General features: G+C 43.2%; 11 protein-coding genes across 46 annotated transcripts; 5 read left to right on the forward strand and 6 right to left on the reverse strand.

Moving 5' to 3' along the window:
• The first annotated feature begins 19,598 nt into the window (after nucleotides 1-19,598).
• On the forward strand, nucleotides 19,599-25,489 carry VMA21 (vacuolar ATPase assembly factor VMA21). The gene is given in 5 exon segments (XM_080365812.1): nucleotides 19,599-19,902; nucleotides 19,905-19,931; nucleotides 19,934-20,006; nucleotides 21,910-22,019; nucleotides 23,520-25,489. Coding segments are annotated over 5 exon segments (492 nt in total). The 5' UTR covers nucleotides 19,599-19,763; the 3' UTR covers nucleotides 23,663-25,489.
• Nucleotides 25,490-39,771: 14,282 nt separating this feature from the next.
• Nucleotides 39,772-153,320, forward strand: PASD1 (PAS domain containing repressor 1; the record flags this gene model as incomplete). Of its 12 annotated transcripts, XM_080365704.1 has the most annotated exons (24): nucleotides 96,382-97,014; nucleotides 120,743-120,834; nucleotides 120,952-120,998; nucleotides 122,321-122,377; nucleotides 122,681-122,776; nucleotides 123,785-123,939; nucleotides 124,723-124,814; nucleotides 126,623-126,712; nucleotides 127,777-127,897; nucleotides 129,102-129,215; nucleotides 129,878-129,996; nucleotides 130,790-130,872; nucleotides 134,633-134,739; nucleotides 137,457-137,604; nucleotides 139,693-139,774; nucleotides 141,668-141,791; nucleotides 142,512-142,621; nucleotides 143,114-143,200; nucleotides 144,116-144,274; nucleotides 144,812-145,015; nucleotides 145,872-146,074; nucleotides 146,865-146,957; nucleotides 147,438-147,645; nucleotides 148,873-153,320. In XM_080365704.1, exons 6-24 carry the CDS (start codon nucleotides 123,855-123,857, stop codon nucleotides 149,041-149,043), a joined length of 2,400 nt encoding a protein of 799 aa, XP_080221830.1. In that variant the 5' UTR covers nucleotides 96,382-97,014; nucleotides 120,743-120,834; nucleotides 120,952-120,998; nucleotides 122,321-122,377; nucleotides 122,681-122,776; nucleotides 123,785-123,854. The 12 variants fall into 12 exon arrangements, 11 of the variants coding, with proteins under 11 accessions (XP_080221824.1, XP_080221827.1, XP_080221825.1 ...); XM_080365701.1 differs by lacking the exons at nucleotides 96,382-97,014; nucleotides 122,681-122,776 and adding an exon at nucleotides 61,770-96,368; XR_013923835.1 differs by lacking the exons at nucleotides 120,952-120,998; nucleotides 122,681-122,776 and having other exon boundaries at nucleotides 148,873-149,138; nucleotides 151,406-153,320.
• On the reverse strand, nucleotides 153,047-200,212 carry TBC1D8B (TBC1 domain family member 8B). 4 transcript variants are annotated; one of them, XM_080365662.1, is made up of 21 exons: nucleotides 194,805-200,208; nucleotides 184,354-184,464; nucleotides 182,011-182,129; nucleotides 181,149-181,374; nucleotides 180,021-180,261; nucleotides 178,379-178,586; nucleotides 176,034-176,201; nucleotides 174,556-174,705; nucleotides 171,584-171,734; nucleotides 169,625-169,839; nucleotides 169,054-169,171; nucleotides 168,064-168,349; nucleotides 166,290-166,419; nucleotides 162,934-163,032; nucleotides 161,659-161,727; nucleotides 161,206-161,446; nucleotides 160,250-160,315; nucleotides 159,888-159,971; nucleotides 158,962-159,018; nucleotides 158,528-158,628; nucleotides 153,047-158,196 (listed from the first exon to the last, which is right to left on the reverse strand). In XM_080365662.1, exons 1-21 carry the CDS (start codon nucleotides 194,932-194,934, stop codon nucleotides 157,786-157,788), a joined length of 3,381 nt encoding a protein of 1,126 aa, XP_080221788.1. In that variant the 5' UTR covers nucleotides 194,935-200,208; the 3' UTR covers nucleotides 153,047-157,785. The 4 variants fall into 4 exon arrangements, 2 of the variants coding, with proteins under 2 accessions (XP_080221788.1, XP_080221789.1); XM_080365663.1 differs by having other exon boundaries at nucleotides 158,528-158,625; nucleotides 194,805-200,207; XR_013923831.1 differs by lacking the exons at nucleotides 153,047-158,196; nucleotides 158,528-158,628; nucleotides 158,962-159,018; ... (1 more) ...; nucleotides 160,250-160,315; nucleotides 161,206-161,446 and having other exon boundaries at nucleotides 161,705-161,727; nucleotides 166,274-166,419; nucleotides 194,805-200,212.
• Nucleotides 200,213-200,592: 380 nt separating this feature from the next.
• Nucleotides 200,593-242,644, reverse strand: RNF128 (ring finger protein 128). Of its 2 annotated transcripts, none has more exons than XM_080365785.1 (7): nucleotides 241,238-242,644; nucleotides 214,030-214,280; nucleotides 207,829-207,900; nucleotides 207,166-207,248; nucleotides 204,522-204,618; nucleotides 203,499-203,652; nucleotides 200,593-202,020 (listed from the first exon to the last, which is right to left on the reverse strand). In XM_080365785.1, exons 1-7 carry the CDS (start codon nucleotides 241,623-241,625, stop codon nucleotides 201,899-201,901), a joined length of 1,167 nt encoding a protein of 388 aa, XP_080221911.1. In that variant the 5' UTR covers nucleotides 241,626-242,644; the 3' UTR covers nucleotides 200,593-201,898. The 2 variants fall into 2 exon arrangements, with proteins under 2 accessions (XP_080221911.1, XP_080221910.1); XM_080365784.1 differs by lacking the exon at nucleotides 241,238-242,644 and adding an exon at nucleotides 227,529-235,459.
• Nucleotides 242,645-242,779: 135 nt separating this feature from the next.
• RADX (RPA1 related single stranded DNA binding protein, X-linked) lies at nucleotides 242,780-271,460 on the reverse strand. The gene is made up of 15 exons (XM_080365687.1): nucleotides 270,624-271,460; nucleotides 269,681-269,823; nucleotides 267,192-267,384; nucleotides 263,834-263,942; nucleotides 263,594-263,685; nucleotides 263,378-263,500; nucleotides 262,118-262,225; nucleotides 260,401-260,568; nucleotides 259,703-259,863; nucleotides 259,017-259,228; nucleotides 257,785-257,853; nucleotides 252,582-252,661; nucleotides 248,198-248,491; nucleotides 246,744-246,926; nucleotides 242,780-245,858 (listed from the first exon to the last, which is right to left on the reverse strand). The coding sequence occupies exons 1-15, from the start codon at nucleotides 271,363-271,365 to the stop codon at nucleotides 245,713-245,715; spliced, it is 2,823 nt and encodes a 940-aa protein (XP_080221813.1). The 5' UTR covers nucleotides 271,366-271,460; the 3' UTR covers nucleotides 242,780-245,712.
• A 3,350-nt stretch (nucleotides 271,461-274,810) lies between these two features.
• NRK (Nik related kinase) lies at nucleotides 274,811-383,022 on the reverse strand. Of its 6 annotated transcripts, none has more exons than XM_080365655.1 (31): nucleotides 382,788-383,022; nucleotides 377,763-377,828; nucleotides 348,054-348,110; nucleotides 340,363-340,488; nucleotides 339,468-339,578; nucleotides 337,427-337,517; nucleotides 335,177-335,307; nucleotides 332,271-332,325; nucleotides 329,925-330,003; nucleotides 329,093-329,268; nucleotides 327,228-327,300; nucleotides 326,620-326,815; nucleotides 325,622-325,786; nucleotides 324,806-324,964; nucleotides 321,262-321,414; nucleotides 312,559-312,690; nucleotides 311,583-311,650; nucleotides 309,889-310,007; nucleotides 306,937-307,034; nucleotides 305,684-305,802; nucleotides 301,876-301,969; nucleotides 299,221-299,394; nucleotides 298,262-298,391; nucleotides 297,713-297,871; nucleotides 295,950-296,093; nucleotides 294,623-294,757; nucleotides 292,436-292,536; nucleotides 291,782-291,931; nucleotides 288,302-288,461; nucleotides 279,314-279,453; nucleotides 274,811-278,614 (listed from the first exon to the last, which is right to left on the reverse strand). In XM_080365655.1, the coding sequence occupies exons 1-31, from the start codon at nucleotides 382,842-382,844 to the stop codon at nucleotides 278,531-278,533; spliced, it is 3,702 nt and encodes a 1,233-aa protein (XP_080221781.1). In that variant the 5' UTR covers nucleotides 382,845-383,022; the 3' UTR covers nucleotides 274,811-278,530. The 6 variants fall into 6 exon arrangements, with proteins under 6 accessions (XP_080221781.1, XP_080221780.1, XP_080221779.1 ...); XM_080365654.1 differs by lacking the exon at nucleotides 382,788-383,022 and adding an exon at nucleotides 378,293-378,388; XM_080365653.1 differs by lacking the exons at nucleotides 377,763-377,828; nucleotides 382,788-383,022 and adding exons at nucleotides 370,430-370,572; nucleotides 371,327-371,432 and having other exon boundaries at nucleotides 327,228-327,297.
• Nucleotides 383,023-383,239: 217 nt separating this feature from the next.
• IL1RAPL2 (interleukin 1 receptor accessory protein like 2) lies at nucleotides 383,240-878,839 on the reverse strand. 9 transcript variants are annotated; one of them, XM_080365714.1, is made up of 19 exons: nucleotides 878,811-878,839; nucleotides 872,140-877,780; nucleotides 871,352-871,421; nucleotides 834,769-834,887; nucleotides 827,811-833,764; nucleotides 827,519-827,591; nucleotides 825,948-825,986; nucleotides 812,662-825,256; nucleotides 802,643-802,988; nucleotides 783,099-783,199; nucleotides 597,017-597,290; nucleotides 582,019-582,205; nucleotides 575,968-576,121; nucleotides 514,620-514,694; nucleotides 432,094-432,223; nucleotides 425,677-425,822; nucleotides 420,676-420,819; nucleotides 416,103-416,273; nucleotides 383,240-406,715 (listed from the first exon to the last, which is right to left on the reverse strand). In XM_080365714.1, the coding sequence occupies exons 10-19, from the start codon at nucleotides 783,178-783,180 to the stop codon at nucleotides 406,018-406,020; spliced, it is 2,061 nt and encodes a 686-aa protein (XP_080221840.1). In that variant the 5' UTR covers nucleotides 783,181-783,199; nucleotides 802,643-802,988; nucleotides 812,662-825,256; nucleotides 825,948-825,986; nucleotides 827,519-827,591; nucleotides 827,811-833,764; nucleotides 834,769-834,887; nucleotides 871,352-871,421; nucleotides 872,140-877,780; nucleotides 878,811-878,839; the 3' UTR covers nucleotides 383,240-406,017. The 9 variants fall into 9 exon arrangements, with proteins under 9 accessions (XP_080221840.1, XP_080221841.1, XP_080221842.1 ...); XM_080365715.1 differs by lacking the exons at nucleotides 802,643-802,988; nucleotides 812,662-825,256; nucleotides 825,948-825,986; ... (4 more) ...; nucleotides 872,140-877,780; nucleotides 878,811-878,839 and adding an exon at nucleotides 795,131-795,544; XM_080365716.1 differs by lacking the exons at nucleotides 802,643-802,988; nucleotides 812,662-825,256; nucleotides 825,948-825,986; ... (4 more) ...; nucleotides 872,140-877,780; nucleotides 878,811-878,839 and adding an exon at nucleotides 794,321-795,544.
• A 1,845-nt stretch (nucleotides 878,840-880,684) lies between these two features.
• ESX1 (ESX homeobox 1) lies at nucleotides 880,685-890,481 on the forward strand. Of its 2 annotated transcripts, XM_080365800.1 has the most exons (5): nucleotides 880,685-881,294; nucleotides 881,379-881,607; nucleotides 881,684-881,729; nucleotides 887,478-887,764; nucleotides 889,063-890,481. In XM_080365800.1, exons 1-5 carry the CDS (start codon nucleotides 881,195-881,197, stop codon nucleotides 889,286-889,288), a joined length of 888 nt encoding a protein of 295 aa, XP_080221926.1. In that variant the 5' UTR covers nucleotides 880,685-881,194; the 3' UTR covers nucleotides 889,289-890,481. The 2 variants fall into 2 exon arrangements, with proteins under 2 accessions (XP_080221926.1, XP_080221927.1); XM_080365801.1 differs by lacking the exon at nucleotides 887,478-887,764.
• Nucleotides 890,482-913,750: 23,269 nt separating this feature from the next.
• On the reverse strand, nucleotides 913,751-925,055 carry FAM199X (family with sequence similarity 199, X-linked). Its single transcript, XM_080365802.1, has 6 exons — nucleotides 924,737-925,055; nucleotides 921,667-921,886; nucleotides 919,809-919,958; nucleotides 919,310-919,471; nucleotides 917,965-918,225; nucleotides 913,751-917,046 (listed from the first exon to the last, which is right to left on the reverse strand). Exons 1-6 carry the CDS (start codon nucleotides 924,922-924,924, stop codon nucleotides 916,876-916,878), a joined length of 1,152 nt encoding a protein of 383 aa, XP_080221928.1. The 5' UTR covers nucleotides 924,925-925,055; the 3' UTR covers nucleotides 913,751-916,875.
• A 51-nt stretch (nucleotides 925,056-925,106) lies between these two features.
• COMMD5 (COMM domain containing 5) lies at nucleotides 925,107-941,582 on the forward strand. 2 transcript variants are annotated; one of them, XM_080365805.1, is made up of 7 exons: nucleotides 925,109-925,329; nucleotides 928,461-928,621; nucleotides 929,734-929,762; nucleotides 933,647-933,697; nucleotides 936,498-936,593; nucleotides 938,524-938,599; nucleotides 941,074-941,582. In XM_080365805.1, the coding sequence occupies exons 1-7, from the start codon at nucleotides 925,164-925,166 to the stop codon at nucleotides 941,173-941,175; spliced, it is 681 nt and encodes a 226-aa protein (XP_080221931.1). In that variant the 5' UTR covers nucleotides 925,109-925,163; the 3' UTR covers nucleotides 941,176-941,582. The 2 variants fall into 2 exon arrangements, with proteins under 2 accessions (XP_080221932.1, XP_080221931.1); XM_080365806.1 differs by lacking the exon at nucleotides 933,647-933,697 and having other exon boundaries at nucleotides 925,107-925,329.
• A 6,186-nt stretch (nucleotides 941,583-947,768) lies between these two features.
• Nucleotides 947,769-981,335, forward strand: LONRF3 (LON peptidase N-terminal domain and ring finger 3). Of its 6 annotated transcripts, none has more exons than XR_013923837.1 (14): nucleotides 947,769-948,534; nucleotides 949,278-949,396; nucleotides 949,998-950,120; nucleotides 952,287-952,442; nucleotides 953,829-954,069; nucleotides 954,756-954,846; nucleotides 957,661-957,775; nucleotides 958,197-958,318; nucleotides 958,924-959,082; nucleotides 960,115-960,277; nucleotides 961,102-961,251; nucleotides 961,983-963,249; nucleotides 967,794-967,900; nucleotides 968,097-981,335. XR_013923837.1 is itself a non-coding variant. In XM_080365710.1 (13 exons), exons 1-12 carry the CDS (start codon nucleotides 947,904-947,906, stop codon nucleotides 962,139-962,141), a joined length of 2,229 nt encoding a protein of 742 aa, XP_080221836.1. In that variant the 5' UTR covers nucleotides 947,769-947,903; the 3' UTR covers nucleotides 962,142-962,143; nucleotides 967,794-981,335. The 6 variants fall into 6 exon arrangements, 3 of the variants coding, with proteins under 3 accessions (XP_080221836.1, XP_080221835.1, XP_080221837.1); XR_013923838.1 differs by having other exon boundaries at nucleotides 961,983-962,143; XR_013923836.1 differs by having other exon boundaries at nucleotides 967,794-981,335.
• The last annotated feature ends 2,816 nt before the right edge of the window (nucleotides 981,336-984,151 follow it).

Raw genomic sequence — 984,151 nt, forward strand, 5'->3', positions numbered from 1 at the left:
TCAGGAACGTGGTGTGGGTGTGTGGGCAAAGAGGGAGGGAGTCACCCCGGAGCAAACCAGGATCAGGCTATCCGCACCTTGGTAAAGGTGAAGGTCTAGGTCACAATGGTGGTCACAGGCTCATGAAAGAGCTCATCTGAGGTGGGTGGTACCCTTGCTGTTAACTGCAACCTTAATCTTTCGGGTTTAGCTCTTTGCAACTGTTGTTGCATAGCTGCTTTAAAATACTTTTTCAAAATATTCTTCCTAAAGCTTGCCAAGCAGCAGCGCTGGCTGCGGGCTTGCATTTCTCCAGCACCTGTGGGACTGTCACTGCTCCGGGTGCATGGCCCGGGACCAGGCTGCTGTGGGGAGCTGAGCTGGGCAGGCAGCGGCACTGCCTTCCCTGGGCACAGCTGGGGCTGGAGGAGATGCTCTGAATCCCAGGCAGAAGTCTGGGGGTCTCGGCTGTTTTCAGCTCTCAGGTGGGACCCTGAGGGGCTTTGTGGGGTTTAATCCCTTAAACTCACAGGGCTCATGCTTGCTGCAGGGAGTTGCCCGCAGTGCTGCGGGCTCAGGCAGGGTGAGGGGGTGGCAAGGAGATCAGAGGCATTACCGGGCATTCCTGAAAATAGTCCCTTATGAAATAGCCTCCCTCCATGCATACAAGTCCCTACTCAGAGGGAAGCAGTGGTAGGAAGATGGGATTACTCACTCCCGCCCTACAAGCAGGTGAAGAGCTGGCAGTACCCAAGGGCAGAAGTGTTGCTGCTCCGTGCCTGCTGCCAGCCCATGGTGAGGCAGGCTGCCGAGCCCCCCTTCTCTGCAGCAGCGTTGCAACAAGTCTTTAAGGCACGTCTGACGTGCCGCTTTAATGCTCCAGCAGAGTTCCTCAACATCACACTTGATGGGGAGATGACTGAATGTATTACAGCATATCAAAGGGTTGACTGCCCGTCCAGGCAACACTCGCAAATCTTTCCAACTAACGGAATTGTTTCAAGACAGCTATAATTAGGTGTAATAACTGCAGTCATAATTGAATCTCCTCATAATGGGGATATCTGCCGCTTAATTCGGTATTAAAATGATCTACTTCAATATTGAACCAACACTTCAGAAATATCCATGAAAAAAATACATTGTAAAACCATCAGATTTGTGCAGGTCTTGGGTGAAAACTATTGAAAACATGAGAGAAAAGAGCCCAGACTGAAGCCTTGTACTTCAAAATAACACAAGGTAAGAAATAATGTATCATCAGTTTATTCAGTATCGCTTGCAACCTGCTATTATATGTCAGAGAAAAGAGAACATATGATTCCTACAGAAGGTTTCTTGGATGGCAAAGATTCCTAGATACTGCTTAATTATCACGTGCCAATAGCTCAGCATTTGTGGAAGGTGTCATCTAATTAAACCAGAATTTTTAAGTACCAGACAGCATGAAGACCAGTAATAAGAGAGCAAGATCCGTCTGTATTACAGATGGGATGTGCAACTCTAATAGTATGGCTTTAGGCAATATTTAATTGAGTAGTTAAATTATCTTTTCCAGACGGGAAAATAAATTACTGCTCATCTCTCCAATTTATTTTAGCTTCTCCACATTCTGTTTCCTGAGGGAGTGGTGAGGGAGTGTGGGACATCCCCAAATATGCCCAGGATGATTTATTCTCCCCATGCACCATAACTCTTCCGTCAAGGAGAATGGCTTATAGGCATGTGGAAGTTGGTGTGTACGTAACAGCAGCTGTATGCTCCTCTTTCTTTTAAGGGATGTGCTGCTAATTGCTGTGGTGGGATCATAGAGATCCAGTTATACACTTACATGTGTGTGTTTTTATATATATTTTTAAAAAGCATACACGCCAGAGAAAGAATTGCTAGTTGCACATGCTGTAGTCAAATCCAGAGAGCATGTCCTGCCGGGGCTGTGCAGTTGGCCCAAGGAAGTTTTCCAAGCTCTGAGACAACCTCAAAAATCTTCCGTTTGACTCACATCATTTTGTAGCATAGGATTATGGGGGGAAATTGTGTCAAAGTCCAGACTGTCATTCCTCAGGTTGCCCAAACTCAGCCAAATCAGAACACAGAAATGCATGATGCTCTGCATGGTGCATGGGAGCAGAACTGAAAATATTGGGAAATTACTGTTAATTAATTATCAGATCCCCACAATAACAGATTTCCAGGCTGGATGAACTTTCCCCGCAGTCAATTGTCTGCATGCCAGGATAGCCCTGTGAGGGCTGTATGAGCTTTCGTGCTTTACACTGACTACAGGAGCACAGTGGGTATTGGATCTGGCATGAAATCTGCTGCCACAAAGTCACTCCTCGGAAAGTCTTGAGCAGATCCGAGTCAGCTGCTTGGGCTGGGACCAGCCTGCTGCTTTGTGGCGTGTGGCTGTGATGGTTTTGACTGAGTTCTCCAAGCCTGAAAACGGATTTCTCACTTTTTGCAGAACCACAGCCCAAATCCCCCATGACTTCTGAATATTTGTGGACGTAGTAACAGGGCCATGTGTAAGGCAGAGTGCTGGACTCAGTCTGCCCATTTCCAACCAAAGTCACAACTTGCTTTCCAGCTGGCTAGTTCCCAGTCACGGGTCTTGGCTGTGGGCTGGATGAGATAATCATGTTCTCCTTGTGTGGCCTGAAATTCCACCAAAATTCTGGTGGGAAGAGGAAGGAGAAGTAGCTTTTACAGCTCCTTGGGAAGAGAGGCTCTGTATCAGTGCAGGATGATCTTGTTGTTATTGGAGTATTATTACATCTGAGAGTGACTTAAGGGACTAGAGAAAATGGCTTTTAAAATTACAGGTGGTCTACTTTTCCCCTTGGTAAAGGGTTTTTTTCTAACAAAGTTAATAAAAGATTGCTTTAATGAATATGGATGCTTTTGTTGTATCGCCTGGGAACTCCATGGGCTGTAGAAGAAGATGTCTTCAGGGGGAAATGCTAACTAGAAAAGCAGACGGTGCTAAGCTGACATAACTGAAATGTTTCTCTCCAGACACGCTAAGCAGAGAGTGCTTCCAGGCTGCAGGAATGCAGTGTGGTTGGCAGGAGCCTGGAAGACTCCTGTGCTTGATCTCAGTTTTCACCTGCGCTGATCCCTTTAGTGACCACAGATATGCGCTCGGTGACAGCTGAGCTGCTTCCCGTTTGCCCAGAGGTGCTTAACAGTGAGCAGAGATGGGTCTACGGGAAGGGGCAAGGAAAATCTGCTTATCCACAGAAAGGTTGGGACCCTGGGTTTGATAAAAGTCCCAGTGGACACTTTAATGCTGCAAATCTGCTCCACAGGCAGGAGCATCCCCACCTCTTCCCTCCCACTCTGGCAACCTGCTCTTCTGCCTTTGATCTTGACCTTGCTTTCTCTTAACCAAACAGATTTCAACAGCTCTGCAGTCCCTCCCGTGAGGAGGAGGTTTGCTTCGCTTTGCTCGGTTCCTCTTTTCACTGCCCTGCAGGTATCTGATAGAGATGGAGCAGACTGCACCTTGCGCATGTGCGAGGCAGGGACCTGGCCACCAGCCATGGCCAGCGCTCTGCCCTGGGACCTCTGCGTAGGAAGGGGTAAGAAAACAGCCTCTCAAACAGTGGGTTCCAGGCCAGTGGCCTCATCATCCTTTCAGAGTCCAGCTGTAAAGGCATGGCTCCTTGGGAAAGAATGGGTTCATCTGCCAGGGGGAATTTCCCTCTGCCAGCACCAATATGTGCAGAGCTGGAATTTAGCCCTTCCACCTGCACCAGAAAGGATGTATGTTCACATAATGGCAATTTCATTTTTAAATTGAGTGAGCATAGATGCTCTCTAAGCTGCCTGGAACATGAATCCAATACACACATTTTCTGAAACAGGAGTTACTAGCCAACTCCTTTTCAATAAGCCTCTCTCTCTTAGACCAGTCAAAGTTTAAACCTTACGAGCAGCCACCCCCGAGGCACTGCTCTGTGGCAGGATCAATGCTTTAAGGGGTTGCTGCACAGTGAGGATGCAAGGCTGCTTCTGCACCCAGGACTACACATCAGCAGTAAATTTAATCTCCAGATATATTTTATTGCATCTCCTTGCACGTCCATAAATGATGTTCCATATTGGCATTGCAGAAACACTAAATACTCACTATTTCTACATTTTTGTTAATTAAAATGTATTTAAAGCCTGAGTACAGATCAACACGGGATTCTAGTGATTTGTTGCTCGCAGTGGTGAGCACTCATTGCCTTTCAGTTCTTGTGCATGCTCCCTGGTTGCAACAGAAGACTTATTTTACTTTCTGGCTTTGAATGTAATGGCTAAAATGCTTTTTTTTTTTTTTTTTTTTTTTTAAAGCCTTGACTTCAAAGCTGATTTTCTCTGCCTTTCAGATCCTTCCTTTAGGATGGAGTACCCTGCCGTTGACTCTGCAATAAACTGCTCATTAGAAAGACATCCTGACAGTAATGGATAGACACAGATCTGTTTCTGCTCCTGTACTTTCTGCTCAGGCTGCTCCAAAGGCTGATGGATTTGGGAGAAGCTTAGCTCCAATTTCATTTTTTTAGTGTGAACCAAAGTCTGCTGGAAAGGTACAATTTACTCTCCTCCATCAGCCACAGAATAGATGAAAAATGGATGAGGATATGATTAAGCAGGTGTGGGAGAGCTCTTCCCTATGGAAACCTTGGGGACCAAAGTGGGCTGCAAGAGTGAAAAAAGAGGTAACAGATGACATTGGTCCCTCTGTACGCAAGCCCTGCAGAATGGCATAAGATGCTAATGGTCCCCTGGGATACCTGGCTCCCCTGAGCAAGTCCCAAAAGCCCTGTGAAGTGCGAGTTCCTGGGGTCTGCCACAGGTCTGTCACCTGTGCAATGCAGCATGCTGTTGTGGAGGCGACTTATTTTAGAAATCCAGTTTAGGGGCTCTACTGGAGGTACTGGCTCATAGAAGTCGAGCTGAGTAGGTGGCTGTTGCTGCCAACACAGCTGTGCCTCTGCACTGGAGCTGTGCTGAAGAGCTCTGAGTCACCCAACAGAGAAGTACCACACAGGCTCTAGCCTCTCACCTCTTGTGTACAAGACCATGAGACAAGCAGCCATGTGTGCACTTTCTGTTTCATTGTGGATTTTTTGAACTAAAACCAAGCGGAACTGGAGGTGCTGACTGTGCAGGGCTCAGGCGGCGAGGGACACACAGGTTGGCTGTGCCAGCAGGCTTCACCTGCAGCTTGGGTCCTCTGATCCTCTCCTCCCTGATGCTCCAGGACTTGCTGGTGTGGATGGTGAGACCACTGGTACGTTTTCATGGGTGGTACTTTTTACTTTTCAGGTAACATTCTTTCAGGGTTCATCTTTTACAAGCTCTTATGCTCAGTGATAGTTTTTGTAAAGAGTTTGTGCTATACCTGCCCACAGCAGGGCAGGCAGGGTCTGGGCACTTGCTGTTCTCTGCCCTTTCAAAGAGATGTTGACGTGGCACGATGGGATGCTGTGGGAAGAAATGGGAGCTTTCTCAAACTGCCCGCTGAGCTCTGCAGTGATTCATACCCTTTCAAAGGCTATTTTAACGCAGGAGCACTGAATTTGCACTTACACTGCTTCTGGCATCTCAGCTATCTCAATATTGAGAAATAGCACTCACACTCCTGCTGTAGGGTGATGACTCTTCCAGGGTCACCATGATGCCTGCGTCTCAACATCTCCTAGTATGAAAAGTGTATCTATCTGCCTACAAGGGAAACTAGTTGTTATTTGTGATCCAGACAGGGTTCAGCTCCTTGGGCTGCTCAAGGAGAAGATGCATGAAAGTTGCGGACCTTTATGCTAGTGCTCACGGCCACCCTGGGGCTCCCTGGAGGGCATGGCCAGGCCTCCTGGGCTCCACCAACCTTCAGTCACTCTGCAGGAGCTGTAGCTGAGCTGTGCTTGGAGGGATCAGAGCACTGCATACCAACCCGGCCAGGTACTGGCCCAGGTATGGGGCATTTGCAGCCCTCCCAAGGCGGCAATGCCAAAAAGGAAACTGCCTGGAGCAGCTGGCTGAGGCTTCTGCGACACCACCTCCATCTCCCTGGAGTCGGGCTGCTCACAGCTGCGCTGACCCCACTGCTGCAGTGACTTGTTCCACGTGCAGCATCACCAGTTGTCTCTGAGAACCTGAATCTGCCACAAGTTGTTGCCTGATACCCAAATTAATCACGCAGTCCTGGGTTTGCTGTTTGCCGCCCAGCCACCTGATCCACCCCCCTCCCGTCGGCTGGGGGTCTGACCCAGCTCTGAGCTCACTGTTCTCTCTGTCTTGGCTGAATGCCTAGAGTTTCCCGAGGGGATACAGGGCTGAGCCATCGCCAAACCAGAAAAAGCAGCGTGCCTTTTTAGCAGATCCACACCCAGAGCATCGCTGCTCTGTGTCTGCTCTTCAGTGTCTCCAGTTTAGTTCTTACACCGTTAACTTTAGCTCTTCTTGTCATCGTGCTGTCTCACACCCCATTGAGAACGAGCGTGCTGCTGAAGTTCACACCCCTCCCCTTGCAGTGTGGCACTTCAAAGAAGTCCATGTAGTAACACAAGTGATTTTTATGAAGTTGTAGGACTGTATTTCATTCTCTGAAGGAACACTTACTTCACATGAAGGCTTTGACATTTTTATAGAAATGGCTATAACTGTGTTATTTCACATGAGGAAGAATTTATTAAGCCTAGATCTGGATCTCCTTTTTATATTATGCAAATGACTAATAACAAGCCTTCTTCATTACCAGCTCAGAGCTCAGGCCAGGGCTATTAAACCCTGCTTCCCTTCGGTCTGTGTCTATCGGAGTGCCACATTAGGCTGCAACCTAATCAGAATTCATAAAACCAGCCCAGGCTCATACTGGGATACGAGGCTGCAAAATTAAAACCTGAGTTGCAGAACACGATGTTTCTTTGGCTATTGTGAGAGGAGCAAGCCGAGGTATTTTGGGGCACGGTGTGTTGAATGAGGCATGACGCCACCTTGATTACTTGTGATTATGAAAAATTTCACCACAACCATACAGTGAGGGGGAAAAAAAGTACAGGTTCATTGATCTCACTGCTCTGGTCAGATTACACATCGGGCAAAAACATCCTGCTTTTTGTGTTTTTCAGGAGTGGTTTCCACTGCGTGCCATCCAGCCATGCAATCTTCTCCTTGAACGCTGCTACTCCTTGCTCTGCTCTCTGCTCTTGCCCTGGAGGTGGCTACAGAGGAGGGCTGGGGTGCCTGTGACGTTCGGCAGAGCTGCGTGGGACATGCCTGGGAGGAGCTCACTGCACCTCCAGTGATGTTGAGACCTTCACACTTGTAAGACTTGTGCTTGGTTCCCTGAAAAATCTTTCAGTTTTGTTTGGGGGTTCCGTGATATGCTAGAAGTTTAAAAGCAAATAGGACCTTCCCTATTGGCACATGAAGCCAACGGAGCAGCAATGTGCCTAAGAGAGTAGTCATCCCAGGCTCGTCTGTTGCTGGATATTTGGGGGCAGTCCTCTGCAAGGCAGATGTGAATTTGAACTTTTATGATGTATCCCAGAAAAAAAGCCTGTTTCTCCTCAATCTGGGATGACCACCCAACCACTGCAACTGGATAAATGTGCTAGGGAGAATACTTGCTTCTCTGGCTTCCGCATGCTCTGAAAATACCAGCTGAATCAAGCCCTGTAGGTGAGAAAACTAGAGGAAGGACCTTATTTGTGGATGTGGATGGGATTTTGTGGGGGATAAGCATTTCTGTGGATGGATCCAGCCCAACTGATCTGAAGTGGCATGTGCTAAGTGAAAAAATACATATCTGAGGGAGTTCCAGGACATAATTTAATGGAAGAAAGGGAGAAGAAAAAGGCATTCCGGCGAGTTTCATTTTCTTTGCAGGGGAAAGCTACCAACACTCTTCCCAGAGCAATTCCAGGAACTGTAATTATGCTTGTGTGTATCAAAGGAGAAGTGTGTTTACACCTGACCTAGTCTCTGGGTAGATGAGATGTTCTGTCTTGGGAAATTGTCACCTTCAGGCTGGTTGCTCTCACATAACTGTTGCAGAGCACAAATTTCCCCCGTGGTGTGGTTGTAGCAATCTGCCAATATTCACCCAAGGCAACAGTGGCCTTTTCTGCTTCCATGGCCTTCAGGGCAGGCTCTGGCTTGACAAATAGTGCTAATATTAATGGCACAGATTCCTCAGAGCTCGGTCTGTGATTTCCATTACATAGCATTAACTTAAAAAAAAAAAAAGAGAGAGAGAGAGAAAAATACTAGTATCCCAGCAAAACGCAGCGCTAATTTAGATAGATGGTAATTACCTGCACTAAAATTGAGATTGGACGGGAGCATCAGTAGCTCCTGCTCTTCCTGAGCTCCTGTGGAGCCTTTTGCTAGCACCCCTGGGCACGGCCCAGCTCTGCTGCCATGCCATGTGCCTGCGGTGCTGGTGCAAGGACAGCCGCGTGCTGCCATGTGCCACATGCCCATGGTGCTGGTGCGAGGACAGCCGCGTGCTGCCTTGGGGCTCTGCTTGCCGCTGGGTCCCCGCGGCACCGCTGTGGTTTGAGCCTGCATGCGGTGGCCTGGCGAGCAAAGAGGGTAAGGAGTGTAAAATGGGACAGTCTGTCAATGAGAAGTGGACAGTGGATTTTAAAATATTAGGCAATGAAGCACATTTTTCCCCCTTTAGCAGCCAGAAGGAAACGTCCATGGTTAGGGCTCAGTGACGTTTCCGTCTCTACTGAAATAACTTGGGAAAAGCACAGCCTGCTCCTACCCGGGGCCCAGAGCCGCCGCTGTAGGGAAGCGCAGTTAAACCCCCCGCCCCCTGCCCCGACAGGGCACCGGGGCTCTCGCCGCACCCCAGCCTGGCGGGGGGGCTCGGGGGGCAGGGGCACCCCGCAGGCTGCCTGCCCGCGGGTGGGGGGCGCGCGCCTGTAGGGGTGCACCCGTGCGTGCCTGTGGGGGTGCGCGTGCCCGCGCCCCTGTGTGCGCGCCCCTGTGTGCGCGCCCCTGTGTGCGCGCCCCTGTGTGCGCGCCCCTGTGTGCGCGCCGTGGGCGGCGGGTGCCGATTGCCGGCCGCGCAGCACCACCTAGGGGCCGCAGCCTTCCCGGGGCGCCCTGAGCCCCCCGCCCGGCCCGGCTCCGTGGCACCGGCCGGGCTCTGCCCTGGGGCTGCTGCCGGCGGGGAGCTGCCGTGGCTGCGGGGGCGCAACTGTGCCGCCCCCCGGGCCGCCTCCTGCCCGCTTCGGTGGCGCGGGGGGGCGAAGGGCGCCGTCACCTGAGGTCCCGCAGCCCTGGCACCAGCCGGGAGCCGTGTGCCGGCCCGGAGCCGTGTGCCGGCCCGGAGCGCTGTGCCGGCCCGGAGCGCTGTGCCGGCCCGGAGCGCTGTGCCGGCCGGGAGCCGTGTGCCGGCCCGGAGCGCTGTGCCGGCCGGGAGCCGTGTGCCGGCCCGGCGTGGGTGGCGCTTCCACTTGCGGTGCACCGTGCACGGGCGGCCGCGGGAAGAGCCCCCCGGCACTGAACGCGTTGCCCCAGGCTCTTTGCAGCATCCCCCCCTCTTTTCGCCAGGTCTCTCCTCGGCCGCCCGAGCTAAGCTAAGCCTCGCTTGGTGCTCCTTACCCCGGCGCCGTGCTTGTCGAGTCGCCGGGCCCCCATGGGCTGGGGAGCTGGTGGCACAGCCCCCCGGGGGTACCTCCAGCAGGGACGGGGTCCCGCCGCCGGGCACTGGCGGCACCACCGCGCCTTTAAGGTGAAGCTTTGCGGTCTTGCGTGGCCGCTGCTTCCGCAGGTAGCGGCGAGCGACGGTTAGCGTGGGGCTCTGAGACGCTGACGCATAGCACGGCAAGTTTCTGCTGTGATTTTCTTCGTTGAACTACTTCGGAAGGACTTTGCTGGGGAACAGGGCTGAGGACCTTGCTCTTCAGCTCCTCACAAGGCTTTGTGTTGCTCACTTTGGGGGGGGAGGAGAACAGGTGAGTGACGTGGGCTTTGGGGAGGAGTGGGACATTGCAGGCTTTTCAGGTGGCCTGAAGGAAAAAAAAATAAAAATCCCCCATGGCATTATGCATTTACCTTTCTAGAAGAAGTGAACCCTAAAAGTGGGCAGTATCTGAGTGCCTAATGTAGGGAAGGGGCTGGGGAAGTCAAACCGCCAGCCAAGTCCCTCTGCTTCAGGCTTGCTGGGGAGGTATCTGGTCAAGCACCAACTGCCTTCGAGTAAGGGGAAAACCAGCCCCAGGGCAGGTAAGCTAGCAGGGTATCTGCTGGCCATGGCTTACACCTATCCAGGAGCAGAGCAGCAGCAGCAAGAGTCTGTGCACACAAAGAGAAGACTCAGAGTTAAGTGTTTGCTAGTTTACATCCCTAGGGAAAGACCGTAGTTTTACCATAGCAGTGAAAGGAACACCCTAATCCTTATTTGAGTTTTCCTGATAACCACAGTTATATCACACTTACCCTTTTTTCAATATATCAGATTAATTTGGAATTCATATTCCATATCCTTCCTGGACAGACACGTATTTGTGCTTCAAGTGTAGGAATCAACCATCCTCATAGATATTGGACTACACAGTTTTGCAGTAGCTGCTGCTGAGTGACATGGGCTGTGTTCACCTTTCTCCAGGAGCAAAGTGAGCATCTGCGCTTTGGAAAAAGCAAAGTGTTTTGCTGGAGAGCCCCAGGACAGGAGCAAGGACATGCTGTTGATTCACTTTGCAACATCTCCTGGTGAATTGCTCCTCCTTGTGCCTAGCAGAAATGCTGGGCAGAGAGAGAAGCCTGACTTGCATCTCTCCATCCTTCTTGGTGGAGAAAATGTGAACCGTGGTACTCAGCAAGTTAAATAAATACATTTGTGGTCTCCTTTCAGCAGTGTTCATTTACCTGAAATCCAAACGGAGGCTCTGGCTGGATTCAAATATCTTTTGGATAAGTATTGGATCCAAATAAATAACTCCTGTCGGTGCAGCTGACCTTGGAGATTTTTATCAGCTAATTAAGATGCCCCACTAAAGGACAGAACTGGAACCACAGTCTCAGTTAAAATTTAGCTACTCTATTAATTGAGTTGCAGAAGTCTGGCTTACATCCTAAGCTGTGGCATCCTATACAGCTATAAGAATAATGCCATTCTTTTTACTGTAGAATGCAAATATCATCACTGTCATACTGATGGATGGCTTAGCATGTAACAGGAAGGGGGGAAAGCTGGTAATTTTGTAAAATTTTATAAATTTTGTGGTGGGGTTGTCCCAGCATGCTGGATCTCTGCAATGTTTTCCAGGACAGAGGATGAGCAGAGACCATTTTTTGTGTCAGTTGCAATGAAAATAAAATAGAGATTCTCAGAAGCGGGGAGAAGGGAAAGCAGTTTTTATGTAATTTACATTGTGAAGCTCATCAGAAATCCTTCATTTTTAGGAGTGTTTCAACAAAGAGATGACAGATTTTAAGATCCTCCCACACAATGCAGTCATATAGTGGCATCGCTAATTGTTGTGATATAGTACTATTTACTCCCAAGCACTGTTTTTCTTATCTCTGGCTTAAAGTACGCGCGTGTGTGTGTATGTGTTTGTAGCTATCAATCTATCTGTCTAGACCCAATCTTTCTGCTTAACTTGAGAGTCCTACTGCTCACCTGAAGCCAGCCTGTGCCACACCTCCGAGGGGAATGCTGAGTGGCAACTGCAGGGCTACAGCTCAGCTGAAGGTGCTCTTTTCCTTTGGGAGCGGGTGCTTCCACTGCAAAGCTATGACAGATGCAGTTCTGAGGTGTCTAGAAGCTGACACATGTATTTCTGACTTCTTTTTTCTGGGGCATGAAGACAGTGTTAATTCTTTCTTCTCCATGGTGATCCACAGAAACACTGTCCCCCAGTGCACCTATTTTATCTATTTTATCTATCTTTTCCCAGTTTGTCTTTCTACACAGCGCAGATACAGCTGGCTTGTAGATCTCGCCCGGTAATACTCTTTGTTTGAACTCTGGTGACTACTTCAGGGGGGCACTTTTGAGTATAGCAGCTGTTCTTTCCACCTTATTTTCTCACTTTTGTACCTGCTGACAAATATGCAAAGCCCCTAACTTCTTGTCACATTTTCACAATGATCTTCAATGGCAGCAACAAAAAGTAGGGGCAAACAGCAATTAAATACATGCATTTCTCCCAGTTGCTTTATTTTGACTTAGCTATCAACACAGTAGTTGTAGGTAAAAAATCCTCAGAAGATTACCTCTTATTAAAGGGGGTGTGAGGAGGGAATCTGTTTCAGGCACATAACCACGGCATGAGAAATGTGAGTTTAAGTCCCTCCTTTGCCACCATCTGAACAAGCTTCTATGACTTGGACAGGTTCTTTTGTGTCAGATATGGGAATGGGGGTCCTAGAAGTATTTAGCTGAATCTGTTGGGGACTGACTGCTCCACTAAGACCTTAAAGGTCTTAGTTGCCAGTTGCCCACAGTGCCTGGACAAAGATTTCCCCAGATTTATAAAAAGATGGCAAGAGGTCTGCCAGGACATAGTTGCAGCCAGATACATTTGATTTCTAATTAATTTTGAGACCTAACCAGAATGAGAGCTATATTTCATAAATTGAATTATTTTCAGAACAGAAAATTTGTATTCTTGTCCTTGAATGGGCTTTGGAAGTACTTTTAGCCCTGTACCATCCTTCCAGGGAGTTAATGTTAGTAGTAGGCGATGTAATTATATTATTACAGGTCTGCCAAGAACAGCAGCCTTTGAGAGAGATGTTCACAGATCTGAGGAAGGGACATTTACAGTCAGTTTGCACTCATGCATATGAATAATGGTAACAATTATATTTCTCATTCTCAGCCATTTCTGAAGGACTGCAGTCATAGCACTGAGGAGCAATTTTTTGTTTGCCATGTCGCATTTATAACCGTCAGTCTTTCCAGGTATCCTTTTCAAGAATGTGGGGCTTTGGGTTTTTTTGTTTTGTTTCCAACTCTGCAAGATGAAGGTAAAAAGTGGTCCAATTCTTCGCTGAAGTAATGGTACAAGATCCGAAGGCCCATGCTGAAGCAGCTGGGGAGTCATGAATCTCCCATCGGGAGGTGTATCATGGGGGACAGAATGCAAACAGCATCCGCCTGTTGTTGCCTGCCCCTACGTGTTGGGTAAGAAGGCTGTAATGTAACAACTTGGCCAAACTGGCTGCCAGGCTGTCAAAATGCTTTCCACAACTGAAGGAAAGCCAGGTGGGTATGGCCATAATCCAGCCCCACGGCAAAGGACTCTTTCCCTCTTATTCTCCACTAATAATATTAGTCTCAATGCCAAAGGGGAATACTTCGCACCAGGCCCTTCTGAAGAACTTACTGGAGACCCAAGTTTCTTCCTGCTGCTTCTGCACTGACCTATAAGCAAGGCATGGCTGTAATCCTGCTGCTGAAGGAAGAGGGCTGTCATCCTACAGCTAGTAGGTATAAAGTATTGCAGTTTCTATGGCATAAACCAACATCTTTTTTATGAGCAGACATTATCCAAGCTGTAAAACCCACGCCTGTTTCTGTACTCTATAAAATGTGTCTCTAGACCTGTCCAGGAAACAACTGCTTTTCCAGTTTATTTGTAGGTGTGGAGCTGAGGGCCACATTTAATGCCTGCCACACAACCCCCTGCGATTCAGAACGGTGGATTTCTTTTCCCCTGCTGTTCCCAGTGCACTGCAGCCCTGGCCGCATCCTGCCCTGCCTAGAGGGGAGTATGCCAGCCTCAAAACCTGCTTTGCTGATACAAGCTATTGCCTGGTTGTATTTGTTTAAGCCACCGTCTTGCCTACAGTGGTGCTTGTGAACACAGCAAGAGAACGTGGTTATTTCTATGACACCTGCCAGGACCCGGTGCTGCCTGGCTGTCCCTGCTCGGTGCCTGCAGGGCACTGGCTGCGGCAGGACAGCCCCTGGCTGCCCCATGCCAGGGGCAAGCTGGCAACGACCTACCGGGGATGATGGCAGGTAGAGTTCATGCCTCTGATGAATGGGTTAGTGCTTCTGTGTTTGGATAGGAAGGTAGAAACATCTCCAGTTTTTATAGCTTTTCCTGGGCACTTAGAGCAGCCAATTATTCTGCCTTCGCTGAATATAAATTTCTTGGAAAATTTCTAGTATTAATTAGAAAAATAATCAAAATAATCTCCTCTTTGTCACAAAATCCTTTTGGCAAAGGTGGAAAGTGGTTTCTGGTCTGTCTCAGATAAAAAATACTGTGAAATTTTATCTAATAATCTAGTGTGAAATGAGATAGATGTGATTTTTTTTTTTTTTTGCATGTGTGATCAAGTTACAGTCAAGGAACAGATTTGCATCAAATGAAAAGGTAGAAGTCCTCTAAATGTAATTGTATTTCTACTGCTGTATTCTGTTCTAGTGGCAAATAAATTACGTAATTATTCCACTTCCCTCCCCACCCATCCCAATTTTCCTGCCCCACAAAGAGAGTTACACTTACAAAAAAAGCACGTAGAGGTTTATTTGGTGCTGGAACATAGTAAGAGAAAAAGGGAATGTTACACAACTCTAAGCTGTTGACATCAAAACCAGGGTATTCTGTCTAAAATATTGAATAATCACCGTGCTGCTCTGTTCCAGAAAGTTTTGAGGTCTGGAATTATCATGGTGAATTCTTTCCTAGGAGTCTTTCTGTGCTCAGTCTTTTGATACAGGAGTAAACGTAACTTTGGTTGTTAGGAAGAATTGTGATTTGTTGTTCCAGTGTTCCCAGTAACTAATAATCTGTACTTTCTTTATTTTCTCAGGTACCTTAGGAATGTCCGACAGAGACAGCTATTTTTACGCTGCCATAGTTGCGGTAGTTACTGTCCATGTGGTACTTGCTCTCTTTGTCTACGTAGCGTGGAATGAGGGTTCTCGACAGTGGAGGGAAGGCAAACAGGACTAGAACGGAGATCGTCGTCTTCTGATGCCTACAGACTGTAAACCAAATTTTTTTGAGCTGAAGGAAAAACATTCTTCCAAATGTGTAATACGCCTGTATTGGGTGCATTTGGTTTGCGTAGCAAGGTTTTGGTAGCGGGGAGGGTGCAGGGGTGGCTCTGTGAGAAGATGCCAGAACCTTCCCCCATGTCCGATAGAGCCCATGCTAGTCTACTCCAAGGCGGACCTGCTGCTGGCCAACACTGGGCCCATCGGAAATATCACCTCTATAACTCTCCTTCTTCATAAAAACCTGTTGTATTTTCCAAAGCTAACTATAATGCAAACGGTAGTGATAAGGGGCTAGGTCATCTGTGCATTTGTGCTAACATACGCTATTTTTTGGAGAAATACCCCTTCAAAACCTGCAGAACAAATCCACATCATCTACTCTATAGTCAGCACTGTTTGTCTGGGCAGAAATATACAATGTCACATACTGATTTAATTGCATGTAACATGTAAGACTGATTATATTTGCCTCTACAGAAAATGGGGATTTCTCTTTCCTTCAGTATTTAGTCTCACCTGTAACCGTAAGTATTGGTTAACTTATATCAGGTGTGGGAATGAAGCCTTTTCACACTCTATTAATGTAGGTTGCCCCAGGTATTTCACCACACATGGGAAAGGCAGCTAGTTCCATCAGCAGCCCTACATTTTCTTTGCAAAACAACAGCAATAATAACGGATCGTGGAAATCAGATTGTGAGATTTCTAAGCTTCGTTAGCTAATGGGGTGTCTTAGCTCTTTGCTCTAACTTATCCTGGAATGTGCAATAACAGCAACAGGATTGTAACAGGGAATATGCCCCTATAATGCCTATATTAATAGTTTATTTGCTAACGCAAGCATTAATGTTATTCTGGTTCTGTTTCCACAGAAGCTGGTGGCCAGCTATGCAACATGCTCTATCCTTTGTATTGAAATGTTGGACTTTTGGCTGGAGTTAGAGAATCCATTCATTTCACCTTCTGTGAAACATCTCTCTTTCTGGAGTGTAAAGGTTCACAAAACAGATAAATAGAGAATATTTATAGTATTGCTGGAGCCAAGAACATCAAGAAACTGAAAGAGGAAAGGTTTGATAGGAAGAGCTAACATCTTTAGTTAGATCATCACTGGAAAAAAAACAGAAAGTGTTCCAGCAGAGATGTCCTTATTATTCAGCAAAAGACATTGAGGGCCCCAAGAATTTTCTTTGCTCAAGCTCCATCAGATGGTGTAATGAAAGACATTGCTGCTCCCTGCAAATGCTAGCTCTCATACAGGATTTGTCTCTCCACACTGTGAATCCAGTCACAGATGTTATTCATCCTTCCTCCAACCATGGCAAACCATGACTTGAAATTAAGCCCCGTCTTGCAGCTGCTCTTTCTTCTACACCATCACCTCGGGAGCTAAGCTCTAGCCACATAAAAACATTTACTAATTCCAAGCAAGTGGTTAAGAGCTTGAAAGCTGATGGTGCACAGCACTGCTTGTTTGTTGCTGGGAAATCTCATTTCAAAAGTCAGACCCTTGGGGTCACTGGGCACTTCTGCAAGATCAGGCCTTGTATAATCTGAGCCGTTCCTGGCTCAGAACCACGGTCCCTTCCCTGCTCTAGCTCCTTTTCTGATCATCTCTTTCATATCTTTCTTTTTGATACATTACCATGGAAACAAACCTTGAAAAAAATAATATTCACAAGCAGATGGTTTTGTTTTTAAATATTATATGTTCCGTCTTCACCTTTCCAGCTCTGCACATGTTGGGGGGATTCTTTCTCTCCATCTGCCACTAGATGGTATTGCTTCAGCAGGCACCTGCCCGGCTGCTCTGCACCCTCACTGACATGCAGACCCCCAGAAAAGCCGGGGCCTTGCAGAGCACCCCGTCCACACAGGCTCTGTTGTCAGTCTGAATCTCAAAATGTGCTCACCACACCAAATGAGCCCAAATGAACAGAGTTCAGCAGTTACACGCAGGTTGTATTTTCATGTTGCTTTTAATCTCTTACAGGCAGGCTGCAAGGCAATTACAAGGACCAGCTAAAGGGGCTGCAGCACAAATGAAGGTGAGGAGGAAAAGAAAATGCTCCAAGCACTTGGTGGTGTGTGTGTGGCCAGAGTTACCAGACTAGAAGGCTTTCTTTCTGCATTTGCTGGGCAAACAGGGATCCCCTCACCAGCAGGCAGTCCTCTCCATAGTGCTCACTGCTGGGAGCTGGGACAGCGTCCCAAGAAAGGAATTGCTCTGTGCAGGCTTTGGTTTTTATATTCTTCAAGCATCCCCTGTTGACTGTTGTTGATTGAAGTCAGCGTCTTAGAATAGCAGATCTTTGGTCTCAGCTAATTTGGTGGCTTCTTGTGCTCGTAGCACAGTTTCTGCTTAAGGGGATTTTTTTTATTTTTTCTGTAATCCAGAAAGTATAACAGGTATGTGGCCTGCCTTAAATTTCAGAACACTTGACATATAAAACCTGAAGCAAACAGACAAGACTTTGTGTGCTCCAGATCTTATAAAACAACTCACAGGAAAATGCGAATAAAAAGCATTTTTTTCTCACAGCTGCAAATTTTTTCTAATAGCTTCGTATTTCCCCTACGTGCTCGTGAAAGAAAAGCAGTTAAACATGCAGGAAATCATTCAGCAAAATTGTTACTAGTCTAGCAGATGAAAGCATCAGTGTGATGAGATATGAAATAATTTTATATTAAAAATTAATAATTTGGGCTGTTAAGCCTTGAGTGATTTGCAACTTTCCAATGACTGATATGCACCTTTATGGTAAGCTTATATGATGTGAGACTTATTCCACTTTTATGTTTCCTTGATTTGTGGTTTCGTTATTAAACTGTCTTATGTCATTGCTTTTCCTACTGGGGAAACAAACAGGAAAGTCAGTCCAGAAGTGCAAAGAACATAATGTATCTGGTGATTAAATGTTCACCTCACCTACATTCATATTTTTCAGTCATCTGATTTATATCTTAACTACATGCTGATTTTTGTGCCAAATTATTTTTGTTCGTTGAGTAATCCGTAAATAAACAAAACCTGCTCACATATTTGGGTTGGATTTTGTGAGTGTCTAGCTGGAGTTTAATTAGATGTTTTTAACAGTTTGAAGTTTTAAGCTCATGCTACACAGCAAACCCTCCTGCCATCCCCATCCAACTGGTACGGGCTACAAGGCACCCGCCTGGTCCACACCAGCTCCCTTCTGCCCCTCTCGTGTAAATTGCCTTTCTTGCTGGCTCAGGCAGCAGTGGAATCAAATGAGAGGAGGGCTGTCCTGTTTTTAAAAAGCCTGAGATCAGTTGGTTTATAGTGAAAACGTGACCACGAGAGCCAGACCTTCCTCTGTAAGCACTGAACAGCCTGAACTGTGCTGCATCTTAACAAACAGGAGGGAGCTGCCAGCTGATCTATGTTCATTGCCAGAAAAAAAAAAAAAATGTTTCTAAGAAAATTCACGTTCTTTCTCGCATATACTGGAGAAAACATAATAAAAGGCCTCACTGTTTGCAATCAGTGGAGAAAATCAGCGCTGCAGAGTTGCTCCTTCCCTCCCACCTCTACACATCGTAGCCGCTGATGCAGGGTGGTGTCCATTGCCTCTAGCCCCGTTGAGGGAAATTCACTCTGAGTAAGCTCTGAGAGGCAAGCTCACAGCAGGAATTACAAAGAACAAAGTGCTTATTTCCTGAGCTTTCTACTCGCAAGGAAAACAACCCTCCCTTATATTTCTTCTCTTCCAAGGTCATAGGTACCAGGACGCTACGCTGGCCCATGACAGAAAGAAGAGGCCGCCGTGCCATGCCATGTGCTACGTGGCACTGCAACACGGGGCAGGGCAGAGCCGCGGTGCTGGGCTGCAGGAATGCTGGATGTCCCCACGCTGCAGGAAAACACGGGAGTCCTGCGTGGAGTTAGTGACTCACACGTTTAGCATGTGGCAGGGCTGAGGGGTAGGATAGCAACATGGTTTTACCATAAAAGGGTGAAATACATTATTTCTGTGGTATATGAGATTCAATGAAATGGCAATGTTCACTTAAATGGCTTCCAGAGTTCTTGTTTGGAAGCTTGCAATGCTTTGTGCTCCTGCTAGAGCTGTTCGTTGAGTATAAACAATTAATTCCCCTGCAAACGTGATTGCATAGCACACAGATTGTAACTCTCTGGTCTTCTGTTGAAAAGCCGGGTTCAGGTCCGTCCCTTGGTGAGTATTTAAGCGGAGTACAGTAGCTTCAACAGGGATATGAATTAATAGCTTAAATGGAGTGCTGTCTTGGAAATGCTTTCTGCTCAGCCAGGCAACCGGAGAGTGAAATCTGCCTCTAAGTCCTTAGTCTCTCATTTGCAGCACCTATTAGTTATGGTGGGGACTGTTCCTCTCAGATTTTGACCAGAAATTTCACCTTTGGCTGGAGAAGGAATTTTTATTAACATTAGTGCCTGGACAGCAGGAAACAAACCTCCCTCCTAACAGCACAACACAGAGAAACTTTGCAGCCTCCATCTAGAGAATGCTTTAGCTCATGCCTGTGTTTTTTTCATTTATAGTGCTTTCTACTGGTGAGTTCATCAAAACGCCTCAATAACTTTTTTTTTTTTCTTTTTTTCTCTGAGACCACGGCCATTTGCTGGAAAGCCTTGACCTTCATCCAACACATCCAAGCCGTTTCACCACGCACAGCCACTTCCCACCTCCCTCGAGGGAAGCCCCCCTAAGCGGCACAGACTGTGCTGCTGTCCCAAGCGCACGGCGAGCGTGCACAGGATCGTTTCCCTGCCCAGAGACAAGGCCGTCCCGGCACAACGGACGCCATGCGCGCAGCCCAGGCCGGCGGGCCATGCCCTCCCCCCGCTCCCTGCCCGCCCTCAGGCCTGCCCGCCGGCGCCCCGCGGTTGCCATGGCGACGGCGCCGCCGCGCTCTGCGCACGCGCCCGCCTGGGCGGACTTCCGGCAGCCGGGCGCTTCCGTGGAGCGGGGCGCGGAGGAGCAGCGGCGGCGATGGAGCGGTACGGCGAGGCGCCGCTGAGCGCGGTTCCTGTGGCAGACTTCAGGCAGTAAGGCTCGGGCAGGGGCTGGCCCTGGCGGCGGGAGGGACAGGCACCCTTTGGGGTGGCAGGGCCCGCCGGCGGGGGGGACGGGCGCTCTGCGGGGTCGCAGGGCCTGGCGGCAGGCCGCAGCCTGTGCGGGGGAAGGGGTGTCTGCTACGCCGCGGCGGGGGGGGCGGGCTGCTCCCGGTACCGCCGGCCCGGGGGGGGGCGGGCTGCAGCCCTCGGGGAAGGGTGCTTGCCGGTCCCGCAGCGTTGGTGAGACGGGGAGCGGCAGCTGGGGCCAGGAGGAGCCAGAGCGGGTGGGGTGGGCCCCGGCAAACGGGTGGGGTGGGCCCCCGGGTTTGCTGGGGCCGTGCTGTATATCCCGGGGCCGCCAAAACCCTAGCGCGGAGCCTGGCCTGCAGTTAAAAGCTGCGTGGTAAGGCTGGGGTTATACTGGAACGTTTGGTTTCGCTGTGTAGGGAAGTGATGAAAACATGTCAGTGTAAGAAAAATATTTGGCAACAGTGGAGTTTTTTACTTTGGTAATAAGCTGTAGGTCATCTTGTGCTTCTCTGGGTAGGTGTTAAGTAGAGAATAGTTTCTAATTTCCATAGGGGAAGTTTGAATGGAGTTATGCTTTCCACCTTGACGGACCTTGAGGCAAACTGGAATAAAGGAAAAGATTCCAAATGGCTTTTTTAAGCTGCTTAACATGCTACCTATATGTATGGCAGTACATGATCAGCAAAAAGTGCTGTTAGCTTTTGTATAAAAGCTGTGCATGACTGCAGTGTCACTGTCTTTTGATGATTGTCAGGATGAGGTTATTCCCGCTCTCCCCCTTATTTTTCCAAAGAAGCATCAACGATAAAATGTGATTTCAAGTAATATGCTATGGCACAAGGATGTTTTAATAAAAACTTTTTGGAACTACTTATATGAAAATTGCTGTGGACGTGTCTGGGAGTTTTAAGAGTTACATATCCCTGACTTGAATTGTTTTTTTTATGCAGATTTATGTTTCAAAGCCTTCAGGACACATGCCATTGTGTCTGGTAGCCTGTGAAAGTCAGAAGGGTATTACTTGGCTTACATGTTTACTTCAGCATAAAATAATGTAGGCAGCCAAGAAGAGTGAGTGAAAACTGGTGGAAACGCACACAAAAACAAGCTGTTTGTGGTGTTTTGTAGATACAAAACCTGTTCTAGGAGATCAAGTTCAAGGAGACCTCACCCAAGTACATAATCCTTCCTTATGATTCTCTTGCTCAAGGTCTTCTAGGTTTAGGACTGTGAAGGCAAAAAAAGTTACTAGTGTTTTGGTGTATTGGCTCCATGTTCTTATTATTGCTACAGTTACTCCAACTTTCTTTGTGGAAACAGAAATTATGTTAAATACAGGAACAATACCTAATAAAAAGGAACTTAACTTCAAATAGTAAGCTGTTAACTCATTCTGTGTACTTCCCTTTGTATCCTGGCCTGTAGGATTGGTCATTTTCCTAGACTTGCAGTTATTTTTTCCAAGGGAACTTGGCAAGTTTTAGTGCAGAATACTGTCATATGACAAGTGCATGTGTATCTAATATTAGATATTTAATAATTATGTAATAATACACGGACAAACATATTAATGTAAAGCCCCTATGTTGCTCAATCTTTGCAAAGTTCTAAGAGGGAAAAATGTAAGGACTATTTTTAATCTTGTTTATGAGCTTTGACTGGCAGAATCATTAAATTGTTTTGAGTACTCTGATTTTTCTGTTGTAGCCAACAAATGCATACTCCAAGTCTTTATTGCTTCCAAATGATATTTGTACTCAATTCTTGAAAAGTAATTGGCTTCTGTTTGGGATGAATTTTTATCCTGTTTCAGGTATATATATTGTGACATTCTTCTGTGTGTAATTTTTCTTATTTATTTCAGAAATGAGGGTTCATTAACATCAACTTTAAGAACACTTCTATTCTTCACAGCTCTAATGATTACATTACCTGTTGGGCTATATTTTTCATCAAAGGCTTATATATTTGAAGGTAATTCTGTTTCTGCCAATTAGCGTTGCCATTACAAAAAAGAGGAAAAGCGCAATCCTCTAATAGCATCTTTGTTCTCCTTCCTGTTTTGAATATTTGTTTCCTTATGCAGACTAAAGGCCTTCTAATGTCTAATTAGAACAGAAAATTATATAAATGGTTGCTGCATCCTTCCCAGCATTGTGGTCTACAATCTAATACTTTGTTATACAGTGGTGTGTAGTTCACAGATGCGTGGTTCCCCATACCTAAAGGGTATCTAACACCATCCTGCAGCAGTCTTTTATCAGAATCATCAGGGATATGTTTTCTGCAGGTGTTGAAAATTACTTGTGGATCCAAGACAGACTAGTGTTTACTGGATTGGGGGTTTTTTTTGCTTTTAAAAACATACCTGCATTTGTAAGTGTAAGTCAGTTGAATCATGTACCCAGTTTCAGATACTGAATGTGGTTGCTTGTAGAACTTTCTATTAATTTTTAAAATGAGAGAGAGACTTTAGCTGTTTGTTTGGAGCAGTTCTATCAAACTGCTACCAACCAGCCACGTTCTAGCCTTGATACTAGAAGGCTTTAATAACTTACTTTTCTCCTGTGGTATTAGCATCTCCTTCAAAAGCAGGAAGGAGGAAGGAACAAAGGAGCTGCTTTAAGGAGCAGTTCGTGAATATGCAATTGAGTTGTTCCAAGACAATTCTCCTTTGGTGTGAACTGCTGTATGTAGTTCTGAAGGCTGAAACTGAAACTTGTTAAGTAACTTTGAAGATCCTTTTTAGCATGCTTGGGTTTTTTCTTCTTCCTGAGGCATAGCAAGCTGAGCTTTAACTTTGCTATGTCAGTTAATGGCAAGATCTGTCAGCACTGATAGGACTGGGTCTCTGTTTGGAGGGTGTTGGTTTTTTTGGTGTGGTGTGATGCGTGGTTTTTTTGTTTGGTTAGTTTTGAGGGGGTTTTAAAATGAATTAAGAGAATTGATATTTTGGAATTTCATCTTATGTTATTTGAAAGCTTATTTCATGTGAGATGCATTCATGTATCTTAACTAGTGAGGAATTACTGTTTTACAGTCTAAATATAGAAGGTAGATGTCCTCTAATTGTATTTCTACTGCTGTATTCTGTTCAAGTGGCAAGCAAATGAAATAATTATTCTCCCCTGCCCATCTTCCTGCCCCATAAAGAGAGTTACACTTACAAAAAAAGCACGTAGAGGTTTATTTGGTGCTGGAACATAGTAAGAGAAAAAGGGAATGTTACACAACTCTAAGCTGTTGACATCAAAACCAGGGTATTCTGTCTAAAATATTGAATAATCACCGTGCTGCTCTGTTCCAGAAAGTTTTGAGGTCTGGAATTATCATGGTGAATTCTTTCCTAGGAGTCTTTCTGTGCTCAGTCTTTTGATACAGGAGTAAACGTAACTTTGGTTGTTAGGAAGAATTGTGATTTGTTGTTCCAGTGTTCCCAGTAACTAATAATCTGTACTTTCTTTATTTTCTCAGGTACCTTAGGAATGTCCGACAGAGACAGCTATTTTTACGCTGCCATAGTTGCGGTAGTTACTGTCCATGTGGTACTTGCTCTCTTTGTCTACGTAGCGTGGAATGAGGGTTCTCGACAGTGGAGGGAAGGCAAACAGGACTAGAACGGAGATCGTCGTCTTCTGATGCCTACAGACTGTAAACCAAATTTTTTTGAGCTGAAGGAAAAACATTCTTCCAAATGTGTAATACGCCTGTACAAAAAAAAGGCTGATGCCTCAACTCTAGTTAGAATAAGACTTGTACTCATCTTGAATGTGTGCCTGTGTTTTCTCTAGTGCTGATGGAAGTTGTTCTTTAGGCAGCCTCTACTAAGTCGAGCTGGGGAGGTCTTCACCTGCAATTAGAATAAAATAATTACCTATTTTTTAATAAATCCTGTAGCTATTTTTGCCGTTCCTAGTATTTTTCTGACTTGCTCTGAAAATAATACTGGCCCAAAGCAAGCATTACATTTTCAAGTAATAGAATTGCTAGTTAATCATACGGTGTGTGATCTGCCTTGGGTCACCTGGGGTCAGCTGCCCTGGCTGTGCCCCCTCCCCACTAATTGTGCCTCCCCAGCCCACTCGATGGGGGGGAGTGGAGTGAGGAGCAGAAAAGGCCTTGGCTCTGTGCCAGGCCTGCTCAGCAATAACAGAAACATCTCTGCATGTATAAGCACTGTTTTCAGCACAAATCCAAACCATAGCCCCATACAAGCTACTACGAAGAAAATGAACTTTATCCCATCCAAAACCAGCACAGTGGGACAGGCATAATAATGTATTTCTGAGTTTAGGAGTAATTGCAAAACCAGAATTGGTTAAAACTCAGGTGATGTCTTTCTGATGTGAAATACAGAAGTTTGGGTGTGTTTTTTTTAATTTTCCAATCTAATTCTTTATTGCAGTGTAAAAATGCAATCTTTCATTTCGTTTTGGGAGGACTATCGTATTGCTGCATTGCTTATCCTTCCAGTCTTCTGCAGTTGATCTTGGTGATGCGAAGGAAATGGCATAGCACATTTTTTTACAAGCCTTTACGTTTATGTCTCCATGATAATTGCTGAAGGATGTAGTTGTGTTTCCTGTGTTAAAGTCGTATCAGTAACAGCTATAAGCCACCCTAATGGCTAGTAGAGGAACAAGCAAGAGAAAACAAGCTGTAGTTGTCTGCAGATGTTGTCCTTTATGAAGCAGAACACAAGAGTGATCATATGGCTTCTTGTTTTTCTTCATAAATACTAACTTGTACACTGTGAAATGATACAGTATGTTGATTGTTTTCTTTTTCCCTTGGTTGTGTGTGGCAACTTTCTGTAGTCAAACCACAGTGAGTTTTGTGCTGTAGGATAACAGGAATTTCATTTCACTGTTTTGCTGTTGTTAGCAAACTTTTTATTCTGTAGATAAAACCTGTTTTCCCAAGGTTTCAGCAATGCATAGAACTTTCCTAATGCTGATGATTGCTGTTAAGCTGTTGTGCTTGAGGTCGTTCTGTTAACTTGAGTTTTCCTGTTTGTTGTACGAGTTGAGCCTTTTTTTTGGAAATGTTTTGCTTAATATAGGGCTTGGAATGGTTTTGCTACTACGTTGGTTCATGGTAATACTTATGCTTAAATAAGACAAAAATCAGTTTTCCATGCCCAGTGGCTGAATAATGTGTTCCCAGGTCTCATTCCTTTTGCCTTCACCCCAGTTCCAGGTGTGCGCAAACACATACCGTGTCACACTGATGCAAATCCCTTTTTATGTTTTGTTTCTGAAATGACAGCTTTCCTCATCTGGAAGCCCCTAGTCAGGTTTCTGCCTGCAAACTGGAGGATGGTCTCATAGTACTTGAAATACAACTTTAGTTTATATACTTTGGCATATTGGCTTGCTGTTCTCCAGTATATGAACTGTACATTGTAGAACTGCGTTTTAATAAAGAACTACCCTGCAATACAATTCCGTAAACAAGCAAGTGTGCTGAACAGTTTTTGAATAATGTCTTTAATACTGCTCACGTATAGTACACTTAGAACAAATAGATCAGCTGTAGCGCTGTTCAGTAGCTTTTTTTTTTCTCCATTTATAGTGGAGCATGAATGGGAACATAGCTGTTGTGCTTTACTAGAGTGTCTTTTGCTATATGTGTTTTGTTTCGTGTATCAGAATCCCTAGATACTAAGTAGATTTCCTAGGAACAACAGGAAAATAACTGCTTAATATAATTGTTTAGTTGCCAAAATCTGAAAAGTTTGACCTGTGCTCCAAGTATCGATACTATAATATCCCAGCAACTGGAGTTAACAAGCTGAGCATTAATCCATCCATTGGAAGGTCATCTTTGATGGTAATGCTTTGATCTGCAACATCCTCCTTGAGGAAAGAGGCACTGTGTGAGTATCTGCATAGTAACAGCCATGTGCTGAGGTTTATGTTGCCTGTGCTTGGGACTTGAAACAACCGCTGAGGTAAATGGTGCAATGAAAACAGTCAAGCAGGGTATTACACCATGACTGGGGAGTTCGGAGAACAGATACTGCAGCCCTATGATGTAGGAGGTACCGGGAGTAGATACCCTACTGGGACTCCTGTTGTGCCTTACCACTGCTGGGATTTATTGTATTTCAAGAGCTTTGTTGTGGTCTCTGTAAGTTGAGTGTTTCCTTTCATGTATCTAGTGTTCCTGTTAATGTCAAAGTTAATTTTCATGGCAGTTTTTAATTGTTTAATGATCGCTGTAAGTCCTCTAGAGTTTAATGCTGTACTGCACTGGGTTTGCATGGAAGGCTTTGGTGGCGGGGTGCTGCGGGGTGGCTCTGTTGGAAGATGCCAGAACCATCCCCCATGTCTGATAGAGCCGATGCCAATCAGCTCCAAGATGGACCAGCTGCTGGCCAATGCCCTCTGGGATAACATATTTAAGAAGGTGGAAAAAATGCTGCTCAACAGCATCAGTGAGAGAAATGAGAATGTGTGAGAGACTCCATGGACACCAAGGTCAGTGAAGGATGGGGAGGAGATGCTCCAGGCACCGGGGCAGAGATTCCCTGGCAGCCTGTGGTGAAGCCCTTGGTGAGGCAGGCTGTGCCCCCAGCCCGTGGAGGTTAACGGTGGAGCACTCTGGTCCCTGCCAGTGGTGGGCTCTCACGCTAGAGCTGAAGCTCTGCACCCTGTGGAAGGGACCCATGTTGGAGAAGTTCATGGAGAGCTGTCTCCTGTGGGAGGGACCCCAAACTGGAGCAGGGGAAGACTGCTGAGGAGGAAGAAGCAGCAGGGACAAGGTGTGATGAACTGATGCAGCCCCCATTCCCCGTTCCCCTGCACCACTGGGTGGAGGAGGTAGGGAACTCAGGAGGGAAGTTTGAGCCTGGGAAGAAGGGAGGGGTGGGGAAAAGCGTTTTAAGATATGGGTTTATTTCTCATTACCCTACTCGGATTTGATTGGTAATAAACTAATTGCCCCAAGTCAAGTCTGTTTTGTCCATGATGGTAATTGGTGAGTGATGTCTCCCTGCCCTTACCTCAATCCATGAGCTTTTTGTTATGTTCTCTCCCCTGTCCAGCTGAGGAAGGGATTGATAGAGTGGCTTTGGTGGGCATGTGGCATCCAGCCAGGGTCAACCCACTACATGTAAAAATACAGAAACTGATAAAAGTTGTGGGAAAGATCAATATTGTTGCTTTGGTTTATATTTTCTATAAAATGATGGTGTGACATTTTTAATGGTGTAGTACCTTGAAGTGGTACTGTACCTTTGTTCATTTTATTACTAGGAATGGATTTGAGATGACTGTTGTTAAAAAGACAAAGTTGGGAAAGCATTGTCTGCATAAGCCATTCAGTACTTCAAAATTGCCTCTCAGCGGTGTCATGTGTTTGTGTAGGTTGATAATTGGGCAGTTTAACTAAAGAAAGCGATTGTATCTAGCTGTGACCAAATACCTTGAGACTGAGATTGTAGCAGAGATTTTCTGGAATGTTTTCTGAGACTATAGTGAAGGCAGTGGGGGCAATTGAGGAAGCGGAGAATCAAACTAATTTTGAGAAGTCACCACTGATGGATTTATTTTTTTCCTGTATTTCTTACCATCTTTTTGTAAATGCCTGCAGAACATTGTGGTGGGTACCCAGCCTGTGGAAGTATGCAGGTAATCGGCTTTGGTTTGTGGATAGGGATGCCCGGTTTAATGCATATATTAACTGCTAGCACAGTGCAGGAGGTCCCCAGAGAAAATGGTGGTGTTGGTGATCAGGTTGTTAGCAGGAATTTTGTCATACTCCTAACACTGATTAATGTACATGAACTTTAAACAGTCGTTACAGTATATTTGAAATAGAACGTTACCTACATGTGTTTTGCTATGCAAGAGGGGACCTGGTAATAACTCTCATTTAACATTAAAATACAAACAACACCCCCCCCCCCCAAATCCAAACCAGCCAAACCCCCACAAAACCCCCGACCTCCTGCATGATTTTCACAGTGGTGGTTATTGGACACTGTCAAACTAGTACAAGTTAAAGGATCTAGTTTTGCCACACTGCTAACGCAGCATGACAAACTAGAGGGCAGGCTTTTCTGCTCGATTCCCGTGATGGGAGAGGGGAAGTTGCGTTGACTGAAAAATTATGTTCTCACTTAATGCATTGGTGAACAGTAAAATGTTTGATTTGATTTCAGTTTTGACAGTTTTTAGACTGCTGGGCAGTTATTGTGGTTAAATAAATTGTGCTTAGGCTTCTGATAGCCCACGTAATGGGACAGGGCGTGCTCAAAGCCTGCGGGCAGGGGTACTGGTGGTGATAGTTCAGATGAGTAAGAGATGGGACGGGGAGGGCCCATAAAATAGTGAACTAAGCCACACATGTATTGTTAAAAAATAATACGGGTATGACTGAAACGCGGGTAGGCTGCAGCCCATGGGACAAGAGGAGGAAGGAGCCCGCTGACGCAACGGAGTGACTCGGGGAGGTGGGGTGGAGAACGGGGTAGGGTGAAGACTGGAATGTGCTGGCACAGCTTTGTTTGTGACTGAGGCACTATGTTTTTGTTCGTGAGTGTTTATTCCACTGTTCTCCAGGGGATTATGCGGAGCCATTGATCTGAAATATTAAATGTAAATCATACAAGATAGCAAGCCGATTCCATTTTTAACTTCCAGTTGAAGTCGTTCATAGGTTGACAGCTTTGCAGCATGTGATCTGGGGCGCATTTATTCAGTTTTGACTTGTACAAACTAGCGTTGTTCCTGGCTCAGAGTCATTTCTTAGGGCAAGGTCAAGCCCTTGGAGTGTAAATATTTCTTTAAAAATACCAACAAGCAACGGCCACTCTGATGTTTCATGCTCTAATCCACTGTCAGTTTAAGGGAATTACACAAGCTTCAAGTTCAGAGGAAACAGTGCTTGCTGTTCCCCTGCCGGGGAGGGTCTCCTGTGCTGGAGTGGGGTGTTCGGGGCCCCCACAGCCATTCTCTTATCTGAAGACACGCTAACGTCTGAATTTCTGAGGTGGTAGAATACAGCTTGTTAGGAGGACTGAATCACGATGTTGTATAACAATGCTGAGGTATAATTTAAGTCAAGAGATGGAGGTAAACTCTCGGGGCTTGAGTTCCATTTGAACCTAAAATGGTAAGAAAGATGATGTGGGAAGTGATTGGGGATTTCTGTAGAAAGCAGCTTTTGTAGGTGCTGGTCTCCCCGTTTGCATTCTGAAACCAAGAGGCAGAGCCAGCGGTGGTTGTGTTTCCAAAGGCAGGGATACTGGGAAGCTTTGTAGTGAAGGATGACCAGGGAGAAGAGCTTGGGAAGTTGAACAGTTAACGTGGCGACTGTCCAGCTGAATGCTTGGGGCTGAGTTCTCCTGGTGCTGGTTTTGCTGTCACGTTTCACCACCCCCTTTGTCCTGCCGGCTCTGCATGGCATGTCCTTGCCAAGGTGATTCCAGGTGGGTGCTCAGTGTTTGTAGGAGGGATCGGGTGCTTACTGCAACTGTGCTTTTACAGTAGTGCAGACTATTTGTAGGGCTGGAAAAAGCCTGTTAATGCTTATAGTTGGCACATGACGCAGCATGGTTTGTTTTGGTGTAAATGGCCCAGGGCATAGGCATAGGGGGTGTGTTATTAATTAAAACTGTTTTTAATTGAAGGATGATTGATGAGTGAGAGTAACAGTAGTCAGAGAACAAAAGCTGCTGTGGGTGCTGGCCCGTGCTGTGGGCACCACTGAGGACCTGTTTAATACATTTGCATTTTTCATCCTCAAGATCCATGGTGTCTCTTAACTGGCTTGACTCATTAGTACAGCTCTGCTGATGTTGGAGATGAGCTGGAAGGACCAAAGTTTATCTCCATAGCTGGAATGGTTCATACAGCTTATTTCAGAGGAATGAGTCTGTGTAGGTAGTTTTGTGTCTGATGGAGAAGATAGAAGAACCCACTTTGCTCTCAAACCTTACCGCAGTTTGAGCCCTTTCCTAGAAAAATTCCTATAGAATTAGCAAACGTTGGATGATTCTGAACTTGAAGCGTTACGATAGAGCAGTTTGCTTTAGAATCTGGTGTAGTCTTCAATACAGCATTTTTTTTCCTCCCAGTGTGACATATGCCCTCGCCAAAAAATCCAAACCAAAGGCGATTCTGATGATTTGGGTGTTCGAACTGTTTTGATGGCTGGTTGTGTTAGGTGCGTCTAGCTGTGTTTCGATGCACAGTGGCTGTAGCTCATCATCTGCAAGTTTAGCCCAGCGTCCCTGAGACTTGTTGGGTGGATGTGAAATTCTGTGCCCTGTGTTTAATAGGAGGGTCCTCTGCCTTAATGCTTAGTGGCTCCAACAGGGTTATTAGAAAAAAATCTTGTATAGTAGCTGCTTCATAGCTCCCGCTTTTACTAAGTGGAAACTGGATCTTTACTTGGGTTTTGTATTTGAAATAAAATTATAATGGCACCTCTCTTCATGGTAATGAGTAATCTGTTACATTAAGCCGGTTCCTTTATTTCTGGCTGGCGTTTATTTCTAACCCATTATACTTTTGCAAGCAACAGCAAGTTCCTCACTCTTCTTGGCACTTCTCCCTCTTTACCTCTCCTAGGTGTTTGTCAAGTGCTTTTGTTGGGACCAAATATTTTCTATAGTGTGACATCTGTTGTGATCCCTAATTAAGATTACATTGAGCTTTGTGGGAAGAGATGATGGTTTTATACCACTTGGTGGGGATTGTGCTTTCCTGTCCATGAATTTTCAGGTTGTTAGTGCTATCAGCTCTGATATTTGAGGCATAAAAACAGTAAAGCTAAGGAAAAAACTTTCCGATATTATAAACAGTTCTTAATCAAATAGCTATTTGCCAAGGGCTTCAGGAGGACTAATTAACACTAAAATAATAGTACATTTCTGTGTTGTCATATTCAAAACAATCCCACTCTGTGCTCAAATGGAGTTTTATTTTAGTATATTACAACACTTAAGAACATTTAAGTACACTAAGTAGCATTGTCAGTATGATCCAGGCTGCGTTCACTTTTCCAGCTCTGAAAGAAAACTCCATTAAGCCTTTTAGTAAGGAAATGTTAGAGAGCACCTGGGAATGTGATGCAGCTCTTAAGCCTGCCCATGCCAAAAAGCCACGCTTGCTTTGTATCAAGCTTATGCAAGGGATTAATTTGGAAGCACAGCTGAGTGGCTTGTAAACTTTCTCCCTCAGATCAGCTATGCTGTAGCTGCATGGTCCACATTGCAATTCGATGGGATAAACAACTTTTGTGTGCTTTTTATGGACTTTGCTGAAAGAATGAACAGGTAATTCTGCACAGCACCAGAACTAATTTGCAACAATTTTATTCGGGTAAAGATGGAGCAATGCAGTAACGTGGCTGATTACGTAAGCACAAGGTCAGTTGATCATATCTGTATGTGAACTCTTTGACCAGTAAAACAGTCACAGTAATTTATTTTTTCTTGTCTCCTTGAATTCTGCCAAAGTTTTCTCTCCGTTCAAACTCAGCAGTTTGCTCAGCCTCAAAGATTACTGTACAGATTGAGTGACCGGTGAGATGAGCTGCTGTTTTTGTGGAAGCCAGTGTGCTCCAGACTCCTGTGACGAACTTGTGAAGCTTTGCATCATAAGGCAAGACCCCTTGCCTGTGATGCTGGCTTCTGCAGAATTAACAAGAGCTGGTCCCAAATCCAATAACAATATGAAATGCAGAAAATGAGGTATTGGAGGTAAATGTGTCAGGGGTACTGTGATATGGATGGATACAAAGAGTTACCCATCAGTAGCAGGATGCTGACTGACTTTTTCTCATGTGCGTTCCTAGTACTGGGAAATCAGTATAAAGCCATCATCCTGCTTTGTGCTATTCAAAGACTGTTAAGAGTAAATGATGATTTCTTTTTTCATCAGTCTGTTTACTTAATATTTCCCCACAAAAAAATTGCACATAAACTAGGCTTTTGAGACTGTACCAATGTAAGCTACTTATTCTTTAGCCACAAAAAGGAGCTTTTGGATAGAACTCCGGTGTTGGTGTTGATGGCTTTTCCTCCTCCAGAATACCCTGCATACTCCTTTTGTGCAAAAAAAAAAAAAGGGGGGGGGGGGGGGGCGTTTAATATCACAGAATACTATGTGTGGCAGCATGCACAGGTTCATTGTGTTGCAGTGGAGTATTTAACCTTCCTACAGATTGTACCACTTAAGTATCCAGATACCACCCTCTGTAGTGCTTGCCTTTTGGTGTTCTGTCTGCTCGTCACTGCAGCAATACCCAAAGCACAAGGTAGGATCCTGGGGCACTAGATCCTTACGAACGCACGGCGAGAGTCGATCGCTGTCCTGAAGTCGTCACCGTATATAACTAGATAGGTCTGGCTAAACGGGTGTTTGGAAACAAACTCAGCAAATGTGTCCAAGTGGAAGTGGAGAGGTATGTGTGGTTAGTACGTGGTAACTCCTGGGGTCACTGGGCCTGGCCTCTGAGCTATGACTCCATAAAAGAAAAAATAACACATCTTTACTGTATGTAGGTACACTCAGAGAGCCAAAGGGATCTGCTTTGCGTGCTATGGCAGATCACAGGTTTAGAAACGGAGGGTGGGGGAGAGGACTGGAACTTGAATCTTTTGACCCACTGCTGTCAGCAGTATCAGCCATTCACCACCATCCATCCAGAGTGTTTTTTTAGGCATTGTTTCTGGTGAGACCTTGAATCGGTGGATACCTGGAATGTCAAGCTATGCAAAATTAGCTAATGTTCTCTTCAAAGTCTGTGCAGCTCACACTAGTGCGTGCTTTCCTTCTTTGTCAGTTCTTATGAGTGCTCCATCAAATCCCTGTTCTGGCAGATCTTTGCCATTGTTGAGCTGGCTTTAGACTTCTCAGGGCTTCTTTCGGGCATCTTTTCTCTGCCTGCTCCTTCTACCTCCTTCTAAAATCTTAAGTAAAAATGATGTTAAAAGGCTAGTCGACACTTGCACACCACTGGAGGATGATGCTGCGTGTGAACTGTGTGATTCCATTATCTTTTCAATAGCGTTAGTGCTGTGGTTTTGTCCTGCTTCACACTTTAAGAGCACATCCCTTCATCTGCCTACAAGATTGAGCAGGGAATGAGTTCAGTGGTCAGGGTGCAGCATATGCATGTAGTGCTGTTTGGGGGAAGAGCTGGCATGAGACTGGAAGAATATGGTGGCAAGTAAATGATAAAGGAGTTAAACCAGTATACAGACCCTAATTTTTCATGTATGCTTTAGGGTATGTGCGTATCTTAGTCTTGGCTTGAAGCAGTGTATTGTTGTCTGAAGTACATTCAAGCACAATTAATCTGCATTTGTCTCCCTTTCCCAAAACGTTGTGCCATTTGAAATGTTTTATTTTTCTATATTTAAAGAATATTATTTCATAATCCCAAAAGCTATTTTTCTTTTTTTTAGAACAATCGGTTGAAGAGTTTTTATTAATCTTTTTATTATTTAAGCACTTCTATCTGCAATACACAATAGAGGCAAATGAATTTATTTTTTTGAGACAAGCTTGCTTTTTATCCTACAGAAATGATGACTCATGAGATTCATCCAACCCTCATCTGTATTCCTCCCCCAGCTAATAAGTTAAATGTGAGTTTTGTGTTTGTAAAAAGGCAGCCTATGCTTACCTCACCAGGGAGCTTGTTTGAACATCGAGTTCACAAGAGGAAAATTCCATGCCACAGTAAAACTGCATCTCTGGGCATTAAGGAGCTTTGCAAAGTTTGCTCCCTAAGTGAAGAAAACAGCATTAGATTTAATTCATTGCTCACGTTTATAATGATCTTAGACTGGCGTGCTTGTAACTCTGCACAGTGATAGCAGAAGGCTTGTGGCTCTGACACATGAAGGGACAGCAGAAGGCAGAGACCTGTAATATTTTCTCTTTGGGCCTGTTAATCCCACAGATGGGGAGTATTGCAGTGTAAAAGATGCGACACTGGTCTAGCATAAAAACACCCTCTATTTTCATCCTGACTTAAACAGTCCTGCAAATGGTTGTGCTGGTGTAACTGAGAAGGGAGCGTGGAGGATGGAGATGGGTGGAGGTCCTGGAAGCTGGTGTTGCTGCTGAAGCCCGGTGCTGTGAGAAGGCACCCTCAGTTGGAGCTGCCCCCCACCTTAATGCAGCCAGGCTTGGTTAATGCTAAAATGGGATATGACCTGGCAGCTCTGCAGGGGGAACGCACCATGAGTTTTAGCTGAGAGGAAAGAAGAGCCTGATCAGTACAATTTGCAGCATAAAAAGTAGCCAATTTCTCTGTGAAGCTGTGGATTTTCATGGGGCTTCTTTAACTGAGCAAAGATCTTCTGAGCATCTTGGCTGGCAGATCCTGGTTTAAAGCCTCCCTTGGGGGATGCCTGTTAGGGGTACACAGGAATAAGAGTCTTTCTTGGTGGCTCCCAGCCTACATCTGGCAAAAGTGTTTCACACATAGGATCTGGCTTCTCTGACTCTGCTCTTTCCTCACAAGGTTCTTATAAACCAGGTGACGTGACTGGGGGCTATATGGAGGCCTCTGTCAGCTGGGGTTAGGGAGAGAGCGGGAGGAACCAGTTGCAGTACAAATCGGTTACTTTGGAGAGCTGGCCTTGAAAATTGGCTGACAAGGGGATGTTGGAGTTGTCCATTTAACCTCAAACTCTTGGGCAAAGAGATACTTGACTTCTGTTACATAGCTGAGCCTGATGCTGATTATGTTCCCTTATAAAGATTTCATCCTTTTGTCATGTAAATGCTTGTGTGACCCAGAACAGAGTGGAGCTCCAGAATTGGTTTTGCGTAGATGCTGGTCAGTGTCTGGCTGTAGACATGAAGCTGAAACAGTGACATAGGTGTGAATTCTCAGTCTGGACAGTTGTTTTGCCCTGTCTTTCCTTCTGTTAATTATTTGGCAGCTTCACAAAAGCAAGCCCCTTTTTCCCCAAGTACACCTTTGTGGTGAAATCTGGAGAGGTAAAGCAAAAGAAGCAGCTTTGCAGAAAGAAATCCACACTCTGAACATCATTTTTTTTTTTTTTTTCCTGTTTGGTCAGTGCACCCTTAATACTGCCTTGCAGATGTTGGGGTGGCTGGTACTTAACTAAGAAAACACTGATTTTTCTAGAAACAATAAAAACTCCATGCATAACTATCTCCTCCCTTCACCATTTCCTAGGGCAGGAGGGGACTGGCTCTAATTACAGAGCCTGCAAAATACTCTCCATCAGCCAAAGCTACAAGCCTCTCTCTGTACGACTCCGGCTAAGGCCAGACAGATTCCTCTTAAAAGGGTTTTGGAGATTTTGCAGCACTGGTATTTTTCTGGAACTCTCCGCAGCAAGTATGCAGCTGTGAGTGGAATTTTTGTCAGATGAACTTGCAGAAGTGCAAGTGATGGGCTGGGTCACGTATAGCAAAGGGTTAACTTTTATATCCCACAGGATGCGAAACAGAACATAGATCTGCAGGAATAAAGGATGAAGGCAGCCTAGAGCATCAACTTGACTTTTTGCAATGGAGAAAAACACTTTGGGCAGGTGTGGCTTGTGGGAGGAAGAAGAGATTCCACCATGGCAGAAATGGGAAGGTGAACTCTGTGTTGAAGTTCAAAGACTGAAGGCTCTGAAGGGTAATTCATGCTCGTGCCTGTAGGCACCTCTGAAGGGTAATTCAAACTTCGTTAGGATTTTGGCTGCAAGTAAAGTGAACACCAGAAGCTTCGGTGAGACAGTTCTGCTGGAAAGTACGTTGGGCAGCTCTATGAACAGGCAAGAAGTGTCTTCATAGTTTGACAGGTAATATTTAGTTTCTCCCACCCCTTCTCAAGACCACTGCAAGTGGAAAAATATTGTGATTGACTACAGGCTGGTGGGCCAAGAGACATTTTTAACTTTCTCTGACAGTGGCTTTCAGCTGGCTTTGAGCATGGTTTCATGGACACTTCAGCACTAGAACTGGCCGAAGTGCAAGTCAGGTGCAGTTCTTTTGGGTGGATTCCCCTTAGCTCAGTATCAACAGCTTTCCATAATTTGAATTTCACGAGTGATCCGTTGGTTTGATGTAATTCTGTGCATGGACTAAATGTAATATAGCATTCCAAACTCAAAAGTGCAAGGTAAACACATTCCCAATGCAAAAAGCAATCTCTGACTTCCAAACCCTCCTTTATGCTAAAAGTAATTTAAAAGTATAATGTAACAAAGATAGTATCTGCATGCCAAAGAATATCTTATTTTACAGAAAAGTAACTTATGAAATGCGTATTTTGAAGTTTGGTGTTCATACAACATAGTATTAGTTTCCTCATTCATTTGTGTATGTCTGCTTATTAAGCAAGATCTTCCCAAAGCGTCAAGGGCTGTTTAAATGCTTTAGGGGATGAACATATTTATTACTGGTTGATAATCCTTGTAACATTAAAATACAAATGGATTAGAGTATAGTCTGATGGGAAGCATGAAAGTGGTTACTAAACTGCAGGAATAAATGTGCTAGAACCCTAAATAGTATAATAATCCTCTAAGGGGGAATTGCGCCCTCGTTCATTTATAATGGTATTGTGATTGGCTTTGTTTTAGTCCAGCTTGGAGTCAGTGCCTCCACAAAAATCTCATGCCTTCCAAAATGACATCAAATATGAAAGGAGAAAAACAGTCTTGACAAAACCAGGTCACTACATCAGCAAGAGCAGAGTGGGCTGAGCAGCTCTGCTTCCTAAATCAAAGCCTTGCTGCAGGAGCATTGCTGCACTCCCCGTAGTGCCTCACAAGTGCCGTCCTCAGCAGTGAGGGACCAAAAGGTGTCACGGTAGCAGATAAAGGGCTGAAGGCTTTGGCCAGAGTCCTGGTGCCTCTCTTCTCAGAGCACTGCTGTCCTGGGGTGAGGGTGTGGAGATTCTCCTGGCATCCCTTTGGGCAAAATGGCCCGGTCCCAATTATGCTTTGTAGCCAGCCCCTGCACAAGGTAGGAATGAGGAGGCATTGTGAGTCCTTTGTGCCTGGATCAAGCAAAAATCCCAGCAAGGGAAGTGAGATGTTCTGCCAGCTCTGTGCTTCCAGAAAAGCAAGGGTCCTTTTGTAGTCTTGGCCAGGAGCTCCCAGGCTGGAAGACACTGAGGATCTTCTAAGGCATACATGTCTCTGATTTCTGTGAACCATGAGTAAAATGTACGGGCCTGGAGCCCATCTCGGTGTGCCTACAGAGCAAGGAGCTGTCAAGGAGCCATCGTCTCCCTCTCCTGCCACGCGTCCTGTGCGTCCCTGGAAGAGCTGCCCATCAAGGGACAGAGACGATATGAGTACACGCGCAGAGGCCCACGCAGGCTGCTGTGGGATTGCCATGTGGGCAAAGTAACTCCTTCGTGCCCAGGTCTGCTGTCTGTAACGGCGGGCTGGGAGCCAGAGGGCATTCGTGAACAGCACTCTGCTCCTGGATCCCATGCGACAGCATCCTCCAGCCACTTTTGTAAAGGGCCAGTTAGTGTATGTAGCCAAAGGTGCACAAGGTAATTATGCAGCTGGCAGGGCCAAGTAATTAATACCTAGTTGTACTGTACTGTACATACTGCCTCTTTTACATGTGTTTTGTGCAGAGTGGAAGTGCTGAGGTGTGCTAATTTTGCAAGTTTGCTCTCGTCTGGTGAAGAGGGTGGAAAAAAAAAAAAACCTCCAGGAAGAAGGAAAATGAGTTTCCTGTCTTTTGGGGTGTTAATTAAATAACCCGTAGCGGCAGCAATGGCAAAGTGCCAGGGCTTCTCCTGGGACGTGCTTACTGAGGCAGAGATTTGCAGAGGAGAGGGAACCTGGATGCAGGAGGCTCATACAGGTGTCTGTGTTCAAGAGCAGCGTCTGTTCTTGCCAGCAAGCCTCGCTCTGTGTGTTGTTTATGTACTTCATGAAGAAGGGACCTTTACCTGTATCTTTGACCATATGGGTGCAAGGCCAGAGTTTCGGTGTTAGCGCGTGAACAGCAGTGACAGCACATTGTCTCTTGCAGGTTTCACTAAAGCCATCCAAGAAGGCACCTAGCAGATGCTAAATGGAAGACACATGGCACAAGCTTTGCTCTTTCCATAGGACACCTCAGGCAAGATTTACTGAAAGCAAAGACCTAGTCTCAGGCTGGAAATGTCACGCGGCCCAATCTGTCTCCCAACGCAGCCGCTACGGAGTGCTGCAAGCTGGAGTCCTGGCTCCTCCGGCTGCACCTTGTCGGCAGAGGCACCCCGGTTCCCAGCAGAAGGAGCTCACAGGGGGTGGGGGAGCCGCTCAGGGCAGCTGCCACTCCCCACAGCATCCTCCTGAAGCCCTGCAAGCCCTGCAGGGGCATGGAGAGGAGGAATCACCTGGGGTCTGGGTCCCAGGGGGGTTGTGCCTGTACAAAGGGAATGCTGAGCCCTGGCCCTGCGGGTCATCCAGAGGGGCATGTTCAGGGAGGGATGGAGAAACTTACTGTAATAATACTAAGATAGACCTACTTTAGGTTCAAGTGAGTTAATACCTCAAAATAAATTATGTCTATCAGCTTGGGCTTTTCTGGGTAGGATTTTGAGCAGAACGAGCTAATAATGATTCTGGTGCACTGGGATTTTAAATGGCATTCTTGCTTCTTGGTGTAAACAGAAGGTGATAGCACAGTGTGTGGGAGGTCTTTAATCTTGTACTCTAGATTTACATTTTGTAGGATTATAATTTTTTTTTTAAGCTTTTTGTTTCATCTTGAGCACTGGCAGAGGCAAGCAACTAACTAAAGGTACATGCAGAGCATTTTAATGTGGCTTTTTTCCTAAAATCACCTGAGCAGCCAAGCCCCCTCTGATCACAGCCCCACCCTCCCATCTGCATTTCATAAGGGTATTATCACTGTAATTAATAGGAGTTGTGTAACAGTACCTAATTAAACTCTGATCATATAGTGTAAATTTAACTTGATTATCATTAGCCTCGGTGAACTCTGCAAGAGATTAATCCTGGTGATTCACTCAACGCAGAAAGCAACAGCGCCAGTTCTGCAGAGGACCCAAATATTAGTGTACAGAAATGCTCTGTGCTCCGGGGTAACCCTGCGAGGTGGTGCTGGGTACCGGCGGTCACACCAGTGTTGGTGAGGGGGTTGCAGCTGGAGGCTCCCCATTTCCAAACTGGTTAAAAGCCACTGGGATGCCAGCAGGCTCCTGCAGCGCAGATCTTAATATCACTGAATAAGGAGTCTGTGAGAGGATTATGGCTTATGTAAGAGTTTTATGTCTACAGCCCCTTTGCGTTTGTGGGCTGTGTACCTTGTCCACCAATGATCCGTGGACACCAGGACCTCCTGAATTGAGTACAAGCCATGTTTTGTTTCAGATGAGATTTCAAATACAGGACCTGGTCCCTGTCCTACAAAAGCTGGTGGGGCTTTGTCTGTGGGAACAGAGCAAAGGCATTAATGTTATTTATTTTGATTTCTGCAGATTAAAATGCTGCGTGCTTTGCTTCTGCCTGGTGTGCTAGCATTTTTCTTTGCTAAAATACTAAGTAAGCCTTTGGTAAAATAGTCTTTTTTTCTGTATGTAGTCCAAAAGTACAGGGCATGGGGTTTGTCCTGTCTTTCACTGAGGACATCTGTTTGTTTGCCGCTAATAATAGTTTAATCAATGGGGCTGATTCCTGCATATTCTCCATCTGATGGTAGCTCAGAAGACCCAGATGACGGCAGAAAAAGGTCTGTAGTGTGTCACTTTTTTTTTTTTTTTTTCTTAATTAAAAGCAAAGAGAAAGTTTTACTCTTGTTTGCATGAATGGTCACATCAAACAGTACAGGAAAATCTAGGCCAAGCTGCTTTCAGCAGGCTAAGGAACATTATACCGTTGCACCGTGTCCTTTCAGACTAGCAATGCCTCTTAATAAACGTCAGGCACCTTTTGAACTTTCTTTGATACTGTTAGCTTTGCTTTTCTCCAGCACCCCAGAGCCCACCTTGCCCCCCCCTCGCTTGCCACGGCGTGGCTGTTAGGAGATGTGTCCGTGCGGGATGGGAAGGAGAGGGATGCGTGTGGGGAAGCGCGGCTGGTGCATCCTCGCTGCCTGCAGAAACGGTGCCGGTTATATAACGTCCTCGCTGGGTAACGAGGTAAAACTCCGTCAACTCTTCTGCAGGAGGTTTCAGAGGGTTTGGGGCTGCTGGCTGGCTCAAGGGTAAGTCAGGGATGTGTGTCTCGGGTGTGTGTGTGGTGTGGCGGGGTGCACACACGTGTTAATGTGTGCGGTGCTGACAAGGGGCTCCAAAATTATAGGCTGAGGTGTGGGTGCAGGCGATGGTACCTCCAGCGAGCGCGGCCGCTCTGCATGGTTAGCATGTTGCCTGAAACGGATTATTTTAGGATATTGCCACTTTGTGAAACAGCTCTGTAACTTGTTTGTACTGTTTTTCTAGTTTCCTCTAATGCATCCAAAACACTATTAAGTATATGCTGTGCTTAAGCCATCGTGGCTTATTCCCTTAATAGCGGTAATACCACTTTTTGAGAGAAGGCTGTGCTGAGGCAGTGAAATGCTTTATATCTAACAATCACGAAATGTGGACACTATTCAGAACGTAACTTGCTGGGGTTTGCTGTTGTTCTTTGCACTTGCGGAGTTGTGCCTGTTTGCAGCTCAGCTGGTGTGTTTGCTCATCTGAGTGCAGATGTTCATGCTGACTGGTGAGTGCATGCTGGATAGCCGCGTCCGTGAGCACCGGACATCCGTGTCTGTTTTGATTTAAGACTGGAGCTATAGATCCGGACGTGCTTGCCACTGTCACAGCAGAGCTACTTCTATGTGTAACACTCTCGTGGAGTGACTGTCAAATGTGCATCTCGGAGCAGAAAGCAATCTCGGTTTGCAGCAAGATGAACAACAGACAGGATGCCAAGCTTTTTGGGATTGTGTTACGGGGGGTTTTGCTTGCTCTGTGAGTGCTGTATATGCTTAAAGTAAGTGGGAGTTACTGGGGAAACAGAAGGGCTGCAGAGGGGGGCTGTGCATCCGCAGCCCAGTTAGCTGTAAGCTCAGAAGATTCAAACAGCAAGAAACAAAGCCCAAATGAACCTAAATAAGTAAGAGGATCCGAATTATTACAAACGGAAATGTTTGTTCCTGAACAGTCAGGTGCCCAAATGCAAAGCAGCCTCAGGCTGTTGGACTGGCATTGTGAGGGTGAGCGTTGTCCTAAAATGAACTGTGCAACAGAAAAATCGCTTGGTATTAGCTACAAGCTCACATTCCCCTGGGCCCATGAATCTCTTGTGCTCAATTTTTAGATTCTTCTTTCTGTTATTCTCTAAAAGGTACTTGATGCCACAATTGCTGTCACTTTGGCTTTTGCATTTGTTCCTGGCAATACTCGACAGGAATAGGAAGCTGCTGGGGCCGCCATCCTACTTCATCTTCATTCTCCTGTCACCGCACTTGGGTCTGGTGGCCCCATAGATGCGGCTGGTCCCCAGCTGGTTATGTGGCCCTTGCATGAGGAGATGTGTGTAAGCAGAGGGGACTGACCCCGAGGGCAGTGTCTCACTCCAGACTCATGTGAGCTGCATGAGGGCTGGTTGCCAAACATTTTGTGTGCTGGGTTTGGGTTGTGGGCAGTCTGATGTGTGGTGGCCACTGCTTTTGCACGTTACCATCACCAGCATGTTGCTGGCTTGTTGCAGAAGTTTTGTGGGGAGCAGATCCCCAGTGTTTCAGACCCCCACCCCAGGCGCCCCAGGAAGGGTGCAACAGGGCTGGTTGAGGCTGGTGGCGGTGGTGTCCAGGACTTGGACCTCAGGAAGGGAAAGAAACTAGTGAAACGCCACCTTGGTGGCAAGCATGGCATATAGGCCACCTCCCCTGGTGCAAGGATGGTTCTCCATGCTGCAGGAACTCCTCATTGCTTCAGGAAAGATCATCAGTTGCCTGCTATAAGTGGGTGCAACTAATAAAAGACATTATCTGTGAAGACTGAAGGCAGGTTGAGGCAGGAGCTGTTTCTTACCACAAGCTACGTGGTACAGTGAAGACCACTTTACTATTAGCCTACAAACATGACCCTGTCTGGGGTCTGCACTCACTCTAGGTTATGCCCTGGGGAGGACAGCGGGTGGGTGGTAATTACAGTACCAGATGGCAAGGTGTAATTCATGGTTTTATTGCTCTGAACATGCTCCTGAGATCACAGCTGTGCGTTTCTGCAGTGCTCCAAGTAACAGGGGAGAAGGGCAAGGAGGAAGCATGGACATGGAACAATGGGTCTGTCAAAACCTGGCTTGGAGCTCCCTTCTGGATCCCCCTGGGCTCAATCCTTGGGCCAGAAACGGATCATACATTTGAAAATATGATTAGTATTTAGGTCTCTGTCTTGCTGGCCAGTTCCCAGCTGATGCCAGCCAGAGGCAAACAGAAGTCAGTTTGACCTGCAGGTTGTCTGGTGTCCAAGTGCAAGAGGTCCGGTGGAGCAGGTCTGTATCCCAGGAAGAGCTGCCTGTGGCCAGAACTGGACAAAATGGAAGGAGCAGTTGAGATGACCAGAGCCCTGAGCAGGCACGCAGTGCTGCCTGGTGAGAGCTTACAGCATGGCGCTGAACCGCAAGGTCGCTGGCACTGTTGCTTTTTTCCCCTTCAGGCAGCAACTGAGCCTGATTTGGATGGGTTTTGTTGGCTTGATTAGATTTGTAATTTTAATTTTTTTTAATCCAGACCCAAACCAAAACATGGTCTGGTTCTGGCCCAGGGGAGTGGTTCAGCTGAAAACTGGTGTCTGTTTGACCTGTCCCCCAGCAGGACTTCCAAGACCAGGAGTGTAGTGCCATACTGCACTCTCCTGTCTATCCTCTCCCTCCCTCATCTGTGCTGCATCACTCCATCGTTCATGCCAGATGCAGGAATTGGAAGCAGTGGACAATATTAAAACTCCACATGGTACTGTGCGCTGGCCAGGGGAAAGGAGACACTTGGACATAGTCTCTGTTTCATCCACTTTAGTTTTCTCCATGTGAGCTCATTTCAGCTGGTTGGAAGCTAATGAGCCAGTTTGGTCCTGGGGTTAAAACTGACCCAGAACAGTTTCAGCCTGCCAGGCTCCCTACTTCTGGGGTAGGATGCCAGTGATTAGAAGCAGCACAGGACTGGCCAGGAAACAGACTGCTAAATGCACATCATCAGTCATAACAATCATTATAATAATTGGAAATGATGGGCAGCCTTGGTAGGAACTTAAACATAGATGCCAAGAGTTAACCACGTCTCAAAGACTATGCTCAGCTGTCTCTTTGAGGTAATTTCTATCTTGCTGGGCAGGAAGATGTGAAAAAACCCCTCTGCTTTCCCTTTCCAGGAGGGAAAGACAAGTTAGTCCTGCATGCATCAGCAATGCAACAGTTCCCCCAGAACTGCAAAGACAGCAGTGGCGTGAGACCTTCTGCCACTGCAAGCCCCCGAGCGCTGGGTGCATATTTGAGCACAGGCAGAAGGCCATAAGTGACCATAGGTATAGAAGTATCACATGGCTGCCTAGCTCTTCCTATGGGATTGCTGTGGTGGTGGTGGCTTTGTAACTTCGGCAGCCCTATAGCAGGGCCTGCAGGGTCCCGGTTGCCGCCTGCAGATGGTGAGCCTTGCCCTATATACCGAGCAGATTTCTCTCTGTGCGCATGCCTGTGTTTAATTGCCATTATGAAATGGTAATAAAAAATTTAAAATAACATTACAATGTGGTGTGGAGCAGGGATTTGCAAGCCAGCTGCAAGTCTGTTGGTGAAGATAAACTGTTCAGAGTTTATCTGAACTCTGCTGTTGGAGGGTTGGTCCGCTCTGTTAACTGCTCTCTGAGCAGGCTGGCATTGCTTGTGGTGTTTGTCACTGACTTGCCTGGGTCTGACTGTTTCAGCCCCTCTCGTGAGTCTTTCCTATGGTGGAAATTTAGCTTGGTTAAAACTCCTACCAGCCAGATGCCTCAGCAAAAGCCATGCTAGGCATGCTTTTGCCCAGGGAGCAACTTCCTTCTTGAAAAACAGTTATTTTGGTGCAGATGAGGGCTATTAGGACTGCTTTGACTTCCTGACTGGTATGCATTCTGAGAAAGTCCCCGTGGAGATAATTTAATGCCACTGAACCCCTCTCTCCCTGATGCAGCTGCAAGAGCAGCACTGCCTCTAAGACAGCAGAGACATGGTGCTGTGTTACATTGCAGGGCTGAATGCTGAGCATCTTTGCACTGTTAGTTGACAGCCATCCTACCAAAGGTACCTGCAGGTAGGATTTTGCTTCCTTTAAACGCCAGGCGGAGAGATGCCCAATGGAGCAACTGCAACATTTGCCTTCCTGTGCCCCAGGGAGTAAACCAGCCCAGCAAGCCTGCAGCAGGAAACCAGCACAGCCCTGTGGTGGTGCTGATGTTTGCTGGCAGCTGCTTCAGCCCTTAACCCACGGTCCCCACCAGTTCTGAGTCCTTAGGCTGAGCAGTTGGGCCTTTAATTTCTGTTGGGGTGGCTGTAACAGAAGCTGCCTGCAAAATTCAGCTGCAGTCAGAGCACTTGGTAGATCTCCCGTGCACGGGGACCACCTCTGCTCAGCCGTGGTGCTGAGGTCAGATGCCTGCTCTTGTGCCACTGTAGGAGCCCGGTTCTCCTCGAAACCTCTGACAAAGCTGATCTGAAGCTGGCAGGCAAATCAAAAGGTGACCAAGAAGAGGGGGTAGGGCACAAGACTGCTCAAGCGTTTCTGCTTAAGAAACTGAATAGAACAGTTTGAGAGCTTTACCAGCAACTCTAAAGTGTAGATGTGTTCCCAGACACTTACAAAGTTTTAAATTGAACGTTTGAAGCAATTGCTGCATTAGAAACGTCATGTTCGGTGCTCTGATGCCTCTCATACGTGCTGGAGACAACTGTCTACTGTATATTTGAACATCAGGCCTCATCCTGCTAGTTTCTGCTTGAGAGTCTCCTTCAGTTCATTTGTTGATGGTTGTGCTGGGGGCAGGGATGTCTTAACAGAACAAAAAGCAAAGTGGGAATAAAGAGATCTATGTGTGCAATCATCAGATGGCAAGAGCATGTGGTCACTTCTGGAATTAGTTGTACCAGAACTTGGAGTGAGCAGTTGTATTTCTCTTACCAGCATTCAGTTTTAATATTTATCATATTCAGAATTCATATTTATCATATAAAGCTTGACACAACTCTTGATGGTCATGAGAAAGCAACAGTGTCTGGGGTGTCTTGGTTTTTGGTTTTTTTTTGTGATATCACCACCTGCCTGTAGTTGTTTCAGCAACTGCTGTGGAGGAAAGTTCCTGGACTTGTGTTTATATTACCATGTCTCTAGAATAAATCACAGCACTACCTAGCATCCAGATTAACAGAATGTGAAAATGCACCTGGTGAACACACAAATAACCCTAAAATCTTGCAGTGTTAACCCAATGCTAAGGTTATAAATAACCATAAAGACCTAGGTGAAGGCGTCAGTGATAGAAGTAGGGGGAAGGGACGGGTACTGACCATGCAGAGAAGAGGTTTTCATATGATGAGAGGTACCTGGATGTTTCCTGTTGAAACCTTGATACTTGTTGAAACACTGTGCTCTTCATGCCACCCTCTTAAATCTCCTTGCCTGCTCATTGAATTTGAGAGCTGTAAATGTTTGCACGTTTGTTGCTGCAAGGATAGGCGAAGAAAAGTCCTTGAGAAGTTTTTGGGCCACACAGTGCAGAAGCATGTCACATCACGGAGAGAATGATTTGGAGAATCTGAGTGGAGCGGGCTGGTGAGCAGGTTCATGTTGCCACCTGTCTGCCCTGGCATGGTTTTGGCCTTTAAATGGCACAAACATTTTCTGTTCTTTTTCCCCTTTTGTTAATGCCTTGGGACAGGGCTCTGTGTCGTGGTCTGTTGGGACCAGCAAGAGCTGGTGAGGAGCAGCTAGGTGGCAGGGCTGGAGCTCTGTGGGGCTGGGCTGGAGCCTGTGCTGGGGCAGGGACCATGGGATCCCCACGCAGCTGTGCCCCAGATGTGTGGTCCAGGGATGGGACCAGCGCTTGCCAACCCCTGCTCCCACCCATGCTCCCCGTTTTGCTTTTGGGATGGCAAACCCCTCTCGCCTGCAGGCCAGGAGGAGGTCGTCTTCCAGCAGACTGCTGTGCATGTGCCTGGGGTACAGCAACAGGATATTTGGAGCAGAGAGCCCAAATGGCACGTGGAGTGTTGGGAAGGGTCTCCTGGCTCCATAGGAGACACCTCAACAACTGAGCCACCTCACCCACCCCCAGGCCTCCCTTGTCACATTGCAAAGTGCTGCCTCGGGGTAGCTGCTAAAGCCACGAGCACCCATCTCACCAAGGTAGAGCCATTTGATGCACTTTGCAGTAAAATGACTCTCTGGTGCTTAAAAATCTTCCAGGGTATTAAAATGGGCTTAAACCCTACTGTGTTTCTTGCTTTAGCTTGGGGGTGGCTCAGACCTGGGTTTGACTGGCAGCTCAGCCACTGCTTGCGGTTGAAGTTCTTTGAGCTGGGATGATGAGTCCTTGTCTTCCCCAGCCCCTGTTCGCCCCACAGCCTTGGGGCAGGCTGAGTTCAGCTCCAAGCTGCAGCTGGTGGAGCTCCCAGCCCGTAAACCTCAGTGGTGGGGTCAGAGCCAGGTTGATCAGAATTAGCCCAGCTTCAGAAGATAAAGGCTTTTGGTTTAGAGGGAGAATGGGAGTGGACAAGAATGGTTTCCAACATGCTAATGAAAACCCTAAAGTAAATAACTAAGCATTTTTCCACATCAGTGTAGCCCTTGGAAAGTTTCCCAAGGATGGCTTTAAAGACCTCATTGTAAAATAGTGGGATGTTTTTTCCCCACGGGTGTATGTTAAATCATTTCATTTTCTCCACTTGAAATTATTACAAAATTATCTAGTTTTGGGATTACTGTGAAGACCTTTGGGAAATTCTTCTCCTGGGCAGCATTGTGAGACATGCTATGGCTGCACAGGTCTGCAGTTTTGTATAGCAGGTGAATCTTGCCTGCCTGGCTGTAAAGGGGAAACCATAGATTTGACCGAGGTTATGTTTAAAACTTTTGTCATCAGCAGTGAAACTGGCTCTGTTCTTTAAATCAAACTTTTAAAAAAGTGAGGCTTTAGTACAAATGGTGTTGTTTGCTACAATCTGATTGACTCAGCCATTTTTTTTTCTAGTGGAAGTACTTTGTTGCAGGAATTAACAGATATGTAGTTACTACCAAGCTGGTTTTAACATTGATACACAAACGGGTAGGTGGGAAGCAGAGGTCCCCCCCCCGTGTGCATCTTCTGTCTACCTGGAAGAGCAGTCAGGCTCTTACCTGCTGATGCAGAGCGCCTTGGGGAAGGTGCTGAGCCCTTTTGGCCAGGAAAGGCGTGCTGATGCTATCTAATACCTTGGGAGCTTGAACCTAAGACAGTCCAATAAATTGCAATGTTTTCATTGACTCCAAGAGCCTTTTGATTAGATTTCCGTTCCCTCCATAGACTTGAGGACCAGTGTAATAAAGGTAAGCACAGATACCTCGCTATCCCAGTCCCTCTGACATGCCAGTCCCTTGACCCTATTTGCTGTTCCGACCTCATCTGGGCTAGAATTTGATTTTGAGTCTCCATACGTGGGTGGACTGGGCAGCCCCCTGCTCGAAATATTGCTTCAGCTGTGTGGAAAATATTGTGCCAGGCTGCATGTTATTAATAAGCTGATTTTGTAAGGAGATGGAGCACCACGTCTGAGCTCTTGTGGCAGGGCCAGCTAATGATACTGGACAGCGAGCAACTGTCACTTTTGCTAAATCTGTCATATTGCAAGTAAGCTGCTTACAGCATGCGGTTGAGGTGGGCAGAATGACAGTCTAATCTACCTTAGGGCTCTACCCAAAGTCAAATTTGGAGTCTGCTTTTCTCAAGAATACAGTTGTCCCTTGGAAACTCTTGTCTGAGGTACAAAGCAAGCTGAGGAGCAGAACAGTCACCATCTTCACTGAATAAATTCCATCTGTGTGTCTGTGCAAGGGCTTGTAGACCCGCATTCCCTGAGTGATGGTAAAATAGGACTTCTGAGGAACAGAAATGATGAGGAGTTTCTCAGAAAGCATATCCTTGTACATAGCTTAGCAATACAGCCCAGATTTGCAAGCGACCTGACGAGCTGGAACAGAGCCTTACGTAGACAAGGGGAATGCTGTGAGATGCGTTCAGCAGTACAAGACTCTCGGTAAAGCTTTGTGGCAAGTGGCACACAAAGAGGCTCTCTGCAATCTTTTTCTGTTCCCTGTGTAGCAAGATGGCAATCCCTAACCTAGAGACCCCGCTGGGAGTGCAGCCCCTGTGCTCTGTGGCAGCTGTATGATGGGTTTGGGGAGGGAGGGAGGTTGTGGGCACCCGCTTCTGCTGATGCCTTCCTGCACTGCCTCCTGCTGCCGTTCAGCTCTTGGTCCTTCTTCCCTGTTGCTACGTTGGACATGACTGTCCCTTTATGCTTCCATGGCAGGAAAACAGTGGATTTCTCCCAGGTTTCTCCCTCTCTTTTTATGGGTGAGGTTTCACCCGTGCATCACGAGACACAGCACGTCTTTCAGAACTGATTCCCCATTTTGACCCTCATTTGGCCAAAGTGTATAGCAGACTCTTGAATTTGTGCGGATAAATAATCCTGTTGATGGAGGTGCTGCTTAATAATAAACCAAGTCTGTTGCTGAATCAGCTCCTTGATCTTTGGCAACCTTTGTGTTACAGAAGTGTTCATAGATGTAAACATTAGATCGTAGATACAGTTTCTTCAGATGATGCTGCAGCATGTGGGGCACAATGCTGAGCTTTATGAGACAATAAAACTTGGTGCTGAACACTGTGAGTAGTTTCCTATTCGTAGGTCTTTATAGCTGCTCTTAAAAACTGTTCTTCAGTGCCATTTAATAGTGTTTAAGAATATCTTTAGTCCCCTTAAATTGTCCTGTCATCAGTGCAGTGCTCCACATGTAGCGGGTGCTTGCTGATACTAGTGTCTTTCCTGTGGTTGCAAGAGAAGCTCCACATGAGGCTGGAGTGCTGTGTTAAGTGGGGACAGTAGATCCAGTAGATCGTGCGTAGAGTTTGAAGGATGTCGATTACAATACGCATTTTGAAATGATGGGGCTGTACAAAATAAGCCTGGAAGTAGCTTCAGGAGCCTTCAGTTCTGTTGTCACCCACAAGTAGATCCACAACAGTCAAAGGTAGAGACATGACTACGTGACTTCTAGAGTTAAAGCTTAAGAAAACAAGACAGGAAAGTGGTTTTAAATGCTGTCAGGAAGAGGAGATGGGTGATAGTGTAAATGCCTTACTAAAATAATTTAGTGGCAAGGCTGTAGGTTCGGTGGGAAATTCCTGGCTGTCAGCCCACTGATGCCAACAGCAGTCAGGTGCTCTGAGATACAGAGCTGAGGTCCCATTTCCTGCAGGCACCGGGGAGTGCGTGAGACTCCTTGGTGGCCATCATAGATGATGGGTTGTGTGACCGAGGATATCAATTTGCAAGGAGCTAGTTCAAGACCAAAGAAGACAGTTCTGTCTTCTGCTTCCTGCCATCTTTGCTGCATCAGCACGGTAGTGGGAAAGTAGTTGAAGGCTGTTCTTTTTAAATCTTTTCTTCCAGAATTAGCTTCCAACCATGCAAGCATGATTTTCCACGCAAGGAAGGCTGGGAGTGGCGGGAGTGCTTTTTCAATGGCAAGATTTACTTCAGCTGATCATGAAACTGCTCCCTGAGGGCTGGTTGTAAAAGTCAAGAGCATTTTAATGTACGGAATGTTTATGTCCTTTCTTGAGGTGTTACAATGAGGATAAAGCACTAGCACTTGGGAAATGGGGTCACAGAGTGGAGACCTGGGGAAGTACATGCCTGGCTCCTCTGGTGTTTGCCTTGGGATGTGTTTTGGTTATCTCTCATCTGCATTTCAAACAGTTTGTTGTGCCTTACTGGAGAGCACATTGGTAGCTTTAACCAGCTGTAATATTGAGGCTGTTGAAAAGCAGAGCTCTGTTACCGTCACAGCACACTAATTTTTATCGTCAGGAGGAAATATTTGTTTAAATTTGCTCTTAGCTCCCAAAAGGTGAAGACATTTCTAATTGGAATGGTACCTAGGAGTGTATGTAACTTTTTTAAGGTAGAAAAATGTTTACTGGTAGGCTTACATATTTGTGTGTTTTCTGCCATCTTCAGCAATTGGGTTGGTGTTTTCTTGGATGGCTTCAGCAGTTATTTAGGAGGTGATGGACAGTCTAGGGTTTTGAATACTCTTTTGATGACTCTTTAGTATGAGGCTGGGCATGCTGCATTGCCACTGGAGAGATCCAGTGAGGCATCTATGCCTAAAACGCACTCCTCAAATTAGCCCACCTACCAGAAAGGAGATCCACCTACTGAGGGCTTGAAGGAGTTGCTGAGGAACCCACAAACAGTGCTGGAGAGCACCCCAAAAAAGTGATTCCTCAAAGCATTTTAGGCCATGCACATTCAAGACTGGTACTTGCTTACCGTGATGGTTAAACTTTCATTGTCTAATTGATTTAGAGGCTACATCTTGTGTTCAAAGCTAGGCATCAGAGATGTGGTCTGTAAAATCCCTTCATGGTCTACTCTTAGAGAAGATTGGCACCTGTCTTCTGCCCTAGTCCTACGACCCATATTCCCAGAAGGTCAATGGCAAGCAATACTCTAAGTTAAAAGTACTTGGTGGGAAAGTTAGGAGAACAAATTCTCCAAAGCAATGTAAGACAGAGCTGTCTTAGGCAGAAAGGTTTTCTCTTCCTTAATATTGTGGATTTTTAAGTGTTGTGTGCAAATTGTGACCAGCTCTAGAAAGTACTTTAAAAACCTGCAGAATTAGGCAGGCTGAATTCTTTCCCATGGATTTCCCCCCCCCCCCCCCCCCCCCCCCCAAAGCATACAGTAGAATTCCCCAAGAGGTGTCATTCTTTTTTGTGTCTGTGTGTCCTGGTTTTGGCTGGGGCAGAGTTAATTTTCTTCCTAGTAACTGATGCAGTGCTGTGTTTTGGATTTAGAATGAGAATAATCTTCTAAACACATTGAAGTTTTTAGTTGTTGCCAAGTAATGTTTAAACTAAGTCAAGGGCTTTTTAGTTTCTCAAGCCCTGCCAGCGAGAGGGCTGGAGGGGCACAAGAAATTGGGAGGGGACACAGCCAGGACAGCTGACCCGGAGTAGCCAAAGGGATATTCCATACCATTTGACGTCATGTTCAGTATGTAGGCTGGGGGGAGCTGGCTGGGAGCCGCCGATCGCTGCTGGGGGACTGGCTGGGCATCAGACAGCGGGTTGTGAACAATTAATTGTGTTGCGCATCACCTGGGGGTTTTGTCTGGGTTTTTTTTCCCCCTTGAGTTTTATTTCTTTTTGTTATCTCCCTTTCCAATACAATTATTGCTAGTATATAGTATTATATTTTACTTTATTTCAATTTCAATCAACTGTTCTTATCTCAACCCGCAGGTTTTACCTTTTTTTTTTTTTATTATTATTATTATTTTGATTCTCCTCCCTATCCCATTGGGGGAGGGGGGTGTGAGCAGCTGTGTGATACTTCAGTTCCCAGCTGGGGTTAAACCACAACACTGTGCCAGCGGATCAGCCATCAGTGCAGAATTCTTCCTATGAAACCAAACAAAACAAAGTTTTAAAGTTGTTTTCTCAAATTCTTACTATGTAGGTATTAGAAAATTTTTACTAAATACTTCTGTTTTACTGAGGTCTTTAAATGAACCATATCCAAAAGTTTTCCTTGCAGGTGAGATTCAACTTCCCAGTAATCTGGGACTCTGCTACAATCCAGAATAAATTAAAAAAAAAATAAAAATAACAAAAAGTGCAGATATTAAAGAACATTAGTAAATTAAATTACTGGTGTTGGAAAGCTGGCATTACATCCCTAAAAAACAGCTCTTCTCACAGGAAGGTGTCATAATTTAAAATCATGAAATCATAGAATCATTTAGGTTGGAAAAGACCTTTAAGATCATTGAGTCCAACCATTAACCCAGCACTGCCAAGCCCACCGCTAAACCATGTCCCCAAGCACCACATCTGCACATCTTTTAAATACCTCCATGGACGGTGACTCCACCACCTCCCTGGGCAGCCTGTTCCAACACTTGACCGCCCTTCCAGTGAAGATTTTTTTTCTAATCTCTAACCTAAACCTCCCCTGGTGCAGCTTGAAGCCATTTCCTCTTGTCCTGTTGCTTGTTATCTGGGAGAAGGGACCGACCCCCCCCCCCCCCCCGCCTACAGCCCCTGTCAGGGAGCTGTGGGGAGCCATCAGGTGCCCCCTGAGCCTCCTTTTCTCCAGGCTGAGCCCCCCAGCCCCCCCCCCCGTGAGCCTTGTGCCCCTGCCCCAGCCCCTGCCCGGCTCTGGACACGCTCCAGCCCCTCAGGGTCTGCCTGGGGCTGAGGGGCCCAAACCTGCCCCCAGGGCTCGAGGGGCGGCCGCAGCAGGGCCCAGCACAGGGGGACGGGCACTGCCCTGGCCCTGCTGGCCACACTGTTCCTGACACCAGCCAGGCTGCTGCTGGCCCCCGTGGCCACCTGGGCACAGGGCTGGCTCCTGGGGACACCCCGTGTGCCCCCGCCAGCGGGATGTCACCCCATCCCCCACCACGCTCTGCCCGGCCGCCCAGCCAGCTCTTAGCCCAGCGCAGAGCACACCCGCCCCGGCCACGGGCAGCCGGTGTCTCCAGGAGATGCTGTGGGAGATGGTGCCAAAGGCACATAAACCAAAAGACACCCTAGGGATCATCTTGGGCAGGAGTGAGCCTCCTTAGACCTACGTGGTTTGTGTAGGTCCGTTTGTTTCAGATACTGAACGTTTCTTGGAAACTGGGCCCTTTCCAGTTCCCTCAGTTTGGGTGTCCTCAGTAGCTTTTCAGAACTTTAATGCTCTTTGTCTCCAGTGAATCTGGCCATGGGTCCTTAGTCTGGGTGCTGTGCACAGTGTGTTCTGAAAATCCAGCTGGTCGCTGATTGCTTGCCCTGCCCTGCCCCGGACCAGGCGTTTGTTGGAGGAATTTAGCTTGAAATAACATTTCCACTGTCTAGATCTTTATCATCATTAGAAAAGAACTTACTCTGAAGGGGCCACTGATTGCATGTGAGCTGCTGCTGGCTCTCACAAGCAGGGCTGTGTTTACACAAGCCAGGATTTGTTCCTGAAAAGTGGGAAGGTAGGTAGTCTGCTCCCACTGTCCTTCTGCAGCCTGGCTTCATCTGGCTCGCTTAACTGTAAGTTCTCATGGGGCTCTACCAGAAGGCGTTCCTGCAGCAGTTTTGATGGTCTAACATCCTCCGGCTACCCATAAATGCATGCTAAACTCTTAGTTCTGGTTTGGGGTGGGTTGGTTTGGTTGTTTTGGGAGGCAAGTCTGGGGTGGGTTTGATCTTCTTGAGCTGGATGCTGTGGTGAAAGCTTCTTTGTAAAGATGCTAAATAGGAAGTCGAGCCATGTTAGAAATAACGTGGGCAACATTTACAGTCTTGCCCCCCGCTGAAAGAAAACTATTGAAACACAAAAGCTGTGAAAAGCTAGACTGAATTTTCAGTTTGCACAGCAGCACTGTGTTGAGTAGGCATGATCCTAAGCACGATCTCAAGCTTCACTACAGCATTTGCTGAATAAGGGCCTAAATTAATACCATTAAGTAATAGTTGGTGCAGGAATGGGTTTCAGGTATGTAGGAAATTCAGGGCTGTATTTTTCAAACACACAAGCCCATTGCATTGCAATGCCAAAATGAAAAATTCATTTTGTATTCACCAGCACTGAAATTTGGTGGGTTGCAATGGATTTGCATTGCAAACAGCTCAGTAACAATACGCTGTGTGATGGTGCTGTTGAAACAAAAGACAGCATTGGTGTTTGGAAACAGTTCTTATATGGGAGGAAAAAAAGGCTGTTAAGACATTCTTTTGTGAAATAGCTCCAGACAAAGCACTGAGCACAGGCAGTGTGTAGGAGAAGAAAAAAGTGCATTAAGGCTTCTCTATCTGTTGCATGAGTCATCAAAACTTATGTAAATATGCCTTCTTATAAGCTGTATTTATCTTATTCATATAGAGGAATCAATAGTAATGCTTCTGTCTTTCCTGAGCAGCAGTGATGTAGGTAGGGAGTATTTTGACAAGCAGCATTACATGTGTCCATTATCCCTGTGGGTCACAGAAGACGAGACCAACTAAAAGCAATTCTCCATGCTTGTTGCTTGGAAACTTAAACAAGATCCCCGACCCTCTAATCCGGGGTGGTAATGCTATCTAATCTGTTTTTGAAAGACAGGTATGAAGGTCTGAGTAACATGTCGGTTTAAAATAATCTTCCATATTTTTCCACTTGTGTGTATCCCTGCATGTGCTTCAGCAGGGAGTTGACGTGAAGGTTAAGAGGCTTTGTTGGCATAGTTGCAATTTTCTTGAAATTTGTCAGAAATGAGTTGTAGCTGGCCAGTGAGAACTGGCAAGAGTCAAAATATGGCGTGACGCCAAGAAAAAGGATCTCACACCATGTAGGTTCAAAGTCAGAAAAGTGCTGTGACAGCCTGCCGGCATGATTCACGTATTTTGGGAATGCTTATGCTTCATACCTTGTTCCCAAGTAGAAGAAGCTGTGCTTTCCGACATCTTTCAGCCTTGTGCAATCAGTCCACCTGCTTTAAAGATATAAAAAAAAGAAATACTAATAACGAGAAGGGTACTAACAGACTGAAATTTCACAGGGTTTTAAGGATGAACCTCTGTCTGCTGAAGTCAGAGGCAGCTCTGCCGTTAACAAGGGTATTTAGTCACTGTGTATTCTGAGTGCAATTGCCTTAATAGACTAGAGTTATCTACAAGGGCATTTTGTAAATGTCAAACAAGGTTCAGCTGGGGTTCCTTGCGTGGGGAGTAACCAGGTTTTGGAGAAGAGAAAATATATCTTAAGAAATCTATCTGTACATGGACTACTTTGGAAATTCACCTAAAGGTAAATGAGTAGAAGACCTAATGTTTCTAGTGACTGGGTTGTGAGAGCTACATTAGTCTTTAAAAGGGCTGGCTTCTCTGAAGAAAAAGAGACTTTTTAATATAATTTACGTTGAGCTTTGGGGATGGTTTTGGGTTTGGGCCATCCTTTCAACCACTGACATACCCTCATGCTACAAACTTTCAGCCACCCAGGGAAGAACCTGGTCACTGATGTTGTACCAAGATCCTTTGGTGCCACAGAGCTACCAGTGGCCACCGCAATGGTGAGCCTGGCATCAGGTCTGTGAGGTTTATCCTGGCTGTCTCCTTTCTGATGTGTTTGCCTGATGTTTGAACTCTGTATAGTTGACTCAGGGGATCTTGGATTTTCAGCTCTGGAGCCCAGGCAAGCAGAAAGGAGGCTCCTGGCTCCAGTGCCCTGACCGGCTTGTCCTTTGGCCAGGACAGCACAAGTTATTTTCTTCTAAGCAAATATTTACTAAGTACATGGGAGAGAGTTCACATACAATTTGTTGGCGTTACGTCAATACAGATTTATTCTGTTGTGTGTTTTAGAAGTTTAATTAACATGAGCTTTCCAATATGTGCTGGCAAGTAAATAGCAGGCGCATCTTTATTTACTTGGCGGAAGAGTAACACTTCTTTAGAAAATATGAAAGCTTTTGCTAGTGCATGCAACTCTATTCACCCATACACTGCAGGCCATTCCACAGTGCACACACTTCTTAAATCCCCTGTAAGCCCAAATATCAGGCTTAGGGGAGGCTTAAGTGCTATACAAATCTTGTGGTGAGCCTTTGCACAGGGGTGAGTTTTATTCTACCATCTGAACACTGTGCAAACACGCAGGCAGACCCAAGACCAAAGGAGATGATCGACTCCATCAGTTTGGCTGTTGTGCAGAGCCGTTTATGGAAAACATCAGATGCACAGGCTGACTCTGCTTTGTGGATTTTATCATGTTAGCGATCAAAAATACCCAACATGAACAGAATACCCACAACTGAACAGTTTTCATTTTGAAATTCATTCTTCTTGGCTGAGAACTTGGCTGTCCACTGAATTATAAATTTCAGCCAGCAGCATTTTATAATAGGAGTCCTGATATAACCTTTAGCAAAGAAACACAGATGGCAACCATGTGAGAAGGCTACTGTGCTTTTGATGCCATTTGCATTGTAAACACCCCTGTAAAAAAGTGTTGTATCTTATCAATGATACATCATCCTCTGATGTCTCTTCTGTAAAGTCTGGTTCTGGGGCCTTACAGATTATTTAAACATGAGGCTTCCATTGCAGAGTCCAAGGTTCAGGCTGATCAGTGGTGAAAAGTCACTGCCAGTGGTGGGAGCTCTAGTCAGAGATAAGAAATCAAGCCTTACTGGAGCTGTCAGACCTGTGAATACTTTCACACATTTAACTTTTAACCATCTGAACAAGTCCTCATTAGCTTCCCAGGAGGTGCCTGCACGCGCAGGGCCAACTACAGGTGTATGTGTCTTCAGGGCTTGGGCTCAGGTGGAAAAAGGGCAAGAGCCCTGCTTTGGGAGAGGTCCTTCCAATGTGATCACATCCTGGCTCACAGGCAAGGTCTGTCCTCCCTAGGCTGCATTCCCCCATCTACTGCAGACATTCTCATGCTTCCTCTGGTCCTTTTGGTGTAGCATCTCATGTCTGGGATAACTATGTCGTTGTGCTTCCTGTTTTCCAAGAAAAGCTTTCATCATTTCATAAGTCGCTAAATTATGCATATCCACTAACTTCATTATTAACACGGCATTTACAACAGGCTTAACCACAAGGAATAGGTTTCTTGTTAGTGATTAGCCCTGTTGGGCTGAACCAGACAAAACTGTCAAACTTCTCTTACTTTCCTCGGTACTTCTCCTGTTTGCACGTAACTGACCTTTCCCCCTCCTTCATCCCTATTCCCGTTCCTGTTTTGTTCTTCAAATACCATTTAAGCGATGTTTAATGTGAGTTAAATGCTATAGAAATGCTACTGATTGCTGCTCTGTTCAGATCAACTCTGTTATTCTAAGGCATCAGATTGCTAAATGGGTCTTCTAACACCCTGATACAATGAGTATTTTCCCAGGTTGTCATTACAGAGGCGTAGAGTGGAAGTATATTTTTTCCAAGGTTATGCAAGAATAGGCATAATATTTCTTAATTGTCCTTCATATCCCCATACATGTTTACTGCTCTGCTACTGTGAATAGGTTATTACTGGCTTGTTTGTTTGTAGTCATCACCCGCACTTCGATATAGAAATTGCAGTGGCTGATGTTTTTTCTCTGGACCTCTTTATAACTCTACTTCCATCTGTCTCCTGATTTTTCTCTGCCTATTGGAATTTCATGCATTCTGAGGGGCTGGTAGCCCAGATGTTTTCATGACAATGGTGTCTTTATCATCAAGATTTCATAATAAGGCAATTATTTTTTTTACAATACAGTCATTCCAAGATTTTTGTGTAATAAGCAGTTCGATATTATAATCTGCTAGAAATGCATTTTTGTGCAAGTATGGATTAGAATAGATTTTAATTTTACAGTTTTAGAGATCTAAATTAGACATTGTAGTAAAGAAAAATGACTTTTTATGTGTATTAAAACACTTACTTTTGTGTTGCACTTATGCCAGCTAGAGTGAAATACTTTCATATGTTTTTAATCTTAGGTTAAGTTAAAACTGCTGGTAAAAGAGATGGTGGAAAAATGGTTGGTGATGATGCAAGAAAATGTAGCTAGAATTTTTAAGAGATTGCAGTGCCCTGTCCCTTCCTGCTTTGCAATAAGGAAGTCCCAAGTGTCAACAGAAATAAAATCTTGAGTTTGAGGCAGCTGGAAGGTGGAATAACTTCAAGACATTTTGTTCTGATTAGTTCAACCACTTCTTTTTGCATGTAGCTGGGAAGTTCGACCAAAGTAACTTAATTTCCATCTCTTCCTATTTGGGGTGTGTGTGTTTGATTCAGCTGAGAGATGCAATGGAAACAATCGCCTGCAAAAATGGGCGTATTCCAGTAAGAAATCATTTCTCATCGTTTCCTTAAAGAGCTTCCTCTGTAATTTCTCTCACTTTGCCTTATTACTATAATTTGTTTTCCCTGATGTTCAGTAGAATACCAATCTTTTCAAATGTTAAGCCTGAATTTAGTCGTTCAGTTTATCTTTTGCTTTTTAATGGCTAGTATTAAACACTGATTTCTAAGGATGTTCACAGAAGCAGATGCTGTTTCAAACACCAGATGAGTACGGTTTTCTGTTTCTGTGCTTCTTTCATTTCTAGCAGAAAACTGCTTGAAAATTTTACTCCTAGTCCATCTCCACTTGTGGTTTGCTGAGAAAACTCCTGGAGGCTTTAGGCAAACAAAATACTCTGAAGGTGTAGGCAGTGTTTTGCTGAACCGGGGCCCCATTAAGTGCTATCTGGTCCTACGATGCCAGGGCTGTGCTGAGACACCACGGCACTTGGGGAAATCTCACAACTATGATTATCTTTTTGCTGGGCTTTTGGGTAGTTTTCCACTCATGCCTTCTGCCATACTGTGCAAGGGCTGCTGGATATCTCTCCGCTAGCTCAAGTGAAACGTAGGCTATCAGAACACCCAGCAAGGCTCCTTGCTCCCTTCTGCTTTAGCATTGATCCGTCGATCCAGCTCTCCTCCTTTGCTTTGTCAGGAGAGTAGCAGTAGTATAATCAGTGGGGTTTTTGGCCCTGGAAGTGCCAGGGATATGACATGAAAATAGATGATGCACCAGGCTGTGAGACAGATACTGACGTTGCAGCTGGTGTCTGTTGTTGCCTGAGCCATTTGGGGACAGCAGGTGATAAGCACCTACTGTCTCTGGATGGTTAGTGCCACAGGTTACCGCTTTTCTGGTCTGTTGTCTACCGACACCGTATCCAGGTGCATTTCAACCAGTGGTGCTACTTTTGTCATTTAAAAAATTATGAGAAACTATAAATAAGATGCAGGAGAAGATTCCCAGTACCCCAGGAGCTGCCCTGGAGAAAAGGGATACTGCAAATCCTTGGGAAGATATCTTCTCCTGCCATATTTAGCAGTTCTCCGAGGCCCTTCATTCACCTGAAAAGAGGTGGCAAAGGGTACGAGCACAGGATCAGCTTGGCCTGCTTCTAGATTGAAGGGAATTCTGAGATGGGGGAGAAATCTGGGGGACGAAAGAGGAAGGCAGATGCCCTGCCAAGCTGGTGGGTGTTGGTAGCTGTTGCTCTGCTGAAGGGAGAACAGGCACGGAGAGCTATTGCCAAGAGAGCAGATTTTGCTGGTCACAGAGGTCCTCACGTCTTCCCTGCCTTTAAAGACTGGGCTATGTGGTCTCTGAAGACCACATCAGCTCAGGACGAGGGAGCTGGAGTGAAAATAGCTAAAGCAGCACTACAGAGGTAAAGCAAGTTTCCTTCGTGAAGCGTTCCCTTGGACAATTTCTTTACCTATGGCCTTGATGCTGATGGTGGCACTGGTGCCGTAGATGACATTTGAGGTTTCTCTGTGTGTCACCATGATGGGCTCCCAGGTCCAGACTCTGCCGCGTGGTGCACGCGTGTTCAGGTGGTGGCTTTCAGTGACTCGAGGTTAGAAACCACTCTCTGTATTCCTGTCTAACCTAAAATGATTTTTGCGGCCAGAATGAAGTAAATGATGACCACATCTCATCTAACTCTTCCCAGCCAGACCCACTATTTGCCTGTAAGAAGTTAAGTAAGAAGTGACGTCGCAGTCTGAGCTAGGGGTGGCTTTCATGTTAGGTGGTGTTCAAAAAGTAGGTTACTGGGTCAGGAACAGCAAGTTCTGACTGTTTGCCAGCTTGGCCTTTTTTTTTTTTCCCCCACAATGTTTATACTGCTGTGACCTGCCATGCTAAAATGAGTCTAAAATGAATGCAAGCCGTGCTTTTAAAATGGCAAGATGTGTTTGATTGAATTTGTCCTTCTGTACTTGCATCGGATTATCAGTTTGCAGGGTGCTTGCTTTATGGTGGCTTCCTTTTTTGAAATTAAAAGTAAAGCTAATTGGAATACAGTTGCTAGGAAAAAGACTGTCCTTTTTAGATGATTAGCTTGAAGGCAAAAAACTTTCTAAACTCACTGGAGAGTGCAGAGGCGTGGGGTCGCTCAGAATCCGGTACTAGGAGAATTTGCTGTCAGATCCAGGGCTGTGTTAGAGAAGATCCCTTGGGACATCTGCAAAATTTGAATCTAGCTCAGAACAGTGAATTCTGGAATAAAGGAGTTTTGATTCAGGCTCCAATCTGTTTGAAGTGCCCCCCAGCTGCTTGCGCTGCTTTCTGCAAAACTGGTTCCTCCCCGCACCGGCGCTCTGTCCTTTTAAGCCTCCACAAAGCCGGAGCTCACGACCGTGCTGCCAAGCATGCAGACACGGGGCAGCTGCCGGCAGGATCGGATCCCTGAAGAAGAGGAAAGTGCCAGGCTGAGGGTGGGAAGCTTGACAGCCAACACAAGGAATGCGATTGCAGCCGCCTTCCCAGCGAGAGCACGGGGGCAGGAGGATTACGGTTGGACTTGATGATCTTAAAAGGTCTTTTCCAACCTAAATGCTTCTATGATTCTACGTTTCTGTGATTGCGGAGGTGAAGCTGACTCACCTGCATGTGGGTTTGTTCCTGCCCCAAGCACTGGAGCTTGTGGTCCCTCATGTGCTGGGTGATGGCAGGCTGGGAGCAGAGCGCTCGTCCCGGTGCTGCTGTGGGCTCCATCACCCCACGAGGGGAGCATGAAGGCAGCAGCGGCGGCTGCTCCATCCACAGGGCTGGCACGAGCTCTTCCTGGGCCTGATGGCTCCAGAGGTCACATCTAGCTGCCATTAACACCAGCAGCTCACAACTGAGCTGCCTAAGCCTTGCAGTTGGGCGTATAATGTTATATCCAAAGGGAAATCCCTTTGGTGTTGGGGCCAAGCTTTCCTCTTGGCCAGTGCCTTTGTGCCCAGATTTCTACAGCCTGATCCTGCAGCTCTTCTCCCGCTAGTTAAGTGCAAAGAGTGGGGTACGCAAGGGATGGGTGGCCTGGCTTCAAATGTTTGAATAATCTCACCAACAAAAATATTACTCGAAGCAAAGCCTTAGAATATGTTCAGTGGCTGGCTGCCAAAGCTGACTTAAGAGGAAACTATGTGGGCCATTCAGCCAAGTGATTCATCGAGTTTTCAGCGCTTCCGAAAACTCATCTAAAAGAAATTAAGCAGGAGAAAAAAAAAAAAAAAAAAAAAAAAGGCAGGATTTGAAGAGAGATATCACCTTGCAAAATCTCTCTTTAAATCACAGAAAGCGTTTTGCTGCCAGACCAGATGTAGCAGGACAGAGAAAGAACAGCATCGCTTCGTGCTCCTCGCCAAGCTAAAATGGCATCTAATCACAGTGCCTCAGCAGCGCACCCAGAAAATGGTTTGTGCCACCTGCAAAGGCCACCCTCAGCACTCGGGATTTCACATGCCTCTTCATGTTTCTTGCCCACAACTTGAAAATATCTGACTTTCTGCAACTGGAGGAAAAACATGTTCAATCAAGGGCAGTGGATAATGCAGCTAATAAACCCACAAGTCTCCATATTTCCAAGTAGGGACCAGCTTGTTTTCTTACTGTTTAATGACACGCAAGTCAAACTGCAGCATCTCTTAGTCTCTCATAAATAACACATCTTCTATCAACCTCGCAAAGCTGCAAAGGTTCCCCACTGGCGACTGCTCAGCAGGGCCCTGGTTATCACTGCTGACTTACAGTTCCCTCTCTGCTGGCAATCAGTTCAGTGACTATCAGAGAATATATGTTAAGCCTCACCCTGAAGACCCCAGTCCTGTCAGGAGCTGAGTGTTTGGTGTGGGAAACAGCGTTACAAGTGGCAGCAAGGAGGTGAACAGCTCACCCCCTGCATGACCTCTTCTTTCTCAGAGGGTTAGATCAGATGTGGCTCCATTGCCTTCAGAGGAGCTATGCTGATGTATGCTGGTGCAGAATCTGTCAGGCGTCTACCTAGGAGCAAAAACTCTAAAGCTTTAAGGAAGAAGGTGCATTTAAAATGCAAAATATCCAGCTTTAGTTCTTGCCGGCCTCATTTCGTAGGGGATTGTGTTGATGCTAACTTGACCTGGAAGCTGAAGAGAAAACTCATGTCTTTCTCTTGGGCACCAAGCCATGGGTGAGTTTGCAGTCATTGTGCAGCCTGGTTCTGACTTCCCCCTTCCTGCTGCAGGGCGAGCGAAGGAAGTGATGGTCTGTTGGTTAGAGCGCGCTGCCACATCACACGTGCTCACTTCTGCTTCTGTCCCTAAACCACTTTGTTGTGTGATCTTATGCAAAGCCTGTAGCTGTGCTTGGCCTTGATTTCTCTCTCTGCAAAATGATGATGACAGCGCAAAGTGCTTACACCCAGACCTGTTTTGGGTGGAAAGTGACATAAAAGAGCAGAAATCTGTGTCTGCTTTTCATCCCTGCTGCACAAATAGCTCTCCAGCTCAGCTTTGGTCACTTCAACAGCTGTAGCATGAAAGTAAAAAATATCAAAGCCTGATAGAAGGGTTCTGCTTTGGAATGTGCAAACCATTATTATGGCGAAGGAATGCCCTAATAATACTCTGCTTCCAGTCAGAGAAGATATATCTACTCTCTAAATTGGAGATACGTGGATTTGATGGATTGACGGTGATGGTGGATAAGGAATTGGTGGGATAGTTGCACCTAAAGGGTTGTAGTCAACAGCTTATGTCTAAGCTGAGACCAGTGATGAGAGGCATTCCTCAGGGGCTGGGACTGGGACTGGTGCTGTTTAACATCTTTGTCTGTGACAGTGGGATTGAGTCCCCCCTCAGCAAGTTTGCTGATGACACCAAGCTGTGTGGTGTGGTCAACACGCTGGAGGGAAGGGATGCCATCCAGAGGGACCTTGGTAGGCTTGAGACGTGGATCCATGCAAACCTCGTGAAGCTCAACAAAGCCAAGGGCAAGGTCCTGCACATGGTTAGGGCAATCTCAAGCACAAATATAGGATGGGTGGAGAATGGAATGAGAGCAGCCCTGAGAAGGAGGACTTGGGGTGTTAGTGGATGAGAAGCTCAACATGACCTGGCAATGTGCACTTTCAGCCCAGAAAGCCAACCGAATCCTGGGCTGCATCAGAAGAAGCATGATCAGCAGGCTGAGGGAGGTGGTTTTCCCCCTCTGCTCTGCCATCATGAGACCCCACCTGCAGTGCTGCGTTCAGCTCTGGGGTCCCCAACATAAGAAGGACATGGGCCTGTTGAAGGGAGTCCAGGGGAGGCCATGAAGATGGTCAGAGGCTGGAGCATCTCTGCTGTGAAGACAGGCTGAGAGAGCTGGGGTGGTTCAGCCTGGAGAAGAGAAGGCTCCAGGGAGACCTTAGAGCAGCCTGCCAGTACATAAAGGGGGTGGCAAGAGAGCTGGGGAGGGGCTGTTTACAAGGGCCTGTAGCGATAGGACAAGGGGCAATGGCTTTAAAGCTGAAATGGGGTAGATGAGCTATGAGGAAGAAATTCTTCACTGTAAGAGTGGTGGGTGACTGGCACGGGTTGCCCAGAGCATCTGTGGGTGCCCCATCCCTGGCAGTGTCCAAGGCCAGGCTGGATGGGGCTTTGGGCAACCTGGGCTGGGGGGAGGGGTCCCTGCCCATGGCAGGGGGCTGGAACTAGGTTATCTTCAAGGTCCCTTCCAACACAAACCATTCTATCATTCATTGATACTCCCTGTGTATGGGATTCTGACCTATGAATCTTTAGTTACACTTAATAAGATATAACAGTTGCTCAGGGGACTGATAATAGGATATAGAGTCCTTTAGCTCTGTGTCACACATCCACATCTGAAATCCAGACCAGGCTGTTAGCAATTAGAACATCTTACCATCTGATGTCTGTCCAGTGGCCTGTGCAAAAAGAGTCTCAGCTCAGCAGCCAGAGCATAAATTTCTGGGGGTTCAGGTGATTGTTCTTTTTTTCCCCCTCTCATCTTTTTCCTCCTGAGGGAGTAAGTGTCTTTTGCAATCCCATTCCTGCCTTCAGTAGCACCATGGCCCACTGTTTGTAGGCAGGCTAGTGGCCAGGCAGACATGGGACCGTGGCGTTTTCTTTTCCTAAAGATGTTTTTTTCCAAATCAAAGCTGAAGTGTGTTAGAGCAAGGCCCTTGGGAAAGCAGCCAGCACTGGCTCTAACCATTCTGAGTTTGTTTTGGGACTAAATACATAGTTTTTTTCTCTTGGCTTCTTAATACAGCAAGTGTGTAGGAATATAAAAATAGCTTATAAAGAATGATGCATGGGTTTCCTCTCTTTCTGTCTCTCACGTGAAAAATATCCTAAATATTTATTTTTCAAGAATTATTTGAAGAACAGGAGAGGACAAAGAAAACCTTTACTTGCTGCTGTAAATTTCACTCAAACATGTTTGTATTCCATTAATTATGGTATGGCTTTATATTTATACATATAACTTTCCCATTCATTTATACCTGGTAAGACCTTTTTTTTTTTTTTTTTTTTTTTTTTTCTGTCTGAAAACACCTGAGTGTGAAAGGCTCCATAGTTACCATCCACTCTGACAAGGGCTCTGTGAGAGGAGGTATTTCTTTTTCTGTCATTGAAACAAGGCCAAGTAGTGTTCACACACAGATGTTTGTGTTTGAGAGAGTTTTATAGCAGTGAAGACCATTGTTATGGTTATCAGTGGCTGGTCAAGCACAGAATTCAAATTCTCTGCGAGCTGAACCTGGGTCTGTGACTTGCAGCTGTGGTTTGAGTGATCCCCCTCTGAGCTGATGGGAACTGGAGTTCTCAGGGGCAGGGCAGCCCCATCTTGGTAGTCCTGTGCCACCAAGTGATTCTGGCTGATTCCTCTGCCAGCTACCTCCACCCCACTGGGAACATCAGGGAGGATTCATGGCTGCCCTTCCTTGTAGGACTGGGAGCCTGGCACTGACCTCCCCAGATCGTGGCCACCTGAGAGCCAGCCTCCTGCTGTGGTCCTCCCTCAGCTCCAGAGGAAGGTTCCACCTCCCGCGTCTCCAGGTTCTTGTGAAACATCACGGGGTTTGGCGGAAAATGCAAAGAGGGGAAGGAGGGGATGCGACTGAATCCCAATCACCTGGAACATGTGAGCAAAACCTGCCTCTTTCAAGAAGCTCTTGAGCAGTGTCTTCCCCAGTGGAGTCCCCAGTGCTGGACATTGTTCCTCCTTCCTCAGTTTTGAAAGGTGCACCTACTCACGCTCATAGGTCCTAAGGAAAATTTGCCAAATGGCATGCTGGAACAACAGGGCTGGGAATCTTCTGCTTCCCTTTTCTTGATATCTTTGGGAGCTTTGAATTCTTTTATCCAAGTTTACATCCTCTCTCAGATGACTAACAGCATATCCATCAGCACAGTCTTTATCTGGTGAGAAGGAAGTGCGAAGCAGAATCAGCAAGCAAGACCACTGACTGATGTGTATCACTGTTGGTCTGCCCATGGTGGTTCACCCCAGCTGAAAACATGGCACAGCTGTCCCTAAAGCACTCCAGTAAGCTCCACAATTATTTAAATGTTACTTTCTGTCACCCCAGGGTCTAAAATTTTAGCCTAGAACCTCTGGCCTCATGAAAGCCAGGCTGGATGTGAGCTGGAGATTCCTGGGTGTGTATAATATGCTGCAATGTTCCAAAAAATGGGCAAGTTTTCCATCTGTGTTTTGAAGGAGGACCCCTGTGATAACAAGGGAGGGCAATAAATAATACAGTCTCCCTACATTTGTAAAGGGCAGTTTCTAACAAAGTCTTTTGGGTCATCTCTTTATGTAAGCACTATCCTGCTGTACCTACCCTGAGCTCCTGGATTCAGAGAGAAAGATTAGCTCAGCACAGCACAGTGACTGCTGGAGCTACATGGGCTGTTCTCACGTGAACAACCCTGACCTACCTCAGACACCCAGGAGGAATCATGGAGTCCCTCGGGAACTTTTGCCAAAATCAAGCCTGGGTCCAGCCTTGCTTAGTAGCTCAATGGTGGCCACACCAAATCTGTGCTGCTTCTATGCCAAGCACCTTAATTTTCCCCACGCTGCGTCTCCTCACCGGTCCTGTTCCACCTCTGCCATCTGCTCCCCTGGGCTCTGCACCTGAAGTAATTAAACTCTTTCAAGAAACCAAGCTGAGCCTGATCCAAAGATCCCAGACAGACACCAGCTCTGTTGCCTCCATCGCCATGGGATGGCTAATCCCAAACTCGGACCAACTGCCTGCAGGTACCTGAGACAATGCTGCTGAGCTTCTGGAGACAGTGGTGGTGCTGGTGGTCCTCGCTGCTCAGAGTCCAGAGGTGTCAGTGGTCCCACTGTGTCCACTTCCTCGGTGGTGTTGGATGAGAGAGTGAGCTAACGCCTGGAATAGCTGTCTGTGGCATGGGAGGTGGTTTGCAGAGTTTGCATCGGAATATAATGAATATATCTGCAGGGAGAATTCCTCGCTGAATATTTTTGTTTCAGATTTTGGAATGTGCCAAAGGAGAAGAGATTGAGAATCCCCACTTTGAATGAACTGGAGAATTGAACTTTTTACCTTTCTGGGTTCGCTACCCATCCATCCCTACAGACACTTCCAGAGTCTGCCTTTGTGTTTTTCTATTTTTTTATGTTTAATAGTCTGAACTGGTGATGGGCGGAGATGCCATTAAGGCAAACACTGGTACTGTATGTAGAAGGATAGCAAGCATCCTCTTGGATGCCGTTAAGAAAATGTTCAGCTCATTTTAAAGGTGAAAGGGGACTGTGACACAGGTCAAATCATCAGATCCTCACCAGCTCTCTGCAGCTCCCCAGATGACTGGCGATACTACTCTGGATGCATTAAGCGGACAAAGCCAGGCTTGAACATTAGCTGCATTCCCTTAATTGCACCAAAATATGTATATTTTTTTTTCATTCTTATGAATAGGAAGTGATCAAGGCAAGTGAATTCTAGAGGAGGCTTTTTTGTCCATCTCAGGGAGTGATTAACTGTTTAAATACTAGACTTGTAGAAAAGTCTTGAGAGCCCACAGCAGGCTATCTCTGTGCTTGTTGCTTACGGCTATTTAATTGTTCCCCGTGAAGCACTAAGTTAAGAAGGTTAGCTGGAAACTGGGCAAATCAGCCATCCGCAGGGAATGTTTGAGTGCAGCTGGAGCATTTAGTCACCTCGACCACAGATTTGCCAAAGCCTGTAGTGACGGAGCGGTGAACCCCACACTTTCTGCAGACAAGCGAGTGCAGCAAGCCCTGAGCAGCCTCTTTTCTAGACTGCGCAGTGATGAAAACTGGTTTTACTTATATTTCATCTGAAACTACAGAAATCTTTCTTTTTTCTGCTCCTGCCTCTCACCCCTTTCCATTTTGTGTTACCTGATAAGGAGGTTTGAAATGGGGTTGGCGTTGCAGGGGAGACAGTGTGGCTGGGGTGCTTTTGGAGCCACAACCAAGCTGACGTGCAGCAGCTCAGGGCTGCTGGAGCCGTGCTCTTCCTGGGCTGGGGGGCTCTGACCACTTATGGGATTTGTTGGCTGAGAAAGGGCAGTTAATTCTGGCTCTGTGGCTGAATCCCAACAGGAATAATTGCGCGGTGCCTACCTGAAGTGCCCCCTGCGATTTCAATGGGCAAGCTGTTCTCCCACACCTCCTGTCCTAGGCTGGTGGGCTGTGCCCTCCTCCTGCTATTTCGCTGCTGCCTTTCACCCTAGACTTGGCTGTGCTTCGCCCGGCGATGTGTGGCTGGCTGTCCATCCGGATTTTTCCTTGCGCTCTTGGTCTCTCTCAGCTGAAAGGCTCTGTTTCAGTCTTATAAGAAATTATTTCATTCCGCTGTCCTTTGTGGATTGGGGTTTTCCATAGGCAGGGCACTTGCCGCTGCTGCTCTGACACAAGCAGCCAGGGGTTGCTTAAATACCCACATCTCTCTAAAAATAGAAATTGATGGCTCCAAAGTACTTAGGCACATTTTCATTAGTGTATACAGTGAGCTTCCTCCCAGCTATCCCAGTCTATTAATAAACAGCTCCAAAGCCTTTGGTTTGCCTAAGCATTTAGGAAAATTCACTTTTTCCAGACAGGGGCTGTTGGTATTTCTGTACTCTGAGATCAGAGCTGCAATTCCGCTCGCACGCTCGGTGATGGAGAGGGGATGTGTGGCTCACACACCCATTTATTTCTTTCCTGTAGCCTGTTCTTCCCCAAGGAGCACAAAAGCATGGAGTGGGCCATGTCTTTTACTTACCCTTTTACTAAGAACTGACCGCAGAGAGTGGGACAGGGAAGAATCAGAAAATTTGGATAGACATTAAAGTGGAGGAAATGGCAGGGAGAGAGAAAAATATCAGAGAGAAGAAAGCACAGAAAGAAGGTGTTATTTTGTTGTGAAGGGGTTAGATGAGAGTAAGCTTTCAGATGCTTTTTAAATAAGGCATTCTGGAAAATATGGATCCTGATCAATTACGAAACCCTCAGGGATTTTTGAGGTCAGAGCTCCCTTGGGAAAGGGGACAAACAAGACTGAGCAGCGGTGCTGTTTGCAAATGTTTTTGCTATTTTTCAGTGAGTAGCGCAACCAAAACACTTCATGGAGTTTTGGTTTAGCTTTCAAGTAAAAATGTTATTTTGCCATTTCTGTGCATACCCCATGAAAAACCAGAGACAGGTGCTCTGAGGCTGGATAACAAGGATGATTAGTACAAACATCCATGTGTAGGTGATGCAGAGAGGCTGGATCCGCAGCAGGTGTGACTTGCACAGACCCATCAGCTCCGCACTGGCGAGGGGCTGTCCTGGTCATCCTTCTGCCAGGGGTGTGGGTGTGTGGAGGTGCTACCTGTGGGTCTTTCATCCCTTTTACCTTTCTGTGAGGCTCAGGCCCTGAGCAGGGGACCTTTTTCCTCTCCCTGTTCTTGTCCTGACACTTCCCTCTGCATCCTTCACGACGTTTGCAGTAACGCAGCCCTGAGGTGTTTGCAGCCTGCGAGGTGCAGCTCTTCTGTGCAGAACAACCCTCCCTTCCTCTCTGCCCCCCCTTAGTGCTCTGCTGGCAGCTGGAAAGGTTTGGTTGACACACGGGTTGACTCCTGATGAATGTGGAAAAGCCACCCTATCCGTTTGCCTCAAGTTGCAATCCAGCCCCTGCTCTGGCTTTGCAGTCCTGCTGCTTATTTGCATTTATCTTTATACAGTTCTTTCCATTTCCACACATTAATCTTTCTTTGTTAAGACGCTACCCCACGCTGAACAGACAGGAGGCACAGATGGCTTGATGCAGGGGTTTTTTTTGTTTTTGTTTTTGTTTTTGTTTTTTTTACTCTAATTTCTACAGTTCATTGAACAGCAGCAATGGTTAGGTTACATAAAACTTAAATATTATTTATTTTCAATGGAAATCGCACTTGCTTAGCCTAACCCTCCACTAATCGCCTTGCGCTCAAGAACATTTCAACTTTATTTTCTAGTGTAGCATTTGGTTGTGCTGAGGAAGGGCAGCGCTCCTTCCCTGCTATGGAAATACTCTCAGGCTGGCTGGAAAAGGGAAGATTATTTGGTTCCCCTGGGGATAATTTTAGGAGATCCCTTGGGAGTCCTGTCTCCTGCCTGTATGCCACCAGAGATCAGCTTCAGTGCCTGCTACAGAGTCTGTGTTTCAGACCTTTAATGTCCAGTCAATGGAGATACTTTGGGTACCTATGTACTATAAACGAACACTTAAATTAGTGTATGGAGTATGTGCTTTGAGTGTATCCCTTCTCTTTGCTGCTGAGCGGGGAAGTAAGAGGGTGCAGTCCTGGGTTGTGATGATCCTCTGGCTCGGGACAACAGATGCCCAGGGCAGCACCGTGCTCTGGACCGGGGCCAGTGCCCGGTTAGGGCCCCTTAGCAGGCTTCCCGGGCCATCCCTGGAAGGTGACTGTGCACAAGAGGCGGGGACGACCTGGCTGCTTTTACCTGCCTGCTGAGGGATGGACTGTCTCCTCCATTTCAATCCCGAACCTTGGCTCAGCCACATGCTGCTCGCCAGCTGGGGCAGCATGTGTTAGAGGTGGACCCGGTATTTTGAATGCTGCTAGGGCTCAGTGTGAAAAGTTACAGAATAGAGTAAAAATTTCTTTACGTGCTTCACGGCTTCCCCGGTTGCAGGTTCCTCCCTGTGCTTGGTGGGCTCAGGCGCTGTGTCGGTGACGTTGTTCTTGCGTGGGGCGTGTGCTTGGGACTGCTTTGCACAGTGCTCCTCCTGTAGTACCCACCTACTCCCCGCTCACGGAGCTGCCAGGAGTAATTGGGATGGCTCCATTATATCCTAAAAAGCTGGTTAGAGGCCTGATTTATAAAATACAGATCTGTCACACTGACAATGTAGATTTTTAATGTGCTCAAGCTTTAAAATCGTGTGTTTTGACTTTTTCCAAGGTTTCCTTTTTGGCAGCTCAATTGCAGTGCTCCCTACTGGGACTTATTTAAGGGGAAGAAAGGACATAATGTACTTACAAGTGTAAATGACGTATGTTTATTCCCCTGAAGTGAATAAGTGGCAAACTCAGAGGGTGAATAAGATAAGCTCATCAACTAGGTACTCTTAACTTTCTTTCCAGCAATTAAGATGAAGTTTGTACCTCCCTGTCAGTTCTGCCATATAATAATACCGGGTAGTCATGTAGATTTCATACTAATAGCAGAGAATGAAGGCACTTATCCCAGCTCTGAAATACAGAGACAATTAAAATGGGATTGAAAGTATTTAATATCAATTGTTATATTTTCTATTTGTATTCAAAAATGGCCAGCTTCATTATATGGGGCAAATTCAAAATAGTTCTGCTGAAGTCACGAAGCCCAAATTTACACCCGCACAAAGACAAAAATCTATCTCTCTCCACAGTGTTCTCGGAAAGCTGACTCAAGTTTCTTGTTTCTAGATGAGTTTGCTTACATTATTTCAGAAGAAAATTTTCACACATACAGAGAAATAAAAAAGAGAGAAGGGGAGTTCCTCTTTCCTACCCCACGGCCCCAGGAGGCTGGGCAAGATGGGGGCCCAGAGCTGGACACAACCCACAGTATACGGGATGGGTCGGGATGCAGAGAGATGCAAGGACTGGACCCTGGCATGGTCCGAGATCATGATGCAGGTCCCAGTGCAGGACTGATCAGTCCAGCCATGCCGCTCATCCGTTCATCCGAGCCAGCACAACGTGCTGCCCACTGCTGCCATCTCCAGCTCTGCAAAGAGCTTTCATGGGAAACTGGCTGCATTTTATCCCTGGCCTGGTCCTCTGGCCACCGCAGGGCTGCTCAGGCTCGGTCCCTTCTTCCATTCACCCTGGAGCTCATCTCAGCTGTGGTGGCACAGTCTCTCTGTCAGCTTGAACTCTGCTTGTACTCTTTCCCTTCTGAGCTTAGAGATCCGTGTTTTGGCACATCCTCTTGAACAGCTTCATCCAAGTGTGAAGGGAGGCACAGCGCTGATCCGCAGTGCTGCGGTGCTGAGGGATTCCCGGCAGCAGATGTGCCCCTGCAGGTTCCCACACAGCTGGGTTTGCAGCAAGTTTCAACTCACCCTTTTGTTTAGCATGAGGGTCTGTCTGCAGCTCGGGGGTGCTGGCTGCGTGTAATCTAGTCTTGCCTGGGACACAGTGAACTTCTGTCCTTCTCATCTGGTTTGTAACTGGTGACTGAGGTCTATACTTCTTCTGGCTAGTTTGCAGGAGATTGTTTTTTCACATAGCAACCAGCTTATGGGTCCTCTTGTTCAGTTTTGATTTCAGTGCTGAAGGTTTCACACCAGTCGCTGGTTACAAGAATGACAGTCATCATGCTCAGGGCCAGATTTTCCCTTCTGCCCTGCCACAAACACAGGAAATCCAGCACTAGGTCACGAAGAAGGGGTGACACTGACTCCACAAAGTGCCGCCACCTCCCATTCCCTGACCTGCACCAGCCCTTCTGTGCAAGAGCAGGATAGGCGTTACTGGGTGGAGGGGCCATCAGAAGGGACCAGAGCCATCAGGCATAGAGGGACCTTCCTCTGAACCTCCCAGCATGAGATGTAACCCTGAGCCCAGCCGTGATAACTGCAGTCCTTACAGCTCTCCTGCTGCTGGAAGAGGACAGCGTTATGGTTATAACTGCAAGGTTCCTAGGGCTGGGCTGGGAGCTGATGCTGGCAGAGTTCGGGTGTCCCTCCAAAGGCTACTCTCAGGGCTGGCTGCCCACTGTGAGCATGATGCTGCTCATCTAGCCCTCAGCTGGATTAACTATCAAAAATAATAACTCATAAAGGCTTCTGCAGCCTTGTTAGGCATAGTCCCAAGGGTGCTGGTGGTGGCACAGTGATGCTCGAGAATGGCTTCAGCTCCCTTTTATGGCTCCATGGGAGCTTTGGGTTGGGTTTTACCATCAGCAGCTGAGAAAGAGCTGCTGTATCTGGTTTTGCACTCCTTCTGTCTTCATGGTTGCAGCTAATAGCTACTCCTGTCCCTGTATAGCTCACTGAGAATTTGGTTAACAGATGACATATTTTGCTGCCAGGTCATCAGAGGGAAAGGAAAATGAAGAGGTTCTTGTTTGTTGTCTCTATGGCAGTGAAGATAACATCTGGGCCATGCTAAAGCCCACGCACTGCTTACTCCTTTTACCTACCTCCTTTGAGACCTGCCTTTACTCAGAAAACACAGCCCAGGGGAGGGGGAGAAGACATGAATTGTCCTTCTGCCTGTTCAAGCCCAGGCAAGAGGCTTATGCTCCAGTGAGGGATACTCAGGTGGTACGAAGGTGCTGCTTCCAGCAGTCTGCACGCAAACTTCTGAAAGTTACTAGGCTTAAAAGTCCATGAACAAAAATTCAGTTCTATCCTCACTTTGTTATTTATCTTCATAATTTATCATAGAATCATTTAGGTTGGAAAAGACCTTTGAGATCATCAAGTCCAACCGTTAATGTTAGGTAAACAGAGAATTGTGGTTAGAAACATACCTTAAACACGAAAAATCAAAAGAAATAAATGTAACCCAAGAAGGAAAGACCACAGCACAGCTGGGGCTGAATCTTGCCATCTTTTCCTTTCCCAGTCACATTTCTAAGTCCCTGCAAAAATATTGGGTTATTCATTAGTCTGATTGCTTCTCCTTTTCTGGGAAGGCGATGCAGGAAAGTAAAACGTTCCTTCCTTTTCCGAATTATAGAAGTAAAAATGCTGTCTTTGTGCAAGCTGACTAGTAAAGTTTTGCAAGGCTGCTACTGCAAATACTGCTTGGAAAGAGACTCCAAGCCTTGGCTGTATTTAAGTTCATTACAATTTGAATGCACAGCAGAACAGGCGCGATACATGTTTCAAAATAAAATGCACTATCAAAGAACAATCTGCTGCCCGTGGTAGAGGGGCTGTGAAGATAACGAAGCAAACCGCTCGCAATTGTTCTTTTGCAGCAAGTGCTGGTACTTTAAGCTACTCACAAGCCTGTTAAATAACTGGACATCTTTTAAGCTCAGGCACCCTGGAGTATAGGAGCGAATAATTCTCAGGGGGGATTTAACACAGTTATGTAAAATAATCTGAAGCCATTCTGGTTGCTCCAGAAAGATTATAATTAAACGGGGCTGTTTTTTTAATGTCTGTTATCATCAGTTGATTTTCCTCTGTAACAAAACAAAACAAAAGTCTTGTTCTCACTTGTTTGAGAAGCAGTTTCTGTTCCTCTCCCGAAGAGGAAGGGGGTTTGGACATGCTGCCAAATGCGCTGCTGTGAGTCTGGATATTTATGACACAGAATATCTTTTGAATAGTCATTTTTAACATCTGATTAATCTTCCATTCTGTTTGAGTGGAGAAGCACCATCATGCTGGGCTGGGTACAAAGGGCGCTCAGCACTCACTAACCAGCACTCACCCTCTGCAAAGGCTTTCAAGCAAAATCCCTTGTGTCGGTTTTCAGCCTTGCCAGTTGGGAGGTTGGCTTATAGCTGGGGGACCAGATTTTTCGCCATAGGAGCCTGTGACAAGTAGATTTTATAGCAACCCTCTGGCATCCTAATGCATCTCTAGGATGCACACAGAGTGCATCCCGTGCACCCTGCAAGCACTGCATCCCTATGCTGGCAATCACAGCACTGCCCGGTGGGAAGCGGGGTGAGGGTGGGACCTCTGGACCGGGCTGAACCTTCTGTACTTTATTACTTTCTGGTTCAACCCATTTCTCTTCTCTCCCCCCTACCACGCATCTTCTGCTCCCTTGTTCACCCCTGCCTTCCACATGACAAGTATTCTTATATCCTGAATAAAATAGTTTTCATATTACTCTGGCTCTGTCATGCGTTAGAGACAATCCACCGCCCTGCTGGCTGGCTGTGGTGGGAGTTTGGCTATCTGTGCCATTGCATTAGTGGCCACCTGTGCTACACACGCAGAGCTGAGAAGGAAACCCTCAGCCCCTGTTTGATAAGCCCCTACCAAAGGCAGATAAGCCGCCGTGTTGCTGACAGTCTCCCTCAGCCGCATGGTTAACCCACGGCGGCAGGAGCGGAGGCAGCGTTGTGGAACAGATTAACTGGTACCCAGGTTTTTATGAAGAGGGTGATATTTAGCAGGCCTGAATATCAGCGGTGCTGCCGTTTTTTTTATTCCGCTATAACTAAAGCAGAGCTTCTTGCAGATGGCTGTGTTTAGGGTCATTTGGATGCCCTGCGATATGTTCACATATTTTCCGCTGCTGAATGAAAAGGAGAAAATGAGTATGACACTTGTTGTAGGTGTCTGCCTTGCTTGTGGGTGGTCTAGATTTCTGCATAGCTGCTTCTCTGTTATATGAGGCTTTCAGGTTTCGCTATTGATTAGAGTGGTCGCTTTTCTAATTAAAAGAATTCTCAAGTCTAACTATTGACTTGGGCAGTAAATGTGCTGGGTTATTAAAGGTAAGAGGCTTTAGTCAGAAAATATGTTACCCTCTCTTGCAAAAGAGGTCAGTGTAACTTGAGTAAAAGTGTCCTAAAAATCAGAAAACAGGGAAAGGAAATCAGAAAGTAGGAGCCAGGCAAATGCTGCTTATGTAATTGTGGCAGAGCAAGTAGGACAGAGCACAGACCGGGCAGTCGTGCTCAGCTGTTGTGTGCCCACTTCTCAGGGCAAGGTACGACCGCGCGTGTGGTTCGTGTTCCTTCTGCACGGGGGGCTGATTTCACTCAGCAGAGGCTATATGGTTAAAAAGAGAGCAAAGGGACTTGCCTGTCATGAAATGACAGCGGTGGTGAAGTCTCTCCTGCTGGGATGAACTTTCACAGGGCTTCAGCGTACAGCTGCTGGTGAGGTAGGTTGGGGGTGGGGGTGGGGGGTGGGGGTCGAAGGTACACTTCAACCCTTTCTTTAAAATGTTCCTTCTCGGCTCTTGACACACATCCCCAAAATATGACAGCAGCGCAACCATTTCTGTTACTGAAAACAGAATTGGCTGCAATGAGGTTGAAGTCACCTGGTGGCCACCCATGACTTGCCTAACAAGCTGCTTGTCCATGATGGGAGATGGGCCCTTCCATGCAAACTTCATTGGAGAGTCAGAGCTGGAGTCTTTGAGGGGGCCTCTCTCCCTCCACTGTTTCTACGAGCAAGCCTACACAATTAGCTGGGAGTAAGCACTGAGCTCTTAAACGACTGAAGTCGGGTGAGATGGATCCTACCCTGGGGAACCTGAATTCCTTAAGGAAGTGCATAATTATTCTTGCTGGATGTTGTCCACACCTCTGGGCATAGGTCTTTTAGGTGGTTCTCCAAGTGTAGTGGTAGTTACAGGATTTGCAACATTTTATTGGTATACTTACATCCCATCCATCACCTGGGGGCATGAAATTCCTGCTTACAAGTGTCAGTAGACAGGTGCGCTGTTGGGCAAGCAAGTGAATGTGCACCAGCTGTGGGGGTACCAGCAGCCAGCCTTGGCACCCGTGGTGTAAGGCAGAGCTCCGCTTGGTCTCGGGGCACGTGGGGGCACTGGACCCCTTGGATCCTGAACAAGCACAGGATAGAAAAGTGGTCAGGACCTGCTGGAGCGTCGGGTGTAGGAGGGTGCAGGAGGCAGTGGGTGGATCCAGAGAGCGATGGGGGAAACACAGGATGACCAGATGTTTAGCCAAGGTGGCTCCAAAGGGCCAGGCTAAGCTCTGTGGTGCAGCCTGCTTCTGAAATGCACTCTTTCACCGTGAGCATCAGGATAACTAACAGCAAGATTTTAACAAGCGTGCACACTTAGAGACCCATATGTGGAAGTAGCAAATGTGTCTTTTGACCTACTCTCTTCACATCATTAACTGGTCTCCGCCCGCCCCGCCCCCCCCCCCCCCCCCTTCTCCACCTTGAGTGTTTCAGTTTTCCTGTGCTTTTAGAGAGCTTTCCCTTACATCAGATGACTTTTTCCACTTCCTTGTATAAATTCTACCCTTGTCTCCAGTCCTGAAGTATTTATAGCTCAATGGCACACATAACCATTGGGCATACAGTAATTTCTCTTTGAATACTTTCCATATCTCTCCTGTGTGCTTTTCCACCCACACGTGTTCCATTGCCTTATCCCAAAGGATGTCTTTATTCCTCTTTTATACTTTTGGTTTCTCTATTGTTTTTTTCATGCCTTTCTTCTTGATGGGTTGGGTGTTTTTGCACATCACACAGCTTGAAAAAAAATCCCCTTCAGACTCTTTCATTGAACCAAATCCTATTCATCTGATATGCATGCAGAGTGAAATTCAATCCTGAGTAAAAGAGCAACCTACCTGCTGCAGGGAACCTATTTTTGAAGAATTTGGGGGGACAAAGGCCTCAGACTGGCCTCCACAGAGGAACTGACTTCACCCTCAAAAGAGTCCCACTGGCCACAGCACAGTCGTGACCTCTAGGGTTGTAATTGTATCTAGATACCTTTGTTGTTGGCATTTTCTTTCCTATGGTATTTTTGCGCCGAAGCAGAAAACCAAAATTCTGTTTTTTTCAAAGATTAACATAGTTTTTCTGATGAAAAAGTAAAAGCAATGGCAATTAAAATTGTGCAGTTATTTTCTTCCTGTTTTTATTTAGCCCTGTAAGGTAATACAAAGGGAATAGCTACCTGTGGCAAGCAGATAGGTGTCATTTCAGTACGGACGAACGTGGAGTCATGCTTCAAAGGACAAAGATGGGAAGGTAGGCTCACAGGGTTGAAATCAATGACTCTGAACAAGACAAGTCACAGTTAAACAGCCATGGTGCTGTAGTTAGAAGGAATGCAATCAGGGATATTAAGTTATATTTATGCTGTTATTTGATGCTCATGGCAAAGCTGATGCAAGCCTTCCTTTAATTGAAGAAGGGTAGTGAAAAGCTGCAGAGGACCAGGAGTGACAGAGGGACTGGAAAAGTTGTATGTTGGTGGAGGACTCCAAGTCTTCCACCAGGGTGGCTTAGCAAAGAAAGGGTTTAGGGCTGACTTAACTGCAGCCTAGAAGGAGCTCCTATTCCCAAGAAGGAGCACTTATTAGTAGGGAGTTCTGTTTAGCAGGTAAAGGCATAGTGACAGTCGATGGCTGGAAGATGAAGTTAGAATTCCCACACCAATTAAATTTGCACAGATCACTGTCATTCATCAAGGATCAGAACAGATCCTCCTTGTAGGGCTGTTCCAAGCCCAGACAAGCTGACTTTCTAAAATGCCGGTGGCTAGCTCGAAGGGGTGGCTAGCTCAGAGGTGCTCCCAGCCATGGACACTGGCAGCACCACCTTGGGTGCAAAGGCAGCATAGAGTGGCCAGGGGTCGCGTGCCGTGCTAATGGGTGGCGTGTCACAGTCTTTGTGTGCTTGAGCAGTAGTTTAGGCATGAGTTAATCCAGACACCATATGCACTGCATTAATGCCCAGAACCCTGATGAGATGGCCAAGATCAATTTAGGGTATAGGAGCAATATCAGACTTTGTAAATGCTGCAAAGAAATATAGCACTGTTTGGCCTAATTTTTCAAAGATAAAGAGAGTGAGGAATGAGTTGAAATTTGCTTAGCATTTCTGAAAATCAAGCCATAATAATTAACCCCTGCATGCCTATGTGCTTAATTATTTTTTCCACTTCATTTAGGAGAGGAAAAGAGAAGCTTCAGGCTTCTCACAACTCTGCAGCAAGTTTGTGACATGATCAGAACTCAGAAGATTCTGAATAATCTCCCCATCACTCCTTCTTCCCCCTTTCTAATTAACTCAGCTTTTACTAACACCAGTGCAAACTATGATATAACATAGGCCATACAAGCTACAGGAACAAACCCCAAAAATACACCCGACTGCATTCCTGTTCAGAGCTGCGATAAACTAGCCAGACGCACATCCTGCCTTTAATTATACTGAAGAGGTCTTGGTGACTTGGTGTCCTACATCAGTGTTAGGAAGCTTGGGCATTGAATTGCTATAAATCAAGAGCTTTGCTGCTCTCACAACAAGCCCAGTGGGAGCCTGACTTTCTCAAAGAGCTTAATTAAAGAGCGCTTATTGTCAGCTCACCCCTGTAGCCCATTAGAGCTCCGCAGAGATTTCTGTTCTCCAACATCATTGTGAAAAGTGGGACAGCCCTTGCTTCTTAGGAAGCTCTGTGTTCATAATCACTTCCTCACATGTCAATACGGTCCTGGTGATCTTATAGTCATGTTGCAATTAGTTGGTGATAGGTGTGAACAGGGCATATCTGAATAACTGTTTATGGAGATCCTATTGGCTAGGCAGTTATTCAACAGCCATTATTTTCCTCGTAGCGAGTACTTTCTCCGGTTATATATCAGTGTGTTTGGAAAAGCAAGGTTAGTGTGTGTCATTTCCCAAAAACCCACCTATTTTCTTTCCTCAGAAGCGTGTACATCCCTGCCCTCTGATGAATGCACCCCCCTGTGGTTTACGGAGGGTGAGAGGAACCCAGGTTCCCATGTCACGGAGGCCCTTCAAAGCATTATCTCCCTTTTTGCTTGAAACCCATGTCACGGTAGAGTTGCACTGCGGTGTAGTTGAATGAATTACTCAGACCATAACTTCTGCCGGCTGGTAGAACCAGCTTAACTTTTTTGTGTGCATGGGGCTGGTGCGCTTGGGCCCCATCAGTCCCATCCATCTTAAACGGGGGATTGGTATGTGCCTTAATATTGATAAACAGCAGCCATCGGGCTGCACAGTTAGAGCAAGGGGTGGGGAGAGGGCAGGAGTGTTTTAGACCTGTACCTCTGCTCTCCATCTGTGCTGTTATCACGTACAGACGTGGAGCGGAGGGAGTGGTGGTGTCACTGGGGTTCGACTTGCACCGCCCGTGGTGCAAGGCCAGCCGCAGCACAGCGCCAAGGCTTGTCCCAGCCCTCCCTGAGCCATGCAGAAGCTATCGTGCACAGCCATCGCCCACGCGTGCCCCTGCGTGCTGAGAGGGAGGTTTTCCAGTTTGATTCAGAATGGACACTTCTTCCCATTGCACAGGCACGAATGACCACCTCCCTTTGTGCTGGGCTGAGGTGGTGCTGCAGCGGGGCACGTTCCGCTGCTCTGCCGGGGGTTGCACAACCTCTGGCCCTGCTGGCTAACCCACATCTCAAGGGAGTGAGAGGACTCATTCATTCAGGCTTGTCCATTACTAAGTATTATTTCCCAAGGCATTTACGGAGCTGTCCTACCTCCAAATTCCAACCTGGATAAGTCAGAGGTGTTTGGAGGCTTTGAAATAAATTTTGGACAGCAAAGATGAGAGGAAATCTCATGGCCCTAGAAGTTGTCCTTATTTTGCATGTTCTTTTTACACATTTCTTCTCCTTCATGATTTCAGCCATGAATCTAGTATTAATTTTAATTAAACTCTGGCTAACTAAATGGGCCAGGAAGATTAAGGAGTAAAGTGTAGGCTGTGATCCTGTCAGGGTCTTTTCCAGTGCAAAACTGGCTGTAACAGCTGTCTGGTAGACAAGAAGTTCTCTGCAGGAACACCACAAGGAAGGGACCCCTCTGACGTGTTCTTCACTGGTACAGCAGTGTTTATGAACTTCCTGTGGGTAGTTGTGTCCTTCCCTGTATGGTAAGCAATCCATGGATCGCTTTATCCATATGCATCATCATTGTCTTCCTGGTGTCCACTTCCCTACCCAGGAAGTGTTTGCAGGATCCTCACAGAGGAGAGGAATTTATCCAAGAGATGAAGTGGTCCTGGAACGGAAGTTCTGCCTGTCAGCAAGTTATATATTGCAAGATGTAAACCTGGTAGCCACTTGCTCATGGCTCATGTGGTGATTTGTCAGGAGTCCCCCACCTTGAAGTTTCGCTGTGATGGGTTTTGTGCAGGTACAGATCTGTCCAAACACAAATTCTTTGACTGCCTTTTGGTATAGGTGAAGAAACACTGCAAACCCCACTATGCCCACAGCTGGTCACTGGATGAAACCTCTCACCTGGCTGCAGCCCTGAGCAGCGGGCAGGCCAGAGGGAGCAGAGCGGCTGCTGAGCACACTGTGCGCTGCCCGCGCACCCTGCCTTACGTGCCTGCAAAATCAGGTGGCTTTCTGATGGGAGGCAAACCGGTTGCTTCCCTGCCACTCTGCATACAGTAGCTGCTGTGCCACAGTCCGCGATAGCCTTCCACAGAGTGTTTGGGAACCGGCTGTGGGGATGGAGCAAGGGAAGTGTCAGCCCTGGCCAGGGATGCCTGCCTGCCGCAGTGCCTGAACAGGGCAGCTCAGGGGAGCAGGGTTTCCCCACTCAGGGTAATCATTTTCCCCAGTGAAACCTGGAGAGCAGGTTTGACTCATCAGGCACATGGAGATGGAGGTCCTCAATGAGCTGGCAAAGGGAAAGAAACTGGGGCTCCAGTCCTCTTGGCATGAAAGTGGTCTGGTTTTGCAGGGGAGGTGGTTTTGCAGAGGAGCTGTGCTCCCGGTTTTGGAGAAGGGATGTTAAGTAGCAGAAGTTCCCGAGCTGGCTCTGGTGGAGTATCCCCTAGGACCGTGCCCAGTGACTGAGGGGAGCAGCTTTCAAGCAACACATGTAATGAGCAATGAAAATAAAATTACCAGTTCATTCTGGGCATAATGGTATATTTAGAGAAACAGCCAGCCAAACCAAACCAGCCCATTTTATCAGGCCATGCATCACCCTATTCCTCTGTTACTGAAGGAAAGGATGTTCCCCTCATCCAGCTGAGGTTTTAAATGTTCAGTGATGCTTCTTCTCGGCCAGTTCCTACAGTTCTGGTTTGCCATAGCGCTGCCTGCTCCACTGTGTATTTGGGCTGTTAAGGCCCAAGGAATGGAGCTGAGACCCCATGCAGGGTAACACACACAAATTGTTGCCATGGGGATCCAGTATCATTTTTCTTTCTGTGTCTTTATCTAAAACTGCATTTTTTTGGTAACAAAAATGAATTTAACAAGAAAACTAGAAGCTCTACCAAACGGGTGTGGAACAGAGCGAAGCATGTGGGGAAAGTGAAGAGCAAAGGCACACTCATAGTTGCTGCGAGGCTGACCCAAACAAGTACAGATCAAAAAACTATTCCAGCAGCTCAACTTTTCTTATTCAGTGACTATGTTCTGAATGCAAAGGTAGCCTTCTCTTGTTTGCTGTAACAGCTGTGGTAGTGGAGGCTGCATCTTTCTTTACTTTTGAACCTTTACTGCAAGTGGATGGCTGTGTTCCATAGATGCTGAAATCCAGAGGTGATGTAGGCTGGTGCCGTGTGCTTGGTTGCCCTCCTAACCGATATATTTAGTGAATGTTATTGTTGAGTGTGTTAGTCATACGTATGGCTGTGCCACATCTGGAGTTATTATCAATAGAAGAAAAGCCTACTTGTGCTGCTGGGTTATATAAAATGGAAAGAGCTTGAAACACGAAGGGCAATAGCACTGCCATTATCTTTTTAGCTTTATGCTTGTGTGAAGTAGAGATTTAAGATTGCACTTACATCAAAGGGCTGCAGGTATGAATTGAGGATACTGGGTTGAACTTCAGACTAAAGAACATTCAAGTTACTGAATTTCTACCTGAAAAGCAACTAATAAAATAAATGAATGAAACTATGCATTGACTGCAAAGTCTGAACTGTTAACAACCCCCAGACATTTAGCTCCATTTTCTAAGTGTGTTAATAATGGAAGGCTAAATGCAGTGGGGCCTTTTTCTTTTTAACTAAACTTAACCTGGTTTTAATCCATCTGCAACTAGCTTATGGCAGCAATAATAGCAATATAATAATAATAAGAAGAATAACATCTTTCATAAGTGTCATAGGCCTGCTAGATTTTACCACAATTCATCCTAGAAGCCGCTCTCTGTTCTGCATCTATGGGAGAAGAGATCATGTAATTTCTAATAATTCTAGGTGAGAGACAGAAGTTATTTCCATTGAACATCAAGAGAAGAATTGTATTGAGGACAATGAGAACTCTTAGAAACAGTAGCTCCTATCTTCACAGTGCTTAGCAGTGTTAGTGAGGGCTTCCCCATACAAGAATAGCTAAATAGCTATTATAATATAAATGTTAATGGAGTGTTGAATTTTGAGTACTTTTGCAATGAAAGACCTGTGTTCAGTGTTATAGTTACATTGTGGAGGTATTTTCTACATACCAACTTCAGGATTGGGTCTATTAGTTTTATTCTGGAATGGAGTGGATCAAATAACTAGAAAATGTGTGCTCTGTTCTGAATATATGATATTTACTTTGCTTTAGTGTCCTCTGTAATTTGTTCACCCAATGCATTTAGGTGTCTCAACTCACCCTTTTAGAGAAGGATAATGATAGGCTGCTCAAGGCTGCCGATGTTATACTCTCAGTCTAGTCCGATTGTGTCCCAAATTGAAGGATATTGATTAATTTTGACAGTGCTTGAAATACGTTCCTGCAATTAGCAATGAACTGCATACCTGGCAAACTCATGGTGCTGTAGCAACATCTAGAAGTCTATTCTTTAAGGATAAAGAGCGAGAACAGTACTCCACTTGGCAGGGTGGTAACAACAGGTAATAGCAGCGTGGTACGTGGGAAACGATGTTTCACATGCTCACGTAGTTCCCTCAAATGGAACAATCAAGCCCTCTGAAGCTGTATGTATCACCTTTCACTGCAAATTGGCAGATTTCCACCTGATAAACTGACAGAACAAGTTTCAGACTCCTGGGCTTTACCTGGAAAGTAGATTTTCACCAGAAAGACTGAAAACTCAAAGCTCTGCTCCATTTACTGGCTGTCAAATTCAAAATGAAGATCTAAGAGCCTGAGTATACTAAATGCCATGGTACTCCTTCCTCTCAGCGCATACCCAAAGCTACCCCTTCATCCCTGATTCCACAGCTTATCTATAATAGTAAGTAGGATAAATTTCTCTTCCTTATTTACTAAAAAAATGCTGGCAAAAAACCCTGTATTTTGCACGATCACTTCTCAGCCCCAAACACTTCTAGGCTAAATATATTCTTCTAATTTATGTGCTTTGGGCATCTGTTTTCATGCTGCATTCTCTCTGCAAGCGGCGCAGAGGATGCCTTTCTTTGCCATCCCCGTGTGCTGCGTGGGTAGATCTGAGAAAAGAATTCTGCCTGAAGATTTCTGTTGTCTTTTTGTTCAGTTGAAGGCGATGGTTCTAATTTCTCCCATTTGTAAATTGCACACAAAATGCAGTCATACGCCTGGCTGGAAATCTCAGTTATACCTTCCAAGCTATTCTAAAAATACAGCTCAGGTCCTGCAGTCCCAAAAAATTAAACCCAATGCTCCAACATGCAAGGTAGCCTAAAAGAGTGTGCTGCTTTGTCGTATGCAGTTATCATCCCTGCACTTGTTACAGAAGGGAATAGATATTCACAAAGGCTTAGTTCCCTTTAAAATTTTGCCCATTATGTGTTTTATGAGGACACAGGAGCAAAGGTCTCTTCTATTACCATTCTGAGAGGATTTTCAGAAAATACGAGGAAATTCTTTCCCTGCCAGACTTTGTGAAGAAGGGGACACCTTCCCAATTCCTCTGGGAAGCGTAAGCAATACCAGTTTTGGAATGAAAAAAATACCACCTGGTTGTTTAGCTTTATTTTTACAAGTGTCAGACTTACGCAAAGTTTAATGTCTCACCTTTACTAGTCAACAGTTTGTATTATTCCAAAAAGCTCTCCAAGGCAACTCTCCTCAGTCTTAGAGGTCATGCTCAAATTAGCCATCACCAGGAGGCAGTGAGCCGCACCTAAGCAGTTTCGCTCCGTCAAAAATTCGGTATTTGTTTCTAGCATTGCGTCTGGGCTCTTGTCTATTAGATCAATCAAAATATTCATTTGCTTACAGTCATCTGAATGAGGAAAGGTCCCAATACAGAGCCATTAAGTCCCTTTGTAGTTGTGAGCAGCAGAAAGGCTGCATAAAGGAGAAAACTACTCTTCCAAGGATGACAAATAAACACTATCTTGGATGCCTCAGCTCTGCCAGTCAGCCTCAGGATGAAGTCTGTCCTGTGGATATCCACATTTCCAGCACCCTGTACACAGGATTAAAATGCTGTTGCCTCTTATTTTCATTTATTGTGCAGTCCCTCAATGCTGGCAGCCTTTGTGAACAGGGGAAGCTGTGCATTCAGGCTGCTGCTTCCACCTGGTCAAAGGAAAGCTTGCATCATTCCTCGTACAGATGTAGTTATGAGGGTGGTGTGGACATTTGAAGCCCACTCTCAAGATGACTTTGTATAGGAAAACCCCATGTTCAAATGAGTGGGCTCCACCTTCTGATCCAGAAAACCAGCCCCCAATAAGCAAGACCAGTCTTGGTTCTTCTTATAATTGGCAGGGCAGAAGCTGGTCCACTGAGGTCCCTGAGTCCAAAAATCTGAGCAATAAAAATCAAACTATCCTCACAGAGAACAGAAGTTGTCCCGGCTCCCTCTCTTCCCCAGCCTGTCAGCACAACTTTAGACTTATCTGGGTTGGGTCACAGCCAGCTTGCCCTCGTTCAAGCAAGACAGTAGGTAAGCCGATCAACCGCTCCAGCCAGCTCCAGAAGCTGAGACCTGAAATAGAAACGTGCAGCTGAATGTTGGCCATGCATGGGAAGATCTGCAGTGTCCTCATGGAGGGAGAAGTGGGACATGTTCCTCAAGAGATCATTTCATCACTCTCTGGCCCCAGTGTGTTTTGATCAGTGACAGCAAAAGTGCCTGAAGTCCATGTGGACAGTGCGACTTGCCTTGGCAAGCAGGAAATTACTAAGTCAATCAGTTCAGTCCCTCAGGCTGTAGGTCCTTTTAGAGGACACCTGTTGAAAAGTTGAGGCTTGCCCATCCCCACCACAGGTTGTGACTCTAACCTTGTGTACTGAAGCCTGAAGATTAAAAAGAAAAAAAAAAAAAAAAAAAAAAGGAAAGAAAGAAAAAAGCCATGGTCTCACAGTCACTAGTCTGTGATGAAAGCTGCTTTTCAAACAAAAGGACTGATCTGACTCCTGTGAAATTAAGAGCTGCTCTCCCTGCTCTCAAGGGCTGTGATGACACGCTGAGATGTGTGATGAGTCGGGCAGGAGCCTCATGAGACCAGGTGCTGTGTTATCCCCCCAGGAGGGCAGGAGCTGCAGGGCTGCTGGGACCAGGAGCTCTGGCTCCAGCACAGGCACCAGCGGTGGGGCTGGGCACACTGGGGCAGGCAGCTGGGAGCTTGTGCTTAAATGGCTGGGCAAAACTCCTTGCTCTCTCCTAACACCACGGGCATGTTTTTAACCCCTCTTCTCCTTTAGTCCCACCACTATCCCTGGAGGCACCTGGGCTCACAGCACCATCCACCAGATGTGTTGAGGAATGCTGGGGCTCACCTGAGAGCACCCAGAACTAGCAGGGTGGTGTGCCACTGACAGCTGTGCTTGCTGGGGGTTTACAAAAGGCACACACAACAGGAACGGCGTCTTCCTTTCTCATCTTTAATAGGGAGCAAAGGTAACCTGGCCCCTAGAATGAAATCCTGATTTTCAGTGAAAAAATTCATTGGGGGCTTCTTATCGCTTTAAGTATTTCAACCTGCCTGCAGTTTTTTTGTTCTAGTTCTCATACCTCAGATGTTCCCAAGAGGCTTGTTCGATCTGATAAGGCTTTGTTCACAAGAAGCTACATACTTATTTACTGAAAGGAAGACAGCCAGAAGGGTTTCTGAGCAGATACAAACATGTGAACAGTTAAGCAGAGACTATTAAGACAGCTTGTGTAACAGCACGATGGATGGACAGGTAGAATTTAGTCAACTGCCTGCCTGGGGAGTTGGGCTGGAGAGCACTTCACCCCGGCACTCTCTGAGATATGGAAATCACACAGGCTGCTCCTGCCAGAGTTTATGGGTCCCCCGAAATTACTTTTCCTTTCATCTTTCCTCTTCACCGTAAAACTGACCTGTCCAGGGAACGTAAGTCTTTGTCCTTTCTAAGAGAGCACGCAGAGATGGTGGGCAGTCGGTATGTAAAAGTGCTCAGCATGGAGATGGAAAAAACCCAACCCTTCGATCTGAACTAAGGCCTGAAGTCACTGTAAACTCTTTGCAAAATTTACCACCCAAGAAGCATGAAGGGTTAAAGCCACCAGTTGGGCAAAATTCGTTCTTGGCTATCAAGGCCACTATACACTATACACTATACAAATGAGATATCTATGTGATTTATATTTGTCTGTTACTCAGCTGAGGCATGGATGGTGTTTCATAAGATGCTGTTAAAGGATGTGTTGGCTCCTTGCAGTACATATTGTACTCTACATCTGAAGAAACAATGTAAAATAAAAAAAAAAAAAAAGGAAAGAAAAAATTTGGAAAGTAAACTATTGCCTCTATATGCAATGGAAAATAATTTAATTATGAAATGAAACTGCCATACAGCACTGCCAAGAGGGCAAACAAATGAGAAGTTAACCAAAAGAAGAAAATTGTCAGTCTTTCAGTACATAGCCATTTTGTTCTGAACAGCAGCAATTATGGAAATGTGCAGAAGACTGTTTCACTGATGATAAATCCGCAATATGTCAAGCAATGTTTGAAGATTCATATTTAATTACTGTGACTACACAAATTAAACAGTGGAAAAAAGTTGTCAATGCTGTTTTTTAAAGTTGGGAAATAGATCCAATGCCAAAAGCAACATGGTTAACGTCGGTGACTAAAAGAGAGACTTTCCCTCTAGGCTAAACCTTGTGATAAAGGAGAGATGTCACTTATGCACCTTGGAACATGTCTGGCAAGGTTAAGAGGTAAACAGCCAGAATGATTATCGTCTGGGTTGGTAATGGTTTTCTCAGCCACATATTTACTCTGAGCACATTCTTTGTGTTCCAGGTTACTCATAACTCTTGATCACAATTTATTGGGTTTGGGGTTTTTTTTCCTGCTCCAGAAATTGTTTTAAGGCAAATAACTTGGAAAACTCCATGTTCCGCTAATGGTCAAGGCAGGACAGGGCTTCCGTGAGTTCATCTTACCAAAGGAGTGCCAGCCAGCCCCCTGGCTCGGCAGAGTTGGTTGGCACCGCTCGCAGCCCATGCCTGCCCGGGAGCACTGGGTCTCTGCCCCAGCGAGCAGCACGTGGTTCGGCAGCGGGCAGCCTGTCTGCCAAAGCGACGTGTGGGCTTGCAGCGGGTTTGGAGCTGCGGGTTGACCAGGGTGAACAAAACAAGGACAAAGCGTGCTTTATTTCAATGTGCGCAACTCGGATCAGCAGCAGCATGCGTAACCCCTCCTTGCGAATGGGGAAGGATGTTTCCAGAAACATCTTCTGGAACAAAATGTTACAGGGCGTGTAATTCTTTCCCAGCAGCGCGCTGGCTGACACAGGGAGTGCCCTCCATCCCCGAGCCTGCCCACAGCATCCAGCAGTCGGGAGCCTGCAGTCACCCGGGTACACCACAAACCAGGGAGCAAGGGAGAGCGCTCTGGGGTGCTGCTCCTGTATTATCAGAGGTGCGGATGCCCAGAGCTCACTGAAGTTTTCCCCAGCAGCCAGTCTGCCCTGATGGTGCAGATTTTGGCTGCAGAGTTCATCGGATCATCCCACCCTGTTGCCATGGAAGCCATGATCCTGTTACCCTAACGCGCTGGCCCAAGCGACGTGGGTGCAAATGCCAGTCCTTATTCTGCCGTGCTGTGGGGCCCTGTGAAATTTTTTGCCTAAATTGCTCATCTGTAAAAAAAGCAGAGTTTTTTGGGGTTTTTTTTGTAAGGATTATCTTTGCAAAGTACTTTTAGATGTAATACTGAAAGGGCTATGTAAGAACCAAGTAATAACTAATATTAGACACCAGGCCATATTCTGCTGAAAAATGCAGAAGAATTAATCACTCTGCCTGAAAACCCACACAGAATTGCTCTCAAGGACACAGGATTTTTTAGGATGTATGCATGGGAGCAGTTCCTTAAGAAGATGCTCTTTGTGAAGTGGATTGTGCACCATGCTCTGCTGCAGTTGTCATGGCGAGTATTCGTATTCCCCATAGCAACAGAACCAGTAAATAACTGCATAAAAAAACTGCATTAACTGACCAGGGCACAAGTTCATTCTCTCACCAGCATCCTTAACTCGAGCACCCTTCTGTAGATGAAACACTCCACTGAAAAGCAAGCTTTTCCTTCCGTTTGTGATGTTTCCTCTTCATAGTTTCGTTATGATTCACCCACTAGTTGCTACGCGAGTGACACTATCTGCACCGCGAACATACTACTGCATGGTGTCTGAATTAGCTGAAGGAGATGATGATGATGATGCAGCAAAGCCGCAGTGAGTGCTGGTTTTGTAGCGCTTTGTGCAAGTGCTGTCTAATGCAGGTCAACCCAAGTTCTGCAAGTGAAAGCACTGAAGCTCTACAGGAAACAATGTGCTTTGGTTTTTTTTTTATTTTTGGAGTCTCTCTGTCTTGTTTTTCCTTAGTTGAAGTGACTTGTTATTCTGCAAACTAGCACCACCACCAGTGTTAAGGGCAGGTGGCAGATGTATTAAATGGATAAGGAGGGGATGGAAACTGGGGGGAATTAGGAGATGTCACCATAATAGCAACAATGCTCCAAAGCAGGACAGTCTTTCGCTTTAATGAAAAGAAATTTCTTGTGAGCTAGCATTTTCCTAAACAGTGGTTTGTGGTGCTCTGAGAAGCCCTGGGCTCTGCTCTGCAGAACCATGTTGTTTGTGTACCTTGCTGAAGGCAAAATTGGGTACGAAGGTAGATGACATCTGTGAGAAACACTGCAACTTGACAGAAGTTGGTTAGTGCAAAGCAACTAGGAACCATTTTTCTGAAAAAAAACAAAAACAAAAAAAAACTAAAAAAATAATAACCCCACAAACAAACCAAAACCCCAAAACAAAACCCCAAACAAAGAAAAACAAACAAAAAAAAAACCAGCCCAAACCAAAAACCTCCTTGGGTTCATCTGGCTGCTCGCAAATGTACTGGGAAAGTGCTGCTTGGCTTGCAACAGAAGGTGGATGCTCCCCTGGGGTAAGAAGGCAGAGGGGGTTTCGTGATGTGGAGTGGACCAGCCAAGAAAAGAGACAAACTGTTCAAAGGAAAAAAATCCAATCAATTTCCCACAGATCTTGCTTCTGCAAAATGCGTCCTGAGTTTCATGGCAAGTGCATTCACCAGACAGCTCCTCTCTCCGGTCCCAGCCCCTCGTTCAAAGCCCTGACCAAAGCTGATCTTGGTATTTCTGTTTAGATGAGGAAATTCCAACTGTCTTTCATACTCGTTTTCTGCAGACACGCAGAAATATGATCAGTCGCTTATAGCTGCATAATAGAAACCAATTTCACCAGGTCAGTCGGGGTTTGTTTCCACTTATTAGGACTGGCTTTTTGCAACACTGCTTTTAGACTACATCTGTCACGTAATACTGGTTTCTAGCATCACAGTCAATTCATTGATGGTGTTCAGCACCTCCCCTGTGCCCAGAAAAACCATGTGCATTTCTGTAAGTAGAGAGAGTGCAGTAACATCCCACACATTTCTGAATATTTTTCCACACATTTCAGTATCATTTAGTGGTACTTCGATTATCAGAGTGATAGTCTTGCAGACTTGCATTTTAACTTGCTTTTGTTTAGGTATGAGCAGAGCATCTGCAACACATGACGCTTTCAGTCCATCCTGCTCCCAGGGTAAAATCTCAGTTGAATACCAGGCCCCTTGTTTTACGCATTCATGAATTTATTTAGAAGGTTTCTGTGTTTTCAAAAAAGACAGAAGAAAAACAGTGGAAGTTACCCACAAACCCTATTGACTTCGGTGCACTTGGGACCAAGGACACACATTTTCCTTCCTGTGTATCCTAAAAGACCATTCAGGGAGGTGTTTGGAGATCTGTGCCCTGGGGATTGTGCTCTGGGCTCCTGTCCTTTTTAGTGTCTGCCTTGTGCTAACAGCTGTCCCTTGATACAATCTCAGGCTGCTCATTTTTTTCTAAAGAACCACCAGCAGAGCTTGTGCTGAAGAAGCCACCGCTTGACATTTATAATCTGACTGACTGTCAAACTACACCTGGTGTAGTTCCTCGGGGGTTGAGTACATGCAACTGTTGCGGTGAGTGAGTTTGCATGGTATCAGATAAATACACAGACATAGATGTATTGCTTTTCCAGCCTTTGCTAATCAAGTTGGCGAGACTGCCAACCCCGCAGTCTTCTAAATGTAAACGCCCCCGTCTGCTTTCTACTGCATCCTTCCGTGGTCTTCAGTGGTCTTGATATTGATGTCTTGTACAAGCTGCAGAGCTGGGGAAGGACTGCTCTGGTCACTGTGCCCTGAAGAGGAAGATTTTACTTTCCTTACAAAGTAAAATCAGGCAACAGGTTCCCTCAGCACCCCGTTGCCCGCGGGTTTGCAGAGGAAGGGCTCCCCACCAGCAAGGCTGCGTGGAGGGCGAGCGGGGCCATGGAACTGCGGTGCTGGGGCCTTCAGGTCACAGCCAGCCTAATGCCACTCTCCGTCCCAGTTACCCAGTTTCCAAAGGAGATTAGGATGTAGTTGGGAGCCCTCTGGCTGCAGACCAGTCCTGGCAGAGCAAGGGAGGGGAATGGCAGTAGCTGGGAGGCAGCCAGGATGGTGCCTACAGGTGGAGGCAGCTCCTGTCCCAGGTGCCAGCACAGCCTGCTGCACCCTCCCAGCTCGTGTCCTTTGTCACCCTGTGCAGTTCGGGCGTCTGGTCAGGCCCTGGGCTATAGTAGGAAGACCAGGTGACAAGGACAGCTTTCTCTCTACCATGGTTGGCCAGGAGCACGTTGCTTCTTGTCTTGCGGTCAGACATTGTGGCTCTAACTCACGACGTTGAAAACTCCATCAGGTGACAATGTTAGTGTTGCTGCAGCTCTGGGAAAAAGCCAGAGAGGAGAAGTAGAAGCTTTTCAGTGCAAGGAATAGCTGACCCGCAGAATTCCGAACGGCCACGTGTGGGATCAAGTAACTAAGAATGGGCAAATACCAGGGAGAAGCTTTGAAGCGTTACTGCCTTGTATGAATGAAGCTCAGCATCAGCAGAAGTATTAATAGGAAACATCCATGTTTATGAAGGTGGCTATAATGTGCTAATTAGTAACAACTGTGATTTATTAGGAAGGATGCACTTGCAGATGATGGACAGTCATTTTGCACTGACTTGCCTGTTCTTCTGTGCTTCATCCACGGGTGACACTACAGCTGTTGCCATTGTCCGGTGGTGCTCCTTCTGCCCATTTATCCTCTGACTGCTGAATTCAGGGGGATCTGGGCCTTTAGCATAATTATTATTAAGTTTCTGTTTTATATCTCTGTTCATAAAGCCCCTCAGTAGCTGATTATACTAACCAGAGGTGATTATTGCCTGTGCCCACTTAACCCATATTTAAATGCAGCAGCCTGAATTTGTCTTCAGCACAGACTCCAGAAGATAGGAATCCAGCATCAAAGAAAATTAATTCATAGGTACATTATCCTGTGGGATCAAGCTAAAATGTGGTCAAAGAGCCTTAGACTCAGTGTATGCTCTCATGGAAGGATACAGGCAGAAGAAGGTACCCATGTTCTTGTTTGTGCAAGTTTTTTTTCCCCTACTTCTTTGAGTCAGGCAGAATAACAGATCACAAGAATACTTACCAAAGAATATTTTACTGCAGTTAAGAGAGAACACTTTTTCCTTTATAAAAATAATAATTATTGTGGAACTTATGATCAGCCACATTAAAAGTATTCTTTTACTCCTTTTTCCTGGCCAGATCTCTGACTTGGGCACCTCTCAGCTTTTCAAATCAATGCGTTTATCAGGCCATGCTATTACTCCAGCAAAAGGAAATAACAGGGCCTTAGATGCACACAAAATTTGGATACCAATCTTGCCTCTACAAGAGCAGTCTTAAATAATTTTCTACAAAATAAGGTGCTGGATGATGGAAATGAAAATATTCCAGTTGGTTCTCAAAAGCTTAGGTGGAATTTTGTCATAAATGGTGATTAATTCATTTATATTTCTAATACTTTTAAGCAGTTGCATAAAGATTCAATGTGGTGCTCAAAGATGCTGGGTAGGAAGCAAGTAGCTCCTTCCAGCCCACAGGGATGAAGATTTTATGCTAAGGGGGAAATTCTGTTCACACTGGAGTAAATGTGGGTTTTGCTCTGCCTTTAATGGAGTTTCCGTTCCTTTTTCTGAACTTAAATGAGAATGGGATTTTACCCATCTTCTCACATGGTTGTAGTGCAAACCTGAATTTTATTTCTGAGTCTTTTTAAAGGGGGAAAACAAAGCTGAAACTATATAATCCCAGAGAACAGATGCATCTGCACAGGGAGAAGGACTCTAATAACTGTGGGGTGTTGCTTGAAGCAGAGATGTGAGCTCCAAGCAAACAGTCCCGGCAGCACAGCAGCGATGCCAGCAGTGCTCGGCGGTGCCGGGGAAGCTGTGGGAAGCCTGCCTGCCGTTCTCTTACAGGTGGCAGTTGTATCTGGCCAAAGCGCACTTCCTTCTTCCCAGCGCAAGCGTAGCGAGTGTTTGGGATGAGGGAAGGTCATAATACCTCAGAAAGAAAACGCTCTGCTATTTCCAGGAGTTTTCAGGGAAACTTTGGAATTCACAAACATAAGAATGGATAAGGAGTTGCAGGGACAGAGCTTTGCATAGGCGGACTCTTGGGCAGTAAATTTTTATGTTGCAAGTAAATGTGACTAAAACATTCCAGCAACTTCAACTACATTCTTTAGGTTAAATCCAATAATTATTTATTCATCTCTCAACTTTGATTTTGTTAAATAAGCAATACCATCATTCAGAGGCAAGAATTTAATCCACAGAAAATTCTGTCCTTGGAGAAGATCAAAGTGAGTCCTGTGGTGTTAAGCACACACCTACAGCACTTGATCCTGAAAAAAAATTAAACGCGTGTTTCAATCAGCCTATCCCTTCTTACTGGTTCCCATGCATTAACCTAAGCCTCTGCCTGAGCATTCTCAGCGCCAGGATCAAGGACCTGTGGGGATCTCCACACTGGGAGAGCAGAGGTCTGAAAATGCAGCAAGGGAACGGCTGGGAACACCAGCAGGCTGTGATGGCAAGGCCTGCGCGGTCCTCTGCATCTACCGATGCTGCAGGAAAAGACTGAAAGTCTCTTAGGTGATATAAATACGCAAGATAAGTACGTACGCTAGAACACAGAAGTGAAATGGCCCTGTTTATCAGGCACAATTAAAATGAACCAAGGATGACTAATAAAGAGGCAGTTTAAAATCTTTACTGACACAGTGTCAAGGCAACAGTGTTGTGCAATAGCACCGACACAATGAACGTCGTGTCCCTGCCCTGGGCAGCGCTGAGAACGGGGCTGGCGCCAGCCTTGTCCACACACTCTCATGGCAGGTGCTGGGTGGGCTCCACCGCTTAAACCCTCTGCTCGCTGCCGCGTCCCACAGCCACAGCGAAACCCACGCAGGGCCAGCCTCTTCGGATCAAAGCAAAGGTATTTTTTCTACTTTGTTGGTGCTAGTCTTCCCTTTCCTTTTGGTTTGTGTTATTCCAAGACTCACGGTTAGTGCTGGGTGAAAAGCGAGAACGTCGTGTTGAATTTCTGGGCACGCTCTGGAGTGAGACGAGGCTGAGGTGCCTGGTCCTGTACTGGGGCTGGTTCTCGGCTCAGCGCTGTGCAATGCAAACACTTCCTGGCGCACACACACACACACACACATGCAGATATGTATTTATATTCTTTGCTGTTCTTACTCTCTGGCCAAAACCAGTTCTCTTTTGGTTTTATTGCTGCTGGCATGTCTTTGCAACACAGCGTTGTTAAAAACTAATAATATAAGCAAATCTGAGGTTATGCCAACCATTGCAGAGTACAGCCAAAGCTGCCTAGTGCTGCAGCTCGCTGAGAAATGTGTGAGTTTTGTCGTGTCAGAAGTGCTCATTTCCCCGTTCTTTTTTAACTTTTGAAAGGATCTTAGTGGAGTGTGTGTTCTCTAAATGAGGTAATTAAAGTCATCGACATGAAAACTTTAAGCATTGCTATGGGAGGAGTGGCCCCTGCATTTGCCCAGCCTGCTGTCTCTACCTGCCAGTGGCTGCAGGGGAGTTAGTTGAAACACTTCAAATAAAACACGGTTTCTGGTTAGAAAATGATGTTATTGCAATTAACATGTAAAGTGGTATTTCTGAGTGTTTTGCGTTATTAGAAGAGAGTGTTGATGCTGTTTGCTGTGCCTGCTGGGCTTGCAGGATGGGGGGTGGCCATGGAAGCGTCCCAGGTGCAGACCTGGTTGGGCAGTTCCAGCACAGCTCAGGGCAATGACTGTGGCACTTGATGCCACGGGGGAAACCTGCCTCAGCCCCTCTGGGGTCACATCCTGCCTGTGCTGCCCACAGCATCTGTCCATGGGTGCGTAAACTTAAGTGCTTCAGCTGCAGAGTGTGGTCTCTGTGCTCCTGAGCTAACTCCCCAAATGTGCATCTGCGTGCCCATGTATGTGGGCGAGGGCATCCTCTCTGTGACCGTCACTCGGGTGACAGGGCTGCATTGCAGCCTGCAGAGACACACCTTAACTCAAGTGAAAAAGGAGAGAAAGGTGGCATTCAATACTTATTTGTACCTTGCCTGAAAGAGGGCAGGAAGGACTTTCCCCACGTGAACAAGGGAAGGGTTGCTATGTGATGAGGCTGAGTGCCTCAAAAATCCACTGAGTGGGAAAATGAGATTTGCCACTTGTGGCAGTCAGCACAGCCACACTATTTGCTCTGCCTCTGATAAGAAAGAAAATGAAAATACTAACTCCATGCGAAGGTGCCCTTTCTCTTGTCTTCATCAATAACAGCCAATGTTCCTCAGGGTTATTGCTGTAACAATGTCACTTCCCATTCCTTAGTGACATCAGGTTTATATTAAAAACCTCATAGTGAAGCTTTTTGTCCGCTGTCCCCTTTTTGGTTCTCTTTTTGTCCCCCATGCTTCAGGACAGTGGCACATGCAGGGGACTGGGCCATGCAGGCAGGCTGCCTGCCTGCCCCTTTCTCCAGCACAGCAAAGGCTGGGAGAGGAACAGGAATTTTGGCTGAGCAAGAAAAGCCAGGGGTCAGGTATGCCAGCTGTGGGAAGGGGCTACTGGGCAGCCACGCACTCCCGGGAGGAGCGGAGCTCCCAGCATCGCACAGGTTGAGGAGCAGTTTTCCAAGAGGAGTTGAAGGGGTGGGGGGAGGGAAACACAAACCCCTGCAAAATACCCACCAAAAAAAGCCCTAACTTGTTGGTAAGAGCGAGCGCACTCGGTTTGGGAAGGGGATGACATCATGCAGCTGCTGGCAGGACCCACGCGGTGCCCCCAGCCCCGCGGTCCCCCAGGTCCCCCCCCAGCTGTGGCACCAGCCAGTGCCCCCCACCCCCCCGGTCCCCAACCCTGCCGGGGGCACCTTGAGCAGAGAAACAGGAGGCTGCAGGCCTGTCTTGATGCCGCCACAGCTCTTGGTGTCTTCCAGAGACAAGAGGAGAGTAAATCAAAGCCCCAGCACTGAGCATCAACTGATGGCACGGGGGGACAAGTGGTCCCTCACCCGCAGTGGGGCACGGCTGGTGTCGCAGGAAGGAGCAACCCACCGGCCCTGGGGAGAAGGGAAAGTAATGACAGTAGAGAAAGGGATGATGAAAATTAAAAAAAAAAAAAAAAGAAGTCGTATGAGGAAGGAAGCAGCAAATGTTAAATCAGTGACTCATGGTATGGGATGACTCAAAGCGCAGCTCGTGTCGGGCATGGAATTGGTGCCGAGCGCCTGGCGGGGAGAGCAGCAAGGTGGTGGGAGCGGGCAGGGGCAGCCCGGGCGAGGGGGCAGCGGGCGGGCCGGGGCCGGTCCCAGTCCCAGTCCCGCCGGGCGGCCCGGCCCCAGCCCCGCTGCCCCGCGCAGGCTGCCCGGCACAGCCCAGGGTGGGGTGGGGACGGCGGGTCCCGGCGGGTCCCGGCGGCCGGGGCGGCCCCGCGGGCCGCTGCCCGTGACCTACTTCCCACCGGCTCCTCCCGGCGGAGGGTACCGCCGCTCCCCGTGCCCCTGCCCGGGCTGCGGGCGCCGCGCCCGCCTTCTGCGCGCCGTCCGCGTCCGCGCGGCGTACGCGGGAGGGGGCCGATGCGGGCGGGTCGGCGGCGGCCGCGGCTGCCGGTGGCGGCGGGGAGGGGGGAGGAGCGCGCCTGTGCAGTGCCGGGAGGCCGGGCTCAGCCCGCCGCCGCGTTACACAACCGGCCGCCGCAGCAGGCGAGTTTCACAAGTCCCGCCGCTCGCCCGCCCGCAGCCAGCGCTCGCCGCCGGGCCTGCCCGCGCTCATGCCATGTCCGCGCCGGGCAGCGGGACCCTGCGGCGGGCGGTGACCCCGGTCGGCGGGGGGACACGGCGCCGGGGCTGGGCATGGCACTGAGAGGGGCTCCGGGACGCGCATCCTGCCGGACGGTACGTACGCCCCTGCGGCGGGCGGCGGGGTGCGGGAGGGGGTCCCCGCTCCCACCGGCGGGGCGGGCAGCGCTGACCCGGGGGGACGATGCAGGGCCGGGTGCGCGGTACCCGCCGCTCCGCCCTGCCCTCGTCCAGCACCGCCGGGACGGTCCCGGTTAAGTTTTGGAGAGGAAAATGTACAGCCGCAACGGAAGGCGTCAGACTTTGCCCCCCCCCAAAAAAAAAAAACAAACAAAAAAACCAAACCAAAACCCCCAAAACAACCAACCAACCCCCAAACCCACCCATGTAGCGACGGGACGGGCAGGGGACCGCGGCGCGGGCTGCTCGCCGGGGCTGGCGCGGGGAGGGGGGGTCCCCAGCTCCCGGGCGGGGATGCCGGAGCGCGGCCGCATCCCCACGGCCGGGCACCGGCAGCCCCCCGTTACCCGCCGGCTCGGGAACAGCCCCGGGACTGCATACAGCTGAGAGCCGCGGGGTGCTCGCGGAGGCGGGAGGCGGGGGGGGAACTTAATTCTGGGAGGCTGAAATGGGCCTGACGGCAGTTTTCTCCTTCTACCCTGAAGTTCTGTCTTTCTGGGAATGCGTTTGTCAGAAAACACGGTGGGGACAAACCTCCAAGCAGAGCCTTGCACCTAAAGATAGCATCAAACATCCAGGTTGAAAAGTTACTCCTCCCACCGGGGTTATCGTATCTTTTGATTTTATGGACTGCTTACATCATAAGTGGCTAATTGTGAAGGCTTTGCAAGTCCCTCATAGGTTTCAGCTGTGGATTTGTGAATGGTAACTCCCAGCCTTGGTCCTTAATGGCAGAAATTGCAAACAGATTGCTCTGGGTGGCTCGTGCTGGAAGCCCAGGTCAGAGCTGAGCCCTGCATGATTCATAACTGAGGTGTCATGTGCGCTTTAGGGAGCACTTGCCCTTTGTAAAATGCCACGGTCCCCAAAGGCAGGAGGCTGCTGAGCCATCTGCGGAGCAGGTCCCTCCTAAGTGGATTTAGGAAAAGCCCCTTTTTGGGGAGACAGCTGGCACCCAGGTGCTAGCTAGCACTGATCCCTGAGTGGAGTTGTTCTCTTCAGCAGGGGAGTAGCCCTGGAGATGATGTGCCTGAAATCAAAGCTGTTGAAATGTCCCACGCTTTACCCACCTGCGAGGGTGCAGCACCACCCAGTCGGGCAGGGCTATTTATTAGCCCGAGTTTATTTTGTTGTGTGCAGTGAAAGCAGCGTGCTGATTTAATTAAGGGGACGAGACGTTCTGGTGTATAGATGGGAAAAGGAGTCGCTTCATTTTTAGGCAGGGTGAAGGTGCTCCCCTGTCCTTGTTTTGCTGGATCGCTGCTTGCTAATCCCTAGCTCTGGAAATGGAACTTGCCTTGCAGAGGCAGCTAGATCTTAATGTTTTCGGTAACGCAGGCTTTCCAGTCCTCATAGGTCCTACGAATGTTGCTCGAAGCAGCAGATGATTTCAGGAGCGTGCGGTGTGAACCCCTGGTGCTGAACGTACTGCAACGTCTGCTCTGTTGGTTGATAATTTGTGTAATTTTTATAAGCTTCCTGGGCTGCCGTGCCTCACCGTAGTTCTCCAGTCAGAAAAATATATTTGGATTTTTGGTTTTCTAGAAACTGTATTGAAAAAAAAAAAAAGATCGTTTTCCTGTAATGTGCTAATCAGAGTAAACCAGTGTGTCAGCGATGCTTTGCGGAGGAACAGAGCACCCTGTGCACTGATGCACCGTAATGAGCACTCAGGGCTCTGTGGCTGACGAAGTTCTGACAAACGCAGCAAGCACTAATGAGGAGCGGAGGCTCAGGAGCTAAGCCAGAGGTGGACGTTTGTGCGGTAGGGAGGCATTCGTATCTCTTGGGCTAAGCGTGTTTACTACTGAATCTTTAGAATTTTTCTGGAAGATGTAACAGGAAAAATGCAAATGGCTTTTGGAGTGGTTGCTTACTGCTCATTTATTCAGCTCCTTCAGAGCTTAGAGATACATGATCTAGAGGAAAATGTAGAATTGGTTTGAAATTTTTTTGATAAACTGCAAACTTCAGTGAAATTTGGCAGTGAATGGTTCCTGGTTTTCAGCCACCCAGAGTGTGTATTAAATTATTTTACCAGTTTAAGACACACATCAAGTACTCAAAATTAGTTCAGAGTTAAAGGTTAAATTTAGCAAACGAGTAGTTCATAATTAAAGTCTCATGGTGTTGGAAGCAGCGATGCATTTCAGAGATACTGATGTCAAATCCAACTCCTGATCGTTAGTGGTATCAAAAAATTAGTAGGATGGCTTTACAGTTTGGAGCTAGGGCTTATCTGTGCACAGAAGTGTTATTGTTTTGTACTAAATTACACAACCTCCCAAGATTCACATGTAAGGATACAAAGGTTTTAATGCCAACATAGCTCATTCCTTCAGGACTGGGGGAATAAGCTGTGTGCCTATACCAGAACAACTGAACCTAGGCTTGTACTGGAACAGTTATGGATTCTAGTGCAATAATATGGCTTTAACCAAAATAATAAGATCTATAAAAAACCAAAATAGTATGGACCAATCTTTGCTGGTGTTATTAAAATGATACGCTCTGTTATCACTTCAGTTCCAAATCTCTGTTAAGGAGGTCAGGCAGGTACAAAAGCTGTATTTATTTGGTTTGCCCTGGATGATGCCCTTCTGTCAGGCCAAACTTTGCTCACCTAAGGCCACGCTCTGCTCGACGTGCTGCATGTTGTCCCGCTCCAGCGGTGACCCTGTGCCCGCAGGCACAGCCGCAGCCAGCGGGCTCGTGGGCCTCCGCTCTGCCATGCCTCCCTGTTCCGCTGCCCACACTGAGACTGTTTCTCTTTTTTCCTTCTTTCTCTGCTCCTTTTGGTGCACACAGGACTGTGTAGCACAGTGTGACTTCTCGCCCTGTGGCCTGTGTGCTGAACGAGCAGTGCCCCTGTGCAGAAGCCCTGCAAAAGCCCCTTTCTTCTTGCTCCAGTCCCACCGGAGCCCAGGTTTAGGTGAGGTTGGGGGGTGGCGCGGCATCAGCAGGCGCTCTGCACGCAGCTGGGCTTGCTGGCTGCACATCTGCTCGGCCGCAGAAGCACCACGTTCAGTCAAACCACAGAGGTGTGTGCAATGAATGAGAGACTTTGACCTACTTCATATTCCATTATTGGCTTTGGCCTTGTCTACATGGGGAGATTACACCAATTTAGTTTAAGTCTGTTTTTAAAGTGATTTGATTAACCTGATGTGACCTTATGTAAGGACGTTCTTATTTTGGTTCGAATGAGCTTATTTGGGTTCAACCAAAACCTGCACTTAGTCAATTTACACAGAACTGAAATTAGCCATGCCTACACTGAAAGGAGAACTCATGTCCCTAAATAATGACACAACTTTCTCATGAAAGCAGAACCTTCTGTAGAATCTGGAACAGAGTGTAATTACTAACAAATCTGCAGAAGACTGAAAGCTATTCATAGTGAAGTTTGGTTTTTTTTTTGTAAAAAAAAAAAAAAACAACCCACACCAAAAAACAAAGACAAGCAAAACTTAAATAGTGAGACAAATGAAGAAGTACCAGTAATCCAAGTCCTGGAATACTGAACGCGGTTGCACAAGGCTTGCACGGCTCACAACAAGGCTCTCCCATGGCACTGCAGCTACAGAAGAGGGGAAGCATTTGTGTCCTGTACGTAGAGTCCTTAGACAGTGAAAAAATAAAAAAAGGTGATGCAGGGAGCTATAGGCCTGCTGGTTTGAATGCATAGCGCACAGTGTCTCATGGCCTATCTTGTAGGAAAGAATAATTAGACATGGAAATAATGAGGAAGCAGGCTAAATTACAACAAGATTTTATCAAAGATGGATTGTGCTAGACTAATCTAACATCTTTTTTTGTGTAACAGGTTATTTAGGTGGGGTAAGGCAGGAATGTAGTTTATCTGAAGCCAAGCATTTGATACCGTGCCCCACAGGACATTGCTGCTTCATAGGAAGATGGTGGTTCAATATGAGAACTGAAAGGTGGAAAAGAAGCTGGCTGAGGAAAAGGTGCGACAGTTGCATGCAAATTAAGTTGTCTGAATGGAGAGAGGCATTCAAAGAAAGTCATCAGGATGGAGAGAGATTAGTGCTGTTGCTCCCATGGGACCTGGCTTGCGCCTGTTGAAGGGAGCCGCTTTGACCTGTGGGTTCGGTCTGGGGGTGTGCCCAGGAGCTGTGCGGGATGACACCACCTCGGGAGGTATTGTCAATATGCAGGAGGATCAGATTATCATATGAAAGGAATTTAGATGACTTTGTTGATCAGAGTGATAGAAATAAAATGACATTTAATAATGCTGATTGCAAAGTCATGCGAAGTTTTAAGCGTGGAGACCAGTAACAAGAATTTCCAGTGTGAAACAGGAGCTCGTCAGCTGTCCGTGACAGAAGGGAGAGATGAGGATGCACTGGCTGGTCAGGAGATACAAGTGAGCAAGCAGTGAGCTATGACGTCCTTAGATATCAGAGGAAGAGAATATGAGGGATTCAGGGAAGTGTGATTTTATCATTGTACAAATCACCACGCAGAGTATCGGTACAAGAGCTTTCCGTTGCTCGTGGAGTAGCCCATTGGGATTTTGCATACCTCTAGACAGCCCAGTGAAGACAATGCTAAATTACAACAGCAGGCAGGCTAGAGATGTGGTTACACAAATGGACCGTCTGTTGTACCAAGCGAGGTTAAAAAGTGTAATTTGTTTCGCTCTGGCCAGTTGAACAAATGAAGGAACAGGTTACAGTAGGTCTTTTTATACATAGTTGGGACTAAATAGGAAGAAGGCAGAACAACTAAGTCAAAAGATAGCATCTGCACAAGATCAAATTGGCTAAGTTGGTCATGAATAAATTTGGCTGGGAAATTAGAAGAAAGCTTCTAGCTACCTAAGGACTGAAGTTGTGTAATAGTCTTTCAATTAGGGTAGTTTTGAGATAGATCTTGATAATCTTATGAAAGAGATTATACAATTAAATTAGGGAGTTCCTGGAGATAGGAAATTAAGTTTGCAGAGTTACTCCTTTGGTCTTCAGTATAGTCTTATTTTTAATGTAAAGTTGAAAGGAGAATGGACTTGGTTTTGTTTGCACTATTAACTGCATGCATCAAGGCTTCTGCTGTTTTCTTGGCAGCCAAGGCAAGAATGAATGTTCCCTGTTGCTGCAGATTTGTATCTCTTTCCCCCCCATTTTGTCTTCCTCTCAAGCACTAGATGTTGAAAGTGTGCAGAGCAAAGTCTCCTTGCAGCATTAGACGGGCACAATTGCCTGTGGTTTTTTCTGGCATGCTCCCTGGTTTAACCTGTTCATAAGATTTGGGGCCAGAGAGGCATTTTTCCTTCAGGTTGTGTTGCCAGTAACCATATTGTACTTTATGGTGTATTTTCTGGGATCTGTTGCTAGCATTGTTTAATGTGCTTTGTGTGGATACAAGGACAGGCAGTACAGGCAGTGATCTTCACCTGCCCTTTTCTGTGTCACAACACAGTTTAGTCTTTTCTGCTTCTCATGTGTATCGTTAAGTTTGTTGTATGGTATGAAGATGTGTTCTGTGGCTCCTGGTGCATCTCGGCAGGTTGAAGGGGTGTTAGGAAACAGCCATTAATAGTGTTGTTTTCTGAGACTGGAGTGTTTCCCTTTCTACCTGATATTCCTAAAACAAGTTGAAAAGCTGGACATAAAGTCAGCTCTGCTCTGTTGCTGATCAGAGTAAAATTCCGTAAAACGTGAGGGATAACCTCTAGAAGAAAGAATTGCTTGCTGATCATTAGTGATGGATTAGTAATTTTAAAAACACAATTTTGGTGTAGGAAAGTTGAATGTATCTTGTGCATCTTATTACAAGAAAGAGAGAAGGAAAAAAAATGCAGAAAGCAAGCAGGCAGGCAAGAAGGAAAACAGCTTGACTTAGCCTGAAGCAGAGATCACCTACCTGCTAAGCTGCCTGTAAAGAGAAATTGAAATATGGAAAAATGACAGTGCAGATGAGGATAATACTGAGATGGCAGAAGAGGAAGTGTGTTAACCAAACTCCACGGAGCTGTTGAAGTGCGTTGAATCATCCGACTGTGCCTTGCATTCTTAAGCAAACACAATTGTACAATTGATTAATTTGTCGACACTTCTTTAGTGCATAACACTATGGTAACCAAGAGACTTGCTAAACATTGTCACAGAGAACGCTGAAATATATCTTCTCTTTGGAAGGAGGGAGGGAGATGGAGCAAGACGTTGGAGCTCTAACTTTGGAGGACTGATACACAGACACAAACACACACGAGCGCACCCGTGAGCAGTTGGGAATGGCCTCCTGTTGGTGGTAGATGACACAGGATGGTTTGCTGGCCATGTTCATGTACTGGATGTGAGGTGATGCTGGCTAACAACTGCCTTGAACACCAGTGCCACGTGACCTTTGCGGAGCAGACAGACAACTGTGGCACCCTCCCACTGGGTCACTAACACCCAGGGGTCCCGAGCAGGCAGGGAGAGCAAAGGGCTTGGTCTTCCCTGCACCACTGCTCCCATGGCCTGGAGGGCTGTGCCACCCCGCACGTCACCCTCCGTCAGCTGCTGGGACCTCGGTCCTGCTGGGCTGCTTCTCCAGGACCTGTTACATGGAACAGAAGTGTGTGGAGTCCTGCACCGAGTGCCCTGGGCTTGGCTGGTGGCGGTGCTGCAGGGGCAGCTGCCAGCCGCCCTGCTCTGCGCCCTGGCCCCCCACGATTAGTGTTCCCTCTCACCTCTGTGTTGTCTGTAAGTCAGTGTGAGGTGCTTTGCTGGGTGCCAGCTACAGGCAGATGGATTAATTGGCTGATGGATAAACGCAAAGATATTTGTCGGTGTGTTTATTCTTGTTTACAAACTGCCCAATCTTAGGCAAGATTTTCGAGTATGTAGCAATGGCAGGAATCATATCCATTAAAATGCTAATCACCTCTCTTGCTTCATCTGTTCAGCCCACAAACACATGCATACGCACTTGCTTAAAAGAAATTACTAAGGTTTGTTTGTTCTCTCCTGGGCTCAGCCTACTTCTAATCTTGTTTTAACTCACAGCGCAGTGTGGTGCACTGCTTCACGACAATGAAGTTTTGACCATAAGCAACATACAAAGTAAGCCATTATTTGTAGAAATAAACGAACAATAGATGAGGTGATAATAGCTCCCGTTGCCATTAATTATTTTGCATAGATATGGCAGCATCATAGGAAGATTTTCAAGCAAATGCAGAGGCCTTGCCTGAAGGGGTTGAGACAAACCCCTGGCCCTGATGAAGGCAAAGGTTGAACTTCCATCAGCTTCTGTGCAGTGAGGACCTCTCCCAGAGTATCTGAAGAGAAAAATAAGTTTCCCTGGGAGTCAGCCCTTGGGTTTAGGCTGTTTAAGGCTCTGCTGCGCAAACTGCAAGTAACTTTATGTACAGAGGAGGATGCTGAGCATTTGGTCCACTGTTGGCTTGTCCCAGCAAACGCAGCAATTAGAGAGGCTGTAATAGCTGGGGAAGGTCACACCCCTAGCTGAGGAAGTTTGACCATAAACCTGTTTGTCCTGTCTCTGAGTGCAATGTACACTGGCACGGTTTACAGTAAATTAAAAATGTTCACTCTGGTCAAGCTGTTTCCAATGCAATTTTATTAAGTGGTGTATTAAGCGTGTGTGTTAGTGAGTCGTGTGCGGCAAAAAGGCGGAACTTCGGTTGGCTCCGCTACCGATGTATATTTTAAAGATGAGTATCAACAGTTTGCTTTTTCTCTCAAATAGAATAATTGGAATGGTTTCATTTTGGGGCAAGCTTTTAATGGAAGGGGCACAGTGGGAAGTATTAATAACATAAACTCTTTCTGCTAATCTTAACACCTACATTTCCTATTTAATCTTGCTTATTGAAAGAGCCCTGTCATTAGTGGAGACAATGTGTCAACTCAGAAAAAATGAGTTTATTTTCTTGCCGTGAGCTCTGGGGTTGGCCTCCCGTATGGCAGCAGTGATGTGGAGCTGTGTAATTGCAGAGGGAGTATATGTTGGTCCCTGGGTGCCAGTCCTGGGACAGACAATTCTCATTGCTCATTCTGCTGGAGCGTGGACTTCTATGCAGCTAAATCACTTTCTTATCTGGGGCATCTTCACATCTCTCGGGACTTGGCTCTTCAGCTGCAAGACCTCCTGGTATCTATGTCTCACCGGGCCCAGAGCAGAAGTCGGTTATTCGGGCAATTATTGCACAGCTCAGGAACTCTTGCTGAAAATATTGTTGTATGGGAAAATTGTCTTCAACTCTATTTTGCTGCTTTCTGGAAATAATTCAGAGTTTGGAAGGAGAGGTCCCCAAATAACATTGTTAAAATAGGAGAGTGTATATGATTCTGCAGTAGTGCTAGTATACTGTCTGGAAAGGGCAATGATCCATTGCTTCAAATGGGAGAAGAATAAAGGCAATGGACTAAAATTGCCACTAAACTATCTGGGAAGAAATGAGGGTGAAACACAACTTTGTCTTATCCAGGGCATGTGTTTCAAATCTGGAGCTGAATTCCTTATTTTCTTAAAAAGGTGACTAGTAGAGCTGTCAAGATCTGGAGTGTTAGGCTGATTAGTTTGTTGTTAGTAGGCTGTTGTGAATAGAGCAGAATCTCTGTTTCCACTTGAGATATGGAAAAAAGACTAAAACAAGGAAGAACAACTTCTGTGTTTTGATTATTTTTAATTTTTTTTGAGGAAAACATATGAATATTAATAAGTGATCCAGCTGGAATAGCATCTTTCTTAAAAACTGCCCTTAGAGATAGTGTATTATATTAACATGAATTTGATTGCACAGTAAGTAAAATTTTATAAATATAAATCATCATCTTATTTCAAAAGCTGCAGTGCCAAGGAAACTATTCTGGGATTTTCTAATATAGTCCAGTTTGAATTGTTTGAATAAGAAGAGATATCAGTGAATAAATCAGATAATGAGCTGCTTTACATAGGAGGCATAATGCCTATTTATGATGTATCGAAGTCCTAAGAGTGATGAATTGTCAATTTAATCTTCTTTGGATTGTATTTGAAATCTACTTTTATGAGGTATTCCTGACTGTTCCAGAGATTACTGTTCAGACACTTATATAGACTTCATTTATATTTGATTTGTGGCTCTAAAAGGTCCTCTGCAGGCAAATGTTCATTTCCTTCAGTTGTTTTTATTTGGTTCCTTGACCTTGTAGTAAAAATTTTAGTGATTATAGGTTTTGCCAAAAGTTTTCTTCTGACCTAGCTGCCCGTGTCAGAACTTGGGAAGCGCAGGTACTTCAGTGGACGCACCTTACCAGGAGGAGCAGCAGTACAGATCATCTCTTCTGTCATCAGCATCTTTGACACAACATTGCAGATCTTTGCAGTTGGCCTGAGAGGGATGAAGATCTCTCCCTTGCTCTATGCAGAAATGAAGGGTATGAAGTTTGGAGCCATTGCTTCTTTTCCTGCTTTTTTCTAAGTTCTTTGATAAGTTTCCTGTGGAAAAGAGGATTGCTGGATGAATTAAATCAGATTAAGTGAACGTTAGAATTCTCTCTCTGTTTCTAGCGGTGCATTGGCGTTGACTGTGCATAAAGCAACTATTTTTTCTGCAAAAATGTGGAATTTATTTTTGTGTCTTTCCTGACACAATCGTCATGCTTTATTAGGGAATCATCTCAGTCAGCTTTACTAGCAGCTGATTTTCCTTCCAGCCTTGCAACACTTGCAGCAGTTTCAATCAAAGAGCCCTGATGGGGAAATGTTGCTGAAGGTTGACATGCAATGTCGGAGTCTGGCGGAGCAGGAATGCTGCTCTGCATAGAGAAAGCAAACATCTGTGAGATATTAAAAACTTCTGACAGGGACAGGAAGATAATTCTCCAGATAATTCTGCGTCATGCTTTGCTCTACCTTCTGTCTCCTGCCAGGCTTCCTAAGTCCTAGGTCATAAGGTTAGAGAAAATTGTGAGTTGGTTGTGTCATCCTTCACCTGTAGATACAGAACTTCCCAGTTGCAGTCCATCGCCACCAGACCCAGCTAGCCTGTCATCACCCTCCTATTAAGGATGGCTGTTTCTAACGCATTAACATTCATGTCAGGTCTAGATATGGATCAGCACAGGCTTAAATCATTGTCAGGAACAGATGTGAGATACCTAATCAGTTATTTCCTAAGGAAAATGAGTTTGATTGCATGAATAGTTGTAAATATTTCATTCAGCAATTCAGCTACTACAGCAATGGTAAACAAGCTTCTAAGGCTGAAGAGAAGCATTTTGTAGTACTGTATTTGATTTCTTATTCATTTAAACTTTAATGTAGAAAAAAACCAGCTTAGGTACATCAGATTACTTTTTGTGACAGCACTGATTCATAACCAGGGGCTCACTTTGAAAAGAGCCAAACATGCTTAACCCTAATAAACACGACCAGCTCCATCCTGGTTCGCAACGTGCAGCATTTTCCGCAGGATGAGCACGAAGCTGCAGGTTTTGCCACTGGGACAGGATCATGGCACAGGAATTAATTTTGGCCTCAGCAGGAAGATGACAACCTGAGCACCAAAACGTCTGTCCTCTGCCTCGGTTTTGCACCTACCCACCCGACGCCAAGCCCGGGTGGTGAGTGTGGTCCTTGGCTGGGAGCTGAGCCAGGACTAGGTGCTCCGTATCCCCGTCGTGCACTTGCCATGAGATAACTGCTGGCTCTTGGAAACGTTGGCTGTGCATAAGCAATAATTAGAGGAATGGCTTTCCTTTCTTGTATGTTTTGCGCTTCTCACTGGTTGAGAACAAAACTAAGCTAAATTGGAATAAACTTTAACGTTTAATCAGGATGGGTGTAATACTAATTTCAGGGATGTAGGAATTTTACTGCTCATCTTTTGCAGAAAGGCTGATGAGAGGACGAAAAGGAAGGGGGAAGTTAGCTTTTCTCTCTGCCTAATTGAATGTTTTCCCTGCTTGAGTTTTGGCTTAACTATTGTATGGTTTGCTTGTGATTTTTAGGAGGCATGCACAAAAGCCGTCCATGAAAGGAGGAGGTTGGGAGTGCAGATGGTATTTGCCTCTTGAACACAGTGTGAAATTCTGAGGAAACTGGGACTGCCAGCTAAAGGTCATGGGCATTTTTAACTTCTGCTGCTGGCTTCATACTACTGCGTAGATGTTTGTCAGGGATCTTGCTGGCCTTGGTGGTATTACATAGTCAGATTATCACAGAAACAAGCTCCCTTTGTACCCGTTCGTTTTTTATGCATGTACATTACAGTATGGTTCTTTCCATCGACTGGTTTTAATGTGTATTTTCTTGGTCAGCCTAATTTTGTTGTGTTAAATACAGTATGGACATTGTTGGTATATACGTTTATGGTTTAAGGTGCTTTGGTCAGGAAAGCCCCAGGTAATAAATTCGTGTTTATTCTAATTCTGGAAAGCACAAATCCCACTGTTTTCACCCAAGAGTTACATAGATGGCTCAGAAAAGAAGCATGTGTCATTGGACCTGGCTAAATGAAGGGCCAAGCTCTTCAGTGCTCTTTTGAGTCTGTCCCAGGTGAGCTGCGGTCTCACACTGCAGCCCTTTCAGCTGCTCTGGTCTCTTACTTGAAAACCAGGGCCCGCAGATATCTATAGGTGCAGCCTGCTGGCCTCAGCCACACAGGCAGCACTGCTCAGAGGATGGCAGTAGCCATTGCTGCTGCTGTTAACTTAGTCAAGGAGAGTTATCCTTTGAGAGAGATGGGCCCGTGTATTTAATTTACTGGTGTGTTGGAGTCTTGCTTTTGACTCACACTGGGAGGATTCTTAGTACCGGGCCACTGCAGATAGGAAATAAACCATATTTTAAAATGTTCTGCATGCTTGCGCAAGTGTAATCCGCAGACAGCATTTAGGTGTCCAGAAAAAAAAAAAGTCCTTAATTTCAGGGTTACCCATCCTGTGGGACATGACCAGTTCTGTGTCCTGCGTCCTTCCTCTGCTGTCAGCGAGAAATCCCTGCCGGTCCGCGCTGCAGTGGGTGACGAGGGACCGTGTGTTCTGCACCACTGGGCAGAGGGGCTAAAGAGACCACAGCCTCTTTGAGGGCATGGTAGCAGAAGTGTTGCTGTTTGATCCTTTCCCCCAAGCTTCTGTGTTTACTCAAATCTTTTCTTTGCATGAGTGTTATCTGGGAGGGACACATCTTTTCCGGTCTTAAATAGTTAAAAAAGAAAAGAAAAACCAACCTCAAAGAGAATCCCCAAAGCAAGTGGACATTCAGTTGTGCTGAGTCACATTCTGTTATTGTGGCTGATTATCCAGCCAGCCATGCAAATAAACTGCAAGGGGAAAAAAAGTATGTGTGTGAATATCTCACCTACGACAGAATGAGGCCTTGGGTCTTTGTGCATAATATGTGTAACAATAACAACCTAGCATGAAAGTGTTACAGTGACTGACACATTTGCAGTCTAAAAAAGATAAGAAAGTAATAAGAGCGAGAGAGATCTGTGGATGTTTATCTTCTCTTTTCTTCTTTCTGAAGGAAAGTTTTGCTTTCTCATTATATTTCTGGTGCATATCAGCGGCACCATGCAGGATGATGAATATGATTGCAGTTAATTGTTTAAATATTCTTTTATTCCTGAAGCTTTCAAAACAAATAACCGTCTTTTGAGGAGCTGGTTGAGAACTGATGTGGGCAAGATAGTCTAAAAGAGAATATTGAATGTGAAGTTAAAAGTGCCTCAGAGAAGACGGAGAGAAGTAGCAGGGGGTGTGTTTTAAAGAAAGAAAGAAAAACCGGTTTTATTGTTAACAATACCAGTAACAGAAGTGGCAGCAGTTCTTCTTGAAAAAAAATTGTAAGCTTCAGTAGTTCAAATCCATCCTTGGTGTAACAGTGATGGAATTACACGTGGGTCAACATCTTTTCTGGTGTCTAAGTCTTGTAGTGTTACTTCATGCAAATACTATGTTGCTTGACTTTGTCCAAAATGCATTTGCTGACTATATTTATCATCTGTCTTCTCCATAGTAAACAAGAAGAGACATCTGTGGAGAAGGTCTGGTAGCCACAGAAAATATTTTGCATCATGGCGTCTAACTCATTATGGGCTATTCTCAGCTCAAAGAGCTGTTCTTTAGGACAGCTGAAACACAAATGTGTATTTGGTGTTTGGGACCCTTTGCAACTGTAATATGTACTTGTAGCGCAGGAAGTAAAACACTGGGTGGAAAAGTGCCACTTCAAGACAACTGCGAGTGATTTTGGAAATTCTGAGTAATGAGATGAGTTTTCTCAAAGTAATGTCGAAGTCTAGCCCTTAGTCACACACTTGAAACAAGTGGGCTCAGACCTTATGAAAGGTGTTTACTTATTCAGCTTTAAGGCACAGGCCAAGAAATAACTTGATCGGATTAGCCAAGTTTGAATAGGAACAGCAGCAAATAGAATCAAATGAGTGTGAACAATGCTGCTGGGCTCTCTATTAGAAAAATATCTGCCAGCTGCCGTTGTAGAGTATAATCCTGCAAGATGCTGACGCCTCCGGTTCTCGTTGCCTGAGGGAGCTGGACCAGGGCACTTCAGGCGTGCAGCTCCCATTACTTACCTTAGTCAAACAATGGTTTTTCTCTGAAATCCTTTTCCCTGTTATATAAAGGCTGGTTCTTTTCTACCTCCTCTTCCTTGAAAGGCTCTTGACGCTTACAGGGACTGAGTGCGTGGCTGGTTATTCTCAGCTGCAAGATTACAGAGATGGCAGCGGTAAGGTCAGTGGGGCATGAACACAGCTCAGCTGGAGAGCAGATGTGAGCAGATCGTTTAAGGAAAGCAGCTGAAATTCTCGGAGCCAAATGGGGATAAGACAAATTTTGAAATGTAAGGGCTTTGTTTAAATTCCTTTTGACTTATGCGCACATTATACCTGGAATGCTTCGGAATTAAACACACCGAGAGGGTAAAGTTGTTTCTCATGCTTCAACTTGGGCGCATGAAGCCAAAGATGTAAAATGAGGTCAGTTAGCTCAGCTGCAGTGAATCCTTTGATATTCGTTTAATGGATAAGTAGATAAAACTCTAAGTAAGCTTGCATGGGAGACTTTGAATTTTAACTACTAAAGCTCTTTATAATTTTCTCACAGGTCCTTTTATGTAGATGGGACATGAGGAAGCAATTCCTTACCAAGAGGGTGGTCAAACACTGAACAGGCTTCCTAGAGTGGTGGTCGATGCCCCAAGCCTGTCAGCATTTTGGACAATGTCCTTAATAACATGCTTTAACTTTTGGTCTGCCCTGAGGACAAGGTGATTGTCGTAGGTCCGTTCCAACTGAAATATTCTATTCTGTGGGGCAGTTGAACTGTTCGGACAGCTAGCGCTGTTCCACTTCTGCTGCAATACTGCTGCAGGTCTCCTCAACCTGTTTTCTCGTTTCTTCTGTCTCTGAACCTGAGGTGAGAGGTGGGCTGGCTCCAGGAAATTCATCGTTTGGGTAGTCTTTGGGTTTGAGTTTTGGGCTGAAGTCAAGAAGTTGAACTCTGGTGCTGAATTCTCCTCTGGTATAGGGAGGCTTTCAGTCTGGTTCAGACCTATCTCTAATCCCTTTGTCGTAGTATTTCCTTTTTTCGAATAGCTTCCTTATGTATTGAGTTCCAGAAATTCCAGGCTGGTGATACACATGGGAAACAGATTGCAACAGAGAGCAGATTAAATTACTCAGGTTTAGGATTACTGTGGCAGAACATTTTTTTTCTTGGTGTTGTTTGAAAAGGGAGAAGAATCTTCCTTTTTTTTTTATTTATAAGAAGTTTGAGATCAAATGACTCTGAGCTGCCCTTTCGTTGGTCAGTCAGTGATCACTTGAAGAAAAAGTAACAAACTGGTTTTTTTTCTCCCCTCCTTCGTTTGAAAATCAGTTCCTACCAGTGCTGCGTATTTAAAGAAGTTCTAAGACTATAGTCTTACATGCTTCAGGAAGCTTATTTTAGGAGGGAAGACTTGACTGAATGCCAATAGACAGAGCTAATCATCAGGACATCTGGATTCACTTCTTAACTCTGCTGCGTGACCTTGGGTCAATGATTTAGGTCGAGCATTTCCAAAATACGCGTTATTTGTAGGTGCTTATGCTGGGTTTCAGTGTTACTGGAAATTAGGCTGTAACTGCATTTACTGTTTCAAATTCAGCTTCCCAAAACTGGGACACTGGTAAAAAGAGACAGAAGTAAAATGTGTGCCCCTGTTTCCTCACTTGTACTACAAGGATGGATGACTGTTCATGGAGCGTGCTGAGGCTTCCCGATGTAAAAGCATTAGAGGAGAGAAAGGGTGGCAGCAAGCTGCTTGCAAAGCATCAAAAAAGGAGACATTGTTCAGCAGGAATCAAAGGATGCTGAACAAGGTCCAGACTTCCAAGACTTCCCACTTTAGCAGCCAAAGGGCTCCCCAGACCGTGCAGAGGACCAAGCGAATCTGAGGAAGCACAGAAGCGACAGAGCCAAGGCTGGCCGGCTGTCTGTAAGTGTCCAGCCCATCCAGCTGCTTTCCCGTGTGCTTCCCAGGAGGCACAGAGGAGCAGCTGAATTGCTGTTTCTTGGAGGGGGGATCCAGGGATGTAGCGCTGAGTGTGGACGGGGCAGCGCAGCTGCAGCAAGTCGTGTGCTTCCAGGAGGCTCCGATTTGTGTCACATACGGTCAGTCTGTGCCTGCTGGAAAGGGGCAGACCTACCGTGCAGGTGTGGATCAACTATGCTAAACATATGGTCATGCGGTGGGAGAGTCCTGACAGTGTCGGGCTCCTTCTTCATTAAAGGACTAGGGAGTTGGAAGACTCTCCTTGCTTTCATGGGTGATGAGAATGTGCATCACTGTCACGGGGGCATCCTGACTCCAAGATTGACTGTGGTCGCTATCGGACTTTGAAGTGAGCTGACACACATCTGTAGGGCAGTGGCCAGGGGAGTACTGTATATAGACAGAAGATGTTCAAGTTTGAGAGAAAATCCTCCAGCTCACAAATCGCTCCCACCATCTGCTGATCCTGCCATCTGTGAGCAGAGGGACTTTGAAGCCGAGTCATGCACAGCGTTCTTCTCCTCACTGGAGCAGAGCACTTTGGAAGCATGGTCCTGGAGCCACCCAGGACCCACTGCTGACCGCGCTGAAAGCCCCTGCTTTCATAGTGCCAGGCAAGCAGCCCTTGAGCTTTGCATATATTTTTGCATTATGAGTTCAACCTCGAGCAGAAGCAAACATGAATCACAAGTGCTCATCTCCTCATCTGTGCCATCCTCAGGCATCTGAAATGCATTTAATATGAGACTGAGAAGAAGAAACAAAGCAAAAAAAGTGTTGTTCGAGGAGAAAAAGAGAAGAGCTAAGGACATGAACTTACTATTGCCTCTTTCAATGAACTGGTAGTTGCTGGGGGTGTTCTCTTGCTGAGAAAACTAGAGGAGAAGGTAGTTTAATTAGCTAGCTGATTTTCTTTGTTGTCAAGTGATTACATTTATTCTGTACACAGGGAAAGCACAAGGCTTAAAAGTAGGTAGTTTAATGGCACGTAGACTTTACGTAGCTGTCTGCTTGGGATGAGTTTCACCCATAGAAGAGAAGAGGAATTACAAGAGTATTTCAGGGTAACACATCCAAAAAGACAGCTTTGACATGTTTGTCCTAGTATCTGCATAGTTGCCAAAACAAAACCCGAAGCCGAAAAAGGACCCAGTGACCTCACTTAATGCCATAAATTCAGCTGATGCACGCCGTGTCCTCTCGGTGGGAGTAACGCACAGCACCTCCCAGGGAGAAGCTCCAGCTGGTGATCCCCGAGAAGAGAGCACGGGGCGTCAGGGTGCCCCGCACCCACGTTGTAGGCAGTTCTGCAGCAGGTGCAGAAGCTGACGCTGTCAAGTTAGCAGGGAGTGTTGGTTTCTTTTAAAAAAATGTTCCCAGCTGGTTTGCTCTGATCATGTTGGAACTGTGCTGAATGAAACCCTGAAATTAGCCAGCGTTTCAGCAGTGGGTTTATGATCAGATGCTGCCTGTGTTGTTGAAGCTGCAGATGCAATAGCTTTGGGAGGTTTTTTTAGCTTGTTAAGCCACCCTTTTCATTGCTGAAATTTATTGGGTTAACCTTCCCACACACACCCCATCCTTTGTGATTTGCCAGAGAAGAGAATATGGTAGAAAGTGGCCTGAGGCATGAAGAGAGGGAGCTCTGCTCACCTTCCCTTTGCATGCACCCAGCGGGAATGGTTACTTAATTTCCAACCTCAGGAGGTGAGCAGTGCAGGAGTCATCCTGAATGTCACGATGGCTTTCCTTGGTAGAAATTGCTCTTGTGTATTTTTTTTTTTTTTTTTTTTTTTGCAAATGGCTCTGAAGTAAAACGTGTTTATTTATATGTGTGTTTATACGCTCACCCCCACACACATGCATTTGCACCATCAGGATCAGCCATAAGCAGAAGCAGAGCTTTAAAGAGCACTCATATTTGCTGGAAATTGTGGAGAACGTTCTGTTCAAAAGGCTGCTGACTGTTAGATTTCAATATTGCTGCCTTCTCTTTAGCTGTATGTGCCTTTCCTGGAAATAGTCCCATGAAAACACACATCTTGGTTTCTGCTGAAGGATTAACTGTGGACAACTGCCTTTGCTCTCATCCTACACGTGGGAAAACTGTTATTATTTGAGGATGATTTGGTTCTGTGTCTGCCTGAATCAGGTGCGTTAAAGAATTGTTTGTAGGTTAAATATCATCACTTCATACTACAAAACACATTTACCTTTCCTGCAGTAACTTAATGGCTACAAATGAATACAGGTATTTATCCAAGACTGCAGAGGAAGTATTATTTGCATATGTGTTTTTATCCTACCCTGCTTGTGCCAGTAGAAGTACAGTTTGGTACCGCTTAGGGCTGTGAATCAGCAGTTCTGCCTTTTGCCATGTTTTGAGAGTTTTAAGGGGCTATTGGACAAATTGATAGAATTAATTAAATGCATGCCCTTATTGATACAGAAACCCTACAGCCATTTTAAATAATACTCTACAATGTTGTATCTTTACCCTGCAAGGTTCTGTAATTTGCTGGAACAGAACAAACTTGGCCGTCTATTTTCTCCAGGATCTGACAAAAATCCTAGAGAACAAAATGTTCCAGTAATCATCATTTCTTTTCAAGTATCTGTTAGTTTTTAATTCTTTCCCCCTTTCTTTTGTCAGAAAACAGCATATCCTGGTTTAAAGAAAAAATAATAACCAAGCCAAAACCCAAAAAAACCCAACACACCACTATTGTTCCTCTCAGTATCTTTCATTTCATTTCTGTGCTGAATCACAGTGTTCTGTTACAGCCTTTTTTATGGTGTAATTGTTTTGTATAATCCATTTTCTTTGGGCACCTCTTAGCTTCTGTCTGAAGCTGTTACCGCTATAATGAATGTAGTCATAAATCTGTCACAGGTAACAAGCTAAATTTAGAGCTCAATAAACCAGGGAAGAGTACGCTGTAGATAAGTGGGCACATTGAGATGCAATAGTTACAGTAGTGGCACAAACAGTCCGCTTCGGGCAGATTAACAAAAGAGGACACAGAATATTTGGTTCCTTCAGCGATTCACCACTGTTACTCCTGTTCCAGTGAACAAAGATGTGTGAAGATACAGGTACAGTCATGGCGTGTCACCCTGCCTTGACACCCCAGAGTGAAGGTGTGTGTTAGCTGCAGGGATGAGTGTGCTGTGCTGGACCGTTTCCCTTGGCCACCCTGCAGCAGAGACGTAGGGTGAGGGATCTGTAGAAGATGGAGCTGCACAGCTCTACCACTGAACTGGGGGGAATCCCAGTTCCTCTGAAGAAGCGAAGGGTCTGGAACTGGAATTAGGAGCTGTCAAGCAGGACAAGACCCGGTGCCTCTGGACCTGGACCGAGGTGGTATGGAAGCTGACCATGTTGAAGACCCCCATCTGATCCCCACCAGCGTGATCCCTAAGGCAGTGTGTCCCAAACCAGAATTTGGCAGTCGTGCATGCCCCAGGCCTGGGCAAGCCAAGAGTTCCCACAATTAAGTGGCTGATAGATTGTCAGTACTGTGATCATTTTTTTTTCTCTCTTTCGAGAAGAGGAAAGTGAAGAACATGGAGAAGAAAAAAGCAACAGGAAGATGAAGGCAGATGATAGAAGAAACAAGATGGAGAGAAACCACATTCAAGAAAGATCCAGTTCTCTGAATTGCAAACCAATGGATGTTAAGTAAGGGGGGATAAGCGAAAGAAGAGCAGGAGAGAGTGAAGGACAACAGAAGGCAAGACATGGCAAGGAAAGGAGAGGGTAAAACACAAGCAGAAAAAAAATTAAGCAAGTAGGTCAAGTAACGCAGAGATGCAACTCCTTTGCCACATCTGTTTTAGTCTTTGCATTGCCATGTCGTGCTTTCTCGCTGAGCTGTGAGGCGGCAGCGGCGAGGCAGTGCCCTGTGGGGTACCCGGGCAGAGGTAATGCTGTAGCCGTACAGAGCAGCTGCTGTTGTTATTGCCCGCTCGCTGTAGCCCAGAAATGTTTGTCCCGAAGGTGGGTAAGTTTGCCATCGAGCCTGCTCAGTATGAGAGAAGGAGCTTTGCAGCAGAGGGCGGTGGGAGCCGCTGCTGTGGCTCTGCTCCATGCTTGGCGTGGCTGTGCGGGTGGCCGTGCAGCGGGCAGCACAGGACAGGTGGCAGGGCTTCGGTGCTCTGGCACGTGAACGGAGGTGCCGAGCACTTCTGTGCTAAACAGCCGTAACGATGCAGTGGCACTGGTTGGTTTTCCAAATGTCATTTGCATTAGCATCTTGTAATTGAATCAGTAGCGCTTTACTGAAGAGGTTAAATTCTGCCTTTTAAAAATTAAATCATCTGTTTAGCTGTCAGCCACAGTCATGCCCTCCTGTTTCCTCGAGAAGAATGAAACATTGGCATATTGGTATATAAGTCGCATGGCTGGAGGATGCATTAGCTCTCTTATTTATGACTGCGTTGTGCCACAAAGTGCTTGTAATTGGGGGCTCTCTGATGAATGCATTGCATATAAAATCTGTGGAATTATTAGCACAGCACATTTCCATAATTAAAATATTTCCTACAGTATAGTTTCGAAGACTCTCTAACTGCTGTATGTTACTCAAATGCAAAATCTTATGGAAATTTAAATATGAGCACAACAAAGTTTTGATGCATAGATAATATTTTTAGTTAGACCAGTTGATATGTTTAGGAAAAGCAATCAAATTAGATGGGTTCAGGGACCCTTTTTAGGTGACTGATGAAAGCTTTGTTTGTTGCTGATCACAAAGAAATGTGCAGCGCTACCTTCAAAGAGTGATCTTTGCCTTGCCATCAGTGACATAACCAAATAATTAAAATTAAAGCTATAATGATGCATTCATAGGAACTGTTGATTTCAGGGGATAACCTTTACTAATGTGATGTTCCATTAAGAGTTGTCCAAAGGTAATGTTAATATTTTGATGACTTGCAGCAAAATTGTGAAAAGTTTGCACAGTTTTAGATAGCTCCTGAGGTCAGACAGTTCTGCAAAACAAAGAATTTTTAAAAAATGCCCTCTCCCATTCTTTCTTCAGTAAAAAATGTGCCAGAATATTGCAGATGACATGGAATAGTGCTTTAACTATTAGCTGTGTGTCTGAGAAGTCCATTTGTCTTGTTAAGGCTGTCATACTACATTACCCTTTCTGTAAACCTAGGAACAACTTCAAATACTGTGATATTTGAAAAGCCTAAAATAAAATTTGCCCTTGAAATGCTGTGTTTTTTGAGACTCCCTGTACAAGGGAAGAAAAAATCTTTCCCTTTACAGAGGGCATTAAGCAATGATGGATGTGCATTTCTTTGTGAGAAAGCTGATACTGCCTGCTGTAGGTGGGCTGAAAAACAAAGCTAGCAGCACTGACAAGTGTCCTCTCTCTTTAACTGCCCATAGAGTTTAGGATTCCTTCTCTCCAAGTGTTGCAGGAGAGGATTTTCAGGAGGCAATAAATAAATTTTGATCCCCCTGGTTAATACAGTTAAGGTCAAAGAGGTTCTATCTGGAGCTATTTAAAATACTCTTAACATGCAGACATACTGCTGTCAGTAGTGCTAAGTGCCTTATCTTGCTGAGGAGTGTATACAACCCTTATGAAACTATTCTTAAGTATTCTGGTTACTATCTTTAGCTCTGGCTCATAACAAGACAAAAAGCACTTAGCTAAATGTAGTCCTGAAGTGCTTAATCCAGTTAAGAATATTTTGTCCTTAGGTGTCTTCTACTAAGACTTCTTGTAGCTCGCCGTACTGCTGCATCATGCAAAAAGCCTTATCTGTGTATTTGGGCCTGTGAATTCTTTTATGGCCGTTTATTCTGTTAGAGCCTCGAAGTCTGGTGTAGGCTGAGGACATCTCTCACGTTCTTTAGGGGTGTCCTCTTGGGACAGACCGGGGAAGCCTCATTCCTCTGCCCCTGGCAGCTTACATCAGCCGTACTGCTGCGGAATGGGATACCTGCTGCTAGAGACGGGAGAATCCGGGCTTCGTTTCCCAATTTAGACTTGGTGAGCATTAGCTGGGCTGCTGTCTCTAGCCGTGACCCAACAGCTTCTCTCAACCTATGGCCGTTCAGGCTGGCTGGGAGGGCAACCACATGGACAAGGCAGAAAACCTGTCAGGCTTCCTGGAAGTTTCCAGTTGTTAAACAACCTGTGGGCAAGGCGCTGTGAAGGTTTCTGCATAAGGCTTTGCGCTCAAAGCTGAGGGAAAATCCTTCTGTTTGTTTTTGGGTGGGTTTTTTTTTTGTTTGCATACTTAAGCCTGTGTACAAAAAATGGTTCCTGAAAAATTGTGATAAATCTGTTTGTGTATTCACATGCATTCTTTATATTTGAACCCATCACTTAAAAAAAAATAATCTTTATACCAACTCCGAAATTTTATATCTCTTTGTATCAATCTCCAAAATGATTACAAGTTAGCAAAACTTCTGTATGGGTCATTCTTCTAGGGGAAAAACAACTGTATGATTTTGATAAAACAGCACTGACTGTTGAGCAGCAGTGACCAAGATAAGCACCTCGGTTCTGTGATAGCTCAATAGGGTAACAAATAAGATCACATGCTCCTTTTGAACCAGGATAATAGCTTGTAACTTGACTAGCGTATGATGACTGTGAGAACAGAAGCATAGCAGGTCCACCGTGTTTAAACTTGCTGCGCACGTGTTGTTTTCAGTTGCAGCTTTGCTGAGGGTATCGGGGGTTGTGTGAGATTTTCCCTCAAAGTTCATGTTCCAAACTGAAAATGATCCCTTCATCCCAACTGCACTTTTTAACTGGTTCACTTACCACTGAAACACAGGAGGTGTTTTAGATGTTCCTCTTGTACTTCTGTGGCAGGAGGTCTTGCAGGTAGCGTCTCTATTACTGTTCATGATGACTGTATCACACTTTCTTTGAGCCGATTTTTTTTGAGCAAGTGGACTGACATAATTTCATTTAGCTGCAATGAGCAGGAACTTGGCCCGTTGTCTCGTGTTGCTCACATAAACCTCCCCTGCAGAGCACTCGCACTGTATCAGTGGCTGGGATCTGTGTTGCTCGTGGTGCTTAGCAGCAGCCCCTACCCTGTCCCAGCTACCCTTTCCAACACGCATGCCTGATGGGGGTCTCTTGCAGTGGTTCTTCAGCCACCTTCTTGTGTTTCCTTCCCTTAGAGGTGTTTTCATGAGCTGGAGAAATGAACTCTTGCCAGTCCTTTAGATGGCAAAACTGTGGGGCTGTGTTTGCTCGTTCACCAAGGTTACAAATGTGGAACCCCTGGTAGTGGCCACGAGCTTTTTGCAGTCTCTTGAGCTAATGTTGGAACTCGTGGTAACAGGAGAAACAGCCATGAACCTGGGCTCAAGGCGGGAAGGTGACTTCAAGGGCATTAAAAGCTTGGTAGATTTGGAAGCCCAGCACTTGGCTATTGTTGAAGATATTACTGTCAGTCATGCACAGTCCGGTTGCATCAGGGTCCTTCCTGAGAGTGAGACTCGTCTGAAGCCAAGCGAGTTTCAACAGCGATGGTTTCAGGGAGATTAGCACGGTGGTGTAGGTGTAGTCAGGAGTTCAGGGTGTTCGTTAGTCACCATTTCAGCCGCACACAGAAAGGAGAGGTGTGTGTCCCGTCAGTAGCAAAGCTGAATGGGAGGCTTGAAATCCATCCACAGGTGGGTGGTTGTGGCTTGCGCTGGCTCTAGCTGATCGTGTTCATCTCAAAGGAGGTTTTTGGTTGCAAGATGGGATAGGTGAAGTATGGGTCATACTCACTGGTTTTCATAGCACGCATGCCAGGTAAACTGTCATACTTCGGAAGGACTCTGGAATGGCCCCAAGGTAGGAGGGCCATTCCTCCAGCCGGCTGGGCCACAAGGCTTTTTGGACACGAGTGGTCAAGGTGGCTTCCCAGCTGCTTCTGTGGCTGCAGGTGGTGCCGACGGAGCCAAGAGCCCTGGAACGTGGTTCGGCTCCTGTTCCTAGAGGCTTTGCTGAGCTTTCACCAGTTATACTTAAGCATATTTCTACTTTACGGTGGTAGACTTTTTCAGCTTGAAGTGATTGCTGCTCTCTAGGCTAAGTCTTGCCTGCAACTGTGTCTTAACTGGATTTGCTTTTCCTTCCAGGATTAATTTTTCTCTGTCTATATTTACATGGTAATAAGAAGTGCTAATCCCACTCCGTCAGTCTGGACTGATGAATCTGAGGAATAGAACAGGTAATTTCTAATTTGGCTTGTAGCTTTCAGTGACTCAAGCAGTGAGAACCACTCCCCCCCCCATGAGGTGCATTCATATTTTGGGACAAAAGAAATCATACAGTTTCTTCTACTCAGGTCATCTGCAGAGAGGGAGACCCTTGTCCCGGAGCAGGAAAGGAAGGGTAAATTTTTGTAGCTTTTACCATGAGCAGCATCTTTGACGTCCTCTTGGTTGTGGGTGGTTTTATTTTGTGTTATTTTTACAGCCACCAAGTTGAGCTTGGAGTAGTCTCAAAGCAGGGAAAAACATTTGGATATACCCCCTGAAAAATGCCGCTTGGGTGCAGGGTGGGGTGGAAGGGCTTTGCCAGTGAAAGTGCTCGCTAGAGGTGGAGGCAGGTTGGTGCTGATGCTGGGGACGGGTGCAGTTACCTCTTTGTTCCTGAGTGGGATGCAACCCAGCAGAGCTGACCCAAGTGAGGCGGTGTGGAATGATGGTAGCTGGCTTGCCTGCATCTGCCTGGCTCCCTGTCCCTCGGGCTTAGCCCTCTGAGTCACAGAAGGCAAGTCACCAGTGAAGGAGTTACCCTTGTGCTGAGGTTTCCATCATTTCAGAGCCTGAGTGTACCGTGTCCTTACTGGGAGTTGTTGCCAACAGCTCTCCTTACCTGTGCTGCAGGAACAGTTGAGGTAAAGACAGCAGCCCACGATGACTGTTCTGTTGCAGGAAGGTGTAGAATTCCAGGAACCTCGGTCACATTCCCCTTTTTTTTTTTCCCTGGTTACTGCCAGGTGAGGGAGTTTTAACTTGAAGTCTCTTGGGTATGACCCCCCATGGCAGGACGCAGCTCGGATGATGTGAGCCCACCAGTGCAGGCAGCAGTCATTGGCTGCAGGATGCTTTGGATAAACCTGTCTGTCGTATCATCTCTTAGATGTCCTGATAGCACCCTGCTGTTGCCTAATACTAATCCTTTGGGGGATTAGCACAGTTTCCTTCTTCCTTCTATGCCCTTCCACTGGGAAAGAAATCTCAGATGCTTTTCAAGCATTGCAATACTTGAAATCAACCAGCAGCCTATTTAATTGCCCAAAACAGAACCAGGTGCAGTGCTGCCTGGTACAGGCATCTGAGTCAAATCGGCCCTCACATGTGCAGGGGAGATGCTGATTCCTGTGCAGAGTTCAGTGCTTCAGCAGGGTTCCCCAGGCTGTGGCAGAGTGGAGTGCAGAGGCAGGTTGAGGGGCTGCTGGATCTTAGCTCTTCCCCTCTGAAGCCGCACCTATTGTAGCTCTGTGTTTGGGTCTACAGCAATGGTTTCACTTCTCAAGCCTCAGCAGCTGATGGAACAAGCGAAATACTATGTAACAAGAGTGGAGTTTGGAAAAGGGAAGGTTGAAACATCCAGGAAATCAGAAAGTACAGACCAGTTAGCTCCATTCTGACATCCTCAAGGAAATCAGGGAATATGTCTCAGTAAGTACTCCTCTCTTTTCCTTCCAGAGCCCTGTGTCGTGTAAACGAACTGATGGATGAAGATGAGAAGGACAGGGCAAAGAGGTATGAAGGGATGCACAGAGCACTGAGAGTCAAAGCGTTCCTGGGGGAGAATTGTAAATGCTGTGCTGTCCAGTGCTTGAAAAAGTATTTGGGACTACTGCTGTCTGAGGCAAAACCCCCCGTGCAATTTACAGGCTGTGTATAGTGGACCACAGACAGTGTAATTAAGCCACCATTTTCAAGCTTCTTGTAGTGTGTTTGACCACCCCTACGATGGGTTAATCAGCTGAGTGGTCCTTAAATGACTTTGTTGTGCCGTCAGAATCTTATGTTATCCCATGGCTATTTATTATCTTGATGCAGGACTCCCGACCTGTGATTTTATTGGCATCATGCAGTGCTGCCCACCTCTGGTAGAGTTCCCCATGAAACTTAGAGAGCAGTCCTGCTTTAGCACAGGTATGGGTTAGTCTCCCTTCAGAGAAGCGTTTGGCTCAGTTGTAATGAGTCATCGTACAGGAGTGCCAAACCAGAGATGGCTGTGAACGTAGATGCTGGATCTGAGAACCTCCAAATGCCAACCTGGATATGAATGGAAATGCTTTCTGCGTACCGCGCTCGGTCTAGATCACCGGAAGCATGTATCATCATGAATATGCTTGTAAAGAAAATTAATTACTGCTGAAAGAGGTTGTATGAAAATAGGGTTATCTCAGATATGAGCATTGGAAAGAACAATTTGGAAGAACCTGAATGGATTTGCTTTCTCCTTTATTATTTTTAATTGAGGGGAAAACCCTAATAAAACATTCTTAAATTGTATTAATGCAAGCTGGAAACTAACCTGTGGTTTCTGCAGTCAGACTCTTTAACATTGCCGGTTTCATAGATCATGGCAGAAGATTTTCAAAACAGATACAAGAGCATGTGCTTGACTTTATTCTGCAGTCAAGTTGTCTCTACACAGTATTGTCTCTTGATAAGCTCCTTTTGCAAGTACAAATCAGGGAATAAGGAATCTTTTGCATTTTGACCTTTATGTGTGTGTGGTGTGTGTGCACTAACTGCAAAACAAAACTACATAAAAATGAGGTGGGCAAAACATGAGCATGTAGATGCCAGGACTTCTTTTACTGGAGAAATTTTGCCCAGAACACCTTTGCCCTGTTGTCACTGCTTTTGAAACAAAGGGAACTGGCACTGAAATGTACATAAGGATATGGTCTTGCTCAAATGAGCGTAAATTGTGTTTGTTGCCCCCAGGTGTTCCTTGCTGACGGTGAGCTCAGTTCTGCTGCAAGGCTCTGAGCACCAGCAAGGCACTCACACCCAAGCCTGTTCTAAAGGAATGAGTAGTCCCAGCAGAGTTTAGATTTGTACCTTTAAAGTGTTTTGCTGGGGCAGGACCATGTACCTCTCCCTGGGTCCGTTGTTTTACTTAGTGGCATTTATGTTTCTGTCACCCAGGGCATCACGCAACAAATCTGAAAAGAAAAGGAGAGACCAGTTCAATGTTCTCATTAAAGAGCTTTGCACGATGCTGCAGGGCCACGGTCACCCTCTCAAGATGGACAAGTCCACAATACTGCAGAGGACCATTGACTTCTTACAGAAACAGAAAGGTACTGGAGGATGCTGGGCTGCCCCTGTTGAAGGCCCTGGCTCTGCCATCTGCCCAGCAGCCGGGTTCCACTCAGAAGATTAAAATTGTTTTTCCCAAGCATCTAAGACCTCCAGAGAGGACTTGAGCCGAAGTGAGGGGCAGAATAAGGCACAGCAGTTGGCCTTGGGAAACGAGCTGGGTTTGAATACAGTGCTGACCACTTAAACGCAGATAGGCTTGAAAAGGTGCAGCGCTACGTGCTTTTTAATGTAGTGGCTTCACTCCATGTCCCTCGCTGGCCTCCCCATCCCCTGGCATGTTTACATGCTCTCAGACAGAGCCTGATGGAGGAGATCTGAGGAACGGTACGCATCGGGAAAGCCAGGGGAGAGGGGGCTCTGTGCCCTGTTCCCAGGTCTCCAGGGGTAGAAGGTGGCTGGTGCAGCCTGTCCGGCTGCCTGGGCACTACCGTGAGCCTTCCTGAAACAGCTCCAGGGGTGCAGACACCCTCTGCTCACAGTGATGCTCAGCTACTCTGAAATTAGCCCACTGACCTTAATTTTTGGAGGATTTCTTCAGACCACACAAAATGCCTCTTCTTCCTTTTCTTGATTTCTAATGCATTTGTGTTGTGATGGGATAGAAAATGACTGTTGCATACAAGAAGGCTTTGTGTGGAGAATGATCTGAGGATGATTCCTCTGAAAGCCTCTTAAAAGAAATCTAGTGTTACTTGAAAATGAAAAAAAAAAATATTCAACTAGCATGAGTCATGTTGCTTTTTTGATGTTTTCTCTTTAAGAAATCACAGCACAGACAGAAGCCTGTGAGATTAGACAAGACTGGAAGCCTTCATTTCTTAGCAACGAGGAGTTCACCCAGTTGATGTTAGAGGTAAGAAGAAATTAAAGCTGCATAGATTAGTGAGAAGTAATCAGTTCATTGGAGTAGTTCAGAGATATAGTTCCTTTTCACCTGTCGGTCCCAATGTTAATGATTTCTACTTTGCTGGCACATGTAATACAAACCTGACAGAGACCAGTGTTGTGCTAAATGCTTTGCCGACCCTGAATTAAAAACATGGTTGCTTCCCTTTAAAGATAAACAGCTTTTCATTTAGGAATGAAGACCATTTTGGCCCAGATTTGGCTTGGTGAGAGAGGAAAAAGAGAATTGTCCTCAGAAGAGCCACTAGAGCTAGCAGGTTCAGCAAAAACTTGAAAGGACCTGAAAAAAAGCAGAGCAGCTCTCTGCCTCCCACATCCCCCAGCCAGGCAGCGTTTACTTTGCTGCGGCTCAGTCTGCAGTGCTGCACGTGTGATGGGAACGCTGTATCTTTTGCTTGGATCTTTAAGTGCATCCAGGAGAGCAGCTCTGATACTGCCACCTCTAAAATGCTTAGCTGATCAAGAAGCACCCCACGAGCCTACAGTTTTCCTTTCTTATGGACGTGGCTTTGGGTTTGTGCTGCACGCTGCTCTGACGAGGACATCTCCTGCCCTGCGTGGGCAGCCGTTGCTCTTTGCCCCACCAAAATAAGGGTGTATGCTGGGCTGAGCTGGGAGGTGCTGCAGTGTCTTAGTTATTCCTTTTCATCAGGATGTCGTGACTCACCTCCCTGGAAAAGTACGTTCATTTTTTCTGGGAATTTCTCTCACCAAACAAGCTAGTTTGTTCCAGCTGAACCAAAACAAATTCCCCCCTTAAAAGAGTGAGGGGGGGAGGGAGAGAGAGCCCTTTAATAACTGTTGGCTTGCTGGACTATGTTGGGCTGTTGGCCAGCTTACTTAAAATCAGTGGTTTTTTTCCAGAGAGGGCTTTTTTTCAGCAAAGTATGACGGTGAGGTGGGGGAGATGGGCAATGCTGCATTGTTGGCTCTCTCCAGAGCTGCAGAGCAGCCTAACCGTGCCGTTAGAAGAGCTGGCTTTATGCATGGTGCTGTCTAGAGATTAAACCTCCCAGATCTTGGTAAGTGTTAGAGAAGAATAGGGACAGACACTGGGTCAGTGGAACGAGATGTGAAGAACAGGGAGAACACCTGAAGAGGAAAGCACATGCTGTGACTTAAAAGGGACAGAGAACTTTGACTCCGGGACAGAAACCGTTGTGAAAAAGAAAGGGGAAACAAAACAGGCTTTAAAATTGTCACAAAACAGGCTTTAAAATTTTTGTGTCAGTAGCCTAACAAATGAGAGCTTTAAGCAGAATAAATAAGGCTTTAAATCTTGTCTGTATTGTCCATAAATTTCTAAAAATACAGCATTGTATATTTTTTCTGTCTCTGCCTATCCATCCATCCACAGTGCTGGGTTTGCCATGATGATATCTAACATCTCCTTACACACCGAATTGGTTAACTATTGTGTAATTCAGAACACATAATGAAGTGACTGAAGTCAGTAGGATTGTGTGGGTGTAGAAATTCTTACCACCACTGTCTTGCTTCATGTTAAATAAACACTCACTGGGTGAAAAATACAAGTCAATTCAATATTAATGAGCAAATAATATAAGAAGAATGTTGAATTAGACAGTATGTGTAATTTTTATTTTTCCACACTGAAGTATCATTTCCATAATTGATATATGTTAGTTTTAGGCAGTTAGAAGAATCACAAAGAATAAACTGGCCATTTATATTTTAAGTTGGTCCCTTGCATAATTTTTTTTTTCTTTTTTTTTGCCTGCCTTTCATCGTTAGGCACTAGATGGCTTTCTCATTGCTCTTACCACTGATGGGATTATTATTTATGTATCTGACAGTGTTTCATCTCTGCTCGGACACTTACCGGTAAGTTCTGACAGCGCAATGTGTTGAAGAATTGTTCCCCTGCCTTAACGCAGGGCTGGGCGTTGGGTTTGACCAGCCAAAGAGGCAACTGACTGTGGGTGGGGGATAAACCAACAAACTGTTAGGGAGTTTCTTAAGCTCTGTCGGGGTCTGTGAGTTAGCTAAAAAATAAACCCTATGCAAAATCACTGTACTCGTAGCTCATCACTTGGCTGCACATCGGAAGGATGGCCTGGGTGGTATCTATCCCACTAGGTATATGGAAAGTCTCATGCTTGTGAAATCTGTGCACGCTGAAGCTCTTCTCAGATAATTTAAAGATTATTTCAGGGCTGAATCTATGCTTTTCTAATGACATTGAGTGTTTCTATTTTGAGCTTACGGTCTTCAGTAACAAGTATGTGGCCTCAGAGTTAGCTGTTGGGTGCAGAAATTTCTGCTAGCCCTTCAAAAGCATTTTTTGTTTTTATCTGGTGCCAAGCCTGAGGCACCAGTGATGCTTTATGAGGGCAAATTTCAGCATGCGGTTAACCTGGCTGAATATGCTGGTGTGCAAAGAAACAAATACATGCTGACATTTTGGTAGAACCTCTTCAGTCAGGATGTGTGGGTTGATCAGCACTGAAACGCTTGCAGGTTGAGCTGATTTTGCCAGATGTTCAGTCTAGAAGACAAATGGAGGATGTGAGGAGGAGCCCTCGCACTTCTGTGTTGTGCTTCTGAAGGGATGTTTCAAATTTTCGCTTTGATGTGATACTTCTCATCACGTTGTATTCCTGTGGTACCAGTTTCTTCTCCAGCTTGCATCTGGCTGAACTGAAGGGCAGCCTCTGGGACCCATTCAGCCTTTTGCAAATAGATAGGAACCCCAAGGTAAAATAACCCAAGGGTTATATTCTGCCCTAGATCCTATATTCTGATCCTAGATCTGCAGATTAACTGGGCTTCCTTGTCTTAAGCATCCGTGCTAGACCGGCAGCGTCTGTGCTCTGTTGTGTGATGAAAAAGCGTGTGGTTGTGTCAGGCTGTAATGCTGAACATGACAAAGCATTCTTTTGTATCAGTCAGATTTGGTGGACCAAAATATATTAAACTTTCTGCCTGAGCGGGAGCAGAGCGAGGTGTACAAGCTCCTTTCTCCGCATGTGCTCATGACAGATCCTGTTGCAGCTGATTTTCTAAACGGTAAGCTCTGCTCTTGTCTTGTTGGTCAGGGAAATTTGCCAAAGGCAAACAGCTCCCAGGGGAGCGTGCACAGGGCTCTCCAGCTATTTAATTCTCCTGCCTGCCACTTTGGTTTTGCCGCAGTTAATATTTTGGGGTTTTCATGCAGCACATTAGATGATGTTCCTACATGCTTCCAGTACTTGGTCTTTGATTTGGATGGTCTTTGCTTTACTGTCCGCTTTGCACCCTGGGACCCTGAAGTTGCCCTCATTAGGTGTTTTTGCCAGGGCAGGATGCTGAACTGAGCCTGTGGAAGGAGTGAGGGGCTTGGGGGAAGGAAAAAGGGTAGGAGAAATCCTGAAGGGTTTGGCAGAGTCTTTGTTCCTTAGGAAGCTTGCATGTCTCAGGAGACCTGTGAAACCCTACATGTAATTTAATCAACAGCCTTCCTATCTGAACAGTCCAGCTGGATCTCTACTGCCGGCTGCCACCCCACCCCCAAAATGTCCCTTTCCCCAAGAAAAGATCTCCAGCACCGGAGTGGGAAGCAGCGTCTTCCCAATGCTCACGTTTCACCAAGCCTGTGTTAGGACCCTCCTTTCCCGGTGGATCCGCCGTGGCCGAGTGCTAGCCTCCCCTCTCTCCTGCCCCACAAGTGTCAATGGGAACCGGGCAGCCCTCGTGCTGGTGCTCTGCCCTGGGGCTGGTTTCCCTCCGGCTGAAGACCACATGGTCTAACACGGAGTTCAGACCTCAGGCAGAAAACCAAATAAGAGCTTGGCGCTGTGCCCTCTGCCGTTAATGAAGAAGCTTAGGGGGGGACTTCAGAGGCCTTTGGATCTGAGTCCTAACGAGTAGTGCCAGCACAGAGTGCTTGCAGCATCACCTAGCAGCTTCGCATGGAACCCTGCATGCATGGAGTCGGGGGAAAATACTGCAGACCGATACTGCCAGGGCTTCACGCCCCGTGCAGTGGGGTAGCTGCAAAGCCGTGGGAGAAAGGATAAGAATGCATTTCCTTAAGCAGAACCAGCTGATCGTTGCTCCTAGCAGTTCTATGTTTACTTTTGGGTATCAAGGGCATCGCAGCAGGGTGTGCTCCGACACCCCAGCAGCAGGGTTGGTTGGTATAAGCACCTAGAGAGACTCAATAGATGGAGTGTGCTGAAGTGCAGATGTGCAGTAACACTGTGTATGTCTCCCTTTCTTTCTCTCGTTTCAGCGGAAAAACAAATAGAGTTTTGCTGCCATTTAGCAAGAGGCAGCTTAGATCCAAATGAACCCCTGATGTATGAATATGTGAAATTTGTAGTGGATTTTAAATATTTTACTCATGGTAAGTTACTGCCCCAGCCTACCTTTACCTCTCTGCCTCTCTCCTTTAAATCGTGTGTTGATCTGGAGCCTCCTAAAGGCCTGGTTTCAGCCGAAAGTGCCCTGTAACCAGCAGGGATGGAATGAGCTGTGGATAAGTTGGAGATATTTTCCATATAGAAGTGGTGGGGAGGCTTCGGGTCAGAAGAGTGCACTCTTCTGTGTGCTGTGATTAAAGAAGCGGTAACAGATTGATCCTACCTCTATTTGACCCCTGCCAATTGTAAAGCAGCCTACTTAGTCAAATAACCAGTAAAATATGCTATTCTGCTTCACGCATGGCAATCCAATGGCACTTTTTAAAGGACAAATTGTTTGAGAAACCTGTAAAATCTTGAATCTTGCAAATGTTGAGCTGGAGGAGGGCTGACAAGGAGACTGTAGCTGCAAAGTGTGAGCTGTCTTACGAAGCTTCCCTGCAAGCCAGGGGTAGCTGGTTACAGCTGTTTAACTCGGACCCTAAAGGGTCATGCTTTGAATAACATCAGCGTGTATCAGCGTGGCATCACCTTGTGGGTAGGAGGAGTTTGTTGCTTGGGTTTCATCAGCCGTCGTACCTGTCTTAACATGAAAAGAAAACTCTCCTTCCTCTTCTTCTTAAATAAACTGTCTGGTTGTGTCTAGTGCCTACACCCTCCTGTAATGGCTTTGAGTCAGCTATTGCACGAGCTTTCAGGTCAGCCACGGAAGAGCAGATTTGCCTCGTAGCCACTGTTCGTCTCGTCACACCACAGTTCTTAAAGGTGAGAGCTCTGCCACTGCCTCCTCCCTGTTGCGCGGGGGTCGGCCAGTGCACAGTGGTGGAGCTGCCGCCAGTACCGTGCGCCACGGGCTGGGCTGGTGCAAGGGGATTCAGCAGCGCCGGGGGTTGGTGAAGGAGAGAGGCCGCTGCTGCATTTGGGGAGTGGGAGATGACACGCATTTTGGAAGGACAAGATGTAAAGTGGGAGTTGCTTTTGAGAGGAGGTGGTCGTGTGATGGGGTGCCCAAGCTAAACTGCTTGGAAAGTTGCAGCCTTTAAAGAAATACATCCCACCACACCTTTATGTAAGACCACCCACATCTTGAAACCCCATGTTTCGTGGACGTGTTGTGCTGGTCTGTAGGCACCCTGTGGCACGGCGCAGTAACGGGGATAACGGCCACAGGTGCCCCTTGCTGAAGAGAGCATTAGCCAGCTCAGTTTGGGGCTGGAGCTGGGACTGTCATCCGTCCTCAGATAGCAACATCTGCAAAAAGGTGGGGAACTTTGCCTACAGACTGCGAGATGAGGCGCTCGGACTGTTAATCCTAGCTCTGAAATTCAGTCCAGTCTAAATTATTTAGCCACTTTTCATCAGTTTATGCATCTATAAAACAGGGCTTATACGTTCCTTAGAGGAAAATAAGTCAAGTACTTTAAAATTAATTTTTTTTAAAAAATACATATTGTGCTAGGGTTCATTATAACAAGAAGGTGCATCCTTGGTCCTCAATCAAGGGTTCCTTTTGTCATTTCACAGAATAAAACGTCTCAATGTGCCAACTGTTTTGCAGGAGCTCTGCAATGTTGAAGAGCCATGCGAAGAATTTACATCGAGGCATAGTTTGGAATGGAAGTTTTTATTCTTGGACCACAGGTGAGAAATTTGGGTTTAGTCACTGAAGAATAAACAAAATGTCATTTAAAAATTGAAAACTTTGTGTAGCTATTGCCTAAGATCCCAAGCACAATAGCTCTAATTAAATGCAAGTAAGTAACAGTGCTCTGAACTTACTTACTAGGCATCCTTTAATGCCTCTTTTCCATGTTTTAGACAAGTAAGAAACCATATAAAATGGTGGGAAAATGTGTAGAAAAGTGTCTTAACTCCACCAATCTATTAAGACATTGAAACTGAGAAGTGTGGGTCCTGTTCTCTGTATTAGTTTAGCTCCTCTGTTTTCCAGCCACAGCTTCTAGGAATCCTTCTAAATCTTTTGCCATTTCAATAAACTTTTGATTTTCACCTTGAGAAATTATGGAATTTATAAAACCGAAAGAAAAGCAGTGGATTAGATTATTTAATTGCAGATTTGTTTTTGACAATGCCATATGATGGGCTGAGATTCAGCTTGGTAAATGAAACAAACTGGAACCACTTTATTTATTAAGCTGATTAATATAGGATTCATTTTCTTCAAAAGAAGCTGGAGGTTTTTGTTCACTCTTTGACTTCTCTGTATTTGACATGTATGCATAAGCACATTGCAAAATCCTACCCTTTCAATTATTCCTCCCTTTGCGAGCTGTGCAAAGGTAGTCATTATTGGAAACAGAAGACTAATAAATAAGGCTGTAGGGGAAAAAAATATCTGGGAGGAAAAGACCAATATAGCATCTGCACATTTCGAGCAAGAAAGAGAGAGTGCAAATATAAATTAGTAATAACTTGCATTTATATAGTAAACAAGATGTGTACGTCACACATCCTACCTTGAGGCATGGAGGAGCTGACCCTGAGACAGCCCTGCGGCTAATGCTGTGTGGATTGGGACTTACTGTTCATGTGGTCGAGATCTTGCTGGAGTGACTTTGTTAGCAATAACGCACATTTTCAGAATCTGGTGATTAATTTTAAGATTCGTAAAAGAACCCTAAGCCCTTGCATCGCTGTCTGATAAAGTGAGCTGGTTTTCCAAAGGGCTGTGTCCCAGCAGCTCCTGTGAATAAGGTGAGCGGGAGCTGCTTTGAAATCTATCAAAGAGTCTTTTGATGAATCTGGGTTATGACTCAGAGAGGAATCTCTCTGTGCTGGGTATTTGCAGCCACTTCAGTCCCACTGATGTCCCCGTGGAGGAAACTATTGTTACTGAGAGTAAATGTAGCTGGTGCAGATGCTGAGGCAGAGTTTGTGACAGCCCAGATGCAAGCAGTGAGCCCAGACTCGAGAATGAGGATCGTGTGGGTCATCTCGTTTAATCGCCGGTTCAGACCTCTCTCCGGTGCAGTCTGCAGGACGCTGCAAAATGTTGTCGGGTGTTTTGCTGTTTCTTGCTTACTTGTGTGGGCTGACGCTGCCTGATGCTGAGGTGTGCCAGCAGCGGGGGCAGAGGGTGCCCAGCACCAGCTGGAATCAGGACCTTTGCTAGCATGACCACAACGTAAATTAGAGTCGGGACAGATAATGCAGACAGCACCCCATAGGTCTGGATAAACATTAGAAAACCAGGAAAAATCTGTATTCTGAGTCTACATGTAAATATGTGTAGAGGAAGAAAAACCTGTCAACTTCGATAACTATCTATTTCTCTACTGCGCTGTGGTCCTCTCCCTATTTTTCCATTTCATTTATTGAAAGACGGCACTTGAAAGGCTGAAGACTGTGCGTTCCCGTTTGCACAGCGAGCCTCAAGGCTGGCGCTTGCGGAACCATTTAGAAGTGCCCGGTGTGCCAGAGCAAGGCAGCTCCTTGTCAAATGACAGATGAGGAGCATTTTGCAGTTGCTTTCTCATTTAAAGAATTCTGGCAAAAGTCAGGAAAGCATAATGCTTTCCTCATCAGTTTAAATGCTTATCTGATGTGCATCTGAAAGACATTATTGTCTTGAATATAAGCATGTCATTAAAGATAGGAGAGACACTGGCACGTTCAGCCAAAGAGACGGCAAGGAAGGATACTTTAATAAATACACGTATTATCATCAATAAGAGAAATCTGGGTCAGATGAGGAAAAAGAACACAGTGCTCTGAAAAGTTATTTGACTGAATAAAGCTATATTGTGGTGGAGCCCACTGTGTACTAAGGGCACTGTGTGAGAGCGTGGAGGGGTGGCTCTTGCAGCCAGCCCTTGTGCCAGGGTTCGGGAGCTCCTGCTCAGACCTTGATCCTCCGGGGCTGCTGCTGGGCGGATCCCTGGCTGTCCTTCCTTTTCCCCCTTTTCCCATTTGGTGCCAGACTGCCTGCAGTCGTGGGGCAGAGGGCGGTTATACACTCGTCTGGGCTCTCCTTAGCTGAAAAATCTATGCCCATCACATCTCTCAAGAGTATAAATGTGGAGCTGGGTCGCTCAACCAAGACAGGAGAACTTCCCACGTCAATATCCAGAAGACCCAAGACCGATCCATCCGAACGAGATGTATTTACACTTAAGTAATTTTTTGCTTATATTCTTGGCCACTTTATGGCATTCACCTTCCTTAATTAAATATTTTTTTGCTCATATTCTTGGCCGCTGTATGGCATTCACCTTCCTTAAGAGGGTCACTCGACACACAGAACGAAGGGCACTCCTGGTAGGCAGTGACGCCTTCAGCCTGCCCCGGCTTTGAATCATTAACCGTGTCACTCACACACTGAGGGCTTATTCCCGAGGAACACACGGAACCTGGCAGGTGAGCCTCATGCTATCAGCACATCCAGTAGCCAAAACAAATAGGTGGAGCCAGACTAGCACAGGTCCTGCCTCGCCAAGTGAGTGCCCTGCTTGAATTCCTGCAAGCAGGAGTGTACTTGAGTGCCAGGGGACAGAAGGTGGCATGTCGGTACAGGGAGCACAGGAAAAAATAGTGGGGTCTGCCTCATGTTTTAGTGCTGTTTCATGATCATAAGCTGTTAGGCTTCAGTGAAGGCTGTGCAGAAGCTCAGTGTTGTTAGGACACCTACCTAAAAAAAAAATAATAATCTCATATTTTGCCTAGAAAATGGATAATCTGGAATTGACAGCAGAATAGTGATGTAAGTCATTGCAATGTGCCTATCTAAATACTTCAGCAATTCCTTCTCTACCTACCATAGAAATAACAGCCCTTAAAATCAGCCCCATGCCTATTCTTATCTTTACTACCAGCATAGAAACATATTTTTTTTTGTTATCATTTCCCAAGCTTTTCCATGGGAACAATTACTTTTTCTTGTACCCAGGCTGGTCCTGACACACATTGCAGCTTCCCACTTACTCTTTCTTCTACAGTTACTACCCAGATGACATTTACATCCAACCTACTGGATAATTTTACTCGAGCTCTGAGTTATTATGCACATTAACAGCCATAGCGTTTCTCAAGCTGTGTGTCTCACAAGCATGCTTAATGAATTGAGTCACTTGCGTACGTACATGCCTTTCTCTACACCCACATAATGAATAGGCTATGAAACAGTAAACACACACCTTTTCATTTTCTCATTTTTTACCTCTCCCTTGCTGGTTTGGTTTTTTTGGTGGTGGTTTGTGTTTTTTTTTTTTTTTTCTTTTGCGGGTGTATGAAAATACGTCACTGCTTGTATGAAGATCTGCTCCTGATTTTCCTGCCAAGTGAATGTATGAGCTGGTTTTGTTTGCTAGTATCGCAGCGTATCTGCCAGGATGTCAGAGCATCAGGTTTTGTGCTCACTCCCTGCCCTTTGCTTCCCTTCTAGGGCTCCGCCTATTATAGGATATTTACCCTTTGAGGTTCTGGGAACGTCAGGGTATGATTACTACCACGCAGATGACCTGGAGCTTCTTGCTAGGTGCCATGAACACTGTAAGTTGCTCTCCTTCTGCAGCGTGCCTGTCCTTGATCTCATTTGTCACTTGTGCAAAACCTTTTACTGTTGTCGCAGAAGGTACCTTTATCTGGGGCACGAGGGAATTCTCTCTTCCCATGACAAACTGCTCTAGCTGGCGCTTACCTGGGAGGTTGAATCCCTGCAGAATTCACTCAGACCAGTAACTGTTTGTGCAGGTTTTCCAAATCGGCAGATACCCTGTCTGAGCCCAGGTTGGCTGAGAATGAAATGAGATGAATAGGTGGGAAGTCAGAACTTTCCACCCTCTGCTCCCGGTTCCTGAGGGCAGCCCCAAACCCTGGCAGTTTTGTTGACTGTCACAGTTCATGGGGTCTTGCTGTTCCCCTGGGCTCCAGAGCCAGCTCACCAAAACGCCTTCTGAAAGCACCATTTGGATCGCCTGCCCGTGCAATTAGATGTTGTGAACCTCACTTACTACTAGTAAAACACTTCTGGAGATTCAGACCCTTGTTTTTTTAAATGCAAAAGTACTGAATACAGATTCTCTGTGGGTGAAGATGGCTCATTTTTGGCCAAACTGAAAGTAAAATAGAAAAGTCCAGCTCAGGCTGAGGTGTGAACACCAGAGAACGTCCATGAAGTTCATCTTTGTGCAAGGTGAAATACTGTGACCTGGAGGAGCCCAGGAGGACCCAGGTCAGAAGGAGCACCTAGCGTGAGTGCTGCAGCCTGCTGCTGAAGAACCGTGTCCTGCTGAAGGCTGGAGCTGATGTGAGGAACAGCAAAAGGTGGCAGCAGACGTGGTCTACTAGTGATTGGTGTGGTGTTCCTACCAGATGAGCATGTGAGATGCTTTATCCCTGAGACAGTGTTTTTCTGTTCTATTACATGCACTTAAGACTGAGATACTGAGCCAGAACTGGGTCTGTCCTCCAGCTGGGTTGCATTGCCAAGCACTGGAATGAAAACTACGCACTTTGTAAAATGCATCTAGGTAATCAGATACTTGGCCAAGAAATACTACTTACAGGTTTCCTGTTGGGCAAAAACTTTGTCTCTCTGCTCTCTCTGTTTGAGAGTGTTTTGTCAAAAGGAGATAAGGACACCCCAGAGAGTGGAGGAAGGGGGATTCTCTGAGAAGCAGAGACATCAAGAAGCCCCCCAGCCCGCCAGGACGCTGGAGCCAGACAAGCTGCTTCATCTCTGAGTCGCGAACCACCCCCATCTCTACCACATACCCTCTACCCCTTACATACACAGGATGTTAAGGGACCTAGCAGTGAACGGAGAAAATACCGCCTTCACCTCTGAATGTCGAGTTTCCGCACCCCACCTCCCTGCTTTTCTGCCCTGTGAAGGCAAAGCCCCGGTACGAAAGAGGCAGCGGGGGAGCGAGCTGCCCGGCGGAGCACACGGAGCAAGCTGGGCAAGGGGTTAGGCGCCAGCTGTGTCAAGTGCAGCAAGCATGTAGACAGGAATATTAAAGGAATATTTTGATTGCTGTCAAGTACAGTACTTTTGGTGCTATGTTTTGCTTAAAAAACCATTCAGACAGAAGCAAGCTCCTTAACCAGACAACGTCTTTTTGGTAATATGTGTGTTTGACGTAAATGCTGACTGTATTGAGAGTGGGGGCAGATCATTCAGCAGAGAATCTATTTAGTGGTTTATGTTCTACCTCTCTGCTGGCCATGGATCTCCTCTTCCATGTTAAAAGAGTACTTTGCACAACACACTTGAAGGAAAGGATCTTTCAATCTTACCATGCAGGGAGACAAAATAAGGTGCTGACAAAGTGACTTACAGAACTTGTTTCAGGAAATCTCTGCCAGGACTAGTAGCCGAGTGATCCCCAGCACGGTGTGTTAGCCAGAAGACCTTTGCCAGGTGCTTCTTCTAAAGCTCATCACTGTTAATGAGATCACTAAAGAATTTAGTCCTGATCTTTAACAAAGTAGAGGTGTAGAGGTGTGCAGGTGAGTGAAAATACTTGGGTTAATGTGGCTTGATAAGTTCCTGTTCATCAGGTTGACCACTCTGGGCAGGCATCTTGCCTACTGTGAAGTGAGATGGGTTTGCTTAAACCACACTTGTGTTTTACTTTGCATTAATTATGGGTATTTTAAGTTTTGTACTCCCAGCAGTCTAGGAACAATTAATGTGGTTATTTAATGTAGTTGCCCTCATTATTTTCCAGTTGTATTACACCACTTGAGATTTTTCTGGACAAACCCTGATAATACATACCAGGTCTGGTGTATTTAGGTCATCTCTCAGAAGAAAAGTCTCAGTTAAACTGCTAAAACTCCACTATCTTATTGTTTTGCGCCATTGTAAGGATCCCTGACTGCAAGCCCCCAGTCTTTGAAGTGCATTCTCATGTACTTGTGAAAGGCCAATCCTTTGTTTAATTAATGTTCTTTATGCTTATTTCAGAAAAGGCCCCGAATAAGTTATGAGAATATAGTTAGTTATATAGTTGTGCCAATTATTAGTGGTAAGAATGATCGGAAAAGAGCCAAGTGCGCTCTTGAGAATCAGTAGCAGATAAGAACCCAAGAAAAGCTCAGTACAGGGTTGTCTGTCATCTGCCGTGTTTGTAAAGCCACAAGATCCATGTTAGCGCAGTACCAGACTGCAAGGGGGGGGGTGGGACCAAGTGTTTTTTCTGATCACCTTTGCACCGTGACATTTCTGTTTGCTGTAAACTGCCGTCCTTTTCGTTTAACAGTGATGCAGTTTGGAAAAGGAAAGTCCTGTTACTATCGGTTCCTGACCAAAGGCCAGCAGTGGATATGGCTGCAGACACACTACTACATCACCTACCACCAGTGGAACTCCAAACCAGAGTTCATCGTTTGCACTCACCTGGTAGTTAGGTAGGAGCAAGCACCAAACCCTTCACAATGTATGTCCTGTGTGCTCATCCATTATTTTTTCTAGTTCTGTTTTGTGTTAGCCAAATATTTGCTGTGCATATAGCACACTGAAATGGTACATAATTCTATTAATTCTATAAAACTACTATAACAGGGAACATGTGTTTTCATTACTGGGGTTTTTTTTGTTTGTTTGTTTGTTTGTTTTTTTGCAACCAGGCCAAAAGCCTGGAAGCCACTGTTGCCCAAGTGTATCAGTGTGTTACATTCAATCCCCTTTTATCCCTAGCGATGACATGGCCATAGGAAGAGCTAAAGCTGCTAAGAATCAGGTGGCTTTCTGGGCGCGAATGGGATCCCACATCTCCTAAAAAGATTTTTTGATCAGGGCTTTAAGTATTTATGACTTAAAGTTAGCTGCTGTCCTGCTAGCCTTATTCCTCACCTGAAATCCAGCCCAGGATCCCCCCCTAGTGGGAAGCTGCCCGTGCTGGAAGGTGGCGCACATGTGGGATGCTCTGTGATGTGCACCTTCTGGAGGGGAATCTGCTTGATTACCACTGTCATCTCAAAAAAGATTGTGTTAAGAGTGAGAATGTATTTACTGAGGGGCTTGAAAAAATAGTGATGTACTGGCTTGCTCTATTAACTCGAGTAAACACTTGCTCATTGCATCTTCCCTTACTGTCCGGAGCCAATTTGTGAATTTTTTTCTGGTCTCCTTCTTCTTGTCAAACATCTGGAAGAACAAACACTAGGAAACTGGGAGTCTTCTCTATATTCTGAAATGCAGGCTGAGGATACCTTACACCACTAAACAGGTGTAAGTGATTAGAGCTGTGCATGCTGATAGAAATTACGTGTCAAATGTTATCGTAAGCAAATGTCAAGCAGAGGGATTGCTTCTGACTTGTGTTGCTTCTGCTGCCCTTCAGGGAATTCAGCTTCATTTTAAGGTCTGAATTTATTGTGCATGAACTTGTTCCTTCTTTCTGCTTCCAGTGCCCCTTAAACCTAGTGATACAGTGCTAAATAGATTTTGAAATTCAATTCTGTCTCGTATAGTTAAGGTTTAGAATAGATTATTGAAACACACAAGTTGAAACATGATTTCAGGAAAATTCATTGCCTGCAATCGTGTGAGTTCGGTTCAGCAACTTCTCTTGCCTTCCACAAAGGTTAGGGCCCCTTAACATTTCATCACCTTAAATTCTGGCACCTTTCAGTGCCCATGATCCACAAGCACTCAGAGAGTCTTTAAAACATCCTCTCCAGTTTATCCCAATGGTGAATCAGGTGGCATTGTTTACTGTAAATACTCTATTCTGTAAAAGAAAAAGTAGTAAGGAAAACGAATACACACTTTTAGAGGCACATTCTGGTTTGTGTTCAGGGCTTCCACTGGAGTGAGGGATGTTAACCCTGATGTGGCATGCTGTACGGCACCCTGTGTACCCTTGGAAAAAGGCAACCTGGCCTCCTCCTCCCCAGGCTGCTGGCTTAGGTCTCACTGAGCTACCGTACAACATGCAAAAAAATGATTCTTGATCATCAGCAGGTTAGAAAATGAATGTACATTTGCTACGGCATTTTACCTGCACAGAAGCTGTAGGATCATTTCTGATGCCTCATTGTGGAAAATGGGAATCTCCTTTAGTAGGAAAATTGTACAGAGGACAAAGACACCCATTTTGTCATCACTAACCAAGCGCACTTTGCTTTCAGATTAGTTTTGCCTGAAGGCATCCAGGGCCAAAAGTTGCAAAGGTGTGTCTACTTTTGAGCTGGGAATGATTGGTGCAATTAATCATATGAGCTCTGCAGTCCTGGGTGCAGTGGGATGGGGACGCTGCCCTGTGGTTTCTAATCTGTGGATATGCAGCCGTGCGGTTATTCACTGATTGCAAGGCTGGATGATGATGCTCCTCTAAGCACCGTGTATTTGAAGGAGCGTGTGTGTTGTGCAAAGCTTGTGACTCAACGTGAAAACTCTATAGAGACCTGTACGATAGGGTGGCTGCCATACAGTAAAACATATCCAGACTGAAAAACTAGATTCTCATTTATTTATTTATTTATTTTTGTTAGTTATGCGGAAGTTCGAGCTGAAAGGAGGCGAGATCTTGGCCTCGAAGAGTCATCAATTGAACTGGCATCCTCTTCTCTAAAGGTACTGTGCCCCTTCACAGTTGAATGAGCAGGTGTTTAAACCAAACTGATTATTTGCTTACCAATCTTAGGAAAATATCTGTTCTTTCTTCTCCTTCTCCTCTACTCCCATGTCTTTCCAAGCCTTCAGGTGGGTTATGACTTAGGCAGACCCTGAGAAGTTTTCCACTGCATGGCTCTAAACTGCCTGTCTTGGTTCAGGCATCAAACTGCAAACCCAGCAGCTGCATTGCCACTGTTCTGCTGTTCATTACCTTTCTGAGACCATTACACAAACCATAGGTTAAACCACCTCAGTTCAAAAGAAGCAAAGCAGAGCTGGAGCTGGAGACTAGATTGCTGTGCTGCCACCGTTGGTAAGGCGCCGAGGACCTGAGTGCAGGGCAGGACCACAGGGCACCCATTTTGTTAATGCCAGCTCATCACTGATGCTCAGATGAAGATTGGAAGTGAAGGGCGAACAGTTATTCTAGATTTCAGCTCTCTTCACACCATTGGGCAGGATCGCGTCAAGTGTAGGGTCGTGACCAGAGCAATACCTTCCGTGGCTTGAATCAGCCATCTGCCCAATTAACAAGGTCGTTTTAATTACTTTTAAGTTCTTCTCTCAGTAGTTTACAAACGAGACCAGTAATCAAAGTAATTTCAACTGGATTGTTGTGTAATTATCATTCCATTAGCCTCACTGCTCTTCAGACGTTATTTTATAGAAGCTGTTTACGGGGTGTATAAGGGGAAGCTGTCCCAGAGACCCAGAGACCTTTTGCACTTAAGCGAGGACCGTCTTTCAGACAGCTGCTTCTCTGCCACCATAGCACACTTCTGCATCTTTTCCCCCTTTCCACAGGATAGCCGAGATATTTTTCCGCAGAACTTTAAGCTGCAGCTGTTGGTGTCAGACAGCTGGAGGAGAAGCAGAGCGATCACTCCCATTGCGTGATCTTCTGGAGGGGAGTGGGAAGCTGGGGAGCTCCCTGGGAGGCAGGGGATGGGTGGTGGCATGGCCATTGTGCTCACCCACGTCCCGCAGGTGAAACAGTCTCCTACTGTCCAACAGTTATGGGCTCTTTGCCACAAACCACCTGCCAGGTGGCATCTGTCGTTCTGGTGTGACAGCTCCAAAGCTGTTAATATTGGCTGGCGTAGCTGTTCCCCCCTGCTGCTGGGTTCCTGCCCAGGACAGCCTGCTGGGAGCCACTGCTCCCCAGGGAGCAGCGAGGGGGGTTGCAGCTCTCAGCATCACCTGGTACCTGTCCCCTTTGGGAGCTGTTTGCTGTAGGTTGATGATGTCCCTGAGCCACTGCTCCATGTCCCTTCCCAGCCATCTCTCTCCATCCTTACAATGAATTAAACCATTCCCCAGGCAGCCCCTCCCACCACCTTCATTCATTACCTCTGCCACCGCTCCCCAGTGTGCCACAGCCAACAAAACGTGGCATCCCTGAAGGAATCAGGCAGAAGGAAGCTAATTATAAAAGTGTATTTCCATTTGCACGTGGCTCTGCAGGCAGGACAGCAGGAGGGTGGCATGCCAGAGCGTGGGGCACGGGCAGCAATCCCCACAGCATCCACCCGATGCACGGCACGTCCCCTCCACTGCCACTTGCTGCCATCAGACGGGTCCTGGGACAGGAACGTGTGGCCGTGCCCCAGAGCCTGGGGTGTGATCCTGAGGGTCCTGTCTGCAGAGGGATACCTGCAGGCTGTGGGGCGAACACTGAGGGGCAGACCGAATACTGCACCGGGGCTGGGTGGTGCTGTGCGGCAGTGCGGGCCCTCTGCACACCCCGCCTGTTGTTTTTCTCTGCAAACAAGCAGGCAGGGAGGTGGAGGTCCCCTCCGGTGCCATCCTCTCCTGCTGACAGTCTCACCCCTTGTGCTTCGGTCCCTGCAGAGCCACAGCAGCTACCTGGACGTGGGGCAGTGCGGCAGCAGCCAGGACGCCAGCCGGGAGGGGGTCTCGCTGTCATCCCACAGCTCCCGGCGCTCCTCACACACCGCCCTCTCCGATTCCACGTGTAGGTGCCAGCCCAGCTGGGGGCAAGGAGTGGGCTGGAGGGGCTCCAAAATACTGGGGTTCAGCTGGGAGTGACTGAGCCAGGGTGGGAGGGGGGTGCTCAGCACCAGGAGCCATGCGCTGTGTCGTAACAAGTTACGGTAGGACAGCAGAGCTGCAGTCATGTGCTGCCTCCTCCACAGCCATTCCAAGAGCATCTTTCCCCCAGTTTGCCACCAGCTGGGGGTTGTGGGTTTTTGCTGGGGCTCAGGGGACAGGAGGTGACTTGCTAAGCTGAAGCGATTTGATTGAGTCCCCAGTCTCACTTAGAAAACTTTTATTATGGGGTAGTTCGGTTCCTGATGATAATCCCTGCTGAAGAAGGCTGCCTGCCTTGCTTCCTCCCAGCTCCCACCAGTGCCCCCCAGCCCTGCCCTGGGGGCAGCAGCAAGGTGACCACAGTCTGGGTGCGGGGCTGTGAGTAGCGGCCAAGTTGGGGGCTATTCCTGAAATATTTGCCAGGGGGAGAGTGGGAGAGCTCATCTGGAGACACCCTTGGAGGGAAGGTGTGTGCATCAGAAGGGGACCCCACGAGTTGGGGAGGGAGCGGGAGGGACCACGGAGGGGCAGTTTGGGGACCCAGTCTGGCAGCGCTGGGGTCGCTGCTCATCATGGAGTTCGGGCTTAGCTGGGATGTGGAGGCACAGGTCTGCCGTGTCACAGCAAACTGTCTCTTTTCCAGCCACGTCATCCATGCGGCACACGGACACCAGCACTCCCACCCGGCCGTCGGTGCCAGCGGGGCAGGCGGAGAAGGCAGCCCTGCGGCTGGCATCAGCTGGCAGCGCCCAGGTCAGTCGGTGCTCCTGGCGAGCAAAAGCCTTTCTGATGCCGTAAAGAAACGAGCTTGAGAAACCTTGATCTTGCCCTCGGAGGGGCTGGATCCCCCCGTGAAGCGTGCTGGGCCCGAGCACGGGAATTCCCGGGGCTGTGGGGAACGTGGCCGGCCGAGCCGGTGCGGAGCTGCTGGAGGCTCCTCCGCCGCCTCCTCTCGGGGTGCGGGTTGCTGCTCTGGGCCAGGCGCCTTCTCACACCACAAGCCCGGTTTTCTTGGGGTTTGTACACACAAGGTGGCCTTTATCCAAAAATGAACACTGACACCGAGGATTTGCAATTAGCAGGGGGCACACAGGAGCTCAGATTCTCCCTTCAGACACATCCTCACATCTCCACGTGGAGTTGTCTGGTTCCCTGCATTGTTCCTCACCAGCAGGAGCTGGTATCACACCAGCTCTGCCCTAGAGGTGCTATGGACCTACAGTAAGGCAAAGTTTTCATTTCTAGGCCATAGCAACTCCTCAAGCCCCTGGTGAACACCTTCCTCAGCACCCCGTGGCTCAGCCGGCAGTCCCCTCTCAGCACGCTGTGATGGTACGTGATTTATTTTTGTTAAACACGCTGGTACGGCCAGTCAGCTGGGGCAGGCTCGGTGGCTCCGGTCCACAGCTCTTACCTGCTGGCTGGTCCCAGCGCGGGGACAAGGTGTCAGTGCCCTTTCTCTTGCTGTTACTGAGATTTACCTGCAACCAAGTTATTGCAGCCACTTCAGCGAGGAGATGGAGCGGGTAGGACACCCATGAAAATAGCTTAGAAGAAGGTTTACGTTTGTCAAAACCATCGAGGGGTGCTGAGGGCTCATCTCTGAATTTCTAGCGACAAACTGCAGGCTGAAGAATTTTTTTGCCCTGATGGAGGAAGGGCTGAGTTGGGCCAGAAACAGATAAAAAGAACCACAATAAAAATGTGGGAGTCATAAACCATATGAAGCCCATCCTCGCAGAGCTTTGAGGTCAGTGTAGTGAACATTGGGACTGTAATCTAGGGATTGAAGGGAGCCAGCGCAGGTGTGAAGAAGGATGGATCCCAGAGTGGGTTTACAACCTAAGTTGGGCCTGCAATTTGGCAAATATAATTAGCAGCACAACTGAAAAGCCCAGCCTGGAGGTGTGGCCACGGTTTGCATGCAGTGTCTGCCACAAAACGCCAGCGGTCCCGAATTAGCAGGGTGCCACACTGAAGGGACAGGGCAGTCCTGTGCACAGACCCTGCGTCTGCAGAGATGGAACAGACCGAGACCTGGAGGGAGGCACCGAACATGAATTGCTTGTGCTACTGCTCTGGAAGTACAGTGGTACTTCGGTTAAATATGCCATTGCTGCTTTTTGTCAGCATCGTATTTTCTATGGCAAAAGCTGAAAAGCAGTCATTTTTCTGAAGCCAGCATCTCAGTGAATGTAAGTATCAGGACTGGTCCAACCCCGTGATCTTGTTCTCTGTTCTCCACAGCCAGTGTACCATTTCCCTACTCAGCTGGGGATGATGCATCAGCTGAAAGAGCAGCTGGAGGAGAGGACTCGCATACTGCAAGCTGACATCAAGACGCAGCAGGAGGAGCTCCATGTCATCAAGGAGCAGCTCCAGCTAGTGCAGGACTCCAACCTGCAGGTACCCGCTGCCCCCAGGGAACCCACAAACCATTTGCTTTTCCTTTGAGCATGCAGATAGGCGACAAAAATTGTCAGCGGCAAAAAAAAATGAGCTCTGGATAAATTGGTAGTTTGGTCTCAGGTGTGGGAGTAGTGAGTCCCAAGAGGTGAGTGGCATCAGCATCTGCTTAATATTGAATCAGTAATTTTCATTATTTAGAAAAAAACAATCCCAAGGTAATCCAGATTTCCCCCCTGCACAAAAAGCTTGGTGGTTCAATGGGTGGTTAGTGCCGCTGGATCCCCAGTGCCATTCCTGCAAAATGCAACAGGCGTGATGGAGCTGGAACAGTTGTGGCTCTGAATAAATGTTTGGGTGCAAGCTAACGTTTGCTTTTCTACAAGTCATGGTTCATTTTGCCCCAGGATTTAGAGATGTTGCTGCTGTAGCATTCTGTATGTTGATAGAGACAGCCTGGGAGCTAAAGACAGTACCTCTCAGGCAGTACAGCCACCTTACAAGCTGCGACAACTCTTGTGTCTCTTTTAATAAAAGATGCTGATGCAGCAGCCGATCCCCATCGTCTTCAACAACGTGCAGCACCCGAGCCCCCGGAGGCCGCCACCACCTGGGACACCCAGGCAGACCACAGCCAAGAAGTCGCAGCAGCAAGGCCCGGTGGGGACCAAGCACTACTGCGGCACCCGCCTGCAGTCACCGCACCAGTTCCTCAGGGACCCCTGCAGCACGGCTGCCCAGGTCACCGACTGCTTTGTCGTCTTCATTGTCCCCTTTCCCGGCTTTTAAATACTTGTCTGCCATGTCCCCCCTCCCCGTGGTCCTGCACATCTCCTCGGTGCTGGTTTTACTCCATAGCTGGCATTATGAAATTAGTGTCAAGAGTCAGTTGCAAATGATGTCATTCAACTGCAAAAAATAAAAGCCAGGTAGCCTAAAGCATTAAGCCTTGGCACCGCTGGAGCCGTCCTGGTGTCTGGAGGGCACCTGAGTGGGAGGTTTGGGCTCTCATTTGGTTCTGTTTGCGACTGCAATAGGATGCTTATTCGTAGCAAGTGAGACTTGTGACTTGGTAACGTGGGGAAGTAGGCATAATTTGAAAAGATTAATTTTCTTCTCACTTGGAAGTCTTGGAAGGCAGCTTTGAAAAACAGGTTTGTCATCACTAGACCTAAATGAGCTCTATAGATGGTCACATCTCCCTGGGAAAGAATCAAGGTGTCCAAAATCAAAAAAGACTGAAACTACTGCTTTAAAGGACAGATGAGATGCTTTCCTTGGGGACTTTGGATTTGGACTCCTCCTCCCCTCTTAATCTGGTCTCTTCTCCCGCAAGGCTTGCATGCCCTTACCCTTGTACTCTGCTTTTTCACGAGACCATCTGCTCCTACCACTGGGCATCCCAGCACTGCCGTGCAGGGGCAATAAATGCCGAGGGGTTGGTTGTCCTGAACAGATACACTGTTCCTACTGCTGTGTTCAGGGAGAACATCTTACTGCTCCTTCTCCTTTTCCCATCTGTATACTGGAAAGCAGTCATTTTAGCTTTCTGTTAGGGAGGTTTAAAAACTTACATGGGTCTCTGTCTTCGTTTCAGGTGCAGCAGCAGCAGCAGCACCTAATGAGAGGAAACCAAGCCCAGCAAACCTGTCTGCCGGGGCAGACGAGCATTTCGGTGCCCCTCTACAACAACCCCATGGTGTTTTCACAAACGCATCCCATTGCAGTGGCTGCACAGACGTCAACTGAGGGCAGTGAGCGGCAGCCGCCGTCTGACTACAGCCAGGACAGGAGCCTCAGGTACCGACACAGCCCTGCTGGGACCCTCCTGATGCTGGTGACAGAAAACAGCAGTGCCTGGGCAGCAGGGAGAGCTCGGGCTCAGGGGGGCAGTTTCTGGGTGCCACAGCAGGGGCATGGGGATGTCCCACCCTGCAGAGAGCTGGGTTAGTGGTGAGCCCAGTGTGCGTGCAAGCAGGGTGCTGCGTGCGCTGTGCCATACCCTCAGGGGCCTGAAATCCTTTTCTCTCTGTATTTCCACAAATTGTCCATGTAGCTCAGTAACCTTTGGACATCTGCTGCTGTCAGAGGGAGTGAACAGGAAAAACTAGCAGGGACAGCCTTTCCCAAAGCTGTGTCTGCTTGCTCTGATGCTCCAGAGTGTCTTTTCTCCAGCCAGGACAGGTGCCATGGCAAAGCCATTTTGCTTTTACGCAGTGCTGGAAACACTGTATAAAACACACACAACTGTCCCAAACTATTCAACCACCTTTCAGGGTGGTATCTGCAGGCTCTGCCTACAGGATCCAGCTGTTTCAAAATGTCGTGTAGGGAAACAGGATAAACCCCCTAGAGGTCTCTCCATCTATAAAACATATTTCTTACATGAAAGACTTAACAACTTTCAGCTCATCTCTGTGAGTGCATTAGACAAGGTGATAATAAGCATCCTATCTCATTAGCTTTTTTTCAAGGTGACGGTTTGCATGGTTTCAGGGAATATTGTCAGGGATTTGTTTTCTAGAGACTGACAGTCAGGAGAATGAATCTTTCCCTTCCCTGACCATCCTCTGTTGCAATTCCACTGCAGGATGCTGTTGGATCAGTCTATCCAAGCCATGATGCCTGCCACCAACAGCAGCGGCCAGCCCGTGCAGAGCAGTGCCGGCAGGCAGCAAGGAAAGTGAGTCTTTGCTGGCTCTTGTTTTCATGCAGTGTTTTAGCAGGGCACTTTATGGCACTGAAAACTACTTTGAAAAACTTGTGTGTTATCATGCAAACACACACAGTCTCAGTCTTAAAAGAAACAAAAGCTCAGCTGGTTAGGAGAAAAAGTAATGAGAATATATTTTAATTACAAAGAACTTTATGGTAACTAAAATGCTTTGGGAAAATATTTTTTAACCATTTTCTGGCTTTTGCAATGCCTAAAATGCCTAATTGGTCATGCAGGAGATGTACAGCTTTAAAACCCTTAATTTTCTGCAGTTCTAGTCCATGCTCGATGGGGAGGGGGAGATCTGGGGCCAGCTTTTGCCAGGTTCTGCGTAGTTTGACAAACCTTGGGCCAGTCTGGTTTCTGCAGCACCTGGGCTCCGCAGGACCCTCTCCGGTGGGGGGTCTGGGTTTGGGTTCTCATGCTTTATTTTCCTCCTCATGGCAGATTCGTTGCAGAGCAGCAGAACTTACCTCCCCCAATACAGATGCAACCGGTTACCTGTAGCACCGTCCGACCTCCAGCCCCATCACCCGTTTTCTCCCCGTCTCTGATGATCCCACACACCAGCTTCACATCCCACCAGGCAAACACACCGGTTCATCTCCACCAGTGGCCACAGCAACAGGTTCAGCAGCACCGTCTCTACCTTCAGGTAATGGAACTGCAAAGGGTTTATGAGGGTGCACAGGGGTGGCTTTGGGGCTGGGCTGGTTTCTTTGAAGAAATGGGGCTCACCCGGCTCATCAAACCTGGTCAGTGTACTTGCACGTCTTCCATCCCCGTTGTGTCAGCACGTACCCAAGTGCTCAGCCTTTCCAGGCTGGTGCTGCACCCCAATCAAGGCCATATCTCCCAAGAAACTCAATTATCAGTGTCCCAAAGAAATATCCAATTGTTACACAGCTGGTCATCCAGAGGAGCTCTGGTGGGAAGGTTGCTGTCGGTGTGATCCATGGCAAGGGAGAAGCTCTTTTGAAAACATCCTCCCTGCTGTTATGCCTGAGCATAGCAAGGGGTTTTATCAGCTGCTGTCACTGCTTGCTTTTAATAAATAGCTGTTTCACACCACCACTCTCGGGGAGAGGTGATTTTGGTTTTTCAAAGCACCACTTCATCGGTGCATGCCAAACCAGTGAGGCTGCCAAGGAGCAAGTTGTTGAAACTAATGATTAGTAACATGCTCTGCAAGACTTGCCTGGTTGGCAGAGGTGAGTTACAGTCCTTCAGGCAAAGATGGTGGAAAAGAAAGCAGGAGGAGTAGGTACAGCTGAAAGCAGCCATGCAGCAGGACTGGATTTAGAGTGAGAAACGAATCGTCATTGTCCACAAGCTGCTTGTTATCCCTGCTTCGGGTTCGTGTGCTCACAGGCTGCACGGAGGTCCTGAGGACTAGCAATATGGACAGCAGAGTGATGGATTGCTCCAGGACAACAGAAAACCAGGCTTTTGGTGCCACAACGCCTTTAGTGGGAGTGAACCAGCAAGTCCAGGTCTTTGGGGTACCGGGCACAGGTGGTACATGGACAAGGTCACTTTACAGCCTCTTCATTGCTTGGCTGAAGAGCCTCCCTGTGGAAGATGGACGGTGCATGTCCTGCAGGTTCTGCCTCACATCCAAGTAGCTTTTGGAGGTCTTAATTCCTGCTGGGCTCCCTGTGGGGCTGATAGGATGGATGGGTCCTGCTTCCCCTCCGTACTGCCCAGGCACTGTTGGTCGTGCTGATAGCACCAGCATCCCAAACTGCTTGTCCACAGCTCGTACCCTCGATGGGTAGATGTTACCTTCAGGATGTGGCGCGAGCCTCAGCACCCTGCAGCAAGAGAGGGAGCGGGTGGGCGACAGGGCAGCTCTGACCTCTGGATTCGTGTCTCCCAACAGATGCAAGGTCCTGAGCTGGTGCCTGGGGGTCCGACGCAGCGCATTTTCCAGCCCCCCCCCACGCCGCAGCAGAACCCCCTGAGCTACTTCCTCCACCCGCAGCAGCAGAGCCGCCACGCACAGGGCCAGGCCTGCAACCTGCCGGACATGCCCGAGATGCAGCTGCCCTGAGCGCCAGGGCCGGGAGCAGGGACCACCGTGGCTGCAGCCGCCCGGCACCCGGGCACAGGCACAGGGGAGGACGCCGCCATCGGAGCATGGCACGGGTGAGGTCAGGCCCTGCGGGGAAGATGGTGGCTGGAGGGACAGTCCCCACGGGGGACGGGCGGCTCCGGGGGCACCTCATCGGTTGGGATTTCCATGCAGCTGGTCCGTGATGCTGCTGCGGCAGCCGTAGGTGCCCAGCACTGCGGTACAACGGGAAGGCGATGGCTTTCTGGCTGCAGGGAGGTTAGTTACCAGGTCGCCACGAAAGTTGCTTTGCAAAGGAGAAAAACCTTTTCCATTCAGGACTTCAATGCTGAAAGTCACTGTGAATTGAAGCCCAGCATTTGGAGCACATACACAGACTGTACCGGTCCGCAGGATGCCATTGGGTTACCATGTACATAACTCGTTTCGCTGTAGTAGGTCCATTGTGGAGTATTTTTTTTCCTTTTTTCTATACCTCAGTCCCGCAATTTTTTTTGTTTTCCAGGAGATTGGATAATGCTGCTAATTTACGTAACACCACTTTTGCCTGAATTTCTTACTGTTGTTATACCAGCTTACATCACAGCTAGTAAGATATTTGTCATGTTTTATTTTGGTTAACAAGTGCAGCTAAATTTATATGGTTTTTACTCCCTGTAGCCAAATATTTTTTGGGTTACAGTCAAAGAATCTTTACTTGTTCTTTTTTTTTGGTTGTTTTGTTTCAAGTGATGTAGTTGTATACATTTCTATACATGAAAACAAACAAATAAGCATAGAACAGCTTGATGGCAAACTTTGTGGTTTTGCTAGGTAATGTTTCAATTTGATGAACCTGAAACAGATGATCACAAGGACACAAGCCCGTAGAGTCAGCAATAAATTGTATTTTTGTAAATTGTCACTTTTTAACTATAAGTTTATATTTATGAATTGAAAAAAAGTTTATTCCTCAGTGGGTGTATAGTTACGTGTCCCTACTGTTATTGTCTTTCCAAAGGAAAAATGAAAATGTATGTTTTTGAGGCGTTAATAGCTGAGTACTAACTCTGGGTGCTGTTAGAGCCCGAATGTAGGAGAAGGGTCAGGCCATTACTGTAAGCTTTGCAAGAAAATGGTTAAGACCAGGTGCGTCTAGCTGCAAAGCTCTGTCTGGCAGTCAGAGCAAGGGTTAGGGACGGGTTAGTTCATAACCTCTGTCGAATCAAGCAAAGCATGGTGGGTTTCTTTTGCCTTTTTTTTATTTGGCATTTGTTTGCTTTTTTTCTTGTGCAAGCCACTTGCTTGGCTCTTTGCACCACTGCAGCAGCTGGACACTGGTGCTTGCTGATAGGATGAGCATCCCCAAGCAGCCCTGTGTTTCAAGAAAAGGGGGGAAGTGGGAGAGTTAGCGTGAAAAGAACAAATAGGAATAGCTAATGGTGCATGTATCTATAGCTAGAGATACCCAGTATCTACAGCTAGCTTGCTTCCCCCATCAGGCACACACATTTCCTGCGCTGCAGCACTGGGAGGATTTTGTTAACTTTGGGGCCAGGCATGAGCACTTGGGCTCAGTAGCAGGGGGAGCAGAAAACCAGACTGTTTCAGCCTGACTGAAGCATGTTGGGGCAGCCCGAGTTTCCCGGAGAGCTGGGGAATGAAACCGGGAGCACAATGGAGCTGCCCCGTCTGGGTTCCGGCTGCAGCCTTCCTACCTGGCAGGGCACAGCGTGCCTCGCCACCTGCCCTCCCCCACCTGCCCCCCCGGTACAAGGGGGCTGCTTCCCACCCGCCAGGTTTTTCCTGGGGAAGGGGATGGGGTTTTGATGTGCCCCATCGCCGAGGGGCTGGTGGGAGGACAGGCTCCTGGCGCAGGGGGCAGCTGCAGCAGCCGGGAGCTTTTGTGGGGCTGGGGCAAGGCAGGGGGCTGCTTCGGGGTTTTGGCTTCCCCCGGGGCTCCGGCTTGGCAAAAGCATGTGGGGGGGGGGGGTGGGGGTGGCTTTGGCTGAGGGGGTTGTGCACGCAGCTCCCAGGGCTGCAGAGCTGCGTTTTGGGGAGCCACAGCCAAGAGGCGCCTGGCCACCCTTAGCCCTGGGGTTACAGCGCTGGGGCTAGTGCCCTGCGAGCCGTCCCTGGCTGGGACCCAGCACATGCAGCCCCTGGGCAATGGGGGGGTGAGCAGCTGCTCTTGGGCACAGCCTGCCCTGCCCCCCACCCACCCCCCCTTTTTCAACTTCCTACGAGTAACTGTGGCTACAGCAGAGCCATGGGCCGGGGCCACCTCGCTGCTGGTAGGGGGACGTGGGGCACCTGCCGCTGTGGTGCAATCTGGAGCTGAAATAACAGCCTCAGCCCTTAGAGCCCGTGTCCTGGGGAGAGCAGGGGGTCGATCCTGCCCCACCTGGTTTGTGCTGCAGCATCACGTGCGGGGCCACAGCATGGAGCCTTTGAGGTAGGAAAAAATTGTTTTATTTTATTTTTTTTAAAGCACTATTACTTTTAGGGCCTCCCCTTCCCCATCCCATCCCAGTAGGGCTGCTCAAGAGGTTGGGACCGGAGGGGTTGCTCTTTTGGGGTTTTTTGGGGGGAGCGGGGGTTCCCCCTGGCTTGGCACGTAATGTCAGGTGGGGAGGCAAAGGCTCCACGGCTGTACGCAGTTCACGGCCCAGTGTGGCTGGCAGGAGGGAAAGGCCATGCATTTCCCTGCCTTGAACCCCACATCACCCCCGATGCACCGTGGCTGTTCCGCAGTGTCCTGTCGGCATCCGTGAGCCCGGACACGGCCGGTGTCCACCAAATGTGTCTCAGAGGTCAGTTGATCATGTTGGTGGTCAGGGGCTGGGGGGGTGGGGTGTCTTTTTTTTTAACAGGGCTCGGTAGGGAGGTAGCCAGGGCAGAGTAGTTTTCTGGCGTTGCTGTGACTTTGAAAGCAAATCCAAGAGAAGGGGGTTGGGAAGGGGGCTGGGGGGAGGTGTGGGGGGGAGCGCGAGTGTGTCAGATGGGGCTGTGCCATGGGCCCGGCCCTTCTGCTGGCAGCACTGGGGTGCACGGACAGGGAGGACTGGGGGCTGTGGGGGGGTGGCAGCATCACCCCTGCTCACAGCCGCTCGGCGGGGAGCACAGGAGGTTTGCAAGGATGTTTACATGTTAGATTGGCCTTGCTAAAACAAGAGACCTAAAACGCACTTTATCACTTACCCCTCCTCTATTCCCAGTGTCTGCCCCAGCCGCTCGGCACCTGCTGGTGGGCAGTGGGTGGCTGCATGCCTCACGGGTAGAGCCATGTTTTCCAGACGTGCTCCGAAGGACAAAATCCCACAGTCCCTTTTTGGGGCTTGCTCGGTCCCTGCTCGGTCCCTCCTGGCTGCGGGGAGGCTGAGTCAGGCCCGTGGGATTTTTGCCTTACGCTGTCACTCACTCTCAAAAAAGTGTATGAATAAATAAATCTCTTTATTCAGGTTGATTTGTATTTGTTTACCTCGGTGTTAGCTACGACCTGTGTTTTTGGGACCCATTTGGAATTGAGGGTTGCTGGTGCGTTCAGTTCACACGCAGCCGGGTGCTCACAAGTGTGACTTGTTGGTGACAAGCAGAGGGCAGGAACACGACTGATGCCACCTGCGTCAGGGTTGGGCTCCAGTGTCGGTGTCGACCTATTAGTCTTTCATGTTCTGAGGCTTTCTAGTACACAAGCACCTATATACTAGGTCCCTCTATATATAGGTATACAGATATATGTATTTTTAATATACATATATCATGTATGTACGTGTATATCTATATATAAATATATATATAGGCCACACAATTCCAGACCTCTGAAAACACAGGCAGCTTTAATTAATAAAAGTCTTGCACTTTTAGCATATTTGTACATATAAGCTAAAGCCTGGTGGGTATAATCAGGCTGGTTTGACAAACAGTGAAAAGTTACTGTATATATTGTATATAGTACATGTAAAAAAAAAAAAAAGAAAAAAAAGAGAAAAAAATCTTAGAATTGAGTATAAATCTTGGTTTATTTTATATGATGTCAAATATAGATACATTTATAAATGTTACTATTCTTAAAAGTATTTTGTAATGGGAAAAAGGAAGTGTCTTATGAAGATGAGCAGTAAAGATTTTATTCTTGTCTTGAATCTATGTACCTGCACAGCTCCATTGAATGGGAGCCCATGCATTTTGACAAGCTTTAAACAGATTGTACATAGTATTTAAAAAAAAAAAGAAAAGGAAAAAAAGAAATAAAATAATGCTTGTAAGACCTCTTACTCACTATGTGCTGTTGTTATTGCTGGGTGGTATCAGTCCATTTGGATTAGAATCTGCTCCTTGTTCTCCAAGAGGCACAAAAGCAGCAGCCAGATGCTGACTAAACGTGGTTTAACATGACCAGTGCTCTTGAAGGAACTTCTGTAACAGTCCCTCATGAGAAATAATAGTACCTCAAACACAGAGATATTTTTGTTTTCCTAAAGTAAAACAATTTTTTATTTAACATCCCATTTGTCTTACAGTACTTCTGCATACAATACATTGTATAAAGGCCAACCTGCCAACACAAACGTGTTGCCTTCTTGGTAAAGTGACAAAGCTATAGCAACAAAGACAAAATAACCTATTTTTCTGGAAACAAGTTGGAATGTTTCTTTTTGTTTTAGCCCAGATAACAATTGCAATCGCAACCAAGAACCTTGTATGGTACAACTGAATTAGAAACTTCTAATAAAATCAAACACGGCTACTTCCTAGTCACTATGGTAGCAAACTCTTCTAAAAATACATTATCTAGCCATTAGAGTGATGAACAAGTGGCTTGTTTTAGCAATGGATGGAAACACAGAGTGCTTTTTCGGAATCACATTGCAGCGACCATCTCCACACCCCACAAAATGCTGCCGGTTGAATGACAAGCAGTTCTCCCCCGTGGTGGAAAGGGCTCGTGTTATTATTACTATTAGTTGAGCTACTCCCTCTCCTCATGTGTTCAAGCCCTCAACTCAGCACACCAAGAGGTCAAGCAGCCAGCTTCTCATGGTGGTCAGGGCTGCCACTGTTCACCCAGAGTGGAGGCAGCGGCCTTTGCATTTGACAAAAGGCATTTTATGTGCATAGCAACAATAATAATGGCCGAGCCGCTAGAAAGGACTGTGCAGTATATGCTAACAGCCACGGGGAAGGTTTCAGGGTAAATAACCACGGCACAGCTGCCAAGTCACACTGGTGACACTGCAGCAGGTAGTGCAATTTTAAAACTGTATAAACAGTATCACTAGTTTTAGCAATCTATATCCTACCTACAACTGTCTATTTTGTACTGAATGATGCACATTCGTTTCTTTCCTATGACTGAATCAAAAAAAAAAAAAAAAAAAAAGACAAGTAACTTTATGGAAACTTACAGAAAAAAACCCCAAACACAGAGACATGAAATGACACATCAGTACTCACTGAACCACCCTGCTACATTTGTGAATGAACTGTTCAAAGTTCAAAAACACTTCTAAAAACTTCCACATTACAATTTGAATGGAAAGTACCCCCCCTGCCCCTTGGGAAACAGCTGAGTAATTCTGGGTTAGACATTCTGCAACTGCCAGATTCCTTACTAGCACGTCTGCTTAATTCCCAGCTACATGCGGCAGCTGATCTGCAACAGGAGCGTGCACACCCACAATCTCCCAATGCAATGCCGTGTGAATCTTGCAGCACCAAGAACTGCAGATGGCCCAAAAGCTGTATCACATGGGCATCTCTGTCCCTGCCTGTGCGGGGCTGTAAAGTCAAGGCATCACCCTTTGGGACTGAAGAGAAGACAAGAGCTTCTATTGCTCTCGCTCCCCAGTCCCAAGTAAGCCTGTGCGTATCGGCCAGCCTGTCTCCGCAGCAGGAATGGGAAGGCAAGGAGCTAGACACAACTCCAGTGTTACTCTGTCACCAGCAAAGCACAACTGTCCCTCAGTGTTGTGGCAGACTGTGGAAGCAGCCCAGCAAACACCCCTCTGGTTCACTTTCCTTGGCAGTAGCCGGCATTTGCTACACCCAGACCTCCCCCAAGGACGAGCCCCTGATCCCCAGGCTCCAAAAGGAAGAACCTGCCAGTCAGGGCAGTTGCCTGAGTGCTGCCATCCTTCTGGAACCGACCTTGCTCCACCCTCTGTCCTGCTGAGGCTGGATGCCTGGCCACTCTGACTAGTCTCGCTGGATCAACCTGCAGGTGTATTACAGGAATGATTTAATGACATTACCCTTTCTGGGAAAAAAAATATTTAAAAAAATGGAACAGAAAAAGCCATGCAGTTAATAAAAGTTAGTGTTCCCCTACAGATCCTAACTTCTCCCCTTAAATCTATTTTTTTAAAATATATATACACACACACACAAACATATGCTGGTAATCTCTCTTTATACATAGATATGATAGCTGACAAGAGCTCCTACATACTCGGTAATGGCTCTACAGTCTCTTGGACTGACAATAATATAAAATATTTTAGAAAGGTGCTCAGTTTTGCATAAGCGAATCAAGAAATGTCACAAGGATGCTGTATTTTGCAGGTTCCCGCAGTAGTCTTCTGTATTTAGATCTTAACGTCTTGGCTCTAAACCAAAATATGTCGTTGAGTTTTAAGACTTTCATATCTCTGTGCTACCTTGCTTAGCAAATAATTTCAAGAAATAGTCAAAGCTATGAACTAAAAATATCTGTCAAAAACCTACAAAAGCTTTTTCAATGGGCAGCTGCATCTATTTTATGGGGTTCTATTAATTTCAACACTATTTGCAGAAGAATTAGTCATTGAGCAAACCTAATCTGAGTACAACCTAGACTAGAACAACAGTATCATCTGCTTTGTATTTCTAAAACATTAGGAAAACAGTGAGTAAATACGTTTTGTAAGTAACACAGTGTTGCCCTACTTTGCCTCAGAAACATATTCATATGAATCGATAAATTAGGTTTTATATTTTACACATAAAAATACAAATCAGTATTATATTTATCAAGTGTAATTACTTTGTGAAGGCTTCTGAAAAAAAAGCTTCCTCATTTCTCACACATATGATATAGTTTTGGAGTTACTGTTCATTCAATAAAGCTTTATTTTACATTAATACCTGAGAGTATGGGGAAGAACAGAAGAAATAATTCATACATTCATTGCTCCTGATCAAAACTATATTCTTTAAAAGCTGCATGGGAACTTTAACACCAACTGCAATGATGGTATTTCACCAAGGGCTTGTAACACAAGTCAGAATTTTGTTTTATTCTTCATTCATATCAGTATTGCAAGAAAAGCCTCAGTGAATGATACCACTCCCATTCTGCTTCTTTACAAAAAATATGCACAGTATAAAAATAATGCTGCTCTGCAGAGAAAGATTGTCATACAGGCTTTAGAAACAGCCATTTTTAAGCTAACAGACTGTCTCAGTTTGCTTTGTTGTTTTTGTTGTTAAAATACAGGCTTTACCCCTCTTTCTCTAAACCCATTCTAGCACCAGCTACAGAAGGTTCAAGGTCAACATCAGCATTAATGCTGGCAAAGCTTGTCCCCACAGGATCTTTACTATATAATCTTTTTTACCTATTAAAATTCCAGAAGATTTTCTTGTTGCTATTAATCCTGGCAGATAGAAAATATTACAGCAACAATAATCGAGAGAGCTACAGAGAAGAAAGATAATTACTAGGTTGAGGTATGGACTCAGGTAGGCAAAGGAGCAACGCCAGTCTATCCCTAGCAGTTCAATAGGCACCATTCACCTAACTATGAAGCAGTTAAAGTTGGTCTGTGCTTCAGCTTCCCAAATGCAAGAAAAACTATACATTTCATCAACATACTCCTAAGAAGCTAATGATGGCTCCTCTTGCAAGATGAATAACAAGCACAGTGCGGTCAGACGGATTTAGCCATTGCTTTCCCGGGATTTCAACAATCTATACTAGCTTTTGCATCCATGTGCAGCCTGGATGACCCAAAAAGCTTCCAACCTTTTCATCTGTATTGCAGGAGGATTGGTATGAAAATGGGAAAAAGAATTCATACACGAGCTGAGCTAGCAAAGCAGAAAAACAGTTGCTTGTTGCAAAACCTGAGAGGTGGGCTCAGAGAATGCAGCCTGCAAACTACTGACAAGGGGCTGGAATTTGCAAAAGTCCAGGACCATCGGCAGCATCAAAGCAGAGAAACTGAGAGCAGGGCAACCTTCTTCTCTAACCTCACGCTCTCCTGCCTAACATAGCCTCTATTCTTAGTCTTCACCCTGCTCTGATCCCAGTCCACACGCAGGTTTGGAAATAACTAATTAAACTAACCTGGAAGACAACCTCTAAACTGTGGATACTGCTTTTAAATTAAAATGGCTGGGAGTCACTCCTTTCATCACAGTAATAGAAATGAACCCGGAGAGCACACACTGTAACAGCTGTCATTCAGATAGGTTTGCAATAGGTCACATCCAGTATTTCCAAGCAACGTTGCATATTTTACTAACATGATAAAGAAAGTTTATTATTTAGTCCTTTTTTTGGAGTGAAACTTAGGAACAATGCAGGAAAGTGATTGTGCTTAAAACTAATTTTATTTACATTACGCATGAGTAATCTGATATTTAAAGCTAACTCTTCAAACTCCATTCCCTATGTAAACACCAGACTCAATTTCCGTAGTAACAACCTTCATTTGTAAGTGCTTTATGTGGTTCACTCAGAGTCAAAGGCAAAGAAAACTACACTCTGGTTCTTGCTTTAAGTTGTAAATTTTTAGCACTCTCTATTCTAACTTTTATATCATGAGGTTTCTCAAAAAATCTCACAAAGGCTGGCTCATTTAATAAGGATGCCAGAATCTGTTCAAAGGCAAAAGACCATTCATGGTTCTCTCTCAAACTCTGTGCTCCACTGCCTCCAGCCTGCTCAGAGCTGCTTCCCTCCTGCCCTTTTCTGGGGATTTCAGCAGGCACCTCCATAACAGCAACTGGACTTCTGACTGGTGATGTGGGGCTCTGCAGTCTTCTCCCAACTTCTTCCATTTTCAGCAGGAGGCTGGTAACCACCGCTATAGCCCGATACAACAGTTCCTCCTCAGGATCCCCGTGGAACAGATTGTACAGAGTTTTTGAGAACTGGATGAACTGAGACTACAGAGAGAGATACAGAGGAGACTATTCAGAGAACAGCAACGCAACCGCCCTGTTTCACTGCCCACTGTGATCTCAACCCAGTGCCTGCTGCTGCCAGGCACCTGGTACAGCAACTGCTCTGACAACGACATTGGCGTGAACCAGCCCTGATAAACCAAAGTGTGTCTGCAAGTCCCACCCTTTGTAAACTTAGAGCAGTATAAAAACCCCCGCAGTCTAACAATTAATGTGAAGGCCTGAAATTTAAGGGATCCTACAAATTAAGTCCTACTAATAGGACTTAAAGGATAAACAGCACTCAAAAATAGACTTAAGACTCACAGTTTACCTGATTCATTCTTGGCAAATCCTTAATGTTTTCTTCTTTCTTAAGAAGTTCATCTTGCCATTGCTTCAGATATGCCTGAATATCAACCTTCCCCTTCCCTACTTGACCAAAAAAAAAAAAAAAAAGTAGTAAACAAACAAGAACTAAGAGCTTCCCATGAGGGATGATGAGCAGAACTGCCATCCTCTATGTCATTCCTTCTCACCAGAGTGGTGAGGCCAAGGACTAAACACAATCAGAGTTTACATTACCCTCTCACCCGCCAGGACTATACTTATAAAAGCAGATATAATGTTAGCACTACGCTAGAGATGACGTTACCAGAGATGATGTTACTCAGTATACTTTGTCACCACATGCTTTCCACGTACTTTCTTAGCTCTACTCTCCCAAAAGTCAGACAGTTACCAAATGTGTCTCCAGGATTCTTTTACCTTTTTCAGGGCTGCTCTTCAAAGAATCACTTTCAAGACTATCCCCAACAGATGGAACTACAGTTTAGGCAGAGAAAAAGAAGAAAGTTTTTTATTTGAGAAAGGAGAGCCAATGGTTCATTTCCTTTTATCAAAAATTCCTTCCTTAAGGAGCAAGACCCTCAATGACCCCATGTTCTCAACACAGATCAGGCCAAGAAGAAACCACATGGTAAGATTTGTATATTTTCCATAAAAATAGAAGCCACCATGAGGCTGGAAATTACAAAAGAAACTGCCATCAGTTGTATCAAGCAAATAATCATAATGTACATGCCCCGTGTCTTGAACAGGACCCATGTATTACAGATAAGGTACCTTTTGGATAGATTTAAAACCAAAAAGGATCTGTCTTCCAAAGAAGTAAAATCACACAGCTTTCCAAACAGAGTATTTTACCAACTCCATAAACTTACACACCACAAAAGTTTTTTCACCTTACTTGGTTTAAAATGGAAGCAAAGGATTTTGAAATGCTTGCTTATGTGCCTAAAAATAATAATGAATTTTGATGTTTTATTTCTCGAGGTAGGAAATATCATCTCTTTGTGCCTTGAATACAAATGTGAAATGGCCATCCCTTCAACAACCACTGCAACAGGATGCCTACAATGCTGAAAAATGCTGACCGAATACACTTGTAATACACAAATACACATGTAAATACCCACAGCCTTTGAATTCAATCATCAGACTAGCTATCCACAAATTCTGCACTACTTTATGAAAATGTGACTATCTACAGAAGATTTTCACAGAGGACTCATGTTAACAGTGACATGATTACTGGATTTACTAGTTTTCAGAAGAGATTCCCCCATTTTTCACCACGAGATAACAGATTCCTTCTAATATTCTTCAGGCAAGGCTCACACTCTGAAGCTTACCACTGAGTTGGCTGAAGTGGATCAGTTCTTCTTTGGAAAGATCATCACCTTTAGAAGGGCTTAGAGATTCTACCTCAGTAAAAGCTGCAATAAATAAACAAATAAAGTGGGTTTGGGGCTTCCAAGCATTACCAAAGCTGCACTAAAAAGCAAAAGCTTTGCACAGACAAATAGGCCCTATGAAGAGAAATGGTGTTAGAGCAGATTAAGTCCTTCCCAAACAAGACATCACTGTGAAAGAAACAAACATCTGTATTACAGCTGTTGGACTGTACTGTAGCCAGGACCGGTGACAACACAAAGAAAAGTAAAGCTAAGAAGCCAGGAACAGCCCTCCCCAGATGCCACCACCTCTCGCTTACCTGGAGGGATGTGCAACTTAAAAAGCAGCTTGAGTTTGTCAGTGAAACTTCCATTATACATGGTATCTGTCAGAGGAAAGAGGCAAGACAGTCTGTTCAACTGGACCAAACTTGAAAACACCCTCTTACCCTAAACAAATACAACCCCGGTAGGCTGGAACTGGACATGTGTCCTACCTTACATGGAGTATAATTAGAGATGAAGCTTAAGGAAGGCAGTATCACCTGCAGCTGAGCCTGGGGTTTGCCTACACTGAGGAAAGAACACTAATAATGTCTACGACTTACTAAAATGACACCACAGAAGCAAAGAAATACAGCATTAATGTCTTCTCAGCATTTTCACTTAAATTTTTGTCTCCTGAACAATCCCGTGTTGAAAACAACAGGAAAGGAACAGAGCAGTAAGTCAAGAAAACTTTCAGTTCCCCAGAAATAATAAGGCATCGGTCATCTTGCACGATCTGTGTATGAGATGGCTTAGTATGAGGAAGTGTTTATCATCGACCAAACAGGCTGGGCAATGAGATCATACCATTTCGTAATTTGCTGCGTTTTGATGCTAAAGCCATATTTAAATTTCATCTCAAACAGATTATTCTCCAGGGGATTAATGTCTCAGAAAAGTTACTAGTTTGTAAAGCTTCGTGTTAGCTATTTAGGTGAATTATAGAGGCTTTAAGTTACGGAACTGTGCTCTCATTTTCTTGTCCGCATTTCACCATGGAATAGCTCATACTAAGCTCAAGCTTATAAATACACTTTCAGCATTTGGCTTCCATTTAAATAGTCTTTGCTATTCATTTCACATGTTAAAAAATAGACTATTTGACCTTAAGTTAAGAGGCTAGTCTCTTTAGGCTCTTTATATAGTGTCTGGAAGGTGATGCACCCCAGGACTACTCCCAGATGGAGTTCCCTTCTGAATGTGCTACATATAGGTGTTGTTCTCCTACCAAGAACACAGGCAAATTGTTTGAAGTTTATAAGGCAATCGGAGCTCTCATCCATCAGTCTGAATGTCCACAATGCAAGTGAGTCTTTGTTTGCACAGTGTGACCAGGGGCTCAAGAGATGACAGAGAACCCTGAATTGCTGGCAATCAATCCGATACTGCTCAAGATACGGCAGACTGGCATCATGATGTTGTAAGACGGGACTATTTACATTCCAGTAACAGGAAAGAAAGTGTTCCTTCTGCAAAAGAAAGATAAAATGTTAAGATTTTTCTGAAACAACAACTGTCTCTGGGTGAAAGATGTGGAAAGGTAACTATGTGATTTGATTTAAAGCTGACATGTAAAACATATGTTGAATCCAGCTTTTACTTCTATTTGTTAAAACTGTTTCACACCCATAACACAGTCTACCATTAAGATGGACGTACGGTGAGAAAAACGGCACATTACCTTGAATAATTCATAAAGCTCTTCAAGATCACTGGGACTGAATTTTACGTCCTGGGACACAACACGTAGCTGAAACAAAATTAAGAGAAAATTAATTAATGAGTCTTCTTGTTTTGGAATAAGCCTGTAGAATAAAGTTATAGGAGACTTAACCTTTTAATAATAATAAATAGACATATTTATTATAAATAAATAAATAAATAAAATAATAATAAATTCCAGGTTTTGGCACGTTACAATTAGGGGTAAGAATACAACTTCTTTTAAAAGCAATCAGAAGATTATAGAGTAAAAGAAATAATCTCTCCCCAAAAACGGGAGCTTAAAGTCAGTCACATTAGTTGCATACATGGAGTCTACACTATGAAACCCAGGAGATAACCCCCAACTATTTATAAAGATATAACACATAGTTTCCTTTATAATGGGCAAATGCATGTTCAGCTCACAACAGTGAAGCTGAATCCTCACTTTTTAATTAAAAAAAATAAATTGTTCACAGCTTTTTAAAACAAAGTTAGCTACAAGACCAGGTTCTGTCTTCACAATACATTTTTTTTGTAAAATGAAATACAACAGTTACCATCTTAGCACAACCAACAGCATTTAGTAGTATCAGTTGCTACAAGCTACATTTACTACAGAAAGAAGCACTGGTTGTTAAATAGCCTAGTATTATCATCAGTTACTGGGAAGGAGCCACTGAAGAAAATAGACAAACAAAAGGAACTGCTTCGCAACCTCTACCTTCATTCAGAGTCTGAACGTAAAGGACGAAATTGACTGCTAAAGAGCTCCCACACCGTGCATGCACCACCAGACACCCACGCACACCACAGACCTTGCTGAATGCAGTACAATAATCTCTTCACTGATTGCCTCCCAGAGTAAAAATGCAGGTGATTAATTGTTTTACTGTAGCACTGTGGACATTTTACAGTGCTCTATGCCTCTAAGAGAAACGCATTAACAATTTAACAGCAGCAGACAGAAATATAGGTCAGCCTGTTCCAATCAATGCAGTGTCAGAGATAAGCCAGCCCTCAGAAGCTGTCTGCGATGGTGTTCCTTCTAACGAGACCAGAAGGTCATGCTGTGATTCACAGCCTGTAAACGTCACAGGGCAAACCTCAGTTAATAGACACCCTGCAGACAAGAGGGATTTCATTGTATAAAATTATGTATTTGGCCCTGGAAAATGTAGCTCTTCTGAGAATTTTCCAAAAGGGAACACATTTTATCAGAGAAAGGATTTAGCTCTTCCAAGTCACTCACCACATTGTGTTTGGTCGTAGCTTCCAATGTCTGGATCACGTAAAGCCTGTTCCTGCTGCGCATGCTCTCAACATCCTCATATCGAATATCACCGTATCTCTAAGAAGAAAGGCATCTTTCCATGAAATCAACTGGTGCTAGACACATCAAAGCAGATATTTTTGTCTTTCTTGCATCTAAGTACATACAGGTATGGACACAAAGGAAGATCCCAGAAACTCTGAGCAAAAAAATCATTTATATTAGAAGCACTAACATTCTCCCTAAACAGTGCAACTTTTAAAAAGGGTGATGGAGAAAGAAGGAACTGAAGGAGTTCACAGTGCGGGAAGAGATTTTACTGCATATTGGCTCTATATCCAACTCTGCTATCACATGGTAAATACTACTGCCAGGTAGCAAAGTCTAAGATGTGTATGTCGTCACTCTAGTGAACTTCAGAAATTAGCTGAAGTAATTTCTGAACCATTCTTAGCTATCTGAGCATTAGAGTAGAATAAATACATTTACCTTTAAAGAAAGGTGGGATAGTAGGCAAAAACTAGAAACAAACTCCTAGAGAAATCATGGAACAAATTATTAAACAACTAAAATCTAAATAGAGACAGGTAAGATAAATCAAAACAGGCTGACATTCTTTATCAGGATCATGTTAAATCAATTCCATTTCCTCCTATGAGGAAATTCAGTCTAGTGCGTAGAACTGAAACAGCGGATAGGATACATCTTTACTTCTGTAAGGTTTTTGACACTCTTCAGCAACACATGTAACCAGAAAGACACGGCCTAACCACGACCACCGTGCACTACATGTACAACTGGTTCTAACAGCAAACTTGGAGAACAAAGGAAGTTCAGAAGTTTTTCCCACAGCGTGTTTTGTTCCCATTTTCAGCAATGCACTTTAAACAAGATATAAAAAAACTGCAACACAGTCATGAAGCACAGAAGGTTTGAGGAAAGGTTAGAGGAACTGGTTGTGTTGAATCTAGAAAAAGAAAAGACTGGATTTGAAAGGGTCAATGATAAAGAACAACCACCTAAGGACAACAAGGAATTGCAGAGAAAACTGCAATTGACTATCCTCAATAGCACTTTATGAGCACCCAAGAGGAACTATACTGGAGACAAGGATGTTTTCTGACAAGGGCAGAGAAATCCTGCAACGGGCTCAAGTTTTTGCAGATTCTCTTTTGTTGAAGGGTTTTAACAACATTAGACATTTTTCAAGGCTGATCCGGGTGTATGCTGAACAGGGAGCGGAACTGGATGACCTGTGGATTTCTCTTCTAGAACTGTATTTCTGTGTTCCTGTGAAGACCTCTACCAGCACACTTCTGACTTGGAACAAAGACGAAGCAGAGAGAAACTACATCTCTGAATCATAACTCATTCACTGGTCTGGCTTCTAGGCACTGATATTGTGCAATGGCCTCAGTAAGAATATAAATAAGATGTATAATCTAACTCTGAATTAGTGTGATGTGATAAAATGTTACACGTTCTTCCATTCACTAGTTAAATATGGCATCTTCACATCTGATTAGACTGCCAAAGCATAAGTCTTGCATTTGTGCCTGAGTCATAAAGGCATGAAACTGAACATAATTTTAAAATTCAACTCCATATTTTTTCACTTAATCTCATCTCAATCTTGTGAACACCTTTGCAAAGCAACAGTACCACAAAGAACATCTCTGTTCACTTATTCATAATTTGTAAATAGATCTATCTGCAGGATGACAACTCTCCATTGCAGCAATCTTTTAATTTCAAAATTTGTTTTATTTCCACAGTGATATGAAAATAAACCCTTCACCGGATCAGAACTGTGTTGAAATCAACTGTCTGGTCAAAACGGGAAGCAGGAAACTGTCTCTCACTTTGTATCAGCAGTTCCCAAACAAGGAGTTGTGACACTGACCAGCATCAAAGACACTCAGTTTCAACTGAAGATAAAAATTTGCAACCAAAAAAGGGGCTATGAGGGGATTAGAAGTGGGAGAATCGGATTCAAGGATCTGCCCAAATCAATGTTCAAAAGCTGTACCAGATCAGAGGCTACTGTTTTGGTCTAGCCACCTGTCAGCAAAGGCAGGAGAGTTTCTTTTGCTTTGTCTTCCAGCAGTGATTCCATCCCTGTGAAAACTTCAGCTTCTATTTCAGAATGCAATATAGAGCACTTCATTATTTACCATCCCTGTCCTTTACCCTACAAGTATTCACCCTCACTATGAGATCTCACCATGACAAGAAAGACTCATAATAATTTGCAACTCTTCTTACAAGAATCTTAAGTCTTTTATGAATACAATTCTTCAGTAACATTCTTCTGAAACAATACTGACAGCAGAAGCACAGACTTTTTATAAGATTAGCCCAATGCTGTAAAGATACTTCAAGAGAACTTGAATTTCTGATTCTTGTCTTTGTTAACCCCACTAAAGGCAAAGTACCCTCTTCTCAGTAAAAATAAAAAGAGACAGTTCCTAGAATTATACAAATTACAGTTAGTTAATCTTTTCCAAGTAAAGACCAGGACATTTTTCCAAAACAGATTTATTGTGGATCTTTCACTAGAATCATATGAGTCAGAATCAGAAAAGAAAAAAAAAAGTATCATATAGATAAAAGAAACCAGTTGATAGCAAAATCAAAATGTGAACAAATCTCTTCTCTCAGCTTGCCTTTCACTTCAGGTCTGCTGAGCAGAAACTTGTCTATAAGTGGGTTAATACTACTCATGCCTCATGAAAATCTGGGGACAAAAGGAGAAGGAGAAGCTAGACTTACTCCCTCCCCAATGCCGAGCTGCAAGGCTAGACACTACAGAAATCAAACTTGCAAACTGAAAGAAAGTGCTAGAAAATCACAACTGGTCTTCCTTACCGAACACATCTCTCAACAGTTATTTAACCCATACAACAAACTACTCAAGTATACACTTTCCTGCACTGGTTGTTATGGCAAATGTTACCACTGTCTGCAGCGTGCAGTAATCGGTCTCATATTAGTAAATGCAAGAGCTGTTTCTGCTGTACGTTGTCATTTCGTTGACATGACATACCAATAAAGTGAATGAGGGATGGCCACACGTGACCTGTGATGAACCTAGGGAACTCCACTCAGGACAGCCTAGCAAGCACATTCCAGGCAGTTAAAGAAACAAAACAACGAACAAGCCTACCCCATAACCTATAAGTTTTCAGTTCTCAACAACCTACAGAACCCCATTTCTACCAACCTACACAGGTTTTCTACTCTAGTTTGTACAACACAGCAGCACTATTTTTAAGGTAGCCCATGCAATGTGAACACTGCATGGGATGCGAAAACATACCCCCAAGAACACGTACTTCATTTGACTCTCGGATCAAATCAGTAATGTCCACTTTTGGATGGTCACTCTTTGTATTGCTGAGGTTGGAGCCCTGCTGCACAGCTGGAGGCAAAGGGCTGTCTTTGTTAGTGACACTGTCAAAAAATCTGCACAAAGCAAACACACAAGAAATCAGCAGGAACCAGTTTATCACAACAAAACAGTAACATCAGCATCTACTGAAGAAAAAGTGCACGGAGAACGGGAAACAGCAAAGAATATTAGCATGAGTAGCACAAAAATGCTGTAATAGCAACAAAGGCATACAAATGTGGGAACTGCCTACCCTGAGAAGGTTGTAGAGCTTCTAACCTTTGGAGATTTTAAGACCCAGCTAGAAAATAACATGGCTGGTGTGATCTAGTGCTAGCAGTAATCCTCTTTTAAGTGGGAAATTAGAGGCTTGCCAAAGTCCCTTCCACTCAGCATTCCCCTTGTTCTCTAATCCATCTAGCAAGGTTGTACTGCATAACTGGGAGAAAGGAAGAGTGGCTTGTCCTGAACTGTGACCAAGGCAATCGTAATTCCCCAGGATGCATAAGCCACGACACGTCTGATCTGGACCTATTCATCATACCTACACAGCCCGCCAAAACAGATTCATTACAGAGGCTGGCCATTTCGTTTGCCAACATTAAGGAACACCTATCTACGGACCCAAAGCTTCCTTTTTCTTGAGGAGAGGCAAACTACTGTAATCATTTTTTAAATATACTGGCATGCTGAAGGCTGGATTAACTGCGCAACAGATTAATTGTGTTACAGCCAGACAAAATGTTGAAAGCATCAAAATCCTGGATGTCAAGTGGAAACTTGTTCGGTTCAAGTGAAAGTGTAAATTTCACCATACTTCTAGATTTTAAATTTTAATACACTGAAACTGGGTGAATGTGCTTACTGTTAGGGTTTTTTTTAAGTTTTAAATATTTAAATGAGTACAGCTAGGTTTTATAGTAAATACCAGACTGCATGGTCTCTTATAGTAAAAAATACATTTTCCTCATTAATTCTGTAGCTCCTACCCTATTCAAACATGCAACATTTAAAAGCCTCACTAAAAGGAAATTCTTATTATCAGTTCTTAGCAGTCATAACTTGGTGACTACTATAGCACATTCATTCTGCTGTTTTAATACTCTATGGTACACAATCACAGCAGCAACAACAGAATTTAGGTAGGTAGTAAAGAAAAAAACATGCCAGCTTTGCTTGCAACACATCAGTTTAAAATGTACTTTATGTTGCATATTTGAAGTTATTCTTCAAATACTAATACAGAACAAACATCTGGTTGTGACTGTCCTCATTGCATTTTTTTGTCTTATTTCATTAGCAGCAGAGGAGCCACTATAGCCTAAAATACAACTACTAAGCTGTAGAACGTCTTGTCAGTAAGTTGATGCCTGAACTGTTTGGAACAGTTTTAGTATGCTCTAAATTACCTTCTCATTAAGGAAAGCCGCCTTCTATAAGTGATATAAATTCCAGGCAAACCCACATTGCTTTTACTTTAAAATACACAAAATGGCAATGGTTTTAAAAGAACTTTCATGGCAGATGGGATTTTCAAAGGATCCAGGCATACTTTCCAGCCACCCCTTTCAGAATTTCAGCCGGAGATGAACACTTAATTCCTCTAAACCCTTTGGAAGTCCTGGCCAGATGTCTTCTCAGCTGCCCCAGAATGACTTATCTATTTGCAATTATAGCAGCTGCCACGCAGCCCATATGAATAACAGTTACAGTGATACCTGTTGAGAACAGTGACCGCTTCTGCATCATCCTTACAAGTCAGCAACTTCTCCATGTTGTATTCCAGCACTGCGAGACCGAGCTGCAAGATTGCCTTTATTCCATCATAGAAGAAACAGTCCACCACATTGACTGCACTTTCAATAGGCAGCACACTGATAAAAAGGGTAAGGAACCAGGAGAGAGAGACCGAGGAGAAAAAAGTCATGTCCATCATGTGGTCTGTCAACTGAGGCAGATGAACCCTGATGAGCTCCTCAAACACTGCCTGATCTACCAAGGCACCTGCAGGGAAAGGATAACAAAACCACCACCCAAATCTTAATACAGAGAAGCATACTTTTCTCAGAGCACTGGCCAGAAATCAAGCCCCTGTCCTAACGCAGCTTCGTTGGAAAAGCAAACACAGGCCCAGCTGTATGGAATCATTGGCTTCGTCCCCTACGCTGGAAGCTACGCACTGTATGCATGGGCCCAGAGCCTTGCTGCATACTGTAAAGTGTGTTAGCACTTTTGTGTGCGGGTGGCTACTTCCAAGGATTCTCCTGACAGCTTATATACCCTCCCTGCAGTTAGAGAGAAACTTCACAGCCGACTTCCTTCTAGCATATATACCTGCGAGTACTGAGTATGAGATCAAAGACTAAGTCTGGACCTGGAGTAACTTCTTCCTTTAAGCTGACTTAAGTGTCAAATAAATAGCATGAGTTGCAGTTATAATTCCAAAAGAACAGTATAAAAAGTCTAAATTACTTCTTTCTGAGTAGTTATGCCTAGAGTAATGACAATATCTGAAAATCATATCCAATCCTGTTTAAGGAGTTGTCTTGGGACAGTCTCTGTAACTTCCATTTTCTACTTCACAGTATTGAACCAAATGCAACAGTTTCTCCCCATTGTTCAGCCTTCAGCTCACTCCTTACATTTGTTCTTAATGAATGATCATTTACATTCAGTTCTAGATAGATGAAAAGACAGACTGATGTTACCAATGATTCGACGATTGAAATAATCAGGTAGCATCCTTTCACACACAGCAACCAAAAGCCAGAATGCTTCCTCCTCTTTGGCATACAGCAGAAGTACTGATGTCAAAATATTCATTGCCTGTAACATTTAAACATGAAAGGAAGTATTTACAAGGAAAGATGCTGAAAACACAACTGTTGTCATTTGTTAAAATTTGTGTTTCTGAAAGCATTTCACAGCATATTTTTAGAATGCTAGGATAACCTACAGCCATATCCAGTGTAAGACTTTTACCTCTGTATTATTAAACACAAAGCATAGTATTTAAATGATATAAAAATATTTCTAAGTGCTAAAAGCCTAGTAAGAATGCAAAGGCACATATGAAGTAGAAATTACAGCATTTACCAATAAATTCAAGTACAATGTAAATACTCATGTTACACAGTGGGATGAAATAAGCAAAGTAAGTGAACCACTGAGCAAGAAACCCTTCCATATTTATGTGACTGTTTTTATGAGGTGCCACTATACTGCCATCATGAGCTAATACTGAGACAACCAACATTAAGAGTCTCAAAACTGCTGTACCTGACAATACCCTATTTGCGGATTCCTGTATGCATAAGCTGTAAGAACTCTCCTGAGTGCAGAAATTCCTGTGTCACTTTGAAAAGCAGGATGCTCAGGTAAGGAGCGACGTAAATCTCGTTCAATTTCATCAGTAGCTAAAGTGCAAGTTCCTAAGGACTTTTCCACCAGCTCAGTGTAATAACCAGGGTTGGAGGCCATATCATTCACAGCACCTGCCAATACATTGCATTGCACAGTATTAGGGGACAACAGTAAAGTATCCACATGATTGTCTGCAATTTGTATAAACATTTTTGGTGACTACTGAGGTACCTCACGAATATGCAGGTATTACTGCAGTAATGTATAAGAGTAATTCTACTGTAGAAATTAATGGAATTACTCTGAAACAAAAACAGCAAAGTGAAATAAAATAAGGCTTGGAGGAAATCTAAGTCACATGCCATGATAAAGTTGATTTTCACTTTTTTGTTTCATTGCGGGGCAGGGGGAAGCTTCCTTTCACCTACAATTTTGCCCAAGATTTCTGGCAAACACAATACCCTTCCATTTGTAGAGCTGAAAATGGATTAGAAAAACTAGGCAAAGGACTGACATTTACCTAATTAACTCTATAATTTTAATGTCAACACCTTCCAATTCAGAGATACTGGTCTGGTAACAGAAGCATAAATGCCTATGTAAACACTCAAAGAACACTAACAAAGGTAAATCCTTCACGTGTCCTCAAAAGGTACGACCATACAGTAGCTGAATGAAGAGTATAAAATGCATTTGTTATGATAAACAGATCCTCTGGAACAGCAGAAAGCTCTGCCCAGGGGAACACAGTTGAGTACAGCTAGCAGAGTACTGGGTGGCTCCTCAAAATCTGCAGCTCATTTTCTAAATCTAACACAGGCTTCCTGTACGACCCTGACCAAGTCAACGGCCGCTGCTTTTCTGAAGTGTTTCAGAGAATGGGACTAGAAAGTGCACAGCAGTGTTGCAAAGCAGTATCTTCGTTCCCAGGGCCTCCATTTCCCCAAGTTAAGTGCTCTGACACAGCAGTGTTCTAAAGGAGAAAGCCACAAACACACACTCAGAGCTTTGGCAAGAGATTCCATATGTGTAAGAAAGTTCACAATACCTGCACATCTCACCTTCTCTGGGGCCAAATTCTCTGCCAGGAAAATGTTATTTTTTTGTGTCTCTGGTAACATTAGCCTGTCAGACAGCTTAAATCAAAACTACTGAAACACAGTCCCACAACCATGCTTTTCTTTTTAGCAAGTGAAGAGGCTTTGCTGAAACTGACTGTCCCCTGGAACGGCATGTATTATAGAATCATAGAATCATTTAGGTTGGAAAAGACCTTTGAAATCATCAAGGCCAACTGTTTACCCAGGACTGCCAAGTCCATCATTAAATCATCTTACTAAGCACTGCACCTACACATTTTTTAAAAACCTCCCTAGGTGATTCCACCACCTCCCTAGGCAGCCTGGAAGGAATTTTTCCTCATATTGAATCTAACCCTCCCCTGGCATAACTTGAGACCATTTCCTCTCGTCCTGTCACTAGTTATCTGAGAGAAGAGACCTACCCCCACCTGCCTTCAACCTCCTTTCAGGTAGTTGTAGAGAGCTGTAAGATCCCCCCTGATCCTCTTCTGCAAACTAAACAACCACAGTTCCCTCAGCCACTCCTCCTAAGACTTGTTCTCTAGACCCTTCACCATTCTTATCATTATTTTTCAATTGAGTCTGTTGTAAAAGAAGCAGAAGCAGATTTGTTTGAATCAATGCAAAACAAAATAAGACAAAATTATTCTGTTCCTCATTTTGAAGTGTCTTTCTTCAGAAAGATTTGGATAAATTGCCAGAGCATTTTTTGTCACACTACATTCAGTTAGTAACTAGAACATCCATACAGTAGAGTCTACAAAATGATTCAATTATACTTGCTATGCAATACCTGAGAAGAGTAGCCAGAGCTCTCCTCTTAACGCCTCTGGGATCCCTCTTACAACTAGGTCTCGAGTCTTCTTTGTTCGAAACATACTGACACCATGTCCACGTTCAACAAAGAGGATGTGCCAGGACTGTTCTTTCATTTTTTCCTTCAACTACGAAAAGCAGAAGGCAACAAGCACTAAGTACACTGGAAGATTTTCCTCGGGTTTCAGAGAACAGAATCAAATTTTGCTCTCAGTTAGATTCATATGAATTAGAAACGACAGCACCGGCCTCCATATTGATACATGAAATGAAAGCTGATGCAAATCAGAGCAAAATCTAACCTGTGCATGGTAAAAGTTTGGCACACAATGCAATCTCCTACGTGACCTACTATTCTTTAAAGTATATTATTACAAGAATGTCTATACCAGAACAGATAAAAGGTAAATCTAATCTAGTATCCCATATAACAGATGCCAATAGGAATTGCCACAGGACAGTAAGGTCATGCCAACACCTACAAAAGCCTCCTCCATCCTCCAGTAAATAGAAGCACAGGCACCTCTTCAGTAGAGGCAATCTCTCTGAATTTAACAACACAGCAGATTTTTCCCTGCAAGTTGCTTTTTGAACTCAGACAAACCTGCCACCATCTAACTTCACCCGAAGTCCCCTTGTTGCTGTATTAAGAGAGCAAATCACTCCCTTTCACCTTTTTCAAGCCACTCCTAAATTCAGCTTTTTCTTTACTTCCCACTTAAGAATAATTCCACCCTGTAACCAGTAATAACTGTATACAAGCTGGCTTTTCATTTTAAATGAAGTCATCACCACCTATTCGTTATGTTTTACAGTTCACTATCCTGCTAAACTTATTTTAAAAAAAACAATCAATAGGTAGATAGCCCTACTTGTTACCTCTAGGTATAAGCATTTGCAGCTTTGGCACCACATCAACAAAAATTACATAATTATCAAGGGACCACAAAGTATTTGGGATTTAAAGGGAGTGGATAAACAGCGATAAAGCAGTAAAACAGCTAACCAGTACAACTTGCAACTGTGCAGACAAATTCTGCCACTACAGTTCTCCTGAGGCATTCCAAAAATGCATTGCCAAGATAATGGATAAAAAAACTGAACAACCGATATAATTTCTATGGCAAAAAATTAGAGGTACATTAAAATTTCCTTTTTCAGCTATTTCCATGTAAATATATACATGTTTGTATTAGACATACATACAAACAAATTTGTTTACTGTAACTTGGGACAATTTTTAAATATCCCGATTTTTGTTGCTGCTTTGTGATAAACAGCTTTTTATTGCTAAAGGATAAATAAAAGATAAATCAATAGGAGAAGGAATAAAGATTAAATTGAGTGAAAGCATCAGAAAAGACAACTAGGAGAAGAAGGGTGAAGAGAGGGTTCAGATTGCTTATGTGTGGTGGCAGGTTTCTCTATACTAATTTGACAGCTCTAACAAACTATGAGAAAAAGTATTTGGCCACGATGGTGCAATGAAGTCAAGGAAGTGATTATTTGCAAAGTCAATGCACTGTCACAGACACCTGCTTAATTACTCTGATAAATTAACATACTTCAATTTCAACATATCTATGAACTGTTATTTGCTAACAGCAATAAAAATGTACTAACTCTGTTACAGATGAAACACTACCCCACAGCAACTGAACAGGCCAAACAGTTGCTTCCTTTTTTTGATTCATCACGCTTTGTTGCATTTTATTTAGTTGACAGATTTGGAACAGAATGGCTACAAATGGTGCTCAGTGTCGTTATTCTCCCACAGTTTCTCAATTCCTCAGTTTATTTACATGAGTTTCAAATAACACTAGAAGAGAATCAATAATCAGAAAAATCTGCAGGAGAATGAAGTCTAGAGTTAAGAAGGGTAACTAATAGCTGAAAACACTTATGCCCATATAGATTTTACATTTAATCAGATACAACATTTTTACAAACTAGCAATTTCTGTCAATGTAGACAGTAACAGCATATGCATATTAACCTCAGTAGGACTAGCCACGTAAGCAAAACCTGCTTCACAAAATGAAAAATGGCAAAAATGCCTTATTCAGACAAAATTGAAGCTACAGACATTTTACCTGCACAGCAGATACTAAATAACTATTGATTATGCACCTAAACCACAATTCTCTGAAGCAAAGGAACTGATGATCAGGTGCTCCAGCTCATGGGAGGCTCCAGTGCTGAGACAGGCTGAACATTGCCATTACATTTTTTGTGCATGCAGCAGTAAGATTTAACATTGTTAGAGCAATTAAAGGTGCTGAAAAGAAAAGTAGATTTTGTCCACTTTTGTTCAACATACTATAAAAGGCAGAACTTAAAAATCTGGATTCCCTTTTCTCCTGCTCAAAGGTGTTTATTTTCTGGTATTTCTAGTATCAAAGCTTCCATGTCTTAATTTACCCAAATCTGCTGAAAGACTATTTTAAAATAAAACCTTTCTGTCTTCTTGCACACACTACAGAGAAGCAAAAATAGGATGTTCTACTGCAAAAGCAATTAAAGAAAACATTCTCTAGAGCATAACTTTCTTAGAAGTGCAAAAGAATGAAGCAACGAAGAAATTATGTCAATTTCTTTGTAACATCCTCTTTGCTCCCAAAGAGTTTGTAGTGACTTTGTATCTTGACAATTCAGACAGATAGGAAACATGTTCACTATCATAAAACAGCCAACTCTTCCCTGACGGGTGGCAGAGCAGGAGGAATTAGTTCCATGAAGATAAAGCATACCATTATTGAACAAGATGAGCAGAAAATTGAATGGAGCCATGAAGAAGCACCCTGTGGACCCCAAATACAAAAAATGCAGATGAAAGAAGATTGGCAAAGCCCCAGAGGAAATCAGCAACTGTGCTGGAATACATTTCGAATATACTTTAGTCCTTTCCAGTTAAGATTCCAAAAACTGTCGGGCCATTTTATCCCTTACCATTTTAGAGTCTAGATTCTCAGCATCCTGAGGATGGTAGACAGTCATTAGGGCTTCTGTACCAACAGTTTTGCTATTATCTTTCTGACCCATCTTTGACGGACCCGCGTCAAAATCCTTTGGACTGTCGGAGGCAGAACTAGCTGCAACCTTGAAAAAAAATTTAACAGTGGTAGTTATCCTTCAAGAAGCAGCACTGATACCAGAAACCATTCTGCTTCTAGACTTGTTTATTATATTAAGTTACAGGTACAAGATACAGAATTCCAGAATAAATGAAAAACAATCCCTGCTCCGCACTGCTGGGCTTTCAGGGTGCTGCGCTGGAAAAAGAAATCATTGTTTACAGCTGAAAACTTAATTAAGAAAGGACAGATACTCATAATGAGACCTGTAATAGATAGAGAGGCCTGGCCATCCATTCCCACTGAAGTCAAAAGAAAAACATTCATTTAAATGGAGCCATATACTGAGCTATGCAGAAATGCTGAGAGCATTTAAAAACCAGCATTGCAACCTGGATTGTTTCTCAAAACCTGATGGATAACAAAGTAAAAGAACCCAAAACAGAATGCTTTCAGAGTAGCACTATTGTTTAACACATTCTCTTTCATATGGGCACGAAGTTAATTCATTTTTCTATGCCTTAAAGCCAGAGGTACATGACTTAGGATGGTATGTCAAAATAATAGAGATATAACCCAAAATAAGGTACTGTAAAAGGGAATGCCCCGGAGCAGCAGACCTTACCACTCAGGTCTCCCAGGGCAGTACTGTACCCTTACCAGCTGAGCATTTCTGCTGATATCAAACCATCTTGCTTTTGTTACTCATTTTTGCCTTTTAACCCTTAAGAATCAAAATCTGAAGATAGAGATTTTGCTGATACACTGATTATTTTCTACCAAAAGGCATGTATTTGTTATTCTCCACTCTTACATTTGTCACTTTAGAGGCTACTCCAGTTGATTCTATTTAATTTCTTCTCAGGGGAAAATCTTCAAGGAAGAGAGACAGCAACTAGAAGTCATGCTTGTTAGGGATGCATGTTTTGTCATTGCTTTCTTGTTTCTCATGCATGAAACTACACACACAGTTGCCTTCACATCTAGAAACATCCTTACAATCATTCCATCACCTTCCTGAGTCAAATAGTCAGCTGGCAAAAACTGACACAGCTACAAGTAATTTTACATTAGACTGTGGTGTACTTTTTTTTTAATGTGAAGGGTCTGAAGGCAACAGATGGGAACATGATTTTTCAAAGAGGAAAAAAAAAAAGAAAAGATTTAGACAACTTGAAATCTAGAGGTACAGCATACATTGTTATCCATCTTGTCTAGATTCAGGCTTAAATATAAAGGTATTGCATTACACAGCAAAACACTGACAACAATATGTAAATTTATCTCGGTAAAACTACATAACCTTATTCCTAGGAACAGGCACTAAGATCTTGGAACTAGCAGGGCAGTTACCTCTGTATTTATCATGTGGTGTGGACTTGAAGTTGCACTGCATTTCATTCTGAGCTTTGCCACAAGCTGTTCAAAATCTCTAACCTCTGTGAAACGAAAAGCTGTTTTTCCTTTGGTACTAATGCTGACTCCTCTGTTGGCTGGATCTGCCTTATCCACTCCTGTGACCTACAGAAGCAAGGATACATAAATTAGGCAAGAATTTTTACCATCTTCTTTCTAAAAGAGAAAACCTGTTAAAAATACATGTGTACATGAAACAGGAGTATGAAGCACCACACAAGCAGAATTAGTGACACAAGTAACAAACGCTACTTTAAAGCTCAGTGCTATGGAGCTATTTTAGGGCAAGGTACTAAGTACTGTGCAATAGATTTTTGACAGAGTACCAAAAATCTTTGAAAAGTTTTTTGCAGCTGCGAATGCTGAGTTTATTTGAAAGTCTTGCCTCCTTCTACCTGCTGAAGCTATTACTTTTTCTTCTTATCATCCAAAAGCAGACAAAACATGACTTTTTCAAGTAATCAAATGAAACAAATTTCATAAGAATGAATTTCCACTGAGAATACCCTTTCAAAGACAGCTATCATAACACATGACAGCTGGAGATGATTTTAATTGCCATGATGGAACAGTTACAGATTAGAGCAGTTAATACACTTTAATAATGCAAGTACAAGTGAGACGATCATGAATAGCTAGTCTGACTGCCATTGCTGATGCTTTTACATTGTTATAGGTAAAGAATGAAAGACCACTGAAATAAAGTAACTCTGAGGTACTGTAGAACAAACAGTGAGGGCCTGACAACCCACAAGAATAAATTTAGAGTCAGCTCCTTTTTAACACAGCCTCTTTTTGTTTTTCATAGCTTATGGAAGTCTCCATTGTTTGCAAGACTATTTACAGACGATCAAATAAATTGCTTTAGGTTAATGCTGTAGTTGGAGGAGGTGATTGTCCCCCTCTACTCAGCTCTCGTGAGTGAGACTCCCCCTGCAGTGCTGCATTCAGCTCTGGGGCCCCAGGGTAAGAAGGACATGGGCCTGTTGGAGGGAGTCCAGAGCAGCGCCATGAAGATGATCCGAGGCTGGAGCATCTCTGCTGTGAAGACAGGCTGGGAGAGCTGGGGTGGTTCAGCCTGGAGAAGAGAAGGCTCCAGGGAGACCTTAGAGCAGCCTGCCAGTACATAAAGGGGGTGGCAAGAGAGCTGGGGAGGGGCTGTTTACAAGGGCCTGCAGTGATAGCACAAGGGGCAATGGCTTTAAAGCTGAAAGTGGGTAGATTTAGATGAGCCATGAGGAAGAAATTCTTCACTGGGGGGCAGTGAGTGACTGGCACAAGTTGCCCAGAGCATCTGTGGGTGCCCCATCCCTGGGCAGTGTCCAAGGCCAGGCTGGATGGGGCTTTGGGCAACCTGGGCTAGTGGGAGGTGTCCCTGCCCATGGCAGGGGGCTGGAAGTGGATGATCTTTAACATCCCTTCCAACTGAAACCATTCTAGGATTCTATGTTCTGGGTGGGAAACACAAAGTGTATTGCTGAAATTAGCTCAGCTTACCCTGCTAGATCAGGTGTCTTACATCAGGCAGTACATACACAGAGTATGTAGAGCAATTACAGATCAATTACAGAACCTGGTCCATTTTTAGGCTATTGTAAAATACATCTGGGTGCTGATGAAAAGCTTTTAGCGCTGGAAGACTGAAACATGGCAATGTCCCAGATCACACGAAGTCAAGAGAGGGACAGAGAAGTGGGTTTTTTTCCCCAGAAGTTATTCCATAGTCTAGCTATAGTACTCTATAGAAATATGAATGCTGTGTCCTTTGCGATACGGTCCTTATTCCATCTGTTGATACTACTTGTCCCAGTGTTCAACAACTGTTTGACATATATTCCTATAGACTTTTGAAGAGACAGCACTGCTCAACTGCTGCAAAAAGAATCACACTAGTGTGCTAAGAAAGAAACACAGCAGAGCAATTACTAATCTTCAAGATCCTCCACCCTCTCCAATTCTTTATTTCCTATCTTAAGAATCTCATTAGCTCAACTTTATGAATTAAGCATAAGCTTTTCCATTTAAAAAAAAAACAGTACTAAAAAATTTGGGTTCTGTGCTTAGCTACAGAAATGAGAGTAAACAGAAAAGGGAAAGAGGGCACGAGGAACAAAGCTGAAACATGAAAGCAATTCTTTAAACCTACAAACAGAATTCCTACATGCAGTATTCAAGGTAGCAGGAAATGTATGCAGACTATAATGAAAATTTGTTTAAACTGGTGTTCAACTACACAAGTTCAAAACTTCTGGTATAACTAGCTGATTTGTAGTTTGCATTACCTCTCTTAACGGAATGATTACACTGCACAGGCTGCCATCCTGGCTAGCAAAGCAGATGTAGTTTTCTGAAATGCACATTTTCCCATGGGTGTTGTAATGACTGAAAGGAACCCATAAGAAGCACTCGTGAACTTCCTTCAAGGTCTCTTCTTTGGGTAGCCTGAAGAATGCACTAAACTGTTCACTGTGGGCACGGCTCTCTAGGCCTCTAGATTAAAAACAGAACAAAAAAAAGGGTAGGAGAGAGAAAAGAAAAATTAAATAAATTTCAAATGTCTTTAAAAACACAAAAGTTAAAAATACCTTGGGAAAAGACAGTAAAACATCATGCCCTCCCATAACCCATGAGGTGGATCTGGAGGGTTCAAATTTTGCTTGAAGATGCAAGAAAGGGCAGGACCACACCTATCTATATAAACCAAAAATAATCAAATACTTCACTAAATAGGAATAGATTCAAGCGTGTTCTTGCACAGTAAAGCACTTTGCTGAATCCAAGCCTACAGATAGCGCAGAAAATCATACTGATAGCCTAATCTGCTGGTTCCCCACCCATTAGAATAGTCCACTTAAACCTAAACCAAGTTTTGGATTGACAAAGGATTAATTAGCTACAAATGGAGCACATGTTGTAAACATCTGCCATGGGCTAATTCTTCATAGATAACTGCAGCCAGAAACAATATTTTGGCTGTAGAGCAGCATCCCTCTCCAGCATTGCTACCAAACTAAGGTATAATTTACCAAGGAAATACAACCTAAAAAAGTTTTATTATCAGTGTACTATAAAACTAAATAGTTTTTTTTTCTTCTTAAATCATAGCTGCATAGAGTTTTAAGTAGGAATCATTATTAGAAAAATGCTTTATCAAAATTTCTGATTTGCAGATAGGTAGCTTTTCCCAACAAAGATTTAGTCCCTTTATGTGAATTTAAATTGCCTAACAACAGACTTGCTTTTCCTGGTTACTTTTCATAGTAAATAGCTGTGGTCAACAGATGAAAACCTAAGCATCTGAGTGATAATTTGGACAATTCTCTGAGGAAAAGGTAACATTTGCTTCAACAGAAACCAGAAAATTACAACAAGGAATAATCACACACCATCTTTGAGAAGGAAGGACCCTAAAACAACAGGTTACTTGCACACATATCTTTCCCACTGCCTAAAATACTGTCATAAATAAGAAAAGCCATGCACCCATCTGCAACTCATTGATTTTATTACTCATCTCCGCCGGCAGAAAAGCCATGCAGTTATTATTTACACGTTTATTAAATTATTTATTCTCCACCTTAGCCTTCCTCATCAGGTATCTACAGAGATGCTGCAGCTCTGTTTTTAAATTTCTAATTCTAAATTATGCTAGAACACCTTTTAAAAATTCAAACTACTATAAAACCTCTAGTTGAAGACCAACTCTGAAGGTCTGATCACTTCCTGCCTTCATATAGACTTTTGATACTGCAAAGTAACAATAAATTACAATGCCTTACATTGCTTTGATTCCAAATTTTAATAAGACACTTGTTTAAGAGAACACCAGCTCTGCTAACATATCTCCTTAAGACAAGGATTCTCTGCCCCTTTGCCTAAAAAAGTACTGGGCCCAGAGCAGACAGGCTCTAAGTAATCTCTTACCTCTTGGTGATCTGCAGGGGGTCACGAAGGACTAGATCATTTTCAAATGTCTCCTTGTCAAAAAGTCTCCTAACAGCATAGTTTGCCAGCTGCTCCATGAGAAGGAACGTCTCACTAATATGCAAAAACATGGAAAAATAATGGTCTTCCCCACGGGAGCACACATGAATGCTCTCTGTCAGAATCACATTGGAAGTCTTCTCAAGTTTTGATATTTCATCCCAGGAGATAATAAGTTTTACTGAAAATACAAATACAAATACATGTGAGTAACTTCTCATTAGCTGCTACCCTTATACTAAAAAAAAAGTATTAGTCAACAGCACTAATAAAATATAATTAAGCAATATAGTTAAATGATAACACACTTGGAAAGGGCTACAAACTCACAAGCACAAAAAACACTGTTCACAATCCCTATAAAATAATTCCATTAGAAAGAATTTTACAGAAAGAAAAACATTAAAGACACACCATGTATGAAAATAGAAGATTACATCACCTTTTCTTTGCTGTTATGTTAAACTGCAAATGGCAAACAAGCACTATATATAAGCCACCCCACTTTAACACTTTACAAATAGGACTACTTAAAGTAAATCAATCATGTATTGGCATTTAGAGGAACTGTGCCAGTTAGCTATGACATTTCCCGATACAAGTGAAAATTACCTTAGAAAGGATCCTGTATTTTATTAGAGGCATTTGTTTAGGAATTTCAAATTAATGTTACACAGGAAAAAAAAAAAAAGATATGTGCAGTTACCATCAGTGCATAGTGCAGCCATGTGAAATATTAAGTCTGTGTGTGAAGAAATAACTAGTCCTCACAGACTGAATTAATATACAGCATGAACTAAAGATGACTATTTTAGTCAGTCAACTGCAACAGGTCTGCCTTCTCTGTGAAGCTTATCTAAAGGAAGAAAACCAGTGGACGTTGTATAGTAAGTTACACAGATGTATTCATTTCCATAAAGTATTTTGTGTTTGCAGTTTTTTCTGTTCTGTGTAGACACCTGCTCACATGACAAAACAGCTCCCTTAGGACACAGGAAAAATTCTTCCAGATCTGAACATAAACAGCAAAATGTGAAGGGACCAGGCTCAGTATTGAGGCTCACTTACCTTCTGCTCCCAGCAAAAATGAGTAAAAGCTAAGGAAGTTGGTACTAAGATAAAGCCATCCTTGACAGGGCACTCTGCCCTTCCAGTAACTGCATGAGTAATAGGTAACCAACTTCTCCTGCTCTGGTAATCCAAAACACTTTTCAAACTTCATAAGACCTTCACGGAACTTCTCAGGATCATCTTCTTTTGTAAAAGAACCTTTTCCCTCTTCAGCAATCAAACCCTAAACGAAAACAAACAGTGACTTATATATGCACCCATGTGGGTGGGTGTCATACATGCACCTGCATACATACAGTGTAGCATTCTCCTAACAGGATAGTAAATTTCAGAACAGGAAGAATAGTCTGAGGATCAAAACATAGGTCATAAATCAAACGTGCTCATCCACCACGGACTCATCCACCAAGTTTCCCACACAACTTAAGCAAGACACACACTTCCAGGTCTCCTCTTCTGAAATAGATATTTTCCTCTGTTAATCACAAGAATTCCTGGGCTAAAGATGTCACATACATAAAGTGAAGTGTTGTACCTTCACAAAAATACACCATATGCTTCCCAGGCATTATTAAAATTATTGTGTAATAATTTATCAACAGTTTTAGACCACTATCTTAAAGGCATCTGGTCTATCATGTACCAAGGAGAGTTTATGACAAACAACCTCATTTAACTGTGGGGCAGATAACTTTAATACGCTCCACTGTTCTGTTTAACAGCCACATACTACTCAATCTGAAGTACGTAGTGTTACAATGCTGTCCTTTGATATTCTAAAAAGGACATATTATTCATGTACATTTAGAGGAAAAAAATACTTAGCCTTTCCTAATTATGCCACGTGCTTGTTACTTACCCTTATCTTTCCCTGGACAAAGCTCGTAATATCTTCATTTGAATCAAATACTGATAAAGTCTTCATAACATTGTGTTCTAACCAGTCCCAGTGTTCCGTTATTTCTTCTCTGCTGGATCCTGATTGAAAGAGAAAGTTACTATTACTTAAAATTAGAACAGACTTTAATCATTTCACTAAAAATATTAATCAAGAGAATACTTAACGAATTCCCAATTCACAGAGTAATTTGGATGCCCATGTCCAAATCACAAGTCTCTCAAATCTTTTGTCCAACTCTTGCACACACTAAAAATGTATTTGATGTACATTAAAAATATGCACTGATGTGTTTTTATCTTTCAAGTCCTTTACACAGTTATATTTCTAGCCTTCACATCCAGAAGCACCTTAGCTTTGTCAACATTGTGTGGCTCAGCGCTGAAGCCTGACTTGGACTGACAGTTCCTTCAGCTCAGCAGTACCTCCCCAACATGGATGGCAAAGCATTGCTAGAACACTCCCAGTCTAATAGTCTAGAAGGTGGGAAATGCAAGATCAAATTCATGAGCGTAAGAAGAAAACAAAATCTGGGTCTCTGATATCTCAGCTTTGATACTGGCCCACAACAGTTTCCAGAGTAGAACTCCAAGCCTTAGACCTACTGTGCAAAATCCCTTCCAAGGTGTATAAGGATGTAAAGCACACATCATGGAACAGGAAGGTAGCAGAGATTTCTCTTTGGATACTTGAAACAACTATTTATGTGGCTTACAATCAATTATTACTTACTTGGCTGAGCGCAAGTCACTGTTTTATCTCATTCTCTATCAAGTCACATTTTAACTGTATTTCTAACCATGCTAAAGCTTAGGCAACCACCGTTCAGGAAACAATGTCATCCTACCTACAAGTTTTGCTTATGCTGTAAGTCCAAACTGTGCACTGTTTGCATGCAGCTGCAGGCTTCTCCAAGAGGACAGCGGCACATATGGAAAACACATACCAGAACTAACTCCAGATGCAGGAAAAAAGGCTCACTGCTTCACACAAGCTGAACGATCCTTGAAACAATGTTTGGCACTGCTAGAATTAGTATTTTTTTCTTCTAGACCCTCTGGGACTCAAACACGCTGGAATAAAGGACTGTTTTTTTCCTTTCATTACATATGTGCAAGAGGAGGAGTAACTCAAAAAGAAACCCGTTATCAGTAACCATAAGGAATGTAGAACCACAGAGCCAAAATAAAATTCAGTATTCCAAAAATATTACATTTTCAAACACCTTAGAGAGAAGCCAACCTTGTTACTTTATTACTTTACACCGCTTTTTAATCTAGGTTTCAGAGAGCTCCCACCTATACATGGTGAACATCATTGCAACTTTATAGCAAAGAAAAAACTATCTCAGGTGAATTTTAGAGAAATACATTTAGATTACTAGTTTACTTTAAATACAAAGGAACACTTTTACCCACTGCCTACTTCTACAATTAGAGAATTGTGGTAGGCCAACTTCAAAATGCTTATGATAATTCATCTTGTTCTTGTCACATACTCAATTACAAATTATGCAAGTGATAAGATGTAGTAAGCACAGACGATACTGGTGAAACAACAGTAGAGATCCAGCAAATTCAATATTGAGTCAGGTCTTTAAAGACAGGCGGCTCCCCACCAGATGGTGGGAGACAGGGATAAGGAAAGAGGGAAAAAAATTACATAGGTTTGAATAAAGGGATTCTAGAATATAAATTAATTGGCATCCTCCACTGGAATGCTCACAAATAAAAGCAGCCAGTGTAGTCACATAGGATCAATACCCCTAAGCAAGAACACACCTTTAACAATTTCTTTTTTCTCTATTTACTTTGTAAAGACTAATTAAACAACTTTCAGTAAACCCTACAGAATTAGTAAAAGTTGCCTTGGGAATTAACAGAAACTGTTCTAAATAAGGTTAAACAATTAAGCCTGCACTACACAGGGTGGATTTGCAACACCACCTTAAAAATCATACAAAGAGTAATTAAAACAGCGATTAAATTTCAAATTGATTATTTTTCTCAGACTACACATGTAGACCAATTATTTGAGTCACAGAGTGAATCAGAGGCACAGATATGACACGGTAAAGATGAAACTTTTAAATAAATATTTAAATTATTCAGAAGCACTGCTGCAGATCCTTTGTATATAATAGCAGAACCAAAACATTGTCTCTTCCATTTCTTCACTTCACAGAAAGAACAATCCATTTTCTACCACAAACTACAACTACATTATGTAGCCTTTTGTTGTAAAGTATACATATGCAGCACAGAATTTATACAACTCAGTTAGCTTCTAAGTCATAGTACATACCGCATGCAATGGACCAGTAGACTTGGGAGTCTGGTGTCTGATGCAGGATGCGAAATGGGGCAACCTTCGATGTAGAATCCAACACTGCATCTAATGTTCCCACAAGAAGACCTGTTGTATTCAAGAAAAGGTATACAGCATGGTGAAACTAAGGTTTTGAAATGTACGCTCCTGATTCTTTTCTTAGTGAATAGGAATGCTACCCAAGTAAGGACTAATGAACTCTGAGAAAATTAAAAAGTACAAATGAGTAAAGCAAAAAGTACTCCCAGAGGAACCTCTTTGGATATTTTGATCCAGTAAAAGCCATTCTAAACGCAAAATGCGGATTAAGAAGGTTTTTTGCGATAACACCCTTGGAAGCGATAGTCATGTAGTATGGCAAACCAGAGGACAACCAACATAACGTGGTAGTTCCCAGCTTTCACAAGCAGTAATTGAACTACCTTTTAATTAGTTATTTACTTTTGTTCTATTTTCCAGTCACAGGGAACAGCTCCTAGGAGACCAATTCCATTATGTCCAATTTTTATGAAAATCCCACCATTTTTACATGGGAACGCTATGTCATACTTTCTGTACATACAAAAGTTTTGCTGCTTATACCACACTGTAGCTAGAAAATGCCTGCCATTCTTCATAAACAGTCTATCAGATGACTTCTACAGTAAGTGTGGAACACTAATATTTCATCCTACCATCACATGCGTAAGTATATTACATAAAGTGCATTATTCCCATATAGCTTATACACCCAAGATACAATGTGCATGTCCCTCCCTGCCACTAAATATTGAATTAGCTCCTATGAGAGTTCAGATCAAAATATACTAATTTCATTAATGAGACATACTTCATCTCTCCATAACTGGGAGCAAAAAGTTTCCTGAGAAAATGAGTATGCATTTTACCTTGGCTGCCAAAATCATTCTTTCTGCACAATACTAAAAATATTAACCCAGATATCTTAAAAGTTCCTTTCAACTCTGAGAATCAAGGAATTTTAAAAGAAGAAAAATCCATATAGAAAAAATGCAAGCTTTTGGATCCTGATGCACTTTTCTTCTTGTTACAACAGAAACAAAAATACAAGCAACAGTATTTTATGCTTCCTTCCTTTACTCCCCATGCTTGCCATCCTCATAGCACGGTCACATAAATTGAAAGTTCAACTAAAACAAAGCTACCAAAGCAATCACAAAGAGCTTTTATTATTCGACAGAAGAACTGCAAAATAAGAGACAAGTCTACCCATAAAAATATGAGAGATGTAATTACCCAAAGAGATGCTGTAAAGTATGTTCCAGAAACCTGCTGAGACCACGGATGCAGGATATTCCAAAAAAAATGCTATTAAGGTAAAGAGCTTGTATACAAAGTTAATATACCCCTTATAGCACCTCTAAGTACCCTTCCATCTTTAATGGAAAATGATATTTTGATTCAGGCTTTTAACACTCCACAGAATCATTAGATTTAGGTCAATTCAAATGCGTCCCTCAAAAGTTATTTCAGAATTTTTAGGTTGGCTTCTGGTATTTTTTGTTCCACTTTCTTTCCATTAACCCCCCTCTCAAACTCTGAAAAATAACAATTGTGAGGAATACAAGAAAGCAAAGTAAGACAAAATTGAGAAGTCTAGACAGTCATCCTCAGAACATGGTTTTCCTAAGGATACACTTTCAGCATAGAGCCTGTGTGACAACCTTACTGTGGCTATTCAAGCTTCAGAATGCTTTTGCCTCTCTTCAAGAAAATGGAAGTGAGTAATAACGAAAAACACACAAAAAAAAACCCAAACCCAAAGACCAATACATTTCATCAATCAGAATTACCATCTTGTCTTGTCTGCAATTCACAGATTCTAAGTTACTGTTGGAAAGCAGAATATTTTTTTTAGTTTCTAACTTAAGTCAGACATTGAACAGGTAACATTTATGTCTGTTTAAAGAGCTTTGGCTTAATGAATGAGTCATAACACTGAGCTGATCTCAAAGTTGACTTTGCTTCAGCAAATGATGAATTATTTCATTCACAATTCTCCTAATGTAATTTCTGTTATGATATACAGTACAAGGACATTAGTCCCCATTTATAAGGTCAATGGAACTGCTCAGCTTGAGAGAATGATGACAACAGTGAGTGCACTCCTCAAAATGCCCTAACGGTTTCTGTCTGCTTGGAAGGTCATTAGATTTTAGACACAACGAACTATATCAGGTTAGTATCAGCCACTTCAACAGTCCCACTAGTCAATACTGCTTTGTCCACGAATGTGATATAGACTACAGGTTTGCACTTAAGCCAATACATACTCGACACATCATGACGAACCAATTGCAGGGCTATGGCCACTGGCACAACTGCAAGGAATCAGCAGTCTCACATTCTTACCCTAGTCCTGAAAGTGCTCTATGAGCCACACACTTTTTTGAATACAGTACTACCAGTCAGGGTTTCCGTAACTATAAGTTGTTGGGTGCTTCTCAGCAGACACTCCCTTCTGTTGTTGTTCCCAACGGGAAATCAAGACCCACGTTCATGCAGGCAAGTAAGAGCACTGCTGAGCGTTTTGCTGGCACTCTGCTAACTCCATTCACACAAGCCTGCTGAAGAATGACTCACTTCCAGGCTTGCAGAGATTTAAAATGCACCTGTATTATGCACCCGTATTATTAACTGTAAAATAAAGGAGTAAAACAAAAGTATCAGTAACTGCTCAGCCCAGACAGGAGCATTATATCTCCATAAGGGAGGCAAGGGGGAAAGAACAGCTCATGCCATACTTGCCAACCCCTCGCTGACGAAATGCAGAACATGTTGCTCCCCAACAACAACTTTTAGGGACGTCCTACAGAATGTCATCTACCCTCATCTCTGCTCAAAGCTAGACCCCACAGTTTCTACTGGGGATTCCACCTAAATCATCCATCCTCTTGCCTCATTCAGGGAACGACTTCAGCTGTCAATATGGAAGATGGTGCACATTTTCAGGGAGAAAGAGCTCTGCTTTTAGAGAGCATTTTAAGTTTCATAGCTGCTTGAGTAAAACTACCGAGAAATATCCTAGATACTTAAATAAATAGGGTGAAATACCCTAGAAAATAAAATAAAGGGAAGGAATCCAGTACGCAGCACAGCTTTGAAATAAGAATGTATTCTTCCCAAAAGTCTCTAAAACACTTGGTTAGCAAAATATGAACGTTATCTAGAGAGACATGCACCAAAACGTATCAGCAATGAATTCTGCTCTCTGTTGTATCAATTTACAGCAATAAAGCCGACATGTTACATGAAAATATCTTCCCAGCATTTTGCCATTTGGGGGCAATACCACTTTGTTCTTCTATATTTATTTCACCAAATACATCAAGAGAGTACTAATATTTGCCTTTTTCATTACTTTTTTGGTCCTTTTCAATCCACAATCTCAAAGTTGGGTGGTGGTTTTTTTTCTGGAATAGCTGTTGATTACTATGTCAATGTTTTCTGATGCTGAGAATCTTATTTTAAATGTCATACCCAGCAATCTGACTAGTTCTTACCCTTTGTGGAACTAGTGTAATGCAAACAGAATAATCTAAATTCCATTTTACCAATGAAGAATCAGAAGCAAAGAAAACATGCCATTGTGGTTTCTTTTTAAAGAGCGCTATTGTTCTGAAGCAAACTTAGCACAAGCCTGTTCTCTAACAGTACCTTTGAGATCAATAATTAATTATATTAAAACTGGATGAGACAACCTCCTGATTTGCTACATTAGAAGTGTTAAGGGATATAAAATATTTACAAGACTGGAAAAGTTCCTTACAAACAGAAATATTGTATTAGCACAACACTGGTCAGCCCCACTACACTAAGTATTTTGGAAAGGAGACACTTTGATGTACAATTGAGTTCTCAGTTTATACACATCATATAAAGGAGCTGTTTGAAAATACTGTAAAAGGTTTCCCTGAGTGGCAACAACTGCAGAAAGTGGTATTCTGCAGCTACAGTCAGCTTCATTTCATCAATAACTGCTCAGTTCTACAATCTGAAGAATTCAAAGGCTAATCCGAGCAGAAACAAAGGGGAAAAAATACTGTAAAACAAGTTTGTCAGAGCTGTGGTGGGTTGACCTTGGCTGCGTATCGGTTGCCCACCAAGCTGCCCTATCAGTCCCCCCCTCATCTGGATAGAGGGAGAAAAAAATGTGATGAAAGGGTCATGGATTGAGATAAGAACAGAGAGAGATCATTCACCGATTACTGTAACGGGCAAAACAGAAGACTTGAGGAAATTAATTTAACATATTGCCAATCAAATCTGAGTAGAATAATGAGAAATAAAACCAAATCTTAAAACACCATCCCCCCACCCTTCCCTTCTTCCTGGGCTCAACTTTGCCCCTGATTTTCTCTACTTCCTCTCCCCGGAGCGGCGCAGGGGGAAAGGGAACAGGCATTGTGGCCAGTTCATCACACGTTGGGCTCCTTCCACCTCACTCTCTTCCTCTGCTCCAGCGTGGGGTCCCTCCCATGGGAGACTGTCCTCCACAAACTTCTCCAACACAAGTCCTTCCCGTGGGCTGCAGTTCCTCATGAGCTGCTCCATCGTGGGTTCCTTCCACAGGGTGCAGCCCTTCAGGCACAGACTGCCCCAGCCCAGGACCCCCACAGGGTCCCCAGCCCTGCCAGCAAACCTGCCCGGGCTCTTCTCCCCACCGGGCCACAGGTCCTGCCAGCAGCCTGCTCCAGAGTGGGCAGCCCATGGCTCCTGTGGGCACCCCCTGCCCGGGCTGCAGGGTGGGGGGAGCCTGCTCCACCATGGATCTCCATGGGCTGGGGGCACAGCCTGCCCCGCCGGGGGCTGAACCACGGGCTGCCAGGGAATCTCTGCTCTGGCACCTGGAGCCCTCCCGGCCCCCACCTGCCCTGGCCTGGGGGGCTGCAGCCCTGCAGCTCTCACACAGCCCCCCTCCCCTCTCACAGCTGCTGTCACACAGCAGCCTTTTCCCCCTTCTTAAATATGTCATCCCAGCAGCGCTACCCTGTTGCTGATGGGCTCGGCCTTGGCCAGTGGCAGGTCCCCTCTTGGAAGCTTTATTGGACATAGGGGAAGGTTTAGCAGCTTCTCACAGAAGCCAGCCCTGCATCCCCCCACTACCAAATCCTTGCCAGGCAAACCCACTACCATCGCATCTTTCATTTTGATCAGATAGCTTATCATAATCCAGGAGCTAGCACCATTTACAGGCACTCTCCTAAGCTTTCAGTGTACAGTTCTTAGATACACAAAGAGACTCCACCAAATCCTATGGAGGACACCTCACAGCAAGAAAGCCTACAGCATCCGTAAGAGAGGTCTTTAATAGCTATGTCCTGACAACTAGAATTTCTAGGTTTGAAACACTATAAATGTGAAAAATAAAAGCAATGAACCTCAAATCAATTTTTTTAGTTTTTTTTTTCTTTTTACTATAAAGTCAACCTGTTAATAAATTGTGAATTAAAAAGAAAAACAAATATTGAAGGCAATGTAATACCTACATACAACTGCAAGGAATAAAATCAATACGAATAGCACGTAAAATATACAGATTTACTACAAAACTGAAATCCACTGCATTACTAAACAAGGACAAATTCAAATATCCTAACTACAATTTAAATGGACTGTATTTTTCAGCAAAACCTTTTAAAAAAAAATATTCAGATGATGCAGGTCCACTGAAACCAAAACTACCAGAGTAACATAGCAGAAGCTATGTAAGTTCCACAAAGGTTTCTCTGGTGCAGGATACAGTATCAGAGGAGAAACACACATCCAGAGTGAACTGTTGCCAAATTACAGTGCAGGAGACCCAAACTGTAAATCCTTACTACAATAGATATTTATTTACAGAGACAGGACAAAGCTTCATTTTGTAACAGAAAGTAGTTTTACAGAGCATTTTGGTTCAGTTTAAAAAAAAATAAATAAGGCTAGCCCCAGTTTTTACTAGATAAACTAAGATACAAATACATACCATATAAAACATGAAAAGCCACCATCTCTGTGTATTTCACGTAAAACACATGAATGCCAACTTGTGCATAAGACCCTTTTTTCTACTACTTCAAATTAAGCACAGAACTCTTGTTTGCTTAATTTTATTTCCCAGATTAACTTAACCCATGACTAAAAAGCCTCAGCTAAAATACTGAGCATGGGCTGAGATGCAAATGTTCTCAGTCAATTGAGATGTAAAACAGGTTAGTTTAAGCCTTCAGTGAAAATACTGTAACTCTGTTAAGACAACAGTAACTCATTAAACTAAGGTGCGTATCCAAGCTCTTGTGTGCCAATCCATCTGGCTTATCTGTGGCAATAAAGATATCCTTGAAAGAAGGGAAAAACAGAAGCAAAACTCTGAAAAAAGGTTAAGTATTAGTCTCCTTGGTACAGCCAAAAGTATCATAAATGTCACAGCTCTTTCTTGTCTTTGCTTCTGTGCAACTAAAAAGTTGTGTAACACAAACTGGGAAGCATGTGCTGGTCATTTTCCCACCTGTCATCCCTAAGTGTAAGTATGCTTCTTAACAGAGTAGTGTTATTTGTCTCACAAATATACACACTGCAAAATAATCTTTGCTACAGCTCCTGAAACAAACACGCAGCAGAGATCATTTCAGATCTTTATTAACCAGCAAGTTTTCATTTTGATTTCTATCACAGATGCGGACCCGCAGCAAGCAAACCACACCAAAAGCTGTGTGCTAAAGCACCAGTATATATAAATGATCTCTGCCATTTATTCTGCTAATGTACATTTAGTGATGTCACAGCACAGACCTTTTAAATTTTGAAAAGCAAACATCTTCTTTGCTGCATACTAGGTCCAGCTACAGTGCAAGTCTCCTCTTCTGTCCTGCAGTTCTTACCAAAACAAATTTCTTGAAGTTTGTACAAAGATTACCGAAAGTCCTTTTTTAATTCGTGAACACACAAGGTCCTTGCCATTGACATCCATGATTCGATAATACTTCAAAACTATTCCTTTTGACAGATACTAGATAAGGAACATTTCCCAAGAGCACACATACAAGCTGAGCTCTGTCTCCCCTTCCTCCAAGCTCCTATGCCTGCGAGCTAGCTAGCGATGATACAGACAAGCTACATCTTTTAAAAAGCAGGAATACCAGCAGAGGCCTTCTACAGATTCAGGATGGTAATAACTGCCGGAGGAAATCCAGGACTTGGAGAGCCAGGGTTTTTCCCTACCCTTCCAAGCACGGCACACAGAACAAGCAGGGAAGATTAGTTCTAATCATGTATTTCATTGATAAGTTTTTCTCCTCTCACAGTTGTGTTCTACTTAAATTTCTCAAACAGAAAGAGGCAAACTGAAACAATGGAAGCAGAAAACAATTCATTTGTTCACATTTTAGTGAAAGATTGGTATTTTATAACACCAAATACTCATTCATATAACTACTCCTGGAATACCCATCTCCTAATTAAGGTCCTGCCTGAACTATAACCAAAGCAACATCTTTGTGACCAACACGCTTAACCTCATTAGACCTTGGTTACAGTACGTACATTCACAACACAGGTTTTGTGTCATCATAACTGCACTTCAGCACATGGGCCATTTTGCCTAAATATATTCTTATCAACACACTCCAGAAAACCTGGGTAGCTCTCCCACAGTGGCTCTGCAGAAGACAGAACAACCAGAGGAGATGGTCACACAGCTACACTGCCAGACATACAGCAACATACTCTGGAACAGTCTGCTGCATGCTGAATTATCAGATGTAGAACCAGTCAAACGGGTTACACCATCTGTATCCTCAGGTGAGGTCTAAGAAAGTAAAGAGAATGAAACGTAAAGTTAAGCAGGCACACACCTGCAGGAAGAGAGCCAAGGCTAAGCAAAACCAGCACAAGATTATTTTTATCCACATTAGCCAGCTCAGAACTCTGGTGTGTGTCGACACAAGCTGTAAGAGCTAACTGTTATCTACAGATTACAAACCGGTACTGCTGTAACAGTCAGTCCAGAAGGGTCATACAAACAAACCCAGCTGCAGGCTTCTTTCAAAACCTAGGACAGTACCACAGTTCCCAGCCTTCCTTCACATAAGTGTCTCTGCTGTCATCTGTCATTTTCTCCTTGACCTGTACCTTCTCCAGCTATTGGCTGCTTCCTCAAAATTCACATCTCCCCTTATGAAAGTCTGTCTTACCAGTGTACTCCTGTATTCTTGGGAATCCTTTGCTAATGCCACCTCAGCCAGTCCTCATTACTGCTATTCAAACCCTGCAGCACTGTTCATCATTCTTCCCATTCCAGTCCTGAGGCATTGCCCCTCTCTTCCCTCACAATTTGGTATCGCACTGCTGCCTGCTTCTTTCACTCATAGCTCCACAGTCTCTCAATGCTACCAGTCACCTCTACCCTTGTCTCCCCTGCTGAAAAATGCCATTCAGAACAAGAATTTACTTGGCACATTTGCGATGATCTCATAATAGCGGTTCATTGCTTTCTAAAGTAAGTGCTAATTTTCTTGAGTGACACACAGAAATATGAAATTAAAATCAGGCAGAGCAAATTACGCTAGATTATACCTAGGAGGCTCGAATATTTTCAGACCTGCAAACAAAAATGTAGCTGCATTTTTTCCAAATTTCTTGTTAACGTTTCTTAGTCACTATTTGAATTCAGTAACATCTCACTCTTTTAGTTTCTGTCCAGTGAAAAATATTACTTGCACAGATGAAATCTGTATGCATCTCACATTATGAGAAAAGTTACAGAAATAAAACATGCAATGCTGCATTAATAAAAAAACCCACAACAAAACGTAACCCAGGAACTATCCCACCAAAGTGTTTTTCCACGCTGTCAAATGCCATCAAGGACAGAAGATGAGTGGTAGAAGCCTCTCCTCCACCAAAATCCAAAGGGCACCAGGAAGCTCCAGGCATCTGTCCAGCTATAAGCCTACGTTTTTAAATGAACACCTAATTCTAGTTCTCGTTGTTTCACTTCAGATGGTTATTAAATTAATTTTATCACACAGAAAGTCAATCTTCATACCAACTCAGCCTCCCTGGCTTTCAAAGATACTAGGGCAGAGAATGGCCCATCTAGCCTGGTGACCGCAAGACTTCCAAGGTTGCAAAATATCACCTGTGGTTCTAAGGCAAAGCCTAACATTATCTATCTATCTATAGTACCATGATATGCCTAGACGAGAATCTGGGATTTTGTGATGCTTTCATTTTACACTTTCCTTGCGCCCTGCAAGTGGTTCAAATGCCAATGAAGACTGCCCCACCTCCAGCTGGGAGGGGTATTTCTACATCCTGAAATTCACCAGTCAAAAGCTTGGACCTTGTGTTTTTGTCTGGCAGAACGAATAAATGTTTCAACCAGGCAATTATGCTTCATGCTTTATATAGCTTGCTTTATGATGACACAACTAGAGAGAGCCTAGAAAATCCAGAGGGATGCAACTCACGCATAATACCCAAGAGCCATATCCCACCCAAGAACAACTTTACTCTGCTTTAGCATTTCTCCTTGACAGGGTCAATGACGGGTGTCACCAGGCTTACGAAGAAGTCAATTCTAGTCTGAACAGCTACCACAACAGAGGTCTCAGTGGTAGCTGGGGTCCCTGCAATGCGTAACGATACAGACAAGAATTAAAAATAGAAACTCTGCTCTGTACCTTGAAATTCTCATGAAATGAAGTTTATTATATAGCATCAGTTTCCTGACCCACCCATCCATCAAAACATATGCTTGGTTTTAAAATAAGTGATCAGAAATGTCTGAGCAGGAGGTCATTTCAAGCAGCCTCAGATGCATGTGGGAAAAGGAGGGATTTGGAAACCAGCACCCTACCAAAGCAAGACCGATCCGTCATTTCTTCTGACGTGTCCTCTTCCAACAAGCTGCAAACCCAGCCGGGCCAGGCTGCCCACCGGAGCCAAGGGCTGTTGAGCCAGCAGCGAGTGTTGGGCTCCGCTGAGCCCAGCTCCATGGGCCGCCCCGCAGGGAGGCAGCTGGCCCACAGCGGGCGGCTGCCCCAGCCCTGCCAGCAGGCACTGCCCCGCCGGGCTCTCCCTGCCACCACGGGCACCAGCGGGCCCCATCCCACACGCAGCGTGCCAGAAACTTCACCAAACCGTCCTTCTTCCCGCTGGGATGGCTTCTGAAACGCCTCTGACGTGCCAGGGGAAAGGAGGCGGGGGGAGGGAGAGACCCCCACGAAGGTCGAGGGCTCCAAACCTCGGCCGAGCCTCCCCTCCTCCCTGCCCCTCTGGAGCCGGAGGTCCCAGGCCCGGCAAACGGCCCCCCGCCCCCTCCAGCCCGCCCGCCGGCCCCTGGCCCCGCCAGCCCCCGAGGGCCCGCGCCTGAGGCGGCGCCGAGCCGGGGGGAGCCCTTGCCGCGGCCCCCGGGGGGGCAGTACCTGCCAGCCCGCCTCCGCCCTCCTCGCCGTAGCCCCGCCGCCTCTGCAGCACGAAGTACTGGTTGGAGCGCTCCTGCACCCACAGCTTGAGGGCATTTTTCAGCAGCACCTCCTCGGGCTTCAGCCACATCGCGGCGGTCCCTCACTCCCCGCTGCCGCCGCCCATGCCCGCCGCGCCGCCCGGCCTCCCTCTCCCACGCACGCAGCCCCGCTGCCAAGCGCCGCCGCCGGGGAGCTGGGGGGCGCCCGTGCCCCGAGGCATGCTGGGAAATGTAGTCCTCGCGGCGGGTGGGCCGCGCAGCGCCGCTGCCTCCGCACTACAGCTCCCGTCGGGCCTTGCGCGGCCGCCCGCCTCCCGCGCTCTGGGCCGCTGCCTGCCGGGCCGTCAGGGGCGGGTGGCGGGAGGACGGGGGAGCTGGGCATGCAGCCCACCCGAGGCTCGTCCCGGCCCGGGAGTTGCGGCTCCTTCTGCCCCACATGCTCGGAGAGAGGCTCCTCCTTCCACTCCCCGCACACAGCACCTCCCCTGCCCCCGGCCGGGGGCTGTGCGGCCCGACATCGCCCCTCTCAGGCCGGGCCGCAGCAGGCCCGCAGCTCCCCAGCGGGCCCCCGGCCTGTCCCTGCAAGGCGGAGGGAAGGACCTGCTGTTGAGCGGGTGCCATGCGTTTGTCTTTTCTCCCAATGAGAGACGTCCTATTTTCAATTTTGGCTAGATGTCACTCCATTTTCAGCCCAGAAGACAAGACATACGTCAGCAGAGACTTTGTTTGGCTTTTACGTTTGTTTTCCTGTCAGCACTAAGCCTTATGCTGCAGCGGGAGACTCGGGCAAAGAAAAAACACACAGGAAAAACCGGCCATGCAAGGAAGGGAGCCATGACCTCCACCAAGAACAGCAGCCCTGTCACAGCGCCCGTGTGTGCCCCCTCCCTGGTCACAGGCCAGGCTGGAAGCGGAGGAGCAGCCCCATCAGCTGCAGAAGCAGCCATATGGCCCATGTTGCCTATTTACATTTCATGTTATAAAAAGACAATCTGCTTCATTGCTTCTATCACCCAACACGATCCACTGCTAATTTGGAGCAGAGTAGATGTTTTGGTTGCCTTAACAGCAGCTTGACGCACAGTCTCAGTATTTTCATGATCTGTCTGCAACACCTTTGGCATTTGTCCTCAATGACTAGCTCTTCAGATTATTTGCAGACTGACTTTACCAGTTTTCTGCACTGGAATCAATCAATCTATACCGTTAAGGAACAAGCCTGCAGCTTTCATACTCATAGGGGCTGCACTTGAGCCCCCTGTCTTGCAGTTTCATCTTCAATCTCTTCACTGTATCCCAAAGAGCTCCAGATCTCTCCATGAGGCCTTATACTTGATAGCACTGTGCTTCCTAAATGGTATCTTTTGGTTCTGACCAAAAACACAAACAAAAACTCCAGGAGTGCAATCCCCACTGCCTTCTCCACTCCAGGTCACTGGCACTGGGGACTTGTCTGGGTTACTGTCTTTTACCACCTCTGTGCATGATTCGCTCCTGGTTCTGACACAGGCTGTCATTCGGTGTAAATGGAGTGAGTAGGATATTCCGATTTCCCAGGAACTTCTCTGCAGTTGGCTGTCCTGTCAGATCTTTCCCTTAGTGCTTGCTTTCCAGCGTAACGGACCTTCCTAAGATTCTAAAAAGTAATGTTTATTGATTGAATATCATACGAACAATTCATCACAGTTAAACTGTTAAACAGTTGTTTAAATTCAGCCTCTGCCTTGAGCTTTTTCTAAAAAAAAAAATATAATTATGCACGTCATACACTATAGGTGGCAAACTTGGCACTTTTGCTTTATCCTGTCTCCTTTTCATCCCTTTCAACAGTCCCAGATGTACTTCACTACCAAAAATGCTTCTGCCAGCACTGCTGTATTTGTGAGCACAGGCACAGAGAGATTTTGCCAAGCACTTACAGAAAAATGTTTGGCAATGCCCGTCCAGTTCCAGCTGCATAAGGAGCCACCTACCCAAAAGCACCAGTGTGAAAGCAGAACCAAGTGTGTAGTCACATTTAACTCACTGGAAGGCTTCAAACCTGGGTGAATTGCACCAGTATGAGACCTTTTTTCTCTTTTCTTCCAATCAATTATTGCACCGCAACAAGAGAAGCTGTAGTATTAAAAGGTTTTACCTTTGGGACCGAATAGATTTAACTAATACTACTATTCTTTTTAGCTGTTTTTATAACAGAGTAGGAAGCAATACATTTCTGGTGCTTTACCTTTACTAAAAAGGAACAACGAATTAAAAGTCATTACCCAGCATGTGGTAACTAACACAGATAAAACACCAATGAGTCAAGGCAAACAACTAGATGTAGTAGCACATCGCTCTTCATGAGGCAGTTTTTTCAGTCCCCCCACCTGAAGTGACTGAGAGTAACAAACATTAGTGGGTTCCTGGAGATCTACCAGCTGAACTGGTAGAGTGATTCCTGCATGGATACTGCTCTTCTAAGAGCACTCCCAGAAAGTGTTTACCATTTCATTTTCCCCAATTAGCCAAGCCCTTGGATATAGGAAATACCTATTAAGGATCTAATACAGATCTAATTCTGATGCTAATTGTGAGCTTGGCTTCTGGCATCTCACGTATGCTGGGCATGTTAGGACATAAGTGGCTTTCTTATGTAAGATTCAAACCTTGTTAATTGGATAAAAAATTAACAGTAAAATGCTACTGCTTGGAAAACATCTGGTTTGTTTTCCTCTCCCTTGATTCAAGGTCTTGAATGCCTGTCTTTTTTCCAATTCTTCAGGCACTGGAATGCAAAGAGAGTCCCTCTATTGGCTTGGAGGAATTTATTTTAGGCACTTGAGTTATTTCTTAATCAGTACACAATCATCCTACAGTCTAATCAATGCATTCTACAGCAACAGAGATCCATTTAGCACTGCAGAACTTTTCTTTTACTCTATTAAAGACCTCCTAGAAATGGTAAATTACTTCCCTCAAATAACCACAGCCAAGATTACATAAATAAATAGCTATATATGTAAATTTTGGCTTCACTCTGTATAACCAATAGTTGAACAACCAGTGCAGAGAATTACATAGTTGTTAATTCAGTGGGTGAACACTGCAGTTTGGTTTCAAGTTTCCCTCAGAACCAAAATTAAATTGCCAAAGCCAGTAGACTTTCTTTCACCTATTCCAAAATGCCAACCGTTACACCCCTGCGGGAGTGGAACTCTGCTCAAATGTGCACACAAAGACATCGATCTAAAGCTGGGTGAAAAGGCAGGGCTACCTACTGAGCTGGTGTATGTTAAACAGGGAATGAAACTACATTAAATCACACAGCCAAGGCAGATGTGTATATTTATTCTGTCCAACTGTTAGGTCATTAGAGAAGTGCAGATCTTTCCGTCTAAAGACTGAGATGGACTAAGTCTTTCCATTTTATGGGAAGAGTCCAACTGCCCTTGTGACTCAAGCTGCTTTTGTATGTTTGCAGCCCCTCATCACAAGTCCTGATTTTCCCTTAAGCAAAAATCTCGCCTATAACTACATTTATGTAGGTACACCTGAAAGTTTCCCTCAGTATGAGAAAATTGTGTTATTTTGGTTTGAGATGTAAAGTAAAATCCCACTGCCGTAAAGCCTGGTTTACAAAAAAGCACAGTAATCTAGCACCAGGTGACAAGGCTTCTTCTCCTGCAGGGATAAAAAAAAATCTTTCCCAGCCCCCCTTTGAGGGTATGCAAACATTTGAGTGAAGTGCCTAGATCAGAGCTTTCCTGGGGGAGATAAATGACAGCAGTGAGTAAACACTTGGAGATGATGCTGGAGGCTGTTCTGCTTTTTCTTCAGGGGTAGGATAATTGACATGGCTGTGTGACTCAATGGGAATATTAACAGAGTCGAGAAGCAGATATTTTAGCAACCGTTACCACTCGTGGGCCCATAATTTCCAGCATCTTATATGCAAATGTTAGCATGTGTTATGGCAAACCCCAAAACTATTTCATAATACAGTAAGCCTGCATTTCAGGAACAACTCTATCCCCAGGCACATTCCTATTTGCCTTTTGCTTAGAGAAAGGAGTATCACACCATAGTGCACATATATGTATACATACCACAGAGCTATTCAAGCCCATAGCATCGCCAAAAAAGAGAAAAATCTGCCGAACAGTGCTCTAAGCAGGGTCAGCTAAAGACAGCTGCTATCCATGGAAGCTTGAAAATACAAAGCAAGAGTAGAACTTCGAAATTTCTTTAAAGCAGGTAGAACTGCATGAATGTTCTCAAAGGGGAAAACCTCTGCAGAGTTCAGTTACGTAAAACAGTGGGTTTTTTCAGACCCAAGTTGAGCATCATAGACTGCATGCATGAAATCTGCACTTTAATTTGTAAACAAGACCCCTTGCCTAGCTAATATTTACAAGTAAATCTGCATAGACAAGAACATGGCAGACTCACAGGTTAAGCTGCAAAACCAGAGAAGCATTACAATCTTCTGCCTAGCAGTATCTCAAATACTGTTCAGGTACAAACATTTATCCCTTTAGCAGTACTTAATATTTGATACAAGAATTCTAAAAATATTCCTGAAAATTAGTGTAAGTGCCTGAGCTTCAAGCAAGTTCACATCTTGACAAAACACATACACATCATCTGATCCTACAGTAGTACAAGTTCACTGACATGAACTACTGCATCCCCCAGTACATTCCTTGAGAAAATGCTGTGCACCCACCTTACCCTTAAAAAAATGAGTACTGGAAAAAAAAAAACTGTTTATTGCTCTTAAAAGACAGTAAATAGAAAGGCTTGAATTCTGTAAACAAAGCAAGCCAAATGTATAGATTGGAAGAAAAATAAAAGCCAAAGTGCCTTTCAATGTATTCAATTGTTCTGAATCCCACCCACACCCCCCTTTTTCTTTTAAGGTTAAATCTTGTTGCTATTGAACACAGGACTGGCAGATGATTTCATGAAGTATCATCATGAAATTCTACTACATTACAGCTTACACACCACAATAAATTTAAAAAACCTTTTTGAAACGAAAATGAAGTTTGGTGTTCAGGGGTTACATATTTACTGCCCAGCTGTTCCTTTCTCTGCTCTGCACTTCAGATGTAGAACAGAAAGGCAATCACAGCCAAAATACAGCTTTGGAGTGAAGTCCGATTATACCCTGCCTTACAGTTTGAGCCCATAACCAACCTGTGCTTCCTACACTAGAGCAAGAACTGAGCTAAAAAGAAGCACAAGACTAACTACTACCAAACTGGCCAGGGGAGTGACAGGTTTTTTACTACATCTAATAGTATAGTAAAGAACAAAGGGTGTGTAATTGTTTTTAAAATGCTTTTTCTTACACAGCAGGCATAAACTTTTGAGTAAAGGAGGGATGCTGAGCAACCTGACAGGGGAAGAGTGAGATGCTATCCATCTGATCAGAAATGTTCATGTGAGACTGCCTTGCGCTCAACTTCCCCAAAACAACTGTTCAGAGGTATACCAAGCAACTCGCTGAACACACCCTAAGCTGCTTGGGCTTTCTTTCATATGGAGTACAGCTACCAGCCTTAAGCCTCTCAGCAAAATTTCAGTCTATATAACAGTAACACCCTGCACATAATTAGCACCCCTTATTCCAATTAGTTTGGGCAAGCGCTGCTGCTTTTTGGCCTCCCAAAACTGAATGAGTTTTGGGGTTGTGGGACAGGGCAAATTCAGCATCTGTTACTATGTAAGAGTTGGGCATCAACATTTAATGTCAGTCAGGGTCATAAAAATATAGTTTTATTTAAATTTTCATATTCAAATTCAATACAAATCACGAAATATTTACAACAATTTTTATTATACTATAGCTAAAAAAAAAAAATGCATTGTTTTTCCCCTCCAGATTCAATAGTACTTTATTGCAGGCTTTAAGACAAAGTTCTGCTCACATTAGAAACAAACCATAGATAGAGATAAAAAAAATAAAGTGCATCTGTAAGATGTCCTTAGTTACCTTCGCCGGGCAAGGACCTACAGTTACTGTTGAGGCACCCAGTGTTCCTCCTCGACGCCAGTTCAACTCCCCACAGACGGCAGACAGCTTCTCCAATCATCTGTTAGGTTTACCAGACATCTCCTCTCCCTGCAGCTTTAGCACACAGGCGAGACAATGCACAGCAACAGTTCAGCATTTTTCAGAGGCTGGATCAGTTTCTCATCAAAACACAGCAGATCCTTTGCAGAGAATCTTATCTTTTCATCTGTAGTTCAGTCTTCCTGAAGTCGTCCCAGGCTCTCACAAAGCCGGGACTCTGGCATACTGCTGGTACTAGAATGGTTTTAACTCCAAAAATCATGGAGGATCTTTCAAGATTGTCTAATATTAAACATGTTTGAAAAGTTCCTGCAATTGTTCCCTTTCCCTTTACAGTATTGTGCAAGTTGGATTTGGCCTGTCAGCTTACAGCTCTCTTTTCCCTTTAGGAATGTGTGGTTGGCAGGTTGGAGTTGAGAGGTAGAGAATCAGTCTGTTTACTAGAGGACCAAAGACACTATGGGCAAAATCCAGTTTGACAGGCATTAGTTTGTACTTTCTCCTATCAAATTAGTGCACCAAAATATTAAATACAGTGTTGCTTAAAACTAAGCCGTGTCTGGTAAATAAGTATGAGACCAGATCAAAATCAATTTGTTTACAATGAAAATTCACTTGAATTAAAACAATAAACAACAAAAAAACCCCAAGTCAAAACAATCCCCAGTAGAGACAGCTATGACAAAGAATCTTCTCCTTATTCTAATGACTCAAACACTGATGAGAAGCTTTGCTGAAGATGGAGCTTTTGGTTTAGTGTTAAAATTTGATGTTTTCCTTTATATTCAAGACTGCTTTATCTGAAGAGTGCTAAAAATAAATTGCACATGGGAGACAGTTTTACAAATGGCAAACCATAGAGTTATGATTTGAACAAGTCTATTTAATCTACTTAATCCTAGCATTGCCAAGGCAATATTTTTTAATACAGTCCTACGATATTTGGTATACACGTGACAGCAGTAGGCAGCTCCTTCCATCCATGTTGCTGGCTATGTGCTTAGGACTCGAGAAACATGCGTTTCATCTGCCTCAAAACTCAGGTTGTCAGCATGTGGAAAGACATTCACAGCAGGGGCCTGAGATTCGTTGTTTACAAGGCACACGTCGTCATCTGTCCAGAATAAAACCAAGAAAAGAAGTGTCACAGGCAAGCTTCACTACCTGAAAGCAAGCCATGCTCACTTTATTTCCAGAAACCCACTGCAGCAGTCTTTTCCCAGCACTTTTCCTACAGAGTAGGAAATCCAAGGCCACACTCTAACTACCACTCTTCTGCTGCCCCCTCATTGGTTTGTGAGCCCATTCTTGACACTACCTGTCATTTCTAGAGGTATCTGCTAAGCTCTGGAGTTCACTTCTCACTAGCGCAGAGCAAGCCTAGGCTGTGTGCTCAAGTGGCAGAAGGCCATGCGAGGCTATGAAATCCAACTACAAGTTCTGCAATACTCACGTAACTTTAGGGCTGCTGAAGACAGGCATCAGGAGCAACCTCTAGAGACTAGGCTCACGCTAAACTGTGGGACACAGGCTGACTCCGAGAGGAAGGCCTTCTCCTTACAGCCTAATCTTGTTAGGCTGATGTTAGTGTGTCCTTGCCACTTGAAGTGAGAATATCACATGGGCCTGAGCCATATAATCAATCCAACATCACTTTAGTTGTACATAGGGATGCAATTTCAACTTCTGATGTTTAGCTTATAGGAAGTGCCCTCTGTTCTACTGGGGCATTACGTACCTAAATGGGGCACTCACATACACACGGCACTTGCTGGAGCAACACATCCCACAGGATGCAGGCAGCAAATCCCATGCTTTCCTATCAGCTAGGCTTCCCGCAGGAAATCGAAGCAGACACAGCCAGAGCATCCCTTTTGCCTCCAAAAGCTTCCCTACCTACTCCTCTTCCCAAGGTCATTCCACAATCCAGGGGATAGTTACTTTTGCTTGTTTACCTGGAACCTTTCCATTTTTAAAAGTTAACAGCAACACTAAGTATGTGTTGGCAAAATTGAGGATTAAAGAGACATTTTCAATTAGTTTGCTGTTATTCAAAAAGATAAGGTATTTGGAAAAGCTGATAGTCTTTTCCAATTAAAATTCTCTGAAAGTGTTCAAGGATGACTCAGCCTTGGCATAATCTGAAATTCAGCTGAAGTATTTGTCATCTCTATTTTGCATCATCTAAGCTACAGCAGGACTGACTCCACATGAGTTTTGTGTAAATAATTAACTACTGAAAGCAGACAAATCTAGTGGCAAAGCAGCACCCACCCATCCAAATGAAATCTCCGAAGAGATGATGAGATGAGGGACATCTTCAGAAAAATCTTTTTGGCCTTTAAGTAGTAAACTTCTGACTTTCAACTACTCTTTTCATAGACTGTTTTTTAATTCACATTTAGGTTGTGTTTAATTTAAAAACAAAGACCAAGTGTCAAAGCCAAGTTTTGCAACAGAAGGCAAAATTAATATTACCTTGTTTTTCAGGGTATTCAAGCACTGTGACATGTTATTAAGGCAACCCTCCCAAATCACAGCATAAGCAGAGTGCAATGCAACCTAGCAAGATAGATGAAACAGTAGACTCACTTTCTGATGGTGCACGTTCCTCTGGAACAGTTGCATTTACTTCTTGTACAACTGTTCCACTATGATTACCCTCTGCATTAACTTCAGGGACATCTGTTGTCCTGTTAAATACTGTGGCCTGCACAGGCTCAATCCCTTCTTCTTCTAAAACCACCTTTATGGGAGAGGGAAAAAAAAAAAAAAAAAAAAAAAAAAGAAAATGGTTAAGTTACAACTTTGTAGGAAGCTGCATATTTCCAGGAGACCAATGCCTGCAACGACCACAGTCTAGTGAGCTTTTACCCAGAAAGAAATAAATTTAAAATTGAAAAAAGAGCTCTGCTGTTAACCTCCAGCCTCATATGTGAAAATTAATTACTGCTTAATTAAGTGGGAAGCAGAGATGCAGCTTCTGCATTCTTCAACCAGCTCTTCTCTTTCACTGCCCAGTACCAGGAAGAGATTCTTCCTTCCACTCAGCGCAGGTCTCCCTCCCACAGGCAAACTCTGGCATACATTTTAGCTGGTCCAGGCAGCGTCAGGCATTGGCAACGGCATCTTCCCCTGGCACTGGCCACAATAAGCAGTTGAGAACACATGAGAAATTCCTTATGTTTCCTAGGAAGTCACGCGGCTCCAGGAAAGCCATACATGCTAACACATTCACTTTTCAAGGACTCTGGGTACTTTAGCAGCTGAACAGAGGTTGGTTTCAGGGGCAGTGTGGAGTTGGCAGTCTACCTGAAGCTTTGAGAAACACCCTTAGCTGCAAACACAAGTTAAAGAGCAATTCTTCACTCATGCATGACAATCGTTTTTTTGGCTGACATTCTGCCCAAGGCTTAAGAGGATACCAACTCAGACCAGGCCAGCTGCAGGCTTCACTAAAGGGGACACAGCAATGAGTCCTGTGGCATCTTGCCACTGACATGGCAACACCTGTGCTTATCACCTATGCTCAGAGGCAGCACGAAATAGCTCAGTATGTGCTTTTACTACACTAGCTTAATACTGATCTGCCACTAAGACAGACTACTGGTTTACCTCAATATCCAGAACTTTGAGTATGTCACATATGCACATTGGGCATGTCCTGTGTTCCAGAAGCCAGGGGTCAATACAGTCCTTGTGGAAGAGGTGGCTAGTGAAAGAAAGTAGCCAACAAGTTAGGTTTCACACCAGGAAATGATGTGGCAGTTATGAAAGCCCATTTATAAACGCTGAGAATTTATTCATTCTAGAATGGATTACCTTATTTTGCCACAAGTTTCAGCTGAAAGCTATGGATAGTTGATCTCTCAACCTGCAGCTGGTTCATGCTTATTATGCTAGAATTCAGCATTATCATCTTTCCTACATCAGTCTTAAGCTTTTTTTTTAAAAAAAATATCTGTGTATAATACGTTCCCAGCTGATAACTAATACAAATATTAGTATCTCAACCTTAGCTTTAAGGTTAACTTCTGTCATGCAGATCCAGATGACTAAACACTTGTTTCTGTTAAAACTGCATAGAAAAATAACCTCAGAGTTATGTCCTCAAGATAAACTATACCCACACACATTTACTTTATCTATACAGCCACTGTGTATCCAAGCGGGTATTCTGCAGGCTGCATACTCAAAAAAGCAAATATAGTTCAGCCATTACAGATGCAAATTTGCACTTCTATCAAGACACTCAATTTCACAATGGGTCTGAATTAGGCCACAGATTTAGGAGGATGACTTCAAATCCTGTAATCTGCCTGTTCCTTCAGTCTGAATAGAAATAGCAAGGCAGACAGGCACAGCTCAATATTAATCAGAACTCTATTATGAAGCAAGTGCAGAGATCAACTTCCAGTGCTCAGTACCCTACGCCCCAGTATGATACCAGGATTCTCCAATTCAGCCCACATAACCAGCGCCTCCTTCCAGCTGCACCAACATTAACATCTAGAGTACAACTTGAAATTTCCTTGATGCGTGACTGTTTTACTTGTTTTTTACTTGGACTTAATACTGGTCTTACGTACCTTTGCTACTATAAATGCCTTCAGTTTGACTATCTGGGCAAGAATGCTTTCTGCAAATACACATGCCCCAGGTACTCAGATACGATGTGACTCACAGAAGCATTCAATTGCTTGTTTCTTTCATGGATACAGTCAAATGCTTTCAACAAGTTGGGTCTCAGTGTTGACGTCAACAACATCAAGTACATTCCTACAGTAAATATCAGTTAAGAACTCATGTGAGAGAGAATTTAATATGGTTTATACTGGCAGAGATCACCACTGATGAAGATTATCAAGTAAACACAGTTGGCTTAAGCTAGTGCCGCTTACAGCTACATTTGGGCCAAAAAGGAATGAAACATCACAAATGTATGTAAAAGCAGTCTCAGAGCAAAGCATAATGCAGTAAATTTGTGTATAAAGAACATATTCAAAAGAAATTACTCCCCTCTTAATTCAATAATTGCACATTCATGTCAAGATTAGCAGGGTTTATAGGAAAATAATGAGAAGTCAGGTCTCCTACAAGCCAAAAGTATCCAAAGCCTGTCTAAATGCTTCTGGTACTCATGGGACTTACTTCACTGCTGAACAGGGCTACCCATGAGCATAAACCTGACAAGACAGCTGAATAATTATTAACATGGGCCTGAAAAGCTTATTCAGTTTGGGGTTTTCCTAAACGATTAAGCATTAGATCAAGGAAGTTTGTTGATAACACCTTAACAGGCCAATGTTGTGATATCAGACCTGCTTAGAAGTCCTACTGCTTGGGAGCAGAGAAAGCTTTTGGAAAACTGGAACCTGGTACAAAGGTAACCCCAGCTCAGATCTGAGTGTTTGACAAATAACACTGCTCAGCACACAACAGCACCTAAAGATTTTTTCTGTTTTGGGACTTTTATCTTTCTACATCAAAATTTTTCAAAGTGCTTTTTTATAAGCCTCCCCAAGGGTTACAAAACCTCTTCCCATACAAAACTCGTGCAGTTCACATCGCAACCCTCTGGTTTTAGCAGCTTTGCCAGAGCAGTTCCATTCCACAAGTACAGGGGGAAATGCCACAGAACAAGTTTCCTTAAGCCCTGAAGAGGCTTCATTGCTCATTTTAGGAGCAATCAAATGGAAGTCTTAGTGCTACAATACCAGGCTTCCACAGAAGCACAGCAATGAGATGCGATAGTAAAGAACTCTAGAAAAATAAACTGCTATCTACCGCTATTTTGGTCTAATTCAGGTGAGGCATACAACAAAAGAAACTGTAACAGTTCGCATGGTTTAGGAAGTTTAGCAGGTGCACAACCCTCTTGGTAACCAGTAGACTAAATGACAAGAAATGGATGGGTTGTTTTCCCATGCAATTTAGAGGTAACATTCTTACACACCAGCAAAGGAAGAAATCTTTAAAAAGCCGTGGCATCCCCTGGAGTGGCACTGTGGTCTGCCAAATTACACTTGTCAATCCACTCACAGGGCCAGTTACGAACACAGGCCATCGGGGCACACGACAAGTGTGTATTTACCCAGTTCCTGTTGTTCACAACGCTGTTTGACAGAGATTCAAGAATTCTGGCTGTGCAACCCCTTGATTAAAGTTTGATCAGGTTTGTTAATGTAGCAGAAGGAACAACCAGTAAGAGGCACGCTTCCAAATTTTAGATTAAGGGGCAGTCTGGAAGACAACTTACTTGCAAATCAGAACACGCACTACTTCTTTTGGCTTGTACGGGTCAAGGCACACAGCACAGTTTCCTCCATCAGGACCAGTCTCCTAAAGCAGTGCAATGAATTTAGAGTGTTAACAGTCTTTGAAAGCTTCGTTTGAACTACAGTCAGAGGGGGTCTAGCTAAAGTAATCTATGGTACCTCCCCTATACACTTATATAAACACATTGTGTGGATTACTCATAGTCAAGATCACTCTGACAGAAGCAGTGAATATTTAACTCCATGGTTGACAAATCCAGCTGCAAACCATCATTGGATTATTTGAGGCACTCCTATAGAGGTTTAAAAACTGCTACCTCCAGCTTTAGTTTCAAAAATAGCAGCCAGGGAAGCTGATTAGATATACTAGTTTACCTTTAAGCATCCCTGCTGACAAATTGGGACCTCTCACCTCAGCAAGACTACAATCAAGCAGCTAAAAAAATAAATCTGATTGATAAGAATGTGCAAATTAAAAGTCTTGCACCCTGGGAAAGGACCTGCTTTGAAAGAGGAACCATCTTTGCAACAGACAGTTAGGGGCCCAGAGACGCTTCAGCATCCTGCTCCAGTGCTAAGGACCACTCTGAGTTCTGTGCAAAGGCTGTGCCATAGCACTCGGGGGATTGTAGGATCAGCCATACCTCATCCCCTTCCTTCACGGTGCGCAGCTGTAACCGGCTAATGGCCATCTTAGCCCTGGCCTTTAGTTGTCGCTGTAACAGAAAGCAGTCCTGGTTAAACAGTCATTTCACTCAAGTGGTGGTTACTAATACTTACCATGGTGCCTAGCGCAAACAGGCACCGGTTTTATAACCCAGATGTTATCAAAACAAGCCAAGTAAGCATGACCGTGCTATTTAGAGACAACAGGAGACAAGAGTTTCCGGACACACTGATGTGGTTATTGACTCTGGATGACACACCAAGTCATTTGCATATGCTTTGTTTTTACCTAATCTTTCCACAAAGCACAGGAATTTCAACGGTTTCTTCATTGAAAAGATGTAAGATAATGCCTTGATCAGATTAGAGCTAACTGAAACAAACAGAAGCCTTCAAATTGACTTGATACGGAAGACCTAATACTGAATTCAGCAATCAATAACTTTTAACTACTCACTTTATGAAACTGACTGCCACAAACTCACATCCTGATGAAAGGTGAGATTCTTTACTAATCAGCTCAGCTACCACCAACACACCCTGAACTGGTCCTCTGCCTGCTCTGTAAAGCACTGGGGGCAAACAGCTCAGGAGCCTCCTAGCACTAACTGACACTGTCAAGTGGAACAATGCAGTTTTATCTCAATATGGGTTCAAAGTAACATGCGGGGGGTGGGGTGGAGAGCTTAGAGCTATTTCTCCTCCTCCCTGTGACACAAAGTGTGAAACAAATCAAATGACTAGCCCGAGGTGGATTACAGGGCAGCTTTAAGGAAAGCACAGGAGGAAGCATTCCCGTTCATGCAATAATTTGCTCAGGATAGCAGGGCAAAGATGAACAGACAGCAGAAGCCCAGCTCGCCTGGCAACTGTTGCTGTCCAGCTGTCACTGCAAAGCATTTAATTAGCACAGGAGCCAACATCTCTGCTTAAAGGTCACAGGTTGGTGCTGTTCCACCAGCAGGAATAATAGGACTGTTCTCTCCTTCCCTGGTGCACTTACTGCCTCAGGACCGAGGCATATCAGGCAGCTCTGGCAGTGCCATCCCAACATGGCACTTACCTTAGTGACACACTGACTCAAGTTTTGCAGCTAACCAAAAAATCCCTTCCTCAGTTCAGCTGCTCAGTGCAGGAGCCCCACACTGTTTGCTTTCCAGCATTACTTCCCCTTAGGCATCTTAGTTCCATTACAAGAATCTTTTCTGGGATGAAGGTGCAGTGCTGGTAGCACAAGTGGGTGGAAGGCTATTGCTAACGCCTACCAATGCTCACAGAGTTTCTTAATTCAAGTCTGCCTAAGATTCCCTGTGCTGAAGCAATTAATGGCAAACAAGTTCATTTTTATGGTCTGCTGGGACCCTGTCAAACAGTTTTGGTAGAAAATGACCTTTTTGTATACCGGAATTGTTTTGGGGTACTAAGATACATCACTGTACCTGCTTTTAGGACTTTAATAGTTGATAGCTATCAACAGTTATGAAGGAAGAGATACATATAATCCAAAGGTGAAGGATGCAAACAAGTTTTCAGGTATATTTTTTAGGAACAAGAATTAGTCAAGTGATCTTTGAAGCTTGCAAAGTTCTGCTCAAGACATCAATGTATGTTTCTGTATGTCACTTAAGGTTAACTTCAGAATGTCGTTCCCCTTGTCAATGTTTCAGACTGAAGCCACAGAGAAGCAGCTACAACGCTGACCTCAGCAAACACTGAGGCCCCTAAAAGTTTCAGCAGCAAACATGGTAACATCAAGAGAGCATGAATGCAGCTGTGTTAGTACTTCTCATACGCAGTCAGAACTGTCTGTCACCGCTAGTTGTTATTAACTGAAAACTAAACCTTCTAGGAATGCAGTCCCTCATAGAGTATCTAGTCTACACGCCTAATGTCAGGCCAAGCATATTAGACAGGACCCAACTGGCTGTGTTGTTAATAATTTACTGAAACAATATTTTAAGTTTTGCCTGAGCACAAGTTTAATTGCTGTTCATGAAATGCACCTATGGCAAAGTCACCTTTAACATTGATTGTGATAAGTACAGCAGAACACCCCTCTGGGGAGATGGAGAAAGGTTGCAAGAGGAAGCTTTTTACGGAATAGCCAACACCAGGAGATCCAGGATACTCGAGCTTGGAATGTCAAAGCGTTTTATGAAGCCAAGTTTTTCAAGCAAATGTTAAATGTTAATGGTATTAGAAGTTTAAAAGCCCCAACCCAGCAAGTTCAGGCAGGAAAAAAAGAAAAAGAATTACAAAATAGGTCATGTCCTGGCTTTTCTCCAGGCTCTAGCATGTTGAAGTAGAGAAGTACCTAACTGGGAAAGTTACTTAGCTGTTGCTTAGTCCTCACTCTTCTGTAGTCCAACGCTGCCAATTTTGTGTCCAACCCTTTCTGCATAAGGCTGCCTTTCTGGTACCCTGCAAGCACAGCCACGGTGATATAGACCAGCAAGCCCCAAGGAGGTGAGGAACTCCTGCTTTTCTCCTGTAAGCTAAGGAATTCCTTCCACACAGGTAGCTACTGCCACAAAAAAAGTTTTGAATTGCGGAAAGTTGAGCAACTCACCTCCTCCAAAGCCATTAATTAGGTCATTTCTCAGCTGCAACATCTAATCTTTATGAAATCAATGAAAGTCAAGACTTGAGCTTAAATTAGAAACCAGGCCACAGATAACATCACTGGCCATTCTGCATTATTAAGAAAGGTTAATATATTGAGGAACTGAATTTGCCAGTACTCTGCTGACTAGAAACGTAGCAAGTCACCTACCGCACTTGCCTTGTTTTCCCACCTTCTTGCTCACAGACCATATGATGCAGTAAGAGATTGCAGATGTGGGGACTTGAATTTCAAGTCCAGAAGAAAATCAGCATTCAGATAAGAACTAGCAGGTTGTAAACAATTTAGCTGGCCAGCTCATGAGGAAAAAGCTACTCTATTTTAACTCATAGTTAGGACGGATGTACTACTAAATTTTTGGTTTTGCTTGGACCACAAGACAACATGACTGACTTCTCAACAGTCAGCCAACCTTTTAAAGAAACCCTTTGTGCAGTTCTACGTTACTGGCTTGCATGCAATTCCTGCTCAAGCGGAGCAAGAGACAGCTGCTGCTTTCAAGAAAAGTTTGGAGAGGAGAACATGTTTAAAACCTGGGTTATGTGTGATCAAGCCATCCAGAAGCAAGAAGTCATACCAAGAAGTACAGAAACTGTACTGGCAAACAGTAAAGTTTAAAGGTACTCAACAGCCTGACTGTCTATAAAACAAGAGTTTGCTTCAGAAAGCACTGAAGTCAGAAGATTTTTCTCAAGGCAAAAGAAAAGGAAAAACATATTGCCAATATGGTAATACTTGGAGGCCATCCAATTCAAGCAGGGGTTACTACTAGTCCCACACATGAATGAAACACTTATCTAGCCAGGCTCTCGTTTTCAAGAAGCCTTTGCAAAAGAGACAACACATCTAGAAAATGGTCACAAGCAAATGGGACTCCAGCTTCACCGGCCTTTTCAGCCCAGGGCAAGAACTCTCCTGGGGCTGTGGCTCAATCCACAAGGACAAGCCAAATATTCAGAAACCTGAACATACAAGAGACAGGCTGCAGAGCACCATCATATAACAATTAGCTCATCACAGCACTCTGCAGAGCAATTCAAAAGTGTACGTTTTGGTTCAAGTGGTAGACTGACACTTTCAAAGATCCCTCACACAATAGCAATATAATTCCACAAGGAAGGTCAAAAAAGCAGACAGATACTTTAAAGAGTAGTAACACTGTGTAAAGGGATGCAGTGAGAACAGCAGTTCACTTCCAAAAGAGGAAAAAATTGTGATATTGTGATACTTAACTACTGACTGTTTCCTAAAGACACCTCCCAAAAGTATGTAAAACCCTTCAACACCTGTGCCATAAGGGAGGCAGAACACACTCCATTACTCCACCAAATAACAGACTAAACTCCAGGTAACCTGAGCTTCCAAAGGGCTGAATGCTGACAGAAAAGCCGCACACACACACACACACACCGGCAAACTGGGAAGTTGTACAGCTAATATTCAGTATTTCATGGTGCCAAAGCAGCTAAACATGTCAAACTTTGGATACGCACTGAAAATGCAATCAGCTGGCTAACAGGGAACACAATAGCATCACCTTTTAGTAGTTCACCTTCATTAACAAGAACTTTCTGTTATTCTTTGCTTATCTAATCTTTGTGAAGTCAGTTTTTAGATGCCACGGTACAAAAACAATTGAACATGTTCTGGATCATCTTGAGTTTCACTTTTACAAAATAGTACATTTTTACCCCCTGATAGCAGAGAAGCTTTCTTCTATTCTTTTACTTTATGAAGCACTTTATAAGGCCCCTTAATTTCAGTTCGGCTGAAGTCACGTGGAACTGGCATGTCATTTATCAATGTTATTTTTCAATCTACAGCGAATTCCTTGTGCATACAGAGCCTGAGACAGAAATAGTTTGTGAAGGGGCTAGCCAAGCAGACTGGATTTTCCCAGTACCATCTACCACCAAGGCATTAATAACATTTGTAAGTTGTTGAAAGCTCAATAGCTCCGAATAGAGCTGGACTTCCACAGCTGCTCTGTTAAATATCTTCAAAGGAGGAAAAATTTTCATGTGATTTGATGAAGTGTCTTTTGCAGACCTGCTTCTAGGACACCCAGGTTTTCCTGCCTAGGTTTGTTCAGCATTAAACAGAGTTCTCGGAGCAAATGGCAGGGAACGAAGAGAGAATTCATCAGCAGGAGACAGTGTGCACCTCTGTCCATAGATGTGAGCAAGAGGACAGCATCAAGTTACAGAGCTCCGTGCCATCCCTCATGAAAGGTGCTGCAGAGACAACTCCCTGTGACATCCAGTGCTGGCAATGCTGCATCTCACAGGCAGATGACAATTCCCAATACTGCTCTTCCAACTAGTCCCTACTGTATCCTCACATCGCTTCCAGGTATGGCATAACACCAGAATACGCAAACAGGCTAAACCAAAGCACTCAGTGAAGGCATAGTCCAGAAGCTGAGGCAGACGCAGTTTAAATGAAGCACAGGTACAGTTCATCTTACCATCAGATGTCTTGCCTCAGTAAGGATGTAGCCAGCTGACCATTATCAACAAGATTAAGCTTAGACAGGATTTCAGAACACAAATTCAGCTGAGTTAGGTTCTGTGGTTACCGGGAGAACCCAGCCAGAACTCTGGTTAATAAATGAAACCAGCATCGAACTCCGGGAATACTGCTGTCATTCACCCTTGCTAGTCTCTCTGCCTGCAAAGAACAGTGATGGATCTGCATGTTAACATTTTGAAGAGGTCAGTCCTAAAGTGTTGCAGAAGCCTGAAACTGGCCTGAATTTCAACACCTGTGTCCAATTTCCAGCTTCATCAGCTTATTGCAGCAATATCTTGCTCAAGGGACCTGAGACCCCTGGGACAGCAGAGATCAGCAGGGCAGGTCTTCTGCAAGGGCAGAGAAGTCTTTCACCTCCTTAACTACCTAACCCCTGAAGAAGAAATAATTTTACATACTCTGAGCCCAGCTTAAGCTAGATGCTAGTGCTATTGATGTCTGTAGACGAGTTACCTGGAAACTTAACTCATTAGCAACTCCCAGCTTGGGGTTTAAAAAGAACACAATTTAACAGTGCTTTTTTCAACTCCTACTTGAGGCTATCATTGTAATTCTCAGAAAGCAGCTTTCAACAGGCAATAGCTTCCCAATTTGTGGTCTACAGAAAAGCAACTGAAGTACTGCACCATTTTGCAGACACATTGGCAGTCGCTCTCACATTGCAGCTAGCACACAGGCAGTGCCATGTGGGAAGTGCGAGGGTCAGCTAAAAGCAGTTCAGCTCTCTCACCGCCTCCAATACAGGAGCATTGTGGCTGCAGTGTAGTTCAGGAAGTGAAATTTGTAGCAGACAGTTAGCTAAACATGATCAGTTGCCTTCTCCAGACAGTTTACTTTTTGCTTTTCTTTGGAAAGTTTTAAGATGTTCAAAGATAACCTCTCTTAGCTTTTAAAGAACAAGCTCCACCCTGTGGAATGAATACATTCAGTAATTTTGGTGCTCAACCAGTGTTTTGCCCTCAAAATCCATAGCATGGAGGCTCAGGGGTATAAAAAAAACCAGTAATGGCACACACAAACTCACCTGAGTCCTGGACTGGGCCCTCGCAATCCTGAATCTCCGAGCAGAACGTAAAATAAAGTAGCCTATGGCTGCTGCTGCTGTGACAATGAAAAATGACACCGAGATGAAGAAGATGGCGTACTGGTTCATCCAAGGACCATGCTTCTTCCCCACTTGAATAACCATAGTCACTTTCATGCCACTCTCAATCAGATGTAAGATCTCCATGCCTTTCAGGTTGCCAATCATAATTGCAACGATGCTTTTAGCACCTGCAAAGGAGAAGGGTAATCCATGCTCAGTTCCCAGGTGTTATATAAAAGTCATTGTCTTAGATGTTCTCCATAACACTCCTCACTCCCATACAGGACACACATTGCCATTATTTTAGACTCAGCATTTTAGCAATTTACATTTTAACATGCCTTTGAACTACATGAAGATCAAAATAAACCCTATACAGAGCAAGGTCACTAGGGACTGCAGCATCTCCAGGAGCTCAGGGATGCCAGGTACACAGCTGGTGCTTTAGCCATCCTTCCTGTAATGGATCTACTCCCTTCCCTGCTCCACTGCTACTTAACACCTCTTTTCTATATTTGACAGGACTGTTACGTACTTCTCCAGACACTGAGCAGCCAAAGCCACAGATCAGCCTTTGCTTCTGTATCTTCAGAAGCAATTGAGAAATGTCCGAGTGTTGACTGTTGTTGTGGGCTTCTAATGCAAATTCAGAGGGAGGCAAATATGGAAATGTGCTTGGCTTTTAAACAGCTGGTGGCAGATTGCAAACTCCAACCGGATTTTAATGACGGATTTCAGTCACTCAGTTGAACACTATGACAAGCCAGAGGAACCAAGAGGTTTATGGTAGGAAGAAATTTCAAGCAACTCTGGTCACCAAGCACAGACCAGAACAAAGCTGCTTTCATTCCGTGACAAGCAAGTGCTTGAAGAGACTTGATGCTATTTGCAGGAACTTCAGACAGTCCCAATGCAACAGAGAGGCTCTTAAGAGAAACAAAAGCCGAAAAACAAACGGGAGAAAGGGTCCTGCCTTATTCCCATTCACTTCTGCGTGTCTCACTAATCAAGTATAGCTTGTAGTTATGAGCAATACAAGGCATAGCGCAGGCATTCCTGTCAATGAAGTGTCACCATCAGCCTACAAACCCACTTCAGCTACTAAACCATGAGTTGCAAACAAGTTTTACCCTTAAAGAAGAAAATCTTCCATTTAAGTTTCAGGCTAATCGGTTCACCAGGATGACATGAGGTGGCATGTTTAAGTCTTCCTAACATTTCCCCCCCTTCCCCCCCAAGATTTCTCTCGCAATCTCAGCTCTGCTTTCAGCACATGCAAGGGGTCAGCCGGTAGCTTTGACACTGGAGCAACAAGTGCAGAAGTGGGAGCGATCACCTCCATCCCCATCTACACTACTCCCAGCCCCACCCTGGGGCGAACCCCCACTGACATATATCAGCATTCCATCTTCAATATTTTGTAACGCAAGCTCTTCGGACCAGCAGTTAATTTCTAAAGGCAGTTACAAGCGAGCTAACCTGACAGCACATGAAGTTAACCGAATACCTTGTGCCCACAACAGGGAAAGGAATCCAGAAACTGCACCTAGTTACTGGCCATCAGTAGCACAGAAGTTTAGTCACTTCAGAAGCTCCTTTTGGACAGGGACTAGACAACGCTCTGGCACTATCACCCAGGACTTGTCACGGGGACATCACCCTTACCTGGCAGAAAACCAGACCTCCTTCACTTGCTCAGAGGAGTTAAGAGCTAAGATAAAAGCCCAGAATCCATGTTTAGGACTACTGCTGTGCTTCTAGAATGAAACCAGCTAGGACCACCCCCACCACCACTTCCTGAGCTGCTAGACGGGTCCCATCACAACAGGCACTGAGACACATTACTGTGGCCATGAAACCACCAATGTAGACAGCGGCTCCTGACAGCGCTTGAGCATCTTAATGGAAACAAGCTATTTCGGGGGACATCTGCTGAGGTGTCTCAAGCATAGCAGCTGCCCTAAACGGCCAGCTCCCCCCCCCCACCCCCCCACCCCCCCCAAACTCCAGCAAAGCAAAAGGAAAGTCAATTAGTTGTGCATGGCAAAAACCTCACAGAAGCCCAAGTTCCTCACCTGGGCATCAGCTTCTGTGATTCAGGTAAAGCTTTCTGTGACAGTTTTTAAGGGACATTAGAAGGTGAGCTTAACCTGCTGCCTGTTTAGCTAGTAATGGGCTCATTGCTAAACAGAAGTAAGATCTGTTTAGTTAAACATTTCCCAGCTTCTCTCCTTTCCCATCTCCGATGAAATCGGAGAGGGAAAGTTATTCAAATCTATAGACAAATACAATCTGCCTCTGTAGATGTGGGGTTTTGCATCATCAGGCAGCACACTGGTCAAAATCTGAAGGACGCTGTTTTGCAGATACGTGCTGGCACAGATGAAGTGCAAGAACTTAAATGGTTTGTTGGGGCAGGGGAAATGCTGGGACACAAGTACATTTGGCACACAAAGAGAGTGCATGGCTGGGATCAGTTTTACCTTCCTGTATCAGGTTTACTTACACGCAGCGTGGAGTTGCATCTATTTATACCAAGATAAATACCTATATTAAACTCTGCACTGCACAGACATCAGTTGTTCTCCCATCACGCTTCTGCTCCCCATAACCAGGAAGTTACAGATTTAGCAATTCAGGAGAGAAAAATGCAAGGTGCCAGGGGTGCACAGAATGGGGAGCATTAACTTTTGCACCGTGAACACCTGCTTTTTCATATTCATTAAGGGGATTATTGTAATCCAGTGCTACACATAAATCTATTCTGAACCAAGCAAGTTGTAGGTCCTGGAGAACAGTCACCCCACAATATTTAGCAGACTGCAATGAAACCTAATCAGTGCCTCAACAGCAGTCAAGTTTTAACTAAAAATCACAAGCTGTTCATGCATCAAAGCACACTGAGACAAGGATTAGATTTTGGGGCCAACCAGATCCCCTGCTTCAAAACAAGCTATGGCAAAACATCGTTTACCTGATTCAGATTAGGTATACACAATGTACAGGATAACCAGAACTTAAGCTATTTGAGCCATTGCATACAATTAAGTCCCAGAAAAGCAGGTCCCTATGTGCCACTGCTAAGTATGGTGGGACTCCATGGCACACCTCAAGGCAACATCTGCACTGGAGACCCATGCTAGAGCACAGTGTTGATGCCTCCATGATCTCCATATCTTGCACAGCTACCACCATAAAACCTCTCCCCACAGAAGCAGCTCAGAAGAACTGTAGGTGTGTGTTCAGGATGAACAAAGCTGCAAGCAGATTCCCAGAGGAAGTGAGATTTTCAGACTTACCTAATTTTTTTTTCTTCCTTCCCCAAGCAGCGAAGGAATGAGAAGTCCTAGCACCTCAGAGGAACCATCTCCTTCCCAGGCATATTACAAGTACAATTACAACTTCTAGAAAGAGTACAAGCAGGTTTCTCTGGGCGTTACACTGTTTTTGTTTTATTTAATGAAAAGGGAACTGCTTTTCCCTAGATCTTATTAATATCCAGTAACGAGCATTCTTTTCTCACTTCTCTGTTGGGACCTGATGAAGTTGTCCACCCTTTCAGTTAGTTATGGTAGAGCTTCCAGGTGGTCTGGAGTTCACAATGTCAAGGAGATTCAGAGATTAAGGAATGCACCAGGTTTTGCAGTGATTAGAGGCTACATGACTGAAGGCTTTCTGCCCAGCCCCCAAAACTCACTACTGTTAAAACCTTTCTGTAATACAGAAAGAAAAAAAAACAAAACTAAAAACTAAAAACCAACTTCAGAAGGGAGCTGCACTAGAACTCCAGGTGGAATCAATACAGCAGACTAAGACTTAAAAGCCCAGGGACTGCAGCCCCAGCATGCAGACTTGAAGGAATGTTCTGCCCACAAGAGACTCTGCAGTGGTGACATGGAGCTCGCTTGTGGGCTTGGCTTGAAGTCCGTGCCACTGGGGAGCTCGGGAAGGCCCCATCGGCCCCCCAGAGCACAGCGGCTAGCTGTACGTGTAAACCCAACCGGCAGATTCCCTCCCCTGGGATGACAGTTGAGTGCTACCTTAACCATAATTAAAACCTATCCCTGGTGCCCCATATCTCCAGCCTTGCAGGCAGTGCCCGAACGCATCAGAACAAGTTACAGGGCACTGCCTGAGCTTCATCCATCCCTTCGGAGACAGCTTTGGTAAGCAAATCCTCCCCCAAGGAGCACAGGGTGCTGCTATAGCACTGTGTTTGCCAGGGTAAAATCCTGCCTCCTGGACGGTCCAGGGCAGGCTCCTACAAGTTGAAACCACTCCAGGCACAGCAGCCAGCTCTGGAGGAGGCAACGGTCCCTTCCCTGCACGCTGCTCCTCCTCAGAGCTCCAGGCAGTTTGTAAGTAAACTTTGCTCTTGCGCTTTCAAATCTTTGCCTTTCCTTCCAGATGTTAGAAAACAGAAGACTTTGCCCCGTGTTAATCTTAATGTGGTGTTTGCACTGTGCATTTAATAAAACTTAAGCACAACCTGGAAAAGGGAGGAAAGAGAGCACGCCTCCAGGAATTTCAAACTCTTCCGTGTAGCGAAACCCCTTCAAGTGATGAAGGCCATATTTGAATTGCCCAGCTAATTAACTGCCAGAAATCAAGTTTAGTTTTGAGTTTTCAGTATTTGAATGTAAGGAATCTTTATTGTAATACCACATTTCTTACTCACCACTTGAGCTTCGTAACAAAGACGACCGAACGGGCTCAGACTGCTCACCACAACGCCAGCTTTATGATTGTGCGCTACTTTTTGTTGTGGCCCATTTTAAGGTCCAATATACTAGTACCTAACAGAAAACATCACGTGCCTCCAAAACTTAAGCAAATAAATTCAGTTATGAAACTTGCCATCTCTGCACACTTTCCCTTCCTCTACTAGTGACTTTGATACCCCACCCAACACCACAGAGAACATTAATTCAATCTAAGAGAAATATTTAATATTTTCTCTGTGCAATACTCTGAGGTGACACTGACAAACACTGTATGTTCTTCCAACTCTTGTGAGGCCCTGGCAAAGCCTTTTGCAGTGAATAATTAACTTCCAGCTGTTTGACAGCTTTGCATGTCATGGAAGGCAACTCCAGAACTCCAGCTCCAAGTCAGCTCCTCTAGCCTCATTTAAAATTGGTTTCTCAGCTCCTTCAGGCATTGGAACCATTTGGCATTGTTTAAGCTTGCATTAAACCAACCAGATTAAGCTTCAGTCACATCACGAATGACTTTCATTTCAGTTTAAAGGCCTCTTTAACCTGGGGTAAATTCTGTAGATCTTTGTTTTCTCAGATAGCAAAAGCCAACCCCTTCCAACGTCTCCCTCACCATTTACCACGAACAGGCTGCAAAACAGTGTGATGGAACCCTTTCCCCTTTGGGAGCGGACCTAGCTACAATATCGTGTGATGAAAACATTTGAGGAAGGCAATAGTTTCATAGGTATTTTTAGGAAAGACTATAAAGCACAGGTAAGTAGGCAAGCTATTTCAGAGCAAGGGAAAAGCTAGCGTGCCTCACACAAGCTCCAACATTTCAGATGCTGCAGTTTCAGGCACCCCCCTTTCTCAAAGCACAGTTTCACAACTTCTTTAAGCAGCATGAAATTTAGCGCCCAGCGTCTTCCCAGTATTATTTCGCTTTGTCCAGAGAGCGCCTTGTGCAACCAACGCATCTGCTGTGGCACAGCCGTGGCTTCCCCACCCCCACCCTGGGGACCAGCCCAGCTCACCCCACGGCGTGCCTAAGGCTTCACACCGGGATACCCGCCAACAGTCCTCTGTCTCGGCGGTAGCAGCAATCCGTTTCAACAGTATTTTAACCTCATATCCAACCAACACTAGATTTTTCCTTAGGACTCAAGTGGCTTTTTAGTATTGAAGAGAAATAGTTTCACAGAAGTCACTGGAAGGGGAAGGGAACAGCACAGCAATCCTGTCTGAAAGTTAAACATTATCTTTCCTGGCGTACAAGGGGTTTTCTGACAGGCTAGCCTTGGATAGCTGATTGAAGCTGTTTAATGTTGCAGTGGCAGAGCCAGTCCAGATAACCAAAGAATTTTTTATTTTTTAAAAAGACCACATTTTTTGTTTGTTTGTTTGTTTCGCAGAGGAATTACAGAGCAGTTCAACAGAAAACCAATGAACTGTTTTCTCTGAATGCTTTAAGATGACTGAGAAATGAAGGATGCCATTATGAACAGATTAAGGGGTGCAGACATTCTGCTACAGCTGAGTAAGATCTGCCAGAGAACTACTACAGGATGAAGGATTTTATTTTTAAAGACCTCACATGATCTAGCGGAGAAGTATTCAGAGAAGGCAGTCACACAAGAACTGTTCAAAGTACCACAGCAATAACCCATCACCACCCCCTTTCCACAGCTACAGGAAGTCCCAGTTGACCACCACAAGCTCAGAAAAAGCAAAACTGAAGAAATTACTTCTGAGTTTGATTGCTCCACGTACAAAAAGAAGAGCAAAAAGTACACTTCAGAGTTTGAATTCTCAGGGCAAGGACAGGCTCTCAACCACAGCAGAATCGCTGTCCGATGACTCTTTGAGGAGCTGAAATACAAACCCTCACCTTGGTCACACGGTGGCTGGATCTTTGCTTTTATCTCCGTAACATGGTGTTTGCAGCACAGAAGATGAGCACTAACTGTGCCTTCAGCCTTAGTCAAAGGGGCTAGTAGTATTTCCCTGGCACGCCTCCAACCCCCAACATCAGCAAAAAGACGTTAGGAGATCAAGCCATCTCCTGTACCTTAGCATGAATGACACTGTCAGTTGACTCTCCAACAATTTCCTACCAGATTAGCACACCTGCCTCTTCAGGCACTTAAGAAGAATATTTGATATACCATCTTCCAGGTTTAAAAATAAAACTAAGACATAAGAACTTTAATATTGCTGATCTCACTGTATTGAAATAGTAAGAAACAGGGGATTTCTGGGGGTTATCAAACAGGCTGGTCCAAGTTTGCTGTTAGCTGTTCCAGCAGAAGGGAAAATAAACTCACAGCGTACACAGACCGGGGCAGTATTACGGACGTGATGTAATTCATCCAAGATGAAAGGCCAGCGCCACACACAAAAGCCATTGTGTCTCGACACCATGGAACACCACGGGCACGAGGGCTATACCCAGCCTCAGAGAAGTACTATGAAACCAGCCGCCTCCACGCTGGCTCTGCTCTCATCCATAGCACAGCGTTGAGAAAAAAAATTAATGACTGCTCTTATCCACATGCACAAGACCAAGTCTTATCAGGAATGCAAATCTGACAGAGCAGCACCTATCCCAGCACTCATCCTCCACTGAAGACACTGTCAGAGGAAACATCATCCTCAGGCCTTTATTGCCATATGATAAGCTCTCCCCTTTGCAAGAGGGGAGCATGACTGAACCCCTAGTTCCAGGAGCCATTTAAGCCTGGATAAGCTGACATGCAGGTAGGCTTGTCCCTCCCCCTTCTCCGGCTCTGCATGCTCTCCACCCCAAACATTCCCTGGCACCAAGATAAAAGAATTGCTCCTTTCCAAGCTACTGTGCAGTTATTTAAAGCAACAGCCCCTTATGACCCCATCTTTTTGATTGAACTGTCTTCTTGCTCACACTGTCACCTAAGCTTAATGAAATCTGCTTTCAGCTTGCTTTACTTGGCAGCTGGCACTCTGCCTGATCTCTTCCTCCTCAACATACAAGCCTTTCAAAATACAGAGGTAAACATTCAACAGCAAGACACTTGAAAAAGTTGCAAAAATTGGCAGGACTACTCAGGAGTAGGAAGCAATAGCCAGAGCTTTATAAAGAAAATTAAAAAAAAAAAAAAAAAAAAAGGCAGAGGAGGAGCATTAGAGAGAAATTTAAAGATGAGAGCGAGCCTTGGAAGACCCTCAGCACTGTGAGGACAGATGAGAGGCCAGAAGATAAAGCCACTGCCAAGTGGTGGTCGTGTTTTGCAAAAGGAATGCCTTTTTTGGAGAATTCATGCCCACAGCAATCTGCCTGGAAAAAGACACCACCATACACTCCTCACCAACACCGCATTTAGTAATGGGGCTACTCTGCTTGGGAGCTACCACCCCTGTTTGCCTTGGGACACTCTTCGGTGAGGTCAGCCTCCAGATGGCTCACCCAACAGTTACTGTGGACAAGGAAGATTTGCACTTGAAGAAGTGCAGAGAAACTTTTACCAAGTAGGCTAGGTGTCTAAAGGACCACATCAAGACCAAATGTAGTTTTACATGACGTTTCCATGGGTCTTCAAGGGATAACTGAGGTGGAAACCAACCTGCACTCTAATTTAAATGGATTCAATTGGCAAATAGTAACTTCTAACACTAACAGTTGCCAACCTTCCCCCTTACACACACCTTGCCTTTAAGATTTACGTAAATGCTGCCAGGCCCTAAATCTTAGAACATTTAGAACACGAAATCATCCTTTAATACAGCAGCCAAGACTGTATGCTTAAAGGCACGGAGATGAATGAGATCTGTTGGACAGCCTTCTTCACATGCTGTTTGGTCAGCGGCACTTAGGAGAGTCAAGGATCATCTTTCAATCTAGCAAACAGCACCTAAAACCCTCTGGGGAAACAGAGATCAACGCTCCTTAATGAAAACTCTTTGGTGCATTCACTCAACAGCTTTCAGCAGTTTTGATTTAGTAAAGACATTGCTCACCCTCTTCAACTGAGATCGAGCTCACGGCTCATACCCCTTCCTCTCAACATACTGGTAGCAGCTAAGTGCTCGCTGGAAACAAGTAAAGTTGGGAAAGCTAATGATAAAATGACCTAAATCAGCATGGTGTAAGCCAGAAGGCATCTGTCTGCAGAAAGATGCCAGGTCACATTCGATACAGTGGGGAACAGCGCTGAGCCCGAGCGCTGTTTGCTCCCTGGCACATCCAAGACTGGAGGCCAACGAGCACCGTTGTTGTTTTAGGACCATAGGTCCTCCACAACGGAGCCTCTCCTGCCACGGCTGTCACCTCGGATTGTAATTCACCCTTTTGCAATTCAGCAGCCCAGTAAACCCAAAGAGCAAGGGCACTTTGCAGACATGTTCCAGGCTATCTAAGGGTTGGTGCCTACCCTGCAGTCTTCCGTGGCACAAAGGTACCTAAATTAGACCAAGAAGAGCAAGGGCAGGGATCAGAGGCTGTCAGTAGCAGTGATCAGTCTGTCCTGCTTGCTCACAGACCCCTGTGCTGTGAGCAACTCCCCCACACCCCCACCATACCCTGCAGGTGGGAGATCAGGGTCATCAGCCAGACTCTGCATACCACCCTGCTACCTGCCACTACAGCTGTGACATTAACTCACCCTAAACCGGGCAGCCAGGAGAACTGGACTGAGCACGTAAGGACAAAGTTGCAGCACATGCACATCAAATTAGCTATTCTCAGGTGCAAAGAGCTACAAACTCCAGGCACTACAGACTGCAAATACGACCCAGGCACCGTGGATCCATTCAAGTTCTTTCTCAATAAGGAGCTGCTGGTAGGAAGGGCTAAATACTCTGCCGAGGGTCACCTGGCCACGGCCAGGGAACACGGGAAAGCAAGTGTCATTCATTAGAACCTGCATCCTCATTCCTCATCTCGGAGGTGCTCAGCACAAGCCTTCACTCGCTGCAAAGGAGAGGTGCACTATTTGTTTACACATGTACAAAGCGTCAGCACAGCCTGCCTTGAGATCACTGTTCTGCCTCAGCCTTTAGCAGGAAGAGTTTTACAGGTCACTTCAGCCTTTTGATATCATGGCAAAGTTTTCGCTTGATTCTAAAGACCGTGCCTCGCACAAAGTTGGAGCAGAGCAGAATTATACACTTCTGCCATTCACTATTTCCCCTAAGCATATGGAGATTAGCCTTCACCTCAGTGAAATTCCGGCAGAACAAGTCAAGTGGCAGCACTACATATTTAACCTTTCCTTCCCCTTTCGCCCATTGATGCAAGTTTACACTTGAACCAGATCTTGTCAGCCTGAGACATGCTGTTACTGTTTCAGGCCAGAATTATTTAGCTGTGTTGCCCCAGAATAAGCCCTCTGCAGATCAGGTGGTGTGCTTCTCAAGGCTAGAGTTACACCACAAGAGAGAAACCGAAGGAAATTATCACCACAGCTTTCTGACCTGCCAAGAATTTAGCAGCTGCAGGAAAATAACACCAAAGAACACTTTCCACAGTTACCTCCATACCCTGACACCAAAGCCACCTAACAGCCTGGTTCTATCTTAAGTTCACCTTTAAAACAAACCAATTCTTGCCATGTACTTTTCCCCCACATGCTGCTGTTTTTCTCCAATCAAACGTGGTTTTTTTTTTCAGAAGGTCAATATAGATTACAGAGAGGTGCAATTATAAGCACACAGAACTGTACTTTGAAACCCTGCTCAGCCTGCCACAGAGCGGTACATCTTCTTAAAGTGAGCACAATTCAAACTCAAGTTTGCTAATTGATATGGTTTTGCGCTTATAAAAGTACAAAGTAAATATGACTTTGGACTCCATTAAATCCTTGACATTCTGTGTGTTAGGGAGGATTAGGCAGGAGTTGATCACATCTGATTTGGCTATTTGCATTCTGTTGTTTTTATTGCCAGGGTGGGGGGGTTGTTTTGGTTTGTGTTTTTTTGCTGTTGGTTTTTTTTTTGTTTGTGTTTGTTTGTTTTTAAAGTTGACACACCACAAAGTTTCCACACAGAGCACTGATACAAGCAATAAAGAATTCATCAGACTAAACACGATGATTATAAGCAAAGAAATCTCTGGAAGCAGGATGACCAGCACCAACATTGCTGACAAGTACAGGCACATTCAAGCTTCTAAAGAAGAAAGTTGCTTCAAAAGCCAAGCTTGACAGCCCCGGAAAAGGCACACTCTGTACTTTTAGATAAACTTCTGTTGCCACCAAAGTTCTGCAATGAAAAGCCACATTGTGCCACGCATTTTATCAAAGCCCACCCATGGGGACTTTCCTTCTCTGGCAGGCAGATGACAGGTCCTGTGCCCCGCCGCAGAGAGGAGAGCCCTTGGCATGGCTGCAGCGCAGGCAGGAGATGCTACCCTAGGCAGCCCGGACACTTCACTCCTCCTCACCCCCTGCAACGCCACCTCCCGCTGCCTCCCACTTCCTCAACTTAAGGAAGTGCTTGGCCTTGTTTAGTTTCACTTGATGGCATATGGTGGCCCTGTTAAAGCAGAAATGAAGCCAATTAGGAAACCCAGGTCATGAAGTCACCACTAGCACAGCTACAGCCATTACAGCAACGGCCGGAGTTCTAGTTGCACAAAACTCATTCTTTAATGAGCAGGGCTACCTTCACCGCTGCCTCCAGAAGAGTTAGAGCATCCAGTGCCACCACTGAAGGCCAGAAGAGGAGACCCACCCCAAAGCACAGTTCAGTGAAGGGCAGTCTGACCAGCTCTTACCTCTGAAGTTTCAGCTCAGCCTACAGCACTACACCTCACCAGCACTGTACAAGGAATATCCCGCGCTTGGCAAAATGAATGAGGCTGATTACTTGCAGCTTGCTTCCTCCTGGCCATGCTGTGTTAACGTTTGTCAGGTTTGACTGGAGAGCATTGGCTCCCAGCAGGGGCAGGGGTGGCTCAAGCACAGTGTGTCACCGAAGACCCCACAAGCAGAAGGAAGAGCATCACTGTGGGAAGTGTTGAGAACAGGGACTTGCAGACAACTGTGAAAACATAAAAAGATAACTCAAGTCCAGAGGGGAAGAAAAGGGAGGGGGTGGCACAGGAGAAGTAGTGAGGGACTAAAACAAGGACAAGGAATAAAAACAGCAGCAGCAACAAGCTTAGCCCAGTAATTGTGCTAGGATGTGGCAAGGAGTCATCGTGCAGATGAAATAAGTAGTTTGACAGAAGCTGTCTTCTTCAAGAAGTCCCTGTCCTATTTATCTGCAATTCAGCTGAGAAGTTTCAAAGTGCCCTCAAGCCCGTAACCCATCATGCAGGATAATCAGGCCAGCTACAGCCACTCTGACAAATCCCTCAGCAGAAAGCTTAAGGACAGCATGGGAAAGGAGGAAGCTCCTCTTGGAGCAGACCCTGCAGACAGCAGATGGCTTATTTTGAGGCAGCTCCCAGCAAGATTAAGATGCTGTAGGTCTCCCAGTGTTCAGGCCAGGAGCACACATACCTTCCCCCCAAGGAAGAGGTTCAGCAGTGACCTGCCCAGGTCAGCCAGTGCCAAAGGAGCTCTGCAGAGAGCTGTGGGATTAGGTAGGCACACAGCAAACGGGGCTCAGGGCAGGGATGCTACCGGCAACTCAGCAGAAGGAACTCACCCAGCAATAGCCAGATCTCAATGCCGGTTGTCAGCAGATGATTTAATTAAGTAAGAAAGCTCTGCCTCAGAAAGGCTAGAACCCATCCAGATTGTATGTTCTAAATTCTTAAAGTGGCGTACAGACAGTCATACAGGTCATTAAGATTGCACACAACAAAGCTCCAGAGGCAGCTACTGCTTCCTTGTCTGACCAGAACACTTACCTCCACCGCTACCAGACAGAAACCCTCTCCACCCCTTCTACGAGGGGTGCTGCAAGGATATAATTATTTTTCAAGCCAGTCAAAGCTTTAAGACTCACTCTGTGTTTTCACTATTTCTCTCCAGAAGACGCGGCTCCCCAAAGCAGCGTCACTTAGCAGAACACCAAGAGACCCCTGAGGTGTGCGCGCATCCAGCCGGCAGCTGAGGGCTGGATGGAGCCAGCGCATCCCTGCCCCACCACGGGCAGGGCACCTGCTCCTGCCCTGGCCAGGAGGCAGTTACACGGCTTCCAGCCCAGGGCACTTTCTCAGGAAACACTAGGCTGAAAGAGAGCCAAATCTCATTCTTCCTTTGCAAGACAGGCAGTTCGGGAAGAAAAAACAACAAACCCAAACCAACAGCGCTGGCAAGGAGGAGGCGTTCTACAGCGAGAGGAGGGAGGCTACGCACGAGGATCATTCTCTGCCTGCTCCTGAGCTGGTTAGTGTGCAGCACGCAGGGAAAACCGGTGCCCGAGTGTGGAAGCCCTGCCTATCCCAACCTACTCCGCAGGCTTTGAAAACCGCAGCATCCATCAACTCCGGGCAGCTACCTGGTCGCAGGGAACCCGGAGCGGACGGCAGGCACTGCTCCCCCCGCACACCTGCGGCGGCCCCAGCCAGCAGACATCGTTACTCATTAATCAAGGGAAAATTCAGCAACAGCAGCGCCCAGAACGGCACCGGGTGCTCGGGGCGGACACCGCTGGCGCAGCAGGGGCAGAAAGGAACCCCAGCCCCTTGCTGGACATCCCAGGCGGGTGGGCTGAGCCAGCCGGGGGGGCTGAGCCAGCCGGGGGGGCTGCCCCCGGGGTGCCCCCTTCTCGCGGGGCAGCCCCCCCCCCCCGCGGGCCGCCGGGACTCACCGTGGTGGGACATGGGCAGCACCTCGTTGCCGGTGCCGCGGTAGTTGTAGATGACGGCGGCGGCGGCGCCGCGGTTGGTGGCCAGGCGGATCTTATCGGCGAAGGAGCAGCCGCCGCCGCGCTGGATGAGGGCGAGCCAGCCCGGGGCGTCCCCGCCGCCCGCCGGGGCGCCGCTGAAGTTGGTGCTGGCGCTGCAGGCGTTGAAGGAGTCGCGGTCGTCGGGCAGCACCAGCACCCCCGCGGCCGCCTGCAGCGGCGAGTCCTGCCCGTACAGGCCGCTCTCGCTCGCCTCCCAGCCGCTCCGGTTGCGGTCCGCGCCGTCCTCCCACGACACGTTCAGCCAAGCGCTCCAGGCCGCCGCCGCCGCCCCGCGGGGCCCGGGGGAGGCGCAGAGCAGCGCGGCCACCGCCAGCAGCGCGGACCCCGACGGCATCACGGCCCAGCCCGGCCCGGCCGCGCCGCCGCCTAAAACCGCCGCGGCCCCGCCGCCGCCGCCGCTCACGGGGGAGGAGCGGGGCCTCCCCCCCCCGCGGCACGCCCCCGCCCCGCCCGGAGCCCCGCCGGCCGTCCCCGGCCCCGCCGCACCCCCGCCGCCCGAGCGGGGACCGGTGCCCGCGGCGGCAGCCACGGGCGCCCCGACGGCGCGGGGACCCCGGGGGGGGGGGGGTCCCCTGGCCGGAGCGCCCCGCAGGGCAGTGGGTCACCACCCCAGGTTGCTTCCCAGGGGGGATGCGGTGGGTCGCCCAGCCGGGTCACCTCTCAGAAGTGACGGTTCCTCCTGCCGTCACCTCTCAGGGGTGACGGGGACCCCCCCGGATCGCTCCCAGCCAGGGTGGATCACCCCCCACACCCCCATCACCTGCTGGCACAGTAGGTGACCCCCCTCCGGGCTGCCTCCCCCGCAGCCCACCCCAGTGCCCGCTGCAGCCGGGGGTCCCAGTAGCCGGCAGGGACCCCCTAAGAAGCCGCCCACCTGGGGGGGCCACCGCACCCCCACCCCGCGGCAGCCGTTCGCACCGGTGCTGCCTGCGGGAGGCTCAGCACCGCACAGCATCGGTCCTGCCTGGAATTACTGTGCAGAGCAGGAGGTGAGCTGTGTGAACTCACCAGCCATCGTCCTCCCTCGGACATACACTATAAACCTGCCCTTTCAATGCCTTCGTCTACTTAGGTGTTAGCTGCATTCGCATAGTTAATTATTTTTTAAATATATTTTTAATTCACAATGAGAAGCCACGTTCCTTCAGGGCTCTGCAATTCTATTTGGGGCAGCCGCTCTGCCTTCAAAAGTCCCTCGCTCCGGCACGTGCGCATTTTTGCTCAGCTGTCCCACACCAGGCAGCGCGCTCTGAGTGCTCGCGGAACTGCTGCAAACACGAGCAGGACATGCTGTCAGAGCCTTGCCAGGGAACTTGAGGCAGGAAAGGACGATACCAGGAGACACAAGACCATTTCGAGCTCCTCCACAGAGCCACTCTGCTGAAGGAGAGGCCCTGCTCCTACCAGCCGCTCTGCAGGAATTGCCCCCGGCACGCGGAGCCACCAAACACATCCCCAGACGGCCACGTGTCACCGCGCACAGGCTGGGTCCCTGGACGGGAGCCCATCATTTAGAAGGTTATTTCTCTGCAGTGATTATATGGCACATGATCAGCTGCTGCCTATGCAATCACCAAGAAAATTAGCGTAAAGACAGAATTAAACCCTTTCTGGCATGAGTCGGCACCGCTTAGTTGTTAACGCAGGCTTTTGGCTGATGCTGAATCTGGGGGGCTGATAACCGGTAACTTGGCGTCGAGCCATGGCACATGTTTTCCTTCACTTGCACCTGTGCTAAAGACAGGACGGGGAGAGTGACACGGTCAAACCCAGCTTGGGTTTGAACAACTACCTGGGGGCAGGGGCTTGGGAACCCACCTGCTCCATGGGCGTCCACCCCTGCCAGCGCGGCACCTACAGGTGTTTGTAGCTCAGTAGCACAGGGAGAGCAGAGGTTGGTTTTGCTGCCCAAGTAGCAGCGTGCAGAGCAGGTAGCGAAGAGCAGGTGAAGCAATTTGCTGCAGATCAATATTGCTAAACACACAAAGCTTACTAACCCTTTTGTCCTAACCTAAACAAACCTCTCATTTTCTCATTCCACATTTAAGCAGGCAACTTACCTCAACGAGTAACATCTCTAGCTGTAGTAAGTATATCTGTAAGCAACCAGAGAGACTTGGTTTTGAAACCTGTTCCATGTAGGTGCAGGGAACAACTTAACACTCTGAAAATACAACTAAGCCTTGCACAATTGGCAGCAGCCAAACCACTCAGCTTCAAGCGGCTCCCAAGCTCTAGGGATGCTTAGCTGTGGTGTTTTCACCAAGGCAAAATTGCACCAAAACCTGGAACCTCCTTGGGATACAAAACTTCCTGTAGTGCAGGGGATTTTGAGTATGAGGCTTTGCCGCAGTCTCTTACACATCCATACGTTACGGTTTCTGACATGATTTTAACAAAGCGACAGCGCGGGTGCAGGCGTTGCAGCCACGCGGGGCAAGGGCGTTCCTGCGGCAGCCGGCTGGCCGGGCAGCAGAGCCGCGGGGCACGGCGGCACTCTGTGCCGGGGCACAGCAGCTCCCAGCTCCAGCCTGCCTCTGGGCAGCAGCCACTGACTTCACAGCTCTTCGGCAACTGTCGGGCAACGTGCATGCTGCCCAGGCTGCTGCCGGGTGGCAAAATGTCCACGGCGCATTTGGTAATCTCACCAAAATGAACACAGAGCCCGAACTTGAGCTTCTCACCACGTGGCACAGACAGTGATACCAAGAAACAGAATTGTTCTAAATGGAATCGCGGACGTTGTGCTGTCCTGGCATCATTTTGGTAACAAGTTTCTGACTCCTTGCTCGGGCAATGTTTCCACGTGCTTGAAAACAACCGAGTAAGCCAACGGCAGGCACAAACAGAGGGCTTGTTTGCCATGGCTGAGGAATTCCTCAGGCTAGCAAAGCTAAGGAAGCCGAGTGTTTGTGTTGGGGCAAAAAAGCAGATGCCTGTGCTGACGGGTGCTCAGTCCTCCCGAGTAAACCCTGGAAATCAGCAGCCTTGCCTGGCTTGGCAGGGAAGCCGCTTGCAAGAGGCCAGTGGTCCCTGCGCATCCCGGCACGGTTAGCGGCTCCTCTGGGCCAGCGTAACTGAAAGGAGCCGGGTGAGGTGGCTGGGACAGTGTCCGAGCACAGGGGGATGTCCCAGCAGAGTTAAAACTGTATTAAAAAACAGCATGCCAGATATACCTATTTTAAGCTGCATATCTCACCCTGAGAACTTTCCGGCTTCTGGTTCATTAAATCTTCCAGAATGATAGTTAATAAACAGACTGGCAGCCTCACTGAAGTGTATCCCTCGCTCCTGTTTGAAAAATACGGTCTGTCTGGTGGCTTTCAGCTCAGTTAGCTGTGATTCACGACAGAAAAGGTGCATATTGAGCAGCAACCGCCGCTAGTCACTGTGACCGGGAATCCTGGAGGGACCAGGCAAGAAGAAAGCTGATAGGGTTTTTTTGCTGGTTGGGTTGTTTTTTTATTTTCTTCCTTTACATAAAAAGCTGAGATTTTATGGTTTGAAGAAAGCACATTTTGTTTTGGAGAAAGAGGCCAGATATTGTAGGGGCTGTGACATGGAGTACAACATATTAACAAGTAGTCCAACTTCCTTCTGCCACATTTGTTTGCGAGAGCTTGCAAAAAGTTTCTGAAATTAAAAGCACTGTTGCCCACAATGACTACAGATGTGAGAATGACAAGGTACACAGCATTAATGGGCTCCCACAAAATCAGAAGCAGAATTACATCTGAAATAGGTAGAGCATGAAGGCATTTCTGGTGCAGATCTAACTTTTTTAACCTTAAATAAGATTTTTATTGTTTAAAGACTTATGCTATATAATTTTGCTTTTCATTTTTTCCCTATGGCTACTGGTGGAGGCACTGAGAAGTTCAGAAAGTAGGGCATAACTTTGAGATGAACAAAGAGAAATCCTGGGAATGCTGTCACTGCCTTCCACAGGGATGGACCCTACCATTATCTGGAGCTTTATCTTATTTGAGTAAATAATTAAACATATTTTTTCAAGATTAAAAAAAAAAGCCTATGCTAAAATTGCTTTTTAATGTCAAGCCAGATCACTCGGGGCATCTTGCCGATGAGACATCTGTATTTTCATGTCCTTCAAAACTGCATTTGTTTCTTATTCAAGTACCCACACTGGATCTCTGTCTTTGGAGGGAAGCTCCCAAGGACACAAGAAATCTCTGTCAGGGCAAAGCATTACAGGAGCTGACACTGAACCCTCCAAGCACTGCCTATGGATCTGAACTGTGCCTCTGGGTCTTTTCCACTGAACAATGAAGTGGAAAGGAGAAGCACTTGCAAAAATGGAAAAAGCAATCAAAAGGAGCACCCTAAAATGAAACCCAGGACTGAACATCATGGAACTAATAAATCCATGAACAAAAATTACCCTGAATCACAAGTTAAAGACAATAAATATTGCATTTCCTTACCCAAAACTAGCTCATGTCCATGACCAGCTTGGGCTGGTGACTTGGGCTGGTGACTTGCTCTACCAGTAGGCAATGGCATGGGCTAAAGTTTTTAAGTTAGCTGAAAAAAAAAAAAAAAATTAAAGTATGAGAGTGGAGGTTGCGGGTCTTTGCCGTTTTACAAAGAAGACTGGCTCAGGCCAGAGCAGCTGTAGAGGCTGGAAACCTCCCCACCTCCCTCCTGCGGGGCTTTAGGAGCTTCCAGGAGAATCTGAGGTGATCTTTGTGACGAGATGGGGAAGACACACAGAGGTTGCCAGTTCCAGCTAAGTTTCACCATGAATCTGGGAGCTTGTTTGGCCCTAACACAACTTGGAAACTCCAGCCTGCAACTCCCTGTTCACTGGATGCTGGAAAAAAAAGTGCGTCAGATGGCCCTGTGCGCTGGCACCAAACACTTTCCCTTGGCTAGGCAGATGTGTGCAAGAGTCCCCGGTGCCAGGGAAGCAAACGTTGTTTCTCCGTATTTCTGGCACAGTGGGACCAATTGTTGTGGCAGTGCTATGTGTGTGTGCCCTCTACTACCCCAGAGAATATGGGCAAAACACTGTCAGCAGAGGCAGAAGGTATGAAAGGGATGGGTGCTCATACCCTGATCAAAGTTCATACGCAGTCTTCCTCCCATCAAAGACACTTGCAATTTCATGAAATTACGTTTTCTATCTTTTATTTCAAAGGAAGCTGGTTTATAAACAGAAATAAGCAATATCTAGAAGATGCAAGCAAATTAAAGCGAAGATAAAAGCGTTCCACACAGATGACTACATGGAGCCTTGAGCAAACAAAGCATCTGTGATCCCTCTGAAAAACTAAACCAACAACAAAAAACAACAACCAAGAAAGGCCAGAATTTGTCAGATAGCATGTAGTTTTGGTTTCACATGGAACTGAAACATGATGCTGCTGAGGCCTGTTGATTCAGTGGTTGTCCTGATTCAGTGGCAGCAGAGTTTCCAAGCAGGGGACTGAATCAGTGGTTCCCCTCCCCTGCAGCATGTTGGGCAATCTCCATCCAGCCTGGGGACCGAGATTTTCCATGTAATGCAGTTGGCTGATTGAGGAGCATCAGATGACTGGCAGTCTGAACACAACCTCAAGAGCAGAACTCATTGACACTTGGCTCTTTTGAGGAAGAAACTAGTCCAAGTCAAAACGTTTGCCCTTTCGGGGTTTGTTTGTACAGATGCACAAACTACGGGGCCACCGATCACAGCCGCTTGCAGAAACCAGCTGCACATCCCCGAGGAACTCTCTCATCCCAGGTACATACGTACCTAATTTTAAGTTCTGACTTTACCTCCATCAAATCTGCACAGGCCTCTGTGAAAAGCCCTCGCTGCATCCAACAAGGAAAGCCTGGCAGTGACTCCAGCTGGTCCTGAAAACCTTGTTTACAGCACAACGAGCCGAGGGCAGGAACGCTCTGAATAGGGGCTCTTAAAATCATAGAACGCTAAAAGCCCAGCTTTTACAGCATAATTAGGATGTAAGCTGTGACAAACTTCAGTGACCCCAGTAACGTCGGTGGGAACCTTGCCAATGGTCTCAACAGGCCAAAGACTCGCCAGGCTCTCTCGTTCCTTCCTCCCACCCCAAGAGCTGCTGACAAGCTGCAAGAGGCACCTGCCGCCCCGGCACAGCCAGCCCCGAGGAAGGTCCCGGGAGGGGGAAACAGGCATTCGAGCAAAGTGTTCACACGGAAAAAACAGGAAGGAGAAAGTCCTCTCCAGGAAGGTGCTTGGCCCCAGCTGGTGGCCAGGGGAGTTAGGGGATCGCCCGAGCTCCCCGAGGGCCACCCAGCCCCAGCAGCCGTCTCGGCTCACGGCCAGGAGCGGCTGGTGCAGGCTCCTTTCTGAGAGGGCCGTGGAAATGTCTAAACCAAAGATCAGCTCTAGACAAAATTATTTTAGGCCGTAACTTTTTTCTGAGCCTTATGTTTGGCACGTGACTTCGAAGCATGACAGGCCTGAGCTGCAAAGCCGAGAACTAGAGGCGGCGCTGCTGCCGCCCGAGAGGACAGAGACCTCGCACGCTGGCTTAGGCTCAGCAAGACCTTCCAGCGTGTGCTTCTTGCAACTCCCTGAGGTGGAAGAAACTCTAAACCACGGATGGTTTTTTGCTTGGCCCCTTTTGCATCTTTGCTCGATGGATGCAAAGATGCTCATGGCCACAGCTTGGGAGAACAGCAGGGAAAGGGCAGCCCGCAGCCCGCAAGCTCTTTTCCAAGCGTGAAGCAGACCGTGTTCATAGCAAATACTGATACATATATATACATATATGATTTATGTACAAATCAGTTTTGTATTTTGGATTTTTTTCATCAACATTTTCACTCTTCAAGGGGATGCACACAGTAATGCAGAACTTTGACACAGGTGATCCTTTTATAGCTCCACCAACATCTAGAAAACCGAATCGAAAGCAGCAGTAGATTTTAACTAGAAATAGTGAGTACTACATGTAAATTGATGGCCCGTGTTAAAGTATCTTCTAACTCACTCCTAAAATAACTACTTTACAATATTTAGGATGAATTTCTAAGTGAGATAGTAATTAATGCGTTATAAAACAGGTGAAGTACCTTATTGCGCACTTGCTGACCCAACACTTCCACGTGCAAATGGCACAGTCTAGAGTCCACTGAAATCAAAGGAAGCCCTTCCGCTGATTTTGTAAGGTTTAAGATACCACTTTTTTTTTCCTGTAAAGACCCTGTATAAATACTTAGTTAGAAAGGCACCTGGACTAGGAGGTAAGTAGACAGGACAGTAAATGGAAATAAATATTTTAAAAGAAACAAAAGGCTGATGCCGAAAGAGCCTTGGTGAAATTTGGGTCCAAAACGTATATTCTGAGAACCCCTGATCATTTGCTGCTTAGATCACCTCCCAGATCTGAAGCTGGCTCATTTTTGGTTTGGTTTTCAAAGTACGCAGTCACATAGTTTTCCTTTCTGTCCTCACCCTGCCTCCTTCCCCATCTCCTCCCTGCAGATAACTTTCCTGTTTGCCTACACTGACTACCAATTTCAGACAAACTGAGCTGAAAGCTTGGAAAATTCAAAGAGTTTCCCACAAGTTTTTACACATCAGTAGCTGGCGAGAGGACAGAAACCCCCACCAATTCCTGCCAGTCCCTCAGGAGATGCCGAAACCTGAGGTTCAGCAACCACGTGCTGTCTTTGGCCTGCCAGGTCCCAACTGCCTCTGCCTTGGGAGAGTCCCACCTGAGAGTGGGACTTACTGGTTTGAGGAACAAGGAAGCAAAAGGACTCGAGCCGGTGGTGATAACAGAAATGAAATCATAGGGATGGGAGGGGGGAAAAAAAAAAAAAAAAAAAAAAAAAAAAAGAGGAAAACATTCCCCACATGGAGTCAGAGGGGGTATAGGGACATAGAGGACAGGTGTGAGGACAGAACAACACACAAAACAAAACAGACAGCTCACCACACAACTAACTTCAAGCACCTGCTGTCCTGCTTCTACACCTGCACTGCTCTGGGTAGGGCCAGCCACTGGCTCTGCTCTCCTGCAGTGCCATGAGTGCAAAACGTGCATTGCATGTGCCTGAGGCTCAGGGTTCCTCTTCAAGGAAGCAAGAAAATCGGTTTGAATCCTCTCAGGTTATAAAAGGAATCAAACCCAGCTCTTCCCTGGTGCCAGTCAGTGCACTGACTTCCTGGAGAAAAGGGTCCCCACCACAGCTGCTGTGCATCACTGGGAGGGACTGTCCCAAAACACAGCAAGAGGCGATGCATGAAATGGTTAAATCCAGCTGGGCTCCAAGCTCTGAGCCTTGGCCTGAGCCACACCCTGAACCACAGGAGCCTTCCAGGAGATCAGAATTTAAGCTCAATCTGTCTCGAGCATTTTCCTCAGCTATTTACACCCAGTGCCTTGCTCGGGCAGTTATGCTCAGGCAGGTCACGGTTTGCCTGTTGGCTTTCATCGATCCTTCCAAGGTGTTCCACAGCAGTGCCGGTGGGAAGAGGCACCAGGAGCTGAACCCCACCAGTGCACTCTGCAATGCCCCAAGGACTCCTTGCACCCATACCTGCAGGTGACCATCAGGCTTCCACCAGCACATTCTTTTTTCTCTTCAGTTTTTGGGTTGCAATAACTAACACAACTTCAACTGCAACGGCATGACTGGCAAGAGAGTTTACACTGATAAGGGACTGAGGAAAGCAGTGCATGTTCTATAAGATATTACACACTTGTAACTAGAAGCCAGACTGATTGATTAGATGTAATTTTTTCTTTTGTTCTTTGTTTCCAGCAGGCTGAGCAGAGGATGCCACCTTTCTTTCTTTAGAGGAAATGGGTTAGCCAGTAGACTGTTGTCTTTTTTCTAGTTCTGGTAGTTAAAAGTTTTGCAAAGCCTCTCCTGAGCCTTGCTGAGGAAGCTCATGAGAGCACCACGCTGTGGTCCCGGGATAAACCTCCTGCTGGTTTTCCACAGAAGCAGAATCTGGGCTCCCCGTATATGTTCGCCACCAAGTTTATGGATGAACAAGTGGGTCACAGTATGTAGTCACTTCCAATAAACCCAGTGCTCATCACATTGCTTGCCTTGGAAGCTAAAGAAATAGTACTAAATGCCAGCGTGGTGAGGTCCTGTGCTTTGCTAGTTTCATGTTCTGGGGGCTCTGGAAGACCCCAGACTTGAATGCAGCTCTGGCAGTCTGCGCTCTGTGGAGGTGAGCACAGCCTGCAAGGATTTTTATGGCTGGAAGGAAAAGGCTGTCTGCTCTGGAGACTGGGCAGTCCAAGCCAGCTCTGAGCAGGGCAGCTGGATGCCCAGGGCCATGTCAGACTGGGGCTTGAGTATCTCGGAGGATGGAGGCTGCACGACCTCTCTGGGCAGCCTGCCACACTGCTCAACCACCCCCACAGTGATGTTTTTTCTTACATAATTTCTTGTTTGTGCCTATTTCTTCCACTGGGCACCACTGAGAGATGTCTGACTCCTTCCCTGGCCCCATCAGGAATTTGTACACATGGATGAGAACACCTCAAGCCTTCTCCAGAGGGTCCCACCCTCTCTTCGCAGTGACGGCTCCCACTGGCGAAGGGCTGAGCGCTTCGCCCTTCCTGCCGCTTCCCTCCCTCACCCGCACCTCTCGCTGCACCAAGGACCTGAAGCCACTTCAGACAATTTGCCAAGAAATGGAGGAATTCAGTCTACGCTACGAGAACATTCCCTTCACACAGGCATCTGGACTGCCGTTAGCAGAGTCACTTCACAAGGAATACATGAAAAGGGAAGTTCATGGTATTTGCTTTGCACGAACATCCTTGGAAGCTCATTTATTTTCACAGGCAGGTCCCACAGGCTGTTCAAAGCTCAGCTTTTTCTACAGTAAACAGAGGAGATGGCGCAAAATGTGTCGTAAAACAGAAATGACGGAAGATCAAATGAGCAATGACATTTTAGAGAGTTAAGATGGGGAATCTGAGTAAAGTTATACCAGCTTTCCTTACTTTAACCCTTAGCTTTAATCTTATACCAGCTTTCAAACCAAAAGATAAAACCAAACTCCCTTGTGATGCACGGAGGCAATTTAGCTCACAAGGTTACAACAGGTATCGCACCAACAGCGAATAAGATCCTATCTCAAAAATACTTCTGAGACAACAAAAGTTAGGCTTTGAGGCGACAGAATATCCTGGAAACAAGCTGGAAGGAAACACAGATCCACAATATTTTTTTTTTTTTTTCAATTATTGTCAGGATTGCCAGTTATTTTTTACTGTACAGACAAGATGAGATAACCTGCTTGCTCCTGTTGTACAACAGTTGTGCCAGGGCACGCAACACAGTCCTGGAGGCTTTAATCGGTAAGAGTCTTCTTTCACTGGGCCTTAGAGAAAACCTTTCAGAACACACCTAATATTTTAGCTTAGCTGCTGTATTTGACTAGTATCCAAATGGCAGCAATAATGCTGGTCTTATTTATTTTTTTTTAATACTATCTCCTGTCTCCTATTTTGTCTTTTAAACAAACAGGAAAATAGGAAAAAAAAAACCCATAGTGACAAGAGGACAGAGCCCTCCACCGGCCCATGCCAGCACTGATCACAAAGCATGAGCCCAAACCAGCTGCTTCGTGACTTTGCAGAACAGCATTATTCTGCTACCATCTGTGGTCTGGTATTAAAGAAGCCCCAGAATACCTTGTTGAAATTTGGCCATGTTTCAAAAACTTGGTAATTCCTGGAATTTCCATTTAAGTTTCAAGGAGCAGTACTGTAAAAATATTGTTACGGATGCATATTCCATTTCCTTTCCAGAGAAAACCAGCTAAGTGCTGGAACTACTAAAAAGAGACATTTTTCTTCTAGCAAAAGCTTAGTCTCTGTACCATTGGATCAATCTAACTTTATACAAATAAGACAAAAAACCCTACAGAAAATCTTTCAGATCAAAGCGGAGCATTTCCCCACCGGTTATTTGTGTCATCAGAGAGGAATAGGAAAGTTACCAACATCTTGCCCTCTAAAATTTTCCATAGTAAAAGCTATTAATGTATCAGTTTTATCTTATGTAAGTACCCAGTAACAGGTAAAACTGATGACAGGTAAAGGGAAACGGGGTGGAGGATGAGGAAGTCACCAGGAGGGAAGATTTTTCTCTTTGTTCCTTCCCAGCAACTTTAAGTTACCGTTTCTGAGCAAAGTACCTGGACTTTGCTCAGAACAAACTGTTCCACTGCCGTAAGGCTGCGTGGATGTGAACGCAATGTATATTGTAATACGTAATATTGTACTGTTATAACAAAAAATAAGGTTGGCTAGAAAGCTCTACTGATTTTATGTTGAAGTCAGCCAGAAGGGAGGAGGATAGCAGGAAACTGTGGCCAAAGCCCCAGGGCCTCACAAGTAACCAAGGTGATGGGATTCCTACAGCCCTGCACAGCCGCAGGGGACAGAAGGTGTTGGAATTGATAACCCCAGAGGCTGCTCCTTGTTTAATCGGGAGCTCGCAGACGGCTGGCAGCAGCAGGGCAGATTTTTCTCCCGCTGCTGTGCCAACAAGGACACTTCATCTCCCAGGGTCCCCTCCCGAAATGGCAGAGAGGATTAATTGCCAAGTCTCCTTAGACTTCTGGGTGATGCCACTGTCACAGCTTCCAGCCAAATCTGGGATTTCCTTCCCCAGCCCTGTGAACTCTAAAAAAACATAGCTCACCTCCAAGCACCCTTTTGCTTTAAACGCTGTGCTGCAACGACCACCCCTCTCCCAGGCTTCTTCTGTTTTACCTAGAGAACTTATGGCTCCACGCTCTGCACTGAGGGAAAGAGAGAGAAAATGCTTCTATACTGATCAGATGAAGAGCTCATCTCACCGAAGTATTCTGCCCTCGCTGTGTTTAACACATGTGAGTACTGCACTGATTTATAAACCCTCTTTGCCACCAAATAAATAGTCATATCCACCTTAGTCCTATAGAAAGACTGTAGGGAATAGTCTTATAAAATTCACAATTTGTCTTTGAGAAAACTAAATTACATTCAGAAAGGTGGGACTTCGTGTCTTATGAAATACACTCTCAGGTGATATATCTGTTGTTTTCAAGGTTTAAAAAAATCTTTTTAGTTTTAGAAAAGAAAATAATCTGAAAAAATTAGGGTCTGCTTTCAGAGCTCATCCTAAGTAAGTACCTTATTTCTGAAGTCTAGTCTAACCATCGCGTTTGTGACACCACCGTCACCCAGCATGTCTAAATAATGTTCCATCCCACCCAGTGAGTGCCGGGGTAACAGCCCCCCCTGCTCCCTAGAAATGCAGCTGGCACCGATTTTGCAGCCATATAAAGCCACTATGATTCTTTCTTCATCCATCCAGGGTTCGAATGAGCTGGCACGCTCCAAAACCAAATTAAAAAAGCAAGTTAATCTGAATCTTGACATGCTGCTCAATAAGTCTAAATTGCTCCAGAGGTAGAACGAAGGCTTTGGTTTGTAGGCTGCACATTTCCAGTAAAACATTTAAGCTGCATTTGCAAACTCTAGCTCTACTATGACATCAGTTGAGTCAAACCTGGCTGCATAGAACAAGCCACTGCACTTTCAGTGCCATACAACGCTTTTATTGCGCAATACCATGTTCAGGATTTTTTTTTTTTTTAACTGAGCCTCACTCAATGGTTAGATTTGTAAAGCATCTGTGATGCCCCTACAGGTGCATAATGGAGACTCTGAGCCAGCCAGCTCAACAGCTGGTGTCTGCTGGCTCCTCTGAACTGCCCGGGCATGGGCTCCACAGCCAGAAACTTCCTGAAGTGTCAACCCCGACCAGCACGGGATGTGAGCCATAAAATGCTGGCTCATCTCCAGATTAAAAATTGCTCGGTTTGCTCACAAAATCAGACAAGCAAGACCTAAGCCAAAGGATTCCTAGAGCGGTTCCACCAAAGTATATTTCAAGGGAATAGCTATATATATGACTGCTTTGTACTAAAACGCTTATTAGACAGGTTGACCTAGGAGAACACACCAATAAAAGCCAAGCAATACAGTATCACAGTTAGTTTCTCAGTTCTTCCCTAACAACAGATCCATAGCTATTAGGGCCTGAACCGGCAATTACAATGATTTTGTCCAACTTTTCATCAAGAAATTGGGGAATCCCAGAAGAGGCTGAGATCAGCTGCTATTCAGAAAGGATTGGAACAATAGGAAAAAGAAAAAAAAAAGAAAAAAAGGCAAGATCCAGCTTGCAATCTGCAAAGCATATACCTATGCGGCAGACACTTGTGGGTTCTTTTGTGTCCTCTAACCCTGAAAATTGAACAAGTGCCTTCAAAGCAGACACTATGGGTTCCTCTGCATCACCATCTAAAATAAATCACGTGCTGCACAAGTAAAATTGCTACTAATCTCAGAGGCTCACCAGTTTGGCTACACTGTTCCAAACTCAGAATGTAACAGCATAGTACTTCTTACTAAGCACCAAAGTCAAGACTCAAATTACAGGTGACGTTTTTTTCCCCTCATCGAATTTCTTGACTAAAGCAACGATCATCCACAAACACAACTGCTCCCTCATAGCCTGGCCGTGCTGTCCTAGACTAAAATTCAGAGGAATAACAAGGTTTCAGCACCTCATGGTGTGATACTCACCAAGATGCGGCATCAGGGTGGCTCCTTTGTCCAGTGCACCATAGATCACAGCAGCCGCCGCACCCCTCCTGGCTGCAATGTTGATTTTTTCAGCAGCTTTGCAGTTGCCTTTTTCAATCAGTGCTATCCATGGTGCTTCTGTGATGGTGAACTGGGTATCTTCATCACAGGCTTGAAGATTAGCAGATTTAGGAATGCCCACAAGCCCCCGAACACTAGTTCGAGGAGAATGTAATCCATACAGGCCACATACGCAGTGCTCTGAAACAGATCTGTTGCTAGTGTTGTTGAAATACAGTAAACTTATAGAGGCATGCACAGAAAATGCCTCTGCAGTCTTGAATGGAATACTAAGAGCCACCATGAGGCAGAAAAAAAATGAAGTCATATGCTTGCTCTTATTAGCACAAAATGTAGATGCCTACAGATATTTTCAGCTGGTGCTGATCGCTGTCAGCTAAAAGCCTACCAAGGAGTCTGAAATTTCAGTTCCAACAGCAACACCTGACACCACGCTGGTAAGCCCTCGAAGTGTCAGTGAGCAGTGAGCATACCTGGAGACGGGGCTGGAACCTGGAACGCAACACAATTGACATGCCTAGCAACGCAGCCTGGACAACCTGCAACTAACCTGCATCCGTAACTTTCTGTCCTTTCTCGCACAGCACCATTCTCCCTCTCCATCTCTCCCATTACTGCACAAATTCTAGCTCTGACTAGCACCCTGCTCCTGTTTCAACTTCAATGTCACTTCAGAGGACCAGGTCATCTTTCATTCGGTGTTGTAAGCTCAGAGTTCTTCCTTCACAACGCCATCTGTGAAGCAAATAGCCTTGTTTAAAAAGTCAAAAGTGGCAGGAGGGAAATACTAAAAAAAAAATTTACCCATCTTACGGACTAAGATAACCAAGTAATTTCCCACATTTCTCCTTTTGGATTCTTTCGGTCATCTACTCTGTCAGGTCCAGCTTGTTCTGGTGTTTATAATGAAATGTTTTAATATTGACTTATAACCAATGCAAGAGATGTAGACTCACCTAAACTGATCACAGAAGCAAACTACCTCTTTCAGCCCATTTTCACCCTTGAGCTCACTTTCAAGATTTACATTGAGATGTTTGAATTATTATCACACAGATCTCCATTTCTGGATGTAGGCTCTACAGAGTCTTTCTCTGAATTCAGTCAGTGTTGTATCCCATAGCAATTACTAGTATCAACTCTTGTTTTCTTTCATTAGAACAGGAAAAGGAAAATCTTACTAATGTCAGAACTCTGTAGTTCATAATGAAAATAAAGGGAAAATTACGAAGCTCTCAAGATTTTTATCCCGTTTTCTTGCAAAAGTCATGCTGCACACAGTGTCGAAAGCCAGAAGAAGCTGCAATCGGTGGCATATATTTTGATGGAAGCTTGACCTAGTTCTTCTGTAAAGATTCTTTAGAAGAGTAAACATTAAACATGACTGGGGAGAAGATTCATGGAAAAAGGAAACAGCTTTCAGAAGTGAAAAGAAAATGAGAAGAAATAATGCAAGATATGTACACATATTAATTTATTTATTTATATTCTCCAGTTTTCAGTGTTACACTAGTTCTACATCACACCAATTAAAACCTGATCTTACCTCTAAGATCTATGACTTAGCAGGTTTTATACACTCAAAAGTACCATTAGTTACATACAGTTTACTTTCCTCCGATTTTATTTGAAATTAATGCTGGAGACTAAGAAACATGCAAATGTAAGATTTTAGAGTACAGTTCTTTGGCTGGATATGAATTCTACAGCTAGGAAATATGCTCGGATAGTATTTTTCCCTCAGCAGTGGCAATAAACAGCAGCAAGAAAGATGATTCCTACGACATTTTGCAGGAGTAAAGATGCTGTATCTTGGCTTAATATGGCAAAATTAAGATGTTTTTACAGATTCAGGATTAAAAATACTTTGGTCTTAGACCTATGTCAATAAACACCAAGTTAAATAAAACAGCAAGTAGGTTCTTTCGCTACAGTGCTGGTTTGGCAGGGATGAGGGAGACGGGCAGAGTGGAGGAACCATATATTAACACTGCAACACTTCAGAACTTAAGTTGGCATATTAAGTTCACTGTAACTTATGGGGATGGGGTAAGTGCCTCTACAGAATGACCCTGAGTATTGAAATTCCAAGTCTACTGCAGGCATTAAATATTTTCTAGCTGCGCACATCTATGTTACAGCCTGTACTTCTAACATCAGGACTTCATTCTGCAAGAGTATCTCTTTCCCAGCTTCTACCATGAAAAATTTCAAACAACACTTCTGTAAAGCATGTATTATACACATTCCACACCTTTCTGAAATTTCTTTTAGAGTTAGGAAGCCCTAACACATAGAATAAAATTATTAATGCTACATGTTTAAAGTGTAGTAAGCAGTGCAATGCAACAAACAGCCTTTGCTGCTTCTGTTGCATGGGATGGATGGAGTGGCTAGAACAACTGAATACAGTGGCTCTGTGCTCTGTGCCAGTTTTAGCCACAACAGTCCTTTTGAACAAAGATAACAACTTTAAAAATTACTTCTAGAAATATTGGTTTCATTAAAATTAGACTTCGACCTGAAGTATATCTAAATAAAAAATACTGGCTGACACAGTCAGCAGGGCTCAGTTTGGTACACGAAGTGCTGGTGCTATTCCCTCTCACCCTAGAGCAATGGCCTCTAATCTTCACATACCCATAAGCAACAGAATTACACAAGTAACATAATGCAAGCAACGCTGTACTCTTCTTGGGTCGGTACGTTTTCATTTTGCCTTCTGTGTCAACGTACTCTGACAGGCATGGGTTGACAAACATTGCTCTAGAATTAATACTATATGACTCGTACAAAATATAAACACACAATACAGTCACATTTGATACTTAGTTCCTGTGCAATTTAAGTTAAATTTTTCTCATTAATACATTTTTAAACTGTAAACCACTAGAGACTGAAAAACTTTATATATATTTTTCTTTAGAATATCAAGGCTTTTACTTTTTATCTGGTTACCTATGAACTTGTACTATAATAATGACAATTACATTTCTCCTTCAATTACCATTAACTGAAGTTAATGTAGTCCACTGTCCCCCAGGCAGATGAGTGAGCTACTAGTTGAAATAGATACTCCTCGATTACCAACGGGCAGCTAAAATGTGCCTAGAAGTTTTGCACAAAAGAATGAATCTGTTCCTATAAATTAACTGTGTGCTTTGGTCAATAAAGTACAATTTAATTGGCAAGCTTCCATAATGCAATCATTTCTTCTCAAAGGACTGAATTGAGGCCAGCATTTCACATGGACAAGTTGTCAAATAGCAGTGTGTTTTAGCTCCTGTTTGAGAATAATTTCCTAAGGATCCATCTGTACACATGTTTTGAGGCTTTTGGCACGGGAGGAAAAAGTGGGGTTTGGTTCTGAACACAGCAGGGGCCAGCCACGATTTAGTATACAGGCAACAAGTTGACAGAACTTTACAGTCTCTTGCTCTTGTGGAAGTAGCAGCTCCTCACAGCTGCTGAGCTCCTTCATGTGCTCAGAAACAGCTATTGCTAAAGAGGATTTCGGTGATTAACAGGAAAAAACACTAACGATGTGACAAACTGTTTCCTGCCATGCTAAGCACTCCTTAAAGACATACTTCTCTTGCAAAGCTAGAATCAAGTTCCACTAAAAAAGCTTCTTTTTAAAAAATAGATATGTTTTAAAAGATTAATAAATAAGATATGCTTAAAGCCTTGGGGTGCTACACTTGCTACCCAACACTGTATATTCAAAAGCAAATATACAGAACCACAGCAGTCGGCCTTGCTCAGGTAAAAAGAACTGAAGGTAGCTTCTTGGATCACTGAGTCCAGTCACCAGTATTAAGGCACCATGGAATTTAACTCCTTTTACAGACACAGCACAGCTTCAAGCCTGAGAAGCAGTTAGGCTGCCCCTAGTACCCCCCACTAAGAGATCACTACAGAACATAACAGATCTAATTCTCAAAATTATTTAAGTTTCCAGCCTAAATTTATAGCACAGACAATTAATCTTTTTGCAAACACTGCCTTTAATATTGGGAAAGCCTGCCTCTTCTCTCAGTTCTCACCCTGATAAATATATTTCCTGTGTTTGTATGTACACAGATGGAGAAAGAGAGATGACAATCACACTCCTTGGTATCCTATGAGAAAGTAAATTCACTGTATTGCCTATTCATTGTTCTTGAACATAAGTGACCAAGACTTGTGTAATATCCTTCAAGACTACCAAAACACGAAGGTAACAATCATCCTTCTCAGTTATACGGATGACCAATACAGTGGCTAAGAATCATAATTTTATGTTTGTGTCTGCTAGTTCTAGAAAAGTGCAATGTGTAGAGGGTGTAGTCAAGTTACAGCAGTTTTATTTCCCTCCTTCTGAAGTATATAAATTTGAAAAATAAGTTATTACATTACACTGGATCCATCACATCAGGTTCCACTGTCTCGTAGATTTTGCTCAGAAAGACTTCCACTTTATCATCACCCAAGTGACAGATGTCCAAGATGCAGATAACATGCTTGCTGTCTAGATCCATTGCTGCTTTTACAGTTTCATCTAGAATTTAAGAGAAGGTGTTTTAGTGTACATACAGGAAAAAATAAACTGAATTGACACTGTTTTCAATGCAGTAATGTGTATATGATCAACCTTCTTTCAGTTAAGAACCTCATTCTATTAAATGCTGGCCTACTGCGATTTTTTTTTTTTGGTAGACTTTTATTAGTAAATTCAATCACCAGAAATGACAGCATCAGAAATTAGATATGGAAAAGCTGAAATATGCATTACTTAACCATTAGTGATTCCCTGATTTGACAGCGTTATTCAAGGAGAAGTAAAGACGTATTTAGATAAAGTCAGGTCTTTCTATATAAACATGCAGGAAAACACAATGCTTATATAGCACTTTAAAGTATGATGCATGTTAATAATGTTCACCATACTAGTTGTGAGGTGCTAGTAATTAGAAGTGTAATCTGAAGGAAAATAATTCAATAGCAGGGAAATACTTCAGTTTATGGGCACTGTAGGTTGCATTACAGCAGCTGTTCAAAGTGACCGATACCAGTGAGCGGACCGACTGGCAGGAATGGCACTCCATTACAAAGCAGATCAAGCCAAACATTCACACACTCAGCCACACAAACCAACTTCAATGTCAGCATAATTTTGCATCAACAAATAACTACAAATACCAGCTAGGTCACTTAGTATTTTAATATCTAAACCACAAACTCCTATCTTCAGAGTATGAGAACAGCTTCAGTAAAAACTGCCGTGAAAATTCAATATTTCATCTGTTCACCAAAGATGGTCACAGAATTCAACTATCTTCCACTGAAAAGGTTAACAACAGCGACTTCTATAGAGTATAAACTCTTGCATTGAAAGATAACACAAGAAACTATAATGAGTAATGTCAGTGAAAGGCAGTCTCACTTGAAAGTGGAAACATGTCATGAAGTCTTCCGCTGCTAGTGGACTTCTGCTGACATGCAGAGATGCCGCTCATACATGACAATAATGTATCATTTTGAAAGTCTTCCAGTTGAAATAAGTGGGGATCTTCAGTACAAAGCAGTGGAAGAAATGCAACATCTACAGCTACATCGTGGTTTATACCTGTTAAAAAAAAAAAAAAAAGTATGTTTAAGTTAACAGAAAACTTCATTGTCAGCCCGTCAGCAACTTCATGCACCATTTCTTCTTTTTTTTTTTAAAGCCAAACTATTGCAGGCTGAACGCCAATTTTTATTTACTTGTTCTTTGTCCATTAGTTAATAACAGGTCTAAAAACATATATGTATATATATTTATACAAAAGTACATTCAAATTGATATTATGTTGTAACATACTGTGATTTAAGGTCAACAATGCTGTCAGCTCAAAAAATATTAAACCAACATTGGAAGCCATTTCACACTACTTTTTAACTTTATCGCTGCTGCAAGGGCAGAGAAATTAATTTTACAACCATTGTATCTATGCAGTACGAGGTGCAGAACTCGTGCTACTATCATCTTGTATATTCTAAGTCCAGGATTCTAATGACTATAAATATTCAAACACCTTCCTGCAAATCTCCCTTAGCCAATAATGGAAACTTAAATTATGGGAACTTAAGGCGAGCATTGTTAGGCCACGCAATTTCCTTCTCCTTTTAATGGGAAAACAAAATCAAACATATTGATATCCCACAGTAATGCTAACAGATGCACACCAACATGCATATTTGTATTTTAACAAATAAAGATCAATCAGCTGATGCTTTGTGCTGACAGAAGCAGCAGAGCGCAGTTGAGTATAGCTAAAATACAGCCCTTTGCCTTTCTTCCATAGTAAAACTATTTAGGAGCAACACTACTCAAAAAACAGCTGAATGAGAATAAAGATCAAAAGAAGCATTTATAGTTGTCCTTTTCCCTTTAAGAACACAAACTTTTTTCTGATGAATACCTCTCCAGCAAGAAAGTCAGCTGACAATCAAGGGCAATTGAATAATTTACCTCATTATGTCAGACTGGTTGAATACTGAACAGGACCCGATTGTAAGAATCGGTAGCTTAAGGACTACACACATTCTTCAAACGATACATATGAACCTATACACAAATTTGCAATTATATGAAAAGTGATACTAGAACCAAGATACTCAGTCATTTTGTTTAAAGGTATTTTTAATATTTACAGCTTTCCAGTAAAAAATTATCCTAAAACACAACTAACAAAACCCTGAAATGTCACTCACTCATTTTTTTTCAACGTCAAGAATCAACTGATTAGAGATAAAACATTCAGTTTCTGACAAACCTTCATGTCATTCTCAATTTAATGTCGCAAATATCTTAGTGCTCATTTAACTGTTTTTAGAAGCTGAGTACCAAATACTTACCCAGAACTGTTACTTCATAATACCCGAAGCCACTAGCACTTTTAAATTCATTGATATTTTCACCTGTTCCTGTTTCTTTTGGCTGGTGCACTGCTTCATGAAGGTTGTACTGTTGCATAAGTAAGTCTTTGTGCACATAATCAAATTTACGTGGGATGCTTTCTGGGAAAATTGTGCTGTGATGCAAATATTTCATTAACTTGTCTTTCACTTGAGCCCACAGGTCACTCTCCCATGAATCACAAACTCTTCTAGTCTCTTCAGTTTCCAACGTGTCACTCATTCTTTCTCCATCTATTACAAACATAGAAAATATTTAGTTTCTTACACGCTCGTAGAATTGTATCACTTCTCTTCTAGGTCAGAAATTTCATTGGAACATTTCAACTAGAAAGACATGGCAGAACATTCAAAACATACAACACAATGAATTAAAACAGAGTTGGAATGTAAACTGTTAACCTTAGAGGCTAGACTTGTAGTAAAAAGACTCAATTCACCACATGAAGAGCATCATCGTGACTTGTTTTTGGAGAGCACGTAACTTGTTTAATGAACAGCCAGAAACCATGAAAACAAGTTTAATATGGGTACAAGTGAAGGTAAGTTTTTCCATCCCTTGCACAATAACTATATGCTTACACTGAGTACCATGCTACATTTAAAATTTCTTGCTGTACAGTGATAGCTCCACTCTTCTTTCCTATTACGTGCCACTTAAGATTGTTAGTGGCAAAAACATACATAACCAAAACTTCCAATTCTGAAGCCAATCCCCTCCCCCTCCTTTGATCTTATCAGAAAGTTAATTTCAAAATACTCCCAGTACAGCCTTGTATCTCCTCCATCTCCTGTGAAACAACTCCTCTCATCTAGTAGCCTTCTGAACTGGGTATATTGTCCACCCCAACATGTCTCTGTGAACATACGCTGTTTTACTTTACCTCTTTTTAGTGTCATAACTGCTATGACGGAGTATCAGGATGTACATAAACGAAGAAACCAGAACGTACACAGACAAACTTGACACAACATTTGCAGGAACATTCAACAAGGGAAATAAGAATTCTGCTGCATTGAATTAGACAACAGCGGACAGTGAATTTAAAGAAAACTGACACAAGAACTTAAATTGAAAGTGTGCTCTGGGCTGCATAAAGCAGTCTGCAGTATTTTTTCCTCACAGAACTGGAATTCATCATATAAGGTAAAGAGGCACATGAAAGCTGCTACATGAAGAAACATTCCCATTCCCGCCCCCCCCCCCCCCCCCCCCCCCGATTTTATTTGGAGAATTACAGCATTCTCTACAAGCACAAAGAGTATATATATAGTATAATACTATACATTAGCAAATAAAGTACAAAAAAGTTTCAGAATGTAAGTAGTGGGATTAAAAAAACCCACCTTTGTCTTTCTAAAACTTCAGTCATGACTTTACTTTTCTATCTCAATGTTATCACTGCTGGTGTAATTTGTGTGTCTTACTTCTATGCTCATTATTAACTTAGCATAAAGAGATGGGTAGTTAGGACAGCACAGTAGCAACAGCCACCACTGGTTATATATAATAAAATATATACATTATTAAACAGTGAGATGCCGAAATCTTTAACAATCTGACCACACTTTAGAAGAAACATAAAGCAAATGTTTGACCTCCTCTGGCTCCAGAGGGTCTCTTGGCAGCGAAGACTACCTTCTTCTTTAAACCAATCAAAAATACACAAATGCCTATGGTGAACTTTAACCACGTATTTCCCACAAAAAGCAACTGAGATGAACCTATTTTGAGTTCAATTAGCAGAATGTTTTTTTTTTAATCTACTGTATAATTACAGTACACAACAGGATTTTTTTAATGTAAAAAATGAGAAGTTAATTTGGTTATCAGCCTACACTGTTACTATAAAGTTTCTTTCTTGCAAAGTTTTGTTAGTAAATCTGAGTCAATACATTTCTGCTTTACAGTTACGTTTTATGTTATCTTACAGCACCAACTGCAATCTTTTACTCCTTTGTAGCTCTTGCAAAAAATAGCATCTGCAGTAAATGAAATTCTAGTTAAGTGAACCTTATCCTCCACCCCCAAAATATTTCAACATTTAAAAAATTAATTTTAATAATATGTTTTGTTTTGGATATCTCTATCACCTCTTCCTTACATCTATTCAATGAATACTCAAAAAGTGTTACTTTGATGCAGGCTGATATGAGCCAGAGCTGCTAAGAGACAGAAGCATCAGCACCTCTAATATACAGTTATAAAAGGGCGAGGGGGGGGGGGGGGGGGGGGGGGGGGCAGGAATTTTCATGTTTCCATAAATAGACTCTAAAGGCAGTCTCCCTTGCTGGTATTTAAAACCCCAAAACCTCTACCTGGGACCATGGTAACAACACTATGAAGCTTAGAGCATCACTTTTCCATTTCATATGGTACCTATGACCTGCATATCAGTAAATGGAAAAATAAGTATATGATACATAATTAATAAACAATTTCAGAATACTGAAATAAGGTATCTTCAAAAACTGAAGGAACATAGCAAAGAAAAGTTTTCACTTTGATATACATACAGCATAATTAGTAGGCTTGTTAAGCAAAATATAAACATGCTGTTATTTAGATAAAACTAGCATCAGCTTAACAATTAGTATTTTATGTAAGACTAATAATATTGCCAGGAGGACTTAAGTTATGTGAGAAAAAAAATATGTGTAACATTAGTAGCTACATTTACTAACACATTAATTATAGCATACTTACTTTAGACGACAGATTGATTCATTTATTTTGGACTACACTCAGCCAATGGAAGTTAAATAGGGTTTCACATGCAGTGAGGAAATACCAGTGTAAATGATATTTTAATTTAAGAATATAAGCATCTAAATGTATCTGTATATTAGATATAAATATTTAAATAAAGTATCTATTGAAAGATTTCTTTAGTAATTAAAAAAATGGGAAGATGTACAGTGAAATACATGCCTCATTCCTTTATCTGCTTTTAAAAACCAACCTTTTAAATCACATAGATTTATTCATTTCATGAGATCTACATGATACCCCAACAATTCTAGAGAGACTAACAGTATAGTACAATAAACTCCACAGCTACCAGAACTTCCTATAAAAATAAGATCAGGTGAGGACACTCAATCTCATTTCTTGTTTTTAAAAGCAACAAGAAATGTCACTGACATTGGTTTATTACAACCAATAAAGTAATTAATTATCAAACTTGCTTAGGGATATGCTTTCTTAATTTTGAAGAACAGATCTCTACATAGTGCCTGAGGCTGCTCTTTCTCTGGAATAAAACTTTAAACAGTTCCCTATACAAATTTTTCTCCAATTTGAAAGTCTCCTGATCATTTCAGTCTCTTAAAATATTAAAACACTTGGGAAAATCAACTGTAATTTCTATTGCTTTAAAGCAGCATAATGGAATAGACCATCATCAACAGGCTACAAAGACAACCTATTGCAGTCATTACTAAATTAAGATGAACTGCTACCTTGCAAAAATAAAAGGATGGACAACATTACACATAATATAGCTACACACAGAAGTAAATTGGGAGATGTTAATGTTGGGACAGATGCTAGTAGTAGACAAAGTTTTAGACAAAATGATATGACTCTGTGTATTGTCAGCTTTCAAAAGAGGAAAACATGTCAAAATATTTATATCAAATAAAAAAACAGACCAAGCTGCACATAATGACAACTGACAAGTTAAATTTCTTTCTCCATCCAAAATAGATGTCAAGAAACTAAATGCATGGAACATGGGTGGGTTTTTTTCGACTGCAGAGGAAGAAAGAAAAATTAATATTAACTTCGAAAAACCCCTAAACAAGACATCATTCTTATTATTGGCTTGTATGTTTCATCCATTTCCTCCCCACATCTTCTATTTGTCTTTTTAATTAGGTACTCGCATAGCTTTGGGGCTACCTTCCCAGAGAGGGACAATTTTATCACAGGCAGATCACTATACCAAGAAAACTGTCAATAGAAAATGTGAGGTCTTATGCTACTAAGTGCTTCTGAAGTACAAAACTAACTTAAAACGTGTATAAAGCAACACTGAGAATTTATTCCCCACACTGGAAAAAAGCCCACCACTGTCCTTCCAGCCATCCTTTAGAACACATCAGGGACACAACTGAGCAGAATGACATCAACAATATGTTGCTACAGTGGCTCCCTAAAGGTTGATGCAGCCGGATGTACAGAACTGTTTTGACAAACACGGGTTAGATACATGCCAACAAACACAGGTTATAAGGATATCTTTGTCGCCCGTTTTGCACCTGCAGAGCAGAAGCAGGCTTAAATCTCCTAAGGTTACGGCAACAACTATTTGCAACATACCTGTGCAGCACTGTAAACTGTCTGATACAGCCTGTCCATTTTTATCTTGCACAAAATCTTCATGTTGAAATTCTTCCAAGCTATAAAAAGAAAGTTATAGGTTTTAAAAATATATATACACACACTATTTAACCTCAAACACTATGCTGCAAAAATTCAAACCTTGACAGATTTCAAGTGATAAATGATACAAGCTTGAATGAGTGAGCACTAGTACCTGGTTTCATATCACCAGACTTGTAATACAGCAGCTTGACATAATGAGACCTACTACGCTCGGTAAATCACTTTTGAAGAGTCTAGGACAAAAACTGCTGTATTTCTTCAGTTCATGAAGCAGACAGTGAACTATTTTACACTCAAAACCCAGCGTTTGTTGCCCTCTACCGGGCACCGACTGGCATCAGCGTGTGACAAAGCTGAGAGCACAGATGGCCAATAGGTTTATGACTCGATTCTAAAAAATGGTTGCACAGCATGCTGCTCCGCTTTCACATCAGCACCCTTCAGCAATCAAAACCAAAGCATGAATGGAGTGGTGCCATCACTCCAGAATCCAAAATGATAGAGAAATTCCAAATACATTTTTCCCTTTGGATACACTACCATGTTGTAACAATCAGGTCAAATCAAGCAAACTAGGTTTTTGTTTACTTTCATTTTTAACCATGGAATTTTGCATTAATGGTAAGCAACTATTCTCTAACACTCTCAAATCAATTACAAAGGATATTATGCAGGAGACAAATGTAACAGATACCGTGCAGCCACAACACGGTAAAATAAGCTCTTAAGCTCATTCATTCTTTTCTTTGCTCTATTCCTCTTGCTATAAACTCAACATGATACCTGTATAAACTTTGGAAAAAGACTATCTTGATTATCTTGCATCACAAACTGAGACACGGGCAAGACTTTGTTAAAGTACCACTAAAATTCCAGACTACCAAAGTAGTTACTAAAAAAAGTTTTTAACTGTAAATACGCAGACAGTAGAAAAGGAATCAAAGACAAACATGCTGTTTGGTGGAATAGTCTCTATTTCAGTCATAAGGATGTACAGGTTTTTTTTCCCATTTTTCCCCATTTCATACTAGGATATATCTGGAAAATTTCAAATCAATGTTTCATAACAAATGGCCAATATCTAAAATCTAGTGAAAAGATAAAAGGAAATGCATTGTGGATTTTGAGTATGAAAGCATGTTTTATGAAATGCACTATCATCATGATGTGGACTAAGTACTAGAGTGACTTTCTCGTGATCTCCAACTTAGGCACAAAAGAATCCCCACTCCAGAAGCACAAACTGTGCAAATGAGGTTCCAGCCACCTAGTTTTGTAAATAATAATTAAAAAAAAAAGATGCCACAGAGAACTCTAAAACAGCATGACCCTACTTGCATCCCACCACTCACACAAGCTTCTGAGTATAGAGTTGTGCTGAAGAGGCTGGTAAACAAAAATTGTGTGTGTTTATGTGACTTTGTAGTCCAAAGTATTTTTCAAGTTTTCAGGTCCAGGGCAACCTCAGAAAGGTATATGCAAGATGTCAGATCTAAGTTTATGCAGTGGTATTTTTACATTTTCTGATGAAAGGCAGCAGGCAAGTTTGTCTTTTTCTAAGATGATAATTCAGTAATTACATTGTACTTTCTATGGCATTATTTCTAGATAAAAGGATGTTTCTGTGAAAATAGTATCTTATGAAGAATTAATTCCCATTTCAAGAACCATAATGGAAAGTAATTACTGCGTATGCCTACCAATAAATTGAACGTTTACATACCAGCTATATTAATACATTTTCAAGCCATTAGAAAACATTTTCAAAAGTATTAACAACAGTAGTCCAATTAAAAATTAATGTCCACAAAACCAATTCTCACTTTTGAGATTTGGACTTCTCAACAAGAAACATGAAATTCTAGCACAATGTTAGGAAAGGCTTGCTCAGAAATCAACACGGCAAGTTAGCCAATTTCCCTCTTAACTAAAGCAGAGGATTAAATCACGTCATAGTGCTGACAAGTTGGTATTATGGAAATGGTTTCTTTTTCTTTTAAAACTGTCTAGTTTTGGATGTGAACAGGCTCTGATTTAGAGCTAGTAAAGCCTCTGAAAAATCTGAAAATAACTTGTCACAATTTCTCCCCACTTCATTCAAAGATCTGTAGCTGGGATGATTTCTCCTACCTGCTTGACATTCCTACAGGACTGCTTTGTGCTGAACGTGTGTACAGTGTAACTTGGGCTAGGTCCGTAAGGGAAACCTACGCACAGTTTATATGCTTCTTTGCCAACCAGTATGTCTGCAAGCCACTTCCCATAACCCTAATTCTTCCATTTACGGCAATATGCTGTAACTGTTGTGCACCAAAACACCTACATACCTATTTTGCCCATGCCAGCTTTACGAGAACCTGTGCCATGCCAAATTTGCTATTCCCAGCCTGCATTCCGCAGACTCCTTTTCACAGATGCCTACTGGCAAAGAGCCTTTATTGAGTATTTCTAGATGCACTGATAGTCACCTTTTCAGTCATTTTACTTTAAAGCACTGTCAACAAAAGTAACATTAATCAAAACAGATGGCAGACAAAAACTTCTAGGAAATATTGGGAAAATAAGCATGTCTTGTGCTTCATACCTATTCCTAAGCACTGGGACTAAATGTGATAAATAAAATGAAGAAATAAAATAGTTACAACTTGTAGCTATACTCAAATGATGCAAGGAATTGAAAGTGCCTCAAAACACCGCACTCACTGATAAAGCTAGTAAAAACCTTATTTTGTAGACTGGTTTGAAATCAACTTGACTCAATTGTCACGATACCATTATGGTACATGCATCTACCACGGTAAGTAACAGAGAAGCCAAACAGCCTTCTACAATAATTTGACAGGTCTACACAAATTGATTGTTGATATCTACCAATTTCTCTCTGAATAAATCTGATTTACATGAAGAAGCAGTCTGAAGGAAATGTCAAATTCTGCGAATCTTTCAGTCATGCAAACCTCAAGCTGAATTCCCCCATACTATAAAACCCCCATCCCTTAGCTCTCATCAGAAGGGAGGGAAAAAGAAGAAAACAGTTTAAGTTACGTAAATATTCAGAAGCAAAACTGCAAGGATAGAAGCATACAAGTTACTTTCAAGCAGTGTAGACTGTGAGCATGTAATGCACCAGCAACTCCATGGTAACTGCACTGCTAAACTTAGAAAGATTAAAGAAAACTGTTGTGTGTTTTTTCACTTCCACGTAAAAATAAGCCTTTCTGAAATTCCTGATCTTTTCCCATTCACAATAAACGCTGTCAATTAAATTACACTGGGGTATATTAAATACTTAGAAGTACCTTTATGCCAAACGTCTCTACTAGCAAGGATATGAATATCAGCAATAATATTAACCAGTTTCCTCTTACCTTGTTCTTTCTGAAACCCTTAATAATCAGATAAATAAGTTACCTCAAAAACGTCAGAACTGAGGTTGTCAATAAAAAGCCTTAAAATAAGATTCTACTGTTTAAAAACAAAATTTTACAAATGCAACCACATGCTGAAAAACTGCACAAAATACTTGACACAAAATAACCTAAGCTAGAATATATATTTCAAAATATATCTCTACTGTTGCTATTTCATCAACGTACTAAAATATTTCAGTGAGAGCTGACATTCTGCTACTTCTAAGCAACAGAACAGTAAACAATGCAATTTGAAGGTATGTCAGGCTAACTTTCTATTTTTCTTTTGCTATTTGGAGAATTCAGCACAACTTCATGGTTAATTATAGAAATACACAAGTTACCTTTTAATTATATAGAGTGAAACAGCTTTCCATAATCCAACACAGATTTTCTCCTCCTTTAGTTGGGAGTTCTAGCACTAATGGCATAGAGTAGACACACGGGTAGCGAGGAGAGTAGCAGATTGAGAAAAGCAGAGAACAAAGTAAACATGCCTTAACTTTTTGCTTCACTTTTAGAAATGGGGAGAAAACGGTCTTACCACCCGCCACCCCAAAGAAAAAAATAGAACATTTCTCAGCAAGCAAAAGAAAACAGGATTCCTCACATCCCAAAACCCCTCCTGATTTTCCTATGGATTTGTGCCGCAAGTCCCAGCAAACTGCTCTACCACCTGTAGGGATGTGACCTTAAAGCCAGGTGTCACACACTGAACAGGCTGCAGAGCCAGGCAACCAACTCCCCTAGAAAACGCAGTGTCTACCCAAGAGGACCAGAGGAAACAGACATATAGGCTCAAAACTGCCTCATTTATCCCACAGAAGAAGCCTTTGCAAATTAGGGAAGAGGTGCTACAAGTAAACTAGGAAGGCAACTGAGGGGTATACATACTCGTGACACAAGCCCAAATGACTGCTGCCAAAACCCCCAAAATCCTAAGTTACTGACACCAAAGAGCTCAAACATTCAGCTTACCCAAGCTGTGTTTGAAACAAATGACAAGAATTGATGGCCCTTAAACAAAATGCACAAAGGAAAGTAGCTTTTAACCCCAGATTGGCAAATATCAACATTCATTCAATTTTCTTAATAACTTCCCATTTGTAGTTATTTCATTAGGTTCCAGACTTGTCAGGACTCTGGATTTCAAATTCCTATCAGGATTTTTTTTTTTTTTTTAATCCTTCTCTGGATGCCAATCAAGTTCAATAAAAACTTGAGTGTTGGGTAGTGAAAGGAGCCAAGTGGCTTCTCAGGGACAACTAACTACACTAACTCGTCTGTAGCATCAAGGATGATGTATGCTCAGCCACTGCTAGCAAATCCATTAATGCTGTCACATTTTTCACTCTGCATGCTAATTAAGCATCCCTCCCTCCTACCTTTGACTCTCCTACTTAAACTGCAGTCTCTCTGAAACAAAGACTACATATATTACTCTGCTTAGCATGATGGACCTCTGTTACTGTATGTTCCCCAAGTAGCACTAGTAGCAGTATAACGATATGTTTAACATCACACTCAAAATCATGTTTCAGAATAAAATAATCCAATATATTTGAACTAGAATCAGAGCAGAAGAAGTGAATAGAACGTACTAAACTCTATCCCGGTCTGTTCTTTCACTTTACTTCCATATGATTCCTGATCTGTAAAAGTTTCACTTCAAATACCTCTGTTTCATCATTGCAATTATTAAATATAATTAGCTTCACATGACTTACCGAAGTTTTCTTCTTGCAGACCGTGTGAAATAGGAGCAAGATGATACAGGAATAACAGAGGCACCTCCCCTTAAAGTAGGAAATTCACCATTATTTTACACTACTTATTTAAATAGAAACACACAAAGCAAAAAACATGCACGTTTTTAATTACAAGCAGAACTAACCTAAGACACACAAATGTTAGAATTTTTCTTATGGCACAGAAATCCACTAACAAGTTTGCTGTAACCCTGCCAAGACAGAACTTCTATTCATCAGGATTTTCTTAATTTTTCATTCAATCCTAATCATATTTCTCTCATTTTCCCTCAAAATGTTCTGAATACCTGCCCTCTTCCCACATTATGACTTTTGGACAGGAAAAGTGGAAAAGAGAAATATATTCTTTACAGCATGAGAAATCCACTACAAAAAAAAAAAAAAAAAGTAGTGACTGGCTACATTTCTGCAACGTTAAATCTGTCAATGTATACACCAGGCTTTTAATATACCAGTATGGGGTACATTAGATTTTGCACAAACATTGCCACAAAGGGCAACTGCATACAAGCAGATATTTTACTCTTGTATCTAGTATGGCTGTATCAGACAAATTACTTGGTTTTATTCCATTTCCTTGTTATCAGACAGATATCCTTTGTCTACATCTGACTAGATGTAATACAATTTTATGAAATCCCATCACAAGCAAAACATAGTACCAAAAGTTATTTCAAGCCTTTGGGTCAGGACATCACCACCACCTACTTGCCTTTCTGACAGCAAGTTACAGCTACATGCAGTACATTCTATTAACCAGGAAGAAAAAAAATGTTTGGCATTAAGGAACAGGTATACCAGATCCTGATTCTGCACTTTCAGTGAAGAAAGCTTATTTCCTCACACCACTGTAACTTTTGCTTGTTCCACAGCTATGTCACTAAACTATATACAATTCAATTATTAACTACTTTTATGCCAAATCTGTGAGATTATCCACAAAGTAACATTAATATTAATCAGAAGCAAGCACTGCAAACCAGAAACCTGCTTTAAATCAATTCCTCATTAGCCTGAACAGTATAACCGTCATCACCTTAAGCTCTGAAAAAAGTACCTACCTACCTTTTAAAGATTAAACTACATAGGCCATTAAAGCTTTCTTACATATTTTCTATGGCCTGGGCTGTGATCTGATTTCTTTAAACACTTTCTAGAACATCCACTACATATTTGCGAAGAGAGCTTACTGTTCTGCATCTGTATTTAATCTGCATGATATCTTTCTCTTGGCTGAATTCTTTTTTGACAGTGCAGCTTGGTGCTGATGCTCTTCCCCAGGAGTGTAATGTGGCCCCAGAACAGACATAACTTCTTCATTCTGAAGGTTGGTGTTTCTTCCCTTGTGAACATGGTCTTCTTTGGACTTTGCAGAACTTTCAAGAGACTGAGGAGTATCTTTCTGCAACAACAGTAAATTGTGTAAGAGTTTCAAAGCACTTAAAGCTGTTGCTTCCCTCTCAAAAACCTGCAAGTTTTAAAGTAGCTTTGAAAGGAACAAAAAAGTTTACCCTACCTTGTGAAAATCATGTTATATCTAGCAGAAATTATCTTCTAATGGTATTAACAAGATAAATTCTGTCTAGAAAGTGACAGTGAGCATGCTGCGGTAGTTGCCAAGTCTCTCACACTCTAATATGCATTAGGTTACCCAGTCAGTCAAACTAGTAACTTCCAGTTACGTAGTTTTACAGAGGACTGCCATAACACTTTCAGAAAAGCACTGAGACATTGCTTTTTAAAAAGTTCTAGATTCTCACTTTCAAAAATTTTGCTCTCAAAATGGCAAGTGAAGTTAATCATGAGGCAAAATTCTCCATCCTAATTACAATCATAGCTGCTGAAGTGCTACAGGATTCATTCTCAAAGACTGTACCTCAACAAGCTCTACTCCTGAGGCTTCTTCAGCTGCGTTGCTACATCTGATGTACCTTATGGCACTAATAATTCCCTGAACAGCAATGCGCTTGCGTTCTCTGTAGTGCAAGGCTTCAATCTCCTTCCCCATTTCAGCTATGGCTTTCAAAACTGTCTCAACTGCAAAAAAAGAAATTTCCACATAAGTTTTAAAGAATGACAATATCAAAATGTCTGAACACAAGACTCAACAGAAAAGTAAAGATAATTTGTTACTAAATACTAAATTGATTTAAAATAAAATTTTGGAAGATTTTTTGTTGTTTACACCACATGGAAAGACCTTTAAACAATAAACCTTTTTAGCTCAAAAGCTTCCCCATTATCAGATATCTCAGTTTCAGGTAAAATTTCTAATTCACTGTATTCTTCAGTATAACAGTCTTTAATTCTGATTTAGCAGAACATTCAGAGTAAAACTTCCAGGCAGATCTGTAGCTCATATAAGCTGCGACAGTTCTGCAGCTAATGGTGCCGTGATACTTGCTGTAAGATGAGGATTTAGCCTATAATACATTCTAGTGTTCTTAAATGACATTAAAATTCATGTAATTACTTATCGTAACTGTGCTGCTTATTAACTGATACTTTAACTGCTTCGAGTAACACCAAACTGAAAAAGGCTACAAATCTTAAAGATACTTTACGGTATGATACCTTTATTGTTTTTACAGTATTTCAAAAAGTTACTTGGAGGTCGTGGAAAAGGATAATAGCCACCAATGACAGTTTTCTTCATTTGATTAGCTTCGTTTTGTGTTTTAGTCCATTGAATGAAGTTTTTGACTTTAGTATCCTTGGTGTATGGCTGGCCCTTGTGCCACCCTTTTAAAACAAAAATAATCAGGTTACTGTCATCTGTTCTCATCCTGAAACTATGCTGAACACTACACAGAAAAAATGAATTGAGAAAATCTGAACTAGAGAATACAAAAGACATCTTTCCACTTGTCAACCATGTTTTATCAAATGGGTATCTTGAATTCCTTGACTAACAGTTGCATTTGACACTGAAAGTTAGACAACTGTTAAATAATAAAAGGAAATAAAACAACTAGTAAAAATGCTGCCAGAACACTTTCTTACAGAGGCATACAAACTAATAAAATTATCAGAAACTGTTTTATTAGCAGGAAAGAGCAGAAAAAATATCTTCATAAGGTTCAGCAAAGATTGTTACTGACAGGTAATTGACAATTCATTGTTGGCTGGTTTGAAATCAAGATACAGACTAAATACCAGTTTTATCAAAGAAATGGAAATCTGACCAAGTCTATGTATAACCTCTGAACTGAAACAGACCTTATCCAATGGTTTGCAATCTCCAGCTGTAGTTCTCATTTAGGACCCAAACAGATTTAAAATGAACTAAAGCTAGAGGGGAAGAAAGCTTAAGTATTTAATTAGAAAATTAAGCACAAAATATACTGAAGGAAAGCAAAGGAAGAAAACCTCCAACCTCTCAAACATTTAATTTAGGAGTAAATGAAATCATTAGAAACCTAGTAGCAAACAGACTAGCTTGCTTTGCTAGTCCAGTTAAGCACAACATACCCTACTTAGCTTGTCAGGAAAGACCATGTATATAGAACTGACTATGTTCAGGTACCTGTGCTAAAACGCACATAGTTCTCTCTGTTCCTACTTGTCAGTGGGAAGATTGAGACTGGCTGACTGATACGTTAGAAACACTGAAGAAATGAGCTGAATAAACAAAGATATGGCTATTGCATTTTATACTCCTTTGCAATTAGGTCAGTACATCATTCGCCTGTAACACTGCTATAATCTGCTTCCTGATTCAAGAGCAAATATAGTATTAACAGCTGTGCCTGCTCCTGCCTGTGACATTAGGAGTGATGGTATCTAGTGGGCAGTACCACAGGACCATAAGAGTATGGTAACTGCAGGTGGGAGTACTCAAACAAGACTATGTCAAAGTAACATGCCTTCAGCGCAGCCCCGAATCACATCCCTTCACCAGACCACACGATCTAAACTTAGGACAACTATACCTCTTTGTTTTTGTTTTTTTTTTTTGTAATAAGGAAATCTATAAGCCAGAAAAGCTGCAAGTGATTTTTAATTTTTTTTAAGGAAGTGGCAATCTGCATTGCTACGCTATCAAAGATTTAAAAGTTTGAAAGAATAAGTAAATATATGACTTAACCTAGTTAATACTTTGGTACTTTTTCTAAGGGGCACCCATTAATGCCTCACAAGAATGTAATTTGCCTTTTTCTTTTTGCAATGGTATTATTAACTTAAAAGTCATTTGTGACAGGGCAACTAATACTATGCACTGATTATTTTGTTGTGAATGACAAAATCCTTTCCAAAGAAGTTAGATGAGAACTACATAAAACTGGGTTACCTGTAATGAATATTTGACTTTCATTTGAAGTCGTAAGGTAAATTGTGCTGGAAGGATTCTCAGTGACGTCCCGCATCACTCTCATCTGTGTACACACCAAATATGTCACTGGAGAAAAAAAAGCCTTCAGTTTTTTTCCTGATACTTCATTGCTTTTAGAACGTCAAGACTGACACATGCTGGATTAATTTTAAGTGCTCTAAACAAGACATTTTAGTTCTTGACCCTACAAATGCTTCAGCATGTATCAAACCTCCATTATAAATTACAATATAGAGATGTAATTAAATTTTCAATTTAATAACTGTGCAAGGAAATTTCAGCATACATATTAGGACTAAAACATGAGATACTTCATCAGGTAGGATACCAATGAAACAATAGTAAAAATAGGGATATTAGATGACTATGTTTCTTAAGGATAAGCAGCATAAAATAATGGAAAGCACAAGAAATTACGACATGCCACTGCAAAACTTCTAAATAAGAGTACAAACTCACTCTTTCATTAATATCTCAGTTAAACACTGGAATGTCATTCTTTGCCACTTCCCCAAAACATTTAAGATGAATACAGCCATAACCTTAACAAGGTTGTGCAGCTGGTCCTGCACCATATGATATAGAAAAATGCGTGTGACACCAGCCAGTGTTAATGGAAGGATGAGTGCTTGGAGGAGAACAGAAAGAAGGCAAGAAGAGATATCTTAAGTTATTTTAAAATCCTTCATTAAGGATTCCCCAGATTGAAATTTATCATTCTTAGCTCACACACAGTAACTAATACAGCTGGATGGTGACTGCTGTTCGGCCAAAAAATATTAACTCAAAGAAATGAAGCTTTCCCACTTTCACATCTCCCTCCAATCTTCTTAGATTATTCCCATCTACATAAAAAATACTTATTTACAGGAAAAAAGGATTAATAGATTTGACCAGCTGCCTTATTTATTTGCCTCTGATGCAAGAGATGTTGCCCCAGGTGCTTCACTTAACTTTGTTTGACATTAATGAGATCAGATGAACCCCAGGGCCATCTGCCCATCTATCTGTTTAGACTAACTTGCAGATTGCAGTATGGTAAGGGTTCCACATATTTAAACTATTTTTTTTTAATTTCTGATCAGCTATTTTCTGTTTAAGGAGATAAACCAAGTAATTGTTTTATTCAGTGGCAATTATACTCACAATTTGAAATTAGCAACCAACTAGAAAAACATTATAAATAATTATCAATAAGTATTATAGAAAGATGAATACTTGGGTGGATAAGCTTAAACACATCTGGCTGAGAAGTTGCAAATATTTCCAGTATGAATGGTTGGTCTGAGGTCCCATCAACAGCATGTGCCCAACGATAGAGCCAGAAATCTTCACCATGTTCTATATAAACAAATAATAAGAAAAATGTTAAGCATTTGTTCAGAAAGTTAAAAATTGTTTGATAAATTCTGAAAGTTATATTTATAGAGACACCTCTCTTTCTTGTTCGTTCAGCCCTTCCTACAAATGTCACAAGACCAATAACATCACAGGAATGGTTGTTCGGTAAGTCATCCAGTTCTGACCTAAAACAAAAGCAGAACAAAAAAAGTGGGTATTTGTCATAAAGATTTCTCATAAATTCTTTTTTAAAAAAAACATTCCCAATTAACATTCAGTGTAATGTAGCAAAATTTAAGGTCCAGCTTGAGAACCAACAAAATTCTACTTTACCTTGTGATAAACCGATATTTAACTTCAGGTAATCCCCACTCTGGCTTAACAATTTCTTCTGGAATAATACTTATTTTAGTGGGAGGGTTTCGAACATTAAGGCTGATTTCTGATAAAGAGAAAAAAAGTAAAGTGCGGCATGAATACAATCTAAAAAAACCCACACCAAACACTTAAAAAACCCACAAAAAATTCGAGGCAAAGCATCTCAAATGAAGTATTCCAACTTTGTCTCACTACTTGTGAAATTACTAATAAATTCCTTTGACTCTATGTTTTCATCAAAATAAAGTAAGGAATTCAAGTACAGCATTCAACAATGCAATTTTAAAATCTGAGCAATGCTGAACTTTCCAACTCCCTACAAGAGCCAATTAGTCCTATCCAGCCAGGTATTTTAAAAACCAGCAACAGAAACTAATACTACAGTACTGATTAGATATAAAGTACTTTTTTATGCTAGCTTCATTCTGAAATGTCACCAAGATCTAAAACTGATTTGCAGTCAACAAAGACAGAACTTGCAGAAGAGAACTACCACATCTGATACCAGTTCAGGTAGTTATTAATGTGACAGAAATATGCCACAGCCATGGAGGAAAACAAAAGGCCCTCTCACATCTATCACACCTGAGAAGTTTAATTCATTAAGCAGACTGTTTAAATGCTGAACAACAAACATGGTGGAGCACTCGGGGAAGCGAGGGGTTCTGTGACCAGAAAAAAATACAGGAAGAATGGCTTCAGCACCTAGAATACACAAGAAGGTACCCAATTGTCTCTACTCATAACAAGACCAATCTTGCTGGTATGAAAAAGACAGATTCTGATGAAGTTTCTACAAGATGCCTGGATTTGGGTAAGGGCTGATTCAAATAATGCACCCAGAAAAGTAATTAAATAGGTATAAATAATGTATACAATTGTTTATGTAATTATATCTGACCTCTCACCCTAGCAGTGCAACATTAGGAAGATGCTATACTTGAAATCAGATCCTCTACTGAAGAACTTTCTTTTGGCTGCCTTCTAGAAATGTAGTTGGAGGATAACTGCAATTTTGCACATAGTTGTTTCAGGACAGAATCTCAAGAGAAATTTCCTGAAAACAAAACTTTCCTATGCATCAAAACTATTTATCAATTGTTTTGTCATCTGAGATGAAATTAAAGTCATAAACTTAAACTCAGGACTATACCCTGGCATGATTCAGAAGCTAAGGTCAGCCCAGGCTATTTGAAACCACAGTTTCTGTCAGTACCACATAAATTCAGTGATCTATGAAATGCACACACTACCTAGTAGTGGAATTCAAGGTGTTTGTACTAACTATTTAAGCTCCAAAGGACTGAGATTCTGAAACAGCACCTCTCAGCGTGTCATGCAACACTGCAGCTGCAAACAGAAGTAAGCCATGCAGAACTCGCTTCACAGAAGTCTAGAAGAGGCTGGAAGTGTACTGTCTTGCAAGAACTCTGAATTTGGAAAGCTCTTTGCCACGTGGCCTTCTTTAACCCTCCAGATATATTTTACAACATTTGCAGATGCATGGTTATAAGGTAACACTGGAAAGTTGAGGTTTGATGGAATTAAAAATTGGAAATAGATGATGAAAAAAGTTAATTGTTACTTAAGCGATTCAGTGTAATTTGTTACTTTAACTAGCTAGCTGAAGAACTTTGGGAGCACTCATTGTGTGTACTTAAGCCCCCCCGCCCCGAAATATTGCTCCATATTGGGCATATACAGAGATATTCATATTAATGGAGTAATTAGCAAGGCATTAACTTTCAATTAATCCAAACAAAAAAACCCAAAACCACAATCCTCACACACCAGGAGTTGCATAAAATCAATTTAAAAACTGCTCTAGAAATTTTTCTGGATATTCTGTTCTATTTAGACTCTGTCTTATAGGATGTTTGGGCATGAGATCTATCAGTGCATGGTATTATATGCTTTATAAGTTCATATCAAGATAAAAATCTGAGCTTTGCGCTGAGAAAAGAAATAAGATACTGCACATACATTGTGCAAAGATTACTAATTTCTACAGGTCATCCACAGTCTGAAACTACACCATGGCACTTTACTACAGACTGACTTTTAATTCTTCTATTACATGTCTATTACCATGTACAGCCCACTGGCCCGAATTTCCATTTTGACTTCATTAACATTTCTACCCCAATAACACTTGCAGAAATGAGTACTGTAGTGTGAATGAAACCATTAAAACAAAATCATATTTGCCTATAAAGAAAGTCACTTCAGGCAGCATATTTTATTCTGTCCTTTTCCCACAGAAAGGTTTGTGGCAATTATAATTGTTTTTAGGGCTAGCTTGTAATCATCAGCAGCTTCCCTCACAAACTTCCATTTTTGTCTAAACATTTCTCTCTCCTGCCAATTCAGCACAAACACTTCAGACATTAAGATCTGGTTTTAAGGCAAAGATACATTAGGCAGAGTATACACTGCTTCTAGCAGTGAAAATACTATTTTTGTGCACTGTAGCAACTGCATTAGGAAACTGTCATCGTTAGTAAGTTATACATACATCACCCTTCACTAACACACATACTGTTTCAAGAAGTTACTGGAATTTTCTGAATGTTGGCTGTTAATTTTTTTCTGAGTATAAAAACACAAAAGGGAAAAGAACTCAGATTCAGCAAAGCAGGAGAGAACCCCCCACCACCATGCTGACCAAGTCCAGTTTGAAAAGGTTATTATTGTTACACTGCAGCACTTTTATTTCTGTGGCATAGCTCCTTTGAACATGTCACATTAAACAACTGCAAGTACGAAAATACTTTCTCATAGCCAAAGAATTTTGTTCATATAAGCGCTTCCATGGTGTTGCTGTTTCGGCATAGACAGTCATCAATGCACCTTTTTATTCAATGGAGCTTTGCAGATAGTCTGGGCCTTGACCACATACACTAAAATAGTCTAAAGTCAGATCAGGTAACAACGTGCTTCAATGACCTGGAAGAAGGTGTAAGCAGTGCACAAACAATACCTGTATTATTAATCAGGAAGCAGAATCAGATTAAAATTCAGTACAAGAGGCCTGTCTTTATGACCCCAATACCTGAAATCAGGGGTTAGATTTTTATTTATTTTTTAAAGAAAGGTTTTAAATAATTTTGGTATTAGGCTTTGTAGACACAATCCAAATCTAAACAGGGAACAGTAAGAACTTGGATAATAAGGCACCTTTCAAAGCTAATATTTAAGGATATATACCTTATCAATTCATTTTAGCTGTGGATCACCTATTTTATTTCTATGAAGAGCTATCTTTTTACAGCTATATTTCATGGAATCAAAACAAGTTTCTGCAATACTTAACCAATTGTAGCAAATCTCTTCATCTGTGAATCCCCTGGTGTTGGCTGTGTTTTAAATGGGTAACTGGCTTTGATAGCATACTCTTCAAGAAGTAGTACCGTGCCAACCTTAATACTGTTATACCATTCAGGACACAGTGAATTCCACAAAACCATTGACATCATGCCTGAACCATCAGCAACTTCAAAGTAAGCCTAAAGAAAAAAAAAAAGGAGGAAAAAAAATAGAGAGACAAAATACATTCATCTTTTATTTATCATTGTTCTGGTACATATTTATTTTGGATAAAGCATCAGCTACTTGACTCATGAAAAATTTCTCTGAGGATTATAAATGGGTATAGAACATGTTCCAAAACTTGTACTGAATACTAGAGTTTAAGAAATCCCCTCGTTTCCACATAAGAATTTTTCCCCAGCAACTCCAGCCCAAACTCTTTATCGTTCCAGTACTCAGTAATTGCACATGGTGTCAGTTTCACTCTGTGGATTTTGGAGGAGGTTGGGGAAATACCATGCAAAAGAAACAATATTGAAAGATGCTTCTGTATCAGAGAGAATGCTGTATTTAGAACAACATTTCAAAATATCCATGAAGGACAACTGTATTTTGGAAGTTGAGGTCTTACAGAAGCATTTGCTAAACATTATTCTCAAAACACAACACAAATCTTATTTTAGAACAAAAGAAAAAATGCAGAAAATTTGCATTGCAAACCACTCTTTTCATTGACGTTTTTTTCATGAAAAAGCTTTCTACCTGATTTTTTTTTTTTTTTTTAACCGGGTGAACTTTGAATCCCTAACTGAGCAGATCACCGAGCAGTGAAAAATATTTTAAATGCTTCTATAATGGTCTTAAAAGGTAGTAATCCACTGGAAAAAAATCTCAGCTCCGTCAAAATGCTTCATTTTATCCATTCACCTGCCAGCCTCAAAAAAAACAACTGCTTCTGTTCCGACTACAATCCCACTCTCTTTAATTCTTGAATACATATAACACCTTATGTGTTCTTCCCCCTTACTGCTTCTAAAATCCTTTTCCTTATTCCAAGTTCAATACAGAGATTATACAAATCAACACTTGTTAGTTCATTCTAATATTCCTAACTAGTCATGAACCACGCATCCTTGAAAGTAAGGTGTATCGCAGAATCTTTTGTTATCCCATTATTTTTATTGAATAACAACAGTTAGGCACACACCACTATCTAAAGGAGGAATGCATAAAGCAAAAAGCATGTAAAAACCTATCTTCTAACTTCTTTAGCTAAATTGGCTCTGGGTATTGGCTCTACACCTAATACCAGGAAACGTGGCTGATGAACTGTCACAAAAGTTAGGAGTACCTATCTAGACTGTCTACTGAGAAGTAGCTCCAATAAAAAGACCCAGATTTATCTTCACATGCAAAGGGAATGGAAATGTGGAATAGGAGGGCACAACAGTCCTTCACTAAGACATTTCATTTCTCTCTCTTCCCGTGCAAGAATTCATGAGTTATTAGAGTCTTTGTAAAGCGTTGCCTGTATGGGTTCTGGCTGGGATGGAGTTTATTTCCTTTGTACCAGCCTGCATGGGTGACTAAAATAGTGTTGCCAACACACCAACGTTTTAGCTGTTGCTGACCGGTGCTTGCATGGTGTCAAGGTCTTGCCCTGTTTTTCACTCTGCCATGCCAGCGAGTAAGCTAGGGATGGGCAAGAGGCTGGGAGGGGACACAGCTGAGACAGCTGATCTGAACTGACCAAGGGGGATATTCAATGCCACGTGACATCACGCTCCGATATAAAATGGGCTGCTAGCCTTCCCAAGTACATCTGCATCACCTGACTTCCCTGCCCACCCTTCTCCCCCTTCATCTTTTGAAGCTGTCTTTATCTCAACCCATGGGTTTTTTCTCACTTTTGCTCTTCCAGTTCACTTCCTCACGCCCCTAGAGAGGGCAGGGGAGAGCAAACGACCAGCTGGTAAGTGCTTAGCTGCTGGCTGGGACCAGCCTACCACACCTCCTCTCTCTGCTTCGAGAAGCTCTACACAATTACAAGTAAAATATATTAGGAATCACAGGTAAAATATATTAGGAAAATCATTAAGAATGTTACAGTAAAACAATCTATCTGAAAGTCACTAGGTGAGAGAATTAGGGGATACAAATTGTTACAATTTATTTACCTTGCTTTTTTTTTTTACATCCAGTTTCCAAAGCATAACCAGAAACATTCAAGCTATTAAGCTACTAAAAAACACCAAATACTTTTTTCTTCACAAAAATCTCAACTGAACTATAGTAACTGAAACATATCTGCCAAAGTTTGTACATACAATCACTAAATTCACCATTCCCTGCTCCAAAGAGCTCAGCATTTTTACGATAAAGTAGCTACAACGTGAATCTTAACTTTATGTGCTTACTGTATAGGAGTAATGATTTCCAAATACCCTACAGCTATGTGTTTGCGTGTTAAACTATGTATTTATCGCTCTTTACCTGATAAGGCATATCCACTTTTTTCTCTGGTCTCCCGTAGTACCTTAGTCTAGATTTGTGCAGGACTCTCACAAGAAGCGGATGGAAGTGAACATTGCTTCTCCAGGTCATTTCCAGCTGACCAAGAGAAGTCAGCTTGGAGACTAAGGTTAGAGGAAAAAGAAAAAAAAAAAAGACCAAAAAAGAGCATTTGTGACCCAGCATTTAACTTTTCAGGAGTAAAGTGCACAGGCCATGACGTCACGTGTACTTTCTTAATGTTTCTAACATCTAAAAAGGCTCACTTGCTGATAGCATACCCTGTGAAATCGTGTTCTGAGCTGTCTGCACACAGCATAGTTTTCTTTTAAAATTGAAAGCGAGAGTGACAACACATTTAAAATGACACACAAGTGTCAGATGTGCAGAACAGCTATTACAAAAGACACAGGCGTTAGCCTGCAAGGGCATGACGCCTGTGCAAAGTCCTGCTTATAACTCACTCCTCACCAGGCTTTGCGGACTGGCCCAAGCCCCTCGGTGCTGACCGCATTTTGGATGGTAGCTCCCAGGTGCCAGCACCCACTCCCACAGACCAGTCGAGAAACTACTACCAGAAAGGATGTTCCCAACACCTCAGAAGACCGGGTGCAAGCACCATAGCTAGGTATTTTCAGTCAGATACTTATTTGTCAAATACAGACAAAACTTATTTTGTCAAGTTTAAAAAACCCTCTCAGCATAGCACAAATGCGTCAGCTGTAATAGGTACAGCAGGTCCAAGGCGAGCGGAGGGCCGCTTCAGGCTGGGGAGCTCGGCCCAGCTGGCAGGCAGTGTGGCGACCGCACCCTCTCACCTCACGCGTGGCCCGGGCGGCCAGAGCAGGCCCGGCCTCCTCAGGGTGCCCCGGGGCTGCCTTCCACCTACATCCCCTGCTCCTACAGCCACCTGCTCTCCACTTACTGTCGATGTCCACCCGCGCTTGGGCCTTCTCCGCCACCCACATGTCTCCGTAGGGATCCTCGTTGTTCCACAGCGGCAGGTAGTGCTGCCTCTCGCCGCGGAGGGGCTGCCGGTGGTGGCAGGTCGGGACATCGGGGGGCTCGGCTGCCCCCACCGGCTCTGGCTCCAGCTCCTCCAGGCAGAGGAACCCGCAGTTGAGGCGCTTCTCGGCGTACAGGTAGGAGCCGCGCGTGAGGCGCAGGCGCGTGCCGGCCCGCAGGTGCCCACGCTGCACCAGGCCGCTGAGGCGTGGCGCGAGGTGGCAGCGCTCCTGGCACCTGCCGTCCGCCAGCGTCACGTCGTACCAGTACTGCGGGGCGGCGCGCGGCGGCCCCTCGCCCAGGTACCGCTCCACCGCCACCACCGTGACGGGCGGCGGCTCGGCCGGCGCCACGCTCAGCTGCGAGGAGCCCTGCGCCTCCTCAAACACCCGCCGCAGCCACGAGGCCTCGCCGGCCGCCGACCCCCGCCCCTCCTCGGCGGGGTGGGCGCTGCCGCCGCGCTCCGGCCCGGGGTCCTGCATGGCAGCTTCTTGGCGGCTCCTCCCCTCGCGCCGCGCCCGTCGCCGGGGGACGAGAACCGGGGCCGGGGCCGCTGCTGGGGAGGGGGAGGACGGCGGCCTCCTGCCGTCACGGGCCGAGCCGCCGGGCCGCCGCCATAGCGCAGGGGCGGGGCTGGTGCGCGCGCGCGCGCCGCGGCCCATTCAAAGCTCCCAACGGTCACGGAGGGAGAGAGGCGGGGCCGGCGCGCGCTGCCGGGCCCGGGGGCGGGGGACGGTGACAGCAGAGCGGCCCCAGCGCGGACGGCACAGCGGGCCGGGCCGCGGAGGAAGCGGCGGGGAGAAGCGGCTGCCCTGGGGTCCGGTCCCCCCGCCCCCTGGCCGCTGCCGGTACCGCAGGGCCCGCTCCCCCGGCGGGCCGGCGCCCCTGGCTCCTCTGGCGGAGAGGCGGGGGGGCTCAGGGCGCGGGGGGGGGGGGGGGGCGGGCGGTTGTTGGCCCACGGCGGGGCCGGCCCGCGGGTGCCCCTCCGCGCCGGGCCCGTAGGCAGCGGCCGGGCCTCCCGCTGCACCTGCCCCGGCCCCGCGGATGCGCCGTGCCCGGTACCGCGCCTGCCGTCAGGCGGGACGCGTCCGTAGGGCGGTGAAGCGTCCAGCTCCTGTAACCGCCTTCACCCTCCTCCTCAGGCGCTCCTGTATGTGAACACGGCGTTCGTGCTGCAGCCCAAGTCCTGAGCAAGGCTGGCGTGGCGGTGCCTTCTTTCGTGGTAGACATGATCTGTTGCGTTGATCGGTACAACCTCATTCACGACTTAACGTGAACATTGCCCGAACCCCTTCTCACCGAGGTTGTTCAGGCTGTGACTTCACGTCACATCCAAGCCTTACCCGAAAAGTTTGTGGCACAGGCTTTTTTCCCCCCAGCTATTAAAGCAACCTGTGGATAAAATAACGGTGTGTGGCCTGTTCCCAGCTTCTGCCTGCACTCCCACAGGACTTGCAGAGAAAAGGGATTTTATTTCTAGCAGAGGTAATTGTTACGTGTATCGCTGTTGTGAGGATTTTTCTTATTATAAGTTATTGTGGTTTCCATCATGAAAACTATGTAGCTGTAGCTTTTGTGGAATGATAATGGGCTGATAGTAGAGTTAATACTTTATAATTTTGGATAAATTTGCATGCATTGCAGTTTCAGATACAAGAGGTTTCTCTCTTAGGAACTTGTTACTTTTTTTCTCTCCAGCAGAGGTCTAGCTAACATACCAATTTCAGCACTGGAACAGGGTTAATCTGTTTTGCTGAAGGCATGTCAACAGCGTGTTTTAATGACTGGTTATGTCTGTGAGTTCCTCTGGATGTGATTTCCCTGCCGTACCCGACCAGTGGGACGGATGTGATTGTATTAGAACCTGAAAGTTCAGAAACACTTGAAGAATCAGTAATGAATGGTGGTGAACCATCACAGAAACTTCGAGCTCAGTGTGTTCTGTTCCATTGGGGCATGTAAGCAGCTCACTGAAGACTATGATTTTTCATATATGTACAACCAAGCACGCTGAACCGTACCAGTGTCGACCTCTGGTGAATCAATACATAAGTCTCAAATTCTCAGACATCATTAGCAGCCAAGTATCTCAGTCTTTACAATGCACCTTAAGAAAAACAGCAATTAGCCTCTGTAGTGATGCTAGCGATGAATGGGCTACGCTGCATAGGAGGATGTTATTACGTTCTGTTAAACATTACATTTAATATATGTTGGAGAAATACAAGGCAGAAAAGAGTAAAAGGTGATTACCTGTAGATTAAAAAAAAGAAAAGCACTATTGTGAAAGATAGTAAAGCTTACTGTAAAACACAGTTGTTCACCACAAAGTTTTGAGGACAAAAATGGAAAAGGCTTTCTAATAGATTTTACCATTATCTGCTAGGCGCTTATGTTAAATCAACCTCAAAAATAACAGGAAGCAATTAAATAATGCTAAAATAACATTTGAGGTGATTATCCAGCAGACATTCTCTTGCCCTTTAATCAGCTCTATACGCTTTGAAAAGCAGTTGAAGAAAGTGGTGGGCTGTCATCAGGAAGATCTGTTACACTTCTGTTATGTGAAACCTTGATTTATTGCACAGGTTTTAGAATCTATAGAAGTCTTTCATATAGATTGCAGGTTTGCTTATGTTTCATTTAACTTAAATACAGCTGTCTAAACATGGAGCTGAACTTGTAAGCTACCTTCTGTGATGGTCTTTGGGGAAACGATTTCATTCCAGAGCAACTTGCTACCATGAAACAAACTACTATATGTAAAACAAATGTAAAACAAAGCTAAAATTAAAATGCCTTTTCATTTGAGCTCCAATAGCAAGAGAATCATAGCATCATAGAAGATCTCAAGTTGGAAGGGACCCATAAGGATCATCCAATCCTTTGATTCTTGCAGAAGTCTTACTAAAAAAAAAATTAGTCTAATAGATAATGCAAATACAGTAGGTAATACAAAACTATTACAGTTTAATGTATTATGTAACTTGCAGTGTGTGCGTATGTGTGTGTGTGTAGCTGTACCTTACTGCTTTGCTCTACTGTTTGGCAAATAGTTGTAAATTAAAGAAGATATTTTAGTTTTTCCTGTTGTGAGACAAAACCCCAAATGCTTTCACTTTGGACTGGCATTATTTTGTTTGCAAAAGTGCGGTTTATGATGGTGAGATACAAACTGTTTTATCTATGCCTTTAGGGGCAATGTGGGCAATACAACTTAATTGGGGCAGCTCTACTGTCAAGTCACGGTAAGTTTGCAGGCTTCTTAAGGTGACGCAGTTTCCACCAGGGAGAGAATTCTGTGTGTTACTTACTAGTGCCTGCTAATTCATGCCTCCCCTTCCTGGCTTTTTGGTGGAAAGAACAATGATGACTGGCAAAACTAAGTTATCTACCCAATCAAGTGACCATGGTGTCTTTAAACTTGTAATACAGATCCCACTCCATACCTCAAATGCTGGAAACAACGTGCTCTGCTAGCTTAAAAGAGATAAAATCTTGAAGAAAAATAATACTCTGCATGTTAAAAAATGATGAGAAATTTTGCTTCATGCCCTCACCCCTTCCAACCCCAGCACTGGCATAAATGACAAATTTCCTAATTCTTAAGTGGTGCAGCTACAATGTGCTATCACACCTTGTTATGTATAGCAATAAATTTTATATGTGGCAACAAAGACTGCATGAGCATACCCAAGAAAAAGTGAATTGGGCTAACCTGGCATTTGGGTTGATAAACATACATGTTCTTGTAGCATCAATGACTGCAAGCTGTCATTTTGCTCTAGTTCCACTGCCCTTGGTCCCACTGGGTATTTGTGTAAAGAGAAAGGCAGAAACACAGAAATTCACTCGTGAAGCTCATTAGCAGCACGCACAGCACCGCGCCAGCTGTCGCCCTTACTGGCGCTCTTCTCGGCTGAACCCTCACACTGTCACCTCAACATCTTCATCCCCTGCAAGGAAATATATTCACTGTGTCTCTGTAGGCAGAGGTAGATGTTTCTCTAGGGATACTGACTGGATTTGGAAAACAGTAACAAAGCTTTCTGCGATTTTTACAATAACTTACGCCAGTATGAAAGAATTTTACAAGCACAATACTAGTTTTGATTTTCAGAGTATTTTTTATTACTGTTTCAGTTGTACAATTTCAAGATTAGGAACAATACATAATGTACAGTACATGGCTTGCGTTGTTCCCAGGGTTTAAAGTCATGTGTCAAGGTTCAGGCTGCAGAGTAGAGTTTGCCATTCCTAAAATGAAAGCAGGCACATACAATACTATCTTGCTGCAGTATTAGTGCAATCACGTTTTGGCAAATGCATCATTAGGAGCACCAGCTGCCATTAGATACTGCATGTACCAAAGGATTACTGACGTGGATCCTTCACACTCTGCCCTTCTGCCCCTGTAACATTTGTCGACATCAAAGTGACATCACTAGAAAAACACATTGTTAAGCAGTTCACTCCTTGGTTTTAAAAGTGTTAGCAAAAGAGTACAGCTAGAGAAACACCTCACAGAATTGAACTACAAATCTGATAAACATTTTGCATAGTTAAATTTACGTCAGGATAGACTTGGGTCTCTCATTTTTTTTTCCTCTAGCCTTTGAACTGAACAGTTATTCACAACACACTCTCATTCAGTGTTTAGACCACCCAGTCGCTCCAGATACCTTTCAATTTCTTTGGCTACTTTCTTTTCCTTAACATCCCTTAACCTGTTTTTTATTCCCCCTACAGCAATACACTGTTCCAGATATCCACTCCCTCCCCTTGGCTACTCCTATTTATTTTCTTCTGCTTTTCCCTCCTCCCTCTTCAGTCACTTCCACTCTCTTCTGTTATCCTTCTCAACACATCTGGGCTCTTTCTCATCTTCAATCATTGTGATTTTCTCTTGATAAAGAGAAAATGCCACAGCCTTCTCGTTGTTGCATCCAAATCCAAAATTGCTATTTGCAATACCACTTCGACATCCTTTAAAAGCATTCACCTCTAAGGGCCTGATTCTTTCCATATTTAGACATGGATGTAACCCAAATAATTCCAATGGTTTTACATGCAAAGTGAGAGATTGAAATCCAACCCACTGCCTTGAAAGATAGCTGGAAAGAGGAGAGAGCTAGTAGAGGGAAACAATGAAAAACTAAAATCTCGCTGTAATAGTGCACATTCCCTCTGTTGAACTCCTCAGCACCCCCTGCCCCGTACGGAGCTGAACATCTTCACAGTGTGTCAACTTACTGTCACACTTTAATATTAAACACGTTTGATCACATTTGCTTCTTTAATCTGTTGATATGGGTTGTTCTAAATTCCCACTGTTCTCTGCTAAATGCTTTTTAACTAATGCCTAGCATCAGGAAAAATCTGCCTCCTACCTGTTGACGCCAAAATGGGGGAGGGAAAAAATTCTCATGCATCCCATGTAATGCAGAGGCTGCTGAGATAAGCACACTTTAAAAAAATATTATAGGGCAGCCTGGATCACTGATTGCTTATAGCACAAGCAGTTGTGCAAGCAAGTTTTGCACACCTGCTGGGTACAAAATGAAAGCTGTTCTTTCTTCACAGTCTCTTGGACTTTTTATTCGAAGTAAAAAATCAAGTAAGTTATATTTCAGATTGTCTGCAAATCATTTTACACCTGTAATTAAAACTTTCATCTGTGTTACAGGTTTAGGTTTGTTTGGTTTTGGGGTGGGTTTTTTTTTTTTTGGTTGATCAAAACAAGCCCAGTGTTCAGTAGCACAGGGACCCGAGCCACGTTTTGCTCTTTTACCCCAGTCCTGGCATTGGCAGCAGGTGGGAACGTTACTACAAACAGCCAGAGACCTCCTGCTTTCCCACAGCACTGCTGATCACAGGATCCCATTCAGATTTTAACCGCACGCAAGCTCATTACTTGCATACATCAAGAACCAATTCAAGTATTTAAGCGCATGGATTTTTTCAGTATGGCCTTCGGCTTATTTTTCTGTAAGTTAAAACGCTGCAAAAGAAAATACTTCATCAAAAAACCACTAGACATTTTCAGATAAAGCTAGTGCTTGTGAAAAGTGCTATGTTAATAACTTTGGAAAGTGCAGTCCTCCACATAGCCAAAGAATACAGGCAGCAACAGTGTGGGCATCTCTGACCTGCCTGCAGCAGCCGAGGTGCCAGCGCGGGGAAGCACGGGAAGGGTGATGAGCGCCTAGTTTGATTCTCTGCTGACATCTACAAGGGTACCAGCTCTGGAGCTGATGGCTGCTATCTGAGCACCTGTCAGTCACAGCGTGACTGTGAACACTCACTTCACCTGACATATTCTACAAAACAGCTATCGGTTTAAACAACTTTATTTCTCCCCTTCTCAGTCAACTTTGAATCATCATCCTTGAGGTAGACGACCAGATATTCCAACACACTTTCCCTGCACCTTTCAGTATCACATATTTCAAGTAAAAAATAACCTATTTTCAAACACTGTAGCTAGCAATTTCACTTTTGCCTACAACGTCATCTATACTGTATCATGTCTGGAAAGAGCTCTTTTGTATTACATTTGATGCTTTACATTTTCAAAGCACACCCAAAAATCAGCTAAATAAGGATTGCATTAAACCCTACAATTTAATCATAGTATATGATTATATATAGTGTATATATATTATATCTGTATAGTTTTACGGCCAAGTTACAAGCCCCTGAGAACAGAGTTTATGCAGAAACACTGGCACCAGTGACACTAATGGATGCAGCTTTATTTAGACGTAATTAGTATAGAAAGCACCTGAAATTATTTATATTTTCTATTTATAATAGATTAACTCTTTGGATATTTTCATAACTATATTAAGAATACATTTGTTAATCCTAAACATCCATTGTGGAAAGATTATATTTACACAAAAATACATGAAGACTTGATGCTGAAAGACCAAGAAGGGAAGAAAAGAAGGTGCCTGATCCTCTGCCCTTATATACATGGGTAGTGCCTTTAAATCAGCTCACACGAGCTGGGTCCCATGTCTGAATAAAAGTGACAGGTTCAGGTCCGTAATGCTTTATGCATAGATGATTTTGACAAACTACTATTCAAACCGTTTTTACAAATACATTCTACAGTAACTGTGTCTACGGGCTCAGGCATCCAGCCCTGAGAGAAAGATGAAGCCTGCTCCCTGCTTCTGTAAAATCTACCAGATGGGGCACGTGTCTAGAAGTAGTTGCTTTTACAACTCTGCAGTGAAATGCACCCGTCTGCCCAGCACAGGATACAACCCCTCGAGCATCCCGTCACAAAGAGCTGCTCCTCCACTGATCCTAAGACTTGGACAAGTGAGTCTTGGTGAAACAGTAACAGCTTGCTTAAAACGCCAAACAAGCCAATCCCCAATTCAAAACAAAGTAGATTCCAACCTGTTGCCCAACTTGTTTGTATTTTTCTATCTACCTACAGATGTTGCTGTCCAAAAAAAGAAAGAGACCTCAGCTCAAGATAACAGGGTTGTATCACCTGTGAAAATGAAAGCGTACACTTCTCCGGAGTACAGGAACTTCTTGCATTGGCTACATTCTTCATTAAAGTTGCTCTCTCCAATGCTGTGAATACAATCTTGGTTTGCAACATACTTTAGAAGACAAACTGAACATGTTTGCGATACTTTTGACAGGAAAATGGAATTCTTTCCATACAGAAGGAATATGAATTTTGAAAAGTTAATAATGACAAAATTTTTATAGGTAAAAAGTGCAAATTTGTGTATATTACCTCCAAGCATTTTACACTGCTACCTACAGGGAATTTCAAAGCATCCTTCATTTTGTTGTGATTTACCAGTTGAATAGTACGTTTTGACCAAGAGTCATAAAGTATATTTGACTGCTGCCTCCTGACTGTACAGATGCAAAGAACACCTTGAAAGGGGAAAAAAAAAAAAAAAAAAAAAGAAGCTACTGTCAGTTTACATTTATGAGAATATTTTTACTCATACAAGAAATCTGATAGAATGCCAGTCCCAAATACAAGGATATTTATATCCCAATTCAGTTTTAATCCCATGAGAATCTTTAAAGTGAAACTGTGCTTGTGGTATATATACAACTGGGATATATTTTTTTGGTATATTTCTTTTCCTATTTGGAAAGACACGAGAACATTTTAAATTAATTCATCTAAACAGTTTTGGGGCCCCAGTTTTCTAAATATGTCAGTGGGACTAAGCAGGTTTCACAGAACATGCAAGAACTGCTACATGCAACAAATCATACGTGATTATACACATTCTAGTGTCTGCAATATCTCAAATATTAGAGCACTGGGTTTTTTCCATGATGGCTGCTTTGAACTGCCTGTATTTGTTGTCACCTCTGATACCCGGTAAGGCTGGGTGGAATAGGAGTTATAACAGGGCTGACTAAAGCAGGGTGGTGTGAAAGTGCGGAATATCCATAATGAGTGCTCTGTGGGGTCAGTGACTACGTTTGCTTTGAATAAGGAAGTTCTACTAAGTGATAACCAATGTAAAAATAAAGTTAAAAAATTAAATGGTTTTAGTGCCATAGTCAACTATTGCTCATTTTTGCTAAATCACCACACTGTACTTATCTCTGTACCTTGTCATTTCTTTCACATAGGAATTTTAGCTTCTGTGCTTTCTTGTGCATGAATACTCCTTCCAGATTTCCTGTGTCCACAGATCGCAGTTCGATCGCCTTCTCTCCCCAGCCCATGACCTGGTTAGATTGAAGGTAAGCTAAAAGGGGGAGAAAAAAAGAAAATATACATTTGATACCATTTAGCAGGTGAAAAGACTGATTCTTGCCTCATTTATGTTAATACGGATCTGAAGCGTTTCTCTTTGATAACAATACATTCTGCATTATTTGTGTTTTAAGTTTACACAAAAAGCCTTGGGAACAGTAACTAAATTTCAGTTTCTCCTCTCAGACTTATTTTGGACTCTAGACATAAGATAATCTTAAGTATGCTGGTATTGCGTATTTTAGAATCACAATAGGTTGGGGGAAACTTCTGAAGGGCATCTTGTTTAATCCCTGTCCCTGAAGCAGGGCCAAATCAGACAAGGCTACCGGGACCTTGTCCAGACATGTTCTGATGGGTATTTCACAACCTCGCTGTGCCCCAGCTGCAATGTGTCACTGCCATAAAGGTTAAAGATTGCTTCCTAATACCTAGTGGGAATTTCTCTTGATGCAACTTGTGCCCATTTTTGCCTCTCGTCCTTTCACTGCACACATCCAAGAAAAGCCTCGACTCTGTCTTCTCTATATCCTCCCATTGGGAGTTTGGGTTTGTATGTGCTATGGAGTTCAGCTCAGTCTGAAACCTAAATACTTTTTGACGTGATACTATGGCATGATTAGTTTGGTGTCCTTAGCTATTGTCAACACAGCACTGTGGTTACGTGCTGTATCTCCAAAACCAACAGAAGATACTCCAGCACTGTGGAAGCTTATGGCTACTCCCTTTAAACGTGGCAATTAGATGAGAAATTGGAATAGTTATGAAGGAGATAGCACCACAGATTTCAAATTAGGCACGGTTTCAATGAAAGCACTCTGATTAGTACATGTATGGGCTTCCAAGGTAGAAACACATTAGTTATGCTCTGTTGATAGTCAATGCTCAGAAATTGTTCTTCTTGCTCAACTATGAACTGCTATTTCATTAGTCTGAGAATTCTGGTGCTCTGAAATGATGTAGAGAGAATGTGTGCATTTGACTGGTTTTTAGCTTCAGTGGACAGTGCTTGGCTGTCCTACATCATTAGTGTGAGCAATGTCTGTTTCTTAAAACCATCCATGTTGGTTCAGGTTTTAGTCTAAAAATTAAACTTTCAGTACACATGGCTATAGGAAGCAATGCCCTGCAATTCTACTTTACAAGGACAGCAGAAAATAAAGGCGATATGCCTGACGGACTGTATATCCTTCTAGCAGTTGATTTAGTATTAACTTGGAATCCTCGCTTTGTAATTCTTGTCAGAACAAGTGTATGAATATTATACCTCCTTGGAAACATGCGGTTTGGCTGCAATGTTGTGATTTTAGTTCCCTCAGAGTCTACAAATTTCCCCTAAATCTGTTTAGTATCCTTTCAGTTATTCTTTGTGCGCACTGAAGGCTTCCCTGCCACTAGAGCTGAGAGCAAGCATTCTTTCCCAGTAACCCAACCATGTAGAAAGCGGAAGAAACCATCCTGTCTGGAAATCAAAAGAGCAGTGAACATCTGAGTGGAAGAAGAGAAGGGACAAGGGGTATTTTCTAAAAATCAAGCACCTGAAATCAATACATTTTACAATCTGTTCTTTACGCTCCAGTTCCTAGGTTGCACGACAGGGCACTGCTGCGGCAGGCTGCAAGGAAGGCGGCCATCGACACCGCTGAGCCACTGCGGCAGCGGCGTGATGCGCGCCAGGGCAGCGCCTGTGCAATGTGCAGTCCGTAGCTACAAAGGCAGCCCCAGACCACACAGAAACTGAAGAAGCGATGCAATACTCAGACATTTGCTATTTTTGGTAACAACTGATATTATATTAACTTTTTCAAACTTCGCTTTTGAACGCAACAGAGAGGGGCACACTGGATTTGGGGGGTGGGACAGCAAGGCAGGTGCATATATACAAACAGCATGAAAGCATTCTGTGGTTATGCCATTTAATTAAAAAAAAAAAAAAAAAAAGGCAACAAAGACCTAATCCACTCGGAAGTCTCCTTATCTTTTCCACTACATGAAATCTGCACTCAAGTTGTCAGTAGGCTGCCTGTATCAGCTGTGCCCATGCCTTTGGCAGATTTCAGTTTGATAGCATCTTGCAGCTCTCAGTAACAGCTTAATTCAGCTCCGGTACAACCTCTAGGTCATCCGGGATAGAAAGCCCTGGATGACAGGACCACTGCTGCTATGTTCAGAGGAGACCTGATCTCCAAGCAGTACTACACTAGGAAGAGGATAACACAGATCTGCCAAGTCCAGCCACCGGCGCTCTGCTGGCCAGCCTGTATACTGAGAACTGTCAACTGACAATGGCAAATTTCAGTCAAGTGCAAGTGGCACAAAACCTCATTCTTGTAGCAGAATCAAAACATTCTTTCCCAAATTGCAGCTGTGGAATAACATGCCAACAAAAAGGCCTCATTATACCATTTCTGGGCTTGTCCAGTTACGAGGATTTATCTATACATGGAAATTAATTTGGAGGATAACAGGCTGTGAATTCAAAGGTCAGTACTGAGTCTTGATAACCTTCCCACGCAGGAGCACTGAACGGAGAGCCAATTAGATACTCAGAATAAAGCTGTCATATTCTGGAACAAAAGCTGCTATACCGCGAGCAACTTAGGAATACTTATTTTGAGTCCACTTGCCGCCTCAACAAGCTTTAGCTAAAAATATCCTATGCTTCCAACCGGCAACATATAAGGGTGTTTATATTACACCCAGTGCAAGACTGTACTGGTTTCTAGCAACCCTAGACTTGGACAGCCACTCTAGTCCTTTGGACAGTAGCTCAGCAGAAAAAGCACATACTGACTCACACTGATGTGCCAATATTGCTTAACGTGCTGGAACAACGTTATTCAGTTAGCTGAAGTTCCCCTGCTTCGCCCCGATTACTGCCTATCTTAAGAGACCTACAGCTGTGCATGAGCTGTGGTTCTTGTTACACCATTTGTAGCAGCGTTACCCCCTGGACATCAAAGAATATATGCCATAAAGGTAGTAAGCAAAGTGAGCTCAAAATCAGTTTCTTAGCATCATGAAAGTATTAGGAGCAACACTCTAAACTTGGGGGGGAGACTTGGTATTTCCTGTTTACACTGTGGATTAGCAGGAAGTTGAGCAGAGCCCCCACGCAGGGAAGTGACTGCTTCCAAGGGGAAATCGTTGAGGGAGACAGGAAAGGTGAAAGAAATAACTGAGCCATATTGCATCCATTAACTTCTACGAAGTGTCACTGACATGAGCTAATGATCTCAGTCTTACACCAGCAGCAAACTCACACCCTGAATGAGACAAGGACACTGGTACCACAGAAATCAGGTACTGCTACCATCTCATGTTCCTTCTTAACCTTTCTTCTTTTTTTAAAACTGTTTCCCTTCAAAAATCCCCTTCTGATCTCATCTGCTGAATCTGGCTCAGTGCCCTAAGCCGTTATTCCCAATTGACCTCTGCATGAGAGCAGAAGCCAGCCTGCTTTTAGCAAACTATCATAAAATCGGGCTTTTCCGACTAGTGTTAAAGAAATAGGGCAGGAAAGGACCTCAGTGCACCTTCCACCCATATCTCTGTGCCACATCAGTATCACTTCTGACAGTTGTTTGTCTAAGTCGACCTTAAAGACCTCTCTAGTGATGGACACTCCAAAAATTCCCCAGGCAACTGATTCCAGATAAACCAAGAACTTTGAAATGAACAAACGGAACATGAATTAAAAGAGCCTGACCCACTTTTGCATGCCTGAGTCACGGTATCAAACTCCGTTTCACAGGGTAAAAGCGAAGTGTTTGCTGCGTTACTGAATTCCTTTTTTTTTTTTTGAGACAGTATGTGCGTAGGTGAAATTCAGTGCCAAAAAAGCTACTGCATTTTGCTTTTGTGTACACGTTTGAGACAATTGCCTCAGGTAAGTATGCAGCTGGGCACAAACATGAAAAGAATATCCAGTGATGGCTTTGCTGACAGGAAAATATAGCAGCTATTGCAGACCACAGAGACCTTAAAACTGAGCACACTTCCACAGAGCCCTGCTTTGGCCCTTCAGTCAAACCCAGTATGCTTTATGAAATCACAACCTTTACTGGTTCTCCACTCTTTGGGGAAAGCATGTTTGATTATTTTTAGACAAATGGAAGGGAATACACGTTGACAATTGGGAATGGAAATAACCTACGGAGATACCAACAGTGTCCTGTAATGTAGCAAGGCTTGTTTCCACTGAAATCCAGCCTTGAGCTCTCCAGGGATGCTGCTGATCACTGATTAGGGATTGATGAGCTATCTGCATGTACTTCTACCTGTTACCCATGCTTTAAAACTTAACTGCCCCCAAGTTAAGCAATTTTGGGTAGGAAAGCTGAGGAAGGAGCTGGTAACTTCTCTAGTGCAATTCTGTTAAACAGTATTACTGCTATTATTTATGTTACCTGGATAAAAGTGGGTATTTTCTTTCTCCAGTCGCAGCTGCGGAGAACTTTCACCAAATGAGAGAAGTTAGAGAGTCAAAATCAAGAAGGAAAGAAAAACCCTAAGGCTTAATAAGATCACAAATGGACAAATTAAGAAATTGGCCATGGAAGGCAGGTGTTCTTCTCCTGTATGTTTTGGTTAGGCTGTACTGGACAAAGGGCTAACACATACAGTTCCCCAACCACCCTAAGCAAGTTAGGAATAAATTTATTATGACTGTCTTTCTTTTTTTCCCCTCCCCCCCTGCCCCCAAACATGCATGTGTCTATGCACCTCTGTTCCAAAGCTGCTCTGTTCCAAGTTGTTACTCACTCCTTTGTAATTATTCCAGTAGAACTGGTAACCCAACCCGGAAATGTATCTGGGGTGACTGTCTGCTTGTTTGAATGCTTTTTGCTGTTTCCTGAAGAAAAAGCGTGCAGGAGACCTGGCTAACAAGAACCCTTCAGATACGAGCCAGCATTCTCTGTGCACGAGCAGGACACCAACTGCTGCAAGGACCAGTGAGTGTGTTGATAGAGCACTGAGGCAGGGATTCAACCCCCTCTTGGTAATACCGTCTGTTTCTTTACGTAACATCCTTTTTGCTTCTAATACATACACGGCAAAGGAAATCAGGACTTTTATTGGTTCCCCACTCTGGGAAAATCCAGTTGTGTGACAACCCTCTAAGACTACATAGATTCATTACTCACACAAAAGGGCAAAAGTGCTCCCCAATCTTATTAACTTAATGTTACTTAAACCCTTTTTAAATCCTGTTTTATAGAAAGAAAATATTACAGCTATATTTGTATTTAGCCCTCCATATGTGAAATATCTTTCAGATTAAACATAGATAAAGTACTTCTACAATTTTAATTTCCCACAGGATTTGAGCTTCCTCTCTCCAATTTCTTATTAACAGATCGGTCACGGAGGTTCTAACTTAAAGACTATGAGAGTAAGCTATATTTAGATACCCTTGCCCTAAATCCATCAATTATAATAATACAAACTATTTTTTATTTTTTGTAGTCAAGATATTCTCACCAACTACAAAAGTTTTCTTTCAAAGTAATTGTTTAAAGAAATCAAGAAGTGAGCAAAGGATGACTAGAGAGCACCCTGAAGTTAACAAAAGACCCTTCTATCTCTGAAACACAGAGTGAAAACTTTAAAATGAGCTCATACAGACTTTAGGAGGTCTGAAATGTGTCTGGAAATTCCAGGAAAAGGGGATGTCTTATGAAACTTTCAAGTTCCCCCCCCCTAAGTTTGACCGTGCAAACAACACAAGTTATTCACACTTCTGTTACAATAGTTAATGTTTTTGTCTGAGGCCAAGAATTTCAAAGGATCAAGAAAATTAATAGGAGCTAGTAGGAAACATTAAAATAATAGTTAAGACAGCTCTTTGTTTAAAGTTTGTGTGTTGAATTAGAGGTTGGTTTAATTTGGTTTTAGTGGAAATGGGATTCCAGTCAGAAGTCAAATTAATCTTGTACCACATCTCACAAAGGCTGACAGTTTCTGTTCCAAAGAAATCCATTTCTGAGATACCAGGAGTGCTGCAGTAGCAGCAGAAACGCAAGGGTTCTCAAGCTAATGTATTGGAAAATTTTCCAATGACAACTGAGAACCGAGAGGGGCTGTTTGGAGTCTGCCTCCCTTCAGTTCTGGAATCTGCAGAAGTATAAAAAACAAGTGAGACAGACGGATGGAGACAGACACCTTTCCTTCCAGAGAAAACTGCAGTCCTGCTTTCTGAGCCCTGGGAGAAGTCCTACAAAGAACCGGCTGTTTAGTCAGCTCCCCTAACCTTACTATCCAAACCATTTCATCTCTCTCCCTGCCTCCCTGCCTCCTGAGCAGGATGTTTCATTATACCTGGATGGGTACCACCTTCCCACGGTGATGCCCATTTCTCTAGACTGACTACAGAGAAAATCTGAACTATTCACATAGACAAAACTCTTTAACTTCTGTACAGTACAATTCACCAGACAGGCTGCCACCCACCCTCAGAAGCATCTTCTCCATCCTCTTCCTATTTTATGCCCTAAAATACTGTAACAAAAACACGTAGGCAATTTTGTACTGATAGCTTTCCATGCAATTGATTATCATCGTGGTGTGCAGAAGAACAGGAGAAACAGCTGTATGAGCACGTGGAAAGGCAAACGTCCAAATGGCATTCCTTCTATTAAGATGTAATCAACCTTGAGGAATTGAGAGTATTATGACTAGCCAGAAGTATACCGAAGGCTGTTTAAAATTAATTAACTAGCACAGAAGATCACATATTCACCTGGTCCAAAGTGGTGAAGTTTTATTCACTTAAATGCTAGCTGCATACACGCAAGGGAGTTTTTACTGAAGTCAAGACAGTGTGATTTCCAGGCTACAAGAATGCTTTACAAACCTCTCCCTCCTATCTGTCGGTTTGATGATTCAGTACTTTCAACAGCCCTAGGGAGAAGGACTCAAGCTCTCTCTGCTGTGCTTCTGAGGCACTCCTGCAAACTCTGGCTAGAGTAAGTGAAAAAGCTTTGAGATGAATCAGTGCCCAGTGACACAAACTGCAAATTTCCAAGTAGGAGTCATAGATCTGTGACCCTTCTTGCAATATCCCCCCTTTCTAAAGCAGGATGCAAGGAAGCCCCTCGTCCCCTATATATCATCCATCTTTGAAACACTATCTAGTAACAGTGACTCTTTAGGACATAGCTTATAGTAATAATACAACTAGAAAAGCCTGTAATAGTTTAAAATAACATCCATGGTTTAAAAAGTAGTAAACATGGGATTAGGGTTAATCTCTTGCAGGATGCTTATATAAATCCACGGATTTCAAAATTGATTCTTCCCAAGGGAGGGAAAAACGAGTTCTAACTGATGGAAGTACATGTGGGAAAACAAAGGAGAGTTTAAATAGTTATGAAAATCATATACCATCTATGCACATCATAAGATGGATGAGACATTACAGTTTGAAGAAAACATTCACATTAGTAAGCTTGCTACTTTTAGTAATGTCTAAGGAAGCGCGTCCCATAACGCCATGCTTCTTGCAAGCTTCAGTCTCCTTCAGATAGCATCTGTCAGTGCAGCTCCCAGTTATGTTCAGTATTTCTCATTAGAGCTCTTCTTACCTTGGCTGACTAATTGCTTTTTGATTATTGACTACTTCTTACAGTGTTTCTAAAGGGGATGTAAAATTTCAACGTATCAAAGACCATTAGATATTCCTATGAAAAATGGAGAATGGGCTTGAAACATTTTAATTATGCTCGGTAGCTCTGAATACGGGCTGAGAATTGGGGATAAGGCTGCTCAGTGAAGGGAAGGAAACACTATCTAGTTAGCTCATAACTTTCTACCTGTCTGTTGAAACTGAAGCCATTTTGCTGCTGAATTTTATTGAAAAAGTGCAAAAGATAAGTTGTCATGTCACGATTTGTGTTCCAGAGGTGGGTTTCTTGCCCTCAATACTGTGGAAACCCTCTACAAATGTTAAACCCGGCATTTACTCAAGGGTGTTATTCTCCTGATTTTAACTTTTCCTAAAACTACCCAGATGGAAGTGAAAGGAGAAAGGTGAGCATCCTTGATTTTGCACTGTGGCATCCAGTTTCTTCCAAGTGAATACTATGCTTTTGTACAACCTAAACATCTTGGGCTTTGTTTGTTGGTATGTTTGTTTTAAGATGCAGGAGACCAGGAGTGAACCAGGAAAGAAATTAAAAGCAACCAATAATAAAACCAAAAAATCTGCCTGTCTTGTTCTTGGTTTGCCCCACACTGTTAACTTGAAGTCCTCTGGGGAAGGTGAAACAAAAAGCTGGCTTGGCTACAATACCATCGGAATCTCCTGCACAGCCACCCGCAAGCGTGGAGAGACTGAGAATCTATTAGAAACACGCTGGGCTGGCAGCCCCGTGAATCTAAAGTGGTAAAATTAAGGGGCCATTTGACAGCAGTTACAGATCTCTTCAGTAAACTGACCTCTCCACAGCTGTGAATTTTTACATAAAACGCTATGGGCTATGAACAATCGGAGTAGGAAACAAGAGCACCTTTCCCCCCGCCCCTGTAAGTCACGTAATTCTCTCTGTGAAAGCTGGTAGTAAGCTGTATCCTCAGTGAATATACACCCTGGCTGTATGGTCAAGGTATGATGCCATAAAGCGTGTGACAAGAATACAAACGCTACGATCCAAATGTGAAGACCCTATTGCAATCATTGGCTGTCTTAACACAAACATACATAAATCTGTTTACACATCTGGTTTGCTCAGAAGCTCCTTTATGTGCCATACCCCTTTCATACGGATACAAACCTCATAAAGAAGTCAGGCTTCATGCAGCAGTCTTATATTTAATAAAGTGCTATTTTTCATACCTACCTACAGATGCTGGCATTTCTCCCCACTGTAAAACCGTCTCCTTTGTGAAATGCCCATATATATCAATGTAGATGCCTTCATCTTCATAGGTGAGTAAAAGCTCCATTCCGCTGGTATTCGGGAGGATGATAATGGCATGTGGGCGAATAGTCCCCTGGATCTAGAATCATATTTTACTAAGATTTATATCAGAAAATGGACTGCAATTTTAGTGACTACATCAATCCAACTAGCTTGGCAGAGCAATAAAAAAAAACTAGCTCATGGCTCATGGAAAGTGAAAGAAACGCCTGTTTTCAGGAAGGCTGCGTATTTTGCTAGCTAGCCTCTGAAATAGGCTTTCTCCCCTCCTCCCCCTTTGAATATCACAGTAGGTTTGCAAACAAATCAATGTTCCATATTTCACTATACATTTACCGGTATTAATTGGTTTCAAGAAGCCATGGAGCCGCTGAGACACAATAATATTTACTTACTCACAAAACAATTTCATTATTTAAATAGAAGAAAGATGAAACAAATTTGAATTCATAATTATTTCAGAAGATGGAGGAAGGACAAACACTTTCACGTTCCAGGAAATCAGTGCTTTCACTTTCCATGCTATTTCCCTATCCCCACTCACAAGCTATCACAATATTTACAGCCAGTTGAAAAGCTACCTGGACCTTTCAAATACAAGCCATCCTAACCCTAACCCTTCCCACATCCTTCACTAAAAAGAGTTCCCCGTTTAAACGCTGTTCTGTACACATTTTTTGCATGCCACAGGAACGCTGCATTTCACTCACACAAATTATTTTAATAGCTGTTCAATGCACTAGAATCTCTCCCAGAAGCCAACATGTCCCAAGTGGAGAAAAAAAAAAGTCTGAAGTACACAACAGTGAAGATGGGGTTTGATGAAATCGTTCTTGAAAGGAAAAGAGGACAGCCTTAAAAAACAATAACAAAACACTTCCCTGTTTAAAGCACTACTCAAAACAGGATGTTAAATAGTAAATTAAAGCGCTAGAATTAATATTTTAATAGGAAGCGTATGACTGGAGTTTTACATCATTCGCACAAGCCAGCAACACACAGATATTTTTTTTTTTCCTTCAAGCACATACATTTATGCACACTGTAAGGGCACAAGGAACAGTAAAAGAAGCACTGAAGCTGTACTTGCCAAACTGAGCACACTCAGGCCAACCACTTGACTCCGTGCCTCCGCAACAACTATCCGTAACACTAGAACGGGGATCCAGAGTCGCAGAGCAATTTTAATGCGTTGCCTTGGTACTCGCATGAGCGATCGAAGCAGGTAAGAGATGAAGAAAGAGATGGGGAACCAGGAAAAGAGGCTACCAGAAAGCAAGAGTATCTAGAGTCAGCCTGTTAACGTCGGGTCTGTTGCCACCACAAAGCTCCTTGAGAGAATTACCCAATTCTAACAGATGTTCTTTAAAATAATAAAATACTGAAAAAGATACAGCCACTGTAGCAGCAGATTTATTTCAGGTCTAAGACTCTAAAGGGAAAATATATTTTTAGTACATGCTAACTTTTGGTTGAAGAGCACACACAAGCAGAGTCAGTCTTAAAGGTGCCCCACATATTCAGGACAGTCACCTGGGAAATCTCTTTCATCAGGTACATAATTATATCTGCAGCCTGTTGAAAAACTAAAGCCTCTGAGAAGGTTCACTTTTGTCTTTGCCTTTCTCATCTTGGGCAATTATGCTAATGATCTTTTTCATAAGTCATTATTCACCTTGCTTAGCAACCAGCTTCCAGGGATGGTATGTGGGCACCACGCTCAGATTTATAAACTGATGTGACTGTTTCATGTTGCATGGTTAACAAAGCCATTAATTGTCAGATTAAATAAACCCTCTAACAAAACAGACACGAAGTCTCTTACCAAACCCAGCACAGAAACAAACAGTGCAAGCTTTTATCAGGTGATCCAACGGTTTCTTCTGAACCACTAGAAAAGATTTTGGTTTTGTTTTGTTTTTTTAAATTTTTAATAGTTTTTAATTGAAGAAAAGTTTATAAAGCTTAACAGCCATCCTCAAACACCGTGTCCATGAGGAGCTCAGGCCTGACAGCATCTGAAGGCTGTACTTGCCAGGGCAGCAAGGGATCAAGTGGCTTGCACGGGAGGCATGGGTTTTCACTGGGTTTGAAAACGTGGGGCTGAGAGTGGAGAAGAAGAAGTTAAAAAATAAAAGGGTTCAAGGCACACGCTGCAACATGCAGATCTGGGATGAGACTTCTTCAGATCTCCTGAGCGTAACTTTGCGACATGTTGCCTTGGGATGCAGGGAGGCCATGGCACCCGGATGAGCTAACCCCCTGCCCCTCGGGAGAGCTGTTGACTTCAGGGAGGTTCTCAAGTGTGCACAGAAGTTTCCTTGCCAGGAGCCTCCCATCAAACTGGAGCCCTGGGAACCTGCTGAAAACCGAAGCCCTCAGGTTTCTCTAGCTTTTAGTACTCACAGCTTTGAGAACAACTATCTAGAACAGCTAAAAAATAAGCGAACCAACCAACAAAAAAGATTTAAACCATAGCACAGACTTCATATTGGGCAGCCCCATGACAGTCATTCACTTCTGCATGGGAATTTGCCGTGATCTGAGTTTAAGCAGGAATTTAGCGATCACCGTCACCTCAATGAATGGATGCACAATGCAATATGCATGCATCAACCAGAAATCAACACCTTCATGCCAACTTCTTGACAAATCTAACGGGAAAATCCTGAGGAAAATGTAAAAATTCTTTTGGATTTAAGGACTGATTTCGTGGGCAACTGAACGGTAAGACAATCGGCAAATTTATTTAGTCTGGAAGTTGGGTTTCTACAAAGTCGTGACTGAAAGGCAAATCACATTTTGCACACATAGCCTGGATCTGTAATCACGTGAAAGAAATGCAACTTTGCTCCACGGTGAAGAGACTGGGATTGTTCATGGGTGCACATGTACACCTGGATCCTCTAGCTACAGGCACTCACTGGTGCAAAGGTAACATGCTTGCAGTGGATCGAGACTAAAATATGTGGCAACGGCTTTTGTAACCCAGGCCAAATTCCAGCCCAATTCAGCAATAGGTTAATCAGCTTGTTAGTAAGATTGAAAAGCATGGTGATAGATTGTAAAAGTCACCTGAACTCACACAGATATTGTTGTGTCTTTGATTGCTTAAGGAGTCCTGAATTTCCCGGATAAATAAATTAAAAATAGCACTGTCCATACAACAGGATTTCTGACATCATGCCATTAAAACTGTTATTCTAAATGTGATAAAAGCCTCTTAACAGAGCTTCAGTGTTATAAAAGTATATGAAAAGTGGTTTTCTATTAGCTGATATACAGTAATTTTATCTCCTAACCCTGTCTTCTGAAATATAGCACAACTCTTAACCTGATCATCATACATATACAGCCCAAAGAACAGAGGCATTTACATAACTTTTTGGAGTATCTTACGTGTGTTGGAAGGTACAGGTCATATACAGATCCAGAGTCCACATCAATAGCATGAAAGCCTACTAGGGAGCCATATATGACTTTTAATCTTTGTCCATTTTCAACGGTCAGGTCAACTGACAGCGGTTTGTGATGAAGCGCAGTAAAGGACTGGAAAAAGAAAAATACACTGTAAAACACAATAAAGCTGTTGGTTTACAGATCTACACATACAACCTTAAGAATTTTCAAAACTCCAAAGTTAGACAGCTACTTTTGTTAAATAGTATGTAGCACTTATGGAGCTAAATATCCACCAAGTTGCAAGGAGAGTTCAGTTGTATTTTGAAAAAAATCCAGATTATAGAAATGAACTAGGCGAAAATTAGGCTAAGTACCATTCATGTTCAAACCATTCATGTTCAATTTCCTCCTCTTTTGAGGGAAATCAGCATCAACTTTGTGAACTCAAATGTACTTTTTGGCACAGCCCTGAAACAAGTTATTCACAGCTAACAGAATCCTGACTGTGATGGTTTTATGCCTGCCATCTCCAATGTATGTCAAACGTGCTACATTTTATTTAAAAGAATGTTACACAAAGCAACAAAAAACAAAAGCAAAGAGTAGATGAGGGACAGCAATACATCTGAACCAGAGTGAAGTTTCACTTACCTTAAAAGCCATGAATTTGTGATAAGGCTTTGGAGCCCAAGCATAAACCTCCACTGAGTTTTTCAAAGCAATTACAAGGAATTTGATTCTCTCATATTTTACTGTAATACAAGAAGAACAATTCCTTAGGTACCAGACAGACACTGGCAAGACCATCTCATCACATGAAATAATTTCAACAGACTGCTTTTAGAGGTAGACATTACCCAACAAAGGAGACTAATGGATTCTGGATATCAATGTTTAACACTTTGTGTAAGTGACAATACCTTGACTGAAAACATATAGTTCATTTATTCTCAATAAAGCCAGATGACTGTTAAGAACTTTTACATATTGCTTTTCATGTACCTATGAAAACAAATAATACATATCTTACTGGTCAGGAAAAAAGGTCTTGACCCTGCAGCTAAGCCCACCTACTTTATTTTTCAAGTGTGAACACACCCCAGCATAGCTGGTTGTGAATAAGCTGCTGTGGGAGGAATGGTGGTGTTAGCTGAACAATTCTGTTAACACTCTGCAGGATTAATTTTCATTTCACTGTTCATGCACAGGGTTAAATCCCCATGTGCTAGTGCGGGCAAAGGACTTCCATGTTTCTGAGAGGAGTAAGCATTTAAGAGATGAGTAATTTTTCTAAGATGATTAAGGTCATGTTGGGTCCATCGAGAATAAATGAAGAATCATGCACTGAAAATTAAGGCTTCGTGGTACATTGTGTTTTCACCCTGCCAGAGACAAGCATTTGCTTTGGAAACAGAACACCAGGGTATTGCATCCGAAAGCATTTACCCTTCATTTCATATTCAGCATCTGCTTGGCAGGGATTTTTAAAAGATGCAGGTGTTACACTACTGAAGTGAGGGTTGTTTTCTGTGGGAGGAGGGCTTCATCAGCCCTTGTGGCTTACAAAAGGAGCAATTCACACCAGCCAAACGTATAGCAGAGGCATGAAGAGTGGCTAAGGATAAGACACTGGTCAGGAAAATCTCACATAGGCAGAGAAAAAAACCCCCACAAACGCACAAAAATCAACCAACAAACCAAACTCCACTAAAATGCGGAAGAGTACAACCTTTTCCTCTTCTACCTGGAAAAATGGCTGTAAAACCAAAGGTCAAGATACAAGAAGATTCACCAAGAGAAAAACAACAGCAGCTGTTTAGTCAAGGAAGTAAGAGTGGCTTGTTGTATGTAAACACGGAAGCTCCTGCCAAATGTTTGCCTAATTTTAGGATGACTATTTCTATTTATTTTTTTAAAAAACCACACCAAACCCAAAGATGAGCAACTGAAGTGGAATATGTGGGTGCTCTAGCTATAACTAACCACAAAGTAACAATGCACATCTGTTTCACATTCTTTCTTGGATTTAACCCTTGCCACTTTTAAAGCCATGAGATATAAAAGCAAAAAAAAAAAAAAGTCAAACAAAATATTTATGAGTCAGCCACCTCTCCGTCTCCTGCATTCCTCTATACCATTTCTCTATTTGACTTTGAAAAAAGTGCCACTTTCACATACCATCTTTCACCAAAGCAAAATTTGTGCTATATATCACACCCCTCACTCAGTTAAATGACAGGAACTACCACAACACTGATGTTGACCTTAAGAATGAACTGCCTGAAAGCCAAATAAAAGCAAGATGGTTTTTCAGCTGCTACAGTACCATTCCCAGTGTGTAAGTTTAAACAAAGGTATATTTAGTTCTTTTATGATCTCAAGACAGGAATGATCTGTAGCACATCCAATCTGATCTACCTACGGACATCCCACAAATGTGATTTACTAGTACTTTACTAGTCCAGTTTCTTAGCAGTTACTCCGGGCCAGGAGGGAAGCTGAATAGCACGGAGGTGGAAAAGATCAGCCTAATTAAAACCTTGAATAACTACAGATTTTCTAAACCACTAACTGAGCAACAGACCAGGGCTGGCACTCCCTTCTTTCAGCCATCATAGGGAATACCCGTAACATCACCTGCTAACTGCTGCAAAAAGAGATGCTACCTGGAATGACAGGAGCAAAGCACCTGCCACGTCAAACAAGGAGGTTTGAAAGAACCCGGAGATACTCAGCCCAATACAATCCTGAAACAGACCTGAAGAAAAAGGTTGGTGTCCCAAAATGCAAAAGGATGATTCAACAACTCTCTGAGGAAAAAAACCAAAGAGTCCTTACCGACTTTGTAGTGTACGCAGCCTTCCAGGTCACCCACAGACACCCAGCCTTGCCGCTTCTCCACCTCTGGATCATTGCGCAAAATTTTATTTCTCAGCCATGACAAGTAATATACCCTCAACTTATTCTTCTTCCCTAGGATTTGCAAGATAAGACAGACATAACGCTTTAACTCACTGAAGCACAAACGCTCCCACGCTCACAAAAAGCCAGTTTGGTGACTTTGGGTAGAGCGGGTGTTTGTGCCTCGCAGATGGTGACGCGCAGGAGGCACCTGGAACACCAGCAGCCCTGTGGCCTGTGGCACACGCAATTGCTGCATGCAAGCTTTTCACACCTGACTAAAATTCTTCCCTCAGGCCAAAGAATAGGTCCCTACAGAGGCATGTGTTATCAGAAATAATCACGTTATCTGGCATTCACTCTTTGATGTGAAGGAAGGAACACAGCCATGGCCTACAATGGCCATTTTGCATGACTCATTCAGTGCTAATTAACTGACTATCTTCATTACAGGCAGCTATTTTCTTTTGGATGCCTTTCCAGGTGAGAATGACTTTGTCATCTTTCATCTCAGTCTGTCTTTCTGTCACTGTAGTGCTTAAGTACATATGATTAACATCAGCCTGGGATCACAGGTTGGTCTAAAGAGAAGGACTGTGTCACATAACCAACTGGACCTGGCCACATGGTCCAGCTCTTGCCGTCATCTACCATGGGGAGTCTGGATGGAAGACAAGGAGCTGCAATTCCTTGCTGGACCTACATCTCTGACCTTGTTATGTACTAAGCATCCTTTGAGGCCGCTCTCACACATGGGGAATACAGGCCCCAGTACCCTGCAGGGCAGAGTCCAAGCTGTTTGTCAGCAGTCGTTGGAGATGCTACTCCATTTAATGTTACTGATGCTTTCACAGTATAGATCACTCTCATGTTACCGCTCGTACATCTTGTTGAACACAGATTGAGGCTACTTAATGATATTTTAATAGAATTGCACTTTGATAAATGCTCACCCATCACAGAAACAAGCAAAAAGAGTGACAAACTGTAACTTGCTGAGAGCCAGTTCATTTTAAGGATATGAAACACTTTGTACTTCCCCCAAACCATTTTAAACATTACCCAGGTAATGAAACATCCCAAAGCCTCTCTGAAATGAGAATGTAAATGTTTAAAAATTCAAGAGAGTTTTCCTATTAACAAGAATAACTGTCCTGTGATTTTCTGTAAGAGGAAATTCCTCAACCTAGTTTATAACCCAATTCTTCTTTTTAATTGCTTCCAACCCCAGTGCAGGTCAGATACTTTTAGACACTGAACTAACCTGATATAGTAATTAGCACATTGAGTCCTTCCAGAACATCCATTTGCTGGAATCGCCTCCTTGTAATCAGCGAATAAACTCTGCCTTGCCCACTTCTGTCCAGCAGCCACAATCCAGTCTCTGTTCCCACCAGTAAATTTACTCCTGTTGATACATGGGAAAAAAATCCTGCATAAATCAGCTAACGATTCAGAGGCCACCAAGTGTTCACTGTTTTGAGAGCTGATTCTTATTTAGTCTCACTTAATGGTACCCGATAATTTCTTTGTTGCTCTGTGGATGACCTCCCAGAAAAATGAATAGAAGAAAAAAGGATTTCACCATTACAGTTTTTACCTAGCAGAACATTTATATGCCCGTGTAACTCGAAGGATATTCAAGGATAGTTCCGCTGAGGTCAATGTTGATGTAAACAAAAAGGAAAATGCTTTGTGAACTCCAACTCCTCAGGTGACCTTGGGAAGTGCCTGCGAGCACTGCAAAAGTCCCAGTCCAGATCCACTCCACTGGCAACACAGGAGATCCAACTAAATGATCTAAAAGTGTCTACCAATTAAGAGACAAAAATAATAATAAAATTTCCCTCTTTCTCCAAATACAACACTCAAAACACTGGAGGACCAGACTTGTGGGAAAAAGGGCTGCTGTTATGAGGAAGCACAGTGCGTGTTTACGAAAAGTCCGTTTTGCAAGAATGTTTTCAAATGCCAAATTCAAGGAGCAAATCCCTCTGAAATCCACCTGCTCCCAAGGAAGTGAAAGCTTTAGTGGATTGCTAACATCAGAGGATGTCAAAAACATGTTCGGCTGGCATGACAGCTATGTTTCCTAATCAGCAGGTTCTAAAGAAACTACATGAAGTACTCCGCTATAACAAGCAACCTCCTCTGCTGGCGATGCTCTGACAAGTACCTGGTGCTCTTCAACCTCAAGGCACATCTACAGTCCTTGCCACACAGCTCCATTCTTAATTTGAAATCCTGGACTCCTACAAACACACATTACACAAAATCTGTGAAGCTGTAAACTGGAAATCTGTATTTCCTTTGGATAATGTTGCGTCTGCTTGACTTATTTGCCATTCCAGACTCAAAAACTGAGTAGTAGTAAAAGGCTGGGTGAGCCCCACAGAATACATCTGTTCTTCCAAAGTAGGAAGATGGTTAAAATAAGTCAAGAGCTTAGCCAGAGACTGGGACAAGGACTACATTCATCTTGGTTTTACACTATATGAAGCCAACCCTGTAAAAGGGGTGATCCAGCGAGGTTCTGAGTAAGCACTGACAGCAGGACCTAAGGAAGCCAAGCTTCAGGGAACACTGGTGCCTGCCCTGCTTCAGAGTCTTGGAATACCTCACACACACGAGAGCAAACAGCTTCAGGTCTGGATTATTTCCACTGGGTCAGGGCTTAGTGTGACCAGCTGTACTGCTCTGCAGCTCAGCCAGGAGTAAGCATCATGAGCTGCATAAGCTACTAAAACATTTGCAACTTCTTTCAACGATGTTTCAGTTTGGTGCCCAACCAAAACATTTTCTCATTCTGAGGCACAAAATCCTTTGCAACTGTGAGTCATCTGTTTGCCACCTTCTACCAGGAAGGCAGCGCCACGTGAGTGACTCGGGTATCTGCTCGGCGATCCGCTCCAGGGTTTTCTGATGGGAGAAGCTCAATACAACTGTGAAATCTGCCTGGCACGTACTGCCAGCCTCTCCAGCTGCTGCCTTCCCTCCACACACATGCCCAAGTACTTCTGAGCTTACCCCACAACGCAGCACAAAGGACCTCCGAGTTGAATTTCTTCTTATATTTACGAATTTCTGGACTGTCGCTCTGCGGGCGGATATTCGTCGGGTTGACATTGACAACGGAGCCCTTCCTGGCATTTTCTCTCCTGCCAGGCTCAGGCTTTGCACTGGATGCTAGAATGAAAGACACACACGATCATGAAAAACGTAAGCAGTTGGCTACAGCTCACATTTGACCTCTTTATGGCTGAATGAAAAAAACCCCAGAGGCATGAGAAAACACCTTGGGAGCATTATGTAGCCAGAGGGAAAAAACCAAAACCAAATACACATCTGGAAAATTCCTCAGGCATTCCTGAGTAAGCACTGTGGTAGCACAGCAGCAGAGCAGAGCACATCTGGAAGAAGGGCAGAAGCAGTGCACTGAACATTCATAGCTATGTGCAGGTTCGGTTTCTGGAGATGTTACTGACAGTCTCCATTTCCAAGCAATAGGCTCTCCCCACTCCCCCCAAAAAAAGAAACCAGGAGTGACGTTTTATGAGAAGGGTGAAGCATACTCACGAGAGCTACAGGAAGGTCCTACTGGACTGGTGGGAGGGGTGATGGGCAGAAGTCTAGGATCTATGAATGAAGTAAACGACGTTGTAGACGAGGTGCTGCTCTTTGACGGCGTGCTTTCAGTGCACGGGGTCTGCAACGAAAAACAAGAGCTGCTTCAGGAGGGCCATTCTAGAGGAGCGGGCAGCGCACAGCAGTGGGGTGCCTCCGAGGTTCAGAAGAACTGGGATGCAGCACACTCAGCCATGATGAAGAGTCTTAAAGCAGCAGACCCACGGTACAAACTCAGTAACAGGTGGCCAGAGCAGTCGTGCTGGGATGCTCAGCCAGGCTGCACTGCACTGAGATCACCGGTTCCCCCGACCAGCCCGCCCGTGACTCCCCGCTGCCCCGTCTGCCCCAACCCCCTTGCAGCAAGGGGATGCTGGTGCCTCAGATAAGGCAGTTCAGGATGTGACCCCCTGACAGAGCTGTCACTCACCTCCAGGGACACACTTTTCCCCCAGAGCCACCTGTGCCTACAGCGGTGCTGGGGTCCCTTCGGGGCTGCTGCGCCACGCTGCCCCAGCCCCTGCCCACCCCACCGGGCATTGGGATGGGGAGAGCCAGGGACAACGTGCAGAGGCAGGCGAGCGCGCTGCGTTGCTGATGTGACAGGTAAAGGAGCTGAGGGTACAAGCCCTTCTAGCTCAGGTAAAAGGGGAGGAAAAAAACTGAAGGAAAGAACAGGGAGCAGCAAGGGAGATGGGGGTAAACAAGTGGAACAAGAAAATCTCGTTAGGGATTGCAAGATTTCTTACCCATCCCCTAGATAATTTTTTTCAAGAAAAGAAGGGATGTGGTGAAAAATCTCATAATAAAAAAAGGCAGGATAGATGAAGTTAAAATGATCTCAATCTCAGCTCTTAACGGTTGGGGAAAATGATGGTACAAACTCATTCAACCTGTAGTTTACCTCTTACCTTATTCAGAGGTTTGTTCTGAGGTTCCTGGTTAGTCAGTGGCACTTTTGGTGGGTTCACAGGCGAGTCTGAAATTTGGCTTTGCTGGAGGAGATCTGGCAGGAGATAGTTCTGGTTGTTCATGCTCCAGAGGCCTTCTGGGGTGCCAGAGATTTGTTTCCCTAAAATCTGATCCTGCACATGAGAACATAGAGTTAAACTCCCAATTTAGCATACGTCCAATGCACTATGCAACTCCTGTTAGTTAGGACAAGAGATAATGAGCATATGGGGAGGAGTGCTCTGCATGATGCATCATGTAAAGACAAACCCTATGGAAAGATTAAAATAAATAATTAAACACAAAAAAGCGTGTGGCAAACACCTGAGAAACCAACACTGGCTTCCACTCCTGAAGCGCTCCACAAACGTTCCTCATCCACATTTCCTCAACCACAGGTAAAGAAGCAACTTCAACCTCAGACACACTTGAGACAGAATCAAATGGCCTGTCCTAACGTTACAGATCTGGCCTCTGCCCACCACACTCAGAGGCAGGTACCTCCCAGTTCTGCACCCTTAGCATTCATTTCATCGCTACTGTCCATTCAGTGAATTAGGAAAGCTTAGTCTAGAATGATGACATTCAGTAGGATCCAGTATCAGCATTTCCAGTGCAATGATGGCTGGTGACCAGCTTCAAGGAAATACTTGTAAACCACGTAAGGTCTGAGGCATGACACATGCTCTCTCCCTGACAGCAGAAAATACAGTCAGAGGTCACTTTCTGGGAATACATGGTTAGAAGCTTTAAGTAGAAGAAAGATGGGACGTGTAAAGCAAGCGGTGTCCCAGATGGGACGGGCAGCGCAGGGGGATCCACCCCTGGCCATGATCGGTCAGGGTACCTGAAAGCCATCGGCACCAGAGTGCAGAATGTGATGGGAGCCAACCGCTACACCAGAAAATTCCTCCTGATTTACACCGAAGCAAAAAGCACCACCAAACATGAGCAGCTCCTGGCTGGTTGAATTCAAGGTAAGCCTGTGCATCATACAGACTTCGATAAACAACCAACTGAAATCAGATCAGCTTTTTTCAATGCTGGCCAAAATATGAAAAGAAAAATAAAAAAGGTAGATAATTCTAAATAAAATATATTTGCCTTTTAAAAGACAAGTCATTAACTAGAAGTCAAATGGATGGTCTAAGTATTATACATTTTGATTTAGATATAAACCCCCAACCCAACCCAAAACACACGTGCCAGTATAAGATTAGGGAATCAAGCCAGCACGGGGCTTTTTTGTTCAGTTTTGAGTCAGATCTAGCTGAACTCAACCGAACGCCCATTCGAATCATTTGGGCCATTCAAACTACCTCAAATCAGTTCGTGCTGATGGGCCAGGGAAAGGGATGTTGGAACAAGTCATGGAGACTCATGACGGCTGTGGTTGGTGAAGCAGAGGTGGGCAGAAGGGACAGGAGTCTGTGTCAGGAGGAGGGAGAAGACTGGAGGCATCAGGGAAGGTTTGTTAGGAGAGGCGGCAGTGATCTGTCCGTTCTCACTCCTGCATCGTCCTCCCCAAACCCATCAGAAAATGTGACCTCCACTCTTCTCCATCCTGCCTCATCCTCAGTCTGGGCCTCAAAGACCTCATCCATCTCCTTTCCCTCAAGCAGCCTATTTCCAAAGCCTGGATATCAGGGGAGAGGCAAAGCACTGGGCTGCTTTACCACAAAAGAAATACTGATTTATGCCCCGTTTGTAATTCCTTCTCTGAAGCAGGGTCTTTCCTCCTCGGAGATGGTGTGACAAAGGCGAAGTGGGACTTCCCATTCTCAGTCAGGAAGGATGCCACTCTGGTTTGAAGCTTAGAAATCACACCAGAGGTAATGAAAACTCCTTTTTCTTCCTAGCCCTGCCACAGCTCATACAAGCAGTTTGGGAAAACACCAGTTTCACAGCAATTTATTATCCTGATCTGTGAAACAGAAGTACACTCAGTAATACGTGAGAAGTGTTCTGACGATGAGTGCCAGTCTTATTACTGTGATATTTTTTTTTTTTGTTTTTGACCACAAAGAACATTGTTCTGCTTTTTCTGTCTTCATCTTTTCTGCACTGACGTTTATCACAGGGGTAAATCCACATGACAAAGTCTCTACTAGAAACTACAGCCGGGAAGGAACCACAACATGACATGCGAGAAGACGTGTATTTTTGCTAAGCCAGTAGGGAAAGGTAAGGTGGTTTTCCCCTCTTCTGGTAATAATTTAAGTAGTAAGAGGTAGGTTTCTTTAAATTGGAATAAAAAAATGTCAAGATTTTTAAAAACAGCCACAATGCACACCAACAATAATCAACAGTGTTGCTTTTTGCGACCTGCCCAACGCCTTCAAGAAATACGTTGGCATCAGAAACTACTACCAGGTCAATAACAAGGACAAATAAAGAAGCACAATTCCATACCTAAATGTAAGTATTTTTATAGGAAGCACAAACCCTGAAGGTACACATTTTTTCAAGGCTTAGAGCTATAATTTGCAATGACAGAGCAGGACTTCAGAGAGAAAGTGCTGCCGAGAAGAAACGGATACAGCGTTTATCATGCATGTTAACGATCTGGCTCCCCCCCCCAACTGTACCCACCCCCTTACAAATGGCCAAATTACCTTCTGTTCTGTGACAGTGCTTTGGGGTTTCAGTTCAATTCCATCTGGTACTCTCGTCCTTGAGAAATCTGCCACTCTGCTGCTTAGCAGTTGCCTGGTAACAAACTCCAATTAATGAACAGAACTAGTTCAGAGGGGAGGGAGGGAGAAAAAAAAAAAAAAAAAAGAGCCCAAAACCCAAAAAGACCCCTCCACACACATACACATGTTCAAAGCATAATTAACATTCACTAGTTACTCTTACAGGTTCTTGCACAAAAGCAAGCTGATTAGTCTGTGGATGTGCCTGAATGGACTCGAGCCTGACGACCACTCGCACACAGCAGGGAGCTCTCCCCACCTCGATGCAGAGCATCCCCACCTTGATGCAGAGCATCCCTTCATCTCCCTGCATTTCACTCATCCTTTTTCCAACAACGCATAGCTCAGGCAAGTGGAAGCTGGTCCCTCAAGCTGTCATTTGAGAACTGCCTGCTCCAAAACTGCTCCTGTCTCCCCTTGTACACTACCCGGCACAGTGCAATGATGAGCTACCCTGCTTTCCAGAGAAAGAACATCACCTGCACTTGCCAGGGGGAGAGTCGGGGCTCCACTGTGTCACAGTATCTTTGCCAGTGCCTAAAGACAGGCTACACTGGGATTTCATACTGTGAATCAGTCCCTGAAACACAGACATCCTCACCTTACATACAAAGAAAGAGAATGTTGCCCAGTGCACAGAGAGACAGAAGAACGTGCTGGACTGGCTGGGGCCAAAAGCCCACCTATCCCAGTATCCTGCCTTCTGCAGTGACCAAAAGCAGACACCTGAACAAAGAGCAAGAACAAGGCAAGCACCTGCTGTGATATTCCCTAGCATACTATTGCCTCCCACACAACCCGTGGTATCTGCATTTTAAACTTCTTCACCCAAGTGGAGCTGCCTCAGACTTCTGTCAGGGAGGCTCTGGCCCCATTTCTGTGCATTTCCACCCACATTATCTATTCCACTTATTTATTTACATACATTTATTACTGCAATCCATTTAAGCCTATTACATGTCTGCCTTTCCAGTATAAATAAAACTGACTGGATTCAGGATGCTGGTGTGAAGAGCCCTACCAGAGCCACATGAGAACTGGTAGATTGTAACGGTCTGTTTTTTCAAATGCCCAATGTGGTAACAAAGAAGGTCTGGTGAAAAAGCTACCAACTGAAGATCGCAGTGAAGGAGTAGAAGTTTTTGTGGCTTTTTTTTTGTTGTTGTGGTGGTGGTTTTTTTGGTTTGTTTGTTTTTTGTTTTGTTTCGGGTCATCATCTAAATATTTGCATCCTAAACTTAGAAGGAATGGCAAGATATGGAGTAGGATCAATGGTGAGTGCAAGGACCTGTTCTTATCCGGAAAGCAAGCAGCAGCCGATCTTAAATGATGCCAACCTCCCACTTAGTAGAGGGAGAAACTATTTCCTAGCAAAGCACACACCTGCACCCACCTTGTCCAAATTTTGGTAGGGAACAGTATATAAAAAGGCAGAGAGAGGCAACTGAACTCTACAGAATGAGTCCCACGAAACTCAATGTTTTAGGGGGGACTGTGACTGCTGCAGGCACTGCAGGAGGAAGCACTCTCAGCAGAGCAGGAGAAATGAGCATCAATGGAACAGATATGCTACGCAAGCAGGTAAGATGCTGGATTCCTTAAAATAAAAATCTGGTGTGTGTGTGAGGAAGAATTCTGGCTCATCTCACTATAAAGAAAAACAAGACCAGAAGTTGTTTTACTGGTGAAAGACAGCTGCCCTTAGTCGTGGCTTCCTCAGAAATAAGCCTGCTCAGGGTGGTTAACAGGATTCATCCAAGAGAATATGAAGTTTTTTATCTTGCACATATGCATGTTCCAAACCCAGTCCTACTGGGCACCTCCATAAAAGCTGGAGCGTGGACATCAAAAGCCATTCCACAGCCCAGGTAAGAACAAGAAAACACAGACTGTTTTCAATAGCCATCTAAAACTTGAACCAAGGTGTTTCAGCCAAAGCCCACAGAGAAACAGCCCTACAGACTGCAAGGGACGTCAGATCCTACACTCACATGTTTTAGACAGCAAGAGAAAGAAAAACCTTCACTTTATCCTAAATATGCAAAGTTTCAGTGCTGGCTGCTCCTTTCACTTTGATCACTATCTTTTTTGCTATTTACTTGGTAATAATCAGGATGTCTTTCCCAAAGTATCTCTCTTTTAATACAAATGACGTTCAGCCAAGGTGAAGGGACTTTGCTAACAGACGACACTATACTTCTGATTCTGCAGTAGTTCTTGCGGTGGCTGTGTGCACGGGAAGGCGAACCTGACAGGGATCATCGCGCTCATTCCACTTTCTCTAGAGGACTGGTGGATCTCACACACAGAGGAGATGCAAATAACACATGCAGATTTTCAAAGGCAGTGATACCACTCCTTCAAATCATTGCAGCATGCAAGGATCACAGCGACCTAACACTTACACAGCAAAGTCATTGCTACAGGGCAAATCCATATTTTTATGTAGAGTCTTTCTGAGGTCTAGGATAAATTCTATGACCTAGAGTGAACGAAACTTTTTACAGACCAGAATAAGGTGGTTTGGAAGAGGAGCAGCAAGAAAATAAAGGCATTACAGTAAAAAGACAGCTCTTTCAGGTGCGCTGAATAGGCTACAAGGTTTTTCAGCTTTGAAAACTGAAATGCAAATTAGGAGCATATGCAGGCACAAAAACTCTACCTTCCTCAGAGCAGCACAGGGGAAAGGACTGGTACCAGGCCAACACAACAGCGTGCCAACAGTGCTACAAATCTGTGCATCTCTTCCCGAGGACTGACAACACTGCATGTGCAATCATGTCAGAAGAGCAAGAGCCCCATCCCAGAGAGCTCTGTGGCCTCGTGGTGCACTTCAAAGTAAATCCTAGAACTTGAATTAAACCAAAGTCTCTTTGCAAGAAAATTAGAAGCTTCATTCATCGATGCTAAAAAATAATTCTGTTTGCTGTTCCACACAGCAGCGCTGGCCAACTGACCCCCCGACTCTCTCTCACTTGGACTAGCAAGCTATTTGCGCTCTGTTATTTCTCAGCACCATACACATTTTGTATGACATGTAAAACACCACAAGATGTCAGTCACAAAATCAACAAGAGGAACTGGAAAGCTAAAGGGAAACAGTTCAGGTGAGATCAGCTTGGTACGAGCCACAGCATCATCTGGCAACCACAGAAATTGTGCAAAATAACAATGCTAAAAATACTGCAAATTTTACAAAAACATACCCTGCTTACGCTATTCCCTCTTTATAAACAGCCGTGGTGATGGAATCAGCTTTCCAGTGGTAATTATTTCTCCCACAGCGAAGAGACTCTCTGAATACAAGGGTCATGTTTACCTTGCTTTTTTAACTGTAACCTGTATTTAGCATGAATGTGTGCAGTTTTCTTTCCCTCTCCTTTATTCCTTCAAATATTCCATTTACACGTAGATCAATGTGAAGTTATCTCTATAAAAGCACTACTTACTGATATTCAGTTAAAAGAAGACATTTCTTCATTGTCCCAGAGCAGCAAGTCATCAAAGCTTATTACACTGCATACATCTGATGGAGCAAACACTCACCCCCGGGAGTTCATTACAGTGTGATTAAACTGCTTAATTACAACTGACATAAATGACTGATAGTAACTTCAGAGGGAAAGCAGTATTTATGCATGCCAACCTTTTCCAGGTATTTAAAAGTGTGTAATAAAAAGGAAGAAAATAATAGTAATAATGGAAGAGAAATAAAAATCAAGCAAACCTTGTGTGGTTCGTGTCCTCTTCATCACTGCTGCCAACTTCATCACTTGAGGAGGAATAGTCTGCTGCTTTTACGAACGAGTTGGCACCATCCTTCACCTTGGCAAAGGAGCCTGGACTCTGAGTAAAGAAAACTCAGTTGATTTTTTTTCTCTCATGGCAGAGCCCATCGCTAAAGAGCACATGCAGTATTTTACCGACCCAGCACATATAGTTATTGTAACTTCCACACCAAAAATTCTTTATTAGGAAGTTGATGTCTTTGTGACTCGGTCTTCATGATTCAACCTTCATGCTTTGCAAGAGCACAGAAGTACTTCCTTGTTTCGCACGAGGAAAGGAGTGCTCTGCACCAGGACTAGAGGACTGCACCAGCCTGAGTCTCGTTCTAGCCCTGGGCTACCTGGAGGCTTGTGGGGCCATGTCTGAGCACGGGCTGTGCCTGGGCCAAGGGGTGCAAAGCACCTTTGGGCTGGGAAAGCAACACCAGCACAGCCATGGCTCACCCCCCCAGGGCAGCGAGACACCCCAGCCCCACAGCAACTCACGCCAGCGGCAATGCCCTAAACACAGAGTCTTCTCCAAAGCTCCAGTCCCTGACAAGCCAGGAGGGGCTGGGGACTCCGGTGAGCTGCAGCCGTCCCCTGGAGCCACCCAGGCTTTAAAATGCCAAGCATCCCACAAACTTTTAAAATGCCAAGCGTGCCACACAGGAGCTCCTGCAGAAGGCACTGTGAGCTCCAGTTGTCTGCTAGGCATTCCACCCCCAACCCCCCCCAGAGAAAAAGAATGCCTCAGCACATGAGGGAAAGCAGTAGCCAGCACCCCTTCCAGCGGGGGCACGTCAGCGAACGGAGAGGCAGCGCAGCCCTGAGTGTCACAGCCTGGCAGCACACTGCCGGGCACTTCCACGCTGGATACTTGCACAAGTCACTGGCATGGTTTTGACTTTAGGGCTGCACAACAATTGATCAAGGACCGCCTGAAATATTAACAACATACTCTTCCTTTCTAAAGATTTATCATCAGGTGCAGGAAAATTGAACTCCCCGCCAACGAGCTGAGCTGGACACAAGTCAGACGTGGACCGAAAGCTGATGGGACGACACTAACAGGGCAGTGAGCTCCAGCCAGCCCCTCCGGCAGGCTCCGGCTCCTCAGCCAGCCAAGCACCAGAGCAGCCCCCTGCACAGACAGACCCGTGGTGGGAACTATGAACAAAGCAAAAATACCAGGGGATGCAAAAGAACCTACCACAACCTGGCCTGGATGAGAAACTTTTTCAGGCTTGTAATGCAGTTGCAAGTGGTTTTGGGACAAAGCGTTCTCCGCCTTGGCTGGTCCTGGATTCCCTGATGGGGGGGAAAAAAGAATTTCTTCTTTTAAATGCAGGTGCAGCAGAGAGAGAAAGGACACCAGCAAGACAAGCACACATAGTTACCACCCAAAGCAGATACCAGTGTCTGTTGACATACTTCTTTTTCATCTTTGTTGCAATGGGCAACCTTTTTGCTTGTTTCCCAGTGGTTCTGGAGGCCACAATATTATGGATAAAAATTGATATTGGTGCAGTTTAATGCTGCAAGAGTGAGACAAGCAGACCAAAACCTTGGCAACATGCTCCCACTGCGCACCAGCAACTGTTCCATGGACTGGAAGGCAGCTTGCAAGGGAAAAAGGGTGAGAGCATGCTAATTCCTTCTTCTGATCCTCTTCTGGAGGGGAGACAGCTCATCATATCAGCAGCTGCTGGCCCTGTTCCAGCACCAAAGGAGGCACCCAGCTCTACTCCTGTGGCTGCAGGTGGCGGGGGCAGGGTGAGGGTACAGGAGCCTGGGGCCCCAACACACGCTTCTATGAGCAGATGTGTTGCCAAGATTTGTCCTTCATAAAACTATTGCACAAGAACAGTCTAAAGGGTCCGATTTTCTAAACCCAGCTGGACTGTGGGCAAACAGCTGCGCTAAACTCCACTCAGGAGCACGGGGTCAAGCTAAAAGCAGAAGAGGATTCACCGTTTCCCACAGTGGCACTGGGAGAACCATTTTCCAGTCCCTGCTTCCCCTGGGGCACACGGAGTGTCACTTCTCAGCTCCCACTTCCACTTTGCGCCGTGGGGAAGCAGTTAACAGCAGCCCTCACTTTTGCAGAGAGCTGGCCCCTGCTGCGGGCCAACTTCGAGTCAGGTGGCACCTCGTGACACTGCCCGAGGTCAGGTAGTGGTTGCAAGGAAGCTGCTTCGCTCCCAAGTGGCATGGGGACCTACATGTGCCACCACGCTTGCACAGCTACTGAATACCCAAGCAAGTAAGACTAGAGGAGCTGGCGTCCGTCCGCACATGCTGATGCCACGTTAGGAGGGATGCTTGCAAGTAATTAAGCGCATCTTCCCTTTCGGTGCCCACACAGCTGCCTGGGGAAGAACAGAAGCAGCCTTGGAGACCTGCTGTCTTCTGCACACAATTCCTGATGGAGGGGAAGGGAGGGACAGAAAGCAGACGTGCCCTCACCCTGCCCCTGGGACACGCGAGCCAGCTCAATGTCTACCTTGTTCAGCAGTCTCTCCCATGGCTGTCCCACTGCTACCAACGGGACCCCGTGCAAGTTAAGGGGGCAGAATTCAAGTTCACACACATTGGGATTTGTATTTGGTAATTTAGATAGTTTTACCGCAATGGCTTCACATATTCATGTATTTTGCAAAGCTTTTAAAATGCAGAATCTCTTATTGGTCAACGAGTACCTAAGCAACTCAGTAGAAGTATTAGCTTTAAAGTATTTATAGCCCTTTCCTGCCCAATTCATTATCCCTGTGGGTTTGGGAAAGCAACAAACTCTTTCTGGAACACCATAAGCCAGAACTAGCTGTAATTTAATGACACTTAAGAACCCAAGGAGACAGTTGAAACCACAAGGGAGGTTTTCTATTCTTTCCATTGCTGGTGAGGTTTTCATTTCCCCATGCCAAAATAGCACAGGATGTACACATCATGCAGACATTGCAAAGTTGAGCTGGGCTGCTGCACGTTGTTCATCTCTATGCTGTTATTCGAACATAAAATGACATAAGAGCAAAAAGAAACAAAACTCAAGCAGTTTAAAGTGTGCTTTGGATTTCTCTTGAAGTAAAGCTTCCCATTCTGTGTGGTTAGTGAAAGCAAAACTGGCTTGATTGTGTAAGTGTAATAAATAAGCTATTTGGTCTTCATTTATCGAGGGCTTGCAAACTAACAATGTGAGCCTCAGTTTAAAAATAAATGACCTCAGCAGCTCACTGGTGTGGTTTCAGAGCATTTTTAGCATCCACCCTGCTGCAAATTGGGCATGATTCCCCATCTTTAGTAGTCAACCTGGATGCAAAGTGTTTAACACACCACTGCTTTGCAAGAAATTGCCCTAAAAGTGACCTTAGGAATCACAATAGAGGAACAAAGCTGTCCACTTCTGCTCCATGCCCCCATCTGCCAGATCACAGGTCATGTCTCAGGAACAGAAGTCTGCACTGCAAAAAGTCTGCACCATCATGAGCAAGCCCACTGCATTCCTACACTGCTACCCATGATACCAAAATAGCTTACAACGTTGCACTTTGCTTAAATTGGATGAGATATCTCTACATTTTAACTACTTACCTCTCTTTCTTTTTTTTTTTCCAGTTCTCCTATCTTTCTGCAAATCAAAGCATATTGGAGGAATGTTTCATAAGGTGCTGTACAGAGAATCTCATGCCTCCTTCAGCCGGCACATTATTAGTGTGCAGAAATATTAGTGTACAGCAACTGCTCATCTGTATCATCTTTTCAGTGGGCAATGCAAAAAAGCAGCATAGGGCTATACAGAAAATGCCAGCGGGTGAACATTAGTATTGAATTACATCTGTATGTCTGTAATGTTGGCTCTGCTGAGTTTCAATGGTGTCAGTAAGTGCAACAGAACTGATTTTTTCCCCCAATTCTTAATTGAGGCAATTCAAATTTTCTATATGGAAATATGTTCACAGTCACTTTTTGACTCAAAAGAGGAAGTGTTTCTATTTTAGGAACATGGAACCATAAAATCAGAGTGCTTTCAAAAGCCTACCACCAGAAGACCTCGTTAAAAACAATATGCCATTTGCAAAGCAGCGCTTGACACCCCGCAGAAGCCCATTGCACATGATAAGAATTTTGCACGTTTCGACTGATAAAACTTGGACTTAAGAATCACCTGAGGTTGACTGGCTGCTCTGATGAGATCCCATCTCCCACTGCCTGTCACCCGGAGTGCTGCTGCTGCTGCTGTTTAGCTTCAGAGCGTGTCCCCTGGGGGATGGCTGATGAGTGTTACTAAACAGAAAGACAAAAAGCAGATCAGACTATCCTGGGTACAGGAACACAGACTGGAATGGACCTCCCAGGCCACTGAATCGAGTTCCCTGCTGTTACTGGATGATATAATACTGATCAACAAAAATTTTATATTCATTGCTGCTCCAAACAGGGCCACCCAGTAGTGGGAGAAAAAGATGGAGCGTTTCCTTTGGGCAGTCATTCTGGGAGATTACAGAGATTCCCGAGTCATTACAAAATACCCTACTGTATGTACCTCCCCCCTGGCCTCTTCAGATCTGTGTTGCTCCCAATTCCAAAATCTCACAGCTTTTACGGATAACGAAACCTGCTTCAGTACCCTCCTAGAAGATACATCATCACCGGCTTATCAATGGAGAAAGGAATGCATCGGGCAGTAAAACACCCTGCCAGGCTCTGAAGCTGCTCACTTGTAGCACTGTGGTTTACTTACACATTTCTCTTCTGCTTTGCCTCCTATAATTCCTAAGTAGAGAGCATTTAGGGCTTGACTTGACTTGAAAGTTATTTCAGATGATGTTTCTGACACCGGCTCATCAGAAGTGCCACACATTATCCTGCTACGTCAGCTAAAGCTACTTCCCTTTCGGATCTCTCCAACCCTAGTTTCTCACAGCATTATGTTCCCCGATTAGACATCCAGCGGCAGCTACCCTTTACTGCTGAGCTCTCTGCATCCTTGGTCTTTTCTCCTGGGATATGCAAAACTACACTAGACTTAAGGGCAGACTGCCAAAATAGTCAAGATACATCTACAGGCAGCCTGTTCAAGCTACTACCAAACAAAACAAAGCTACAGGCACAAGCTTCACAAGCTGTAACTGCAAGTGCCTATACAGGGAGTTGGGGCTGGACCCCCACCCTGTCAGTATCCAGGCACCTAAGTCCCCTTTGAGTGGCGCAGGTGCTGATGTAGAGCACCTGCATGAGCATCCAGGCAGCCCTGATGATTACTACTGTCACCTGCCACCACCAGTGTCGACAGGCTAAGATCTCAAGTAAGCTGCACCTTCAGCAGCCACTTACTCTAACTGAAGGGAAAGTAGACCATAACCAGATCACAAGAAGTTAAATGACTGCACAACGTGCTGCCCATTTACTGGGAAACAGATGCACACTTTGCATGCAAGCCACTGGGCATGTCAAACAAGCTGAACCAAATGAAACAACCCGTTGCAGGAATTATTACAGCTCTAGCAGCCCTTATATATTAAAAATATGGCTTTCCAGCAGAAGACAGAACTAGCTTGCATGAAAAAGAGAAGGAGATCTACAAGAGGCTTGTTTCTCTTTAGTGATTGACATAACTGATTTAAAGGAAGCTAGCTGAGATACTTCCTTCAGGCTTAAGATCAGGAAGTTTGGTTAGTTATTTTTGTGGACAAACTGACTCAAAAGACAAAATAATTGCTACTGCTTTTAAATGAGGTATGAACCCCTGTCAGTTTTGGTGTTACTGAGGTTATGGCTTTGTTTTTAATACATTTGCTTTAGTTTTCCTATTGATGGTAAATCAGCATTAGTATAAGCATAAAACACCAAAGAGCTTACCTTGAAAGGCATCTCTGATGGCCAGGCTGATCCCTGCTGTAAAATTTAGAGGTTGTCCTTTCTGGAACCTTAAGGATTTAATCAAATGCTTTAAGGTTGCTAGTGATATTTTAGATTCAGTTAATAAACCTAATGCTTACCCTGTATTAATGCAAAAATAAGGCTAACCACCACAAATGACTAATGCTTCAGCAGGACCTGTGGAGAGGTCTTCCATGATAGCAACACTGGAAGCTGCAAGTCAGCAGCAGGTACTTCCAGTTTGCTCCAAGCCTGTGCAATCTATCAGGGTGCAGACCACAAGACATTGCACCCTTCCGTAGAGTTGGCGTTATTCTTGGTCAGTATTTAAGGCAGACAGGGAAATGTATCTGCGGTCATTTAATGCAGCTTTCCCTGCGTGGTGCATTACCTTACGTTGCTACCAAAGGGCTGGGGGAAGAGACAGACGCACACCCCCAGCTGCAAAGCAATGAAATGAATACACGCACACATGCATGTAAACATCCCCACACAAACATTCTTGTACTTATTCTTAGAAATTCGGTTAAAAAGAAATACACCATCACCTCAATTACACAAACTAATGAGCTCTTCCACAACAAAACACATTTTTCAGAGAAAGGGCAGCTACAAATACTTGGCATAACAAAAGAAGTGTATCGGCATAGGGTCGTAGAATCATTTAGGCTGGAAAAGACCTGCATTTGCAGATCCTGCAGGTATTATATACATACATATATGTATATAATATATATACACACACGTATATAATATATGTACATACATATCCCAACACTGGCCTGCTTATAAATTTCCATCTTCTTTCTAAATTACCGAGACCCAGTTAGTGTACAAGCAATGAGATTTTCACTGAGTTTCATGAAGTCCAGAGGACTGATACTACACAGCGCAGGGGAACTGAGTGGAGTGCTATTAACTACTGATAGTGCCAAACACCCCAAATTTCACGTACCTTTGGGGGTTGTTCTTCGTTTTGACTCATGCTCCAGAATACATCATCCTGCACAGGGCTGAGTGGTGTCGTCACCATATCTGACAGTGAACTGCTGTGGTACACGTCCTTACTAGCCCGGAAATTTTCACACTTAAAATAAATGAAATACATGTTAATTGTACTTCCCCACCCATGTAACAGCTCCCAGTCTAAACAGACATCAATGGTTCCACTCGTGAGAAAATTTTTAGTAAATGTGCAAGGAGTATGGTGTTTGGATACAGCCCTACTAATCTTGGTCTCTGTGAAGTTATCCATTCTAGCACGTTAGCATATTAGGCACAAATATTTCCAGATAAAGGGCACACTAAAAAGAAACAGCAAAACCATCTCTGCTGTACATATATCTCCCCTTCTTAAATCTATGGAGAAGCTATAGGCCATAGGCAACACGCAGCAAACTAGTTAACTGGATGATGCAAAAAATACTGTTGAGTAAGTATATTTCATTTCAAACCTGACCAATGCTTCCATTTCAGGATTTAGACAGTATCAGCACTGGGGGAACCCACCTTCCCTAAGTTAGATGATGACTTCCAAACGAGACTTAGCAAGCCCACCACCAACCTAGAGTCAATGGAGACAAACTGCCAGCTGGAGGAAGCACTTTCAGCTCTCCAGTGGTTATGAGGGTGCCCTGGCCCTCCCCTGGACCAGATTTTTCAATTACTTGAAAAAAAAAAATAAAAATCAAGCTTGAGAATGCAGTAAGAAAGAAGTAAGAAACTACGCTCAGATTTCACAGGTAGTCATGTCCAGGTGCTCCCATTGCAACTGCCCACGTGTAAAAGGTATCTTCCAAGGTATCAAATGAGAGCATTGGGCTTGCAAATGCCCTCATCATGGTGGGGGGCAGCGGGAGGGGAAGAAATCAGATCACTGCCTTACACAGTCTTCACTGTAAGGGACAAATAAGCAGTGTAAAACTCCAGCTCAAATACTCAGTGTTTGGTCCTCTGACTCTTTCTGTAATTAAGAGGAGAGGGGTGGGGGGAAAGAGAGAGACAAGAAGAAAAGGTCCCTTAAATTCTACATCCTAATGATCTATTACACTGGCATCTTCCAAAGGGGAAGAAAGGCAGAAAGCTAAAAATGTCAACTGAATGTACTGATCCTCCCTGAAATGAGAAATCCTCTTGGACACAAGACTGAGACAGAACCCGGGAACCGCTGTGTAAGCTGTGCCTGTCTCGAGGGATTGCTATGCTAGAGCCAATCTGACGTTTCAGAAACAGAAAAAAAACCAAAAACAAAACATTTGAAAAACGCCTGAAGCTACACCACTCTGTGCTTTATCTTGTCAGACCTCCCGTGCAAAGCAAGACCCGGGCTCTCTGGGAGGCACCTCATCCTCAAAGGCACCGCAAGATCAGCACCCCCACACCTGCAGGGGTCCGAGAGGCCAGCAGGCTTGGGCTTGAGCCAAAGTTCAAACTCTTGTGTCCTGCCTGAGTTACTGCAACTCAGCTCAGAGGCGGCTGCAGCTTGGTTTCCCCAAGGAATGACTCAGATGACTATTTTAACCATTTACAAGCCCAAGTCTATAAAAATTCTCCAGTTCCCCAGTCTTACGAAGTAAAATACAGTGAGAACTGCAGCTTTTCAATTATGTAACACGATTATAAACTCCCTGTAACTCGACACGACTAATTATTTCATGGGAACAATGTTCACAATCATTTAAATATTAACAAGCAATAATTCTAAAACTAGTTAAAGATGCCAAACATCCATCCATATGTCCCATCACAACCTCCCAGACCAGCACAGCACAGTCAGCTCTTAAAAACAGTTCTGAGTTTCACCTAGTTAAATATTCAGGTGCTTTTTCTGCCTTTTTTCTGTTGCCTCCCTTTACAGAAAAACAGCTTTTTCAGCAGTTATAACATCTCATAATCCATGCCCTTTCTTTTTGTCACAGTAACTTTTGTGTCCAACATGACTGTCACTAATAATAGTTTTCAGTTAACCATAATTATTTCAACAGCAAAGTGCTCCCCTGAAACAAATCACCATGGCTATAGGAATAGGTTTTACAGCAAGTGTATTATTACCAGAGCATAGAGGATTGTTTTCTCCTTGCCACTTTTTCAACAAGATACTTACATTTCTTCCTAAATTCTAACTTTTGAGCCCTGCAGACTACCAGAAAACTATTTGTGCTTAAAAGCATGGAGGAGCTTTGCTGAATCATGATGTAAGTGACCGGGTGAATCCGAACTCTGCAGATGGTGCCCACATACCTTCCCTGGGCAGAGAGAGACCAGTACAGTGGCTCCACGTAAAGCCAAGAAGTGAAACCTGCTTTTGGGATGATTTCTGTATGACCTACAAGACCTTGCAATTCCACAGCAACCCAAAAATGTCACAGGGAGACACAGTGTTTAATATTCCCCTTCAGTTTTACAGATACAATAATTTGTGTGTGTGGAAAAAAATATTAAATAAACGAATAACAATGATTCTAAACTACTGAGACTTGAGCCTTAAACAGTTTTTGTCGTAAGTGATACTGAAAGAACAGCAGCTCCTCTCATGCACAGAAAGCACTGGTAGACAAAGTGTTACCTACTACGTGTCTTCAAACCATACAGGCACACCTAACAGAGCTAAGGAAAAGGAACCTTTGCTCCCTGGAATTATATTATAGATACAGTACAAATGGCTGATTACTGGAGTTTTAAAAAAAATATTTAGGAGCACAAAGTTTTAAAAAGACAGGCTGCACTGCTTTTTGGAAGATGCCTGTTCCTACTTTGAACTCGGTCTGCACACAGGGAGTAGAGAAATGCAGCTGTTGTTACAAAACAGCATAAGGAGAAGGATTTTCTTAAACTGCTGAGCAGATCTGCTCTGGGATACTGGGTCAGTCCACGACCTAGTGCATAATTAGCTCTAATAGTGTTAGCTTCTTGTTCTGTTCCAGCCACATCACTCCAGACGATAGAGGAGATCTAGCTAGCAAATCCTACAGGAAAACCCCAGAGTCAATTAAAAAATGGAGTTCGTTTCAGATGTGAGCTGAATTCCTCCACAAGTCAGGTGGCAGGTGATGCTGGGCAGAGAAACAGAGTCAGTGACTTTGTTCTGGAAGTCTCTGTGAGATTCTGCATGTATCCCAGAACAGCTTGCCCCGCAGCACCACAACCAGAGCCAGATCTGCTACGGCGCTGCGGCCAGCACAAGGCAGGTGGAGATGGTACACTGATCTGGTATATCTCACGTTTCTTACCAGACAGACAGGCTACAAGACCCTAAGAAATCATGCTCCCTGCCCCTCAGGGGCTGTGTTGAGATTTCCAGTGAAGTAATTTTGAGAGGGATCTGGGCAACCAGCGTGTGCCACAAAACGGCACAGAACACAGCCATTTAAAACAAGAAGTCGATTTTGCCTGAGCAGAGCAGTGATGACAGATGATCCTTCTCTGACAAACCTGGCTAGAAGTTCTTCAGCACAGACATCTGTGACGAATTCAGCTTGCATTCTAACTCTGTAGCTCACTTTTATTTTAAATCAACAAGGCACCCACGTACCGAACTTCAGAAGTATATTGCTGTGAGTCTTTCAATCTCCAGGTGACTAACTGGTCCATCACTCATGCTGCCTTAACACTTCCACTTGATACAGTTAATGCAGGCAGCATATCCAAACATCCTACTATTAGCATCAACAGCTACTGCCAACCAGCACAGGGAAACCCGGCCCTTCAGAGGATTTATACATTACCCATTGAAGTTCATCTGGTCTCCATGCTCACACAGCAGGTACCAGTACAGACTGGCTTCTCCCTGTCCACACGGTCTCTTACCGGCCGGAGCACTGGTAAGTAGGTAACAGGGCAGCTACCAGCAGGGCGTGAGATCGCACGGTAACAGCTGTGTATCACTTGCTGCTATTACCCTTAAGTAACACCATCGCTTTAAGGAGCATAAAAATTTTACAGCGTAGTTCCGATGAAGGAATGTGAAAGAGGTTGGTAAATACTGCTACATTCCTCACCACTCCCCTCAGCAGCTGGGAGAGGTACTACCCCACAGGGAAGCACTGACAGGGTGCAAAGGAATGAAGCGACTTGTCCTAGGCGATGCAGCCAGCCTAGCACATAGCTCCTTTCATCCTGGAAATGGCATTTTAGCAGGGCAGCGTTACCCTCTGTACAGCCACCGTGCTCCTGCAGAATGCCAAATGCCCTGCAATAAACTACGGACTCTCCTACTGCAAGGCTGAAATATTTGCCTCAAGGCAGCAGCCAGCCTCTGCCCAAGGCTAAGATACAAATGTCTTTCTTGTAGACCTTGCAACAGCTCTCCAGTGATTTGATGCTACAAGCCAGGCCATCAACTCAGCCCGGTTACAATACTTGTGACCTGAAATGACAAACAGGCTCTGGAAAAAGAGGATTGTGAGAAGACAGACAAATATTTTCCTGGTAAAAGCTATCGGATGAAATGGAGCCATTCCTCTGCCAGCAACTGTCTGCGGTGATTTTTCCACCATCACCAAGCAGCAACCTAAACAGGAGAGGCACAGGGAGGCTTCGACTTAATGATGCCACCAGCCAGCCTTGACCTGCCCCCCACTGACCCGCTGCAGGGCACGAACAGGAGAGGGGAGGGCTGAGCCAGGGAGCCTGATCCCTGAGGACCCTGGCTATGGGGAAGGAGCAGCTGGGGAGCGCTTTGCAAAGCACAGCCTGAGAAAAAGGCAGAACACGAGAACGATGCTATGAGGAGGGCTGCTTCAGGACACGCTGACATGGTTGGTAAATGGAGCTGCTGCTGAGGACATGATTTTTAAGGCACTTCTATATCTTGTTTTTTAAGGCACTATCCAGATCCTGCTGGGGCACTTCAACCACCCCGACACCTGCTGGAAAAGTAGCATGGTGAGCTGCAGGCAAGCCAGGAGACTCCTGGAATGCATCGAGGATAACTTCTTAGAGGCAGGTAACAGACAGCCCTACCAGAGGGGATGCGACACTGGACCTGCTCGTCACCAGTGCAAGCAAGCTAACTGGCGACATCACGACTGGAGGCAGCCTGGGCTGCAGGATCATGCCCTGGGGGAGTTTGCAGTCCTGAGGGATACAGGTCAGGTAAAGAGTAAAGTCAGGACCCTGAATTTTAGGAAAGCAAACTTCCAGCTGCTCAAGGAGTTAGTCAATAGGGCACCCGGGAAACTGCTCTCAGGGACAAGAGAGCAACACAGACCTGGCAGATCTTCCAGCACACTTTACCATAGAGCAGAAGAGCTCCTGATCGCCAGGTATAAAAAATCAGGAAAGAAAGGCAAGAGACTGGCATGGCTGACTTGAGACCTGCTGGTCAAACTAAAGGGCGAGAAGGAAATGCGCAGGCAGTGGAAGCAGGGACAGGTATCCTGGGAGGAGTACAGGGACACTGCCTGGTTGCGCAGGGATGGGGTCAGGAAGGTCAAGGCAGAGATGGAGCTGAACTTGGCAAGGGATGCAAAAAAGTAACAACAAGGGCTTCTATAGGGACGTCAGCCAGAAAAGGAAGGTCAAGGAAAGGGTACCCCTGCTGATGAATGTGACTGGCAAACTGGTAACAATGGACAAGGAGACAGTATTTGACAGCATTTTTGCCTCAGTCTTCACTGGTAACCTCCCTTCCCACACCTCTTGAGTGGATGGACCTCAAGACAGGGATGGGGGGAGCAAAGTCCTTCCCACTGTAAGAGAAGATGAAGTTCAAGACCACCTGAGGCACCTAACAGACATAAATCTACGGGACTTCATGAGGTGCATCCCAGAGTGCTGAGGTACACGCCAAGCCACTCTCCATGACATCTGAAAAGCCACAGCAGTCAGGTGAAGACCCCAGTGACTAAAAAAAAGGGAAACATTGCACCCATTTTTAAAAAGGGTAGATAGTACCCCAGCAACTACCGACCTGTCAGTCTCACCTCTGTGCCTGGGAAGATCATGAAACAGAGCCTCCTAAGAAGCTACATTAAGGCACATGGAGGACAGGGAGGTGATCTGAGGCAGCCAGCACAGCTTCACTAAGGATGAGTCTTGCCTGACCAAACTAGTGGCCTTCTGTGATGGAGGGACTGCATCGGTGAACAAGGGAAGAGCTACAGATGTCATCTGTCTGGAGTTCTGTAAGGCCTTTCACACAGTCCCCCATAACATCCTTGTCTCTAAATTGGGGAGTTATTTATTTGATGGGTGGACTGTTCAGTGGATGAAGAATTGGCTGGATGGTCACATCCAGAAAGTAAGTGGTCAATGGCCCAGTGTCCAGCTGGAGATCAGTGACATGTGGTGTCCCCCAGGGGTCTGTAGTGGGGACCAGTACTGTTTAATATCTTCATCGATGATGTGATGGAATCAAATGCACCCTCATCAAATTTGCAGATGACACCAAGCCGAGTGGTGCAGTGGACATGCCGGAGGGAAGGGATGCCACCCAGAGGGACTTGGACAAGCTTTTCAAGTGGGACCATGTGAACCTCACGAAGTTCAACAAGGCCAAGTGCAAGGTCCTGCACAAGGGGCAGGGCAACCCTTGGTATCAATACAGGCTGGGGGATGGTGGGTTTGAGAGCAGCCCTGAGGAGAATGACTTGGGCTACTGGTGAATGAAAAACTGCCCATGAGCCAGCAATGTGTAGTCAAAGCCCAGAAAGCCAGCCGTATCCTGGGCTGCATCAAAAGAAATATGGCCAGCAGGCTGAGGGAGGTGACTCTGCCCCGCTGCTCTGCTCTTGTGAGACCCCACCTGGAGTGCTGCGTTCAGCTCTGGAGTCCTCAGCACAGGAAAGGCATAGACCTGTTGAACTGAGTCCAGAGCAGGGCCATGAAGATGATCAGAGGGCTGGAGCACCTCTCCTATGAGGACAGACTGAGAGAGTTGGGGTTGTTCAGCCTGGAGAAGAGAAGGCTCCAGGGAGACCTTATTGTGGCTGTTCAGTATTTAAAGGGGGCTTACAAGAAAGATGAGGACAAACCTTTTAGCAGGGCCTGCTGCTATAGGACAAGGGGTAATGGTTTTAAACTGAAAGAGGGTAGATTTAGACGAGGTGTAAGGAAGACATTTTTTCTGATGAGGGTGGTGAAACAGTGGAACAGGGTGCCCAAAGAGGTGGTAAGTGCCCCATCCCTGGAAACATTCAAGGTCGGGTTGGATGGGGCTCTGAGTGACCTGAGGTAGTTGAAAATGTCCCTACTCATTGCAAGAGGGTTGGACTAGATGGTGTTAAAGGTCCCTTCCAACCCAAGCCATTCTGTGACGCTATGATCTTCCATGTGGGTGTTCACCAGAAGCTCATGCCAAACAAAATTTCAGCAGCCATCAATGAGCTTAAGAAAAGCTTGGGATAATACAACCTAACCTCACAGTAATAACCCATAATTGCAGGTAGCTTCAAAGAAGTCCACAGGCCCACCCTGCTGCCAGGGCTCAGCAGTGAAGCAGCCGAGCTGAAACTAGTAATGCACCCTCCTCTGTGGTCCGACCTTCCCCCTTGGATCCAAGATCCAACACACAAGCAAAAGAGGCCACAAGACACCACAGCAGCACACAAACAACGCCTAAGCCTGATCCGAATGCCATTCTGCTGTGAGTACCACCAGCTAAATCCCACAGAAGCAACTGGAGAGATGGATCAGAAGGTGTACATCCATCCATCCATCCAGGAGTCCAGCACAAACCACAGCTGCCAAGAACACAAGTGCTATGAGCTTATATCCTAGCTGAGGGAAGGAATGAACACACAAACAAAGTGCTGTGGGGAACTGTAAAGGCAGTAAGATTATTCCTGCCACTGCATGTTTTTAAAGCAAGTGGAGATTTCCAGCTTGAATGAGCTGTGCTCATGCTTACAGGAATTTATTCCATTTCTACTGGCTGTCTTGGTTTTCTTTTGCTCACACATGCTTACAGTCCCTTCCCAAGAGGCTGGAGAAAAAAGCAACTGCAGACTAAGCTACTTATTTCACACACTGTGAAAGAGTGGGATGTTGAAAGGGAGCCAAGTTTTTGGGCACACTGGAGGAAGCCTGAATCACCTGTCCCAGAGCTGGCAGAAATAGCAGGAGCTAAAATGTTTTGTGCGAAGGTTTCCAATGCAGAACTTTTATCAGAGTGCTTTTATTGTACAGGTACCACTGCTACCTCTAATACTGAAATTTTTCAAGTCACAAACCTTCTGGGCTCTATCCACAGGCAACATCTAGCTCTGCATTGGTCCTTAGTGCATCTCCATATACTTGTAGTTTATTTCGTAAGATCACTAACAGTCTTGCTTGTTTATATGGTCTTCAGGGATAAAAATTCTGGCTTTGGACTTGTTTTTTAAAGTGCCACATGTATTTATGGCGCTATGGAAGTAATACATCATTCAGGGACTGCAACGGCACAGTCCTTCAGGCTTTCTGCGAAACATCTAAAAGGAGTATCACGGAATCGACAATCAGGCATCAAGTACGTAAAAATAACTATTATCTAATCCTGATCTGCAGTGCCCAAGTATAATTCCACATATAATTTAGCAGCACGTGGTGGCACTAAAAAAGCCCCTGAGCTGGTTTGCACAGTCCTCATTTGTGCCAGGAGGGAAGCAATCAGATTTCCGATGGACTGTTCTGCTTAGGGACCACCCGTGCGCTCCCCGCCGGGGCAGCAGTACCGTACCTGTACCAACACGGCTCTCTGTGGCGCGGGGGTGCAAGGGCTGGAACTGCTGCCCGAGCCCATCCTGGCGTGCAGCGCGGCGTCGTGCCCCAGCGCCGCTGGCCACTGCAGGGAAGGCTGGATGCTGCCACTTTTCTTTTTTCGGTCCTCGGCCTGGGAAGGAGAAAAGCAGCAGCGTGTTGCACACCGAGCCTCAGGCTCTGCAGCCTGGGTGCTCTCCACCAGCAGCACGGTGTGTGTCGGCTCCGACAGACCTCTCCATCAGGGAGCAGACAGCCCTGGCACAACGCAAACCATTACTGCCACCCCATTTGCAACTTTCCCTTTCCCACCAAGTTTCCATACTGCAGCAAGGAAAAGGGCCTGAATTGCTCCGTTTGCTGCAGGCTGGGATTTTAGCTGGGAGGAATCACCTGTCTGCATCTACTGATCGTTGAAAACATGCTGCCTGTTTTGCTGTGCATTTATTACCCCCTTCTACAACGCTGACATTACTGCATGTTGCTTTCTCCTTTAAAACACTTTTAACACTCTGTCTTTTGGTATGTTACTTGTACTGGGGAAAGGACTAAGGAACATGATCTAGAAGGAATAAAGGTCCTTTTATTTCCTGAGGGCATTGCTCATTACAAAAATCTTTATCCTGTGGTTTTGATCCCACTACTCGTTCCAGTTCCATTCAACATGACTAATTGCAATTCTCTAGCGTAAAGCCTTTAGCGTATCCTCTGATTCAACAGCCCAGAAACAGCTTGGCACAGAAAACTAGAGATTAATGCCATAAACCCACATGGTTATCTGTGTCTGGGTGGGCATTCTTAATGGTATCTCTCACTATATCTGGATGCTTGTGCCTACGTCAGGAAGGTAAGTGTGTTCTTAACACGGCTTAGGAAACTGCTGAAGAGATGGAAAATTATTCCACTTAGTCTCACAGATCTCAACTGGGGGAAAAAAAGAACACCAGAAAAAAACTCCACACACACACACACACACCCTTATTAAAACAAGCGACCACAGCCAAATACCATGATGTTCTAGCCCCAGTGAACTTGATTATTTTACTACTCTTGAGGCCAGATTTTTATTACTTGCAACTCCTACTAATGAAAGGCAAATTTCACCATAAGCAAGCGAGAAAATGCAAAAGCTAGATAAGATAATTTACATACTGCCTCTGTGCCCAAAGGGTGCTTGCATGCACTATGCCATGATCCACATGGAAACCCATGCAGCCGACACTTTGGGCTCCCAGAACCGATACCAGCCCCAACCAGGTGCTGCCCGAGGTAGGAGTTCTTGCCTCTCAGCTCATGAGCTCCGGTGCAGGTGGGACCAGACACAGCCCAGAGCAAGCTCCCATCTGCAGGCACCAGAGGAAACCCACCCTGACCTGCCTGCCACAGGACGAGTGCAATGGCAAAGTCAAGGAACTCCCAAAGAAAGGGTTCTGTGGCCCCAAATACTAAACTTGAGGCTTTGGAGGGCTTTAGGGGTTTTTTGTTTCTTTTTAATGCCTCAATCCAACAGTAATTCTGGGGAGTTTTGGTATATCAATAATTGGTTCTCCAAATGCCAATGAGCCTTAAAAAGTGTGCAATCTCACTCTTGAGCAGGCTATCCCTACCCCCGGTAGATCTCTCCCAACAGAGAAACTAGCATCTCTTTGGCTAATAAACCGGGAAAGACCACTATCAACAAGTTCACTGAATTATCACTGTTAAAAACAGGCAAAACTTGAAAGCATTTTAAAATTGTTGTGAACAATTATGATTGCTGACAAAACTATGAAGTCTCAAACTTCAACCAAAAAATGCAATCCTGTAACACTAATTATGATCTTAGTGGAAGGATCCGTGACTTCCAAGAAGTTCTGCGATTACATAAATTACATTTATGTATGATAAAATAATTTATCCTTTAAAACTGGAGTATATTATGGTGGCCATAATGACAACAGCCTCGTGCTATGAACCTAAAATGCAGGCAGCACTTTACCTGCAACTAGTGTTATTTAATTTCACCACTATGTTAAGCTACCAGGGACTGCACACTGAATTCCATAATACATTTCACTTGCTACAGAGGGGTCATTTACAAACACATGCCAAACCCAGAGATGAGTACTTAAGCTGACATTCTGCAGTTCTTTTGACTTCTAACTACAATGAAGTAGAAAAGAAAGTGAAATTAACTCAATTGAGTTGAATTTTCTTCCCATCCACCGAAAGCCTAGCAAAGGCAAAGCGTTTCTATGGACTTTGATGTTGTGTATTTAGCAAAAGCAGTTTACTTCTCTGTCCATACCCAGTTTACTCCCCAGCTGGAATAAGACCCAGTCCTCCACCATCAAACAAATACTGATTTCAAGAGGAGTTCATTCAGATTTCCTAACAATTTGTTTAATGATTCAAAGCAATGAAGCCTTTGGAGCTAGGGCATTCGGGTTTTTGACAATGAAGTTGTACTTCAAACAGATTTATTCTTGTTTTTACAAACTGCTGCTCTAACAAGGAGCTTAATATCTTTTGCTTCCCTGATTTCATATTGCTGCTTAGCTGCATGCAGACACTATTCAGTTATTAAAATTCATCATTCCAACAATCCTAGCAGTTGCATTTAACTGTTTATCAAAACCGAAAACTTCAGCTAAGGGACCCAGGTGCAACACGCATGCACACATACACGCACAGAGAGGTGACAAAGAGGGCTTTTGCTTAAAGACCGCAGCACAATGCTAAACAGCAGCACTCTGCATTCCTCCTACATACATGTGCATGAGCTCTCCTCACACCTTTCCTTGGGTATTTTGGGAAGATGTTTTGCCATGAATGCAGAGAGCAGTGCACACACTGGTCTGCTTAAAACGCAGCCACCCAAGGAGGCACCTGTGAGTTGCTGAGATTTTTTAAGTTGACCCAGACTTTAGGAACACAACACAGCACCAGCTGTAGAACAGGGCTCACATGCTGGGATTAACATAAAAAAAAAGTGTGCTAGGAATGATGAGATAATGTATGTGAAATGGATCTGTAGATTTTCACAATATGATAACAGTAAGCATAGCAAGTTGGTGGGCAGAAAAACTTTCAGAGTTAGCAAGAGTGAAATGGATTACAACGCTTAATCAAGGACTGCATGTGCTACCCCGATCCATCATATCTTACCTACCTAAAAGCCTGGGGGACAAAGAACAAGAAAAAGCAACACACCCTGACATTGGGGTACAGAGATCTGTGCTTGGGAGACACGATGCCATTCTGTATCTGGGTCAATTATGTGAACCCTAACATCAAAGACATCTGTTAAACTGCAGTAAAGCTAGAAACTTCTCTGAACTCCAGTAGAAGTGACAGAGCAACCTTTCCTTTCCCTTATACTCTACATTAATGGAAACCAAAGGCTTTACCATAGTGTAACCGTGCAGTAAAACATAGGTCAAGCTCCAGATTTAGGTTTAAAGATCAGCCTGTCCTCTGCTTCTGCATTACCACAGTATCACAAACTGCAAAGCACCAAAACGCTGCATTGGCCAAGACAGTACCTCTTCGCTTGTGCTGCTTGATGGAGGATGCACTGCTGAATTTGAACTTTTAAAAGGCTCCTTCTTCTTCTGCTTGTGGTCATGCTGGAGAGATAGCAGCTGTGTCTGATCTTTGGGGAGAGTTCGATGCACCTTCCTGTGTTGCACATCCTCCACCTTCTGAAAGCAGAGTGATGAACCGCAGAGAGAACAGTGCTTTGGAGGACCACTCAGGTGACCACTGGAACTTTGTTTTCAAGGAACAAAGCAAGCATAGTTCCAGCAGGGCTGACAGAAAAGCCACAACCCCAAGGAACAAGAAGCATAAAGTGACCCTAAACACTCTGTGTTTGGCTTTTGAGACAGCACATCAGGAAATCTTAGGTTTTCTTTTTACTTTTCCTAAAACTTGACAATGAGACTTCAGCATTAAAATTAACCTCTGCTCCACTTTTTATTTGTGAAAAAGAAACGGTCCTGGTCACAACCCAAACAGAAACCGGAGATTTAAGCTTAGGTTGAGCTGATGGAGGAAGCTTTCAGGATAAAGATATTTTCAATCTGATTTAAGTGACTGAAGACCATTTCAGTATGGAGAGGTGGCAGGGACAGAAGCGGGAGAGGCAGCGTCATTGCTGTAGATAAGGAGGATGACTCAGTAACATGTAAGTTAACTCAAAAGAAGGCCGAATCTGAGGACAAGAGGCAGTGAATGCATTAAAAAAGTCCCTCTCTGGTCTCTGACTCAGAGGATGGGAACACGCTCACGGAACAGAGAAAGGCATCAGCTACAGGAATGGGGCGCTGCAAACTGCTGTCAGTAAGCACTTTTCATACCTGCTTCTTTTCTGATTTCGTCTGTCCATCAGCTGTGAACCGTTCATCTTCCACAGCCCTTTTGTCTTCTCTACACCTCTCCTCTTTCCTCTGAAGAGCCTTAGCCTCTGCCCACCTCTGCTCACACTCCTGCTGCCTTCGCAGCTCCTGCTCTCGCCTCTGGTGCTGGAAGAGAGCCAGGGAATAATGTTGCTTATTTTACTCGGGTACCCACCAATTACTTAGGCAGCGCTGGTTAATCACAAGGCCCATTCCGTGCCAGGCACTCACTGACCGGGGATCCCCGACACCGCACAGCAGCAGAGAGCCACAAGCTGCCACCACAACGACTGCCAAACCTGAAGTGAAACCCTTCCCCTTTTAGGAGCCGAGGGCAGATTTGCCATTTATTTAAGCAAGCATGTGAGATCTCTGTGACAGCTGAGCTAACCTAATAACAAATGTCTTCCTGTCATTTAGAGAAGGAAGGGGTTTTTTTTTCAGAGTCCCCCTGTTTTGCTGGAGCAGCACTACGCTTCACAAATGCCAGCTCCGGAGTGTTTGCACAATGCTTGAATTTTGTCAGATGCTCATGAGAAGGGACACTGGTGATTAAGGAATGCCTGCAACACCACAGCGTGCCAGACAGCTGGAAAGGCAGCAGCTATCTTGTAACATCCTAAAGAGAAGCAGGGCCAGGACTGCGGATCAGACAGAGACTCCAAACTGGGCAACGCACATGAGAAAGAATTCAGGATCTCCCATCCCATCTGCCTGGGCTTCCACCACCGAACAAGCAAAATGCCCTTCCTCTTCCACTCCCAAAGCTCCGGGCAGGTTGTCAGCAGGAAAAGGGCAGAGCCCATTTCATAAGTGACACAGTTCTCCAAAGCTGAAAGACTAAATCCAGGTTGTGCCCACAATTTAACACAGCCCCTTCTCGCCTTTCAAAGCCTACTCTACAGGCACATTTTTTATTTGGGATAAGAAATGGAACAACGATACAAGGCAGTCCTTACATCCTCCAGCCTCCTCCTCTGCTCTTTCTGTTGCTCGATCCGTTTCTGTCGCTCTGTCTGCAGCTGCTTCTTGTATTTCTCCTGGTCCTTCAGCTGCTGCTGCTGGCGATGCGGGTCAGAACGGTTTTTGTTCTCCTGCTGCAGCCTCAGGAATTCACGACGGAGAGTTGACTCCCCAGGGAGGTTGACTATGGAGCTGAAACAAAGGGGAGGTTTCTACATGACCAAACATAACATTAAAGAGAGAACACAAGGTGCACTGGGAATTGCTTGTTGTCCCCTGTTAGCAAATGAAGATGTTTTGACAAATCTCCAGCACGTTGACTATACATCCACATTTACTGTGCTACAAAACAGCCTGAAGCTGACTGTCGGATCCTTCATTTGAGAGTTTCCTCCTTACTGCAGGGAACTAAGCAGCAGCTTATTACAAACATCTTACACTCAGCAGTTACGTTTGATAGCTACAAAACAGGTAAAGCTGCCAGAGGGGACACAGGGAACAGGGGATTCACAGCAAGCTAAAAAGGCCATTCTAGCTGGCGAGGGCTGCCTTCAATCAGAACAGCTGGGGCAGTCACAATTTCTATTCCAGTAATAAAATTAACCTTGGTTCTCCTTCATCTTCATTCAGCTCGTCATCTTCCTCCTCACTTCCACTGTAATCATAGTCCGTTTCTTCTAAAAAAAAACCCAAACAACAAAGAGAACAATAAACAAACCCCAGTGGAGGATGCTGTTATTTAAGATACGATCTTGAACTTCATTTCTGAGCACTCAACCTAAACTGAAGGAATTTAAAAGCCACAGGTTGCACTGGGAGGCTGAGGGGAGACAAGACAGCCACGTACATAAATTCAAAATCTAGTTCAGATAATGTTTCAGGGCAGCCCCTTTACACACTCCCACCTTTTCCCTTGACTGATTGTATTGGTTTTGCAAAACTAACCTATTTCCATAATGTGAAATAAATTAGGCTAAACCCACAGAGAAATCCAACCCCCATAACCACACCAGCAGAGGGGTTCTTCAGAAAGAAATTTAGACAGGACATAAAAGGCTTGGACTGCCCTGCTCTGCTGTTGTATACCTGCTGCACGCTAAAGCTGCAGCCTCCAGTAAATCCAGGTTTCCTTTGATATTTAAGTGAATAATTAAAAAAAAAAGAAGAAACAGGGATAATGAATAAATGCTAGTTTTAGCACAGCGATTCAGAAGAAGCTGACCCATACTTTTCCAGTTCTCTTCAAGATAATCTGAAGACAGCTTTTAAGGGATAACTTCAAACTGGTCCCAATCTGCGATGTTGGCTATATGGCACGCTGAAGGGGGACTTCAGGTTTTTTGAAGTCACTATTTTGAAGTGTATAATCTGGCAATTTCACATTGTTCTCCCTTTCAGGGCAGCTTTGATTAAAAACAGCACTTTTCATGTCAAAATATAACTATCTGTCAAGAACTGATTGTTATCATTGCATTCCCCACCCCCCCACCCTCCCCACGGGCATTTCTGAGAAACCCTGTCCTGCCATTCCAACGTGCTTTGAGATTCTGAACTGGAAGAGGTGGTGGAATGCGCAGCTACTATTGGGAGTCAGTAAATCTACACCGCAACAGCAATTTCATTTAGGCACAAATTCTCCTGTTGTCAAATCAATACTTGGAGTTTGTAAGTCACTTTCCAGCTGTACAGTGCTTTCAGAGTTTGCCCTCGCAGTCATTGATCTTCACAGTGCCACGGCCAGGATAAAATACACAGGAAAGGAAGAGGGGAGAGAGGGCAGGGAAAATCCGTGCTCGACAGGCTGCACCTCGCCCCGCACTGTGCACAGCCCTCAGCCTGCTGTGCACAGGCATTTACACCAACACCAGCCCCACTCCAGCACTGCTCCTGCCAGGTTTTGCTCTGGAGAGCAAGGCTAGCGTTTGGATCAAACCCAGATTCCCTCTTCCTCTTCAGCCACCCTGTGAAGCAGATGATTCATTGTACCCATCTGTGTTTTGCAGGAGCTTGGAGGCCTTCTCGAGGTCTCTTCTGTGCACTCCACCGCAAAATGCTTAAAGAGCACTGCTGCCCCCAAAGAACTCACAAGCTAAAATGCTATGGAGATGCAACAGGAAATTAAATGGATCGGGGACAGACAGACGAACTAGAAGACTGGGAAACACTCGCTGAGCATTACCTGGACCTAGACTTGACTTGGACTCTTTGCTCACGTTAGCATTAGGGTCGCTCTCAGTGAGCCAGGGTCAGTCAGGCTCCAAAGAGTTTAGCACTTAAACACCATTAAGGACCTGGGCTTTGGCAAAGAGACCTTCAAAACAGCCCCACTACAATCAAGGACAAGACTTTTCTCACAGTTCTCTTGGTATTCCTCTAGTACTTCAGTTGCATCTGCTTTGCAAGCTGCTGCCCAAATCTGAAGAGGACCTACTCCCTACCGTGCCTTTTATTTTGCTATTTTCACGTTACCCTTTTCTCCTTTTTTCTTTCTGGTCCTGTCCAGGTGGTCTTTCAGCATGATGCGTACTTGCCGTTCATTCTGCATGTCTCGGATGAAAGAATGCTTAAGCAAGGTTTCAGTGGATGGACGATGCAAATAATTTTTTACAAGGCAGCTTTCAACAAAGTTTAGGAATTTCTTTGACCTGAAAAAGAAAAGTGGAGAAAACCAATAATCCTTTTCAACTCATGCACCAAACACTACCCAAGTGGTGGAAACCACTCACTTTGCAAAGTTTCCTTTTACACTGGAACGGCACGAGACAACTTGAGTTTTGCCACTGTTGTGCCTCCTGAGACCAGCACAGCGCTGAGGACGCATGATGGGGACCTCCACCCCGACCACCCTCTCTCAGTGGAGTTATTCTGGATTTACATCCAGATCTACCAAAACACAATGTCACCAACGCAACTCTTTCTTTAGCCTTTTGATATAGTGAAGATTTTCTTCATGCACTTCATTTAAAAGACAAAATAATTCTCTGTAGGCAACAGTGACTGCCGTTAGCCCCACACTGCCTTTGGATGAAGCACTGACCCCATCAGCCCATCTAAGCCTTGCAGCAACTGCAATGTCAGCCACCCACACTGAATTTTAGCAACTGCAATGACTGCTGCAGTCCAAAAGAAAGGAGTTGTTCCCAAAGGCCTGCGCCTCTGTCTTAACCCAGCACTAGAAAGAGCCTAGGAAAGACCTCGTAGATCACTGTAGGATTTAACAAGATCACTGTCTCCAGACAAGAGAGCTCAAAATCCTTCTAAGCCCAGTGCAGCAAAAAATAGTTTTCACACATCTCTTTACCATTTTCTGGATTTCAGCTTTGGGGGTGGGTTCCGCGGGATGAGGAAGAGCGCTCTCATGGGGTGCATGTCACACAGGGCTGCAAAGAAAACCACAGGCTATTGAAGGGTGCATGTCCCCCCGCGCCCCCCCCACAGCCTGGCCGTGCTGACCCAGCCTGGCTCTCCTGACAGAGAGGAGCAGTCCTCCACAAACACTGCCACTTCCAACAGCACAGCATCTGCCACAGATTCACGCCGTTAGTCAACCAAATTCAGGCTACAGCCAAGAAATAAAGTCTCTGAGCACACAGAAATCTTTCACGACAATATGCTGTTATTGCCAGTTAGAGAGATTTGTAAGAAGGGCTACATGGCAGGAACAAGTATAACTTTCTTCATATTTTTTATATATAAGGCTTCAGGAGGATGTGAAAAAAGCTTACCTCTCTAATTCACCAAAGCGCGTTTTTGTATGAACAGAAGTTAAAGTTGGGATTGAAATACTTACCTGTCTGGCTTACGGCTCGCATAAATGATAAACTAAATTTTAAACAAACTCTTAGCTACTTTGTTCATGGCATAAGAGAAAATGCAGGATGAAAGAAATCTGATGCAAAAGGGAGAGCTCCCGAACTGCACCACTGGCACAGAGCGTAATGACTGAGCACACATTTCATCTATCCTGTGTTTCAGGAGTATGAGCACCAGGATTAGACAATCTGCAACAGATTCTAGTCATGCATTCACATGCTGATTTCTCTCCAGCCCAATGTATTTCTCTTCAGTGTTACTGCTGTGGGAAGTTGAAGCTACAACGAACTCTGCAGAAAATAAATACCGTCACATCTCATCTGCCCCAGGCCTTTTGTATGGAATTACGAGTGTGCTCCATCTGTCATGGAGAAATATCGAGGGTCAGAGGTCTTCCTTCAAAAAACAGAGCTACTGAATGACAACTGATAGGAACTACATGGAGGCTGATTTCATATGATACACAGATGCTCAGCAGTGATTCTCTTTACAGGAATGGACTTGCAGCATTACAGAACTCGTAAAAGTGAGAAGACTGGTGTCTGGTAAAGCCTTCACTGCTTTCTATTAATTTCTCTGCCCCTGAATCCACCTGCTATAGTTTATCACATCTGGGTTCTGTTTTTTGACTTTTTCCTTTGTATTTTCAATAGCATGATGCAGTGGGGACAGGGTATTGTGTGTGTGTGTGTGTGTGCGTGCGTGCATGTGTGCAGAAGTGCGGTTTCCAGCTATGGGTCCCAAGCACTGTTGCACTACAGTAAACAAAACACAATGCAACAGAACATAAACCATGGCATTTTCCTGAAAAAAGCTAGTGAAATCATCAAATACAGGTTGTCATGAGGAATCAGCATGCAAAGCTACGAAGCCTCTCTCTAAGGAAGCTCCCCATGGACTCGTGTCTCAGGACTCAGCCTCAGCCAGGCTGAAGCACCGTGTCTGAAAGTGCTGCTGAACTCCAGCTGGCTGCTCAGTGCTGCTAAAAACCAAGTCTGATGGGAGAACAGCCAAGAGTGTTTTGTTTATTTTTTTTTTTTTTTAAATACAGCCTACATGCTCCCAAGCTTAGGCCACACTATAATTTATTTCACCTCCCGTGCTCTCAGCCGTGTCCAGATACCCCATCACACCACATCTGCTCCGTGGGGGCTGGGGCAAGGCAGCCAGTGCTTTGCAGACACCAAAAGCATGAGGTCTTTGCATCCAGGCTGCAGCCACCGGTCGCTGCCCGATGGCTATGAGAGGCTGCCCGGGGGGGCAGGGGGCAGCTGGCAGCCGAGGGCAGGCTGTGAAACGATGGCAACCTGCTGCTAGGTTGGGAATGTGGCCAGGGACCGAAGCCATTACACCAGCAAATAGAGCGCTCATCCCAAAACCTGTGAGAATCAAGTCAGTCCCAGAGTAAAAAAAAAAAAACACAAACAAACCAACAACCTTTAGGCCTAGTTTTTCCCACTGCCATTTTTTTTTATTTATTTTTTTTTTAGTGACCTAAACCCAAAGCCACTTTTGTCAATTTTTTTCTGCTAACGTGTCAATCACTTCTGCTTAGCTGTACCCACAGGCTGCGATCAAAGTGATGCTAACAAGAGCTCTAAGAAATTTTTTTTTTCCCTAGGAAATAAAGGCAAGGAAACAAAATATAGACTTAAAGGGTCTGGAAGGAAGAAGAAAGCAAAAAAAGTACAAATGAGGAAAAGTCTAATTATTTTTAAAGATACAGCTGGACCAACAATTTTGCACATCTGTGCATCAGCCAAGCATGAGTTATTTTAACACAGAACATGTTCACAAAGCATAGACACCCCCACCTTTACACTGAATCACTTACGAGGAGCTCCTTCAGCCATTTCAATAGCAGTGATTCCCAGAGACCATAGGTCACTCTGCAGGAAAAGAAACATTGCACGTTGCAACTCACAGCATTCAAGCTTTTTCCTTTATTGTTTTCTTTGGGGGTTTTGGTTGGGGTTTTTCTTTGTTTTTACAGTTTCCCTAGATTTCTCCTGGATCAGGTCATTTCAGTTGGACTGACATACATTCTGCTCCCTCCCATTCCCCACTGAGCTTTTAGGAAACGTGCCAAGAGCCAGAAGCTTCCCATTTCCCATGCAACTCTGAACAGCTGATTCATCATTTAAGCAGCCAGCCCCCAAATGCAGACCTTCTGCATTCACAAAACAAGAGCCAGAATATAGCAGGCACCATTTAAATATATGTCTTGAATCTTTTAAAATGTTTTTGTGCGGCAGCGAGACTCAGCAGTGCTTCACCCCCCTGCTCCTGGCCAAAAAACCCTCTTGGTCTTAATGCTTACTTCAGGAGCGGTCATCGCTGAGTTTCTACACTGATGGAACAGAAATTATAGCCAGAACTTGGGGTCTGACTTTTTCTCTTTACAAAGTCTCCAGGCACATGGTTTTGGGCACATGAAAGGAGACCACATCATGCAGTCAGATTTATGCCACAGTACATCTTCAGCTCAGTTAATTTCAAGTGAGGTTTCCTTTATCTGCTTACCTGGACGCTCAAGGGACAGGTTTTGATCACGCAAGGTAAGTTGGAGACACTACCAGTGACCCTAAAACCTTCACGGGTTTCCACTTGATTAATCATGTGCATTATTTTACTGTATTTTCTGTCTAAATATAGCCAAATAAGAGGCACACGACCAAACCAACTTGTAAGGCCTCTCTAAAACTGTCTTTTAAGAAGAGAGCAACAGGAGACAAGCCTTCAGAGATGAGAAGCAATATACCATTACACAAATAGCAGCTCATACCCAGCCTGGCACTCAAAATTTGATTTTATCAATACAGCCAGCTGCTCTGAACTGCTTACGCAAGCTGTGGACCAGTTCATATCATCGTTGTGGAGGGATTTGACAATAAAACTGGTGGGAACGTAATAAATTCACAATCCTGACCTGTTATTTAAGTAAATGACTGAAAATTAGAAGGGGTCCTAGGGATAGTACTGCAGGTTTTGGGGACAATGGGAGAAACCACCAGGGTACAAAGAATTTTGGTTTGGAGTTTCCAAGAATGACAGGCAGACAGCTGAAAGGGAGGATGACAGCAATGTCTGGAAAGGTCAATGTGTACATATACTTACTTTTATGCATTTTTTATATTTTCTTTTTTCTTCTTTTTTCTTTTTCTTTCTTTTTTTTTTTTTTTCAACAGCAAGAAGTTATGGACTGGCTTCCTGCTGCATTACTCTTCCTATCAGCTATAAATCTCTATAAAAGACCGTCTCCATGCCACCTTCTGAGTCACAGCACTGCTTGTGCAAGTGCTTCCAAAGCCTTCCGCTGACCAGTTCTAAACTACCATCTGCAGAACCTATTCAGAAGCAGACGTAAACGCACACAGATGAACTGTGACTACTACTGAAGGCAAAGAAACCTCAAGAATTAGAGCTGCATGTTCCTAATGCCTGTATCTTCTGAAAAGTACATTCTGAAAAGGAAATCAGCTGGGGACAGGGAATGAAGACAAGAGATTAATTTCTTGAGGTTTCAGTAGAAGATTTCTGTGGTGTGAAAAATAAAATCAAGAATATTCTTTGGTCATGACTGACACTCACACAACGTGACCTCACTCTGCCGGTGCAGCACAGAAGGTCCCAACAAGGGAGAATCACAGTCTCTGCATCACTAGAAAAGAGAAGCAGTAACCGGTTCTTCTATTAAGTATTTCTGAAGCCACAATTAGAATGAGAGGTGCAAAGTGACAACCAAGAAAGCAGCTGAACCAAGAGAGTGACCAGAGGGTCGCTCAGAAGATGGGTGCTCACAAACCATCCCTGGAAAATAGCCTGCATGGTTAAGTGTAGACAGACAAATGACAACACTGCTGGAAACAGGCTGGAGGAGAAAGAATAAGCTTTTTAAGTGTCTAGAACTGCATCAACATATTGTAAGAGTTAGGAGGAGAACCAGAAAAAGCGCTTGGTAGCTGTTCTTGGGCTCCCCAGCACAAGGAAGTCGTGGACGTGCTGGAGTGGGTGCAGCGAAGGGCCACAAAGATGTTTAAGGGACTGGAGCTGGGAGGCTCTGGGCTGAGAGCGGTGGAACTGTTCAGCCTGGAGAAGGGAAGGCTCAGGGGACCTCATGCATGCATACAAACACTTAATGGGAGGGGAGTAAAGAAGACCAAGTCAAGACTCCTGAGTGGTGCCCAGTGACAGGACAAGAGGCAATGGGCACAGACTGAAATACAAGAAATTCTGTGGCTTCTCACCTCAGCCAGCCTGCGAATGACCAGAAATGATTTTGCAATGGGAAACTTCTTGCATGCTCATAAATGGGTGAAGTAATACTAATTATTGCCAATTAACTGAGGATTTGCAGTTAAGTACACTGTAAAACAGCTCCGTCACAGAGGAGAGCAGTAACTTGTCATATTAGTATCACACTACTTCAAGTGTTCCTTCCGAATTTACCTCTTCCTTTCTTTTCTACCCTGACCTGCAACTTCCATGTATCAGTATTTTTTTTATGCAGAAGTTCACGAAAGTGTATTTCATGTATTGAAAATTCACAAAAAGATATTCATAATGAAACCCCACTCTGAAAAAGAGCCACCACCCATGTCACAAACACTCCTATTTGTACAGTTCTAGTATTATTGCGGTTTAAAAGGAGGGAAGTTTGAACTTTTCAAATGCAGTACTTGAGCAAGACTTCAGCAACAACCTGCACATTTTGCTACCTTATGCAGCTGCAACACTTACTCTGTAATCGTACGTAGAGTCTGGGTTCTCCTCGCACGCAATGACCTCAGGCGCCATCCAGTACGGTGTGCCGATAAACGTGTTTCTTCGCCCAATGGTCCTATCCAGTTGAGCGCTTACACCAAAATCCACTGAAAAGCCAAGCAGAAGTAAAGAAATAAAGACTTGTACCCACGCGGCAGAGTGTTTGCTTGGTTACTTTCACACTGTTTAGAAAATCAAACCTTTGGGCTACACTACGTCTGTCAAATTTGAGTTCCTCCAGTACACCTTGGCCAAGAGCTGAAATTTAACTACTTTTTTATTTTCCTTTTTGACAGAAGGATCAAATAAAGAGCATGCTAAATCTGCCAGGCAGGTTACGGCAGACATGAATTGCTCTAGAAAGACATTACAGAATAATTTATGCTTAATCTCAGTGCTACATCGAGTAGGACTTGAGATCTTTAACTAGTATCCACAAGGAAAAACAGTATCTCCACTCAAAGCAAATCTGGATGTGTCAAATATTGCCATTTGCAAAAGCTGGGAAGAACTATCACCTCACTTCGCTCTGAGGTGCTCAGAATCACTCCTTCTCCACATTCATAGACTAACTTAGAACAAGCTGGAGAGTCATACTCATTTATTCTGATCTTAGGCTCATTATAATGAGAGAACCATGTGGTGCTCTTTGTGCTGCAAAGGGTGTTACTTTCATCAGGATTGTATAGCAAAAGGGTTTTGTTCAGAAATGAAGGCAGGCCCACACAACCAATAATTATGTGATTGTACTCTTCTTTGAACAAACCTCTAAGACACGCTAATTGGATCCACTGGGCATAGCAACTGAGTGCTATTCACCAAGAAGACAAAATAAGAGGGAAAAGAAAGGACCGAAAGGAGACAGCCCTATGGTTACCATCAAGGAGCCGATTTTCTCACTTGTGTTACCTCATTGCAGATCATCTGCAAACCACACCCATTTGTACTATATATATTTTGGTGTATATTTGTACTACACATAATTTAACGTGCCAGTTTAGCAAAAGTTCTCCAACAAGAAGTTGGACCTGACCTTTTGGGATCATCACGCATCCTGTGCTTCCGATGGGAAGTGAGCACACTTAACACCGAAGTGGAATGGCACTGGACTGAGGACCAGCTTTCTAGCTTCTTCAAAACACATGAGCTAAATCTCTCTGGAAATAACTTTTTTTTTTTTTGTTTTTTTTTTTTACATTGTTGTACCTAGTAAATCTGTTTCATCTTTAGCCAGAGCTAGAAAGGTTTAACTTTCTTGTCAATCATATGAAGACTGGTGGGACTAGTAACTATACAAGGCCGTAAACACACACAAATCCCCAACCTTGCCAGTTTTAAGAGGGAACAATTGAAAACTAGTACGTATCTTCTGGGGACAGCAAGCAACATCCTGCCTTCGTTTAACAGAACAGCAAAACTACCTTTGACTTCAGTGAAGCCAGGATTTTGCAATGAAGTTAAACCATAATGAGATGTAAAGTACTGTCACTTGCTCCAGCCAAACATTCCACCCCACATCCAGAGGCCGTGTTTATTATTTTTTGTTCTCCAGCTCTACAGTCAGTTCTTCCAATTAAAGAGAGCGGGAGCGTAAAGATCATCCCAAATAAGAGAAGTGCTCTCCTTGAGACTGCTCCTTTAATTTATCGCTGTGTGTTCTCTGCGATGTCTTCCCAAAACATGACAGACATCCCCTCCTCAAGAGAGAGATGTACTTAAGCTCATTTTTAGAAAGTCAGAAGTTGTCAACTCTGACAGCTAGAAAAGCAAATAAGCAAACTCTCCAAGACCTTTGGGAGATGACTATTAGGAAGAGCTTCTTCGGTGGTAGCCCTTACAGATGTGTATACTTCACCTACTGTCAGATTCATGAAAATCTCTAAGACCACTCCCTTAAGGAAATCAAATAGCATAATTTATTCCCCCAAATTTTTCACTTTGAAGTCTTTACACGCTGGGATCTGCTGTGATGGTGTTGTGACTGACTCGACAGGATCTGTGTGTGGCTGCCCAGAAGTAGCTGTATTCCCCTCAGGCTGTGAGTGACATCCTTGCAGAACATGTCATGTTTTCAGCTCCTTCTATATGACAGCACCTTATAAACATAAGCATGAATGCTACTTGACATATCTGTTGCTCTTAGGTTACTGAAGGTTCTTTCCAAAACAAGATGGAGATCTTAAATTCTTACAGACAGGTTTCTAGCACACATTTCAGGAAACTTACCCAGTTTTACTTCTGCATTTTCTGTCAGAAGAACATTCTGTCCTTTAATATCTCGATGGATGACATGGTGAGCATGGAGATGCGCCAAGCCCTAGAAAGAAAACCAGACTGTCCTTATTCTTTCTTCCTATCACCATGAGTGTGGCACTGCTGCCTTTTTACACTTTTACCCTTCTCAGACTTTATCACAGAGAAAGTCCTTTGGATGTTGTTAGCTGCACGAAGACCCCTGTTTCAGGGAGGAGAGAGGACAGCAACCACAAATTTGATTGTCATCTTCATCCACAGCCCTAATGGCAGCAGAGCATCTCTGAAGCCAAATGTGATGAGAACAGCACAGCAGTATTTAAAACTTCTGTCTCAGAATCAAGGAAACCTCCTTATACCATGTGTTAAAAAAGCAAGCAAAAGAAGGAAAGAGCAATGCAGGATGCTCTGTATGAGGACCAGAGACAGTAGTTGGCTGCCCACAGCCCCTTAAATTCTGCATTCAGCAAAACCATGTTCAGTGGTATATGGACCACAGAAAGTTGAAAATACCATGTCAGACCTCTTTTTGAATACAGCAAATATTGTTTCCATTCAGCTAACATTTGCAATATTCTGTCTCCTCCTTTGTTCCAAAATTGTCCATGGTTAAACTAGAGTAGATAAAAAGGAACACGCTGAAATAATAGGTTATAGTAAACCAGGGGATGCTTCACTCGAAATGCTTAGCCTCTGTAATATTAATGGCTTCAAATAGAGCTTCCACCCAGCTTCTAAATTTTCTAGAAGGAAACATTGTCAATCCATGTGCGACTGGGCCCCTCTGTTTTGAAACAAGCACGATTAAATCCAATCTTTTGTTTTCCACAGAACGCTGTTATGGTTTTCAGTTGCATGAGCGTAAACCAGATGTTTTAACATCGCTTTAATAGAGAGCATAGCCACACAAAGAGCGACCTGACCAGCTCACCATTAAGATTTTTTTTCTTTTCAGAGAAGAGCTCCCCCCCCCCGCCCCCCGCTGTAGATATTACAATCTGCAGCCTAATACCAAATCCTTGTAAGATGGCCAATGTTCTCTACTGAGCACACTTCTCAACCCCTCTACTCCAGAAGCAGATTTACTCCTATTCAAGCATTACTTCGGCATGCCATTTGAATTCCAGCTCCCAGAATGCACATTTATCTTACCATTATTTAGGAAAGAAGTAAAACTCCATTACAAGGAAGACGGATCAGTAACTCTGCAATGGGTTTTGAATTTAGAAGAACAGTTTCCAACTTTTTTTTTTTTCCAGGCTAGTTCACTAGATTACACTTGGGAATTGTTTTATCCTCTGTACTTTCCAGGAACAAAAGAAAAGTAATTTAAAAGGAAAAAAAAAAAAAAAAAGCCCTTAGCCTGCATAGAAAGAAGTATAGCCCCAAGAATTGTCATGGGGAATAACACCCCAGCAGGGCCACCTTTAAGATTTCAGAATGCTGTTTAGTCAACATTGCTTCTAGTAGTGCAGAAAAGAAACCCCTGAATGCGTGCAGGTAAAGGAATTACGAACAGAAAGATCTTACACAGTGTGAACAGCTGAAGCACTGTGCAGTAAGACCTCCTGATGCAGAGGACAGAATTACTGAAAAAAGAAAATGTATTTACTTTTCTAGATGCCCAGAATCTGGACTTTCAGAAGACGGCTATTTGCTGGAGGAAACAGGAATTTTCTGTTCTTTATATAGAAAATGAGATTAACTGCTATAATATAGGATGTCAAGTGTATTTACTTTTCTAGATGCCCAGAATCTGGACTTTCAGAAGATGGCTATTTGCTGGAGGAAACAGGAATTTTCTGTTCTTTATATAGAAAATGAGATTAACTGCTATAATACAGCCATCACACTGGCTCTTTGGGCTCTTCCCAACTCAAGGACCACAGCCCACGAGCCCCACGGATAAAAACCTTTAAACAACGATGCTCATTAGCAACCTGTGTTAGCGACCAAAGGCTTGAAAGGCCTTTTTGTTTCAAAGGAGCGACAAAGCTCTGTTGGCCTGACTCACCCTGAGAACCTCTCTGCAGATGTATGCGATCCAGTCTTCCTTGAAACAGTTCCCTTTAGTCTTCTTTACCAGGTCGGTGACGGAACCCGCGCCGCAGTACTCCATCACCAGCTGCAGGAAGACAAACGCGATACACCTTCACCACAGCCCTGGCGGGGTGCCAGCAGAGATCCCACATGCCAACACCCAGGCCACCACCGCCGAGGGGTGGCAAATAGACACCACCTTCCCAGATGCCACCCAACATCAAATCTCATTTCCTGAATCACACACGTTGCTGAATAAATTAAAAAAAAAAAACCCTCAATAGTGCTCCTCTCCTTCTGCAGGTTATGAGTACTTTTTTAATATATTTTATTTTTAGAAACTACAAAATAAAAATGAGCTAGTAACATTGAAAACCACAGGAATTTCTTCAAAATTTGAAATTTCTCATTTTGCTGCACAGCTTCAAAAATCCTGCGGCAGAAAAAAACCGGAGGATTCATTTTTCTTATTTGCTTTATTGCCAATTCCTCTGTTCCCTTTTTTTATTTTCCAACTGAAAAAAAAGGAGAGGAAAACAACAAGAAAAAGGAGAGGAGGAGAGGTGGATGAGTTCTCTTTCAATTAAAAAAAAATAATACAGAAAGGTTTCATTTGGGAAGAAAACCTCAAACAACAAATCAGAATGACAGCACGAGTCACAAATATCCTAACATACTTCATGCCCACCCTCAAAGGCAATCACAGGGGATGGAAGATGTCTAGGGAGGAGCAATTTTTCTCTTTTATGTGTTTTTCTTCAGAACAATGACTTCAGAGCCTCACTGAGACAGAGTCCAAGCCAAGCATACCGGAGCTCTGAAGAAAGGAGCCGTAAATCCGATGGACAGAAATGACACTAAACGCTTACCCAGAGCTGATCATCTTGGCCTGCAGGACTTTTCTTTACAAATGCACCGTAATACGTAGCAATATTCCGGTGATGGGAGTACTTTTTTAGCATGTTTATCTCCAGCTTGATTTCCTCCTCTTCATTCTGCAGCAAGAGAGCAGAGGGCCCCTTAGATGACCAGACATCACCGATCTCCAGAGCTACCCAGAGCTGCAGGGCAACCTCAGTCTTTGGAGGCTTCCAACACCCAGCTGGAACCAGCCCTGAGCAGCCCAGCTTGACCCCATGGCTGACCCTGCTTTGAGCAGGATGCTGGACCAGAGACATCCTCAGGCTCCCTCCAACCTGAGTTACCCTGGGAGATGTGACGGAAGGACAGGCTCTTCAACCGATGACGGAATAAATCCATAGGTCTCAAACAACGGATTGCTACGGTTTGACCCGAGGAATCAAAAAATCCTGAGCTGGCTATAACAATCACATATTTTTATATATATAAAACATATATATTACATATATAACAATTTCCTCAGGGGGGTTAGACAGGACCTATTTATTACTCCCCCATCTGTGGTTTCTGTATGCAGTAATTTAGTCCTGGAGAAATTAACCAGACTCAAACAAAAACAAAAATATTCCTAACACACCATTATTTAAATACTTGGAAAAGCACCCGGTGCTCACAGCAGCCACTGTCTTCTCAGTTCCGTGGAGGGTCTTGCTGGGAGGAAATCAAAGCCAAGAAGGAGGCAACTTGCCACAAATCAAACTCCACAGCCAGCACAGGGTTAGGATCTGCTCCTTCCTTAAACTTGTGAGACTGCCCCGCCTGGACCATGGAATTTTTTGCCCCCCTCCTAACACCACACCATTACTTACATCCCTGGCGTGCTGGGAGTGAGCACACCCCTAGATGCCTCCCTCCAGGCACTAGCTCTGCCCCCCCACTGTCTTTGTTTCAGTCTCCTCAGGGCAGACATCCTCCTCTGCCCAGCATGGCACCACACGCAACAAGACAACTAATGGGAACACAAGTTTTAATAACCACATTAGGAGGAAATGCCCTTTTTCAGGAAGAACTGCCTGATAAGAAGAGGTCCTCTCAGAGCTGGCCCGTCTGCTCTGCTGCCACCAAAAGAAATGGTGCACAATACCCAGTGAAACACACCAAGATTTTTGCTGCCTCTTTTGCTTTAACAGGAGATGAGTGGTGCTGCAAGGTATCCGAGTATTGGTTAAAAGGAGTATGACAAAGCTGAAAATTAATTTACCTTGCTGCAAACCATCCCAGTCAGCACTTACTAGCTGAAGGGAAAAAAAAAAAAAAAAAATCAGGCAGCAAGAACAGCTCAGCCCCACAGGACATTTTTATGCGCTTTTCCACTATTTTCCAGTAGCTTTGCCATCGAAGCATTCCTTCAACCATCACAACAGACTGCTTACAACACCAGCTGCATTGTCCTTTCTACCTGTAGCAAAACATTAAAGCCTGACAGGCTGAAGCCAAACTCCCTCAAGCATGTGAATATGATGTGTCTTATTAAACCCAACCACACAAAAATCATTCCAAACAACAGAAGGGACCGATATGTTTTCCCCAGCAACATCAATCCACAGGAGACACGTTACCAGACCAAAGCCTAATTGTCTTAAGCTTTAGGAAATGGGAAATGTAAAATAACTCCACTTGAAGCAAAATGAGCTATTTCAGGTTTCAGAACAGCCCCTTTGTTGAACACAAGCTCTCAAGCTGCACACATTACATTAGGTATTTCATTTATCTTTTGTTTCCAACTAAGGAGAAAGGAGGACCCTTAATCCTTGGCTTGATACAGCCCTGGATGTTGTATGACTTAGATTAGCAAGGGCGAGGAGGAGCCCGGCGCAGCACCTAGAGTCTCCGAGAGAAACCAGAGCTGACTCCCAGACAGCGTGCAGAAAATCCTCCGTGAGCCAGGTCCAGTCCTCTTTCTCTCTGCACGTGGCCAAGGCACAGTCAAAGGGAGCTGAGACCTTGTGCTGTGTTTTCTGGGAGTGGAAGCCAGGCCTGCTCCCTTTGGGACTCTAGATCGTGCACGTGAAAGGGTAGAAACAAGGCAGGTGAGGAGGAGGAGGCAGAGAATGACATGGGAACAGCCATCCTGGACCTGACCACAAAGGTCCTGTCAGTGGTAGGAGTTTCTGCAAGGGCCCTTTAGGGAAGAAGAGCCGAACGCAGGACAAACAGGGAGGACTCCTCTCCTCCCCTTGCTGTCCCTTCTGCATTCTGCCCACTCCTCCTGCCAGGGAGGGGCAGCGTTCACCCTTGGGAAATGCCTTCCTCAAATTACTTCAGGTCTCATCAGATCTTAAAGTTCGGGGTTTTTTTTAGCTCTGCCCATCTGCACGAACCTTGCACTGGTGAAACCCAACTGCAGAAGCTTCCCTGCTGCGCCCTCAGCACCAGCGCAGCTCGCACGGCTCCTCAGGGAGCTGGCAGGTCCCAGCCACTTCCTCGGAGCTGCTGTCTCTTTTTCAGCTCTCCCTTTGCCCAATTAGTTTGCTAGCTGTCGGAACAGCGCTGGCACAGCTCTCATCCAAGCACTTTCTATTCCTCTGCAGTCTCGCCTCCCAAGTTTTTAAAACAAAGATAAGCACGTGCCTGTTTGTGAACACAGCTGGGATGTCAGGTAGGCTCCTTCACAGCCCCTGGCAAGAGCAAAGGATAGCTGGACATGTGTAACGCTCCTTTCCCATTACCAGCAAGATGATCCAGTTCCTGCTTTACCTCGTGTCCTTATCTATTTACCCAGCAGGCCAGGACCTGCTCCCTCCCTGTACCTGCCTCTTCTCCCCTTGCCCATCCTTGCCCACAGAGGTGGCTGCCCGTGCACACACACTGCTGTGTGTGTCCTGAGGTGCAGGATGAGTGCCTGGGGAAGAAACTGCTTAGACAGGACAGTGAGCTTCACTGTGGTGCAGGAACCCTCTGAGCTAAGCTCTTGCATCCTCCAAAGACAGAGATGTAACTTCAAATACCAGTCAGTCTGTAAGGTAAAGGGCTATACAGGACAGCAGGTGGGCATTTCACAGGCAAGAAGTATCCCATCTTCTCAGTGCCTGAGTGAGTTTTGGAAAAATTACTCTATTTTACACAGAGAAACCAAGGCAGAAGGGTAAATGTGAGCGATTCTGTCCCAAGGGCCATGTCTGAGGCTCAGCCAGGAACTGAACCTGGATTTGCTAAGTCTCAGGGCTACACACATCCTTCAAGCAGGGCGAGTGGGGCAAAAGCACCCTCAACTTTCCAGTGCATGCACGTGCTCAGGATTTTCACTTTCCACAATCACTCTTTATCAGTGTTACAATCAACCACATCTCCCAGGGGTCTAGAAACCTGTGCACGAATCATGCTGCTTAAGGAAAGGAAACTAGCTCGCAGATGTGCAGGTGCAAAAAGCTGTTTGCTTTCACAAACCAATGTGTTTTTGGGCACAGATGGCTGCACGCACAAAGATGACAGGTTCATGATCAAAGGCTATTTTTGAAGATGTGAGTCTATCTGCAATGACATTAAGAAGCAAAGAACTAGAAAGCACACGCTGCTGACCTCAAACGGAAACAAGATTATCAGCTGATAAATACTTCACCAAGAGACCCCTTAGCACTAGGGTATTTCTAATGACAAGTTTCTCATTTAAGTGTTATTTTGCTATCCAGAAAGACTGAAAGCAAGGGCAGAGAGAGAATGGCCTGCTGCAGAAGCGCTCTTTGATTACCTGCACCGATAGCTGAAGAGAAAAGCAGCAAGAACCCAACCTCTTTGCAAGCACTCTGCTTGCTTGGCACCGTCAGGTAAGAGGAAGCAGAGCCTGCATGGATGGAGAGGCACATGAGCACACATTGCCACCAGCTCCCCTTCACCCATTTCAAAGGGCTTCTCCCTGCTCCATGACATGGCAGCACTTCCCAACAGATGTCTCGAGGATCCCGCAATGACCACAGCATGCTGCTGCTGCTGCTCTCAAGAAACCGGCCGGGGGCTGCAGCTCATGACAGCGAAGGGCAGGTTTGGTTAGCTCTTGGCATGCCCCAGACCTTAGAGCTGAACAATCACAGCTGGGGCTGGTCAGGGAATTTCTGATTAAATGGTTTCTTGATGCAAAGAAAACACAGATTTGGTGAAACAGAATCTTTTGGCAGAAATATACTGGTTATGATAAAATTTTGGCTGAAAGACTTCTTAGACTGGATTTTCCAGTGGTGAACACATGATGCTGGGGGAGAGAAACCCACTGCAGAATATCCAAGTAGCAAAGAAGCAGCTCAGACCCCTGGGATATGAGATATCCTTGTTCAATCCTATCCTCTCCCGAGTCAGACAACACTGACCAGTTACTGAGCAGGTTAGTGACCAAGCCACCACCAGCCTGCCCTGGTGTGAGGCTCTGCCACAGCCAGCCACTGGAATCACCCCACTTTGGAAGAGAGATCTACTGGAGGCTTGAACGGGGGAGTCCTCTAAGCAGGTACACAGATCACCAGGCATTCAGCTCTTCTCTGCTTCATTTGGAGACAGGTGAAAGGAAGAAGACTGCATCTGTCTTGATTTTATTTATTTTTTTAACCTTCCTGTTTTCTACCACGTGAAATTTTCACTCCCTAAAAGAAAATTGTTCCCTGTGCAGCACTATCAGATCACATAACCACCTGGAGCTGGAAATGGCCACAGGGGCTACGAGCCTCCTGCCTCACTCAGGCAGGTTTACTGTGACAGCTTCCATTTCTCACAAGCCAAACTCCATGTGAGATGTTGCTCTCAGGTGCAATTTACAGGCAGGACACTGGAGACGAGGATTTCAATATTTTAAAGACTTTATTTAATGCCTCAAGCTGGCTTTTCAAGACCAAAGGATCAGAAAATAACTTAAACCTGAGCAGACTAGCAATGCAAGAGAAATACTGAATCCTTGACAGGCTCTGAATTTATGACACTGAAATTCTGGAGATTGAAAGGATTTCCGCATCACAGTTAGGACGCACTACAGCTGTGAGAGGCTTCAGTAACCAAATGCTATGAAGAGAGAAAAGGTACTATTTTATAGCAGAACTGAGCTTCAGAGATGCCCTGGACTTGTAGAGCATCAGCCTCAGCCGTACCCGTGCCCGTACCCCCTGCAGCTGCAGGGCAGGAATGCATTGGCTTCAACCAGCCCACCCACCCTGCGCGGCAAGACGCCAGCTCACGGCCCCTGGCCAGGCAGCGCGCTCGGAGGCCAGCAGTAGCCCATTTCTTGCAGCCACGTGGCTCCCCCCAGGCGCTCTGGGGTTCGCACCAAGGTGTCCGAATGGCTCGAGATGGCATCTGCCCAGCCCACCCTGCCGCTGCACCCAGCCACCCACCGCCCGCTGTGCCGAACGCAGCGGGGATTCACCGCAACGCAGCGAGCTGTGAGAGGGGGCTGGGGGGAGGACAACCCCTGGGCAGAGCAGACAGCCGCAGGAGGAGCCAGCAGCTACTGGCAGCAGCCACCTGAATCACTCCTGCGCTGGTGTCCCAACACCTCGCAGAGGCACCGGAGGAAACCGGTGATAAAGCAGAGCATTGCATCCAGGGCTGCCAGTCTGTGCCCAGCAGCGGGAACGCAGCCAACCCCTCATTAAGAAAGTAGGAGTAACAGCAGAAAGCCTTGCGCTCACCCTGCAACCAAGGTCAGACAGCAGAAATACTCAAGTACAGCTGAACTGGATTTGTTCAGTGTTTAGGGGGGGGAAGGCACCAGGGAAAACCCCTCCAGGTGGCTGCACCAACATGCTCAGCACTTGGCTCTCCAGCTTTCACATAAGTGACTCAGCATGAAATCAGCATGATCTGTTATCACGGCCCCGAGCAATGGGACAGGCTCCCTGGTATGATGCTGGCTCCCTAGCCTGCAAGGAGGCAGAAAATCAGACCTAAACAGCTGGGGTTTGTTCCCAGAATCATGCACGTCTATCAACATGAATTCCTGGAGCTGGACCGCAAGGCTGTCCTCCATTTAGATTTTGTTGCCAAGCGAGCAGGCATTACTGGGCGCTACAGATTGTCGGTTGCATACAAAGCAGACTGTATTATGTATAGCAAAGGGAAGGAAACCTTTCCAAGGTTCCCTTCCTGCAGTTTTTGCTTCAATTGTTTCAAGGCAGGGACTGTCACTGGTACTAACATGACAGCTCACAAGTGACATCTTCGGCCAGCCCTCACGCACTGCTGACTGACCCAGCAAAGCACAAAGCAGTTCAGACTGAAGTGCTGGACAACTTCTGAGCCTGTGCCGGGATCTGTCCTGTCCGCTTCTCTGTCAAAGCATGGAGGTGCTCTGATCTCAGGGGTCTGTCTGCGGCCCAGACCCTGCTCCTCTCCATTCCAAGATCCAGCAGCCTCACATTGGGTGACTGCCATTTTATTAAAGCCAAAGCACCTGATGATACACGTACCTACAGAGCTAAAAGAAAAAAACCCATCAATCTAATGTTGCACTCCTTTAAAAAAAGCACTCTCCTCTGTGCACAAAGAGCAAAACTGGCAATTCAACTGCACATGCACATTTGGCAAGGTAGCAGCCACAGCCAAAGCAGCCCTTAGGTACACTTTCTAAAAGTATTACAGTAGCACCTCAGTCCAAAAACCCAACGTGCAATTCAGACCACGTGCTGCTCCAGCTGGATTCCTGCACCATCAGCGGAGAACTGCCCCGGACCTGCTCTCCGTGACGAGGCTCACGCAGACACTGCCTTGCTCTGCTGTCTGCCAAGACGATTAGAAGACATACAAACACGCAGGCAAGGCTCGCCTGTGCTTGCCAAAGCACCACGTGTAGACGTGCCACTAGCAGACTTGGCCGAGAGGACTTGGCTCTGGTTTTTATTTCAGGCGATAACCCTTCCACAACATCGCAAGAGGAACCTGTCCTGGAGTTCTGTTCTCCACATCGACACTGCCAGAGCGACAGGATGGGAGGCTGGTCTTCAGTGGGACTAGGTGCATCCTACCAAACCGTGGACTTCCAGCAAACTCTGGGAGGGGAGGCAGGCTGTCTCCCCAACCTGTCTGGGGCTCAGGCTAACACGGTCTCAAGCAGGCAAGCTGCTTCTCTGCCGGCTGCACTCTTAACAGGAGAAACAAAACCCAATACTTAGCAACTTCTTCCGACACCCTATTCCAGCACTGACACCACTTTATAAATGTGATAGCGCCAATTAAACTGTCTCCCTTCTCTCATCTGTCAAACAACAATAAAAAAGTGCTACATTTGCATTTCTAACATGTGCCTGCTTGCTAGCTGTCAGGGTAGCTGCTCTGAGGAATAGCTGGCACGCGAGGGGAGAGGATGTGATGAAACACAGCAGGGGCAGCACAGAGCTACAGGAAATCTTTCTTTTGCTGTCTCTGGAGACAGATAATCAACTAGAAATAAGCAGGAGGAGAGTTCTCCTCTTTGTTATTATAGACCTTCAAAATACATGGCAATGCATTCCCTTACCGCTTCGTCACCATGGTCAGGTACAATTGAAAAATCCATCTGTATTGACACCTCTCAGTACTTTATAGAACAGAAACCGGTGCTCAGCAACCATAGTTTATACCACTGGATTGTCTTTTATAAAAGCTATCCACCTTCTCATCATCTGCTTATTTATTTTTCCTTGCACCTTGATAACAACTTTTTTATTTTTGGTTTTGCACTCACCTCAGTAACATTCATCACTTTGATGGCCGCTAGCTGCCCAGTCTTCACATGGCGACCCTGTTAAAATGAAAAAGACTGTAAGTAAAACACGTATGCAAACTGCGTGTACAGTAACAAATCAAGCATGTAACAACTGGGCTTGAGTACTTGCTTTCAAACATGTACCAACAACGTAGCGATACATAACTGCCACGGTGCAGTTGGTGATGTGTTATCAGACCCATGCCCTTGCTATGCTGTGAAGTCAACCGAGTTACCTTTGCAGGGTTCAATTTCCCCCTTTAGCACCCAGCAAGCAGCAATCCTGGGAGACCTCCGCTGCCAGAACACAACATGGCACGAGTTTATGGGTCTCCATCCAACTCCTGTTCGACAGCTGTTGCCACCCCTGAAGCTTCTCCTTCGAGGAACTCTCAGCACAGACCCAGGATGACCTACCCAGACCAACCTTCTCGCCCTGCGAGCCCAGGCTGAGGTGCGCTGGGGAAGCAAGGCGCTGGGTAGCTGGCACTGTCCCCACCTGCCCACCCCACATGTTCTGGCTCACCTCAGTGTAAAGAGAAAACTCTGGGTTTCAGTACATCAATCTGGCAACCTGTATGTGGCTGCCAAGAAACTAAAGTTGTATGTACCTTCTTACCTTTTTTTTTTTTTTAAAGGCTTTTTAACTGTGAAAAGCTTAGTTTTAAAAATCCTTACTGCAGCTGAGTTAACTGCATCTCTCTGCTACCTCCCTATAAGCATGCAGAGGCTTTGTATTATAAAGAGGTAATCGGGGTGGGTGGGTGGGGAAGACCTCTCCCAGGGTCTTTGACTCCGTGTGTGTATATGTACGTACACACGCTCCACTAGTGAAATCCCCACACCCCTCAATCATTATTAAGCGACAGATAACTGGTAATTCTGGACTAGGTCAGGAGCCAGTTCTTGAAAACAAAGCTAGGAAAAGGGAGGTAATAAGGTAATAGGGAATAAAGCTATTAAAAGAGCAAACTTGATATCGAGACTGATAAAAAATGGTTCACAAGAACATGTATTAGAAACACAACCAGGAATCTTGCTGTAAATGGCACAGTTTCTTAGCTTGGTTAGATCAGGTTTCTCAAAAGATGCCACAGATGCAGCCTTTCACCATGATAACCCACACTAACCTCATAGTGGAGGACACTATCAAAACATTTGTATGGACAGTGGATTGGCTACACATCCCAACTTCTCACCTCCATCAAATGTTCAGAAATGGGTCTGAAGCTTTGAGACTGCAATTTTGTTCCTGAAATAGTAGTGCCTGCAAAGCTATATATTGAAATAACTAACTGACATCAGTTAAGTAAGCCATAGGAAATCAGGAAATCAAATATGAAATGCTGCAGTTTGCAGACAAAATGATTTGCAGGTGCAATTTACACCTTCAAAATTAAAAGCTGAATTGATGTCATTTTAAAACCTAGGTCCTATCTGCACAAAATTGCATACGAGTGTTATTTCTAAGACTAAGCAATTCTGCATCAAAGAAAAATGATACCACGTTCTCAGGCGATATGTCACAGTCATGTTTTCTTTTACAGAAAACTAAATCCTGCTGAGTTTTTGTATATTTATAAGTGTCCTCTTTCCGTGGCAGCACTCCTGGGATTGCAAAGCTTTTTCTCATCAACTAGAGTGATGGGATTTATGCATTATCACAGCCCTCAGGGGGAAGACAAAGGGGACACACCCTCACCAGGCCCAGGACACACATCCCACCACAGCTGAGCGCAGATGGGCAGTGACCAGTGCTAGCCCAACAGATGCCGGTGTTTGGTCAGCATCCATCCCAGCTGACGTCAATCCCAGCCAGCGAGCTTCCTCTGCACAGCCACAGCTCCTTTGTTGGAGGCCATTGTCTGCAAATGTTTCCAGGCATTGAATGTCTTGGCAGTATAGGGAGAGGGCCTTCCACAAAACACGGTCATGCTAGACATGCTGGCACCCTGACTTAACTCCAGAGTTTGTCTGGAGGCAAGTACGTGGGTAATGCCACGGCTCCAGGCACCACGCACAGCAGGCGGCCATCCCATCCCATCCCATCCCATCGGAACGATGAGTCTCCCCTGGGCTGTGCACATTCTGCAAAGGATGATGTCAAGAATCAACACCGACTTTCGTAACTACAGTGAAGCACGGAGACATGCTTCTTTACTGAAAAAATAGATCAATAAATGCTAGGCTAGCATCACACTTGATACCGAATATTCATCAGAGTAAGGAAGGGGGAAAGGCCTGGCATTCAGTTTTGATTTCAAAGCACACGACTTTGTCCAGCTGTCCCTCCGTGTAACAAACACCCATTATTCCTCAGCCACAGCTATTCCTGCTGCACACAAACCTGCCGCTCTCATTCACTTATATTGTTACAAATAAGATTATAAAATCCCCCCCCCCCAAAGGTATGAAAAATTAGCATTTACAGGAAAGAAAACAGCAAGCCCCTTTGTTTTGGGGTAGTGATTCATCTTTGCACAACAAATGTGCCCCTGTTAACCGAGATGTGCAACTTGATCCAGGCTCCAGCATGCTCCCGCGTCTGCAGCTGGGCTGGCTGCTGGAGGAGAGGAGCCTGGTGTGTGCAGAGGGCAGGACTGTGCTCTGTGACTTGTCTCGCTGCCCCATCGTCCTCACACTGCACAAAGTTACTGCCAGCCTGAGGGAAACACACAGGGTTGCATCCAACCATCCCTCTGCACAGGCTCACCTGCAATAAATACTCTCTCACTGGGCAAAGCAGCCCTTACGTGGAAGTAAATTCTGTTAACCATGTGCACTTCACACCCTCAGCTTCTTTTAGACCCCTTTAACCTGGAACAAAAGCACAGTTCAATCCACCAGAGATTCCGAACCCTTCTGGAGAAAGGATCAGTAAAAGCTCATTCCTGTTGGTCTGCTCTAATTCTCTACTCACAATGATTCATTTTCCACAACTGTCATCCCACCTTTTGAAGACTCTTCCATGTTTCTTAGTTGCATGAAACTGAAGAAGCTCATCCTCTCCCACCAGCACAAGCTGGTGCAGGGTAATGCGGAGGGCTGCAGGTTAACCTCATGAAAAGGTAAACATAGCTATATATTAACATCCGCCTTTCATCAATTATCTAAAAGGGGTGAATTAGTTTAAAAGTGCGTATAAAAAAAAAACCAACCTTGGAGAGTGTAACTAAATATGTATCTACGGCTATATATCTATGGGAAAACATTTCATCATGAGATACTAATTTTACTGCCATCTTGGCAGATTTATTTTTTATTACAGTTGTACATTTTCCCAAAGTAAAGGACTGATCGTTATCGTAGAGCAATACATCTCAAAAGCCTCTGCACCTGCTAATGTATGCAACAAACAATGTGGCAGAATTACACAGCACACCCCATCATTTCTCCCCACCTCTGACATCATCCCAATACACACAAATAAAAAACCTTTCCTTTAAATATTGCCAAAGGAAAAGGTTCGGTCAGCAGAGACAAAATAATCCAAGAACCCTGGGGACATCCCAAATTTTATCCTTCCTCTTCCCCAGAACATTGCTGTCTATTTAGTTAGTTATGAACAAAAATTGGGCTGAAGCGAGGCCACCCAGCAGCTCACCCGCACATCAGCTGCCCCGTCAGCAGTGGCTGCACACGGGCACCCACCGAACCCAGCACCCGCCCCCCCAAAAGCAAGCGTGCTAGTGCCAGCCCCCACACCAAGAGGGCTGAGGCTTTCAGAGGACACATGTTCCTGCGGAGAAGACCCATCGATGCCCGTGCAGCTCATCTGAGCAGCGCGACACGCTCCACATCACACCTGCTTTACCGCACAGGCTGTGACTGCGCTGGCAGTTCAGGAAAAAACAAAATCAACCCACAGGTTTCTCTTCTTTACACTGGTTTTTCAAACTGTTTCATTTTCCTGGACATCTCTAAAAGCAGCAAACATCCTGAACCCAGCCCTGGGCTTCTTATTAAACACTGAGACTAGTGCCTACGTAAGGAAAGGTTTCAGGGCCTGGCCCCTTGTTTTTTCATTTATCAATAAATCTCAGAGGTGAGCCAGAGCTCATGGGGAACTCACACATTGCTACTTCTGTTGAAGCCACAAGGTCGAGCTTCTTTGAATTGCTTTGAGAAATGTGGTGATGTGATTTTTGTTTAAAGCTTCTAGGAGCAACTGGCTTTTAACTTCTTCCCAGCTAAATGATATCAAAAAAATCCACTTACTTTCAGTGGTGAGACATGCAAAAGTTAGTAATTTTTGATTTAATCCAAAATGGGAGGAAGAACACAGGACGTGGCTCTCCCAGCCCTCTGCAATCTGCCACTGCCCATCCTCTGCAGATCTTTGCAGGGAATCAGCCTGCTCTGCAATGGAGGATCTTGAATAACATTTCCTCAGAAACTGGGCAGAGGGCAGGAATGGTCAATGGGCCCGTTTCCCTAATAAAACATTTCATCTTTCACTCAAATGCTCCATTTGGGAGCAGGTTTCTACTCTGGAGAATGCAGCCACACATCCCACAGCCATCTGGAAGTCACCGATGTTCCTACCCAAGAACACAGCACTCAACACCATCAAGCTCATACAGAGCTTAGACACGAAAGATTCTGAAGCTCAACGACTCTCTAAAACTGAATTTCCCTGCCTACATTTTGATGAAGTATCCAAGCTGGAAGAAATTCTCGTATTAGCTTTGAGTCCAGCTAAATTCCTTGTCTCCACCAGAAAATATTTCCGCATACAGTCTGCCGCAGTTGCCAGTCAGTCACTACAGCAACAGCCAGCAAACCTGGAGCCAGCACACACATTTTTCAAATCTGCACAGCGCTCACTGCAGCCACATTTATGCATGATGCTTTATGCCAAAGATCTGGTTCTGATGAGCTCCAAGCATGCATTATCTCTGCAGGGAGATATACATGGAATAGGACAGATTGCTCAGTGTTATGTCCATTGGATGTGTATTTACCTTTTTAGATCACTTAGATAAAGGCATCGCTTATCTATGCCCTCTTGACTGAGGGTCAAGACACGTATTATTTTTCTATTTACATCAAACAAGAGTATCAGCATTAGCGGTCAAGCTATTGGTTGATAAAGGGGTTTTACATGAATTAAGTAAATTTATAAAGCGATGCATTCAGTCACATACAAAACCTTTCCCAACAAAAACTCCGGGCAGTTCCTGGCTTGGGCCACAATTACAACCAGAGAGCCAAGGTCCCAGTGACACACACCTGGGATGGTAAGGCTGTGAGCCACGTGCAGAGAGCTTGGCTGGACAGCTTCCCTCCCAGATCCTGCAAAGACCTCTCCTCCTGGGGGTGGCAAACAGCTGCCGTCAGCTTCTCTCCCCACTCGTGAACCGACAGATTTGATGTGCATGATTGCAAGTCCAGGCAACACGACCCTGCTGTCCCGTTACAGCACCGCGCACCAAGCCAAGCCAGCCCACGGCAGTCCCACCACACGCTTCCTTTTTGGCAACAGGCGCTCGTTAACGTCCATGTGTTTCTGGGTCTGTCTGATGTAGCTGTCCCCATTTAACCGCGGCAGGAAAAAGTGCATGTGAAGGGCAGGGAACTGCCCTGCTGCAGGATACCCAGGCAGCACGAAGCTGGTGGTTTTGACCATGCAAAAGTCCCTTTTTGTGTCCACGTTCCACCTGCAACCAGAAGCACGACCTCACTTTTCTCTCCCTTAAAAAGCAGCATTTTTGGCGAGGCTGCGATGCCTATGTGCAGGGCTACCCCCCAGATGCTAGACGCCTTGGACACTTGCCAGTTTGCACCTTTGTACCCACAGCAGAGGGCAATTTCACATCGAACACACCCTGCCACCAGGCACGCACACGTGCAGCGCACTTATGCTGTGCACAGCCACAAGCAGCTCACAACACCTGCACGAGGCTGCGGGGCTCCTGGGTGCCCCTTCCCATCACTGCCTGCTCGTGGGACCCAGAAAGCTGGTAGCTACCACACACTTCAGTTCTTGGGACTTTCTCTGGATATTGAAGGTTTGTATTTGAAAGCAAGACCTGGCTGTTGGAGGTGGAGACCTTTCAAGGCCAGAGGACTTTCCCACCCAGATGCATTTATTACGGGATAACGGAGGCGTGCTGCGGCCGCCTGCCATCTGGGAGCGAGGTGAGCGCACAGCTATTTTTGCTGCAAGCTCTTTACCAAAAGCAAACTGCAGCGAGCAGGTTTCCTGTGCAAAACCTACTTATGAAATTTGAAGTTTGAGGCCACCACGGGTAGATCTGTACAGCCCCTGTGGTTGTGGGTAAGCTGCCAGCTCAGCCTTCTGCACCCTGAAGGATGGGACCCCACCCTTTCGCCCCTCTCCTCTCCACCCTTTCCATCCTGGTAACACAAGGAAAGCCTTTACGAGATGATGCATCAAACGAACAATGCTCTGCATAGGGATCCAGGAAGCCCTATGTCCTATTCCACATGACCTTAACAAAGTCATGATCCTTCTGTTTCCCCTTCCACCTACACAGGGATTTTCTGCTTAAGAACCAGTTCTTTAGAAGAGATGAGCAACGCGTGCTATCACCAGCCCGTGAACACCAGCTGTGCCGGCTCATGCTGCCCGTGCAGCTGCAGGGTGCTCCCCGATGGGTGAGCACGGCCGGGAGGAGGACCCCAAGAACATCAAACCTGCAGATGGGCTGCTCTCGCTCTGCAGTTTCGCCACAGCCGCTGTTTCACAGCATATGGCTGCTCACAACAGACATCCTGCTGTCCCTCGGGGTCTTGACTAACGTAAACAAGCGGTCAGGGTTCACACATCTGGGGCTGTAGCGGTTTGGTGCCAAGAAGTGCCACCTGAGAAGATAGTTTACCGGACAGCTCTATCAGGAAGCCCAATCTTGTAAACCTTGTCTCAGCAACCATGTGAGACAACCCACTGTAGTCGTGGTTGGAGCTCTTCAGCTAAAAATACAGCATTAATGCAAAACTTGAAATGGGACAGGAATGAATTCCAAGTTACTAAGAGTTTGGAAGTTTCTAGCTTGTTTTTGTTAGTTAATGGTCTAAGGCAGAGCTCAGGGTCAGTCATGCACTGAGTACTAGCACTGGATTTCAGAAATGATCCCTTTCATTTAAACTATGACATGCAATCCACACCAATTCTGGTAGTTTAAAAAAAGAAAAAAAAAAAACCCACAGAAAACACAAAATCTCCAAACCACCACAAGACAGATACCAGCCTTGGGCAGATAATTACTAGTTTCAGAAAGCCTTTTTTTTTTTTTTTTTAAAGCCCCCATGAAAAATTCAGGACACCAGCCAGGTGGGAATGCAGCTATAATTTTGATTACAGCTTCATCCTTTTAATCACGCAACTCAGGCTGCAGAAAGCCTACTTTGATTGACATCATAAAGTTTGGTGGCACTTCTGGCATAACGTCCCTGGACATCTGTTGCATTTCGGGGCTGTAAATCACAGAATTGTATTTCCCTAGAGCATTCCTTCTTTGTGATACTGGGAGACGCTGAGATTTGGAAGCCTGGGCCTTGATCCAGGTCACCCCCAGGGTTGCCCTCGGCTCCCTCTCCCAGCTGGAGCACACCCTCCTTCCCTCGTGGCTGCTTTCACGCCAGCAGCGCAGGATGCTAAAACCACAGCCCAGCTGCGCTGCCTGAATGCTGACCATGTGGATGCAACACGCTCGCCCTTTCACCTCCACATTTGGCACCCAATTTCCAGAGAGGCCTAGGTCTCACCCAAAAACACTTGGCCAGCCCAGCCAAATGTCACGTTTCCCCTTCCCTCCATCAACACCCTCTTTTGACGGCAGCTGGGCAGCTTCCTCTGCTATCGAGAGGAAGAACACACAGCGGGCTGCAGCATCCGAACGAGCTCAGCATCACTGCTTCAGCAACATAAAGGCTTTCCGTTGCTCCCTGACTATCCATCATTAGGGACCGCCAGCCAGTCCCGTAGGTTGTGATGGGACTGTTTGACCTGACTTAGACTTGACACTGCCTTCAGAACTGACCATAGCTGTTTTCCTACCAGGGAAGGCAAAGCATGCCACCTAAACGCTATAAAATATGACCACAGCTGGTCAAAGTAATGCACAACATAAATATTAATACACTTCTACAATTAATTAATAAGCAAGACATGTTCTTTAAGGTTTATGTTTTGGTTTGGGTTTCTTCCCCCCCCCATATGCCAATTCCCACTCTACTTTATGATTAGGTATGTTCCAAGAAGTTAGCTGAGATTTATTACATTCAGTATAGACCATACCATGAAGTCGAACGCGATTTAGCGTGCCCCAGAACTCAGGTTGTAAAACATTAACAGTAAAATCTAACGTGTCTCCACACAGATATAAAAAGAACAAAAGTTAATTTATAACACTCAGTGCACAAAGCATGCAACCTTAATGAAGAAATATTAGAGATATATACTATTTATAAGGAAATGAAAAATATTTTTTAAAAAGTGTTACACTGCATTCCAAATGAAAAAGGATAATTTTGTAGAGGTTAGCACATTTATATAGGAAAAATGACTTGAACATTCAGCAAAAACCAAGTTCCTTTCCTAGCAAACACCACTGCCCTATTCCTGTGCAGAACAGGCCATTCCACTCCTCTCGTTATTTCTCTCTCTCCCCTCCTCATCTTCAAAGTGGATATTTTGCACTCACTCAGAGTGAAAGTATTGGTTTTATGAGTTTGTTTTGGTTTTTTTGGGGGGTTGTTGTTTTTTTTTAATGAAGTTTTAGTAGTTTCAGGGGCAAGATGTTAAAAAAAAATAATCGGGAATTTCTCTCAGGGACCCTATTTGTGTCACATGCTTAAGCAAACAAGAATATCACTGTAACTCGTAACACTACAGAAGACGACTAAGTTGGCAGCAGTATAGCAGGACTTCCCATATACTAAAATAGCAACACATTAGCCAAGAGAAGAGATTAGAGTGTGTAACTTCTATCACTCACTCAGAATTGTACCCGAGCCCGCACTGTCTAGAAGGCAGGGATGGACAGGGGTCATTTCAACGGTACCAGATCAAACAACCTTGATATCTGGGGGAAAAGGACAGTTTTGCACCTCTACTGCGAGTGTCTGTACCACAGCCCTCATGAACTGTAAAACCCAAGAGGCACCAGAAGCAGCTTTTCTGTCCAGGTTTTTTTTTATCCTTTCAGTTCCTATTTCCTCCCATTGTACAAGTGGAAACGCAGATTGTTTGCTTTGCCTGATGTTTGTCTGTATCTGACTGGAGACCAGTGGGAAAAGAAAATGGAAAAAAAAGAAACAAATCCAAGCCCCTTTGCAGACACATGCTTGAGTATCTATGTTTTTGCAATAACAGTATGTGCAGTTGATCAGATTACCACCCAAGGCTACTGCATACTTTTTTAAGACCGGACCTACAGATTGATCTTTTGGGCTTTTGAAACCTGCTCCCAAAAAGGTCATTCACATTGCAATTAGTAAGATCAAGCAAAACACTAAACACTCCTGAAAATACCATGCTAGTCATAATACAAAGAAAGGAGTTTTGTCAACTATTTATTTGCAATGGGTGGTGTCTGCTGCAGAATATCCTGTGCAATCTTCTGTAGCCCGATGCTTAATGGAGGGAAGCGCCAATCCTGCAGCTTCTCCGTATTCAGCTAACCGGCACGCTTGATGCTTTAGATATCCTAGATATCAATTTGAAGCTTCTGAACAATGTGCAAGAAGGAAGAGTGGCATCATTCCTCCTGGGGCAGGTCAAACCAGGGTAGCCCTTGGTGGGCAACAGCGAGTGATGGAAAGCCGCAGCACGGCATGGCACTCGGAAAGCTAACCTCACCGAGTGCCATGGCTGCCCCGGGACACACGGGGCTCCCGAAGGCCCAACTACTCTTGGGGAAGGACCAGACTCCCACCAGCTTCGAGCTGGCCTGTTTTGTATCTGGATTTTTGTATTGGTTTTCTATCTGGAGATACTTCAGGAGGTCTGAGGGGAAGACAAACACTGAAGCTCTGGCTTTCCTCCGCTCAGAAAGTCATCCAGGTGCTTTAGAGGTAACCAGAAGGCTCCTGAACGGGTGCTGCTACCAGCAAGGAAAGAAAAGCAAAATTTTGGGGCCATATGAGGGTCAGGAGAGCAACTCAGAGAGCAGCACAGTGAATGTGAGGAGAGGTCTGAAAAGCAGAGCAGGCTGGGCACTCTTTTCCTCAACACTCCATTTCTTGCGACGCAAAACCCGATTTCTGCGAGCTTCATTTCAGTATGTGCACAAACAACAGTTTCAACAGCCTTGCCATTCATCCTGGGCTTTGCCATTTGTCACGCCTCTTAACGTCTGTTATGAGCCCCATCACGGCTTGCCACCGCTGCCAGGTGCACGCAGGCTTCGCAGGACACTGCCAGCCTTCTTCCAGTGGAAGTTCTGCCTTGGGGGTGCCTGGGGGTGCAGGCAGCCCAGAGCAGCAGGGACCCTGCTGCCCAGCGCGGGGCGGCGGGGACGAGGGGCGGTGGGGATGCGGGGATGCGGGGATGCAGGCTGTTTGCAGCCCCACGGCTCCTCTTGCTGCAGGCAGGAGGGTTGCAACAGCCCTGGCACGGAGCCAGTCCCGCTCAGCACCCGGGGAGCCCAGCAGTGATTTATAGCAGCAAAGGTCCGCCGTGCCGAAAGTCTATTCATCCAGAAAAATAAACAGTTTAGGAAAAAAGCCTCAGCCTCTGGAAGGCTCTCACTCTGCAGACCAGGGGCTGTCGAGATGCTAAGTCTAGGGAGAGGTACGAATCCCTCCACCCCGCTGAATTTTCGCTGCCTGACTCATGTGCATCTGTTAAAAGAAATACAGGGCACTGGGGAAAATCTATACGCAGCACATCTCTGCTGGATGAAGTCACAAGCAGTTAAACGTGTCCCACCAGCCCCATCCTGCCGAAAGGACGTCAGGGCTGAACGGCAGGAGGTCAGCTGATGGGTGGCCAGACTTTCAGAGCAGGAATCCCTCAAAGGAAGGTTTTTTGGCTCACCACCACTATGAAGCTCTGAAGGTCAAGCTGCACACAGCATTTACAAACCTCATGTTACAAGAGTCACACTTTAACTTTTTCAGCGACGCAGCCTTCCCAGACACATGCTGATGAAGGAAGGCTTCATTAGCCTGCTATCCCCCAGAAACTTAACGGTTTGCACATTAAGCCCCCAGCAATGGTATCACTGAATTTTAGAAAAAATCCTTCAGCATTCCTATGGACAATAAGTGTAACACAGACTAATTTTCCCTCGCATATAATGCAGAACATGGACAAGGCACCACATGGGTTAAAATTGTGTTGCTGGGTTTTTTTTAAAAAGGCTTTAAGGCAGGCAGGGTACACAGCTCAGACTGCAAGTTCCAGTCTAGATGATAAGAGCTACGAAACCTTAAAGGGGATGGACTTTTTCATTCCAGTTCTGCTGGTGTTTTTCTCACGCAGATTGCAACACCATGCGGGTACGCATCTCTCCGCAGATGACTGTGTGACAGGGCACCCCAACACTGACAACTGGCACTAAATGGGGTTCTCCTGAGGTCTCTGAGCCTCTCCTTCAGTACTTCATGGCAAATACCCTCCCTGCAACTCTCTTCACCTGAGGTGAATCCTGAAGTCAAAAACTCCACCGAGTACTGCTGTCGAGTTCAGAAGATCTGAGGTTTGCCTAGGGAAAGGTCATATTTTTCACACACATACAAAAGCCTTCACAGAGCATTTAACCGAGGAAAAAAGAGAACTCCTCTCAGTGCCTTTTCATTTGGCTCCATTTGACACATCCTCTCTAAAAATTATAAGGGAGTTAATGGACACGATTAGTCTCTGAGAAAATACATCAGTCTCCAGATTTCTGAATGAGCTCTGTAAGAGACGAACTACATGGCACTGATCTCGCAGCAGCAGTCAATTCCTATTTCCTTCCAAAATCCTACTGGCCAGATGGTCCACAAAGCTCAAGGGAAAATTACTTAAATGTTTGGAAAGGCTTTCGGTATTAAGTTGGTCTCCAAAATGAAACCAGACTACGCTTCTAATTATTCTTAAAAGTAAAGTCTACCTTGCTTTTCTAATGAAATTAAGAAGGAGCAGTGTTTCCAAGTTTGCTTTTCTAAAGAAAAAAAAAAAAAAATCTGAATTCCAGAAGAGCCCTGGTGTTATTTTTTTCTAAACTGATCTAATCAGCTTTGTGCAGCAGAAGCCTGGTTGGCAAAGGTTCTCCTCTCGAGCAAACTACAGGTCAGATGATGTGCAGTAATAGTTCCTGAACAGCTACAAGCAGTTGCTGTTCAGTGCTGGATCTTCCAATTTTCTGTATTATTTGTAGGGATCAAAGTCAATCATGGCAGAGAGACAGAAAGGAACAGTGAACTCTTGAGAAGAAAAAAAGACAAACAACAAACCATCCTTGCAGAATAACTTCAAGAAAATGGCTAAACACATTACAGCTAAAGAACTGCAGAACCTTAAGCAATGTGGACTAATATAACTGCCAGCGTTTAAGATGCAAACTAGCAGCTGACTTGGGAAGAACTGGTCACAAAAGGTACCAAGAGTTTCCTGCAATTAACAACTGAACAGCTTTACCAGATTTTGAAATGCTCATCTCTTTGCCCTGCCCTGTTCAAACGAGCCAAGTCCACTTAGTACAGCGTAAGACGAAGCAGTGCACTATACAGGGAACCCTGCGTCTGGGCAGCACAAACACAGCGCCGCAGCCCAGGCTGGGGACCCCCTGCCCCCCACAGCCCAGGCTGGGGACCCCCCGACCCCCTTCCCCCTGCCCCCTATGCTTCTGAGGGGCTCCCTGCAGGGCTTCCCACCGACAGCTTCTCCTAATGCTTGTGTTCCTGCATGCAACTCTGGCTCCACTGATGCCCACAGGAATTTCTGCTGTTGAATTTACTGGATCTGAATTTGCCCTATAAAAGGTCAGATTTCTCAAACAAAACAAATCCCACTTTGCACCAAGTTCTCCACTGAAAAAGTGTGCATATCTACTGCTTTCTCTGTTGGAGAATCTGCGTTCACACTGATCCCGTCACAGGTTTGGACCAGAGTTTGTGATGGAAGAAATTAACCTATGGCTTTGCTGCAGTGTGTCCATTTGTGTAAAATACCTGACAGCCAACGGCACTTCTACTACCCAAACTTTGCTGCCTGTTGGAAATCAGCCTCTTCACAAAGCTACAGATGAAGGCCAGATGGAAACTGAGAACACTTGCTATTCTGATTGATCACACGTACATTTACATTCACAGGCATATAGATTTAACCGGATTCCTCTCACTCCTGATTTGTTAGTCAGTATGTCACACTCAGCTTTCCCAGGCAGCAATGCCACCTCTGTAAGCTTGTACAACACCAAATACAACGGGGACCACGGGACTATGGACAAAGGTGCATGCACACGTACACAAACACTTATATAAATGTTCAGAACTCTAAGACTGAAATCCACTGGCCCAGCCTATGAAACCGCAGGTGTCAATGAAGACCCTTCTTCACCAGAGCACCAGAACCCTTCCTGTGATGGTCTCAAACACACTTCTCATTTTCCAAGCCCTGAACCCTGTCTGCTTCCTTTACCTTTGTAATGGCAATAGCTTGTCCAGCCAACTGCATCACATCACAAAGCAGCTGTCAAGAAAGAAAAAAACACCCAAGGAAACAACCTAAACTTTACAAGGCACCCAGCTAATGCCAGCAGCTTGCTGGAGAAATGTGGAGTAGAAAGCATCTGAAGTCTCGTTTACATGCATAATACAAGTTTTAAAAGTGAGCATCTCTGCTTTAACATCATCTTCTAACTGTATTCACTTCAAAATTTACTCTAAAAGTTTAGCCATCCACAAGTTTCAATATAAATTCCTTTTGCTTCCTTGCATATTCCGTCATCCACATCCAGATGCCAAAATACACCACCAACAGTTCATTGCTTCTTAGGATAAATCTGGTAATACATCCCAGAGAAAAATTTCGCAGGGTCAGCTAAAACTCCACAACATTGCCAACGCACATATTTAAATAACATATGTATACATGTATACAAGGAATGTATACAACTAGGCCTCTATTTACAACAATAGCATCTTAAAAAAAAAATAATAATCAAAGAGCATATGAAAACACCACACCAGAAAACATACTTCCCAAGTATTGCCTTCTAGTTTCTGAACGTTTAGGTTCAGGGAGGCACATGGGATTACAGGGAATGTCAAGATTTCCTCCACTATCCAAGGCAGAAGCTTAGCCAGGTTGCCTAAGAAAACAAGGTGTATGTGATTGTGCCGCCCTTGCATCCAACCATGTTGTAACCTGTCAGCCCATTCCAACCGAACCGGACAGACAGATATGCCATCGTCTCCGAGATGATTCAATCCCCGTGTGCTTTGTGAAAAATCGGGGCTAGAGACAAAGTCCCTCCCTGCAGAGAAGAGGGCTCCAGCCTGGCACCACCTGCCAGGGCGCAGGTCACACTCCGCAGCCAGCCGAGAGCCGCAGGCAGCAGCCGCTGCTCCAGGGGGTGGCTACAGAGCAAGCAGGGGCCATGGATGTATGCACAAGCAGACATCCTAAAGGACTCAATGCAGGAATTGGCACTGCAGAGGTCAGAGGTGGAGACAGGATAAGAAAGGACAAATTTGCAAGTGCATTTTGCTAGCTTTACTACTTAGGTTTTCCTCAAAACCCAGGAAAGTTTAAACAACTGCAGAATTTACCTTGACATAGAAACCCATCTCTCATCAGTGCTTGTAGGCTACTTTTCTCTAGTCTTAACATTAACAGAAATATTTTTATGTTTGCACCACTGAGGCTTACAGAAAATACGTATTTTTGACATGCTTGCACAAGAAAATAACTATATTCAATAACAGAAGGGTAACAGAAAACCAAAAGCCTACCAAGAAGGGCTTCTGAAATTAGTCACTGAGCCACCTTTAGAAACTGGCTCCCCAGCACCGATTCTTCTTTGCTATTTACTCTGTAATCAAATGAGTGCAAGGTGAGCATAAAGCACCAGCATGCCACTGTTAGCATTTTACACCCACTTTGAATAGGTAAAACAGATTACATCATGTGGAAAGGACTGGAAAAAAACAAGGATTCCAATCGTGATTTTTAAAGACCTGGTTTGCACACATGGTTTGACCCAGTTTAATTAGAAACGTATTTCCAGCTCGATTTTGCTAGGTGTGGACGTGCTCACTGGCCTGCATTGGTTTTGTTCATCATTTTCTTTTCATTGACCCTGCCACGTCGGACATCACTCCCCCAAGCACTCATCTTTTGTGAAAATCCATCTCTGTCCATGCGGTTTCACGGTGGCTTTGATAGAAGAGGGAGATTAACACAGAGTCCTTCGGAAATTCCCATTTATTTCTGTTACCAGCTTTTTCTTCCTTTTAAAAGAATTTGGTTTAGGAAAGTCAGCAATTAACGCTGATTAAAAAGCTGACTGGTGTAAGCTTAATAATCATGTGTCTCATGATCCAGTGAGAACGGGGGTTTTATCACTAACTGGGACAGCAAATGTTGGCCACAGCCAGGGGTGGATCCAGCTAGTGGTTTTGCCTTCGCAGCAGTCATACGCGAGAACATGTTTCTGTGGCAGGGCAACAACCTCCTACCTGCTAAAGCTTCCTTTTGTTTTTGGAAAAAAAAAAAAAAAAGTCAAGAATAATAACGTAAGAAACTATTTTCTGCCAAACCTCAAGAGAGCTGCTGTTCTGCTTCATCACCAGCTGCAGCACACACCCCGTTACCCAAGGGCACCAGCACCCCTGCAACCCCGTCCAGAGCAGCGGGTGAGAAATGTTTGCAGAAACAAACGGCTATGCTGATGGCAAACATGGATGTGGCAAACGCAATACAGGAGGGGGAAAAAAAACACCCAACACCCCCCCCCCCCCAAAAAAAAAAAAAAAAAAAAAAAAAAAGATGTAAAGCCCTCTGCGTCATTTTACACATTGAACAACTGCTGGCTAATGAAGGTTCTTTCAGCAGTGCTGATGCAGACACGTGGACGTCCTCCTTGGCAGCCAGGACACGAGCCAGACATGGCTTATCAGATCCCAACCGTCTCCTGGAAATACACCTAGAGAACCGCACAGTCAGCAGCCTGCTCTGGGGTGGGGAAAAACGCAGAAGCTGCAACCTCCCCGTTTCTCTTTCTGATCACGCTCCCAGTTTTATAAGGGGATCCCTGGAAATGAAAGTGCATCACACAGTCTCTGGGGACATTTCATATCACGCAACAACTATCGACAGTGAATGGCTTACACAACAGGACACCGTATAATGCCATTCATGCTGCTTGCTGGGCAATAAAGGAAGGAAAACCCACTCTTGGTGCATACTCTTGCAACCTGAGGGAACAACAACCCAGGCAGCGTTTACACACAATAGGATTCAACCAGCCAGGCTCCCCATCCAGCACTTTATCCAGCACAGTGTCATCTCCATCCTGAGCTCCACTGCAGCCACAATCCTCGCCCAGCCCCGGTCCAGCTCCCACGGGAAGGCTCAGCACTGGCTCTGTCCCAAGGGCAGCAGAGATGCCTGGAGCCCCACAGCCAAGCCTGTCAGACTCAAACTAGAAAACAATCTCTGCAATATAAAGAACTACGCTATTTTAATATTAATAACATCAAAAGGGAAAGGTCTGCCAGAACTCCATAATGTAAACAATGCAGGATACAGCAAAGCCAAGCTGTCTTTAATCTACTCACTATGACATTCAAAACCCATCTGCGTGACAGATAGGGCAAGTGCCACGCAGGCTCTAAGCATCACCACAGCTGATAAGGTCATTTTCTTTCATTCCTGGTCAGAGAACCGTGAATTCGGCAGAAGCAAGACAACAAATGCCATTACACGACCTAAACAGGAATTTGTTGTGACTATTTGAACAGCCCCACGAAGGCACAAGGTGCCTCACAAACATACACGGAAGCCTGAGTGCTCATGCATGTCTGTACATGCTGACCCCTGTACCAACATGAAAATACTCTTAACTCCAACATGCAAGCCAGGCAATACAGGCCATGCAAAGTCTTCCACCAGGTGGGTACCTCCAAATGAACACAATGCAAAGAAAGGAAGAGAGGAACATAGGAAAGGGTGAATCCTAAACCCCTCTAACCTTTATTCTCCAGCCTGTGGGATCAGAGACCTGAGTTTCCAGCCTTTGTTGTATGACTTCCTCTATTCAAAACAGCTCTGACTTAAATCTTTCAAGTGCCCAAAAGAAAGGAAAGCTAGTGCATCTCTTTGCCTCTTCATCCTCTCTCCATTTTCAGGCATATTTATGGAGAGCAGGCAACAATACACGTAGCTCCTCCAGATGCAGCCTCTGTTCTGCCAAGGAGGCTGCTCCAACCAGGCACCCAGCAATCTGCTCTGCCCTATGCGTGCACACACCGACTCCACTGCATCTGAGCCGAGAGCCCAACACATTTGGGAAATGTCAGACCTGCTTAGGCTGATCTGCACATGCACAAAAAGCCCAATGCATCGCCGGTGCCCCACATTTTCCTGGCACACACCACCTCCGCGATGTCCAAGCTGTCCCGGACCTCAGAACTGCTGGGTTCACTGGGCGCACCCTACGCCTCAAGTGTTGATGTGCCTGCCTGCGAATTTTGGCAGTCTTCCACCCCGAGAGGTGACAAAACACATTCTAACGTCCCCGGAAACAAATCATCCTTCATCAAAAAGGAATCCCACCAGGGGAATAGTCTGGTACACCCAAACCGTGCACTGGTACTGCTTGTTCTCTTCTGCAGGTCCCAATGCACACACGGGACCAGTTCCTGCTGTCAGCCACTGATGAAAAACTGGAAGACTTCACCACAGCAATTTGATTTTCAGAGCAGCAGGGATATGCTGGTCCACAATACCTAACTGTATGCTCGGATATTAACAAAGGGCAACCAGGGAGCTGCTGATATAATCTGGCTTCTGGGGGCAAAACTTTTGGAAGAAGCCTCTTATATATTTCATATTAGCCTGGAAAAAGTAAATATTAAAGAAAAAAACCATTTTTTCCTGGCTCTTCTCTTTTCCCATATAAGAAGACAACATCACAGACAATCTGTGTAAATAAAACATTTGAGAGTCCATTATCTAAACCATATGCATATTTGTTTTATGTTGGTTTTGTTGCATATTTTAGTATAATTGTTCATAGATTTAAAACCAAGAGTAAAACAAGAGTAGACCAATCTACTACAGCAGAAATAATCAGTAAAACGGTTTTCTTTTATTTTTAAGTACTAGTGAAAATCCATGCTAAAATTTAGCATAACAAAATTCCTCAGGTTCAGTAAAATAAGTATTTTCAGAAGGCCACCACACATTTCTTTTCTGCCCTCTCCCTCAAGTTGTTCCCACTTCTAACAACAGAAATACAAGAAAAAAATGCATCAAAAATGCAGATATCAGATGTAGCAACTGCACAACTGTAGAGTCTGAAAATGGGATTTATTTGACTAGTCAGTAAACCTCAAAAAATGTCAGTATTTTGCCAGCTGGTCTCACCTTCAGTTGTAAACACTCCTCGCGAAATGGAAAGTCAGAAGAATTCACATTAATATTCACATATACACTGTGAATGCTGAATTATTTCAGTATGATAAGTACATTTTTTTTTTGAGTATGCAGTCCTAAAGACAATCTACGAAATATTAAACATCCTGCTAAATTAAAACATGTGTTCAAACAAGGCAAATGAAATGTGATGTTGTGATGTTCTGACGTTTCTGAAACAAAGTTTCAAAATGAAAGCCAAAAGAACAAAGTAATTTCTTGAAATTTTCCCACTAACGTTTCTGTTGCGCTCAACGGGTTTTGATTGGAGTGGAACTGTTGCCAAACAGCATGTTGTTCAGTCAGTGGCTGCTACTCAATTCTCACAAATCACCTCTGTAAGTCACTAATCGCTCTTAACCAGAATCCCAAAGCGCTTTGCGAAAACCAAGGACTGCCTCCACTGTAACAGCTACAGCCATAAGGAAAGCTCCATTTCCAGTGAATTCACGTGGGTTTGAGTAATGACGAGAGCAGAGGCAAGAAGAAAAACTGCATCTCCTGGACTGCAGCCGCCCACATCAACCCCTCTCTCACCTTTACGAAAGAAGTGGATTTCTTACATGATGGGACCCCCTAAAAGCAGTGCCACCGACCGCACGCTATTACCTATTAGTAATAACACCGCTTGTGCAGGGCACTGGAATAGCTACAGTTTGCTGCAAAGCACGTCCTTAGCATTGTTTGCCCCCTAAAATCTCAGAAGTTACTAAAGTTTCATGTTTTCACAGGGAGAATGAAGGGGATGGGGAAGAAATGACATTTGAAAAGGTGCTTCTAAAGCAAACCTTAAAAACCCTTTGGGAATCCCACAAACTCAGCAGGTTACAAGGGCAGGCTTATAAGATGCAGGGCTTAAAATTTTTTTTTTAAAAAAGTATACTATGAACAGCTGAAAAATAGCTTGTTCTTTAATTTTATTCCCAAGATGGTTACTCACAGATCTATGCGGGCCAAGAAAATTACTGCTGGCCAACAGCCTGAGAACAGCTGAACACCAGGCAGGAGAAGCACAACTTTATCACATTTATGGATTTTACAATTGAAATTGGACATTACAATTTAAAACTACTTACTGGAAATTTCATTATGATGGGACAAGGGGCTGACCTGCACCTCCACCGACTGACCGAGCCAATTGTTTGACCCCAGCTGACAATAAAAAAAAAAATCGGTTTTTAAATTCCATTTCCCCACAAATGCCTTGGAAGGGCAGGATCAACAATTGTCCCACCGGATCCTGCTGCTGTCCATCCAGGCAGCTGCAGTCGGAATCGCTGTGCTACAACCAGGCCCAGCCACGCTCAGCTTTCAAGCCAGTGGGAAGATCATGGCTGGGCCAAACACCGCTTCCCACTGGAGCTGCCACAGCAGGATGGTTGGGGTTGGAAGGGATGTCCTTTCCAACGTCTCTGGAGCGATGTCCCCCAAGAAAAATCCCAGCAGGACTGTCACAGAGCCCTGCGTGAATCCACGTGGCACTGGGAGACACCACAAGACGTGCCCCCTGGAGATGCTCCTCCCGGCAGTAAGCACAGGGACCACGCTGCTGGTGGCACCGGTTCTGCTGCCAGTTGTCCCCACCGCCCCTCTCCCAGTGCCCCACACCTCACGCAGCCTCCGATGCTTGTGGGGCGATTCGGAAAGCGTGGAAGAGGAGCTGTGGCAGTGGTCCATGGCAGCCGACAGTGCCAGCGCAGAGCTGTGGGAACATCCCTCGTGTTTCAGCATTCCCAGCCCCAGCGCTGGAAGCCTCGCCGCCTGACTCGGCAGATTTCCATGCAACCTTTACACGGGCACAAATCAGTGTGTGGTTTGCAGGACAGCAAAGCTACCAGGCTCATGATTTCAGCGGAATAACAAACCAACCCAATTCTTTAATGCTATTTATTGCAGTTGCTCCAGAAGAGCAACACTACAAAGGGCTTGCGGCTGCCCCATCCCAAGCACTGACGCCCACTCCAGCACTGAGCACACCCAGGACCCCCCTCGCACAAGCATGGCAGAGCTTCTAACTGCTCCCAGGTGGCCTTCACAGGGCAGAGGTTACAGCTCTACAGCGACCACCCCGCGGTGGCTGCTACAACGGCTTCTCGCGGTGTTACTTCACCACGTGCCTGCCCCCACGCAAATCGGGCTGACGAGGAGGAGCTAAGGCAAGGTCACCCCTGCCGCAGAATGAACTACAGAGGCATTTCGCAGTTCAAGCAAAGCAATGCCTGTTCTACGTGGAGGAGGAAAACCCACGAGAAAGAGACCCCTCAGGTCCCGGGGAAGACAACAGAAGGTGATGGTGGGGACACTAGGGGTGGGATGGAGCTCAGCCAGGCCTGAGCTCACGCTCCCGGTGCCGACGCACAGGCATCCTGCAGGAGCTTTCACAGCCCAGGTCGCTGAAGGGAACAGGAGCTAAAGCAAACAGCTTTGCAGCAGTCCCACTATGCACGCTGGAAATGCTGTGCTACGTCCAACCCGTGGAAAATACCGATCCATTGCTGACCTCGGCAGAACCGGCCTCCTTGCAGACAGACATTCCTGCTGCTGGATTTTCCAGTGATGCCTGCAACAAAGCACTACTGCTACAGGGGTACTGGAGACCCCACTGTACACACAGGTAAAAAAGCTTCCTTCAGAACAGGATCACAATTTACATTTCTAAAACATACCCCAGAAACTGTCTTTTGGTCCCCAAGATCTCATCCTGCAGGACTTCACTATCTGGCTCAGCAGAATGAACCTGTCGAAACCTCAAAGAGCACACTATAAAGCATTAGTACGGATTATTCTTGTACAAAATATGGGTTCCTCAGGCATAAACAAGTTCAAACACACTCTTCTGAAAAAACACCTGAAGACCAGACATGAAGCTTAAGAGAATATTTACTGCTGGTGAAGAGAATGGTGACGTCTTGTCTATGCAGCCCATGGGAAAGGACAGAAGAGCAGTACACGCTCCACACAGTTCTTTAGATCATTTCATCACACTGTCAAGTTTAAAGCACCGAATGCTGGATAAGTCTCTGAAATACATATAGCAATAATATTGAGAATAATAATAATAATAAAAAAGACAAGCAGGCTATCAATATTTTTAGGAAACCAACTGATACGTTCCTTTTATTATGCTCTACTAGCTATAGCCCAGAGGTACCAAAGAGGGACTTTCAAAAAATGTACATGCATCCCTCAGGTCATTAAAGCAGACCTGGAAAGTACTATTCACTACATATAAAAAAGAACCAGAGCGTGGAGATAAGGTGATGTGTGCTTGCAAGACACTGAATTCAGAGAAAGGCACAGTTACTAAAGCTAACATGCAATGGGAATCATCTCAAACGTCTGTAAACAACAAGCTAAATTTTCTGCTGTGTAAAATTAAGTAATATCCTATCATTCATTCATCAACCCGAACAGCTCATTACAGGTCTGCGAGGTTTTTTGGACTGCAAACTGACAATTTCTTACAAGTTTTTCCCCCAACTCCATTGATTTATTTTGAAGAAGAAATAACATACACAATGAAGTACTTCTGAGTAGATCAGATATTGTAAAACTCAGGCGTGCAAAGTGCTGGTCACTCTGAGGCTTATTTTCATGTAGGCATGATTCTGGATGCCACTGAGCAGTCAGGAGTATTGAAATCAATGTCACTAGTGAGGTGCTTAAAGGTAGCAAAGTGCTTGAGTGCGGAATTAAGAGCTTGAACCATTTCGTACTGTGCTCATATTATCACCACTGCATTTTTAGCATGTTTTCTTACCTTCAAATAGCACATCCCAGTGCCGACATCTGAAGTGTTATGCAACATGAGCTCAAAATGCCACCAGTTTAGGATGAAAATGCATTGCACACTCCCATATGAACGTTCAGGTCCAAAACACAGAGGAGCTGGGAGCAGCAGGCCTGCCAACAAATTATTTGCAAGGATTTTACTACTCTCTAATGGCTGATATGGCACATCTAATTATTGTACATTGCTCTGCTGAGTCAAAGAGCCTTTATTGTATAGAAATGCTCCACAGCTGAGAGTTTTTTTTCACATCCTTACTCTTCTATTTTTGATAAACTAGTGCTACGCTGAAGAATCTTAATTGAATTCCTCTGAAATATTCACCAACTAGAACCACGACTTCAAAATTTGCTAATTAATTTCACATGTATGATCCACTATTTCAAATTTGAGAGCTGAACAGAGTTTTGCATTGCCGTGCAAATGAGCAGGGAAACCAAGATTAAAAAACAACCTCAACAAAACACCAAACCCATAAACCCCCCACACACTATGGAAAAAAAGTGCTCCTGGCTCTGACAACTAAATGCACATGATACACTACCTATTTTATATCTCTCTCTCAAATAAAAGGCATTCCTCCTACTTTTTTTATATTCTCCAAGTCAATCATTCACAATCCAGTAGGCTGGACTGACAGTAGGTATGTCCTGCCCACTGAGATTCATGTGTCCTGTACTCAATCAGAGTCCTGTACTCAAATCAAGATTGGAAAAGACCCTGGGAACACATGGTCCCACCTTCTGCTGAAAGCAGGGCCTTAAGTTAGGTTACCCAAAACAATGTCAAACAGCCTCAGATATTTCCAGCAAGGGTGACTCCCACCACCCCCCTGGGAAACCTCTTCCAATGTGGACTTGTTCTCACCGTAAAGAACTTTTTCCCTACATCCAGATGGAATTTCCCCCGAGAGACCTGTCCCTGGTTCCTCTTGTCCCGTGCATCCCTGTACATGCATCTTCCATACAAACCACCATCGAAGCACACGAAGACTGTGCCTAGACTGCCCCCAGCCTTCTCTTCCCTAGGCTGAAAAAAACCCAATTCCTTCAGCCTTTCCTTCCTCGTGCATAAAGTTCTTCAGCCCTCTACATGTTTTTGGTGGCCCTCTGTTGGACTCTCTCCAGTTTCCCAGTGTCTCTCTGGAACTGGGGGAACAAAGATTCCAGGTGTGGCTTAACAAGAGCAGGGGAAGTAATTTTGCTTGCTATTGCTATGCTCATGCTGCAGCAGCCCGAGGCACGGTCTGCCCTCACTGCTGCAAGGGTGCACTGCCAACTCCACTCCTTTCTGATGGAGGAGGAACAGGACCAACACAGTGGTGTGGAAGCTTTAAGAAAAGCATGCAGGCGTGTATGAGAGTGTATTTAGGAACTGCGGGCAACTGAGAGAAGAAACACATGTAGTAGTATGCAGATTTCACAGGTGTCAGTAAAAATCAGTGGCATGAAGTTAAATACTGAAACACCAAACCACACTGCTCTGGCGCATTAACGGTATTACAGTCATCCACACCAAACTTTCCAGGCATCCCATTCATAAGCACCACGACATTTCAGATCATACCACAAGGGCAGTAGCACATATTGAGCTCACGCTTATGCCTAAGAATAAGCCCCATTGCCAGAACTAGCAGAAAAACATTATTTGTTTGCACTACTGATCCAAGGAGCTACGCGATGAGTTGCTGGCTCCATCCAGTCCACTGCAGCAATACTTCTTTATACACTGCTGCCTACAATAATTAACTACTTTTTCATGTGGACAAGATAATCAGCAGTGCTACTAAAAACCCAAATAAAGAAAATTAATAGACAAACAAGCACACATCTACCAACTACTAGTCAAACAGAAATTAGCATCTTATAATTTCCATAAAGAACAACTGATCTCCCTACTTGACTCATCAAAATCTCAGTGCCTTGAAGGCTACAACTGGCTTGAAAACTGTAACCGACCATAAATGATACCCAAGATAACAAGACATTTTAACATCTCTGCAGCCAGTCTGAAAACTCTGAAATTGCATTTCAGCCGCGAGACACATTCTTCAGAAGGTGGCTACTTCTGACCCACCCCAGAGGGACGGGTTTTAAGTTTTCAGCTTAGACCTGTTCACCTTCTGGATTGCACTGAACATAAAACTGTGGTGTTTCTTACATATAACCTAGTAACTGCCAGAGGTGCTACCATCAATTAAGCTTTTCAATACAATCCACAGACTTTAACGCTTCATAACTTTGCATGGTCTTGTGATTCTGTCCTCCCAGTACCAAGTCTCAAAAAAACCCACGTTGCTTCCCCCTGCCCCTCTCACGATGGTCTCAATTACTCCAGCCAGTTAGTCAATAAAAGGAATTATGAAGAACTTAGAAGACTTTCAAATTGCTTAAGATAAACTGAGAAGTCATATTTACGCTTCACTACGCTCCTGCAACTGTACATCAACAGCAGAGTAACTCAGAACTTGCGTCAACAACTGAAGTACGACTCAATGCCAAGAAACAGCTGCATTTAAAAAAAAAAAAAAAACCACCAAAAAAACCAAAAAACCCAAAAGACCCAAAACACTTCCTTACTCAGATCTGCTTCCTTTTTGTATCCAGAGTCTTATGTGACTACACAGAAATAAAAATATTACCTGTGCAGAGCCACTGCAGGAAGGCAGGGCTGCCTCCACCCTCTACTAAGCCTCAGCAAGAGCACTGCTTGGTCTTCACCGGTTGCATTACCAGGAAGCCACTGCTTCTCTTTTGATTCTTGTAGTCCCAAACCAGAGCATGCATCTCAAGCTCCCTGTGCCCTCAGACTCCACTAATGACACCACCATTTCACACACACGGCAGCTGCAAATCTGTTAAAGTCTATCACCAGCCTGCAAGATCATACCCCTAAAAACCAGCAGCCCCTGGAACTCACCAGACACTGACCTCCCATTCCCTAGGCCACTCAAAAATGCCAACCCCAGGTGAGGGTAATCCACATCATTAAGACAAAAGAAGTCAAAAGCCCCCAGTCAGGTGCCTCCTGCCATCAGAAAACAAGCAGATTGCACAGATGCTGCTGATGACCTCATTTGGTCTGTGAAAACTTTTTTAGAAGGGTGAGGACTCTCAGAGTTGAACGAATAGGATTAGGAGCAATTCCTCTTTAACCTGATAACTTGAAAACCAAAGCAGCTATAAACTCAGAGTCCCACAGCCCCTTCCAAAGCTCAAGAGCAATTGTCTGACCCAAACACTTCAAAAACCACTTCAGTTGCCCCATGTCTCCTTCTTCCCCATTTATCCATTAGAAGAATGACTCTGCACTGAAAATTAAGAGAGAAAATGCATTAACAGGCTCCTACTGGGGACACACCACTCAGAATACGAAACTAACAGCTGAAGCCTTCAAAAAATAAAAAAATTCTTCACCCACCCCAACCTTACAGTTTAGTTATTAGTAAATGCACCAGCACAAAGATCCGACCGTTCTACATCAAGGGTGATCCACGATCGCTGTCCAGCTCTACACAGCAATAGAGTCCAACCATGGAAGGAAAACAAGGCATCCATATAATTACACTTCTAGAGGTAATGGGAGCAGGCAAAGAATTATTCAAATCAGCCCTGTCGGGTCTCGACAGCCATACCCACATTGCAAGATACAGCCTCCAGCACGCCAAGAGCAGCCCACTCAGCCACAGACAAAAGCTTCTCAACACTTTCAAAGGTATCACCTTTAATGGTTCCCCACGTCACAATACAGCGACTCTCGGCAAATAAAAAAAGATGGTGTTTATAAATCCCCTAGATTGTTTTCTGCCATTTTACTTCCATCCCTAAGACCACCCAGTTCCAGGTTCCCCAGTCAGCCTGCAAGAGGGGGTTCCAGGGCACCGCAGCAGCCCCGGGAGGAAGACACCTCCAGCAGTCTTGCTTCCTCCCAGATGCCACTGACAGTTATGCAATGCAAAACACTGTTCTGCCTTGTCTGAAGGTCCTTACTGATCAGCAGACCTACAAAACTCCCAAAACGCTGGCCCTCACGCTTCAGACAGCAACCCCACGTCCCTCACGCAGCCTTTGTGGTCCCTGGCCTCAAGGGTTCCCAGGAAGACGGACAGCCCTTCCAAAAAGCCGTGCATGGGGAGTTCAGAACCTTCTCTTTCTGATATGCATTAAATGCAGATGATGCAGCAACTGGACACAGTCTGACCTTTAGCACTCCAAAGTTCAGGAAACAAAGGCACAGAAGAGCAAATACTCGTACTTCTCCAACCACTGGCAAATGCACAGCTTCCAGCTGCTTTCAGAGACGAGTCTCTGCTACCACCTTCCACAGCGTTATTCAGAATCGCCTCTTCCATAGTATTGTTCTTCAGGTTTCAGCTCCCGGAAGCCAGCGATTAACTTAAAAACTCATCTGTCATTTCAAGAAATAACGAAGCCCAAGTCTCATGGCTTCTGGGTACCGTCTGATTTTTAATGTCTAATTCATTCTTTCCAAAAGGCTGAAGTTGCCAATACTGGCATATTTACATCCTACTACCTCGTAAGTTGTCAAAAACTCCGCTAGCTTTTAGTCAGTTATTACATGCAAATCCCAACTTCATAACGTTTCTAGACAGCTGCAACATTACCACGGGTACAATTTATACCTCTTCCATTTCATTTCAAAAGACACTGAACTGGAACTGGTCTGGAATAATTCAGTATGAACAATACTCTCCTTCAGTTATTTTCTTAAACATTGTTTTCCAAATCTAATGATGAATCCTCTAAATTTTATTTTCATTTTTATGGAGCAGCATATAATAAAACATATAGCCCTATGAATCATCTTCACAGCCAACCAAGCAATTTAGTAATCTTGGACATAGTTTATTTAGCCTGAAATAAGGTTTGCTTTGATTATTTGCAAACTACTATGTGTAGTTTCTGAATGTATGGAAGATTCTGACACCTCTGCAAAATAAAAAAATAAAAAGTACTGTAATGACAGGAGTACATTAGTGTATATCTGAGAATACTTTAAATATTTATGACCACAAGCCTAAACTAGACAAACTACAAAACGATTCCAGCATTCCCTAATTCACTCCACCAGTCCTAGCATTGCATAGATCGAAGGATGTATTACACAGCAGTGAAAAAGAAAAGTGAATACTACAGCCTAGCTTTTTGTGGTCACTTCAGAGGCAGTTGTTCCATTGCAGCTGCCCTCCTCCAGAGGGAAGAACCATTTGCTCTGGTCGCAAGGCCAGCGCCAGGGAGATGCCACCCCAGTACATTCAGCTGGCACTCAGCATCTGCTGCAGAGGTACTTCCCCAAACACACTGGAGCTTTGGACCATGTGCAAACTACTCACAACAGACACCAAGCTGACTGCCTGCAGTTTGGAGCACACACTTTGTATCTGTCCACCACTCTGGATCTGTCATCATCTGTCTTCTCCAGCTGCACAGTTCGCTGTCATCCTCCTGCAAAGAGCAGCTCCATCCCCTAAGCAAGCCTCAGCAAAACACCCTACATCCAGTGATCACATGTATTTATACGAACAAAGCCCTTGCTACGGGTGTGCTTGCGCAGAGCCAGGGTTACACACAGACTACCTTCTCTCCATCGTGTGATGGATGTGCACAGAGCTTCCCCTCAGCACCCTCAGCCTTGCCAGACCCTGTCCCTCTGAGTGTAGAATGAGGCCAGATTCAAATCACCCATCATCCACAGTTGTCGACCCCGGTCTCTTGCATTGTCAGTGGAGAGCAGCCTTTGGGTACAATTTTTAACTGTTGTAGTCAATATTTCTTATGCATTTTGGCAACTAACATTCTACTGAACCACACGACAGCTCAAAACATGTTATTTTGCAGCACAGCAGCAAACTATGTCACTCCTTCCTGTTTCTGCCATGACTAAGCAGCTGATTCACTCTCAGCATCCTTAAAGGATGACTAGGCTGAATTTTTTTCTCTCCCAATATAAAATAAATCCAGGCTGGAAAAGAAAGGCAACTATTTCTGAGGCCATTTTGGATCTTCATGATATTTTTACAGCTAGAAAACCCTGTGATTACACTGACAACAGCACCCCGAATGTCTCCTGGATTCTATTCTTAATTTAGTAGTGTTGACCTCTGTATCTGAATGACAATCTCAGAAACAACACAGACTTAATCACAGCAACAGTTACATGAGAAACGTCCTGCTTCTAACATAAAAAATAAATTTAAAAAGTGTAGTATGGGAAAGCAGACACTCCCCAGAACTGCTTCAGTAGAGGATTTTCCAGAATCCTTGAAAGAGCACCTATAGCCTCAAGGGGAAACCAAAACACGATCCCAGCAGATCTGCCACCAGAGGATGGACACCGAAACGTAACATACATTCAACGTGCTGAAATCAGAGAAAGAGGAACAGCCCTGCGTTCCTGCAGTGGCCCCCTCGGCATTCCTCCCGCAACACGGATGACGGCAGAGAGCACCTGCACCCACACGGAGCCGTGTGGCACTGGAGCCTGTCGGCAGCGGGATCTGAGGGAGAAGCCAGACCAGGCAGCTTCCCCCAGCACAGTTACCTTCCAACGCACCTCCAAGAGTCCAGCAGCACGGCCTTTTCCTTCCTCTGTCTTCTTTCTCCAAATGGGAACAACACAGACTCGGTTCCCGATTTTATCAGGTCTACTTTCTCTTCTTACATCACGCTTAGGAAAGGCTTTACAGTGAAAACCCACTTTTCTAGGCTAGTTCTTACAACTAAACAATGGTGTGCATCGCCCAGCGTACACAGCATGTTATGGCAGACAACATTTAATTGCTGTCGTTTCTTGATGGGTAGTTCTGCTTTGGTATTATGGCGACAAAGGTAATAATGGGCATCACAAAGTTCCCAGCCTGCCGGCAGAGCAGGGTTAATCGGCACCTCTGTCTGGAGAGCACTGCTGGTTTAGTCTCGGCTGAGCTCCCCACTCAATCCAGGCCAAATTCAGCCATCACTGATGTTAATGTGTGCCAGCCACTTATTAAATAATCTTGAAAAAGAGAATATAACCAACAGGACAGAAAAAACAGGGCAGACAGAAGTCAGTACAAAAGCCAGCACGCTCCTCTGACCTGCGGCAGCAGGGACACGGGAACGGGACAGAAGGAAGGGGCACAGAGTTCCACTGGTGACACCATTTTGCGTTATGCAGAAAAGACAGCAAGATAAAGCAGGCTATCACTGGAACAATATTATCCATCTTCTCAAATGGCGTTCATCTCTGTTTTAGGAAAAACAGCTCTATCAAAAACAGCTTCATAAATTAGAGGCATCCAAACCTTGTAGACTTGTCCGTATGTCCCATTTCCAACAACTTGCACCAGTTCAAATATTCCCGCAGGGTCCTGCAAAAAGCAGAAAAAATAACATTATTCAGAGCAAAGCAACCACTTCGTAAGGGAGGGTAACCATACACAATCAAAATGAAAACACCTGTGGCACATGTCCTAATGATTGGCATAACACACTGGAAACAGCCAAATGACAATATAAGAAATACATTATTATTAGAGTTTTCAGTCAAGTTGCTGAAAACTCTATACACAAAACAAGTCAGTGAAGATTTGTAGCATGGCAACATGACAGATATAAAAAATAATGGAGACGCGTGAAGAACACAAGAATTCATCTGATTCAGCTCAGCAGCAGAATAAACTTCAGGCTCCCTAAGCCTTAAAACACTGAGCTAGCCTGGAGGCTGAGCTGCTGTCTTCTGCTATGAAACACTTTGCACTAGCAATGTAACAAAGGAAAGAACCTAAATAATGGAACTGAAAAAATGCTATATAAAGCATCTGAGCCCAATTACCTTACAGAAGGGAAATGTACCATCCCAGGCAATCTTAAAACTACAGGGAGCCTGAGAACACTCAGCCGTCCTGCTCTGCATATGTCACAAGGTGAATTGGACTGATGGATTGAAGTCTCGGCTTTGAACGCCAGCTAGATTGCTGTTCATTTACATGAGAGATTCACGTGTCAGGTGATCAGTGTACCACACCACAAGAACCAACTTTCCCTCTACTGGTTTAGCACCACTTGCTGTAAACCCAACCACGGCAGTAGATGCCCTCCAATAACGAGATGCTGCAGCCTTTCAGATAGAGCAAGGCCATCTTGCTGCAAGGCACGGGCCAGCACATGTTCGCTCCTGCATGACTGAGCGTGTTAAGAAATCTGTTCCTGCAGTTAAAACTCACTTGAGAGATTTATATAAAACCATTAAGAACCCTAGAGACCAGTTTCTTGGTTTCTGGCTGAGCCATTTATCAGTCCGCTCATTTCTTGGGATGATATCATCGAGAGATTTATATAAAATATTATTAACTCCATGTGTCAGTTTTACATCTGTTTCAGCAATCTGTCATATCAGTTGATGCCTCACACACATCTACGACCCTGGTTGCAAAACATCCCCTTTTCTTAATGTATCAAGCTACTTCTCCACTCCACTTATATGTTATGCTTTTAATATAAATAATGCTTACTTCATATCTGATATGGAAATGTTTACATCAGCAAAATCCCAGAGGAAACATGCAGGCTTTTTTGTGGGCAGATTCTGCCTTTACTGGCACAACTGTCAGGACAAATGGCAATACCTTTCAGTGTCAGCACTGACTTCCACCAACAAGAGTACTCATGGGTTAATTTGTTTTTTGCCTTTAAGTTAAATGAATTTTAATCTTACACTTCCTGGATTGTCAACCTCACAAGACTTTTTTTTTTAAAAAAAACTGATTAACAATGCATAAACCAGATCAAATCACTTTTGACCCATGCACAGACCACTCTGTCATTTCTTTTCTATCTCATTTTTAAAGACCAGGCAATAAGGCATGGCTTTCTAGATTTAAACCCCAACTCTAAAAGCCCGCACACAAAAGGAAATCAGCAGGGCCACTCGTGTATGGAGCTAAGTGCAGGCATAGGAAAGCTGGCAACACTGGGATCTTTGTAAGGTGCTTTGCTTCCTCCTCATTTCTTCATTTTGCATTTCTACTCCTCTTGGATATAAACGAGCCTTACCATACCCTTCGCTTCAGCACAGCTAAAGCCAGCAGCAATTCGCTGCTGCTGCTAAAGCAACAGGTGAGTGGTGCAAACCTCTGCTTGGCGCACGCCCTTCCCACAGAGCCGTGCTGTCGGTGCACGCAGCCCATGCACTGCTGGACACGGCAGCACCCCGAGGAGCCCTGCCAGAGCCAGGTCCCCGTGCACAGCGCCTGCCGTGCCCCTCCGCAGCAAGCGCGACCAGTGCCCTGCTCCCACGCCTCCCCTGCAGAAAGCAGTGCGGCAGAGTTCAGAGGGATTCATAGCGCGCAGAAACCTAAAGGAACATAAACCGCACTTTCAACTCGGAGTTTGCAACTGTGCCTCTGACTTAAACTCATGCTCTGTCCCCCTTCTTCTTCTCCAAGCTTATTTATTATGGAAATATAATAATGTGCCTCAAAATCAGCTCCTCTCTCTCCCTCCAATCAATTTCATGCCAATTTAGCATACTAACAGCTTCCTTCTAAAGGCTTCACTCTAGGAAAAAAACCCAAACAATTATCTAAATAAATGTTAGCATTAACTTTAATACAGCGAAAATCCTACCCTGTCCTTGCTAGCCAACTGAGCATTTAACGTCTACAGCCCCCGCAGCTATGAGTGCAGCCAAAATACTTGGCCACCTCTCTTCTTTTAATCAGGACACCGTAGTGAACTGAGCCTCGTTAAGAGTCATAAAAGATATTAATCTGGGCTCTGACTTCGGTCCTTGGACTGCCCTTGTTTGCTTGGATATCAGCACTGCATTGTTCGCTGGCATTCTTCACAATAGGCCACCTTCTTAATTACCTTGGAGCTGGGTATCATCTTTGATGTAGTGCTTCCTCTCAGCTACCGTGTAAGCCTCGTGGTCCATCCACCCCTTTACCAGCCAGCACCTGCCAAACTGCAAGGTTCGCTTTGACAGATGCCAAAATCCTGGCCTGAACATTCATCACTTTAAGGTTAATTACTGTAATGCACCGTACCATATGGTGGCCTTCTTGCCTTCCTGCAAGTCAGGTGCAGAGTACCCAAAAGGCAAGAGCAAGACCACTGACCCAGAGGCTCCCAGGGCACATCCATCTCCTCTGCGAGGCAGAATGAAAAACCAGGCATGCTGGAAGAGCCTGACTGAAACACGCTTTTCACAGTCTCTGCAGCTAAACAAAGTTCAGGTGTCTGAAGCTCAGGTTCTTCTATAGGGCCTCGGTAACGCAGAAATAGAAGGCTTCTAAACCATCTGACTCCCCTGATGAACCCAGGGCAGAAGCATCCCAACAAGACCCTCTGGCCACATCTGGAGACTACAGCCCAAACCACCTCTTTCCAGGAAAAGGGGAAAGCCCTGCTGAGCACCCATGTGGAGGGGAGCAAGGCCAGCCGGTGCAGTTTGGGTACGGCCCCCATCACAGCCGTACCTCCCCGCTGAACCTCCCCGGGGCAGCGAGGCTGGTGGGAGCACAGCACCGGGCACCCGGGACAAGGTAGAGGTACAGCACCCATCTTCACAGGATTCCTACAGCCCAACCTCGCCCGCCTCCCGTTTCCCACTAAGCACAAACCCCAAACTAAGGCTGCTGATGTGCCGAAAAGGTCTCCTCTGAGAAGACGTCTGTCCCTTCCCCCGCCAAGGCTGGAACCCACAGCGCTTACAGCCCCAGCGAGGTTTCTGCATGGACAGGTTTTGACACAAAACCTGCTCTCGGGCTTGCAGCACTACTCTTTTTCAAACTTAACCTGGTTTCTTATCATATATTTAAGGAGATAAGGTTCATCTACTAAAGCACTAAAGAAGAACTTCCACTATTTTGCCTTACTCCCCCCTACAGGGACAAGTTAAATCTGTTTGCCTAGCCAGGAGCTTTGTGCCATCTTCACAAACCTCAGCGTCTCTGCTGCTTTTCTTCTTTCTGGCTCTGGTCTGCAACAGCCAGGACACCATGTGATTATTGCAAAGGCTTCTCCTAGCCCTCTTTTTTGGTTTGTGTGATTTTTGGGTTTGGTTGATTTTTTGTTTTTTTGTTGTTGTTTGGTTGTTGTTGTTGTTTTTTTTCTCTGATATTTTTAGCAAGTAGCTTGCCTTGGTTTCACTGTCTGGGGCTGACTGCTTTTTGCCACAATTGAACTCTTCCCTCTTCTGTGGGGAGCGCTCCAGAAACAAACTGCCTTGGCTGGGCTGGGTATGGGAAGCCACGGGTCTACGGGCATCCTTCACTGCCCGGTTAACTGTCTGTGGACGCAAAACACTAACAGTGTAGCTTTAACCTGGCGAAAAGTTTGGATTGTGTTAAAAACCTAAAACCACGAGAGGATAATGATAAAAATTCACAGGAAACTAGGTGAACGCTTTTTTAGGTTGGGGTGGTTTTTTTTTTTAATTGGGGGGGGGGGGGGGGAGCCCAAACCTCAGCAAAACGCATAAAAGCCAAAACTCCCCGCACATATTTTCTTCTAGAAAATCCTCATTTCTCACGTGTTTTCTCCCCGCAGCGTTCGCGTCACCCTGGAGCACCCCGGGGGGAGCTGTCTGTCACCCGGGGGGGAGCGCACCTCCGCGGCGGGGAGCGACGTGGGGCCCGGGCCCGGCTCCGCTCACGCCGAACGCGCCTGCCCCGCCCCCCCGCCCCGCAGCCCGCTGAGACACCACACGCACGGCATCGCCCCGCTCCCCCCGGTCCCTCCCTCCCGCACGGCATCGCCCCGCTCCAACTCCCGCACGCACGGCATCGCCCCGCTTGCTCCCTCCCTCCCTCCCGCACGGCATCGCCCCGCTCCGACACCCTCCCGGCACGGCATCGCCCCGCACCCCCCGCTCCGACACCCGCACGCACGGCATCGCCCCGCTCCGACACCCTCCCGGCTCGGCATCGCCCCGCACCCCCCGCTCCGACACCCGCACGCACGGCATCGCCCCGCTCCGACACCCTCCCGGCTCGGCATCGCCCCGCACCCCCCGCTCCGACACCCGCACGCACGGCATCGCCCCGCACCCCCCGCTCCGACACCCGCACGCACGGCATCGCCCCGCACCCCCCGCCCGGCGCGGGTGTCCCAGCCGCGGAGGCAGCCCGCAGCGCCGGCGCCTCTCCACGCACAGCGGCCCCCCCAGACAAGGGGGACCCCCCGGGGTGAAGCCTTCGCACAGCCCTGCGGCGGGGCTGCAGCGGCGGGGAGGGGGCGCGGGCAGCCCCATGCCCGGAGGAAGGGGGGTCTCACCGCCCGCAGGACGGCGGGGAGGAAGGGCGCCCGCCCCCGCCCCTCCTTACCCGCAGGGCCGCCAGGTCGATGCCGTCCAGGCTGCGGGCGGCGCAGTCCCGGGCCATGGCGCTCCGCACCGCGGGCAGCGCTCCGCTGCGCTCCGCCGGCCCCAGCTAACGGTCCCGCGGGCGGCCCGCGGCGGCCCGGCCGTGCCCCGGCGGGCGCAGGGAGGCGGGCATGCCCGCCCGCCCCACGGCCCTCCCCGCCCGCGGAGGCAGCCCCGGGCCGCGCCGCCGCCGGCAACTTTCGCCCAGACGGTTCCTCGGGAAAAAGTTTGCGAGGAAGTGACGTGCCGCGCCGCGCCGGGGGCCGGGGCCACCTGCTGCCGGCGGGGGCGGCCCCCGGGCGGTGAGGGGGGATCCGCGGGTGCTGCCCGGCCCCGCACACCGGCCCCGCCGCGCCTGCCCACGCGCCGCCCCACGCGTGTCCCCGTCCCGCCCCTCCCCCCCTCCCGCCGCCGGAGCCCCGCGGCCGCCTCAGCCTCAGCCCGGGGTGTTGCCGCGGGGCCCCGCAGGCTGGCGCCGGCCCGCGGCAGCACCGGGGGGAGAGCCCGGGGGTCCCCGGGGTGCGGTCGGTGCCACGGGCTGGCGGAAGGTGCACCAGCCGCTTAAAAAAAAAACACCCAAAGAGCCAAAACAAACAAAAACTTTACACCCCCCAACTATATAAAAAAACCCCTTAAACTAACCCCCACCTCCCAAACTACATTAACAAATAATAAAAATAAAGCTAGCGGCCACAAGCACTTCAAGACCCTGTCCCCAAGGGGATGAGCGTGGCACAGACGAGCCCCCCAAGGTGACGGTGACGCTGCCCGCAGCACCACACTCGCTCCGAGCCATCGTGGTGGCCCCCGCAGCCCCGGCTACGCTGGCCACAAGCCGCTGGGCAAGCCCGGCCCCAGGCCCGCAGCCAGCTCCCCAAAGGCAGCGCGCTGCTATCGGCTCCGCTGCCCCGTACAGCCTCCTTCACCCTGTAATTATGAGCGGGAAAAAGAACATCGCCTGCAACTATTGCAGCGGGGTGGAAAGACGTGGATATTTTTGAGTCTGATATTTAGAGAGAGAAAAAAAAAAATATAAATTGGTGGACATGCACATTTCTGAGATGAAGTCCTTAAACATCCCTGAAGGATGCTTAGGGCTGGGACATTGCCGCCTTGCAGGGAGCGAGCAAAGGGGCCCAAATTCTGAAGCGGTATCAAACACAGGCGTGAAATTAAGACAAAGTGGTCTGAGCATCTTTGGTGCCTGTTGGCACAGCATGGCAGACACGATGCCAGCAGCAGAGTGGCGGTGTTGTAATAAAGGCATTTGGCAATTTCCTTGACAGAAATGCTGATGCATCATTCAGCTTCAGAGTATTCTTTTAAAGCAGCCCACGCTGGGTACGTTATCTGCTAAAGCGACCCTGGCTTTTGCTCTCCGTCTGCCTGTAGGCCAGCGTAGTGATGCACCGCTAACAGATTTGGGGCCAATTGCTGCAGTAAAGCGTAAGTTTGTTGTAAATGGGCCTAACGCAGCTACGCACGACGGACAGAAATCCACACACAGCAACAGCCCAGCCCAAGCCCCTCTCCATACCCAGCCCAGCCCCTGCTCTCCCCTGGGCAGCGTTCGGAAAATTCTGGCCCTCACACCACCTTTGAGAAGCTACAGTTTTGCTCCCCATTATAGCCTTCCTGCCTTACATAAATCCATCATTAGCCTTTTTGCTTGTGTTATTTCTCACAATCCCTCTTTATCTCTTCCCTAACCTTTGGGCTGTCCTTTGTCTCCTGCCACTTTCCACTTCCTTCCTGCTCCCCTGGTGAGAACTGGAGTGAAACTCCCGGCTGCTGCCTGCCAAACGCCCTCTCTCTTGCTCCATCTCTTAGATTCTTTGCTGAAATTAATCTTGCTCGCCTCTGGTGAGTGCTCCAACCTGAGGATTAATTTCCACTTGACACAGCTCTATCCAAAAACGATAGGAAAATCTGGTTTTAGAAGTATAATATGGCTCGCAGTACTTCTGCAGGCATGTCTCAGTATCTCTTTGCTATGTGCTTTTATGCCCACCTTTCACCGTCTTGCCTACGCTGGTAGAGCTTCCGTGGATGCTCCAGTCCCACTCGCACCATCATGGGCAGAAATTTTAAGCGATTCTCCCCTGGCTGCTGAGACAGGCAGCACATCTTTTCCCCATAAAGGCCTTGCAGATATAACAGAAGCAACAGCTGTTTTGTCACTGATATCTGCAGCAGACCTGTTGAGGGTGACAATGGCACCAGGACAAGGTTACTTATCAGAGTAGAACCAGATTTACAAGCCCCACGTTCCTCATCACCAGCCTGATGTTTGGTCCCTCTTAGAAACTGTGCTCCTTGTGCCCCCTGCGGCCCCGTGCCCTGCTTCTGCTGCTGCTGGTTTGCAAGTGGGCTGTCCCACCTTGCTCTTCTGCACGAAGCCACATGGCAGAATAACTCCCAGGAATCAGAAAATTCAATGCCTTAGTGCAACCTGGCTGTTTACAAATTAATAAGCTATGCTCATCTTATCAATAATGAAAGTGAACAGGATCCCTTAAAATAAATTAATTTAAAAAAAAAAAAAAAACACAACAAACACAAGAAACAATCAAATGCCATCAGTACAGCTTTGCTCTCCAACGGCGTAGTCACACCCCTGCAGCCAAATTCAGCAACCACAGACCTGAACATAAAACCCGTTCAAATGTCTATGTGCATGCAAAGGATGTTTTGTGTTAAAAGGGAAGTGCAAGCACGAAGGGGGAAGAACTTCCTTTGTTTCAGCAAAGGAAATGCCATTGTACCCCAGAAGTACAGGGCTAATCCAGAGCTCCTCTGTCCGCACCCTTACCCCCCACCCCAAACTCAGGTTTGGGTCCATAATAATATTGCTAATAGTAATTGCCCCTGCCAGACGTGACACTCGGCAAAGGAAGGGAGTGTTTAAGGCTGAGGCTCAAATTCACATGCTGCCCCGTTTCCTTTAGCTTTGTTTACGCTGGGGTCTCAGCTACAGGTGTGAAGCTGGCAGAGAAAAAAAAACCCAGCAGATAACTCGGACCAGAACAGGATTTCCTGTCTGCGGGAAATAAACAGCTTCTTACAACGTGGTTTCAGTCTGAACTGGAGAAGCTGAGTCTTTTCAGCCTCTCTTAGTCTTCTGAACTGTAAATTCAGAGAAAATACCACTCAGAATAACTCAGAGTCTTCTCCCCGAAATACCCGCCCCCCCCCCCCCCCCCCCCCCCCCGACACACACATCCCCAACAGTGCCCAGGGAATGGACACCCCTGCTGCTTCCACGGCTGCAGGGCCAGCAGCTCACGCCACATCTGCAGCTCCAGAGCCAACCCTCTGCACAGACTTCCCAGCGTTTTCAGGACCCAAGTCCTAGCTATACAACCCTGAGCCTAGAAATCCCACAGCTCAAGTTCGGTGCTCTGCTGCAGAGGGAGGAGGCAAATCCCTCTGGGAGCTTCGTGGTCCCCTGCTCGCAGCTTCATGGCAGGGAGCCCGAGCCTGACCCCTGCGTGCCAGCCCTCCCCAGGACTCCTCTCTGCAGCAGCTCCCCAGCACTTGCTCCAGGGTCACGCAGGATGCCTGTGAACACCAGCTTTCCTTGGCGCTAAAGCACTCCCCGAGAGATGTATTTTGCTGGAATTTTTCTTACCTCCTGTAAGAGAGCTGCATTCTGCCATTACCAGAGGTGCCTCATCAGACTATCGCCCAGACACGAGCACCTTTCTCCCAGAATAAGAATCCTTTACAAAATTCCCCATGATGTTTGCTTTTTATTCGAACTAGAGATTTTAGACATATCTTTAGAGTTTCTCTAGGGCACAACCCTTAGCCAAGAGGCAGCAAAGTGATACAAAAGCCCATGAAATCTTCTTACGACTACAGACTTCACCCTCCCTTCCAGAAGCTCTCTCTGGATTGCTGGCAGAGGAGGGCCAATCTTTTTGCCTGATGCTTTCAGAAACCATTTTGTCCTCGTTTGGTTGCACCAGAACCAGATTACCAGCTGTTAAACGCTGATTACAGGAGAGTCAACGGGTGGCCAACAGCCTGCATGGTATTAACCCCAACACACATCCATGAGCAGGGTCTCTTGGCCGCTGCTTGAATTCATTACCATTTACAGCATCATTCTGGAAGTGATTTATTGTTACTAATGCTTTTTATGAAGTCCTGGAGTAGAAAAAAAAAAAAAAAACAACAAAAAAACAACCCTTGATTTATTAAGCCAGCCACTAACTTTAAAGTTGTCCCCTTCCGTTTCAAATTACGGCATGGTTTAGTACCGTGGGTGGCTTTGCTAGACTGTCAGGAACAAAGTTACACATTAAAAAACTGTCTAGGATTGTATACAGCCTGGTGGCAGTCACACAAAGCCATGAGTACTATGTGATGAATACAGAAAAGCCGGGAATACTTTCATCAGGTCACACCTTGGAAAACATCGGTATAACTTAGCACAGCTGCTGCAAAAATTCTTTGGATTACAGGGGAAAGATTTAAGTTTCAGGCCATGGACACCCAGTTACTTAGACTCCAGTTTAGTTAAAAGATGCTAAAGGAGATGAACCACCCAATCCACTTCATAGCTTCAGTATTTCTGTGACCCATCCCTGCAGTGCTTGGAAATCACAGAAAGATGTTTTTGTTTTCAATGGATTGTTGGATCAGGCTCTAAATATTTCTCATGCTTTCTCCTATTTAAACCAAAGAAGATTTCACTTCATTCCAAACACATTAAGGCTGGGCCCAAAAGTCATATTTAAACCTGAACGTCTTCAGATTTGCACTTTGCAGAGGCTGCTGCATTGGGATCGAGAGACAGTTACTACCTCAAGTAAACTGGCAACACCAGAAATCCAGACAAACCAACCAAAACAGTCATTTCCCATACAATACTCGGGAGCACATACAGTAGTTTTCGGCTCTTTAAAAATTAAATAACTTCTTCCAGCTCCTGGCAGCCGTGCTAGTTCAGTTTCACAGGATATCCAAAACGAGACCAAACAGCCTCCTTCCCAAAGGATTCCTGAGCGGACAGGCAAGCTGGAAAAAGCGCCTCTCACTACTGTAATCACAGCCAGGATGTCCACCTCGTTTCCCAGGGTAAAGCTTAAAATACAGGTCTCCCACAAGGCTTGTGTCCAAACGCCGCTCACCGTGACTCTTGCAGAAATTCATCTTCTTCTCAATTGCGCACAAAGCAGCCTGCCGGAGGGAAGCGTGTCCCTACGCATGGCATGTAGAGAGCACGAGGAACCCTCTCCCAGCAGGACTGATAACCCTCCTTCACTGCCTGACCCATGACTTCACAGCATTGTTTCAGCGCGGCACTTTGGATTTCTCAAGCAGGAACGCTGCTGGCAGGGTCCCATTTCCCATCAGCCCAGCACACAGCCCGGCCAGCCCTGACAGCACCACACAAACGCTTGCAGGGAGAAGAGTCCTATTTTCTGGAATGATGATATTTTGCACTTCTGGCTCTCGGACTCTCAGTTCCAGTGCCAAAGGAATGCTCAATTGTGATTTTATGCAGTAACACACAAACCACACAGATAACTGTTTCCCTGCGTGAAAGGCATTTCTGTTACACCGTCTCCCCATTAAAGTTTTAAAGTTTTTCCTACTGATTTTCTTTTCTTTCCTACGTCACCAGGAATTTCACTGTATGCCTGCTATCAGAACACCAACACGTTATCTGCATGCTACAGTAACACCAGTGCACGAAGGCTGGCTGGCAATTTGGCAAAATTAAAGAGCAAGATGATTTATTGAAACAAACTGAACTCGTACATTTGAGATGACCATCGTATATTACTGGTGTGCAACCATCTGCCTAGCTGTGAGTTTTTCTCTTCCCTCCCATCTTCTGCAAAGTGATTTCTTCATTCAAAGCGGCAACCATTTTAAACGCTGTGCAAGGAACAGTAGCTATATGTTACTAGGTCATCAGATCCCAATGGGGTTTGTGAATACCATAAAGAATTTCAGCCCAACATCTGTCTGCTCCCTGAAACAGATGCAATTATGGGAAAAAATAACTGCTGCTTCTTCACAGACAGATTTCTCAGTAAAAAGAAACCAAAGAAAACTGACATAGCACAGTTTAATCACTTAATCACATTAAATTTATCAGTCAAAATATCATGTGGCATATGTTTGTTTTTTTGTGAAAGCAAGTCAAGTTGTGGTAACTTTTCTGGCAGACAGGCAGAGGGTTTTTTTGACTTTTAAAAAATCTTGCAGGCATGGTTTTGGTTTTGCCAACCCAATGCTAACCTTGGATGACTCAGACCACAGTTCCCTTTTATCCAAACCACTGAAGTTTGGTGGTTAGCTAAGAAGGAACTGGTATCTGAATCACCCTTGGTTTAGAGGAATTGTCAGATAAAAGTCTTGGGCACGGGGTTTTGGGGGCAGGGTGTTGGCTGGGATTTTTCCCCCCCCCCCTTCCCCAAAGGAAAGAAAAAAACCCCAGTAACTTTAAAAGCAGGGACACCGTTCAATGTAATTTAAAAAATGAAAAAACAAACCAACCAAACAACTTTATCCTATCTTTCTAACCTTTCCAATGTCACGTGTCAGTCTGTGTATATTCTTAGTAAATGAAACAGATTTTTTTAGTCATGTTGCAAGCCTAACCTGTGCCTCACAAAATGACACAATTTTAACCTTTTCTTCAGCTACACAAAAACCACAACATCATTGCTCAAGTCCCAGTTACACATTTGCAGTTCCCAGACCCCCTGCTTCTCCTTTTCTTAGAGGGGGAAAAAAAAAAAAAAAGTAAAAAAAATTTTAAAAAACCCCAACCACAAAAATCGTCATTTATCCCCCATCCAGCCCACTGGAACAAAACCTGCCCTCTGTGACCTACTAAACATCTTCAGGGAAGCCTCCTCTATTCTCACTCCAATTTCTATTTAGTTCCAAGTTGCTTTTCATCTCAGTAGTTTGTCAACTTTGAACATTTCAAACACACTCGGGCACACACAGTGCCAGAGCCTTTTAAATCCTCTTTTCCTCAAGGGAAATGTATCCCGTCTTTGGGAGGTTGCTTCGTGTGTGTGTGTGTGTGTGTGTGTGACTGCAGGATGGGAAAAGCAAGGGGAAGCTCATCTGAGCCTTGAGCAATCGAGTCCTCTTCCAACACTAACTCATGAATAAGTCCTGTATATCCTTGCCAGCCCTGTCTAAACATTCTCTATCTTTGTATATTAATAACCAGCGTATAACTTCCAGCCAAGTTTCAATGATGTCTGTAACACCGTGTTCAGTCTGCTAACCAGCAGCACGGCTCCCGTGAGGGTCTGTCGGGATACTGGCCACGCTGGGAAAGCAGTGGGTAGGGGCGCCCGCCTTGCTGCTGCTGCACAGCGCAGCTGTCAGCTGAGGCTGTAAACATTTTAAAAATTAAATTTGACAAGTTGTTTAGCGGCTTGGGAAGAACGGGAAGTCGCTGCGCAGTCATTCACCGATATGTAGTCTCACTACAGCCTCTGCCAGTTATTCACTGATATTTAGCCATGGAAGTTCTGTGGGCGAGGGATGTGTCTGCGCAGCTCTGAGGCCGGGCGTATTCCCTGCTTTTATTGATAACCTGGAAACAAATCCCAAATCATTGCTGCATAGTTCAGAGAGGACAGAAAGCCGCAGCTTAGCAAGAGGCACAGGGCTACACCTGTATGCGCACATGGCTCAGTGACCTAAACCCATTTAAACATTCACCTCTGCAGCTCGTCCCCGGTTCGTGCAAGCCCAGCTTGTGTGCAGCGGGGTGGAAGGGCCATGGCACAGACCCTTCTCCCCGTGCCAGCCTGGTGCAGCCGGGACACTGCCCACAGCACTGCATCCTGGAGGCAATCACAAACCATGCCAAACACCGCAGGTCCGCGGGAACGCCTTGGTGCAGCACTGTGCCAAAAGGGCTGATGGGCTCACGGCTGCAGCAGCAGAGCAGACCAGGAAAGGGACTTTACATCCCATACGGCTTTGCTGAGGTGGATGCTGGAGCTGCTGTTCCAGCGTCTTTCTAATAATGGGCAGAGCAGAAATGAAGGATGAGATTCAGCACAAGGAAGCGGCACAAAACCGAATAACTGCGGACAAAATGCCTTACTGTGCCCACCTTGAATAGCTAGAGCTCTTACCTTGCTAAAAAGAGAAGTGGCTTTATATTTTCTCCCAAGGAAATAACAGTGGGTATTTTAATAATAAAAGCCCTAATGAGAGCCAGCAGCTGAAGCAGAAATCAGACAAAACCCAAAACAACCCCCAGCCCAAAAAAGTAGAAATCAAGGCACCATGTGTTAACAGACCTGTTGGTTTCCATTTCTCATGGATCTCTCACTTTCCAGTTCCCAGGGTAAGTGAAAGAGCGCTCAGACCTCCCCAAACAGCAGCTGCTTTCAGCAGCCTCCCAGACTGTTTCACTAGTCCAAAGCAGCTGGCGAACAAGATGTCCTGACCATGACACCTCCTGTGCCACCCAGGAATCCCATCCCCTCCGGAGGGCTGCCTGGCTGCTTTACAGTAGCCAAGCCACAGCCCAGCCCTGACACCCTGTAGCACATTAGGGCTTAGCCTTCCAGCAGGGAGACCTGGGGACTTAAACCAGCTTCCCTTTTTGCAGCAGCTTAAGCTCTTTAAGGAGTTTAGCTCCATAAACCAATTAAACGTCTTTAAGTCCTTGAGCTCTCATACCTTCTCCAAGCAGCCTGCATGCTTACATTGCTTGAAAGGGTGAAAGCTCATTTCATCTAGGCGAGACCTGAGCATCTCACAAGGTCACGGGGCGAGCAATCCCAAGCAGAGCTGGTGAGGCTGGAATCCTCTGCAGAGCAATTCTGGGGTGCCGCACTCCTGCGGCACCCTTTCTACAAGCAAATTCTTCCAGGTTTGGAAAAGGCCGACTTTACCTTTAATTCTTTGCTTTCTAGAAGCCCCAGTTCTAGGTTATAAAGTAATAGGCGGCCCATGAGCTCATAAACTTCATGCGCTAAGAGTGGGAGTAAAACAGCCATTATGTGCATTTACACATCCACTGTGGCAGCGCGGGCAGGCGTAACTGTGTCACCCCCTCGAGTCCCATCCCAATGCCTTATCTGCCCTTGCTGCCTTTTTCCTTTGGATTAGTTAACACTAAAAGGAGGAGGACGCTAATACAGTCATTTGATATTTAAACATGAAAGCTTACAACCAAGTCTCTGAAGTACTGTTTCAGGCTTTTTTGTTTTGTCTTTAAATAGACAAATCAGCAATATCTTGAAAGCCAGAAAACCACACCATAAAGTTTTATGTGAATCTATCACCAGCCTCCTTTGTTTCCTGTAGGACATATCCCACATAGCTAGATGTATTTATATATAAAGTATCTAGATTTCCATTATATATACATAAATAAAATTACTGCATAGCCTCTAAAAGCTGTAATTTTCACAGACGCTCTGTTTTTTTATATATATATATATGTATGTCAGTTAATAACCATACATCATTATGTTGTATTAAAATTAGACTCTTTAACTCCTGCACAGGAAAAACAACATGCTGTGGTAACAATATGATTCTGTAAACAGTTGTGGATTAACATTCAGTGACCACTGAATCTTTTCTGTGATTGAAAATCCCCACCAGCTGCCTGATCTGCCTTTGTCAGTAAACGCTGCATCATTTTATAGCAATAAAAAACACAGCTCGCCCACTCGCTTGAGGTCAGTCATGTGTTTATGCCTGAAAAGGAGCATTTACACAAGCATTGCGCGAAGGGCAGACCTGCTCCATTGCTCTGGAGCTGCTGCTGTTGCTCACCTACAAGGTCACCATCTCTGTTTCTTCTAAAACAGGACAACTCACCCAGGGAACACCCCATCCAGCAGCTCTGCTGGCTCAGCACCCAGGTGGTACCCCCTGCATCAGGCTCAGCTGAGGAGCACGTGGTGCTGAGCCCCCGGACCCTGAAGCAGATCCAGGGGTGCTGGATTTTGGCACGGGCTTTCCAAGATGAGCCCTGTCCCAGTAAGGCACTTGGTGCAAGTCACTACCTGAACCCAACTCATCAGCAGGTCCAACTGGAACTCTATCTGTGGAACTTCCCGGCCTACCCCCCCAACCAGGAGGCATCTCGGCGGTTCCTGCCTCCCTGCAAACACCAGCATTTCCTGCAAACGCAGATGGCATTTCAAAAACCTTACCTTTGACTCAAAATTTCTCAAGGCCACACAGCTCCTACTGAAGCCTTTCCAGCACAGCTGCACCCACCAGCTCGGACCCTGCCTCCCCCATCCCCTGGCCAGCAGCACTGTCCCAGCGCCTCCAGCTCTCCGCGGGGCAGGGGAGCACACGCCGCCTGCCCAGAGCTGAGCTCCCTCCTCAGGCAGGGACCCAGGTGCCAGCAATGCTGGCTGGTAGGGAAGGTGAACACAAGCGTGGGCAGTTTGCCCTGGTTTTATACTCTGTCTCTGATGATACTTCTACACGGGCCCCTTCCTCGCAGGGCCAAAGCGGGGGTGTCTGTACAACTTGGGGATCTGCAGCAGTTGCTTGCATTTTGCGGCGTACCTGGCCTGCTGCGGCGCAACAGGAGTCACAGCCTCGCACAGTGACACCCTCCACCGTGGGCCATCACACTTCCTCCAGAGCTTTCCGCTCCGATAATTTTAGGGCACCCCAGCTGTAACTCAGAGGACAGCCCTTGCCAGATGGTTTCTCTTCCTCCACGTGAGCACGCAGCTCCTGCACCCTGGCCACCCTGTGCAGGCGGCTTGTGCTCACCCTGAGCAACCGGCGCAGGATACGGCCCCCAGCAGAGCCTGCCCGATGCCAGGGGCTGTCCGCCTTTCACCTCCGGCCGCCAGCGCAGCTCCCATGGCCCTGTATGTGGCACCTGTCCCCTGCACAGCCCTGGCAGAGCCACCCCCTTCACCCACTCGCGTCTCGGAGCAGAGCACCGGCCAGCAGCCCGCACCATCGCCTGCTGCGCTCCCACCCCACGTGGCAAGTTACTTTGCGGTATCAGCCAGCCCAGCACTGCTCCCCTCTGGCCTCGGCCCTAGCCGTGCTGAGCTTTGGGATGCGGCGGAGGGTGGCTCAGCAGCCTGGCTGTGCCGGGGGCTTCCCCAGCACAGACCCACACCCGTGCACTGTGCACTTTCTCCTCTTTAATCGGCTCTCCGAACCCAGAGATGTTCCTTGTGGTGACTGAACGCACACGCGTGCCCTCACACACCTCTTCTGAGCTGCACGTTCTACGCCGCCTCCTGCTTCGAAACAGCAACAGTACTTACATTTTTTCCTAGATGTTTTGTTATTGAATTAAAAAAAAAAGACCCAACAACAAAACCCAGAACTTTCAGTTTAACGTGACATACTTGAACCTTTTTGTTCTTTTTGCTGGATTTAGGTTACCCCACAGGGATCGATTGTTTTCTTTCTTGTCCAGACATGTCGTCCTGCTTGGCCAGATAACAATTTGCTTTACTTTTGTGTGGCTGGACGGGTTTGTGTTTTCCCTTGACATTTCTGTGAACAATGTAGCGAAGGCTGTTGTTGTGTATCCCCATTCCCTTTCTCTTTCTGGCTTATATTGATGATTCTCCCGTAACTGATGCTAGCTATTTTTCCAGTTATATTTAATCCCCTTCGTGGCCACTTCCACTTTTCCAATGCATATACTGGCATTACATTGCCTGGTATCCTGTCCTAATTTCCATGTTACAGCTGCTGGGAGGATAATCACAATTTATCTATTTTTTTTCTCTCTCTCTTTGCCGTGTCCCTTTGTATTGTTTATTCTTCATCTAGATTGGGAGGGCCTGCAAGTCCTTTCATGACTATTATTTTTTCCACATGTCCAAGCTCAAACTGAGAATTAGAAAGCTTTCAATGCTGATCTTTACTTGGCCAGCATTTCTATTGCATTTTTCTTTTTTAACCTTTTGAGAGCATGTTCTGCAGTTTTGCCTTCCCAGCTGCTCAGGCAGGGCAGCAGAGGCAGCGGGGGGGGCTCACGGGGGCCAGCCCCCAGGGTGACTCTGCACTGGGGCCCTTGGCAGAGGTGCAGGCTAGGAGAAAGGTAACTGCATTTTAGTCAAGCTGAAACCTGATGGACGTGGGGGTCAGGAGGGATGATTCTGGCCTCTGGGCGATGTTAACTCCACGCTGTGACTGCTGTGGTCTTCTACAGTGCGGCTGACCAGGAGGGTTTGGCTGGGTTGAGTGGGGAGCACGGTTTCAGCTCACTTCTTAAAATCTGGTGTGGTATTTGATGCCTTACCCATGTAAAACTGGGAAGGGGAGAGCATAGTTTTTTACTTCAGATGGCAAACTGAAAATACATCTGGTAACTCGCCTCCACGTTAGGAGGAATCACAAGTTCTGCCAAGCCACATCACGTTAACTAGCCTAGTTACAAAAATGCAGACCCTGTAACTCACAGCTCTTTTTTTGTCCTCGGTAGAAGCCGTTGGATCGATGGAAGCCAAATGCTCAGCGTTATTACAATCTTCCTTTTAAGCCCCTCAGATGAATGGAACAAATTCTCACTTGGAGAAATCAGGTACAGATCCCTAGCAACTGCACTGGTCTGACTGGCTTTTGAGCAGCACAACTTGCAGCAGAATATCATTATTCACTTCAGCTGTCCCCTGTTCTGGCAAATTATCTTTCCTCTCCCAAAATGGATCTCTCAGCTGGAGACCTTTATTTTATCATCTTAGTGTAAAAAATCCCCACTGCTTCCTCCCTCCAAGTTAGCAATCTATGATTTCCATGGGGAAGTCCACCCTAGGTGTAGAGCTATGACTTATGCTTGACTAATACCACCAAGACTAGACAGGGCACCAGCACATTTTTAGCTTCCAACACCTACCTGAAATCTCTCACCAGGTCCATGACTGCCTGCTCAGGGGTTAGTCACTTCCTCCACAGCCTGTAGGGAAGACAGCAAAGTTAAGGAAATGTTGCTCTGTTCTAACAAAGCTTGTCGTCCCTGGCTCACCGCTCACACATACACCAAATTCATTGTGTTCTGTAAGAAAACTACAGGCTACAGTCTGATGGAGGTGTCACTAGAGCCTTCACCCAGTCTCTTGGTGTCACCTGGTAAGCTCCTAAATTAACCAAGCACCACAAGATGTGGTTCCTCAATGTTACAGCGAGCCTCGCTGCCCCAGCGCTGCGCTGCAGGCTGCCCACGAGGAGCTTTTCCCTTCCCGCAGCCTGGGAACTGACGGCGCGGCTCAGTGCAAAGTGCAAGTTAAATGTGAAATCATCAGCAAGGGTGGCTGGGGTCAGCAGTGATACCCCCAGCACACGCAAACCTGGGGAAAAGCAGAGCAGGCTGGGGCGAGGGAGGTCAGCCCAGCGGGAGGCTTCATTCCCAGAGATGCCAGGCAAAGCTGTAGGGACACGCTGAGGCTGATGATTATCTGAGCTTGTTCTGCTTCAGCTACTTTGTGAAAACATGGCTTCCACATCACAATTTTTAAGTACTATTTAAGAAGCTAATAACTTGCTACCGGTTAAATTGGGTCCTGAGCAGGTTACCTGGTGATACTTCAGTCTTACTCTGACATCGTAGTTTTGCCACCAGCGCTGTTCCTGCGGGTTTTGCTGGCTCTGGTGGACTCGGTATCAGAAATCAGATACCAGCAGGGCCTGGTGGATATGTGTACTCAAGTGCTGTTGCTGAGGAAGTGACAGCACTTGAACCCCTTTGCCCTGGCTGCTGGCCCCAGATGGGCATCCCTGCGCCACCCCTTGCATACCGTATCCCTGCCCTGCTGACACCGAGCAATAATTCGGTCTTTGGGCTCGCTCCGGCCTCAGCCTCTTTGCCCAGCAAAGGGAGAAGCTGCCAAAGGAGAGGTGTAGGCCTGTCCACTAGAAACAGCCCCAAGATCAGCAATTAGCATCACCGAGAAGTGACAGTGGGATGGCAGCAGCTGTGGGTGGCAGGGTGATGGGTGCTGCGTCCCCCCATGATAAGGAGGCTGCTGGCTCCACCCCGTGTGAGATGAGTGTCAGCCATCTCACATGGATACTGACTCCTGCCCTTCTGCACACTCCCACCCCAACTTCTGTCAACGCCCTGCGCAAACCACCACGCTTTTCCCTGGCTCTTTTGGGGAGAGTTTGTGCTTTACAGTCTTACTGTAAAATAACAGGTCAGGCTTTTAAAATCAGGAAGTTTCTCTAACAGGCTTCTGTGCTTTTGCTATAATCGCTCCACATGCTCCTCTGACAATTTATGTGACCTTATTTCTCAAAAAAAAAAAAAAAAAGGAAGAAGAAGAAAAGACAACTCCCATCATCCCTCAAGCCTCAGTAAAGCTCTCCACACACTAACAGAGAAGCAGAGGCTGCTAGCTCTCTATCTGGAGCTCTTCTTACACATGTTTGTTAACCCTCAGGGTACAATGGATGCTGAGAATTACTCTTTTGTAACATTTGTTTGGCTGCCAAAAAGGAAAAATGATTAGCAGCTCAAAGGTTACATTGCTGTGTTTTGCAAGAGAAGCCCTTGTCATGGGCTGCCTCTGTTTTGCTGACTGTGGACGTGACACGGCGATGCTCGGCTGCCCGCGGGGTGCCGGGGTACCCTGCTCGTCAGGCTGTGCTGCTCCAGCTCTCCGTCCCAGTGCTTGTGGTGCAGTGCAGGAGATATCCACCGCTGTCCTCTTCTCCTCCCAGGGATGGCAGTGCCCAGACCTCACGGGTGGTACCCAGACCTCGCGAGTGGCCACCTAAGGCCTCATGTCCCACCTAATCCACAAGATCACAACCAGCTTTATACTGCACAGAAAACACTCCCTGCTACCCTCAGTGCTACCTCGATACCCTCTCCAGGGATTTCAATATGTTAAAGACAAGTAAGATGAGTTTACAAGACATAGTCGACGGTTTAAGAAAGGGATTTAAAACAGGTTCCTGAATTAATGACTATTGTTTCCTTTATTAGCCCCTTATCAGCCTGTTTCCTGGAGACAGAGCTGTTTGGACAGGATTTACCTCTCTTTGGACCCTGGGGAGCTCAGGATTTGGGTACCTTAAATAGCTCTGGAAGCCTTCTTGCGGGTCTCAGAGCAGGCTGCAGTGACCACGAGATGCTGACACCCTTGCATCCAAGCAGTGCCCATGCCCTACACACCAGCTGCCAGCACGGGCATGGCTTCAGGGCAGGCCATGGTGGGCTCCAGCCCCTCACCCGCTCAGCTCCTGCCCCTCTCTACCCCACATCGCTGCTCCGAGGCACCTCTCAGATACACTCACCCAGCTCGGCTGTCCCTGCCACATCACTCTTCTCACTGGGCACTTGTGTTGCTCACATTTCACAGCCGGGGCAGTCTGCCAAGGACAGGCTAGGTCCGTCAAGTTCATGAATGTCCTCCTTTATTTTGCTGTCTCAGGCCCCTCTCCCTTGTTCCCCGATAAAGGGGTTGCTTTGAATTGTCCGTACACTAAGGTACACCCGTACCTGCATGGCATTAGGCATTTTGCAAGGAGAAATTGTTAGGAAAACTTCTGACTGAAGCCTTCCTCACAGTCTGGCACCGTCGTATCACAGATGCTTTCTCTGTTCATTACGTTGATGGGTGTTAGCAATGAAGTTTGAACTTTGTTCAGATTTTCCCTCAGTTTGGCAGTATAAGAGCCAGAGCTCTGATATGGGTTCAGCCTGGTTGTTAGGTACAAATTATCCACAGTCCTATTTTTTCCCCCGCTGTCTCCTTTTGCCAGTAATTTGCTACAGAGCAGAGATCTCCTGCCATCTCATCTTGTCGGTCTGCATCCTTCCAAAGTCGCTTCGCTGCTGATGATTAGCTTCTGCCTTTTCACCTCTCCGCAGGAGAGCTGCTGATCCATCCCACAAGGAAGCATCATGACTCACTCCGGGAAAGCTCTCCCATGGCCCCCAGGACAGCCCTGGTGTGACCCATGGAGGGCACAGAGGTTGTCCACACAAACTGGAACAATCTTGTTCTGTTGGTTGAGACGATGCGGCCACAGAGCCAGGACAAGGCCATCTGCTGTGAGGTGGCCAGTCTGGTCCAGGGAGTACTATCTACTTACTGGTCAGAGCTCTGGAGTGGGAGGCTGTGGGCACGGCCCCAGTTCTGCCTTTGGATTTTGGTAGGATCTTGAGCAAAATGGATCCTAACCCTGTTTTTCATTTGCTAAAGGGAGGATGAAAACATGTCCCCGGTGGAGTTAGGTGTTAGATTAATCGTTTCATGATCATAAAGCCTTTGATATCCTTTAATCAAAGAGCCGTTAAGGGTTTTAAAGGTTGTTATAATTTGTGGAATAGATGTTAATTTTCTGTGCAGAGCCTACACAGAATACGGAGCTTCTAATGTTTTTTGGGGACTAAGTATTAAATGCTCCCTTTTAGGTGCTGACAGAAGTTACCTTTAAGCCACATACACACACTGATTAGAGTATATTGTACTTTAAAAGCTTCTTCACATCTCATTAGACCTTCTCTTCTTGAGTCACCTCATAAGAGGCCAATTTACATTGAGTCTAGGCCACGTCAGGGTCTGCATTTCTCATGAAAATATGTCCTGATAGGAAAAGCAAAGCCCCTTGTGCTCTCTGCATGAGAATCACTAATTCTCTCCTTCACATCATAAATCCCAGGGCGTGCTCTGAATCCCAAATAAATTTGATTTAGAAAGAAATGAGGCACACAGTTCTTCCTTTGACAATTTTCGTTTCCACCTTGACTTGCCTACATTTCTCCATGAAAAGAGGGCACCAGAGACCTTGCAAACCCTCTGTGCAATAGGAGCACAGCCAGAACTGGTGCTATATTCTCTAGGTGTTGTTCAGCCAAATACGTGAGCCCACCCTGCCATGCATGAGCACGGTGGGCGCCCCACTGCACGCAAACGTAGTCCTGTTGATCTACAACCTCCAACGGGTTCAGCAGTAGCTGTCGGTGCTCTCACTTCAGCAAAATACTTTGTATGCCCATAGTGGAAACTTGCAGGCAGGAAAACATTTGCCACCCACTGCTTTGTACAAAGGAATTATTTTACAGTCCTAAAAGAAATTGCAAAACTCATCTAGTATAAAATACATTGTTTTGTCTTTGTGTTCGTCCTGATGAGAAGAAAGCTCTTAAAACCTTGTAAAGCCAATTATGTTCTATCAAAATGAATTAGAGCAGTTGTTTATAGAATACCTACCGTGAGAATGTGGCTTAGCTTGACAAACTATATTTTTATTATTTTTATTTATTTGCTTTACTGCTTGGTCTGTAGCTGTACAATGATATTGCAATGAAGAGAAAATGCTGACAGGTCATGTTCTGCTTCTATTGGCCGGGCTTCTCTTTTATACTTACATGACAAATATCCTGGCAAAGCTCAGTAACTTTTACTTCATGTTTCCTTTTTCACAGACATTGTTTTATACCTCTTTGGAGCAGCCTTATTAACCTCTGAACTTCTGCAGTGGCATTGAAATGATCAAATGGCTCCTTGCAGTAAGCGTGGCAAAGCTGTCCTTCCTTCACCATCACAAACACTTCATGCCATTTCTTTAGGGAAGCGAAGTACATTTCAGAACATTGTTCTTTGTGTTTGCAAGAATGTGACGTGCCAGTACTTTCCATTTTCACATTTTGCTTCCTACCTGTAACGAAGTATTTCAAAATCCCCTATTTTTAACATTTGCTGTGCTAACTAGTGCAGAAACAGAACAGAACTGTTAATCACTATCCTTTATTAAATTTTGAAACCTTATATACTCTCAAGACCGTGGAGGAAGGTACTTTTATGTATTTTTCATTATTTTATAAGCAAATAGACCAATATTGATTATATTAAAGGAATGTCATTGCAATGTTCAGGTACTCGTTTTCCTCCTGACCTGAACAAGGAAGGGCTCCTTGGTTCACTGCCACCTTGGTGCGGCTCTTCCAGCTTCGCCACCCAGAGCAGTCGTCATTTCTCACAGTCCCAACTAACTAATGCTGCTAATGTAAGAACTGAAGACCAGGACTAATTCCCGCGGACTTTTGATAAGATCTGACTCCTGTGTGGCTTAATTGCTTTGGAAAAACAGGCTCTGGCTGTGATTGCACTGCTCAGCAGACTGCAAGACTGAGACCCCCGGGGATGGTACTGATGCAAACTGATACAGCGCCCAGCAACTACATGTTGCAAGAGCTGCAGAACTGCTGTTGGGACAGTTCTAAACAGTGGTATTAACTTTCTTCCTGACTGGAACATGGTTACTGGAAACATACATCTGGTAGAACAGGGCAACGGCAAAAGCAAGCAGTTGGGTTTGCTGAAACGCCAGAGCCAGAAGTCATACCTCCAGCGATGGGATCCACTGTGCTGCAGAAACTGCTCACCTCACCCATCTCACCAGAGGTGATCTAGTAACACTTCTGGCATTAACATGCAAATTTCAAACCCACAGAACCAGCAGAAAATGTGAGTTTTTACTTTGTGGGGAATTTCCACACACGCAAAGAAGCTGTTTTTTCTTTTTCCCCTTTGGAAGAAACGAAGAAAGTTTCCCAACCAACAGAAAACTGAATTTTAATTTTAAAATTATCAAGACAAGGGTTCAGAATCAAGTGAGCTGCAAGAAATGGTATTTTTCTGAGGAACTTTGCACAGCATCCGTTGAATAGTGGACAAACATGACGTGTTCATGCAAGAGCTGTCACTGTGCTATATTGAATCAGTGTTTCTGCTTGGAAGACCCTGGACCCTGACTGCTCTCTTCCTCCTCTCTCTTCTTCACACTCCATATATTTCTTACTGTCCCAGTAACTTTGCAGCCCCCAGCACGAACCTCAAAGCCTGCACAAGAGAAGAGGCATGAAATGCTGCATGGACGTAGGGGTTTCTTGCAGATGGTATTTCTAACCTAGCTGTCCTGCTGCCCATGGGGTAAGCTACCAGTTGCCCAACCGGGACACAATGAAAACAGCTACGGTTCTCCTGTCTCTCTCTGAGACAGTTCTCTCACTGAGTTCCCAGGGAGCTGTCACTGCCAGGCTAACAAGCACTGAACATTTATTTCTTGTAACCAGGGCTGTGAGACCTGACAGCTGTTCTGCTGTAGTACTCGCATCTATTCAGAGACTGAAATCGGAAAAGCTGCTCAGAGGCTCTCCGTAAGGGCACAGTTCTAACGGCTGCTAAATACTGTGATTTCTGGCACTGAACTACTCTTCCAGGCCCCTGCTCAGTAAAGTATTTCCCACTGAATTAAGAGGAATTTAAGTATGTGCTTACGTGTTTGGATAAACAGAGAAAGCCTGTTGAATTAAAGGAGCTACTGAAAGCAGAGTAGAAGCCCTTAAAAATCACTATTTTTTTCCCCTTAAAAGTATCTGTTATTTATTCCCAAGTCCTTATCTTGTTTATAACAAAGAATGAACAAAATTCCTTTCCCAAGGCTGGACAGTCCTGGAGCATATCCACACCAAACAGGGACAAAAATAAGCTTGATTTTAGGCAGATTAAATAAGCAAATACTTCTTAGTCTGTTGACTTCTTTCTCTCTATTTTGTCTTTTTTATTCCTCTGTACACAGTAAACCTAAGGTTTTATGGCCTTATCCAAAGTTCTGCTGAATTTGATGAAACTCCTGTTGGCTTGAATGGGTTTTGGAGCAGACCTGTAGGCTGGGTATGGCAATATCTTTATACAGGGTTCTCATCCACTGTCTAGCAAAAGGAATATTAATCATTAAAACACTGGTCCAGCACACAGCCCCCAAGAACCGCCAAGATTCATTCTACTGTTACTCTGTTAATTTAAAACTGCACGGTTTTCTCTCTGAACTTCCTTTAGCAACATAAAATCTGAATAGTTTTCCAATTTCTAGCTCATTTTATATACAACCTACAAACCATAATTGCTTCTGAAGCACATCACACACAAAGGTAAGTACACAAACAGTAGCTTCCAAACCTTGTAACGAACTGCCCTTAAAACGAACATGCCCTGGACCAGAAGCCTCGTGTGGCTGCAGTAGGGATGTTTGCTGCTGAGGATGCTGCTGCTGGGGATGCTGCTGCTGGGGAAGGCACAGCTGGACCAGCCGGGGGTGCCGATGGCTGCAGCCGCACAGCGAGATGCAGCACCAAGCACCGTCAGGGCAGTGCCTCTTCCCCGACAAATCCAGCTCAATAAGGACACAGCTTGTGTGAGACAGTGGAAAGCAAACTGGCCTTATGCCCTTCTATTTCACCTAATGAGGTTCACCTGAATGAGCTAGAACATTTTTGCTACCAAAGCCCTGACCCAGCTGCCACCACGAGGGACCCCGCTGGAGGGTGGCTATGGAGGTAATTTCCACAGTGGGACAAGCTCCCGGTCCCTGTGCCACCCATGTCCCACCGATGGACACGTTGCAGTGTTTGACAGCATTTTTGCAGACCCTTAAGTGCTACCTATGGCAACACTTGGCCTCCAGCATGTCATACTGCTGTCACATGAAAGTGAGCCAACGAGAGGCCTCCTGAGCTCAGGTCCCCACCCCCATCCTAAAAGCAGAGGGGTACAGGCGGTTCCGATTCACGTATATATTGTCGCAGTACTCAATACACACTTTGAAATCTTAAAGCAGATTGTGACTTGTCATCTATAACTAAAAGATACTGATACACAGACACACAATGTGCTTTTGCAAAATGACAGAAAAACTGTTCTTTTCATGTTACCTCAATGCAAACATGACTGCATTTTGCTTTTGAATAGCTACTGCTCTACGAGACATATTATCAACAGGTAAATGAAATTGCTACCCATATTTAGTCATTTGAAATAAAAAGAAGCAGACCAACCTGCGTATGGGTTATTTTTCTTTTGTTTTTGGAGTTTGCATGCTTAATACAGAACTAGTAGGTTTAAAATCTCACGGAACATTCTATGTGAATTAACCAGATTCTAGAGTAATCCTAGAGTGGAAAGGAAAAATAATGAAAAGTACAGCTTTTCATTTGAACATATGCAGCTCTTTTCATGCAGGGTTTTCTTTTAGTTTTTTTTTCCTTTTTTTAAATTACACTTTGCATTAAAGAACATAGCCGGTGTAAACACAGTCTGTAACACTTATAAAACAGTGCAAATTTTGTAAATTTCTGGGAGGAGCTTGAAATACATATATTTATAATGGAGTAAAATCACTTTCTTTCTCGGTAGAAAAATATGTATATTAAACACCTATATGTTTGGAACTTAACTTCACAAAAGAGCAATTTATAATCCTATACTGTGTAATAAATTAATATCTGTTCTAGATTTCCATTTACGGTGTGTGTCAAACGCATAATAATGCTAAAAAAACCCCAAGAGAAACATGTATTAGTTAGAACCCAATGAAAATCTTACAGATAATAACTGGTGTAAGAGGGCACAGAATAAAGAACGGGGGAAAGAAGCAATGGAAAAATACCGACCTCTATGAATTATTGCACATTTGAGATCATTCTCATGGCCTTTGGGCCAATTCTGGATACTTTTAAGTCTTAGGTCAGTGTTTGTTTCCATTTGACTGTAGGGTACAATTTAGGAACCACTGCAAAATGTCAAGGAACTTGCTTGCTGATGAAACCACAGGCAGCTGAGTGCAGAGTGCTAACTTTTATTCATGCAATCAAGGAGAACAACACTAAAAACATACGGAAATACAGGCAAGGTTGCCTGCCCTAAAAATGTTTTTTGGAACTTGCTCCAGCAGATCTTACTGAGACAAAACTCTCATGTCCACTGTGTTTCCATTAAAGCTGTGCCAAAACCTGCAAAACTGGCTTCTGCCTTCAATACTTAGAGCTTTTTCCTTGAATACTGTTGTCTCCATGGTCTGACTCTGCAACCCTTAATCAACTGAGTATGGAAATCTCCACGAAATATACTGGTCCGAAGAAAACTCAGCTCACTGAGTAGTAATGCTTGATGCCGAGCACCTGTATAACACATCTCATCCACAAGCAGCAAGAATGCCTTCCATGAAAGATAAACGACAGTATCCTATTTGACTGATGGGAGCACTCATGTAAGTGAGAAATGCAAGACCTTGCCAGCTGCTCAGAAATATCACTTTTCACTAGTTGCACTGACAGCAGAAATATTCCTGCTCCAACTGTATTTAAAAGGTACATAAACTGACAGGTAGGTAAGCAGAGAGAGAACTGTCTCAGGTGATTATCACTGCAATTGAAGTCAGACTACTAGTAAATCTGAATAATTTAGCACTTTGCCTCTGAATATTGCTGTAGTAATTAGTTTCTATTGCTGATGTTCTCACAAAAAGGTTAATTTCAAATTGTAATTACTGATTTTGGGAAAAAAATCCTATGTAAAATGACATTGCCTGTACTACAAATCTTAAAAGAGCTCAAGAGATCTTAAGAAATTTCAAACTAATGAATTGACTAACAGATATACTTAAATTGTTTAAAAAAAGCATTAAAAATCTGCAAAAAATTGTGAAATAACCTACAACTGACAGAAAAACTGTTTAAAATCCTCCTAAACGTCTTCCAATATTCTAGTAAGTTGTTTAATAAAACCACGTTGCTAACCATTGACTAGGAATACAACATGCCTCAATAATAAAATGAAGAGATGCTGATGTGAGCAGGTGATTTATTCTGCGGTAACTGTTACTATGCACTTTATTGACAAAGCTTCCTCTGCATTGTTTCAGCTGGTCATCTTCTAAAATGTTTTTGCAAGACTATGTTACTGGGAAGGTTTCCTCCTCCTTCCTTTTGAGAATGATTCACCCCTTGTGGTCTATGCAGGAGATAATCATTTTTGTAGCATGATTAGAATTTCAAACTGTACTGAAGTCTATATGAAAAACCCAACAACTTCCATGTATTTCAAATACTATTACTTAAATATGTAAGGATGTTGGAGATCATATACAGTCACCTTTTATCCATCCCAGATTGTAAACCTACTGTAAAAGGACGGGATATGGTTTTTCTATCCCCCCTCCATTTTAAAGAAGCAATAAAACTGTACATTAAAAGACAGGAAGGACATTACTGAGTTACAAAAGAATGCCCCCTTTGTCAATAATTTGTAAATGTAAACAAAAAAGTTCAAGTAGAAAAGCAAACAAGTGTGCCGCCACTTCGAGTACGTTTTCTCACCCCATGGGGTTAGGGCAATGTTCGTTAAAAATGTCTTCATGACGGTCATGAAGCATCTCAAGAGTCCTGATCTTCACTACCAAATATCACTGGTGAAGCTAAGCTCCTTCGCTGATAAAGGTAGCAATGGGTTGTTCCTGTGGAACTCCTGGGGATCCTTCATGGCACTGTTAAGAGGTAGCTGTCCGTTTAGTAGTGTCAAAGGTATGTTACAGTATGTGTGATGGTTGCTTATGGAAGCTACCGGCAACGTTGCTGCTGACACATCGTATTCATATCCTCTGCAATAATGTCTCATATGCACAGAGTCTGCTTGATGGTAATCAGTTAAATCAGCCCGCGATTCTACCAACGTGGCAGAAGTGCCCGTGACAGCAAGCGAGGGTACAGTCTGGAGGTCTCCGAAAAGGCCCTGCTCTGCAGAATCCAGGACCTGATGTCGAGACACCACCTCCTTTTTCTTCCCTGGCATTTCAAAGACTAGGCGCTTCCAAAATTTAGAATTCAGTTTGCTGCTTTTTGGTCCTTTCCACTTGACCACTGAGAGAAGTTTGATGGTGTGCTTTAAAGATTCCACTTCATGATAATTCACTTTCCCTTTTAATTCAGTACACTCAATCAAAATAACTTTGATTTCTCCACTGACTAGCATGTTATGGAGTCTGTTTTCCATCTCAAAAATACTCCATCCTCTCCTGAGAACATAGTCTGGAGTTAACACGATAATGAGTCTTCTGCTTTGTTCAACACATCTTGTGAGATCTTCAATGTAGGCTACAAATTACAGAAAGAGAGAAAGAGTAAAGAATAAAGAAGTCTATTGTATGAAAACATCAGGCTTGCAATCAAGTATAACAAAATCCTACAGCTTACTGATCCACACCATTTAAGATAAGGGGCATTTCACAATATACTCCAACAAAAATAGGATTGTGTACCACACCGTATTTCTATTGATGGAGTACATATAGAAAACTCCGTAATAATATCCTCTTCCTTTACTGTTTTCCCCTGTTATCTCAACAGAATGCCATTTATATAGTAATCTCACTGTGCAGATGAAGTAGTGACTAAAAAATACATGGTTCACTTACTGAAAAAATATCGGCCAAGATCAATGTAATGTTCGTGTAATTTTTAACATTAACGCTGGTTATGATTAACATCAAATTAAGGGAAGCACACTCTGGGAAGCAGTTCTTGTTTTTTGGATGCAGGGACATGAGGGTGCTGCAGGGTGTGTGAACTGTAACTTGCAAGAGCTCAAAACCAAATCAACCTTCATCACATGCAGAACTTGTGCTATTGCATAGAAGCATCATGGTAGCTCTTTCTTCTTTATCTACTGACCACAAAGCACAATAACATTCTTTGTGGCCCAAGGGTCTGTTTTAATATCACAAACCTGTGCTTCTATGTACCCCGAAGTATTAACAGAAACTTCACAAGTGACAGGAACAAATGAAAAATTTAAACATATTGGAGGTGTTTATTTGTTGAGACATCAGTGACAAAGAAAATAGTATTCTTCTTTTATTCATGCATGCCAAGTAGTTGCAAACGGTCAGCGTAAGCAGAAATGCCAGCCCCATCGTTAGCTCCATGATGTCAGCTTACAAAATATTCTTGAAGTTGGGCTTGGATCCCTGAGTTTCACTTGTCCCAGGGATGGTAGGGAAGAGAAGACAATTACACTGGTCTGACATGGAACAGGATGGGAAAGAGATCCACTTACAAACCTGATCCAAAACCCATCCAAATGAACAGACTTCAACAAATTTCAATGGGTTTTGGGTCAAGACCAGAAAAATAAAATCACTTGGAAAAAAACCCACTAAGGTCAGAAAAGTGTTCATTGGTTGCATAGCATTACGAGTGCAAGCTTAGAGACAGCAGATATATATATATATATATATGTATAATCTTTTTTTAAAAAACTACATGAACCTCTTGACCGTGCTACTTGGAACGTGCCGCCTGACAACAGAGGAGAAGCATGTGTTATAAATGAAGACTTGGACACAAGAGCTGCACAGAACATATCTTTACTCAGCACAGGGCAGGGCCTCTCTTACACACACTGCCCTCTAGCAGGAACAACAATTACAAATAACATCATTAATCAACAGCTGTTACTGCAAGACTCATTTTTATAGTCCCAGGCACCATACCACAGCATGCTTGTTCACACCACTTCCAGTAAAGTAAATAGCTACAAAATAGGCCAACAGGAACATTCTAAAATAGCTTATTTTCAAGAGATTGAAGGCATAGTTAGCATCAAATCTGCCTTTACTGATGTTTTATTTCACCACTTAGCAGCAAGAAGAATTTCTTTCACAAATGGAAAAAAGAGGCAATTGCAAACATCCCACAGACACACAAAAATTTAAGACATACACATACATTACAAATGTCTATGCAACAATCCTGACTTTTAGTTAATGTCTTATGACTCTTTAATCATGCAGCATTTACAGTTTGCTTTGCTTGGGTTTTTTTCTTCCTTAAAATATTTTATGAGGAAACCCCCCACATTGCTCTGCGTAAAACAGTTACTCATTAATGAAAAAAATTCAACACTAAAATCCATGGGAGAGGCAGCGGAGAGGGGAGAGAGTCAGCAACAATGAGAAAATGATAAGCAGAACTGGTGAAACAAAACTTAAGGAAAGGTAGAAATGTTCAATACAATGGAAAGAGATTATCCCAATGTATCAACAGCTCAGACTCTTCATTTTCTTCCTTTCTTTCTGCTCCCAAAAAGAAAGAATTTAGGTGGGAAGCTTCATCATTAGAGGTTGAATCTGCAAGATACAGTAAAACAACAAACTATCATGCATCTTTCCTGAGACATATTCATCCCTCCTTCAAACAACTCAGAACACTGCTATGTACAGACAGTTCTCTGCAGGACACAATACCGGTCAGTACCAATATCCGGGTTAGTGCTCAGCACAGCCATGCATATCCTGTATGAATCCAATTAAAAACAAAACAAAACAGAAACCAACAAAACAAACAAATATTCACTCCACTTTCATCCCTTCAAAGATCCAGCGGCAATAATTTCAATAGCGACAACCCAGCAATAATCCATTATACCATCTCAATCAAACCCCCCCAGACTTTGCTTTAATCAAACAGGGAAGGAGGTGGGAAGACAGGAAGAATTCCCTATTTTCTCAGGTGGATACTTCTCCCCTCCGTGCCTCTCCCTTACTTTGGCATGCCCACCTCACTGGATACTGCAGTAAGTTAGAGCTCTGTCTACAGAAGCTAACCAGACACCGTCACAAATGACACACTAGGTCGCTTCTTCAAATTCCAAATTTGCAGCTGGTTTACTGAGAGACATGGCCAATGTACAGGGGGCCTGTTGGTGCACTGAGGATAAAATACACCATATTATAGGAAAGTGGAAACCCAAATGAAAAGGCAAATGCATTTTCCAGCCATGCGGTCCAGAAGTACTTAGTACTCCCCCTAACTTCAGCTTCGGACTGCTAATAAAGGTAGGTGACAAACTCCCTGGAGCATGTGGATTTCTGTGAGCAAAAGCATGGGATTCCTGTCTTTGGAAATTCAAGTTTTATTTTTCCCAGTGGTACCAGGCTGACTGCATAAACTTGTGAGTTGCTAAATCACCCGCTCTTCTTTCTCTTCTGAATTTGAGACTGCTCAAAATATGGCAGGTTTGGTTGTCTCTCTTATTCAGCCCATTAGAAGGTATTAAATCCGAGCAATCTATATTGCAGTGTAGAATGGAGAAAGGGTTGTTTTCACCTTTCTGGTGAGTTAAGAAGTGATTGTCAGGCATTGACTCTGTTTCGCTTTCAAGAAAAAAACTGAGCAGGGATTTCACAAATGGCATCACCAACTAGGATGAACTGTAAGATTCCAGCCCAACGTATTTCCATCAGGTAAACATAATTTTGCTGAAACTTCACTTTTTCTGCAGGAGATGTCAACTTCAATGATGTTTCATTTGGCGGGGGGGGCAGAGAAATTGTCTTGACAAGATCAGTATGGAATTACTCATTTTTAATTCCCAAGACTGTGTTTTATCATAAACTCAAATGTAAATATGAAATGTCAGCATTAGAATTAACTGACTTGATTTTATTGAAAACAAAACAAAACACCATTTTAAATTTTGACCCTTTTTTCCTCCCTTGAAACACCACTTTGCAATATGGCACAAAAACTGTTTGCAAAACATTAGCGTTTCCCATAGGTCAAAAAAAATAGAATTTGGGTAGCTCTGTCATTGACTGACTTACATCATGTCCAATGCAATGCCCAAGGAGGTATGCACAGCAAGAACTTTTCGACCCATAAACAAACATAGTTTTTGCATGGTTACCCTTTATAATGAAGACAAATCACCTGACAGCAAATACGTGCTCACCAAACACCGTCAACATGTAACGATGCCGAACTATAGTTTGAAGCACTGAAGAAGAGAAGTCTAAGTCGTGCATCCCACTTGCAATTAAATCAAGCATAACTGCCTATTGAATCTTGAATGAGCTGCACTAACCACAAGCTGGAAGGAAACCCAGACAATCTAATATGTAAGCAGACTAAGAGCAAGGAAATTAATGAACACCATGGACACAGAGTTGCTTACACAAAGAAATGACTGACTAAAGCAGATTCAGATGATTTGCAGAAACAGTTGAGGGAGAGGGAAAGAACACCAGAAATCACATAAAGTCCTGCAGATGTTTTTGGGAACCATGGTCTGCAGCACCACAAGAACCAACGAGCATCTACCATCAACCCCATACTGGCTGGTTCCTGGCACTCTGAAAATAACCAGCCTTTCTGCGTTTGGCAATGTGACCATCACTTGACAAAGTTATTCATAGAAGAGTAACTCAGTCCTGGTTTCCTAACTGAATAGTTCCCAAACCCTAACTGATTACTTTAGTATAACAAAAATGATTGCATGTCTTGTTTTTCCTATTTGTTATATATCTGTTGGTTCTGTTAGCTCAGACCAGAACGGCAATGTAGCCAGAACTGCCGAAACACCGAGTGGAGTGACGGCCCCTCCCCAGAGAGCGCCCAGTCCCAGTATAAGCTAAGGGACAGCTGAGAAGTTCAACATAAAGAAACAAAGCAGATGAGCTAGGCACACTGCCCTCTCAGCATGGCACTCCTTTGGCCATCACCAGACTTTCTGTATTTGGCATCACAAAGGAAGGAGGGATTAAGGAGAAGGAAAAGATGCCAGCTCTGGGGATGTCTCCTGATGGCAGCTCTAGGGATGTCTTGCAGATCAAAGTGTCTGAAGTGGGTGATTTTGGTGAAATTGTTTTAGCAATAGATTTTGGAATAAAAATTCTAGATATTTAGAAACAAAGATTCAGACTCATACAGGTTAGAAGGGGGCTCTGGTGGTCTCCAGGTCAACACCTCACCCAAAGCAGGACGAGCTAAGATTGCTCAGGGCCTTGCTGAGTTCAGTTTTGAGGACCTCCAAGGTTGGTTGGAAGCTTCTTGTCAGTGTCTCTGGGTTTTGTTCCAGTGTCTGACCACCCTCCCGATGAAGAAAATTTTCCGAATGTTTAAATGGAATTTTCAGTGTTGCAAGTCATACCTGTGGCCTCTCGTTCAACGACTGTGCATCTCTGAGACAAGTCTGTCTCCATCTTTGTGCTTTCCACTGGGAAGACAACAAAAAGATACCTCCCTGGGCTTTGTTCTTGTTGTCCTTTTCTTCAAGAAATATAGTTCTTTTGGGCCCTCCTCTCATACTGTGTGGTCCAGTTCCCTGGCCACCTTGGTGGCCTTCAGCAGGCTGTTACAAGGTAGCCAGCCTTTCTAGCTTTCGTTTGTATTTATTCCGCTTTCAACTGCCATTCCTCTGTATCCTTGCTACTCCTGCCGATGCCTGGCATTAAGTCTCAGATTCCTATAGAGTACACAACCAGGGACTTCTGAAAGGAATTTGTGGAGCTGAGTATTGCTATTCCACATAAATGGTGTCCCATCCCTAATTAATGCTCCTTGGGAACTGCAGGCACACAGTCCAACTGGGTTTTCTTCATCCAGGAACCCAGGGAGCTGGAATTCACCAGGCAAAACCCACACAGATGGGCAGACAAAACTACAAAGTGCCAGAGCTGCAATATTGACTGTTGGGTGCTTTTTATCACATGCCTTAGGTGCTCTCCTGTCGTGCTGACAACCTCTCATTTTTCAGGTAAAAGCAAAGATTTTTATTCCATCGCTGTTGTGACTGATCTCTATAGTCTGGGCTGAGCTGGAGTGAATTGTTGGTGTTTTTTCAATCCTGTCAAGATCAAATCCACATATGCTTAGAGAGCAACTAGATGATGCTCTAATAGATTTGTATTACTGGTATTAAAAATCCAACTTGACAGTTTTGACCTCTTCACTTTCAGGGTTTAAAATAATTTGCAGTAACCATGTGCAAAAAATATCTTCCTCTGATGTAGTCCCAATTTTAGAAGGGTCAAGTGCAAATAGATCTTTCTCTCTGTAGACACATCGTCCTTAGCAAGACAGAAAGTGGCTCAGGTAAAAACATAACTATTCCTGTTTCCCCCCTACCCCCCACAACTACTTGGTCTCCTCAGGTGAATCAGAAAGCTCACAGGGCTTGAGCGTGCTTGCTGTGGGAAAGGGCTTGTTAAAAAAGCCCTGGAAACTAATAGGGTGTAAAAAATTCTAACTGCTAAAGAACTTCACTAACAACTGCAACCACGTCTTAGGCATCACAGCCTCATACAGGCTAACACGCTCAATTATGCCTCTAGTTACCTAGGCAGGAAGGTATACTATGCTGTCAGCTTCGATAGAATGAAGAATACTCACTCTGTTAAGACCAAAGAATATTCTTTTAAGAAAGAATAGCTGCTGTAGCACTTCCTACAACGTGCGACTCAAATCCTGGGTTACAAACTTGGTATTCCTGCTTACCCAGCACACCGCATGACACGTCTCCCTGCTGTGTCGCCCCTCATCTTCCAGCCTGCATGGCGGCGGGGGCTTCTGCATGAGCAAGAACACAGAAGCGGTGGCTGCTTGAGCCGTGTTTCCACCTTGCCATTTCAGGGACCCGGCTCCATCTGTGCTGCTCTCAGGCAGCACCAAGAGAGTCACTTCACGGTGGTTCTCCCACTAGGACAAAACGCTCCACTGGGATAACAGTTCTATCCCGGCAGAGCACAGAAACTACTGCAAAATGTGACTCAGCCCCATCTGACCTGAGCTCTGGATGCCAGGGATCTGTTTCCCAATGGTGAAGAGGTGGCCTCAGTCCCCACAGCCATCACCCCTGTCCTCCTGGGGACAGCAACAATCACTCCATGGGCATCCCTGAATCAGACGGCCCTCAGCGCAGAGCTGGAATGCAGGGCTTGGATGTGCAGTAGGAAGGAGTCCCTTGCTGGGTGCGCACGTCCCAGCTAAGGTGCATCTGGCTGCAATCTCTCAGCTGCACAGGACATGCAAAGCCTATCACAGTTTTTCCCCAGATGTTAGAGATGAATCAGCTGGGCAAAACCACAATCAAACTTGCCCCTGAGTTTTTCTGAAATCAGCTTTTTAGTTTGTTCAGAGACGTGTGCGAGAAAGTTAAAGAAATACTATTTAACAAATCTATTTTTTGCTTGCTCTCAAATCCAAGTAGCAGCTGTACGTACCGCTCCATGCCAGGAAGGAAGCACAATAATACACACCCTCCTGTGGCAGCACCTTAAAATTGCAGAGATTATATAAAACAACCAGCCTTACAACACGCACCTTCTTTGCTGCCCTAGTGGAATGGCACACATTTAAGTACACAAGACACAGAAGAAAACACATGAGAATGGAGAGTGGGAAAGCATTACATTACGCCCAGTTATTTACATCAAAAGATGAAGAAATACAGTACGTGTGAGAATAAATATTTCCTACAACAAAAAATAACTGATCAAACCCCCATTTTTCTATAGAAATCTACCTTGAAGAGCCATGTATTTTGTCATATCTGCCACATTTTGAGAGAGTCACTCTAAAATACATTATGTTTAGCTCTGAAGTTTCTAGCGGGTCCATACCACATCGCACTGCCTGCTCTCTTCAGTAGGCACTGCAAGTCTTTGTAAGACTGGTGAGCATTAGCAGAACACAGCCACTTCTCCAGAGCACACCGAGATATTACAAATACAGAGCCTGAGTCTTCCCTGCTTCCCCATCACCTCTCCCTCCCTCTTGCCCCTCGAAATAAAGTGCCTTCACCCCCATCTTTTTCAAAGCTAAAGCACAAAAATCACATTCATTCCAGTTCCACGTTTTATTCTGCATTGTCATTATGTCTGATTAAGCGTTCTTGAAGTGCCATGTGTTAGAATCAGGCCCTTTCATAATACTGAAGAAGTGAGTTTGAGAGGGAAAAAAAAAAAAGCTATTAAATCTGTGAATGTTCATAAATGACAACTGACATTTTCAGGTACCCTACATTTTCAGGAGAGGTTTAATGAATACCCAAAGTGATGACAAGTATTTGCTGAGCGTCTGACTGACAAAAATAGACAAAAATTAAATACCATGATGGCTGGTACAGCAATTGGAAAGAAAAATCTCATTTCAGATTAACCTGTGCTTCAGTATAGTTATCACTGAAGGACTAGCTTTATACTCTTCAATTCACTGGTATAATTGCTATGTATAAGCACTATATTGCTGGATATGAAACAACTATTTACAACAGTTCTGTGATTTTTACTACAAAAAAAAGATGTATTTTCTCCTAATAATATCTAAAAAATCAGTACTACTTGCTTGTACTGTCAGAAATAAGAAGACTGTGAGCCATGTCCCCTTTCTGGAATATGTCACTAAGGGAGTAAAACTCTTATCTTGCCGGGGCAGGGCAAAAGGAAGAGGGAAGCAGCTCTAACACAGGAGCTGCAAATGCACATGATAAATTCAAGCCACTACATGGGACTTTGCATGATCTCTGACTCCAGGATTCAGAGCTCTGTTTCCAGCTCCCTTGAATGTCAGAGAAGTAGGCTCCAGCTCCCGGGGCAGGCACGGGGGTTTGGCAGCAGCAAGGCAGCAGTTTCAATTCTTTTGGCAGGCAGGTTGCTAATGCAGCCATGTTCTAGCTGTTTCATGTTTAGGGACATCTGTTCCAGCACAGGCATTGCTTCGTTTTTGTGTTCGTATTTCCTATGCAGTAGCATATACAGAGAGAAGTTCATATTCCCTTCTAATGTTTTTCATGGAGGTGATTTGCAGACAGAATTGGTAAAAAAAAGCCTATTTTATACAAGGGTAGCATTTCAAATAAATGTGATATTAAAGCAAACATACTGTGCATTCAAAATTCATAAACATGATGCATATGATTCCTGGTCTCGTTTGACTTCTCCAAAAATAAATCTGGAAGAAGAGATACCATAACTACAGCTAGGAAGGCATTAACTATCGGTACAGACATCCAAAGGTGCTGCTAAATCTTCAGGCATGGCAGCAAAACTGATTTGAAATGGACAACTGTATTTCACCATCAGCATGGAAAACAGCATCGGCTTACTGGGCTGTACATAGTCCTCTGAAGAATTAGTATTACTTACACAATACCAACACTGCTCAGAAATGCAATACTTGATCAAAACTCTAATGAAAAAAATTGCACTTATACCATTAACTGGGAAACTATTGTAGCTGATTTATGAAACTACAAGGTCAGGGAAAAAAACCCAAAAGACAAGGGAAAGATGACATTTACTTGTAAAGCTGCTGTGGACAAACATATAATTACCGGGGAAAAAAATAACAATCCCATTTTCAATGTTAAAACAAACACTATAAAATCTGTTTGGGAAGTTTCCTACTTAGCTACCTGTGTCTGACGTAGAGATTTTGGACTACAGTGTTGCTTGCAGTGCTGCAGCATTCCCTGTAGGAAGGTCCAGCTCCTGCCTCCCCTGAAATCAATGGCAATTCCCTCTGATTTCAGTGGTGCAGGAACAAGCTCTAACCTAGAGCTCAAATTTGCAGTACTGAGAAAACGTTTCCAGTCCTCACAACCACTTTACAATGACAGGTTTCCCGTATCTACTACTTATCGCACAGTCCAGGTCTTCATGACATATCAGAGGGAATTAAAACTGAAAGGTCAGAAATACTTACTTCCACTAGGGATCAGGTCCCTATCTGGAATGAAGAGCTTATATCCATAGTGCTTTTCTAGAACATCTGGCAGAATTTCAAGTGCAAACTGCTCCTCTTCGTTATTATCACAATCTAACGCATCAGGATCTACTTTGGTGTATGAAAGATATGCATCATACTCCTTGTTGTCTGTAAGAAAACAAATTCATGTTCAGCCTGCTGTTTGCAAGACCATTATAAAGAATACAGGAAAGTACTGGGAAATCGTATTATTCCTTGAAACAATCAAGCATTTCCCAACAAAACTGGGATTTTTCACAGGAACATATAATCTGGCTTCCACAGAGAAATTTTTCAGATCCAGACAAAGGACATCCTTTTAGTTTTCTTCTGCATGTTGAGCTAGTTAGTAGCTTCGCTTCATGTGGTCACTGTATACATTTCACATCTGAAAAGATCGCGGGAAAAATTTTGATACAAATACTAAAGCTGGAACTTTTTATTTTAATCCTTTACATATGGCTAATGGAAATCTTTCAACTCCTATGCCTCGAGAGTGCTATGATTATGTGGAAGTTCTGAGCTTGGAAAAGATTTTGACCCTGGAAAGTTTTAAGCAGGGAAAACTTTCTTGCACTAGTAATTGTGAGAAAATACATGACTTAACTCAAATGAAAATCAATTACGTAAAAAGCAATGACAAAATAGTCCAAAGCATTTTTTTCCAAAAATCTTGCAGTTTTTTAAACCAATATCTTAATTTCAGAGGTCACTTGATCCAGGACATTTTTAATACTTGGGGCGCACAGAATGACAGAGAGAAATAACTCCAAGAGCAAACGGGGCACAGGGGGAGACTTGCCCTGCTTTCTGCCTGCAGCTCAGGGGTGGAGGCAAAGCCTCATCGAAAGGTGGGGGCAGGCGGTGGGTGACAGAGGGTCCCAGGCAACACCACGTGAGGACAGCAGGGCTGCAACACAGTGGTTTAGCTAGAAAGGACATCACACCTCCTGCTCCCCCTGCACAGCACTGGGGCTTGTCTCCAGCTCTCTGCATCTGAAACATGGAGCGAAGAGCTGGTGACTGTGCCAGGAACAGAAGTGACACCACTATCAAGCTTGGGATCCATGCTGGGATCAGACTTCGTGACATTTCTCTTTACTATTCCTCTACAGTAATGAAAAACAGTATATTGAAAAAGTCAATCTTCAGCAATTCCGTCTCTAGGGAAGAGCACAGCAGCCATAATTTACAGAAAATGAAAAATAAAATAGTTAATGCTGTGAGTTAATAGTTAATGTGCAAAACTGCATGAATGGAGGATTTCTGGGTACCAATTATCTGTAAAGAATAGCACACATGAAAGATAATTAAAGCAGTTAAAAATAATCAATGTAGTCTGATAAAAAGAAAAAATAGCTAATCACAATACAATACATTCCTTGATGACCTTGAAACGATGGTTACTTTCTTTAATTCTTGACACAAAGCCAGGCCCATGAGGGTCAGAGCTACAGACAAAACACATGAATAATTACACGTTTCTAAAAGGCAATTTGCCTAGTGTCACCATAGCTGTATGGGAGGATGTCCACCTGGCTTTGCAGATATTTCTCTGAAATCAACAACACACAAAAAATAGTAGTTACTGATAGAAAGATGACAGAAGAACAAACAGCAAGGAAATAAAGGCCAGCCAGCTTTGAAGGCTTGTCCAAAACCTGCTACCCTGTCCGTAATGAAGCCTGCTAAAACCTTTTAAGAGAAGCCAGCTACCAAGCGATCCGGGAGGCAAATATCCCTGCAAACATTTGAGAACTCTGCAAAGGCAGCAGAGCAAAGCCCAGAGCACTGACGTGCCTGCTTACGAAGCAGGCTGTGTGCAAGCAGTCCCCGAGCCTCCTGCCCCTTCCAGATGCCTGCCCACGATGGCCCTCTCCAGTCACCTCTACTCACAGCACGAGCAAGCAAGACACAGGCAGAACCAGTTCCCCCGGGCTCCCCTGAGTCCGTACGCTTGCGTTACATTTCTGCGCTCTCAACTGCCTCTTCGCAAGCTTCACATACACAGAACGTAGCAGAAGGACCTACCCATGCCTGCCCACCGCTTGCTCTGTCTGCTTGGGATGCAGCGCTGTTTGGAGCCATTGTCTAGATGGCTTCCCTTAATCCGCAGTATCATTTTCTCTTGAAAACAATGCTACGCACAACACAGGAAGGGAATGCATCCAACATTGCTTACACAGGGTATTTTTAGAAATAGGAATACAGCAAATGTGCTGAGTACCAAATCTATTTTAAAGAAATACATGTATAAATGGACAATGACCCTGCAATTGCATCTATACAGTTAACTGCTCATGGGAGCTCTGTATGTTCCCACTATAGCCTACATAAGTAGAAAGAAACGTCCCTGTATATGCTTTCCCTTCAGCAATATTCTGCCTCCATCTTTCATTCTGCAGGATCAGAATGAGACACGCAGCTGCAATAGTTCTAAAATCATGCACTGGAAAAATAAAAGGTTGTTTTCAGAATTAACAAGCACATAAAATCCCCTATGTACTCATGGGCCTTCATCTAAAGAACTACAAAATAATATTGTTTCATAAATTAAAAAGTGACTAAACCAAGGAATTTACATGAATAAAAATGCAGCAGCTTCACACTGAAAACGCAAGATAAATGAATCAAAGCAATCTGGAGGAAGTTACCCCTTTGGGTCACTTTTTGTTGGTGTGAACAAGGGAGGTTATGTTGCTATAACCCCAAGGTGTTAGAGGTAAATTACTTCCAAAAGCACAAAATCTCCCCCTTCACTTTCTCCTAGGTATCAGTATAAATATTGTGCAGTACTGTATAGAATGAAAAAAGCATCATTTTAGGTTTTTCCCACTCACAGATGAAGACTGAGAAAAAGGAAGTGCCCTGCCTCCGTTCCTGCCATTTATCATTCCTCATTCTAAAATCCCCTGGATATCGTTCCGCCCATTCTCCAAAACTCCTATGGCTTTCGTTGTGGTGAGACATTTTCACACCATATCTCCCCCGTGTTAAACAGAAACATTTTATTATTTTGATAACAGGAATGCTAACTGCCTAAAGTAACATGTCTGTGCAACTGCACACTGTTTTGGCACAGTAGGGGAAATGTGCTCCCTGCTCTTTTTTTTCAATTACATTATTTTTTCTAGATGTAATACCATTCCAGACTGCCTACATGACTCATAAGTGTTGCAGTGGGCTACAAAAAGTACCTGTACTCAAACACGGAACTTTAGATCTTTAGCAGATATTAGTTATATGCATACTAATAACATGTTAATTATGCTATAATAGAAGTGTTAAGGATATAATAATGGGATTTAAAGCACTTGGATTTAGTTTAGCAGGGCTTACTCCAGTTTCATAGGAGCAGGAATGTTCTATATTCAGGAGAATTAAAGTTTCAATTTAAAAATACATGTTTAGCTTTAGGCACCAAAAAGAATATATACTAGTGAGGGGGGAAGTGGCAGGGAAGAATGATGAAAAACAGCCTATTTTATTCCTAAACGTTCTCTCCAGGCAAACTGTAAGTTTCCACTAAGTTGTTTACAGTCTGTGAATTAGCTGAGATAACTAGTTAGCCTCAATAATCGCCTCTCACTAGTTACTGGAGTTAGTTGGCAGCCTGAAGACAATTAAATGGAAATATTTAATGAAAAATATCTGGTGAAAGGGCTACCCACATACTGTATGGCTCTCAGGAGAAGTGATCCTGGGCACATGTGGCACTGGGACACGTGAACATGAAGAGTTCTCTCGGGGCATCAGCTCACAAATGACATTCGAGCCTTTATAACAGACTCATGAATAATTCTTCCACTCCCATTTGCTTATCACACAGCCCAGTGACATTTCAGTGAAAACAAATCATTGGTTTCAGGCTGCTTTGGGAGGTCTTAGGGCTTTACACTGTTGGGTACTGTGCTGGTTTTGGCTGGGACAGAGTTAATTCCCTTCACCATGGCTGGTACTGGGCTGTGGTTGGATCCTGCTGGAGCAGCGCTGCTGACACAGGGGGGTCTTCGCTATTGCTGAGCAGGGCTGGCACAGAGCCAGCCAGTGGGCTGGGGGGCACAAGGAGCTGGGAGGGGGCACAGCCGGGGCAGGTGACCCCAGCTGGGGGAAAAAGGAAGAGCGAGGGGGGGGACACATTCAGAGTGATGGCACTAGCATGGGTGCTGGAGCCCTGCCTTCCTGGGCATGGCTGAGCACCCGCCTGCCCATGGGAAGTGCTGAATGAACGCCTGGCTTTGCTTTGCTTGCACACACGGCTCTGGCTTTACCTGTTAAACTGTCTTTATCTCAACCCATGAGTTTTCTCACTTTTACTCTTCTGATTCTCTCCCCCATCCCACTGGGGCAGGGGAAGGAGTGAGTGGCTGTGTGGGGCCAGCTGGGGTTAAACCACAACAGATGCTTAGTAGTTTGAACTTAAACTAGCAGCAGGTAACTTTTGGGATTCATTTCAATCTAGAGGCTTCATCACTTCAGGTCTCTGAAATATTTCCATTGCATATATTGAGTTTCCTGAGCAACTGCTTACCATCAGCTGCTTCGTCTCCTCCAAAGTTCTGTCTGTAGAACAGCATTAACTCTATGTTGTAGCACTTATAGATGGTCACAAGTAAAATAAGCAGAAGAAGGATGGCTCCCAGTCCTCCAGCAAGCTCTATTTTGTAGATCAAATCTAAAATTAGCAAGGAAAGACAAAAAGGTTATGATCTTTCCGAGCTTTATTTGCTCTAATCCACTGTACAATTCCACATAAGATTGTGCAGCTTCCAATTATAACCACTGTTACATTAAGGATGCCTATTTTTTTTGTTGATTACCTATTACTTAACTTTACCCATTTACTCCATCTACTGCTCATCTGAAATAACCATCCAGAATGCATTTGAGGCTATAATCATAATTCTTCTACAAGGGAAATATGTAGTGATTTTACACTCAGGATTAATCAACTTGTAATGAGCTTGTGGAGTTTGAAACTTCTGTATTAGCAGAGTGCATCAAATGCTGTATGAAGCATGTGAGAATAGATATACTAGACATGTTGTACACCATTTGGGAGGCTCTAGTCCCCTCAAAATTATTAAACTTTGGTTTTATATTTGTGAAACCAGTGCATCAGATTTTGTGAGTTGCCAAGCCAGGACTTCAGCTGAATCACTGGAGAGTGAACTGAGCATCTGGAATGCCCAAGATAGTGTGAGGTGCCAGAAGCACACATCAGGCTGCTAAGAGCCACTTTGTTTGAGTTGTGATGGCTACTAACGGTGTTCTCACATGTTTGTTTAGTACACATTATACTTTAATGGGAACTAGTGCTAGTTAAAATTTCCTACTGGGATGCTTTTGTTAGGAAACATCACAAGCAGTTTGTTTCAAAGAACTTCAGAAATTCATCCAAAGGCGATTATCCATCTTTTACAGCTGGGGAAATAGAGGCGTAGAAAAGTGAAGCAACATGTTCAAGGTCATTCAGCAAACCAGCAACAGAATGGGATAAAAACCCCTGAATACCAGTCCAATGCTCTACCTGATGTAAGACACTAACTTTAACAGCATTGCTCTGTAGCCTGAAATGTCCTCTGAACACAATATTGCTTGCCACACCACTTGGCATATTGCTTAGCCATAAAAGACAAAAGATGACAATTTGACAATAGTTACCTCTAACAGCCTATATTAGTTTAGATAAGACGTCACGAAGATTTTTGCTGCTGTTATAAATACAATGTGAAGATGTAAAAACTGTAATAGAGGCAAGACAGTTTTTGTGATCTTTACGCTTCTAAAACTTAGGTCAGAAAAAATTACTGGTATGTCATTTGTGTCATTTTTCAAGCTAAAAGGCAAATTAGTCGTGTATCTTTTGGGGTTATTCTTGCCTTGCCATGCCTTGTGTTTCAATAATTAACATCAGATGTCAAACTATTCTCAGTTTACAGTATCTCTGATGTCTGTGTCGTAAGAAGTCACGGACTAATAGATGGAAAAAGTCTATCATAATAGCTATTTCATCTCTCTGAGAACCCAGGGAATTCATGGGACTTTTATTACACTGAACAATAAAGTTAGCATATGCTCGGGGGATAAATCTTGTCAAAGGGAGAACAGAGTTGGTTAAAATCATTTTTCAAGGAAAAAAAACTTTTTTTTTTGGTATGAATCTTTTTTTTGCTAGGAAAGTGAGACGATGGCAAAGCTGCCAGCTTGCAAGGACAGAAAATGCTAAGCCTTGATCACCATCATCTGCAGCCCACAAAGGACTTCTGTTCACTTGTACAGTATCGAGCAAAACCATAAAATCCAGCTCAAAAGGCAGAATCAATCTGCTTTTGCATGTCCAGTATTTGTCCTACTGCCCCACAAACTCTCCTAGCATCCAGACAGAAAGCCAAGTCTTTTGGGCCCCTTATTTCCATTCCAAGGTAAAGGCAATGAAAAAAAATTCAGAATGTTCAGGTTTTTTGCCTCTTCCAGCTCTTAGTCTCTGCCTCTGATTAATGCCTTACTCCTCATGTGTCCTCGCTGTGGTCAGTAGGGAAGGCAGCACACCCAAGGAAAGGGGTTAAGTCTGGGCTTTATGCTATAATAGTGACAAAAAAGCAGTAAATAGTAATATTCTGATAGTTTCTAATGTAAAATAATATAAAAGGACTTAGCTACAATGCATCACATAGGATTATGGTCTTTAAAATACTAGAAGTCTCATAACACCTAATAAATGAGAGACAAATATATTTTAAAAGGTTCGTCATCATTTAGTACTGTACCAGTATCAACAAAACCCCCCAAAAAATTAGTTTCCTGCAAGTCTTGAATAAAGGCAGCCTCCTTGAAATAAATGGTGAGGAAACATCATTATAATATTTACTTTTACCTAAATTCTTTCCACTAAAAGCACAGCTTGATTTTATTCTGCAGTTCCTGACAAGTTATTAATGTTCCAGGACAGTTATATTATAGACTGTACAGACTTCAGTCACTAAAATACTGGACTGTTTCCAAATTAATCTGAAGGCAATCCAGAAGTATTTCCACAACTAAGGGACAAGTAGGTGTATGTTGTGCTTCCACGTAATCTGAGCACCAAGCATGATAAGACAGAATGGAGGAAAAAACAAAAGCAAATGCAGGATCATCCAGAACTTATTTCTGAACTGCTTGAAAGCAAGTAACAATGTGGTCCTGAATGAAGTCAGTGAGGAAGATAGCAGGCAGTGGTATTCAGATCTCAGGGACATGCCCGATTCTGTCTTTGCATTGGTAGCTTTTGGTGTTCAAAACTGGATTTGGTTCTTTTTCAGTCAAAAAAAAAAAAAAATCCTAAATGATGATGCATGCTCTGGGGCTACCAATACACTGGCGCTGTGCAAACTGCACTTCTGTATTCTCCAAAGGCATGTGTAAGGACCATACCACTAATTACAGTAAAAGACTTCAACATATTTTACCTTAAATATTTGAACAGATCCTTTTTCTTCCTTAAAGCAAAGTACGTGCTTAAAAATAACCTCCTGATGTCAAGAACTAACTCTAGAAACTCTTATACAACAGCTATAACTTGGATTTGGGGTTTATTCCTTGTTTTTTTATCCAAGCCTTCCTAGCTTAGCAGACTCATGACTCATGCTAGGTTGTGTAGACCTGATATGCTGCAATCACACCTTTGAAGAGAGGGCAGACATGACCTACAGCACTGTGACAACCTGGAGCCAAACTGGAGCTACAAGCGCCTCTGGCTGAGCAGGGGTAAGGCAGCCCTCCGCAGGGAAGGCTTTGGAGGGAGGGAGAGTTCTCTGGCCCAGAGATCCGTGATTCCTCTTTGCCAGGAGCCTCGGCATTTCGAAAGCTGCAGCACATTACAACAGGAATCCACGATCCCTTCTTTGACAGGCACCAAAGATGCTGGTCAACAGCTGTCTATCAGTCCTGCCCTAAAACTTGTCACAGGTCAGTAAAACCAGCAGTATTTCCTGGCTCATAATGCTCCACAGTCAAATGCAAGCTGGAGAAAGCTAGGATGAGAAGTAATTATATCAAGCTGCAGAAAGGAAAGGTTTGGTCAAGTATTTGTAAAAACTTAATAAATAACAAACAGGACAATGGGACAGGCAGTCAAAGGACACAGTAAAAATACTGTAGTTATTTTAAATGACACTTTAATAGTTGAAAATCAACTGTTGAGAATGCCTGAGGGAAATATAAGCTTTCTACAGCCACAGTGCAGAGAGAAATGAAATAGTAGCTGAGAAGTCATCCTTTCCACCTCCAGAGGGGCCTTGGCTGGTTCTCCTGTTCCTCTGCCTGGCCCTTAGTTCACTTGTCCCACGGTGATGTCTACCCTAGGCTCAGAGGTCAATCTCAGCAGGCTCAGGTACTAACAGTACGTTTAAACCTTCTCCAAATGGTGACGTTTCTGTGGGCTTTGGCTGCAGCTGTGATAATGGAAAACCCTGGCTTTGTTAACCGACACTAAGGCTGCAACCCACTACCTGCTGAGAATCACGTCCTTTGCCTTAGTGCTCTGAAAGTACACAAAGGACTGGAGCAGCACCTGCAGGTGCGCCTCATGAAAGCATTTCTTCTTCTCCTCTTTTGGTAAATTAATTTACAGCCAACAATAATGGCAGAGATCTGGGACAGTGGATTAACTCTTCAGTCAGTCTCCTGGGATGAGGGCTCTGTGGTTTCCCCTTACCTCTTTATCCCCAGTGTGCAGCCTTTGTTTTCCCAACAGTTGCTTTTGTACTACTTAACACATGCTATCTTAGAGAGATCACCATCAAACTTAAATGTCACCCTACTTATGAATAGCACAGGTGACTGAACAAATACAGGAACTGTAATGAGATAGTTACACTCCTTACGATAATGACTTCTACAACCAGCAGAGCAGAGTAGCACCTTTTAATCTGGAACATTCAAACCCAAATGGTTTCCTTTTTCCTACAAATAACTTGTCAGTAGTGGTATTCCCAATTCCAGATACAGTACCAAGCAAAGCAACCACGATGGAGTAATTTTCCACTGATTTATAGCTCCCATTGCAACATTTTCACTCCCAATGCAGTTAGAAATTAAAATGCATGGCAACTGTTCAAAGATTGCTGTTTAAACAGCAAAGCCAGGAAGTAGAGAAATATGTGAACATCTGACCTCACTGCTGAGGTACCTATTCTAAGAAATGCACATCTTAATTCACACAATTATCTCTGATTTAGTCAGCCAACTCTGGGTCAGACTCATAGGTTGTTCAGACCAGAATATTTCCACTGATTATAATGGTGCTTTGTGGGTGACTGTATTCCAGACAAGTGCATCACCTGCGAGGCTGATTCACTAGAACCTGAAGAAAAAGTCATGATTTTTTTTTCACAAATAGTAAACTGAACCTGTAACAAACATCCTTCAGCTCCAAATAGGCTCACAGAAGCCCAGCCTGGCTCAGAGAGGTCTGCAGGACCTTTGCCACTGGCTGACTTGCTGCTGCTCAGGCAGGCGAGAGTACATATGATTAAATAAAGAGAATTACCTTTCTTGCGCAGAAGAACACTGGCGTGTTTCCGTCCATTTCTGTTTTCCACATGACATGTATAGTTAGCCAGGTCTGCCTCCTCTACAGCATCAAAGATCAATGTCAGTTCAACTTCTTTTTCACCGAGATGTTCTCTGAGGAGTCTGAAAGGAAGGAAATAGTCTTTGCTTAACTGAATTTAAACAGCTGGAAGATTCCCAAAAGAACTATGTTTTCTCAGGGCAAGATACACGGTGTTCCTGGCCTCCCCCACTCCTGGAGAAGGACTTAGAAGGAGACTCGAGCTGGCTGAAGAAGACTTCACAGAGGTGTCTTCCATGACAACCCAAAGCTTTTTTCTCTGCCACATTCATAGTGATGAGCTGAAACAAGTGCAGGAAGAGGGGCTACCAGCACAACCACAGCATGTGGCTTGCTCACCGCCTGCACCAAAATTAGATGCTAAAAACAATGTTTCCTTTAAAAGCAGCAATAAATACTCACTTTCCAGATAAGTAAATATGCACTACTAAGCTATAGATGAGCAAATCATAAGGCAGTATTTTAAAGGCTGGGTATTGTGATACATTTTAATGCAGTCTGGAAAACCAAAGAAAGGAGCTGTGCTACTCTGGAATTTTCTTCTATTTTGGGGGGCTAGATCCTGACTTTAAAAGGCAATGGTGTCAAGAACAAGAGCTCTCTGCTCCTTTGAGAGGACAGAGACATGCAAAATCCCCACAAAGGGAACAGAAAGTTCTAGCTGACTTTCAGGCCAGAGGTACAGTCTTTTGATGTCATTGCTCTAATGTGAACATTAAAAAGAATGCAAAATAAATGCAAGTGTTTTCTGATGCTGACATTAAGTCTAAAAATACAATGCCCTAGTCTCTCAAAAGGCTTCTTATCAGTTGCTCAAGGAAAAGTTGCTGGTCGTTTGAACAAGGAAATGTAGCATCAAGTAAAATCTACCAGATTCATTTGATGCTGTTAGCGCACTGCTGCACGATGTGTAAGGGGTAAACAGAAAATGTGGGATGCCCTCGCAGTTGCCTGTGAATTCACCACTGCCCAGAGTGCTTCAGTGAGTCTTCTCTCTGAAAAGATAGTGTATGGTACTAAAAAGTAAAGGTATAAATAAGATCCGGGTTCACAAAAAAAATAGTTCCTTGGGAGGCTGAAGGGAGGCAACTGGGCACAAAGTAATTAACCAAAGCGCTGTTTGTGCTTGATGGAAACTGGTTCTGGAGAGCTTAAATTTTTAAATAACAACAACCCCCAAAGTTCTGTATTATGAAGTTGTTTTGGGGTTTCCAATACGCACACACATTTTCTTATGTACATCATTTCCTGTAACAAACACGGAACTCCAAACATGAAAACGCAACAGAAGCGAAGTACAAGAGCATTGTACTAGACAATCAAGAATGCAAGCCTGACTGCTACAAACCACATATTGCCAGTAAGGCTTCATACAGCCTTTAAAGGCTTGTGTGATCTGACAGAGCCCAGATGATGTATCACAGCATCCACCAACAGTTCAGCCTCTTTCCCTATGGCTGCATAACTTGCCGAAAACCAAGTGGAAACATTGGTTTAAGAACTGGCATGTGTGTTGCATTTGGAAACTTGGAATGCATCTTTTTTGCAAATTCACTCTCATTTATTGGTGGGGGGTTTATTATTCTGGCCTTGAGTCCAAGTGCTGAAAATAATGCAAGAAAGGCTGTATTTTTGCATTATTTCTGGCCAGAAAAGAAACCTCCCAAGAAAGCCTGATCTGTCTGTAGACACAAATCAGTATAAATCATTGCTGGTCCGATAAATAAATTCTCATTTACCTATTAATATTCCATATCTATATATAGTGATATATTTTAAACTCAGGAAAGTATTTTTTCTCTGTTGGTATACAGTATGATCCACAAATTTTGGCCTACAAATGCTGTAAGGAACAAATAAAATCATTAGCAGAGAAGATATCTGGGACACTAACCTGGAGCACGCTGAATGCTCAAATTGTCTTGTGTTTACTATAATTTGTGTATTTTACACAGAAAAATTGAAGACAGATTGCAATTAAGATAAAATAAACTATTATTCTGAATCTATTTAAAATACAATAATTGATTGACCCTTAACCTAAATTTAAATAATACATGATCAGCTGAAAAGGAGCTTTCGCAAAAAAAAGAATATGCATATGGACTAAGAATTTTTTTCCACTTATTTTCATGCTAATTGAAATCTTTAGGAAGAAAACTCTTCAGAATGGGATCTATCATGAAAGTGCTGACAGTCACTTAAGCATTATGCTAGTAGCAAAGTGTAAAAAGCTCTTAGGGGTCTGAAACCCTTCATTCCTGCTTTTTTTTTTCCCTTTCTTTTTTTTTTTTTCTTTTTAACCAGTACTCTACAGCTAATGATTCATTGCTGCCACAGTAATACACAGTTGGCACCTACATTTTTTAATGTGTGTGCGGCCTTTAATTGGTTGCATTTTGTGGTTGGTTCAGAGAACCCTGAGCACAATATTTTTGCCTTAGAAAAGGAACACAGTATCAACATGTAAGACCTTAAAGCCACAGCAGTATATGCTGCACACCCAGAAGATGAAGCACTGTCCCTACCTGAGCTGGGGGAAACTTTGCCAGCAACACTGCCAACAGGTGCCAGCTCCCACAAGCTGAGAAAATAATAGCTCTTTTTTCTGGTTTGATGAACACACTGTAGCAGTAATTACATCATTTAATACATAGGTAAATCAATGGTGCTTGACAACTCACAACAAACAGGATGGAGGGAGAGAGAGAAGAGGTGGGTGTAGTAAAAAAACACCACCAGCTTCTTTTTGTTCAAGCTGAAGCATTTTATTTGATCTGAAACAACACAATTTGTCTACTGATTATTTTTCAGGTAAGATATGAATAAAAACCAAAAGCATAATTTAGAATACAAATGTTTTCTTTGAAAAATATCCAACGTTTCAGATTTTTCAAATCTTTTGTCGTATTTTCCTAATGTATTTATGCACTAAGTTGAATCTGAAGTTAAAATACTTTTCCCTTGAAACCACATTTTCCGGCTTGGTAGGATCACAGATGTAAAGGCCGTGAGAAAGCTTCACTTGGTTCTCTTTGCAAGACCAAAGCATTAATTCCAAACCTTTACTAATTTACATGTGAGCTGAAACTTACCAAAAAGGAAATTTTTATTCTTTAAATAGTTCAGGTTCTGGACTGTGAACAGGAATAGGAACCGTAGTCCCTTCTTTCCAGTCCTTAACAATAGCCTGCAGATGAAAGGGCAGACCTGCGTGTACATAAGTACCTATCCAACGAAAAGTAGTGCAACTAACAACATGGCACAGTGATCTTCCCTCTCACTTTCCTGCATTGTGTTTCTCATTCTCTGCTCAGGCACTGCCTACGTGAATAGTGCAAGCTTTTCAGAAGACGGCTGTCATTGCCACAGTTCTCTGCAAAATGCCCAGCACATTAGCTAGGCAGTGATGGTAATTCTGCCTCGATCCCTCATCATCCCCTCCTAACAGAATACATCATCTTTTCTGAGCATTCTGCAACCATGAGTCGACTTTTGTGGGGGATGATCAGTAGGAAGAAACAAGGCTGCAGTTCAAAATGTCTCTGTTCACTTATTTTCATGTCTTTAGAATGAATTAAACTATTTCCATTTTAAAAATGGAGAGTGAAAAAAAGACAAACGTGCTCTACAAGTTGAGCATTATGAAGCACCTGCAAACTGTTCTGCAATGTTGCATGAAGAAGAAAAAGAAATGACTCATAGGTGGCTGGGAGAGTAAGATTTATGCCTGAAAATACGTCTTTGCCATGGCAGAGGGACAGTGTTGAAATTTGCTGTGGGCTCCTTTGATAATTAGGTACAACTGACAACTCTGCAGGCAGGCTTAAAGACTCCGATTCCTTCTTTAATAGGCCTGGTTCAATTTAAATGACATGTTTATTACTGCTGTGAAAAACCCACCTGGCAAGCAAAGTCTCTTTCTCCTTTTCCCCCTACGCATGCCTTACATTTGGGGATCTTAATTCAAGGGAAGGCAAGGAGGCAGGTTACAGAAGGGGTTCATAGCCTCTAGGTCCTGCAGTGCTGATTAGTTACCTTTTATTATAAGGCTCTGTAACAAGGTCTAATAAATAACGAGAAGCCCAGAGCTACATACATACTACTCATGGTGAAATCTGCTTACCAAAAGAAAACGTTCCACGGGTTTGATTTTAACAGAAATGTTCAAGTCATGTGCATTCTTATTTTAGTGCTTTCATAACAGCACACTAATTGACTGGTAACTATGCATGCTAGAAGATGCAAACTAGGGATGGATGTTTCGTACACCCACACTGCACTGATCTGCAAACCTGAACTCTCATCACATACAGCAAATCCAGTGACGCAATGGATGGGTACAGTCCAGGGTAAAGACAGCACCAAAAATTCGGAGTGCTGCTACATTTATGAACTAATTTAACATAGGGGATGCAGAGTTAAAATGTTACAGTATTTGCCAAAGGAACAACTCATGACATATCTTGGTCTGGTTGTAACAATTCCCCATTACTTGTAGTTTATCAGTATCAGCAGAAATGTGCTGATAATACCATATAGAAGCAAACTGATGAGAAAAGCATCTAACCAGAAAGTTCACCATGGCTCATCAAATTTGAAACATACATGACATTTTTTTGAAATACATCAATAAACATGACTGGGTGGAAGGTGTGGGCTGGCTCTGGGCACTGACAGAGAACAGTTGGTGCTGCTTAGTTTCCCTGAAGCAGCATACCTGCAATGGTACACATAAACAAGAGCTGTTACTGTGAAAAAAACATTTGCAAAAAGTTACTACTGTAGTTGCCATAGCTACTTCTAAATGAAAAAAGGGATGGACCGTGGCTCTGCTGGCAATGACGCAGTAGGTTTCGGTAAATGCTGTGTTTTTAACGCTGGGTGTGATGCACAGGAGGATTAGGTACATGTTAAGTAGCTTTGCTGAAAAGAAGATTCACTGAATTGCGTTAAGTCTGTAAACTGAATCAAAGAATTTTAATGGAGTGAGAAAAGGGAGTTGTCACAAGATTAATTCGAAACATGAACGTGTAATGATACGGCACAATGAAGGACAAATAGAGCTTTTTCAAACTCAATTTCACTAACAAATGCACATAAAAGAAAAGTTTTGAACTGTGCTATAGCTAGAGAGCTCTTTAAAGACAAACCTCAAATTGTCCTTCTGATGTAGAGGAAGAACATGGCCAAAATCACTCTGTTCATATATATACACCAGAGAGGACACAATGTTGTTAAATGCCAATTGCTTGCAGTGGCAGAAGTTTCCAATAATTGTATTTTGTGGTCAGAAGCCCAAAAGAGGATTGCACACTTAAAGCCATTCTAGCAATATATAAATTGAATCTGTATGCAATTAAGGTGCAATGTTAGGTCAGTTATTTTAGTACATCTTAATAACTAGTGGCTAAATGGCTGAACTTCAAATTATTGATCAGGTAATAAAGCAAAGGAGTCTCTCTCTCTGCCTGCGGTCCAAAATCACTTTCACAAGAAACAAACAACTCGGAAATGAGACCAAAAAATTGTGCAATGAAAGGTGCAAAGACCTTGCCTTTCTTTATAATCTATATTCATTGTACCTATAGGAGCTGGGGCAACCTCGTCCGTAGCATAACCATAGCTCAGTCTTTGCTCAAAGAGCTATTAATCAGGTAATTATTAAACAAGGAAGACAAGATGATGCTGTTAGGTGCAAATTCCATGAATGTTCATGGGGATACAAGTGTCTTTTTTCTTTACAACTGGTACAGCAAATGATAACCAGCATCTGGAATCGGCCAAGCACAAGTTGGATATTGAACATTCTCACACAGAGACTTCCTCCTCTTCCTTAAGTGTTAAGAATGGAGGAAAAAATGCTGTTCTTTGAGAGCTCTAGTTAAGGCATACTGAGAGCTGCATCACAAGCAGACATTCAGTAGAAGAGAAAAAGTATGGTGTCTTTGACAGGAGACCATTCATCTTTAAGATTAACACTGATGCTGAAATGAATGTCATCTTGCCAAGGACTGCCACAAGGGGCAGCTGCAGTGGACAGCATCATTTCCACACGGGGCTAAAATCAACCCCCAAACCACTCCAGAGATGCTTCAGCTACCATCAGGGGAATTTCATAACAGATTCTCAGGCACATAGATAGCCGCTATGTCTTTTAAGTTGATTTGCTAGAAGGGAGAAGGAGTAACTCACACTGGCCTGGTTCCAAGTCATTCATCACTCTTCAGACAGAAAACTATTTCCACTTCCAATTAAAAAAACTCTTTCAAAAAACCCCAACGGGATTTTGGGACATACCATGTTTTCAACAGTAAATACTCCAAAAAGTACCTGACTTCGCCTTCTCTAATGTGACCTTCTAATTCTTCTATGAATTTTTCCCCTTTCATCCAGTAGATCATGGGGCCCGATTCTCCACTGAATCCAAAGAAAGCTTTGCAGGCCACGGTCAGCGGGTTTCCTGAGGACAAGAAGAAAAGAGGGGGTGTTAGACACTTTGTCACGGCTACTAGTGAAAGAATGATTAAAAGAAATCTAAACACCTCAGATAAATCTTCCCACTTAAAATCAGAGGGGAAAAAAAAAAAAAAAAAAGAGGAGTAACTATAAACCATAGGAAAAAAGGTGATGTTGACTGGTACCTTAGGAAATAGCTGTGAAATGAAACTCTGAGGTTATCCGTAATTCCATTTTTCCCTGAAAGATAACTACATGAACAATGAGAAGGTATGGAAAAGGTGGCAACATAAGGGGATGTCAGATTGGTTGTTAAAAAGAAAGAGATGACTTCTTTGTCAGACTCCCGGGATCTCTACCAGGACTGGGGAGCGTGCCCTAAGAGGCCAGTAAATCACTGAACTTGCTTACTGCTGCTGATCCACCTGTAAAAAAGACAGAGTAATTTCTTCCTCACTTAGACAGAAATCAAATGTTAATGAAGTCTTGGTAAGCTGTTCAGAGAGCTTTTAAAGATCCCCAAGTAATACATGATGCCAGTGAGCACCAACAACACTCATGTTACTGTCAACAGGCTTTTGGCAAAAGACCAAACTTCAAAGCATTATTCAAGCAATAAATAACTCTTCCTTTCAGCTCTGCACAAATACATCCAAAAGAAAGAAAATAAAACTTGGAAACTAATCAGATTTCTTTTCTCTCCAAGAATTCAACATTTAGATGGGCTTTTGTTTGGCTACAGCTCTAGTTGCACTAGCTAGTTCAGGACTGTGCTTACACTGCCATGACAGATGGTTGTCTGCCTGCAGAAGGAAAAAAAAAAAAAAAAAAGAATAAAAAAAACCCAGACAAGCCAGGAAATTCAGGAAAACCATGCTTGTTCTCTTAGTATGCAAATACAGCTGCTGCAACCACTTCTTTTCCCTTACTTTACCCAGCATAGCCCAGGTTACAAAGCAGCTACAGAGTCACTAACTCACATGGGAGGACAGACCTCATTTAATGTCAATGGAGACTCCTGCTGAGTCTTCCAGGACTTGGGTTGAGCATGAAAAATCCAAATAATGCATTTTACCATATTTAGAAGAAATGTTTTATTATGCCAGCCATTCTCAGTGCCAGCAGGAGACTCCTTTGATGCTGAAATAGAACAGGCCTACACTTCTCAAAAACAGCTAGTCATTTGGAGCATATTGGTTGCTTGGGCATGGTTTAATAGTTTCACATCAGTTAACCTTGTCCGCTCAGCAGTGATAACTCACTGTGTGCATGCTCGGAGCATATGATGCGTTAAAGCATCTTTGCCTAAACCCCCAAAGAGCTGTCCTAAGTCAACTACTTGCAGTTGTCTATCCATTATTTCAGTGCCCAATTTAAGACACATCAAAAGAGTCTGATTAGTCAGGAAGTGCAGCACTCCCAGCCACTGAAAATCAACCGCCTTTAAATTGTTTCCAAGTCAAGATCCAAAATTACAAGTCCTTTTGAAACATTAGGATACAGCAAGAAAAGGTTTAAAGACTGCACTTCAGTCTGTTTCTCAAATAGCAAAAGACAAAAATAGAAAATGTTTATCCTGAAAATGTTTTACAGACTCTTTGATTATCTCCACATTCACTGTGAACTCTGGTACCACAGCTGGCCACTGAACACGTGCTGACGCTGACAGATTGTATACAACCAGCTCAAACATCCAAAATACAAGAAGAGGTGGATATTCATCCCACAACATTGACCACCATCATAAGAAAGTTCCAAACTTTATTAACTAATGAAGTCAAAACCACATCTAGGCAGACATTTAACCCCATTACAAGACAATATTGGAGAAGTCTGTTCCCTTCTGCTCCTAACCCGTTCACCCAGCCCTGCGAGGTGCTGTGTGCCCTCCACGGGTGGCTGTATCCATCTCCTGTTTCCCTAACGTGCTGGATGCCTATGAGGTGTGAGGTCTTTTGTGCCGCCTGCCTCGGAGTCATGATACACATCTATTTAAATACCACTTAGTGATTCCTAGCATGTGGCTGTTCAGTCCGTGTTTGATTTTAATAGAGAAAGACAATTGTATCAATGTGAAAAAGAAAAGGGTATCAGCACTGACAGTATATGCCTTTTTCCTGGCACACCATGCCAGGCATTAAGTGTTACAAGGAAAATAAATTACAGGGTGTGCTTTTCCTCAAACCAGCAAATTTTTACTTAAAAACAAACCCTGAAGAAAGGAAAATATTCCAAGGTGAGTCTAAGATTTCTATACATGCAGAGTAAATATCCTGAGGTAACACATCTGATCTGAAGAAATAAGACGTTTTCTATACAAATAGGAAAACCTGAAAAACCTAGCGGTTGTTACACAGCTTCTGTAATAAACAAACCCAATATAAAGCATCAGTAGCCTTTACTGTGACAGCCTGCATGCTCTGAACATGCCCAGGCAGATCTATTTCCCAGCTTTGCCATGAGGGAAAACCAGCAGAACAAACTAATACTGTCAACAGCAAACTTTAGAGTGAATTAGTGTTTTCAGCTCAAAGTCTAGGACTGGCCACACCTGAAAAAAACCAGTCCATCTCATCTGCAAACCCATCACCAATGAGAAGGAACTGTAAGCAATGGGTTTCTCATGGAACAACTGATTTTTATCTCAGTAGCAGAATGATGCACGTCTGGGTTGAGCTGATCTGTCCTGGGTAGAAAGAGCTTGGAATTTGATGACACTTCAAGGTCCCATCCAAACACAAACTCTCACACACTGTTCTTCTACTCCTCCAGCTGGTAAGGACATCTCACTCTTCTCTAGCTATCTGAAGCAGCTTCTGCTTTTTAAGTCTCATCACACCTTTGTGAACTCTGGAAGCAGGACAAAGTCAGAAAAGGTAACAACAGCTCTTCCTTGCAGAAAGTTTATCTACTCAAACAAGCTTCCATAAGGAACGTAAGGGAGGTTTCCCCTCTCCTGCTATGTTAAGGCACAGCTGGCCACAGCAGCAACCTGTTACTACTGGTTTTCAGGGAACTCCAACCAATTCCCACCCAGAAAAGAACATAGCATGTCTCACTGCATTTCTCTCCCAAGTACTGAGATACTAAAATACCCGAATTCCCTGGTTCCTAAATGTACCCTTGAATATGGGGAGAAATGTGCTGAGCATGGAAAGTGCCCTTTGCAGGTCCTGATCTTGGGGCTGGCTTTAAGCCATGTGGTGTCACACTGAGACACAGTTCCAGGCAGAAGGAACTAACAGGCAGCCTGCAACTCCAACAACTCATCTTGTGTAAGGCCCAAACTTTTGCATATCATTACTGCTATTCTGCATGACACTAAGTAGTTCCACTACTAACTGTTCTTATTAAGAAAAAAATCACCTTGCATCACTTAATTAACGACATCAAAGTTCCTAGAATGAATGCTCTTCTAAGTTTTCCATTTATAAATGGTTTCTGTTTAAATCCGACACATCAGTTGCAATTTTAATTAATAATTTGCTCAGAAACAGAGAAAATTATTAGTAAGATTTTTAAGAATCAACACTTGAGATAGTATTTTAAGAAACAAGGGAAGAAACTAGAAAATCCTGCTTGTAGACATCACTGAGTCTACTGCTTTGCTGGGGTCACCTTGTTACAGTAAAGCCTCAGGTTCCAGCAGAAGCCTCTGCTTTTGCTTTTTTTCCCTACTCTGTCAATCAAGCAGATTGCTCCCAGCTGATAAGACACAACCACTGGCAATAGGAATTACATTTTTTTCTAAATCTTATTGTACATTTTTCACCTGACTATTTGCATAACAAATCTGCATGAACTCTACCATACATTGTAGCATTTTTTTCTGAAAATAAGAATCCCACAGAAATGCAATTATTCAAGCAAAATAGCTGCCTGATGGCAGTAGGAATACTGGTTCAGGATGGAAAAAAGAGTCTGCAAAAGAATGTAGCCAGGCATGATTCTGGATGTGCTTACTGCAGGTCCTACATGCTTTGAAAGAGAATGAAAAATCCTGCAGTACAGTCCCTCTTGAACGAGGAATGCTCCAAGTAACAAGTAAATGAAGCTTAAAATACCTAGAAGTTCTTCAGTCTTTTAAAAATGTAAGTGCCAAGATGAGATGACTGACCAGCATGGAAGACAAAAGCTGTTCACAGATCGTAAGATCTGGCTTATGCCAAGGACCTTTTCAGGGTTTTTTTTTTAAACACAGATTGATTGTTTCTTTTTTTTCACTCGCTTTGCACAAGTAGTTGCATTTTGTGGCTTATTTGTGAGCATCTACTCAAGGCTGCAACACAGAGTTCGTATTCTCCAATGTCCACATTCTGCTGGTTCTTTGTTCTTCCAGCAACTCAGGCTTTCACTCATGGAGCAAATCATCCCAGAGCAACCCCATCAAACTGCCAAAGCCATCTATGAATCCTTAGGTGCATTTTTTGTTTGTTTTGTTTTTCCCCATGGTTTGAAACAGTAGCATTTTTTCCAATTCTTTCACATTTTTGTGCCAGATACACCACTCTCAACAAGCCTGAATTGAAGCAGATGATCCTTCCAAGCTAGTGGCAGAACTGACTAAAAGTGTCAAAGGAAGACCTCCTTGTGTACCAAGGAACATCACAAGTCAATCCTGCACGTGTTGCTAGCTGGATTTACATCTTCAGCTCCAGCTGGGTGTTAATATTATTGACTTTAATTTCATTGCTTTTACCTATTTCAGGGCTGGATGCTGTATACACATTGAAGGGAAAACAAGTGCACCGCTGCCACCAAAAAATTCCATCACTCCAAGTCTCTCATTGATGCATATGCATCATGTAGCTCCTCTCTGATAATGGTGCTTGTGTCTCTTTCCCTACAAGTCTGACAGAGAGAAGTGTTTGCAAAGGAGCAGCTTCCCACTCTTGACACATGCAGATGTTATGCAGGCACTTCACAGGCTTTGTTTCTTCAGTTTGCTGAGACAGAGGACAAGAAAGGCAGGTGACATTACATCTCAGTAACTGTATTCTACAGGCTGTCTGCAGAATCAGATCTGACTTTGCAGGCTGTGAGGTTTGCAAAGCAAATCTCCATGTCACTGACAAGAACATTATTGTTCTAATGTGCTTTACAAGTGCTAGAAACTGGCCAAATAGCAGCAGAGTGATTTAAATTGCCCTGGCAAGGCAGGCTGGGTTGTATACTACTGTGAAGAACACATTTCCTTTTCCTTCAGAAGGACATCCTGGATAAAAAGATAGGGGAGGCAGAGCTTATGCCTGCAATTTATCCACAAAACAAATGCCAGGGGCAACACAGACCTTGACTCATGAAAAACAATCTCTGTGTGTGGTAGTTTCTATCTAGTTAGCAGAGAATGTCAATTTTATCTAAGTCCCTTGCAAGGACATCTTCTTAGCTGTTCCCTTATGCTCGGCAGTAAGAGGCAGAACCCAGCAGCACACTGAGGTGGTGCAGCCCGAGCCAAACCATGGGTTTTGCTTTGCTGGCTGATGCTGAACGTCAGGCTGAGCTGCCACCAGGGGTGCAAGGATGGCAACAGCAGCAAATGGTGCCCACTCAAGTTGACTCTTGCAATCTGAGTGCCAGACCCTGCGGCTGAGCTGCTGAGCCCTAGATCTCTGCCGCAGGGCTCATCCGCAATGGGATGACTTCCTAAAGAAGTCAGGAGGCATTCAGCAAAGGTAGCTGAGGATATGCTTGGGTTTTGCTCCTGTCACCCAGCACAGCTGATCACCTGTGTTTCCCAGTCCCCCTCAGCAGAGATCAAGGCGCTGCTGTACCACTCCACAACATCAGGGTCTTCAGCATCTGTTCTATACCTGGCTAAGGTGGCACTGAAATTGTTCACAGATTTATCCGCTACTGAATTTAGTCAAAGCTACAAAAACCCACAAAAACCTCAGTTACATTATCACTTCCCTCCTTTATTTTTTTTCCTGGACATCTCCCAGCATTGCTTAATCAAAGATTCCATGTTTTGTTTAGTACAACAAGATTTACCAAGTCAGTGCTAATTACTCTACCTGGGCTTCTTTTACTTGGCTATTCTACAGAATGCAAGCCTAGCTGTGTGCTAAATCACATTAACCCATTTAGGTAAAAGTCTCAGGGAGTTCAGTGACTAGTTTGAGCATTAGTGGATCCAGTGAAAATAAAACATACTCAAACCAAATTATTTTCCCTGACTGAGGAAAAAAAATTAATTACAGAAAATTCTATAATGTTTCAGCAGCCAGCAGGTTCATGACTGGACATGATCCTTCCAAACATTTGCATAATTAAAGATCAACCAGGAATTAATGAACTGAATGCATTAGGGGAAAAAAAAAAAAAAAAAAAAAAAAAGAAAGAAAGAAAAATAGGGAAATCCAACCTCACTAGCCTCCAGAAATTCAGTTAAAAACATGTAAAACCACACACGTACAGATACATACTTTACTAAGATTGATTTATTCTCCAAGTTTCTACAAAGAAATGGGCTAAAGGAGGTGTTCTTCCCCTAAGTAAGCCCCTGTGTTGTGAACAGCCTATGCTAGCCATACAATGATATTCTGGTAGCTGTATTGATACGTAGGAAAAATGAAAAGTGGCAGTACGTGACATACATTAAGTAGGCTCTTCACTCATGTAAGAACTTTTTGACTAAGGCAAGTCTGGCAATAACAAAGAGGCCAGTAAAAACTTTGACAAGAAAAATGCAAGAGATCTTTAGGTCTTGTTTTGTCCTCTGTAGTTTATGATCTTAATTCTAACCTTCTCTCTTGCTCTGCTCTTATTTCTTATGCCCTGAGACAACACAAAACACATGGCCATGAGATATTTGTGCTTTTCTGTCTCACTCAAGTGAGCAAATGGCATATATAAAAAGTAGCATAAAAATAACACTGACTAACAGCAAGCAGCAAAACTCCAAACATGAAACAAAGCAACTAAGTCTCTAGAAGGTTTGTTGCCAAAACCAGAAGTCAACGTGTTTGCTGGCGTTCCATACAGCCCCAATGCCTTCTAATTTAAACAACACAATCATGACCCACTGCAAGTGCTGCTTGTAGGCTTGGTTATTGACCGTGGCTCTCACAAAAAGGGAAAAAACTAAAACACCCACAAGGCTGAAATGTTGCCGATAAAAATTTATCGGATGTTCTAAAAATTAATCAATAAAGGCAAAATCTCCTAGAGCAACTTTCTTCCAAGAGCATCCCAGAAAAACATCCCAAACCCCACCCCTACCAAAGCAAACCTCACCTAAATCCTGCAAAATCCTTTATCCCATTTTCAGAACTGCCTTTGGGTCATAATTTGAAATCTTAGTCATTGAGAGCTCAGGTGTAACTGAGAGTCAAGGATTTCAGTGTTCCAGTTATTCACCTACAATGAAGACAGATGCTTTGTGGGATTTCCAGAAGCAGCTTGACAGCTGCCTTGTGCTGACTGTAATTCATGCTCATTGCTGAGGGTCTGAAAATCTCATTTATGTGCATTTTGAGGCACAGAAATATTATTTAAGAGAAACGCCCTGTAGGTACTTAAAAAGCATTCCCTTGGTGGTGAGTTCCTAGGGCCGGGGGAGCCCACTGGCAACAGAACAGTGATATCCAGACTAAGGTGAAGTAAGCAGGGAGCGAGACGGAACAAACCATCTCACTATGACCAGGGCATGGGTATGGCTTCATGCTGTCACAGCAATCATTTCCCTCTATTCTGGTATCACCTTTTAACATGGCCAAAATAGGTGGTGACACACAGGTGGGTTGCTCTAAGAGAAGAGTAGGAAAGGAAAAAATTATTCAGAGGGACACTTGCTTCCTTATATCACTGTCCCATAGCGAGAAGGAGAAACAGCCAACTGTTGGTTTGAGCTACAAAGAGATGGACCACAAAGAGATGCTCCTGTCTCCTCCCAGCAACCTGCTGGTTCAAGGGGAAGGTAGGGTCCTATGCCACAAATGGCTGCTTCTTTCCAGCTTCAGGACTTTCCAACTCTCCAACTTGCCCTGCATTAAATTTTCTATGAACATTCGTGTCTTACGTTCCAGTTTCCTGAGCAAGTACATCTTTGATCTTTTCTCTTAGGGGCGAAAGAGGATGAAATCCAGCATCTCTTTCCAGAGAACAATCTGGCTTCACACAAAGGAAGTGCATGGAGGGAACAACCTAATCAAGGTCTGCCACCATCAGTGTGGCCAAATGCCAAACCTTACCCACATGAGCATGTAATGGGTATCCAGCTGTACGTCTTAGTGAGTTCCCATTTAGTAGGCAGAGGGTACATTCAAGGTTGCTAAAGAAACCAGCTGCAGGCTGCAAGAGACTGAAGAAATTATGCTAAACTTCTTCCAACTTCCGTGTTAATTTTTAAATAGATGATAAAACTTCTTAAGACAATGACTAAAGAATGGATAATTCTTCTTCGCTTAGAAAGGACAAAGCAAACATGAACTCATGCTTCATGTTATGGATGTCCTGCCCTATAAACAAAGTGACACCCTTTGAAATCAATGCATGCTTCAAACTAGGGAGTCAGCCGGGGTGTTTTAGTACTTAGTTTGTGACTGGTCACTCAACCCCTGCTTAGATTTTGGCTAACCCAGCTCATGCTAAGGCTTGATGTAAGCTGGGAGCAGTGCCACTGGCTCAATGCGAGAGCACCATGTGGGCAGGACAGGCAGCCAGACAGAGCTAAGGGACCACTATGCACCATGATCCCCTGCAAACTGCTGTCTCCAGCAGCCACTATCTTTTGCCTGGAAGTTTCCTCAGAATCCACTAACTTATGGAAATGGTATAGATCAAACCTCCAAGGTGGAGGGTATAAAACATCAGTTTACCCAAAAAACCTTGTGAAGCGGATCGAACAGCAGCTGGACTGCTGAGGCTTTCATGCTTCCTGGTATGATACAAGGGGACACCCACAAGTTGATGGAGGAGGAAGGATGAGCACTCTCACTGTCAGCTAGGTAACTAATTCTTTTCTTTTGCTCATAGGTGCACGATATTGAGAGTTATGGGCTATAACTACTGAAACCTTATGACTTGAGCAGTGAATAAGTGAATCCACATGATACACTAATCTGGGCAAAAGGGGACTGAGCCCCTGTTTGTCATGTTTGTTCATTATATTTCTTCATTAGCTCATGAAATAAAGTTTAAATCACAGAGTACATTGCCCTGTAAATCTGAACGGACCATGACATCAGCTTTGTACAAGGGCATTAATGGAAAAACTAACTCGCCCTGAACAGCTTGCTAATATCTCCACAGTGCCCTGAGCAGGCATGTAGAGCCAGAAACGTTAATGTGGTTAACAAGGTCCAGAACATCACCTTGATAGACGTATTTAGTCCTTTCCTTTCTCTGCTGCCACGGTCCTGACAGTGCACAGGAATGGGGTAGGAGGGCTAAGAAAAGGGGCCAGACACAAAAGGCAATAACTGCTGCAACCTTCTTACTTCTCCAGCTTTCCTAGCCTTCCTAAAATAAATCAAACGCAGTGCTGGGTCGTCCTGGTCAGGGGGATGAAGAGAGAGATGCCAATCACCTCTGATAATGAATGTAACCACAACTGTCACCTCATTTGGCCTCAGTTATGCAGGTGGCCTCTCATCCACCGGGAACAGGGCTTGCTAGAGCCTGTGATAAGATGACACAAGTTCTTACTTCCCCTGCACAATGGGACCAACAGGGACACAGCTACTGAGATCAGCTTGTACTCAGATGAGAATCTACAACTGACTAATGTGCTTAAAGCTCAGCAAATAAACATTTTGCTGAACAGGGAGAGGGTTCCCCGTTGATTAAATTTAGGCACGTATTTAAGTGCTCTGCTGAGTAAGGGCAACAGTGAGTTCTAAATAGAGGCTGTAGTTATGAAAAAGATTTAAAAAGGAAAACAACAGCCACAGAGCAAAATTTTAACCAAGCTAACTCCAGTAAGTAACTACCATTTATTATTTATTTAAATTTAGAGAAAACATTCAGGGTGTGTAGGAAAATAAAACACAGTTCAATAAATACAACCTGTATTTTCCTTATTGAATGAATCACTATTGTTCATCAGTTGTCCAATAAAGAATTTACAGGGAAGTTTAATCTCTTCTAATTTCTAAAAATTAAAGGACATATTTTTCTTTTCTCTTCTTTTTGTTAAAAAAACCAAAAGTAATGATAAAAAAACCCCAAGTGACATTAAGGTGGATAGTATTTTAATAAAAAGTCAATCACACAGAAAACTCTCACTGGTTTACATCTTTTCTTTCTCTTTTATTTCTTTTATCCCCAAAACCTTGGGGTAAGAATCTTTTAACCAAGACGCAAGACCTAAGCCAGACATTTGTATCTTGGGTGCAACAATTTAGCAAGCATTTAAGAATGAAAGGGTCATGAGAAATTTTATAAATTCGGACAATTTCTCAGAGTTAAAACTACTCCTTCCTAAAGAGATACAGTGGCAATCCCTTGTGCTCAGTAATCTGAGCCATAACCTATCAGTTCAGGTAAGTGCCAGTTGAAAATGACCTAGGTTTGTTTTGTTTTTTTTTTTTTTTTCTGACAGATGTGATTTACAGAAGTCAATAGACTAATTGCCCTAAACCTATTAGCAGTGCGGACTCAGATTTACCCTAAGCCTCCTGCTTTGCATTCAGTTGACAGCATTCACATTAACCACACATTAAATGTAATTTTAGTTGCACAGGAGTCTAATAATCTAATTTTTCCCTAGGTGAGTGCCAAACAATGAAGTCTGTAACTTAGAACTCCTAAATTCTGTCCCATCATTCCCCCCCCCCCCCCCCGGATCTTTATACAGTGAACGCACAGCCCGTGGTTTCACCTTACCCAAATCTACTTCACCCTCATTCTCAACATTGCTGATGATTGATGATTAAAAACACTCCAAAAATGAAAAAAAATCCACTTTGCCGGCCCAAGCAGAAACTCCTGCAAAGGGGTTTACATTCATGGTGATGAGACATCACATGCTTGAAGAAAAGAGTGGGAATTTCAAGACATAGCAAGGCAATCATCCCAGGATGCAAAACTCACTTGATGAACAGGGAAGGGAAGATGTCTCTGCAAGGACTATCTGGCCTTCTCTAGATCACAGCAGAGCACCCCTGAAGGAGGATAATACTGTCTTTGGCTCACAGCACCAGAGGAGCAGGGCCCAGCTTTTATAAACTCCTGTTCCAGGTTTGAAAGGAGGCAAAACTGTCAGAGTAAGCTATAGACACAGACCAGATGGTACCAGCTTTACCATACTTGCCACCAGCATGGGATGCCGCAAAGCCCACACCTCATGTGCTCATGGGACTACACTGGGAAAGAGGAGCATGAATTCACTCTCAGGTGGTCCCATTGTCTTGGGGATTTCCCAGGTGGCCACATCACCTGGCTGTGGATTCCCCACAGCTAAGGCAAATGGCACAAACAGGTCATACTCTGAGAGGAAAGTGGGCTCAGAGCAAGAGATCCTCTGACCAGGTGTGGCATGCAAAGCAAGGACAAGGATAAGAAACCTTTTTGAAAGAATAAACCCCCCAATAAATAAAAAACCTTTACCTCCACCCAGTCCCCCCACCCCTCTTGGAGAGAGGGATGTCACATCTTCTTGAGACTTACAAGAAGATATTATGAATTTGAATCTGAATTATATTGAGAAGAGGGAACCTTTATTACCCTGCTGTGGAGAATTCAGCGTGAACTCTCCATTTAGGAGAGCCATGTTATGAGTGAATTCAGAGCAACCTCCTGAGAATTTAGCATGAACTTAGGCGGCTGATTTTAAAAAGACTATTTGCTATTAAAGAATGAAGGGGAATCAGGAAATAGGAGCTCTTCTACACTGTGGTCAGGGCTCTCAGCCCTGTTATGCACAGCAGGCAAAGCACCAGTGAGCTACTGTCTGGCCCAGGTAGGAGTCCAAGCCTGCCCTTCGCTCTGGCAGGCTGTGAGCAGCTGTGCAAAAGCACTGAGCACACAAAGCTGGCTCCCACAGAGAGCAACTTTGATTTCATACAGTCCTGGAGCTTCAGAATACCCCTCCTTGTGTCTTGTCCAGGGTGGTGTTTGGATGTAAGGCAGTATCTTAGGAGCTCAGGATCTCAGAGCAGGACCTTAAAAAAACCCTCCTGAGAGAAAAGCTTTGCTCTTCTTTATTGCTTATCTCTTTTCTTAGCTGTGCTGGTGCTGAGAAGGAAATTAAGCCACTCCCTGTAAGATCTCATGTGAAACCATGGTCACTTCAGTGCCAAGATTGTTATTTGAGCTTTTTTCTAGTGTCAGAAATCTTTGTGTGGCCTTCACCCGAATTAACCAGAGAAGGTTACAGACTTGCTTTTTCCTCCCTTGGGAAAGCTCCTGCCACCATCCGAAAATTAAGCAAGGACCCAGGTAATTATGATCATCTGGAAGTGTAACGGTCTAATCACACACAGATGTGCAGGAGCAAGACCAAAGGACTGGCCTTTAGAGATGTGCATCTGCTACCTGGCAGAGCACTAAATGAAGCTGTGCCTGCAGCTGATAACAAGCTAAGGCAAATGCCTGCCCCCAAAGTCTTGTGAATGTTTATTTTAAGGATTTTTTAAAGGGATGCTGCACACGTTCTCAAAAACCTCATGTAACAACACAAAACAGAAACAAATACAACAGAAAAAACCTTCTGTAGTCCAGAGTGGATTTTCCAACACAGGAAAGTCACTATTGCTCCATGCACAGGGAGTCATAAACATGGCCAAGGTTCACTGTTATCTTCCTCCAATGCCCAGAGGAATACGGGGAAATGGTACCTAGCGCTGGGCATACCTGTGAAGAGTTGTTAGCTGCCCTGAGGGGCTGTTCGGCTTTGCAGTCGGAGAGGTTTTTCTTTAGGTCTTTTTCTGTTGACTCTGCTGAGTATTAGAGACAGAAAAGGCCAGCTGAAATTTCTCCTCTGTTTGGATAATGATCTTCTGTGCTACCTTGTTGAGAACCAATGTGTCTGAACTAATTTCTTTCATTTTTTCTGTCAAAACCATAATTATTTCCTTAATCAATCCATTCTTCCTTGGGCTAGGGGTCACAAAAAGACAGTAACTCAAGTCAGTTTGTCAGGAATTGTCTTCACTGAACTTTCCTCAACCCTCAGCTCGAGAGTCAGCCTTCCTTAAAGCTGTCCACCCTGACATCTGTGCCGACTCCGTGATGGATAGAAAGCTTCTTTTCTTGGGTATGGTTGATGTAGTCTGGGGATTGCACTAGAGGCCTCTAATATTTTGCCTTATATGCTACCGCTGCTGCATTTCAGCCCAGTATTTCTCAGCAACATTCCCCTCTGCTGCACTGTGCAGGTAATGGGCAACATGTGCTTCTTTTGCTCTGCCAGGTGGAGTCATCTCCAACAGAAAGCCTGCCTGGAGGGAGACGGGGCTGGGTGTGTGCAGCATCTGAAAAATCTTTCCTACATTGCAAAACTCTAATGGTGGGGTGTGCGGCCTAAAGAGTGGGGCAGTTGGGGCAGTGAGGAAAGAGGCTGAATCTTCACAGGCAAAGGATGCTTCAGCTCTGGTCACGGGGAACAGGGCCGACTGGAGGCTCGTTGAGGGGAGCCTGGAAGCAGCACTCCGTGGGGAAGGCTAGGACAGATTTGTGCTCTGTGCTACCTATACCTGTGTCATTTCTCATTTCCCACTAAGGATAAGCTCACAGCCTGGGTCAGAGAATGAGCACAGACCCCTGCAGAACACTGTACTTTATGCCTCACAGTGTGCTGAAAAACAGGATCCCTTGGGTAATTATCAGTCAGACAGATCAAATAATACTCACTATCCCCAAATGCCTAACAAATCAGCCACACAGACACTCCCACCACTCCCCCTCCAGTCCCCCTATAATGAAACCCACTGTAAAAGTCCATTTTTATGGACATTTAGAAATCCATTTAAAAAAAAACCCAAATACGCACACAGAGAAACATAGTCCTGTTTGCTAACAAGTTGGGTTTTTTTCTTTCTTTTCCGATGAATATTTCTCATTTTCCCAACAGATAGAAAATACATTAAATACTTCTGTACTGACTCCTGTAGCACTAGTTTTTCAGCCTTTTTAGATTTATTAACCTCTAAAAATTTTCTGTTGGAGCTGTTGACCTTCCCAGAGACCCCCTTGCCCCCAGTGACACGAAGGTACAGCCTAACTCCCTTCCCGAGCCCTAAGGAGCAATCTGCCACACTCCAGTTACCACCCCCTCCCCTGGGAAGTTACCTGGCAGCAGCACACACGTAGTGCTGTGTGTGCTGAGATTACGGAGTGTATGGAGCAGTTGACTGGGGATAGCTGTGGAAGGCAAAGAGCAACCTCCCTTTAAGAAGACTGCTACAGAGAGATGGCTTCAAAGGGGAGAGCAGTAAAAGGGCACGTCAACAAAAGCAGAAATAAAGCCTCAGCATAGGCCAACATTTCTTTTGTGTATGGCACAGATATGGAGGGGACAAGGAGTGAGCCTTTTGGGCAGTGAAAGACCCAGCTGGGAGAATACAAGGGACAGGTTGTGGCCTCCCTGAAGATGTGACAGGAGGGCTCCTAGTGCAGCCACCCCGGCACGATGCCTGCCGTGCCTGAGCAGCAGCATTGCTGTTCCCAAGGTGTGGGGCTGCTGCAGTGGAGATCCATCCCTGTGCTTTGCCAAAAGCAAAAAAAGCTCAAGTTCAGTTTCAGCAGCGCAAGGGGTAGGTAGTATTAATTGAGGCCAAGGTTCTCCAAAGATGCTCCAGGGAAGTTTCCTCAGCTGCTGGGAAAAGGTGACAGCAAGGTGTAGTTACATAGGAGAAAAAGACATGTAAAATCTGCCCTTCTTGCCAATGGGTATGCAAACGCATGGCTGGCAGTGCACTCGCTCTGTGCTGGGCCTGCAGGGGAAGGTACAGCCAGGGGAGCCCAGCTGTCGCTGCCTGGCAGCATGAACCATGCAATGGCAGCAGCGTGCTTGCCCCCACAGGGCTGGCACCCCGGTCTCTGCTGCCCGCAAGCTCAGAGCAGCCTGGGGTGATGGACGGTCCTCAGTCCAGCCAGCACCTCCTGCCTGTCACCCTCACAGCCAGCACTGCCCAGCGCAGGGACACTGGGCCACATGCGCTGCTGCCATGCTCCGCAGGCCCTCAAGCTAGTGCATCTTTTCTTCCAGGGTTAAAGAAACTTCAGTCCCACTGTGAACAACCGCTGCTAAAGTAGGCCTGCCCCACTGGGAGAAGGGGCATGCAGGACCCACGCGGTCCCAGCCAGCCTCACTCCCTGATACTGCCTGGCCCACTTTTTTGGTTGGCTTTTAGATGCAAAGGAGAGGACAATGTGACAGGCAGTTTATGGAAGCTACTGATTGCTGGCACCCTGCACTTTGCTTTTGTCATGTTGAGTCATCTGCAAGCTGCTCAGAGCCTTCGTGATGGTGCTTTTTGCTTGCTCAAATGGAAATGAAGTAAAAGCCAGGGTGACATGCACTACTGTGCAGAGAAACAAATGCAGAGCCACAGACCAGCACTTCCACCTAATTTGAGGCCCTGAGCTTCACCAGTGCCTGGGGAAAGTCTATTTCACAGAATGGAATTTCATTTTGGACTAAATGAAGACAAGGTTTATGTAACCTAAAATCCAAAAGCAATCAAAGGAGTCTGAATGGTCCCACAGAAGGTTGCTGGCCTGTTTTTTTCTGTGGTTTTCCTTCTTCAGTTCCTGGCCACCCTGAAGTGTTTCAGGGGGTTGTTTACTACGCAGAGTTTACCAACCCTGACGGTCACCTGCCTTTTGTGCGAGCCAGCCCTGGTTTAGAGGCTCTGATCACGGGCAATGAAACCTGAGCATCTGGCAGGGTACAAGCAGGGCTTATCTGCTGGGCTGACAGCTTTGCCAACCACTGGTGGGCTGCATGAAGCTGCAGCAGGTACCACAGGCACCTGGTGGTGTGTATCCAGCCACATAGACATGCCCAGCCTCTGTCCCTCGGTCTCTGTCTACCCTTGTGTAAAGGGAAGGTGACTTTTTGCATAGTTGTTCTAATACATCCCTCAACCTATGAAATATGGGCTGGGGTAACAGAGAAATGCCAGAAGCACAAGGATACTACAAGTCGTTCCAGAGCATGACATGATCCATTTTAGCTCAAGCAAAAATATCTTAACACCCCCTCAGCCTCATAATCTTTTGATTTTTAATATGTTAAATTTCTGGAAAAGTCTAGTTTTCCAGTGATTTCATAATGAAATGAAAATATATATTTAGTCCCAAACAGCAAAATACATTGTTTGCACTTCGGGACCACAGCTGAACAGAAAGGAAGAGAAGCCTTATGAGGATGGTTGAGGCAACAAAGCTTTTGGTTGCAAACAGGCTGAATGGTAAGATCTCAAAAGCATGATCACACTTTCAGTGGATTCAACTCCACATAAAAAACTGACTAGTGAGACCTGCTGTGATCACAGGTGACAGATGGAACCACTGTGAGTCACGCTAGTAGTTCACTTCCCATGCACAGATACATAGATGCAGCCAACAGCTGATATTGGGTCTCTCCCAAATGAAAACATGCTCAGATGTCTCCATCTTGAAAAAGAATAATAATAATAATCTCCCAAATACACTCATTTAAAACATATATGATTCAATTTTCTTTTGTTTTACACCAGATGTGCTCCAGACATACCAGTTTGGTCTCTAAAGACTTCCCTGCCTACTATGGTCTTCTCTTCGAACTACTCATCAAAGCACACGGGGTAAAAATTTCCTTCCTCCACATCACTAGTCATCAACACGACCCTGTCATTTCAATTTCTCACACTTCTTCTTTTCCCCTGCCCTATATCTCTGCAAAGTCTCATCACTACAGCTTATTGCCATTGGCTACTGATGTTGAACAAAGTGCTCCCAATTTCAAACATAATGAAAAGAAAAATCAGTAACACAAAAGCGAAAATTAACCATGGAAAGCACTCTCCCAGGGCTGGCCAGGTTCTTTAGGTTCAACATGTGAATCTGCTTTAAAGAAGCAGACAGACTCCTCTGCTGCTGCTGTTCTTCATTTTCTCTGGAGTTTGTTCCACTGAACAATCTGCTCCCAGGGAGAGAAGAAAGAGCGTTGGGGTGGGTGCCCACCTGAGAGAGCCTCAGCACCCTCCTGAACATCACAAAGGCACCATTCTGCCCCCAAGATCTTCCTCAGGTATACACACAGGCATAACTCCACACCCCACCAAGCAGCCCAAGATCTGTTTTACAACATGCAATGATTAGGAGACATGAATCTTCCCCTCAATTTTTTTTCTGTTACATGCATATTAGATGCACCTCTTTCCCCTGTTCCTGTTGGAACTCCAGCAAGTGGCTCTCATACCAGATTTTCACTTTAAAAAGCAATTTGTCAGTACAAGTGATGCTTAAATTTTAAAAGGTAGTGACTAGTGCTGGGATTTGCAATCTCAGTCCTTGAGCCAGGCGGAACAAATCGGGCTGCTGCCTTCTCAAATTGAGGGTTGCTAGCCAAAACTCCATTTTGTGCTCATTGCTAGTATTTAAAATTTTAAAGTGTTAAAAATGGCATCTCAGGATGTTGGTCTAAAGACACAGCCTGTGTTCAAGGGCACTTATGAGAAGCACCAAAGCACACAATGTCTGATTCATCCCTACAGCCATTTGGCTATGGGACAGAGAAGGAAGACAAAAGCAAGCAGGCTTTCCTGTGGGACATACTTTACCCAATGTTTCTACATCTCCTCATTTTTCACCAGAGACCTTCCTCCTTCATACTGTTTTGGAAGGGTTCCCCACAGTGTTTCAGCAGGCAGGCATGGATTTGCTTACAAGCCACAGCCTGAGGAAATGATTCTTGGAGAGGATTTTGGGGAGGCATCCTAAAGCTGTGAAACAACCAGTCTCCAGGGACAGGACATATCCAGGCTTGGAAGCACATGGAAAACGCTCTTAACCATAAAGCAAGAGGTGACAGAGAGACTTAGGATCAACGACTCTTGTTTAACAATTCTATCAAGAAAGAACAAAGGCGGCCAAGGTACCACAGAAAACAGTGACTAAAAAAGCTATGGAAACAGCTCTTTAAGTCAATGGAAACCAGAGCACATCAAGCAAACTACTGAAGCACCAGTGTAATATCACCACTGCTGGTTCATCTTGTCATATCCTTGATGCCCAAGAAATGATCTGGCATGCACGTGCATGGCCCACTGTATCAGCAGTCTCACCACGCTGCTCCTCACCCCTCATCCATGCAGGAGAGCAAAGAAGGGGAAACCTCTGGGCTCTGCTTCAGAGACAGAAGTAATTGCCTAGCTCTGTTGGTCCATGGACTGCTTCTGACAGCAGCTTTAAAAGGCAATGCGGAAAAGCAAGCAGCACTGTGGGAGGTTTTGCAACTACTGTCTTTCCAAAGGAACATCCACCTAGTCTGTGAAATGTACTCTCTCCTTAGAGGAGAGGTCCAGACTCAGAGGACCTAGCCTTGTACTTCTGTCTTAATTTTGCAGAACAATGCACCATTTCTTACTTCTGGTCCCAAGTAAACTCAGACTTTTATCCCAGAGTAGTACACACTTAATAGATTCAGCTAGTAAATCCCTCAATTCTTTAAAATGATGTCTTGCAGAAAATTATCGTTTCATTAAAAAAAAAAAAAAATTACATGAGAAAAGTCTCTCCCTGCTGACATTCATAAAGTAGATGCTACTTGCTTCAGAAGATTTGAAGATTACCTTCAAAGACATGCATTTGCCAGATTAGGCTGCTAGATACTATAGTGCTTTATGACTGAAAAAGCAGTGATTTATTCATTCACCTTACATCCTGCAAGAAACACAACTTTGAGCTTTATTCGCCTGAATACTGGGTTGTTCTGCACATTCCCAATGTCAACAGTGCTAGGACACTCACTGATGTTGCACACTGCCCTTTTTTATTTCCTTGAACAACTACAGATAGAGCAAGCTTGTTACTGCTGCACTTTCTAAGACATTGACCTGAATTTTCCACTTTTTTTTTTTTTTTTTTTTTTTTTTTGTGTGTGTGTGTGGTATAAAGCAGGAACAGCAGCGACAGTCTGTGAAATTACATAGTGGGTAGAGAACAAGAATTCAGCATACTGATGCTCAGGCTGATTCAAGAAAAGAGCTCTTGGAAATCTGCAAGAGTCTACCACATAGTATGCTGCCTCTCTAAAGCCGATACGATTCAAGCTGAAAATTGAACCTCTCTTCTGCTATTCTGTGTTGTTTTACTAACAACCAGAAGTTCACTTATCTAATGCTGGTTTTGCTCTCTGTTAGCTGCACTAGTCTTTCTGCAAGCATCAGATTTTTAAAGGCCAGAATAGGTCATCAAGACCATCTCTCCCTACCCCTGCTGATAATGGTGTTCTTACTGATCCTTACACTGTCCCTATTAATTTGTACTTTGGTGAGAGTGCATTTGGAAAGAGGGTGAGTATCTGTGTGTCTGGGAATGGGAAATGCTCTGTTTTCTCTGATCCAGCTCAGAAAAGCTGTGGTGTAAAACTGAAGACACAAAGGGAGAAAAGCGTGCCCTCAGGAGCTCTCCCTCCTCCTCCTCTGTGGACGGGTTTGATAAGCCTTGTGCAGCCCTTGCACCACTGCAGAGATCAGGACCCATTTCCAGCCCCGTGACAACTCATTTCAGGAAGCTTGCAAGTAACGCACCTGTGCCATCCTGTCCAGGCTTTACAGATTTTTTAAGCGCTGGCTGCGTATACACTGAATTTTTTAAGAGAGGAACACCACCCCCACATTAGTAAGGTAACAAAGTGCAAGCCTTCTGGCTTATTTTATCTGTTCCTGGACAAAATACTTCTGTGAGAAATTTTTATTTTTGAAGCAGTGATTAGGAAGGTATATGCTATCTGCAGTCCCTGTATTCAACTGTAAATATACTTTGGAAGAGAGGTACAGCTACATATGCGAACACCTAATATCACAAAGACCCTGTCCAGTCCCCAGCAGAGATTTGTAAATCTGGAAAATCTCAGCACAGCTGGCAGGCTTTGCTCAAGAGAGAACACAGTGGTGACAGGAAGGCTTCTGTCAGGATCAATTTACTTTGGCAAAATGTATTTAAGAAGCCTTGCAGAAAATACTGTTCTGTTACAGATAGCTCTGGCTATGCCAGAAAGTCTCTTGCATGGACTTCCCCCAAGGCAAGAAGGGTTTATGGCTTCTTTGTCCTCAGCAAGATACAAATCGTACCAAACATCCTTCTCTTCTCTCCTTTAACACACCGTCCTTCTGTACACTACCCCAACTCACCTTAAAAATAAAACTTTGGCAGAGTCATCTATCACTTCGAATATAAGAGCAGATATTTCATGAAACTTAATAAAAGTAATACTCATATTCTTCACCAAAACATAAAACATGATAGATATGGATTGGTTGCCATTTTTTATGAATCTGCTTAGAGCACTAGTGGATATAAATTATGGTAAAGGGCAAACTGCAAGTTCTACATGACTTGGCTTGTAGTAATGAGAAACCAAACCTGCACATAGCGTGTCACCAGATGACATACCATTTTTCTTAGTTATTGTTAGTATCCATTCACTTCTTCCTGGGGGAATTTTCCACGTATTTAGCTGTTTCTGTTTGTCAGAGCCCTTGTTAACAGTTCAAGCAGTTACCACTGTTGAGTCAAAATCAAAGGCCAGCAACCAGTTATAATGATCCTTGGGTTTTTTTTAAACCTAATGTGCTTTTAAGGAAAGAAGAAAAGGAGAAAAGAAAAGGATTTTACTGCTTTTGCAGCATGTGTAATTTCTGTCATTCTAGCACTTCCCAGAGGTAGGTCTTTAAGTTCAGGTGAGCTAGCTTTGTCTTTCTTGATGCATTCATGCCTTCTGTTATATATGGCAGCAACGCTTCTATCATAATGAGGACTCAGAATGCCAGGCTCTGATTCTGTAACTGAGGGCTGGTGTGGGATGTGCAGAAGCCTAATATAGCCTCATCTAGGACTTTAAAAGGCAAGCAGAAAAAATATTCTCATTTAGAGAAAACATGGCCTTATCTGCAAATCACCACTGCTTTGAGAGTTCTTCCTTTTTGCATGAGGTTGTGGAAAACAAGCTATTTCAATAGGTTTTGTCCCATTTTAGCCTTGCCTCCCTATCATGAACACATGGCTGTTATTTAACCACTTCAGGAAGCTAGCAAAGGGTCAATGCACCGCTACCATGTTCTGCATGGCTGGTGCAAAATTTTCGCATACACTTTTCTCAGCAAGGACCTTCCACCTAGGGGCAGGTGGGGGTCATTTCTCATACAGGGATTTCAACCTCTGTGATATGGGATTCTTTTTTGGACCCAAATCTCCACTGTGCTGACCCCAAGGGGACAACTGCAAGCGGTATGCTGAGGTAAACTAGACATGATTATTAAATCTGTTGGCTTCAGCAAGGTTATTCAAATGACAGAAGGGATTAACAAGGATAGCGGCCGTCAGTCAACCAGGCAGTGGTAGTGAAGCGTAGGCTGCTGCTAAGGTTGCTTTGTGACCTCAGGGAGCAGGAGGCTGCTCAGCATACAACTACCTATTGCTTATCTTAATGATCATCCAAAATACCCACACTGGCTTCTGATATTTACCGCAAGAAAGACACAAGGCAGTAGAACTTCAAAGGGGACTGAAAAAACCGTGGAGACCAAGAGCCAAGATGCTGTCCTCAGCACAGCCCAAAGCTTGCTTCTCAAACCAGAACTTTCTGCTACAGGAACAGCGTCTGATTGAGTTTATACTATAGTTTTTGATTAATAAGCACACACAGGGCAGGCTGGAGTCATTATTCAATGGATGCAAATCTTACGGAACTTTTCTCCCATTAGTTGAAAACCAAACTGTTGCGTCCAAAGCAGAGAACAATGGGAAGAGGCAGGCTGGGACAGCACCGTGCCTAGATCCTCCCTCAGCACTCTTGGGTACCTCAGACATGCACCCCTTCCCTCACTCACCAACCCAGCCAGAGCTGGGGACAAGCTCAAGCTGAAGGGCAGAAACAATTCTGCTTTAAATCATATTCCCTGCTGAGCAGCTGATGACACTGAAGCTTCAGAAGATGGAAAAGTGCCAATGCCCACTCCTGCAATTCTGTTGTGGAACCCTTCTGTATATGGTGCATGGACTGGTGCTCTAATCCTTTGCCTCCTTGTGGCGTGGATCTAGAGCAGAATGCTAGGGTTTATCCTGATGGTTATAGAGAAAATTGAAGTTCAGTGATCTGATTTAATTATGATGAAATGCCCAACAATGCCTGAAGACCATTCTGGCATTTATATATATTTTAAAACTATCTCATTTATTTTTGGAACCTGACATTCGTTTTCTTTTAACTCTTTTGTGTTGGCAATAGTAGAAAAGAATAATACATGTTTCAGCTCTGTTCAAGGAAGTACAGCTGGCAGAGAATCAGATCAGGTACTCTCAACTTGGGGTTGGGGAATGGGTCTAAGGAAGGAATCATGACTGATCCCTCCCTCTTCATTGCCAGACTGGATGGCTGAGGATGAGGAAGTCCGAGTGGGATTCATGTAAAGACAGTGCTGGTTGGGAAAATTACCACAAACAACCCCCACTGAAGTGTAATGCAATTTACTATCTAAACTGAAATGTGTGTTTCTTTGAACATACTTCATTAGAATTCCCAGGAAGCTGTTTTCCAAAAAGACTCTAGTTCTTAAATACAAGAACTGCATTTCTTACAGACCCAGGGAAAAGCAGCAACTCCACAGGGACCAGACAGATACATGTGAGGGTCAGAGAAGGAACAGAGGTCTTTTCTTTCTGCGTTTCAGAAAAGCTCCTGCAGTGCATATAGCTCCTATGAGACATACAGCTTCTTCCAAGAGATATCACTAAAGCCCTATTTGGTAACGTATCGATCAATGGGCGTTTGCAATGTTGTCAGTTCCAGACAAGCTGACCTAAGATCAATTATTATACTGGGTACTGCTTACAAACGTCAGAGGCATTACTCAGGAAATTGATCTTGACTTTATGCAATTTAAAGATCAATAGAAACCAGCAAACAATTAGCAGGCTATTAGTAAGGGTGCACTGACACACTTATTGACAGTTCCCTTGGAATTTACGCACTCACAGATACACATACTGTGTTTACATACCTATCGTCTATGGGCTATCTGTATCCTCAACAGATGCACAAAGCTCGCACTGACTTGCACAGCTGCTCCAGAGTCTCATCCCTTCTGTGATCTGGACCCATCATTACTATTATTATCTCAGTACCATCATAAGCTTGTACATATTCTCCTTGGGATACACCAGCAGCACTCAGCAGCTGCCTTTCTTAACAAGTGCTTCAGCAACCAATTTGTTAAGAAAATCGATGAAGTCAATCACTAGGGCATAAAAGAAGAAGAGAATTCTGAATTACTGTTTTCCAAAACATAAAATAACATCAAATATGTTTGTGTTAGTGTTCTGAATTAATCCTTCTGAAGTATAACACCATCTAGGAAAGCACAGCCTTTCTCATGCAATTGTGTTTGCCTCTTCAGAACTGACCTCTGTGATCAGAACCCTACTACAACCTGTATGAAGGAAAATAGGAGATTTTTGTCACACGACTTGCAAGGGTAATTTTAAACCCCTATGGCTTCCCTGGCAGGAAGGGTTTGAGTAAGCACAAAGCTGTCCATGAGATTACCTGTATTTTCTTTCAATCAGACTACTTGTTAGATCGTAACTGCTTTCCTATTTCTAAACTACCAGTGCTTTGAAAATTCTGTATTTCATCAGGGTCTTACTCTAAGAACAGAATCCTCAAAAGGATTTAAGAATGTAGAAAATGCAGCTTGATTTCCTTTTCTTCTCTTAAATAAAGAGACTCATTAGCTAGGTTAGCTGCCAGTGTTTTGAAAGCAGATAGTGCCCATCCAGTTGCAGGTGAACAGAAACCTGATAAGCAAACCCCTCAACTATCTTCAGAACCCCTTGCTTCCATTTTGGTTGTTAAAACTCCACAAGTCCCAAGAGTGATGAATAAGATTAAAGGTTTCCTATGATTATTATAGTTGTGTAAGTCACACCTGCTGTCACCTCATTCCCTCCCCATCTTCTTCCATGTAAGTGCTTCAGTTTTAGTCTGAATAGCCAGGAGGAGATTTGCAAAATAGTGAATGCCCATGGATACTGAAGATCATAAAAAATTCTGCCTGGGGTTTAATTGCAAGTGCTCTGCATTGCTAGCTTGAGAGTGGCTTGAAGTGACAGAGATAAGAAGGGATTTAGAAAATCTTATTTATTCCCTTTCAGATCCAAAGCAGGATCACAGACAAGCAACTCTTCCATTAGGCCTATTCTCACTTTCAGAGTGATGCTTTAGAGGTATCAACAAAAGCAAACAGAAAAACAGGTGAGAAGCTCTAGCTGGAGTCAAAACAGGCTAAGGGGAAGAGCAGAGGTGCTTTTTTTGGACAAAGTCTCTGAAAAACAAATGTCAAATCAAGTGACTGAAGCAAAAATACCACTGTTGCCTTACAGGGTATAGAATCTTCCCTTTTCCTTACCGATCTGTCAGCAAAGCACTAATGTTGTAGGAGAGAAGATGATCCTCTAATGTACATGACCCAAATACACAAAGTCATTCTGGGGGTAGAACCCCATTTCCTGGGGTAGAATTGAGAGCTGAAGATTCAAAACTCAACAAGGACTTTCACTTCCTCACTTTCAACTTATTTTTGCAAACCTACAGCCACTTACGCTCTATCCTTGTCATTGACATTGCAACTGTCAAATGAATAAATAGCAAAGTTTCAAAGGAACATCACACATTGGGAAGAGGGCATCAAGGAAATTAGAACGCCGAGCAGGAACCCGACTGTCACAGGAGGCACGTCAAGAAATGACTTTGTAACTTTGCCTGTGAATGCAGCTGTGCGGTCAGTAAATACTGGCACAGCCTTTTCATTTTATTCCTACTGGCACAGCTGCCAAAGGAAGAGCTGTTAATTTAACAGATTCCTGCCAAGTACAGTAAGGGGAGCAGTCTCATTTGTGGTGTCTGAGGACTTTTTTAGCTGGCACCATGTTTTAAAGCCCCCAAAGATCTGTCTAATAATGAAGCCTACACACTCAGATGTTGGTATTGGCAAGTTCTTTGATTTAAGTGTACTTGCCCCTTTGTTGAGCTACAGTAAACAAGCTGTGCTTTTGCATTTTTGATGTGTTTGTAAAAGCAACGTGATATGACATCAAAGCAGCTCCCATAGCGCTGCCCAAAATCTCTCCTGCAAGAGGAGCAGAAGGCATCATCAGCACCTGGGAATAAATAAGAAAGAATCCTGCTGATGTGATCTACCCTGTGCCGAAAAAGTTAACTTTCCTAGAGATTAAGCACTCAATGACGTGACTCAGTGATTAAATTTCAGCAAGTTGTGCGCAATTTCTTTGTATGCCAAATGTGGACTGGCTGACTGCAGCAAATTTAACTAAACTACTTGGCAGCATCCAGTGCTGAACAACACTTCTCTTTATGCCTGTGTAAAGGCACAGTCCGGCTCCTATCGTATCCGATAGGAATTCACAGTCAATGCTATTTTACCTACTTAGCCAAATCCTTGATTTACCATCTTTGGTCACAATTCTATGAAGATTTCCTTAATTTGCAAGCTAGCTCTGTTACAATCACTGAGTCTTGAGATGTTGGTCTTGCCACCAGCTGAGAAAGGGATGGCAGGCAGAACATCTGGAAGAACCAAGAAGAGGCCTTAAAGGAAGAATTCAAGTACCAGTATATTCAGTTTGTCAATAAGAGGATTGAAAAGTGCCTACATTACAGTGTACAAGGATTTCCCTGGGAAGAAATGCAAGACAGCGGAGGATTATTTAGCACAGCAGAAAAGTCATTTCAAGAACTGAAAGGAGAAGCCAGAAAAGTTTTAATTGCAAATAAAACACCAATTTGAAACAGTGAATCTAAACAGCAATCGGAAGAGGAGAGTCTGTGAAACAGTGAATTCTCCAGCTCTCAACACCTTGAGATCAAGGCAAGCTGTCTTCCTGAAATACACAATTTTGTACAATACACTGTGTTGGGTTCAACACAGGGAGTGACTGAAAATTTAATTGCCCATAATGCACACGAGATGAAGTCAGGTGAATTAACAATCCTGTCTCTTGAAGCTCCGTGAGTCTGTGGGCTAATGTTGATGGGATTACTTGCATTAAAAACACCCAAATAAATGAGAATTTGCACAACTGGGTCAATTTCTAGTGAAAACTGCTCCCAACAGATAGCATCTATGCCATATACTCATCTCAACAATACAAAATGACCTACATCTTAATTTAGAGGGAAACAGCAAAACTCAGGGGACCTACAAAGACTTTTAGCAAAAAGTTTATTGTCCTCCTCCCCCAGTAATTTCTTAGTTGTTCAGTACTGTTGTTTTTTTGTTTTGTTTTGTTTTCTGCAAACTTGACTACTGAAGTGCTGTTGTCCAAATCTAATCTCAGCACATTTTTCACCTTCAGAATTTCACACGTCTAATGAAATATTCTTTCTCATGACTCTGCAGACTTTGTTTGATTTTATTCCTGTTTTATGGATAGGAAGAAACCTTATTAGCCCTTAAATGCAGAGGTCACTAATAGGATTTAGGGAAAGGTCATTTAAGCAATTTATCTGCAAAAGAAATGTTATTCAAAATACAAAACATGAAATGCCTTAAATTAGTTTTAGGTTAAGAAGAGAAACAAACAAATACATAAATGGTCCCCAGGCTTGAATGAAAACCTGCTTATCTGTAAATTGGCTCTTTTTCAGAGTTCTCTTGGCAGCTTTGGCCTGAGGGAAGGTCTAGAATGATATGGTTGCTTTCTTAGTAGAGCAATAAGATTAATGGGACAGATATTCATTCACTGTATATAGACAGTTCTCTGGGACTTACACTCTCTAAGGATCTAGCCCAATATAATTTCAGAAATCTGGATTTCACATAGATGAACCAATTCTTAAAGGGAGGGTTACATTTTAAAAGGCTGTCCAAATATTAAAGCACCGTTTTGGCTGGTAATTCTAAAAATGGACATTTCCCCATCCTCCTCCTAGCAGCAGAAGGTTGTGGACATTTTGTGATTAATTTCTAATTCTGTAGTTGATCTGAGTCTGCTGTACTGCTCTGAGAATGTCAGCCCAACACTGGCAATTATTCTGAACTGAGAGGACATCTTTAACGAGCCAGGACTCCATTGCTGACCTGTTTCCAACTCATTAATGCTTTTAAAGTCTTTGTCATCTTTCACTTCCACATCAGCTTCTTCACAGATGCACTTGCTAGTACACACGGCACTTTGCTAACAAATGATAATGGCGCACAGCGCTCAGCCTGGAGAGGTCTTACTCTAAAATTAAAGCTACACTTTAAAAGTGTGCTTGGAGTGACAGTGAACTCTGTCAGGTCTTGACTGCTTATTAAGTTAGCAGCACCTCAGTCAAAACCTGTGCAGTTGTCCAAGTCTATTACCATTTTTCACTGATGCCATACTATTCTAAAGACTTTTGTCTTTGCTCTTGAATAATTAACAATATCCTTGCAACGTAAAAACAGCCATACTGGATCAGGCCAGAAGTTCATCTATCCTCCTATCTTATCTCTGACAGTGACTGGGATGAATGCCAAAGGAAAAGGACCCTTTCCCTGAAACTGGTTTCATCCTTTCTGCAATAAGCATTATAAGGACTTCCTGAGCTGCAGGCTGCATTGCCTTTCACAGCTGCTGATGGTCATACCTACCCGCCTCTGTCCCAACCCGTTCCGACATGCTGAGCCTCTCCATTATAGTGTCCAGGAACAGAATACTTCTGTCATTTTTGATTGTGACCAGTCCAATTGCACATAAATGCCAATAACAGCATGTATTATCACACAATTGAAACTGGCTTTGACAATGATCGTTCTCCCTGCTTACATAACGGATGCATAATAATTACCACAATATATTTCTGATCTTGTCACACACGAAACTCAGCTTGTGACAAGACAGAAATAAACTTTTCCTGGTGGTTTAAAATTCATTTACATGCTAATCCCCCTTGTTATCGTCTATTTAATTGTGCTAAAATTTATTAGACTGTAATTATTTGGACAGAGACTAGAAGTCATTCTTTCTCCAGAGCCCCAATCCAGGTATCTTTGATATGTGTTTTGCAGCCTGAAAGAACAGTAAGCTTTGTTTTGTGTTTTTCTTATATTTCATAAACCAGGTATCTCAAGCCTTCTGTAGGACAGGGACTCCTGGAGTTGTGGGCTATTACACAGCTAATCGCTCCTGGACTGAGTAAATGGTGACATACCAGCGGCACTGTTACACTGATGGGGCTGCTGAATTCCTGCCGTGCTGAGCCGAGGCTGCCAGAGCTCTGGCTCAGTGTGAACTTGGGGGCTGGGTGGCAACTGCTTAGGCTTCATCCTCTGTAAATGTAGCTTTACAACTAAAGGGTTGTGTCCTGCCTGAACAGACGGTAGTGCTCTAGAAAAACACATCTCTCTTGAGGAATAGTTGGGATGGACACAGTGTCTCTTGCTGGGAGCTCCTTTGCACAAAGTGCCTCCTCAGAGCCAGCCGCAGCACTGGGGAAGGATGAAGCATCCCAGGCAGCCTCGAATGGGAAAGAATAGCTTGAGGCAAAACGCTGAGATGAAGGGGGGTCAGGTAACCCTGTGCAGTTTATGTGGTTCCTCTAAGTCGTGCCATGAATCTAGGACAACTTCCCTAACAAACCATGGATGAGGGGAGTGAGTGCTGCTTCCCCTCGCCTCCCCTCCTGCATGCCTGCTCGGGGGAGGGCGAGAGACACGGGGGGGCATGCTGAGTGATGGGGGAATGAGAGGCAGTTCTTCCTTACGGCCTGAACAGATTATATGTAATCAGGGTGCTAAAGGTGTCACAAAGCAAATGTGCTGCATTGGTTAAGATGTAAATTGTCTGCAGAGAGTTACTTACAAACACGATAACAATAACTCACCAAGTAGGCGGGTGCAGTTGAAGGTGGAAACATGCTAGCACCAAAGCTTGCCTGTCTCTCGGAGCTTTTACTGCCTGGATTTTGATGGTATTGTTACACTGATGTGGCTGGTGCTCTACAATAGAGATGTGCTTTGTGGGAAGATAAATAGCATATTTATCCAAGAAGCGTCCTAGTCGCCATCAGTGCGAGTCTCTCATTCATCATGCTGTCCCCTGTCACAAGGGGAAGTTCATCTATCCCACAATATATTCCAATAACCTAGCAGTACTTTAAGCATGCACTCTACCTATTGGAAATAATCAGCAAAAGATAGGTTTGTTGCCTGTTACCTCTATCAGCTGGATCACTTACATCCAAGTTAATCTGCATGTCATTTGCAATACTCGGAGCCTAAGCAACCAAGGACAGAGCAGTTCCCACAGAGAAACACGCTCCCGCTGCTCTCTCTGCAGGCTGACAGCTGCTATGTGTTTAGCTCTGCGTTCTTGACACAGGACGCACTGCTGTGCTAAAGTGGCATCTGTGGAGAGCCCATACAGTCCCAGGTGCTGTTCTTCATTTTCTCCCTTAAATGTAGGCAATTTATTATGTCTACGCTAACACCTAAAATCCTTAAATGTTGTGGCATCCCTAAATGAAGCCCTCCTACCATCAGATAGCAAAAAGTCAGATATACAAAAAGTGTGTCAATTTAAGTGCAAACACCAATGGAGTACCTGCACGCTCATAAGCTCTGCTAGATAGAAGTCTTGCAAGAACAGGTGTCTTTCTACAACAAGACTTCTGTGTCAGGCCAGTTGCTTCAACATGAATGCTGCTGGTGATATGGTACAGGAATTCTTTCACTACTGTAATGAACTGAGGTCACCTTATTTCTGGGCACGGCTATACCACAACTCTCTGGACTGAGGTAAAAGAAAGCACCAACTCTGGTGGGATTTTGCAGGGACACAACTACAAGTTCCCAACTGCAGCAGGATTGTGGAGCATCATTCTTTCTTTTTGTGGTGAGAAAGCCCCTCACCAGAGAAACCAGACTGAGTAGCTAAAAATGTCTGTCACTGATTCAACAAGGGAAGGAATGTGCCACAATCAAAAATCTGTCAAAAAGTTTCTCCTCCAGAAATAACAAATAAGAAATTACTTCTGTAGGGAATTTCACAGATCCTCTCTGTATTATAATAGGGTAACAGACAAATATAAAGCAAAGCAAAACAGCAATAAGAAAGAGAAAACAGGGTAAGAAAGTTGGAAGTTCCTGCCTTCCAATCAGAATTAAAATCTTCCCTTAAAATGTAGGTAGAGATGGATGAATTTTCCCCAAGGGAAAAATAAAGCTGAAACTATTAATGAAATCCACCTGAAGTTACCAGTTAGTCATCAGTTGAAATCTAAATAAACCTTATTTTCCTTGGAATCCTGTAGGAGAGAAGTCTTTTTACCAAACAGCAAGGAATGCACATGAGGAGGAAGCACACCATTCACCCTGCAAATCAGTACGGGAGCGAGCCACGGATGCTCGCGGAGGTTTCTGCCATCTTTTATGGACACAAATCCTGAAGCTGCACCCAGCCACCCTGGCTGCTTCACTAACGAGGCCGTGCCTGTGCACCCACCTCCTCCTCACTGCCACTTCTGTAACAGTAAATAGACTTGTCTGCTGTGCCTCTTCCTTCTCTGTGTACAAACATCTTATTGTCTAAAATAAGATCTCTCATTTAGCCTTTAATATAGCTGCCTGTCAAAGAAGGCTTTCCAAGGGTTTCCTTTTCCCTTCCTTCATGAATCTAAAAAAAAAATAATAATACAGCGACTGAATTTGAGCAGAAACTGTCTTTTGCTTTGACTACTAACCTTAAAAAAAGATTACATTTATTTGGTCAATTCTTTGTGATGGATAGCATCTTCTTATAAAGAAATGTGGACAATTTCTTTTGTAATTGGATCTTGATTCGTTATAGCAGAGCTTCCAGATATTCGCACAACACACACTAAACAATGTCACAGAAAGCATCATCAAGAAGCAAAGGGTACAAAGTAAAGCGCTTGAAAGCTGGGAATCACCTGCGACCTTAACACAGCTGCCTCGTGCAGCGGCAGCACCAGACAGCGTAACCACACGTACACCTATTTTTCCCACAGAGCCGTTGGCTCATGCACTGTGCAGGATGAATGAATGCTGTCCACAGTAAGAGCAGCTATTCAATATTTTGTTTTTTTCCCCTTTGTTTGTTGTGTGGTCCCATGCTTTATTTACTTCACATCATTCAAACACTACTCTGAAGACAGAATAACTAATTTCCTCCTCATCTTTTCTATGGAGTTAATCTCTCTAGTTTCTAATGGCTTCAGAAACAATAACAAATCTAATTTTCACAGCAACTCTGAGAAGCAGGGTGTGCGCGCACAGAATCTGGCCCACATAAAACTACCATGCGTTATGCAGAAGATCACTGCATATTGGACTGAAAACTGCCTTGGGCAGTGAATTTTCCTTCCCATGGTAAAGTGCCATGTTTATCAATAAATCCATAAAGAGCAGTTGTAACGTTACAACATGCCTTAGTTTTTCTGAACATCATGCCACAAAACCCTGCCTTCATGCTATTTAAAAGACACCTCCTAAAAATGAGAAACTATTTCCTGCTATTTAACGTGGGTACGAACAAGTCGATGGAGACAGGCTAGGTAGTAATGTGCAGCCAAGAAAGGCCAGGGCCAGATCCAAATTCCAGTGAAGTGCAAGGAATGCCTACTCTCTGGAGGACTGACTGATCAGGCCCTAAAAGCTAATGGCGCAGTTTTTGCTGAAAACAGACAAACTCTTTTTCAGAAGTGTGTTTTCTGCTAGTGGAGGGGTCTAGAGGCTTCTTTATGCAGGCTAGCCTGGTGTTCTCTGTTTTAAAATCTTTTGTGCAAGCCACATAGAAATGATGCTATAGATTGCCAGGGATTTAGAAATATCAGCGGTGTTAGCACAGTTTTAATCACAGGATAAATGTGGTACAAAATAGGATTTTTAGGTAACAGTCTCTATTCTGGGTGAATGTTACAGACAAACGTCTCAGCAGGGTGATTTTGTAACCTCTTTGGAGAAAGCATTTACAGTGATATATTTATATATGGTACCTCAGAGAATATTTTTTAGTGTCAAAGGAGAAAATATTTTGCAGAGGGCTTCAGATACTGGTCAAACCTTGTTAATTAGTCAGGCTGTCAGCTTGTCAGATGAATTATATGGATTTGCAGGTAATAGCTCATTAACAAGAAATAGCTACTGCTAATTATAACAAGGTCATGAAAGCAATATCATTCCAAATTTATGAACGAATTAAAAATAATAAGGCAAGTGTCTTTTCATCTGAATGCAGATTAAATGAGTAGTAAATGTCTTTTCTCAGTATAAAGTAGTTGGTTCTGGTAGTTGAAGTTATAGCTAGGTATCTCTTTTACTGGAAGATGAGATCAAATTAGAAAGGCCCCACTAATTTAACTTTACCCATTATTTAACCATGCATACTGATTCACAAGTACTACTCAGCCCTTACCAGTTATCCTCTTAATATCATTTTCTATGCTAAGATCTTTCTAAACAACGATGTGTGCAATTACAGAATTTTGTTTTCTAGATTAGCTGGTAAATGGGTTTAAGTGCCACAAAATATCACGTTTGTAATAAATTACTCTGCTCTGCAATGTGGTTTAGCCTAAGGTAATAACAAATGTAACTTCTTTTGAACTAACAACTTACAATTCGCACAAAGGCAAATGTTTGTGTATTTAAATGCTCCTGGAAGTTTCTGTTTGACATTCTGAAACTGGCAACATTGACATAGAACATAAAGGATTAAGCACTAGTGTGGGGATGCTCTGCTTTCTGGGGGATGGAAACAAAAGTCATTCCAGTCCCCTTTTCCCCTTGTATGACATACTACTTCTGAATAATATTGAACCACTGTTCCCTTTCGCAGTACAAAATTGTGGGTGCCATTAAATCCCATAGGAAATTTACTACTGATTTCGGGAGGGCACAAAACTGTAATTGCATAAACACATTTAATACCTTGCTGTGGCCAGAATCTTAGATAGCCTTCTAAAATCCACAACTCCTGGACAGTTTAAAAGGTTACAGTACCTAAATGTCTGCCTGGCCATCAGGCAGAATTTATTACCCTGGTAGCAGAGATGATGGAATAGGTGGCAAGTCTGTGAACCTCCATCACATTTTACAGCCTGGCATATATAACTTCCACTTGCCACCAGCTTCCCTTTAATAATACAGGCTGTAAAATGCACGGGCTGTTCTGTCTCGTCTTGCTGTGGGCTCTGTCTCCAGCACTGGGGAGCCTTGATTGTCCAGCATCAACAGCCAAAACCACAATTTGACAAACAGAGCTCCAATTCTCACTCTTGAACCAAGAAGCCAGTCATGCCCTGAACCTGCCTGTTGGGAGAAGCGGGGCAGTGAATCAGAAAGACTGATACATAGCATAGAAAATTCTGGTCCCCAAAACAGTCACTAGCTTGCTTTCTTTTCTTTTTTTCACAGACCCAGCTGTGGACAGTGGTTTCTTCCTGGCGACTAGTGTGGGAAGAGAGGAAGTTGCTAAAGCATTTTCAGGAGTAGTTTGTAATAATGTCTTAGTGACAAATTCCAGCAGAATTAGCAAAAAGGGCAGCTGTTATACATATTTTCACTACTGAACGTAATGCAATGTGAAGCAGCAAATTGGGACTTTCATTTTGCCTCATGGTGAAGGAAATTTCACTGCAATCTCCCATACCTGAAGGTCTTCCGCTATATTGCCAAAACCCAAAGACAACATTTCCTCTATGAAATGTAAACATAAAGCAGTTCAAAATCTGGCCTGAAGTTCCTATCTACAATATTTTTAACTATCCCTACTGAACACAGAATGGTTTCCCTGCCAAGGAATTCTGCAAGGCAAAAAAGGAAAAGAATAGCTTGTTTTGTATAAAAATGGTAACATTTTTGGAATATGGAACCCTACTGGATAGTTTTCCATGAGGATTAAAATTTCTGTTTGGAACATATAAGCCTCTAATATGTTTCTCACAGTAGCTGAGATAATGGTTCATTTCTGTTTCTTTGGTGGGAAGTATTCCCGTTGAATTGAGTCTTAAATGCTAAAACAAAGAAAGCTCATAAGCGCAATAGAAAAACAAGCAGTGTGTGGATTTAAAAACAGAAACAAAACTCATTTTACCTCTTAGGAAAAGCTTTGTAGAAATGTGCTTAGTACAATTGCAAAAAATTACAACTACACCAGCATTACCAGCCAAGAAAGCCTCATTAATTTTAAAGATGAAAAGGCAGAGCCAATTCCAAATTACACTTGTTGCAGTATAACATATATAACATATGAAAAAGCAAGGGATTGAAGTCATCCCTAGACACCACACATGGTTCACATTTCCAAAGTGCTTTTGTGTGTACAGCAAAACGTTCTCCTATTACACACTTGCATTTCAGTTGTTTGAAAGGCTACCTGTTTTTTAAAGTTAATAAAATGGACAATAAGCACTGATGTTCTCTGCCGGTGATGATGATCTCCAGTGCAACTGAGCTCCCAAAGCAAATTGGGAAATGATTGATCCTCCTGGTTAGTACCACGATTCTTAAAGAAAGCCAGTTCTTTACTTAAAAAACTTTGTTACATTTGAAGAATTATTCTCTGGTTAACTTCTTCCATCGCTGCCTACCAAAAGTAGTTATATAATCTGAAGCAATATCAATAAAATAAAAAAACATTCTTTCCCTCTGCACTGCAGACCTACCACGGGGCATACCTTGTCAAAGCTGCACAAACTTCACAAAGCCTTATCACTTATTCTGCTTAAGGATATATCTGCATCATAACTAACAGACGACCACCGCTGCGCTCTAAATGTTCACCAGGGCCAAACTGCCTTTTCTGTAAGTATCCTCAAAGCTGAGGAGCTCAGCTTAAAGGATTTCACCCCAAACTGCCGAGTGCTGGAATCCCACTTTAGGCAAAACACCGTGTGTTTTGGGTTGTGCAACCAACAGCCAAAAGGTAAAAAGAAATACGGAACAATTTCTTTCAACATAAATATTTGAGGCTTTTCCATTTCCTTGAGTACCAGCTTCTTGAGAGTGTACCACTTCTGCCAACCAGCAGTTCACAACCACCCTCCTGCACCCCTCAATGCCCACCCCTCCCCCCCTGCCCTGGGAGGAGCTTGCAATTTGTCTATAAGAGGCAGAATTCTGCTCCCAGCCAGAATCCCCCCAAAAGAGGCTTAACAGAGACAGGCTTTCTATATTAGAAGTCACACTAGGACAATGCTCTTGGTTTTTTTATCTAGTCAGTTTTACAGTATAAATAGCAACATTTATCACTGCTTTTACCTCAATCTGTCAAACTACCCCGTACCTACTAAAAACTGCTGTAGCACTATGAAATGGAATGAGTAGAAATAATTCTAGGTTTATTACTGAAGTGAGGGTTTTGTTTACACCTAAAGGCTCGGTCTCAATTTCACAGTAGTCAGAAGCCTGAAGCCATCAAACATGTGGCAATTAAACATTTGGGGGAAAAAAGGCAAATGTAAATCAGAGATTGAAGGAGACATTTGTAGATAACATAGTGAGTTCCTAGGGATTTCTATCTGCTCTGGAATTTTTCATCTTAGCAGGACTATAAGCACCAAAAGTTTTAATGAACATTAACAAACTATAATTCATGTCTCTATTTCGTCTGCACAGCCCTACTTCACATGAGATTTGGCAATTGAGTCCCAGTCTTGGCACCAATCTATCGTGTGCTCTCTGCTCCGTACGCTGCTCACCATCTGCCCAAGCAACAGCCGGGAAAGCTCCCCCGTCACAGCCCTCCAGCCCTCTGAATTATACATGCCGCTTTCAGCTGCCCCCGACATGCTGGGACGAGGCGAGCCAGGCCAGTGCTGACCTGAACCAAATCGCAGGCTGATCCATCTCGCATGTTTCCTACAAGAGTGTGGCTGGACCAAACGGCTGCTGCATTATTGCTGAGAAGCCGTGACATATTGTTTAATGGCTGATTACTTAAAACATTAAATGTGATGAAAGGAGGACCCGTGCACCCCAAAAGGGATGTGGGACATAGGACTTTCCATGAAGTTATAACGAATATTCCCAGGACCATCTTGCCAATTTTAAGAAACCCCTCACTAAGGTTAATTGCACAGCATTTTTTTTTTTTCCTGGAAAATGCACCTCCAGTAAAGATTTGTCATTTTCTTTAATTTGTAACTGTTTTGTACAGATAAATGTATAGATTGTGCTGGTATACCCAAATAAATAGATGTACAATAGATTATGCGGGTACACACTGATACTTAAGGGGCAGGGAGAAGGAAGGGAAACTCAGTCACAAGAGTTACAACCAGTTGCCAAAAGGACCACCAACATATAAATGCCGACTAAATTAGTGGTAAGGATTTATCTAAAATTGCTCTGCCTGTGAAAGGCAGTAATCAGTAACACAAACACCTAAATGTGTGTGTGTGTATGTTTTACCTGGGAAATTCACAATCCACAAACACTGGTGATTCTTTTTCCCCCTTAAGAAATGACACAAGCAAAGCACAGAAGGATGATCAATGTTTCTCATGGCCTAATGGATAAAGCAAGACAGAGTGATGGAAATCTAGGTTTTACTCCTAGCTCTGCCACCAGCCTGCTGCGTGTCCTTGGACAAGTCTGTGGGTGCCAGTTTCCCCATCTGTAGAGCACTGGGCCCCTTGGTATCAAGCTTTGAGCTGGAGACACTGTAGCAGATTTACCTTGAGCCAACCTACCTCTAGCACAGCTGGTGCTGAGCTGGAACTATGACATCCATCTGGATTCTTCTTGCCCTTGCAGAATTGCCTGACTATCCCTGTGCCCTGCTCTGCAAGGCTCCCAGCAGAAGGTGTAGTATTTTGGGCTGAGCCAATACAGAATTGCAGGACCAGCTTGAATCTGGTGCTGCTCCCAAGCTAGAAAGCTCTTCTGAAGCCTGGATGGTTGGGGAGCAAATACATTTACATCCAGATGGGCTTATTAGCTCTAACTCTGCATGGACCTTCCCACAATCTGCAACTACTCCCAGCAGAAGCATTCAGTGCGTCCACCCTAGACCTCCCCAAGCTCTTCCTGAGGGATCACAGCACAGAAAAGCCCCAGGCTGGCTCAGCACACGCTTCAGCTCTGTGCTGCACGAAACCAGAGACTGCACAGGCCAACTAGAGACCCAGCTCCATTCCTCTGCCTTCCTGCCACACAGCTCGATGGCAAGGAGTGCGTTATTATTTACCTCTTCCTGCTGAGCCCTACAAATGCCATCAGAGAGAAGGTGTGTAGGTTTGAATTATTATGTTGGAGGAAGGAATCTTCCAGTGTCTCAGAACCTGAGTGCTGTACACTACATCTAAATGTGCTCTGTCAAAGCCTTCCTGCTCATTCATACCAGTGGTCCCACTGAAATCAATAAGGCAGGCAAGATTTGGCCTGCTGTTACTAAGCTAGAAGCAAAGAGAACCTAATTTTTCAAGGACTGTATTAACTGATTACAACAAATTAGTCTCTGGTGAACCTGCTTACAATTCGGATATTTTGTTTTATTGATGGCTTTAGAAGTTGTTAAACACCTGGTTCTTGCTACCGAAAAAGATTTAAACCAGAATATTTATGGAGAAAAATAAATGATCATATGGATGACTGGGGCCTTTGTGTGCTAGCTAAGTAAAAGTTTGAGCACTTACAGAACTTAGCTGCAAACCTCCTACTAACTTCAGAGCTGAAATCTGCAGGGATATGGCACAGAAACTCAGCATGGCTTTACCAACCCAGTTTTTAATCTCTTAATTTCTTCTTCCTGCCTGTATAGTTTATACCTTGTAGGTGCTGAGTTACCACTCTGTTTCAATCCTTAATGAACACCACTAACAAAAATAACTACTATACCAATAAAAATGGGGATTTTAAAAAAGATCGTTACATATTCTCATTAATCAATTGATTTTTAAATGACTTTTATTTGGTTTATATTTAGGTGGACTCTCAAAACACATAAAGGGTAGTCAAACCTTCCTTAAAGATCACCATGATTTAGCATTACGTAGAATCATAGAATCATATAGGTTGGAAAAGACCTTTGAGATCAAGCTCAACTTTAACCCAGGACTGCCAAATCCATCACTAAACCATATCCCTAAGCACAATATCTACACATTTTTTTAAACACTTCCAGGGATGGTGATCCCAATACCACATCTTTTAGATGCTTTAAAAGCCACGCTTAATTCTGCATTTTAAATATTCAATAGTATGTCTCTAGGAACATTTTTCACTTTAGTTATATTAACATGCTCTGACAAGTGAACATAATAATGAGATTAACAGCCCAGCTGTGAAACAAAACTCCTGAATACTGTAACTTCTACCACATGAGCAGTTATGTTTTGACAGGTTTGGTGAGCTGCTTTGACTTGCCCTTTATCCAGTCAGCCTCCTGCAACAGGAATATGAGGACTCTTCAAAAACCACGATATGTCTGTCTATTCATGTCACTGTGAAGAGCCTGTGCCCCAAACTCATGAGCCTCTGAAGATCTGGACTTTGACTACTTCCTCTCTTCCAGTAAAATGCAAAAGATAAGCACAAATCTTTGATTATGAACAAACTCTTTACTGGTTTACAACATGTAGATAGAGTTGTACAAATCACAAGGCAAGGGGACGCCAACTATGGGCATGAATGCTTTGTCAGCTAGGACTGAACCTTAGAAGTAGGTGCTCCATAGGAAGGGTTGCAAAGTTGAATACTTGTGCTAATCTATATTTTCATCAGTTACCTGCAAATAAACACAAGATCACATGCTGACATATGTGCAGGTGACAAACTGGCTCAGTGATGCATCATGAGGAGGACAAGCCAGTGAAAACCGTGGGTATCACTGGCAAGCTGTACCCAGTCAAATTAAGTACATTTTAATTTAGTCAAAAGCAAGGCCTTTAGAAATAAGAAATGCAAATCTACTTGGAAGAAAGAGGATGCTTCTGCAACTCCAGAAAGGATCTGCATTGTGAAGAACTATACACAGATATATCTACACATACACATCAGCTCCCAGTATTACCTTAATTTTACAGAAATGCTAATTTATTCCTTAAATTTCAATACTGAAGGGCAACAAGAAGAAGTAGGGAAGTGTATACAGCACTTGTGAGACTTTGTGTTAGCACACAGCGTGTTCACATCTTGTCTCAGAAAAAATGGAGAGAATACAGAAAGCAGCCCCAAAACCTTGACTACACGGACTCTATGGAAAAACCCATACAGTGAGACTACAGAACTCTCAATACATTTAGTTTATAAAAAAGAAGACTGACAAGTGACTAGTTTATACACTGTAAGCACCTTGCCAGGGAGAAAACAAACACTGGGTACTTACAGTCTCTCCTGTCTAGCAGGGAAATTACACAAGAACAACTAATGGCTGGGAACTGAAGTCAGACAAATTCATTTGGGAAACAAGGCATTACTTCTGCATGCTGAGCCAAGCAATGTAGTGAGCTCTCCATTTCTTTACTTTTCAGTTGGAAGATGCCTTTGGACAATAAGCATTGCACAGGCACAAGTTCTTGGGCTCAATCTGGGAGTACCAGGGTAAGCTCACATACAGGGGATCAAATACAATGATCTTCCATTTTATTCTGACTTTAAAGTAAATAAATTTACCCATGTACCCAGACCTTTTGCAACTGCCAAAAAGATCTAACAGTTCCTTTAATTATAAAACACTGCAGGGCAGCACTGGGGACCTATTAGCACTAGTGACAAATTTGCAAATAACAGGTAGCAACACCATTCTCAACAACCAGACGTGAAAATGGTCTGCCATCACTACTGATGAGGGGACAGGCTATGTTAATGTACTGGGTTTGCATGGCAAAGTTTTGGTAGAGGGAGTTCTACGGGGTGGTTTCCACAAGAAGATTCTAGAAGCTTCCCCTGCATCTGATAGAGCCAAGGCCAGCTGGCTCCAAGAGGGACCTGCCACTGGCCAAGGCCATCAGCGATGGTGGTAGAGCCTCTAAGATAAAGTATTTAAGAAGGGGGAAAAGTTACTGTGCAGCAGCCATTGCAGCTGGAGAGAAGAGTGAGAATATGTGAGAGCAACAACTCTGCAGCCCCCCAGGCCAGGGCAGAAGGAGGTCGGGGGGGGGGGCGGGGGGGCGGGGGGGCTCCGCGCACCAGAGCAGAGATTCCCTGGCAGCCCATGGTGAAGCTGCCAGTGGGACAGGCTGTGCCCCCAGCCCATGGAGGTCCATGGTGGAGCAGACCCCTCCTACAGCCCAGGCAGGGCCCCTCTGGGTCAGAGGGTGCCCACAGGAGGCCATGACCTGTGGAAAGCCCGCACTGGGGCAGCTCCTGGCAGGGCCTGTGGCCCCGTGGGGAGGAGCCCGGGCTGGGGACCCTGCGGGGACCTCTTGGGGCTGTCCTTGTGGTGGGGACTCAGGTTGGAGAAGTTCATGGAGATCTGTCTCCCATGGGAGGGACCCCACGCTGGAGCTGGGAAGAGTGTAAGAAGCCTCCTGCTGAGGAGGATGGAGCAGCAGAGACAAGGTGTGATGAACTGATGCAGCCCCCATTCCCCATCCCCCTGTGCCACTGATGGGGGAGGAAGCAGAGAACTCTGGAGTGAAGTTGAGCCCAGGAAGAAGGGGGGGGGGGGGGGGGGGGGGGGGAGAGGGAAGGTGGTTTTAAGTTTTAGTTTTATTTCTCATTATCTGACTCCAATTTGATTGGTAATAAATTAAACTCGTTTCCCCAAGTTGAGTCTGTTGCCCGTGATGGTAATCAGCGAGTGATCCCTCCCTGTCCTTATCTCAAACCATGAGCTTTTTGTTATGTTTTCTTCCCCCTGTTCGGCTGAGGAGGGGAGTGATCAAGTGTTTTTTGTGGGCACCTGGTATCCAGCCAGGGTCAACTCACCGCAATCAGTAAACTTTAATATTATGCGGTGAAGGGAGCTCATTTAGTATTGTTAGCTCCTCCCTGGTGATATTTCCCACAATATCTCATTGGCAGCTTGATGCTCTTCTTTGAACTGGATCTAGTTCTGCCCGTAAGGGGCTTCCCAAGTCTGTTCAGTTCACTTTTAGCATGCCAGAAGACTTACAATACACTTAGATTGGCTCCATTGTCAATCAGCAACAGACATGATACTGCCAAGTGTGGAGAAAATCAACAGCATGCCACCGTAGAAAAGAAGGAAATCCCAAGCCTAAAAGCTCAGCAAATTATATTGGGAAAGCCTGCTTCAGCACTTCAGGCTATTTGGGTAGCCTTTCTGCACCAAACATCACAAACGATCCAAATAAAGACTTGTGTCTGCATGTATATTATGTAGCACCTCACTGTGCTGGGAGCCCCTTTAGCTTGTATCCATGTTGCTTTTGTAAATGGTTAGAGGTGTCCCTAAATTACCCCTCTTGAACAATGTTCATTTCTCCAATGAAACCCTTATGGACTTAAAGGTGATTTTACATGAGTGAAAAAAATCCAAGCAGATTTTGGAACAGATCTTGAAATAGGAAACATCCACTCATTTTTAAATGAGGTACTGCAAACAGAGAAAATAAATTAAATGAAACAGCATTGTCTCTGCAACATAAAACATGGTCTAATGTTCTTGCTCTGGTCATGTCTCCAAAGGCTTGTTAGCTGATTTCACTTGAATTAGCTTCATTTGGAGACAAAAAAAAAAAAAAAAAAAAAAGAGAAAATTAAAAAGAAAGAGAAAAAAGGAATCTTAACAAGCTGGCATGAGAGATCTGTACAACAAACTGAGAGTTTGCTTACTCATTTTGTCTTATTATTATGTATAAAAGCTGAAGAGGGGAGCTGCTCAAACATGTCTTAGACATTTCTCTGTCTACTATGCCCTTACCAGTGCTGGTAAGCAGTCACTGCAGCAATAGCAGTGCAGCATACTTCCCCATCCCAGGATTACTGCAGCATATATTTTGCCATGAAATTCCAGAGGAGTGCCTATGTTCCCCACCTGGGAGAAGTGCCTGAATGAAGCTTAACATGTCACATGTCAACTCCCCAAGCTGCATTTCAGTGATGCATGGGCTCTGGCAGGTCCACAGCATGGGCCAGGTGGAGATCCCTCACACCTTAGTGCATAGGAAGGGTGTCACTGAGGACACCACCGTAGGGCCTGTGACACCATAGGGTTTAGTGTCTCACATCAAGCTTGTCATTGCAGCACCTGCAAAAGATACTGAAGAATTTCCCTATGCCCTGCAGCTCCTGAATCATAAACTCTCCTGATCCTGGTCCTAACTACTACTGGGACAACTGAATCAGATGACAAGAACCAGAACGATGGCGCTCTGTACTAATTTAGCATTTCTTCTTCTCTCCCTCAAGCAGAGCAGAATTAGCCTTTTGTTACAGAAGCCAAAGCTGTAGTTTATTTAACTAAAGAAAGATGATGAGCACTCTACATCAGCCTTGACCTAGCACTCTAAATGGAAAGGCACTCCTTCGATACAAAGTGTTATAGGCATCTGCAGACTCTCTCTGTCAAAGAAAATTTTAGCATATGAGTTTTTGGAAAGCAGAAGGCTATTAATTTAAAAAGATAGGTTTCTAGTGAAATTGTATTTCAAAAATAAAGCCAAGTTTATTAATTTATATACAAATGAATTTCCAAACGAGGTTAGCCTGCAGTTCATTACATGAATTAATAGATTTTTAAGTGCTGAAGCTAGCCATCATTAACATCATCCAGCCTGGCCTCTGGTGTAACATAATGGTGGGATTTGGAAATAGAAAACACATGATCATTAAAGAAACTGCAACAAGAAAAGAGCTACTACATATTTTGGGGACTAAAGCACAAGCAATAGAAGCTCCTCTTGTATCAGGAGAAGGTTGCAGCCCTGAAACTTCCATGCAGTTAATACAGGATTGCCAGGCCAGACTCTTCTGCAGAAAGTTCCTTCCATGTGGGTGCACACGTGTCTCAGTTCCCACCCAGACCTCAAAGATTACAGGCCACTGAAGAATTAGTAGCGGTAGGTGAAATCCTTATGGTTTCTCAAAGCACTGGCCGGAGATGACCATGTTTTGTATTTGAGGCCTCAGATTAGCTCTCCAGCTCTATCTGGCAAAGCACAAATGCACAGGTTGGAAGAAAAAGAAGCCCCAGATTTGATGCCTACCAGGGGACATAAGCATATGCTCAAGTATTTCACAATGGCCTTCAAGCACAACCTTTGCCAAACTAAGCCCTAAAATTTCAATTTTTTACTGGCTGTCATTACAGCAAAAAGCTAACAGATTGCCTAATGCATTTCACACAACCAGCAGTCTGTTTGCTGTCCCGCCTTAGCTCTGTACGCTCTCCCTGTAAATCCGCACAACTGTGATTTCTAGGTGACTGGAAATTATCGGCGCACGGTACTTGAGGTGAAGGGGGGAAAAAAAAGGCGGTGGTAGGGGAAGGATTGGTTTTGAAAATAGGTGATAATCAGAATTAACATTCCAAGCTAGTTTAACTAGAAGAGGATTTGACCTGAGCTGTCTCACTGGCACTAACTCTCAGAGCCAGTAGATAAAACAACAGATGTCCCTGCAGAGCTACTAAATGATCGGTACTTCCACCAGCCCCGAGCAACGGTGGGAGGTTATTTTCCCTCTGGAGGAATTAGGGTGGCAAACCAGCATTCAGATGGTTAAAAAGGAGATGGACTAAAGAAAGTGAGTTTCAGAAATTCCTTGAGTAGGCAGATAAATTTAGCAACTACAATTCAAACAGCCATTGATTTCAGCAGGATGAGAATTGAACTCCCTGGTCACTACCATCATATTTTCCTCGTAATTTTCACTGCCCTTTAAAAGCTGAATTTTGCCATGTGTGCAATGGCCAGGACAATAGTGAAAAGTGGTTCAGTGCTGTGACCTCAGATGATCCATTTTGGCAGTGGCAAGAAGGTAGAGCAGATATTCCTCTGACTTCCTTTTAAAACACGTCCCTAAAGCCAAAGAAATTATACTGCTTTAGAGGCAGCAAAGGAAAACTATTTGTTAGATTGACTGCTGCTATTTCATCTATTTAATGTTGCTGGTATAATGTCTCTACCCATTTTGTGACTTGAGTTCTTATTTATGCTTGTAAATCTGTGCTTAACATTTTACATTATTACAGAAATAAGCTTCTTTTAAATGTTCTGCTATTTTTTATTTATTTTTATTAGAACATGCAAATCCTCACCGGCTTAGCTTCCAAGTGAACACATCAACTCCCAAACCCTTTTTGCTTCTGAAATAATCGTTTTATTGTCTGTGGCATTTTGCAAGTTGTTTTTTTACTACAGTCTGGTCTTTTGGGGTTACTTGTAATGTGCCATCTCGAACTGCCTTACTGGTCACTCAGGAAGATTAATTCGGTAATTACAGGAATTGTCATTAGTGGGCTGAGGCACTTCTGAACCACCTCTTTAATCACATACCAGAGTTACCAGGGCTCTGTCCTCTGCTAAGGTAGAATGTTTGTGCAGAAGATCACAAATAGCACCTGAATTCCTGTTCCTGCATCTTCCTGCAGGGAAAGTCTTACTTGACTTTACCTCATCAGCCCTGATCACATAAGCACGGCACATCGTTCTCCAGCACGCTCTGGTCTGGAGTACACACAAAGGCATCAGAAAAGCATAACCTGGCCCAACAGAATAATTGGTTTAAAATGGATGTGAGTTCCTCTCTAGCAGAGGGAAGCAAACAGAGAATGACTAATCACTCTGGCTGCAGGATTGTGTTCCTGCACCATGTAAAACCAGGGAAAGTTTATTTTAACTGCCATTAGGATCAGATCAAGCTCGCCATGGTCTGTTTTCAGGTCACTTGCTGCTTTTACTTATGCCAAGGTGGCATCAGTGCCTTATTTCCCAAGAACAGTAGGATCTTAATAAACAAGTTCTTGAAAAGACCCTGCATCCAAAGCTACTCTTTTTCTTCTTTTCAGCAACTTCTGAATTAAACATGAGATTTTCAGTCCTCCCTTAAACTCTGGCAACAGGCTACATCCCTCTGTCTCTGAGGAAATGACTTTTGTGTAGCCTTAGCTCCCTTTCTCCTTCTAGCCCTTTGAATAGCAAACCATAGTTAGCGTCTATATAAGAAACATTCTTTCTAGCTGTTGAAGGCTGCAGCTCACCGTTTCTCTTTCTTAGGACTACTTATTTAGCACCTCTCTTCCACCTACACATTTCTTCTTTAAGATTATTCATTTTTTTTTCTCTAGGGGGAATTATTTCAGAGGAGCTGTTCTTGACAGGAGAACAAATGTTTAAGACCTGAACCCATTGCTTTTACATTCCTGGCAAGAATAAGAATTCATAGTCACCTTTTGTAAAGTAAGTACTTAAATCTGACTTCAAAAAGCAGAAAAGATGTTAGAAAAGAAGAAAAAGCCAGGAAGGATGCTTTTTCCTCTTTAGTCTCCTTATTTAACTACAGTGCATCTCAACACTTTTGAGATAAATTTTGGCAGTACCAAAACCCAAGCTCCCAGAATCCCCAATTTGCACAACAGTGACGCACTACATGGACAGACTGGAAATATGGAGTGCCACCAGCTAGCATGGTAGGAATTCATTTACATTACTTTAACATGAATTTAAATTAAGCAACACCTGATTATGCACATCCCAGTACACAATATTAATGCCATGCTATTAATAACACTTCTAAAGGTTTGGGCCACCTAATTCTAAGATCCATCATAACAAACCAGAGCATATTGAACAACTCCAGAGTACATTTGTTAAAGTATCCGAGTGAATTAGTGCTTGGTGTTCCATTGATTTTTCTCACAGATGTCTAAATCACTAATGTGTATTGCCAAACACCATGGGGCTAACACATCCCAACACAGAGTAAAACACCAGGCACCCAGTTAGTCCTTTCAGTCCAAGCAGCTGGGAGTGCCCAATTTTAGAACTGTTCAAGGAGAGAAGTTAAACATGTACTAACAACCATTGCTGAGCAGGGAAGTACATTCCCGCTGTCAGGGAGTTCCTCTGGATATGTTAGAACGAACACATAAAACAGGAGGGAAGCCAGGTCACACATGCAATCCCAGAGGTGAAACAGTTCATTTGAGGGCAAGGCGGTTTATGGCAATTTGTATTTTAATGATATTTTGTGTATCAATGCATACTCACTTGAGATTGCTTATGTTCTTACTCCCAAAATATGAACTGTGCAAGAATGATGACTAATAGTGGGTCAAGCACCTGGCTTGATATCTGAAGGTCTTCCAAAACCACAAACGAGGTCCCTGGTGCCTTCCCCTCTGATTCTGTACTGGACAGTAGAGACAAGGGATGCTCCACTATCTTCTCCAAGCTGTCCTGTCTTCTAGGAGCCTGAGCTGAGCAATGGGCTCTGCCCTGGGCGTCGTTTGTGACCGCTGTCAGTCTCTTGTGATTACTGCTTCCCTGCTGACAGGGTCTAATGGCAAATGCTTCTAGAGAAGATGCAACTTTTATTTGCAAGCACCCAGTAGTATAAGTACCCAGTATTTTCACATTAAAACCATCCAAAACTGATAAGCTATTCCATAACAGTAAAGGATACTTTTCAGAATAATCAGACCTAGTTTAGGGCTTCCACTAGTACAAAAACACATTGCAGCGCAGTAACCAATCAGTCACTGCTTCACCTCTTCTTCTACCAACATCTTTTCAACCATCAAAATTTTTAGCACGTCTGACTTATTCTGGGCAGCTTTTTTACATAGTACAAATCTGCTACAAGAGATCTTGGACTCAGTACCTCTTTATTTTATTACAGCAGTGGAGAAAGAGCCATCTAAGTCTCTTCATATCAGCAATTGTGTCAGTCTGTGTAGTTTTTATCACCCCAGACAACTGCCACCATGAGCAAAAGAGGCTCAGGAAAGATGATATTCATTCTTTAAAGCTGACAGCTGTAAAACAAGGTTCTTAGGACTGGAAAGAGAAAAACATCTCAAAGCTTGGTGCACCCTAGTAATCAAGCGAGTTGCATGTTTCTTTTTAATTCTCAGATGTCTGTAGGCTTTTCCCTTTCACAGCATTGCCTCTGACAGCTGACAGATTAGGTGCCACTCACAATTAAAGCTGCAGGAAAACTATAAAGATCATGTTTTTTTTGATGTCTATCTCTCACACTCTAAGCTTGTAATCGAAAGCTCATTTAGCAGGTTACAAATACCTAGTCAATGATGATAGCTTACCAAAAGCTTCACATTGTTGGGATTTAGCATGAGATGAAAGCCTGCAAGTAAGAAGGTTCAGATCCTCCTCTATTGTAATTTAGAAAATGCTGAAGTGTCCTCTGTGTACATGTGCCTCTCGACTCAGAGTCCACCTGGCCCATTTGCTGTACGTTCTCTGTGTCCTTGCCCTTTAAACGGTGACAAGGTATCAGGAACACTGGGCAAAGAGATCCACAGTGCCAGGCACCAGCCAGTGACTAAGATGATGGGCAAAGCCTGGACAGGCCTGATGAAACATCCTCCCAGCAAGCTGACCACTGGCTGCCTTTCACTTCACCTTGAAACTTCAAGAGAAGGGAACTGGGAGTCTGCAGACAGGCTGGGGAATGTCAGTGTGGCAGAAAAATGGGGCACTTCAGGGACCTGGTGTGTGAAGGCTGAGCTGTGGGGAAGGAAGATCAAATCAGGACTGGAGTCAACGTTAAAGCGTGGAACAAAACCACTCTGGAGAACTGCAAGGGTATGGAAAGGTATGGCTGTGTGCTCGCTCTAGCTGCTAGGTACACATTTAAGACAGTGGTGGTTGTGCCGTTTCTGGTTTTTTTCCCCCAAGCCCTACAGCTCTCATTTTGAGAGATTCTGACCTCCCCCAAACCCCCACTGCAGCAGCTCCTGCCTCAGCATGCTCATGGGAAAGTACAATCGGCACTTCAAAGTGAAGAAGCTCTGTGAGGCTTAGATGCTTCACAAGCTATTGCAGACTTGGAGACAGCCCCAAGGAGGGAATGGAGAGGAGCAAGGAAAAAGCAGAGACCTAGTCCAGACCGATGCAAACCAAAGGGAGCTTTTTCCATCAGCTTCCTCAAGAGCAGGCTCTGGCGGGGGGAGATGAAGGACAGAGTTGCGAAATTGTTTTGAAAAAATCCTACTTGCACTATTTTCCTAGTTGTGCTGTTTTCAACTACTTTTTTATTAGTCACTCTTGGATGACACATCCAAGTCTATTTTGTTTTATCATTCTCTTGGGATGACCTAATCACATAAGAAATAGGGAGGTTGTTCATGTCTAATCAGATGGCTGTGTGATTAACTCATTCACAAGCATTTTAAAGGCAATTTTATAAATGCATGTAAAGGCCTTTGTCTCCAAACTTGAAAAGTCTATTTCAGTGTGTGTACACAGGCTGAGTCACTCTCTTTCTGCCAGTCAGCGAAAAGACATCCTATTATAGGACACTGAACTCTTATCTATTTGCTGGTTACATTTATAGTTCAGAAAGACTCTGATTATTTATTTATTTTTGCCCGCTGCACAGATTTAGTGCCTGGGGACAAACGAGCTAGGTGACACCAGTGTCAGGCCTGCCCAGAAACTATTTTTAAAAAACAACACTTTTAAAGCCAACTTCCTCCTGTATAGAGGAGGCAGCATTGCACAGCAGTACCAAGAACTGGGGAGCCCTTGTTCCAAAGCGGAGGAGCTCGGGAAGAACAGATGCAGAGCCCGGTCATGCCTCGCATCAGAAAATTCTGTGCCTCTCCTACAAAATGGAGAGGGCAGCAGCTTCTCTGCCCTCATCCATGAGTGTGTGCCGTACCCTGCATGCTGGCATCCTAGTCCTGCGTGAGCTTTCAGGATACTGGGAGCACGGAAATGATTATTTCCACTGTGGCAGCACTTAGGGGTCCCAATCCACTGTAGAACAGTGAAATATTAAGAATACTGCTTTAACACAGACGTGCCCTTTTTAAAAAAACTAGCAACATAATTCTTCCTCCAGAAGGAAAATGCACGTAGCTATTCACAGCTTTACACTAGGTTTTTCCCCCGGGTTTTATAACGTGGCTGAGACCATGGGTGAATAGCAGCATGCAGATTCCAGAGGGAAAGCTTATAAATCTTAGCAAAAAAAAATAATTCATTATTAGCAGAATGAAAGTACTTCTCCAGTCAATAGCTCTGAGCAGAGCAAAGGTATAATTCTCCCCCAGTTTATGATTAATTTTGTTGTAAGAACAAAGACAAAACTTACAGCCAGTGAGTGAAAGTACTATAACAAAACTTGACACTTAGCAGATTTAATTAAAGTACAGATTTCTTAAATCCATTTCCCATTATTATTATTCTTTAGAAGCTCATTAGGCAATAGCAGATGTCACCGCTGTACAAATCTAGATACACATGCACAGATATCATAATTAGAAGATTTCTTAGGTCTCAATAAAAGTTGTCTATTGATGAGTGAAAAAGATTTGCTCCAAATACTTTTCAACATTTAAACCTAAACCAAATCAACTTACTACCAGAATTAAATGGTAGCTTTCCACCACAGGGATTACCTGTAGTGAAAAATTCAAAAAGGTCTTGCAAACATTTTTGGGTGCACGGGAAGCATGCGTACCCTGTGCAGCGCAGTAGCATGCAGAGAACAGCGAAGCACCACTCAGATCAGAACTGAATGTGGCACAGCTGTCAGCACATGGTTTAATAACTCAGCTAAAGCTGCTTCCCAAATTCATCCTCACTTCTCTAGGTGGTGTTGCTATGACTGCCAGACTGCTCAGTACTATCACAGAGGTAGCTCTGCTCTGTGTGGTGGCCGCAGTTACAGCACTAGGCATACTTCTGCACGGTGAAGTACAACGTATGGGACTGACTTGCGGTCCCAGGTCCCCCTTTAGGCTGGGCAGAGGAGAGGTGGCCTTCACCTCTCACTCCGGTGAGTTGCTCTCTGTAGGCGTTTCCAGGGTACTCCTAGAGAAGACCAATTTTTAGATGAGCTGGGAGGAGACACAACGCTGAAAACACCACAGTTCAGGCTTTCTATTAACAACTCACAAGATCTTGCTAAGGAAAATTAATCTTGACCCATTCTTTCCTCTCCATACTTTCATTTCCTTGCAGCTCACTATCCCCCCATGCATGCCCAGCTGAACCAACAAGGTCCTACAAAAAGCATCTGCTAACCAGACAGCTCACTTCTTGTACTAACTGTTCTTAACTTATGCTCAGCAAACAGTGCTGTTGAGATCATACAGGGCAGCTCTGTGTTTCAAGTGAAGCATGGGGGCCTAAATAAATAGGGCTTTGCCATTAACTCTTCAAAAAGGCCAAGTCTGAAACCCACTGAAGTAAAAACCAAGATCTTATGATTTTAACAGGCTTTGAGTGAGTCACTGAAAGTCTTAGGCCATGTTAGCTACTGTCTCAGCACTTGTACACTGGGGTATGCATAGCAGTAATAATAATATAATACATATTTCAGCTGTATTTGCATTAGCAGCATATCTATTTTGCAATAAAGGAACCTTCAATGTGTAAAAAGACATTAGTAGAAAAGTCAAAGTGTCCCTCTAATAAATGTCAATTTATTTAGCACTGGCAAAATGCAGTTTGTACTATCAATCTTCATGTTGAAGACCAAAGAACGAATTTAAGACCTTTCCTTTCATTATTACATTGCAATAAATACAGTATGCAGGGAAGATGCTATTGTGCCCCATGTAAGTGGCTTGTGAGAGGATTTTCAAAAAGCACCTATGCAATCTGAAGACTCTCTGGTTTCCATTGAAAAATCAGGGATATCTGTACTTCTACAGCATTTGGATTTGCATTGAAAATCCCATCCCTCTGTGAGTTTCTCTGGTAACAGTACCTGATAATTCTTTTTCCACTCTACAACTCCTGTCTTTCCTTTTACTAACATTAGCAAAAACCTAATTCCTGCCGAGTAGTGTACTGTTGCTGACTTCTGATACACAAGCTGAATCAGCTCCTGGTTATCTACAGCTATTTTCTTTTTTAATCCATATCTCTTTTTGCTGAGCTGCTTCATGCTGTTATTGTTATTCCTTTTAACAATGGGGGCAGAACTGTCTGCATCAATGCATAATAGATTAGTTGCAATAATAAGTCTTTTCAAGGCATCCCAGCTTCATTCAAATGAAAAGCACCCACTTTGGAAAGATAAAACCCAAAGGTGATTATTACCTGACTTGAAAACAACAAAAAGATGAGAAGCAAACTGCTCACATGGGATTCAACTAATATTTAAAAGGTAAAAATGCAGGAAAGATTGATGCCATTTAACGTTTTACCCGTTGTAAATGAAGTCTTAGACATTTAAATTAAATGATGCATTTGTACACAGGAAATATCTAAGATTAATAACACTATGAAGACATCAGTTCTTGCCACAGCAATAAAAGGAAGTTTCAAATGCAAACCACTGAATGATATTTAGTTACTGTGGAACCGATTTCAGTTTAAAAAGCTGGAGGAAGTATAGCTGCATAGAAGATCTCAACCTGGAGTTTACAGGCAACTCTGACCCAGGGTAATGATCAGCCTTTACCAGGAAGGGAAAATGGACCACTCTGCTCCAGCCTGCCAGACAGTCTCCTTCCTGCCCTGGGAGGTGTTTCTAAACCAGGTGAGCCTGTGGCACTGCGGTACCCACAGGGGAGTGGAGCCAGCCAGGTTCACGATGCAACTGTGAGCAGCAGCCACAAGAGGAATGCTTTTGAAAAAACAGACAATCCAGCTCAGGATTAACAACTACTATGTAGCTGTGGAATTTATTCAACTAAATACAAGGCTGTCTGCCCTCAATCCAGCCTTTAAACAGTTTTTGGCTTTTGGCCCATTCCCACTTCAAGGCTCCTTTTAAGATGATTTATCTCTCCTTTAATGAAGACAAGCCCATTTCCTCATCACGAAAATTTTCATGGCCAGTGGGAGCCCTCCACATACTTTCTTAGCACTACCAAAACATCTCAGAGACTAGTGGACTTCGGCAAATTCAAAGTGGCAAAGAAGGCAACATCCCCAGGTTTGTCCTTACCTGGGATCATCAGGGTTTTTTTTAAGAGGTAACTTGATTTGGCTTAAGACAACAGATCCACCAGCAAAATAAATCACAGCTAGCACTAGCTGTTTTTTATCCTCTTTCCTCTTCATAGGTCAGATGCTAGGAAGAAGTACTTTTCTAAAGACAGAGTGAAAGCAAAAGTTGAAACCTGTTCTCTCCTACAGGTGACCTGGACCGGACTAACAGAGCTGTCTGTGCCCCAAACCACAGCTGGTCTCTGCCTGTCCAGATGGATCAGAGAGGCTGGATCCAACTGTTTTGTCCATGTAGGCAAGCCCCAAATAATGACAGCAAACACAACACCTGTGAGAGGCTGGATGTTCATCTGACTGTGAAGGCTTATCATTTGGTCAAATTGAACAGATTTTCTATGGAATGCCAAACGACACATTCCTCTCCATTCCTCTCCATTAACTTTCCTCTCCAAACTAGCAAGTTTTTGTTTACAAAGCCCTAGTTAAACAGAATATTTTATTTTGCTTTGCTCCCAGATACACCTGAGTTGCTTGGATTTAAATTGATTGATTGTCTGGAGCACACTCCCACAGAATGGGAAATATGAGTTCAAAGGTTAAATTTTACCCAAATTAAATGAAAACAAATGAAAACAGTGTTTTATAGTGGAGAGTGTCCGACTATCTTAATAAGACAACAATACGAGAACTGCTTATAAAGCAGAAAGTCTACTACCACTTCTTAGCAACATTTAGTGAACATCCACAAAGCGTATGCCAAATATGCTGGAGTTGGAAAGAACTAGAAACAAAAGTATAAGATTTCATGTTGTTCATTCAGATATTAAAAAAACAAAACAAAACAAAACCAAAAAAAACCACACACAGTCCAGGACTTATTCCAGCTCCAGGGTAGGAGGGTGGGATGATATTCATCACTTTGTCAGGTCACGCTGGACAGTCCTTGTTCTGTGAAATGAGCCAGGATACACTCTTGCTCCCAAGGCTGAGAGCTGAGTAAATGAGCCATGTTCCGTAAAACTGGTTGTGCTGCCCTCATAGATCGTAAACAAGTTTAACAAATTTAAAGTAATGAATTTGTCCTGGTTTGCAAATGCCAAATGTGGACTTTAAATCAGACAGCTATGAATGTATGATATGCATTCTTCACTATCAGTGCAAATGGGTTGATAACATCAATTTTACACCAACTGTCCATACCACAGTTGTAGATACCAGAAAAAAAACCCCAAACCCAACAAACTCAAACCATAGAACACGAGGGAAAGCTGTGAAGTGATTGTCATTTCCATTAACAAAGTCTGAACCTGGACCGCAGGAGCCACATAGAAGTGGTTTTTAGCATACACAAAAAAATAGTTCTGAGAGGGGTAAGACATGTTTTGGACTGTTACCTGATAGCACAAGCTACATTCCATTTGCAGTTTTCAGATAAAGGCAGATAATAAGTAATATAACACTGTATTCATGTGAACATGAACTGAGCTAGTGTTCTGTGAGTAGAAATTAGGGCTCTATGTCAGGCACCCTCAGTATTTCTGAACAGTGTCTTTGTCTTAAATCTTCAAGGCCTGAAGATATTCTTCAGCTATAGCGTTCCCAGTGGTGTTGCAATGTATGGAAATAATGTGCCTCTGTGGCACGGAGGTGTTTCAAAATGGAATTTTTAAATGCTCTTAGGCTTTGAAAGTTCTGCCTGAACAAAGTATACCAGTGTTTTCTGTAACAGTCTTGGCATTACCCACAAGGTACAAGGGATACAGAAGAGGAACTTCTGCCGTTGTGAAAAGCAGCAACATGTGAACGTGGAAATACTGATTTCAGTGGACCCTAAGTTAGATCAGCTTTCTGAAATATCTACCCAGAGGCTTGATTTACCTACAGGACTCAGTCCTTAGGCACGCTTTCCGACATCAACCATACATATCTCAGGGGTTTCTTTTGATTGAGAGTAAGCTCACATACATACTGGTCGGATAACTATTGGTTCATCTATAAGCAGTCATTAGATTTACAAATCTAACTTGCAGCATCTAAATCGCTAGGGTAAACGATTTGAAAAACAAGCAGACAGTGCCGTAAACCACTGAGCTGACTGGCACATTCTGAAAGCATTTTGCATAACTCTAATTCTTTGAAAGCAGTGATTCCTACAAGAAGCTGCCACTTGGCACAACGTTAAACCCTTCTGCTTTGCCTTGGGCTGTTAGCTGACTAAATGATCATTAATTCTTCGGAAATAACAAATACCTCTGAGATTACCACTTTAAGGTTGAAGGAAACCTATTTTGGTACAAGCAATGCAGAGAAATATGATACGAGGTTTCTGCAGTGTATTAATACTTCTAATTATCTTGGACACACATTTTAATGTGGTGGATATAGCCAGGATTTAAAAAATACTACAAAAATCAGTAATATCTATTTGGGTTGCAATATACTTATTCAAGCATTTGCTGTGGCTAAGGCAGTCTCTAAGCTCAGGTCATTAGTTCTCACAATGTGCCAAGGATCCAACATGCCAGAGCTCACCCATAAAATTCCATCAATGTGTTCATAAGTTAGGATGTTGGACCTTAGGTCTTCCGTATGCTAGCTATAACCATTACCAGAAAATCAAAGTTGACACCTGCCCACGCCACGAGGACATGAGAAGCACGGAAGCAGGAGAATCCCTCTGACAGAGAAGGCAAAGGTTCTACATGGGGAGGATGGTCCAGGCAGGCTAGGGGTGGTTGATATGCTCCACAGTGCATCATGCTGACTATTTGAAGAGAAGCACTTCCTCTCACACACACGTGTAGGACTGCTTTCATGGTTTCAAGCAGCCAGACTTTACTTCTTGGGTGTAGGATGCTACCTTAACTTGGAGGCTTTGCACAGGGGTGATGGCATGGCAGAGTGCATAGGAAAACTGTCTTTCTCTCAGCCCCTCGTTACAAGGAAGGTCAGGATTTGGCCTCTCCATTTAAATACAGTTCTCAAATACCTAAAAATCAAAATCCCTTTCTGGACTCGATAATTAGAAATCTCTAGCTTTCTCAACTGATGGTACTGATGACTTCCATAAGTTTACATTAAAATAAATACTTAAAGAGACAATGATTTGTCCAATCTGCAAGCATTTTGCACCCTGTTAAAATGAGATCAAAGTGACACATCAGTAGTTTGCCTTTGTCTTTTCTCATTATAGCCAACATTTTTTGTTACTTGTCACATCAGCTTGCTGGAACATTGATGTCGTCAGTAGCTAATGGTTGATATAGTTGATTCCTTGAAAGTCATTCAGCATTCGTCAGTCTCCTTTGTTCCTTCAGACTAATATAATATGGCAGCTTAGACACAGGCATAATTATCCCATGAGTTGGCTGCGCTTCTAAATTCACATAGTCTTTTCTTGCCTTTTCCAAGAAGTCTTTGTCAGACATTGCAGATGATTCAAAGACAGCTTGAGAAAACTATCATCCCCTTCCCCAAGGAATTTCATCATCTTTGGATGAGGCTGTACCAAGTCGGAGCTCTCGGCCCAGGTCCTTAGCAGGAACCTCAGCTCTACCACACTACCCTTGGCAGCAAGGGCACAGCAACCGTGTAGTGGTTAAGTCCTAGTTCCAGTGAAACACTATGAATAAGTCTGTGTTCAAAGGTTTCCTCATCTTACAGGCATCAAAAGTAAGTCTGAGTGAAGGGAACCACCACAACAGGATGTGTTCTTTTGCTACTTGGAGCAACTGCTGAGCTGCAGGTGTTTTGCAACTGACTGAAACTGGAGCTTGTTTCATCAGAGCGGCCTCATCTCACTAATGCTGACACCTTCAGTGCTACTCTGTGATCTTAATGTGTATTTAGCATAAAAAAGAAAATAATCAGAGCCATGAAGTAATTGTTCCCTCCCCCAAAACAACTCCTTAGAGTTTGCAAAGGACTGTTAGAAATTCAACGCTTACATGAAACCTGCAGCAATTTGCTATGAAAGCATAACAAAGATTTTTACCAATGTCATAATCTATTCAAAACAATACGGATTACCACCAAATCGCTTTACAACTCTGCTCTCTGAAGTGCCAAATCTCCAAGGAGACACACATACCATATTATCTACCACTTTAACACAAAACACTGGAAAATAGATGCCAGAGAAGAGAACAGGAACTATGTAATTAACAGTCACTGTGAAGTAAATGGGAGAAGTAGTTAAATGGGGCTGGCAGCTGCGCACACTCAAAGTTTCCACTTGATTTTGAAATAATGAGCTTTTTATTTATAGGACATAATTCTGACTCATGTTGCAATAACCTGAGGGCAGACCTTAGCCCCACTGATGTCAAAGGGACTGTCTTGTCTTCAGTAAGTGGCCTGATTTGCAGAAGTAGAGAGGTTCCCAGTGGGAAATCATGTCTGAGCAGGCAAGGCACCTAGCAGGCACCAAAAAAATGCTAACAGTTGGCAGCCTCTTCCATATAGCCACGTATGCTGCATCCATCCACCCTCGAACCTATCTGCATTTTTTGGCACATGCATGACCTTTGTAAGCGTAGCACTGTGGGATTCTGCCAGTGACAGAATAGTGACAGAATCTGACTTACTACACAGTAAAGTAGGGAACTGTGCTGTTTACAAAAGAATGATGCAAACTAGGGTATTGACAAATGACTAACACCCAGGATTTTCCCTAATAAATCTGTGTATTACCAAACACACTAAACAGAAGCAAAACTTCATGAGTTCAACACCACCTCTCCATTAGTGTCCAGAAAAATAATTTAGAAATGCAGTTTACCCTGAATGATGAAGATACAAGAAATATGCCTCTCTCATGATCTGTTCGAGTGTAATATACATGACAAATGATATTGTGTTCATTTATAAAGGGCTTAGAAAAGAGTTAGTGGCTAAGATTATACTGAGGGATTCCAGCTTCTGCCTTTATGGAGCATAACAGGGTTAGACACAGTGGCATCTCAGCCAGTCAGAACTATGACAGTAACACAATGTACGGGATGACATCAAACTGGAAGATTTTCAGACAGAATCAAATTGGGACAACTGAAACAAAAGCAAAAAATCAGCAAGTACCTGCAGAAAAGCTGTCTAACTATTCTAAACCGCATGAAACAGATGTGATGAGATTCGATTTTTAAACTATTTGCAGGGAAGACTTCTACATTTAAAAACAATCAAAGTCTTTCATGCAGCAGCCTATAATAATTCCTCTTAGGCACGGAGCAGAATATCTGCAGTAAGTATGAGTATTCACTAGTCCAGAAGAAGAAGTAGTATATATCAATTTTCCAACCATTACCTATAGCAAAGCCTTATTTTAAAAGACAACTATTTTTCTCATGCTGCTATAGCATTAAAATCAGTAATGCAGAGTTATGTAATGAGGGATTGAAAAAAACCTAAGTCTGTATTTAGAAATACAGATAATCTATTTAATACACATAATTTAAGGAGTAATAGCCCAATGCTCTAAATCTACATCTCAGAAATATTTTAAAACTTGCAAGAAAATAAAGCCAGTACCACTTTCTTCAACCAGGAGCTGTACAAAGCACACTCAGAAGGAGATGGCATTCAGAGCAGAGTGCAATGACTTTGCAAATTCCTCTCCTTTCTTCTTCTTCTGTGTATTGATGTGCTGTGGTACAGATCATATGCCAATACTTTTCCAATGCGTTTTTTTTTTATAGTCAGACATTTACTTTTAAAACTCCCTGTCTTTACAGCTGAGAATTGTGTCCTTGTCCAGCTCTGCCTCTGATGTGATGCCTGCAGGGCATGGGAAAGCGGGCGGGCAGGGGGGTCTGTGACCTGACTTTGCCGCAAGCTTCCCCTGGGGTGCACAGGTGGACTACAGCTTTTGGTTTAAAATGAAACAATGGCCTCTGGTTAAAGGCTGAGTCTGGGCTAGGAGTCACCAACATTGAAGGTCAAAAATGGGCAGGCCAGACTCTGCAGGCTCTCCTCCTCCTTTCCCTTACACTCTTCTCTGGACTACGAGCTGCTTGGAATTACCTCTTTCTCAAACAAACCTACCCATACAGGAAAAACCAACCAACCAAATATCCCCTTCCCCAAGACTTTCAAATCTCACAGCTCAAAGCAGAACGGCAACCAGACATCCCCAATGGACCTCTTTTCCCCAGAGCATCACATTTACAAAAGAAATTTAAGAATCCTTCCCCAGCAAAGCTTGTGCAGCAGCAGCCCAGCCCACTTCCAGCTTTGTTACTACAGAACTGAAACGGGGTGAATAGTCCCCAGAAATTTTCATTTCACTGAATATTAATATAATTTGAGAATACCCATGCACTCCTATTGCATGATCCCTGCCCCTTATCTGAGTTGAAGTTAAAGCATTTGCACTTTCCACTTCTAAAGAACATGCAAGATGGCTGGGGGAAAGCATGAAGGGGAACTTTCTGATTACTTCTGAGTAAGGATTACACAGATGAGACCATAAATAATATCAAAGCTATTGAAATGACCTGACAGGACAGTAAGATTTATTTCATAGTTTATCTGAACGTTTTGTCAGACGATGGAGTGAAGCTTGAGCGTTCAATTTAATCCCTTCCTCCTTTTTTTATTGAGTCAGGAGATGTTTAAAGAAATTTATGTAGCTGTTAGAAAGTCAGAATTTTTAATAAGTGACAGAGAAAAAGAGATTACAGTGAGGAAAAGACGCAGAGAACACAATACTGTACATAAGAAAAAAAAAAGCTTTGTAGTGACTTTTCCTGTGAAGGCAGAGGGACACAAGTTATTTTTGGGGATTTATCCAGTTTCCTCAATGACTATCTGCAACTGACTAAAGGAGGAAAAAAAATAATGAAAAAATATAAAAGGACAGGTTGGGAACCTTGCTGTAGAAATGCAATACATGGATGCAGAACCTTCCAGGGGCACAGTGTACGTATGTGAATAATTGCGTGTGAGATAGCGATCAAGTACAGTCAGGCTCTGTATGTTGACTTACTATCTGCCCAAAAGCAGAATTCTGTTGCTCAGCTGTCCATATGCACGGGCAGTGGAGTAAAATTTTATTTCCACTAGTACCGGCTTTATCCTTGACTTCTCCAGGGCCAACATTTCACCTTTAACACTGAATTCTCAGCCTAAATTAAGGTGGGGATAGCAGCTGAGAGAGTTTCATTAACACTTATGCAAAATGTTTTCAGGGTTGTGGGCATGCCCACTTAGAAAGACATTTCTCTGAATCTTTACTTTTTTTCTCCAGTTAAGGGATGCTTTTGAAATGGTTAAAAAGCCAAATTCATAGTATCTCCCTCATTCACTTCAGATTTACTGTCGATAGCTAATTAAAAATTCATCTCAGATTTAAACAAATGGAGAATAATTTAGATTTAAATCTCATGTAACTGTAGTTTTAAACACTTTCTTGCAAGCAAAATATCATATATATGCAGAAATCTGTTTCCAAGCTTCTGCATGAAGTATAAACAGCAATAATTCATCTCTAAAGGACAGCTGAAATATGCACTGCTTTGAATTCTTTCAATATTGTGCACAAGGGATTGGTGAAGAGAATCAAGTGCCTTATGCTGCCTGGCTGTATGTATCAGATGGATAACAATAAAACAGAAAACAAAATCATTTAGAACCCTTTTAGGACCATATGCTCAACTTCACAGGCAATAATCAACAATAACCATAATACTGTGAGATTCAAGGCAAGGAACTGGAGAGAGAATCTGGGCTCATTAGGAGGAGAGTTACGTAACCCAAGTGTACAACCGCTTGCTGCCCTACTTGTGGCACAGCTTTGTGCAATCCCGAAGATACACACGTATGTACAGACCCATCCCTTTACATACAACCAATACAGATTAACTGGAAGACACACATACTTGCCGATAAATAAGTAAGAGAAGAAAAGTCAGGGTCTGCTGTGAGTTTCAAAGTAACTCTGCTAGTTTTCAGGGAGTGGCAAGCATAGATGCCGGTATTTGAATGTAATTGTAGGGAAATTATTCAGACTTTAATAAAATGTATACATCTGAGTAAATGGTCAGGAGAAGTGATGTATCCTACTTATGTACCTCACTTTTAAGACAGCTCTCCTGGGTTGGATGCTAGGTAGAGCCATTTCTTAATTCTCTCCTTGTTCTTTGCTCTTATTATTTTTTTTTTTTTTTTTTTTTTAATATCCTCTGTTCTTCACCAGGACCCTTCCATTTTGTTTTTCTTCTCACTGATAGGTGATGACCCTTTCTGTAGCTTTCTGTTTCTCTCCTCCTGTCCTTCTGCCATTTTTTTGTCTTTTCTTTTTCTCCCAAACAGCTTTTCCTTTCCTTCCCTCCACCCCCTGCCCCACTTCTTATCGTATCTCCTCATGTCTCTCCCTTTCTCTCCTGCTGTTACATTATTCTCATTTCACTGCCTTTCATAGGCTGTGCATCTCAGAATGGTTAAATTATACCAGACACCCTGTGCAGGATCCTTGTTGGACTCCCAAGAAAAGGACAAATCCCCCAACCCCATCATTTTCACATTTTTTTTTTTTTGAGACATTTAATTGTTTTAATGCCAGCATTATGAATTCTTCATGCCAATCAAAGCCTACTTACTCTCAGAGTAGCATGTGAAAACATTGACAACTAAGATAGGGAAACGGAGAGTGGCGCTAACAGAAGTAAACAGAACAGTTCTGAAGGTCGCTGAAGAACATATGGCTGACTAGCCATAGTCTTTATGGTTGGAGCTGCAGGTTATATTTAAATGAAATCCCTTTCATGACTGTTAAACACTTTATTGTACATAATTATTAAGCTTTAATTCCTCGTCACTGGTTCTTCCTTTTTTGGGCTGGGAGAATTCTATTAAGTCATACAATCCATGGCCAATACAGCAATGGATGTGAGATGTTCTGGGTCTATATTACAGCATAATTGCTCTAATTTATTTTTAATAACAATAACTAGGTCATAATTAATTACCCCTTTTGTCTGACTACCCAACAGCAGCATACTGCAGGCAAAGGGACAAGTTATTTGAATAAGGCGATGGCTCTGCTAAAGTTTGCATCATTTTCTCCAACGGATGGGAATGTTGGGAAGCAGTAGAGGGCTGGTTGGAAAAGCAGCAACTCAACTTGGGCAAAGTTCATTTGCAGCCAATGAAACTGGGTCATTAACAGCCCTGTATAAAATGCTAGGTCCAGATTGAACGATTTCTCTGGCAGTTTGCCATACCTTTGAAAATTTGGCTCTTTACCCCTGAGAAATGGGGAAAAAGCATATTGCCTCCAGAGATGTGCAAGACTGATAGCACTACTGTATGTTAAAAAAAGCCACAGCCTAAAATGCAACAACTAAAAGTCAAGGAACTAAATGAAGAAAAAGCAGGTAAAAATCTAACAGCATCTGTTTTCATTTTATCAGGGTATCTCAGCACCTGAAGTTGCAGACAACTGTAAAACCATCAGGTACATCCATTCCTAGTACAGCTATTTATGAACTCATCTTTCAGGTAATACAGACCAAACTTGAGATTTACTAAATAGGATAAGGCTTTATAGGCCCCTAGGCAAACCACAAGATTTATATATTACTTTTTTTCTTATGAGAAGCAGAATCAGACTATGCTTTTCCATTTCCTTGGGAATAGCTCAAAAAATTTTCTTTTTAGACTCCTTCCTTCATAAAATACCAAATGGAGGAAAAAGGCAGGTTATTCTGAACTCCAGGAACAGCTAACTTCACAGTCTATTTTCCTCTCCTACATTAAAATGATTCAAAATGGAATTTGCTAGCAGAAAATCAGACCTAACTGCATTACAACAACAACTTTTGGAATCAAATCCCTCTTTGCAGGCATTTAGGCATATGTAACTAGAGCTTAGTCCTTATTTATAGAGAAATAAAAACAGAAACAGAGTCGGCACATAAAAAGCAAGCATAATCTGATATTTGTTTTGTGTAAACTCAGACCATCAGAGGAGGTTATTAAAACTATATATTACCTCAGAATCTTCACATACAAGTACAGACAGTCAACACTAAGAACAAGAAACTATCTTGGAATATAAGATACCTTTATATTAGCATAACTACAAAGCAGGGAGTGCACTGGCATATCTATTTCCATTTTTTAAAAACCCACTTAATAAATCACATCTTTGCCATGCAGGTGCATCTCCCAGATTTGCAGCTGTTACAAGTTAGCAAGTTTGCAGCAAGCAAACCTGGAGGCCTAGGAGATGTTTTGGGGTGGAAGTCCTATGGTACACGAGCCACCTTTGATTCTGGAGTAAGACAATCATTCGGTCCCTGGGGTCTACATCTCAAAAATACTCTAGTTTGGCCAGCTAGTAGAAACAGGACATTTTAGCCTGAATTAGGCCATTTTCTCTCATTTCCCCTACAGAGTGTACTTGAAAATAACGGAGCATTCCCACAGAATTAACAATTTTAGACCAGAATTTCACTCTGGCTGTGTACCAAGGCCTAGATGCTGTTGATTTTAAGGGGCTACGGCCACTCAAAACATTTTGAAATTAAGTCACTTCTATAACTGTAGGCTCAAGAGGTTAACACTGGGCATCCAGCTTCTTTGGAGATGACAGAGGCAGAAGGGCCCACTGATCTCCCACTGGGAGCTCTCTCATTACACAAGTCACAGGGTGAGTTCAGGCAGCAGCATATCCTGAATCACGCAAAGCCCAATTCCTGACTTAAGAATCAACACTAACGGAGAGCCACAGGCTGTTGACTTGCTGTACTGCTTTATTATCTTCCCTGGTAAAAGTATGTGCTGTAAGTCTAGCGTACACTCATCTAGTGTCAACACACAGTAATCAGATCTTGTTATACACTTCAGCTTAATAGACACAAGAGCTCTCCATCACCAAATTTCAGTTCCCTCTATATGTAATTCACAGACTAAGGTATGTGGCACTGTGTTAAACACGGCAGAGTTCCTAGACCTTTTACACTTCCCCATTCTTTAGCCTTTCTTACGGGTCTCCCTTGATTTCCCTCCATGTACTCAGCTTCCCTGAAGTGCTAACAACCAGACCTGGAAATTGTATTGCTCTAAGGACCCCATCAAGATGCCAGACACTGAAATATCTCCGGTCCTACATGCGCATACTCCCTAGGGACTGTATTAGTCCTTCTGGTCACAGTAGCACTCCTAAAGTGCTTCCCAAGCAGGCCCCCTCAGTCTGTACTCTTACAGGCATGACTAATTTAGCTGTACTGAAATGCCTGTTGAATGGTAACTCATAAGCAAAGCCTTCTTCACTATTGGCTTCTGACTTTTTCACTAAAGTGTCCTCTAACTTTTCCCAATTCTTAGCCACAATTTTTATGTCCTACAAATTCATTTGCCACATCATTTCTGTCGACACTGACTGTGGCTCCTTTAAAGCTGCTGTTAGTCATCTGCATTTTGTCACAGGCAATACAACTGAAACTTTTCGACAAAGTTGATATAAAAAAGAATTTCTCAATATAACAAAGCATCCCACCACTAATAACTGTTCAGATGACTACAGATTTGGAAGAGCAGGGACTGGGAGCTCTCTCTTCTGTCTTTCTTGCCGCCCCCCCCCCCCCCCCCCCCCCCCCCCGCCAATCTAATTTCTCTTGGCAGAGCAGCCAGAGTAAGCACAAAATACCACTGGATGCTTCTGTGGAGCCGAGATCCACAGGGAAGGGGAACAGAAGCTACTGAAACAGTGCTGGCGGTTGCTGACACCATCCAAATGTTGCATGACAATCAGACCAAACAACACTATGGAGACTTACTGTAAATTAAGCTCTCTGGGAAATGGGAGTAGAGGGATGGGTACATCAGCAGAGACTGTGGCATAAGATGAAGCATAGGCACCACAACGTTATGATAGTATCAGTGACAAATAAAGCTGATACCATGCAGTATTACTCATATTTAGAAGGGTTTTTTCACCCATTTGGGCATTATAAATATCATGTAGAAACAAAATTGCCAAATCATAGGCCTTTTACGTCTACTTAAACTCAAATAGCTTTTAGCACTCTGGTCCATTCCTCTTTGCCACTCAGGACGAAGCTATCGCATAAATCCCCTGCTAAGGATGTAGTACTTTAAGGGAATGTTTTATTGCTGACAAAGTGTGATTTCCAGCTTGCCACAATGGGAATGAAATGCAACATGATGGATCAGCTCCCCCAGCCCTTAACTAACAGGGAAAGGCTTCACAACAGGTCATCCTGTTGCCCAATGCAAAACCATGGTCTGCAGACACCAACCCATTCCCCACCCTGCTCTTTCACGGCTACAGCACCAACTGATATGCATCCATCAGAAAATGCTTCTAGGTTCTCAGAAACAGCAAATGTCACTTCTGACAGATGGCTCCTCCTCCCGTCATATGCTCTTAAATAGGTTATAAACATAGATTTTAACACTCCCATCACGCAAATCATTCCCATCAGATTTCTATTCTATCAACTAGGTTGAATTTAAGCCCATAAATGTGCCATTCTCTTTCTTGTTGTTTATTATCCAGGTTTCTTGCATGGGCATGTAAACATTAAACAACCACAAAAAAGTCTTTACATCCCCTGATGGCTTGATTAATTTTATTCTTGACATCTTGATTTTTTGCTAAATGACTGCTCATTTGTTCTCTTTCCACCTTCCTTGTTTGTTGCTATTTAAATGCCTGCTAGACTACTTCATTCATTCATCTTTGACTGGTGCTTATGAAGTCTCTGGATATGAGAAGCCTTCAGAGTCTCACATTTCTACTGTTGTGGGTCTGCACTTTGAAAAGAGGTCCCTGGAATTTGTTTTCACAAGGAAAATGCACATCTTTAGAACACAGTTACCACAGGGAACACGGAAGAGCTGCAGAGACAGCTTTTCCCAATGTGCTCAAAGGAATTATGCCAGGACATAACCTCAGAATTAGGCTGCAAGTTAGCATGCCTTAGAAAGTTACACACATTACTGGAACATGATAACTGACAATATATGCAGTTTCAGCTGTTTACGAATGTGATCGTTTATTTAAACTATCCTAAAGGGAAAAAACCCAAATAAAGAACACCCCCACCCCCCAAAAAATATCACCAACGAAACCCCAACACTGCAAGAGGAAAACCAAGGGTTTCTACTTACTAAAATTCACTGTCTCTAGAAATGGCCCAGTAAGTCCCCATGCACATAAAAAGGAAAAGGCCAAATGCACAGAGTTGCGTGGTCCCTTTTTAAAAAACATATAGAATCACAAGACAGGCTGTGGACTTCAAACACCCTTGCTGCACTGAAATCTGCCAGAGACAAGTAATACTAGAAGACACAGAGTTGGGAGGGGGGGAGTGGGGCAATCCAGACTGGGGAATATACAGGGATCATATCATGAAGGAATACTTGCAATTAAGGCCTGACTCTCTGGGCATCAGTCAATGTTTTATTAATGTGCATGTCTCTCTGTTCTCATTTAAAACACAACTGGACAACAAAAATACGTGAGGCTTTACACATCATATCAAAGGGTTTTATTTTCCCAGGGTTAAATGAACTGAGACTGGTTGATTCACAGAACAAGAATGAACAAAACTCACGGAAAAATGTAAAAAGAAAAACCACTGAGTTTCTGCTGGTGCAATTGTGTTTCCTCTTTTTGAACATATGAGAGAAGCATTCATTCATATTCTGAATGGAAAAAGGCAACCGAAACAGGTGGTCTATTACTAGATCCATTAAACAAGAGATTTATGCATTACATATCCATCTTGAGGCAATTAGGCTGATCATTTTTTTTCCTCTTTTATGGCTTCATTGAAAACTTCTGGCAATAAAGCAATTAAAAAGTAACTATCCAAGCATTTATCTATGATATCAAAGACAACCAGCCTTTCTTTTATCAGAAAAAAGCTGATTCCCTTTGCATCCTTAGAACGTACAAATATACAGGCAACATTCACCATTAAGACAGTGACATAATGCTGCCATTGTCCAAAGTCTGAATGGTGAATGATGGGGTACGGACTTGCTAAACCATTGTTTTCTTTCTATTTTGGAAAATGATTCTTTTAAGTTTGACTTTAATCTCAGAAGGCACGGGAACAGCAAGCAAAGAAATGAAGGTGCCAGAGAAGTAATCTTGAAGTAACCTCCTTGCTGCATGTGTTGCAAGGGCACTTGCAGCTTTGGGTTTCTACAGATGCTGTCCTTGTAGGTGAGCACAAAATCTGCAAGGAATAATGACTTTCAAAACTCAGGTTGATGTAACATATGGAGTCAGCCAGACAGTAAAACATAAAAGTTTGGCTCCAGCAATAAGATGCAGGTGCTACAATGCTGTCTTTTTGGAGGTGTTTCACATGAATGGTGGAAGCCAGTCTGTGATGCAGGTCAAAAGGCCCCACAGCCTCTTCTCTCCCAAGAAGAGTTGACAGTAAAGGGATTTATGGACTGCAGTCCTCATAGTCCTCCCTCCCAAAAATTCAATTTGTAGATTCTTTCCTAAATGTAACCACTGAGCGAATGGAAGTTAGTTCGTCTGTCAATAATTTAGATAATCCAGACACTGGGCACATGCCAATTGAGAGCAGACTACAGAGACCGATACAGTTGCTTCAGCTCTAAGTACCTGCTGCGGATGCAAGATTGTACCTGAGCATGGCCTGGAAGCAGCTCTTTGGAAGTCACAGGACAAAATATTTCCTCATTCTTTGTAGCAACAACTCTGCCTACTTTACGAAAGATAGAAGGAGACCCTAGTGCACACGATGACTGTGGTGATTCAGGTGCTTGGTCAGGGCAGAGCGGGCATCCAGGGTGCCAAGTGGCCGTGTAAATCCTCTCCTCCTTCTCTGCAGGAAAGATCTACAACTCTGTGACTTTTCTCCGAAAGCGGCAAGTAAAGAAGGAAAGACTGAAACAAACATTTTGCTGTTCTTAGGAGCTACCCTTCCCCTGTCCTCTTGCACTATGACAAAAAGAAATGCTCTTTAATGCAGGAGCTCTGAAAAGCAGGCCAGAAACAGTCAGAGGTGAACAGTCCAAATATCCCAGTGTCAGAAAGGTAAATCTATTTCAGGTAAATCTGGTTCAGTGCGGTTAAAAGCAACATCAACAGTGTTCGTTGGGCTTAAGAAACAAATATGAACACCCAAACCAATGAACCCAACCTGCCCCATGTGCCAGTAAGCCTTGCTTGTGCACAGGCACGTGCCACTGAACAGCAGCTTTCTTCTGTTTGCTTTGTCCATCTCCTGTGGATGATTGGAACTGCAATGATGGAAATCCCAAGCACGTGAAAGGTTTTAAGCTCAAAACCCTAGTCTCTAAAGCCCCTATGACACCAGAAACTATACTTGCCACTTCCTCCAGTGTGGCTTATTCACTAGTAGAAGACAACGCAAAATCACTTAAATCACCCAAAGGTTGGAAAGTTTCCAGCCATACCTACATGTTTCACGATTTCCTTACATTCCTTATGGATCATAAATCTTTAAGGGACCTGAGGATGGAAATCAAAAAGGCTTCAATTGAACCTGTTAGAGCATGTCCAGAGGAGGCAAGATGATCAGAGGGCTGGAGCACCTCTCCTATAAGGAAAGGCTGAGAGAGTTGGGGTTGTTCAGCCTGGAGAAGAGAAGGCTCCAGGGAGACCTTATTGTGGCTGTTCAGTACTTAAAGGGGGCTTAAAAGAAAGATGAGGACAAACCTTTTAGCAGGGCCTGTTGCTATAGGACAAGGGGTAATGGTTTTAAACTGAAAGAGGGTAGATTTAGACGAGGTGTAAGGAAGAAGTTTTTTATAATGAGGGTGGTGAAACAGTGGAACAGATTGCCCAGAGAGGTGGTAAGTGCCCCATCCCTGGAAACATTCAAGGTCGGGTTGGATGGGGCTCTGAGCAACCTGATGCAGTTGAAGATGTCCCTGCTCATTGCAGGGCAATTGGACTAGATGACACTTAAGGTCCCTTTAAACCCAAACTAGTCTACAATTCTATGATCTTTGGTGCTACAGATGATATCATCTCTCTAACCACACACATTAATACATGCCAACAGCAAAGATCAGAAGTGAACTTTAGAAGCAGACAAATGAAAACCATTTTAATAATTGGATTATGGAGTATAAATTAACTGCAATTAAATGGTCCACAGGAAATAGGGAGATAGAAGGTTATGTATACTGCCAAATTCATCAACATCTTAAGATTTTAACATGAGTCTCAATCTTTTTAAAATATCTGGTTTCTTAAATCATAACACAGCGAATACTGAACAAGGAAGGGCCTAGAGAGATCAGCTCCTCCGTCCCTAGCTCCCAAGGCTGGTCAAGCCAGCAACACCCAGCTTCATTTTCCTGCTGCCACTCTTGAGTAAACGATTATACAGTCTATTCTCTATTGCGTGGATAGCGAGGTGTGGGATGACCTGGAAAGCCAAAAATCCATTAACATGGGCACTATGGGATATACTATGGGAAACTGAGAAGCTGGATAGTATTTTTCAAAGCACAGTTCTAATGATGTTCCTACAGGTAGAGTGCAATCTACAGTTACAAGAAACAAAAGGCAAACCTCCCCTTGAATCTGACAAGTCAGTCTTGCGATTTATAGATACCCAAGTAATGACTTCTGAAAGCTGGTAATTCTGTGTATCTTAAAAAGCAGCATGCACAGCTACAAAATATTCTATAGGATTAACCACTCTACTAAATCCAGCAATTACAAACCACCTTACCATATTCAGTTCAGAGGCAGAGTGACAGCAGAGCACACATTGCAAACAGAGCTCTTGGTCTTGTTCCACCCTACATTAGGTAAGTTCAATAAGTTCTGGAAGTACTGCAGCACGTTGTGAATGATGGATGAAATGAAAAATCTCTGTTCAGGGCTCAGCAAGTAGCCAACTCCCTTCTGTGCTGCATCACTTGCTTTCAAGGTACTTAATATGCAACTTTGGTGAGAAACATTCAGAAAATCCCAGTGAGCCCAGATGTCTCAAAAATATAAATAGAACATTGCAATTTTTGTCCCAGGGCCTCAGCTGTTTTTACTCAATTTTACTTTTATTTTTGCCTACCTCTATCCAGTGGCCTCCCTTGTCACAGTACACAGTACATTATGGACTCAAAACATAAACATCTACCACTGGTAGGTTGCTTCATCTCCCACTCAGTATGCAGAGTTTTCACTGCATGAATACTACTTCTTGAAAATGTACTGTAAGAATGAATAAGTAGTGAATAATCAGGTCCATCCCATTTTTCAATCAGGGTCCGCAGAACCTCATTGTTTTCCTAGCACTTTGTTTCTATGAAACATAAATTAATCCACAAGCAGTTTGGATTGACTGATCTGACTTACCATCAAATATAATCTGCTGGGCAGTATTACCATTGAGGATGAAAGATTTAGGAATTGCATATAGTTAACAAACAGCACAGGTTGGCTTACAAAAAAATTACAACAAGGTTTAAGTCACAGCTTCACTTTTTCTGGGTGAGAGGTTTGCTTCTCCCTGGCTATGTTATTATGCCATTTCAGGTTATTGGATTGGGTAGATGGTCAGCTGCTTAACTGCTCCTGAAAGGTCAAAATTGCAAAAATCATACTATTTTATTGCTTTGTCTCTCCAGTCCCTCATTCCTGCCTGCTTGTCTGTATCATCAATTTATTATTACTTGTAATAACTGCATAGCAGACAACATATTACATGTGTGGGCAGAGGTCAGAAGAAGTTGCTTTATTCTTAAGTACAACAGCCTCTAGTTGTAAACCCATTAGGAATATTTAATAAGAAAAGCAATAAACCAGTTCAATAACTGAATCCACTTCTACTGTACCTCTATAGTTAGTAGTGGAAGGAAGAGAAAAGGATTAGCTCCATCACCACTATTTCTCCCACTAGGCTGTTTCCTTCAAAGGAAAAGTCAGGATATTATTTAGAGATTACATAGTGTAATAGCTTTATTTACTCCTTTATTGTCACTGTAAGGCTGTACACACAGCAACAGGCCTTTATACACAGAATTTATTACTAAATCTGGAATTTCAATGTAAAGATACAAAATTTTCATGAGGAAGAACTGTGAGTGCAGTAAGTCCTAAATGTTGCCCATATGCCAGGCTCTCTTCAAAGCCCATATGCCAACAGTGCAAGGCACACATTTAGTACACTGGAAACACATGGTGCAAGTTTGCATGGATCAGCTGTCCTGGTTCCTTTTAGCTGACAAGGTGGTGCTGACTGCTAGGTGTCAGGAAGGTGTTTGTTTCTCTGTCACCAGCATCCAACTCCACTAAAAACTTTGGGTGCTTTTCTGGGGCTAATATTAAAGCAATATCCACTGTGGGAATGCCCTTGGCGCTACACTGATCCATCACTATTTACCATTCGGCCAATATGGTATTTCACTAACACCCAGCTCTAAAAATGTATTTATTTTTATGTACACATCAAAACCCCACCTGCTTTATTTGCTTGGAAGGCAGTGTGGAACTGTTCCAGCAGGCTTTCTATTTTCCACCAATTCCCACAAGAAGGATATTAAGGGTAGAGAGCAGAGCGGGTAATTCCCATCTCTGGATGGAAAATGAGTCAGACTAGTTATTCAATAGAGACTTTCACTGATTAAGAAAGATGCTATATTCAGGTAGACAACTGGCCAGAAACAGATGCTGTTTGTGGGCATAACTGAGCATTAGCAAATTGGCTGTTTATTAAAACAGGTGTTTGTGGAGACTCACGTGTCTGACACTGCAGATGTGGCATTCTGCTGAGATCATGTTAGAGAACATCGGATTCCTTCCCCGTTACACTTACGCTTCAACTGAGTTGATGCAGGAACTAAATCAGATTCAACAGAGTCAGCATCAGCTTTGAAAACTAGTGATTTCAATCAGGGATATAGCAAGAAAATACAATATTTTACTCATGCCAGCTGTTCTGTTGCTCACTTTTGATCTCATAATCATTCATTATTGTCTGGTCAAAAAATCTCACAAACCTGTTTAAAAAGTTTCTCTGGCTTCCATTAAAACAACAACGATAAAAAACCACCAAACAACTTCCCCCCTCTTCCAGAATTGCTAAAGATCTAGACAAAACATACCCTAATCATACCATCAGAAACAGGAACACAAGGAGAGCAATGGCTTTACAGACTGAAATTTAGCTACAGACTGAAACTCAGAGCAGGAACGCTACATTGTCACCATAAGAGCATGCATCCTTTCCTACAGGAGACATCATGCTTATTGATACTTGAGTGCCAGGTCTGCTTAAAGTTTTCATCGTTTTATTGACCTTGGTAGCAGGCTATGTTGATCAGATATTCTGAGTTTAAATTACGTTCTGACAATTGTTTTCTATTCCAAGTCAAAATGAAAAAAAAAAATATCTTTAACTTCCATTGACAAGATGATGTCATGCTCTTTTCCTGACCTGCCTCTACCCCAAATAAGTCTAAAAAATTAATAAAATTTTAAAAAATCTTCTTTTTGGAGGTTTACATCCTTGCATTATTCATTTATTTAAAAGACACGCCACAGTGGCAATAGTGTATCATACCATGCCAAACATATCGGGTCACGTCATTTTTTGATATCACTAAAGACAACAATTATTCCCCATTTTTTGTAAACATTAATGACGGGTGCTTCTTCGCACAACCAACAAAACCTTCTCTAGATAGAAGTACCTTTAGCTCATCTTAGAACACTGTGAACTACACTGGGCCTGGGTTCTCCATGCTCTTTTCGCACTTCTGTTCATAGTTTAGACTCAGCTACTCCCATTTGTCACTTAATCTTTGCTGTACCAAAAGTTGACATACACCAAACTTCTGATAACAGAGCTCCCTAAACATTTAAAGTGATGTTTCTGAATATTATGCACTTTTCAGATCATTATGTAGGATCACAATATCTCTATAACTACTAATTGCAGCGGAAATTCCCCAGAGCTCTCTCAGTCAAGAGATTTTTAAAATTTTAATTAACGTGGTCTTAGAAACAATATGAATAGAAATTCACTGAAGGGATTTCAGTGTATAAGACTGTAAGGTCTGTGGAACAGGAAACAAGAAAATGATACACACCCATATTTACAAGTTAGTTATAAAGGAGCCTTACATCACACAGGAAAAATGAATCTGCAAGGTCAGCTTGCAGAAACATTGGTAAAACACCTTACTACATAGTTGGCACAGTCTGTTGTACAAGACAGGTATGAACCAAGGACCTGATACAAAATTAGCACAGAAACAAGATGCTGGCAAATTCCCAGAAGGGACTTATTGGTATCCCTTCTTAAAAAAGCTATTCTAAAATAATCTAAGACAACCACACCTGTTATTAAACACTTCACATTGTAATTCGCCTGTGGATTTCCTGTATTATTTTTTTTACAGGCAAAACTATGGCTAATAACCCCCAAATGCTTGCTGAAAATTTAGGTGAAATCACAACTTGAAATCACAAGTTTGTTTAAGAGTCCTCTGACTGAAGAGGTATTTCATAAAAGAAAGGTCAGGCTGTGAAGAGATGTACTAGATTGTGAGAAGCTGGGGTTTGATATCCTGAAACTAAGAGTAGTAGGCTTGCCTGCATCTGAGTAACTGCTCAAATGCAACGGATCCCTTCTCAGACATGACCACAGTGTGAATAACAATTTGATATCTACACACCGCTCGCTTTGCCAGATGATATTTAGAAAAGCTAAACTGCAATCCTAAATAAAAGTGCTTGGTCAATGATCCTTAGTAAAGCAGAATTCTTACCTCATACAGCGCAGTCTCTACAACTTAGTTTCCAAAGTGAGTAAAGCATGAAAGGCAGATAAATTCAGATGAAATTAAGCTACAAATATCCACTGAACTTACAAATGAAACCCTCTGCTTACTCTATATGCATTCACTTCATTGGGGCAAACAATTTTCCAGAAATGCAGTTTTCTGTCTGCAATGTTTATTAATATCAACAATTTGAATGATACACTGCAGAATATTATCTATAAATTTGATTTCAAATTCATCAATGCATATCAGGAAATCATTAAAAAGAGTTAACAGTAATGTAATCAGGAAACAGAAAGCTTGATTTGATCAGCCTGCCCAATCAAAGCAGCTTTACTTTTCAAATCCTGCATATTCAGGGTTTAGCAACAAACTATTCAAAATAGCGTGTCAAGTCCAGAAGCATTTAGAGACTGTATCTGAGGAAGGATCCATATGGACAGTCTTTTCCTTCATAAAAAAAGACAAAATTCACAAAATACATTACTTGCTATTATTTACCCAGCCTACTAGCAGTGAAAAAGCACACTTACCAGACCAGTTTTAAAAATAAATAAAAACCTGCTGCATCTTAACTATTTAAATTCTCAACTCAAACCACTGAGCTTGGTCAGAGGAATGTGGAAAATGCTTTGAATTTTAAAAGAATTATGGAACTCTTGACCAGTAAAGCATGTAGCAGCATTTGTAAACCTCAGCACTGAGATTATAGCGGTGGCATACGCTATCTATAAGCTACATATTAGACTCCGCTAGTTCTAAAACGAAATTTACTTATGCCTTTTAATTAATGCAGTGTGCAAGACCATCACTGAAATTTGTGAGCAATATAAAGCATTGCTCAAAAAATTAGGTGTTTAATCCTATGCCCCTCTGAGCTAAAATAACTACACACCTGACTGCGCACCAAAGAGATCTCAGTGGATGTTTTCATTACTATCATATTCATTTGTTCATGGGACTAGGGCCAAGCGTGTTAAAATTAATAAGCTTCCCATATATTATAAGCAGATAACAAAAACTTACTCAGTACTAGAAATTTACAGTAATCATTTACTGTGAGGCTGGTTTGTTAAAATAAAAATGTGTGGTAGAAAACTGTGCCTCTGCTGCCTTTCTACCAATTACTGCTTTCTATACTTTCACTTTCCAGCTGATTAGGGGTACTGAGAAGTCATGTAACATGTGTCTTCAGTAGGTAATAAAGGTATCTATTTCAACAGGAGTCTTGCTTTGATTCTCTTTCATTTGGTCTTCATTGGACTGAAATGTCTAACAAGGGTACAGTAAATCAACCTAGTTTTAATGGTCAAAGTTCAATTACCTAATACAAGCTATTTGTTTCTGTAGGATACAGACAAACACAAGGGTATTGAGGATGAAGTTAAGAGCAACATTTATCAAACATGGATTAAATGAAGCAAAGATTTGGCGAGCAGAATTCCATCTCATTTCTTTTGAAGGACTATGACAGTTTTCATTTTCATGGCCTCTAAGATCATGACATTACGATACTGAAATTTTAAGAAATAAAAATTATACCATCACTCTTCATTTTCTACACTGCTGCCTTTGGAACAGATTACAAAGTAGAATTCTCTATTATTTTTCAGCAAAGAAAGAAAAATCATGAGAACTGTTAGTCTAGATTTTAATCTTCACTGGCCACTGAACAGCAGCACTGTGATGCATGACCCTGACCTTTCGCAGCCCGATATATTTCGACTGTTTGCCCACTCGGCTCCATCCCTACATTTCAGTGAGGCCGTAAACAAGAGATGTGGAATGGCATGCCCAGCAAATCACAGAATGCTGAAAAGGTCAAAATAGTAGTGCCGAATGTTTCTACTCTGTAATTTACAGAATATATGAGGCATTCACAGCCTAATAACTCATTCATATGACAAACACTATAGAGAGAATGTAAAATGGCAGAACATGAATTCCTTCCAGTGACAGTGTTTCTAACAAGCACGGAAAATGGTGCAAACTTTGCCCTGTGGTTCTCTTTTCTGGAACATTAATATTGCCTGACTTTCGATGCACAATAGCATATGTCTGTGGACTGTGCAGTAGAATGTCTCTGTGTTTGCAGTCTGGCTTAGAAACCAAAAGACAAGGTCCCCGAGGAAAAAATCCTGGTCAAGGTCAGGAGAACTATAGCAGAACAAAAAAACCCCACAGCTCTTATCAACAGCCCTAATCCCTTGCTCTCCACTTAAGATCATCTTTTCTACTTTCTGTCCCGTGGGCTGAACTTTACTTCTGCAGAAACAAACTCGTGCCCGTTTCTCAGACACAAGTCAAATGCTGCAAATCTAGAAACCAAGCAAGAGATCCTTTAGCCAAGTTCAGCATAGATGTCTGGCCTTGTATTTCCAAGTCCATTAGAATAAAAGAAAGAAGTGTGCCAATAAACTTTTCTCTACTTCACAGATGTAAATCTGGATTAACCACACAAAAGGCAAAACAACTATGGATTTACACCAGCTCAACAACAGATCCCAGCCACAAGTCTCTGAAGTACAGCATTTTACCATTATCCCTGAGAGAAGCAGGGATATTAACAACGTACCAAATTAGCATCAAAGCATTAGCGGTAATACACTTAGGGTATTTAGGGAACTACTTCTAAATCTAAATGTCAGACAATTTGTCTCTAATATTCCCTGCAGATTAGTACAAAATGATTGTAATAGATGCAAATCCTGCCTCCTTTCATACAGGCACGTATGGCTGAAATAGCTGTGGAGCTGCATCTCTTGCGTTGCAGAGGAAGGCAGGTCCTAAAGAATATACCCCTGGATTCTCTTTATTTCCTAGTGAAAAATGCTCCTTCATGTGTATTTCTGTGCAGGAGCATGAAGCTTTTGGTATTACAGCCTGCACTGCTGGGAGAAAATGATTTTCCAGCATCGAGTCCAGCGTTATTTATGCAGTGAGACTGTAACCTCTTGAAGGAAAGGGAATAGTGTATGAGGGTTGGTCTCCTGTGGGAAGAAAGGGGAACTCCGTGGGTGCAGGGGAAAGCCCTGGATGGCTGGAAGAAGGTGTGGAGGAGACAACAGTGAAGGTACCAGCTTGCTCCTCCAGACAACAGTGCACAGGGGACAACGCTGTGAGAGGAAGGTGCAGCGTGGGGAGAACTGGGGATGGAGAGGATCGAGTTTTTGCTTGCATTGGGGTGGAGAGGACACTAACCACATGCCTTCTCCACCTTTAGTCCCACCTCCCTCTGCTCTGCTATTCAGTGCACACAGACCTAGATCCCTGGTATGGGGGTAGGGGTTCTTCCACCCAGAGTAAGGCAGGTCTGGGGCAAGACTGTCACTCATCCCACACTCAGTCCTGGCACAGGGAAAGACCAACTACGTCTCTGTGGACAGCTTTCAGTCTCCTCTCTGCAGGGCACTCCGTGCACAATTTAACCTTGGATGGGGCATAAGCCACTACTCAAAGTACTGTCACTTTTAATAATATTTACAGAGCCTTCTGACAGGAAAAGGAGTCGTATCCTGAAAAGCTGGATTCAACAGAAAAAAAAAGTGGTATTGCCGACTCTTATTGTATTTCTCAACCAAAAGAAATACAGCGTACTTACAGGTAATACCACCTCCTGTCAAGGCTGTTCTTCATAAGGCTCTGGTTTCATGTGCTTATAATTTTGTACTGATTGATCTGTTAGGTGAAATCAAAGCTGAGATATTAGTTAATTACCTTAATTAGAGCTTTTTAATTTTGGAAGGCAGGAAGGGGGATCTACATCAAAAATGTCAGACATTCTCACAGAATGACTGAAGAGAATGGGGAGGGAAAAAAAAAAAAGATATTTCCTTCCTTCTGTCTCCTCCTTTTCACCCTAAGAGAAGCAATGTCCCATTTGATGGCAAATAGTCTCTATACAAGACACCCCCAGGAAAATCCTCTAGAGTCTGATCAGGCTATAAGCTTTCAGAAGAGTCAGTCTGAACATATTCTGTGGCCACTCGGACATCAGCTGCGGAAGCCCAGCACACTGCTTTGCCCACGTCTCGTTCCCACTGGGCTCTGAGAACTCCTTGCAAATGTGTATGTAGTCTGTCACCACATTTCACACAGAGTGACAAGAGCTCCAAATCTCAATGCAAAAAGCAGGGAAGGGAAAATTTTTATTTTTATTTTTTTCAAAAGTATCTGCAGCCCTGTCTCCTCCTTACCCTCTAAGCTTTAATTTTGTCCTCCTCAGACATCACTTCTGGGTCTCAGATCCATCTTTCTCCCAATTCAACCTCTTTGCTTGCTCAGGGGCCGTTTGGATCAGGTCACCTCTGATTCCTCAAGCTCTGCCTCTTCTGTGCTGCCCCAGCTGAGCAGAGAGCAGGAGTAGCACAGGGAAAGAGGCGCAGAGTTCTGGATTTGGCCGAGGTCACAGAAACCCAGATCTCCATCTGGGAGCCCCTGCTAAGCCCTAGGCTGGAGAATACCTGGTGGGAGCTGAGGGAAAGGCAGGCAGGAGGGCAGCATGTAGCTACCAACGTCTAAGATATCTGCTTTGCATATGTACCTGCTACATTCCTTGGTAGTCATCATATGTGACCATTTAATGAAAGAGCAAATCAAAAGGCACATGCACAATAGTCAGAGGCCTGACCATGGAAGAGTATCGGTGTGCTTTTCACTTCCCAAATGACTCCTTCCAGCCAGTGCTTCAAACAAAAAGGCTTTTTTAAAAACTATTTTTATTCTATTCCCATACCTGTCAGCAGATGTAACTTTGTATATTCCCTAGCACTTGTTTTACAGTAGCTCTATTGATCTGCTTAATAACTAGTCCCAAGGAATTGCACTGTTAAATCTTCTAGAAACAAAATCTTTCTGAAGAGGTCAGCTATTAGGAAATATGACAATCCTCATAAACTATGTGTTTCCTTTTCTCAGCATCTTTAGAAGCAGAGAAACTACTATGACAAAAGTGAGTTAAGCCCCTTGACATTTTTCCTGTTCAGAAAATGAATTAACATAGATGTTTCTTGTTTTGTTTTCTAAGACTCCTGCTACATTTCTTATGCAAATGCCTGAAAACAAAACCAGTACTTAGTCAAAAAGCAAATGATACATAAATTATATATTCAATTAATATAGACACAAACATGCAAACATTCATTCCAGTCTCAACTAACTCATTCATAAGGAAAAGACAAACTTAACATTGCAGTCACTGTAATACATGGTACAGAATTAACAGACAGCTACTATTTTGATATTGTATTTTTAGCTTTTTTGATACTCTGTGGAACACACAACTGTAAAATAGCAGCCATGTTGCAAGCTAGACAACTCAGAGCTGCATATACATAGACTAGGTAGATATAGCTCCTACAAGATCCTTACAGGTCACTGTCCAGCCAAGAATCAGCTGAGCACAACCGTGCTTCCTTTCTTCCGCAAATGCTTATGTTCCCGTCATGCTGCTTTTACATCAGCTAAGAGCTGGCAGTGCAGTAACTCACAGTACTGATGTATCAGTCAGATTTTGGCTCGTTGATGCTACCAGAATTGTGTAAAGGAGCTAGTTCAGAGAAGAAACCTACTCTGTAATTATGTAATCAAAACACAAAGGATCAGTTATCTTCCTTTCCATGGTCTCAAAGCACTAAGAGTGAACAAAGTTAGCCAGAGAAGTATTTTAAAAATAAATTAAGAAATCAGCAGAGTGATGTACCAACATGTCATCTTAAAACTTACAGCACAGCATGCTCCACTTACTGTCAGAAGAGCTGTATGTGAAAACAGATAATAGATTTTTAAAACTTACTGCACTACAGCCTCAAGAATTCTGACAAAGGTTTTGATCTTTACTTTTCTAAATCACGGAAGGAGTTCTCTAACTTCAGGGATTTGATATGAACAATCCATATACATGCTTAGGTTTATACGGTCAATGAAAGCAACAGCAAGTTCCTGCTCTAAAAAAAAGGTGTCTTTGAACAACTACTTTGAATGACAGTGGCATAACCTTTAATAAATTCATGTTCAGAGCTTTACATGGAGACAGTCACATTTTACAAACAGAGTACAGAATTATGGCATAAAATTCTTCAAATGCAATCTTAAGGACCTCCTGCTAAAGCCACGTCATCTCCTGGGCAGAAGATCTGTATGTATTTTGGCTTATACTATCAGACATGATTTTAATGTCATGAAGACAACTCAGGGATATCTTTTTCCAGGAAGAACATTATCAGATTAATGTCATATATTTGCAAAAACATATACTATATAGTATAAATAAGCATTATTTTTTAAAATCAAGATATAATAAGATTAGATGTGCTGCAATGAAGAATTGTTATTACACTGACCCCAATGTGAAGAGCTACAAAACCAAATTAAAAGGGTGGGGGTTTTTTGTTTGGTTTTTTGTGTTTTTTTTTGGTTTTTTTTTTTTTTTTTTATGTTGTGGGTTCTTGTTTCTTTTTCTTTTTTTTTTTTTCTCTCCATGAAAAGGGAGCAGCAAATGAGCAACAAAAAAATCTGTCATTTTCTAGGTAGGCCCAGAGATGAAGTGATTATCTGACTTGGTAAGGCATCTGAGACAGTGAAATTGTTTTGGACTATTTTTCTAGTCCTCTGGGATGCTCTTTTGTCCTCCTGTCAACCCTCCTCTCTCTGGTTCTGTTTCTCCAGCACAAGCAAATACTGAAAACAAGAAAGAAGCAAATTCCAGTTTCTGCTTCTCTCTAACCTTGACAGGGTTGGTTTTGATCTGTGTCACATTCCAAACGAAAATGGAAAAAAGCAAAAAGTACATTCATGCTCCTTGAGAAGAACAAGGCAGGCTCTGGACCATGTTTGAAGCCTGAAGGAACTCTTTTATCCACTGTCAATAAGAACTGTGCATACCTATTTTCATGTGAATCTTCTTATAAAAGCTGAAAGCCAAAAGGTGAATACTGAAGTCTGCAATCAGGTCAAATAAGCTGCTAAACAGTTAGGCCACTGCCTAGTGTTCTAGGAAGATTTTGCATTGCATTGTGCTAATCATTAAGGATAAAGACAGTAAATAATTATTAATCTCCTCTGCTTATAAAGCAAAGACAGCTATTTCTTTAAAGATTAGTTTTCCAATAGAAATCTAGAATAATCTCTGCAGAACAAGTAGATGGATTAAACTCTGTTTCTTTTGTAGTTTAATGGCATGTTCATACTTGCACAACCACTGAAAAAGCATGCATATTGGGTGATTTGAGTCCCTGGGCTAAAGGCCCTGTAAAACACCAAAACTGTGCCTTGATTTCTAATGAAATACTGAAGCATGTCACTTGTTCAAAACTCCTATGAGCTTAGCAAGATTTGAGAAAAGTACTTCAGCAGATGACCTCACATATAACTTTCTCCTCCTTTACTTTGCTGCGATCAAATGATTCCCTTTCTTGCTCAGTGAGGGTCTGCAGCACGTTGCAAAGGTCAGCAGAGTCTCCCAGCCCAAAGCTGCAGGTGGCCTCCACAAGATGAAGGCACTCCCTAAGAATTTTCTAGCTCTATTTGCCATTTAAATTGAAGAGGGAAATCAATGAACTTCATTGTACGTTAAAGAAATAAATTCAGGTTCTTTCATATGCATTAATCTTTTATGCATAATATGAGCATGGTTTAGTGACAATAACCAAACTCACTAAATAACAGGAAAAAAAAAAAAAAAAAAAGCACCATATGTAAATTCCCTGATCTTACGGGACAACTAATGGATTACATTCCAGCATATAAAGATGCAAGATTTGTATTTCTCTCTAGAGATATTCCAAAATCCTATTACTGAGCCATACCTCCAAGGAGAAGAGGGCGTTGGTTTGTTTTCATTTTTTTTTTAAATCAAACCTCTTTTTAATCAGTCAGAACAAAATGTTTTCACACAGAAAAAAGAAGAAATTCAGTGCAAAACCAACAGAGTCCTGATGGAACAGGGGAACTTGGAAGAGAAAATGAAGATGGAATAAAAATTCAGTAAACAAAGACGCGTAGTCTTTGTGTGCCTTTATTACATAGATGTATGCAGGGATAGTTTGCTCCCAAAGGAAACCATTGAATTTTAAGAAGCTGGACCAGGAGACTGAATTCAGCCTTTTGGGCTGATCCAAACTTCAATGACTGTGTTTTGCTGTTAATTCTGGTGAGCTTTTGACTACGGCTTCAGACCCATTTTGTGTCTCCCCCTTTTACAGCCAATTTCTGCTCAGCTACAGCCATGAGTCCTGTGAAGGGGAACCTGAATACACACATATGCCCCTGCTTGCAGAATTCACCTGGCACTGGCTGCCTCCCAGATCCACTCCGGTCTTCCTTCACGCAAGCCCTTACAGACTCCTGAGTCAATTCAGGTATATGAGAGAAAGCTAATCTTTTTGATTAGGTGAGGTCACAAATGATTCCTATTCTCATCACGATCCAATAACCACATTCAAGGATTCAAGCCCCATTTTTGAATACTTCATAGCATCTTAAGTGCTCCACTGAAATTGTTAGGCACCTGGTTTAAGAACAAGGATGTGCCTTTGTACTCAGCTCAAGTAGGACCCTGTAGGCTTTCACAAAACCAAACAGCTTTACCACAATATTATCAGCCCACTTAAAATGTTTCATTCTGAGCCTCCTTGCCTTTAAACACCACTCCACCACTGAACCCTAGCCAGCTTTGGTATAAAAGGAAGAAGAGAGCGAGGCTCAAGGAAGAAAACGCCACCACTTCAGCACAAAGCAAATAATCCACATCTGCAACGTATCTCTTCTAATTTAAGCTCATGGCACCAGAGTCCTCAAAAAGAACTCCAGTTCTCCCTCTCCAAATTAGAAATCTGTTTTCAAATCATGGAAAAAACCACCTCTGGGACTTCAAAGCCAAGGACTTCTTTCAGCACCAAGATGCCCCACAGTTCCCCAGAGTTAGAAGAACTCTCTAACATTAGTGTTTCTTGACATGAGAGAAAATACAGGCTGCCAGCTGAGATTTGGAGATGTGCATTCACAGAAGAATATATAATAGGAGTGAGAAAAGCATACAAGCATTTTAGTCAAAAACCATTTCCGGTAAACATTCAAAACAACCTGAAAATGCACTGATTTACATTAACTTTTAAATGAATCAGCACTTTATTATGAGAACATTTGTCTTAGATAGGATGAACATCAATTGATCAATACAGCACCCATCTAAACAAATATTACTCTATCAATCATATATTAAAAAGAGCAGCAGTGCTTTTTATCTAACACCCAATCTAACCAATTAGTACTGCCATCCCCTGATGTTACACAAGTTCATTCCTTTAAATTGCCACGGCAGTAAATTCTACAGTTATAAATGAGAAGTTGCAAATTGATTTGCATGTAATGACAGTACCACTAAACCTTTCTTACCATTTTCAATTTTTCCCATCTGCTACCAGAATGGAAGTTTAGGATCTGTTATTCCCAGAAGGGGACTTACCCAGCTGGACATCGATAACTGTTGGCTGGTTCTCCATGGGGAACAATGGCTTTGGAGGTTTGTCTGTGAGTAAAGCTAGAAAAGAAAATGAGAAAATGTAATGGAAAAATTGAGACCAATGACTGCAAAAGAAAAGCTCTGAATTGTAAGCAATCAAATGTTTGTATACTTGATGGCATGTAAACATTTATTAGATAAGGTGGCTGTTCACTGCCAATGCATTACCACTTCCTAGTGACTGTGGTGGCCCACTCGTTCAAAAGAAGCTATTTCAGGAATTACATTTGTAATACAAAGCAGCAAAACAAACTCCATGTCTCACTTTTTATCTACATATAATAACTAGATCAAGCATTTTAGATTCTCACCTTGCAAAGCTAGTGTACTTAATTAATTTGAAATGCCAACCAAATCATTTCAGTGTGACCAGTCTCAACACATCTTTATGTCTGCCCAAAACAGTATTTAGATGCTCAAAGAAAACTTGTGCATAATTTTATCTAATGAATCCCAGCAGCCTCACACCCAGCTTACACTCCCACCCAACCACGTGGGGCACCTGGACCATTTTCCCGAAGCCTGAGTGGGGAACCTGCCACCGAGTCACAGATAATACTACTACAAAAGCACAGCTACAGATGCAGGCTTCATCACCCGGTTTAAGAGCTGAGTGCCAGACAGCATAAAAAGGTTTTGTAAATTGCTTGAAATAAATGACTGAGTATTCCTGGAGATGGGGAGAACTGTTTTTTAATCAAATATATCATCTTGCACCACACGGAATTAAACATTTCAGAATTACTTCAAAACTTTTCCAGTTAAAATTCATCTCCTGAAATTATTTGATCGGAGTTTGCAAAATTAATTTGCATTTTTCAATAAAAGACTATAGGCAAAATTGCCCTGATCGCCTCAGAAGCCTCAGCACTAACTGATATGATAGGAAACAAGTCTACCCAGAGTTTTGGTAGCTCAAGCTGAAAGTTGCCCATGGCTGGTGCAGCAGGTCTCCCTGAACCAAGTGGAGAAAGCTTGAGCTCTGCAAGCTCCCAGCCTCTGCTCCCAACTCAGCCTGAGCCATTGGTGTGCTAGGAAGACATCTCTCCCTCAGTCTGCTCCAGCATGAATCAATGTTCAACACACCTTCCATGGGACTTTAAAACAATCTGGCTGAGCAGCTGAAGCAGAGCTGCAGGACTTACATGTTTCACTAATGTAGCTCTGACAACTAGCTATCAAATGACAGCTGCATGAAATTGGAGGCAGCTGAATTATTCTGCTACAAAAATAATAATAAAAAAAAGTCAACCTACAAAACATTTTTACATCTACAGAAAATGAAAGCTTGTCTTAAAGAAATACCTACTTGATTTTGCTTTACAGTTGACACCAGTTTTTAAACTCCTTAAGTGATTGTCAGCACAATCCAATTCCCCAGCTCCATTGAAATGAAAATGTCGTTCCTTCCACTGGTGCTACAGCCATGCTTTGCTTATCATAAAACAGGCATTTCAGTAACAAGCCAGCAGTCAATATTTCAGATCAAAATCATGTGTATTTGTAAGAACTCCTTGCACAGTTTACCCACAAGGACAATGCAGGAATCTCCAAAGTGACTGAAACAACATGCTATTAAATAATAACAGTTTTTGTTTTTATATAAATTTATATATATAATTAAAATATATAACAAAAATCACATCTATTGAAATAACAATATATTAATAAATAATAAATAAACATTAAATATTAAATAAAATATTAAATATAAAAATAAAACCAGAAGCACGGCTCAGAATGAAAGATAAATGGGAAATTCTGTTAATGAGAATTCAGCAGTTCAAAAATGCTCGTCCAATACAAAGTCACAAAATTGACCCAGAAACAACATCAAGACTACCTACCTGTACAATCGCATTATTTGCAGATTAGCCTGTAAGTAGAAAATTTCTGGCAGAAACAAATAATTAATTTGCTGTGCTAAGGTACCTAAGTCATCTGAATGTCATTAGAGAATAAGACTAAAGTACTGCCAAGCCTATGTGTGCAAGTACAGTCTAACTACTTGCATTTTAAGGAATTTCAATCCTAACTGAAGTTGAAAACTTCTAAGTAGTTTTGGGCATCAAATGCAAGGGACTTTGGAACACATTCCACTGGTGATTTCTTAAGCAACATATGCTTTTAAATTGCTAAAAGCTTTTGAGATGCTCTTCCTTATAAAATCCCACTGCAAGGAGAGACGGATAAGTATTTATCCAGCTTCTCCACGGATTCCACCCTAATTCAAACAGTAAATTTCTCACTTGAAGGTCACACCTGCTTTGAGCAAGGCTCGTTCCCAACACTCCAGGAAAAAAGAACATTCCCCAGGAAGTCCCAATATGTTGATAGCCAGAACATTTGGTAAGGTGGAACATGAGAATGAAAGTACATTTTCAGTACTGACATTTTTCTGTTTAACATGTATAAGAGCTCTGCTTTTCTTAGACTCTTAATTCCTCACATGAAAAACCCCTGTCAATAAATAATAAGTTAGCAAGAAGCAAGAGCCACTAGACTAGAATTACATTAGTTGAACTGTAACCCACTGCCAGCTATAACAACGACCTCTTCATAGGTATTGCTTGCCATTTTCTCTCAACTCATCACAGAAAATTAGAGGTAGTGATGTCTGGCCCTGGCATCTGCTGAGAGGGAACCTCATCACTAGAGTCACAACCTGACAATATTGCTTTTCTGCAGTATTGGTTTTTATACTGCCTCGGCAGACTCCCTCAGAATGCCTGCTGGAAGGAGAGAGGAAAAGGAGGTACTACAAGGGTATTAAAAATTCAACAATGTGCTTAACTGCCTCTGTGCAACTGAGGTCAGTAACTTCTTACAAGAATGAGCCAAAAATCTCCAGAAAATGCATTTTGGCCTAGGAAGTGCACAATTCAGATTTCTTAGGAAGGCAAGATGTTGGCCTGTATATCTAATTGCAGAAGTACCCTGGCTGCTCAGCACAGAGAGAAGAGAATGGCTACGGCCAGAGACGCGCAACTATTTGCTGCAGCTTCCACACAGGCCTGCTGCAAAACCTGCTGGTGGCTACAAAGGGGTTTGGGGATTTAACCCCGGTATTAACAGAATCACACCCTTTTTCCAGACTAGGTCAGGACAAGCAACGCTCACCAATCCTTTGCAGGACTCCTTCAGATGTTATTAGGTGTTTAAAGCCCAGCACACACACTAAACCTCCTAAGTAAGGGCTGAAAGGAATAAAGTTGAAAGTAAAGGAGAAAGAATTGCATTCTCGGGCTGATCTCTAAACAACTTGATAAACCAGGTACATTTTGTTCTAGGTGGAAATTTAATGCATCAGGGGGAAGGAAAAAGCCCAAACACTCCAAAACCTTGCATCCCAGTTGAGTGTGGTCTCTTGTACTTTGTGGAGGGCCTCAACAAAGTTTCACTTTCTGGTATACTAGCAACACTTCTTTTTCTTAGTTTTTCAGACTTTTGTTGCTACCTTTAGGCTTTTCTTGTATTATTATTTTTCACCTCTGGTACTGAATTGTACTCTGTGTGCACTGTAGGATGTGGAGAAAACTTGCTGGGGTAGCTGCATCAGTTCTGTGCCAGTGGGCTCAGAGTTTCCTTGCTTAATGTTCTTTTCATCTCTCATTCCCACCTGCACCCCTCACAACCCAGTCTGACCAGGGCTCCCCACTGCTTCCCTTAGCTTTACTTGCAGTCTTCGGATGTTTTCTAAATGTGCTTCTGTATGTCACATTTTAAATGGTTATTATTTTGCCATATTGTTCTTGGAGAATAATCATTATAATGAACTGGCAGACTGTCAAAGCTCTTTACATAAGAACTGAAATGGCCCAAAGGGATTTTGAGTCTAGAAGAGAATAAACCGCTGGCTCTTCAATGTCATGTGTTTAAAGAAGACAACAGCCATTCTTATTTTAGAGGTCAGACATCAGATCTCTTATTGACCTTATGAAATTCACTTTTGGTCCTTAAACAGTAAGGCAATATAACTACATACAATATTCTCAGCTATAAGGGATTCTAATATTTCATGATCTCTGTACACGACAGAAAAACCCACAAACAACCTTTATTCAAATGCCCATTCCTCTAAGACAAGCTTCTTTAATTCTCAAAATAGTTTTTTATAGATGTGCAACACTCTTGATTTCCAGCCTTGCTAGAAAGGCACACAAGAAGCCGACATCATCAGTCTGCATCACAAGACAGAGGCTCCCCTACCTACTTGCCACCAGGCATATGGAGGGGTCCTGAGTGACACGGAGGAATAGAAACAGGTCCCTACTCAGGGAAGCAGGCACATCACCCTCCAACCTACTTCACCTTCCCAGGTCCCCTACACAATAGATGCACAGCTCTGGAACCTGAAGGCCAAGAAAATGGTAACAGACAAAAGCTAATCCAGGCTGGAGGCGTTGCCTAGAGAGAGGGGAGAGTCAGCCAGCCCCAGGCATCATGACCAGCTCTGCTAGGAAGAAAAGAAAGGTGGCTGTCATCAGCAACTCTAAAGGAACAGAGGGCCCGACAGACTGACCAGATCCAACCTATAGGGAAGTCTGCTGCATCCCTGCGGCATGGGTCAGGGATGTTACCAGCAAACACCCTTGTCTGGTATGGTGCTCTGATTACTACTCATTACTGGTCTTCCAAGTCCTCACAGTCCAGGAGGAAAAGGTTAGTGACCTGCTGCTCCACTCAGATGTGACAGGACAAGAAGGAACAGCCTCAAGCTGTGCCAGGGGAGGTTTACATTGGATATTAGGATTTATTTTTTTTTCACTGAAAGGGTGGTCAAGCATTGGAACAGGCTGCCCAGGGAAGTGGTGGAATCACCATCCCTGGAAGTATTTAAAAAGACACATAGATGTGGTGTTTAGGGACACGGTTTAGTGATGGATTTGGCAATCCTGGGTTAATGGTTGGATTTATGATCTCAAAGGTCTTTTGCAACCTAAATGACTCTGTGATTCTAAGGGGAAGTAGAACAAAGTTACTGCTGTTACTGTATTATCAACATGCCTTTAATGAAGTTAACAGTATTATGCATTCTCATGTAACACTTCACCTCCCACAAACCCACAACTAAATGCACTGCAAACACTCTTCCTATTATTAAAAGTGCAGAGTACTTCTCAAAAGAAATATGAATATACCTCATTAACTGTCACAGAAAGAGCTGGGATACAGCAGCTGTCTACATTTTTTTTTTTTTTGACCCCCGGAACACACCATGCCCCTGGGCTGCTCTGAGCAGCAATAGTTATATGGTGAAGCCACTAGAACAAGGACAGTATTAGTTCCCCAAAGCAACAATTCCTGCGGCCTCACAGATAGACCTACCTTTGCAAGACACCAGATCTGACAATGTGGCACACTAAGGGTTTTGCCTTTACTCGCTGTTCTAGGATTTCATCCCACGAACAGGCTGGGACATCTTTGGCTGCATTTGGTTATGCAAGTATCAGCTGATATCACTGCATTACTGAATTAAGATTGAAAGGAAGGTTCACACAGGGCTTCTGTGCTTTGTCCCAGGGTAACACTAGGCATGCTACCTGGGGCATCACTTGAAGTCACATGTGCTGGACGGTAAGTTGGAAAGACATTTCTTCACCCAGAGGCACCTGGCAATGCACTTGCCATCCATAAGAGCCTGGGGACATGGCCAGAGGCTGTTTAGCAGCCAGACTGCTAGGAGACTGCTTAAAGTGCTGTTTCCTTCTATGCTTACGTTCACGCTATTAGAAAGTAATAAACTTTAAGACAACAACCAAGTTGCTGTGATTCCAACACTCGTCACGGGGTTCTTCCATAAGAGATTTAAAGGCACAGCATTGTACAAATCAATGCACTAATCTGATCCTCTGCCACTGTTCATCTAAGTGCATTCTCTTTCCCAAAACACATAATACTTTTATTCTCTCTTTTTCATAAGTGCAAGGAATATGCTGCCCCAGGAGAAATGCCTCAGAAAAGCAAAGAGACCTGCAAGAGATTTGGTCTCTCCAATTAGTTACACACTGACCTTTAGCAGACAAGGGAGAGCACGACTTGCTGCACAGAACAGTGTCTAGCTACCCACAGGACCAACTGAAGAAGAAAACAGTCTTGAAGGAGCAGCTCCTGCTTCTAAGTACCAACACAGCATAAGAGCTTAGAGGCTCATTTTTTCTCACAACAGTCTATTTCAAAAATCTCTCATTCCATATTCAAACATACATCCAACACACTGATACTTCTCTTGAAGAAGTACAAAGCAGTTGAAAACATACAGCCTTAGGATATTGTTATTTAGTGATAAGCAATGATAACCAGTTAGAAAAACCACCAGGCATCTCATAAGCACCACTTCCTTCACAGTTTATTATTTGACACAGCCCTCTTTCCCTGCACTGTTTCCTACCTTCCTTCTGCAGCAGCCTCGCAGTACTCTCCCCACTCCAGTCAGACTCACTTTAAAGCAACCATGGTGAGAGACAGACAGCCCAAGCTGTTGCTACAACGAACACAAGTCTCTTACTGCAATTTTTGAGTAGCTCAACTAAACAAAACTTTCTAATTTAATGCAGATCACCTTCCCCTTACTCCATGCAAAGGCATGCTCTAAGCCAACAGGCATCACCTGAGCTCCAAGGACCCGAATTGCTGCCAGTGTTAAGTCAGTCAGCACCAGGGTCATGCACTGAAATCCAGCTGCATGTGATTTGATGGGTGTCTTTCTTCTGACTCAGCACAGCTGGAGTGTTTTCCAGACCAGATAACTCTTCTAAGGGAGATGAAGGCAGAAAGCTGAAAATGTTAACACCTGTGGCTAAGAACTGGTCAAATGCTGGGGAAGGGTTTTCTTCTTCCTCAGGATGGATAATGACTTTTCCCCTTCTTGTTACAGGCACCCAAAGTACATTTGCTGTTCTATAATTTTGCTGTTGATGTACCTCCTGGACATTTGTTCATGTCATTCGCAATGATGAAAGGACAAATTATCCAAATATGAATCAGAATACAGGGAATTAACAAAATTGTTTCAAATCTTCTGTGAGACAATTACATGCCAACCTACTTCCTTCAATCAAAGGATCTGGCATTTTCCCACCATTAATTAACACAGAGCCTCTAGTATCATTCAATCAAGAATCTGGCTAACCTTTTGACAGCAGAACCGATCTGTTTGAATAGCATCCTCTGGGGCAAAGAACAGCATGCCAAATCTTTAATCTGAAACTAGCTCACACCCAAAGTTAAGCTTTTGTTCACTCCTAGTTCAAATACGCATGCTTCCAGGCATGGCTGAAATCTACTTTGGCATCTAAAAATCTTGGCAGCGACATTGCAACTTTCACACCATAGATGAAGATGGAACTAACTGTGTGCAAAACGCTACATCAGTATGTTAACCAGAGGGCACATGTTGCTAAGACAAGCTCAGCATTATACCTTTTAAATAATATGCACCTAACTCCCTTTGGCTCATCTGAAATCCCAGCTTGTGCCAACAGATTTCTCCATGGCTGACAGTAAAATGCTTCAGGCCTGACCTGCTACTGCCTTATCTTTTATGTTGCTGCTTACACCTAAGCAAATGTGTGAGCCAATTGTGCAGATGTAAATGTAAATGTAACAGCTAGAGTCTTGGCTGCCAGGACCAAACTGTGCACTTACAGAGTTAAAAGCTTGTCTAAAGAGCCAAGGGTTCCCACCTGGACTTACGTAGCAAGTCTACTTTGTGGACTGAGCCTCTAACACACATTCCTCAGCAAGTCTTGCTACCAGATCAGAGCGATTGCTTTTCATTTTCTTGGCACAGCAGTAAACTACCACACAAGGTGAAAAGCAGTGGAAAACCACATGAAGCAACTCATTCATAAAAATGTGACTTTGTGAGGCTGTGTTTATATGGGGACGCTGTTCTCCCATTAGCTGTATGTTCTATCAGCCAGTCAAAACAGTTTTTCAGCATTCAGCTGTTGTGGTGCCTTTCCTTCACCAAAGTATCAAGCTGACAAAATTATTGCACCTCCATCCGTCATCTTCTGTAACAGGAATAAAGCCACTGCAACAAAATGTTGTCAAAGGATAAACGTCTCCATCTTTGAAAATAAACACTGAACACTTATTCTCAATAAACTCAGAAACTGTGTGGAAGCCAGGAGTCATTAACCAGTGACAAAGAGTTTTTCTCTATATATTACTATTTGAGCAGGAAATGCATCTTTTGGGACAATGGGGTGAAATGATACAGCAACCAGATCCCTCCCCCTCTGCCACCATCACCATGAATATCACTTTTTGCAAACTCTACCTAGGATCAAGAGTGCCTTAATGCACTATAGTCTGCCTCTGTGGGACTATTTTCTGCCAGAAGGAGTTTAGCATTTTTATATTAGCAGTAAATAATTGGAATTCATCACATGAATTCTTTTTATGACACAGAAAGAAGGACAACACAATCACAGTTTTAAGGAAGATGCTGTGTCCATGCTGAAACGCAGCTCACAAGGGAAATGAATTTTGAGGCACTGAAATGCTCTTGGATCATTACTGGTGGTTTTGATTCTAACCCATTAAGTCCTCAATGACTTGGAACAGACCCGTGCTTGACAGGTCATACTACTGGCACCAAGAAGCTGGCCATGACTGTAGTCTCCTTGACTTTGAGAGCAGTCAAAATCCTAAACAACTAGCTGTGTCTATACTGTTCTTGCCAGCTGTTCCAACAACTTCTGCTGCAGGCATGACCTTGCAGCCCATTGTAACTGTTTAGAACTAGTGACAGCAGCTGGAAATTCCAGGTGCAAAATCATCTCTGAACAAGAAGTCTTGCTGCCAGTCTTCTCACCTAAGCTACTGCACACAGGATGCTGTCACAGTACATGGAGGTGGTCAAACTGCTTTGGAGAGAAGAGCAGGAGCATCAGGTACCAGATTAACTCTGTTGAACTCATTGAAATGTTAAGAAAAGTAAAAATGAACTACATTTTGGGTTTGGGATCTTGTAATCTTCAGATTTGTGCAGGACCTTTTCCCCCCTTCTTATAAGGCAATGAAGTCATGTAGGGCTGTAGAAAATGAAATGGTGAGATTCTAGTGAAATTATGCAACGGAATATGACATAGGAGGACTCTGGTGAAGTGGAATAGAAACAATAGCACAGATTGCACATTACTGAAGCACAGATGGCAAAATCCCACAAGGTGCCCATCACAAAGTAATTACAACAGGGCTGAACACTTAACACTACTGCAGTATACATGTTAAATGCCAGTGGCAGCTGACTGTTATGCATCTCCTGATGTGAAACATTCAGTGACACTGATGGTATGGATCACTATCAGCACTATCACTAGAGTCATTGCAAGGTGGGTGCTGGAAAGTAGAAGAAATCTGTGCTAGCAGGGCTCTCACTATACTCATGCTATCAAGTTTCCTCACTCCTGTGGTTGCCAACATACTTTCCTTTTCACCACATTTCTAAATTTCACAGATCAGATTAGATTATGTACAATCATTTCATTCCTTTCCTAGATGTGGACCATGCAGCTTTCTTTTACGAAGCAAGCATGAGTATCGTCTGAAGTAGAGAAAAAAGTGTAATAAATTGTTACAAAATGTAAATTACATTTCTCTGCAATATAATTCATGAAAATCTCAAATGGAGTGTGCTTTATTTAATGAACAGGGTGTATTTAACACAAAGGACACATCATTTCATCTGCACTCAAAATGTTTCTCTTGGACTCTGAGCAGAAATAAGATGCTTGAAATTACCCTCTATTTCAAGGAGATCTGCAAAGAACATTTTATGACATTTTAACTTTTGGCTTTTTAAATTCTTTTTTCTTTCTGTCTTATAAGAAAGTAAAGAAGTGGTGACGGATGAAGCCAGAACCTATCATCCATCTTGAAGGGACAGCCGGAGATTTTACATGCAAATGAAAGCTATCCTTCTTGTCAACCTGAAGCCAAAGTACCAAAAGCCTGCAGTCCACAATCAATTAATATTCCATGATCAATGTGACCACTCGTGTGCAGTGAACTACTGCACCGCAGCACAACCCCAGCTACCTGAATTATCATGGAGTGGGTTTTATGCATCATTTTAATAAAACTCTGTGCAATCCATTATTCTCTGAAACTAAAAAACCCTCATATTAAATATAGATAGTGTATCAAAAGATAATTATTGTAGATGATGAATGCCAGCTGAACTAAGTATTAAGCATGTATGGTACTATCTAGGCAAAACAATGGATGCTCTTTTGGGGGCTGGGAAAAGCCATCTCCAAGCTCAACAGCAGCCTTCAGCCAGTGCACACCATGCTCTGGGGAAGGAGAAGCTGGTGCCATTTTGCCACCTCTCCTAGGTTGCTGTTTTGGGCAACTGGATGGCATGTGCCCTGAGACAGCCCTAAGTCAAAACCTTCATTACAGACCAAACACTCCAGTTTTTCAAAGAAGACGACGGAGCTACTGAAGACCAACATTAAAAATGTATTTCACTTGAAGTCTCAAAGGCAGTAGAAACAAATTTGTACTCTGGACATGATTAGATGTTGCACAGTGTAACAGCTCAGCCTGCTTTAGTGTTCAGCAGGACCATTACAATTTCAAAGCTGCTATACCGCAAACAATTTTTAGATGGAATTTCAATTTTAAGTTTTTTAGATTAATGACATTCACAAGTAAGAAACACAAAACTTCTGTTAAGTCATCTCTTGCCAATTGATTTTGCTCCATAGGGAGTTAATGACTAGGTTTCACCCTGCTCCATCCAGCCTATTAATTCAGATGCATTCTTTGGATTAGCACCCTGGCTTCCAGAGCTTGCTACAATGATGAAAAATGTTACTGTACTTGACAAGGAAAACCTTTTCATAAAAAGTTTATGCAATATTTATGCAAGCTCTTTGTCTCTAATTTGCCTTCAAAAGCTGAAAAATATATTCCACCAGGTTTTGCTATTACTTTTTTTCATTTTACCACTGAAGAAGTTTTGAATTGTATTATTCACTAAGCATATGTAGTGTCGTTAAAGAAAAAATTGGGCCGAAACATGTCATTATTGGTTGGATGAACAGGAAAATGAATAAAACCAGGCATAATATAGGCACATAAAGAAATCATAGATACACCCGCTACTGTTTATCCTGCCTCATGACCGAAGATCAAGAAAATGTAAATCTTCTGATGAAAGACAACGCTTTAAGAAATGAAGGAGATAGTTATCCCATGAAATTTGTCTTCTCATTTGAGGCAAAGGATTTAAAAGAATTAACAAAAAAAGTAGCATCCATAGAAATCTCTGGCGGGACGACCCATTTTCAGAGTCAGCACTGCTGCCTTACACCACTTTCATCAGAGTTTATACCAGCTGATGGGAAGCAGAATAGCCCCCAGTAATCAGTGTGGGACCTGAGCCTTTCAGCATCAGCTGCTATCAAACACATGGAAATTTTCTGATCTAAGAATGCAATTTCTTTTTCACAAAAACACACCAAACATGCACAAACCACTACCTCAAAGAAAGATACTATGGGAAACTTCATAGCTTTGATAAAACAAGTTCCAGATAAATTATTCACGTTCTAAGTCAGTGGGCACGCTCACCCCTATGCATCAGCTACTCAACAATAAACATGTAATATTTTGAGACTAACATATGACTTGAAAATGTTTAATGGTCAGTGGAGATGCAAAAGAATGGCAAGCAAACCTCCAAGGGGAATGTGATTAAAGGCTGCATAGAGAGCTATACATACAAAAAGCATGAGGACAAATGTCATTCCAGTGCCCACCGGTGCATCTCTGTGCAACCCCATTAACAAGCCCAGTGACATGCAGCACAGTTTACAGGAACAAATTAACTTCCCAGGGAAACAATTCAAAGACCCTGTGGAAACACTAAAAGCAATGGAAAAGAGTGAAGACATGGCCAAAAAATCTGTCTTTGGGACTACACTCATTTTGAATCTATGTGACCATTGCTAAGCAGGCTGCCAAGACACCAGACGTTTATATCAGAGGTGCACGAAATAAACTTGACAGCAGAGTAAGCAATGGATTGTACCTATCCCACATGTCAATTTGGGCACAGGTTATACGGTATGCAGCAGAAACTGCAGGAGGGCCTAGCTTCCAAATCCCCTGAAATGAGAGATTAAACAGTCCCACAGGCTGCAGGTAAGGATTTAATCCTTCAGTGTATTTCCGCCATCCTTTATTAAAAGATGAAGATAATCTTTAAATCAAGGAAAAAATAGGGAAAAAAAAAAACAACCCACAATGGAAGGAGCCAAAAACATCAAGCAGAAAAAGAGAGGAGAGGGAGAGGGGGAGAGGGAGGGGGAGAAGGAGAAGGAAAGACAAGGTGAGGCGAGGCACCCACCCTATTTTCATTAACAAATCAGTGCTGAGTTCCATCTCAGCCAGGGCTATAAACCCGAGGTGTGTGGGAAGGGGAACTCGTTCCACCCAGCCCTGGTGGACAAGCCCATACAAGCTCTCTGTGAACGCAGCATGGATGTGATAGCGATGGGCTGCCCAAATACACACACACTCCGCCTGCTTCTGCCTGAACTACCTGCGCATACACAGGCTCCCGAGAGGGGTCTTCTGTGTTCCTGCAATTCCTCCATCCAACTGCCAGGTCAGAAATCGGCACTGCTCCTATCCGTCAGCCACCATGACACTGCTGGTGAAGCAGCTCAAAACACAGATCACTTTCCTCAGCTTCTAAATTTCTCTGCTGTGCTCAGAAGACCATTCATCACCCAGCTTTTACATTTTCTGCTGCTTTTTTTCCAGCAGCCAGATATAAGTTTTGCACCGGGAATGTAATTTCTGAGAAATTTTTCATGAAATTGTGTCAGGTTGTTGTAACGAACCTGCTTGACACTTCATTTTCCTGTTGAAAGTGTCTTCTGTTTGTCGTGTTGAAGCAATTCAAGATTTTGCTTTGACATTTTCAACAAGAGAACAAGATGATTCAATCTGCTCTAGGTAGTAACTGCCATTACATTTAAACTACATCATTCAAATGAAACTCAACATACTATTTTGACTGTCATTTTATATCTTATCTATGATTGTGTAGTACTATAGCCCCAGCTCATGGAACCATGTTCAAGCCACAAAGAAAGTAATTTAAAGAAGATCCTTCCCAAAATTTTGCAATAATGCCATCATGAAACTTCCATTTCTTTTCTGAAACACTATTTTCAAGTGGCATTCTTCAGACGTGCCTTTATAAGGGGATTTTTGAGAATTTTGGCTTTTGTTCCAATGTAAAATGAAAGCAAAATCCGAGAAAAAAACAAAAACAAAAACCCAAGACAAATTCCCTCCCAAATAAAAATTATAATTTCCTGACCATCTAGAATACATCAGTCCCAAAGGATAGGATGACTGGCTGATGGAGAAGCTGAGCAGAACTCAGCAGTGGCAGCATAGGAAACAGTAAAGGCTGCATTACCTGTCATGTTCATCATGCGGTGAGTGTGACAACCTGCCCTGGGTACATGTGATCGTTCTACCTACCACCTACCCCCGTTTGAAAATCCTTCTCCGTTTTGTTGTCTGCTTTAAAATTTATTATGCACCACACTCAGTTCTCTCTAATTATCACGTACACGTCCATCAACTCCTTCTGATGTACAAAAGGTATCAATCACGTTTTATTTATTACAGAAAAAAAAAGATTATGTCTTGTTCATCAAGTCTTTTACTTCAGTTCTAAGGTCTGTTTTCTAAAAATGTAAGGGAACATTTTAAATTGAAAGATGTGAGATGCATAGCTAAAAAGCACGACAGTTTCTCAGGAGGTGAACAGTATTTGGACTAGCAATTAAGGAATAAAGTATTTTAACAGGGTAATATGGGGATAATCTAAATACGGGATTACAGGTGGGAAACACTTTCTCTCCTAGATTTTAATTAATAAATAAAGAAAATCTTTGTGTGTTAGCACGCTTGTAAAATAGGCACTATATACTACAAACTATATGATACCACTGCTTTTCACAGAACCAGTGGATTAAATAGAGAAAGGAAGGGCTGGGGTTTGTTTAGTTGTTGTCTGGGGTTTTTTTTTAGTAGCAAAAGCATAGCAGCATCATAAACGGGTTGGATCACAGAAGCAAAACCACAGTGCAGCAGTAATATTAGATACACTTTTAAGGCAGAACGTCTGTCTTAATCTGTTACTATTCTCAGATTGTGTCTAATGACCGTTTTGTGTACCACGCTTTTGTTGACTATTACCCATCCAGAGATGGGTCCCTATATGTGTATTACTGGTATCACAGCAAAAGGGAGTATTCAAATGCAACTGCAGGATTGGGCTCCATTTCAGCTAATACACCAAAGTAAAAGTCAGAGACCTCTCCCAGCCCTTGGTTTTATTCTGCAAAGACATGCTTCCTTACCAAGGTGCCGTAAAGGGATCTAACAAACTGCACTGTAAATAGGCAATTTTGGCTGAATGCATTGTAACACTATTTTTTAACTGCTCTAGAGCTGACATTTAGGGGATTCTGAGTTGTTTCTGGAATGCTTCTTTTCTCCTCCTACATACTCTCAAGTTAGTGTATCTCTTTCTGTTGGTAAATAAGCACCTCTGTGTTCAAAAGCAGTCTAATCTGGAGCTGCATAAACCAGTTAAATTATCATTAACACCAGAGTTGAAAACTCCAACACAATTTCATATCAAAGCAATGGAGCCTTAAGCTTTTGTGTCTATGAATGATGAGCAACATTACTTCAAATGACATCTTTTGTCAGAGTTGCTTGAGCTAAAGACAGAGTGAATCCATTTGTATAAATTGTGGCTTCGCTGCTGAAAGATTACAAAAATATATGGTGCTATCCTTAAGTCTCAAACCATTAATATAGTTAAAATATGCCATCTTTTCCCACGAAGAACTAGCAAGTCCTTAAAACACTATCATCAATCACGACTAATTCACTAAATATACAATTCCAACAGCAATAGAAAAAGAAAATACAGTATAGTATATCATCTGTCACTACATCAAACATCTCTATTTTTCAGAGGAAACTGCAAGTCAAGATTTCCAAGGTCTGTGATATAGATGGTTCATAACTGAATTCCTGATCCACTGGGATTAGCCCTTTGTTTTGATTTTGTCTGATAGATCCAAAGCTAGATATTTTTATTTGGAAAAGCAAACAAACATTAATTTCCCCCTCGAGAAAATATGTATCTGTACGCCACAGTTTAGTCATTGAAGTACTTTAAAAAGGATCAGCAATCAAATGGATTCTTATAAAAGATAACTTGATTCCTCAAATCTACACATTAACTGATTTATTAGAATTATACAGATTTTATACTGCCAGGGTGTCCAAAACCACTACAAGATATGGGCCAGGAGTCCACTGTACTGTACAAAAACTTCCTGCCCACTGGCACTACCTTGTTTGATTCAGATCATTGCCTTATCAGTTGTATTCCCATCATGTTATGTCATGGTTTGGAGCAATGAGCATTTCACTATGTAAGACTGAAGGTCACACTAACGAAAAGAAACACTAATGGGGTGAAAATGAATATCGTGGGGACAATAAATCATTCTTGGATTCCTATTTAATTGATCATTTTGCAGCTGACCTTGCTTCTGCAGAAGTCAATGGCAAAGCTTCCACTTCTGTGGATATGAACAGGATTGGGTCCTTTAAAGTATGACATGTTTTATGAATGTTGAAGGCAGCGTTTTTTACACTAGACTTTATTACTTCTCAATACAAAACTTCACCAAGAGTGCCAAATTGCTGTATAAACACACCCAATAATACGGTACATTAATTTAATATATGAAACATTTTCCTGCTAGTACTGTTAAATATTGTCACTTTCAATAAACAGACATCTAAGCAAATTTTCTCCCCCCTTCTTCCTCCCCAAGATTTTCCTCCCAGTTTTACAAACGTGTATCACAAACTACCATCTCACCTTCTTTGGCTGGCAGTCTAATATTTTCTTTAATAATATGAGAACTACCTCCAAGGCAACCAGATTTCTGCCTGAACCCAGCCCCCAGCAGCACAATGCCCACAGCACTGTAACAGAGGACTGAGCAATAGAATTTATGCTTACTTGAAATGGAAACGCACAAGGATTATTCTGCAGCCGTATTTTTTAGGTTAAAGAACCTGACTTAACAGAGTCTGACGCGAGTCATGAGAGAAGCAGGCAGCTCGGGGTCAGGAGTCTCTGTGATCGCCTTGACCGTGGTGACTGAGGCAGATGCTCTTTACCATGACTGAGCTGAGCTGGCCAGGGCAAGGCAAACTGGCTTGGTAGGAGCTTAGGCTGCATCTGAGGAAACTTGCTCATTCTCCCTTTTTTTTCATGTTACCTTAACTCAAGAAATCTCACTGTCTCTTTTGTACACTGATTGTTGTTAGTCATAACAACAGGATTTGATGAAGTGTTTTCAGAGGAACACTTCTTTCTCTCTGGTGCTCATTTCTGCTGTGTCAGCATACTTGGAAAATCTGGATCAGGGTGAGTGGCATCCACTGGTGCATGCTCAAAATCTCCAAATCGACACTACTGTGGAAGCAACCAGCACAGCACAGTGTGATCCTTCCATCCTAATGGCATGCAAGCCCACTTCCTCCTTTTTCCCATTTCCCTCTACCTCTTAGAAAGATGGTTTACCAATACTTACCAATAATGCACACTGAAATTCCCCCTTTTGGGAAACAAGTATGAGGGATCCTAGGTGGTAACAGAACAGGCATTTACAGTACAAGTACAAGCCATGGGGACTGTCAGAGATGCACTGAGATAAGCATCCAGATTTGGGGATGGAGCATTTCCTTGAGGGACCCTCTGTACAGGAATCTGAGACAGGAGATGTGAGCTTTGACAAGACCCCCTAATGGAAGCAAGCTTTCCACCACCAATGAAACAGTGCTTTCCTCGTGCCCTAGGTAAAGACCTAGTCTTGTGTTAATGAGTCCATTTTGGACTGGTGCAGGGGGAGCACAGTTTTAAGAGCAGGAAAGACCCTTCAGATCAGAAAACTTTCCAGTCTGAATCCCTCTAATGAAGTAAATTTCATCTGGAGATGTTTCCTGTGAGAGATGAGGCTGCAGTTTGACAAGCAAGCATACTCAGGGTAAGCAGAAGCTTTGGGCTGATTATCATCATGCTGCCTATTTATCCTGACCCTTTATAGTTTTATACTCTTGACTTTTGGTAGTGTGAGTGGGATGACTCTGAATGCTGGCACAGTAGTCTGTCACAGAGGAGAGTAAATTTGGCACCTGAGTTCCAAGCTCCCAAATTTTGAGCATAATAGCTTGGCAGTAAAGTATCTGATTCTTAGTGTTCATTTTCGCTGGTATTCTTGGTACGCACATTTTTTAATTCATAAATTTCATTGTAAGTTTTGGGTGTATTACATCCATTCCCATATCTTACCCCTCTCAGGATTTAATTCCTTTCTTTTTTCACTTCTACATAATGTTTGTTCTATTTAAAATATGGATAGTGAGAAGCAGCAGAAACTAGAAGAATCCAATTATATTTTCACACTGTTTGAACACTGAGCAGTTCTCAAATATTCAAGGTAGGAGCCCAGATAATTTTTTCAGACAAATGGTTTATGAAGGAAAAAAAATGTGTTATTGGCTGACTGAAACTGTTTGTAAATTAATGTCAAATTCAGGTTTAGATAAAAAAAAAAAAAAAGAAAAAAGAAAGGAAGAGTAATATACCACTTCTCCCCAAATAGGAACACCCTGGTGTGACATTTATCCTATGTGAAAAATAGTTACATTTCTTTGTTCAGCAAATCAAGACAGTATCTTTGAAGCATATTTAACTTCCTCCAATCTAAAACAAACACGTTCGGGTTTGTAGGAAAAAAAATAAATCACATCACGCCTTTTCCCCCAAATATTATATTTAACTATTGTACTCAGAAAATTGTCATACAGCACTTAGCAAAGGCTCATCTTCCCTTTCCAAGACTCTTAAAACCCTACACAGCTGAATTTCTACATAATCTTCCAAATGTGTCCTTTTATACCTAGTCATTAATTTGATTAATCTGGGTGTAGGGTTTCAGGATATTGAATTTCCCCTGGTTTTGCATAATTTCATATGATGCTTTCATTATTTAATTAAGCAACTGAATTGACTGAAATGACTCTTACATTTTCAAGCTTCAGATTCAGGCAGATAAAACTTCCTAATTTAAACTCATGCTAGCTTTGAAAGCTTCTTTCACAGCTGCAGCAGCTACAGCCTTAACTTTTGCTTTTGTTTATTTTTTAAAAACTGTGAAATCCGGGGAGGAATCTGGAAAAAGAAAAACAAACTACTATCTGTATCTCCCATGTCACAACTTTCAAAGGAGGAATAACTCAGCTGTAGGTATTCTTTCTTACACGAACTGTCTGCTCCTGCACAAGTCTGCTTCCTTTGCGTTGGCAGACTAAGGCCTCTGAGAGAATGGAGGAGCTGTTCAAGACTGGGTGTCTTGCAAGATTTGATACTTATGTGAATGAGGCTCAAGAAAACCCTACGGTGAAATCCAAACCTATACAACAGACAAACAGATTTGAGGTATTGCCTAAACTGAAAGAGAAGATGGAAAAAATGCACAGAGATGCAGTTTGAGAGTTCCCTGTTCATTTATCCAAATGGTTTATTGGATTATTTATTGGTTTATTTATAACCAGGTTTATACTAACATTATACTAACATTAAGTAAAACTTCTACACTACTACGCATTAAAGCTGTGTCCAGGGGAAGTGTAAGACAACTGCAGCGGTATTTTGAGACTGGAACAAACGGGAGCACTTCCTATCTCTACTTAGTGACACCACTTCACTCCTGCACGCCATGCACAAGTTGTTCCATACTCATACCTGCTCGAACAAAAGTACAGCTGCAACTGCAGCCTCCATGGACTTGGTATAGAAAATAAGCAACAAAATCAGCTTGTGAGCCAATGCCAGCTGAGACTGCCTGCCATCACACAGCCTCTGTGAGAAAGCAGCCATCAGCACACACTGAAGGACACTGCTCCAGCTCTGGCAAGAAAGATTCTGACGGAAGCTCCAGAAGAATGGTCTGTTTTCTTTTGGCAGCCCCTCCTCATCCCCACTCCAACTAGAGCATTAGGCTTTGTCTCTGTTCTAACCCTATCCAAATCCTAAGCCCAGTCTTTGGTTGAGTCTTAGCTCAAAGACCTGCCCCCATTGCATATGCTTGACATTTATCATACGCGCGTAAATCACTTGCTGGGCTGAACACACACTTTACATACTGCTGAAATGTGTGGGCTACTCAAATTGTGACTCTTAGTTTCCTTTAATTCTTTTGTACATTTGAAATTTATAAATCACCAGCTTCCAAAACGTAGGCAAGGAAATGATTGCTCCCAGGCTGAAATATGCATGTGCCAAATCTCAGGTCAAGCTATTCTAAGTAGCACATTTATAATAAACCCATACGCAGCAGGAGTTTGACTCTGCCACTAGCATGTCATACTAGCTATACTAGCATGACATACTAGCATAGCATGACTAAAGAAAAACAGACATGTCATTTTCCTCTTAATCAGTGTTATTTCCCTTACGAGATCACACAAAAGGCATATAGCCTATTTCTATGGGGTAAAGGAGGCCACTACTTTGAACAGAACTAGACCCAACAATGCTGTACAACAGTCTGTCAAAGGATCTGGGGACAGGTAGGAAATTAACCCATCCTGGCTCTGCTGTAAATCTGGGTGACAGGTAGGAACACACAAGACAGGGTCATCTGAAAAGATCCACGATCTCTCCCCAGTGTAAGCTATTACTTTCTGTTTGTTGGTTCATCTGTGGACCAAACGGAATGAGCAGAAGCAGAATGAAACGTCAGCTTGTGCCACTCATGAGCTATGAGTGTGTCATAAACCAACTGTCCCTCTCTCACACAGAACTGTAAGGTCACAAGGATGGTCCAAATCATGTTCACCTTCACTAGGACAGGGATCTCAGCATTTTGTTTAAATGTCTATGCCTACTTCCTAAAAGGACACACCTGTGGAACCCTTTTCCACATGGATCTTGACAGAGAGATCCAAAATTCATCAGGGTGCCTGTCATCTCCAGCCTGCACTGGTTTGAATGCTTCCTGAGAAGTGTTATCCAGCCTTGGTGCTAGAAAAGATGGCAGGCAGGTACAAGACCCACACAGCTGAGCGCATTTGCTCTGATGAAAACCGCATAAATGCCTTCCCTACTGGAAGCTCTGGTCAGCAGCTCTCCATAGTCATCCCAAACACTGAAATACTGCAGGCTGGTTGGGGAATATTTTCAGTGCAATGTTCTTGACTCTGGTGTGCACCAGCCATAATCAATGACATTGGCTTCGGTGCCTGCGGGCTGTGATACTCCAAGTGGTAAATAACGATGATGGACAGGCTCACAAGTGATAAGGAAATACAATCCCACAGTCAGATGAAACATTTTCAGATGTCCCTTGTATGTCATGCACGCACAGAACCCAATATGCCCTTGAACCGTTAACATCTCAAGCCTGGGCTTCGGATGTAGTGGATCTTCATTCTGAAGCCCGGTGCTTCTGGTTGAGCAGCATGGTATGATGCTTGGCTCCTAAATAATCCAAGTTGGCCAGTTTGTATCATGTACTTCCATTCCCCATTCATTACAATGACTTTGGATGTGAATTTTTCTCCTCCTGCTGCTTTTTTCTTTACAAACAAGGCCTTCTATTCTTCCACTTTCCAGTTAGTCTGACACAATAGCTCATTCTCAATCTCATCAGTACACACTGCCCACTCGTCAAGATCTTGCCCAACATTAAGCCCACTCCTCCAAGTCTCTATAGCATTTTTAATGAAGTGTTACTACACAACTGAAAATTAGCACATTTTCTAGCTATTCAAAACCCACACATCAACGCATTGCTAGCTGCTAGGGAAGCCTGGCTAAAAGGTTTCCCTGGTGCCAATTATTGCTGCCTCAATGATCACTGATTCTTTGAAAAAATCATTATATATACACAAAGTCAACAGTCTGTTAGCACAGCAGAGTCAAAGAGCAGCAGCTGGCAAACACCAGTTACTTTGCACTCTTATACTAACAACATTCCTCTTGTGTAAATGATTCCTCTCGTGATCAACAATGAAGTCACATTACATGCCTCTAATTTTGCTTCCTGAATGCAGACAAATCAAACAAGTACAACTTAGGACACAATTGCCAGCTTTGTAGGTCAAAATCCTGAGCCAAAGTAAGATGAATTTGGGCTGAATTGAGTTGTTCAGATGGTACTTTTCAGCTATTTCAAATGAAAATGACAGTTTTGTCTGTGGGAATTCAGGGTACCTCCCTGTGTTTACAATCTAACAGAACATATATAAAACCCAACAACCTGTAAAAATCTTCTTTAAAATGAGTAATTTTGAAAATTGGACAAAATTGATATCGCTGAATAGCAGAATGGGCAAAGATATCACCATTTTCTGAAATTCTCAAAATGAACATACAATATGGTCTAACTTCTATTATTAGCATTACCATTAATTAACAACATCTTCATCATCATTATTATTATTAAACAACTCAAACCATTTAACTTTGCAACTTTGGTTCAAGATCCTCCTGTATTCAAATTTCTGATTCTTCAGGACATCAGCTTTGTAGACCTTGCTCTCAATAAAAGAATATAATTAACTTTGGGCACAGTGAAATCACACAAGCCCCGATGACCTGCTGTTCTGACACTCACGCTGAGCTGCTCTCATACAGCAGATGGAGGTTTCCGTCTTTTAACACAGCCTCATCAGATACCTGTGTGCAAGATCTAACATGTTCCCTAAGTACACCATTACTCAACCGATTTACAAGAAAGATGTAGCTTTCTATCAACTGGTCTTCCAGTCCGCATAGTAAAAAGCCAACGCACTCACACTATCGCCATGTAAGTGCACGTTGCAGATGCCACACCTTGCCAGATCTCTGGGGTTGGCCGTGTTGATTCTTGTCTTCCCCCTCCAGCCAGGAAAGGCCAGGGGATGGAGACAACACCGTCACTATCAGGTGGACACTTTGCTCCCGTGTTAGAATTACCTACTGTGTCCTGTACGAACCTGTCTGGGTTCACTTGGCACCTTCTAGCTTCTCTTTTGTCTTTTTCAGTGACTGTCAGTGAGTGTTTCTATGTGAAAACACCAAATACACCATCAGAAAGAAACTATGCCAGTACTTTTATTGATAGAGAGATTAATTTCTCTCAATATTAAGCCCTTTTGACAGGTTCTCATCACCAGCCTCCTCCTGCCAACAGCTGCCCTTGGAACACACCAAGGAACCACTGTGGCTCCATCAGCACAGCACCACAATGTGCTCTCACCCCTGGGCCCCTGAGAATGCTTTGGGGTTTTGGGTGTGCCTGGCCTCCCTTCTTGCTGGGCACGTCACTTTGTACCTGCTAGTGTTAAAACATATTCTGGTTTAATATATACAGCTTGACAACTGATCCAGATAATGCTCTGAATTCTTCATGAGGCAAGGCCTATTTTGATCAATAGGTGTCTTCTAAGAAAACAGGACCATAAATAACACAAATTTAATTTTTAATAATAGAACTAACATCTAATGGAAACTCTAGAAAGGCAGGAGCAAAACTATTATTATAACCCTTACTTTGAAGTCTTTATTGTCTTGGGAACTTTTAATAAATAATTCCTGCCTGTATAACAAATCTACTGCTTGCCCTTCGATTTTCACATGTGTCAACCTCCACTATTTTGGGAGGGTGTCAGAAAGACCCTGCAGTACCTTCGGAGAGCTTACAGTACATTTAGCACAAAATGCCTTGACCCACTTTCAGATCCCCACTAAGGAAAGGACTCCCCCTACAGTGTCACACACTGGAGACCTTTTTAAGAAAGAGGCATGTCAACAAAAACCTATTTAGAAAGTCATCTTCACTTAAAAGAACAATGTTTCAGCTAAAGGACATTATTGGCACTGGAACAAGAGGGTGTAATTGACCATGAATTCACTTAAGCTATGAAGAGATATTTTAACCATCAGAAAAGTGAGCATTTTGAATAGGCTTTGACTAAAGAAAGTAGGGACGAAAAACCTCAATTTCATTTAAAACAAGACTGACTAGCTTATAATGTAAAATAATTGATGTGGTTGTAAAGGAAATGACTGAAACAGATGACCTTCGAAGTCCCTGCCAAATGGTGCTCTTATTTATATCAATAAAGAGAAATGAGTCTTGCTGTAGGAAAAGAAGAAATTTGCAAACACTGGAAAGCAGCATTTCATACCTTTACCATGCTGCCATTTGAAAGCAGACAAAACTTCTAAGTAGTAGAATCTCTTTTTCCATTAAAATGCTAATAGGAAGGTTAACTTCAGCTTAAACCACTGCAAAAAAAGCAGCATAAGCAAAAGAGTTTAGCTTGAGGTAATACTTTGGAAAAAAAACCCAAGTTTAAGCTAAATGGGATTTCCACTGAGAAAGAAAACTCACTCAAACAGGAAAAAAAAAAAAAACCACAACAAAGTGGGGAACAAATCTAATGCATTTGCTTACATGACACAGACACGGACTAATGTTTTCCTTTAAGAAACACAAATTCTGTGGCAAAAATTAATGCTTCCTGAGTGGAAGTGTATCACATGGTATCCTTGCCTTTTGGATACTGTAAAATTTATAAAAACATGTCACGCACATGCACGGCGCAGTCCCTGTGCTGATTTATGTGGGCTTGCAGAGGATGAGTCCTTAAGGTCTGTGCAGGAATCAGCAGCACAACGGTATGCAGAAGCTTTTGTACATATTCTGCAGTATCTCAGAGATAAGGATCAAACTCTGTAATGATATGCGGGTGCGGGTGATGAATGCAAATCTGTCTTCACTCTTTCATCTGAGAATTGGGGCTCTTTCATGCTTGATTATGCTGATGTTTTCACCGGCATATGGGGAACATGCAGGCAAGCAAACATTTTAACTTAGCCAAAATTCAGCTGCGACTACCAAACAACCTCAGCCTTCACTGGTGCACAGACTCGGAAGCTCCCTTCATACAGACAGCTTCATCCATATTAAGCACATGCCCCTTCTTGCCCTTTTGACAATGAACATTGAATGCAATATAATGAGTATCAGGCTATGGAGTTCAGAATCACTAATTGCACACAAGCTGCTGCAATATTCCAAATTAAGTAAGAATTTCAGGCCTGAATACAGTCAAGGGATAGAAGAAGGTAAAGGTGAAAGGAGGAAACACCTTAGCCCCAACAAATTTCCAATGCACAGCTCTGAACTGCACAGCTCTGAACTGCACATCCATACCGGTCAGTAGACAGTGGCTTCCATTTTCGTTTCATGAGCAATTACATCAAAGCTATGTGAAAACTTTTTTTTTTTTTTAAGTAAAGCCCAGCCAGCAGCCTCCAACATTCTTGGATTTGCACAAAATTACCTGCTTGTAATGTGGCCTAAGTTCATTTCCATTTTACATTGAGGTCCCTTTTACAATCCAGCTTTTATTCTGAATAATAAAATGGGTGGAGAAAGGATTTCTTCTGAGTACCGTACCCAGTATTTTCACTGTTTTCTACATCTTTCCAGGAATAGAGGCATCTGCATTCACTGATTTAATTCTAGTCTGAGGAATCCAAATGGTAAAAGTTTTCTCAAGTTGGAAGATAAGATACATTGATCTACACCAGAGTTCTATAAGCCCAAACCATGCGGAATTCCTTATTTCAAGGATCTACCACAAAAGTGGGTGAGATAACTATGCCATGTTCAGATCTTAGAAAGAGAACAACTGAATCTAGCGTTGAGCAAATATTTTCCATAGCACAAGGAGTGTCATTGTAAAGATGCAACTCATCTTCTTGAGTTCAAAGTATTCCACACGTAGGAGGGAGGAAAACTGGCATATTGTCAATATGAAGGCTACAAAACTAAACTGCATGTCCTGCTTTTCTTCCCATTTTTGTGCAATTGCTGTGTGAGAGGCTGTCTCTTCAACTTGGTTTCTCACCATCATTGTGAGACTCCACAAACACCATCATCCACGAGGGAGACATTCTCTCAGGCCATTTAAAATCGCAAGGTTCACGTGCACATTGCAGTATGACAGCTAACCTCCCTGGAGACCAATGGAGTACGCAGCTATGTAAGGCAGAGTAAAACTATCCCATGAAAACAGTTTGAGGAGTGGAGCCCACCTTTTCTGGCAGGCTTTTAGGCACACCACAGTAAGTATTAGAGCATGATAAGTAAGCACAAATACAAGATGGGTGGAGAAAGGTTTGAGAGCATCCCTGAAGAGAAGGACTTGGGGTATTCATGGATGACAAGCTCAACATGACCTGGCAATGTGCACTTGCAGCCCAGAAATCCAATCGTATCCCGAGCTGCGTTAAAAGAACCATGACCAGCAGGTCAAGGGAGGTGATTCTCCCCCTCTGCTCCGCTCTTGTGAGACCCCACCTGCAACTCTGTGTTCAGCTCTGGGGTCCCCAACATAAGAAGGACATGGGCCTGTTGGAGGGAGTCCAGAGGAGGCCACGAAGATGGTCAGAGGCTGGAGCATCTCTGCTGTGAAGACAGGCTGGGAGAGCTGGGGTGGTTCAGCCTGGAGAACAGAAGCTCCAGGGAGACCTTAGAGCAGCCTGCCAGTACATAAAGGGGGCGACGAGAGAGCTGGGGAGGGGCTGTTTGCAAGGACATGCAGTGATAGGACACAGGGGAAATGGCTTTAAAGTTGAAAGAGGGTAGATTTAGATTAGATATAAGGAAGAAATTATTTACTGTGACGGCAGTGAGGCACTGGCACAGGTTGCCCAGAGAAGCTGTGGGTGCCCCATCCCTGGCAGTGTTCAAGGCCAGGCTGGATGGGGCTGTGAGCAACCTGGGCTAGTGGAAAGGGAACTGGAACTACATGATCTTTACGGTTCCTTCCAATCCAAACCATTCTATGATACGTACCTAATCTGTAGGTGGCTTAGATGCCCTTCAACTCCACAGATGAGAGATGTCACTTGCTGAACTGAGGAGACTTACTTCATACAAATGTATATATTTTAACTTGAAGCATAAGGTGAACATGAATTTCCTCCTTGGCTTTAGTTTAGAATAGCAGAATAGGTGGAAGAATGAAGAAATGTAATACCCAGTAACAGCTGCCTTATCGGCTGTGATAGTGTGCAACTTTATGCCAGTCTATAAAGTGATCTTCCCAACGGCTGGTGAAGTACAACATTACAAACCAGCATAAGACTACAAATATCCAGAAGGCATCATTCTGCTATCTCCAACCATTTCTCACAGACACACGAAACAACTCAGATTGAAAAAATGCCAGTTTCAGAAGTGCCTTCTGTAAGTGTTGCCTCCTCTAGTGAAACGTCAAATAAATAAATCCCTCTTTAGATATATTTGACTTAAATTCTAAGAAACTATCCTGCACACTACTGTTAAACAATAGCTTCCAAAAGATGATTAATGTATTATCCAGACAAACTCAGACTCATAATCCTTTTGGTTTTGTTTTGAAGTTTCACACAGAGCCTGTCTATTTCCATGAACTTTTTAATATATCATGATTGTCTGAAGGAGAACTGCAGCTGTAAATTTCATAAAATAGTTTCACAGAGTCTGGAATCCAGACATTGATGTAACAATGGTTTTGATTTTCTGCAATACTTTGGGTGCAGGGTCTTTCATACATTTTAAAATCTAATATTTCAAAATGTCATTTGCTTGCCTGAGGACAGCATGGAGAATGACATTATTGACTCTCAAACAAACTGTGCATTGCATTGGGATGTTATTCCTGTTAGTAAAATATTTACAGTAAAAAGGTACATTCATCTGCAACTTTTTCCAAAGATTCCATGCTAAACAACTTACAGGATGTCCAAATTCCTAAAAACAATGTACATTAAAATCAGTAGTACAACTGTTGGTCACAATTCTAACTGCCAAATAGCTGGGTAACTCAGTACACTGAGTACTATGAAGAATTAAATGAGACTGATGTGATCACAGATCGCATACACACACTGCTAAATCTTCAGATACGGTGGAGTTCTTGTGCTTCAGGGACCTTTAGCGCTCGAAAGAGTCTCAGAACTAACGACAGAGAAATAAAAGCAGCTTGATATATTATCATTGATACATTTTACTGAGGGTTGACAAATCTCTTCAACAGAAAAAGGCAAGGTACCTGTAGAGACCATCTTTACCATTTTCCCAATCCAAGGGAGGATCTGCTCCACCTTCAACAATCCTCTACTACCACTGCTTTCCTGACAAGTGTTGATCAAACCTGTTCTTCAGTGTTACAATGAGACATTCAAGGTGACATGGAGTCACTGTTTGAAATGCGCTTTGAGAGCCTGATCTTTAATACTTCACGCATTTTATGCAAGCAAAGCTCAAGTATTCTCAAACTGAACTCAGATATTTAGCTGGAATTAAAATACTCCAAGTGAGCTAATGCAAGTAAATATACCCAGAATCAGACAGTACACATGTTGTTGATCAAAACCAAAAATCCTTAGGTCCGCATTGATTCTCCCACAAGAACAAAGTTGGAATGGACGTGCCTTGACTTCTTCCCTTATCTTCCAACTTTACCCCGGCCAAGGTATCTCGGTGTGTGGTTTGCCTTATTTGCAATCAAACACACTGTTGTCTCATTTTCAACTTGGCATCCACTGTTACCACCAGGCCCTTTCCAGCAGCCTTCTGTGCAGGAGTAAATTGCAATCCCTGAGATTGTTCACACAAGGCTAAGCACTTTCAGCTCCCACTGGCACACAACTACCTAAGTTTTTAGTGAGATGAGTGTCTGGGATGCCTGCAAGTTTGGGTTCATTGCGAGTCAAGTGTTCCCTACCTTCCCTTAGGCACCTCACTGAAATGTCTTAATGCTCTAAAATCTGTTTTCCCCTTCACATGTCACTACCGAACAACTGGGAATGGGAGGTTCCCAATTAAGTGCCTTTCTTCACTAGAAATGCTCGAGAAAGTATTTTAACTATTTTTCCAACCATTTAGCCACGATGGGAAATAGCTAAAACTTTTCCCATTACTGAACTTCTAAAAAGTTATCTGACGGATGCAAACACATAGCTACTACCTCAATTCAGTGATTAAGTACAATAGTTGGGTCAAATTAAAATGGCAAAAAAGAAAGTTGGCTCAAGGCTTTCAAATCTCGGTTCTGTGGTATTATGCCCAAGGCATATTTTTCAGGTCTTATTAAAAAAAAATCCCCTGAAGTATTTCTTGGAGGGCTGCATCCTTATCTTATTCATGACAGTCTCCAGTTCAGAATTCATCATTTTTTAAATGACAGGTGCTAATGTATTCTTTTATCATTTTTTTTTATTATTATTTTATAAGACTGTGGCTTTGCCCTGCACCATGCTTAATTCTTTACTTTCACTGTAAAAAATGTTCTTGTTAAGATAGGCAATCATTAAGATTAGGAGTCTTCCTTTGATAAGATTTGTCCCTTGATGACACCTTTGCTTCAAATGTTAGACTATAACGTTCAGTATATGCACATACTTCCATGTCCAGAACAGAAAAGAGACTCAGAAGGGATACAGAGGACCAGCTGTCTGTCTATTCTGAAATTCACCTACTAACTCCTGGATTAAGAGGATTTTCTGGTGACATTTTCTTTTAAAACTCTGCAGCAAGTTACGCAGCAAGAACCAGGAAAAGAACATGCTAAGAATGGAGGCAGGACCCTATTCCAACCACTGCTTGGTTTGCCTTCACAGCATTTTCCATGTTCAGCTGAAGCTGCTCGGTACCAGAGGTTTATCTCACTTTGAAAACCAGGTTACTGAAGGCGTCTCACAGAAAATTTCAAAGGAAAGCTTAAAAAGCACAGGTAACATGTACATTTATCCAAGATACTAGGTACCCCACACTGATTGCCCCCTTTTTTTTCCTCCTTTTTTTTTAATTTTATTTGAAATTCTGTGCTCCAACAGCGACAGCACTCACTAGAGCACACGCAATTGGAATATTCAGCACTGGAAAGAGTCAGTATGCCCACACCGGGTTGTATCTTCACTCAGGAACTTCCAACTTACAGCACAGAAACAATCTTTGAGAAACTGTCCCAAATTATCCTATTAATACAAAATTCAAGACCATAAGATTCCTGACTTATTTATCACTATGGGCTAGAGAGTCAGCTGGAGCTAAGCAACTTATCTCACTACACTAATGGGAGCTACAATGATTTTCACCAGCATGGTTTAAGACAATGAACTAAACACAACTATTCAGTTGAGAGTAGGAAGAGTACATGCATCTGCATACAGGTGAGCATTTGTGAGCATCATATCTAGACACTCTGATTTATGAGTTCTTTTGCACTAATGGGAATAAATGCATTATTCTCACTCTACTGAGGATAAAGCTCATAACTCACAAACATTCAGTGTATGTCTTAAAAAATATTTCATTGTCAAAATACCTTATGCACTATTTAAATCTGCATCACTCTACATGTAGCATCTCAAAAGCAAAAAATACCTTTTATGTGTACTGTAATTCTTCAGTAATTCAAATACCAAAACTATTTTAGACGTTGGTACATATATTTGAGAAATAAGACAGCATTATTTTGCAGATGAGTTCCAACCACCACACAGTAAAACAGAATGTCCAGAGGTTAGCCTGCTTATAAGCATTTGATTTCTTGTATTACTATTTTTTAAAACCTGTTTGTTGTGACATTATATCGCTTGAAAGAAATGGTAAAACTTGTAAACTGTGATGTAAAGCTCCATGACCAGGCCATGGTTAACACAGTATATTAGAGAGATTAGAGATGAAAAGGTAAGATGAAAGACTGATAAATTGGTACAAGCCACGTTATGTACTGTGCAGTGAAAGATTATAATTTTATGATTAAAGTTAGAATGGATTTTGTATCACGAGGCTCTAAAGATTTGTACACAATATGATACAGGTACAGTGGATGCTTTTAAAAATGCTTTGCCATATGAACTATTTGCAAAGGTATTACACAGCCCATACTGCTGCCAACACGCTTGTCTGTGGAAAGGTGTCAGCATCTGGCTGGTATGTGTCCTCCCTCATGAGGATGCACACCAGAAAAATGAGTAGAGTTCAGCATGGCATAGGAATACTGCAGCAACTGTACTGAGGCAAGCACATCCCATGGATGCCAAGATTGATTCCCATAGGCCTGTCTTTGAATTTCAATATTTACTTAGATAAATCCTACTATTTAGAGAACAAGCAGCTAGGGGCAATATGGAGAACTGAAGCTGCAGCCCCTTGAAGGTAAAAGTACCACAGGATTTTAGCAAGAGATCTGAACTTTCTGCAAAATTGTAAAGTCCAACTATATAACTTTATAAAGTTAACCTGCTTCAGAATGCCTCTCCACCTTTTCAAAGCAATCTTCAAAATAAATGTGTTTCTGGGGAGAGTCACAATAATAATTTTTCTATGGGTGTTATTTGAACAGAAGAAATTTTCTGGTAGCTTTATAAAATTAATGTAGGGCTGGACAATAAAAAGCAAATAATAAAGTATATATTTGGGGGCATCTCTAGGCTCCATCCATAATGTAAGGAAATAAAAAACAAGCAGTAAGCTAGCTAAACTACCTCAAAATTTATCATTGGGACTGAAATAATTGACTGACTGTTCTGCTCTCCAAAATGTATGTTAATGATATGCAAAGCATTACAGTACTTGAGAGGAACATATAACCCAAGGATTTCTTAACCAAGTATAGCTCAAACTGGCACTTCTCTCTCTTACTTTTTTCAGGCTTTTTGCCCCACTTCTCTTTCACGCAGCAAACTACCCTTAATATGTAAGACTACTCATACTATGCTCTGTCTGCTTCTTCTTGGGAAAAGATTCACGCTAAATCAAAGCTCTCACCAAGATACGAGTTATCTCCCAGATCAGAATATGCGTATCAAGAATATCCCCAACCCTTCTGCAAAGCAGTAATCTACATAATTATGAGGAGTCCTGCTGAAATGAATGCACTACGGCAAGGCAGAGCGCTGCAAGAGGCTGTGCCTGGCTCCACCAGGGAGATGCACTCAGGGAAATCCCACATTTCCACACAACCCTGCTGACCATGACACAGCAGCAGGGACATCGGGCATCTCACCAAGCCCTGCATGTTATCAAAACAAACAGATAAAAGCTGAAAACTAAATTAGAGGTTACACATACATTGTCCCCTTTTGCTTGTTCCTGTTGCTCGGTTTAATGAGCATACAACAGTTGCCTTTCTCTATACAAACCTCCCAGGACAGTGAAGCTCTCTTCAGAGGTGCCCAGTTTTGCCTAAGATGATTCTCCACTAGCAGTGGCTGAAAAACACTCAACTTCTCTACAATTCAGTTCATCACTATATTCCCCAAGGGTGTCTATATTCCCATTTTACAGAGGAGAAAGCAGCACTGCCCAGGTCAACGCATCGGAGCTGTAGCAAAGCAGGGCTGGAACACAGGTCTCAAAACACTTGGTCTCCCAAGGTTTTCTTTGCTTTGATGTGGATCAATGCTGTAAAGCGTATCTTCTTTTTCCTCCCAGGAAAAGCACTGTGTCATACTAGAAAGGCAGGCAAAAGGCTTGGTTTGGGTTCAGCCTCATTTCTGGGGGTATGTCCCAGAACTAAGCAAGCACTGAGGGGGTTTACTCCTTACTCTCATTTCCCACGGATACTACCACCTGAGCCAGGAGCAGCAGCTGAGCTAAGCTGTGAGTGATACCACAACATGGGACCTTGGTCATCACCAGCGGGACCAGGTACAGAGCAAGGACTTGGATTTTTGGTGAAAGACAGGAGCATCCCCACTGATTTAAAGTAGTGCTACAACCTTATGTCCCGTTTCCTATTACCAGTTCTCCAGAAAACATTTCAGGTGTTAATGCTCTCCAAAGACCTTATAATATCCAATCCTATGACACAGCAAAAACCAGGAGAGAATAAAGACAAGTGTGAAAAGCAATAAAAGTACTTCCTGCCATTTACAGAAGACAATTTTCTGAATAAATAGGTCTCTAGCAACAAAGTAATGAAATCATAGAATGTAATATGGAAAGAAATCTCTTGGAAAGGTAAGCTATGTTCAAACTGGTAACAACTGCAGGACAAAAAAAGAAGTCTTGGGAACAGCAGCTGGAAGGAGTACTGTAGTAAACATATACAAAACCACATAAAATATTAAAGTATCATCACTTATACTGACACGATTTCTTGTTAAGAATTCCTTAGCAGCCAATTATTTATCATCAGAGATACAGCTCGCTTCTTGTGCTACAAATTTCAATTGACTCTAATAAGGAACTAATTAACAAAGATTAGCACTCTTTTTGTGTTAACGAGCCACAAAGCCAATCAAGACAAGATGATAACAAGATGCAATCAAGAGGTATTAAAGACAACAAAATAGTGCCTAAGACTAGGGAGAAATATGCTGCAAAAAAAGAAATACACAGCCATAGAGGAGTCTTCTTCCTAATTAATTGCTTCACATGTTTAAATATTCACTCAAAAATGTCGAAGGGAGGGCAAGGTTTGCTCTGATAATTGAGAGCTGTGTGGAGTTACTGAGATTTCTGAACTCTAGTGAAATCTTTGTCCTGTTGTCATGCAACACCAATAAGGGACTTGCTAATTAATTTGCCAGGGGTCATAATACACCTGCCCTGCACTACCAAACACCCAATCTACAGGACATACACAACAGGCTCCTGTATCGGTTCCCAGGGCTACACTGCAATGCACAGCAGAAGGCATTTGTCCCTTTCCACACATGCCTGAGCTGTGCGGGGAGCAGCCGGCTCAGCCATGCAGTGCACTCAAAGATGCGCCCAACCCAGAGCAGGGGTGGCATGAAACAATTCCCCTCCCACTGCTGAGAGGCAATAATGAAACACTGCAATGGGAAGATCCTCATGATGTTAATCACTTGTGACAACAGCATTAAATGGAATGATTCTCAGACCTTGAAACGATTTAGGCTATGACACCAAGGGATACCCTAAGGGCTGATCTGTGTACAGTGTGCAAGCCAAGACTGAGAGTTTGGGTCAAACATGATTCATGTCCATTTTCCATTCTTTACAGTTGCAATGATTTAAGGATAATCAGAAAACAGCAATTTAATTTGGCAGGAAAGTAGGAAGAAACAGGTTTTTTCCCAAAACTGCTCCTAATCTGCAAGCAAATCCTGAATAAACATCAGAATAGGAGACACTGGAATAGAAGCAGCAGTGGTCTGGTAGAAAGGGCAAATAGCTAACATAACTAATTGCAGATGAGAACTTCAGTCTCCCTGAGGTGGCTGCATGAACAATCAGCCTCCTGGCTGTTCCTGTAACGCACTCACTTTTGCCAGTAGCCTGGCATTTCCACGAATATCCGTGCATTTGCACACGTCCATGTTGGTGAAACAGCATTTCACAAACCAAAAATAAAAGTTTTACTTAAAAGATTTTGATAGATTATTTTTTTTTCTCAATTGTGTATTTTTTTAAAAATTAACTCTGTCTTTTAATCATGTGTAATTGTATGAGGCTGGGTTAAAACACAGATGCTATTGTTGGGAGCTAAACCAATCCCAAGTGTAAAGAGTTCTTGAGTAATACCTAAAGCTTCTATAAAAAGCAACATTTATATTTTATTATAAATGTTAAAATGTAGATGCAATAAAAAAATGGGATAATTTCATGCCTTGTCTGTATGAAAATCTAAATCACCACAAAATAATTCATATTTGAATCTGAAAGTCATTAAATTACTTCTAAATGGAAATAAGATAGGGGGTAAAAGGCACTGTATTGACTTAAAAGCCTGTGATCAGATCTGCTCTCAACAGAACATCTCAATCCTTCAAAGTAGTTGCCCTGTAATAGCGTTAACATTCAATACACAGGACATACTGTATCAGCTTCCTTTGTTTCAATGAAAAGATGCTTCACATTTCCATTCCCCTATCAAAACATGAATGCAGTAACAACATGGCTTCTGTAATAAATTCTACAGTAATCTGCTTGCTAAACCTGCATTAAGGCCCAAGTGAGGAAAGATGTCAGATTTGAGATAAACCGTACTGATCGGTAGAAAAATGCAGTGATCACTGACCACTGCCGTACCCTCTTTGCTGTCCTACCTGAGCTTGGTGGGGCAGAAGCAGGCAGCACGGAAGGCAACCCTGCTGCCATTTGGTAGGAAAGTGCAAAACAACTGGTGGTGTAATATTTATCTGGGCTATTTTAAAGACAGATAAATTCTCTGATTGCATGGGACAGCAGAGTTGTTCCCCATTCTGTCCATGGCTGGACAGATGGGGCGGCAGTGTCTTGTGCCGGTGCTTCACGCACCAAAGATGCAATACTGCTGGAAGGGTCAGGTCAGCGACCGACCGGCATGCAGGAGTGCAAGGTGCCCATGCACGGGTAGGTCGCACACTGGCTATGCACATCACACCCCCTAGCTAGAAAGAATTGCCCCAGTCTCTGTGCCACCCATGCCCTCTGCCCAGGAGCCACCTGCTCTGGCCTCCTGTGCCCCAGCACAGTGTGACCTGCACTCTTGCCAGGCAAACGCAGCCCTTATCTGCTTTGTGGAACCTCCCGCTCAACCTTTAAAGTTAAAAAAAGGGCTTCCTCAAGAAAGAGGCAGCTGTGGATTTTATCATAGGTTTGTCTCAAAATGAATTAATTATACACTATAATTTCATAATTATGCATACACCAAATTGTATAATGAGAGATCACTTCCGTAGTTCTGTAACTACAGAGACAGCCAACGGTCAATGCAGGGTAATGAAAATAAACTCACAGGATAAAAATTAAAAAAATACCTGAAGGGACCATACTGCTAACGGGAACACAGAGCCACTTACAGTCTAGAACACCTGTAGACCAGAACGAGAGCACAGCAGCCTTTCCAGGCGTGCCACTGCATGCAAGAGCTCATTTTAAAAAGGCTTATACCTGGGCTCAAAAGCCTCTATCCTTATGGCAAATAATGAAGTATTCTGTCCGAGTAAAGTTAGGCAGGTGCCAGAACACGTGTAGGCTGACAGCTTGTATCTGTTGAAATAGTTCCACTGTGGATGCCCGTTTCTGAGCCTGAAGTATTTAGCCACCATTTTTTGCACGCCTATGTCTATGTGTCTGTCTGTACAGGTACATGAAGCTTCCCTCTAGGTAAATACTGGGGATGTGAAGAAATTATGCATGTATTCTCCTTGCTCACACAATCGTAGGAACATCCGGGGAAACTGAAAATGCAAACTACAATCCAGAATTCTGAAAAATACCTGAAAACTATGGGTGGATGATATTGGGTGAGCTCGCTCATAAAGACAGTGAAGAAAGTACGCCCTCCTCCTTCTCTTTGCCTTGCCTCCCCATGCCTGAGGCTGTGTGAAGACCCCCCTGCCTGAGATGTTGTTACGCATTTTCACTTCAGAGCTAGAAGTAGATTTGGTGGGATTTGCAGGCAAGCCAGCCTTCTCCAGCTACTGCCAAAACCTGCTGCCACTCCTAATTCCATATTTCTCCTGTTCCTCATCCCCCTCCCAGTTGCAGGAAAGCTCTGTGACAGCTCTAGGCAGACAAAGCTGCTGCTGCAATAAGGCAGGATTGTCTGAGGGTGAGAAGATTTCTGGCACTATAAATGAGCAGCAGCTCTGGTGAGCTGCTGCAGCTACCAATACTCATATTGCCAGGCATCTCATCCTTGGTCTGTTTGACTAGACCAGCCTGTGTACAAAGCAAGAAGAGGCTTCCATGTCTTATTCCCAAGAAAATCAGGTATACGATTTAGTCCTGCATGCACCTGTGACACTGTACCATGCAAGCAGACAGAAAGCATTACCTCTGTGCATACAACTAGATGACAGGAACACCCCAAAACACAGCACGTGGCACTGCAGAGAATAACAACTTCTTGCATGTTACGGACAGGCTGTTAGGACTGACAGGAACTCTCTGGTTGAGCTACACTGTGACGAACAAAAAACAATCTCACAGTAATCAAAGAAGTGCTGATGGGGGGGCAGGACCACACTGCTGCCACTTCCAGCACTGAGGAGAGAGCAGCAAGAAAAAGAATTTTCTTTGCTAAAGACTGAAAAATAGCTTAATATAAAGTCTAAAGGGCCAGAGGCAAATTTCATATTTCTTGCAGGTTGGGGAGGTAAGTATGCTCTGCCCGGACAACAGCAAATAACAGTGAGTAAACAGTAGATATTACCTGGGAATGTCTCACCAAATGCAACAGCACTTTCATCAGGAACAGAGGAAAAAAAATGGACTTCACTGAGTGCTTCATTGAGTCCGTACAAGCTTTGGCCTCTTAACTGCATCAAAGCAAGGCAAAAACTTTAATTTCACACATCGCCTTTAAGGAAACTATTCTAAATTCCAGTAAATGAAATTAATACAAAAGTAACTCTGGGGCAGGGGGACTCTGCAGAGGTTTGGGATGGCTCTCTTTCATTTTGTGCAATCATGATTAACATCAGATGTTCCCAAAACCAAGATCAAGAGATACGCTAGCTACAGTGCATGTCTCCAAGTCCTCTACAGTTCATTTGTGGCAATTGGGTTAAGCCCATTTTTCACACAGTCTGATTTTCTTGCATTTTCTTATAAATTGCATTTTAAAACAGTTTTAAAAGCATGCAGTCTGAAGCAAGCAGGCACAAACGGGGCTTTAACACTGTCTCTTCCATTGAAAAGACAATAATCCAAATGACTAAAAATCCACAAATATAAAAGCAATTCTTGAAAAGGGGCAATTTCTCCTAGCAGTTACATTCCTCATTCCTCTTCTATTACTTGAACCAGACTTCTTGAAGTTAACAAGAAATAATCACAAAAACAGATAAAGGGCAAACCAATACATTCCCCTCTAGTACACTGCTGACCAGGGGTTTTTAGTAGCTAGAGTATCATGTTATCTCTGAGTTCTTTTAGAAGAGTGGCAAGCTCTACACTAACTAAAGAATGAGCTCAGCAGAAGCACAGTAGCCTTCATAGCTCTTCAGTGTTTCTAGCAAACTGTAAAAGTAACCCCACACCACCCCTTCCACCCCTCAATGTACCACTCTCTACACATCTACTGAGTAATGGATACACAAGCAGTAGGCAGCATTGTACATAAAAAAATAAACCACACCAGACAAACTGATTGCTCTTTGGCAGAAATAAAACAGTAAGGGCAGGCGGCAACACAGGAGATAAATATAGATGTTAGCAAAGTAACTGATATTGTACCTTATAAATTAATTATGAAAATGTATAGAAACATCCCAAGAATTGCATGCTGGCCTGTAAGCAGAAATACGGCTGCTAAGTTGGACATGAAAGGGGAGTTACAAACTCTTCCCCCTGCCAGAATGAAGAACAGCCCTTACAGATACAGTGTGTGCAGCAGGGCATACAGCACCAGGGAGGCAGGGCTCCTCCAAAAAGAAAAGTAGGGTTGTTTCTGTATTGATTTTGTACTTCCTCTTCTCTAAGTAATTTTAAAAACGACAGCTCAGTCTGTCAGAGGATTGCCTGCAACCTAGTTACTCAGGAAGGGCTTTCAGGGGGTAAACACAAAGGGCAGGATTCTGCAGTCATGCTCGTCCATCCCCACGCACCATTCAGGGAAGGTGAATGAGCCTCCATCAGGGTGAATGTTTGCCCAAGTGAAACTGCCAGAGGAAAGAGCTCACTGAGCTAATCCCAAAAAAAACATCACATTGCTATGTCCTGAGCAAAACATACTTCTCGCTTAGGAAGTTATTATGCCTTGAAAAGTATGGATACACAAATCATTGGGATTGGATTTGCAAACTCTTACCAGGTGAAGTAAGGTTGAAAGCTTCTAAAAATGAGAAACCTGAGCCATATAAAATCTCCTCAAAAGACCCATTTTTAAAGTATTTCCTATAAATTAATATTTTAACTCAGGAACTGCTTATGTGAGAATTATTTCTTATCTCAAGGCCCTTCAGCATGTCCAAACGGACAAATCCCTTTTGTCAGCTGAGCTCCATTACTCTCTTCTGAATGAACGCCTCTGGGATGAATATAATAGATATAATTTTTAACAGCATATCTAGTCTGCTAATAAAATGATGCCAGACACTGTCTGCACAGAGATTTAACACCAGTAGGACTCTCCAGCAAATTTTTGCTCCTGTTGTGGTGGATAACCTCTGAGTAGGTTTGAATCATATGGGTTTTATCCAGATCTTTTTATTCCCTAGGAAGAAAATAGCTAATACAGAAATATCTGAATAGAGCTGCGTTCCTAATAAGACTGCTAATGGCACAGACACCATGATGAATGGACTCCTTGCTGTTATTTACCACAGTATACAGCCCTGGGTTTTGTGTTACCAGCTGAGAAGCTGGGGGAGCCCAAGATCAGATGCTTTTCAGCACTGTACCCTTCATTTCTGAACTTGAAGTGAGAGGTCAAAACTGGAAGGTCTGCACCAGTCTTCCTCACGCTCTCTCACGCTCAGAGATCTAATGTCTCTGAATCCATTATCATGTTTCTGATTTCAGGAGAGACCTGAATTTGGTACGATCGGTCTTAAAAGTGTTTGGATGCAGGACAAATACTGTAACACTTTACAGCAGTATATGGCCACTGCTCTTCCCCAGCTTCCATTTCCTAGGACTGGCTTGAATCTAAGCTAGTTAATGCCGTCCTGCTGGCATATTACCAATTATATAAGAGTTATTTGCTGGGGCATGGGTTTTCTTGCAATCACCTCCACATTCCCAGCTAAAATACCCTCTGAGATTACATGATGACTTACCCAAACACGTGAAAAGTTTTTAGCTAAAGCCAAGTGCAGGAAGAATTAGGAGTTACAGCCCCAGTAGATAATAACAACTATTATTTTTACTTCTATCTTCTACCTACAGAATATTGCAAGCATGAATTCACCAGTTATCCTACACTCTGCACGAACAGTATATATGCTTGAGCTTTTGTTTGGACAGGAAAAGGACACACTCTGAATTTAGTAACTTGTTCAAAGCTATGAGTTGAATAGGGCAAGCAGCAGAGCTGAAACCCTGAAAGTTTAAGTTTTGGTGGCTTCAGATCTCCATGCAGTCACGTATCAGCCACGGTAAGAGAGTACTTGCAACCAGCTGTGATATATTTTTACCATCCTGGGTCAACCACTAGTGGGGGACAAAGCCTCATTCTCTACCCGTGTGGATTGCATCTGTTCTAAGGTACTGATCACATGTCCACTAAAACCAGAAGCACTTGCACCCGCAGGGAATGTTCATACTCTGTTTTTCATCTTGCTTTTATATTTAAAGTTATTCAAAGAATATTTAGGTAGAAGCAGTGCAGGAGTTGCTACTGAAACAGGCCCTTGCATAGAAACTCAGTATGTTTTTTCAAGCTCTGTTTTACAGCACCAAGTGTGTAAACCCTTCACAGCTTTCTGTAGAGTCTGGAATGCAGACTCCCAGCAAAGAAAAAATGTAATAAAATACACAACTGCTGCTATTTCTATGTGAAAAAGCAAAGCTGGCAAGCTTGTATGTTAATTATAGGCTAAAAAGCTATATGATTTTCTTCAGATCAACTAGAATCTTACATAATTATTTTGAACAGACGATTATGGGTCTGCTGTTAAAGGAACTCAGTAAATGACATTGTTATTTAGCAGTCAGCAAATTCACAGGAAGTTGCATGTGTTCTAAGAATGCAACCAATATGGCATGGGAGCCGTGACAGATACTATGTACATACTTACATTAAATTTCTTTCTGCACTAATGCCAGAACTGAGTGATTTGAATTTCAATGACCACTAGAAAAGTTTTATATTTCATTAAGCTTCTTTGTATTTCACTAAAATTATCCCTCTTTAATTAAAGGCCATTGTTTTTCAAGAGCCACAGAACTAAAAATTTTCTTCCTTCTCAATTTGAATGTGAGCTGAGTTATAGCAGCTAGAAAGATTTTTGTTTGAAAGGAATTCTGTTCAGATCATAATGGAAATAATCCCCAAATTATACCAGTGAACATGCAATTTTAATAAAAGTGAACAAAATATTTAACCTGTGTTCTTTCCTTTGCAAAGAGATACTGTGATTTTCCAGATTGAATTCTCCACTACTCGTTCACATCAACACGTAATGGTTTCTATGATGACCTGGACTATTGCCTCCTCCTCTTCTGAACGTATTCTTGGACAGAACTGGTGGAGAGCTTTACAGATAACTGCACTTCCTCCTCTGAGCTCTCACAGGCACTCCTGCAAATTAATAAACTTCTCACTCTTCTTTTCCTACCGAGGAAGTGTGGAATTGCTCCATCCTTCAACCAAGATCTACTTGTGTAAAATCTCCAAAATCTGTCAGTGTGAACTGATTTTAGGTACTCACCCCAACCATCTCTTCCTCCCTCCTTCACCTCACACCAAATGACATAGCATCATACAACACTGAGGAACACACTGGTGCTAAAAGAACCATCTCAGGTGATGGAGCCCAAGATCCAAAGGCCCTTTTAACCTCACTTTGCATAATTACAAATGTCATTTATAGTCTGAAAATTATTTCCTCCTCTTATTAACCTTGGGATTATTTTTAACTGGAGTGCACTTAAGTTTCTCATAAATCTTGTACCTAATGCTTCCAAGACATCTCCCATACTCACACAATGTGTTGTGTTTTACTTCCAATACAGAAAAGAGACTAATCCCAGGGATCTTGATTTTTACAATTGTCTTCTGAAAGCTGTTAGCTCCATGTCTTGTACAGAATTATGCAGTGCCCTATTGCTCCCTTATTTTTTCAAAACCAAAAAAGCTAGCAAATAAACTTTACTTTTTAACAGAAAGCTACTGAATGCAGAAAACAAGTGAAGAACTGCAGGAAGATGCACAGGAGTGTGGGTTATGCTAGGGCATGCTCTGTATCTAATGCAACGTTATTTTGCTCCCAAATTGTTGTCAGAGGGTATTACCATACTGGACTGCCACTTCCATGCAGTTTTACGGCACTGCATTTGGCAAGCAGCTTTAAAAAACTTATTTTTAAAAAAAGAGATACAGTAACCCCCATGCATGTCTGTGCCAGAAGGATGGAAGAGAAGTGCATGAAGTCACAGCCAGATTTTCAATTGGTCTCACTTTTAAAAACCTGACAATTTGAAGAAGAGAACAAGTATTGGAAATCAGAAATAATTTACACTAGATCTGAGCAACGATTTACTCATGTGTACTGTTTTGTTAAGATATCACATCTTCCTTCGAATCCAAGATCATATGCCTTACAATGACAGGAAACTTTCCCGAAATCTTTAGCTATTACATACTCTCAGTGAAGAAAGTGTCTCAGTAGAAAGCAGAATTGAAACTCATTTCATAGCCTTCACATTCCATTGACAGTTGTGGGGCTTACTCCTCCCTTCTTCTTACCCTTGCAGAATTAATTTCTGACAAACTGAACCCAGACTGCATGCACATTACTAAGCAACACTTTGTTCAGGCTGTAGAGTTTTATTCTCAGGTGTCCAAATTAGGCACAACAAGTTAAAGGGCCGAGTATGTAACTGAATTTTATTGTTCTGTTCCTGTGTTTTGTTCCTGCTTTTCTGCTTTTTGAATCAACGGAGAAGTTCTGAGATAAGCATGTTGTAGAAGTGATGGATGCCACCACTGTTAATTATTCCACCCATTACAAGACACAGTATAAATCACTTTTTGTCTGGTAACTGTCGCACCACATTTGTAGAGCACAAAAGACACTGCAGATCTGTGATATGGCTCTGTTCTTCTCATTACATAAGAGATAAAGATATGCATACTTAATAAATACATTTATTTTAACGAGATGAAGACAGGCCTAATTCAAGTACTAGCACTTTCTGAACAGCTTTTTTTATTATCATTATTACTTGGTACATGAGTACAAGACAAGTTTTATTTTCAATATGGCCTTCATAACAGAGCATGGTTTTTTGCCATTTATGTTTCTAGTAGCTGCAGCTAAAAATGCCATTCAGAGATGAAACTGCTGCACAAGTACACTTTGTTCAATACAAGAGCCAAACATTCATTTCTGTCATCAGCTCTGTAACAAAAGCTTCCTTATTCATAAGGTATTGAATCAGCATAAGTTTCCCATATACTTTCAAGTGTTTGGGATTAGAGGGCATTAGAGAACGGGAATGGATGTTTTACAACAACAGTGGGAGCCGCAGTGCTGTCACAGCTGGAAAAGCTGCGCTCTGACATGTGCCTGCCTCACCACATAGTCAAGCTGGAGGTGAACAGAGGCAGCCTTGGGAGACAGAAGGGCCCTGCAAAGGTTTCCACATGCACCGCTTCTCTGAAAATCCGTTTCTGTTCTGCCAAAGTCTTATACTATGTGATTGCCCTTAAGCATTGTGCCTAAACCTCATCAGCTTCAAGGAGAATAAAACATCTACGTTTTGCTGAACAGCATCAGACAGCTGGTTACGAGATGGGCAATAGTCTCATGCTTAACCATGGTCCCACAGAAATAAATTAAGGTCCATGAGTACCCTCCTGACATTTCTAAGGGACTTATGAGTCAGAGTTGAGACTGGACAGCTCAAGCAGCTCACAAAGTGTTTCTCCACACATGCAGCTAAACCATCAGGATGAGGAGGAGGTAGAGAACGAGGAACTCTGAACAAACTCATGTATATAGCATCATTTCCACAATATAAGGCAAGACATATGTGCATGCCTTTTCCTGGTATCAATGTGTTCCTACCTCTACCTTTATTTTTCTGCAGAGGTGAGAAGACAATCCAAAAGCCAAGTGAATAAATTATTTTGCTGTCAAGAAATAACTGTTTCCTCCTTCCTCCTCTTTGTTTACCTTTTGAATGAACTGTTTAACATAAAATAAGTTTTTCATCTGTTAAATTCTTCAGGAGCGTTTTTAAATGCTTGGGGATTTCACAACTGACTTCAATTTCAAAACTCAAAACTTGATTTGAACTTAGTCCTGGATGAAGGCCTTTGTTGTGATATGCTTCCAAAATTATAACTGTGAAATGAAGCAGCAAAGTCATTTGAGACTAGTTTACCACATGATAATTTTCACAGCTGGAACTGCATATGTTTCTCTTTAGATGGAAACAAAACATGGCTTGAAAAGCTTACTCTCCATGTCAAAGGAAACAACACCCACCAAAAATTCACTCTCTTCCATAGAAATTGAAGCTTTTTTGTTGTTGTTGTTTCCCTCACCTCTTTCTTTTCTAACTCTTTAGCCCATGCATCTGAACAGCTGTTCTCTGGCACTGCCTGGAGCATGTCTCCAACAGACCAAACGCTCAAATCTAAACTGGCAGAAGACCACTGAGTACAACACAAGTTACTTTGATTAACAATAATAGAAACCAGACTTTAATTCAGATGGTTTGCCCCTACAGTGACACAGGGAGTGAGCCTAGGAATGGCACACCCATTAAATTGCTATTAGAACAAAAAGACTACCCTAGATAAAAACCAGCTTAATATACATGTTTGCTTTTGCATCCTAGATTTTTGTTACTGATGCTGTCTAGAGCACAATCACCTTCATCTCAGGAAGCTGGCAAATACTCTCCCTTCAGTTTCATGCTGCAATGGATTTCTTGCAAACCACGTATTATTTACTCTCTTGGTTACTTTTTTATCTCCTACACTTCTCATCTTAGTTTTGTCATTTTGAGTTTTCCTTGGTAGGCGCACATTAGCCCTTATTACAATAGTTACAGCTATACATACAAGTATGCAGACAAGGTTGCACTTTCGTGTCAAGTCACTGACTTACAAATCTTCCCCTGACAGGCTGAAATTTCTCAGGCTTGATCAGAGGCCAGAGTTGATTCTGCTGTTGCCATTTTTTTTGCAAGTAAAATATCTGTTCAGATGCTCTTTTTCTCTTTTGAAGGTCAGAAACTCAAAACCAAGGTCAAACTCAGAAAAAATGCTTTGAAAATATTCAAAGCCCAGCACCAGTTTCCCATGAATTTTACACCAATGCAACTATCAATTTAATTGACTTTGTTCTTCAAACAAACCAGCATAAAGGATACCACAGGCCCCTGGCAGACCAGGGCTCCCACGTCAGGCTCCCACCTCTGACAAAGATGACTGCCTTGAGAAAATCAAAATGAGGCTGTAAAATACAACCTGCACTAACATGTTTAATTTTAGCAGCTGCTCAGACAATAAGCACACTGTGCGTGTGTCTACACAATGCGATGGACGCAGCACAGAGAGCCTCCAGCAAGCAGTGCCTGGGTTAGCAGGGGAGAAGTGCCCAGGCAGCCAGGCCATGGGAGCTGGGCCAGCCAGCCCACTGCACAGCGCGGCAAGGATGTGGCACCACGTCAGTATGGTGACATCTGCCCTGTCCCTTGGGACAGTCATCATGCCCTCCAACAGAGATGGAACAGAGCTACGGTTCTCTACCGCTTTACATTACGTGTGCATCTTGCCTCCAGGACAACCCCCCGAGTGATAGAGCACACACGCCATCAGCCCCATCACTACAGCAGTGCAGCTGTTATCTTGACAAATCCACAGAAGAAACCGCAGCCACATACTTTCAAGTGACTCCAGTTCCCCCCCGATCCTTGCTCTGGCTAAAAGGAAAATAGCATTTAATATTTCAAAAGTGCTTCTGCTACGAAAGGGTTTATGACAAACACTTTAAATAATGATTTTAAATAGTAATTGTTACACTAGGTCTTCAGATGAAAGGAGAACAATTGCTCTTGTTGTTACTTGCGATGCCCTCTCCAGTGGCAAGGTCCTCGGCATATATGACAAGCTGCAAGCTGAATCTAAATCAACAGGAGCAACTTTTCAAACCCATCTCTGTAATAAGCAACTGAGAATTAAAATGTAAAGGCCTTCAGTCTGTAAAAAACCACACTGTTCTAGATTTTTTTTTCTGCTGATTTGTGTCAGTTGAGGCTCTGGATTGCTTTTTGGCACCTGTTTTAGCCTTCTCCTTCCACCTCCCCATCAAGCCTGGACTGATTTGGACTGCTGGTGCTGGGTCACTGATTGCAGCTGCCCTTTGGAGACTCCCTCTTTCTCCCTCCATGACAATATAGCACAGCCTGGTTGTAAGTCCTCAGCTAGACATGAAAGCACGCATTAGAATGAAGGAGAACCTCAAATGCAAACATGGAAACAATCTCCGTTTGCGTTTAACTTTTATTTGATTCAGGTTTAATAGGCAGGGCTATGTCACGGGCTTGAGAATTCAAATTGCCAGTTCCATACTGCAGATGTTTCTCATGTCAGCTTCTGGGATTTGACTACGCCTTATATTTAGCAAACATAAGAACAACAAAAAGATTTGCTCTAATTTAGGCATCTTCAATCGATGATAAGGATCTGCATTTTCATTTCCTTTTCTTATTTTCATAATGTAAACCCAGCAAGCTGTTATGCACCAAGCATGCTACCAACAGCGAAAGCAGAGAAACACAAATGTCTGAATTAAAGCAGAATCAGAGCAGTACAAGAACACTAAGCCAAAACAAATCATATTTGAAGGACAGAAACATGCCATGAGGTGTCCAAATATAATTGATAATATTCTGGAAATGTAGTATTTTTACCAAAATGGGCACTCATCTGTTTTTCTTCATCACCCAGAAAATTCAAACAAAAGAACAGCCTGCAATGTTTAGATGAAAATACATGCATTGCACAGTAACTTATTTTTTAACCTAGACTTTATTATCAATTTTCTAAAAAGTCATGTTTTAGCAACACTTTTCTACCCCGCAGCTCAGCTCTTTTCACCCCAGATACTTCAAAAGAAATCCTAACAAAAGAAGTTGGTCTTTTGGTAATGTTAGGGGGGGAGGAAAATAAAATCACTCTGATTTTATTTATCATGAGAATGATTCAGAATCAAAGGAAGAAGATGTCATCAAAGGTTCTGGGAGATGATGAATAGCTTCAGGAAGGAAATGGGCTTTTTAATGCACAGTTTAACATTGAGAATGAAAATAAATATCTAGCCTGGTTGTGCAGAAGGATGGAAGAGTTTTGGGGAAGGAGAACAGGAGGAGATATAATGTGCACAGGAGGGTATACAGCAGTACACTGCAGATTTGGGGATGAGTGTTTTCTTCCATGTTTTTTCTTGAATATTGTCTGTCTGTCAAAGTAAACAGCCCCAATTATATTCAGCTCGATTGACACAAACAGAGCTTAAGGCTGGGGAGAAAATATTTCAATAAGCAGTTGAGTTACTGTAGGCATGAGGACATCAAGTTTTAGTCTCCTTTTCTCCTCCCCCTGACATTTTAAAATGTCAAGCTACTGTCCACATTGCTGACTTATTTCCTACCTGGTCTGCAAGCGAGCACAGGAAAGTTACCTGTTTGCTGCATAAAAGGAACCACAGTATCACTGGTGATTTTAAAATGAGAAATACATGACCACAAAGTTGGAGTAATAGCACAACTATAGGTCAGGAACTATAATGTGGTCAATTTAAAATTCTTACTTGAAATACGTTAAGTTTGTGTATACTACAGTCCCAGGACAAATCGGTGAGGACTCAGCACTGGATGGGGACTATCACACAGAACGGCAAGCTCCTAGCTCCACTGATGGCTGCATGACGGTGTCAGGCAGCACTTGCACCACAGGGAGCTTCACATGCGTACCAGGGCAAGTTACAAGTTCCTGTCACCTTCAGCTGAAACCCACGTGTCAGAGGCAGTGAAGAACACCTCACCTTAATGAACAAAGCTTTTTTCTTATGTCAAAGAAAAGCCGGTGCAGCAATGCAATATTTAAACTCTACAAAGTCCTTATTAAATGTGACAGCAACAGCTGTAGCAGCTAGAGCACTGGCAGAACAAGGAAAAGAATTACAGCCCTTTTGAGGGCTAGAAAAAGAAAACAGGTACCATTTTAAATATTAAAATGAGGTCTGGGCTGATGGGGAATATGGATACAGTGGCACATAGCCAGAGATCTTGGAGGTGCTGAAAGCTGTTGCTCTGATCCTCCCACAACTTAATGAAAAGGAACCATCTTTAATTCTTTCCAGTCAATATCCTCCACATTAAACTAATATATATAATTCCCACTCCTTATCTTCAAGAGTATGATGGATCACATTAACCTCTCCCCCATGTCATGAGCTCCAGCTGAAACAAATCTCTGTATTTGCTTGTGAAATACACAATTCCAGTTGCGATGACAGAACAGTGGATAGTGGGGAACAAAATTATTCATGTTTGGACGTTGGAGAAAAAGCAGAAATCAAAAATAAAACCCAAAAAAGGGGCATTTTTCCCTACAAGTAGAACAATACAACATGGATATTTTAGATGTGCCCAGCTTCTGTGACTGCTTTTCTGGAATGAATGCATTGATAATTATCCTTGAGGGAATGGCTGGAAATATTTCCATGCTTTACTATACTGCTTCAGTCCTGTTGGCATCATCTATAGGAACCTGAACTGTCTAGTATGGGAAGCCACGAACATGGAAGAGAAATTTCTCTCTGCTAAGTTTCACTTAATCCAAGTGAGTTAAGTTTAGTCTATGAGTAAACTATGAAACATTTATTTGCACAGGCTGTATGAAAACTGTTAAAGATGAGGACATAATAGACTTTGTCATTGCTGGAGGTGTAGGCACCCCAATACTAACCTTTGAGCACCACCATCTTTCCAGACTGAGTTCTCTACCATCTTTTCTTTCCACCTCCAGACTGCGATCACAGTATTTCCTCTGAATGCAGCATTGCCCAAGGCTTCTTTGTCAATTGACGGAAAAAGTCTTTTAATACTAACGTTCCTCTTTGACAAAACTCATTATTTTTTCCGAAAACACATTTTTTAATCAACCTGATGCTTTGGTTAGTGTTTTTTTACAAGTTTCAAACAGACTTTTAAATCAGAAAACTTACCCAAGTACCAAAGGTCTTCCTCTCTGCCCATCCAATCCTTCCCAGTGTTTCTGAGGCCCCTTCCTCTCATATTGTCATCCATGCTGAAAAATTTACTGTGTACCTCTCATTCCTATTTTATTTACAAATTAAGTTGCCTGTATTTCTGCAACATCCTGTGTCCCAAGAGAAGCACAACTGAAATGACATCTCTAAATCAGATCACTTTACTGCACAGTCACATGTACATACACATATTCAGATAACAATATTCTCCTTAAAAACATCTGGCTAAATGTAGTTGTTACAGCCACTTAGAGGTTACAGAGCTGTCGGAGTGCTGGCAGGGTCATACCTCCTTTGTTCCAGACATAACTTTTTTTCCATTTAGGAAGAAAAAGCAGCACATTAGTGTGTTTCAGAGAAGTTGTAAGGGCATATATAGCTTATGGCAAATTGGTTCCTCCACTGTCAGAAACTATAACCACTCCTGGTCCAGGATGGGCAACGCAACTATCCACAACTGCATTGCTAATGTGATATGTACTCTATAAAGATGAAAAACCATCTGGTGCTTGAGTCTAGTCTGCTTTGATATAACCAAAGGCCTTTTATCATCTCAAGCCGTTATGAAATTATCTCAGACCAATTCCTGGCAGACAGGTACCCACACAAGAAAACTGGCACCAGCCAAGACAAAATAAAATCAGAGACCACATGGAACACACCGCCCTTTACTAGTTGAAACAGTCCTTTAGGTCCATAGCTGGCTATACCAGAAAAAAATAGAGGATAAGAACCCAAAGCTGCCTTACAAATTTACAACTATATTGTTTATTAATTTTACTGTTAAATCATTTTGGTTTGCAAATCTGTGCTTTGTATTTCCTGCACTTTCTCAAGGTACTCCAGCCCATAGGGCTTGTCATAAACAATACCTTTGAGAGCTTTTTATTTTAACCTAAGGAAAAGATGAAATGCTAAACGACTTACTGTTCCCTTCCCACTGGTTGCAAATTACTGAAACATGCTTGAATTGCAAAAACCACTCAACACATACACTAAATAAGTCAGTACATGAAAGTCTAATGTAACCTAGCAGCTACCTGTCCATTTGAAATAGTCTGAAGTCATAAACACATAAACACAAATTTAGTTGAATGCTTATTTTTCTCCTGCTTACAAGAGGTCATCAATACTATCAAGACAAAAAATAGCTTGGTTGGTCCTGATAAAAATTAAGAACATATATTCCATGCTGCTCCATGGTATTAAAGACAGGCAGGGTACTTAACACACCAACCATATTTTTGTATGTTCTTTCAACTTAAAAACTGCGAAGCACAGAACAAACATCGGCAAGTTATTAGCTTCAGTCTTCTGGTGAACTTCATATGAGTAACATCAGAGCCTGAAGCAATACTACTACTGTCAGATCTCATAAGCTAAACAGGGTCAGGCCAAACAGGCACTTCAATAAGGCACCTTTGAGGATCACATAAGTGCAGCAAGAAATAATGCTGACAATTCAGTAGTGAGCACTGTTCCTTCCACAGCAGAACTTTTCATCTCAGATACTCACAAGTGCTATGCAGCACAAACCAGCTCTGAAAGGCATCACCATTGTGCTGAGGAAACGTAACACTAATCCCCAGCTAAAGTTACTACAGTTCACCTATTAAAATTCTCGCAGTCATTTCAAAGGAACTAGATAGCCACTGCTTCCTATTCTCACACTCTTCTTAGGAGACAAAACATTAGTCAAGATTCGCAGTGTTTCTCTGGGAGAGTGGGAAGGCTGCATTTTTAGTGGGTAAAGCAATCTGCTCACTCATGTGTATCTATTTTACCATTTGCAAAATAGTTTCAGGGGCAGTGTTACTCTGTGTCTGCGCATCTATCTGCCTATCTATTATTAATAAAGAAGAATGAGCATCCAGCCTACATTTTCATGATGAAGGAAGCCTCTTTTATATAGGAAATGAAAATGTACAGGTTTATTTCAGTGGCTGTGCTTTACCTCACTGTTGTGGGCAAAAAACCCACAATGCTATCATTTATACTAAATCATCTCTACTACTGAAAGCACAATACAATTCGAGAATATGGCTCAGCAGCTCCCAGAATAAAAGGCAATTCTTAAAGTGGGAGCTCATATCTGACACTTACAGTATATAGTAAGTGATTCAGCAAGCTACAGTTGCTGTGCACAATGACAGATCATTGGATAAATGAGTAACTGATAACAAGTGTGGAAGCCTTGGCTGTCCACATCAATAAATTAGACAATACCAAATAATCAATGCTACAAACTGCAAACTGCTGATTTAAGGTTGAAGTAGAAAAACCTAGATGGTGTTCAAGAACATGACAGAGAACTAGAGGGCATCACAGGTCAATAAAAGCTAACGCTATTTGCCATTCTAATTACTTTGCACGTTCATGAGCTAGGAAGGCAGTTTGTGAAGCTGTAAGTAAAGCGCCAAGAGTACTGACACTATATATAATTCATAGACAGCAGCATATTGCTACATTTCTCATTGTCCTTAGAACTTGTACTTTCTCCAGGAAATATGGAGGTAATACTTAATGTTTATCTTCCAAACTCATTTTTCATGAGCCCTATATTAACAGGTCACTCTGGTGAATGGAAAAGTCATCAATCTGGATCATTTAAGGGACTGAAAATGAAGGAGCTTTTATCCTTCTGGATATATTGCGTTGTCATTTCAACAGCAACACCGTTCACACAGGAACCACGAATGGGCATGTGCATCCTTCAGATACTGTCCAGATCCTCAGCTTACTGACTTTGATGAGGTGCTCTTGAAACCAGCAGAGCTGGGTCAATTTATTAGGACCTTTCTGGGTGTCAGGTGAAAGGGAGATGTTAAAAGACAGAACGTGACTGGCTGTGTCACTTCTTCCAGGTGAATGGGTACTTGCATTGTATTGATACCTTGCTCTGGACTGAATTTTCCTGTTGACTCTTCGCAGACACAGAAATTGCTGCAGATTTATGCTGGGGATTTTGTGTGGTTGAACAAGGCACAATCTGAAAGAGGCACAGAAATTGCTCAATTTTCCAAATGTGGTCAAAAGCAAATGGCCACATTTCTATTTCTGGATCACACTGGGTTTGCCTGAGGTAGCTAGAAAAATTGAAGTCACTACAGAAATTAGTGGCTATTAAGTGTGCTTTGACCATAGAAACACACTTAGTTGTCTACAGTTAATGGGATGCTGCTGGCCAGACACATAACAAGTCACAAATTAAAGATTTAAGATAAATACTTTACTGTATGAAACAGAAACCTAATATTTACAAAACAAGGACCTTGATAAAAATTAATACAAATCACATAAAATACAGCAAAATAAATGCCTAATTTTTGGCACTTCCTATATGTAGCTTTAAATAGACAGTTATTTCAGCAATGGTTTGAAACCCAGCTGTGAAATTCATTTCCTGGTCTTTTAGCACTGTATTTGTCAGCACTTAACCCATTTCTGCCTTGGTTGCTGTCATAAAAAGGAAGGTTTCCATTAGAAATTCAAACTACTAGAAGATTCAATGAATCATTTATATGAAAATGCAGCAGAGGAAATGCTAATAACAATATCTCCTACTAAAGGTATTTCAAAGTTTGGGACTCTCAATAAAAACCTGATTTGTAAAAGTAAAAATCTCAATCCATTGCATTTAATGAAAAAATGATTCTCTGGCTGTGCCAAGATATTGCAAAAAAGGAAAAGAGATGAAGTCTTGCTATGGCAATGCGTAAGTTATAGCAGCAAGAAAATGTCAGTTCATATATGACATAACTGTTACATATTTTTTAACATGTCAACATTAGAAGGGAACAGGAAGGATTTTCTGTTCCCAAACAATCTGTAGTATCTTCCCAGAAGTATAGAATTTTTGCAGATTTAACTTGCTCACTTTAAGATTTCTCTTCTGAATTAAAGAAATACATCCTATTCACAGTTATTAGAACCGCAGTCACAAGCAAGCTGCTTTTATCTTTGCCTTTTGTTTTTGTAAATATCTTTCCCCTAATAATAGGTTTCTTGAGATTTTTTTCATTTATTCTTTTTTAGACTCAAATAGTGGTAAAAGTTCTGCTAGGAAAAAAAATGTTACAAGGTGTTTTCCAGAAGAAAAGAAGGCTCTGCTTCCTCTACCACTATAAATACAGTCCATCGGCTGATGACATGTACTAACAGCACAAATCTGAAAGGAAATGTAAGTCACTACGAAAATCTTACCAGCTTATTATCCACCTTAACTGCTTATGCTATTTTTGATGAAAATATAAAAATGCATACTTTATGTATTAATATGAAGAATATGAGCATCCTGGTTGGTACCCAAAACAGTGTGGCCAGCAGGGCCAGGGCAGTGCCCGTCCCCCTGTGCTGGGCCCTGGTGCGGCCGCCCCTCGAGCCCTGGGGGCAGGTTTGGGCCCCTCAGCCCCAGGCAGACCCTGAGGGGCTGGAGCGTGTCCAGAGCCGGGCAGGGGCTGGGGCAGGGGCTGGGGCACAAGGCTCACGGGGGGGCTGGGGGGCTCAGCCTGGAGAAAAGGAGGCTCAGGGGGCACCTGATCGATCTCCACAGACACCTGAAAGGAGGGTGTAGCAAGGTGGGCATCAGTCCCAAGTAAGAAGTGATAGGACAAGAGGAAACGACCTCAAGCTGTGCCAGGGGAGGTTTAGATTGGATATTAGGAAAAATTTCTTCACTAAAAGCATTGTCAAGCATTGGAACAGGCTGGAACCTGTTGAACCAGGGAAGTGGTTGAGTCACCAGCCCTGGAGGTGTTTAAAAGACATGTAGATATGGTGCTTAGGGACATGGTTTAGTGGTGGACTTGGCAGTCTTGGGTTAATGGTTGGACTGGATGACCATAAAGGTCTTTTCCAACCTAAACAATTCCATGATTTTGAGCTCAGCAGCTCTGGTCAGTTAATCTTGATATCTTACCTTCTGACACTATTAAAAGAATGATACTTAAAGGCCAATGCAGCACACAGGAAGATGGAAGCCACAGTGTTAGCCCTCTTCTACCTGCTTCCCTCCTGAGGCTGAGATACGACCTCACATCAGCCAAGGAAACAGGGTGCAAACATCTATCACCCCCTTACTCCAGAAGCATTTTGCACAGCGATTTGCTGTCCATATTACTAAGCATGGGAGGGTGTTAGGGCTTACAGATAAAAATAGCTTGTTAAGTACAGAATTGGTCTCTAAAGTAGAAAGCACCAGTGTTCTCTGACTGTACTCCAGCAGCTCCCCATGAAGTTATGGAGAGCAGAAGTTGGGCTTTCAGCTGGAAACAGTACATTTCCTGCCAAGAGTAAGCTCTAGCTAGAGCACTCCCATGGGATATGGCAGGGGACAGGCACCCTAGGCCATATGTCAAGAGTGGAGAGGACTGCCAAGCCCTGAGAGTGAACTGAACATTGTTCATGCCAGAGAAAGAAGGGCTAAAGATGCCAAACCAGGAGAAAAGGGAAAGAAGGAAAAGCATATATGTTGCTGGTTCCAACAGCTGCTGACAGCTTCAACACCACTTCAGATGCGATACAATTCTGGTGAACCCTAAATAGGGGAAATTTTTCATTTGGAGATGTGGAGCTTAAAAAAAACCTCTCTAGAAGGAGCAGCTGTTTCCAAGAAAAGGAATTCCAAATAGAGCAAACACTTCCCATCCCTGTCAGCAGCGGCCACGCAAGTATGAGATGAGGAGTAAACCCTGAAGGCCAGGCTAACTCCCACCATGCACATGTCACCATGTTTTACCCTGGAGTGCTTTTCAGTCTGTTTCATCAGGAAAATTCACAGGCTGCTTTAGGCTTTCATGGAATCATAAAACTGTTTAGGCTGGAAAAGACCTTTAAGATCATCAAGACCAACTATTAACCCAGCACTGCCAAGTCCACCACTCAACCACGTCCCTAAGCGCCACGTCTATATGTCTTTTAAGTACTTCCAGAGTTGGTGACTTTACTTGAAATGTTTTCTGCTTTATTTGAGACAACAGACACTGAAACATGTTTGAAAATACAAATAAATAAGAGAGAGTGGAGCTACCAGCTCTCACCAGATCCACTGGTCAAAATCAGGAATGAAAATATCCCTGCACTCCAATCAACTCACAGATCCCAGGGATTAGGTAAGATGTCTAGTGCTGCCAGGAAGTAGCATCTGCATCTGGTGAAAATTTTGGCATGTTGTAAGAAAATCCCTGTGAAATATCAATTTAATTTAATTTAAAAAATCAATTCAAAAAAACTTTTTAATAGGGACTATCAAAACATCTAACTTCAGGAATGCTGGAAGATTCCAGTAATATACATTAGAAGCTATACGTATGATTAAAAATGATACACTCACAAATCAAATTAAAATCTCTTGGCTCGTGAAAAATAAGTAATTTGATGAAACAAAATAACAAATGCAAAATGTTGCAATATGATCTTTGGTGTTACAATCACGTAAACTGAAATGGATGTTATTTCCACACAGTGCTCTAATTGACATGTTACTATCTTATTTGATAAAATGGTGGTAACAACAGCTATTTCATCCTATTCCCCCCAAAAAAGTTCTGGAGTTTAGGCTATGAAGCAATAACGTGAGGGTGAGAGCCATCCAGCTTCCACCAGGAGCCAGAGGCTCTGCCCTCTCTACAGAGCGCAACGCCAGACAGTGCTGTCAGAGTTACTCTGGCTACCAAAAGCCACACAGACATGTTAACTAGCTCTGCTGAAAGACTCCAGTTAACTCAGGAATCCCTACAGACCAGAGTTTTGTGCAGCAGGCATGTCCTTAACATAGTACCTCTTAATGCAGAAAACTCTGCTGAATATGATCTACTTTTGTTCCTTAGCCACATGCTTTTTTAACCTGTGTCTTATGTTGGCCCTTCTTTTATGTATATCCAATTCCCGTCTACACAATGACATTCAGAGCTCAGTGACCTTTTAGAGCTAAACTGTTTTTTCAGATAAGTAACTTCTTAGGCAATCCTGAAGCATTTCATAAATTCACTGAAGATTACTAAACTGCTTGTGCCAAAATATAATGCCATTTGCATAGAATCACAATGAAATTTTTTCAGATTTTTGAGCAAACAACAATTCTTTTTTTCCATTATAAAAGTAAATCCCTTATAACAGTCTGAATTCCAAAGGACACGTTTCAGTTGAGTTCAAACAAGCTTTTAATTTATCTTAACAATTTTAGCTGTGGTGGTTTGGGAAACTGTCAACAGCCAAAAATGTTGTCAGTCAACATGTCATTTGTATGATTGTGTTGATAATACTTTATCTTCTGTAAACTCATAAGGCTTAGAGTGCACTTACAGATTGCTGCAGGTGTAAATTTGTAATGATCAGCGCCCACTGATTCCTGCCAATGGGCCACTAGACTCCACTACAAATAATGTAAAATAACATACCCAGCTTACAGGATTAAAAATGTGCAGAAAAGAAACTACCACCAAATAGTGGACACACTTTTATCTCATATTCTCACTTACTGTGTGGTAGCTTGTCTCTGTGTGTCCCTAGACCTGCTGCAGACTATGAGTAATCATTTGCATTTTTAAATCTATTTAACCCCTTTGACTTAACAATATCGAATCACCATCAACCACTTGTGCTAATAAAGGGGTCCCAAACACACAAACAAAATCTAGCAACAGCAGCAGGTGTAATTTGAAAAGTGAGCAATGTAATGAGATTTGAAAGAATTTAATTGAAAAACTATGAGCAAAGCGTGAATTCAGGCAGAATCATTCAATTCATGTAGCCATGTGGAATAATTTGTCATTTACGATGGTCAAAACAAATATTGCTGCATAAATGACGTTTAGGAACAGCCAGGCATTTTAGCAGTCTGAAGAATATGACAGAGTAGAGGTTGCAGGAAACTTGGAGGACAGGGCTGCTGGACAGAGTGGTTCAGTAACTCCTGCCTGTCACTCCAATCCATCACCAGCAGTTTATGAAGTTGGTCAGATGGCCACCTTCTGCTGTCACACTGGAAAATAATTCACCATTACAAATTCACAAATCACCTCTTTTCCCAGGGAAGAGAAAAAACAATGCAACCTCTCCCACTAGCATAGCTGTCTATGGAAAAGCAGATCCCTACAAGATCGCCCCATCTGCCAGGGGACACCTGGGCCACCCCACAAGAGCAGGTCTTGCTCCTTTCTCAGGGGGGTTGCCCCTTCCCTAATGTCCAACGTACATCTGCTTACATCTTCTTCTAAGCCTGTCTTCTTACAGACCAGTGTCCCAAAACAACAATGACAATAGAAAAGAGTGCTGAAGCAGCAGGAAAACACAGCAGGTATTTTTCTCAATTGCATCTTTTCATCCCCAAAATTACTGAAACATTGCTATGTATCAAGACAGAGTAAACTGGCTGGTAGGATTCGGGAAAGCAGGAGGTTGTGTAAATTGCCTTTTAAAAACAATATGATTTTATATGTTTGGGTTTTTCTTTTTATCTGAATAGTATAATTGTTCTTCAATAAACACTGGCATTTAACAATACTCATCAAAATGTTTATGATTTCTGATATTCCTGACTATCTGTAATTTTTTTAAAAACTAATACATTCTGATACTGTTGATTATCTGTAAATTTACATTACTATGTTCATTTTTTCTATGTGGGTGCACTCTAATTTATTATCTAATTAAAACCTGAGTTTCTGTTATATTTTTAGGCTTTAGAACCCTGGATCACAGTTGCTAATCTCACTTGTTTGTCTACAACAAAACTACTAAGAAGCAAAAAGTACATTTTTATTTTATTTTATTTTTTACATAGACTGAAGGGTGATATGTTACTTGTTAAGATAACGCTGTTGTCACGTTTCTTCAGCAAAAAAGGCTGACAAGACTTGTTTCACATCTGCCTGCATAATATAACAAACCCATGAAGAACTAGTGATGAAAAAGCTGTTTTGTTGACAATTTATGATTGTTAAATGCACCCAAACACCACAATTTAGGCACTGCTCATTAGTGCTGTATTGTAGCTCAGGATTTTGTCCCTATAAATACTTCACATCAAAACATTTTTTTAATACATGCTAGGCTGCAAGCCTTTTCCTTACAACCCCAGAGAGCTATAGCCTTTGAAGCCTTTGATCACCTTAATTGCCCATCTGTACATTACCATCGAAGTCATACGATAGTGTTGCCCGCCACGTACAGTACTCCATATATAGTCCAAGTACCCCTTTCTACAAATGCCATTTTACCTGTTTGTTTTGTGCTCTGCTCATCTACTAATACTAATAATAACTGAGATCTCTACACCTTTCTTACTTTGGCTGGGCATTACGTTGATGGCTTTCAGTTTCCATCTGCGACTCCAGATATTTTTTTCTTACCAATTACTTCACAGTAGCTAATATCATGACTTAGTCACAGGAAGAAGAAAGGCAGTAGGAACTCCCCTTCTACCTCTAACGGACCCACTGAGATCTTCTGTTTGGACCTGCAATAGTGAGAAGGCAAGGCTGGACCTGAGGAAAGCAGTGCCTGAGGACCAGCACGTGCTGTCCTTGCAGCTCCCTTGTACAGCCACAGCCACTCCGGCAGTTGCCCTGACACTGGCACAGGATGTTAAGGCAGCACCTTCTAATAGCTCTAATGACTTCACTGAAAGTTCACTTAAATAATCACTGGATAACTAACTAATAAGAGCAGGGCTTTGCCCCTAATTAAAAGTCTCACCTAGCAGACTCTACTTGAAATAAATGCTTAAGCAACATTAATATGAATACCAAATACACAGTCATTCTTCATGCAGTCCACCCCTGCTCTCTTGTCTGCAATTAACTTTGATCAGGCTGCCTTGTGGGATCATGTCTTCAGTAAAGCTGCTGCATTAGTCTCTGATACCATTAACTCTTCTGATTACCTTTACTAACAGCAAGTTAAAATGGTGCTACTGGCTCCTGTCCTTTCAAATTTTCCTGAAGCTGATACATCAGCACTGCATTTATTCTGATTTCAAGTTTCATTCTTCAGATGCTCATACTTCATTTACTATGAATATCAGTTATTTCATATTGCTACTTCCATACCTACCACAATCTCCAAAAAGGACTAAAATCTCAGGTACCAGATTTGATACAACTTTTAAAAAGGAAAGATCCTTGTCTTACAATCAAGTTATAGAGTAAATATGACTTAACTGGCATTTCAAGTATTGTGTACTTTAGCAAATGCCTGAAAGACTACAGGAAATATAACCCAGCCTCCTCTCCCTCCATGGCAGTGCAGCTCTCTTTGCTTGAGGGAGTTGTGGGGTTGCCCACTTCACTTTCAGAATAACTCTTTCCTCTAATAACAATTTCAGGTTACCATGGCTGCTAGCAGTGGCCAACAGAGTCTTGCTGTTCAAAATCTGTACTGTTAGAGGAACTCAGACACTTGCCAATAAATGTCAATTCAGGCACATAAGTAAGAGAAATAGAAACAGCATTACAAAGTTCCTGCAGAAGAAAACAGTATGCAAGATCCTTTCCTCCACATCTACATTGCAGGCTCTCACAGACAATTCTACCACAGCTTTGCTGGTATGCCTTCACCAGTATTTCCTAACAGCGATTTTAAAGACCAGCTGTCTGTCTTTAAAAGGTTCAGCTGTTGGAGCTCTGGTCTCACCCTAGCTCCTCCTGGTACAGTATTTTGATGAGAACTCAGTTTTCAGACAGGTGAACAATGTGGCCCAGTGCAACACCAATCCCACTACAAGACAGACATGGGCATACTGGAACAAGTCTGTGAAGGGCCACAGATGATTAAGGGATTGGAGTATCCATCATATGAGGAGAGGCTGAGAGGGCTGGGGTGGCTTGGTCGGCATAAAAGGCGGCTCATGCAAATCTTATCCACATGTGTAAACACCTGGTGGGAAGGTATAAAGAAGGTGGATCCAGGCTGTTCTCAGTGGTATCCAGTGAAAGACAAAGAGGGAACAGGCACACAAACTGAAATAAAAGAAATTTTGTTTAAACCTAAGAATTTTTTTTTTTTACTGTGAGGGTGGTTGAACACTGTGACAGCCTTGTCCGGAGGTGTTGTGTAGTCTGTATTCTCAAAGATAATCAAAATGCAACTGGACACAACCCTAGGCAGTCTTCTGTAGCTGATTCTGCTTAAGCTGGGGTTTGGATGGGATGATCTCCAGAGATGCATCCATCCTAGACCTGCACTAGCCCCAAGGAAACCAAGCTCAGGGCGTGTGTTAACAACTAAACCAGTATGTAGTTTTCTTTCTGCCTCCCACAAGACATATTCTTCAATGAAGTCCCTGAGTACATCATGTACCTGCTCCTACCCTGAGATCTGAGCTGCCTCAGAACCTTCCACCTGACGCAGCCAGCCACACAACACAAATAATCCTCGGTTGTTTGTTTTGTGAGTTTTCTTTGACCTCTCCCCCATAAAGATCTAAACCCACATGCATATAAAATTCACAAACTAAAACAAAACAGAAACAGGAGAAAGAAACTTTGTCAAGCACCAAGCTATAAGATAATATGCTTAAATGGTTCTATCTATTACATTGGTTGCTCTAATCCATATTTTCAGGCCATCATCTACATAAATTTACTAGCCTATACCAGCCTATTCTCTCTCTAAAGAGATCAAACCAGCAAAATGTAACATCAGATGTCTCCCAACACTTAAATGTTGAAAAGGAGTTTACTAACATATGTGCTTTATTAATAAACTAAAGGAAATTTAATGTAATATGGATTTCATACCAAATTACAAGGGGAACAATCTTCTGGTTCTCAAGTATTTTCCAAAAAGAACACTTGCGTATTCCATATTTACATTTTTAATAATTCAGGTCATAAACATTTTAATAAAACAAATAATTTTAATACATACTACAGTTAGTTTAGGGCAAATTAATTAAATTGTGAAGTATGAATATACCACACTGTTCAAACAATGATGAGAACACCTGAATTCTAGCAAGGTCATGATGAGACAGAGAGAACAGAGTATCTGTTACTTAAAGAATATCCATCGTGGGAATTGAATTAAATGCATTTTATTTTCACTTTGTCAGACTTAGTTCATATTCTGGTTGAAGACCAGCATACTACCTAGGATAGCAACTACCCATAAAGCAGGTATTATATCTTCATTTGACAGGTCTGGGATCAGGTAGGTCAAATCAATACTTCAAAGATCTGTTCATGGTCAAAAATGGACAATGAAGAGTCACGATACATGAATCTGGCACACAGGGAAAAGAACTCATTTAAAATGAGGAGCAATGATAAGAATAGAAAAATGGATTTCACTCAAAATAAAGGGAAGAATTGTATTTCAAGAACCTATTAAAAACATCACATGGACTAATTCAGTCTGAAATAAGAAAGTAGAATTCTACTTATCACCACTTCAAGTAGGGCCTCATTTTAATCAGTGTGTTAAAACACAGACAGGAAAATACCTAAACATTTGTTTATAAGGCTTAGTGTGAAAGGCTGAAAAACCTCAACTGTTTTCAGATGCTTGCAAAGTTCCACAGACACAGAACGCAAAACAATAATTACAGATGTCATACTGTACAGTGGAATGGAAAGGGAAAAGGAATATATTGGTAGGAAATACTTTTCCGCTCATTCATTTCTGGTACCTGACAAAAAGGGACAGAAAGTACTGTTGTCTAGTAAGATTACTACATGGACTCAGAACCATGCAACGACCTCCTGATAAGCAGGTTACTATTCCCCTGAAAGTCCAATGATCTAACTTCATTCTTGGAATATGTTGTGCCACACTTTTCGCTAAAGACAAGCCCCAGACTAGAGAAGCTGATCATCACAAACTAAACCAAAGCTTAAAAATATGAAACAATCACTTGGAGGGGAAAAAAAAAAAAAAAAAAAAGACTCAAGATGTCTCTTTTGACTGCACAAGCCTGTTTTACAGCTTCAGTCAACCTTTCCTCTGTTCAGCATTGAAGACAAAACTGCAGTTTGAATTACTTCCAGTGTATAGGGAGGACACAGGTCTGCTCTACCTTTTGCCTTATAACCAGTATTTCCAGAGAGCAAAAGGTAGAAGTATTCTTCCATGGAATTTTATAAGATCTTGATATAAATCTTCCCTACTTTGGCACTGCTCAGCTACTGAGATTTGGTTTGGACTTAGCTCTACCAAATGAATTCCCGAAAGGTGGAAAGCACTTTTTCTTATTATTTCAAAGCTTTATTTTTTCCATTGGTATAGAACAAAGATTCTTACCAGTAACCTTCAATTCAACTGTTCTTCGTATAAGCTTGCCTTCAAACTTCAGTTCACAGGTATAATTTCCTCCATCTTCTTCCTGGACCTCTTGTATTAAGAGAGTATTTCCCTTCTGAATTACAATGCTTCTCCACATTTTTGGCTTACATTCCTGCAGAAAAAAAATCCATTGCCAAAATTACCCAGTTTGTATGAGATAAGACAGTGTTTCCTGATCAGATTTTCAGTATTATACGTAAGTAAACAACCAGCTCAATGTATTTTGCAATTCAAATTCAAACATAATTTCAGAAAGCACAGAGATCTGAAACTGGAATTAATTTGAAGACAGAAATTAAACAGAAATGTTTTTACGGTTCAGTAACTCCTACTGTATCACATGGGCCGTGTTTAATACATGGTACCCTGAAGCAATGGTGAAGTATCTTCTCTTTTTCATGATAAACAACTGCCAAGACCTCTGCTGTAGGATGGACTATTAAAATGCATCTCTGTTTGAAGGGAGTAAGAGCAACATCTGTTAAAAGTTAGCCTGAAGGCAAACTTTACACACAGTCTCAGGCTAGAACCGTTTACCAACAAAAGAAAACAGGAAGAACAACAGAACTTTTGTGAGCAAGAGAATTCAGGAAGCCTGGTTTCCTCATGGTCTTGTTTCTCATCACTGGCTTCTCCAGCACCTGATGAGCTTTGATTCAGCTGTCTCCCATCACTGGGCTCTTTGTAGCATCACCCCCATGTGCATGCTCTGATGGAGTACATGGCACTGATGGCCTGCAATTCTCAGTGATTTTGCCAGGCAGACCTTGGCTGTTATTTGGCAGACTTAGGTTCATCACCATGAATTGCTGTCCTACTGGAACAGCATTTGAGTCCCATATGGTGTGTGATAGTGCAGGAAGAGGCTCTGGCTTTTCTAACATACCGTATCCTCGCAGCCAGATCAGTCACCTTCCACGCTAGCAGTACTCACCGACTGAATACCTCTTGGAATGCTCTGAACTAAAAGCACAGCACAATCTGATGACTGTCTCTTTAAAATGGTACCTTAAGGTTATATATTTATTGTCTCAATAACTTTAATGTCAAGCCTGTTCTGCCTGCAAACAAAATCACGCTTTTCCCAGTTCTCTAAAACGCTCAGTACTGACAGTTATGGAGGCTCCGGCTACTTCTGTACCCGGAGCACACAAAGCAGCATAGGGCCCGAGTACCTTTAATGCCCCTCTCTCGTGGTGGCAACACAGAATAAGCTCTTGGACTGCAACTAACAATCTCACATCAGTTAGACCAGGCTCAGCAACTTCAGTGGTTTGTGTAAATAGTCCAAACCTACGCCCCATCTTCTGCTCATCTGCAACAGTGGTGTCAGAAACGTAGCAAATAGAACAGAACACTCTCTTAAGAAAACAGTCAAACAAGAAAATACATTGACATGCAAATATATGGGATAACAGCAAGAGATCAGAATGACACAAACATGATTTTTCCATGGGACCCCATACACATTCCAAATCCATGATGTCAGATTCCAAATTAAAGGATAATAATAAAGAAATAAAAAGATGGGACTGTGACCTTCTGGCCTTGCATGTGAAAATGGAGCACTGAAGCATTCACCCCTATGCTTAGGAAGCCAAATTCAGTTAAAATGTGGTCAGTTTTCAAATTCTGAAACTGCAGTACAATTGCAGGTAACAGGTGTTCAGGTTATCTTTCTGAACTACAGCTCTAAGGAAAGTGTAATCTTGTCTTGCATGTGAACTTTAGTTAACACTGATAACAGAGACCGATCAGAATCCAGATCCTATCTGCTGTGCTAAGAAGAATCAGAACTTTTTTTTGTTAATAAATTGCACTGACATCGCTTGAGACTCATGCAGGACAGATCTGAGCTGGAAAATGCTATTAAAACCTTTCTGATTTGCACTCAATTTGTTAGTTCTAAGGTATATCAACCACCTACTTGGAGTAACTAAATCTGATCACTGGGCAAAGAGTATGATTCAGTTCAGTTCTAATTTAGAAGGAATATAATTCCCAGAATACACAAAGTAAGCATATTTCAGATATGCACCCTTTCAGTGTAGCACTGAAAGACTCTATTGTATGTTACCAGTTTAATATTCTCTATTTAATTTTTTACAGTATGGGAACAAAGAGGTCAAACATATATTTTCATATTCTTTTTATGTTTTCATGTATTACGTGATTGTAATAAGAAGGGTGACACCTTTACTACTACAGAGATTAATGATTTAGCACAAATATTGTTTGTGGTTTATGTAGTTTATTGTATATATAATGTGGTTTACAGAGAGGAATTGTTCTGTTGGAATTGTACCACTAATTTCCTAATTGTTTCTTTTTCTATCTATTTAAAACACTTCATATTAAGAATGATTTATAAGCTTTTCTTTTCCACATCTTAGCTAATTAATTTTTCTTCTACTGACTATGCAAGCTTTCTAAACATATGTTGCAAATGCTTGTTTTATTCTGCCTGGTTTTCGCAGACTAATTCAACATGGAAAATTGAAAGCAAAAGAAGGGAGATGCTGGAATATCATAACAATTTGTATCTTAAGCAACAAAAATGGCCAAGAAACAAACCAATAAAAAAAAAATCAAACTAGTTTTCATATTGTGAAAAAAAATCTAGATTTTACTGTCAGAGGTCTGCTAATTTCTCTAAAAAGGTAAATGGTCAATTGTATGACTGTTGCTATTTTAATCAATTAATTGCTCTTTTCTGCTTTTGCACCATGTTTACCTGCTAGAAGAATCTGCAACTTTCTTCTTCTAGCCTATTCATTCTCCTTAGGCCTCATAAACGTTTGGAGTTTTTTTCCCTCAGTAATTATTTGTGCACTATTAAGCTTCTATTTCTCGTCTTTAAAATTTAAGTGGCAGCACCTCAACAATTCTGTTTTTTGTGGGGTAGATAACAACCACCTGACACTTTGATTGTTTTCACAACCCTTCCTTCAACCTCGTATTAGAAAAGAGATGGTGGAAATGGATTAAGACTCAGCGTTGTAGACGTAATATACCTTTTTCCTCTGCCAGTTGATTTTTCATGAAACTGTTCTTACTCTTAAATCCCATTCATTCAATCATGCCTTGACACATACATTTATTTAAAAAAAATCCTTATACTTCTTGTCAAAACATGTGTAACAGAGCTGTGTGTACATCACTGGCATTTAGTTGTGGAAATCTTCAAAAATAAGTATTTCATGCAGTGTAATTCTAGCCAGAAGTGAAGTTCATACTACTGTTAAAACAAATCCTCACAGCAAATGTTTTATTACTTATTGGGCATCCATGTGGAAATCTATTCAGGCATAATTGTTTTAAGAGCATGTTTAAATTACAGTTAACTCCCTGTAAACTGATGCAATTATTGCCTCAGATTCATTAATCCCTACACATAGAGAAGCCTTTTGGAAGGCAGGGCACATCCTACACAGGGTGGGCTTCCACCGTTCCTGTCCCATCTGATGGTATTTCATCTGTCTCAAGTCCAAACTCTCCAACTACCAGTGAACTGGCAGGTTCTAGTAAACACAAGGATTTCTCTTTCCAGTCAAAGGTATAAAAAAGGACCCTCCAGGACTCCCTCACATTTATTTAACTATTTTTCTATTTTGTACAACTTATGCTGTCCCCCTGAATGAAAATCTTCTCTAAATATTTCACCATAATGAAAAGGAATTGCCCCCAGTGCCTCTGGAACAGATTTGCACAAGAAGATGGCTGATTACAACTTCATGTACACATCAAACTCAGCCACAAAAGCAGCAGGGAAAAACTTGAGGATCCAGTGTGCTATTACCGAAACAGATGCCTTCTTCAGAAAGTGAGGGTCAGATCCTAAAGTGGAATACCACTTTACACTGTTCTTTGGGAGAATGGACCTGCTTTTTGTTACATACATTGCCCCACACAGCATTATCTTAAGTCCCAGACTGAGGTTTCTAGGATTACCCCAGTACTCATCATATTGTTTTGAAATCCAAGCAATTATACATTTTCTAGAAACTGGACTTAGGCTCTTTTGCATAGGCAGATTTCCATTAACAGTACCATAATATCCTCTAGAATATTTTTCCAAAACCCTGTTTCAGGAATAAGTTTCAAGTGATATCCTGACATGTATACCTTCTGCATAACGTTAATATTGACATTTCACATTACTGAGCTTCCTAACTCGGTGCAGATAACACAGGTGTTGTCTAAGAACTGAACTGATAGCACCTTATTGTTACTTATGGATAAGGAGGTATATGTTGTAGGTTATACTGATAATGTTTCTTCACTATCAAGCCGGACTAAAGGTTGTCAGCTTCGATTGTCTCACTGTTACCATCCAACCACATCAATTCGGTTCAATTTCACCATGCTGATGACTTGTCAGTCAGCTGTCACACTCCAGCCTGGTGTCACACAACCTGTGTGTACAACCCAGATAACACATGGGGGTACACGGAACAAAGACACTTCTGTTCCCTTTCTTGGTCAGCACAAAGCATCATTGATGTGGGGTTGCACATTCATCTTCCTTAGACTGATTTCTGTTCCATGACAGCTGAAGATTATTCCTGCCAGACTATTTTTCCAGTCTGTTCTTGCAAAAAAAAATGAGATCTTCAGTGATCTGTTGTTCAGTAATACCTACATCGATAGGGCAAGAAACAGCTTCTCTATGGTACCCTCTTTTCTCCAAGATTTCAGACTTAACTGAATACATCTATTTTATATATGAACAGCACTGAAGATAACCACTCATATGCTGAGAGAAACAGCTTTAATGGCTGAAGGAGAAACTTTGTTTAATACCAACAGTGGGTTATGGCACACATTTTGTTACTATAAGAAAGAACGTGTGAGATTTCTGTAAAAAATAGAAATAGATGGCAACTTTTATAATTGCTCTTTTCTGATGCAACCTGATAAGGAGGAAAAAAATCTGCAGCTCTGCACATATTACTTATTTCACACAAAATAACTATCTTTAAAGAATGTTATTAAGGTTGGAAATGAAGCATGCAAAATTCAGGATTTAACTAGATTGTATGTTTCTGTCTTAATTACCTGAACCAAGTTTGTCCTAAACTCATTCTGCCTTTATCCCTACAATCCAAACTCTATTTTCCATGGACCCCACTGAGCTCTTCTTCGTGCCCAGCTATCTCTTCTTCCCTCTGATTCTCAGCCTTTCATTCTTCTCCACTGTTTCTTGCAGCAACTCATATCCAAGGGCTTTTCAAATATCAGTTTGGTCCAAGTCCAGACAACAGGTAAAATTTACCAGACTTTGCTATGGTCTTGGTACCTGAAGTCTGCCTAACAATCCACATTTTAGTCATTATCTTGTTTTCTTGGGGAGCTATGGAAACGCAACACCAATACATCTGCTGCTGAAAGTGGTGTGTGATACCTGACCAGCACTGGAGAAGGTACAGCCAGTCAAGTTCCCTGCCAAGCAGTAGAAGTATCTAACAGACCTCAGTTAAAATCAACAGACCTCAGTAAAATCATTCAATGAACGTCAGCAAAAGTAAATGCATCTCTGTGAAATTGTCCAGCAGACTTTGGTAAAAATGAGCAAGTCTTGGTGAAATTACCCAACAGACTTAATAAAAAGTCATTGGGAAGCACTGCTGAAGCTGGCGGTGCTGGTACACCTCTGGTTCCATTGTAGGTTGCCTCCCTTTGTTTCTACTACAGTATCAGGTAGGGAGACATCCCACCAAGGTAGAGACTGGTACAGAGGCACAGTGGTTTGGGAACGTACTGCTGTTAGAGAAGTCATGCAATCCCTTGCACAGAACATCCTCATTAATGCTGATTTCTGTCGGATAATGACTATACTGGGTAGTTTTGCCAGCACTTCAGTAGTACTTTTGTAATACTGGGAGAGCATCCTCCAGACCAGCCACAAACCACTGCAGGCTCAGAAAACCCCATCTCTAAGCCTCACACTCAAAACAGTGGAAGTTTTGTATAGTTTCAGCACAACAGTGATAAGACAGCAATAGTTACCTTGTACCACACCACATCCGGCTCTTGACTGGCTGTTTTGTAATCCTCAATATCAGGACAGAAGATTGTCTTTCTCTTACTGACTTCTGATTTTTCCAGATATCTGATCTTGCTGTTGTAGCACAGACCAGATTCGTTCTCAGCTACCGTCAAGGACATGGACACCTTCATGCAATATGTTGAGTTTCTGCAGGGACAGAAAGATATTTTCATTTATCCTACCTCCTTTTCACCATGTTTGTTTCAGCACTGTAAGTTTGTTAGGCTCTTATCTTCACAAACACCTCAGCAACACATCCAAATAGTGACTGTCACGCTGCGTGTGTATTTCCAACATAGAGGAATTACTAGAAAAAGTAAAGGCTTGTTTCTGATTTACTATGAAGAACCTTGTAGAAATTTTGTTGACAAGTGATCTGACCCAGCACAGCAGCTTTTTTGAGCTTGCAAGTCTACGAACACAGGAATCTGTTGGCATCTCAAATGTTGGTCAGGATATACTGTCCCGTTTCCTCTGCGTGTCACACGTGCTCCCCGTCTCCCTCTTTCTTTCCCACCTTCAGAAGGTATCACTCCAGTACGCAGCGCTATACATTTGAGAAGAAGGGTTATGTGCTGGATGTTAAAGCACATCATGCATGAAGAATTCCTCCCCCTGACCGAACTGCTATTTAAAAATCTACAGCATGTGATATTGTGGTGGGTTGACCCGGACCGGCTGCCAGCCGCCCACCCAGCTGCTCTCTCACTCCCACTCAACAGGATGGGAAGGAGAAAATAAGATGAAAAAGCTGGTGGGTCAAGCTAAAGACAAGGAGATCACCTGCCAATTAGTCACAAGCAAAACAGACTTGACTTGGAAAAAATTATTTTGATTAATTGAAAATTAAAATAGTCTGGGATGGTGAGAAAGGCAAAAAAAGCTAAAACACGTTACTCTCACCTCCTTTTCTGACTCCTCTGCCTCTCCCTCCCCAGCTGGTGCAGGGGGTGGGGAATGAGGGGCTGTGGTCAGTCAGTAGCGGCTCCTCCCTGTCACCGCCTCACGCATGGGCCCCCCAAGGCTGCAGCTGCTGTCAGGGGACCCAGCTCCCCAGGGTCCCCCCATGGCGGCAGGGGGTCCCCGCTCCCCAGCCCGGTTATTCCTCACAGGTTTCCCCTCAGCGCCTTCCCCGAGGCACCGCCAGCCTGGTGGGGCTTGGCTGTGCCCTGAGCTGGGGCCGCTGGAACCAGCTGGAACCGGCCGGCACTGGCCGTGCCTGGCATGGGGCAGCCCCTCCGCTCCCCTCAGAGGGGCCTGGCGACCCCCCCCACACACAAGAGGTCAGACTGGTAGTTACACAGATATATTTTGGCCTTAAAAATCTTGAAAAATGTAATTCCTTAGCAATTCAAACCGTTGGCTGTTCTAGCACCAAAAAGCCTTGACAGAGGCAAATCCCGGCAAGCAGACTGCGAGCTACACCTGGTTTCTCTCAATATCAGGGTAGAATAGACATAACCAGCCCAGCTCCTGTGCCTCGCAATTGTGAAAACAGGATTAAATTAAATTCCCTTGGACTTATACCTCAGAACTATCAGGCATACGCTAAAAAAAACCCAAAACAACAAAACAAAAAAAACCCCAAACTGGTGCCTGCCATGGCATTCCTGTGAGGTGCTCACACTTCACACAGGGTCATTGCAACCCTGAGTGCCAGCTTTTGCCCTTCGCTCAGCGCAGGTGGCAACATAATGGGGCTCTTCCTCCTATTGTGCATCATTTTGTCGTTTTAATTGACTGCGCCACAACCAAAGATTGCCTGAGGTAACACCGCCGTGCCGGCTGGTTGCTCCCATCAAAGGGAGCTGTAGGGAGCTCTTGCGGGAGACATTGCCACCCTGCCACCGCTCTCCTGGCAGTAAGGGAAGCAAAAGGGTGGCATGGGGCACAAAAAACACCCTATGCACCTGAAAAGTGACCCATCAGCCAAACCCTGACACTAACACTACTGGCTGCTTACTGCCTCCAATTAGACTCACACCAATGCTTCTAATTTAAAATAAAAAAGCTAAAAAATTCAACGCACTCCATAATGAATCTTTTCTTACTCAATGTTTCGACATGCCACTCTGCCAAGTGAGCCTGCAGTTAGGGAGGAAATAAAAAGGTCTGCAGGGACACTTCATCCTAAACAAGCTTCATTCTAAACAAGCACTGACAAAACTCTGTGCAAATGGCTGTTCGTCGAAGGTGTGCCATGAGCAGGCATTTACATAAAGAAATATTTGCAAGGCAAGTCAACAGGCAATCTTCAGAATCATCCCATTTTCAGCATCATTAGCGTTACACATTCAGTCGAACCACAGACTTCCCCCTCCCTAATCCCTTCTTTTCAAAATGCCACCTGTACCTTTATGTAATAAAATTGGTGGGCATTTTCTCCATCCCTTACCGCAGAGTGGAAAGGCTCACTTTGCACACTGCCATGATGTTTTTCAGTTGAGAGGTTATAAAAAAGTCTCATCCTCAAAACCTGCACAAAACATCTTATTTTATATGAAACAAAAATTCTCTGGACTGAAAAAAATGCATAATTTTGGGTGAGCTCATCAAAAATTCTTACATGACTTAAGGAACATAAGTCAACTTTCTCCCAAACTACTTGCTTTTGAAAAGGATTACCTTTTTTGTAGGAAGAAAATAGAACATATTCAGGAAGTTTCAGTGCTCCTAATACAGCCACAAAATATGGACACAAACACTCAGTATAATCCATAGTAATTAATCAGTAATGATTGTTTAACTTTCCTGAATGACTACAAGTATTACTGAGTGCAAATAAGGTCACATGTGCTCAGTAACAATGATCCAGGCTAATCAGGAACAGTGACTTTGAACAGTTGTCCATTACTTGGCGTTATTTAATAGTGCTGTATTTTCTGCTAACAATCTTGCATTATTTAGACTGTATTTTGAAGAGTGCTGGAGGCTACTTCTATTTAAAATGCTTCCTGGAACCACGACCTAAAAATGTAGTATTCTTTTCATTAGTTACAATTAGAATTGAGTAGATAGAATTCAGAAAACTAAGTGCCTGGTGAGCACTATCACTTTTGTTCACACTCCATGACCGAGACAATAAATCTATTCAGGCTCATGATGAAGAAAGCCCTCACTAAGCCAACAGCAAGAGTCTTGAAAGCTTCATGAATGCTTCTTCACCAGCCATTCACATTAGTGCTACTGCTGGTAATTCAGAAAAGGGCAACTTCTGCAGGAATGCCCATGAATGAAGCAGCAGCCTTCTCTTGGTGTAGTCAGTTTGGAATAACAATTATATTTCAGGCATGTGCAAAAGGAAACAGCAGTTTGATCAGCCTCACTGTTTTTCTCAGGTTTGAGGCAGAAGACTGCGAGCCGAAGTTTGTACAAGGCATGAGCCATTCCTCCGTGTGCTAGGCAAGCTGTGCCCCTGTGGGAATGGATTTCATCGCTCAGCCCTCTGAGCTGCTGATGGATCTGTACTGACTTTTTCTTGGAGACTCCCATGGCTACCATTTTTCTGTGAGCTCAGATGCTATGAGACAGAACTTCCTAAGAAGATACATTCCCTTTGTTTTAACCAGAGGATTGACATGGAATTGACCATGCTCATACTATGCGGGAATTAGTAAATGAACCTGTTAATTTTCCTACACATAAAATGCCCTTGTAATTTGAAATGGAATTTCCAGAAGACCATGCTCTTGTTTCACTGGTACAAGAGAACACGCTGTCTTTCCTCCCTTGTGGGGCCTGGCACATAATGGGGCTCTCTAGAAGGTGACAACTCAAGGGAGAACTCAGGAAGTGGGTCACAAAGCAAACGATGGTCACGACAGCGCTGTTTTTACCACCTGGGTGAACAGGCAGGAATATTAAGGTGCTGGCCACCACACAGGTCATTGAGTTGATGGGAACTCACCTACAGAGGTCCCTCAGGAAGCCCATATTGCTGCAGTCTGGCAAGGATCCAGTTCTTTCCTTACAATTGTTTTCAGGACCTCTGTGTCCACAAGGGCTCTCCTTGATGAGCTGCATTTAAACTATGTAGCGTAAGGGTCTTTTTTGATTTTTTAGGTTTTTTGTAAAGGTGTGGAGACTGACTACCATGAATCCTTCATTATTACTTTTCTTCTTTTAAAAGCTAATCAGATGGCCTATGAATTATAAAAAGGAGGATCTACCTTTGTTTTCAGTATATGGTCATGGAGTTTGGTGGGGCAGGTCAGTACTCCCAGCAGTTTGCAGACTGGCAGGAAAGGTTATATGACCACATTTAATGAGGAAGGGTGGAACACAAGAAGAACAATAGATAACAACAGCAAAGCTGGTAACCTGGGTTTTGCTGTCAGAATTGGTGGCTAAAGGGAATCATCTTCCAGGAGGAAGATGCTGGAGGGCTTCCAGTGGTGATCTCAGTATTGCAAGGCCAGGTAAGAAGAGCTGTGTATAAGCAGAGAATATTGGGACCAAATGAACCTGGCAGACTGCAGACAGCCCACTTTCCACATATAAGGGAAATAAGCTTATGAGTCTGAAAGTGAGTCTTTTAATAATTTGTCTTTTCTGAAAGGTTTCCAAAACATTTATTTTTCAGGGCAGCTGATTTCCAGTAGATTCCATTTCTACAGGAGGTAGCAGTGGTCATATGGGGAGCAGGAAGAGGGAAGAAAATAATCACTTCATAGTACAAAGAAAAAAAGAAGTCTTATATTTTCACACTTAAACTAAGATTTGTAATTCCCTATTTCAAGGGACTAGTTATACAGTGGGCCTACTCTCTTGACTGGAAATGTGAAGAAGGGTTTAGCTTTGCCAGAGTTCACAAAGCACTTTCCTTTGTTCTGGTGGCAAGGCATCTGTAATCCCCAGGCCACCTGGAAATAGCTCTGAACCACAAACTGAAGCCAGCTTCGAGTCCAATAGAAAACCACAGGGAAAACCAAGGGAGTTTAACAGGTCTCAAAACAAAAGCAAGAAAAATTATGAGTTTGGCTTGACTTCGAAGCAAGGACAAGAGGGAAAAAGGGAGGATATAAAGAAACGGATAAGAGGGATGTTTGAAATTGAAGTGTCAATTGTTAAATTATTTTTCATCTTGTTTTGGATTCAAGACAATTCATCAGCCCTAAGGATGAATTCAAATTAGAGGAAATATTCACAACTTTGGAAAAAACTTACTTGGCATTTGTGTTCTTGCTATGTGAGGGTGGTTTGTTAAGAGTCAAGTAAAACAATCTTGTCTCCAGTATGCATAGAACCTTCCTCCTCCATTTACTGATTTTCTTATAAAGAGGAAGGAGGCAGCAAAGTGGTTGGGTATTTTATATCTACTAGATTTAAAAAAATCCCTAAATTTGAATTGCATATTTATACAAGAGGATTTGCACTTTTTTTTAAAATTTATTTTTCTCTTGCAGGCTCATTTTTCATTAAGTGTTGGAGTTTTTATTACATTCTAAGACTTTGATCTCAGAACTGAGACTGTGTTGGTAGATCCAAGAGCTGAGAAGTGTATTTATCAAAGCAGTGCTCAGGGAACAGCCCAACTCAGACTTAGATCTCTGCCAACACACCTAAACACTCTGGCTGTTTTAATGACATTTTTATTGCCTCACTGAAATACTGATTGCCCAACTGTATAGGTCAACCCTTACATTCACCTTTGCTTGTTCTGAGTTAAAGCAGTAACAGCAATAACTACACCACCAACCGTCTTTGTCCATCTGAAGGTCCACAGCAATTAATGCACTACCAGATTCACTGCCAGCTGCTATAAAAATGTTATCCTCTTTCAGACTTAATTGAGCATTTGATTGTTTTCCCCTCTCTTCACGAGAATTTTATAGATTTATTCCTGTCTAAATTTTGAACTTCCCAGAATGGTTACCAGGCCGTTTCATTGGTATCTGAGTTTGTTTCGCTCAGATCAATAAGATCATGGTCTGGTGATCTAGTTAAAGAAAAATGATTTATTTCTTACCATTGTAGGTTTTTTTTATATTACACAAATGTAACAGCTTTCCTAAAAACAAATGGATTATTCACCTGCTCTAGGTGAACCTGCTTTAAGAGTGGGTTGGATTAAATGACCTCCAGAGATCCCTTCTAACCCTGACCATTCCGTGATTACTTAGTCTTCCAAGGTTTCATTCAAGTACTAACTTACATCTCGGTGACTACCACTGCTACATGTTTGGCGTCATCGTCTGGAAAAGATCAATTTCCCATTTATGATGAGTATCACACTCAGAAGTTACAACAGAGATCCGTCAAAGTTTGTGGATTTTTTTTTTCTTATCGATTTGTCAAGCGAGAGAGCAATGCCTGAAGAGGAATAATTCAACAGATGGCTGGCACTGCTGTAGTTGGTCCCTGAACCACAGGCCAAGAGGTGCAGCGATTTCGTGGCTTGTGTGTGTGGTACCTGCCCTTGGCACAACTTCAAACATTCCTGCCTTGTATTTTCCTTGCTTGTTGCTGTTATAATTGCAATTCTAATACCGATTCCTATGCATGATAAGGAGAAATTCTAACTACATGTTACTTCTCCTTTAATGTCTGAGTGGTTTTCAAGATCTACTAGTAGAAGAAAACAACATCATGGAAATATGATACCAGAAAACGAAGTGCTAAAACAGTACGACGTTACAAATCTAATATGCTTGCATTAGCTCTGCTTCCTTTGATCCTCCAACAGACAACTGCATTGTGAATCCAGACAGAGGTACCATTCAAGTCCCCACTCCCTTCAAGCAGAAAAAGTATTTGTGCTGAGCTAACCTTACATCACTCTGAGAATTTTTATTCTTTCTGTACTTTTTGTCTGCTAAGGTTCAATCACTACACAAGACTCACTGGAAACAAGACAACAATTTGAGCTTGACTAAAACATACTACATGTCCCAGAGGCCCATGTTTTACAATGATGAAAGGCTATACCATCCCTGTTCAAAAGAAACAACTTCTGAGCAAAGTCACTGAAAGGCAGTTTTGAAAGGCTCACATTGATGACAGCTTGAAAAACAGATATTGAGGGATGTCTCCTCAAGTTAATCAGGAATATAGTTCTCACCAGAGGCACTTAAAAGCAAGACCTGTACTCTCTTCTGTGAGTTTAGGCCTATTTAGGGAATTTTCAGGCTTCCTGGATACTGGGACAGAGAAAAAAAAGATGTTTGGATCTGGCAGTTGGGTAGTTTCTCACAGTTGGGTTTCCCTCACCAAAGCTTAGATTAAGTTTAATTTAAAGTTGGACTTCACCTACCATCCTTAGGAAGTGGAAAATATGACACAAAAATGTCAGGATGTGCCTAGTACGGTCACTGATACAGCCCATAACAGCAAGGCCATGATTTGAAAATTCAGGGATAATCTCAGTATCATGTTTCTTAAGTCTCTCTGAGAACAGTAAGTGACAGCGAGCCTGATTTGCACATGGTGAGGGGTCAGAAGCTATTTCTTTTCTGGTTGCCTTCACACACACATGCACTGGTCCAGCTGACCTCTGCATCATGACAGAAGCAACTGAAAAACAAACAAATCACCAGTCATTCCAACAGGGACTACTCAGGCACAGAGAGAAAATCTCCAAGCATTTAAGTTGAATCACACAGGTCACCACTGTTCCTTGGGTTTGTGGGTTGTTTGTTTTTAAGTCTTCAAAAATGTTGGTTATTAGAAGTGAACATATGAAAATATAATGCAGAACGCGGAAGAAATGCAGAAACTGAAAGAACACCAAGTTATCTCAGTGTATCACACCTAAGTTCATGAACTACCTGGTCTCCCAGCTTCAGCACATCCTGTGCCAGTAGTAGTCCTGTAATTGGCTGGGTTTGCTCACAGGGAAAATTTATTCTTTGCCCTTAAGAATTACAAAGTAGCAAGTTGCCCTAAAGTTTGCTACTGCAAATGACTAAGCCCTTTTCATTCATTTGCTAATGATTTTCTATTAGAACTCTGGATATTACTGTTAAATTATATTGTCTTACTGAAAAGTCCATTACAAATGACATAAATCTGAGGCACAAGGACGACTGCTCCCTAGAAAGTATTAAGAAATCACCTTCCAATAATCTTGTATTTGCAATACCCTGCTTCTGAGAGCACTGAATGCTTTCTCCTTTATTTCTTCCTACGCACACAGTATGTGAATTAGTGTATCTACTCCTCTACACTTTTTATTAGACAGCATGCAAAACAAAAGTTGCATTCAGGACACCCATCAGACTTGTCTGCATTGCTAAACCTCGCCAATAATATTGCCTTGGGGAATAAAACCTGTGGAGCACATCTTTCTTCATGCAGATGCAATGAGGAAAGGCAAGCCCCTCCCAGTTTGTATGTGGGCAAGTGAGCATGTAAAACAGTGGATAGTTACCATCTCATAGCGTATTACAAGGAAGGCTATCATGAAGAACCCTGAAGTGAATGTCCTTATGCTGATTTGCAATGAGAGCTGTTTGGGTTCTGCAGCTGAGTCCTCTTGGCTGTGTCTTCCCTTAAAGTGCTTGCCAGAAAAGAAGAAATCAACCTCCAGGATCACTTATCAAATACCAGTTTAACTCCCTCTGGTTCTGTCACCTTGTACTTCAGGCATGATGGATTTTCTGAGGAAACCCATTTGTCTGTCCACTCACAGGACACGTACAACATTGCCTACTGACAATGACATGGTACAGTTACAGCTGGCTTGATGCGGGTTTCCACAGGATGGTACCAGGGTGAACACATTCTCCTCCATTGTTAAGTGGGGAACCGAAGGGAAATGAAAACTTCCTGACACGTTGGAGAGGAGATGGGGAAGGAGGGCTGAACAGCATCTCAGCTGTAGGTCTCCTGCATGCAGAAGCTGTCACTCCTCTTTGCAGCCTTTCTCTCCACCACGCAAGGTTTGAAGCCCACTGGGGAAGGCACCTCTTTCACAAGCAACCAGTGACAGTGAGCTAAAAAGTTACTGAGGCACAGCAGGACATGGAGCTTTCGCTATGACTGGCTGTAGGGGCTAGAAAGTAATGCCAGTCATTTAAAGGTCTGGGATTTTACTATTAGGAAAACTGAAGGATACACAATGTTCTCATTCTTGTGTGTGCTGCTGCAACAGGGGAGTCGCTGGATGTTCTCCAGCCACAGAGCAGCACAGGCATTTCTGCTCGAAGCCCTGATGGTTCCTGCAGCTTCTCACCAACAGTAAACACTGGCTTTCAGAAAGACAGGGGATAGATATTTCCTCTTTAAAGCTTTAGAGGGTGGTGAGTGAGCAGAAATATACATATCACCAGGGAAAGGAAACAAATCTTTGTTCTTCTGCAAGTGTAAGTGTTCAAAAGAACAGATAGAACTGATTTCTCTCAATAAAGACAATGTCATCAAAATTATTTGCAGGAGCATCATGAGTTTTTACACAATTTTGGATAGAAAAGTAGAAGCATTCTGATTCCACTTTCTCCTGCATTTTGATAATGCCAAAACCTCAGTAAGTTAAATTTTATTTGATCATGAATCATACTGACTTTATATTGTATCTGCTCTAACAGTGTATTTAAGTATTGAATACTATATATCACAGAGATTTTGTTTATACAGAACCAGTCATTTCTGATGTGGGAAATGTCACACACTTTTAATGCATGACATTTAATGTTAGTGTCATACAGAGCTTGGGAAGCGTATGCCATGCTGAATCCATGCACTTGCTCCAAATGTGAAATTCAGCTGGCTTCTAAAGACATGCCTGGGACAGTACAGCCACGAAAGGCAATCACATGCCAGTGTGCAAGTCTGAGAGGTAACTATGAGATAACCTAATCCATCAGCTACTTAGATGTGCTCCTCTTGGACATCTTATGATCAAAGACACTGGCCCGCTAGAAAGTATCATCTTTGGATCTTTTCAGAGTAAGTCTATGGGAAAAGAAAGCACTTGCCAGTGAAGCATATGGAAGGAGGTATCCCATGACTAAAATGGAATTACAACACTGTATTCAGAGGGATTTGAGATACAAAATCACCTTTGTCATGAGCAGCTGAGCACTGAATAAAGCCAAAACACCTGAAAATGAAACATTCTGTAATGAGAATATATTGCCACCAACAGAATGAATGACTATATTAAAACACATATTGTAAGAAACATGAGAGATGCCTGCAGAGAAAGTGGCCTTAGCCCTGCACATTTTTGTGTCACAGTTTAGTCCAGTTTTCCTATTTGGCCTCTGTTTGGACCTGAAAAAAACCTCTTCTTTCCTTTCACTTCAAAGCCAGACTTTCAGGGCACAGAAAAGTGGTGCAACTTTTCCTGGGATGATGAGTGCATACCGCAGTCCAGGTTACAGGCATTTGAAACAAGTTCCTCAGCTCTGCCTCAGACCCACTGAAGTGAGAGCAGAAAGGTTATGCTGCAAATGAAGTTTTACTGGCAGCCCCTCCAGGCTGTCTAAATCTGATTTTGATTTGCTGGTCATGCGCTCCACAGAAATTCAGAAGCTGGAAGGCTTAAAAATCTATTATCGGTCTATTTTATTACTGCTTAGAAAGTAATATCTCAATATTTCACCAGTGGCTCGGCAAAGGCTTGATTCCTCTGTGCATGTCCATAGCAATGCTACTCTCCATTAAGAACTGTGCAGATAGGGACAAAGTAAGGGAAAAAGGATACGCAGATTTCCTAACTTGATTTGTTAGCAGTCCTCTGGCATCAAATGCTGGTATTAAAGATCTGCAGGTTTATTGCCTCATAGGCATTCAAAGCCTTTATTCCTTTGTTATTCTGCATCCTGTACAAAATCTGAGGTTTGGCTCCGTCACCCAGTCTGGCAACAACAAACCTCCACTCCTGCTTTCCCTGCACCCCCTCAAGGCCCAGACTGTCTACCCTCCTGATTCACATTATGGAAATTGAGTCATTTTATTTCACCAACAGTTAATTAACAGCAAAAACGCACTAATGTTTTGCTCTTACTGATCTTGCTTATAAAGCATTTTATTCAGTACTTCTTCAGTTTATGTCAAAGCTGGGCCCAGTCTGAGGAAAGGGCTTCAGGAGTGGTCCCTTGCTGAGGGCAAAGGTGCAGCTAAGCTTAGAATCATAGAATCATTTAGGTTGGAAAAGACCTTTAATCTTTGCTGAGTTTTTTTTCCCTAGCTCATCTTCTCTTCTTTTACCAGGTTAAAAATATCCAAGTAAGCCCAGTTCTTGTTCCCTCTTCAAAAAACAGAGGCTTTTAACACAGAAAAACAAATGTATTTGTTCCGAGAGCAAAAGCAGTGCATGATATGGCCAATGACTGTCTTACATAAGCAGAACTTTAGGGCCACCCTATGCATTTAGATCTGTTTTCATTTCCATGTTTGGCTTTGATATTCTCATCTCTGAATCCTTCAGTGAAGATGCTTCAATCCAGCGTGCTGATGCAAAAATCCCAGAACATCAAACCTCTGTAACAGAAATGCTGACAGCTTGATCTGAAAGTAGCACTGGTGGGTGCTGGAAGATTAATGGCATATCCAGGGCCTGCAGCGCATACAGACCTCCAGAACACAGCATTTCCATATTGGGTGGTGAAGTCACAATACAAGTGTCCCAGCATTTATCTGGGAATTCTAAAGAAACACATATCTATCCATTAGTCAGGACCCCTTTTGGTTGTCACTGGATCTTGCTGTAGTAATATCCCTGATTTGGCACAGAAAAGGCATCTAAGAACAAAGCAAATCCATGGAAGTCATATGGATTAGATGACACGGCTCAGTTCTGTGGTTTTTTTAAAGTCCCTGCAGAATCAGCACCCCTTAATATGTTACAGCCATGCTTAACACAGGAGAAAAAACACCACAGTTCCTTTTGCATCTGAATGTCAGCTCAATGTATTGTGAGAAGAGAGAAGTAAGTTTAAATGCAACAATAATTTCTTCCTATTATACACACACACACACCCCCTATGGAACAATGTCTAATTGGTTAATAAAGGAGAGACAATATTTAAATTATGGTATCCGACCTCTTCAGCCTGAAGAAGCAATCTCTTTCATTAAGGCTGCTCAAATATTCCTTAATTGTATTCAGTATTACGGGTTCATTTATAAAACAGACATTATGATTATTGAAATGACAACTCTGTACAAGAAAGAACTCACTGACACATTTAATTTTTACCCATCTCCAAATAACTGTCATATTAGCCTATCCTTCACCTGCTTACACCCACCCCTTTCAGGCAGCTTCTGAAAAGTTCTTCCCAATTTTTCAAAGATACTTATGCCTCAATCCTACAAGCACCCATAAGCAACCAGAAAATGCAGCTTCTTGAGAAATGGGGTCTTTTTTAGAATTGTGAAGAACCTTTCCAACAAATAGGAAATCTAGTGAAATGTGCAGTTGCCATTTTTCCCCATACCGTTTTCTTATTTCTCATGTTGTTTTGACTTGGAAAAAAGGAGGTAAGTTGGGGGAGAGTGAATTAGCATAGCTCTCACTATTGCCTGTGACAACCTTTATGTATGACGTGCTAAACACCCTTGGTGTTCAATTCCCTTATGTCAGAGAAGATCTTCCCATCCTGAGAATGTGTCCTTCCTTTCAAGCCATAAACTTCTGAGACAGGGACCTCTTGTCCCCACTCAGCCTTAGCCCTGCACCCAAGCGTCTCATTCCCTTGCAGCCTTTTGCATAGACAAATACAAATTTCAGACAGAACAGTTCTAAGGCAAGAGACTTCACGTGGTTGAATGCAGCACACCCTAGCCCCTGGAGCACACAAATGTGGGTTTCCATCCTTCGGGCAGCAAAGGGAATTGCACCAGAGCTTCCCACCTCCTTGGTGAGTGGCCAGCAGTTTAGAATGAAATTACTTTTGAATTTCTCTCAGAGAAGGTAAATGAAAACTTAGTTGAGAAAAACTTCAGAAGTTTTACATTTATCTTGAATCAAAAGCATTTTCCTCCCCAGTTTTATTCATTCAGCTACCAAACCAAAACAATCGGTTACGCACACAGCCCTAAACTCACTGCTGCACACTGACGGACACAGTCACCTCTTCATTTCCACTGCACTGAGTTTTCTCTACCAGTTTCCATTCAGTCTACAAAAGATGACATTTGTAGCAGAAATTGTTAATGTTTCTAGGAAATAAAAATATATTCTAGAATTTCTGCTCTTATTTGGGACCTCTTAGTTCTCACAAAGCAGATCCTGGTTAATGACTAAAACGCAAAAATTTGCTTATCCCCCTCCAAAAAAATGGATTAATAAAGCTGAAATTACACAGTTAATGGTGTGGATAGTCTACCACAAAAGTGTAATCATATTTCAGAAGGTTACATCTAGCACAATTTTAATTAAATTGAAATAAATTAATATTGCTATTTCCTCAGCTATTTTAAGCCACCTATGATTTCATAAAAAATAACAACAAGGATACATTACCAAATCTTTGGAAGAAAAAGATAATTCAATAAAGTAAGATATATGATCTTTTATGTGTAACCACTATATATAATATTCTGCACTCCAACATAAATTTGAAAAAAGCAGAAATATCGGTAATTATATAAGAAAGTTCTAGCCAAAGCAGGAAAACTGCATAACTGACAAGGAAGATCTTATTGCTGTGTAACGCCTTCCAAGAAGTATGCCATATAGTTTTTATCTGAAAATGAGGAGAACGCATGAATTATTTAAGAACTTGCCCATTTGTTACCAATACTTTGTCATGTTAATGAGCAGAGAGTTTTGAAATTTCATGCAAAAAATAATACGACCCAGAATTTGATCCAAGATCAGTTCTTCATTGTTCACATAGGATGCAGATTAAAATTTCCAGAGTATTAAACTAGTAACTTGATTATCACAACAGTGACTTCTTATGAAAAAAGTATAGCTCCCTTGAAACATGTAAATCACTATCTTCCCATAACATTTCAAAATTACAAAGTTCACATTACACCAAATCTGTGACAGAGCTGCTAATACAAGAATAACAGACCTAATATTGAGTTTGGCAAATGCAACTGATATTTAAACTGGATGATGGTCCCCAGTACAAACCACCACGTGCCACAGCACAATCTTTGATTTTAATAGCGCTCTTTAGGATCAGAATCAAGACTTAGCAGAGATGGAGAGACAGACAATTCTGGGCTCTGAACAGTGCTGTTATTTTGCTGCAAATATTTGATAATAAATTCAGCAAACTTGTGTATAATTTCAGCATAGAACAGCAGACAAGGATGAAGCAATATTCATTCTCTGAAACGAAATAGTTTAAAACCAAATCATATAATGCATCTGTAAACTTTTCATTTAAAACTGAACCACTTAAGCAATATTTATTCATTCATTCTTGAAGAGTCCTCCTTTTTTATCTTCTCATTTTAGGCATAGAGCTGACATTAACATCCACATGATGGAAATCACAAGCTGCAGCCCATGCTTAATTTAAGGCTCATCCAACAGTTCCAAAATAATTCTGAGACATACATTTCAGTGCCTTACCAAACAAGGTCTGCTTAAACTTATGAGAAATCATAACTGTATATTAAAATAAACATTTCTTCAAAACTAGACAGAACTGTAACTCCCCATGGCCTAACCCCATCAGAATAATTTGAACTGTGTCTAACTCTTGAATAACTCAAAGGATCTGAAAACAGCATTACTTAACCATACTTTATGATTTAAGAGATATCTAGTTTTGAAGGTTTATGGCAAAATGAGAATTTGCAAATGTTGGACTTAAAAAAAAGAAAAGTGAAAGCACATGTTTAATTACAGCTGTTGCAAGAGGTAACTATAATTACAAGGGAAACAAATTTTGAGACAAAGCATTATGTGACATATATAATCATGAGAATAAAAATAATGAGTATATATTAATGGGAAGAATATCTCAATCCTGAGAGCTAAATCTAAACATTTTTTTTTTAACCAAGACAATCTATACATTCTTAGTCACATTTTAACACAATACCCACCTTAGAACACATGTGTAGAAACCACTGTCTTGCAACTCAACCGAGTGAAACCATATTGAATCTTCATCCTTGCTCATCCTAACTTCAGAAAATATAATGGGTTCTTCTAAATCTCCTTTGTTTTTGTACCACATAAGCCTAAGACCTGTGCTTTGGGCCATGCTATAATTAGTTCTGATATAGCTGTAGAAAAGGGCACATTTCACTCGGACTGGTTCACCTGCCAAAGCCATGTATGTCTTGAGATCCACTGACCAGTCAATGCAACCATCAACTGAAAGCAAAACAATAATAAAGAAATATTAGATACAGATATATTTTTTCAAGATAGTGAAAGGCAGCTTGTGAAATGCAATGCAATTAATTAAAAGAAAAGAACCTTTGTTTTATAGCAATGTGAAAAACCTGAAGCAGCTATTGGCAGATAAAGAGGTTTATACACCTTTTTTAGTTACATGTAAATGTGAATATGCAGATACTAAATAGAGCGCACTAGGCCTGCTCAACTCCATTTCTTTAGCATATCATTCTTTTAATCCCCAGAACACTAATTCTTTAAAAAATAAACCAAGTGTTTGTTTTAACATTACCTACTTGTCCCCGTAAACTAGTTTTGAATTTCTTTAATTCCTTGTTGGAGGAAAACGTACATTGGCATCTGATCCCAATCTCATCCTTAAAAACTTTTCCATACACCTCTGCTAATTATGCTATGTAAAAATAAAAAATAAACAACAGATGTGACTTTTATAATTTTCTTTTCCAGGCAGTTCCACACAGCTGCTTTTTTTTTTTTTTTTTTCCTACAGCCTACTCAAACTGTAGAGATATGTTTTATATACAACAGGATACAACTACAACATGCTACCTATGCAATCAAGCTTAACACAGGAATTGTACAAATACAAAAAGGCATCCTTTGATGTTCTGTTCAATGAAAAATTTTGAAAGAGTTTTCTGATATTCTGCTTTAAAAATGAAGATATGTCAGACATAATGACATAATAAAACATTACCTCTCCCTACATTTTTTTCTTCCATTATTTTAAATCATCTTTGTTACAGTATAATCCTAGAATATTCACACATATCAGCACGTACCTCCTTTCCTCACATATCAGAGACCTTTTAATACAATCCTTTTTATTTCTGGAAAAAATGAAGCCTGAAAGTCAACCAAGATTATAACCAAAGAAGAAGACTGCAAAGGCAGATCATCAATAGGCAAATACATTATCTAAAATTAATAGATTTGATTAAATGTGTAATTTTTAGAATTTATTGATCATATCCACCTACATGTAAGTGGAACATCTTTACTCTTGATGTAGCTCCCTCAAATTCAACCAAGTAAGGTTAAAGGTTCCTCTTCTGCATTTTACACTATCAGTTCTCAAACACTAAGTGTTACACATTCTCATACATTCTTCATCTCATATACATCTTCAATAGTATTCACTCATTAAGTGATTTTTTTAATTTATTTCCTAAACAAATGTAGTGAGTCAAAAATTCTACATAAGGTGGAATATCAGTCTAGTCCTTTTTTTTCAGTGTTTTTTACTGACTTTAAATTATGTTTACCATTTTTTCAGGCTTCTCTTTAATCCTTCAAAACTAACCCTGATAAATGGAAGGTTTTAATTTTCCCATTATAGTAAATCAGCTTTAATTGCACTGTGACCACATGAACCATGCAACTGAACCATATTTAAGCCTGTTGACACTGACTGCTTTCATTCATCTCTAATACATAAACTTCCACGTAACATCTTGTTGTGAAACAAACGTTACTTATAAAACAAACCAACATAGCTCAAGAGAGAAGGGAAACTCATTACTCAAAACTATACTTTTAATGTATCTACTCTCATGACGGCATTGACAGGTGAAGGGAAACCATTCCATACCCTCACCCCACATGGTGTGGATCAGGCTACCTGCTCCTGATCTGCTACCCACCCCCCAGGCCATGCAAACGCAGCAGCTGGTTGTGCCAACTGACTTCTTACTTCAACAAAAGCCCCAAACCCAAAAACATTCAGCTGAAGTTACGTACACAAAGATTCAGTTAACTTCAATTTTCATTTCCATTCTCATTTTGCTGAACACATCCTGATGATTTAAAATGCATTGCTTTTTGCTTTTAGAAGCTACTGCTAATGACATAAAATAAAAGGCCGGTAGCAACTTACTGACTTTCCTTTTCCTCACTGCTGCAGCATCACTTCTTCCTCTGCGTTCTCCCTCTCATAGCTTAGTGCCACACAAAACAGGACGAGTTTGGATAACCCTTACTTGAAAATCAGGTACTGAAGTATTTGTTCTCAGTGCGAACCCTCCAGGTTTATAACATCCTTCACCCTAACCAAAGCCAGACACTGTCACTCAAACATTCTCTTGCCAGGACCCCGTGAAACACTGCATTCACCCCTTTCTGTGATGGTGTTATACAGGCACCGGCAACTAGCAGCAGAGCTGGGAACAGAACCCAACTCTCCCAGTCCTACAAACCCATCCAGTCCACTATGACATTAAAGCCTGGTTCTGCAATTGTAAGCTGCCAAGCAGGTAACAATGTACTCCATACAGAGCTTCCTCACAAAAGCCATGTGCTTTTTTTAAGCTCTGCTCTTCAGGCTGATGCGATTTTACAATTAAAGAGCAGCACAGAGCTCGCAGCCGCCTTTTCTCAGCAAGGGATGTGAAAGGCAGTGCTGAGCTCTCCAGGTGGCTCATCCCCGTTCTCCAGGGCACACGGGTACTCTCAAAGGCACCCTTCCTCCTGTGCTTTAGCAAAGTCACAAAAGTCTAAGTAGGAGTGTAAACTGAAATGAATAGGGGTGCCCAGAACTGGAATTTAGATTCAAACTAATTCAGCTGATCTAACTAATTCTGTCAATCTAATCCTGTCATGTCATCTAATGCTTTCAAACCTGTGCTGGTTCAACAAAGTTAAACCACAGTGAAGAATAACTGGCATTCAAGCACACATGGAAAGCCTGTGGGTCAAACAGAAAGGTGCCAGTTTTTCATTTATTTCACAGAGCAGAGTCACAATTAGGAAGACTTACGGAGTTACTTACTGACCCAATATGGAAATCCAGCTTTGGAAGCTGAAAACGCCTCTGCTTCCAGTAGAATTTCTCCCACATCCACACCAAACAACTTTTCAAAGTACAGCTCAAACAAACACTGAGCATCTTTCACTGTCATTAGATCTGCCACATCTTCCACTTTCATTTGAAAATTTTTTCTCCTTTCTAGCGTGCACTACTGTACTATTTTATTTTCAAAACTACAACTGCTGGAGTATATAAAGCACAGTGGAGGAAATACATTTGAATGGTCATTTACAACCAGGTCATTAGAGTGCCTAAAAGCCGCCTCCAGCTGCCCCCAGTGCAGGGCAAGATGGGCTGGTGCACCGACAGCCACTGCCAGCAAGGCACCGGACACAGTGACCTGACCCCAGCCCAGCACCTGCACCTCAAAAGAAGAAAATGAGATTTACACTAAAGACCTTTTTCCCATTAGCAGTACGCAAATGGAAGAATTTCAGCAGCCGGCAGCAAAGCTGACCCCACCACAGCAGCGCAGCGGAGGGGGAAGGTGCAGGCAGGCTGCCTGCCCATGGCCCCTGCCTGCACCGGCTGCTCCCCTGCAGCAGCTCGCTCCCCGCAGCATGCCAGGAGGTGGTAATTACAGAGAGCAGAGCACACAGGGAACGGAGCAACCGTTCATTATAGGGTTGATGACATCTGCGGAGGGGAGAAGTCTCACAGAGCGCCTTGACTAAATCTTAATTATTGAAGAAAGACTAATCAGACAGGAGACGACTTTTTCCCCTTGGTCTTTTTTTTTTTTTTTTTTTTTTTTCTTGTTAAATACACAGTCAAGAATGTTTTCTCTTACAAAGCTGCAGAGGCTAAAATCTAGGTCAGGCTCCCCGCACTCACGTGGAAGCTGGAATTTTTCCTCTTGCTGCACTGTCAGTCATTGGAGCGTGAGCATTGTTATATTCATTTGGAGTATTCTCCGAGCTGTCATTACAAATGACTGGAGCTGCTTAGGTGGAGTTTAGCACTCCATTATCCAGAACAAAGTTTGCTGTCATTTTTGTTGGGCTGGCTCTCAATAAGTAATATAATCAGGGTGGTAAGATGAGAAAAACAATGGCATTAGAGAGAGACATTTATTATATAATAAATGTATATACATCTTTTCTCTGCTACCCAATAATCAGCTGATCCTTAATAAGCGCCTGACTGAAAGCCCATTCAAATTAAATCCTATCTATTGTGGGTGTACTTTAGACACTTTCAATAAAGACAATGATTTGAAATATTTTGTAAAATTTGGAGCATTGACAGGATATGGAGAATATTGTCCCATTTTTAGCCCAGCTTCCTATGGAAAGAGGCTTGCCCATCTATCTGTCAGTCACCCCCCCATCCTGTTGGAATAACTTCTGACCCTATTGACAAAACCCAATCCTTTTTTGTAGAACACAAAAGTGTTCAGGTACACAAGTGCCCTACATGGCTGCAGGAGAGAGTCCCAGTGTGTCCCCCATGGGCAAGGGAACACAGCAGCATTTAAACACAGTGGGGCCCCACTTCCCAGTTATTTACCCAGGCTAATGCAACTTGAGGAGACGGTGAATTAAAAATGAAGGTTTCAAAATTACCAAGCAAATTATAGATTAAGTTGGCTGACAATAAGTTAACCTACTTTTACGTTAGCAAACACCCAAAGTATGCACTGCACCTCCTTCCCCAACATTTCCCGGTAATTTCCCATTATTCTTATTTTAAATAAATCTAGTTGTCTAGGGAGTCTAGATGCATTTTAACATGAACCATAATAATTTATGAGCAATTATAGAAGAGCATGTACATAGTCTCTGAGTAATTTGTCTTTCTGCTTGCTGTCATATAAATAATTTTTTGCATTGCGAATCTGCCTGTAATAATTCTTGTAGGGATCTGTCACCTACAGCAATTTATATCATGGCATTGTTACCCATGTTTGCCTGCCTTGTTACCTGAAAATCTCATTTTAAATTGAAATAATCTACAAATAAAAAATTAAAATACTAGCTAATGTATTACATCTATTGCTCCACAAAGCAAGCAATACTTGTGACTGTAAATACAGTCAGACAAAACAAAACAAAACAAAAACCAAAAAAAACCCCACCCCAAAACAAAAAACACCATTCTTCTGATACAGGAGTTCTATTTTTATTTTTATATTACCCATAGAACAGCAGACTCTAGGAATTTATATTCATCATGCTCAGGGTTTGCAGACATGAAGCAATAATAGATGCACTCCATTAAGGAGGTCCAAGAAAGGATGCCAATTTTTAAAATCTTAAAGGGGTGAAATCAGTTACAGCACATGAATTTTAGGCAACTTGGTATTGTCCAGTCTTAATTCTGGAGAAAAGGGAACGCAGCTTACATTTGAGCAGTAACGCCTTTAATAGCTTTGGCTGGATGTGATCTTCACAAAGGGTCAGGGGTTAGATCAGGCTCACCACACATAACTAGTTTCACATCTCTGGCTTTCTGTCTGTGCTATGCTAATTCTGCTAATGGTGTTCGCAGACCCCTTCCAGCATCTCAGCACAGCCCAGTGCTGCCATATGAGACCTGTCTGCGAGCAGAGCCCAGCGTGTGGTCCCCTGCCACCCTGCCTCCTCCCAGAGCTCTTCCTGTTCCTCACACCATGTCGAGCCAAGTCAGGGAGCTGAGCTGCCTAAAAACTGACAGCAAGCATCACCCCCTACCCCTACCCGTGATTCTTTAAATACTCCAGTGTTCACAGATACATTCGGTGGCCGAAGAACACATTTCAGACAGAAGAGTCTATTGCCACTTTGCGCACTCCTCAGAATCATGGATGTCACCTGCAAAGCAAGGTAACGTCTTGCCTGTAGAGCTCCCTCACCTTAGCTGCCCTACCAAACTGCGTGGTCGAAGGCAGACTGTCATAACAAGTAATGAAAAGCCACTCTACCGAAAGACATCTGACCTGGTATCTCTGACAGGAGAGTTAAGTTACCCAGTTCTACACGGAAGAAGGAGCAGCCCACGCTGGCAGTACTTCAGAAGGGAGCGGAGGGTGCCCTTCTCCAGCAGCAAGGGTGTCGATCTCAAACATCAAGCAGGGAGGAAAGCAGAAGGAGGTTCAGGTAAAGAGTCTGTGATGATTCTTTTCTGTGAGTTACAGTTTCACCTTTCTTTGAGTCAAGTGAACACTTTGGTTTTGACTCTGACTATACTCGTATTTCAAACTGCATTTTAGAAAAAAAAAATCAAATAGTTGTCCCCTGAGGCATATAGTAAATAAAAAAAAAAAAATCTATCTGTTAGAGACGAAGACCACTTAGAAAACCACCTTTGATGATTTATCATGATTCAAACTGGGTGAATTTTGCAATGTTTCTCCTACTACCCTGTTAACAACTTTAACTAAATAATTCATTTCTATCACAGAAACATCTAGATTCAGCAATGATCAACCAAGACTACTTTGCCGTAGAAATACCTCATCTAAGAAAAGGATCACTCACAGACTTTGCAGTTTCTCTACTCTGATCTCTGTTTTCTGAATGTCTCCTAGCAAGATTCAGACCATTCAACCTTGAACTTTGCTGGTGAAAACGTTTGGGAATTTCAAGACGCATAAAAGTGCAAATATTCCAAAATCCCTAAACCAATTAATGATGAGTGCAAAAAAAACCTTCATTAGGTTTAGCAACATGCAAATATTTCTGAAAATCTAGCTCATAAATAAGAAAAAATGCATTTACTTATCCTTATACACTGGCTGAATTTTTTCCAAATTTTGATCAAAGCTTCAAATTTCTATAAGATGGGCTAAAAGGTTTTTAAGACTTGTGTATGCTTCATTTTTTTGACCAGATTTTCTTATGAGCCACAGCTAAACAACCCAACTCAAATGTCAACTATTCCAGCTGACCACTCATAATTTCCTTTCAGGTCAAGGAAACTGAATGTATACTGCCAGAGGTCCAAATAACAACAGACTGCTCTGTCCTGACTTACATATTTATAGGGAGCTAGAAGCATTTTAGTCTTGTATTGAAAATGTAAAAGAAAGAACATACTAGTAGATCACCAATCTGTAAAATTCTCCAGGGAGAGAAAAAACAGCTTGAACCCTTAACAAATTCTCAGCTTCCAGGAGTGATGGCATATTAATGAGGCTGAGACTTAGAAATTATACTTGAAGAACAAAAACTCTAAAGTCGTGTCAGTAGAAGTTACTGGACAGGGACATTTAATCCTGTAGCATTTGCCAGAGCCAGCTTTTCAGGTGACATCTTATCATGGGGATTTTGGGGAACGCTTGCTGATGGAGAGAAGAGCAAATCACAGCTGGCAGGTCAGATTTTGCTGGAGACAGGGAGCTCTGAAACACATTCTGTGATGGACAGGAAATCTCTGGTCTCGTTGTACTCTTTGCTGCTTCTTCCAGGTCTGATGATACTGGAGACAGACGGACCTGAATTGAAGACCCTTCCAAAGCTGTGCTCTTTGCTTCAAGCAGATTGCTCTGCTGAGCGCAAAGAAAAAGGAGGGCACTAGAGCAACTGTTTAAAATGCATCATATTTACCCCCAAAATGAGTGTTTGGTGACTTTGATCTTCTAATGACTTCAGTATCTGGCAGGTTTTTAAGGAGTCTGTGTGGAAGTGAACAGTACAGAAATTGGAACTTATAAAGTGTTTTGGTTTTAAGTATTCAGTGTAATGCCTTGATTCTCCTTGGCTGTCACCACATTAGAAAAAGTAAAAGGCACCTTGAAAATCAACAGCAGTAGAGACAGGACAGCAACAACAAAGAAATCACGCTTCATGGCTTTATGCTTTTGTGTATTTTGTGAAGTCCTAGACATGGGTTCAAGCAATGTGCCCCAGCCTGTCCTGCCTTCTCAGCCCCTTCTGCCCTGCCTGGCCCCTGCCCTTCCCAGTGCGGTTCCCTTCCCACACTGGGGCAGGCAGATTTGGAAGAGTTGAGGAGAAAGTTCATTTACAAAGCTCCTGCCTCTGCCCAGCCTGTGCCTTTCCTCCCACAGAAGTAAAGCCAAGGCAGTGATCTGCAGTGAACAAGTTATCCAAACAACTAAACTTCTCTTCTTGTTTGTGGATTTATAACTGAATCCCCATTTCTTTAGAGTCAGCCACAAAATTACCATCATTAAATCAGCAAATATCCCCTTTTTCCTTATCCCACTAGCAAGGGAATTTTATTTTAAGCAAAAGGTATGTTGGTCTAGATTGGAGTGGCCATATCAGTTACATGACATTACATCTGCTTCTTAGACTGAACAAGTAACAAAACTTTCCTGTTAAATACTAAAATTTAAATTCTATAAAAAAACATCTCAGGTACCCAACAACTCACTGCAAACATAGGTATGACCTCAGGACTGTAAACTAGTTTTTCACCCAGCTTTGAAACCCATCTGAACCCAATTTTTTTTTTTCTCATAATGCCCACAAAATCTAGTAAATAAAAAATCCTTCCAGTTTCTAAGCTCCAGAAGGGGGTGGGGGTGGGGGGTGGCATTTGTCTAAAATCTTCCACAATTAATATTGCCATTTTTATTAGCTCTTTGGATTCCTGGGGAAGTCAATGAACGATGGAAAAGCACAGAGATTTGTCACCACCTCTGATACTGTTCTGACGCACAGAACTGCCTTTAGACAAATTAGGTAGAAAACAAGAAGAATCAGTATCTAAAGGAAAGGGAGAATAATAACAGATTTAAGTAATGAGTAAAACAGACTGAAAAAATTTCATTGCATTTGTAAATAAAAAATTTATCTTAAGAAGATTTCGGCTAAGGTGCAACACACTGGAATATGCTTTATACCTGACGGTATATGCAGTTAATGTTTTAACCGGTGTTGACTATACATGAGTGCTTTAAGGACACTCTCCGATATGGTTTTAATATTCTCCAGCCAACCACGTTAACCCACGGAGACTGTCACACACTTCTGTTTTCAAGTCTTCAGCACCATGCCAACTTTGGGAACAAAGCTGAATTCATTTCAATAATTGATGAGTCCCTTTTCATTAGTCCCTTTGAATAAAGTTACTGAAGGTAAAGTAAATGGAAACTAGATCCCAGATCAGGTAGTTGCAGCCTCAAGTAATCACACAATTAGGAAACTCTGTATCTACTGCTTGTTATTCCCAGCAGGGAATTGTAGGAAATAGCTGTGAATAATAAGAATTTAAAATTAAAGAGAATGAAACTCTATTAACTTTCTGGTCCCTGTGGGGCAGAGGGACCGGTGTACATTCACGAGATTACTTTATTTTTCATCTGTTATTCAAGCATGTGGACAGTATGAGTTGGATTATCTGCTTTGAGGGGACAGTCCTCTGGAGTGTGGATTAGGTTAGGAAGATGGATTCCCGGTTGAATACGCTGGGCTAAACTTACTTCTTCTGCAGAGGAGAATCCCTGAGTGACACAGGTCTGCTGCAAGGGCTCTTACTGCCTCTCACTTGTAGCAGAGGAAGACTGCTCAACAGAAGAAAGCAAGGAGACCATCAGAAGAGCCTAGGGATAGTATCACACCCCACCACAAGAGGAAAGTAGGACTGTTATTCCTGAGGGTGATCCACATGGTATTTGTGCAAGGTTTAAGCCCTTACGCCCTGGGACACCTCAGCAGGGGCATTTCTCATCGTCCAAATTCCCCATTTACCATGGGCATCTCACACCTGACCGATGGGCCTGCCTCGCCCGCACAGCCAACCATGCCATCGTGCCAGGCTTTGAGCAGGAGCTCAGGTGCCAGAGGCCTCTTCCAGCCTACCTGAGCCCAGTGACTTGGTCCTGCCACCCCCACAGCCCTTGCTGCTCACAGTCCGCAGACACATAAGGGGGCCTTTTGCACAAATGCCCATATCTGGGTGCACACACTCTCTACCCTGCTCATTAATCATTTATTTTCTAGCTTAGAAAGATGTGGTCAGTCCATCAGATTACCAAATGCTTTACAGAACTGGTTGCCCATCATAAACACATTAGGTAGAATGAATGTTTTAGGCCTTGGACATTTGCAAACTACTTTATGAACACATTGCAATGCTAAAAAAAAAAAAAAAAAAAGAGAGAGAGAGAGAATGCACAACTTTTGATCAGGACATGCTCATAAACAGAAAAAAACAAGTCAAGTTCATCTGAATTTACTTGCAAAAATAACCAGCTTTGGTCATTTGCTTTGTCTTTACACATTTACCTTTGGATATCTAGACATACTTACCATTTTACAATTGCTATGCCATTCCTCCTGTTATCTGGCACAGATAATTTCAGCTGCAATGAGCCAATTACCATTTCCACTTGCATGACAGGTGGACCTCCATTTCAAAAGGTTGTGACCCACACTCTAACCTAGGTTGTAATTCCTCCTCTCATTTTAATTCATTAGCTGCATGTATGCAGCATTATTTAAATAGGAAATTCTCCTGACTGCAGAACACTCTGGATTCCCTTTCAGTAAAATGAACGCTCACAAATCAAAACAGTATTTGCTTTTATAGGACAACCATGAGTAGAAGCATTAGAGGGTTATTTGATTAAAACGTGTCTGTAACTGATGAATTATGAAGTGTTTTCAAAATGAGGTATTTTTAAACAGTAAACATTGTTCTTAAGACTTGTTTCTATTTAAATAAACAAACACAGAGCTATCCTCATTGCAAGCTATTACAATTACATGTAAGGAACAAAAATGAAGGATGATTGAAAAATGAACTATTACAAGAGCTACCTGTGTTACAGACGTGTCTCTCTATGTAAAGCAGCAAGCGGTAACGCAGGGCTGTGCGCTGTAGCACAGCATTGCACATTTGTTTAGGTTCACCTTTACCATTTGCACACACATTTTCTAAAACTTGCCTATTGCAACATCCTGCAGCACTGCATCCACCGGCAGCTCCACGCACCCCAGTAATGTATTTGCAGGACCACACGCACTTTCATCGCTCAAACACAGACTGTGAAAAGAGAGCTAAATGGCAGCCCCCCACCCCGACCCCCCACCACCCCTGTCTGCCAGATGCCCCAAAATCTCAGCCCGCTTCCAGATCAGTTATACGTGGCAGCCCTGTCACCAGCACCACGACGCCTCTCGGTCCCCTCTTGGCCTCCCATTCCCAGGGCCTCGCTTGCTGGTGACAGCCCCTCGGTGGGGGAGAGGGGCCATCACTGGGGCTGCACCTCCCCACATGGGCACATTCCAGGGGACTTCATGAGCTTTCTGGGTATTTTCCCAAGTCTTGGCTCAAGACACCCAGACCAGGGCTGACGGCTGATTGAAACCCCACAGAAACCAGCACCGCTTCAAGCCGTCCAGAGCACCTACTATTTATCTTTAAATAAGAACTGTCATAAAGCAGACAGACCCCAAACCAGCCCAAACAGCCTCTTCCTCAAGCTTTTCTGGAACTTCACAAGCCAGAAAAAAAAACCTGGCAGTGGGAACATTTCATTTATTAGTAAGCAAAAGCGACTAACTGCAAATACTTCATTACTAATACATTATTTGCTCAGAACGGCACAAAACAAACAGGTCTGTGTTTTATTCATGGGCCTCCTGTCATCCTCGACAGCCCCAACTCACTCTGCAAAACACGCAGCTGCCGTGTGTTTCACCGAGCAGCGCCCAAGAGCGGGACGGGAAGATGGAGAGATGTTGGAGCTCCAGGCTGAGGTCAGGCAAAGATGGGAGCTGAGATCTGGGATGCAGGAGGGGAGCCAGGGAGCCCTTGGCACCTCAGCTCTTTCTTTGGCCATCACCATGTTCTCCACCTGGGACACTGTCCCGCAGCCCCACCATCCATCACCATGTCTTTATTAAATCATCATAGCTCAATGTTAAAGGATGATCCTGAAAAATCATCATAAAAGCCTTCACCTGAGCTACTTGATAAACCAGAAAAATTATCTAACCGGAGTAACACTTTGGATTAATGTCTCTCCACTTGCACTGCCTGGTTACTCAGCATTCAGTAAGCAGTGTAGAGACTGCTCATGTTCTATCCTGCTTCCCTTTCACTCCTCGTTTTTTGACCTAAGCCCCAGCCTTTGTTTACTTTCCCAGCCTCGGGAACTGACTGCCATAACAGCTTGAGGACAAGTGCTGAAGTAGTGTTTTGAAATTACTAATACAACTAAGTGTCGAGGTGACTCCACCTGGATTGGCTTCTGTAGGGATCACCCCAAAGAAAGCCAGTATGTTTTCCATTTAGGAAACCATGTTTTAAAATACAGAAAATCAGTACTTAAATTCTTAAACAGAAAAACCTCAAGTGATTACGGAAGAGAGGACAGAAATCCAAAGCTGGGTAGCTTTTTCTTCCATCTGTCTTCTTCACAGAGAGGGTGCTCGTTTCCAAGCCTGGCTGCAGTTATCTCAATGAGTTTGAGGGGCTCCAGCTGCTCAGTGTCCTGGGGACTCCCTTCCCTGCTTGGCACAGGCAGGCTGTTCCCACTCCTCCAGGCAGGCTTGGGGCGGGCTCCTGGCTCCCAGCTCTGGGCTGGGGGCTCTCCTGCCTCCCTGTCCCCCATCCCTCCTTCATCACCTCTGCTAAATGCAAGTTGAAACCAGAAATGGTGTTCAGTGAGGAAGCTGGGTTTGGGGGGGAGGACTAATTCTGACAGTGTTGTGAGTGGATGCATTCCCGATTAAAAATGTTCTATTTAATTCAACCCAGGCAATTTTATTATTATTGTGACTTTATTATTTTTTCAGCTCACAATGACATGCTTCTCAGTTCAGAGGACAGAGCTGTCATCTGTCCAGCTCTACATCTGAAGGAAGAGGAAAACGACTGTTCCCAGCCTGAGGGGAAAAAGCACACAGGAGGCATGTGACCACAGGCTATGGATTTTGGGCTACAGACAGGGAAGTGAAGTGAGAGGTCTCTGACAGTGTAACAGGTGTTCCTGGAGCCCAAAAAAAAAAAAGCACTTTGAATCGGCTCGCATCAAGGTTAAAGCAGAATTTGATGGCAACAAATGAGTCACGTTTTCATAAGATACAAGGTCCAGCCTCGGAGCTGTTGATGGTGTTCAGCTCCCACAGGGGTTGGCTCGCCCTACACAGCCTCCGCACCCTGCAGCAGTGGGTGCCGATACAACCACATCCCTACAGCAAACCCTCTTTGTGAAAAAGGAGAGAGAATAAAAAAGACTGTGTTAGAACCAGGGGTACGAATCAGATACAGAGGTGTGGATGTCATACAAACTATGCCAAAGGAATCGCTGATAAAGAGAAGTTCTTCAAAGATGAAGACACTTACTGTTGTATCTCTATTAAATATAACAATCACAAATGCAATCGTATTTTTTCATGTGTCACTAGTGAAATAAATGATATTTCACTGTGAGGCTGACAGTGTAAGAAATGCAATTAGAATGATTTGCATATTAAAGACATTATTATGACTTCATTGTAAATATTTCCATCATGATGACTTTGAATAGAATCTTTGCAAACAGAAATATAAATACCCTCATGCCAGATTTCACATAATCTGAAAGCATGCTGTGTCAAGTTGTCAATTTCAAGAATTCTCCTAAGCCATTACAAATCTCATTTTAATCTCTCTAAAGACTCATCTGATTTTATGTAATTGAAAATAACCACTGCTTGTAATTTGTTAATTTTGATGTGCAGTAAATAACAGGGTGCCAGAACCCTTCCAGCCAACCACTGTTGAGAAAAGCTGTGCTGAGTTTTCAACCTCCAGACTGCCCAGGGCTGCAAAAACCTCTACAATGCAACTTTTTGCTATTGTTTAATACTGAATAATCCAAAGAACAGCATCAAAATTATGAGAATGGAATTTTTTTTCCTCTTCCCTGGGACTGATCACTGTGTCTTTAGTGAAAAAGATAAGCAAAAACAACCTCATTAATGAGCCACCAACTTGAGATAACAAAAAGCATCACTAATAGCTCAGTTGCTACTGGACTGCTTCTCTGTGTAGTAGCCTCCTGTTAGAAGAGATGAATCTACTCAGCAGGCATAAAGGACCCTGCACTTCTTTGCCTCTATTTGCATATATTCAAAAAATAGTCTTGGCGCTCTAGAGAGCACAGATAACAAACACACTTGAAGGATGAGAGGAGTGACAGCAGCGTCCCACTAGACCCAAACCAACAGATGTGCAAACACAGGCATGGACAGAGGGGACTCAGGTTACAACTCTGAGTCTCAAGAATACTCACAAACTTTCACTGCACCTACATGTGCATAAATCAAAAAAATATGGTGCAGGAAAGAGTGACTTTCAACCTCTTTTTGCAAACTTTACATTAATTAGGAAAGGATATCTCAAACGCCCATGCATCTCTAGACTCTGCTGGGAAGACCATTTACTTCTAAATGACAAGCGTAGGCTGCATGCAAAATAATCTGAATTTCTGGTTCTCTAAATTACTGTTAACCCATCATTATTCCTGACTACCTTGGGTTTTTAAATGGAATTACATGTAGCCTGCAGCTTCAAATCTAAATGAAAAATGTATCTCCAATTGAACCTTAGGAAAAAAAAAATGCAAAAGTTAATGAGATTTAAATTAGTAACAGCCAAAACCTTCCCTTAAAGAAAACATTATTGATTTTAAAGAGCTACCTAATGAAAAAGAATGGCGCTCATTTAAGATTTTGCATGAGCTACACTAGAGATTCATTTATAATAATAAATAAGGATGTGCTTTACAGTGCAATGAATCAGCAAAATTTATGTACATATTTTTATGAGTTAACTACACATTCCTTAAGCCTTTAATCACAGTTTTGGGTGAATTGTTTATGGTAGTAAAGAAATTACAGTTTCTAAGGCCCAGACCATCAAAGATAATTAAGTATCCATTCCCTGTAAGAGTTCCACACCTACACTACTCTGGGGTTTAAATCTATCCTTCATTTGTAAAATGGAAATGGATATTGTTTCCCTTTATCCCTTATTAAAAAATGTTTCTATTTTAAGTTCAAGTAGCTAATTATTGGAAAAATTCTCCTCCTATGAGTGCTCTGCAGTTTTTATACAGTAAGTAACAAAAATGAGTATTGCCAGGAGAGGGTGTATATATATGCATTCTTTGTGAATTCCTTAAATAGGTAGGAAATCTGTCAAGCTGCTGGTTTTCATATATTTTCATTCAAACACAATTTTGTACAATCACAAGATACTTCATCATATCAGTACAATTCAGGAATATAATATTGTAACCCTATAACATTTAAATACGGAACACCGGTGACGGTGCACAGGTAATTATCTGGTTGCATTTCCTCAGCTTACCAAACCGGGTTGTTTCTCTGTGAACTGCTAGGAAAACAGATGAAGTCCAAGGTCCTCCAAGATAGTTTCAAATGACTTTTAAAACTAAACTACTCATACAAAAAGTAAGCATACCTGGACCCAGTCCAGACAGAATTTCATCTCATAATTAAAGCTCCAGACAAAACCCGTAGGAACAAAAGGGACATTCAGCTCATTTGCTGAGATACCTGAAAGTGCTAAAACTTTAAAATCCGTAAGTGGTCGAATTCCCTCTATTTCAGTTGCTGAAACCAAGCTTGCTTGGGGGAACCCCGAGCCCCCAGCCTTGTTCTCCAGCTCCCATCCTGGTGGGTATCTGCTCAGATTCACTGCCTAAGCTGGAGAGCCACTTGGAAGCACCTCAGTGGGCTGTCACGGTGCTACATACCTGCAGACTGGCCTTCACGTAGTACTGATGACAAAGACCAGTGTTTGACTCCTCACAAACTCTAAAGACAAAATTTCTCCCACATACAGCAAAACCAGGCAGCAAGATAACTACAGCTTTCTCGATAAAGTAAGCAACACAATCTTATGTCTCGAACTAAGCTTGTCCATGTCAGGATAACAAAGAACATGAAAAGATCCCCCATACAGTAGCAACAAGTACCACAATCCCACTACAGCACCATTTTTGCAATGCAGTTCACCAATACATCATTTCACAGGGGAGACAGTACTTGTCAAAGTATGTCTGAACTGCTGGACTTCGTTTTTGCTTTGTTAAAGCAAAAGATAGATTTGCAAAGAGATGCATTTATTTTTAATAAAAAAAAAAAACCACCACAATAATTTCACCTGCTACAAGACTGAGCTTTGAAGAGGTTCTTTAAAGTAACTGAATAAAACTTAATTCATCTGTTTAACAGAACTAAGCATTACACCTGACTAACTGTGAGCTGATTTACAGATCCCTGGCAGACCACCTCCCCTACCTTCAGCACCTGCCGTTGTCCACCTTAACAAGACTTTGGTCATCTTATTCACATTATCGTTACAATTCAGAACAGTAGCGCAGCTTTGAATCAAATCCTACTGCTGTCCTCCCTTCCCTCTCACAGTTCAAGCCACAAGGTGGGTTTTGGTGGTGTATAAAAATGACATTTCCTCAGGTGGGTGTTACCCCAGAGGCTCTGCTGCAGGTACCCACACACACGCTCTCCTGCCCCAAATGGAGACAAACAGCTCCAAGGCAATAGCTGATCCTCAGACACCCCGAAGCAGACACGAGGTTGGGAGACACTCAATCCCAGGGATCAGCCAAATCCCAGGATTCAATTCTGGTTTGAATCAAACCCCCACCAACCACATCCCTTTTAGATGTGGATGCCTCTGCCCCAAATCCTTTGTTCTAACGATCTGCTCTTGCTGCACCAAATTATGTGCTAAAATAGATCTAGCCCAGGGTGACTTACGATGGGACTTTCTATTCATTTTGAAAGCGATATGCTTCAGACTTCATGCATTAAAAGAAGAGCTCCCAGAGGCAAGGCAACTCCCAAAGATGTAATCTTTGGGAAGAACTTTCGGTAGAAAGAAGAAAATTGTAATTGAAGTGCGCTAGGCTGGTTTTCTACTTTACCCTTCCCTTTCTTTAATTATAAAGTAAATTAATAATTGTGAGTGTTGTGTTTGTTTTAAACTGTGGCATTCCCTAAGGCATGGCACACAAAAAATGAAACCACAGGAATTGCATCCCTGAATGGATCTTAAGGGAAATAATTCACAAAATCTACCCTATCATTGCTTGTTTCTCTAAACTATATATTTTGGTAATGTTCAATAGAATTCCTTGGAGATCAACATAAGCCAGTCCTTTTCACCCCATGCAAAATGTGACTGGAGTATATTGTACATCAGCAAGATTCACCACAGGAGAACCATGATGGCTTAGGAGAGCGGTGCAGGTGGGAAGTCACTTCTGTAACCCCAGCTCTGGTTTATATCTAAACTGAAGGGACTAAGAATTACCAGTGGACAGAGGGCATCAGCTGGCAGTTGAAACAGTCCTAAATTGAAGAATACCCTAAGCTAGATCTGAGGGAAGCAATAAACAGATGTTACTCACCCTGCTGCCGTAGTGATTTTCACATCAAAATAAGCCTCAACTTTAAAATGTTTCTCTTGCTTTTGTTTGATTCCATTTTATACCACACTGTTTCTTTTCCGTCTTTTCATAGCTGATGCAGGGGTCACTTTCTGATGTGTTATGGAATGACAGCTCAAAAAACCCTGATTTAAAACCTGCTCCCCAGCAAAACCGTTTGTATGCAGCTCAGCCTCCTTTGACAGCATGCAGCCTTGTACTTTTTGTTAAATCCTCTAGATTTTAATTACCATTGCTCACATTCAATGAAGAAAACTTAGCACATCATCTCTGACTTCCAAACCTTTCACAAATAACAGACTTCCATGAGCTTTTTTTTTTCCCCCAGCTTTTTCTTTATTTTTCTTGTGTCTCCTACAGATTGGTTGTTTTTTTTTTTTTTTTTTTGCATTGTTCCAACCCACAGAGTTTAACTAGGTTCATATTCACCCTGCATGCAAGTAAAAACTTCAAAATTTGGACATTTAAAGTTCGCCTTCCTCCCCAAGAGCCTTCAGATGAGTGTTTGCTCTGCTTTAAACATTGTAGTGGGAATTCCTACAAGCACCTTGCCCTTTCCCTTCTGCCTGCAGGAGGATTGCCACTTTCACTGCAGGGAGACAACAATGAAAAATATTCTGGCCATATACACCCGAGCTTCCCTAGTGGAATGGTGTACAAGAGTGATGGTATTTATTTGGGGATGGAAAAGACTGTGTTCACAAGAAGGTGGCTGAATCACTCAAGCATTTATAATGTCTGTAACTTTACCAAGTCTCTTTAGAGCTTTGACAAAAGTTTCGTAGTCAGGTGAGACCAAGCATTATGCTCTTTAAGCTTCAAGCTGCAAATGAAAGACAACCTACAAAAAATGTCTGAAGAGCATTTCTTCCAGCATTGCTACAGCCAGGCTTTCTCCAGCCTTACATCCCCCCAAATGGCGAAGGCTATCCTAGGATGGTCTTCTCGAGGAGACAAAGTCTGCTCACCACTCAGAGGCAAGATTAGTATGCTAACAAAATCCCTTGACTGTTAAAGATGCAGTTTTAACTCTGATTTTCCTTTGTTGGAAAAAAATGATCTAGTGCGGAACTTGTCAAAAGAGCTTTGTTAACACTAACACTTGGAAAACAACTATGCTAATATGACATTTTCCATCTGCTTGTTCTGTACTTTTATGCCACTTAGCAATGAACTATAGCAATTCCCTCCCAGCCTCTAATATCTGACCATGTGAGTAGGTGGGAGGCCAGTTTTTTATTACTTTTACTGTGCTAATTTATTATCATTTATTATTTACATAGAGTACACTTGCACTTTAAACCTGACTAAATGTGCCATCTGACCAATAGCCTTGTTGACACAATGTTGGTTTATTAAAAATGGTTATTATACTAGTAAACTAGTACATTAGAGAAAAACACCTGAGGAAAGTTCATTTCTACGCATGCAATGCCTCCATGCTTTATACAAAATATGCTCTGGCAGTCATTTGAGCACACAGAGGAGCTGCACCTCTTACTCCCAGCGACAGCTTAGAAACCTGAATGATGCTGAAAAGGGTAAGTCTTGGGGAACTCTGACAATTAAAGAAGTATCTTGCTGTGACACTAGAACCACATTTAGAAAGCAAACAAAATGGCCATCCTTTCCTAACTAGCATCTTTAAAATGCACAAGAGTTTTCAAAAAGCCTCAGTTCTGGAATTCAAGCATGCAGGTAAATTGGCACTTGTATGGCCACCAAGGTTTAGCCACACAGCACTTGGTCACCTCCTCTGTGTGATTATTATGCACATTCACCACTTAGTGTGCTGAATAAAAATCACAAGCCATGCCTAGATGTTTATCAAACAGATAAAAACAAGCTTATCACCAGGAATATAAAAGCTTGATAAGAAAAGTAGATAAGAGGAAATACTAACTATCCCCGTTTCTTAAAGAAAACAGAAATATTGATGCTTCAAGGCAAGAAAACATTTTCATACACAGTAACTCTTCAAAAAAGACACTATTCAGGCAGTAATGGTAGTGAAGGGATCTGAACACAAATCTGCAGTCCACAGCTTTCACTGCATGGGCATCCTGCTCATGGCTTGCTTGGTCTCCAAGTTAAAAATAGAAGAATAATCAAAATTAAACCCAGACTGAAATCACTGAAACCAGCCTTCCACATTATTTTCACTTCAGAGTTGTCAGAGTCCAAGAGCAGAGGTCACGACGTAGACTTACCTCACAGGCATCTCTGTGAAGCCCTAAGCACTGATGGACCCCCAGATTGTGAGTCCCCTGCTAGAGCCCTCCTCGGAGCTGTGGGCACCTCGCACCATGCACGGGGCGCCTCTCCCCATCAGCATCCCACACGCACCGCCCTCGCGCTTGGAGGTTGGGGGGTTGTGCGGCCGCCCCTCGAGCCCTGGGGGCAGGTTTGGGCCCCTCAGCCCCAGGCAGACCCTGAGGGGCTGGAGCGTGTCCAGAGCCGGGCAGGGGCTGGGGCAGGGGCACAAGGCTCACGGGGGGGCTGGGGGGCTCAGCCTGGAGAAAAGGAGGCTCAGGGGCACCTGATGGCTCCCCACAGCTCCCTGACAGGGGGGTGTAGTGAGGTGAGGGTCGGTCTCTGCTTCAAGGTAACAAGCAATAGGACATAAAGGAAACGGCCTCAAGCTGTGCCAAAGGAGGTTTAGGTTAGATACTAGGAAAATTTCTTCAGTGAAAGGGTGGCCAAGCATTGGAACAGGCTGCCCAGGGACGTGGTGGAATCTCCATCCCTGAAGGTGTTTAAAAAACACGTAGATGTGGTGCTTAGGGATGTGGTTTAGTGGTGGGCCTGGCAGTCCTGGGTTAACGGTTGGACTTTATGATCTTAAATGTCTTTTCCAACCTAAATGATTCCATGATCTTATTCTATTGTACATGATGCCCTTGCCATAACCCCTTATAGGGTCAGGGGGGTTTGGCTCCCCACTTTTTCCTCACCAGGTTTTCCTTTTCAGTCTACAAACAAGAATACGCTAGCTGACCTTTCAACACCTCAGTTTGCTTCTGCAGACAGCTGGCTACAAAGTCTGCCTATTTATAACTATTTTTAAAATACAGATCAAAAGAGAATCATTTGGATGTCAGAGGTTGGCTAAGGACTTAAAGTACACTGTTTAACAAAAAAAAAAAAACAAAAACAAAAACATGAAGCTATAGCTAATCACCTGTGCATCATTTATCTATTTGATTTTGTTAACATCTATTGTGGTTTCTGAATTTATTTTTCCTTTTCGTTTATAAAAGCCTGCTCCTGACTCTATTCAAATGAACATTATTTTCTCCCTGCAAAGACCCAGCATTGCCTTTCTTGACTTGTAAGTTCCTTTCCACTCAGCCCCACTCAGTATTTACACAATACCTGCCCCAACAGCTCAGCTGGGAGACCTTGAGCATTTGTATTTCTAAGGAGATAAGGTGGGGACCGCATCAGGAAGTGACGTGACTCAAATACATGGCTCCACACCATTCTGCAAGGTCAGATGTCCGTAACATCATCACCCGAAGAGACACTATGCTGTGGGCTGGACTTCAGCTTCAGCGGCGAGCCAGCCCATACCGAGCTAACGGTGCTGTCACCCACGCGTGAGCCAGCAAGGAACGCTCAGTGCCATATGGCCACATCACGTTGGGAATGATGCTCGTTAAGGCGACAGTGTGGCACTTGCTTTTATTCTCTGAACAGACAGAGCCCTAAAATCTCCAGGCTGCCAGTTCAGTAGGAAAGAAGAAACTTAATTATTCGGCCAATTTCTTTGCACTATGTTTTTTATTTGTATTTTAAGGCTTTCATCCCCAAATCACATCAAAGGCCAAGCATCACTGCCTGTCCCTTAAAAAAACAGTAACTGAATTCCACCTGCACCTGCAGCACATTATAGCCATGAAGCTACAGTTCAAAAAAGGTGACGTTTTTCTACAATTGCTATAAAAGAGCCTTCATGCTACCAGTGGAAAATCAGTGATCTGCACATTTCATGCAGCTACTGGGTGAGCCAGCTGAGGTACAAACCTTCCACAGAGCTGGGACACTTTGCAGGACTCCAGACAACTGAGCGTAGATCCCACAGTTTATGGCTCAGGGCAAAGGTTGCCAAAAATTTTACTTGTGGCCACACTGAATGGGTGGCTTCTTCCAAACAGGCTGCTGTAGCTCCACATTTACCATGGTGGGGTTCAAGGGCTGCAAGCCAGGTCTTCACATGTCACAGCAAGCTATTTGCAACACTTTGCTTTCATTTGAGAGTAGAGGGAAACCTAATAAGCATCACCAATTGCTCTCACTATCCTATTAGACTGCAGCATCAGCGAGCGTGAAGTGGCGGCTGGGCTGAGCTGGCAGCGGTTCTGGGCCATGCCTGCGGGTTCACCACTGCCCCTGCAGCTTGCTTCTCCTCCGACCTGGACTGCCCTCCCTCTGCTTCAGGGCAGGCGGGGGGGGGGAATTTAAAAACCAATCACTTTTTAAAAGGCAATGTATACCTGAAGTGAACCGTAACTCTGATTAAAGTTTAATTGCCCTTTTCTTCACCTTGGCTCAGTTGAATCATACGACAGTGGTCATGCAGTGCCAGGAGCCACTGTAAAGGGACACATAAAAATGGATTCCAGAATATCACAGCAGAATCCTTACTCTTACTCCTACTGTTCCCACTCTTTGTCCTTTAATTCCTGCAAGAATTCCCGAAGAGCAGGAACTCTTGAGATCGCTCCGTCCCAGGATGGGCAGTTGAGCAGCAAGGACCCAGGGGGTCCGGGGCAAGGTCCACTGCAACAGGTTTGGGGGGAATGTGCATCTCCGAGTTGTGCAGGCGGTGAACCCCACTTGGCAGAGTGCCCCAGCTGTGCTGCGTCGGCCTCCACAGCGGGGCACCACGGGGGCAAAAATCCTCCTCTGGAGGACCCGTTCTCCCTAAAGGCACTTCAGAGGACCAGCGCTGGGAAACAACCCATGCAGACAGCCCTCTCTTTAATTGTCTTTTTTTCCAGCACCAGGGTGCATGTATGAGTAGGAGGGCACTCAGCAGGATCTCAAAGCAGCATGGACACACTCCAAATGCATGCTGCCTCTTAGCTGAGCCACCCAGGTCCCGCTGCAGGGCCCTGGCAGCCTGTGGGCACACACAGCAGCAAGGAAGCTGCATGCCCCTGAGCAACGTCCCGAGGGTAGGAGCAGTCTCAAGAGAGACAGGCAGATACTGCGCCTTATAGGAGAGACCAGACGGCACACAGGCGTTTCAGACCTGCACTGCAAGCTGACAAACCCGCCACAGCTCTGGCTCAACACGCCCGTGCTGCGCTTATGAAGAGCTGAGCCTGGGACTGCTGCCAAGGCACTGTCTGCCCCACGTCCCCGTGCACCTCATCACCATGGGCCCCACTAAGCAAGTGGGAGGGCTGAGGCTTCCCCTCCCCAGGTGCAGAGCCATCTCCTTGCACGGGCTTGATGATTCACAGCTCCAGCACCGTTCAAGGCTGGTCTTGCGTAGCGGCACTGACCCATGAGCAGCCAGTAGTTACACGGGCTCCTTCTGCTCACTCAAGCAGAGAAAAGCCTACAGGGACCCTGCTCACTAATCTCCCACAAAGGCCATCACATGGTCCCTCCTGCATGGTCTGATCAATATTTAAATGACAGTGACAGCATTTTAGAGGCCTTCCCCCACACACTGATACGGTGCCTCCAGCCATCCCATCTGGCCAAAGTCTGAATGAAAAAGAAAAGATGAGCCTTGTACTGTATCTTGAAGGTCAGTATGTTCAGGCATGTTTGAAAGTTTAGCTAAGGCTTCGTGGCAGGTCATCTCCCTATTTCCTGATGTGGAAACAATTTTATTTAATACTTCATTGAAATAACAGACCGTTGCATAATACCCCCGACAACAGTCTTCAGTGCAAACCTGCTGCCCCAGACAGGTAAAGCTCCACTGCAGCATAATTAACAGACTGTGAATTAAAAGCTTTGTAACATCCACCCCAAGCATCCATCCCTTCCTTATCCACAACAATCCCGAAGCAAAAGCAGACGGACACTGCACCAAGGCACTGCCCTGCTGTCACCAGCCTGTGACCACTCAGCCCCGCAGCCTCCCCCAGAAAGCCTCAGCAGGTCACACCAGGCACGCACTTCTGCTCACTCCTGCTCACGCCGCTTCATTTGTAGTTACTTAAGAGGTGCAGTACATTACCGATGACACTGCTAATGCAGTTTCCACTGTGAGGCACAATATGGCTTTTCCAAGAGCAGAGGTGGGAAATTGTGTTATGATAAAGTGTTACACTAGCTGCTCCGAGACACCATGGCTCCAAGGCTCCCCGAGTCATGACAGCAGGGGTAAGGTGCCTTTCCCCTCTCAGCACACAACAAAAGGCAGTGCCAAAAGCGTACCACATCCTGCACATCGCCCTGCCGCAGCAGGAGTGCCACACACCTGTATCCCCTGTGCCAGTGACACCCAGCAGGCAGGCAAGCAGAGAGGAGACCCCACTCTGGTATTTAAAACAGGAACATGTCAGCAGGTTCCTCACTCCTAATTCTGACTTTCTTGCTGGTCTTTACTCACTGTCTTCTAATTTTCCTGATTTTTGAGGTAGCACACACTTACACACAGAGAATCTCTGTCACCTCTTAAAGAATAAGACCATTTGGGCTGACGAGAAGGTCCCTGCCATGCACCAGAGAGAGCACAGATGCTTTGCGATACGGCAGAGAAGCAGAGACTTTGGGATAAAGCCCTCAGAAGAGAGAGCAGGAAAAGCAGAAAACACAAGTGAAAAATGTTTCCCAAACATAGTTTTGTCTAGTAAATCACACCAGAAGTTGAAAAAAAACCAAAAAAAAAAAAAAAAACCAAACAAAAAAAAATCCAACTGACCATGCTTCATTCAAATTACATTGCCCAAATTTCACCTTGGAACTGCTCTCAGCTTGAACAAAGCCTTTGGTAAAAGACCACAGTGTGCAGTGACTTGAAACATCCAACATCAAGCTGCTGACGACTTCGGGAAAAATTCCTCTCTGAGGTGGCAACAGCGGTGACAGGCAGGGAACAGCCTGAGTCACTGTGGCTGTCCCGGCCAGCCGTCCCACAGCCAGCCGCCCCTCTCTCCAGCAAATTCACTGGGACTGGGACACAGCGTAAAAGGCAACGCCAGAGCAATACTGACAGGCAGCAGGGAGGGGAGGACACTCCAGGAAGGCTCAGGTTAAAGACAACTCCTGTTTTAAAAAAGACTTTGAAGTAAGGCAGGTGCTAAAAATCTGTGAACGCTCTGTTTCTAGGAGAATGGCAACTTCCCGGGATTCTCTGCCCACCAGGCACAGGGGCAGAACCACCAGACAGACAGGCAACACACAATTAACAGAGTATTCTCAACCACGTATATATTTTCACTCTGTTCATCAGATAGAGTCAGAAATTAGATTTTTCCATCAAAGTATTCAGCTACTACTTTTCTTATTGCAGGCCAGCAGAGAGCATATATAAGGAGTTGCATTAGGCTTGTCTATCCTGATCAGTTTTCAGTGATGACAAAGAAGAGTTTGGTAAGCCTTTTCTGTTTCATGGGATTGCAGAAATTGGAGCCAGTCACTACCTACAGAGCGAGACTCACATTTCTGAGGTGGATGGCTCTACCTTTAAGGAACTGGAGGGCAGGCAGCTTGTGGGAAGCCCTGCTGATTGCCATCCGCTCGAGGCACACCGGCATGGCCAGATATGAAGTCCAGACATGGATCTAAATGTCTCCAAAGACTGGATGGTTTGCCTCCAGCTTTAATGCACGGGGTGGGTTTTGAGGTTCCCAGCAGCCTGACCATGCAGTTGGAATTATTTTTCCCTCATCAGAAAGTCTAACCTCAGCTTGCCACTGGCAAGCAGGTCCTTCTACCCTTCTGCAGGAATGATAATGACCTTCCAGATACTGCGCTGATTCCAGCATCAACATTTTTCACACTTTGCTGTCACAACAACAACTAAATGCCCGCATTATCTGAATACAGGCACTTGTGGGAGCAAGCATTAAGCAGACTTTCACAAGGTAACGCAGATTCAAACAGATGGACAGACCCTGGTTTTTAAGCTGTACCATTCCACGGGGTTTCCTTTAGCCAATTTGATCACCTCCGAGGAGAGGAAGCTTTATACCTGATGCATCTGTGCTGAAAGACCCCCTGCCTTTAAAACGACTTTTCTGAGTGTTATTGGAAACAACAACATTAAGATAATGGCAAGACTGGCAGTGAGAAATTCACAGGGGATGCAAAATAAATGACATCAATTAGTATTATAAATACAGGCTGAGTTTCACGTGTCTCACATGTCAATTATTCATATTGAACTTTTGAGAGTTTATTATTAACAGGTTTGTTTTGGCAAAAGCTATAAAAAATGAACTGAAAACCCGATAGTGCTATTTTAAACTTGTGCTGTCACACTGGAGTTTACATGGCTGCAAATAAAATGGAAGAATATTTTTATGAGCCATCAAATGGCTCAGCTAATACCAAGAGGAATTTACTGAAACAAAAATGTTGAACAAGCCTACTTCACATCAAGCCCAATTTTGATTTTTCCAATTAAACAAAGAACAATTTGTACCCATATATGAAAGTGGATGAGCTCCGTTGAAGTCTCACCTCTGGTGGAACGCACATTAACTGAATGCATCAGTTTTGAGGTCAGCTGTCATTCTTTCCAAATTACTCCCTGAGCAGATCACAGAGCAGATGGAAAAGGCCAGTTTGACATGACTCTTTGGCTTAATTATAGCATTACTATGACAGCATATGGAGTTGGTATGTACTGTAGAATTTTATCCAATAACTTTATTTCTCATAAATTCAGTGATCTGCCTCATTTGCTTTTACTTGATCTTCATATGTATATTCACTGTGATTGAATTATTTATACCTGTGCATTACTAGGTCAAGCTTTCTTAGCAAGTACAGGAGCTGTAAATCCACATTAATGTTCAAAGAATCACAGAATTTAAATTTTATATCAAGTACAAGATCCTTTCCAAAACATCAGTATTTAAACTGATTCACTGTTTTCAGCACTAATTGTGTCAGATCCCTTGAGTTATCCTGTGATCGCTCAAAGATGAGCAATGCCAGACTGGTCTAGTGACAGAAAAAGCTTTGTATTACATAGGCAAACACACCCCAACGACAGCAAAAATAGGTCCAATTGGAAGAGCAGAACAGATAAAATCCCTAACACACTACCTGGAACCATGGATGTTCAGCATCTTAGCACAGCATCGCTCCATTATGATATCCTTGATTTACAGAAATCACTGCAGGGTTCAAATCTGCAAAGTAGCCACCTACCAACAAGAAAATTAAATTCTTGATACTGAACTTCCACTGGAAATTTTTTAGGAAAGGTGAATACCAAACAAAATTAAAAACAGTTGTTCTGGTCCTCTGCATACTGCAGTTATGTAGGTTTTTGTAACACCTGTGCCAACAGTTCCATTTGCAACACTGATAAACTGTTCATGGTTCAGACAGGGTATCAGGGTATGTTGTAGGTGCTGACATAATAAAATAGGGGAACCACCTGTCATCGCGGAAAGGCATACTTTAACTGGACTGCAACCATCACTAAAATTCCTCCAAGGTCTATGCTCGCATAGACAGTGTTTTGCAGCACCGGGCTGCGCAGAATCCCATATCCCCGCCAAAAGTATAAAAACCAGTAAGCACAAAAAGCCAGTTCCTACTTGATTACTTTAATACCCTTTGCCTGTTTTCCTAAAAGAAGGAAATGGGAAAAGGACAAGGCTGTCAAATTGTGGAAGTGGTTCATTTCCACTGTCCTCTTTCTAAGCAGTTTCTAAGCAGGAATGGAAGGAAGCAGCTGTTTGAAATTAGGAAGCGATAAAAAATCCCGACACCATCAACCAAGAAAACTGTTGGGTTTCTATGATTTCTAAATAGATCTTTCAGGAAAAAGCTTCATTTTGAAATTTCATCATGAAATTAAAAAGAAATCAAGACTTTCTTGTAAAGATGTCACCTTTGAAAACTAATTTTCACACAAAATCACATCATTTTTAAACACCTCTCAGTTCTTAGCTGTAATACAAAACACTCCTAATGTAGCAACTTGCCCTGACAAGGCAGACCATCAAACCTCCCACTGAAAACATCTTTCCAAAGCTGACTTAGGACCCCCATAACATCCCTGACACCTTTTGTTCTTCACTTTACCTTTCTTAAAGATAAATCCAACTCAAATTAAAAAGCATGGAGATGGAAAAAGACAGAACATAGCACCAAAATGTAACAGTTTTAAAAAATTCTCACTGCCTAAAACGTTAAGATGCCTGATTTAAGAGGCTGCTTTCTCACATTAACTGCCACATTAACAAATGATCTCCATCAACCCGCAGTTTAACTACTTGCATTTATAATCTTAGTAAAAATGGATGGATGATGGTTAATGGTTCTTCATTTGTTTCCTGGGCAAGAAACAGACACTATTTCACCAACTCGCAGGGAGGTACAAGCTCTCTGAGTGCCATAGAGTCTCTCTGCGGATGCTCTCAATTCCTTCTCGGTGTTTTCAGTGCACCTCACCTCTGGGATCCACTGCTGACCAGACAGCGTGTGGCAAGTGATGGGCTCTGAATACACAGCAAGCACAGCCCTGCTGCAAAGAGCAACCAGGATCAGGCAGCACTGACAGAAGAATATCAAGCAGGGAAATAAAATGAGGAACAAGCGCGGAGGAATAAAAAGGAATCAAATAAGTGCTTATGGATGCTCCTCACAAGGCACTCTGTCTCACTTGATTCTTTCCGCACTGAGCCTCAAATGCAGGTAAGCCTGCAATTTAATATTTTCACCAACCCTGGTAAGAAAAAATAAATTCATCCTGGATGATTAGAATTCAGAAACACAGAAATGTCCCCTCTTAATATTTTTGACAAAGCAGAGGTCGATTTTTTCTGTTCCCTCTGTATCTGCTCTGGTCTCCATGGCATCCATGCATAATGCTGGAGTTACTATCCCACACAACGCAAGCTGGAATTCTTTAAAAGTGTAACAACCAAGGCTAACAGTTACTCCTGGAGATCACAAACACCACGAACTCTGACTTTCATCCTGACACAACCCAAAACTGTAGTTTCAAAACATGGTTTTGTTAGAGAGGGGATGTGGAGCTCCTATCTTCTGGGTCCCCACAGGAGTAGCCTTTGGATTCAGGATGACTGGTACGACTGGTCCTATCTTAGCCACCATCTCAACCCCCAAATCTCGTGACAACAACAAATTCTCTTTAACTCCAGCCAAGTGTGACCGGGTTTTGAAACTCAAATCCAAAGTAGTTCCAACTTTTGAAGGTGCCACCTACTCAGTGTTGTAACTTTGGTGCATTTTTATGTTTCCACTAAGATTTACTTGACTTTAACATAGTTAAGATTGACTTTACATTGGGGGGGGGGGGGGGGGGGGGAGGGCAGAGAAATTGAGATATTTATGGCCGGGGTTTTAAAAAGATTAATCAACCAAATGCCACTGGGAATTCTGAGCCTACAAAATCCAGCGCTATATACAGAGAGCTGCACTCCACCCTCACCAAATCATGCATTTCAGCACCCTTACTACATGCATAATTTAGTGATATTTTTAACACTCAGTATTTAATATTATAATATTACTTTATTCTGTAATGCTTGTTGACATAAAAATTGCAATGTTCATGTGAGGATTATCAAACTTTCATATACAAAACTTACAAGGTTTCTCATTCACATTTGTCTTGGAATAATTTTAAATCAGCCTGTTTCTATCCAAACGGCTTTGCACAATGAAGTGGCCGTCTGAAAGACAAATAACAGCCATGCGTTAACACAACAGCAGTAAACCTTTAGTTAGCGGCAAGCACCTCGGGTTAGGAACACACCTTCCAGAAGTAATCCCCCACACTGTTACTCCCCAGGGGCAAATGGAAACTTGAACGAGGTCTCCTAAGAGATGCTTTTACAATCACAGCACAAAAGCACAGGTGAAAGGCAATTTTTCCTGCAGGCGCATCTCCCAAGAAAAAATAATTCCTCCTTCATCTTGGGAACACAGATAAGACTTTTAGATAACCTAAAATAGAAATTATTTGCGGCTATTTAAGCAAGAAAAATATATTGCTCCTACCTAACATCTAGCTGTTACAACTAGAAGCCAGAAGCGTTTTCACTACAATGAAATTTCAAGTCAAAATTGGAATGTTTCAACTTGACAAATATAAAAAGAAATAGGGCAAAAACCCACCCACCTGGGTTTTTAATGATGTTTTAGGTAACTCAGTTTGACACTTTAAAATACAGAATTTAGTTTGTGCTGCATCCTTCACAACAAGGAAGACAGGCCACACAGGGTATAAAAAATGAGGTTATCTGCTCTGCTGCTACAGACAGGACCTGGGTGCTGTTACCGTCTGATGTACGGTCTAAATTGAACTGTCCTACAAGAACTTGGTTATTGGTACAAAAGGCAATGCTGACCCTTACCCCTCAATACAAATCTCCACACAAGAACTGGGGTCAGCTCTTCCAACTAGGCTGCTGTTTTATGTGGAGCAGCACGGAGTGGAGTCCCTGGCAGAGGTCAGTGCCTGGTCTGTGGAGGGGTCCCCTCTTGGGGATGACCTGGGCAGCAGGCAAAAGCAACCTGTAATACCCAGGGTCCACCTTATGGATGCAAGAATAAAGATGTTGCAACTCAGATACTATAGGGGTGAAGACCATGCAAAAAAGACACAGGAAAAGATGCCAACACGATGGAACGTGCAGCCGGTGGAGTCACAGCAAGATTCTCCTATGAATCATTGAATGCAATATTCCTGAGGTCTGCAACATTGTCTATTTGAAATAATGTCTATTTGAAAAGTGAATATACAAATAAAGTAACAAAATAGCACCAAGGTGGATTTAATTGACATATAACTGAAGAGACACTTTGTTCAGGTAGAAAAATTTCCAAAGTAATATCCTCAATGTGGAAAACTGCACACAGTTCAATAAAACCAAAAGGTGTATTTTTACTGAGATGAAATGTGTAGTCAATAGCCTCATCTTAAGAGTCTTTTCTGGGGTGGGGAGAGGGGGGAAAAAAGAAACTTTTTCATCTCTGGCATTTGTCATAGAACCAGTTTAAACATAATAAATGGTTTTCCTGCAGGCAGAGACTCCTGCAGTTATACCATCCACAAACTAATTGACCCTGCTCCAGACTCCAAAAATAACAGAATCCTTGGGTAAAATGCAAAAATAATTCTGTAACTGTAACATTATCATTCATAAAGAAAAGTTCACGTATACAGTAACTGTATTTCAGATATTTCTTTCTTGTCATAAGCTCTGGCTCACAGGCACTGGAAGTCTACAAAGCAGCATTACCAGCAGGAACCAAGTCTCACACTCCTGGGGAATTCAGAGAAACGGGGTTTCTGAAACTCTCTCTTCCTCTTTAGATACGACGCAATATTCTCAGAGACTACCCACTAATCTATGCAGCTGGGAAAGTAGTGAGCAGAGAAGCATAATGAATAAATAACTCTCTTCAACTTCTTCCATGCTTTCAACAGAGATAAAAATCTTTCTAGACTTCAGTTTCTCAGTAAAAAAATGCAGGTTTTTTTGAAGAGTTGTTAGGATAAAAATTGATTTCTGGATTATATTTCAGTCTTTGTTGGGAACAGGAAAAATCTGATCAGTACAGCAGTATTACTGCTAGTTAAAATAACAGTCCAAATGTTAAACTTATCCCAAATACAGGCTCAGCGACTCGTTTGGAGTGACTCGACCTGATGCATGTGAACATAGAGATGCCATCAGCTCAGCTCACTCAACATCCATTGAACAAACACTTAATACATCTCCCAGCTGTTCTTTAGAAAAAAGATCATAGTCAAAGCCTCCTAGTAAAAAAGATAAATATCTAGATAACTTCTTACTTAAATGCCTGTCATCAGCTCTCTCAGTTTTCTACTCTACTCCCGTGGAAGCCAAGGGGAATTTGCTATTGCCACCAAGATGAGGCTTTGCCCAGGCCGAGTGCTTGGGAGCTGCCAGCCCACACGCTCACTCTCCGCTCCCTGTAGTTTATGCAGAAGACAAGCACATTATTGAGCTCAATATTAGCAAAAAAACCTTCCCAGCTAAAAAAGTTTATTAGGACTTCACATGGCCATTACATGAATTTTTTGGATAAAGTTTAATTTCCCCCATTTTTATATTATGCAGATTATAGTCTGTGTAGATCTTAAACGATGATAAACAAAGACCAATAATAATTTATACAACTATACTAATTAAAATTATATGCCATCTGATTTCTGTCCATACTAAAGGGTTAAAAAATGCATAGATGTGGTGCTTAGGGACACAGTTTAGTGGACTTGGCATTGTTTGGTTTATGGTTGGACTGGATGATCTTTTCCAACCTAAACGATTCCATGACTCCATGATGAGTACTGCTCTGCAAAACCCTAGAATTTTCTATCCATTTTCTTTCCAGGTATATTGCCATTTATTGTTGTTTTTAATCAAGCACGCAAAGTCTTCATCTTACACAGTGCAGCCAAATAAAACCATCATTAACTGGAGGAATTCATTCACTTGGGCGGATCTTCAGCATTAACGTTAGACTAACACTAATTGCCTAATTATCATGAAAGGATCACAAGGAAAAAAATCTGTAACAAAATTTATAATAGCTCATGTTAATAGGAACACTGTTGGAGATAACACTCACGTTTCAGGATTTTATATAGTCTGCAATGTTTATGGACCAGGGAGGGAGGAGAGGATAAGCTGTGCTGCCTCCTATAAGGTTTTTTGCTTGATCCTTCAAAAGATCTAATGCTGCTTCTTGGGTCTCCAGTTTGAGATGTTGTACCCAAATGTTAATCCAACCTTTCTAAAACTACTGCAGTGTTTAGATGCACAGCATAAGTTCATCCAGAGATTTGCCTGGTGAGGACAAGGACGGTCTGCACCTGCCAGCTATTACTCATCTACGACCAGTCTGACTGGGAACTCAGCTCTCCCAGAGCCTTTACACACATTTTCACTATCAAAACCCTATTCAGTGGCTTAAAAAAACAAAACAAAAAAAAAAACAAAACAAAACAAAACAAAAAAAAAACACCAAAAAAAACCCCACAAACATAAATACCTTTGCTCAAGTTTTGGAAACCCTAACCCAAAACAAAACCAGGACTTCACTTTGGCAGAGTGAGCTGATACAGTGCTGATGAGTAAAGGGTGGGATGTGAAGTGTGAGGAGCAAAATCACAGGCGGATACTCATGCTTGGAAAGGCTGGAAAGCCAAGGTGGAAGAGGACCATCCCAGGGGACTCTCAGGACCACAGTCAGAGCATCCCCATTTCAGACCAAAAACAACTACACCTGAACTACCGAGTTCAAAGTACTCAAGGTTAATTTTCACAAGTAACTACCATGATTTAAAGTGAATAATTTGATCATTGGAGATGTTCTGAAGTTAAGGAGCTACCCAACATCCATTACTTTTACTACGGTGTAGGAAACACAGTGCCTGAAGCTAAAATAATTTTTCTCCACAGCAGCTGGAGTTCAGGGCAGAAAGGCTCGTTACTGATGTGCTTCCATCATTCTGGACTACTTCCAATTTTCAGCTCCTGCTCCAGTACCTTCATTCACACTGAATTACTGACAACTGCAGGATAATTAGTCCATCATTGCTTGGAGAAACTAGAAGGTTTTCTATATTTCTTTCCAATCACTTAAGCTGGCATACAGTAGTACCTTATACCACAATTTTGCACTTTACTCTTATTAAGGTCTTTCACCTCCTGTTTTTTAACATTGAGATACTGAGCAATTCCTCGGCTTCATTCTGAAATAAAAGTTACACCACAGTTGAGCTGATGCCTTCCAGCCAACCTCTGCCAAATACAATTTGCTTAAAAACCTAAACCTATCTAGCTGAGGTTGGATATGAAACTTGCGGCAAAAGCTGCTTTATAAATAAACCTTGTACTCTTGCACTTGGGGGGTGGGGGGGGAAATTTCACACAGGAACCAGAGAAAACCTGTTTCTCCACATAGCCAGAGGAGACACTCCACTGTATCAATACACTTATCCAAAAGGTTCTGCCAATTAAAGCCAAATAACTCCTTACAAATGGAGCAGCAGTTTAGCTGGGTTTGAGTAGGCAGCATGTGACTCTCTGCTTTCAGCTCCTGACAATGTGACAGACGTAAGAGGCAGACGTTGAGTAAGAACCCACTGCCTCCACAACACGCTGAGGGCCAAGCTTCAACTCCCTTGTAATGCCACTAGGATTCCCAACCAGAGTACAATGGGTTGGAGTTTTTTCTCCTTGAACGTACTTATAGCCACGTTAGAATTATTCTGGTGGCCATCAACTGCGGTCTTGTGATGGAGGAAACCCTCCATTAGGCTTCTTTCAAAAGCTGCATTTGGACTGTTTTAGCGAAAACTGCAGGTTTTAAACCACAGATCTATCTTAACACGGTCAGGAAGTTCTGAATGTGTTTAGAAGTCTTTCAGAATATTTATCATATGCACAAGGTATTCTTTTTGATGCCGTGAATTGTAAAGAAAAATCAGAACTCCCTCACACATGCTAATCCTACCTGTGAAACCACCTTTGTTTTACCTAAAGCACTGGTCATTAAAATACCGCAAGGATGGCAATCACATGAACTAGTACAGACAGACTTAAAGTGAGGGCAATAACAACACCCGGTACTTACTAGGGTTACATTTTCATAAAAAAATATTGAAATTTCCATATAAATACAATTAACTTCTTAGACATCAAGGAAATTGTTTCCAATCAAAATCATTCTCAAATAATTACACCTCACTAGTGACCATCCCTGGCATATATTCCAGGTATTTGGTGCCTCTCAATATTTGACCTTTAATAAAGATGAGCTCTTGGTGTGCCCTGAAAGCTGTATTGGAAAACATATTAACAGTGATGCAAATAGGAAATAAATCCCATATTCTCTAAGGTTTAAAAGAGAAAAAGGGAAGAAAGCCAGTTTTAAAAGCAAGCAAACTGAAAAACACTTGAAAATTTAGGAGTTAGGATGGAGAAAATTAAAACTGCCTTTCATAAAGTAATTTTTAATGAAAATTCCAGAGTCATTTAATTTTCTACAAATCCTGACACTATAACAACTGGTTGTTTAAAAAAAAATACCAACAAAAAAAACAAACAAAAAAACCCTAACAACAACAATTCAAAGCACACCATTCAATTGCACATGCTAATTTATAAAGCTCCAGGTGATCATCACCAGTTCACTTCAGATCCTTACTAAACACTCAGCGTGTTAGATGGAGAGTGCTTTTGTCCTGCCTACTATCAAGTAAAAAGCATAGTTATTTGTTATCATTAGAGGCCTGGCAGAGATGCTTTGAGAGGCTCTTTTCTGTTGATGGAAGCCAATTTGTTAGAAAGAAGGGAAATCTGGGTTCTTGAAGTTCATTGAGATTTTTAAGTAGGCATCTATCTCACTAACTGATGTATTTACAAAATGAGTTCATTAATCTATCATGTATAATTAGTCTGTTGTGTGACTACAGAAAGGAAACAGGATAGCAAGGACAGGAGCACCAGAAGCTTGATGACAAGCTAGTAGTTGCTTTGCCTTCAGAAGTCTCTGGAGAGCGCACACCACCAGCTCTCCTCCCAGAGAAGGGAGTAAAAAGCCTGGAGGTGACCCTGAGGAATAACTCCCATGTTGGTCTAGTTGAAAGTAGGCCAGACTACACGTGTATTTTGGGATGGTGGTGGGTGACTACGCATGAGCGTACGCGCTGAAGAGACCCTGTTTCCCAGGAATGACATCTGAGTCCCAGGGAGAACTGAAGAGATGAGAACCTGCTGACTAGAGCAGGTTTCCAGCAGTAAGGACCTGGCATTGCTGGCCCCCTGGCAGCTCCTCCAGCCCATGACGTGGAGATGTGTGGTACTAGGGGACTATGCAGACCAGAGGCAAGTCACACCAGGCAACACAGAGCATGCATGGGGCAACGCTGGTGGAAAGAGGGCAGAGAGCCTCTATGCGATATGAACTAACCTGCTGCCAACCTGGGGGGCCAGCAAGCAGGGGACCGCTACCCATCACAGCCTGTGGCATCACCCCTGCAGACCCACAGCACTAATCAAGTCTTCTCAAGGGCTACAGTAAATAATTAACTTCTGAATTCAGAGAGGAAAATGGAGATGAGCACAAAGGACACCAAAGCTGCAGATCTGGGTCAGCCTCTTGCACTGTGACACACTGAAAAGGAACGACTCTTCTGCATGAGCCCAGCATACAGCACACCTCCTCGCCAACAGGTTCTGCTGGGTGCTGAGCTCAACTGCCTCCTTCCCATGACAAGCAAGTTTGCACAGTGTGATTTTCGATCTGCCAGTCCTTCATTCTGGTCCCAACAAATTTAAAAAAAAAAAAAAAGCAGAAAACATACCAACAGCAAAGACCAAGCTATAATTGAAAAACTGACAACTTCCCAAATCAGACGTGACTGTGACGCCAATCAGGAGAGGAAGAAACAGTAATTCATCCTGGCACGCTAATTAATTATCACACAGATTGCTTATTGATTTTCTTGTGTTCACTCTGACAATTTACAAAGTACACTCATTTCATGCAAACTTCTCATAGAATGGCAGATGCTAGCAGATCAAAAGCAGATGCAAATGCGCAGGTAGGTCAGGTCTCCGCTTCTGCAGAGGGGCAGGGCCAGGGGCAAATCCATCTATCCATCTACAGCACGGAATCTCAGCATCAAGAGGCTCATCTCTAGTCCCACTCATAAAGGCTAAATTTTTCAGTAATGATCTCCCAGTGAAGCGAACCAGCCCTCGCTGATGAAAGTAGTCAAATTGCCAAGGTCATCCCCGAGTCACTTCAGCTCCTTGAAGGCCTCCTGCATTGGACAACAGGCTGAGTTCCCAGCGAAGTTATCTAACAGAATATTTTCTAATTATAGAATTAATTACTGCCACAGAATAAACAGCAGAGGCACGTCAGGCTGGAGGTAATGATTTGTACAATTAGCTCTTTCACTTCAAATACACGTTCTTGAACTGGGAATATCTAATATTAGGACACCCAACTGTCATTATCCCTGGAATATCCTGCCACTAAAACCACCAAATGAAAACTGTTTACACCTTATCTCTAAAACAGTACGAGCGCATGCCATTTAAGTTGCATGATTTTCTTTAACATCTTCTGGGTAGTAAGGAAGCATCCTCACTGCAAAGGTTTTATTTAGTCTCCTTGTTCTGTTTTGATTGTGTAACAAAAACCAGTTTCCAATGCATGATCACAGAGAAACTGCCTGTTCTTAAGCCGTGCCTACAGCAGATGTGTTGTAGTGATCAAGGAAAATTCTTGTGGACAGCATCTTGTTTGCTTGTGCACAGGGAAACAGCTACGGTCTCATTTCCAGCTCTTTGTGCAGCCAGTACAACCATCATCATTACAGTGATAAAAGCAGCCTCTGAAGATGTTTCTGTCTAGTGAAAGACCTGTGGCAGGGGAAGTGCGAACAACCTCAGAAAGGGGCTAGCATATCAAAGGGCTTAATTTTGTAGTCTAAAAAACAATGTGAATGAGCCAGCACAAGCATTTCCAAAGTTGCATATCTTTGAGCACGTCACTGCTTGCTGGATTCAGCTACAATTCAACAAAAGATTAACAAAACCTAAGATCAGGATATCCCCCTGGTCTCTCACCATCCCTTGGAAACTGCCAGCACCCTACACCATGCCACACTTCCCTCCAGATGCTCCAGATTCCCCTTAGGGCCAGGAAAGCCCGTGTCTGGCAGAGCCTGGCACAGGCTGGGGCATCCTGTGATGGGCCATGTTCTGGGTAGCTCATATGAAGGGCTCAAACAGCACCAAAGTAAGGCCATTTCCAGTTTAACACGGAACCTGACCAATCTACAAACCGTTGAGGCCTTTGAGCTACAATAAAACTGTGGATATGTGTGAAAGGCAACAATCTTCTCTGTACAAATGAATCAGTACAGACACATGCAAATTCTAGCCATTCATGCAACAGCTTGCTTCAGAAGTTCCCTTGACAAGCTTATTGTCTCTGATGTTACCTTGCTGGCTGCTATAGGAGGGATGTCTCACCTTTGAATTGCTCACTTAGACTGGCTTGTTGAGGCAACATTCCTATTTAAAGCTTACAGAACACGCACCGCTCTGCTGAGGACACCTGACAGGTATTTACAGCTCTATCTCTGATGCTGATACAACGGCGTCTGTAATGAGTGCAATTATAAAACAGGTTTCTTTTGTCAAAAAACCCCACGTTAGTCAAAGAAACAAACTGTTTTGGGACCAGCACATCTAACAAATTCTGCTTGCTCCTGAATTTATTTCTGGTGGTTGGACTCCCTCATGTTCCAGAAGGAACAAGCTTGAATCAAAGCTTTTCATGTGGCTGGTGCATCCATAACCTCTCTCTCATTCCAGTTCCCAGAAATCCAATTAACAAGCTTGTTCTCCTCCATATCAGCCATTCATACCTGTACCTGGTACTCATTCTCATAAAATTGTAATTGCCTGTAACACCTCTCTTGTCAAAACGGGGCAACAGTTTATAAGTTGTTTGGCACAGGGGAAGACAGAGCAGCGCGCACACACAGAAGGTGATCATATTATCCTCATTTCTTTGAGCAAGCAGGGTAAAAATGATCAAACAAGCTAAAAATACATTAGCTCATACTTTGTGGCTGAGGTGTTCTGCAAGAAAACCAAGTCAAATCCCCCGTGAAGACAGAATATCTTATGTGAAACACTCTGGTGGAGAGCACAAGTTTTTGAGCCCAGCCCAAAGCCCTCAGGAAGAACCTCTCAACAAGTGAAAAATACAGACACGCTCTGAGCCCAAACCACTCAGACCACAGGGAAGTCACCTATTCACTGGAGACAACCTAAAACCCCTGTGATGAGCCAATGCAAACCCTGGTGCCGAGCCCTGAGGAGCTTGCAGCGCAGTGCTAAGCTCCCACAGAGAACCTACAACCGCTGAACTGCTTACTTGCTGCAAGCCTGGGAACAGGACCTTACCCCAAATCACTTCCACAAATGGATTCTCTAGGGCAGAAGAATTAAATCAGATATCCTAAATTAACATACCAATCAACCATCAAAACGGGAATAACTAAGGTCTCCTGTCTCCTTTTTCTTTTAAATTATTTTGGACGCAATGCCCTCGGATGCAAAGATAAGGGTTTCAGGGAGGTTTGAGGTTTACTTGGAGAGAGTGGCTCAGTGCATCTCACAATGGATATCTGGATCAGACCAGTAGGTCTACTTGTGAAAAGCAATGACTATTGGAGTGTGCTTTCCCTGTTCCAGAGGAAAACATAAGTAATCTACTTATTAAATGAAAATCAATTTTAGATGTTCCTTTATTACACTTTATGGTCTGCAAAGTTCCTTTCTTTTCACGCTGTTATGTGAATGGTATGTAATTCCTACACTGGCGATAGATTTTCCTTTAGAAAAGTAGTGAAGGTCTTAACTTTTTAATACAAATTATTCCCCGGGAATCCTTAGCTGCTATTCAAACAGTTTAATTCAAAGAGTTATATCTCTCATTGAGAAAACTTTAACTGACACTAATCAGACCCAGCTATTTTTATTATTAATGTACAACAATGCTAATCTGGTGTGACTGGAGTCTTTAGCCAGAGTATTAAGGGCTGCTTCTCCCTAAAGTGGTATTTAATAATAAAAAATTAACATTTTTGCATAATCTGCTTACATGTGCTGCAACTGCTGAAGATTAGCTCCAGCATTTTACTCTCTTTTCTGATCCTCAGCGCAGACACGCACATGAGCTGATGGGAATCTGGTTTGGTGTGCTTGTCGCAGATGCATCATGCATGACACGATAACACACAGCCCCTGTGACAATCCGTGCACAAGCCTCAGCAGTTACACAATCATAAACCAGCCAACAAGTGACAATTATCACGTCACTTTATATTTTGAAGGATCCAACAAGGCCTGCACATGACAGGTATGATTCTTTCAAACCATGCTGGTTTCACGTCACCTCGCACAGGTCAGGCTGCCAAAATACAGAATCTGGCCTCAGTCCGTAACAGTTTAAGCAGAGGAGGCAGCCAGTCCCGTAGGTAGATGCTTGTACAGAAGGCTGACATAGCAATGCATTGAATTAACCTAGGTATTTATTTTATCACTGACCAAAGCATCACAAATGGGAAACTTTAAACAAACACTCAATACAAATTGCAGTCCAAGCATATGCAAGATCCTGTAGGGGCCCAGCCACAAAACCACTGAATTAGGTTGTGGAATACCCTTATTCATCTTAACTGGGCCTTGTTGCTGAAATATAACCAGACTTCTACAGTATCACCCACTCTAATCAGAAACAAGGCACTCCCTTTGCTGTTGATTTTGACTAGTCAAATGTACGAAGCAGGCAACAGAGCTCTTGTGACGTCTACAGGAAATTATGCTTTTTGTACATGAGTTGTTCGCCCCCTACAAGAAGCCCTGATGTCTCTTTTTGTTTCTGATACCTTTTTAGCAGAGTTCAGAGCCACTCACTTCCAAGGGCAGTGAGCAATGCAGCCACCCGTCGTCCGCCCCCCGAGCCACGGCGAAGCACACAGCGAGTCCTCTCTGCAGCTCTTGGAAACCAGCTGAATTGAAAGACAGACAAATGCATCACAGACCAGAAAGAGATCGTGGTCTCTGACACATGGCTTGACCTCAAATGAACTACATCAAGACCTGTACTACAAAACTATTTAGAAAGCTCCTGGAAACGTATGTTTTCAAGTCTTTTTCCAGATCCTCACTTCAGAGAGGTGCATGCCCTCACCGCAGCACCGCATGCCTGAGGGCTAAGAGAAGCCTCCTTCCCCTGCTCCTTCCCACAGGCTCACTGTGGGTAACGTGGCACAGCTGATGTGGGGAGCTTTCCTCGCCTTGGCATTCCAAAAGAAATTACCATTTTGCAAAATAACCACCTACTCCAGGAAAAAGCAAAACAAAAGAAAAAAAAACCCATGGTAACAGCTTTCCTGTAACAGCAGAGGCAGAGCTGGAGCAGGAGCAGGGCCAGCCAGGGGCTTGGCTCATGCAGAGCCATGTGGGGCAGCTGAGGGATGTCAGGGAGCTACTGGTTCCCCAATGGGAGAAAAATGCAGATCCCAGTCCCCAGTCCCAGCAACTGGCTCACAGGAGTTTCCATGCAGCAGATTAAGCAGCTTGTAAATTCTTTTCTACTTCACCTGAACCCAGTTCTTACCTAGAAATCTTTCTGCCTTGGGTTTGAAGCCCCCTGACCCCCACCCTCTTAATTTCAACCTTTTCCTTTTGGTTTTTGTCCAGCTTTGAAATGTGTTTCATTAATACAGTGCATTTCAGGGAAAAGTTTCTGAGCTAAAACCAAACAAGATTTCAGGTCACTGCATTAACATCGATAGCTTCAAAACAGTAACTGTGCATCAGGTACAGGACAGGATATTTTGCTGTGCTGCTAATACAGAATAATACTATGTCATTACCACAAAACCTCATTCAAGTTTATAGGATAAACCCAATTAATGTCATCCAAAGAGGCATGAGATTTCTATGTATAAAACATTTTGGTATTTATTGGCGCATTGCCAAGTGCTGGACAGCTGGCATCCCCAGCCAGGCAGGGAGCGGCAACTGCATTTGAAGTTGCAGTTTCCCTTCTCCAAGCTAGCTTTTTAAAAAGTGGGGCGAAAGGCCAGATACGCTACATAACCACAAGCAGTTTTCTGAGTTTAATTCAGCTCTGGCTTATACTACCCCAGGATGGTTGAAGGGTTTCGTTATTCCCAGCTGTCCCCCTTGCTGTGCCTTAGTCCCCATGTAAGACCCGCTGAACGTCTGCAAACTACAGCATGAAAAAAAAAGTGATGCTGCCCTACATTTAACAAGTCAGGCTGTAAACTGACATGTCAGAAGCTGTAAATGGTAACTACATTCCTACCTTGCATCTTATAAAGTTAAGGTGAACAGCAGTCCAAATCCTGACCGGGCTCCGAAGCCTACTGTCACTTGAGCTCCTCTGGTCAAGTCCTTTCTGCACAGCATTATTAGCATCCTGTGTAAATGGAGCATGGCATTTCATCTCACATCAACAAGCAGGACAGAGGGAGGAAACACTGGCTTTATGAGAAGAAAGCTTCCCATGCTAATAAGATACAACATTTGAAGCACTTACACTTTTTTATCATATTCTTTCAGCATTAATTTTGTTTAATATGGTGTGACAGTCTCTAATATAATCAGTCTTTCACACCCTACTGGTAACAACTAACACTAATTCAATACGATTCTTATATAGCAGGATGGGTGGAAAACCATTGATGTGGTAAAAGAGCAGCGAGCCTTCTAGTAGACTTTTCAAGGACCAGATTCAGGTCTACTAGCAATTTTCAAATAATGGGATAATGTCTCCTCAAATAGATGAATACATGGCCTGATCAAGACACACCTATGTTTTGGGTTGTTTTTCTTGTGCCAAATAAATGCATCAAGATCCTTTAATAACCTTTTCAAAGGCAGCTCTATTAATTTGAAATTATTTTGATAATTCTTCCCAGTTCTTTTCAACCACCAGAATGGGACATATTGCAGTAACTGCTAGTACTGGATACAACAAATAAACTGCTTCTCTCCACTTGGTATTTTAGCGCCTACATACTCATGCTATTTCTCTTAACCACAGCTCTGCTACATCTTGGGATCACATTTAATAGGTTCTGCAACGTGAGCTGTACACCCTGTTCAGAGCCGCTGCTCCCCAGACGTAGCTCTCCATCCAGTTAAGCACAAGCTACATTCTCATTCCGAGATGCATCACCTCATCTCCAAACTAGTTTAAAAGAAATGAATCCAGTTTACTACGTTGACTGACTTCACATCAATCTTTTATTTATCACTTTGCCAACATCTAATCCTTCTAAAAACTCTATCAGAAGATTTTTTTTACTTTACTTTCACTGAAAAACAAGAGTGGTAGGACAAGCACAGATCTCTGCAGAATATCCCAGCTGATCGTTACGCCCCATTAACTTTTGGTCCATTTGGAGAAAAGCAAAACATTAATACTTTTCTTCATCTCTAAATCATTTCACATAGCCTGTGATCTGAAACCTAGTCCTCCATTAATCTAAAGAATATATTCAAAAGAATTTGAACTTTGCAAATTAATCACAGCGAAGACTCCTCCACTCAGGAAATCACATTGGCAAAGATATCATGTTACATTTAATTCAGTGAATACACTGAAGCAAGAGTTCAGTATTTTATATATATTCGTGGTTTCATCAGAGCAGGATCATTTGTGAAGGTATTGATGTAATATTATTAATCGTGGGAGCATGCAGAGCACCAAATTAATAGGCACAAGTATGCAACACTTCACATTTCTAACACTATCAAAACAATTAGCTGGCGTTGATATCTTATTTAGACAAAACACATGATCATCATCGTAACATTGTTTGTATTCCTTTTGTTTGTTTGTTTGCTTTATGCCATTGCAAAGAAACAGAAAAAAAACCCCACCTAATAGTGGCTATTCTCATAACTTGTTCACAGCTTGGGAAGACAGTAAATACTTATTAGCAATGGGAATAATGTTACTAAAGTAACAGGACCCTTCACTTCAGCAGCTTACAGAATGTTATTTGATTATTTTTTTTGCTGAATAGAGCCCTTGCTGCATGAACAGGATCATTGTTTAGAAATCAACTGGACAAAACTTACATTGTCCGTAATGAGCTTTGGCTCAAATCCTGTGTTGATCTGCTTTAGCCCACAATAAAATTGAGAAAGACAAAGAACTTTTATATCTGTACATGCAACACTGAAGTCAGATTCGAAGCCTCAAGTTCGACTGCTAAATCTGATGTATGCCCCAGTGCTGGGGAGAGATCTACTCGCTGGCACAAACACTGACGAGCTCTTTTTGAAAAGACACTACTGATTTCTGCCATAGATGAAAATGAGCCGTGCCTTGATAATACATTTATTAGGAAAGCTGCGAATCACAGCCATGTTTGCCTTGCTCTTCGGGGAATAAAATCATACAACTATTGTGTTTACTTATGAAATACATACATCTCTGCCTGACAGCAGAGAAAGATATTTCCCCTTTGCCTACCAGCCCCCCCAGCGCAGACAGCATGGCCAGGACTGTATTTTTAAATATTTGCAGTAATTAACCAATTACACTGTCCACATGGCCCTCTATCTGTACATATATGTACATATATATATATACGTAGTTTCCATTCTCAAATCTGACAGGCCATCACTCACTGTGGTCGGTCTTACACTGAAACTTACTTCTCCACATCAGTGCCTTCATGTGAATTTATTTAATTCTACCTTGTACTTTCACCCCCGACAGACAGAGACTTCAATTTGTCTCCATTCCTTGGCCTTGCAGAGCTGTGTATGCCATTTAAAAATTCTTACATGAATTTAACCGATTGTGAGCCATGGCAGAAGAACAACAGGAGGTTCAGATAACTAACTGATCAGGCAGGGGATGGAAGCCAGCAAAACAGAACTATTTTTATTATGAAAGCACACAAACACCATGCAGGCACAGCCCAGCTGTTCTAGATGCTACACAGCTGAGAAACTGAATGCATAACTGTGTTCCTCTGGCGGGATGAAATCTAAACCCATCATAGAGACCTTCAGCACAGGCATATGTGAGGAGGGGGGAAAGAAAAAGCAGAGGTGCAGAGAATGAAATCAGATAGGAAAGCAGCACATACAGACGATCTCGCCAGTCTCCAAACCAGACGTGTCTCCAGGTCCCCTGCTACTAGACAAGGGAAGTCTCTGAGCAATGTCAGATTCTGCATTTTCCTAAATTAACTGCAAAAAGCCAAGTTACATAATTTTTCAGGAGATCCTTTCAATGACACACCTGGGAACCAAGCAGTCCCCTGCTCTAGTCTTCTGGCTCTCTCCTCCAAAGTTATTAGCAGGAGCGAATAGGTTTTTAGGGCAAAAAGCCTTCCATCCCAACACCTGCTTGGCCACAGCACAGGTAGGAGACTCACCCAGCATGACTACCCCTGACGGCCCTGGGAAGTAAAGGAAATAGTATAAACCAGTAGGGAAAAAAATGCCTTTAAAACATTCATTAAGCATAAAAGCCTACAAAAGAAAAGAGCTGAGACTGTCTGGGCATGTTTTTTCACCATAAATTAATGTTAAAATATTGAATGTTCTGAAAAGCAACAAGAAGTTTTCACTCTTGACTTGATTTAACTGAATGTAACAACACATTAGTCACTCGAACACCCACTCTCAGAAATGCTTTTTCACCCTCTGAAAAAAGGTAATGAAAGTTCCATCTTTTCTTTTCTTTTTTTTTTTTTTCATTTGTGCAGTTTCACTTAATTGTAATTTTTATTTGTCAACTCTAATCGGTGGGCTTACCGAGTATCTCTCTTGGTATTCTCCAACATTTGGTCCCTTTTCAAAGAATGTTCCAGTGGCATCCTGAGTTGAAGATGGCCCTTCGAGGGGCATCTACAGAGAAGCGCATCCAGCTTCAGAAGATAGTTACTTTTCTTCACTTCAGTAGGAAACCTCAGACACAATTAAAGGAGGGCAGAACACCATGGTATGCTGGATATGGATTTACACCTGGTCAAGCAGCTGAGAACAGGCACAGGTTGAAATCCGAAGGATTTCAGAACAGATTTTTGCAGCCCAAACAAGCACAACACACCCAGAAGCTCTGGATGGTAGGAAGCCACTCCTGGAAGCACAAAATAAACTTTCTGAGAATACGATATGCTCTGCAACAATAAAGATAAGGGCTCCAAGACAGACACATCTGAAAACAGTGACAGCTTTCACATTTTGGGGTAGCATCTTTACGTTGTCTATTTTAGCAGATGGCTGCATTCCTGAGCCAAGCTGAAGGTAGTAAGCAAAGCCCACTTCTTAAGGCTTACCAAGACTGAAGAGTAGATGTGTAATTAAGGATATAATTTCCCAAATCTTACAAGCCTGAAAAGATGAAATCATCCATAAGCATGGGCAGATTGGCCTTTCCTACCATTTCTAGAAGGCCTATAATTTGCTTGACAAGAAGATCATGTCTTTAGTAAGACTTGTTGAAACAAGCTGGGAGATGAGCAACTGAAAGCAGGTCATCGTGTGAATTACTGACAGCTTGGAAGTCACTACGTAGAGTTTAGCCAGTTGTACCCTTCTGTGCTCTACAGGCAGCAAAGGTCAAACTACAGGGGCCTTGGTCCACCTCTGGCTGGCAACGGCTCCTGGCAGAGCAGGTTTCAGGTACTCCACAGAGGTCTAAGAGGGACTGAGCAGCCCCTAATTCTTCTCCTTGAAACTATTTCTACGTACAAGAGCATGCACAACTGTGTATTAAGGCCCTGGAGCTCAGCCCTCTCCTACAAAGACGCATTTCAAAGCTGTCCCAGCCAGCGGGCAGGCTCCCGCTGGGGTGAGAGGGCTCTGGATGAGGCCCCACAGGAGAAGGGGCATCTTTGCACACAAACAGGGAAGAGCTCTGCAAGGGCTAAAGCCAGGTGGCCTCTGGTGAAGACCTCTTCTGCGTTCATAAACTGGCTTTAAAAGTAGGCATCTCCTGGCACTGCCAAGCAGCAGCTAATGCCAGCAGAGCACGTGTCCGTAAGCGCCGCAGCCTCCAAAAAGTCCATTTGACATCGCCTTCCAAAGCCTGTCTGTCCGTGAGTGTTTACAGCAGGTGGTCTTCAGAATTAACAGAATGAAACATAATGGCCTTCCCACAATGTAGTTACAAATATTTGTTTCACCATTCTAAAAAGTGTTTTCAAGTCACCACCACCAAAATCATAATCTCAGCCTTTAAAGATCAATAAAATATTTACTTCCTTAAGTTAATATATTTTATATGCAGACTGGCAGTGCTTCATTTACAAGAGTTTCATGTGAATATTGATATTTGAACTATATAGACGTAACTTTATTTACTACAGAAGAGTATATTAATACTGATTTATTTAAACACTTAACCAAAGTGGCAGTTCAGTTTAATCAAATGCTGAAGTAACTGGGTTATGTTTGATTTTAAACTTTGAAAACCCAACTCCAAGATTTATCAAGGGCTGAATTTAGCACAATTATCATCATTAAAAATTGATATTATGTAGTGGGGCTACGCCGGCTTCACTGGCACATTGCCAAGTGGCAGACCCTTTAAAAGACTAATTGTCCATGCCTGCGTAATTCCCCGAGCACTCAGCACAGCAGGCCACCAGCTCACGAACGCCAAGTCAAACAGTGCCAAAAGCACCAGGAGGGAAATATTCTTCTATTGCTGAAACGGGGAAACACGCTGCTCTTTCACGGTACAGAACCTGCGTGCACCCCAGACGTTACGGCGATGTCAGCAAGCGCTGTGCCTTCCCTGCTCCTTCCAGTCTTCACCCCAAAGGCCAATTCCTTCCTGACAGGGGGAAGGAGAGGGGCAGCCAAACCCCTGCACTGAAGTGCCGGCAGAGAGATGCGGGGACAACCCATCACTCCAAGCAGCTTGCCCAGTCCCTGGTGCATTTACCAGCTCTGATTGCTGTGGGATACAGCAAGGCTATAGCAAGGGGTGCTCCCGCTGCCTCCCTCCAGGAAAAGCTGCAGCGGTCAGTCATTTAAATACTCCAAGCTCATGCATCTCAGCTTGACTGCTATGGGGTAGGCAAGCTGCTGGGAGCAGCCCCTAGGGCAGGGACCAGCCGGGAGCCAGGCAGCACCACCACCCCCCCCCAAGGTGCATCGCCAGCCCCAGCAGCAGGGTCCAAGCACCCCTGCCCATCCATGTGGATGGCCCCAGGAAAGCCAAAGCATGGCAGAGAGTTGCAGTGCAGCTCAGGATCAGTATCAGGGGTGCCATCTCACTGGGGCTGACCACCTCTCGGCTGCGGGCTGCGTGAGGATGGGAACAGAGCAGATGTGCCACCACCCACACACTCCCCAGGAGGCCAGGAGTTCTCAGGGGAACAGCAGCAAAGTTCCATCACAGAGGGGGGAAAGGGTGGATAAAACGATTCCTGAGAATTTAAAGGAAATACTTCTCAACTAATGATACCACCACTGAAATTTCTGTATTTTTTGCCCTTTGATTTCTGTTTTCCAAATCAGGAAACAGTAAGGAAATCACCTCCATGCTAAGCCCCTACGTTCACCACTGCAGATCCTCTTCCCTGTTGCCTTACAACTCCAAGCCCACACAGATATTTTTGGTATGAAACACCACACCTCGATAGCTGTTAGCTACCCCAAGGAGCAGGTGCCCCCTGTGTGAATTATCAGCCTAAATCCATTATCTTCATGAGGGCCATGGGTGACTCCCCTATGGCCTTGCTGTTGGACACCAGGTCAGGATTTATCCTTACATTTTCAGCGCCGCCAGGGAGACAGTTTGCACTACTCATCTGACAATCCCATACGTAGCACTGAAGACTTCGTGGTCTGTCTCTAATTATCAGCCCTCCTCTTTGCCTCTCCACGGCATGCCCCAAGGGTGAGGACTGAATAATAATCCTCCAGCCCATGACCCATGGGGCACAACGTAGTGCAGAGTCTGCGGTTCAGCATGAGGAGCTGCCAAATTTAAATAAACAAAAGCTCTTGCTGGGAAAGGCTGATACAGACGCACTCACACTTAATTATTTTTAAAATCTTTTCTCAAGAGCGTAGGAACAAGAAAGCAGTGACAGCTGGAGGAAAACCACTACATCTAACTAAACATTCAAAATTATCTTCTGGAAGGAAATCTGTCCCATTGAACTGAATTTTTCTCATGTTAAAAAAAAATAAAATCCTCTTGACAGAAGCAACCGAAATAGAAGACATCTAAAAAAGCTGAAATCCTTCTGACAGCTTGTCAAATTATTCTTCACCAATAAATGATCAGATTATTTGGGTTTGTACAGAGAGGTAAGTTTCTACACCTATATAAGCTAAATGTTCCAGAATATGCATTTTAAGTGATACACTGTCCCAAAATAATTTTTTTCCCAGAATGTCAACATTTTTTGTAAGTGAAAACCTTTGAAAAACATTAGTAAGGACATGTGGAAATTAAAAAATGCCTACTGTCTTAGCTGAAGCTGAACATATCATTTCACAACATCGATTCAAAATGAAACACTCCCTCCCGATCACCCCCTGGAAGCGAGGAGCTGTGTTCACACTGCCGGCCCGGCAAGCACACCCACTGTGGGCACCCATGGCTGCGGTACGAGGGCTGCTGAAGACATGATCTGAAATTACATGGTCACCTCTTGCACCTGTGACTTGAGCTTTGCAGTACTCAGCCACCCCACAGGAGGAACGTGCTGCCAGCTCACCGGTCCCCCTTGCTCAGGACCGTGCTCTGCCAGGGACCAGGGGTGGGGGCACAAAGATTGATGCCGTCTTCTCCATTTCAGAAATACGTAGCCTGGGACTCCCTGAAGTGACAGCTTGATTCAGAGTACCATATTTAACAGATTTTGACAGGCTTATCCTCCACTAACTTAGCCAGGGAATCTGTAACCTTTCTATACATTTGGTCTTCATAACACAGTGGCAATGAGTTACGCAATTTAATTTCACATCTCGTCTAAAACATACTGCTTTTATTTATTTTAAATCTGTTGTCTCAGTCCTCACCAAGTGCCTTCTAGGTTTTGCATCATGGGGAACGATAAATACTTGCTCATGTCACCTTCCCAAGTCAGTTATTCCTAGTGTCAAAGTTACTAGATCTAGAAAAATAATTTAAAGCAAGTAATATTTATAGTTTTTTAGTGTATGAACTACAGATTGCATGCTCATGACAGTGAAGCTAATGAGAATTTTGCTTGAGGAACTACAGATAAGACTACCAGATTTCTTGGCAGAATCAGTTTTGCCTTACTGAAACTTAATTTTAACGAAAAAGCCACATAAGCCCTGGGGAGGTTGTTAGATTGTGACCTGAAGTCCACGATTTTTGCCTACCTTTAATTAAAACTAATTAGCTTTCCTCTTGCAATATGGGTTCCACACCCTACCTTCTTATGAGCTGCCTGTGCTATCCAAGGGCACTGCAAATTTCATGAATCACTGGTATCACAAAACAGATTCCAACTATTAATTTGCAAATGATAATAGTAAGACAAATATGCAAAACGCTTGCTTAAAAATGTGGTCAGCTGAGTCTGTCAAATAGCTGAAGCCAAAAGTTTAAGATTACTTAAATGTTTTTGTAAATCTCATATGACAGTTTTAATGAATTTTTAAAATTGTATACATTTTACTTTCAGTAAGTTTCCTACAGTTTAGGGAACCCACTTCACACTGGCCTGTTTGTACCGGCAAGCTAAATGAGCAATCTTTAGTTATTATTCAGGAAAAATACTTAAAACTTTACGTAGGAAAGGATGATTTCATTTTCCACAAAGTTTCAGTAAAGAAACCTAAACTTACACAAATTTCTTCCTTTATTCTCCTGGCAAACCCAGGACAAAACTGCAACGAGGCTCTGAGATAACCCATTTGCAGAGTTCTCCATTGCTTCTCTTAGCAACACTATCTTGTATTTTATCCAACAGCATCCATCTCCCGCCTGAGACTAACCCAGCAGCGATCCCTCCCAGCCCATCCAGGCCCTCGGTGCTGTACTACCCCAAAGAAATCAGGGTATTTGCACTGTATTTCCCTAACGAAGGCTTGGAGTGGGAGGTGAGGGCTTTGCACACTTCCACTGTGTCAAGGTGAATTTCAGCGCACACAATTAGCCTGACAGTTCACATTTAAGACATATTATTGACCTCGGCAATGCTCGTCTCCCCACAGGAATCATGGCCATTAATGCAGTAACTAAAACGAAGAAGAAGAAGAAAAAAGACTTCTGAAAATCATGCCTCATCTTGTAAACATGAATGGATTTCAGGAGCTTTTAAAGGGTCTAAGTATGAAAGATCAGTTCCAACAGCTTCAAACGATCCAACATAATGCATTTCACAAAAACCTTTCAAGACCTTTTTAAAGTTCCTCCTCTTCCATTGTTATAGCCCATTGCTCTGAGAGCGCTTTTGACATAAAGTCGAAAACTTTTTATGACCACCTATAGAGGCGTTCAAAAGCAAGTAAAATAGCATTCTTTGAAAGCAGTTATCAATGGTGCTCTGCCCCATACAGGCTGGATGTACTCAGTGTGCTCTGCAGGAGTCTTGTTTTGGAGCCAGTTTTATTCCCTAATTCATTTTTTCTCTCTCTCACACACACCCCCAAAGAAAAAGCCAAAAAAACCCCAGAAAACCCAGAGAAATCAGGATGATAAGCCCTCCCAAACATATCTGCACAGCAGAGGATCATCCAACCTCACAGCTGTGAGGGTATGAGCCATGTTGGGGCTGCCCATGTGGCATCGCCACATTCTCTTCCCATCTATGGTTACCAGTCCCCAGCTCCTTCTTCTACCACCCTGCAAGTGTCAGCAGCCACATTTTGGCTTTAAGCACCAGATCGTTGGCAGAAGAGAAGGAAAAGGGCATGGACCAAGCCCAGGGCTCACAGCTGAGTTTACACAGCTCTGACACATGAAACACAACATGTAGGTTCATGGCCTGGGTTATGGATCAGGAGCTCTCTCAAACTCACTGTGCATCTTTGCATCTTTGGACGAATGACTTTGTCTCTCCACATTTGTCTCCCAACATTTCCCCTCTCCATGAGACACTGAGCGCTGATGACCCGTTGTGGAACACTGCAATGCATTAACTTTGAGTGTAACAGTGCCATGTATTAACTTCAAGTATGAAAAGGAAAGTGTAAAATCCTTGCAAATTACTCCTTTTCCCTTGGAAGCGTGAAATTACAGGAATGGGAAATCCTTTCCCAAAATATCTCTGCACTCTGTTTGCTTTAACGATTCAGTCTTTTGACCACCTTATGGTCCCCAAATAAAATAAAAATAAATGGCCTTAAACTAAGTGCTGTGGGCTTTTTGTGCTAAGTTTCAAAATTATTTTAGCTGTTACAAAGAAGGAAATCCCTCCTTAGATGGGGGGATGATTTAAAAAAATGCTGAAAGCACATCGATGATAATGACACAACTGCTCTAATGAACAATTTATGAGGATTATGGAAAGGTACGTGTTCATAGCTCGCTCTTTTTATGTTTATTTCCTGCTCAAGCAGATTCTGAAGTGCCATGATACCTGCAAGCTGCATTCTTACTGGCACTGGAAAACAAGGAAAGCACCAAAATACAGGCAGGTATAGGCATGGTACTAAAACAGCAAGAGAATTTGTTGCACAGTTCATAGTTCCTTGATTTGGCAGCAATCTTGGAACTCTTGGCTCTACTGAACACACACTAACACTACTCACATTGAATGATAATCAACATGCACAAAACTCATTAAATTTGGGTGGGAATTTCAAAAACATTTAATATTTCTTAGAACCAGTCTGCAATGACGCCAGGACCCTGAATACTGCCCAGTCACTTCAAAAGCCAAAGGAGCTGGGCAGTGGAGCACTGCTAAAACTTGTCTTCTTCCTTCCCTAGGCTAAAAATTTTCTACCATCCTACAAAGGCTCAGTCCTGCTTCCAGAAAGTATTTTCAACAACCTGACAATGCAGTAACTCCATAAAAATGCACTCAGCAACAAACAGCTTGCTTACAATTAAACAAAATCTGCTGTAAATGCTTTGCACTCGCATGCAAGAATCTCCCAGTGCTTTACAAACAGCACTGCAGACTGTAACTTCTGTACCCTTTGTTTTGCTTTGTTCTCCTTAGGCATCTATCACCAGGATAGTTAAACATCCAACAGTTACAGAAAACACTCAACAAGTCATAAAAGGGAAAACTGAGATAAGAAAAACCAACAATTTGCTTGAGATCTCATAATAAAGATGAAAAATAAAAATCAGCAAGGCAATACTGTGTGACTAGCTCTGCGAAGCATCTCATGTCGCAGTGCTGCTAAGCAGGGAAACTGCTGGTACCTGCCTCATGCCTCCAGGATGTCTCCACTGCAAGACACGGCAGTAATACAGCTAACAGTCCAAAGCAGATCTGTGTGGCTTTAAAGCGGGTCCTCTTGACTTACTTTTAAAAGTCACCATGTTTTTCCCATTTCCAAGACATAAAACCATAAAACTTCTCTGGGTCAGAGAAGTCCACCCTGCCCATGCTGTTGCCCTGGCTGGGGGAAGCTGCGCAGCCCCAGCCTTGGCACCGAGCAGGACCAGAGCAGCCCCCGGTGCCACAGCCCTGCCCCTCCGATGTCCCACCAGCTCTGTTTGGTCTTTCTCTCCAGCTTAATGCAGCTACACTGAGAGCTCAAGAGCTCAGGTAAGGCATCTTTAAACAGCTGTAACCAAGATGGAGTTGTGAGCTCCTGGGCTGCCCCTCCTGTGAGCTCTCATTCCAGTTGACAGGTCCAGGCAGCCCTTCCTTAGAGCCGTGCTTCATCAGCGCCTTCTCTGCTAGTATCAACTGCAGCCCCTCCGGCAGCAAAACACAACTGCACAAGTGCATCAAAGCACCTCGTTCTGCAAGTAACGGGACACACAAACCTACTGGAAAAAAGAGGGGGAAAAAAATAAAACCCAAAATGTAGAAAACTTTAGAGCTAATGCTTGGAAAAACCAAACAGCCCTGAACTGCATCTTAATAAATCCCACAAAGCTGATGGGAACAGCTCACCGAGTCTTTTAACACTGTCATCAGGGAGAGATTTCCCTGACAGGGGAGGAAACCCTCAGGTTCCAAACAAGCGAATTGACAAGGCCACGTTCTCTGCTGCAGACAGCCAGTTTCTCAGAAAAGGCGCTATAAGAGGTGCTTTATATTTGATGCCAGTGACTTGGCACAGTCTGTGCTCAACTGCCAGCTGACCAGCAGAAAGAGGGGTTTTCTAACCACCTCTCCTGCAGACCCAGACCTTGCTCTTCCCCATGCACGTACCAACATCAAGGGTGAAGCTTCTGCAGCCTGCCTTACTTAGACTGAGGGATACTCTTAAATGGAAGTAGCAACAAGACACCCCTGGCTCAGCGTAAATACCATGAAGGTTTTTAAAAACAGAACAGTGTTTTTCAATTTTTTTTTTAAGTTTCACATTTTTTTTTAGGCTCTAAGCTCTCAATACTTTCCAAGCATAGACTTCCCCGCACAATATATGGAAATGGATCATCGTTCACAGATCCTTTCCCAAGCTGCCTGTAAGATTACCCCATTGTGCTGAAAACAACGGATCAAAAAAGCATCAACTGTCCCTAGCAATCCTGTACGTGCTGAGCATGAGACCCCATGCCTCAGGCCGTGTGGCAGGATGGGGAGACGGCTGGCCGCTGGGATGCGCGGACAGCAGCACCAGAGATGTGTGCCCCCATGAAGGCTCCTCGGTGGCCGTCAGCCCCACAGCCCCACTGCCGTGGCTGCCAGGAGCCAGATGTGCCCCCTCCGCAACATCTGGGCAGCGCCTCCCAGACCCACCCTGGCACAGGATGGGTAAGGCTGACCATGAGGCTGCTCTGTGGCAACCCACAAGGAAAAAGTCCTCATCAGATGGTGGAGCTTGCATGGCACCAACAGTTTAGCTTTCTGTGAAAGGCTACGTGTCAGGGGGCTGGACTGGCACACCTCTCCCCAGCGCTGCCACAGCCCCAGGCTGCCGTTCGCTTCACTCCTCCCTCTTCCCTTCACTTGCAGCAAGATACTTGGCTGATGCTCCTAAATCAAATGGTTCCATTTTAAATGGGGAAGACTGGGAGACTGACGGTGGTTCGTAAGAGGAACGTGCAATTAAAACATTCAGAAATAGCGTTATTAAAAGTGCCTAGGAAATTATTCATATTCATTGACTACTTTGATCATTTAGACTTTGGTCAGCCTTGTGAATATGCACTTGATTTTAACACTACTATCTGTAGTTTTTAAAACTATGGTTTCCTAAATTGCTAAAAATAAATGAAAAGCTTGGAATGAAAAGCTTGTAAATTAAACATACAGCCATCTAACCCTCCCAGCAAATGTATATAATTTAATATAATAGCACTGAAATAGCATTTCCTTCGCTCAAGTTGGTACTTACAAATCTAGATGGGTATAAAGGTTTCATTATCTAAATGATATGCTAACACTTTTTGAATTTCACAAATTATAAGTTAGCGGTAGCTTCTATTGTACTGCAACTCATTTCAGTATGAAATCACCTTGTACAGAAACCAGTAGTGGGATTTTAAATTATTTCTGGGAAACATTATGTATTTCCTAGAGTATGATTAAGTTTAATTTGACGCATTAAAAATAATCGATATTTAATTTTTGCCTACTAATTCATAAGTGTTCTTCCTGGGGGTTTCCCAAAGAACTTTCATTAGGTAACGAGGCAATTCTACCATAAGCACGTTAGTCATTAAAGCAGTTTAACTAGTAAAGAAGCATCTAAATTCCTACTGATCTCAATAGTTATTTCTGTCAAACAGATCTTCCATTGTTCATGTCTACACTACCCTGACTTTTTAATTGCTAACGTACATGCTACTACTAATTGTACAGTACTACTAACCTCTGTACAGTAATAAATAGGTCAAAGCTTCTTTCAGACCTTAAGAGTTTTGGTTCTTATGGTTTAAGCTTAATGAATCATCTACCAGCCACAGCACAGCTTTGTATTACACAACAGACCACAGAAGCAGAGAAGTAATTTCTTTGTCCTAGCATACAAAAAGGCACAACGCTCAGCTCTGCCAGGAGGGAGGCTCTGAATGGGGTCAGGGCCGGGGGGGGCAGCAGGAGGCTGTCAGTATGCCACTTCAGCTGAACTTTGGGTTTTTCAGGTCCTACACCTTGTTCCTTTGCTCTTCCATGGTGGCAGCGAGGGCTCGTGGCTGTGCATGTCTTCTCCCGCTCTGTTACAGGGGCTGACTGGCCATCTTCGCTTCTCACGACAGAAAGAAAATGAGTTTGTTGGACATGAAGGACTCATCCTTGAGAATACCGTTGAGCTAGTACTTCACTTTAAACATGTAACATTTGTGAACCAAGCGTCAGAAGAAAAAGCAGTTAAAAAGCTTCCTTGAGAAGACCAAGGAGAGAAAGAGAAGAAGCAAGAGAAATAGATGCTAAAAGCAACAAGCCTAATAAGGGTACTCCAGCACACGGGCACCTCATCAGAGATGCCCTTCGCAGGGAACTGTCCTACCTGAGCCACACTGGGCTGCAGAGCGCAGGGCTCTACAACTGCGCGCAGTCAGCCACCAGCATCGGGCTGCTGCCAGAACAACTCAGTGGAGTCATTGTTTGCATGGCGCCGGAGCAGCAGTGCTACGTTTAAAAATGTGAGGTACTTTTCAGAGACACATACATTTGCAATTCATGACTTCTTTTCACAGGCCTGGCTGCTTTTCAAAGAGGTTTAAAAACCAGATGTGGAAAATAAGATTGCTAAAATCATTTGGCAACTTAATAAAGGGGTGCTGCATGTTCCCAGGGTAGATTTTCAACAACAGAGCACAACAAACACATGAGAAAATGCTTTCAGGGCAAAGGGGAAAGGCTTTGAAAATTTAGCATTGCAGGAGAATGGAATATAATGTTTCATTTATGTGATTTGGGTTTTCCATAACGTATTTTTGTCTATCTTCATGTAAACAATTTTGAGAAGTTTAAATTCTTATTTTCAGGGGGGGAAGCATCAATCTCAATTGCATGTGATTTCAATTCTAAGTCCTGTTTACATTGTCTTGCTCCTAAATGATTAGGTGTCATAATATACATTCATAGTACTACTATATTCTACTACTATAAGAACAATACGAAAAACAATTATTATTAATATAAAATTAATTTGTAAACTGGGAGTAAAATGGGAACAATGCAAATATCAAGAACAGAAATAAAATAGACAGCACTTTAATGCAAAATCGTACTTGGCCAGGCCACCAGTGCTTCAGGTACCGTGAGATCCACCCTTGATTCAACCGTTTGTCTGGACATGCCATGCCACGTTTCTCTGCCTCTATTAGCCCCACCTCAATACTTTGTCTTATTTTTCTTTCTCCAGATGTTTTTTTCCTGAAACATCAAACACAATGTGGAAACACGTTCTACAACATAAAGCGAAAAATAATGGTAAGATATCTGCTGAAGAGCCTGCAAGGTTCCTGAGAGGTAGGCAATCTCCTGACGTATGCAACTACAAAGCACAGTCAGCCCAGGGCAGCAGCTAAGAACAGGTCCCACTTCAGTTCTGGGGTTGGGAAAGGCAGAGAGGTGAGAGCTGCACCCATACGCTGCTCGAGCCCGTGGGAAGCTGCATTCCTGCAGCTCTCAGCCGAGGACAGAGGTGACAACAGTGGAGCCACCACTTGGGCTCTCCTCCTCTTGGGAAGAGATCCAGCTGAGCACAAGGAGGGACCCAGGGAAGGGTGCAGGAGCTGCCTGCTCCCTGCTCAGAGCCAGCAGGGATGCTGAGCATCCTCTGTAGGCACAGCCGCTTTCCAGTGCCCTTCGTGAGATGGGAAGAGAAAGAGCAGTGGCTCCTTTGAGCAGTTCCCAGCCCACGGCTGAATACAGTGACTCTAAAAAAGAAATTATTACAGGTGACATTTGGGTCAAAAGAAGAACACTGGGAAAGATGAAAGCAAACCCAAACCCAAGCTGTAGCTCATAGCCGAGCCACAAAGCCTGCTCTCCCAGACAGCAGTGCAGGTCCCATTACCTGCGTTACGTACGAGAACAGAAGTCACACGCAGAAATGCAGCGTGTGAAATAGTCAATCCCGCTTGGCAAAATAAAGGGCTCAGCCCTCAGAGGGTATAAATTGGCAGGGCATCACCACCACCTCCGTGGCCCCATCTCTTCACGCAGAACCGAAGGCAGAAAACCACAAAAGTGAACAGACACACGCAAAACGCAAGACGGATGAAATGAAATCCACGTACCGCGGGAGAAGGGCTGTGGTGACCCCGTCAGAGAGCGGGCTTGCCTTGAACTTCGTGAGCAAGGTGTAAACACTTGGTATTTAGACACCAGCCTGTAATGCTCATACTCTCCAGAGGTATTTTGCATGCCAATTAAATACTTCAAGTTTATATCAAGATTATTGTCACCTATTTAATGGCTCATTGATTTTTAGAAGCCATAGCAATTTTCTCTTTCCTTTCTGTTGAGTTAGTTACAGTAATGACTAACCATAAAAATTAGATAACATGCTGAAATGTGATTTTAAAACATCTGTGCATTTGATATTCCTACTTTTAAGTAAGAGATGAGTTAATATCCCGCTGTCTCACCCCACGTCACTGCCTTTGGCCTATGTGGCTCTAAAGACAGAGCAAGACAAACTGAATTACAGTGAGCATGATTGAAAAAAAAAATATCCTAGAAACTGTCAGCCATTTCTCCCATGATCCTTTGAAACACCATATAAATACACAATCAAAGAGTCCAGTGTTTTTTGTAGCTGTAGAGCTGGTTCCCAGGGAAAGGCTCCAGCGTTCTCTAGAACCATTGCTGAAAGATGCCTCAGGAACATGCATGCTCCAAATCATCTCTGTACCTGTCTCCACACCACTACTTCAGAAGAGGTCAAAAATCACTCCACCGTAACATTTTCACAGCATCAGATCCACTCTCACATTTTTATTTATAAGAAAATGGAAAATATCTGGAAAATGCAAACAAAGTACCACTTCTCTGCATTTATCTAGCAGTAGGTTTCAATTTTTCATGTCAAGTAGACATTATTCAATCCACTCCTAAATGAAATATTTTAAAGAAAAATGACAAGTAAAAATCTGAACACCACACTGGAAGTTTTTGGAAACCAATTATTCCAATAGAGAAAAAAAAAATTTATTTAGCAAAGAAAGTTCTTACTGGTTTTTAATTTTATACAGGGCACAAAAAAGTTGAAAATCATAAAAACTTATGCCCCCATAATAGAAAAAATGTCTTTTCAAACCAGGTTAGCAAATTTCACCCCCTTGATCCCAATTTCCCCTTAATCTTGCTGTTGCTTCTACTTGCCTTACAGAATCAGCACTGACTGAAAACTATCAGCCACTGACAACACAAACCCTTCACAACATAACACACAGCCCACCACAGACTTGCACAAAACCCATTTACAAATGAACTACAGGCCAAAACCTACTCATTAAAATAATTTGGTGAATGTTCTTGAACGAAACTTAGAAGAATATGGCTTCATGCTGTCAAGCATTTCACATGCCCTCCAACCAAATCCATTTGATAAATGACTAATTATCCTAAGCTGCATTAAAATTCAATCTTGATTGTGATTATTACTGATTAAGTACTACTCAAAGTCTACACTTCAATTCAGTACAATATCTGTGATTCAGATGATGAGCAAAGTGTCCGCTGCCCATGGCAGCATTAACTCCAGCCACAGCAACAAAAATAGGTTCTAACCTGACACGTAGTTTTTCAAGCAACTGGGATTCATTACTTTCATAAAATTGTTCAGCTATACTCACAATTTCAATGTTATTTTTGAGCCTTTCTCAACCACTCTTTGGTTCTATCCCTTCTACAGCAGTGAGCCAGCTCCTACCCTGTTTTTATGTTCTCCATACACAAACCTCAGTTGTCCTGTTTGACCCTAAACCTCAGTTGTCCTGTTTGACCCTTTCTTTACCCTTCTTTTATCCTTCTGCTGTGACTGGTATGTTCTAACTCCTGGAACTAATATGAGCTTTGAAGCTCTGGAGCCATCCGCAGGGAAACCTATGACTTGCAATCTCCAAAATGTCTGGAAGGTCAAGGACTGACAACTCCATGTAACCAAGGAACTTCACTGCAGCCAAAAGAGCCAACACAAACGCAAGAGAGCACTTATAAAACATAAAAAAAACCCAATGGCAAAATTTACAGCAAATAAAACCAGAGGATGTGGTCCCCAGCCCTGCACACATGCCCATGCTCCATGAGGTTGAGGGCCCACAAGGGACACAATTACAGAACAGTTGAGATTGGAAGGGATCTCTGGAGCTTATCTGCTCCAAATCCCTGCTCAAGCAGGACCACCTAGAGCAGATTGCCCAGGACAAAGCTTTTGAGCATGTCCAAGGATGGAGACTCCACCACCTCTCTGGGAAGCCTGCACCGGTGCTCAGTCACCCTCACACTAAAAAAGTGTTTCTTGATGTTCAGAAGGAACCTCCTGTGTCCCAGTTTGTGCCTGTTGCCTCTGGGCACCACTGGAAAGCTCTGTTCTCTTCGCACCTTCCCTTCAGGTATTTATATACATTGATAACATCTCCCTGAGCTTGCTCTCCTCTAGGCTAAACAGTCCCAGCTCCCTCAGACTCCCTCTTGCAAGATGCTCCAGACCCTTCAACATCTTTGTGGCCCTTTGTTTGACTCTCTCCAGTATGTCCATGCCTCTCTCACACTGGGCCCAGGACTCTGTTGTGGCCTGACCAGCGCTAAGCAGAGGAGAATGACCATCCCCCTCACCCTGCTGGCAATGCTTATCCTAATGCAGCCCAGAATACCACGGGCCTTCTTTGTGGCAAGGGCACATTTGCTGGCTCGTGGTCAAGTGTCCCACCAGGACCGCCAGGTCCTTTTCTGCAAGGCTGCTTTCCAGCTGGGCAGCACAAAGTGATGGATGATTAAAGCTGGGCTCAAGGCTTTCACACATGAAAGGGTACATACTCTGCACGCTGCAAAGCGTTTAGTTCAAAAGCAAATATTTCATTTTACTCACCGCCCCTGACCCAGATGGTCTGCGTAAGAACAGTCCCAAGTTTACTCAATCACCTGTAACTTTGGTAAGACTTGTAGTAAGCTCTTTAGCAGCCACTGTTTGCCTGCCTTTAAAATGTATATGTGGCTGAAATACGTGTTCATGTTGAAGAATGAATACACCTACTGTATTTGGTGGATATTGGTCTTTATTACCTGTTGTACATCACGTAGGTAAAATTTAATCCTCTGTGAACAAACTTCTTTGCAAATGTGAAATCAAAGCAAACAACATTAAATTGAAACACAGCTGATAATGCAACATTAATTTCATTGCAAGGAAGAGTTTCAATTCTTGGTATTTGATTTTCTCTGTATAACAGATAGTACCTATTTACTAGACGTAGGAGTAAATAATTTTTCCAGTTCTCTACTGGTAAAACACATAATAGCATGATTTTGCTGCATTATTAAAAAGAGGGTCAGTATTTCAGTAACATTCTTGTTATCAATAAGGTTACTCAGCAGTCATGAAGCATAAGCTGAACATCCTGTGACACCGGAATGTTAAAACGTATCATTCCAATCATTTTTCCACTCCTTGCTAAGTACCACTGCAACTCAGATTGCAGTGTCAGCTGCCTAGATAAGGTTTATATAACGCAGGGAAAAAATAGCGTGAACATCTAACTGCAAGTCAGCATGAAAATAAATGACTCAAACATGGAAGAATTCAGATTTTGAGACAGGGACCACAGGTCACATCTGGGTCCATTTCTGTGCAAGAAACACACATTTATTGCCAAATGAAAAAAATACTGGCATTAGCTTCTGCAAAGAACGGATATATTTCATTGAAATATTCAGCTCCCAGATTGTGGTGTCATCCAAGAAATAGTAGGAATATTATCACCGGAGAATAGAGTTTTGGTAGCTCATAACAAAATTACAGTGCTTACAATTTGTCCAAAAAACAACTGTGACAGGAAAGCAGTCGAGGGACAACCAACACAAGAAATAAAAACTGGAAATCCTGCAGCATGAAGTTTAAAAAAAATGCAGATAAATTTTTTTTGAGAGGAAATCGTTCACAAATGATGAGACATACTCAAGCCACAGTACAGAAAAGACAACAAACGTGGTTGTTTCCTCAGTCATAAAATACTGGACTTTTTCAAACGCATATAAAAAGCAAATTTTAGAGTGAAACAAGGAAGATGATTAAAAAACTCCAAACCATTAGGATTAACCTGTGAAGCTGGTTATCGATATTGTGGAAAGGTCCAGAATAAAACTTAGGGTAGGGTAGTTACTTGTACTGAAAATAAAACCTCAGGCTCCACAGAGCAATTAAGTGCCACTGTCACAAACAAGTTCAATGCTGAATCTTTGACTCATCAAAAAACAGTTTGATTTTGCCTCCTCGGTAAATAGATCACTTTTGAGAAGGGAAGGTAGAGTTCCTTGAAAATGTTACCATTGGTCCCAATATGGTTACCACCAGCACTCAATAAGATTTCTTCCTCAGGGAAACTATGCCATTAAGCAACATGTTTGTCAGTCAAAGTACCACTAACATTTACATGTTTTCAGAACTGGAGGTTCTAGAGACCAACTGTATCTATAAATAGTTTATTCTGAGCCAGGTGGGCATCACTGCTGAACCTTCCCAACAGCAGTAGAGTAGTCCAAAGCAACAAATCGGCTAGCAACGGAGATCCACAGGAAGGCTGAAAGAGGGAGAGAAGAGAGCCTCAAAACCTCTTTGTCAGGAGCGGAGTAAAAGAAAAAAAAATGGGACAAGGAAGATGAGATTAAGGTACTGGAATTTAAACAGAGGTGCGGATGGACGGAGAGACAGAGAAGTGTCACCTTTCTGTGACAATATTTTTTCAGGGAAACAAAGTGTTTACAAAAATTCTAATGGCTTCATTGAGTATTTTGATTAAGCTTCTTCCCCAGAACAGTTTGACATTATCATTTATAGGCTGGTAGTGTTCCTATCCAGACCCACTGAGTCAGACTAAGCTATGCTAAGCTGTAAGCTGGATGGGTAAGCAGGGGTTAACAGGCAGGGTGGGAGAGCAAGGTGAGAAGCAGAGACTTGAGGTAGACCCCGAAGGGACCAGAGAGCCAGTAAATGGATTTGAGCAAGTCCTCAACTTTGTTATGAGCTAATGAAAATCTAATGTTGGGTAGCTCACTGACAGCAATGTAAATCCTTCCAAGAATGAGGCAGAAACAGAGAAAGAATACTTTGCTCTGAGCTTTAATCAGTGGGGAGTTGTATTTTTCATCTACTGGTATACTGGGAAATCTGCTCTTCTGATCACTGCAGTTGCGTGACAGCTCTCTCGGAGGGCATTAGGGACCTGGGGACTTCCCAACTAGATGTAGGTGGACTAGTCTTTTCAAGACCTTTGGGAGCATACGCGTATGGAGATGCAAAAAAGGCAAAGGCATATTTAGGGAGCATCAATAAATGATGCTTCACCTGAGTGAAGCCAAACTACTAGCACTTTAGAGGCCTAAATGACACGTAATGCTAAATATCTTAAGAGCCTCTCAGAGAGCTGGTAGGTAGGATCTTATCAGACACTGCTCTGAGGGGCTAATAGGAGCTCAAAAGCTAGCTGATCTTCAGGGATTACCTCCTTGGAGTACAAGCACAGCCCATCCCAAAGTGCAGAAGCCAGCAGAGCTGAAGAGAAAACTCCAAACTGAGCTGGAAAGCAAAAACCAGCAAGGGCAGGGGAGACACGGGCTGTCCAGGAGCACAGAGGCATTGCTCCAGCAGGCACGGAGGGAATTAGAAAAGCTGGTCTCATGTTCCTTCCTAAACTCTGGGATTGCTTTCCACAGCAGCGTGCCACAAGTCTAAAAAAATTCAAAAAGAAACTGGACAAATTCATAGAAGAAGAGGTGGTGTAAGGACTGTTACATACAGTAACTCATCCCTTCTGTTGGGAAGTCCCTAATGCACAAGTTTCCTGTGTCTAGGAGAATGCTCTGGAAAGGCTGTCACACATGACATCTGCCTTCTCACCCTCTTTCACATCCATCCATCACTGGCCATTGTCATGGGCAGGATACTGGGCAAGTCTGACCTGTGCTCTGGCATGGTATAGTCATCCTTATGTTCTCTGGGTTGTGCTCCACTGTGCTCTATCTGTGCATTCCGGATCTGCATTTACTCACATTTGGAGGTCAGCCCCAAATTCCAGCATGAGTATTTTTTTACAAAAAAAATGACAGGAATTAGCACAGAAGGGAAAACATCTCTGTTCTCATGTTAAAAAAAATCAAGATCTCCTAAGATAGAGTAGCATGCCATCTGAAACAGTTTTTCCTCTGAAGCTGTTGACCTACTTTGTTAGCTATACAATTTCTTACAAATTTACTATATTATAACAGCTGTGTTCATGCTGTTCTAGTGTCAGCACTTCTATTCTAAACCCCATTTTTTACACACTTCCGTAATAACTCAATTATAAAACTTGGGTAAAACGCGGCTCTCCACCAGCATTTTCTTCTCCAAAGTATACTTGGCCATCCACAAAAACGCACCATTGCAAAATGCCAAATTGTCCACTTGGGGTCTGATATTTTTCCCCCAGAAGTGGCAGGACTCTGCCTGGGGGTAGCTGGTGCAGACATCTGAGCCCATCTGTGCCGTCTGAACGCAAAGATCTGCTCTGGTCACGGACAAGCTGATGGCAGACGTGCAGCGTGTGGCCCTGCACTGCTTTTTTTGTGTTCCCTGGGTGGGTTTACCCGGAGCCCTGGGACCCCAGGGTGCAGCACGATGCCGGCGAGGAGTGCTGCTCTACAGCAGGTACCCAGAGTGGCCTGCCAAAATCCTGGTAAAAAGGGAGATCCTGGAAGCGCATAGCACTGAACGAAGGGGAGGGCTGGGCAGGAAAAGAGACGCAGAGGACAAACCCATGTGGGAAGGGAAAGAAAAAAAGAAGAAAGGGCAGTTTGGTTCCCTGCAAAGAGCCAGTGTGCTGGCAGCAGCGTCCTTGCAGCGCAGCAGCTGTGAATGAGGGAGGAGGACCTGACTGCTACACAGACAAAACAAGAAGAAATCCAGCTCCCGGTTCAGCTACAGCCAAGCTTTGGCTTTTCTGACTCCCTCCCTGCCTGCCTTGTGTTGCCTCTGGGCTCCTCCGGGACAGCCCATCCCTGCCCCAAGCTCAGCCATGGCCCTTCTGTAAGTTTTCCCTATTCCGTTCTTTCTGATAAAAGGGCACCAAAACCACATGAGATATTGAAGGTTCTGGAACAGCACAGATCTATTGACAACAATGATGTTTCTCCAGTTTGTTCCCTATTTCTCTCCTAATACCCTGCTTTTCTGCCTGCTACCTAGTCCAACACCTATGTTTTCGCATATCTGTCTGCTACAGACCCAAGTCTCGCTCCTGTACAGTAACTGTTTGCTTAGACATGTCACGACAGGTAGCACAGACTCTCAGATGCTACATCCACACAGCCACAGCAGCGATGTCGTGGAAGCGACGCTCTTGTAAATGAGTATCTGCTTTCTCTTTGAGGAGGGCTGTCAGAGCTGCTCACATCCCTGCCCTAAAGCATGGCTGCTGCAGGTTCCCCACGGGTCACAACCCTCCCTAGCTCAGTCCATGGCACTGGCTGGACACATCCTGAACAGGACACAACCACTGGGCAATGGCTTCACGTGTGCTTTTTCCCCAGAACACTTCCTCTAGCAATTCCCCCACCCACCAGCACCGAACCCCAAAGGTGCCAAGCTCCAAAACTTCACCAAGGCTGAAATAAAATCTTCCCTCAATACATCCATGACCACTCATCTTCTTGCCCCCCTTGAGTGTAACAGACAAGGCAGTCCCCACACTGGAGAGCCTCTTCTAGACACAGGACTGCTGCCGCTGTTAAAAGACTTAGGACTTTTCAGCCCAGACTGTATTTTTCCCTTTCTGGACTCACTTCTGGAAGTCTCCAAACAGCAGCAGACTGTTTTTAGTAAAACCATCAGAAAATCTTAATTCAGGAAGTGGACAAATACAAAGTAATCACCATCTTTCATATCAAATCCATCTTTAATAGTTTTTCTGTAAAAAGATTGAGTTTTATGCACAAGTGACGTCCTACTGAAATAAATTAAATTCTGTGTCTGCAAAATTAGGCATGACCATGGCATTATGGTCATTGTGCATTACAGTGATTCTCTTTGACTTCTTACAGTAGAAAACCTTGCTATATGTTAATGTTTATAAATTACAGTAGTTAGATTAAATTCTACAGTTCATTGTAAAATGCCAAAGAGAACCTTTTATCTGTTCCTACCTTCTTCAGATGCAATGATCAAGTGAAAGAATTCAAATTTAGTCCATCAGTGAATCTTCCCAACTGCCCAATTGCTACCTAAGCACGTATATGACAGCTGTCAATTCAGAAATCATTCATTCCAACAGAAAGATGACAGGAAAACACTGAGTTGATATGACAGCAATGGCAAAAATGTGTTAAAGCAGGCATCCCTGTAGGAAATCTTTCCGCACTACAACAGATGGCCAGTAGTTAGAGGAAACCATTAAAGCTTGAATTGAGGAAATTGGTTAAATTTTTCACAGCAAAGGGTAGCAGATAAAAATAAACAAACTTCACCGACCTTCTGGGGAGAGCCAGTCATTTTATAGAGTGCAGGTACCTATCAATAGCACAGGAAAGGCACTAGATTTTACAAGCACGCTGCTACGTTGTATAATGATTTTATAATCATCCTATGATTTCCATATACCACACAGACAATACAGTCACACAAGTGTCATAATTGCATAATTACTACGTTAATACACACAGGCAGCAATTACGCAAATATGACAGCTCTGAGCTCCAGGAGGGGAAGCTGCTGAGGGTGCAGCCTGCGGGGCTGGCAGCTGGTGCCCCCCAGCCCCTGAGCACTGCCCAGCCCACAGCCTACCCCTGTGCCAGCACGTCGGCCACGGGTCTGCCAGGGAGCCCGGGAGGGTGATGGGGGTGTGAAGGGTCAGGTTTTCCTCCTCTAATGCTTTAACAGGAACTGGAGAGACATTGTACTTTCAGCTGTTCTGGAACACACCGATTCACCTGAGATGAGGTGTGACCCATGTGAAGATAGAGACTTTATATTTTAGAATTTTCTATGTCTCAAGAGAGATATTGGCAATATATACAAATATTATATTTGTAGAAATAAAATATCAGCAAAGGCTCACTCTTAAATTGACCATCTCCAAAGTTTCTATCCTTTCAGACCAGTCCTTTATAAAGATAGCATTCATCAGGTCTGCTTTTTCACATTACTGAAATACATTCTAGCACTGGGCAAAGAAAATGAAGATTTCTTAAGAAAACCTGAAACAAGGAGAAATTCAAGGTGCACAAGCACTGTAGCTCATGTGGGATGTATTCCAAACAACAAGGGCTAAGGCAGGGATTGGGGAACTTTCAAAAGGTAAAACTTCACTGAGCTTTCCTTATGGGACACATTTAAATGTGAAACTCGGGGACTATAAACCTGTGGGAACCAGGAAGCAGATGCCCAAGTCATTCCTGCTTCTGAAGGCCTTTTTTTAAAAGAAAAAATAATAATCCCTTAGGAATCCACAGCAATAGTTGTTTGAGAGCATCTCAACAGCTGCATGTCTGAGCGCTTGCACAAGGCTGACTTGAGCACAGCTTGCCTTACTCACACAGTCCAGGGGATATGGTTGTTATAATAAATGCTGTCAGTCTATGCATATTAAAGTTTTCCTGTCTTTAAGCAGAAAACAGAAGAAGGGATGAAGTAGCAATACTCCTCATCACCCTAGTGCATACAGCACCCAAGCGGTGGGCATCATGAGCTGACAGCACTGAAAAGCTAACTCGGCATCGGCTCTGAATTTGAACTAAGAAGTCATTTTGATCACTGATAAGAAATAAGGAAACTCTTCAGCCCCTGAAACACAATTTCTACTCTTTGCCTCACAATACAATTCCTATTTTAAGACTGAATTGATTTTTAAAAAGCACAAAAGCTGTTTCCTTAACCTTAACATACATCCCTGTGAAGTGCGTATGATAAGCAAGAGCAACTAAATTAACTTCTTAACATTGCAATGGGATTTCAAGGGAAAGAAAAAACAAACAAACAAACATTGTTATGTGAAGATACATACTTTTTCATAAGATCTCTGCCCTCTGGGTGCGTATAACCATGCTTCCAGCATACAGTTCTCACTCATTTAATAACAGGATACAATTTTGGATCGTGTATATGCTGACAGAAAGCAGAAGTGACAGAAAGCTCGGGAAGCTCTGCTTTTAGTATTTGCCCGCTGGAATGGAAACACTTGAAGAGAACCTCTAGGTTGATAAAATATGTCACTTGAATATCAAATAAAAAATAAATCAAATCAACTTTATCAGCCACTAGGAAAAAAACATGTATTTCCGTGGTGAATTGCAATAATAGCTGGTTTAGACCTTTTCTGTTTCAGACACTTCATGAGTTCGCTTCTGCTTTGGGGATCCAAATATTCTGAACCTGCCAAGTAGTATAGCAGCATTACCTCAAAGTTGTGTCAAACCACCTGCACAGCTGCAGTTTGAATTCCACAGCCTGACAACAGGGCATGAGTGGGGTTCGATGCCAAGAGTCATGAAAACCCCAGCTAAAGACCATCCCACCAAGAGCGGAGAGCAGGGTCAACACGGGCCCTCCTGACCACGGGCTGTGCTATGGCAATACTCAGCTGGTCTGGTTCTGCTGTTTCTCCTATAAAACACGTTTTATCTCCAAGACCAGCACCAACCCTTAAATCTGCAGGAAGATCCACCCATCTGATGAAACACAATGAATTAATAAGGGTTACAAACTAAACTCCTTACGCGCTGAAACATGCTCTCTTTTTTAAAACCCTACAATCATTAATAGTTACTTTTGACAAACACAGGCTATTTAGGCACTTAACTTTGATCATCTTGACTTTCTAAACTTAATTCCATAAATACACGAATGTGTATGTACCTTTTAGACAGAGGTAGTAATTACAGCTGACAGCTGTGAGAGCATTTTATATGTTTCAGTAATAAACCTATCTAACCCTATTAAATATTAATACACAATCTCTCCCTATTACCTATTATGTCATCAGTCACATCAGTTTTAGCAGGAAGGTCAGCAAAAACAAAATAAGAATTTTGTCATTTTTTTAAATATAGACTGAGCAGTTTATAGATGTTAATGAAACCCCTGACAAGTGAAGCACTATTTATTAACAGGATGATATACAAGCAGGAAAAAAATAAATAGAACATTTTCCTGCCTTAAATTTGTTGATCTATTGTATAAATATCAGAGGTCGTATTTCAGCCAGGATAGGAAGGACATGGAAAGGAAGGTGAAATGAAAATATATTGAAAATACATGAAAGGACAATGGTCCTTCTCCATGCTGCTGCCTCCCAGCCCCTCCATGGGGACTCGGAGAAGCCTGCACGGAAAGTCGGTGCCGCTCTGCAAGGCAGGACACGGGGGACCCAGGCAGGGCTGCTTGTGTAGGAGAGGGTCGAGATAAGGACTTAGGTACAAACCACAATGCCACTGGTTCCCCCCATCTGTGGTGACAAGATACGTAAGAGGTAGTGTTCTAGATCTCCCATAAACCTGAGTCCCTTCAGCTGTCATGTTTCTCTTAACCTCACCAATTATTTTCATGTTTTCCTAATGAAGAAGGATGACTCTGGCAAGTGTAAGCACATACAATACCCACAGACATTGCGGATGATTTGCAATTATTATTTCCATTTTCTGACTTAATAATACAGTCTGGGACACAGCTCAGAAGCTGACTCACTTGACATTCAGACTTTTCTAAGGAAAAAAAAATGCTGATTTGATAAAAATTGAAACATTTCTTCCCACAGATTATTTCTAAACTTAAACTGAAATGTGTTTTTTTATGTTTGAAAATTGTGAATTATCTACACAAATTTCAAGAAAACTCATACTATTAAGGACACTTCAGTTTCCTTTTCACCAGTTGTTTTTACCCAAATAACCTTTGCATTGTTCTTTTGAAAGGTTAAAGCAAGATATGTTTTCAAGTTTCTTTTTGTGGGAATTTTAGTGAACAACTTTTGCTTTCCAATTTAGTTGAAAACAAGAAGTTGGGAAACTTGGAATTGTTTTTTTCTGAATTTTTTTGGTTAAAAACTAATCACTGAAGAAACAACCATTAATTTTTGGTTGCCCAATTTTATTGCTAGTCACAATTTTTTGCTCCAGTTCAGTCTCTCCTCTGCCTCCCTGCCTGCCCCAATAGCCCTTGGAATGTTGGGAAAGGGCAGGCAGTGGGATTATTTTAGGTGCTAGACAGAGAATATGGAAGAATAAGGAAGAATACTCCAGTTGTCTGTGAAACATTTTTGATCTGGTGAAGAGGAAAAATAAATGCATCGACAGGTACTGCTTAAAACCAGAACTTCACCACTGCTATCCATAAACACACCAGCTAATCTTTTTCATTAGCTGATTAGGCTCAGCCTTACCTGTTGCTTTCTACTTTCACTGCTTCTGGTAGAAAACTCCTCCAGAACCTCCCACCTAACTAATTACACATTTTCTTTTAGTTTGTGCATAACCAAGTTACCAAGTGCAATAACCAACCTGTTATTCTTACAGCAACCCTACCCTTTTTTCCAAAATAGCACCGAGCACTCCACATTTTTCAGACTGCTCCATTAACTCCAGCTTTTCTTCAGCCAGAACTAACCATGCAGCCCACAGTCTTAGAATCATAGAATCACGTAATAGTTTGTGTTGGAAGGGACCTTGAAGATAACCTAGTTCCAGCCCCCTGCCATGGGCAGGGACCCCTCCCCCCAGCCCAGGTTGCCCAAAGCCCCATCCAGCCTGGCCTTGGACACTGCCAGGGATGGGGCACCCACAGATGCTCTGGGCAACCCGTGCCAGTCACCCACCACTCTTACAGTGAAGAATTTCTTCCTCATAGCTCATCTACCCCATTTCAGCTTTAAAGCCATTGCCCCTTGTCCTATCGCTACAGGCCCTTGTAAACAGCCCCTCCCCAGCTCTCTTGCCACCCCCTTTATGTACTGGCAGGCTGCTCTAAGGTCTCCCTGGAGCCTTCTCTTCTCCAGGCTGAACAACCCCAGCTCTCTCAGCCTGCCTTGACAGCAGAGATGCTCCAGCCTCTGACCATCTTCATGGCCTCCCCTGGACTCCCTCCAACAGGCCCATGTCCTTCTTATGTTGGGGACCCCAGAGCTGAACGCAGCACTGCAGGTGGGGTCTCATGATGGCAGAGCAGAGGGGGAAAACCACCTCCCTCAGCCTGCTGGTCATGCTTCTTCTGGTGCAGCCCAGGATTCGGTTGGCTTTCTGGGCTGAAAGTGCACATTGCCAGGTCACGTTGAGCTTCTCATCCACTAACACCCCAAGTCCTCCGCCTTAGGGCTGCTCTCATTCTATTCTCCACCCATCCTATATTTGTGCTTGAGATTACCCTAACCATGTGCAGGACCTTGCCCTTGGCTTTGTTGAGCTTCATGAGGTTTGCATGGACCCACCTCTCAAGCTTACCAAGGTCCCTCTGGGTGGCGTCCCTTCCAGCGGGTCAACTGCACCACACAGCTTGGTATCAACATAAAAATTGCTGAGGGTGCACCCAAACCCACCGTCCATGTCACTGACAAAGATGTTAAACAGCACCAGTACCAGACCCTGAGGATCGGCCCTCATCACTGGTCTCCACTCTGACACCGAGCCATTGACCACAACTCTTTGAGTACGGCCATCCAGCAAATTCTTTATCCACTAAGTGGTCCATCCATCAGCTCCATGTCTCTCCAGTTTAGAGGCAAGGATGTCATACCAGACAGCATCAAATGCTTTGCACAAGTCCAGGTAGATGACGTCAGTTGCTCTTATTCCCAGACCTGCAGAACTCAAGCAACAGTACTTATTACATACACTGTATCATCCCTTATTTCTTAGGGCTTTCTCAGATCACACCTAAATTTGTCTGCTTTCTCTGCATAATGCTCTGAAGTTCCCTTAGCCCTTCCAAAGCCTCTTAAGCAATCTTCAGATTTCTTCCATATCTCCTTTAAACTCCAGAGACAAACAAACAGGGTTTCACCTTCAACCCCACCATTTCAGGCACATGGTACATGCCCATATCTTCCACTAATTGACTAGTAAGTTAGAACTGCAGGAGCTACTTATTTTGGTGCTTATCAGTTGCTTTCTGGGTTTTTTTCCCCTCCTGTGGTAACTCCTGCAAGGCACAAAAGAATCCTCTAAATCATAAAAGCCAAAATATAGGGGAAAGTTCACACAGGCACACATATGTATTATCTGCACCATTTTCTTTTTTAGTAATTCAAAAACAGTGTTGACAACAAATTTGAGTCAGCTTCAGTGCTTATTACTGGCTTCAATTCTCTTTTACTAGGAGATACAGTTCCATTAAATCAGTGTCTGCAAGATTGGAGTCCAGGCGAATTCCATCCTATTTCATGCTTCATTATGAAAGATTCATACAGCCCTATTCATCATGTTTCAACAGCCATCTACATCAACTTTAGAGTACTAAAATGTTGTACGTTACAAAGCGACACGTTGAAATGATCAGTCAAGTTCACTGGGCTTAACCACTCTGACAATGATACGTAATCTGACTGGTTAGGGATAAAAAGACATCTTAATCGGCATATAAGAATAATCTTTATTGCGGTAATTGGCATTTACCAAATTGCAACATTAAGCTCAAAATCTTGAAAAGTGCCCTAGAGGCAGAGGTACAGGAGAGAGATCACCTGCAGGCCACAGAGAATGGAATCTGCCTTTGTGCTGGAAGAAGCCCTGCAGTGATGTGAGCACCACGTGCCTGAGCTTGTTTTCTACAGGGAATTAGTTTCTACAACATGGCATGTTAATAAACTGTCTCTCACAAATACACACACCCTCCTCAAAAAAAAAAAGCCACAAGCCATTCCTGTACAAGATAGACTGAATTATTTAATTCAGCCAATTTCAGAGCTAACTGGAAAGCAACTCTGAAGAGCAAGTTAAACATTTGAACTTCTTGATCAAGTATAAGCTGGTATTTTGGTTCACTTTGGGTTTCCACTGCATGTAAGATACCAAGCAAGAAACACAAAACAGGACTGGAACTAGGAGATAACCAGGGTCTGTCAAACCAGGGTTGTGTCATCAAATTCTTGATCTTCATTTAACATTGTACAGCTGAATGATCTATGTGTGGATATGTGGATATGCACAGGGCAGGTTCAGATTGGATATTAGGAAAAATCTCTTCACTGAAAGGGTGGCCAAGCATTGGAACAGGCTGCCCAAGGAGGTGGTTGAGCCATCATCCCCAGATGTATTTAAAAGACGTAGATGTGGTGCTTGGGGACATGGTTTAGCGGTGGGCTTGGCAGTCCTGGGTTAACGGTTGGACTTAATGATCTTAAGGGTCTTTTCCAACCTAAATAATTCTATGATTCTGTATGTGTGTGTATTAATGTTTTAATCAAGTCTGAGTCAGAAATCATTAGTCTGATGGAAGGGCAGGTGCTACAGAGTTCAAGTCCCACAGCCAGTGTAAATTCCTTCAGCTGCTTTCCATGACACAGACCAGTGAAGACTGGTGAGAAAACCACTCACAAGACACAAACTGCATAACAGCATGGGATCCTACAGCTTTGGTCTGGCTGCTTTTTTGAAATCTTCATTCTGTCATCTTGTCTGCTACCTGGGGTGGCACCTACAGCAGAGAAGTCTATACAGTAATGGCATTGGATACCGAAATATTCAAGCATTCTAGGGATGTTCTTACTAGGCTGATACCATCAGAGAAAACAGATCATTTACCTACCATGACTACTATTTTTATCACTCATACTATTTCTGATTCCTGGTTTTGCTACATTCCAGCGATCTACATTTTCATTTATACATTTGTGCCATTATTTTACTAGGAGAAAAACTTCAAGAGACTTTACTGGGGCTTCATTTGCATTTCATGGTTACATTTAATAGCCCTGTGGGCTAAAAGCCAACTGATGAACCTTTCTAATTCATGATGGCAGAAGAGAATGTTAACCCCATTAGCATCAAAAAGAAATGACCAAGTGTCAAGACAGTTTTCACAGTTCCATTCCTGTCCTTTCAGACCAGTTAAAGCTCCCAGAATTAGGTTAGTCAACGGTGCAGACTATTTCATCAGTTAACATGTCCAACAGCGATGTGGGATGCTGCTGAACAGCAGAACTCAGAGAGTTGTGAACAATGGCACTGTCTAGCTGGAGGCCTGTAGCTACCAGCGTTTCCCTGGGGTCAGTACTAGTACTGGTTCCAGTCCTGTTCAACATCAATGACCTGGATGAAGGGATGGAGCATACCCTCAGCAAGTTTGCAGATGAAACAAAACTGGGAGGAGTGGCTGATACCCCAGAGGCTGTGCTGCCATTCAACAAGGCCGGGACAGGCTGGAGAGGAACCTCATAAAATTCCATAAAGGCCAGTGTAAGGTCCCACACCTGGGGAAGAACAGCCCCACGCACCAGTAAGGCCAGGTGTTGACCTGCTGGGAGGCAGCTCTGCTGAGAAGGACCCGGGAGTCCCGGAGGACAGCAAGTTGCCCATGGGCCAGCAGTGTGCCTGTGTGGCCAGAAAGGCCAGTGGGATCCTGGGGAACGTTGGGAGGAGCATGGCCAGCAGGTCCAGGGAGGTGTCCTCCCCCTCTGTTCTGCCCTGGTGAGGCCATATCTGGAATACTGGTCCAGTTTTGGGCTCCCCAGTTCAAGAGGGCCAGGGAACTGCTGGAGAGGGTCCAGTGGAGGGCTGCAAAGACGATGAGGGGACTGGAGCATCTTCCTTGTGAGGGGAGGCTGAGGGAGCTGGGCCTGGGTAGCCTGGAGAAGGGAAGGCTGAGAGGGGTCTCATCAGTGCCTACAAACATCTTCAGGGCGAGTGTCAAGAGGATGGGGCCGGGCTCTTCCCAGTGGAGCCCAGCGACAGGACGAGGGGCAGTGGGCACAAACCGCAGCACAGGCGGTTCCAGCTGAACGGGAGGAAGGAGTTCTTCACCCTGAGGGTGGCAGAGCCCTGGGACAGGCTGCCCAGAGAGGGTCTGGGGGCTCCTGCTCTGGAGACGTTCCCAGCCCGCCTGGCCGTGACTGTGCAACCTGCTGTAGGTGACCCTGCTGTAGCAGGGGGCTGCACTGGGTGGTCTCCAGAGGTCCCTCCCAACCCTGACCGTTCTGTGATTGTGTCACACTATGCACTGACTGCACCAGTCACGCTGCTGCATCCAGTTACTGGAAATTTAAAAAACAAGCCAACTAAAAGACACACAATTAATTCTTTACACTTAAAAGCTCTTACCGAAAAAAGATAAATTCCCTATCTTTCTTCCATTTAAAAACAAGTGCAACCAAATAAAATGGATGAGATGGGGAGAATACGTATTTTCTGTAGTGTATCATTTGTCCTTCTCACTATCAGGAAAATTAAAGCAGCTTTGCAATATCCTCAAATTTGACTAGATAAATCACAGGGTAAGCACAGAGTTTTATGATACTCCTCAGAGATCAGTCCCATAAGTTTGGCTGGATCCTCATCTCCTCCTCTGTCTCATTCCGACAAAGACTCTCTGCTGAACAAGGAGTTGTTCCAGGCTGACAGACTCACTGTTGCTGGTCCTAGCAAGACTACTTCAACCTTTTCAGCTCTTCCTAAGTACCTACTCCTCTTCACTTTTCTCTATTAATTTCAATGATATGATTAACCTCCACAAATAGTACAGCCAACCAGCATTGAAAAAAGGTCAACTGAGGACCTCCACAGAACATGCTTCAACATGAAGTGCAGGCCGATATCTAGAAACACAGCAAAATCAGGTACATTTTGCAAGATTGATCTTGCAAGGCATTGCCTGTCCAGTTCTACAAGGTTTCCATTCTGCAGGGGACACAAACTTTTACCTCACGTGGTGGACATTCTTGTGTTGGAAAGAGAGAAAGCCATGTCAGTGGCCAGCCATGGCTAGTTCCAAACACAAAACACAGAGGAAGCACAGAGAATTCTAACTCTGACTTATTCTTTTGTTCATTAAGAAACTAGAACAGTACTTTTGCCAGTCCTCTTGTACGCACTTGCTGTGGCCAATGAGCACATTTAGACTCTAAAAGAAAAAGGAAAGAGAAGAGAAATTATGAACAGTCCTCCTTCGCTCCCCAAAATAACTGAAATTCATTTCAGAACAACAACAGAATCCTCAATAATGTGGGTCAAAGAAAATGCACTAAAAAAGTTTCACTCAACAAAAACATTTTCCCTTCCAACCAAATTCCCAACACTCGTCTTAGGCAATCTTAGACTCTTCACTCTATTAATAGCTTAATGCATGAGAAATAATACATTATTCAAAAGGAAGTTGTACTTTCACATTTGGTACAATACTTGCAAGCTACTGGCACTGTCTTCCACTTGATTTCAAGTGACATGCCCAAAGTCTTTGCAAGGAAAAATAAATCTGCCCATTCAAAACGGATACTATCTCTGTCCAGCTGAATGCATCTTTTTCTTGCAACCAAAGAAGGAAGTAATACTAAGTTCAAAATGTGCTTCAAAGGGGAGGAGAGCACATGAAAAAGGGTGAGGTGTCCTATTTAATTTGGGTCACATCACTTCCAAAAGGATGCAGCAGAATTATAAAAGTTTCAAAGTTGGACAATAAATGTGATTAAAGTCACACTGAGTCTTCCGTATCAGTAGAGACTGAAGATGTTGGGACTTCTTAGATCAGAGAAGCAAAAGCAAAGGTAGAGACGACATGAAAATAAAGAAGACAATATGATAAAAGGTACAGCAAAGATAAATCAAGGTCTACCATTCAGTTTCTTTCATAAAGAAGATCAAGGATATATTCAACACTATCTGAAGGTTGCAAACTTGACACAATGCATTATCCATCTGTGGAACATAAGAGTACATGATATCATCAATGTCAAGGGTTCAGGCTGAATAAAAAACCAGACAGGTTATGCACGCTCAGGTTCCAATGGCATTTTAAGATTTTTTTTTAATTAATGTTCTAATCTTTCCAAATGAAACCCTTTTCTTAGACTTTTAGAAGTCCCCTGAACTTTAGTGTTGATAGTGTCAAGAATACTTCATTTTCAGTTTATCAGGTGGCCAAAACACATCACTTTTTATACAACAAACTGAAAGAAAACATTCTGATTTTACAGCTGTCAGTAATTCCATGACAAAGTATATGTATCTCATATTGAACTTTTATGTCTTTTGACCTACATTGAAAGAAAACAAATTTATAAATATCCACATTTCAGAAGTGAAGCTTCCCATTTCAGCTAGCACCTTTCCATAAATATTGTAAATACCAATAATTTCAACATGTCTTCAGTATGAAAATAACCCACCTTGCCAAGAACATAGACTGAAATAGTATCAAACATGAATAACCTGCAAACACAAACAAGAAAACAAGAAGGGGCATACTAACAGCACCTGTTTGGGCAGTGTATCCCTATTACAAAGCTAACAAGGCCTCTCTGAGATCACAGCATCATGGAATATCTCATGTTGGAATGGACCGGTAAGGATCAAGATTCGTTCCTTAAGTGAACACAATGCACTTGAAGGTGCAAGCCAATTTTAAACAACAGATGGGAGTAAACTTGTCCTATCTTCCACTCTTCTCAGTTTACTGGGGAGTTCAGCACAGTTGTCACCAGGAAAAGAAAGTGCCTCACGCCCACGGTGGCAGGGAAAGACTCATCCTCAGCCTGCAGCTACTTAAACACCGTGTTGTGCGAGCTCCTCTCGGCTCTGGGAACAACGGCTTGTTCCCTTGGTGAGGCTGCAAATACCACCTCACGGTAAAGCAGCTTCAGAAACCAGAGGCACACAGAAACGTGACTATCCTGCATCAGCTCTGAGCTAGAGAGGCTTTGAACGGGACAGAAGATACTCGACAGCAGCATAGAGGAAGAGAAAGTCTCTCCGCAGGGGAAGATAGCGGGAACGTCACTGATATATCATCACTTTACATCTGTGTTACTATTTTCTCATTGCTATGGGAATACTAGAGAAAGTCGTTATCATTTTGTATTCAAAGACCCATGTAAAGTCTAGGTGTGAACAGTATCATTTGTTTGCAGCCTATAATTTTCTCTTCCAAGCAGTGTTAAATAGTTTTGTTTGGGGGGAGGGTATTAATAATATTCTCTTCTCTATTCACGTGTTAAAATTAGCTAACCTTCTACCTGCTCTGGAGAACATCCAAGAAAATCCAAAGCAATGACAAGCACTAACTTATCAGGGTAAAACAGATCTTTTTTTCCATATAATTAAAATTAACGTACTAACTGGAATACTATTCATAGAGCTGATGTTATCTTGCTTTTTATGACAAGGCCATCCACAAAATTAATTCCATCATATTTGAGTGTCAAGAACCAGGCTTCAAAGCACTTTAGAGGAAACAGCTTTGAAAATTTTAGTAATGATTACAGGGGCAGTCTAGAAGTCCTTCCTTATCCTAATTAAACAACATTGCCTGCATTCTTTGAGACAGGATCAACAATGGAGGTCAAGAGAAGTAAATACTAGATATTTTTATTTTTTTTTAAGTTGTATCAACAGAGGAGAAGAAAACACACAGGATACACTGGCCTGTGTTTGTATACTTATGTGACGACTCCTCATTTCAACCTGAAAGAAAACACAGTTCTTCACATTTACTCAATCACCGGCAGGAACAAGCAGGTCTTGAAAATGGGCTGAGCACCATGGAATTGCTACCAATACTTTATTTTTGTATTTCAATAAATTGTTTGATGCTCTGTTTGAAGACTTAAGTTGTGCAGGAGTCAGTGTGCATACCTAGCCAGAGACTGCACTCCTGCTCACTTATCTTCAGGATTTAAGCTCCTCCTCATTTTTCTGAGAGCTACCTGTTCAGAGTGTTTTCCACAATTTATGTACAAGGATGACATAACAGACAAAGTAACATACAAAACAAAGAAAATGCCAATTTTCAGTCTTTAGCTTTCCAGCTATTTTCACTGAGCTGTGAATAGAAGTTTGAAACTCAAGCTAAGCATCAACTGGAGATAGTTCCATGGCATCAGGGAAGAGCCGTACAGAAAGGTTCATACTAGCAGGTTTCCCCAAGTAACTACGTAGTTACAAATCCTGAATTATTCCACCCAAAGTACCGTTTCAGTAATTTCTGCTAGATATTGACTGGGTTCAACTGTATTCAGAGAGAGTTAGCATTCCAACTGGCCGGAGTGTGGACAGGGAGTTACTTAGCGTGCTCCCACTGCTATTAATCTTACCCAAGGCTCACAGAGATCAACTGAAAGAGTCCACCTGACCTCAGAAATTTCTGAATCAGTCCTTTAGTGCCTGTTAACAATGCTCCAAAGATGCAGTTTATGTTGAGAATTGATTACTTAGAAGTAAATATATAAAACTGTAAGTAGGCATATAAATATACTGAAGGGATGCTAAAGGGAAAGGCTATTTCCCCAGAAAACCAGAGAAAGAAGACCTCAACAAAAGGCCACTTCAAAAACAAAAATATTTTACCTCAGCACCATATTCTCTTAGCAAAGATCATTAAATATTATTTCAGATGAGTGAAACGGAGAGGAAAAAAAAAAAAAAAACACGTCCTAGATTTAGATGAAGACTGATTCTACTTGTAGAAGGAGCTGGAGATATTTGATGCAGCACCAAAACCTGCAGCAGCAGTTAGAAAGGGCTGATTAAAATTCAGATGCTGTAACCAGAGTGTGTGAAATGTACAGCTACATAATTCATAAATAGAAAGCTACATTAAATAGCATTAAAGATCCTGCTTATGCAAAAGCAAAGCCGTACAGAAGGAGTGCTAGCATGCTCCATGTACATACCAAGTCCTGGCTTCCCCTCACAGGTACAGGTACGCATTTCCAGCACACAGAGCACACCATCACCACAAACATTACTTCACTGCTTCAGTAGCACAAGGAGGAGAGGAGCTCTCTTACAGCAACAGTAACAAGGAAGCATCAGCTGGAGGATACCATGCAATTAACCATTGCACATTGTTGGGTGCCTGGAGCTGCTACGGGTGGTGAGAAATTAATTCTTCAGGTATAGCAGCAGATTCCTCTCTGCAGAGACGGCATCACTTCTGAAGGCTGCATACACCCAAGAGCACAGGGGGCAGCTCGGCACTAAGACAGCTGGTGTTGTACACACTTTTGAACTTGGCAAATCATCCATTGCCATATAATCATTATTGCCAGGCATTTAATTTGGGATTAATGGGGAAAAAAATGGGTGCTAAATCAGAGCCAATACTGTATTATAAAGAAATAACAGGCCAAGTTCTTTATTGCAGTGACTCACCTTCCCTGAGGTCAATGAAACTACATCAGCAGGAAATTTTGTCCCATTACAAGGATCTAAGCAAATAATTCATACTGAATCATTTATCTAATTAATCTCAATTTGCCAGCATGAACACTAACAGGCTCCAAATTCCTCTCTTACTTTTATTTGCAGTTATTCACTGAACAATTCAGGCCCGTGACACTGCTGTGAGGTGCCCAAAGAAGGATGCGAGAATTTCTGACCTGTCCTCAAGGTTACATAGCATGTTTCTGTCCACCAGAAATACACGGTTTGGAAAGCAAAAGTTGTTTCCCATCATTGTTCCATGCCATTTGCTGGAAGGTATAAAAATTTTTGCCAGTGAACTGACTTAGTGAAGTACTCTAAAAACACAGCACTACAAATTCTGTGAAAGAACACAAAACAAAGATCATTTACCACCGTTCATCTGCTGCTTATATTAAAAAACAACTAGGAGAAATAATCCCTTTTAGTTTTCCCTCTCTTAAAATAAATGCAAGGGTTTTGCATGGATATGAATAATTGAATAACCCAGTGATTTATAGCTATTATATATTTATATGTTTTCTCTGGGTTTTTTTAAATGAAAAGAGTCTGCAGAGATAACTATTCAATGGATCTCCCTGCCCTGCCAAAGGCTCATTTTTTGCCCAACACGCCGTATATGAGCAGCTTATTCATTGTTTCAAAGATGCCCTATCAGTGCTTCCTTTGTTTCCTGGCAGGTCCCTTGTTAAAAATCTTAAGAGCAGGTTCTCTTCATTTCCCCAGACGTCCAATCCCTTATGCTACTACATATTCGTATTTAACATTTGTACAGAGTTAATGTTTAAAGACCAGCTATGGCTGACACCATTCTGCCAGAAACTACACAGATTAGAAAGCTCATCCCTGTCCCAGCTGTGATCGCCACGTGGCAGAGACACAGTAAACAATGCACAACACAGTCAAGGATGGAGCATGCAGCAGCCAAAACAGAATGGGGCAAGCCTTACCCTTGCAGGAGCATTTTGCCACGCAGGGCATTTATCAAAGGTACTGCTCAATAGCTGCTGGGTGGCTTGCTCTGGGTAAGCAGAGTAACTGCACTCTCCTCCCGCACAGTCATTAACGCAGGAAGGTGCTTCAATCCTTTTAAATTAAAAGGTTCAACAAAACCACAATGTCATTAGGGAGGGCTGAATCAAGAAATGAAAAACATCTCGCCATTTTTGCTGGCTGCCAGTTGCCTGCAAAAGCATTTCGAGAGTTGTTGCTAAAAGCTTCTGAAAACATGAATGTCACTACCAAAAATTGCTTAGAGTCAAGCACACGGTCACAAGTGTGCACTATCTGTCATTTGCTCATTTTCAAACCATCATTATTTACACTCTGCAATACTCTAAGCACTTCTGGTTTGTCACAACTGTCCTCTCCCAGTCAATTATCCCGCATTCACTGGAGCCGAGGCAGTAGGAGCTGAAGGATCTCTTTGCAAACATTTTGTGATCTGAAAACGCAAAGCCCTTCTCTCTCTTTAACAACAATTTGTTGGCTGAAGGAAAACAAAAGAATTAACGGCTCTCATGCTTCCAATTAAATGCTTTGGCCTTCTCTACCTTGCTTTTTAATCAGTGGCTCGGAGGCCCATTCCTTGTATACACTAGCGAATTTAATATTAGCTCTTAATGAACCAGTTACTGACAGCCAGGAATGAAAGCTGCAGAGAATAGAGGAAATTACTATAGAAACATAATTTGCCTTTCAAATTGCACGTAAAAATAATGACAATGGCACAACAGTTTGTTTATTTATGTATGTTTTACCTGTTTTCACCAATTATTACATAAACCCCTGCTACGTGTTACAAGGCCTGCTGTTTCTAAAGCATAAAGATCACTCTGCTGGGGTCAAACATCTTATTTTAAGCTGCTGAAGTTCCTCTATTTAGCCCCAGAAGCCCTGCTTCCTACCTCCTACTTACTGACCCAAGAGGTCATCAACCAAAAATGTCACGCCCAACACTGAAAAAATCCCCTCAGCCGTGCCAAGTCCACTCAAAGACAGCTAACGTTTGCATTTTCCTTCAGCATCAGAAGCCAACCAGTGATGGTTTCTTGCTTCGCCATTTTCTGGGGCTTTGAAGGCTGTCATCAGGACTGACATAGAATCTCCAGAGTTCCTCATCACCTAACAACTTTGCTTGACAGAGCACTGAGCCCCACACTCTTGAACTGGAAGAATTATTGAGCGTTAAGGAACAGAGCTATCCCAGAGTAACCTTCATCAGCAACCATGGCATTTGAATTACTCTGGACATTTATTAAATGAAGAAGTGTGTAAGGAAGACAAAGCCATCAAGAACTAACTTACTTTTCTCTTTTTCTCTCCCCTCCCTTTATTGACAGAGAGGAATTCCAACAGCACTACATCAGACACATCTTACAATGCTTCCTTAATTGGCATTAACCAGTATTTCAGGAGGTAACATTTCACTAATTAAAAGAAAATCAGATACAACTTATTATAGTCAGCTTACAGTAATAGTACCCTTCAGATTTTGGCAGTAATAAAGATAAAGCAATAATGCACTCAAGGTTCCCCACAATTTTGAATCACTTGGATAGCTATTAGCCTAAAGCACAATCATGGCTCATTAGGAGTCTCTAAATAACTTAGAACAAAAAAAGAAAAAGACTCCTCATACACAAACTCACAGTTTGTCCAAATCACTGAACTACTTGAATGAGATCAGAGTTGTGGCAAGCATCATAGGTTTAAATGATTTAATCCAAAAAGAAACTTTCAGATTCTGTTCATGCTGTGTCTTACTACATCTCCTCTCTCCCTTCTACAACCTCTCCTTTTCCCCCAGCCTCTGCTTCCAGTTTTGCTTTTTATTTACTCCAACACTCCCATTATTCTTTCAGTGCCCTCTCAGAGGGAAAGTAACAGAGGAAGATGGATATGAAACAAATCTCAAACAGCTCCAGACAAAAGGATGAAGCAAGCAGGTGAGGGAGGCATGGGCAAGGAGCACAGTAAGGCTGTACGAGGGCGAGAAAGCCTCGCCTCATTACTCCCCTTCCTTTCCAAGAAACAGCCTATCTAAGCAAGTAGACAGATACCTTCTTGCAGGCAGAGCAGCAACATTACTGTTGCTAGCGGGACAAAACCCTTCAACGTGCTGCACAAGCCCAAAGCAGAGAGCAGGATCATTAGCCTGATTATTCCCAGTGCTAAAGATTGAGTACTGCAGCATACAACAGTCGCTGGAAGCAAATTGAAAAGGTAAAGCGAATGTCCAGCTTCATCAAGTCAGGCAACAACCATTAACTCCCAGGACCTAACAGAGATTATACCGAAGGGTATCTCTATAAACCTACAAGAAACAGATAGCCTTCCCAGTGGATCAGCAGTAAACGCTCCAAGGGTGACCATCCCACATCACCCACAATTTGCCTGCATCCCACCTTCGGAAACTGCTGTCCTTTCTCTTTATTTGGTGGACAGACAGAGCCTCAGACAGATTAACTCCTTCCATTGAGTATGCAAAAAATTAGCGACACTGGTTGTCCCAGAGGGACAATATAAAAGAAACTCTGAATGGACTAAAAAGAGTAAAATGAGAAAGGTACCCTTAACACCAAATCTGGCTGGGCCATATCATCCAACAACTCATCCACACATATTTTTCAGCCAGCTCTAATAGAAACAAAGGCAGGAAACTATTGGCTTACAGTGGCAGAAAAGCTGGCAGTGGCGAACACCAGAACAGCTTAAAAAATTTAATAGACCCTTTCGTAACCAAAATCAGAATGATGCCTGGGGGGGTCTGTGAAATCAGAAGAAAGAACAAAAGCAGTACTGTGGGCTGAAAGTCAGAGACCTGCATGTCACTCCCAGCTCTGATACAGTCTTCCTATGTGATCATGAGCAAAAAAACTTGACCTGTCTGGGTCTCTGGGTCTTGGCTGCTCTTTCTCTACTTGCCCTGCAAGGACCACAGCAGGGGTTCTCTCTGTTTGCCCAGCACATGGCCCGGCTCATGATCTCAGTCAGGGTATTTGCACCGGAATGTAAAAACAATTAACAAGTGACTGACTAATGCCAGCATTTGAATAAATTAGTCAACTAGTGTATAAGGAAATGAAACCTTCCTTTTCAGAAAACACTGGGACCTTCAGCCACCAAGAAAGAGAATTCATGTGAAAGGGCTCACACACAGACAACTCCAGAACAAGTACTGTGATTAAGATTCTCCCAGTCTGGTCTTGGCAAAAATTGATAAAAATAACAGATACACATGTCAAAAAAGATGAAGAATTGCTACACAAAAATCCACACCAGTTAATGTGCCAGAGCAAACAAAACTACCTGGAGTCATATTAGATAAAGACACAGATAAAACACTGTCAACAATAAAAACAGTAATACAAAAATGTTTGGCTGGTGAACAAAAAACATACTTGGATTTGGAAAACATCAGTAGTAAAAACTGACTCGTAAAGACACATATGCCACACCACCTCTGCTCTGGATACCCAACTTGTCCCCCATCACCTCGCAAAGAAGGGCTGCAGCAAAACCCCTTCCACAGCAGGATTTCTCCGCTCGTGCTTGGATCACTCAACATTAGACTACTGGAAGAGGGACGATAAACTGTAAAGTGCAGTAACCTGACTGATGTGACTGAAGCTATCCCATAGACATCTTTTCTCCTGGCCTTTGCAGTAACAAAAAGACACATTAACTGATGAATTTTTGGAGAACCTTCCTCCACTACGGTGGAACCAATTGCCACCAACTGCAGCCCCCAACAGAGGACAGATGCAAAACAGTGCCACCTTGCCCACCTCTTCTATCAAGAGAAGATGAAGCCACTAACAACAATTTTAAGGCCACTGCTTTATTCTCCTATATGTCAGACCAATGGCTGTAAGTAATTTTTATGTCTACTTTACAGTGGGAGACCCAGATGATCCCTATGTCTGCTACTACACTAAGATAAAGAAGAACACATGGGTGTAGACAGCAAAATCGGCCTTCTGCAGGGTTAAAATTCAGGGGAGATACCAAAGGGATAGGGCGCAGTATGGGGCAGTGCTGCTGAACAACAGAAATGAGTATGGATGGAAGACTGTCAATTACCGTAGCACACTGAAAATTTGTATACAAGTTACATTTCTGCAAAAATACTTGTGAATATGTACAGGAGTATTTTAAAGCAGCCACCACTTTTAGCATGATTTTACATTCCCATTTCCCCCAACTATCAGGGACAAGGAACCCAAACCCTGGTTATTACTCAAACAAAAACAAGTGTGGAGGCTGACACATTTCTCTTTCTGGTCAACAGATGAAACCTTACTGGCTGTTTTGAAAGCCTGGTTGTCAACCCAAACATTTTAGTCTTCTGAGAAACAAGAAATTAAATGTAGGGGTTTTTTTTCAGGTACAACTTCTGCAAAACACTCTCTCCTTGCAGGGAAAGATGCAATGGAAACGAAAATTAAAAAGGTCACATAAGCAAAATAAACATGTGTCCCTGTGGAGGACTACAGAAGAGATCGTCTTGTACCTCTCGCTGAGAGCCGGTAGGATTGTGGAAAAAGAAGAGCTGAGTTTTGCTGCATTCTTCCTTGCCAAAGGCTATGCTGTATACTTATCTTTGACTATTCTCCTTCGCATGACCTTACAGGCAAGAAAAAAGGCCACCTAATACATCTGCCTCGTTTGCTTTAAATCTGTTTACACACAGGATTTGTGTTTTAATGAATCCATTTTGACATTCTGGCCATCAGAGAGAGCACTAGCGGCAATAAAAGGGGCGCGGAAGTGTTACAGACTGTTAAAGGAGTTAATATTCAGGATGATAATAAGACATTTGACCCCTACCAAGAAGCAGCTAACTCCCATCATATATCAATGAGTAACATACTTGCTCTTTACTTTGCTGCAATAGTAATTGAGTCAAATGGTCTCCCTACTACTAATAAAAAGGAAACGGTACAGAATCATAATTCATACAGATTATTTTTTGGCCTGTGACCCGGCATTTCTGGTGGAAGCACTTGATACACTGAAAATCAATGAGGTACTCAGTGCTGAAGCACAGGCTTCATCCTGACAGTGTAATTAGCTTGATGCAGTCACTTCCTAACAGCAGAACTCTTTTCCATTGAAAAATAATAAATTCCTTACAGCAACTTGGACTTTAATTAAAATCGGCTACCAAGATATGTCTTACTTTGGGTCCTGTTTCCACATTAAGTGCAAAACAGACCAGACACCCTCTCTTTATGGGAGGTCAAGCACAGGGACCCATCCAGTATGCCCCACTCCTTGGGTTTACTTCCAAAAAATAAAGGTAGTTGTTTCAAAATAAAAAAGCAACATGAAAACTGTTTAAAACACATGCACACACCCTGAGCTCCAAAGGCAGCTGCAGGGTTCACACCTACGCTCCCACCTGAGCCTGCTAGAGGCAAAACTGAAACGGAGGGAGCAACTCACAGCCCCGGTCCCCCACCCGCCTGTGCAAAGACTAAATTTAAAGCCAGATTTGTGAAGCTTTACAGGCGCCTAATGCCCATTGATTTTATTGAACTGAGAATTCAATGGGAGTTAGACATGTAAATAGCTCTCAGAAGAGATCTGAGAGATTTCTCAACATATTCTGCTCTTAGAAATCAAGTAAGGAAATCAAGTAAGTAATGCATCTAGTTTCCTTAACCTGACACAGAAAGTGTCTTTAAGGAAAACATATTCTATTTAGAGAAATCTATAGTCTGGTTATCAGTCCTAAGGAAGCGATCCATGTTTGATCTAGAAAAGGAGCTGCTGCACCTTGTAGCTTTCTCCTTGGTAGCATTTCCCGAAACACTTAATTAAAAAATTACTCTCAAGAGTTTATTTCTTTGTAAGAATTAATAATCTCTCAGGAATATATATTTTTGGTACTCATTTTCTTATCCTATATCTTATTTCTATGGACTCTTTCAAAATGAAAACAGAATTTTAGCTAAATATTAAAACACTAAGAAAGTGCAGTTTTATGTGTGACAACAAAAGCTTTACAGGCTTTTTTAATGGTTATTTCATGAAAGAGTATCTCCATCAACTCACATAGTGGAGCAGGTGTCTGTGTACAAGGAAAACAAACTTTAAAGAAATACAGAAGAAAAAAGGCAGGGTGGGAGAGAAAAGAACTATTTTACAGCTACTTCTGTCACAAAGAAGAAAGTTGATTATCGCTCTTTGATAAGGAAGAAGAAAGCTGTCTAATGCTTCTAAAGCTAAGCTGGTATATAATTTCCCTTTAAGTTCTTTGACTTTCCCCTACGAGCTTTTCTTGTGCAAGGTTACCTGCGTAAACAGCAAGTAACTGGGTTTCTGGCTCTTTTCAAAGCACGTATTAAGATCCCTAAACTCCTGCGAGTGTCCTAAAGCACACGTCCTATGAGAAAGTTTGCTAACCACCAGCGTTTCCTTGTAAAGGAGAAAATGGTCAAAGCAAACAACAATGCAGAGGGAAGCCTTGAACAAAACAGGCCAGTTTGGGCAGGCACACCAGTTCTAACGGAGGCGGCATCACCTCCTATGTATTTTCAAAATGCCCCATATAGGCTAACACAACCATTCTCAATTCCAGCGGAACATTTGCAAACATACCATTCCCAGCAAGATACCCAGAGAGCTGTTTACAGGAGCGAGGATGCGCATGTGTAAAGATTGAAAATGCTGCATTATGGCAGGATCCGATCATTTTCGTCTCAAATTCCCATTCTGTCCTTATTTTACACGTAATTAGTAAATGTTGTGCAAAACAAATTCCCCTTTCCTCTGAAACTCAAGCTTTACATTGCCCAGCTGGTTTTGTGAGTAATCTTTCCCTTAACAATATGCCAGAGCACTGATACACTGACAGGTTATGTTCCACAGCTCATGGTTTTCTGTTTTTCCAGGAACTCCGTGCCAGGTTCAGTGCTGTAGCACGATCACTAATCTTCAATGACCTTCTACCCCCCTAGCCCTCTACTTCGGCGATTAAAATTGATTTTTCTCCTTCTCACCATATTACAATCTCACATGCTGTCCTTGCTTTACTATTAGACAATGTAAAGTTGAACCCGGAGCAGAACATGTGAAACTAGTCTTTTGTATAGCCCTGAAAGCAATTAGTCTCAGCAGCCAGCGAGGACGCAATATGAAAACAGCATACGACTATCTCCTTCTGTCGAAAATGCCCCAAAACAGGCTCCTTTCCATTTACAGCAGCATACAAAGCATGAGGACCTGCCCAGTGGCTGGATGAAACATAAAGGCAATAACTTGTATTAACTGGAGTCAGGAGCATGAAGTGAGTTTTAATAATTGATCCTGTAAGAAGCGAAGATTAAAGAACTATTAAGAACAGAACAAGCTATTAGTAGACTATTGAAGGTACATTCTGTACACCCAAATACCCTGATGATGAGAAGGGACATGGGTCCTTTTCCTTAGATGATGAAGAAATCACAAACAAGTACTTTCCAAGACCTACATGACTTCATACAGCATGTTCTACAGCCAGCAGCACCAAGAGAGAGAGACAGCAAATGCAGCCATTTCACCTGTGCAGAGGAGATGGTGTTCAAGCAGACTTTGATGGACACAGACAAGAAGGAACTGCTGTCCTCAGCATTCAGCCTGCAAAGCTTCTTTGGTCACCTCCAAGGAGGTCCCACAACACAGGTGTGAAGAACCCCCCCAGCTCTCATGTCTGACCACCTCTCCAGACCCTTCCAACTGGCCACCGCGCAGATGCAAAGCTTTTCCCATTTTCCAGATGTTTCATTAACTGTCTGAGGTTCATCAGCTCTGCTCTTAAGCTGCTCTCCATGCCTGGACAGGCAGTCTCCTGCCTCTGAGACAAAGCATTAACCTCTCTTCTCCACAGCTCAAGATATTATATTCTTGTTACAGTAATGTTTTTTGCTTTGTTTTAAGATAATTAGATGTACAAATCAATACAGTCCTCTGCAAGCAGCAATTACTACCAAAGAAAAATGGCTATCAGTAACGTGGAAAGCCATTCCAGTAGCGGCTGTTACCTTGAAGGCACTTTGTCACTTTTTCAAGCACAGATATTAAATAACGCTGGTTTTGCTTGCCTTGTTAGAAGGCCCCGTTTCCACTCAGAGGAAACACGGTTCAATACTCTGCCACACAAAGAGGTAACAGGCTCAGGAGCAGGGAGCCTTGGAAGCAAGTAATGCTTGTGAGAGAAGCGTGGCACAGGGAGCAAGGAACAGAGGTTAAACTGAAATAAGAGGATTGGCCAGCCTACCAAAGTCATTCTGCTTCTTCCTGCAGACCAGTTAAGAGTGTTATGATAGCTGCTGCATAGATCTGTATTAGGGAAATAAATTAATTCCTTCATCATAATCCATGTTTCTCACATCCTCATAGCCCTGGCTGACAATACGAAGAGATGGGTGTAAAAGAACTGAAATACAAACAACGTTCATAATATACTATTTTTTTAAAAGCCTGAAAAAAGCCATCATCTGTGTTTTGGAAGCACTAACCCATGTGTCTGGAGGGCTTATATTTCAACTGGAAGCAAAAATTAAACATGGTAGGAGTTGAGAATTTTCAATCTTCTTAATATAATACAAAATAATAATAATAGAAAAGAAATGAAATAGAAAAGAATAGAAAAGAAAAAAAAATAATAGAAAAGAAAGCAAGATATACTAAATATATCTTACTATAGTAAAGCAGGAGGGATTAAGGGGGATTCTACCTGTGACCAAGATGTTTCTAAGCACATGCAATCTAGTTTCACCCAGGGATGGTATCCCTTCTGTGTGCGCAGCGCTCTACAGTTCCTACATCACATCTATTAACTCATGCTTGACCTAAAAAGTCTTTAAAAGAAGACATCTCAATTTGGAAATTCTGGCTGTTGGAACACTGCTCTTCTTATGGTAATGTTTTAACGGTGAATTATCCCACCACCTTTCCCCAGAAAAGTTTCAGCACAGTTGAAGTAACCAACATCAGATAAGACTGTAGGATTCATTACTGGCCTTTGCTGGTCATCAACAAACTGCATAGAAGCCCTCATTGGAGAGCATGAAATTCCAATACAAAATTCACATTTTTAAATGTTCTGTGAATCTTGCATTGAACAAACTCGAATATATGGTCAATGCCCCCAGAACTTTAGAGATTTCTGATGGGTGCTTTACAAACAACTGAATTACCTCTGCAAAGAAAATAATTATATGAGAACAGAATATCCTCAAGGATAAGAGATAATTTTGTTTACATATTCGTGTACCTGAAGTTAGAGCTTATTTTAACGATTGTTACCAAACAGAAACTATTTTTGGAAAAAAAAAAAAAAAAAAAAAAAAAAGAGAAAGAAAGAAATCAATTGCAAAACTGTGCTTTTTGTTTTGACAAAAAAAGAGGGGAGCCTTCAAACTACTTTTTTCACTGCCTATTTTGTTCCTGATTTAATAGAAAACCCTTCTTTGGATCTGGGAACTCACTTCCACACTGTCTTGCTCTGCTTTTATGACTCCATTAAGGTCACAAGTACCTCTGCTTCACTCACGGAATTATATGATCTCTGCTTCCCTTGGCTAAAATGTCACTCCAGCGGGGCTGACCTTCAAAGCTTTCAGCTTTAAAATACTTGCTCAAGTGGCAGTTTCATTCCCAGTTCATTTCCTATTGACTGACTAAAAGAAGCATCTGGGAGCAGGTTCTCAGATCCGTTACCTTCCTTCATAAACGGTGAATTCAGACTCCAAAGATCAAAGCCTGGTGCCTGTTACAGTCACACATACACTGTCTACCCACGTTCACCCCACTACACCCCCTTTTTTTTTTTTTTTTTTCTTCACCCACTCCTTCCAGGAGCTCAGAGGCTCATTTACCTTCAGGCAGGGCTATGTGGATAAATGAGTGAAAAGCCCAGAAGCACTATATATCACAAGACTTTTTAAACCTCTTTTCACAGTATCGGCAACGTTTTTTTCCCCGAAGTTTTACACTTGAGCTGAAAATTAAGATGGCTCATGCCACAACACACAGAGATGATGATTTTTGGATGCACTGACCATGCTGGTGTCCTCCCACGGGCATCAGATCCTGGCTGTTAGTAAGACAAGAGCCACTGGGAGACTCTGACTTTGGCATTGGGCTGCAGAGACCCAACTCCATCCACGGCTCACAGAGACCTCCGCTTTCTGCTCAAGCCTCTCAGCCTGCCAATCTCCCCAACAGATGCCACTGCCCTTATGTAATTATCATAGTTACAAGAGAAACAGCATACAAGAACAAAGACTTCATTACTAGCTCTAATTAGCTTTAAGCTAAAGGGGATTTAACACAATTTTCTCCTCCGATATGGATGTCAAAGGGGAAAAAAATCTTTTTGTAACCATCCACCTAGTTTCAAGACAAGAACATTTTGTAAATAGCCAGGGGTTAGGGGAAAAGAGAGGCCTCTCAGATCAGAATATAGCTAAAGCTATTTTTAAGTTTATTAGTAAACATTTCTTCAAATAGTTTACGTTAGTTAAGATTTCTTTTTGAACAAAGAGCTTTATGACAGGTTTCAGCATCTACCAGAGCGCCTCACAGCATCTCACGACTATCTCTCCCCTAACAAAAGAGGTGGCAGCAGATGCTTCAAAAATAACTCATGCTTCTTCCTTCCTGATATTTTGGGGTTTCACGGTTTAAGGTTGGCTTCGTGTCACTTTGTTTTACTGTTCAAGGGTGTGAAAATGTGAGTGCGCCTAGGCTTGAACTTGAAAACGCTGAATGAATCGGTGAGGAGGGCAGCGAAGGCATGACGCAGCTGGCTGTAGGGTTATGACTTCGGCAGACTGAAGCATGAAGGTTTCTCCCCTGCAGGCCTGCCAAGACTGGTTGTGCCATGACTCAACTGAAACCACCAGGGAAGGTCAGTTAAGTATTCCAAGCTCTTAAAAATTCTCCATACATTCCAACTTCTCAAGCGCTTCCACGACTTTGAGGGGTAAATGATGATAAACTATGTAAGGAAAAAAAAAACCCAAGGGAAGATTATAGCATTGATCAGATTGTAATTCTTTGGGCAGGTATTACAAATTACATTCTCTTTAAACTGAACAGATTGAGCTACTTGAATTTGACTGTTTATTTTCATGACTGATTTTTAGGCTGTGTTGTATGTATGCACATAGTGAGTTTGTGTCGCCCGTGTTTTCCTGGAAAAAAGGGAAACAGCAGTTTTTCTAGTAGATCTATATATTTAGAATACTCAGTACTAAGCATTATTTTTATATCAGATTTCTTTTTATAAAATTATTTTGATATTCCTTCAAGGGAAATGGAATGGACTCAGACACCCTTCCAATGTGTGAAGAATACAGATTTTCAGTGTTACTTCATATAAATGTTTATGTTTGCTGTCAACATATGGACATGTGTAAAATTTGTAGTTTGCTAAATATCAAGTATTTCGCCCATGAAAACAGTAAAAAGCTAAATTTCTAGACCACAGCTTTGAAAAGTGACTTGACTCATTTAAGAAAAAATTGATTTTCAGATCATAGTGGGTCCACAGACTGTGAACCAGCTCCTCTGAATCAATCTACGCTTAGCACCTGCAAAATGAAGCACCTCCCTCAAAAATCAGTAAGAGGTTGCTCCAAAATAGATTGCTCCCAGGACTACAAACTGGCCTGAGATTAAATGGGCATTTGTCACTAATATTTTCTTTATTTTACACTGTCCAAGACTTGTGTAAAACTGCTGGCTCAAAATACTCCCCCTTCTCCAGCATGGCAGATTCCCATATACCCAACATATAATCAAGGAAGATAGAATGAGGTTTGCTGACTTCCACAACATTGATAATATCTCTTCATAATGTAGACTTCACGTTATAATGTCACCGAAAAACACCCTAGCCAGGAGCTGCTCAAAATTTCAGTCAGCATTTAAATCCCCAATTCCCGCACTAAACACCTCTGTGTACACGCAGCACACCAATTCGCATCATTGCGGATGCTTGCGGAGATGCTCGGTTCTTTTTTGTCAGCACCTTAAGCAAAGCCACGCACAAAATATGACCTGCTTTCCAGGTCGGCCCCGGATTTGAACAGCCCAACTTGAAATCACTTCATTTTTGGCAGCGCTGTGCACACTTGCAACCTAGTAAAGTCAAAAGGAGCTTTCAAAGTCAGAATGAGAGCATTTCTCTGAGCTTCTCTTGCCCCTTCCTCTCTCCCTACACTTTGTAACGGGACGCTGCTTTTCTTTGAGGGCACAGGGAAGTCTTTGCAAAGTCTCCTGCAAAATCACCTTTATCCATACAAAGCTTACTTTGCGCAACTCGCTCTGTGTTCTTCTTTTTCCCCTCTTTCTCTCACTGCTTCTCTTGATAAAGAGTCAAATTAAAGTTCACTTGAGCAAAGATGTGGCAGAGATGGCTGCTAGCCTGAGGCCAGTTTCCACTCCTGAGATTTACAAGGCAGCCGCTTGAAGCCGATTATACATTTTCAACAACACATTTCTGACTTGACATGGGGTCGCATAAGAGTTCTAAATTTAAATTCCACTGTGTTATAGTGCAAGCGACGTCTGCCTTGCATGGACCCGCTGTCCCTTCCCTGCCTACAGCCACCTCTGTCCTTCCCACACTGTCCTGAGCATCTCCACAGCCGCGGCACTCCGTCCCTTTGTCCCCAGAGCCATGCAGGTATCTCTGAGATCTATGCCATGTATGTAACGCACTATAATTAAAACTCACTTGCCTAAAGAAAAGCACGCTGTGGGTATAAATACAATATATTAATTCATACTATTACCTTACATTTCCTCCCGGCAGGCCACACTATTTTTAAACCCTCTATAGCTCTGATTATAGCTCAGCTAACAATAGTACATAAATACTCCATGCTCAGCATTTCCATAGCAGACACATACAGGTTCCTCTTTACTAATGCCCGAAGTCCATTAGAAAGCCAACCTCAGTTAGGATGCCAAAGAGTTACCAAAGTATAAGCACTCGAGCCTTTCCGTAAGTTATTTCTTCCGATCTATACAGGCAGCCCAAACGTTAACCACCCAGAGCAGAGCCCAGCCTTTAACACTGCCCCAACTCCTCACTTACACAGACGGCCCCGGTGTGCCCATGTCACAGCCCTGGCCACCAGGCAGCCCTGCACAGCCCAGCCCGCAGCCGTGGGGGAGCCCTGCGACACAGCAGCCCCGCAATTCCCACCAAGCCCTGCTTGCCTGCTTTGATGCCTGGGGCACCACAAGCTGCTGGAGATTCTTGGCCAATACAGCAGGAAGGAAGGTCCACCTGCCACGTACCCTACTGTATCGCCAGTTCCTCTGGCTACTGCTACAGGCTGCAGCAACACCTGCGACAGTATTAATCAATATTCATTATCTCCTATTAAAATGGAGTGTAATCGTCTGGCCAAGTTCATTCCTGGTATGAAGAGACACAGCTTCAGTGAATTCAACACCGATTACATCTGTTGATTGAAATTGGCATAGCATGTCTGATCCTGCTTTACCTCACATCAGCCTTCTCTTTCTTTTTAAAAGACCTGGCAAAACACACGTTGCATGCTCACCTTTATTTTGGAGTTCAGTTTGGTTTGGGTCTTTATTGGTTTTTTTGGTGATTTGGGGGGGGGGGGGGGTTGAAGAGGGCACTGTTTGGTTTTTTTAAACCATGCACATAGAAAAGTTTGAAGAAATTGTGAGCTCTAAACCCAAACCAATTACAGAGGACCGTTCCCTGTCTTGTTTTCATCATGGCAGCTGACTGATCATTCAGTAATGTGGCTTCTCTTTTACAAACAAGCTGACTTGTTTGAAGTTAAGCATCAAATTCAATGGTAGCTTTGAAAGACATTTGTCTTCTCAGCAGTCTGAAATTCTGTAGAAAAATGAGGTCTTTACTATTGGGTCTATTAAATTGTGTTAAACTTGAAAAATAAATTATTCCTACTGCACTCACGTACCTGTGGAACCGAAGTGTGAATACATTTAAGCCACAGAAGAGACACCGAAAACAAATGGCATATGTACTTATGCCCTAGTCACCTAACAGTTAAGTGCTTTTTGGAACTCAGGTGTCAATGTCAAACCTGAGTTAAACTGAACTCAAATAGGAGCACACCTGTAAATCACCCAGAGGATTTGAGTTCATTCATAATCAACTTAAATTACTGGTTGTTTATCCTGCAAATATTAACTATATATAACCTCCAGTTCACTTGCATATTGAGCTCTAAGAAATATTTTAAACTACCTAGTTAACAAAGCCAGTTGAGATTTACCACATTCTTTACTTCAAAGAATATGTTTCATCAGAAGCAAATACCTTTTCATCATAACTTTTGGTGACTCCACTAAACATGATGGCATTTTAATTTTTAAAGGTCTTTGGTACGGTTTTGCAGGCTGCCAGGCTGTTGTTTGCACATTCGATTTTTAAACATCCTAGTCCCCAGCTTTACTGATTTAGTTTACTGCAGTCAAAGATTTTTGCAAATTTAAGCCCACAGCATCCACTTCAACCTTCCTCCCCACTGCTACAAACCTGCTACCTTGAAATGCCTATCTAGCAATGTGTGTGTTGGACAGGCACCACCTACAAGCTGGGTCTCCAGCCAGCACTGCTTTGTTGAGTTCCTGCAGAACAATGTCAGACTACACAGTAAATTACAAAGCAACACATTTTCAGATCCCTGGGGTGGTTTCCTTGGCTGCTCCATTGCCAAGGGCTCACTTTCAGGTTGTGCAGAGGGCGCGAGCAGAGGGCTTGCAGGGACTCCTTGCTGGCGCAGGCACAGGCAGTGCAGGCTGGTGGGACACGAGGGCAGAGGCAGCACGTGCTCACACTGCTGGGTGGCACGTCTGGGGCTAGGGAGGATGGGTTCTGAGCCGAGGCCCCAGACCACATTCTCAGCACCTCCTGGTCTGAGTAGGACCTGCCTGCAAACACCCTTCTCCCACGTGCCCAGCGGGCTCAGCAACAGAAGGGGACAGGGCTCAGCAGAGCTGACCATTTGCGTATGAAGCTGAAACACAGAAGGCTGCCAAGGGCGCGAAGGTGCAGCCACAGACGGTACGCTGTGTTTGACCCCTCTGCCATGAGAGCTGACCAGCGCAGTTTAAAATCCAAAGACAAAAAAAAGAACAGCTCTTGCTTGATGGCACACGGAGCTTACTTGTGGCAGGCAACATGGGAGGTACAAAACCCAAATCCTGCTCCAGCTTCCTTAGGATTTCTGACCTTGCCATCACAGCCTGATGAGCCCGACAGTTCATCCCCACCAGGAACTGGTTTTCCTTTCCAAGCCCTTGTGCCTGAGCTGCACAGAAATCAAAGCTCAGGTTCAGCTTGCTGCTGCGCTCACAGGCTCACCACGTGGGGCTGAGAGACCAGGGATGTGCAGGGCTCAGGTCAGAAAAGCAGATCATGGTGGAAGAAGGGGCCTGGGGAAGTGGGTTAAGGGTGAGCAGCACAGATGGTGGGGCAGGGCATTGATGCGCTGCCTGGTCACACCGCTCCTGGCCTGCTGAACTCCTCTTCCAAACACCCACCCAACCCCTTCCACAGAGAAGAAAATAACGATTTAGACATCTCTTTGTCACTTAGTCCTAAGCTGATGCTGCAGGACACCTGCATTTTCGTAACTGTAAGTTACACTGAACATACCCAGTGCTACAGGCTCCCTGGGATAAACCCCACTGTCATCACCAAACCACAGCAGGCAAAAAACAAGCACCTCAAATTTCCAGCATGTCATGTCCTGCACAACCTGGGCCAGCACACACTTGATAAGCTAACGACTACCAAGCTGGGCTAGGTTGAAACAACCCAAAAGCTGGCACTGTACCTTTGCGGTGTAAGACAGTATGTTTTACAAGTGACCTACCAGGGGTTAACTCTGCTGAAATCCTGACACACAGCACCTGTGTCACACAGGTCAACGCACATCTTTTTGGCACTGTCACCACTCCCCAAAGCGATAGGAATCTCACTGTAAAACCACTCATTTTTTCACCAGGCGTGAGAAGTCAGTTCTTCATTGCAATACTCTGTGCTCTGTACTTAAATGGAGAAGTGGATGATTAATGCCTGTGCAAGAAATAGCAGGGTGAAAAATTGAAGAACATTTTCAAAACGTGTGTTTGTTTTTAAGCTGTGATTACAGGAAATATATTAAAGATGAGTTTTCTGAAGGGATTGCAGCCCACTCCTGAACTAGGCAATTTCCATTTTGGTAAACAGACAAAAATCTCCTCTGGAGTTAATACCCCAGAGGTCGACCCCGCAAACACTAAAACAAACAGACAGGATGGCTCAACGGGCTGAATCCAGACACACCGTGCTGAGCATAACTCCAATCAGACCCAAGCTCTTTACACCAGCTCTCAGCTGGGCACTCCAGCCTCTGAATCACTGTGCATAAGCTGAGGAGTGAGCTCTGCCCCACCACCCCGATGTCACCTACAATACCCCCTTCACAAGGGCACTCCTCCCACGCTGCCTGCCAATCTCCAGCTATATAAAAACTCTACTACAACACCAACGGGAGGGACAGAGGCAGCAGCAATCTCCCAGGGTAATGAAAATGTGAGTTTACCCTCAAGCCATGGAGAACCTAACTCTTGTGAGCCAAGACCAGCACAGCCAAGCATAAAGTAACCTTGTTCACACATGCCAACAATGAAAAGCAAGAGTGGTAACTTTACGTGCATTACCATAAATCCAGGCAGAAAGCTCCTTGTTTCACACCTGGGATCCCAATCTGCACCTCCTCTACCCAGGGACAAGCTGAACCCTCTGCAGCAAAATCTCACAAATTCCAGCTTGCTTTTTTAGTCTTTATTTTTTTTATTATTCTTTAACCTTTTTTTTTTTTTTAACTGAATTTAACCTGAAACGCAACAGGGCAATCAGCATGGTTCCTCTTTACTTTTATTTGCAATAATTGCAAGGAAGAGCTGAACAGGAAGACACATGATGGACCGTAAGAGTCCAGCAGCATCTCTGCTCAAGTCTAGCTTCTGCAGATGAAGGAGGTCAGGGCCAGGTCCTCCTTGGGAGCTGGGTCTCCAAACAGCCACCTTGCTGTCCTGTGTACTTGCATCAGTCCCCACACCTGGCACAGCTCAGCCTCCTGGTACTAGAAAAAGCTGTGGGTTCAGCCAGTTTCCCAGCTGAAGGGCCTGAAGCAGTGATGTGCTGGGTGAGTAGCCGCTCAGTCAAACATAATGTCCCTTTTCGCCTTTGCTTGCGCAGTCCCAGCACGTGGAATTCCCTCATCCCCTTTAAAAAGCATTTAGCTGCCAGAACTGCATGTTTTCTACTACCAGGGAGCACCTTGGGGCTGCCCCACACAGCTTTATAGGGTGGACACTTGCTAAGTACTGACATCCCCAAGCCAAAAGCAGGTTAATACAAGTCCCTGCACTGCTGGCACCGAGGACAGGACAGCCCAGACCTGCAGGAGCAACACAAGGACTCTCAACCTCAAGCCTCCAAAGCTAAGGGGTCTGTGCAATTAGCAGTTTTGGTCTGAAGTGGCCCCAAAGGGCCCAGTTTGAGGGCTGGAAGCATCTAAGCCAGTTTGTATTTCGTGACCCAGGCTGGCTGATTACCCTGGCATGTCAAGGAGGAGCTGAAGGGGGTCACTCAGGCAATAACAATTTACATTTTCTCCACATAAGTGCACCGCCGCCTTGCGCATGAGTCAGGCTTGTGGAGGATGCTTCAGAATTGGTCTAACGAACAAGCTGCTGTGCAGAGGATATCAAAACCGAGGGCAACCTCCTGAATATGCAGCCTTTGACAGAGAGCCATAAGAAAAATATTCAGCAGCAATAAACTGCATGTTAAATAAATACCAGTAAAGCTTATAACAGAATTACAGACAAGCAATTCAACTTCTCTCACGAGTCTTGCATATTTCAAGGAAAATATCTCCCAATTATCATAAAAAGCTATCTCCAGTTTTCACAGTTCATCTATAATATGCTGATTGAGAACGTAAAATGTATGGCTCAGGTATTTTTGTATAATCAGCTGTAACCATATCCTCAAGTGTAATGACGAGCAACTGGAGTAGCAAGACTAATACTTTTGCTATTTAAATTCAGATTGCCTGGTGTTTATACTAGTATTCCCAACAGAGAAAGGAAACAAAATATTTGAAACAAACAAGTATCTTCTCTGTAATATTAATCTTCTCTCATAACAGAGTCCTAGTGGAAAAACAGATTAATCAACAACAGAACAGAAACAGACAGCAATGCAATTTTCCACATTGCGTTTTCAAGAACAAGCAAAGGCCAGCGTGTGCAGGGAACAAATATTTCACATCTCTGGAAAATGCAGCCCTAACCTCCTCAAAGGGTCACTACAGATGCAAGGATATAAGAAGGATTTGGTCAATGAGCGAACACAATCATTGGGGAAGATGCCGTGAGCAAAAGAGAAGTGCCAGTTGGAAGGGCCCAGAGCAGCACCCGTAGCCAGCCATGCCTCAGGGGACCTGCCGTGCCCCGGGGACACCTCCATGCCTGCACAAATCTGACAGCTCCACAGAATGCCGCAGGATGCATGTTTCCTTACACATGTTAATGTGTCTTTATAACAGAGCTGCCCCCGGAGCAAAAAAGGAACAACACTTTCCAGACCACGGTGCTTTCAGGTCTGCACCAAAAAATAGCTAGGGATAGGCGAAGAACCGGCAGTGCATGCGGGATCAGCTGCGTTTCAACACACGGTCCTAAAAACCCAAATGACCTCAACATGCTAAAGCCATCTCCTATATAAGCAGACACTTTTATTCGTGGAGATTATATGGATGCTTAATAGAGTAGAAAATCTGGCAGAAAAGTGCCGCATTCCCTAGTAACCACGTCTGTGAAAAGATCAGGCTGCCATCAGCTGCTCTGGTGACAAGGAGGTTGTACAAGTGTAAATGACCATTACAAAACAGTAACATTTAAAAAAGAGAGTATCAGCAAATAACAAATGACTGTTTAAACACCAACATGCCTCAGCAACTGCACAACAGTTTTGGGAGCAACCTCATATTCACACACCGCAGCTCTGCGGAAAACCAAGGGTATTCCTCTGTTTCAGCTCTCTGCTACTTAACTGTAAGACAGTGAAGACCCAAAAGACATGCAAGGCTGCAAACAAGTATCATGTAAAAGTGAAAATACATCAACGTAAATTAACCGCTGATGTCAGGAGGTTTTATAGTTCAGCAGGCCCCCAGATGTTCTGTGTGCACACAGCTGTCTTCAGTAACATCAAAAAGCAAATAATGTTGAAAAGCACACAAATAGAGATGTTAAGGAGGCCTGTTCCCAAATACAGTGATGTTCCATGGTGGAATGAACCAAAGAACAGCAATATGAACAAGCTGGGAGCTGGGCAGCTTACTGAGTCAAGGCTCAAATCCTCCTCTAAAATTTAAACTGCTTCAGGAGAAGAAAAACCTGGTTTAAAGGGAGAGGATATCATATGTCTGCTTGATTATTCATTTCATTGCTTGGATGCTTTAATTTCTTGCTGGGAAGTCATTTCTTGTTTGATTTTCTGCATGTTTCCAGGTGCTTGTACAAGAGGTAAAATAATCTTTCTCTTCTTCCACCCATCGTATCTGTCCCTTTGGGTTGTACTACCTCTCCTCTCAGACTCACACAGTACCAGCCTGTACACAAACTCTGGAAAAGGCAACAATTTTGTTTCTGGAGTAAGCACAAACAAGTGACCACATTTCATCCTGTTCAAAAGTCCAATGTCTCAGTAGTGCAATACTACTTTTAAATGGAAAAAAAGCAGCATTCAAACACTGCCAAAAATTGGTATTTTATGCCAACGTATTCAGAAAGAAACCATTTTCCAAAGAGAAATTCTAGAGAGAAAAAAGTTGGAGGTTATGTGCACTTGTGCAATGACTTTGCTCCATCCTGTGTCTCTCTAAATACGCAAGTCAAGGAAAAGAAAAGAAAAACTACATCATTTTTTCATGAAGTGAAGAATTTTTCCCTAGAGCTGAAGCTTCTTCCTACTTCTTTGTGTTTTGTCAGCTGGCGTGGGAGGCATATTATCCAGGAGTTAGGCACACATTTCCAAAAAGGAGAGAAAACAGACAGGGTAGACAGTCCATCAAGGAAGGAGATACTTAAAAGTTTCAAATGTATAAGACATGCCAGGCAGAAAAACCACTTTCCTTCACTCCTGCTGAGTGTTGCTCTCCCTGCCCCTCCTCAATAGCCTCATTTCATATTTGTTTATTTGTGAGAGAACGATTACCTCAGAAATCAGAGGGAGTAATTATAATCCTAAAGTTAAACCTGTGCTTAACTATTTCCCTAAGCCAGCCCTTCGGCAGTGAGGGGGGCGAGAGGGCTCCTTGCACCCTGTGTGGAAGAATTGCTGGGGCACAAGGGAAAGTATCTGCCCAGCACAGATACTCCCTTCACAGACTCGCAGAATTTGAGAATGTGCACATGGCAGAACCACCTAACGCTGAGACACACACACACATGTAAACTGCCTTTGGATACGCAGTTTCTGTGCAACCTGAAGTCTAACAATATTAAAAACTTGTAATAAATTGTCAGCCTGATCCTTACATTCCACTACGTAAAAAAAAAACCCATGCAGTACTGTACCAAGCTGCAGAAAGGCAAAGTAAGAACTACAGAAAATACTTCTCTTTGTTCCCTACACAAGAGCATTAATTCAATATTTAATTCTTCAAAAATGGAACATAGCTGGCATAATCAAATAAATTATTAGAAGGCATATAAATCATTACCACCTAATATGACTGCAACAAGACTCAATGCAATTTACAGATAAGTATGAGGAATGACTATTGCATTTTACTGAATTAAAACTGGCAAAAGTTCTAAGAAGACAAATGATGTAAGATGACCCTACATTCATTTGCAAACTAAAAAGGCAGAAGGAAAGCAGCAGACAGATAAGTCTTACTTTTTTCAACTATTTTGCAGCTTGCCCTGAAAACAAGGATTAATCATGAAGTGGCAATTCTTTCATTTAATTAGAAATTGAGTGGGTGGGAATCTGAAGACAGACTAAAGCTGTATGGGAGTTCTTAACACTTTCGAACATTAGGTGTCCTGAACTGAGACAGGGATGCAGCCTTTCAGAAAGCCCAGATCCAGACTGCTGTCTGGATTGCTTGTGCTGGGTTTCATAAAGTACTGTTTACTCCCAGGACATTTCCTTACCAAACACACCTTCTCTGTTCCCACAGTTGGTCTAGATATCAAAGACTTGTTTGTGTGAGCCCTGCTTTGCTTCCTGCAGGGGCTGCAAGAAAACACAAACAAAAGCTGGTGCTGAAGCAAGGAACTGCAGCAAGCAAGCTGCTCACCCCTTAACCAACGCAGGCAGCTGAGCATGGCCTGGGAGAACTGGCTTCTATCCTCTTCGCTGCCCCTAGGTTTCTTCATGATGCTATTTAAGATCCTTAAACCAAGACTTTCACAGACACCCACTCACCTTCTGGGTGTTCCTAATGCACAAGCTCCGTTTGGGACCGCAGGGCCCTGTCTGCCATCTCCAATGATCCCGCACCACCTGCAGGAACGTCACAACAGCTCCTCTGGGACTCAACATCCCCAGTCTGCTTCCCCCGTTAGGATGGGAAGGGGGCAACTGCAGTAGAGTTTTCTCAGGCTACCAAAGAGCTAAGGAGAAATTAATTACCACTTACGCAGCATTACCCCAGTTACTGGGATTAACACCTTGGAAAAATCTTTGAGAAAATTGTTAATTCTGCCTAAAAGCACACACTGAACAGTGTGCACAGTCCCACACCAAGAAATAAGAATCCATTAACACCCAGAAACTGCTTGTTACATCCAGAATGGTGCACTTTGCATCTATGGGATCTGTTTCTCTGCTCCTCCCCACCTCTGACATGCCCTTTGTTATAGTTCAGATCTTGGAAGGCCTTCTGCATAACTAAGCAGGGATTCAAAATCAATGCAAATCCCAATGCTCTTCTGCAAGTCACTGGCCATTATTTCCTGCTCATCTCACCAAAACATTAATCCTTTGCACTGGAAATCTGAATAGCCTTGAGCACTTTCCTCTTTTTGCTTCAGCTCCATAGTCAAAAAGAGTAGGACAAGAGCAGAGGACGTGTGGGATGAGAGTCTTCAGTTTTCTTCAGTTCCTATCTCTTCTTTTGGGTTTATTATTGCTTTTTAGTTCATTTTGACACTATCAAAAAGCTATCTCCACTTCTAATCCAGGTTCAATATGGAGTATTTGCATGCTTAAAAGCGAAGCACACCTTTACCTGCTAGGGCAGGTGACAGCATTTCTCATCAGCAGATATGAGGAACGAATTCCCCCAGGAACTGTGACCTTACTGTAAACCCTAATCCCTTCTACTTCAAAGTCCCCTTCTATCCAGCCTTCTCTAATAACAGATACACCTGCAGTGATGCTGCCACACCAAAACAGAGCAGCAACGCCAACCAAAGCACTCTGCTCCAACCCTCCTCCTCCAGAAGGAACTGAAGGAAAACAGACTAACATAAAACTGGTAGTGGCCATAGTGCTTGCTACAGAAATAAAAGGCACTCCTACATCCTGGCAATGAGCTGTCTGTAAAACCTACACAGAACAGAGGAGATCAATACTTGTTTTAGGGACGATGAATGGCACACAGACTGCCTATCTATTTTAAGGACGTGCATACATACACATACAAACACATGCAACATCTTGTACAAAGAGGACGAGGACATGTAGTCTTCTCTTGAATGCGAAAAAGATATATTAACCCATCAGCATGGCTTGTTGCCTGCACAGTGTGTAGTAAACTGTCATGATACGCATGATCCACACTTACTGGAGCTTTGCCATTCTCTTCTCAGAGTCCTCCAGCCCTGTTCATATTCAAAGGCCTTAAAAGTTTTATACAATTTTGGGTGCTCTAATCACAAGTTTGCAAACACTGCCAAAGATTTGGCAGTTACCATCACAACCTTTAACTGAAGGGCTGTCCTTTTGGCTTCATTGGTTTAGTTTTACAGGTTATTTCCAGTTCTTTGACTTTATGCCTTACCTGCCATCCCCAATTAAAATATGGGGGAAGACTACCAAGAGACAAGCATGTAATTTCAAACAAAGTTTAAAGTCAAGAGCTGACATGGGCTGGAGGTAGGGGGCTGGAAGAGGCAAAGAGTGGAGATAATTGTTTCCTTTCCCCTGGTTTCAGCCCCTCCGTTTCAAAAGCCCCTTGGTTTCAAAGCAGGGATGCAATCTTTTTAAGTGCCTGTGCTCCTGTTCTGCTTTCCTGTTTGTGACATGTGCAGTCACAGTATTTTAATGGAGCCCAAAGCCCAGATTTTAATGCAGACACTTGTGCTGGGGTCTGGATTTCTGCAGCTGACATGACTCTAGGGAACAGCTCTCATTTCAAATAAAAGCCAGAAAGATGTTTCTTCCCTGCAAAGGATTTTAAGCAAGTGTAATCCATTGTAACACAGCACATGCAAATAACTAAGACATAGTTATGAACTAGAAATCATAACAGGTTGATTACAGATTAGTGTGATGTACAGACACCTGCAGTAGGCTCTCTCTCCTGCTAGTGCTTCACAGATTACAACAAACATTTATTGGTAGCGGAATTAACTTCACCTTGACAGCTCTTTGGGGAGAAAGGGATTTATGTACATCTATAACCTGAGCTCCTAAATAACCAAGCTCCAGAGTGTGCCGCTTGCTGCTACTCCACGTCACTGAAGCCCTGGATTAAGCATTTCAGAAAGCAGAATCCAAATCACTGTCAATCCTCTGCCATCCCACAAGAACAAAATTGACAGAGAGAACAGCAGCAATTTGTGATGTCTTTCATGAAAACTTAAGGCACTGGCACAAACATACATCTTGGGGCACAGCATATCCCAGCTGCTGGGAGAAGGGTGGTATCTGAGGAGCAAAGTCCTCCCCAGATCATGATCCTCATGTGCAGGCAGAGTTTGTATTCATACTTACTCCAAACAAGCCCCCAAAATGAGCAGAGAAGACGGACCCATTTCCATTTGCCTTTGTTGAGGCCAGGGAAGGATCAACCAACTACGTATTATTCATCTGTATTTTTATAGCACTTGCTATGTGCGCTTCTTAAACAGAGAGTAAAACTGAGAAGTCTTTCAGTTTATATGTACCTTCTTCCTTACCATTTGCTCACTCAATCGTTGGTTTTGTTCAGTCTTCATCTGTGTGGAACTGACATGCCCCCCTTGCTGCTCACTCACATGCTCCAATAGCAAATTCCCAGGGGGGAGGCTAGTGCAGCCAGCACTGCTGCATCAGCCAAACCAGGAGTAGAAGGATGGATTCCCATCTCAGTGGATAAAAAAAGGTTTAAAAAAAAAAACAAACTCATCCTAGTTAGCCATGGAGAATCCAGATAAACATTTTGGCATGGTAAGCTACAAGCAGCATGGCAAATCACTGTTAGCAAAGCCAGCAACTTCTCACAAACTGTGTGTTTTACCAACTCCTGGTTCCATTTGAATGCTCTACCTTCTTCAGGGCCCACATAAACAGCAGCCAGTAGGCTGTCTTAATGTCTAGGGAGCAAAACAACATTTTTGAGCAGCTAGACTCCTGAAGACTGAATTGAAAAACCAGGTGTTCAGTGATACTGTGTCTCATCCTCCCTTCCCATACTGCCAACAGAGATAGAGGCTCCCAGCTAGGTGAGTGGCAGCAAACGACAGTGAAGAACTGTGAGCTAGAAACGGCTCAGATCCACTAGGTTAACAGACCCAGTAAAAGTCATCCTTTTCCAAAGGTTCCAAAAGCCAACTTGGAAACATTCAGTCCAACGCATCCTTCCCAAAGCCTGCAGTGCTCCACCGGGGGCCAAAAAGAGTAATTCAGACCTGACACTGAATGACAAACGTTCCCAGCACAGTTTGCCTGCTTTCACTTTGGAGTATTCAACATAATATCTCAACAACTAATTCCCAAACAGAATGTTTTTAAAATGTGGGTGATCTCAAGCGTGTGGAATCTTCCGAGAACTTCACAACATCCATATGTCAGATTTTTATATATAGGGGCTCCATACGGCATATGGATTGCATCACTCTTCACAGCTGCTGATAATAGTATAAGAAAAGAAGTAAAGAGAGCCTGGCTTTCCTACAGCTGAAGTACCAGGGCTATTTTTTAAATGTTCATCAAGAGCCTACACACCAATATCACAAACAAATTATCCTCTAAGGAACCCAGCTCACAAAATGACTGAAGTGCTTCGGCCACTTGGGAACATGTATAAATTTTCTCCGAAGTCCCCAAGACAAAACCCTGGACTACAGTACAGGGCAGTGATTCCCACCGCCACACTGAGCGGGCCAGGGAAGCAATCCAGAATTTACCACCAGTCACAGTCTCTTCTCTGCATCCTCTTCCACCACAGCTGCACTTCAGTGGGATGTCAGGCATATAGCCCTGTTCTTTAGTCTGCCTTTCCTGAACAGCCTCGAGGAAAGAGCGAGTAAGTCCTTACTCCTCCTTGCACTTTCTCACCCTGGCAAACAGGGTCTTCTCTCAGAACTACGACAAAGACCCTGGCCTCTCCCACAAGGCCAAGCACATTCTCCTAGCACCGTCTTCTTAGATGTTTCTCCTGACAGATCCCTAACCTGGCACCAGCATCCCTGGCTCACTCCCTTACTGTTTTGAGCTCAGAACTATTTAATCAACAGGAATTGAACATACGTAGGGTTCTGTGCCTGGAGAGAATTTTATTTTTATTATAGACCAAAAGGCATGTTTCTGGTTTGTCAGGCAGGTTTCATTTACACAGGCTTGCAGCACTTGCACACAGCTCATTTTATTCTCAGCTTGCCTCCAGAGTGGCTGTAGGAGTACATCCATATGGTCAGGGCTTTACAGCTAAACTGGAAGTACCAAAACAGAGATGCAACTTTCATGCAATTATATGCACTGCTTCACTTTCTACATTGGGAAGCACACACCATCTCACTCCCACTGCATCCGCAGAGAAGCACATGGTAGCAAAGATGTCTGTGGCAAAGCGGCTCCTCTGCCTGGGAGAGCCAGGAGCTGCCGCTGCTCTGCTGCTCACGCCACACCAGCCTTGTGGGGCTCTTCTGGTGACACAACCTTAACAGAGCTCCCTCAGCCATCACACCCAGAACGGCCACAGAAATACTACCCCCTTTCTTTCAGCAACCTAATTTACATGAGGCAAAATTAAAGATACTGAGCCCCTATGATTTTCTGTCTCTTGAATCTCAGTAAGTGGGCATTTAAACTCTGCTGACCATCCCCCTCCGGTGATGGGTCCTGGGGGAGAAGGAAGAGACCCTAGTGCAGTCATCAGGGTCACCGGTGCAGATGCCCACAGTCCCCAGCTGTGAGCCTCTCCCAGACCAGCATCGATAGGACTCTGCTATAAGCAGATAATGGGCCCAGGCACAAACGATGCTAGAAATTTCCTGCACTGAAATGGCAGGAATGCATCAGTCTAGCTCCAGCCTCTGTGCTGGATTCCACCTGCAGAGCTCAATTTCTCCAAGTGCTCTGAAAGCAATAAAAGCTTTCCTATTTTTTAATAAGCCTGCACTTTAAATCACTTCATACATATGTGTGTATACATCTCAAAACATAAAACCAATTGAGTTTCTCAGCGAAGATTAAAAAATGGAAATACCTAAGACTATATACCCACATCACAAGTCAGTTCATCTCCTCAGAACGTGAAGTTCAAAAATTCACAGGAAGGAGTTTGATAAGCAAATTTAATGACTTTGCACAGACGCATGCACCTCCTTTTATACCACTTGTGATCAGATGACAGGCACTCACTCCTTGCTAGACTTTTTATGTACTTGCTCATTTGCATGCACTCCAGAACTACCCATTAAAAGCTGCCTTTTCTCAACAAATTTTTGCCTCTGATAAATGGCCAACTCCGCTGGCCCGACTTCATGACAGTCCTTGGTCCTGACAGCTTAACTTAATTAATCTATTTAATTTATTGATCAAGCCCATGGCAAAGGAGTATTCCCTATTAAATAGGATTTTTATCATCCTGAGTTATATGACTAAAGGCCTTCCTAAAATCTGAAATTTAGTTAGCAGCTGACATGCTGTCCATCCAAAAAGCCACACATGAAGAGGAAGAGTTGAAGACTAAAAATTACTTGATGATTTTAAATAATGAACAGCAGGTTAGGCTATAAGTTGAACTATAGCTCAGCTGCCTATTTCACAAAAAAAAAAAAATGCATTGCAAAGCAATAATAAATCCTTGAAAACCTATTCTGAAGACTGCCTCTACCATTGAACTATGCTCCATTACATTTGTGTCACTTGTGGCAAACCAGACAGTTCTATTTGTGCAAATTGTGACTATTATTTCACTGGGAGAGTGCAGGTTATTTAGTGCTACGATACTTCTTGGATGACTTATTAATATGGGTGTAAAACCTTGCAGTTAAAAATAAAACATACAAGGAAGCAAACTATAGACTTAAGGAGATAAATAAAAGACCAGTATAGTCTTCAAATCTAAAATGAACAAATCAGTTCCAGATGAAGGACGTTCAGGTAAGTAATTCCCCTGCTGCTGAAGCCCCAAAGTGCTTGCCTTCCCCTTTACAATCAAATAACCAGAGGCCATGATAAACTGTCAGAAAATTATAAGCCTAACGAGCCAGATCAGAAAGCTGACATATCACACACCCTACACGTTAGCCTTACTATCTGTTATACAACAGCTCTCTGTACATCCACATCCGTTTGCAGAAAGATGCAAATGAGGCTTAACTCTTGCAGTAGCCTAGCCACTGGAGGATAATTAGAATAAATACTGTTTCTGTGCTAATTACTATTTGTGGTTTTGCTATAAAACTAATTTGTTCAGGGAAGCTTGGCTGAACAGGTAGGGACAGCTAGACTGGACAAAGGATAAATGGTCTCATAGCTGTATACAGTTTAATTTCTAGATATGAAATAGAAATCTTTTTATGGGATGCCAGTCGTATCATTTTACCATTAATATGCTGGACACTTTACAACTGTTGCTTCATTTCCTTGCTAATATATTTTTAAACTGGTGACAAGCAGGATGAAAACCTTTTATATAGATCTGTCCAGCATCTGAAATCACTTTAGTTCTGTGGGCAGCAAGTTGGGGGAGAGACAATAATTGGTCAATGTGCGTATTTTCAGGATGTTTTCCACCAGCATGCTTGGATCTACATCTCTGTTTGCTCCAGAAGGGCATCTGTACTCCCACAGGGCCCCTTTCCAGTGGCCATGCCTCCTCCTGCGAGGCAGGGAGCACGGCAGCAGTCGCTCCTCTTCGGCCCCCAGAGACAGAGTCTGCAGGCGAACTGAGCAGTCTCATCCAGATGGAAAAATCAGATGACAATCTTTTTTTATCCCAGTCTTGAGTCTGTCTAACGCTGGCAGGTAGCAGTCTAGGCTAACACATTATTATGCTTAATTCCTCTCGCAGAGCAGAAACCAACTGTTTCTATTTACCCTCACTGTGCAAGTTTTTTGAGGGACGGGCCCAGAGCCACGCGGCGTTTCATCTCCCACCGCTCAGACATCCTCCAGCCCTTGGGCTGCTGCGCACACGCCTGGTGCACGGGGAGAGCACGGCTTCCCCACCAGAAGGGCTCACCAGTGCCACGGCCCTCAGCTCTGCAATTTTCATCACACACAGCAGCAGTGGCCTTGCCCGCCCCAGCTGTATCACCCGTCCTGGTCCCCAGCATCAGCAGCAATGCGAGGGGATCCTTGATCCTGCACCTTCAGCCACCCCTACCCCCAGCCCTTGGTGCTGAGGCTCCACAGCTCCTCCAAGCACCAGCACCACAGACAGAGTCGGAGCTGGAGCTCCTGCTCACCATGAGTGAGTCAAGTGGGCTCACAAGCACGTTTAAGAAAAAGGAATGCACACGCAGATTGCAAGCAGTTCTCTTTTCAGTTTTTTGTCTCTCAACAGCTTTCACTTTATCTCCTAATTAAAACCCACACTGTTTTTAGTCTACAGATTCAGATAAAGAGAGAGAGGGTCTGGAAGCGGTCTGTTGCTTTGCAATGAGGTTTTAACACATTGCAAATCACATCACAAACGTCAAAAAGTGCATTTGATTGTCCAGGGGTGGGGGATTCAGGCCACTAAATTACTTCTGACAACAAAGAATATTCTGAAATTAACTTTGAAAGGTGTCTCTGTTTTATTATGACAGAGAAAGCAAAAGGGACAGGTCATGCTTCTTGGCAACATTTCTGTAGCTGAGCAATGCGGGATGGATTCCTGCAGGACATTTGCACAGCTCCAGCACGATGCAGCAGTCTGGAATTGGAGACTGCCTCTTTTAAAGTAATTACATGTAAAGGTATAGGTAGCAGGGTGTGATCCGTGACAAATGCAGGAGCAGAAAAACTGGGCGTGATCACATCAGAATCCACAGGAGCTGCTTTTCTGAAGAGACAAAATTAATTGCTCCTCTCCACCCCTCCCCATCTCCCCCAACCTCTGCTGAAGCACCTCTGCATGGACACAAATTATATGGCAGAGAGTGCACCTATATTTGCACACAGCTAACAACAGCCATCAAAATACTGCACTGCACTGTTATTCCAGTGGAACCACAATACATATGCAGTGACAGGCCCTGGCCCACATCTATATTGAAAAAACCTGCCCTGCTCCTCCTCTCAGCACACACTTTACGTTCCCGTGCCTGCTTTCTCTAGATACTCCTGCCCAGCAGCAAGAGGTTGGTATGAGATGCAGAGGGCACTTTGTCTTTCACTACAGGCTCCCTCCTCAGAGCCAGGAGGAAGTTTGCTTGCCTCGTGGCAATGTAGTAAAGTGGGAAAACAGCATCTCTGTTATCACAGCACATACAAAGCACAAGTCACTAATTGGCTCTACTCACACTGCTGTAAACATTGACAATAACCCAGAACTCAAAGGCCACACTGTTAGATGGAGCACAAAGTGATTTGCAAGACCTGAAGCTGTCCCACGGCCAAGGCTTCAGCTTCAACCACAGCCTGCAAGTGCTCCTGTACCAGAACCGATTTCTTGTACCAGCTGAAACATGGGCACAAGTTCATGTCTGTGAGGGGGGAGGGCTGGATGAATCTGCTATTGCAAGTTTCTTCTGCAGTATACAAAGCTCACTTATGCACAAGAGAACATAAAATAACCCAGACCCAGAAATCAGGGAGACGTGTCACTTCTTTGATGCTAATAAATGAGATATAAAAATAAAAAGCCGTAAGCAGCTGTAGTCCTGATTCTGCCTCACTGTGTCAAGGGCAAGCCTGGGGCAAAGACTTCATTCCATCGCCACCTGCATCATATACTAACATGGGGGGGACTTCTGCTGTATGAAAACTTCTAACCCAAGGAAAAGGACAGAGGTGCCATCCTTGCAGCATTATTTCAACACCTTCTCATTCATAGTCCGAGCTGCCCAAATGTAGATGATCTTGTTAAGCCGTTTGTTGTGGTTTAACACCTTCTGGCAACTAAGCCCCACACAGCTGCTCACTCGCTCCCCATCCCTCGCTGCAGTGGGATGGGGGAAGAGAATTGGGGCTGGGGGGTAAAATACATGGGCTGAGATAAAGACAGTTTTAATAGGACAGAAATGGAAGATAATAACAATAACAACAACAACAATAATAATAATAATAATGAGTATACAAAACAAGTGATGCACAGTGCAATTTTTCACCACTCGCTGAACAATGCCCAGCCAGTTCCCAAGCAGCAGCCCCTGGCCAGCTTTGCCTTTAGTTTATATGCTGAGCATGACATCCTGCGATGTGGAATAGCCCTCTGGTCACTTGGGATCAGCTGTCTCAGCCATGTCCCCCCCCCAGACTTCTTGGGTACCCCCAGCCTACTCACTGGTGGGGTGAGGTGAGGAGCTGAAAAGTCTTTGACTTAGTGTAAGCCCTGCTCAGCAGCATCTAACACATCAGTGTGTCATCAACATTATTCTCATACTAAATCCAAACTACAGCACTGTACCAGCCACTAGAAGAAAATTAACTCTATCCCCGCTGAAACCAGGACACAGTTCAAAGCTTGGTTCCTCTCCAGTTCTCACAATGAAGTCTCTTTTCTGCACCCAGGCAGCATAAAGAATACTTTTTTACCCCAGGGGTATTTAAAAGCCACCTAGATCCCTACATAAATTAAGTATATGCCAAGTCAGCCAGGTGCTGCTCAGCTGTCAGAGAATCCCCCAGTATTTCATCTACTCAAGATACTTCTGCAAGAGTATTATGAGTTGTTCAAACTTTTGTTATCCTGAATTCACAGCACTGCAGTGTACATAAAATTATTATTTTTAATTAAGATGATAAAACATTCTGAAGCAAGAGAAACATCCAATTTTTGTAATTAAAGTGATGCAGAAAAAATTGCCTAAATTATTCCAAAATTAAATTTCACAATAGTTATGCCATTTAAAAGTTACAGAGCTTGGAAACTAGGTTGCACTTTTAAGAGACTCTTTAATAATTCAAGATCTTTCAAGGTCAGAGAGAAAGCAGTGATACAGTGATTTCTCTTCTTGAAATTTAAGAGCTCTGCTCAGTCCTCTCATATACATGCATATATATTCCAACAGTTACCAGGGGATCTGCAGTGTCAGGGTCAACATGTCAAGTCAGTGTATACAACCCACTACTGCGTACCCACCACTTGACTTCAAAGCATGATTTTTTTTAATACCCAGTTTGGTGCACCCTTGACAACAGCACCAGGCAAGCTCTTTCCCCTCAAATTCAAGGCAACACATTATCCTGAAGTAGTTGGGATGACCAAAATTTTTTGTCCTGGCTCCTCTGAAATGGGGTATTCAGTACCAGCTTTCTCAAGATTTCTTTTTCACTGTAGAAGTGTAACTTAGCTCTAAAGTCTATGGAACGGGAATCCTCTTTTTCAATATGTCCAGATGTCATTTAGTGTAGAAGGGACCCAATCTCTAACTGAAGCCTTTAAGTGCTACTCTAAGAAAAATAGTAATAGTACCTACTGACTGTAGAAAAACAGAAATAACTCCAAATTAACTGCCACTGAAGCACAGCTCCAGTTTGAGATTTGGTGGATTGAGTACTTGCATGGGAGTGTTCAACTCCCAAGCAATCAATCAGACCATTGCAAAAGTCATTCAGAACAAGTAAAAGACTTTTGAGAATTAGAGAGCAAAAAACTCCACTAGTAAATATGAGCATGAAAAAAAGCTTCTAATACTTCAAGGAGAGATACAGAACACAGTATTGCTTCTTATAATAGTGGGCAAAAATAAAATGCACAGGTGGGCCACAGATATTAAAATTAATATTCTGACACTTTCACACAAGTGTTGGGCAATGAGACGGGTGAGTGAAACCCTTTTTATCTTGCCACACATTGCAATGTTTGCTTTGACAACTGGGTTTTGATGAAATCTTTCTTCCTTCTGCGCTAATATATGCTAGCTGATCCCTGTTAGAAAAGGATCATTTTGAGAACAGTTTCTTAAAGTCCAGACATTCAAGCTGATTTTTATGCAATCAAAAACCAGTCCTTCAACTGTGTAGGGACACAGGCAAGAAAAAATGCTGGCATGCCCAAAAACAAGTTCATATTCAAATTTAGACACATACTGATGGCCAATTATTGACACACCACCTTGCTCAATAAGGGAGATCACTCTCTGCTTTCAAGCAGTTCCCTGCATAGTTGGATTCTCTGTTCTGCCTCCAAAGAGCTAAAACCCAGGTTCTCCCCTGCATCTACCTGAGGTTAGGAAAAGCCCACTACCTTTAAGGAGAGAACTACTACAAAGCAATAGCACCAGGTATGTAAAATCAGTGCAAATACAAAAGCACAATTCCAGCAGCTCCCTCCTTCCTGTCTTTTACCACTGAATTAAGAATACTGTTTGCTTGCTGTTAGTTAATTCTGTGTCTTTATAAATTTTTAAAATGTAATTTCTGGTAGGTTTGTTTTTGCACTGATCTGTCACTGTGTTGTGCATAAAATGACAATTCAAGTCTCAAGCTATGAGCCTCTTTCTGCCAAGTAAAAAATTGCAGATTTTTAAAAAAAGTCTCATGGCATTCCAGAGAGCTAAAGAATAATTGATCACCATCTCAGAAAAACATAATATTCTTTTTCTTTCCCTACTTTCTTCTTCTCCCACCCTCCCCCTGGTCGCTCACCAGAGGAGCCTAGGTCACTGGGCTCAAGAAAAGAGAATTTTAATTTTTGAGTTTTAGCGTAGGGTTTTCAAGCACCAGGAAAACCTCATTTTCACTCTGCACATTACATGGGGCTTTGTCATTATTTTGGACAAGATGTCAAAAGACTAGAAAACAGTTAACACCCTCTCCCAAGCTAGTTTTTGCTGTTAGATTGAAAAGGCCAGGTTAATAAAGGTGTTAATAAAATGTTAGCGGTGTTTCCCTTCTCTGTGTAAAACAAACTTGCTAGTGTTTAAGAAAAAGAATTAAGTTTTTAGAAGAATTACATCAAACCTACGTGTTAAGCTTTATTCTTTGTTTTTAATTGCTTCCTTTGCCACATTCGTTTTTAAAAGGTCTTTTTCAATTTAGGAGTCCTCTCCAATGCTTAGGACAATACAATCTTAGCAAATCCTGCTATAACCACACCTTGAGAAAACAAGTAGCATGTTACACATTTGGGTAATCTCTAGAAGAGCAGAAAGAGAATGAAGCATCTGGCAGCTGTTTATCACATCTCCAAGGCACAGAAGTCTCAAGTACTAAGACTATGCAGATTAATACTGGAACAAAAAAAGCAAAACAAATACAGCACAGCAATCTCCCACATGTTAATAAAAATTTAAAAAAAAAATCATCCTTGTCATTCTGTCCTGGCACCTATTTTTACTGCCGTTGTACTCATCACCAATGCACCCACATTAAACAAAAAGTTAGGTAGCATCTTTCATGGGATTTCACCACAGAGCATTTCCAAACCACAGCCTTCCCCATGCTTCACCACATCTCTCATGCTTTACGACAGGAGCATCTTCAGCTGGGACAGAACTCCTAAGTGCTCCAGCTCCATCCCTTCTCCAGCACCCAGCCAGCCCAGGGGGTCTCGTCTGCCTTCCTTGGTCAGCCTACATGGGGGACAGGCAGGAGGGCCCACAAAGAAGCCTGAAGTTTCTCAATAGACTGAATCTACTAAAGCAATAGATGTCTTTCCACTTGTGGTAACACATTTTAAATCCAGCCCTGTATTTTCATCTTTCTGACCTTGCCAGAACAAATAATTCATCCAGTTACTGAGACGGGACATCTTCGTCTTCTGAAGTCTGTGTACAGTTACATCCAGCTCTTAGAGCCCAGTTCAAGAAAAAAAAAAATCCTTAATTGGGACTGAACATAAACATCAACTTATCAGTCAAATTTGTCCTAAAAAAGAGTACATGTAATCAGATGTTTAAGTGATTCTTTCATCAGGCTCACAAGACCAAAAAACATGTGATGAAGACTGACGACAGACAAGCCACAGAAGTGTTGGAAATACCTGGGATATTGCCTCACTCCATAAATGAAGGCAGTCAGCTATTATCTGGCACCTCTAATGGCTGAAGAAGCAGTCTGGAGAGGAACTGTTTGTAAGTCTCATTTTAGCAAATTCCTGACAGACACAAGAAGGTAAATGTCGTGCTGGCAGCCAGACTGCTAAAGGACCCTTCCCTCGGTGCTTTGAAAAAATACACCTCACTGCTATTTCAGTTCCATAGGAAGGATATAAGATGCTGAAGCAGGGGAAGCCGGCACGGCTAGGACAGGTGAGCAGGCAGGCAGCTTGCTGCAGATGTGGGAGGAGATGGGGGCCCCGCGGCCATGGTGGCTGAGAGCATCTCAAAGCAGACTTAACCTACTGGGATGCGGGGTCACTTGCCCCATCGCTTCAGCACAGAGCCAGCTACTGAGCCAGCTCAGGCATTGGTTTCCAAAGAAGCTGCTGACCTGGTAAGGAAACAACACAAGAAAGGCTGAAACTGCCACGGGAAGGACAGGAACAGTAATTTCTATTTTTGTTTGAATCACCAACTTCATCAGTGGCACAAGTGCTCCGGGCTGGATGGAGCATATTTAAGTGCCAGCTCACGCAGGTGTCAAACGGAATGAGAGAGAAAGTAACAGAAAAGGAAATGCCCGGGGTGCATGTGCTGGGTGGGGGGGCGGCCGCAGTGAAGCAGGCTCCTGGCCCCTCACCCGCATAACGCGTATCAGCACATACATGGGGACATGTGCAGTCAGCCAGGGAGCCACACACAACCAGCAGGCACTTCTAGGAGGAAAATAAAACCTGGCCCACAGAAAACAGTTTTTTAACATACTGTTGCTTGCAAGCATGCTGGTAGTTAACCGTAAAGGTCTAGCATCAGGCGGACCAAGACTGAAAAGGGAAAGCTCACCTTTCCTTCAGCACTTGTGTACTCCTCCAGCGCGCTTCTCATACTGCCTGAGCTTTCCCTGATGTTGCTCAGTCTCCCATGTTAATGAAAGACTCTGTATATGAATTAAAGCTACCTTATAAGAACAGGGTCCTGGTGTATACGTTCAGTCAGGGAAGTTATAGGTGAGGATAAAAACCACTTGGCATTTCCCAACTAACCAAGCGTGTAACAAGTGGTCAGCACAGCACTTCTGTCACTCAGCTAACAGCTTAATATCGACAGTCTTGCTTTTAAGGCACTTCACCTCAAGAGGTTTGACAGCACAGAAAAGCAGCGTGGTAGTATGCAGTTCCCTACAGGCTTTTGCCCTTCACATTACAACAGCATGAAACGGAGCACTAAAAACAACAAAGAAAGGAAAGAACATGCAGATCACGCTGCGGCTTGGTTTAGAAAAAAAAAAAAAAAAAACAGGTGTTGTACAATAAAACCTCTGAAATGGCAAATAATTCAGATGTGATCAAAAAAAAGTACTCCATGTGCCTGTGCCAATACGGGTGAGCACTATTAGCAGCAGAAAAGGAACATGAGCATCTACTCACAGCAGGATCTGTACTACTCCGAGAGGGAGCCCAGCTGCACCAAGGTCCCTGCCTACAGCACAAGCAATTTTTGCCACGAGCTCTATAAGACTGCGTGCGCTCCATATAAGAACTTCAAACTCTAGGGTGAAGGGCAGATATTTCACAGAAATTGCCTTTCCTAAAAGAACAAAAATTATCCTTCACCTCCCACTGATGAGACTGAAGGGTGACTTGCAAAGCTCCTCTGCAGATTTTGCCAGTCATCTTCCAGGAGAGTGGGAAAACCTGAAGTGAAATGGAGAGATCTCGCCCTTGCGTAAGCTGACGTGTGCTTTCTGTTTTAAACTTCCTAATTCATAGAATCACAGAGCACTGATTCAAGACTACACCTTAGCCACCATGAATGACCGCAGCATCTTAAGCAAAGACCCAAGAGCAGCCCTGTCTGTGCCATCACAGCCTCCCAGGAGAGACCCAGCACCCAGTTCTGCCAGTGGGAATTCCCAGCCTGCCAGACCCCAGCCCACAGGGCTGAGCCACACCTGCCCGGAGCACAGGGGCTTCCCACCTTCACCTGCAAGCCAGGATTTAGGTCTCTCCTACATCCAACTCAGAAACAAAAAAAAGTGACTGAAGCAGTGAGATGGCAGAGTGCCTGGATACAGGGAAGAAAAGCGCTGAGGAAATTCAAGAGGGAAAAGAAATCAGATCAAGGGAAGGGGAGAAGAAGAGAAAAAAGGTTATTGCTGGCAATTTCATTGCAAATGTAGAGGTCAAAAAATGTTTTCTTCACCATTTCAAAAAGCATCAAACTCTGTTGTACTTGAACTTCATGATGAATAAAATATTAGCAGTTAACGGGTGAATCTGTTTGGGAGGCAAGAGCAACCTAAGCATTCTTACAATAATAAATTACTGTGATGGCTTCACATTTTCTGTGACATGGTTCCACTAAATGAACAGCCCGTATGCACATGTACTCAGCAGAGAAAGTGAATCCCTAATCTTTTGAAATTTGAAGCTTCTAAATGGAAATTGTTTTTACTAGTTAGATAAAAACAAAAAAGGGAGACATTTCAAGGGAGTCAAATTAACCTTTTTTGATCAATGACTCGTTTGTAGGGATAGGCACATTTTTAAGTTGTGAAACTTCTGATCTATGCAAGCCACCAAGGTTAGAATCAATAAAAAGTGAAAATGAAGTGGTTTTGTGTAGTCTGATTTTTAAAGCAAAACCATGCATTATTCATACAGAAATCCGTCTATAATGACTGGAAGGGAGATTGAAAAATCTAAAGGTTTAGACCCAGTTGAAAATTTAAGACAAATCACATTATTAAAATGAGCTTTGATTAGTTCTGCAGAATACAGAAATAAAATCTTGCTCATCTATAGATGAATTTCTAATGTGCACATTTCTAGCTCGCAGCATACATACAAGAAACAAGATGCTCTTAAAGCAAGATAGAGCAAAGTTTCAAGAAAGAAAAAACAACCTCACAGGAAAAACAACAAAATAATTCCACAAGTAATTGAGATGTTAAACATTTACAGCACCCATTTTTTCATACAAGGCACCTTCTGAGACATTCATAACAGCTGCTTTTAGTAACCAGACTCCTACTTGTCAAAACCTGTAGGATGCTGCAAGTGGTTAGAAGACTTTTCTGAGCAGAGCACTCTCTACGTCTGGGATGCAATTTCCAGAAGGTACGGAAACACTGGTTCTCCATTTATCCCATGTCAAAGCAAAGTCCATGCCTTCAATGGAACACATTACCCAACTGCAGCTTGGTCTTCATTACCAAGCAGTACAGCTCAACAGGGCAGGTCTGCAGAGTGAAACCGATGGTGCTGAGGACCAAACCCCCACGTTTTGTGCATTCTGACCAACATTATCATTCCGATCAGCAAGAATCTGGTCATGCAGACTGAATACCTGCCAGCAGTTAGTGTGAATCAAGCGATCAATGGGAGCCCATCTTCACCTTTACCTTCACTGGAAAGGAATTCAGCCTGTGCACTGAGACCACCCTACAGGGCAGATGAAGCCTGGCAAGTAGGATCATGCAAGATTCACTTAAAAATACACTCCAGATCCAAACTAAAAATGCTGACGGAAGGAATGTGTTTTTATTAAACACTAGTTTCTAAAGATTACTTCACTGTAACAACCAGGCTGTGTCCAACATTACCCCATAAGCTTAAATATAAAGCATTTATTACTCTTTCCTCTTGACCTGTACTTTGCCAGAAGACCAGCTGATCCAGCTCCACACAACAAAGTCAACTCACTTCACTCATAATTTGGTTGTCAATTACTACTCTCACATTTTCTCAATCTCTATTTAAGGAGCAAAACAAAAAAAGCAACACAGATTAGAAAAAAAGTCTTCAAAACCTGCAGATAATACAAGATTTCATAGGGAAGAGGAAAAGAGCAAGAGGAAACCGAAATATAAAAAATGTCAAGAAGAGAGCTTGTACAATTTCAACAACATCCAGCTGCAATTCAACCCCTGCTTCAGCTGTAATCTCTAAATCGAAACAGATCTGCCTAGAAATGTTTGATTAGCTCTATGGGCCTATAGTTATATATGACAAGTACAGAAAATAGCGGTTTCTATCTTTTTACAATACCATTACTGTGGTTCAACTTTAAAACTTACTTACCTTGAAAGTACTTCAGGGATTGCAGTATTAATTATTTTTAAAGGACACTCAATGCAATTGGTGGCCCAAAATTGATGAGTATATAAAAAACATAATAAGAAGGAGAATTAATTGGGGATCTTGGGACCTTATTAAAATCCAGTCTTGATTGAAAATTCTTTGACTTTTTATTGCTACACTTCTCGTGATGAGGTAACTGCACTTTTACTTTAAGATTACCATTTGGTAGAGAAAAATAACCAAAATCTAAAATAGTATGCAAACACATCTACAATACAAATCAGCAGTTTTCCAAGGAAAAAAATTAGCAATACTGAAAAACTTTCCACCAAATGCTGAAAACAGGGTCTGGTTCTAGTATGTCTTAGAGGCAAACCTCTCAAAGTGCCACACTTTAGCAGAGAATCTCAGGAGACAAAGAATACATTCTCAAGGCTGCATTCGCAAAAGAAGCATCAAATTTTCCAGGACAATGGAAACCTGCACCCTTGCAGGTAATTTTGCAGTACTACCCATCTCTCCTGCACGTCCTGTGCATGGCCTGAAAGGAGGAAAGCCTCACTAGTCCAAACAGCCTCGTCCCCACAGATAAAGGACTGCTCCCAGGCTGGATGAAAGATACAGACAGGCTTAATGGGACGCCAGAGCTCAGCTTTTTCTCCTACAATGAGCAGGGATGGACACAAGTAGAGCCATGCTGGACAGGACATTCCTCCCAGAGACAGATGCAGGGGCTATACCGGTGCAGGGCCATCCATACAGGTGATGTCTTGCACTAGCTGCCTTAAATCTGAGCAAGCTTCTTAAAAGCCTGCACCAACCCTACATCTTCAAATAGCAAAACTCAATGGGCAAAAGAAATGGGTAAATCTTCAACGGCATTGTGGAAAAACGGCTTTGACCGCAAACAATAGCAAGAGCTGTCTTTTTATCTCATCACCAGCCAACTTCAACAGTTGTTTGGCCACAAAGCCCCAAGTACCTTCTCAGTTTCTTGACATTAAAACCCCTGTTCATATTTCATTCAAGGTTTAGGTTTATTGGGGCTTTTTCCTCCCCACTGGTGCCACACAATGAACTTCACAAGTTTCACAGCACAGCAAAACATTTATCAAACCCACCCCTTACTACCATTTTGTCTGTCCTCTGCGTTATTTCCAAGGCCTCTGCCTTTGACTACACCAAATCACTTTGCTCCTTTGTGGAAATCTCAGTTACACCGCTCACACCGAGTGAATTAAGCAGAAGACCAAAGAACTGGGAAGGGCTAACAGCCACGCCTGCCAGCGAGGGAGAAGAGCAGGCTTCATCGTGGCACCACAGGCTTTTTGATGCTATTGCTGGTTTTTACAGCTTCTTTGAACAGACTTCTGGTCTTTTAAGGGAGTGAGAAAGCGTCCCCTTTCACAGCTACACTCCAATCTCCCCAGTATTTGCATTTTTATTAGGAAACTTTGGCCATTTTCCTTGCTTCAACTACAGGCACTACTTTATAGTAGCTGAGATAGCATCTCTTTTAACAGTAAACATCTCAAATTAAATCGAAAGTCTAGAGCCCTGCTGCTTACTAGAAACTCCTCAGACCCACATCACAGGTCAAGAGCTCCCATCTCTCGCAACGTTCACACAGCTTTGTTTATTGCAGGGGTTTTTGAGTCTCTCGGCTCCAGGACCTCTCTACTTCCCTGAGGAAACACTTCAGACATTCCCCAGTATTTCTTCCTCACAGTGTTTTTCCCTAGTATACATTTATCTCCCTTGAACATCCACTAAGTCTGACCTCCATGCCAGCAACCACCTGTTTGTCCTCTCCTCCATCCCCAGTGCAAATGCAGGACACATGGCATCAGCTTCTTATGGCCTTCCACATCCTGGTGCCTGGGCAGACAGAAACGCAGGAAATCTCAATTTCCTCAAGGCATTTGTCTGTTCCTGCCATTCCCTAGGAACAGCTGACTAGACTTTTCACAGCCTTCATTCAAACCCTTCATACATTCCCCAGCAATTTGTCCCTTTCACTCTCCATGCAGATTCTTCTCTTAAGTGAACAACCTATCTTCACCACATCTTTATCTTCTCTTCTTTTAACCTTTCCTTCCAAATACAGGCAATATGTTTGCTGTCATTTTACACAGTGCATATCCTTCAATATCTTCAGAGATAATACTCTTTTGGAAGTCTCCCTGCATTTCCCACCTATCACTAGAAAGAGAGGGAAGAAGAGTGGCTCCCTAACCTATAAAAGGTGCAAGGATCTTTTTTTCCTTTCACTGTATTCGTAATGGGAATAAAACACTTATATCTGAAAGCAGAATGTACATTTCATAAGCAAAATATTTCTGCTCTGGATTAATGCCAGAGGATAATGGGGGAAGCTGAATAATTTACCCTCAGCAGCTCAAAAAAATGATTTTTTCTAACAAAAGATTTAACTGAATTCTTTCTCCAGGTCGATCTTCAAATCTGTTTCAAGTTTTCACCCATCCCAACAGCTTTTTTTTATTGTTGTTTTTTAATTAAGACTCTTACAGACAGCAAAGGTAGATAATTCATGATAAGACACACTGGACAAGCATGTGTGTTTGCTTGTTTGTTTTTTAATAAAGAGATATAAGACGGGGCTGTGTTGATGGAGAACCCTACACCTCTAGGCCAGGTTTTAAGCACGTTTCTATAGCAGACAACAGCTGGAAGCCATTCCCCACCAGGGACTCTGCTGATGCTTCACATAGAGTTGCCCTTCTTAAGTGCACTGAATAAACTCTTCCCTTTCAGCTGCTGCTGAGGAGCTTGTCCTTCATCCTGCTGCTTGTCTTCTGCCAAGGAGGAAAGGCTACATGGCAAGGCAAGAGGTACCCTTCCACAAAATTTTCCTGAACGTTTTAATAGAAAAACAAAGCAAAGTCCTTGAAATACCTGGGGGTAAAAAGCAGGGGGGGGGGGGGGGGGAGGGGAAGGGGACAACACAACACCCACACCCACACTTTCATTTTGATCAAAAAACGAAGTTTAAGTTTTGCCTAGATTCTACATGGGAAACAGACCAAAAACCCAATCATTTTCTTACAGCACCTGAGAGTCTACCAGAGCTGAATAGCTTTAATAAACACACATTGTATATGGTTAGAATAAGATCATCTTCCAGCAGGCTTCTTCCCCTGAGACCAGCCTTGTATTTTCACTTGAGCTAGAGTTATATTTCAAACCATGAAGGAAGTAAGCAGAGACCATCCTCCAAAACCCCTGCTAAGGGAAAGCAGGGGCAAATGGAGATAAACCAGGATGAAAATAAAGAGGGAAATAAGAAACTGAGTTGCCCTCTGGGAAATGCATAATTATGTCTCTGAGCCCCTCTCTAAGCATAAACCCAAGGGAGACAGTTCAGGCAAAGCTTTTGTAGCTTCCACACAAGGCAGCTAACCCTAAAGTGTTCAGATTTAGCATTGGCAAGAAAAAAATCAGGCGGGCGGGGTGGATAAAAAAAAGAAGCCAACCCTGCTGCAGCAGCACTCCCCTCAGGATCTCCATGCAGCCAAAGGTTTCAGCAGCATTTATAGTGGAGCTCAGAGAACAATGACTGCACTGCTCCCTCAGACCAGGTGTAGCAACGGAGGAAGGATGGGATGGCAGCAGAATTGACATCATGCCAGACTTCAGCCTGAATGGTTACCAAGAGCAGTAGGAGGAGAACCTGCTCAGAGAGAAGACAAATCTCCTTGGGCTTGCAGGGGCAGGAACTGCTAAAATTGAAGATACGTCCCAGAGAAGCTGCACCTGAGACTGACGAAGTAACTGAAGAAGGGACAGAAGTATGACTAAAGCACACACATTGCAGCCAAGCAAAGGCAACAATCCTCCCAGCCCTGGGCCTTTGCCAGTCTGGCACAAGGCTTCACCTCGGGGTATGCTCAGCCCACAGCTTTCACAGCAAAGGGAGAAGACCTGCGAATAGCACCAACTACGTGCCACTGAGTCTAGCTGGCACATCCCCGACAGATCCGTAACCAGCTCCACAGCTTGTTCATGTCAGTCACTGGCTATTCACCCATCCCGAACAAGTAGGTGACACTGGCTTGGCCAGGATGCTCAGGCAATGGATACAGCCCAGCTCCTCAGGTTGGCTCCACCAGCTCCCATCATGGCAGCACCTGACCTAAATAAAAGCAACCTGACGCAGGAAAAGAGTTCCTCCAGAACACAACCGCCAAAATACTATGGGAGGGCCAACGGGGCAGACATGAATCTATATGGCGATATGAATCCTGGCCAACAGCAGAGTCCCAGGACGACTGAGGCTGGAGGGATTTGTACAGCCATGCCCCAGGCAGCACCATTTGCCCTGGAGTGCTGAGAATATCACAGCGGTAAGTAAAATCAGAGCAAGCAAAGGAGTTTGTCATGCTTTAACTTCAGATCCTCATTTTAACCTGAGAAAATTCAATTAGTTTCTACCCAGAAGCAGTTTAGCTGCCATTGTTGGCAATCAATGGTCCCTAAATGCTGAGAAACTGGCAACTGTTCAATGTGCTGGCAGAGAGGCTTTCCTAATTAAAGATGTCACTTTTCCAGCTAATTTAAGTCTGCCATCTCTTTAAAGTACCAATTGCCACAACAAAATACGAATAGGAAATTGACTTTCTGTGCATCTGTTTTTGCAAAATACTTCCTCCAAGTCATATGTTTCAGCTTAAATGGCTTAGGTCACTTGCTGGGAGGCGATAGCAGAGCTTTGTTCTGCCTCCTGAATACATCTTAAAGAAAAATAAGCAGAAGTTCAGTCATGTACAGAAATGAAAAAGGTATTTGTTGGCTTTCCCATCGTCAGTGAGTTGTACTGTATTCCAATACTGATTTTGTTAGGATAAAAGAACAACAAAGAAATCCTTACTGAATCAGTCTGCTTATCTAAAGGGCTTCCACTGCATTACATACTTATCCCCACAACCCTGGGGATAGGGAAGTGCTGTTATTCTTGCTGGAAGGAAATGTGGAGGTATAAGGCTGAGGCACAAAGATTTTAGATGTCTAACTTGCACCAAAGTCAAAGTTCCAATTCATGCTATTTAGCTCCTTTCCACAATAGCTAAATAAAATACCATTTTTTTCTGAATCCAGCTATGCCGAGACCTTAGCCAACAGCACAATGTTAAGACCATTCATGCTCTTTGGCCACAAATGGAAAGCGACTGCTATACACCTGTGAACAGAATTCCAAAGTTCAATAAAGAAGCAGTTTCATAATTTCAGCACAGAATCTAATGCAGTCCCAGCTATGCTCACGCCAGTTCTTTCTGCCACGGCCCCAAACTCCACAGCCCCTCAATCTGTGCCATTCTGGGGCAGCCAAGGGAGGGGGCATGAGTCATAGCAGAGCTGCCTTCATCAGAATGGCTTTTGCCCTCCCTCACTCCTCCTAAGCTCTTCTTATTTTATGGTCCATTTCTGATTCTCCATGGAGCGAACCATATTACATACACTGCTAATTCGGATAGCATTAACAGAGCCCATGTCAAAACTAGATTCCTTTATTCTCCAAGCTTCCGAGCAATGAAGCAGTTAAAAGCAGGATTTGAAATCTTCCCCTTCCCTCCCATCCAAAGAATGGAAAGGTCACTGAATTTGGGGTTTGCAGAATGCCTGATACAGCTAGATAAGAGCCATCATCTGCTGAGTACCAAGAACAGTAAAACCCTGATCTTCAACTGGGACTTTAGGTCTTATTGTTGTACACTAAAGTTGAGTTCAACATGGATGAGATACATTCAACAATCACTGTAGCTACTCACATGAGTATTACTGACACGATGCTGCGTTTCATAAGTTTGGAAATACTGGCTGGCTAGATACAGTTGGTTAAACAGAAGCAAGTCATACATTATTTATAATTTATTAAAATTTATTTTAAACAGTTCCTCTCCCACACCATCATTTGATCAGCTCTGTTTACAGTCTACAACTGGAGCAGAGGCGTGTAGCATTAATTAAGCCACCAGGCTCTCCCACCCCCAGGTATGACAGAGCAGACCCACATTTCCTTCCTGAAATGGAAACCTCCTAATCTTGGGTAGGAAGGGGGGAACATTTTATACTTAGACGTTTTTTCTCTGCCAATGCAAGTTCAGCTGTTCCCAATGCAGTATGCCCCTCCGTCTCTTCCTAGAGCTCAGGAAGGATTTCTGGCAGTGACAAAGTGTCTGGGAGCTGAAATAAGGAAATCCATGCCACACTAAGGAAAAAGCATGGATACACCCTTTTCTCATATCTAGTTGCCAAGAAGGGAATTTCCTGGGACTCTACCTCCTCTTCTAACCTCAAAATCTGTTGGTTAAATTCTGTAACATCAGGAAAGAACCACAGAATGGGCTGGGTTGGAAAGGACCTTTAAAGATCATTCAGTCCCAACCCTCCTGCCATGGGCAGGGACACGTTCCACTAGATCAGGTTGCTCATCCAACCTGGCCTTGAACACTTGCAGAGCACAACTGCAAAGCCAACCCCAAATTATTTGCAAATAGTTCCTCCCAACTGTAAGAACAGTGAGATTTTCCAAGCCTGGTTCAGCAATGTTGCCATTGTGCCCAGCTCCAGCCCCGGGGCTGGATGTGAACTCCATACCACACAACCCAAGGTCAATGAGGCTTTCTTTTTTTCAAGTTAAGTCACAGAGCACTGGAATGAACGCTATGCAGAACTAGTTTGTAAGCCCAGTTACAGTGTCTTTCTGTCTGCATATTTGTTGGCGAATTCCTCCCCCCCCCCTCCCCCCCCCCCAGTCCGCATCCTCCCATCCTGCATGGGCACACCATGGCTGGAGTCAATACATGGACTGTCTGCCCCTGCTCTGCTCCTCCCGAAGGAACAGTGCACTTTCCACTTTCAGCTCTCCCTCCAGAAACACATAATTATTCTTATGAGCCACTCTGTAATTGCAATGTCATGCTGAGGAAGGAAAAGTTACCAGCACACTGGGGCACCTCCAGCCCTCACCCCCAGTACCTACAGCTGCTGCTCAAGCCAGCATCCCCTGGTTACCTTCCCAGGTGAGGCGAAGGCCAGAGCTCACATGCACCCTTACAGCTGGCACAGACCCGACATGGGACACACACAGCAGCTCTAATGGTGCCTCACAATCATGTGGGAGGCTGCAGTGCAGGAAGGATAAATCAGAGGGCGGCCCATGGCTCCTGCAGCCTCTGCCTTCCCTGGCACCACACACCACAGCAGTCACAGCCCACGCACACCCGTCAGATGATACTAGTACCTGCAGGCATCCAAACTCACAAACAAAAACGATCCCATCAACAGTTTACTGCAGGACAACATCCAAAGGCAAAGCCTTTCCCAAGCTCTCCAAGAAGGTTGTTGTACAGACGAGGAGCCCAAAAGCCCCACTCAGCCCACGGCTCCAGGGCAGAGCACTAAGGCACTCAAGCTGCACAGGAAAAGGTGTGCTAGAAATCAGGAATACAGCTATAAAAAATAGAAAATCAGGAATCTCAGCTCCTTATCAGACCTCCTAATTACTCATTCTAGTAACACAAATGCACTATGGAAACACCTCCAAGAAAACAAAAAAAAATATGTTTACAACTTTATATACATATGTGCACATACAGTTTACAAAAATAACACAGTTAACTGTATATTTTACATAAGTACATTTCATTATAACTCAAGGATATATCATACTTACTTTGGGTCATTTGATGTACATAGCAGCTGCGCACCAACACCTCCACCAGGAAACACGTGGGGTACTGCTGCCTCCATCTACCTAAGCGCTAATGGAAAAATAGCCTGCACAAATACATCTGTCCACAGGAAAAAAAGCTTTATCCCTTGGGGCAATAACCACATTGCATTTGGCTTTCCATGAATACATACAACCCTCCTCCATTAGACAGATTCTTTCTGTGTAGGTCCACACTTGAGACAGTAACACATCCAAACACATGTGCATCCACGTCTGTTCCTCGCTTCAGTGGCAAAGCAATGCATGCTTACTGGTTCTCATTATTCCCTTCCATCTCTTTCCACACACCAGCACAGGTCTTCCGCTCACAAATCTGCTCTCCTAGTTCCCATCAGTTGGAAAAAGTCTGAGCTGTGTCTTTTTTTAATGCTACCTTATGCCTTGTGCCATGACAACAGCCTTTGGGGAAGGAGAGGGGGTCTATGCAGTCTCTGGAAAGATTAAGGTAACCTCCGCACTTTTATACTTGCCAGGCTATAAATTACAACAACAATAAAAAGCAGCAAGAACAACATCCACAGCTATACGGAAAACCCCAAAGGAACCTGACATGCCATTGCTCAGGACAGAGCTGCTCCCTGTTCTCTGGATACAGGGAAAAACCAGAGTTTCCCTCCTTTGACAAAACACCGCCCGGCTTTGCTGCTGTACCCAGGGAGCACACGCACCTGCAGACCCCTGGAAGCAACCAGAGGGACCAGATTACTTCAGTTTAAACTATTCCTTGTTTAAAAGTGTGATTTGAAAACAAACAAACAAAAAAAAAAAAAAAAAAAAAAACAAAAAAAAAGAAAACAAAACCCAAACCAAAACAAACGACAAAAACCCAAAACTAACAACAATAAACCAAAACCCACAAAACAAAACAAACACAAAACCCTCAGCATGGCTGCAGAGGGTGGCTTGTTCTCCAACCATCTGTGCTCCTGGCAGGAGCTATTCTGCTCCTACACACCCTCCAGCACCTTCTGCTCCCTGAAGTGTTACACAACTGTACAGTGAAAGAAAATCAACAGAATTAACAAGTGGCCAAGTACAGAATTACCAGTGGAGCAGAGTATGCCCGCTGGTCTCTCGTGACTCCTGCCTGGCGCAGGGTGTTTGCTCCTTAATACGATGCAGAACCCCAACGCACATCTCCCTTCTTCCACCTCTCTCTCCCATCCAAATTGCAGTTCACCTTCCAGAGCCATGAACGGCTCATTCTCATGACCAGAATAAGTGAGCTGCAGCTCCAGAGACTCCAGCAGCAGCACGGCACTCCTGGCCTCCCGCAGCTCTCCTCCATCCCACCGCGCTGGCTGCCCAGCTGCACTCAGTCGCCCATGTGCTGCACCACCTCAGGCAAAAGACTTCACATTTTTTTATCTTCCTTGCTCCTTCACCTTTTCATCATAAGACTGCAAACTCTAGGAAAAAATAGTTGATCTCAGCTGTAGCCTGTGGCTACTAATCTAATAAATAATTATTAATTAATTAGGAGAGCAGCGAAGACCAACAGCATAAAGTGATACTGTTGCTCCTTGCTCCCTCTCATTTCTACAGCTTATTTTCTGCAGTTGCACACTGTTTTCCACTACCACCAGTGACCATCATTTCAGCCATTCTCCATTCTTGTGGATGAGCTTCTCTCCATCATTGCCTTTGGTATTTTTGTTGTGCGAAGCTCATTGTAAGCCCAAGCCTGGATCCATAACTTCCATATGTTCCATCATTTGGATTCAGGATTTAAAATTACCTTGGTTGCCACAAAAATAGGAGCTTACAATTCCCCTTTGCCTTGCAATTAAGTCTCTAAATCACTTAATTGTGGGAGCCAGATTTTCTAGCAGAGCTCATTCACAAGCAGAGTGAGCCAGCTGCAAAATATTTATCACTGTCCAAATTCTCACAAATTTTCAGCATTTGGATCACAGGATTCTGTTCTGATCCAGGTCTAGGAGTAATCACAGAAAAATCATAGGAAGCCAGATAAATCAGAAATAATTTTCATCGGAAAGCTCAGTTTCTCCTTCAGGAAGTATTACACTCTGCCAATTCTTGCACTGAAACTGTAATTTAATCTTTTGAACCTCTTCCCCTTCTGCAAATTGCAAGACTTTATTTGAATGATGCTGAACAATTATTCTAACAATGATTTATGCTTTTTTTGCCAATTAGCTAGCTGAAAATTTCATTAGCATGGAATTTATCTGTTTGATTCTTTAAGCACCTTCTTTGAAAGCTGAAAATTAGGACCACCTTCTGCAGAAACCCTCTAATATACCAATTACATCAGTTCTAGCAAAAAATGCATGTACACAGTTGCCGAGTAAAAAAGCCTCAAAATACTGTAGAACAAGGAATATTTGATGTAAATTACTTTCCCCCTCCAATATTCACCAATCAATAGTAATTTACATTAATTAAAATTACAAACCAACAAAGTATTACCAGGAGTACATACCTCATGACAGGTGCTCAACAAGTAGTAAAATAAGCAGTTCTGTATTCATACTAAGTGCTTATATTGTCAACAGTGCTCTTTTAATAAATGGTTGCATTTGTTATGCTTTTGAAATAATTATTTTCTAGATGATTATAATCATCTAATAAAAATGTGTTTGTTTTTGAACTGGACCTAATTATCAGTTTTAATAGTTAGTGACAATATATGTACTAGAATCCCTTAGCAAGTTCTGCATTGAAAAGGTGACAGAGTAAAATATCAAAAATTACTTCAGTGATTTATGAGATCATGTTCCACAGGAAATCAATGGGATTTAACTGCTTGAAACCTAACTCTATTTTCAAAATGAGATTCATATAATTATCTTTTTTAATTATTGGGATACTGCAAAGAACACTGCAATCATCCCAACAAATCCCTCTTGCACTCATGCCAAAGCTTTTTTTCCTCTTCCATATGCAGAAGATACAAGTTAATATTCTGAAATACATTCCAAATTTCAGCAGCTCCAAATGATACAGTGAATTTCTGGGCAGGTGCAGAAATCAAACCATGCACAATGCACTGCAGGGCTGAGAAAGAGAACTATTATTTACTCGCAGATCACTATCTTCTAGTCTACCTGGGAAGATCAAGGATTTTTAGGATCAACTCTTAGTCATCAGCACCAACTTCTCTTTTGTCGATGTGTGCCAAAGATTTAACATCTTTTAAACATCAATTCTTCGTATTTATGACTGAATTACAGTTCATAAGGCACCCCACTGAATTATCACACCACTTCAGGATAAAAATTCTGCAGGTTAACAGCATTTCCCTCCCCAAACGTCCTTCAGGCAGCAGTGAAAAATGAAGATGGCTGCAGTGTGCTTATCGTGGTGACATGAACTACCTCTCTGAATAGTTCTCAGTGCAAAGCAGGACAAGAGTCAAACAGAAAAGAAAAAAAAAAAAAAAGGAAAAAACATGTCAATTACTGTGTAATGCACAGTAATGACTTGCTTGGCTGTGTCAAAGAAATCATCTGAGTTTCCAAGTATCAATATCCATAGCAATAAAAAATAAAACTTCAGTAGACAAGGGAAACCTTGATTCACAAGACAGTATTTGGAGACTTTCAAAGACTTTCTGTGTGTAACTGAACATTCACTTTAAATTAATAATCCTTTTTCAACTGCACAGCAGATCAGTTTCTGGCTACACAACACAGCTTTCCAAAAATGCTGGTTATTGTAGTAATGCTTCAAGAAATGAATATGCTAAGTGGTATTAGAAATTATAGGAGCATTATTTACCTCTATTGAATACTGATCTAGATGCTTAGCAAATAGAATGCAGCTTAATTAAGTGATTTTATCTAAGGAACTTTGATTTGATAATAAGTAGTTTAAGTATCAGCTAGTGTTTTCTTATTTCAAGCATTTCAATTATTATTAACAATAGAATGGGTGTTATTGCAATAGCAATTTCTCATGCCAGTGGAAAGGACTTTTAATATAAATTCATAACACCACCATTGTACGGACCTGATTCTAATCTGGAAAGCATGCCGTGCATCTGAAATTGGTGTTCATGAATCACAACCTGGCTTCCTACTGCGGATACTGCTCCCGTTTCTGACTTTTCTTCCAAAAGCAACCAGTAGTGCTAACTGCACGCTGCCAGCAGAGCTAGCGGTACACAAGTGCAAGGGCTGAAGTTTAAGCACTTTCACTTATTGCATTAAGAGGTGAATCTATTTATTCATTTGTTTTGCTAGATGAAAGTCCATCTTTCCAGCAATCAAAATCACACATTTTCCGTGAGTTAAATGAAAGGCAAATGTAGGGTACTGGCAGGATATGTGGATAACCCACTGCTAGCCTGTCCTGCAAAGCCAGACCCTTATGGGGTACGGGCACCTCCTATGCGCACTGCTTTCACTTGCTGGTATGTGACTGGAGCAAGGCAGGACATGACTACAGCTTAACTCAGAATAGTAACAGCTACACTTTGGACGCATGCTTTGAACACAGGCTGGGCAAATTCCTCAAGAGGTATTTAGCCAAAAGTACAGAGTGGTATGTCCTATATCCACACCACAGCTGATGGGGGAAACACAGATGGTTGCTCAAAACACATCGGAGCTGGAGGAAGAACATCTGAATTCACAGTTCCACCACTGGAGATGGCAAGCAAGAGAGGAACTCCAGCCAGCACCACTCTCTTGGATTTTCTGGTGAAGCTTCACAAATAGCTCCTCTCCTAGAAGAGTCAAGCACAGCCCCGGCCAGTGGTGCCTACAGGACTTCTAGACCTCCCCGGAGTTCAATACTTTGCAGGAAAGGTGTCTGCATGCAGGAGGCAGGAGCAGGTTGTGTAGGTGCTGGATGCTGTAGAATAGAGCCTTTGCACATGACTCACAAAGCAGTTCTTCACAGCTATTTCCAAATCACAGATCTGCAGGGCAGACCCCCTTTGGCTAACAACCCAGCTAACTGGGGAAAAAGAAATTCCACACCTCTCATCTTGAGTGTTGAAGTAGCAAACGCTCTCTGAGCGTTATTTGCAGAAACGGGACAACCATGGCAGTTGTTCTACTTTTAGAACAAAATCTCCATCCAAAAATACCATGGCAAATCACTATTGTAGTACCTCTGCTTTCTCAGACACACAGCTGTCCGAGAGCACCTGCCTAAAGAGCTGTCCTGGCATGTTCCAGGGTTTAGCCCATAGTCTGCAAATAAGAATTATTCTGCATGTTGAATATATACACTCTGCACATGCGTGTGTGTGTCTAGGCACATGCGTATTTCCATGCTGATACATCTGTATAATCCATCCTTTCTACATGAATTAAGCCAAACTGTGATCACAACATGTTATTCAAATATCACCAGGGATTAGAAGGTTCAGAAAGATTCCAAACCCCACAAAGTGATGCTAAGCAGGATTACTTCCTGGCAGCGTGTGGATACAAGTGTAAGCTGATTATACATTTTCATGACCTACATCGGCACATAAGGAAGAGCCATGGTCCTCCCCCCTCCTCAGACAGAATCAAATCAAATTGTATACTTTGCAGTGATGGATTCCAACTCACCTTCTTCCTTCCTTTCCCTATAATGAACAAAACAGGAGAGAAAGATGAGAGAGAAAGATGCAGCTGAAACAAGGTGGAACTGCTGAGCTATAGAAATAACCACAGTGTTGAGTCAATGGCATTCAAAGTGCTAACAGTGGGGATCAACTGGAAAAAAAAGGTAATAAGAAGTGGGAATTTCAAGGTAGATACAAGGTCAAAGCAGCTGGTGGGAGAAAGCCGAGCAATGTGGGGCTGGGGGTGGGAGAAAAAACCCACCAGGGACTAGTCACATTCACCACATTCCTAGAATACTTGTTACCTACCTACTTACTGGTAATTTATATTATACTGCTTACAACTGAAGAATGAAGAAACACTGCTAATTATAACAAGGTGCTACACACACAGAGCAATGCCATTGCTATTCCTTACAGGTCAAGGGCAGCATCCTGTGTTATGCTGCTCAAAAGAGGCTAAATAATGCAGTAACTCTGTTTGCAAAATCATACAAGCAAAACAAATGTCATTTTTCATGCACAGAGCAGTTACATTTCTTCACGCGTATAATCTTCAATTATTAAAGAAACTGTGATGTCAAAAATAAAGCTGCCAAAACAATAAGGGGCTGAAGACAGCTTCTATCTTCAGACGCACAACTCTTGTTCTACATGAAGGCTGTAATACAGGAATGCAGCACAAGAGCTGAAAGCAATATTAAGTGCCCTATGTACTATACCCAGACAAAGACCTTCAATTAATGCCAGTGCTAGTTTTCATTCAGACTCAGGTATGCTTGGGAGTGACAGAAACCGCTACCTCCAGCATTTACAGGGTTAGGGGTGTGTGGGGGTGTGTGTGTGTGTGTTAGAGACAGAACTGGTGTTGGACTATTTGTAACACAATGTCCAACCCTGCCAAAAGAGTTCTAACACTAAAGGCAAAGGATAAAACGTGCTGGTTGCAGCATGTTTTCCTCTGCCCAGATTAACTGTTCAATAGAAGCATAATAGAATCTGTAAATCTACTCTGACTCAAGAGCAGCGTATCTGACATTGAAGACACAGAGCTGTCATAGTGGAGATAACCTACACAGTGAACAGTAGGCATGTAGGTATGTATAATAAATCATCTGACAGCATTAAAGTTTAAAAAATAAATAAATACAAATTAAACCAATATAAAATAAAAACAGGTGATACCACAGACTACCTTAAGCTTTGCACTAAATAAGCACTGGTGTGTATTATCTGCTCCTTCAAAAGCACGCTGTAAGCAATTTGTTTCAAAAATCTAATGTGTAATTAACACTCTCAGCCAGTGCCTAGCCCTGCCCTGGCAGACAAGCCCATTGCCTCGGCACTCACACCGATATACGCAGGGGATGGCTCCGGCTGTGGCCATGCCAGCAGAGACCACGCACTCACTGTGCAGTGGGTATCTGCAGTGCACAGCGCTGCATCTGTGAAGAGCCACATGCTGCTGTTCCGGCTGGACGAGATGCAGTAACTGCTAGAATCCTGAATTTTTCAAGGTTTTTTTCTTTTCTTCAGTGAGTCTGCGAAAATATCCCAGGAGCATGATTTGGGGGCTTTAGATCTTTTCTCTCTAGAAAAGCCTCCAAGACTGTTCTGTACATCCTCTCACCTTTAGCCCTCTTAGCCCTGATACTTCCCACTGAAACGCAATCCCCTGCACCTCGTCAGGGGCCTTCACCCTATTTCTTCTGCTAAAAGAGCTGACCTTCCTCCAAAGCTGAAGGCCCCAAGGAAGTAACACACCCCTGTATTTGAGCAGCTGCTATATATTTCCACAACATCAAACGACTTCCCCCCCTCTACAGCCTTGGGCTACCATTGCAGTTGAATATCCCAAGATGTTTTAGGGCCAGATCCTGCAATCCTAAATGCAGGCAAGACTCCTGCTACTGTTTAGGCAAGTTTTACATGACTAAGAAATGAGCCTCATAGCGGTTTGAATTTCAACAATGCAGATGGACCCCAGATCCCTGCCCTCAGGTACCTCCTTATGGTACTGATGATTTCTAAGCTCAGACAAGTCTAGCACTAGTCTAGCTCTAGCACAAAGCATGGCAACACTGAACCAGACCCAGTCCTGCAGCTCCTTCCAAATTCAGGCAGCATGCTGAGAAAATCAACAGAAGAAACCAGCCAGAAAATGCAACACACCGATACAGGAAGAGGCTAAAATTTCAGTGCACCAGTAGTCCAGACCCAAAAACCCTCCACATACAAAAACCTACAGCTGGATTTTATCATTAAATAGGATGTAAATGCATGCAATTACTACCTCAATTTTTATAGCTCCTTTAGCAGTCCAGTCCTATTCAGCATTAGCTGCAGGTTCATTAAAACAGACTAATGTTACAGGTCTAACTTTCGCAGTGCCTTGTAGAAGGAAAAGGTAGAGATTGAGCTGATTAAGATAGCATTTAACCCAGTAACTGTAGCATAAAAAGGGACTGAAGGTTTGATAAACTGAATTAACGACTTCACTTTTGATCTAGCAGACAGAAAACCACAAACATCAAAAGCCGGTTTTACTCAGCCCCTTAATATCTGCAACTTGCCTTAAGACATCAGCTCTTCTCACATATATTGGACATGAATCACAAATCCTATGATTACACCTGCCAAGACTCCTCTGAAGAGGAAGATGATTTCCTCTCCCCCACACCTCTTTTCTAGGGAAAGGTGGTTCCTGCTGAATACACTTAACAGAACAAATCAGCAAGGTATTGACCTGTTTGGATGTCAAGTCATTAGTACAAATAGACGACTTCAGAAACATTGGAGGAAAGAAAGAACAAGATGCTTTGTAATAAGGGCAAGAATGATCTGCATCTTAAAAGGTCACGCTGTTGTCAGAACAAGAAAATTTATGGAATATATGTAAGTGACAGGATATTCAGATGCATCTCAAGAACAAACAGGATAAAAGGTTTTCAAACAACGTTTGAAGTGGCAGGGGAAAATGCCAAGGGTCTCACCAAGCACCAGGGCCACACCGGCAGCCCGACTGCTCACACAACGCTAGTGCAGAGGCAAAGCCGACTCACGCGCTCACCTGCTCGGGCCAACCTCTGGTGACAGGGCACCATCGCTGCCGTGCCTCAATACCGGCTGAAAAAGCCACAAAAAAACGATTGCCGAGGCGTCAGCAACAGCACAGCACTGCCAGCCATGGCGGTGGCTTGACAGCATTCGCGGAGGTAGTAATTGGCAACCGTGGGGCCTGCCGGATGGCCAGAGAGCTCTCGCAGGGAGCCAAACCCTCAGCTAGCTAATTTAGACGACAGGCAGGTGGACTCACAAATACCTCCCCCACCACAAGCATAAGCACACACGCTCCACGGATCTCAAGATGTGCATGCGAGAGACTGCTTCTCCCAGGATTTCTATCATTTTAGCTTTATAAAATTATTGCTTTAAGTTAGTTTACGTCCTGCCAGTTGGCTGCATTTCAGAGCTCTTCCAGCTCACACAGCTAGATTATTTTTTTTTAAAAGCACAAAAAAGAGTGGGAGGGGGGGAAAAGCCTAAACAATGCCATAATCTTGATGAAATTTAAATAATCCTAATCCTTTTCTATTAGGAAAGAACTGGTGTGCTAGTCCCATCACTCTAAGAGGTGGCAAATTTTGAAGGGAGACTTCAAGATGCCTTTATCTACCCCTCACCCTTAATTGATTTTATGCAACTTGAACACCTGCTAGACTGGCACCAGCAGTCACTACTCTTCTTTTCATCGCGAAGCTTGTTTCCCCAAACCACCTTTCCCTCTCTAGCCCTTCAGCTACAACTTTGACCCTCTGTTGACTAAACTGAAGGTTGATCCATTTTTTGTACTTGAGGTATGGGCAGAGGATACAATGACAAGCACTTTGCAAGGAAGGGAATTGCAGTTCAGAACAGTAACACTGACGTTACTTAGAAATGGCAGACCCCAGTCCTCTCCTGTGGAAAAAACAGAATACGCAAAAGCGCTACACACTTGAATGTGGCCATCAAACACCAAACACCTGCACACACACTGCACATGCCGTTTTTCAGTCAACAACACTGCCCCAGAAGGTTGCAAAATACACAAGGCAAAAGTTACCTCGTCTTAAAAATAGCCCAGTGTAGACACGGGTGCTCTTTGTTGCAGGTGAAAAGTGTGTGTGCTGCATCTTCATCACCAGAGTAGCCTGACCATGGCCCAGCTGACAGATGCAATCCGCAGAGTGCCCAGTGGGGTTGAGACTTTTCCCTGCATCTGACTTACGCTGAGATCAGTCACAAAACCCAGGGCACAGCGGCAGCCCCAGCCCCTCTTCTAACACAACTTGCCCTACCTTACCTGATCTCTTCCATTTAATGACATTCCTCTCACTACATAGAGAAAATTGGATTAAATCTTCGCCCCACCCCTTAGTTTTCTCCTTCCTGACCACCTCAATATTTTCCAGGACTGAGGTACGTTCTTCCAGCCACCCCCCCAGACCCAATACTTGCTGCTCCCCAACACACACCTTGGCTCTGACACCTAACGGGATCTGTCCTCTCCCCTCTTGGCTCAAGGCAATCCCAGACTCCCATGTTCCTACCACCACACACCTCCATGTTACAGTTTGATGTTCAGTGCCTGCCTTGCTTAAAACCCTATTTCCAAGCCAAGCTAATTGAAAATAGAAGCAAACAAGCAGAAACGGTGTTCAAATAGGCAGCCTGTACAGAGCGTCACTGTCATCCTCCTCCTGAGTCGAAGCACGTCACTTCCCCTGGATCTGCACTGGGTCTGCTCACTGAAACCTGTGCCATGCAAAGCCCTCCTGGTAACTCTGGCGTATCTTGGAGGCAATCCACAGTCCCCTGAGCCCACTTAGTCCCAACTTAGCTAACTGCTGGCAGATCTTAGCCCTCATGTGCACCTAGAGATGAACCACCTCCAGCTGTGACTGAGTTCTGTCCGTTAAGCATTGCAAAGCAGCAGGCAAAGGCTCCCCCCATCACCTCCATCCTTCGTTCCTTCCCATCCTTCTCGACAACACATCTGATACTCTAAGCGCTGGCTCTCGTTAGCCCAGCCAGGAGTTCTACACATAAACCTTGCAGCCCACACTGCCAGACTGCAGCTCCCAGCCCGCCCCTCTTCCCGGCACAATAGCCGGCATGGCACAGCAGGCTCACCGTGATGCTCAGCGAGCGGAGCTCTCCGTGCCTGTTCCTCTCCACTGAGCGTCAAGGCCGTATCACAGGGGCTTGAGATAACATCGTCAAAACTGCACCTTCATATATGCAATGAAGTGCAGGCTCTTACCTCTCTTTTTATTAGATAAAAATCCTTTCAAAATTGGTAAAGTAATGGCTATATGCCAGCCATAGGACTCTACCAACAGGAGTAGAAATCCTAACAGGGTTTATTCCAAATTTGTTTTGCCAGTAATAACCCTAAAGAAACAGCCAAATGGACACGAATGTCATACTATATTCCTACTGTGGATTTTTACTTCTCGTTTTTATTTTATTGTAGGATATTTAGTTTCTAAAGAAATATGAAATTCAGTGACAGGGAAGATTTTAAAACATATAGTAGTAACAGATCTTAAACTTTATTTTTATGGAGTAATTTTAGAATCCTCTCCAAAACAACAGATCTCCAGCTCCCATGGTTGCCATTAAATGTTAGCATTTGACAGTTTCCATACAGTTATCCCTCAGACTACAGTTTCTGTCTGTAATTAGGACAATAACTGTTGTAAATCTGAGGTGGCTGTTGGTAAACAGTGGTATTTTAAAGGCTGATTACTGAAGAGACCAAGGTCTGGAAGAGCAAGGTTTCAGAGTGGCCTCCCAGGTCTGCTCAAAACCAGAACACTGCGGCCAAGTCCAGCCTCTTTTGTGTTTTTTTTTAACAGAAATAGGAAATCAGTGAAATAGAAATGACTGTGAATCAGTTAACTGATTCACGATCAAAATCAGATTTTTATTTGTATTGTTCACACAAGGCAAATTTTGCCAAAAAATTATTTACCCATTTAAGTTACTTTTGTGCAAAGGAATCTCACAGAGCCAAATGAAGACACTTCCCTCTTACTGCAGAATTTGGCAGTTGGTCACGTATTTCCTCAGCAGCATTCATGGAGGAGCAAAGTCAGAGGAATCGTGGTTTTTTCCCTGCTCCATCCTTTCTCCTTTTCTGGTCAGAATAATCCCAGTAAATTCTCACCAGCAGACATTTTTCTTAGCCTGCAAAATCAGTGTGCTACCATTTCTCATTGGAACAAAAAGAAACACTTTTTTTCTGTCTCAGCAAGGAATGAACATACATCCACATACGAGCATGAGCCAGCAGACAAGACAACTGATACGGGATGCATGGGAAAAGGACATATAGCCCTTGATCTTACCACTGCCTCGTGGCTCTCCAACATCCCAGGGAAGTTGCCAGTCATCTCTAGTAGGGAAAACTGTCTCAGTATATTCATGTAGACCTGCATACACAGTCATATGTAAACCTGAAACTGTATGCCCCTCACATTTTGTTCTTTTTTCCTCACATGCAGCCTTCACCCAGGTAGCCAGATTGCAGTGTAGGCTGGCTCTGTTGTTATTCAGAAGTGGCAAGGTGCTAGAAATCAAATGTTGGTAAACTTTAAAGGGCAATGCAAATTGTTTTCCATACCCTATGAAATCCTACCTAAAGTTTAACACATAAACATCCCCCATCATCCACCTATAAGCTTCTCAAGCCCTGCCTGAAAGACAAATTGAGGGCTGACATTTGTCCTTTGGTATAAGCTCCTAGTCTCAAGAGCTTTGCAGAGGTATCTTTAAAGTTTTTGGTGTACTTCAATAGGATTTTGAACTTGCACTTGTGACACCACAACTGAATTCAAATATACCAACAGAGCAGCAGCTGGGGCAAGCAATTTCTTCTGATGCTCAGAAAGCAAAGGTATTCTACAATATCAGAAGCAAGTCCCAATTTAATGACTCGTCGGTGTTCCTAAAAGAATTGCAATTTTGAGAATGTATAAAAGAAAAAATGCTGGACATGCTAATTGCATCTTCTGTCCTCAAAGACCAAAAGGGAAACCAATTATCACATACACTCAACAGGCTACAGCACCAAAATATCCATCAGCATAAGGCAGCAGCTCCAGCAGCACATTAGCTTATGTCTGTTGTCTTTGTGCAATCAGCAGTTGAAAAAAGTTCACTTGAAGAGATAGCACGGGAGGGAAAATACAAGTGAATACAGCTGGCATTTCAACCAGAGTTCGTCGTACACTGCAGCTGATGACAGGAAAAAAAAAATTAAGAAATACAGAAGAGGGAAAAGAAAGTTGTCTTTTCCTGAGCTACACCCACTCCCTGCAGACCACAAACCCATTCAAGAACTTCTCCGAGTCATGGCCTGAATCTGCACTTTCCCTGAGCAAAGGCACCCAGAGCAATCACATTAAAGTGGAGGCAGAAGAAAGAACTAGCTTTTTCACATGTTTCAATGGCTGACAGCACTTTCATTTCCATTTGGCCACCTGGTATTCAGCCCAACTCCTCTCCTGAAACTGTCTAGAAAAATTAAAATGGAGGAACAGTATACTTTTGTGAGAAAGCAAGGACAAGGGATTGCAGTCTTGCACAGATTCTAATTAAGTTCCTTTTGAATGAGGTTGTGCTTCACAAGACATCACAATTAAGCAGCACTTGCAGAGCGCCTCCTTCTCCAGCCCACACCAGCACTGGGGAAGGCAGCATCTGCCACATCGCCCCTACTCAAGGTCTCCAGTCGTGCAGGCAAAATTGAATTTTGCTGCCCATGGATCAAGTCTGGGTTGCTCCAGCTGGTGGGAGACACATGAGGAGTCAGACTTGCTGTTCCTGCTACCAGGGATGGGATAGCCCAGAGACAGTCAACAACAGCTGGTGCTGGGACCAAGCCATCTCTTCCATCAGACGTGTGCCTTGCCCCATCCCTCAGATGCAGCCTGGCTCTCCAGGGCTCTGGCACCAACAAGGAGGCAGCAGAGCAGCAGCTGCCAGGACTGCCCCTGCCTGAGCACCCTTCTGCTTTGCCCAGAGCTGCTCTGGTTTTCACACCTTAATCTCACAGACATGTAACTCCAAAGAGGTACAGGAGATGTGGAAAACAAAGGTGGAAAAGAAAACAAGAGGATCTCTCATGTCAGGTTAGGAATGTTCTCAAAGCAGTATTTTACTAGCCTTCCTAAAAAAATGAGAAATAATTGCTATTAATACAGTGTAAGCAAAGCAGGCAGAAGCTGGATCTGTTACAAGTAGGAGCTTAAAAAATTACAGCCAGCTCTTTAGGTCAAGAAACATAGCTAATTTGGGGGAGGAAAATGAAGTGTCCAGCTTGCTTTTGGATAAATCATGTCTTTCATGAGAAGCATTACAGTCCATTTGCTTTTAACTTATCCCAATGACTTGTAAAAACATATTTGGGGTTTTTTTATACTAAAAACTAAAAGATCTTGCCAGTGACAAACACATACAGAAGAAAATCTATGAGAGCTGGTAAAGGGAGGAAGATACAGAAATAATCATATGAAGAACCAAGCACAACAGAAGTTAGTCGCCATGCAAACCAGCTACCCCAGTTTCAGAAAACATACCCAAAGGAGGAAGCAAAGGGATGCAAAGTTACCCTGGCCTGACAGGACACGCATCCCTTGGGCACACTTTGCAAACCCTGCCTGAGGGAAGGCTGTGGAGAACCAAGCAAGGGGCATTCTGCTCCTGCAGACAGCTACATGCACATGGACTTCAAGCTAAATTCCACGCCAGCATCTCTGAGTTCAGACAAGTTAATAGGTGGGCAGATTTTGTCCTGCTGACATTAATATTAACATTTTTCTTAAGCTAAAGTTTCCAGAGACTCCTGTACCGCTCTGCTTACACGCTACCTAATGGATGCAATAACCCAGTCAAGGTGCCAGCACCACTATGCTTTGTTCACAGGGAGGCAGATCTCAACATTTTCCACCCACTTACAAAATCTTCCAAAGGCAATGCTTTTTCTTTTTTTTTTTTTCTTCCTTTTTTTTTTTTTCCAAATCTGTCATCACAGAGGGACACTTGCAGAGCAGATGTGCTTAGAAAGCATCAGCACGCAAAGCAATTTTTCACTACTACTGTGCCACTTTTGGACAGTGCAATGAATTCTGTAACTTCCACGTCAAGCTGAGTTTCTCTTCTTTCAGAGATTTAAACTACCTGCTACTTGCAACCACGTGAAGACTTAGCAGTCTCAAGCAACTTAGATTAGCTGACTCACTGAAGTAAATTTTATTTTCTAGAAACCAATAGACCCAAACATCCTTCATCCTTAAATCTAACACAAGGCTTAAAAGATTATAACATCTCCAGAACACATAAAAACATGAGAGGCAGCCCACTGCCTGGAGTGAAAAGGCTCATTTCAGTGGGTTTCTTATCAGATAGCCACTGAAGTCCTGAAGCTGGCTGGCAGTGACCGAGCCTGCCATACAAGGCAGCTACCTGACAAAGCTGGTGCAGAGCTCACCTAGGCAGGACATACTGGCTCATCCCCAGCACAGTCCCCTGCACCCTTGCCAGCAGTGAGATCTGGTCTTGAGATTTTACCCCCAAGTCACCCACCTTTTGTAGGGTCCAGATTTCTCTCTCTCTCTCTTTCCTGGAGGTGAGCTATTCAGTATCTGGCTGGAGATTGTTTTAAAACCTGCAGTACCTGAAGCTCTGTTACATAAAGCAAAACATTTCCTGTAAAATTGGCACAAAAAGCACAAGCATAAGCTAGGTCTTTTTCTGCCAGGATGGATCCCATCACCTGTTTTATGATCAGAAATAACACAGCAATAGCTTTCTCTCTAATGAGCACCTTCTGGATTCCTATCAGTGCTACAACTACCTGGAACGACAGTTACCCCAAGCACACATCTGCTGTCCTCAGTTAACTCAGACACATCCATATTTTGAACGCTTGCCAGAGTATGGTCTAAGCAAATTAACACACGAGAGGCTTCTCAGTTGAGTCCAACCGGCTCTGACACAGATCACCTTTGCAACCAGGTAGTACTTCTCAGAAAAAGCATCTTTATTTAGGTCCTAATACAAGAAGTTTCATCAAAATTAATAGGTTTCTCTTTAAGAACAGTAAAAGCAGTTTCACATTAGAGAAAGAGCCCTGGGTAGGAGAAAAACATTGAAGGTTTACACTTTCCTTCTGCACTATCTGGCAGCCAGGTTTAAAGGATTACCTTTTACCTTGAGGGTAATTTTTCAAGACAAAGCTGCCTCTTTCATTTTTTTTGATCACAGAAGAGATGCTAAATTGCCACAGATGGTCATTTGTTTTCATTTTGTGTGTTTTACAGAGTACACTTTATAGATTATAATAGTTAATTAAATGTAACAAATAAAATTAATTTCAAATTCAAATGCTGAGCCTGCTTAATCTTCACAATATGCCATTACTGTCAGGGTAGCGCAGTTTGAATATAATGGGGGGAAGAAGGTCCTTTGGCAGTCCCGTCACAGACCAGCTGCTGGCTGGCAAGTCGCTTTATAACTTGAAATTCAGAGGAGCTGACTGCCACCAATGTACAGGGTGCTCAACATCCGATAATATCAGGCCCCTGGTTTCTTTCTAGTAAGAATAGTATTGCCTATTTATTTTGCAAGGGCTTTTTCAGAATTGTTCATATTCATATATTGTTCTCGTCTTCCTAAGCTGTATTTGCAGATTGTGTTATTCAAATGCACTTTCATGAAGGTGAAAGATAACAAATAGAGCCAGGCATGTGGTACTTCACAGGGTAGAAATACAATTCACCTCACTATGAGAGGACTGCAATAGCATTTTAAAATGCCCGATTTGCAGAGCCAGCAAAACTGCAGTTCTAAAGAAAACTTTTTTTTTAAAAAAAAAGAGTGCTTAACCCACTCTCCCCACAAGAGTGTTACTTGAGGGAAATAATGGAAATAAATGGAAAATGGAAACGCTGGCCATAATGTACTGCACGACGTATTTCAGTTAGTGCTCTTCATATGTGCATCTCTGATCTCTTTAAGCTCACCACCCAGTAATATTTCCAAGCACTATTCCAACAACTAAATTGGGTTGCAGACCTGCCACAATACCTTTTGTAGAGGCTGTGGCAGGGGTGGAATATAGGACATTGGGAGTGACGAAAGTGGGGGGAAATACAACTGCTGTATCTTTTGCTCCTGGACAGCTGTGCAAGCCCAGGCTGCTACAGCACTACCTAAGATCCAAGACTGCAACAACTCACAAACTTATTCCCCCTCCCCAAGTGGGAGAAGATAAAAAACACCGTATAGGGAAGGGTTTTTTAAATGTTAAGAAAGCAGTTTGTACATTATTAGAAAGCAAGAAGTAACAAAAAAACCCACTAAAAAAAAAAAAAAACAACAAAACAAAAAACAACAGGTTAGCTGACATACTTGTCTTTGTCTGTCTCCCCACTGTGAAAGAATACATTTCAAGATGAACATGCATTAAGTAGGAAAGAAATGTCGAAGGCACCACCCCTCAAGCCAATTGGAAATAACCTTGCCTTTTGCATTTTCCCAGAAACTAACGAGGACTGATGGAAGGTGATGAGAAACACCATATCTTCAGTAATGCACAGAGGTTTCTCTACCAGGCTAAGATGAAATAATTTATCATCCAAGATTTAACATCCATACTTGCCCATTCCTTGCTAACATGCCCTTTTTCCCTTAATACAATCATAACTGGTGTGACCTTTCAAGTTCCCCGTACAATCTGTTAATTCTTCTCTTAATGTTATCTTTTTCAAAACGTCCTACAGTTAAATCTTTTGCTATAGAGCTGCTTTGCCTATACATTAAAATAAAACTACACTTTTCATTGGTGTTATTACTACATACATGAACTGTTAGCAAGGTTTATAAAACACAATGGGTTTCTCTTGGAGAAGGCTAGAAAGGCTTTTGTAAATTGATGGATTGCTGGAAACTGGAAGCTGGTATTTGGAAAAAATAGCTTGGGTTGAACTGGGGAGGCAGTCTGTGCTTGTTTGCTTTTGTCTGTTGTATAGTTTTTCCATTAGACTAAAAGCTCAGTAGCCCACAGGTTTTAAGGTACTATTTTGTTTTCAACAGGACCAGAGCAAACAATGAAGTGTTTAATGAAACTAAACCTATTCATCTGCCCAGGCATTCCAGTACTTCACTTTCATTGCAGATCCTGATCTTGAAACATCTCAACAGAGACTAACTTTCAGAAAAAACTAGCCCAAGCACCTTAGCACCAGCTGCTTTTAAAAAGCTTCAAGACAGAAGCTTCCCCCTCCCAGAAAAACTGCATTCACTGGTGACTGAAACAGTCCCAGGCTCCACCAGTACCTGGACAGACAAACATTAAGAAGGTGAACATGTTTGTAGAAAAGAGAGATTCTGGTCAAAGCAAGATTCGGTCTGGATTGTGTTCAAATTCTGGAGCAAAAGGGGAGTGAGCACTTTAACTACACCATTATGACCTTCCATAGATATAGCACCACCACAACCTTACATTTTTCTCTTTCTTGACAGAAAGAAGATGCATACATGCAGAAAGCCAACCTTCTTGAAACAGTAGTATGTACAACACCACCAGTGGAGTTCTACAAAGGCAACCATGAGCTCCTCACATGTGCCTTTCCCAAGACCATCCAATAGCTATTGAGGCATGTGGGACAATCACCTTGCTTCTGAAACACCCCTCACCAATTTTATCACACCTTACTCATTCCTGCAACCTCTGCATTCAGCTGGACTTTCCAAATAACCTGTTTTGAATTTATTTTCCACTGAACAAATACATAATATTTGATGACTATTTTTCCCCTATTCATTAATTGTGATGAAACATCATAAAATTCTCTAACGTATTCATTATTCAATATTATTCAAACATTTTGTCAGCAAATAATTCTCAGTTTATAGGTCATTCAAATTGCAAATTATAACTATTATAGTCATGGTTTGCCATTTATTTTTTAACATATGTAATTTATTTAAGTAATGCATACAGCCAATTTAATCAATGTGCAATGAATTTCAATTGTGTATTTGGCTTTAATATTCCTGGATACATAAATCATGCACTCAGGAAACTGAAAATAATAATATGGGACTTAAGTGAATAATTGGAACCACATGAACTAGTTCCACAGAAAACATGAAAATAGTCACATACACAAGCAAATCTAAATTCACTTTCCAAATCATATGAACATTTGCAACTCTTTTTTTTCCCTTTCTAATTCACACTGATACAGTTAATTTGTAACAAAACCATGCCAGCAACTACAGCAGACATTGCCAGATTGCTTTCCACTTCCTCCTCTGTATCCTTATTTAGGATATTAAATAACCCTGGTCGCCATTAACTTTTCTTCATGCAATATCTCAGAAAATATCTGACCACCACAAACAGCAAAAGACCTTCAACTTCCACAGCATTTGGGAGGCAAACTGCAATTAGTGGTTATCCAGATCGATCACGAATAGCCTAGGACAGCTCTAGTTACTTAATGCTTTTGATTTTATTATAAGACCAGAGATAAAACTATAATGAGGTTCAGTGATAATAGGAAGTTGGTCCTCTGGGACTTAAAATTCAAGTAAGTAGGCAGAAATTAAATGTTTATCTAGCAGATTCCTGTTTGTCCATGCTTTAATGTATACCTCCACCCATGCTTCCACTGCAATTAGGGAACAGCCTGAATTAGTCTGAACATCCTCCCTCAAGAAGGAGGATTAAAATAAATAATAAAGAAATAAGAAATAAATAAAGAAAAGAAAAAAAAAAAGTTAAGCTGACAGTCAACATCTATTACCAGCACGACTTTTCCTAGTGAAGTGACCTTCCTTGGAATGGGCAATGGACCAAAAACTCCACTACCTCCACAGCTCTGAGACTTCCTCCTATAACTGAATCCAAGGCAGAAAACACAGCACAACTATGCACAAGCAACCTGGAATAAGCTTACATGTGCTCACCCGTATCAATACACTGTATGGTCTACAAACGAGCAGATGATCTGGAAGCAAGAGCAAAGACATTCTGTGTTATATCATTGAAGTCAAGTTCCAACAAAATACACAGCCTTTGCCCTCTCTAGGCAAGTCCAGAAAGGGGTTTCAGACACACAAAATTGGTGCTCAGATTCAAAGAGCAATCAAAGAGATTCAATCATGAGAAAATAATCAGCCACATAAAGTGGCTGATCAAAAAAATTGCATTCCCTCCCCTGTGCAGGGTTTTGCTTCAGGCTGCTCTCCAGTTATTAGAGGATGCATGTTTCACAGATGTCACATCACACCCCAGATAGACCAACAAGTAAAAAGCTGTAACCACCACTGAACTGTTGAACCAGCATTTACATGGACAGAAAGGTGGTTACGCACATGAATCAAAATGGGATTTTTTTGAGTGAAGAGACAAAATAAAAGCAACTTCTGCATTCAGGTTTTGTGTATATTCATACAGATGCTGTTCTGTCTTGTGATGATGCCAAACAGTAACGACATAAGACTTCCACACTGGTGTAGAATATACAAATGGTAAGCCCCAGAAGCAACATCCATTAGAAAGACTGATCCTCATGGCCAAATTCTTCTGATGGCAATTACAGAAGAGTTTGGGGATTGCCCTGACACTGGGATCTTGAGTCTGAGAAGGCAGAGCAGGGAAGTTGAAGGGCCCTTCCAAGGTATTACAGGGGCAGTCAAGCCTGAAGAAGATTAGATGGGAAATGGCATGATCTGAGTACTCCGCTTATTTGGGTTATAAACTAGAGTTCTTCAAAGAGTTCCAGACCACTACATCCGAGGTGGATTTGCCCAAATGGTAACGCACCCAGGCATTCAGACCTACTGTGTGAATGAGGTACATCATTGCACAGAATGAACTCCGCTTCAAGGGGATACAGAACTCACTAAACTCATACCTAGATTTTAACACCCTAAATTGCTGACCCTTTTCCAGGTGGTAGCATCAATCTGCTTAGCTCATGCAGGTGGGTGAACGCCAAGGTGAGAAACACAGCCTGCACCTATCACTTCCCACCCACAGCACCCTGTTTGCAAAACAGGGAAGGAAGAAGACAATTTTTGTGAGTTGTTTGTACAAGGGGTTTTTACACAAGAGCTCAAAAACCCTTCAGCATTTCATGCAGCAACGGCCAGTTGTACTGACAAATGCAAACTGGCCCTGCCTAATTCCCTTCACCAAGTTCTCTACTAATATAGCCCCATTTTAAGGGCAGGCAGACAGGCAGGTGGCACAGAGGCAACGCAACCAGAACCACCCTCTCTTCATTCTGTGCAACTGGACTTTAAATTGCAGTCCCTGCAAGCCTCTCCAAGGATGATAGCAGCCTACTAGCTGTACAGAAAAAACCCGTAACACTCATTGCAAAGCCTTTCTTCCTTTTCCACTTGAATCTTCCCCTCATTCTACATGACAAAATCTGAAATCCTTACTAAACGCCATGACACACTGAATTGTTATTAACAAGCTTATTAGAGCTGTGAAACAGGATTTCCATTACATAAATCTCTTACTTTCCCCACAGTACAACAGGATGCTATCCTAAGTATCTTAAAATGCCCAGTGACCTACCTATTGCCTTGTAACAGAAGCAATCGTATCTGATTTGCCCTTTATGAATTCTCCAGCTGTCTTGATTCATTAACATACTGTTAAGTGTTCCTTGTCTAGCAGTGAAAATGTCCTGCTCTCCCATCTCCTAAGTAGCCTCTCTTCATTCAGCTCCTTTTTTAATCAATGCTAATTACATAGTCCTGTGATCATCTCCTGAAATTAGCTCAAATGGTAACAAGTTCTTTGATTGCCAATGTTTTTGTAAATGTTATATTAAAAAATAGCACTAAAATAAGAGCACAGACAAAATCTGTATTGGAACCACGCGTGCTGTTTCAAAATTCACAAGAATGGCATGCAGAGTGGGAGCCCACTGCCACTCACTTCAACTGATTCAATTAAAGAGTGCACAAAGAAACCCACCTACTCCCAGTTTGGAAAAGCGCTGATGAAGGAAAACACAATCTGCAGTGAGTATTAGCAATAAGAGAATATAACATTACAGCTGCAAATTCTCAATGTGTCACTTTTAAGAAAAAAAACTGATTTAGTTATAAACTCATTAATTTAGCAATATTTGAGGATGGGGAAGGGAAAAAAACAACGCAAGCGAATTTCAGAATGTTGTTCAGAGAGTGCTCAAAACCAATGCATGTGATGAAGATTGCTTTACATTCCTAATTGTGCAGCATCACGCAGCGCCAGGCCCTGCACAATACAAAAGCCGTTACCAAACAACTCCCATGAGAACTTACAGAAATACCAGAACACGTCTGTTTGGTACTGAAAGTCAAACCTCTACAAACACCCATTACCCAACAGCAGCTAAAGAACTAAAAATAGATAGGACAGGTCATTTCGATATACAATGAGATGAGAAATACATGACTATCCAAGGTACTAAGAAAAATGAATGAGGAATGAATTGTGTAACTGGGTCAAGCCATTAATTGTGAAACTGGGAGCCTGGTAGATAATTTAGAGTGATTGTCCAAGACAAGAAGCAGCTTATTGGAGAGAGTTTTTATGAAAATGGTGTCTTAAATATTTTATTGTGAAATAATAAAGCAAATTCCTGGAGGATGACCAGCTCCAAAGACAGGGCCATGATCAGATGAGCGATTAACACACCTCAACCATAGGCCCTGCAGGACCCTACACTGATCATGTTTAAAAAAGGATGAAATCTCAATGCCTCTGAAGTCAGAGGCAAAATCTCAACCAACTTCATCCTAGCATAATTCTCACTCACCAATCACCCAGTCAGATGTTTCCAGCTGAGGACTAGATCTGAGACACAGCACCATTAAGATCATCCTCTGGGATATGGATGGAAATTCATGACAAATTCATTCAGTTTCCTAACTTGACACTGACCACAATTTCTGTATGGTCATTCTTCTGCTCATTGCAGGAGTTAAGAAAATAATATGCCCTTTCTCCCATCAGCTCTTATTCTTCCTTAATTTCTCTGTAAATCTCTATGAGATATGAAACATCTTAGCAGATATGAGAAAAACCAAACACCATGAACCTTCGATCTAGTTTGGGTCCTCCATTTGCTATGACAGCACACTTGCACGTTTCTTACACACAGGGACTTACTTTTGTTGAATTTGCGAAAGGAATACAGAACACTTTTAGAACACAAAAATACTGCAGTACCAGAAAGCAGAACTAAAACCAAGCAATCATCCTCATCTTCACAACTTTATTTGTAGCACACGTGCCTGACATTCATCATTAGAAATCCTTCTGCAAAGGCACTTAAACATCAGAGCAGTACAGGTTATCTAAAACTAAGGAATTTGCTCTTAATTTTTTGTAAGAACATGTGGGATTACCTTCTGTTAGGACTAGTCCAAGTGATACTTGTTCACCACTCAGCTGAGAACCATTCTTTCTACCCTGTGGTGAAGACTCATTACTGTCAACAGAACTTTAGAAGTGTGCTGTTACAAATATATATAATCAAATACTAAACAACCAACACTGACCAAATGTGCCTTCTGAATCAGGTACAAAGCTTCTTTGTCTCCACATATTATCTAACAGGAAGGCCAATCAATGGTTACTGCCATAGTACCCTATTTCATTTCCATCCGCAACATTATTATAGGTGAAAGCAGAAGCCTCAGAAAGGCCCATTGCTCCATCAGCCTGAGTACAGCAAAGAACTTCTGGAAGCTTTGAACTCCTCATTTGTGCTCCAAGCACCTACCAGAGCTTCCAGATGTCCTGGTGAGCCAACCATGCGCAGCAGTGCCAAAAGCACACACAAAGCAGTTGTCATGTGCAAATGACATCCAAGGGCTCTTTCTCCTAGTTCCCTATTCTTCCGAAACATCATGAAGACAGACAGAGGCAAAAAACATCATTTAACTGGAGAAACTGCCAGTGAGCAAGAGGTTATTTGTTGTGCGAGGAAGAACTGTCATGTGAATTTTAAACAGAAGTAATAGTCAATTGATGCTCAATATTCCCTCGCAGCATTAGAGATGTGAACTAATAACAATTCTGACCTCTTGTAGAAGACAATTTAGTGTCCGACAATACAATCATTTTACAAGAAACTCAAATACAAACCACCTTGATGCTTTTGCTAAAGGGCAATGTATCCTTGGCCCCTGGACATGCCCACTGCAAGACTTCATGCATCTGTGAGACATAACAAGCTGATGGGAAGAAGCGTCCACAGAAATGCACAGTTGCAGTCACCCATGACTGAGAAATTCATACTGAAAGGAGTGCTGAGAAGGATAATCTTGGAGACCAGACAAACTGTGATTCAATTTTACAAGACAAAGGTAGCTAAATAATTGACTCCTAAGTACATCAGGGGAAAGCACCAGGGAGGCAGAAAAGCTATTTACACAGCCCCAAGTAACCACGGGTACCTTTTGGGTAGTAATGAGAAGACGGCCTCCAGTCATCAGAGCCCAGCGGTTCTGAGGGAGCAGCAGTACTGGAAGCATGAATCCAACTGCTTTCACAATAAATCTTGATGAAATTAAGGGGAGTATGTGACATGTTTTCCCACTACAGCAGAGGACTTGATCCAAAAGCACCCTCATCCCTCCATACACCCAGGCATCTGAGTGTCTAATACTCTGAATCTCCCCGTTTTGATCAATTAGTTGCACTTCACTATTTCTGAAAAGTATCAGCCTTTAAAGCCTCAGGAAGTATCCACAGAAACAATTCTGTCATATTCTCAACACATGAATGTTTCTATGGTGACTTTCTAGCACTTCACTGGGTTCCCTTTCCTAAATGTTCAGGGTACTCCCACATCACTCTGCAATCCCAAACCCTAGGTAAACCAAAATGGAAAACTCAGTTTTTCTATACCCACGTGTAAAATCAAGCTCTAAATACACATTTGCTGTATACCCACACATCACACCTCCATGGCCTGAACAATTTCTAGGGCAATGCCAAATGATGCCACGTCATCCAACCAGTGGCAGTGACACAGTCAAAGCTATCTTTTGCTATATATACACATGAGCTCACTTGAGCCTGGAATATCAGAGTATTCTGTCTTGAAATATCACCTTCTCCTGCAGCATTTATACTCACAGGCTACTAGAGCACAGAGTTCACCTAAATATGGAATAACTACAAAAAACAAGCTTTCTCACTGCCTTCTCCCTTTTTTTCCCCCCCTCACTATATTTTCTCCTCCTTGTCTATTAAGAAACTCCTTCATCCTTCCCAAGGTCTCGTTAGAAAATCATTCTGACACTAGCAAATGCCTTCTGAAAGGGCTGGTGCTGTCAGCGCAACCTGAGACCCCACAAACACTCTCAGAACACTGACCTCTCAGAAGCCTATTCACCTACAACACTTGTGCATCCTCAATTTGTCTGCTTTTAAGTCATTTAGTCATTTGTTGATAAGCAATCATCAGATCTTCCGGGGCCTGTAGAACAATTTATCCTTGTCTTCAGCTCAGTATTAGCTCTGAAACCTTGTGGATGGTAGTGCAGGGTAAAACCCTTTCCCGTCTGCCTGATCAAACAAATCTTGGTTGATAACCAAGATTTAGCATGGCATTGGTAAAGCCAGCACTGTGCATGATAGTGTATAAACAGGTCAGGTGGATGCTTCACTGTATTATTTTCTTAAGAGTCTAGAACATGAAGATAGTTCTTGGAAACTCAGTACAGCCCCAAGACTCACAAAGCTTTCACAGGTGCTGGTGAGCATTGCCAAACCAGGCCATTCTTTCTTCCTAGGGCCCCTCTTTTTGCACATTAAAGATTAATACCTTATCTGCTACAGAATTTTGTTATTCTGTCTCCTTCCATCCTGGCACCAATGCAGCTTCCTGCTGAACTGAACACACCGCTACAGATACTTTAATTTCAGTTTTGAATATTTCTGGCAAAGGTAATATTAGCAAAACAAACATTCTTGCAAGCAGCAGATGTTGTGGGTAGCATATATCCTGTATATCTGCTTAAAGGAAATAAAATGGACTGTTTCCTCCAGGAAATATGTATAAATGGAGAGGTCTCGAATGCGTAACTTCAGGAATCTGAACCTAAGGTTCCCCCTTACAGTCACTTGGGGATATTCTTATTAAACAAGGGTACGCTCCACCCAGCAAGGCTCCAGTAACAAACCCTCTCCAGCGCACATAGCCTTTGACAGCACAGAGGTCATTACAGCAAATAACCCCAGCTGCTCCTCCTACACAACGCTCCACTTCAAGCCTTCCATACAAGACACGTTTTAAGGAGTTTACCTTTTCAAGGGCTTGTTCATTTGTATAAAAACAAAAAAAAAACACTCCTCTGTTAAAAACAACATGGGTTATGAGCCAGCCCCACAGTGTCACAGACACCCAGAGGAAACCCTGATGCTCCGCGATTAACCCAAGCCACAGTGCTGGTCATTCTTCTATCTACTAATCCACAGGACAGATTGTCAACATTAATTTTGAAATTCTGTGATGCTGTCACTTTGTGTCACACAGTTAAGTGTTTTTGATTATTTGATGTCAGCTCAGTTTACTTAAAGCATTCCCACTACTGGCATTTGCTTTCCATCAAAACGTGTCAGAAATTTCTTAGTAAGAACCATTCTCAACCCAAAGTTGTCACCAGGACCCAGCTGCAACTGCTGGTGGTGTGTACATACAATGTGTAACGTTTTCTTGGTAGGTTCTCCAAGAACAGCTGTTGTCATCACAGCATCATTCCCACCGGAACGAGTCTGGTCCTCAAGAAAACCATTTTGTATAGCTTTTATGTGGAAGCATTTCCAATGACCAGGGTTGCCCACACTATGCTTGAGGCAGGCCAGCTGGCCATGTTGTTGGCTGCCCAGGCCTCCTCGGCCAGGCAGAGAGTTTACTTTCCCAGAACTGTACCCTTTACAAGGGAAATACTTTGCTTCAGTGTGTGATGAAACCTCACTGAAGCGTTGCCAGCTCTTCAGTACAGTAATGGTACCAGGCAGCAATACTTTCCTTTCACTTGCTTCACTATAAAAATGACATGGGGTTTTGTGTGAAGATGGGTACTACAAGGGCTGGACTCTCCCCTCAGATACATGCCATAAGAATGAGAAGGAAGTGATGGTAATTGACTTTCAGCCTTTCTTCCCATTACTCATTCAGTTCTACAACCTGCATTCACTCTCCTCTGCTCAATGGAACATTAACAGCCTTCTCAGAGCTTCTGGAAGCAAGAAACATCAGGTAAAATGCACTCCCACTGACATCCAACTTCCCTGGACCATGAAAAACTTCACAGCCAAGTGATACGCTCTAGTACTGAATGTTAACACAAGCTGCAGGGTTAGATGAATGAATCACTGAACACCCACCAAAATCATTATGAAAATGCGTAATAATGCGTTCTTTAAAGCTCTCCTGATTTTAGGTCCTGACCTCCCAGTGCACTGTTAGCATCGATAGTTTCCTTGACATAAAGGAATTTTATGTAAATCATTGTAAACTGATTCACACATGATCAGAATCAATCACCTGTGTTTTCAGAGTGATCCTGGACACAAACTGAATGCCATTAGAACAGGACAGCTAAAGGAAGTCAACAATGAAAAGCTTGCAGAAAGTAGGATTATTTTTTTTTAAATGAAGTCAAAGTTAATTAAAGAATAACAGTGTTCTTAAATTATTGAAAGATTTAATTTACCCCGGAAACACCTGAATCATCATTAACACTATAAAGCTCTCCTTTCATTAATTCATACCCAAATTCAAGGCTGCACATTTTGTTCAGCTTCTTTCTTCCTGTTCATATTTGTACCCGATTAAACTTCAGTACAGGTGCATATGGGTTAGTAATCACATTTTTATATTTTGCATGCAGATTAGTCCTATTCGAATCTGCATAAATTTGTTATGCATCACTGCAAAAGTGAATGCTCAAGCAACTTTTATTTTTATCTAATCAAATCACTGCCTAATGAAAAATGAGCAACTGTGCACAAAGGTGCACTCGGGCAGACTCCAGGGAACCCTGGGAACAGGAACATTTACTACTCAGTAGGGCTACCAGGTACAGGTCACTCCAGCCTCATGGTCCAAGCCTAATCAGGATCAGCCACATCCAAAATGCCAGTTACCTTCTGCAGAACGATTACATCCAAGTTCCCACCACAGGATGGACCCAGAAGGGGCTTCTACAGAACTTCTCACCTAAACCTTACCATACTCAGTTGAGACTTGGTAGACTACAATCAAAATCATTCCTCCAGTACCAAAATGAACAAGCCTCCTTGCTTCCCTACACCTGAATTTTCTGGCTGGGCAACAAGCACCGCATCTTTTCTTCTAAGGTAAGTAGTTGCAACAAGAGGAGCTGAACCTCAGGCAGAAAAATAGTTTATTTAATTAAACTGCCAGCAGTCACATTACACAGTGGTAGGTAATCCTAAGCAGTTTACTCTGCAAGTTACAAGACAAAGCACACACCTTCCACTGCTGAATTTGTATTAAACCATTTTAAAAGAGACTCTACAATGAAAAAAATATGCACAAACTGTCACAACTTCTTAGTACAATTGGCAGGATCTAGTCCAGAAACAAGTCTGCTGGTGGAGACAAGGGAGTTTTTTAAAGCAAAATGTAAAAGACACAACCACTTGAAAATGTCATCCTGAAGCAGGCAACAGTTTCCTCACGACTTACAATCCATCTACTCTTTCATGTGTGCTCCTGTCCATGCCCTCACCTTTCAGCCAGCACAGACTTCAGAGCAGCTATGGGTACAGCCCCATGTCAAAAAGCATCATGGATAATAGCGAGAAAGTAATAATGGAGGCAAGCAGTTAAAAATTTACGCAAAGTGATTTCAGACCTAAAGTTGAATAGAAAGCTTGATCGCCTCCAGAGTCCACCCCTCCATACAGCAAGGGCCAGTGGCTGAGGGAGGAGATGGATACGGAGCGCTTGAGGAGTGCCTGGAGGGGACAAGGCACTCTACTCACCCATCCCACCCCCAGCTACCATGCCATACCCAGCCATCTCACAGCTCTAGGCAAATCTATCTTGCCTCATCCCAGGAGCTAAAGGAACACAGGTACTGGGATCCGCAAAATCTGTGTAAATTACCATGGGGTGGAGTAAAGGAACCGTAGTGCATTCACCTGAACAGCTGCAGCAGAAGCAACAAAGGCTTGAATGGATATGAACACTATACCACATGCAGATCATTTTAACATCTGCTTCACCACGTAAGAGAACATTGTGCACCATCTCATCTCCAGACTCACAAAAACGTTACAAGCATGCTCCCATCTCGGAAGCACGCTCTGCTCCTTTCCTATTATGCAGCACAAACAGCGATGCTGCATGGCTGCACCCTATTTCAAGTTCAAATCAGCAAGAGAGATGCTTAAGTAAAATAACTACAGCAAAATTAACACATAGCTACGCTTTCCATTCAGCTCCACTACTGGTACCTCCTTTCCATGACAGGAAGGGAAAGGAGGTCCCCACAGACCCATCTTCCCACAGCAGCAGCGTGGGGTCCATAGGGCTCCCTACAGGAGCAAAGCCCTGTGGACACCCTGCTCACATGGCTCTCTCCTCCTCTATACCGCTCCCCCACAGGCAAGTGCCCACCACCCCACCGACTCCTTAATTGCCATTTCTCCTTGTTCCACATTAATTTTTTTAAGGGATTTTGAAAAGGGGAGTTTGAAAGGAATTGTAATAAGGCTTAGGAACAAGGAGCAACTGGCAATAAACAAGTTCCCCAAAGTGTGAGAGTGTTTGTCCTCTGCACTCACAGCACATTTCAAGGTCAATTAAACTCCCTAACGAACCGCTTAGCCACAGCCAGGCTGCAGGAGTTACACCAGGCTGAAGAAAAGCACAAATAACTTGCATCCGTGCTTCTGCCAGGCTGAAATCAGAACTCATGCCTCTCCAGCAAGGAAGGCTCTGGACCTGCAATGGAAACTAAAACTCTGCACCTCAACCCTTGCCTCAACAGCATAGCCCTAGCCCTCCTGCTTCACCCAACAGATCCTTCCAGAAACACTTTTTTCCTTTAATTTGTATTTTTTTAATTACATGTCTATTTGCAATTTCTTTAAAAAGCATATTATAACCCTATCCTGACTTTCCCATCTGCCACTCTCCTCCTACCCACATCCTCCCAAGAAACACAGACATCGCCACCAACCTTCCTAAAAAATCCATACATTGAGGTAACTGAAAATCAAATACTTCATATTAAAATATTTATGAAATTTGGTCAAGAATAAAAACTGAAAAAGGATTTTAGATACTTCACTGATCTCTTTTCAGAGAATGCATGCACTTTTTCAGCCTAATTTTACTCTCCATAGGTTTGAACAGACACATTGGTAACCTCAATTGCTCATTTGTCCATTTGCACACAGTGACAACTTTTTTTCACTTTAATCACAGAAAATAATCTATTTCAGAAATCAAATCCATGAGACTGGATATTTAATAAAATTTAAAAGGCAGATCTGCATTGCCACCACTGAATAATATGAATTTACTTATTTTTCTGTGGGTCAGATGCTACACCATGCCCATGCTCTGTGGACAGACTGGGGAAATGCAACACGTAAGTGGCTATACCCGTCACCCCAGGATACAATTTCTTCCCCCAAACTCTTACAACCTCATCAAGATTTATTTCATGCTGCTGGGCCATTAAAAACAGAGAGCTTTTATCAGAAATCCCTGCATCTAACTGCTATACTTAATACATTAATCTCTAATACATTTTAGAACAGTTTTCTTGCTGTGTTATTTAAAAGGACTAAAGTGGATAAGAATCAGTTTTAGACCAATGTATTACCTGAATCATTTACCAAGATAAAACATTTTTACTGATCATCACACTGCTATTCAATAGCAAAATTATTGCTCAAGTTTAAAAGCATTCTGCTTTAGGGAAAATAGACCAGTATTAACATGAATGCATTAAGACTAATTTTCATTATTGTGGTTGAATACAATGCCAAAAATGTATATAAATAACAGCTCTAGTAAGCAATATCTGTCAAAAAAAAAAGTCATTAAAAGGGCATTTATCAACCACAATGAAATTAGTCTTTCCTTTTCTTTTTTTTAATAAGGGTATGGCTTTCAAATTATCGGTTTGTCTTCACCTGCAATCTACACAGCACCCAGATGAAGAGTGTCAAGTCTCTAACCACGGGAAACATTAGACACTTATATTTTGTAATTAGCTCCATTGTTTTCAGGTACTGCAAGATCAAAGGTTACTAGAAGCCACCCCTTCCTCCTCGCTGACAAACATTTGCATACAAAAATTTGAGAGGAAAAAGCAAAAAAAACCCCAAAACACCCCATACCCCAGAACACAAAGTATGCTGTGAGGCAGCCAGAGCCGGCAAAGTGACAGGGTAAATGTGCTCCAGCACTCCGATCCTGCACCACCAAAGCCAGGGAGAGTTTTGCTGCTGAGGCCAGGATTTCAGCCTACAGTATTTTCTTCTCTAATTTGAGGGATACTCTGATTAACTACAAATAATTAGCTCATTTTAAAATGGCATAATCTTCTTTGTGCATGATGCACATACTAAAAATGGATTAGCACGGGGTCTAATGCCGAAGCCTCTCTAGCATTAAAGGATTACAGGACATCAATCTGAACTCACAGCTAATTGGGATGGCTGTGTCCCCCCAACCAAATCCACTTGTTACGCCTGTGTGGCAGGACCTGCAGGAAGGTGCGTGGAAGGGAACGCTCTTGCCCATCCCACGTGCAAATTCAGTGGCTTTTGTTGCAGCTAAAGCAGTCGCTTTCTGCAGTGCTGATTTTTGGAAAGCCAGGCACAAGGGCATTCAACTGGACATCGCTGTTTAATAACCCCGGAGTCACAACTGCAGATGTCTACATTAACATGAGGTTTGAGAGGGTAGCAGATGGTTAGGAAGCTCTTACTGTGAAGGCCCTAACAATTTCCAAAGGTAAAACAGCAAGTAGCTTTTATGTATAAATGATACTCACCATATGGTAAGCATGATGGAAATTTTAAACAAAAAAATTAAATTATTACAGTTAGATTGAATGGAACCAAAACCAATTAAAAGTAAAGCCAAGCTGTACAATAAAGACTGGAAACAGTTTATATCAATAACATTAATGCTGCCAGAATGGGGAACAGGGCACACACCAGAATAGTAGTGTTCTTAAGTGCTAGGCACAAATCCCATTAAAATTCAGCTTGCTTCTTTGAAGATACACCCAAAGATAAGGCTGGCATTTCCAGGCACTGAAATCAATAAACAGACCTACAATCAATACAAAAATCATATTTCATTGACGTTAATTTATTAATTAACCTATTAATTTATTGATTGTGATTACAGGCCATGATTACAGCCTGATTAGAGACTGTGAGAAGGTATTTTTTTATATACGTAAGCATCCCACAAAAATAAATAACAAATGACGTTCACTTCTCCACTTGATCAGAGCACCTATACCCGCATATGAAGGCAGGAAATTACCAAGTGTTCTTAATAAAAATCACAGTCGTCGGTTTTCAGTAAGAAACTTGGGCACATCACCACCATCACTTTTGCTAAAATAGGGACCTCTTGGTCACAAAAATTAAGATCCCTGGAAGCCTGAGGCTGCCCCGTTCCGACAGGCATCCACAGCACCCCACCAGCCAGCCAAGAGCTGGAAAGGGTCCTGCCAGCACCCCACCACTGCCACCCCCCACTTCTGCATGTGGGAGGGGGCTACCAGGCAAACCCCTGGTCCTGCCCCCTCCAAGAAGGGCCTCACCGCTAATGTGATGGCTCAAAACGAGTTTTCCTACATCATGCGTGGTCAGGCCAAAAGACTAAATGCTTCTGACTGGTGAGGTGACATCTACTGCGCTGTACCACTTCTAGCACTGAAATAAGCACTGCTCGGTTTGGTAGAGTTAAGCACGTATTTAACTTCACGCAGTTAAATCAAAATAGCCACCTGTGGATCATTAGATTATCTGCTGCCTCTTAACATAATAAGCAGTTAGATCAAATGGCATCCCTCAGTTCATTAAATTAAGCACACTCAGCGGTATGCAGTCCGTGTCTCAGGAATCTTGTGGTTTACTGAATCCTGTCAGTCATTCTTTACTTTGTCAGAGGCCTGTGAGGAGAAACCACCTAAAACTCTGGTTTTACCGAAGTCAATCTCAAATTTCCATAGACTTTAAGGTAGCTGGACTTTTGCTGGATGTTACGTGACAGCCACAGCAAAAAAACAAAGCTAAGCACAATTGTGGTCCAGTAACTGTTTCAAGCTCCCAGGTCTGCTGAGGATTGTCAACAAATCTTCATGTCTTCAGCAGGTCCAGCGTGAGTTGCAAACAAACCTTGTGCATGTGATATGGAACCTTTGTGGATAAATTCTGCTTTGTCCTTTCAGGTTCATTGGAAACCAAAGTGAAACTCAAGGGCTGCATATTAAATCCAGGGCAAAAGATGTTTGCATGCGCACACACACAAACAGCATCCCAGCCTTTCTTCCCTTCCTTGTTTTCTCCCCACGCCAACTCCAGCTCACATGGGTACACCGCCCAGTGATAGCACAGGGTTTAGAGGAAGACTCTATAAGGTCCTACTGGGCTGTTCATTATACTGTGAAACATGGTCCTAACTCCATGCAACACCAGCCATGGAGAGGCTCTTTGCTATGGACCCACACTACTTTCTGGGTCATAATTTCACTAGTCCCGTGCTCAGAAACAGGGTCTCCAGGCAGTGCTGGAGACTTGAGCCCAAGCAGGCAGCCCAGTACTGACAGGCAGTGTATCTTCCCTCTCCCAGTACCAGAGCAGATTATCCATTCACTCCCCTGTTCTGCACTGCCTGGTAGGGAGGCAGGACCATGCAGCTGGCCAGGTGAGATCCATGGCACAAGTATCCAGGGAGGCTGCAGCACCTGCATTTGGCACGGACAGCTGGAGGAGCTTCGGTGCCTCCAAAATACTTCCTCCGTCAGGTTTGCAGGGCACAGAAACAGAACTCACTGTCTTGCTGTAAATGGGAGAGGGAATGGGATTATAAACCATCCTCTGGGGAAGACAGGGAGAAACCAAAGTATGTTTTATTGATTCTTTCATTTTTGAATGTAAGTGGATAAGTGATTTCAGCCTGGAGACATTTCTTGACTTTTACATATTCTTTCAGAGATCAGAAAGTTCATTGTTTCCCTCTTTCTCCATGATGCACAAGGATAATGAGAGATAAGGAGCACTCAGAGGGCAAGCATCTAGAAACAAACTGCGGTCAGGCCCAGGGCTGCTCTAAGAAATTTTTGTTGCTTTCATTTTAGTCCACACTCCATTCATGGGAGAAGCTATTCCCACAGAAGTACAGGTCACTGGGATAAATACTTTGCAACAGCTTAGGGCTGAAACAGAACATTAGGAAGACAAGCATGTACATCTCTGGGGTGTGAGAGATGGGGCATGCTCAGTGTTACTAAATCCCATTCCCTTCCTTTCAAACAACCTACAATGAGTCACTGTTCCACTATGCCATCCCATCACATTGTAAAAAACCTCTCTGTAGTAACACTAGTTACAATTCACACATCCTTCTCTCCATGTAAGCGCTGCGTGGCAGGAGTATGCAGACAAACATTAAGCCAGCCTGGTACGAAGCCATTGTCCTTCGCTGCAAAGTCACTGTGGTAACCCAGAAGCAACTCTGACACCTGAAGTGCTTCGTTCTGATGGGAACAAGCCTAAGACAAGTCACCACTGCTCAGGCTGCTCGTAATACTCCCAAAGAATTTCTAGATTCTCCCAAATTACCTCATTTGAAAGACTCAATACATTTTAGAGGCTTTCCCATCAGCTCAGTTACAAACCTCCCAGCCATTCCACTGTCCCCAAATTGTTAATTACTAGTCCATACTTTTCTAAAGACTGTGCTATTCCCCACTAGCAGATAGCTACATCATGGCAAAACACAGGATGCTCCCAACAGCAGCCTCAGTCCTCTGCATCAGACTGAGCAGACCTGAGCCACCGCACTTGCTAATTGTCACCCCACTACTGAGGGAAAACACCCACTATTACAGCCCAGCACAAGATGCTGCTGTTCTTATCCCTCCCTGACTTATACAGCAGAGATGAGTACTAAAGAAAACACACCATGAGGATCTTACACTTTTAATTATTTTATCACAGCCTTCACGTACCCTTTTTTGGATATTATTACCCTGGAGAGTATGCTAACAACCTTAAGTTGCTGACTAATTAAGTTTTGGTATACTCCAAAGCCAGTTTTTGCACACTAATTAAATTTACAGGCAGTTAGATTTGACAGGTACTATGGTATCTGCCAACGTGCCTTCATAATCACTTAAATTATTAATTCTGAGGCAGCAGGCCATCCCCGGGCAGACAGGGAAGCACTCCGGCAGCAGAGCTGTCCCTGGAGAGCAGCAGCCAGCAACCCCGTGCAAGCTGCTGGGGACACCAGGGTGCTCTCTCCCTAGGCAAAGGCAATGGGCTGCAGCGAGGGGCACTGCCAGCCCCCCACATCTGTTGGGGAGCAGTTTGAATTTCTGCCCAGACCGGGCCCTTAAGGGCTGGGTGGCAGAGGCCAGGCAGCCGGCAGGCATGGGTGCCTCCTCAACCCTCCTGCTACCCCAGCAACGGGCAGCTAAACCCCCCAGGGCCACAACCAGCTTGGGATGCTGATGGCATCCCTCGCCCCAGCCCTGGAGGCTTGCACCTTGGGGTCATGTCACAAAGCGCAAGCAGCAGGGCCCCCATCAGATACCTGTCCCCAAAAGCCCTCTGCAGAGCCCTGGGAGCTGCCATTGTCACACTGCTGTTTGCAATCACAGCAGCCAGACAAATCCCCCGACTCCACTCCCACGCTATCACACCTCAGGCCCTCTATAGACAAAACATTCATTTAGCAATCTATATGATTCGCAATGTCAAGTGCCTGTCTCAGAGTTCCCTTAGGACAGCTGCTCTTGCTATTTCATCTGTTAAATATTTCCAGAACCCAAAATCCTCAGGGAGAAAAGCAGTTATTTTGACTAACTGCTCCTCCTCCTCAACTAGTTACTGCGTTAGCTTCCTCCCACTCAAACACCAGGAGTTGATTAAGACATATGGATTATCTCAACACTACCAAGAATTTCAATTTAGAAAGTGAAATATTGACATTCTTAATATCACTTCCCTCTTTCACTTGAGAGCCTTTCCTCGCATTGACACTGATCCCCACTGAAACACGGCAGCATCACACAGACTGTGATTCAAGGGCTAGGCAGACGGGTTTTTTACATGGTTTTTGGTTGAAGTTGCTGATGGAGTCAACCCATCATGGTTTTTTTCATTCCATTGAGAAGACTACTTGCAAGAGACTCATTTATGGAAATTTTTGGGTCATAAAAATAATTATTCATTTCCACATTAGAGTTTTATTTTATGGTCTTCCTCCTTGTTTAAAAAAATATCTTGAAGCATATTGGGCCTCTTTTCAATATAACACAAAAACAACACACACAGAAGAAAAGCCATAAAGGAAAATTCTGCATTTGGAAATCCTTCAGGACCCCCATCAGTCTTTGAAGTAAAATCTTATTTCCTACATGCAAAAGCTTTGATGTGTTGTTCCAAGTAGAGGAAAGGTGAGGTTTTGAACTGGAACAGAAACTAAATTTCAAGTGGGCAAAGTCTCCTATTAAACAGAAATCCTGATTTGGACTGGCTCTGCTGGGATCCTACGAGCTCCCATAAAAGCAGAATCACCAGTAATCCCATTCACTCTTGTTGGCATCTCATTTCACTGAGTTGCTATTTAATATTGATGGCCTTACACCGCAGTTATGTATTTAACCAAGAGAAGAAAAAAATTAGAATGAACCTCACCCACCTTTTATATCTCAAAGTACTAGGCAGATGTATTTAAGTTAACAAAGTGTGAACTCAGGTGAAACATCTCAAAAACCTTAGATGCTACCCCACATTTAGATGAGCATTCCATGACAAAGAGGCACTTTCAAAGGAAAAACACGGGAATTGCAGTTGTGCCATTGTGCACTTAATACAGCACAACGTGCATTTACCAGTATCTGTAAAACTCAAAATTTCAGGACTTCTAAGAGGTGTAGGACAGCGGACAGGCTCTCTGGCTGACCTGGTGAAAGAACTCACATAAACCACAAGGAGGTGGAAGGAAATGGAATATATTTTCTTCTTTTGACAAATCATAAACAAGTAATCACTAGCCAAAAGTATTATTTCAGGCAAGAGACAACTGGGGTTTGAAAACCTCTGAAAACATGTGATCTTACCCAGGATGTTAACAGATGGGGGAAGACTGCTATCCTTACTGGTAACCCTCAGAATGGTAGAGTTACTGTCTTTGGAGACAGGAAGAAAGAAAAGAAAAAAGAAAAAAAAAGATATGACAGCTACAGAATTTTGGAACAGAAAAGTTCTGACCAAGCACTAATTTAAATACACTAACACATAAAACAAGCCATAGCCTGAAAATGGGTTGTGCAATAGCCACTCCTGAATAGTCCACATGATTCAAGAGGATCATTAAGGGCATTACTTTGGGTGGAGGAGCATGTATAATTCCAGAGACTCTCCATTCATTAGTGATCTCCCTTACTCCTCAATATTTTGAGAGCTTCTCAAAGCAATGCTAACCTCATCTTTGTTTTTAATCCACCTGTGTGAAGAACCCTCTATTTATTCTAGACAAATATCCCCAAAACCCAAGGAATATACACCTGTTCTTCAGAAACCAGAGTGACAGACAGCAAAAGGATCAAGTCGAGGAGATAACCTTATTTCAAAACAGCTGTAGCTACCACCACAGTCTCCTGCACCCAGGAGAACACACTCTCCTACCACCAAAGCTTTTTTACAGCTCCACCCAAACAACGAGAGCTGTAGACCCCAGAACTGCTTGAAGATGGCATTGCTAGTGCTCTGAGCCACCGTCTCTGAGGCAGTTACACATGGAACAAGCAAAAGTGATTGTGAGGCTTTATGTATTGATGCCAGCCATTGGTTTGGAGTCAGTGAACCAGGAGACATACACATTGAGATGTAGTGAAACAAACAAACTAGAAACAAGCCTGAGGCAAAGAAAAGAGGCTTTTATATATTAATTATGCTCTGGTTTTGGTTTCTGCCTTGAATAGCAGCTGTATAATGAAATTCAGCAAGCACTCATCTCAGGTATTGCAGAAATGTGCAAGTCAGTCAAATGACCTCCCAGCATCAGGCTCAAAGTCTTCAAACATGAGGGAAGCTCGCTCGAGGCAAAGAACCAGCGCTCATCCTTACTTTGCTGATGCAAATCCTCTTTACCTTGAAAGCAGTCCCTTGGCTTCAGCAGTGCTGCCTGTGAGAGCAATGTGGCAAGACATTCGCTCTCAAGTGCTGCCCACACACCTCTGCCATAGCTCTGCCTGGCACCCATCACAGGATGATGATCAGACACCTCCAGCAGCACGTTACACCTGTCTCTGGCCAGCAGCAAAATGACCCTTCTTCAAGGGCAGGTGGCAAAGACTCGGAGCCAGAGCTGCCAACTCAAACTTGAGGAGTTCAGCCCTGCTTTGAGGCAAGTTGAAGATGACAGAGAGCAAAGCCCAACAAAGCTGCACTCCAGAAAGGGCTTTGCTTTTCCTATTCCATACATTTCGCTGCAGTGAAACTGGCACTAGGCTGACAGGAGTACAAGCCAGAGAGCCTCTTTAGCTACATTACAACGACCCTGTGCATTTTTAATTGTAATCTGCCCCTTATTTGTGTTTGCTAACAGCCTGAGGGGGGCATACAACATTGCTCATGAAGCCAGGTGGGGATTCTGGAGCATCCTAAGCTCTGCAGGCACTACAGTGTCTTTCAGTCGGAGTTCTGCCCTGATGCTCCCTGCAGCCTACATGCACATCGCAAAGCCTGCAGCCTGAGGTTTCCCCTTGAACATGCTGAGCCAAGTCCCTGCTTTTGCAGAGGTTTTTTTTCTTAAAAAAAAAAAAAAAAAAAAAAAAAGTTCTGAATGTAGGCTGGAAACACAGGAGGAATTCAGTTGCTTTCCCAGCCTTTTTGTATTTAGAAAAGAGCTTCCTGTGCCCAACTGCTTGACATTTTAACTTTTAATCTCCTTGGTATCTCTTTGCTCTTCACTGAGTAAGCCTAATTCTCTGGCACAATTCCCCTCCCTTGGTCCACAAGCCCAGCTTTTCCCTCCACCTCTCAACAGTACAGAGTGTGGAAGGACAAGTATTTTACAAGTCCCACTGGGGGCCAAATTCACAGGAGCTCCCAGGTTGTTACACGGCCTGTTGTAAGCCCCAAAAGCTGCCAGAGACCCCCAGTAAAAGCCAGAGCCCTGTATACAGTGGGAGGAAAACTGGGGCAGCCCCAGGCTGCTGCACCCAGATGAAGAGAAGCTGGCTCTGCAGCCATCAAGGCCTCCATAAGTTTCAAAATTTGGTCATCACTTCACAATTTTGCCAATGCCAACTCTACTTATTTTCCTTGTTCTGCAGTTCTCCACATAATTTTTCAAGGGGAAAAAAAAATGTCAGGCCAGGCTCCAGGCTAGCTGGGAGCTGTTTGTTCACCTTGGTTTGTTAGCATTGTCTTAGTCAAAGCTCCCGTGTTCCCAGAGGCAAGCTCCCCTCCTCTCGCAAGGCATCATGAGGACACGGCCCAAGATTCAAACACAGGCTGTGAGGAACAGCACACTGAATGAACAACCCACTCTCCAGAAACACAGCAGCCTCTTCTATCCAGCTTCCAAGTCCTGGAAAAGCTAGTGGCTTTGCAAAACTTTTTACTTTCCTCTCCTCCTCCTTCCTTCCCCCATCTATCATGCAAAGACACTCTCACAACGAACCTCACTTCCATTCTTTTATATAGTTTATAACATGCCTATTTATTTGTTTTTCTTATGCATTGGTTAATCTTCAATAGTTGCAGTGAAGTTAATCTACACTCCCAAAACTCAGCGTGTGTGTGCGGAAGCCCAGGAAACCCTGTTTCCTGAGAAAGAGCTTACAGCATGGAGATGCACAGGCTGTGAATGAGCCAGGTGCAGCTCTAAGCACGCACATAGGTCCTGCAAAGCTCTTACATTCCACTTCTTATAGTATCAGCTTTTCAGCATATGCAACGTGTACCAGGATGTAACACTATTCTTTTTTTCCCTATTAGCACTGCAAGTAAAGAAGAAACCCAGCTCGTTAAAAGTTTAAACCACTAATTCTGAACACACACATTCCACCATCTCTTTTAAAGAAGTTATTCTACTGATTATTTTTTTTTATTTAGTTACTTCAATACACAAAGTATTAGCATCCTCCAGCACAGAGAAGCCACAATAGTTTAATAAAGCCCTATCTATACACTAGGGTGCATTTATATTGTTCAAAGCCTTATGAACACAGATCAGCAAGAGGAGATACAGCCTGCTAATTCAATGAGGACAAGACCTTCCATCCTGGGTAATTCTTATTGCCCAGAAAAACAGCACATTTGTTTCCTCCCCAGAGAAAAAAAAATAATTCCTCTTGTTAACAATAAGCTACAGCAATCAGTAAGCAACTCTGAGCTGGCCACAGCAGCAGCTATCAGTGCAGTATAAACAGTGCTCACTTTCTAAGCTGCCCATCACATCGCAAGATGGGGAGAGGGGGCACAGATGGGTTCAGGGACCATGAAAAGGCTTCCAGGCAATCCTGCAGCACCTGCTCCCACAGGAGAGCCCCAGCTCTGCTCTCAGTAGGTGACACCACCAGAAGCAGAGAGATTAACAAGCCTCTCTTCATTTTAGGTGGTGTAATTTCAAGTAAAGCTCCCAAAATTCCCCAAGGTATGTTGTCCCTTCCATCATAGGAAGCCAGTGAGCAAGACTGGTAGTTTGATTTTCAGCGGTGCTTAAGCTCTGCAGCTCTCAACTGCAGTACAAGTCGTAGCTACTCAAGGCCAAATTTTTTTTAAAGGGTAGGTATATTAAAATTTATTGCCATCAACAAGAATCGGAAGCTACAGCTCTTTGAAGGGTACGAAAGCCTTCAGCACTTCTCAGAAGCTACACTGCAATTTTTTGTTCTCCTTTTCTCCCTGATGTTTTGCTTTCTGGTTCAGAAAAGATGACAGACCACTGGAGACCCCTGTTTCATTACAGAAATTAGAAAGAGAAGATCCAACAAAATACATCCTCAGAGAGGAACGCCAGTAGTGCAGGGAGCCTCCAAAAAATATACAGAATACTAGAAAAATGCACAGGAACACAGGGAAAACCTCTCTGGAATGTTCAATTATTTGCTTCTGTTTCCCAGAGGAGAGGGGAACCCACATGATTTCAAAACCCCAATTTATTCCCTTTTTCAGGAATCCGTTTAGTTCAAAGCAGATGACTTTTTTTGTACAGCTAGAGAGATCGCACAATGAAGTCCCTCTCTGTCAGCACTGCAGAAATTAAATAGAAGAACTGCATTATCCATTAAGAGGTTTTGAAGTTTATTTGTTTACACAATGAGAGTAACTTTTACATTTCTAATTAGGTAGCTATTAACTAACATAAAGGGAAATCACACCAGCATACCAAGTTTTGTTATTAGCACAATCTTATTGAAAGGAGAGCTTAAGATTTTAGCAAGAACAACAAATTAATCATGATAATGTGTTTTTAAATCATCAAATTCAGAAGCCAAGGGGGACTTTTTAAAAGTTCTTTGAAACAATATGTTTTCTTTGTTGATGTCAGACTTTTAACACAGGCTTCAGTAAGAGAAAAGCTTTTTCAAATTCTTCTGGCATTATTCTATATATGAAAATCTGTGAGGTGCACGGAATTAAGTTAAAATTAGATTATGCATAGTCATTCTTCCACTGTTACACAGGGAAAATAACTGCTGTAGTAGTCAGAAGCTGCCAGATAGTCTTTAACCCTTTCTGAGCTAACACAGCAGAGTAGATGCTTGCTGAGGCATAACGGGTCAAAGACCCCACCACGTGCAAGACCTCAAGTGCTTTATCATCATTCTGTGATCCCCTGCAGGAGGGATTTTCTCATACCGTTTTCCAATACAGTGCACCACCAGAGAATTCAACTTTGACATTTTTTTAAATCAGCTGTATTAAACGTACACACTTTTTTTTGACCTTTTTTTTTTCTGGCTTAGAATTGTGGCTTGGAGAACTGTTGTCAGTATGAAGAGACATAGAAGTTAACAGACCAAAGGAATGCATTAGTGGTGCTTTTGGAATAGCACTGACAGCAGTAATCTGTGACTGTGCCATCACAGACTATGGCAGAAAGCCATAATTTACAGTTGCACCCAGGTAATTAATCCTTCCTGATATTGGGTTCCTTTACCATCTCCAGGAGGATGCCATATTATTTTTTTTCTGCCAGCTAGCAACACAAACTACATGGACTTGGAGCCAAACTGGGACAGTTGTAAGCAAATGCAGACTAGATGACTAAAGGCAAGAAGATAATTTATAACCAAAAATAACAGAAATAATGTTTCTGTAATTCCCAAAAGCATGAACCTGAATTTCCCACATCCTATTACAAACCCTCTGCTCCAGTGACTATTTCATTTAGATCACACAAAACAAAGTAATGGAATTGGCTTCTAGAAGACTGTTCTGCATCCTTGGACTCAGGAAGATACTTGGCAAAGAGCTGCTGGTGGCCTTCACTGGTTCTTCATAGCCACAGTGATGATAGGAGACAACACAGATCTTCACCCTGTTACACCTCCCAACAACTCAGACTAAGAACTTTTTTTGTAGAGGTATCCTTCACACACACTCCTGTTTGAGCACAATGAATTTGTTCAAAACAACACTAATTTGTTCCAGCTGCTGCAGAGTATTCCTGCTTTATACAGGGAGATGGAGATGCAGCTACCATTTTAGTGGCATCCAACCATAACGCTCCAAGAACTAATGCATACTCAATACAGCGCACAGCACTGAGTCCTTCCATCCCAACAAACTATTTATCTCAAAGAAGTACCTTTAAATATATAGTCTATATATTTGCTGCTGCAAACTTAACAGGACAAGACTAAGATGGACACTAAACAGGTGGCCAGGCAACCCCATGTATTTTCTTACAGAAAAAAGTTGATTTGTGCCTTCAGTTGGGCAAGTGCTGGAGAATGGTACCCAACTCACAGCAGAATTATTAAGCAATCCTGATTCGTGGTGTAGTTCTTAGCCATGCAGATCACTCGAGTCCATGAGAAGTTAATCACAAATATTATCAGTAAAATAGTAGTTTCTGAATTTAAAAAAAAATAGCTCTGCCAGTAATTGCAGCATTTCTGCTCTTCGGTACAAAGTGATCCCAATGTCTCGAAGTAATCTTAATAAATGTTCCAAGAGATTAATATTTTATCATTATCACTGTAAGTTCAAACAAGCTCTTTAGGACAGGCTATGGCCCTCTAATGAGCACTACTAAAGTATTCCTGGTCCTTCATAAAGCTGAAACACTCAAGAGCTCCAGTCAAACACAGAAGAGACACAACACCAGTTCATGAGAACTTAGCCGTTTAAATGAGTCAACAATTCCAGCCTCAGAGGTAATTTTATCACCACACGTACTTAACAAAAGATAGCTGCTTACTGATACAGTCAAGTTCCGATTTACAATTTCATTTAGCTTTCCAGTTGCAAAGGCAGTTTCACGGGCAAAGCTCAGCTGGAGACCATCACAGCTTTGTTTCTTTATATCATATCTAATTGAGAAGGTTTCCAAGGATAATCATTGTTGAGAAATGTATTGATTTGCTTCTGAGAATCTTGAAGATGCTTGAAGAATTTCAACTGGGAGTCGTCCGTCCGTCCCCCATCCCCCCCCCAAAGGATTTGTCTTTGAAATAATAGTAGTGATGTATTACTTTTCTCTTGTGGGCTAGAAAGCTTCAATTAAAATTCAGATTTTGTATTTGGAAACAATACTGTGGTATCCAAATGGATTAGCATTAAAGGGCCTTTTCAAGTGGATGCACTGAAGCAATCTGCACAGCATGCCTGATTTCAGCCTGCACTAAACTATTGGTTGATTGTTTTGTCAAAGTACAGCCAAGGTGTCATTTTAGGGGAATTTCTCCTGCTACACCTACCACATTGACAGGCTTGACTTTTATTTTAATGGTCAGGTCCCTACAAAATCCACTGCAGTGCAATTTTCATCACAATACTACCTCAAAAAGGCCAAGATTCTCCCTGTGGATTTACTGAGATACATTTATACTTCTCTTCCCACTTATCCATTGCAATGCCTGAGGTAGAAGCAGGGGAAGGAGCTGTCAGAGTCCACTTCTTGGTTTCCTCCTGCTTGTGTTCTCACCTCAGCAATTTGTGGCACACATCAAAATACACCAGCAGGGAAATTTCCGCTGCAAAATGCTTCGAATTTACAGAGTACAAACATCCATTAACTAGTCATTACTTAAATGGTAATTGCTGTCCATTTGCATGCACAATAGTCACAATCTAGAGGCAGGATACGTGCGTGGGGACCTGCTCCGCAGCCATCTCGCAAGCAGGGTCAATGGGAGGTTCACTGCAGCCAGTGCCAACACAACTAGGCACCATAATAAGAACTGTGTTGTTATAGGCTAAATAAGCAGCTCCGCTGCTTGATCCTGTGGGTTACGAGGTAATTAGCTTCTGAATAACTGAAATCAATGGATGTTTTTGCAGAATCACACCAAATAAGCAGAAGCTTGGCACACAGAAGGGACAAACATTCCCATCACTACAGTCATGTTTGTTAACTCCTGGTTTAATTCCACCAACTTCAATAGCTTTACAGCAGGAGAAAAAAAACACAGCCTAGTGTTACTAGCAAACCCTACCAAATTACCCTGCAATTTGAAAGCTAAAATGAAGTATTTATCTTCCTTCTTAAAGGCTTTCACTTAAAAGCCATCTTTGCTTCCAGGACTGTGTACACTGCCACCTTTGAACAGTTTATGGAATTCCACTGCCACCAAAGTGTCCTTGGAAGTCATGTCACTTGGCGATTTCCTGTCCTTGTAAATCCCCAAACTCTTCCCACTTCCCCATCAAGCCAAATCTATAATCAAGTAAACATTTTAATGAGTTTTCTTCTAAAGCTTTAGTCTTTTACACATACCCTTGCAAAAAGCCTGTCCTTGTAAACCCCAAACCCTTCCCACTTCCCCATCAAGCCAAATCTATAATCAAGTAAATATTTTAATGAGTTTTCTTCTAAATCCTTAGCCTTTTACACATACCCTTGCAAAAAGCCTTCCCAGTTGCCCCCGTATGACATCTATCCCATCCTCTCATCTCTCAATACACCACTAAACTGCACTTCTACTTGCAGCCATCCTTACATGACCCTGGAAACATTGAATCCCATTGTCCCAGAGCCATAAGTACATTCCACTGTTTCTTCAAATTTTTCAGGTTCAAATATTTGAGTTGCACAAAACAAACCAACAAACCTTGTTTTGTGATAGTAGTTCTCCCTCCAGTGCAGGCTGTGGACTGAACCTAAGCCCAAAGCAGGATTTTAACTGAATAGTAGTACTCTACCTCAGTGAGGATCAGCATCATTCAAAACACTGGTGTATCACCAAAGCAACATCAAAACTATTAAAATATTCCTCAAAAACTATATCTGTTCCCGAGTTAAATAGTCCAGGCTAGTATTTTTAAAATACACGCCACAAAACCCAATGTTAACTCAAAAAGATCTACCAAAACGGCACTGTAACTTGCACATACACAGCAGTGTAAAGGTTAATCAAGCTGAAGTGGCACCATTCTTTTCAACAACCACATATGCTCAAATTAACAGATATCCAATCTATTAGAAATTAAAAACATCAAGTGAAGCAACAATGTAAATTATACCCACTGAAAATGCAACAAACAGCTCTGTTGAGGGCTTGGTGAAAAAACATGTGCCAGAAGGGTTAACTAGCAGCTCTATTTAAACCCCACCAAGGAAGGCCTGAAAGGCACAGAGTTTGCAGAGAATCAACAAGGGAAACATTAAATTCTTTCATTAGAAATAATTTATGACAGTTCATGACAAAGACATGCAGGCACTGATGGGGAAAGTAGCTCTAAACAAAGCGTAACTACATAGGAGACCAAATTCTGACTGTTTTGGGAAGAACAATTATCTGAGGGAGCCCATTTCTTCCCCAGCCCGGTCTTTATGGTAAAAGTCTCTTTAAAACAAAGTCAGTATGCTTATGAATTCACAGATGGGGTGAGGAAAGACTCTCACTGCTCACAGTGAAGACTGTTGTCCATTAGTGCACATTTTAAGATGGGCTCGGACCCTGCTCAGGCAAAAAAGACTGCCCAAAGGAGGGACGGAGCAGTTTTCCTTTCACTGGGACATGTGGGATGAGGGGCAGAGGGTGAGTCTGTCATTTGGAAATGAAGCCATGATCATTAACACCTCTGAATTTACCCTACAGCTTTGAAGTCAGGAGACCCAGGGCAGTACCCCGCAGGGCTGTGCGCGTCGGCAGGTGTGTTAGGAAGGGTGCCAGCAGTGTCCCTGCTCGCCCTCAGCAGGGTGGCTCCTTCCCCCAGCCGTGCTGGGGGCTCCAGGCTCTGCACTTTCAGTCTTCCCTGGTGAGTGATCTCTCATTTTGCTATCCACTAACATTTGCAGAAGGGACTCAGAAAAAAACCTTATTTTGAATAAACTGTTAACAAACTGCATACAGAAAAACAACATAAGGAAGAACAAAAAGCAAAAACCTACACGTATTCCAAATAAAAATTAGGCTCTGAATACATCTCTCCCTCTAGGCAATTACAAGGGTAAATTAGGTACTGAACAAATGAAGTAGTTATTGTAAGTCCATTCCTGCAATATAATTTTTCCAGAAACGGTAAATTACTTTGACTATTTATCATAATCTGTTACCTGCAGAAAAATGTGAAAACTAAATAAATTTATGGAAATGCATTTACCTAATAATATTTACCAAATGACACAGTTCCCTCTGTTGCTTGTAGCCAACTCAGTCACAGAGACTAAGGACAGGTTTGCCTTATTAATACAGCTCTCCGACTGTGTATTTTAAATACCTTAGAGCACAGTACCATCTGTGTGTATTCTACTAATGAGCTACTTCTTAGAGTGAGGAAGGCCAGTCAGCCAACTCCGATTACTCAGATGGAGACTGCCTAATTTTTAAGCAATTAATGAGCTCCTCTCTAACTCTACATCGAAGCTTCCTCTGATTAATTCTCCTGGCATATCATGGCCTATCCTATTTTAAAGAAAGTTTCTCAAAGAAGAAAATATAAAAAGAGGAACACAACATAGCCCGGTCTGGTTCCTCAGAGCAGAGCCCAAACCCCGTGTGTGGGACACAGGCTTGAGAAGTCCCTGCTGGGAACCCCCTGAGCAGGGGCTGCACCCCTGCTTCCCAACACAGCTAGGACGGGGAACAGCATCCTGCAAAGGGGGTGGCTCAGCCCCCTCCCTTGCTCTAGCCTGTTTGGGGCACTTATATATACATACCTTTAATAACACCTCAAAGGACAGACTGGAAGAGCCAGCACCATGCTTTCAGAAGACCTTTAACAGTTCTATTCCCTCTCATCTCCCAGTCATTTGGAAAAATTTGGCACTATCACCAAACACTGCACAGCTCCGCAGCTGGGGACTGCCAGCCATGGATGCTGCATGCTCAAGAATCACTGAACACTTAGCGAGGTGACTGACTGTTCCCATCTCTTCATCTGACTGATGCGATTTTAAAAGGGGAGCCTTAAGGGGCTATTAGATTATGAAAAAAGAGTATTCCCTCTTCTGCCACTAAAAAATATTTCTTAATAACCTAAACAAAGTTTAAGGAGATCAAAATTACCTTTTACAGCTCCCCATTGGAAAGCTCTGTAGTAAAGCACAGAATGAGTATTAAATTATTCCAGTAATTACATTGATAATGCACAACTTTCATGTGCACAATAAAACCATTAAAGGAGATCTGATTTTTACAAGTATATTACACATCATAATTCTGAAAGAGCAACCCTACGTGCAGAAAGGGTGCACTTGTCTTGCACAAACCTGGAAAACATGCCAATCATAGCAGTGAAACTATTATCGAGGAGAGCTTTTACTCAGCAGCCTCCAGAAAAAAGAAAAAAAAAAACCAAAACCTAACACATTTGCCTTACTTGAGGATGCTTACATTTACACATCAATAAGAGACTTAATGTAACATTTCAACTCGGTTTGATATTACCAAACCATTCTACAATCACATTGTAGAACTTGTATTTTTAATGTTCTTACAACCAAGGTGCCCAGCATGCTCTGAAACACACCAACTAATTACTATAGCACATCAAGGGTCTTCCTTGCTACAACATGAAGCAAGTTGGTGACACATTCTGCAAGAAACGTCACACAAGAGCTTACCAGACAACCAACTGTTCACATAGGATCTGTGTCCTTCAAAAAAGGATGAAAAGGGTGAACACCATCAATTACAGCTCTTTAAGACAGCAAAAGGAACATTCATTTGTAGACGTTTCTAGAACAGGATTTTAAAAAGATCCTTTCTTCATCAGCTGAGCTTTACACTGTCCCTGTGTAAGGTCTACAACAGTCGTAGCCAGACATCCCAGGTGGCTAGATTTAGGTTTCAGCTCTCACATACTAAGTCAGAGGCATGTTTTGCAGTTGGAACAAAACCATTTGCAATAAACACTGAATGGTAAAGAGCAAATTTAATCACCCAATCCAGATGAAAAAAAATCATAATGCTGTAAATAATATGATGTAAAGTCACAGTGAATAGGAATTATGTTGACCTACATCAGAAGCCAGCCAAAAAGCTTCAGCTTTCAATCTGCTCCAATAAAGCCAAGACACTCTACTCGTAAGTGCAGTTTCCACTGTAGTCCCCTGATTTGCCTAAAATTACAGATGTTGTTTTGAATGGAAATATTATATCCAAAATGTCATTAGTGATACATATCCTAATTTCTTTTCTTATTTTTGATTGTCTAAAACCTCACCATTATTCACACTTCTCTGGCTTTATACAATGGGACAAAATTTTCAAGGTCACATGAAAAATAAGTAATAGATTCAAGGGTTCAGATCTACAATAATTATTTTCTTGGCTTGAGTTTCAAATTTGCTTTCCTAAACCACAAGTACCAGAACAAACAAGTTTCAGAAATACTTTAGAATTGGTTTATTTTCTCAACAAAACCTACTCTGCAATAGGAGCCTGCAACTAGAGAGGAAGAAGCAGGTCCAGAAGGTGGTCCCCCTTCACCAGGGAGGCATGCCAGAGACCAGTGCTGATGGCCACAGATCCACCTCCAACCTAGGAGCCAAGGAAGCCTGCAGGGTGACCTGGCTCTATTAAAACGCTCCCGCTTTCTCACTTTTCAGATCTCCTCTGCAGGCAGCCTGAGAGATTTACATAACCACCTGCTCCCCAGCAGGGAATCCCAGGAGCAGAAGGGTTCTGACCACTGTTCGCTCAAAGTCATCCAGCTTCTTCATCCAACATCCGTATCAAGGACCCCAGAAGTCCCAGTGTTCAGCTGCAACTCCTGAATGCCCCAGAGGAACAGAGCCTGGGAATAACCCTGCCTTTGTGACTCATGTTCTAGCTGTTTTTCATTGCTTATGAAATGTATCCATCTCAGGGAATTTACTGCTCAAAATGAAATTGTATCACTGAAAAAAAAAAAATCTGACGAATGCAATTCATAGAATCATTCAAAGAAGTTTTGTGGAATGTGATTATATTTTTGCATTTTACCGTTAGCTCAAAGGCATCAAAATGATTGTATCTCGCATTACTCTTCCCCTTCAAGGCCCACCCACATGTCTATCTTGCTGAACATGTAAGACAGCAAAAGCATGCATGAAGTGGCTGTGCACATTGATCCAAATAACCTTCGGATCACAGAGTGCACAGCAAAACAAAAACATAATGCTTAAATCCAAGAACAAACAATTCCTGTTTTCCTGTGAAAAATCTGCTATATTACCATCAGTCTTCACAAACACTAAGTTAATTCTATCATCAACACACCAGACAAAATCCATTAACTCTCAGATAATAAAAAATAAATTAAAAAAAAAATATCTGTGAAACAACTTTGCACTCAAATTTTATATGTATTTGTACAACGGGATGAAAGGATCAGCATTTCTTTAAACAAACACGAACATCTGGTTAGACTATACGCTGAGGTGTCCTTGGATAAAGCTGTTTGAAGCTATTCACACACCTGATGACAGAACGTAAGTTCCTGGTATTGCTAAAAATCTAAAAGGTGGCTACCAGGGAAGCACAGATGGAGCCCAGGGTGGCTCAAACGCAGCTTGCTGCCTGCAGAGTCATTGCGGTTTATGATCAACAACTGTTCTTTAGGTCAGGGGAGTAAGTATATATACAGGTTTGTATAAACCTGGTTACTCAAGAGACTTAATTGGCATCTTGAATGCTCATGGTCCCTTAGGTATTCCATATGCCAATTTACAGTTGTGGTTTTTTGCTCCAATGTCCTCCACTATACACTGGAAGCACGGTTTGTTTATAGCCAATACACACAACAGGCTTGTAACTAATTAAAGGCAAAAGCTCTTAGCCTAAAACTAGTGCACAAAACCTGGTATAGCAGAACCTCTCTCATCTTCCTCCTCTATTTCTATTAGACACATCTTACTATCTTCTACTGAAAATTAACAGAAATTACAAATGTTTTTTCCCTAGCACATATATACAAGGACACAAAAGCACATTCTATATAGATGCTTACCTAGCCTCAAAACTTCTCTAGGAGACAGTACTAGTTTCCCAGTTCTTGCCTGAAGTGCTAGCAACCCAACAGAACAGAGGGAAACATTTATTTCTGTTATTCCCCCCCATCACCTCCAGTATGCTGGGCAACCTTCACATCACTTTGTCTCTGGATGATTTTCTACCATCTGTAAAATGGGAATAACTATGATGCAAAGATTAGAGACAAAAAGCACTTGTATTAAATATCACAGTAGCAGATGTTTATGAAAAACACCAAGTAGTCCCATGAGACTTTTAAAAAAACCCTGCCAAGCTAAGAAAGCACAATCAGAATACCAGAAGTCCAAAAAATAATACCACCGTCATGTTTCAAGGCCTCTGCTACACAGCTCTAACAAATGTTTAAACTGTACGCATGGTTACTGGATGCCTAAACATCAGTACATCCCCCCGACACACGCAGGAGTGACATACAAAATACTGTACTTTAAACATTAGAAAGGAGCTTGGGAACTTCAGGCTTTCTCTTCTGCCCTGTTTCAGGCCTGTTCGCTGAAAGGGGAGCTGAATCCCATAGGGGCTTGCCCTGACACGTACCGCTTTACCTGATGCCTCCTGCCCCACAGGGGCTGGTAGGTCAGGTTAGCAGTCAGGGTCTCACGCAGGTCCCTGTTCCTCCCACTTCATTACAACATCACACATGAGATAGCCAGATACAAAAAGTTCATGCCAGGTACTGCTGTTGGCTCCAGTTTCTTTATTAAAAGCCACTGAACAACGCTTACAGCTGCCTGGACCAAAGTCTCCTACTTATTCAATTACTATTTTGGTTCCCATCTGGAATAACGGATGTAGAAATCTCAGCAGATACCTTTTTAAATCAATACTGATCCCTCAAACGTGCGAAGAATTGCATCTGTCTCATACTGAAGTGTCAAAATACCTTCTTTAAAAAAAAAAAAAAAGTGACCCAGAATGTGTTTCAATAGGTCATACACTGCAAAACAAAGCTACAGGTTTGTGAATCTCAAAGGTGGAGGGTATTTCAATAAAGTCAAACTACCAGAAATACCCTCATGCTGCCTCTGTTCCTGCCTTGCAGGAGGAATCACAAGGGGAGGGTAAACAAGAAGGAACTGATGGCAGAGGCTGGAAGGCACAGGCAGCCTGGTCACCCTGTCACAGAAAAGCATAGTAGTCAGGTCTGAAGCTTAACTTTAATCTAAGTCTCTGTCTCCAGCAGCAAAGCAATGTATGTTTTCATATCAGTAAGTATTATAAGTGTTAATCATGCTTCTTGTAGGAATGAATCAATTGGATTTGAAAGATAGATTAATAAAGTGATAAAATGTACACTCTAGAGGTGGCACTGCAGCTCAGATCAATTTTGCTTTCAAGTCATAGACAAACAATCATTTCTACTTCAGCAAGTTATAACAGTACCACAACAATCTCACACAGGTCTATATACTAACATTTGCACATACATGCATTACACTGAAAAGAATTCCTTCCTTCTCCACAGGTCAACAACTGGAAATATTTAACTCTGCACCTTCTGAAAGAGGCAACCTCTGATGTTTCCTTTAGTATTTGTAAGGCCAACTTCTCCAAACTTAAATGCCAAAACCCAACCAAAAATGTATCTTAATTTTCCTTTCTCCCATTATTTCCCATAGTGATCCCAATATCTCCTACCCCACAATTCTACTGCTTACCACTTTCACAGCTACATTCAGGGCAAAACCAAGTAAATACATATTAGAAAATTCTTTTCTATTATGTGTCACAGGCACTAGTCATTCAAAACTGAAATGCACTTCAAACAACAAGCAAGGCTCCAAAAGTAAAGTAGAAAAAGTTTTCTTAAATTCAGTGGACAGAGATACAAGAATGCGTATTAATATTCATACCTAGTTCAACATAAGGAGCCTTATTTACGTTCCTTCAAACATATACAGCAGTCTGTAAAACCTGCCTTAAACATGTATTCAGATTACAAGAACCCAAGCACACTTCACAACTGTTCTTGGTCAGGAATTAACCCAAAGCCAAACCATTACATCACAGGTTCCCTATAGCTCCCATAGGTTCACATCCCCCTACGTTACCTCCAAGCCTCTGCATCACCAATAGGTGTCCCAAACGGAGCAGACATTCATCTCTAGGACTAATGAACATGCTGAGCTTGAAGACAGTGTTCTGGGTAAGTTTGTAGCTGTATTATTTATACTTTCATTTGAACGTAACAGGAGGCAGGCCTTCCAAAAGTATTTGCATGAACAAGATGAAAAACAAAACATGCCAGAACAACTTTCCCTCTCTCTCAGGACAGTCAGAGTAAGGACACAGACCTAGGACACACACCCGCAAAGTGAGCATAGCAGAAATACAGATACGAAGATCTCTCTTACAATTTCTATTTAAGATCTGAAAGAAAACAAAGCAAAGATACCTTGATGCATCTGTTTTTTTTCATTCAAAAACATCGCGTTGCGGGGGGGAAGCATTATCTGGTTAAATGCATAGAGCTGGAAAATTTCTCAGTCATGACATTATGTCTGCTAGAGGTTCAGATATTATTAATAAACTCTTAAACGCTGCAGCTACACGTAGAACAGATATCCAAACAGCTGACATGATGCCCATCGCAGAAGTGGAAGATTATAGATTTTTAACTGAGGAAACAACATTTCTTTCATGCTTTGCTTACTTCCTCCTATCCCTAAAGATCCTACCTTTGTGATTTACTGTGGTTAGGAACAATTTAATTGCATTCATTTATTTTATTCAGATACAGCTGCGGTTTCCCTTTTGGGAAAGGAGTCTAGCTTTAATATTTAAGTATCAACTCAATATTTTAATTGTTTTAATTATACATGAACTCGTTTTAAGCAAGTGTAATAGCTAAAAATTTGAGTGTTTAAGTAAGTCCAATATTTAAACCCTGTCAGGCTGAGGTCACTAAAAAAACCCCAAGCCTCTAGCAGATTATTTCCTTTCTTGTTCTTCCCTCCCTCCCACCCCACCAGCAAACAGAATGTCTAAACACGGCCAGCTGTCTCCCAGATAGGCCTGTCGAGCTGCAATGCTGCTTTCTGCCTCGAGGAGAGGAAACCAAGGCTGAGACTCCAGTAAGGAGGTGCACGGATTACCGGTGCTTCACACCGCACTGGCTGGTAGCCCCCCGCCCCCCCCCCCGAGACCTAACTGAGCACAGGAGCCTGGCTCCTCGCTTCCCACTGAGCCAAACTGAACAGATGGAGAGCAGCCATGAACCCGTGAGCAGACACGGCCATATGCAAGAGGGACTGGACATCCCTGCACTGATGACATCTTAGAACAACAGTGATTCTGACTTTTTTGGTCTTCTGGAGCTCTGAATAACTTAACATCTTCTGGGAAAAGAGATTGGTGTGTGCTGATTAGTGTTACCAAGCTCCCATTTCCTCTATGTCTGTACATTATTTGCAGGAAGTAAAAGCTGAAAGCTTCTTTTGCATCTCTTACATCTCAGAAACTGGGAGGGCTCATAGCTATGCATTTCACAACAGGGCCGTAAGTCAGCTCCTCAGGCAGATGCAATTGCAAACAAAAAGCAAATGGCAACTGCGAATGCTCATCCTGCAGTTCCTCTAGGGGCCTGCTCCAGCAGGAGCAATGGACTTGTAAGAATTAGGCTCCTCCGGGATATCCCACACCAGGGAAAAATCCATGAGTCTCCCGTGAAGTACAAACACCTCCACTTCCTTGTACATCATGGTTTTCATGGCCAAAGTGATCAGGCAACAATACAGAGACTGGGCTTCACAGAAGGGAGCAGAGGGAAATCCTAGGCTAGAGCCGTGGCAGCTATTAGGAAAGTGAAGGTCTCCTGAAACAGACCACTGTAAGCTGATGCATGGCATTTAAAAGGCACAAAGCATCAAGCCAACCGGTTTCAAATAAACGTGTTGATTTTAATACTTTTCATAATATTATCAATATATATGTATATCAATATATAAAAATATGTCTATGAAAATATATTCACATAAATAAAAACTCATATAAAATATATGAACATATAGATACGTAATATAAATATATAAGGTATATAGAGAGAGAAATATGTCAAAATATTATATCGAAAAAAGCACTATGTCCCAACCACTGCAATGTCAACGAAACAAGTTAAGACACTGCCTATGCCCATACACAGCAAGGCATGATGCTAAGTCAAGCCCTCTCTCTCCCAGGCCATTGGTGACAAAGTTGGATGCAGCTGGAGGGATGAGAGAGACACTTGCTCTTCTGGCATATGACTGCCTTTTGGGTGGTCCCAAGATAAAGAGGTGGAAAAGGAAGGCCAGAATCCTAGAGCACATCCATCTGACGCTACAGAGAAGACACGAAGCTGGCTCTCTAGCTTGTAGAACATACTGGTACAAGACCCGAGCCAATTAAGCCCTGTTAACCTGCAGAAAGATACTGCCAGCTCTGCAGCCTGCAGCCTTGTAGAAATCTTGGGAATGTCTGGCCATGCTCCTCCGCACAAGGTTGGCATGCCCTCTGGAGCTCTAGCATGCTGAGACAGGGTATTTCAGCTCAGCAAATAAATACAGCAACAATAAATGGCATCAATTATTCACTAATGGAATTATGTCTAGTAAGTCAAACAAAATCTATAACCTGAAAAATCTTTTGCTTAAAAAATACCATGATTTTTTAATTGGTTTTATATTCCCTGCTAAGATTACTCAAAGCACCGTATACAAAGGGCTTGGGAAAAGAAGTCACTTAATCAGATTAAAAGGAAATCACCTACCGGCTGGGAACCTAGCAGCTCCCACATCCTCAATTTATTTGTATAACCTCCACCTGTAAAATACCCTTTCTAGGGCATTGCTAAGGCTGCAGTCCCAGCATTAGCTATTTGCTCAGCTTTACTTCTTAAAGCAGACAAAAAGGATGACCTGCAGCTTTCAGAAAAGCTTCTTAATATTAAGAAATGCTTGTGAAAGTTAAATCAACATCACATTCATACAGATGCTCGAGGCAAACGGTTCTGTTCCCACCACAAACAGCAATCGTTGCTCTGTAGACGTGACAGATTTTTTCTGGAGCATCTGGAAGTTGCTGCTTGTAAAGAAGAATCTGACTACCATAATTAAATTAGCTCACCCATTTTAATTGTTTTGGCACCACATCTCAAGTGAGAAGCAGCCAAACAATTCAACTTGCTACAAGTTTCTGTATCATTTTTGCAGCACTGCAAGGTACTCAACCTGTGCCACTCACATGCATTCCTGTTTGTCTTCTCCAAATGGAAATATGGACACCTGAATCTATAACAAAGGGCAAGTAAAGGACATGAGACAAATATCTTTCAGTTCAGCTTTTCTCTTCCCTTCTATAAGGACTGTTTCTTCAGCAAACTAATTCTATGCTTGCAACTGCAGCACCATTTCATCACCCTGGTTGACATCTTAGATCCTCCACTCCTGACCTCTCTAATGACTCCTGCCTGTTGTCCAGCCCCTGTGTACTGTCTGCATTTGCTGTCTGGAGTTGTCATCCTCAACTTTCCTCCCTTCAGCTGCCATTCCTTGGTTTCAAAGGATTATTTTCCTATCAGCCTCTGAAGATGCCTGCCTAGCCAAACCCCTGTTCTCTTTAAGGCAACTTCAGTTTCACTACTAACGTCCTTTGCCTCAGTGATGCCTTTGTATTATCTGAAGAATCTACCACATCTCATTGCTCCACCCCAAGTCCTTTTCAACTCTGCTCTCTTTAGATACTCTCTACCCCTTAAACAAGACATATTTTATCATGTGATGTTACACACATGCTAGTCAACTTCATAATTGCTCTGGTACTTAACACAAACCACAATTCTGGCCATTTGTGCAATAATTCTATGTGTTGCTTGGAAAAACGCCAATCTACATAAGCCAGCAGACACCAATACCCTGATTTTGCTGGTTTATTGCCCTAGTGGCCCAAATCTGTCTTTATCATCAGTGTCAGAACTTTCCATGCACTGCTTCAAACAGCTCTACATAACTGTCTGCACAATTTCCCTTCCCCTTTTCAGGATGCTCACCAGCTTAGACATCCCCATACCAACAGCTGGCAAGACCCAAGACTACAATATCCATCCAGAACACCGCTGCACAGATCCTGTCTACAGGGTGTCATCTGAACACCCCACCCCAGCTCTCCTCTGCAGCTAAAGCAGTCTTCCCGCTTTCAGACAACCTGCTGCTTACACCGCAGTGCAGCTGCCCACAAATAACCATTAAATTACTTTCCCCTTCCCATTCTCCTTTATCAAGACACCAGTAAAAAAAAACAAACTACAGCACCAGCACACTACAGCTTCTGTCACCCTATTCAGCAACATGGTCCTACTGTTTCTTCACACATTTGCCTGGCTGCTTCCATCCACTGTCTCTGATCTTCTACTTAAACAACAATACAAATAGTTATTTGGAAGCCTCTGGAGCGTCTGCCCCTTCACAATATATAACATTTAGTGAAGCCCCAAGCAACACAACAGTCCTTCTTAATTAAAGACCCCTTTCAGAAAGGGGAGTCAAATTAGCAATTTTGTTCCAAGTGCTGAAATCACACAAACAGAAAATGTATTTCACACACAATATCATAGAAAAAGAAAAAATCAATAGTTTGCTCTACACAGCAACCTAAAAATCAGCACGCATGACAGAATGAATACTGAAGGTGAAAACCAACTACATGATCATATACTTGCAAAGAAACTGTAATTTTACTTTACGTGCATTTTTCCCCTTCATCTTATACTCAATGTATACCAATTCAATCAAATGAAAAGAAAAAGAACCAGCTATTCACTACTGGATTATATTTAGCAATGGGTAGTCTAAGATATTAAAGCATTTTTCCCACCAGTACTCAGCCTGAATTGATACTGTCAACAGCTGCCAATAACACAAGACATTCTGCAGAATGAAAGAAAGCAGATTTAAGGAAAAAAAACCAAAACACTAAAATATAATTAAAGGTAAACTACCAGCCGAATGATGCTATAACCACAGGCATGTTACTTCTACAGATGTGTAGTTCTCATAAAGGAAATGCAAAGGCCCTTCCTTGCAGCCAGGTGGTGTTGCATGGCACCAGTGAATAAAGGCTGCTCAGTTATACAGATTATGGATCTCACAGGGGTTCCCATCCAGGCCAGTAATAGCAGTTTTGAAAAACAGGAACACTATCAGCCTTAGCAAAGTTTAGATCAAGCTCCACTGTAGCCAGATCCCAATATCCATGACTTCTCTCACAAGGCAAACAGTGCTCAGGGGACGATAACTGCAAAAAAAGGCTGTGGACTAGTTTGATTTAGCAACATCCATTTATACTTCCTAGCCCAGCAGAGAGAATTTAGCTTAACATCTGGTGGTTCCCAGAGTAACACTTCCTAGCCTGGGATGTGACATCTAATTCTTAATAATAGATGAACCAATAACTTTTCTCCTCTGTTCTCAAGAAATGCAGGAATTAAACTTAAAACTGGCCACACCAACTAAAGTCAGTACTCACAGCTTCAAGTCAAACTCACAGCTTGCTCAAAAGGCAAACAGTCTCATGAAGTCATTCCTTTTGAGGCAGGAGACCCGCATGGACTACAAGTCACTTCAGGCTCTAATACAGATGAAATATTATCCAGATGCTTCTTTGAAGTGTTCTGTTATTGGTGAGTTTCAAAAGCAGATGTAAAAATAAACCACCTGCCACTCCCTTCCACTGCCAGAATAATCAAAGATTATCTACCCAGGAAAGCTCTTCCCAGTTAACCCCCATATATGACCACACATACAGCTGGCACGGCTTTTTGGAAGATGCCCTTCCAACATACAGAAAAATCATCCAGACTTAAAAGTCACCACAAAGCACATACACAGTCAAGAAGATCCTATGGCACGAGTAAAAGATTGGATGTTAAAACAATACCAAAGTCATTATTACCTTCGTGGGTTTTTAATCAGATCAACGTTTGGTTTTGGTTGGTTGGTTTTGGTTTTTTTTTCATAAAAGGAAACATAAGAACACTTTCAAGTAGCTTAAAGTCATATCAAGAGAACATTATAGCAAGAAAATTCATCCTGTAACATCTGGTAAGCAAACCATATTGGTTATGACTTTTTTTTTTTCAGAAGAGAACAAGAAGTATATATGCAAAACAAAAAGCAGCCATCTAAAACACTTGATTGCATGAGCACTAGGTCCAGATTCAAAAGTAAAGATATTTTTCTGTGACTTACCAGAATTTCTCTTTGACACGAGCTTCAAATTCATGCTGACTACAGTACAGATCACAAGAACCAAGAGAACAAGAGGCTTCATCTTTCACTTTCTGTGACAGCTGAAATGCAAACATAGTATGAAGTCTGAATCACAGCTCTTCACTACAACAAAGCAGCAGCTACAGTTAAACATTTCTCAGAGAACCATTACAGGGCAATGGCTTAATCTAGTGACTTTGGGGTTTATTTTTATGCAGAGGTAGCAAAACATAATGGTTCAAAGTAACTGTCTATGAACTAGTTACATCTAACACACAAAAGGGTTGGTCTTCTAAAATGACACTTTGAAAATATTATTTTGCTTTACAAAACCATAGGATTTAACTGTTTATTTGAAATAGCACAGGTATAATCTGGAAGATTTTTGTATCTTATTTAAGGGAGAGACTCTGATGGTCAAGCTTAGTTTTATCTCATACAAAGAGGGCATATGCTTAAAAAACCTTCACATTTTTTAGGAAAAGACACAAGAGTAGGTTATTCATGCAATTTTTCTTAGCAACCTCATTTTCCCACTGGTGACTTTTTAAAAGCTCCTAGAATGAATTAATGCTATTCCAGAGATTTCTCCTATAAAATGAGGTAAAGACAGGTGAACAAAATTCAGAAATCAATGAATGCAGGCCTCGGGATTCTTACCAAAAAGATAAAATAAATCTCTCCTGTGAAATTTACTACCTGCCTTATATTACATACATTTAAAAAAAAAGTAAAAATCTAGTTTAAAAATGTATTTTTTAATATTAATTTTAAATATTACTGGAACTAATTCTGTTTTCATTTACAAGTATGAGGTCATTCAAGAAAACATAGCAAGAGCAAACTGAGGCTCCTTATCTGCATTTAAAAACAGGTAGAATGAATCTGAACTCAGCAAAGCCTCTCTCTCTCTCTCTCATTTAATTATAAACTAGAGTCCTCAAACACATGCTTAACTTGAAGTCACAGGCCTTTAAGTGGCTTGATATATTTAGACTCCAGGAATTTATCTCCAGATCAGATAAAGACTTTTGATCAGGACCCTTATTCTCAGATAAAGAGGGCAGTCATCTAAATCAGTACACAATTATTATTTGGGACAAAAGAATCAGCATTTTATAGCAGCTTCTTTTAAACAGAAATGCATAAAACTACCAGCATTAGCAGCCAAAACCAAGGCAAATGAAACAGAACCGTTCCTTAAACACTGCACCACATCCACCCGCCCAGCCTGCTCAGAGGCACCCTCAGCTCGGGGACCAGCCCAGACCCTGGCAGCTCTGAACGTTTGCTCAGTGTGACAAGCCAGCAAGACAGCGCAATGCCCTGTGGTTCACTAAAAACTATTCAGCTTAATCTGAGTTTATTACATCAAATACTCTTCCCTTGTAATTTTACTACCAGCTTACTACTGTGTGAAGAAAATGTAAGGAACCCCGTATAATCTTTTACACAATGGCAATTATGCTATTAAATTATTTCAAAATTACTACTTAAAACTGAAGTTTTCCCCTTCTCACCTTACCACACTATAAATTATAAATAGGCAGTGGATTTTTCTTCCCCCCCCTGAATTCTATGTTCCCGTGGGCACTTTATGCCTGTTGATTCCCCATAGTAAAGACAATAAAGGAGTTCTCAAGGAATTATAAGCGCTGAAGGCTGTCTGACAGTGGTTAATGGCAGAATTAGTATTCACTCTTCCTTAACCTCTCCTTGGAGTACCAAAATCCTGAAACATGCAAGGCCATCTTGACAAAAGAGCTTAAAAAAAAAAGTAATTGAACTAAATCTTGTGACAGATAATTGTAACGATGATGTTATGCTAGAATGATTTTCAAGTGTAGCTTTACAAATTACTTTCTCCACTTTCCTCCCTTCAGATATTTCAGCTGAAGTACGTAACTCCTAGGTCTTTTTTCATATGGGTCCCTCCATCCCCATTCCAAGTGAGCTATGCTGTATTAAATACTCTTAAAAATTCAAAGCAAGTTCTGCTGGCCGACATTAATGCTAGAACCAAGAATTTCCCTGTCTCTATCAGCATTGCTTTTTGAAGCCCTGGTCTCACCAAGGCAGTCAGTTTCTGTACCTGCAAAAGTCAGGAAAACACAGTAGGGAAAGGGCAAGAAATTACTCCACCACCCTGTCATTCACAGCTGGGCCCAGAGCCTCAGCCTGTCACATCTGACACGACCCCACTAAAGCTGGCATGAAAATACACATCAGTTTGAAGTGTCATCTTCACCATTCGAGACCTCCAACCCAAAGAAGGTAGGATCAGTCACACCGGTGTGACCAAGGGGTTGGCTGGTTACTGTCCTGAGACAGCAGGCAGCTATAGACAACAATGCTGTTCAAACTGGTTTTTAAACATACAGTTCTACAAAGAATGCAAGGTATGGTGTAAGATGTATTTCCTCCAGAAGCATGTCAAGCAGCCAGAACAGGGAAAGTTCTATGTGTCCAAGGCAAAGTCTCTAAATTTGCTCAGGAGATTTCTGGGGCTGAGCCTGCCGAGACACCCATCATGTCTCTCAATGGGACCAGTCTCACAGCTCCCTCCTCTGAGCCATTCGCTCACCTATCAGGCAGCAGGACAGACTAGAGACTCCAGACAACCCTGTGCTAGACCTACCAGCACTTCTGGAAATAAATGCATGGGAAAGTGTCTATGATCTGATGAAGAACACGAATAAAACTGTGCTAGCCTGAAGATACATAAACGGGATAAACCAGTTAACATTTAATACCATTTTTCTGTAATTGAGGCATTTTCCTCCAAGCAGGGCTGATTTTGTCATTTGACAAACTCTCCCCTCACAGGCACTGATCAGCATTTCCCCAAGGAGCTGCTTACTCTGATGCTGCCAACTCCAAGCAGCTGTGAGTAGGGGCTCACAGCTGTAAAAAGAATGTATCTACTGGATACATCTTACAAGAGGGGGACCAAGTTTAGGACCACTCCCAGAAGAGTGGAGATGACATCTTACTTAATAAGGACATAGAAATACCAATTACAGATAACTTGCCCAAGATCACCAAGAGGAGAGACACAGAATGAAATGCTTGTTGAGAAAAGAACCGCTAAACATGTTAATCCAGCCCTTGTTGTGATGTGCCAGGTTGCATTTATATCGAGGTAAGTAAAGGGAGGTTGCTACCATCAGAGGAGAAGCAAGGTGACAACTATATTCTCAATAATCCCACTGCTAACAAGGCTCCCCCTTCCCTCCCCATACCATTTGGTGCTACAGACCACAGACTTCAGGCAGCTTTCCCAGCCTGCCGTAAGCATCCAGCAACTACAAGGGGACTGGGATGCAGTGCAGCACAAATTCTGTTCTAACAGAAACCCTGACTCCCGTATGCCTCCTAACGCCCTTCACTTGTGTTGACAAACTTAGTTCTTTCTTCTGAGTCCTCAGAAAATAAGGCTTGTGAAATTGCATCCCATTTTCTTCATGTACTGCTCGCTGTCCTGCCAGCATCCACTTTAGCTTGCATAGCTTCCCAGACTCAAAAGAATTTCAAGTTACAAGGTTAGCAGAAAGCACTCAGAAACAAGAAGGGAACTGGAGCATTAATATTCTGCACAAAACCCAGCACTGAGATGCCCAAGTTCCTACTTTAAACATGATTTAGTTTTGCTCTAATTTCTACCACAAGCTTTGTTTATACAGTGTTCCTTTTCAAGAGAAGGCAAGAAAAGTGGTGCATGTGTGCACTCAGGCACACGTCTGTGCACAGACTGAGATTTGCTGACACACCATGAGGCTCTGTAGGTTCTGGTTTCTCCACAGAAGCTGTGATGCAAAAGGTGCTCATTAAAAACAGCAGCCCACCTCTTCAGTGGTTTCCAATTGTCAGGTTTTGTTGCTGAGAAGTCTCACTGACATAAATTACGGTTTTCACCCCACACAGAAAGGATGAAATGGCAACAGTAATTCTTCCCTTGTCTTTACAGTATGCTAGATAGTGACTTCTGTTCATTTCTTTTCAAACCTTTTCCCCACTCCACTTTTTAAGGCTTTGAATTTTAATATGAACTCTCTCTCAGGTCTTCTCTTCTGCCAACACACCACACTTTCAGCTGTTTATTACTGAAAGATTTTCAGTCTATATAAAATGCTGGACAGAAGCAATCCACAATGGGCACCAGTCCCTTTTTGTCGATACCTCAAACACAAACAAAAGAATATGTAAGATCAGAGATGCATGCTAGTTCAAATAACATATCTTCAGCTCTACTTGATATGGGTCACACAGCATTCTTCGCTCTGTTGCTCAATAAGCATCAAAGAATATTTCATTTTGCCTAATTCACTGTGCATCTTCACCATCATAACCAGCCACTTAAGTTGTCTAAATATGCAATGAACATTAATTCTACCAGGCAGTGTGCATTCAGCATTTGTCTTGCTGGATTTGAGCCTCCATTGGACTCAGCTCCTTAACTAAATTCACATCTGGCTAATTCTCCTTGTTCAGCTGAAATTCTATGAGAAATTTAAAACCAAGGTAAGCACGGAAGGAACCTGGCAGCGCTTATGTTGTGTGAACTGAAAGTAACCAGCAACAATGAGACATCTAAAATGTCTGGGATTATTACTGGCTCAACAGTGTATCAGCTGCATGACAGCAATACAAAAAGGAAAGACAAAGGTATTGTCCTGAGGAAGCAAAAGGAACCACAACTAAATACACAGAACACCTGACAAGGTCACAACACCAATCTGTAATGATTCCTCCAAAGGCTGCATGAAAGAAAAGGAACAAACAGTAAAACTCACAGATCTTTTGTGATGTGAAGGGGGTAAACACAGAATCTTACCTGTTATTTGAGAAGAAACAAACAGCACCACCTCTCAGGTGTTAACACTGAGGTTTTGCTTGAAAGATTATAATGCATCTATTAAAAAGTTAAATATCCTCCAGATGGCAACAGAAGTTACCAAGAAGAGCACCTTAAAGCTTCAAAAGGCACCTTACAGTGTAACACCAAAACAAAACAATGAGCTTTAGTGGCAGGCACGAAAGAAAAATACCATGGATGGCCTCCACACAGTAACTTCTCCCATTAACATTCCTGGCTGCAAAGAGTAGAAATTATTTTAGTCTTGTTAAAGCAGCAAACCGACTCAACACTATGAGCAGGGCTGGTCTGCCCTGTAGAGAGAAAACCCTTCAAGCATTATCACAGGAACTTTCCCATGCAATAGCTGCCTAAAATAGTGCTCATTTATGGCCAAACATGAAGAATAGGCAATGGAAATATCCCCTGAAACACTCCAAATACAGATAAAGATTCCAATGTCTATAGAATCAAAATGCTAACCAGAGAGGTTAGCGATGAGCATACAATACAGGCACTATTCTAATTCTCTACTCAGAAAATTCAAAAAAAACCTGAGCAGCCCATCTTAACAATTCGTGAACCAAAAGAACTAGAACTACTCAGCGCTGATTAGCAGATCGAGTACTATCAGCTCACACCACACACTGACCTCAATTCCCTAAGCAACTCACACAGAATTCAAGTTCATTATATCTTCAAATTGGATTTTAAATCCCTGAATCATACTCCTCCCTTATTATAACAACCCCTGCACTTGGAAATAGAGAAAGCAACAGTAAGGAAGAACAACAAGAACAACAAAGGAGCGGGAAAGTTAGCGATTATTTTTTAAGCCTCATGCCCAGCTGCACCATCAATGATGTACTGATTCAGCACTACCCTGGATTCTACAGAGAACGATTGTTCCAGTCTTAACTTCGCAATATTCTAACTACGCATCCCAGGATATATGGATATGCTTGTCCAGTATCACAGCTTTTAAATTCGAGTAGTCCAGGCCTTTTATAGACATTCAAAGTGAAATACGTGTTGTGGGAGGAGGATTACAGCTGTACTTCAAGCCCTCATGGTTTATGAGGTCAACATAATGGATCTATTAATTTACAGCCTTTTTTCCCCACTAGAGTAGGAGCTATTAATATTCAACATATATTTACTCCTGCAGATTGTGGTTTAATCAATACAGTACTTCAGGCAACATGAAGTACCGTAGGCAATGTAAAGACTGCCAGACCCAGAGAGTTTAAGTTTACCGAGTGGGGCTTAGCCTCTTACCACTGCAGAAGTACTTAGAAGATTATAGAAAAGCCAGCTGGGGGAGAGAAGAAAACATGAAGATGGTTTACACTTGGAAAGCTAAACACGTACGCTAGTACCGGGGAAAGGGGAGTGATTTTAAGAAACAGCTTAAATCAGCCTAAGTCCTAGAACTGACACAGTTACAGCAAAACAGTTCCCAAAGCAGAGTAAGCTGCAGCAGTAACCACAGCCACCCGAGGGGAAAGAGGAGCCCCAGGCTTGGGCGACCACATACGCTTCCCAACACTGAGAAGGCCACCGGGCACTGTCCCAGGAGGGCAGACAGCTTCTGGGCTGCGATGAATTTGGAGGTTACTCTCTCAGACCCAACTCAGCCAGCCCACCCTGGGCTGCGGAGAAGCTCTGCTCAGAAAAAAAGGACTCTGAACCCTGCTTTTTAGCTCACCACGGGGAAAAATAGCAAGTTGCTGATGAGAACTCTTAGGCTTCAGAGTTGCTGATAAACCTTTAAATTCTGGAAAACCCATAGCTTCACCTGACTCCAGCTCTTCAGTCGCTGACCACTGAGCAAACACCACTGCTCAGGTCATGGCCTTTTTCTCCTAAGTGCTTTAGATGATCTCACCAGTGATCACAGGTTTCCACTACAGAGCCTTAACCACAAAAGGGGAAGACATTTCGGATTAAAAGAGATGATCAAAGTGCATTCTCACCCACACCAATTTCAAAACTCACTCACCACTCTTACATCAGTAAGGAAGTCTGTCCACTTTGCAGCAGCCTATGCAAAAGCATTAAGCCAAAAGATTAGATGCTTTGCTTCTTTCATACTCATACCAACCTAGCTCCCCAAGCAGCTTTTGTAGAAAAACTATTAAAAATGGAGAGAGAGACAGTTCAAAGAAAGGTCTCAATCCTGAAAGATAGCATATCCCTCCTCTTCCCCCCACACTGCTTTTCTTGTTCCCCTTGTGTTCCTCAAGGCTCATTAAGGAGGTGCTCAGCACAAAACAGAACTAGATTTTAGACTGGGCTGCCATCTGCATGCTGAAATGTTCCCTGCTTTTATAGAGGAACTGCTTTTACAGCATCTTAAAACAGGCCTCTTTCCAGGACCACATAGAAGATGGACTGCAGTTGTTAGAAGTGTCAGCTGTATTGACTTTATATGTGCTCCTATATACATTCATGCCTCTGCAATATTTACACAATAACAATATTTGCACTATTCATGGCAAACCTGGTCCACATTCACTCCCATACATTAATGAAACAAGCACCAAGAGAACACAACTCCACATGCGATGTGCTTAGAATTTCATACCTTGATCTCATTCATGGCCACATGCTTCCCTAACTAATACACAATGCTCCAAGACGACAGAATTAACAGAAAAAGATGGCATACCAGCTGTTACACTTCTTATAAAACATTCTTCCACAGTTTTCCACTTCGAAAGCACAGTTCTAGAAAAGCAAGACAGGGCACTTCGCTGTGCTGTCAGCAAAGGCAAGTTGCTTTCACTGTACTCGGCACTATCTCATAGTACCTTAAAGTGATAAACATATTCTTGATAAGGATTTTTTTTTCCTTTACATAACCAGAGGCTAGCCTTTACCTATATGTATTTTTTCAGATTTGTCTGGGTAAAAATAAGAATTAATTAAGCAAGCAAACCCCCCAGAATTTCAGAATCATGAGAAACTGCTTATAGAACATTACTTGCAGATATTTTGTAGAAATCCTGTAAACAATGGGGTTTTGTTCTAATGCAGACCAAAATCAAATTAAAATATATATTTTATGTGCCCTGGAATTGCCCTGCCAAGTAGACAACCTTGTTAATTTAACTGTTACATAAAGCAGTGACAAGAGGGATAGAAGGAACTCTCTTCCTGTAGTGCTTTTGGGGTGGAGAGGGGCTGGAAAGGACAGGATTAGCCAAGCAACCCCTACAAAAGTTTCTAACAGGCAGTCTCTCTCCCACCAGCTTTGTCACTGAACTTAACACACCCCTCGGTCCTCCCACCAATTCCACGGGTGGCTTACCTAGATCAAATACCAGATGCCAGAGGAAACCCTGACCATCAAAGCTAGCAAAAAGGTTCTCATTATTTTCAGCAAGGGTAAGATCTCTTCCCTTTGTCTTCTTTTCAAGGCTGTTCGAAGAGAGGTTTATTTTTAGTTGGACATCCTGGAAAGCAAACAGCCTCTTAAAGTGCCTCTTTATTTTGTGATACAGTTTAAATGTTCACTTCCCTTTCCAGCACTAAAGACCTCCTGATAAATAGCTCAGGCTCACATTGTTTGAGGAAGGCTTAGAAACAGAGAGCAGACACTGTTTCCCATACAGCCCTTTAAGGCTGTTTAATAGTTGTTCACGATTTAGCATCCCTTGATATTTTCAGCTTGAGCCTCAGTTTGAAGTGAGAAATTACTTAAGAGACTGAATGTTTTGGAGAGTAGGAAAAGCCCATACCTTATAGATGCTTGATTTTTATTTCTTACTGTGAGTAAAACTTCTCAGCCCCTTCCCTCACACGCACAGGTGAAGGCCACCAGCCCCAGCCCTCCCTGGCAGCCTCCCCGCTCAGCCAGCAGGGACGGCTGGCTGCACCAGCCACAGATATGCTCCTTGGAACTTTCCCTCCACCTCCAGTCCCACAGGGGCATGTCAACCCAGGACACAAAAAAATTTGGACCAAACAGCCTCGCCCTTCCAAATGCTACAAACAAGACATTGTTTGTAGCTTTAACTGGGTAATTGTAACAGGAGCCCTCCTCTGCCCAGGAAACACCTGCGGGCAGTTAGGAAACAAATTACTCTGCCTATGCAAACAAACCAACTCCCTGTATAGACCCAGCCTGACCAGAGAGCCTCTCCTGGATGCTCCTGTCATCTCCAACCACGCAGAGCATCCCAAGGTGTATGGGCCTCATACGTTGTCCCCGTTTCCTCCCCCTTTCTCTCTCCAGCAGCCTATCTGCATCTCTGCCGGGCTCCTCACTCACACTGCCTCCATATACAAGCTGCCCATTACTTCCGCAGGGAACTGGAGCCAGCAGCTACCCCACACCTCCAGACACGCACTTTTAAACTCTCCATAGCTCGAGCTTATTGTACAGTGGCAAGGCACAACACCTTTGAGATCCTGAGCCCAGCAAATACGCTCCTACTTGCCTCTGCCTTCTTCACTCCTCTGCAGCCTCCTCTGGGCTTAAGGCTGTAAAGCGCAGCTTCTTCTGAGGCCCTGGCCTCCAGCCTCCATCAAACCAAGAAACCTCAGGCCAGTCCCTGCCTGATCAGGGGTGATCTGTGCCACAAGAACAGAACTTCTGCTGAGCTCACCTTCGCCCCAGCAGCCTGTGAATCCCTCCCGACTCTCTCAGGCTCTTTTTTGATCTGACTTCTGTTTGGAGAGTGGCCAGTGCCCCCACACTGGTTTCCAACAGCTTCAGCTACTGCACTGCTTCAAAGTGCAGCCACTAGACTGGCAGCCCTGGAGATTAAAAGGCTTTCCATCACTCAGCTCTGCAAGATACAAAGCAGTTCAGACAAAGCTGGCTGATGCCACATCTGTACAAGGGCTCCAGCAACTGTGTGGCATCCACTAAAACAGCCTAAAGGTGGCCAAGTGCATTAATGTGGCACAACTGGGGTTTTTTTTCTTACCCCTTGTGCAAGCAAATCTTCCTTCCTTCTCCCTCCCTCCCCTGCCCCCCACTTTACTGCTAAGGCATCAGTCACCAAACAATTTGAAGACAAACTCCTATAAGCTTCCAGGTACTGTTAAAGGGTGGTCTGCAGAGAACTCTTGAACAACTGAAGATTTCCCTCTCTCTCCCCTGTGCTCACTTGCAGCCCAAGCAGGGAGGTGAGCATAAGGAAGTCTTGTGATCGGCTAACATCCCTGAACATTCCCAGCTGAACATCCCTGAACATTCCCAGCTGCACATCCCTCCCTGGCACCCAGGAGCAGGCCAGAAGCGTATGCAGGGTATGTGCTTTCCAGCATCCTTGGTCACCAGGTAGAAAGCTTTAGTTCAGTAGAGGAAGGTCTCCCCTTGCAGACTCAGATCTGGAGCAGGCTGGAGGTGCAAGCTGCTGCCTAGCAACATGAGCACTCTGCGGGGAGGTCAGAGCATGCCCCCGTCCTCCCACTGCAAGAGGTCTCCTTTGCACAGAGAAACACCCTCAAAAGGATGTGATCCTTCGTAATTTCTTGGAAAGCCATCCCGTACATCACCAATCACAAGCCCTGCTTAACCACGGACTCGCCAAACCCTGAAGAGCACTGCCTGTGCCTTGGTAAGCTGCCAGAAGTCTTCACCTCTCCCGTTGACTGCATGTGTGTTACACCCCACTGGCTCAGGGAGCCCAAAATCCCAAATCCCATCCTGTCCCTCCACCTCCTCCTCAGCCACTTGTCCATTATTGCAAAGCAAGAGCCTGACTGTCAGCTTCCTCCCCAGACTTACCTTCTGCCTCAGGTCTGGCATGAGCAAAGCTTTTCAGCCACCGTGTCCTCAAAGCTGGCCTGCTCCTGCCTCCGGAGGGAAGCCCCTTCCCACACACTACACAGAAGCAGAGAACCTGCTCTTACAGCCGAGATACCTGACAGATAGCACAGACCACCAGGCAGCTGCACAGTTTAATCTCTGCTAAGAAATAACATCCCCTTTCAAGCAGTGACAGCTGGCGTTTGGGGTGAGTGCCTCTCTTGGGCAGGGATGCAATCACACTCGCACAGCGCCTGGGCACCCTGCAACAGCCCTTCGCTGCTCCCACGCAGGCAGCGCCTCGCCTCGCCACGCACCGACCTCTAACCATTCACGGAAAAACATCAAGACTACACATACTCTGACGGTATTACCGTAACAGCCACAAAACCCACACATACTCTAAATTTTATTTTTTATTTTTTTAAATGATCAGGATAAAAACAAGAGAGTATAAACACTGCACAGGAGCACAGGGAAGTGCCAGTTCCTGCCAGGATGGGTATTTCCTCGCGGTACAAAGCCTATGGGTGGGCATTATCCCAGTGGGAGCAGAGGTTGCCCAAAGCACGCAGCCCTTACCCCAACTTTGAGAAACTGCGGCTTACGGCATCTCCTACCAGAAACTTCAGCTTCTTTGGATCCTTGCAGAGACAGCCGTCCAGGAGCCTTTTTAAAAACAGCTGCTTAAATCAAGCTCTTGAGAGACGTTTCGTGCCCATGAACGGGTTTCCCTCAGACCCCAAGCAAAACTAAAGCCTTTTTGCCACAAAACTTTGGGAGGCAGCTGGAGATTCCCGAGTCGCCCGACGTTCAGGACGCCGCCACGGTGCCTCCGAGCAGCCAAGAGCCAGCACCTTCTTCACGGGCTGCACCAAGCTGCCGCATCCCCAAAAAAAAGCGACTCCTCGCGCGTTTTTTCTCTTAAATCCCCGGCAGCGACACTTTTATTCCCGGGAAGCCGCAGGCGCGACGGCGTGGCGGGGTGCGAGCCCGGGTGCTGCCCGCGCCCTCCCCTCGCGGGGGACGCGCGTCCGGCGCCGCCGCAGGGCCCGGCACGGGCGGCCACCCCGGGGGAGCGCGGCACCGGAGGGCGCGGGGGGGGCGCCCGCCCGGGACCGAGGGGTCGGTGCCGGCAGCACCCCGAGCACGCCGGCTCCCCCGGCTCCCCCGCCGCGGGGCGGAGGAGGGACACGGCAGCAGCCGCCCCTCAGCCCCGTCCCGCGCACGGCGGGGGCGGCGCCGAGGGGACAGCCCTTACACCCCAAGTTGGTTGTGTTGTTGGTGGTTTGTTGGGGGTTTTTTGCGAGGGAAAACTGTTTTTTAATTAAAACAGAAACATAAGGGGGGTGAAGGAAATCGCCGCCAGCAGCGCTGCGCGGCAGGGCTTACCTCCGCGGTGGCTCCCCTCTAGGTCTCCATGCCGGCACGGCCCCGTCCGAGGGCGGCGGGCTGCGGGCGGGCCCCGCCGCGGAGGCAGGGCGAGCTGCGGCCGGCGGCGCCGCTGCGGGGGCGGTGCGGGCCACCCGTGTGCGCGGAGCGCGGCTTGCCGCCGCCGCCGCGGAGGAGCAGGCGCTGCCCCCCGTCGAGTTCCGGCGGGGCGGCCGGGCGGCGGCGCCGCGGTGAGGGGAGGGCCGGCAGCGGAGGGCGGGAGCGAGCGAAGCGGCCCGGCGCTGCCCCCCGCGCCGCCGCCGACGGCCCCGCACGCGGCAGGTGCGGCCGCCCGCCCGCCCCGCGCAGCGAGACGCCGCAGCGCCCCCTGGCGGCCGAGCCGAGCCGTGCCGCCGTGCGCCCGCCGCCCCGCACCCGCGGCGAGCGCCGCCGCCGCCGCCGGCCCCGCACAGGGCAACCGGCGTGGCAAAACGCCGCCGCCGAAGCCCCGACCGCTGCGGGAAGGCCAGACGGGAAAGGGGCTGCCGGCACCAGCGAGGGACCCGTGGGGGCGCGCCCGTGGGCGGCAGAGCCGTGCCGCGGCCGGGGGGCGGCAGCCTGCGGGGCTCCGAGCGGAGGAGGCGCCTCCGGGGCGGGCACCAGCGCGCTGCCGCAGCGCCCCCCCGGGCCGGGCACCTCGGGGGGCACCCGCGCCCCCGCCGCCCTCCCCCGCCCCCCTGTAGCGCCCGGGCGCAGCGCCGGCCGCCCGCGCAACTCGCAGCAGTTGGGCTGCAGCGGGAGCGGCGCAGCTCGTCCCGCAGCTCGTCCCACAGCGCTGCGCGGCGAGAAGCCGCTTCCAAACGCCCTGCACGCTCTCGTACCACCATCACCGCCAGTTTAACCAGCCTGCCCTGAACCGGGTTAACTTTGGCTTCCCTAACTCTGATTCCGACATGGCACATCCATGCTTTCTACAGCAGGGTAGCGTTATTTTTAGTTTCCCTTGTGCTGCTTTTTATTCGCTTTTAAATATCTTAGAATAGCTCCATGCAGAATATAGTCTACTTCTGCTTTTTTTGCTCGGATTTATCAGAGGACCCAGTTTTGTTAGGCAGCTGCGATACAGGCGGCGAAAAGCATTCGCCAAATTTCTGTAAGTGCACTTCACGCTCATGGAAGCAACGCAACTTCGCAGTGCCGCTGCTCGGGCGGACTCGTGCTGTACCACAGCGCATGCAACCATCACTCCTCCAGTGACCCCCTGCGTGGCTGCAAACCCCGGGCCACGCAGCAGCCACAAACTTATAACGTAAACATGCAAGCAGCACCCAGCCAGCTGCAGGAAAACAGCGTCCTTGGTGTCACCGCCATCGGGAATCAAACTTCTTAACACCAACGTAGCATTAAGAAGCTGGTGCTCCTTTGTTGCAGTGCTGGGCACTCGGTGGCATCTCCACAAATCAAGCACACCTGTGCAGATTTTACCATTACATTTATACACAAAATTACAAGGTCATACACTCTCAGTTACAATGATTGGTTAGTAATTTGCATAGAGTTGCAATATTTGCTGTGTCATCCTTTTCTGTTACTACGCTGCGCAGGGGAAGGGTCTTCACCTGGGCAAGGGTCTTCTTGACCTGTGGGCGTGATTTTTAGTGTTATCATGAAGGTAGTTCAGGACACCTTAAAAGTAAGTTTTGTTGCCAAGTTGGACGGCTGGATATCGGCCTTGCCAAGCTGTCCAATAACTCATCCTATACAGAATAGAACCTGGGTGCTCTGGTTATGGTCTAGAGAGTAAAGACTAAGGGTATTATGGTCTATAGCATAGGGACTTCAAGTAACTGTCTCAGATAACAAGCAGCACAGCAATTCATACATCATTGGTTAATAAGTGCTAACCTAATTCTAACACGGAGGTTAACTCTGTAAAATCAAAATGCTCTTATAACTCACTGTTACATAAACACAAAATATAGAAAGATTCAGTAAAATTTTAAGATAATCTGCAACATCAGGAGACTCTCTCCATAGGTTAGTGTCCCCTCAGCATCCTCGCCCCAAGCCAGGGCAGCTGAGAAGAGCCAGACCCTGCTTAGTTGCATACAGCCCACCTCAGCTACACATCGGTGTCAGCATCTTTGCAATTATTGATGTCAAAGGCAAGTAAACACCCAGCTCTGCTTTCAGGTCTTTATCACATCTTGGGAGCTGACCATCAGAAACGTTGTCTTGTTACCTATAAACAAAGCAAATCTGAACTAGATGTCGTATGGGGACAACAAAAGTAGCATTTTCAGTCATTTCTCTGAGTGTATCCATGCTTTACAACCTTGTTTGATGTGAGGAGGTGCTGGGGATGAACGATGGATGGCCACCTTGTTCTGCAAGGTGAGGCTAAGAGCAAAGACGACTTTTCCCAGTCCCAGTTGTGGGGAGGGAGCAGGCACACACAAGGTATTCTTACACACAGTAAATGAGCAAAACTATTGTAGTGCAGGGATGTGACAAAAATCGATAAACTAGCCCATTTTTACTGCCTGTATAAATCGTTTAACTAATTAGAAAGAGTCAATATGTTGCCAGGAGACCTTGCTTCTCTGTGTGACACAGACTTCTTCACCAAGATGCTAATACCTTTGCTGCAATTTATAACCTCTGACACTTCAGCTACTCTTTCATTTCTCCTGGCATGATTACAGTGTAAAATGCTATTTTTTAAATTATTTATCAAGTAACTTACTAAAGTCACTTTTTAGCTGAATTAAAAGATTAAAAGCCTAGAAATAAAACATCCCATGGACTTTGAAAGATACAGTTAGGTGAAGCTGTATCTAATGATAACTTGGATTTATATTTGAACTTTAAAAGAATAGATAAAGCAGCATCATTAGACATTCTTCAGCATTTTACAATAAGTCAAAAAACCTTAATTATTATGCTACACTATATGAAAGTATACATTATTCATAAAAAAAGAAGGGAATACACCACTGACTGAAGTTTTTTAAAACTAATTTTGTTTCCCTTTTTCTGAACTCATCTCAGCCCAGTGTGGAAAATAATCCACTTCACAGACAAGAGTAATATGACATAGAGCTGTCAGTCTTTAGGTAGGCTCATAGGAATGAAAAGAGGAATGTGATATTAATGGACTTGAATACAGAGCAGAAGATATCAGCCTTCAGATGAACTGTAGGAATAGCCTGCCACGCACCAAGCCTTACATTAATTTCTGATGTACCACTAAAGAAGTAACAACACCTGTTTTGGCCTTTGTTTGACCTTCTTTTTGGTTTTGTTTTTTTTAATATGTGTGATAAAGCAGGCTAGGGACCCAGCTAAGACATCCCAGGTGTGCTGTGTGTTGTAGATGCACAGAGAAAGAACAGAGAATAATGCAGCTGACACTGATAAAAATAGAAAGAGAGAATCACTCACACTGTCATACCTGTCCATAGTAGGAAGGGATGTCCAAAGAGACTGAGGAACTTGGGCAATTCAAGCAGTAAGTCTGTGGAAAGCCAGGAACTGAATCTATCACCTTGAATCCCATTTAGTTCTCCAATCCTTGATTTGTTAAATCTCTCCATTCTTTCTGCTAACCAAATTACTTCATGATGGGGTGTCCTAGGGTTTTAATCCAATGCCAGAGAATTCGGTGAAAAAGACTCTTTTGCACTGACTTCAGTTAGCTTTGGAAGAGTCCCCAGATAAAATCAATTTCAATCGATCTGTGTGTGGACTCACCCACATCCCTTACAATTAGTTTGTGGCCAAACAACCTCTTCTGACTGCCACCAGCAGAGGTTGCCCTCCCAGCTGCTCTTTTCTCACGTCCCGTGGATCGATGGATCTGCTAGTTGAGTGCCTTGCACTCTGTCCTGCTTCAGTGAAATAAGATAGGCTTGTTTTGACCTTAAACAGCAGAAATTAGAGAGCTCCCGCTTGAGCAGCTTGCTTGGTGGAGCTGGGGTACAAAGTGAGCAGCCTCCAGCATGAATAGGGTAATTTGAGGAGCATAAATTGCCCCAATAAACCCTACCACTAACACGACTAGTTCTAGAAGGGGTCATCATCCCTGGCTGTGATCAGGAGGCCCCCAGTCTTGCCATGAACCTCTGCTTCTAAATCTACACAATCCTCACATCTTTCTTGCCTGAATGGGAAGATGACAGGATGAGATAATTTACAGCTGTATAAAGTCCCATTTATTGACTTTATGTCTACTCTTTTGTATATAGCAGCACAGATTCAGGTCTGATCTCTGGAAAATATGGCCACACATGCAAATTGTGTGTGTGTGTGTGTGTGTGTGTGCTCCTGCTCAGAAGAGACCCCGCAATGACCACCATAAGCAAGAAGAAATAAGGCTGAAAGCTAAGTCCATCTCTCCAAAAATACCATCAACCCTATCCAGCAATTAATTTCAGCAGACAGCGATGCCAAGCTGGTAGATAACCCCATTGCAGCCAGGTGCCAGAATCCAGCCTCCCTAAGACCGGGTGACAATGACAGACCTGCATGGCTGCACACCTGCAGATGCTGCAGAGCATCACCCACTCCCACGCTGCATCCACCACTTCCAGCCCCGCTGCGTCCTGCTGCCCAGAGCCCCGTGCTCTCCGCCAGCTGCTCTGCCAGCAGCACCCACATGGCTGGAGCAGAGAGGGGCAGAAGCGCTGAGCCACAAGGGTGTGAGATGCTGATGCTGCAACAGCAGAGCATGGAAGGGAGCTCATCACAGAGAGACTTGGCAGGGCTGCGTTTACACGGGACAAAAGCCAAAGCCAAGAGAGCCTGCTGTGAAAGGAACGAGGAGGACACTGGTGCCCAGATAACACCGGATAAAGGATTAGCTACAGGAAGGAATAAACTGACAAGGAGAGAATCCTGCCTGGCTGGTAGCAGCCATGATTCTGATCACCGCTTGTCAGGAGGAAAACATAGACCTGCATAGTAACATATTTCCAGTTCAGCTCTGCAACGAGGGAGTTTTAATAGGGTGCCAATTCCCTTCAGTTGGAGGTACTCGCCAATAATGTCACTGCTGTTGACTGAAGTTGCACACAGACAGTATAAAGCAGCAGTAAATGCCAAGATCTCAAAAATCATTTTGCATCTGACATTCTCCTGGGTTATTTCAAGTGAAAGATAAATGTGCTATCTTCCTAGCAGTAATCTTATTTGATACCAACAACATACACAAGTAGTTAAGTTTGGAATAGGGTAACTTTGTTGCTTTTATGCTTGAAAGCTGAAGATAAAATTATTAAGCATTTTGCATGTACAGAGTGTAAAAGGAGTGACTGCTCTGCATAAGTATATGGATCGGAAAATAAGAATTCCCTTCCCCAAAGAATAACACGGCGGGCTTACAGCACAGGTAATGCCTTCATGCAGTAGTCACCATATTTTTGTAAAAGAGTAAAAAGATACCTCATATTGACTATTTACCTGTCCCTCTTGACTGGCAAACAGCACAAATGGACACACTGTTTGGGATTAATTAAAATCAGACACAAATCCTAACTTTGCCTTAATCCAGCAAGCAGCTGTGAAGCTTGTTAGGGAAACTGCTCAAATGAAGAGCTTTTTTTCATGTGCAGAATAGTTGTTTGTGGAGCAGGAATGTAAAAGCCACTAGCAAACAGTGGAAATATGCTTCCATCTCCCACTGGGAATTTCTCAGACAAGACTAAGACAAATGCTGCCTTTGACTGTTTATTTCACTTTTTGGTGTGAGAACCAATAATCAGCTAAAAAAAGGGGGGGATGGGGAGGGAAAGGAGTAAAAATAATTCACACATACAAACTCTCATAGCGGTGATTTCTGTCCTCTGGATGGGACGTAGCTACACAAATAATTGATCCAGCAGTTCTGAGACCTCTGGTGAGCACCAATAACATCCTAAAGCAGATCAGCCCCTAACAGTAGAAAAGTCCTCCATCAACCCCTCACTTCTCCTCCCTTCACCCCCATTCAGGTGTGCTGTATCTACCAACAAAGCTGTGGATGGCAGAGACACAGAAACAAAAGATTAAATGCAAGTTGTGCTTCTTCTAACCTCTTGTGGGATTTGGAGAAGCTAATCAACCTTGGACTCACTTCTATTCCACAGATCATTTTTGTTTGGCAGTACCTAATCGTGATTGCAGAAATCCCACTGCAATACAGTTTGGCAAACTCATGTTGGAACCACTCGTTTGGTGCAAACTTAGATTATATTTTAACTTCAATGATAAGAAATTACTGTGAAAATGACAAGCATAGTTAGTTTTAGATGCCACAAGCTGAAGAAAAAGAGGTAAGTTACCTAAAACGATCTCATCATATTTTGTAACTTTGTCCTCATAAAATGCAAATTTCTGCAAGTGGATGGTTTAAAAAAACTAGTTTAAAAAGTAAAAGGAAATAAAACCTAGAAATCAACAAATAGTGATGTTTTTCTATTACAGAATTCTTTTCCCCTCTCCATTTTTTGCTGGTGCTTCTAAAAAAGCAGAAATTAATGTGGCACTTTCTTTACTTCTTTGTGTTTGTAGCAAACAGTAGGAGTTTTAAATCTGGTTGTAAAAATCATCCTATTTTGCATTTCTGTTCTGCTCAGATTATCATATTTCAGGCCACAGAACAGAGAAAATCATAACAACGAAGGGGAAGGTACAACACGTGGGCTGAAACCTTGGACTGATGGCAAAAAAAATGCAAATTACTTTTCTGGACAGAAGCTATACATATTTGGGGTAGCTTGTATTTAGCTGAATAATGGATTTTCCAGGTCAGTTGGCAAAAGGAAAAGAAAATCGTTGTTTCAGATGAAAATGAAATGGAGTTTCAGTGTAGGGGAGAAATGTGGTAAAAATAACAATAATCAACTTTAAGTCTTGTGTCATATCCTTGTTCACAGATAGATAAATTGTGTATTAAATCTACATACCTGGATCATACTGTAAACAAGTGTCTCTTTTTCAAGTTGACCAGCAACTTTACCAAAATGTAAAGTTCAAGGTTAAATTGTAGAGTCTGAATCTTTTGCTTCCCGAAATGATAACTGGGCTTCAACTCAAGCAGAAGCACCAGGCTAGCCTGACATGCAGAAAAGGAGAATTTTGCTGTTCCCACTTATCTCTGCGCAAGGGTCCTCCCTGGCTCTGCACACCCACATGCTGCAGTCGCCGAGGAGCTTGCCAGAGAGTACAGAAAGAGCCAAGCATGTTAAATGACCCGCGCTGTGTAGCCGCAGCGGCACAGCTCCCGGCTAGCGCAGCTCATGCCAAGCTCCAGGTGGGGAGAGTTGGAGGGGGAGCTGAGGAGTCTGGCTTGGCTCCTCTGAGCGCAGCCCCCAGGGGCATGGCCAAGAAGCCCACGTGCCAAGCCCCTTTCTCAAGCCCTTGCTTCACCTCGGGGGCAAACACAGGCATAAAGAACCTCTAGCTTTTATGCAACGGAGTATTTGGCAGGATATTTTTGAGGTGCACATACATGAAATACATTTGGCAAGAAAAAGCTGTTCCACGTTGACACACCTGCACATCCACCCGTTCGCCTGGCAGGCTGCTCCAGCGTGACCTGTTTGAGTAGTCCTCTAATTTGTCACATCAGTAATTCAGTTCTGATGTCAATATTTCAAGGTCTCTTTAAGCATCCGTGACCATACCCTACGAATGAGATGAGGGGGAGAAAAAAAAAGAAAACAGTAGTCAAACATATTTGGTAGCAGTCAGCAAAGCAAAGATATTGTAAAATACTTTTTCCAGCCTTACCTGTTTTAATGCCTGGTAATAAACACTTTTCAGGACATTTATTTTCGGGCTTTGTCATCCTCTGTTGTCCGTGCGTTCTAAGGCACTGGATTCCCCTCTCCCGGTACATCTGAGAAGAGAAACATTTAAGGAAATAAATGGATATGGTTTAATCTCAGATTCAAAGACTGAACAGTGGCTTTAGATACAGCATTTGGGGTTTTTTTCACTATGCCTAAGCTAGTCCTGCCCTCCAAGCTGTCAGTGAGTTCATTTCCTCAAAGGCAATGAGAGTTACTGAAGACAAAAAACCAAAACAAGTCGGTGGAACTGGAGCTAACAGCTTCAAAAACACCTTTGATTGCCAATGCTTTTGGCTTGTGATAACACGGTAATATTCTAAAATTGGCTTGATTTTCTGTAAGAAGCTGTTCAGTGTATTTCAGACTTAAAGGTTTCTTACCTATGTAAAAATGCCAGTACTTGGAAATATCAAGCACATTAGAGTTATACCCTGTCTTAAAGGAAACAGAACATGCATGCTGAAACTACTTGCCTAATTTCTATTTTGAGTATTAATATTTCCTGGCAGAAAACAGGTGGAAGACAAGTGCAGAGGTATGTCTGCTCCACACAGGTACATACTGCCTGCACTCTCCAGCCTACTCCTCCATCAAACCTCCAGTGTGCAGCTTCCATCAAACTGCTTAGGGCCACAGGCACCTCTTGTACTTCCCAAATAAAGAAGCCACGATTTGGAAATCAACATACAGCACCAGTCGCCTGAGCAGACATGTCAGTTGTTTTGGAATTTAAATAACCACAGCTTTGGAGCAGGCACACCAGACAAAGCCTTAGCTCAAGCAACAGAATCACAGCATTGACTTCAAGCACTTCCTAAGATCCAAAGAAACACCTTTTGCAGTTTAAACCCCATAGTCCGAAACCTTCTGAGAGGGGGACACGTCCCAAGACTCAGGAAAAGGGCAGCGGCTGGGAAACAGTGAGCTCGTTGCTGAGCTAAGGAACAGCATGAACAGGAGCCAAGGCAGCTGTGTGAAATGGTGGGGTGATGGGGACATAATAAAAAAAAATGAAAAGTGGAGCACAGAGCACATCCTGGTGGAGACGTACTCCAGTACATGATAAAAAAAAAAATGAAAAGTGGAGCACAGAGTACATCCTGGTGGAGATGAACCCCAGTCATCACCTCTTGTGATTCTGAGAGGGAGAGTGGAAGCAGATTAGGTGTAAAATCAGGTGAAAATCCTGCTTTTAGGGAGGATTCTGGTGAGCAGCACAGCTGGAAATCCTCCAAGAAGTTGTTCGTCAAAAGGCTGGAGGTTGCAGGAGCTGCTCGGACACCCCATTCCATGCAAAAACCCCAACAATGCTTCCCTGGAGGGATGAAGGCAGGTTTGGTCAAACTCTGCAAACACCAAGGGAAACCCAGAGACTGTGTCCAGGGGCAGATGGGAACAGGGGCAGGAAAAGGGTTATAGGAAGCACTATTTTATATTTTTTTTACTAGAGATTTTACTACATTTTTTTTTTTTTACTAGAGATGCTGTGAGAAAGACTCAGTTTAAAGATTACTGCAACAATACATTCAAGAGCAACAGTCTGACTTGAAAGCTACAGACCATTGATTGACAACTTTCTGAGGTACGTTTCAAGTCCAGTTCCCTTCCTAAATCTTTGTGTTAAATCCCTGGACTCGGTGCTTCAGAACGGCAATGCTTTGCCTACTGAGGGGAGGCACTGTCGTTTCACCATTCCTGAGAGAGGGACTAAGATGGTGTCATGGTCTCTGCAAGGATCTGAGACCACTGAATCGTGTCCTCCCTGGAGTAATCATAACCAGGAGAAATATCAGAAATACCACTTTCTACAGGGAAAAGGGAAGACAATTCTTAAGCAGTCCTCAAATTTACAGGAGTGACTTTTCCACTGTTCCTCTGATAGAGCTCGCTGTTCCTTCCTCTGCCTTATTGTCACCTCAAATCTGGCACAACTCAGACAGCAGAAGCAATCCACTAAGGGTGATGAACACAATATATGATGTTCTCAGATCAAGGTTTCTTAAAATAAAAACTGTAGAGCAAGAATCAGTGTTCAAGGGCAGTCAATCAGATGTCTGAATTATGTCCTGCCTTTAAAATATACAGTGGGTAACAGTTTTTAAATGGTCCCTGTAAAAGCTACTATGTGTACTGTACCTTGACATTAAGTCCACAGTAAAGTACTTACCTTCAGGATTCTCCCCATTTATAGGTCTTTTATGCTGCTTCAAACTAATCAGAGCAGCTGCTCCAGAATGTAAAAAAACCCAAAAACCAAAAAACAAAAAAAGCAAACATGATTTACTGCCAGACTCCCAGTGAGCAAAAGGGCACACACCCATTACTTGCAACAAGCAAGCAAAAGAAAAATGATTCAGAACAACAGAGGGAAAGGAAGAGGGAAAGGAAGAGGGAAGGGGGGGTGGGCTGGGTGGGGAGTTAGTATTTGATAGCTCGTTAATGGGGGGGGGGGGGGGCAGGCTGACATCAGGGAAGTTGTTACAGGATGCAACGGCATTGTGGCACATATACAGACAAAAGAGGCCGTTACCCTCGAAGAACCACTGATTTATCCTTTTCAGCACAAAGCAGCGGGCCTCGGGCTCACAAAGCCCATAGGCACACGCTGAGCTTTGCATGCTGGTGGATCCAGACCAAAGTGTGGGAGCCCACCAGCTCTGCCAGGAGGCATCAAGGTCTCCTGCACAAGTGAGTCCTCCCTACAGGCTCTTCACCAGGGACCCAGAGCAGGCTGCTCCGTGACGACAGCCAGGATGCTTATGATCGTGGAGAAACTGGGAAGGAGAGGGTATTCATCCAGCTCACTGTCCGTGCTGCAACAGAAGAGCCTCAAGAGCCAGCTGTAGTGGTTTGACTCTGTCTGGATGCCAGGTACCCACCAAAACAGCTCCGTCACACCCCTCCTCTACTGACAGGGGAGAGAAAATATAACAAAACGCTTGTGGGTCAAGGTAAGGACAAGAAGATCACTCAGCAATTACCATCACAGGAAAATAGACTCAACCCTTGAAAAATTAGTTTATTACCGACCAAATCAGAAAAGTACCTTTCCTCCACCCCTCCCTTCTTCCTGGGCTTAACTGAATTCCCAATTTCTCTATGTCTTCCCCTCAAGCAGCACAGGGGGACAGGGAACAGGGGTTGTGGTCAGTTCATCACACGTCATCGCTGCTGCTCCTTCCTCCTCACACTCTGACCCGCCTCCCATGGGAGACAGCTCTCCATGAACTTCTCCAACCTGAGACCCCGCCACAGGGTGCCATCCCTCAGGCCCAGCCGGCCCCAGGGTGTCCCTACAGGGTCCCCAGCCCGGGCCCCTCCCCACGGGGCCACAGGCCCTGCCAGGAGCTGCCCCAGTGCCGCTGCCCACGGGTCACAGCCCCCTGCGGGCACCCCCTGCCCCGGGAGGGTCTGCTCCACCATGGACCTCCATGGGCTGGGGGCACAGCCTGCCCCGCCAGGAGCTGCACCACGGGCTGCCAGGGAATCTCTGCTCTGGTGCCTGGAGCTCCTCCTCCCCATCCTTCACTGACCTGGGGGGCTGCAGAGTTGTTGCTCTCACATAGTCTCACTCCTCTCTCTCGCTGGTGCAGATTATTTTTTTTCCTTGCTTCTTAATATGTTGTCACAGAGCCACTACTACCATCACTGATGGGCTCAGCCTTGGCCAGAAGCGGGTCCATCTTGGAGCTAGCTCATATTGGTTCCATTAGACATGGGGGAAGCTTCTGGCACCTTCTCACAGAAGCCACCCCTGTAGTACCCCCACTACCAAGACTTTGCCATACAAACCCAATACAGCAGCACTCATTTATTCTTTGCCATTTTCCTTATGATTGCCTCAGGACTTAACTCCGAGCTCAGTTTTCACTGACCCATTCCTTTATGACATTCTCCACTTACCTGCCATTCTGCACCCCCCGAGCTGAGGCTATTCCCTCTCCTCTCTTCTCATTCGTGAGCAGGATGAAAACAGTTTGCTTTTGCCTGTGACATGAAGATCTTGGCTGAACCTGACAGCTGATCACTAGCCTATTTTGAATATGTGGCCACTGTAGAGCTGGGCCATTTCTGAATAAAATTGCCTCTAGGGACCACAGAGATCCCTGAGCAAACAGCAGTACCTTTAGGCCTTACCTGTACTGCTGTAGGTCAGAAGGAACTATTCAGGTCAGTGGTTGCACCTCGGTTATTTATAAAAGTGAAGATTTGAGCCACTAGGTCAGCAGTGAACAAAGTAGGAAAAAAGAAATCTGGCTACAGCAAAGCATCCGGGAGCCGCATCAATGCAGCTGTGAACCTGGCTCAGGCAGGGGGTGGAATTCCTCCAGGAGCACCGTTTCACACTGCCCAGGGACAACACTGCAGCTTCACCGTGTCCTGTGGGTGTGTATTTGCCTTCCAGTGCATTCAGCCTGCAGCTAACCCCAAGGACAGGAGGGCTCACCCAGGTGCTGCAGAGGGTAGAGCCTCTGGGGTGACTCCTCCAGTCTGTTCCAGTGTAAGCTCTTCACCCTTTACTCACTGTCCAGCCCAAGCTGTGGTGGCTTCAAACAATGCTGCCCCTGCTCTGGAGACGCCTTCTCCAACGCCGGCAGTTCAGCCTTGTGAGGGGAAGCAGATTTGGTCCCTTAGCATGTCATCTCATGTTTTTCAGTAGGAAATTTAGATTGCACATATCTAATTAATGGAAAACAAGGATAAACAAGCAGATTGCTTACTTCAATTATGTGCACAGTGCCCGCAGGGTTACCATTTAAAAATCATAAAGAAAGAGTAAAAAAATGGGTAAAAAGATGCAGACAGGAGTATGCAATCTGCAGCTTACCTTGATGACGACTGAAAACACTCCTCCACTGAGAGTGAAAATAGAGAGGTTATTCTTGGCAAATTAGTATAATCCAGAATTTTTCAGCCGTCTGTAAATAATATTTACCTGGAGCAGCTTTACATAATTAAATGACTTCCTTATGAGTGTTGCAGAGACCCATCTGCGTAGAGAGGGAATAACTTCCTCAAAATAAAGACAGAGAAGGAAAGCAGGCAGAAGCTCTCCATTAATTTATTTAAATTTCTCCCAGAGGCAATTTCTACAGAATCCCCCAAATTCCATGAAGTCAAGCATCTGCTTTCCTTGCAGCTTAACTTACTGAAAGAAGCATTACCTGGACAAACAATCTTCTCTCTAAGCAGCTTAACAAGTTTGTGTAAATGTTTGAGCTGCTGTAAAGAGGCAAGAAAGTCATTCCATATCCTATTTAGAAAGGTAAACAATCTTCTTGTTATTTTGGGTCCCTCAACTACTTGCACTACCAGATGGATTAGGTAGATACTCTGTGGGATGGCTATTTTGGGTGACAGGACTCAATATGTAGCAAAAGGTTCAAAACTAGGAGTGAAAAGTGGTTTCCGATTCAGTGATTTTAATAACTAGATGCAAACCCAAGTCCTTTGAATGACTTAATTTGTATTTAGTAAGAATGTTAGTGAGACTGATGATCAAAATTCATTGTTCAGCTGCATTTGAAAATGAAAATGGCCAGCAATGCCAGCACACTGAATTCCCATGCTGGTCCTCTGTGTAAATTAGCTGATTGTAAAACAAACACCAGAGTTATTTCTGTTGCCTTCTGTAGTCAATAGACGCCTGTGTTTGGTGCTAAGCAGGACTGGTTGAGACATTCAGCATTTCACCTTCCTCCTCTTCACCTGTTCTTGTTTTATCTTCCTAAGCAACTGTGGGAATGGGGGTGGGGGAAGGGAACCCCACAAAAAATACAATAACTTTCTGTTCTGTTCAAAGGTCTCTATGGGACTGAAGGAGTCTCACTGACCAAAATTTAGCTTTACAATAGCTTTAGAAGTAAGCACTCCACTAGTATTGCAGCTAGTTTATTCCTTAGAATAAACTGGAGGCCTGGGTTCTTTACTGGTTTACACGCGGATTTCAGTGATTGCATCGGAAATGTCCAGAGACAGACAAGACTCAGTTTTATTGCATCCATCCAAACACTGTCTAAGAAAACGTCCGGACATTTGTGTGACGCTGTGCAGTGATTGGTGATCATCATCTCAGATTTAATTGTATTAATGGGATGAAGCTAAATAAACTGCTCGCTTACAGTGAATAACTCTGGATCATTATTTGCATCTTCTCAGCCACAAAAGTGTTATGTGACTGGAAATAATTTAGTACCGAACACTCCAGGGAAAAATTCACCAGATGTGTTAATGGTTCTGACCCCCAGCATAAGATGCACCCCAGAAAGAAGATTTCAGAACAAGATTTATGCAACATATGGTGAGGATGCACAGCCTTTCTTACACACTAGCTGGTGTTTTAGTAACACCACAGATATGAGACCTCCCTGGGCCCCTGTTTCACAGCTTCACTGTCTTCAGGAGGGAAAAAAACTTCCCTTACATCTTATTTGAAGTTATGCCCGCTATCATCCTTCCACCACACACCACTGTGAAGAGCCTGGCTCTGTCTCCTTGATGCTTCCCCATAGTGCCGAGGCTGCTATCGAGTGCCCCCAAAGCCATCTCTTTTCAGGCTGGAGAAGCCTGGCTGCCTCAGCCTTTCACTACAGGGCAGGTGCTCCAGCTCCCAGCCATCCTGGGGACCTCTGCTAAACTCACTGCAGTTTACTGACATCTTGCTTGAATTGGAGGGCCCCAAACTGGACACAGTATTCAAAATGCCATCCAACAAAGGCTGAGCAGAATAGGATAATCATTCCCCTCGAACTACTGGCTGTGCTCCTGGCAAATCAGATCCTCCACATATAAAAAGACAGTAATCAATTCTGCTTTTCAGTGCAATGAGGACTTGCCTATCAATGTTATCAAACATCTAAGGTACCTTTAGATATGACCAGATTCAGAGCTCACTTGCATTGCTGGAGTGCTACTGGTACAGGAGGGCTTTGAATCAGACTGTAGTACAGATTTGCCAGCAGAGGTGGTCCAAAGCAGTATGTTCACAATATCTGAGTTAGATCTATAGTTATCCGAGCTACAGAGTTGCTTAACATGCACGATGGCCATCTGTCTCGTGTCTGGTAGTCCATGTTACTGAATATGTGATAATCATCATCCAAACCGATCGGCCTGTATTGGGTCTGGCTGAGCCCCACAGCAGCCCTCACAGCCTGTGCTTTGCACTGGCAGCTAGAAAGGTGGTGATAACACCCGGTGTTTTGGCTGCTGCTGAGCAGTGCTCACACAGCATCAAGGCTGTCTCTCCAACCTTCCCCCCTGCCCAGTAGGCTGGGGGTGGGCAGGATCTTGGGAGGGGACATAACCAGGACAGTTGACCCAAACTGGCCAAATGGATATCCCATACCGTATGACATCTGCTTAGATATAAAAGCTAAGGGAAAAAAGGAGGAAGGGGGGGACATTTGTTATTTATGATGTTTGCCTTCCAGAGCAACCACTATGCATACTGAAGCCCTGCTTCCCAGGAAGTGTCCGAACATTGCCTGCTGATGGGAAGTAGAGGATAACATCTTTTGTTTTCCTTTTCATCCGCGTGTGTGACTTTTGCTATTGTTTCATTAAACTGCCTTTATCTTGACCCACAAGTCTTTTTGTCATCTTATTTTCTCCTCCCCTGTTCTGCTGAGGAGGGGAGTGATAGAGCAGCTTGGTGGGAAGCAACGGTTTTTGTCTGCCTAAATGAATACACCTGGTAGGTGTAAATGAACCTTGCCTAAATGAATACACCTGGCTATTTCCTTGGTAACTACTGAGTGGAGTCAGTGCTGATGTCATGGAGATCAGAATCTAGTCCTGGGTTTGTAGGAGTCAATGCAAACTGCATCAAGTAGCTCGACCTACTTTTCTCCATCTATACAGAATTCATCCTTTCTCTGCCAAGTTAGCACTAAACCTATCCAATTCTTTCACGCTCCAGAGTCACAGGTACAACTCAGTGCCACAAAATAACTAAATCATATGCACGACTGAAATACACCAGATAATATGAAGCATGCAAAAGAGATGTAATCAATTTTACAACAAAGTAAAATCTGCAGTCATTCATCCTACTTCCACTAATATCTAAAATAATGTAATGCATTAAATATTTCCATCACTTTTGTTCCAGTGGTGAGAATCTTCTAGCAAGTACTAGAAAGCAAAAACAAACATCAATGAAGTGAAACAACCACAAAAGCAAAGCCCCACCACCACCTATATAGTATGTTTGCGCTCAGCACAGATTTTCCAGACAGCTCCCTTTCCAACAGGGGAAAGGGTGAGTTTTGGCCAGAACTAGAGGAAAGGCAGGTTCTTTTTTGCCTCAGCAATCAGAATTCCATCATACGTATCCCAAATACAAATACGCTTTCCATTAGATAGGGTCAATCTCCCCTGATAAGAAGGGTAAAACACTTGCTATATCAGAGCAAAACAAGGAGCTCGCTTTCTCAAGCTAGCTGATTCCAAGGAAAGTATAAGAAACAGTTGTGAATTCAGTATATCTGAGCCTGCACAGTCATTTCGGAGCACATGGTTTAACAAGCTTCATCGACTTTTACCCTGCTTAGCACCACTCAACAGGCATAAAGGAAAGACATATAGTTCTGAAAGCTAGACATTGTTCTTGGTAGTCTTCACTTGTATGTTTTATAAGATTTTTTGAAGGAAGTTGCCTGCTTCTGAAACATGGCTTCCTCTGATTTCGAACTAAATCATGAAGTTAAATTGCTTTTAAATGAACTGAATAGTTCTACTAAATGTGGTATGTAAATCCTCACCAGTTTTGTCTGTAGGTATACTTCATAACAACACAGGATCTTGTGAATTGGGATCTACAGGTTAAGTCTGCACAAAATAAAAAGAATTAATTTATCTATTTCAAGGTTGTCACCTTTGAATTTCATTGATCATCCCTTTTTTCGCACTGCAACCACACAGTAAGGAGTAACCCTGCTGACCCTCTCTGTGCTATTCATTATTATATATCCTTCTCTCACGCTCTTGTTTAGTAGTCTACTCATAGAATCAAGCGGGTTTTATCTTGCCTAATATTGTCTCAAACGAAAGCCCCCTTATGCCTGTAATTATTTCAGCTGCCCTTTTTGGCCCGCTTTCTCTTTCAGCTCTAGCCTTATTTGAAAGGAGATGATTTTGCATCAATTTCTCCAGCTGCAAAGGAACAGTAATAAGGTCTGAAAGAGGACTAGAGTAAGCAGGGAGGCTCCCATGTTATTAATATTTATTTCATGCTGGCATCTAGAGGCGTCAGCTGAGCCAGAGCCCTATTGCAATAAGCTACACAGCCATGTAGCGTATGACAGTCCTTGCTCAAAGGACTGCATCATGAGGGATACAGGGAAATCGAAGAGGGAGAATTTGTATTGCAAGTTTACTTGCCTAATGCAAATTCATTGCCTTTCAACTTGCCAGCAGATGCAGCCTGTGCTCGCTGAGAGCATGGCACATGTTTGATAATGAGAGCACTTATATTTCATCCCCCACAAAGGGAGCCGGTCCCTGCTGTCACAGATCCCCATGCACCCTTCTCCACAAAGCTACAAACAAACCCCTCACAGCATCTACATCTGCACATGGATAAAACACACACTAGGCCATCACAGACTGAAGAGCTACATTGCTGGCAGTAGCAAGGGACAGAAAAGCTTAGGACTCCAGGGAGGAACCTGCCTGCTGAGCAGGCATGGAGAAGTCAAGCACAGACCCCGTACTCACACATAGCAGTCACTTTAAAGCATGCAGCACTTCAGCAACCGAAATCACTCCGATCCAGGCCCTAGGGAGAACATATTAGGTATTAGTAGCCTGTTCCCAGAAAATGCAAGTGCCCATATTGGTAATATCAGGGAGAGAAGATTTCAGAAGCATCACACAGATAAATAAAAAGTCTAAATCTCACTTAGAAGGTGAAAATCAAAGCAGCTAAATGACTTGGACACAACCACTGGTCCTCACAACCTCTGCTGCTTTCTGCTCACACCAGCTTTGTACAAGTGCCAGGACAAAGCCATTGCAGTGCCTGAGCTCATCCCTCTCCTCCCACCTGGCAGACAGTTCCTGCTCTGTGTCCACCCAGCCACCTCCTCTCAAACGAGGCCCTTTGCCCTGTACTGCAGGGGCTGCCTCCTGCTCACCCTCCTTTAGGCTGGAGAGTCTGCAAGAGCCTCTGGAAGGGGGCAGGCACATTTGTTTGCCTGCATTTCTCTGCTGGGCACAGTTTGCTGTGAAATGGCCCTGTTACCAAGGAAAAGGCAGACTGTTTGCTATGTAGACATAAAGGTGGCTCTACAACAGCTCTGCTCACTGTGTATGTGACCTTTTTAGCAGGGGGAACAAGGTCAAAGGGAGCACTTCAAAGTAGACAAACAGCTTCACCAGTGAACGAGCGCCAGTCCCACAAGCACTCTCACCCTTTGAGTGTGCTTAGGAGAACATAAAAGCAGCCAAACTAAAAGAGCAAAAACAGCGACGAAGATGCTCCTTGAGGCGTTAGAGGACAGTAGCCAGCCCTTGATTGTTTTTTCTTTGATTAAAGGCATAATATTAGAACCAGTCACTTATCCAAGATGCAGGCAAGAGCATTTTTACTAGTTCCCACAAGCTCAGGTCTTACACCCAATTTCCTTTGATGATTAAGGAAAAAGTTTTATCTTCCTTGCTAAATAGGTCAGCTGTCCACAATGATCGCAATGGTGATGATGCCCATGCTATTCAAGGATCGTTCTCTCCCTCCCTGCCCATCCCTTTCTAATTCTCTTTCTGATTCCTCACCTGCCTATATTATACCACAGGCACATCTTTAAATGTGAAATAGCAGGTGAGTTCCTAATACACAACCAGAAATGGAACACTACAAAGCTGCAGGTCATAATTCCTGCAAAGTTTCAGGGTGAACAGAGCTTAATACGTTTTTAATACAATTACCCAATTATCATCTCATTCTTGCCTTGCACTTGCATTTCTCATGATACAGCCAAATCAACCAGACACACCATCAAAAGTGGTAGTAGGGGGTATATTTATCTGACATTCCAAAATAGATCATAAACCTTAAAAAGCCAAACTTACTGTAGACTTTGGGAGAAAGAAAGGGTAGAGAAACTGCTGAATAGAAACAGTGCTTGTGCCATGAATAAGACACGGCACTGCAGTTAATTCTATTTTAGAACAAATATATTAAACATTTATTACACCAAATGTTAGTTTAAAACAATCATTAAAATCAGTTTTCTCTGTCTAGTGGAGATCAGTTAATCATTTAAAGTTGATGAAGCTTCCCTAATTTCAACATCATTATTTCTATACGCACAGAACAGGAGCCATTATATTTTAGATTCATATAGTAATGTTGCTCAATTTATTCCTCACACTTCCTACCTCCTCTTGCAAACCTTTATACTGATCATGAACATTTCATTTAAAAATGAGTCTCTTAATGACTGTCTTTTGGAAATACATGTACAGCATGTACAAGGGGGAAAAGTCATCTTAGAGTAATACACACAGACTGATTATTTCTGAGCTGGATCATTTTTACTCTTTTCTTTTTCTTCAGACTTTATTTAACTAGCCATTCATCAAAGGTGGGTGTTTTGTCCTTCATTATTTGCCAAGCTAATTACGTCCCCGACTAGCTGCAGGCGAGGATGTGGCCCCACATTTTCCCAAACCTGTGTTATCCTCAAAGTATAACCCCAAAGGAGCTGGAGGCTGGTCTACCTCTTGCTGGTGCCTGGTGGCACCATAGGTGGCGGAGAGCCCAGGGAGCCAGCTCGGCTGGTTGTTGGTCCCACCCTGCCTTGCCAGCACGGAGGCTGAGGCAGCGAGCATCCCTGGTGCTAGCTGGGCTTTTCAGAAGGCAAGGGTAGGATGGGCAGGCTCAGGACTTGGTCTTTGCTGTTGCCCAGCACTGGACTGACTGGAGGACAGCGGGGATGACAACTTAGTTAATGACTGCTGAAAAGGGCAACTGAAACTGAAGCCTTTACCTTTAAAATAAATTAATTTACAGTTATTAACATAGAGATCTTATCAGATTAGGACTAAGAAAATTGCTGCCATCTACTGCTGGAAATAAATACGTGAATACCGAAAGCCTTTTCCAACAACAAGTTAGGAACTACAGTTACCTTGAGGAAGTTTATTTCAAGCGTGAGCCTAGCTCTGAGAAGGTGGGCTGTCACCCACGAGCAAGAGGGACGCAACCCTGCAGTTTGGTGGTCAGGGTATCAGACTGGGCAGACAGTCAGAGTGCTCTTCTTGTTCTGTAAGCAAATATTTCTCATTGGAGGTAGAGAAATAGTACAGCTAGCAGGCCTCTTTCACACCACAGTGTGCAGAGCTGTACCTTAAATACATCTCCCTCTGTGTGAACAACTCCTCGTTGTGACACACAGACACTTCCCATCAAAGGACTAATTGCTTAAACCTTGGGGAAAGGTTTTTTTACTTTGGATTCCTCATTTGCTTAAAATTTAGGAGGTATTTTTCTCCTCCAAGTTCAGCTTTACTAATTTATAACAACTCAAATGATTTGGAGGGATGAGGCAGTCTCCCATATGTCACTGCTGGTTTGGGGATGTTAATCCAGTAAAGATGCTACCTTGTCAGGGATTCATAGATAAACGCTATACTAGTCTGCAGACAGGTATTCTTTGTGAGAAAGGCAGAGAGAAAAAGACAGATCTTACAAGGGGAGTACGTAAGAGCCTGGAATAGTTTTATATTCATTCAAAGCTTTGGGGGTGGAGCAAGAGTCTAGAAACTGGAATTCCCAGGTCCGGTTCTCAGTCGTTCTGCCCATCAGGTGTCCTTGTCCTTCCTCCTAGCCACAGTCACTCAAATGCTGTTTTGCACCAACAATGTATTTTTCCTCCAAAGTATTTGTTTCAACAGCCTCTTAACCCGTGCAGCACCAGTGCCTCTGGTGATTTTATTTCCTTGTACTCATATGAAAGCCATATGACTCCATCAGCCTCCCTCATTATCCCTAGCATGCTGCTTTTTTAAAGGCTAATTCTTTCACTTCATTTGCAAACATGTCATTGTCTTCATCTCATGTGCCCAGCAGCCTCAGGAGTCCTGCCTGCTCTGCTCAGTCAAATGTCCTCTGCCGAATTCTGTGTGCTTCACCCCTGCTTGCGCTTTTGCTCCAAGATCAACATTTCAGCACTTCCCTCTCTGAACCATCTAACAAAATTATATGAAAGGACAGAGAAATATCTCTGTTACTTGATGAAATCTATGTGGTGAGGCCAATTCCTTTAACCAGGCTATTTGTCTGCTTTTCTAGGACATTCCTCAACCAGTGGGTGTGTTACTTCTGCCTTAGGTGAGCTCTGCTGGCTTTAACATTTGCCCAGTTTCCTCACACTATTCTTTCTCCATGGTGAAGAGAGCAAGCAGCTTGTTTTAACTTTCCTCAGGGGCAACCACTACCTTCGCTGAGCACCAGGACATGCGGCTGTGGCAGAACACCTTTGACAGCACTTTGCACAAACTCAGACCCAAGTCTTTGTCCTACAGAAAAAAAGACCAATGTCAAATTTGCTCGATCCAGCCCTGCAGCAGCGTCCCCAGAGCAGCCGGTGCCGTGCAGCTCTGCTGAGAGCAGAGATGCTGCCACCCACCCGCATGCGTGACTCCGCTGGTAGTTCACAAGAAGGGGACAGGCTGGCAGGAGGGAATGAAACCAAATTAGACCTCGCTGAACTACAATTCATTTTTCATTTCCTCTTAATTCCCAGAAGCGTTTGACTCTGTCTTAGACACAAAGCGGCTGAGAAACAGCACTTAGACCTCAGCCTAGACCTCATAGCAGCAGTAATTAAGAGGGTAAAAAACAGTAATTTTCTTGAGTAGCTCGCTCTTTCTCCTGTACACACATCATGCGCAGCACATTGATTCATGTCAGCAATTAAGGCCTAGTCTTTAATTTCAAACACTTTCATTACATAGCTGATAGTCAAAAGTATTAGAAGTGCAGTCTCTCCATTCCCCACTGCCAAGTGGCAAAAAATGGTTGGAAGAGAAGAATTAAAATAATAATAATAATTAAAAAAATAATTAAAAAAAAACCTTCTGAAATACATTTCTACAAGTGTAGACAAAACCAGGCTCAGAAACAAGTGTCAGAGACAGCAGACCCTCACCACAAGCACACTGCCCTGGGCCCCCCATGCCAGCACAAGGCAGCGAAGCCAGCTGCAGCTCATGGTAACACAGAGGGAGAGGCAGGTAATGGCCACAGACACAAATACAGCCCCTGTGGCCCCCACCACCAATACAGCCTTCCCACAGGGGCACGGCAGAATCCACAGCTGCTCCCTGCAATTCCCTCCGGACACTCCTCAGCGCGGTGGCCCAGGGCTGGGCACTGCAGCACCATCCAGCTGCAGCTGGGGACAGAAAACAGGAAGGTTTGCGACGTGGCAAAGATTGCCTTTCTGTCTCCCACCACCACAGACACGCCAGAAGGTGTCCTGGGTGACAGCTGGCTGGGCAGGAGCCAGCCCTGTGCCCGGGTGACCACGGGGGCCAGCAGCAGCCTGGCTGGTGTCAGGAACAGTGTGGCCAGCAGGGCCAGGGCAGTGCCCGTCCCCCTGTGCTGGGCCCTGCTGCGGCCGCCCCTCGAGCCCTGGGGGCAGGTTTGGGCCCCTCAGCCCCAGGCAGACCCTGAGGGGCTGGAGCGTGTCCAGAGCCGGGCAGGGGCTGGGGCAGGGGCACAAGGCTCACGGGGGGGGGGCTGGGGGGCTCAGCCTGGAGAAAAGGAGGCTCGGGGGGCACCTGATCGCTCCCCACAGCTCCCTGACAGGGGGGTGTAGGCAGGGGGGGGGTCGGTCTTCTCCCAGATAACAAGCAACACGACAAGAGGAAATGGCTTCAAGTTGCACCAGGGGAGGTTTAGGTTAGAGATTAGAAAAAAAATCTTCACTGAAAGGGTGGTCAAGTGTTGGAACAGGCTGCCCAGGGACATGGATGGGTCACTATCCCAGGAGGTATTTAAAAGATGTGCAGATGTGGTGCTTGGGGACATGGTTTAGCGGTGGGCTTGGCAGTGCTGGGTTAATGGTTGGACTCAATGATCTTAAAGGTCTTTTCCAACCCAAATGATTCTATGATTTTATGTTTCCCTCAGATAACTTGCCTGGGATGATTCAGTGCAAGACAGCTGTTTCTAGGAACAAGTCCATCCAGCACAGGCAGCTGAAAGTGCTGCTACTGTCAGCTAAACCATGGCTTCAGCAGCAAATCGTTCCACCCAGCTAGTAAATCTTCCACTTCACTTGTGAACTTGTGCTTGCAGCACTGAAGAAACTGGTTAGCTGAGCAATCACTGTTGTGCAGCTAGTCAACAGAGGGGCAGGTAAGAATCTGTCCCTGTAAATACAGACAGATTTAAGTGTGTTTAACAGCTTTTCTGAACAGAGACTCTGACGGATTTACAGGGAAAAAACCAGCATTTTTAGTTGTATTTTCCTGATAGAACCAGGTGCCTGAATAATGTTTTCCCAGTAGGAAGAAACCACAGAAGGTTTTTTTTTCTCCTAGGAAAACAGTCAACAGTCTTTCAGTGACACAGAAATCAGCCTAACAGGAGCATTTATGTCAGGTTATCCTACAAGGAGCATTTCAGCTGTATTATCCAGAGAAGAGCATCTGTACAGTATTTGCCTGCTAGGAAAAAAGTCTCTACTGAATTTTCCCAAAAGAAAAAATTTTATAACCTTTTGCTGACAGGGAAGTAATAATTATCCACATAGGAACATACCATTGGAGTTCCCTTTGAAAAAGATTTATTTACTTATATCTATTTGCCATGGAAGAAAAAAAAACCCCATGATGAATGAAGTACTGGTGGATTTCTTTTGCTAAAAGAGCTACAACAGAATAAAAATAATAAATAAATAAATAAATAAATAAATAAATGAGAGGAAAAAAACCCGTCGCAATCCAAACAGAGGACCTGAAAGCACAAATATCACAGCAAAGCAAACAGCCGTAGCACAACAGAGACACTGCTAGGGACCTAGCTGGCCCAAACCAGGATGCGTGCAGCTTCAGCACTGAGGCAAGCGCCTCACACCACGAAGTGCAACCTATTCACAAAGCACACGGCTGGTATTGTCTCGAGTTTACCAGTGCTGTGTCTCTTTTGCCAGCCGGGATCCTTGTGGGAGTCTGTGAAGGCTGGAGGAGAGGAAAAATGAGAGAGAGACTTACACCATTATTTTCCAAGCTCTGCTGTGGTATTCTTCCCATTGATCTCCCTTTCAAGTGATCTTAAGAAGCTGACATGGTGCCAGAAATTATTTACAAAACACAGTTTAATATACTCAGTCTGAAAAAGGAAGAACATCACAAATAATTGCAAGGCTACCACTGTGGTGAGATGAAAACAAACAATGATCTTTCTTTAAATTTGTTTGTCTAATTATTGTCATATGAGCCTCACTGTATGAATCAAGACCTCTAGTCTCGTAGCTCTTTTTTAACAAGACAGTGTTAGAAGTTCCTCTTGGATGAACATCACTCTTCATTTGTTCATCTTCCCCATGGATATCTGTTTCTCCTGGCCTTTGTCAGCTCTCTTAGATGTGCTTGTTGGTCAGGGGCTGGATGGATGGGAGAATAATTTACATTACTCTGGTGCCTTCGTGGGCTCCACACACAATTATTAAAACCAACTACTTTTAAGCCCCTGGGTAAAGAAGCCACCCAGGGGAACTTCTATCAACACACACAGTGGTACTAGACATTGTCTTCCTGCCCATGCACTGTTCTGTCTTGTCTGTGCTTTCATTTTCAGTGCCTAAAGAGATAATTCACTCACTTTGTTGGCATAATGAATATGATCAGTGTCCCTCTGGATCTGGCACTGGGGAGTAAAGCATGGCATGTGCAACTCCAGTGCTACCACCCCAACAGCCAGCCAAGCAAGCAAGACCACGTCAGGCTGACACCCCATGATTTATCAAAGGCTATGGCTACAAGTACTTTTTTGCTTATCTTGGTACCCACCTCCTTTCATAAGCTGAAAGAAAGAGATTCCCAGAGTGCTGGATATCATGGAGACACAAGTACATACTGACTCTGGTCAAGTCTCAGCATTTTGGTGTTGTGCCTTGGTTTGGGGTCTCCTTCAGGTACTCAGCTGGAAGAAGCAAAAGATGATTTTCAGTCCCTGTTTCAAGAACCCTTCAGATATTGGACACAAAATAGTCAACGATACAAAAGCCTTGGGTCAGGGACATACCACATCCCTGTCCTAGGAGTGCTCTGGTTATCAGGATTTAGCAGCAGAACCTCATTTTTCTTGGGCCCAGTGACTCTTGAATTCCTCTGCGCAGCACCCCAGCTTGGGGCTGTGCCAGCTCCCTCCTGGAGGGCAGGAGACCACAGGGATTCCTTCTGATGACACAGGAGGTGTAGGTTTGTTGTTGCAAAGGAAGGAAAGGAGATGGAAGCTGAGTCTTTTCTCACCACGGCTCTGCCCCTAGGCTAGGTATAAGGTGACATTTCCCAGCCTGTGAGGCACACCTTGGCAGCCAAGCACAACAAAGCGCAAATGCAGTTGCCCACATACTACTACACGTAATTAATTATTAATTCACTGAAGCGAAACATAGGCTAAAAAAAGGACAAAAGAGATCTGTGTCCAGTTCTCCTAGAAGATATAGGCAAAGACAGCTAAGTGCTGAGACACTAGCCCTGTGGTGGAAGGCCAGGCTCTTGAGGTCCTTGCCATTATACAGTCCTGAGCCCTGGTCCTGGCATCTTTACTGACCACTGCCTCGTTCAAGATGGGAGCATTCCCTAAATAAGGACTGTAGAATCTGGCTTGATATTTCCATAAGAACATGATCGTAACACTTGGCAGAATAATGTCTCATGGCTTTACTGGATTATTTATATCTTTCATGCCTGCTAATAGTCTTGTCAAATGAGTATAGATTTATTATTTTAATTATTTCAAGCTTGTAGAGATTTAAACATCTGTTATAGGTGTTCAATAAGTATTAGAACAGCAATCAATTTTTTTTTTAAATGGGATTGATTCATGGTGCTCTGTGAATAGATAAACTCACTACAGTCAATACTAGAAAGATACTTTGAAAGAAAGCAGAAGGCTCTTTTAATTAACTTCTAATTAATTCTATTTAGAGAGTCTAGATGAAACATAACATTTAGGAACACTAGAAGTCATTCAATTACAGGATTTGGTGCGTTATCCTGAGATCTTCCGTTGCCAAAGCAGCAGTGTTTTCTGTTCTGTTTCCCAGCAGGACAGTGTTTATGGATTATCTATAGAATTTACGTTGAACATCCTCTGTCCCACATGGCTTTCCTGCTTATGTAATAAATTTATCAGTTAGCAGTGATGGACCATCGGAAGAATCCAGCCCAGAGCTTTGCTTGATGCGATTTGAATCCTCCTTGGGCATTACTTATCAGTAAAAATAAAAAAAGAGACTTCCAGGTCTGACTTGGCACAAAGGGCTTTGTTAAAACAGCATGTCTTGTGGAGACCGTAGAGAGATCTTGGGGGTACCAGCCTTTAAGTCTAGCATCTATCCTGAGGTGAATAAAAGAGCAAATGTTCATCTCTAGGGATGTAACAGATATTCCTGTGCAAAGTTATAGGACTTCATTCTCTGAAGTCAGTGATGTTATAGAAGGGTCAAAACAGGTCAAGGTCTAGGACATGAGGTACATTTCTCAACTACCAGTCCATTTGTAACGGTAGAGTTGGCCTTGGATCAACACTTCCCAAGGACTTGTATAGACTTAGATTTCGGGTCCTTGGGCAGAGCTGCTAGCTCGGCTCCCGAGCCTCTGATGCACCATCTGCCCAGGTCAGGAAGCAAGACCTGGTGGTGCTCCAAAATCCCCTGTGCCACATCACCCCACTCAGGGTCTTAACAGGAGCACTGCAGAGATAGCCCTGATAAGCCCAGTGCTGGCCCTGGGGAAGGTGGAGGGACCAGCAGATGCTACCTGCTGAGTGGGTGCTGGACAGGTTTCTCAGGCCCAGCCCAAAAGACACTTTGGAACTCACCAAACTCTCCAGTACACAGCTCCCCGTTTGCTGTCACTGGGTGCTAAGCCACTGAATCCTCAGATCTGTGACAGGCCACAGGAGGATGGGGGGGTGGCATGTGCCTATGCTCCAGCACGGTAGCCTTAGCTCAGCCACCATCACCTGAAGCTTCTCAGCTTGGGACAGGCCAGGTGTGTGTACTCCCACAGTATCTTTTAATGTCTCCCCCGTTCCTTCTCTCCCATTCCTGACTCTCCCACACAGCAACATTTCCATCCTGTTTGGACCTCATCTGTCCAGGATCTAGGCCTCGCAAAAAAAGAAGGAAACTGAAGGCAGAGAAGACTACTGAACTCCTGCTGCTATCTCCCAGCTCCATCCTGTCATCCATTATTGTCACTTTAGTAGCAGGTATTTTTACAGATGCTGCTGAGGACAGGTGCAGAGCTGACGTCCTGTCCCAAATGTGGTACACAAGAAACCTTTAAGGAGAATCTCACTGTGTTGCATGCTACCAGCACAGTACAGATATAGTTAAACAAAAAAAATGTCCCCTTAAAATATTTTGAGCCACTGCCCTGGAAAGGAAAGGGAATAGGTCTTTGAAGGTAGCAAGGCTTCATTTCATTCAGACCCACAAAGTGCCACAACAATAATAGATGCTTATCCATTCTTCCCCAGTCTGTCCTTGAAGAATTTTAAAGGATTACAGAATTGGAAGTTGAACCAACTAAGAAAGTGCAGAATTCATTGAAGACTGCAAGGATAATAATAATGGTTCCTTTTACCCAGTTTTATAAGAAAAAGAGACCTGCCTCAGTATGTGTGTGAGAGAGAGATATTCCTGCAATCTTCAGAGTAAAATCTTGCCCTTATGGAATGGTATATGGGAAAATTCAGCTTTAATTTTGCAAAATACAATAATTTATTCTGATTGCTGTAGATTTCAAATCCATCAGACCAAAGACACAAATGCTTTACAATCCCTAGGAAATTAACAGTTCTTTTATACCAGCCCTTGACATTGCCTACCTATAAGAGAGAGCATTTCAGCACAGCAATTTCACCTTTCCAGAGTCAAACCTGACTCTAGGCTCCAAGAAATTTAAGCCCATGATTAAATCTTCCAGCTGAGGAGCTAACACAAAGATTGTTATTACTTTGCTTACCGTGGACAGTCTTAAATGAATTTTTAGGTGAGATTTAAGCTAGGAAGGAGTAGAAATTTGTAGATAAGCCTGTAACCTATGAAAAAGAGGCGGCAGCAAAATGAGACACAGAGCTGTTTATGGGAGAAATAGATGAACAGAGCATCAAAGCTGATCAAGTTAATGAGAAAAAGCCAAATGTCTAAACAGAGAGGGTTTTACTAGGATATCTGAAAGATGCAGTAAGCAAAAATAAATACCATTGATCTGATTGCTGCCCTCCAACAGAAACCAGACAGCTTTTAGGTCAAATTATCCCCAAAGGCAGAGATAGGAATATCGTTCTCTCCCGTACAACAGATTTTATCGTTCCCAAACCTCAAAATCAAAGCTTCCTGCAATCAATAGACAAAGCCATTATTTTTAGGAAAGAGAATACAGATGCAAAACCAAAGGCCAGCTACCAGTCTTAATAAATTTGCCATCAGTTCCAAGAAAGCCTTTCGCTACGTATTGAAGGGATTAAAATTAATACACTGGATTTGTCAATTGGTATAAATTTAAAAGTGGATGTAAACCCCAAATCTGTTCATTGTACAGAGTCACTGATACAATGTAATTGTTGGTTTCACACCACACCACATCAGTGACATTCCCATGGGCTTCAGAGACTTTGGATGAAACCAGACATACTATAGTACACTGGAAAAAAAGAGTGAGGAAAAAGCTTGCCTCCTTGTCATTCTCGAGATTCATTTCACAGCTGTAGCCAGGACCCAGTGTGTTTCTAGAGCTGAACCTTGGTCATATTTTCCAAATAAAAAAATCGCTAGAATTTGGTCCAGAAAAAAAGGTTTGGCTCTGAGGAAAAATTATAAAACAAAATACATGTTTTCAATGCTAGAAGCACTAGAGCCAAAATTCCACTTCTTTCCACTTGTAATAGTTTTTCCTAATTACATAGGATGCTCTGGGCACAGAAGCACAGAACTTTTATTTTTTAAAAACTACCTGAGCTTGCAGGACCAGCAGTTTTGAAAAATATTACAATACTGAGCAAATGCAGAGCTCTGAGGGGAAAAAAAAAAAAAAGTGAAAAACCATGGGATCATTTTTCTATTGCCTTTTTTTAAAAGAAATGCTCACAGTTATTTTCTTTTTTGGGTTGTTTGGGGTTTTTTTGGTTGGTTGGTGTGTTTTTTTTTCCAACTGACTCTAATTCATAAAATCTAGTGGGAAAAAAAAAAAGAATCCTAAATTACCAAAGGCAAGAAACAAACTTTCTACTTATCTGTACTGGTTATAGCAATTTCCGTAATAATTATATGCTCCACATCATCTAATACCTTGTCTGGAGTGAATTCTCTACTTCATTTTATTACCATCCTAGGAACATATACTTAAGAAGTTATAAGAAGGAAACAATTGCCTTGGGGAATCACACTTGCTACTGTGTTCTAAATTCTAAAACAATATTTCTAAGAAAGCGGATTTTCTTTTATGAGCAACATTACTAATTGAGAGCAGGAAACAAAATATGAAATTTGTTATTAGTCTCATCTCCTAAGGAAAGGCAGGCACTGTTTGTGTCCTCTGTCCACCCACACCCAGGAATTACTGAACTTGTTGACCAGTTTAATTTAAATTCAGCACAAAGTGAGACATTCAAAAAGATAACTAAGTTTCTACAAGTTTGGCAAGAAGAAAGGTATATAGGAGACAGAGTCATACTAAGGCACACAAAGACAAAAGGAACGCTAACTTTAATTAATAAAAGGAGATAATATATCTGATGGGCAAACCCCCTCCTATTCCTATTCCTGTCCTATGCAGATCTCTAATGCCTAATGTAATTCAGATAAAAAGTCCATCAACCCAAAACAATATGCACTATATCCATGTTGGCATCTGATAAAGAACACAGAAAGTGCAGGTTAAAGGTGATTCATGTTCTCAAACTTATAATCTAGGACAATGACTTACTTAAGATAGTGTCATGAACTTTTTTTGGTCCCGAGCAATGCATGGGCTGCACGTGCATGGCTTCTGCACTGCTTTGTGGTGTTGTGTTCTTGAATTAGCCATCATTACTTTCAGTCAGCAATTCCAAATATCAATGACCCTGTGGGATGTAAAGAAGTATCTTGGTGACTTCCACAGCAGCTGAGTTACTTAGTGCCTCCCAAGGGCTTGCCTGCAGTGTCTGCAATGGGGCCTTCAGTGAAGAAACCTTTTCCTGGTCTACCTGATGAATAAGGCTTGAATCAATTAATTTGTACTGAAATGCAAGCTAATCAGTAATGAACTAAATTTGTGATCAATGAATGTTGCGTAGCACCTCTTAATTTCAATGCACTTTTACAGATTTGACAACGCTTTCTCTATTTCTGGGGGAATAAATAAAGTAAGAAATACATAGCCTCATGAGGAAACAAAGCTAGTCAAAGAGCACAAAAAGCTAGTCCCCCCTCGCCACACACTGTCGAAAAATGTTTTACTACATTACTGAAACATACCTTGATACATTACCTACATAAACATGCAGCTACCTGACATTTTAAATTATTAGTGGAAATGACTTGCAGTGACATAAGGCTCTATCTTGCATTTCTGACAGATTTCCAGATCTCCCATGGACATTAAAAGGCATTGAAGCTGCATCAGGAATGCAAGATCACGGGAGCACTGGCTTTGTCTTTAGGATCTCAAGTCACATTATACACACCTAAGTCTGAGACTGAGTCCATACCACAGGCTCAACCTCCCCATCGTGTGATAAAAGCATCACTAGACTATTCATGCTGATCACTTACCTGTTTTCCCAAGTCCTTTTTGTCTTCAGTCTCTCTTCTCTGAAAGAGAAAGGAAACATGACTCTACAGACTGGTGGAAAAAAGAATCACAGACATGAACCACAAGTAAGTAATGTTTCCACTGTGCTCGCAATGCACTTCTGTAGAAGTCATTCCATGTTTCTGCCTTTTGCTATGAAAAAAGCAGAAAACAGATCAGCATCCAAGATGCTTGTTTGAAGTGCTGGACACCCAACCTGAAGTCTGCCATGGCAAGGACTCAGACCTGAACCTGCCGCCTTCCAGCAAGTGCCACAGGTTCACTGGCTTTTCAGAAATGGACTTAACGGTCCTCCAGATTCCTGCTGTGGTCCTGAATAATCATCCACACCAGTGCCTGTAAGAGATCCTAAGACCTATGCATTTGTCCAAAGCAGGCCACTAGATGCAGAACATGGTGCCCGACTACATCCTGCGTTCCCAGACTCCTTCAACTGGAAGCAGGGATGGGACGAACTGCTTTGCTGTGACTCTTTGGAATATTACAGAGCTTGACACATCCCCAAATCAAGATGTCTCAAGGCTGGTATCTCTTCAGCAACAGATATCATTACTGAACCTAAGAAATCTTTCAATAAGAAGCAAAGCCCCATTGTGTCAGGTGCTGTTCTAATACCAGGGACAGCATCTGCAGAGAAAAGCCAAAAATCTCAGCAGATGAAGCAGACAAGAGCCATGAGGAAAATAAAAACGTAAGGGTGAGTAACATCCTTAGGGTTGCAGCAGAGAAGCAGGATACAGCACCCAGGTGTCCTGGCTCCCAGCCCTATGCTTACAGCACCACATCGCTATGCCAGGCATACAGATGCTGCACTTTTAAGCCTATCAGTCTTCATGTCAGGTGTTACCTCAAATAACATGAAGTAAAGCTGCCACAGTAACTTCTCCAAAATTTCTCTACTTTTGGCCTTGCAAGTCTTGTTAGAAAGCAGCCCACAAACAGTGGTGCACTAGGACCTTTCTGTTTGCTCCTTTTCTCAGAGCTTTTGCCTCATCTTGTTTTACTGCATAGAAACAAACCTCATTCAATTACAGGTGAATATAAAACCACACACATGTAGCAGTTTTGGAGGTTGTTACACCTCCACCAGCACTCCCAGCCTTGGCCTCTCCATCAACACTCACAATAGATTGCATCACACTCAGATAATTTAATTTAGTTCAAAACAGTTCTCACAGCAAAACATGCCTTCGAAAAAACAGTCAGCACGCTGTCGTCAGGAAGCTTACCCTAAGTAACTTCCACTTCCAGGCTGCTTCCAAAAGTCTCTCTTGACTCTGACAGCCAGCTGTGCATAAGAGGAAACCAGTATCCAGAGAAGATGGCTAAATTCAGAGAGGAACGTTAAGAGGAAAAACAGCAGGGAAAAAAGATCACAGTTTAACATCCTAGTCTTCAAAGTCACTGCTGAGTTACAGGAGGTCTATAAACCCTCTTAGATGCTTTCTGAGAGAACAGGTCACTGGGAGGTTAGGGAAAGGAAGAAAACCTGATGAAAGATCAGCAAAATGAAGGAGGGCTGTAATTTCACCTGAAAGAGGAGCTCTGAATTTCATGGAGCTGCTGGGGCAGGCACTACCGCCCATCAGAACTTTTCTTCTTCCCTGTGGAGAACGAGAAGATCTGTAAAAGCTCCACAATCTTCAAAAATTGTCTCATAATAAGGCACAACAATATCTGCTGCACAGCAAGAAAGCAAGAGTTAAGGTTGCCACAGTAACCCCCTTCTGAGATGCTGTGGCAGGGATTTTTCACAGGAGTTTGAAAGAGGAAGGGGCCCAAATCACACAGATAAAAAGCAAAGGGAACTGAGTGCCTCATACCTCCAGCCTTCCCCGAGGGAGGAATCCAATTAGCCATCCTTAATAGGTTCATTTGGTCTTAGTCTATGAAGAGCCCCAGCCAACTACATCTTGGTCTGAATCCTGCAAGGACTCTTCTGGTGGCAGCAGCAGCTGAGGGTGCTCTGGAAGCTGCCTGACTTTTCCTTCTGCTCCAGACTTTGCCACCTTGGACTGCAAAATGCTATTCCTTCAAAAAACAGACACAGCCCAAACGGTCAGGTGGGGGTATGGCACCGGGCCACCACTGAAGGAGGCCTGCAGTTCTTCAATCCTGTAGGGTCTTTAGAAAGACAACGATCATCTTATGACCAGACACAAGACTCACCAAAGGCTCGGCCGCTTCCTCTCTGCGCTGGCTACTGTATAGCTGACCTTTCAAGCAGGATCTTCACGAACTACAGAAACTCATTCTGTTCTTCTTTCTCTCAAAATGTGCTATACAACAAAATAAGTAGAAATCCAATTTAATTAACTCTTCTTCCCACCCTACAATTGATTCTTTCCTCTTTTCCTGACCCTCTTTATTTTAATTAAGCATTTCTGGTGTAGAAAATGAGGGCGAGGCTGGCAGAGAGGGATTGTGATGGAAATGCTCAGGTGACAGGGAAACTCTCTGAGACTTTTCCACACTCCACCAGAAGGCAAAAATGCAATGCAGACACCTACATGATTCATATGTTCCCAGGCTGAGATCTGCAGAGTACAAACTCCCTCCCCACTGGCCTTGCAGAGGTGAGATGCACCAGGGACTACTTACGCTGACCTGGCCCCACTTGAATTGTCCTTACCAGAGGGGACCTGTAACCAGCCAAGTCCTAACGCCTGAGCTCTGCAGACGAGCAAACGGCTCAGTACTTAACCTGGCACATCGTATTTCATAACTTTCATTTATCCATCAATCTGCATGCAGCACTTCAGGCAAGAAGTAAAGGGCTTACTTCAGGTGTATTCAGTGGTCTATGAAGATCTTGTTTTGAACTGCCTCGTGGGTCCCCAGGGTCCTCCCACCATCACGCTGCACTTTATACCTGGGCAAGAGGGAAGGAAGACTCCAGAAAGAGTGGGAACAACATGGAAGATCAGGACTCAGGCAGTGACAATAAAAGCTAAATGAGGTGAATGTGCCAGTGCAAAAGAATGTGCTTTATTTCAAGGCTGCAGTTCAGTACGTTCACAACAGCACTGCATTAAGCTATTGCGGCCAACATTAAAGCAAATGCAAATACAAATTTTTCTGATAAAACACTGTTACCATGCTTCACTACACAAAGATCCAACTGTACATCCCCTAGACCTCTCCATACTCAAGAGGTCTGGATACAAATGGAGGGTTATGGTAAAGTCCCCCTCATCTACACGAGCACCATCATTTGAAGAAGTGATTCTCTGTTTTGATATTCTAACAAATGTTCTTCCCCTAAAGTGTAGGAAAGACACATGGTGAGGAACTTATATAGAGCATATGGTGCTGAAATAGCAAGCTGATAAGTCTTTAACAGCTTTTGACAGTGGTAAAAGATCAATTATTGCACCATAAATATTAAAAAGTTCCTCCAGCATTTTGCTGGAATGAATGTATATTTAAACATCAGTGTTTCCCCTTAATAGTAGCCAATTTGCCTCAGCGTCTGAAAGTTATGCAGCCCCACAAAGCTAAATTAAATGCTCAATTGCTGTATGTTTACATCTCCAGCTGCTAAAGAACAAGCCTAACATTTGCAGCACAAACTCCTGAAGCCATTGAAGCTGCAGGCAACCTGAAAATGGCCCTTGACCCTTCATTAAAACTAAAGGGTAAAATAGAATACCCGTTGTTTTCCTTTCACTTTCTGGTGATTACAAAGGTTTACAGCAAAAATAACCAAAGATGCTCCTGGGAAGTATTAGGCAAGAGGGACTGATCTCCCGGCTTGACTACTGTGCCAGCTGAGACGCATTAAGTGCAATGGGTTTTACTCTCTGAATTTCTTGACCCCTGAGATTTCTGCCTTGAATTAATATACATATGTGTATATAAATATGTGTTTGTGTGCACATGTGTGCATGTGTGCCTGTGCACATGCATATACAGACTCACACTCTTACTAGTCTTAATTTTAATCAGAAAGCAAATTGCAGCCCCCTTTCAACAGTTCTCTGTGGAAAGTTGCTGAGGTTAAACGATGACATAGGTTTGCTACTAAAATAAATACTATATATGCCAATTTTATGGAGATTTGATGACAGAACCTCATGTAATGACCCTAGGGTCCAGTTCAAACCAGCACTAAATGGAAGCTGACACTGAGCTGCACATCTTGTGTTTGGATTCAGAGCTAAACTCTCCTGTTATGGTTCTGAAATTATTCATATGGATCCACTGTTACTACTTAAGGGCAACATACTCCAGTAGCACATCGACTTCTTGTTTTGGAAAGGTTCCCATCTGAGAGAAGGTATCTTAGCATGCTTTAGGCTTTAAAAAAGTGCCCGTCTCTGCTGACTGCTCTAGGTAGGGTTGTTAAAAACTGTATGCATTATTTATACTAGTGGGATCATACAGTGATAACAGTGAAGGTCAAGGCTTTTTTGTACACCAATGGACAGACACTCACTTGCTGTGTGAACTGACAAAACCAATGGAGAGAGGGAAAAAGATACAAAGGGTAATGGATTCATAAGCCTGAGCACAGCACTACTGAAAAGCAGAGTGGGGTTTCCTTGCTCCCAGGCCAGTGCATTACCTGCCAGGCCAAATCACTGCTCTGCTTCTCATTTCAACACCTGTCTGTATTTAACAATGTATGATCCAGATTCCCAATATGCCCTGAGGGCACAGCCAACACTGCACATGGAAAACCACCTCATGCACAGGTATTGTTTTCAGTGGGATGTTTCTATCCACATTAGTGCTCTACATACGGCCATAAAAGTGCTATAGTTCAATTAAAGCCAAGAAGGCAAATTATAAATATTGTATTAATAATAAAGAAAAGAAGCATAGGTCAAATCTAGCATGGAATGGTGTGAAATCACACCTCCATATATAAAATGCCATGTGTGTCACTGACCCATACCTCTCACACGTGGGAATCACCTCTTTTCCAATCTTGACTGTTCTAGCTGGAAAGGCAGAACTTGTCTTCAGGTCTTGTCCCCTCTCCCTTTTCCACCTATATCTTCCCACTTCACACTAATTGAAGTTCTTAATTTCCTGCCACATCCAAAGTGCAGTGCTCAGGGTGGTGATCATTGTCAATTAGCTGGACTGTCTTATCTTGGATGAATAAACTTAGCTTCCCCTTTTCTCTGTGCCATTTTGAGTACAGATCATTAGGTAGCATAAACACAACAGCTGTTGTTGACCTTTGCATCTTATTCCCTAATGACAGCCTTGTCCAGCAGTCTGAAGTGTTCTCCTTTCTTAGCAATCCTACCTACCTTGGCTGGGAACGCCACTCTGAAGTTAGACCCATCTGCTCCCAAGCATCCTTAGCTCTGCAGCGTTCTGTTCTTACCTGCAGGTCAGACCTGAGCCACAGTTCAGATGTGTCCTAGCAGGCAGTGATGATAGCAATTTGTACTATTTTTTAATATCTTCAGCCAAACCTACCAGGGAAATTAATCTGCAGGGCACAGTCAGAGCACGAAGCGATCAGTAGGAGGTGGGGTAAGCTAAACAAAAAAGGAACACATGAAGAAAAGTTAAGTATCATTATGGTGCCGTGGGAATGCAATGGCCTGAAAAATCAGAGCTTACATCCTCCTTCCACATCCAACACATCGTCTAGACCATTTACATTAAATGACCTCTTCACCACACCAGGGGCAACTCATGCCAGAAAGGCCACCATCTGACTGATGGGCAGGTCAGCAGAAGAGAACAGAACCAAGCCAGTGATTGTCAATCTGCTTCAACCAGGGGTGACCTTCTCCATGAATGGACTACTCACAGCTAGTTCAGCCAGCCCAAAGGCAAGAAGGGTGTTTGTAGCTACCCTTCAGCAAATGACTGCTTGCAGCAACTATGGTGAGCTATAAAAGAAGCCCTCCCCTAGTTACCAAACCAGGCAAGAAACGGAGTATCATAGGGGAGGAAGAAGAGAGGAAAAGTCCCCAGTCACATTCAGAAGAGCAAAAGAGGAAGCCTGGAGTCAGGGAGCAAAGACAGTATCTGTGAAGCTGCCTGGGACCATGCTTGGCTGAGCCTAAGTCTATTATCAGAGACCCTTAAGACAAATTCTCGTTTTTTTCCAAAACTGGGCACTTTTTCCCCTTCTCTAACATTTGTGTCATTTTAAAAAACTGTTTATGCTTGTCTAACTCTGGGTAATTTCATTCTGCAATTTGGCTCTGCCTCAGCCCTAATGGTATTTTTTTGTTTGGGATTTTTAAAGGAGATTTTCTGTTCACAAAATATCCCAGATTGGCAACTCCAGGAAATAAAAGCTCCCATCGAGCAGAGTGCCTGTATCAGTCATGAACAAGGTAAGTGCTCTGCCCCATCTCCCATCTGCATCCCAAGGTGAGCCACAACATCCAGCAGAACATGAGGCCGTGCTGTTTTTGGTGTGGCAGGCTACAGCCTAGCTAGCATGAGCCAGGTCTACAAACCTGACAGCATTCGCAAGGAAACCAAACGGACACCAGAGACTGTGAGCTGACATCCCAGCCAGCAGGCAGGCTAACTAGCAACAGTGCCTCCAAAAACCCAGAGGTGGAAAACACCTCACAAGTTTCGAAGTAAATTAGGCAGATGCTGTGTTGATTTATCACTTGCTGTAATCGACTAGCAACATCTTCTTAGTTAACCACAATGCAGTGGGAAGGGAACAGAAGAGCTCTCAGAGCAGGATGGACTCAGGGCTCAGGGTTTACTAAACACCAGAGTCCCGGTTTTAATAGACTACAGGAATTTACCAAACATCAAACTCGACAGACAAAACAGACCACATACATTAATGATGAATATACTTCAGTCAGTGTTAGCCAACAGGTTTTATAAGATTAGCCAAGAAAGAAAGAGAAAGACAACATCAGGTCAGGGACAATATTTCTTCTTTGCCCAGATGTTAATGTCCATAGAGTTTTATATCCTAATACTCTCACTCCATTTCATATCACTTCACACTGCTACAATTTTATGTTCATTTTCTTTACTGTTTTGGATACCTTCTTCATTACAACATCCTCTACACATTGTTCCATAGAACCAGCTCACTCATAAAAACATAGCTATATCTGAGTCTCTCTGATTCTGTAGTTTTATTTCATACACAAGTGTCTGCTTTAAAATATAACTCTTTGATGCCCTAATTTCAACAATGACAAAAAACCCCAACTAAGTACACCCTCTGTGGTTTGTCGATCACAGATTAGTGTTTCCAATTCAAAGCTTATCCAAATCATGTGATACCTGCACACAGGTGTATAAAATAATGGAACTTCTAACAAGTTCATCTGTGATTATACCTATTGTTAAGCTTGGCTACTATTCGCGCTCACTATTAAATGTTTCCGTCTGCACTTAGGTGGTTTTATTGCTAAAGCTAAGGAAATACCAAGTAGCTCTAACTGAGCAGAATGCAAAGTGTGTCCCCCTATACAGGGTCCCTGTTGGGACAGGGGCCCAGGCCCGGGAAGCTAATGGAAAGAGCCAAGGAAATTCTTCCAGAAGGTAGGCAGGCTTTTATTTTTCTTCAGGACATTCCCACTGTACGTAAAGAAAGGAACTGCAACACCTGATGGAAAACGTGCTTTGAAACTTACTTTAAAGCTGCAGCCATTTCCAATTCAACTAAGAGCAAAGAATTGCAACATTCATAAAAAAAAAAAAAAAAAACTTCTAACAGGCCATCCTCTTTTAAAACAGCATAGCACAGGGATGGGAGCAATTTCTCAAATGGATGAACCACAAGAACAAGGTCAATACCTGAAATCCCATCCAGAGAACTCTGGAAAAATAACACAGCTCATGAGCCATTAGTGGTGCATCAACCCAGCAGCACTGTTAGCTATTCAGGTACTATTCCAGTTTAGATGTGTTAACTCACAACCTGGATGCAAAGCAGCAGTGCTCTCATCAGTGCAAGCCCAAAGACACTGAGTGTCTCAAGAGCCCCCACTCACAAGAGCAATAAAACACATACACCTTCAAATGAGATCAGAAGTAGGGGATGGTGTTGGTTTTCTTGGCTGTTTTGGTGGGACGGTTTAATTAAGACTGACTGCAGCAAAAGTATGCCCGCTATAGCATTTAGAAGGGCAGTGAGCTTACTACTGCAGTGCCACACTATTACTGGCTTTAGATTCTGGACTAACTTAGACCAGAGACCAAAAAGCGAATGCATCATCAGCATCTCCAATCAATGAAAATGCAAGTGATAGCAAGGAGCACCGCATCATCAGCATCTCCAATTAATGAAAATGCAAGTGATAGCAAGGAGCACGTTCAAGGACATTGCTGCAAACTCCTTACACAATTCAAGCAGCACCTGCTTAACAAGAGCAACAAACAACTCCATGCAGCAAATTGTCATGTCTTATGGCAAGTGTCCATCTTTCATGGCAGGGCAGAGAGAAATCTTGCTATTTCTAGTCTTTTCCCCAGCCTCCTCACTACATCGCAGGATTATCTAGATGAAGCTCCAGCCAGCTAGCTCTTACGCCTTGCACACTGCCAACCTCTGGCATTAGTTCAAACAAAGAGGAAACAGGTGAAGTAATCAGTCTTCTAGTGACTCAGAATTGTTCTGTGCAGCTATGTAACTTCCTGGAAATACTCAGTGCTGAAACTGTTTGAAGGGTTTTTCGTTGAAAAACACTACTTTGATCAAGATATTTATGTAATTTCAATTGTGATATAACTACTGACTTTAGCAAATTGGAAAATATGGACAAAGCACCCTTTTTTATTTGGAAAAACTAGTTCTCCATTTCATATAATTTACATACTCACAAAATTATCACCTCCAGAATATGAGATGTCATATTATAGCAAATGAAATATTTTGATTTCACGCCTTAAATCAGCAGCAGCAATTTTGAAACACCTTATCAAGATCACAGCATCTCCTCCTGGGAAGAGAATGACACAATTAGTGAAGCATTAATAGTGACTATTAATAATGTGTCTGGCAGCATTGTCTAACAAATAACAAAAGTTAAAAGGAAAACAGAATAACATGCAAAATAATATTTTATAACTCCCTTTCAATTTATTTATTTATTTGTTTTTAGTGATGAGTTAGTGCCTTTGGCATACACTGCAGGCCAGGCAGTTGATGGTGCATGGTGGCAGTTGGGGATGGGGAGTGTGACTTGAGATTGGCACTGGACTCCTTTAGTAACTTATGAGAATTTAAGTCAATGTGCTATTATCTGCCAACTTGTAAACAGTTTCCCTGTTTTTTGTCATTGGCAGGATTGTCTCTCATTCAAGACTGCAGAGCACAATTTTTCGATTCCAAACCACACAGCCAATCACAAAACACAGCATGAGCCAAAAGTCATCAAACATCACTTCAGGATGTTCTCTGGGTGTTTTTGTTGTTTTGGGGTTTGGTTTGGTTTGGGGATTTTTTTAAATAAGCTGTGCAAGCATGTCCAGGAAAGTAAGGAATTAATACCTCTGCCTTAAAGCAGTCAGGTGAAGTACAGCACCTGTCTGCTCAGACATTTCAGTCTCAGATGCAGGGCTACAGTTCCTGACCTTCCCTTTAGCTCCAGCTGCAATATGTGCCAGACTGCACATTTCAGATGGGCACAAGTGGAGATGATGATGTCATGGAAACCAGACTTCGCAGATCACCTAGCAAGGTCAGGGCAACACCTACATAAATGAAAGCAGAACTGTATGTATCACACCCTTAAATTCTTAAAAGAGTCTAAAATGTCAGTGGAAATATCTGAGCAAATAATACAAAGCACAGAAGATAATCTGAAGCTGAGATGAGAAGGGTTTTCATGGATCAAGGTCCACAGGAACGAAAGTTCCCCAAAAGTAGAGTAGGTTTGAAAGCAATACTAATAATAATCCTAGAAACAGCACACTCTGAGGTAGACGGAAACTTCCCATAGAAACCAATTTCATCCAAAATACTCTCTATCGTTGACCTCAAAATATATTTTTCAAAACAGGTTTGACTGACTTTGGACAACCCAAAGAGAAGATCCAGTGATAAAAGCTAGGCTGCAATTAAGTGCAGAGGTACAAGGAAATTGCTCAGTGTAGTCAGGGCCACAGCCACCAAGGACCATGGCAAGCCAAGGTGACACTGAGTGCGTATGCAGAGGAACAGGCTTACATTCAGGGAACCAGGACTCCTTACCACAAAAAGAGGTCCTGAATGACAAACAGGCAAGTCCAGAGCCAGCAAGAGTAGCAACCTGAGTAAACAAGGGGAGGAAGGGCAGCAGGGGAGGGGACGGAGCAGGGCAGCCCCCACCATCAGTGGCACTGCCTCGACATGTGCCTGGCAGGCACCCAGCAGCCTGCAGTGCCCACAGCCCGGAGCATGTGGCACAGGGCAAATCCCAGATCACCAGACCCCCAACCACTTCTGCCTGTTTCATGGCTTCTGCCAGCACTGGTGGCACTGAAAAAAAGAAATGCATTTTGCCCAAAAGCAGGGTGGGCCAAGGGAAGTAAATTTACAATGACATATTTCAGCATTTACAAAATTATATTTTGCCGGGATATCCAGTTCACAGAAAGTGTCAAAATATTTGGTAGCAGTCTAATTCAAACTGACAAAAAATATAATTAAAAAAAAAAAAGTTGTTTTACAACATGGAAAATCTGCCTTTTGGCCAGCTCTAACTGATAGCCCAGTGTCAGCTCAAAGAAGCTGGGCATATGTTACTTCCTTCATTTTTCTCTTATTACATTGTACACTGTAAGAACAAGGGGGTAACTTGCCTGTTAGATTGCATCTGGCTAATCTGAACCTGTGCCCCATTTTCAATCAGCAGAATTAGCAGTCAATCAGTCAAGTTCTTTTCTAACATCATTGCAGAAAATGCAAATGGTTCACATTTATTTTATAGTTACAGAAGCTATAGTACCTTTAGAGATTTATATCTTGCTTTCATGCTTTACAGCACTCCTTGAAACATTAGTAAAATCATCTAGGCAGGAGCAATAAAACGCCAGGACTCTTTACCACATGCAACTCTGTCTGACACCAAATCAAGTTTCTCAAGTGAAATATAGATTGACGAAAGAAGTGGCGTGAGGAGCAGAATCAAATTCATCTCAGTAATACTCATGCCACTGATGTCAATATATTACATCCATACCAGGCTAAACCAAGTGCGTCTTCTGAAAGATGCAAGAGCAGAAGTACAGCTTACGATCTGAAAGGAGACTGACCCGGGTGTCTGCATCTATTTTCAACATCACATAGTCTTATACTTTCTAACTCTGAATCTGCCTTTTTAAAAAAAATAATATTTTCTATCCTTTCTGTTCAACGCCCTCTACAAGAAGATTTAATATGACTGTAGGACAGTTGTATAGAGGAATAACAGACTGATTTTAATCCTACTATTAGTCAATGAAAAGATTCTAGATGAAAGACTGCAGATAACCTAATAGTCTTCTCTGTCTCCGATTCCCCGGATCTTGTGGGACAGTTAAATGTGAGTTACAGCCGCAGCCTGGTGATCACACTAGATATTTATTTTCCAAACACTGTTGAAAAAGAAATATTTACTTCAGCAGACTTTACATCCGAGCACCGAGTCGCTCCAAGAAAAGACTTCCTTCTCACTCAGCCTGAGAGTTCACGTCATTCTGACAACACTAAGAGCATTTAATATGAACATATTTTAGCCTCTGACATGCCGTCAAACAAGGGGAAAATACTTTAGTGCAATTGAGAATTGAAATCACAGTGTATTAAAACAAAAAAGAATGAAATCAAACCACCGCCAGAAGAAGAGCCTACGCAGGACCAACCCAGGGGCATGGAGGGAAGTGCCAGAAGTGCCCACCGAGACACTTCCCACCATTTATCTGCCATCCTGGCTAACCAGGGAGGTCCCAGCAGGCTGGAGGTTAAGGAGGAACCAGGGAACTACAGGCCTGACCTTGGTGCCAGGGAAGGTTCTGGAGCAGATCACCCTGACCTCCATCACACGGCACGTGCAGGACAACGGGGGATCAGGCCCAGCCAGCGTGGGGTTATGGAAGGCAGGTCCTGCCTGACGAACCACATCCCCTTGTGTGACAAGGTGACCCGCCCAGTGGCTGAGGGAAAGGCTGTGGCTGGTGTCTGCCTGGGCCTTGGCGAAGCCTTTGGCACCGTCTCCCACAGCATCTCCTGGAGACACCGGCTGCCCGTGGCCGGGGCGGGTGTGCTCTGCGCTGGGCTAAGAGCTGGCTGGGCGGCCGGGCAGAGCGTGGTGGGGGATGGGGTGACATCCCGCTGGCGGGGGCACACGGGGTGTCCCCAGGGCTCAGCGCTGGGGCCGGCCCTGTTTGATATCTTTATCGATGACCTGGATGAGGGCACTGAGCGCACCCCCAGCCGGTCTGCGGAGGACACCAGGCTGGGGCAGTGCTGCCCTGCTGGGGGGCAGGAGGCCCTGCAGGGGGTCTGGGCAGGCCGGGCGAGGGGCCCAGGCCGGTTGTGTGAGGTTCAACCCGGCTCAGACACTAGCATTTAGGAAGAGATGTTGGCTACCATGTAAGAGTACCTGCGACATGACTAACCGCAGCCACCGGGCAGGCTCCACAGCACATTTTCGCCACTGAACAGGCTGTCAGCCTGCCCCACATGCTGCCTTATGGCCAAGCATTTCTGCAAACTGAGAGACTCATCCAAAAGTGAGCATTCCTAACGCTTGGGGCAAGGACTGACCACGCAGGCTGCTCCCAAGTAGTCTGTAACTTCACTTTGCACCCATGCATATCTAAAAATTACGTTTTGCCTGCTCTCTGAGTGGTGAAGATCGAGAGATCACAGCCGGCATGCATTGCTTTTTAGAGATCATCAGTGACAATGATTTATGCTTTAATAGCGAATTCCCCATGAGTGCTTAATAATACAGATTAAGCCCTAATAAATGTGTTTCCTGCAGGTTTAAGTGACTAACTGTATGATCTATTAGGGTTGTCTCATAATACATACAATTTTCCTTGGTAACTGTGGAAATTTCTAAAGAATTGGCAGCATCTGTGTCTGAAGTATTAAAGAAATCTACTTTTTACTGAAGGAATTTTGTACAAATTAATTCCAGCCTTGGATATAACGTGCTAAATTTCCTATTCTCTATAAATATCTATTACAAATATTCAGAACAAACATTTGTAATCATTAAGAAAATTGAAGTGTTAAATACTCCTCAAACATTATAATGAATCATGTCAGGCTGCAGCTTTATATTTTATTTTCTAGCTATTTTATCTGTTTCAGTTATACATTCACAGCACATAATATATTCTGTGTTATTCCTCCCAGTTCTTAATACTTTTATCTGTGGATCACTAAAACAAAGTTTTAACATACAGCTGCTTTTAGTTAGCATCTGTCAGAAACCCAAAAGATTAATGAATCTGGTGCTGAGTAGCAGGTCCAAACTTCACAGAGCTCCACTAACGTTTTGATTAGTCTAGAGCAAAACAGTATTTAAGAATCTCTCAGACAGCTAGAGGGAGGGAAATAATCACTTTGAATGAAAAATCCGAATTCACCCAACTGGTAATGAAATTGCACTGAATATTGATTCAGGGCTCTAATAAGCTCAGAAGTTCAAAGCAAGCCCTGGAAGGCAAATATTCCCTCCTCTTCCTTCAGACAAATCCGTAGTACTACCACAAGGTAGGATTTCACTTCGTTCTAAATATACAGGATTATAAAAGCAGTCCTACAATCTCTCCCCTCCTCCCATTTCCTCCCCCCCGCCCCCATTTTTAAGCTGACAAATTTAACATCAACTAAATTCCAACCCAGAGCAGCACTTTAAAGTGATTTACAGCTGAATGAATAGGTTTTTGTCTCCCTTTGGTTTTCAGAAATTATGCAATTGCCTTTTTTTTTTTTACTAAACCAGACTAATCTGAGATTAATGTTCAGCTAAAGCTCATCCTTCATTCCTCCCAACCATGCCAGAGACATTAATGACAACGTTAGGAGTCGGCTTTGCAGAGGATTTCAGACACCACAGCACTGGAGGAGAGTTACTCATGAACAGTAGAAAGGGTTCTCTTCATATTTTTGTAAATCACTTACCAAACTGCCTTTCCACAGCAGATGGTGGGACAGGCTACACGAAGAAAGGGAAGGAAGAAAGTCTTTTGGTGAGAGTTTTGCCTAATGAAGGAGCTGCACATATGACACAATGATCAGAGGAGGGTTTCTACTGTTTTGCTTTGCAGGCTGTAATTCACAAGAGATGAGAGAGCGCAGTGCCTCTGTCTGCATTAACTTTGGAGACTTCCTGGTGACAGCAAGGAGACTGCCCCTCCATCTGCTCAGACACCCGTGATTTGTTGCGTGCAGCCTCACGTTCTGCATGCTGGAGAACAGAAGAGGATCCCATGCACTTAAAACTGAACCGAGCACCTATTAGCAGTGCTGCCAGTGGGGAAGCACACGGGGCTGGGACTGCGGAGGTCAATGCTGTCATCTTGGCTATGTTAGTGACTGAGCAAAGCACCTTACTGTGTGATACTTATTCTCTACTTGTTAAGTAGGCATGAAGCCCGTTGCAAAGCACCGTTGAAAACACTAGGCACCACCTTGCCGTCTTCAGCTGCATTTATGTGCCACACTGACTGCTCACAGACTGGTTTCAGGCTGCCTCAGCCTTACACAGTTCATGCCCCTTCTCCCCCCCAACCCTGCTCATCAAACAGCGAGGACTTAATGCTGCTTTAGATCTGCTGCTTTGTTAGTAAAGTGTGCTATTCCGGCCATCACTGCTTGAAGTCCAATTATCCTGACCTTTTAACACCACTACCCACTCCCATCCCTCCAGTCAAGTGTGACAGATACCAGCCTCAACCTCCTCATCCTCCCCCTCTCTTGACACCACCTAGAAGCTGCCACTTTTCCTGAAGAGCAGGGCACTTGCTCTCTCCTCTTTGAGATGCCATCTCTGTGTACAAACCCCTTATCCTGCCCTGGCTGTTAGGGTGATGACCCGCCGCTACTCAGACCAGCTCCCCCAACTCTGAAGTCTAAAATACCATTCAGTGAGGAACAGCCTAGAGGCAGGGCGTGAGGAGCACAGGTACCACTTTCTGAGCAACAAAGCGTGACAGAGCTCTTCATAATCAGTCAGGTCTCCAGCCACTAGGTGTCAAATAAATAAGAGCAACAGTATGGGCCTCTAGCACCCTCTTTTCCGCCCGCTCTCATGCTCTGTGAGGTTGTCTGCATCTATCATCCAGCCAGAAAGTCAGTGTCCCCAAAAAGACTAGATGGTGATTGAAGTTCACAGTGAGACCTTCCCTGACCACACTGAATGCGTGCCTCAGAACGAAGCCTCAGAAATCCCTTCTCAGAATATATCAGGTAATTGACAGGCAATTTAAAGCTTTTGCTCTCATAGCTTCCTTACTCTGGTGTAAAAGCTCTACGTGCTAACTTGTCTCATTATGCTCTCTCACAAAGAAAAAAAAAAAAAACAACAAACTAAAGATTTCAAAGGGGAAACAAGTCCTCTTGTTACAGCTCTGCCCAATCCAGCCAGGTGTGACAAGGCCAGTATTTCAGCAGATCATCTGAGCATCGCAGAATTGCTAACTGTTGTCAGAATGCCTTTTCCTCCATTCTGCCTCCCCTTCTCTCCTGCAGCAAAAAGTCTGATTGTTTTCAATTGGCAAAATACTAAAACCTGCAGCTCTCTCTCTATGGGAGACTCATTATGGCTGTCATTAGATGGTCTTTGATCTTTAGGAAAGAGAGAGGAGAGCAGAAAATATCTGGACTTACATGCTTGTCATTAGAGCGTCATTGTTGCATGTAACCAAAAAGGAGGTCAGATTGACTCTATTATTCTCTTCAGATGAAATCCAGAAAACAAACCCCACACTGAGTGTGAATAAATGCTCCTTCTTTTGCTCTTTAAGTGATGAACACACACACAAAAATGCACGTTCTTAACCTACATCTCTCAAACAATGTCATTCATATACCTCAAGGTAATCCCCTGACAGGTGATCACTTCCAATTTTCCTGTATCTGAACATCATATTGATCACTTGCTGGTGTACAAGCGCAGATCCATATCCATATCTACACACACCTCAAAAAAGGAGAGAGAAGAAAGCATACATGATGGAGCATAACAAAGATTTCATTGGTATGCACTCAGAAGAGTCACATTATTTATAGGCAGTGGACCTGAACAAATTTTCAGGAAATCTTTATAACATGCAACACCCTCATGTATTCTGCGTTTGCATCAGTGTTGGGAAGAAGATGCATAAGTGATGCTTCATTCTAGTGCAGGCAACCATGTCCCATAAGTGTTCCTTTGCAGGATTCAATTTACTAATACAGATAGAGACCGCTGTGGAGAGGCTGCTGGCTGAAAGAAGGAAGCAGTAACCGGGTGAACTGCTCCACTAGTACAACTGTGAAATTTCAACAGCTCCGCCACACAAGTAGAGGATCTGAGCTTGGGAGCAGCAAGTGCATCTCAGAGTGCAGCTAAACTTTGTGCACATGGATGAAAAGGGCTGTCTCTTCCTCTCCACCAGCTTTTTATGACAACCAATCTGATTCCAAAAGCACTCAAAACTTCATGACTAGCATATAGACAAGACCCTCTTCAGGAAAGTTTTGTTATTTGCTGTAAGAGCTGTCCTGAGGTTCTTTGCAAAATGTCTACTTAAACTCTGCCTAGCTGTAGCAGGACTATTAAGTTTCATGGTCACTAAGCTCATTTGTGTGTGCCTGGTGGGCACATTGGCTATTTTGCTGTCTGTGTGCAGAGCTAGCTGCTTTAACAAGGCATTCAACTATGAAAAAAATCCAACTATTTCTTAGTAAACCACAATCAGCAGAAAGATTAGCAGTAGATGGTTGAAGATTTTCTGTCCTAGAGGATTTGGAACTGGGAATTTGTTTTGGCCAGCGTTTGTGACTCTGGGCTGGAGAGGGGGAAGCACTTTCCCACCATGACATCCTTACTATCTGGGAAGCTTTAGAGCTGATGTGCATGTCCCACTCCTGCTACCTTCTGTCCTCTCCTGGTAGTCACCATGTTTCACATTGCAGACTTCAGAGAGGCTCAGGTGATGCAGTGCAGTCACACCTTTAAACCCAGCAAGCGTTAGGCTTGACTCCAGCTGCCAGCATCTCCCTCTCTGCACAGCATGACACACCTCGCAGACCAGCACATGTTTCCCGATATATCTGCTGTTGTAAGTCGCAGCCCTTTGTGCATTAAGGATGCCACAGGGTAGGGTAAGTGAAGAGAACAGACTACTGAATTATGTCTTATGTCACACACTGAAACAAGATATTAATTATTGTAGAATAATTAATATCTTTAATTATTATTAAATAACAGACAGGGCTGGGATAAAGGACTGAAAGGGACAGCTGGGTTATTTTGACACACTCCCTGCTGCTACCAGTACCTTGTCACATCTCTTTCTTCATCTGAACAAGCCCTGACTCAAGAGTAATCAAACTCTGGGAGGGCTCAGACATTTTTTGGGTGCGTTGGCCCAAATACACTGATACTGCATAGCACTGCCATGGCAAACTGATATCTGTGGATGTGCCTCGTACCTGGTAAACAGCAAGGCACACAGCATGCTGCCAACTGCATGTGTTTTCTCTGTATAGATCAATACAGTCACTGGGAAAAAATGCTTGCCAACTCCCTGGATGAAGCATGAATATCAGGGTGAAAATCAGAGGGAAGCACTACCCACATAAACCAGGCAGAAAGCATCTCCCCATGTTAATAGAGGGGTGGGGGAAAATCTTACTGCAAGGACTATCACAGGTTAAACTCTACAAGCACCTGGGACAACAACTGCATCTTCCACAGATAGATGTTGTATGGATAAACACAGACCTTGCTTCATAATGCTTGCTTTACTCTTTCTCACAATCTACTTAGCTTCAAGATCCAGCCTCAGGCTTGAACTTCACAATCAGCAATTTCCAGTCTAAGTATCCTAGTAAACATTATGGTTCATGGAACTTAGAGGAGGAAAAGGCATACGTAGGCAGAGCCCAGGAACTAAACAATCCTGAAACTCAGTCTCAGCTCAGATTAATTTTCACATTTTCCTTTACGATGTCTCACCTGCTATATATTATATTAGCGGTGGAGAAATCAATTTATACAATGCCCAGGACACAAATTAACTGCTTTTGATGACAGACAGCATCTGGTATTTAAAGAACGGTAGCTCTACCTCCCAATTTTTAAAGCTCTGATTGAAAAGATACTATCTGAAACAAAAACTAAGCCATGGTGTAGCAGTTGGACACAGGAGGCAGAGATTTATGTCTTTGCCATAGCAGTGGTTTTAATTTTAACTTCTTGAACATTTCATTCCTTGTTACTGCCTTGCTTGAGACAACCACTTCCCTCTCTGTTTGTCCATCTGCAATTTTGCAGAGAAAGAAAAACGATCAGCAGCTTTTCCTTCATCACATACTTCACACGAAACTAACTTCTCCGAGTTCTCCTAGCACATACAATGTCCCTGATGCTGCAAGATAAAATGTGTCACTGCTCCATCTGCTACTCATTTGCTGATGAGTCTGTATGGCAACATGCTGCTGAGCAGAATATTCCAAAAAAGAAGAAACCGTGCAGCCCAGCAGATCTGGTTTTGACAGAGCTAAGGCCAGGTCTCATTAATCATTTTGCTGTGCTGCCTACAGTACCTGGTGGAACATTAGGACTGCCTCCCCAATACAATATGTCATGGGACCATCACACACTAGTCAGACAGCTCTTCATTTGGTACAGGAAGGAAGAAACAGAGACAGCAGGAGGTTCTCAGTGCTAAGTGATTCCTTACTTCAGTGCTGCTCTGATATTCATAGGCAAAAGGCCTTAGTTTTGGGGCAAGGAGTGATGACAATCCAGGTGCAGAATGTTCCCAGTTGTCACCCTCCTCCGCACTGTGTTAAAGCTATATCAGAAGATGCTGAAATTGTAAGATGCTCAGTACTGAGGCCTTGCCAGCTATTTTGGATTCCTGCCCAGTACCTGCTTACAAAGGGGAAGTCTTACCCTGTGTTTTGGAGAAACAAACTGCCTCTCAACATCAGCCGTGGGGCAAAATTCAGAGGAACACGGCAAGAGACGTGCAACCTCTGGCCACTCTCAGTGGAGGCATCCCACCATGTCAGTGATTGTGCAAGAGACTGGATGGATCTACCACTATTCTAGCAACAGCCAGGGAAATCTCCTGGGGACCGGCTCTGCCCCAGAGGAGGAATGCCTGCTTTCTTCTCTGGGCTTGCCCTGCTGAAGGCTGAGTCACTAACAGAGGTAGGCAAACCAAAAGAAGCGGGGGTGTCCCATCATCTCTGTCAGGTACACAGGCTCCATTAACATCACCTGGAATGTGAAACATCCCACATCACCCTAAATGGCCCCCACCAAAATCAGCCCCATCAACGTCCCATCGGCTCAAATAAAAAAAAAAAAATTTACTAGGACACCTGCCTCTCCTCCCCACTCACAGCCTGCTCAGCACCAGGGAGACACAGGGTCCTGTTCTCCCCTGCCAGCCCAGCTCACTACCCAGCAGTCCTCTTACCCCATCCTTGTCCTCACCACAGCATCCCTCATCCTCACAGTCCCACCATCCCTGGGTATCCTGAGCTGTCTGAACCTGCAGTGTAAGAAAGCCTCCTTCTCCTCAGAGGGCAGACTGGAGAAGCAAAATAAATAGGTTTTCCGTTCAGGTCATTCAGGTCTGACTGACTCTCCAGCCAGCTGCATCTGAGTAAAGACTGTTCCATTACTCCAGGCCTGGAGAGGCCTCTGGTATCCCAAGAGCTCCTAACCTGTTTTACCCCGCAGAGGCAGCAATACACCCAGGACTGTGTCCTCTATATCAAATTAACTGGAAGCCACACATTTGGAAAAAAATTTCCTAATAGCCATGTCTGTTCAAGTACATTTTTAAGATTTAAAAACAAACAAAAGTCAATCTCTAAAACATAAATATTATTCTATTTTTCAAAATTATTGAGGGGAGGAAATGATGATTATTTGCATTTCATTTTCATTTTTCAAACCAATTGCCATCAAAGAAATGCCTGATGTCTATTGAATTACAATCTGCCTTTGAACTCTTAATGTACAGCTCTTTCCTGTACTTTACATAAATAATGTTGTTATAGTACATGGCCAGTCACAAAGGAGACACAGACTGACAGAGACAAGAAGAGCGAAGAATCTGAAAGCAAGGTGATAAGATTTTCAAGGCAGAAACACGTTTTTTTACTTATCAGTGCCTAAGGATAACACTATTTGAAGCACAAAGACATGCAGCTGCTTGTGTTTGATGAAAAGGTTACTGAAAAAGAAGAGAAGAAGAAATTATGACATTTCCCCCCACTCTTTCTGATTTGAGTCAGAAGATAAACCAAACATGCCTAAAGGGGAAGCAAGGCAGCTGCCTTAAGATACTTTCTGAAATTCAAGTTTTTGCTGAACAACTATGTGGTGAAGTTATAATCCAGGTTGAAGTTGATAACACGGGATCCTTAAATTTAAAAAGGCAGTTTTCTAAGACACATGGTAAAGAAGAGGTCTAAAGGGGAATTGAGAGAAGCTATTACAGTATACTACAATTTCATTACAAGCCTGACAATCTGACAAAGGCAAACAACCCTCACCAATAGAGAGGTGTGAATAACTGATCTTTTTATGTCAGTGGTTCAGCTGGGGAGAGAAAAAACACTTTGGGAAGACGTGAATCAATTTATTAAAAAAAATAATAATTACATAAACATGTAGGTGTATATATTTTTTTTTTCAATAAATGGTAACAATAAATGGTTTTGGCATGAACTACTCATTTCACCCCCAAATGATTTTGTTTCATTTTGCAGTATTTCAAATAACAGCAGAAGTTGACAGTGGTACACTATCACAAAACCAGCAAGACTTCATATCTGCTAATTCTACTAGGGAAAGAAAAATCTAGATGGAAAAGAAAAATCTGGAGACATACTCTTTTTCTACCCAGATTAGAACAAGGTTTCAAATCTGTTTATCATTTTTTAATCACCAAGATCTCTCTGGACCAACTCAGTTCTGTTGAAATGGGTCCACTTCGTAATCAACACTGGAAATTTTTCCTCAAGCCTGCATTATTTTTAAACAAAAATCAGCCATTATATGCCCAATACTATGCAATCTCTTGCTGTAGTTGTTCTTCTCTTTATGGATATTTGCATACCTCTTAGAGGTAGAGTATATGGTGACTTTATAGCTCAGAGGTTCAAGAACTCACATGGCATACAAGAACCAGCCAAGGTATTTTACCATAGATATAGCAAACACCAGGCTTGAAAAACTGGGACTGATTCTAATCAAAACTTCCCAGCCTGAAAATTCCCTTTAGCCAAATTTAATTTGATTCAAAGCAAAATTTCTATGTATAAATCCCAACCTTTTTAATGGCCCCACTGCTGTCACTGTACATGCAGTTCTGCAGGACAAAGAAACCTCGATCCCAAATCAGGACCACAGGGCCTTGCCATCCCAAAAGCAACCTTAGCCACAGCTGGAAGTTCAGCTATACCCTCCAGTGAGGACTGATACAATAAAGCTAGTCTCCTTGTCCTAGATCTTATGACTGCCTCACCATGCTGCTTACAGCTCTTCTCCAGTCATACTGTGATTTAACAAGTTCCTCCAAACCCTCCAAGGCAGCAAAAATCTAACAGCAACTACCTGAAAACATCAAGACCCCATAACAAGGCAGGAGAAAAGGCTAACCCTGGTACATTGAACCAACCAGGGCAAACAAATAAAGCTGCTCTGCAAGTCCTAATTGCTCATTACCAACATGCAAGGGAGAGCAAATTTGGATGGCTGGAAGCAGCAATCGCTTGTTACTGCTCCTCCAAGCAATCACCTTGGTCTTACCATGGTCAGCAATTACCACACCAGCCTCACCCCCTGTGACACCCCCCTGGGAACTCATGTACTAACCACACTTGCAGCCACTTCGTAAAAACTGCAGACGGCAGCAGATTTTGTTGGCTGGGCACTTAGCGGTTTGTTACACAGAAGGGATATTTTGTAAAAGGAAGTCTTTCTAAAGTAGGAGAAATGAAGGGTATTTATAAAAATAACCAGAATCCTTCCCCAAGGCGTTCTGAATAAGACATTCCCAACTGCCTTAAAGTTCAGTGTCAGCAATGCAAAGGTCGATGAAGCATTGAAAAGACACACCCTTCTCCATAATTAAAGGGTAACTTCATTTCTGATGACTTCAGTGGAGTGACAGTGAGTACGTGATTAACTCAATATCCAGAGAATTCCACACACTCATAGCACCGCAGAAGAATCAAGTGCTGACAAGGTGGAAGAAAGGTGAAAGATTTCAACCAAATGTTGAAAGGATGGAAAACTGACTGATAATTGGAAGCAGAGTTATACAGTGAGAAAACTTGGGGAACAGTAAAAATCAGTAATAATATTAAGTTGCCAGTAGATCTACAAGCATTTTAGGGTGGGTATGTGTTCTTGCACCAAGCTAGGGAATTCCTTGGTCTGTAGGCTGGTTTCCCCCACATTCAGCACGTGTGTTTTGTTTTATCCTCAACCACAGACGATTTCTGGAGAAAGGCCTCGTCAGTCTCTGCTCTCTTTCAAAACCCAGTGTCAGCTACACACACGGCAAAGGCTGGCAAAGGAACATCTCATACAGAACAAGATGGGCTTCTAATGAATAAGGCAGCCATGCCATGCTTTAGTGTAATAGATTTTTTGAGGACCATCTAAAACACAAAGTAGCCCCAGCACAACTCTGAAACCTGCTGCACAGGTTACTATTGGTATCAGGAGCACTTCATTCACTTTATCGGGAGCTAGGCATAAATTTAGGAGGCATCTCTAAAAAAATACTGGTGAACAGCTGTTTTCACTCAAAGCTAGTGGTGGGGTCTTTTTGTACACAACTGATGAGCCATGCCATCTAAGAACATCCCCAGAAAATGATAACTTAGGTCTGCAACGAAGGTTTTATCCTCTCAGACATTACAAGCCCAGGACAGAGAAAGCTCACCTCCATGGAGCTTGAGAACATACCCTGCCTGACAGTGCTTAAGATCCTGTTTGCTTGACTGCAAAAAGACCATCAACATCCCAACCTCTGCCAGAGCTGCGCTGGGGAAAATCATTTCATGGGTAATGGAGCCAACCAGCCCTATAGCCACATCCTTGAGTACTTCCTGCCCCAGCAGCGAAAAACCTGTCTTCTAGTAACAGTTCACATTCATAGAAAACATTTTTTTTTCCCCAAGTCTTTCTAAAAGTTCAGATTCTCATCTAATCCTCAATCAGAGCTGTAAGAGCTTTACAAATCTAAGAGATAAACTCTTGCTTTTATACTAACACAGTTGGCTTCAAAACCTCACAGGCTTGCTCACAAGTCTATTTGTTCCTCATCCTCCCCAGCTGGGATACATCGATCTGCTCATCTTTCAAGCTTGCAGCAGCCAAGGCAACACAAATGTACTTCCACCTAATTCATCATGCTCCTTTTGCCTTGACCACAGCTTACATTGGCTTTCTTGCTTCCTTCCTGCCCTGTCCCTTGGGTCCTCGAGCCTTCCTACAGGGTCTCATTAGCTTAATCACTTCAGAGCAAAAGGATCCCGCTCTTGCAGGTTTTGCTGGAGTCTCCCTGATTACACACAGACCTCCCTGGAAACCTGGACTCACCGAGGAAATCCCAGTCACGATGTGGAGCTTCGGCTTACATCAAGAACAGCCAGCTGAAGTAGTAACATGCCCTTTCCATACTAAACACTTTTGTCCAGGGCATCGCACATTCCAGCTTCCCAGCAGGAACAGCTGTAGTCTGTCTGGACTTCAGCCCCCGGAAGATCTCCTGCTCAGCTGCCACACATCCGCACATCCCTACCAGAGCCAGTGAGCCCTGTGCTAAGCTGTGCAGACGCACTGATGTCCAGTCTTTCGGGAAGCCCCAGCTTGCCCTCTGGGGTGACCACACATCCGAATATTCACAGCTCAGACACCCAGCGTGTGAGTCACCCAGTTGCTCTGCTCCTGCACCTCAATAAGTCTGTCAGGCCTCAGATTTTGCCTGCTGTGCCTGCAGAGGGTCCGTGCTCAAGAGGAACACCTACATCCCAATGCTACGTGGCCGTGCCACATATGCTCCAACGCCAGCCCCAGGCTCTGGGCAGGCAGGGTCCCCTCACTGTTGTGGGGCTGGGAGGACCAGCAGTCACCATCACACTGCTTGCTGCCCGCCCTCAGCAGCTGCACGTTGTGCCCATGCCTGGGGCCAGCCCTCAGCGGGTCCCTTCCCGGTCTGGTTCTGCTCCTCCTTTCTCACAGGCTTACGGAGAAGTGAAGTCTCAGCTGTCGGGGGGTTGGCGAGAGGAGCAGGGTTTCTAGGTGAGAAGAACAGGCCAAATGCTCTCTTTCTATCACCCTCCAATGTGCCAGATCCACAAACCTGCTGACAGTCCTTGAGAGCTGATGACACTTTTCAAAACATTGACAAAAATAGACAGGCACCTCCCCCCTCACCATTGAAAAAACTCATCAACTATTTCCACAAAACCCTCCTGCTCTCTGCTCTTTCTTTGACCACCTTCACAGCCGGCTCTTCTTTGTCAAAACATTTATGTAGACTCATCCCATCCCATAATAAAACCCCCTGTCTTCTAGGGAGCAGCTGACACCCCAACCCGTGAAGAGGTGCTAACATTTTAATGGCAACTCCCATACACTGTAAATTCTGGCCCTTACACAAGAAGAACTAGTGATTCCCCACAAAAAGATGTGCTTGAGTGAGAGTTTAATGATTTAACATGATGTAAATGAAGCCATTAGAACCTGTAACTAACACTGGAAATAAAGTGCCCGTTGAGCTCATAATTTCAAATTAAAAGGAAAAACAAATACATCTTAAAAAACATATTTCATAACTCGTTGCTTATATCTTGGATCGCTGTCAAAATACTTTTGTGTTTTACATCCGTTTCAGTTTAGCAACACTAATAAATCAATTTATTTCCATAACCTGAGTACATACACTTGCTATATATAGTGTCCTTTGGCAATATGCTATAAATTGAACTCAGTAAGTGCAATACCATTATTTTTTTTGTTGTTTTTACAGATACATTTATTTCCGTACTTCTTGTACTGATCCTTTAAAACCTATAATTAAACCTCTGTTGGATGTAAATGTACCAAGATATTTATTCCAGAGGGGCAATCCAAATACTTTACATAAGCAGGGATTAATATGCCCATTATGAGCCATTAGTTGGCCTGGGAATAAACTTGCAAGATGGAAAGCATTTTGGCTCTTATTCAGTATGAACTTAACATGCATACATTCAGCATATGCCTACATCCCCTGCAGAACTAGAACCAAAGTTGTTGACCAGATAAGGGACATGAAATCCAGCATCTTGAAGGATCAAACTATCCCAGATAAATGATGTTCTGGCGGCAAGTACTGTGATATGTGTGAATCATCAGGTATCACAAGCAGAGCAAAACCACACAGCTCCACCAGAACCCAAAATCCAAAGCAATTGAGAATTAATTCTTACAGGCGCCGGGTCTATTTGTGAAATACAGGCCTTCTTCCTAACCTCCTCAGAAGCTAGCTTTGTTTTGTGTGGCTCAGATTTTGAAGAATTCCTACTGTTTCTTACATCCCTCCATATCCAAGCAGCTCTTCTCAGGCAAGACATGAGTGGTGTGAGACACACTCACTCCTTGTTCCCTTTGCTAACTAAAAGCTCACCATGCTAAGCCAGAGCTGTACAGAGCATAATTCCACAGAATTCATTCAACATACACGAATTCTGCTTTCCAGCTGAGGCAAATGAAGCTTTAGAAGCCTCCAAAGACCTCATGTACAAGCAAAGTATGAAGCCAGCACTGCAAGACTTATGGTTGAGTTGCAGTTCTGCAACTGGACCGTGTGTCTTCGCATCCCTAGGACTAGCTATAAGTACTAACTAGCCTGCTCCAACAAGTCCAAGAACATAACTAAATCATTGACAGTGTTAATTATCTTCAAAAGGTCACCAAAAAAAGCTATCCATGCTGCAAGTTCAAAAACCTGAATGCCACATTTTTTCAGCTCCAGATGAGCTGGCACTAGGGAAAGTAAGGAAAGCCATGTTAGTGACTGAACAGCTATGACGCTGGGTAGTCAAGGACAGACAGGCATACACCAAGGCTGTCTTTTGGGCTAGAGAGCACCGGTTCCATTGGGATTCAGCTCTCAGTGCTTCATTTGGTTTTATTGATATTTTGGTAGGTTCCTCAGTGTTGTATTTGTTGAACTGTATCTGCTGTCGCTCCTCGTTTGATGCATGTACGATTTGAGCAACAGACTCAAAAGAAGGGAAAGAATAAAATGAGGGAGCTGTGGTGTTAGAACATTATGATGCGCAGAGTGTGATCATATAATTATTACAAGGAATACTTGTAAAACCACTAAGTTAATAGAAAGATTTTCTTAGTTGGAAAGACACAGCATGAAGTTAACACCTGGCCTCATTAATATGTATGTCAACCTGCTTTCAAGATAAATAACAGCATTCATGTAAACCATCTAATATAAAAGCAATCATGCAGAGACATACACGATCCAATTCACGCCGAGGTTTTAATTTAATGTTTAGATCACAATTTTAGCTGTTTAAATTGAGCATCAGAAATAAATAACAACCAAACATAAATGCTTACTTCAAATTTGGTTTAATCTTGAAGCAATATACAGCCTGGCAGAAGTGGTCAACAATTTGGGACTCATGGCAAAAATACCTCCAAAATTCAGAGGTTCTGTTATTTGAAGAATTGCCTCCAGTTTATGGGAAACTAGATTATGGCTTCTATTTCTTCCGTCTTTATACCAGGACTACCCATATTGCGTGCATTTTTTAAACTTTCAGGATTAAGAAACTCTAAATATTCTTAGCAGTGGCCCCCAGGAGGAAAATTCAAGACATAAATCAAAAACGAGGTTCCAGGTCTCAATCGAATAAAAGCTTCAGACATCCTCCACTGTTCAGTTTGGACTGATATTCAGAGTATTAAGACCATAGTCAAGACAGTATAATGTCAGGCTTAATCTGCCCTCGGCCAAGCAAGAACAGGCATGGACAATAAAACAGATGCTCCGTCACTAGGACGGAGCTTACACTATTCTTTGGTTTCAACTATAGATCTTACTGTTCCATCGTCCTTGATGCTGAGCATCAAGAACTGCCAAAAAAACCAGGTGAGACCTAGAGCTGTGGGTTTTTGTCGTCAGGCCCTTGGCAGCCCACCCTTCCATTCAAGAAGGACTAATACAATGAACCCAGCGGGTTGGGAGAGAGAAGCGCTTCTGGCTACTCATGATATTCTGACCCAAGCAGAAGGGAAGCACTGCAGGTGTCAGGCATCCCTCCGTTCCTGGAGTCCTATCATTATATGGTCTAAAACCACAGAGGATGGCAGTGACAGTGAATCAGGTGGACCCACTCCCTGCTTATATTCCTCTCCGTTACCTTCTTTAGGGATGCTAATTTCAGCATCGTCTTACTGCTCCTAGAGACTTTTCCATGGGAAGGATGACCGGTCAATAAAATGGGAAGCAGAATACACATTACCCCAGCAATTACCTCCAGAAAGGCTATCTCTGCTCCTACTCATGATGATATCTCAGACTCCCATCTCCAGTGATAACATCCTGATAGCCTGCTTTGTCTCCTCCTTCCGTCCTTCTTAAAGAATAATTCTGATTTTCTGTAACTACATTGTTACTTTAACAGAATATAAACGAGCCCACTTTCCATCTAGTCCTGCTGCTTCTGCTACAAGCTTTAGCTCACTCCAACTTGAGACGTCAGCCATATTCTAGTACAGAAAACAGTCATCTCCAACCTTTGGCTTTCTCATTTACTATGTTTTGACTACAACTGTTTGGATTTATATGAAACAGTTAGTGAAGAGATCCAGGAAAAGTCACAGCAGGTATTATTCATGTCATACTTAGCAGTTCTTTATGATTAAAATTCTATAACTCAAAAAAGTCTCCCACCTTATAGCTTAGTCAGAAAACAGATATTATTCGCCTCCCCAAAGGCACCTTGAATGTTTGTTTACAAATTCTGACTTTTTAATAAAACACACTTCTCCCTCAAAAAAAAACCCAACAAAACATCCAAAAAAAAACCCTAAAAACAAAGCCAAAAAACCCCATACAAATTATCCCATATAAGTGAAGTTTATTTTCAGTGGTTTGGTGTCAAGTAATCTCAAATTAATGACTTGCATACTGGCATAACACTTAACTGTATCCTGCAGCTACACACCCTGGCTCTAATATTTCTATCCTGATGCTTACCATAAAATTCTCTCCAGTTGAATAACTCAACGAATTGCTGTGATGTACATAACACAGGTAATAAAGAGCTGGCAAACTTCGCTTTCACATTAGGGTAGCCAGCTATCTCATAAGCTTTTGTTTAGCAATGATTGATAGACCATTATTAACAAGCAGAAAAAGATGCTGTAGCAAGTCATTTAGTCCAATTCCACTCATTGCTTATATTCATTGAGGAAAGATGAAGATCTGAGGAGCACAGCTTGTCCATAAATAAGACTGCTTATATGAGATTAGAAAGCCCTCATTAACACAAAGCAAGCCATGTAATTCCAAAATGAGCAATCAGAGGAGTAAGTTCTTTGTGTGTGTTCTTGCACTAGAATGTTTGCAAATGGAAAAAAATCCATCTGAAACCTCAGCTCACCCAAAAAGAGTCATAACTCAGCCCCTCCATGGAGCATTTTTTACATTTAGTTAGGCAAGACATTGCAACAAAGCCAGTCAACAAAAGCTGCCATGACAACAAATGGCTGCACCTATTCAGAAGGGTTTGGTAACTTTTCCAACATTTTTATCAGTTTTGTTTGATTAGCAAATATATCACTTCCTCCTATTGACAAACTCAGCCTGCACTGGGCAACCTCCCCCAGTGCCCATGCAGAGGTGGTATGAAGCAAGCTGGAGACAATACCAACAGCACCAGCAGCAGCTCAGAGGGGCCAGCCCGACAGAGGCACAAGTGGCTTTGCATCCAGCCTTCTCACAGCTTTTAATTCTCCCATCAGACTGCATCTCATCATCACTAAGCATCAAATACAGCCCTTGTATAAACACTTCTCATGTAGGACCAGAGGCACATGGTCTACATTTGCGTGTTGGGGGTTTATTTTATTTTCCAGTTCCATCACACCTCATTTCAGTACCACTTGTGTATTCCCGCTACTGCTCTTGGAGCTACGTTGTCCCTGTGTGATGCTACAGCATCTGAGAATGTTCTGTTTGCTCAGCCTCAGGCCCTTAACTTTGGGAAACAGTCAGATCCATTTGATGTACTAGCTAAACATTGTACTTCTGACGTCTACATTAAAAAAATTTATGGAAATCCCATTACATTGGATAGCTCAGAGTACTGCAATGTATTCAGTGCCAAGTGCTTATACACAGAAGAACAAGCAGATATTGGCCTAATTCTTGACATGCTGAAAGCTGAGATGCTCACATACATTCTGAGCATATGACACTGTGGATTTAGCTAGTGAGGAACAGCTCAGGAATAAGCTCATGAATTTAGGTCTTTTGCCTGGTCACAGCCATAGTCAGGCACTATATTTCACCCTGCACAAACGAGTCCTTATTTGCTCACCCAGAAACTCGCAGGGAAATTTTACTATGCTGGATATTTCAGTCTATTTGACTGAAGCAGATTCATAGATTTCAGAGAAGCAGGAATCTTCTGTATTGGCTCTTTCTTACTCATCTGTACTTGATTTGTGACGTGGACTACACAGAATTTGCACTGTTCTCACCATTTTTTTTCCTTCAAAATTGCACGTTTTAATGAAAGAGACATGAGAAAGGAAGTTTCCACTATATTTTGTATCTCATTTTCAGCCCATTCTATATCCCACCCAAAACATACCCAAACATAGTGTCAGAAAATAATTGGAAAATGTTATTTGCTCACTGCTGAGAGAAGCTCAGAACTGTCTCGTGTAAAAGCACATCTTCACGTAGCAGACAGATGGATCGTGCCTTGCCCTTGCGCGGGCGAGCACTACACTGCCACCAGCCCCGCAGCTGGAGGGCCTCAGGAGGCAATGTCGGAAAGCAGAGGGAAGAAAAGAGAGGTCTGACAGGCGGCTGCCTTCTTCATATCTCATGCAAAAATCTTTAATTACCATGTTACGCCATAGATAAGTCCTTTGTTCAAGGCTGCCAATACGGTCTGTAATCCATGGATTAGGACAGTCACTTTAAAGGCTGTGGCAGAGCTAAAGATGTATCCAGACTACTAGTTCACATTAAAACCACAACACCTTCATTTTCTCTAGAATTTTACATTGGGTTAACAGTATAACCCCTCCCCCCCCCCCAGGTTTCCTCAGGTAAGTAAGGCTGTAAGGGAAGGTACTCTTATCTAAGCTGTTCACTGATTCTTCAGGGAGAGCAATGCTTAGAAAGGGAGAACTAGGAAACAGCCGGTCCTTTTATACTGTAAGACATGGAATCAGAACTCCTGCAGCCCTGGCTGAGGAAGCAAGACCAGAGGGGAGCATCCTGCCTCCTTTTGCCTGTACCTCCCAGCCAAGCACCTTACTGTTATGTCAGGATGGCTGGCCATAGATCCAACTTCCACCACCACCCCCATCCCCCCACACCCACCCCCCACACACACACACGCCTGCACTCTTTACAACTTTCTGCATCTCCATTGCCCAGGGTCAGAACAGTCTCTGCTCCCCCCAGAGAACTGAGTCCACAATTCTCTGGGCACAAATGGGACAAGGGAGAACTCGCCTGTTGACTGCAGGCTGGCAGGAGAATCAGGCTGATGCCGGCCCTGCTCTCGCAGGCTGCCTTACATGTATAAATAGTCAAGCCCTCAGAAGATGCCCACTACTGCTGAGTCTGGCGAGCTGAAGAGCAGCTAATTTTAGTCAGTAGCAGAGCTTTTAAAACAGAAATTCTTCATCAGCACAACCCTTCCTTGCTGGAAGATAACAATTTTTTCACCTGAAAGACAGAGCTACATAGTTCTGTCTTTCTGGTTACACTAACGAGTTACTGCTCTGGGGGTAGTACACCCAGGTCCCTCTAGCTGACTTGCTTTAAGCTGCCAACCGCTGCCTGCACCGTAGTAACTCCCTACTACTGAGTTAACTCCTCCAGGAGAGCACATTCTCTGTGCGCCACGCTTCCTGTACCCACTTCCCCTCTCCTCAGACTTTATTCTCTAAGCTCAGACCCACCACAGATCAGGCCATGAAGTGTCAGAGAGATCCTTAAATACGAATTCATTCTTTTCCTCCCACATCACCCTCACCTGCCATCACTTCCCTGAATATAGTTACCTTCACTCTGTCTTCTCAAGCCTTTACTCACACTTTGGTCTTTTACAGGTTTAGTAAGGTGTAGATCTACTTTGAAATGTGGCTCCTGACATTTTTCTTAAGATCCTCTGTGCTTACTGTTTCGGAGTGACTCCAGATCAGACATGCTCAGTTCATAAGGGTAGGGAGGAGAAGGGAACCAAACTCGGCAAAGTTTCTGCCAGCTCAAGAGTTTGGCTGCTACCCTGCTTGCCTCCAAAGGTTCTGCAGGATGAGCCTGTGTTTTGAGCAGCTCCCTGCAGAAAAAGGATTGATGTTCTCTAACCTCGTGCACAGGGCAAGCAGAGCCAAAATCCAAGCCAAACCGAGTGCATCACTAAAGCCACTGGATCTAATTCCATAAGCACAGGGAACAGATCCAGCGCAAGTTATACCAAAGTCCTCGTGCTTTAAAATCACAGGATCTAAGCCTTCTGTTCCACCCAGTGATTCTCCCACCCTGAGACTAGCTTCTGATCCCATCCATCTTCCCAACCTTTTAATGATGTTACCAAACCCAGTGCTGGTATTAAAAGTTGTCTATAGATAAATTCCCCTCTGGCTGCCTGACCTGGTACCTACCCCTTCCTCAGCCTGCTCCTTTCTCTCCTCCTCCTCATCTCTTGCATGTCATCTTCCATCAGTGGAGGCTACTGTTCTAGTGGTACCAGCTGCTAAACTGCCTTCCAAGACATCAAGCAAAGCATAGAAGAGCAGCAAATGTACCAAGTTTTCATGGAAAACACAGCTCTTTTTTCCTTTTGAGTGATGTCAAGACTTGGACACTGCATTTTTGCAATGCTAAGGGGTCGGTGGGCCACTCTGAACATGAGCTCATGAGCTCGTGAGATGCAAGTTGTCCATATTGCTAAGCTGAAAATAGCTTTCCAAGCCACGGTGAACGAACCAAATCAGAGAGGAACAAGAACTGCACGAGACTCTCAGGGCAGACAGAGACAAGCGGCTTGCAGGTTCTGTAGAGTGGAACTACATGCAAGGACTTTTTTGGGCTCAATGATAAGGATGTGATTCACTAAGCGAGCTTTCCTTGGGCATAAAAGAAGGACAATACAGACTGATACAAAGCTATAAAGAGCTCTAGAGGCATACAGACGGTAAAACATCAGGCACTGATGACTGGCAAGATTGAAGTTATCAGCTGTGAACAAATGAGAAGAAAAGCAAAGGATTAAAATAAATAAAAGATAACGCAACACGTTCAGACAAATAATAATAAAAAATTTAAGTCTGGAAGACACATGGGGTGCGATGAGTGAAGCAGCCTGAATAGCTCAGAGGGATACAGCAGCCAGGCTAATTTATCGAGATAGCAGAATGACATTTTCTAAAAGAAGCTAAACTAATTATTTGCCTCAGCACTCCCGAAGGAGAAAAGAAGCTGACAGAATATGACATGTCATATAATTCTCAGGGTGACAAGCAGGGGAACTAGCAGAGATGCAAGGGCTGAGGCCTATATATCCCTCCTGTGCCACTCGGCTGCCTAGGGCAAGCCCTTTGGTTGATGAATGCAGACAACATAGCAATGACACGCCAGCAGCGGTCTGCGATGGGGAAGGGCTCCATCTGATCTCTAGAATCATGAAGCTCAAGTCGAATTTCTAGGTCTGACTCTCCATTACCACAGCCGCCTTGTCTTCATTTTTGCCTACACAAAGTGACTATGAAATTCTTTCAAGTAAGAGTTCTTTTTTCTTGGTGGCAGCTCAACACTCCCTGTTCACAGGTATGAATGTCTAGACAAGGTGCAAAGAAAAAATTCAGGCATGAACTCATGTCACTATTCACAAGGGAAACAGGTCAGAAGCCTTTTCCAAAGTCATGTGAAATTAACAGGGGGTAGACCTGGCCTCGTTAAGCTAGGTGCAGCCCCTGTGAGCTCTTGTTGCCTTGCTGCAGGGTGACAGGGTTGCTGCCTTCCTGATACCAAAGGGACCTCAATGTAAGATAGATTTCCAGGGGAAAAAAAAAAAAATTAGATCATAGCCAGTTTTTCCTCTCAGCATCAGTGTTAGCTCTGCTTTTTCTTTTCTAAAAAGAACTCACTAACTCACTTCCATTACAAAATAGCTCCCCTTAGTGACTGAGGGTACCCATGCATGTTCCTGTGCGATGTGTTAGAACTGCTCGTTGCACGAGCGCCTTGGAGATCAGTGACTGCCTCCAAGGGCCTCACTCCATCCCCCAGCCTCCAACCAAGCCCACAGCAACACTTCCATTGCAGGAAATTCCACCTGCAAGGGCATGATATTAGAGGGTTTACTTCAGTATAACCAAGCTACCAGAGCTGAAACTAGGGTAATAAGCTCATTTTGATTAATAAAGAGGGACACATCAACCCATCAAAAAGCAGAATGCAAAACTCTTTGCTGTGCTTTTCCAGATTTTAAGAACTCGGAAACATCAACCCACCAAAAAGCAGAATGCATAATTCTTTGCCATGTTTTTCCAGATTTTAAGAACTACATTAATTTCTTAGCTTGAAATAAAACCCAATAAAATGAGACTGGCATATACCCTTGGCAGTACTGTTGTTTTAGTTTCCATTGCATAGAAAGATTCTTGGATACTATAGTACGTATATAATGAGAATGCAGGGTGTAATGTTGAGTCATTGAGAAGTGGAATTACAGACAAGCTTTATCAAGATCTGCTTAACCAAATAGGTAGAGAAATCTTGAAGGAGTGATAACGTACTTGCAGTGAACCTCTTGGAAGCTGTAATAATCCAGAAATTGTCTGCTTGTCATGCACAAGGCTGACCAAATCATTTGTCAGCTGCACGTTTTCTGCCTACAATGAAGAAAACCACACTGCATAACATTATCATCATACACAATGCAAGCAGGCATAGTTACTTATAGACAGATGAACTTAAGTGTGGGGAGAGGAAATAATAGATAGGCTACAACATTCCGTAAATATGTTTAATCAAAAGACCCTGAAATGAGACTGTTAGAATTCCCTCTTTTCAAATGTTAGTGAGTTGGAAGATCACGGCAATTACTCACTTTAGACACACTCAAGAAGGTAATCAATAGAGAAGAGAGAGTAATAATGCAATTTAATATAAATAGACTAGGATAATAAATCTTTCTCTAAACTAAGAGGTAAGTCCTCTCCCATTACATTTCATTCTATGCTTCTAAAACAGCAAGTGTGTGAGTCTGATGAGATATGAAAAGTGCAAAACTAAGCTACAGAGGTATGCATAGAATTACATGTGAAATGCTATAACTAAGCAAGAGGTCATGCAGGACAAGGATAAATTTTTCCTGTTGGCATTTTATAAATGTTCTTTTAGCTTTGTAGAAACTGAACTGCACTACAAGCTTCACACAGCAACTGACATACCTGAATCTGTAATATCTTACAACGATGCATTTCGGAGCATCAGTAGCAAACTGTAAGAGATGAAGACATAATTCCAAGTAACTGGAAACAACCTAGATCAAAGCACTTGTGTCAGCATGTAAATAAATATATTCTCTGGGCATGGTCTCTATTAATTATGCTCAAGTTCTGGTCAGGAATAAACAAAGAGGGAATCATTTTTGTGCAATGCAGAAAAATCTGCACCTATTGTTTGGGGGATAGGAAAAAGGAAACAAAGCATATCTTCAGTAGCTACAGGTTCCAAAACCGCAAAGTCATAAGTAACAAAAAATGTTTATACTACACTTCAGATCTGTGCTTACACCAGAGGCAAGTGAACGTGACTCCAATACATATCAGAAGTTCCCAGGTATAGGAAGGTATAGTAATTTCTAAAAAGAAACTACTCTAGGGCAGGCTGAGGAACCAAAGAAGCCACACTTCAACTGCATTATGTACAACGAAAATCATTCCAGTACAAAAGGATCATTCAGGGATGAAGAAAGTACAAGAGACAGCTGGGTCATAATGCAGGAACATTGAAGCTATTGTTGGTTTAGAAGGTTTTAGAAAAAGATGAAATTAAAACTCTACTCGAAAGAGATGTCGGGCCATCCTGGGGTCCAACCCACCAAGGTACCCTACAAGATAAACAAAGCTTTGCATGCTCCTGGCTGCTGCAGATGGTACAAAAAAATCAGTGTCCAGGGAAGTGAGGTGGCTCTTGCTCCCAAAGAGCAAGAAGACTGTCTGAATTGATGTTTGTCCACAAAAATAGCTCTCAGCACAAGATCAGCCAGATGGGCTAATCAATAATTTCAGGACGGCAGTATGTAAGGGCATGTTGTGCTGGACAGAAAAGTTGATCAATGCTTCATTATACTCTGGCACTCCGTATCAGATACTGCTGGATGCTCGTAGTTGCACGCATTAGACTGTGGTGCTTTTCGCCATAATACAAAACGAACAATAAAAAGCCAAGACAAAACAGGGTCCATGGGTAACCTACTGATCTGTCAATGATTCTTGTCTCTGACATCTGCTCTGAGCCCTGTTGCTGTTTCAGCTGTGCTAACGGTAGCTTTGTGGCAAACCAACTCCCTAAAATACAAAGTGATGAATTCTGATCCTAACATTCCTCTCCAGCTCCATCCTATGGATTAGGCAATGGAAGGAATCATAGACTGGTTTGGGTTGGAAGGGACATTTAAAGGTCATCTCGTCCAACCCCCCTGCAATGAGCAGGGACATCTTCAACTACATCAGGTTGCTCAAAGCCCTGTCCAGCCTGACCATGAACATTTTTCCAGGGATGAGGCATCTACAGAGTCTCTGGACAATCTGTTCCAGTGTTTCACCACCCTCATTGCAAAAAAAACATCTGATAATTCACTAGTATCTTGACACTCTATCTCCTTTTCATTACAATTATTATTTATTTCAGTGACTGTTCTTATATCACCCCATGAGTTTTACCTTTTTTTTGCCCGATTCTCCTCCCCATCCCACTGAGGTGTGGTGCATTAGTGAGCGAGTGGCTGCGTGGCGCTTAGTTGCCAGCTGGAGTTAAACCACACCAGCTTCTCTGCACCTTGCTAGTAAAGTGTCTGGTTCTGACTTGAAACCAGCACTGCAGGATTGCTGCTGGATCACACAGCCTAGCTCTGTTTCACCCGACTTTTGTCCAGCCTCATATCCATGGGTCATAAAGATAACACAGAGATGAGGGGAACCCAGACCCATGGCTGGTGGTGCAGGGAACAGCATGCAATGCAAACCAGCTGTCCCCTCTTACAGCTGGTTGGCCACGCAGTGTGGGCTCACTTCAGCAAGCCAGAGAAACATATGGGGTGCAATCCTCCACAAACTGGTGCCAGTTTCCTGTAGGTAGGGCACAAGCTCTTTCCTCATAATCACTTCTCTGGCCATCGGTGCATTTGGAGGACTTTTCCTTCATTCCCTTAAGACATTGGCACTGATAGAGAGTGTTTATAATCCTCCTCGCCAATCTTCCATTCTTATTCCACAGCTTATTAACAATTTCACTACCCAGGATGAAACAGGAACCCACTTGAAATGGCAGCTCCAAGCCACAATGGTAGAAGAGCAAAATGATGGACAGGGGACTAGACGGTCCACCAAGGGAACCGGCACACAAGCACTGGTTTGTAAAGCACTGTCAAACTATGGAGAACAATGAAATAGGCAAAGTGAGGCCTTGCACAATGAAAAAACACATTGTTCAGCATCCTGTCCCATAGGGCTAACTCCCACTTAGTACAAGGCCAGTTTCCATGAGCTGTGTGCCAGAACACAAGTGGAGTGCCACGCTACTCTGACTTCATTTCTCTTGTCCTTTCCACTCCTCCTTGCTCATCAAATCTACTCCACTTCCAGTAAACAGAGGTGTTTGCACACCGTGATGCTACCTAAAGTCTCACTGTAAACATAGCCCGGGGTCTGCAGTGGCAAAGGGTCTGAACCCCGGCTGGAAGGAGGGTACGGTTCCTAATTCCGGGCTCTGCATCAGTCCAGCTCTCTGCCTAGAATCCCCACCTGAAAGTGAGGGTAATACATGTGCCATACACCTGAGGCAGACTGCAAGATTTGATGTCTGACAAGACCAAAGACAGTTCCCAGCACTAAGCGCTGCTTCAAAAGCATGCAGTGCACGTGTCATCACATTACCTCTTGCAGACAGCCACTTCAGTGACAAATTGCAAGTTAAGAGAATTGTGATAGAGCACTGGGTTGTATCCTACTGTACCTTGGTCATAGCCAAGTAGCAGAGTTCCTTAAGCTAAAGGGCTTAGACTTCTGATGACAGAAGGAAAACAAGCCTGCTAACTGGAACAGAGGGCAACCAGCTTTTGCTGGGGTCTCCAAATCCACCCCAAGTGTTCAAAACAAAGGAAACCATCCACTAATTTGTGTTAATTTAACACTGTCAGGGGACAGGAACTCTTCTGCCACCTTGTTCTCCCAGCATACCTCACTGTTTTGCCTATGGAAAGAGAGAAATGCCTTCGATTGGCAAGTTCAGCTGCAGAAATCTTCTAGAGAAGCTGCTCTTCATGGGATACGAGCAGTTGCTCAGCAGAGCAAAGGAGGAATAAAACCGATTTCTATTTGGTTCTAACCATCAGTGAGGAGGCACCAAGTTGAAATCTCAGGTTTCTTTCCAATAGCAATTTAGGGCTCAGATTCACAAACACTTTTCAGGCTGACTTGCGGCAGCCGAAAATGTCAGGTATAAACCAGCAAGAAAGGTTATCTCTCCAGCTGTTGCAGCCTGTTCCATGCAGATTGTGAACTGGAGGCTTTGGCCAGTGCAGCTCCCAGTGTGGCATGTTCACAGGCTGGAATTGGTGGCAGTTTGTTACAAAAGAGCACTGTGAACTGCGAGGGTTCAGGAACTGAATCATTGCCTGCTCTGCTACAAGCGATGCAATCTCTGTGGAGGAGCAAGGGCTGGCTGGCAGTACTAACTCATTCCGATCAGCACAAATTGCTGGGGTCGTGAGTCCTCAGCATCCTGGATTCCTGAGGCAAGTCAAACAGATGCTGAGACCTTGACTGCTCAGTCACCTTTGAAAATAAGCAGCATCCTGAAATGCACAGTGATTTTTGAAAATGGATTCAATACACATGCAAGCCTCTTGTGCTATCTACAGCCAGATGCTTCTGGGATTCAGAAGTTATTTCCCACCCCTTGTGTCTGTTTGGCTGGCTGCCCAATGGGTTAGCTCTCAGTTTAAGGTGTTACTTCTATAAGAGGTATTCATATGGTCCTGTTAAATTTTAGGTAAGATTCACACTGGATTCTACTGCACCAATTATTTCTACCCTTTTCCTCCTTGGAGTTTCTATAGAAACCAGGTACAACAAAAGGTTCACACAGACTGAGCAACAAGTTGTTCAGATCGGGAGGGAAACAATCTCCCTTCTATCATTCTGTCCGTTGACTTTGGGGTTTTTCTTAGCTACTACCGGTGTTGGATGTTGAAAACAAGCTAATGCCAACTGCCTTCCCGGGGTGCTGCAGAAGCCAGTGACAAAGCTTTCAGAGATAACGAAAGCTCCTGTAATCACAAAAAGCTGGCGGGCAGCAGCAGCGATGGTTTTTTGTTTGTTTGTTTTAACGCCACCAAGATCCAAGCCTACAGGCGGAGCACCGGGCGCCCCGGACACGGGCTGCAGCGAAAGGAGCGCGGCACGCACGGCCCCCGCGGGCAGCGGCACGGCCGGCGGGCGACACCCTGCGGCCAGCGCGGCACCGACCCGCTCCCCGCGACCCGCTCCCCGCTCCCGGCCCCGCTCTCTAACCCGCTCCCGGCTCCGATCTCCGCTCTCTAGCCCCGGACCCTCTCCCCTCCTGGCCCCGGCTCCCAGTTCTGACCCCGGCCCCACTCTACTTCCTGCTCCCCGCCCCGCTCCCAGCCCCACTCCCGCTCTCCGCCCCGCTCCCGCAGCCCGCACCGTGCCCCACCAAAAGCAAGGGCAGGGGAGCTCGGGCTTCCCGAGGCCTCCATCGCCCACCGGCCCCCACCGTGAGGCCGGGAGCAGCGGTGGGTTAATCCCCCGGGAAATCCACAGCGAGCTCCCACCACCCACCAAAGCCCGCTAGCACTGACGTGGCATGAGGCAGCTACGGGAAGCAATCGCGTGTGAGCACGGAGTGTGTCCCACAGAGAATCCCACGCCATCCCTCTGGCATCCCTCCAGCCAGCGTGACTCCTGCCCTCTCATTCAGCAAGGCCTCCTCATCCCCCTGCTGCCCACAATTTCGCTGAGCACTACTCACGTCACGGGCAGAAAAATCGCCCAGCCTGGAAGTTAAAACAATTGAGAACTTCAATTGCCCCATGATATTAAAAAAGTGGACTCTGATTTATTGCATCCCATTCTCTGCCAGGCCAACGATGACTCAACTCATCAAGCACCTACTCAGGCCAACAATATCTAACAGCACTTCCACCATTCCTTCCCATCCCCTGGTACCGAGGGCTCGGAGAGGGCTCTGCACGTTTATGGCTGTTTGACAGCTGTAGGTCATTACCTTGGAAGTAAGAGCTTCCAAGTTGGTCCTTGACTTTGTGCACCTTAAGGTTTACCTTGCACCAAGTTTATTTTATTCCAGCTGTTAAAACTCAGTCAAATTCAGCCAGTCTCTCCGTTTGCTGATGAGCAAAAACATCTCCATATTCAACATTTGCATAAAATGCCATGGAATTCTCCAAGTTCGACTCCTCTTTCTATGCACTTTCACTGCCTAAGAAATAGTACTGGTCTCAAACAGCCGGAGTGACTACCAGATCACAGATCTGTTGTGTCTCTAGTAAACTTCTCAGGGCTTCCCTGAAACAAGAGTCCTGCCCCAGACAAATCCAACCAAGTTCTCTAGACCAGGACAACTATTAGCAAGCCCCAGAGAATCACAATGTAACAAGACCAGGCAGAGCTGGACAAGGAGAGGAATGAGGGATTCAGGCAATTGTAGGCAGCTGCCCAAGCAAGAGAGAGAGGGGCTGTGAAGCCTGGGGAAGGGAGAAACCCTGCTTATGTCCACATGGAGCTGTCATCTGAAGGTGAAAGGTGTCCCGTTCACTGCACAGAACACTGCAAGCGCATTGTCAGACCCAGGGGACAAAGGAACTTCACAAGTGTTGGTTGTGCCTGTTTAGCTGAAAACAGATCCACAACATACCCAGACCCCTCACAGCGAGGGGGCAGGAGGGAAGGCAAAAGGAAGCAGGATGAGTTCAAATTGGCTAGCTCAAAGCCTGTGACTCTGTTAAGGAAAAGCCACACTGAAAATTCAACTGCATCCCTAAAATAAAAGGTAAGAACTGCTGCAGTCTAACTCCAATTGCTGAACTTCAAAGCAAAGGGATTTCTACTTTAACTGATACGCTCAATAGGCTCCATCCAGCCACTTCCATAAACCAAGCAGTGGCTTAACCCCTCTCAGAGTAATGGGTAAAGCTGGCTTCCAACGGATCGTTCTGCAGAGATCAACTGTCTCCAGTCCTTGAACCCACAGTAAATGCTCGATGCTGCACTGCAGCACACAACCGAAGAAGCTCAGACAGTAAATCAAAAGGAGAAAGTTTAAATGTATCTTCTATTTTTACCAGCCAGAGGTTCAGCAAAATTTCTTCAGTGACATTTAAAAGCTAAATCTTTGTCAACCCATCAGGGGCTACATAAAAGTGCAAAAGCAAGTAATTCCCTGGGCACAGAGGCACGTGCCACCACCTGAGCGGGGAACGCCTGGCTCCCCTTAGGGTCCCTACACTACATCTGCCAGGCAAGGACCAGCCCTACCCTTGGCCTGGCTGATGCCCTGTGTACATCTCCCAAGGGGGCATCAGGGAATTAGGAAAACCCGCTGGTGAGACACACCTCATTGTCTGGGGCTTCTTCCTGGAGGAGGGAGCTTTGCTTTCCTTCTCCTGTACCATATATCCTGGGCAGAGCAGGCCCATCAGGAAGTATTTTGACTTTGGGGAGGTTAGGTTTATGCCACATGTACCTCAGTGGTCACTCAGCTGGCAAAGGACAGCAGATCCCTGGCTACAAAACTCTGTAATGCTTCTCATTGCTCAACAGAGACAGGCTGGCTAGCGGATCCACTTACTCCACTTGCCCAGAGTGCAAGATGGGCAAGCGCAGGGTGGGCTCCAGCCAGACGCAAGTCATCTCTCTCAGGACATTCACACATGCAGAGGTTGTTTCAGCCCTCTGCTACTCCCCATCCCTCCACTTCTCGGATACCCCCTCCATCCCAGCACAACTGACAATGCTCAGCGTCACTGCGACTCGGTAGGACTGCGAAGCTGAGCACATGTTGCTGCTGCCATCTCACAGCCCTTCGTGGGCATCTGTCAGCATCGGTACAGTCAGGTTTGGGGAATCACTACTTGCTTCCCTCTCAAACATCGTTCCAATTCAGAGGAGTGGGTACGGTTTTGATAGGGGTTATAGTTGGATTCACTCTTAAAATTCCTTCGTGTGCAGGAATTCATTCACCTTACCAACCTCCCAGAATGAAGTAGCCTATACAACCCTTGTACCCATCTTATCAGTTGGCTCCAATAAAAAAAAAAAAAAAAAAAAAAAAAAAAAAAAAAAAGAGTAAGCTTTCAGAACTTAAGCCCTTAATCATGGGGAACCCAAATGGCTTTTCAGGAAAATTCATTTTCTTGTCTATTTTGACAGAAAGTCTTCACACAACTGAGGTGACACATCTGTTTGATGGATGCTGCCACAACACTCAGCCTTTTCACACTGAAGATTGATTGCTCCTGCAAATAGGTAAATGTCATTCACCCAAGAACTGGGATCCCAGCTTCAATGGAATAAACAGACCTTTCCTGCACCTACTAACTGCTGAAGCATTTCCTGGGCACAACAGACTCCATCAGTGCCAAAGAGAGAAGGTCACTGCACAAAGAGAATCTCAGAGCACCAGCAGCTGTACTAGCCATAGCCAGCTTTACTCACGGAGGTAAAATGACACCTCCTAGAGAGAATCCCTTCAATTCCCCCAGGTCCAGGTTGAGTTTTAATTCAGAAGAATGGAGCACTGTTTATAAAACCACCACAGAGTTGAAATTAGCAGTGTTGCTCTACATGCAGCAGATTCGCAGAGCCAGAGCAATAATCAGGGTCTTTATTGGAGAGAGTTCTGGAAGGGGCAGGTTATTTGTCTTAGTGCCTGTCTCTCTTATTATCTGCCCCTCGTGTCTCAGCACTGCTTCTGCATTAATCAGCCAGGCTGGTTAAAAATCGCCTGAACTGCCATTTGACCAAGTGCTTATCTGCACAACTGCACAACCCATACCATCAGTTAGGGAAAAACAATTTCCCCTGGCTACTAGAGACAGCCTAATTACCTAATCTGACAGTATATTAATGGTTCAAGTCAACAAAAAGTATAATGGATGCTGGTAAGCACAAGCTGCCTGGACATTTGGCACGTACAACCCAGCTAGAAATCACTGCTGTGAAAAGTTGCCACTGGCCACAGGACTAAATTGTCTGATCTCTCAGGGTTTCATTTAACAGGTCTATCAACATGATAAAGAGACAAACCGGCAAGTGGAGTCCATTAATGAGGACTGTGAAACTGCCTAACAGGATAAAAGGTATTTACGTTGCAGGTTAATGTAAAAATAAATCTCTGCTTCGTTTCTCCATAATTACAACACCCTCCCCTTTTACAGGGCTACTATGGGGACAAAAATCATGTTATTGTCCATACTAGAAGGAGAACTGTATGCATAAGGGTTCAGGAGGAAACAGGCAGCAAGAGTCAAGACAGATGTTCTTTATAGCATTGTCAGCCCTCCCATAACTCACCACAACTGCTCACTATTTCATGGGTCTGTTTTAAAGACCTAATTACTGGACTCACACGATCCCATCGGAATCTCAGGTTTTCATTTTTAAAGAGGAAAAAAAGAGATGTGTCCGTTGCAGTTACTGAGAGCAGTGCACATATGTGTATCCCGAACAGCTCCAGGCCAGAACGCATACAAAGAGGAACTCACGCTATCAGTTATTTTTTGCAATGTCAGTTTTCTGGGCACTCTTGTAACCATTTGGCACATTTCTCCTGAGGTATAAATGCCTGGAGCTAGCAGCATTATTTTTTTTTTTAGGGCCATTTAGGGATGAAGAGGAAGAAACAGATTTGTCCCATAGGCTTCAACTTCTAGTTAGCACATCCCAACACTGACTGTTGCTAGAACAACCACACCACAATGGTAAACAGCAGCTACACCTCCAGCACCCACGAGACAGGTTCTTCACAGAAAACTATTTAACTTCATTCCGGATCATTGGCTTTTTTTTATTAATTAAATAGAACATTTCTCATTGCGTTTTACTGCACCAATTCCCCGCGAGATCTTTCATCCACCACTTCTGCACGTAGTCCATTTCACAGCATAAGCATCCATTCTCTATTGCTCATGCAACAATGAAAGGGCTTAAGGGGGCTACTGGAGCAATCAATACTCCAGTAGATCTTATGTTTTGAGACATGTCCCATCATTAAAAAAAACTTTACATCACTGAAATATTTAGCTCTCTGTCTCTGCAGATTGCCAGCAACATGATTAGCAACACCTTGGGAAAATACAAGAGAAGACACCTCCCTGCTTAAGTGCACCCTGGACAATACGCTTGACTGTCATGTAACACGAAGATATTTTGGGTCAGGATGTTCCACACTTACAACAGCTTATACTCCCTGAAAATAGAAGTCCTGGTGGCTGGTGGCTCACTCACAGCTTACACTGCTTAAAACACTTCAGGCCTAAAGCCCACCTTCTAATCCAGATAAAGCAACCATTGATTTCCTTGGATTTATTTTTTTATTTCAAAACTACAGATATCTACATACTCATTCTGCAGCCAATTCAGATTCTTTAAACGACAGCAAAGGCAAAGCAATTTACTTTGACTGGAACTGCCCAGAGAACCACATCAAAATCAGAGCATTTCATTAATGTTAAAATCTTTCACCACTGTCGTGGTTTAACCCTGACCAGCAACTCAGTCCCATGCAGCTGCTTGCTCACTCCCCCCATGCTGGAATGGGGGAGAGAATCAGAAAAGTAAAAATGAGAAAAGTTATGGGTTGAGATAAAGAGGGTTTAACAGGTAAAGCCAGAGCCGCAGGCAGGCAGAGCAGCCCAAGGCGTTCATCCAGCACCTGCCATGGGCAGGCGGTGCTCAGCCATCCCCAGGACGGCCGGGCTCCAGCACGCGTGACGGTGCCTGGGGAAGGCAAACGCCATCGCTGCAAATGTCCCCACATTCCTCCTCCTCCCCCAGCTTTATACGCTGAGCATGACGCCATACGGTGTGGGACATCTCCTGGGTCAGCTGGGGTCACCTGCCCCGGCTGTGGCCCCTCCCAGCTCCTTGTGCCCCCCAGCCCACTGGCTGGCTCTGTGCCAGCCCTGCTCAGCAATAGCGAAGACCCCCCTGTGTCAGCAGCGCTGCTCCAGCAGGATCCAACCACAGCCCAGTACCAGCCACAGTGAAGGGAATTAACTCTGTCCCAGCCAAAACCAGCCCAAACACCTACTCAAAATCATGATACATCTAATCAACATGAATGGTTTGTATTGTCCACGAGACTACTGATGACATGGGAGGTTGCAGCCATTAAATGGATATAATTACAGCCAACAGAGATGGCAAGTCATAACATAACCTGGAGGATGTTGTTAGCCTGGGATACTACTGTTCAGGCAGTGGCAAAGGGTGGCTTCCCTGTTCTAACATCAGCCAAAACAAGATGCCTCCTTCAAAACACTCCACAGGAAGTTTGGAACTCAGAAGACTCACTTGCCTCTCAGTACCTTCGAGATTAGGCTTTGTACCAGTTCATTACTGCAGCACCTGGGTGTCCTGGAGGCTCCGGACACTCCCACATGTATGCATGCATGCAACAGCACTGCAGCCCACGGCAAAGACCTGAAGAGTACTATGTACTGCCAGCAAAGGTCCCTTCAAACCAGGCTCCTGGCCCCACAGGGGACATGGCATACTGCTCTGCTATAAGACAAAACAAGAAAGGTAAATTCTTCTGTAAGTGCAGGAAAACACAGCATCTTTACACAGCATATAGTAACCTGCGGTAGTCCAGGGCCTTGTTCCCTATTGCTATTCCTTTTCCCATTTGTAAAGTAATAATGCACATAATTTCCACCTATGGGATAAGGATCTTTGAACTTCTATCTAAATGTTTTGTACACTCTATGGTCAAGAAAGCTAACAGCGCACAAAAAGATCATTTTCTACTGTTGAATTACAAACCTGCAGAAGACTCAACATATAAAGGAAAAAAATACACCAAGTGGAGTGGACATCTGCAGGAGGTGACATAAAAACTTTAACCAATGTTAGACAAATAGCCTTAAGCTGTTCTTTCTTGCGCGTATGTAAAAATCTATCAACAGAGCATATATATATATATATATATATAACTATTTCACCGTTCTGCATTCCCTGGCTGTTTGGAAGCTGTAACACAGTACAGCATTCAGCACTTAGCCTTGCTTTAAAAAGCTGTTTGCTTCAGGGCTGCGTTCTGATCTCAGAAAGCCTTTTACTTTCATGCCATGGAAGGTAAATGTCAAAACTCTTTTTTAATCCTGCCACAAGATGCTAAGGAAAACGGTAAGACCCTGGGCTTCCCCCGGTGTTACGGGCAGATTTTCCCGAACTTTTTTCCCGTTTCCACATCTGCCGCAAGAGGGAGCGAAGAGCTCACCTTCCTCAACGCGGCTCCCGAGGAGAGGAGGAGGCCAGCAGATCGACCTCGTCGCTACCTGTGACCAAGCTCAGGCCAGGAGTTTACAATACCCTTAATGCAGCACGCAGGTCCTCAGGCAATGAAAAGGGCCGGGTTTTTTTGCTTTAAGAAAGGTGCTGCCCCACGTTCACACTGTGCACAGCTCTGGTCAAAGCCAGCAGGTGCTGCAGAGCTCACCTGAGGGACAAAGGCACACAGAGGGATGCCACGGGCGGGTAAAAACAAGACCATCCTGATAGAAAGAAACCTGCAGCTTCATCGCAGAAGCGTGAATTGGATGTTTACAAGAAATTGATATGCATTTCCAACCACATCAGAGGTGCATGTGGGAGCAGGGGACACACAAGGAAAACGACACCCTTCTAACCGCATGTACCGTGATTTCTCATTAAAATGCTATCAGAAAATAGCTCCCTAAACCCCACTCACCCCCAAAAAAACCACCCTCTTCTGCAGCATACACGACCACAAAGAGGGAACACATTTTTTTTATAGGAGGGTCTCCCCGGTCATTCCTTCCTTCTCCTTCTCTCTCCCCCACCCTTACCAACCTCCCTGCCAATCATCAAAACTCTTTTTAGGTTCTGCTCTTATGAAACTGAATAGTTATAATGATTAAAAATTAATCTTAAATCCAGGCAGTTACAGGTTGCTGCTGAAATATTACGATACCACTGCTAAAAGCAACAGCCAGTATCTCATTCCAGCTACGCATTCAAGCAGGTACTTAAGCCCATTGACTTCCAACCTATAGCAGTTCTAACTAACCATTGTTACCACTGGTATCAAACACAGCAAGTTAAATATGCTTACACATTGCTGGATAAAGATGGACTAAATCTAGATGCAGATTTTCTAGAAGGAGAGGAGAACCGAGTCCTCTGCTTCACGCTTACCGTCCTCTCAGCTGAGGTTACTCAGCTGTAGCTATCCAACTCTTTGCTCAGATCCAGGCTACATTTATGCCATCGTTCCCAATTAGTTTCCAACATGCAAATGAGGGGTTTGCCCAGATCAGGTCTTAAGCCGCTTAGTTGTTTCCTTTTGATAATTCACTCCATTCCAATTCCACAAAGCTAATTACAGAGTAATTTTACACTGTCTTGCTGTTCAGAGATGGTTCATAAATTAAAGAAGCCAAGTGACTAATAAATGCCAGTCTCTCCTCCATGCTTTCAATCTGTGGAACCAAATAACAGCCTCATCACAATTTAAAACAACAAACAGGTGCCCTTTTGTTTCTAATATCCCTGTGGAGTCCTGAGAGGTCAGCTTGGCTGTAGAGCACAGTTCCTTCCCGTTGATATTGACAGCAGCTGTCACAAACACCATCAGTGCCAGAGTCCAGGTGCTGGCTGTTACCAAATGTGCTACAGTTCAGAATGACACATTTTCAGTTGAACACAAACTAGATCGGATGCCACTTACACTTGCATCATTATGAAGCAGAACTGCTGCAGTCAGAAATGTGAGCAATGACCCACCCCTGCCCAGGCAGACTCATTCATCAATAAATCCAGCAGCAGGAGTTCCCAAATCACCTCGTTACCAAATGGGGGCCTCTCTGATCTTTAAAAAGACAAGAACGAGTCAGGGAAGCAACCCACAAAACAGTGTAGGAATTTACTACAGCTACACCTGTTTTGTAGTAAACATGTTGGCTATTAAGGAATAGCTGTGAGCACACAGACACCCTAAAAGAAATGTACTACTACAGACCTTCACCTATTGATAGGTTGCTTCACTTCCAATTTTGTCAGGAGAACAGATGCAGACGTGATGGATTTCTATAGCTCAGCCTACTATAACATTTTTAGTATATTAAAGTGGGTGCATTAAAGGGACAGTCTGATAGTTCAGTCAATAAGGCTGAACATGGGCAATCACTTTATATACACAAAACACCCCAGCATCTTTCCTACATCATTCCATCTCTCCATGCCTCAGTTCCCCTTGTAAAATTATAGCAGTAACAGAAAGCGTTATACAGAAATAGGATGAAGCAGCAATCACTGCAGCTGCAGAAGAGTGAGACAGATAACACAGATGGTAGCAGAGCCTCCCTTGCTCTAGACGGTTCACACTCTTGGAAGTTTAGCGACTTGAGTCCCTGTCTGTAAACATCGAAGTGAGTTTGAACTAGTCACAGTACCCGCAGTGTTTGGGAAGAACTGGGTATCTCCATATCTGCATAAAGGAAACCTGGAGGACCTCAGACAATGCTGAAGAACACATCTGGGGAAGACTTGTTTCTAAAGTAGTCATAATTATTAACTCGCCCAGAGAAAATAAAAAAAATCAGAAACAGATTTTTCAGCACTCATTTTGAAGTAAATACCTTTATGTTTAGGGTTAAAAAGGTAAAATGCTACATGCATAACTGGTGGGTACAGTACATTTTACAATAATAAGTGGGTAAACATCAACTATGAAGTATTTTACCACACTCAGCTTTCCCAGAGATAAATCATTAGTGAAGTCCAATAACTTAGCAAAAATAGTATGACTATTCCAATTTTACGTACAAATAAAGGAGGCACAAGGCTATGGTGATTTGTCCTGGTGGGCCAGCAACGGAACCAGGAATGTGGTCTTCCAAGTCTAGTCCAACATTCTGTCCAGTCAGCCCCTACACAAAATAATTTGGAAAAAAGAGATAAATTTTCACTCTAGGAATGTGCAACTATGACAGAGAATGGGCACCCCTCAGAATCAAAAAAGAAGCCTTGGAGATATGAACTGGCTTGTTAACCTGTTATCTGGTACTTTGTCTTAAGAATGCCAAGAAAAAATAAACATATCAAGCTGGTTTTATTTATCCTTGGACTTGCACACCCCTAGGCTCTACCCCGATTTCAAGGTTTTTCTTCATAAATGCAAAGTCTAGAAACTTTTACAAGTTAAAACATACATTATTTACCTTCTGGAAGAGACAAGAGCCTCATGTAATTGTGACCCCAAAAGGGGTGGCTTTAGAAGACCCAGTAAATATTACAACAGCATAACAGCACTGCCAGAGGTACCCATGCAGCAAAGACCTCTTCACGTTTCACCTAGAGGGTTTGAGAAATAGTGCATTTCAGCAGCTGCTGAAAGAACACTTAGTGCAGTATGTTTAGGCTGTAAGGTCTCTCTCACAATACATTCATGGAATTTCAACAGGAACCTCTTACATGCCTACCCTTCATGAACACTCTCCTTCAAGAAGCAAATGCACAAAGGGAAGACTGAGGCTCTCAATTTATTTGCCTGCAGAAAATAAAAGGCCTGCAGAAGGGGAGAAGAACAGACCTGAAATTAAGACTGCAAACAGATTTGGACGGGGACACAACAGGAGGGCATCTGCTCCAGGCTGGCTGGTCAGAACGAGCACATGACAGCAGTGTCCACCATCTCCACACGATGGCTTCTCCAGAGTTAGTGAGCAACACCCCAATTCTTATCCCATTTTTTTTTCCAACTAGTATTTTATTGTGCTCTTGAATATGCAGCACAGAAAGGGAAACTGATTTGCCATGTATCGTGCACACATTTTTTTTTTTCCCAAGCACTCAGGTATGCCTAATCAGCAAAAAGCACATTATTTTCAGAAGTTATTAACTGAAATGGGAAACCAGCATACTGTGATTCCATTACAGAAGAGTTACTACACTCAAGTGCAGCTGGTATAATCAGTATCAATTGGCTTGAGAGAAACGAGCTATGCCAGCTGAGGCTCTGTCCCTCAACATCCAGCCTTGCAGTTTCCTGGTATTTACAAGACTGCCACACATAACCTAGACCTAGTCCCACAAAAAGAAAGAGAGGTGCTGATCTTCATGTTCACCCAGATCTTCAGGCAGCTGTGTAAAACGGAAAAACAATGAGATACCAGTTGTATTAATAAGAATATGAAACAATCTGGAGAGCTACATTGGCATTAAAGATCTTAGCACCTTCCAGGATCTGGTTCCTAGAACATCAACCAAAGCTGACTGAGAGCTCTCATCAGAATCACTTCTGCTCTGTCCAAGTTCTGCACTAGTAAGCAATCACCCTCTTTCTTCAAGCTAATAAATATCCATGCTGAGATGTCAAACTAACTCCCTGGAGTTTCTTCAAGAAATTTTTCTGGTTAACTTTGTGACATATTTTATCTCAGAACTTTATTTCAGTATAAATATAGACAAGTTCTGTTTTCTAATCTTAAATATTAAACTTAATTAAAATATATTTATGTATTTAAAGCACTATAAAGAATGCTGATGCACCAATGTGCCTCTAAAAGAAACCAAAAAACATTTCAAGGACAGCAAATACCAGTCCACCTCACGTGGTTGCAACTCTGCTGTCATCCAGATACACATACACTTCCTTTCATCTCTCAAACACTTTGTGTACAACATGAGCGTCATGACTCACCTGTCATGTTTTACTTTGTATGGGAGCCAAAGAAAACCAAGAAAGCAGTAGCAACAAGGTTGGTTGAACATGAAATGATGAAAATGCCATTTAGATCACACTCTTTCAGGACATTTTTCAGTGGCATTAGGCAGCAACTACAACACAGGTTGTCCAGCTCATGACAAGACAGAACGCAACTCCAAAATACGGAGTCAAAAGTCAGTCAGTGGGATAAGCATGACTTGCCTGAAGGCATCCAAAAAATACAGATGTGTGGTGGGTTGACCTTGGCTGGATGTCAGGTGCCCACCAAGCCACTCTATCGCTCACTGCCTCAGCAGGACAAGGAGGGGAGAAAATAAGATGGAAAAAATTGATGGGTCAAGATAAAGGCAGTTTAATAAAGCAAAAGCAAGGGCCGCACATGGAAGCAAAGGAAAAGATTAATTCTCTACTTCCCATCTGCAGACAATGTCCAGCCACTTCTCAGGAAGCAGGGATTCAGTATGCACAGCAGTTGCTCCAGAAGACAAAAAGTTATCATAAAGGAAGAGGAAGGGCGGACATTCACTCTCTTAGCCTTTATTGCTGAGCAGACATGCATACCTCACAGAAGACACCTCTGTAGCCCCCCCACCTCCAACACCTTGCCACACAAACGCAATACAAAATAAAAGAAAGACTACACTGTATCCAGGAAATAATGGTTAGAATATATTCATCCTTGAGAATTTCCAGGTGTAGCATTATTCACTTAATCACAAAAAAGGAAAAGTGCTAGAAAACTGCCAACTACTAGAACAAAGCATCTCAGAGTGATGCACAAAAACACAAAACAGGACTGACCTTCTCATCCAGACGTTTTTTTATTTTAAAACAATCTATTTGCATCTCCTTTTCAAAAGAGGAATCACCAGTAAAACACAACTGTAGAAAGAAAAACAGCTTCTTAATAAACAGCTCAGCTGAGGGCAATGCAGGAAAAATACCTTTTGCCAAAATCAGCCTGTGTCAGACGGCTGTTGCTGAACAACTGGCAAGGAGATAATGGTGTTTTATCTGCTGTTTGGGTTGTTCTTGGATTTCGTTTATTTGGAAGACAAAAGTACAAAATTTAAGTCACTTTTGGCTCTGTGAGATCTCATTAGCATTCCTGGGCCTGCTCTCCAGGATCCAGGGGGGTCTCTTTGGGCAAAGACACATGTGGGACTATAACCTGGGAAGGAAACACATCACAGGGTATTCCACAACCAACAGATTCCTCAGTAAGGTTCTGACAAAGCTTCTTGTGGTCAGAGGAAATTAGATTGCTCAAATCCTGTTTCTGGAATTGAAACAAACTGTATTATAGGTATTTGGTCCATAGTATGTGCAGAACCACTGTTCTTTGCACCACAAATGAGTCACTAAGCCTTTGAACACAGGTAAGGTCTTTGGAAACTGAAGCCAAAAGCTCCTAAAAATACAATTGCAAGAAGAGAAAACAATGGCAGTGCCCTAAGATGTTGAATTATCAGGGAGTTTGTTAGAAAAAAAGTGTCCAGAGAATTCTTGGAGGCACATAAGGAAGAACAGGCAGGGGACCAAAGATGAAAGGCCCATTTGGTCAAGGAGCATAGCATAAACAACCACACACACACACACACACACACACCCCCCATGTCAAGTAACAAGTGATGGGACAAGAGAAAATGGCTTCAAGTTGCACCAGGGGAGGGGGCTTTTATTGGATAGTAGGAAAAAATTCTTCACTGAAAGGGTGGTCAAGCATTGGCACAGGCTGCCCAGGGACGTGGTTGAGCCACCGGCCCTGGAGGTATTTAAAAGATGTGTAGATGCGGCGTTTAGGGACATGGTTTAGTGGTGGAGTCAGCAGTGCTGGGTTAACAGTTGGACCTGATGATCTTAAAGGTCTTTTCCAATCTAAACAATTCTATAATTCTTTAAAAGAGCACTGAGCATAGCTAGTAAATTTCAGCAATTTAATCTAGACTGGTGCAGGACTTGCCTATGACCTGTACTAGTCCCAGACCACATCCCAGTACCCCTATGATATACTAGGATTTTTTTTCCACTACCCACTACAACCGAATTGCATTCCTCCATTACCGCAGGTGACTGTGCATACTCTGAAAGAACATATAATTTTAAAATGCTAAGTTTATTTACTTTATTTTTTTTATAATTCCCAAATGTTCATTTCTTACTGTAAAAGCTAACATTTTTGAAGCACAAAACACACCTACCTTTCCCGATGATTCAGAGTGATTTAGCAATAAACAGCTCAGAAGCAAGCACAGCAACTGAAGAAATGTCCTGGGATCTAAATTCAAAAATGTTTTCACCTAGCAAAAGCACAAGGGATGTGATTCAGACATAAGATTTTTCAGCCACTCTGTGGACCAGAGCGCCTTACAGTCACTCTCAAAAGGCAAAGGTAATACATGTACAATACTTCCACTAGTTATAGTACACACAACCTCATTACTTGTTAGTAAAAGCAAATATATGTTCAGGTCACTTAAAACCATTGGGAAACACACATGGGACTGTATGTGACCATGGAGAAATTAAGTATATCATTTTGTTTGATCTGTATGGGAAAAAACCCCATCTATTTAACATAAGCTCTTCTGTGTCAGACAGTGTTGAGTTCCTTGGGTTCCCTCAGGCAACAGCCCACACCGCCCAGGGAATTTACGGAGCAGGAAGCCTTCACCCATAACACAGGGTGTGGGTTTTCCTTCAGCATCCAGGTAAACTGCTGGCAGATGGAGACAACTACAGGTTTTCTCTGTCCATTCTGAGTTTAAGGGGTGCACATGCCCAGCCCCCTGCCCCTCCAAAATGCTACAGCTGGACCTTGTCTTTTCCACACACATCCTGAAAAGGGAAGATGACATCCAAACCCCACTGCTCCGAAATGGCCCCAGCTGAAAACTACAGCCATGCTTAGGGATGCAGGAGTTCAGTTATGTGATGTCTCTCTGCCTTCCTGAGCTCCCATCAGCATTTACCACTATTACATGGCCCTGTGACCTTAGTTCTCCTCTGACAACATGCTTCTACAAACAGAAGTAGGACCTTATAAAGCCAAAAAGAGAAACGGCAGCCTGAGGTTTGAAGCTGAGGGTCAGGATCTGAACAGGACAAAAATCTGGGAAAGGGCAAGAAAACACTAAGTGAAAAACCACTTTCAATAAATGTTACCCTTGTATAGTCGTCCCTCACAAAGGCAGCCTACTTTTTCAGAACTTAGCATCCGTAACTGCTTTCCCAAAGCTTCTCATGGAAGGTGCTGCAGGAATGGATTCGTGAAGGTATTGCTTCAGGCCAAATAGTTTTTGTAGTGAAAGGAGGAAAGTTGAAGACTGACTCACTGAAGAGCTTTGCAGCAGGGCAGTGAGACAGCAAGGAGGTCTGCCAGGAACCAAAGATAGAAGCATTAAAGCATTCACACAGCCCCAGAGAGATAAGAGGAGGACAAAGAAAAAAAAGTCTTTTCTTTGTGGACTACAATGCCAGAAGGAAGCAAAATATTATTCAGCCAGACATTTGGTGTAAGACAGGTCACAGATTTGGGCAGCATCTCTGCCTCAACAGCCTTTACGTCTTCAGCTAATATGTAAACCATCCAGCCTGGATGCAAAGACGGACGGAGAACCCAGAACTTCACCAGCTATGTTGTTTGAAAGGTTAGTTATAAACACACAGATTTTTCTATCAGTGTGTCATTTCTAATCTAAATTTGTCTTGCTTTAGCTGTTGGGATTGGGGTTTTTTAAGCCCTTTTCTGCTGCACTCTCTGTAAGGCTCTCTAGAAACCAGCGTTTCATTCTCATCCCCCAAAATCTAGACCTCAGGATCAAGTCATTTTGACATCTAATTTATGTCAGTCGCTAGCAGGGCACCACAGCCAGATCACAGAACTGCTGGAGGTCTCTCTGTTGTAGGAAGTAAGTTTCCAGGCCCCCCCCGGTGAGGAATCGTTGCCGTAACAGCCCCGACAACAGAATTCTAGCAGGAGCGGAATGAAAGGTCTCCAGGCACAAAGGCTCCGTCTCGCATGGGTCTGTGCGTACCGCGGTGCTTGCGGCACCCGGCACATCGCACCGTCTGCTTCAAACGCTGAATTCAACGAGTTCAAGTTCAGCAGGAGCAACAGGGAGCCCACGGCCCTTCTCCTGCACGAGCCAGCTCCCCCCGCACGCCGTCGGGCTCGGGCGGGCACTGTCCCGCCTGGCCGCCCCCTCCCCCGCAGCGGCGCGGGGGACAACGCCAGCCCCGACCCCCCCGCAGCCCCCGACGGGCCGGGCGAGACCCTCCGGCAGCGCGGCGGGCACCGGCTCGACGGCAGCGCAGCCGCCCCGGCCCCGCGCCCCCGACGGAGCCCGGACAACGTGCCCGCCCGGCCGGCTGCGGCCCGGGGGCGGGGGCAGGGCCCGCGGGGGCAGCACCGACGGCCGCCCCTCCGCCCGCCCGGGGGGAGGCAGCGGCGGGCCCGGCCCCGGCGCGTCCCACCCCCGGCCTTGACGCCAGCGCGCTAATGAAATGCTAATGCCGGGGCGCGGAGCCGGGCGCTGCCCGCGCCCATAAAACCCGGCGCGGCGCGGGGGCGCTGCCCGCCGCCATGCAGAGCGCGACCCCCGCCGCCCCGCCGGCGCTGCACCTCCTCACCTCCTACTTCATCGACAGCATCCTGGGCCGGGGCCCCGCGGCGGGGCGGCACGGTGAGGGGCGGCGCGGCGGTGGGGCGGCGGGGGCTCCCCGCCCCTACCCACCCCCCCGGTAACTCCCCGCTTCTCTCCCCTCAGGCGAGGAGCGCGCGGCGCCGCCGCGGCCCGGCCGAGCGCGGGGCCCCGCGGAGGAGCCGGTGGCGACGGGGCGGGGGGGGCGGCCGCCCGGCGAGGCGGCGGCGGGCGAGGAAGCGCCGGGCCCGGTGAAGAGGAAGCAGCGGCGGTACCGCACCACGTTCAGCACCTTCCAGCTGGAGGAGCTGGAGCGGGCCTTCCGCAAGTCGCACTACCCCGACGTGTTCACCAGGTAGCGGCCGGCGGCGGCGGCGGGGCGGGGGCCGGGCCGGGCCGTTAGCGGCGCCTAACGCTGTGCTGCCCCGCAGGGAGGAGCTGGCCGTGCGCCTGGACCTGACGGAGGCCCGTGTGCAGGTGAGTGCCGGGCGCGGGGCTGCCGCCTCCCGGGAGCCGCCGGTGCCCGGGGACCGACCCCCGACCCCCCTCCGGGGCCGGGATTAGGAGCCCCCCGGCACAGGGCTCCGGCGGGCGGGGAGCGGAGGGGGCACCCCGGGGAGGGGGGGGCGTCCGTTCCCGACGGCTCCGAAGGACGGAGGAGCGGGGAAGTTACCTCAGTGACGGGAAAACAGACGGCGGCTTAGGGACGGTCCCAGGCGGCACCGCACACGCGTTTGCTGCGGGCTCCGTGGGTCTACAGGCAGGTACTGTCCCCTGGGATTTGAGGCTCTAAAACCAGTATTTAAAAAAAAAAAAAAATCAGTTGGTTTAAGGCAAATGAGGGGTTCTGTGGGGCTTCCCAAGTTATTTACCCAGGCTTCAGGGAAGCTTGCACCCTTTCCTTGCTCTACCTTAGCTCGATAAAACAGTCACACCGCCAAGGGGCCGGGACCGTCGCAGCCACCAGGCACTGCCCGGGAGGAGCCGTCCCGTGGCCTTGCCGGGCTGCGACGGCAGCAGCGCCCGCAGAGCTTCAGCCCACAGAGCAGACACTGACCACCTCGTAGCCCACAGTTTTCTTAAACGACAAATGACCCCGGCACCTTCTCCTGATTCTAAACTCTCGTATTTAACTTATGATGACTAATGACTCTTAACTCATACCTTTTAAGAAGCAGTTCCTTTAGGTTCATCCCTTGTGTAAGATAGAACTCCCTTTTTGTACAGAAACATTAGCTTTAAAAGAAAAAAAGTTGTTTCAAAAGGTGTGGAGGCTTTCAAAGTATTTTTAAGCTGGAAATGACAATTGTATTAAATTTGGCTTGCGCTGTGTATCAGATACTGGCAGAACTACTCTGGGTGTGTGCACGCTTGTGAAAGACAGAGCTGCGGCTGCTCGGTGTGACAGCCCTGCTTCCTCCTGTGTCGCTCTGTTACTGTTGATGCCAGTTCCTTGTTTCTTGTCATATTTCAGTCGCTGGATCTGCGATGGTTCGCGCTAGCTAATGTCTTTAAAGCTCCTGCGCTTTTTAGCTTTCTTCTTGTAATGCGCACCATCTTCAGAAAAAGGCCTTAGAAGTATGAATGGTGCTTCATAGCTGGCTCATCGGAGAATACCCAGATGGATTCTGGTGGACTTGAGGAAATCAGGTGTCCTCCCCTCTCCTTACCATCACTAATCACTAAAACCTCTGGTTAGTGAAATACCCCCAATACCTGACAATGGCACATGGCATCTGCCAGCGGGAAGGACATGGGTGAAAAGCTGTTAACTTACCTGTTACCGTCACACTCGCTTCATGGAGTACTTGCTCTGTAGGCCGTTTGGACCGGGGAAGGAGCGGCGCAATGGTAGGCAGCGAACAGGAGCTCTTCTAATGCTTTATCTGAAAGAAATGGAATTGTCTAGGTTTGGTGGAGTCAAAAAGGAGTTACCAAGCGAAACAGCAGAGTTGATGCATGCCCAGTGGATGGAAGAAACAGCGGAGAGCTGTTCCTTGCACCTCCTTACTCCTTGCCGTATCCTAACACAACTCTCGTGGGCATGAGCCCGCAGTCAGCACGGCTTGCTGAGGGGAGCTTCCAGTGCACAGAGCCTCTGCCTGTGGATGTGTGCTTGTCCTCTGGTAGATGGGGGACAGCTTGGCCTGGGGGGAAGAGGAGGCTACTATATAGGTGGGGATGTGCTGTACTTACCAAGCTATCTTAATTGCCAAATGCTTGCTTCATATACCCATTCTCACAGTTCCTCTGTATGGTTCTGTGTGAAATTAAGACTTCCATACCTCTCCCATGGTGCCTGACTAAACCAGCTGACATTAAAAGTGGTATCTTTTTATTTACTCACATGTAAACCCAGGAAACTAGTCTTACCAGATGCAATCAGACCATTTCTTCCCCTCCATGTGTTTTCAAATTGAGGTCCCCTTCTCTGGGGAGACCCTTTGTCAGCCAGCTGAAAATGGGTACCAGCCACTACATTGTTCCTCACTCTTGCATTTTGAATCTTGCCTGAAAATGAACAAATAATAAGAAAAATTGCCCGTGAATGTATTCTCATCACTTCAAAGTGATCCCCCCTCACCCAGCCCCCATTATTTGCTTGTATAGAAGAAGGGAGATGGCAGCAAGAATCTTTGTATTCCTCCTTACCTTGGAAAAGGGGTAGTCAGAGTCAGCAAGGTCTTTTCATCATCTGAAGCCGTGTTGGAATGCTCTCCAATAGCATTTGCATCTATTGTTGCCATTCTGCTTCTCATAGTTCATATTTTTAGGGTGGGAGGAAAATAAGAAAAAGTTTAAGGAATATTTTATTTTCTTTATGTGAGGAGTGAAACATTACTTTGGTATTTCAGTACCATAAACTGCACCTGTGTTAAAACATTAGCTTTCAAATATAACCGATCTAAGCATCCCTGTCATATTTTCTGATTACAATCCTGTGTTCAGCTACAGTTAGTCACATCTATGTGTCTTTTTATCATTGTTAGCTATTACATCAATTAAATAGGAATAATTTTTAAAGAAAATTACAGCATGAAAGCTATCCAATTTTATATGCTTACCTTTTTCTTTTCAAAAGACCTAAATTTCTTTTCTCAAATATGTGTGGTGCTAGTAATTACAAAAATATTCTGGGTAATGTTTAGCATACAATTAAAACTTGATGGTTTAAAACTCATCTTTGACTATTAAGCAATGCATTTTTTCCTAAGTATTTTACCACTGATATTACAGTCATACCATAAAAATCTTTAAGACTGGTATAGCAGTTTCTGTTATGTTTAGTTTGGCAGTTTGAACGTGTCTGAAAATAGAGTAAAGGCAAGTTAAGCCTTTTATTGGAAGCAAAGGAAAACTGCTTAACAAAAGGTTCAAGATGACTAATCTGAATGTTAATGACTATAATGTACGTACTAAATTTTGAAAGCTGTTTGTCATGTCAGTGTAAGGTATGAGGCATGCCTTTGCTCCTTTTATCACTTGCATTGATGAGTTTGTACCAGTAAGGAACTGAAAGCCAGCTTTTTTCTAAAGGTAATTACTAGATATCTATGCCGGGATTTCCTTCCAGTTTGATAAACACAAAATCCGAGAGATGACTAAATAAGTTTGGTTGCAAACCCAAAATCACCTGCAATGTTAAAAAAAGTTATTTTGCAGTGAAAGTGCATGTCTGAGTGAGCAAATAGATTCACTTTAGGACAGACAAAGCACAAAAGCAGACCTCTTGTTTTGTGTTAGGCTTCCTTATGAAGAACAGATTGAAGATCAATGCTAAGATTTAGTAAGGGAAATTAATACCTTTGCAGCATTTGTTTTATGCTTTCTAGGAAAGGCTTTATCTGCAGCATAAGTTCACTGCCTTTTTAATTGGATTTTATTTTCATAAGAAAACACTTTAACACCTTTGAGTTGGTGGTCTTCTGTCAGATCTCAGCTAAGATGCTTTTACAAATATTTGGGATTACTGCTTAATAGCAATTTGAAGTCATCTGATCTAAATAAGTTGATTTTTCTTACCAGACCCCTGTGTTGGACTAACACAGGCCAGCGCCGAGCCCTCACTGTCCTGCAGGCATAGCCATCGGGTGTTACACTGGTTCAGATACTCCCTTGTAGACATCTGATCATTTAAAGCCTGTGGTTGCTGGAGAAGTGGCCAAAGAATGAGTCAGAGCACTCAAGAATTTGAAGTACCAACTTCACAATTTTGATGTTCTGACTTTTCTTCTAAGGGCACCTCCCTCTGCGACTGCCTGTTCAGTCAATTCTGTGTTACGTACATGACCTGAGGGGTACGAATCCCTCCTCCAGGAGGACGGCAACTTCCCAGCATGAAGATAATACGTGCAATGAAAGAACTAGAGCAGTAACTCTTCAGCTGGCTCCCGAGAACCCCACAGCAGTGCTTTGACAGAGTGAATTGTTACTGACATAGGTAGGAATAACATCAAACTCAGGGCAGCAAGGCTGTGGCATGCCTCAGCCCCCTGGTTTGGGTATCAGCACCCTGCTGTGTGTGGAGGGCTTCCCTTCCACGCTTAATGTTATTTAGGTGCCTGAAGGTAAGTCACATCACTGGAAATGGTTACATGGCATGTCTGAGATCAAAGCAAGCAGTGAAGCAGGGAACCCCCAAAACCTGATTTTTTAGGTGTTACACAACAGCAATTTAAAACTTCGAAAACATTTTTTGACTGAAATATAATTGCAGCTACAAAAAGCAAGCATTAAAAAAAAAAATCATGCCTCCATAAAACCTTAGCATCCAAAGATTTTGTCGTAATACAAATTTTTGTAGACTTTTTACTATTTCAGAAATACTAATATCAAAGGAATAACTTTTTAGCATATGTTGTAATTTTTTCAAGACAAGAATTTTTGCAATTTAATTTTATTATTTTTGTTTGCTTTAGTGGCTTTGCTAGGTTCCAACTGAGAAGTTGTCTACATTGTGTGGTAAAAGACCTTCATATTTGAAGTTTCCCTTTGTCCTAAATCAGAAGTAAATTTCAGAAAGTCATAATTCTGTGCAGGACAGAAATCTGCCTTTGCAATGACTCTTGTTCCTTGTATTACCACTCTCTGCTAAATACTGAATCCTGATTAGTGCATTCAAGTATTATACATTGAACGTGCTTGCAAGCAACTCACTAAATTTCAACAGTAGTTACGTACAAGATGGCTGAATCAGATTATGGGCCACAGCTAATGTCTTTCTTCCAAATCCAGATGCAGTTCAGAACCCACCTTCAATGGCCTCCACTGCAGTGGGGGCTAGAAGACCTGAGCAGCTGAGTGCATTCGGATGTTGAGTGTTCAACCTCGGAAGCACCCATTTTTAAATATCCTTGGTTTAGGTCCTCCCTCTCTTATTTTAGAGCTGATGCTCTTCTCTCCTGCCCGCTATCATCCTGGGTCTGAAAGGTTCTGCTCAGTGAATGCTAAAGAATAACAGTGCAAAGAGTCAGTTTTCTGATCTGTAGATTTGATTGACTGAAGTCTTGAAAAGATGTTTAGTGGGCTAAAAGAATGACTAGTCAGACTTAAGAGGCACTATACCCAACAGCATACACACAAACCCAGTACTAGCTAAAGCCCCTTTGGGAACAGCTCGATACCCTGTCCTAATACTGTGTTAGTAGATTTTCTAGTTTAGTACTGGCTTTCACTGCAAGTCAGTTAATCACTTTCATGTAACTATATGCTGTTTGCGTTCATGGTAGATAACAAAATCTCTCTTTACTTTTGAACCCTCTATATAAAAATGTATGGTCCAGCTATTGAGATAAAAAGCATATACCATTTGGCCTCATTACTCTAACAGTCATGACTGTTGCTTCCTGAGGTATCTGTATAGGAATAGCCACCTCTGGAGTGGCTTTGTTGAAAATTAATTTTCAGTAAATAACCTGTCAAAGGAAGAATGATAATTTTTAATAACTGATGGAGTACTCGGGTGATAGGTTTATGTATTGCAATGGCTTTAAAACCTACAGGACTATTCGGGCAGAGCTAAGGAGTAGTCAAGTTTACAATATTTATAACTGATTTATTTCTTAATAAACCCACTAAGGCATTTATGAATGGATCTTTAATATTAAAGAAGTGGGGTTTGGTTTAACACAATGTTTTGCCACTTGTGTCACTGCATGCAGTAGTAGCTGGTAAGACAAACTGCAGAGTAAGTTCAGCTAATGCCTTTATAATTTCTTATTGAAGGTCTGGTTCCAAAACAGAAGGGCAAAGTGGAGGAAACGTGAAAAAAATGAAATTCTGGGGACTGTTCCAGGAATCTCCTTAACGCACCCACTTGGTCTATTTTTGGATGTTCCACTGAGTCATTCTCCCCTCCTAGATCACACGTGGAGGTCAATGCCTCTCTCAACACTGGCTGTGCCATCCATGTCTCCAGCCTTTAGTTCTTCAACCTTAGGGCCATTTGGCCTCAGCAGCCTTACCTGGACTTCTCTCTTCAGAAATCCTATTTTAAATCCACATTTTGGAAGGTATAATTATTTATATTTTTTTCTGAATCTCAAAACTGTTTAAAAATGCTGCATTTTTATTAGTTTGATACTCACATGTTCTCAACAAACATGATCCCGTAGGTAAATAAACTTAATAAAACAGAGTTAATTCCTGTATAGGATCACTTGATTAGGAATAACAAGATTTAGTTTTAAGTCATGCTAGTAAAAACTTAGCATATAATTGCTCTTTGAAGAACAATTGTGTATACTTGCTGAAATTTTGGTCTCACTGAACTCTAGTCTTCACGTAGACTGCTTAATCCAGGCGGCTCCAGCTCCATCCTTATCCCCAGATTGTACGCCGTAAAGATGCAGACAGACATGGCTTGTAGGTGATTTGACAGAATAAAGGTCTTAGACATTTCTTCTCAGGAGACCAGGAGTCTGGCTACGTATGCAAGAGTGGTACAGCTCTAGAGAGACAGAGAAAGAGAGAGATCTCCCTGATTCTTACCTGTCCTACTAAAAGCCAGTCCTTTTCCTTTGGCAGGTGACGTGCTCTCAACACACAGAGCAAGCCCACGGCTGGCCTCTTGTTCATTCTCTGCAGTCAGGCACCTAGAACTCCAGCAATTCATTTCAGCTGAACCTGCTGTCAGGGCTTTCTTGCTCAGCAACCTGAAATTTATCAGCAAAATGCTGCTGCTGCTCTAGTGCACTCCATAAGATGGGGAATAAAAGCATGTGTGTAATGTGTGTGTTTATATAACTCTACACACCTATTATATGTATATATATATATTAAAAAAAAGATGGCACTCCTCTTGCTGAAATTACAGCCAGTATCATAGTTCCACATTAAGACAGACAAATGCTGCTTTTCATATGGAATAAACTTGGCAGAATGAATTGGCTGCATAAACAGCCACATAAATTGATCTTTTTATAAGGTGGTTTATTGCTTTCACAGTACAGTTTTTTACTGATCTACAGCATCCAAAGTTTGTTTAGAAAGGATTTCACATTGCAAGTTAAGCAAGTCGTTGCTGTTCTAGGTACCTGCATGCCATTCTGGCCATCTCATTTATTTCAAAGTGTTTGTGGTTTGGGTTTTTTTTTGGGGGGGTGGGAGGGTTGGTTTTTTTAAGGGCAAGACACTATACTGCAAAATAAAACAAATACATTCTGGAAAACAAAATGTACATTTGGAATAAATGGGAAAATTTGTCACATTTTTTTTCTAATACTTTGGGTGGGGGAAGCTACAACTCAGTAAGTACTTGTTCTCCAAAACAATTCTTAATTTGGATAATATTGACTTCTTTCAAATACAGGTTTCTCAATGCTTTAAATCCTCTCATGACAACAGCTTCAGTACTAATGAAAGCTCCTGGACCCCCGTCAGACCCTGCTCTTACTGCCTTCACTGATCCAGCAGCAGTTGAAAGGAAAACGTCAAGCATTGCAGCACTAAGACTCAAAGCGAAAGAACATTCAGCACAAATCCCTCAATTAAACCTCATCTCCAGTCTTACAAACACTAACAAAGAACTTTGTTAGGAGCTCTCCCACAGACTACAGCCACGGAGGGGAAAGTAAATGCCTTCTCCAATAAGTAGCTCCCGTTAGAGACACATTTAAAAAAAAGAAAGAAAACACACACACACCCCACACACACCCCCTGTAGTTCCTCCATCTTCAGCAACGGACCAAAGGGAAATAACCCTGCGAAAAGTTGGGTTCCTTCCTTACAACGTGAAATCGGGTAGTAAATTGGCTTGTATCGTTTCTGACACTACAGAAATAGAAGCTAGCTCATCTTTATAATTCAGGCTAACATGAATCGGAAGCTTTGAAATCCCCAAACTCCAGATGCTATTCCAAAGGTTCAGAATTCTTTATAGGAATAACCAGTTTTCTAAGCAATTCTCAACTCCCTTCTCAGGAGGAACTCTTACATGCAGTACTTGAGACGTAAGAATCAGTACACAGTTACTAACTCTGAGACCATGCTTCATGTTGAAGTGCAAGTGCTAGTGAAATCTCGCATTTTAGACAGACTTAGCAGGAATAAGATGGGGCCTATTTTCATTATAAGCTTTTGGTTCAGAACTAGGTTTGTACAAAGAGTACCTTGTTTCAAACAGAGGGGAAGAAAAAATGTTTGCTTTATGTTCAGGGTGGCAATGTTTTAATAATTAAAAAAGTTTAACTGTCGTATATGAAAACAGTATCCTGGGAAAGTAGGTTATCAATGTGCAGTAAATGGTGTGTAGTTATCTGTGCATGTATATACATACCAGTAAGTAGCTTGTAGCTGTAAATATGAGGTTGCTGGATACTTTTAGCATGATTACAGGCACATCTTACCAGACCAGTAAGTTAACAGCTCACTTGTACATTTCCAGACATTTCATGCCTTGAATAGATTCGAAATGTAAATGAAAACCCTACGTGAAATGTTCAATTCTTCCTTGGACTGATGTTGGAATGAGTGAAAACAGAGGCCTTACTTAGGAGTCTCCAGTTCATCAGAAGCCTGGGCTCCCTGGCTGGCCTCAGACGGGTCATTTTAAAGTTTTTGCTGAATTTCCCCATCCAGGAAATGGGACTGTGAACAACTTATCTCATGCAGAGGTCTGATGCTTTAGTGTAAAGTGAGGGTTTAGTATCCTGCTCTTGCAGCTTGCAGGCCTACCTCACAGGGCTGTTGTGAGGACCGATTAAACAAACGTGACACTGTGTGACTGGTAGAGTTATGCGAGTGCTAATTGTGTCTTAGCAATGACAAAGAAAGGCCAACAGCTGCCTGTGCGTGCAGGTTACCTGTCCCACATCTGTAGGGTAGGTCCAAGCAAGCTCTGTTTCTGCGGGTTGATGGGACAACATGAAACTCTTCCATTGATGCTGCCTGGTTCCTCAAGCACTTAGGTTTACACTGAAGAGATTTTGTATATTTTAGAAGTTTCTCAAGGCAGCTCTGTGGCTCCCCTTAAGACGTTTGCAGGGCTAGAGGTCTGAGCGCAGAGCTCCGGATACCTAACTGCTGCTTCTGTAGCCTCCTCTGGGCTTGTACTTGGGTACCTGACCAAGAAGGCAGTTTGCTGGATCAGACAGATCCATTTTCCATTTCCTCTGAAATACTAAAAGCTTTGATTACTCTTGAGACGTAACCTGCCACAAGACTGAAGTATTTCTGGGTTCGCAGACCTCATTGTTAGCACAGATAGGAGCAGGTGGTGGTATTCTACTGTTTGGAAAAGCAAGCTCTCTGCGCAAGTCGCACTAGCCCTGCACTGTAGGTCAAGCAGCAGGAGACTCGGGAAGTGATGTAACCAGGACCTCTCACACAAGGTTTGACTGTGTTTCTTCCACAACAGCTCTTTGCTTCCACCAATCCACTCTCATGGCCCAGGCTGCCAACTGGCAGCACAACACGGTATCCACTCAAGTGCCGAGTTTGTTCCAAATTAACCTTTTAAGTAGGTTAATGGCCTGGAAACTGTCATTACACAACTCGCGTTCGACTCTATACGAGCTTCTGTGGCATCTTTCCTTGCCATCAGCGTGTCTTGCAATGCAAGGGGGTTCTGCAGGAAAGGAAACTGTCGTTTCATTGAAGGTGGCAGAAACTACCCTGCAATTGCCACGAGCCATTTAGAAAAGAACTCCACAATAAAAATAAAACTTTGGTATTTTTGCCAAATTATTCCTAGACAAACACCAGAAGCAGCCTGTGAAAAACAGCTGCTGCAGGCTGGTGTAATCCATTGCATGAAACAGCAGGCACCCCTGTGTCCACCAAAATCTTCATCACTGCCCACATGGCCACAGAGGTTGCACTTGGGGGGGCAAAATCCTCATGATTTCAGCAGTTATACAAGAGAAAACGTTCATCTATCAACATTTTTCCAGTAGCTGTGGACAGAAATAATTTCAGGGACTGCAGGGCCAAGTAACTTCACTGATTCACACTGCAGCTCCCACCAGAGCCGGGAGCTGCTGCCATGACCCAGCACACACAGCCGCTTCCACACCCTCTGGGAACCACAAGGTCAGATCCTAATCCTTGACTGATTTGGTGTTGCTCTTTCCTAATTCTCCTTGCAAGAGGGCACCTTCCTCCGAGGCATCCTCTCCTGCTGTAACCCCAGCCAAGCACCTGCTGGGCACCGCCGCGGGTTGTGCCCTCAGCACCTCCTGGCATTGTCACACCGAGCATCCCTGCTTTGGCGGATATTTAAGCGTGGCTCCGTGGCTTCAGGCTACTGTGTCCTATATGGTACGTGACAGCATAGCAAAGGTAAGTCCATTGCCTATGTTGTGACATTCCCGATTCAATAGGAGCTGCCATTCCGGTGCCATCGGGGCAGAAGGGGGTGTCTGCAGCCGTTCGTATTTCCCGATGGGTACAGGTAGGCAGTGCAGCTTACTGATGTTCCAGCCAGCTTTAGTTTGAAATGCAAAGAGGTTTTCTTTAAGCTGGTTTCATTTTTTCTGCTTTAATGAGTCCTGCCATGAAATTTCCATTCTTTCATGTGATTTGAAAAGCCAGCTGTGAGAACTAGTGATACTACGAAAATAAATATGCAGGACAACACTTGAAATCAGCTTCGGAATCAGAGTGCATCTAACCAAAACTCAACGAGCTTTTTATGTTAATTATTATTATCTTATAATGAAGCATCACACCAAGGGAAGGTGGTTTACTTAGTCAGTCTATTTTGAATTTAAATAAAGAGGCTGAATTACAAGCTATTATGGACATAGTATTAAAATTACGTTTGAAAAACTGTTGGGGAGCATTTAACCGAAAAACCCACAGCCTAGTTTCACAGCTACACATGGGTCAACACCTACCACGAACCAAGCAGTGACATTTGCTTTCCTGGCTTTCCTCAGGGCAGTGAGCAGGGCAGCATCCCACATTCTCAACAGGCTAGCCGTTTTACGGAGAGTTTCTTACACTGAACGTTGCAATTATTTCCCAATGCTTTATCTCACCTCACGCACTAAATTCTTCGGTCCTAATTGAGGCAAAGCCCGCACCGATGTGGATTAAGACAGCAGGATTTGACCCTGTGCTTCTCTTCCGAGTAAAGAAGGGTTGCAGCCTATTTCTGTGGGCGACATCAGGATGGTTTCCTGGCACAGGTTTCAGCTGAAGCAGGCCTGGAGCCCTGGTTGTTTTATTGGGTTTGTCTGGTTTTCCTGAAAGCAAAAGTGTCAGGGAGGATTTTCAGAGCAGCACAGAAGATCGGAGTACACCATCACCCCCGTTCGCTTTCCACAGCACTAGCCCACCGTGAAAAAAAAAACTCAATCTCCAACTGAACCCTCTTGATATTACCTTCCATGTCACAATTTATGAGGGGTTTTGTTGGAAGATTCGGCAGCAGATTGGCATCTCTGCAAGCAGCCTTCACTAATATTTCTGTTGGAGTGCTCACACTTGGCTAAATTGTCAAGTTTGTTGGGTTTGTTCTCTGCCCCGAGTTCAGTTCTGCTAACGTAGGATGTAGGGTAAACGTCCGTGTTTCCAGTGACATCAGATCATCAGAACCTTGCCTACAAAGAAAGAGCCATTTTGTTGAGGGGGAAAAAAAGGAGAATAATAGGCCAGGTGTTTGAAGAAAAGACAAAGAAACAAGCACAGTAGGGTGTTCTGACTCACAAATCTGTATTGAGAAAGAAGTATTCATGAAGAAAATTAATTTAAGAAGTATGTAGTTCAGGTTTTGAGCCCATAAGTTCCTTTCAAAAACAGATTAGTGATTAAAAACTTTTTTAGTCTAGCAATCTCTTAAACAATTAGCACAGTAATTGGAAAGGGACTACAAATTCAAATCTAGATGGACATAAAAGAGTTTCCCCATAGAGCTTTGCCTTGGTTTTGTGGGTAACTGGCATGCACCTGCCTTTGCCATCAGTGGGGCTGAAATACTGAAGAAGTGCTCTGAATGGGGATACAAACAGTAATGCCATACAAATTACTTAATTCATGTAAAGTAGAAGTAATTGTATTGATTATGAATGTGTGAGTGACTCCTTTATTTCAAGTTATATGAGATGTAAACCACCAGCTTGCAATGGGGTCCTCACTCCAAGTTTGCCAATCATTGGCTGGGATGTTACTTTTTTTTTTTTTTCCTTCTTCTGAACAATAAATCCAAATGTACTGCCACATGGAAATAAAGATCTGCTGACTTTAATCTAAACCAGGTAAATAAGAATGTCTCCATAAAAATTCTTCTGTCCTGCAGCCAGGTAACTTTGCTCCACTTATCCATCCTGCAAAAGTTGCCTGAAATCAAAGGAGAAGGAGGATAAAGGAGAAACATGCCTAAACTTCAGATGTTTTCCCTCAGGACAGACCTTTCTTTTCTTTCTTTTTTTTTTTTCCTTTTTTTTTTTTTCTATCATTCAACGACTTGTTCTTTTTCAACCCTGTCATTAAATGCCATGGATCACAACTACATAAAGCCTAGGCTGCCAAAAAAAACCCCAAAAAACCAAACAAAAGAAACCCCAAAAAACCCAAAACCACAAAAAAAAACAACAAAAAAAGAAAATAAGGAAGAGATTGTGCACAGTGTATCCCTGGCAATGTAATTATACTCACCAGTGAATGCCTGGGTTGTGGCTTCCCAGGAAGCCGTATGAAGGCACCACGGGTGGGAAGCAGGATGTGATGATGCGCAGCCCACCGGTACCCTGCTCCCAGGAGCTGCGCAGCCACCCAGGTGGCACATCCCGCAGCGAAAGGCAGGGCATTTCTAGAGACCTGACATGGGTCCGTAGGAGCTGGTGGGCTGCGTTACAGTCTGCATCCACCTACACGAAACCATCCCCTGCTCCGGCGTGGGGCCCCTATGGCTGCAGCTCCCCCAGGGTCTCCCCGTGGCAGCCAGGGGGTCCGCACTCCCCAGCCCAGGGTGCCCTTCCCTCAGCGCAGTGACAGGTACTTACAAGAAGGGATGTACCACAGGCTCACCTTTGCACCACAGGCTCCCCGTGGCTTAAGAAACACCTAACCGTAGCCATGGCTGCTCCTTCTGCCCGCCCCGAACCCATCTCCTTGCTGCCCCAATGCCTCTTACAGGTCCGGACGCTGTCCTGGCCACCCTGTCCAGCCCCAAGGACAGGGCTGTCCCCACTGCAGGTGGAGGGGCCACAGCACCAAGCAGCCAGCACATCACACCCCAGCAGCGCACCGGCGAGAAGCCAGCTCTCCCAGCTGCTTGCCCCCTCTGCAGCCCCTGGCCATACTGGCCCCCACCCCACAACATATTCGGTTTACTAAAAAAATGTGAGGTTAACCTTGAAGGAATGCAGATGTTTGGTCAAGCCAAGGGACAATTCCTGGAAGGAACATAATCTTTTCAATTAATTTCATTTGTTGGTTGCAGCAACATTCCCTATACTCCAGCTGGAGAACTGCTCTGCAATGGCTGGCGGGCAGCCACTGGGAGATTGGGATGAGCCTGCAAAGTCACACTGATGGAGTAACAAAACTTTTACATTAAAAATATATATGGGGGATTGTTGTCTGTTGGTGGGTCTTTTTTTATTTTAGAAAGCCTACCTTATCAGTAATGATCTGCAGAAAAACTAGGACAAAATACCTGATGTAGCTGTTACAGATAAAAAAAAACCCTTGAAGTCTTTGGTGTGAGCAGCATAGTGACATTATTGTGAACTAAAGCAGAAGCAGACAAGACAGCTTGAATTACAGTTTCATCTGGTTCAAAAGGGTTGCTAGTAAAATGTATTTAGGTGATCTGCTAAAGAAAAGAATACATTGCATTTTGTAAGTACCCAGTCACAGCTAGAGATTTTGACAAAAGTTGACTTTCACACGCAATTAAACAAAATAATTTCAGTTTTCTAGTTTCATAGAAGCTGATCCACAGACTGCCCTATCTCCAGGGTTATTTTGTACTGATAAAAAATCATGGGATTAATGTTTGTGAAAGAAGACAAGAAAGGACAGCATTATTATAGCCTTATTTTCTATATATCCCAAAGTGAATATAGGAAAAGAAGCGAAGCAGGCTGCAATGTTAATGTATGAGAAGAACCTGGAGACACTCTCATCAGTAAGTTATCAGAACGGCTAAGCCTTACCTCTGTTAGTGCTCTCCAACGGAACTAGCAGAGGAATTGCTGACTGCAGCAATAAAGTTCTCGGGTGATGTTTTAGCAGTGCTACTGCAAGTGTTCACCTCCTTCGTACAGAGCTAAGCAAAGGGAGAGCGAAGGAGCGAGGGGGCTACATATGGAGGATGGAGGAACAGATGGAAGACTCACACTCAGTTCCCAGCTCCACAGCAGGGTTGCTGCTTGGGGATGGTGGTGAGCGCTGCTCTGAGCCCAGCTCTGGATGTAAAACAGATCGCCCTCCCCAAGCAGAGCGGGTGGCAAGTGCCAAGGGCTGCCAAGGCACAGCCTCGAAGCCAGTAAAAGAGCAGTTTCCAGGCATTGCTAGAGCACACACAAAATTCTTAGTTTTATAAAGAACACAATCTGCATGGCAATTTCTCATCCAAAGTCCAAGAGAAGGCAGGAAAGAACCTCATTTATTTTACCGTTTCCATCACAGGCATGGCCATTACTAATGACTCTTAGAGAATTTTACCTTATGAAGGTGCCGTTTCAAGAACAGTTATTCTTGAAAACATTTATTACAAAAATGCACATTTATGCTGCAGGTAAATACGTGTCATTATTCACAGCCTCAGCACTGAAGCGCTCGGCAGCTTTGCTTGTGGAAGAACACTTGGATCAGAGAAATAAAAAATAACGCAGGCCATTCAGATGTCTGCACAAATCCCAGTCCCGTGAGACTCAGACGTGTATCTAAGGATAACATACCTGACAATGAAAAGAAGCTTTGATTATCGTAGCAAACCTAAAAGCACCCTCAAAATGCCCACCATTACTGCTTATAAACTAGTCATTCACACCCTGCATTTCACTCGGTGGCCTCCATTCACTGTTCAGTCTTCCTGGCACCCCCAGCAAAACAGTGCTTTTTGTGGGAAGTTCCTATACACCAGTAATGACCTAGAACGAAGACCTATTTCCGAACTGGAAAACAAATAAACAGAAGAATAAAAAGAAGAAAACACAAAACACCTAGCTCCGTGCATACCAGGTATCAAAGGCCTGAGCACCCTGCTGAATAAGAGCAATAAAGAATCACTTTAGAATTTAACCAACTCAACGTGTCAGTGAGAAGCACAAGAGAAGATCTGACCATACTGAACTGAGTCTGTCTGGTCCTGCTGATGTACACTGCTAACAGTAAAGGGTTCAGAGGTGTTAGTAACTACTGCCATACCTGTAGTAGCCAGAAAGCTGCAGGGTCTGAACTGACATATTCCCCAAAAATTTAGAAATTACCCTTCACTGTAAATACTGCAAATACCTGTTTCCCCTGGAGCTGCCCTTGTGCCAGGAGGCTAAGACATGCTCGACAATGCTTCCAGAGCTTCCCGGTGTTATTTTGGGGTTCTGGTTGTTTGGGGTTCTGTAAGTCCACTATTAATCCATTACATTAAGTCCACTACATTACGCCTGACAAAATGTACTTTTCTAAGTTACTTCCATAAATACAACCCAGCTCAAATCACGGCTGCATGATAATAACAAAACAAACCTACAAAGTTACAGTCTGATAATTCCTACATTCCCTACAGGGGAGAAGGATGGGAGCTGTAATAGCAGAACATCGTTTCTTCTCTCCCTGTAAAGTTTAAAAGGTGTTACATACAGACTGTGCAGTTTGGCAGCTATACATCAAAACAGAGGGAGAATACTCTGTTCTCTGCTACTTTTTCTGTCTGGAAAGGTCTCATACGCAATGCAATAGAATCACAGCAGGTCCTTCGAAAACATTGTACCTTTAGTGCCTTTGAGTAAACAGGGGACTTCAGAAGGAGAAAAATGAACACAACAAGCAATCCAAACAGATTTTAAAATAATTTCACGAATCGTTTCCCTTTCAGTAGGATAAAAAACTCTGGCTACTGTCTAAAACACTCAACTGATAGCTTACTTATTAGACAAAAAATTAGTGTCCATTCAACCATGAAAAAGACAAGCCATTATATGCTATAAGAGAGATCAAACTGACATCAGCTACTGTACATCTTGACACTTACTACATAATCAAAGTAAACTTTGCTATATATGACTGATCTAATGTACCTGTCAGTTATCACCATCTCTGCTCAGATGAGTTCGTGTGTCACCTATATACACAGGACAAAACAAATAAATAAATTGCAACGTTATCTCTTCAAGCTGCTCACACAGTAAGGGGAGAGTGCTTAGTATTCCATAATGGAGTTAGGAGTAATTTACTGAGAGATAATTTCTTTTGGACCTAAAATCTCCTGCCTCCTGTAGAGCAGACAAATAGAACTATCTAACAGGAAATGGGGCATGATAATACTGCTCTTTAAATAGAACTAACAAAATGGAAATACAATAGGCATTACAAAATATACAGCTAACAGTTATCAAAACCTTTGGTGCTTTTATAGCTATTTGCTGCAAGAAATTGTATTAGCTACTCCGGCCCATTTTAATACAAGAAAAGTTTAACATGATTTTTTAAGACTTAAAAAAAAGTTAGCCCCCTGAAGCAGTAATCTTGGGTACCTGGGGAACCTGAGTATGAGGAGGGAAAGGCACTTCATTGATGAAATAGCAAAGATTTGGCAATCAGCTCCAAAAGCAGCGTACACGATGGATGGCAGCGGTAATAGCACTGATGGTTTAATCATCCAGAACTAACGCCCCAGTATCTGAACAGAGATGCAGCAGGGTGCAGAGGCCGGGATGCTCACCTGGGACTTGAAAGACTAATTCTACTTCTGACTCTGCCCCTGCAGCTCCGCACACCTTAGGCAAGGCGTTTCATCCTTTTGCCACACACTGCCCTGCCTGCAAAGCCTGGTCTCCTTCGGGAGAGGAGCATCACTCACCCTGCTGCTTTACAGTGCCACCAGGACCCCCAGCCTCAGCTCTGCCCCAGCACAATCCCCAGCGTAATCATTCCAGAAGCGATCGTCTGGGCCCCTCTCAACTTGCAGAACTGATCTTTCCTGGCAAGGCTGGGAGGGGCCAAGACAGCAGAAACAGCAGAACCAAGAGTCAAGGAACCCTTCTTACAGCAGTGTTGCTTATATATTATCTCTTCTCTGCTGCTCTGTATGAAGAGGCACAGGTTTCAGGCAGCAGGTAAGCTCTGTCATGGCGTTGCAAACCTGATTCCTAAAGGCACCCACTTCTTTTCCTACCCTTCCTGGCTTCTTTGCAGGGGGTGCAGTTGATCTGCTACTGCATAGGCAACAAATGACACAAATAGGCATTAATGCACTAGACATCCTTACTGTAACAGGGGTCTGTTTTCTTCTTCTTTTTTTTTTTTTTTTCTATTTTTTGTTTTTTTCATCACCTTCTCTTTAAAACATACTTCTAGCACTGGTTCCTGAACTTGAAAAGGAACAAAACAAGTCTGGAAGACTGGGAAACTCACCACAGCTCCTTGCTGAGAGTGATGTTGTGTTTATGGTTCCTCTCCGTAAGAACTTGCCGGCTCTCCTCCAGTCTGCCCAGCACAACCCTGCAGCACAGCACACCTCTGCCCCTTGCCTGCAGCCCCAAAGACAATAACCAAGGTATTACTGGACAATTAGATTTGTCAAGTTGATTTTTTGGGATCATTTTACATTTTTCTCTGCTCAATTTGTATAAATACCTGTCATTGCATTCCCTTTTTATTGCATCACCATACCAAAATCATCTTGGTTCTGGTTTCTCTTTTGTCTTTTCCACCCTGGGCCTGGTGATACCCCTCTAACCTGAAAAGATCCGTTATCTAGGAACAAAATTGTCACCACAGTAGAAAGTGAAATGACTGCAGCTACCCAAACCCAGCTTCGCTCTGCATCCTACAGTCAAGCTGAGTCTCCAGCCACCAAGAATGCTGCTTTGTAATAAAATTTTCAGGGCACTCTGTGCCAAGCTTCTTCCCAGAGCATCTCTTTTGTCCTTTTCGTTGGTGTCACTTCCCTCTGGGGGAATTTTTTCAGTACAAAAAAATATTTATCAATGCTTAATTCTCTGTGAAGTAAAAAAGGTGGGAAGATTCTCTTCAGTGGAAGAGATTTTAAATATTTCACTTTCCAAGTAGCTCTGTGAATACAGGGAAGAAATGCATAACTTAAACACAGGGAGTTACTGACCCAGAAGTGATTAGCATTAGTGTAAAGCTTTCAGACCCTTTTTCATCTTATTGATTCTAAGCAGAATAAATCCGTAAATGATAATAGGGCTCAATTTAAATTACCTACAGCAAGTGCTGCTTTTCAGCTCTTGTCAGACAATCGTGCTGTTCAATCAGCTCCATTCTGTATGTACAAAGCAAATTAATGTGTATTAAACAGTCGTAACTCAGGCCAGTTTTCAACAAAAGAATCTTTTATGTAACACACAACTGCCTTTTATTGACATGCTTTTAATTGAACCTATAATGCTATGTTCATATTCTAGCTTATTATAGCAGAAAATACATCTGGCTTTCAAAACAGTGACCATAACTTTCCCTTTCTAAAGTTTCCAGAAACTTTACCAGAGTAGCAAACGATGTTCTCAGTTAAACCCAGATGTGTTTAGGAACACTAAAAGGGCATGAGAAGACACTCCTGAGCGCATCGCAGCCAAGCAATGTCTCAAGGGTGATTCCACGAGCGCACTGAGCAGCAAGGCTGGCTCCGCACTCCTGGAAGCCGGTCTGTAAACATGCCTCTCCAAAGCCCTGCAGCCCCCAACATCGATAAAGCCCCCAAGTCTCCAGGATTTGTTTCTTAAGCAACTTGTCTCTGTCTCACAAGGCATCTTTAGTGTGTTCTAACTTTACTTGTGTTGCTCCCTTTACCAGGGAACAGGCAGGTCCCAGGAAGCCTTGAACTGGTGAGCTCCTGGGACAACAGGGGCAGCGACGGCAGGAAACAAAAAGAATTAAAAGTGAACTCTGGCAAATACTTCTGGGTCAAGACAAAATATTTGCCCAGTGCGATTATCTTTGTGAGGGCAGCAACGCCTGGGATGGGGGAGGTTACTCGCACTTGTCTCTGCGTTTCAACAGGGACGGCTTAAAGAGAGCTGGCAGGGGATTCTGCAGAGATAAGGGGGACAGAGCACAGGACTTTTATCTCTGTTCTGACATTGCCAAGCCCAGACCATGCTGTGGGTAGGAAAAAATCCCGTTGACAACTTGCATAGCCTTTGTACTAAAGCCTCAAGCTAAGACAAGAGCACATACTCTTCTTTAAGAGCAAGCATGCCATACCATGGTTACCGGCAGCAAAGAGCAAATAAACCCAAGGCTAAAATCAACTACGCTGTCGGCATCAATTTTGACACACATAGAACTCCACCTCAAGGATGATGTACATTGACAATTAGCTGATTTTATTGCCAGGCTCTTCTGACAGGTCTGCGCTCCACTGACACTTCACGCAGGACTTCTACCCAGCATTTTGCTTTAAACACTCTTTCTATGAACCAGTCACCCCCAACACAGATTGAGGTGAATGACATGCATGCAGCCACTCTTACACGCACACAGATGCAGCAAATAGCTGGGAACACCAACGGAAAGGCAAGTTCTTTAGCAGTAGACCTACTCCTCCTGATCCACAGGCATACAAAAGAAATCTGTAGCATAAAGGACCCAGCTGCGCTCCCTGCTGCAGGGGCACCCTTGCCGGGTGCTGGCGTGAGCGGCGAAATTGCACCAGCCAGCGCTCCCGCTCGGGGCAGAAGCTTTTTCCATCAGTGACCTTCTCTGCCTCTTTCTTCCCTTCTCCTTGCTCCAGAAATTTGTCAGGCACCGCAATTAAAAGTCTGTGAGCACTAGTGGAGTTAAAGTAAATAGATGTTTAATCTCTCTGGGGAAATATTTAAGAAGTGTACTGAGATGTATTTACTGAAGATTCCGCTAATTCAAATAAATCAAGTTAAAATTACAGACTAGACTGGCTACTGGCACTTTTCTGAAAACCCTTCCATTCAAAAAAAGCAAATAAAACCGGTAAGTTCATTTGTCCTTTGCTTTTTGACTGGGAGCAGAGCTGACATTGATGTTGTGGTGAAAGGCATTAGTATTTAGCTACTTGAAGAAATTCACATTACCACAGTGTCCTTTTAAATTGCTGCACTTATGTTCGCCACATAAGTTGCTCTTAGCAACTGTAAAAAAACACAAACAAACACCACCCCACCCCCCCACCCCTTATATTACTATCTTGGACATAGCAATGGTTTATTGTACTAAATTCTTTGGAGCTTTCTTCACTCGATATTTGAAATAAAATTAAAATGCTATCCCTGAAAAAGAACTATTTCTTCTAAAGTATATATATCATTCGCTGCAAAAACAGACTTTAAAAACTAATGTAGCTGACAAGCAATCTCCAATTTTATACCATGAAGTAAAACAAGTCCTTGTCAGAATATTGACTTGCCCCTTAAACTTCATTTTCCAGCTTTTAAGCTAAATAAAAGGATTTTAGCAACGTGCTTACAGTGACGCGATTTTGATTTCACCGAAGCATGTGATCATTCCTGTTTGCCCTCCAATACTGTGCTGGGGGTTTTTGCATATCACTTTTCCAAATGTGTATTATCTAAAGAAGCAAGGTTTAGATGCTATATATTTAAAGATGAAGCAAACATTTTATCTAGGACAGATCAAACACTTAGGATAAGCTGTCATCAAATATTTAAGTCATGCTTCTCTAAGGAGTGAGTCCACCTGATGTTTAAAACAAAATAATTTTTTAAATGTTTGGTTTACTAAATAGAAAACGTGTCTAAAGTTAGCTTTGGTGGACAGAGCTTTCCATTCAGTTAAACAACATACTACTGAAACGCCAAACAAAATACTTGTTCCTGAAACAGTCACACTCACCATTAACAACACAGAGTGACAACATGGCTCAAATAAAAACTGGCGATGTGCTAGTAGATTCTCATTTACCAATATTCTTGACACAAGAGGATCAAATTAACAACTGAAATGAAGAAGCAAAGATCCACTCTGGTAGTACTGTAGTATTAAAGGAGGAATAGATCAATAATTAAGTCGGGAAGAAGGCTGGAGGGTCCTGCTTCCCAATGTGCTCAGCATGTGGCAGGATCCTGGTTAGCTCACAGCATCTGCAGCTTCCCCCTCCGTGAACTGGGCATTAACACCTCTCGGACTCGCAGGAACATACATCAGATCAACCAGCTTTGGTACAGAAGCAGCTTTGGTGCTCTGTGTATGCAACACAGTTAAGTACACCCACCTAACCCTACTTAAGTAATGCAAGATAAACAAAAGCTTCAGATGGTGCTGGTCTTCCACCGACATCATTAAGAAATGCCCATCTAGCTCGCTGCCAATTTATATCTGAATATTTAACTAGTCTCAAAACTTCCCTTTAGTTAGTTTGAAGTCTATTGCCCTGCACCGGCCTAAACACAGAATCCCTTGCACATGTTCCATTAGGCTCCAATATCAATAATATTCTTTATATTTTAGTCAATGGGACACAGATCTTTAATAAAATAACCACGGGCAATGAACAAGGTAACAGTGGCCAGAAGATGAGAAGTTGGTTCTGAAGGGCATAAAGTCGTTCACATCACGTGCATCTAGCTAGGTGAGCTTGTCAGTTCGGAAGACATGCTTCCCTCACTGATGCCAATATGCTCCACTAAAGAAATGTAGTTAAATATGCCTGCAGGAATGGGCTGAAATATTGTTGAATTGGGGCTTTCAGGTCTGACCGTAAAGCATCAGATCTTACTGTATGGAGTTAAAGAAGGACCAGAACTCCTTTTTCTCTTCCACAAGCACGCTTATCTAGACCAGATCAAAAAATAATTGGAAAAAAAAATATTATAGTGGCCTCAGATTATTCTGAGGTTTTACTTATTTTTGTAGCAGTACTGAAAAAAAAAATCTCTCTAGATTACTAGATCTTTCCTGCTTAAGTTAATTTTTCTTGCCTCAGCAGAACAGATCCTAGCTTACCATGCCTTTCCGCTTGTAAAAACCGTTGCTTTTCTTTTCTTCTGGAACAGAGGACCTAGATTTAGTTCAGTCATTACATTCATTTTTCTAATGCATTCCAGGTCTCTGGAGACAGGTGGTTCAGGGTGGAGAGAGATCAATATAGCTGCTTCTCCATGGGGCATTCTGTTGCCTCAGGTTTCCAAATCCAAATTAAGTAGTTAATGATTTATGTATACACTGAGCATTAGCATCTTTGTGCCACGTTAGTCATCAGATCACAAGTGGCTCTAAAGAGGCTTTAGTCAAACAAATGAATATGAGGTTGAATGATTCAGCTTACTTCATGTAAACAGTTCCAGCATGTTCACGTTGATCATCACTAAACTGCACAGGGGCAGGCAGTCTCAGTTACAAAGTTAAAGAAAAAAAAAACCAAAACACACCAAACCACTAGCACAGAAGCAGAAATGAGTCCTTCACTCTTTTTAAATTCAAGTTTTACCACACTGAAATGCCCTTCTCCAGATGTATTACCCAAGGTTACAAGCATTCACTGTAGATAGTGTTTTATTAAATCTTCACTGATGCCATTATGAAATTGCAGGACCGTGTCTCTTCCTTTAAAGGTAACTTTCAGCTTCCACAGTCACAAGAAACCCTAAACACACTACCCTCTAAAGTCATAACCAGAGGCCAGCTATATTTATGCATGTATGCATGTATTAATGATTTTTTTTAATGTAATTTCCCAGTGCAGATGTCTAACTCAGACTTTTTAGGCACTGAGTAAGCAATACAGGGTAGGTGTGAATTCTTCATCCTCACAAAACCTTCTGGTTGTACATATTGGTCTTAAACCAAAGTTTCCTCTGAGGGCTGTCAGGATGGGTTTTTTCTTTCTCAGATCTGATACTCAACATGAATTCTTTTAATACCTTAGCAATATACACAGATCAGCAAAAATATAATTTTGGATAAGGCAGCATCTGGCTATATCAGTGTTTGTAACAACCTTTTTCAACCTTCAGTTACAGAGGTGGCTTGCTCTGCATATGTCAGGTTTTGGTTTACTAAGAACAGCTCTCCAGAATCCCAAACAAAATCAACAATCTTTGTCTAGCGAGTAATTTTTTTTTTTTCAGTACTGCCCTACATTATGCAGCCCGTTTTTTCATTTTGGTATTTTCTACATGCGAGAAAACATGAAATTGCACTGTGCCTTCTGCCTGCTCTACTACATAGTGCAAAACCAGCTTAATTATAAAGTATATGGATATTTTCCCAACATTGGAATAAACATCAGTACTATGTAATCAGGGCATATTTACCCCAGCAAAGCCTTTTTTGGACTTCTGTCACAAAACACAATATCCAATTATTACAGGAGCAATCAGCTCAGCTTTTGTTTCCCAGTGAAACACTTCACAATGTTTTGTGTTGTTAACACCCTCATCCTTCTCAAGGCATGTTCACAGCAAGCACTTCTATTATTCTGAAGCATGGGACAAGTATGACTCACCTTCAGTCTTTACTTTTGGTAAGGAGCAGAGGCCCTGGTTAGGATTGCAGTGCTGCAATGCTGACTGCAGTAGAGAGAAGCCTGGAGAAAGAAGCAACGTAACAGCTGAGTAGCAAAGAGGAATAGCAATAAAGCATACTGCCAGGAGACAGAGCAAAAGGACAAGACACAAGCCTTATGCATGAGACATTATGCATCTCCTTCCCAGACCCAGCACTCTGTGTGCTGGGCCAGGGAGGCAGATCCTCGCCATTATGACGCTCTTGAATAAAGGATATTATAGAAAAAGAACCCCAAACAACAACAACAACAAAACCCCTAATATGTTGATTCCTGTTCTTGAGCAATGCAAGTCTTAGCAAAGAACAGTATAGCTCCTTTTAGCCTTTTTTTCTCTTGGGAGAAGTGGTGCTGCAAGGGTTTACTATTTCTTAACATAAAGCAATTAAGAAAAGTTGTCTTAGAGACAACGACTATCACTTTCCACAAACACTCTTTAGCAGCACATTTTTAGAAAACCATTCTGGTGGCATCTAGCTAGAAATGCAGTGCTAACACAGCAAAGCCAAGCATTCTAGTAATGAGCGAGGGTTAAGTTTAATCTGCAAAAAGTAAAGCAAAATTGTCTCCAAAGTAGAGTTCAGAGTACTTGTTAACTTGCAGAGAGAGTCTTAAAAAAGAAACAAAAAATCAGAAGCAACCAGAATAAAATTGATTTTCAAAGTTAAATTAGTTTGGGTTTGCAGATGCAAGATCATTACTGCAAATGGTTTGGCTTGACCAAGTAGAATAATTAAGTTTCAAGAAAGGGAATGGTTACCAAAAAGAAAATTGGTTTTTCTTCTTTTTTGTGCTTTAGGTAAACTGACATCATGAGTCCTTTAACGACAGCACTGTTCAGCTGTATTCCCAGTCCCACATTGACAACAAGGCAATTCTCTGAATGCAGAGAAGATAAATGGAGTTAATGCCACTAAGCAAACATGACATTTTTGTTGTACTGTGATCATAGATGAGTCACTAAGTAAAATGATTAATCACAAATCAATGTTACTAGGCTCATTTAGAGATGATTCTCCCTTTGCAAAGCAGGTAGAAGCTCTAAATTCATAGGCTAATGCGTTTATTCTAGCTGTAGCGGTCTCGTTATTGGTCTTAAGCATCAGAGTCTGCAGGAAATTTGTGCACAATTAAGCTAAAGTGATGACCTCCTTATACACATTTTGGCACTTTTTTATCTGATAGTCTGTTGTGCAAATATATAAATGAATTGAAGCATTACATAGAAATTACAGCTAATGCAATACTAAGAAAAATAGGCATATACCAGAACTTTAATACATATGCCAATAAGGTATCTAGACCATAAATTATACTCATTTTATCAGTCCACAAATGGGTTTATCAGCCCACAAATGGGTTTCTACTAAGATTTTAGACTGTTTCATTTTTGGTTGACTAACATTTGTAACTTCTACAAACAGTTTTATGATCTAAATTGTTTCAGGAGGAAGTACATGGTTTTGTTGAGCGACATGTTCGTAAGTCGTACACACACTGTGAATACTTTCTATTCGGTAAATAAATTCACCTTATTTAAATATTCAAGTAGAAAAAAATATTCTTTCAAACTCCAAAAAGGCTTGCTAGCACCATAATGCTTCTTTTCCTCACCTTGAGCTTAATGAATAAATACTTGCATAGACTCATGCACATGGCTTTATCTGTCAATATAAATTGTTTCTGGAGTGATCATTTCCAACGTGCAAAGGGTAATTTTACAGGGCAGAAGATTGTACCAGTCCTAGACCTGACGGGCCCTGGATCTCTGTACCACCAGGCAGCGACTATTTCAAAGCAGAGCCGGCTGAATATCAAACATGATTTAAAGAAAGTTACACAAATACATGACAACTTGACCAACTTTAGTGTTTAACTATGCTTTCAGAAGGCAGTCATTAGCTGAGTATAATAAATATACTCGTGACCGTATGGTGAAAGTCATACAGTCAGCAATATAATTCACAAGTTTTTAGACCCTCCTAACACACACAATGTTTTTGCTCCGCTCAGCAGTATTTGTAATGCTAGGAATCACACAGCCATCCGGAAAACACAAGGTTTACACTGACACTGCAGTTACATTCTCCACAACGTAACAATGTTAACGAAGGGATAGGTGGTGAGGTCCCCAAGCTGATCTATGTTCTGGTAGAGCAGAGCAGAGCTGCCAAGTAGAACTGTCCAAGAGTTGTGAGGCCCTAAGCAAAAATAACCTATAGTAATAGGCTCGGTAGCTTACACTGCTCTATCCAGAAAGTACCAGCCAGGTAGTGAACACACCACTGCGCTCTGGTTTAGGAAAAAGGTCAAGTATAACATCTTCGGACATGAACAAAGCCATCCTACATGTGGAGCATTTATTGCTCAAAGAACACACCTGTCATTAACAGTTCTTGCATACTTCCAGGCCTCCTCAAGGTAGTAATCGCTACATTATACCTTTGGATATCTCTTGGATGCAGGAGACTTCAAACATACAAAGGGATCTAAACAATGTCTGGAAGAAGCTGTCCGTACATGAAAATCGACCAGTTACTGAAATGAAGGTCTCTCAGCTCTTCCTTTGCTCCTCCTATGCACAATGGAAGATGAAACAAAGCCCTGCAACTAATCTCTTTCTTTCTACATTGAACAAAGAAAGCAAGGACTAGAACAACTGCCTTTTAACTAAGAATGGAAGCAAATACCAAGAAATGAGACTTGCCTAAATAACTAGGAGGGTCTACAATGACTTAAAAATATCTTTTCAGCAACTTCTGTGATAAACTGCCACATCATACTTGCTACTTACTGCTTTCAGGAAGTATGACAGGAACTAGGTGACAAGAAAAAACAAGAAAGCTACGTAGACATTAACAGCTATAGACCACATTTGAAAGCTCTTTACTCTGCAATCAGAATTTAAAACTTTACTCCCTCCACTGAAGATTATTTGGGCACCCATATTCCCTTGGGGAGATCTCCTAGGCTTAACGACTTAAGAAGCTTCTACTGAGAGCCTGAGTAGGAAGCGTACCTTCACAGGAGCCACATACAGGCAGGCACCTACACAGATGTTAAAGTGCTATTCTGAATTTGGCACCGCAGCTTTCGGACCATTTGCTCTGTATTTTTCCCCCCTTTACAAGCCATCAATAAGGAAGGATAATAAGCAAAGCATTCACAGAAACTTTACACAGTGGTCACAGCGGGATCAACAGTCCTTCAGATCAGTTCCCCGTTCTGGAAGGAAAGGTGATTTGAGCACCAAGCCACCCCAACTCTTCCGCAGCAGGAGCAGCGTACTGCTGCTAGACATAAGGCAACTTACATTTTGACAATATACTGGAGTAACGCAGCTCGTTAAACTCAGATGGCAACGTTTAACCAGCTGATAGGATTAGAGGCATCCCATCTTCTCGCAAGGCCATACTGTGGCAATCAGGAGAAATACACTGCATGTGCTTCTGAAGTCCAGGATTTCACAAGTACAAGGTCAATGGCATCAGCTCTCCCAACACTGACGGAACAGCAGCCAAGTAAGCTGTGAGGGCAAATGTCACCAGGTCACAGGATCTACAAGATGATGCTTCTGTGAAAAGAACATAGAACTGAGAAAATACTTCTTTCTCTTAAGGGAGCATGGCTAACGCAAGGACCAGACATGGTGTTCCCTGCAAGCTGCCTCGGATCACCCTGCCACCAGCCAGCATGCTCAAGGCCTGCCAACAGCAGTTTCCCAGCAGAACCTGAGAAAATATCTCTCTACTACAGTAATCAGACTATTTTAAACAAAGCCATCCACTAAGCAAAGATTTGTCTAAATAAGCATTTCACTTGATGACTAGAACTCGTATTTTCTTTTGCATATTTTTTTATGACAGCTACTGACAGAGATAGAAGAGGATGAGTCAGTAGCACATCTGCACAAGCAACGAGTGCTCAAAACCTTCCTAACCCTGCTCAGGACCATTAAAAAAGCTTGGCTTCCAAGAGTGAACCTGAGATTGCAGGGAGAACTCCTCACATGTTCTCTGTTGTTACATGTGTTAGTAAGCTTTTTTTAAAGATAGCAATAATAGTCAGACAAATCAAGAAGGAAAAAAAAAAAAAGGAACAACCGCAGAACAGCTCCCATTAGAAGCAAGATTTTCCTTTGCTCAAAAGGAAGCCCCAAAAGCCCTATTCAGAAGTTATTATTCCAAAAAATAAAGGCAAGTTAGCTATGTCTTCTCTCCCCTACCACCCAGGGGCAGACAGGTATCTAGATTATCAGCATTCACGCATTAAAAGCTGACTGCTGCTTTCCTATCATCACCTAGTATTTTCAACTGCAAAATTCTCAGCCTACATTGAGGAAGGCTGCATTTGAAACAAAGTCCAGAAAATTTAAAGCAGCAATTCTGCACGCGTACAAAAGTTAACACTAACAGGAACATACTTCCATCTTTCAATTGCAATAAGCAGCACCAGGCAGGAATTAACAATCACCACAAACAGAAAAAGCAATTATTTTTTTTCCTTAAGTCAGTGGAAACGTTGTTATTTTAAGACTAGTGCTTAACAGACGTATTCCTCCTTCAAAAACTGCGTAAGAGAAGAAGCAAACCCCCTTCAGACTTTAATAGGACGTAACAGAATAGAGGAAAGCGTGTGTAACACGGCAAGGCTGGCAGCTGCAGCCTCGAAGGGGAGGAGGATGACTGCAGTGCTCCCTCCAGTGGCACCAGTCGCGGGCGAGCGGGCTGCCTTCCCTTCAAACCCCAGCAAATCGGTGGCCCAACGAAAACTTCGGCGACAGCAATCGATCTTGCTTTCTTCGAGAAACTTCGTAGCAATACAGCAGGTACTTTCAACTGTAAGTAGCATTAGACAGACTCTACAGACAAGATGAATAATCACGCTTAAGCCTCAGGAATGTGGTCTACATTACCAGAAACAAGTTATTACACCAGGGATGCTCCCAAGCACAAGCCACCGCGGCATGTAAAGAGGAGCATGAAATGAAGTCTCAGATCAGAAATTTGGATTTGAATTTAAATTTGGTCTCAACACCAGAGAAACTATTTACAAGATATGAATGTTCTGGAAGGAGGTAAAAAAAAAAAAAAAATTCTCTCTAGAAGGACACTGGATACTTAGGAACACACACAAAGGATCTCAGGAAACCAAATGGTAATTATTTCTGGGAAATGTCTGGATCAAGTGGACAGCTCAGGCCAGTAGTAAGAGAGGGCTGAGGACAGCAAGATCAGAGCCAGTGCCATCTTTCCCTGCCAATTTAGTAAGGGAAGTTTATCAATTTGTTTTGCCAGTGTGGAAATTCTGGTCCAGCTTGTGTCCAAATAGCATTTGCCTATCAAATGAGACTTCCTTATCAAAGTGAAACTTGATACACTTGAGAGATAAATGAAGAAATGTTTAAGGAGGAACAGTAAGAGGTCTGTAACATGCAGTGTCTAGCTGTGACCACAAGACCTCACTTGACAGACAGGCAGCTGTTTGCAAGGTGTTAACAACTCATCCATGTACCTGTTACCTCTGTAATGAACTGCTGCATCAGGACCTACTGCGAAAATTCAGAAGTTCAAAGCAGACACACCACCTCACTGAGATCCTGTGATTCAGAAATCATAAGCATCAACTTCCCTGCAGCTGCCAGGTGCTACCCAGGGACCAGTAAGCCCTTACCATAAGCGACCACCACAACAGGTCACGGTCCTTGGCAATATTTCAGTTTGTTTTGCTGCAAAACACCCTGTACTGTCACTCATGTTGGGGTGAAAAAAGACAAAAAACACAAGCAGGTTGCTGAAGAGAAGGCAAGGCACCACAAGAGCAAGAGCTTCTGTAGCCTCCCTGTTGCAGACTCCACAACAGTTAGAAGGTCTCTTGACAGTTTACCAAGACTTGCTGGGATACGCAGTGTTTCTGCCCTCATCTGTCCCTCTCCATCCTTCAATATCTACAGAAACATGCTGGAATGGTAACATTTGGTCAATTTTAACTTCTCTAAGCGTCTGAGAGAATCAGCTTCCACGTTTGATGAGCCTTAGCTGGGATGAACAAGGCTGTGGAGATCCCCAATGCTGCAGACTTTCTGAACACTGAAGAAAACATCTTTATCCCAGTTATTCCTTTCTCAAGGTTTTCAGGATTTTTCCACTGGATTCCAAGGGGAAAAGGAATTTTTGTAATAGTACACTTGACGCTTCAGTATTGCAGAAGGCAAATTTGGTTCAGGGACAACACAGAATATATAGGCTGGCAAGTGTCCTCACTGTAGCCTGCTCAACACTGGTGACTGCAAAGCCATAGCCACTGCCACGTCCTTGCTGGTGCTGCGTGTGTTGCGTGTGCATCACTGCAGCTTCTGGCATCCCCAAGCATACCTGCTTCTGCTGTAGCGAATGAAATCTGGATTTACAACAGTGGCACACAGGTGTCTGCATCATGAGCTGTAAGAGCATGGTGGGTTGTCAGCCTATAAGTCCTATCAGGGATTTTAAAAATCACAGGACAGGCGGTGGTTTGATGGCTATGGGTACCGAGGCTGATGGCAGAAGATTCAGAGTTACTGCTGGCAACAAAAGTGCTTAGACTTCCCATGCCCACACCTATATAGCATATATATTAAAAAAATCCTCTGGCACAGAAATCAAAACTAAGGACAGACAGCTTTCAGTACAAAATCTTGGGTTATACCATTCACAACAAGTAGTCATTTTCCTATGAAGCAATTCTGATCAGATTTTGCGGATAACAAACCACACTATTTAAGGAGGGACTGGTTTGCCTTCTGTCACAAAGAACACTTAACATGTGTGACTTTATCTGTACTTTCTGCCTGAACAGTGAGTATACAAGCCCTCTATGTAAATCCCCCTGCTCTGAAGAAGATACCACATAGTTTTGTCAGGATATCTTTGCTACGTCATCAATTTTAATTCCAACCTGTATTTCAATATGCACATAACTATTTTCAAATACAATGAAAACTTGAAATCAACAGCATCAGTCACCAGCATCGCATCTTTCAGTAAATCCTTCACAACCTCAGAAAAATCTCTATAAACATTGTGTAGATACAGAATGTACAGAGGACAGTTTTCTATACAAAAGTGCATTTTAGCAATACAATTAGCAGAGAATTTGGGGAAAAAAAACCTCAATTTAAGCAGTACCATATACTCTAATTTATGCCCCCATCTCTCCCCCCAAAAAAAGAAAAAAAAATCATCACAAAGTCCCACTTTCCCCTTGCTTTGGTTATGAACTATATTCAAGGCTTCAATATTACAATTTTTTTTAAATGGAAGAATTTATTTGTAATCTGGAAATGTTTTAAAGTTATCCAGATGAGAAAGAACGCAAGTATATTTAATCAGACTTAATAGTCAAAATAGACAAGCTTTGACTATTACTAGGATCTGCCCTTGGTAGATAAACGATCTTTGTAATCCTTAAATGGAAAATTGCATGTTGACTTGTCTTTTCTATGCCAAGAATGCAAGATCAGTAAGCTAAGGAACATTAAAGCAATACATCTAACAACATTTGCCAAGAAAATCTGGCTTATAAGAATGAACTTCAAGAGCCCTCAAAACAGTCCAGTTTATTAATATTTATAGACTAATGCATCAAATGATTTCAAAGCTGAAAGTGTCAGGAGAAAAGAAATGGCTTCAGGCCATTCAGTGTAGATGAACAGTAAATATTGCCATTTTTATATTTTTCCATATTGTATATGCACTGTGATGTAAATGCATGTGATAAAGTTCAAGCAGGTTGGTTGGTTTGTTTTTTTCCCAGAGAATGATCTTCACAGGTTTCAAACCACAATATGAGAACTAAAAGTTAAGCCGAGGAAAGTCTTGCAAAGACTTTTCTTGCTCCTCTTTATAAGCACCCCATACTGAGAATACTATAACAATCTTTTAATCTGTTTCCCAGATAAAGAAAAATAGATATTATCTGAACAAAGACAAAGGATGACATTAGATACACACACAAAAATTAGACAGGTTTGTAGGCAGCTAGCTTTTTTCCTCATAGGTAAAATCATTCTAGAAAAGAATGTTCTCTATTGTTTACAGTCCTACTGCAATCAGACTTTCAGTGCTCCTTCTAAGCCTTTTTAGAGAAAAAGTTACCATGGAAGCAAACCGCTAATGTTATGGAGTGTAAATTGATTACATTCATATTACAGCGGGTACAAAGCACCTAGATATACAGCTTCAGTACCATGGAGCCATACAGCTATGAGCTTTTTCCTGTTCGTCTCTCTTTTGCTTTTAATCTTGACAATTCTTATCTATAAATAAAAAGCAGAGATTTTAATCTTTTTTTAAAAAGTGCTAATAAGAATGCATGATTTTAGCAGTCTGTTACTCTTCTTTACCCATCTGAACCCAATAACCTGTAGATAACTTCCTGTAAAAAAAAAAAAAAAAAAAAGCAGCAGCCACAATGGCCAACACTCGTATCAGCAAGACCATGTTTAACTAAAATTCCAACTGTTGGACTAATGCCCCGGGTATCCAATACAAATTCATAGAATCCTAGAATTGTTTAGGTTGGAAAAGACCTTAAGATCATCAAGTCCAACTGTAAACTGAACACTGCCAAGTCCACCACTAAACCGTGTCCCTAAGCACCATGTTTATGCTTCTTTTGAATACCTCCAGGGATGGAGATTCAACCACTTCCCTGGGTAAGCATACAGCACATCGCAGGGAAAGACAAGAATCAGACAAAAACACCTCCCCCCTCCACAAAATGAGCATGGCACTAGAACCAAGAAGGATGAGAAAAGGGGAAAAAAACCCAGACACATGGAAGTATGTGAGAACTCCTGAATCCCACAGCTACTTCAGGCCAGATTCTCTAAGGTGCCAAGCATTTGGCAAAGAGAACATTCAGGTAAGCAAGGTATTATTCTGCATTCTTAGCAGAATATTTGGAGTTTTATGTTCTTAGGTTATAAGCATCTGGGACTATGAGATTACAGAACTATAAATTATTACCATGCAGCCCCTGGAAACCCACTCTTTATTGTTTTAACTGTCACACAAGTGACTGAAGTACCCAGCTGGAGACAACATACCACAATCAGCTACTGTGGCACTCAGGACTTTTTGATCCAACATCACAGATGAGGAACTGGACCCATTTAATCGCTTGGATTAATTTATACTCACATGCTTACACTAAAATCAAGATGGAAATACTATCCTCCTTCATTTCATGATCTCTGGCAGCTAGTAGAGAGGTGACCAAAAAGAACTGTACCTCATCAAAATGAGGGGGTCTTCTCTCAACAAATCCTAAAGGATTTTAAACTCTGAAGAGCTGCTGAAACAATAAAGTGACACACTTTCATGCTCCACCACTCTGAGATATTGCATCTTTCTTACATTTCATTTCAGAGTCTCAATTCTCTACAGCACTAAGTGTGCATTTTTCTTCAGAAAAAAAAAATCACATTTCAAAGTCACTGCAGAAAATAAAGGTTGTACTGAACTGTGAAGTGTACATACAGTGAAATGTTTCATGATGAATTCATCCATTACAGCCATGGTAAGCTGCAAGAGTTCAACAACTGCACCCTGAAATGAGCCGTATTGACAGCAATTCATTTTTTTCTTCCATCCAAGATATTTAAAATAAGCTCCACATTTAAGTCAATCTAAATTCTCAGTAACTTGTATGCTATTAAGCAGGTTTTGGTACTTTTTCTACAGGAGGGAGGGAGGTTTCAAGCAGCTATAGTGCAGTACAGGCAAATACGGACAGGTAATGGTCACTGCTGGTTAGTGGCCAAATAACTGACCACACAGGATAACTAACATTCAAGTTCAAAATGAGTTTTAAGTGGCTTTTAATCAGCCAATGGCCAAGTCTGGGTACCTGCTGTCTAGCAGCAGCAAGAGTGACTAAGTTCACACATCCTAGTTTGATACAGACCTTTTATTTCTTATCGAAGCCCTTTCAGAGGCCATTGTTCAGATATTTTACAGGTCAGTTTATTTTGAGGCTACAAGGAATGCCACTTCTGAATGAAAAATACTTCAGCTGTCAGGGCTAATAAGTCTGTGCAGGACATGCAAAATGAAAATGAGTAGTTCTATATAAAGCTGACCATGCAATTCTGCAGGATTGGGCTATATTCTGCAATTACAGGCACCTACAGGCTCCTTAATTCACAAGTGCAAAGCAAAAGTAATGAAGCACCAAGGCAATGAAAAATTAGTTCCTAAACTCAGAACTAGAAAATAATGTTATAACCTTTTAAGTTTCACATTGAAATTGAGAAGTATTATTTTTATCTCAGCTGTGGGGGGGAAGGAGTTCTGTAACAAGTACTTCCAAGATAGAGACAAAGGTCACCTTACAGATTGTCAGAATTAGGAAACAGGTTAAAACTACTTTTATCTCCCTACTTGAAAGCCACAATTTTACCTCGTTTTCTTAGCAAGAGAAATTTCAAAAGCAGATAAACAAAAGGACAATTCTGAAACATGTAATGGTGTAACAACCCACAAAGACGACACATCCTCAACTAAACATACAATTAAAAAGCACAGCTGCATTAATTAAGTTCTCCTGCCAACCACATGAATCTATTTAGATATGATTCTGGGGGAAAAAAAAAAAAAGAAAAAAAAAGTTGTGTGCCACTTGTTCGCACTTCTCTTTCCAGTAGCATTTTTAACTATTTTTAAGTAGCATCCTAGACAACTGAATTGCAGATTAGTGTTTTTATTTGAATCTTTTCATAGTAATACTAGGGATGTACTGATCAACCATTAGTAACAATCATACTATAAGATATTGAGCAGCAAAATTAACTTTCCAAAGACTAAGCTTGCAAATCATTTTTTTGAATTCTAATTGCTTCCTAAAGAACTACGTTATTAGGCATTATCCGTGTTACAGATTCCCTGCATCAGAAGCCCTGCCTCTTGTTTTCTGTGTAGTCTCGGTTAAATTGCAACTTCTAGAAAGGGATTTACCACAGTACTTCGATTTTGTATGATCCAAGAGCAAGACTGAAGAAACCCCTATAGAACTAAAGATTTTTTCCTCATGCTGAACAATCTTCCTAATAATGGGAAAGGAAGACAGAACAAGCCAAGTGTAATATTAACTTCAAGTTGGAAAAAATAAAAAAGCTGAAGCATAGTGATGCATGCTTAGTGTCATTCAAAAGCAGCCCAGATTTATGTCTTCCACATAAGTTAGCGTGTTAGCCAAGTTCAACTTTCCTTAAAACTGTATCTATTCAGCAGCTTTTCAGATGATAGTTAAGTTTCTGAAGTCTTTGTTGCAAAATTAGTCTCAAAAAGCTGAAGTTACTCAATACTTAGACCTTCTTAGCAAAACTACACTTGAGAAAAGATCTGGTTTATATTGTTAACACTAATCAAAATTTGGTCAAGAAATAGATGTAAACAATAAGGATAATACATTTAAGGCTTAGAAAGAACACTGATAAATTCACCCCTGTCACATTAAAACATCCACATCTCCTTCATGGTCCTCCTCAGTCACTTTTAAAGAGAGCACTTCTTCATTAAGAAATAATCCACTCAGTCTCTCCTTACGGGCTTGTCTTTGTTCTTTCAGCTGTCTCTTGCGTAAGGCCTTTTGCTGTAGCTTCCGTTGCTTGGAACGCTTCTGTCAAAATATAGAAGACAAAAAAAATAAGATTTTTTTTCTGTAGATTAGAAACCACCTTTAAAGAGGGCAAATATAAGTTAACTCTAACATAATGTGCTCTGAAAAATAACTAAAATGAATACTCAGAGGTGGCGTAAACATTTATCTGAAATCGTACCCAATAGGAAAATATCAAGACCATTTACCACAATGGAGTTATGAGGCACATCACCCTGTGATGTTGTATAGCTGAGTCTTTGATCAGAAAAGTCTTTGTTGTCAGGGAAATGTTACAGTCTTACAGCCACCACCTGAGATGCTGCAAAGCAAGCAGGAACTGCTCCTCTCACCCACAAATGAAGTTGAAATTATGGCAACAGGACAAGTGCCACAGTACTACTTTAACTGCAACGTGCTTCGGTAGGTCACCCCTCACTACGTAATCTCATGAGACACGTTGGAAGAATGAACTGAAGAAGATTCAAAAAGCCTGATGAAACTTCTAGCTGGGGAAAAAACCCAACACAACAAAACAAACAAAAAAACCACAACCAAGACAGTCTTTACTAGCCAGAAATTATACCTAGATTAGGTTGATCAATCTTGAGTAATTTTTTTTTTTTTTTAAACTATGAACTAAGTAAGATGCATAAGCCTATATTCAACCCCCACTCACATTATTCTAAACAAAAGTAATGAGAAGACCTACTACATACAAACATCAAGCTTTCACTTAGAAGCGATGGGAAAAGCAAAAGTTTAAATTCCTTATGGTCACACCAGAGGAAAGAGTCAGCATTAATTTAGCTAGAGAACTTCAGCAGATCCTCGGTGACTAACCATGCTCCTTCAGTACAAATAACCCAGTTACAACCACATACAAAACCTTAACGAGTCAGACAGTTTAATACATATGTACATAGTTAGAAACTTTACTTTTGAATCCCGGATTCTGTCTGCAGCACTTGTGGACAAATTACTATCGCTGTGCGCTCGACTCATGTTGGCGCTTGAGTTTGAAGCGGAGTTAGCGACACTAGAGCCACTGCTACTCGCTGAGCTGACCATGCTGGCACTGCTGCTGCTGGCACTGGCACCGCTCACACCACTGGTACTTGCACAACTGTAGTTACTCCTCTTCCAGCTTTCCCTTGCAGATCGTTGACGAGGTCCATGCTCCTTGATGTAGTTTCTCACCTTTAGAACAGAGGCATCAGAATTACTACAGCCTGATAAATACTGCACCGAGATACTGAGAAAAAACAGAATATGGCTACTAATAATGATCAAGTTACTGGACCAGTTCAGTTAGCCTTTTAAAGCATTTTGCTGTGGGTGCTTAAACCCCAAGCCATCTGGCAGTCATCAAGAGATCTTAACTAAGTTAATACTAATTTCATTATGGAAAGAAGAGAACCAAGTAACAAGGTTTCGGGTTTCTTCCCCTCTCCTGCCCACCAAGTTTTCTAATACACAACAGTAAGTTGTAACACTAAACAGGAGTATCACAGAAGTTCAACTGAACTAAGTTGTTTAACTAGTGTGTCAACCCCCTTTATTTTGCTAGGTATAGTCAAACAAAAGTGGGCGTAAGGAAAGCAGTACTTTTCTACTTTAAGATGATACTCATAAAATGTTTGAAATACGCAACAGGCCAAGCCCACAAGAGCAGTCGATGTTTTCCATTGTCAATCTTTATCATAATCACAGACTAACACTGAGGAGTTCAGCTTGTTTGGACACTGCATCTTTTCCCAACAACACATCAAAATAGTACAAAGACTAAGATGACAGTAGTATCTACCTACCATACGATTCAGGTACCCTTCTTTGTTGTAATTTGCATTTTGTAACACTTTTAAAACACTTTTTTCTATATCCCTTTTTACATTAAATTTATGGTCTACCCCAACAAATTCCAGCCCTTTGGATTTTTAAATGCTAGTCTATCATCAGTGAGCAAACGGAAACCCTCCACCAGCTGACAGTCATGAACTGGAATATGCTTTGTCATAAGCAGTACTGGGCCCATGGCATAACTCATTACACACACACCAGCTTAGGCTTAACATATAGAGAGAATATATAATTCACAGTCTTTCATATAAAGGTTTAATACATATAATATGCTTTTGAACTCTATTTTCCCTCATTGACAATATTGTGCTCTATTGTATCTTGCTATGATTACATATAAAAATTCATCACAACTCCGTAAGAGATTTTGCAAGACTTATCAGATACTGAAACCCTGAAGTCAAATGTACAAACCTTAACTCACCTGTTTCAGTTTTTCATCTGTGAGACAGTTCAATTCAATAATGAATTCACTATCCGTAGGTGAGATCTGAGCAGTAGGATCAATAATTTTAATAATATCAAGTTGCTCTCGAAGGCCCATCTCTGTACTGACTTTGCGACTCAAATACTCAATATATTCAACCTAGGATGCAAAGAAAGACAAGTCATTTGAAGGTATTATTGATTCTAAATGAGTGACAGAAACAAGAAAGGACCAACAGAATAAAATGCACTGAAACACATTTCCTACAATTCTATCCTCATTGAGTATCATCAAAAACTCAGGGTGAAAAAACCAAGTACACATTAAACTGCCTACTACAGATGCAAAAGACAAGAAGATTTAGTTTCAAGAATCCAGTAATACTGCACAGGTCTACACTTACACCTACAGCAATCAGTATGTCTCTTAAGATGTGGCACTAATGGAAAGTTCTTCTGTGTAACAGTTCTCACATAGGGAAAAAAGTCCATTTCACCTGTTCATCATTTGTCATTGCACTCCATGGAAGTTCATCAAGATTCCTATGCTTGTTTTTCTTTTTTGGAAGCAGACAAGGAGAGCTCGGAATACTAGGTATAACATCAGAAAGTACATCACTCCCACTTGTAATGTCACTGCCAGGCAACTTGTAATAAGCAAGAGAAAGAACAAAGCCTTAGAATACAGTAGGCAGATTTAAAACCACTTTAACACTATTAACAATTCAAAACATACTGTCAAATCAGCAAAGCATCGCTCATCTACGGACTCTAACAAGTTCTTAATAATTACTCATAACTCTGGCAGTACCCCTTTGAATCTTCCAATAAACAGCAAGTGCAAACTCAATTCACACCATTCTCTATTATCAATCACATTTTTAAAAATCTGCATTTAAGAAAACAGCCGAATGATGGGGCATTTCAACTGTTTCCCTTCTCCGTCAGTGTAAATTGTCCATTACAATCCAAACCTCCCATTTTAAAGCATAAGTCTAGTTTAAGGAAGATCATTTCAAAGCAGCTTTGTAATTTATACCACACCCCATAATCACACAAGACAATTCAATTAAAATCACTGTCATTCTCCTGGAGGCAACTGCAGAACTTTAGCTAGCTTCATTTATACAACTGACATGTAATTTCTGAATGCAATTCCAGTTAAAGTGTGACAGCTGGATGACTCATGCTCAGATTTTGCCAGGTAACACCATAAAGAGCTACAAAAAAGACTTTCTAAAATTCTACAAGTCCAATCAAGTATGTCTCTTAAGAAATGCTTGTTTAAAAAAACCTAGCTCCTAATCAAACATGCTGTCAGCTAAGACATGGAAGATTGCTTCTTTTCAAAACAATCGCCGAGTTTATCAGGCAATTAAGATTTCACAACTCAATGAAGCTCTACATCTTTGTGATGCCATGAGCGCTGTTCCTACAGGCTGCATTATACAAATGCACTTGTAACTTCTGTGATACAATACACAGAAAGACTAGCAGTTAGACTAGAACAGTAAGAAATTCAGAGCTAATCTCAGTCCACGTTATCTTAAATTCATTTGCATCTTCTGGAACAGGATTAGCACTTTTTCTTGGAATGAGTGTTTTCAGTCCTTATACTGCACTTAAAAGACTCTACAGGCTTTGACTAAGCTGTATGAAAAAATTTAAAATTATTCCTCAGTATATTCTGAAGCACCACATTTCCTACTTCAAAGTTATGTATACATTTCACAGCTGATTTAAGTCTATAATACATAAAAAGATTTGCACATCACAACTGAAATCTGCTGAACAAAGACTACCACCAGAAATTAGAGATAGATGGCCAGGACTGCATCCAGTAAAGACTAGGAAAAAGGAGGATGCAATTCACCATCACACTTTTCCCATCCTGGTGAGACAAAGTGAGCTCTGTACTCTTACTGGCAGAGAAAAAAAAAGATGGAAAAAGGCGATGGTAAGAGCTTCTACATTTTACCTAGGTGCCAGGTGCATTCCAAAGGATTTAATCAGACCAAATCACTGGAAGCAGACATCTATAATTTCACTAGCAGAGCAGATCCTCAGAACAAAGGATCTAAGTTCATGGCTACAAGACACACGTCGATCACTAAAAATCAAACTACCACAATATGTAAGCATTCCTCTTTGAGAAGCTGATCTTCTGTCTCTCCTCCAGATTAAAAATGCTGGAATAAAGTGGAACAAAACATCATCTTTGTTGCTGAAGATTCAGTATCTGCTCTTACATTCAGTAGTTACCAAGAAACAAATGCTGAGGACTTTTCAACTGAAGTTAAACCCAGCACTTCATAATCTACACAAAATATTACATTTACAGTGGAACTAGTTTACCTGCCATTCAAACTCACTGTCTGACCAATCCCAGTATGTGCTGATAGAAGAAGACACATCACTGCAGACACTGCCCTCAGGGAATAAATCAAAAGAGGTGAACTCCTGGTCATCCAGTAAAGAGTAACAGTCATCTTGATCACCAACTGAAACCGATGAGAACAACTCCTCACTGCATTCCGAGCTGGCTACGCTGGTTCCACAAGATGTCAAGTTCCACCTGCAAAACAGGACAGAACAAATAGAAAGCAGCAAACATATTGGCATCATGTGTCCTGAAAAATTATTTTAAGACTCACAAAACTATCTCAGCCTTGCTTGTCAGTAATGTTATACGTTGATTTTATTGAAGTTATAAATATGTGAATTTAAAAGTATTTGTAAAGATCCATAAAGAACACCAATGATAATTCAGTATTAAAAACAGCAAGGCAAAAATCCATATATTGTTAGTATAATTATACCTTTACCTTATTAACAATTTCCACCCTAGAGCCGTGATTCCTGTAGTGTGTAAACAGTCTCCTTTTTTTGGTTGGTTGGTTGTTTTTTTAAATACACTGAGCTAAAAATACAATTTCCCATATGTTGGGATACTTCAACTTCCACATAAATTGGAATATGCAAAACTAAGTAGTAAATCCATTGGACTTCAGGACAAACAGGAGTCAAAAAGAAATTCTAGGTTGACAATCCAACGCAACACTAAGGCTTAATAAGGAAATGCATTATGGATATTTGCAAGGCTCCATTATTCACTATTTTCAACTCTGAATGCCAAAAATATTGGACATGCTGTTAGAATGAGACAGTGCAAGACTGGAAAATGACCTGTGTGAAAATTCTACCACACCAAAGCTAAACAACCCCCCCTCCCAATTTAATTTAAAAAGCTAGTTAATGTTGCTAAAGGAAAGCAACTGAGGACTCAAACTTCACAGAACAGGTTTTTTATTCTCATTAGAGTAAGCCAGAATTTATTTAACAAGCTCATGAAATTGGTCTCCATATGTGGATTTATTTCACATGTTGGTGGAAAGTAGGTCGAGACAACTATGAGTCAGCACAGCACTGCAATACGGCCAAAACAATTTGAAAAGGGTTTCTAAAATTCACCAACACAAACCCACGCGATTAACTGCTGTTCCATCAGCCTATCCACTTCAGCCTGGCTCACTGGAAGAACATTTCTCTATCCAACTGCAAAAGCTGAGCAACGCCATTGCCCAGAAGGTACTCACCATCATTATTTAAGCTGCATACCAGGTTGGCTAAATACATTTGTGATTGACTCACTCCCACATCTATTTGGCCAGCAGTGAATTTATCCAACGTTAAAGGCATTTCAAAAACTCTTCCTTTAGCAGATTCAGGAGACCTTACCCTCCCTCCCTTTCTGCTTCACTCACACACGTGCAATGTTTCACTAGTACAGACTTTTGTGGGCAGGGCAATCGATCGGCATCAGTTGAATATGAATGTGGTGACACAGCCTGTTTTGAACACTACTTCAGTTTCTGTACTCATTAAATATCAATGAAAGGAAAGACAAGAGTGGATAATTTCCAGACCCATCAAAACACAGGAGGCGGCACAGTGGCTCTGCCACCAACCAACTACACACAGATGCTCCAGGTATGCAGCATCACTGCAGGTACAGCAGTCAGCCCTCGCCTTCTCATGCCTAGGGGGGAACCGCTGTGCTTGCTAGGGTGAACTGGATTAACAAGTGAGAACTACATTAAAATTACTTGTAACTTAAAAAAATTAGGAAGCCTTATGCGAACACCACATATTGAGCCATGCATCTGCAACAGCTTAGTGCAGGAGAGCGCATGTCCTTGCCCACAGAAGTGATATACCCACTCAAGATGCCTGGGTTACAAACCTGAGTTTGTAAAATGAGTAAGCCTGAATAACACTCTCAGTAAGTGAAAGGCAATCAAAAGAGAAACTTACAAAATGGATTAAGTGCAAATCTGGCAAATATCACACATTTATCTTAGAGATATGCTAGGAAATACATCTTACTGCTGATGTCACAATTGGGTCTTATGATATAAGAGCTAGATCATGAAAGTGTATCACGTTGGATCGAGGCTCTTAAGACTGAATCATTTAAGAATCTGTAACTATGAGCTTGACGTTGTGAATGGACTTTTTAAAGTGTAATTTCCATGATTTCATACAAATTCAACTGAAAGATTGCCTTATTATTCACTCTTCGTAACAGTGTAGTAGAAACACTTAATAACCAGTAAGAGTATCTTGCAGCTCAGCAACAGGGACTAAAACTATCCCACATGAATGTTCAAGACTGAAATCTCACAAGCTGTTCGCAGGGGGAAAAAAAAAAGCTATTACTATATTCAAATTTAATACCACACATACACAGCAGCAGAATTAAGTTCTACAGCAAGCAGCACTGTGGTTTTGATTTTGTAAGTACAACTGGAAGTTTCTTTACAGAGCTGCATTTGCATTTTTAGAATCGACATTTTCTACAGATTACAGGCAGGATAATTTGCCCATAATTAGTAGCATAGGATGGGAATGCTTCTGCCGGAATCGGTGCAGCCACCAGGACGCCTGACTTACCCTGAAGCTCCACAGGTTCGCTTGGTGCCCGTGCAAGGCCTGCTTTTAATTGCTGCACACACACCACCCTAGCTGCCCATCCTACAGCGCCCCAAACCTCCGTCTGAAGACATTGGGAAGGGAATAAACACATCTCCAAGGCCGCACCGAGCTCACCCTGACAGCCTCAATGCTATTAACCGAAACCCGGCCAAGCCCTCACAGGGCCCTGCCAGAGGCCGCGCACCCCGGCGGGGCCCTGCCGGCCGGCTGCCTGCCGCCGCCGGGGCTCGCCACAGCCGGGCCCGCACCGGGCCGGGGAGCGGGGGCGAGGCAGGGCCCTCCTGCACGGGCAGCGCCGGCCCCGCCGCCCCAGCCCCGGGCCGCCCGCCCGCCCCGGCCCCCCCGCAGCATCACCGCGGCCCGGCCGCCCCCAGCCGCCTCCGTGCGCCGTGCGGGCAGCGGCCGGGGCCCCGCGGCGCGGCGGGCGGACCTGTTGGAGTGGAAGCGGTGCAGCGGGTCGGTGCGGTGGCAGGACGAGAGCTGGCAGCCGAAGTCGCTGACGTCCAGGCAGCCCTCCTCGCTCAGGCTCAAGCTGCCGCCCCGCGGCGGGTGCTGGTGCGAGAGCAGCGGGCACGGCTCCTCGGGGGCCAGGAACTTCTCGTACGGCTCCTCGGTCATGGCGGCGGGAAGGGCTGCGGCGCGGCGGGGAGGAGGCGGCCGCTTCACGCACACAGCAGCCGAGCCGCCGCCGCCATGAGCCGCCGGTCCCGGGATGCGCCTCAGTGTCGCGGCCGGCGCGACGGGCTTCTTCCGGCGCCGGCCCTGCGCGCCGCGCCGCCACAGCGCCCCCTGCCGCGGCGGAGGGCGGACCACGCCTACACCGCCCCCCGCCCCGCCCGGGGCAGGGCCGCGCTGCTATGGCGGCGGCGGTGGGCAAGGCGGCGGCGGCGGCCTACGGGCACGGTGAGAGCGGCGGGGGCCGCGGCGGCGGCTTCCTGGGGCCGCGAGTGCCGGCCGAGGTGGAGGCCATGGCCCGGGGCGTGCAGGACATAGGCAAGGAGACCTTCCGGCGGCTGCTCAGAGGTGGGGCCTGGGCGCGGGGCCGGCGGGGAGCCCGGGACCGGGGGAACGGAACGGGCCGGGGCTCCCAGGCAGAGCCGGCAGGGACGATGCGCCCCCCGGGGCAGCCGCGGGTGCCGTTCGGGGGGCGCGGGCGGCTTCAGGGCCCGCTCTCGCAGGCCGCGACGCGCGGGCAGGGCTGCCGCGCTGCCGGGGCGCTTCCCACTGCTTCTCCCTGCCGGGAGCTGGGGCGGAGGGTCACGTTCAGCGATGGGTTGTCTCGGCTGTATCCGAAAATTGGGTAAAATCCGTGAAAATCAGCAAGGGCCGTCTGCAGCAGTGGGTGGCCCCGGCTGTTACAGGCATCCCTGTCATCCCTGGGGCCCAGCGGGTCGGTGCCAGGCTGTGCGGGGCAGGCGAGAGTCAGAGGCCCCACGGATATTTCCATAACGTGCAATAACGGAACCCGAGCATGCACGTGTCTTGCAGAGGTTGGGGCTGTCAGATTGGAAATGACTGATTGATGTGGGTTTTGTCCATGAGGCCTTACCCTGTGCCTAAGGCAAGACAGCTGAGACTTTCTCTGGGCACCTTTGACCACCAAAATCCAAGTTCCTCTGTTGAGCGTGGAAAACAATCACAGAATGACCCAAGAGCTGATCAGGCAGCTTGTTTGTGGCAGAGGAGACCAGCTGCTGTGTGGCACGGTGTGGTGCTGCAACCCATCTGTGCACGTTCTCCCGGCCAGTTACATGCTCAGTAACCTCTTTCCAGGCTTTTTCTTCCAGGTTTGAGTCAATAAGGGCTCAAAGCACCCGGTAGCTGGTTTGTCTTTGGAAGCGTTGCTGCAGAGTGTCAGGAACGGAGCAATGTACCCAAGGTTTCCTTGACACAATTGAAAGTAATAAAGCTACGTATAGGCAGAGGCATTTGGGACAAAAGCACATACAGATGTTGAACCGTATTTGCTGTCTAATGCAGGGACAACGGAGACTGAAAAGCTGTGTCCGCACCAGGAAGGCTGACCGTCTCCTAAACCCCATCTGGGTTGAATTTCGGTGTAAATTAGCGCCTGCGTCGAGGTGTGCAGTAAATGCTGCCTGCTGCAGGGGAGCAGAGCCCTTCTGAGCAGCGTGCAGCCGCAGCGGGTGGCCCTGCCACACTGGTGCGCCCAGGGGGGCCATGCCGGGGCCGGGGGAGGCAGCCCCCGCACCGCGCTGGGCTGGCAGGGGTCTGCCCTCGTCATTGCTGCTGCTGCTCTGGCATCCACAGCTGGTCCGACAGCGGTTTTTCCCATGAAGGTTTAGTAGTCTTTGAAGACATGATGGATTTCAACACAGGGCATCAAAATCACAGGGGTGCTTGCACCCAGTTAGTTTTTTGAGGCTGTTGCTCTACTACTAAACAATCACCAATATAAAAATGGATGCTGCTTCATATGCTTCCTCGGCTCACAATGGAAAAACATCATATACCATTAACTCTGTGTTATCCAGCCAGTGTTATTGCAGGCTCTCCTAAACTGCAAGTGTAAGTTTGAGACTGCAGGCATCTTCTATTAGGAGCAAGTGAGATTTTCTTGGGATGTTTTGGGGCTGTTCTTTTTTTTTTTTTTCTCCCTCAGGTTGACTGTTGGAATATTTGTTTTGTTGCTGATATTTCTGGGTTCTCTGAGCTATGCTGAGTGAAAAAAAATCTTGTATTCTAGAGTAATGCTAGTAGTTTATAAAAGAAGACATGGATTTTTAACCAGTGTTAGGGTTGGTCAACAGAAAGAAGACTGATACTGTCATTAAAGCTGCTTAGTTTAAAACTGTAAGCCACCTGTTGTTCTTCAAAGAAACAAATCAATGTTGTATTTAAGTAGGTAGTAGACAGCAACCTGTTTCCTGCTCTGTGCATCATCTAGTAGACAGGCTTCAGTGCTGATCTGTATTTGGCTTTTCCAGTAGACTCTTCTCAATGTCAGTTTGGTTGTAGAGCTGAGTCTTTTTCAGACAGCACAGAAAGCCTGGTACTAGCACCTTGCACATCCTAGCTACTCTGTGCAAAATCTGCCACACAGATAGCCCCGGACAAATTCAGTCAGCCACGTAAACGATACAAGACTTGCCACTGAATTTGGTGTGCATTTAAAAATGTGAAAAACAAAGAGATTTTGTCCAGAATTAGAAGATAGTAGCTAGTGGAACTCACCTAATACCAAAAGGAAGACTGGCAGTTTGATTGAAACTCTTTTTTTTTTTTTTTTTTCCCCTCCCCCCCACCCCATTAGTGTTAAGCTAATCTCTTACTGTTGGCTTTCAGTAACACTTTTTGTGTTTTATTCACAGCACTAATAAGGCTTGTTATAAATGACAAATCTAACACCCCGATCCTGCAATGGGATGGTGTCAGTAATCTTTTATTTTTCACCCATGGTGGTGCTTCCTGTGGCTCCAGTAGTCTATCCGCACTGATCAGAATGCAGAACTGAGGCGGACATGATAACAAAAATTTACATAAGCCAGTGCATAGGTGGAAAAAAGGAAGAAGAACTGAACGATGAAGACTGAGATAAACCTACACTAGTTGTCAGCATATAATGGTGCCACATGCATTAACGGTTGTTTCCTTTGAAGTTTGTATTATCAGCAGTTGTGCCAACTACAAGACTTGAAGTTTAATTTTTTTCTCCTTGCTCATTTAATCCTTAGTCTCTGCAGACATTGCAAGATAAATTAATTATGTAAAATGCTGGAGAACAGTGTTGAATTGTTTACTCTCAATCCTTTCTTATCCTGTGTATCAGAAGTGTAATAGAGCTGTAAACAGATTTGTAACGTGAACAAGTTTGTTGATAGAATCTCAAGTTGGATTTGTACTTGTGAGCGAAGAATTTTTTAATCTTTCTTGCATTATCCCACTAGAACAAATTTCAACAGTGAAAACATCTTCATTGTACAATATAAAAGCTTAATCCACTGAAGTTCTCTGGGTAAAGTGTTGTGAAACTGACCTGGGCTGGTGGATGTATTTATGGAGACCTGAAGCAACAGTTTCACGTCAAGAAAAAAGTCAGTTCATTAAGCCAAGTAAAATCATAGACATGTTTATGTTCATGGTCTCCAGGTTGCTTTTTTTAAAAGGAACTTGCTTTGCATTCTTATTCGCAGTTGCTGTTAATGCATTGGAAGGAAAAGACTGCAAGGAATCTGTCAAGCTGATTGCAGAAAGCACGAATCTCTCAGAAGAGCAAATTGCATTCCTCATTTCTGGCATGTACACCCTTCTCCGAGAAGCACTGAGACTGCCTTTATCAACTTTCAAGCAAGAAGTAAGTTCTGTGAATACTTGGTTTCCTGATTAAGTTAAAAGCTGCATCAGATGCAAGTTACCATCTAAATCCTATTTGCCAGGGTGGGAGCTGCACATAAAAACGTTGCTCCAAGTTAAAGTGGTTGGAGGAAACTGTTACAAATCTAGAGCTTATTATTTTACTTGTTGGATAGACTTACAGTGAGCTTTTTGGAAGAGTATTTAAGCTTTGGGAAAGAGATTCCTATATCTTTTTCTGCTTCAACATCTTTACTGTGCATGTTTGTTTTCACTCTTAAATTAAAACTCCAAATGAAACCATTGCAAAGTGTTATTTCATTGGCATCAAGTCTCTCTCTTACCCCAACTGTGTGTCCGCACATACTGCTCATGTTGTCCACACCTGCCATTTCTCATATCTGTTTGCTTGCCTTTCTTCATACTTCTGCCCTGGAGGAAGGAAGGTCTTATGGTCAAAGGCAGATAGTGGAACTGGGAGAAAGTGCTATTTCTGCTTACGCTATGGATGTTCAGTGTGAATGTTTATGTATCTGCCATGTTCCCAACCCCTATACCTTCTCCACGGCTATTTTTTCCCCTTTTCATGTTACTTTACCTTACATATTTTCTTTTCTCTTTTCTCATTTCATTTTTATGTGAGTGAACCAGTTCAGGGTTTCCAGCACCTCTCTCTTGTTTAAGATACTGTTTTCATATTTACCTGCACATACTGGGAAAGTTCATATAGTGCAGGACACATAGTGAAAGTATGCTTTTAGTATTCAGAGTTTATCTTTTTGCCACTTCCTTTCTGTTGTCATTGTTTAACCAAGTTACTGCAAAATGTTTGAAATAAGGGCACATAATTACTCTAAAAGAAGAACCTGTTATAGATGACTACATAAAAAAAATGGCAGGATGTTGTTTTCAAAAATAAAGGCTTCCAAGAGATTTAGTTTCTCACAACTTGATTGAACACTTCTGGGAATTCTTCTCAATATGTAACCTGTCATTTCAGAACTACTACCACTGAGGACTAAAACTTTTGGGGAGAGATACCAAGCTATTAACCACAATTAATTCGCTAGATAAGAAATCACCTGTAAAATTTCACCTTCCTTGTCTTTCTAGGTTTTTAAGGAAGACCTAAAGGAGCTCAGGTATGCCTGGGTTTTTTAATCTGTCTGCTTTTTCATAGTAACTGCTTCCCTGAACCAACTTTTTTACACAACAAAGTTGGCATAAAAATTACTTGTAAATAACACACAATACATCTGTTGCCAAATGTCATGTGAAGCCAGAGGAAAAAAACAGGTGTTGTGTAAGACTTCATTTAGCACTGAGCATGAGCAGTAAATTTCACATGCTGGGGACACTGGTCTAATTTAGTCCATAATGTAGGTTATGCAAATGTGAGTGACCTTCTCTCTGCCATCCCCACCTTGCCCTGCAATATTTTTTAACATGTTTGGTAAGACGGTGGTAACATTTCAGATGCTAAGAAATTGCCCTACTTCTTTGCTTCTGTCAAAAGCCAGTGATATAACGCTCATGAAATCCCATCACCGTGTTCAGCTACGATCTCTCCTGCCCGTTACCCAAGGAAGCATACATAACATTTGTTACAAATTAGTCCAAGTCTGTATGAGTCTGCTCAGAGTATCTCTGAATTGACCTTCGTATCCTAAAAACTAGACAGCAGATGCTAATAATTTTTATAGGTTTTCCCTTATTTCCGTCTTCAGTAGCAATGAGAGAGTGACAGCAGCTAATGTTTTCATATATAGAGAAACCTTTGCACGAAGGCTCAATTATTTTAAAATGTTCATTTCCCGTAATTCTTAGCATTCTGATTGTTACCTAGGAGAAATACATAGATACGTTTCTAATTCTTTTTTCATCCCTTTTTGTCGGTTAACCTGCACATTGGCTTTCTCCTCAGACTCCGTTCTACAGAGTCATAAGCATTATTCACTTTATGAGCAACTTCAGGCAAATTAAAGCTGCGGATTTAGACATGTAATCGGGGTGTAATCGGTGAAAGGTGTGACTGGGGCCATGATGAAAGGTGCCTTGCTAGTTGATACAATTCTGTCTGCAGCTCAGTGCTGGAGTGTGGCCTGGCTTTTGTCTTGTGAGCTAAAATGCAAGCTGCTTCCTCTGCCACGTCATGGAGTTCACACCCAGGTTAAAGTAGGTCAGTAAGAAGCTGATGAATCGCTTTTGACCCAGAGGGAGTTCTTTGAGGTGCACACAGAGTGTGTTCAGTGTGATTACGGAATAGTGAGGAGCACTGAAAGCTCCATGCCAAGTTCTCTGGGGGCGGGTGAACATTCCCCTGTTGAGCAGTGGAGATAGTCGGTGTACAGGGCTGCTGGAGGTCGCTGGCTGTGTACACTGGCTCTGTTCAGAAATACAGACTCCCAGGCTCCTGTCCTTGTTGTTTCACCGTACTTTGATGCCTTACACTTTTGTAGCTGGTGGTTGTTTTTTTCTCACCTTATGGTTTATTCATGGAACTATGAAGACACTTTTCAATCTGGGTGATCTTTTTAATGTCTTTTCTATCCTGAGAATTTTTTTTTATCATTGTTCTGGTTAACATGACTGATATAGCAGCAATAGTTCAGGTAACTGCATTTGTGTTACTTGCAGACTTGTATGTTTTATGTTGCTGCTCGTTGCTGCTATACTTCCATGGTTCTCACAGTATTGGGACTTTTCCTGTCTTCCATCTCTGACAGTCTTTATTTCCTGTGAGTAGCTCTCTTCACCTTGTGGCTAAACTTTTTAGAATACTAAATAGCTTATTCTACTCTCAAGGCATGATATTTAGTAAATTCAGTAGCACCTTTAGCATCTTTGATTCCTATGGGAAATGTCATTTCCTATGTTTCCCAATGCACTTGAGTCTGAAGATGAAATACCTGCTTGTTTTTAAGACACCTGCTAATTACATTCAGACACTTATCCTTCTGCAGTGACTTCTTTGGCTCAGTCTGTGGTCATGTGCATGAAGAACACATGTATTTGGTTGAACAGCAGTGTTTTAGCATTATTAGCACCCAGTGTTTGGTCAGGTATTTTGCATTTTAAGGCAGAAAAGTGGCTTATTTCTCTTTTTTTGTTGTGTCGTCTTTAAAAGGTTTTAGCTCTGAGCCAGGCTACCTTTTATTCACCTCTCCATCATTCTATTTTTTTTCCTTCAGTGAAGCTGAAAATTGGACTAATACCACCCATATAGCCTTGTAATTCTCACCTTCCTGGTGATGCAGCTGGTCTTGGCTTCTAGTTTTGGTGGAGAGAGAGGATGTGAGACATGCCCACTTCTGATTAATTAGATCAGTACCACTGGTTTCACAGGTTTGCCATTCTGTATCCCCTGTTTCTTGACCTGACTGGCTGACCCAGTGAGAATAAATTCACTCTGAATTGTGGGTGCTATTTTTTCCCTTCCCTCTCAGGTTGTTCCATAAGTGTATGGCTCAGGCCAATAACATGCGATTAAGAGATCTTCATGCCTTCCTTGCCCTTTGAGTCCCTTCCTCAGAATGTTCCGTAGAAAACTGATTGCCATTTGTAGCTCAGGCTTGAGCTGTGCTATGTTCTCTGTCTGATCTGTTTAGTGTGTGACTGACCTCATACAAGCTGCTTGTGCCAGGAGCAGAATTTTCAGCAAAATCATGAACTGCACAGCAAAAATAATGCTACCTTAAAGGCAGTATTAATGTTTCTGTTTTAGTAACACTTGCTCTTACAGCTGAGCAAATATTGTGATAGGTGTCATAATGATCATATTACAACCCCCCGTCTCCAGCTATTCTGCTACATACAGAGGATACTCGGTCATCATCAGGATGGGTTAAGTGATGCGCTTGCACAGACATTATAAGTAATGTTTGCAGAAATAGTCTTGTCTCTTCTGAAAGACAGACAGACATATGCAGCCAAAAAAGCACTGTCTAATCCCTCCTCCTCACTTCCCAGTTTGCCTCAGATAACTACCTTGCTAATATGAATTCAGTTTTACCCAAGCACCATTTTAAAATGTGTTTGAACCCTGCTTGTTCCATTAAGAATTCTAGCTCAGCAGCTGTTTCATCTTCCCACTGTACGAGTTGATGAGTTGTTTTTTCTCCCATCATTAGACACTGTAAGCCCTTTAGGACAGGTGACTTTCTTGTTTGCTTTGATCTTTCTTTGCTATACTGCTGTGTGTCTCAAGCCACTAGTGAGTAATGTCTCTGGGCACTGATTTATGTTGAGTGCTGGATTAACTGTGGCAGCAGTAGTCACTTCTCCCACTTGTCCAACCTGCCTCTCTGTAGGAGGTTACTGTCCCCGTGGCGAAGGCAGCTGAATGGATAGTGTTTGCTCTGCAGTCTGTGCAGTTCGCAGCCTGATACACTGAACTGAAAATCAAGAGCAGCTTGTTTGTAAGGCAACAACAGCGTCAGAGGAGTAGAGTAGTGGAGAGGCTTAAGTGGGTGGAGTGTGAGTTAGTCTATTCAACCAGTTCTCATGGTCCCCATCAAATTTATGCTTCTCCTCCCCATGTTAGACATGCTCCTTTTGTAAGTAATCTGAGCTACGAGGGCCTCTGGTTTTACTTTTGAGGGAGCAGTTCATTCTGTCTTCTTTTCATTACACTTCAGTTGAAAGTGAAACAAAATGTATAGGTTTGGGATTTTTGACAGTATGCATTGCTGGCCTGCCTTCTGCACTAGTCAGAGCCATCAGGAAAACTTTTCTTGACTTTACTGAGAGAAGTTAAGCAAATACTGGGTTCTTTTGAAACTTACTGTTGCCATACTAGGTATGACAGGAAGATGTGATACAGTTTTTAGGGTTCGTGATATAAAAACATAGGCTGTTCTTTTGAGAGCCTAGACTGAATCAATACCGAAGTGCTTATGTAAGAGCTGATGGCAATTCATTTTTTGTTTTCTATAATAGTTTCGAGGGGTGGGGGGGTGGGGTGTTGTAGCTGAGGCTGTATATTTTTGGTTACAAAAAACTTAGCTATTTTGTATTGCTCTTTAAGGATACCGGAAGATTTCATTGTGGACTTCTCCAGCATAGTCTTTGGTAACAGGTTAGTATCTTCATGTGTCATGCATTGTGCAGTCAGATGGATTGCACAGAGCTCTGCTGACAAAAATCCCAGGCCTACTGAAAGAACAGCAAAATTCTCTAAATTAATGAGAACAAGTTTTGTCCCATTATTCTGATTCGACGTAACATGATGTCAATCATTCATGGCTATATATGTGCAGTAGGTAGCCTTCATACCAACTCTCCGTTTTTCTGTGATCATTGCCCATCAGTTTCTATAATGTTCTATAGACTCTGTAAGGTGCATCAGTACCTACAGATGAAAAATGCATTGTAGAATTAAGCATTTTTATCATCATTATCATTGCAAGTTAGAGCAAAAGTGAAAGACTTGCTTTGTTGAGAGGCAAGCTACATATGCCTTCTATATGCTGTGGTTCATGAAAGCTTTCTCGGATAGCATTTATTCAAGTCTTAATGTACAGTTGAATGGGGAATTCACACTGAGTAACTTGATGTCATGTATGAGATATCAAGTGCTCTGCTAGCTGTAAGTCATTTTCAAAGCAGTATACATCAGTAGCTCTAGAGGAAGTATTAAATCAGGAACTTTTTGAACAGGCTATCTGTTCTGTCTGTTCCAGGCATTCCTTTTTTCTATATGGTCCTCTGTTCAGTCATATTTAGCTTAATCTACATCTAGAAATTGCTTGAACTTTTTCCACATGCAAAACTTCCCTCCTGAAACTTGAGGTCACTCAGCACATAGCATCACTAACCCAGTGCTGCTCCAGATATTCTGCAAGGAATTCTGGTGATCATAGTTGTGGTTTTTCAGTTACCCTCACAAGGGTCTAAATGCTGCTACCAAAGTTAAAAATATTTTTCATTTCCTTGGTTAAGATCTTGGCTTAAAGCTAAAGGTTCTTGGAGTAAAAATAAATTCAGCCTTCTCATCTTTTCTTTTCTCTTCTGTTTGAATTATAGGTGTTAAGAATGCAAAATTCATGGTTGCAAAGTGGAAATATTGTTTGCAGTGGAGAAAGAAGATAAATTTAGATGTCATTTGAAGCATGCATGATTGTCTGTTTTCTACTGTGAAATCACGATGCTGGAAAATTTAGCTTTTTCTCATTTTGAAAGCTGTGATTATCCAGTGTAATCTTGCTCTGTGTTTTGAGACCAGAGAAGAGCACCTCAGATTTGATTTCTAGACAGATCTGCTTTTATAATCTTAAATGTAACACTGAATCATACATATGCTTATTGAGTTGTAAATATATATGATTGTGATGGTAAAAGAAGTATTAGCATCTGATCAAAAATTCAGTATGAGCTAGATAACCCAGAAAAATCCATTTTTAATACTTTTGCTGGCATCTTATCCTATTTTTGCAATTTTGACAGTGAGTAAGAACCAGCTGATCTATTTTTTCCTGCTCATTCCTTTACCATACTATTAGGAATGTGTGTCACTTATGATACCACCCAACACACACACACACCCCTCCCCCCAAAAAAAAAGGATAAATTCTTTCTTATATTGCCTTTGCTAATGCAAGAGAATCGGAGGCTCTCAGCCTGTCAGCCCATTAATCTTCCTGGGCAGTTTCTAAAGGCACCAGCTAACTTGCACACAAGAATCTGAGTAGGCATGTTAGACTATCATTCCTGCAGGCCTTGATTTGTTGAGAGAGGATTCCTTTCTGATGTAAAGTCTGTAATTAGATTATGTCTAGCACCATGGATGAAGGATGTAACATTTCTTATCCTGCCCTTAATGGGAGTACTAGAGTAGCTTTGAAATGTACCATAAATAACTTGCAGAGACATGGGATGCTTAGCAAAAATTATATATATTTTTTTTAATATATAAATACACTAAGTAACATGAAGTCCAGACTAGCTCCCAAATGGACCAGCTGAATGACCTCATTCTGAAGATATTTCAGCATATATATATCTAAAAATGGATGGTTGTTATGTCTGTATCAGATCTGGCTTGTTTATTTACCCAGAGCTTAAGATGCTGTTAAAATTTTTAAATTGTCAACCATCTGAAGTTTAATTGCTGTCAACTGTACTTCCTTACAGAAATAAACTGAGGCTTGATCAGCCTGATTCTTCCTGCAATATAAGTAATAGGTGAAGTCCCTGGCTTCATACACATTAGACTAGACAGAAATGTTGAATGTTGTGCTGGAGTTGGCAGTGAACATTATGTAAGGAACTTAGAGTTTGTAAATTATGTTGCATTAACAAGAACCACCGTGGTGGTGTTTGTGGTTTTTTTTTTAAGTATGCTTCAAAGTACACTCTAACATTCTTATGTTTTAAAACATTGCTGCTTGCTAATACTAGGTGCTTTCTGCTGAAAGAGCACAGTGACCATATTGCAACTTTTTTGCTCAAGTCACCTGTCTCATTCCTGCTTGCTTGTTCCTGTTGAATCTGCATGAAAGTAAAGTTATATTTGCAGAGACCTTTCTATACCTCACAGCTGCGTATAATTGAAATAATAGATATGTCAGCCACCACAATGACTCTTAGTAAACTTTATAGTGACATCAGTTTACTGGAATTACACAGAGTCACTTGATCTCTTTTTTTTAACTTGGACTTTTTAACAAGGTTTTAAGTGTAGGATAAGTGGGCAACCTGGACACAGCTGTCTTAAATACACAAAACTTCCACTCATTCAGACCTCTCTAAATGAGGGTAGATGCAGGACAGAAGCAATTTCTGGACAGGTTGGGTTTGAGGAATCTTATTTTCTCTTTAAATTGTTGTTTCTTTTATGAATTTGCATTTCAGTCTCTCATTTCTGATTTACTCTGTAGGCGGCCCACTTCCGAAGGCACAGCTCTGATACAAGGAAGTAGGTTGCCAAGCATCCAGGACTTGAAGTGGAGAGTGGACGTAGCTATATCCACAAGGTATAAAAGAGAATCCTGAGTAACCCTAGAAATTCTTTTGGCCAAGGTTAAACTGACTTCTTGCTGCTTAAAAATGTTAACAGTGTTAAAATATATCTTGTTGTTGGGGATTGGCACATAGCATTCAATGGTAAGATAGGAGGGAATTTTCTGAACAGTGTGGAAGTTGATTTATGTACAGGTTACTGCTATTAACAATGACCTGCCAACAGGCTGCAGCCTTTATCTTCTACTAATGATACATTTTAGGCTCCTTATTTGTTTTGATCTCTAAAACCTCTGTGCTAGAAATATTTCACTCAAACTTTGAGTCTCTCTTACAGTATTTTAAAACTTAGTGGAGCCAATACAACCACACAGGTCCTCAGAGGTGATGCAATGGATCAGATGGATTGAGCCTCACACAGCCAGCCAAGCTCTCAGTTACACCAGAGCAGGGGAGGGAAATCTATTCAACTTCTCAAGTAGACTACCATTTCTGTTGCACACATTAAGTAAAATTACTTTCCATCACCTGTACAGTCTGCAGTGGATTCTACAAAGAGAGGCTTCAGAACAGCACTTTTACACTGCCATGGTTAAGCAATTGGTCATTGATCTACCGCCTAAGTTTTTGGTGGTGGTTTGGGGGTTTTTGTTGTTTGGGGGGGGTTGCTGTTTTGTTCGGGGTTTGCGTTTTTTTTCCCCACAAAGTAAGGAGTAAAGAAAGGCCTTTGTGATCATCCTGTCTGTGCCTGCAGTGAATAGCTTCTTGCCACCTGCCACAGCAGAGGCAGCTGGGGGATGGATCTGTGGGTAGAGCAGAAGGAATTGGAAACCTGTTGTGTGTGCTGTTCCTGGTCTTTGTCTAGCTCTAACCAAGACAGATTGAGTTGAAAGAAACTGGAAGATGATTCAGTGTTTGTCAGTAGCGTAAATTGTTAGCATGAGTGACCTCATATTGTATTCATGAATACCTGCATCCAAGGGAGAGTGTAGTCTCTCTGCTGCCATAGTTGGGAGGCCTGTGGTTACGTAATCTTCCTGAATTAGAATATCCTTCCATGGATAGTCTTCCTGAAATCAAGAGAAAAGGCTCCTAAGTGAAAATTGCAATGGCCACAAGCTACTAGTTCAGGTGACTGTCAGATGAGCAGTGGTGTAAGCACCACACAGATAGCACTGTGAAGAAAAAATCTGTACCTGTAAGAGAGCAAAATATACACAAAAACATCCTCAGGCACAATGCTTAAAAGCTGCATGCAAATCCCATGATTTGTTTTCCAAACAACACAGCACCAATACATTATCCTTTTCTATTTTCCTTCATCTTATTTTCCTTTCCAGTCAACCTTCCCCCTGGGATTTCTTGTTTTATCATCCAGTAACGGCCTCTGCGAAGAGGCTGTAATGCCTGTCAGTACCTGAGCAGGCTTTGGCAACATTGGTTAGTGGAAGCCGCGCAAGAATGACTCATTTCCCCTCTTTGGGTCATCAAATAAAATAACAACCCACAAATTTATCATGAAGACTGGAAGAGCTTAATTCCCCAAATGAGATGGCAGTTGAAAGTATAAAGGGATGGAAAGAATTAGTGCAACATGGTAAACTGCATAAGAAAACTGTGCGTTATTAGTAGCAGTACTTGGTCAGCTCTTATCCCTGACATAGTTCCACTAAATTGATTATTATGTAAAATGAAAATGCTCCTAAATTTGCAGTTACTAAACTATTAAAAAAAATGTTAGTCTCAATACTGAGGTAAATAAGACAGAACTCGTATGTTCAGGAGTTCTGTGTTCCAGCCATCCAAGTACAGGACTCTATGATTGAAATTACTTATGTCCTATGTAGAGCCTACATGAACATTTTAAATTGTTAATGTACAGTGCTGTACTCATCACACTGCTGATGTCTATTGTTGTAATACTAATAATGTAAATAATTTCAGTTCACTGGCCCGTGCACTTCAACCATCCATTTTAATGATGATGAAGCTTTCAGATGGGACAGCTCATCGCTTTGAAGTAAGTCTGATTGCCATAATAAATAAAAAAGAAAGCACCTGAAGTTCTTTTTAGAAAGTTGAACTACTGTTTAAAATATTAAAGCTTTTGTAAACTATGTATTATCATTGGTTGGTTTGCTTGGGAATCCTTCATGTTCAGCATAGCCACATACAATATATAATGAAATGCCAATGAAGCCTCATTTGTTAGAGGAATATTAATCACTGAAAAGCACCATTGCTATCTGGTATGATTATAAATTATGGTTTTGTTATCAACTGTAACCTTCAGACCCAATGGTGGCTCCTGAAGGCAGGAAAATTACTGGGGTAGTTTATATAATGTATGATACGCTTCTAAGCCTCCTACATTTGGTAGAGAATGGTAACTCTGGCAGGGGTAGTTTTATTCTTTTTCTTCAGTACAGTTCTTGCTGCTAGAAGGAAAGCAAAACTCTTTGCTTTTTACGTCAGAATTAGTCAGTGGCAGTATTTATGACACTGTACATAAAGGCTTGCCAGAAGATGGCATGAACTCTTCCGTATTTTCAACCTTTGGAAAGGAATGCTGTTTATTCTATAAATAACATAGTGGTGCATACAGGAATTCAGTGCACAGCAGGCATTGTTACATTTGAACACTTAAAGGTTTTGGCTTCAGTTCATGCATTAGTAGTAGTCTGGAGGAAGCACCAAGGCACTGTGGGTGGAAAGAGGTGGACTGATTTCACTTTTACAAGGGCTGACAAGAAGGCAGCCATTGAGGAAGGCACAAATCCTGTGCTACACTGCAAAGTGTTGCGGGTGTCACTGCAAATTCACCCCTCTGTGGGCAGTCCAGCTCAGAACATCCCATATGCTCCGTCTGAGGTCTTCCATGGAACTTAAATGATGCCATGGACTTCAGGTTAACCCTTTACAACAGGGCAAGTTTCACTTCTGAGGATAAAACTAGTATATATTCTTTAAGTGTCAGTTTGGGGGTTTATTTCCTGGTATCTAATGTCAAGTCTTGGTGCCGTTGTTCCTGATTGTTTTTGGTTTGGTTTTAGGTTGGGGTTTTTTTTTGGTTGTAAGTCTGTGGAAGACCTTTTGCTATTCTGCAGTGGAGATGTGTTGGTGTGCCTGTCCAGTATGCACAGAAGTGGAGCTATCTGATGGCAAACAATGTGCTTCTCTTAGAATCACCTTGCTGCTGCTTAGATCTGAATGCCAAAGATCTGGCTGTAAACATGATTGCTGTACCTGATGAATGGTATTCCTACAGTTAGTAGGTCTTTGGGATAAACCTGTGTTTTGGCTCAAGGTACCATATGCAAGCAAATATAGTCTGCAGCATTTCAGTTTCCTTTCATTTGGACAAGTTCAGAATGTCCTGCTAACAGGGCTTATGTCAGATGGTAAATCCAAAAGATAATTCTGTTATGAACAATTTTAAAATGTGAATGCCACAGGGAGAAGTTACACATTTGGTTTAGGTTTTTAATTGCAGTGTGACTGTGTGACTACTGACAATGAAAATTTTTATAAAAAGCAGTGGGAATTGCAGCATTTTGAGTCTTGTATATATGTCAGAAGTGAAAAGGACATGATGCCTTTTTGTGCATTTCTGATGCATATGGAAAATGCAAATCAGATGTTAGATTCCTCTCGCAAAATTGGTATCTGTGCTACAGTAGGCAGAAGGATGACAAGGGACTCTGTCAAAGAACTGCGTGTCTTCAATGTAGTCAAAGAAGTAAATTAGGTGGTGCTTGGCAGAGCAGCCTGGGACTAGCTAGACCACTGTCAGTACTCAGGTGAGCATGTGCATTTGTGCATTGCACTAGTGTTAACCTGGGTCACTCAGTCTGTGCCTATGCTCAGATGTGGTTCTCCGTCTCAACAGATGATAGATTTCCATCCATGTGGCTTCTTGGGCTTGCAGTGGTAAAGGAAATTCCATTAGTCTCCTGCAGTTGAAAATGTTCTGTATATTTAAAAATCTTTTGCCTTCCATGTATAGACCGTACCTAGTCCTCTCAGTTCTTGAGGTTGCTGCCAGGTCTCTTGCTTTGAGGCTCAATTCCTTTCTTTTGCAAGTTTGGACAAGCAGGATATCTGGACTTCGTTGCTTGAGAATTCTGTAGGCCCCACAACCTTTCACAACCTCTTTATCTTTCCTTCCAATGCATGACACTCTTACTTTACCACAGCGGCTATCGGTCAACATTCTGGAGTGCTTCCTTTTTCACATCAGGCAATATAGAAAATGTACTATGTAGCTGTTATTTCTGTTTCTTCCCACTCTCCTTTTCCTTTTTCACCCAGATGATTTAGTTGAATTAACTGAATTTTATTAACCTCAAATCCTTTGTCTTAAATCTAAAAAAAAAAAAAAAAAGTATTTTAAGACATTGGGCTGACAGTGTGGAATGTTCCCTATCCATAGGCGTGCCCTCATCAAAGTTCCCACGATGATTCATGTTTTCTAACTGGAATATTCTGTTTCAGGTGCCAGTTTCAAAGTTTCAAGAACTGAGATACAATATTGCCCTTATACTGAAGGAAATGAATGATTTGGAGAAGTGGAGCATACTGAAGATCCAGGACTGAATACTTCTAGGTTGGGAGTTTATAGACCAGATCTGAAACCCTCAGCAAGTTTTGTGAATGGCAAGGCAGAGGACCATCACCACTTTGCCTGTCTGAACTTCAGTGTAGCGTTTATGATGTCTGCTGTAAATATTTTTTCTGATTCAAGTGTTAAAAGCACAAGCTCTTTTCATAAGACTTAGGAAAAACAAAGTATCTATGAAAAAGTATAATGCTGCTTGCGAGCATTTTTGTATGATTCATCAAAACATTTTTTAAATAACTGTCTTAATAGATGTAAGAGTCATTTATTTCTGATTGTGATTCATCACTAATTATTTTTGAAAGCCTGTTACCGGAAGCCACATCAATGTGTTTCATAAGAAAGCTCTGCAGTATCTCAAATAAAAAATAAAATTAAAAAAACACTCCTGTGCTCTAGTATGACAAATGTGAACTTGAGTTTTGCATAAGTAAAACTGCTGTCTGGCTTCTCACTAAATGACTGAGGTATAGCTACAGATATTTAAAGGCTAATTTTGAAGAAAATTGCAAGTCTGCAGATCAAGAAAGAAATATTGATAGCCAACGAATTCCGTGGAACTGCAGAAGTGGAAAGGTGCAATCAAGTCTTTATCTGGTTGATCAGAATGGGCTAAGTAGCAGTAATCTCAAAGATTTCTAGCTGGAAATGCCTGCCACGTTTCATGTATTTCCGATGTGTTTGATGTGATCAGAATCATCTGACTTATTACTGGGCAGAAACCTCTGCCACTGCGACGATGGCAAACCTCAGGAGGCAGTAGTCTTGTAGGGCACTGCAGCTGTATCTCACCAACAGTGCAAGTCAAACCCCAGGATTTATCTGGCTGCCACAGGTAGTTTAGAAAATATATGCCATTACCATTGTTAAGCGTTGGCTTATTCTAGCTGTTTTCAGGGTTTTTACCTCAATAGCACTACCCATACTTCTCTCTCTCACTTTTTGTGATTGTGGAATTTGCCTTTATCTTCCTTAATCCCTGCAGAAAACTACTGAAATTAAAATCATGGATGCAGGAGGCCTTTTACACTCCCACAGATGTTTGTGTAGGAAAGGATGACTTGGCTTTTGGATTCTAAGAATCACACCAGGCATAAAAAGAATTAATTGTCATAATTTTTAAGAGGAGACTTCTTTGACAGCAGTCCACACCAACCTAAAGACCGCTAAATAGCTGTGGTCCAGAAAGCTTTTAAAATCTGTGCAAGAACGTCTCCTGTAGTTTCAAATAAACCAATCAGCCATGATTTCAAACGGTTCAAAAGCTGCATGTTCCGTTTGCTTTGTAGGCTACCCATGGATAACTTCCAGGTGTTATGCATACTGCCTCTTAATTACTGTGTGCAGGTAACACTGAATTTGCTCCTACAACTGCAAGTGGGTTGTAGATTGCATTAATGTGGTGCTTTCTTTTTGGTTTCACTTTGTGAAGCTTGTTCATCTTCTTTCTGGAATTACATTATCAGAAGCTGTGAAAGAAAACATACATTCTGACATTCCTTTTTACAGCCTTTCCCTTCTGAGTGTTTAGGTTTATATGGTTTCAAGCTGGAGAGGTACCTTGACCATAAGTGAAGTCTTTTCAGACAAATAGAACACTGCACAGGTATAAAATGACCTATTGCTCAAGACATTTGCAAAGTATTTTTTTTGACTGGTCAGAGTAGAAGAACCCATAAATACCTTTACCTTCTAAACAGAATATATTCATTCAGTTGTAACAGTAATTGTCCATGTTCTCCAGAAATGGAAAGGCTTCTTGACTGTTTTCATCATGTTCTCTGCAAGGGGTGATGGACCTCTTGGTCTCAAGTTTGTCTTTCCACACATTAAGCAGGAGTTTACTGCAGCTGGAGGTTTACCGTGCACACAGAGGGGTATTTAAACACTGCAGAATTTCGTTCCTCTGTACTTAAAAGAAGCGTTAATTTGGGCTTTCCCTCTGATAGATCAGTTTTCCAGTAAAACAGTAATTGTCACCAAAATGGGTAGTGGGAGTGGATAGTTCCTCAGTTTTGATAAAATACGAGCTTTCCAATTATTGTTAGGTTTCTCAGAACTTAGTGGTGAATTGCGTGTCAAATATTTGTTCAACACTGAAATATCTTCTAACTTCACAATTAAAATACTCTGGAATTTAAATTCCACTGAATTTCTGACTGTAGCCTTTTCATTCCAATACAGAACAAAAGCAACTTTCTAAGAATCTGGGTATGTCTGAAAGGAAATTATTTTACCCATCTCACTCTAGGCGTGGTTGCACCTCAAGGACGCACTGAATCCTCTGTTCTGTATCACGCAGTGAAGGATACAGCTGGAATGGGATGCTTGCTTTGTCGGTCCCGAGGTCTTGTTAAGCTGGTCACTAGTCAGTTATCAATTAGTAAAGCAGGAGGTTTGCATGGAAAGGGCACTGTTTTTTTTTCTTATTCCACACTGTTAATGGACCAGCAGGACCTTTCACAGGTTCTACTGGTAGTTTTCCCTGAAAAACAAACCCTAGTGATTCTCTGTTTGATGGTGCCATGCATTTATTTAAACTGGATAATGTATTTGTGAATGTCTTAATTCTAGTGATTTCCCAGCCATGGCATATGAACATACATTTCTCCTTTACACATTTTCTTTAGTTTCCTTTATAGTATATATGGAACATTATGCCTTTTCTTTCAAGATTAATGTGTCAAAATATATTTAAAACCAAACTTGATTGTTTTTCAATGTAAATCATGTGTATAATAGCAGAGATGCCCAGTGCCTGCAGGAGTAGTCTCAGACAGAATGCAAAAGGAGAGTTAGTTGCCAGAAGTCATTCAGAGATTCAGTGGCAAAATAACACAGACCTCACATACCTTTGCTTCCTGTTCTCTAACCTTACCTTAGCACAGCTTCCTGACGTAATGGTCAGACCTCCCTCTGGTTTTGTTTTTAATTGGCCCAACTCCATGGGCCATTAGTCCAAATCTATTCTTGCCCATGGAGTATTACAGCATGTGCAGAGCACTTGAAAATAAAAAGCCATCTGTGGCTGTATTCATGATGTGACTTTTCACATCCCTGCTTCCAGTAAAGAAGGAGCTTTGTCAGCATGAGTAGTAGGTTGGAATTTCACACTTGGGTTAGTTGTGTTTGAGAGGAGAAAGAAACAGGTTTGATGGTTGTTTTTGTGGTCTCAGAGTGTGATGCAGATTATAGCTCCAGAAGAAGGATGAGGGATGTAGTCATGCTCTCATACTGCCTGTTATGCCAGCCATTAACTGCTGGAAGAAGATCAGTATTGTGCTCACTGTCATTAAAAGGAAGAAATTAAACCTCCCTTTGTAGAAAAACCATACAAGGGAGATGTGCTTTTACAGCATGAGTCACCTCCTAGCTTTAACTACTTCTCTTTAAGTGAAGGATAAACCCATTCTTGATCTCATAACAATGCAGGTAGGTAGGGGGGTGCTTTTCTCGTTTCTGGTGGGTTTTTTTTTTCTTTTTCTTTTCTTGCTTTCTAATCAAGTGCATCTCATGACCCACTGCTGCTCCAAATCCATGAATATATGTATGAATGTATGAAAACTCCGTGCTTTCAGGATGTGTTATATAAAAACACCCCAGCATATCTAGATTGACTACCTACATTCAATTTACACAGCTGTTTTTGCTAAAATAGTCTTTGCAGAGCCAGGTCTGATGTCAGAATCAAATATTTTGTAGTTGTTTGACTTCTAGCGAACAGTAAATTAGTATCTTGGTTTTAAAATAATATTTTGCCATTAGAGACTGTACAGCTCACTCTGTACCTGTCACACCCCACAAAGTACTAAGGTTTACTAACCACCGCACGTACCAGGAACTAACAGAGGCAGAGCCAGCTGGTTTCTCTTCCTCTAAGAAGTCACAGAGTTGTTGCCCATAGGCCATCCATGATAAAGTCTTAACTGTTTCCCAGCTTTGGATAAAGGTCTGTGTTCTGAACCCTTCTACGCATACAGCTTCCACCATGGGAGTAGTGCATAAGCACAGCTTCCCTCTCCTCTTGAAATGTTTCAGCCACATCCCTGCTGGTGTAAGAGCACTCCCAGAAGTACATTTCACAGTGCTTTTTTGACTCATTTCAGCCCCAAGTGATCAGACTGTCAGCTAGCCCTGCAGATGCTTCCATACATTGTAAACAGAAACTGTGGAAGTTTCAGAACACAAATGCTGATTATATTTTCTACTATAGTCTATTGCCATTCCCTATCTTGACTTCATGTGCTGCTAGAAACTCTGCCTTTCTACTGTGACTTACCTCTTTTAAGCATCTGCTATGTATCTATGTAAATCCTGGTGGCATATCCCTGCAAGAGAGATTGTCATTGCATTGCTACTGGTAACCAGTGGTTATGTCACTTTCCCTCACTTGAATAGGCTTTGACTCATAGTGGTTTTCAGGACAATGGTTATAAAATAACACACTGAGGGGTTGCCGAGACTATAGTTTTGCAATAGAGACAACTGTCGACCTCAAGGCTACAAGAAAGTGTTTCTCTTCTTTTTTCGTTAAGGGTGTTGTTCTTTTATAGTATGAGTTTTCCTTGCATGGAAGTTTGGAGAGCAAGAAGTCGATGTTAGCAAGTGTGAGTCTAGTGGGAAACCCCCATACTTCTGAGCACAAATGCTAATTATTTCTAGCTGTTCTGAAGCATTGTTCAACTGAAACCTTCAGTGCTGCATTTGTCCTACCTTTGAATTATCTGATGGCAGGCTGTGCTATACTTTGGATTATTGTCAGACTTAAGTGATGGCAGAAAGAATCACTGAAACCAGTGGTTATTCAATTAATCTTTTTCTTTTACTTTTACTAATTAAAGGATTTGCCTGGGAACAACAGTTAGATGTTGAACTTTTTCTTTTTCTTTTTTAAAGATTCAAGAGCCCTAGAGACAGAGGCCAAATTTTTGACAGATATGAAGTGTCTTGGCATCATAGGAATCAAAGCCAATTGAAGGATCTGATGGCTGGCTTCTGTTTCCAGGTATATATCTGACTTTCTGTTTAAGGTTGCCTACACACAGACACATAAACATCACAAAATTAGCCCTCATTATTGATTTGAAGTGTATATTATTAAAAGTTAAGATCCTGAACTTAAATGGCTTTAAATTAGATTTTCACTTTAAATCTAAGTTCATCTGGACTTCCTCAAGTATCTTCTCTAAACAAGGTCTTAGAAAAGTCACATTACCTCTCCTTCCTTCCATCCTTTGTCCTGTCCATTCAAACTCCATAGGCAGGGCTTGTCCCTTAATACCTGCTTAACTCACAGTCTGAGCTGGGGAGTCCAGACACTTCTGTAAGAAAGAAACAGGAAATTAATTCTTTCATCCCCTCCCTTCAGCTTTGTGAGGAGGCCATTAGTATCAGTAGTAGTATATCCTCAGAAATTTCAAATTCTGCAGTGGATTTTAAGACAGTGTGAAAAGTGCCTCATATTTTTGCGGTATTTGAAAAGGTATGTATATATATATTGGGCATTTCTAGCAACTGTAACTGTAGATCTGCGTAGAAGTGCAAAAAAAAAAATATAATCAGACAACTATTAGAACAACCTCTTCTACTCTATGGCAGCACAGGTGATTTTCTCCCTAGGCTACGTTTAGCACAGTTACACAACTAGCACAATCCTTTCGTATAATCAAAACTGGTAGGAAGGTGCAGGTCTAAGCGGTCAGCACAGCTGGTCTTAAATAAAACAAACATACACCGAAGGGCATGTGCTGTTTTATCTGGAATCTGGCACGGACAGGTGTATCTATGCAATCTGCCACACCACATGATCAAATAAACATGACATTTTCCTTCTAATGTTCCCATCGCTTGTCCTGAAAGCGTGATTAGCCAACATGGAAATAGCTTCACTAGTGCGTAGGTTTCACTTAAAGAGAGCGACTGCCTGCCTGACCGCAGCTTTTAAAAGCCCAGTTCTCGCAGGAAAGGGCATTCTTTTTTTCAAAGCCGCTTTGAACTGTTTTTTCTTTAGTATTACGGTGAGTACCGAAACACCGAAGGCGGGATCTCTCGCCGCCGTGTCACCGCGGGTCAGACCCGACTTCGTAAGCGGGCGGCCCGGCGGGACGCGCCCCCCAGCCGGTGCCAGGCGCAGGGCCCCGCGGAGGTGCCCGGGCCGGCCCGGCGGGGCGGAGCGGGGGTGCGGGGCTAGCTCCCGGCCGGCAGCCCCGCCGAGCTGCTCCGCGCCCCACGGACCGCCACAGCGGCGCGGCCTGCCCGCCCAACGCTGACAGGGCACCCCTCCCCGGGCCGGGCGCCGGGACCCACCCCACCCCCCGCCGCCGCCGCCGCCACGCCGGGGGACGCTGCCGGCTCCCCCCACCCCCTGCCGGACCTCGGCCAGGGCTCGGTGCGGCGGCGACTGCCGTGGGCCGCGGCGGGCGGGCGGCCCCTCAGCGGGCCGGGCGGGCCGGGGGCCGTGGTCGGCGCGTTACAAAACCGCCTGGTTTTGTAACAACCTGCGGGCGCTGCCCAATGAGCGCCGCCGCGCGCCGTCACGTGCCCGCCTCTATATAAGCGGCGGCGGCGGCGCGGGGCGCTCGCGGCGCGGGGCGGCAGCAGCAGCATGGGCCGGCGGGGCTGCGCCGCGCCCCCTCCCCCGCTGCCTCCGCGCCCCGGCGCCCCGCGGCGCCGCCGCCCGCCCTGCTAGAGGCGCCGCTCCGCCGCCATGGGCTCTCACCTGCCGCCGCAGCAGCGCCCGGAGCCCCAGCTGGTGCTGCAGCTGGCGGCCGGCGCTCTGCAGGCGCAGAACTTGGAGCTGTCGGGCGGCGGCCTGGGGCCCGAGTGGCAGGTGCTGCTCGGGCGGGCCGACGCGCTGGCCTACGGCGGGCGGCTGCACGAAGCGCTGCCGCTCTACCAGCTGGCGTCCCGGCACCAGCAGCTGCGGGCCGAGCAGCTGGGGAAGCTGGTGGAGTGCCTGGCGCAGAGCGTCCGGATCAAAGAGGGGCTGCCCGCCGCCGGGAGCGGCCCCCCGCAGCCCCGCGAGTGGGACGTCTTCAGGTGCCGCAAATGCCAGGGCTTCCTCTTCGAGCCCGTTTCCTTGCCTTGCGGACACACGTTCTGCAAAAAGTGCCTGGAGAGGGACCGGGCGGCCGAGTCCCGCTGCGTCCTGTGCAAGGAGGCGGGCGGCGCGGCGGGCGGGCAGCTCCTGCGGGTCAATGTCATCCTCAGCAACCTGCTGGCCAAGTGGTTCCCCTGCCAAGTGAAGGCTTCGCAGCTCAGGCACGAAGGGAACCTGCTGTACAAGGAGAAGAAGCTACAAGCCGCCCTGCAGAAGTACAACGAAGCGGTCAGCCTAGGTAACGGCGTCCCCCTCTGCTCTCCCCGCTCCGAGCCCCGGCGCTGGCCCGCCGGTACCCCCGCGCCCGGGGCCGCCGCTGCCGCCCGGTTCCCGGGGGGGTGGTGGTGGTGGTGGTGGGCGGCGCCGGGAGGGGCCGGGGCTCGGCGGCCCGCGGCGGAACTGGGTCAGGAGAGCAGCGGTTGCGTAAGCCGGAGCCCGCGGTCCGGCCGGGCGCCCCCCGTTGTGTAACCGGCGGGGAGCGAGCGGGCCCCCGAGAGCGGAGCCTTCGTGCCGCCCGTGCCCGGCTGCTGTGGCGGGAGCGGTGCCACCGCGTGTCCCTGCGCTGAGCAGCGGCACGGGCAGGTCTTCCTGTATCCCTGGAAAACTTTGATGCTAAAAACGTGGAAGCTCCTCCCTGCAGGAGGGTAGCGTGGCTCCCGCAATGCCCCCGGTATGGGCCCACCAGCCACCCGGTCCCCGGTCGGGGCGGGTGCGTTACGGTCCGGGCGGCTCGGCGGTGCTTTATGCAATGTTCCCTGCAGTTATATAATGCGGTGCTGACACTGTCTGGAGTTGCCCAAAGAGGTTTCCAATTTTCCTTCAGTACAGAGCTATTATGAAAACTGGATGTTCTGGGGGTTTGTGCAACTTGGAAGCACCAACATACAGGGTTTTTTAAAAAAAAAATAAATAAAAATTAAGGTATCAAGCTTATATAACTAATTTCTAACTTCAATCAACCAATTTTTCTGTTTTCTACAGCTCCCAATGACCATTTACTATACAGCAACCGGTCCCAGATTAACTCGACTTTGAAAGCTTGTGAAGATGCGCTGCACGATGCAGAAACAGCATGCAGGCTCCAGCCGTACTGGTTAAAAGTAAGTTCTGGCTCCAGCTGTACTTTGTTGTGAAACAGTTCTGATACTGCCCTGATAGAAACCGTTAGAACAGTCAGACAGCAGAATCTGAGGGAGGCTTTTAAGTTCTGTAACTTCTTGGACTCCTGTGACTTACGGACATCTAACCATGATATTCCTGAGCTTCCTGAGGTGAAGGAAGAGAGTGATAATCCTGCAGGATAAGCTTAGGCTATTGTCTTTGACCTGGATGAATCTCAAGTTCATGAACTCTCCCTAAAAACTAAATGCTGTCCTCATATACTTCTATAAGGACATAGTGGCTACTTTAGGAGATTGCTGTAGGGAAAATAGATTTCTCCAAGATCTGTTGGGCTCTGCTGTGAGAATCATACTGGCTTGAGGTAGAGAATATCCCACTTCTGCCTGTAAGAGTTTTCAGGACCATTGTGGTTAAAAACCCAGGCACTGGCGGTGTCCTGAGTGTAAGAGATTGTTATAGGGATTATCCCTGCCTAACTTGTTCTTCTCCAGAGAGATCTTTTGTGATTTCATCTTGGGTTTATTGCATATTCTCTGTCAAAAAAACAAAAGCTGCAACCGTGGATGCATTTCGTTGCAGGGTCACCTAAGGAAAGGACAAGCATTAGCTAATCTGGGGAAAACAGAAGAAGCTTTAAGAGAGTTTCTGTTCTGCCTTGCTTTAGATACTGGGAACAAGACAGCCAAGTCTGAGGCACAAAAGGTGAGTTCCTAAACCTGGAACTACATTATTGTTTTCAGTGGCCTTTCATAAAGGAGGATAAGATTTTTTGCTTCTCTTTTCCCCTTTCTTTCTCCCTTTGCTGCAAAGAGCTGGATGGAGACACATAGTTCAGATCTGAGTTTGTGTATTGCTTACCTGGAAGGTAGGGAGGCGGCAAGAAACCATGCTCAGCAGGCACTATGTAGAAACGGTTACGGTGTTAGCATCAGCAAATCTGAAGTAGAACTGAATTGTTAATAAATTGCCACCCGCAGACGTTTGTGATTCTCTGTAGTCTAATTTCTGATCAGTTTCCTAGCTTGGCAATGCTTTGCCAGTGATGGAGTGCAGAAGAGGGGGAGTTGCTATTGAATGTTGTTATCGGGCCATTGACTGGCAGAAGGCAACACGCAGCACCCGTCAAACTCCGCTTGGGAGCAGCAGCTCTCTTCCCACCGCCAGTCCTGCGAGTGTCAGTGCTGAAGGAGGCATGAAAGGAGGCAGTGAACAAAAGAGCCGTTTTGAAATAGTTCTTAAAGGTTGCTGCTAATGCTAAATAAGCAACAAAATGGTTTGGCAGCGAAGCTTTTTTCAGTAGCAGCTTAAGATGTGATGTATGGGTTCTTAAATGGCTTTTGTGAAGACTGCTGTTTCGCATACCCCTCAAATATTTCATTTCCTGTCAATCAGTGTTTTGACATTTGACTTTTTTTTTTTGTTGTTGTTGTCGTAGCTAAAAGGCTCAGCATTGCAGTGATAGCTTATGGTAATAAAAATCTATTAGTTCTGTTTTCCTCGTACTGAAATTTCTTGTATGGCAGTGCATTCATGCTTTTCTTCCATCACTGGTGGGATGGGAACTTCGGGGTTTCTGTGTGCTGTAATACATAAGGCTTCCTAAAAGCACAGTAGAATTCTTGCTGTAAAGCACTGTTCATGAAGGTACCAGAGAGGGTATAACCTGGATGGCTGTTGTGCAATTGAATTTCTATCTTATTTGGATATCACAACCTTATACAATATCCTGTAAGCTTTTTGTCACTGGTATTTGGGTGTTTTGTTTGGTAGCTTTTTTCTCCTGGTGGGTTCCATGCAGTCTTTCACTGTCATTTTTATTTGTTCACGTAGTTGTGCTGAGAGACATCGTGTGCACTAGAGCAAAAAGAGCAGGAACTGATACATTTCTAAATTTCAACTCCAAATAGCCTTATCCAAGATGTGTAATTTCTGAGCAGTGCAGTCCTGAGAAAAACTAGGCTTCTTATGACTGAAAGAATTACTCGTGCACTCATCAGACACAGAGTTCATCCATGATGCAATGTTCTACTGGGTCATTTCCAAGGCTGTTTGCATAACAATGACATGCTACATTTTACCAAATTCTTTGGGTGCAGCTGTGATGTTCTGCTTGTATTAACTGTCTGTCCATGTTAGTTTTGTCAAAGTGCGATCCCGTGGAATCCTTTTTCACTTTAAAAAAAAAATCTTAGCTGTCACATGGCTTCCTCTGGCATCAGCAGGATCACCTCAGTAGTATGTTGAAATTAATTTTTGAAATGTGAGTCTTGCATTCAGATCTGTTTATTTCTTTTAAATAAACATCTGATAAGCTGTGCTGTACAAGTGGCTGCAAGCTGCTACTTGAAACATTCACTTATTTTCTGATAGCAAATGAAGTAGCATTTTTCTACTGTCTACGGGTTTTTTGTATTCTCACATAAGTGAATTAAAAATAGCTACAGTTTACAATATCAGATATGTTTACTTAACTGAACTTGGATTAAGCCTGTGAGATGAGTGCTCTCTTATTAGTAAACTTCAGTGAAAGCTTCTGATGTGCAGCACAAAACATATTTAAGGAAGATGTTGGTCATTTCTGGTGAGCTCTGAACTGCAGGACAAAGAGGATGAAGGCATGTGCGTGTCACATCAGGGAATGATTAATAACTTTATGGGCTTATTTAACTCTGAAAATGTCTTTTGCTGTCTGCTTGGCCTATATTGCATTAGCTCTTGCACTTTTTGTTCTTGCCCTAGTCTAAAGGGCTCTTTAAATGGTTTTAACAAAATCAAGGATGCTTCTTTCAGCTATTCCCTTACTTGCTTTTTCATTTAGAGGTTGCAAGGAAGGAACTAAGCAGTGAAGTATTCTGTTTTATATCACAGCTTCTACTTAGTTTGTTTTCACTCATCCCGGGAAATGCTCAGGAACACTTACCAGATATCCTGCAGCTGTTGTCACATCACTCTAGATTAAAGGGGAATCTCCTAAATTCAGTGGGATCTGGAGGCACCAGCCATAACCTACAAAGGTTGCTCAAGGTAAAGATCAAGTCTGATGTGTGGTTCTTAATTTGTTGTGTGTGTTATGTTCACATGGGGAAGCCTTCTCTCCTTTTCATCTCTGGGAGATAGAAGAATGCATTTCCTCAGATTTTTACTGAGTTTCAGAAGATACAGAACAATGTTGACTTACTGAAGTCTCTTTATCTGATTTTTTTCTTTAATAGAAGTCCCCTGGTCTGATTTTTATGCTGGAATTGAGCGAGTTCTATTCCTGTAACTGTCTTTAGCTCTTCCACTTAGTTGGTAGTGGGAAAGGGCTTCTGAAGATTGGATTGAGGGAGCCTCAAAAGCTGTGAAATATTAAAATCTACAGTTTCAGCTTGAACTGTCATTGATGTCGGTGACAAAATCATCCTGCATTCAGATTTTGTACACTACTTAGAGGTTATTGTCGAGCCACAAGCTATATTAGCTACTCCATAAACTTGGTTTCACAGCCACAGTTTTGTAAATGGCTGTAGAGATTTATGTTCATGGGTTTGTAAGGATCACCTTCGCTTCACTGAAACCTGAACTTTGAGGATAGCTTTTGCATATACTGTATGTGTAGGAGAAAACTTCACTAGTCCTTACAAACAAAAATGGTAGGTTTTGAGCAGCCCTATTGAGACTGATCAGAACAATCAGCGACAGTGCCTTCTGGAAAGGCTGTTGGGAAATTCTGATAAGAAATCCTTTTGTATGACCCTTTCATGAAATAATTTGAGGCACAGTTCACTCATGTTCCTGTTACGCATCACCACAGCTCCTGGTCAAAATCCACGGTATCTGCTTTCAGGTTCATCGGGGAGTTGATGTGACAAGCTGATAGGTGACGTCCTGTGTAATGGCTGCTCCCAGGCTGTTCTGTAGCCATAACAGGATCAAGACTGATTGTTTTATCCTTTACAAAAGAAATGTGTCTTGCTAAAGGAAGCTCGGTGCGATATCTCAGTTATAAATTTTGTGTTTATACTGCTTCCTTAAAATAGACTTGCATTGGTTTGGTGGCTTTGATGGTTGATACCATCATTATGATATAAACAATGTGCATTTTTCCATGGGTTAAGTGATAACAATATATTTCACCTGAGATCTAGCCACATTTCTGCCTGAATCAAGTTTCATGGCCAAGCTATAAAGCCACACATAAAGGCTGAAAATATTCAGTGCCATGGTGGGGTGGTGGGAATAGTTCGTTGCCTTTTTTTCCCCCTCCATTAAAATCAGGCCCTGACACAGCAATGCTCAAACTGATGCTTCTTGACCTACAAAGTCCTTCCTGGTGATCCATAATATTAAAATTTGTGACAGGTTTGGGTTTTTTATTTTCTTACCAAGTTGTTGGGAGATTGGTCTAATGTCAGTCCTTTCTTCACATAGGTAAATGTGGAACAGAAAAAGGGTTTTCCTGTTCAAGAGGAACCAAATGTAACTACTTCTGGTAGTTTGAGGAAATCTATACAAATCACAGAGAGCAAAAAGGACTGCTCAGAGGAGAACAAACTTGCCTCCATGCCAGAGTCTACTTTTCTCATTTCTGAGAAGTGCAACCTCCTGAAAAGGAAGTGCTGCTCAGAGGAGATGCGAAATGCTGAGGTACCCTGCAAACTGATGAAGAAAGGTATGTTTAACTATGCACAGGAGAAGTTCTGTGGCATGCAGTCAGTGGGAATTTTACTTTTATAAAACTTAAGAGGAAGAGGGTCCAAGTTAGATTTTTACATTTTGGCTTTTATATTTTCACTTCAGCCTGATCAGGGCATGATGTGGAATCTTTCTTGTCTGTGTAAAAAAAAAAAAATTCTAAAAAAGGTGAGGGCTGGGCGAAGAAGGTTGGGTCAAGTTTTTGTTATAGTTGAGCTCTGAGTATTTTAAGGAACATCAATGTTGCACGTAATCTTAGCACTTTCTGGATCAATAAAAATTTGTGTAAAAGCACAACTTCTGTTAGTTCATGATACCTGGCCTTGTTTTCATGCTGTGGGATGTATTTACAATGGTATGACAGAAGAATTTTTCTCCCTTTAGACTTTCAACACGAATAAAAAAATGTTTTGACATTAATTGTTAATGCAAGGCTAAATTCAACCCTTTATAAGTGGGTATAATGTCACTGAAACTAAGGGGAGGTATGCTGATTTGTGCCAAGACTGAATTTGATGCTTTGCATAGAAATTATTGTAATGATGCTTAATGGTTCACTGCAATACACATGTAAATATCAGATGCTGCTTGTAGATACATGGGGTACCGTTGTTTAATGTAATTGAACAGAGCTGTGTATAATGTGTGTTTTGTTATTGATAGATACAGTTGATACTAAGGGGAACAGTACTGGACAACATATTCCATTTGAATTTGTGGATCCATCAGACTTGGACTGCTCCCTATGTATGAGGTATCCATTGTGTTCTCACAGACGTCTTCACCTTTTAAGCTGTATCTCTTTTTCCTTTTATGACCTAGATGGTCATAAAGTACCATAAATGGTACTTACTTTTTCCCGCTGACTTGAAATTAGTTCTTATTATAATTGTTACTCCAGTGGTGCATTTGGAGACCTTTGGTTCTGAACACTGTTGATAAGTAGGAACTTCTTGATCTGCTCTAGCCTAGTGATTGTTTGGGAAAGGGCCTATAAGGTCACATTGAGGAAACATGTTATTGAAGGTGTCGGAAAGATTTCTTGCCATGACTTACACACACCCACCCACTGACACATGTAGTGCATGAAACCACAGTTTGTCCTCTGGTATTTGTAGAGCTGTGTATGATGTTATACAAAGCATAAAGTAGCTAAAGAGACCTCATACAATGACTATTCCAAGTTTACATGTAAATACCATGTTGCTACTATTGCAACAGAAGGATCTTGCAAGCAAACAAGAGCATGGGTTTTTCCTCTATTGCTTGAGATATATATCCTTAAATAGCAGACAGCATCTTTGTGGATTTATTTCTGAAGGCCTGTACTTTGAGAATTCTGGGGTTGCTTTGTTTTATTATTTGTATGCAGGGGAAAGGGGTGCCCTTCAATTTACTTCAGACAAACTGAAATCTTCAAGTCTGGTTTGCTTCTGCTTGGAATAAACCAGATCTGCCCCCCTCCCTGTCTGCCTACAGCTGAAACATGCTCCAAAAGTTTATACAGCTGTCAAAACACTTGATACTGCTAAGAGCAAAACTTTCCTCTAACAGAAAGCCACACAATTAGTCTTAGCTGGTTTTAATGAGTCTGCATGCTTATGATCATTATGTCCACAAAGCATTTTTCAGATGTTTTTAATAAAATTAATTAGCCCTATTTCCTCATCCTCTATGTTAAATCAGAAACAGCCAGACTACAATACATTTTTAAAGGAATTGGCTCAAGGATGCAGATTCCCTTATGGTATAGAGGATAGTGATGCTGGTCTTGTAATTGCAATCACAAATACAGACCTTGCATGTAGAAGGATGTTACTTTTAACATCACTGCAACAATGAAGGCTTGGGCTAAGGGAAGTGGTCACAAGATCTTTATCTTGCTATTAATGCAGATGGATTATAATTGTTTCCTGCTATGTTCTTCAGAAGTATCTTAGGGATTTGGATCCTGAGATACTTTGAACTAATTACCTAGTAACCTACTGACCTGTTCGCAATTAACTGCAGGAGCTGTTATTAACCTATTTGTTTGATGGAGTGGCCAAAATGTTATTGATCTATATTTCCTCCAACAGCAAGCAGAAGAGAAAAAATAATAGTCAAAGCAACATAGTGGTGAGAAGCGAAGGAGCATTACTCAGCAGGAGTGTATATTTATTTTCTGCTGTTAGAATAGCTTGAAATGATGTCATGAGAAATCTTGGTGTATAGTGTTTCTTCCTGTAAGTCAGGAGGTTTGGTCCAGGTCCCCTCAGAGTCATTAGGAAAAAGCTGCAGCTGGCTTTTGTGAGAGCCAGAGCAGACTCACGCGTTTTAGCAGGGATTTCTTGTCTTTATGCTAGTGTTTCAGATCAAGTAGTGATTACATATGCAAAGCACTGCTCACTGAAACATTGTAGAACTCAGTATTTTACTTTGCTTAAAGGAATAAGGTAGCCTTGGTGAAGTGAGGGTTCTGTTCATGAAACGATTTGCAAGAGTTCAATATACAGTCAAGCTGCAATAAGATAGGTGTGGTATTTTAGGTGGTACTTCGTATGTTCCCTTGCCTAAATGTCAATATTCAATGTCATTAGTTACTATAAATAAACTGGCTATGACACTCCTGTTCAGAGCCAGTTACACTCTTAAATACACTTATCTTGTCAAAGATGCTAACAAATGTGGGTTTGCATTCTTACAATTTCCACATGTGTAATAGAACTTAGAGTACTGTTTTGATAAATGGTAATATTTTAAAGTAAACTTATTAATTTAATTAAATTAGATTAATATTTGAGACCTTAAAATGCTTAGACAGTATGTTGTAAGTTATAGCAGATGCCTAACAGCTTGTTCCTAGTTTTGAATGTTTTCTATTTAAAAAAAAAATGCTTCCGTATTATTTACATTTCCTTAAGATACTTATTGGCAAGGAAACATCACTTTGCAATATCACATAAGTGGAAAATCCTTACATGAAAGTAAGTGTCACAGAGGTAAATGGGTAATGATTAGATACTGTGATACTTTGAAGACCTGGCCTTACACATTTAAATATTTTTGTAGATGAAACATGAACCTAATGCCACTAACTTTCCAGAAAAGCAGTAATTCGAAGGTAAAAACCTGTCTATTCCAACAAAACTGCTTTCCCAGTCCCCATTAGAGTTGGCAATAATAGTTTATTGCAATCACTTATGTGGACTGTTACTGCAAATAGCAATTTTGTGCTTAGCTCTACACATACAAGTAATCACATGATTTCCACAGTAATAGTGATGCAAGTATTGCTCAATTTCATTACAGAAAGTCAGATGGTCCAACTTCTGCTTCTATTTATCACTCACACAGAGGAAAATTAAATCCTGGCTTGTTGGAAGTTAATGACAATATGCTTTTTCACATCCATTGAAATTAGAGTTCTTGGGCTGCCTTTCACGTTAGGTGGCAATAAGAAAGTTGAATAAATACAGAAGTAGGTTGAAAAAGTGAAAAGCAGGGAACAACTTTTTTGGTAGCAGCTTTTTCTTTTACTTCAGTACACAATATTGTTGTCTCTTTGTTTTTGGATTTGCCAATCCAGGCTCTTCTATGAACCTGTCACTACACCTTGTGGACACACCTTCTGTCTCAAATGTCTTGAGAGATGCCTGGATCACAACCCAAAATGTCCCTTGTGCAAGGAAGGGCTCTCGGAGGTAATGAGGCTTGGATCTTCTCAGCATAAATTCAAGGGCATAGAATAGGATCAAGTAGCACCTTCAGAAACCTTTGATATTTCCCTGCTCGAAGGAAATACTATATAACTTAAGAATGTGATTCTTAAAATGTTCTTCTGACTTAAAGCATGGATAGTATCCTCTGTTCAGACCTTGGGGCCAGACCTGTACTTAAAAAATCTGTAGGTGACTTTACTTCCCAGGTTTCCCAACAAAATGCCCATAACACAGGGAATAGTTCAATGAACAACTCTTTAGTGGCAGTGCAAGCTTAAAAGATCATTTTGATTTGCTGTAGACGTAAGAAAATGGAGCTAAGAGATGACTGCTTGTGCATGGGCACCATACATGTGGAAATGCTAGACATATCTGTAATTGCTTGGATATGTTTTTATTGCAGTGCTTGGCTATGAGGAAATACTGTAAAACAGTACTAATGGAGGAGTTAATAGCTAGATATCTTCCAGAGGAACTCACTGAAAGAAGAAAGATTTACGAAGAGGAAATAGCAGAGCTTTCCAAGTATGTAATCCAGTTATATAAAATCCAGTCTTTAATACTACTGCTGTTAGCTGATGAATGGCTCCTGCCGCTGTGGAACACGAGCGAAGATGCTGACAAAGGAGCTTCTTAATGTCATGTGACTTCAGAGAGAACAGGGTCCAGGTGAAATTGTGCTTTGAGTTAGCATAAAAACTGGACACTGTGCTAAACAAACGCAAGCAAGAAGGCTGCTTTATAAATGCAGTGTGGTTGCTTTCAGTGGCCTTCCATGAAAGCCACAGTGTGAGACAATAGGTGGAAGTGGTCTCACAGGCTGGGAGTTGGAATGTGCTGGGTAGAAAAGAAATGGGATTAAGGAGAATGAAGTAAATAAAAGTATTAATAGAGATGTGTTTTTGCTCTCACTAGCAAAACCAGAAAGCATAACTAAAAATTCTTCTACTAGCAAGTGGTATACTACTTTCATAATGTCTAGTCAATTAAGGGGGGAAATAATTTTAGTTTGAACTTCATCCTAAAGATGTTATAATATTAAAAAGTATGTTACTGCATAAAATGTATTTCATGCCTTGTCAGTACTTTGGTAAAAATACCGTCTCTGATTTGTCCTTTCTTTCTTACAGCCTAAATAAGAATGTTCCTATATTTGTCTGCACGATGGCGTATCCTACAGTCCCATGCCCCCTGCACATCTTTGAGCCTTGTTACCGCCTGATGATTCGAAGGTGCATGGAGACTGGCACCAAACAGTTTGGGATGTGCATCAGTGACCCAGTAAAGGGGTGAGTGAGCAGCATGCTCTGGACCGTGTGATATACCCCACTTAGTCTGGAGCGAGTTTCTTTGGAGAGATGCAGAAAGGTCCATGGCTGTAATACCTGTGATAGTTTTCCAGTAGAGAAAGTTTCTTTCTAATTCTGATGGTTAAAGACATTGCGAAGACTGAAGTTTTTTTTCTTAAAAGCACTTAGATTCTGACTAATAGGACTACCCATTTTTCTTGAAACATACACAGCTAATGTATATTATACACAGTTAAGCTGCAGACGTCTTGTGTAACACTTCCTTTTCATGTATATTTCCTACTGTTTTGAAATCTGTTGAATGTTTTGGCACAAGAAATCAAATTGAAATGGCAATAAGGTGTATTGGTGAGCTTAGTTTTTTAAAATTATGGAAAGAGTAGCTAAGTTATTGGGATACCTTTATAGCCTCATGTTCTGGATATAGTGGAGGCCGCAGAGGTACGGCAGAACCTTCATAATTACTGGTTGAGCGTTTGCGTTGAGCCACTTGCGGTCAGTCTTGGGTAATTTAATGTCTGTCTCTGTATTTAGCTTTCCTCCCCCTTTTTATGATGGGGTATGTATACACCATAAAAAGTATGATGTACAGAAAATACATGCCTACAAAGTAAAATCTGCTGAAATTGTAGGAAAACATGGATTTCCATAGTCCTTCCACGATTCTAATACCCTGTATTGCACTTGTTCTTCTGTACAAATTGACTGAACAGACTAGGATTATGGAGAAAGTGTGCTTCTGAGCTGTCTAACTTTCAATTTCATAAGATGCTCCCTGTATTCCAAAACATGCAGTTAGTGTTAATCAGATTAGACAGCCTGAATCTTCCTGATAGTTTTAAAAACAATTGTGGAATAATTTGAACTACAGCAGGTCAGTACTATGAACAATAGAAATGAGCTGACACTGGTAAATACCTTTGTGGTGGGGACTGGCTGTGTGGCAGTTCTGTGGAACTAAGGGTGGAGAGAATAAGACTTGTTTACTTGCTTTTGTTCTGATTTCAATAGGTTTGCAGATTATGGCTGCATTCTGGAGATAAGAAATGTTGAATTCTTTGCTGATGGCCGCTCTGTTGTAGACAGCATTGGCAAGAGGAGGTTTAAGGTGATACAGCACAGCCAGCGTGATGGTTACAATACAGCAGATATTGAGTACATTGAGGATCAAAAGGTAAATTTAGAAATACTTAATTTAAACTGTGTATTATGTGTAAAATTCTGAGCACATACGTTTTCAGTGAGTTCTCTTTTGTAGAACAGTTTAGAGTAAAACAGATTGGTGGTATTTACTAACTGCTCATGGTTAAAGATGGGAAACGTCAGTTACCACAGACATGCACATACACTGCCCATATACTGAAGAGTGTTTCTCCTAGAATTTTTTAGCAGAAGACAAAAGGAAGTGAATCCGGGGTTAGATCTTACCACTCTTCTAGACAGAATAACTACAGTTTACAAGGGGGGATGGGACAGGAAGGGACACCTGCCTCCATTTGCATAGAAGCCAATTAGAAAACTCCCATTCAGGTAAGAAGCAGCAGGATTGGGTCTGCTAGACCTTCAAAATAATGTACATTAATTTTTATTTAAAAAATATAGGCAGAGGACAATGAGTGATGTATGAGCCTTTGGTATACAATGGGAAGATGTCTACTCTGAGGAGCTGCTACTAATTAAAAAGGCTTTGCATAATCTCTTCTGTATTATGTCATGGTTTATGTAAGTCTTTTCATATAGCAATCCAGAAAGTGCATGTTCTGTAAATAGGTGTCATTGGCTTAGAATGTAGGGTAGGAAAGTGAAGGATTTGATGGATGGGGAGCAGAACAGGGAACACCAAAATAGCTTTCAGGATTTATCCTGGAACTCTTTTTGGCATACTTTTTTCTTTTCCTTTGCTCTACCCACCCCAGAAAATCCTAAAAACTAATGTTGTGCCTTCCCCAACATGCAGACTGAACTAACGGTAAGCTTCCCTCTCTTTGCTTGTTTCAGGTGCAAGGACAAGAGTATGCTGCATTACTTGTTCTCCATGATTCAGTCTATGATCAGGCATATATGTGGTTTAACTCCCTCAAGCAAGCACTCAAAAGTCGAATTCTCAGTCATTTTGGTCCAATGCCAGCTAAGGATCCTGACCCACAGGTATCCGGAGTCAGTGGTTTATGTAACTGCTAGAGACAGAAATAGCAGGGCTATCCGATAAGCTGGGAGGCACTGTGTTATAAGACTAAGAAGAGTATTCATATTATTTATCCTGCATAAGCGAAGTAGCGAAGTTATGTTGCCATACACCAGTGGTAGCACAGTTGTGAACAAAAAGCTCCTGTTTAGACTTGGTAACTTCCTGAGACTCCTTAACTGACCGCATGGATCCCAGGAGACTTAAATGCCTTTTTACCTACTCTGCTTCCCTAGTTAAATGACTGAGAGAAAATAGACAAGAGGAAACTTGTTCAAGGACTGCAAATGGTAAAATAACATCTAAAACAACAGAATATAATAACAAAACTAAATACAAAGTAGTGACATGAAGTATGAAGGGAGGCAGGAATCCCAAAGAACTGGGCCGATAACAATATGGGGCTAAAATACTAATAATGATGTGGGAACAAAATAAAAATTTAGAAGGCCCAACCTATAGATTGTTGATAGAAATGCATCTTGCTTCTGCCTTCAAAATTCTACTTTTAGGAAAAGTGCAATTTGGTTGCAATTTGTTTCAAGCCAGCCTGTAGTCACAAGCCATCTGGCGATGAAATGACCTGTTGCCTAGATGGCTATCAAAATACCGTGTTTTCAAAGTTAAATCTTCAAAACTAAGACTGTACCGTGTATGTTTACCCTAATTTCTATTTTTCCCCCCCTTACTGCAGGCTAACCCTAACGGGCCAGCCTGGTGCTGGTGGGTCTTAGCTGTCCTTCCACTTGAGAACAGAGCTCAGCTCCCTTTCCTTGCCATGAAATCCCTCAAAGACCGCTTGAATGGCATCAGACGTGTCCTTACATTCATGTCTCGTACGAGATCACGGTGATGGTGAGAAGGAGAGCTGTGAAGTCTCCCACAGTACTTGACTGTAGACTGTCTCTTGTAACTTCATCTAACTGCAATAATGTCTTACAGATTTGAGTGTCAGGATGTTTCAAGCCTGAATTTCAAAGAAAATGAGTTCTAAAGAGCAAGGGATGTTTATGGATACTTCAGTAGTTTCCATTTGGAACTCTCAGATGATTATTCAATCACTGCACTGCTAAATTAATAACAAATGTGATAGAACAAAAAGTGATCTTGTTTGCCATAAATCTTTTAAAAAGCTTAAGGGTTTTTTAATTTATTTTATTTTTATTTTTTTAGTGGATAAAGGATAAACTGTGCAGTTTAATGTGAAGCAGAAATAATAATGTTAATGCATTATTTCAGTGAACTGCAAAGTCTTTTATTCCAAATGGTTCAGGTTTTATATAGCATTGTGTAAAATAATGTTCACAACTTCTGTTCGATAATTTATTTTTGCACTATAAGTTTTTGTTTCAAAATGTATATTATTTATGTGTTCATTCCCTAAAGGAAAGTGAGCTGCTCTATTTATTTATAGTGTTTTTACCCTGTATTTATGACTGGGGGCAAAATGATAACTCTAGCAGTGCACAAGCAACTGCTTTGATAATTTTCATATTTGTGTTCAAATACTTTGAATGTTTTTCTACTTATCCCCAGTTCTACTGTAGCTTAAGAAGGATTTTTTTTTTTCCCCCTGAAACAGCCTGCTGTGAAGTCTTTGAATATACAGATTATGTCTGAGAACTCAAGCACAGTTGTTGGAGCTTGATCCTATGCTTGCAACTTGGTTCCTGATACCACAAAAGAGTCAAGCACATGCTTAACCTTAAGCATGAGTGTTTAAGTGCTTGAGTAAATTCAAGTACTGATTAGCTGATGTCAGTGGGAATTGGCCGTAGTGGTGACAGAAGGATCTATCCCCTAGTTTTTCACAGAACAGAGAGTAACTTGGAGTTTAATGTATATCTGAACTCCTTCTTGCAAGAATGGATAATGGCTACAAATAACTGCGAAGAAAAAGCCACAATGTATGAGAAGTCGCTTCTCCTGAAGAAAACTGAAAGTACTGCTATCATTTCATTGTAGGTTACCACATAAATTTTTTTATATCAACTCTTCTTGCTGTTAAGATCAGTTTTCTTTCAATTGTGTGGTGGGATTTGGGTTTGGAGTGTGTTTGGGGGAGGGGGAGTTATTTTGAACTGTAGGACTGAGAGTGCAGTTTGTATCACATAAGAAAGAATATGTTGTAATAAATGCTATTCATTTCATCCCATCTTCAGGTTTCTGTTAGCTTCAAACTCTACCCAGCCATTGCATTTCTCTTAAGAGATTGGGTAGTGTTGCTAATAATCATTAACTCCCAAGGAAAAGAAGTGAATTTTAGCATGATTACTTCTAGCTATAAAACAGGTGAAAATAGGGCACAAATGAGAGTAGGAAGTATCTTGGGTTTGATTATTTAGATCAACAGTTCATATACTTGTTTTGCTGCTTCTATTGCTTTCAGTGTACCACTGTCTGGGACTGATCTTGCCTCATCTGACTCTGGACTTTAACTGGTTTCAATGTGAGCAGAACCAGGCCTTTCATTCTAAGCTACTGTTTTCCTTTTCAGGGGCAAAAAATAGATTGAATTGAGAATGTTATGGAATGCAACACATTTCCTTATTTTTACCCGGGATAGCACTCTTTGCCATTCCATGCCTTTATGAAAAATTGCAGTAAAACTTAATGTCAGTTCTACATGTGTTTTCCGTCATCTCATCAGAACTATTTGTTAGTGTAAAAGTAATTTCCATACTGTTAAGTTTCCATAAAACTACCTTTTTTCCCCCTCTTGTTAAATTCTATAGAACTTCTCCATAAGGGTACCAAAGAAACGAATGGAAGACAAACGTGTTTCAACCTTGTGATGCAAATGGAATATGTATCCTGTGATTGCATTGAGCTGCTCTAGAAATGCTACTTCCACACTGCTAGATCGCTGTACTTCTTCCATAGGTGGTACTTTACAAGCTTCTCTGTAAACAACATCTAGAAATACATACATGTTCTGAACAGTAACAAGTGTATGGTGGCTGACACCTGCTATGGCATTTGTCATCATTAAGTCAATAACAAAGTGATTTCTACTTGTTTGGAAGTGAAGCTGTGTTAAATGCAATTCTTCCTTAAACCATTATGTATTATTGCATAACATAAGGGGCTTATATTGCTCCCGTAGAAGAAAGTTGTCACTTTGTTACTCTTACCTGTGAGAAAAGGACCTTAAATACCTATTTTAAACTGTTTTCTCACTGATGTCATTGTTCTTCTTGCCTGCATGCTACATCTTCCACATATTTATAGTCAGCCTATTTTGTTGATTTAGAAATTGACATGGAAAGAACCCTTGATTTTAAAAGTGAATACTGGCTTTTCTATGAGCCTTTAGTAAAGCTGCCAGAATCTCCTAAGCAGAAACTTCTCTACATGCCCCTTTCATGAATGCCCAGTGCATTTGTTGCAACCTGGAAACATGGCTTACCGCATGTCATGCGTACAGTTGATCTGCATATGCACAACAAACTGAACACATGAGGAAAATTCATCTGTATGTGTACAGTGGTGTTCTGTCTGGGACTGCTTTATGGCTGCACATCCTAGATTAATAGCTAAAGTCTATAAATGCCATCAGAAGAAAAGAAAATACTGAGCAATAGATTTGCTAGAGAACACAGACCTGTCCAGGAAAAGCTAGACAAGAAGTAGCTTTAGCCTTCAGTAAGCTGAGACTGTAAAGTTTCAGTAATGAGGTTTAAAAACAAAAGAAATCTTCTAGTTATGCCACAGTATTGATTTTTTTCAGTTGTAGTAATCAGTACAAGGATGTAAATGCAATGTTTATTAGATATGTGAATAAGCAGCCTAACAGATTTTAAAATACTTCAAAATTCATTACAGAAATGGCATTGATCAGATAAAATGCTAATTGGGGGAGTATTTTATTTAAGCTTTTCAGATTTTTCTAGACACTGAACCCAGTCCTGTAACCAGTCCTGTTTTAAAAAAAAAAATCATAACACAAACTTGCATTTCCTATGTGGCCAGAAGTACTGATTAATCTTTGTTGTGAGGACATAAGTAATGCATAGGCTTCTTGCCTGTGCTTCACAGAAGTCAGTTTCCATTGACCTTAGGTCACTGAGTTAGGATTACTGAAATAAATTGATCACATTTCCTCAGAAATAAAATTTATTTCTATCTCCCTTTAAAAATAAAGGCTGTGGGGAGTACAAAAAGCAAGTCTTCTGTAACGCAGGCAGAGAGAGAACAAAGAGTAGCTCAAACTCTAAATGCCAGTCTCCTGGGTAATATCACCTGAACATCTCCCAGCAACTTCTTGGAAGTTTTAGACTTGCATTTGTAATATATAGTTTTGTTAATCTGAAATATCTCACTTTTCTGTAAATGAAGTATTTAACAAAATACATTAAATAACAAAGACTGGCTGTATCACCTTTCCAAATCTCTGTACATACACATTATGTGGCTTCTAATTAAAAATGAAGTTTTCTGCAGAAAGTAATAGTAATTTTTCATTCCTGTTATAGACAGGTTTAGGACACTCAGAATAACTGTGCTTTGTCTTACATGCTCCTTTGCCTAGAATACCTTAAGGGGATATGTTTCTATGAAAATAGCTATTATCTTGGCTAGCATGACTTGGTGGAAAGCAAACCAGAGATAGGGCTGGATTAATAGGAGAAATCACATAACCTGAGAGTGGACTCAGACACGGTTGTGGGAACTAGTTTAGTAGTTTTAATAATGAAATGATAAAATAGTGTGATAGGCCACTGCCATACCAAGTCTTAAGTGACATTCTGGCATTAGTTGTAAAAGTTCCTTTTTCTTTTTTTTTTTTTTTAAGTGCTGATATCTTTCGTTACCTTTGTAGCAATAAGAGATACCAGCTGTCATACTGAATGGCTGACCTGTTCCTTGGCCTGCCCTTCTGTCCTGACTACTTACTAGCAGAACACCTGAACCATGGATTTCTTAATCCAAAGATTATTTTAATCTAACAAAAAAAAAAAAAAAGGTAGGTTTGGATGTAGCAGGTCTGGATTAATCTGTGCTGTAGAGAAAGAGCTTTATAAAATTAAGTTTTGTTTTAGATGGTCTTTTCATAGAATCATAGAATACCAGGTTGGAAGGGACCTCAGGGATCACCTGGTCCAAACTTTCTTGGCAAAAGCACGATCTAGACAAGATGGCCCAGCACCCTGTCCAGCTGAATCTTAAGTATCCGATGTCGGGTAATCCACCGCTTCCCAGGGGAGATTATTCCCTTGCTGATTGTTCTCGTCGTGAAAAAATTTCATTTTAATGATTTCTACTTGGTGCTGAGGTTTTACTGGTGTTTAAATGACTGACAGATAGGAATTATATTTAAATGCAGTGTTTAGGAATGGAGAACATGTTCACAAACTATTATTTAAATGAAAGTGTAACTTAACTACAGGTTTTCTGTGCATATAAATCCAGCGGAACTATATGCACTTAGGATAGTGCTCCGCGTTCCCCCGAGTCCTACGTCAGATGAACTGAATCCCTACTTTCAACCCCTGCTTAGTTCTCACTCAGTTTCAGCTTCACAACCTAACTTGTAACTGGTGCAGCAGATGGTTTAGGATCCTGGGGTTTATTCCAAAGCCCAGTAAATCACTGAAAGTCTTATAGCTACAGAAAAATGGTAGTTTCAGCAGAGTCACTATTTTGAAACACTTTGCTAAATAAATATTGTCTGAGGACAAGAAACTAATCTGCTTAGACAGGATTAAAATGGTGAATAATAAAAAACCTGAACTACTACATTGACTTACTCATCCAGGTATCATGTGAAGTGCTTACTAATGTTGAAGTTTCATAAGGTCTAAAGTAACCCTCACATAGAAGTGCCTGTATTCTGTTATTGCCATTCTTGAGCTTTTTAATAGTCATAGCCATATATTTTATAAGTACAAACATATGCACCTTTAAATCTTTACATTCAATTTGCAGAACAAAGGTTTACAGAGCAGAAGTGTAGCAAAAACAATGTAACAGCGTCTATAATTCCCTGGTGAGGAACGGGAGAAGTATAAAAATGAGGAGCAAAAGACTATCTGTGTAAGATGTCTTAATTTGGAACCATATACTTGTCCAATTTAATTCCATCAAGCTATGTGGTTACTAGAGTGCCAGAAGTATATCAAGCCATTTTAAATAAAAAGTTTTGTGGACTTGTATATTCCATTTGTTTGTAAAACATCCTTTTGTGCACTGTAATAAACTTGAAATGCAACCTAAGTTATACTCTCATATCACTGAACGGAGTACTGTTCAGCTACCTCTACATAAGGTTGAAGTAATTTTGCTTTTTCCAGATTTGTTCACATTGTCATATAAAATATATTTTAAAAAATCATAGTCCAAAGAACCTGTATGTGTTTGTAGATGTACTTATAACTATGTTGTACCAACAATGTCTGTGTGGACAGTTGTTTGCTAATTAAAATTTTTGTGTTCTTTACTCTTTGGCTTGCATAACAAAACTACTAGAGGTGAACAGATATTACACGTGACCTGTTTTCTTTAGGTGTTTTGGATAAAGGAACAAGGAACAAATCCTAGATCACAACAACACTTGGTGTGAAGGAACCAAACCATAGAAATGAAGTTGTCCAAACCGCATCATATATAAAGGTCATTAAGTGCTTTTTTTTTTTTTTTTCCCTCCCCTCTTTGCTGTAGTAAAGTAAGAATAACGGGAACTGAAGAGGGCCTGGCTTAACATCACTACCACATACTTCTCTGCACTTTGGTACTTCTCATGCATTACTGTTTGCTTTACAGGTTTCTGTGATTTAAAGCTATAACCAGGATACCTTTTCATTTACAGTTTCAGGCAAGAATGAATCCTAGCTGCATTTAAGCTGCATCTGTGAAGTGATGAAAGGACCCTTTTCAGTGGAGACCCCTTAAGAAGCTGCATAGGATTTTCAAAGTCCTTAACTTCATAGAAAAAGCTAAAGAACAGTTCTGTTCATAAACCTACCTAACATTGAGAGGAGCATCTTGATACCTTATTCTACTAAAAATGTGTTAGGAGTTGCCAAAATACATTTTTTTTTACAGTCGCATATGTATGGGCTGCTCCTTTTGCCTTGTATTTAAGCAAGATGTGGCATGCTTGTGACTTGCTGCCTAAGTCCCAGCCACCTCTGGTGTCAAGAGACTGGCATACTGGTCTCTTATGTAAGCTTGTTCAGGCCCTCTATTTATTTTAGAATCCAGGGCACAGGCTAAGACTGTATATGGTAAGCCAGCAACTAATTATGTCAACACTGCTGTTTTCTATAACAAAATACATTTGCATCTGAGCAGAGGAAGTGTTTTGGTTCAAGTGCTTTTTCCAGCAGGAAATAGTAAATAGCCAAAACTGACGTGTTGCTTGGGAACATGTTGGTTTAAACTATTCCTTTTAAGTCATGGGTTTAGTTTTGAAAGCTTTGAGAATGGTTGTAAAAGTGGTGTTTAGATGCAGTATAGAGCAAAGAAAATTGAAACCAAATATAGGATAGCAAATTGTTTCCCAACTATGTGCTCACTGTGTTCTCATTTTATAACAGTGTACCTACACAGATTTATTCAAATGACATCTGAAATATTCTAAAGTCATCTGTGCTTACATAATGCTTCATATTAAAATGATCATCTAAAACTGCTAATCATCTCTATCATGTAAAGCAGTTCAAGGGAAAGTATTTATTCCAGTCAGGCTTTGCTTCTCAGTATAGTTCCCTGACACAAGAACCTGCACGGACTTTGCTGAGGCTTGGATCAGGACTGTTGCTTGCCACAGCTTTGGAAATTTTGTCATTCAGCTGTAATGCGCTTTTTATTCTGTGAATGAGATGCCACAAAATCCTGCAACATCTCTTAATCTGCCGTGGTTCTTTGTATGACTGAGTGAAAAGTACGTCGACATTTTTACCTTCAAAAGATGGAGCTGACTTCTTTATTTATTTAGCCTCTGCTATACTAGTCATGGATTGACTGGTCTTTGCTCCATACTAGCCACAATAACAATGCAAGGTATGCTATCTGTCATTCTCTTGGCCACATGTACAGACGAAGGAAGAATAGAAACTGCATTACTAAACTACTGCAGGGCGGGTGCTGGTTTTTTTTAAATGTATTTCTGATTTGCAAACAGATTTTTATCAGCAGACACTAACAGCAAGTTATCCAAAAACTACACAATAGAAGAATAGATGAAGTTGTGCTTAATAATAAACCGTAATGTCATCAGGCCGCCTTTACCAGAAATGTTATGTTTTTAACTAACCAGATAAACTGTATATTGATACCAAACATTAACATCCAGAGGCTACCTGGAAAATCAGAGCACAGACATAAAGAGCAAGATCTCCTAGGAAGACTAGCCTTCAGCTGCCACACTGAACAGTTTACATCTTATGCTAGGGTGGCTTTTGAGTTGTTAAAGCAGAAAAATTACTGGCTGAAAGAATCTATATAACGAAAGCCTGCACATGCTGTCAATACCGGGTTTATGCCAGTATAACATCTTTTGTTTCAGTAGATCTGGTCTTGATTTATAATGCCATAAATGAAAGGAGAATTAAGCTATTTATGTAAGTGGCTTTATTTATATAACTGATTTATGCTGTATTATGTGATGGAAAAGAAGACCAAGCACACGTCTTTTTTGTGTTTCCTATGAACTACAGAAAGATTTTGCAAAATTAATGCTAGTAATAAATAGTTCTAAGTAACATATTAGAAATTCAGTCTCATCGACATGGAGGTTTTATGATGAGTGGAATACATGGTAATAGATGACACAATAATGTGGAAGGATTTTAGCAAGTCTGCAGACAGTCTAGAAAATGTGAATGCTGAACATCACAATTTAGACTAAGTTCAACAAAGCAATTGTTATTCAGGCTCTTCCTTGGATGAGTCAATGATTTGTACTGTGACTATTAGTACTGAATGTACCATCTAAAATTCATTTTGAAAGATTACTGAAGCATTAATGATGTAAAAGTGGTTTCTACAAGTATTTTTTATCAATGAGAAGCCCAGGCACTATCAAGGTTAAAGAGCATGCACGAGGATTTTCAACATAGTAGAACTGGGTTTTTTTCACATGCTTTTTTTACATTGCTTTTTATTCCTTAGTGAATGATGACTATATAATATTTAGGAAATCAGGGTCAGTAGAGTAAATGTTTCTGTAGCAATTTGGCAGGCACACCTTTCATAACTCATAAAGTCACTACTGGAAAGGCACAACTGGGTCACAGAAGTGCATGGTGGGATGCTGCTTTCCAGTTATGCAACCAGGGTAACTAAAGGTTAGAGTAAGCACTTGAATAACGAGCTTTTTTTTTTTTTTTTTGGCCAGAAAGAGTAGAACAGAAAAACACAGTGTTTTTAAATGCTGGCTTCTGAGCAGCAGCCGCCTAACGTGTCTAGTTAGGAGTCATCAAACCGAAATAGAACCGGATGCGTCAGAACTTTGAAGAATGGCAGTTCAACATCCCAAAAGAAAAATGCATCTGCTTGTATTCCAAAAGCAGATCCTACCGGTTCTTTCATTCCAATAGATGCTACTCGAGCTGTTTGCAGCATACTGCTTCAGCTTTTTCTCCCGGCCCGCTGTATCTGGCTTCATCACTCGTCTCTTGCTTTTTTTACTTTCTTCATCATCCAGCAACATCTTCAGCTTTAAGGAGTTCTACAGTTTGCCTCTGTTTGCTTTCCTGCTTCTATGTACATGTATGTTACTGGGTGACAATTAGTGCAGAATTCTTACTAACTTATGACAGAGGAAAAAAGAGAGAAAGGAACTTGTCTTCTCATACTGTGAGGATCTTGCAGGGTTTGGAGGGCTAGGAACATCACCCAAGGGCACAAATGATGACATTAACTAACAAAGAACTCCCCTCAAGTTTGGGGATGTTAGTTACAAAACCTGAGCACTACCACAAAGAGACTAACTAAAATGGTGATTTTTTAATCACAATTACATCTCCTGTTACAGCTGCACACCAGATAAATACATTAATCAAAATGACCTCATTTTAGGCATGCGTAGCTGTGTGTTATATAACCATGTTAAGTATGCTATTTTATTTGCCTCCTGCCAAGGAGAAATAGTGTTTTTCTTACAAGAGTTCCAGATAAGTCTGGTTATAAAGTGATGGGGAAAAGAACAGGGAGGGAGAGATGAAAGTGAGAGAATTAATAAGCAAAATGACTCATACCCTGAGTGCAGAGGTGATGTTACACTCCACTTAAATCTCAGTTGCTCTATAGGAAGCTAATGTTGTCACCAGCAGTCTCGGTATTCCTAACATGCCCAACATTTCTCAGAATGGGAAAAACAGATGTGTAACAAGGATGGAAACTACGTCTTTTCAGACCTCATCGGTTCACAGCACTCCTGTTTTGTTTTCAAAGCTGTTTGTGAAGGCTGCCTCCATAAACAAGGAGTCTGCAGAATCCCCTGCCGCTCTTTTTGTTGCTCACTTCTTCAGAGAAAAGTGGCATTCAATTAATTCTTTTCTCGTGCTACTAATGATGCTTTAAACAAGCTCAAAAGCACCCTTAAAAGTCGAATACATCCCCCCACACACAACAAGGCTGAGACTCAGCTAGATTTATACTGCACTACAGAAAAAAGACCAAGAGGCGTACATTTTTGCAATATAAGATCACTCAGCCAGAGAACTCTGGTAAGTGCTGAAAATGTGAAAAACAAATGGCAGGGTATGCATTTCCCATTTGCTCAATACACACACATAAAAGAAACACTGTGTAGGCTTCACTGCAGCATACCAGTGCGTCCAAAACTCAAAGGTTAGTTACATAAATGATAAGGCGTGGGCTTAAATGCTTCATTCAGCTTGTTAATTACTTGCTTTGTGGCCTGAGCCAATGTTCTGAAACAGGTTCATCCAATATTGTGTTGCTTCCTCTGAATTTTCATTTAGTGTATTAAGCTGAAGCACTGGTAACAATTTGTTGCAATACCTAGGAAGAGTCTGTTTTCTTTTCAGGCAATTTACAGAACAAACTTACTCAGGCAAATCCACAGATGCTCTTTAAATGTCCTCGCTATTTCAGAAAATTATGAAATTTAATTCTTAGACCATTCTGTTTAAATAAGGGAACTGCTGATTGCATAAACATGTACGCATCGCTGGTGTATGTTTTGAGGGTTCCTTCTTTGTGTTCTTTTTAATCTACACGTACAATGTGGGGAAATGAACGGTGGTGTGTTAGAAAACTCTCAAAATAAAATACTTGTTATGTCTCTGGCAGAAAACTACTAGAAGCTATGTTTTAATAGTAGATTGAAATATTTCCACCTTCAATTCAGTTAACTGGGACACCTAGTTGATGAGGCTCTTTAATGCCGTGGGTATGAACAAGCCTTCATTAGTGAGCAGCCTATCCCAAGACAGACCACCTATCTATTTCATGAGATGTGTGGGCAGAAACTGGAGGTTTCGAATTCCTTACCTCTGTGGAAAAAAAAACGTACTGTATTTGGAGCTAACTGAAGTTTTGCCACGAGATATCTCATCAAGACTGTACCTGGGAACCCCATCTAAGATTTACTTCAAACAACAAAATTTGTTTTAAAGTTCAAATTGCATAACTTGCCTTGTTTTCATCAGTGTAGACTTGCAGACATCTTGATTTCTAACTCAGACACGGGCTAAGAAGCCTATTAAGACTTTGAATGTAACAGCTACAATGCAGTGGAAGCAAACTGAATGCAAACATTTCAGAAATTTCTGACTACCAGCATTTTAAAAGACTAATGAATATCCTTCAAACTGAGCTCACCTTTCTATTTCTACATGAAGGCTCCATCTTCTTCCTCTATGATAAGGATGCCACTTAGAGACTTCTGAGTCACAAATGCAGATTAGTATTGGGATTTGAATTAGAAGTCAAAAAACGGAGGTTGACTGAAACAGAACTAATCCAGTCCATTATATGGATCAACTGCAAAATATAGATTGCAGCTGCAAATCCGGGCTGAAGCTAGCTGGCAGGATGCACTGCTGTGTGAAAGGTGATGAGATTATCACATTGCCACTCTACATATAACCTTCCTTCTGAATCATTCTCGGGATTTTTCAGGAATATTACTTCTGAGGATGCTCATTCCCTTTGGTTCTGCATTTCATATTCCTTTTCCTACTCGTACTGGCTTGCTTTACTTTCCACATTTTGTTATTTCCTGCCCATGGGCCATATCATATCACATCATTTCATCAATATTTCATCAGAATGACTCTCTACTGGAATCAGTATGGATTTCTGCTTAAAAATTGATACAGCAGTATGGCCCCACATTTCTATACTTATGCACCTGTTCCTCTTGAGTTACAATCCCTCTGTGTTTTAATACTTCCATTCTTCACATTGCTTAGAATATCAGAGTATTCTTAACTGTATTTAAACTATCAGATGAATACCATTCTGACTTAGAACATGCATAAAAATGCCTTTTCTGTTAGCAAGTGAGACTCGACCACACTGTTTAGCTGATTTCCCTACGCAGATCACTTTTGTCTTGAGGCTAAACATTGTTTCTTCAAATTGAAGATGAAAACTGCAATTAAATATAGGCCACAGATGTTCAGGATGCAGAGGACAAAAATATAGGTTTCATAACTTGACAGTTATGCAACCAGTTGCTTTTCAATATTAAAATGAACATTTAATTTTATGCTTTTATTTACCCTTAATCTAAACACAAATAAACCAATAAGGGGTCCTTAAAATGGTGAGACTTAAAGAAAGATGTTTCTGATTTGTTTTAATCACTTTTAATATACTTTCCTCGAGATCTTCATTGGTTTCTAATTTAACTTCAGATCCCCAAATACTCAGACATCCAGTTCTCCATTGCATTAATGAGACACCTAAATAACTTTGAGGGTATCAGTCTTAATCTCATCACAGATCTGGTAAAGGCAAGACTGTTTTAAAATAAGGTCATTATACATAAATGTTATTTACCTACCAAATATAATTTAAAGTGTCTACCCTGATAGTCAAAGTCCTCTCTGGGACTGGCTGCATGACACCCTGCAGCAATGAAACTCTCATCTAATACGGCACAGTAATACGTGCAAGAGACAAATTTTTTATAGCAGCTGAATCTAGACTATGGATATTAATCCCTTAGCAGATAAAAATGATCAGGGGACTAAGCACTTTCTGTACTTACATAAAAATCCTTTTCTTCAACTTAGCTTCCCTCTAGTAAATCACACATATTAATTCTCTCATGCAAAAATAAGGAAGCAAACAAAACAAGTTGTTCTGTTTGCTAAATGTAAATGGAGACAGAATGCAAAAGTGAGAGAATGTTCTTACAACTATTTATACTTTTAGCCTCGTTTTCTGTGGAAGCTTCACTTACAGTATAATACTGCCTGTCCATCATCTCTGATAAGTTTTGAACTAGGTGACTGATGTTTAACTATTTTTTTTTTGAGATTTCTGCCACCTCCTTTCAAATTTGAAACTGCCAGCCAGTCACCCAACATGCGCACACACACACACACACACACAAGGTGGTGGGCTTCCAGGTGGCTCTGGACTAGCTGCAATGTGGAGCGAGAGCACAGGGGATGGGGGGACAGTTGCGGTGGGAAATAAGGAAAAGAAGGTAAACAACTCTGTATGAGAGCAAATTTTTCAGCTTCAGCATTCACAAAATTAACTTCTTAAATATTCAGGAGGCACCTGAATTCCTTGGCAGTAGGAGCACAGTTCACAGAATGAGAAATAAAAACTGAAAGGCTTGCTAGGTATTTAGCAATTTTTTTGTAAACAAAGGCCACAAAGCACTATCTTAATAACAAAACCAGTAACAACCAAAAGCGGAATAGGAAGACAACAGGTTTGCCCGGAGTCCATAAAGGCAGTCATTCTCAAAACAAGTAATTTTTCGTGATGAATGAGACAGGCCATGTAGGTATCTCAGTTTGAATTTTACATCACAGTGTGACTGACTATGCAGAACTGGTATACTTTTATTTTTAATCTAAAGAAGGTTAATTCAGACACCGCACAGAGCTTCACAATACCATTTTGCAGCCATTTCAGAAGCAGAATTGCACTTGGAAGAATACAGATAAGAAGAGCTAAGAGCCTAAGATTTCTTAGAACAAAATCCATGTGACTCTAGAAGAGCTCTTGACCCTTTTGCAATGTCTGAAGAACTGGAAAACTACACAAACAAGACACTCAATAAACTTGAATTACAGCTGCTGGTATAAAAACCTGATGTGTACGTCTCATTCTGGGTCCCCGCAGCCTTGCAGAGGCAGAATCAGCTGCTCCCAACCCCTGAAGAAAATCTACATTAATCTCTTCTAAGGACCTGACACTAGTCAGTTGGGTATGTCAGGTTCAGCCAAGCTGCATGAGTCGGGTCACACAAGTCAAGAATAGAGTTTTACTGGTAACTCAGAAAAGACAGAGACAGAGGGATGGTTGTTTTAAACCCCATATAATAGCCAGTCTGAATCTGGCAGGCCAGTTGCTCTCCACAGCACAAAGCAAGCTTCTCACAGTTTCTAAATGAAGCACAGAGTCCTTAATGCAGTTACTAAATGAGAAGTGGCATCTCAGTGGGCTGCCTCAGTGGATTAATTTTAAATGCATAATTCAATATAGACCCACATAAACCTTTATGAATAGAAATAGAGGTTATATAAGCATGTTCTTACAGCATATACTGCAAAGTTAAAGGCCAGTTTGAGTATAAATCAACTCTATCTTTTATTAATATTTTCACCTTCCTGTTGGTTCATTTCTCTAGCAAATGTGCTAATCAGATTACTTTCCTCAGTCATACATTGAGATGCCTAAAATAAAAACAGCATTTCATTGCCAGAGACCAACTTTTCTTCCTCAGTCCTTTAAGAAAAGTTTATGTCGGGCTTGTTCTATGGAGACACTGGTGGTTCAGCAAAGGCACTGAACGTGAAACCGTCGTTCCACACTGATCAAAGTTAAACATCCACAAAGTCCTGCAGGGACCTGCATGTCTCGTAGTCTTGTCTCACAAGAGCAGAAAAGATGCTGGACAAGCTCCTACAGAAAGCCAGTGCTAGGAGGCAAATTTGCAGCCCTTTTATGTCCCAGGAAACATCCTTGGGCAAATTTAACAAGGTATCAGGTGAAAGTGGGACATCTCCTGAAAACAAGGCAAAAGCTGTAAGCCTGCCGCCTTTGGAGCCAAAACACACACTCTCCTCAGGGAACCCAGAATGGAAACCAGCTTCCTATTTTCAGCCCTTCCTAGCTAGACAAAATTGGCCCACCAGCTTCAGACACACAGGCACTTCTCTGCTCTGCCACAAGAAATGGTCACAGGTTTATCAGTTTAGCTATGATTTCTGTGCTTTAAGCACACAGCTGTTAACTGATCAAAGCCTTCAGAAAGCCAAAATAAATCAAAACCTACCTCAAAACTATTTTTCGTTTGTTAGACGAATCATTTCCCAGAAATCAATTTCTTGGTATACTTCACTGCACTACAGAAAAAAAAAGGGGGGTGTGGGTGTGGTGTGGTGTGGTGTGGAGATTACTTTGATGATTCCAGAAATATAAAGATAGTCATCTTTTTAGCCAGGGATTAATATTGCCTTCTAAGCAAAGTAAATCCCTAGCCCACTGAATGCCAGTTTTGCAAAACTGATTAGCAGCCTCACCAGTTAAAAAATATGTCCAAAGCGTTACTACAATTTAATATTAAACATAATCAGATTAATTAAAGTCAGAATGTCAGGCTTGTGCTATTAGTAGAAATATTTATGATTACATGTTGGTAGTAGCAGCTATTCTGCTATTAGGCCGTGTATTAACAGACTGCATCCAAAACAAACACAATTTATAAGAGCTAGAAAACTGCTTGGGTTTCAAAACAAAAACAACCCTCCAAATACCCCCAAGCTTTGAGGGAGCTCAGATTCAGATCAGGACCAGAGCAGTGCATCTGAATTACACCTCCACAACACACAGAACCAAAACCTTAATTCATGTACTTGCTGAACTCTGGAAAACTTTAGCTCAAAATGTGGCTTTCTATCTTGGGTCCACCATCAATGTAAGCACAAATGAAGAACATGCTGTGAATGACTGTGGAAATGCCTACGCTGTGTTTTGCAGGGAGATGCGAGCTGCTTTGCTGTCTTTCAGAGTCAGGCAGGCATCAGTCAGTTCTAACTTAAAAGCCATTACGCCACAGGCGCCGCGTTACATCAGTAATGCCGTACAACAGGTGACACGTGGTGGCACCCAGTCTGGTGCCAGCTCACATCCCCACAGCTTTGAACATGAGCCCAGTCAGCTGTGGTCAGCCTGTGAAATCTCCCACCCTGTGGAAGTTCAGCGGAAGAAATGTCTGCAGTGACATCAAGGAATTCCAAGAAGCCAAGAAAATAGTATTGTTACTAAGAAACAGCTGTTGATTACAAGTCAAGTTTTAAAAGGGCTACCTGGGAAACAGATATTTATTCAACCATTTTTTCACTGTAGACTATCAGACTGTGAATTTGGGATAATTTCCCCCAACTTCAGCATAGTTCTGGCATAGCTAGGAGGAGGCTTGACCCCAAGTTATTTACTGAGATTTATTTTTGAGCAATGCAGAAACAAAAAAGACCCAATTATAATCTTATTTAGACTAAACTAATTCCACTGGCTTTGGTAGATTTGTTCCTGTCTGACAAAGCTGTTCCTGAGATCTGAAAGAAAGCTCGAACTGCCACTCAGCACTGAAATCCTTCTTGTTATTTCACATGTCTTTGGAAAATTGCATAAAGTCTGTTGTTGTTGAAGTCACTCCCTGAAAGAAAAAAATCTTTGCTGCAGTACTGTGGTTACAGAGCCATACTGTTAATAAAAACACATGCAAAAGTCTAGCAAAAGTATCCGTTCTGGCTGGAAAATTGTGGTTTTATCTGCTCAGTCAATACAAATGTGTGTGTGCATGCTTCTAGAATTCCCATTATTAAACAGAATGAGAAGACTGACAAGCTGCCTGTCCAAGGCAAAGAAATCAGATGTTCCAGCGGCTCTGGCTCCAGCCACCGCCAGCATTGCTGGCTCAACTTCTTTCACATGGTAAAAGCTACGAAAAATTCATTTTGAAGACCAAGTTATTATGCAATGGCCTTGGTTACATCAGCACAGCGAGGGAAACATTAGAGGAGAGTAAATAAATGTCAAGGCTCTGCACCTATGAGATGGCAGCTGCCTGCAGGAACCAAGCCATGGATCTGGGCTGGGAAAGAACATGAGCAGCACCCAGTCAGCACCAGCGCTGCCACCCTCCCACAGCGGCAGGGCTCAAGGCTGGCTCAGACTGTGAGACTGGTATCCACAGTAGCCCCCAGCACAGGGTTGGGGCTGGATGTCTCAAGCCCCTGGTTCACTGCACTGCATCCAAGCCAGGGTTCAGCACTGCTGGCCAGGGTGGAGAAGGTGAAGCAGGGAGGGGAACAGGCTCTGGCACACTTGAAGTCTCCGCAGAGGGGTCCAGGCATCCCACTGCTCCATCCCAGCTCTCTCTACTATGCCATTAGCCTTCCAGGGATACAAACTGTCTTTCTAAAGGAGTGGCATGCTCTAAAAATGAATCGGTCGTGGCAGTATGTCTGTGTCATGTCACTTTTGGGCCACTGCCTTCAAAGGAGAAATCCATAAGAAAAAAGATGGAATAAGACATAAACCAGCATTAACAAATTACATTCCCATACAATTCCAGTGACTTTGGAGAAGTTGCAAATGAGACTGTTGCTACATGTGAACTGAACGCATTGGGCCAGATCAGTGGCCGGCAGTCATATGGCCACCTGTGCTGTAGGAAACCCACTGAACTAAATTAATTACACATACTATGAAAGACACCAGAGATCACGTCTGGACAACGAGTGGCAGCAGCTTACTCAGGAGAGTCCCTAATTAAAGCTGCACAAACATTTATTTTGCTGTATCGCAGTAGGGAGCTTCTGTCTGAAAGTAAAGCAAAACGTACAGCAAAGCAAGGTGCCTGTTAGCACGGATGCAAGCGCGCTGCATGGAGCAGCTACTCTTCCTTTGGATTTAAAAGACTCCCAGAAGTGACTTATCAAATCTGGCTTTGAGGAAGATGCATTTGCTTGGAACTTCTGAACTGATGTCATCAGATCCTTCAGATAACACCATCTGGCAGTGCATTACCGAGGAGTAAGCGAAGGTCTTCATGCCCAGCAAATCTAAGCCAAAGATGTCTCCTAGAGGTGTCAGACTGATCACAGCCCCAAAACCACACCAACCTGGTTACCAGACTTGGATTCCCAGGAGCGAGTGGTAACACCCAACCTCCCCCGCTGCCCCATCCAAGAATGCCTGGACTCGAGATTGCAACATTACACTTTGTCACAACGGCCCATGCCATTTTAACCCCCAAGTTATATTGCTTGAATTTGCATGACATGATTGACTATCAAAATGACAACACACTTTTGGGAAAGATTTTGTTCCATTTTGCTTAAACATCTCTTAAAAGGGACCAAATCCAGTTTCCTCTGTGGCCAGTCAAGAAGAGGACTAGATCTGCAGCGTACCTTTCAACAGGCCACACATGGTCAGACCAAGCCCTGGCACACATTGGTCCATACCACTTTGTAGAATTAGGGCTTTAGTCACAAGTCATGCTCTGAAATTATTAAATAAATAGCAAGTAAAAAGTTATGTTGATTTTTCTAGCATTTTACATGCAATGTACAGATTCCCAGCTACTATTCTACCACGATATGTAGTACTTCTCACAGCCAGAGCTCTTATTTTATAAACAATGTGAAGTAAGGAGAGAGTTATTTTTATGAGGCCATAACACTAAGAATGCTTATGTAATAAACTGTCCTGTCAAAATGGGGAAAAAAACCCTAAACCACAAAATGAGGCTCTGTTCCAATTTCCTTTCATGCAGGTACAGAACAGCTTATTCATCTTTGTGTGATGGCAAACTCCCTTTGCCAATCTAATCTATCTACTAAAACAGATCCGTATTTCTCCTCTTTGAAATACGTATGATTCAGGATCCAAACTGAGTAAACACCTTGTGTCTAAAACACAGCCCTAGTTTAATGTAGCTACATCCTAGTTTGTACATCTAGCTGTAACAGACAAGTCACTTTATTTACTCCTATATGAATAAAACATATATCCACAGCTCATGAAGTCCAGCGAGGTTATTACATCCCACATGCACAACTGGTAAAATGCTGCACCTTTGGGAGCATGTCACCCCTCCGCCACTTCTCAGTGATGCCACTTTACTCCATTTGCCCACGTCACCAGTGACGTAGGTATTTAGCACAGCAGGAACGATGCACTTGCTAGGAGCCAGCCAGCAACATCCTCTGCTTTGTTAGTTCTCAACCGGTGCAGATGACATCATTAGGGAAGGCTGCTGTCTGTAATTTAAACTCTATGGAAACAAAACACAGCCCCAGGACTTCAAGCCTTTCCCACACATTGCCGCAGTTGCTACAATGAATTTACTGTGTAACTTGGAAAAAGTTACCTCAATGCCACAGAAACAGTCCCGAGCAACGTGGAAAGCTTCTAATTTTAAAGCAGTCAACCTCACCCTTCTGTGTTGGAAAAATACCTGTAAATCAGAACCAATTTGGAGCCAGAATGGTATCGTAGGGAAAATGTAATGAAGTATTAGCTTAACAAAGCAGGGTAGTGTTGCCAGTATAGATAGGTTTGTTATCTTGGATTTGTCAGCTTTTCATCAGATTTCTGTAAAATATGGCTGACTACAAAACATGTTAAGTAAAAAATTGGTTTGATCTCATAAATGAAAAGTAAGAATGCTTAGGGAGAGAAGTAATGTGTTTTTTTAACAGGACTACTCTGAGGAAGATAGAAGAAAGGCTGGAACGAGAGCTTCAGGTACTAACCAACCTCTTCTATTTAGGTTTATTTATGTAAATGAATCCCTTCTTACTACCTTTTTATTTCTACAGCATACAAAATTGTACCAATTACAGGCTCCACACCTCAGCCATTTTCATACCTGTTTCTTGTTTAGTGACTAACTTGGTTTACAGATCAGTCTAAGAACTGACAGTTACTAACCCTGTTTAGATAATCTGCCTCTAGCTTTTTCTTCTTTCAACTGCCTCTGAAAAATAAATAGCTATTAAAATAACTTATTTGTAAATCTCTCCTAACACAAAAAGAATCATAATAGCATCTCACATTTTCCATAGTCAATAATCTGTCCCTCAAATCAGGGAAAGCTGCTAAACTTTGGCTTAGCTCCCTTCTGAGAAGCTGCAATTTTAACACACAGATCACACAGCAGTTCCATTTAAAGTGCTGCACTGCTGCGGACTTGACCAGCAGGTCACAGCATGCTTTGATTTGCAGTGCAGTCAAGGTGCTCACCTGCTTAATGTGGTTCAGAGTAAGGCATGAGGTCTGGTAACAAAGCATTACCTTTCCTGGACCACATTAAGTGGAAATGTATGGACTGCATCAAATGAAAGGGGAAAAAAAGGAAAAGAAGAAAAAAAAAAGAAAGAAAGAAAGAAAAAAAACCCCCACTGGGATAGCTGTGGGTATCTCTGATGTATTTCCATTCATTTATAAGAACATAAATGAAGAGGCCCTTTTTAATACCTTTCCTTGGGCTCAGACATCCCACTACAGAAGAGTAATTTGAATTGTAGCTTCCCACTCCAAGCCTTTTGTGTTTCAACTTGAACTGTCATTTTTCCCTAGTCATTCACCTTGATCCAGCCATGATCCTTCATCCATCCAGCTGGAAATACCTGAGCAACCTTTTTGTTCTGGGCAGATGCATGGGTTTGTGTTCCAAATTCAGAATTTACTGTTTATTTCACCTGCCTACTTCCATAAAAGACATTAAAAAATATTTTCAATGAAAAACAGAGGTTTCAGTCAACCTCTGCAACAATAACTAACCTACACCGTAACAACAATAGCCTGTAACAAATATTGGCACTTTGGGTACAATCCTTCCTGACAGCATGTAAGAGAGAGAATGCAACAACTACAGCCAGGAAGAAATCAAGATCAAAATCCTAAACAGATGCTCAGATTCCCCCAATACAAAAGGTTCCACATCATAATTACTAACATTTGGGTGACAGTTGAGAAGACAAGATTGTCAAATCTCATAACCAGGATAAATCTCTAACAAAAAGGTAGGCAGGCTAACACACACTAGAGGGAAAGACAGAGAGATGTTTGCCTTATTTATTAGGCTGCTAATCACATCTCTCATTACCAGTATCCTTCAGATGTATCACCTTCCAGCAGCAGTTCTTAAGGACAAAGTATCTTCACAGGCTAGTATCTTTCCTGTATTGATCTCAAAAGCACTTAACAGAGCAGGTGGCACAAGCTCAGGAATTACAGCTTTTATAAGCTGAGAACTTCTACTGTAATACTTCCAAAAAAATTGCATTTAACATTTTAGGCTACAACACTTAAAAAGACATGATGTAATACTAGTTAGAGGGGCCCCTCTCTATCCAAAGCTTCTAACACAGAAAGGGCTAATGTTTAGTGTTTGAGTATGGTTCGTTTCCCTCACTGTTCTAACACTTTCCTTCTAAGTACAGTAATTGAAATAAGTATTGGTTCCTCAGTTATATCTGAATTTTAGAATATATTCTTTGAGGTATTTAAGGAGATGTGTACACAAGATCCTCATAATAAAAGTGTTGTCAGAGTTGTGCTAGAGCAGAAGTGTGTAGCTGTGGAAATTTTGAGGGTTTTTTCCCCTCTTTGAAACTGACTCATTCCCTCTTGTCCACAAACCCTCCTAATTACAAGTACATTCTCAGCTGGATAATAACCTAACAGATTGTCTTTTAGCCCAAGTCTTTACAGCTCACTGTTACAGCAAAAGGAACCTTCATAGTCTACAGCTAGGTGCACGTCAAATTGCTGTTTGTCTCTAATCTCTTCTGTAAAATCATCAGATTCTACAGCTGGCTGGGATGAAGATCAACCTCTAGCCGGTCAGCAGTTGTTCTAAGCAGTAGAGTTGAAATGCCAAACTGCAGTGCTCTTTTTAGACAGGTTCATACATCTCCCCACATGGCCCTACTGCAGGACTGCACTCATCATGTAATCTACCTTTCCCCATCATTGTCATCTCCAGTTCTCAGGGGCTTCTTGTAACAATAAGATAAAGGTTTTTTTCCCATACTTTATAGCTCCAAAACCTCCATCAAATCACAAACAGAAATACTCCTCTCTTTCAGACCTCTCTGCATTAATGGAATAATGCTCAATTCTCTGCATTAATGAAAACCTCCATCCTCCTTACTGTAACAGCGCACATGTAAATGCACATTGAAATCTGCTTTCTGGAACACTGAGAACGCAGGGGTTCTGCGCTCCCCGAGGATGGCACTGGCACCCTCTGCTGTCACACAGCAGCACCAAAGTCAGCTGAAACCCGTCGCTGTACTGTGCACAAGGAATTTCAGGGACAGCTTTTTACATCCTCCGCTAAAGATCCTGAGCCATAAAAACTCACAGTGACATTCTGCGATGAACTCTGCACTTCAAGACAGCTTATTTTCAAAGACAGCGGCTGTGTCTAGAAATAATCACCCAAAATGAGCTTATTATATTAGTTATTTACACTGACCAAACACCTAAAAACTCCACTAGGAGAACAGGAAATTAATGCCACGCTAACAAAGCTACCAACTTCTATAAATACATCAATAATTCACTAATATTTCAATGTTTATGTTAAAACCCATTTTCTAAACTCTTGTGATCATATGAGACTGTTTTGATTTTTTTTCTCTACATGCTTTTTGTTCTTAGTTGCAGAGAAAAACT

Source organism: Falco punctatus (assembly GCF_963210335.1).
Source record: "Falco punctatus genome assembly, chromosome: 15".
NCBI lineage: Eukaryota > Metazoa > Chordata > Aves > Falconiformes > Falconidae > Falco > Falco punctatus.

Coding starts and splice junctions, on each gene's coding strand:
- TBC1D8B (XM_080365662.1), bottom strand. CDS start 194,934: ATGTGGCTGAAGCCCGAGGAGGTGCTGCTGAAAAATGCCCTCAAGCTG. Junction 163,033..166,289: donor TGATCCGAGAGTCAAATGAA/GTACGTGTTCTT, acceptor CTTTCTTCTTAG/AGATACGGTGATATTCGATA. Junction 160,316..161,205: donor ACAATTTGCCTGTGTTCTTG/GTAGGAGAACAA, acceptor TTCCTCTGACAG/ATACCATGTATAATGGAAGT.
- RNF128 (XM_080365784.1), bottom strand. CDS start 227,961: ATGCCGTCGGGGTCCGCGCTGCTGGCGGTGGCCGCGCTGCTCTGCGCC. Junction 207,901..214,029: donor GGGCCCAGTCCAGGACTCAG/GTGAGTTTGTGT, acceptor TTTCTGTTACAG/CGACAACTAAAGGCCAGGGC. Junction 207,249..207,828: donor CCGTGAAGGAAGGGGATGAG/GTATGGCTGATC, acceptor GCACTGCTTTAG/GAGACTGGTCCTGATGGAGG.
- RADX (XM_080365687.1), bottom strand. CDS start 271,365: ATGGGCCGCGGCGCGCGCGCGCGCACCAGCCCCGCCCCTGCGCTATGG. Junction 259,229..259,702: donor CAGGAGTAGAGCTTGTTGAG/GTACAGTCTTTG, acceptor CTGTTGTTGCAG/AAAGATACTCCTCAGTCTCT. Junction 248,492..252,581: donor CAGTTTACAGTGCTGCACAG/GTATGTTGCAAA, acceptor TGTTTGTAATAG/ATGGAGAAAGAATGAGTGAC.
- NRK (XM_080365651.1), bottom strand. CDS start 371,417: ATGCATGTACAGGGATGCACGGGACAAGAGGAACCAGGGACAGGTCTC. Junction 340,489..348,053: donor AAGTGATGAATGTTACTGAG/GTGAGTGCAAAA, acceptor CTCTTGCTGCAG/AATGAAGAGGAGGAAATCAA. Junction 327,301..329,092: donor AAAGAAAAAAGGAGAAAAGG/GTAACGTGAAAA, acceptor GTTTTTTTTTAG/AAGAAACGGACTATGATTAC.
- IL1RAPL2 (XM_080365712.1), bottom strand. CDS start 783,214: ATGTTTGCATTTCAGCTGTCACAGAAAGTGAAAGATGAAGCCTCTTGT. Junction 420,820..425,676: donor TGTTCTTCTGCGCAAGAAAG/GTAATTCTCTTT, acceptor TGCTAATTTTAG/ATTTGATCTACAAAATAGAG. Junction 406,716..416,102: donor GGACCTGATCCCTAGTGGAA/GTAAGTATTTCT, acceptor TGTAATTTGTAG/CCTACATTGAAGATCTCACA.
- ESX1 (XM_080365800.1), top strand. CDS start 881,195: ATGCAGAGCGCGACCCCCGCCGCCCCGCCGGCGCTGCACCTCCTCACC. Junction 881,730..887,477: donor TGACGGAGGCCCGTGTGCAG/GTGAGTGCCGGG, acceptor TTCTTATTGAAG/GTCTGGTTCCAAAACAGAAG. Junction 887,765..889,062: donor TTAAATCCACATTTTGGAAG/GTATAATTATTT, acceptor TTTCAAATACAG/GTTTCTCAATGCTTTAAATC.
- FAM199X (XM_080365802.1), bottom strand. CDS start 924,924: ATGACCGAGGAGCCGTACGAGAAGTTCCTGGCCCCCGAGGAGCCGTGC. Junction 919,959..921,666: donor ACAGTGAGTTTGAATGGCAG/GTAAACTAGTTC, acceptor GCTTATTACAAG/TTGCCTGGCAGTGACATTAC. Junction 917,047..917,964: donor ACAGAATCCGGGATTCAAAA/GTAAAGTTTCTA, acceptor ATATTTTGACAG/AAGCGTTCCAAGCAACGGAA.
- COMMD5 (XM_080365805.1), top strand. CDS start 925,164: ATGGCGGCGGCGGTGGGCAAGGCGGCGGCGGCGGCCTACGGGCACGGT. Junction 933,698..936,497: donor AGCATAGTCTTTGGTAACAG/GTTAGTATCTTC, acceptor TTTACTCTGTAG/GCGGCCCACTTCCGAAGGCA. Junction 938,600..941,073: donor GGACAGCTCATCGCTTTGAA/GTAAGTCTGATT, acceptor ATTCTGTTTCAG/GTGCCAGTTTCAAAGTTTCA.
- LONRF3 (XM_080365710.1), top strand. CDS start 947,904: ATGGGCTCTCACCTGCCGCCGCAGCAGCGCCCGGAGCCCCAGCTGGTG. Junction 949,397..949,997: donor TCCAGCCGTACTGGTTAAAA/GTAAGTTCTGGC, acceptor ATTTCGTTGCAG/GGTCACCTAAGGAAAGGACA. Junction 958,319..958,923: donor GAAATAGCAGAGCTTTCCAA/GTATGTAATCCA, acceptor TCTTTCTTACAG/CCTAAATAAGAATGTTCCTA.